The 1,153,433-nt window shown below is 44.5% G+C and overlaps 7 protein-coding genes, 2 long non-coding RNA genes and 5 other non-coding genes across 23 annotated transcripts; 10 read left to right on the top strand and 4 right to left on the bottom strand.

The window, feature by feature from the left end:
- Positions 1 to 26,329: 26,329 nt before the first annotated feature.
- LOC130361806 (T-kininogen 2-like) lies at positions 26,330 to 80,436 on the top strand. Its single transcript, XM_056565314.1, has 11 exons — positions 26,330 to 26,524; positions 37,523 to 37,633; positions 47,266 to 47,353; positions 50,615 to 50,644; positions 51,613 to 51,788; positions 52,292 to 52,402; positions 52,995 to 53,079; positions 59,435 to 59,583; positions 65,179 to 65,286; positions 77,371 to 77,469; positions 79,732 to 80,436. Exons 1-11 carry the CDS (start codon positions 26,330 to 26,332, stop codon positions 80,332 to 80,334), a joined length of 1,755 nt encoding a protein of 584 aa, XP_056421289.1. The 3' UTR covers positions 80,335 to 80,436.
- Positions 80,437 to 84,831: 4,395 nt separating this feature from the next.
- Positions 84,832 to 146,623, top strand: LOC130361805 (T-kininogen 1-like). The gene is made up of 10 exons (XM_056565313.1): positions 84,832 to 85,017; positions 87,657 to 87,761; positions 88,270 to 88,357; positions 93,180 to 93,352; positions 110,894 to 111,004; positions 112,381 to 112,465; positions 115,383 to 115,528; positions 128,763 to 128,870; positions 130,205 to 130,294; positions 145,967 to 146,623. The coding sequence occupies exons 1-10, from the start codon at positions 84,832 to 84,834 to the stop codon at positions 146,507 to 146,509; spliced, it is 1,635 nt and encodes a 544-aa protein (XP_056421288.1). The 3' UTR covers positions 146,510 to 146,623.
- LOC130361810 (uncharacterized) lies at positions 117,881 to 130,988 on the bottom strand. The gene is made up of 3 exons (XR_008891162.1): positions 130,855 to 130,988; positions 128,810 to 128,868; positions 117,881 to 117,918 (listed from the first exon to the last, which is right to left on the bottom strand). It is a non-coding gene; the product is annotated as an uncharacterized LOC130361810 (long non-coding RNA).
- A 21,991-nt stretch (positions 146,624 to 168,614) lies between the features above and the next one.
- EIF4A2 (eukaryotic translation initiation factor 4A2) lies at positions 168,615 to 181,018 on the top strand. Of its 2 annotated transcripts, XR_008891161.1 has the most exons (12): positions 168,615 to 168,757; positions 171,377 to 171,422; positions 171,499 to 171,631; positions 171,838 to 171,977; positions 174,779 to 174,947; positions 175,061 to 175,170; positions 175,378 to 175,521; positions 175,611 to 175,748; positions 175,952 to 176,041; positions 177,091 to 177,170; positions 177,542 to 177,679; positions 180,302 to 180,439. XR_008891161.1 is itself a non-coding variant. In XM_056565312.1 (11 exons), exons 1-11 carry the CDS (start codon positions 168,729 to 168,731, stop codon positions 180,444 to 180,446), a joined length of 1,224 nt encoding a protein of 407 aa, XP_056421287.1. In that variant the 5' UTR covers positions 168,655 to 168,728; the 3' UTR covers positions 180,447 to 181,018. The 2 variants fall into 2 exon arrangements, 1 of the variants encoding a protein (XP_056421287.1); XM_056565312.1 differs by lacking the exon at positions 177,542 to 177,679 and having other exon boundaries at positions 168,655 to 168,757; positions 180,302 to 181,018.
- Positions 169,236 to 169,304, top strand: LOC130363478 (small nucleolar RNA SNORD2). Its single transcript, XR_008891879.1, has one exon. It is a non-coding gene; the product is annotated as a small nucleolar RNA SNORD2 (small nucleolar RNA).
- LOC130363479 (small nucleolar RNA SNORD2) lies at positions 171,700 to 171,767 on the top strand. The gene has a single exon (XR_008891880.1). It is a non-coding gene; the product is annotated as a small nucleolar RNA SNORD2 (small nucleolar RNA).
- LOC130363455 (small nucleolar RNA SNORA63) lies at positions 175,768 to 175,890 on the top strand. The gene has a single exon (XR_008891861.1). It is a non-coding gene; the product is annotated as a small nucleolar RNA SNORA63 (small nucleolar RNA).
- On the top strand, positions 177,343 to 177,471 carry LOC130363456 (small nucleolar RNA SNORA63). Its single transcript, XR_008891862.1, has one exon. It is a non-coding gene; the product is annotated as a small nucleolar RNA SNORA63 (small nucleolar RNA).
- LOC130363454 (small nucleolar RNA SNORA63) lies at positions 178,038 to 178,160 on the top strand. Its single transcript, XR_008891860.1, has one exon. It is a non-coding gene; the product is annotated as a small nucleolar RNA SNORA63 (small nucleolar RNA).
- A 4,044-nt stretch (positions 181,019 to 185,062) lies between the features above and the next one.
- Positions 185,063 to 333,999, bottom strand: RFC4 (replication factor C subunit 4). 5 transcript variants are annotated; one of them, XM_056565308.1, is made up of 11 exons: positions 333,929 to 333,999; positions 281,580 to 281,705; positions 249,087 to 249,165; positions 247,074 to 247,153; positions 246,223 to 246,342; positions 237,961 to 238,104; positions 229,831 to 229,951; positions 196,099 to 196,224; positions 189,967 to 190,047; positions 189,333 to 189,449; positions 185,545 to 186,857 (listed from the first exon to the last, which is right to left on the bottom strand). In XM_056565308.1, the coding sequence occupies exons 2-11, from the start codon at positions 281,699 to 281,701 to the stop codon at positions 186,762 to 186,764; spliced, it is 1,086 nt and encodes a 361-aa protein (XP_056421283.1). In that variant the 5' UTR covers positions 281,702 to 281,705; positions 333,929 to 333,999; the 3' UTR covers positions 185,545 to 186,761. The 5 variants fall into 5 exon arrangements, with proteins under 5 accessions (XP_056421286.1, XP_056421283.1, XP_056421284.1 ...); XM_056565309.1 differs by lacking the exon at positions 333,929 to 333,999 and adding an exon at positions 293,295 to 293,316; XM_056565307.1 differs by lacking the exon at positions 333,929 to 333,999 and adding an exon at positions 281,784 to 281,929 and having other exon boundaries at positions 185,546 to 186,857.
- Positions 334,000 to 342,917: 8,918 nt separating this feature from the next.
- On the top strand, positions 342,918 to 846,708 carry MCF2L2 (MCF.2 cell line derived transforming sequence-like 2). 4 transcript variants are annotated; one of them, XM_056565302.1, is made up of 33 exons: positions 342,919 to 343,566; positions 421,685 to 421,768; positions 425,418 to 425,532; positions 443,009 to 443,099; positions 445,236 to 445,349; positions 446,893 to 447,009; positions 448,923 to 449,072; positions 449,567 to 449,691; positions 450,883 to 450,997; positions 500,349 to 500,468; positions 502,901 to 503,092; positions 513,071 to 513,262; positions 516,769 to 516,946; positions 528,867 to 528,973; positions 532,580 to 532,668; positions 604,082 to 604,148; positions 639,341 to 639,456; positions 643,656 to 643,725; positions 654,854 to 654,946; positions 671,406 to 671,498; positions 682,427 to 682,552; positions 692,630 to 692,851; positions 693,794 to 693,886; positions 702,937 to 703,015; positions 759,257 to 759,326; positions 772,641 to 772,738; positions 794,362 to 794,457; positions 804,671 to 804,763; positions 808,104 to 808,175; positions 815,829 to 815,941; positions 817,477 to 817,589; positions 830,024 to 830,124; positions 845,431 to 846,708. In XM_056565302.1, the coding sequence occupies exons 1-33, from the start codon at positions 343,488 to 343,490 to the stop codon at positions 845,532 to 845,534; spliced, it is 3,687 nt and encodes a 1,228-aa protein (XP_056421277.1). In that variant the 5' UTR covers positions 342,919 to 343,487; the 3' UTR covers positions 845,535 to 846,708. The 4 variants fall into 4 exon arrangements, with proteins under 4 accessions (XP_056421279.1, XP_056421277.1, XP_056421276.1 ...); XM_056565301.1 differs by having other exon boundaries at positions 445,236 to 445,355; XM_056565303.1 differs by lacking the exon at positions 794,362 to 794,457 and having other exon boundaries at positions 445,236 to 445,355.
- On the bottom strand, positions 535,155 to 577,757 carry B3GNT5 (UDP-GlcNAc:betaGal beta-1,3-N-acetylglucosaminyltransferase 5). The gene is made up of 2 exons (XM_056565305.1): positions 576,580 to 577,757; positions 535,155 to 540,332 (listed from the first exon to the last, which is right to left on the bottom strand). Exon 2 carries the CDS (start codon positions 540,083 to 540,085, stop codon positions 538,952 to 538,954), a length of 1,134 nt encoding a protein of 377 aa, XP_056421280.1. The 5' UTR covers positions 540,086 to 540,332; positions 576,580 to 577,757; the 3' UTR covers positions 535,155 to 538,951.
- LOC130361803 (uncharacterized) lies at positions 632,559 to 642,560 on the bottom strand. Its single transcript, XR_008891160.1, has 3 exons — positions 642,309 to 642,560; positions 638,591 to 638,687; positions 632,559 to 632,920 (listed from the first exon to the last, which is right to left on the bottom strand). It is a non-coding gene; the product is annotated as an uncharacterized LOC130361803 (long non-coding RNA).
- A 229,738-nt stretch (positions 846,709 to 1,076,446) lies between the features above and the next one.
- Positions 1,076,447 to 1,153,185, top strand: LAMP3 (lysosomal associated membrane protein 3). Of its 2 annotated transcripts, none has more exons than XM_056565298.1 (6): positions 1,076,447 to 1,076,621; positions 1,127,549 to 1,128,012; positions 1,131,448 to 1,131,567; positions 1,140,036 to 1,140,093; positions 1,141,217 to 1,141,384; positions 1,142,679 to 1,143,105. In XM_056565298.1, exons 1-6 carry the CDS (start codon positions 1,076,579 to 1,076,581, stop codon positions 1,142,816 to 1,142,818), a joined length of 993 nt encoding a protein of 330 aa, XP_056421273.1. In that variant the 5' UTR covers positions 1,076,447 to 1,076,578; the 3' UTR covers positions 1,142,819 to 1,143,105. The 2 variants fall into 2 exon arrangements, with proteins under 2 accessions (XP_056421273.1, XP_056421274.1); XM_056565299.1 differs by lacking the exon at positions 1,142,679 to 1,143,105 and adding an exon at positions 1,152,434 to 1,153,185 and having other exon boundaries at positions 1,076,498 to 1,076,621.
- Positions 1,153,186 to 1,153,433: the final 248 nt, after the last annotated feature.

Raw genomic sequence — 1,153,433 nt, 5'->3', positions numbered from 1 at the left:
CACATTACCTTGTATCTATCTATAGCAATAAAAGCAGACCAGTGTGGACGCTACACACCGGAGTTGGTAACAGCTATTTCACGCCCAGTGTTGGCGCTTCTTCAGACCACACCTTTGCTCTCACATTCAGGTGGTTAAATACACCTATTCTTGTGACGTCAGAGCATAAGGTGTTCACAATAAGTTAAAAACAACGGCTGCTTTCACACTATGAGCATTCATCCATTATTAATGGTCCGTTTTCTGTGTAAAAATGGACGTTTAATAACGGATGAAATAACGGGTGCTAACGGCTGAATAAATATTCATCCGTTAAGACCCATTATCCCTCATGTATGGCCGAACACCTCTGCCTACAGACTCCCTCAGCCAGGACTACTACTACTCCCATCATGGAACAGACTTCTTTCCATGATGGGAGTAGTAATTCTAAGTCTAAGGGGGTCAGATCGGGAGACCTTGGGGCCATTCAACTGGTCCACGACGACCAGTCCACTTTCCAGGAAACTGTTCATCTAGGAATGCTCGGACCTGACACCCATAATATGGTGGTGCACCATCTTGCTGGAAAAACTCAGGGAACGTGCCAGCTTCAGTGAATAAAGTGGGAACACATCATCATGTAGCAATTTCGCATATCCAGTTGAATGGCCCCCAAGGTCTCCCGATCTGACCCCCTTAGACTTTTATCTTTGGGGTCATCTGAAGGCAATTGTCAATGCTGTGAAGATACGAGAGGTGCAGCACCTGAAACTACGGATACTGGAAGCCTGTGCTAGCATTTCTCCTGTGGTTTTGCTATCAGTGTGTGAAGAGTGGGAGAAGAGGGTTGCATTGACAATCCAACACAATGGGCAGCACATTGAACACATTTTATAAGTGGTCAGAAACTTGTAAATAACTCATGAAAGAATAAAGTTATGTTAAAACCAAGCACATTTTTCTTGTGAAATTCCCGCTAAGTTTGATGTGTCACATGATTGTTTGATTTTGCCACAATTGTACAGTGATTTTGCAAAAAATCGTGGCACAATGCAATAATATGCATGCCAATAGGGCATGTAAGGGCAGGTGCTGAGAAGGGGTCGGGGCTCCACCCCAATAGATGCCTATGTGTGCACGTCCCTGCATAAAATGGGGCGGAGTACCCCTTTAATGAGGCCTTTGGCCAAACTCAAACATAAGGGCCCTCCTTGACAAGATTTCGCATCATATTGTGGGTTGGCAGCATCTGGGGCAAGGCAAAGTACTGTGTGTAAGAGAATAGTGATGGATATAGTATATACACTGCTGCTCACCAGGGATGCACACAAGATTTTCTTAAGGGTTGGGTTAACATAGTTCATAAGGTTGAAAAAAAACAGAGTCCATCAAGTTCAACCCATATCCCTATTGTGTCCTTACTGAGTTGACCCAGAGGAAGGCAAAAAAAAAACCCTTATGAGGCTGATGCCAATTGCCCCATCCTAGGGAAAAGATTCCTACCTTACTCCCAAAAAAAAAAAAAAAAGAATAATATCCATAACCTCTAATGTTATTACTCTCCAGAAATGCATTCAGGCCTCTTCTGAACTCTTTTATCGAGTTCACTACAGTATGTATAATGCAAGATCCATGCAACAGAGTCAAATGTTATCCCAGCATCACACATATGCAGAAAGTCACAGCAATGCAAAACATGCTGCAAGACACAGGAGTGGCACCACCTAAATGCAGTGTTTCGGAAAAAAACCTTTGTCAAGGATAAGTGTCAGGTACCGCTGGCAGTGACATCATTTTCTACTGCACCGGGTGACACCAACCCTAGCAACGCTACTGGCAACAGCCTGACAAGACCATAGGGCCTCACAGTTGAAAAGATTAAACATTTAAATTGAAGATTTAAAATAGATGCACCTAAAAAGTTTTATTTAATGTGCCAGTAGCATGAGGAGACCACATGGTGGCACAGTGACACAGCCTGGAGGTGGCAGCAACATGAGGAGACCATAATCTGGCAGAATGACACAGCCTGCAGTTGGCGGCAGCAAGAGGAGACCAAATAGTGGCTGAATTACACCGCCTGGAGATGGCAACAGCATGAGGAGACCATAGGGCCTCACAATTAAAAAGATTAAAGATACTTTCAGCATTTAAATTGAAGATTTCAAATAGATGAACCTAAAAAGTTTTATTTAATGTGCCAGTAGCATGAGGAGACCACATGGTGGCATAGCGACACAGCCTGGAGGTGGCAGCAGCATGAGAAGACCCTAATCTGGCAGAATGACACAGCCTGAAGTTGGCGGCAGCAAGAGGAGACCATATAGAGGCTGAATGACACAGCCTGGAGGTGGCAGCAGCATGAGGAGACCATATAGTGGCTGAATGACACAGCCTGGAGGTGGGGGAAGCATGAGGAGAACATATGGTGGCAGAATGAGACAGCCTGGAGTTGGCATCAGCATGAGGAGAACATATAGTGGCAGAATGAGACAGCCTGGAGCTGGCATCAGCATGAGTAGAACATATGGTGGCAGAATGAGACAGCCTGGAGCTGGCATCAACATGAGAAGAACATATAGTGACAGAATGAGACAGCCTGGATGTGGCATCAGCATGAGGAGAACATATGGTGGCAGAATGAGACAGCCTGGAGCTGGCATCAGCATGAGGAGAACATATGGTGAGAGAATGAGACAGCCTGGAGCTGGCATCAGAATGAGGAGAACATATGGTTGCAAAATGAGACAGCCTGGAGCTGGCATCAGCATGAGGAGAACATATGGTGGCAGAATGAGACAGCCTGGAGCTGGCATCAGCATGAGGAGAACATATGGTGGCAGAATGAGACAGCCTGGAGCTGGCATCAGCATGAGGAGAACATATGGGGACAGAATGAGACAGCCTGGAGCTGGCATCAGAATAAGGAGAACATATGGTTGCAAAATGAGACAGCCTGAAGCTGGCATCAGCATGAGGAGAACATATGGTGGCAGAATGAGACAGCCTGGAGCTGGCATCAGCATGAGGAGAACATATGGTGGCAGAATGAGACAGCCTGGAGCTGGCAAAATGAGACATCCTGGAGCTGGCATCAGCAGCATCAGGAGTCCAGAAAGTGACCCGGTGACAGAGTGTGGCGATGGGTGGCAATACCAGTACCCTGTGAAAGTAGGGGAACTTGGCATCAGGCAGGTGGCAGGATCAGAATAGTAGCTGAGGCAGGTAGACAGAAGAAAACGGTCTCTTTGTCCGTTGTCTCTTTTGTGTTGGTGTGCACAAGTAAGTATTGAGGATATGCATCACGTAAAACCTAACTTTTATTTTTAACTTTTACTGATATTATTCTTAGGATAAACTATATGGACCCAAGGTGTACAAAAAACACTATGTGCCACCTACACCACCAAGTATTGATGTGATGCAAAGAACTCTAAAGGGTGGAAGGGAACAATGTATGGTCCATTGTAACTGGTGGGGGTAAAAACTTCCCCTGTAAGGCCCACTCTCGCACTATTAATTCCCTTCTTGCCCTAAAAAGGGCGGCCCCACACAGCAACCTCTCCCTATTTCCACCTACAAACACTGCCATTTCCCAGGATTTTTAAGTGGAAATAGGGATTGGTTCCTGTGTGGGGCTGCCCATTTTAGGATGAGTAACACTTCTCAAAAAGGTGGAAGGGAACAACATATGGTCCATTGTAGCAGGTGGGGGTAAAAACTTCCCCTGTAAGGCCCTACTCTCGCCCTATTAATTCCCATCTTGGCAAGTGTTATTTGCCCTTAAAAGGGTGGCCCCAAGGAGGGTGTGCTTTGCAGTGTACGAGTGGCTGAAGTGCATGCAAAGTTTCCTTCCCATTGTTAGGATGTCTTGCAGATGGCGGGAACAACCAGGAACCGCTTAACAACCAGATTGAACACGTGTGCCATGCAGAGCGTATGGCTCAGGCTTCCTCGTCGCAGCGCAGACAAGATGTTCTTCCCGTTGTCGGTCCCCATGGTTCCCATTTCCAGTTTATGTGGAGTAAGCCATGATTCGATTTCTTGATGAATGACTTTTGGCAGTTCCTCCCCTGTGTGACTCAGTTCGCCAAGGCAAATCATGTGAAGAACAGCGTGACACCATCGTGCCCTGCACACATGGTATGCTGGAGTGGCACTGAGACTTGTCCGTGCATTGGAGGATGAGGAGGCAGAGTCACACACTGTCACAGGACCAATGGCCTGAGAGCATGGAGGCCAGGGCCAGATTAAGGCTGCCTGGAAGACGGAGCACTTCACTATGATGCCCCCCCCCCCCCCCCCCCCCCCGACAGTCCTCCTTCCCTTCCACTGAGTGGAACTGGAGTCAGGCCCCAATTAAAATAAAACGGGCTGCATGGTCTTAAATCACTTTAGTTCAGGTCACTCTTTGCAGCTGTTGCAAAGCTACAACCCCCATTATGTCTGGAGAGCTTCAGGCATCATAGGAGTTGTAGTTTTGTAACAGCTGGAGCCTCATATACAGTGTCATTCATTATTACTGCAAAACTTAGAAGTGACGAGAGATCTAATGGGACAGTCAGGAGAATACACAAACATGAAATGACTCACAGGAGATGTCTTCTCTGTTGTTTTTCCTTTTCTTCTTCATCTGGTCCAGACGCCAGGTCTTCTTCCAGCTCAGTCTTCCTCTGTAAAGTTTGACGCCTGGACATCATTGGTTCCTCTCTCTGCCAGCTGATCCTCATCCTCTGTATAAAGACAACAATCATTATAACCCTACAAGAGACTGTGTTTTCCCCTGCTCATCATCCCCCCCTGCTCATCATTCCCCCCCTGCTCATCATTCCTCCCCTGCTCATCATCCCCCCTGCTTATCATTCCCCCCCCTGCTCATCAATCCCCCCCCCTGCTCATCATTACCCCCCACTGCTCATCATCCCTCCCTGCTCATCATTCCCCCCTGCTCATCATTACCCCCCCTGCTCATCATCCCTCCCTGCTCATCATTCCCCCCACTGCTCATCATTCCCCCCCCCACTGCTCATCATTACCCCCCCACGCTCATCATTACCACCCCCCTGCTCGTCATTACCTCCCTGCTCGCCATTACCCCCCTGCTTGTCATTACCCCCCTCTGCCTCATCATCCTCCCCCACTCATAATCCTCCCCTGCTCATTGCTCCCCCCCTACTCCTGCTTTTTCTATATTTCATATTTACTTACCTCGCCGCACTCGGCAGGCTCAGGTAGCGTGGGGTCTCGTCTGCTGTGACGAGTTACGTCTCATGCGGCTCCTCTGCACGACGTCACTCGTCATTTCCTGCAGCGCTGGGGTGTAATGAAGAAAACTGTGCCCTGTAGCGGCGCAGCTGCCGGAAATGAGGAGTGACGTCCCTGACACTGTGCAGAGGAGCCGCAGGAGACGTCACTCGTCACAGGCCACATGACCCGACGCATCACCTGAGCCTGCCGAGCGCGGCCAGGTAAGGAAATATGAAATATAGAAAAAGCAGGAGGAGTCCGGGGCGGGCCCACAGGAGCCGCCGCTGGTCACTGTTTTAAAGTGGCCGCGGCCAGGCTATCGGGGGCACTGATCCGCTACTGAGCAACCCGCAGAGATGTCCCGAATGTGATGGGGCCCCCTGCGGGCACGGGGCCCAGAGCAGGTGTTCCATGAGCGCCAATGATGATCCGGCCCTGATGGAGGCGGAAGCAACGTGGCCTGTCCAAGTTGCTGTTGTAGCTGTGCACTGGGTGCAGGAACCACATTTACCCAGTGGGCCGTAAAGGACATGTATTGTCCCTGACTGTAGTTACAGCTCCACACGTCAGCGCTGCCGTGCACTTTGGTACACACCGACAGGCTCAAGGACTGGCCCACTATCTGTTCCACAAAACTGTGCAGGGCTGGTACTGCCTGTTTCACAAAGAAATGATAGCTTGGGACTCTCCACCTAGGCTCGGCATATGGCATCATTTCTCTGAAAGGTGCTGAGTTCTCCACTTGAAAGGGAGAGACTGCAGCATCAGCAACTTGGACAGGAGCACATTAAGCTTCTGCACCGTTGGATGAATGGGTGCATACTGTTGTCTCTTGGACATGGCTTTGCTGATGGATTGCTGGCCGAATGACTGACTCGAAGTAGGAGGAGCAGGAGCATCTGGAGCGATAGAAGATAGGTATCACAGACAGCCCCCCTCGGCTGAGGTGGTGGAGCCTTGCCTGGCTGAAACAGGGAGAGGCGTGCCACTGGGTGATGCAGCAGGCTGGACCACTGCACCGGAGCTACGGTTCCCTCAGGCCACTTTATGGTGACACTGCATATGTTGACGCAAGGCCGTGGTGCCAACATTGGGACCCTGGCCATGCTTCACCTTCTGCCGACACATCTTGTATGTGGACAGGTTAATATCCTCTGGATGTTTGATGAAAAACTGCCGAGTAGCTGATTTTCCGCCCAACAGTCCGCACTGATTGACTACTATTGCCTCCGACTCCAGGAACCCCTGTTCCACTACCTCCCGGGGAGGTAGGCTGCAGCGAAACAGGTGGTCTACCCCGGCATGTTTGGCTCCAGACTTTCCACTTCTGCCACCATGCTGATTGCCAAGATTGCCAACCATGCTACCAACTTGCTGGCTCAGTTGCTGCCTCACGGGCAAACTGCAACCCTCTTCTCCTGATGATGATGAAGCTCCTTCTCCCAAGTGCGATCGGCTTCATCATCATCGAGTTGTGTCACTGATGTCCTCCTCTGGTTCCTCAACAGTGTCTGCTTAAGGAGCCTGTATGCTCGCAAGTCCCCCCCCCCCCCCCGCACCTCCATCACTCTCCTCATCACTACTTTCCCGCCTAGCAAAGGAAACGGCCGATGTCTCCTCCACTTCTTGGCTGGGCAGTAGCTGCTGGCTGTCCTTTAGTAGATTGTCCTCACTAAATAGTGGAGCTGAACCCACAGCATTCGATACTTCTGTGGGGGAGGGAACAGCATAGGACAGAGGCAATGGGGGGACAGGGACTGCTCCCGGTCCATGCCAACTAAGGGTTGTGTCTGAGGAACCCACTGACTGTTGACTGGGGGTGTCGGATGTCACTTGTGAGGAAGTGGATGACCGAGTTAACCAATTGATGACGGCAGATGGGTTGCTGGTCGAGACACGACGGCTAGCTGATACCAGGAGCTCAGGCCTCTCACTGCGACTCCTGCTGCCACTCACCCCTAGTCTGGTGCGACCTTTGTCTGATGAATTTAGGTCTCTGCCTGATGAATTTAGGTCTGTGCCACTCCTCTGTGCATGTCCTGGCACTTCTCTGCCTGACATAGTTATACACTAGCTGAGTGCATATATGTTACACTTATGAGAGGAGGACAAAACTCTCCATTACCCTTAAAACTGTTTTAGACTACAGAAACAAGTGTGTAGCTTTGGCTGGCCTTTCACAGTAACTAGGCCCAAATTAGTTTAACAGGAAAATCTATAAAGAACACCACGTACGTGTATGTACAGTTTACACTTATGAGAGGTGGACAATACACTCCACTACAAACTGCAGAAGGCTACAAAAACCAAGCGTGTAGCTTTGGCTGGCCTTTCACAGCAACTAGGCCCAAATTAGTTTAACATGAAAATATATAAAGGACACCACGTAGGTGAACGTATTGTTTAAACTTATGAGAGGAGGACTATACGCTCCACTACAAAATGTATAAGGCTACAGAAACAAGTGGGTAGCTTTGGCTGGCCTTTCACAGTAACTAGGCCAAAATTATTTTTTCAGGAAGAAAAAAAAAACTACACCACGTAGGTGTACGTAAAGTTTACAACTATGAGAGCTGGACAATACACTCAGCTTAAAATTGTATAAGGCTACAGAAGCAAGGGTGTAGCTTTGGCTGGCCTCTTACAGCTGTGGTGGCCTAGTACAGGATGGTGTGTCCTTGTACTTCTCCTGCCCTGTCAGGCAGAGTTTCTCCATGTCCCCAGGGCCCCCTTTATGTGTAATCCCCTATGTACATAAGTTTTATAATAAAATTTACTGTTTCTTTAATAGCTGTTACCATGTGATTCTTACCCAGGAGGCACTAGTGACCAGGTGACCCCCCCCCCCCCCCAATTGACCTATGGGCTCCTTGCATAGCCCCCTATAAAACCAGGGAAGGGGCTGCAATCTCTCTCTTAGCTCTCTTAGCTCATTGCTATTCCTACTGAGATCCAGTGCAGTCGTCTCAGAGTGTGTCCAGAGCATTGGAGACCTCAAGCCTAAAGTCTGCAGCCACAAGTCAGCTCAAGTAAGCTCAAAGTCCTCTTAATGTCAATTGTCAAGTCAAGCCTTCTATATAATCACTGTGGCCTGCAATAAGGTGTCTCTAAATACTGCAAGTCCTAGCAAGCCTGCGAGGTCCCCCTGTGTCATTGGTCACCTCCTTAGGATATTGGCTTTACTGCATAGACTGTGTCATCTGTTTACCCTCAGTAAAGATACCGTTGTCCTTAGGTGTACCTACAGTTTAAATATATGAGAGGAGGACTATGTGCTCCACTACAAACTGTATAAGGCTACTGTATAAGGCTGTCCTTTCACAGTAACTACGTCAAAATTAGTTTTTTAGGAAGAAAAAAAACGTAGACCACCTATGTACACACAATACGCTCTGCTACGCAACCTGTATTAGGTACTGTATTAGGTGACTATGGCTTTTAGTGCTCACCCTGACTGGCCCCTGTTAGCTTTACAGTTGTTGTACAGCAAACTGCAGCAGTACAGAATCGCTGTGTAGTAGAGCCCAGTATAGTATTATTAGACACTAATAGCAGGTGACAATGGCTTTTACTGCTCTGCCTAACTGGCCCCTTTTAATGGTAACTCTCATTAAAACCAATTTTTGCTATTGCACTCCTTATGGTAAATAAAAAATATTTCTAATATACTTTGTTTAACCCCTTAAGGACGCAGGGTTTTTCAGTTTTTGCACTTTAGTTAGCCACCAATTCTACTTTGCAGTGACATCAGTCATTTTACCCAAAAATCTACAGCGAAACGGGAAAAAAATCATTGTGCAACGAAATTGAAGGAAAAAAAAAAACGCCATTTTGTAAATTTTGGGGGCTTTAGTTTCTATGCAGTACATTTTTCAGGAAAAATGACACCTGATCTTTATTCTGTAGGTCCATACGATTAAAATGATACCCTACTTATATAGGTTTGATTTTGTCGTACTTCTGGAAAAAATCATAACTACATGCACGGAAATTTATACGTTTAAATTTGTCATCTTCTGACCCCTATAACTTTTTTATTTTTCTGCATATGGAGCGGTATGAGGGCTCATTTTTTGCACCGTGATCTGACGTTTTTAGCGGTACCATTTTTGTATTGATCGGACTTTTTGATCGCTTTTTATTCATTTTTTAATTATATAAAAAGCGACCAAAAATACGTTATTTTGGACTTTGGAATTTTTTTGTGCGCACGCCATTGACCGTGTGGTTTAATTAATGATATATTTTTATAGTTCGGACATTTACGCACGCGGCGATACCACATATGTTTATATTTATTCTTATTTACATGGTGTTTTTTTATGGGAAAAGGGGGGTTTTAAACTTTTATTAAGGAAAGGGTTAAATCACATTTATTAACTTTTTTTTTACACTTTTTTTTTGCAGTGTTATAGCTCCCATAGGGGGCTATAACACTGCACACACTGATTGCCAGCACTGTTCACTGCAAAGCCATAGCTTTGCAATGATCATTGTTATCGGCGGTCGATTGCTCAAGACTGCATCTCAGGCTTGGAGTAATCAATTGCCGAAGGGACACAGCGAAGGAAGATAAGAGGACCTCCGCACATGTCCCAGCTGATCGGGACACCGCATTTTCACTGCGGTGGTCCCGATCAGCCCCACTGAGCAGCCGGGCAGCTTTTACTTTCGTTTTAGACGCGGCGTTCAACTTTGAATGCCGCATCTAAAGGGTTATCTGAAGCCGGGACCCGGGGCTAATAGCGCGCGGCATTGATCGCGGTGCCACGCGCTATTAGCCCCGGGTCCCGGCTTCAGATACATGCCGGGACCGACCCGATATGACGCAGGGTCACCTTGTGAACCCCGCGTTATATCGCGGAGCCAGCCAAGGGCGTAAATATACGTCCTTGGTCGTTAAGGGGTTACAAAAATGAAGTTTTCTATGTTTTATTTCTGCGTAAAAAGCTCAAGAGCACATTTTCCCTCATCTTATACACAGACTTTGGACCGAAGTCCAAACACAGAAAGTGCAGTCTGGAGTGCTGAGGGGGGTGTGTCCAGCCTCATCCAATCATAGCTCCTCTCACACTTAACTGCCATATGCTGTTGGTTGGACACACCCCCTCAGCACTCCAGGCTGCACTCTCTGTGTTTGGGCTTCGGTCCAAAGTCTGTGTATGAGATGGGGGAAAATGTGCTCTTAAGCTTTTTTAAGCACAAATAAAACATAGAAAACTTCATTTTTTATACACAAAGTATATTAGAAATATTTTTTATTTACCATAAGGAGTGCAATAGCAAAAACGTTTTTTCTGAGAGCTCCCATTTAAGCTTTAGAGTTGCTGTACACCCCCATTACAGCAGGTGAGTCGCTGTGTATGACACCCATAAGTATACTTTCTCTCTCTCTCTCTCTCTGTCAGTGATTTTATGCAGTGATTTGGGCTTGTGGTAAATTGCTGCTGTGAAGCTGTTTTTCTGTGGCTGCCAAATATATAGAGCTGTGACATCACGGGGTGGTTGGCTGCATGCTGCATGTGATTCAGGGTCATCCCGCCTATCCACCTTGCCACCTTCCCAGCGTTCCTTGCCCCATGTCCTCACATGTGGATCTGCCATTTTAGATATTTCTGAGGAAGCATATAATTCTGGCAATCCCATTGATGTCCCTACCATTAGAGGTTGGGCTCAGCGTGCCATGTGCACCTTCGGCAATGTCAATCATTCTTTTTGCACAGAGAGAAAAAGGGTGATTCTAATGAAATTGGATCCCCAATTAGTCCATTTAGCCTCCACAAATACTCAATCTCCTAGTGAAAGTCTCCTTTTTGGAGATCAATTCATAAAATAAATCTCCAAATACGTAGGTTTTTTTCTTCCCTGGATAAGGCCCAATCTTCGTTAAAAAAGGTCTTTTCCAGTAAGGTTTTAGGCCATTTTTCCGGCCGTGGCCCCCAGTACAGACCTCAACAAAGAGGATCCTATCAACATGATAGACCCTCATATCCTATCCCCACCACCCAACCCCCTCCCCCCCTTCTTTCCTTACCATGGACGTCCTTGGAGAGCGAGAGCACAAAGAGGCTTCACACGTTCCAGACCATCAGGTAAGATTGTCTGTTCACCTTTCTTTCCCTCTTCCAGTAGGCGGTCGTCTCCTTCATTTTTCCCTAAATTGGATAACAATATCATCTGATCTCTGGATCCTGAACACAGTAAAAGGATACCAGATAGAATTCATTTCTATTCCTTACCAAGAACAGTTTCCTCACCCAATACAATTTTCCAAAACAGACCAGATTCTTGTAAACCAAGAGATAACAGAACTGTCCACAAAAAATGCTATAAATGCTATAAAAAACTCCCCAGGCTTCATCAGCAATCTATTCTTAGTAAAAAAGAAGGATGGAGGTTTCAGACCAGTGATTAATCTGAAGATACTAAACAATTTTGTTCGCTATCAACACTTCAAGATGGAAGGTATCCATCTGTTAAGAGATCTATTACTGCCAGAAGATTGGTTGATAAAAATAGACTTAAAGGATGCTTATTTAACAGTCCCTATCCATCCATCTCACCAACAATTCCTTCAATTCGTATGGAACGACAAAAAATGGCAATTCAATTGCCTTCCTTTCGGCCTTTCATCAGCCCCCTGGTGTTTCACCAAACTGATGAAACCAGTCATGGCTGTTCTTCGCTCTCGAGGAGTTCGTCTAATCATTTACGATATCCTCATCATGGCCAGTTCCCAACACTTAGCATATCTTCATATGGAATGGACCCTCTCTCTTCTAACCCACTTGGGCTTTTTAATCAATTACGACAAGTCCATCCTGGTCCCATCCAAAGAACTGGAGTTTTTAGGTTTTCTCATCAATACCCATTCAACCCTTCTGAGTCTTCCCCCCAAGAAATTAAAAACCATACGGAAAGAGATTCGTTCTATCATCAACAAGAACTTTATTTCCCTTCGGTCCATAGCTTGTGTAGTAGGCCTCCTTTCCTCTTACATACAAGCGATTTTCCCAGCCCCATTACACTACAGGGCCCTTCAACGTTTAAAGATTTGACATCTGAGAGAAGGGTTACTTTATTCAGACGAAGTTCCACTCTCTCCAGAAGTCAAAGAAGAACTCCTTTGGTGGCTGCGTTATATTCAAGAGTGGAATGGCAAAACAATCTTTCATTCCAACCTAGATTAAGTCATGGAATCAGACGCAAGTCTGAACGGCTGGGGAGCTCTTTGCGGTTCCCTTTCTACAGGAGGCAAATGGTCCCCTTCGGAGTCTCTCTTGCATATCAATTGTTTAGAACTCCTGGCAGGCTTCTTTGCGCTCCAGAGTTTTGCGAAAAATTTCTCGAATTGCTGTATTCTTCTCCGATTGGACAACAGCCCCCTTGAGAAAGGTTACGAAACGGCGTTGGGGACGGTGGAGCAATACACAAATGGGTAAGATATTGGCACTTTAGAACCTACCTATAGACTATGTTTACAGCACCATGCACTTTAACCCCTTAAGGACTGAGCCCTTTTTCACCTTAAGGACTCGGCCGTTTTTTGCAATTCTGACCACTGTCACTTTAAACATTAATAACTCTGGAATGCTTTTAGTTATCATTCTGATTCCGATATTGTTTTTTCGTGACATATTCTACTTTAACATAGTGGTAACATTTTGTGGTAACTTGCATCCTTTCTTGGTGAAAAATCCCAAAATTTGATGAAAATTTTTAAAATTTAGCATTTTTCTAACTTTGAAGCTCTTTGCTCGTAAGGAAAATGGATATTCCAAATATATTTTTTTTAATTCACATATACAATATGTCTACTTTATGTTTGCATCATAAAATTGACGTGTTTTTACTTTTGGAAGACACCAGAGGGCTTCAAAGTTCAGCAGCAATTTTCCAATTTTTCACAAAATTTCCAAACTCACAATTTTTCAGGGACCAGTTCAGGTTTGAAGTGGATTTCAAGGGTCTTCATCTTAGAAATACCCAATAAATGACCCCATTATAAAAACTACACCCCCCCAAAGTATTCAAAATGACATTCAGTCAGCGTTTTAACCCTTTAGGTGTTTCACAGGAATAGCAGCAAAGTGAAGAAGAAAATTCACAATCTTCATTTTTTACACTCGCATGTTCTTGTAGACTCAATTTTCGAATTTTTACAAGGGGTAAAAGGAGAAAATTTATACTTATATTTGTAGCCCAATTTCTCTCGAGTAAGGACATACCTCATATGTGTATGTAAAGTGTTCGGCGGGCGCAGTAGAGGGCTAAGTGAACAAGGGGTTAAGTGAACCTTTATACCCCACAGGTGTTTCACAACTTTTGCATATGTAAAAAAAAAAAAGATTTTTACCTAAAATGCTTGTTTTCCCAAAAATTTTACATTTTTAAAAAGGGTAAAAGCAGAAAATACCCCCCAAAATTTGTAACACAATTTCTCCCGAGTACGACGATACCCCATATGTGACCCTAAACTGTTGCCTTGAAATACGACAGGGCTCCAAAGTGAGAGCGCCATGCGCATTTGAGGCCTAAATTAGGGATTGCATAGGGGTGGACATAGGGGTATTCTACGCCAGTGATTCCCAAACAGGGTGCCTCCAGCTGTTGTAAAACTCCCAGCATGCTTGGACAGTCAACGACTGTCCGGCAATATTGGGAGTTGTTGTTTTGCAACAGCTGGAGGCTCCGTTTTGGAAACAGTGGCGTACCAGACGTTTTTCATTTTTATTGGGGAGGGGAGGGGGGCTGTGTAGGGGTATGTGTTTATGTAGTGTTTTTTACTTTTTTTTTGTGTTAGTGTAGTGTAGTGTAGTGTTTTTAGGGTACAGTCACACGGGCGGGGGTTCACAGTAGTTTCTCGCTGGCAGTTTGAGCTGCGGCAGAAAATTTGCCGCAGCTCAAACTTGCAGCTGGATACTTACTGTAAACCTCCGCCCATGTGAATGTATCCTGTACGTTCACATTGGGTGGGGGGGGGGGAACACCCAGCTGTTGCAAAACTACAACTCCCAGCATGCGCTGACAGACTGTACATGCTGAGAGTTTTAGTTTTGCAACAGCTGTAGGCACACTGGTTATGTATCACTGAGTTTGTGACCTAACTCAGTGTTTCACAACCTGTGTGCCTCCAGCTGTTGCAAAACTACAACTCCCAGCATATACGGTGCATGCTGGGAGTTGTAGTTTGCAACAGCTGGAGGCACACTGGTCGTGAAACACTGAGTTAGGTAAAAAAAAAAACTGAGTTTCACAACCAGTGTGCCTTCAGCTGTTGCAAAACTACAACTCTCAGCAGTCACCGACAGCCAACGGGCATGCTGGGAGTTGTAGTTATGCAACCAGCAGATGCACCACTACAACTCCCAGCATGCACTTTAGCTGTTTGTGCAAGCTGGGAGTTGTAGTTATACAACAGCTGAAGGTACACTTTTCCATAGAAAAAATGTGCCTCCAGCTGTTGCAAAACTATAAGTCCCAGCATGCCCATAAGGGAATGCTGGGAGTTTTGGTGGTCTGCCTCCTGCTGTTGCATAACTACAGCTCCCAGCATGCCCTTTTTGCATGCTGGGAGCTGTTGCTAAGCAACAGCAGGAGGCTGTCACTCACCTCCTGCTGCTGCTCCGGGACACAGGTCAGTCCCGCCGCCGCCGCCGCCGCTCCTGGGGCCCCGATCCCAACAGGGACGCCGAGGATCGGGGTCCCCAGCTGCCGGGGTCCACGTCCCGCACCCGCTCACGTCCTCCGGAAGAGGGGCGGAGCGGGTTGCGGGAGTGACACCCGCAGCAGGTGCCCTGATTGGTCGGCCGGTTAACCGGCCGACGAATCAGGGCGATCGTGAGGTGGCACCAGTGCCACCTCACCCCTGCTGGCTATGGCTGTTCGGGGCCGTCTCTGACGGCCCCGATCAGCCAGTAATTCCGGGTCACCTGGTCACTGGAGACCCGATTGACCCGGAATCGCCGCAGATCGCTGGACTGAATTGTCCAGCGATCTGCGGCTATCGCCGACATGGGGGGGCATAATGACCCCCCTGGGCGATATGCCGCGATGCCTGCTGAACGATTTCAGCAGGCATCCGGCTCCGGTCCCCAACCGGCTAGCGGTAGGGACCGGAATTCCCACGGGCGTATGGATACGCCCTGCGTCCTTAAGGACTCGGAATGCAGGGCGTATCCATACGCCCTGCGTCCTGAAGAGGTTAAGACTAGGACTTATGTCCAGTTAGGCACCTTATTCCAATAGGATATCCTGCACCTTTATCTGAGGTTAGTAGCATTTTGCACTTCATCCTAAAGAGGGGTACCTAAAGAGAGGTACCCCACTTATATAGATGAGACATGGTTTATAGTCATTATTGAGACTAGTAGTGCTCCCAAGTATCCGTGTTGTGTATTGTTCCCTGTATGGTTGCTCGGCCTAAGCTCGGACGCCCTCACTTGTTGTATCCAGTTGGTTTATATTTTATATGTGTAATGACTATAATAAAAGTTATATTTTATTGAAGCGGTAGTGTGCAAACTCTTTTTTTCTTCTGGTTGTGGTATACTGTGATATGAGTTTTCCGCCTTTAGTGAAGGATCATGATAGACACCATGTAGCTGAATATGGCCATTTATAATTGTAGGTGTCAATTTGGATTCCTTTTCTGTTTTTGGTTAATAAGTTTTCTATCCTGCTTCCCTCATAATGAAAAACTATGTGTAGTCCGTTGTCTGCAAACCTATGAATCTAGAACTGAATCTTTACGTCATCCTAGTTTTTCCCAACTTTTAATTTCCTATTGTAAACCTCATCATCCGGTTTCTTCCGCTACTTTAGCTAGATGGATCAGACAAACCATGTCTTTAGCTAACATAGATATTTCATTATTTGGTGCACACTCAACTAGAGGTGCTGTCTCTACCAAACTCGTTCAGTCAGGTGGCTCTCTTTCAGACTTACTCAAGGCTACAAATTGGTCTTCAGAGTCTATGTATCCATGTCTCTTTTGTGATTGTTCATGTTATCGATATTTTCATTATTATATATATATATATATATATATATATTTTCTTAGGTATTAGAGCTTTAAACTTGCATATAATGCGAGGCCTCCTGTCTTGACATAAAATTGGAGATTTTCCTATCCTATGTGACGGAAAATATGGCTTTTATGAAAGACAGGAGGCGAGCATTATCCCTCCCTTTCCCATCCCTCTAATGATTTTTATTCAGTTTCAGCCTACTAATCACCCTGACATATGGAGCTACTTGTTCTACATTTCTGCACTTTGGATTATGGCCACGTTTCTCTGCCAAGTTTTCCTTCAATTTCATCGTTGAACTAATCTTCTCCATCTCCAGTTGGTATCCTAATGTGGAGTCCCTTTTTCAAGATGTTCCAGTTTTCCGTTCATGGACCTTTTGATTTCTCTTCTCTATTATCTGATTTATTGAACTACTATTATTAAAGAAAGAGGACTATCTGTTCCTGACAAGACCTTATATCACCTGGGCTCTATGCTCATTGGTCCTTAGTATGATCAGCATGTTAGGTTGTATATACCTGAGATGATACACCTGTGTGACTTAAGTTTTTTCTTGTTACCTGTTTAAAACAACCTTTAAACACTACTGCTATTTGTTTCAGTATAATTCTTGCCTCCTGTCTTTCATAAAATCCATATTTTCCGTCCCTAGGATAGGAAAATCTCCAATTGTATTGTTATTAATACAAGCATATATTACAGGGCCTCTAAAAGTAAAGAAAACCATAAAAAAATAAAAATGGTGTGGCAGATGGTAAGACATACACTGTGGGGGAAGGAGGAAACCTATTAGGCCCTGTCACTAACATCAAAGGAATAGAGAGGGCGCTACCTAGCGCATTGCCACTAAAAACCAGGGTGAACAGAGGTAATTACAATGCTCACCCAGATTGTTACACTCGCCAAGTGTAATAATGGAAAAAAACTTGTGTGTAAGTATGCCGGCAGCCGGTCCACCTTCAGATAGATGCACAAAGAACACAAGGAGCCTCCAAGGAGGTGGCGGACATCAGGAGGCGCTGGACACACTCGGAGGGTAGAAACAACTTTAATCACCCATCATGCAACGCGTTTCACAGATTATCTGCTTCATCAGGCATACTCAGGTGAGTAAAAGCATACTATATATAGGGGACTGGGTGGTTAGCCCTCCAGGTGAGCCAAGGAGGGAGTTAACCCTCAAGGCTCCACTGGAGGGGAACCACCCAGTGTACAAAGATACACATACGAATAAACAGAAAAGGGAGAACATTTCATATATGAACAATACAGATAAAAGGGAACATGTATAAAAGGTATATAAAAAATATATAAAATATATAAAAAAATATATAATATGTTCATATATACTGGAATGCAGGGGTGAAAAAACACCTGGCTAACTAGCAACTATGTTCAATAAGGTAGAGTATTACACCAAAGACAACTAGTAAAGAGGAATTCTTTTCTTAATGATTCTTTATATACCGTACATGATGTTACCATTGTTGATTCTGGGGAATCCACCTTGGTTGATGTTACAGTTGACTCCAAAATTTGTGAGTATCCTTCTAATAATTCCTCTTACCATCAACATTTTTTAGGCACAGGTCCTGCTCCTGCAGATTCTGTAATGCCGACATCTCACAACAACCTATTCCTAAACAGGATCACACAATATTTCCATCCCCTACCCGAGAATCCACTAAAAAGAAAACTCGCCGCAGGGGATGTAGAGGAGGTAAAAAATCCAAGTCTCGATGCCTCCAAAAAAAACAGGATAAACTGACAAAAAATGTAAGTGTTGGAAGTGATGTGGTCAAACTATTCAACATATCTTCTTACTTATTATCTGTAAATGAGATCAACCTTCTTAGTAAAGGTCTTTCCTTCTGCCCTATGGCACTGCCTGACAATTTTTCTTTATTTTTAGATTTGAATAAATTTGTTCGCAAGTTAACCCTTGAGCGTCACTTCTCACTGGTTGGTGAGCGTGAATGTCCTACCCCTATTCTGGAAACCATAGATATGGCCCTAGTGAGTGAAGTCAGACACATTCATGTTGTACCACCCTCTTCTTTCCATCCACTACATCACCGAGGTGTCCATCTTGAAACTTTTTATTCTTTGGTGTCTAAGGAATTCTCACGAATTCGTGATTATATAAGTCCTACTGCTAAGTATGATAACTTGACTAGCCAAGAAAGGAGTGCTATTAAATATTTGCAGAATAATACATCTATAGTCATACGTCCAGCGGACAAGGGTGGGGGTATTGCCATCCTAGATAGGTCCGCTTACATTAAAGAATCTCTGAGAATATTGTCCGATGTTGAATATTACGAAGTATTACCAACTGACCCCTCATCCCAATACTTTTTGGACTATAAGATTCTCATTAATAAAGCCAGAGACGATTGTCTGGTGCACAAAAAAGAATTTGACTTCCTTAACATCAAATACTATTCTCTTTCCACTTTTTATTATTTACCTAAACTTCACAAGTCTGTCACTAATCCACCGGGACGTCCCATTATTTCTGGTGTAGGATCCCTAACGTCCCATCTTTCCCACTATATAGATTTATTTTTGCAACATTATGTAGTACAACTTCCATCTTATCTTAAGGATTCCACTCAACTAATTCGGGAAATTGGTTCTGTACATCTTCCTCCTAATTTTTCTTTTCTCACTCTGGATGTTTGTGCACTCTACTCTAACATCACCACTTCGATAGGACTGGCAGCGATTTATGACACATTTTATCTTGATTCCACTCTCACCTTTTCCCAATCTGACTTCCTCATTAGAGCCATGGAATTTATTTTGGAACATAATGTTTTTGAGTTTGATAATATTATTTACAGGCAGAGGCAGGGCTGCGCGATGGGGACTCGATTCGCGCCCAGTTATGCCAATTTGGTGATGGGGCGTTTCGAGTCCCTTTTTATCGCGCAGTCCCCCCTCTGTCATCATGTTTTATTTTTTATTATTTTTTAGAAGATTTATTGATGATTTGTTTTTTATTTGGTCAGGCAGTGCACAACAGGCTATTGAATTTGTTGACCACATCAATTCCAACGATTGGGGACTTAAATTTACTCTTCATCACTCAACTGATAATATTGAATTTCTTGATCTACTCATCAAGAAGGATGAGATTGGTAACATTACCACTGAAACGTTTTTTAAATCTGTTGACGTGAATAGTCTGCTCACGTTCAGTAGTGCCCATTATCCAAAATGGATCTCCAATGTACCCTATGGTCAGTATCTAAGAGTCAGGAAAAATTGTACCTCTGATGGGGATTTTGTTAAACAATCACATATACTCCAACAAAGGTTTAGAAATAAAGGCTACCCACAATCTATGTTGAACAAAGCATATAACCGTGTCAAGGACAAACAACAGGTTTGTCTAGTACAGCCCAGGTCAGTGGAGCATCCGAGTAGGGTTGACAATGGTAACATCTACAAACACAATTTTATTACGTATTATAATAGTGCATCCAAAGATGTTTGTGCACTCTACTCTAACATCACCACTTCGATAGGACTGGCAGCGATTTATGACACATTTTATCTTGATTCCACTCTCACCTTTTCCCAATCTGACTTCCTCATTAGAGCCATGGAATTTATTTTGGAACATAATGTTTTTGAGTTTGATAATATTATTTACAGGCAGAGGCAGGGCTGCGCGATGGGGACTCGATTCGCGCCCAGTTATGCCAATTTGGTGATGGGGCGTTTCGAGTCCCTTTTTATCGCGCAGTCCCCCCTCTGTCATCATGTTTTATTTTTTATTATTTTTTAGAAGATTTATTGATGATTTGTTTTTTATTTGGTCAGGCAGTGCACAACAGGCTATTGAATTTGTTGACCACATCAATTCCAACGATTGGGGACTTAAATTTACTCTTCATCACTCTACTGATAATATTGAATTTCTTGATCTACTCATCAAGAAGGATGAGATTGGTAACATTACCACTGAAACGTTTTTTAAATCTGTTGACGTGAATAGTCTGCTCACGTTCAGTAGTGCCCATTATCCAAAATGGATCTCCAAGGTACCCTATGGTCAGTATCTAAGAGTCAGGAAAAATTGTACCTCTGATGGGGATTTTGTTAAACAATCACGTATACTCCAACAAAGGTTTAGAAATAAAGGCTACCCACAATCTATGTTGAACAAAGCATATAACCGTGTCAAAGACAAACAACAGGTTTGTCTAGTACAGCCCAGGTCAGTGGAGCATCCGAGTAGGGTTGACAATGGTAACATCTACAAACACAATTTTATTACGTATTATAATAGTGCATCCAAAGAAATAAAAAACATCCTTTCAAAATATTGGGGTATACTTAACCCCTTCCCGCAGAATGGCATATATAAACGCCGGGTTGTGCAGTGCGTTCGCGCATCCCGGCGTTTATATATGCCATTCAGTTAACCCGGCGATGCGCAGCATCGCACGGGTTAACTGGCAGAAGTCCCGCTGTTTCCAGCAGGGGACAACTTCTGCTTCACCCCCCAGGACCATCCATTGATGGTCCTGGTCAGCGATCACTGTGATTGGTCCCTGTGGACCAATCACAGTGATCTGGGATGAAAGTTCAGATCCCCCGCAACTGCCCGCCCCCTGAAAGTCGGGCAGAACGGGGGACGATAGCTGCAGGGGCTCGCAGGGACCTGCGGCATAGGGGGGGAACACCAGGGGACCGGCGGACTTACCTGGCGGGACCGAGGAGCAGCGGCAGGACCGGCCACGTGGACGAGCAGCGACGGGACCGGCAGGTAAGTATGTAGTCCTCAGAAGCAGCAGTGAAGATCTTCACTGCTGCTTCTAGGAGTCTGAAAACTACAACTCCCAGCATGCCTAGACAGCCTTTGGCTGTCTGGGCATGCTGGGAGTTGTAGTTTTGCAACATCTGGAGGGCCCCAGTTTGGAGACCATTGTACAATGGTCTCCAATCTGTGCTCTTCCAGCTGTTGCAAAACTACAACTCCCAGCATGCACTGACTGTCCAGGCATGCTGGGAGTTTTAGTTCATCAACATCTGGCCCTTCAGATGTTGCCGAACTACAACTCCCAGCATGCCCTTCAGCTGTCTGTGCATGCTGGGAGTTGAAGTTTTGCAACAACTGGAGACACACTGGTTGGGAAACATTGTTTCTAACTCAGTGTTTTCTAACCTGTGTGCCTCCAGCTGTTGCAAAACTATAACTCCCAGCATGCACTAACAGACCATGCATGCTGGGAGTTGTAGTTTTGCAACATCTGGAGGGCCCCAGTTTGGAGACCATTGTATAATGGTCTCCAATCTGTGCTCTTCCAGCTGTTGCAAAACTACAACTCCCAGTATGCACTGACTGTCCAGGCATGCTGGGAGTTTTAGTTCAGCAACATCTGGCCCTTCAGATGTTGCCGAACTACAACTCCCAACATGCCCTTCAGCTGTCTGGGCATGCTGGGAGTTGTAGTTTTGCAACAACTGGAGACACACTGGTTGGGAAACATTGTCTGTTTCTAACTCAATGTTTCCTAACAACCTGTGTGCCTCCAGCTGTTGCAAAACTATAACTCCCAGCATGCACTAACAGACCATGCATGCTGGGCGTTGTGGTTTTGCAACAGCTGGTGCACCCCCCCCCCCCCCCCTGTGAATGTACAGGGTACATTCACATGGGCGAGGCTTTTACAGTGGGTTTCTCGCATCTTGAGATGCAGCAAATTTTGCGCTGGGAAACTCGCTGTAATCCCCCGCCCATGTGACTGTACCCTAAAAACACTACACTACACTAACACAAAATAAAATAAAAAGTTAAAAACACTACATATACACATACCCCTACACAGCCCCCCTCCCCCAATAAGAACGTCCGGTACACCACTGTTTCCAAAGCAGAGCCTCCAGCTGTTGAAAAACAACAACTCCCAGTATTGCCGGACAGCCGTTGACTGTCCATGCATGCTGGGAGTTTTGCAACAGCTGGAGGCACCCTGTTTGGGAATCACTGGTGTAGAATACCCCTATGTCCACCCCTATGCAAATCCCTAATTAAGGCCTCAAATGCACATGGCGATCTCACTTTGGAGCCCTGTCGTATTTCAGGGCAACAGTTTAGGGCCACATATGGGGTATCGCTGTACTCGGGAGAAATTGCGTTACAAGGTTTGGGGGGCTTTTTCTTCTTTAACCCTTCATGAAAAGGAAAAGTTGGGGTCTACACCAGAATGTTAGTGTAAAAAAATTAAATTTTTTACACTAACATGCTGATGTTGCCCTATACTTTACATTTTCACAAGAGGTAAAAGGGAAAAAAGCCCCACAAAATTTGTAACGCAATTTCTCCCGACTACAGAGATACCCCATATGTGAGCGCAAAGTGCTCTGGGGGCACACAACAAGGCCCAGAAGGGAGAGCGCACCATGTACATTTGAGGTGATTTGCACAGTGGTGGCTGATTGTTACAGCGGTTTTGACAAACGCAAAAAAAACAAAACCCCACATGTGACCCCATTTTGGAAACTAAACCCCTCACGGAATGTAATGAGGGGTGCAGTGAGAATTTACCCCCCACAGGTGTCTGACGGATCTTTGGAACAGTGGTCCGTGAAAATGAAAACTTGTACAGCCCACTGTTCCAAAGATCTGTCAGACACCAGTGGGGGGTAAATGCTCACTGTACCCCTTGTTACGTTCCTCAAGGGGTCTAGTTTCCAAAATGGTATGCCATGTGTGTTTTTTTTTGCTGTTCTGGCACCTTAGGGGCTTCCTAAATGCGACATGCTCCCCGAGCAAAATTTGCTCTCAAAAAGCCAAATATGACTCCTTCTCTTCTGAGCATTGTAGTTCGCCCATAGTGAACTTCAGGTCAACTTATGGGGTACCTCCATACTCAGAAGAGATGGGGTTACAAATTTTGGGGGGTATTTTCTGCTATTAACCCTTGCAAAAATGTGAAATTTGGGGGGAAACAAACATTTTAGTGGAAAAAAAAATTTTTTTTTACATATGCAAAAGTCGTGAAACACCTGTGGGGTAATAAGGCTCACTTTATTCCTTATTACATTCCTCAAGGGGTCTAGTTTCCAAAATGGTATGCCATGTGATTTTTTTTTGCTGTTCTGGCACCATAGGGGCTTCCTAAATGCGACATGCCCCCCGAGCAAAATTTGCTCTCAAAAAGCCAAATATGACTCCTTCTCTTCTGAGCATTGTAGTTCGCCCATAGTGCACTTCAGGTCAACTTATGGGGTACCTCCATACTCAGAAGAGAAGGGGTTACAAATATTGGGGGGTATTTCCTGCTATTAACCCTTGGAAAAATTTGAAATTTGGGGGGAAACACATTCTAGTGAAAAAAAAAATTTTTTTTTTTACATATGCAAAAGTCGTGAAACACCTGTGGGGCATTAAGGTTCACTTTATTCCTTGTTATGTTCCTCAAGGGGTCTAGTTTCCAAAATGGTATGCCATGTGAGGGTTTTTTGCTGTTCTGGCACCATAGGGGCTTCCTAAATGCAACATGCCCCCCAAAAACCATTTCAGAAAAACGTACTCTCCAAAATCCCCTTATCGCTCTTTCCCTTCTGAGCCCTCTACTGTGCCCGACGAACACTTTAAATAGACATATGAGGTATGTGCTTACTCGAGAGAAATCGGGCTACAAATATAAGTATACATTTTCTCCTTTTACCCCTTGTAAAAATTCAAAAATTGGGTCTACAAGAACATGATAGTGTAAAAAATGAAGATTGTGAATTTTCTCCTTCACTTTGCTTCTATTCCTGTGAAACACCTAAAGGGTTAAAATGATGACTGAATGTCATTTTGAATACTTTGGGGGTGCAGTTTTTATAATGTGGTCATTTGTGGGGTATTTCTAATATGAAGACCCTTCAAATCCACTTCAAATCTGAACTGGTCCCTGAAAAATAGTGAGTTTGAAAATTTTGTGAAAAATTGGAAAATTGCTGCTGAACTTTGAAGCCCTCTGGTGTCTTCCAAAAGTAAAAACTCATCACTTTTATGATGCAGACATAAAGTAGACATATTGTATATGTGAATAAAAAAATTTTTTATTTGTAATATACATTTTCCTTCCAAGCAGAGAGCTTCAAAGTTAGAAAAATGCAAAATTTTCTAATTTTTCATCAAATTTTAGGATTTTTCACAAGGAAAGGATGCAAGTTACCACAAAAATTTACCACCATGTTAAAGTAGAATATGTCACGAAAAACAGTCTCGGAATCAGAATGATAACTAAAAGCATTCCAGAGTTATTAATGTTTAAAGTGACAGTGGTCAGATGTGCAAAAAACGCTCTGGTCCTTAAGGCCAAAATGGGCTTGGTCCTGAAGGGGTTAAGGATGACCCAATTTTGAAGAAGTCTCTCCCTCAACACCCAGGGGTTACTTTCCGGAGATCTAGTAATCTCCGTAATTTGCTAGCTCCCAGCAGGTTAAAACCCCTTGATCAACCTGTGAAAAATCATATTACACCCCAGAAGACACCGGGGGTATACCCCTGTAGTCGTGGGAGATGCCTTTGCTGTCCCATGATTGCAGGGGGTACTAATAGTTTCAAGTCAAATCAGTCAGGACTATCTTACACTATTAAAGGTACCCTTAATTGTGACAGTTCATACGTCATATACTTATTGACCTGTGTTTGTGGCATGCAATATGTGGGCCGCACGGTTCAGGCCGTGCGGTCCCGCATGAACAAACACAGGTCAAACATCAAAAGAAATTTTCTTCTCCATAGCGTTTCACGCCATGTTACATTAAAACACAATAAAGATATCAATAGCATCAAATTAATCATTATCGAAACCATTCCAGATCACATCCGCAATAGATTTCAGAGACTGATTAATAGAGAGTCATTTTGGATTTTTACTTTAGGTACTTTATTTCCAGGAGGTTTGAACGAGACAATAGAAAATGCCCGGTAATATGTATAATTTTGTGATTTATATATATTATGCTCTCTGTTAAAAAAAAGGGGGGAAAAAAAAAATTTTTATATGTTTTTTTTTTTGTTTGTTTGTTTTTTGTTGTTTTTTTTATCATTCCTCTTTACTAGTTGCCTTTGGTGTAATACTCTACCTTATTGAACATAGTTGCTAGTCAGCCAGGTGTTTTTTCACCCCTGCATTCCAGTACATATGAACATATTATATATTTTTTTTATATATTTTATATATTTTTTATATACCTTTTATACATGTTCCCTTTTATCTGTATTGTTCATATGTGAAATGTTCTCCCTTTTCTGTTTATTCGTATGTGTATCTTTGTACACTGGGTGGTTCCCCTCCAGTGGAGCCTTGAGGGTTAACTCCCTCCTTGGCTCACCTGGAGGGCTAACCACCCAGTCCCCTATATATAGTATGCTTTTACTCACCTGAGTATGCCTGATGAAGCAGATAATCTGTGAAACGCGTTGCATGATTTGTGATTAAAGTTGTTTCTACCCTCCGAGTGTGTCCAGCGCCTCCTGATGTCCGCCACCTCCTTGGAGGCTCCTTGTGTTCTCTGTCACTAACATGGTAGCCATCTTGAATTCAACTTTAGTTTTTTTGTTCTCATGTTAAAAAAGTTATTTACATTCTGTAGCAAAGGAGGCAATATTACTGGCTACAGGGAGCATTGTGATTGGCTACAGGGGGCATTATTACTAGCTGCAGAGGGCATTATTACTGGCTACAGGGGGCATTACTACTGGCTACAGGGTGCATTATTATTGGCTACACAGAGCATTGTGACTGGCTACAGGGAATCATTAAAACAGTACCGGTAGTAATATTGCACAACTTCATACCCTATGACTCCTGTTACGTGATCTGCACAACCTCCAAGGACAACACAGCCCACTCAAAGAACTGTTTATTTAACCCTATACTGCAGATAGCATTGTGTGGATTGAGTAACATCCGTCATCAGAGTTTGTTGACCATTCTCTGACCAGGCAATGTTTTGTTTGCCTTCTGTCCCTTTTGATGACTGTCAAGGATTCACAAGTCCACGGTCTCCTAAGTGGTATCCATTAGTCAAGGAAATCAGTGGCTGAAATGAGGCTCCTGCCCATTGCGCTCCTCTTCTCATACTGTTTTATAGGTTCTGCTAACCAGGGTGGTGCAGACAATGCAGATTGTAATGACCAAACGGTTTTTCAGGCAGCAGATGAGGTGCTAAGGTCCTTAAATGACGCAAAAGAAGATGGGAACCAATTTGCCCTCTACAGAATCACAGAGGCTGCAAAAAAGGTAGGAGACAGCATTGTTTGAAATATAGCTTATAATATGTAGACTGGCTATGCTCAGGTTCTCACATAATTTTTCCTGCTTCCAGCAAATAATTTCCAAGAGCTGACTGTTCATTTGCTGCCTTCTATATCTCACCCAAATGCCTTTGTTACAAAATATTCAATGTTAATCCCTTTATCTGTCAGCAGTTATATAAATAATAATATTAATAATCATTATTTTAATAACACTAACATATTCTGCAATTCGGTGGGGACATATAAACAGATAAGGTAAAACATTTCATAGTAACAAACCAATAAACAATTCAAACAAGTCAGGCCTATCCACAAGAGCTTACAATCTATGAGAAAACAGGATGTCACAAGTTGTCAAAGTGTTCAACCATCTTTTAAAAAACAGAGTAGTGCACAGGGGTGGATGAGCCAGTCACCCAGCATGATGTCCATGTACTTAAGAGATCAACATAGTAGAGATCACTTTATGTTCTTTACATAAACATATCAGTAAGGATAAGCTTCCATTTGCTTTTTTTTCTGGCAGTTTTTGGAATACAGCCACTGCAGTTTTTGAGCCAAAGCCAGAAGTGTATTCAAAAGGAATAGGAAATATAAAGGAAGGACTTATACTTCTCCTCCCTTATGGATCCACTTCTGACTTTGGCTCAAAAACTGCAGTGGCAGTATTCCAAAAACTGCCAGAAAAAAAAACAAGTGGAAACTTAGCCGGATACATGAATTCTGGTAATGTGTCATAATTAGACACTACTTACATCCTTTTGTCTGGGTTCATACATGGTGCAAATATGAATCTGTTGAAACAGTCTCAAAATCTGTGCCGAAATATGCACGTGTTACATGTTTTATTGTGTGAAAATCTGCATGGACTCTGCAACAGATAGAGCATACTGTAGATCAGGTTTGCTAACACCCCATTTATTTACAATGTGTTTCCCTTGCATAGCATAGATTCCGCAACCTAAATTTTAAGACACATTTACTATGTGTTTACCTGGCCTTAAAATAATTCATACAATCATGGCTGTAAATGTTGGCTGTAAAATTTTTACAAGAAAATGAAGTATTTCTCACAGAAAAGGATTGCAGTAACACATGTTTTGCTATACACATGTTTATTCCCTTTGTGTGTATTGGAACTAAACCAAAAAAGGGAGAAAAAAAAGCAAATTGTACATGATGTCACACCAAACTCCAAAAATGGGCTGGACAAAATTATTGGCACCCTTTCAAAATTGTGGAAAAATAAGATTGTTTCAAGCATGTGATGCTCCTTTAAACTCACCTGGGGCAAGTAACAGGTGTGGGCAATATAAAAATCCCACCTGAAAGTAGATAAAAAGGAGAGAAGTTCACTTAGGCTTTGTATTGTCACACTAAGCATGAACAACAGAAAGAGGAGAAGAGAACTGTCTGAGGACATAAGAACCAAAATTGTGGAAAAATATCAACAATCTCAAGGTTACAAGCCCATCTTCAGAGATCTATATTTGCCTTTGTCCACAGTGCGCAACATTATCAAGAAGTTTGCAACCCCTGGCACTGTAGCTAATCTCCCTGGGCGTGGATGGAAGTGAAAAATTGCTGAAAGGTGTCAACGCAGGATAGTCGGGATGGTGGATAAGCAGCCCCAAACAAGTTCCAAAGATATTCAAGCTGTCCTGCAGGCTCAGGGAGCATCAGTGTCAGAACAAATGATCTCTCAACATTTAAATGAAACGAAACGCTATGTCAGGAGACCCAGGAGGAACTCACTGCTGACACAGAGACATAAAAAAGCAAGACTACATTTTGCCAAAATGAACTTGAGTAAGCCAAAATCCTTCTGGGAAAACATCTTGGGGACACATGAGACCAAGATAGAGCTTTTTGGTAAAGCACATCATTCTACTGTTTACTGAAAACTGAATGAGGCCTACATAGAAAAGAACACAGTACCTACAGTGAAATATGGTGGAGGTTCAATGATGTTCTGGGGTTGTTTTGCTGCCTCTGGTACTGGGTGCCTTGAATGTGTGCAAGGCATCATGAAATCTGAGGATTACCAATGGATTTTGGGTCACACTGTACAGCTCAGTGTCAGAAAGCTGGGTTTGCGTCTGAGATCTTGGGTCTTCCAGCAGGACAATGACTCCAAACATACATAAAAAAGCATCCAGAAATGGATGGCAACAAAGCGCTGGAGAGTTCTGAAGTGGCCAGGAATGAGTCCAGATCTAAATGCCACTGAACACCTGTGGAGAGATCTTAAAATTGCTGTTGGGAAAAGGTGCCCTTCCAATAAGAGAGACCTGGAGCAGTTTGCAAAGGAAGAGTGGTCCAACATTCCGGCTGAGAAGTGTAAGAAGATTATTGATGGTTATAGGATAACTGATTTCAGTTATTTTTTCCAAAGGGCGTGCAACCAAAATATTAAGTTAAGGGTGCCAATAATTTTGTCCAGACCATTTTTGGAGTTTGGTGTGACATTATGTCCAATTTGCTTTGTTTCCTCCCTTTTTTCATTTAGTTCCAATACACACAAAGGGAATAAACATGTGTTATATTCATATATATATATATATATATATATATATATATATATACAGTGGTCCCTCAACATACGATGGTAATTCGTTCCAAACGACCCATTGTTTGTTGAATCCATCGTATGTTGAGGGATCCGTGCAATGTAAAGTATAGGAAGCTGTACTCACCTGTCCCCACCGCTCCGGATCAGGTCCTCACCGCTCCCGATGCAGTCCCAGGGGCTCCCGATGCTGTCCCGCTGCTCCGATGTCTTCTTCGGGATCCTCCGGCTTCTTCCGCATCTTCTGCAGGGTCCGGGCCTCACTTTCTGGTGACGTTATTACGCTGCTGCGCCGGCGCGGCGTGAGTAGTGACGTAATAACGACGCCGGAAAGCGAGGCCCGGACCCTGGAGAAGATGTGGAAGACACCGGAGGATCGTGAAGTGGACCCGGAGCAGCGGGAATAGGTAAGCGAACCTGCCAGGGATGCTTAAACTGCTATCCGACAGCAGCTTAAGCATTTTGCGCTGTCGTATAGCAGTTAATGCGATGGCCCCGACATATAAAAGCATCATATGTCGATGCTGACATCGACATGCGATGGCCTCTGAGAGGCCATCGTATGTCGATTTTATCATATGTCGGGGCCATCGCATGTCAGGGGGTTACTGTATATATTATTATTTATAGCAAAACATGTGTTACTGCAATCCTTTTCTGTGAGGAATACTTAATTTTCTTGAAAATTTTCAGGGGTGCCAACATGTACGGCCATGACGATATATATATATATATATATATATATATATATATATATATATATATATATATATATATATATATATACATATATATATATATATATATATATCAACCTCATTGTATACTATGTAACTTGAAACTCCTGGGCCCATAGCCATGTGCCATAAGGCTGATGCTTTCTCAGATGGTAGAGAACTTTTGGGCTTCTGTTTGACTGCAAACAATGGCCCTGATTTACTATGTGTAAATCCGACATGTTTTGTCAGGTTGTGTGCCAGATTCTGTGATTCCAAACCGGGGTGCTGGGCACACTAGGCACTCGGCACTGCCCGGGGTGCAGCTGGATTTTGCAGTGTATTTTTCATAATTTTTTATTTTTTTTTAAATGTCCCGCCCCGGCCAGCACATCTATGACTCACGGTGCCGCAAGGGGGAAGGGAAGCCCCCCGTGTCTCCCTCCCACTTGTGGCACAGTGAGCCGAAAATGGTGGCCTGCTACAACTATAACATGCCGGCGTCGGATTCCTGTGCTGTGGAACTGCAAGCTGCGCCGGATTCCCGTTCCGACTTGCTTAAGGTACTGTACCCTTTCCACCCCTCTGTTGCCCCTTCTCAACACTGTGCACCAGCCCCCCCCCCCTTCACCACTCATGTCCACCCTCCTGTCATCCATGTCTGCCTTCTCCACCTCCCTGTGCTTCCCTGTCACCCATGTCCACCCTCCTGTCACCCATGTCTGCATTGTCCACCTCCCTGTCCATCCCTGTCACCCGTGTCCACCCTCCTGTCATCCATGTCGGCTTTGTCCACCCCCTGTCCATCCCTGTCACCCATGTTCACCCTCTTATTCACCCCTCTGTTCCTTTGTTACCCCAGTCCACCCCTCTCTGTCACTCCTGTTCACCCCTCTTTTACCCTATTGTCTCCCTTGTCCAACCCTCTGACCCCCTGTCATCCATGTTCACCCCCCATCCAACCCTCACCCAACCACATCCTTTTCACCCATGTCCACCCCCTATTCACCCCTCGGTCCCTTTCTACACCCATCTGTCACCCATGTACACCTCCCTACACCCCTCTGTCACCCCCTACACCCCTCTGTCATCCCCCCCCTCTGTCACCAATGTAAACTCGTCTACATCCCTCTGTCACCCCTATGCCCCCTATCACCCATGTTCACTCTTCTACACCCATCTGTCACCCATGTACACCTGCCTACACCCCTCTGTCACCCCCCTACACCCCTCTGTCACCCCCCCCCTCTGTCACCCATGTAAACTCCTCTACATCCCTCTGTCACCCCTATGTCCCCCTATCACCCATGTTCACTCTTCTACACCCCTCTGTCACCCATGTACACCCCTGTCACTTCTCTACACCCTTCTGTCACCCATGTACACTGTTCTACACCCCTCTGTCACCCATGTACACTCCTCTAGATCCCTCTGTCACCCATGTACACTCCTCTACACCCCTCTGTCCCCCATGTACACCCCTCTGTCACCCATGTACACCCTTGTTGCCCATGTACACTCCTCTACACGCCATCTATCACCCATGTACACTCCTCTACACCCCTCTGTCACCCATGTACACCCCTGTCACCCATGTGCACTCCTCTACACCCCTGTGACCCATGTACACTCCTTAACACCCCTCTGTCACCAATGTACACTTCTCTACATCCCTCTGTCACCAATGTACACTCCTCTACACCCCTCTGTCACCCATGTACACCCCTCTGTCACCCATGTACACTCCTCTACACCCCTCTGTCACCCATGTGCACTCCTCTACCCCCTCTGTCACCCACGTACACTCCTTTACACCGCTCTGTCACCCATGTACACTCCTCTACACCCCTCTGTCGCCCATGTACACTCCTCTACACCCCTCTGTCACCAATGTACACTCCTCTACATCCCTCTGTCACCCATGTACACTCCTCTACACCCCTCTGTCACCCACGTACACTCCTCTTCACCGTTCTGTCACCCGTATACACTCCTCAGCACCCCTCTGTCACCCACGTACACTCCTCTACACCCCTCTTTCACCCATGTACTCCCCTCTGTCATCCATGTACACTCCTCTACACCCCTCTGTCACCCATGTACACCCATCTATCATCCATGTACACTCCTTTACACCCCTCTGTCACCCATTAACACTCCTCTACACCCCTCTCTCACCCATGTACACTCCTCTACACCCCTCTGCCACCCATGTACACCCCTCTGTCACCCATGAGTTGCTATCTAAAGCAGCAGTGTAGCAGCACCCCCATCCCGTAGTGCTTTTCCCTTTTTTTGGGGTGCCCGAGCCTAAAAAGGTTGGGAAACACTGATATATATATATATAGTTAGTTAGTTAACATATGTATTTTTACCTAAATATACCTAAATATACTAGTCATGCAGGTACCAATTGATACCACTAAACAAGGAGCAAATATTACCTTACATTATTATTACCTACCAAGATCGGGCATACTGAGACCAACAATACCAATAATACAGGTATAACAAGATAAATATTATCAATAATACACCTATATAAGGGACACATAATACAACCACACAAGGACCATTACACAATAAAGCGACTAGTGACTGGATAATTCCACTACTACCTCACCCCCTCTCCCCCCCCCCCCCAATACAGTGACCATATAGAAGTATATACCAGCTGTATACAGGATCTGTATACCATATAAGGGATTATATACAGGACCATATAGAGGTATATACCAGCTGTATAAAGATCTGTATACAGATCTGTATACCTTATAAGTGATTACAATTACATTTAGGGACTCACAATTACATCTTTTCAGATCAGTGGCATCCTTCTTCTTTTTTTTCTCCATCCGGCTCAGACCGCTATGATGTCTTCTCCCAGTCAAAACTTCATCTCTTCAGCATCTGCGGGACAAACATGTTAGACTCTACATTTTTCCAGTGCTCTCCATTGCCGATCCCCCCTTTGCCATTTCAATTCACAATCCCCCCCCCCTTCTGTACCATTTCAATTCCCCCCTCTGAGCCATTTAAATCCCCTCCTTCTTCTCATAGGGGGAGGGGATGAAATGGCATACGGGATCGGAGGGGGGAATTGGGAATTAAAATGGCACAGGGGAATCAGAGGGGTTGGGGGGACTGGGAATTGAAATGGCACAGGGATATTAGAGGGGGGGCTGAACTGGCACAGGGGGGAATGAGAGGGGGGATTGGGATTTGGTGGCCCCTCTGATCCCACTGTTCAATTTTAATTACCCCTCCCCCTCTGATCCCCCTGTGCGTTGCCATTTTTATTGCCCCCCCATCCCCCTGTGCCATTTCATCAATCCCCCTCCCCTCAGCTATTTAATTAACCCCCCTATCACCTTAGCCATTTCATTAACTTCATTAACCCCCTCCCTGTGCCATTTCATTGCCCCCTCTCATCACCTGTGCCATTTCATTACCCCCCTCCTCCCCCTGTGCCATTTTATCAACCCCACCCTCCCCTCCTCCCCCTGTGCCATTTCATTAAGCCCCTCCCCTCCTCCCCTGTGCCATTTCACTAACCCCCCTCCTCTCCTCTGTGTCATTTCATTAAGACCCCCCCTGACAATTCATTAACTCCCCCTGCCCTCCTCCCTATCCCTGTGCCAATTCATTAACCCCCCCCCCCCCCCGTGCCAATTCATTAATCCATTTATTTTATTTTGTATTATTACAACACCATGGTCCCAGACAGGGCCAGTATGTGTAGTGTTTAAGTTCTATGGTTTCAAGAAAGAAATATTTTACTGTGCCATCCATGTAGTGGACTTATCTTACTTTTTGCATCCATTTGATCTTGGTTTTGGATGAAGTTGAGGATAGTTCCAAAGTATGTTCTAGAGGAATAAAGGTTTATAGTAGATGAAGTGCAGAGGTTGGGAAGAGGCAAGCCTTTACCTACCTATCCAACAGACCTAGAGGATCTGAGAAGTCCTGCTCATAATGAGAACATCTATAAGTGTGTCAGATTTTCTATTGCTAAGGAGTCAGATTTGTGGAATAACGAATGCCAAAAAAGGTTGAAAAGCCTTGCATCATATTTGTGGTGGACCACCAAGTGAATGGCGGGTCCTAGGCTGTGAGATGAACCTAGGGTTGCGAGACCGGGCCCCTTGCACGGTGTCAATATTGGTGTCCCAATACATGTGGTACAAACTGGAATTAGTGATGGTGGGACTAACTGTAACCACCACCTGCACTGCAGCAGCTTGCGCCCCAGAGGGATTACTGGTTGGTGCCTGCTCTTCAGGCCAAACCTCCGCCACTGCAGGAGTAGGCCTAGGCACTTTTGTGGGTACCCGTTGGTTAGGCCAAACCTCCTTGACAGCTGGAGTAGGCCGGTGGTCAGGCCAAACCTCCTCGCTCATATGAGTAGACCTGGGCACATCTGTACAGGAACCTTGACTGGAACGACTTTGGTACTTGGGATCCATCGCTGAGGGATCACTTTGGTACTGGAGATTCATCGCTGAGGGATCAGGTTGCTTCTCTTCGGTTACAGCTCCTTTAACACTTGGAAGGAGGAGGCCAACAAGTCCTTTTTACTTGGGCAAGCAGGGTAGGGCCATAGTTGGCCCCTTGGATACGCCTCTGGAGGCTTGTAGACCCGGCCTCAGCTCTGTGGCTGCTAGAGTGGGCTGGGTCAGGCCCCCAGGCAATTGGGCTATGGTGCCTGGAATCAGTTTGTTAACAAGTTCTTTAAGGGCCTGCTTTTGAACCTCTCGGGTCATAGTTTCCATCATCTTTGTGTGGATCTGACAGACTTGTTGATAGGGGGCAGGAACAGTCTGTTTATCCTGATTGTTGCAGTTTTTTAAAGATACGGTGCAACTGAGACAGAAGAAGTAGCCATCTGCCATTGGCACGGCAGCATGCGCCCCGATTTTGGTCCACCGTTTTTGTCTCGGGGCTAACCCTTTCACTGATGGGTAGGGGGCTGGCCTTTTAAGAGCTGCAGCGGCCAGGATTGCAGGGGCCGCGGCAGCCTGGGCTGTACCTGTTGGGACCTCCTAGGTAATGTCTCCCCTTTGGGCTGGAAATCTCTGGGGGCAACGTTGGACACTAACGGGTATACCTAGGGGCCCCCCATTACCAGCAACTTACTTGATAGAAGCATCGGCAGAGTCTGCGTAGCAGCGGGTACTTGACCGGAACCTCTGGAGTCGAGCGCCATCCCCGGAACTCGTGGCACAACTTCTCCCGGGGATCTTCCTGCTTTAGCCTCCTCGGAGGCCGGCTCCGGTTCCATCTTGGGACTTGCACATGTGGATTGCTGGACCTCCACCATCTACCTGCTCTCCGCCGGCACTTCTGGTAGACTGAAGAGGTCAGACTCTGCTTTGCCTTTTATATTGGTCTCCAACAAGATGGTCACCAGCCGGAAGGACGTCATCAGTGGGTCCTGGGACCGGAAGCGACTCAGCAGTGCATTCTCTTCATCCGCCCCCTGGCAACAAGGGGAAGACCTTTCAAGTTCCATTTTGGACTGGACATCACGACATTGTTTCCCCACCCGGGGGTGGGAAGTTGGCTCTGACGGGAACCTTTGGCATGCTTTTCCAGCAGATCTTTAACTCTTTCAGGTACAACAGACATTTTGGCGCACAACATTACTTCCGTTCTAATCTTGCACATTGTAAATCCAACTTTTGTAAACTTCTTTGCCATCGACAACACTGCAATTTTAACCCCTTAAGGATGCAGCCCTTTTTCACCTTAAGGACTGAGCCCTTTTTCGCAATTCTGATCACCGTCACTTTAAGCAATAATAACTCTAAGATGCTTTTACCGATTATTCTGATTCTGAGATAGTTTTTTCGTGACATATTCTACATGTTAGTGGTAAATTTTGAAAAATTTGCATTTTTTTTATTTTGAAGCTCTCTGCTTGTAAGGAAAATGGATATTCCAAATAAATTTTATATTGATTCACAAATACAATACAATATGTCCACTTTATGTTGGCATTAGAGATGAGCGAACTTACAGTAAATTCAATTTGTCACGAACTTCTCGGCTCGGCAGTTGATGACTTATCCTGCATAAATTAGTTCAGCTTTCAGGTGCTCCCGTGGGCTGGAAAAGGTGGATACAGTCTTAGGAGAATCTTTCCTAGGACTGTATCCACCTTTTCCAGCCCCCCGGAGCACCTGAAAGCTGAACTAATTTATGCAGGATAAGTCATCAACTGCCGAGCCGAGAAGTTCGTGACGAATCGAATTTACTGTAAGTTCGCTTATCTCTAGTTGGCATCATAAAATGGACATATTTTTACTTTTTGAAAAAATTAGAGGGCTTCAAAGTAGAGCAGCAATTTTCAAAATTTTCATGAAAATGGGCAGTCTTGGCATGCTGAGAGTTGTAGTTTGGCAACATCTGGAGGGCTACCGTTTGGGCACCACTGCGACCTCCCTCTTCTCCCCCCGTTCTGCCCAACATAGAAGCATCTGCCCAACATCCATGGCAACCCACTGTCCTGCGCTGCCATTGGACAGAATTCAATTCTGACCAATGGCAGGGGATAGGAGGAGATCGCAGCACTGCGACCTCGCTCCTATCCCTCAGGATGATCGGGGCTGTCACTGACAGCTCCAATCCTCCCTATTTTCCGGGTGATCGGGTCACCAGAAACCCGATCAGCCCGGAATAGCAGAAAATCGCATGTCTGAATTGACATGTGATTTTCTGCGATCGCCGACATGGGGGGGTCTCAGGACGCCCCTCGGCGATGTGCCAGGATGCCTGCTGAATGATTCCAGCAGGCATCCCGGTCCGGTCCCCAACCGGCTAGCGGCGGGGACCGGACTTGACTAGTTTCACTGACAGCAGACATAGACTGGAGACTTACTGGAGAGACTAAAGCTTTTGGGCCTTCCAGATGCTGATCACTTGTCTTGAGATCTCTGGTTCTCAGAGCAGATGGTAGGGTCTAAGAGTGAGAATTGCAAATGGCCACCCCTTTATATAGTGGGGGGCCGGACTAAAGCCCATTGGTCAAGCTGTGGGTCATAGGTTAAGCTGGTGCTCTCTGGGAGTACATGTGACAACAAATCATGTGACTGCATAACAAATCATGTGACTGTGACAAACTTACTCACAGGTCCTTGAGACCTCCCACAGGTCCTTTATACTAACTTTACATAGGGATACTGTCTATGCATTAAAGTGATATACACACCATATAAAACTAACAGGGAGACAACAGGTCACTGAGGGACTCAACCTGACAGGGCCTACAGGTAGTACAGGACCGTGTACATGTACTGGGACATCACATAATTTTTTAGATATCTTTATACCTCTTTCAACAGGGTGACAAAGCTTATTGTGAAATGAACGTGGGTAGAGAATGCGGCATGGCTTTAGTATGACTTTGTGTGCCAAAAAATTGCAGCAAAATTTTAATGTACAGTAAGCTAATTAAGGGGTATTCTAAACTTTGTCTAGCTAGTGTAAAGATGCACCCAATTTATCAAACAGCCTGAGACACTTTGATATATCTGAAGCCCTTTTTTAGGCTGTCTCGTTTACACTCTCTGTTGTGTCTATGCAACCAAAAGAGGTTATAGTGAAAAACAGGGAGGAGCTTTCTCACTTTCTTTTTTCTATTATGAAGAAAGACCATTGTATGACATATTTGCTGTTTTTCCATTTTTCCATCCAGGAGGAAAGTGGCAGAGTTACATTTTTCATCACCTTCGAAATGCAGGAAACTGTGTGTGGAGTAAAAAATGGCATATATTGGCAAAGATGTGCCTTCAAAGCAAATGAAGCAGTAAGTTTTGTCCAGTTTATTACTTTTTTTATTATTTGTGAATTACACCAAAACAAGTTATATAGTGGGATAGATAAAGCACAAAGCAGATAGAAAACCTAATCAAACAAATGACTTAAAGGAGTACTCCGGTGAAAAACATTATTATTATTATTTTTTTATTCAACTGGTGCCAGAACATTAAACAGATTTGTAAATGAATTCTATTTAAAAAATCTTAATCCTTCCAGTACTTATCAGCTGATGTATGCTCCACAGGAAATTCTTTTCTTTCAAAATTTATTTCCTGTCTGACCACAGTGCTCTTTGCTGACACCTCTGTCCATGCCAGGAACTGTCAAGAGCATTAAAGGTTTGCTATTGGGATTTGCACAGAGGTGTCAGCAGAGAGCACTGTGGTCAGACAGAAAAGAACTCCCTGTGGAGCATACAGCAGCTAATGAGTACTGGAAGGATTAACCCCTTCCCGACCTATGACATACCTGTACGTCATGGGTGGCAAGGTGTTCCCGACCCATGACATACAGGTACGTCATGAACATTACTGCCGCTACTCGCGGCACCCCGCAGCGCCTGGAAAGATGGTGGCTATCACTGATAGCCAGCCATCTTACCGTGCGACCACGGGGGGTTTCATCCCCCACCCCCCCCAGCGATCGCTGCTATCAGCTGGTCAAATCTGACTAGCTGATAGCAGCGTTTCGCTATGAAAATACTTAGCAGCGCGGTGTGTGAGTCCGGATCACGGGGATCGGGACACACACCGCTCTGCTAAGTGTCCCTGACCCGTCCCCCGGAGTCACTTACCCATCCATGCGATGTCCCGAGCGGTCCCGGTGGTCCCAGCGTCCTCCATGCAGTCCCGGCGGCGCTGCGTCCCGGAGGTGAGTTTCCGGCAGCAGTGCGGCATCTTCATTGGCAGCAGTGAGATCGCCGTAAAGCGATCTCACTGCTGCCTCTGAGAGTTTCAAAACTGCAACTCCCAGCATGCCCAAACAGCCTTTGGCTTTCTGGGCATGCTGGGAGTTGTAGTTTTGCAACATCTGGAGGTCCACAGTTTGGAGACCACTGTATAATGGTCTCCAATCTGTGCTCTTCCAGATGTTGCAAAACTACAAATCTCAGCATGCTCAGTCTGTCCAGGCATGCTGGGAGTTGTAGTTCTCTAACATCTGGAAGAGCACAGATTGGAGACCATTATACAGTGGTCTCCAAACTGTGGACCTCCAGATGTTGCAAAACTACAACTCCCAGCATGCCCAGACTGCCCAAGCATGCTGGAAGTTGTAGTTCGGCAACATCTGATCCTTCAGATATTGCCGAACTACAACTTCCAGCATGCCTGGGCAGTCTGGGCATGCTGGGAGTTGTAGTTTTACAACAACTGGAGGCACACTAGTTGGGAAACATTGTCCGTTTCCTACCTCAGTGCCTCCAGCTGTTGCAATTGTTGCAAAACTATAACTCCCAGCATGCACTGGCAGACCATGCATGCTGGGAGTTGTAGTTTTGCAACAGCTGGAGGCACACTGGTTTGGAAACACTAAGTTTGGTTGCAAAACACTTGAAAGTTTATTACTTAACTTAGTGTTTCCAAACCAGCGTTCCTCCAGCTGTTGCAAAACTACAACTCCCAGCATGCACGGACAGCCAAAGGGCATGCTCGGAGTTTGCAACAGCTGGATGTTTGCCCCCCCCCCCCCCCCCAATGTGAATGTACAGGGTACACTCACATGGGCGGAGGTTTACAGTGAGTGCTGCAAGTTTGAGATGGCGCAAATTTTGCGCTGCAGCTCAAACTTCCAGCGTCAAACTTGCTGTGAACCTCTGCCCATGTGACTGTACCCTAAAAACACTACACTACACTAACACTAACCTAAAATAAAAAGTAAAAAACACTACATATACACATACCCCTACACAGCCCCCCGCCCCCCAAAAAATGAAAAACGTCTGGTACGCTACTGTTTCCAAAACGGAGCCTCCAGCTGTTGCAAAATAATAACTCCCAGTATTGCCGGACAGCCATTGACTGTCCAGGCATGCTGGGAGTTTTGCAACAGCTGGAGGCACCCTGTTTGGGAATCATTGGCATAGAATACCCCTATACAAATCCCTAATTCAGGCCTCAAATGCGCATGGCGCTCTCTCACTTTGGAGCCCTGTCGTATTTCAGGGCAACAGTTTTGGGACACATATGGGGTATCGCCGTACTCGGGAGAAATTGCCTTACAAATTTTGGGGGGCTTTTTCTTCTTTAACCCCTTATGAAAAGGTGAAGTTGGGGTCTACACCAGCATGTTAGTGTAAAAAAATAAATTTTTTACACTGACATGCTGGTGTTGCCCTATACTTTTCATTTTCACAAGAGGTAAAAGGGAAAAAAGACCCCCAAAATTTGTAACGCAATTTCTCCCGACTACGGAGATACCCCATATGTGGGCGCAAAGTGCTCTGGGGGCGCACAACAAGGCCCAGAAGGGAGAGTGCACCATGTACATTTGAGGTGATTTGCACAGGGGTTGCTGATTGTTACAGCAGTTCTGACAAACGCAAAACAATAAATATCCATATGTGACCCCATTTTGGAAACTACACCCCTAACGGAATTTAATAAGGGGTGCAGTGAGCATTTACACCCCACTGGTGTATGACAGATTTTTGGAACAGTGGTCTGTGAAAATGAAAAATAAAATTTTTGATTTGCACAGTCCACTGTTTCAAATATCTGTCAAACACCAGTGGGGTGTAAATGCTCACTGCACCCCTTAATAAATTCCATGAGGGGTATAGTTTCCAAAATGGGGTCACATGTGGGGGGGGTCCACTGTTCTGGCACCATAGGGGCTTCCTAAATGGGACATGCCCCCCAAAAACCCTTTCAGAAAAACTCACTCTCCAAAATCCCATTGTCGCTCCTTCCCTTCTGAGCCCTCTACTGCGCCCGCCGAACACTTTACATACGCATATGAGGTATTTCCTTACTCGAGAGAAATTGGGTTACAAATTTTAGGGTGATTTCTCTCCTTTTACCCCTTGTAAAAATCCAAAAATTGGGTCTACAAGAAAATGCGAGTGTAAAAAATGAAGATTTAGAATTTTCTCCTTCACTTTGCTGCTATTCCTGTGAAACACCTAAAGGGTTAAAACACTTACTTAATGTCATTTTGAATACTTTGGGGGTGCAGTTTTTATAATGGGGTCATTTATGGGGTATTTCTAATATGAAGACCCTTAAAATCCAATTCCAACCTGAACTGGGCCCTGAAAAATTACGATTTTGAAAATCTTGAGAAAAATTGGAAAATTGCTGTGGAACTTTGAAGCCCTCTGGTGTCTGCATAAAAAAATTGACAAGTTTTTACTTTTGGAAAACACAAAGTAGACATATTGTATATGTGAATCAATATGTAATTTATTTGGAATATCCATTTTCCTTTCAAGCAGAGACTTTCAAAGTTAGAAAAATGCTAAATTTTCAAAATTTTCATGAAATTTTTAGATTTTTTACCAAGAAAGGATACAAATATCAGTGAAATTTTACCAATAACATAAAGTAGAATATGTCACGAAAAAACAATCTCGGAATCAGAATGATAAGTAAAAGCATTCCAAAGTTATTAATGTTTAAAGTGACAGTGGTCAGATTTTCAAAAAATGCCCAGGTCCTGAAGGTGAAAATGGGCTGGGTCATGAAGGGGTTAGGATTTTTAAATAGATGTAATTTCCAAATCTGTTTAACGTTCTGGCACCAGTTGATTTAAAAAAAAATTAAATAATTCACCCCTTTAAATTTTAGACTTGGTCATTTATTTATTGAACAAAATATTACATATCTGTGAGCGTCATAATTATGTGAACCTTTAGGTTTAGCAGTTACCTTGAATGTGAAATTAGAGTCAGGTGATTTCAATGAAGGGGATGACAATTGGGTATGAGTAGGTGACCTGTTTTATTTCAAGAACAGGGATCTATCAAAGTCTGATCTTCACACACACATTTGATAAAGTGCATCATGTCATGAAGAATCGAGAAGGAGAAAAAAGCAGAAGCGGCACTGATAGAGCAGTTAATCCCAGATATTTCGGGATGAAAGTTAGGGGATCTAGGTAGATTGCTCACCTTTGCATGTTGTGCGGGCAGGCACAACACTGATTAGCGCTTGCAAGAATTGTTCCGTGTCGGGAGGCAGTCGACCATCGGTCCTGCTATGCAGATGCAGGAGAAGAACAGCTGGTGGGAAGACAGCCTGGCGGGGTTGACTTTGTGGCCAGGGAGGAAAAATCTGATTTATTGGTTCAAATGGCGCACTCCCGGAGACTTCAGATAGTGTAAAACTGTGCTGTCTTTATTGAATATAAGAAAAGCAGTTTACAGTACAGACAACACATTTCAAAGGTTGTACCTTCTTCTTCAGGTCCAGTTACACATTGTACATAGTTCAAACTTTATATGCACAAATTGGAATTTAAAAAACGGCGGGAGTGAGGGTCACGGGGTCAGTGATGAGCCTATGTACATTACGTGGCTGAGTACAAATGCTAAGCAGTGGAGTGTATGGTTGAGACAATTCCCAGGGCAGGTCTAAGTGAATGGTAGATAAGCTTCAACTTTGTTGTGTTCTTTAATTATGATGGTCAGTATGTTAACGAGGGGAGCATATATGGAAGTCAGTTAATTGAGAAAGACAGATCTGTGTCATATGGCATGGCAAAATAAACAAGGGGTCGGCATGGAAAAATACAGTGTGATGAACATAACATTACAGTGTGGTTAAACATAGCAATACAGGGAAGAGCCAGTAGATGGCAGCAAAGGATAATTGATTCATGTAGTGTAAGAATGATGCCTGTAAAACGAATATAGATGATGATAATGATTATTTTGGGAACATGTGTATCAGGTAAATTGTAGTGGTACTAAGTCATATGATTAATTAGAACGCTGTTATTGTTTTGTTACTGAAGTTAGGGTGTTTGGAAGTACCACTTGGATGGTGATGGTGATGGATGCAGGAGCGGACTAGGACTCATGGGAGGATATGTGTCTGAGTATTCAATGGATGGGGGTATGATGAATGGTGGGGTGGGGGCGGCCTGGGGTGCCGGATAGGGGTGGATAGTTTAGTATAGGATAGTTCCTCTGCCATGATGTCATGAAAGGTTCTTATGTTGGTTGTCATGCCATATCACACAAAAAAGAGCACTTCAACAACCCCACCACAGGTGAAATTTTCCCCATCATACATCATCTCACATGCAAATCCAGCTTTGTCATCTATGTCATCTCATTCATCTATGGCAAACAGTATGTTGGCAGGACCAGTCAGGAACTGCACTTCAGATTAAACCAACATAGAAACAACATCAAACAGAAATGCCTCCTACATAGTCTCTCCAGACATTGTGCAGAAAAACATCCAGACAACCTCCATCCAATCACCATCTGTCCCATCGATTATGTTCCCAATCACATCTCCAACAGAACCCAAACCTTGACAAGGAGGGAGATGTATTGGATATTCCAACTTGGCACGCTTCAGCCACACGGGGTTAATGAAGCCACCGAGCTCATTTAACCACCTATCCACACCGTCATCCCTTATCAACCCCATCAGTCCCACTCCTGCCTATCTGGCCCCCATCCGATGCCCCAGACCGCCTCTCACCCCACCATTCATCTTACCCCCATCCAGTGAATACTCAGACAGATATCCTCCCATGAGTCCTAGTCCGCTCCTGCATCCTTACATCACCATCAGAGTGGTACTTCCAGACACCCTAACTTCAATAACAAAACAATAACAGCGTTCTAAATAACGGGGTGGCGGCATCCTGGGACCTGTAGTTCCTTCCATATATACTGCAGTACGTATATGTTTATATGTCAATGCCATATGGCTGTTGTTTAGGCTTTGTCCTGTTTGCACTTACACTTTGGATATATTCCCTAAACATACCACTATTAGTAGTTTGCCCTCATCTGCAACTATGTGATTCAGCAGTCATATATGTGTTTACTTAATGTGTGTTAGCATCCTTTGCACATTTATTGTTTAAAGGGGTACTCCGGCGCTAAGACATCTTATCCCCTATCCAAAGGATAGGGGATAAGACGCCTGACCGTGGGGGTCTCACCACTGGGGACCCCCATGATCTTCCACGCCGCACCCCTTTAGCATCAGCCCCCGGAGTGTGCTCGCTCCGGGTCTGATTACTAGCGATCACAGGGACGGAGCATAGTGATGTCACGGCTCCGCCCCGTGTGACGTCACAGCTCCGCCCCGTGTGACGTCACGGCTCCGCCCCCTCAATGCAAGCCTACGGAGGGGTGCTCCGTCCCTGTGATCGCTAGTAATCAGACTGATGCTGATCTAACGGGGTGCGGCGTGGAAGATCAGGGGGTTCCCAGCAGCGGGACCCCACGCGGTCAGGCATCTTATCCCCTATGCTTTGGATAGGGGTTAAGATGTCTTAGAGCCGGAGTACCCCTTTAATGTCCCAGGCATGCCGCCTGTCTGTGCCGTATTCCTCCTTTTTAAATTGCACTGTGTGTTTTTAAATACAGTAACCCCTCGAGATACGATGGCCTCGACATACGTTATTTTCAATATACGATGGCCTCTCAGAGGCCATCGTATCTTAAAAGCAGTATCGACATACGATACTTTTTGTCGGGCCATCATGAAAATAAACAGTTTTCCGGCGGCACTGGTTGCTGCAGCTGCCGCCGGGCGCCGCGCCTGGCTGTTTCAATCGCGGAGGAGCGGAGCTTCAAGTCTCGCGGGTATGTCATGTGACGTTACATCGTCACATGACATTGCCGCGTAGTGACTGGCTGCTGCGGGCCGAGTGGTGAGTCCTCTCTAAGAACGCATTAACCCCCGAACCCCTTAACCTGTTAACGACCATGGACATGTATACACGTCCATGTGCCGTTAACGGGGTATGGCCCCTGACTGGAGCTCGTGCCATACCGGCCGGCCCCCAGCTGATTCCTGTAGCTGGGGGGTCGGCGTTAATAGCCGACATGCGGCGATAGCCGTGGGCGGCTTTTAACCCTTTAGATCCCCGCTGTCAAAGCTGACAGCGGCATCTAAAGGAAGCTTTGAACACTCGCTGGTGGTCCAGTAGGGTGGATCGCCCTCCCGCAGCGCGATTGCGGGGGGCAATCAACTGTGGAGGTAGCTGGAGGGCTTACCTCTGCTTCCATGCTGGCTGCTGTGCTCTGAATGATAAAGCCTGGCAGTGCCAGGCTTTATCAATAGAGCACAGATCACAGATCACATATTTATCTGTATGAGGAACCCAATGATTCCTCCTAAAAGTGTAAAAAATAAAAAAAAAAGTTTAAAAACACACACCCATTAACCCCTTCCTTATTAAAAGTTTAAATCACCCCCCTTTTCCCAAATTACATATAAAAATAATTAAACACAATAAAAATAAACATATATGGTATCGTCACGTGCGTTAATGTCCGACCTATAAAAATATATCATCAATTAAACCGCATGGTCAATGGCGTACACGCAAAAAAAATTCCAAGGTCCAAAATAGGGTATACCATAAAAAATTCATAAGTGATCAAAAAGTCCGATCAATACAAAAATGGTACCGCTAAAAACTTCAGATTACGACTCAGGAACCAATTACCAGTTTTCCATAGACATATGTACTCAACATATGATGGTTTCAACATACAATGGTCCTCCTGGAACCAATTACCATCATATGTTGAGGGACCACTGTATTGTGAAATAAATATTATATTTTTATTTTTTCACATACTTTGAGTAGCTCCTTTTTCTTTTGGGTTTATAATTAATCATATGGCTTAGTACCACTACCTGGTACACATGTACCCATAATCATCATCTTCATCTATATTCGTTTTACAGGCATGATTCTTACACTACATGAATCAATTATGCTTTGCTGCCATCTACTGGCTGTTTCCTGTATTGTTATGTTTAAAGGCGTACTCCACTGGAAAAAAAAAAATTTTTAAATCAACTTGTGCCAGAAAGCTAAACAGATATGAAAATTACTTCTATTTAAAAATCTTAACCCTTCCAGTACTTATCAGCTGCTGTATATTCCAGAGGAAGTTCTTTTCTTTTTGAATTTCCTTTCTGTCTGACCACATTGCTCTCTGCTGACACCACTGTCTATTTTAGGAACTGTCTAGAGTAGGTGCAAATCTCCATAGCAAACCTATCGTGCTCCGGACAATTCCTAAAATGGACAGAGTCAGCAGAGAGTATTGTGGTCAGACAGAAAAGAAATTCAAAAAGAAAAGAACTTCCTACTGCTTCCTAGTACTGGAAGGATTAAGATTTTTAAATTGAAGTAATTTACAAATCTGTTCAACTTTCTGGCACCAGTTGATTAAAAAAAAAAAAATTTTCAAGGGGAGTACCCCTTTGACCACACTGTAATGTTATGTTCATCACACTGTATTTTCCCATGCCGACCCCTTGTTTGTTTTTTTCCCCCGCCACTTGAAACAGATCTGTCTTTCTCAATCAACTGAGTTCCATGTATGGTCCCCTCGTTAACATACTGACCTAGATGTGCCCATCATAATTAAAGAACACAACAAAGTAAAGGTTTATCTAGCGTTCAGTTAGACCTGCCCAGGGAATCGTCTCAACCATACACTTCACTGCTTAGCATTTGTACACGTAATGTACAGAGGCTCTAGCCAGCCTATTGACTTCAATGGACAAAATTCCTTGATGGTAAAGGTACCATATTTAGAACCAAAAGCCAAATGTTACTGTTCAGAGAGCCACAGGTCTGCGTGACATCATCACTGACCCCGTGACCCTCACTGCACCATTTTTTTTATTCCAATTTGTGTATATAAAGTGTGAACTATGTACAATGTGTAACTGGACCTGAAGAAGTAGGTACAACCTTTGAAACGCGTTGTCCATACTGTAAACTGCCTTTCTTATATTCAATAAAGACAGCACTGTTTTACACTATTTGAAGTCTCCGGGAGTGCGCCATTTGAGCCAATAAATCAATTTTTTCCTCCCTGGCCACAAAGTCAACCCCGCCAGGATGTCTTCCCATCAGACGTTTTTCTCATGTCATGAAGAAAGTACACATCTGAGGACCTCAGAAGAAGAATTGTTGATGCTCATCAACAGGGCTGGACTGGCCTACTAGCATACCAGGAAAATTCCCCATAAACTGCATGCCCTGTAAGCCACAAGTGTACGGCCCATGTTCGGCCACTAGATGCAGGGCCAATCCTCAGAGCAGAGGAAGAAGGGGTGGTGACTGGGTTGCCCTCCACCACAAGCACACAAGGTCTTGACACTAGTATCAGGACCTGATATGCAGTGTTTGCAGTACACAGAAAAACTGCAGAGTGACATTGCTAAAAGCTAGGAGCACCCAGCCCTGCCACCAACTCCAGCACCTGCAGGATGGCTGCATCATGGCGTAGACGGCACAATGATATGACGTCATCATGCCACTTACGGCACAGACATAACTGGACCAGACTCTGCCTGGGCACGGTGAGAAGTTTTTTTGTTTTACCCACCGACCCACCCAGCTAACATGGGGTGGACAATATTTAAAAAACTATCTCATATATCTTTTTTTTCTTTCCAGGACTTTGGTGAATGCTCAGCACATGTTTTAGTCAACACAGAAACAAATAGTAAGAAGGTTATTTGGCAAAACTGTTTTACTGCCAAAGGTATGTACAATACAATATAACCGTACATCACTGGCTACCTAGTTGTACAGTTAAAGGGGTACTCCGGTGGAAACCTTTTTTTTTTTTTTAAATCAACTGGTGGCAGAAAGTTAAACAAATTTGTAAATTACTTCCATTAAAACATCTTAATCCTTCCTGTACTTATTAGCTGCTGAATACTACAGAGGAAATTCTTTTCTTTTTGGAATGCTCTCTGATGACATCACGAGGACAGTTCTCTCTGCTGATGTTATTATAATAATAACGCTTTATTTATTGTTGTTCTTAGTGGGATTTGAACCCAAGTCCCCTGCACTGCAAGGCAGCAGTGCTAACCACTGAGCCACCATACTGCCCTTAGCATTCATCTGCTATGCATGGTTGCTAAAATGGACAGAGATGTCAGCAGAGAGCACTGTGCTCATGATGTCATCAGTGTTCCAAAAAGAAAGGAATTTCCTCTGTAGCATTCAGCAGCTAATAAGTACTGGAAGGATTAAGATTTTTTAATAGTAGTAATTTACAAATATGTTTAACTTTTCGCCACCAGTTGATTTAAAAGAAAAAAGGTTTTCACCGGAGTACCCCTTTAAGTTGGTCCCTTTTCACATTGGATGTGCCATCCAAAAAAACTTAGGTCATGTTGCTTATACATTGCCAGGTCCACTACAGAATAAGGGCTGTTGTCAGAAAGAGTAAGCTCACAATTTGGAAAACTCCTCACTTACTCCAAAATACATTAAGGGAACATTTTAAAGGAATTATCTCATTCCAGCAGCCCCAGTAGTGGTATAACAAGATCTACGAGGCCCAAAAAAAAATTTTGTGGAGCGAAATTGAAAAGAATAATTGCAACTTTTGGGTGGTTTCGTTTCAACGTAGTATACTTTATGGTTCAAATGATGTTATCTTCAGGTTTTAGGTCAATGCAATCACAACTGTTAACCCCTTAAGGACAAAGCCATTTTGGCCTTGAGGACACAACCAACTTTTTTTTTTTTACCTTCTCGCCTTTTAAAAAGGCATAACTGTTTTATTTATTCATCCATAAATGTACTGCACAACCAAATAATTATTATTTGTTGCAGGAAATTTAAAGGAAAACTACCCCCTCAATCTCTCCTGCAGCCCCCTTGAGTCATGCATGATTCACGATATAGGGGCAGGAGTATTGTGACGTCACGGCCCTGGCCGCAATGTCCCCTCCCATAGGCTTGCATTAAGGGGGTGGAGTGTGACGTCACGAGGGGCGGAGCTGATACTTCACAATACTTAGCCCCTGTATCGTGAGTCATCACGCACGCAGCAAACTATTTTTAATATGGGATTATGAACATTCTATTTAAATAGTTTGAACATTTCTGCACTTAGCCATACTTATGTTTATTTATTTAATTATTTTTAATTATTTTTTACTTATTTTTATTAGTAAAAGGTAAAAAAAAAAAGGGTAACTTAATTTTTTATTGGGGTGGGGCTTATTCACTTTTTTTTTTTATTTTTAATATTTTTTTTATTTCTTTAACTCCTAACAGGGAACTATTTATAGGAATGTATTGATTACATATACTGTTCAGTGCTATGCATTGGCATAACACTGATCTATGTGATCTGCAATCCATTTGTATAGTATGCCAGAAGGCAGATCATATATGTGAATCTCGGAAGAGCAACATAGAGGATGTAAAGAGACCTCTGGCTGCCATCTTGACTCCTGCAATCGTGCTCGGGGAAAAGTCCCCCAAGCCCCGCACATAGATTAAATGCCATGATCAATGATGAGCACAGTATCTGATGGGTTAATAGTGTAAATCAGCGTGATTGCTAATGTTTGCAATTATCCATAAGGTCCAAATGAGGTGTGGTGATCATGGAACCACACAATGTACACATACGTCGCTGTGCGGTAAGTACCAGGGCACAGCAACAGGGTTGTAAAAGGGCTCGATTTTTGATTCGTGATCTGAAATTTTTATCTGTACCATTTTTGTTTTGATAGGCTCTTTTGGTTGCTTTTTATTTATTTTGTTCTGGTATGTGAAATTATGAAAAATATTCAGTTCTGGAAATTGTTATTTTTTTCCATTTACACTATTTGCCCCACAGTTTAATTAAGGTTACATTTTAATAGTTCGTACAAACGCAATACCAAATGTGATTATTTTTATGTACATTATTTTATTTGAAAAATGGCAAAAGGGGGTGAATAAAAACTTTTATAGAGGCGAGATGTTCACATTTATATATTTTTAATTTTTCTTAACAATTTTTTTATTTTTGCTTACACTGTTTAATGGAATACCATGGATCAGTGTTATTGGTGCTCTACTTATACAGGCTGCGGTGGGTGCCTGTATTCCTAAAGTGCCAATTGTATGACACAGAGGCAGGTAGGGATCATCAAGCCATCATCACAGCTGATCAGAACCCTGCGATTAACTCACGGTGGTCCAAATTAGCACCTACACCCACACACACACTCACCAGCACCAGCAAGTTTGACGTTTAGATCCCATGATCAACTTTGATTGTGTGATCTAATGGGTTAATGCTGGGCATCGGCATTAGAAGTGAGTCCTGATAGCGGCCATTTCTCTCTGTCTATGAAGTGAGCACAGCTTTTGTTCTTGCTTCATAGACTTATTTGTTATGACGTAATTATACATTATTTTGTAATAACATATTCCCGCCTATGACACAACTATACATCATAGAACAGGAGAGGGTTAATTTATTTAGCCTTATGTGCCATTTACTTAATTCATGTACCTTCTCTTCTATTTACTGAAGAAGAGAGTGATTGCCCCACCAAGGTCTATGAGACAAGCACTAGATAAGCAGTGACATCAGATAACCCCACCTCTTACTTTGCTGTTTCAGTGATGTACAACTTGAGAGTCTATAAAGTAAAACAAGAAGCACATGTATTTGTAACTGCACCTCCACTGTTTCAAAGTACAGCTTTGAAAAACATCACATAAATGTAAATTCAAACATAGAAAAGTGATTACAACCAATTAAAAAATATGTTTCCAATGTAACATTTCCTCCTATAGATGGTGGGGTGATAACTTTCAATTTCATGGTAAACTAAGATGTTTATTATTATTTTATTATTCATTATAGTTTCATTAGTGCCAATTTTTTAACAAATGTGAAAAAAAATTTAAGAAATGTTTTTGTTACCCCGGATAAACATGTCAATATAAATTGTAGCTGCCAAACTGTCATACATTGTGACTGTATTCGTTCTTTTTATAGGGTGGCAGCCAAAAACACCAAAGATACTAGGTAAACCTTTTTTTCTATACTTTGTAACTATTCTGTGTTTAAAATATAGTTTAAATGGGCATTGTCAAATACAAAACCTTCCTATATGTTGTACATCTTGGCAAAACATTAACCTTTCTAATATACTTTATAAGAAAATTTTTGTTCCTTTTTATAGATATCATGGTTTATAAAATCATGACTTTGTCCAAGCTGAAGCACAGGCATGGACAAAGTCCAGTAAGTGAGGGTGGGCTAACACTCCTCTGTGCTCTCTCCTGTCTAACAGGACTCCTGTGTACTCTCTCCTGTCTGATTGTACTCCTCTGTTCTCTCTCCTGTCTGATAGTACTCCTCTGTGCTCTCTCCTGCCTGATAGTACTCCTCTGTGCTCTCTCCTGTCTGATAGTACTCCTCTGTGCTCTCTCCTGTCTGATAGCACTCCTCTGTGCTCTCTCCTGTCTGATAGTTCTCCTCTGTGCTCTCTCCTGCCTGATAGTACTCCTCTGTGCTCTCTCCTGTCTGATAGTACTCCTCTGTGCTCTCTCCTGTCTGATAGCACTCCTCTGTGCTCTCTCCTGTCTGATAGTACTCCTCTGTGTTCTCTCCTGTCTGTAGTACTCCTCTGTGCTCTTTCCTGTCTGATAGTACTCCTCTGTGCTCTCTCCTATCTGATAGTAATCCTCTGTGCTCTTCCATGTCTGATAGTACTCCTCTGTGCTCTCTCCTGTCTGATAGTACTCCTCTGTGCTCTCTCCTGTCTGATAGTACACCTCTGTGCTCTCTCCTGTCTGATAGTACTCCTCTGTGCTCTCTCCTGTCTGATAGTACACCTCTGTGCTCTCTCTTGCCTGATAGGACTCCTCTGTGTTCTCCCCTGTCCTATCACACAGTATATTAGAAAGGTTAATGTTTTGCCAAGATTTACAACATATCAAAATCAAGAAGTCTAGCTTCTAAAATAATTCACGCACCTACAATGTTTATAGTTTTAGAGCCAACTGTGTCGGTTGTCCAACGCTCTCTCCTGGGAAGCTATCACATCATAGACACCAAAAGTGAGATGTTGTTACCAATAATTCAGTCGGCAATTGAAAAAATGAATAGAGTGGGAAACCACCAATTCCACTTTGACCTTGAAAATTTTGCAAAGGCGGAGCAACAGGTAAGAAACGATTGTTCCAATAAACATTGAATACATTGTAGTGGATACAAGTGACACTTCCCACAGCCTACATAACCCTCACAGCAAAGAAAGACTTGTACTCCTGTGAGTATTTTTATACTCAATTTATTATTGTTCTCGTTGCAATGTGTATATATTATTCAGAGTGAATTAATAAGAAGTGTTTTCTCATTGTACTTTGGAGCTAAGACTTTTGGGCATTGTATTAAAGTGGATAAAATCTCCGCTTGTATATCATGTATTTGTATTTAGAAAAATTAGCTTATGTAAATCAGTTATCAATGTATAAAAGTAAAGTATATGTACTTCCTTTTGTAGATGAATTTATCATTTCAGTCTTTTTAACATAAAATCCCTCACTCCAGATTTGTAATCCACTAAACAAAAAAAGATAACCCCATGTGGTGTTATATTGATTATATATTTTATTACTAATTTGTACAACATAGCTTCTTATCTATTTAATATAATATATGCTTTAGGTTGTAAGTGGATGGAACTACATACTCGAGTACAAAATCCGCCAAACAAATTGCTCCAGAAATGTATTTCCTAAATGGTCTCCAGCAGAATGCTCACTTGACAAAAATGGGGTAAGTTGGTTTATTGAATTGTTCATCTTTAGTGATGTAGATAAATGTTATATTCCACAGTTACATTCCACACCACATGAATTTTGTGCTAAATTTCTTCTGGTCCAAAATGGAAGCTTAACAATTATTGCCCTTTTTGGCATCTGCTCCAAGCTAAATTATTGAACTGCTTCCTATTGTGTCCATTATCCTGCTATAAAAGAACAATGTCTTAGCATTAAAAAAATAAAAAATAAACTGATAATTACAATCTATCCTAATCACCAATATTAATGTCCCTGTCGTTTCCTAAGGGCAACATTTACCTAACACAGAGGATTTCAGAATGCCAGATCCTTTGCCCATGTACACTAGATTGTCGCCTGATGTAGCTGAAATTGGCGGATTCGGTCCTTTATGGGGGAGATAAATCTCCCCTATGTCTATTTACATGTGTGGCCAGCTTTAGGGAACATCATTTTAGTTTTCCTTATTTTGTCACACTGTAACATTGCTGTGTATGACTGAACATGTGCCTATTTACCACAGTTCTATTTGCAGTTCCATTAAGCAAGGATATTTTGTAATTTCTCTTTTAAATGTATTTTTATAGCAAGATGGTAATTGTATTACCCGAGTGTTTGTTACACCAAATGAAGAAATCAAGGATATATTTTTAAATTGCCACTCAAGCACAGGTAAGAATATGCAGATAGGAAATAGCATATACATATCTAGGAACACGTTGATATTCATTGTTTCTACAGGAAAAAAACATTGTTGCTTTATTGCATAGGAATAGAAGACACCTAACCTTTTTAAATAGAACCACTAAGATTAAGGAATCCTGCCAGTGTTAATGTTTCAACCCTAGTAAGAAGTTATTGCAATGATCATATAAAAGTGTACATTTAGAATAGGTTACAAAAAGGGGAAAAGTTATTAAAACCGTCATTTGACATGCCGCTCTTAAGTAAAAGAAAGCTGGCAGATGATACGCCAAAAGTATTTCAAGGCGCAAGCCTGTAAATACATTTTGCCCAACTTTGCAACCATTGGACTGAAATCTATGACATAGATTGCAGTCATAACTAAATCCTTGTGTAAATTATAGTAAATATGCCATGTTACAGGAAAACAAAAAGTGCATAAAATTAGGGTTTCTGCTGTACAAGTCTTAATAAATTCCCCCAATGTGTATTGTATCTTTTAGCTAATGTGCATATTACTGCCATTTTATTTAGATAAGACTTTGCGGCCAGCAGTAGACCTCTTGTTTCATTGCCATATCATCTTCTTACAGTTATGGTACTAATTATCAGATATTCGCTATGATGACTAAAATACAACATTTACATGGTATTTTTAGGCAATATAATGCTATACATTGGCCTCAGAAATAAGAAATGTTATCATGAATTTCTTTCATAGCTCCTTCTATACAACCCAGTGAAAGACTACATTCTAAGCATCTTTGAAAGAAAAAAAATCCTAGTTAAATTCATAATCTTAGGCTCCTTTCACACTGCTTTTGGGACCTGACGGGTCCCAACGGGTGACGATGGGTCCCAATGGACCCCATTCACTATGATGGGGTCCCGACGGACCCTTTCTTTTTTAGCGGCGAGTAGCGGGAGAAAAATTTGTGCAAACACAAATTTTTCTCCTGCTATTCGCGATCCTACAGAAACAAACGGCAGTGTGAAAGTAGCCTTACATATATGCATTACGTTTTTTAAGACACCATTAAATGTAAAGTGATAAAGCAGTAATAAGAAACAAAAGAAATATAATACAGAAGGGAAATACTGTTCTCTAGTGAAGTCACTGGAGTGGAGTGTTCAGGTAAAAAGTATGGAATATGAGGAGTGAGTAGGAATATGAATATACAGTAAGTGTCCAATCAGTTTAAAATAAATGTACATTAAAATTAAAGCAGTTAAAATAGGGTTTGTACTGTTAACCTGTAGTAAGCCTTTTATGTTAGTATGGAGTGAAGTGTTATATATATCCAATCAGTGAAATTGTGTGATATTATGTAAAAAATATACATTCATTATGATATAAATACATACAGATTAAACAGTGAGAGATAACTGAAAGGCCCTTACAGATGCTCCCTAATATCTCAATACAAAAAAACGTGTAAGAAAATGAATAGTTTTTCAATGGTGTCCTGGCCCCTATGGTGCCAGGACAGCAAAAAATATATAAAATAACCCGCATGGCATACTATTTTGGAAACTACATCCTTCAAGCAACGTAAAAAGGGGTACAGTGAGCCTTAACACCCCACAGGTGTTTGACAACTTTTCGTTAAAGTTGGATGTGTAAATACATTTTTTTTTCACTAAAATGCTGCTTTTCCCGCAAATTTTACATATTTACAAGGGGTAATAGTAGAAAATGCCCCCAAAAATTTGTAACCCCATTTCTTCTGAGTATGGAAATACCCCATGTGTGGACGTCAAGTGCACTGCGGGCAAACTACAATGCTCAGAAGAGAAGGAGTCACATCTGGCTTTTGGAAAGCAAATTTTGATGAAATTATTTTTGAGGGGCATGTCCCATTTAGGAAGCCCCTATGGTGCCAGGACAGCAAAAAAAAACCTCACATGGCCTACTATTTTGGAAACTACACCCCTCAAGGAACGTAACAAGGGACACAGAGAGCCTTAACACCCCACAGGTGTTTGACGACTTTTCATTAAAGTTGGATATGTAAATTAAATGTATTTAGTTTTTTCACTAAAATGCTGCGTTTCCCCCAAATTTTAAATTTTTCAAGGGGTAATAGGAGAAAATGACCCCCGAAATTTGTAACCCCATTTCTTCTGAGTATGGAAATACCCCATGTGTGGACATCAAGTGCTCTGCTGGAGCACTACAATGCTCAGAAGAGAAGGAGCGCCATTGAGCTTTCAGAGAGTGAATTTGTTTGGAATGGAAGTCAGGGGCCATGTGCGTTTACAAAGCCCCTCGTGGTGCCAGAACAGTGGACCCCCACATGTGACCCCATTTTGGAAACTACACCCCTCACAGAATTTAATAAGGGGTGCAGTGAGTATTTACACCCCACTGGCATTTGACAGATCTTTGGAATAGTGGGCTGTGCAAGTGAAAAATAAAATTTTTCATTTTCACGGACCACTGTTCCAAAAATCTGTCAGGGGTGTAAATGCTCACTGCACCCCTTATTAAATTCTGTGATGGGGTGGTTTCAGAAATGGGGTCACATGTGGGGGGGTCCATTGTTCTGGCACTATGAGGGCTTTGTAAACACACATGGCCTTCAATTTCGGCCACATTCTCTCTCCAAAATCCCAATGGCGCTCCTTCTCTTCTGAGCATTGTACTTCGCCCGCAGAGCACTTTACAACCACATAAGGAGTATTTTCTTTCTCAGAAGAAATGGGGTTACAAATTTTGGGGGGCTTTTTTCCCTATTTTCCCTTGGGAAAATGAAAAATTTAGGGCAACACCAGCATTTTAGTGAAAACTATTTTTTTTTCATTTTCCCATCCAAATTAAATGAAAATTCTTCAAACACCTGTGGGGTGTTAAGTTTCACTATACCCCTTGTTACGTTCCATGAGGGATGTAGTTTCCAAAATGGGGTCACATGTGGGTATTTATTTTTTTGCGTTTATGTCAGAACCGCTGTAAAATCAGCCACCCCTGTGCAAATCACCAATTTAGGCCTCAAATGCACATAGTGCGCTCTTACTCCTGAGCCTTGTTGTGCGGCCGCAGAGCATTTTACGCCCACATATGGGGTATTTCCGTACTCAGGAGAAATTGCGTTACAAATTTTGGGGGTCTTTTTTTGCTTTTACCGCTTGTGAAAATAAAAAGTATGGGGCATCACCAGCATGTTAGTGTAAAAATGTTAATTTTTTTACACTAACAGGCTGGTGAAGCCCCCAACTTTTCCTTTTCATAAGGAAAAAAAGTCCCCCAGAATTTGCAGTGCAATTTCTCCTGAGTACAGAAATACCCCATATGTGGCCCTAAACTGTTTCCTTGAAATATGACAGGGCTCTGAAGTGAGAGAGCACCATGCGCATTTGAGGACTAAATTAGGGATTGCATAGGGGTGGACATAGGGGTATTCTATGCCAGTGATTCCCAAACAGGGTGCCTCCAGCTGTTGCTAAACTCCCAGCATGCCTGGACAGTCACTGGCTGTCCGGAAATGCTGGGAGTTGTTGCTTTGCAACAGCTGGAGGCTCCATTTTGGAAACACTGCCGTACAATACGTTTTTCATTTTTATTGGGAGGACAGTGTAAGGGGGTGTATATGTAGTGTTTTACCCTTTATTATGTGTTAGTGTAGTGTAGTGTAGTGTTTTTAGAGTACATTCACACAGGGCGGGTTTACAGCGAGTTTTGAGCTACAGCGGAAATTTGCTGCATTTCAAACTTGCAGCGAGAAACTCACTGTAAATCCACCTGTGTGACTGTACCCTGTACATTCACATTGGGGGGGGGGGGACTACAAATCTCAGCATGCCCTTTGGCTGTCCATGCATGCTGGGGGTTGTAGTTATGCAACAGCTGGAGGCACACTGTTTGCAAAACACTGAGCATTTGTTACTTAACTCAGTGTTTCCCAACCCGTGCGCCTCCAGCTGTTGCAAAACTACAACTCCCAGCATGTACGGTTTTTCAGTGCATGCTGGGAGATATAGTTTTGCAACAGCTGGAGGCACACAGGTTGGGAAACACTGAGTTAGGAAACAGACAATGTTTCCCAACCAGTGTGGCTCCAGTTGTTGCAAAACTACAACTCCCAGCATGCCCAGGCAGCCGAAGGGCATGCTGAGAGTTGTAGTTTTGCAACAACTGGAGGAGAACAGTTTGGAGACTACTGTGTAGTGGTGTCCAAACTGTAGCCCTCCAGATGTTGCAAAACTACAACTCTCAGAATGCACAGACTGCCCAGGCACGCTGGGAGTTGTAGTTCAGCAACATCTGAAGGGCCAGATATTACAGAACTACAACTCCCAGCATGCCTGGACTGTCTGGGCCTGCTGGGAGTTGTAGTTTTGAAACATCTGGAAGAGCACAGATTGGAGACCACTGCTCCAAAACGGAGCCACCAGCTGTTGCAAAACTACACCTCCCAGCATGCCCAGACAGCCAAAGGGCATGCCGGGAGTTGTAGTTTTGAAACTACCAGAAGCAGCAGTGAAGAGCTTCACTGCTGCCTCTGATGCAGATGCCGCCGCCGCCTCCACTTACCCGCCGCCCCCGCTGCAGCCGCCAACCCGTGTGCCTCCAGCTTTTGAGAGCCTGCCGCCGGTCCCCACTGCCGCGCCGGGACTCGGTAAGTGCTGCGGTCCCCGCCGCAGCTCTCGGCGTCATCTTCCCCTGCTCTGCTCGGACTTCTAGCGGCGGGCAGAGCAGGGGAAATGAACTTTACCCCCCCCCCCAGTCAGCTCATTCACTGTGATTGGTCCACAGGGACCAATCACAGTGATCGCTGACCAGGACCATCGACAGATGGTCCTGGGGGGTGTTGCAGAAGTGGTCCCCTGCTGTGATGCGCAAACTGCCTGCACATCACGGCTTATATATAAGCCATTCTGCGGGAAGGGGTTAAAAGAAGGATCAAAACAAAGTCGATCACTGTTTTCAAAGGATATATGAATCCATTATTGCCTCTGAAAAGGAATAAAATATAGCATGGAGTGATATAGAGTCTGTTATTTATAATGGTGTTGCCGATACCAGGAGGAAAATGTACATTAAATCAGTCTTATATTAGGCTTACAAAAGAGAAGGAGGAAGCTTTTGATTTCATAAGAGAAGTAGTGTCCGTAATAATAATGGCAATAACTCTATCGGTACTGTGTACCATTTAAGTCTGTCTTCTGTGAAGACTCATTAGATGTGCCATTAGAAATCCTTTTCTGTGAAATAAAAATAGTCTGGTGCGTTACACCTTCTCACCAGTTTGGCTGATGTCTCGTGGCGCTCTCACACTTAGCTGCTACGGCTTTCCACTGGGTCACCTAGTCGCTGCCTGGTAAGTCGTTGGCGCCAGAGATCTAGTGTTGTACGGAGTGCAATGAGACTGTCAACGTCTTTTCTCCTGCATGGGAATGCACCAAATTCAAATGGCAATGGTAACTATTCAGACAATGGGGTGGTTCCTCCGGGTGACACATCCGGGGGACACTTCTTTGCACACCGGTCTGACACAAAAAGAAATAAATAAACTAAAGTAACTTTTTTTTTAAACTTTTTGTTAACAGTACAAACCCTCTTTTAACTACTTTCATTTTAATTTTTATTTCCATCTTCTACACACTGGACACTTAGGGTCTATTCACACGGCAGAATTTCTGCATGCGGATTCCGCCTCATTAAAGCCTAATAGACTTCTATGGGATTCCACACTCCCATTCACACTTCTGAACTTTTGCATGCGGATTCCGCACTGATTCCGCACCAATTACGCACAAGCCAGAAACCACCCAAATGAATGCGGACGCAAAATTGGTGCGGATGTGTGGAAATTCTACAGTGTGAATATACCCTTACTGTATATTCCTATTCCTCCTCACTCCTCCTATTCCATACGTTTCATCTGAACACTCAACTCTAGTGACTTCACTAGAAAGCAGTAATTCCCTTCCGTATTTGTATTTCTCAGGTTGTATAGGGTACACAACCTTATCTTTTATACAAGTTCTCGTTTAATCCATCTCCCAGTATTGTCAAGCTACCTATTCTTTTTTGCAATAAACTGAATATTGTCTGTTATACTCAAAACAGTTGGATGTCCAGAGTGTTAAATTACATAACATTTCTCATGACTCATGGGTTCTTCATCAGGGGTGTGCGGATGCATCAGGAGAGTTGCCCCTAGACTTTTAATAGTCCTATAGTACCAAGTTTTATTCTCCTTGACAGTGCTGTAGCTATTGATTTATCTGATGCTGGTAGTTCATTTTCTACATTACAACTTTCTTTTACTGCAGAGAGTACATGTAAAATGGAAAATAATTCAGTTGTTTTACAATAAAACATTTTATTCATCTTTAGGATTTTGTCTTAGCTGCCCTGATGCAGTGGAAGCTACTGATCCTGAACTGCTGTATTTGCTGAAGCAATTTATTGAGGAATATAATTCAGACAGTAATCATACAAACCTTTATAAAGTTCAGAACATTGAGACTGCCACAAGGAAATTGGTAACGTTTACTACCATAAAAAGCCAACATTTTACTTTAATGCCGGGTTTTCACATAGTATTCCCATCAGCATTTTAATCAGTATTTTTTACCCAAAACCAGAAGTGGAACAAAAATTTTCAGTGTTTTTGGCTCACACCTTGTTAAAAGTACTCACCATAATACACTGCTCAAAAAAATAAAGGAAACACTTAGATAACACATCCTAGAGCTGAATAATTGAACTAATCGTACAAAATACTTTTGTATTTACATAGTTGAATGTGCTGACAACTAAACCACACAAAAATTATCAATGGAAATCAAATTTATCAACCCATGGAGGTCTGGATATGAAGTCACACTCAAAATCAAAGTGGAAACCACACTACAGGCTGATCCAACTTTGATGTAATATCTTCAAAACAAGTCAAAATGAGGCTCAGTAGTGTGTGGCCTCCACGTGCCCGTATGACCTCCCTACAATGCCTGGGCATGCTCCTGATGAGGTGGTGGTGGTCTCCTGAAGGATGTCCTCCCAGACCTGGACTAGAGCATCCACCAACTCCTGGACAGTCTGTGGTGCAACGTGGCGTTGGTGGATGGAGCGAGAATTGATATCCCAGATGTGCTCAATCAGATTCAGGTCTGGGGAACAGGCGGGCCAGTCCATAGCATCAATGCCTTCCTCTTGCAGGAACTGCTGACACACTCCAGCCACATGAGGTCTAGCATTGTCTTGCATTAGGAGGAACCCAGGGCCAACCGCAACAGCATATGGTCTCACAAGGGGTCTGAGAATCTCATCTCGGTACCTAATGGCAGTCAGGCTACCACTGGCAAGCACATGGAGGGCTGTGCGACCCCCCAAAGAAATGCCACCCCACACCATTACTGACCCACCGCCAAACTGGTCATGCTGGAGGATGTTGCAGGCAGCAGAACGTTCTCCATGGTGTCTCCAGACTCTGTCACGTCATCACATGTACTCAGTGTGAACCTGCTTTCATCTGTGAAGAGCACAGGGGCGAATTTGCCAATCTTCGTGTTCCCTGGCAAATGCCAAACGTCCTGCAGGGTGTTGGGCTGTAAGCACAACCCCCACCTGTGGACGTTGGGCCCTCATACCACCCTCATGGAGTCTGTTTCTGACAGTTTGAGTGGACACATGCACATTTGTGGCCTGCTGGAAGTAATTTTGCAGGGCTCTGGCAGTGCTCCTCCTGCTTGTCCTTGCACGAAGGCAGAGGTAGCGTTCCTGCTGCTGGGTTGTTGCCCTCCTACGGCCTCCTCCATGTCTCCTGATGTACTGGCCTGTCTCCTGGTAGCGCCTCCATGCTCTGGGCACTGGGCACTGGACAGACACAGCAAACCTTCTTGCCACAGCTTGAATTGATGTGCCATCCTGGATGAGCTGCACTACCTGAGCCACTTGTGTGGGTTGTAGACTCCATCTCATGCTTCCACTAGAGTGAAAGCACCACCAGCATTCAAAAGTGACCAAAACATTAGCCAGGAAGCAGAGGAACTGAGAAGTGGTCTGTGGTCACCACCTGCAGAACCACTCCTTTAATGGGGGTGTCTTGCTAATTGCCTATTATTTCCACCTGTTGTCGGTTCCATTTGCACAACAGCATGTGAAATTGATTGTCAATCAGTGTTGCTTCCTGAGTGGACAGTGTGATTTCACAGAAGTGTCATTGACTTGGAGTTACATTGTGTTGTTTAAGTGTTCCCTTTATTTTTCTGAGCAGTGTACTACATGTGCACAGACAATAAACCACCAAAGGTGGTCAAAAAAGACCCTTTAGTTCCCAACCATCTAGATTAAACTATTTACAGGACTTTATTAAGAAGGTCTAAAAAGTGAAAAATTTAACTGAAGAACACACACATTAAAAGCACTGTGCGCAATTGACCTCCATGAAAATAAGAATTATGGGCTCTGCTGGCTCCATTATTACTATTAAGATGTAGAGGACATTTCTGCAGTCTATGGGGGGTATTTATCAATTTTGCCTGTTGACAGTTTCTTTTTACCCTTTTTTTTCACTTTGGTTTTCGTGGACATGCACCAAATTTATCATTTGGTGCAAGCTGTTTGTAATTTTGGCTCAAATGTTGAAATCAGCTTTGTTACTTTATTGCAGTGGTCTTCAACCTGCGGACCTCCAGATGTTGCAAAACTACAATTCCCAGCATGCCCGGACAGCCGTTGGCTGTCCAGGCATGCTGGGAGTTGTAGTTTTGCAACATCTGGAGGTCCGCAGGTTGGAGACCACTGCTTTAGTGCTTAGCTTTCCTGAACCTGTGTGGCCATGTCCAATGCTGGCTCAATGGAGGGTGAAGGTTCCTCAGAGACAACGATGTCGCAGGATGATGAATTACTGACTAAAGTTAAAATCACACACAGGACCGTGTGATTTTGAGAAAGTTCTAAAATTGACAGTGGAGAAGATGCGCCAAACTTTGGCGCAAAAAGACACTGCGCCAAAGTATTGCGCCATGGTTACATTGAAAAAGACACATAAATCCTTTGATAAATACCCCCCAATGTCCCTACACTACTTAATGGTATTGCACACAGCTAACTAAAACCAAGATAATGCCCCCCTCAATCTTTCACCACCTGAGTGGCTTTGTCAAGAGGCATGTGGGCAATGAAATCCAAAAATGCTGACCAAAGGTTTTATAACCTCCTCTGATGATGTCATTCAGATCTAAACCAATCTGATCTAGTACCCATAAGCCATTAAGAGAATTCCACCAATGATTACTCCGTATTAGATAAGTGGTAAGCTATAAGGTCCAAAGGTAATCTTCCACTGCACTTAACTATCAGGGAATGCCAAGTATGTATACCTGCGACAATGCACAGGTGCCGGATATCCAGCGCTGACATTGCATGTATACAATGTGCAGAAGGAGCTGCGCGAGATATTGGTAACTGTTTGGCATTCCGGCTACAATATGCGCATGTGTCAGTAAACAATGCACAAACACTTAGTGTCGGCATCACAGCGATGACTGATTTCTGCGCTTTCGCTCAATAACTGCGCAGCACAAGGATGCGCACAGACTTTGAAAAATATCTTCACTCAGGGTAGACAGTGCAGGGAGTAAGAATATGATATAAGCTTAAGAATGATTAAAGGGGTACTCCGCCCCTAGACATCTTATCCCCTATCCGCTGCTTGGGACCCCGAGGATCGCCGCTGCGGCACCCCACCATCATTACTGCACAGAGCGAGTTCGCTCTGTGCGTAATGACAGGCGATACAGGGGCCGGAGCATCGTTACGTCAAGGCTCCGCCCCTCATGATGTCACAGCCCACCCCCGTCAATACAAGTCTATGGGAGGGGGCGTGGCAGTCGCCACACCCCCTGCCATAGACTTGCATTAAGGGGACGGGCCGTGATGTCATGAGGGGCGGAGCCATGACGTCACACTGCTCCGGACCCTGTATCGCCCGTCATTACGCACAGAGCAATCTCGCTCTGTGCAGTAATGATGGCGGGGTGCCGCAGCAGCGATCCCCAGGGTTCCCAGCCGCGGGACCGCGGCGATCTACCATCTTATCCCCTATCCAAAGGATGCCAGGGGCGGACCCCTTTAAGCAGCAAATGGTATTACTGGAAGGATATAAAATGTATTTATATATCAAATACTTTTTTATTTTTGTGTTTATAAGAACCATAAGTCAAAGTTATTATTAGTAGTGAGGCATCAATGATATCATAAGTTTGGACCATAAATACCAATCATAATTAGTAGTAGTTGCGCACAACATTTTATCCAGGTCTCCTTTCCTGGGAACCAGTTTGCATTTAATAAAACCCCAAAATTGTAATTGGGACAAATTTCCATTGTGGATTTCCCACATGTGTCTGGCCAATGGTGTGTCACCTCTGTTCTTCATCATACTGAGATGTTTAGAAATTCTTCTCAGAAATTGTTGGATAGTTTTTCCCACATGTGTAGCAATAATGGAGCCAGCTGAGCCCATAATCCTTAACTTCATGGAGGTCAATTGCGCACAGTGTTTGTGTTCTTATGTAAATTTTTTTCACTTTTTGGACCTTCTTAATAAAGTCCTGTAAATAGTTTAATTTAAATGGTTGGGAACTAAAGGTTTTTTTTTTACCACCTTTGGTGGTTTATTGTCTGTGCATATTATTCACCCTCCAAACATTGGTCTCCCGTTTGTTTTTTTGTGTACTACATGTGAACCCAAGCTAAAGTTGGCTTCACTTGGACGTATATGTGTGATAGGTGTCAGTTCAGAACTGCAGACCAGATCTTGCAGCATATGCACATCAGTAATACGCCAGTGTGAAGCCGGCCTTATGTGGGGAAATTCTCCCAATGTATACGTGTAACATGCCCATAGTTTTTTTTTTTTGTTTAGCCATCTGTAAAGAAGAAAAAAAAGCAGTAAACCTTTGTTTCTGTTGTTTCGAAAAGTCATTTTTGTTTCTATCAAATTAAATGTTATATCATTTCAAATAGAAATGCAAAACACCAAACAATCAACAAGGATGGCATACAAAGCACAAATACAAAATTAAGGGAATCAGGGTCACAAAATATGTATACTCGGTAGCATTCTGAAAGTGCAGTGTAAATGATAATATAGCCATCCAACAATCAGGAAGAAGGGGCTCATGGGGAAAAGGCCCCTGAAATATAATAGCAAGCTATACAAACGTACTGAGTAATAGTAAATCAAGATAAATTCAATATAACTATTGGATCCAAACAGGACGAAGACTAGATGAAGGGAAGGGGGAAAGACAACAAGAGAAAAATAAGGATTGGGAGCAGGATAGGGCCAGGGGAGCAGGAAGGGAGGCAATCAAGGGATTGCCAGGGGTCCAGAGTCAGAGAGAGTATGGTAACCTGGGGAAGACTGAAAGGACATCCAGTCAAACCAGCGATCAGCCTCTGCAGGGGCCAAGACACTCAATTCTTCAAAATCTGCAACAGGGCCCCATATGCTGATTATACTACTGGTCTCTTATGGGGAAGATGTGCTTTGGGACCCCCTGGGCACCAGGGCCCTGGTGTGACTGCTACTTCTGCTATCTCTATAGTTACGGCCCTGTCACTCGCCACTGCATCCAGGTGGCAATCTTAAAGGAGGGGTGACTGGGATTAAGGAAACTGTGAAGCCCCCTATGTTTTGCTGTTTTCGTAATTCCCATAGTAGTGAAAAGGTATTACAGAAACAGCATTGCACATCTCTGCTGTTTCTGTAGGTTGTTTATAACGGAAACAGCGTAGTACAAGCAAGCCCTGTAACTTCCATTTGTGTCTATGAGAGTTACAGAAACAGCAAAACACAGCAACCCTGGCTGTTTCCGTAATCATGGCAATATTTCCATTCAATCCATGACCAGCTCACCAGGTGGAACATGACTGGAGGAAATTTCTGGCATATCTAGGAGATATAACATAAGTGTCTAATATGGAAATAACCTTTTGATACATGTTGCCTGTCAATAGCCAAAATAATGTTCATGTTAATACAAATTCAAACAGATACAAATATCAAAGCTATTATTTACAAAAGAAAACTTGATTCTGCATATTTTATTTGTATGTTATTTCTGAAGGTTCAAAATAAAAAGCAATACACAGCAATGTTCAGAATCCAGGAGACCAATTGTTCAAAGTCAAACCCTAACATCATGGGAGCGGAATGTGACATTCAACCAATGGGGGTAAGTTTAAACATTTTCATTAAAAATTGTTTCACATTGTTTCCCCCATTACACAGGTGCCCAGAGTAGGTAGGTGCCCCCTGTAGGTAGTTATTCCCTGTATATAGCTGCCCCTTGTAGGTAGTAGCAGCCTCCTATAAGTAGGGGTTACTCCCTGTAGGTAGGCACTCCCGTACACAGTTGCACCCTGTATACATTTTCAGTTCCCTGTATATGGTCGCAGCCCCCGCATATATTAGTTGCAGCCCTCCTTCAGGCAGTTGTGGCAGCAGCCACCTTTAAGTAGTAGTAGTAGTAACCCCTTTTAAGTAGCAATATCAGCCCCCTTTAATAACCCCTTTAAGTAGTAATACCGGTCTCTATTAGTTGACCCCTTTATAGTAATAGTAGTCCTATTAAGTGACCTGGTTTAGGTGGTAAAAGCTGTCCCCTTTAGTGACCCCCCCCCTTTAGATAATAATAATAGCAGTCGCCTTAGTGACCCCCCCCCCCTTAGGAAGTAATAGCAGTCCCCTTTTGTGACCCCCCTTTAGATAATAATAATAGCAATCCCCTTTAGTGACCCCCCTTTAGATAATAATAATAATAGCAATCCCCTTTAGTGACCCCCCTTTAGATAATAATAATAATAGCTATCCCCTTTAGTGACCCCCCTTTAGATAATAATAATAATAGCAATCCCCTTTAGTGACCCCCCTTTAGATAATAATAATAATAGCAATCCCCTTTAGTGACCCCCCTTTAGATAGTAATAATAGCAATCCCCTTTAGTGACCCCCCCTTTAGATAATAATAATAATAGCAATCCCCTTTAGTGACCCCCCTTTAGATAGTAATAATAGCAATCCCCTTTAGTGACCCCCCCTTTAGATAATAATAATAATAGCAATCCCCTTTAGTGACCCCCCTTTAGATAATAATAATAATAGCTATCCCCTTTAGTGACCCCCCTTTAGATAATAATAATAATAGCAATCCCCTTTAGTGACCCCCCTTTAGATAGTAATAATAGCAATCCCCTTTAGTGACCCCCTTTAGATAATAATAATAATAGCAATCCCCTTTAGTGACCCCCCCTTTAGATAATAATAATAGCAGTCGCCTTAGTGACCCCTTTAACCCGTTGGGGCCCTCTGTACGTCCGATCACCACAGCTCGTCGGTCGGTGACCGGACCGGGATGGCTGCTGATATCCCGTGGAAATGCCTAGAGAGGCGAGGGCGGTGGAGCATGGCGGCTGTAGTTTTGCAACATCTGGAGGGCCACATTTTGGAGACCATTTTGGAGACCTTTCAGCATGCATTGACTGTCTGGGCATGCTGGTAGTTGTAGTTTTGCAACATCTGAAGTGGCACAGTTTGGAGACCACTATACGGTGGTCTCCAAACTGTAGCCCTCCAGATATTGAAAAACTACAATTCCCAGCATGCCCAGACAGTCAGGGATTCTGGGCAGTGTATTTCTGCTATATCTGCCCCTTCAGATGTAGCAGAACTACAACTCCCAGCATGTCTGGACAGTCTGGGCATGCTTGGAGTTGTAGTTTCACAACATCTGGAGGGCTACAGTTTGGAGACCACTACTTAGCTTTCTCCAAACTGTTCTTCCCCAGTTGTTGCATAACTACAACTCCTAGCATGCCCAGACTGCCCAGGCATGCTGGGAGTTGTAGTTCTGCAACATATGAAGGGCCAGATTTTGCAGAACTACACCTCCCAGCATCCCTGACTGTCTGGACATGCTGGGAATTGTAGTTTTGCAAAAGCTGTAGGCACACTGGTTGGGAAACACTGAGCTAGAGTCTGTTTCCTAACTCAGTGATTCCAACCTGTGTGCCTCCAGCTGTTGCAAAACTACAACTCCCAGAATGCACAGACAAGACCGTACATGCTGGGAGTTGTAGTTTTGCAACAGCTGCAGGCACACTGATTGGGAAACATTGGGCACTCTCTCACTTCAGAGCCCTGTCGTATTTCAAGGCAACAGTTTAGTGCCACATATGGGGTATTGGGGGGGATTTTTCTCCTTTTACTCCTTATGAAAAGGAAAAGTTAGGGGCTACACTAGTGTATTAGAGTTAAAAAAAAAAAAAAAAAAATTACACTAACATGCTGGTGTTGCCCCATTATTTTCATTTACACAAGAGGTAAAAGGAGAAAAAGACCCCCAAAATTTGCAACACAATTTCTTCCGAGTACGGAAAACCCCATATGTGGGCTTAAAAGGCTCCGCGGACGCACAACAAGGCTCAGGAATGAGAGTGCACTATGTACATTTGAGGCCTAAATTGGTGATTTGCACAGGGGTGGCTGATTTTACAGCGGTTCTGACATGAACGCAAAAAAAAACACCCACATGTGACCCCATTTTGTAAACTACACCCCTCCAGGAACATAACAAGGGGTATAGTGAGTCTTAACACCCCACAGATCTTTGACAAATTTTCATTAAAGTTGGACATGAAAATAAAAAAATTAAAATAAAATTCCTGAAATGCTGGTGTTACCCCAAATTTTTCATTTTCACAAGGGATAAAAAGCCCCCAAAATTTGTAACCCCATTTCTTCTGAGTAAGGAAATACCCCATATGTGGATGTAAAGTGCTCTGTGGGTACATTGAGGGATCAGAAGGGAAGGAGCAACATTGGGCTTTTTTTCCTATTACTCCTTGTGAAAATGAAAAGTTTGGGGTAACACCAGCATTTTAGTGTTAAAAATCTAGTTTTTCATTTTCACGTCCCACTTTAACCCCTTAAAGGAAATCTGTCATCAGAATCACCCGCACTAAACCTGTTACACAGGCTTGTAGTGCGGGTGATCCTAATTAAAACGCTTCTTACCTGGTTAAAAATGGTTCAGCGGTTCTTGAGATATCTATATTTTTAGTTTTCTGTTATTCCCTGGCTTGGGACTCAGTGGGAGGTCTTATCATCTGGGACTCGGCCACACGTCATTCTAGATGGGCGGAGCTGCCGCCCGGCTCATGAATATTCATGACCTTATCCTCGTAGTCTAACTCCTTTTTCTAGGTCTGGTGCATGAGGATAAGGTCATGAATATTCATGAGCCGGGCCGCCGCTCCGCCCATCTAGAATGACGTGTGGCCGAGTCCCAGATGAAAACACCTCCCACTGAGTCCCAAGCCAGGGAATAACAGAAAACTAATAATATAGATATCTTAAGAACCGCTGAACCATTTTTGACCAGGTAAGAAGCGTTTTAATCAGGATCACCCGCACTACAAGCCTGTGTAACAGGTTTAGTGCGGGTGATTCTGATGACAGATTTCCTTTAAGGACTCAGCGTTTTTCAGTTTTTGCATTTTCGTTTTTTCCTCCTTACCTTTTAAAAATCATAACCCTTTCAATTTTCCACCAAAAAATCCATATTATGGCTTATTTTTTGCGCCACCAATTCTACTTTGCAGTGACATTAGGTAATTTTACTCAAAAATTCACAGCGAAACGGAAAAAAAAAATCATTGTGTGACAAAATTGAAGAAAAACACCATTTTGTAACTTTTGGGGGCTTCCGTTTCTACGCAGTTCAGTAAACATGACACTTTATCTTTATTCTGTAGGTGCATACTGTTAAAATGATACCCTACTTATATAGGTTTGATTTTATCTTCTGTAAAAAAATAATAACTACATGCAGGAAAATTTATACTTTTAAAAAGTTTTTATCGGTACCATTTTTGTTTTGATCAAACTTTTGATCGCTTTTAATTCATTTTTAATGGTATAAAAAGTGACCAAAAATACGCTATTTTGGACTTTTGAATTTTTTTAACGTGTACGCCATTGACCGTGCGGTTTAATTAACTATATATTTTTATAGTTCGGACATTTAAGCACGCGGCGATACCGCATATGTTTATTTAAACTTTTATTAGGTGATACAAACTTTTATTAGGGAAGGGGTTAAATCACATTCATTAACACTTTTTTTTTTTTTTTTGCAGTGTTATAGTGCCCATGGGGTGCTATAACACTGCACACACTGATCTTTTACACTGATCTTTTACACAGATCACTGGCATGTATTCACATGCCATTGATCAGTGTTATCGGCGCTTGACTGCTCCTGTCTGGATCTCAGGCACGGAGCAGTCATTCGCCGATCGGACACCGAAGAGGCAGGTAGGGATCCTCCCGGTGTCCTGTAAGCTGTTCATCGCAGCGGTCCCGAACAACTCAACTGAGCTGCCGGGATACTTTCAGTTTCACTTCAGACGCGGCGATCAACTTTGATCGCCGCGTCTGAAGGGTTAATGCAGGGCATCACCGCGATCGGTGATGTCCTGTATTAGCCGCGGGTCCCGTCCGTTGCTGGCCACCGGGACTGACCCAATATGACGTGGGGTCACTGCGCAACCCCACATTATATCGCCGGAGCCAGCGTAGGACGTAAATATACGTACTGTGTCATTAAGGAGCTAACGAAAGTTCGTAAATCACCTGTGGGGTATAAAGACTCAATTTACCCCTTGTTAAGTTCCTTGAGCTGTGTAGTTTCCAAAATAGTATGCCATGTGGATTGTTTTTTTGTTTTTGTTTTTTTACTGTTCTGACATCATGAGGACTTCCTAAATGCGACATGCCCCCCAAAAACCAACATGTCTCCAAAATTTCATTGTCGCTCCTTCCCTTCTGAGCCCTCTAGTGCACCCACAGATCACTTTACATCCACATATGAGGTATCTCCTTACTTGAGAGAAAATTAATTACAAGTTTTGGGGGGCCTTTTTACCTTTTACCCCTTGTAAAAAAAAAATGGGGCTACAATAACATGTTTGTGTAAAAAATGAAGATTTAGATTTTTCTCCTCCATTTTGCTGCTATTCCTGTGAAATGCCTAAAGGGTTAACAAACTTTTTGAATGTCATGTTGAATACTTTGAGGGGTGCAGTTTTCATAATGGGATTCCAACATAAATACCCTCATATTCACTTCAGATTAGATAGATTGTATATAGTATGGGGCTATACAAAAACCTTAGTTGGGTATTACCTCACGGCAATTAAAGGTAGAAAAAAGAAGAAAAATTGATCCCTGTGAAGGATTGAGGTGCCTTATTAAAATGTAACTTTTAATGGTTATATGCTTAAAAATCTAGACCAAATAATAGTGCTCTAATAGTGCAACCAAAAAAGAAAAAAAAAAACGCTAGAGAGCTAGTTGACTAGCGTATGGCGCTCATATATCAGCCTCGTGTCACTACAAGGCTAATTAATACTTGTCAAACTGCTTCTTAGTACTTGTCAACATGTCACCATATCAACGCTATTACTGAACGAACAGAATAATTGTATTTAGAATAACTGTTATAGAGTCCCTTGTCCCAACGCGTTTCCATGGGTGGAACTGATAAGTAAATTTGTTCCCACCACTTCATCAGGGGACTAGAAATCAACTTATTGTGTTCATATATATCCAAGTAATAGAATGGAGAGCAGATACATTGTACTCCAAATGATATGCATAAAAAAGGAAAATGGACTATCACTGCCCGTGTCTCTCTAGAAGCTTAAAGCGATCAGTAATCCACCATTCATTCCCCTCAGGGTCCTGGGCGCAACCTAGAATAAACATAAAATTCTCCCTTAGCAACATATTGTAACTCACCAGGGATCGTGCCTGACGGATATAGTGCTTGTACTCACGATTAAGTGTGGATACTGGGTTAATTTGAGAGACCACCGGGTGCTGTAAAGGCAATATGCCCAAGTTAGATAACTATAGAGACGCCATAGGTGTATAATAGGGAGATCATAATATAGTTACAAACGCACTTACAGTTTGTTGATAGAGATGCACGCATAAAACGCTGCAATGGCAGCGAGTGCCGGAGCGGTGTCCGGAGCTGGTGCGTGTATGGTGAACACGCCGGCGTCTACCTGAAACCTGCGCGCACCTTATATACGTCAGCGGAGGGCGCTCCCCATGACGCCGTCAATAGGGGCGCTACCTCCCTGTCAATCATTAGAACTCCGTTCCTACGATTGGAACATGTTCAGACGTCAGGTGCGGTAGGTATCAGAGGTACGTTAAGTAGAATAAATTATTATACTAGCAACAATCCTGACTTAGGTTAACCATTAGACTAGTAACTATGGGCAAACTATTCTCCGCAAAAGCATATGTCGGGTAGATAGTACATACATATGAAAAACCTTCTCCTTCTCAAACAGAACTCAAGTGCCAGCTTTTATGTAGTATAGCTACCACTAATTCCTTTTGTTTTATTTATAGAACGGAATATGTCTTATATCTAGATCTTATATTTGTTCTTTTGTTTATAGAGCATTTAACTAACAGAAATCTTGGTATGATACCTAGTTGTTAGTGTATAACGGCTGGAGGTAGGGACACAGGTGTGGTACTAACACGTAAACAGAAAAAGGGGGGGGGAAAAAGGGAGGGTTGGAAATGAGGGGAGGGGGGGAAGGCAAAAATTGGAGTATCATCTGACGTTACTTTTTTAGATCCTAGTATGGAAATGACGAGACATCAATAAAAGGCATATAGAGATTCCAAATTATAAGTAGAGGAGTTCAAGCGGTGATAATAACTACCCATGGTATAATCTCAGCTCTCTTATGATTAGATGGAAATATGGGAGGGGGGATTAAGAGAGGTGGCTCACTATCTAAAGAATAGGGGGGGTGGGAAGACCTGTCAGGAGGTGAGGAGAGTATAGTACAGGGCCTAGTGAGACCTAACTGTTCCCTATTATGATCTATTCTGTTTGACCTATGCCTAATCGGCATGGACGCCCTAAAAAGGGCGGTACCGGATTGTCAGGAACCTCCTATACGCCCTATTTATCCCTAGCTGTAATGGTGGCTTCTAAATCATAAGGCCCACTGGGACCTTCCCTCTCTACCTAAAGCTGCCACCTCGGGGATTTTGATAGATAGTGATCCCGTTCCTCCATGCAGTTAAATAAAACAGGTATAGGACAATTGCTCATTTAGACCTCCTGGGGCCCATAGTTTGAAGTCTATAGATCCATCTGCATTCACGTTGCAGAATGGCTCTATCCCAGTCTCCACCCCTCTGTGATGGTTTGACCAAGTCAATGCCAATAAATTTAATTACTGATGCGTCGCCATTGTGTCTTAGGTTAATATGGTTAGCTACAGGAGTATTCCTGTTATTACGGACATCTCCCACATGCTCCAGTACTCTGCGTCTAAACTCTCTTATTGTCTTTCCCACATACCTCTCTCCACAAATACATTTTGCCAAATATATCACCCCTTTTGAGCTGCAGTTCACAAAGTGTTTAATAGGCATCTGTGTCCCTGATATAGTGTCATCAAAGGTTTTGGTCTTCAGTACAAAAGTACAGGTACTTTTGTACTGAAGACCAAAACCTTTGATGACACTATATCAGGGACACAGATGCCTATTAAACACTTTGTGAACTGCAGCTCAAAAGGGGTGATATATTTGGCAAAATGTATTTGTGGAGAGAGGTATGTGGGAAAGACAATAAGAGAGTTTAGACGCAGAGTACTGGAGCATGTGGGAGATGTCCGTAATAACAGGAATACTCCTGTAGCTAACCATATTAACCTAAGACACAATGGCGACGCATCAGTAATTAAATTTATTGGCATTGACTTGGTCAAACCATCACAGAGGGGTGGAGACTGGGATAGAGCCATTCTGCAACGTGAATGCAGATGGATCTATAGACTTCAAACTATGGGCCCCAGGAGGTCTAAATGAGCAATTGTCCTATACCTGTTTTATTTAACTGCATGGAGGAACGGGCTCACTATCTATCAAAATCCCCGAGGTGGCAGCTTTAGGTAGAGAGGGAAGGTCCCAGTGGGCCTTATGATTTAGAAGCCACCATTACAGCTAGGGATAAATAGGGCGTATAGGAGGTTCCTGACAATCCGGTACCGCCCTTTTTAGGGTGTCCATGCCGATTAGGCATAGGTCAAACAGAATAGATCATAATAGGGAACAGTTAGGTCTCACTAGGCCCTGTACTATACTCTCCTCACCTCCTGACAGGTCTTCCCACCCCCCCTATTCTTTAGATAGTGAGCCACCTCTCTTAATCCCCCCTCCCATATTTCCATCTAATCATAAGAGAGCTGAGATTATACCATGGGTAGTTATTATCACCGCTTGAACTCCTCTACTTATAATTTGGAATCTCTATATGCCTTTTATTGATGTCTCGTCATTTCCATACTAGGATCTAAAAAAGTAACGTCAGATGATACTCCAATTTTTGCCTTCCCCCCCTCCCCTCATTTCCAACCCTCCCTTTTTCCCCCCCCCCTTTTTCTGTTTACGTGTTAGTACCACACCTGTGTCCCTACCTCCAGCCGTTATACACTAACAACTAGGTATCATACCAAGATTTCTGTTAGTTAAATGCTCTATAAACAAAAGAACAAATATAAGATCTAGATATAAGACATATTCCGTTCTATAAATAAAACAAAAGGAATTAGTGGTAGCTATACTACATAAAAGCTGGCACTTGAGTTCTGTTTGAGAAGGAGAAGGTTTTTCATATGTATGTACTATCTACCCGACATATGCTTTTGCGGAGAATAGTTTGCCCATAGTTACTAGTCTAATGGTTAACCTAAGTCAGGATTGTTGCTAGTATAATAATTTATTCTACTTAACGTACCTCTGATACCTACCGCACCTGACGTCTGAACATGTTCCAATCGTAGGAACGGAGTTCTAATGATTGACAGGGAGGTAGCGCCCCTATTGACGGCGTCATGGGGAGCGCCCTCCGCTGACGTATATAAGGTGCGCGCAGGTTTCAGGTAGACGCCGGCGTGTTCACCATACACGCACCAGCTCCGGACACCGCTCCGGCACTCGCTGCCATTGCAGCGTTTTATGCGTGCATCTCTATCAACAAACTGTAAGTGCGTTTGTAACTATATTATGATCTCCCTATTATACACCTATGGCGTCTCTATAGTTATCTAACTTGGGCATATTGCCTTTACAGCACCCGGTGGTCTCTCAAATTAACCCAGTATCCACACTTAATCGTGAGTACAAGCACTATATCCGTCAGGCACGATCCCTGGTGAGTTACAATATGTTGCTAAGGGAGAATTTTATGTTTATTCTAGGTTGCGCCCAGGACCCTGAGGGGAATGAATGGTGGATTACTGATCGCTTTAAGCTTCTAGAGAGACACGGGCAGTGATAGTCCATTTTCCTTTTTTATGCATATCATTTGGAGTACAATGTATCTGCTCTCCATTCTATTACTTGGATATATATGAACACAATAAGTTGATTTCTAGTCCCCTGATGAAGTGGTGGGAACAAATTTACTTATCAGTTCCACCCATGGAAACGCGTTGGGACAAGGGACTCTATAACAGTTATTCTAAATACAATTATTCTGTTCGTTCAGTAATAGCGTTGATATGGTGACATGTTGACAAGTACTAAGAAGCAGTTTGACAAGTATTAATTAGCCTTGTAGTGACACGAGGCTGATATATGAGCGCCATACGCTAGTCAACTAGCTCTCTAGCGTTTTTTTTTTTTCTTTTTTGGTTGCACTATTAGAGCACTATTATTTGGTCTAGATTTTTAAGCATATAACCATTAAAAGTTACATTTTAATAAGGCACCTCAATCCTTCACAGGGATCAATTTTTCTTCTTTTTTCTAACTCATATTCACTTCAAAACTTAACTGGTCCCTGAAAATTTCAGATTCTCAAATTTTTGTAAAAAATTGGAAAATTGCTGCTATACTTTGAAGCCTTCTAATGTCTTCCAAATGTAAAAACATGTCAACTTTATGATGCAAACATAAAGTTAACATGTTGTATATGTGAATCAATATGTAATTTATTTGACATGTCCCTTTTCCTTACAAGCAAAGTGCTTCAAAGTTAGAAAAATTCTAAATTTTCTAATTTTTCCTGAAAGTTTGGAATTTTTCACCAATAAATGATGCAAGTATCGACGAAAATGTACCACTAAAAAATACATCTTGAAATCAAATTTATAAGTAAAAGCATCCCAGAGTTACTAATGCATAAAGTGATAGAGGTCAGAAGAGGTCAGATTAGAAAATAATGCTCCCGTCCTTAGGGTCATTATGGTCTCAGTTCCCAAGGGGTTAAATAGTAATAGCAGTCCCCTTAGCTTGGTGGCCACCTTTAGGTAGTAATAGCAGATAGCAGTCCCTTTAGTGACCCCTTTAGGTAATAATTGTAGTCCCTTCAGTGTCTCCCTTTAGGTAATAATAGCAGTCCCTTTAGTGACACCCCCTTTAGGTAATAATAGCAGTCCCCTTAATGACCCTCTTTATGTAGTAAAAGCAGTCCACTTGGTGACCCCCTTTAGGTAGTAAAAGCAGTCCACTTTGTGACCCCTTTAGGTAATAACAGCAGTCCCCCTTAATGACCCCTTTAGGTATTAAAAGCAGTCCCCTTAGTGACCCCCTTTAGGTAGTAAAAGCAGTCCCCTTAATGACCCCTTTTGGTAATAACAGTCCCCTTAGTGACCCACTTTAGCTAATAATAGCAGTCCCCTTAGTGACCCCCTTAAGGTAGTAAGAGCAGTCCCCTCCGTGACCCCCTTTAGGTAATAACAGCAGTCCCCTTATTGACCCCCTTTAGGTAGTTAAAGCAGCCCTTAGTGTCCCCTTTTAGGTAGTAATAGCAGTTTCCTTAGTGACCCCCCTTTTGGTAATAATAGCAGTTCTCTTTGTGACCCTCCCCTTTAGGTAATAACAGAAGTCCCCTTAGTGACCCCCTTTAGGTAATAATAGCAGTTTCCTTAGTGCCCCCCTCCCCTTTAGGTAATAATAGAAGTCCCCTTAGTGACCACCTTTAGGTAGTAAAAGCTGTCCCCTTAGTGACCCCCTTTAGGTAATAACAGAAGTCCCCTTAGTGACCCCTTTAGGTAATAACAGAAGTCCCCTTAGTGACCCCCTTTAGTTAGTAGTAGCACCCCCTTCGGGTAGTAGGGACAGTCCTCTTTAGGTAGCTTTAGTGGAGGCCCCCACTGTCAGGAAAAAATAAATAAAAAAATTCTTACTAGGCTCCTCCGTAGTGTGTCCTCTCTTCTGCTCTTCTTTCCTCCGATCTGTGCTTCGGAGTTTGATGACGGCACTCATTCACCAGAGCACAGACCGGAGCCCAGAGGAAGTGACACTTTGGCCTCTTGCGGCTGCCTGCATATCGCAGGCAACCGCAAGAGTGATTGACAGGTGAGGAGACAATGGCTCTTCACTCTATAGGCATGTCTGTAAGACGCACTTATAGTTAAATGAGTCCTGGACCGGGCTTTGCAGAGTGGCGATGTGTACAATGTAGGGGCGAGTTAGGTAGCAGCGAGGCCCCCTCAAGCGCGAGGCCTTAAGCGGCTGCCTAACTCGCATAATGGAAGAGCCACCTCAGAAGAGGAGCCTTGATACCTTTCTTGGAAAAATGTAATATTACAAGTTATGGTCAACAAATTTCTAGAGGTGGGAAATTGATCCAAGGGTTTATTTTGATTACCATATTGGAATCAAGGATTTTTCCCCTTGGTATGGAGCAATTGGCATCAGCCTCAGGCTAGGTTTCCACACAGGTTTTCTTCTGGCATTTTTTTTTTAAACTGCCACTGCAGTTTTTGAGCCAAGGTCAGAAGTGGATCCAGTAGAAAGGAAAAGTCCTGCCTTCATATTTCCCTTTACTTTTAAAAAGACTTCTGGCTTAGGCTCAAAAACTGTAGCAACATTTTTCTTAAAAAAAAAAAAAACTGAAAAACCTGTGTGGAAACCTAGCCTAATATGGGTGTTTGCCTTCCTCTAGAAGATAAACAAAGTAGGGTGCACTTAATGGACTCTTGTCATTTTTTTTTCAACCTTATGAAGTATGTACCTATGTAAGAGAAAGTGTCTATAGTACATTATTAGGAAGGCTCCTATGTGGCCACTTCATCTGTCTCAACTATTCTACATGAAGTCACTTGAACAAATCATTTTTACACAGAGTTTATTAGTAATTTAATAACTATAATGTTTTTGTAATGTTGTCTTTATTTGTCCCTCTTTATTATCTTCTTTATTTTAGAGTAATCTGTCATGTGAAGCAAGCATCAATGTTGCAGATGAAACAGTGAATGTTCTACAAGACTACAGATGCAACCCTTTTCTAGAAGGAAATGTAATGGTAAGGATTTTTTTTTTACATGTATTTACTGTGCATGTATACTAGTGCAAAAAGAAAGAAGGCTTTCCTATTTTAATGTGATCTAGTCCTTTCAGAGATGTTCACAACTTGGAATCTCCAGTCAAGAAAATACTAGCTTACACAGTGAAGTTCCATGTTGGAGATTCAGGGATGTATAACGGTCATGTCACAATATTTGAATCAGAACCCGTTTTTATATGACAGATATGATGATTTACTGGTAGCACTGGGTTCGTATTTCTCTTCCCTCATGCTGGTTTACCTTCAACAGAAGACCAGTACAGACTAGGGTAACTCAAACAAGCAGGCCAGGCTTACTACATTCTTTTACTCATATAAAGTGGTACAACAATCTTAGGCAATTCTCAAAAAAGCATAGCAGTTATTCTAAAAAAATACTCAGCTGGAATTTTTTTTATCATTCCATTGTACCTGGTCTGAAAAAATTAAATAATAAACTTTAACTCACCTTCCGCCGTTCCCCTGGTGAGCTGATATCGCTATTCTGTCTTCTTGGTCCGGTCTTCTTCTGCATTCCTTGAGCTTGACACGTCACACTGCGATCAACTTATATAGCAATGTCAGACAGGACATCTATGTAGCCAGCGATAAACTGATCCCAGTGTGACACATCGGGCTCCAGGAATGCAGTAGAAGACCGGACCCTGAAGACAGAATAGCGATATCAGCTCACCAGGGGAACAGCGGAAGGTGAGTTAAAATTTGTTATTTGACTTTTTGCAGTCTGAACACAATGGGCAAGTATAGGTCACTGACAAGTATAGGTCACTGTGTTTGCTGCAGATCTGACATGGGGATTTAATGCTGCAAATTTAATGCTTTGTTCTGGTTACCTGCCCCGTCCTCCTGCTGGTCAGTCCCGGCGCGCGGCCCCGCTCTCTAGGGCGCGCGTGCCGGGTCTCTCAGATTTAAAGGGCCAGTGCACCGTTAATTGGTGCCTGGCCCAATCTGTTCCCAATCACTCCCACACATATAAACCCACTTCCCCTTCCTGTCCTCACCGGATCTTGTTGCCTTAGTGCCCCGAGAAAGCGTTTTATGTGTATCCCTAGCCTGTGTATCCAGACCCCTTGATGTTGCCCCTGACTACGAACCTTGCTGCCTGCCTTGACCTTCTGCTACGTCTGACCTCGTCTTGCCTTGTGTACCGCGCCTGTCTCAGCTGTCAGTGAGGTTAAGTCGCTATCGGGTGGAACAACCTGGGGGTTACCTGCCGCAGCAAGTCCATCCCGCTTTGCGGCGGGCTCTGGTGAAAACCAGTAACCCCTTAGATTCCGTTCCCCTGGTACGTCCCCCGCCATCGCCTCACTGACACAGAGGATCCACTCCAGCGCCCTCCCCGCATACCAGTCCGGACCCTGACAATAACGTAATTTATACGCTTGCACAGCCCCCTAGATAAAAAATGTTTTTCAATTATATAGAGACCAGAATGGGGTGATACAATGCATTTTGTAAAGTTTTCCAGTAAAACAAAATATAAACTATGGGGGGATTTATTAAGATCAGTGTTTAATATGCCAATCAATTTTGTGTGAGCAAAGGTCATGTCCCTTTGTGTGAAGCTCACCACTTAGCAATAAGCTTGCCCCCTCAGTGAGCAAAAAGTTGACTTTTTTTCTGTAAGCGGGGTTTGCACAGTAATTTTCTACTTTTTGCTGCCCTGTGCCAGGCAAGAATTTTAATAGTTTCCCCCTATATGTCTGGTATTGCTGTAATACTACTGACCTGCAGAATACCAATAATATAATTTTTACCAAGTAGACTCAATAAAAACTACTCCCCTGCCCCCCCCCCCCAAAAAAAAATAAAATACATATATATATATATAGATCATTTTCCATTCCATCCCACAATTATTTTTCTTCATTTTGCAATACGTTATATGGAAAAATAAGGAAATAATATAAGTCCTGATATGGCTTATTTTACAGTATCTTTTCTGGTGGCTGGACACCTAGGAAACCTTGATCCCTTGTTGCCAGGTTCCACAATTCAACATGGCAGTGCCACTATGCAGTGCGAGCCCTGACTTGCAATTTGCAGAACACAACTGTAAAAATAGAACACAACTGTAAAAATAGAACACAACTGTAAAATTCTTTAGGTTCTTTTGGTTTCCTGTTCTGTTATTCATACGTTTATAATATATCTAACCAATATGAAACGTATTTTCCTATTACCAATGTACAGAAAAATCAATGTGTTTTCTTTTCACAGAATATACGCACGTCTATAAAAGGTTTATCACCTCTTCGCAGTGTTCCAATCCTTGCTGTTCCACAAAGGCGGGTGGCTCGTTCATCAAAACACAAGGGGAAGGAGCGACATGGAAAAAATGGAAAAGAACCAAAGAAAGATAAAAAAGACAAAGAGGGTAAAAAACATAAAGACAAGCATGATCATTCTTCTGAGGAATCTGCAGAGGAAAACAGACATCAGCCACAACGTCTGCCTAGACCTCCACAGAACATTCCTCGAGTGCCAGAGATAGACACCAGTGTGCTAGTGGCAACAACCCAACAGGTTAACCCAACAAATACAGATAAAGTTGTTGGTCCGCCATCAACACAGCTTCCTACGCTATTGATACCTCACCTTTCACAATCTTCACCACTGAAACCTACAGTTCAAGACCAACAAGAAACATATCCAAATATTAATGAAACCGTTACATTAGATCTTCCAGTTCTATCACCTGAATATACCCCAAAGTGCCCAGGAAAGCTATGGCAGCCATTATTGCCTATTCTACAAATTACTACTGACAAACCATTTGTTATTAAAGGTGTTTCATTTAATGATGATGATCTACTTCTATAAAGTGAGGAACAGATACTATCTATAGATACAGCTGGAACATTCAATGATAGTGACATGAATATCTAGAGTAAAAAATAGTATAAAAATCTATTTCTGTGTGTCTGGCTTTAGTAGATTTTAATAAAATAACAATTCGAAAGTATAAGCCTCTTTTGTACTTTATATCAATAAATCACAGCAGTAACCCAATTTCCTTTATTGGGACCCAGTATTCATGATAACTTTTATGGATATAGAAAAAGAGATAGGTCATTTGCTCAAACATACATTCTATTAAGAAAACGGAAATAATGGAAGATCTAGTTATTTTGTACCAAAAACCATTAATACCAATCTGTGGTCTGCTGGTGGGAACTTAGGTAAGTACATAGGATTTTAAATTAGTGGATCTGGCCTGCTTGAGTAAATAAAACATATATCCATGCCAAAATAAACAATTAACTGCACTCCTAAATCCATATAGGCAGTAAATGTGTATGCTCTTTTAATCGTAAACTGAGATTGTTACATAGCTGTCTGCAACTGGGGGCATTCGTTATCATCCTGGCAAAGGCCTGCACGTCGCACGGCCGTTTATCACTGTGTGACATGGCCAGTTTTGCCAATTAGAAGGAGTAAGTGAAATGCCAATCAGCTTTGGTGTTGGTGCTCATGCCTGCAAGGGCAGGATATTTAAATAGCTTCCTGTCTTATTCCTATGCCCGTGATAGTGGTTTTCCAACACTAGCGTTTCCTGTACCTTGTGCATTTTGTGAAGTGACCTGACTTCTATCTGTATATGACTCTTTAAAGGGGTACAATTTTTTTTAAATCAAATGGTGTCAGAAAGTTAGACACATTTGTAAATTACTACTATTTAAAAATCTTAATCCTTCCAGTACTTATCAGCTTCTGTATGCTACAGAGGAAGTTGTATTTCCTTCTGGAGTTCTTTTCAGTCTGACCACAGTGATCTCTGCTGACACCTCTGTCCGTATCAGGAATTGTCCAGAACAGAAGAAGTTTGTTATGGGGATTTGCTTCTACTCTAAACAGTTCCTGACATGGACAGAGGAGTCAGCAGAGAGCAATGTGGTCAGACTGTAAAAAATTCCAGAAATAAATTCAACTTTCTGTGGAGCATACAGCAGCTGCTATGTACTGGAAGAATTAATTTACACATCTGTTTAACATCTGTTTAACTTTCTGGCACCAGTTGATTGAAACCTTTTTTTTTTCCACCAGAATACCCCTTTAACTGCTATACTTTTACTGCTATCTAGGTATAACCCTTGCATGTCTTGACTGTCTCTGGTTCTGATTCTTGTACTATGTTGCCCTCTTGGTTTCTGACTTTCTGGTTGCCTCTGGTTAACCACTTGTCTACTGATTTTGTCCTTCATCTGCCCATGTGTTGTTGACCTGGCCTTCCTGGCTTCCCTGATGCTCCTGCACTTAGTCCAGTGTAGGGACATGGCCCAGTTGGGGGCCGATATTTAGGGACAATCATTCAAGTAGACAGAGAAAGTTATTGGGACGAGCACTAATCTGCACTCATCCCTACCATGTGTGTCACAGGTGTTTACATTTTAGACTTTAAAAAATTATTTGGTATAGTCTGAGGGTGGGTTTCCACTAGTTTTTGAAGACAAAAATGCCCAAATGGCTGCATGTGAAAAACCGAGGCGTCAAAAAAAACAAAAAACAGAGAAATGGTGTGTGGAAATCTAGTTTCAGAGGTAAGATAGCCTTGAAGAAAATCTGGGCCTCAGTGTTTGGCACATTTTAGAACAGTGTGTTGCATTTTAGGCCATATAGAACAAACAATATTGACCCTCGCCAATTGGAAAGTCATATAGCAATACAAAGGGACAGAATCTACTGCAATGCAGAAAAAAGGAAAAAAAGGACCAATTGCCCAGTGTCTTCTGCAGACGAAACAATGTATATTTAACTTTGGTTAAACAGATTCTGCATTTCAGGCCGTAACCCCATCCCCATGACATCACTCCCCTTACCACAAATCCATGCCACCCTTATAAAGCTATGCACAGAAATGTGTTTTTGACAAAGATGTGCCACACGGCATCAAGGTTCACCACAGTTTTGATTGGAAAAACAGCAACAATTATTTACATTTTCAGCCTTTTACATTTTCAGCACTGCAGTTCTTGAACTCTTTTAGGCTGGGTTCATATACACTGCTCCTAAAAAATAAAGGGAACACTAAGATAACACATCCTAGATCTGAATGAATGAACTAATAGTATGAAATACTTTCGTCTTTACATAGTTGAATGTGCTGACAACAAAATCACACAAAAATTATCAATGGAAATCAAATTTATCAATCTATGGAGGTCTGGATATGGAGTCACACTCAAAATCAAAGTGGAAAACCACACTACAGGCTGATCCAACTTTGATATAATGTCCTTAAAACAAGTCAAAATGAGGCTCAGTAGTGTGTGTGGCCTCCATGTACACATATGACCTCCCTACAATGCCAGGACATGCTCCTGATGAGGTGGCCGATGGTCTACTGAGAGATGTCCTCCCAGACCTGAACTAAAGGAGCGAAACATGATGTCCCACATGTGCTCAATTGGATTCAGGTCTGGAGAACGGGCGGGCCAGTCCATAGCATCAATGCCTTCCTCTTGCAGGAACTGCTGACACACTCCAGCCACATGAGGTCTAGCCTTGTCTTGCATTAGGAGGAACCCAGGGTCAACTGCACCAGCATATGGTCTCAAAAGAAGTCTGAGGATCTCGGTACCTAATCGCAGTCAGGTTACCTCTGGCAAGCACATGGAGGGCTGTTTGGCCCCCCCTAAGAAATGCCACACACACCATTACTGACCCACCGCCAAACCGGTCATGCTGGAGGATGTTGCAGGCAGAAGAACGTTCTCCACGGCATCTCCAGACTTTGTCACGTCTGTCACATGTGGTCAGTGTGAACATGCTTTCATCTGTGAAGAACACAGGGCGCCAGTGGCGAATTTGCCAATCTTGGTGTTCCCTGGCAAATGCCAAACGTCCTGCACGGTGTTGGGCTGTAAGTACAACCCCCACCTGTGGACGTAAAGCCCTCATACCATCCTAATGGAGTCTGTTTCTGAATGTCTGAGTGGACACATGCACATTTGTGGCCTGCTGGATGTAATTTTGCAGGGCTCTGGCAGTGCTCCTCCTGCTCCTCCTTGCACAATGGTGGAGGTAGCGGTCCTGCTGCAGGGTTGTTGCCCTCCTACGGCCTCCTCCATGTCTTCTGATGGGCTGGCCTGTCTCCTGGTAGCGCCTCCATGCTCTGAACACTATGCTAACAGACACAGCAAACCTTCTTGACACAGCTCGCATTGATGTGCCATTCTGGATGAGCTGCACTACCTGAGCCACTTGTGTGGGTTGTAGACTCCATCTCATGCTACCACTAGAGTGAAAAGCACCGTCAGCATTCAAAAGTGACCAAAACATCAGCCAGGAAGCATAGGAACAGAAGTGGTCTGTGGTCACCACCTGCAGAACCACTCCTTTATTGGGGGTGTCTTGCTAATTGCTTATAATTTCCCCCTGTCGTCTGTTCCATTTGCACAACAGCTTGTGAAATTGATTGTCAATCAGTGTTGCTTCCTGTGTGGACAGTGTGATTTCACAGAAGTGTGATTGACTTGGAGTTACATTGTATTGTTTAAGTGTTCCCTTAATTTTTTTGAGCAGTGTATGTCCGGCATCCGATATAGGTGAACTCAGCCTAAATCTGGACACAACTGATGCCGCAACTGATGACAACATGCATCAGTTGTCATCAGTTGTATGGCATCTGGCGTCCATGATTTCTGGATGGCGGACAAGCTTGCTGCGTTCCCCTGTCCGGCGCGTGTCCAACAGTCTGGCATCAAAATTGGGACACTGGATGAATGTGAACTGTCCCATTCAAATGAACGGGATCAGTTTCCCTTCGGTGCATGCCGGAGGGAGACTATGCCGGAAGCCTGAGATATGTGAACCCAGCCTTATCAAGGCCTCATGGCAGCCAGCCTTTTTGATGGGTACTTAGTCTCTCTCTGGGCTGGCACTCTGATAATCCACACTGTGCAAGCAATGGTCCCTATGTGGTTTAAGTGATGGTATGTGTTTCCTGACCAAAAAACAACAACAAAAAGCACAATAAAGAATCAAATTTTGCAAGCAAGGGAAAACATGCATTTTTTTAATTTCTTCACTTGTTCTCAAACCAAACCACATGTCTACAAAGCCCTAACCACCCCCCTGATATCCAACAAAACCTTTTGCGTTATATAGACAACACGAACAGGTTTGTTGGTGCAAAGGTTGACAATTATTTGCAAAGTACAAGTTGGGTAATGTTTATGATCAAAGTTCAGTGACCTTTCTCTGGAAAAGACAACTGTTAGCAGGTTTTATTTTTAAGTTCCACACTATTTCCTAGACTTCACATCCCCATGATCTTCTGATTATTACCCACTAACCCCAGGGGAATCAGCGGCATCAATGATGCTCCTGCCCTTTCTGCTATTCTGCTTGTATTGTCTCCTAGGTTCTGCCACAGTTATTGATGATGACTGTAATGACCAAAATGTTTTCAATGCAGTAGATGAGGCTCTGAGGTCCTACAATAATGTGAAAGAAGACGGGAATCTGTTTATTCTTTACAGAATCACAGAAGCCAAAATAAAGGTTGGTAAAGGTAAATTATTGCTTTGATCTGAAATTGCCAATGTTTTAGTTTTATAGCATCAACATGTTCATTCCATGTACTAACCACTTTTTCTACCATCCTGCTTAGATGATGATTATTTTTGAATTCATAAAGATGAATTGTATCTGAATGTGTCACTGTACTATTAAAGGATGCTAGATGTCATGTATTATTACTACTATTACTACTACATGCCATCAGGATGATGTTAATGACTGTTATTGCTTTCTACCATCTTATTGCTTGTTGTCTAGGATAGCAAATTGATACTGCCACATAATTGATCTTTCTTTTCATATGCCAAGAGCAGGTTACATTCAGTGACTATTTATGCTACTTGGTCAGAACCCAAGTGTAAAGTAATCAATACATATTGTACCTTATCAATATCTATGTAACTATGTCCACTGTTGGGCTTCATCTACTGTATATGGCCCAACAAATTCTATGTGGTCCCACTCTACTACCATATGACTGTGACTTTATATGAAGTTCTTTTCTGTGGAATTAGAAAAAACAGTGGCCTGCAACATTGAATGCTGTATTATAGGTATATTTTCTATTAGAATCACTGCATATTTCTGAATGATAGTAATGTAAGGACGACATTAGGATGGTGTACTGAGCATCAATAGCAATGTAATATAGAACAGCAGTGACTCATTTGGTGCCTAATTTAACGTAAAGTTCTTCAATGGGTTAAATCGCTGTGTGGTTTTCATCCATTGCATTTAGCAGCTAAATATGTGGAGTCTAATATTGGAGTACATTTACCCTATCATGACCTGTTAAGTGCACAAAGTTAATCTATTTGTATTATCTATTTTAATCTGGACTAAGTTTTGAGCAGTAATCAGTTACCCATACAAATTATCCACATAGAACAGCAAATACCATTTTTTTTTTTTATATAAATGTTTGTTTCTTATTACTTCTGCGTAACAGAGGTGTCTTTTCAACAGACACTGTACAGTAACTGGCTATAGGAAAAAAAAACATTTTTTAATGCATTATAGGAGATCAGCTAAACTACTAGGGGACATGTCAAAAATGTTGCTGTTTCCTATTAGAGATCAACGAGCCAAGGTCGTAGAACCCGGTCTTGCTCAGAACTTTGGCTAAAATGAGGTTTCCCATACATTAGAACTTTGCCAACCTGGCAACAGCACCAATATACATGAAGGAATGAGGAGCACATAGTGTTTTAGAGCCATTGCATCTTAGGGTGAGAAGGTAGGAACACAAAGGGTCAGGATAGCCCAGCATACTTTGCAGTGAGCATACTTTGCAAGATCATATGACCACAGGGTAGCCAATGATTGCTTGCATACAGCTCCCAGGCCAATCAGGAGACAGCATAGGGGTGGGTCTAGGAGACTGGTAAAACCCTATGCATTATATCATTTTGGAGAAACAGATAACCAGTGAGCAGTGCACAGAAGAACTCACTGTGTACCTACTAATCCCAAAAGCTTTCACAATACAATACAAAGCAACTTGACCAAAGCATTGTGCAGTGGATTGATCTCAGTGACCTGCATTAGTGTGTGGACTGTCCTCAGTGACCTGCATTACTGTGTGGACTGATCTCAGTGGCCTGCATTACTGTGTCCAGTTGCTGCACTACAAATCCCAGCAGTGTGACTGCAGAATGGGCCATAGCAAGTTATCACAGTACAACACAAAGCAATTTGAGCAAAGCATTATGCAATAGGCTGACCTGTCTTTTAAAGCGTTACTTTCATTACTGTCAATCAGACATGTCAAGAGTTGGTGATCCCACCGGATCTCATTCCTCACAGTGGGTCTCATGAGTTATTAGCGGGGAAAGCGACGCCATTGCGCTCTGCTCCCTGGCCCGGCTGAAAGCTCCATCCATTTCTCTGCATAGAATTCTAGATTTTGTAGAACTTGTTCGTAGTGAACCAAGCGTTATGGAAAAGTTCTGCGAGCCCCGCAAACCAAACTTTTCAGTATCTCCTGTAAACACTATGGTATTTGACATATAACTATATCTGGACTATGGCACACAATGTAACTAAGGGTAATTAATGTAACTTAGTGCAAAACTAATCGCACAGACAAATTCCTGCAAAAAAGTTTCTGCTACTATACAGCCTGGAATTTTAAACACCACACCTATGTGACCAAAGTAATCTTAAAGGGATTCTCCCCTCCTAGACATCTTATCAACTATCCAAAGGATAGGGGATAAGATATCCCCCGCGATCTCTGTGCAGCATCCGGCATTTATTTAGAATGCTAGGTGTGAGTGACGGGGTCGTGACATCACAGCCCCACCCCCTTGTGACGCCACACCACGCCCCCTCAATGCAAGTCTATGGTAGGGGCATGGTGGCCGCCTCGCCCCCTACCATAGACGTGCATTGAAGGGGTGTGGTGTGACATCACGAGGGGGTGTGGCCGTGACATCACGACCCCCGCCGCCTGCTCCAAGCATTCGGAACAAAATGTTCCGAATGCTGGGGCAGCTGAGTACCCCTTTACGGCTTAGGAGATAGGCTGATAGTAAAATGCACTTGTTAAAACATAAGCATCAAGGTTTAATGTGAGTTGTTATTGCAGTTCCAATCCTTAATTTTCCTTTTTGATTTAGAATGAAGATGGTCAAGCTAATCATTTTGTTGAGTATGAGGCACATGAGAGTTCCTGTAAAGTGAAGAGTGGCAAATCATGGCAGGAATGTTCATCAGCTAATGCAGTAAGATTTAACGACTGTAATCAATTTTATTTTAAATAATGTACTTAAAGGAGAACTTTTGCAAAAAAAATTATTTCTCCTATATGCCCAGACTGCCAGAATAAAAATAACAAACTTTGACTTACCTTCCTATCCCCCAATGCTGCTGGAATTGGTCTCTCAGCCTCCAGCCCCAGTCTGACAATGCTACTCATCCTTTCATTAGCCAAGGCAGGACATCACTGCAGCCGGTGATTAGCTGAGAACAGTGTGAAAAGTCAGGAGAAGGCCGAGCTGTAGGACATGTAGTATTTTTTTGCTCTGCTCAACTCCTGTCCTTCCGACAAACTGACTGACAGAGCTCCCTTTACCAGTGCACAAAGGCTGTGTGAACGAGGCCTTAGATAGGACAAGCTTTCGCTGCCTAGCACTCCCCTTTACCTCACAAAACATGATGTATATGAGAGCTCCTAGTGTAGGCAGCGGATATTGGGTTGGATTGTAGTAAATAAACATGTTTCTTTCGTAGCATCAAGTCAAGTGTTCTGCACATATATTCTTCAATCAACATCTAAAGCTCGGAATTGTAGAGTCTCAAAATTGCACCAGTCCTGAAGGTATTATTAAGGCAAATTTTAGATAATAATAATAATTCTTTATTTATATAGCGCATACAGATTCCGCAGTGCTGTACACTCAAATTGGTCCTTATCCCCATTGGGGCTCACAATCTAAACCTATCAATATGTGTGGGAGGAAACCAGAGTATCTGGAGGAAACCCATGCATACATACAAACTCTTTAGATCAGGGGTCTCAAACTCCGGGCCCGCAGGCCGCAAATGGAACAAAATTTTGCGGCCCAGGCACTGGGCAGGTGATTTCTTCAGGTTTTAGCCCTGCTTTGGGCAAGCAGCGCAAAATACCGGAAGACTTCCCACACAGCAGCACACATTGCTACTGTACCTATATCTCCCTGCTGCAGCCTATAACAAGCCTTCCTGGAGGGATACACGCGATTAGTGACGCAGCGCAGGACGCCGGGACACTGACGTCCTGTGCGGCGCATGTGATGACGTCACCTAATGAGGGCATCCCCGCAAAGAATGATGGGGGCATTATATGTGAGGGGCAAATGACGGGGGCATTATATGGGAGGGGCGCATGATGGGGGCATTATGTGTGAGGGGCGCATGACGGGGGCATTATATGTGAGGGGCGCATGACGGGGGCATTATATGTGAGGGGCGCATGACGGGGGCATTATATGTGAGGGGCGCATGACGGGGGCATTATATGTGAGGGGAGCATGATGGGGGCATTATATATGAGGGGCGCATGATGGGTGCATTATATGTGAGGGGCGCATGATGGGGGCATTATATGTGAGGGGAGCATGACGGGGGCATTATATGTGAGGGGCGCATGATGGGGGCATTATATGTGAGGGGCGCATGATGGAGGCATTATATGTGAGGGGCGCCTGACGGGGGCATTATATGTGAGGGGCGCATGACGGGGGGCATTATATGTGAGGGGCGCATGATGGGGGCATTATATGTGAGGGGCGCATGATGGGGCATTATATGTGAGGGAAGCATGATGGGGGCATTATATGTGAGGGGCACATGCGGCCCACCCTCACCCAGCCTCTACCTCCAGTGGCCCCTGGATAATTTGAGTTTGAGACCCCTGCTTTAGATGTACTAATATGGTATTTGTTTGCTGTATAGTATTTGCAGAGCAGAGCTTTCAAGTGCTTTTGTTCTATAAGTACTTAGATATATCAACTATTTACTTTTGGCAGTGAAAACATGCCAAATTTCATGTCCAACACATGACCATCAAGGACTCTCTCACATTGGATTTAATGGGAACTTAAGGGATACCCCTCATATGCCCATGGCTCAGGAGGAGAGCCACAGCATGACACTTTACACAGGCGCATTTATGGCTGTGTAAATATACTCTAAAACAGTACACAACCTTGAACACTGCATCTACAATATTCAGCACTGCAGGCAAAGATTCAGGCACAGTATGATCACTATCATTTTATCAGACTTAGCATAAATTAATAAAGTAAGCAAAAATAAGAACCTATTTAATATATTTTGTTAGAGAAAAATGCCTCATTTCCCACTTTTCAGAATCATGTCCTCCTCCCTTGTATGATACTTATTCCCTCCAAAAAACTGCTCAGTGTTCTGTCTTGAGAGAGGAGACAAGTGTTTGATTACTTACTGCCCATAAAAGTCTATTGAGATGGGAGGGGGGAAATGAAGGAGAGGGGGTAACTACAGTTTGCCACTGCTTCTCTCCAAAGAGACTACAGGAGCATATAGCGAGTATTAGATCTCACAGTGCTTAATTTTCAGCTTATACTGTTCAGCATTGTTCTATAATGTTATCCATACTGCTGCTTTTACAGAATATATTCTATAAAGGAGCAGGATCCCCTCCTCCGTGTGTGTGCAGTGCATGGGAACTATCATAGAAGCTAAAGGTCACTTTCACTCTGCCGTTGTCCCCCATCCAGGCACCGGGCACTGTTATTTTGTAGCGGGACTAGCGGGAGAAAAATATGGCACAAGCAGTCATTTTTCTCCCGCTATTTCCCCGGGCTCTCCATATGGCCATCAAACTGAAGTGCCGTAACAGCAGTGTGAAAGAAGCCTTACCCAGATAAAATGACAGATCAAGCTTGCAGAACAGAAATCTGGTGAAATGCCAAATACAAGATAGATATGGGCCAGAAAGAGTTCTGCTACTCATGTACACACACAGGGCAGCCTATCCTGAAAATGTATTCATGAATATCTCATTGGAGAAGAAGGTTTGTCTGAATAATATTTGCCAAGGGTTAGAGAAATAGCTTCAAGTAGTGATGCCCCAAAACAAATTCTGCAACAGGACCCCCCTTCTATCATGTGGCATTTCAAATATTAATGCCTTTTAATGTAGGAAAGGGGAACTGAGCCCCCTCTTGTAATTACAAACTTGCCATAGTGATCTGACAGGCAAAAAGGATTGGAAAAATGATAAACCCTAGATCCTTTAGATGAAAAAGCTGGTGTTTCATTTCAAGCTGAGGCTGATATAGCATCAATAAATTCCACTGCACTACTTTTGTCAAAATTCACGTGTTCCTATACCCAATCTTTTTATCAAAAGATAAAATTGTCTTAGGCTGCATTCACACTTCGTTTTTACATTACGGCTGCCAGATCCGGCTGGGGGAGGGGCAAACCCGGGCTCTCTAGTACCCCAGCCGGACCAGTGCTGAACTCCATTTACTTTAACCCCCGTATGGGGTTTCCTAACCGGACCAAAATCTGTATTATACTGTGGTTTTAGGTCCGGTCACAAAACTGGATACGGGTCAAAAATGAGCCGACCGAAGTCACAATTTGACTCCGGTCGGCTCATTAAAGTAAATGGATTTCAGCGCTGGTCCGGTTTGCCCCTCCCCCAGAGCCCGGTTTGCCCCTCCCCCAGATCCGGCACCCGTAATGTAAAAACGAAGTGTGAATGCAGCCTTAGCAGCATGTTTCGAGCCACGAGTCACCAAATACCCAAATAGGACTGCTTTAATGACTCATGGTTCAGGCAGCATAAAAATGATAGGTACAATTTAGCAACTAAACCACATGCTGTCCCGTTTTTTCTAGTTCTATTGAAGTAAATAGGGATGAGCTGCAGTGTAAAAAAAAAAAAAAAAAGCTGACCCTTTTTTCTAATCTTAGACATCTAGTCTAACCTCAGTATCAGTATCTCACATGGGGAAGATTTATCAAAACCTGTGCAAAGTTGTCAAGTTCCGTATAGCAACCAATCCGATCACTTCTTTCACTTTGTTAAAGGGGTACTACCGTGTTGACAACTTATCCCCTATCTAAAGGATAGGGGATAAGTTGCCTGATCGCGCAGGGTCCTGCCGCTGGGGACCCCCGCGATCTCGCACGCAGCACCCCGCTGTCATCAGGCCTCTGAGCGAACATCCGGTCCGGGGGTCGTGATGTCACAGCTCCGCCCACGTGTGATGTCACGCTCCGCCCCCTCAATGCAAGTCTATGGCAGGGGCGAGACAGCTGTCTCGCCCCCTGCCATAGACTTACATTGATGGGGCAGAGTGTGACGTCACATGGGGGCAGAGCCATGACGTCACGATACTCCGGGCCCGTGATCGGCAGTCATCAGACCCGGAGAGATGGTCACTCCGGGGCCTGATTAGAGCGGGGTGCTGCATGCGAGATCGCGGGGGTCCCCAGCGGCGAGACCCTGCGTGATTAGGCAACTTATCCCCTATCCTTTAGATAGGGGATAAGTTGTCAGCACGGTAGTACCCCTGTAAAAATGAAAGAAGCAAGCTGATTGGTTGCTATGGGCAACTTTTCCTCTGCACAGGTTTAAATAAATCTCCCCACATATCTTTATCTCGGGTACAGAAAACTTTGAGGAAAAAATCATGTTCCCATAGTGCACAAGATGCTAGAGCTCCTGATTCATAGGACTTGCTAACATGACTTCCACAATCTAGTAATCAAATAACAGCTCATGCATACAACCAGATTGTTGTATAGAGCTGCCATTCTATAGGCCCCTAATATAACCCTGGGTGCCTCTTATTACATATTAAGGCATATAATGGTTTATTCTGTCTAACTGAACATAAAACAGCACATCACAAATTGTACCATGTTATGCCAGATGCCATTCTCCAACTTCAGTATTTCTTGTAGGAGAGACAAACCCCTTAAAGGGGTACCCTGGAGGAAAATAAATGTTTTCATGTTTTCTTTTGCCAGAAAGTTATACAGATTCATAAATTACTCCTATTTAAAAATCTAAAGCCTTCCAGTACTTATCAGCTGCTATATACTCCAAGTGTAGTTGTGTAGTTCTTTCCAGTCTGACCACAGTGCTCTCTGCTGACACCTCTGTCCATGTTAGGAACTGTCCAGAGCAGGAGAAAATCCCCATAGCAAACACGGACAGAGGTGGCAGCAGAGAGCACTTTGGTCAGACTGGAAAGAACTACACAACTTCCCCTGGAGCACACAGCCGCTGATAAGGAATATAAGGCTTAAGATTTTTAAATATAAGTAATTTACAAATCTGAACAACTTTCTGGCACCAGTTGATTTGAAAACATTCTCCGGTGTACCCCTTTAATATTGCTCTGGACAGAAGAAAAATACTTACAGCTCTAAAGTCATAAGCAACAGGGACTCACCATTCAAGTTCCATGCACATAGCTTTGTGTTCTGTATGAAGCCTAATATGACTAATCATATTGTAATAACTGTAAAATAATAGAGCAGTCTCTTGTCTACTACATTGTTATTGCACACTGGGAACATGAAGTGAAATAACATCTCCTTGTAATATTTATCTGTACTGAAAAACTAATAATAAGAATTCTTGTGTCCAGCTATAGTGTGGCCCACTGAGACAGCTGTTCATCACCAATGCCTTGGCTGTCCACAGCTCATAGATAACGAAAATAAGGAATTGCTGTGCTTTGTGCATTCAACTATTGAGCAATTGAACAACGATGCAAATCATCCATTCTACTTTGATTTGGACTCTATCGTGAATGCCACACGCAAGGTATGTACAGAACATCTTAAGAAATACATCATACAATCAAGTCAGTATGCACTACAACCAGTGATGCTTAACCCCTTAAAGGGGTACTCCGGTGAAAACCTTTTTTCTTTTAAATCAACTGGTGGTAGAAAGTTAAACATATTTGTAAATTACTTCTATTCAAAAATCCTTAATCCTTCCTGTACTTATTAGCTACTGAATACTACAGAGGAAATTCTTTTCTTTTTGGAATGCTCTCTGATGACATCACGACCACAGTTCTCTCTGCTGACGTTATTATAATAATAATAATGCTTTATTTATTGTTGTCCTTAGTGGGATTTGAACCCAAGTCCCCAGCACTGCAAGGCAGCAGTGCTAACCACTGAGCCACCATGCTGCCCTTAGCATACATCTGCTATGCATGGTTGCTAAAATGGACAGAGATCACTGTGCTTGTGATGTCATCCGTGTTCCAAAAAGAAAGGAATTTCCTCTGTAGCATTCAGCAGCTAATAAGTACTGGAAGGATTAAGATTTTTTTATTGAAGTAATTTACAAATATGTTTAACTTTCTGCCACCAGTTAATTTAAAAGAAAAAAGGTTTTCACTGGAGTACCCCTTTAAGTACTCAGCCCATTTTCACCTTAAGGACGCAGCCAATTTTATTTTTGCGTTTTGGTTTTTTCCTCCTCGCCTTCGAAAATTCATAACTCTTTTATATTTCCATTCCCAGACCCATATGAGGGATTGTTTTGTGTGTGACCAGTTGTACTTTGCAATGACATCACTCACTTTACCCTAAAATGTATGGTAAACCCTAAAAAAAAAAAATTTGTTTAAGGAAATTTTAACAAAAATCATAATTTTGCTAATTTGGGGAGTTTCGTTTCCGCGCTGTACACTTTAAAGTAAGAAATACATGTTTTCTTTATTCTCTGGGTCAATACGATTAAAATGATACCCATGGTTACATACATTTCTATTATTGTACTGCTTTTAAGAAATATCAAACTTTTTTTTACAAAATCAGTATGTTTAAAATTGCCCTAATTTGACCACCTCTAACTTTCTTATTTTTCCGTATTCAGGGATGTGTGAGGGCTCACACTTTTTTGCACCATGATCTGTAGTTTGGTTTGGTACCAGATTTGCGTATATGTGACTTTTTGATCACGTGTATTAATATGGGGAAAAAGGGTGATTTAAAACTTTATTGGTTTTTTACATTTATTTTACACTTTTTTAGTCCCCATAGGGAACTATTTATAGCAATAATTAGATTGCTAATACTGTTCAATGCTATGCATAGGGCATAGCACTGATCAGTATTATTGGTGATCTTCTGCTCTAGTCTGCTGTAAGGCAGATCAGTGCAGAAGACCCCGTGAGACAGACGGAGGCAGGTGAGGGGACCTCCATCCGCCATCTTGGCTGATCTGATCCCTGCGGCAGTGCCGCAGCCGATCAGATCAGCTATTATAAGTGCCGCACTGCCGCAGATGCCGTGATCTGTATTGATCACGGCACCTGAGGGGTTCATAGCAGACATCAGCGCGATCGCTGATGTCCGCCATTACCGGTGGATCCGCGGTGACTGACAGCCGCCGGAACCCGCAGAGAATGAAGCGAGCACAGCTGTGCCATAAATGTACGGCGCTGTGCACTAAGAGGAGCTATGCAGTGCCGTACATTTATGGCGCATGTCCTTAAGGGGTTAAAGGGGTACTCCAGGGGGAAAACAATGTATTCAAATAAACTGGTGGTTGAAAGTTATACAGATTTGTACATTAATTCTATTTAAAAATCTTAATCATTCCAGTACTTATCAGCTGTTGTATGTATCAGCAGCTGTTGTGTAGTTCTTTCCAGTCTGAACACAGTGCTCTCTGCTGACCTCTCTGTCTGTGTCAGGAACTGTCCAGAACAGGAGCAAATCCTCATTGCAACCCTCTTTATAACTTTATAGCATCAGTTGATTTAAAAACTTTTCTTTCCTCTAAGGTACCCCTTTAAGTTAGCAATACTTTGGAGATTTTGGATGAAAAATGGGTGAATTGGACTAAAATATGGACATATTAAAATGTCCAAACATATCTCCAACTTCAAATAAAGAAAGCAGATTAGTTATCCAGCATTATTGAGACGTTAGAAAATCTGAGACTTCCCGAAGGGTCAGAAAAAGGCATACACTTATGTATTGCTGTTACAGCGAGCGCTCCGGTCCCCGCCTCCGGATCGGAGTGCCCGCTGCCTGCTTGCCCCCAGTCCCCGGCGTCTCCCGTTCAGAGACACAGACCGGGAGCGCAGGTCTTATTGTCCCAGGGACGCGGCTCGCGTGGCGGCTGGCCACCGCTCACGCGCCGCGCCCCCTCCTTCCTACCTGCGCTCCGGCGCGCTGCTGCTCCGTTCTCAGCATCACGGCTCGCGCGCACCAATAATTGATGCGCTGGTTCCTGATTCCCCCACTGTGTCCCTGCCTATTTTAGTGTTCATCCCCTTCCTGCCCTTGCCGGATCTTTGTGCCTAGTGCCATTTTGAAAGCGTTCCTTACTGTTGTATTTTGCCTTGCCCATTGCCGAACCCGTTGCTATTGTCCTCTCGCCTGTGAACCCTTGTCGCCTGCCCTGACCTCTGCTACGTCCGACCACGCTCCTGCCTTCTCCTTTTGTACTACGCCTGTCTCAGCAGTCAGTGAGGTTGAGCCGCTACTGGAGGACACGACCTGGTTGCTACCGCCGCAGCAAGACCATCCCGCTTTGCGGTGGGCTCTGGTGAAAACCAGTAGCAACTTAGAACCGGTCCTCCGGTATGGTCCACGCCAATCCCTCACTGACACAGAGGATCCACCACCAGCCTGCCGAATCCTGACAGTAAGATCCGGCCATGGATCCCACTGACGTTCCATTGCCTAGCCTGGCGGACCTCACCACCATTGTCGCCCAGCAAGGTCAACAGCTGGCTCAGCTAACCACTATGTTTCAGCAGCTCCTGCCGTCTCAGCAACAGCCAGCACCTCCGTCTGCATCTGCTGCTTCTTCTCCTCATGCAGTTGCATCCGGATCCAGAATCCATTTGTCCTTGCCGGACAAATACGACGGAGACCCCAAGCAGTGCCGAGGGTTCCTGTCTCAGTGCTCCCTTCATCTCGAGCTACTCCCAGATCAGTTTCCAACTGAGCGAGCCAAGGTTGCCTTCATCCTTAGTCTGCTTACCAGGAGGGCCCTGGCCTGGGCTATACCACTTTGGGACCGCGCTGATCCTGCCACCACCTCTGTACAGAACTTCTGCCGGGAATTCCGTAGGGTTTTTGAGGAACCCGCCCGGGTTACCTCCGCAGAGACTGCCATACTGAACTTGACCCAAGGAGGTTCCTCAGTGGGGGACTATGCTATACAGTTCCGCACACTCGCCGCAGAACTAAATTGGAACAAGGAAGCCCTCTGCGCTACTTTCAAGAAAGTACTTAATTGTGATATTAAGGATGTCCTTGCAGCTCGAGAGCTGCCCTCTACCCTCTGTGACCTCATCTTGCTGGCCACCAGGATTGATAAACGTTTTTCCGAAAGACAAGAGGAACTCCTCCAGGAGAAAGAAAAGACTCGTCCAAGATGTTTTCCTCATCTTGCTCCCGTTTCTTTACGTCCACCTCAACCTGTTCCTGGGCCTCCCACCGTGAAAGCCACGCAGGTGGACCGGTCTGCCTGACCCCACAAGAACGAAGCCGTCGTAGAGACGAGAATCTATGTCTGAGAATCTATGTACCGAGCATTTCATGAGAGACTGTCCTCTTCGTACTCCGCGTTCGGGAAACGCCCGCACCTAGTAAACGTGGGAGAGGCGTTGCTGGGTGTGGATTCTTCCTCTCCACGACTCATCTTAATAGTGCAGTTGTTCCTACCGTCCAAGTCCTCCTTCATGGCTGCCGCCTTCTTGGACTCCGGTTCTGCTGGCAATTTTATCCCCCTCCGTTGTCGAGAAGTACCGAATTCCCATAGTCCGTCTGCCTAAACCGTTCCTCATTGCTACGGTAAATGGTGAGAGACTTTCTGCCACGGTTCAATACCGTACCCAGCCTCTTCGGATGGACATTGGGATATTTCATACAGAGGCTTTGGAGTTTTTTGTCCTTCCTTTTTGTTCCTCAGAGCTTCTGCTGGGTCTTCCGTGGTTGCAACGCCATTGTCCAGTCCTTAATTGGACCACCGGGGAGATTCTACGTTGGGGTCCCTCCTGCTCTGACCGATGTCTCAAGCCGGCTCCTATTAAACGGGACCCGCCTGTACTTCCTCCACCAGGTCTTCCCAAGTCTTACCACGGTTTTGCGGATGTCTTCTGTAAGAAGCAAGCAGAGACTCTTCCACCTCACAGGCCTTATGACTGTCCAATTGACCTGCTACCTGGTTCTTCTCCACCTCGGGGCAGAATCTACCCTCTCTCTCCTCCTGAGACTCAAGCCATGTCTGACTATGTACGAGAAAACCTTCAAAGAGGGTTTATTAGGAAGTCTTCCTCCCCTGCCGGAGCCGTTTTTTTCTTTGTCTCTAAAAAAGACGGTTCTCTCCGCCCCTGCATACACTACAGAGGACTTAACAAGATCACCATCAACAACCGCTATCCTCTGCCCCTGATCTCTGAACTGTTTGATCGTCTCAGAGGGGCTAAGATCTTTATCAAATTGGATCTTCGTGGGGCTTATAACTTGATCCACATCTGAGAAGGAGATGAATGGAAGACCGCCTTTAACACTAGAGATGGACATTTCGAGTATCTGGTTATGCCTCTGTAATGCCCCTGCTGTCTTCCAGGAATTTGTTAATGACATCTTCCGGGACTTGCTTTATACCTGTGTGGTGGTATATTTGGATGATATCCTTATATTCTCCTCAAACCTGGACTAGCACCGGGCTCATGTTCGTCAAGTCCTCACTCATCTTAGAAGAAACCGCCTGTATGCCAAGATTGAAAAATGTCTCTTTGAACGTTCCTCCTTGCCATTTCTCGGGTACATCATCTCTGCTCAGGGACTGCAAATGGATCCTGCCAAGCTTTCCTCAGTTCTGGATTGGCCACGCCCCTCTGGACTCCGGGCCATACAAAGATTCTTGGGTTTTGCCAACTACTAAAGGCAATTTATTCCACATTATTCTACCCTGATGGCTCCCATAGTGGCATTAACCAGAAAAGGAGCTAATCCCAAGACCTGGCCTCCTGAGGCTGAAGAGGCCTTCCAGTCCCTGAAATCCACCTTTGCTTCTGCTCTGGTTCTGTCTAGGCCTGACCCCTCCAAACCATTCTTTCTTGAGATGGACGCATCCTCGGTGGGAGCCGGAGCTGTGCTGACTCAGAAGTCGTCCAGGGGTAAGACCATAACCTGTGGCTTCTTTTCTAAAACTTTTTCCTCCGCTGAAAGGAACTACTCCATAGGGGACAGAGAACTGTTGGCTATAAAATTGTCCCTAGAGGAATGGAGACATCTTCTTGAGGGGGCCCCTCACCCAGTGAACATTTTCACGGACCATAAGAACTTAGCCTACCTCCAGTCTGCCCAGAGACTGAACCCCCGTCAAGCCCGTTGGTCCCTGTTCTTCTCCCGCTTCAACTTTGAGATTAATTTCCGTCCTGCTGCCAAGAACATTATGGCTGATGCCCTTTCTCGCTCTTCTGACGTTGTGGACGACTTACCTACTCCCCAACACATTATCCCACCTGAACGTCTCATCTCTGTGGCTCCCACGGACTTGCGCCTACTACCTCCTGGCAAGATCTACATACCTCCTTGTAAACAGTTACAGATTCTCAAGTGGGGTCACGCTTCCCTTTTTGCCAGTCATCCTGGGGTCAAGAAGACTCTTCATCTTATTCCTCAAAGGTACTGGTGGCCCTCTCTGGAGAGAGACGTCACCGAATTTGTTCAATCCTGCGTGGTCTGTGCTCGTGACAAGGTTCCTCGTCAGAGACCAGCGGGCCTTCTTCTGCCCCTTCCTGTGCCGGAGACCCCCTGGTCTCACATAGCCATGGACTTTATTACTGATCTTCCCTCCTCACGTGGTATGACTGTCATTTGGGTTGTGGTGGACCGGTTCTCGAAGATGGCTCACTTTGTGCCCCTGCCTGGTCTCCCGTCTGCGCCTGAACTAGCCAAACAGTTTTTTCTTCACATCTTCCGCCTCCACAGTCTTCCCAGACACATCGTCTCGGACCGTGGAGTGCAGTTTGTTTCCAAATTCTGGAGGGCTCTCTGTGGTCAACTCGGAGTCAAATTGGACTTTTCCTCCTTGTACCATCCACAGTCCAATGGTCAAGTGGAGCAAATCAACCAAATCCTGGAAGACTATCTCCGCCATTTTGTGTCTTCCTGTCATGACGATTGGTCGAATCTACTCCCGTGGGCAGATTTCTCTTATAATTTCAAGCCATTCTCCGCCTCCAACAAATCTCCTTTTTTTGTGGTGTATGGTCGTCATCCCCTGCCACCTCTGCCTCTAACCACCGCTTCCTCTTCTGTACCTGCTGTCGAGGATCTTCTTCAAGACTTCTCTTCCATTTGGCAAGAGACCCACACAGCTCTCCTCAAGGCTTCAACCCGTATGAAGATCCAGGCCGATAAGAGTCGCAGACCTTCTCCAGAATTCCGTCCTGGGGACAAGGTGTGGCTTTCTTCAAAGTACGTCAGATTCAAGGTACCAAGTTACAAGCTGGGTCCTCGTTTCTTGGGTCCCTTCAAGGTCAAAAGCCGCATTAATCAGGTTTCCTACCAGCTCCATCTTCCTCCCTCCCTTCGAATCCATAACTCTTTCCATGTCTCCCTCCTTAAACCCGCTGTCTTTAACCGCTTCTCTCCCAAACTTCTTTCTCCTACCCCTTTCGCTTGTACCTCTGACATCTTCACGGTCAAAGAAATTCTAGCTTCTAAGATCTCCCGGGGGAAAATATTTTTATGGGTTGATTGGGAGGGCTGCGGTCCTGAGAAAAGGTTGTGGGAGCCTGAGAGTAACATCTTGGACCGCAGCCTCGTTTTCAACTTTCTTGGTACCAAGAAGAGGGGGAGACCTAAGGGGGGGATACTGTTACAGCGAGCGCTCCGGTCCCCGCCTCCGGATCGGAGCACCCACTGCCTGCTTCTGTTGCCCCCAGTCCCCGGCGTCTCCCGGTCAGAGACACTGACTGGGAACGCGGGTCCTATTGTCCCAGGGACACGGCTCGCGTGGCGGCTGGCCACCACTCACTCTTACCTGCGCTCTGTCCTCTGCATCCTGGCTCCCCAGGGCGTGCACGCGCTGTCTATGGTAAATTTAAAGGGCCAGCGCACCAATAATTGATGCGCTGGTTCCTGATTCCCCCACTGTGTCCCTGCCTATTTTAGTGTTCATCCCCTTCCTGCCCTTGCCGGATCTTTGTGCCTAGTGCCATTTTGAAAGCGTTCCTTACTGTTGTATTTTGCCTTGCCCGTTGCCGAACCGTTGCTATTGTCCTCTCGCCTGTGAACCCTTGTTGCCTGCCCTGACCTCTGCTACGTCCGACCACGCTCCTGCCTTCTCCTTTTGTACTACGCCTGTCTCAGCAGTCAGTGAGGTTGAGCCGCTACCGGAGGACACGACCTGGTTCTACGGCCGCACCAAGACCATCCACTTTGCGGCAGGCTCTGGTGAAAACCAGTAGCAACTTAGAACCAGTCCTCCGGTACGGTCCACGCCAATCCCTCACTGACACAGAGGATCCACCACCAGCCTGCCGAATCCTGACAATTGCATATTAAAGGGGTTATCCACTATAAGGTGATTTTAGTATGTACCTGGCAGGCAGTAATGGACATGCTTAGGAAGGATCTGCGTTTATCTTGGGGCTAAATGGCTATGTCATGAGATTACCATAACACTGTGGCTAGCTTCTTGTGAACTTGTTTGATTTGAACTATTTCCTGTTTGATTTTTCTTTTTTGACTACAAATCCCACAATTCCATTTTCCTCCCTCCCGCACATCAGCCACCCCACCCTTTGAAACAAAAGACCTGTGGTTTTCAATCAGGGTGCCTACAGCAGTTGCATTAGTTGCAGATTGATCTCCCTCCCACCGAGCGATCCCTCCACCCATTGAAGCAGACAGGCTCCCTGTCATCAGCTGACTAGTAAGTCAGGTCTCGGCCACATTGCAAGCTGGGAAAAATCTGAGACAATTTTGTATGCTGGGATGTGTGTTTACATGATTGATTAGTATTTTTACCAAATACAGGAGAAAAACTGACACAGGCAAACTTCCTTGGGCTGACAGCTGCACTACAGGACATAGACTGGGGGGAGGTGTTCTCAAATAATGATACAAATGGTAAATGGGGAATTTTCAAATCAACTCTGAATAACTATAAAACTAAATCCAACATGGCTGACAAATTATGTCAAAAGAGTAATAAACAAAAAAATTGCCTTCAAAAAATACAAATCTGAGGGGTCAGCTATAGCATTTAAACAGAGCTTAATAAAATCTGTAAAAAAAAAATTTAAAAACAGCAAAAATTTTAAATGGGAGACAGGTGGCCAAAGAAAGCAAAACAAATCCTAAATATTTTTTTAGATATACAAATGCAAAAAAAAAAAACAAGGACAGAACATGTAGGATCCCTTAATAATCATAGTGGGGAGGTGGACACTGGTGATCAAGAGAAGGCAGAGCTGCTGAATGGGTTCTTTAGTTCTGTATATACGAAGGGAGAGGAAGGAGATGACATAGGCCGGGCCAGTGCTTGTAACACATCATGTAATGTACTGAACTGGCTTAATGTAGAAATGGTACAAGGTAAGTTAAGTATATGTAAGAAAATCTCCAGGACCAGATTGATTACACCCAAGAGTTCTTAGAGAACTAAGTTCAGTAATTTCTGTACCCTTGTCATGAGATTTAGAGATTCTCTGGTGTCTGGTATTGAGCCAAGGGACTGGCGCAAGGCGAATGTGATACCAATCTTCAAAAAGGGCTCTAGGTCTTTATAGACCAGTAAGCTTAACGTGCATTGTGAGAAATTTTTTTGAAGGACTCATAAAGGACTACATACAGTAATACTTAGGGGATAATAGTATTATAAGTAATAGCCAGCATGGGTTTACTAAGAATAGAAGTTGTCAAACCAATCTAATTTGCTTTTATGAAGATGTGAATAGAAGCCTTAACAGAGGAATGGCTGTGGATATATTTTTGGACTTTGTAAAAACGTTTGATACTTTCCCTCATAGATATCTGATAGGTAACTTAAGGTCTTTGGGCTTGGAAACTTTAGTTTGTAACTGAATTGAACACTGGCTCATGGATCGTACCCAGAGAGTGGTGGTCAATGATTCGTACTCTGATTGGTCCCCGGTTATTAGTGGTGTAACCCAAGGTTCAGTTGTGGGCCCGCTGTTGTTTAATTTATTTATCAATGATATGGAGGATGGTATTAACAGCTCTGTTTTTATCTTTGCAGATGACACCAAGCTTTGTAGCACAGTACAGTCTATAGAGGATGTGCATAAGTTACAAGATGACTTGGATAGACTAAGTGTCTGGGCATTAACTTGGCAAATTAGGTTTAATGTGGATAAATGTAAAGTTAGGCATCTGGGTACTAATAACCTTTGTGCATCATATGTCTTAGGGGGGATTAAACTGGGAGAGTCACTGGTAGAGAAGGATCTGGGTGTACTTGTAGATCATAGACTACAGAATAGCATGCAATATCAGGCTGCTGCTTCCACGGCCAGCAGAAGAATATTGTCCTGTATCAAAAGAGGCATGGACTCGAGGGACAGGGACATAATACTACTCCTTTATAAAGCATTGGTATGGCCTCACCTGGAATATGCTGTTCAGTTTTGCTCACCAGTTCATAAAAGGGACATTGTGGAGCTGGAAAAGGTGAAGACTAAACTAATATGGGGCATGGAACATCTTAGCTATGAGGAACGATTAAAAGAGTTACAATTGTTTAGTCTTGAAAAGAGATGTTTAAGGGGGAATATGATCAACATATATAAGTATATAAATGGTAAAATGAAAAAAAAAAGTATAGCTCACTTAGGGTTGAGAGAATATGTACCCAAGGTTAACGGTGATGCTGTGACCCAAAAAAGGCCAAAACATTTGTAAAGAAGAATATAAATGTACCAGTCCTCAAAGGTACATTAGAAGAGAGAGAGAGAAGGCCTTAGCAGGGCCCTTGCATTGGGCGAAGGGGCTCAGAATGACATAGTAATACAATAAAATATAATAAAAATATGTGAAAAATATGTATTGGTAATTCAGGTGTATATACCAACTGAGGTAGGTAGCAGCTGTAAGTGGTAAGGTGCACTTAGTTCGTTGAATAGTTTGTTGGTAGTATAGTGCAACAATTAAATAATAATATGGCAGTATTTAGCAATAATTCATAGATTATTATTTGGTGGTATAATAGTAACATAGTAACATAGAGGGACATTTATCAATGTTTGCTTATGTATTCCTTTTTTTATTACTTTTTTCTTTACTTTTTTTTTTTGCTTATGTGTGACTTATTTATCAACTGGTTTCAGCCTGTTGATAATTTTCTTTCACATAAGCAATTTTTCCTTTTTTACTTTTGTAGTAGCTTTTTCTGCTCCATGTTTGAGCTGGAGTAAATTTAGTAAATTTTTAACCTTGTTGCGACTTTTTTTTGCGCAGTTGCGACTGTCGCAGTTAATAAATACCAGACTACCCGTAGTCCATTTTAAAATTACTTCGTAGTTAAGTTTTGGAAAACTTGGCTTTTCTTGCTTTCCAGTCATAATGTCGCACGAAAAATCACATAGTCGCAGGTGCGAAATTTTTGCGACATTTTTTGTAAAAAAAAATTTACTAAATCACTTGATAAATGCCTGTCATAGTTCATAAGGTTGAAAAAAGACCAGAGTCCATCAAGTTCAACCTATAACCCTAATGAGTCCCTACTGAGTTGATCCAGAGGAAGGCAAAAAACCCTCATACTAGAGGTAAAAATTCCTTCCCGACTCCAATATGGCAGTCAGAATAAATCCCTGGATCAATGTTCTGTCCCTATAAATCTAGTATACATAACCAGCGATGTTATTACTCTCCAAAAATGCATCCAGACCCTTTTTTAAAGTCTTTTACAGAGTTAACCATGACCACCTCCTCAGGCAGAGAATTCCACAGTCCCACTGATCTTACAGTAAAGAACCCCCATCTGTGCTGGTGTAGAAACCTTCTTTCCTCTAGACGTAGAGGATGCCCCCTTGTTATAGATACAGTCCTGGGTATAAATAGATCATGAGAGAGATCTCTGTACTGCCCCTGATATATTTATACATAGTTATTGGGTCTCCCCCAAGCCTTCTTTTTTCTAAACTAAATAACCCTAATTCTGATAATCTTTCTGGGTACTGTAGTCCTCCCATTCCCCGTATTACTCTGGTTGCCCGTCTTTGAACACTCTCCAGCTCCACTATATCTTTCTTGTACACTGGTGCCCAGTACTGTACACGGTATTCTATGTGTGGTCTGACTAGTGATTTGTACAGCGGTAGAATTATTTCCTTGTCATGGGCATCTATGTCCCTATTGATGCACCCCATGATTTTATTTGCCTTGGCAGCAGCTGCCCGACACTGGTCACTACAGCTAAATTTACTATTAAAGGGGTATTCCAGGCCAAAACTTTTTTTTATATATCAACTGGCTCCGGAAAGTTAAACAGATTTGTAAATTACTTCTATTAAAAAATCTTAATCCTTCCAATAGTTATTAGCTTCTGAAGTTGAGTTGTTGTTTTCTAACTGCTCTCTGATGACTCACGTCCCGGGAGCTGTGCAGTTCCTATGGGGATATTCTCCCATCATGCACAGCTCCCGGGACGTGACATCATCATTGAGCAGTTAGACAGAAAACTTCAGAAGCTAATAACTATTGGAAGGATTAAGATTTTTTAATAGAAGTAATTTACAAATCTGTTTAACTTTCCGGATCCAGTTGATATATATAAAAAAAAGGTTTTGCTTGGAATACCCCTTTAACTAAGACTCCTAAATCATTTTCCACGTCAGTCGTTCCAAGTGTGCTCCCATTTAATACATAATCCCAGCCCGGATTTTTCTTCCCCATGTGCATTACCTTACATTTATCAGTGTTGAACCTCATCTGCCACTTCCCAAGCCCAAACCTCCAACCTATCCAGATCCATTTGTAACAGTGCACTGTCCTCTATAGTGTTTACCACTTTACAGAGTTTAGTATCATCTGCAAAGATTGCTACTTTTCTATTCAACCCCTCTACAAGGTCATTAATAAATATATTAAATAGAACAGGACCCAAGACAGACCACTGTGGTACCCCACTAGTAACAGTCACCCAATCAGTATAAGTACCATTAATAACCACCCTCTGTTTCCTATCATTGAGCCAGTTACTTACCCACTTGCACACATTCTCCCCCATCCCCATCCATCTCATTTTATGCACCAACCTTTTATGTGGCACCGTATCAAATGCTTTGGAAAAATCCAGATATACGACATTCAGCGATTGCCCCTGGTCCAGTCTGGAGCTCACCTCCTCATAAAAGCTGATCAGGTTAGGTTGACAGGACCGATCCCTCATAAAGCCATGCTGATATGGAGTCATATATTTAATTTTATTAAGATACTCCAGAATTGCATCCCTTAGAAAGTCCTCAAACAATTTACATACAACGGAGGTTAAACTAACAGGTCTATAATTCCCTGGGTCACCTTTTGATCCCTTTTTAAATATTGGTACCACATTTGCCATGCACCAGTCCTTGGGAACAGTCCCTGTTACTATAGATTCCCTGAATATTAAAATAGGGGTCTGTCTATCACATTACTTAATTCCTTTAGAACACGGGGGTGAATGCCATCTGGACCTGGTGATTTGTCTATCTTCATTTTTTGTAGGCGGCACTGTACTACTTCCTGGGTTAGACAGATGACCTGTACAGGGGAGTTTACCTTATCACACTGTATTTCACCTGGAATTTCATTTTCCTAGGTGAACACAGTGGAGAAGAATTTGTTTCATATATTTGCTTTTTCCTGATCCCCGTTTATAATTTCTTCCTCATCATTTTTTAAAGGGCCCACACTTTCATTTTTGATCTTTTTGCTATTTATATAGTTAAAGAACAGTTTGGGGTTAGTTTTACCCTCATTGGCAATGAGTCTTTCTGTCTCTATTTTTGTGTTTTTTATCAGTTTTTTACATATTTAAAATTTTTCTCTATAGCTTTTTAATACTTCCTCACTGCCATGCTGTTTTAGTAGTTTAAATGCTTTATTTTTGTCATTTATTGCCCCTTAACATTTTTGTTCATCCATATTGGTTTTCTTTTATTTCTGACCCTTTTATTCCCATAAGGTATATACATCTTGCAGTGAGAATTTAAGAAAATTTTTAAAAGTCTCCCATTTAGTGTCGGTATTCTTGTTTTTGAGGACATTATCCCATTTTATATTGTTAAGGGCTTCTCTAAGGTGATCGAACTTTGCCTTCCTAAAGTTCATTGTTTTTGTGGCCCCTCGAGAGATTCCCTTATTGAAGAACAAGTTATAATGTATTATATTATGATCACTAGGTATCCTTCTACTTGCACATTAGTTACTCTGTCAGGTCTGTTGGTTAGTATTAAGTCTAGTAGGGCGCCCCCTCTGGTCAGGCCCTGCACCCTTTGGGACAGATAATTGTCTTTAGCTATAGTCAGAAACCTGTTTCCTTTATGAGATTCACAGGACTCAGTCTCCCAATTTATATCCGGATAGTTAAAGTCCCCCATTATTATCACGTCATTTTGACTTGCTGCCTTGTTTATTTGCCTCAGTAATTGATCTTCTGTCTCTTCCATTATGTTTGGTGGCTTATAGCAAACCCCTATCAGAATTTTTTTTTTATCTCCATATATTTCTACCCATAATGACTCCACATTATCGTTTCTCTCCCATATATCCTCCCGTAGTGCGGCCTTCAGACTCGATTTCACATACAAACAAACTCCTCCCCCTTTCCGTTTTGTCTGATCCTTCCTGAATAGACTATAACCCTGTATGTTGACCGCCCAGTCACAGCTATCATCCAACCAAGTCTCTGTTATACCCACTATGTCATAATTTTCTTCAGACATTAACCACTCCAGTTCAACAGTTTTATTGGTCAGACATCTGGCATTAGTCAACATGCAATTCAATGGTGTATGTTGTTTCTTCCTATGAGGCATATCCCTATTAACTATTCTAACCCCTCCCTCCGCTCCACCCCCAGGTACATTGATAAGTCCCCCCTCTCTATCTACACTATCTTTCCCCTCTATGTTGTAGGTTCCCTCCCCCCCAGTTACTAGTTTAAACAATCCTCCACCCTTCTAGCCATCTTCTCCCCAAGCACAGCTGCACCCTCCCCATTGAGGTGCAGCACGTCCCTACGGTAGAGCCGGTAACCGACAGAAAAGTTGGCCCAGTTCTCCATGAACCCAAACCCCTCCTTCCTACACCAGTTTCTGAGCCACTTGTTTACCTCCCTGATCTCCCGCTGCCTCTCTGGTGTGGCTCGTGGTGCAGGTAAAATTTCCAAAAATATTACCTTGGAGGTCCTTGCCTTAAGCTTGCAGCCTAAGTCCCTGAAATAATTTTTTAGGACACTCCACCTATCTCTTACTCTGTCATTAGTGCCAATATGTACCATGACTGCTGGATCCTCTCCAGCCCCACCCAGCAACCTGTCAACCCGATCCGCGATGTGACGAACTTGAGTGCCAGGAAGACAACACACTGTTTGGCAATCCCAGTCTTTGTGACAGATCGCCCTGTCTGTCCCTCTAATAATTGAGTCCCCCACTACCAGTACCTGTCTGGCCTGCCCCGCACTCCTCCTTCCATCCTTACTGAAGCAGACACCCCCTTGGCGGTCAGAGGTAGTTTCTTGCGGCAGTTCTGCTAGCTCTAAATTGGTATACCCCTCATCTGCCAATCGGGCAAACTTGTTGGGGTGTGCCAGTTCAGGACTAGCCTTCCTGTCACTTTTCCCTCTACCCTGTTTTCTAACTGTAACCCAGCTAGCAGCCTGACTGTCCTGCACCTCTGTCCCACTATCCTCCCCCACCTCTACCCCAGAGAGTACTTGCTCAGTGAGCAGGAGGCTCCTCTCCCAGTTGTCAATGCTTCTCAATGTTGCCAGTCGCTCCTCTAGATCCAGGATCTGGACTTTCAAACGAACAACTAGCACACATCTCGCACAACAATATGCACCCTCAAACTGTTGCTCAAGGATTGCATACATTGAACAGGATGTTCACCGGACTGCATTTTCCAACATGGAGGTCATCTAGTTATGGGGATTTAACAGATTTACAGCAAAAAACAGACAGTAAATATTACAATTAAATTCTCAGTAGACCTTCTGAGTTAAAGTCTCTACAGTGTAAGCAAAGTAACACTCACAGCGGTCTCAAACTCCTTGCAGTTACTCTCTTTCAAAGCAACTCTCAGTCAGAGCACGCTCAGAATGAGTCCCAAACTACAATTTATACACCTGTGTCCAATCTACCCCTCCCCCTAGAGGCAGAACAAATCACTCCAGTTCACAAGTTTATAATATTCACTCCTCACCACACAGCAGATATCTCAGGTTTTCTAACTTTCTTGCAGTTCCTCTCTTTCAAAACAACTCTCAGTCAGAGCACGTTCAGAATGATTCCCAAACTACAATTTATACACCTGTGTCCAATCTACCCCTCCCCCCCAGAGGCAGACACACAGCAGATATCTCAGGTTTTCTATCTCTCTTGCAGTTTCTCTCTTTCAAAATGTTGGTGCTACATTATTAATGAACTGCTGCATTATACCACCAACTAATACTCCATGAATTATTGCTAAATACTGCCATATATTTAATTGTTGCACTATACCACCAATTAACTATTCTAGGAACTAAGTGCACCTTACCACTTATAGCTGCTACCTACCTCAGTTGGTATATACACCTGAATCACCTCTTCTTTCTAGTGTGAATTGCGTGCTGGAGGTGGGCCCGTCGGCTGGATTTGAATATTCATGGTTGCTGGTCATGTCAACAATCAGTAGGCACAAGTGCTCACGTGACCAGCGACCATGAATATAGAATATAAATATTCTAATCCAACCAGCGGGCCCACCTCTAGCACGCAGTTGAGCGAAGACAGAAGAGGATATTCAGAGGGACCAGGCACCAGACTGCAGTTATGTATATTAGTCTGCGAGCCCGCATCGGTCTCCTGCACTATAACCCAGTGTGAACTATGTTTTAGATCCACTTATGGTATTAAGTAAAAATGATCAAAAAGAGCTCCATAAGAATAAAATACTGGCCAAAATGCTAAACCTTAGGCTAATAATATCACGTTATGTTATTTCAGTGTTTAGTTAGGATTAGGCTGGGTTCACATTTAATTTTGTTTCTGTTTAATATACAGTATATGTTTTATTTACTTGAAAAGAGAAAAAAAATGTTGATGCTAAAAACTAATGATGCTGTACAGCCATATAGAAGAATTCATTTACCATTGTTTGGAAGAATTGCAACGTATACTATAGCCTAGTCGACTATGCTTTTGTATACAGCAAGATTAAACAGCAGTGCAGAAAGTGAAAGGAAAACAAAAATGCAGTGTGAATCTGGCCTTAGAAGTAGAGTGATTTATTTATTTATTTTTTCCTAAATGACGTTTTGCTGATTTGTGAAACTGTTCACAGTTCCCTCCCCATAAGGACTGATGGATTTCCTTTTGGTGATTTTAGGAGAACCAGAGCTAAATTTTTTCTCTTAATATATTATATGCCCAGTAAACTGTGAACCAGTTTGAAAGTTGGTGAAATGTGAATTGGTAAAGATAAGTACACGTAATAGCTGAATAATTTAAAATGTAGCTTTTTGGTGGCCTCTAGTGGTCAGTTCTGGAATACATATTCAAAATTAGAAACTAGTCATATTATGGGGAATTCTGGGGAGTATTGTTTCCAAATAATTCTGCTCAGGCTGCTGAAAAAAAAAAAAAATACTGTACTCACCTTTCCCATTCCCCCACTGCTACTGTTCTCGATTAAGTCTAGTCCCAATGTGCAGCACTTCCTGTGTCTGAGTTGGCAAGGCAAATGGCCCACAAAGCCAGGCAGTAGAAGAGACAGTTAACTGTTATGGCCATTGATTGACTTTGGCTATGGCCATTGATGGAGTGGGTGACTCCTCATGCTGACTCCGACACCAGGAATACTGTGCATCAGGACCGGGCTCTTTGGAACAATGTTTTTTTTGTTTTGTTTTTCTATACTGCATCAGCGTGGAAAAAATACTCTTCTGAACACCCCTTTAACCATATTTGCTACGTACTTACAAAACAGTTCTGTTCTTTACAGAATTTAGTGTGGGGATTAAAAAAATGTGTAAAATAAAAGAAAATAAGACATTAGTTACATTTTCTTTACTGGTGATTATTTCCCATTACTTATTTCCAACGCATGAGTACTGACTAATTATCTAATTACATTTTTTCTTATTTGATGTTTTCAGGTGGTGTTTGGGTGGACGTATAACATAAATTTTCTTATAAGACAAACAAACTGCTCAAAACTTAATTTTACAAGCAAAAATTCTAACGAATGCAAAATAGACAATGAAGAAGTAAGTGCTCTGAGTAATTTACAGACAATATATGGGTTGATAATATGTAGATAAAGAAAAATAAACACATTTGGGGAGGTTTACTAAGTTGTGTTTCAAAAGCAAGTCTGAAAGTGAATTGCGCTGGAGTAAAAGGAATCAAATATATTATTAGGTATATCTTGATTCACTTGTCATATCATAGACTGCTCCTAACCGAAGAATGAAATATCCACCTGCTATGAGTAGGCATAGATGTACTCTGTGTAGGGTAGAATCAGACACACCATTTTCTGTAAAATAAAAAAAAAATTACTTTGACGATGCATGTTTTTTTTTTTTTTGGGAGGGGGGGGAGGGACAAAATGATGTGGACAGATGTCAGCTAGGGGCCAATGAAGAAATAGGAAGCATCATATTCACATGGAATAGAATAGAATGTCATGTTTTTTTTTCTGCTAAGCATTGGTCCATGCTGTTTTTTATTTTTTGCTGTGTCTTTTTTTCGGTTATCCTTGAGAGACCACCTATTGGTCCCTTTTGCTGGATATATAGCTTGTCTCTGCTGCCATAGTTGTCTGTGTCTGTCCAGTCTGTGTTTGTCTGTTGCATTTCAGTTTTTCTGGTTCAGTTATGTCCTCAGCTGTTGTGTATTTGTTATTCCACCTCTGAGCTTTCCTGTAAGACAGCCATTACTCCCTGCACCCTGCAGGACTATTATTTGCAGCCACTAACATCTATGGCGAGTTGCTTTTTGTTTTAGTTCCTGACATTTGACACAGGCTTGTATGATTTTTTTGCATGAATTCTGATGGCTCTGACTATACTGCTCTATCATACGTTCTGCTCTATACCCCTGGGGGTCTCTGAGGACTGAAAGCCAATATTAGGACCGCAGACTGTGACTTGTTAAGATGAAGCCAGGTTCTGCAGTTTAATGATCTGTCAGTATTGTTATAGCAATAAAATCTATGGAGAGCTGTATAGATCAATACATCATTCCATAAGTTGTATTTTGGCCTGTCTTGATGGGCAATAATCAATAGGAAATGAAAGGGATTTTTGAATTCACAACATTTATGACATATTCACAATGTATGCCATAAATGTCTGGTAATTGCAGGCCCACGTTTAGCCACCTTATAGTGTAGGATAAGGGTCAAAGACTACTATTTTTTAACATATGTACAGGTTCAGACATTTCTGGCATATCCCATACTAACAAACCTAGACACTAAGTCATAAATATAAAATTTGATAATAAAAATATATTTGATAATACTTGAAATGTAGTTTAAATGAAATACGAATTATTATTTCTATGTAAGACACACCAATATTAATATGTATAAATCATATGTGAAAGGACTGTAACAGCAAAATCATTTTTTTTCCAGAAATCCATTGAATGCAGTGCTGAGGTTAATGTGAGTCCAGATGACAAAGTAAATTATCAATTTTTGCAGTGCATATCAGAAACTGGTAAGAGTCAATGCAGAAACAGCAATGTTTGGTCTGATGCCACCTTTGAGGTATAGCAACAATAGAATATAGCAATATTGCATTCACATTTGTTGACATCTGCATTTTTTAAGCTTTTTGCATCCTTTCTAAATTCGTGTTAGATACTGGAATATATAGCATATAATTATAGTCATGTCTAGTATGAATACATATAATAATAATTTAATAATTTAATCTAACCTTCTTTTGTACTCATTTTTGGAGACTGGGAAAATTAGTTTAGGGCTGTAAAGTAAAGTTATTTACTTGGGAGGAAATAAAAAAATGCTAATTAAAGTATAGTTTGATTTGTACAACTTTGAGGCAAAACTTTGTGTTGGGAAATGCAACAAAAATAAGGGAGGTAAATTCTGGAGGGACAGAAAAGTGAATAAAATATGTGGGTTACTAATTTCATGATGAGAAATTTCTCGGTTTCAATGAAATGAAAGAAAAATTTGGGGTGTCGGATAGACCAAAGTTTAACCCCTTAACGACGCAGGATGTAAATGTACGTCCTGGTGATGTGATACTTAATGCACCAGGACGTACATTTACGTCCTGAGCATAACTGCGGGCATCGGAGAGATGCCGGCATCATGCGCGGCAGGTCTTGGCTGTGGATCGCAGCCAGGGACCTGCCGGTAATGGCGGACATCTGCGATCCCGCGGATGTCCGCCATTAACCCCTCAGATGCCGTGATCAATACAGATCACGGCATCTGCAGCATCGCGATCACTTAACAGGATGATTGGATCGCCCACAGCGCTGCCGCGGCGATCCGATCATCCTGCACGGCAGACGGAGGTCCCCTCACCTGCCTCCGCTGTCTCCGGGAGTCTTCTGCTCTGATCTGCCTCCCCGCAGACCAGAGCAGAAGATGACCGATAACCCTGATCAGTGCTGTGTCCTATACATAGCACTGAACAGGATTAGCAATCAAATGGTTGCTATAAATAGTCCCCTATGGGAACTATAAGAGTGTAAAAATAAAAGTAAAAAAATAAAGTAAAAAAATTTGAAAAAAACCCTCCCCCAATAAAAACGTAAATTGTCCCATTTTCCCTATTTTACCCCCAAAAAGTGTAAAAAAAATATTTTATCTACATATTTGGTATCACCGCGTGCGTAAATATCCGTACTATTAAAATAAAATGTAAATGATCCCATACGGTGAACGGTGTGAACGTAAAAAAAAAATTAAAAAGTCCAAAATAGCTGCTTTTTTATAACATTTTATTCCAAAAAAAATTATAAAAAATTTAATAAACGTTTTGTATAAGCAAATATGGTATTAATAAAAAGTACATATCACGGCGCAAAAAATGAGCCCTCATACCACTGCTTATATGGAAAAATGAAAAAGTTATAGGTCTTCAAAATAGGGGGATTTTAAACGTACTAATCTGGTTAAAAAGTTTGCGATTTTTTTAAGCGCAACAGTAATACAAAAGTGTATAATCATGGGTATCATTTTAACCGTAGTGACCCAGAGAATAAAAAACACGTCATTTTTACCATAAATTGTACGGCGTGAAAACAAAACCTTCCAAAATTTGCTAAATTGCGGTTTTCTTTTTAATTTCCCCACACAAATAGTATTTTTTTGGTTGCGCCATACATTTTATGGTAAAGTGAGTGATGGCATTACAACGGACAACTGGTCACGCAAAAAACAAGCCCTCATACTAGTCTGTGGATGAAAATATAAAAGAGTTACGGTATGATTTTTTGAATGGGAGGAGGAAAAAACGAAAGCGTAAAAATAAAATTGTCTGAGTCCTTAAGGTCCAAATGGGCTGAGTCCTTAAGGGGTTAAAGCATACCTATTAGATCCCACAAAAAAAAAAAACTGGAATATGTTACTCAGTACCTAATTCTGATCATGTACATGTACTTTTTATGTCTCTATCACCAATATTTCAATACAAAATAGGCTAATACAGTTGCTCAATTTATTTTCCATCTTGTTAAAGGGAGGGGCGTGTCCATCTCTTGCCTGCACTGTGATGACTCCTCCCCCTCCCACACCAACAGCTTTTGCAAAACTATAACTCCCAGCAAGCCCAGGCATCCTTTGTCTGTCCAGGTATGCTTGGAGTTGTAGTTTTGCAACAGCTGAAGGCACATGTTTGGTAAAACTCTGTGTTACAGCAGTGTTGCTGCAGGCTGTGTTCCTCCTGCAGCCTTGTCAATCAGCCATCTCATGTCCATGACCCTTGGACACACTCATGCTGCTGGGGGACTCATCAGTGTACAAAGAGGAATGGGGACCCCTAGTGGAGGAATTTTCAAAGGCAGATTTCTTTAATAAAATGTAATTTTTCTTTTTTTTTTTTTTTTTTTTACATTACATTTACATTTTTTTATATTACAAACTCTATTGTTTTGCCAAGATGTACAACATATAAAAAGTTTTTTTTTATATCTGACAGTGCCTATTTAATTACGATTCCAATACAGAATGCAGTTAGAGGGATGGAAATACAAACAAAAAAAAAGCTTGTTTGACACCCATATAGGCTCAATTTGTCATTGCCCCTCTCTCATGTAATCAGATTAAGATGCCCATACACTTTAAATTAAAGTTGGTCAGATCTGTTGCCTTTGGCAGGTTTAGACACCTAAGGCCATGTTCACGTGTCAGATTCCACTGCTGAAGTGTCATATTGAATTCAATGGGATTCTGCTGGTTGTGTTCATGGCATATTTACACATGCTGAATATTCATGTGTATGGGGAGGTCAGGAGAGGGAACTTTCAGCCAACAGATATTAAAAGTTTGTGCCCACCTTAAACTTAATACAGGTATGAAGTACCTTATCTGTTTTAAAATAATGTCTTCAGTTTGCTGTGGGTTCTTACTTGTTGATCATATGTTTTTTTTCCCCCCAGGAGTCTGTATTAATTGCCCAGTAGTGATAAATCCTGAGGACCCTGAGATACGGGCATTATTAGTACAAGTCATGGATGAATTCAATATCAACAGCAACCACTCTAAACTTTATAATGTTGCCTTTATTAACACAGCTACAAAAAAGGTCAGTGTACATGTTGTGAATGTATTGTTTAATTCCTTTTCTATATGCTTTATGTAAGCATCCTCGTTTTAAATCTTGTCATATATCTTGTTTGATCAGTCATGGGCAGCAATAATAAATAAATACAAAAAATAAACATATTTAGGTCATAACGTTTTAACATTCTTTGAAGCTAGCCTAGGGACTGCGCTCGATTTAAGAATTGTGAGAAGTACCTGCGAACAGCAGCTAGGACTCACTTCTAATGCCAGGCAATGGCAATTGTGCTAATGGCTGGCATTAATCATGCCAATGGCTGGAAATGGCTGAACAGGGCCCTGCTTGTCCTCACTGCAAAGAGCCCTGCTTGTCCTCAGTGAACAGAACCCTGCTTGTCCTCAGTGTACAGAGCCCTGCTTGTCCACAGTGCACAGAGTCCTGCTTGTCCTCACTGCACAAAGCTATGCTAGTCCTCAGTGTACAGAGCCCTGCTTGTCCTCAGTGTACAGAGCCCTGCTTGTCCTCAGTGTACAGAGCCCTGCTTGTCCTCAGTGTACAGAGCCCTGCTGGTCTTCAGTGCACAGATCCCTGCTTGCCCTCACTGCACAAAGCCATGCTTGTCCTCAGTGTACAGAGCCATGCTTGTCCTCAGTGTACAGAGCCCTGCTTGTCCTCAGTGTACAGAGCTCTGCTTGTCATCAGTGTACAGAGCCCTGCTGGTCTTCAGTGCACAGATTCCTGCTTGTCCTCACTGCACAAAGCCATGCTTGTCCTCAGTGTACAGAGCCATGCTTGTCCTCAGTGTACAGAGCCCTGCTGGTCTTCAGTGCACAGATCCCTGCTTGCCCTCACTGCACAAAGCCATGCTTGTCCTCAGTGTACAGAGCCATGCTTGTCCTCAGTGTACAGAGCCCTGCTTGTCCTCAGTGTACAGAGCTCTGCTTGTCATCAGTGTACAGAGCCCTTCTTGCTTTTCTTCATTGTGCAGAGCCCTGCTTGTCCTCAGTGCAGAGAGCCCTGTGTGGTGAGGGTGTGATGAGGGCAGATGGTATTACCCTAGGGGCAGATGGCATCAACCCCTTGTGTTTGTGATGCCAGGGCGTGGTTTATCCTCTACACCACGCAAAGGTATACCGCTGGATCCTGGGCTAGGCAAGGGGGCAAATAATGACTTCAACGCCAAGTTACGAAACAACAGCAGCTTTACTGAGCAGACAGATGTAACAGTCTATTCAGCTTGGCTAGCCCCAGGAGATGACCAGTGACTTCAGAGACCACAGGAAGACTTGTAGTGGACTTGGACAATTTGATGTAGGGCCACGCTGACTTGATACAGAATACTTGACTGACTTGACTAGACTGACTTTACCCTATTTGTAGCTTACCAGGTTTTGACTTGGACCTGGGGGGGGGGGGGGGGGACTTGGGGATCCATGGCTGCATGGTAGACTTTGGCCTCCTCTGGACTGCAGACACACACCTAGGACTTGCTGCACTCAGCTAAGCAGGAACAAGAGACCCTGAGGAAGCTCCACCCAGGGCTTATATGGGGGAGACTCTGGAGGGGTCCCATAGGTCACCCTGTAGGTCACATGGTCACTGGTGCCTTCCCTGGTTACAATCACATGTCAACAACACTTAAAGGTATATCACATTTTATGTACAATACACTGGATAACATAGGCACTTAGGATTAATATACAAGACTCAGGTGCAGGGGGGCCCAGGGGTCACTAAATGGAGTCTGCCTGACAGGGCAGCAAAGGTACAGGGGTGCAACGCGTCCTGTTATACCAAAAGAATTTGCAAGATAACCTGTGAGTGCCGAGACTTCATTTCTATTGCCCTACTTTGACTTCTGGTCTGCGTGCACCACCTGGGACACGAGTGCCGACTCCATCTACTTTTGCAACTCCTGTACTGGGCCACCTCAAACTTCCCCTCTTAATAACAGCCATCCTCTGTGCCTAGTCCTGGAGGGCGGACAACATGCAGGTTGCCACTGAGGCCTGTTGAAAACATGAACAGTTCCCGGGGCATTTTGCAAATGTCCTTCCCAGGGCTGATGAACAAATAACTAGGGAAGAGTCCATTTGGCATTGCTGGTAATGTCCTTACATGATCAATTTTAGTAAGGGTAAAAATAATGGGGATTACACATGTGAGATTTTTAGAACTTGTAACTGCTTGCTGGAGAAATAAGGTGAGTTCGGATCGGGCTGCTGGTGGCTTTCTACCCGAATGCCTTTGTTGCTGTGGCCCTTCGGCTATAGCTACTTCTCCCCAGAACATTATACAAATAGATATACATTTTCTATTTATCTAAATATTATCTATACATAGTAACTTTGTCACTGTACGTGTTTACTTACTTAGAGAACTCAGGAGAACTCTCTGGCCAGTAGAGCACCCTGTACACGATGGACAGGAAAATAGGTAAACATTAGATATGACATTTGAGGTCTGATGTGCACTGGGAATATAAACTGGTTAGCTACAGTCCTAACAAGACATGACATTTGACTAGTTTATATACACAAAACATTATGTACACTACTGACTTATCTGTACATAAAATGACATTAGAATTATTTAGAATATTTATTCTACACTGACTATAGACAAATAACTTTTATACAAAGCACTATTATTCTCTGTACCTGGCTGGTAACTGTCCCTGTGTAGTCCTTTGGGATCTGCACAGCACCACCTCTGGAGAATCAGGAACCCTCGGAGCTTCATGAGCTTCAGCCGGCTCTTCTTCAGCTGGAGACAGGTGTATAAGCTGGAGCAGACGGTGATTGAGCAGGGACTGATGTGTTGACTAACGTTGGCTGGCTTAGTCCCAGGGTTGGAGGTACATAGAAGAATGTTGGCTGATTTAGAGAAAACATGGGTAAATCCATGGATTGTTGGATTGCCTTGCAGGGCAGACATCTGAGGGAGGCGGTCATGGAAGTACTTGTAAATCTTCGACTTGTGGCTCATGCCCAGGCTTCTGCACTTCATACACATGGGACTCAGAATAGGGTATGGCCGTCACCGCATTAGGTTCTGTCTCGCAGGTGGAATCTAATTTGTTAGTTCTCGGGAACTTCCGTAGCCAGACTTTATCACCCACCTGTAGTGGTTTAGCAGAGGCATGGCGGTTGTAATCTTCTTGTTGTTTTTTGTTGGGCCTCGCCTATTTTCTTACTGACAATCTCATTGGCCTCTTGAATTCTTCTCTGATGGTCAGAAACCCACCCCAGGTAAGAGTTGTGCCTCGAAGGTCGTTCCACGGTCAGTTAGGACAGACTCCGGACACCCAAGGGTCTGCACCCATTTGGAGTAGAACATCTGGGCCGCTATCTTGGCTGTGAGATCTTTGACGGGTACAATGCCAACCCATTTGGAGTAATGATCCACCATGGTGAGAGAATAGGTATACCCGGACCGAGTAGGAGACAATTTCACATGGTCTAGCGTGACCAACTGGTTGGGTCTGTCACTCTGGATGGAGTGGAGGGGGGCTCTTGCGCCATGCGCACATTCTTGGTGACGTTACAGACAGCACATTCACTGCACCATTACTCAATGTCGCTCTGCATTCCGATCCAATAGAATCTTCGCCTGACAGTGGCTTTGGTCTTGTGGACTCCAAAGTGTCCCGACTGGTCATGATATGCATTGAGGACCATCATTGCATCTCTTCGGGGAACCAAAATCTGATGAAGTCGATCACCAGAGACCAGATCCAAAGAATTTCGTTACAACAGTCCAGACAGTTTGCCACCTTTTTCACCAGAAGGTAGTCCAACAGATCCTCCATCCCTCGACTTTCATTTTGGAGAGTCTTCCAGGTATACAGGTCTTCTTTAACCCTTTCAGACCTGGGTTCACCATCCATGAGGCAGTCACAACATTCTGGTTCACAAACCGTTGATAAAATGGGGGCATCTCCATGTCTTCCCACACGTCTTCGACAGGTGGTTCTTCACCGGGGGTCATTCAAAATAGTACATCGGCATTGACGTTTGACTTGCCGCATCTATACTTGATGGTGAAGCTGTAATTAGCTAATCTTAAAGCCCATCGCTGTTCAATGGCACCCTACTTGGCAGTGTTCAGGTGGGCCAATGGGTTATTATCTGTGTAGACAGTAAATGGCGTGGCAGCCAAATAATCCTTGAATTTTTCTGTCACGGCCCATACCAGGATTAGAAGTTCCAATTTGAATGAGCTGTAATTGGCATCGTTCTTCTCTGCTCCTCGCAGGTTACGACTGGCATAGGCAACCACTCTCTATTGTCCTTCCTGGACTTGGGACAGAACAGGTCCCAGACCTGCAAAACTGGCATCAGTATATAGCCGGAATGGCTGACTGTAGTCTGGATACGCCAAGATGGGTGGTTCTGTCAGCAGACGTTTAAGAGCTCAGAACGCTGTCTCTTGCTCTCTGGTCCATTCAATAGGTAGTCTTCCATTGTAATTCTTCTTCACCATACCCTGTAGGAGAGCTGTGAGGGGTTCTGCAATTTGGGTGAAGTGTGCAATGAAGCTGCGGCAGTAGCCGGCAAATCCCAGGAAGCTCCAGACATCTTTCACCGTGCGCAGTGTAGGCCAGTTCTTGACAACAACCACCTTTTTTAGGATTTGGCTGGACTCCCGCTGTGCTGACAACATGTCCCCAATAATGGACTTGAGGTTTGAGCAAGTAACACTTTGATGGTTTGATCTTCAACCCATACTTGATCAAGACTTGAAAGACGTCTGACAGATGACTGAGGTGTTCCTGGTAAGACTTGGAATACACAATGACATTGTCCAGGTACAACAAGACACTTTGGAAATTCAAATGACCCAGGCACCATTCCATCAGATGCTGGAACATAGCAGGGGCATTAAAAAGCATACTTTTAAACTCAAAGAACCCCATGGGTGTCATGAAGACGGTCTTCTCCCAATCCTCCATGGCCATGGGCACTTGCCAGTATCCGCTGGCCAAATCTAGTGTGGAGAAGTATGCATCAGACCCGAGGGCCATAAGCAACTCCTCGATCCTTGGCAAAGGATAAGCATCCTTATGTGTGACATTGTTCAGCTTCTTGTAGTCGACACAGAAGCGGATGGTTCCGTCTTTCTTTTTGACCAGGACAAGTGGTGCTGCCCAGGGACTCTGCCTTTCTTGTATTATATCTGCCTCTTTCTTGTCGGTCAGCATCTTCTTGACAGTCTGGTACATGCCTGGCTCGACCAGGCGGTGTCGCCTGTGAGAATCCGATGTTGGATCATTGACGTTTTCCCAAAGTCGGTGAGGTGCTTGCTGAAAGCTTCATGATATCTTTTAGCAACATTGATGACTCCATTGACCTGGTCTCTCGGGGTAGTTTCATCCCCAACCTGGAGCTGTGCCCACCAGGGCTCTGGGTGGTTAGTACTGGATCCCTCAGAAACTTGAGCTGCATTTTGTTGGGCCACCAGATGTTCTGTCACAATGTCTTTCGGCTCTAGGAGGTACAATTAAGCCACTGGAGTGTATTTGGGTAAGACAGTAGCAGAATCAGACAGGTTCACTAAGCACACCGGGACTCTCCCTTTGGTGACAGTGACAAGACGTCTCGCAGCTCGGACAAGAGAATGATCTGCTAACTGCATAGGTTCCAGCAGGACCTGATAGTCCCTATTCTTGATTCCAGGACGTGCACAAAACCAGATGATGGTCTCCGTGTTGGGTTGTAAGGTCACTGACCTGATATCCTGAACTTGTACTCTGCAGATTTCTCCTTGCTTGTTGGCAAACTTCTGTTCGGCCTGTAGAACTTTTAAGTGGTGCTGCACAGCCCGCTGATCGGAAGGGAACATATGGGGAAGAGAGGTATACAAAACATCTAATATCTCAGTGAAACAATTTTTCATAATATTCATCCCCAATATAAACTTAGCAGACCCCTTGTCTGTCACATAGTTACAATCACCCCCTGCCCGGTAAGTACATGCTCTCCCAACTGAATAGTTGGCTCCCAGTATCCATGTCTGGGGACTAGTTGCCCATTACCCGCAACTACTCTGAAATTAACATCATCAGGATCACACAATAAACTAGCATCCCAATGTTGATAAAAAACACTTTTAGGTATGATAGACACTTGTGAACCTGTATCTATTAACACCTCTAAAGGTACACCTTCTACAATTACTTTCACAAAGGGGCAGGAAGCGACATTTAGGTCGGTCGGGGGTTGGACCTGATGACTGTTTTCCTGATAGCCGGTCCTCGACCTCAGAATTAATCCGTTAAAATCCCAGCACCGCATTTTCCAATGGCCGGGTTTGTTATAATAGGTGCAGAAAGGTCTCTAAGTCCCCAAATATCTATTAGGTGGAGGATTACGGTAATTGGGATTGCAGGGAGCAGGGGCAGGTTTTCTAGGCAGGGGTGGTTCACGGTCAGGTGGAGCAGGCCAGGTGGTAAGCTCCTTAACAGCCTTGGTCAATTACTCAATGTCCTGTCTAACACTCTGTAGATCTAAGGCTGCGGTGGCTGGGAAAGTAGGTTGCACTGGGGCGGGGACAGGGGACTCTGATGGTATAGGCCTGGCTACTGCCCCTAGTGGCTCTTCAACAGGTGTAAGGGGAGTACAAACTTCCTCAAACTCAGTCCCGGACTCGATCACTTGAATAGCCAGTCTTTTAAAAGCAGGGAAATGACATGTTAAGGTTTTGGACTGCTAAAATTCTCAATTGGGCTTGTCCCACTTGTTGTGGGCTCCATCAATGGATCTGTCCATTAACACTTTGTTGCCCTGTTCGGGAGTTACAACATCTAACTTGTAGACAGTCTCTAGGGCATTCTGTAGGGCTACAGCAAACACTCTCAAGGTCTCACCTGGCTTTTGTCGCCTTTCATACTGCCGTATACGTACCTCTGATGGAGAATGTGAATGAAATACCTGGTATAGTCCTTTAAAGATCTGCTCCACCGTCACCTCTTTCAGATGCTGGCAAGGTGCGGACTTCCTCTAGTGCCGGTCCTTGGAGTTGTCCTGTTAGCAGTTGCACCTGTTGATTAGGAGGGAAAGAGTAAAAGACAAACAAATTCTGGATCCTCTCTTTGAAATCCGTCAGGGTGAAGGGGTCTCCACTGTAGGTGGGAAGGACAGGATTCCGCATGAATACCGGTGCTGTCGCTGGAACACCAGGATTGTTGATGTTTGCAGGGGCCAGGACACTAGCTGCTGGATCAGGTGATGACCTCACCGCTGGAGATGAAGGGGCGCTGGTGCCTGGTTGGTCTGTGGTCGTGGGGTCAGACATCCTGTTGATTTTTGAGTGCGCTGTCACTTTAAGAAGAATGGGATGCATCCGCCTTTATGAGAACTGATGAAGTGCTGCAGAGGCTCCAGTTTGGTGGTTGCGGAGCCTGTGATGCAGCGGGGCTTTGCGGATGACTGCTGGAGACGGGGCGCAGCAGCCGGAACCAGTCTTTTCTTCACCTCCCCCTCTATTTCACAAGTGCCTAGGAGTAAACACTTCTCACTGACAAAGTCCCGTACACTTTCTGACGCAATTTTTGTTTGCATCTGCGTGCAAATTTTTCAGCAATACAGGACACATTTCAGACTGGGGAGGGTACTTTTCGCATAAGGCGCACACCAGTATCCTGTTCGTGACGCCAAAAGTTGTGGTGAGGGTTGTGATGAGGGCAGATGGTATTACCCTAGGGGCAGATGGCATTAAACCCCTGTGTTCATGATGCCAGGGCACGGTTTATCCTCTACACCACCTGAAGGTATACCTCTGGATCCTGGGCTAGGCACGGGGTCAAATAATGACTCTGACGCCAAGTTACGGAACAACGGCAGCTTTACTGAGTCAGACAGATGTATCAGTCTATACAGCTTGGCTAGGCCCCAGGAAGTGACCAGTGACTGCAGAGACCGCAGGGTTTGCTGAGACTTGTTGCGGACTTTGCAATTTGATGCAGGGCCACGCTGACTTGATACAGAATACTTGACTGACTTGACTAGACTGACTTTAACCAGTTTGTAGCTTACCAGGTTTTGACTTGGACCTGGGGGGGGGGTAGTGGACTTGTGGATCCACGGCTGCGTGGTAGACCTCCTCTGGACTCCAGACACACACCTAGGACTTGACCTTGCTGCACTCAGCTAAGCAGGAACAAGAGACCATGAGGAAGCTCCATCCAGGGCTTATATGGAGGAGACTCTGGAGGGGTCCCATAGGTCACCCTGTAGGTCACATGGCCACTGGGACGTTCCCTGGTTTCAATTACATGTCTACGACACTTAAAGGTATATCACATTTTATGTACAATACACTGGATAACATAGGCACTTAGGATTTATATACAAGACACAGGTGCAGGGAGGCCCAGAGGTCACCAAATGGAGTCTGCCTGACAGGGCAGCAAGGGTACAGGGGTGCAACTCCTGTAGTGGGCATCCACACCTGCTTATCCTCACTGCACAGAGCCCAGCTTGTCCGCAGGGCACAGAGCCCTGCTTGTCCTCAGTGCACAGAGCCGGGCTTGTCCTCAGTGAACAGAGCCCTGCTTGTCCTCAGCGCACACAGCCCTGCTTGTACTAAGTGTACAGAGCCCTGCTTGTCCTCAGTGTACAGAGCCCTGCGTGTCCTCAGTTTACAGAGCCCTGCTTGTCCTCTGTGCACAGAACCCTGTTTGTCCTCAGTGCACACAGCCCTGCTTGTCCTCAGTGCACAGAGTCCTGTTGTCCTCAGTGTACAGAGCCCTGCTTGTCCTCAGTGTACAGAGCCCTGCTTGTCCTCAGTGTACAGAGCATTGCTTGTCCTCAGTGTACAGAACCTTGCTTGTCCTCAGTGCACAGAACCCTGCTTGTCCTCAGTGCACAGAACCCTGCTTGTCCTCAGTGTACAGAGCCCTGCTTGTCCTCAGTGTACAAAACCCTGCCTGTCCACCCACACTTCCTGTATTTGGTCTCCTCACAGAGACACACACATTTTTTAACCAATGTATACTACAAATATACATATGATCAGGGACGGACTGACAACACTTAGGGCCCCCGGACCAAAAGAAAGCAAGAGCCCCTTGCGATGCTCCCCCGCTGGTCACACTTCTGCCCCTATTTCACCCAAATCCCTCCACCACCCCTACACACAAAATAAACAAAATTTTATATATAAGAAACACTTTAACCCCTTGCCTCAAAACGCCGTTTATAAACGGCGCTGCAGCACGACAGGGTTATGAAGCGATTTCAGGAGCTGAGCTTGCATCATGCCCGCACGGTCCTGACTGCTATCAGCAGCCAGGACCCGTGGCTAATGCCAGACATCTGCCTGATCGCCGCGTCTAAAGTGAAAGCTTACCGGCAGCTCAGTCGGGCTGATTGGGACCATCACGGTAAAACAGCGATGTCCCGATCAGCTAGGACGCATTAGGAGGGTGCCTTACCTGCCTCCTGCGCGTCCGATTGGCTATTGATTACTCCAAGCCTGAAATCCAGGCTTGAGCAATTGACCGCCGATAACACTGATCAATGCAATGCAATGGCATTGATCAGTGTATTGAATAAATGTACTACATGTTATAGTCCTCTAAGTTAATACAGATGATTTAACCCCTTCCCTAATAAAAGTTTGAATCAACTCCCTTTTACCATTTAAAAAAAACTGTGTAAATAAAAATAAACATATGTGGTATTGCCGTGTGCGTACATGTCCGAACTCTAAAAATATATTGTTAATTAAACCGCACAGTTAATGGCGTACGCGCCAAAAATTTCCAAAGTCCAAAATAGCGTATTTTGGGTCACTTTTTACACCCTAAAAAAAATTATAAAAAGCGATCAAAATCTTCAGATCACGGCGCAAAGAATTAGCCCTCACACCGATCCGTGCAGAAAAATCAAAAATAGGGGTCAGAAGATGACAATTTGAAACGTATTGATTTTCGTGCATGTAGTTATGATTTTTCCAGAAGTAAGACCAAATCAAACCTATATAAGTAGGGTATCATATTAATCGTATGGACCTACAGAATAAAGATAAGGTGTAATTTTTACGAAAATTTTACTGTGTAGAAAACAGAAGCCCCCAAAATTTACAAAATTGCTTTTTTTCTTCAATTTTGTCGCACAATGATTTTTTAATTTTTTTGTTTTACCGTAGATTTTTGGTTAAAATGACTGATTACAAAGTGGAATTGGTGGTGCAAAAAATAAGCCATCATATGGATTTATAGGTGCAAAATTGAAAGGGTTATGATTTTTAAAAGGTAAGGAGGAAAAAATGAAAGTGCAAAAACGGAAAAACGCTATGAAGGAGATTTATCAAGCTCCGTATATTTTTTTTCCGCAAAACAGTCGCACGTACTTGCGCACGTGCGGCTTTTCTATACATGCTGCGACTTTTAGATTTTTGCTTATTCCAAAGCACATTTCTGAAATCTGCTCACGTAGTAATTTTTTTTTTTTTACTTTGCAGTGGTCATGTATTTATCTAATGGGATAGTCGTTATTTATGAAGGAAAAAAGTCACATCTCCATTTAAAAGTCGCATATGTATTTCAGGTCCAACCTGGCTTACAAAAAGTGCATACGTCTGCAGAAAAGCAAAATAACACCCACTTTAACAACTGTTCTTGTTCTGCATCATGAAACAAAGCTACTATATTAGTGTTAATGTTAATTATAGAAAAAAAGGTTTTGCTTACTTGCGATTTATTTATCAAGGTCATGTGACTATTTGATAAATAGTGAGCAAAAGTAAGTTAAAAATTATTGTCATATAAAAGCCATACGTTTGAAAAAAATGATAGATCTCCTTCTATGTCCTTAGGGGGTTAAGGAAGGTAAAATAATTTTCCATAACCAATAATAGCAGTATACAAGGCGTAAATATATACCACCACACAATAACTGGATAATACCGCTATACTGTCCTAAATTAAACCACTATACACAGACCAGTATACTATACAGGATTTGTATACTATATAAGTGATTATATAAAGGACCATATAGCAGTAGATACTAGCTGTACAGAGATCTGTATACAATATAAGTGATTATATACAGGACCATATGGTGGTAGATTTCAGCTGTACACAGGATGTGTATCCAAATAAGTGATTACAGTTACATCTAGGGACTCCCAATTACGTATTTTCTGATCAGCGGCATCCTCTTTCCTTTTCTTCTCCATCCGAATCAGACCGCCATGTTGATCTCTTAACATCTGCAGGACAAACATGTTAGACTAAATTTTTTCAGTGCCCTCCCCTCCTCTACACAATCTTCCCATCTATAGGCCCACAAACGGTAATAATGCCCTCCTTGGTGTCCTGCATAGTAGATAGTCCCTTACATTAGGTGTAGGCAGCAGAGTTCAATCACATTAGGTGTAGGCAGCAGAGTTCCCCCACAGTAGGAGTAGGCAACAGAGTTCCCCACAATGGGTGAATGCAGCAGAGTTCCCCCACAGTAGGTATAGGCAGCAGAGTTCCCCACAGTAGGTGTAGGCAGCAGAGTTCCCCCAAGTAGGTGTAGGCAGCAGAGTTCCCCCACAGTAGGTGTAGGCAGCAGAGTTTCCCCTTGAGTTGTAGATAGCAGAGTTCCCCCTATTAGGTGTAGGCAGCAGAGTTCCCCACAGGAGGTGTAGGCAGCAGAGTTCCCCCACAGTACATGTAGGCAGCAGAGTTCCCCCACAGTAGGTATAGGCAGCAGAGTTTCCCCACAGTAGGTGTAAGCAGCAGAGTGTCCCCCCCCCCTCCAGTAGGTGTAGGCAGCATGGTCCCCCCACAGTAGTTGTAGGTAGCAGGGTCCCCCCACAGTAGGTGTATGCAGCAGGTTTTCCCCACAGTAAGTGTAGGCAGCAGAGTCACCACCCCCGCCCCCAGTAAGTGCAGGCAGCAGAGTTTTTTCCCCTCCCCCAGTAGGTGTAGGCAGCAGAATTTTTCCCCCTCCCCCTCCAATAGGTGTAGGCAGCAGAGTTCCCCCCCCCTACCCCCAGTAGGTGTAGGCAGCAGAGTTTTTTCCCCTCCCCCAGTAGGTGTAGGCAGTAGAGTTCCCCCCAAAAGGTGTAGGCAGCAGAGTCCCCCCCCCCAGTAGGTGTAGGTGACAGAGTTTTTCCCCATACCCCCCCCCCCCCCAGTACATGTAGGCAGCAGTATGCCCCCTCCCCAAGAGGTGTAGTCAGCAGCGTTTCCTCCCCTCCCCCCAGCAGTAGGTGTAGGCAGCAGAGTCCCGTTCCCCCCAGTAGGTGTAGGCAGCAGAGTTTCCCCCTCCCCCCCAGTAGGTGTGGGCAGCAGAGTTCCCCCCCCCCCCTTCCCAGGTTAGAAAAGAAAACTGATGCTCACCTGATGTCCCATGCAGTGATCTTCTCCTCCGGAGTGCAGCAGGGGCCCGCATGCTGTCTGGGAGCAGAGGTCACGTCTCCTCTCTGTGTAGGCCGCAGATGCGGCTCACACAGAGGGATCGCTTTCTGCTGTATGTGTGTGTATCGCACATACAGTAGAAGGCAGCGCAGTCTGTCTGGGGATCCAGGACAAGTGTCCTGGATCCTCAGCAGCGGCAGGCCCTTTACCCAGCCGGGCCCTCGGACCACGTCCGATTGGTCAGTCCGGACCACGTCCAGCTGGTCAGTCCGCCCCTGCATATACTTCAGAATAAGTCCAGAAATACAGATTTTTTGGTTGCTTAAATACAAGACCAAAATGAATAATATGCATTAAAAAAGATCAATTGAAACAAAAATGGTAGTGGTAAAAACTACTTTGGATGCGCCTCTGCAGTTGTTACCATATGTTACCTGGGTTGGGGGTCCATTCAGGCCTTGGATGTGTCTGCCTCCCAGTGCTGAACACCTAGCTACACCTTTCTGCATCAGCATGGGAGCACAACATTAACTGGACTCGATGATGATGTACAGGTTTGGTTTGGAGACAATGAGGGAGATTGATCAAAACATGTGCAGAGGAAAAGATGCCCAGCTGCCCATAGCAACCAATCAGCTCGCTTATTTCATTTTTAAAACGGTCTCTGAAAACTAAAAAAGGCAAACTGATTGGTTGCTATGGGCAACTGGACAACTTTTCCTCTGCACAGATTTTGATAAATTTGGCCCTATAAACATAATAAATATTATCATAATAATAAAATACCTCCTTATTCTGAGGGTATTTCTAAACTTAATCTAATTAAATAAATAAAAAACTACTAATTGTAAGAATATTTATGTGATCAGTTATCAACATCTATTCTTTACTCTGCAGGGTTTTCACAGGCAGTTATATGAGGTGACTTTTACAATAGGACTTACCAACTGTTCCAAGTCTGACTACTCCATTTTGGGAGATGAATGTGACGTCATCGAAGAAACTGTAAGTGAAGATGAAAATTTTCATGCATTCGCGTACGTTAGTGTTTTCCACACAGTTTATATTCAGCTGTTGCAGACCTACAACTGCCAGCATCCCTGGACATCCTTTAGCTGTCCAGGCATGCTGGGAGTTATAGTTCTGCAACAGCAGGAGACACTCTTCGGAAAACACTGGTGTACGTATATGCTTTCATAAGAATAAGTTTACTCATCACAATGTCCTAGATATATCAATGTATCTGAGGGGGAAAACAGTCAGATTTGCCCATAACAACTAATTACAGCTACGGTAATTTTTTTCTTTATTTCTGAAACTGCTCTGGTAAAATAAAAGATTAGCTTTGATTGGTTCTTTCAATGGAAATTCTACTGCGGAAAATCTGCTGCAAACAGTAGGCGGAGAGCCTGCCCCAATTCAAACTTCCAGCAGGAAACACACTGCAAATTTGCAATTAAAGGGGTTCTCCGGTGCTTACACATCTTATCCCCTATCCAAAGGATAGGGGATAAGATGCCTGATCGCGGGAGTCCCGCCGCTGGGGACCCCCGGGATCTTGCACGCGGCACCCCGTTTGTAATCAGTCTGATTACCGGCGACCACACGCCTGCGCCCGCGTGTGACGTCACGCTCCGCCCCTCAATGCAAGCCTATGGGAGGGGGCGTGACGTCACACGGGGGCGCAGGCGTGACGTCACACGCTGCCCGCCCTGTGGTCGCCGGTAATCAGTCCCGGAGCGAACACGCTCCGGGGACTGATTACAAACGGGGTGCCGTGTGCAAGATCACGGGGGTCCCCAGCGGTGTGACTCCCGCGATCAGGCATCTTATCCCCTATCCTTTGGATAGGGGATAAGATGTCTAAGCACCGGAGAACCCCTTTAAATCTGCCCATGTGAATGCGCCCTTATGGTGGATTAGGCAAATATTAAAGGGGTATTCCAGGTTTATACATCTTATCCCCTATCCAAAGGATCGGGGATAAGATGTATGATCGCAGGGGTCCCATGATGTCACGTCCAGTGACCATGACGTCACCTCCCCGTCTCGGAAGCAGCGCCCGGCACAGATTACCAGGGGCTGCACCAAGATCGGGGATAACATGTATAAACCCGGAATACCCCTTTAAGCATACCTCTTCAGTTCCCAAAAAGGGAAGAGCTGCAGCTGCAATTTTTTTTCCAATGTGTGGGAGAATGCAAGTGTGAGAGTGAAGTAGCTGGGTGGGGGAGAATTACTATTTCCGATACACCTGGGCATAAGCCATTCGTTTTTAAAACATAGATTCCCCCATTTATAATACCTATTTTCTCATCTGCTTTTCTGCTTTATTTTAGGATCGTTTTACTTGTACAACTAAAATAAACATTACAGATAAAAGAGTCAATGTTCATTCTGCACCTTACTGCAGGAAAGAATTGAGTGTGGTAGGTGTATGTATTCTTAATTTTATTTTTCTTCGGCATCAATGGCTTGCAGTGCTAAATTCCTATTAAACTCATTGACATAAAATAATGCACCAAGAAGGAGTTGTTGGAATTGAATGAAACTTTATACTTTGTGAATATAAGGATAAGTGATTAAAATGTTTAAAGTGCAAGGATAAGTTTATTGGGGAAACTGTACAATTGAATGAACACGTTAGTACCCTGTCTTGCCTGGATACAAGATGAGATACAGTTGGATAATGAGGTATCCCAGTTCTGATTTGTATCCTGTTGCACATTTGTGTTTCTAATATCGGACATTCTGCACATTTGAAAAATCCAGCAGGCACCAGGACCACTGGAAAATGCAATGAATTTCCTTTGGGACTAAGCAGAAAGAATATACTTGTCTATTCTTTCTGCGGATGCCAGAATCAGAATTTCCACAGCAGAAGTGTCTGTTGAGGAAATTCTGCTGTGTGAACAGTCCAGCAGGATCCCATTGTACTCATCGGTGCAGACATTGCAAACAAGTTCCGCCCATGTGAACTCGGCCTTACCATAAATGCTCAATTGGTGATATATCTGGGGAACAGGGAGGCCAAGGCAGTAGAATGTGACATTCCCAGGAAACCCTTCTGTTGGATAGAACTCTTCTGCCCAAGAATTTCAGTTGAAAGTCCTGCCATGATAGGCAACACATATAAGCCATTAGTGTCCTTCTAATCACTATAAGGGCTGACCAACTGTCATATGTGATGGTTTTCCAGACCATCACATCAGTTGGAGCAGTGTGTCACCCTACAGTAAAGGCAGTATAGAAGCGCTCGCCACAAGGCCTCCATACTTGAACCCGACAGTTGGTGGATCTCAAAAAGAACCTGGATCGGTTGCTAAAAACAATACATTCCCAGTCCGTAGTAATCCAGTTTTTATGTTCACAACATAACTGGAAAGAAAGGCGATGGTGACTGGCTGTTAATGGCAGAACATATAATGGACACCATAACACCAAATTGTCTTCTGCTAAGTGCTTTGAAATGGTCCAAACAGATCAAACAGCCCCCTCTACTGGTGGTCTGTTCAAAGTGTGTGAGCATACACAACCACTGCTCCTAATACATCTAAAGGACCTCCTCTTAAAGTCTGCCAACTGTGCAACATGACTTTGAGTGTGTTGAAGAGGCAGGTCTAGTAGTCAACTATTTCTCACCCAGATGAACACTACCTAAAAGTAGCCTCTAAAAGCCTTTTTATTCAGCATCAGGGGGAGCAGTTTGCTTTAAGTTTCATACGATATGGACTACCCAATTGAATACATTCTGTTTAAGGTAGAGAGCAAGTTGATCAAGGAACTGGTGGACATGTTGCATGTGCATAAATCTAGAACCACACCTTATAATCCAGAGAGTGACGACCGACCAGACCGATTCAATAGGACCCTCCTAGACATGCTAGGGACTCTCAAGCAAGTTGAGAAGCGGTCTTTAAGTAAGCATGTGAAAGCCATGGTCCACGTATTTGACTGTACCTGACATGAATCTACGGGATTCTCACCCTATTTCCTAATGTTTGGAAGGGGTGATGTTTGGAATGCTTGGAAGAGAGGCCCAACTACTGATAGATGCCCGATTGGGAGTGTCTCCTGATGGAACAGATTCAAACTCACACTTTAAATATGTCGAGAACCTCAAACAAAACCTTCATCAGGCCTATGAGTTGGCCACCCAAACTGTGGCAAAATTGGAAGAACATAACAAAAGAAGGTACGATGCTAAAGTGACACATTGGGAAATTCAAGCAGGAGATAAAATTCTTTGGAATTTAGGAGTGCCTGGGAAGCACAAAGTGGCTGACAGATGGAAAGATCGAAGTTGTGTATGAACTGAAAGGACTGCCAGTGTACAACATCAAGGGCCCAAAGGACCCAATAAATCTGCTTACAGTGGTGCAACAGAGAGTCCTGAAAAGGGAACAGAGGAGAATCCCAGTACAGAGGATCAGTGGTGGTCATCTAATGCCGAGGAACACAGCAATTGCCTCCTTTTAATCAGTACTCCAGTGGAAAACATTTTTTTTTAAATCAACTGATGCCGGAAAGTTAAACAGATTTGTAAATCTTAATCCTTCTAGTACTTATCAGTAGCTGTATGCTCAGGAGGAAGTTATTTTCTTTTTTAATTTCTTTTCTGTCTGACCACAATGCTCTCTGCTGACACCTCTATTCATTTCAGGAACTGTCCAGAGGAAAAAATCCCAATAGTAAACCTCTCCTGCTCTGGACAGTTCCTGACATGGACAGAGGTGTCAGTAGAGAGCACTGTGGTCAGACAGAAAAGAAATTCAAAAAGAAAAGAACGTCCTCTGGAGCATACAGCAGCCTGTAAGTACTGAAAGGATTAAGGTTTTTAACTCCTTGGGGACAGAGCCCATTATAACCCTAAGGACGGGAGCATTTTTTGCAATTCTGACCACTGTCACTTTAAGCATTAATAACTCTGGGATGCTTTTAATTTTCATTCTGATTCTGAGATTGTTTTTTCGTGACATATTCTACTTTATGTTAGTGGCAAATGTTTGTCGATACTTGCATCATTTCTTGGTGAAAAATTCCAAAATTTGATGAAAAAATAGAAAATGTAGCATTTTTCTAACTTTGTAGCTCTCTGCTTGTAAACGAAAACAGACATTCCAAATAAATTATATACTGATTCACAAATACAATATGTCTGCTTTATGTTTGCATCATAAAGTTGACATGTTTTTACTTTTGGAAGACACCAGAGGGCTTCAAAGTTCAGAAGCAATTTTCAAATTTTTCACAAAATTTCCAAAATCTGAATTTTTCAGGGACCAGTTCACTTTTGATGTGGATTTGAAGGTCCTTCGTATTAGAAATACCCCACAAATTACCCCATTATAAAAACTGCACCCCTCAAAGTATTCAAAATGACATTCAAAAAGTTTGTTAACCCTTTAGGTGTTTCACAGGAATAGCTGCAAAGTGAAGGAGAAAATTCAAAATCTTCATTTTTTACACTCGCATGTTCTTGTAGACCCAGTTTTTGAAACTTTACAAGGGGTAATAGGAGAAAAAGCCCACAAAATTTGTAACCCAATTTTTCTCTCGAGTAAGGAAATACCTCATATGTGTATGTCAAGTGTTCGGCGGGCGCAGTAGAGGGCTCAGAAGGGAAGGAGCGACAACGGGATTTTGGAGAGTGAATTTTGCTGAAATGGTTTATGGGGGCTTGTCACATTTAGGAAGCCCCTATGGTGCCAGAACAGCAAAAAATAAAACACATGGCATACTATTTTAGAAACTACACCCCTCAAGGCACTTAACAAGGGGTACGGTGAGCCTTAACACCCCACAGGTGTTTGACGACTTTTCGTAAAATTCGGATGTGTAAATGAAAAGAAAATTTTTTCACTAAAGTGCATTTTTTTTCAAAAAATTTACCCTTTCTACAAAGGGTAATGGGAGAAAAATCCCCCCAAATTTGTAACGCAATTTCTCCCGAGTACGGAGATACCCCATATGTGGCCCTAAACTGTTGCCTTGAAATACGACAGGGCTCTGAAGTGAGAGAGCGCCATGCGCATTTGAGGCCTAAATTAGGAATTTGCAATAGGGGTGGAACCGGTTACAAGGATGGGGCTTATCTCCTCCAAAACCCTACAGCAGTGTTTCCCAAACAGGGTGCCACCAGCTGTTGCAAGCCTCCCAGCCTCACAGGACAGTCTATGGCTGTCCAGCAACACTGGGAGTTGTGGTTTTGCAACAGCTGGAGGCGCCGTTTAGGAAACACTGCCGTATGAGATGTTTTTCATTTTTATTGGGGGGGGGGGGGGGCGTGTAATGGGGTGTATGTGTAGTGTTTAACTTTTTGTTATTTGTTAGTGCAGTGTAGTGTTTTTAGGGTACTTTCACACAGGCAGGGGTTCACAGTAAGTTTCCTTGAAGGAAACCCACTGTAAACCCGCCCGTGTGAATGTACCCTGTATATTCACATGGGGGGCGCCCCAAGGGGGGGGGGGTGCCCCAAACCTGGGCATGTAGTTCTGCAATATCTGGTTATTCAGATGTTGCAGAACTACAATTCCCAGCATGTCTGGACAGTCTGGGCATGCTAGGAGTTGTAGTTATGCAACAACTGGGGAAGAACAGTTTGGAGACCGCTAAGTAGTGGCCTCCAAACTGTAGCCCTCCAGATGTTGCAAAACTACAACTCCAAGCATGCCTAGACTGTCCAGGCATGCTGGGAGTTGTAGTTCTGCAACATCTGAAGGGCCAGATATTGCAGAACTACATGCCCAGCATCCCTGACTGTCTGGCCATGCTGGGAGTGGTAGTTTTGCAACATCTGGAGGGCTACAGTTTGGAGACCACCATATAGTGGTCTCCAAACTGTGCCACTTCAGATGTTGTAAAACTACAACTCCCAGCATGCCCAGACCGTCAAAGCATGCTGAAAGTTGTAGATTTGCAACATCTGGAGGACCACAGTTTAGAGACCACTACACAGTGGTCTCCAAACTGTGACCTTTCAGATGTTGCAAAACTACAACTCCCAGCAAGCCCAGACAGCCTCTGGCTGTGTGGGCATGCTGGGAGTTGTAGTTTTGCAGCTTTTAGAAGGCCACAGTGAAGTTCACTTATCGCGATCTTGACTGCAGCCTTCTCCGACGCACTTTCCGGCCGCCGCTCCGGGATACCGCCACCTCCGCCGCTGCAGGTCCGGGTAAGCCGGGCCATGTTCCCCACCTCGCCGCCCGTGTTCCCCCCGCTCTGTACCGACTTCAATCGGTGGGCAGAGCGGGGGGAAATGAACTCTAACCCCCTCGCCCCGCTCCTGCCATTGGTGGTCAGTCTGACCGACCAATGGCAGGGGATAGGAGGGGGTGGCAAAACTGCCACCTCGCTCCTATCCTTTAGGCTGGTCGGAGCTGTCTCTGACAGCTCCGATCACGCTTATTTTCCCGGAGATCAGGTCACCAGTGACCTGATTTGCCCGGATCGTGGCAAATCGCAGGTCTGAATTGACCTGTGATTTGCTGCGATCGCCGACATGGGGGGGGGGGGGGGTCTCAGGACCCCCCTAGGCATTGCCACGGGATGCCTGCTGATAGATATCAGCAGGCATCCCGGTCCGATCACCGCCCCGCGAGCGGCAGTGATCGGAAATATGGAGGGCGTATGGATACGCCCTCCGTCCTTAAGTTATGCATACGCCCTCCGTCCCCAAGGAGTTAAAAAGAAGTAATTTATAAACCTGTTTAACTTTCTGGCACCAGTTGATAAAAAAAAAAAAAGGTTTTCAATGGATTACACCTTTAATCCTGTGGTTTCCCAAAGTCCTGGTACCCCCTCCTTTGTCTCAGTTCTCCAAGGTTGAACCCAGAACTCAGAAATCCGTACTTTGAGCCTGGAATTTCCTTTAGAGACTCTAGTTTGAGGGTAGGAGCTGAAGTTCCACAGTCACAGTTCCAAGACAAGAGTGCAGCATCCTCCTAGGGCCCTAGTTTATGATAATATGGAATGGCCCAGTTATGCCCCACTGACACAGGCAGCATCTAAAATGACCACCTTCTTACATGCACTAGTGGTAAATGTTAGTCACTCTCTGCCCTAGATCAGTAGCTAGATAGGATGTCAATGTGCTAATTGTACTGTATGTAGAATGTGTGTATGATATATCTATTCTATTTTTAGAAGCCTCCTGGCTTGGACCAAGTATTTTTCAAGGGGGTGTGCGTGTGGGTGGGTAAGGAAATTCATATCCACATTACTCTATTAAAACCTGTCCAGAGGAAAAGTTGTCCAGTTGCTTATAGCAACCAATCACATCGCTTCTTTCATTTTTCAAAGGCCTTTGCAAAAATGAAAGAAGTGATCTGATTGGTTGCTAAGGGCAACTGGTCAACTTTTCCCTTTGTCCCCCCCTCCCTTTGTGTTGTATTATTGCTTATTGTCACGATTCGGCTTCCAGGTAGTGGATCCTCTGTGTCAGCGAGGGATTGGCGTGGACCGTGCTAGTGGACCGGTTCTAAGAGGCTACTGGTGTTCACCAGAGCCCGCCGCAAAGCGGGATGGTCTTGCTGCGGCAGTAGCAACCAGGTCGTATCCACTAGCAACGGCTCTACCTCGCTGACTGCTGAGAAGGCGTGGGACAGAAGGACTAGGCAGAGGCAAGGTCAGACGTAGCAGAAGGTCGGGGGCAGGCGGCAAGGTTCGTAGTCAAGATGGATAGCAAGGGTTCAGGTAACACAGGCTTTGGACACACTAAACGCTTTCACTGGCACAAGGCAACAAGATCCGGCAGGGGAGTGCAGGGGCAGTGATCAGATATAGTCTGGGAGCAGGTGGGAGCCAATTAAGCTAATTGGGCCAGGCACCAATCATTGGTGCACTGGCCCTTTAAGTCTCAGAGAGCTGGCGCACGCGCGCCCTAGAGAGTGGGGCCGCGCGCGCCAGCACATGACAGCAGGGGACCGGGACGGGTAAGTGACCTGGGATGCGATTCGCGAGCGGGCGCGTCCCGCTGTGCGAATCGCATCCCCGACGGCCATGACAGTGCAGCGCTCCCGGTCAGCGGGACCGACCGGGGCGCTGCGGGGAGAGAGACGCCGTGAGCGCTCCGGGGAGGAGCGGGGACCCGGAGCGCTAGGCGTAACACTTATTAGATAATGTTATGCCTGTTTGTTCATTTTCTGCTTACCATATAAAGTTAGTTTAAGTTACGCTTTGTCAGTCTCACTGTATCAAGTATGTTCCCAGTGGGACCTCCCATCCCTATCCCAGATGAACCCCTGGGTGGAGGCACTGACGCAAATATGTACCCCAGATCCCAGATAGCAGAGGTTCAGGATCCGCCTGTCAGGCGTGATGAGTTAACAAGGGTAAGGGACCCCAGAGACACTAGGGAACACCCCCAAAAACTTGTTACATGTAAAAACAGCCTAATTTTGAATGATATAATATTAGATATACCTGCTCAGCTTACTGAATAAAGACAATCTGATACAAAAGATTAAAAGTTCTTCAGGAATGAAATTTCTTTAATTTTGTAAAAGTATTACAAGTCAACTGCTGCACTCATAATCCTGGTCCTGGGGCCCGAGACGTCAAATTGCCGAGACGTCATCCACTGGCCACAGGGGTGTCCCGCCTCAGGCAGTGATTGGCTGGATACTAAAGGCACCGAAGAGCAGTGGGAGGTAAAGTCAGTTTTTGTCTTTTTTTGTTATTGTTTATTTATTTATTTATTTTTTAAATCCCGGCATACTGGGCAAGTTCAAGAAAATATATATCCTGGAGTACTCCTTTAACAGAGTTGGTTCTGGCCACAGGGGTTCTCACATATTTTTTTATGTTGAGTTATACTGCCATCTGTTGTTTAGTTTCAGAATTATCTAAATTTAAATTACTGGACTAAGTATTTAGGTTTTGCACTAAATTATATCACTGATATGCAATCTGGGTCGCTAGTTTTGCATAATTCATTATTTGCATTTTGTTTTTGCAAAGAAACATCTATATTTTATCTCCCTTATGAACTTTAAAGAAATGTTTTAATGTACATTTTTGGGATTCTTTATATCTGACACTTTTTTTAGTTTTTAGTTTTTGTTCGATTTTCTTATTGTCAAATGTGCAATAGCTTGTGTATTAAAAAGGGTTTTAGATTTTTTGGTAAATCCTCCTAATGCACTTTTTATAGCATAATTCTGTTATTGTAAAAACCTTATTAAACATACAGACCTAATTTGGCTCTGTTTACATCTGTGTTGTGATTTTGGTTTAAAATGGAAACAACAGTAAACTGTCTGATCTGTTGCTTAAAGAGGCACTGTCATTGTTAAAAACTTTTCATATATTGCAGGACTCATTATAATATGACATTTCACAATATACACCTGTTAAAAAAAAATTACAATTTTCACCTGAAATTCAAGCTCAAAATAGCCACCACTAGGGGTCACCTGTATTTTAGCCAGATTTTAGTCTAGATTTTACAGCATACTGGTTACTGGCCGTAAAGCATACCGGTATCCAGTATAGGAGATTTCTATTGAGTGTATGCAAAACTACAGATAAAGGATGTGTGGACATGCTGGGAGCTGTAGTTTTAAAACAGCTGGAGGCAAAACTGCACTAACACAGTTATTTACAAACACTGCAGCTTCAGATGTTACTAAACTACAACTCCCAGCATGCTGAAATAGTCAAAGCTTTCTCGGACTCCTGAATGACAAAGAAGTTGATCAGACATTCAGGAGTCTGTGAAAGATGAATGACACACATAGTGACAGCTATGCTGATTAGCATCCATCTTTACTAGGAGAAGATAAAACAGATAGAACGTAGTCATAAAAATGCTGTACTTTTATCTAAAAAATCCTTGCACTAATTTTATAAAGAACTTTTCTTATATTTATACATTTTATCCTGTTATGAATTCACCATAATGTCTTCTGATTACTGCAGGCAAGCTCCAAGTATCTTCCTCTGACACATGACACAGCATAAAACCAGAGAGGAAAGGGTTACAGAGTAGAGAGTACTGATTGGCTGACTGCCCAGGCTTGCTCCTGTGAGGGAGACAGACTGACACGCCCCCTCCAGCCTGCACAATGAAAAAGTAACTCACCAGCAGATAAATGCTTATATCTCTGGATATATAGGTCCGAGACACATAAAAATTATTTGCACATGATCAGGATTGGGTCCTGAGTAACATATCACTTTTTTTCTTTTTTTTGCACTATGACAGGTACACTTTAATGGATACCAGTGTTATCCAATGGACTCCACCGATTTACAGTGAGGACTATTGGTTTCACACTGAGGTGTCCATCATTTTTACATGAAAAATAATGTTACACATTGCTAGTTTTTACTTTAAATATGATATAATCTACAGAAAAGAAAAATAAAGAATTTACCCACTCTGTTACTGGGTCCAGTTCTAAGGTTCAATGAAATTAAACAGTTTTATTTTATGAAGTGAAAAATCTGTTATAATGAGACTCCCCTGGAAAACATTTTTTTAAATCAACTGGTGCCAGAAAGTGAAACAGATTTGTAAATGACTTCTATAAAAAATATTAATCCTTCATGTACTTATCAGCTGTTGTATGCTCAAGAGGAAGTTATTTTCTTTTTGAATTTCCTTTCTGTCTGACCACAGTGCTCACTGCTGACACCTCTGTCATTTTAGGAAATGTCCAGAGCAGGATAGGTTTGCTGTGGGCAGTTTCTAAAATGGACAGAGGTGTCAGCAGAGACCACTGTGGTCAGACAGAAAGGAAATTCAAAAAGAAAACAACTTCCTCTGGAACATACAAGAGCTGAAAGTACTGGAAGGGTTAAGATTTTTTTTATTGATGTAATTTACAAATCTGTTTAACTTTCTGGTACCTGTTGATTAAAAAAAAAATGTTTTCCAGGGGAGTACCCCTTTAATTGAATGTAGGATAACATGATGGTCAGGTATTTTTTCATAGATTGCAATGTAGTTTTGGAGCATGGTGAACTTTTGCTGTATGGAAGTCTATGCTTACTCCCCTGCCAAATTTGACACTGGGAATGAATAGTCACAACTTTGCGCTACGTGGTTCAATTGCTGAAGCTCAGAAATTATCATGTATCAGTTCTGTTAATTAGAATATGACCCTCATGAAGTGCTCACTGAGCCTCAAATAGTTGTTATGGCAACTGTACCGATGAGTATCTGGTTGAGGCACTCCACGCCTGATGTTAGATTGGGTGGGAGAGTATGCCTAGACAAACTCGTTTTATTTAAATATCTGTCTTTTTACTATTAAAGAGAGTTTGTATACATGGACCTTATATGTGCAGTTGCTACTTGACACCACTGCACTCGCATGAATATCTAAAAAAGTACCGTATATACTCGAGTATTAGCCGTTCCGAATATAAGCCGAGACCCCTAATTTCATCCCAAAAACCAAGGAAAAGTTATTGATTCGACTATAAGCCTAGGGTGGGAAATACATCATACCCCCCTGTCATCATCCAGACACCCATCATTAACACCCTCATCAGCACCCTCGTCATCATCACCACCTGTCAATCCCTTAGGTCTTCAACCTGCGGACCTCCAGATGTGGCAAAACTACAACTCCCAGCATGCCCAGAAAACCATCGGCTGTCCGGGCATCCTGGGAGTTGCAGTTTTGAAACATCTGGAGGTCCGCAGGTTGAAAACCACTGCGGCCTTCGTCAACATCCAGACCCCCCTTTTTTTTTCTACTCACCTCCCCAGTTTCTCGGTGGGAAGGCAGGTAGAGCTACTATCTATCTATCTTTGGCCATCTATGCTGCAGGGACCGTCCGGTGGGAAGGGTTAGTCGTTCCCGGCTGTCCATCTTCACCTGGAGGCCCTCTTTTCCGCTCCGGGACGGCCACGGACTAGTGACGTTGCCTTGACGACGACGTGCAGTGACGTCCCTGCGCGGTGGCGTCAATGCAGCGTCACTAGTTCGGGGCCGGCCCAGAGCGGAGAAGAGGGCCTCCCGGTGAAGATGGACAGCCCGGAACGTCTAAACCTCCCCACCGGACGGTCCCTGCAGCACAGATGGCCGAAGATGAACAGCCCGGACCATCCCCTCACAGCTAAGCCCTCACAGCTAAGCCATCCCTCACAGTTCACTCGAGTATAAGCAGAGGGGGGCGTTTTCAGCACGAAAAATCGTGCTGAAAAACTCGGCTTATACTCGAGTATATACGGTACGAAATTTTGAGGTTGGCACAGTGACACAACATGCATATTGTGAAGGAACTGAAAAAGTAGAATTCCATAGCAGCCATCACATGCTGACAGAACTTTTCTTGCATCTGATGACCAATAGCAGCATCATTTTGCCAGTAATGTGACAGTTTTATGTTCAAAATCATGTGGCTACTGGCCTCTGCATGTGGGTGTGGGTTCATCAGCATGCAGTAGCTGCACCATGGGACTCTAGCCTTGAAACCCATTGGTAATTCATAAAAATGCTAGCTGAAGAGATTGCATGAGGCTTTATGGATGTGTATCGATGTGTATCAGTCATATATTTAAATAGTGGATGAATTATTGTATGTTTATTAAATGTATTTTATTTTAATTTGCATGGCTAAAGGATGCAGTGATTTTTGCTTATTTCTCTGATACATCTAGACAAGTTGTATATACCTAAAAAAAAAGTCCTATATATATGGCTCCTGATAAAAGTAAAAATCAAAAAGGGGTCAACAAAAAAGAGAGACCAATGTATATACCTACAGTACGCCAAAAGCATAACACAATGTGACCAATACACAATAAATACGAATCAGTATGTAAAATATATAATTTTATTTAATAAAAGGGCATAAGTCTAAAAAGTATACATGATAGATGGAATAAAATACATATTCAATATATACAAAAATTAATTTCAGAGTAAAAGATATAAATGATGTAGCAGGGTATGGGGGGGAAGCAAAAAGAGATCCTTGTATATAATAGGTGTCCAACAAAGTAAATACCTTTGAAGTAAGAGAGTGTATGTGACAGATAGTATATATAGAAGCTGCTATAAGTTATAAAGTGCAAGTGCTCCACAAAAATTAATCACTATAAAACAAAAACTGTTGGTCCACAACAATGTGAGACAGCAAAGTGCTGGCCACCAATAGAGAAAAAAAAAATGGCACTGAGGCTCACGCAAATAGTGAAGCAAGTGCAATAGGCAAAACAACAGATAATATTAAATGTGATAAAGCAATTCAAACAACAGATAGCATCATAAGTATGGTCACACATATACCGGACTCTCCCCTGGTCCAGCTACAGATCTCCAACATGTTTCGCCAATAGGAAGGCTTTCTCGAGGAGTGCCTTTAGCGGCCTCTATGTATACTATCTGTCACATACACTCTCTTACTCAAAGGTATTTACTTTGTTGTACACCTGTTACATACTATGATCTATTTTTGCTTCCCTCCCCATACCCTGCTACATCATTTATATGTTTTACTCTGAGATTAATTTTTGTATATATCGAATATGTATTTTTTTCCAAATAAAGTTTTTATTGAAATATCAACATAGTTCACACGTCAAGTCATAACAATCACTTGTATAGATAGCAACCATAGTCCCCGCAAGACAGCATGGGGTGTGAAACTAGTATAAATACAAGGTAATGATGTCAATAAGCAATGGTGTATTAGACACCCCCACAATAACATATAATCAAAATTTTTAACACAGCAATGCAGGTTGGGGGGTCTCGCAAATGAGAATTGGCCATCTCTAAGGGTAGCCAATTCATAACTACAGGACAATGGGGACATAATGCTAAGGTGTGAGACAGAAAGGGGGGTATAGGGGTGGGGGGGGGGAGAAGGACGATGAGAAGAGAGAAGGAAAGAATGTAGAGAGGGGGAAGAATGTAGGGGGTGGAAAAAGGGCAAGAAGCAAAAAAAGGGTAAAGCAAGTAAGTCTATCGGTGTACCTCGCAATCATCGCCATCTTCAGACTCCAGTCTCCACGACTCCCCGAGCCATCCACACGTATATAGACCAAGAAACTTGGGAGTGTGTCAGTATAGTCCAAAAGGAAAGGGTCGAGCCGGGGACGTGGGCTGGGGGAAGGGGGGGGGGGGCGTAGGGGTTAATTGGCCAGGTGTAAGCTTTCATAATCCCGGGATGTTAAGAAGTTTGTCCAGGGGCTGTGAGTAGTGTTTACCAATTTGGTGCTTATAGTCCGCCACCAATTCCTCCATTCTACATAAGTAACATACTTACCTCAGCCAGGAGGAGATTGAGGGTGAGAGTTGGGATTTCCATAGGCATGGTATCACGGTCCTAGCTGCTAAAAGCAGGAAGGATAGGAGGCGGATATGTTCTCTGGGTATATTATCTGGAAAGATAGTAAGAAGTAAGGCCTCTGGCGTGTTCGGGAGATGTATACCGGTAATGTGCGCAATAGTGTCGAGAACTTGAGCCCAGAATTTGGACAGCGATATCGAATATGTATTTTAATCCGTCTATCATGTATACTTTTTAGACTTATGCCATTTTATTAAATAAAATTTATTATTTTATTGTGTATTGGGGTCACATTGTGTTACGCTTTTGGCGTACTGTAGGTATATACCTAAGTTTAGGAGGACCTCTTATACTGACAGGCTGACAACAACCCCATCATTACCACTACAGACGATATAAGAGATTGCATACAGTTATATCAGGTGACTGACAACAACCCCAATCATTACCACTACAGACCATGTAAGTGATTACATACAGTTATATCAGGTGACTGACAATAACCCCCATCATTACCACTACAGACCATATAAGTGATTACATACAGTTATATCAGGTGACTGACAATAACCCCCATCATTACCACTACAGACCATATAAGTGATTACATACAGTTATATCAGGTGACTGACAATAAACCCCATCATTACCACTACAGATCATATAAGAGATTACATACAGTTATATCAGGTGACTGACAATAACCCCCATCATTACCACTACAGATCATATAAGAAATCACATACAGTTACATCAGGTGACGTCTTCTCTGATCAGAGTCTTTCACCTTCCTTTTTCTTTTCCACTGCAGACTACCATGATTATTTCTTCCGGTTACAACTCATCTCTGGAGCACATGGCGGGAAAAAACATTTTAGGCTCCGCACTTTTTCAAGAATTATAATGCCCCAGACTATAATAATGCCTCCCTTAGTAGTAGGAAAATCCCTCCCATTGCATAGTTGGGTCGCTCCAGTAAGTAGACAGGTCCCTTCAGGTATTTTCCTCCATCATGTAGGTGAATCGAGTAGGTAGGGCCCCCCAATGAGAGTTGCCTCAGTTGGTAAATCCCCCAGATAGCTGTTCCCTGTATGAAAACTCTCTTATGAAGGCAGCCCCCCTATAAGCTTGGTAGTTAGTCTCCATAATAGCTTGTAGGTAGTATATAGCCTCCCATATTTGCTAGGCAGTAATGTAGTAGATAGCCCCCCACATTACATAGGCAGCGGAAGTCCCCCACATTAGGTACACAGCGATTCCCCCATAGTAAGAAGCAGATTCCGCAATAGTAGTCAACAGTTTCCCCTATAGTAAGCAGAGGTCCCCCCATTGTGGGCAGCAGTTTCCCACATTGTAGCAGCAGTTCCCCCATAGTAGGCAGCAGCAGAGTTTCACCATAGTAGGCAGCAGCAGTTTCATCATAGTAGGCAGCAGCAGGGTTTCCCCATAGTAGGCAGCAGCAGAGTTTCCCCCATAGTAGGCAGCAGCATAGTTTCCCCCATAGTAGACAGCCGAAGAGTTTTCCCCATAGTGGGCAGCAGAAGAGTTTCCCTCATAGTAGGCAGCAGTAGAGTTCCCCCCATAGTAGTCAGCAGCATAGCTTCCCCCATAATAGGCAGCAGCAGAGTTTCACCATAGTAGGCAGCAGCAGAGTTTCATCATAGTAGGCAGCAGCAGTTTCCCCCATAGTAGGCAGCAGAAGAGTTTCCCCCAAAAATAGGCAGCAGCAGAGTTTTCCCCATAGTAGACAGCAGCATAGCTTCCCCCATAGTAGACAGCAGCAGAGTTTTACCCATAGTAGGCACCAGCAGAGTTTCCCACATAGTAGGCAGCAACAGAGCTTTCCCAATGGCTCTTCACATTGTCAAACTTTCCACTGAGTGCTGCATTTAACTGTATGTGCCTCATTAGGAGGCATTTACAGTTAAATCCACGACATGTGGGGGACATTCCTGGATGGCGGGACATCACTCCAGAAGCAGGAATTTCCTGTGACTTTTCATTTACCTGTGTTTTGGATTGCTGCGGTGGTAGATGTGTTTTTGGTGGATTTTTTGCAGTGGTTAGAGATTTATGAAACTGTGATTTTTTTAAAAAGTCACATACTATGGCGCAACCCACCAAAAAGGGCGTTAATCATCACCAAATAAAAAAGAACACAAACTAACTGTGGACAGCATTGTTAAAAAGTCGCATTATTGTCATACATGTTGTCACACAAAAAGTCGCAGGGAAAACACCATACAAAGTGGAGTACTGATGTAAGAAATGTGATCAGCGCCAGATTTATCCCATGCACTGCGCCATGTTATAAATTTGGTGCAGGTACACAGTTTCCACTGCATGAATTAATGAAGTAAAAAGACGTTCACCTACCCCACTTTTCATAAATACCCCTAGGGTCTTTTTAGTAGGGAGAATGCTTCCCTATATGAGTGCTGATTTAGCAGATTGGCGCTTGTTAAAAAGAGCATTTACATGTACCAATTATTATCTATGCAGGCTCGCTTAAACAATCTCTGCATCATTCTGCCAGCCAATCATCTGGACAATGGCTGCACAAATGGCCTTTTTATCTGGTAAATGCCTAGTAAAGGGACCCTTAAAACAAGACTACCTATAGTGAACTGTTGCAAAGCCTTTGAAGTTATTCATGTGATGGGAGTGTTCTTCAGCTATTTTACTACATGAATTAAGCTGGTTTCACAGAGGTGTATTACAGACACATCAGACCCGCAAAAATGCATTATTTTCCAAGAAATGTCAAGAAAAGATTATTAAGGTTTTTTCTAGTAAAAAGTTCCAACTAGGTAGAAAATTTGATTTAACATTTTATGTGTGTTTTCCAGGCATTGCTTCGCATAAGTGGCCTGTCTCCTCTTCGTGTTAGTCGCAATATTAACCACGAGCATGATGATGGAAACCATATGTTAAGACTCCTCAAGCCTGTAAAGAAAATAGAGCAAGAAAAAGAAAGCCAACCCTTACATGTTAAAAAACACAAACATGGGAAAAAAGACAAAGAAGAAAAAAATAAACACAAGTACAAGCATCAAGAGTCTTCAGAAGAAGAAGAAGAAGACAACAATGATGCAGTCCCTCAAGATCCTCTGCAAGCACCTAAAGTGTCCAACAGTCAGGACAGATTTCCAAATACTGAAAAAGAATCTGTACTAGACCTTCCACAACCTCCCACTGATGTTGTCCCAAGATGTCCTGGAAGAGTGTGGCAACCAAAAATCCTGATAGCTACCATTCCTACATTTGGCATTGATGATCTTGCACTTGCTCTTGATGACTTATCACCTTCATCAGATCAAGATAAAGAAGTTAAGGAGCCTCTCACCATAAAGCAAACTTTAGATTTTAATGATGAAGACCTTTTAGGATAAATCAAAAGATAAGTAACATTCTGAAAGCGTAAATGTTACCTGTATTAATGCCGCCATATTTTGCAAGTATGTTCCCAAAATAAAATTCCACATATCAGACTCATCACTTGTTTATTGAGTGGCATAGCATGGTTATGAGAAGTGTATGCTAAGTCCTGTCTGTTGACCAGTATTTGCCTCTAATATATTAAAGGTAATGTGTTATCAGAAAATGACCAATTGTTTAATTAAATCACATTTTTATGGTAAACATATTCCTTTACTATCTATATTTTAAAGTCATCCTGAAATCTTGCAGTTTTTATTTTGGGCTCTAGGCTTAAAGAGGTACTCCACTGGCCAGCGTCATGCCCCCTCCCATTGACTTGCTTTGAGGGGGCATGGCCATGACATCACAAGGGGCGTGGCCGATCCCCGCAGCGCGAAAACAGCATTAGGAACATTTAGTTCCAAACGCTGGCCAGTGGAGTACCCCTTTAAAGGGGTACTCCACCCCTAGACATCTTATCTCCTATCCAAAGGCTAAGCATTCTTAATAAATGGCCGGTGCTGCAGGGAGATCGTGGGGGGTCCCTGCAGCGCAGAAAACTCGTGACATCATGGTCAAAGGGGCGTGGCCATGATGTCCCAAGCATTCGGCGCTGCACCACTAGTACTCCGTGCACTAAATGACTGGGGTGCCACAGCAGAGATTGCGAAGGGCCACGACTGGCCCCTCGTGATCAGACATCTTATCCCCTATCCATTGGATAGCGGATTAGATGTCTAGGGGTAGAGTACACCTTTGAAACTAAGTTGTCACTTCCTGTTCTAATATGTTGAGAAGGAGGCTGCTGGAAAGTGATCAATACAGAATTACAGTGAAAGGTCAACCAGTAGATGGAGAAGACAGTAGATTATGTTTACAGCTCAGACTCCCCCTCCCTGTCTCCACCTCTTCAATGGTCACCTAGTTTATACATCCCTTTAATTTTTTGCAAACAATATTGTATTTTTATAGAAGTCTAACTTATCCTTATCCAACAGTTTGTTATCTTCCTAGTCCATACTAGACAAATTTTGCCTTTTATTAACAAAACACCTATTTTACCCAAATGCCCATCAGCTTTTTATGCAGTATTGCCACCTGCTATTCAGTTTAACGGGTCAGTTTTTAAAACTAAAACCAGCCCGTTAAACACATCCGTTACCGCATGCATAGAATAACATGCAGTGACGGATGTTGCACAAAATGATCTTTTCTGCAGGTTCCGCTACAGTATCTGTTTTTTTAACCAGATGCAGGACATAGCCTGCAGTGCTTTTTTTTCATCCCCCTGACGCATCTGTTAACAGATACGTCCTGGCCTCATAGAGTATAATGCAAGCCGTACCTTCCCCAAAATTAACAAATTGCTCCATCCAGTAATGGCAGGAGAGCTGGCATCTGTTTGGCCAGCTTTTGAGAGGGCAGCCAACCTGCTTCTTGGGCAGCACACCGCCCCTTTGGATGCTCCTCCTCCTGCTGCCAGTGTTCGGATGGCGGGAAAAAAAAAACACTGCAAGCCACAAAGTATAATGAGCTGGCCAGTGCTGAACCGTTCATGTATGTGTCACCCTGCTGTGCCCGTATCACCCCCTTAGTGTGCCTCCTACTTGTCCAGCCTCCTCTTCCCCTTCTTAATAAAATCTTTTGCCCCTATCCTCCCCCCTAAGAAAGTGTCCCCTGGTCATTCCCAATGTTGTCACCGTGGGGGCATGGCCCTCTCTACATAATATTGTGCCCCCCCATTAAATTGCCTTCAGCCTGTCTTCCTACCTTGAATTTGCGGCTCAAACGGCTCTGTCCCATTCTCTGGCCGTGTATATGGGGCTGGGTGTAGAAGTGCCTTGCGCAGCCCCTGATGTGTCCCTGCCTCATCTGCCTGCTAATGTTTCCCTCACAGGAGGGGAAGAAGTGGAGGTCGCAAGGTATGTAGCGAAATGGACAGGAGTCAGCATACGCTGCTTCTGACCTGGCTACATCCACAGATCAGCAGGAGGTCGCGGCACTGATCTCATGGCGGCCGCAGGTCAGTGGACCGGGTGGGTGGTTGTGTCAGGGGGTTGTTGGGGATTTTATATATGATAATAATGTGTATGCATGTATGATGTGTGTAACTATGTACGATATGTGTGTATGATCTGTGTATGTGTTTATTATGTGTGTATGAATGTATAATGTGTGTATGTATGATGTGTGTGAGAATGTATAATGTGTGTATGTATGATGTGTGGAATCACAGAGGCAAAAACCACTAAAATATCATTTTAAATGCTAAACATTGAAGTCATTGCGTAGTAAAAGCAGCTGTCAAAAAACCTGCAGGACACTACATGAGGACAGTGGAGACAGCGGGGGTGATCATTGCATCGGTGGTGCCTGCTGCACGCATATTTTTTCTGCCCAGCCATGGGCGTAGGAACCGGGGGGACGGGGGCACACATGTCATGTGGGGGGACTGATAATAACCGATTCTCCCCCAGTTGTGTCCACAGTCCCAGTTTAAAAAGTGAGACTGCTGGCAAAGTTGGGACTGCGAAGGGAAGGGAGAGGAGAAGGAGTCAACTTCAGGGGGATGCAGGGATGTTCCAGTCTTCTGTCGCGGGCCGAGCATGCGGCCACTTTAAAAGACTGTAGGCTACAAGGAGGCGGTGCAAGCAGGCACGTCACTGACGTGCCTGTGTGAGCCCGGGCAGAGGGAACGATGCTGAGCAGGAAGACAGGCAGCCGGACAAGTAATTATGCCAGCACAGCACGCTGCCTACACTGCTCCCCCAGTCCAGGGAACTGCTGCTATAGCCCAGAGCAGTGAGATTGGAGCACAGTGGCATGTCAGTAGACAGACATACTGCTTGCAGCTATATTCTGTACATGGCTGGAGGCAGTATGTTTGTGGGGGCATAGGGGCCTACACCTAACTACGGGGGGCACTGGGGGCCTTCACCTACCAGTGGGGGCACTAGGGGCCTATATCTGCCAATGGTGGCACTGGGGACCTACATCTACATATGGGGGGCCTACCTCTACTTATGGGGGCAATATGGGGGCCTACATCTACTTATAGGGGCAATATGGGGGCCTACATCTATTTATGGGGGCCTACATCTACTTATGGGGGCACTATGGGAGTCTACATTTACTTATGGGGGCCTACATCTACTTATGTGGCCAATATGGGGGCCTACATCTACTTATGGGGACACTATGGGGGCCTACATCTACTTATGGGCCTATATCTACTTATCGGGGTCTATGGGGGCCTAAATCTACTTATGGGGGGCAATATGTGGGTCTACATCTACTTATAGGGCCTACATCTACTTATGGGGGGACTATGGGGCCTACATCTACATATGGGGACCTACATCTACTTATGGGAGCCTGCATCTATTTATGGGGCAACATGGGGCCTACATCTACTTATGGGGGCAAAATTAACCCCTTAAGGACCCAGGGTTTTTCCATTTTTGTTCTTTCCTCCTTACCTTTAAAAAATCATAACTCTTTCAATTTTGCAGCTAAAAATCCATATAATGGCTTATTTTTTGTGCCACCAATTCTACTTTGTAATGATGTCAGTCATTTTACCCAAAAATCTATGGCGAAACGGAAAAAAAAATCATTGTGAGACAAAATTTTAAAAAATTAAAACCGCCATTTTGTAACTTTTGGGGGCTTCTGTTTCGGACGTATTGATCGCTTTTTATTCATTTTTTCATGATATAAAAAGTGAACAAAAATACACTATACTGGACTTTGGAATTTTATTGCGTGTACGCCATTGACCGTGCGGTTTAATTAATGATATTTATGAATTTTTTTATGGGAAAAGGGGGGTGATTCAAACTTTTATTAGGGAAGGGGTTAAATGATCATTATTCACTTTTTTTTTTTTTTTTTGCAATGTTATAGCTCCCATAGGGGGCTATAACACTGCATACACTGATATTTTACATTGATCACTGGTTTCTCATAGGAAACCATTGATCAATGATTCTGCCGCTTGACTGCTCATGCCTGGATCTCAGGCAATAAGCAGTCATTCGGCGATCAGACACCAGGAGGCAAGGTAAGGGACCCTCCTGCTGTGGCCCGTGTTATAGAACGGGAGCGGACTCAGGAGGTACCGGTACGTCCTGGGTCCTTAACAGGTTAAGGCCTACATCTACCTATGGGGGCCTACACCTACCTATGGAGGCCTAAAACTACCTATGGGGGCAATATGTAGTATGGGGGCCTACATCTACCTATGGAGGCAATGTGGGGGCCTACACCTATCTATAGCGGCAATATGTGGCCTACACCTACCTATGTGGGCAGTATGGAGGCCTACACCTACCTATGGGGGCAATATGAGAGCCTACACCTACCTATGGGGGCAATGTGGGGGCCTACACCTACCTATGGGGGCAATATGAGGACCTACACCTACCTATGGGGGCCTACACCAACCTATGGGGGCCTACATCTACTTATGGGGACACTATGGGGGCCTACATCTACTTATGGGGGGGCTATGGGGGCCTACATCTACTTATGGGGGCAATATGGGGGCCTACATCTACTTATGGGGGGGAATATGGGGCCTACATCTACATATGGGGACCTACATCTACTTATGGGAGCCTGCATCTACTTATGGGGCAACATGGGGCCTACATCTACTTATGGGGGCAAAATTAACCCCTTAAGGACCCGAGTTTTTTCCATTTTCGTTTTTTCCTCCTTACCTTTAAAAAATCATAACTCTTTCAATGATGCACCTAAAAATCCATATGATGGCTTATTTTTTGCGCCACCAATTCTACTTTGTAATGACGTCAGTAATTTTACCCAAAAATCTAAGGTGAAACTGAAAGAAAAATCATTGTGAGACAAAATTGAAAAAAAGAAACAACGCCATTTTGTAACTTTTGGGGGGTTCTGTTTCTACACAGTCCATTTTTCGGTAAAAATTACACCTTCTCTTTATTCTGTAGGTCCATACGATTAAAATGATACCATACTTATATAGGTTTGATTTTGTTGTACTTCTGGAAAAAATCATAACTACATGCAGGAAAATGTATACGTTTAAAATTGTCATATTCTGACCCCTGTTACTTTTTCATTTTTCTGCGTACTGGGCAGTATGAGGGCTCATTTTTTGCGCCGTGATCTGAAGTTTTTAGCGGTACCATTTTTGTATTGATCGGACTTATTGATCGCTTTTTATTCATTTTTTCATGATTTAAAAAGTGACCAAAAATACACTATTTTGGACTTTGGAATTTTTTTGCGTGTACACCATTGACCGTGCGGTTTAATTAACAATATATTTTTATAATTCGGACATTTCACCACATACCACATATGTTTATTTTTATTTACACTGGGGTTTTTTTTAAATGGGAAAAGGGGGGTGATTCAAACTTTTATTAGGGAAGGGGTTAAATGATCTTTATTCACTTTTTTTTTTTGCAATGTCATAGCTCCCATAGGAGGCTATAACACTGCACACACTGATCTTTTACATTGATCAATGGTTTCTCATAGGAAACCATTGATCTATGATTCTGCCGCTTGACTGCTCATGCCTGGATCTCAGGCACTGAACAGTCATTCGGCGATCAGACTCCGGGAGGCAAGGTAAGGGACCCTCCTGCTGTGGCCCCGCGTTATAGAACGAGAGCGGACTCAGGACGTACCGGTACGTCCTGGGTCCTTAACAGGTTAAGGCCTACATCTACCTATGGGGGCTTACACCTACCTATGGAGGCCTAAACCTACCTATGGGGGCAATATGTAGTATGGGGGCAGGGCCTACATCTACCTATGGAGGCAATGTGGGGGTCTACACCTACCTATGGGGGCAATATGGGGGCCTACACCTACCTATGTGGGCAATATGGAGGCCTACACCTACCTATGGGGGCAATATGGAGGCCTACACCTACCTATGGGGGCAATATGGAGGCCTACACCTACCTATGGGGGCCTACAGCTACTTATGGACATCTAAACCTACCTATGGGGGCAATATGTTGTATGGGGGCCTACATCTACCTATGGGGGCCTACACCTACCTATGGGGTCAATATGTAGTATGGGGGCCTACATCTACCTATGGGGGCCTACACCTACCTATGGGGGCAATATGGGACCCTACACCTACCTATGGGGGCAATGTGGGGGCCTACACCTACCTATGGGAGCAATATGGGGACCTACAGCTACCTATGAGGGCCTACACTAACCTATGGGGGCCCACACCTACCTATGGGCTCAATATGGGAGCCTACACCTACATATGGGGGCCTATACCCAGCTATGGGGGCAATATGGGCACCTTCACCTACCTATGGGTGTTTAAAATATTAATGGGGGCACTGTACCATCTGCCTGTACAATTGAATCCTGCAGTGTTGATGCAGAGAAGGAAGAACAGATCACATGACCTCTTATCATGTGACCTGTAAAGAGATGCGAGAGAAGGTGGGACTGGGCAGCAGCATTCAGCAGCAGGAGCAGAATATGACAAGTTCCTTTGCAGGTGCCCTGGAGGAATTGAGTGGTGTGTGTACTAGAGATGAGCGAACTTTTCAGAAATTCGATTCGGCCGATTCGCAGAATTTTCCGGAAAAGTTTGTTTCGATCCAAATTTTTTCACGGCTAATCTATATTAAAAAAGGCTATTTCTAGCCTACATACAGCCTCTATAGGGGTATAGAACACTTTGCTGTGTTCTAAAACGCATATGGAGTGTGCTGGGTTAGTGAAATAATACTGTTATTCAGAATAACATGCAGATTACCGGCATTGCTCTTAGAATCACTGCCGCACAGCAGCACAATGACAGAGCCTGGTGGTGGCATCAGTGTCAGGAGACCATATAGTGACTGAATGACAGTGTGTAGGTGTTGGCAGCATGAGGAGAACATTTAGTGGCTGAATGGCACAGCGTTGAGGTGTTGGCAGCATGAGGACACCATATAGTGGCTGAATGACACAGCTTGGATGAGGCTGAAGCATGAGGACACCATATAATGGCTCAATTACACAGAATGGAGGTGTTGGCAGCATGAGGACACCATATAGTGGCTGAATGACACAGCTTGGATGAGGCTGAAGCATGAGGACACCATATAGTGGCTCAATGACACAGAATGGAGGTGTTGGCAGCATGAGGAGACCATATAGTGGCTGAATGGCACAGTGTGGAGGTGATGGTAGCATGAGGACACCATATAGTGGCTGAATGACACAGCTTGGATGAGGCTGAAGCATGAGGACACCATATAGTGGCTGAATGACACAGAATGGAGGTGTTGGCAGCATGAGGACACCATATAGTGGCTGAATGGCACAGTGTGGAGGTGTTGGCAGCATGAGGAGACCATATAGTGGCTGAATGACACAGCTTGGATGAAGCTGAAGCATGAGGACACCATATAGCGGCAGAATGACACAGCATGGAGGTGTTGTCAGCATGAGGAGACCATATAGTGGCTTAAAGACACAGCATGGACATGTTGGCAGCATGAGGACACCATATAGTGGCTGAATGACACAGCATGGACATGTTGGCAGCATTAGGACACCATATAGTGGCTGAATGACACAGCTTGGATGAGGCTGAAGCATGAGGACACCATATAGTGGCTGAATGACACAGCATGGAGGTGTTGGCAGCATGAGGACACCATATAGTGGCTGAATGGCACAGTGTGGAGGTGTTGGCAGCATGAGGAGACCATATAGTGGCTGAATGACACAGCTTGGATGAAGCTGAAGCATGAGGACACCATATAGTGGCAGAATGACACAGCATGGAGGTGTTGTCAGCATGAGGAGACCATATAGTGGCTTAAAGACACAGCATGGACATGTTGGCAGCATGAGGACACCATATAGTGGCTGAATGACACAGCATGGACATGTTGGCAGCATTAGGACACCATATAGTGGCTGAATGACACAGCTTGGATGAGGCTGAAGCATGAGGACACCATATAGTGGCTGAATGACACAGCATGGAGGTGTTGGCAGCATGAGGACACCATATAGTGGCTGAATGGCACAGTGTGGAGGTGTTGGCAGCATGAGGACACCATATAGTGGCTGAATGACACAGCTTGGATGAAGATGAAGCATGAGGACACGATATAGTGGCAGAATGACACAGCATGGAGGTGTTGTCAGCATGAGGAGACCATATAGTGGCTTAATGACACAGCATGGACATGTCGGCAGCATGAGGACACATATAGTGGCTGAATGACACAGCATGGACATGTTGTCAGCATGTTGACACCATATAGTGGCTGAATGACACAGCTTGGATGAGGCTGAAGCATGAGGACACCATATAGTGGCTGAATGACACAGCATGGAGGTGTTGTCAGCATGAGGAGACCATATAGTGGCTTAATGACACAGCATGGACATGTTGGCAGCATGAGGACACCATATAGTGGCTGAATGACACAGCTTGGATGAGGCTGAAGCATGAGGACACCATATAGTGGCTGAATGACACAGCATGGTGGTGTTGGCAGCATGAGGAGACCATATAGTGGATGAATGGCACAGCCCGGAGTTGCCAGCAGCATGAGTAGGCACTAGGCCTTCACAATCCCTAAGATTACAAGATGAATTAAGAAATTTAAACCAAAGATTTTGGATAGCGGGTGCTACCTATGAGAAAATTTGAAATTACCAGACCCAGGCCCCACAGCGGCATCAGTAACCCATATATTGCCTGAATGACACAGCCTGGAGTTGACTGATGCACGAGTACACACCAGGGCTTCACAATCCCTCCAAAAAAACACCACAATTTTAGAAATTTTTGAAAAAGATTTTGGATAGTGGGTGCTACCTATGAGAAAATTTGAAATTACCAGACCCAGGCCCCACAGCAGCATCAGCAACCCATATATTGCCTGAATGACACAGCCTGGAGTTGGCTGATGCACAAGTTCACACCAGGGCTTCACAATCCCCCCCCAAAAACACCAAAATTTTAGACATTTTTTAAAAAGATTTTGGATAGCGGGTGCTACCCATGAGAAAATGTGAAATTAACAGACCCAGGCCCAGTAGCGCCATCATTTTTTTATTTGAAATTTAAAACAACCTTTGCGTGTCCCGGACCCCAGCGTGTGGGTACGAAGGACCAAATCCAACAAGCCCCCACAGGGCTCATGTGGCCGTGAAAATTAGGCGAAACGTCTCCATTGCCCTGACCGGCCATTGTTTCCAAGACTTCTCGCCAAGGCAAACCATGTGAAGAACAGCGTGACACCGCCCTGACTGCACACATGGAAGGGCCACTGAGACTTGTCCGGGCAGTGGAGGCTTAAGATGTGGAGGCGGAGTAGCACACTGTCGCAGGACCAACGGGCTGACAGAGTGTAGCAGGAAGTAGCATTGAGTACACACCAGGGCTTCAGAATCCCAAAGAAAAAACAACCATTTTTAAAATAATTTTAAGAATATTTAGGACAGCGGGTGCTACCTATATGTTGCATGAATGACACACCCTGGAGTTGGCTGATGCATGAGTACACACTAGGGCTTCACAATCCCTCAAAAAAAACACAACAATTGTAGAAATTTATGCAGAAGACTTATGAATAGCGGGTGCTACCTATGAGAAAATTTGAAATTCCCAGACCCAGGCCCAGCAGCGCCATCAGTAAACCATATATTGCCTAAATGACACAGGCTGGAGTTGGCTGTTGCATGAGTACGCACCAAAGCTTCACAATCCCTAATAAAAAAGACAAACATTTTTGATGAAAAATGTTAACAAAAATTTAGGACACTGAGTATATATATATATATATATATATATATATATATATGTATATATATATATATATATATATATATATTACCAGAATGACGCACCCTGGAGTTGGCTGCAGCATGAGGAGACCATTGAAATGTGTGATTTTTTTATTTGAAATTTAAATCAAAATTTGTGTCCCGGACCCAGCCGTGTGGGTACAAAGGACCTAATCTCACAAGCACCCACAGGGCTCATGTGGCCGTAAGATGTAGGCGCAACGTCTCCATAGCCCTGACCGGCCATTTTCGGTTTTTGTACCTTTGTTTAAGATAAAGTGCATATCCAAGAGTCCAGAAGACTCTATAATGCAGGAAGGTGGACCACCAAAAGACATTCTTCTATAAAAGAATTTTTTATGAAATAAAGAAGCAGAGTTCTTCCCTCTGCGTATTTTTTTTGAAAATTTTAAATAAAAAATCACACGCAACAATAATTCAATGGTGTAATGGTTATTATTGTGGAAAATTCAAGTTTATTACTGTGATAATTATCAGAAAATGTAAAAAAAAAAAAACACTACCCAAGAGTGTTTATTAACCCCATACATTGCACCATAAATGTTGAAATTTTAATTAAGCATGTATGTATGTATTTCAAAAATCCTAAAATTAAAGGCCCAAGCCCAGAAGCATCAGGAAGTCAAGTACTTCCTGAAAGACACAGGAGAAGTCAGGAGTAGGCATCAGCAGTACCCAAGAGGCTTTAATAACCCCTTATATTGCACGATCACTCGCGAGATCGAGCAATAACAGGTGTGTTATGCCCTCAGATGTCCGGGGCTGCACGCGCGCGCTACACTGAATGGACCAGCGTGTGTCTATCTTTCTCCGACAGGTGTGGGTAACCCGCTGAACCCCCTTCACGATAGGGATCAGGGATTGCAATTATTTGCCAGGAAAGAAGAATCACAACTAAGCGCCGGTCATAAGCTCGGGTTCATTAAGTCCCTGCCCTTTGTACACACATGTCTCTACTACCGATTGGATGGTTTAGTGAGGTCCTCGGCTCGGCCGCGGCGGGGTAGGAGAAGGCCCTAGCAGAGCGCCGAGAATTTAAAGATCATTGTTGAAATTAGCATTAAGCATGTATTAGCTACTGCTAAACTTCCAAAAATTTAAGGCCTAAGGCCTGAGGCATCAGGGAGGCAATTATTTCCTGAAAGACACAGAATGAGTCAGGAGCAGTCATTCGCAGTACCCAACAGGGTTTCATAACCAACCCCTTACATTAAAGTCAATGTTGAAATTTGCATTAAGCATGTATTTAGCTATTGCTAAACATCCAAAAATTAAAGGCCCAAGGCCTGAGGGCAGGGAGGCAAGTAGTTCCTGAAAGACACAGAATGAGTATGGAGCAGGCATTCGCAGTACCCAAGAGGGTTTCATAACCCCTTACATTTAAAGATGAATGTTTAAATTTGCATTAAGCATGTATTTAGCTACTGCTAAACATCCAAAAATGAAAGGCCCAAGGCCAGAAGCATCAGTGAGGCAAGTAGTTCCTGAAAGACACGGGATGAGCCAGGAGCAGGCAATCGCAGTACCAAAGAGGGTTCCATAACCCTAATTGATAACCCAAGAGGGTTCCATAACCAACCATAATTGGGAAATGTTGGTGTAGCAGCTTGGTCAATCTACTCTGAGGCATCTGGCATTGGTGGCTGGAAATCCTGGCTGATCCATCCAACTGAGCATGCATCGTGCCATTTGCGCCAGTGACTCGGAGGGACTACCTGCCTCCATCTCCACTGCATACTGCTACGGTGTGCCTGGGTCCTCTGTCTCAACTTCCTCATAACCCTCCAGCTCCTCTGGCTGCTCCTGCTCCTCCTCTTCTGTCCAAAGACTAGAAACCCTGGCCATCTCATCCAACCTAAACTGTGCTTCCCTCTGCCCCTCATCATCCTCCTCCTCCAGTTCAGCCCCCACAGGGCTTGTGTAGCCTTGAGATGTAGGCGCAACGTCTCCATTGCCGTGACCAGCCATGGTTTCAATCATTTGTTGTAGGAAATGTAGGAGTGGAATTACGTCGTTCATGGCGTAATCCAGGCGACTCACAAATAATGTGGCTTTCTCAAAGGGCCTCAGCAAACACAGGTGTCACATATGAGCTGCCACTGGTTCACATTGAAGTTACACATGGGAGTACTCCTATCTGCTTGGATCATCAAGAAATTGTGATGGTTTTTCTTTGTTCGTATAGTCTGTCCAACATATGGAGGGTGGAATTCCAACGTGTGGCAACGTCACAAACAAGACTATGTTGTGGGATACCGTTCTGACGCTGCAGCTCAAGGAAGGTGTGCTTGGCGGTGTACGAGTGGCTCAAGTGCATGCACAGTTTCCTTGCCATTTTCAGGATGTTTTGCAAATGGGGTGAAGACTTGAGGAAGTGCTTGACAACCAGATTCAACACGTGTGCCATGCAGGGCGCATGTTTCACACTTCCTTGTCGCAGTGCGGACCCGATGTTCTTCCCGTTGTCTGTCACCATGGTTCCCATTTCCAGATTTCGTGGAGTAAGCCATACTCGGATTTCTTTATGAATGAACTTTAGCAGTTCCTCCCCTGTGTGATTCCGTTTGCCAAGGCAAACCATGTGAAGAACAGCTTGACACTGCCGTGCCCTACACACATGGTATGATGAATGGCCACCGAGATTTGGACGTGCAGTGGAGGCCGAGGACACGGTGGAGCATGAGGAGGCGGCGTCGCACACTGTAACAGGACCAACTGCCTGGGAGCGAGAGCGTGGAGGAGGAAGTGGTGTGACCTGTCCAAGTTGCTGTTGTGGCTGTGCAGGAACCACATTTACCCAGTGAGCCGTAAAAGACAAGTATTGTCCATGCCTGTAGTTACAGCTCCATACGTCAGCGCTGCCTTGCACTTTTGAACACACCGACAGGCTCAAGGACTGGCCCACCTTCTCTTGTACAAACTTATGCAGGGCTGGTACTGCGTTCTTTGCAAAGAAATGACGGCTTGGGACTCTCCACCTCGGCTCGGCACAAGACATCAATTCTCTGAAAGGTGCAGAGTCCACCACTTGAAAAGGGAGGGACTGCAACACCAGCAACTTGGACAGGAGCACATTCAACTTCTGTGCCGTTGGATGAGTGGGCGCATACTGTTGTCTCTTGGACATGGCTTCGCCGATGGATTGTTGGCGGAATGGCTGACTAAAAGCGGGAGAAGCAGGAGCGACAGAAGGAGGTCCGCAGGGCCGTGGTGTAGACATTGGGACCCTGGCCACGCTTCACCTTTTGCCAACAGATCTTGCATGTGGCTACGTGAACCTCCTCCGGATGCCTTTTGAAAAACTTCCACACCGCCGAGTAGCTGATTTTCCCACCCGCAGTCTGCACTAATTGACTGCTACTGGCGCCGTCTCCAGGAACCCGTTCCACTACCTCCCGGAAAGGTAGGCTGCCGCGAAGTAGGTGGTCTCCCCCGGGCACGTTTGGCTCCTGAATTTCCACTACTGCCACCACGCTGACTGCCAACCGTGCTACCACCTTGCTGCCTCAAGGGAAACCTGCAACTCTCTTCTCCTGATGATGATGAAGCCCCTTCTGCACCCGGCTCCCAATTGAGATCGGCTCCATCATCCTCAACAGTTGTGTGCACGTCACTGATGTCCTCCTCAGGTTCCCCAACAGTGTCTGCTTCAGGACCCTGAACACTTGCAACACCGCCTCCCACGTCACTCTCCACATCACTACTTGGCCGCCTAGCGGAGCAAGCGGCGCATGTCTCCTCCCCTTCTTGGCTGTCCAGTAGCTGCTGACTGTCCTCTATTGGATCGTCCTCAGTAAATAGTGGAGCTGAACCCACAGCATAAGATACTTCTTTAGGAGAGGGAACAGCATAGGACAAAGGCAATGGGAGCACACCGACTGCTCCCGGGCCATGCCAACTGAGGGTTGTGTCTGAGGAACCCACCGACTGTTGACTGGGGGTGTCAGATATCACTTGTGATGATGTGGATGAGCGTGTTAACCAATCAACGACAGCAGATGGGTTGCTGGTGGAGACACGACCGCTGGCTGATAACGGGAGCTCAGGCCTCTCGCTGCGACTACTGCTGCCACTCGCCCCAAGTTTGCTGCCAACTCTGCCTGAAATATTTAGGCCTCTGCCACTCCTCTGTGCACGTCCTGGCACTTCTCTGCCTGACATACTTAGTGCGTTTATGAGGATATTATAATACGCTACACTACTCTTTAAACAGTATTTGTCTAGAACAGCAGCAGGTGATTACTTACGGCTGTCCTTGAACAGTATGTAGGCCCTTGACAGATTAACAGGTACTAGATGGTACAATACTTGGATGTACCTATGCGGTATGCACTGATGAGGGCAGTAATATGCCTAACTATTAGCAGAAAAAACTCTGTATTTTTGTAAAACACCAGCCGGTGGATACTATTGTTTGGACTTTGACGGTTTGGAGCACCTTGACAGCTACTAAATGGCTTGCTCTTTCTGAGTGTTGCTGTGTAAGAGGGGGCGTGAAAGAGGAGTTTCAAAAACTGGAGTTTGAAAGCAGGAGGTTGAGATCGCTGTGAGTTTTAATTTTTGAACGCACAAGGTCTACAAAAAATTTTAAGTGTAATTTTGACTGTCTGTTTTTTCCTATACATTTGTGAAATCCCCATAACTAGATGGCCTCCATGTTGGAAAATGCAGTCCAATGTACATCCTGTTCAATGTATGCAATCCTTGAACAACAGTTTGAGGGTGCATATTGTTGTGCGAGATGTGTGCTAGTTGTCCGTTTGGAAGCCCAGATCCTGCATCTAGAGGGGCGACTGGCAACAATGAGAAGCATTAACAACATGGAGAGGAGTCTCCTGCTCACTGAGCAGGCACTCTCGGGAATAGAGGTGGGGGAGGACAGTGGGACGGAGTTGCAGGACAGTCAGGCAGTTAGCTGGGTTACAGTTAGAAAGAGGGGTAGGGGAAAAAGTGTCAGGGAGGCTAGTCCTGAACTGGCACACCCCAACAAGTTTGCCCGCTTGGCAGATGAGGGGGATGCCATTACAGAGCTAGCAGAACTGCAGCAGGATACCGCCTCTGACCGCCAGGGGGGTGTCTGCTCCAGTAAGGAGGGAGGGAGGAGTACAGGGCAGGCCAGACAGGTACTAGTGGTGGGGGACCCAATTATTAGGGGGACAGACAGGGCAATCTGTCACAAAGACCGGGATCGCCGAACAGTGTGTTGTCTGCCTGGCGCACGAGTTCGGCACATCGCGGATCGGGTTGACAGGTTGTTGGGCGGGGCTGGAGAGGACCCAGCAGTCATGGTACATATTGGCACCAATGACAAAGTAAGAGGTAGGTGGAGTGTCCTTAAAAATGATTTCAGGGACTTAGGCCGCAAGCTTAAGGCAAGGACCTCCAAGGTAGTCTTTTCTGAAATACTACCAGTACCACGAGCCGCACCAGAGAGGCAGCGGGAGATCAGGGAGGTAAACAAGTGGCTCAGAAGCTGGTGTAGGAAGGAAGGGTTTGGGTTCATGGAGAACTGGGCTGACTTCGCTGTCGGTTACCGGCTCTACCGTAGGGACGGGCTGCACCTCAATGGGGAGGGTGCAGCTTTGCTTGGGGAGAAGATGGCTAGAAGGGTGGAGGAGTGTTTAAACTAGGGACTTGGGGGGAGGGAACCTACAGCAAAGAGGGGGAAGATAGTGTAGATAGAGAGGTGGGAATTATAAATGTACCTGGGGGTGGAGCGGAGGGAGGGGTTAGAATAGTTAATAGGAATAAGCTTCATAGGAAAATAAAACTTACACGCTTGAATCCCATTAACCCCAATAACATAAAGGATGGAAATGTAAAGTGTATGTTCACAAATGCCAGAAGCCTAGCAAATAAAATGAGGCCTTGATACTGGAGGAACATATTGATATAGTTGGGGTCACTGAGACATGGCTGGACTCCTCGCATGACTGGGCTGTCAATCTGCAGGGGTTTACATTGTTTCGCAAGGATAGAATGAACAGAAAAGATGGTGGAGTCTGTCTGTATGTAAGAAGTGGTATGAAAGTCAGTGTGAACGATGCCATAGTGTGTGATGATTTTGAGGAGGTGGAATCACTGTGGGTAGAATTACAAAAGGAGGGAAATACTGAAAAAATAGTATTTGGTGTAATCTACAGACCCCCTAATATCACTGAAGAGATAGAAGTTCGGCTTCATAAACAAATAGAGAGGGCCGCCCGGGCAGGTACAGTGGTAATAATGGGAGATTTTAACTATCCAGATATAGATTGGGTTCCGGGGTTGGCTAAAACTACAAAGGGGCGACAATTCCTAAATTTATTGCAGGATAATTTTATGGGCCAGTTTGTGGAGGACCCAACAAGAAGTGATGCCTTGTTGGATCTGATCATTTCCAACAACGCAGAGCTGGTTGGTAATGTAACTGTGCGGGAAAACCTTGGTAATAGCGACCACAATATAGTTACTTTTGACTTAAAATGTAGAAAACAAAGACAGGCGGGGAAGGCAAAAACATATAACTTTAAAAAGGCAAATTTCCCTGGGCTGAGGGCTGCACTACAGGACATAGACTGGGGGGAGGTGTTGTCAAATACTGATACAGAAGGTAAATGGGACATCTTTAAATCAACTCTAAATAACTATACAGCTAAATATATACCAAAGGGGAACAAATATAAACGATTAAAACTAAATCCTACATGGCTGACACATGATGTTAAAAGAGCAATAAACAACAAAAAAATAGCCTTCAAAAAATACAAATCTGATGGGTCAGCTATAACATTTAAACAGTACAAGGAGCTTAATAAAATCTGTAAAAATGTAATAAAAACAGCAAAAATTCAAAATGAGAGACAGGTGGCCAAAGAAAGCAAAACTAATCCTAAATATTTTTTTAGATATATAAATGCAAAAAAAACAAGGACAGAGCATGTAGGACCCCTTAATAATGATAATGGGGAGGTTGTCACAGGCGATCAAGAGAAGGCGGAGCTACTGAATGGGTTCTTTAGTTCTGTATACACTATGGAAGAAGGAGCTGACATTGGCCAGGTCAGTGCTGGTAACACATCATGTAATGTACTGAACTGGCTTAATGTAGAGATGGTACAAGGTAAGTTAAGTGATATAAATGTAAGCAAATCCCCAGGACCGGATGGACTACACCCAAGAGTTCTTAAGAGAGGTAAGTTCAGTAATATCTGTACCCCTGTTCATGATATTTAGAGATTCTCTGGTGTCTGGTATTGTGCCAAGGGACTGGCGCAAGGCGAATATGGTGCCAATCTTCAAAAAGGGCTCTAGGTCTTCCCCAGGAAACTATAGACCGGTAAGTTTAACGTGCATTGTGGGTAAATTGTTTGAAGGACTTATAAGGGATTACATACAGGAATACATAGGGGATAATTGTATTATAAGTGATAGCCAGCATGGGTTTACTAAGGATAGAAGTTGTCAAACCAATCTAATTTGCTTTTATGAAGAGGTGAGTAGAAGCCTTGACAGAGGAATGGCTGTGGATATAGTGTTTCTGGATTTTGCTAAAGCGTTTGATACTGTCCCTCATAGACGTCTGACAGGTAAGTTAAGGTATTTGGGTTTGGAAATTTTAGTTTGTAACTGGATTGAACACTGGCTCATGGATCGTACCCAGAGAGTGGTGGTCAATGATTCGTACTCTGATTGGTCCCCGGTTATTAGTGGTGTACCCCAAGGTTCAGTACTGGGCCCGCTGTTGTTTAATTTATTTATCAATGATATAGAGGATGGTATTAACAGCTCTGTTTCTATCTTTGCAGATGACGCCAAGCTTTGTAGCACAGTACAGTCTATAGAGGATGTGCATAAGTTACAAGATGACTTGGATAGACTAAGTGTCCGGGCATCCACTTGGCAAATGAGGTTCAATGTGGATAAATGTAAAGTTATGCATCTGGGTACTAATAACCTGCATGCATCGTATGTCTTAGGGGGGATTAAACTGGCAGAGTCAGTGGTAGAGAAGGATCTGGGTGTACTTGTAGATCACAGACTACAGAATAGCATGCAATGTCAGGCTGCTGCTTCCAAAGCCGGCAGGATATTGTCATGTATCAAAATAGGCATGGACTCAAGGGACAGGGACATAATACTCCCCCTTTATAAATCATTGGTACGGCCTTACCTGGAATATGCTGTTCAGTTTTGGGCACCTGTCCATAAAAGGGACACTGCGGAGTTGGAAAGGGTGCAGAGACGCGCGACTAAACTAATATGGGGCATGGAACATCTTAGCTATGAGGAGCGATTAAAGGAGTTACAATTGTTTAGTCTTGAGAAGAGACGTTTAAGGGGGGATATGATAAACGTATATAAGTATATTAATGGCCCATACAAAAAATATGGAGAAAAACTGTTCCAGGTTAAACCCCCCCAAAGGACGAGGGGGCACTCCCTCCGTCTGGAGAAGAAAAAGTTTAGTCTCATGGGCCACACGCCTTCTTTACCGTGAGGACTGTGAATTTATGGAACGGTCTACCTCAGGAACTGGTCACAGCAGGAACAATTAACAGCTTTAAAACAGGATTAGATACATTCCTGGAACAAAATAAGATTAATGCTTATGAAGAAATATAAAATCTCATCCCTTCCCCAATATCGTGTCACACCCCTACCCCTTAATTCCCTGGTTGAACTTGATGGACATATGTCTTTTTTCGACCGTACTAACTATGTAACTATGTAATACTTGGATGTACGTATGCAGTATGCACTGATGAGGGAAGTAATATGCCTAACTATTAGCAGAAGAAACTCTGTATTTTTGTAAAACACCAGCCGGTGGATACTATTGTTTGGACTTTGACGGTATGGAGCGCCTTGACAGCTTAACAGATACTAAATGGTACAATACTTGGATGTACCTATGCGGCATGCACTGATGAGGGCAGTAATATGCCTAACTATTAGCAGAAAATACTCTGTATTTTTGTAATACACCAGCGGGTGGATACTATTGTTTGGACTTTGACGGTATGGAGCACCTAGACAGCTTAACAGGTACTAAATGGTACAATACTTGGATGTATGTATGCGTCATACACTGATGAGGGCAGTAATATGCCTATTAGCAGAAAAAACTCTGTATTTTTGTTAAACATCAGCCGGTGGATACTATTGTTTGGACTTTGACAGTATGGAGCACCTTGACAGCTTAACAGGTACTAAATGGTACAATACTTGCATGAACCTATGCGGTATGCACTGATGAGGGCAGTTATATATGCGTAACTATACGCAGAAAAAACTGTTTAAAAAAAAAAAAAAACAGCCGGTGAATAGTATTTTTTGGACTTGCACAGTATGTAGCCAGCCCCTTGACAGATTAACAGGTACAAAATGGTGCAAATGAACTACAGTCCACTGAACAATCACATATTTCTGAACAGCAGCAGGACCCAACAGTGCAGCACCACAAAAAAAAAAAATCCAGGGATTAAACCCTAAATTGCACTCTGTCACACAATTCTGAGCAGCAGAAATTTTGTGGAGCAAACAAAAATAAACTCAATTGGGCTGAACAATGAGGAGATAAGATGCTTCAGAAAGTTCAGACAGCTTGGAGATCTGTATGAGGCAGCTGACAGCTATCTGCCCCTCTCTGCTGCAATGCTCAATAACGTGAATAGGAGGTTTAGCAATCAATGATCCTTCTCAGTGTAACAGCACAGCACTCTGCACTCCTGCCTTTCCCTAATGCTGATGTGATTAGCAGTTGCAGTGTAACGCTGTGGTATGAGCTATTCACACACACGCAGTCCCATCCTCTCCATCTGAGTGCATAGATTAAATGAAGAGAGGCAAGATGGCCGCCGATTATATAGGGGCTGTGACATCACAGGGGTCAGTGAACACCGATAGGCTGCATCTCACATGTGATTCAGGGTCAGCCCGCCTACCTTCATTCCCGCCGCTGTTTCCTGCCCTCCCATAATCCCCTGCCCCATGTACTCACATGTGGATCCGCCATCTTAGGTCTCCAATAGCCTGGAACGCTGTAAAATGGAGTTTAATTAAGCGATTCGCGCGATAGAATCGTGGCGGTATTCGTTGCGAATCGACTTTTCCATGAAATTCGTAACGAATTTGGGTTCGTCAACTTCGATTCGCTCATCTCTAGTGTGTACAGGAGGGTACTTGTGTGAATAATGTACACCACATCTACATCATGATTGGGGTCTCTGAGAGATCATTATAAATATAGAGAGGGCATATAAAATCTGTCTGCTGACTACAGAGGGAGAGCTATAGGGGCTACAGGGGGCATTATGACTGTACAGGGGGTATAGTGGATACAGAGGGGGGCATAATGCCTCCTATGTAGCCACTATGGCTCCTATGATATTATGCCCCCTCTGTAGTAATTAATATGTCCCCTATACACAGAATGAGCCCTCTGTAGCCAGTAATTTGCCCCCTGTACAGTCATAAGACCTCCTCTGTAGCCTCTATGCCCCTCTGTAGTAATAATGCCCACTGTGCAGTACAGAGGGCATATTAGTGGCTACAGAGGGGGCCTTATGACTGTGTACAGGGGGCATATTGGATAAAGGCTGGGCATAACGACTGCACAGGAGGCATAGCGGCAACAGAGGGGGCATTATGACTATGTACAGAGGGCATAGTAGACACAGAGTGGGCATTATGACTGTACATGGGGCATATTACTGGCTACAGAGGGGGGATTATGACTGTACATGGGCACATATAAATTAAGCAAAAATGAAGCTCAATTTGGTACCATCATGCAATGACGAGTGGTTCTGTCCCTTTTGGCTCCTCCCATTTGATACATCCCTTTATGGCTCCACCCCTGCATAGCCACACCCAGTCATTTTTATTTATTGAATTTATACATATATACAAGGAGAAGAAATAAACGTAAATGCTATAAAGAGTACAGCTGGTCGGCACTGCATACACCCAGTTCAGAAACTGTAAACAGAGTCCTCCTTCAAGAAGCTAGTGGTGCTCAAATCCTAGGAAAGTAGGGCATGTGATAAACTTCAGGTATGTAGAAAACAGGCACTCACCGCACGCTTCAAAATTCTTCCTTTATTCCAATAAAATGCAGGTAGGTGAACCATGCTGTTTTTAAAAACCTGCACTTTATTGGAATAAAGGAAGAATTTTGAAGCGTGCGGTGAGTGCCATTCCAGTTTTCTACATACCTGAATAAATAACAAAAACACAGCAAAAAGAGAAACACTTATCGTAATACTTCTAACAAAATAAAAAAAAATGAGAGAAAACTAAAAATTAGAAAGAGAGAAAAAACGCACAGGAAAAGCAGAGCTAAATAGGAACTATGTTTAGATCAATTAAAAATTCTTGGGCTCTGATGATCTAACTATACCTTATTAAGGTTACTAAATATTGTGGCGAATTGATTGATTAATCAGTACACTTGTCCAGTCTTATAGTTTTGGCCCTTTCCCTTTCTCTCCTTCCTACCTCCCATTCCCCCAGTTATAATGCTATCCTCCCCCACCCCCCACGAGTTTTGTGGGGGGTTCCTACACCCGTGCCTGGCCCTAACTCTACCCCTTGTCCAGTGACTGTGTATGACCAAATCCAAATCAGTTGTCAAATTCTACTTGAATCTTACGGCCGATTCAGGAGAATCTGGGAGATCTCTGACAAAAAAAAAAAAAATACACGTGAGGAAGCACCACGTGGCGCAGGTAACAGAGCAGACTTCTAGGGCTCTGTTCACACTTACACCATATGTCATCTATCGCTAACCAGCCGCCTAGTAAGTTACAAAAAAAACTCCGGCCCTTGCACGGTGTTCGCTATGGAGACGTCGCAGAACGTCTCTCCACACGTAGTACATGACACCTCCAAAAATTCTCACCAACACTATCCGGTGTGAGGTGAAAAATTCAAACCCGTGAAAAAACCGGACCGCCCCTCCCCTTCGCTCTCCGAAGTTTGCAATTTCCCATCTAATTTTGCAGGGGCCGGGGAGAGAAACCCCGTGCACTTCCCAGACCTATAACCTACTCTCCATTTGCTGCAATATCATTCCGCGATACGTAAAGAGTGTCGTAGAAAAAAAAAGTTCCACTTTCCCTAAAACAAAAAAAGTTCTACATAACGAAACATAATGGTAAACAGGTTATTTTTTTTTTTAACACTAACTATCGTGAGTCGAGCATCTTCAAGCCAGGTTATGCAGTAAAAAAATACACTTAGTCTTTCTATCACAGTGATGGTATTCTTGCGCCGTTCAGAAATGTAGTTCCGCATATATAAATGTCGGACGCCCCCCTCAATTAGTCCTTTTCAGTTCAGCTCTGAGACGTGGTGCGGATCATGTCTGGTGGGTCTGCGGATTATTCAAGGTAAAATACGGCGTTGAGGGGCTCTCCCGCCCGCTGCTTACACACTGCAGTCACCGGTCTAGGCTATGTGCTGGTGCCGGGTCTGTCCCCGGTTATTAGCGGGATATGTAGGCTCGGTGTAGCGTCTGGCGGCCATACTTGTAACAGTGTAGCGGCGCTGTATCTGTAGAAGGGTATTGTGGGCGCCAGTGTACGGGACATGGCCAGTGTTTTAGGACACGTCACTACTCGAGTTGCGGCCTTGGCTACCGCTCGAGCTAATTACCGAAGAGAGTTCTGGAGGCCTGGGGGAGGGGACGTGGGCTGGAGCTGTCAGCGCCGCAGGGTGGGAGGGAGGGGGACTTTTTTTTTTTTTTTGGCACAACGTGGCGTAAAGGAGGGGGCACCCGGGCTGTAATACAGGGTTACACACCCGGGAAGTGGAGGTGCCCGCTGCAGCCCCGGGTGAGGAGACTGGTGGCCATAAGTCTGTGCCCACAAGTGAAATGATGGTAACCATCTTTCGGGACTGACCTGAAATGGAGAAAACATAAACTACTGATCACTTGTACTATCTCCATAGATGAGGCTGGACTATGACTGCCCCATGTGCCACAAGGGTGCTCTGACTTACAAGTGGGCACCCCATGAAGTGTATAGACAAAACTGAGCAACTAGAAACATGAAGATTCATTCTGTCGGTCCCATGTAAGCACTAGTGCAGTGTTTCCCAACCAGGGTGCCTCCAGCTGTTGCAAAACTACAATTCTCAGCATGCCCGGACAGCCGGAGACTGTCCGGTCATGCTGGGAATTGTAGTTTTGCAACAGCTGGAGGCACCCTGGTTGGGAAACACTGCACTAGGCTGTAGTGATGACTGGTGACCATGCGGTCTCCATATTATGGGAATGATTGACTGAGGAAGCGATGCGAGTAACATGTTGCGAAGTGCGTAATTCTGTTTGCCATATGGTAGTGATAAAAGTAGTGCAATATACAAAAGAACGTGAATGGCGAAACACAAGTTTAAACTGAATCTGCCCTTGGCATTTATTTAAAGGGGTGAGCCCAAGATTATAACTTTCTTAATAACCTATTTCATAGATGTGGTATCTGACTTGTGGGAGTCATACCACTGGGACCCCCGCAGATAGTATGGGTCACTACCCACCAAGTAAATGGAGCAGCTCTGCATGTGCTTGGCAGTGGCTACATTTATTTTATGGGGCTGACGAGGAATACTGGTTGTCCGATAGAGGGTAAATAAGGTTCAGCTGGGCTTGCAGGTTACCTCCTCATTCACATTAGGGACAAGGTCCCACATTTCAGTGATCTAAGTGGCTCTAAGTTTAATCTCTTAATAAAAGCTAAAAAAAAGGAGTGTTCTGAATTGATTGAATTCAGCTGAGGCCGGCATAAGAACATGGTTGCCTTCCCTGTTTGCCCAACTACTGCTCATGGTGCCTGTCCTGACATCCTGATGGTAGAGTTGGCACATGGAGGTGCCTGCTCAGATGAGCACTGCAGCCAGTGATGGGCTGAGCAGCCACCTTTGTGCCAGGACACAAGGAGGCACTACATGCGGGTCAGCAATCAGAATAGTGGTGGCAAAGGACTCTGGTAAGGTGGCTTTATCCTAGGCTGAGGTGAACTGCATAAAATAGCCCCCAGTGGGTTCACCTGCACTAAACTACACAGGGTTAGTGTAAGTAAACAGACTACAATGAGGTCTCTTTACTTGGTACCAGGGATTGGCTGTATCGGCTGGCATTGCTAATCTGGAAATGGCCCTGGCAATGGAGGCAGGAGCCAGCATGCACATAAAGCCCCTCTGTTCCAATATGCCTGCACATCACATGCTCACATGGGCGGTTTCATGAATATTAAGGTGGGTGGGCATACTGGTGCAGAGGGGGTGAAGCAAGGGATGCTGGGTATGTAGACTCCCACCTCCATGGCACAGTTGGCCATTTCTAGAGTGGCAATGCAGGCTAATAACTGGTATCGCCGTAACATGGATCCAGGTAAGTGATGAAGCATAAAAAGGTGATTACAAGAACACTGGCATGGCTGTGAAACACTGCAGTTTTAAAGGGGTTGTGCTATCTAGCAAATAATCAAATTGGATGGGGATAACAAGATGACTGTGAGGCCCCAGTTCCCTGTTCGAATAGTGGTGGGACATGGACAAGTGTCACAGCATCATTAACTTTCTATGGAAGCTGTAGAAATGGCCAACCACTACTTGGCTTTGGTTGTTGTGGCTCAATACTGAATGAATCTGATGTCTGCATGTGCTAAGTGGAGACTGGGATCCTTGTCTTCACACAGAGGGGCAGTGGTCACCCTCAGTCTGCTAGTTGTCCCCTATCCTGTGCATAGGGAATAGAAGTGTGCCATCTAGCAAAGTAGAATTTTGGCACTTAAAAGCAGCAGTACATTCTGAACATGGTACCCACACAAACTGCATGAAAGCTTGTAACTTGTGTATCATGGCCGTCTAATGCTGGGCATCTTGTGGCACATGGCTGTGTAGCTCCAGCATTTCTATATAAATTGATAGGTTGATTTACCTGGATGAATGTAGGCAGCTGTCAGAATCTAGATCAAGTCCATTCACAAGTCTTTCTCAATTTTTAGAGACCATGGAGGCCCGGAAGGAATGGATCCCGATGGAGTCATTGAGGTTAGTATAAGGTATATGCTTGGGTTTATTGGCATTAATGAATCAAAGCTAAATAAATCTTAATGTATTCCTACAGAGCAACTGGAATGAAATTGTTGACAATTTTGATGACATGAACCTTAAAGAATCTCTTCTGAGAGGAATCTATGCTTATGGTTTTGAAAAACCTTCTGCCATTCAGCAGAGAGCAATTATTCCCTGCATTAAAGGTTTGTACGACTCTAGGGATGTGGGTATATAGAAACAATGTTCCCAAATTCCCTGTATCATCGTAGACAAGTGAAATGATGGTTACCATCTTTCGGGACTGACCTGAAATGGAGAGAACTTACTTACTGATCACTTGTTGACGTTTTCTTAGGTTACACAACCAGGTAATGTTTGGGAACATTAAATGTCTCCCTACTTTTTTTAGGGTATGATGTGATTGCTCAAGCTCAGTCAGGTACTGGCAAGACAGCCACATTTGCCATATCCATCCTGCAGCAGCTGGAGATTGAGCTCAAGGAGACCCAAGCTCTTGTATTGGCTCCCACAAGAGAACTGGCTCAACAGGTATTGGCAGAGTAGCTTGCCTATATGCGCTGCACAAGTTTCAGATTCCACAACTGTGAGTGCTGATGGCTTCTCTGGCCTGATTGTAATAAATGCCTCACTACTTAATCCAGTGGCTTCACTTTTTAGCTATACTAGTATAAAGTGTCTTAACATCTTACTCTAATGCTCTTCAAGACTTGCTATGCAGTTGTGTAATGTGGAAACTGCAGTTTGCAAAATGTTCAATGGCACAGTTGTGGTGCTTTGCATGTCACTTATGAAATTGTTAGTGTAAAGTCTAATGTTCAGAGACTTAAAGCTTCAGCCCTCCTGGTTTAGTTTAATGGATGTATGGTTATTTTCCCTAACCTCACAATATTTGGCACATCCATATGTAAACAGTATGCAGACAAATGTCTTATTTTCATCTCTGGGTAGGAACAAGCAGGAATCAACAATTAGAGATTCTATTTAGTATGCTTACATATTTCATGTACACTTCAGTACCACTTTAAATCAGTGTGCCATTAATGTTTATAGATGCAGTTGTATGTTTCCATTAGAGATGTGCGAACTTACAGTAAATTCGATTCGTCACAAACTTCTCGGCTCGGCAGTTGATGATTTATCCTGCATAAATTAGTTCAGCTTTCAGGTGCTCTGATGGGCTGGAAAAGGTGGATACAGTCCTAGGAGACTCTTCCCTAGGAATGTATCCACCTTTTCCAGCCTACCAGAGCACCTGAAAGCTGAACTAATTTACGCAGGATAAGTAATCAACTGCCGAGTCGAGAAGTTCGTGACGAATCGAATTTACTGTAAGTTCGCTCATCTCTAGTTTCCATCACTGCCTGCCTAAACTGTTTTGCTTGAACTGCTGGCACTTAGTACACTGCTCAAAAAAATAAAGGACCACTTAAACACAATTTCACATGCTGTTGTGCAAATGGATCAACTAGGTGGAAATTATAGGCAATTAGCAAGACTGCACCAATAAAGGAGTGGTTCTGCAGGTGGTGACCAGACAACTTCTCAGCTCCTATGCTTCCTAGCGGAAGTTTCGGTCACTAGAATGCTGGCGGTGCTTTCACTCCAAGTGGCTCAGGTAGTGGAGCTCATCCAGGATGGCACATCAATGCAAGCTGTGGCAAGGTTTGCTGTCTCAGTGTAGTGTCCAAAGCATGGAGGCGCTACCAGGAGACAGGCCAGTACATCAGGAGACTTAGAGGCCATAGGAGGGCAACAACCCAACAGCAGGACCACTACCTCTGCCTTTGTGCAAGGCGGCGCAGGAGGAGCACTGCCAGAGCCCTGCAAAATTACCTCCAGCAAGCCACAAATATGCATGTGTCCACTCAGTCAGAAACACTCCATAAGGGCCTGGTGTCCACAAGTGGAGTTGTGCTTACAGCCAAACACCATGCAGGACGTTTGGCATTTGCCAGAACACAAAGATTGGCAAATTTGCCACTGGCACCCTGTGCTCTTCAGATTAAAGCTGAGTGACTCCATATCCAGACCTCCACGGGTTGATAAATTTGATTTTTGTTAGCACATTCAACTATGTGAAGACGCAAGGATTTCATACGATTAGTTAATTCAGATCTAGGACGTGTTACCTTTTTATTGAGCAGTCTACTTTGGGTTGGGTATGAATTAGAGGACCTATGATCACTCAAGTTAGTGTAACCTCTAGATAGGTTAGGGAGGCTGATCAGATGCTTTAGTTAGAGGTGTGGATTGGGGGAGGGGGTGCATATTGAATGGCAGAGGCATGTACAGACAGCAGGATCTTAACAGATTTGGTTATCCGTTAAGACAGGGTTTCCCAACCAGGGTGCCTACAACTGGTTTTGCAACGAGTTAAGAGATCTGGTTTATCAATGACCTGTCTTGGTACAGAGCTGACAGATTTGCCTTAAAATGGCACTGTAGATACTGAATGCATTGCAAATTTTCTTTTAGAGGGTCCCATCCACTAAAGGATTATCTGATTTCTGCTTTGTAGTCTCATACGAACACACTTGGTTGAGATGGAGATTCAGTTGTAAGCTTGAGTCCTGTGTGCAGTTACACTTGCTAATATGATGGATCCTTATGGTTCCCTAGTGTTCTCTGAATTCTACCTTTTGTTGGAAAGAGTGACAAGAGCAGTGAAGCCAAGGGAGGAAACTGTTCTGGTGGATCTTCTGCTCCCATCAGCAGACCAGTCTATATTGATGCTGGCTGCAGCCATAAGTTAGCTGGAAGACTTTCTAGAATTCCAATAGATTTTTAAGAACTACAGGATTGAAAAATGTATCTCCTATCTTAAGGATGGGGGATAAGTTTCAGATCGCGGGGTGTCTGACCGCTGAGGCCCCCCACGATCTCCCGTACGGGGCCCCGGCTCTCTGGTTAGAGAGGGCGTGTTGACCACCACACAAAGCAGCGGCCAACACTCCCCCTCCATACACTGCTATGGGAGAGAGACGGAAATTGCCGAAGGCAGCGCTTCGGCTCTCCCATAGCAGTAAATGGAGGGCACGTGTCAGCCGCCGCCTCGTGCGGTCGACATGCGCTCTCTATGCAGAGAGCTGGGGCCCCAGCGATCGGACCCCCCTGCGATCTGAAACTTATCCGCTATCCTTGCAAGTTTAGAGGGCTTTGAATTGTTTAGGATGTCTGTGCAGTACTAAGTGAACTTTCACAGATTTTAAAAGAATGGAAATGTACACTGACCTTTTTAGTAGTTAAAAGCTGTTACATGTAATTTCTCTAGCTGTAAATTGCTTTGCTTTTGTTAATCCAGTTACTACAGTAATTTCATTTATTCTTAGATCCAAAAAGTAATCTTGGCACTGGGTGACTACATGGGTGCAACATGCCATGCTTGCATTGGAGGCACAAATGTTCGCAATGAAATGCAGAAACTGCAGGCAGAAGCACCTCATATTGTTGTAGGAACGCCTGGTCGTGTATTTGATATGTTGAACAGACGCTATCTATGTAAGTAGTCTAAAACTTCTGTAACATTGTTGCCGTTATGCTAAATTTTACTAGTTGCACTGATGCAATAACTAGTTCTCAAAAGTAAAACTAGTTTTCTCATTCACTTCCAGCACCAAAATGGATAAAAATGTTTGTGTTGGATGAAGCAGATGAAATGTTGAGCCGTGGTTTTAAGGATCAGATTTATGAGATCTTTCAGAAATTGAGCACAAACATTCAGGTAACTAGTGAAACAAGGACATTCTTAAACAGCAGCAGAACAAGATTTAGGTGGCAAACAAAGATGCTACAGGTTTTGCATGACACTGCTTACACATAGGGAGCACCTTAAGTGGCTCTCAATACACAGGGTGGTGCATGGTGACTGAAATATAAAAACTTTAATCATGCGAACATATTTCAACATGAAACCACAATATTGTTTTAGGTTGTCTTACTGTCTGCTACTATGCCCACTGATGTGTTGGAAGTGACAAAAAAGTTCATGAGGGATCCAATTCGCATCCTTGTAAAAAAAGAGGAATTGACATTGGAGGGTATCAAGCAGTTTTACATTAATGTTGAACGAGAGGTAAGCTATCTAAAGCAGTAAATTTAGTGTTAAAAGAACCAGAGTTTGGTTTTACAATTTATTTTTATACTTTTATTCCTCCCCCTCAGGAGTGGAAGTTGGATACCCTGTGTGATCTGTATGAGACTTTGACAATTACACAAGCTGTTATTTTCTTGAATACCAGAAGAAAGGTTGACTGGCTTACTGAGAAAATGCATGCTAGAGACTTCACAGTATCTGCTTTGGTAAGTAGTAAAAGGACACTAGCAGGATAAGTTACAACATAGCTGTGTTGTGCTCTGTTGTCGTTCCCCCTGCTGAAAGTAAATGTTTCCTACTATCCCTGACTGGTCTCTGTGGCAGGCAGGGACGCTTGGTCTCATACAGATATAGCCTAGTGGTTTATGACTTGTCAAACACATTAACCCTGAACTAATTCTCTTCATAGCATGGTGACATGGACCAGAAAGAAAGAGATGTCATTATGAGGGAGTTCAGATCTGGATCTAGTCGTGTATTAATAACTACTGACTTGCTGGTAAGTACCACGTTTCCCCAAAAATAAGCCCTAGCTGGATTACCAGGGTGGGCTGCAATATAAGACCTAGGCCAGTGGTCTTCAACCTGCAGGCCTCCAGATGTTGCAAAACTACAACTGTAGTTTTGCAACATCTGGAGGTCTGCAGGTTGAAAACCGCTGACCTAGGCAATGCCCGGGCTGCAAATATTAAAAAGCAAACTTTCACTTGCCTTCGTCCTCCATTCCCCTGTTGAGGAACCGGCCTCACTGTTCGCTGCTTCCTGGTGTTGGGACGTCACAGAGCCTTCAGCCTATCACCGGCCGCAGCGATGTCCTGCCTCGGCCGATGATGGGCTGAGCCCACTGTCATGTAATGACAGTGGGCTCAGCCTATAATCAACCAAGGCGGGACATTGCTGCGGCCGGTGATAGGCTGAAGGCTCTGTGACGTCCCAACACCAGGAAGCAGCAAGAGCAGCAGAGAACAGTGAGGCTGGTTCCTTAGCAACGGGGGGACGGAGGACGAAGGCAAGTTAGTTTGCTTTTTAATATTTGCAGCCTGGGCACAGGAGTGCAGCGCAGCGGCTAATTATTTGGGGGGGAGCAGCACTCACATGTGACATATGGGGTGCAGCCCTGGGCTGATAAACCAGTGTTGGGGGGGGGGGCGCACGCAGAGCTGCACCCATCACATGAAAATGATGATGGGGGGGGGGGGGGGGTGGTAATACAATTAAATGTACATACTGTAAAAAAAAAGCCCTACCCTGAAAATAAGCCCGTGTGTTTTTTGTGACTAAAATTAATATAAGACCCGGTCTTATTTTCAGAGAAACATGGTAGTGAGATTTATCCCCAAATACTACTTATTTCTGCGAAGGTTACTTGTACTCAGCAGTAAAGTTATTTGGAAAAGCAAGAGCCACATTCCACAGTGGACTACACGGTTGTAGTTCACCACTATATTGTGGCTGACAAAATACACTTGGATGCATTTAGGTTTGGAGGTTTAAATGAAGAGATAATTTACTAAATATTAATCAATGTTTTTTTGTTTGTTTTTATAGGCACGTGGCATAGATGTGCAGCAGGTTTCCCTTGTTATTAACTATGACCTACCAACCAATCGTGAAAACTACATTCACAGGTTTGTATAAATGAAAACTTTAGCTGTGCTATATTTGTACTATGACAGCTTGTGAGCTGCTTGCTTATTGCATTTATGCTCTTGCAGCTGTAAAACAAATACAGCAAGGTCTGTGCCAAAGCATTAAATACCTTCTGTGGGTATGACTTGAACCCTGACGGAAGCATTCATTATGCAGGATAAGTTACAGTACAGCTGTTAGGTGCTGTTCTGTCGTTCCCCCTGCAAATAATAAATTGCTTCCTACTATCCCTGTTTGTTTTGACTCTCACAGCAGACAGGGACGCTTGGTCCCAAACAATCTTATCTTAAAAATGACATTTCACAAAATCATCAGGCAAAATTTTTATGAAACTTTTATGTTCAAATAGTTGAGGAGCAGACTACACTTGCTCCAGGACACTGCTGAGAATGACCTGTGGAAGTGCTGTGTTTTCTCGAACAGAGAAATTGCACATTTGGTCGTGATCTGAAGGCGGCCAGTGGAGCATGGACTAATGATTGTAAAGGTAATGTGCTTTAATATTTATGTTCTGTTGAGTAGCAACAGTTGGAAATTATGGCATTCTTGGTATTAATGCCTTGGCCTTTGCTGTTTTATGCCTATTGTAGACAGAAAAGACTTGCACACAATTAGAAGATCCTATTGGGCAGATGTACCACATGTGTTATGCATTCTGTAATGTAATTCTCACTTAATTCCTTAGTATAGTTGTTCAGAATGGGCACCTGGGTCTGCAACAATTTGGAACAAATGTATTGTCTCTGGTAGATTCCACCAGAAAATTAAACACTTTGCCAATACAAAAGCTGTTAACTTAAATCCAGAAGAGGTTGACTGGCTTACAGAGAATGCATGCTAGAGACTAGCAGGATAAGTTACAACATAGCTGTGTTGTGCTCTGTTGTCGTTCCCCCTGCTGAAAGTAAATGTTTCCTACTATCCCTGACTGGTCTCTGTGGCAGGCAGGGACGCTTGGTCTCATACAGATATAGCCTAGTGGTGTGACTTGTCAATCTGACCCTAAACTAACTCTCCTTCATAACATGGATCAGATAGGAAGATGTCATTAAGAGGCAATTAAGATCTGGATTCATTTTATTAAAACAAACTCTGACAAAAAATAAAATAAAAAAGTTGAATGGTTACTGAAAATGCATGCTAATCATGAAAATAATGTCTTGTGTTCAGACTTGTGGTGCAATCTGCCAGAGAAGTCCTGTCATGTTGAAATCAGAATGCTGCATGGCTGATATTTTGCAAAGAGTCTACAGTGTGAACAGGGACGCAATGTTGCAGCTTTAGGAAGAGGAAATATGTGGAAAAGTCACTGATCGGCTTTAAAGGAAAACTCTTGCTTCCCCACTAACTAGTGGTACTGGCTGTGCAGGGGACACTGATCAGTTTGCCTACTGTGCCCAGATCCAGCTGTTTGGCCGATATCTCCGTTTATTCCCTATAAGTTAAGTGCTACCTGTCATTGCTGCCGGAAGCAACGCCGCCCAGCTCTTCAATATTCCTCCTGAATCTTCTCCCTGCTCTGTAACAGAGAGGAGGAATATTGGTGAGCTGGGTGGCACTGCTTCTGGCAGCAGTGACATCAGTGTCAGATACCCTGCCTGTGCCAGTTGGCACTTAGCATATAGCAAAAACAGACATCGGCTGGGCGGACAGTAGGTATAAAACTGATCAGCATCCCCCATGCTATCAGTCAGTACCACTGGTTATTGCAGAGGAGCAAGCAGAGTTTTTTTTTTTTTTTTTTAGGTTCCCTTTTGAATATGGGAAATGTGTCTTACTGCTGGCCATGTGACATTTCATTACATGATCAGTTAGATCTTTGGGGGTCTGACTTGTAGGAACCACACCAATCACCTTAGACACTGGTGCACAGGCAAGTGCTATGGCCTCTTGAACAACCCATACGCTTTGTAACAGTTGTGCCCTACATGTAGTTCTGTCCCGTTCACTTGAAAGGAACATATGTGGTAAACTACCTGTTGGCTCTCCATGTATGTTAAAGGGGTACTCCGGCTAACTTAACCCATAGCCCATCCTTGCCCTCTCAACAACCGCTTTTGTCTATCGTTGGCTATATAGAGCGGTTTCACTTTCAGCTGTCACTTGCATGCACGAGTGAGATGTCATAATCTAATCCTTCTCTTTGCAAACCCCTCACTAAGACTAGCCCCCACCCTACTGCAAGACTAACACCATGTAATTTCTGGCTTCACAGGCACAGCTCCCCTCGTTGTCGTTTTTGCCAGTAGAGAAACAGCCCAGTGTCTACTCGGCACATAATGCTGCTGTAAAGCTTCACTGACTGATGCCATTCAGAGCATAGCATGATTTAGGGGGGGGGGGGGTTGTTTAGGGGATAGCTTGAAAGACTGTGTGCTGCTGACCCAGCGTACACACAGTGCAGCTCTGTAATGGCTGCCAGCCAATTACTCTTGCTGACTGCTGGGAGTTAGTCTGGGCTGCAAGTAACTAAAGAATATTTAGAAAACAGGAGCCAAATGAGCTGGCAAAATTGCATGGATAACTACAGGGGACACAGAACAGGTATTCTGGTGGCTTTGGGGTATTTTTATATATATTTTTTTAAAGCACCCATTTAGAATTGAGTTTGTTACTTTAAATACATGCATTATCTTTGAGAGCTTACACAATAGTTCTATTCATCCTGTTAAAATTAATGGGGAGATTTAACCTATTCAGGGGTAATGTTGGAGTTGCCCATAGCAACAAATCAGTTTGCTTTTATTTTTAGGTGTGTTCAAAGATGCAATCTGGTTGCTGTGGGCAACTCTGGGGAGGTTTATCAAAAACCTGCCCAGAGGCAGTGTTCAATCTTATTTTGCCCTGTACAAGGAGTGAATGAAGCACCGCAAGAATGAAAGGTGGTAACCCATCAATATTAAGTGTTCTAAATTTTCAAAACTACTCATTGCCGTTCCCTTTCAAGTCTAGTGAAATTACTCTATACTATGCCATTAATCACTCGATGGGCAAAGTCAGTGTGGACATACCCTATTGATTGCAATACAAAGATGTCAGTTCACACATCTTAATACAAATGTTTGTCAGCCTTTGGTCCCTTCTGTAATTTGTTTTTTTTCTCTTCCAGGATTGGCCGTGGAGGTCGCTTTGGTAGAAAAGGTGTAGCAATTAACTTTGTTACAGAGGAGGACAAGAGAATTCTTCGTGATATTGAGACTTTCTACAATACTACAGTAGAGGAGATGCCAATGAATGTGGCTGATCTTATTTGATCCCTGAGATTTTTTGAATGCTGTACTTGCTGTTGCTGAATTGGCAAATCACGATGCGCATTGTGCTTTTCTTTGGAAAAATATATTCAGACTTGTCTCAATGCTCATGACGGATCAGAAATACAGATTTTTTTGATAAGCAAAGCGACTTTAGTCGCCTTTTCTGGAAGAAAAGCTGTGGGCTTTATCCTCTTTCCAGAGTTTAGACTGTTGGGGTGGGTTGTAAAGCGATGGGGTCTTTACATTTTTGTGTTCAACATTTAATTAGCTGTTCTAGAGAAGTGGTTGTGTTTGATGTTCTTTATCATTTAATAATCTACTTATGGACTAAAAAGTATAAGTGCTGTATAAAATCAGCAAATTATGTTAAATTAGCATATACACCTTTAGTGTAAATTACAGACTTTGTGTTTACTAAATTATAAAGCCTATCATTTTTAAATGTGTATTTATTCAATAAAGTGCATTTGTGCTAGACCCAGAGCCCCAACAATCTATTGTGTTTAGCTTAATTGTAAAGTTGCCACATTGCACATGAATATAAATGTTTAATAAATAGTATATTTACTCTGTATTGTTTAAGCTTGGTAAGTTCTGCAGTAAGTGTAAATATTGAAATACTGAATTTTCAAGATTTTCCTCACAAGTGAACATTCAAAGATTCTAGCAAGTGCAGCACATCATACATGTTACTCTGCCCACTGGCTCTTGTAGAACTGATTTATTTATGTAACCTGCAGGACAGAAGTGCAAGTTGTCTATGACCTATATTTCTCAGAATTGGCTTAAAGGGGTACATGTTCCCTTGCTCGCACCCCCTTCCCATAGACTTTCATTGAAGGGGGCAGGTGTGATGTCACAAGGGGCAGCCCTGAACACTGTTATCCCCCACACATCGTTTGGAACAATAACTTCCAGACGCTGTGGAGTGGAGCTCCGAAAGCAAGGGAATAGTACCCCTTTAATGTTGACTAGAAGCAGGGGGTTGGTCCCTTCTCCTCAGGTGATGACCCCCCCCTCAGTGGCTGGTCTCAGGAGTGAGCATCTGTAACCCTTTCCTTTCTGGTTTTATGCTATACACTGGCCCTGATTTACTAAGGAGTGTAGTAGGAGGAAAAGATGGTGATGGTGCAGCAGGGACCTCATAAGCAACAGTAGCCGACGGGTGGCAGTGTTAGATGCAGCTGTGAAGATCACCGTAAAGTGATCACTGCTGTATCTAGAAATCTCAAAACTACCTCACAGCATGCCCAGACAGACAGCCTTTGGCTGTCCGGGCATGCTGGGTGTTGTAGTTTTTCAACTGGCCCTCCAGATGTTGCAAAACTACAACACTCAGCATGCACAGAGTCCAGGCATGCATGGAGTTGTAGTTCTGTAACATCTGGCCCTTCAGATGTTGCCAAACAGCTCCTAGCATGCCTGGGCAGTCTGAGCATGCATGGAGCTGAAGTTTTGCAACATCTGGAGGGCTACAGTTTGGAGACCACTACACAGTGGTCTCAACTGTTCTCCCCAGTTGCATAACTACAACTCCCAACATGCCATTTCAGCTGTCCCGGCATGCTGGGAGTTGTAGTATTGCTACAACTGGAGGCACACTGGTAAACATTGTTTCCTAACTCAGTGTTTCACAACCCGTGTGCCTCCTGATGTTGCAAAACTAACTCCCAGCATGCACTGACATACCATGCATGCTGGGAGTTGTAGTTTTGCAACAGCTGGAGGCACATGGGTTGGGAAACGGACTGCTGCAGTGCTTCCACACCACGGTTTCGTGTTACCTAACTCAGTGTTTCCCAATCCCAACCCATGTGCCTCCGGCTATTGCATAACCAACTCCCGGCATGCACGGTCTGTCAGTGCATGCTGGGAGTTGTAGTTTTGCCCCTCATGTCAATGTACATTCACATTGGGTGGAGGTTTACAGCAAGTTTCCCACTTCAAGTTTGAGATGACATCTGGGTACACCCCTATGAAAATCCCTAATTTAGGCCTCAAATGCGTATGGTGCTCAATGCAGACCCCTGTCTCATTTCAAGGGAACAGTTTAGAGCCACATGGAGTATTTCCATACTTGGGAGAAATTACACTACAAATTTTTGGCTTTTCTCCTTTCAACCCCTTATGAAAAGGAAAAGTTGGGTCTACACCAGCCTGTTAGTGTAACTTTTTACACTAACATACTGGTTTTACCCCATTCTAAAGAGGTAAAAAGGAAAAAAAAAATAAACATCCAAGTACGGAAATACCCCATATGTGGAAGCACAAGGCTAACGAATGAGCGCAATGTACATTTGAGGTCTAAACTGGTGGGTTTGCACAGGGGTGGTTGCTGGTTACAGGTGTTCTGAAATACAAAATACCCACGTGACCCCACTTTGGAAACTACACCCCCATGGAACATAAGGGGGATAGTGATCCTTAATACCCCACAGGTGAGTTTTTTTTGGAACAGTGGTCCATGCAAATGAGAAATTTTTCATTTACACAGCCTACTGTTCCAAAGATCTGTCACCAGTGGGGTGTAAATTCTCACTGCACCCCTTGTTACATTCCTTGAGGAGTGTAGTTTCCCAAATAGTATGCCATGTGGGGTATTCACTGTTCTGGCACCATGTGGGCTTCCTATATGCGACATGCCCAAAAACCACTTCAGCAAAATTCACTTTCCAAAAGGCCACTGTCACTCCTTCCCTTCTGAGCCCTCTAGTGCACCCACAGATCACTTACCATCCACATGAGGTATTTCCTTGAGAGAAATGGTTTCAAATGTGGGACATTTTAACCTATTACCCCTTGTGAAAATGAAAAATTTGGAGTAACAAGCATTTTAGTGAATTTTTTTTTCTTTCATTTAAGTCAAACTTTATTGAAAATTTGTCAAACCTGTTAATGCTCACTGGACCACTTGTTACATTCCTTGAGGGGTGTAGTTTCCCAAATGGTATGCCGCACACTTAACCCTTTAGATGCAGCGTTCAAAGTTGAACACTGCGTCTAAAGTGAAACCATGCAGGTTAGCTCAGTGGGCTGTTCAGGATAGCTGGAGTGTCCCTACCTGCCTCCTCACTGTCCAATCGCCAAATGACTGCTCAGTGTCTGAGATCCAGGCATGAGCAGTCAAGCAGCAGAATCAATCACTGGTTTATGAGAAACCAGTGATCAATTATAAAGATCAGTGTGTGCAGTGTTACAGGTTGGAGCTATAACACTGCAAAAAAAAAAAAAGTGAAAAGATTTAACCCCTTCCCTAGTAAACATTTGAATCACCCCTTTTCCCTTAAAAAGTGTAAATAAAAAAAACATGGTATTGCCGTGTGCAGAAATGTCCAAATTATAAATATCCTTAATTAAACCGCACGGTCAATGGCATACGCGCAAAAAAATTCCAAAGCCCAAAATAACTCACTTTATCATGAAAAAAAATGAATAAAAAGTGATCAATAAGTCCTATCAGTGCAAAAATGGTATATTTAACTTCAGATCACGGCACAAAAAACCCTCATACCGCCCCATACACGGAAAAATTAATTTATAGGGGTCAGAAGATGACAATTTTAAACGTATTAATTTTCCTGCATGAAGTTGTACTTCTGGAAAAGAATCATGATAAAATCAAACCCATATACCGTATTTATCGGCGTATAACACTCACTTTAGGCAATTTTTTTTAGCCTAAAGTCTACCTGTGTGTTATACGCCAATAAGCCGCTGCAGTTCAATGATTTAAAGCGGGCACTTTAAATCAATGAACTGCAGTGGCTTTGCAGGTGCAGAGGCTGCCGGCTTCTCTGCCCCTGCCTGCCCTGGGGTCTAGAGCCCTGCTGCCAGCCCTTCTATCCCCCTGGCTATCTGTGCCGGCAGCCAGGGTGAGAGAAGGGGCAGCAGCACCCATTGCCTCCCCCATCCCAGGTTGCATAATTACCTGTTGCCAGGTCCGCGCTGCTTCAGTCCTCCGGTGTGCATCCCCTGCGTCGGGGCTATGCGCTGCACAAAGATGTCACTCGTCATTGTGCAGTGCATAGCAGCGATGCATGGGACGCATACCGGAGGCCTGAAGCAGCACGGACCCGGCAACAGGTAATTATGCAACCGGGAAGGCAACGGGTTCGATACGAACTTCTCTGCTCAGCCATTGCTGACTTTAGCCGGCATAAATTAGTTCAGCTTTCAGGTGCTCCGGTGGGCTGGATACAGTCCTAGGAGAGAGTCTCCAGAGCACCTGAAAGCTGAACTCATTTATGTAGGCTAAAGTCAGCAATGGCCAAGCAGAGAAGTTTGTGACAAATCAAATTACTGTACGTTCGCTCATCTCTAGCAATTAGCAAGACACCCCCAATAAAAGAGTGGCTCTGCAGGTGGTGACCACTTCTCATTTCCTATGCTTCCTGGCTAATGTTTTGGTCACTTTTGACTGCTGACGGTGCTTTCAATCTAGTGGTAGCATGAGTAGTGCACATCAATGCGAGCTGTGGCAAGAAAGTTTGCTGTGTCTGTCAGCATAGTGTCCAGAGCATGGAGGCACTACCAGGAGACGTGGAGGAGGTAAAATGAAATTCATGAGCTTATTACTTGTAAGTCTACATATGTTGTTTATTATATCATATGTCCCTGCCAGAGATATTCTATTGAAAAAAAAAAAAAAGGAAACGTCAACTAGCAACCAGATTCAGGGAACATATGTATTCAGTTAAAACTGGCATATCTACAGTAAGACTCAGACACATTCGGAATGAACATGGAGGCAACACGGATACCATGAAATTTGGTGGTTTGGAGAGAGTAGGAATTCCCCCTAGTGGCAATTGGCATAGTCTCAAATGAGAGGCTCGCTGGATCCTACTAGTGGAAGCACAGGGCCCCGCAGGACTTAATGACAGGACTGACCTTATGCCGTTTTTGTAATGGTTTCATTCCCTAAAATACATAGTGTAGTAATACATGAAAGTCCTTTTATATAGTGGTTTTTTATATATATTTTTAACACGATTAGTTTTTTTCTTTTGCACATTACCTTGACGACAGCTCCACCCCTGATATAGATTAGCGCAGTGACGCAATTGAGGCTGGAAGAAGCAAACGGCTGTTAGATGTGGGTGCTCAGAGACTAACGTCTCCCTGCTGCACGGAGGGTCTGTGAAGATACCTACTACGAGAACGGTGAGAGCAAGCATGCACTTTTTTTCTTTGTACATGGAGATGTGTGTTTATATATGTATTGTGTGTAGCGAACTAGAAATCCCTGCGTCGTGCAATATGTAAAAGGAGCAAAGGACATATATATTTATTTTGTTATATTATCCTCTTCTCTTTCATATTGTGAGTGTGTGTCTCAAAAAAATGCCAGCCAGCCATATGCAACATGTGAGAGGATAAGGCGATCCAGAGAGGAAAGGGTTACAGAGCAACCTGCAGTGATTGGCTGAATGCTCTGAGACTCAGTGATGCCCAGTGAGGGAGGAAGTTTAGTCAAGTTGAGTGAGGGCAGAAGAGAGACATGCCCCCTGCCTGAGAGAAGATGACAATACAGGCTGCAACTGATGTGAGCTGTTTTTATTAGAAATATAGGGCTAAACACATTAAAACTGTTGTGTTACTCAGTACCTCACCCTGATTATGTACATCTAAGTTTTTAATATTTGGATGAGATGATAGGTACGCTTTAACCAATAACAAAGCAGCACTATGACTAACTGCTAATAGACCATGCAGCATTAAAGATTACATAACTAATTCAGGAATAATTTGATAGATACAGGGGGTAAAACACACAACCACTTATAGGTCCAGCTAAGAGCATTCATTGGAGAGAAACAGTCATGAGGCATATCTTACGTGAAGGTTGACATGAAGGGCTCTAATTCTTAGGCACATGATTTGTTATATAGACTAAGGGCTCCTTCACATCAGCGTTGGGTCTCTGTTTGCTCAGGTCCCATCACTACAATGGGTTTAGCAAAGAAAAAAATACTGCAGCTCAGTTTTTTCCTCTGTTATTTTGCAGGAGTTAAGTAGACACCAAGCAGAAACCCTTTTCAAAGTCAATGGGACCAGGTGGTGTCAATGGGACCAAGTGGTGTCAATGGGACCAGTTGTGCAACGGTTCATCCAGCTCTGTTTGTCTGAAACAGACTATGCAACGGAGCACCAATGCAGAAATGAACTTATACAGCTAGCCTTATATAACAGTATATGAGAGGTTTTCCCATAGACATTATACAAATAAAAACCTTTACACGCTTTCACACATTTTTTTTTAGCAAAACATTTGCATTTATACACTATACAAAAAGTTTCCAATATTTGTGACATTTAGCTATTCTGAGTCATCTGTTGCATAACAACTGCAAAAAGACTGAGCATTTGTAGGTATTCATCTGCTCCATCTGTCAAACACTTGTCCACTTCCTGTAAAATAAAATTACAATAATATAAAATCTTAAGACATAAGAGTGATTTAAGCGTATAAAATGTACATTATACACAGTAGATTGCTGCCATAACTTTCCATAGACAGGTACACAGCATTTTAGAGTTTTCACCTTGGTTTTAGTTCTTTTATGGTTTTAATAGGGTTTAAGGGGTTACATGTGATATTTTGCAACATTCCATATGTGATCCAAGGTTTGGTCCATCAGTGAACCAGTGGCAGTATCATGGGAGCCCAAACACTAATAACAATGAGAAACTGCTGGCTATGATAGAAAAGAGCCAGAAGACAGTGTGTATCACAGCTTGTGTTGTATGTGATTGCATAACTGCAGAGACTGTCACAATGCCTATACCAATTCAAATGCCTACAATGGGCACAGAAAAATCTAAATTGGATCATAGAAAGAGGCCTGGTCTGATGAATTACATTCAATGCTCTGCTGGGAACCTCGGGTGGATGCTAACAAAATTGACCCCTTGGCAACAGAATTCCCTTATGGCAGAGGCCACTTTCAGCAGGATATTGCACCCAGGGTATGTGAGGTCTTGTGGGTTGGTGATGCTGCCTTTATTATTTTTCTGGCATACCTGGTAAATAGAAGAATTAATTTCTTCTATACATGTGTTGTGTAAAGAATACTGGGAGTATTCATCAAAGTTTGGTTACTCAAAATTTTTTAACTTTTGTTTTTTTGCCCCAATTTTTAACCCCTTAAGGACAGGCCCATTTTGGCCTTAAAGACCAGACCAATTTTATTTTTGCATGTTCGTTTTTTCCTCCTCACCTTCTAAAAATCATAACTCTTATATTTCCATCCACAGACCCATATGAGGGCTTGTTTTTTGCGTCACCACTAGTACTTTGTAATGACATCATTTATTTTACCATAAAATGTACGGCGCATCCAAAGAAATATTATTTATGTGGGAAAATTTAGCACATTTTGGAAGGTTTTGTTTTCACGATGTACACTTTCCGGTAAAAATGACACCGATGTTATATGCTTTTCTATAATTGTACCACTTCAAAATCACAAACCATTTTAACAAAATTAGTATGTTTGAAATTGCCCTATTTTGACCACCTATAACTTTCTAATTTTTCCATATATGGGGCAGTATGAGGGCTCATTTTTTGCGCCATGATCTGTAGTTCTAATCAGTACCAGTTTTGCTTAGTTTTTACTTTATACATTTTTTATAAAAAAAAATTTGGCATAAATTGTGACAAACAAGCAGCAATTTTGGACTTTACGTTTACGCCGTTCACCTTACGGGATAATAACTAATATATTTGAATAATTCAGACTTTTACGCACGCGGCCATACCAAATATGTGTATTTTTTTTTAACGCTTTTTTGGGGGGGAAATGGGGGGAAAAAACGACGTTTTACTTTTTTATTGGGAGACGGGTCAAATTTTTTTCTTTTTATGTCCCCATAGGGGACTATTCGTGGCAATAATTTTATTGCTAATACTGTTCAGTGCTATGTATAGGACAGAACACTGATCTGTGTTATCGGTGATCTTCTGCTCTGGTCTGCTCGATCTCAGAACAAAGCAGAAGACCCCGGGAGACAGCCAGAGCCAGGTGAGGGGACCTCCGGCCGCCATGCTGGATGATCGGATCCCCACGGTAGCGCTGCGGGCGATCTGATTATGCATTCAAAGAACCGCACTGCCGCAGATGCTGTGATCAATGGGTTAATGGCGGACATCCACGCAATCGCGGATGTCCGCCATTACCGGCGGGTCCCTTGCTGCTGATAGCAGCCGGGACTTGCCGCACATGACGCGAGCACCGCTCCGGTGTTCGCGATCATGGTGGTGCGGAAATGTACGTCATTGTGCCGTTGTCGTTAAGGGGGTTAAAATACCTTTTACTCTCTGCTATGCCATGACACAATGCTAGAGAGTGCACTTGACTTAACAGGCTGTGCTGAGGGATGATTTACAAAGTATACTACTATGGATGACATGTGGAGGGAGAGGAGTTACTGATGCAATTGGCTTTGCATGTTTCTATGTGATCAGGAAGGAAAGAAAGAAACAGCCACACCACAGCAAGGAAGGGGGTTACACCAAGCACTGAAAAGCTAAAAAGGGGTGGGTGGGGAGAGATTACAGACAGAGCATGAGGAACCCTGGGCTATGTATCTGTAGCAAGCTGAGCCTATGTAGTAGAGCTATATCGGGACTTAACTCCCCTGGCAAAAGGCAGTGAACAGCAGATTGCAGGAAAAAGAGAAAATTAGTCACCAAGACTTCAGAGCTGTTTTTCTGGGGGTAAAGAGTAATTTTCTGTAAATTAAGTGATATTTATTGGTAATAACCACTCTATACCAGATATGCCCCACAAGACCTATACTTTTGCAGATACCCTGACCAATCATATGCCTCATAGCAATTTCAATCATTGATGTTTGTCAGTATTGTGTCATTTGACTTACTGCAAGTTTCTCTGTAATGATGGCCTTCTGTCTGTCAGTCAAATCTTCTCGTTCAAGTATAATATCATGAAGCTGATTTACAAGTTGTGTTGCTGCATGACCATTATTTATTAAATTCTTTAGGATGGATAAAAAAAAAAAAAAAAAAAAAGAATACATTAACAAAACATTACAGGCTATGCAACATGGTTGCAGAAACAGTCAAAGTTAAGGGTAATGACATGCTAACAAGGCATTAAAAGGAGTACTCGTGAAACCTCACTTATCAGACACATCCTTTTTGGGGGGCATCGCTGTCGGACCCCCTGTGATCAGACACTTATGTCCTATCCTGTGAATAGGGGTTAAGTGTTTAAAAAGTTCAGTTCTCTAGAGTACCCCTTTGAAGAGGTTGTCCGCCTTTTTAAAATGCATATATGCCAGCTACTGATTGCACTAGTGATCAGCTGTAGCAGTCAAAGATCTTTGATTAAGGCATACGGTGTCTTCATATTTTATGCCATTCTGAGCAGGTATTCAATTTTTTCCATATCAAGTCTTCGGACAACCCCTTTAATATGGATTCTACATCACCAGTTAGGGCATTGTTCCATGCACTATTGTCAAATAACAGAGCAGCCATCAAAGTACTTACCTTCACTACAGTTTCCAGTTTCTCAAAGGATCCACTCTGGCAAGCTGCCAAGACTGTTTCTAGGGTTTCCTTAGGAATTACCTAGAAAAGAAAAAAGATATGGCACAGGGCAATGTTGAGCCAACTGTGTCTCATACTGAAATAAACTGCATCTAAACTTTATTGAATATTTTACCTCTTAAATTAATGTTATGGCCATTGTTAATAATGATAACTTTATAGATATAAAACCTCAGAGAAACACATTGGCATATTCAAAGCGTTACTGACATTAGAGACTAGGGATCAACCGATTATCGGTTTGGCCGATATTATCGTCTGATATTCAATTACCTTGCCGGTATCAGTGCAGCTTTCAACTGTGTGATAACACCTGAGAGATGCAGACAGCTTGCAGCCTCTTCAGGAGAAGCATTCACATGCACAGTGATACAAGGTGCTAAACTATTGGCACTACTGATGGATTTAATACCAACACACTAGGGAAGAAAAAAAGGCTTCTTCCCGTGCAGAAGCTGTAAAGCTTATAGGAGCACTAATCTCACATCAGAATAATGAAATAAAACTCAAACAGTTTCTTCACTGTGAATCAAAGGGGGCGATTTATGCCATAAAATGTCCCTGTGAAAAATTATACATCGGGAGAACAAAAAGACTACTCTGTAAGAGAATTTGCGAACATCTGTACAATATTAAAGAGTACCTGTCATCATCTAAACTTTCCCTGATCCCCCTTCCCATCTGTCCCTTTCTCTAACTAAGCCTATCCCTGTGTTTATTGAGGTTTAAAACGCTGTGGAAATACCTTTTTTCATCCCTCTTCATTAGCTCAGGAGCACTGTCTTTCTGAGGGGTGGAAGGAGGCGGGTCCCGGCAGGCATGATGTCACATGAAGCCTGGCTGGAACTCTGCTTCTGCCAGTCTTCCTGTATACTGCTCTCCCTCTGCAGCAGTGTTTCCCAACCAGGGCACCTCCAGCTGTTGCAAAACTACAACTCCCAGCATGCCCAGACAGCCAACAGCTGTCCGGGCATGCTGGGAGTTGTAGTTTTGCAACAGCTGGAGGCATCCTGGTTGGGAAACACTGCTCTGCAGTGTGCATACAGACTAAGTACAAAGGAGGGACGGCAGCCTGTCTCTCTCCTGTGTCTCTCTGCACTAAAAAGTCAATGCTGAGAACCAGGGGCTGAGGGAGCAATTACACAGAGCAGGGAGTGCAGTGAGATAATACAATGTATAAGATAACGTGTGGTGAGGGGCAGGGGGGAGGGGGAGGTGACTGGCTGTTATATGAGAGGAATGTGCAGGCTTGTAGCTCACAGGCTGGGAGTCCTGAGCTGAGAGTACTGAACTTCCGATGGAAGGACCAGAACCCTTTCAGCATTAGTCCTAAAAGCTGTACACTTACTATGAAAAGCATAGGATGCTGCTTGCAGACCAGGCATAGAAGAGTGACCCCTAGTGGCCAAAAGTATAAAATGAAAAAACTGGTATAAATATTAATATTTTTTAATGAAGATATATTACAATATCTCTTCATTAATGATTATGAACAACATATTAAAAGTTTTTGTTGATGACAGGTACTCTAATCGAGGATATGAGGGCCATCCCCTCTCAGATCCTTTCATACAGGAATTATGTTGCTTTGAAATGATTTACCTTTTTTGCAATACAGGGTGGGCCATTTATATGGATACACCTTATTAAAATGGGAATGGTTGGTGATATTAACTTCTGTTTGTGGCACATTAGTATATGTGAGGGGGGAAACTTTTCAAGATGGGTGGTGACCATGGGTGGAGAATTATTTTCTACTGATGCTACTTTTGTAACTCTTCCCCCATGTATTAGAGCTATGTCTATTCTATAACCATATAGTTTGACGTTATGTGGTTTTGGTAGTACGTTTGCTACCATAGTTTTTTTTGGTATTTCTCTATTTAATAAACTGGCAAGAAATTGCATAAAACTATCCTTCTAGATACACAAAAAAAATATAAATAAAAAAAAATAAGACTGCAGACTTGGAGGCTTATTTAGCTATGTAGAAGTAAACTATTATATATATATATATATATATATATATATATATATATATATATATATATATATATATATATATATATATATGGCTCCTACAAGTACCCAAGTCAAAGCAGAAAAAAATAGAAATTTAAACACAGATCAAAGACGCATTTTGTGAAAGAGGAGCAGCTCTTCTATTTATTTATATAGCGTCTACAGATTCCGCAGCACTTAAAATTATGGGGTACAAAGACAAGTATCAGACATAAAATTACACAATAACTATTCAAACAAGAGGTGTGGGGATATGTTGAGGCCAATTAGAGACTGTTATAGGCCTGTCTGAAGAGATGTGTTTTTAGGCCACGCTTGAAACTATGGATGTTGTTGTTGAGTCTAAGGGATTGCATTCCAGAGAACCAGTGCAGCACGAGTGAAGTCTTGGAGACGGGAGTGAGAAGTTCGGATTATAGAAGATGTTTGTGTGAGATCATTAGCAGATCGGAGAGAACGTGTAGGATGGTAGACAGAGATGAGAGAGGAGATGTAGGGAGGTGCAGCATTGTGGAGGGCTTTGTGTGTGAGACTGAGGATTTTGTACTGTATTCTGGACTGAATTGGTAACCAGTGTAATGACTGGCACAGGGAGGAGGCGTCGGTGTAGCGGCTGGAGAGGAAGATGAGTCTGGCTGCGGCATTAAGGATGGACTGGAGAGGAGAGAGTTTGGAGAAAGGAAGGCCTATTAGTAAAGAGTTACAGTAGTCGAGGCGGGAGTGAATCAAAGCAATAATGAGAGTTTTAGCAGTTTCAGTAGTGAGAAACCGGCGGATTCTGGAAATGTTTTTGAGATGCAGGTGACAAGAACGTGAAAGAGACTGAATATGGGGAGTGAAAGACAGATCAAAGTTAAGTATAACTCCAAGACAGCGAGCCTGCTGCCCGGGAGTTATGGTAGTACCACATACCGAGATGGAAATGTCAGGGTTAGGTACAGTATCAGTTGATGGAGAAAAAACAAGAAGTTCTGTTTTCAAAAGATTTAGTTTCAGATATAAAGAGGACATGATGTCTGAGATAGCAGAGAGACAGTCACTGGTATTCTGTAGGAGTGCAGGGGTGATGTTGGCGGAGGAGGTATAGAGTTGGGTGTCATCAGCATAGAGGTGGTACTGGAAACCAAATCTACTGATTGTTTTTCCAATGGGGGATGTGTAGAGTGAAAAGAGAAGAGGACCCAGGACCGATCCCTGGGGAACCCCGACAGCAAGGGGAAGAGGAGAAGAAGTAGAGCCAGAAAACGACACGCTAAAGGAGCGGCCAGAAAGATAGGAGGAAAACCAGGCGAGAGCAGAGTCCTTGAGACCGATGGAGCGGAGACTGCTGAGGAGGAGTTTGTGATCCACAGTGTCAAAAGCCGCAGACAGGTCCAAGAGAATCAGTAAAGAGAAATTGCCATTTGATTTGGCTGTCAGAAAATAGTTAGTGACTTTGGTTAGGGCCGTTTCTGTGGAGTGAAGGGAGCGGAAACCAGACTGTAAGGGGTCAAGGAGAGAGTTCTCTAAGAGATAGCGGATAAGGCGGGAGTAGACCAAGCGTTCCAGGAGTTTGGAGATAAAGGGGAGATTTGAGACGGGTCGATAGTTGGCTGCACAGGACGGGTCCAGAGATGGTTTTTTCAATAGTGGGGTTATGATAGAGTGTTTGAAGGAAGAGGGAAAGACCCCAGAAGAGAGGGAGAGGTTAAAGATTTTAGTTAGGTGACAGCTGATAGCAGGAGAGAGAGACTGGATGAGGTGTGAAGGCATGGGGTCACTAGAGCAGGTAGTGGGGTGGGCGGAGGAGAGGAGCCTGGAAACCTCATCCTCCGTTACAAGCTCAAAAACTGAGTGTGATGAAGAGGAGACGTGGCTGGGAATTGGATCAGAACTTTTAGGGGACTGGGCGAGGATTTCATCACAAATTTCATCGATTTTAGTTTTGAAGTATTTGGCCAGGTCTTCAGCACAAAGATCAGTGATTGCGGTCTGTACTTTAGGCCGAAGGAGAGAGTTGAACGTGTCAAAAAGGCGTTTTGGGTTGTTAGAGAGGAAATGAGGGAGGTAAAATATGTTTGTTTGGCGAGATGAAGAGCGGAGTAATAGGATTTAAGCATGAATTTATAGTGCAGATAGTCTGAAGAAGTCTTAGTTTTCCTCCACAGACGTTCAGCACACCTAGAGCATCGCCTGAGAAAGCGGGTTGTTAGCGTGTGCCAGGGTTGCTGCCATCTGTGTCGGGAGGTTCGTGTTTTTAGGGGGTGCCATTTGATCCAGGGTAGACTTGAGGGTGTCATGGTAATGTTTGTCTGCTAGATTAGGGCAGGAGAGAGAAGAGATTGGCGATAGTGAAGATTGTAGAATGTCTATAAATTGACTAGTGTTTATGGCACGCAGGTTTCTGTAAGTGTACAAGGTTGGAGTGTCTGGAAGAAGATAGGAGTTACTGATAGAGAAAGAGAGAAGGTTGTGGTCAGAGAGCTCAAAAGGAGAATTAGTGAATTTACAGACAGAGCAAAGTCTAGAGAAGATCAAGTCCAGTGTATTCCCATCCTTGTGTGTGGGAGAGTCAGTAAGCTGTGAAAGGGCAAAGGAGGAGGTTAGAGACAGAAGCCGAGAGGCAGACGAGGAGATTGGGGTATCAATGGGGATATTAAAATCACCCATGATGTGTAGGTGTTTCTGAGGAAAGAAAGTGAGGGAGCCAGGTGGCAAAATTATCCAGGAACATTTGGGGAGGACCAGGAGGACGATAGATGACTGCCACTCAGAGACAATGGGCGGAAGAGCCTGAGGGTGTGGACCTCAAAAGAGGGAAATGTGAGTGAGGGTAATGGGGGGGGGGGGGGGGGGGTGTATGGGATTACTTGAAAAGTGCATTGTGGGGCTAGAAGCACCCCAACTCCTCCACCATGCCTGGTGTCAGATCTAGGGGTATGGGAAAAGTTAAGGTCACCATAAGATAAAGCAGCGAGAGAAGCAGTGTCAGAAGGTTGTATCCATGTTTCTGTGAGAGCCAGCAGATTAAGAGAATTAGTGAGAAATAAGTCATGAATCTGGGTGAGCTTATTGCACACAGATCGAGAGTTTAGAAGAGCACAGTTAAAGTTTGTAGTGGTTCCGCAAGAGGCAGGTAGTGTAGAGCAAATATTAGTGAAAGGTGGGCCAGGGTTAGGAGCAATGTCCCCAGCAGCTAAAAGCAGAAGAAAGAAGAGGGAGAGCAGATGGGTGGGTGAAGTGATGGAGCGACTTCTGTGCTGTACCATGGAATGAGGTGACTTTGTGTGGTTTATGATGGTGAGCAGTGCATGCAAGCAATACATAGGTGAGGGAAGGAGGCATGGACAGATGTATATAGAGTCCACCGGAGAAATCGGTGGGGGATATAAGAGAAAATGTATCGCAATGAGGTAAGTAATAAGTGAGTGCATGTTTGGTTTTTTTGGGGGGAAAAAGAGTGACTTACTTTTGTAGTTATAATGTTGAGTTAGTTCCCTTTTGTTCCCTTCTGGTTCAATTCTGGTATAATTCTTGATGTCACACTTAAGAAGCACTTTGGATAGCTGTTTGAGATGGCATATTTGAATATCTCCAGACCTAAGGTCTAACAGACCTATAGCCTCTGATATATAGTGTTAGGCTGAGCCAGAAAATTGGCAGAGGAGTGCAATCAGGTGTGAAAAAGGGTGGGTGGGGAGCAATAAAATTTGGGGAAGAAAGTTAAGAAAAAATAAACATTTTGGGATCACTCGGGGGGAAATAAATTGTGATCAAACAAAATAGAAACACTTGCCAGATAACAGTAATAAATATACATGACAATGCAATAATGGGGGAATGGGAGTACACAATCACAAGATTAGTGACATACCAGGTTGATTTAAATACAGCTAAACAGATATGCAGTGGCGAGAACAAGTGATTGTGGTAGTTGTTCTATGGATGTTGTTGTTGAGTCTGAGGGATTGGGGGATAGCATTCAACACAAACAGGAATTCTACACAAGTAAGTTACTCAGAAGAACTAGTAATAAAAAGAAACAATAGGAATAGTATAGCGGCATCTTACCCCAGCTATTTCTGTTACCACTTGTTCTGTAATCTCTCTTCCTGCAGTAAGCCTGGTGGCAGCTTGTAGAAATGTGATTGCTTTTCTCAAGTCTCCTTCTGAAACCTCAACCAGATGACTTACTGCCTATAAAAAAAGTAAATAAAAAGGTCAGCTTTAAAATATTTAGGTCAGCCTTGAAGAAAAATCTACATGTAAAGCATTTTCTGAAGAGAGACTCCAGTAAAACTTTTTCCTTTGGATTCGAATTTTACATTCCTATGATCATAGATTTTAGTTACAATTGCAGAGATTTATCAAAACCTGTGCAGAGGAAATGTTGCCAAGTTGCCCATAGCAACCAATCAACTCGCTTCTTTCATTTTTAACAAGGTCTCTGCAAAATGAAAGAAGCTGATTGGTTGCTATGGGCAACTTGACAACTTTTCCTTTGCACAGGTTTTGATAAATCTCCCCCAATGTGTGCCAATTTCTGGAATAAATTATAGTAGATATATTGAGCTGTGGAATACCATGCTAGTTACCATTAAGCCCCACCCACTTAGCACAAAAATTAGTGATTTCTGCATGCCAGAATACTATTGTCCAAGAAATTGTTAAGAACTTTTATTTATTTTAACCACTTTGGTAGAAAGTTAACTAAGAGCCAAACTGATTAGAAGCAGGAAAGCAGGAGGGGGTATACGTCTTCCACACAGAGCTCTACAACCATAAGACGAAACGGGGCGTACATGTATTCCCTGGTTGCGGTCAGGGTGTATAAAGTGCAATCCATACTCTAAGACCCGACTGCTATAGGCAGTCAGGACTCAGCGTTAATTAACCCTTCAGATACCACAATCAACTCTGATGCTGCATTTTAAAAGTCATAAAATTTACCTTTTTACTCTAACTATATCTATATATTTGCAACTTTTTACCCTTAATTATATGGCAGCATTAGTTACTCTTCTGGGTAGTTTCTCCTCCTGCTTACATTTTACAAAAAAAATTTGTATTGTCCTTTTAGGTCAACCTGATGGAGCCTTAGAAATGCATAATTTGAATAAACGTTGATTAGGTTACTGTAAGTTATCCACTGTCTGCTACTTTCGGGTCTACATAGTTTTTTCTTCCAGCCAGGAGCGCCGTCTCACGACGTCCGCTTTATTAAAGGCCCTCGAGGATCCTTTGATTTCCTGAGTGTCAATCTACTTAAAAGTAGTAAAATGTAGTCTTTGGTTGCAACATGAAACAGAAGTGGTCTCTCTGTGCGAAAACATCCAAATTTTTTACTGTGAATGGCGTAAATAAAATAAATAAAGGAAATTCCAGAATTGCTGTTTTAGGTCACTTCCCATAATATAAAGCTATCAAAAAGTCCCATCAAAACAAAAATGGTACTTTTAAAAACTATAGATCATGGTGCAAAAAATTGACCCTAAAACAGCCCTGTTCAATGGAAAATTTAAATAGTTAAATGGGTCAGTAAAGTACAATTTTAAGATTACTCCTTTTCTTATAAAAAGTACTACTTTTGATCAGTCAACTCCTGCCTTAAAATTTATTTATTTATTATATATATATATATATATATTTATATATATATATATATATATATATGTGTATATATATATATATATGTGTATATATATATATATATATGTGTATATATATATATATATATGTGTATATATATATATATGTGTATATATATATATATATGTGTATATATATATATATGTGTATATATATATATATGTGTATATATATATATATGTGTATATATATATATATGTGTATATATATATATATGTGTATATATATATATATATATATATATATATATAAATAAACTGGGTGTCCTAATCATATTGACCTGCAGAAGATAAAATGAAAGTTTGCAAAATATACATTTTTTTTTTGTGCTTCACCATAGTTTTTGTGGAAAAATAAGTGATGTCATTACAAAGTACAATTGGTCAAACAAGGCAAGCCCTCACGTGGTCCTGTAGGTAAAGAATTTAAATGGGCACTGTCAGATACAAAATATTTTGATATGTTGTAAAGCATGCAAAACCAATAGGTTTTGCAATTGCTTTCATTAGAAAATTTTCAGTATTTCATACTGAAAAAGCCAGTCAAACAACTGCCCCCCCCCCTGCTTGCTTGGATACATACTGGCCCTGCTGTGTCCATGCGTCATCACCTATGTCATGGACACACTTCCTTGATTGAAACAAAAGACAGACAGCGCTCCATAGTGTGATACCATTGTTGCACAAAGGGTAACTAAGGTGGATAACACGCTTACCACAATGGGTTACAATCAACCAAGTGCAACAATGGATCAAGGCGTAGAATAATAGAGATGAGGTGTCAGCAGCCACTCCACGTCTCGTCAGGTACAAATATGACAAAAACAGAACTCCAAGGTGTGAACGGGATACAATGGCGCTCGACAGCCAGGTAGTAAGACCAAACATTTATTCACCCATAATGCAATGTGTTTCACAGCACAGCTGCTTCATCAGGCATGTTGATGAAGCAGCTGTGCTGTGAAACGCGTTGCATTATGGGTGAATAAATGTTTGGTCTTACTACCTGGCTGTCGGGCGCCTTTGTATCCCATCCACACCTTGGAGTTCTGTTTGTCATATTTGTACACTTCCTTGATTGACAGCTGTGAGCGCAGGGCTCACAGCTGGAGGTAGAATCCTCCCACTGTCAGCTTGTGTCCCGCTACTGTCAGTGAGGACAAGTTGGGAGTTGTAGTTTTGCTAATGTTAGGGGAGATGTGAGCAGACAGCATACTGAGGGAGGGGGCGGAGACCTGCACAGTGAGGCCATGCCCCCTCCCTTTAAGAGGAATTCAGAATAGTGAGCTAAATTAAAAAAGTGTAATAAAAAATAAATAAAAAGGTGCTAGACACCAAAATTAGATGTACATGGTCAGGATTAGGTACTGAGTGAGCCATTAAAAAAAAAAAAAAAAAAAAAATTTTATATATATATATATATACACATATATATACATATATATATATATATATATATATATACATACACATATAATTTTTTTTTTTTTTTGGTTGGATCTGACGGGTACACTTTAAAGACTTACGGCTATTGAAAGTCAATGAGGAAGAAAGAACACAGCAATTTTTCATTTTTTAAGCAATTTGAAGCTGCAGATCCTAATGTAGACCAACTTACGGAACACAGCTTCAAATTTTGTTCAAAAAAAATGTACAGGATACTGTACCGCCTCACCTTCTGAAATACATAATATTTCCATTTACAAACCCATAAGAAGGCTTGTTTTTTCCGTGACTAGATGTACTTTATAATGCCATCACTAATTTTACCTTTAAGTGTATGGTAAACCCGATAAAGGGGGCTGTGGCCAGGCCAAAGGATAGAGACAAATTGAAAATGGCCCACCAACACCACAGAACAGAGGAGAGCTGATGGGCAGAAAAATGGAGATGTGCAGATATGCGTCCTGAATGTCCACCGAGGACAGGTACTCCGCCTGGTCCATGGAGATAACCGACCTGAGAGACTCCATGCGGAAATGCCACAGGAGCAAGTGACTGTTGAGAAGCTTGAGGTCCACGATAGGGCGGACAGAGCCCCCTTTCTTTGGAACAACAAAAAGGTTTGAGTACAAACCTGAAAAACGCTCCTTGGGAGGAACCCGGGACAATCATGCCCTAAGTGAGGAGAGTGTAAAGAGCGACTTGGAAAGCCACCGCCAAAGACGGGGGCGGAAAAAACGATACCGGGGAAAGGAAGCGAATTCTATGCGATATCCGTCCGAGACTACTTCCTGAACATAAGAATCCTGTACCTAAGCCAGCCATGTATCCTGAAAGAGGGCTAAACGACCCCCCCACCTGAGAAGAAGACTTGAGTGGGGGCTCCCCTTCAGGCGGAGGGAGGCTTGCAGGTACCTGCTTTTGTGGGAAAGCGGCCAGAGCGGCCCTCCGGTTTCCAGGAAGGACATGCCTTTAAGGAGGGGCCCTTACGGGGCTGTGAGGACACTGGTATGCCCGAGCGAACCTGGGAGAAAGATGGAAAGGGCTGAAAAGGGAGAGGCTTTTCAGCGGGAGTCTGTGTGGCGCGATTTATTTTGCAGAAGCAAAGAACTTTTACCTCCAGTCTCTTCAGAGATGATCTCATCTAGGAATTTCCTGTAAAGACGGGTACCCGCAAAGGGAAACTCCGTGAGTGATTTCTTAGATGCAGCACCAGCGTCCCAGGCCTTCAGCCACATGGCACAGCAGATGACAACCAGATTACCCGTGGTAAAGGCCGCACAGCGTGTGGATTACAATGAAGCAAAACACAAATACTCTACGGCATGGGAGAGTTGCAGTGCCAGGGCAGCCAAGTCTTCTTGCGGGGCCCCAGACAAAATGCCTCGGGGGAGCTGAGCGGCCCAGACAGTAAGAGCCTTAGAGACCCAAATGGAAGCAAAAGTCGTTAGAAAAGAGGTAACCGCTGCTTCAAAGGCGAATTTGGCAAGGTTTTCTATCTTCTTGTCAGCAGGATCCTTGAATGAAGCTGCCTCCGCCAAGGGCAGTGTTGTAGACTTAGACAGGCGAGAAACTGGAGGGTCTACTGTAGGTGGAGTCGACCACTTCCACTTCAAGATCAGTGCCTGGGAGAACGGAAAGAACACCTGCAACTTCTTGTTCCTTTGGTAACGTTTCTCAGGGTGCTTCCAAGCCACGTCCATGAGGGAGTTGAATTCTGCGTGAGGGCTGAATACCTTGGTGGTGCGCCTGGAGCGGCAAAAGGAGACTTCAGGAGTTGGATCAGAAGTTCCAGTGTCCTGCAAATTAAAGGAGTCTCTAATGGCTGACACTAAACTGTCCACCATGGCGCTCCAAAGCGGTTACCACCGACTGTGAGACCCGTGCCAAGTGGGAAATGGACTGGGAGAGGGAGGAAACCCATTCAGGTGTGGAAGCAGAAACCAACCGTTCTATGGGGTTATCCTGGGAGGACTGGATCCCATGGTAGAACAGGCAGGACAGGTAGCCTCAGCAGAACCGCCAGGCATTTTAGATTTGCAGCCCACACAAGAATAGTAAGTGACTAGTAAGTCAGCTGTCTGGTGGGAACATCGGGTGTGGGGTCGGACAAAGAAAAAAAAATGAAGAAAAAAAACGGAGAAATCTCACCCAGGTTCCTGTGTCCTAAAGAGGGAGCTGGAGGAGCAGAAGTCCAAAGCAAGGCAGCAGTCACTTGGCCAAGAGAAAAGAGTGAAGGACCAGCAGCAGCTTGAGGAGATGGAGCCTGGGGGGGGGGGGGGGGGGGGGGTGAGAAGGGATGGCTATGGCAATGACCCTCCACCCCCAAGAGCGTGCACTGCACTGATAGGTAGGGGGGGTGACCCCTGGTGCGTGCGCTTGCAGCTAATAGGAGCCTGGAGAGGAGACGTAGGGGGTGCGGGAGCGATGTGCAGAGAGTGCTCCCGGATTGGCTAGAGGGCGGTGTTCGTGCCCGACATAGCAGGCCCAAGCCGCGGCCACCTTGCCCCAGGTTTGGCCAAGACAGAATATGGCCGTCTGTGCTCTCACAGCCGCAGAAATGCAGTGCTCAAAAGCCCCGGCGGCCAAAACCGAATGTAAAAAAGGCTGGCTGCGCACCAGTGCACTACAGTGCAGCAGCGTGGGAACAGATGTGCCAGGCGGATATGCCGCCCATCAGAAGGACAGCTCTAAGTGGTAGCACTGGAGTGCAAAAACCTCCCTGCTGCAGGAGAGGGGACAGGCATTCTACTTTATGTTAGTGGTAAATTTTCAGCAATACTTAAAATTTGAACATTTAGCTTTTTTTTTTTTTTTACTTCTCTGCTTGTAAGGAAAATGGACATACCAAATAAATTATATATTTATTCACATATACAATATGTCTACTTTATGTTTGCATCATAAAGTTGACATGTTTTTACTTTTTGAAGACATTAAAGGGCTTCAAAGTTTAGCATCAATTTCCCAATTTTTCATAAAAATTTCGAAATCCAAATTTTTCAGCGACCAATTCAGTTTGAAGTGAATTTGAGAGACCTTTCTGTGAGAAATACCCCATAAATGACCCCATTATATAAACTACACCCCTCAAAGTATTCAAAATGACATTCAGAAAGTTTGTTAACCCTTTAGGTGTTTCACAGGAATAGCAGTAAAATGAAGGAGAAAATTCAAAATCTTCAAAATTTTACACTAACATGTTCTTGTAGACCCATTTTTTTTGAATTTTAACAAGGGGTAAAAGGAGAAAAAGACCCCCAAAATGTGTTACACAATTTCTCTAGAGTAAGGAAATACCTCATATGTTGCATTTAGGAAGGAAAAAAAAAAAACACATGGCATACTATTTTGGAAGCTACACCCCTCAAGGCACGTAACAAGAGGTACAGTGAGCAAGCCTTAAAGGACATCTGCAGCGTGATTAACACTTATCCCCTATCCACAGGATAGGGGATAAGTGTTTGATCGCGGGGGGTCCGACCGCTTGGACCCCCTCTGATCTCCTGTACGGGACCGCGGCACTCCCGTGCCGGGGGCGTGCCGGCCGCAGCATGACGTTGCAGCCGGCACGCCTCCTCCATACATTTCTATGGGAGAGGCAGGGAGGCAGCGTTCGTACCTCCCCGTCTCCCCCATAGAACTGTATGGGGATGGGGAGGAGACGGGGCATCACTGTCGACTTCTAGGTCGACGCTACGTGCCTTAGCGCTCACCATGAGCGCTAATGGCGGCGCTCCGTTAGGGAGATGGCGGGGGTCCCAGCGGTTGGACCCCCCCCCCCCCCCCCCCCCCCCCCCCCCGCAATCAAACACTTATCCCCTATCCTGTGGATAGGGGATAAGTGTCATACCGCTGCAGTTGTCCTTTAACACCCCACAGATGTTTGACGAATTTTCACAAAAGTTGGATGTGAAAATTTAAAATTTAATTTTTTCACTAAAATGCTGGTGTTACCCCAAAGTTTTCATTTTTACAAGGGGTAAAAAGCCCCCCAAGATTTGCAACACTATTTCTTCTGAGTATGGAAATACCCCATATATTGATGTTAACTGCTCTGCGGGCGCATTACAGGGCTCAGAAGAGAAGGACCGCCATTGGGCTTTTGGAGAGAGAATTTGGTTGGAAACTACACCCCCTCAAAGAATTTAATAAGGGGTGCAGTGAGCATTTACACCCCACTGGTGTTTGACAGATCGTTGGAACAGTGGGCTGTGAAATAAAAATGTTTATTTTTCATCTTCACGGACCACTAATCCAAAAATCTGTCAGACACCTGTGGGGCGTAAATGCTCACTGTACCCCTTGTTACATTCGGTGAGGGGTGTAGTTTTCAAAATGGGGTCACATGGGGCTTTGTAAACGAACATGGCCTTCAATTCCGGACAAATACTCTCTCCAAAAGCCCAATGGCGCTCCTTCTCTTCTGAGCATTGTAGTTCGCCCGCACAGCACTTCACATACACATTTGGGGTATGTTCTTACGCAGAAGAAATGGGGTTACAAATTTTGGGAGGCTTTTTACTATTACCCCTTGTGAAAATGAAAACTTTGGGGTAACACCAACATTTTAGTGGAAAGGGTGTATATGTATTTTTTTTTTTTACGTTTTATTTTGTGGTGTGTAGTTAGTGTTTTTATGGTACATTCACACGAGCAGGGGTTTACAGTGAGTTTGAGTTGCAGAGGAAAATTTGCCGCAGCTCAAACTTTCATTGGCAAACAAGCTGTAAATTCCCGCCCTTGTGAATGTACCCTGTACATTCACGGGCGCAAAACTCCAGCTGTAGCAAAACTACAACTCTAAACATGAACTGAGAGTTGTAGTTTTGCTACAGCTGGAGGCACACTGGTGGGAAAACACTGAATTAGGTAACAGACTAACTCCGTGTTTACCCACCAGTGTGCCTCCAGTTGGTGCAAAACAACAACTTCCAGCATGTACTGACAGATGCTTGTTGCCAGGCATGCTGGTAGTTTTACAAGATCTGTAGGGCCACAATTTAGAGACCACTGCACAGTGATTTCCAAACTGTGGCCCTCCAGATCTTGCAAAACTACAAATCCCAGCCATTTGCTGTCTGGGCATGTTGGGAGTTGTAGTTTTGCAACAGCTGGAGGACTACAGTTTGGAGACCAGTGTAGTGGTTTCTAAACTGTTGTCCTCCAGATCTTGCAAACCTACAACTCCCAGCATGCCCAGACAGCCAATGCCTGTCTGGGAGTTGTAGTTTTGCAAAATCTGGGGGACGACAGTTAAGAAACCACTACACAGTGGTCTCCAAACTGGAGTCCTCCAGATGGTGCAAAGCTACAACTCCCAGCATGCCCAGACATGCAGGGATTTGTAGTTTTGCAACTTGTAAGGGGGAGGGCACTTACCGCCGGCATCGTTGACGCTGCCGCCAGACCTCCGGACACCAGCCACTCCAGTCTATCCTGCCACGCACCCGCCACACACCCGATCGCTGATCGGGTTAATCAAATGGGGTCCCCGGGCGGGAGTGGTCTCCTGCCAGACACCCCGGAACTTTAGCTAATTAACCCGATCAGCGCCGTGGGAGCGAGCATTTAATGAACGCTATAATATATATATATATATATAGATGCAAATCAAAAAATGTTGCAGTATCTTGTAAAACATTTTTTGATTTGCATCTGCATCATTGGACTAATACGGCTACTTAAATTTACTATACATTACATTATATATATATATATATATATATATATATATATATATATATATATATATATATATATATATATATGTATATGTATAGCAGAATGCGCGATGGTATCGATTCATCCGTTGTATATAAAGGGCGTTCTGCGTGAAGGGGTTAAAAAAAATTAATTTAAAAAAAGTATGTTACTATGATAATGTACACACACAAATATATATCTAATACACTATTCTGCATCATACTTTTCCCTTTCTGTCCTATTAGATCCAGTATTAATATGTCTTTTATGTTGTACAAACTTTATACCACAGGTGAAGTAAAACAGGTGAAGTAAATCCAGTTGATTTCCTTAATCCTGCCCTTTTCCCCAGCATCATTTAGTATGGCTATATAAACTGGACATTACACCACCATTTATCCTTCATTTTGGCTACTGAAAAGACCCGAGGTCTTGAAATGCATTTAGCCTGGTTTTACTTACCTCCATGTAGTGCAAAGGACATTTACCGCAAATATCCATTCTATTGCTTAACCACTCGCAACAGCAACCCCCGTTACAGTACCACTGTTAAAGCCCACGCACTGAAAAGACTGACAAGTGGATGCCGGCATAACAGCGCATCCACACAATCTGATAACATCCAGCCACGGACATCACTATCTCTGAGGCCAACTGCCATCCGTGCCAAACCGTGGCCCAACACCTTACTGGAGATCATCGCTTTTACCACACACAGCTCCCCAGCCACGACTGCTCAGTGCATCATCCAACAGGCACCGCTCTGCGGGCGAACTACAATGCTCAGAAGAGAAGGGGCGCCATTGGGCTTTTGGCAAGAATGTGTCCGAAATTGAAGGCCATGTGTGTTTACAAATCACCCATAGTGCCAGAACAGTGGACCCCCCCCCCCCCATGTGACCTTATTTTGGAATAAGGGGTACAATGAGCATTTAAATCCCACAGGTGTCTGACAGATTTTTGGAACAGTGGTCCGTGAAAATGAAAAATAAAATTTTTCATTTGCACAGCCCACTGTTCCAAAGACCAAACGCCAGTGGGGTTTAAATCCTCACTGCACCCCTTATTACATTCTGTGAGGGGTGTAGTTTCCAAAATGGGGTCACATGTTGGGGGGAGTCCACTGTTCTGGCACCACGGGGGGCTTTGTAAACGCACATGGCCCCTGACTTCAATTCCAACCAAATTCTCTCACCAAAAGCTCAATGGCGCTCGTTCTCTTCTGAGCATTGCAATTCGCCCGCAGAGCACTTTACATCCACATATGGGGTATCGCCACACTTTATATCCACATATGATGTTACAAATTCTGGGAGGCTTTTTCTCCAATTACCCCTTGTGAAAATAAAAAATTTGGGGTAACACCAGCATTTTTTATTTTCATGTACAACTTTAGCGGAAATCTGTCAAGCACCTGTGGGGTGTTAAGGCTCACTGTACCCCTTGTTAAGTTCCTTGAGGGGTGTAGTTTCCAAAATAGTATGCCATGTGTTTTTTTTAAGTTTTTTTTGCTGTTCTGGCACCATAGGGGCTTTCTGAATGCGATATGCCCCCCAAAAACCATTTCAGCAAAATTTGCTTTCCAAAAGGCAAATGTGACTCCTTCTCTTCTGAGCACTGTAGTTCGCCCGCAGTGTACATGACGTCCACACATGGGGTATTTCCATACTCCGAAGAGATGGGGTTACAAATTTTATGGGGCACTTTCTCCTATAAACCCTTGTAAAAATTTTACATTTTGGGGAAAACCAGCATTTTAATGAAAAAAAAAAAAATATTTCATTTACCGTATATACTCGAGTATAGGCCGAGTTTTTCAGCACGATTTTTCGTGCTGAAAACACCCCCCTCGGCTTATACTCGAGTGAACTCCCCCACCCGCAGTGGTCTTCAACCTGCGGACCTCCAGAGGTTTCAAAACTACAACTCCCAGCAAGCCCGGGCAGCCATCGGCTGTCCGGGCTTGCTGGGAGTTGTAGTTTTGAAACCTCCGGAGGTCCGCAGGTTGAAGACCACTGCGGCCTCCGACATCATCCAGCCCCCTCTCACCCCCTTTAGTTCTGAGTACTCACCTCCGCTCGGCGCTGGTCCGGTCCTGCAGGACTGTCCGGTGAGGAGGTGGTCCGGTGAGGAGGTGGTCCGGGCTGCTATCTTCACCGGGGAGGCCTCTTCTAAGCGCTTCGGGCCCGGCCTCAGAATAGTCACGTTGCCTTAACAACGACGCAGATGCGTCGTTGTCTAGGCAACGGCTCTATTCCGGGCCGGAAGCGCGGAGAAGAGGCGCCCCCGGTGAAGATAGCAGCCCGGACCACCTCCTCACCGGACCACCTCCTCACCGGACAGCCCTGCAGGACCGGACCAGCGCCGAGCGGAGGTGAGTACTCAGAACTAAAGGGGGTGAGAGGGGGCTGGATGATGTCGGAGGCCGCAGTGGTCTTCAACCTGCGGACCTCCGGAGGTTTCAAAACTACAACTCCCAGCAAGCCCGGACAGCCGATGGCTGCCCGGGCTTGCTGGGAGTTGTAGTTTTGAAACCTCTGGAGGTCCGCATGTTGAAGGCCGCAGTGGTCTTCAACCTGCGGACCTCCGGAGGTTTCAAAACTACAACTCCCAGCAAGCCCGGACAGCCGATGGCTGCCCGGGCTTGCTGGGAGTTGTAGTTTTGAAACCTCTGGAGGTCCGCAGGTTGAAGGCCGCAGTGGTCTTCAACCTGCGGACCTCCGGAGGTTTCAAAACTACAACTCCCAGCAAGCCCGGACAGCCGATGGCTGCCCGGGCTTGCTGGGAGTTGTAGTTTTGAAACCTCTGGAGGTCCGCAGGTTGAAGACCACTGAGGGCGAATGATGAGAAGAGGATGATGAAGGGGGGGGGGGGGGGGGTGTGGGGATGATGAAGGGGGGTGGGGATGATGAAGGGGGGGGGGTGTGGGATGATTACAAGGGGATGATGAAGGGGGGATGTGTGGGATGATAAGGGGATGTGTGGGATGATGACAAGGGGATGATGAAGGGGGGATGTGTGGGATGATGACAAGGGGATGATGAAGGGGGGATGTGTGGGATAAGGGGATGTGTGGGATGATGACAAGGGGATGATGAAGGGGGGATGTGTGGGATAAGGGGATGTGTGGGATGATGACAAGGGGATGATGAAGGGGGGATGTGTGGGATAAGGGGATGTGTGGGATGATGACAAGGGGATGATGAAGGGGGGATGTGTGGGATGATATGAAGGGGGGATGTGTGGGATGATAAGGGGATGTGTGGGATGATGACAAGGGGATGATGAAGGGGGGATGTGTGGGATGATGACAAGGGGATGATGAAGGGGGGATGTGTGGGATGATATGAAGGGGGGATGTGTGGGATGATAAGGGGATGTGTGGGATGATGAAGGGGGGATGTGTGGGATGATGACAAGGGGATGATGAGGATGTTAATGACGGGTCTGGATGATGACAGGGGGGGGATGAGGTATTTCCCACCCTAGGCTTATACTCGAGTCAATAACTTTTCCTGGGATTTTGGGTTGAAATTAGGGGTCTCGGCTTATACTCGGGTCGGCTTATACTCGAGTATATACGGTACACATCCGACTAACAAAAGTAGTCAAACACCTGGGAGGTGTTAAAGAATACCCGTCAGATCCAACAAAAAAACAATATTTTTTTTTATATGTCACTCAGTACCTAATCCTGACCATGTAAATCAAATTGTTATGTGTCTATCACCTTCATTTTTTTTTTTACAATTTTAATTTAGCTCACTAGTCTCAATTCCTCTCAAAAGGAGGGGGCGTGGCCTCACTGTGCAGGTCTCCGCCCCCTCCCTCAGTATGCTGTCTGCTCACATCTCCCCTAGCATTAGCAAAACTACAACTCTCCCAGCTTGTCCTCACTGACAGTAGCGGGACACAAGCTGACAGTGGGAGGATTTTTCCTCCAGGTGTGAGCCCTGCGCTCACAGCTGTCAATCAAGGAAGTGTGTCCATGACATAGGTGATGATGCATGGACACAGCAGGACTCGTATGTGTCCAAGCAGGCAGGGGGGGGGGGGGGGCAGTTTGACTGGCTTTTTCAGTATGAAATACTGAAAAATTTCTAATGAAAGCAATTGCAAAACCTATTGGTTTTGCATGCTTTACAACATAATCAAAAGTTTTTGTATCTGACAGTGCCCATTTAAGGCTCAGCGGACCACTTGTTACGTTCTTTGAGGGGCGTAGTTTCCAAAATAGTATGCCTTTTTTTTTTTTCTGCTGTTCTGGCACCATAGGGGCTTCCAAATGTGACATGCCCCCCCCCCCCCAAATGCCATTTCAGAAAAACTCACTCCCCAAAATCCCATTGTCGCTCCTTCCCTTCTGAGCCTTGTAGTGCACCCACAGAGCACTTGACATCCACATATGAGGTATTTCCTTACCCGAGAGAAATTGGGTTACAAATTTTGGTAAGCTTTTTCTCCTTTTACCCCTTGGAAAATTTCAAAAACTGGGTCTACAGGAACATGCGAGTGTAAATAATGAAGATTTACAATTTTCTCCTTCACCTTGCTGCTATTCCTGTGAAACACCTGAAGGGTTAACACACTTTCTGAATGTCATTTTGAATACTTTGGGGGGTGCAGTTTTTATAATGGGGTAATTTATGGGGTATTTCTAATATGAAGACCCCTCAAATCCACTTCAAAACTGAACTAGTCCCTGAAAAATTCCGATTTAGAAAATTTTGGGAAAAATTGGAAAACTGCCGCTGAACTTTGAAGCCCTCTGATGTATTCCAAAAGTAAAAAATAATAAGTAGACATATTGTATATGTGAATCAATATATAATTTGGAATATCCATTTTCCTTACAAGCAGTGAGTTTCAAAGTTCGAAAAATTCAAAATTTTCATGAAATTTGGGGATTTTTCTACAAGAAAGGATGTAACAACAAAAATTTATCGCTTTTTATTAATCTGTTCATGGTCTAAAAAGTTAGCAAAAATGGGGTATTTTCGACTTTGGAATTTTTTTGCGCGTACGCCATTGACCGTGCGGTTTAATTAGCAGTATATATTTTTAATTCGGACATTTCAACACGCGGCGATACCACATGTTAATTTTTGTTTTTATTTACACTGTTTTTTTTTTATTATTGGAAATGCTGGGTGATTCAAACTTTTATTAGGGGAAGGAATAATTCAAAGGTTTAATGATTTTTTTTTACACTTTTCTTTTGCTATATTATAACCCCCATAGGATCTCAGGCTTGAAGCATTCAATCGGCGATCGGACTGCAGGAAGGAAGAGAAGAGACCTTCCTCCTGTAGTACAGCTGTTCGGGATGCCGCGGCGATCCCGAACAGCTCCCTGAGCTAACCGGCACTTTTTACTTTCACTTTTAGCCGCGTGGTTCAGCTTTGAGTGCACGGCTAAAGGGTTAATAGCGCGCGGCACCGCGATCAGTGCCGCGCGCTATTAGAGGCGGGTCCCGGCTTCACTGACGCCAGGCCCGCCGCGATATGATGCGGGGTCACTGTGGGACCCCACGTTATATCACAGGAGCGGGACCAAGGACGTACTCATACGTCCTTGGTCCTTAAGGGGTTAATATAATATTTCATTGTACTGGATCTAACTATCTTATCTTGTATACCTTTGAGGACTGGTATATATATATATATTATATATTATTTTTTTTTCATTATTTTTGTATTTTACTACTTTAAGTTTATAACTACATGCACCAAAATTAGTACATTTAAAAAGGTAAGCTGTCAACTTGCTCCCCCCGAACTAACCAGACATCAAACTGATCAGTGTCCCCCGCACTCAGCCAGTACCGCTGGTTAGTGCAGGGGGAGCAAGCTGACAGTTTTCCTTTAAAATGTTCATATTCTGACCCCTATAGCTTATTTTTCCACGAATAGGGCTATATGAGGGCTTATTTTTTCGCTGTGGTCTGCAGTTTTTATCAGTACCATTTTTGTTTTGATGGGGTTTTTTGATTGCTTTTTATTAATATTTTTATGGTATTTATTTACGTGTACACCATCGACCGTGTGGTTTAGCTAACCTTATACACTGCTCAAAAAATAAATAAAGGGAACACTAAGATAGCATGGATGAATGAATTAATCATATGAAATACTTTTGTCTTTACATAGTTGAATGTGCTGACAACAAAATCACACAAAAATTATCAATGGAAATCAAATGTATCAACCCATGGAGGTCTGGATATGGAGTCCCACTCAAAATCAAAGTGGCAAACCACACTACAGGCTGATCCAACTTTGATGTAATGTCCTTAAAACAAGTCAAAATGAGGCTCAGTAGTGTGTGTGGCCTCCACGTGCCCATATGACCTCCCTACAACGCCTGGGCATGCTCCTGATGAGGTAGAGGATGGTCTCCTGAGGGATGTCCTCCCAGACCTGGACTGAAGCATCCGCCAACTCCTGGACAGTCTGTGGTGCAACGTGGCGTTGGTGGATGGTGCGAGACATGATGTCCTAGATGTGCTCAACCGGATTCAGGTCTGAGGAACGAGCGGGCAGGCCAGTCCATAGCATCAATGCCTTCCTCTTGCAGGAACTGCTGACACACTCCAGCCACATGAGGTCTAGCATTGTCTTGCAATAGGAGGAACCCAGGGCCAACCCCCACCAGCATATGGTCTAACAAGGGGTCTGAGGATCTCATCTTGGTACCTAATGGCAGTCAGGACACCTCTGGCAAGCACATGGAGGGCTGTGTGGCCCCCCAAAGAAATACCACCCCACACCATTACGGACTCACCGCGAATCATGTTGGAGGATGTTGCAGGCAGCAGAACGTTCTCCACGGCGTCTCCAGATTCTACATCCGTCATATGTGCTCAATGTGAACCTGCTTTCCTCTGTGAAGAGCACAGGGCGCCAGTAGCGAATTTGCCAATCTTGGTGTTCTCTGGCAAATGCCAAACATCCTGCACGGTGTTGGGATGTAAGCACAACCCCCCACCTGTGGACATCAGGCCCTCATACCACCCTCATGGGAGTTTGTTTCTGACCGTTTGAGTCGACAAATGCACATTTGTGGCCTGCTGGAGGTCATTTTGCAGGGCTCTGGCAGTGCTCCTCCTTGCAAAAAGGCAGAGGTAGCAGTCCTGCTGCTGGGTTGTTGCCCTCCTACGGCCTCCTCCACATCTCCTGACGTAGAGGCCAGTGAACTGTTACATATGGATCTGGATAGGTTGGAGGTTTGGGCTGGGAAGTGGCAGATGAGGTTCAACACTGATAAATGTAAGGTAATGCACATGGGGAAGAAAACTCCGGGCTGGGATTATGTATTAAATGGGAGCACACTTGGGACGACTGACATGGAAAAGGACTTGAGTCTTAGTTAACAGTAAATTTAGCTGTAGTGACCAGTGTTGGGCAGCTGCTGCCAAGGCTAATAAAATCATGGGGTGCATCAATAGGGGCATAGATGCCCACGACAAGGAAATAATTCTACCGCTGTACAAATCACTAGTCAGACCACACATAGAATACCGTGTACAGTACTGGGCACCAGTGTACAAGTTCGATATAGTGGAGCTGGAGAGAGTTCAAAGATGGGTAACCAGAGTAATACAGGGAATGGGAGGACTACAGTACCCAGAAAGATGATCAGAATTCGGGTTATTTAGTTTAGAAAAAAGAAGGCTTAGGGGCAACCTAATAACTATGTATAAATATATCAGGGGACAGTACAGAGATCTCTCCCATGATCTATTTATACCCAGGACTGTATCAATAACAAGGGGGTATCTTCTACGTTTAGAGGAAAGAAGGTTTCTACACCAGCACAGACGGGGGTTCTTTACTGTAAGAGCAGTGAGACTGTGGAATTCTCTCCCAGAGGAGGTGGTCATGGTGAACTCTGTAATAGAGTTCAAAAAGGGGCTGGATGCATTTTTGGAGATCATCATCATCGCTGGTTAGGTATACTAAATTTATAGGGACAGAAGGTTGATCCAGGGATTTATTCTGACTGCCATAATTGGAGTTGGGAAGGATTTTTTACCTCTAGTATAAGGGCAGGGATGTGGAAATCCTATCGCTTACGCCCGGGACAAGTAGTTTTGGGCGTCGGGCAGGTGAATTGTTTATAGATTTAGCCCTGTATCGGGCTAGCAGGGACAGACCGACTTCCCCCTTATTTTTCTATACTGCCGGTGTGAGGCACAGGAGTGGATGCAAGTCTGCACCTCACACCGGCGCTCAGAGTGTATGGAGGGGGCGGCGGCCCCCAGCTGACCGCAGAGCCAGAGGTCGCACGTTCGCATTACATAATTGAGCCACGCCCCCTTATCTAATCCTCCCGGAGGATGGAGGATGCAGCTACACAACACAAGACAGGGGGAGAGAAAGGATGTCCACAGCTTGGCACACAGCTCTATCCCTCCCCCTGCTCATTCTTCACAGGACCTAATCCACCACGGAGAGGTTGCATGTTTACACGGGGAAAACACAGCAAGGGGGGGAGGGAAGAGAGGAGAGGACGTCCGGTGTGAGGGGAGATTTTCAAACCCATGTAACCTCACACCGGCCGGGACTACAGCTCTGATGTCCACTCATGGCCGGCTCAGGTGAGGAGGCAGAAAATGCAGGCGACGGCAGGAAGGGTGGTTGTATATGTAGGGTGTGAGTGTATGTGTGTAATGTGTATATAATGTATGATGTGTATGTAATGTATGATGTGTGTATGATGTCTGTCCATGTGTGATGTGTATGTAATGTATAATGTGTGTATGATGTCTGTCCATGTGTGATGTGTATGTAATGTATAATGTGTGTATGATGTCTGTCCATGTGTGATGTGTATGTAATGTATAATGTGTGTATGATGTCTGTCCATGTGTGATGTGTATGTAATGTATAATGTATGTATGATGTCTGTCCATGTGTGATGTGTATGTAATGTATAATTTGTGTATGATGTCTGTCTGATGTCTATGTGTGATGTGTATGTAATGTATAATGTGTGTATGATGTCTGTCTGTGTGATGTGTGTATGTATGTGATGTATGATGTGGGGTGGGCAGCGGTGTATGTATGATGTGTGTGTGTATATGTATAGTGTGAGTGTGTGATGTATGTACGTAATATATGATGTGGGGGGGGGGCAGTGGCGGGTGTATGTATGGTGTGAGTGTATATGATGTATCTGTGATGTGTGTATGTAATGTATGATGTGGGGGTGGGGGGGAACTGCCGCCACCGCAGCCAGTTGTGCCATCTAATTTTATTTATTTTTAGTGTCTTCTGGCCACCTGCACTGAATAGCACCCCCAGAATCCCACCCCCTTCATACTCACCCGCCAACCAAGAGCCCCACGGATGCACGCAAACACCCCCGAACCAAAACTACAACTCCCAGCATGTTGCACCATAACCTAAACTGTAGAACTATAAAGTGTAACATGCTGGGAGTTGTAGTTTTGGTTCGGGTCAGCTGCAGAGCCATAGGCTGCATCAGGGCATGCTGGGTTTTATAGTTACTAACTGTAATTCCCAGTATTCCTTGACACATCCTATGGCTCTGCAGCTGACACGAACCAAAACTACAACTCCCAGCATGTTACACAATAACCTTAATTGTCCTACTATACAGTGCAACATGCTGCAACACCCACACAACCATAGGCTGTATCAGGGCATGCTGGGTGTTGTAGTTATCTACTAACTAAATGCAACTTCCAGCATTTTCTGACACAAAATGCAGCACATAAACTGGAGAAGCAGAACACCCCCCAGTAACACATAAATCCCTATTGAGACTGAATATAAATAGTGATCAAAATATTTTAAAAAGTGCGTATATATGCGAATAAGCCCCTTTCCTAATAAAAGTTTCCAATTTTCTTTAAATAAAAATAATACAAAAATAAACATAAGTGGTATCGCTACATGTGGAAATGTCCAAGCTATTAAAATATAATGTTAATTAAACCGAACGGTGAACGGTGTAAATGTAAAAGAATAGTCCAAAATTGTTCATTTTTGGTCACTTCATATGAGAAATTTTTTATGGTGATCAAAAAGTTACATCTAGACTTTTCTGGGCTTGCCTCAGGCGTAAAAGGAGCTACAGCTCTCCGGCCGCTAATAGTCTGGTATGCTGTGATCACCATGGCCGCTATTAAACCATTAGATCACCACTGTCTAAGTTGACAGCAGTGTCTAAAGGATCTTATATCCATCCCTGGTGGTGTAGTGGGGGGGGGGGGGGGGGGGAAATCGTACTATTTTGGTTGAAAATATTTTATCTACCAGGACAAGTGGATTGTGTTCCTTTGTGATTCTTAAGGGACAAGTAGATTGTGTTCCGCTTTAGTCCCTTGGACAAGTATTTTTTTTAATTTCCACACCCCTGGAGGGTTTTATTGCCTTCCTCTGTATCAACTCAATACAATAGGGACTTATTAGGGTTATAGGTTGAACTCGATTGACTCTGGTCTTTTTTCAACCTTATGAACTATGTTATAGAATACTGGCCTGTCTCCTGGTAGCACCTCCATGCTCTGGACACTATGCTGACAAGACACCGCAAACCTTCCTGCCACAGCTCGCACTACCTGAGCCAATTGTGTGGGTTGTAGACTCCGTCTCATGCTGCCACTAGGGTGAAAGCACCACTAGCATTCAAAGTGACCAAAACATCAGCCAGGAAGCATAGGAACTGAGACGTGGTCTGTGGTCACCACATGGAGAATCACTCCTTTATTGGTGGGTGTCTTACCAATAGCCTATAATTTCCACCTGTTGTCTGTTCCATTTGCATAACAGCATGTCTTGGCTGCCCTTAACCAGGTTTAACCCATTCTCCGCTCGTGAGAACGATTTAAACCCCATTAGCGGGACTCAGGATGTACAGGTGCCAGAAAGTTAACCCCTTCCCGCTATAGGACGTATGCATACGTCCAATCATGCTACACGTTCGCGCAATTGGACGTATGCATACGTCATAGCGATCTCCGGCACTGCCGCGAGCAGCGCAGGAGATCGAAGACGGGAACCGGCTGTCAATCACAGCCGGAGTCCTGCCGCAGCTGCCGGAGCCGCGATCGCGCCAGTCCCGGCAGCATTAACCCCATAGATGCCGTGATCAATCCTGATCACGGCATCTATGGTGTTCACAGGGGGAGCGCTCTCCCTCTGATGTCCAACGGCGGCGCCGCGATACAATCGCGGGTCGCCGTTGGTTGCTATGGCAGCAGGAGGTCAGATCATGACCTGTCTGCCTGCTACAGAAGCCTGTGAGATCCAGACAGAGGCTGGATCGCACAGGCTGTAGTGTCCGCAGCTCATCAGGTCATACTGTGCTGCAGTACAAATGCAGCATAGTATAACCTGTAAAAAATAAAATAAACATTTCTTCAATAAAAGTATGAATGTGTATTAACCCCTTCCCGACCTATGACATACCTGTACGTCATGAGTGGCAAGGTGTTCACGACCCATGAGATACAGGTACGTCATGAACATTTTTGCCGCTACTCGCGGCATCCCGCAGCGCCCGGTAAGATGGTGGCTATCATTGATCTTACCCCCGGCGTCACTTACCCGGCCATGCAGTGTCCTGAGCGGTCCCGGCGCGAGCGACGTCCTCCAGGCGGTCCCGGCGGCGCTACGTCCCGGCGGTGAGTTTCCGGCAGCAGTGCGGCTTCTTCATTGGCAGCAGTGAGATCGCCGTAAAGCGATCTCACTGCTGCCTCTGGGAGTTGCAAAACTGCAACTGCAAGGCCTTTGGCTTTCTGGGCATGCTGGGAGTTGCAGTTTTGCAACATCTGGAGGCCCACAGTTTGGAGACCACTGTATAATGTTCTCCAATCTGTGCTCTTCCAGATGTTGCAAAACTACAAATCTCAGCATGCCCAGACTGCCCAAGCATGCTGGAAGTTGTAGTTCGGCAACATCTGATCCTTCAGATATTGCCGAACTACAACTTCCAGCATGCTTGGGCAGTCTGGGCATGCTGGGAGTTGTAGTTTTGCAACAACTGGAGGCACACTAGTTGGGAAACATTGTCCGTTTCCTACCTCAGTGCCTCCAGCTGTTGCAATTGTTGCAAAACTATAACTCCCAGCATGCACTGACAGACCATGCATGCTGGGAGTTGTAGTTTTGCAACAGCTGGAGGCACACTGGTTTGGAAACACTAAGTTTGGTTGCAAAACACTTGAAAATGTATAACTTAACTTAGTGTTTCCAAACCAGTGTGCCTCCAGCTGTTGCAAAACTACAACTCCCAGCATGCACGGACAGCCAAAGGGCATGCTCGGAGTTTGCAACAGCTGGATGTTTGCCCCCTCCCCCCAATGTGAATGTACAGGGTACACTCACATGGGCAGAGGTTTACAGTGAGTGCTGCAAGTTTGAGATGGCACAAATTTTGCGCTGCAGCTCAAACTTCCAGCGGCAAACTTGCTGTGAACCTCTGCCCATGTGACTGTACCCTAAAAACACTACACTACACTGACACTAGCCTAAAATAAAAAGTAAAAAACACTACATATACACATACCCCTACACAGTCCCCCTCCCCCAAAAAAATGAAAAACATCTGGTACGCTACTGTTTCCAAAACGGAGCCTCCAGCTGTTGCAAAATAACAACTCCCAGTATTGTCGGACAGCCATTGACTGTCCAGGCATGCTGGGAGTTTTGCAACAGCTGGAGGCACCCTGTTTGGGAATCATTGGCATAGAATACCCCTATGTCCACCCCTATGCAAATCCCTAATTTAGGCCTCAAATGCGCATGGCGCTCTCTCACTTTGGAGCCCTGTCGTATTTCAGGGCAACAGTTTTGGGACACATATGGGGTATCGCCGTACTCGGGAGAAATTGCCTTACAAATTTTGGGGGGCTTTTTCTTCTTTAACCCCTTATGAAAAGGTGAAGTTGGGGTCTACACCAGCATGTTAGTGTAAAAAATAATTTTTTTACACTGACATGCTGGTGTTGCCCTATACTTTTCATTTTCACAAGAGGTAAAAGGGAAAAAAGACCCTCTAAATTTGTAATGCAATTTCTCCCGAGTACAGAGATACCCCATATGTGGGCGCAAAGTGCTCTGGGGGCGCACAACAAGGCCCAGAAGGGAGAGTGCACCATGTACATTTGAGGTGATTTGCACAGGGGTGGCTGATTGTTACAGCAGTTCTGACAAACGCAAAACAATAAATATCCATATGTGACCCCATTTTGGAAACTACACCCCTCACGGAATGTAATAAGGGGTGCAGTGAGAATTTACACCCCACTGGCGTATGACAGATTTTTGGAACAGTGGTCTGTGAAAATGAAAAATAAAATTTTTCATTTGCACAGTCCACTGTTTCAAATATCTGTCAAACGCCAGTGGGGTGTAAATGCTCACTGCACCCCTTATTAAATTCCATGAGGGGTGTAGTTTCCAAAATGGGGTCACATGTGGGGGGGTCCACTGTTCTGGCACCATAGGGGCTTCCTAAATGGGACATGCCCCCCAAAAACCCTTTCAGAAAAACCTCACTCTCCAAAATCCCATTGTCGCTCCTTCCCTTCTGAGCCCTCTACTGCGCCCACCGAACATTTTACATACGCATATGAGGTATTTCCTTACTCGAGAGAAATTGGGTTACAAATTTTAGGGTAATTTCTCTCCTTTTACCCCTTGTAAAAATTCAAAAATTGGGTCTACAAGAACATGCGAGTGTTAAAAAATGAAGATTTAGAATTTTCTCCTTCACTTTGCTGCTATTCCTGTGAAAGGGTTAAAACACTTACTGAATGTCATTTTGAATACTTTGGGGGGTGCAGTTTTTATAATGGGGACATTTATGGACCCTTAAATTCCACTTCCAACCTGAACTGGGCCCTGAAAAAGTACGATTTTGAAAATCTTGAGAAAAATTGGAAAATTGCTGCGGAACTTTGAAGCCCTCTGATGTCTTCCAAAAGTAAAAACATGTCAATTTTTTGATGCAAACATAAAGTAGACATATGTGAATCAATATGTAATTTATTTGGAATATCCATTTTCCTTTCAAGCAGAGGCTTTCAAAGTTAGAAAAATTCAAAATTGTAAAAATGAAATTTTTAGATTTTCTACCAAGAAAGGATGCAAATATCAGTGAAATGTTACCAATAACATAAAGTAGAATGTGTCACAAAAAAACAATCTCGGAATCAGAATGATAAGTAAAAGCATCCCTGAGTTATTAATGTTTAAAGTAACAGTGGTCAGATTTTCAAAAAATGCCCAGGTCCTGAAGGTGAAAATGGGCTGGGTCATGAAGGGGTTAAAAAAAATAAAAAAAAATAAGCCCCTTTCCCAATAAAAGCCCTGTATAATCAACAAAAAAAGATTAAAAAAAAAAAAATCATATACCGTATATACTCGAGTATAAGCCGAGTTTTTCAGCACGATTTTTCGTGCTGAAAACACCCCCCTCGGCTTATACTCGAGTGAACTCCCCCACCCGCAGTGGTCTTCAACCTGCGGACTTCCAGAGGTTTCAAAACTACAACTCCCAGCAAGCCAGGGCAGCCATCGGCTGTCCGGGCTTGCTGGGAGTTGTAGTTTTGAAACCTCCGGAGGTCCGCAGGTTGAAGACCACTGCGGCCTTCAACATCATCCAGCCCCCTCTCACCCCCTTTAGTTCTGAGTACTCACCTCCGCTCGGCGCTGGTCCGGTCCTGCAGGGCTGTCCGGTAAGGAGGTGGTCCGGTGAGGAGGTGGTCCGGGCTGCTATCTTCACCGGGGAGGCCTCTTCTAAGCGCTTCGGGCCCGGCCTCAGAATAGTCACGTTGCCTTGACAACGACGCAGATACGTCGTTGTCAAGGCAACGGCTCTATTCCGGGCCGGAAGCGCGGAGAAGAGGCGCCCCCGGTGAAGATAGCAGCCCGGACCACCTCCTCACCGGACCACCTCCTTACCGGACAGCCCTGCAGGACCGGACCAGCGCCGAGCGGAGGTGAGTACTCAGAACTAAAGGGGGTGAGAGGGGGCTGGATGATGTTGAAGGCCGCAGTGGTCTTCAACCTGCGGACCTCCGGAGGTTTCAAAACTACAACTCCCAGCAAGCCCGGACAGCCGATGGCTGCCCGGGCTTGCTGGGAGTTGTAGTTTTGAAACCTCTGGAGGTCCGCATGTTGAAGGCTGCAGTGGTCTTCAACCTGCGGACCTCCGGAGGTTTCAAAACTACAACTCCCAGCAAGCCCGGACAGCCGATGGCTGCCCGGGCTTGCTGGGAGTTGTAGTTTTGAAACCTCTGGAGGTCCGCAGGTTGAAGACCACTGAGGGCGAATGATGAGAAGAGGATGATGAAGGGGGGGGGGGGGGTGTGGGGATGATGAAGGGGGGTGGGGATGATGAAGGGGGGGGGGTGTGGGATGATTACAAGGGGATGATGAAGGGGGGATGTGTGGGATGATAAGGGGATGTGTGGGATGATGACAAGGGGATGATGAAGGGGGATGTGTGGGATGATGACAAGGGGATGATGAAGGGGGGATGTGTGGGATAAGGGGATGTGTGGGATGATGACAAGGGGATGATGAAGGGGGGATGTGTGGGATAAGGGGATGTGTGGGATGATGACAAGGGGATGATGAAGGGGGGATGTGTGGGATGATGACAAGGGGATGATGAAGGGGGGATGTGTGGGATGATAAGGGGATGTGTGGGATGATGACAAGGGGATGATGAAGGGGGGATGTGTGGGATGATAAGGGGATGTGTGGGATGATGACAAGGGGATGATGAAGGGGGGATGTGTGGGATGATGACAAGGGGATGATGAGGATGTTAATGACGGGTCTGGATGATGACAGGGGGGGATGAGGTATTTCCCACCCTAGGCTTATACTCGAGTCAATAACTTTTCCTGGGATTTTGGGTTGAAATTAGGGGTCTCGGCTTATACTCGGGTCGGCTTATACTCGAGTATATACGGTACATAATATGTATTGCCAAGTCCGTAATGACGCGTACTCTAAAATTATAATGTAAATTATCCTGCACGGTGAACGCCATAAAAAAAAAAAAAAAACATTAAAAAAAGCGCTAAATTAGCCAATTTTGGTACAAATAGCGGAATAAAAAAGATCAAAAGGGAGCTCCTTGCACAAAAATTATACCAATAAAAAGTACAGCTCATCCCGCAAAAAATAAGCCCTTACTCAATGGGGTCGGACGAAAAATAAAAAGTTACGGCTGTTGGAAAATGAATGGAAGAAAAAGAATTTTGCTCAGAAAAGGAAAAACAAAATAGAAAGCGATCTAAAATGGGTATCACCATAATCGTACTGACCCACAGAATAAATATAACATCACTTTTACCGCACAGTGTACACTATGAGAAAAAAAAATTTCAACGCCAGAAATTTTCCTGTTTTTCACAAAAAATGCTTCATGTGTCAACAAAAATGTACCAGTTATATAAAGTACAATATGTCACGAAAAAAATCTCAGAATCGCTCTGCTCAGAAAAAGTGTTCTAAAGTTATTACCATTTAAAGAGATACATGTAAAATTAAAAAAAAAAAGAGCCTGGTCATAGAGGTAAAAAATGGGCCGGTCCTTATGGGGTTAAACAGATTTGTAAATTACTTCTAATTAAAAATCTTAATCCTTTCAGTACTTAGCTGTTGTATGCTTCAAAGGAAGTTGTATTTCTTTCTGGAATTCTTTTCAGTCTGACAACAGACTGAAAATAATTCCAGGAACTGTCAAGAGTACAAGCAAATCCCCATCAACCTTTACTGCTCTGCACAGTTCATCCTATCCTTTGGATAGGGGATAAGATGTCTAGGGGTGGAGAACACCTTTAACCTGGGGACATAGGATGTTTGAGAACGTCCTCGGTCTAGAGTAGTTAAGGACCGAGGACGTTCTCAAACGTCCTAGCAAAAACAGATCACTGCCGTGGCGCCTGGCAGTGATCTGAGGAGAATGCCTGCTGTAATCATTCAGCAGGCATTCCCTGACATTGCCGAGGGGGGTCCTGAGACCCCCCCCCCCCCCCCCATGTTGGCGATCACCACAAATCACAGGTGAAATCGCACCTGTGATTTGCGGCTATTCCGGGCTAATCGGGTCTATTGTGACCCGACCAGCCCGGAAAATGGCGATGATCGGGGTTGTCATAGACAACCCGATCATCCTAACTGATAGGAGCAAGGTGGCACCCTGCCACCCCGCTCCTATCACCTGTGATAGGCCGTTCTCTTGTGAATGGCCTATCGCAGGCCTCGGGCCGGGGTCAGGGTTAACTTCCCCTGGTCTCCCCGCCCCTAGGTGTGCGGGGAGACCAGGGGAAGAAAGAAGATGGCGGCGGGGACTGCGGTACCTGGATCTCTGGAGGAGCAGCTGCGGAGGGGACCGGAGGAGCTGAGGACCAGGAGCGGCTGCGGATCGTTGGTGGGTAAGTGGACGTCGGCGGCGTTGTTAGTAGCAACAGTGAAGATCCGGTGATCTTCATTGTTGCTGCTTACAGTTTGAAAACTACAACTCCCAGCATGCCTAGGCAGCCTTTGGCTGTCTGGGCAGGCTGGGAGTTGTAGTTTTGCAACATCTGGAGGGCCTCAGTTTGAAGACCACTGTATAATGGTCTTCAATCTGTGCTCTTCCAGATGTTGCAGAACTACAACTCCCAGCATGCCTGGACAGTCTCAGCAGGCTGGGAGTTGTAGTTTCGCAACAACTGGAGAGACACTGGTTGGGAAACATTGTCCGTTTCCTAACTCAGTGTTTCCCAACCCGTGTGCATGCAGCTGTTGCAAAACTATAACTCCCAGCATGCACCGATAGTCCATACATGCTATGAGTTGTAGTTTTGCAGAAGTTGGAGTTCCAACTACAACTCCCAGCATGCCCTTGGGTAGTCTGATCATGCTGGGAGTTGTAGCTTTGCAACAGCTGGATGCACATTTTTTCACTACCAAAGGGCATGCTGAGTTGTAGTTGGAACTCCAGCTGTTGCAAAACTACAACTCCCAGAATGCATGGTCTATCAGTGCATGCTGGGAATTATAGTTTTGCAACAGCTGGAGGCACACGGGTTGGGAAACACTGAGTTAGGAAACAGACAATGTTTCCCAACCAGTGTCTCTCCAGTTGTTGCAAAACTACAACTCCCAGCCTGCCCCTCCCCATGTGACTGTATCCTAAAAACACTACACTACCACAAAATAAAAAGTAAAAAACACTACATATACACATACCCCTACACAGCCCCCCTACCCAATAAAAATGAAAACCGTCTGGTACGGCAGTGTTTCCAAAACAGAGCCTCCAGCTGTTGCAAAACAACAACTCCCAGTATTGTCGGACAGCCATTGACTGTCCAAGCATGCTGGGAGTTTTGCAACAGCTGGAGGCACCCTGTTTGGGAATCACTGACGTACAATACCCCTCTGCAAATCACTAATTTAGGCCTTAAATGCGCATGGCGCTCTCACTTTGGAGCCCTGTCGTATTTCAAGGCAACAGTTTAGGGCCACATATGGGGTATCTCCGTACTCGGGAGAAATTGTCTTACAAATTTTGGGGGGCTTTTTCTTCTTTAACCCCTTATGAAAAGGTGAAGTTGGGGTCTACACCAGCATGTTAGTGTAAAAAAATCAAATTTTTTACACTAACATGCTGGTGTTGCCCTATACTTTTCATTTTCACAAGTGGTAAAAGGGAAAAAAGCCCCACAAAATTTGTAACGCAATTTCTCCTGATTACCGAGATACCCCATATGTGGGCCCAAAGTGCTCTGCGGGCGCACAACAAGGCTCAGAAGGGAGAGTGCACCATGTACATTTGAGGTGATTTGCACAGGGGTGGCTGATTGTTACAGCGGTTCTAACAAAAGCAAAAAAAATAAACACCCAAATGTGACCCCATTTTCGAAACTACAACCCTCACGGAATGTAATGAGGGGTGTAGTGAGAATTTACACCCCACAGGTGTCTGACAGAGCTTTGGAAAAGTGATCTGTGAAAATGGAAAATTAAATTTTTCATTTGCACAGCCCACTGTTCCAAAGATCTGTCAAACACCAGTGGGGTGTAAATGCTCACTGTACCCCTCGTAACGTTCCTCAAGGGGTCTAGTTTCCAAAATGGTATGCCATGTGGTTTTTGCTGTCCTGGCACCATAGGGGCTTCCTAAATGCGACATGCCCCCCGAGCAAAATTTGCTCTCAAAAAGCCAAATATGACTCCTCTTCTGAGCATTGTAGTTCACCCGTAGTGCACTTCAGGTCCACCTATGGGATACCTCCATACTCAGAAGAGATGGGGTTACAAATTTTGGGGGGGTTTCTGCTATTAACCCTTGCAAAAATGTGAAATTTGGGGGAAAACCAACATTTTAGTGAAAAAAAATATTTTTTTTACATATGCAAAAGTCGTGAAACCCCTGTGGGGTATTAACGCTCACTTAATTCCTTGTTACGTTCCTCAAGGGGTCTAGTTTCCAAAATGGTATGCCATGTGGTTTCCTAAATGCGACATGCCCCCCAAAAAGCATTTCAGAAAAACGTACTCTGCAAAATCCCCTTGTCACTCCTTCCCTTCTGAGCCCTCTACTGAGCCCGCCGAACACTTTACATAGACATATGAGGTATGTGCTTACTCGAGAGAAATTGGGCTACAAATACAAGTAAAAATTTTTCCTTTTACCCCTTGTAAAAATTCAAAAATTGGGTCTATAAGAACATGCAAGTGTAAAAAATGAAGATTGTGAATTTCCTCCACTTTGCTGCTACTCCTGTGAAACACCTAAAGGGTTAAAACACTGACAATGTCATTTTGAATACTTTGGGGGTGTAGTTTTTATAATGGGATCTTTTATGTGGTATTTCTAATATGAAGACCCTTCAAATCCACTTCAAAACTGAACTGGTCCCTGAAAAATTGTGAGTTTGAAAATTTTGTGAAAAATTGGAAAATTGCTGCTGAATTTTGAAGCCCTCTGGTGTCTTCCAAAAGTAAAAACATGTAAATTTTATGATCCAAACATAAAGTAGACATATTGTATATGTGAATAAAAAAAATGTGGAATATCCATTTTCCTTACAAGCAGAGAGCTTCAAAGTTAGGAAAATGCTAAATTTTCACATTTTTCATCAAATTTTGGGATTTTTCACCAAGAAATGATGCAAGTTACCACAAAAATTTACCACTATGTTAACCCCTTAAGGACCAGGCCATTTTACACCTTAAGGACCGGAGCGTTTTTGCAATTCTGACCACTGTCACTTTAAACATTAATAACTCTGGAATGCTTTTACTTATCATTCTGATTCCGAGATTGTTTTTTCGTGACATATTCTACTTTAACTTAGTGGTAAAATTTTATGGTAACTTGCATACTTTCTTGGTGAAAAATCCCAAAATTTGATGAAAAAAATGAAAATTTTGCATTTTTCTAACTTTGAAGCTCTCTGCTTGTAAGGAAAATGGATATTCAAAATATTTTTTGGGGGTTCACATATACAATATGTCTACTTTATGTTTGCATCATAAAATTTATGAGTTTTTACTTTTGGAAGACACCAGAGGGCTTCAAAGTTCAGCAGCAATTTTGAAATTTTTCACAAAATTTTCAAACTCACTATTTTTCAGGGACCAGTTCAGTTTTCAAGTGGATTTGAAGGGTCTTCATAATAGAAATACCCCATAAAAGACCCCATTATAAAAACTACACCCCCAAAGTATTTAAAATGACATTCAGTAAGTGTATTAACCCTTTAGGTGTTTCACAGGAATAGGAGCAAAGTGAAGGAGAAAATTCTAAATCTTCATTTTTTACACTCGCATGTTCTTGTAGACCCAATTTTTGCAAGGGGTAAAAAGGAGAAAATTTTTACTTGTATTTGAAACCCAATTTCTCTCGAGTAAGCACATACCTCATATATCTATGTTAATTTTTCAGCGGGCGCAGTAGAGGGCTCAGAAAGGAAGGAGCGACAAATGGTTTTTGGGGGGCATGCCGCATTTAGGAAGCCCCTATGGTGCCAGGACAGCGCAAAAAAAAAAAAAAAAAAAAAAAAAAAAAAAAACACATTGCATACCATTTTGGAAACTAAACCCCTCAGGGAACGTAACAAGGGGTAAAGTGAACCTTAATACCCTACAGGTGTTTCACGACTTTGGCATATGTAAAAAAATTATACCGTATATACTCGAGTATTAGCCGTTCCGAATATAAGCCGAGGCCTCTAATTTCAGCCCAAAAACCTAGGAAAAGTTATTGACTCGACTATAAGCCTAGGGTGGGAAATACATCATCCCCCCATGTCATCATCCCCCCATGTCATCATCCCCCTCGTCATCATCCCCCTCGTCATCATCCCCCTCGTCATCATCCCCCTCGTCATCATCCCCCTCGTCATCATCCCCCTCGTCATCATCCCCCTCGTCATCATCCCCCTCGTCATCATCCCCCTCGTCATCATCCCCCTCGTCATCATCCCCCTCGTCATCATCCCCCTCGTCATCATCCCCCTCGTCATCATCCCCCTCGTCATCATCCCCCTCGTCATCATCCCCCTCGTCATCATCCCCCTCGTCATCATCCCCCTCGTCATCATTCCTCCCTTCATCATTCCTCCCTTCATCATCATTCCTCCCTTCATCATCATTCCTCCCTTCATCATCCAGACCCCCTTTTGTTTTCTACTCACCGGGACGTCCATCTTCGGCCATCTATGCTGCAGGGACCATCCGGTGTGGAGGGTTAGTCGTTCCAGGCTGTCCATCTTCACCGGGAGGCCCTCTTCTCCGCTCCGGGTCGGCCACGAACTAGTGACATTGCGTTGACGACGATGCGCAGGGACATCCGTGAGCAGCAGACGTCCATGACGTCCCTGCGCATGAACGTCCCAGCGCGGTGGCGTCAATTCAGCGTCACTAGTTCGGGGCCCGCCCAGAGTGGAGAAGAGGGCCTCCCGGTGAAGACAGCCCGGAACGACTAACCCTCCCCACCGGATGGTCCCTGCAGCATAGATGGCCAAAGATGGACGGCCCGGACATCCCTTCACAGCTAGGTTTTTGTTCACTCAAGTATAAGCCGAGGGGGCATTTTCAGCATGAAAAATTGTGCTGAAAAACTAGGCTTATACTCGAGTATATACGGTATATATTTTTTACCTAAAATGCTTGGTTTCCCAAAAATTTTACATTTTAAAAAGGGTAATAGCAGAAAATACCCCCCAAAATTTGAAGCCCAATTTCTCCCGATTCAGAAAACACCCCATATGGGGGGTGAAAAGTGCTCTGCTGGCGCACTACAGGTCTCAGAAGAGAAGGAGTCAAATTTGGCTTTTTGAAAGCAAATTTTGCTCTGGGGGCATGCCGCATTTAGGAAGCCCCTATGGTGCCAGAACAGCAAAAAAAAAAAAAAAAACACATGGCATACCATTTTGGAAACTAGACCCCTCGGGGAACGTAACAAGGGGTAATGTGAACCTTAATACCCTACAGGTGTTTCACGACTTTTGCATATGTAAAAAAATATATATTTTTTTTACCTAAAATGCTTGTTTTCCCAAAAATTTTACATTTTAAAAAGGGTAATAGCAGAAAATACCCCCCAAAATTTGTTAGGCAATTTCTCCCGAGTACGGCGATACCCCATATGTGCCCCTAAACTGTTGCCTTGAAATACGACAGGGCTCCAAAGTGAGAGCGCCATGCGCATTTGAGGCCTGAATTAGGGACTTGCATAGGGGTGGACATTGGGAATCACTGGCGTAGAATACCCCTAATAGGGTGCCTCCAGCTGTTGTAAAACTCCCAGCATGCCTAGACAGTCAACGGCTATCTGGCAATACTGGGAGTAGTTTTGCAACAGCTGGAGGCTCCGTTTTGGAAACAGTGGTGTACCAGACGTTTTTCATTTTTATTGGGGAGGGGGGCTGTGTAGGGGTATGTGTATACATAGTATTTTATTGTGTGTTAGTGTAGTGTTTTTAGGGTACATGGGCGGGGGTGCACAGTAGTTTCTCGCTGGCAGTTTGAGCTGCGGCAGAAATTTTGCCGCACCTCAAACTTGCAGCCGGATACTTACTGTAATCCTCCGCCCATGTGAGTGTACCCTGTACATTCACATTGGGGGGGGGGGGGGGGACATCCAGCTGTTGCAAAACTACAACTCCCAGCATGTACGGTCTATCAGTGCATGCTGGGAGTTGTAGTTTTGCAACAGCTGGAGGCACACTGGTTGTGAAACACCGAGTTTGGTAACAAACTCAGTGTTTTGCAACCAGTGTGCCTTCAGCTGTTGCAAGAGCTACAACCCCCAGCATGTACGGACAGCGGAAGGGCATGCTGGGTCTTGTAGTTATGCAACAGCTGGAGGCATACTACTTTGGCTTGGGATGCTGGGGATTGTAGTTATGCAACAGCTGGAGACACACTGGTTTGCTACTTAACTCAGTGTGCTTTCAGCTGTTGCAAAACTACAACTCTCAGCAGTCACCGACAGCCAACGGGCATGCTGGGAGTTGTAGTTATGCAACCACCAGATGCACCTCTACAACTCCCAGCATGCACTTTAGCTGATTGTGCAAGCTGGGAGTTGTAGTTATACAACAGCTGAAGGTACACTTTTCCATAGAAAGAATGTGCCTCCAGCTGTTGCAAAACTACAAGTCCCAGCAAGCCCATAAGGGAATGCTGGGAGTTGTGGTGGTCTGCCTCCTGCTGTTGCATAACTACAGCTCCCAGCATGCCCTTTTTGCATGCTGGGAGCTGTTGCTAAGCAACAGCAGGAGGCTGTCACTCACCTCCAACGATCCAGCCGCACAGGTCAGTCCCTCGTCGTCGCTGCCGCCGCTGCTCCTCGGGCCCCGATCCCAACAGGGGCGCCGGGGATCGGGGTCCCCAGCACCCGGGGTGCATGTCCCGCACCCGCTCACGTCTTCCGGAAGAGGGGCGGAGCGGGTTGCGGGAGTGACACCCGCAGCAGGCGCCCTGATTGGTCGGCCGGTAATCCGGCCGACGAATCAGGGCGATCGTGGGGTGGCACCAGTGCCACCTCACCCCTGCTGGCTCTGGCTGTTCGGGGCCGTCTGACGGCCCCGATCAGCCAATAATTCCGGGTCACCGGGTCACTGGAGACCCGATTGACCCGGAATCCGCCGCAGATCGCTGGACTGAATTGTCCAGCGATCTGCGGCCATCGCCGACATGGGGGGTCATCATGACCCCCCTGGGCGATATGCCCCGATGCCTGCTGAACGATTTCAGCAGGCATCGGGCACCGGCTCCGCTCCAGATGGTTGCGGGGGGGCGATAAAACACATGACGTTCTCATACGTCATGTGTCCTTAAGGACTCGGAAATGGAGACGTATGAGAACGTCATGTGTCCCTAAGGGGTTAAAGTAGAATATGTCACGAAAAAACAATCTCGGAATCGGAATGATAAGTAAAAGCATCCCAGAGTTATTAATGTTTAAAGTGACAGATGTGCAAAAAACACTCTGGTCCTTAGGGTCATAATGGGCTCGGTCCCAAAGGGGTTAAGGGGTTAAATAGGTACTCCAGAGGAAAAGTGTTTTCAAATAAACTGAGGCCAGACAGAAATTTTTAACTCTGTATACTATTTGAAAATCTTAAGCTTTTCCGTACATATAAGCTTTTGTATACTACAGAGAAAGTTGTGTAGTTTTCTGTCTGAACACAGTGCTCTCTGCTGATACCTCTGCTGACAGTGTCAGGGACTGTCCAGAGCAGGAGAGGTTTGCCATGGGGATTTGCTCCTGCTGTAGACTGTTCCTGATACGGACAGAGGCAGCAGCAGAGCGCACTATGGTCAGACTGGAAAGAACTACACAACTTGCTCGGGAGCATATATTATCATTTTTGGTTAATTAAGGGATTTACAAATATGTTAGGTATCACATGTTCTAGCACCTTGAAGAAAGTTGTTTGAAATTATAGTGACCATTTAATAATTTTTATTCAACATGTGATAAATTTTACTTTGGTAAGAAGCTAAATAGATACCTCAGGTGTAATTAACACGTTTTCTTTTTTGGCGATATCCAGAACTCTTTTGGTTTGAATCTCATCAGCCAGTGGTTTAAATCGAAATTTAGAACATCGAGATGTTAAGGGTTCAATAATTCTGCAAGAAAGAACATACATATTAAAAAGTTAACAAATGCAGCAAAAGGTCTAGTTTTAACCCCTTAAGGACTCAGCCCATTTGGGCCTTAAGGACTCAGACAATTTTATTTTTCGGTTTTCGTTTTTTCCTCCATGCCTTCTAAAAATCATAACTTTTATATTTTCATCCACTGACTAGTATGAGGGCTTGTTTTTTTGCGCAAACTGTTGTCCTTTGTAATGACATCACTCATTTTACCATGAAATGTATGGCGCAACCAAAAAAAAATACTATTTGTGTGGGGTAATTGCTAAGAAAACCACAATTTTGCAAATTTTGTAAGGTTTCGTTTTCATGCTGTACACTTTACGGTAAAATACACGTTTTCTTTATTCTGTGGGTCAATACGATTAAAATGATACCCACGATTACATACTTTTCCCATTATACAGCTTTAACCCCTACAGGACCCATGACGTAACGTTAAGTCCCGACACCCTGGGTCTTAAGGACCAAGGACGTACAGTTACGTCATAGGCAGTTCTGTTCCCCGCCGGGCGGGGATCGGACCGGGATGCCTGCTGAAATCATTCAGCAGAAATCCCGTGCAAATGCCCAGGGGGGTCATCAGACCCCCCCATGTCGGCGATCGCGGCAAATCGCAAGTGAATTCACACTTGCGATTTGTGCGATTCAGGGTCATTACGGGTCTATAGTGACCCGGAATGTAAGGGGGATCACGGGTGTCTAAGACACCCAGGATCCCCCTGAAGCGATAGGAGTGAGGTGGCACAGGTCCCACCCCTCCTATCTCTGCTATTGGTGGTCTAGACGCGACCACCAATAGCAGATCGGGGGTGGGGGGGTTAACTTTAGTTTTCCCCGTCCTGCCCACCCACAATAGGCGGGGCAGGACGGGGAAACGAAGGGGACCGGCGCCGAAGATCCACTTACCCATCCGGGCGGGCGACTGAGATCGGCGATGACGTGCGGCTGGATCAGACGGAATGTGGTGAGTTGCCTAGCAACATCTGGAGGGTACAGTTTGAGACCATTACACAGTGTTCCCTAAACTGTAGCCCTCCAGATCTTGCAAAACTACAACTTCTAGCATGCCCAAACAACTGTTTGCTGTCAGGGCATGCTGGGAATTGTAGTTTTGCAACAGCTGGAGGACCACAGTTTGGAGATCACTTTGCAGTGTTCTCTAAAACTGTAGCCCTCCAGATGTTGCAAAACTGCAAATCCCAGCATGTCCAAACAGCAATCAGCTGTCTCGGCATGCTGGGAGTTGTAGTTGCGTACCTCCAGCTATTGCATAACTACATCTCCCAGCATGCCCTTCGGCGATCAGCACATGCTGGGAGTTGTAGTTTTGCAACAGCTGGAGGCACACTGGTTGGAAAATACTGAGAGTTAGGTAACAGAACCTAACTGAAGGTTTTCCAACCAGTGTGCCTCCAGCTGTTGCAAAAGTACAACTCCCAGCATGCACGGTCTGTCAGTACATGCTGGGAGTTGTAGTTTTGAAACAGATGGAGGTTTGGCCCCCCCCCCCCCCCCATGTGAATGTACAGGGTACATTCACACAGGCAGATTTACAGTAAGTTTCCTGCTTCAAGTTTGGGCTGGGGCAAATTTTTCGCCGCAGCTCAAACTCCTAGCGAGAAACTCACCGTAACACGCCAGTGTGAATGTACCCTAAAAACACTACACTACCACATAATAAAAAGTAAAACACTACATATACACCCCTTACACTGTCTGTCTCTCCCCCCCCCCCCCCCCCCAATAAAAATGAAAACCGTATTGTATGGCAGTGTTTCCAAAACGGAGCCTCCAGCTGTTCCAAAACAACAACTCCCAGCATTTCTGGACAGCCACTGACTGTCCAGGCATGCTGGGAATTTAGCAACAGCTGGATGCACCCTGTTTGGGAATCACTGGTGTAGAATACCCCTATGTGATCCCTAATTTAGTCCTCAAATGCGCATGGAGCTCTCTCACTTCGGAGCCCTGTCGTATTTCAAGGAAAAAGTTTAGGGCCACATATGGGGTATCTCCGTACTCGGGAGAAATTGCACTACAAATTTTGAGGGGCTTTTTCTCCTTTTACCCCTTATGAAAAGGAAAAGTTGGGGCCACACCAGCTTGTTAGTGTAAAAAAATAAAAAGATTTACACTAACATGCTGGTGTTGCCCTATACTTTTTATTTTCACAAGCGTTAAAAGGAAAACGTGTAAACGCACATGGCCCCTGACTTCCATTCCAAACAATTTTTTCCCCAAAAGCTCAATGGCGCTCCTCTTCTGAGCATTGTAGTGCGCCAGCAGAGCACTTGACGTCCACACATGGGGTATTTCCATACTCAGAAGAGATGGGGTTACAAATTTTGGGGGGTCTTTTCTGCTATTAACCCTTGCAAAAATGTGAAATTTGGGGGGAAGCACATGTTTTAGTGAAAAAAAAAATTTTTTTATTTATTTTTTTACATATGCAAAAGTCGTGAAACCCCTGTGGGGTATTAAGGCTCGCTTTATTCCTTGTTACGTTCATCAAGGGGTCTAGTTTCCAAAATGGTATGCCATGTTTTTTTTTTTTTGTTGTTGTTCTGGCACCATAGGGGCTTCCTAAATGCGACATGCCCCCCGAGCAAAATTTGCTCTCAAAAAGCCAAGGTCAGGTTAACTTATGGGGTACCTCCATACTCAGAAGAGATGGGGTTACAAATTTTGGGGGGTATTTTCTGCTATTAACCCTTGCAAAAATGTGAAATTTGGGAGGAAACATTTTAATGAGAAAATTTTTTATTTTTTTTTTTTTTACATATGCAAAGGTCGTGAAACACCTGTGGGGTATTAAGGCTCACTTAATTCCTTGTTACGTTCCTCAAGAGGTCTAGTTTCCAAAATGGTATGGCATGTGTTTTTTTTTTTGCTGTTCTGGCACCATAGGGGCTTCCTAAATGCAACATGCCCCCCAAAAACCATTTCATAAAAACGTACTCCCCAAAATCCCCTTGTCGCTCCTTCGCTTCTGAGCCCTCTACTGCGCCCGCCGAACAATTTACAAAGACATATGAGGTATGTGCTTACTCGAGAGAAATTGGGCTACAAAATGAAGTATACATTTTCTCCTTTTACCCCTTGTAAGAATTCAAAAATTGGGTCTACAAGAACATGCGACTGTAAAAAATGAAGATTGTGAATTTTCTCCTTCACTTTGCTGCTATTCCTGTGAAACACCTAAAGGGTTAAAATGCTGACTGAATGTCATTTTGAATACTTTAGGGGGTGCAGTTTTTATAATGGGGTCATTTGTGGGGAATTTCTAAGATGAAGACCCTTCAAATCCACTTCAAACCTGAACTGGTCCCTGAAAAATTGTGAACTTTGAAGCCCTCTGGTGTCTTCCAAAAGTAAAAACACGTCAATTTTATGATGCAAACATTAAGTAGACATATTGTATATGTGAATCAAATTTTTTTTAATTTGGAATATCCATTTCCTTACAAGCAAAGAGCTTCAAAGTTAGAAAAATGCAAAATGTTAAAATTTTTCATCAAATTTTGGGATTTTTCACCAAGAAAGGATGCAAGTTACCACAAAATTTTACCATCATGTTAAAGTAGAAAATGTCCAAAAAACAATCTCGGAATCAGAATGATAACTAAAAGCATTCCAGAGGTATTAATGTTTAAAGTGACAGTGGTCGGATGTGCAAAAAACGCTCTTGTCCTAAGGTGTAAAATGGCCTGGTCCTTAAAGGGGTTAAAAAAACAAAACCGCAAACTTTTTAACCAAATTAGTGCGTTTAAAACCCCTCTATTTTGCTGACCTATAACTTTCATTTTTCCGTATAAGTGGCGGTATGAGGGCTCATTTTTTACGCCATGATCTGTTATATTTTTTGATACCACATTTGCATATGTAAAACTTTTAAATACATTTTTTATAAATTTTTTGGAATAAAAGGTTATAAAAAAAGCAGCAATTTTGAATTTTTTTTTTTCATGTTCACGCAGTTTCCCGTATGGCATAACTAACATATTTTAATAGTTCGGATATTTACGCACGCGGCAATACCAAATATGTTTATAAAAAATGATTTATAAGATGCCTCATCGCTGGGGTCGCACCACTGGAGACCCCCGTGATCTTGCACGCAGCACCCCGTTACAAACAGTCCCCGGAGCATGTTCGCTTGGGGACTGATTGCTGGCAATCACGGGGCCGGAGCATTCACGCCTAGCTGTCACGTCCCCTCCCATAGGCTTGCATTGAGGGGGCGGAGCGTGACGTCACACAGTAATCAGACCCGGAGCGAACCTGCTCCGGGGACTGATTGTAACGTTGTGCTGCGTGCAAGATCACGGGGGTCCCCAGCTGCGGGACCCCCGCGATCAGGCATCTTATCCCCTATCCTTTGGATAGGAGATAAGATGTCTTAGCGCGGGAGTACCCCTTTAATAGTCCCCATAGGAGACTATTTAGAGCGATCATTCGATTGCTAATACTGTTCAGTGCTATGCATATGACATAGCACTGATCAGTGTTATCCGCTATCTTCTGCTCTGGTCTGCTCAATCACAGACCAGAGCAGAAGATGCTGGGAGACGGACGGAGGCAGGTGAGGGGACCTCCGTCCGCCAATACAGATGATCGGATTGCCGTGGCAGCGCTGCAGGCGATCCGATCGTCCACATTAAGTGCCGCACTTCTACAGATGCCGTGATCTGTATTGATCACGGCATCTGAGGGGTTAAGGGCGGGCATTCACACGATCGCGGCTGTCCGCCATTACCGGCGGGTCCCTGGCTGCTACAGCAGCCAGGACCTGCTGTGCATGACCCGAGCATCGCTCCGATGCTCACGGTTATGTATCGGACGTAAACGTATGACCGGGTACGTTAAGTACCACCTCACCAGGATGTACATTTACGACCTGCATCGTTAAGGGGTTAAAGGGAATATGTAAAGCAGTTTAGAGCTCTCAGGGAGGGGAGTGTTATGATAACTCCTGCTTTGGTCAAAACACTGCTCAATGTCTTGGTTACTGCTATGACAAATTTTGTAAGCGCGTAGGATTAGTAAAGAATATGGAGAGTGGTGTTTAATATGGAAGTCAGGACCCATATTTTTACGCATAGATCAACAATAAGGTGCATTATTGTATTTAAACAGAAGTGGTGAGGTACTGCAGGGATGTGGAATTCCTATCGCCCGACTCCCGGGAGATACAGTTCCGGGCAGGTGAATTTTTCCGGCCCTTATCCCTGCTTCGGGCAAGTAGGGCCAGACTTGACTAGCACGGCGGCGCTAAGCAGTCTGTATGGAGCGGCTCCCGACTCCTGCCCGCTCCATACTCTGCAGCCCCCAGCTGTTCTCAGTAGCCGGGTGTCGCTGCTAATAGCTATTAACCCTTTAGATCACTGCTGTCAAAACTGACCGCAGCGTCTAAAGCAGTGTTTCTCAATTCCAGTCCTCAGGGCCACCTAACAGGTCATGTTTTCAGGATTTCCTAAGTCTTTCACAGGTGACATAATTATGGTCAGTGAATCAGGCATCACCACAATTATATCACCTGTGAAAGACTAAGGAAAGCCTGAAAACATGACCTGCTAGGGGGCCCTGAGGACTGGAATTGAGAAACACTGGTCTAAAGGGACATGTGAATGCTCCCTGGTGGGCTAGATCGCCCCTCCGCAGCGTGATCGCAGGTGGGTGGATCCACTATAGAGGTAGCTGGAGGGCTTACCTCTGCTTCCCTGGTGTCTGTGGCTCTGTCATTGATAGAGCCTGGCTGGACTAGGCTCTATCAATGGATCGCAGAGCACACAGATCAATGGAGTTCAATAGAACTCTATTGATCTGTATGAGGAATCTAATGATTACTCCTTAAAGTCTTAATACAGTGTAAAAAAAATAAAAAATAAAAGTTTTAAATAAAAAAAGTTTAAGACACTAACCCCCTCCATGTTAAAAGTACAAATCACTCCCCTTTCCTATATAAAAACAAAAAAAAACATTTAATATTGCTGCGTGCGTAATTGTACGAACTGTTAAAATATAACATTACGGTAAATGACGTATATGTGAAATAAAAAATACCAAACCACATAATTGCAATTTTTATAATATCCCAGGAAAAAGTAAAAAAAAAAAGTGATTAAAAAGTCTGATCAATACCAAAATGGTACAAAAAACTGATTATGGCGCAAAAAATTAGCCCTCATACAGCCTGGTATGCGAATTAAAAAAAAATTTAAAAAAAAATTTAAAAAAGGGTCAAAAAATGACAATTAAAAAATTCGAAAAAGTTCTGAATTTCTTTTTAGTTCGTAAAACATGACAAAAACTATACAAATCTGGTATTACTGTAATCAGGACAACCTAAAGTATCAATGTAACATGTTAGCTCAACCACAAGGTAAATGGCATAGAAAACCACCAAAGCTGCAAAATTATCTTTTACTATTTCAATTTCACCAAATATATATTTTTCATTTATTAATATATCATTTTTTTATTTTTTCGGAGAATACATTATTGAAAAATTAAAAGGTACCATTATAGTAGGTAGTTATGGCTATTATAGGGCAAGGAGGAGGGAAAAAAAAATAAAATAAAAAAAGAGTGTAAAAGTGAAAATTGGTCCAGTCAGGTGGATCATCATGAGGGACAAGTAGATTTTGGTCCGTTCTAGCCCCGTGGACAAGTATTTTTTTTTTTTTTATTATTAAATTTCCACACCCCCGTACCGGTATATTTGATTCTAGAGCATTATGCAACAGACTGTTATTTGCCGTATAACCTTGAGTATAAGCCGAGTTTTTCAGCACGATTTTTCGTGCTGAAAACACCCCCCTCGGCTTATACTTAAGTGAACTCTCCACCCTCAGGGGTCTTCAACCTGCGGACCTCCAGATGTTTCAAAACTACAACTCCCAGCATGCCCGGACAGCGATCGGCTGTCCGCGCATGCTGGGAGTTGTAGTTTTGTAACATCTGGAGGTCCACAGGTTGAAGACCACTGCAGGCCTTCGTCATCATCCAGACCACCCCCCCCACCCCCTTTAGTTTTGTACTCGCCTCCCCTCGGCGGGAAGGAAGGGGAAGGTCCAGGCCATCTGTGCTGCAGGGACCGTCTGGTGGGGAGGGATAGCCGTTCCGGGCTGTCCATCTTCACCGGGGGGGGGGGGGGGGCCTCTTCTCCGCACCTCGGGCCCGGAATAGTGACGTTGCCTTGACGACGACACATAGGGACGTTGCGCATGAATGTCCCTGTGCGTCGTCGTCAAGAAAACGTCACTATTCCGGGCCCGAAGCGCGGAGAAGAGGCCCCACCGGTGAAGATGGACAGCCTGGAACGACTATCCCTCCCCACCGGACGGTCCCTGCTGCACAGATGGCCCGGACCAGCTCACCCTTCCTTCCCGCCGAGGGGAGGGGAGTACAAAACTAAATGGGGTGGGGGGGTGGTCTGGATGATGACGAAGGCCGCAGTGGTCTTCAACCTGCGGACCTCCAGATGTTTCAAAACTACAACTCCCAGCATGCCTGGACAGCCATTGGCTGTCCGGGCATGCTGGGAGTTGTAGTTTTTAAACATCTGGAGGTCCGTAGGTTGAAGATCACTGTCATTGATAGGCGGTGATGATTAAGGGGAGGGGGGGTGTGGGATGATGACAGTGGGGGATGATGACAGGGTGATGATGATGAGGGTGTTAATGATGGGGGTCTGGATGATGACGGGGGGGGGGGGGGGGGAATGATGTATTTCCCACCCTAGGCTTATAGCCGAGTCAATAAGTTTTCTTGGGTTTTTGGGGTGAAATTAGGGGTCTCTGCTTATATTCGAGTCGGCTTATACTCTAGTATATACGGTACTATTTTATAAAAAGAAAACAAAAATGAAGATGCTACAGCATCCCTAATGCATTGTGCACCAACTACAGTATGAGCAACAGAATTAATAAAGGATGCCCGTTACGTGCCAGTGATTCTGTTCAAAATAATAAACTTACCTACTGACATAATTACAAATAAGGCAGAATCGAGTTGTTTTGGATTCTTTTTCCATGGTGCGCCTTAATGCTGCCTGTGCAGCTGATGTCATAGAATCTGCTTCATCCAGAATAACAATCTTAAATGGGGGACATGTTTTGCCACTGCAAAAAAAAATAATAATTTGCATCAATATTGTAGAACTGCACAGCATATCCTTTAGATATGCTATAGGGGGTAACTGCATTTATCTCTGTCAGCTCTATTTGCTGCTAACAGATACCATTTGATAACGGTTATAAAAGCAAGTGGTGGCTTTCCTATACATTATGGTTGACAAACATATAAAGTCACCTTTTAAATTTTCAGCCAAGTGTCAAGGAGGTGGGCCAAACTGCTTATTGTCAGAGCCTGGCACACCACCTTGCTCGTCTTTACCCCCAGCCCCTCGTTAATTGACATACAGGACAAGGCGGGGCTTCTTGACTGAAAAATAAAATGAATAAAGATGGCTGATCTGAAGAGAAAACATCTACTTAATAGCAGTAAAGGGGTGATGAAGGGAGAGAGAATGGGTAGAATAGCTAATTAAAGCATAACATGTTACATAGCCTATAAAGGAAAAGGATGGTTACATTACATCTTCTGTAGGCATACTAGAGGCATTTGTGGGGACACCACTACTTTAGGGAGTTATACATGTCTGAGATTAGATAAGAGGAAACTGAGCTAAGAAAATTAAAGGAGTACTGCAGCCTTAGACAACAAGTGCCTGATCACGGGGGATTTGTTTGTTGGGACCCCCCCACGATCTCCCGTACAGGTACCCGGAACTGCTGCGGCTCTGCGCAGCTAATGCTTGTGTCATCGACCTCACTAAAGAGGTCGACAGACATACCCCCTCCATTCAGCACTGTAGGAGAGGCGGGGATGCATGAACAATGCATCTCTGCCTCTCCCATAGAGAAACATGGAGGGGGCGTGTCAGCTGGTGCCCCATACAGGAGATCGCAGAGGGTCCCATCCCCCTTACGATCAGACACCTACCCCCTATCCTGTGGATACGGAATAAGTAATCTAAGGCTGCAGTACTCTAAGTTGCATAGAATTTCTGATTACCAGAGGATATATCTGGACTCTTCAATAACATTATCAGAGATATGAGCAGTGCTGGTGATCTGTAGGATTCTGGACTGACAGATTACTTATTGAAATCTATAGAGGAGCCCAATAACCACTGATTGGAGAGCTTTTGCTGGTCTCAGAAGAATAATTTAAAATGGGTAAGCTCCCAGCATCAGTGACTAAAGTAGTTATTATAATTCCAAATGAGAAGGATCACCGGAGCCCTGCAGACATTTTATGTTGTTGAATAATTATGTAAAAATACTGGCCAAGGTCTGGAAAAGAGATTGGTCCTTTCACAATAAGTGTCCCAACAAACACCCACCAATCTGGTTTAAATGCCAAGAAGTAGTACATATAAATATACCAGTAGAGTCTTCAATAATATTCAGGAAGTGAATCATGCTAGGGATAAAGTGAACTCATCCCTGGATGTTATAAAAGCTTAATTTGATAGATTTGAATGGAAATATCGGGTTTTGGTGTAAATTATAAGTTGAGCTACGAAATAAAGATCCTAACCACCTGGAGCCCCACCCACAGCTGTCCTTATCCGGATTCTTCACTACAAGGACAGGGACATTATTCTCCGCAAAGCTAGGGACACGGACTCCCTTACCATCAATGGAAGTAGTGTCTCCATTTTCCCGGATTTTTCAACTGAAGTACTAAAACGACGGGCTAAATTTACGGATGTTAAACACTGTCTACGTGCCCTGAATGTGATGTACTCTATGCTCTACCCTGCACGCCTCTGTGTAGTTGCCTTGGGATCTACCCATGTGTTTGACACCTCTGTGACGGCTGCGGAGTGGCTGGATGTGCATGAGGTGCAGATCAGACGCAGTAGACCTTGAGGGTTTCTCCATGGACTTTTTATGTGACTGCAGTTTGACCCTACGTGTCAGGGTCTCTCAGGGCCTGGACATTAATGCGCTTACCGGGCACTGTCGGATTTGTATCTCTACCCGTGCTGGGCCTGTACTGTGAATTTATGTGCTCCTTATATTGTTCACTACACTGAGTTGTACTTTTTAGGCACCCATTATTTTGGCCAAATGTCCTTTATTTACTCTGTTTATTGGCTCAGCTCCGAGCTCGGTTTGTTGGTAATTTGACCTCGTAGTTCTACCTGCTCACCCTACTTGGGCTGTTTATTTGACTCCAGTTTCGGAAGTTGCAACTGTTTGGTTTTTTGTTTGTCTGGGGTGTTTGCGTGTCTCTCCTCCAATTTTTTTCATGCAATGTGGTGTTTTGTGTGCCTCTGCCCGGTTTCCGAGTCTGCCCTTCCATGTTGTCCTTTGTGTCAATCCCTCTGTAGTATGGCTGGCGACTTATTTGCGGTAGCCTGGGGTGTAAGGGGCTCTCCTGACTCCACTAATTGTCCTACCGTTTTCCAAATACTTGTACCCTGTCAAAGCGTTCTCTTTTGTCCTTCTGATATTTGCCTGGTGGCTGTTCTTGACATCTGCCTTTCCATGTTACCATTTATGTTCCTTAATTTGCATTATTCCTACTGATCTGACTGTGGTGGCGTGGAATGTATGAGGCCTCAATGATCCCACTAAGCGTCTAGCTGTCTTTCAGGAACTCAAGCCCTATTAACCAGCTATACTGTGTCTGTCTGAAACACACATGACTACTGATACTAAACATGTGCTAAACAAACCGTGGTTTGGACACACCTTTCACACCACCTTTTGTTCACATGCTAGAGGTGTCAGTGTGCTCATTCATAGAAGTATTTTGTTTTCTTGTATTTCTAGCCTTATTCTAGCCATAGATTTGTGTGCCTCTATGGCACCTTTAACCGTGCCCTATGTACGTTAGTGGCGTATGTTAGTATTCCTCTCCCATACTCTGGCGATGCTTTGCACAGAGTGGTATCTTTTCTTTCTTATCTGCCTGATGCACCGCTCTTGGTGATCGGGGAACTAAATAAACCTACTGAACCCCACCCTTGATAGGTTTTCTGATAGGGGACAGTGGAGTTTCGGGTCCCACGGGTCTGGCTCGATTTGTGGAGGAGGTGGGATGGGCAGATTTGTGGAGGAGGCGCCACCCTACGGAGTTACAATATTCATTTTATTCTAGTTCTCATGGCACACTCTCCCACATTGATCTTGCGTTAGACAAGGATTACATTTTTCCAGATTGGGTCGGTGGAGTATCTCCCCCCCCCCCCCCCGTACTCTGACCATTCACCTCTACGGTTTACATTTGCCTCCCACCTTAGGATGCGGGGTTCCCTGTGGCGTCTGAATCCCTTTTGGCTTCAGGTCTCCTCAGTGGGCCGTACGCTTCCATCTGATGTTACCACCTTTCTCGAGATCAATGTGGGGACTGCCGCAATGGGTACAGTATGCGACTCACTAAAGGCATATGTACGGGGCATTCTTATTAGGGATATTACTACCTGCAAATCTAAGAACAGGGCGATTCAAACCTCATTGCAGCAACAGGTGCTTTTGGCAGAAGGCCAGTTCCTTAGGGACCCCTCTGATTTGAATAGAAGTAGCTGGCAATCCCTGCAGACATTATTAGACTCTCCTGTTACGAAGGGCAGACAATAAGCACTTCTTTCAACAACAGCGCTACTTTGAAAGCGGTGAGAGCACGAGCCACTTATTGGCTAGCACTATTAGGGCTCAGCAGGGTTCGACCTGTATTCCTTGCCTCTGCGACAGTGCCGGGATGCTGGTTCAGGATGATATTCTGGATGTCCTGGTGTCCTTTTACAAAAAGACATTCATCTAAATTAACACATTATTCTGACACTATCGACCAATTTGTTTCTGGCATTCCGCTTCCGGCATTGTTGCAGATATTCTGGAGGAACCTATCACGATTGAAGAATTTGAGGGTTCGTTGGGGGCATTACCCTCTGAGAAATTGCCGGAAGTTGACGGACTCCCTTATGAATATCTTAAACAATTTCAGGAAGTTCTATTGCCCAGGTTGTTAGAGGTTATGCGGGTGGCAGTGGAGGGAGATGGCCTGCCAGGGTCTATGTTAGAAGCTATTATAGTGCTACTGTTGAAGCCCGGTAAGGACCCGCATTGTGCGGGCTCTTACAGACCAATTTCCCTGTTGTGTTCTGATGTGAAACTGTTGGCAAAAGGTCTTGGCCAACCGTCTCTTAGTGGTAACTACTTCCTTAATCCATGGGGACCAGATGGGATTTACGCCCGGGAAGTCAACTGCTGACAATATTAGGAGACTATTTAAATTTACAGTTACAGCCTGAGAATACAGGGCCTTTGTTATGGGAATTTAGAAGAGCGCATTGCCCTTTATGCTGAGGATATGCTCCTCTTTCTGGGGGATGCACCACACTCCCTAGCACCATTAATATCCCTTATTGAGTCTTATGGTAGCTACTCTGGCCTCGCTATTAATTGGGACAAATCCACGCTTCTTCCTCTTGATCCCCTCCCCCCAATGCCAGTGCTTACTAGGGTTGGTCTCCCAGTAGTCTCTAGATTTAAATACTTGGGTGTGTTTGCTACTGCCCTCCCCTGTGAATATGTTACTCTCAATCTTCTTCCATTACTAGATCGCAGTTCTCAGAAAGTGGCTACATGGCGAAAGCTTCCCCTGTCTATGGTAAGTCGGTCTAACTTAGTGCAAATGGTTCTTATGCCTCAGTTTTTGTATATTCTACATAACACCCCTGTATGGATCCCTATGAAATATTTCCTTAGGATTCAAGCCCTGTATAGAGAACTTATCTGGAACGGTAGATTTGCTAGAATCAGTCTTGAAACGCTGCAGCGTGGCAAAGACGACAGTTTGTCCCCCAGACCTCCCCCCCACCTTCAGCCTTATCCGTAAGGTCTGGATGAAGTTTAAGGCACTTATGCAGTATCCTATTTTTGTAATCTACTCTCCATTATGGCATAATCCTAATCTTTCTGAATTGTGCTCCTTACCAGATGTTGCCCTTTGGGTCTCTCATGAGGTTCTGTATCTATCCCAGGTGTATAATGGGCTGACATTGAAGTCATTTGCTCAACTGCAGGAGGACTTTACCACATTACTTTTTCGACCGTTATGTACAGTTACTACATGCTCTGGATACGCAGTCTCGGGCGTGTGACTTGACTGTCTGCTCATCTGTGGGGGTGGATGATTAGTTCACCCGGGTTTCCACTAAAGGAGTGATATTGGCACTGTATAAGGAATTGCTGTCCTCGTATCACGAGGCCTACCCCCTGATGTTTAAAGTTAAATGGGAAGTGGATGTGGGTCCCTTATAGGATGAGCAATGGATTTTAGCCATGACCCCGTGGCTTGCCGTATCGGAGGCTCACAGGGTGTCCCAAATTTTTCTACTGCATCGAGTGTATCGTACTCCCGCTTTTCTGCATAAAAATCGAGGTCTGGACGGATTCCTGCTGTCCCCGATGCTCTCTACCCGATGCCCATTTGCTCCATGAGAACTGGGACTGTGCTTGCAGGGTTTTGGGTTGAAGTGGGGCAATTGATTAGGAAGGTGTATGGCTGCCCCTTTAATAGTCTGCCTTAACATGTCATTTTAGGTTACTTGGAGGGGCTGGATGAAGACAGTGGATTATGTATAGGTGTCAGTAGAATTTTGTATCAGGCTCGTAAACTGATTGCTCAACACTGGTTGAGAGCCTCCCCTCCTACTATTTCTGAGCTCATTACTAAATTGAATCACATCATCAGATTGGAGAAGAGTGTATTATTTAAAGTATAAAGCCATGCGTAAATTTGACCTCATTTGGGGCTCCTGGATTGATACTCCTGGTCTGCCATCCACGTATTTATGCAGGTATCCTATGGAAGTGCTATTGGGGGGGGGGGGGGGGTTCGGGAGGGTCTACTCACTAGTGCAGTCTGTTGCCTTGAATATGCTTTTTCTGTTTGTCATTTTCTGTCGGTGTAAATGTGTTATGTGGTGTGACAGTTGATCTTGTGTGTGGGATGTTTCTGCAACTAATACCTGCCTGTACTATCCGTGTGTTTATACTTTTTCTCTGATTGTATCTGCTTCTATGTACCTGGACTTCAGAGTATAGTGCCTGTTTTTCAACGAAGTTGTATTTTCTGCCATATTTATATTCCATGTATGCGGGTAGAGGTTTGGTGCTGTATTACCGTTTTTTCCAGCGGTATTATACTGGATCTGCTCTGGGGGAAGGACACGGGACATGGGGCGGGGTGTCTCGGGTTTCTGTTTCTTTAGGTTTTCTGTTTTATGCTAAAATGTTTAATAAAAAATTTCTGATAAAAAAAATATAAAGATCCTAGGATCTGTACCAGGGAAAAAAATAAAATAAAAAAAAATAAATAAATAAATAATATTATAAATATATATATATATATATATATATATATATATATATATATATATAAATAAAAAAAACACACAGGAATGGGGGGACACATAAGGAAAATATAACTTACTCTAAGCAAATGACATTGATCTATCAGTTAATAATTAAAGCTACGGACTCTTCTGGTATCCAGGTTAGTATACACTAGAGATCAAAATTATAGAACACTGATTTTTTTCAGAAATAATGTTATCTACATTGATCATATTTTGAAGGATTTTTTTGTAAGGGGTACACCATGCCATTGGAACAGTGTAAAAGTGTATAAAACCTTTATTTTTCAAAAAAATTTGATGATCATGATTGAAGAACAGCAATGACTAACACAAAGAAAGATTGTGAGAAAATTTTCTGATGGTTACAACAATCACTAGGAAGTGCACAGGCCTTTACTTTGAATGACTTCAGCACATTTACGCCCCCCACAGGACATCACTAGACAAACTGCTCTGGTGGGATTTTGGTCCACTCTTCTTCCAGACTCTTCCACAGTTCTGTGTTGTGGGTTTCTTGGCCATAACTTTGTCACCAAGAATTTTCCAAAGGTTTTCTATTGGGTTGAGATCAGGACTCTGGGCTGGTCATTTTATTGTTTCAATGTTTTCAGTTTCAAGGAACTGCTTTACCCGGTTTGCTGTGTGACAGGGGGCATTGTCCTGCATGAAAATTGCTACTTACTGAGTGATGAACGCAAGGAAAGGAACCATGTGTTATTGAAGAAGGTTCTGATACACACTTGCATTCACTCTGCCACGTAGCTGGATGAGAGGTCCAACTCCTGCTGCAGAAAACATTCCCCAAACCATAACACTTCCTCCTCCACCTTTCACTGACTTCTTTACACACTTTGGGTTCAGTCTTTCCCCAGTTTGTCGACGACCATAATGTTTCCCATCAGACCCAAATAAATTAAACTAGCTTTCATCACTAAAATGAACTCTGGACCACTTCTCGGTACACACAACATGCTCCTCAGCAAAGGTGAATCTAGCCTTTTGATTCTTTCTGCTAATAAGAGGTTTGGTCACTGCAGAGTGGGCTTTCAGCCCAAATGCTCTTAAGGATCTCTATCGTCATACAATGTCTCGACATTTATCTTGTTCATTGCTGAACTGGTGAGCAATTCCAGCTGCAGTGCTGAAATGATTACCCATGAAGATTCTCCACATTATCCTGTCCTCTCTTGCATTTGTCTTTCAAGGGCAAACAGCCTTCTTGGGGGACTTGAAAATGCAATATTGAAAATGCAATATTCTAGAAATCACAGACTTGGAACAACCAACTTCTCTTGCTATAAGCAGATAGGGTCACCCCTTTGGCCTTCATCTGGACAACCTGCTTCCGGAGGGTTTCAGTCACTTTGGAACGGCACACCATTTTGGCAAAGTCAGTGAAAACTCGAAAGTTAAGCTGCCAGTTAAATAGGATTTGTGAGATCATTAAGGATAACTTGCAGGTATGCCAATAACTTGCAGGTATCTGAAAGCGTTGTCTAATTTTGGTCCGTGCTCTTTTTCAATTATCTTATTTACCTTTTTATTCTGTGCTTTCGAATAAATAGAAATTAAATAAGGTAAAATACTGCTATTTTACAAGTGTTACAATATATTCACATAGGACTACACTATCACCTTCACATTTAGGAAATTGTGTGTTCTCTAATTTTGATCTCCAGTGTATGTGTGTGTGTGCATGCGTATGGATGTGGATGGGTGTGTGTATATGTATATATTTTTACATTTGGGAAGTACTTTGTAATAACTAAAGAAATGACCATAAGGTATGACTACTTACTCAGAACGGGTCCCGCCTACTGTCAGCTGAGAAAAGTTTTTCACTTTCTCACGAACTACTTGAATTCCTCTTTCATCTGATGCATTTAATTCCAGAACACGCTGTCTAAACAAATCTGGCCTGCAAATAAGCAAAAAAAATAACTTAAAAATGTAAATAAAAAATAAAAGGCATTTAGAAATAAAAATTCAGTTGAGCTATTACAGCAATGGAAGTTTGTATGGATTGGATTGTTTGTATGGACCTTGAATTTCATAATTGGACAATAATTTAAGTGCGTTTCTGGTTAGTTTTCACTGGACCGTTTACATGGGTCATTTATAGGAAACTAATGTTCCTAGGAACGCTCATTTGGCTGATGATCAGCCTGTGTAAAAAAGCCTTTGGTTCACCCATGGTTTAGCTGTTTAGTAGGTTTATTTTTTACATCATCCAAGAGGAAGTATGACAATGGAAGGTCTCAAGTGGTTTGTGAGCTCTGTGTGTATAAATCCGTTAGCTGGCAATTTATACTAAGCAAAACTTTCCTTTGTGTTTGTAATAAAAACACTTCTCTGTTTCCGATACACATGGTGGACAAGAAATAATAAGTCCAAACCATGTTTCCCCTTTAAAATAACAGCAGTAGCCTACTACCAATCTCCAATTTCTTTACCGGGATAGTCATTTGAAGCAAACACCTGAAGTTTATCATACGCAGTTTACCAAAGTATTATTTAGCTATACAAATAAATCTTTACATGAAACGCTGAGGAATCAAACACAGAAAGCATGAAACAATGCCATGTCTAGAATGTTGCAGCATCAGCAGAGATTCAGTAAGTAATGGAGCTTTGCTCATTGTCACATACCCATACAGCTCTCTGGCTGCTGCCAAAATTGTGGATGTTTTTCCAGTCCCGGGTGGCCCATAGAACAGAAGATTAGGGAGCTAATAAATTGCAAGGGAGAAAAAAAAATATATATATATATATATATATATATCAAATCAGGTAATGCAAAAAGTCATTTCAACATGCAAATACGAAATTTCATGTTTTACATAAAGGAATTTTCAAGATGTATCTGTTGCTTTGCTTTCACAGTGGATGAGGAGTTTAGATTATAAAGCACACAATATTTTCAAATAAACTAAAGAGGTACTCCCATTGCCTTTTTACCTTGCTGTTCTGTTCCTTTTTACCTTGCTGTTCTGTTTAGAGTGGACGGAAGAATCATTTCAGTTAAAACACTTAACTGAAAGCCATCTAAATATGTCACTGTTTATACACAGCCTTGTGTTTTTAGCAGGCAGCTTTCGAGGTTTAGCAAAACAACTAGGGATGCACCGAAAGGAAAATTTTGTGCAGAAACCTGAAAATTTAGGCTGTGCTTGGCCAAAAACCAAAAGTGAAAATGCACTGCCCCACCCTCTTTTTATTATAATAGTTTTGTGACATTTTATAACTTTTCTGGGAATGTGATGTGACCAAAATCAGCAATTTTTGCATTTAAAATTCTTTTTGCGTTTACGCCGTTCACACAGCAGGATCAGAAATAAAAAATAGTTGGGACAATTACGCACATAGCGATACCAAATATATTTTTATTATTTTTTCATATTTTTATATATGGAAAACGGGAAAGGAGTGTCATTTAAACTTTTATGGAAGGTTTTTTTTTTTATTTATTTTAAATTTTTTTTTTACACTTAGGGGACTTTTAGGAGGAATCATTAGATTCCTCATACAGATCAATAGAGTTTCATAGAACTCCATTGACCTGTGAGCTCTGCGATCATTTGGTTGAGCCTGTTTAGTCAGGCTATATCAAATGAAGAGCCATGGACCACAGAGATGCAAAGGTAAGCCCTCCAGCTACCTCCTCAGTGGATCCCCACCCCTCTGGAACTAGGGAGTGTTTAAAGCACTCTTTAGATCCCACTGTCCACTTTGACAGCAGCAATCTAAAGGGTTAATAGCCAGCCGCGTGTCAGCTATTAGCTGCGGCCCCCTGCAACAGGAATTAGCAGGGGGCCATCTGGTATGGCACAGGCTCGAGTCAGGAGCCTGCACCACACACTGTGGCAACCAGTTAAATGACAGACATCGAAGCAATCTCCGATGTCAGTCATAACCGGCAGATATCAGCTGCTAATTGCAGCAGGCATCCCCAGGTTATGTCGCGGCCCCGACCCGCGGTCCGCATCATGTCCTCACCCGATTCATGACATACATGTCTGTCCTGGGTCGGTAGAGGGTTAAGCCATGCCCACCAAAATGATTGGCGGAAAATTGACTCAGTTGAAAAGGGCATTTTTTTCGGCTGATAATTTTCGGCGGCCGAAATTTTGGTGCATCCCTAAAAACAACCTGACATATATACTTCTTAAATGGCCACTGTCAAAATTTTTATATGTTTTATATCTTGGCAAAACATTAACCTTTCTAATATACTTCATAATGTTTTTTCTTGTTTTTATAGAAATCATAGCTTAATATATAAAAAAAAAAAAAAAAAACACAACTAGCGTTCCCCACACCATCCAGAACATAATCCTGTCCAGCTGCAGCATCATCTTTGTCCCAGGCACAGGCTGGGAGGAAGTAGCAATCCTCTGTGTTCACTCCTGTCTATCAGACTGAAAACAGAGGAGGTTACAGAGCAGCCTGCAGTGATAGGATTAAGAGACCCAGCACAGCACATTCAGGAAATAAAGTGAATGCATGGTGAGTGCTTGCCTTTCACATGCCCTTTCCTGAGCAGTGGATGACAGAGGGATTTGTGAGACAAATACAGGAGCTAAAAAAAAATGAATCTGCATTACCCAGTGAGTAACATATAAAAGCATTTCTTCTAATATGACAGGTACACTAACTACTTACATCAGCTCCTTCCAGAGACTTTTTTAACACAGCCACCACCTCTTCTTGGAAAGCAACTTCATCAATGCATTTTGGCCGGCTGCACAAAAATCAAAGGTTAAATACAAAATAAAAACCAGGATGAACATACATATGACAAGCTAGTAGAATCACCACCACCTACCACTGAACACAGTCACAACTGGACTAGGTTAAGCCCATTAACCTCTTAAAGACTCAGGATGCATACGCCCTGCGTCCTGAAGGACGTAGGGCGTACAGGTATGTCCGTGGAGACACCCCCCCCCCCCCCCCCATGTCAGCCATTGCCGCAAATCGCAGGTCAATTCAGACCGGCGATTCTGGGTCATACGAGTCTCCGGTGACCTGGAAAATAAGGGGTATCGGGGTTTCCAAGATCCCCCAGAAGGGATAGGAGTGAGGTGGCAGGGGTGCTACCCCTCCTGTCCCTGACCAATAGCAGATCGGGGGCGGGTGTTAAAGTTCTGTTCCCCCGCTCTGCTCACCCACAGTAGTCTGAGCAGAGTAGGGGAACCGTGATGTGAGCGGCGGTGGAGGTCCCTTACCGGGCGAAGATCCTTTAGCCTAGCAACATCAGCAGGGCGACAGTTTGGAGACCACTATGCAGTGGTTTCTTAACTGTGGCCCTCTAGATCTTGCAAATATACAACTCTAACCGTGCACGAACAGCAAACGGCTTTCTCGGAATGCTGGTAGTTCCCAGCATGCCCTTCAGCGATCAGTACATGCTGAGAGTTGTAGTTTTGCAACAGCTGGAGGCACACTGGTTAGAAAATACTGAGTTAGGTAGCAGAACTAAATTGAAGGTTTTCCAACCAGCGTGCCTCCAGCTGTTGCAAAAGTACAACTCCCAGAATGCACGGTCTGTCAGTGCATGCTGGGAGTTGTAGTTTTGAAACAGCTGGAGGTTTGCCCCCCATGTGAATGTACAGGGTACATTCACACGGACGAGTTTACAGTGAGTTTCCTGCTTCAAGTTTGAGCTGTGGCAAATTTTCCGCCGCAGCTCAAACTCCTAGCAGGAAACCCACCGCAAACCCCCGCCTGTGTGAATGTACCCTAAAGACACTACACTACCACATAATAAAGGGTAAAACACTATATACACACACCTCTTATACTAACCCCCGCCCAGCCCCCCCCCCCCCCCCCAATAAAAATGAAAAACTTATTGTACGGCAGTGTTTCCAAAACGGAGCCTCCAGCTGTGGCAAAACAGTAACTCCCAGCATTTCCGTACAGCCACTGACTGTCCAGGCTGGGAGTTTAGCAACAGCTGGAGGCACCCTGTTTGGGAATCACTGGGGTAGAATATTTTTGATAGCGGAGCCAATTGTAACGCTTGCAGCAAAGTCCACCCCTATGCAAATCCCAAATTTAGGCCTCAAATGCGCATGGCGCTCTCTCACTTCGGAGCCTTGTCGTATTATAAGGAAACAGTTTAGGGCCACACATGGGGTATTTCCGTTCTCGGGAGCCATTTGCTTTACACATTTTGGGAGGGGGGGGGGCTCTCCCTTTTTACCCCATATGAAAAGGAAAAGTTGGGGTCTACACCAGCCTATTAGTGTAAAAAAATTAAAAAATTTACACTAACATGCTGGTGTTGCCCCATTCTTTATTTTCACAAGAGGTAAATTGGGGGAAAAAAAAAAAAAGACCCCCAAAAATTTGTAACGCAGTTTCTCCTGAGTACAGAAATACCATAAATATGTGGACGTAAAATGCTCTGCATGCGCACAACATGGCTCAGGAGTGAGAGTGCACTATGTACATTTGAGGTGTAAATTTGTGTTTTGCACAGGGGTTGCTGATTTTACAGCGGTTCTGACATAAAAGCAGAAAAATAAATACCACTTCTTACCCCCATTTTGGAAACTACACCTCTCTGCTGCTGTTATCCTAAATTTTTCATTTTCACAAGGGAAAATAGGGGGGGGGGAAAGCCCCCCAAAATGTATAACCCCATATGTGGATGTAAAGTGCTCTGCTGGCGCACTACAATGCCCAGAAGAGAAGGAGCCCCCATGTGTTTACAAAGCCCCCATGCTGCCAGAACAATGGAACCTCCCACATGTAACCCCATTTTGGAAACTACACCCCTCATGTAATGTAATAAGGGGTACAGTGAGCATTTACCCCACAGGTGTCTGACAGATTTTAGGAACAGTGGTCCGTGAAAATGAAAAATGTAATTTTTCATGTGCACAGCCCACTGTTCCAAAGATCTGTCACACGCAAGTGGGGTGTAAATGCTCGCAGCACCACTTAACCCCTTAAGGACCAAGCACATTTTCCCTTAAGGACCAGAGCATTTTTTGCATATCTGACCACTGTCACTTTAAAGGAGTACTTCGGTGCACACTTTTTTCATGTTATCCCGTCCGGGCTGCAAAATAAAAGAAAACGCACTTTATCTTACCTGCCAACGAGCCCCCGGAGCTCCGGTACAGGTGTTCGGTCCCCGGACTGTATTCTTCTTACTTCCGGTTAGCCAGGCACGTCACACGGAGCTTCAGCCTATCACTGGCCGAGGCGGGACATCGCTGCGGCCAGTGATAGGCTGAAGCTCCGTGTGACGTGCCGGGCTAACCGGAAGTAAGAAGAATACAGCCCGGGGACCGAACACCTGTACCGGAGCTCCGGGGGCTCGTTGGCAGGTAAGATAAAGTGCGTTTTCTTTTATTTTGCAGCCCGGACGAGATAACATGAAAAAAGTGTGCACCGGAGTACTCCTTTAAGCATTAATAACTCCGGGATGTTTTTATTTATTAATTTGATTAAGAGATAATAGTTTTTTTTTCATGACATATTCTACTTTAACAGTAGTAAATTTTCTTCGATACTTGCATTATGTATCGGTGAAAAATTACAAAATTTCATGAAATTTAGCATTTTCTATCTTTGAAGCTCTCTGCTTGTAAGGAAAATAGACATTCCAAATACATTTTATATTGATTCACATAAACAATACGTCCACTTTATGTTGGCATCATAAAGTTGCCATGTTTTTTACTTTTGGAAGTAATCAGAGGGCTTCAAAGTTCAGCAGCAATTTTCTAATTTTTGACGAAAGTTTAAAAATCTGAATTTTTCAGGGACCAGTTCAGTTTTGAAGTGGATTTGAAGGGCTATCATATTAGAAATACCCCACAAATGACCCAATTTTAGGAACTGCACCCCTCAAAGTATTAAAAATGACATTCAGCAAGTGTGTTAACCTTTTAGGTGTTTCACAGGAATAGCAGCAAAGTGAAGGAGAAAATTCTAAATCTTCATGTTCTTGTAGACCCAGCTTTTGAATTTTTCCAAGGGGTAATAGGAGAAAAAGCCCCTCATAATTTGTAACCCAATTTCTCTAGGGTAAGAAAATAACTCATATGTGTATGTGAAGTGTTCGGCAGACACAGTAGAGCAGGGGTGTCAAATTAATCGGGGGCCGCATCAGCAGTTTGGTCACCCTCAAAGGGCCGGTTGTATCTGTAGGACCCTGCCCCCCCCCCCACATACCGTATATGCCGGCGTATAAGACGACTGGGTGTATAAGATGACCCCCAACTTTTACAGTTAAAATGTAGAGTTTGGGATATATTCGCCATATAAGACTACCCCTCCTACCGCAATGTACAGTACCTTGTAGTTCCCCCCACATTAGGTAGGCAGTATAGTTCCCCCCCCCCCACATTAGGTAGGCAGTATAGTTCCCCCCCCCCCCCCCCCACATTAGGTAGGCAGTATAGTTCCCCCCCCCCACCACATTAGGTAGGCAGTATAGTTCCCACCCCCCACCACATTAGGTAGGCAGTATAGTTCCCCCCCCCCCCCCCCACCACATTAGGTAGGCAGTATAGTTCCCCCCCCCCACCACATTAGGTAGGCAGTATAGTTCCCCCCCCCCACCACATTAGGTAGGCAGTATAGTTCCCCCCCCCCCCCCACACATTAGGTAGGCAGTATAGTTCCCCCCCCCCCCACACATTAGGTAGGCAGTATAGTTCCCCCCCCCCCACACATTAGGTAGGCAGTATAGTTCCCCCCCCCCCACACATTAGGTAGGCAGTATAGTTCCCCCCCCCCCCACATTAGGTAGGCAGTATAGTTCCCCCCCCCCCCACATTAGGTAGGCAGTATAGTTCCCCCCCCCCACATTAGGTAGGCAGTATAGTTCCCCCCCCCCACATTAGGTAGGCAGTATAGTTCTCCCCCCCCCCACATTAGGTAGGCAGTATAGTTCCCCCCCCCACATTAGGTAGGCAGTATAGTTCCCCCCCCCCACCACATTAGGTAGGCAGTATAGTTCCCCCCCCCCCACATTAGGTAGGCAGTATAGTTCCCCCCCCCCCCCACATTAGGTAGGCAGTATAGTTCCCCCACCACATTAGGTAGGCAGTATAGTTCCCCCCCCCCCCCACCACATTGGGTAGGCAGTATAGTTCCCCCCCCCCCCCACCACATTAGGTAGGCAGTATAGTTCCCCCCCCCCCACCACATTAGGTAGGCAGTATAGTTCCCCCCCCCCCCACCACATTAGGTAGGCAGTATAGTTCTCCCCCCCCCCCACATTAGGTAGGCAGTATAGTTCCCCCCCCCCACATTAGGTAGGCAGTATAATTCCCCCCACATTAGGTAGGCAGCATAGTTCCCCCCACATTAGGTAGGCAGCATAGTTCCCCCCACATTAGGTAGGCAGCATAGTTCCCCCCACATTAGGTAGGCAGCATAGTTCCCCCCACATTAGGTAGGCAGCATAGTTCCCCCCACATTAGGTAGGCAGCATAGTTCCCCCCACATTAGGTAGGCAGCATAGTTCCCCCCCCCATTAGGTAGGCAGCATAGTTCCCCCCCCATTAGGTAGGCAGCATAGTTCCCCCCACATTAGGTAGGCAGCATAGTTCCCCCCACATTTGGTAGGCAGCATAGTTCCCCCACATTAGGTAGGCAGCATAGTTCCCCCACATTAGGTAGGCAGCATAGTTCCCCCCACATTAGGTAGGCAGCATGTTCCCCCACATTAGGTAGGCAGCATGTTCCCCCACATTAGGTAGGCAGCATGTTCCCCCACATTAGGTTGGCAGCACCCCCCCCCCCTGCTCTCCCTCCCTCCCCACAGACATACAGCCTCCAGCCATATACAGTGTATGGCTGGAGGCTGTATGTCTGTGTGCTGCTCCTCTGGCCCGGGGTCACATCTACTGCTATGGCCTATGGACCATAGCAGTAGGTGCCAGGACCAGTCGAGTGGTGACCGGAACGTTGAAGATGATAACGCGCCGCCGGTCATTTACCAGGGCCTGCGCGCGTCCTCCTGCGATGATCCTGCCGTCCTCCTGTTCCTCCCGCGTATCTATGGTTGTACGCACGGGACTTCACTGACGTCCCGTACGTACAACCATAGATGCGGAGGACCGAAGGAGGATAGCCTTTTTATAAAAAAAGCGAGATTAAAGGTGAAGGCTGGCTGCGGGCCACATGACTAGGTCTGGCGGGCCGGATTCGGCCTGCGGGCCGGATGTTTGACACCCCTGCAGTAGAGGGCTCAGAAGGGAAGGAGCGACAAGGATTTTGGAGAGTGAATTTAGCTGAAATGGTTTTTGGGGAGCATGTCGCATTTAGGAAGCCCCTATTGTGCCAGAACTGCAAATAAAATAAAAAAATAAAAAAATCACACATGGCATACTATTTTGGAAACTACACCCCTAAAAGCCTTAACACCCCATTAGGTATTTGACACAAATTTACCATTCTTTACAAAGTGTAATGGGAGACAATGCCCCACAAAATTTGTATGAAAATACCCCTTATTAGGACGTAAAATGAAAATAAAGTGAACTACAATGATCCGAATAAAAGGAGTCACATTTGGCTTTTGGAAAGCAAATTTTGCTGAAATGGTTTTTGTGGGGCAAGTCGCATTTAGGAAGCCCCTATGGTGCCAGAACAGCAAAATTAAAAACCCACCTGGTAAACTATTTTGGAAACTATACCCCTCAAGGAATGTAACAAGGGGTCCAGTGAGCCTTAACACCCTACAGGTGTTTGGCGACTTTTTGTTAAAGTCGGACGTGTAAATGAAAAAAATGCTGGTTTTTCCACAAATTTTACATTTTTACAAGGGGTAATAGGAGAAAATGCCCCCAAAATTTGTAACCCCATTTCTTATGAGTATGGAAATTCCCCATGTATGGACGTCAAGTGCTCTGCTGGCGCACTACAATGCTTAGAAGAGCTTTTGGAGAGAGAATTTGTTTGGAATGGAAGTCAGGGGCCATGTGCGCTTACAAAGCACCCCCCGTCCCCCCCCCGCCCCCACACACACACACACACACACACACACACACACACACAAACACGTGACCCCCATTTTGGAAACTACACCCCTCACAGAATTTAATAAGGGGTGCATCGAGCATTTACACCCCACTGGTGTTTGAGAGATCTTTGGAACAGTGGGCTGTGCACAAGAAAACTTCCAAAAATCTGTCAGACACCAGTGGGGCGTAAATGCTCACGGCACCCATTATTACATTACGTGAAGGGTATAGTTTCCAAAATGGGGTCACATGTGGGGGGGTCCATTGTTCTGGCACTATGGGGGCTTTGTAAACACACGTGGCCTTCAATTCCAGACAAATTTTCTCTCCAAAAGCCCAGTGGTCTTTCTCCCCTTTGAGCATTGAAGTGCACCCGCAGAGCACTTTACATCCACATATGGGGTATGTTCTTAATTACAAATTTTCGGGGGCTATTTTTTTTTCCAATTTTGCCTTGTGAAAGTGAAAATTTTTAGCGTAACCCCAGCATTTTATGAAAAAAAGAAATTTCTCATTTTCCCATCCAACATTAACAAAAATTTGTCAAACATGTTGGGTGTTAAGGCTCTCTCTACCCCTTGTTGCGTTCCGTGAGGGGTGTAGTTTCCAAAATGGGGTCACATGTGGGTATAAATTTTTTTGCGTTTTATGTCAGAACCGCTGTGAAATTTGGCACCCCTGTGCAAATCCCCAATTTAGTCCTCAAATGTACATAGTGTGTTCTAGGGATCGACCGATATCTTTTTTTTTAGGGCCGATACCGATAATCGGTGCAGGTTAGGGCCGATAGCCGATAACTTATACCGATATTCCGGTATAAGTTATCGGCTATTTAACCCCCTGCGACACCGCTGCAGATCATTGATTTAAAGCGGGCGCTTTAAATCAATGATCGGCAGTGGCTTTTGCGGGGCCATAGGCCGCCGCCGCCACCCGCTTCTCTCCTCTACCTGTCAGGGTGGTCCGGGCCATCCATCGTTCATGTAGTGTCCGGGGGCGTTCCGGGTGGTCCGGTCCGGGCTGTCCTTCTCCGGCGGTCATCTTCTCCACTCCGGGCAGGCTCCGGCCTAGTACGCTGCATAGACGCCGCTACGCCGTGACGCCCGTGCGCAGCGACGCACCTGACGTCACGGCGTAGCGGCGTACTAGGCCGGAGCCTGCCCGGAGTGGAGAAGAAGACCGTGGGAGAAGAAGGACAGTCCGAACCGGTTCACCCTCCACCCGGAACGCCCCCGGACACTACAGGAGGGAAGGATGGATGGCCCGGACCACCCCCATTACGGGTAAGTTACATTTTTTTTATTGACTCGGAGGGTCCCGACCGGTATAGCGGTATGGGCAAAAATCCATACCGGTATACCGCCTAGCATCACGGTGGGGGGTGCGACGCGGTGCGGGGGGTGCGGTGCGGCGGGTCGAGGAGGTGGCGGTCGCGGTGCGGGGCATTACCGGCAAGATAATTGCCGATACCGATAATGCCCAAAATCGTGATTATCGGCCGATAATATCGGCCATACCGATAATCGGTCGATCCCTAGTGTGTTCTCACTCCTGAGCCTTGTTATGCGTCCGCAGAGCATTTTACATCACATATGGGGTATTTTAGTAAAATTTACACTGGACTGGACTTGGCTGGACGATCATCAAGCCAATAGCAGCCAGCAGGGGAGGGGTTAACAGCATCATCTCGCAGCTCTGCCGGCTGGCTGAGTTCAGTCAGTGGTCAGATCTGCGAGAAGGAGCCGTGGATCCCCCCCCTGCCAAGATCAGAGCCCCCCCCCCCCCCTCAGGAGAGAAGAAGCCCCCATAGAGCAGGGACAGAATAAAACCCAGGGAAAGGTAGAAGTAAAAAGTTAAAAAAAAAAAAAAAAATGTTCCCCCACTCTGGGTGTTAGCGGGAAACTCGTTTTGGACCTTGTGCACCCATTGCTGGATAAGGGTTACCACGTGTATGTGGACAACTTTTATACCAGCATCCCTCTGTTCACATCCCTTGCTGCCAGATCCACGTCCGCTTGTGGGACTGTGTGGAAAAGCCAGGGAGGCCTCCCACTAAATTTTATCCAGACACCTATTCCCAAGGGTAAGTCCCATGCCCTTACCCATGAAAACCTGTTGCTGGTCAGGTATAAGGATAAGAGGGATGTCCTTATGCAGACCACAATTCATGGTAACGGCAGCTCACCCGTCCCTGTGCGAGGTACCACATCACCGGTCCTCAAGCCAGATTGTATTCTGGACTACAATCTGTATATGGGGGGGGGGGGAGTTGATCTTTCTGATCAAGTCCTTAAGCCATACATTGCCATGCGGAAAACACGGGTATGGTACAGGTTACCATGTACAACTCTATTCTACTGTCCCAGTATGTTTGCAACACAGGGGCATTCCTCCAGTTCCAAGAAGAAGTCCTAAAAGGCCCTGATCTTTGGCGACCGGGAAAGATCAGGCTGGACTTCCCAAGGAGTTGAAGAAGTTATAAGTGCCAGGATCGTCCCAGGCCAGCACTTTCCAAGTGAAGTACCCCACACTAGAAAGAAGGGACGAACCGAGAAAAGATGCAGAGTGTGTTACAAGAGGGGGATTCGGAAGGACAACACCAATCAATGTGACACTTGCCCCGATCATCCGGGCCTCTGCATTAAAAACTACTTCAGGGAGTATCACGCTTCCATGGAGAACTAAATTTTCCCTATTCATTTTAATTTCCCATAATTTGACTCCAATGTACCAAGTCCAGAGTACATTCCAAATTTTAACCCCATAAACCAATAAATTGCCCAAAATATTTTTTTAATCAAAATTGAGTCACTATCATCGGGGACTTTTTATGTTGCCTCAACAGGTTGCAACAGTTTAGGGACGGCCACACACATCACATTCCCAGAATGATGATTCAGAGCATAGGGTTTGGGGTGGGCATATTTTTTAGTTTTGGCTATGCTCTGGGTCAACATTCTGGGAACATAACCTGTTTTATAATTTTATGTCCCACTGTACCCCATTTTAGTGTACCCCAGTTATTTACCCCATGTAATGCCCCTTGAGGGGGGTGGGGTCCTGCTGTTCTGGCTCCATAGGCAGCAATGCAGAAGCTCAAGGCCCTGACTGATCTCCGGCACATCTGAGACCAGTGTGCACGCTGTTTACACCCAGATATGAGGTATGTCCTTACTCCAAAGAAATGTATTTACAAATTTACAATAACATTTTCTCCTCATACCACTTGTGAAAATGACAAATTTGGGGTAACCCCAGCATTTTAGTGTAAAAAAAATCTAATTTTTCCTTTTCACATCCCACTTAATGAACATTTATCAAACACCTGTGGGGTGTTAAGGCTCACTGTACCCCTTGTTATGTTCCTTGAGGGGTGTAGTTTACAAAATAGTATGCAATGTGTTTTTTTTTTTTTTTTTTTTACTGTTCTGGCACCATAAGGGCTTCCTAAATGCGATATGCCATTAAAATAGCTTTGTAATCCACTTAACACTGTAGATCATTTTCCTTTTATTTTTAAAATTTACTGCTTTCCGTTATACTTTTCCCCAGCGCCCGGTAAGATGGTGGCCATCTTACCATGTGACCACGGGGGGTTTCATCCCCCCCCCCAGCGATCGCTGCTATCAGCTAGTCAAATCTGACTAGCTGATAGCAGCGTTTCGCTATCAGAATACTTAGCTGCGCGGTGTGCGAGTCCGGATCACGGGGATCGGAACACACACCACTCTGCTAAGTGTCCCTTACCCGTCCCCTGGCATCACTTACACGGCCATGCGGTGTCCCGAGCGGTCCCTGCGCAGAGCGGCGTCCTCCAGGCGGTCCCGGGGGTGGTGCGTCCCCGCGGTGAGTTTGCAGCAGCAGGGCGGCATCTTCATTGGCAGCAATGAAATCGCCGTAAAGCGATCTCACCGCTGCCTCTGGGAGTTTCAAAATTGCAACTCCCAGCATGCCCAGACAGCCTTTGGCTTTCTGGGCATGCTGGGAGTTGTAGTTTTGCAACATCTGGAGGGCCACAGTTTGGAGACCACTGTATAATGGTCTCCAATCTGTGGTCTTCCAGATGTTCCAAAATTACAAATCTCAGCATGCCCACTCTGTTGAGGCATGCTGGGAGTTGTAGTTCTGTAACATCTGGAAGACCACAGATTGGAGACCATTATACAGTGGCCTACAAACTGTGGACCTCCAGCTGTTGCAAAACTACAACTCCCAGCATGCCCAGACTGCCCAAGCATGCTGGGAGTTGTAGTTCGTCAACATCTGACCCTTCAGATGTTGCCGAAATACAACTTCCAGCATGTCTGGCCATGCTGGGAATTATAGTTTTGCAACAGCTGGAGGCACACTAGTTGGGAAACATTGTTCGTTTCCTAACTCTTTTTCCCAACCCGTGTGCCTCCAGCTGTGCCTCCAAACTATAACGCCCAGCATGCACTGACAGACCATGCATGCTGGGAATTGAAGTTGTGCAACAGCTGGAGGCACACTGGTTTGGAAACACTAAGTAAAAAACTTTCAAGTGTATTGCAACCAGTGTGCCTTCAGCTGTTGCATAACTACAACCCTCAGCATGCACGGACTGCCAAAGGGCATGCTGGGAGTTGTAGCAGTATGCCTCCAGCTGTTGCATAACTACAAGTTCCAGCATGTCCTTCTGCTGTCACTGCATGCTGAGATTTGAAGTTTTTGCAACAGTTGAAGGCACACTGGTTGCGAAACACTGAGTCTGTTTCCGTGTTTCGCAACCAATGTGCCTCCAGCTGTTGCAAAACTACAACTCCCAGCATGCACGGACAGCCAAAGGGCATGCTCGGAGTTGGAGTTTTGCAACAGCTGGATGTTTCCCCCCCCCCCCCCTCCCCCCAATGTGAATGGACAGGGTACACTCACATGGGCGGAGGTTTACAGGGAGTGCTGCAAGATTGAGATGCACCAAACTCGCTGTGAACCCCCGCTCGTGTGACTGTACCCTAAAAACACTACACTTAAAATAAGTAAAAAACACTACATATACACATACCGCTACACAGCCCCCTCCCCAATAAATATGAACAACGTCTGGTACGGCACTGTTTCCAAAATGGAGCCTCCAGCTGTTGCAAAACAACAACTCCCATTGACAGCCATTGACTGTCCAGGCATGTTTGGAGTTTTGTAACAGCTGGAGGCAACCTGTTTGGGAAACACTGGCATAGAATACCCCTATGTCCACCCCTATGCAATCCCTAATTTAGGCCTCAAATGCGCATGGCGCTCTCTCACTTTGGAGCCCTGTCATATTTCAAGGCAACAGTTTAGGGACACATATGGTGTATCGCCGTTCTCGGGAGAAATTGCCTTACAGATTTTGTGGGGCTTTTACCCATTATGAAAAGGAACAGTTGGAGTCTACACCAGTATGTTAGTGTATAAAAATTAAATTATTTACACTGACATAGGGATCGACCGATATAGTTTTTTTTAGGGCCGATACCGATAATCGGTGCAGGTTAGGGCAGATAGCCGATAACTTATACCGATATTCCGGTATAAGTTATCGGCTATTTAACCCCCTGCGACACCGCTGCAGATCATTGATTTAAAGCGGGCGCTTTAAATCAATGATCTGCAGTGGCTTTTGCGGGGCCATAGGCCGCCGCCGCCACCCGCTTCTCTCCCCCTACCTGTCAGGGTGGTCCGGCCCATCCATCCTTCCTTCCTTCCTGTAGTGTCCTGGGGCGTTCTGGGTGAAATGTGAACTGGTCCGGGCTGTCCTTCTCCGGCAGTCATCTTCTCCACTCTGGGCAGGCTCCGGCCTAGTACGCTCCATAGATGCCGCTGCGCAGTGACGCCCGTGCGCAGCGACGCACCTGACGTCACGGCGTCTATGCAGTGTACTAGGCCGGAGCCTGCCCGGAGTGGAGAAGATGACCGCCGGAGAAGGACAGCCCGGACCAGCTCACACTTCACCCGGAACGCCCCAGGACACTACAGGAAGGAAGGATGGCCCGGACCACCCCCATTACGGGTAAGTTAAATTTTTTTATTGACTCGGAGGGTGGGGCCCAACCGGTATAGCGGTATGGGCAAAAATCCATATCGGTATACCGCCCAGCATCACGGTGGGGGGGGGGGGGGGGGGGGTGGCGGTCGCGGTGCGGGGGCGGAGCTTTATCGGCAAGATAATTGCCGATACCGATAATGCCCAAAATCGTGATTATCGGCCATACAGATAATCGGTCGATCCCTACACTGACATGCAGGTGTTGCCGCATACTTTACATTTTCACAAGAGGTAAATGGGAAAAAAAGATCCCCATTTTTTGGGACACAATTTAGCCGGAGTACGGAGATACCACATATGTGGGCGCAAAGTGCTCTGCGGGCGCACAACAAGGCCCATAAGGTAGAGTGCACCATGTACATTTGAGGTGATTTGCACAGGGGTGTCACAGATGTTAAATGAAGAATAAGGACATTGGTATAATTGATGTGTTATAATTGGGTGCAAAAAGTGGTATTATTGTGAGATTAAAACTCTACATAATGAAGAAAAAAAATTCTAAAACTAATAACGACGACAAAACTTACTGCTTAGGTGCAGATACGCTGCAGACAAAGCTCCTACTAAATAGAGCTGCGGTGTAAATTTATGCTCTGAGGAGAATTCTAAATTTAAACGCAATTCAAGAAAGTAGCTGCACAAGAATGATAAATTTAACGCAGCTGCGCCAAATTTAGACAACAGGCAGAGGGGTAAAAAACTTCTATTATACACTGGAAATGATACATGTCCCCCATGGGGTATTTCAATACTCAGAAGAAATGGGGTTACAGATTTTGGGGACATTTTCTCCTATTGCCCCTTGTAAAAATGTTAAATTTGGGGGAAACCCGCATTTTAGTTGAAAAAAAATAAAAATAAATTATTATATATATTTATTTACACATCCAAAGTCGTCAAACACCTGTGAGGTATTAAGGTAGGGCTGGGCGGTATACCGGTTCATACCAAATACTGAAATTTTTGGCCTGCACGATATTAATTTTTCCCATACCGCAATAATTATACCACAGTAATTTTTCCCCTCGGGAATGAATGAATCAGCCCAGCGCTGCGCTGTCTCCACATCGGGGAACTAATCATATGTGACCCGCCAGCGCTGTTCTGCTACCCCCTAATTAATTATCAGCCCAGCGGGGTACTACTCGCATATGTCAAGCACTGCCCTCCTCCTCTTTGTTGGGGGCCGCTGGCGCTGGAACTCACTGTACGCCAGTGGTCTCCAACCTGCAGACCTCCAGAAGTTGCAAAACTACAATTCCTAGCATGCCCGGACAACCAACGGCTTCTTACATGACAGTGGGCTCAGCCTATCACTGGCCGGGGCGGGACATCGCTCCGGCCGGTGATAGGCTGACGGCTGTCCGACGTTCCAGTCCCCTGCGTAAGGCCGACGTAGGTAAGTTATAGTTTATTTTCTTTATCTTTTGCAGCCCGGGCATAGGGATACAGCGTACAGCAGTGGTCTCAAACCTGCAGACCTCCAGCTGTTGCAAAACTACAACTCCCAGCATGCCCGGACAGCCGTTGGTTGTCCGGGCATGCTGGGAGTTGTAGTTTTGCAACATCTGGAGGTCCGCAGGTTGGAGACCACTGGCGTACAGTGAGTTCCAGCGCCAGCGGCCCCCAACAAAGAGGAGGAGGGCAGTGCTTGACATATGTGAGTAGTACCCCGCTGGGCTGATAATTATTGGGGGGGGGGGGAGCAGAACAGCGCTCGCGGGTCACATGATTTTGGGGGGTGGTGGTGGTGAAAGAAATACCGTTATATACCGTGGAACCGCCATAAGTAACAAAAATACCGTGATACACATATTTGGTCATACCACCCAGCTCTATATTAAGGCTCACTGTACCCCTTGTTACGTTCCTTGAGGGGTGTAGTTTCCAAAATAGTATGCCATGTAGGTTTTTTTTTTTTTTTTTTTTTTGCTGTACTGGCACTATAGGGGCTTCCTAAATGTGACATGCCCCCCAAAAAACATTTCAGCAAAATTTGCTTTCCAAAAGCCAAATGTGGCTCCTCTTCTGAGCATTGTAGTGCGCCAGCAGTGCACTTGATGTCCACACATGGGGTATTTTCATGCTCAGAAGAGATGGGGGGGGGGGGGGGTGTTACACATTTTGGGGGGCATTTCTCCTATTACCCCCTGTAAAAATTTAAAACTTGGGGAAAAAACTGCATTTTAGTGGAAAAAAAAAAAAAAAATTTATATATATATATATATATATATATATATATATATATATATATATATATATATATATATATATATATATATATATATCATTTACACATCCAAAGTCGTCAAACACCTGTGGGGTGTTAAGGCTCACTGTACCCCCCCTTGTTACGTTCCTTGTGCGGTGTAGTTTACAAAATAGTATGCCATTTTTTTTTTGGGCTGTTCCGGCACCATAGGGGCTTCCTAAACGAGACATGCCCCCCAAAAACCATTTCAGAAAAACTCTCCCAAATCCCACTGTTGCTCCTTCCCTTCTGAGCCCTCTAGTGCACCCACAGAGCACTTGACATCCACATATGAGGTATTTCCTCGAGAGAAATTGGGTTACACATTGTAGGAAGATTTCTCTCCTTTTACCCCTTTTTAAAATTTTAAAAACTGGGTCTACAAGAACACGCCAGTGTAAAAAAAAAACTAAGATTTTGAATTTTCTCCTTCAATTTGCTGCTATTCCTGTGAAACACCTTAAGTGTTAACAAACCTTTTGAATGTCATTTTGAATACTTTGAGGGGTGCAGTTTTTATAATGGGGTAATTTATAGGGTATTTCTAATAAGACGGCCCTTCAAATCCACTTCAAAACTGAACTGGTCCCTGGAAAATTTCAATTTAGAAAATTTGAAAATTGCTGCTATACTTTGAAGCCCTCTGATGTCTTCCAAAAGTAAAAACATGTCAACTTTATGATGCCAACATAAAGTAGACATTGTGTGTGTGAATCAATATATAATTTATTTGGAATATCCATTTTCCTTATAAGCAGAGCGCTTCAAAGTAAAAAAAAAAAAAAAAGACAAAATTTTCTATTTTTTCATAACATTTTGGAATTTTTCACCAAGAAATTATGCAAGTATTGACCACTAATTTAAAGTAGAATATGTCACGAAAAAACTCTCTGAATCAGAATATAAGGTAAAAGCATTCCAGAGTTATTAATGCTTAAAGTGACAGTGGTCAGATGTGCAAAAATTGTCCAGAGCAGGATAGGTTTTCTATGGGGAACTGCCTCTGCTCTGGACAGTTCCTGACATGGACAGGGATGTCAAAAAGAGAGCCCTGTGGAAAGACCTAACCAAGTTTCTCTCAGCTGGCCTTCTGCTGCCATGGCCATCACCTAGACTCCTGGGGTTGCCAATGGGGGACAGGGGGAGTCCCACCCCCCCACAGTTAATCCCATAGATGCCATGATTAGTATTGCCATGGCAATCACCTAGACATCCTGGGGTTGCCAATGGGGGACAGGGGGAGTCCCACCCCCCCCCCCCCCAGTTAATCCCATAGATGCCATGATTAGTATTGATCACTGCATCTATGGGGTTAATGTTGCAGAGACCGGCGTGATCCCAGTCTCAGCAGCTATGGCAGGATCCTGGCTTTGACTGACCGATCCTGCAGCTGATCTCCTGCAGCGCATAACAGGAGCTGAACAGGACATATTGAGCGAACCTGACTGAAGGTAGGATGTATACGTCCTGTAGTGGGAATGGGGTTAAGGTAATTCTTAATGGCTATTAAAATAAGTGATCATAATTAAAGAAATAACATCCAGAACAAAATCCGACCGTAAAACTGGTAACTGTAGAACTAACCATAGACGTGTGAAATAACCTGCAGCAATTTCTACTTTCTTGTTTAGAATAATGGTTGCTTATTTATTTTATTTTATTTTTTTTTTTTAAATATGACCGAAAAAAACACTGAATGTGGCACATAAATTAACAAAATAAAGTAACTTCAAGGTGCCCCCAAATGGACAACTGCAAACATTCCATCTAATACAGAATACTGTGATGGATTCATTCTTAGTGTCTATTCACATGTACAGTAGACTGCGCATATTTAATGTTGCAGACCTGAAGCTGTGTACGTCATTTAGTTTACATTGAAATCTGCAGCTTCAAATCTGCTGAATCAAATATGCGGAGGACACTGTACTTGTGAATAGACCCTTATGCTGGCTTTAAACTTGAGTTGAAGACTTTGTTGAGAGCTTCCATAACAGGTTAAATGTCAGACTAGTGCTGGGCGGTATACCGGTTCATACCGAATACCTGTGTTTTTTCTGTACGATATGAATTTTTCCCTATACTGCAATACCGGTGCCCTCCCCAACTGAATGAATTAACTTTACCCGCATGAGCTGCTCTCCTCCTCCTGTGACCCGCGACACTGGAAAAGGCGTTGCAGAACTCCTGCGCCCGCGGCTCCCAACTCATTCATTTTTAGCGCCACGGCTCACAAGCATTTCCATTTTTAAAGTTAAAAAACAAAACCTATATAAGATGGGTATTGCTGTAATCGTATGGACCAACAGAATAAAGAAGATGAGGTGGATTTATCAAAACATGAGTAGAGGAAAAGTTGACTAGTTGCCCATAGAAACCAATCAGATTTCTTCTTTCATTTCTCAGAGGCCTTTTCAAAAATGAAAGAAGCAATTTGACTGGTTGCTATGGACAACTGGTCAACTTTTCTGTTACCCAGGTTTTGATAAATCTTCCCCAATGTGTCATTTTTACTGAAAAGTGCACTGCGTAGAAACAGAAGCCCTCCCAATTTAAAAAAAATTCCGGTGTAAACAGGTAAGTTTTTCTTAACTTACCGTAACTCTAGTCTAGTTAATCAGATCTGTCACACAGAATTATTTCATTTTTTTGTTTTAATAGCCAGCAATACATGACGTTTCCTATCATGTTGCTCTAAAATCAGGCTGAAGTGTAGAAAATTAACCCCTTAAAAAGGACATGGCCCATTTTGGCCTTGAGGACACAGCTAACTTTTCTTCCTTGCTTTCTAAGAGACATAACTTAATTTTTCCACCTACAAAGCCATATGATGGCTTTTTTTGCGCGACCAATTGTACTTTGTAATGACATGTGATTGCATACAGAAGTCCCCAATGGGGACTTAAAAAGTGCTCTTTATTCTGTAAGTCGATGCTATTCTCTATATGGGAATGTATGAGGGCTAATTTTTTGCGCCACGATTTGTAGTTTTTATCTGTACCATTTGTTTTGATGGGATTTTTGATCTTTTTTAATTTTTATTCTTCTGATAGGATACTAAAAATTTGTAGCATTAGCGTTCAGTATTTCTTTTTTTTATAAGGTGAGAGGGTTTTATATAGTTTTAGAGACTTTAGTATACACTTTTTAAGTCCCTTTAGGGGACTTTTGTATGCAATCACAGCGATCCACTTATACAGCCTGGGATCTCAGGTATATACTAATAGGACCCAACCCCTCTGACCAATGTGCCTTCACCACAGGCTGTGCACAGATGCACTGATCGAAGAAGGCCAAGATTTTTTTAAAGTGAAACTTAACTACTTTCTAAAGTAAAACTAAAAACTACCCCCGGCTAGCTCAGCGGGCTGTTCGGGATCGCCGCGGTGACACAAGGAGGTCTCCTTACCTGCTTCCTGGTGTCCGATCGCCGAATGACTGCTCAGTGCCTGAGATCCAGGCATGAGCAGCCAAGCGGCAGAATCATTGATCAATGGTTTCCTATGAAAAACCATTGATCAATGTAAAAGATCAGGGTGTGCAATGTTATAGCCCCCTATGGGAGCTATAACATTGCAAAAAAAAAAAAAAAGGTAATAAAGATCACTTAACTCCTTAAACATATGTGCTATCGCCGCGGATAGGTTTGATTTTGTCGTACTTCTGGAAAAAAATCATAACTACATGCAGGAAAATGTATATGTTTAAAAATGTCCTCTTTTGACCCCTATAACTTTTTAATTTTTCTGCATATGGGGATGTATGAGGGCTCATTTTTTGCACCGTGATCTGATGTTTTTATCGGTATCATTTCTGTTTTGATTGGACTTTTTGATCGCCTTTTATTAACTTTTTTATGGTATAAAAAATTACCATAAATTACGCAATTTTGGACTTTGGATTTTTTTTTACATGTACGCCATAGACTGTGCAGTTTAATTTACTATATATTTTTATAGTTCTGACATTTACACAGACGGCGATACCACATGTTTATTTTTATTTACTTTTTTTTATTGGGAAAAGGGGGGTGATTCTGACTTATGGAAGGGGTTAAATTATCTTTATTAACACTTTATTCTCACTTTCTTTTTTTTTGCAGTGTTATAGCTCCCATAGGGACCAATGCGATATGACACGGGGTCAGCGCATGACCCCACGTTCTATCGCGGCAGCCCGCTCATGATGTATGCATATGTCCTGTAGCGGGAAGGGGTTAAAGGTAAAGAGGAAAAAATGAAAGTGCAAAAACAAAAATGTGGTCTTTAAGGGGTTAAAGGGGTACTCCGTCATGATCACAGCCTCCAGCTCAGAGCACAAATTGTTCTGAATGCTGGAGCACCGGAGTACCCCATTAAGGTGTATTCACACGTACAGTATTCTGCGCAGATTTGATGCACAGGATTTGAAGCTGTGTTCAATCATTTTATTTATATTGAAACCTGCAGCAAAAAATCCTGCGCACCAAATCTGTGCAGGATACTGCACGTGTGAATACACTTGAGGGTCTATTCACAGATACAGTATTCTGTGCAAATTTGATGCGCAGGATTTCAAGCTCAGGTATGTGGAATTCCTATTGCCCGGGACATGCAGTTCCGGGTGCCGGGCAGGTGAATTTTTCCGGCCCTTAGCCCGGCTTCGGGCAAGCAGGGCCGGACCTGACAATCGCTGCGGCGCTCTGCAGTCTGTATGGGGGACTCCTGCCCGCTCCATACTCTGCAGCCCCCGGCTGTGGAAACTTGCGTCCTCTGAAGCAGAGCAGGGGAGATGAGAAGCTGTCTCTCCCCTGCTCTGCCTTCTTTCTGCCATGCAGACATGCGAGGGGGAGATGAGGCAGCGTGGCTTCTTGCTCCCCGTGCAGACCTGCGTCCTCTGGCTTCGCTCCCCCCAGCTCTAGCTTCGGGGAGAGCTGAGGGAGGAGCAGTCGCATGTCTGCACGGGGCACAAGTTTCACACCGTCGATAATAGCCAGCATGCAGCACTCTGCAGTATGTATGGAGCGGGCTCGGGATTCCTGCCCGCTCCATACTCTGCAGCCCCCGGCTGTTCTCAGTAGCCAGGGGCCGCCGCTAATAGCCAGCATAGCCGCGGCTGGCTATTAACCCTTTAGATCACCGCTGTGAAAGCTGACAGCCGTGTCTAAAGGCACATGTGTATGCTCCCTGGTGGGCTAGTGGGGTGGATCGCCCCCATGCAGCGCGATCGCGAGGGGGGCGATCCACTATGGAGGTAGCCGGAGGGCTTACCTCTGGTTCCCTGCTGTCCTGTGGCTCTGTCATTGATAGTTCCTGGCTGGACCAGGCTCTATCAATGGATCACAGAGCACACAGATCAACTGAGTTCAATAGAACTCTATTCATCTGTATGAGGAATCTAATGATTCCTCCTATAAGTCTAATAAGTTTTAATAAGTTTTTTAAAAAAAACACACATTAACCCTTCCATGATAAAAGTTCAAGTCACCCCCTTTTCCTATTTAAAAACATGCAAACATAATTCAAATAAACATATTTGGTAATGCTTTGTGCGTAATTGTACGACCTATTCAAATTTAACATTATATATCCTGTACGGTAAATGTAAAAAAAATAAACCACAGAATTGCAATTTTTATAATATCCCAGAAAAAATTAAAAGTAAAAAAAAAAGTGATTAAAAAGTCAGATCAATACCAAAATGGTACGGATACAAAAAACAGATTATGGCGCAAAAAATGAGCCCTCATACAGCCTGGTATGTGGAAAAAAAAAATAAAAGCTATAGGGGTCAAAAAATGGCAATTACATTTTTTTTTTTTTTTAAATTTGTAAAACATGATGTAAACTATACAAATCTGGTATCGCTGTAATCAGACCGGCCTAAAGTATCAAACTAACATGTTAGCTCAACCACAAGGTAAATGGCGTAGAAAAGAAATAACACCAAATCTGCAAAATTATCTTTTACTATTTCAATTTCACTTCACCAATTATATATATATTTTTTTGGACCAGAGAATATGTTATTGAAAATTAAAAAGCTATCCTTATAGTAAGTAGTTATGGCTATTATAGGGCAAGGAGGAAAAAATGAGCGTAAAAAGCAAAAATTGGCCATGAGGGACAAGTAGATTTTGCTCCATTTTAGTCCCGTGGACAAGTAGTTTTTTTAAATAAAATTTCCACCCCTGAAGCTGTGTTTAGTTAAAGGGGTTATCCAGGAAAAAAAACTTTTTTATTTATATCAACTGGCTCCAGAAAGTTAAACAGATTTGTAAATTACTTCTATAAAAAAATCTTAATCCTTTCAGTACTTATGAGCTTCTGAATTTAAGGTTGTTCTTTTCTGTCTAAGTGCTCTCTGATGACACCTGTCTCGGGAACCTCCCAGTTTAGAAGAGGTTTGCTATGGGGATTTGCTTCTAAACTGGGCGTTTCCCGAGACAGGTGTCATAAGAGAGCACTTAGACAGAAAAGAACAACCTTAAATTCAGAAGCTCATAAGTACTGAAAGGATTAAGATTTTTTAATAGAAGTAATTTACAAATCTGTAACTTTCTGGAGGCAGTTGATATATATAAAAAAGTTTTTTCCTGGAATACCCCTTTAACATTGAAATCTGCAGCAGAAAATCCCGCGAATCAAATCTGCACAGAATACTGTACGTGTGACTAGACCATTAAAGGGGTACTCTGGTGCTCCAGCGTTCTGGACATTTTGTTCAGAGTGCTCGCAGCCGGAGGCCGTGATTGTTGCGTCACACCATGAGGGAGCGTGGAAAAGGAGATAATCTGTGAGTAAGATTAGGGAGGGAGTTAGTGAGGGGAGCGGGATCAGACTGAAGGTTTTCTCTGTGTTTTAGGGAAGGGATGCACTGTGTGTTAAGTATGTGGGGTTGTATAGGTGCCAAGCTTTGTGGAGGCTGAGAGGAGTAGCTTTTTATTATAATTAAACACAGTCATGGCCATAAATGTTGGCACCTTTTAAATTGTCTGACACGGTTTTAGGTAGGGTGGGAAAACCGCATAAGGGGCAAAAATGAGCAAAACCGGAGTGCTGCCTCACCTGGAATATTCTTTTCAGTTTTGGGCAGATTTTTTCTCTTCTGCAGCTTACATACACTACAATGCAAGTGGTTTGAAGTAATTTTTCTGCTCACTCAGCACTCTGTCAGACAGCACTGTGATAGCTATAAATTCAAAAGGTTTCCATAGTCTCTCACTTTATAAATGGGATCTGTACTACCGTACTTTATAGAGCGCCGCTCTCTTTCTTTCTTTAGGCTAAGTTTCTACTTTTTTTTGGGCGTGCATTTTTCCCAAAAAACATCAGAACGGCCCCCATGGCGTCTTTTCATTGGAAAAATGCTGCGGACAGAGGTTAGCTGTAAATCAATGAGAAATCGTGAAATTCTTTTTCCACTTTGCGTTTTTCAGTTTGGCGTTTCTTTAATCCTTTTGGCCTTTTTCAGCTCCTTGGTGGTTTTGCAAAGTCACAGCACATTGAGCCTATGGAATTATTTTTTGTAGGCATTTTAGGACTTTAGTCATCCAAAAAAGTGATGGAGATACTTTTTTAATAAAATGTCATAGGGTGCCATAAAAAAAAAAAAAAAATGTAAAAAAAATTAAAGTAGTGATGGAAAAAATTGTTTCCAATGAAATCTCTTTAATATCACAAAATTATTATAAATTTTTAAAACCAGGATCAATTTATGTGGGCGGGCAGGGCACTAAAATATAGCAGACAATACTAAAAATGTAGTGTGTGTGTGCTTCCTTTTTTTTTTACATTTACAACTCCCAGCATGGAACACAGTAGACAGATCGCCAGATGCGATCCTCCTGCATAATGTATAGATGCGGCCGGCCGCTCTTCTATGGTCCCCTGCACTGCCGTATATATACACCTATTCATATTGCCAGCAGAGAGTTGTGATTGGCCAGATGGTTCCAGCCAATCACAACTCTCTGCGGTAAATATGAATAGGTGTATATATACGGAAGTGCAGAAGACCATAGAAGAGAAGCCGGACGCATCTATACATTATACAGGAGGATCACAGCGGGTGTCAGGAGTGACATCCGCTGTGATCTTTCCTTAACTGCTGGTACTACAGCTCCCAACATGGAGCACACTCTGTAGTACCTGCATGGAGCACACAATGTAGTACCTGCATTAATAGACAGATCGCAACAGGTGTCAGAAATTACACTCACTGTTTGGTACCCAACAAGTTTTGAAAAAACGTCAAAGGGGCCAAAAATGCAATTTCCACTAAAAAGGCAAAAAACGGCAAACAGGAAAATTCTGTGGCATTTTTTTGGGCCACAAAAAAAACACAAGTAGAAGCTTAGCCTTAGGAATAGCTATGCTACAATGGTTTTCATGCCTCATAATTTATATATATATTTTGTATCTTTATGTTTATCCACTTTGTGTCCATCCACTCCTTTTTTCTTAAATTTCCAACGATTTTATTACTGCATGTTCCAGTAATGAACAAAGGATAATTTCTTTATTGCTGTTCAATGTTTTGTCCAGTACAATTTAAAAAAAAAGATGTATACATAGTGTTTCCATGCAACCAAGACTATTAAATTTAGTTACCGTATATACTCGAGTATAAGCCGAGTTTTTCAGCACGATTTTTCGTGCTGAAAACACCCCCCTCGGCTTATACTCGAGTGAACTCCCCCACCCGCAGTGGTCTTCAACCTGCGGACTTCCAGAGGTTTCAAAACTACATCTCCCAGCAAGCCCGGGCAGCCATCGGCTGTCCGGGCTTGCTGGGAGTTGTAGTTTTGAAACCTCCGGAGGTCCGCAGGTTGAAGACCACTGCGGCCTTCAACATCATCCAGCCCCCTCTCACCCCCTTTAGTTCTGAGTACTCACCTCCGCTCGGCGCTGGTCCGGTCCTGCAGGACTGTCCGGTGAGGAGGTGGTCCGGTGGGATACTGGTTCCGGGCTGCTATCTTCACCGGGGAGGCCTCTTCTAAGCGCTTCGGGCCCGGCCTCAGAATAGTCACGTTGCCGTGACAACGACGCAGAGGTGCGTTCATTGCCAACGTACTTATGCGTCATTGTCAAGGCAACGCCTCTATTCCGGGCCGGAAGCGCGGAGAAGAGGCGCCCCCGGTGAAGATAGCAGCCCGGACCACCTCCTCACCGGACAGCCCTGCAGGACCGGACCAGCGCCGAGCGGAGGTGAGTACTCAGAACTAAAGGGGGTGAGAGGGGGCTGGATGATGTTGAAGGCCGCAGTGGTCTTCAACCTGCGGACCTCCGGAGGTTTCAAAACTACAACTCCCAGCAAGCCCGGACAGCCGATGGCTGCCCGGGCTTGCTGGGAGTTGTAGTTTTGAAACCTCTGGAGGTCCGCATGTTGAAGGCCGCAGTGGTCTTCAACCTGCGGACCTCCGGAGGTTTCAAAACTACAACTCCCAGCAAGCCCGGACAGCCGATGGCTGCCCGGGCTTGCTGGGAGTTGTAGTTTTGAAACCTCCGGAGGTCCGCAGGTTGAAGACCACTGAGGGCGAATGATGAGAAGAGGATGATGAAGGGGGGATGTGTGGGATGATAAGGGGATGTGTGGGATGATGACAAGGGGATGATGAAGGGGGGATGTGTGGGATGATAAGGGGATGTGTGGGATGATGAAGGGGGGATGTGTGGGATGATAAGGGGATGTGTGGGATGATGACAAGGGGATGATGAAGGGGGGATGTGTGGGATGATAAGGGGATGTGTGGGATGATGACAAGGGGATGATGAAGGGGGGATGTGTGGGATGATAAGGGGATGTGTGGGATGATGACAAGGGGATGATGAAGGGGGGATGTGTGGGATAAGGGGATGTGTGGGATGATGACAAGGGGATGATGAAGGGGGGATGTGTGGGATAAGGGGATGTGTGGGATGATGACAAGGGGATGATGAAGGGGGGATGTGTGGGATGATGACAAGGGGATGATGAAGGGGGGATGTGTGGGATGATAAGGGGATGTGTGGGATGATGACAAGGGGATGATGAAGGGGGAATGTGTGGGATGATGACAAGGGGATGATGAAGGGGGGATGTGTGGGATGATGACAAGGGGATGATGATGAGGATGTTAATGACGGATCTGGATGATGACAGGGGGGGATGAGGTATTTCCCACGAGTCAATAACATTTCCTGGGATTTTGGGTTGAAATTAGGGGTCTCGGCTTATACTCGGGTCGGCTTATACTCGAGTATATACGGTACTTATGGGCGAGATTTATCAAAACCTGTCCAGAGGTAAAGTTGCTGAGTTACCCATAGAAACCAATCAGATCGCCTCTTTCAGTTTTCAGAGGCCTTGTTAAAAATAAAAGAAGCGATCTGATTGGTTGCTATGGGCAACTCAGCAACTTTTCCTCAAGACAAGATTTGATAAATCTCCCCCATGGTGTTCTTATAGTGGCAGCATGTTTGTATAGCAGCATACACTTGTCCCTGACCTTGTTATTAGGGGTTTTACTTATTTTCCTTATTGAGTTGATTTTGAGTGTTACTTTTTTTAACCCCTTTAATAAACTTTAGCCTCAAGGACCAAAAACCATTTACGAATTTGACCTGTCTCACTTTGGCCTCGTCCACACTGCGAACATTACGCATGCAGTAGACTCCCATTGTTTTCAATGGGATTCTGCTGCTCTGTTCAGACTGCGGAATCCCTGTAGCAGAAATATGTCCACACAGAAAATGAAAATCATTAATATATTGAAAAATGAAAAATATTACCGTATATTCTGGCGTATAAGACGACTTTTTAACCACAACTTTTTTTTCGGAAAAGTCGGGGGTAGTCTTATACGCCGGGTATTGGAGTCCGGGATAGGAAAACTTATGACTATCTGCCCGGGCCGGCTCCCATGTGTGGGGGCCGGCCAGAGCAGATAAAAACTAATTACTGATACTAAAAACCAGGGTGCCTCCAGCTGTTATGAAACTACAACTCCCAGCATGCCCGGACAGCCTTTGCCGGTCCAGGCATGCTGGTAGTTCTAGTTACACAACAGCTGGTTTTAGTATCAAGGGAGTAGATAATCATAGCTTTTCCTATGCCGGACATCCCTGTGTCCCGAAAGATCTTTTCGGGACATAGGGATGTCAGCTGGTCACTCACCATTCCCCGACCGGCACGCGTCCTCCTGCGGTCCTCCTCCGCCTCTATGGTTGTACGCATGGGACGTCAGTGACATCCTCCTGTGACCATAGAGACGCAGAAGGACCGCAGGATCATTGCAGGAGGACGCACGCCGGCCGGGCCTGGTGAGTGACCGGCGGCGTGTCATCTTCTTCAGTGATCCGGTCACCGCTCCTACAGGCCCAGGACTGCTGCTATGGTCCATAGCAGTAGATGGAGACCCCGGGCCGGAGGAGCGGTAATCAGAACACTGTGGGGGCAGTACAGACATACAGCCTCCAGCCATACATTGTATATGGCTGGAGGCTGTATGTCTGTGAGAGGGGGGGGGGGGGGACGACTGTTTACTAATGTGGAGGAAGCTGCCTACTATCGTGTGTGTGGGGGGGGGACATGCTGCCTACCTAATGTGGGGGGGGGGAACTATACTGCCTGCCTAATGTGGGTGGGGGGGGGGGAACTATACTGCCTGCCTAATGTGGGTGGGGGGGAACTACACTGCCTGCCTAATGTGGGGGGGGGGGGGGGAAACTATACTACCTGCCTAATGTGGGGGGGGGGGGGGGACTATACTGCCTGCCTAATGTGGGTGGGGGGGGGGGGGGGGAACTATACTGCCTGCCTAATGTGGGGGGGGGGGGGAACTATACTGCCTGCCTAATGTGGGGGGGGGGGGGGAACTATACTGCCTGCCTAATGTGGGGGGGGGGGAAACTATACTGCCTGCCTAATGTGGGGGGGGGGGGAACTATACTGCCTGCCTAATGTGGGGGGGGAGAACTATACTGCCTGCCTAATGTGGGGGGGAACTATACTGCCTGCCTAATGTGGGGGGGAACTATACTGCCTGCCTAATGTGGGGGGGGGGGACTATACTGCCTGCCTAGTGTGGGGGGGGGGACTATACTGCCTGCCTAATGTGGGGGGGGGGGGAAACTATACTGCCTACCTAATGTGGGGGGGGGGGAACTATACTGCCTGCCTAATGTGGGGGGGGGGGGGGGAACTATACTGCCTGCCTAATGTGGGGGGGGGAGAACTATACTGCCTGCCTAATGTGGGGGGGGGGGGACTATACTGCCTGCCTAATGTGGGGGGGGGAGACTATACTGCCTGCCTAATGTGGGGGGGGGGGGAACTATACTGCCTGCCTAATGTGGGGGGGGGGGGAACTATACTGCCTGCCTAATGTGGGGGGGGAACTATACTGCCTACCTAATGTGGGGGGGGAACTATACTGCCTACCTAATGTGGGGGGGGGGGGAACTATACTGCCTACCTAATGTGGGGGGGGGGGGAACTATACTGCCTACCTAATGTGGGGGGGGGGAACTATACTGCCTACCTAGTGGGGGGGGGGGAACTATACTGCCTACCTAATGTGGGGGGGGGGAACTATACTGCCTACCTAATGTGGGGGGGGGGGAACTATACTGCCTACCTAATGTGGGGGGGGGGGGAAACTATACTGCCTACCTAATGTGGGGGGGGGGGGGGAACTATACTGCCTACCTAATGTGGGGGGGGGAACTATACTGCCTACCTAATGTGGGGGGGGGGAACTATACTGCCTACCTAATGTGGGGGGGGGAACTATACTGCCTACCTAATGTGGGGGGGGGGGGGAACTATACTGCCTACCTAATGTGGGGGGGGGGGGGGAACTATACTGCCTACCTAATATGTGGGGGGGGGAACTATACTGCCTACCTAATGTGGGGGGGGGGGGGGGAACTATACTGCCTACCTAATGTGGGGGGGGGAACTATACTGCCTACCTAATGTGGGGGGGGGGAACTATACTGCCTACCTAATGTGGGGGGGGGGGGAACTATACTGCCTACCTAATGTGGGGGGGGGGGAACTATACTGCCTACCTAATGTGGGGGGGGGGGAACTATACTGCCTACCTAATGTGGGGGGGGGGAACTATACTGCCTACCTAATGTGGGGGGGGGGGAACTATACTGCCTACCTAATGTGGGGGGGGGGACTATACTGTACCTAATGTGGGGGGGAACTATACTGCCTACCTAATGTGGGGGGGGGGGGGGAGAACTATACTGCCTACCTAATGTGGGGGGGGGGGGAGAACTATACTGCCTACCTAATGTGGGGGGGGGGGACTATACTGCCTACCTAATGTGGGGGGGGGAGCTATACTGCCTACCTAATGTGGGGGGGGGGAACTATACTGCCTACCTAATGTGGGGGGGGGGGGGAACTATACTGCCTACCTAATGTGGGGGGGGGGGGGGGAACTATACTGCCTACCTAATGTGGGGGGGGGGGGGGGGAACTACAAGGTACTGTACATCGCGGTAGGAGGGGTAGTCTTATACAGCGAGTATATCCCAAACTCTATATTTTAACTGTAAAAGTTGGGGGTCGTCTTATACGCCCAGTCTTCTACGTCGGCATATATGGTAATACAAGGCTTTATTTAACCGTTAGGATCAGAGCTCAGCTCCTGAGTGCTTTGGTGGGTGCTCGGCTTTGAATGACACAGAGCTTACAGTACCTTCCTGCTGTGATGTATATATTTCATATAGCGGGAATGGCGATGAGGGAGTGACGTACACAGCAGTGACGCCGCTGCTAAGCGCCGCTCCGGACTCACGGTAGTGCGCACGTGACCTTGCAAGCCACCCGGCTTAGCTTTATTAAGCGGCCGGAAGCTCTGTGCTCCCCTGACTGCCATTGCAGCAAGGTGGAGCGGGCCACAATACCCCCAACTTAATTGTGAGTACAGGGTAGAGAGGTGGCCCGACACCAATGTTGAGCGGTCCAGGCCACTGATCCCCGTATTGTATCGCTTTTTTTGCAGGTTTGCGGTCGCCCCTGAAGCACGGCACACGCCGCAACTATATTACATAACTATTACTGTGTGATGCAGGTATTCTCCTCCTTTACTTTAGGTACATGGCTGGGATTTATGAGATATATTGAGAAACTAGCCTTCCTTTTGTTCTCCCCTTTTTTTTCAGGTGATGGTCCTCAGACATACAGAGTGCCCCTGATTCAGGAGGGGCTTGGTCAATGTTCAATAAGGACATCTATACCTGTCACTGTTGTAAAGTTCGGGTATTTTTATCATTGTTTTCTCCACTGATCTATGCCATATTTGTATTCGTATTTGCTGAATCCACAGCTATACCTTATGCAATTTAATTACTGAACCCCCCAGCGGTTTCACCCCTGATGACGTCACCAAAAAGTTTGGTGACAGAAATGCGTTGGGTGTTGTGGGGGTAATCTATATGAGCCCCACAGTTCCTGTGGTTATCGGCGTGGTAATTTTATCATTTGCACGCGGTATTACCCAGTTATCTGTGCGCTTTTCTGTATATGGCACCTAATCGAACTGTCACCCCGCGTGATAAATCCTGCCGAGTGACAGTGGGGTCATCACCAGTGACCCCATACATTGGAGGTTTCCAATTTTCACTGGTCTGAGAGCAGTTACTTATTATAGTCTAATTGTTTTCTCTCATAATTTTTGTGGCATTTATTTTATTCTAATACCTATTAAAGGTTAAGTTTTAAGCTATTCAAGTTCATAAGATTACTAAATTCCCAGCATGCCTGGACAGTCAATGGCTGTCCAGAAATGCCCGGAGTTGTTTTGCAGCTGGAGGTTCCGTTTTGGAAACACTGCCATACAATACGTTTTTCATTTTTATTGGGGGGGGGCACACGTGTAAGGGGGTGTATATGTAGTGTTTTACTCTTTATTATGGCGTGTTACGGTGAATTTCCCGCTAGGAGTTTGCGCTGTGGCGAAAAATTTGCCACAGCCCAAACTTGAGGCAGGAAACTTACTGTAAACCCGCCCGTGTGAATGTACCCTGTACGTTCACATGGGGGGCAAACCTCCAGCTGTTTCAAAACTACAACTCCCAGCATGTACTGACAGACCGTGCATGCTGGGAGTTGTACTTTTGCAACAGCTGGAGGCACACTGGTTGGAAAACCTTCAGTTAGGTTCTGTTACCTAACTCAGTATTTTCCAACCAGTGTGCCTCCAGCTGTTGCAAAACTAAAACTCCCAGCATGTACTGATCGCCGAAGGGCATGCTGGGAGATGTAGTTATGCAATAGCTGGAGGTACAAAACTACAACTCCCAGCATGCCGAGACAGCAGTTTGCTGTCTGGGCATGCTGGCATTTGCAGTTTTGCAACATCTGGAGGGCTACAGTTTTAGATAACACTGCAAAGTGATCTCCAAACTGTGGACCTCCAGCTGTTGCAAAACTACAAATCCCAGCATGCCCAGACAGCAAACAGATGTTTGGAAATGCTAGGAGTTGTAGTTTTGCAAGATCTGGAGGGCTACAGTTTAGAGACCACTATATAGTGGTCTCAAACTGTAGCTCTCCAGCTGTTGCAAGACTACATATTCCAGCATGCCCAAACAGCTGTCTGGGCATGCTGGGAGTTGTAGTTTTGCAACATCTGGAGGGCTACAGTTAGAGACCACTGTATAGAGGTCTCAAACTGTACCCTCCAGATGTTGCTAGGCAACTTACCGGCTTCCGTACGATCCAGCCACACAACGTCGCCCGCCCGGACGGGTAAGTGGATCTTCGGCGCCGGTCGTTTCCCCGTCCTGTCCCGCCTATTGTGGGTGGGCAGGACGGGGGAAAATTCAGGTCCGATCTCAAAAAGCCAAATATGACTCCTCTTCTGAGCATTGTAGTTCGACCGTAGTGCACTTCAGGTCAACTTATGGGGTACCTCTATACTCAGAAGAGATGAGGTTACAAATTTTGGGGGGTATTTTCTGCTATTAACCCTTGCAAAAATGTGAAATTTGGGGGGAAACATTTTAGTGAATTTTTTTTTTTTTTTTACATATGCAAAAGGCTCACTTTATTCCTTGTTACGTTCCTCAAGGGGTCTAGTTTCCAAAATGGTATGGCATGTGGGTATTTTTTTTGCTGTTCTGGCACCATAGGGGCTTCCTAAATGCAACATGCCCCCTAAAAACCCATTTCAGAAAAACGTACTCTCCAAAATCCCCTTGTCACTCCTTCCCTTCTGAGCCCGCCGAACACTTTACATAGACATATGAGGTATGTGCTTACTAGAGAGCAATTGGGCTACAAATATAAGTATAAATTTTCTCCTTTTACCCCTTGTAAAAATTCAAAAATTGGGTCTACAAGAACATGCGAGTGTAAAAAATGAAGATTGTGAATTTTCTCTTTCACTTTGCTGCTATTTCTGTGAAACACCTAAAGGGTTAAAACACTGACTGTCATTTTGAATACTTTGGGGGGTGTAGTTTTTATAATGGGGTCATTTGTGGGGTATTTCTAAGATGAAGACCCTTCAAATGCACTTCAAACCTGAACTGGTCCCTGAAAAATAGTGAGTTTGGAAATTTTGTGAAAAATTGGAAAATTGCTGCTGAACTTTGAAGCCCTCTGGTGTCTTCCAAAAGTAAAAACTCGTCCCTTTTATGAGGCAAACATAAAGTAGACATATTGTATATGTGAATAAAAAGAAAATTATTTGGAATATCCATTTTCCTTACAAGCAGAGAGCTTCAAAGTTAGAAAAATGCAAAATTTTCAAATTTTTCATCAAATTTTGGGATTTTTCACCAAGAAAGTATGCAAGTTACCACAAAATTTTACCACTATGTTAAAGTAGAATATGTCACGAAAAAACATCTCGGATTCAGAATGATAACTAAAAGCATTCCAGGGTTATTGTTTAAAGAGACAGTGGTCAGATGTGCAAAAAATGGCCGAGTCCTAAGGTGTAAAATGACTGGGTCCTTAAGGGGTTAAAAGACGGAGGAAAGAAAAAAAAACTCAAAGCCAAAAATGAAATTTGTCCCGGTCCTCAAGGGATTAATTTTGGTTGAACCGTCTAAATATGTATGGTGGCCTCCCAACTCTTCCCTGACTGTCAGGAAAATAAGGATCAGGAAGTGGGATTTCAACATACTCGATCTATTTATTCACATAATAGCGGTCAGTGGCTTGTCTCCCCATCCATATTCAGCCCAGCAAGCATGTGTATCAGGGACCAGGAGAGATATGTTGGCTGAATGTATCTTCAGCCAACAGCTATTTATGGTGTATGGCCAGACTTTGGGTGAATGCACACCACGTTTCAGGCATACAGCAGCAGCTCTGCAAAAAAAAAAAAAAAAGGGTCGAAAAAAAAAATGACGAGAGTAACTGACTCGGGTCAGCTCAATGGAATGAATGGGGTACAGCACGGGTCACAGTATAGAATCACATTTGTCACCGTTACCATTGCCGTTCAGCTCCGCTCTGGGGCGCTCCATCAGCAATACCTCCAGTTTTAGTGGAGAAAAGAATGTACTGTTTTTTTTTTTCTCCGGTAAAGCCTCTCTCTGATGGGACCCGGTGGAGTCCTTTCTACTCCAACCCATTTTTTGGGGACATTTGATGCAAAAAAAATAAAATAAATAAAAGAAGCCAAACGGGCCCTTAACGGGACAGAGCACAATCTTGGGAGTAAAAAAATAAAAAACCTCATCAGGACCTTCTGTTGACATCAATGGGCCTTTGATTCCACAAGGTTTTCAAGCAAAATTGGAGGCAGAATCCACATGGAAATTCTACTGCGTGCACTGGTTTCCTCATGGAAAAGCCCGCCAGGAATTTCCTCAGTGTGCACGAGCCCTAGAGGCATCTCCTGCTAGCGATAAAAAGGGGGCACTTACTATTTCTCCACCCAAGGGATCTGCTTCTGTTTTTTGCTGTCACTGCCTGAGGTGGAAGCAGAAGTCTTCTCCTTCACAGGCTTGGTGCTGATGGACGTCCCTCCTTTTAGAAAGGCCTGCATTGTTCTGCTGGGAGACACACGTTACATTACTATACAGAACATGGTAACAGGCCGGTCCTGACAGCCCTCCCGCTGCACTTACATGGCGCGCCGCTACTCTGACTAGGTTGTCCAGCGCGCCAAAACTGCGCAGACCACTTCCAGGTCACGCGTCTCCCAGTGCTGAGAAGCCACAGCATAGCACATTAGGTAAACTCGTAACCATGTGACCGGAGCTGTGAGTGACGTTACCGTGTCATGTGACCGCCATCCTCTGGCGCGGAATGTGAGGGAACATGTAGTATAGCAGTGGGGCTGTGTGTCCACAGTGTACGGGACAGACGTTCTGGTCACGGGTACCGAGCCTGGCCGTGATCAGGGAGAAACTGAACTTGTGTCTAAATATCCATGGCAGTGTTTCCCAACCAGGGTGCCTCCAGCTGTTGCAGAACTACAACTTTCAGCATGTCCGCACAGCCAAAGGATCCTGCTATTCCAGACTAAATGCTCCAGCCTGCCCGGGCATTCTGGGAGTTGTAGTTTTACAACAGCTGGAGCTACCCTGGTTGGAAAGCACTAATTTATGGACTGTAAGGCAAGGTTCAGACTACGGAATTTCCGCCTGCAATTCCGCTTTGTCATGGCAGGCAGAAATTCCACTTGCTAAAATGTATAGTGTAGTGAATGGGTTTCCGTTCACAAATTCACACTTCGGAATTTGTGAACGGAAAATCCGCTTGGAGATTTCCGCCTGAAGAATGCCGTTGCTCTTTCTTCAGGCGGAAATCCGTGCGGAACACATTGCAGTCTATGGGAGACTGCAGTGTCCACGCGGTCCTAGCACCGACTAATTCAGTCGGCGATGGCCGCACTCGGAATCTCTGGGCGGAAATTTTCTGCCCGGAGATTCCGTAGTCTGAACCTAGCCTTTTAGTCCTGTGTGAAGATACTAGTTTATCTTGGTCTGTATTTACCCACCTGAGATATGAAACACAACAGTTCGCATCACGTTTTTTACCGTTTTTGCAATGCAGTTCCCGTATCAGGTTTTTGATGAAAAACTGATTCCTCAAAACCTGAGTAAACTGTATCAAAACCGTAGGCATGCGCAGCCTATTGCATCAGGGTGTGCACCCTAAAGCACAAACTCACGCCACGCGCGTGCATGCATATATGTGTATGTGTATGTATATGTATATATATATGCACACATACACACAGTATAGTTCCCCCACATTAGGTGCAGTATAGTCCCCCCACATTAGGTGCAGTATAAGTTCCCCCACATTAGGTGCAGTATAGTTCCCCCACATTAAGTGCAGTATAAGTCCCGCCACATTAGGTGCAGTATAGTTCCCCCACATTAGGTGCAGTATAAGTCCCACCACATTAGGTTGGCAGTATAAGTCCCCACACATTAGGTTGGCAGTACAGTTCCCCCACATTAGGTTTGCAGTACAGTTCCCCCACATTAGGTTGGCAGTACAGTTCCCCCACATTAGGTGCAGTACAGTTCCCCCACATTAGGTGCCACCTAATGTGGGGGAACTGTACTGCACCTAATGTGGGGAACTATACTGCACCTAATGTAGGGGAACTATACAGAACATAATGTGGGGAACTATACTACACCTAATGTGGGGGAACTGTACTGCACCTAATGAAGGGGAACTGTACTGCACCTAATGTGGGGGAACTGTACTGCACCTAATGTGGGGGAACTGTACTGCACCTAATGTGGGGGAACTGTACTGCACCTAATGTGGGGGAACTGTACTGCACCTAATGTGGGGGAACTGTACTGCACCTAATGTTGGGGACTGTACTGCACCTAATGTGGGGGAACTGTACTGCACCTAATGTGGGGGAACTGTACTGCACCAGTACAGTTCCCCTACATTAAAGGAGTACTCTAGTGCAGAGTATTCCTGCTCCGTTCTGCCCGGGCTGCAAAATAAATGAAAATGAACCATCACTCACCTTCCTGGGTTCCCGCGGAGCGCCACTACAGCTGATCGGTCCTGCCATGCATCTCCTTCATACTTCCGGGTTTAACGAAGCGTCGCATGGCGCTCAGCCTATCGCCGGCCAAGGCTGAACATCGCGGCGGCCGGCGATAGGCTGAGCGCCATGTGACGCTTCGTTACACCCGGAAGTATGAAGAGGATTGACCGGAGGACCGATCAGCTGTAGTGGCGCTCCGCGGGAACCCAGGGAGGTGAGAGATGGTTCATTTTCATTTATTTTGCAGCCCGGGCAGAACGGAGCAGGAATACTCTGCACTAGAGTACTCCTTTAAGTGCAGTACAGTTCCCCCACATTAGGTGTAGTATAGTTCCCCACATTATGTTCAGTACAGTTCCCCTACATTAGGTGCAGTATAGTTCCCCCACATTAGGTTCAGTATAGTTCCCCACATTAGGTGCAGTATAGTTTCCCCACATTAGGTGCAGTACAGTCCCCCACATTAGGTGCAGTATAGCTCCCCACATTAGGTGCAGTATAGTTTTCTCCACATTAGGTTCAGTATATCTTTCCACATTAGGTGCAGTACAGTTCCCCCACATTAGGTGCAGTATAGTTCCCCCACATTAGGTGCAGTATAGCTCCCCACATTAGGTGCAGTATAGTTCCCCACATTAGGTGCAGTACAGTTTCCCCACATTAGGTGCAGTATATTTCCCCCACATTAGGTGCAGTATAGTTCCCCACATTAGGTGCAGTACAGTTCCCCCACATTAGGTGCAGTATAGTTTCCCCACATTAGGTGCAGTATATTTCCCCCACATTAGGTGCAGTATAGCTCCCCACATTAGGTGCAGTATAGCTCCCCACATTAGGTGCAGTATAGTTCCCCACATTAGGTGCAGTACAGTTTCCCCACAGATATACAGCCATCAGCCATATACAGTGTATGGCTGGAGGCTGTATGTCTGTGTACTGCCCCACTTCAGTGTTCCGACCACCGGTCCTCCGGTCCGGGGTCACGATCTACTGCTATGGCCTATAGACCATAGCAGTAGGTCCCGGGACTGGAGGACCGGTGGTCGGAACACTGAAGACGACGTGCTGCCAGCTCGTGTTGGTCACTTACCATTCCGGCCGGCGCGCGCGCGCGCATCCTCTTCCTTGAATCTCCGCTCCTCCGTTGCTATGGGCGCAGGCACGGGACGTCAATGACGTCCCTGCGTGCCCTACTTCCAGGCGGCCCCTATGTTTTTAAAGTTAACTCAGGGGCCGCTGTAGAAAGGTAACCGGGACATCCTTGTGTCCCGAAAAGATCTTTCGGGACACAGGGATGTCCCGAATGTGACGGGGGGGGTCCTCTGCGGGCTGCTCAGTGGTGGCCTCGGATACCCCCTTGGGCTTGATTAGGGTGTGCCTGGGCACAACCGGCACACCCCGTGCGCACGCCTATGATCAAAACATGTGTACAAATTTCAACCCGTATACGGTTAAAAAAAATACGGTTTGAAAAATGATTTACAGTTGCATCCGTTTAAGAAAAAAAATGTATACATTTTTTAAAATGTTCACTCCATTTTGAATGAAGTTTCACTTGTTTGATTGAAATTCCAAGAAAAAAAACTGTGCAAAGTCGAAAACCGGATGGAATGTACATACGGTTCTGTACGGTTCCCATTGACTCCCATGTTAAAAACTATATGGTTTAATACGGTTTTTCACCCAGACCAAAAAACGTGGTAGACTACGGTTTTGGGTACTTGTCTCAGGTGGGTAGATAAAAAAAACTGTATAAGACGCAAAACGGACTAAACTGGATGATGCGTTTGACATACGGTTTACAATGTTAAGTCAATGCATATGGTTTTCTATACGGTTCCATACGGTTTTTAACTTGAAACCGTATATGGGAACTGTATAGCAAAAACGTGGTGTGAATGCACCATAAGAACAGAATTCTGGCATATACTGTGGAGGAGACTGCTGGTGCCATTCATATGAGTGACCTTAACCCCTTAAGGACCAAACCCATTTCCCCCCACGTCTCCACGACAGCACCCATGAGATTATCTCCTCCTCCTGATTGGGACAGGAAAAAACGCTGAGAGGTTAAATTCCCCACCCCTTCCTGTCCACACCAGTGTTTTTTCCTGTCCCTGTCAGGGAAGGAGCTGAGAGGTGCAGGGTTTTTTTTTACTCTCCTGCATGAAGAAATTTAAGGTCCTTACCGGGGCCTTGCGGACTCGGGGTGCGGGCATAGCACATCCCCTGTCTTTTTCTCCCCGTGGTCCGGTCCTCTCTGTAGGTCCGCTCCGGGAGCATGAAGGCGGAGGGATGCCGCGGGAGCACCGTGTAGCGTGCTGGTCTCTATACGGTCTCCTGGTAGCGATCGCTGCCTTCAGCGAGGAGTTCTTACCTCGCGCAAGCGCTTCTTAGTTTATTTTCTAAGCCCGGCAGGTCCCTTCCGGCCGGGGATGCTGGCGTCTGACGTCACTTCCGGCCGCGCTGGGGCGGGGAATTTGAATCTGAAGACCGTCTTTTTTCCTATAAGAAGCCCCTCTCCCAGATGGAAGCTGCTCTACCTGATTCTAGCATTGAATTTTTCAAGGCTGCATCATGAGCTCACCTGCAAAAGGTCCAGATCCTCCAGTGATCCCAGGATCCGTGAGTACTGAGGGCCTATAGGTTCGCTCTGGCCTATCTTCATTGCATGGTGTTTTATCCTTCTCTTCCTTGTATTACAGGGAGACAAGGATTCTGCAGGTTCTTCGGTTAAACCGAAAAAATCAAAACCTAAGAAATGTGTTATTTGCTATAAGGAGTTTCCTGAATCTGCTTCTAAACCTCTGTGTAAATCATGTATTGCATCAGTAGTAAAAGATGACTCTCCAACTCTTATGCAAGAAATTAAATCCATGGTTAATTCAGAGATACTCTGCATTGGCCTCTTTTACACCTGTTACCCCTGTGGCTCCTACTACTTCGGTTAATGTCTCAGCTGTAAAAAAAAGACTAAAACGGTGTCTTTTTTGGATTCTGAAGAAAGTGTATCTCCAGAATTGGAAGAAAGAGAATATGTGGAAAATCCTCATGAAGAGGAAGATTCCTCTTTGAAAAAATTCTTGTTTAATTCTGATGATATAGAATCCTTAATTAAGTCCGTCTGTACTACCTTGACTTTAGAGGAAGTTCAGGAGACTAAGTCTACCAGGATGAGCTTTTTGGAGGCCTAGGAGACAGGAAACCCTGTACTTTCCCTGTTCATACAAATTTGCATAAAATTATTAAAGATCAATGGGCTAAGCCAGAAAAGAATGCTTTTATTCCTAGGGGGTATAAAAAGGCGATATTCCTTTGATGATGCAGACTCTACTACCTGGGACACGATACCATTAGTAGATATCCCGGTTGCTAAAGTTGCAAAGCGTACCTCTCTGCCTTTCGAGGATGCTACATAACTTAAAGATCCAATGGTTAGAAAGGCAGAGAGTTTGCTTAAAACGACCTGGGAGGCTGCTTCCTCACTGTTAAGGCCTAGTATAGCCCCTACCTGTGTAGCCAGGACTTTAGGAGTTTGGTTAGACCAGTTGGAATACCACCTCCAGTCTGATACACCTAAGGACTAGATTTTGGAATCCTTACCTCTGCTTAAGATGGCATCTAATTTTTTATCAGATACCTCTGCAGAATCAGTAAAACTTGCTTCTCGTACTGCTGTTTTGTCCAATACCACTAGGCGTGTACTGTGGTTAAAATCTTGGTCAGGAAACATGACTTCAAAAAGTAAACTCTGCTCCTTTCCATGGAAAATTTTTGTTTGGTCCAGAGTTGTATTCTATTTTGGAAAAAGCAGCAGACAATAAAAAAGGATTGCCCTTAGATAAGGTCCAACCTAAAAAGTCTCCTTTTCATCTTTTTTCCCAATCAGACCAATCTTTCAGAGGAGGTAAAGGGAAAACAGGACATTGGTCTTATAGGAAGGGAGGTAGGGGTAGAAATATCTTTACTAACCCAGGTCAGTCCTCTTCCAACCCTAAGCAATGACGCCAGGCCAGTGGGGGAGAGGCTTTCCCATTTTGCCCCAGTTTGGGAGTCACCAATTCCCAATCCCTGGATAGTAGAGCCTCCAGATCGAGTTGTCATCACTTCCCCCTCCAAGGTATGTTGTTACTCAGCAGAGTAAAAAAAAAAAAACAGAAATTGATTCTCAAGGGTGTTCAGGACCTTCTCTCCCTCGGTGCTATCCAGGAGGTTCCTCTCCTTCAGAGGGGCCTAGGTCATTATTCTTCCCTGTTTTTGGTTTCCAAACCAAACGGGAAGTTCCTAACAACAATTATAAACCTGAAACCCCTGAACAAGTTTGTTGTTTACAAAAAATTCATAATTAATAAAGGAGGGAGCGGTGATGGCGACTATCGATCTTCGTGATGCATATTACCACATATTTTTTATATTTTTACAAGGGGTAAAAGGAGAAAAAGCCCCACAAAATGTGTAACCCAATTTCTCTTGAGTAAGGAAATGCCTCATATGTGGATGTAAAGTGCTTTGTGGGTGCACTAGAGGGCTCAGAAGGGAAGGAGCAATGGGATTTTGGAGAGCGAATTTTGCTGAAATGGTTTTTGCGGGGCATGTCGCATTTAGGAAGCCCCCTTGGTGCCAGAACAGCGAAAAACACCCCACATGGCATGCTATTTGGCAAACTACACCCATCAAGGAAGGTAACAAGGGGTACAGTGAGCCTTAACACCCCACAGGTGTTTGACAAATTTTCAATAAAGTTGGATGTGAAAATGAAAAATTTAGTTTTTTCACTAAAATGCTGATGTTACCCCATATTTTTTATTTTTTCAAGGGCTAAAAGGAGAAAATGCCCCCCAAAATTTGTAACCCAATTTCTCTCGAGTAAGGAAATACCTCATATGTGGATGTAAAGTGTTTGGTGGGCGCAGTAGAGGGCTCAGAAGGGAAGGAGCGACAATGGGATTTTGGAAAGCAAGTTTTGCTGAAATGTTTTTTGGGGGGCATTTCTCATTTAGGAAGCCCTCATGGTGCCATAACAGCAAAAAACACCCCACATGGCACACTATTTGGAAAACTACACACCCCAAGGAACGTAACAAGGGGTACAGTGAGCATTAACACCCCACAGGTGTTTGACAACTTTGCGTTGAAGTTGGATGTGAAAATGAAAAATTAGTTTTTAGTTTTTTTACTAAAATGACTGTTACCCCAAATTTCTTCTTTTTACAAGGGGTAATAGGTGAAAATGTCCCCCAAAATTTGGAACCCCATTTCTCTTGAGTAAGGAAATATCTCATATGTGGATGTTAAGTGCTCTGTGGGTGCACTATAATGCTCAGAAGGGAAGGAGCGACAATGGAACTTTGAGAGAGTATTTGGTTGGAATAGAAGTCTGAGGCCATGTGCATTTACAAAGCCCCCATAGTGCCAGAACAGTGGACCCCCCCCCCACATGTGACCCCATTTCGGAAACCACACCCCTCATGGAACGTAACAAGGGGTGCAGTGAGCATTTACACCCCCCAGGTGTTTGACAGATCTTTGTAACAGTGGACTGTGCAAATGAAAAATTAAATTTTTCATTTTCACGGACCACTGTTCCAAAAATCTGTCAGACACCTGTGTGATGTAAATGCTACTGTACCCCTTGTTACTTTCCTAAAGGGGTGTTGTCCGTGTGCCCGAACATCATTTTTTTCAAACCGTGTGCGGTTTTAAACCATATACAGGTTAAAATTTATACACCTGTTTTGATACAATGTAGTACAATTTTGAGGAACCCGTTTTTCATCAAAAACCTGATACGGAAACTGTATTGCAAAAACATCATATGTTGGAAGGAAATAAAGATAATCCGCACTCGCCACCGGGTTCGGCAACTCGCGTTCCTATGTGGAAATGACCACTGGATCAGAGAAAGACATCACTTGTGATGTCTTTCTCTGATCCAGTAGTTTCTAAACTCCCAGAAGCAGCAGTGAAGATCACTTTACAGATCATTACTGCTGCCTCTGATGTCACCACCGCTGCCTCCACTTGCCTGCGCTTCCCTTCTGCTGTTGGTCCCCAGTCCTCGCGTGATCGCAGGTAACTGCCGCCAGACCCCCCGCATCCACGGCCCCCGCACCATCACCGCCATCTTCCCCTGCTCTGCCGAAACTTCCAGGGGTGGGCAGAGCGGGGGATCTGAACAAATACTCTTTTTGGGGGTGAAATAGGGAAAATGGGACAATTTACATTTTTATTGGGGGAGGGTGTTTTTCACTTTTATTTTTTTATTTTTACACTTTAATAGTCCCCATAGAGGACTATTTATAGCAATCATTCGATTGCTAATACTGTTCAGTGCTATGCATAGGACATAGCACTGATCAATATTATCAGTCATCTTCTGCTCTGGTCTGCTCGATCGCAGACCAGAGCAGAAGACCCGTGGAAGGCAGCAGAGGCAGGTGTGGGGATCTCTGGGTGCCATGCTGGATGATCGGATCGCCACGGCAGCACTTGCGGGTGATCCGTTCATCCATTTTAGTGTCTGCAATCCTGCAGATGCCGTGATCTGTATTGATCACGGCATCTGAGGGGTTAATGGCGGACATCCGAACGATCGCGGATGTCCGCCATTACTGGCGGGTCCCTGGCTGCTATCAGCAGCCGGGACCTGCCGCACATGACACGAGCATCGCTCCGATGCTCCCGGTTATGCATAGGACGTAAATGTACTTCCTTGTGCGTTAAGTACCAGCTCACCAAAACGTACATTTACGTCCTGCGTTGTTAAGGGGTTAATGTTTTGCTTATGTGTAACAAATTTATTAACAAGTCACACAGCCTTTATAAATTTGTCGCATGAAAGCAAATTAGCTTTTTTCCTCTATTCTGTTTTCCATTTTGAGATTTTGCTCATGTAAGCAAAATCTGTAAGCCAGGGTTGAGCTGGAGTAAATGTATGGCATTTTTTGATGGTGTGCAACTTTTTTGCGACAGTCGCACATTATAAATCTCTGACCACTGCAAGTCATTTTTGAAAATTGGCTTACGTAAGCCAAACAGAATTTTCTTGCTCTTCTCTCTCGGCCGGTTAAAAGTCGCACAGAAAAGTACCTACCGTATATACTCGAGTATAAGCCGAGTTTTTCAGCACGATTTTTCGTGCTGAAAACACCCCCCTCGGCTTATACTCGAGTGAACTCCCCCACCCGCAGTGGTCTTCAACCTGCGGACCTCCAGAGGTTTCAAAACTACAACTCCCAGCAAGCCCGGGCAGCCATCGGCTGTCCGGGCTTGCTGGGAGTTGTAGTTTTGAAACCTCCGGAGGTCCGCAGGTTGAAGACCACTGCGGCCTTCAACATCATCCAGCCCCCTCTCACCCCCTTTAGTTCTGAGTACTCACCTCCGCTCGGCGCTGGTCCGGTCCTGCAGGACTGTCCGGTGAGGAGGTGGTCCGGTGGGATAGTGGTTCCGGGCTGCTATCTTCACCGGGGAGGCCTCTTCTAAGCGCTTCGGGCCCGGCCTCAGAATAGTCACGTTGCCGTGACAACGACGCAGAGGTGCGTCATTTGCGTCATTGTCAAGGCAACGCATCTATTCCGGGCCGGAAGCGCGGAGAAGAGGCGCCCCCGGTGAAGATAGCAGCCCGGAACCACTATCCCACCGGACCACTTCCTCACCGGACAGCCCTGCAGGACCGGACCAGCGCCGAGCGGAGGTGAGTACTCAGAACTAAAGGGGGTGAGAGGGGGCTGGATGATGTTGAAGGCCGCAGTGGTCTTCAACCTGCGGACCTCCGGAGGTTTCAAAACTACAACTCCCAGCAAGCCCGGACAGCCGATGGCTGCCCGGGCTTGCTGGGAGTTGTAGTTTTGAAACCTCTGGAGGTCCGCAGGTTGAAGACCACTGAGGGCGAATGATGAGAAGAGGATGATGAAGGGGGGGTGTGGGGATGATGAAGGGGGGTGGGGATGATGAAGGGGGGGGGGATGATTACAAGGGGATGATGAAGGGGGGATGTGTGGGATGATAAGGGGATGATGAAGGGGGGATGTGCGGGATGATAAGGGGATGATGAAGGGGGGATGTGTGGGATGATAAGGGGATGATGAAGGGGGGATGTGTGGGATGATAAGGGGATGATGAAGGGGGGATGTGCGGGATGATAAGGGGATGATGAAGGGGGGATGTGTGGGATGATAAGGGGATGATGAAGGGGGGATGTGCGGGATGATAAGGGGATGATAGGGGGGGATGTGTGGGATGATGACAAGGGGATGATGAAGGGGGATGTGTGGGATGATAAGGGGATGATGAAGGGGGGATGTGTGGGATGATGACAAGGGGATGTGTGGGATGATAAGGGGATGATGAAGGGGGGATGTGTGGGATGATGACAAGGGGATGATGATGAGGATGTTAATGACGGGTCTGGATGATGACAGGGGGGGATGAGGTATTTCCCACCCTAGGCTTATACTCGAGTCAATAACTTTTCCTGGGATTTTGGGTTGAAATTAGGGGTCTCGGCTTATACTCGGGTCGGCTTATACTCGAGTATATACGGTAGTTGCACGTGAGACATTTGAGAGACAAACATAAGCAAAAAAAAAATCTACTAAATGTTTTTATAAATGTCCCCCGTAGTGTTTTGCGATTTTGCTAAAGCATTTGATACTGTCCCTTAGACGTCTGATAGGTAAGTTAAGGTCTTTGGTTTGGAAATTTTTTTTGTAACTAGATTGAAACCTGGCTTAAGGATCGTACCCAGAGAGTGGTGGTCAATGATTCGTACTCTGATTGGTCCTGGTTATTAGTGGTGTACCCCAAGGCTCAGTACTAGGCCTGCTCTTGTTTAATGTATTTATTAATGATATAGAGGATGGCATTAACAGCTCTGTTTCTATCTTTGCAAATGACACCAAGCTTTGTAGTATGGTACAGTCTTTAGAGGATGTGTATAGGTTACAAGATGACTTGGATAGACTAAGTGTCTGGGCATCCACTTGGCAAATGAGGTTCAATGTGGATAAATGTAAACTTATGCATCTGGGTACTAAAAGTCTGCATGCATCGTATGTTTTAGGGGAGGGGGAGGTTAAACTTGGAGAGTCACTGGTAGAGAAGGATCTGGGTGTAGTTGTAGACCATAGACTACAGAATAGCATGCAATGTCAGGCAGCCGCTTCTAAGACCAGCAGGATGTTGTCATGGATCAGAAGAGGCATGGACTCGAGGGACAGGGACATAATACTACCCCTTTATAAAGCAATGGTACGACCTCACCTGTAATACGCTGTTCAGTTTTGGGCACCAGTTCATAAAAGGGATGTTGCAGAGCTGGAAAGGGTGCATTGACATGTGATGAAACTAATATTGGGCATGGAACATCTTAGCTATGAGGAAAGATAAAAATAACTACATTTGTTTGAGAAGAGATGCTTAAGGGGGGATATGATCAACGTATAAAAGTATATAAATGGCCCATACAAAAAATATGGGGAAAAACTGTTCCAGGTTAAGCCCCCTCAAAGGACAAGGGGGCACTCCCTCCATCTGGAAAAGAAAAGGTTTAGTCTCAAGGGTAAACACACCTTCTTTACCATAAGAACTGTGAATTTATGGAACAGTCTACCTTAGGAACTGGTCACAGCAGGAACAGTTGAAAGCTTCAAAACCGGGTTAGATACATTCCTAGAACAAAATAACATTAATGCTTATGCAGAAATATAAAATCACATCCCTTCCCCATCCAACCATACCCCTTCCTTTCAATTCCTTGGTTGAACTTGATGGGCGTATGTCTTTTTTTCAACCATACTAACTGCCACGAACCGGCATGAGCTGGTGGTAGGGTTATCTATAAAATCACTATTTGTCTACACTAGACCAAAAATAATGATAAAAAAATTCCTCTTACACCACCCAATTTAAAGGTATCACTGCCACCACCTGTCAATTTCAAGCCGACTGGAAGCTATCAATCCAATCTGGATATGCTACAATTCCCACATATAACCTACTATCCACAATAGTATATTAAAACAGGAAAAAGATTAATCCAAAGCTATACTGTAGCCGAACAGGTAAGTAAATTCAAGACAATAATTGCCTCTCTTCAAGGACAATGTACGTCCGTTTTACCAGACGGGACTTAATAAGTGAATGATTTATTATGAAATAAAAATATTCACAGTAAATAAAAAAAACAGTTATTAACAATTAGCAGATTGTGTTTCACCACACAGAAAAATAAAAATAAATGGGAAAAAAACTAGAATCCTTACTTGCAAAAAGTTACTTCTACTAGTAGTTACTTCTACTATTAGTTCTACTCCATGGGGTCTGGTAGGAAATTGCGTCTGGCATCCAAAATTAGCTCTTGTCCCCCATGCAAGTGCACCCTAGCCCTACCAGGTCTGCAGTTTTATACCCTACAGGTGACACCTCTATGTTCAGCCCCTGGGCGGGAGAAGGAGGAGAGATAGATATTGCCCACTTCCTTATCATACCTTTAAGACCAAAGAATAGGACATTTCCTCCATCTTCAATCATGGGCCAGGCACCCTCATAATTTCCTTATATTTGGGTTCTCCATCAAATCCCCTCTCTAGGGGTACCTGACATGACCCCCTTATTGTGTGCGATTTACCCAGTGTGGGCAGATTGGGTAGGGATCAATACACAAGGGTCATGTGAGGACTCAATTTAAAGGTAGTATGATGGAGAATCCAACCGTATAAGATAGGGGTTGTGGACATACTTCCCTGACCCCCATATTTAATATTGGAAAATATGGCATTTTCCAAGTGGGCCAACTCCATACATCTCTTTCATCTATTGACACCCAAGTCATTGACCAGCTGTGTTAATGAACTCCCTGCTATTCACTAGTCACATCTATACCCAAGCCTAATAGACATGCAGGCTCCAGGGTCCCTTTATCAAAAGAGAATGAATGAATTATTTTTAAATTCTAAACTAACACAGGTAAGGGTAATTGAATTACAAGTTGTGAATACAGATGGACATTTATACAGGACATATATCACAAGTAATGAATGACGGACCATCATAATGTAACATGGATAAATATTTCAGCCATTGTATATGACACTATCTTAGAAACATAGAATCTGTTGGCAGATAAGAACCATTTGGCCCATCTAGTCTGCCCAATAATCTGAATCCTATCAATAGTCCCTGGCCCTATATTATTTGAAGGATAGCCTTATGCTTATCCCATGCATGTTTAAACTCCTTCACTGTATTTGCAGCGAACTCTTCTGCAGGAAGGCTATTCCTTGCATTCACTACTCTCTCAGTAAAGTAATACTTCCTGATATTACTTTTAAACCTTTGCCCCTCTAATTTAAAACTATGTCCTCTTGTGGTAGTTTTTCGTCTTTTAAATATGCTCTCCTCCTTTACCATGTTGATTCCCTTTTATGTATTTAAAAGTCTCTATCATATCCCCTCTGTCTCTTCTTTCTTCCAAGCTATACATGTTAAGGTTCTTTAACCTTTCCTGGTAAGTTTTGTCCTGCAATCCATGTACTATTTTAGTAGCTCTTCTTCCAACTCTCTAGAGTATATATCCTTTTTGAGATATGGCCTCCAGTACTGCGCACAATACTCCAAGTGAGGTCTCACCAGTGCTCTGTACAGCGGTGTGAGCTAACCATACCAATAGTAAGATACCGTACCTTTAGACCACGAACACCAAATTATATAGTATTATGCACATCTTTATAACCTCGAAAACTCTTACCTCACCACTCTGAATTTGCCACAACTGTCCCCCCTTCAACTTCAATCACTGAATGACCATGTCACCTCGAAAGAGGTGGATTTAGAAATTAAGTCCTTGCCAAAAGATAAAGCCCCAGGCTCTGACAGTTTTGCCATCCACTATTATAAACAGTTTTGCAGTCTCTTGGCTCCTTACCTTCGGGACTTTTGCCAATTGGCGATAACCAGTGGAATGCTTCCAAAACAAAATACGCAAGCTCTAATAATCTATGCAAAACTCCTAGCAACCAGACTTGCAAAAATTCTCCTTTCTTTGTTCCATACAGATCAAACAGGATTTGTCCCTGAGAGACAAACCTTTTTCAATACAAGGCGTATGTTGGGTATATTTCACCTTATAGATTCCCATAAGATACCCATGTTGGTATTAGTGTCGGACTCCGAGAAAGTTTTATGACTGGCTTCACTGGGACTTTGCCTTCTTGGTGCTCCGTCAAATGGGTTTCCATGGATCCATCCTATCGACCATTGCCGCTCTGTATTATAACCCCTCTGCCACAAACATTCATTAATGTTTTTGACCTTACCAATGGGACGAGACAGGGATGTCCCCTATCTCCCCTCATCTTTATCTTGGCCATAGAGCTTTTGGCTCAAGCAATTAGAAGAGCTGCCCGAGTTATGGGAATGGAAATAGGGGATGTGTCTCACACCATTTCTCTATATGCGGACAACATATTTCTCTAACTTACAAACCCAGCACAATCATTAGCTGCAGTGATGAACCAGCACTTCCTATTCACTTCCCTTCCCCTTTAGTTGAAGAACTTTCTTGTTTGATTGGCAGACCAAGGGTATTAGCTATTTAGGGACAACTCTAGCATACTCCAAAGATTGCAGATCTACTGGATTTACATAGTTTGGTGCTAATAGATATACCACCTACCTAAGGGCTTGTTTGGGCTGCCATATTTGGTTGTACAAAAACTGAACTGGGTCCCAAAGGGTGTTGTCGCTAGTCTGAGACACAATCTGTGTTTTTTGGCAGATATGGATGGGAACATATAAGACTGTGTAAATAAGCCTTTGCAGTAACAAATATTATTATTATTATTATAATCCTTGTATTTTCTAAATTAGGCTCTCCTAGTGGACACAGAAAAACTACAGCGCCTGTCCCAGCACAAAATATCGTGGGTGGGAAGGTCGGACACTTTTAAGATATTCATCCTACCCAAGTTATTGTCCCTTTATCCAATCTTGCCTATACCTATACCCAATAGATTTTTCATTAGAGCTCACTTACTGTTATCTAAATTCATATGGTGGGACAAACCACCACATATAGCACGCTTAATTCTGACAAAAGGGCATTCAGTGGGGGGACCAGCCCTTCCCTACTTGAAAAACTACTATATAGCCACATTAGTCTCTATGCTTAAATGCTGGAGACAATCCCAACTGGACATTCCCTGGGTACAAATAGAGAACTCTGAAATATCCCCTTTTACTCTGCATGAATTGCTACATATTCCTTTTTGGAATATTCCTCTCCCTAATGGGCTGAGCCCTCCATGTCGGCGTGGACACATTATAACCAACATAATTGTGAAACAAAAATCAGCAGAGCTTCTCATATGATAGTATGTCTGCACCTTAAATGCATAAAAAATATATATGTATGTAAAAGAGAGGGGCAATTTTGCTCACCTTCTGTGGTTGTGTTTCGGACACAACCACGTATTAAAGCATTGGAGAACGGTGCAGCCACCTGGGATCGGTGATTTAGAAGCTCCTCACCAATGGACGATACATCTTTGGCAGGGAAAAACAGGTCCGGGTATCGTCGGCGCAACCGCCTTGAAATAAGTTGTAATTCACAAGGTGTGATGAATCTGTATGTTTATTTCATAGCCAATTGACAGACGCGTTTCGAGACTAAAACTGTCTCTTTTTCAATGTAAAATGGCGTATACACATCATATGTGTATATGCCATTTTACATTGAAAAAAAGTGCTGACTTTCAATGGACTCAAATGAATGGCTGCTAGTTACTAGTTTGTGAACGCACCCTTAGGCTACTCTAAGATTCAGTGCTACTGACACATTAATGTTCATTGCAGGCTGGTCCTGGAGTAGCTGCTTTAAGGTATGTTACCAGATTATGCTTCAGATTTTCTCCAGCAGATTTTGCTACCCATTAAAGTCAATGGATAGTAAAATTAACTCAGGAAAATCTGCAGCAAAATACGCATGTTTGAACAAGCCCTTAAAGAGAACCTGTTACCAAACTAATTATAAGGCAGGAGGAGTGTTAGGAGTCGTTAGGGAAGATAATCTGAGTTAGTTTAGAAAATATGGTTTGATGACCGGTACTCTTTAACCCTTTAGGGACGAAGCCCATTTTGACCTCAATCTCTTCAGGACGCAGGGCGTACACCCTGCATACTGAGTCCTTAAGGACGTAGGGAGTAAAGGTACGCCCGTGAGAATTCCGGTCCTCGCCGCTAGCTGGTCGGGGACCCCCCCCATGTCTGCTATCAATTCAGACCGGCGATCTGCAGCGATTCCAGGTCATACGGGTCTCCAGTGACCCAGAAAATAAAGGTCCCCCGATCCCCCTGAAGGCATAGAAGTGAGGTGGAGGGTTGCCACCCCTCCTATCTCTGCTATTGGTCGGTCAGAAGCGACCAACCAATAGCAGATCGGGGGCACCCCCGTTCTGCCCACCCACGGTAGTCAGGGCAGAATGGGGGAACTGTTGTGTGACCGGCGGTAGCGGGCGATGATCCTCTCCTTGGTGAGGTGATCCTGCAGACTACGGAAGCCGGTGAGTTGCCTAGCAACATCTGGAGGGCTACAGTATGGAGACCACTGTACAGTGGTCTCTAAACTTTAGCCCTCCAGATGTTGCTAAACTACAACTCCCAGCATGCTTAGACAGGGTACTGGATACATTCACACGGGTGGGTTTACAGTGAGTTTCCTGCTTCAAGTTTGAGCTGCGTCAAATTATCCATCGCAGCGCAAACTCCTAACGGGAAACTCACCGTAAACCCGCCCGTGTGACTGTATCCTAAAAACACTACACTACACTACACTAACACAAAATAAAGGGTAAAACACTACATATACACCCCCTTACACTGTCCCCCCCCCCCAAAAAAAAAAAAATATGTATCGTACGGCAGTGTTTCCAGAACGGAGCCTCCAGCTGTTGCAAAACAACAACTCTCAACATTTCAGGACCGCCAGGCATGCTGGGAGTTCAGCAACAGCTGGAGGCACCCTATTTGGGAATCACTGGAGTAGAATACCCCTATGTCCACCCCAATGCAATCCCTAATTTAGTCCTCAAATGCGCATGGCGCTCTCTCACTTCGGAACCCTGTCTTATTTCAAGGAAACAGTTTAGGGCCACATATGGGGTATTTCCGTACTCAGGAGCAATTGAGTTACAAATTTTGGGGGGCTTTTTCTCCTTTTACCCCTTATGAAAAGGAAAAGTTGAGGTCTACACCAGGCTGTTAAAATTTTTTTACATTAACCTACTGGTGTTGCCCCATACTTTTTATTTTCCCAAGAGGTAAAAGGGAAAAAAGACCCCCAAAATTTGTAACGCAATTTCTCCTGAGTACAAAAATACCCCATATGTGGGCGTAAAATGCTCTGCGAACAAGGCTCAGGAGTGAGAGAGCGCACTATGTAAATTTGAGGCCTAAATTGGTGATTTGCACAGGAGTGGCTGATTTTACAGCGGTTCTGACATAAACGCAAAAAAATTAATTCCCACGTGTGACCCCATTTTGGAAACGACACCCCTCACGGAACGTAACAAGGGGTATAGTGAGCCTTAACACCCCACAGGTGTTTGACGAATTTTCGTTAAAGTTGAATGGGAAAATGAGAAAAACATTTTTTTTTTACTAAAATGCTGGTGTGTTACCCTAAATTTTTCATTTTCACAAGGGAAAATAGGGGAAAAAGCCCCCTAAAATTTGTAACCCCACTTCTGAGTAAGAACATACCCCATATGTGGATGTAAAGTGCTCTGTGGGCGAACTAGAATGCTCAGAAGAGAAGGAGCGCTTTTGGAGAGAAAATTTGTCCGGAATTGAAGGCCATGTGTGTTTACAAAGCCCCCATAGTGCCAGAACAATGGACCCCCCCACAAGTGACCCCATTTTGGAAACTACACCCCTCACGTAATGTAATAAGGGGTACAGTGAGCAATTATGCCCCACAGGTGTCTGACAGACTTTTGGAACAGTGGTCCGTGAAAATGAAAAATTTTATTTTTCATTTGCACAGCCCACTGTTTCAAAAATCTTTCAAACGCGAGTGGGGTATAAATACTCACTGCACCCCTTATTAAATTCTGTGAGGGGTGTAGTTTCCAAAATGGGGTCACATGTGGGGGGTCCACTGTTCTGGCACCATGGGGGCTTTGTAAACGCACATGGCCCCCGACTTTTATTCCATCCAAATTCTCTCTCCAAAAGCTCAATGGGGCTCCTTCTCTTCTGAGCATTATAGTGCGACAGCAGAGCGCTTGAAGTCCACACATGGGGTATTTCCATACTCAGAAGAAATGGGGTTAAATATTTTGAGGGGCAATTTCTCCTAATACCCCTTGTAAAATTTGGGGGAAAACTGCATTTTAGTGCTTCCTAAATGTGACATGCCCGCAAAAAAACATTTCAGCAAAATGTGCTTTCCAAAAGCTAAATGTGACTCCTTCTCTTCTGAGCATTATAGTGCGCCCGCAGTGCACTTGACGTCCACACATGGGGTATTTCCATATTTAGAAGAGATGGGGTTACAAATTTTGGGGGACATTTTCTCTGATTACCCATTGTAAAAATGTAAAATTTGGGGAAAAACCAGCATTTTTGTGAAAAAAAAAATTAGAATTTACACATTCAACTTTAGCAAAAAGACATTAAACACCTGTGGGGTGTGAAAGCTCACTGGACCCCTTGTTACGTTCCTTGAGGGGTGTAGTTTCCAAAATGGTATGCCATGTGTTTGTTTTTTGTTTTTTTTTTTGTTTTTTTGGCACCATATGGGCTTCCTAAATGTGATATGCACCCCCAAAACCGTTTCAGAAAAAACTCACAGAGCCCTTGACATACACATATGAGATATTTCCTTAGGGTGCTTTCTCTCCTTTTACCCCTTGTAAAAATAAAAAATAAACTGGGTCTACAAGAACTTGCAAGTGTAAAAAATGAAGATTTAAAATGTTCTCATTCACATGTGAATCAATATATAATTCATTTGAGATGTCCATTTTCCTTATAAACAAGAGGGTTTCAAAGTAAAAAAAAAAAATGCAACATTTTCATAAAATTTTGGAATTTTTCACCAAGAAATTATACAAGTATCGAAGAAAAATTTCCACTAACATAAAGTAAAATATGTGACGAAAAAACAGCCTTGGAATCAGAATGAAAAGTAAAAGCATCCCAGAGTTATTAATGCTTAAAGTGACAGTGGTCAGATTTGCAAAAAAGGGCTGCGTCCTTGAAGGGGTACTCTGGTGGTCAACGTGTTTTTCCGTTTTTGACTTACCCTATTTGTTTTGTTTCATTTCTATTCTTGTTGTTTAGCCTACTCTATTTCCATTCTTTGTTGTCTTTTTATCCCCCACTTTGTTTTCCTATCTTTGCTTCTATTTCCTGTTTCTTGCTGTGCTGAAAACTACAAATCCCAGCATGCCACATGCCTTGCTGGTTTGGGGCGGATCCTTTTTTTTGTTTTTTGTTTGTTTGTTCCGCCCTTTACCCATCCTGCTATTTTCCCGGGTCAGCCACTTTATACACAGCACACTAATCTAATCAGCCCTGGTTGGGATACACTGTCATACACACACAAAAGGGACTACAACTCCCAGCATGTGTCATTCAGGAGTCTTCAGTCTGTGGTATAACACCAGCATGCTGCCTCTGTTGTCTCCTGGGGTTTGTAGTTCACCACACCTCTATAGGGCATACACCAGTGTTTCCCAACCAGGGTGCCTCCAGGTGTTGCAAAACTACTACTACCAGCATGCCCGGACAGCCAAAAGCTGTCTGGGCATGCTGGGAGTTGTAGTTTTGATACAGCTGAAGACACCCTGGTTGGGAAACAATGCACTTTGTTTGTAATTTACTGAATTGGCTAGAACAGTGTTTCCCAATCAGTATGCCTCCAGCTGATGCAAAACTACAACTCCCAGCATGCACAAAGGCTGTCGGGGCATGCTGGGAGTTGTAGTTTTGCCACAGCTCGAGGCACACTGGTTTGTAAACACTAGCATACACACACACAACAGGGACTACAACTCCCAGCATGTGTCATTCAGGAGTCCCCCCTTCACATATTATCAAAACCTGTGCAGAGGAAAACTTGCCTAGTTGCCCATAGCAACCAATCAGATCGCTTCTTTCATTTTTATGAAGGCCTGGGAAAAATGAAAGAAGCAATCTGTTTGGTTGCTATGGGCAACTGGCAAGTTTTCCTCTGCACAGGTTTTGATAAATCTCCCCCATAGAGATCATTCCCAGTATGAGATTTATTCCCCTGCAGTCCATACATCCGCAGCCCGTGCACCTTCTCATCCTCCCCTTCAAATAACACTTATCTTCTCTGTGAGGTCCTTCTCCTGTGCAGACCTGTGTCCTTAGAATACAGAGCACGGGGGAGGGGAAGTGAGGAGCTGTGTACTCAGCTGGATGAGATGAGGGGGCGTGGCTTATTTCTCTCATGCAGACAGAAAAAAAAAAAAAAGCTGTGACATCTTGTCCACCACAGACTCAGAACTGTAGACAACAGTAAAAGAAAACCCTCTGAACTACAGAACTTCCTGCCCAACAAACAGGTAAGAAAAACACATACATGCTGCCAAAACATATAACACATGTATATTGCAAAAAAAAAAAAAAAACTTATAAAGAAGATGCCATATAGTAAAAAAAATTAACCACCGGAGTACCCCTTTAAGGTGAAAATTAAGGGGTTAAGAACCAGTGATGTCCCGTTATAACTAAGGGCCGTTATTTTTGACGGCACAAAAGACGGTGCATGCACTAAATTTTTGTGCTGTCAAAAATAACAGTGGAATAACGGACGTTAAAATTTTAACGGCATAACTTGAAGATTCAACTCACCAACACCGGTCAATTCAGTCTTAATTCAGCGATATCCATGTGCAAATACAAACACTGAGGCGGGGAGCTGCCGAGCTGTTCAGCAGGAGTAAGGAGTCAGCGCGACAGCTGTTTCCTACGTCACCACGTACTTCATCAGGCGGCTGATGTCTGTAGCCTGATGAAGTACGTGTGGTTGATGTTTTTTTTTCTTTTGCATCTATGTCAGAACCACTGCAACTATCAGCAATTCCAATGTGAATTTAGGCCTCAAATGCGTTACAAATTTTGGGGGTCTTTTTCTCCTTTTACCTCATGTGAAAATGAAAATTATGGGGCAACACCAGCATGTTACTGTAAAAAAAAAAAAAAAATAATGTTTTACACTAACATGCTGGTGTAGCCCCCAACTTTTTCTTCCCATAAGGGGTAAAAGGAGAAAAAGTACCCCAAAATTTGTAACACAATTTCTCCCAAGTACGGAAATACCCCATATGTGGCTCTAAACTGTTGCCTTGAAATGCTACAGGGCTCTGGACTGAGAGAGCGCCATGCGCATTTGAGGCCTAAATTAGGGATTTGCATAGGGGCGGACCCGGATGCAAGCATGGCGCTTGCCTCATCCACCAAAAATACTCTATGGCAGTATTTCCCAAACAGGGTGCCTCCAGCTGTTACAAAACTTCCAGCATGACTAGACAGTCAGGCTGTCCGGCAATTCTGGGAGTTGTTGTTTTACAGCAGCTGGAAGCTCCAGTTTAGGAAACACTGCAGTGCTGTAAGCTCCCGCCCATGGGCATGTACCCTGTACTTTTTTTGGGGGGGGGGGTGCAAATTTCCAGCTGTTAGAAAACTACAACTCCCAACATGCACTGACAGACCGTGCATGCTGGGAGTTGTAGTTTTGCCAAAGCTGAAGGCATACACATACGAACTGTGTGAGAGGAAAAAAGTGATTTTCCCATAACAACCAATCAAGCTCTGGCAAAGTGAAACCTGAGCTGTGATTGGTTGCTGTGAGAAAATCACTCTTTTATTTTTTTCTTTCACACAGCTTCATAAATCTCTGCCTTAGTGTTTCTCCACCAGTGTGCCTACAGCTGTGGCAATCACTATTTACAATTGATCACAAAGGTGATCACTAGTACCCTAAATTTACCTTCCACTGAATTAATTTATAAACTCTTATAAAACATAACTTTTATTACTTTATGCCTATTATTTAAAATTGCCAACAGTAGGTCTCTTTATATAATATCAAGTAAATACATAAAGCATGTTGCTACATGCGAATAGTGCATAACCATAATTTATTGTTGTGGCTGCAGCCCGCAGGAGACCTAACTATCGAGTTTAAAACAACATACACATCGCCCCCGATGTTTCGCCACCAACAAGTGGCTTTATCAAGGGCTATAGGGAAAATTGCATGTCCAAGAGCCAATCTAGGGGTTATAAAGCCTCCCCTGTGTGATGTCATCAAACAGGATGTGAATTAATTACTGCCTCTAAACAATTTTATTGGTGAATCAGTGAATGAGCACCGATATTATCCAATAGGAATTATCACAAACCATGACGTTACAAACATCCCATCACGCTCCTGCGTCTATTACCACTATTGATAGGTGAATTAACCAATCATAACTTTACTTCTCGTCGGCCGCGTCTCCTACTGGCTTCCTAGAATACTTCCATATATGCGCAAGCTTCTATGTGCTAAAAAATAGATGTCGCCGTGAGCACTGTCATTCACAAACTGTGAATTCAGGTAGAGAAAACAGACATGGTCGCACATATACATTTTGTATTTTGAAATACCTTACTTGCTTCTCAGCATAAATTCAAAAACTAACAGGTTGTTAGTATACATTTTGATCAAAAGGTACAAGCCCACTCGACACGTCAAGGCCACCTTTTTAGAGTGGGTCCCGAATGTCCCTAGCATAAAATGGTGTAGCACTGGGTGGCGACCACCACTGCAGCAACACCAGTGCCCACAGGGGGAACGACGCACTGGCAGAGCGGCCCCAATGCCACTCAAACCAGTCCCTGGGCCACACCTCCCCACAGATACGGTGCCACGGCAGCAATGGACGCCGGACAGCACCACACCAGTGTGAACAAGGTGTAAAAGCTCACTTACCATGTGCTCCCAGTCAGACTGGGAGGCTGCCGGAAATGAAAGGGCCCTGTGAACCCACTCTAAATAGGAACCCCTGTGAGACGTTAGGGACCCACTCTAAATAGGTGGCCTTAATGTGGCAGGTGGGCTTGCACTAACTGATAGCTTTTTTTTTTTATTTACAACTTGCGCAGAAAACCTCTGCGCAAACTGATTGACCCATTTAGACCACCATCAAAACAGTGCAATTTCCATATAACATCGCTCAATAGTGATATAAGACAACAGGTGGTCTTCAAAGTTGATCGCCGCGTCTAAAATGAAAGTTTCCCGGCAGCTCATTCGGGCTGATCGGGACCATCATGATGAAATTGCGATGTCCCGATCAGCTAGAATGCGAGCTGAGGTCCCCTTACCTGCCTCCGTTGCGTCCGATTGGCGATTGATTGCTCCAAGCCTGAAATCCAGACTTGAGCAATCGACTGCCGATAACAGTGATTTTTGCCGTGTCAACGCACAACAATGATCTGTGTATGAGATCGGTATGTGCAGTATAATAGCCACTAGGGGTAGCTATAACACTGAAAACTAGAATTACTGCAGAACTACAACTCCCAGCATGCCTAGACTGTCTGGGCATGCTGAGAGTTGTAGTTTTGCAACATCTGGAGGGCCACAGTTTGGAGACCTCTGCACAGTGGTCTCCAAACTGTGGCCCTCCAGTTGTTGCAAAACTGCAACTCCCAGCATGCCCAGACAGCCTTTGGCAACAACAAAGTCTCATTGTATTTAATGAGAAGATGGCGGATGCGCAGCAGACTACCCTTGCAGAGAATTCCAAGATGGCGCCGGAGACCTGGAGAGTCACCACGGCTGCGGCGTACATGTTACAGGAGTTAGCGGACCATCTCCAGAAGATCTCCATTGGAGCCAAAGAGGCCTACTATCAGGTCCTGCTGCCCAAGGACGACGTAGACTGGCCTTCAACCCCGGCGGAAGGTACGTCGAAGTCTTCAAGAGAGCCGTTGCTGGTAAGGCTGTCACCCCACCACTGGACCTGGGGATCCTGGGCTGAGATCTACACAGTGGAGTCGAAAGTGAGGCCGCGTTTTCTACCCCCCAGTCCAGAGCCAGTGCCCCAGGTCCAGCAGACCACAGCACTTCCCCAGACACCACCGCTACCCACGTGGTTATTTGGTGACAAGCCAGCACTAGTCCAGTTCATGAGGGACATCTCCTACCCCTGCCAGGGAAGTCTCATCCTCCCTTCCCAGCAGCTCAGGCCGAAAAGGCCAAACGTGAGGCCAAAGTGGCTGCCATAATGGAAAAGTTAAGGGTGCAGAGGAGAAGGGAGTATGGCCCTAAAGTTATGCCATATGAAGTATGTCAAGTCCAGCAACAGAACACCAAGAGCCTTGAGGCCTTATATATCAGCAGGCTAGAACAACCCCGAGAGGGGGAGCCACCCCTAGAATGGCAAAGAGCTACAGTCGTCAAGTTTGACAGAGTGAGGGGGTATGGCACATTAATGGACTGTCATCACGGTGGTACTATTCTGGTCAACAGGAGAGCGGTGAAGAGAGACTACCTCCCTCCACCTTTACACTCCCTAGAGAGCGGGAGATTGTAGAATACACCCCTGTACAGAGTCTGCAAGATGAATGGGCAGCAGCCGTCACAAGACCCAAGAAACCCACACAAATCCCCTTTGTCTATTTTCCCTCTGACGATTGGGACTCCGATCCATTTGGTCTCTTGCCAGCAAACGTCAAGGGGAAGGTCATCCAAGAGGAATGGTATCCTAAGTTACCTGCTATGGACCCCAGATATCTGCGTTGAGGGTCTTCTACAGATGTGCCCAGGCCTACTCCTGTGGTCGAGGAGGTTTGGCCAAACCAACGGGCACTAATCAAAGTGTCTCGGCCTACTCCTGCTAAGGAGGAGGTTTGACCGGCCCAACAGGCACCTACACATGATCCCCCAGTGGCGCAAGCTGATGCTGTTCAAGTGGTGGTCACCGTAAGCCCGCCCATCACTGGATCCAGTTTGTCCCACGTGTCCTGGGATACTCATGTCAGCCCCATGGAGGGGGCACAGTCCCTTGGTACTAGGTACATGTCCCAGCCTAGAAAGCAAGGTGACCGTTGATGTTGGGATGGAAAGGTGCCAGGCCACAGTATTTGAAGATTACATGATGTCCATTACTATTGAGTCATGAAACTAACTGTGTTCAGACAGCATTGTTGTTGTTTATAGGTTCCTGCAACGTTCAAGAAAAAGTGCCTGACGAACTTGTCACGAAGTTTACTTGTAACCACATGCGTAAGTGTTCCTGCCCAGCTTTCAGCCGTGACCCTTTACTGAGAACTCCAAAATGTACCTGAACTGTAGAGCGGTACCATGCAAATCTGTATATATATATATATCATCAGAGTAATCTATTTTTGCCCATACTCTTTGGCATGAGTAAATATTTATGTTCGTATACTGTAACAAAATATGTGTAATATGTTTGTAAAGAAATGGTTAAAGTGTACAGTGTCCTTATTCATGTCAACCCAAAGACAACTCCCAGCAAGGTACACTAAAACAAGTAAAAGTTATGTACCCCACATAGTTTAGTCACTTGGCAAAAGTAGCCCACATCCATGTAAATATATATCAGTCAGGACTGTAACATTATTTGAGTACCCAGTCCACTAATCCATATGTCTATTGTCAGAATGTCTCATGTTTTCTCCTGTACAAGTGTGCAGGATACCTTGCTGGCCAAAAGCTAGCTGTACAACACACGTGTAGTGACAGAGGTAACCGAATGTCAATGTAATGTTATGTTTAGAGTAAAATTTGTTCTGGGGGGGGGGGGGAGTGTGTAAAATCAAGGGACCACAGTAGCCAAGGCATCGGGTAGATAGCCTCTGGCAGCCCAATCCGAAACATCTTATAAAATTGTTAGGTATATTGTTGTTGGGGAGTGTCGAAGAGGAAATTACAAGGTCAAAAATCTCCACATCCATTTAAGAGCATGTTTGGACAGTCACCATGCCACATGGACTCATTTCTGTTTCTCATCAGACCTGGAAGGGACATTAAGTTAAAAATGCTGAGGTCCAGTTCAGTCAAGTCAAGTCTTCTGTTTACCCAGCGTGGCCTGTACTAAATTCTCCCGTCCGACTACAAGTCACAGCAAACCTGCAAGGTCTCTGTGTCACTGGTCACCTACTTGGGCCCTGGCTGTACTGCATAGACTGTAACAACTGTCTACTCTCAGTGAAGCTAGTGTTGTCTGTAACTTGGTGTCTATATTGCCCCCATACCTAGCCCAGAATCCAACGATATACCTTCGGGTGGTTAAGGCTAAACCACACCCTGGCATCATGAACACAAGGGGTTAATACCATCTGCATATCACATATACTCTTCCTGGGAATTTATTATACCAATAGGTAACAATACTACACCAACTATAAAACCTACTATTGTCACCAAAAAATACCACTTATTATAATACAAATAATTTTTATTAACAGAAAACTATTGTAACAACAATACATAACATGACAGAACTAACCTATCCCATGAAAAACATGTACCCCATAAAGCAATGGCGTCTCCAGCCACAATGGTGACAAATCGTAGTAATATGCACATACAGTATATGGCTAATCAGACCTCCATACTATCAATGGGGATAATAAAGCATAATACATGTGAATGACAATGCAGTACAACTATCTAATAGCATCCATTACCTGTTCCAGCCATACTACCCATGGCCATCTGGGGACCCCGTTCACCCTCAACAGACTTCATTTCATGGGCTATCCCACTTCGTTTTTTTTTCTGTCATGTTATGTATTGTGGTATTGTTGTTACAATAATTTTCTATTAATAAAGATTATTTGGATTATAAGAAGTTATGTTATTACCATCTGCCCCTAGAGTAGCAACATCTGCCCTGCACCACACACCCTGCCATACCACATTTATTATTTCAAAACGTTTGACTGATTTTAAAGGGAAACTGTCAGCAATGTCACACGCACTAATCTAAATATACATGTAGTCCCAAATGTAGCATATGGTCACAGCACAGAATACCAGAGATCCAGAGTATAGAAGGCTCAGACATTTATTGTGTACTACAGTGTACAGACGTAACGTTTCGGCAGAGCGCCTTTATCAAGCATGCTTGATAAAGGCGCTCTGCCGAAACATTGCATCTGTACACTGTGTGGTGCACAATAAACGTCTGAGCCTTCTATATTCCGTATATCTGATATTCTGTGCTGTGAACATATGCTACATTTTGGACTTTTGTACCAGTATTGGGAATCTGGTGGGTCACCTGCGCAAGCTAGAATCGGGTTTGGTGCTGACTCTCTCGACTTCTCTGAATATACATGTAGATAGTGTGGGTGATGCTGATTTTAAATGTTTCTTACTGGGTGAAAATCAGTGCGTATTCATCTTATTGTTAATATGGTTTTTACTTCTTAAAGGGGCATTCCGGGATTTTTTTTTTTATTTGACTATGCAACAGGGGCTGTAAAGTTAGTGTAGTTTATAGTATACTGTCTGCACCTTTGTTTCATAGTGGTCTCGAAATTATTCTGTGATTTTTGCCCCAAGGTTAATTTTTAACAGCAAACAAAATGAGTGTCATCTCAGGTTTTCCTAGGTTGAACTACAGCTTGAGACATTAGATCATTAGTCAGGTGATTAGAGTAAGCCTTTCTTTGATTTAATGAGTGGAGTGACCGCTGGGTGGGAGGGAGATCATTCTGCAAGAAATTGTGGTTTTGCAACAGCTTTAGGCACCTTGGTTAGAAAACACTAGTCTATTGCATGGAAGGGAGCACAGGTGTGTTTCAATGGGTGGGGTGGCTGATCTGTGGGAGGGAGATAAGTGACCTCACACTTACAAACAAGGAATGATGGGATTTGTAGTTTAAGGGAACCAACTCTAACAGAAAATAGCTGGTTCACAAAAAGATAGGCACAGTGTTATGGTAATCTCACAACATAGCCACTTAGTCAAACACAGATCCTTCCTAAACATGTCCATTACTGTCTGACAAGTTCGTACTAAAATCACCTTATGTTGGATAACCCTTTTAACTGCACTGGTAGGTGGCTGCTGCTGTATGTGCAAATCTTTCTATCACCTGCTCCGGACGATTTTTCTAACTTTGAAGCTCTCTACTTGTAAGGAAAATGGATATTTCAAATACATTTTATTTTTATTCACAAATACAATATGTCCACTTTATGTTGGCTTCATAAAATGGACAAATTTTTGCTTATTGAAAAAATTAGAGGGCTTCAAAGTAGAGCAGCAATTTTCAAAAATGTCATGAAAATTGCAAAATCTGAAGGGACAGATGTTACAGAACTACAACTCCCAGCATGCCTGGGCAGTCTAGGCATGCTGAGAATTGTAGTTTGGCAACATATGGAGGGCTGCCGTTTGGGCACTACTGTAACAGTGGTCTCCAAACTGTGACCCTCCAGATGTTGCAAAACTACAACTCACTTTGATGTTTAAAAAAAAAATTAAAATACAACTCCCAGCATGCCCAGACAGCCTTTGACTGTCTGGGCATGCTGGGAGTTGCAGTTTTACCTTCCTAGTGGTTTCCACAGTAAAGATCACTTTACTTTCATCCCCCCCCCCCCCCCCCAACGTGGTTTCCCTACCTGAGCAAGGATCCAGCAGTCTCCAGCGACAATCCGGGGTCCCCAGGCATCTTCTTCTCCAGGTACCGGCCTCCATCTTCTCTCCACATTCCCCTCGACATCCAGGGGTGGGCAGAATGGGGGGTTGCCATGGCAACCCACTGTCCTGCCCTGCCATTGGTCAGAATCAGTTCTGACCAATGGCAGGGGATAGGAGGAGATTGCAGCACTGCGACCTCGCTCCTATCCCTCAGAATGATCAGGGCTGTCACTGACAACTCCGATCATCCCTATTTTCCGGGTGATCGGGTCACCAGAGACCCGATCAGCCCGGAATAGCAGAAAATCGCATGTCTGAATTGACATGCGATTTTCTGCGATCGCCGACATGGTGGGGGGGGGGGGTCTCAGGACCCCCCTCAGCGATGTGCCGGGATGCCTGCTGAATGATTTCAGCAGGCATTCCAGTCCGGTCCCCAACTGGCTAGCGGCGGGGACTGGAATTCCCACGGCCATATGCATACGCCCCATGTCCTTAAGGACTCGGGATGCATACACCCGGCATCCTTAATAGGTTAAAATGAGGTATAACTTAGCCAGGTCTGTGGTCATGTTTTGGAGAAAGACCCATTAGTAGCCTCCACTGCTAATATGTTAATTGCCAGCTTTGCAGAGGGAAAGGAGGCAGGGATGCTCTGTATGCCGGGTCCCACCTCCATTGCACAAATCCAGCAATTAACATAATAGCAATGGAGGCTAATAATGTGCCTACCTCTAGAATTGGACCACGGATCCGGGTAAATTATGCATCATTTTATTCCAGTTTACCTGAAATATAGCCCCGTGTATTGGGTTCGGCTGTCAGAAGTAAAAACCATATTAGAAAAAAGATGAATAGGTGTGTCTAGGTGAAGGCTTAGTGATAAAGAAAGTTGAGACAGAACTGACAGAATGCAGTATATAATGCTACCGTCAGGATGGAAACAGTGCTCTATATGAAGTAAACCATTGCTGAAAATTCTTTTTATAATGTTAATGATAAACATTTTAGCAAGTTTATCGCACTGATTACCATGGAAACCCGACCACTGTAATTTTCTCCCTGGTGGTGGATGCTTGCCGTCTCAGTAAATTGGCTCACTAGAGATTCAAATCCTAAAGGAATTAAAGGACAATAATGTAGAAGAAATCTTGCCAAGTCTTAGGAGTGAATTAGAGACATTCTTATAGCTTCATGGCTGTATGCATATTTTGCACTGCCAGCACTTTCATTAAGTAAGTTATAATGTAAGGCACTAATGCTTTCATAATGTAACAAGGTAATCTCTTGTAATATTTAAAATATTTTTGATTAAAATTGATTGATTTTGATTAAAGTAACACCTCAATTTAAATAGGTTTTCTATCATTGTACCACTTTTAAAAAAAAAAGGTCAAACTTTTTTTTTTTTTTTACAAAATAAGTATGCTGAAAATTTTCCTGTTCTGACCCCTATAACGTTTTAACTTTCTTTTCTCATTTTGTGCGCCATAATCTATAGTTTTTATTGGTAAAATTTTTTGTTTTGATACGCAATTGTGGCGTTTTTTTTTTTTTTTTTTCAGGTTTATGCTATTAACCTTGTGGGATCATAAACATTATATTTTCATAGTTTGAACTTTTCCGCACACGGTGATACAAAATATATTGTGTGGGAGTTTTCTTTATTTTATTTTTATGGGAAAAGGGGGTGACTATAATTTTCATTAAAAGGAGGGCTTTTATATATTTTTTAATACATTTTTTAATATAAATTTTACACTTTTTAAGTCTCCATAGGGGACTTTTATATGCAACGTAAATATAGATTGCAATGTATTATTCAGTACTATTTAATAACATAGTACTGATCAGTCCCTAGCAGCCAACACTTACCCACTATGTTCCACAGTTCCTGTGCTCACTTCATAGCCACCCCTTAACCCCTTATGGATGCAGGGCATCTGGGTACACCCTTGCATCCTGGTACTTAAGGACGCAGGGTGTACCTGTACTCCCTGCGTTATTGCGATCACAGCAGGCATCGGAACGGGGTGCCTGCTGAAATCCGCCACAGCTTTAACTCCCAGCGGGAAATTCGCTGTGAACCCCCTCCCATGTGAATGTACCCTAAAAACACTATACTACACTACACCTACACGAAATAAAGGGTAAAATACTACATATACCCACACCCTTACATTGGGTATTTTTGGTGGAGGAGGCAAAAGCTATGCTTGCATCCGGGTCCACCTGTATGCAAATCCCTAATTTAGGCCTCAAATGCGCATGGCGCTCTCTCACTCTGGAGCCCTGTGGTATTTCAAGGCAACAGTTGAGGGCCACATATGGGGTATTTCCGTACTTTTCAGAGGGCTATTTAAAAATGAAAGAAGCGACCTGATTGGTTGCTATGGGCAACTGGTAAACTTTTCCTCACATGTTTTGATCAATCTCCCCATTTGAGTTTTCTCCTCCACTTAGCTGCTATTCCTGTGAAGTACCTAAAGGGTTAACAAACTTTCTGAATGTCATTTTGAATACCTTGAGGGGTGCAGCATTCATAATGGGGTAATTTATGGGGGATTTCTAAGGCTGCATTCACATCTCGTTTTTGCAATACGGGTCCCGTATCCCGTTTCTGTACAAAAAACGTATGTCTCCAAACCGGACCGAAACGTATGCAACCGTATATGCCTCCTCACGTTTTGAAACCATATATGGTTTGAAAACGGATGTCCATTTGCATACGTTTTAATATGTTTTCCTTGAAAAAACGGATACAATTTTATGTTTGTCAACATTTTAAATAAAGTTCTTCTTTTTATTGAATCCCCCCGTATTGTGCAAACCGGATGTAACCGTACGCACATACTGTTCAATACGGTTACCTTAGAACTCCATTTTAAAATAAACATTCACGTGTTGTATCCGTTTTTTCACCGGGACACACAACCGTAGTAGACTACGGTTTTGTGTACGGGTAAAAACTGTATAAACCCGTAAATGATGCAAAACGTACACAACCTGATGCTACGGTTGGCATACGGTTTACAATGAAATGTCTATATATATAAATTTGCAAGCTAAGTACCTCATAATTTCATAGTTTCATATCTTCATTTATTGCATTACAGCTGTATAGCTTTTCATGTTCTATCTATATACTCATGTTTTACCTATATACTCATGTTTCATCTATATCTTTGTGCTAGCAGTGTGCTGCTGTATTCTCCTGTTGCTGTATATTTAGCCCAGCAGCCTACACCTGCAAGCCAGGTTTTTACAATAGTTTGGATCAATAGTGCTGGCCAATTTATTCTTTGGTTGTATTACACATACGGGGGAGTGGCTACCTCCATGTTGGCTCCTGCACCCCACCCACCTCTATTAGGTGTATATAAGGTGCCTTGGATGTTTCAGACCTTGCATGCCTGCTGTACTGTTCACACAGAGGCATATTCACAGTGTAGGGTCCGTCCCAGAATGAGGTCACCTTACCGTGGTGGGACGGTCCACGCTATTTGGCGCCAAATTTGCAAGTACCTCATAATTTCATAGTTTCATATCTTCTTTTATTGCATTACAGCTGTATAGCTTTTCATGTTCTATCTATATACTCATGTTTTACCTATATACTCATGTTTCATCTATATTTTTGTGCTAGCAGTGTGCTGCTGTATTCTCCTGTTGCTGTATATATATATATATATATATATATATATATATATGGTTTGCAATACGGTTCGATACGTTTTTGTCAATGAAACCGGATACGGGAACCATATTGCAAAAACGAGATGTGAATGCAGCCTAACATGAAGATGCTCAAATTCACGTAAAAACTGAACTAGTACCTGAAAAATTCAGATTTTGAAATTTTCATGAAAAGTTAGAAAATAACTGATTAACTTTGACTTGTCTCAGAAGCAAAATGATAAATAAGAGCATCTCAGAGTTATTAATGCATAAAGTGACACAGGTCAGAAGTCCTTAATGTGGTACACTGGTGGGAATTTTTTTTAAAATCAATTGGTGCCAGAAAGTTAAACAGATTTGTAAATTACTTCTATTTAAAAATTCTAATCCTTCCAGTACTTGTCAGCTGCTGTATGCTCCCCAAGAAGTTTTTTTTCACTTTGAATGTCTTTTCTGTCTGACCACAGGGCTCTCTCCTGACACCTCTGTCCATGTCAGGAACTGTCCAGAGCAGGAACAAATCCCCATAGCAAACCTCTCCTGGTCTGGACAGTTCCTGACATGTACAGCAGAGAGCACTGTGGTCAGACAGCAAAGAAATTAAAAAAGAAAAGAACTTCCTCTGTAGTATACAGCAGCTGATAAGTACTATAAGGATTAAGATTTTTTAAATAGATGTAATTTACAAATCTGTTTAACTTTCTGGTACCAGTTCATAAAAAAAAAAAAATGTTTTCCACTGGAGGACCCCTTTAACCCCTTGGGGACGAAGCCCATTATGACGCTAAGGACCAGAGCATTTTTTGCTAATCTGGCCACTGTCACTTTAACCCCTTAAGGACCCAGGGTTTTTCCGTTTTTGAATTTTCGTTTTTTCCTCCTTACCTTAAAAAAATCATAATTCTTAAAATTTTGCACCTAAAAATCCATATGATGGCTTATTTTTGCGCCACCAATTCTACTTTGTAATGACATCCGTAATTTTACCCAAAAATCTACAGCAAAACGGAAAAAAAAATCATTGTGAGACAAAATTGAAAAAAAAAACCCACCATTTTGTAAATTTTGGGGGCTTTCGTTTCTACACAGTACATGTAAAATGACACCTTCTCTTTATTCTGTAGGTCCATATGATTAAAATGATACCCTACTTATATAGGTTTGATTTTGTTGTACTTCTGGAAAAAATCATTACTACATGCAGGAAAATGTATACGTTTAAAATTGTCATCTTCTGAACCCTATAACTTTTATTGGGCGGTATGAGGGCTAATTTTTTGCTCTATGATCTGAAGTTTTTAGCGGTACCATATTTGCATTGATAGGACTTATTGATCACTTTTTATTCATTTCTTCATGATATAAAAAGTGACCAAAAAAACACTTTTTTTTTGCACATACGCCATTGACCGTGTGGTTTAATTAACTATATATTTTTATAATGCGGACATTTCCGCATGCGGTGATACCACATATGTTTATTTTTATTTACACTGATTTTTTTTTTATGGGAAAAGGTGGGTGATTCAAACTTTTATTAGGGAAGGGGTAAAATGATCTTTATTCACTTTTTTATGCAATGTTATAGCTCCCATAGGGGCTATAACAATGCACACACTGGTCTTTTACATTGATCAATGGTTTCTCATAGGAAACCATTGATTAATGATTCTGCCGCTTGACTGCTCATGCCTGGATCTCAGGCACTGAGCAGTCATTTGGCGATTGGACACCAGGAGGCAAGGTAAGGGACCCTTCTGCTGTTTCACAGCTGTGCGGGATGCCACGATTTTGCCGCGGGCATCCCGAACAGCCCCCTGAGCCAACCGGCAATGATTTACTTTCATTTTAGACGGGGCGTTCAACTTTGAACACTGCGTCTAAAGAGTTAATAGCGCGCAGCACTGCTATCAGTGCCGCCCTCTATTAGCCACAGGTCCCGGGCCCTGTTATAGAACGGGAGCGGACTCATGACGTACCGGTACGTCATGCGTCCTTAAGGGGTTAAGCATTAATAACTCTGGGATGCTTTTACTTATCAATTTGATTCCTTTACTTAAATATTGATTCACATGTACAATATGTCTACAATATGTCCGCCATTACAGGCGAGCCGCTGGCTGCTGATAGCAACCGGGACCTGCCGCGCATGACTTGAGCACCGCTACGGTGCTCGCGATCATGGTGGCGCGTAAATGTACGTCATGGTGCGTTAAGTACCACGGCAAGCAAACTGCTGTGTGGGCATGCTGGGAGTTGTAGTTTTGAAAGATCTAGAGGGCCACAATTTAGAGATCACTGCACAGTGATCTCCAAACTGTAGCCCTCCAGCTGTTGCAACATGTGGAGGGTTACAGTTTAGAGGTATAGTATAGTGGTTTCCAAACTGTACCCCTCCAGATGTTGCTAGGCAACTCATAGGCTTCCGTAATCTGCACCAGGGAGCCAGCCGCACGTCCTCGCCGCCTGCTGCCGCCGCTGCCGATGGTATGTGACCGCTGGTCACAGAACAGTTCCTCCGTTCTGCCTGAACTTCTGTGGGTGGGCAGAACGGGGGAACCGAACTTTAACCACTCTGCCCCTGATATGCTATTGGTCGGTCGCTTCTGACCGACCAATAGAAGGGATAGGAGGGATGGCACCCCTGCCACCTCACTCCTTTCCCTTCAGGGGGATTGTGGATGTCTTGTACAGCCCCGATCCCCCTTATTTTCCGGGTCACCAGAGACCCGTATGACCCGGAATCGCCGCAGATCGCCGATCTGAATTTACTGGACCCCCCTCGGCGATGTGCTGGGATGCCTGCTGAATGATTTCAGTATGCATCCCAGTCCGGTCCCCGACCGGCTAGCAACAGGGAACGAAATTCCAACGGCATGCCTGAACGCCCTCAGTCCTTAACCACTTAAGGACCTAGGGTGTATGGATACGCCTTGACGTCCTGGTAATTAAGGACCCAGGGCGTAGCCATACGCCTGTGGGAATTTCGGTCCCCGCCGGGTGGGGACTGGACCGGGGTGACTGCTGATATCAATCAGCAGGCACCCCACGCAAATGCCCAGGGAGGTCATCAGACAAACCCCGAAAGCCCCCCCCCCCCCTCGGCAATCGTCGCAAATCGCAAGTGAATTCAACTATTTCAAAATAGTATGCCATGTGGGTATTTTTTGCTGTTCTGGCACCACAGGGGCTTCCTAAATGCGACATGCCCCCAAAAAACCATTTCAGCAAAAGTTGCTTTCAAAAAGCCAAATGTGACTCCTTCTCTTCTGAGCATTGTAGTTCGCCCGCAAAGCATTTTACGTCCTAACATGGGGTATTTCCATACTCAGAAGAGATGGGGTTACAAATTTGGGGGGGCATTTTCTCCCATTACCCTTTGTAAAAATGGTAAATTTGGGGGAAAAACTGCACTTTAGTGTGAAAATTTATTTTTTCCATTTACACATACGATTTTAACGAAAAGTTGTCAAACACCTGTGGGGTGTTAAGGCTAACTGGACCCCTTGTTTCGTGCCTTGAGGGGTGTAGTTTGCAAAATGGTATGCCATGTGGGCTTTTCTGCTGTTCTGGCACCATAGGGGCTTTCTAAATGTGACATGTCCCCCAAAAACCAATTGAGAAAGATTCACTCTTCAGAATCCCATTGTCGCTCCTTCCCTTCTGAGCCCTCTACTGCGCCCTCCGAACCCTTCACATACACATATGAGGTATTTCCTTACTCGAGAGAAATTGGGATACAAATTTTGGGGGCTTTTTCTCCTATTACCACTTGTAAAAATTCAAAAACTGGGTCTACAAGAACATGCGAGTGTAAAAAATGAAGATTTTGAATTTTCTCCTTCACTTTGCTGCTATTCCTGTGAAACACCTAAAGGGTTAATACACTTACTGAATGTCATTTTGAATACTTTGAGGGGAGCAGTTTTTATAATGGGGACATTTGTGGGGTATTTCTAATATGAAGGCCCTTCAAATCCGCTTCAAACTAAACTGGTCCCTGAAAAATTCCGATTTAGAAAATTTTGTGAAAAATTTGGAAATTGCTGCTGAACTTTGAAGCCCTCTGATGTCTTCCAAAAGTAAAAACATGTAAACTTTATGATGCAAACATAAAGTAGACATATTGTATATGTGAATCAATGTATAATTTATTTGGAATATCCATTTTCCTTATAAGCAGAGAGCTTCAAAGTAAAAAAAAATGCAAAATTTTAATTTTTTTCATCAAGTTTTGGAATTTTTCACCAAGAAATGATTCAAGTATCGACAAACTTTTACCGCTAACATAAAGTAGTATATGTCACGAAAAACAGTCTCAGAATCAGAATGAAAGTAAAAGCATCACAGAATTATTAATGCTTGAAGTGACAGTGGTCAGATGTTCAAAAAATGGCCGGGTCCTTAAGGTATATTTGGGCTGGGTCCTTAAGGGGTTAAGGACTCTGAAACGGGCATACCGGTACGTCCTCTGTCTTTAAGGGGTTAAAAGCTCTGCATCTTACCTTTCTTCTTGCTCACAGCAGAAGAAAGTGGGCATTTCCCAGCAGGTAGAGATGAGCGAACTTACAGTAAATTCGATTCGTCACGAACTTCTCAGCTCGGCGGTTGCTGACTTTTCCTGCATAAATTAGTTCAGCTTTCCGGTGCTCCGGTGGGCCGGAAAAGGTGGATACAGTCCTGGGAAAGAGTCTCCTAGGACTGTGTCAACCTTTTCTAGCCCACGGGAGCACCTGAAAGCTGAACTAATTTATGCAGGAAAAGTCAGCAACCGCCGAGCCGAGAAGTTCGTGACAAATCGAATTTACTGTAAGTTCGCTCATCTCTAACAGCAGGCATTATGTCACTGAAGCCTGCTGGGGGACCACTCCGGCCTCACATCATTGCAGTGCTGTGATGAATAGAAGACCTCAAGCTCTGTGCAGCAGCTTTCAGTCTGTGTATTTTTCAGTGAGGCTCTGTTCAGCTTTCAGTCTGTGCAGCTGCTTTTAGTGAGACTTCTTGCAGTTATCAATCAAGCTTGGTGCAGAGAAACACTTCCTGAGTTTGGTCTTCTGCCAGTACAAGCAGGAGACCAAAATCTGAGATTTTGATCAGACGGAATGTGTTCTAGCCAAGAAGAGAGACCCCTAGTGGCAAGAAATATACAGCAGAAAAGCTAACATAAAACTTAATTTTTTTTCTTTTTTAGAATAGAAGCCAATTTCAAAAGTTATTTATTTGACATAAGGAATCAAATATTACAAATCTTGTTTATTTGTTTATTTCCACCTGTAGCAGGCAATGGCAAAACAAGCTGTCGCTAGGACGACTCGAAAATGTGTCCGCTCCATAGATGTCCGCAAGAGTCTGAGGACAAGAATTTCCTTGGAAATGTCCGTTTCAGAAATTCCATTGTGTGGATGTTACAGCAGGATCACATAAAAAAAACAATGGGAGGCTGCTGCACCCTTTTTATTATCAGCTTAATTTTCGACCCAAAATGACATTCATGAAGTAAGTAATGTGAATGGGTCCTTATTATTGTTTGAAAATAAAGTTTAACCCCTTAAGGCCCAGGCCCATTTTGTCCTTAAAGGGGTAAACTACCGTGGAAAACTTTTTTTTATTTTTATTTTTTTTAATCAACTGGTGCCAGAAAGTTAAACAGATCTGTAAATTCCTTTTATTTAAAAATCTTAATCTGGAAAGATTAAGATTTTTAAATAGAAGTCATTTACAAATCTGTTTAACTTTCTGGCACCAGTTGATTTAATAAAAAAAAGTTTTCCACGGTAGTACCCCTTTAGGGACCAGACCAATTTTTATTTTTGCATTTTTGTTTTTCCTCCTCGCCTTCTAAAAATCATAACTCTCTTATATTTCCATCCACAGACCCATATGAGGGCTTATTCTTTGCGTCACCAATTGTACTTTGTAATTACATGACTTAGAAAACCGCAATTTAACAAATTTTGGAAGGTTTTGTTTTCACGTTGTACACTTTCCGGTAAAAATGACATGTTTTATTTATTCTGTGGGTCAATACAATTAAAATGATACCCATGTTATATGCTTTTCTCTAATTGTACCGCTTATAAAAAATCTCAAACCATTTTAACAAAATTAGTATGTTTGAAATTGCCCTGTTTTGACCACCTATAACTTTCTAATTTTTCTGTATATAAGGTGATATGAGGGCTCATTTTTGTGCCATGATATTTTGTTTTTATCAGTACCACTTTTGCTTAGGTTTTACTTTTTATGAATTTTTTATTAATTTTTTTGGGAATAAAATGTGATAAAAAAGCTGAAATTTTGGACTTTTTAAAATTTTTTACGTTTACGCCGTTCACCGTATGGGATAATTGATAATATATTTTAATAGTTCAGACTTTTACACATGCGGCGATACCAAATATGTGTATTAATTATTTTTTTATGCTTTTTAGGGGGTAAAATGGGATTGGGGGAGGGGATTTTTCACATTTTTGTACTTTTTTTTTTTTTTTACAATTTTTCGGTCCCCATAGGGGACTATTCATAGCAATTAGTTGATTACTAATACTGTTCAGTGCTATGTATAGGACACAGCACTGCTCAGTATTATCGGTGATCTTCTGCTCTGGTCTGCTCGATCTCAGACCAGAGCAGAAGACCCCAGGAGACAGCCGGAGCCAGGTGAGGGGACCTCCGGCTGCCATGCTGGATGATCGGATCCCCGTGGCATCGCTGTGGGTTATCCGATCATCCATTCAAAGTACCGCACTGCCGCAGATACCGTGATCTGTATTGATCACGGCACCTGAGGGGTTAATGGCAGACATCCGCGTGATCGCGGATGTCTGCCATTACAGGCGGGTCCCTGGCTGCTGATAGCAGCCGGGACATGCCGCGCATGACGTGAGCACCGCTCCAGTGTTCGCGATCATGGCGGTGCGTAAATGTACGGCATGGTGCGTTAAGTACCACGTCACCATGACGTCCATTTACGTCCATTGTCGTTAAGGGGTTAAATAACAACAAAGATGTGGTCTCAAATGGCTGGAGGGGCTCAACCCCAAATACAGTTGTGCATTTATGCTGATGTTAAAATTGAGACATTAGCCAGTATATCCTTGTATGATGGACATACCTGAGCCCGCACACCAGCACCAAGGTTTCTCAAGTGGCAAGGGACCTAACACTAAACCTAGCAAAACCAGGGGTCAGTGGGCAATTATGGCAGCATTAGGCTGACTCAGTGTGGCTGAGCACACATACAATAGGAGGAGGGAGGCAGACTACAAGCCCCAAGTTGGCTGATATAGGTGCATGGCCTCACAGGTGCTCCTTAATGCTGCCTGGAAGATGTTCAAGGCTTATTACATATGGAGTTTACACACCTCCAAGTATAAAGTTTAAACAACAACAAAGATGTGGTCTCAAATGGCTGGAGGTGCTCAACCCCAAATTCAGTTGTGCATTTATGCTAGGGGAGCAGATCCTGCCCTTGTGGTCTGTTGCTAGAGGTAATCCCCAGCATAAAAATGCATACAATGGAGGATGCCTGCAGCGGACTACAAGTGCCACAATAGAATCCTACACCAGATAAATGGTGTGAATGGGTAACAATTAGAATAATACAGGAACTTAGGTGCACTATGTGGTAGATATAAACAATGACATCGGCTAACCCTCAACACTGATGTTAAAATTGAGACATTAGCCAGTATATCCTTGTATGAAGGACATACCTGAGCCTGCACACCAACACCAAGGTTTCTCAAGTGGCACGGGACCTAACACTAAACCTACCTGTGCGTGATTCTAATTATTCTAATTGTTACACATCCACACCATTTATCTGGTGTAGGGTTCTATTGTGGCACTTGTAGTCCGCTGCAGGCATCCTCCATTGTATGCATTTTTATGCTGGGGATTACCTCTAGCAACAGACCACAAGGGCAGGATCTGCTCCCCCAGCATAAATGCACAACTGCATTTGGGGTTGAGCACCTCCTGCCATTTGAGACCACATCTTTGTTGTTGTTTAAACTTTATACTTGGAGGTATGTAAATTCCATATGTAATGCGCCTTGAACATCTTCTAGGCAGCATTAAGGAGCACCTGTGGGGCCATGCACCTATATCAGCCAACTTGGGGCTTGTAGTTTGCCTCCCTCCTCCCATTGTATGTCGGCCTAATGCTGCCGTAATTGCCCACTGGCCCCTGGTTTTGCTTATCACATACAGGTAGGTTTAGTGTTAGGTTCCGTGCCACTTGAGAAACCTTGGCGTTGGTGTGCGGGCTCAGGTATGTCCTTCATATAAGGATATACTGGCTAATGTCTCAATTTTAACATCAGTGTTGAGGGTTAGCCGATGTCATTGTTCACATCTACCACAGAAGTGCACCTAAAATTTAGTGGTTAGAATAAAAGAATATTTTTTGGTGTGTGTGTATATATATATATATATATATATATATATATATATATATATATATATCAGGGGCGGATCCAGAGTCTAGTCTCGGGAGGGGCACTATCAGAGTATTTTGTGTTGGTGGAAAGAAAATAAGATTTGTTGCTCACGGAACTGTATCATACAGGAATTTGGATTGGAAATTCTGCTGCAGCATAGTCCCTGTAACAGTGAGCGCTCCGGTCCCCTCCTCTGTACCGGTGTGCTCGCTGTCCCTGCCTCCGTCTATTGAGTTCCGGCGCGTCCCGGTCAGACACACTGACCGAGAGCGCGGGGATTCCGCCGGCAGGGATGCGGTTAGCGCGGCGGCTGATTCCCGCACACGCGCCGCATCCCGCATCCTCTCACCTGTAGCCCTGTCCTCCTGCGCTGCCTTTGTCTCCCGGCGCGCGCGGCCCCGCTCCTTAAGGTGCGCGCGCGCCGGCTTCATGAAATTTAAAGGACCAGCGCACCATTGATTGGTGCCTGGCCCTCACTGCCCGTATAAATGTCTCCTGCCCCTTCCTGCCCTCGCCGGATCTTTAGTGCCTTGTGCCTAGTGAAAGCATTCCCATTGTTGTGTTACCCGCCCAGTTGCCTGTGACAAACGCTAGTGAACCCGTTCTGCCTGCCCTGACCTGTTGCCTGACTGTCCCCTGTGAACCTGTGCCGCCTGCCCTGACCTCTGCTACGTCTGACTACGCTTCTGCCTGCTCCTACTGTACCGCGCCATTCTCAGCTACCAGAGGGGTCGAGTCGCTATCGGGTGGAATGACCTGGGGGCTACCTGCCGCAGCAAGACCATCCTGCTTTGCGGCGGGCCCTGGTGAAGACCAGTAGTCCCTTAGACTCCGTTCCCCTGGTACGGACCACGTCATCGCCCCTCTGGTTCGGTGGATCCACCTCCTGTCACCTGACCGGTACGTTACAGTAAGATCCGGCCATGGATCCCGCTGAGACGCCTCTTCCTAGCCTTGCGGATCTTACCACCGTAGTGGCTAAACAGAATCAGCAGATTGCCCAGCAAGGTCAACAGTTGGCCCAGTTGGCCGCCATGATGCAGCAACTTCTGTCTGCTCAGCAACAGCCGTCACCTCCGCCTGCACCTGCTGCTCCATCACAGCCTGCAGTCGTCTCCAGTGCCAGAATCCGTTTGTCCTTGCCGGACAAGTATGACGGTGATCCAAAGCAGTGCAGTGGGTTCCTGTCACAGTGCTCTCTCTATCTCGAGTTACAGGCCGACCAGTTCCCGTCTGAACGAGCCAAGGTGGCTTTCATACTCAGCCTGCTCTCTGGGAAGGCCCTGGCCTGGGCTACACCTTTGTGGGATCGCTTTGACCCAGCCACTACCTCCGTCCAGAGCTTCTGTCAAGAGTTCCGGTCTGTTTTTGAGGAACCTGCCCGGGTTATCTCCGCAGAATCTGCTTTGCTGAACCTGACCCAAGAAGACTCTACTGTGGGTGAATATGCCATCCAATTCTGTACCCTCGCCTCCGAATTGAATTGGAACAATGATGCCCTTTGTGCCACTTTCAAGTAGAGATTAAGCAGTGAAGTTAAAGACATCCTAGCTGCACGGGAAATACCATCTACCCTCAGTGACCTTATTCTACTGGCCACTAGGACCGACAAGCGTTTCGCCGAGAGGCAAGAGGAACTCTTTCAGGGGAATGAGAGAGCTCGTCCTAGACGCTATCCTCGTCTTGCTCCCGTTTTTCAGCGTCCACCGCAACCCGTCTCTGGGCCTCCCGCCGTGGAAGCCATGCAAGTGGACCGGTCTCGCCTGACCCCGCAGGAACGGAGCCGTCCCAGAGACGAGAACCTGTGTCTGTACTGTGCCAGTACCGAGCACTTCCTCAGAGATTGTCCTCTTCGTCCACCGCGTTCGGGAAACGCTCGCACCTAGTAAATGTGGGAGAGGCGTTGCTAGGTGTGGATTACTCCTCTCCACGTCTCATGGTATCAGTGCAGCTTTCCGTTTCCTCCAAGTCTACCTTCACTGCCACCGCCTTCTTGGATTCTGGATCTGCTGGCAATTTCATCTATGCCTCCTTGGTTGACAAGCATCAAATCCCTGTGGTCAGTTTGCCCAAGCCACTTTTCATTTCTACGGTCAATGGGGAGAGACTTTCTGCCACTGTACAGTACCGCACCTTGCCTTTACAGATGGGCATCGAATTTCTGCATTCTGCATTTTTGGTCCTTCCTTTCTGCTCCTCTGAACTCCTCTTGGGTTTGCCATGGCTTCAGCGCCACAGTCCCATCCTGGATTGGTCCTCCGGAGAGATCCTGAGGTGGGGTCCCTCCTGCTCCGGTCGCTGTCTCAAGTCTGTTCTTGTCAAACGGGACCCCGTTATTCCTCCGCCTACTGGTCTCCCGGAGCCTTACCACTGCTTCACTGACGTTTTTTGTAAGAAGCAGGCCGAAGTTCTTCCACCTCATAGACCTTATGATTGTCCTATCGACTTAGTGCCCGGTACTACTCCACCCCGGGGTAGAATCTACACACTCTCACCACCTGAGACTCTCGCCATGTCGGAGTACATTCGTGAAAATCTGCAGAGAGGCTTCATAAGGAAATCTTCCTCCCCCGCTGGGGCCGTTTTTTTCTTTGTTACCAAGAAGGACGGCTCCCTCCGTCCATGCATAGATTATAGAGGTCTAAACAAGATTACTATCAAAAATCGTTACCCTCTCCCCTTGATCTCAGAGCTATTTGACCGTCTCCCTGGGGCTAGGATATTCACCAAGTTGGATCTGTGAGAAGCTTACAATCTGATCCGAATCCGAGAGGGTGACGAGTGGAAGACCGCTTTCAACACACGGGATGGCCATTTTGAATATCTGGTGATGCCATTCTGGCTGTGCAACGCACCTGCGGTATTTCAGGAATTTGTCAACGACATTTTCAGAGACTTGCTTTACACCTGCGTGGTCGTATACCTTGACGACATCCTCATCTTCTCCTCCAACCTGGACCAACACCGTCCATGTCCGTCAAGTTCTTGCACGCCTTAGGAAAAAACACCTGTATGCTAAGATCGAGAAGTGCCTGTTCGAGCGGTCCAGTCTGCCCTTTCTAGGGTACATCATTTCAGCCCAGGGTCTACAGATGGACCCCGCCAAGCTCTCAGCGGTCCTGGATTGGCCACGCCCCTCTGGACTCCATGCCATTCAAAGATTTTTGGGGTTCGCCAATTATTATAGGCAATTGATTCCCCAATATTCCACTCTTGTCTCACACATTGTAGCTCTGACCAAAAAGGGGGCTAATCACAAGTCTTGGCCTTCTCAAGCTGAAGAGGCCTTCCAGTCATTGAAAGCCTCTTTTGCTTCCGCACCAGTATTCTTCAGACCTGATCCCACTAAGCCATTTTCCCTGGAAGTGGATGCCTCCTCCGTGGGAGCTGGAGCGATACTTACCCAGAAGTCTCCCAGGGGCAAGACACTCTCTTGCGGATTCTTCTCCAAGACCTTCACTCCCGCTGAGAGAAATTATTCTATTGGTGATAGGGAACTGTTGGCCATAAAATTGGCACTCGAGGAATGGAGGCACCTTCTCGAGTGCTCCACCCACCCTGTGAGTATTTTCACGGACCCCAAGAACCTTGCCTATCTCCAATCTGCACAAAGCCTCAATCCACGTCAGGCTCGCTGGTCCTTGTTCTTTGCTCGTTTTAATTTTGTGATTCATTTTCGTCATGCGAGCAAGAACATCAGGGCTGATGCCCTTTCCCGCTCCTCCGACGTGCTGGGCGACGAGGTAACTCCTCAGCATATAAGCTGAGCTCTCTTCCCCCAGGCAAGTCCTATGTGCCTCCACGTCTGCATCTACGAGTCCTCAAGTGGGGCCATGCCTCTTTATTCGCAGGTCATCCTGGAGTACAGAAGAATCTTCAACTCATCTCCCAAAGATACTGGTGGTCTACTATGGAGAGAGATGTCTCGGATTGCGTCCAAGCTTGCATGATTTGTGGTCGGGACAAGTCGCCTCGCCAGAAGCCTGCTGGTCTCCTCTTGCCTCTCCCTATTCCTGAGGTCCCGTGGTCCCACATCGCCATGGACTTTGTTACCGATCTCCCCTCCTCCCATGGAATGACGGTCATTTGGGTCGTAGTTGATCGCTTCTCGAAGATGGCTCACTTCATACCTCTGCCTGGTCTTCCATCTGCACCAGTCTTAGCCAAACAGTTTTTCCAGCATATTTTCCGCCTCCACGGTCTTCCCAAGCACATTGTCTCTGACCGTGGGGTACAATTTGTCTCCAAATTTTGAGGGCTCTTTGTGGTCAACTCGGGGTCAAGTTGGACTTCTCATCTTCCCATCATCCTCAGTCCAATGGCCAGGTGGAACGGGTGAATCAAATTTTGGGAGACTATCTACGCCACTTCGTGTCCTCACGCCACAATGACTGGTCTGATCTGCTTCCCTGGGCAGAATTTTCTTATAATTACAAACATTCCTCTGCCTCTAACAAGTCTCCATTTTTTGTAGTTTTTGGTCGTCACCCTCTTCCACCTCTGCCGCTGTCCTCCTCTTCTCCCGTACCGGCTGTTGACGACCTTGTCCGAGATTTCGCTTCCATCTGGCGAGAGACCCGCTCTGCCCTTTTCAAAGCCTCTGCCCGTATGAAGTCCCAGGCAGACAAGAGACGCAGAGTCCCTCCGGAGTTTTTTCCTGGTGACAAAGTTTGGCTCTCCTCCAAATATATCCGATTCAGGGTTCCAAGCTACAAATTGGGTCCCCGCTACTTGGGACCCTCCCTCAGGATCCCCAACTCGTTCCATGTCTCCCTCCTAAAACCTGCCATCTTTAATCGCTTCTCCCCCAAGGTTCCTACTCCTACCCCTGTGACCGGCACTACAGATGTATTCTCTGTCAAGGAGATTTTGGCATCTAAGTTCATTCGGGGGAGAAGATTTTTTCTGGTCGACTGGGAGGCCTGCGGTCCTGAGGAAAGCTCTTGGGAGCCTGAGGAAAACATCTTAGACCGCAGCCTCATCCTCAGTTTCCTTGGTACCAAAAGGAAGGGGAGACCAAAGGGGGGGGGGGGTACTGTAACAGTGAGTGCTCCGGTACCCTCCTCTGTACCGGAGCGCTCGCTGTCCCTGCCTCCGTCTATTGTGTCCCGGCACTTCCCGGTCAGACACACTGACCGAGAGCGCGGGGATTCCGCCGGCAGGGATGCGGCTAGCGTGGCGGCTGATTCCTGCACACGCGCCGCATCCTCTCACCTGTAGCCCCATCCTCCTGCGCTGCCCCGCTCCTTAGGGCACGCGCGCGCCGGCTTCATGAGATTTAAAGGGCAAGCGCACCTCACCTCACTGCCCGTATAAATGTCTCCTGCCCCTTCCTGCCCTCGCCGGATCTTTAGTGCCTTGTGCCTAGTGAAAGCATTCCCATTGTTGTTGCCCCGCCCAGTTGCCTGTGACTAACGCTAGTGAACCCGTTCTGCCTGCCCTGACCTGTTGCCTGACTGTCCCCTGTGAACCTGTGCCGCCTGCCCTGACCTCTGCTACGTCTGACTACGCTTCTGCCTGCTCCTACTGTACCGCGCCATTCTCAGCTACCAGAGGGGTCGAGTCGCTATTGGGGGGAACACAAAGCGGCGCGATGGTTACTGACTCACCTGACAGGTATGATCATTATGTTACAGACATATAAATAGGATGAGGGGGCATTATGACCACAACACCCCTGAGGAAGTCACCGATTGTGACGGAACGCGTGGGGCTCTGGGGTCCTGTCCCTGTGTACATTGTTATGGATCCTCTGTCTGTGGCTGCCAATATTTGGTGATATTATATACTCTGTTTGCATTTATTTTATTCTTTCTATTCAGTAGTCATATTGTACCTGCTTGTTACTATTCAGAGTTGTTTAGCGGTTGCTATACATTGACTTGATATTGTGCACCTACAGCCACACTGAGTGAGTATATTACAGGGACAGGACATTGGTGAGGGGGGGTTCATGGCCCCTCTCCCTTGTTGGGTCATGCTTTGTTTAGCTTTTTAATTGGTTTTAGCCCTTTATGTGTATCTTGTACTGTATTTGGTAAATAATAAAGATTATTGATTATATTATATTTATGTGGTGTGCACTCTATACAGTATTTATCTTTCTTTGGTGTTATGGCTATCGGGTGGAACGACCTGGGGGATACCTGCCGCAGCAAGACCATCCCGCTTTGCGGCGGGCCCTGGTGAAGACCAGTAGTCCCTTAGATTCCGTTCCCCTGGTGCGGCCCACGTCATCGCCCTTCTGGTTCGGTGGATCCACCTCCTGTCACCTGACCGGTACGTTACAGTCCCGTTGAATTCAACAGGATTCTGCTGCACTGTGCACACAACGGAATTTCCATGCCACATGATTTATTTTACAGCACGAAAATTCCCATTACTGTATCTGCAGAAACAATGAACCCGCTCAATCTTTCTGCAGACACCGCACAAAATGCATAGCCTTCTAGGAGACGGCTGTCCGCACAGAGATTCTCTGTACAGAAATTCTGTAGCGTGGACATGGCCTTAGAATACAAACAGATATATAACCCCTTAAGGACAATGGACGTACTCCTACGCCCCCGTTTCCGAGTCCTTAAGGACCGAGGACGTAGGAGTACGTCCTGTCCATTCCCGGCCCCCCGCCGCTAGCCGGAGGGGAGCCGGTGCCCGATGCCTGCTGAAATCGTTCAGCAGGCATCGCGGCATAACGCCCAGGGGGGTCATTATGCCCCCCCATGTTGGCGATGGCCGAAGATCGCTGGACAATTCAGTCCAGCGATCTGCGGCGATTCCGGGTCAATCGGGTCTCCAGTGACCCGGTGACCCGGAATTACTGGCTGATCGGGGCCGTCAGAGACGGCCCCGAACAGCCAGAGCCTGCAGGGGTGAGGTGGCACTGGTGCCACCTCACGATTGCCCTGATTCCCGGCCGACCAATCAGGGCGCCTGCTGCGGGTGTCACTCCCGCACCCGCTCCACCCCTCTTCTGGAGGACGTGAACGGGTGCGGGAAGACGACCCCGGGTGCTGGGGACCCCGATCCCCGGCGTTAATGTTGGGATCGGGGCCCCAGGAGCGACGGCGGCGGCGGCGGGACTGACCTGCAGCGTGGATCAGCAGCAGCAGGAGGTGAGTGACAGCCTCCTGCTTTTGCTTAGCAACAGCTCCCAGCATGCAAAAAGGGCATGCTGGGAGCTGTAGTTATGCAACAGCAGGAGGCAGACCACCACAACTCCCAGCATACCCTTATGAGCATGCTGGGACTTGTAGTTTTGCAACAGCTGGAGGCACATTCTTTCTATGGAAAAGTGTACCTTCAGCTGTTGTATAACTACAACTCCCAGCTTGCACAATCAGCTAAAGTGCATGCTGGGAGTTGTAGTGGTGCATCTGGTGGTTGCATAACTACAACTCCCAGCATGCCCGTTGGCTGTCGGTGACTGCTGAGAGTTGTAGTTTTGCAACAGCTGAAGGCACACTGAGTTAAGTAGCAAACCAGTGTGTCTCCAGCTGTTGCATAACTACAATCCCCAGCATCCCCAGCCAAAGTAGTATGCCTCCAGCTGTTGCATAACTACAACACCCAGCATGCCCTTCCGCTGTCCGTACATGCTGGGGGTTGTAGCTTTTGCAACAGCTAAAGGGACACTGGTTGCAAAACACTGAATTTGTTGCCAAACTCTGTGTTTCACAACCAGTGTGCCTCCAGCTGTTGCAAAACTACAACTCCCAGCATGCACTGATAGACCGTACATGCTGGGAGTTGTAGTTTTGCAACAGGTGGATGTCCCCCCCCCAATGTGAATGTACAGGGTACACTTACATGGGCGGAGGATTACAGTAAGTATCCGGCTGCAAGTTTGAGCTGCGGCAAATTTTCTGCCGCAGCTCAAACTGCCAGCGAGAAACTACTGTGAACCCCCCGCCCATGCGACTGTACCCTAAAAACACTACACTACACTAACACAAAATAAAATAAAAAGTAAAAAAACACTACATATACACATTCCCCTACACAGCCCCCCTCCCCAATAAAAATGAAAAATGTCTGGTACACCACTGTTTCCAAAACGGAGCCTCCAGCTGTTGCAAAACAACTACTCCCAGTATTACCAGACAGCCACTGACTGACCAGGCATGCTGGGACTTTTACAACAGCTAGAGGCACCCTGTTTGGGAATCACTGGCGTAGAATACCCCTATGTCCACCCCTTTGCAAGTCCCTAATTTAGGCCTCAAATGCTCATGGCGCTCTCACTTTGGAGCCCTGTCGTATTTCAAGGCAACAGTTTAGGGCCACATATGGGGTATTGCCGTACTCGGGAGAAATTGTGTTACAAATTTTGGGGGGTATTTTCTGCTATTACCCTTTTTAAAAATTTTACATTTTTGGGAAACCAAGCATTTTAGGTAAAAAAAATTTTTTTTACATATGCAAAAGTCGTGAAACACCTGTAGGGTATTAAGGTTCACTTTACCCCTTTTTACGTTCCCCGAGGGGTCTAGTTTCCAAAATGGTATGCCATGTGTTTTTTTTTTGCGGTTCTGGCACCATAGGGGCTTCCTAAATGCGGCATGCCCCCAGAGCAAAATTTGCTTTCAAAAAGCCAAATGTGACTCCTTCTCTTCTGAGACCTGTAGTGCGCCAGCAGCCCCCATATGGGGTGTTTTCTGAATCGGGAGAAATTGGGCTTCAAATTTTGGGGGGTATTTTCTGCTATTACCCTTTTTAAAAATGTAAAAATTTTGGGAAAACAAGCATTTTAGGTAAAAAATTATTATTTTTTTTTTACATTTGCAAAAGTCGTGAAACACCTGTGGGGAATTAAGGTTCACTTTATCCCATGTTACATTCCCCGAGGGGTCTAGTTTCCAAAATGGTATGCCATGTGTTTTTTTTTTTGCTGTTCTGGCACCATAAGGGCTTCCTAAATGTGACATGCCCCCCAAAAACCATTTCAGAAAAACGTACTCTCCAAAATCCCCTTGTCGCTCCTTCCCTTCTGAGCCCTCTACTGCGCCCGCCGAACACTTTAAATAGACATATGAGGTATGTGCTTACTCGAGAGAAATTGGGCTACAAATACAAGTAAAAATTTTGTCCTTTTACCCCTTGTAAAAATTCAAAAATTGGGTCTACAAGAACATGTAAGTGTAAAAAATGAAGATTGTGAATTTTCTCCTTCATTTTGCTGCTATTCGTGTGAAACACCTAAAGGGTTAAAACACTTACTGAATGTCATTTTGAATACTTTGGCGGGTGTAGTTTTTATAATGGGGTCATTTATGGGGTATTTCTAATATGAAGACCCTTCAAATCCACTTCAAACCTTAACTGGTCCCTGAAAAATACTGAGTTTGAAAATTTTGTGAAAAATCGGAAAATTGCTGCTGACCGTTGAAGCCCTCTGGTGTCTTCCAAAAGTAAAAATTCATCAATTTTATGATGCAAACATAAAGTAGACATATTGTATATGTGAACCAAAAAAATTTATTCGTAATATCCATTTTCCTTACAAGCAGAGAGCTTCAAAGTTAGAAAAATGCTAAATTTTCTAATTTTTCATCAAATTTACGGATTTTTCACCAAGAAAGGATGCAAGTATCGACAAAAATTTACCACTATGTTAAAGTAGAATATGTCATGAAAAAACAAACTCGGAATCAGAATGATAACTAAAAGCATTCCAGAGTTATTAATGTTTAAAGTGACAGTGGTCAGATGTGCAAAAAACGCTCCGGTCCTTAAGGCCAAAATGGGCTCCGTCCTGAAGGGGATAAATATTACAAAGATCATAAGACATTTGAAGCAGTTTATGTACAATATAATAGAATGTGTACATAAACAGGGCTTTATATAGGACACATGGTCACATATTTAGACTGGAAGAAAGGGGATTTTTCTAAGGCAAAGGAAAATGTTTTTTACATAAAAAACAATAAAGATGTGGAATCCTCTGCCTGCAGATGTGTTTTTTGAGAGAGTCTGAACAGACGTTTAAAGAGCAACTGGATGAATACTTGCAAAATCATAACATTAAAGGGGTAGTCCGGGGAACTAAATCCATAGCCCATTCTTTCCCTCTCACCAACCTATGAATTTGTCTAAATATAATTCATTAGCTATATACAACAGTTTTCCTCTTTCAGCTGTCACTTACATGCAGGAAGTGAGAGAAAAATTCATTTTTTAGATCCACGTTGTCTCCTCAGCAGCCCCTCCCATCAAGACAACATCACCTGATCTATGTCTGATATCTGATTGAGCTAGCACAGAAAGGGGTTATTTACTGTAAGAGCATTAAGACTGTGGAACTCTCTTCCAGAGGAGGTGATCATGGTGAACTCAATAAAAGAGAACAGAACGTTGATCCAGGGATTTATTCTGATGCCATATTTGGAGTTGGGAAGGAATTTATACCTCTAGTATGAGGGTTTTTTGCCTTTCTCTGGATCAACTCGGTAGGAACTCATTAGGGATATAGGATGAATTTGATGAACTCTGGTCTTTTTTCACACCAATAAAATAGTAATCACAGCCCTGGGAGTATAATACAGAACTATTACTGTCTGGGCTCCCTATCTTTCAACCCCTGCCTCAAAAAGTTGTATATCCTGTATTCCCATATATATATTAATGCAACACATTTAGTGTTCCCCCACAATGCCCCATATAAAATGATATCCCCTTGTATAAAATATTTTTTCTCAAACTGTTCCATATTAACTTTATGAAAAAGAATACACCTCAAAAAGTGTATATATAAATACTTACTGCTCCCCTTGCCCCGCTCCCTCACACCAAACGGTACCTATGGTCCCCCTTTTCTCCCTTATTGAACCCCATATCCCCCTGTCATACTAATGGTGCCTCTCAAAGTGCCCCATAATATTGATGACCAACCTTTTCATAGTCTGCTCCGGGTCCCCATGGGCTCCCACTCTCTCAGAGAAAGTAAGATATCATAAAACAGCCCTGTGTTTCCAGCTTCCTCTTCCTTTGCGCTGCTTCACCAGGCTGTGCTTGGTGAATGTGGCAAAAAAAGGTGTCACCCCATACCCCTTCTTCCCCCAAAGTAATTTTTTTAGCCTGTTGTGATGCCCGCGGTGTAGCACATTGCCGAAAATAATTTCCAGTATAATAATTAAATATATCAACTGTCACAGAATGGGATATGCTGGGAGTTGTAGTTTCACTCGTCATAACTGTAGTACTTACAAGTGACTACAGCTCTGATGGGACATAGTGAGAAGAATACACAATGATATCAGTGACTACAGGTGACGTCTTCTCTTTAGTGAGGACAATACACAATGGTATCAGTGACTACAGGTGACGTCTTCTCTATAGTGAGGAGAATACACAATGATATCAGTGACTACAGGTGATGTATTCTCTATAATCTTTCCTTATCTGATTCAGATGGTACATACCGCTGTGACTTTGTCAGCTAAGTCTTCTTTCTGAAGAAAATGACACCCAGATGGCTTCTTCATTTGTCAGTGAATTCTGATCCTCTATATGAAAACAATAATTATTATAATAAAGCTAAACACTGTATCCCCTGAATATAATACTACCACACACTGTGCTCTCTGAAAATAAACCCGCCACACACTGTACCTCTGAATATAATACTACCACACACTGTGCTCTCTGAATATAATACTACCACACACTGTGCTCTCTGAATATAAACCCGCCACACACTGTACCTCTGAATATAATAATACCATACACTGTGCTCTCTGAATATAATACTACCACACACTGCACTCTCTGAATATATTACTAGCACATACTGCGCTCTCTGAATATAATACTACCACACACTGTGCTCTCTGAATATAATACTACTACACATTGCACCTTCTTAATACAATACTGTAATGTATTGTGGCCCATAAATATCGTAGCAACCCAGAAATTCCTTCATAATATAAACCATACCTCTAAAATGCAAAACATTCTGTGCCCCTCATAAATAGTAATAATGCCCAATCTTGTCCCCCACATATAATAATTGACCCGTCCTGCACCCTCACATAATAATAATGTCTGACCTGTTTCCCCGAGATAATAATGCCCTCTGTCCTGTGCCCCTCACATATGCCTCCTGTGCTGTGCCCCTTACACATAATGCCCCTGTCATGCCCCCCTCACATATAATGCCCCCTGTCCTGTGTCCCAACATATAATGCCCCCGTCATGCTCTCCTAACATATAATGCCCCCTGTGCTGTGTCCCTCACATATAATGCCCCCTGTGCTGTGTCCCTCACATATAATGCCCCCTGTGATGTGATCCTCACATATAATGCCCCCTGTCCTGTGCCCCAACATATAATGCCCCTGTCAGGGGATCATGACAGAGGCATTATATGTTGGTGCACAGGACGGGGGCATTATATGTGAGGGGAGCATGATGGGGGCATTATATGTTTGGGCACAGGACGGGGGCATTATATGTGAGGGGAGCATGACAGGGCATTATATGTTGGGGCAAAGGACGGGGGCATTATATGTGAGGGGAGCATGAAGGGGGCATTATATGTTGGGGCACAGGACAGGGGGCGATATATGTGAGGGGAGCATGACGGGGCATTATGTGCAAGGGGTACAGCACAGGGGGCGTTATATGTTAGGGGAGCATGACATATAATGCCCCCCTGTGCTGTGCCCCTCACATATAATGCTCCCCTGTGGGGCTGGACTGGGGGCATTCTATGTGACGGTCACATCACAGTGGGCATTATATGTTGGGGCACAGGACAGGTGGCATTATATGTGAGGGTCACATCACAGGGGGCATTATATGTTGGGGCACAGGACAGGGGGCATTATATGTGAGGGTCACATAACAGGGGCATTATATGTTGGGGCACAGGATGGGGCATTATATGGGAAGGTCACATGATGAGAGCATTATATGAGGGGCACAGCACAGGGGACATTATTTGTTAGGGGAGCATGGCGGGGGCATTATATGTTGGGGCACAGCACAGGGAGCATTATATGTTAGGGAAGCAAGATGGGGGCATTATATGTTGGGGCATAGGACAGGGGGCATTATATGTCATGCTCCACTAACATATAATGCCCCCTGTGATGTGCCCCTTACACATAATGCCCCCTGTCCAGTGCCCCAACATATAATGCCCCCTGTGATGTGACCCTGACATATAATGCCCCCTGTCCTGTGCCCCAACATATAATGCCCCCTGTGATGTGACCCTCACATGTAATGCCCCCAGTCTAGCCCCACAAGGAGGCATTATACGTAAGGGGCACAATATATGTGAGGGGCACAGCACAGGGGGCATTATATGTGAGAGACACATGACAGGGGTCGGTGCTCTTAATATATAATGCCCCGTCATAGGCCGCTCACATTAAATTTCTCCTTTCCTGTGCCACATAATCGCGCCGGCCTGTCAGCACTTGGTATAGAGTCCCCGCAGCCGCGCCGAGCCGGCAAAAAGGTAAATAAACAGTGAATGAGGGAGCGGGAGCTATAATAGTAGTATTATACGGGGGGGGGGGGCACAAATCTCGGGGGGGGGATCCCCTGGATCCACAAGTATACGGTTAATAATAAGTCCTTGAATACTTTTTGAAATATGCTGAAGCATTGTATAGGGCATAGAAATTTAAGCCTAGTTAAACTGGTAGGAATTGCAATACATTGACTGACAAGACCATCACAAATAAAGTGCAGACACATACCAATGTAAACTATGTTTTAGCATTTTGTTGACCGCAGCACAAAAAGGAAAACTGCTAATTTTTCAGGTTAGAAAGAATGGAGAAAATAAAACCACAAAGTGGTTGATAGAGTCCACAAATGTACATACTGCTAATACAGTGATCCCTCAACTTACAATGGCCTCAACATACAATAGTTTCAGCATACAATGGTCTTTTCTGGACCATTGTAACTTGAAACCAGACTCAACATACAATGTACGGACAGTCCAGATCTGTGAGACATGTCAATGTCCGGAAGATCTGACCAATCAAAATGGACATTTACACCTGTACTACTGAAGTGTATGCACTGACTGACTGTCTGTTAGCGCCCCCTACAGTACAGGGAGGTATTACATGTTCCGTACTCTTTACCTGTGCCATGTTTAGTTGCTCCTTTGGACACCAGGTAAGGGCGGCTACATTTTGTGTTTACTTTACAGGACCCTGAAGAAGCTCCTGTCCTCTATATAGACCAGTCTTTCCAAACCACGGTGCCTCCAGCTGTTGCAAAACTACAACTCCCAGCATGCCTGGACAGCCTTTGGCTGTCCAGGCATGCTGAGAGTTGTAGTTTTGCAACAGCTGGAGGCACTCTGGATGGGAAACACTAACATAGACAGTGATTTACAGCTTCCAGCAGCTCTTTCTTACTTGTTTATGTAAGGATTTGCTTTATCTATATTAGTTATCAACTTAGTTTTATTTAATCCTCACTTTTTCCTATTTTTGGATGACAATGGTTTCAACATACAATGGTCATCCTGGAACCAATTAATATTGTAACTTGAGGGACCACTGTGTGTGTATATATATATATATATATGTATATATATATATATATATATATATTAGAGATGAGCGAATTTACAGTAAATTCGATTTGTCACAAACTTCTCGGCTCGGCAGTTGATGACTTATCCTGCATAAATTAGTTCAGCTTTCAGGTGCTCCGGTGGGCTGGAAAAGGTGGATACAGTCCTAGGAGACTCTTTCCTAGGACTGTATCCACCTTTTCCAGCCCACCGGAGCACCTGAAAGCTGAACTAATTTATGCAGGATAAGTCATCAACTGCCGAGCCGAGAAGTTTGTGACGAATCGAATTTACTGTAAATTCGCTCATCTCTAATATATATATATTACATGTAGCCATTTTCCTTTGCTTCTAATAACCTGTCATTCTCCTCCTGACATCCAGATAGAGCATGTTTAGTCTGGTTTCAGAGCCCTCCACCTGCAGTTTAACCATTGATCTGATGCTATAAGAGCCTGGGTGCCAGCAGATAATGCTTAGGGGGGTTGCAGTTTTTCACTTGATTTGTTTACCATCTGGGGCCAGACCTGATGTAGGAAGGCGTCATTTTAAACACAGCCTTCCAGTGAGGCAGAAGGACGGACAGGCCCCAAGGGTGCAGGGTCTGGTCTCTGTGCAACCAGAAACAGCTGCTACCCACCCACCCCCCACTTTATAAAAGGGAAGAACAATATAATTGGGCTGTCAAAATATATGAAATAATATGATGTAATTATATTTATAATAATAATAATATGACAGCCAGTACATAGCATATTTTGCACCATTTTTAGGTACATAAATGTAATGTAAATAAGCGGCTTTGTGTGCTAAATAACCCTCACTGAGATGCAGTGCTATCCTTTTGTCTCACAAATAAGACCAAAGTCCAGAGCAAAAGAACTGCTCTACCATGTGCTATATGCTAAAACACAACACACACTTGCTTGGAAATACACAGAACCTAACAATACACATGGGGGGAGATTTATCAAAACCTGTGCCAAGGAAAAGTTGCCCAGTTGCCCATAGCAACCAATCAGATCGCTTCTTTCATTTTGCAAAGGCCTTGTTAAGAATGAAAGAAGCGATCTGATTGGTTGCTATGGGCAACTGGGCAACTTTGCCTCTAGAAGGGTTTTGATAAATCTCCCCCATGGTGAGGTCACTGTGGATTTCTGTGGCTTTTTCTCCACAAAATGCGGAGCAGCAACTTCACAGATTGTGTCGCAATTATACAGAGTGAAAAATAAACTCTCAGGGGTAGATTTATCAAAAACTGTGCAGTTACCTATGGCAATCAATCAGATCGCTTCTTTCATTTTTAAAGAGACCTGTGGAAAATTAAAGAAGCAATCTGATTGGTTGCCGCGGGCAACTTCACCACTCTTCCTCTATGCAGGTTTTGATAAATCTCCCCCTCAGGCTAAGTCTCCACTTGGTTTTTTGCACTGCGTTTTTAGGGATTAAAAAAACGCCTGAAAAATCGCCAGTGCAAGTGACGTCATCATGCGTATTTCCTTGCGTTTTTTCTGGCGTTTTTTTCCGGCGTTTTTTTCCGGCGTTTTTTTCATTTGTGTGGAAATTGCACCTTGGCGGGTTTTTTTTTGGTACCCAAAATTTCTTGGGTACCAAAAAAAAAAAAAAGGATGCAGCAGTGATGGAAATTTTTTTTATTAAACACAATGTATATATTTTATAACCCAATTTTTATTATTTTTTAATAAAGTGTGTGTTTCACTTTTTTTTTAAATACATTTTTAAGATTTTTTATGTAGTACTACTACTCCCAGCATGGAACAGACTGCTCCATGCTGGGAGTGATAGTACCTGTACTATAGACATATATCGTCCATAATATAGCAGAGAAGCGAGCGGGTCTATACAGCGCTCGCCTCTCTGCAGTATACTCCGGCCACTGATGTCAACAGAAATTCATATTTCCCACCCAGAGCTGTGATTGGCCGGATGGTTGCAGCCAATCACAGCTCTGAGGAAAAGATGAATGAATGAGTGGCCGGCCCGGAGTATAGTGCAGAGCAGGGATGTGAGCGATGTATACAGTTGCTCCATCTCTGCTATAGACAGGACGATCACAGAGGGTGTCAGTAGTGACATCCACTGTGATGTGTCCTTAAGCAGGCACTACTACTCCCAACATGGAGCACACTCTGCTCCATGCTGGGAGCTGTAGTACCTGTGTTAATAGACAGATCGCAGCGAGTGTAACTTCTGACACCCGCTTTGATCTATTAATGCAGGTACTACAGCTCCCAGCATGAGGCAGAGTGTGCTCCATGTTGGGAGTAGTATTACCTGCAGTTATGGAAAGATCACAGCGGATATCACTTCTGACACCCGCTGTGATGCTCCTGTATAATGTATAGATGCAGCAGCCGCTCTCCTCTGGTCCCCTGCATGGCCGTATATATACACATGTTCCTATTTCTCACTGAGAGCTGTGATTGGCTGGAACCATCTGGCCAATCACAGCTCTGCGGGAAATATGAATAGGTGTGAATATACATCAGTGCAGGGGACCATAGAAGAGCGGCCGTCGCATCTATACATTATACAGAAAGATCGCAGCGGGCAATCTGTCTATTAGTACAGGTAGTACTACTCCCATCATGGAACAGTGTGTTCCATGCTGGGATTAGTAGTACTAACTTAAAAAAATGTTAAAAATAAAGCAAAAAAGTGAAAAACACACACAATACATTTTTATAATTGTCGGCTACATTTGTATTTCCCCGCACACATAAATTGATCCCTGTTTAAAAAGTAATAGTTTTTTTTTTTCAATAATATACATTTCGTTAAATACAATTTTTTCCTACACTACTGTATATTTTTGAAAAAAATTTTTTAATGGTACCCTACGAAATTTTATTAAAAACAGCTATCTACATCACTTTTTTGGATCGCTAAAGTCCAAAAAAGATTAAAAACCGCCTGCAAATTAGCCAAAGTTAAAATCCACATAGCGTTTTTCTTGGGGTTTTCTCACTCCCATAGACTTCTATTGGAGCAAAACGCCACGATTTTGACAAAAAACGGCGGTTTGAGGGAACTACAGCATTTTTTTCAAATCACCAAAGAGCGGAAAAAAACGCAGAAAAAGTGAAAAAACGCCAAAAGGATTAAAAAAACCGCCAAAGTGAAAAAATGCTAAGTGGAATTCGAAATTTGCGATTTCTCATTGACTTACAGCTAACATCTGTCCGCAGCGGTTTTTGACCAAAAAAACGCCATGCGGCAGAATTGGCGTTTTTCTTTGCGTTTTGCAAAAAAAAAAACAAGTGGAGACTTAGCCTCAATGTTCTGTATTTTAAGACTGTGGACTGTGACACCGATCTGCAACACTGCAGACTTATTGTGGATTTGGACTTCCCCATTTTGGGGAAGAGTTAGATAGATAGATAGATAGATAGATAGATAGATAGATAGATAGATAGAAAAATCCACAAAGAAATCAGCAGCACTCAGAAATATGTGGAATGGTGTGGCTTTTATTCACCAGATATCATATGTCTGTTGAATAAAAGCCACACCATTCCACATATTCCTGAGTGCTGCTGATTTCTTTGTGGATTTATTGGACCCTGACCAGGTTGCTCCAGCTTGCACCACTCTCTCAGCTACAGTGCTGCCCATTCTCTGGATTAGAGATAAGCGAACTTACAGTAAATTCGATTCGTCACAAACTTCTCGGCTGTTGATGACTTATCCTGCATAAATTAGTTCAGCTTTCAGGTGCTCCGCTGGGCTGGAGACTCTTTCCTAGGACTGTATCCACCTTTTCCAGCCCACCGAAGCACCTGAAAGCTGAACTAATTTATGCAGGATAAGTCATCAACTGCCGAGCCGAGAAGTTTGTGACGAATCGAATTTACTGTGAGTTCGCTCATCTCTACTCTGGATACTAGATAGAAAAATAGATAGATACAGTATGTAAATAAATAATGATAGGTAGATAGATATGGAGCGAGATAAAAAATATTAAATAGGGTGATAGATATTAGATAGATATATCGTAAATGGATTATAGAGTATATAAATACATAAGGGTTAATAGATAGATAGAAAGATGATAAATAGAAAGATAAAAAGGTAGATAGTTTAGACAGATATGGAGGGAGATACATAAACACAAAGAGATAGATGTAGATAGACAGATAGATATAGATAGATAAATAGATAGACAGATGATAGATAGATATCATAGATAAAGAGACAAAAGGAAATTGCTAGAAAGACACAAAAATAGAGAGATAGATATGATAGACAAATAGATAAATGGATAGATGGATATGAGATATATAGTTAGATAATTAAATAAATAGATATAGAGATGATGCATAGATGGATAGAGATAGACAGACAGATAGATAGATGATAGATAGAAGATAGACAGACAGATATGATATATAGATATGAGAGAGATAGATAAATAGATAGATATATAGATATGATATATAGATGTGCAAGAGATATACCAGAGATAGACAGATAGATATGATATATAGATATATGAGAGATATATGAGACAGATAGATATGATATATAGTTATATGAGAAAGATATGAGAGAGATATATTTGATATATAGATATATGAGAAAGATATGAGAGAGATAGATGTGATATATAGATATATGAGAAAGATATGAGAGAGATATATGTGATATATAGATATATGAGAAAGATATGAGAGAGATATATGTGATATATAGATATATGAGAGAGATATGAATGAGAGATATATGTGATATATAGATATGAGAGAGAGATGTGATATATAGATATATGAGAAAGATATGAGAGAGATATTTGATATATAGATATATGAGAAAGATATGAGAGAGATATATTTGATATATAGATATATGAGAGAGATATGAATGAGAGATATATGTGATATATAGATATATGAGAGAGATATGAATGAGAGATAGATGTGATATATAGATATATGAGAGAGATATGAGAGAGATATATGTCATATATAGATATATGAGAGAGATAGATATGATATATAGTTATATGAGAAAGATATGAGAGAGATATAAGTGATATATAGATATATGAGAGATATATGAGACAGATAGATATGATATATAGATATATGAGAGAGATATGAGACAGATAGATATGATATATAGATATATGAGAGAGATATGAGACAGATAGATATGATATATAGATATATGAGAGAGATATATGAGACAGATATATGTGATATATAGATATATGAGAGAGATATGAGAGAGATAGATATGATATATAGATATATGAGAGAGATATGAGAGAGATAGATGTGATATATAGATATATGAGTGAGATATGAGAGAGATAGATATGATATATAGTTATATGAGAAAGATATGAGAGATATATAAGTGATATATAGATATATGAGAGATATATGAGACAGATAGATATGATATATAGATATATGAGAGAGATATGAGAGAGATATAAGTGATATATATAGATATATGAGAGATATATGAGACAGATAGATATGATATATAGATATATGAGAGAGATATGAGAGAGATAGATGTGATATATAGATATATGAGAGAGATATGAGAGAGATAGATATGATATATAGTTATATGAGAAAGATATGAGAGAGATAGATGTGATATATAGATATATGAGAGAGATATGAGAGAGATAGATATGATATATAGATATATGAGAGAGATATGAGACAGATAGATATGATATATAGATATATGAGAGAGAGATATGAGACAGATATATGTGATATATAGATATATGAGAGAGATATGAGAGAGATATATGTGATATATAGATATATGAGAGATATATGTGATATATAGATATATGAGACAGATATATGTGATATATAGATATATGAGAGAGATATGAGAGTTAGATATAAATGAGAGATGCCATTTCATTGGGTGATGGGATGTAGAGTTGATCTCCTCAGTGACTTCTCTGGTGATTGGATCAGTCCTGTATGAGGTGACCTTGTCTGGCAGTGGATCCCAGTGATCGCAATGCTCTGCAGGCATCACGTCATTGCTATGTGCAGACTAGGAGTTCTATAGGAGCCGCACACTCCAGTCCTGGCTCCATCCATCCGGGCTTTCCTTCCTCTCAGCATCTCCTTCCCCATAGCCCCTGGAGGCAGGTGCTGAGCCCGCAGCCATGTCCTGCCTCGTAGAAGGGTTTGCTGGAAGCGGCCGGGGAATGCAGCATCAGCAGCATTAATTCACAGCCGGAGCGGTGCCCATTGTGACCGGCATTCTATTCCCCGAAGCTGCGCTCTAGTGCTGACTGCTGCCAGCGTGCGTTGCCTAGTGACAGGCGGCTGTCAGCCTGGTGCGCTGGGAGTGGCACTGCCTGGCTTTGTACGCTGCACACACCGGCACATTGCAGTCTGCTCGGGAGCGGGGAGCATCTTCACCGGGAAATGCTTTACTGGCTGAGGGAAGAAGAGATGTCACACCAGGAGCTCACCCAGAGGCTGTCCACGGTCATCACCCATGTTGGTAAGAGCTGCGGCGTCATGACTGACAGGGTGTGGAGCACATCGTATTGTATTGTGTGCTGTAGTAGTGATGGCTCAGGTGTCATGACTGACAGGGTGTGGAGCACATCGTATTGTATTGTGTGCTGTAGTAGTGATGGCTCAGGTGTCATGACTGACAGGGTGTGCAGCACATCGTATTGTATTGTGTGCTGTAGTAGTGATGGCTCAGGTGTCATGACTGACAGGGTGTGCAGCACATCGTATTGTATTGTGTGCTGTAGTAGTGATGGCTCAGGTGTCATGACTGACAGGGTGTGCAGCACATCGTATTGTATTGTGTGCTGTAGTAGTGATGGCTCAGGTGTCATGACTGACAGGGTGTGCAGCACATCGTATTGTATTGTGTGCTGTAGTAGTGATGGCTCAGGTGTCATGACTGACAGGGTGTGGAGCACATCGTATTGTATTGTGTGCTGTAGTAGTGATGGCTCAGGTGTCATGACTGACAGGGTGTGCAGCACATCGTATTGTATTGTGTGCTGTAGTAGTGATGGCTCAGGTGTCATGACTGACAGGGTGTGCAGCACATCGTATTGTATTGTGTGCTGTAGTAGTGATGGCTCAGGTGTCATGACTGACAGGGTGTGCAGCACATCGTATTGTATTGTGTGCTGTAGTAGTGATGGCTCAGGTGTCATGACTGACAGGGTGTGCAGCACATCGTATTGTATTGTGTGCTGTAGTAGTGATGGCTCAGGTGTCATGACTGACAGGGTGTGCAGCACATCGTATTGTATTGTGTGCTGTAGTAGTGATGGCTCAGGTGTCATGACTGACAGGGTGTGCAGCACATCGTATTGTATTGTGTGCTGTAGTAGTGATGGCTCAGGTGTCATGACTGACAGGGTGTGCAGCACATCGTATTGTATTGTGTGCTGTAGTAGTGATGGCTCAGGTGTCATGACTGACAGGGTGTGCAGCACATCGTATTGTATTGTGTGCTGTAGTAGTGATGGCTCAGGTGTCATGACTGACAGGGTGTGCAGCACATCGTATTGTATTGTGTGCTGTAGTAGTGATGGCTCAGGTGTCATGACTGACAGGGTGTGCAGCACATCGTATTGTATTGTGTGCTGTAGTAGTGATGGCTCAGGTGTCATGACTGACAGGGTGTGCAGCACATCGTATTGTATTGTGTGCTGTAGTAGTGATGGCTCAGGTGTCATGACTGACAGGGTGTGCAGCACATCGTATTGTATAGTGTGCTGTAGTAGTGATGGCTCAGGTGTCATGACTGACAGGGTGTGCAGCACATCGTATTGTATTGTGTGCTGTAGTAGTGATGGCTCAGGTGTCATGACTGACAGGGTGTGCAGCACATCGTATTGTATAGTGTGCTGTAGTAGTGATGGCTCAGGTGTCATGACTGACAGGGTGTGAAGCACATCGTATTGTATAGTGTGCTGTAGTAGTGATGGCTCAGGTGTCATGACTGACAGGGTGTGCAGCACATCGTATTGTATTGTGTGCTGTAGTAGTGATGGCTCAGGTGTCATGACTGACAGGGTGTGGAGCACATCGTATTGTATTGTGTGCTGTAGTAGTGATGGCTCAGGTGTCATGACTGACAGGGTGTGGAGCACATCGTATTGTATAGTGTGCTGTAGTAGTGATGGCTCAGGTGTCATGACTGACAGGGTGTGGAGCACATCGTATTGTATTGTGTGCTGTAGTAGTGATGGCTCAGGTGTCATGACTGACAGGGTGTGGAGCACATCGTATTGTATTGTGTGCTGTAGTAGTGATGGCTCAGGTGTCATGACTGACAGGGTGTGCAGCACATCGTATTGTATTGTGTACTGTAGTAGTGATGGCTCAGGTGTCATGACTGACAGGGTGTGCAGCACATCGTATTGTATTGTGTGCTGTAGTAGTGATGGCTCAGGTGTCATGACTGACAGGGTGTGCAGCACATCGTATTGTATTGTGTGCTGTAGTAGTGATGGCTCAGGTGTCATGACTGACAGGGTGTGGAGCACATCGTATTGTATTGTGTGCTGTAGTAGTGATGGCTCAGGTGTCATGACTGACAGGGTGTGGAGCACATCGTATTGTATAGTGTGCTGTAGTAGTGATGGCTCAGGTGTCATGACTGACAGGGTGTGCAGCACATCGTATTGTATTGTGTGCTGTAGTAGTGATGGCTCAGGTGTCATGACTGACAGGGTGTGGAGCACATCGTATTGTATTGTGTGCTGTAGTAGTGATGGCTCAGGTGTCATGACTGACAGGGTGTGCAGCACATCGTATTGTATTGTGTACTGTAGTAGTGATGGCTCAGGTGTCATGACTGACAGGGTGTGCAGCACATCGTATTGTATTGTGTTCTGTAGTAGTGATGGCTCAGGTGTCATGACTGACAGGGTGTGCAGCACATCGTATTGTATTGTGTGCTGTAGTAGTGATGGCTCAGGTGTCACATCACTATGTGGGCTCCATTGTGTTACTATTACAGCTATGATGAATGTACTGCGGTAAGTGCACATGTGAATGGTTTCCAGAGCTCTCTATGTCAGGGCTGACACATTCACCCCTCACATGTGGTGCTAAAGAGAAGATAATACAATATTTAGTAATATCTAGTAATATTGAAACTGTGTTTACCAACAATAATTAAATGTATCAAAGATGTATGTATCTATATCTATCTTATCCCTATCAACCTTTAGCTATCTAGCTATCTCTGTCTTGTATATGACACTATATTACAGTGTTTTTTTTAGATTTATCAAAGATAATTGACCCTAAATATCAAACCATATGGTAAATATAAGTGCAGGAGTCATAAGTTGTGCTGTCATGTCTGCAGCAATTGCTTGACAACCATTGTGGTAGGTACTATAGCTCCAACAGGGGTTGTCACTCAGCTTTTCCAGCCCCTGGAACAGTGTTTCCCAACCGGTGTTCCTCCAGCTGTTGCAAAACTACAACTCCCAGCATGCCCAGACAGCCGTTGGCCGTCTGGGCATTCTGGGAGTTGTAGTTTTGCAACATCTGGAGGCACACAGGTTGGGAAACACTACCCTGGAACAACCAACATTACATGGTTAAAGGGGTAGTCCAGTGGTGAAAAACCGCTGGGGCCCCCTGCGATCTCTCTGTACAGGGCCCCGGCTCTCCGGCCAGATAGCGGGTGTCGACCCCCGCACGAAGCGGCGGCCGACACGCCCCCTCAATACATCTCAATGGCAGAGCCGGAGATTGCCGAAGGCAGCGCTTCGGCTCTGCCATAGAGTTGTATTGAGGGGGCGTGACGGCCGCCGCTTTGTGCGGAGGTCGACACGCCCCCTTCCCGCGGGCTCTCGGGGCTCCGTACAGGAGATCGCAGGGGGCCCCAGCGGTTGGACCCCCGTGATCTGCAACTTATCCCCTATCCTTAAGATAGGGGATAAGTTGTTCACCACTGAGTCACCACTGGACTACTCCTTTAAAGTTGTGATACCTCCCATTCCGGTATCACTGTACAGTGGTCCCTCAAGTTACAATATTAATTGGTTCCAGGACAACCATTGTATGTTGAAACCATTGTATGTTGAGACCAGAACTCTATGGAAACCTGATAATTGGTTCTGAAGCCCCAAAATGTCGTCCAAAAATAGGAAAAAGTGAGGATTAAAGAAAAATAAGTAGATAACTAATACAGATAAAGCAAATCCTTACATATAAAAGTAAGAAAGATCTGCTGGGAGCTGAAAATCACTGTCTATGTCAGTGTTTCACAACCAGGGTGCCTCCAGCTGTTGCAAAACTACAACTCCCAGCATGCCCGGACAGCCAACGGCTGTCCGGGCATGCTGGGAGTTGTAGTTTTGCAACAGCTGGAGGCACCTGGGTTGGGAAACAATGGTTTATGTAGAGGAAAGGAGCTTCTTCAGGGTCCTATGCAGTACACACAGTGTCCCAAATGGAGCTACCCTTACTTGGTGTCCAAAGGAGCAGCTAACCCTGGCACAGGTAAGGAGTAGTACAGAAATTGTAGTTCCTTCCTGTACTGTAGGGGGCGCTACCAGACAGCCATTCAGTGCATGCAGTTCAGTAATACAGGTGATTTACCAGTAAAATGCACATTCTGATTGGTCAGTTCCTCCAGTTGTGACATGTCTCACAGATCTGGACTGTCCGTACATTGTATGTTGAGTCTGGTTTCAAGTTACAATGGTCCAGAAAAAAACATTGCATGTTGAAACTATTGTATGTTGAGGCCATTGTAAGTTGAGGGATCACTATATATTAATAGTTGTTATATACAGGTGAAACTCGAAAAATTAGAATATCGTGCAAAGTTAATTTATTTCAGTAATGCAACTTAAAAGGTGAAACTAATATCTGAGAGAGACTCATTACATGCAAAGAAAGATAGTTCAAGCCGTGATTTGTGGTAATTGTGATGATTATGGCTTACAGCTCATGAAAACCCCAAATCCCAAATATATGATATGATTTGGGGAGCCATGTCATCTGCTGGGGTTGGTCCACTGTGCTTCAAGTCCAGGCTCAACGTATCCGTCTACCAGGAGATTTTGGAGAACTTCATGATTCCTTTCCTTTTAACTCCTTGGGGACAGAGGGCGTACCTATACACCGTCAGCCCACTCCCTTTCTATAACGCGGGGCCGCGGCATCCTGAACAGCTTACAGGACAGCCGGAGGGTCCCTACCTGCCTCCATGCTGTCTGATCGCCGAATGACTGCTCAGTGCCTGAGATCCAGGGATGAGCAGTCAAGCGGCAGAATCATTGATCACTGGTTTCCTATGAGAAACCATTGATCAATGTAAAAGATCAGTGTGTGCAGTGTTATAGCCCCATATGGGAGCTATAGCATTGCATAAAAAAAGTGAAAAAAAAGTGAATAAAGGTCATTTAACACCTTCCCTAATAAAAGTTTGAATCACCCCCCTTTTCCCAATTAAAAAAAAAACTGTGTAAATAAATATAAACATATGTAGTATCGCCGCGTGCATAAATGTCCGAATTATAAAAATATATCATTAATTAGACCGCATGGTCAATGGCGTACATGCAAAAAAATTCCAAAGTCCAAAATAGCGTATTTTTGGTCACTTTTTAGATCATGAAAAAATTAATAAAAAGTGATCAAAAAGTCTGATCAATACATAAATGGTACCGCTAAAAATTTCAGATCACGGCGCAAAAAATGGGCCCTCATACCACACCATACGCGGAAAAATAAAAAAGTTATAGGGGTCAGAAGATGACAATTTTAAACATATAAATTTTCCTGCATGTAGTTATGATTTTTTTTCGAAGTACGGCAATATCAAACCTATACAAGTAGGGTATCATTTTAATCGTATGGACCTACAGAATAAACAGAAGTTGTCATTTTTACCGAAAAATGTACTGTGCAGAAACGGAAGCCCCCAAAAATTACAAAATGGCATTTATTCTTCACTTTTGTCGCACAATGATTTTTTTTCCCCATTTCGCCGTAGATTTTTGGGTAAAATGACTGATGTCTTTACAAGTAGAATTGGTGGCGCAAAAAATAAGCCATCATATGAATTTTTAGCTGCAAAATTGAAAAAGTTATGATTTTTAAAATATAAGGGGGAAAAAACGAAAGTGCAAAAACTGGAACACCCTCCATCCCCAAGGGGTTAAAGGAGATCTGTAGTGCTCTGAACTTTATCTCCTATCTGAAGGATAGGGGATAAGTTTTAGATCGCGGGGGGTCCGAGCGCTAGGGCCCCCCGTGATCTCTTGTACGGGGCCACGGCAATGTACAGGAAAGGGTGTGTTCCTTCCCCACACGCCCCCTCCATGTATCTCTATGGGATCATGCAGGGATGGAACACCCCCTTTCCTGTACATTGCCGTGGCCCCGAAGAGGAGATCGTGGGGGTCCCCAGCGCTCGGACCCCCGGTGATCTAAAACTTAAACCCACTACAGATCTCCTTTAAGTTGCATTACTGAAATACAATGAACTTTTACACAATATTAAAATTTTGGGAGTTTCACCTGTAGACCAGGAAATGTGTGTGACGGCTAAAATGGGGACTAGTTTTTTAGAGTACAGTATATTTATATAGGGCATATGTTCATATAGGACAACACCATGTAATGAAACATAATTAACATGTAATAAAATCCTAATGACTTTATTGATAATCCGATTGCAAAGAAATATTAAAACATTGTTTGTATTTTGTCATACATTACAAAAGCCAAAACTAGATGTAGATGAGAAAGAGGCCACAGACAGTTAAATATAGTATTACTAAAACTCTGCTACAACATTTCATTGATAGAACAACTACTTCAATAAAATTACAGAAAAAAATCACAATGAATTATAATTCATTTATTTATATAGTGCCGACATATTCCATAGCGTTGTATAGAGATTGTCATTCAGATGCTGAACGCTTGTCTCTAAGGCCTCTGGTAGCTGCTTCAGCAAAGACTTGGATGTTACAGCTATGAGCACATAACTCAAAGAGAGAGAATTAAGACGGCTGCCCCATTATATAGTGGGGGCTGGACTAAAGCCCATTGGTCAAGCTGTGGGTCATAGGTTAAGCTGATGCTCTCTGGGAGTACATGTTGCAACAACTCATATAACGGCATAACATAACATGTGACAGAATTACTCACACAGGTCCTTGAGTCCTCCAAAGGTCCTGTATACTATCTAGACATAAGAATCCTGTCTATGACCTTAAAGATACACATACCACATTTAATAAATTAACAAGAGAACAAGGGGAGTCCCTGCAGGGGAGCCCCCAGGTCACTGAGGGACTCAACCTGACAGGGCCTACAGGTAGTACAGGAACGTGTACCTGTACTGGGACATCACACATACACGTCATTTTTTTCTCCTCCACTGTTCTGGCAAAGTGTAACTCTATGGAGGAAGCACAGTGACATGTATGATCACATGCTCCACCATAGGACACCATGATATGAACTGGAAGCCATATCAGGAGAATGGGAGAGTGGAGCTATAGTTTTACACAGAACAGGGTCACAGACAGGATGAAATACATGTAAATGCCTCACAGGGAGGTTCTACCTACAGGGGTGGCAAGCTACCTACAGGGGGCAAACTACCTGCAGGGAAAAAACTGAAAACTACATGCAGGGGGTCCTACTTACAGGGGGCAAACTGCCTATAAGGGGTGCAACCTACAGAGAGCAAACTCCCTGCATTGGAGTCATACCTACTGGAGGGCACTATATCAGTAGGCAAACTACCTACAGGGTGGTCCTACATATTAAGGGGCAAACTACTTACTGGGAGCAAAACTACCTACAGGGGCGAACTTCCTATAGGAAGCTCATTCCTAAAGCGGGCGAACTACCTGCATGTGAGTCCTACATAATCCGGGAAAACTACCTACAGGAGGAAAACTGCATATGGAGGGGTAGTTGTGCCCTGCAGTAAAAATTATTTTCTAGGTATGCCCTGAACTGCAAAAGGTTGGGAAACACTACTGCTTTAGAGTATGTTCACATATACTTTATATGTTGCATATACCATATGTTGCAGATTTCATCCTGCAGATTTTATGCTGAAGATTTTATCATTTAATTAACAGAATAAAATCCACAGCATATACAGTACTTGTGAACATACCCTTATAACAACACATTTAGTGACCAAATCTCACAGCATTGAAGGTATGTAATATGATGTGAGTTCAGTTCATTACACCAGTGGTCAGGCCAGGACACTGAAACATTAAAAGTGGACTGAGAAAGTGCTCCTGTGAAACAGACCTGCCCAAATATTGTCGCATATTATGGTTATGGTTATGGTTATGGAGCAGCAGAGCTTAATCAAGTCTGACGGGCATGTTGCCCTATGTGAGTGTAGGTTGTGTAACATAGTTTGGCATAAAATAAAGATTTTTTTTGTCATTTTATGATGTACTGTTGAGTGTCCCCTGCTTGCTAGTCAGTCCCCTCTGTTGTGTACTGTATATATAACGGAATATCAGTATATTACTTATGTGAGCAGCGTTGTCTTATAAGTCTATATGATAAAGGATATATACACATGCAGTGAACAGTTGGAGTTTATGTGACTGTATGGATACGAACTACACCTGAGACTATATATATGCTGTGTGAATATGTGTGCAACTATATCAAGTGCATATATGGGGATGTTGCAATAGAGGTCTATGAACATGTCAAATATTTCTCTGTCGGATGCAGTATATAGATAGAGAATTACAGACCTATTGGCTATTTACCTGTGAATTCTCTGAAAACAAGAGCATAGACTCCAGATATAATATGAGTCTCAATACAATACAAATACAAAATGCTTATATACTGCTATATAGCGTGGACACTATGATGGCGGCATAACTGTATATGTTTTTTGGCAATAACATTTTTTAGCTTTTTATCTGTGGATTATTAAATGTTATGTTTTAAATCTCATTCTCTATCAGTGCGAGATGTATTGGTATATGAGATAACCTTATAATTTGGATGTGTAATACCACATATCAGTGCCTAATGCATATGTACACATATGAAACCATAGACACACTGTTTTCCTTTTTTGTATGACATGATATATTTCGGATCGGGCTTCCAGAGGCTTTCTACCCAGATGCCTGTGCTACAGGGCCCATCGGCTTTTTGCTACTTCTCCCCGAAACATAGAATTTTTTTTAGTATATGGAGGTAGGAACAACATTGACTTCCACTTAAGGTGCTATTGCAACTTACCACGTGTTCTCTCTGGCCACAGGAGAACCCTGTGCACAGTGGACAGGAAAAACAATTAGTACTGACAATACATGTTTTGGTATTGGTATGCACTGGAATATAAGTATACTGACTAGAACTGTACTGGCGCAATTTTTGTCGCGAACATGTGTTTTTTCTGCAATATGGACACAATTCAGACTGGGGGGGGGTGTTTTTTTGCATAAGGCACACACCCACATCCTGTTTGTGACGCCAAAAGTTGTGGTGATTAACCTTACCATGACGCCTGGGCGTGGTTGACCTATACACCACCCGAGGTAGGCCAGCTTCACCTGTGCCAGGCACGGGGCAAATAATCACTCCGACGCAAGGGTACCTTGCTTTACTAATGTTGGAAAGATGGTACAATTTGTTACAGCTCAGATTAGCGAGAAGGAGTTGTAGGGTGAACTTAGGGAAGCTTGCTGAGACTTATAGTTGATTGTGCTGTATATAATTGACTTCACTGGTATGCAGCCCACGCTATACTTTAAGGATTTGGACTTGACTAACTTGACTGAAGTAATCCCATAGACTGTAGGCCTACCGCAAGGCTTTGGATTTCACCTGGGTAGTGGGATTAACTTGTAGTTGATGCATGGCTGCTGGGCTATGCCGCAGGCCTCCTTTCAGATCCACCTCACAGACGTTACTCCTCACCAAACTGTACCTCCGAACAATCTCAAGAGAGAGAACTGAACTCTGGCTACAGTATATAAGGGGACAATTTAGAGCCTTCCCATTGGGCAGATAAGTCACATGTGTACCACTGCATAATCACCTTAACAACAAGGTCTTGACAACAGGTTTCTTAAGGTAAAAAGTGCATAGCAAATACCATACATTAACCCTTATGTAACATTACATTATTTAGTGCATTATGGAGAGTTCTAAGGAGAATGGGCCCAAGACGAACATTGAAGCAGCATCTGCCACACAGGATGGGCAGGAGTACAGAAGAACACGTGATTCTGTACTGGGTCACCACAGTGATATATCCACAGTATATGGCACAGTATTTACAGTCATGGCCGTAAATGTTGGCACCCCTGAAATTTTTCTAGAATATGACGAATTTCTCAAAGAAAAGGACTGAAGTAACACATGTTTTGCCATACACATGTTTATTCCCTTTGTGTGTATTGGAACTAAACCAAAGAAGGGAGGAGAAAAAGCAAATTGGACATAATGTCACACCAAACTCCAACAATGGTCTGGACAAAATTATTGGCACCCTTTCAAAATTGTGGAGAAATAAGATTGTTTCAAGCATGTGATGCTCCTTTAAACTCACCTGGGGCAAGTAACATGTGTGGGCAATATAAAAATCACACCTGAAAGCAGATAAAAAGGAGAGACGTTCACTTAGTCTTACCATTGTGTGTCTGTGTGTGCCACACTAAGCATGGACAACAGAAAGAGGAGAAGAGAACTGTCTGAGGACTTGAGAACCAAAATTGTGGAAAAATATCAACAATCTCATGGTTACAAGTCCATCCCCAGAGATCTAGATTTGCCTTTGTCCACAGTGCGCAACATTATCAAGAAGTTTTCAACCCATGGCACTGTAGCTAATCTCCCTGGACGTGAATAGAAGAGAAAATTTGATGAAAGGTGTCAATTCAGGATAGTCCGGATGGTGGATAAGCAGCCCCAAACAAGTTCCAAAGATATTCAAGCTGGCCTTCAGGCTCAGGGAGCATCAGTGTCAGCACAAACTATCTATCGACATTTAAATGAAATGAAACGCTATGGCAGGAGACCCAGGAGGACCCCACTGTTGACACAGAGACATAAAAAAAGCAAGACTACATTTTGCCAAAATGAATTGAGTAAGCCAAAATCCTTCTGGGAAAATGTCTTGTGGACAAATGAGACCAAAATTGAGCTTTTTGGTAAAGCCCATCATTCTACTGTTTACCGAAAATGGAGTGAGGCCTACAAAGAAAAGAACACAGTACCTACAGTGAAATATGGTGGAGGTTCAATGATGTTTTGGGGTTGTTTTGCTGCCTTTGGCACTGGGTGCCTTGAATGTGTGCAAGATATCATGAAATCTGTGGATTACCATTGGATTTTGGGTCGCACTGTACAGCCCAGTGTCAGAAAGCTGGGTTTGCAGAACAATGACTCCAAACATACTTTAAATAGCACCCAGAAATGGATGGCAACAAAGCGCTGGAGAGTTCTGAAGTGGCAGCAATGAGTCCAGATCTAAATCCCATTGAACACCTGTGGAGAGATCTTAAAATTGCTGTTGGGAAAAGGCACCCTTCCAATAAGAGAACGGAAGTTTTTCACAACAGGATTTTGGAACTGGAGGTCCGCGCTGCCGAAAGGGATGTTGGCATCAAGGGTAGTTGAGACCAGATCAGGTAAGAGATATATACTTTATTGCACGCAACGCGTTTCAAGGCCGAGTTGGTCCTTTCATCAGGCGCCTTTCGGCAGCACGGACCTCCAGTTCCAAAATCCTGTTGTGCAAAACTTCCATTGTCTTACACACCAAGCCAGCGTGGGAACGCCGCTGCAGCCTCCTTCAGCTCCTGGTGCTTTGCTTTCATGAGTATTGTGCCTTATCTCTGCACAACCATACCAGGTGAGCATATAGTGCACCAGTTCCTCTCTTTGCTTTATTAATCGGATCTACACATGGGAGCGCTTTGTGTTCTGTTCTTTTTTGTTTTCCAATAAGAGAGACCTGGAGCAGTTTGCAAAGAAAGAGTTGTCACGATGCCGGCTGGCAGGTAGTGGATCCTCTGTGCCAGAGAGGGATAGCGAGGACCGTGCTAGTGGACCGGTTCTAAGACACTACTGGTTTTCACCAGAGCCCGCCGCAAAGCGGGATGGTCTTGCTGCGGCGGTAGTGACCAGGTCGTAACCACTAGCAACGGCTCACCTCTCTGGCTGCTGAAGATGCTGATGATGCTGAAGAAAGGCGAGGTACAAGGGAGTAGGCAGAAGCAAGGTCGGACGTAGCAGAAGGTCGAGGCAGGCAGCAAGGATCGTAGTCAGGGGCAACGGCAGGAGGTCAGGAACACGGGCTAGGAACAGACAAGGGAACGCTTTCACTAGGCACTGAGGCAACAAGATCCGGCAAGGGAGTGCAGGGGAAGTGAGGTAATATAGGGAAGTGCACAGGTGATCACACTAATAGGTAATTGGAAGATTGGGCCAGGCACCAACATTGGTGCACTGGCCCTTTAAATTGCAGAGACCCGGCGCGCGCGCGCCCTAGGGAGCGGGGCCGCGCGCGCCGGGACAGGACCGACGGAGAGCGAGTCAGGTACGGGGACCGGGGTGCGCATCGCGAGCGGGCGCCACCCGCATCGCGAATCGCACCCCGGCAGGAGGCGGGACCGCAGCGCACCCGGTCAGTGGATCTGACCGGGGCGCTGCAGCAACGGGGATGAGGCGAGCGCTCCGGGGAGGAACGGGGACCCGGAGCGCTCGGCGTAACAGTACCCCCCCCCTTGGGTCTCCCCCTCTTCTTGGGGCCAAAGAACCTGAGGAAAAAAAAGTCAATTTTTCCGTGAAGAGGTCCGATGCACATTAGGAGGGGTTCTGTGCGGAAACGCATGAGACTGGTCACAGGGACGTAGAACCTGTTGATAAGAGAGGCCAAAAAAAATTTTCCTGCAGATCCGGAATCCAAGGGGACCATAGTAGAGAAGGAGAAGGTAGAGGCAGATATCCGCACAGACACAGTAAGGCGTGGAGAAGCAGAGTTGACATCAAGAACTGTGTCACCTTTGTGCGGAGTCAGCGTACGTCTTTCCAGGCGGGGAGGACGGATAGGACAATCCTTCAGGAAGTGTTCGGTACTGGCATAGTACAAGCAAAGATTCTCCATGCGGCGTCGTGTCCTCTCTTGAGGTGTCAAGCGAGACCGGTCAACTTGCATAGCCTCCGCGGCGGGAAGCACAGGAACGGATTGCAGAGGACCAGAGGAGAGAGGAGCCGGGGAGAAAAAACGCTTCGTGCGAACAAAGTCCATATCCAGGCGGAGCTCCAGACGCCATCCGGAAGAACGCATGTCAATGCGAGTGGCAAGATGAATGAGTTCATGTAGGTCAGCAGGAGTCTCTCGTGCGGCCAGAACATCTTTAATGTTGCTGGATAGGCCTTTTTTAAAGGTCGCGCAGAGAACCTCACTATTCCAGGACAACTCGTAAGCAAGAGCACGGAACTGAATGGCGTACTCGCCAATGGAAGAAACACCCTGTTCCAGGTTCAGTAGGGCAATCTCGGCAGAAGAAGCTCGGGCAGGCTCCTCGAAGACACCACGGACCTCAGCGAAGAAGGACTGGACTGTGGCTGTGGCAGAATCATTGCGGTCCCCATCAAACTTGTCCGGCAGGGACAAGCAGGGGTTAGGAACGGCCGGTTGCTGCGGAGGAGTTGCAGGAGCCGGCGGAGGAGATGGTTGTTGCAGCTGTAGCTGTGACTGAAGTTGCTGTATCTGCGGCAGCAGCTGCTGTGACTGAAGTTGCTGTATCTGCGGCAGCAGCTGCTGTAACTGTGAGTGAAGACGCTGTGTCTCGGAGATCAAGTATGCCAGCTGTTGATCTCGTTGGGCGATCTTTCCGCCAAATTTGTCCGGCAGGGACAAGCAGGGGTTAGGAACGGCCGGTTGCTGCGGAGGAGTTGCAGGAGCCGGCGGCGGAGAAGGTAGTTGCAGCTGTAGCTGTTGCTGTATCTGCGGCTGCAGCTGCTGTATCTGTGACTGAATACGCAGTGCCTCGGAGGTCAAGTATGCCAGCTGTTGATCTCGTTGCGCTATCTGTTGCGACTGCTGGGCGATCTGACGAGCTTGCTGGGCGACCAGCGTAGGGAGGTCAGCGACAACTGGCAGAGGAACTTCAGCGGGATCCATGGCCGGATCTACTGTCACGATGCCGGCTGGCAGGTAGTGGATCCTCTGTGCCAGAGAGGGATAGCGAGGACCGTGCTAGTGGACCGGTTCTAAGACACTACTGGTTTTCACCAGAGCCCGCCGCAAAGCGGGATGGTCTTGCTGCGGCGGTAGTGACCAGGTCGTAACCACTAGCAACGGCTCACCTCTCTGGCTGCTGAAGATGCTGATGATGCTGAAGAAAGGCGAGGTACAAGGGAGTAGGCAGAAGCAAGGTCGGACGTAGCAGAAGGTCGAGGCAGGCAGCAAGGATCGTAGTCAGGGGCAACGGCAGGAGGTCAGGAACACGGGCTAGGAACAGACAAGGGAACGCTTTCACTAGGCACTGAGGCAACAAGATCCGGCAAGGGAGTGCAGGGGAAGTGAGGTAATATAGGGAAGTGCACAGGTGATCACACTAATAGGTAATTGGAAGATTGGGCCAGGCACCAACATTGGTGCACTGGCCCTTTAAATTGCAGAGACCCGGCGCGCGCGCGCCCTAGGGAGCGGGGCCGCGCGCGCCGGGACAGGACCGACGGAGAGCGAGTCAGGTACGGGGACCGGGGTGCGCATCGCGAGCGGGCGCCACCCGCATCGCGAATCGCACCCCGGCAGGAGGCGGGACCGCAGCGCACCCGGTCAGTGGATCTGACCGGGGCGCTGCAGCAACGGGGATGAGGCGAGCGCTCCGGGGAGGAACGGGGACCCGGAGCGCTCGGCGTAACAAGAGTGGTCCAACATTCCGGCTGAGAGGTGTAAGAAGCTTATTGATGGTTATAGGAAGCAACTGATTTCAGTTATTTTTTCCAAAGGGTGTGCAACCAAATATTAAGGGTGCCATTAATTTTGTCCAGCCCATTTTTGGAGTTTGGTGTGACATTATGTCCAATTTGCTTTTTTTCCCTCCCTTTTTTTGGATTAGTTCCAATACACACAAAGGGAATAAACATGTGTATAGCAAAACATGTGTTACTGCAATCCTTTTCTGTGAGAAATACTTCATTTTCTAGAAAAATTTCAGGGGTGCCAACATTTACAGCCATAACTGTAGGTTAAGGCAAAACTAGAATTGGATTAAAAACAGAGAAGAAGCAGTTTCTTTGAAAACAACCACTGCAGTTATTAAGAAAACACCGGAAGTGGATTCAAGAGGAAAGAAAGTTTTCAAAAGAAAGTGAAAACCCAACCTTATAGTTTTTCTCTGTGTCATTTCAACTCCTCATTTTGGCTTAAAATACTGTGTGAAGTCCAGCCTACATTGATAACGCACAGTGGGTTTCCCGTTGCAAGTTTATTACCATTCACTTCAATGGATCTGCCGTCAATCTGAAAATCTGCCTATGTTGTGGATTTTCTGCGGACCCATTGACATAAATGCTAATAAAACTCCCATAGTGGGAAACGATTGTGAAGATACTCGGGTTTTTTAATGTAAAATATAATTAGCTTTTATTAACACATATGCAAAAGATACATACAATAATAAAAATGAAAAGAGGATAAAATAAGGCACTACAATAGCAGTCACAGAAGATGGGGGCAGGCAAGTAATGTGGACCTACATGGAGTACAGGGAATAACTGGTATACCATAGAAAATACAAATGTAAACATGGAAGAGGTCACTGAATATCATTACAAAATGTCCATAAGCATATGGGTGACAAGCAGTATAACAGTGACACATCAAAGAATGTCCTAAAAGGGAAAAAGTGCAATGCACAGAGAGTAACCAAGGGAGAAATGAATGAGACACCATGAAGTCCTCCTGCCATGCAGCCACACACCTACCTCCTCCTACCCCTAAGGTAGGAGGAGGTAGGTGTGAGGCTGCATGGCAGGAGGACTTCATGGTGTCTCATTAATTTCTCCCTTGGTTACTCTCTGTGCATTGCACTTCATACTTCATACTTCATGCTGTGTGTGACCCTACTCTTAAAGGGAAACTTAAAACCTGATTATCCACATTAAACATAATATACTGGGTTATATTGCGAATGAACAGCATTAAAAACAGTGGTCACTTACTTTAATCTGGGTGGTAGTTTCAGAATTATGCCCTTTTTTTCTTCTGTTGCTATTTCACTGCTGTGTGCAATGTTGCCAAACTCCCCTGCCTTCCAGCCCACCTCTGTGATAAATATTCAGATGTGATCACTAGCATGCAGGGGTTGAGCAGGCTAGTGATCAGAGCACCCTGCACCCTGCTCTCACTCCGGGCAGGCTAGAGAAGACATATTAATGAAATTAATCAGAGGAGTGGGCCAGGGTGGGGAATATTGAGGAGGCAGAGCAGCTCAGCGAGCCAGCTCCCCACCTCTATTGCTCACAGCAGCACAATAGCAATCGGAAAATAAAAAAAAGAACATATCTTTGAAACTACTACAAAGTTTACAGTATGTGACCACTGTTTTTAGGGTTGTTTACCAGCACTATAACCCAATATATTGGGTTTAGTGAGGGTGAACAGGCTGTCAGTTTCCCTTTAATTGTCTAATTTGTAAAAGGGGTACTCCCGTGGAAAACTTTTTTTTTTTTTAAAACAACTGGTGCCAGAAAGTTAAACAGATTTGTAAATGACTTCTTTTAAAAAATCTTAATCTTTCCAGTACTTTTTAGGGTCTGCATACTACAGAGGAAATGGTTTTCTTTTTGGAACATAGAGCTCTCTGCTGACATCATGACCACAGTGCTCTCTGCTGACATCATGACCACAGTGCTCTCTGCTGACATCTCTGTCCAGAGCAGCATATTTTTGTTATGGGGATTTTCTCCTACTCTGGACAGTTCTTTAAATGGACAGAGATGTCAGCAGAGAGCACTGTGGTCATGATGTCAGCAGAGAGCTCTGTGTTCCAAAAAGAAAACCATTTCCTCTGTAGTATTCAGCAGCTAATAAGTACTGGAAGAATAGAAGTAATTTACAAATCTGTTTAACTTTCTGGCACCAGTTGATTTAAAAAAAAAACAAACGTTTTCCACGGGAGTACCCCTTTAATCTACTTAGATTATATAAATTACTACATTCTATAAATAAATATACGATCTAGGCGCTTCCTTGTCTGTGGGTGTAACCTGTGCTAGTTTGGGGATTTTGTGTACCCTTACTGCTGCCGCGTATATACCATGGGTCCCTGTCTACCATAGATGTGTACCGGAGTACTAGTAAAATCAATAAATAAGCATATACCAGCACTGAGAGGGTTAAGAAACAGAGATACTTTTATTGTTGAATGCTGATGTAATCTGCAGATAGTGGTAATAATCCTCAATGTGTCAATGGTCTAGATAAAAATAAAGGGAAATCTGTGTATAATGAGCTGTAGTGCCCAGGTATCCCTACAAGTAGATCTACAATGTAATGCACTTACACAACATTGTGCTCACCTCTATGTATACATAGATGTGTAACTGTCCCAGATGCGAGGTGGCAGTGTGTGGTAAAGAAAAGAGCGTGATATCCTGGACAAAAATAAATGAAAGGGTTAAAGGAGAACTACGGGATTGAAAAATGTATCCCCTATCCTAAGGATAGGGGATAAGTTTTAGATCGCGGTGGGTACGACCGCTGGGGTATTCCAGGCCAAAGCTTTTTTTTATATATCAACGGGCTCCGGAAAGTTAAACAGATTTGTAAATTACTTCTATTAAAAAATCTTAATCCTTCCAATAGTTATTGGCTTCTGAAGTTGAGTTGTTGTTTTCTGTCTAACTGCTCTCTGATGACTCATGTCCCGGGAGCTGTGCAGTTCCTATGGGGATATTCTCCCATCATGCACAGCTCCCGGGACGTGACATCATCATTGAGCAGTTAGACAGAAAACTTCAGAAGTTAATAACTATTGGAAGGATTAAGATTTTTTAATAGAAGTAATTTATAAATCTGTTTAACTTTCTGGAGCCAGTTGATGTATATAAAAAAAGGTTTTGCCTGGAATACCCCTTTTAATAAATGTTCTGCTGCTAGGCTTCCGTTCCGGCGGCCCCTAGTTTGTTGACATTTATACTGTAGCATAATCCTACATATGTAGTTGCGGTATGATGCACTACAGATCCAAACCTTAAATAAAGTGCCTGGTGCAATGTTCAGCTGGTAGGCTTCCGTTTTGGCGGCCCCTAATTTGTAGGATATTTATACTGTACTATAATCCTAGATATGTAGTTGCAGTATGATGCACTACAGATCCAAACCTTAAATAAAGTGCCTGGTGCAATGTTCTGCAGAGAGAATTCTGCTTTACTGGCCCTATTAAATAGGAGAGAGGCGCATGCTATACAATAAGTTGTAATTCCGTTCGCCTCCTTTGCCAAAGCTAAACCTAAACCGTACCTTATCGGTGGAAAGGAGTATATTCCAGTTATGTTGGCTCCTCTGTTTCGCTGTATTCCGGTGTCCTTGGTGACTAGGGACGGTCTTGGAGACTACCCCGGCCAGTGGTGTCTTGACCAGTAGCGTTCCTGCAGCAACTGCTATGGATCAGGTGACAACTAGTAAGTGACATCACTCACCAGTGTTCCCCTGATCCACCTAACCCTTTCATTTATTTATTTGTCCAGAATATCACGCTCTTTTCTTTACCACACACTGCCACCTCGCATCTGGGACAGTTACACATCTATGTATATACACAGATTCAGGGCCGCCATCAAGGGGGTACAACATATACTTGGGTAAGGGGCCCGGCTGGCCCGGACTTTTTTTGTGTGTGTCAGTGAGTGACTGTCTGTCACTCACTGACCACTGGGGGCGCACCCTTCCGCAGCCACAGTTTTTTTTTTTTAGGAAGCCCTAAGACAATACTGGTGGGGCTGCGCGCCTCTATCTAGTTACCTGCTGTCAGGAGCGCAGCACTGTCACATTACCCCCTCCCTCCGCGGCCTAGATGCTGATGGTATAGGACCTGTGATGAAGTCACTATCATGTGACCATCATGTGACTGTGCAGGATAGATGTAATAGTGGTTGAAGGATCTGTGTGATGCTGTGGAGGAGGCGGGGTTGAGCTGGAGTGGAGGTCCCATGTCACCCCAGTTGTAAGTTAATAACGTGAGGATGGGGTTTGTTACAGTGTGTCACCCCAGTAGTAAGGAGATTACATGAGGAGGAGGTTTGTTACAGTGTGTCACCCCAGTAGTAAGGAGATTACATGAGTAGGAGGTTTGTTACAGTGTGTCACCCCAGTAGTAAAGAGATTACGTGAGGAGATTTGTTACAGTGTCTCACCCCAGTAGTAAGGAGATTACATGAGGAGGAGGTTTGTTACAGTGTGTCACCCCAGTAGTAAGGAGATTACATGAGTAGAAGGTTTGTTACAGTGTGTCACCCCAGTAGTAAGGAGATTACATGAGGAGGGGGTTTGTTAAAGTGTGTCACCCCAGTAGTAAGGAGATTACATGATAGAAGGTTTGTTACAGTGTGTCACCCCAGTAGTAAGGAGATTACATGAGGAGGAGATTTGTTCCAGTGTCTCACCCCAGTAGTAAGGAGATTACATGAGTATGAGGTTTGTTACAGTGTGTCACCCCAGTAGTAAGGAGATTACATGAGGAGGAGGTTTGTTACAGTGTGTCACCCCAGTAGTAAGGAGATTACACGAGGAGGAGGTTTGTTACAGTGTGTCACCCCAGTAGTAAGGAGATTACATGAGGAGGGGTTCTGTTACAGTGTGTCACCCCAGTAGTAAGGAGATTACATGAGGAGGTTTGTTACAGTGTGTCACCCCAGTAGTAAGGAGATCACATGAGGAGGAGGTTTGTTACAGTGTGTCACCCCAGTTGTAAGGAGATTACATGGGGAGGAGGTTTGTTACAGTGTGTCACCCCAGTAGTAATGAGATTACATGAGGAGGAGGTTTGTCACAGTGTGTCACCCCAGTAGTAATGAGATTACATGAGGAGGAGGTTTGTTACAGTGTGTCACCTCAGTAGTAAGGAGATTACATGAGGAGGAGGTTTGTTACAGTTTGTCACCCCAGTGGTAAGGTGGAGCGTGTCAAAGAGCGGGACCAATAGGCGGAGTTAAGGGGGCAGCAAAATTGGCTTTTGCCTAGGGTGGCAAAAATCCTTGCACCAGTCCTGCTTTTACGTTAAACTTCCCGTCTCTGCAGGATTTTCTTGTAAAGCTGGGAAGTTGCTCTCAGTAGATAACTTCAGCCTGTGCTGCATAACATCTCTAGTCACTGTCTCTCACAAGAAGATAAATCGCTCACATTCTGTACAGAGTCCAAACCTCCAGCTGTTGCTAATATACGACTCTCGTCATGCCCAGATCCACCGGGCCATTCCCCTATTTGGGGTTATGTCCCATTATCCTGGAATGGCTCCTTTATGTCCAATTTCTAATTTACTTATTGATGGCTGCCACTGCCACTGTAAGAGCAATGGTTGCCGGGAGGTAGAACAGCGCGTCGTGCAGTGCACAGACACATTCTATGCTACATCAACATCCTAGCCAAGTGTCAGGAGAAGCAACGTTGGGACAGCTGGAGGACTGGAGCACGAGGAGGAGTCTAGCCGGCCCAGCCACAGCGTCTGCATCAGGTATCTGCAGCTTCCCTGCTCCAATGCTTCTCCTGTTGGGGGACCTACTGCTTAGGGCTATGGCCTGTAGAAGTGGATCCTGGACCAGAGGAGCAATGGGGCACAGGAAAGAGTATGGCTACCAGGGGGGGGGGGGGGGGGGGGTCAATCATCTTTCTTCAAACGGTCACCAGATCTGCATGGGAAATGTCAAAACTGGGCGCTCTCATACCCCAGCTCATACCCCAGGCCTTGAGCTGTGTAAGGGGCTTCAAAATTTCTGATGGTAGCCCTGCACAGATTCATTATAACTTTATCTAGACCATCGACACATTGAAGATTACAACCACCATCAGGCACAAAATGATCAAGAGATAGTGTGCTTTCTTATATGCTCCTGAAAGTCTAGGCAAAATACCTGCTTTTCACTATGCCTTTAGCAACAGACAAAAGCTGTATGCAATATTATTATTTTCATCATCATCATCATCATTATTATTATTATTACATTATTATTATTTTGTGTAAAAATTTTAATTTTTCTTTCAATGTTTTTTTTAAAGGGGTACTTTTTTTTTTTAATCAACTGGTGACAGGAAGCTATACTGATTTGTAAACAGAAATATATAGAAAAAGACAGAGGAGACACAATGCGCATCTAAGCGTAGTAAAAAAATATATATAGATAATCTGAGTGTAAAAGAAAATAATTAAATTAAATTAAAAATGGATGTCGGCTCCAAGGAAGGGGGGGAGCAGCCGTTTCCAGATTCGTGTTTTCAGTTGTTATGTTAAGTTTGCTCACCTTTCTGTGTTGTACCGTGGGCACAACACCAGTAGATGCTTGTTTCCCACTATTCTGGGGGACACAGATTGGAGGAGTGCAGCCGGCACTAGACCCGTTCTCACCGGCGGAGGACGGTCACTGGAATGGAAGAATATCGGTCCCGTGGTCCCGAGAAAAAAGAGAAGTGCTTCTGTGGGCGCTCACCTCCGTCACAGATGTAGTCCGTCACAGGTATGTGGAAGTTTCCGAGAACTTGGTAAAATAAAACCTCTTGGACACAGATGTATTTTGGAAAATAAAAAGAAGGTTTATTCCTTCAGCATGCAATACAGCAACGTGTTTCGAGGGGCGGCAACCCCCTCTTCATCAGGCTATCTGATTGGGCAGTGTGGATGTCCTTTATTTATACCTCATTTGCTCGCGAAAATCACATGTGTGTGTTACATAACTTGAAAATAAAACAATAAAAAAAATAAAAAATAAATAAAAAATAAATAAATAAATAAAATCCATACAAAAGAAGACATTTACATTAAAAATGGAAGTGAGCATTCTGTAAAATAACCCACAGATGGTCAGTTTGACTAACCCTTATATTATGCACCTTATCTTGTATTGCATATGTGATATGTAATAATTCTGCACACGTCGGGCCATTTCAAACGCGTTTTTAATTGTTTTATTTTCATGTTATGTAACACACACATGTGATTTTCGCGGGCAAATGAGGTATAAATAAAGGACATCCACACTGCCCAATCAGATCAGATCAAATCAGCCTGATGAAGAGGGGGTCCCCGCCCCTCGAAACGCGTTGCTGTATTGCATGCTGAAGGAATAAACCTTCTTTTTATATTCCAAAATACATCCGTGTCCAAGCGGTTTTATTTTACTAAGTTCTCGGAAACTTCCACATACCTGTGACGGACTACATCTGTGACGGAGGTGAGCGCCCACAGAAGCACTTCTCTTTTTTCTCGGGACCACGGGACCGATATTCTTCCATACTGATTTGTAAACCACGTCTATTTAAAAATCTTAAAGGAGTAGTGTACTGAAAAGAATTTCTACTCCGTTGTGCCCGGGCTGCAAAAAAACAGAAAACTAAATTTAACTCACCTTCATCCGTTCCCCTCGCCTCGGCCGGTGATAGGCAGTGTGACGATCCATGCACACGGAAGAAGGCCGAACCAGAGGACCGAACAGCTGTAGTGGTGTTACGTGGGGAACGGAGGTGAGTTAAAGTTTCTTTTCTTTTAATTTTTTTGCAGCCCGGGCACAACGGAGTGGAAATTCTTTTCAGTACACTACTTCTTTAACTCTTCTAGTACTTATCAGCTGCTGTATGCTCCATGTCCTAATCATGACCATGTCCATCTAATTCTTAGGTCTCTATCACCTATATCTACATATACATATAAAACTCAATGGGGACATTTCCTAATCTAGTCTATTCTGGGTATGCTTATAGACCAGCGTATGTGGTAGTCTCCTGTCTATTGTGCTCCTAATTTATCAAAGGTCTCACAGCCCTTGATAAATTCTGTGCTCAGACTTCAGGGTCTACAGCTTAAACTCCATTTAGACCTGCTCCAACATGGTCTGACATTTCAGCGTATTTTGGGCAGATGCGACTTGTCGCACAAAAGTCGCACTTGATAAATTCAGCACCAATGCATTTTCCAATTCATTTCCATCTAAAATAGACTTGCATGCATTATGTTCTAAAAATCCTCTACAGCAAAAGTCGCAGAAAAGTCGCACATATTTAGACTGCGACTTTCTGTGCGACAAATTTAGACAGGAAAAAAAAGTCTAAATCCTTTGATAAATCTCCCCCAATGTGTGTGTGTGTATGTGTGTATGAATGTGTGTTTGTTCCAGCATCACGTCCAAACCGCTATAGATATTAATATGAAACTTGGCACACATGTTACTTATATGTCAACAACAAACATATGATAATATAATAAGTAATTTAACCCTTACTCACCGCCATTTGCCAGGGTTGGGGTTATTATTTAAAGTCCCTTACATGTCTATGGGAAATAGACATAACTTCCAAACGGCTGGAGATATTTCGATGATACTTGGTCACATGTTACTTATATGTCCACTTAACCCTTAAGGACTGAGCATTTTAAATTTTTGCACTTCCTTTTTTTTCCTCCTTACCTTTAAAAAATCATAAACCTTTTAATTTTGCACCTAAAAATCCATATGATCCATTTTTTGCACCACCAATTCTACTTTGTAATGACATCAGTCATTTTACCCAAAAATCTACAGCGAAACGGTAAAAAATCATTGTGCGACAAAATAGAAGAAAAAACACCATTTTGTAAAGTTTGGGGGCTTCCGTTTCTACGCAGTACATGTTTCGGTAAAAATGACACCTTATCTTTATTCTGTAGGTCCATACAATTAAAATGATACCCTACTTATATAGGTTTGATTTTGTCGTACTTCTGGAAAAAATCATAACTACATGCAGGGAAATTTATACGTTTAAAATTGTCATAATTTGACCCCTATAACTTATTTATTTTACCGCGTACAGGGCGGTATGAGGGCAAATTTTTTGCGCCATGATCTGAAGTTTTTATCGGTAACATTTTTGTATTGATCAGACTTTTTTTATCGCTTTTTATTCATTTTTCATGATATAAAAAGTGACCAAAAATACGCTATTTTAGACTTTGGAATTTTTTTGCACGTACGCCATTGACCGTGTGGTTTAATTAACAATATGTTTTTATAATTCGGACATTTACGCACACGGCAATACCACATATGTTTATTTTTATTTACACTGTTTTACTTTTTTAAATGGGAAAACTTATTAACTTTTTTTTTCACTTTTTTTGCAATGTTATAGCTCCCATATGGGGCTATAACACTACACACACTGATCTTTTACATGATCATTAGTTTCTCATAGGAAACCATTGATCAGTGATTCTGCTGCTTGAATGCTCATGCCTGGATCTCAGACACTGAGCAGTCATTCGGTGATCGGACAGCAAGGAGGAAGGTAGGGGACCCTCCCAGTGTCCTACAGCAGTTTGAGATGCCGCGATTTCTCTGCAGCGATCCTGAACAGCACCCTGAGCTAACCGGCAACGTTTTCGTTTCACTTAGTTGATCGCCGTGTCTAAAGGGTTAATAGCGCGTGGCACCGCGATCAGTGCCGTGCGCTATTAGCCAGGTGTCCCGGCGGTTGCTAGAGGCCGGGCCCGACTTGCTGTGGCCCCGAGTCATAGAAAGGGAGCGAACTCAGGTCATACAGGTACGCCCTAAGTCCTTAAGGAGTTAAAATATAGGATAGTTACCCATCCCCATTTGCGAGAGTCTGGGTTTTTATTTAAAGTCCCATACAAGTCTATAGGAAATATATGTTGCTGCATAACTTCCAAACAGCTGGAGATATTTCGGTAATACTTGGTCACATGTTACTTATATGTCAAATATAATAGTTAAATTAACTCCTAACCTTCCCCCATATGTTATGTGAAGGATGGGGTTTTTGTTTCAAGTCCCATGCAAGTATATAGGACTTCTGGCGCTTTACTCCACAAGCTCCGCTCTGCATCTCCTGGTGAATGTAGCAGTCTGGCTGGTAAGCCACACCCTGCCTGAATGCCATGTCCCATATCACAAAGATACGCCCACCTTTTAGGCCACACTCTTTTTATTTTCAGTTTACAATATCTTTACCACAACACAGCCCCACCTGAGGACGGGATATGAGGATTAGTAATGAGGATTAGCTATGGGGACGGTATATGAGGTCAGGATATGAGGACGGGAAATGAGGATGGGATATGAGGACGGGATATGGGGTTGGGATATGGGGACGAGGTATAAGAACAAAATATGAGGATTTAGGGATGGGATATGAGGACAAAAGCTTCCTCCTTTGTTGCTTTTCCTCACCCACAAGGATGAGGTATGAAAAACCAGGCAGCGCCTATTTTCATTAGCTCACAGTGTTAGAAATCCTTTGTGGTGGTGGGAGGTGATTGGTGTGTCTGCTCATGTAGCCTTGTCCATGAGTCATCTCTTGTCTATGACTCGTCCTAGCCTTGATATGGCCCTGTAGATAGAAAAATAAGAGTTATGTCACTTAAAAGGCAAGGTGGAAAAAACGAAATGCAAAAATGAAAATTGGCCTAGTAATTAAGGCCAAAATAGGTGCCAATATTTAAGGAGTACTGCAGTTTTAAACAACATATTCCCTACCTCCACACGAAGCAGTGGTCTACATGCCCCCCTTATGTATTTTTATGGGGGATACACGTATGCTGTATCTCCGGCTCTCTCATAGAGATCCATGGAGGGGACTTTTCAGCCTACGCTTCATGCGGGGTCAACACAGCCCTGTGCATGGGATAGCTGGGTCGCCATGCAGGAGATCATAGGGGGTCCCAGCAGTCAGACCCCCAGGAATTAGGCACTTATCCCCCTATCCTTTAGATAGGGGATACGTTGTTTTACATAACTTAAAGGGTTAACAGCATTAAGTGGTATTGTTTACAGCAGGACAAATAAATATAAACAACAATGGACAGGACCTGTCCATTTAGGATGTTACTGAGCTTTCCTGTGAACTTTCTATAGGTCAATCCCAAAAGGTAATGTGTGTGTGGTGGTGGTGGTCGGGGGACAGTTGCGGCGCCGAGCTTTGCTTTGAATGGTGGTGAATCCAATGTAGTGTTATGCTTCTACTGCATTTTAGGCTTATTATAAAAATATATATTAAAATGGAAAATTAAAAAATTTAATTGCCAAAATTTCTTAAGAATATGGTTAGCAAAAACATAATTTGAACAATGGGTCATTTTCTGTTAACACATTTCCTTTAACTTGTCAAATGGAGGCAGTATTGGATCAACAGTTGAAAGGAGATCTTAGGAAAGGCCATAATCTTGTAGGATGAGATTAGCTTTTACACAGTATTTGTAGACTTGCAGAGAAACAAATCAAATGAGGAAGATTATTCTAGACCAAAGGAGACACATGAGGACTTCTTCATATTAAATTAGACTTAGACACAGGATACCTTTCATCCAAACAGCCATATGACCCCAAACTGTCTACCTCAACTTCATGATAAACATGTCCATGACATGAGATACATAAAATGTATAATTGCCACTGGATGCAAGGGTGACTGGTAGACTTTAACCAGTTTTTGCTTATCAAAAAGGAAAATGGAAGCCCTTTTTACTTACATTTATCCTATGCCTGTCGGTCCAAAACACAGAAAAGGTGCAAATATTTCCACTCCTCATTTTGGCTAAAATACTGCCCAAAATACTACGTATAAACCCAGTTCTAAGAGATTATTTGAGGGGTTGGGACTAGAAAGTTATGGACCACACTGCTCAAAAAATAAAGGGAACGCTAAGATAACACATCCTAGATCTGCAAGAATGAACTACACGTATGAAATACTTTTGTCTTTACATAGTTGAATGTGCTGACAACAAAATCACACAAAAATTATCAATGGAAATCAAATTTATCAATCCATGGAGGTCTGGATATGGAGTCACACTCAAAATCAAAGTGGAAAACCACACTACAGGCTGATCCAACTTTAATGTATTGTTCTAAAAAAAAAAGTCAAAATTAGGCTCAGTAGTGTGTGTGGCCTCCACATGCCTGGATGACCTCCCTGCAACGCCTGGGCATGCTCCTGATGAGGTGGCCTCCTGGACAGTCTGTGGTGCAATGTGGCATTGGTGGATGGAGCGAGACATGATGTCCCAGATGTGCTCAATCGGATTCAGGTCTGGGGAACAGATGGGCCAGTCCATAATATCAATGCCTTCCTTTTGCAGGAACTGCTGACACACTCCAGCCACATGAGGTCTAGCATTGTCTTGCATCTCATCTCGGTACCTAATGGCAGTCAGACTTCCTCTGGCAAGCACATGGAGGGCTGTGCGGCCCCCCAAAGAAATGCCACCCCACACCATTACTGACCCACCGCCAAACTGGTCATGCTGGAGGATGTTGCAGGCAGCAGAACGTTCTCCACGGCATCTCCAGACTCTGTCACATGTGCTCAGTGTGAACCTGCTTTCATCTGTGAAGAACACAGGGCGCCAGTGGGAATTTGCCAATCTTGGTGTTCTCTGACAAATGCCAAATGTCCTGCATGGTGTTGGGCTGTAAGCACAACCCCCACCTGAGGTTGTCTGGCCCTCATGGAGTCTGTTTCTGACCGTTTGAGTGGACACATCCACATTTGTGGCCTGCTGGAGGTAATTTTGCAGGGCTCTGGCAGTGCTCCTCCTTGCACAAAGGCGGAGGTAGCGGTCCTGCTGCTGGGTTGTTGCCCTCGTATTTCCTCATGTATAGGCCTGTCTCCTGGTAGCGCCTCCATGCTCTGGACACTATGCTGACAGACACAGCAAACCTTCTTGCCACAGCTCGCATTGATGTGCCCTCCTGGATGAGCTGCACTACCTGAGCCACTTGTGTGGGTTGTAGACTATGTCTCATGCTACCACTAGAGTAAAAGCACCGCCAGCATTCAAAAGTGACCAAAACATCAGCCAGGAAGCATAGGAACCAAGAAGGGGTCTGTGGTCACCATCTGCAGAACCACTCCTTTATTGGGGGTGTCTTGCTAATTGCCTATAATTTCCACCTGTTGTCTGTTCCATTTGCACAACAGCATGTGAAATTGATTGTCAATCAGTTTTGCTTCCTGAGTGGACAGTGTGATTTCACAGAAGTGTGATTGACTTGGAGTTACATTGTGTTGTTTAAGTGTTCCCTTTATTATTTTGAGCAGTGTAGAAGTTTCTCATAAGAAAGTTGTTAAACTCCTTAAAGGGGTACTCCGGCGCTTAGACATCTTATCCCCTATTGGTTCCCTTTAAAGAAGAACAGTTTTTTCTCTTTTTCTAATATAGTTCAACATAGGCTAAGAGATTATTGTAATGTAGAGATTCAAGAATGCCTTGTACTTACCTGTTGTAGCTGATGTATCAGGCATGAGATTGGCTCCATGTTCATAGGCAAATCCACACTAAAGTGATTCTATAATGCAGCCTACATTTCCCATGAGTCTGGCTGAGGGAGTTGAGTTTGATCATTGCATGTGTTCATCTCAGTTTGAGGTCAGTTTACATGATAAGCAGTTTTGAGTTGTTTTCTTATTCAAAGTATGGTTTTAAGAGACTGTCAAAAGGCAAAAGTCATTTGACCAATAGTCACAATTGAGGAGTTTTACGTATTAATCTTTTTAATGAAAATTTTGGCATATAGAGAACAGAAAATTTCTAATAAAGCAAACATAACCAAGAAAAACATAACCGGGATCATGGTATAGAAATAATGCACATCATAGAATAATTTATATATGTCAATGTGTAGACTGTTGTCTCAATATCACTTCAGGAAATGGTGGACAGATTGGACTGATAGTTAAATACAATTGAGGTTGTTTTATGAAGATTTGAAGTCTTTAGGCTATGTTCATACGTTGTATTCTTTCTGCATTTATCTCACACTTTTGCTACTATTTTCCAAAATCATGTTAAAAATGACACATTTTACTATCATTTGCAGAATTGCAGTAAAATATCACAATGTTTCCCCATCGTTAGAAAATCATGGCAAAAACTGAAAAAAATGCAGCAAAAAAAAAAAAACAGCCTCAGGGCAGGTGTATAACTACTATATATCCTGATCCAATAGAAATTGCAGCAGCGTACAGATGTGGGAAGGGTCTGGGAGATAGCAGGAGGGTATGTGGTAGGTTATGACATCATCCTAGTTTACAGTAAGTCAGCTGACACAAGACTGATATCTGCTGACACATTAAGCAAGGTAACTTTGTGTGAGTCAGGCTAGTGATCACAAAACCTAATTAAATTCATAAAACACATAGATGCAGCTTTGCTGGAATAAAAAACACAGTGCTGTATGACTAGTTCTGGTGAGTGTGCATGATCACCACTTTCCTAGAAATGAATGGAGAGCTGGGCCCCATTCCAGAGATCACCAAGGGTCCAAGTCGTCAGACCTCCCAAAGATCAGACACTTATCCCCTATGCTGTAGAAGAAGAAGTTATTTTTCCCTGGACAACCTCTTTAGCACTTTGTATTCAGAAGGAGTGTGACAACAATGACATACTGCTGTGACAAGTTTTTGCTATCTATAAATCTGGTGGGAGAGTTATTTAGCTTTTAATGTTCTGTTTTCAGTTTGATATTCAAGATTAATAGTAGCTGTTAAATGTGTAAAATCATTTCACATACAGTCATGGACATAAATGATTGCATCCCTGAAATTTTTCTTGAAAATGAAGTATTTCTCACAGAAAAGGATTGCAGTAACACATGTTTTGCTATACACATGTTTATTCCCTTTGTGTGTATTGGAACTAAACCAAAAAAGGGAGGAAAAAAAGCAAATTGGACATAATGTCACACCAAACTCCAAAAATGGGCTGGACAAAATTATTGGCACCCTTTCAAAATTGTGGAAAAATAAGATTGTTTCAAGCATGTGGTGCTCGTTTAAACTCACCTGGAGCAAGTAACAGGTGTGGGCAATATAAAAATCACACCTGAAAGCAGATAAAAAGGAGAGAAGTTCACTTAGTCTTTGCATTGTGTGTCTGTGTGTGCCACACTAAGCATTGACAAAAGAAAGAGAAGAAAACTGTCTGAGGACTTGAGAACCAAAATTGTAGAAAAATATCAACAAGCTCAAGGTTACAAGTCCATCTACAGAGATCTAGATTTGCCTTTGTCCACAGTGCGCAACATTATCAAGAAGTTTGCAACCCATGGCACTGTAGCTAATCTCCCTGGGCGTGGACGAAAGAGAAAAAATGATGATCGCTTCATTAAACTCCATTTTACAGCGTTCCAGGCTCAAGGGCACCTAAAATGGCGGATCCACATGTCAGAACACGGGGCAGGGGATGCTGGGAAGGCGGGAAGGCAAGGCGGGAAGGGAGGTAGGCGGGATGACCCTGAATCACATGCAGGATGCAGTCTATCAGCATTCAGTCACCCCTGTGATGTCACAGCCCTATATAATGTGGCTGCTCATTTCATTCCATACACTGCAGAGGGATAGGACGGACTGCGTGTCTCTGTGTGTTACAAAGACACGCTGAATTGATCATACCGCAGCGTTCCACTTCCAACTGCTAGTCACGTTAGCGTTGTGGACAGAGAGCAGTGCTTGTTTTCACTGAAAAGTATTTTTACACCAGCCATTAACTTCCCAGTCACTTTATTCAGCATTTTATCAGAGAGGAGTAGATAGCTTTTCGTTGCCTCATACATTTCAACAAGCTGCCTCAACTTCATCAACCTTAGCAGAGGAGGCATGAATGATTTTTCAGCGCAATTCTGTGTATTTTTTCCACAAGAAATCATCTGCTGCTTATACTAGTCTGTAGATGGTATAATAACCAGCAGTTCACTCCATTCTCAATAATCTTTGACCGAGAGCAGTTTTGGGTTTAATACACATTTAGTTTTTTTTTGTGGTGCTGCACTGTTGTGTACTGCTGCTGTTGTGCAAAAATATGTTTTTTCAGTGGACTGTAGTGCATTTTGCTGCCCTCATATGTGCATTCCACATAGCTACATCAAAGTAGTGCATTTTTTTGTACCTGTTAATCTGTGACAAGCCTACATACAGTGAAAGGCCAGGGAAAAGTAATCACTGGCTGTTGTTTTATGAAAATATGTTTTCCAAGTGTACTGTAGCGCATTTTTTTGCCCTTATACGTGCCTACCACCTACCTACATCTAAGTAGTGCACTTTTTTGTACCTGTTAATCTGTACAAGGCTACATACAGTGAAATGCCAGGGAAAAGGAATCACTGGCTGTTGTTTTATGAAAATACATTTTCCAAGTGTACTGTAGTGCATTTTTTTTGCCCTCATACGTGCCTACCACATACCTACATCAAAGTAGTGCACTTTTTTGTACCTGTTAATCTGTCAAGAGCCCACATACTGTGAAAGGACAGACAAAAGTAATCACCGGCTGGTGTTTTAAAAAAAATACAGAGTTTTTAGGCGCATTGTAGCGCATTTTTCTGCCCTCATAAGTGCATATCTCATACGTACCTGTTAATCTGTCAAGAGCCTACATACTGTGAAAGTGCAAGCTAAAGTACTCACCCGCTGATGTTTTACAAAAATACAGGCCCACAGTTATCATGGTAGGTGTAAGTGAAGCATTTTTATACACCTTTTTTTTGTGTGCTGGTGTAGGAGCACCAAATTTATTAAATGGTCGCAGAGCATGTGATAAATTTTGTGCAGGTCACATTTTCTGAAATTTCTGTCTATACATACACCAAAAAGCTACACTAGGTCTGGGCTGGTGTAGATTTGCACCTTTTTGGCCGACTTGCACCTTTTTTTGCGCCTTTTTACAAAAAGGCGCACTTTATAAAATCACGTCTACAGACTACTCAAAATACAAAAGAGTGTACAGATAGTCAAAAACATCTGGAAGAAGCAAAAACGTCTAGCTACAAAAGGCGCAAATTTTTGAAAGATGCGCCAAAATTGTGCCAAATGTACGGGAAAAAAAGGGTGTAAACACTATAGTAAATGTTACGCCTAGCGCTCCGGGTCCCCGCTCCTCCCCGGAGCGCTCATGGCGTCTTTCTCCCTGCAGCTCCCCGGTCAGTTCCGCTGACCGGGAGCGCTGCTCTGTCATGGCCGTTGGGGATGCGATTCGCACAGCGGGACGCGCCCGCTCGCGAATCGCATCCCAGGTCACTTACCCGTTCCCGTCCCCTGCTGTCATGTGCTGGCGCGCGCGGCTCCGCTCTCTAGGGCGCGCGCGCGCCAGCTCCCTGAGACTTAAAGGGCCAGTGCACCAATGATTGGTGCCTGGCCCAATTAGCTTAATTGGCTCCCACCTGGTCCCTGACTATATCTAACCTCCTCCCATGCACTTCCTTGCCGGATCTTGTTGCCCTTGTGCCTAGTGAAAGCGTTTTGTGTGTTTAATAACCTGTGTACCAGTACTTCTGCTATCACCCTGACTACGAACCTTGCCGCCTGCCCCCGACCTTCTGCTACGTCCGACCTTGCTTCTGTCTACTCCCTTGTACCGCGCCTATCTTCAGCAGCCAGAGAGGTGAGCCATTGCTAGTGGATACGACCTGGTCACTACCGCCGCAGCAAGACCATCCCGCTTTGCGGCGGGCTCTGGTGAAAACCAGTAGTGTCTTAGAACCGGTCCACTAGCACGGTCCTCGCTATCCCTCTCTGGCACAGAGGATCCACCTCCTGCCAGCCGGCATCGTGACAGTAGATCCGGCCATGGATCCCGCTGAAGTTCCTCTGCCAGTTGTCGCTGACCTCCCTACGCTGGTCGCCCAGCAAGCTCGTCAGATCGCCCAGCAGTCGCAACAGATAGCGCAACAAGATCACCAGCTGTCGTACTTGACCACCATGACACAGCAACTCCAGTCACAACTACAGCAAGTACAGTCGCAGCTACAGCAGCAACAACCATCTCCTCCGCCAGCTCCTGCACCCCTTCCGCGGCGAGTGGCCGCTCCTAGCCTCCGCCTGTCCTTGCCGGACAAATTTAATGGGGACTCTAAGTTTTGCCGTGGCTTTCTTTCGCAATGTTCCTTGCACTTGGAGATGATGTCGGATCAGTTTCCTACTGAAAGGTCTAAGGTGGCTTTCGTAGTCAGCCTTCTGTCTGGAAAAGCCCTGTCATGGGCCACACCGCTCTGGGACCGCGATGACCCCGTCACTGCCTCTGTACACTCCTTCTTCTCGGAAATTCGAAGTGTCTTTGAGGAACCTGCCCGAGCCTCTTCTGCTGAGACTGCCCTGCTGAACCTGGTCCAGGGTAATTCCTCCGTTGGCGAGTACGCCATACAATTCCGTACTCTTGCTTCTGAACTATCCTGGAATAATGAGGCTCTCTGCGCGACCTTTAAAAAAGGCCTATCCAGCAACATTAAAGATGTCCTGGCCGCACGAGAGACTCCTGCTAACCTGCATGAACTCATTCATCTAGCCACTCGCATTGACATGCGTTTTTCTGAGAGGCATCAAGAGCTCCGCCAGGAAAAAGACTTAGATCTCTGGACACCTCTCCCACTGTCTCCACTGCAATCTGCGCCTAGGCCTCCCGCCGAGGAGGCCATGCAAGTGGATCGGTCTCGCCTGACCCTGGAAGAGAGGAATCGCCGTAAGGAAGAGAATCTTTGTCTGTACTGTGCCAGTACTGAACATTTTTTGGTGGATTGCCCAATCCGTCCTCCACGTCTGGGAAACGCACGCTCGCACCCAGCTCTCGTGGGTGTGGCGTCTCTTGATGCCAAGTCGGCTTCTCCACGTCTCACGGTGCCTGTTCGGATTTCTACTTCAGCCAGCTCTCCCCTCTCAGCCGTGGCCTGCCTGGACTCTGGAGCTTCTGGGAATTTTATTCGGGAGTCCTTTGTGAATAAATTCCGCATTCCGGTGACCCGTCTTTTCAAGCCACTCCACATTTCCGCGGTCAACGGAGCCAGGTTGGATTGCACCGTGCGTTACCGCACGGAGCCCCTCCTAATGTGCATCGGACCTCATCACGAGGAAATTGTATTTCTTGTCCTTCCTAATTGCACTTCTGAAGTTCTCCTTGGACTACCCTGGCTTCAACACCATTCCCCAACCCTGGATTGGTCCACTGGGGAGATCAAGAGTTGGGGTCCCTCTTGTTCCAAGGACTGCCTTCAACCGGTTCCCAGTACTCCCTGCCGTGACCCTGTGGTTCCTCCTGTATCCGGTCCCCCTAAGGTCATTAAGGACTCTGCCTGCCACAGGAAATGCCCCTCCCCCCCTCCCAGTCCCATCAGGCAAGCTTCTGTGTCCCCTCATGGCCCTCGTCCTGGTGTCACACTGCCCCGTGCCAGGTCTCGCCCTCTGCCCTCTCTCCCCATTCCTACTCCTGCGGTTCTGCCTGCCGTTGAGGAATCCCTCCATCCTTTCCCGGTGTCCTCATCCCAGGGGAGGCAGTTACCGGACAAAGAGAAGGGGAGACCTAAGGGGGGGGGGTACTGTTACGCCTAGCGCTCCGGGTCCCCGCTCCTCCCCGGAGCGCTCATGGCGTCTTTCTCCCTGCAGCTCCCCGGTCAGTTCCGCTGACCGGGAGCGCTGCTCTGTCATGGCCGTTGGGGATGCGATTCGCACAGCGGGACGCGCCCGCTCGCGAATCGCATCCCAGGTCACTTACCCGTTCCCGTCCCCTGCTGTCATGTGCTGGCGCGCGCGGCTCCGCTCTCTAGGGCGCGCGCGCGCCAGCTCCCTGAGACTTAAAGGGCCAGTGCACCAATGATTGGTGCCTGGCCCAATTAGCTTAATTGGCTCCCACCTGGTCCCTGACTATATCTAACCTCCTCCCATGCACTTCCTTGCCGGATCTTGTTGCCCTTGTGCCTAGTGAAAGCGTTTTGTGTGTTTAATAACCTGTGTACCAGTACTTCTGCTATCACCCTGACTACGAACCTTGCCGCCTGCCCCCGACCTTCTGCTACGTCCGACCTTGCTTCTGTCTACTCCCTTGTACCGCGCCTATCTTCAGCAGCCAGAGAGGTGAGCCGTTGCTAGTGGATACGACCTGGTCACTACCGCCGCAGCAAGACCATCCCGCTTTGCGGCGGGCTCTGGTGAAAACCAGTAGTGTCTTAGAACCGGTCCACTAGCACGGTCCTCGCTATCCCTCTCTGGCACAGAGGATCCACCTCCTGCCAGCCGGCATCGTGACAGTAAATGTGGGCCACAGAGTTTCTAGGCATATTGTAGTGCACTTTCTGCCCTAATCAGTGCATGCTGCATACCTACATCTAAGTAGTGTACTATTTTGTACTTGTTAATCTGTCAAGGGCCTAGATACTGTGAAAGGACAGCCAAGAGTACACACCTGCTGCTGTTCTAGACAAATACTGTTTTAAGTGTAGTAAAGCGTATTGTACTCCCCTCATATACGCAATAAGTATTTCAGGAAGAGTATTGCCAGGACATGTACAGAGGAGTGGCAGAGGCCTAAATTCATCAGGCGCAGGCAGAGGTCGCAGCAGAGTAGGGGTGTGTGGCAGCCGGAGTCGCAGCGAGAGGTCTGAGCTCCCGGTGTTGGCTTGCAGTCGTGTCGCGACCAGCAACCCAACAGCCGTGATTGATTGGTTCACTCAGTCATCCACTTCATCTCAAGTGACATCCGACACCCCCAGTCATTTTATTGTTAGAGATTGTGAGGCCCTATTGTCTCCTCATCTGCCTCCAACTCCAGGCTGTGCCATTCAGACACTATATGGGCTCCTTATACTTTCCCCAACTCCAGGCTGTGTCATTCAGCCAATATATTGTTTTCTGATGCTGCTGGGACTGTCTTGGATATTACCTACAAAGTGCTACAAGGGTAGCACTATCAAACATACATGCTCAATAAAGATTTCAACATTGGTCTTTTAATGTTAGGTGTTGTGAAGCCCTCTTATGTACACATCCTGCTGCCTGATCCAGGCTGTGTGTTTCAGGAACTACTTGGCTTACTGATGCTGCTGGGCCTGTGCCTCAATTTTTTTGATGTTAGCACTAGCTAACATACATGTTCTAAACAGATTTCGATATTCACCTTTTAATATTAGGGGTTATTAAGCCCTCTTGTGCACTTCTGCTGCTGCCTGATCCAGGCTGTGTGTTTCAGCAACTATATGGTTTAGTGATGCTGCTGGGCCTGTGCCTAAAATTTTTTGATGTTAGCACTAGCTAACATACATCTTCTATACAGATTTCAACAGTAACATAATGTTAGGGGTTGTGAACCCCTCTTGTGTACTCATGCTGCTGACTGCTCATGTATGTGTCATATAGCAACTACATGGTTTAGTGATGCTGCTGAGCCTAGGACAATACCTATGTATGTTTATGGTAGCACTAGGTGCCATACATCTTCAATTGAAATTTCAAAATTCATATTTTATTATTAGAGATTGTGAGGCCCTATTGTCTCCTCATCTGCCGCCAACTCCGGGCTGTGCCATTCAGACACTATATGGTCTACTCATGCTTCAGCCAAGTCCAGGCTGTGCCATTCAGGCAATATATGGTTTACTGATGCTGATTGGACTTGGTCTAAGAATAAAAATGTTGTTATGGTAGCACTAGCTACCCAAAATCTTAGGTTTAAATTTCAGAATTAGTTTTATAATCTTAGGGATTGTGAAGGCCTAGTGTCTACTCATGCTGCTACCAACTTCTGGCTGTGCCATTCAGACACTGTAAGGTCTCCTCATGCTGCCAATATATCCACGCTGTGTCATTCAGCCACTATATGGTCTCCTCATGTTTTAGCCTCATCCAAGCTGTGTAATCCAGCCACTATATGGTCTCCTCATGCTGCCGCCACCTCCACGTTGTTTCATTCAGCCACTATATGGTCTCCTGATGCAGTCAACACCTCCACGCTGTGTCATTCAGCCACTATATGGTGTCCTCATGCTTCAGCCTCCTCCAAGCTGTGTCATCCAGCCACTATATGGTCTCCTCATGCTGCCGCCACCTCCACGTTGTGTCATTCAGCCACTATATGGTCTCCTCATGCCAGACCCCCACACTGTGTCATTCAGCCACTATATGGTCTCCTCATGCTGCCAACACCTCCATGTTGTGTCATTCAGCCACTATATGGTCTCCTCATGCTGCCAACACCTCCATGCTGTGTCATTCAGCCACTATATGGTCTCCTCATACTGATGCCACCTCCAGGCTCTGTCATTGTTCTCCTCTGCGTCAGTGATTCTAAAAGCGATGCCGGTAATATGCATGTTATTCTGAATAACAATTTCACTACCCCAGCACACTCCCTATGCGTGTTAGAACACAGCAAAGTGTTCTACACCCCTATTGAGGCTCTCTGTAGGCCAGAAATAGCCATTTTTAATATAGATTTGGCACAAATAAATTCGGATCAAACAAAATTGTTTAGAATAATTTGGCGAATCATCCGAAAATAATTTTTCAAAAGTTTGCTCATCTCTAGTGCCAATAATTTTGTCCAGACCATTTTCTGAGTTTGGTGTGACACTATATCCAATTTGCTGTTTTTCCTCCCTTTTCTGGTTTAGTTCCAATACACACAAAGGGAATAAACATGTGTATAGCAAAACATGTGCTACTGCAAACCTTTTCTGTGAGAAATACTTCATGTTCTTGAAAAATTTCAGGGAAGCCAACATTTACGGCCATGACTGTATATAAGAGGAAGATAGGGGGCACTATGAGATCATAGATAAAAAGGACAGGAAAATTTAAGTTAATCATTAGCACATCGCATGCCTTTGAAATGAATGTTATGTAACCTTTTTCTTTTACAAGTTTCCTACACATTTCAGAAAAGAAATGATCTAACTTGTTGTCAATTCAGATATACCTGAATATATCATATCCAATGGGGTGGCTCGTTTTTCCACTTTTTCTTCTGATTGAATCCAGTGTGTGGCAGTAATATACCAAGGGCACAGTAAGGCAGTACTATATCCAGGGGAACAATGTATGGCAGCAATATACCAGGGGATTATAGCAGTGGCACAGTGTGCAGCAGTAATATATTCAGGGGCACGGTATATAGCGGTATTATATTCGGGGGCACAGTTTGTGTCAGTAGTATATTCAGTGGCACAGTGTGTGCAAGTATTATATTCAGGGATACAGTGTGTGTGGCAGTATTATATTCAGTGGTACAGTGTGTGGCAGTATTTAGGTAATACAGGGAACAGTAGATTTATATCCTCCACACTTTAGTCACTTGTTTTCCCTGTGACTTATTATAAGAGTAATAATGTTCTACAACAGGCAGCGTCTATATCTTTCATGGCACTGTGCCTATGGAATTCTCTTTGAGGGAAGTTGTGTCTTTGGTCTTCTGGAAAAATGTTTGCGAAGTCTACTGACAACAACAATCTTTACTAGTAGACTATTAGGGGAGGATAACATTGAATATGTGGATTCTCAGCAAAATTCTACACAGAAACAAAATAGAAATCCTCCCACCAAGAAAATGTATTCCTACTAGACAACTGGCTGATGCAGCAATTTTGATTGATTTTGTAGAAGTTATAGAGACTCACTATTTTATTGTTTTATTGTTTTCTTTCTTATTGTTATTATCTTGCTCTCAAATTTCAATTAAGGTCCCTTTGGACCTGATAGATCCTTTGTGAATATGCATAACACTGTTTGGATGAACAATTATGCTCCACCAGTCAAGGTTATTATGCATGTTCATATGTAAACTCTGACACATCTGATGTCATAATATGTTATATGTTACATTTCTTATGTTTATAAAATTCAATAAAAACATTGTGAAACTCAGACATCTTCCAAAATCCTACAGACAGAACTGATAAATAATGTTCTGAACCTCCTGGATCTGGAGGCAATATCACTGGTACCAGAAAAAGAACTAGGGAAATCAGATTCTGACACTTTCTTCTCCCAAAAACGTAAAAGTCCACTCCACCAAAACTGTCTACAGTAGATGTCCTGGAATGAAAAAGCTTGTGCAATATTAAATCAGACTTGTAGGCCTGCCACATGGCCTAGTCCCCACACATTTATTAACGGGGTACTCCATTTTTTTAAGCAACCGATGCCAAAAAGTTAAACAGATTTGTAAATTATTTCTATAAAAAAAAATCTTTACCCTTACAGTACTTTTTAGCAGCTGTATGCTACAGAGGAAATTATTTTCTTTTTGAATTTCTTTTTTGTCTTGTCCACAAGGCTCTCTGCTGACACTTGATGCCCGTATCAGGAACTGTCCAGAACAGGATAAAATCCCCATAGCAAACCTATACTGTGCTGGACGGTTCCTGACATGGATAGAGGTATCAGAAGAGAGCACTGTAGACAAGACAAATAAGGAATTCAAAAATAAAAGAAATTCCTCTGTAGCATACAGCTGCTAAAAAGTACCGGAAGAGTAAAGATTTTTTAATGGAAGTAATTTACAAATCTGTTTAACTTTCTGGCATCAGTTCATTTAAAAAAAAAAGTTTTCCACCGGAGTACCCCTTTAAGCATTACCATTGACAGCTTCATTGTTCCAGTAACCTTTCCTTTAGTAGGAAGGTCTTACAGGTGGATCCCCCCCCAATTTATCTAGTTAGTATTCTCTTGGTGGTGGTGTCATGGAGGGGAGGGGGAGGAGGAAAAACTAGGATTAATATAGTTTCTCTGAATCCTCCAAGAGATTACCCATTATACCCTCCCTACCATTTGTATATAGATTTGTATATAGTTTTGCTCTTGTAGTTTTCATTGCACTGGCAGTGGAGGGAAGGGGAGGGGCCTTTAACTTCTTTAGTGTGCTTTCCCTAACAAGTCAATGGGAGGTACTCCTGGTGTTGCTGTCATTGTGAATTTGGAGAAACAGGTTTAACATTAATCCTGGTTTAGTAGGTGTATTTTAGAATATACCAACATTTCTTATTTGTCCAGTAAAATCTATGCTTCTGTTGTCACATGAGTTAAAGGGGTACTCCGGTGGAAAAAATGTGTTTAAATTAGCTGGTGCCAGAAAGTTAAACAGATTTGTAAATTACTTCTATTAAAAAATCTTAATCCTTCCAGTACTTTTTAGGGGCTGTATTCTACAGAGGAAATGCTTTTCTTTTTGGATTTCTCTTTTGTCACGACCACAGTGCTCTCTGCTGTCCATTTTAGGAACTGTCCAGAGCAGGAGAAAATCCCCATAGCAAACATATGCTGTTCTGGACAGTTCCTAAAATGGACAGCAGAGGTAAGCAGAGAGCACTGTTGTTGTGACAAAAGAGAAATCCAAAAAGAAAAGCATTTCCTCTGTAGTATACAGCCAACTCAGACAACTCATTTATTGTTTTAAGGGACACAAATATACATTTAATTGGTGCAGGGCAGTGTTTTTCAGTATTACATTTGAGAGCATAGTGTGTTGCAGTATTATACAAGGGGCAAAGTGTGTGTCAGTATTATAAAAGGTTCACAGAATATGGCAGTACTATATCAGGGCAACAGTGTGTGGCAGTATTATACCAGGGTAACAGTGTGTGGCAGTATTATACCAGGTGCACAGTGTGCTGCAGTATTATACCATGTGCACAGTATGCGGCAGTACTATATTCAGGGACAAAGTTTTTATCAGTATTATTCAGGAAACAGTGTGTGGCAGTATTATACCAAGGGTACAGTGTGTGGTAGTTTTATACCAGGTGCAGACAGTAAGTAGGTCATACAGAGAACAGTAGTTTTATGTCCTCAACATTTCAGTCGCTCATGTTGTAAAACAGGCAGTACCCATTTTTTTCATGGCACTGTGGCTGCTTGGTAAACATGGCATTAGGCTATGTGTACACCAAAGAAAATCTTAGTGTTGACATTCCGCAGACTGCGTGCGCCGTGATCATCTGCTGGCACTAGGAATGCACGGGAATGCGCCGTCTCATAGAAGAAATGCATTACGTGTGTAGTCCACAGGAAGTATGAACATTTTTCTGTGGACAGCGGAATTGGAATTTCCACGAGAGAGAGAGAGAGAGAGAGGTAAATACACTATATCAATGCTAAAATATGGTATATTTTTATATAGAATATAAGATTTATATATGTGTATATATATATATATATATATATATATATAGTTATGAGCTGTTTAGGGCTAATATTTGGCAGAAGGGCAAATTCATACATTTAGTTAACGACCATGAGGCAGATTTATCAGAACCTGTGTAGAGGAAAAGTTGCTGAGTTGCCCATAGTAAATAATCAGATCGCTTCTTTCATTTTTCAGAGGCCTTTTTAAAAAAAAATGAAAGAAGCGATCTGATTGGTTGCTGGTCAACTTTTCCTCTGGACAGGTTTTGATAAATCCCCCCCCCCCAATGTTATTAGTATTGTGAAAGGAACGGGCTGTACAGCAGGTTTCTTTCAGGTGAAAGCAGGGTGGGAATGGTTGCTTAGTAACATTCCAAGCGTTGGGGCCAAGGGACTGGGGCAGAAAACGGCAGTTAGGAGGAAGTGAGCACAGAGCGGCAGCAAAGAATGCTGGGACCTGTAGTTTAAAGACAGCGTGCAGGGAAGGGAACAAGTAGGCGGGCAGAAAGGGGTACAGTGAGACCTACGATGGCCTCGACATACGATAATTTCAACATGCGATGGCCTCTCAGAGGCCATCGCATGTTGAAGGCAGCATCAACATACGATGCTTTTGTATGTCAGGGCCATCGCATAAATGGCTATCTGGCAGCGCAGACTGCTTCAGCTGCCACCGGATAGTTGTTTACGGTGCCCCGTGTGCTGCTGTGACGATCACTCACCTGTACGGAGCGTCCTCTTCGGGATCCCCTGCATCACTGGTGCTCTCCTTTCGTCGTCATTACGTCGCCGCGCAAGCCGTCTCGTCACCCAATAGGAGCGGCGTGCGTAGTGACGTGATGGCGGCGACGGATAGCGAGGATCCCGGGGAAGCAGAGACGTCCGGAGTGTCGGGGACACCACGGGGATGCGGCGACAGTGATGGAGGGCGACATCCAGGGCAGCGGTGACGAGCGGTGACGGTCCGGAGCGGTGGGGACAGGTGAGTATAACTTCCTATTCTTTCCATTGCACGGATCCCTCAACATACGATGGTTTCAACAAACGATGGTTCATTTGGAATGGATTACCATTGTATGTTGAGTGACCACTGTATTAGAGCCATGTACAGTAGATAAAAAGGTCACAGTAGAATAATAGATGCAAGGTTAATGTCCTATGCTGATCTGAGCGTTTTTTTTTTTCCATTCCTGGATAACCCCTTTAAAGGGGTATTCCTGGATCTAACAATTTATCCCCTATCCAAAGGATAGGGGATAAGATGTCTGATCGCGTGGGGCCCGTCGCTGGGACCCCCCGCCATCTCGCTGCAGCACCCACATTGTATGCGGAGCTGCGTCTCCAGTTCCGGAAATCTCTGGTTTCCAGGACTGGAGACGTGACGTAATGCCACGCCCCCTTGTGATTTCACGCCACGCCCCCTCCATTCATGTCTATGAGAGGGGGCATAACGGCTGTTACACCCCCTCCCATAGACATGAATGGAGGGATATTAAATATTAAACAGTTTTTGCTAATGTAGTTTTTTTTCTTGCAGCAATTAGACTTTTTTCATATCAGATAAGGTAATTTCTCATCTGTAACACTTTATTTGATCACACAATAGGTTAGAAAATTGCACATGTATGTTTTAACACAATGATCCAATATAATCTAGTGCTGTTTCCCTTATGGCAATGTTTTCATATGTTCAAGAAGTGCTGTACTTATCAATTGGAGAAATTTAAACTGCTCCATTAGGTGTAGTTCTTTGTATCAGCAGACCCATGAAAATATGAACACGGGTATATGCTCTGTTCATTCCACTTGACACATTATAATTTTTAATAATTAATTTATATTACCTTTTACTTATTTTTGTGCTCTTTTATATGACATATAATTCAATAAGAACTTTGTACTTTTAAATAAGTTGTAAGACTCGCCGCAGACCGCAGGTAGCCAGGGAGTAGTAGATCCATAATACCACGGTAGTCTGGAGCAGGTGATGTAGTGGATCCGCTGGACCTGTGTGGCAGATGACACGGGCTGTGCCAGGGAGCGGAGTCTAAGGTTCCGCTGGTTTTCACCAGAGCTCGCCGCAAGGTGGGTTGGACTTGCTGCGGCAGGCGACACCCAGGTCGCTGCCCCTGGCACGACTCGACCACACAGGCGGCTGAGGAGAAGCCTGGTACCAAAGGAATAGGCAGGATGTAGTCAGGCAGGCTAGAGGTCAGGGCAGGCGGCACAGAAGCGTAGTCTTATAGGGGGAGATTTATCAAAACCTGTGCAGAGGAAAACTTGCCCAGTTGCCCATAGCAACCTATCAGCTTGCTGCTTTCATTTTTATGAAGACCTGTGAAAAATGAAAGAAGCAATCTGATTGGTTGCTATGGGCAACTGGGCAAGTTTTCCTCTGCACAGGTTTTGATAAATCTCCCCCATAGTGAGTGTCTTCTTATTTGTAGGATGATTGCCCTTTAACATGGGCCAATTATCAGAAACATGTATTCCTACAAATGCTCCCGATAATCTGCTGTATAAAGGGCCTTTATTACAAATCTGTGCTTTACGGAGTGAGGTTTTTCAGCACTAGCTCCCCTCAAATTTATCATCATCTTTAGAAAATGGCTGCAGTATATCTAATATATGAACAGCAGTATACAGTTCACTGTAGAGCACAACTGTTACTATTGTATTTGTTTACAGCTGTGAGGGTGTCTTGTGGGATGAATTTATATACCTCTAGTTTTCTGTTAGTTCTTTACATAATACTGAAGATGCAATCCAAAATAGAGCAGGGAAGTCAAGCTAATAGTTTACTATTTATAATCTACAATTGAATCTCAGACTAAATTCTTAGGGTGGTCATGTGTGGCTCATGCTTCTGATTATCTGTCCCCATGACAAACAGAATTCCAGAATTTATTGAGCCAGTCTTCAATTTCTTGTGACGTCTTGGAACACATCATATCTGTGATTCTGTTTGCCAGACATGTCTTCTCCAGTAATGGGCTGTTCTCATGCAAGTTTCTCCTACCGGACTGGGGAGAATGTGCCATATTACAGGGGCATTGGGGGAGATTTATCAAAACCTGTCCAGAGGAACCAATCAGCTCGCTTCTTTAATTTTTAACAAGGCCTCTGCAAAATGAGAGAAGCAATCTGATTGGTTGCTATGGGCAGCTGCCCAACTTTTCCATTGCACAGGTTTTGATAAATCTCCCCCATTGTGCCTATCATAATGACATGTGTCTACACCAGTAATTGATTGTTCTTCTGCAAGTTTCTTTTAGAGGAGTAGGCATCAATGGGGGGAATTTATAATTGGTTTTACTTTGGTTTTGTGGTGTACATTTTTTTGCACAGTTTGTCTCAGATGCTGTTTAGAGACTCTTCATTGCGACTTTTGCTTTAGAAGGTATTTCAAAAATAACATACCAAGTTGTGATTTCAGTTAATATCATGCAGTGGTCAGGAATTTATGGTGTGCGACTTCTCAGTTTGTCACATCTTTTGTCACAACTGCGTTTACTTAGGCGCAAATCTATACCAGCCTTGGCTTACAAAACTGCAAACAGCATTATTACAAATTCGCACATTTTGTCGCACAAAAAGTTGCGGGGGGGGGGGGGGGGGGGGGTTGTCACCATACAAAGTGGAGTTCTAAAGTAAGAAATGGGATCAGCCTCAGATTTATCCCATGCCCTGCACCATGTAATAAATTTGGTGCAGGTACACAGTTTTCACCACATGAATTAAAGCCCATCTGAGGCCAAAAAAGCTTAAGTTGTTGAAGGTGGGGGCTCTGCCATGGCTCTCCCGTGCAGGAGGTGTGGCGGCCGCAGCGGGACGTTGCGGCCAACACGCAACCTCCATGTAGTTCTATGAGAGAGGCCTCCCCGCCTCTCCCATAGAACTGTATGGAGAGGGGGCGGGTAGGGGGCGTGACCATCAACCTCTCTAGGTCGACGCTATGCACATTAGCACTCTCACTGAGCGCTAATGCAGGGGCCCCCCTGTTAAGGTGATCGTGGGGGGTCCCAGTAGTGCTGGGCGGTATACCGGTTCATACCGAATACCGACATTTTTGTCCTGCACGATATGAATTTTTCCCATACCGCAATTCCGGTTGGGTCCCTCCCCCTCGGGAATTAATTAATTATCAACCCAGCGCTGCGCTGTCCCCACATCGGGGAACTAATCATATGTGACCCGCTAGCGCTGTTCTGCTTCTCCCCCCCAATTAATTATCAGCGCAGCGCTGCGCTGACCCCATCAGGGAACTAATCACATGTCACCTGCAAGCGCTGCCTTCCTCATCCTCCTGTTTGTTGTGGGCCGCTGGTGCTGGAACTCTGTAATGTATGCTGTATCCCTATGCCCGGGCTGCAAAAGATAAACAAAATAAACTTTAACTCACTTTCCCCCTTTGGAGAGCCGTCAGCCTATCAGCAGCCGCAGCGATTTTCCGCCTCGGCCGGTGATAGGTTGGGCGCACTGTCATGTAAGAAGCCGGCTTCTTACATGACAGTGCGCTCAACCTATCAACGGCCGAGGCGGAACATCGCTGTGGCCACTGATAGGCTGTTGGCTCTCTGACGTTCCATTCCCAGGAAGCAGGTGAGGCCGGTACCGGACCAACGGGAGGTGAGTTAAAGTTTATTTTGTTTATCTTTTGCAGCCCGGGCATAGGGATACAGCGTACAGTTTAGAGCTCCCGCACCGGCAGCCCGCAACAAACAGGAGGACGAGGAGGGCAGCGCTTGCGAGTGACATGTGATTAGTTCCCCGATGGGGACAGCGCAGCACTGGGCTGATAATTAATTGGGGGGAGGGGGGGGGGAAGAAGCAGAACAGTGCTCGCAGGTCACATGACTTGGGGAGGGGGGGGGGAGAGAAATACTGTTATATACCGTGGAACTGCCATAAGTTACAAAAATACTATGATACACATTTTTGGTCATACCGCCCAGCTCTAAGTCCCAGTGGTCAGACCCCCCGCGACCAAACACTTATCCCCTATCCTGTGGATAGGGGATAAGTGTTATAACTCTGCAGTTGTCCTTTAATATGATAAAAAGATGTTCACCTACAACACTCTTGAATAATTTCCCCCAATGTGCTATATTACAGGGGCATTGTGCCTGTCACATTTATTTATTTATTTTTTAAAGACTTTATTTATTCCATTATCAGTTAAAGGGGTATTCCAGGAATTTTTTTTATTTGACTATGCTACAGGGGCTGTAAAGTTAGTGTAGTTCATAATATAGTGTCTTTACCTGTGTGTGTGACGGTTTTCTCACAATTCTTATGTGATTTTCACCCCAATATTTATTTTAACAGCATACAAAATGACTGCTGTCTCGGATTTTTCCCAGCTTGCAATGCGGTCGAGACCTGACTCACTAGTCAGCTGATGACAGGGAGCCTGTCTGCTTCAATGGGTGGAGAGAGCAATCTGCAAGCAATGCAACAGCTGGAGGCACCCTGATTTAAAACCACAGGTCTGCAGCTCATTTATGTTTCAATGGGTGGGGTGGCTGATGTGTGGGAAGGAGGAAAATGGAATCATGGGATTTGTAGGCAAACAAGAAAACTGAAAACAGGAAATACAAGTTCACAAAAAGCTAGCCACAGTGTTATGGTAATCTCACAGCATAGCCATTTAGCCCAAGACAAGCGCAGATCCTTCCTAAGCATGTCCATTACTGTCTGCCAGGTATGTACTAAAATCACCTTATGCTGGATAACCCCTTTAAGTCACAAAAGAACATATCAAAACAACCCAGCAACCATCAGGCATTCACGGGACAATGACATGATGCACATCAGAATCAAACATATACAACTTCCAATACAGATAATTTCGGGAAATACACCGTAGTGGAAAAGTCCTCAATAGGCAGGGAAACCGAGTTTTCCAGGGAAATCACCCTGTCTCACTCAAAACCAAATATAACAAAACAAACTAACAAACCAACCCTCAGCCCACAACCGCCAGTCACTAATAAAGAGATATCAAACCGCCTGAAATGTCCTAGCAGGGGGGTCCGTAGAGGCATCCAGAAGCAGCCAGGGCAACCATATTTTATCAAACTTTTTCAGGCATTTACAACTATTATACAAGGCTTGGTAAAGAGGGACCTATTTATTCACCAGACTGACCCACTGGGAAAGGGGAGGAGGGTAGGAATCATTCCAAGAGATTACCACTACCTTGCGAACACAATAGAGGAGAAACCAAATCAGAATCTGTCTGTGAGCGCCAGACACTACATCATTGATGAGTCCCAGCAGACAAACACTAGGGGTAAATAGGAACGGAAACTCTAGGTTATCAACCAAAGACTGCATCACCTCTCTCCAAAACGGGGCAATACAAGAACATGAGAATACAGCATGTAGAAATGTGCCTACCTCCACAGAGCAATGGAAATAAAGATCCAAGGAAGAGACTCCTATACATTTCAATTTCACAGGGGTATAATATAACCGTAAAATGAATCTACACTGGATCAACATATCTCTAACACTCACCATTGTAGGGTAATACGTTCTCTTCACTTCCTTCCACTGTACATCAGTAAGATCAGATATATCAAGTAGCCACTTCTCAAAGGCCTGATCAAAGGGATTGGGGCCCAATGATTGTAGAAAATAGGACTGAGTGAGGGGCTTAACCAGTCCACGGTGGTTCACGACCAAGGAGCCAAACTGCGAGTGTACCGCATGTCTCAATTGGAGATATCGGAAAAAGGCAGTTTGAGCAATATTGAAACGGTCTTGCATGTCAGAGAAGAATAAGAAAGACTGATCCTCTCCAAACAGATGGATAGTGAATCTGACTCCGTGCGTACCCCAGAAACCAGCTCCCTGTAACCCATGAAGGTGAGGCAGATTAGCGTTCCCCACAAGGGTGCTCTAGGGGAAATCACTGGTTGAGGAAAAGGTCTGGACACCGTGGACCAAACCGCTGCCCCAGTATTAAGAGGAGTAGTGTACCTGTAAAGTGAGTTAGTGAAACTTTCATAGGATCCCATCAGCGCACCAGCCAAGGCAGTAGCCGCATTGGAGAGATTCACTTCTATCCACCATGCTGCATAAACCATAAAAAGAATTACACATGTCAGGAGCAGCCAAACCTCTCCAGGATTTTGGTGGCTGGAGAAGAGCCCGACCGAGTCAAGGAGGTTTGTTCTGCCAGTAGAAGGATCTCAGAAGTTTACCTAATCGCCTGAAAAACCTCTGGGGAATTATCAAAGGAGAGAGGTGAAATAAATATAGGAACGTAGGAAGAAAAATAATTTTAGATATATTAATCCTACCTGCCAGGGAAAGGTGAAGCGAGGCCCAGGACGGCAACCGCTCACCGGTAGCAAGCAATAAAGGTTCAATATTAAGGGTCAGGAAATCTCCAATCTCCGAAACCTCCACACCCAGGTACCTAAACCAGTCCACTACTCTCAGAGCTATTGGGAGAACAGAAGGGACAACTGTATCACCAGACAGAGGCACCATAGAGGACTTTTTCTTCAGTGGACACTCTAAGGATGCCCCTAACACTGGGATCAGAAGGGATGGCGGCAGCCAGGGGCTCAATCACCAGCGCAAAGAGGAAAAGGGAAAGTGAACAACCCTGCCTCATACCCCTACCTAGAGGAAGGGAGTCAGAAATATCTAAATTAGTACAGATACAAGCCCTAGGGCAATCATATAGAAGACGCACCAATGAGCAAAATCTAGGACCAAAACCCATAACCCTCAAAACCTCCCACAAATAAGTCCACTCTACCGAGTCAAAGGCTTTATATATTATATGTTGAGACTCACTACAAAGCCTCACTGAGAACCCTCCCTGGCAGCAGCAATATTCAGCTCTACGCGTTTAACATTTACATCCCTTTCCCTTATCCCCTTACACCCTTCACTTCAATTCCCTGGTTGGACTTGATGGACGTATGTCTTTTTTCAACCATACTAACTATGTAACTATCAGTAGCTCTACCCGGCATAAATTCGGTTTGGTCAGGGTGAATGACAGAGGAGATTACGCCATAGAGGTGATTAGCCATAACCTTAGCCATCAGTTTAATATCAACATTAATCAATGAGATTGGTCTATAAGAATCCGGTAAAGTGGGATCCTTACGAGGCTTCAGCAACACTACAATTAAGGCCTCTCTCATAGAATCAGGGAAAGAACTTGACTCAGCCGAGACCTGGAATAATTTCAGAAGTATGGGAATCAGTCTCTCCTCATTCAGCCTTTACCAATCCCCGATTAGCCCGTCGAGACCCGGTGTCTTCCCAGGGGGCAGGTCCTGGATCGCTTGCGCAATTTCCTCTGCCGAGAAGGGGGCATCAATAGCCTCTGCCTGTGCAGCTCGCAACTTAGGAAGAGAAAGGGCCCCTAGGAAAGAAGTCAGATCATGTTGGCAAGAGGGGAAGACCGGATGAGTACAAGGAGGAATAAAGATTCCCGAAATACTGTGTTAATCACAGCAGAGTCAGTAACCATAGACCCGTTACTGCTACGAATACAGGGGATGGAGGCCCCCGGACTCTTGCCAAGTAATCCAACAACTTCCCATTCTTGTCCCCAAATTCCAACAGGGCTGCCTCCCGATCCACCAATTTCAACTGAACTCTTTTTGAAGTATAAGAAGGGAACGCTGTGCCTTTGCACAAGCTCTCCTCCCCTCTACAGAAGGATCCTGCACAAATGCCGCCTCTAAGGAGCTGACTTGAATCTGCAGTGCTTTTCCTATTCTGACAGCACCTTCTGCCGACCTGCAACACCGATAATAAAGGCACCACGAACCGTAGCCTTATAGGCATCCCACTGGACCTGTATGCTAGGGTGTGCTGAATTAAATTCCCAATAAACACTGTGAGCGGTATCCAGGGCAGTAGTAACCGCCTCAGAGTGTAACCACCCAGGGTGCATACGCCACAACTTGGACTTGGAACCAGGGCCTAAAGCAAGTGTAAGGATAAGGGACAAATTATCTGAGATCCCTCTACTGGTGTACGAAATATCTCTTACCGTCGGGAGAAGGTCTGAGGACCTCAGGGCCAGATTGATTCTAGAGAACGACCTGTGAACCAAAGAGTAGTAGGAGAAGGTTGATTCAGTCAGGTATTTCCATCTCCACATGTCAGCTAGACCCAATGCCAGGCACCAAGTCGAGAAAGCTGAGGATCCAGGATCTGCATGCGTAGTGCGATCAAGAAACGGGTCAGGAACCACATTAAAATCACCTACAAGTAAAACAAGATTGACAAGAAAAAGCATTGGTTTATCAGCAATAAATTCTAGCACAGAAACCTGAGGCACATAAACAGAGACCAGGTTAAAGGGGTACTCCGGTGGAAAACTTTTTTTTCTTTTTTAAATTAACTGGTGCCAGAAAGTTAAACAGATTTGTAAATTACTTCTATTAAAAAATCTTAATCCTTCCAGTACTTTTTAGCTGCTGAATACTACAGCGGAAATTATTTTCTTTTCTAAACACAGAGCTCTCTGCTGACATCATGACCACAGTACTTTCTGCTGACATCTCTGTCCATTTTAGGAACTGTCCAGAGCAGCATATGTTTGCTATGGGCATTTTCTCCTACTCTGGACAGTTCCTAAAATGGACAGAGATGTCAGCAGAGAGCACTGTGCTCATGATGTCAGCAGACAGCTCTGTGTTTCAAACAGAAAATAATTGCCACTGTAGTATTCAGCAGCTAATAAGTACTGGAAGGATTAAGATTTTTTAATAGAAGTGATTTATAAATCTGTTTAACTTTCTGGCACCAGTTGATTTAAAAAAAAGTTTTACACTGGAGTACCCCTTTAAAACTAAAGGAGTGGACCTTACAATGCAAAATAACCAACCGCCCAAAATGGTCACATATTGCCTGGGACACCACTAGTGGGATGGACTTAGACACTAACACTAAAACTCCCATCGCAAAGTTGGAATAGGAAGCATGGTAGCCCTGAGCTATCCAAGCCCTCTTCAGCGCCAGAACCTTTTGCCTGGTAAAATGAGTCTCTTGCAAACATACTGTATGAGGTGCATGTCGTTTAATAAAATCCAGGCACAGAGCCTGCTTAAGTTTAGAGTTTAAGCCCCGAACATTCCAGCTAAGTACTTTAAGAGACCCCATGGCAACGTACATCAGAAGATAGACACAGAATCAGACCAGAGAGGGAACACCCCTAAAGAAGTCAACAGTAGGTGACAGAACACGTGGGGTTCAGGAGGACACCTGTACAGGGATTTTTTTTATTGCACTACCTCTGGTTCTTGCATTTCCCAGTTTCCTGTCTGTCATATCTGTGGATCAGGTTGTATACTATATATTTGTGCTTGACAGAGAGTTTTTGTGAAAATACATGCAGACTGTATAGATATACGGATATATTTGTGTTATTTGGATATATATTCAGAGGTGGTGTTAGAACTTTACTATAGATACAGGTGTCCTGGGAGGAGTCCAAGGGACTCCCCCCTGTTGTGGGAGGGCATGTTTATGCCTTTTTAAATGTTTTTATGGGGGTTTGTTTCTTGTCTGATTAGACATATTTTCTAATAAAGATTTTCTTGTACATTTATTCGGGTGTGCGCTTTATGGTGTACTGTTTTGTTCTTTGTGCTTTAATTACTAGTTGGCGGCAGCACCCCCCGCTTATCATTTGGATACAGATATAGCTGAGCCTGCTAGTGTTTTAAAGCAATATTAAAAAGTCTCAGAGGTTAAAAAGTCGCACAAAAAGTCGCAGAGAAATGTAATCAGCACTGGATTTATCACATGCCATGCGCCGTGTAATAAATTTGATGCAGGTACACAGTTTCCAACATGAGAATTATTGGAGTAAAAAGACGGTCACCACCTCCACTTTTCATGCATACCCCCCCCTATGTCCCCACACAAAGCAACATAATTGAAATTGAACAAAAAAAACTAAACAATACTCACCAGTCACTTCCAGGAAAGCATCTGTGGAAGAAAAATGTTGCTTGCACCGAAAGTCCCAGTGAGCTACAGAATTCCGGAAGTCCTGGCAGGTGACACGCAGTTTAAAATAATAATGCATTGTACAGTGAAAGCAACCTAATAATTACTTATAATTGTCCCCTATGGGCACTTGACAATAAAAAATTAATAAAAATATACTAAAAAATGTAAAAAGTTATAGGGGTCAGAATAGGGAAATTTTGTGTTCACATGGCTTCATCTTGTTGTGCCCGGGCTTTAAAAACAAAAACAAAAATAACACAAACATTAACTCACCTTCCTCTGCTCCCCCGTTGCACCGATATAGGTCTTCGGTCCGTTCTTTCCTCTTCCGTGTGCACGGATCGTCGCACTGCAGTAAGCATATTGCCTGTCGCAGCAATGTCCCGCCTCGGCTGGTGATAGGCTGAGTGCAGTGTCATGTAAGGTGCCTGGGCCCCACCTTCTTTCTGCTACCCGGGCTCCTTACATGACACTGCACTCAGCCTATCACCTGCCGAGGAGTGTCATTGCTGCTACCGGCGATACGTTGACTGCAGTGTGATGATCCGTGCACATGGAAGAAGGAAGAAGACCGGACCGAAGAGCTATAGCGGGGGAACGGAGGAGGACACTGTATTATGAACTACCCTAACTTTACAGCCCCTGTAGCATAGTAGATAAAAATTCTTGGAATACCCCTTTTAAGGCTGAAAATTTGCACCACAAAAGTGCGCGCATAACCTAATTAGTACCATGCTAGAGGATATACTGTGGGGATTAGGAAGGTGATAGTTTATCAGTAAATATGGAAAGCCCATAGCATTCTGAGGCTGGAATTCCACTAGGTTCTTTGGGGGGGGGGGGGAAATGCCAAGAAAAACTCCAAATTTGCCGCATGGCATTTTTTGGGCCAAAAAAGTTCAGTTTGGCATTTTTTTAAAATCCTTTTGGCGTCTTTTAACTTTTTTGGGGCGTTTTTCAGCTCCTTGGCGTTTTTGCAAAATCGCAGCATGTTGAGCTTTTTTTCCCTGAAATCGTGGCATTTTTCTCCCACAGAAAAACGCCATGTGGGTTTTAACTTTGCCTTTTTCGCAGGAGATTTATATACTTTTTTGAACTTGGCGATCCAAAAAAGTGATGGAGATACCTTTTTTAATAAAATTTCGTAGAGTACCATTAAAAAAATAATAATAAAGAAGATACAGTAGTGATGGAAAAGATTGTATTTAACTAAATTAATCTTTTTTATAACAAAATTTTTATTAATTTTTAAACAGGGATCAATTTATGTGTGCGGGCAGGGCACTAAAAACATAGCCTACAATAATAAAAATGTAGTGTGTGTGTTTTTCACTTTTTTTTTAGGTGGTACTACTACTCCCAGCATGGAACACACTGTTCCATGATGGGAGTAGTAGTACCTGAACTTATTGACAGATCGCTCCGGGTCCTTTGCGATCCTTCTGTATAATGTATAGATGTGGCCGCTCTTCTATGGTCCCCTCCACTGCCGTATATATACACCTATTCATATTTCCCGCAGAGAGTTGTGATTGGCCAGATGGTTCTAGCCAATCACAATCTCTGTGGGAAATATGAATAGGTGTATATATATATATATATATATATATATATATATACACATCAGTGTAGGGGACCATAGAAGAGCAGCCGGCCGCATCTATACATTATACAGGAGGATCACCTCGAGTGACACTCGCTGTGATCTTTCCTTAACTGCAGGTACTACAGCTCCCAACATGGAGCAGAGTGTGCTTCATGTAGGGAGTAGTAGTACCTGCAGTTGACAACAGATCACAGCAAGTGTCACTCCTGACACCCGCTGTGATCGTCCCATCTATTGCAGAGATGCGGAGCGGCTTTCTCCTGAGCTCCGCATCTCTGCTTTGTACTCTGGCCGGCCAGTGATATGAATAGAACACCACTCATTCATATTTCCCTCTGAGAGCTGTGATTGGCTGCCACTATCCGGCCAATCCCCACTTTGGGCGGAAAATATGAATGATTGAGGTTCTATTCACATCACTGGCCGGAGTACAGAGCAGAGATGCGAGTGCTGTATAGAGCCGCTCCGCATCTTTGCTATATTATGGACGATCGCATCGGGTGTCAGGAGTGACACCCGGATCGATATGTGTATTAGTAAAGATACTACTACTCTCATCATGGAACAGTCTGTTCTATGCTGGGAGTAGTAGTACTACCTAAAAATTAAAAAAATATATAAAATCTAAAAATAGAGAAAAAAAAGTGAAACATGCTTTATTAAAAATTAATCAAAAGTTAATTATAAAAAAATAAAAATTTCCTTAAATACATTTTTTTCCCATCCCCACTGCATCCTTTTTTTTTTGGTATCCAACACATTTTGAAAAAAAAATGCAAGGGGCCAAAAATGCTATTTCACCTCAAATGCAAAAACGCCAGAAAAACATCAGACGCAGGAAATTGCGCTGCCGTTTTTTCTTTTTTTTTTTTTCAGTGAAAAAAAAAACACTGGAAAGAAAACCAAGTGGAATCCTAGCCTAAGAGCTGTTCTTGTAAAATATGGATTAACCACGTAGTGACTTCTGCCTAACAAAAGAGGGTGCTGAGTCATGCCCTCCTCTAAAGTAAATAATTTATTTAAATACCATATTTCCCAACAAGGTAGTCAAGGAAGTTGGACAGTGAAGCATGTCAAGTGCAGCAGATTTTCCATATTTGCCAGCTTGTCTATTCTTCCAGCTTGTAGGTTGCATTATTTGTGAGCTGCTATCTGTCAGTGTAGTTGAATATTTACAGTTTAGTTGAATATTTACAAACCTAATTATACTCACAATGACACTTACATGTATTGCTCTCAATTAATTCTTTCAATTTTCTTGGCAAGCTTTGTTTGTAATAAAACACTGATACTAAATTCTATTAAAAGCAATTCCTAGTATGTGCATATATTTGGTTCAAGCTTCTCTCCATCCTAGCTTCCAGATACTGAAACATGTTCTTTTTTTCTGTTCTGGTTATATATTTTTACATTTTTATTAGTACGTTTTTATGGGGAAATCATCTTGGTTGAGCTATTTTTACCAGCATTTAGAGATGTAATCTATACAGAACAGGAACTCCCAGCTTAATATTAAAGGGAACCTGTCACCAAGTTTTACTCTATATTACGATTGGCGACACATAACAGTGGTTAATATCATGTGTCCCACCATGCCTGGATATCTGCTGGTACATCTAAAATGTGGAGAAAACTGTCAGCCTGTTCACCCACACTAAACCCAATACATCTGGTTACAGTGTGGGTGAACAGGAGTCCAATGAGGGGTCACTTACTTACTTAAATATATCCAGTAGGTCCTGAGAGATGTCCCCCAGAAGATCCTCTGCTGAATTCAGTGAATCGCGTGCAGGGGACGGGGGTTTGCTGGCTCAATTTACATATTCATTGTCTGTAACTCCACATCCTAGTGAAGTGGAGTCACAGACAATTAATATGGAAATTGAACCACAAAGCCCCGCCCCTGCATGCAATTCACTGAATTCAGCAGTGGATCTTCTGGGAACATATCTCAGGAACTACTGGGCGTATTTAAGTAAATGACTCTTCGTTGTGTATTGGGTTTAGTTTGGGTGACCATGCTTACAGTTTTCCTTTAAATGTTCACTCTCATTAAAACACATTTTTGCTATTGCACTCCTTATGGTAAATACAAAATATTTCTAATATACTTTGTTTAAAAAAAATTACGTTTTCTATGTTTTATTTGTGCTTAAAAAAGCTCAAGAGCACATTTCCCCCCATCTCATACACAGCCTTTGGACCGAAGCCTTTGGATCTTTGGACCAAACACAGGAAGTGCAGCCTGGAGAGCTGGGGGGGGGGGGGGGGTCCAGCTTCATTCAATCATTGCTCCTCTCACACTTAATTGCCATATGCTGTCGGTTGGACACCCCCCCTCAGCACTTCCTGTGTTTGGGCTTCGGTCCAAAGTCCGTCTATGAGATGGGGGAAAATGTGCTCTTGAGTTTTTTAAGCACAAATAAAACATAGAAAACTTCATATTTTTAAAACAAAGTATATTACAAATATTTAAGGAGTGCAATAGCAAACATTTATTTTAATGAGAGTGATCCTTTAAGTAGTCAGTTGGGCATGCAGCTGCTGAAGTAGTCATGGCTCCACAAGCTGTACTCATGCCCATTCAGGCTCAAATAATGCCTATCTAGGTATGATCGAGCAGCTTGCCTGGGCCTGATGTCATTGCTAAGTGTTATGTGTTTATTAAACCCAGTGCAAGTACAAATATAACGTGTTTCGGCCAAAGCCTTTTTCAGACTGACATACAAGCTAAGGATATTGTCACATTATATATGCATGGAAGCCCCTCCCACTTCCGGTCACTAAAGGTTGGCATGGATACCAAAGTGTTTATCAACACCATGATCACATGGAATCAATGTACAGAGCATAATAAATTGTAAACAGACAGGATTTGTGAACATATATACCGATCTTATATGTCTTGCATGTTTCTGATGTAGTTCCTCCCCTCACTGTAGAATCTAAGATACAATAGAAAAATTACAAAAAATTAAAAACATATCAATATTTACAAAAAAGAAGAAAGCTCATAATCCCTATTTAAGCCTCTAGGTTCCAAGGTGGACAAGCGGTGGATCCAGTATGCCTCTTTTTTCCTCAACAAAAGTTTGATATCACCTCCCCCCCTCGGGTATTGAACATGGTCAATTACCTGATATCTTAATTGTGACACATTGTGGCCTATTTTCTTAAAATGGGACGGAAGGGGATATAGCTAATTTCTACATCTGATTGATGATTTATGTCTCTATTATATAAGACAATCAGATGTAGAAATTAGCTATATCCCCTTCCGTCCTATTTTAAGAAAATGGGCCACAATGTGTCACAATTAAGATATCAGGTCATTGACCATGTTCAATACCCGAGGAGGGGGAGGTGATATCAAACTTTTGATGAGGAAAAAAGAGGAATACTGGATCCACCGCTTGTCCACCTTGGAACCTAGAGGCTTAAATAGGGATTATGAGCTTTCTTCTTTTTTGTAAATATTGATATGTTTTTAATTTTTTGTAATTTTTCTATTGTATGTTAGATTCTTCAGTGAAAGGGGAACTACATCAGAAACATGCAAGACATATAAGATCAGTATATATGTGTTCACAAATTCTGTCTGTTTACAATTTATTATGCTCTGTACATTGATTCCATGTGATCATGGTGTTGATAAACACTTTGGTATCCATGCCAACCTATAGTGACCGGAAGTGGGAGGGGCTTCCGTGCATACATACTGTGACGATATCCTTAGCTTGTATGTCAGTCTGAAAAAGGCTTTGGCCGAAATGCATTATATTTGTACTTGCACAGTGTTTAATAAACACATAACACTTGGCAGAAGAATACAGTGTGTGCTGGGATTTCTTCTCTACTATTGCTATTTACTCCACGTGCACCACCGCGGGACTTGAGTGCCGACCCTTTCCACTTTTACCTGATGTCATTGCTACTCTGTCAGTCATGTCTAGATAGGCGTAATTAGAACCTAAATAGGCATGATTACAGCCCAGGGAGCCATGACTACTTCAGTAAGCCACATGCATGGTGACTAATTGAGCATGCCTGGTGACTACTTCAGCCTCATTTACATACTGCCTGTGACATGTATAAAAGTTGTTTTCTCCACATTTACAGACATGCTACCAGACAGCAAGGAATGATAGAACACATGATATTAACCTCTATTACGTGTTGCTACTCATTTTATAGGGTAAAAGTTAGTGGCAGGTTCTCTTTAAAGGGGTATTGCAGGAAAAAACTTTCTTTTTATATATCAACTGGCTCCAGAAAGTTAAACAGATTTGTAAATTACTTCTATTAAAAAATCTTAATCCTTTCAGTACTTATGAGCTTCTGAAGTTAAGGTTGTTCTTTTCTGTCTAAATCATCACTGATGACACCTGTCTCGGGAAACGCCCAGTTTAGAAGCAAATCCCTATAGCAAACCTCTTCTAAACTGGGCGTTTCCCTAGACAGGTGTCATCAGAGAGAATTTAGACAGAAAAGAACAACCTTAACTTCAGAGGCTCATAAGTACTGAAAGGATTAAGATTTTTTAATAGAAGTAATTTACAAATCTGTTTAACTTTCTGGAGCTAGTTGATATATAAAAAGAAAGTTTTTTCCTGGAATACCCCTTTAAGTCTAATGGCCAAAATAAAAAGTGAAGATTTCAAGATTATTTTATAATATAGATAGCAAAATTGAAAATTAGAAAAAACATCACCAGAAATTCTGGTGTTTAACCCCTTCCCGCAAAATCAGATACATGTACGTGATGATTTGGGATGACTTCCCGCAACACCTCGTACATATACCTTATGAGAATAAGGCGGTGCTGTGACAGTTTATTGATCTCGGCTGTGCTGTACAGCCGAGCCTCCCTGAAGCCAGCCAGGGACCAATCGCAGTGGTCCTCAGCCAGCAATCGCTGCTATTGGTCTGCCAGTACAGACGGACAAATAGCAGGGATCTTGTGGGGGTCTCCTCCTTCCCCCTCTCCTCCTTCCCCCCTCTCCTCCGTTGCTTCACACAGTGAAGTGATCGGTAGTGAGGGGGCCCCATCGGAGAAGGAGCGCTCTGATCCTGAATTAACCCTGTAGACGCTGCGGTCACTGTGACCCTAGCGTCTATTAGGGTAACAGAGGGAGGGAGTTCCTTTTGTCACCGATCGGCGCTCTGCAAAGTGAAAGCAGAGTGCCGATGGTTGCCATGGTTGCAACCGGAGGACTGACAGTAGCCTCCGTTGTCATGGCAACAGATCGGTCTTTACCTAAGGTAGTGATTGACCTATCCTATGTCTATGACAGACATAGGCATAATTCATTGGAGTACAGATGTGCACTCCATTGAATTATGAGTATAATAGTAAAAAAAAATTATAAAATAAATTGTATATAATACACCCCAAAACACACCCAAAAATAGTCCCCCCAAAAATGTCAACATGTCCCACAAAAAAAAGAGTCCTCACACAATTGCGTCTGTGAAAAAATAAAAAAGTTATGGTTCACAGAATACGGCGACTTACAAATGTGATTTTTTTTTTACAAAAATAGTTTTTATGCTATAAATGAACTAAAATATAAAAAAAAGTGTATAAATTTGGTATTGCCATAACCATATCAACCTGCAGAGTAAAGTTAACATGTTATTTATACCGTATGACGAACGACCTAATTTTTTTTTTTACAAACAACCTCAGAATAGATTTTTTAATGTAAACCACCTCATAAAAAATAAAATAAAAAATGATCAGTGTCACATGTACCCCAGAATGGTACCAATGAAAGCGTCAACTTGTCTTCCAAAAATATTTTTCCACCCCAAGGCCTCTGCAACTTTATATGATGCCAACAAAATATCCTAAACTAAAAGGGTGCCTCAAAATCCACACAGCACACCTTCATGTCTGGGCCTTAGTGAGAGACATGTAGCGCATAAAGGACACATATGGGATATTTCTAAATATATCAGAATTCAGGGAATAAATCTTGAGTTGTATTCCTTTGTCAACACCTACTGTGTTACAGAAATTTTTTTATCAAAACAAATATTCTGCAAAAAAATTAAAATGTTAAATTCAGCCTTCACTTTGCTTTCATTTCCGTGAAACGCCTAAAAGGTTAATAAACTTCTTTAATGTCATTCTGACTACTTTAAGGGGTGCAGTTTATAAAATGGGGTGATTTATAGGGGTATCTAACATACAGGCATCTCAATTCCACTTCAGAACTGAACTGATCCCTGAAAAATCAGATTTTGCAATTTTCTTGAAAATTTAGAAAATTGATGCTAAACTTTTAACCTCTTAAGGACTCAGGGCATACCTGTACGCCCTACGCCCGGTCCTGGTGTTTAAAACGGGGTGAGCCCGCATCACACCGGGTCGGTCCCGGCTGCTAATCATAGCTGGGACCCTGGGCTAACAGCGCGCTGCATCGATTGTTGTGCCGCGCGCTGTTAACCCTTCAGACGCAGTGATCATAGTTGACCGCCGCGTCTGAAAATGAAAGTAAACACTTCCCGGCAGCTCAGTCAGGCTGATCGGGACATCGCGATAAAATCACGATGTTCCGATCAGCTGGGATGCAAGCGGAGGTCTCCTTACTTGACTCTGTGGCGTCCAATCGTCGAATGATTGCTCCAAGCCTGAGCTACAGGCTTGAGCAATCAAGCCCCTATCTGACTGATCCCTGCAAAGCTATGGCTTTGCAGGGATCAGCATAGGTGATCAGTGTGTGCAGTGCTATAGCTCCCTATGGGAGCTATAGCACTGCAAAAAAAAAGTGAAAAAAAAAAGTTAACAAAGGTCATTTAACCCCTTCCCTAATAAAAGTTTGAATCATCCCCCTTTTCCCATAAAAAAACTGTGTAAATAAAAATAAACATATGTGGTATCGCCGCGTGCGAAAATGTCCGAACTTTAAAAATATATCGTTAATTAAATTGCACGGTCAATAGCGTGTGCGCAAGAAAATGCCAAAGTCCAAAATAGTGTCTTTTTGGTCACTTTTTATATCATGAATAATGAATAAAAAGTGATCAAAAAGTCCAATCAATACAAAAATGGTACCGATAAAAACTTCAGAACACGGCGCAAAAAATGAGCCCTCATACCGGCCTGTAATTTTTAACATATAAATTTTCCTGCATGTAGTTATGATTTTTTAATCCAACCTATATAAGTAGGGTATAATTTTTACAGAAAAATGCACTGCGTAGAAACGGAAGCCCCCAAAAGTTACAAAATGAAATTTTTTCTTCAATTTTGTCGCACAATGATTTTTTTTTCCGTTTCGCCGTGGATTTTTGGGTAAAATGACTAATGTCCCTGCAAAGTAGAATTGGTGGCGCAAAAAATAAGCAATCATATGGAATTTTATGTGCAAAATTTAAAGCGTTATGATTTTTAGAAGGTGATGAGGAAAAAATGAAAATGCAAAAATGGAAAAACCCTGCGTCCTTAAGGGATTAAACCTTCTAACATTCTAAAAAAGTAAAGGAATGTTTATCAAATGATGGGAACATAAAGTAGACATATTTTAGATGTGAATTCATCATTAATTTGGAGCGGTATGACTATCATACTAGCAAAAAAATATGTAAAGTCTAGAAAAATGCAAAAAAAAATTCTGCACAATTTTGGATTTTTTTTTTTACATAAACTGCTAAATATAGCAATCAAAATTTACCACTAATGTAAAGTACAATATGTAATGAAAAAATTTGCCTTGGTCATTAAGGTCATAACAGGCTATTGGGTAAAGGGGTTAACATAAAAACTTGATTTTCAGATTAATACAGCCAGCTGCCGCTTGTAAGTAGAGGGTCCCTTAATACACACTAGGGATTTTATGGACCCTCTACTTACAGGTGGCCGTGATGTGGCTAGCGGGCTTGCACTTCATGATCATAAAGTACACTAACGGCCTGTTAGTTTAATAAATATGGTGCATGTTGTAGATGTGCGACCATGTCTGTTTTTTTCTCTAATTGAATTCACTTTATATTTTGTCTGACTATTCAGGTAATCAGTCAGATGTGCATGAACTTAATTATAAAAAAGGGAGTAAACATCAGAAGATGGGCAGGTTTATAGAGTCCACGCTAACTATTTTGGTCAGTATTTTAGCCACAACTAGGAATGGAACTAATACAAGGAAAAAAAAAACTATAATGGAAAGATTTGCAGCTTTTTCTGTCTTTTGAATCCATTCCTGGTTTTGCCTAAACATACTGACCAAAATACTTGTGTGAATCCAACCTAATTGTTAGGCTGCTTTCACACTATAAAAATACTTCCGTTATGAACACCCGTTAGGAAATTGGCAGTAATACGGCCGGTACAAAATCACTAACGGCCGTTTGAAAATCCCATTATAGTCTATGGGATTTTTCTAATAGCCGTTTTAACCCATTATCGCCCGTTATTAATAACAGCCGTTATTTTGTGACGGGTAATAGTAACTGGAGAATTAGTGCATGCACTATTTTTCCCGTTCATTCGCGCTTCAAAAATAATGGCCGTTAAAACGGCTATTAGAAAAATTCCATAGACTATGATGGGATTTTCTAACGGTCGTTAGTGATTTTTTACCGGCCGTATAACTGCCGATTTCCTAACGGGCGTCCATAACAGAAGTGTTTTTATAGTGTGAAAGCAGCCTTAAAGGGAAAACTGTCAGCCTGTTCCCCCACACTAAACCTAATACACTAGGTTTTATAGTGTGGGTGAACAGGAGTCCAACGAAGGGTCACTTCCTTAAATATGTCTAGTAGGTCCTGAAATATGTCCCCCAGAAGATCCTCTGCTAAATTCAGTGAATCACGTGCAGGGGGGCGGGTCTTTGTTGGCTAAATTTACATATTTATTTTCTGTGACTCCACTTCCCTAGGATGCATTGGGTTTAGTGTGAGTGAACTGACTGACAGTTTTCCTTTAAAGGAACTGATCAACTGGTTAAGGGAAATGGTTTTAAAAACCAGGGATATGTCAGATAGATATTCATAGCAGGTACAGCTGCAGTCTCATACCTAGCCTTTATGTTAGTTTTATATATATTCCATACAAATCCTGTCAATCAAATCTAGATGTTAAAGTATTCCTAAAAATATTACATTGTTTAGGGACAATGAAACATGCTTCTTTTAAAAGCCATAGTAGTTGCAAATATGTAAGAGAACCCTTTAAGAGATTATTAATTTGTATAACAAAAATACCATAACAGTGTGTTAATCTCTATACAGCAGCCACCGCTTGAGGAAAACAGAGTGTAAAGTTTAGAGAAAAGATCTGACTTTCCACCCACCACCTGTATTCATCCACGTGATCCACATCAAAGTGCAATACCATTTCCTACAGTAGTAATCCCTTGTGATGCAGAGATAAGGCGGCTGAGGATTTGCCTTGATCCAAACTATTTATACAGCAGTGAGCACCTGCTCTGTGTGTCTGGAGTCTCTATTATACATTCACCTACAATCACACAAAGTTATGTAGATTAAATTATGAATTCATTAATAATTAAACAATGATCTATGGCTGACCTCCATGCAAACAACTCTTAGCTTAAAGGGGCATTCCAGGAAAAAACTTTTTTTTATATATCAACTGGCTCCAGAAAGTTATACAGATTTGTAAATTACTTCTATTAAAAAATCTTAATCCTTTCAGTACTTATGAGCTTCTGAAGTTAAGGTTGTTCTTTTCTGTCTAAGTCCTCTCTGATGACACCTGTCTCGGGAAACGCCCAGTTTAGAAGCAAATCCCCATAGCAAACCTCTTCTAAACTGGGCAGTTCCCGAGACAGGTATCATCAGAGAGCATGACATGCTGGATCCATTTAAAACTCCACCTGTGAAAAAGGGGGATGGGTGCACAGCTAAAGTGGGTGCCATTTCCCCCTGAATTGTACATACAAGAAAAAAGAAAGATAGCCAGCACAACAGCCTAATACACGGGTGCACACTGCCACGGCAGATACTGAGTGTACAAAAAAAGAGGATTGCAGCAGCACACATTGGTAAAAAAATTGAGGCTTTTAGCGCACTTTTTGATCAAAACGTGTCCCCCATCCACCACGGGGAGGTGGCCTCATTTAGGATGGGACCCTAGCACAAATTCTGAGCCTAACGCTCAACTATCCACTCACCTCTGCTGGGCATATAGCCTCTGACTGGGTGATATGCTGGATCCATTTAAAACTCCACCTGTGAAAAAGGGGATATATATATATATATATATATATATATATATATATATATATATATAAAACTCCTAATCCTGACCAGGTATATCTACTTTTTATGCCTCTATCACTTATATTCATTATAGGAATACCTATTTTCATTAGCTCACAGTGTTAGAAATCACCTCAGGTGAAGGAGACATATCCCTCCCTTGTGGTGGTGGGAGGTGATTGTTGTGTCTGCTCATGCAACCTTGTCCATGAGTCATCTCTTGTCCATGACTCATGGACAAGCCTGATGCTGCTGCATGACTGGTTAGTGTCCCAGTAGGTATGGGGAACCCTAGTGGTGGGATCATTATGTGATAGGAGAATGGGAGTTTACCTCATAAGAGGATGTGAAAACAGAATGTTAGAAATCTTTGATAATTTGTTTAAAAAAAAAAGAAACAATATTGCACTGACACAAGTATTCAGAACCTTTACTAAGTACTTAGATAAAGCACCTTTGGCATTTATCACGGCCTCCAGTTATCTTAGATAGGATGCCACAAGGTTTGCACACATGGATTTGGGGATTTTCTGCCATTCTTCTTTCCACATCCTCTCAAGCTCTGTCAGGTTGGATGGGCACTTTGAGGTCTTCCAGACATGTTTGAATGGGATAAAAATAGGCATCTGACTGGGCCACTCAAGGACATTTACAGCAAGGACATTTACAGAGTTGCCCCTAAACCAGTCCTTTGTTACCTTGGCTGTGTGCTTTGGGTCCTTGTCTTGTTAGAAGGTCAACCTTTTGGCCCAGTCTGAGGTCCATAGCATTCAGGGTCAGGTTTTTGTACTTTGCTCCATTTAGCTTTCCCTAAACCCTGACAAGTCTTCCTGTCCCAGCCGCTGAAAAACACCCAATGATATTGCATGATACTGTCCCCACCATGCTTCATTGTAGGGATAGTATGAGGCAGGTGATGAGCAGTCCCTGGTTTCCTCCAGACATGACACTTTGGCTTTCACTTAGACATGACATGACACTTAGACATTCCGCAAACTGCGGGGCAACGTCATAATATGCCGGCGCTAGGACCGCATAGTAATACGTTGTCTCATAGACGGCTATGCATTCTGTGCGGACTCTGCACAAAGAATGAACGTTTTGGGAAATGGAAATTTTTTGCCGGAAACATCTGGCACAGAAATTCTGCCATGTGCACAGCGTAACAGAATACTGTTGAATTCAACAGGACTCTGATGCAGTGGAATCTCGATGCCTGATTCCACCTTGGAATTATGCCGTGTGAACATGGCCTTAGGCTTGAGATCAGAAAGTTTCTTACAGTCTGAGAACCCTAAGGGTGCGTATTTTGCTGTGGACCGCCGCTGAAAGACCGCTGTATGCTGCTTTTACAGGTGCCAGCTCGGAGCGGCAATCCGCCGCTATTCGCAGACACACTGTGATGTGCGAGTTGCCGTGCGCATGCGCAGTATACTCGCACGTCGGGGCTGCTCTCGGCCTAGCTCAGGGAACAGGGGGAGCGGCCGCCATGTGTGCGAGTACACCATGCATGCGGAGCAACTCGCACATCGCAGCAGTGTGTCTGCTCGCCGCTATGAGCAGGCACATCTAAAGGCACCCTTTAGGCAGATCTGCAGCATAAAATACGCTGTGGATCCGCTCATCTGAACGTACCCTTAAGGTGCTTTTTTGTTTGGAAACACCAGGTGAGCTTGCATGTGTCTTTAACTGGGGAGAGGCTTCTTTCTGCCATAATGTTCTGTGCTTTCAGGTACATTTACGGTAGTGTTTACATTTATTTGTCATAAATGGCGGAAAACATAAAGCAGTTTGGTCTTTTTTTTATGTATTTTTTAGATTTACAGACTCCTTAACTGTATAGTTTTTGTTGTTATTTGGTTATTAGTAAATGGAAATCATTTTTGTTGACTGAATTTCTTTGGGTTGCAGTGTGATCATTTTATTTTTTTTAAATCATTATTTTTTTTTTACTTCTCTATATTTTAGCTTTCTTTTTTGTCTTATTCGGGGATAGATCCCTCCCTTACCAAACTGAACAGTCAGCACAATGCAGTTAGACATGTTACATTCTTCTGACATTAACCAAATCCATTAGTCTGCCAGATAGAGAAGCATTATTCGTGACTCCAGTGGACACATTTCTATTGTTCCCCCCCACCAAAAAAAAAAAAAAAAACAGGCCTGTCAGGTTATCCCCTATCCCTGTGGAACTAGCACTCTTCCACCTTTTTTTTACAGTGCTCCTAGTCTGTGGCTGCTATGATTCCTCCCAGCAAAGTCATGAAGGTTGTAACACCCTCCCTCCGTATTGTTATAGTGTTCTGTTTTGTTTGTTTTTTCTTGTAATGTTTATTTTGCAGTGTGTTTGCATGTTACAAGTCACAGCAGGCGGTTATCAAAGGAATATTTTTCACAGGTTTGAGAACGTACATTCGTAGAGCATTCCGCACAATCCTGGTTAACATTTGAAGTAAAATATTTAATTTAAAAAAATTATGTTTATTCATATAATAAAAAGATGTACATGTCATAGAGAAAAGTATGGATGCACTCACCCGGAGACGTTAAAACTTCATGCTTTATTGAATATTCATTAACACAGTTGCCTGGTGGGGAACAGAGTCCATGGTCAGTGGAGTGCTGAGTGGAAGCTGCTGGAGGCTGACGTTTCGCGGTTGCCCGCTTTCTCAAATCCCAAGGCTTTGAGAATGCAGGCAACCGCGAAATGTCATCTTACGGCAGCTTCCACTTAGCACTCCACTGACCACAGACTCTGGTCCCCACCGGGCAACTGTTTTAAAGAATCTTCAATAAAGCATGAAGTTTTAATGTCTCCAGGTGAGTGCATCCATACTTTTCTCTATGACATGTTCATTTATCACTTGAATACCACATGGATTTGCACCACCGTTGTCTTCCTTACCTCTCTATGGACTGTTTATGGGGTTAATCCCCTGCTTAACCCTTGGCTCACCTCAATATGTTTTCTAATGGTATTGTGCAATTGTGCCGGCCCAAACTTTCTCCTAGCCTAGTTATAAAAAGATGTGGCAGACTCCCACCCATTTAAAGTTTAAATCATTTTTGTCCTTATTTGGGAAAAGGGGATCTGGGTAGGAAGAGTGTTTTCTTAGGTCTCACCAGTCTTATTTTTCAAATTGATACCGTGAGCTCTATTTATGATACTAGGAATAACCATTTAAGCTGTGAAGGTATTAACCAGCATCAACAGTGAATTGTCTCTAAAGAATATATCCTCCTGTAATCTTGTGAGAGATAAGTGTCCGCCTTAGGAATAAGACTTTGTGTGCAGCGCTGGCCATGTATCACAGCTCCTTTCTCCTCTGTCGATGGCATACTGGTGTTCAAGATGTGGTCAGCAGATGCCAAAACATTTAAAGCTATTCACCTTGGTTCGAATAACAGAAGGAGAGATGGCATCCTATCATTATTTCCTTGGAAGGTGCCTTAATCTTGAATATGCTGCCAGAAAGTGTATGTACACATACTCTCTCTCATACTATCTGTGCTACATGAGAACTGTATTCTTTGGCATTTAAGCCTTCATATATATCCCATACAGGTTTTTTGTGAAGTTTAGTTATGGAAATGTGTCACATTTTTTGTCTATTAATGCTACTGATTAGTCATTTATACTTTGGTATGGTCTCATTTTAAGTTTGTTTTTTGTGCTTTTACTGTATATTAACTTCCTATGAGTGAACAATAGCCTGTAAATCTCCTTTTTTTTTTGTCCATAATATCATAGGCTTAATGGGTATAATATGATGAATGAAGGGCACTACAGTATGTATCCCAGAAATGCAAGTGTTAAATTATATTTATATCAAATAAAAAATATTCTGCCTAAACGATAGCTTTTACCATACATGTAACATGAATAACAGGAACGGAATGAGTAGATTGTACCAGTATAGCTGTTATTTATAGAGAAAACATAATATACTGATTCATCTGCTTGCGTACATTATGCTTGCGTATGTTATTTTCTATCTACTGGGTACAATTACAATCTTACATAGTGCCCGTTAACTATATTTAATGTTATTATATACATACTTTGTCATGTGCCTGTTAAGTTTTTTTTCGTGTTAGTGAAGGTAATAATCTTCAATTTACCGATAAGAAATGTTAATTACTTCATGTAAATCAGCTGATTGGTTTGTTGTATTGTTTTTAGTTATTAATAAACTATTTAAAATGATCTTACATCTTTTACATCAGCAACAGAGATGCAGCCACGATGCAGTTAAAAACCATGCAACCATTAACAATCAAAAGAAAACTGAGAGCATGCCCACACAGTGTTCAATTGCATTGCAGCTGCATCTCGGCCACTTGGTGTCTGGTCTGTGCGACCCTAGCATTAAAGGGGTTATCCATCAATAGTAAAACAGAGCTAATTTCTTTCAAAAACAGCTCCCCGTCTGTCTCCAGGTTGGGTGTGGTTCTGCAGCTCAGTTCCATTGAAGTGAATGGAGCCAAGTTGTAAAACCACACCCAACCTGGGGACAGATGTGGAGCTGTTTTGAAAGAAATTAGCTCTGTTTTTCTATTCCTGGATAACTTCTTTAATATGTGTATCTTTTCAGTACTTGCATGTAGGTGTTGTACCTATACCTGCTGTTCTTATTGATCCCAATCCCAATTGTGGTGACACATGGATGCAAGAAATACCTGATCACTTGGTGTTACCAGGGCACCGTTAGCCTATACTACCCAACCAGAATGATTTGGGGCCACGTTTTAGGGCATTGTCTAAGAAGCCCACCTGTTTTTCATTTTTGAACCCTGTATGGGGATCTGGAGTTTACTGCACATCAGCTAGCTACCAGGAGATCCTGATAATGGTGGTGCCTGACCTAACAGACAAAGACAAACCAGTGTGAAGCACCAAGAGGTCAGGCAGATAAAAGTCCAGGTAAAGGCAGGGGTCTGGGGAAGGCATTGTATAAATATAAATATATATATATATATATATATATATATATATATATATAATGAAGGAGCACCGTAACAGGACTTCAAGCCTATAAAGTGTCAATGCGGGTGCTCAGCCAGCTCCAACCCCGACCACAGGTATGAGAACAACAGGAATCCAATAGGAAGCAAACAGCGGCACTCCAGCAGTTTCAAGAAGAAGAAAAAATCCTTTATTCACCCATATGGTGCTACGTTTCGACTCACTCAATGGTATGCTTGATAAAGACTCCATTGAGTGAGTCGAAACGTAGCACCTGTCACGATGCCGGCTGGCAGGTAGTGGATCCTCTGTGCCAGAGAGGGATTGGCGTGGACCGTGCTAGTGGATCGGTTCTAAGTCACTACTGGTTTTCACCAGAGCCCGCCGCAAAGCGGGATGGTCTTGCTGCGGCGGTAGTGACCAGGTCGTATCCACTAGCAACGGCTCACCTCTCTGGCTGCTGAAGATAGGCGCGGTACAAGGGAGTAGACAGAAGCAAGGTCGGACGTAGCAGAAGGTCGGGGCAGGCAGCAAGGATCGTAGTCAGGGGCAACGGCAGGAGGTCTGGAACACAGGCTAGGAACACACAAGGAAACGCTTTCACTGGCACGATGGCAACAAGATCCGGCAAGGAAGTGCAGGGGAAGTGAGGTGATATAGGGAAGTGCACAGGTGAAGACACTAATTGGAATCACTGCGCCAATCAGCGGCGCAGTGGCCCTTTAAATCGCAAAGACCCGGCGCGCGCGCGCCCTAGGGAGCGGGGCCGCGCACGCCGGGACAGGACCGAGGGAGAGCGAGTCAGGTATGGGAACCGGGGTGCGCATCGCGAGCGGGCGCTACCCGCATCGCGAATCGCATCCCGGCTGGAAGCGGAATCGCAGCGCCCCGGGTCAGTGGATCTGACCGGAGCGCTGCAGCGGGGAGAGTGTAGCGAGCGCTCCGGGGAGGAGCGGGGACCCGGAGCGCTCGGCGTAACAGTACCCCCCCCCTTGGGTCTCCCCCTCTTCTTAGAGCCTGAGAACCTGAGGAGCAGACTTTTGTCTAGGATGTTGTCCTCAGGTTCCCAGGATCTCTCTTCAGGACCACAACCCTCCCAGTCCACTAAAAAAAAGGTTTTCCCTCTGACCTTTTTAGAAGCTAAGATCTCTTTGACAGAGAAGATGTCCGAGGAGCCGGAAACAGGAGTGGGAGGAACAGATTTGGGAGAAAAACGGTTGAGGATGAGTGGTTTAAGAAGAGAAACGTGAAAGGCATTAGGGATACGAAGAGAAGGAGGAAGAAGAAGTTTGTAAGAGACAGGATTAATTTGACACAAAATTTTGAAAGGACCAAGATAGCGTGGTCCCAACTTGTAGCTAGGGACACGGAAGCGGACATATTTAGCGGAGAGCCATACCTTGTCTCCAGGGGAAAAAACGGGAGGAGCTCTTCTTTTCTTATCCGCGAACTTCTTCATGCGTGATGAAGCCTGTAAGAGAGAATTTTGGGTCTCTCTCCATATGATGGAAAGGTCACGAGAAATTTCATCCACAGCGGGCAGACCAGAGGGCAAGGGGGTAGGGAGGGGAGGAAGAGGGTGACGGCCGTACACCACGAAAAATGGGGATTTGGAGGAAGATTCAGAGACTCTGAAGTTATACGAGAATTCGGCCCATGGAAGGAGATCTGCCCAGTCATCCTGGCGGGAGGAAACAAAATGTCGCAAATAATCACCCAAGACCTGGTTAATTCTTTCTACTTGTCCATTGGACTGGGGATGATATGCAGAAGAAAAATTTAATTTAATCTTGAGTTGTTTACAGAGAGCCCTCCAGAATTTAGACACGAATTGGACGCCTCTATCCGAGACGATCTGCGTAGGCAACCCGTGAAGACGAAAAATGTGTACAAAAAATTGTTTAGCCAACTGAGGCGCTGAAGGAAGACCAGGAAGAGGGATGAAATGTGCCATTTTGGAGAATCGATCAACGACCACCCAAATAACAGTGTTGCCACGGGAAGGGGGTAAATCAGTAATAAAATCCATACCAATCAGAGACCAAGGCTGTTCGGGGACAGGCAGGGGATGAAGAAAACCAGCGGGCTTCTGGCGAGGAGTCTTATCCCGGGCACAGATAGTGCAGGCTCGCACAAAGTCCACAACATCCGTCTCCAGAGTCGGCCACCAATAGAAGCGGGAGATGAGTTGCACAGATTTCTTGATGCCCACATGACCTGCGAGATGGGAGGAGTGACCCCATTTGAGGATTCCGAGGCGTTGACGTGGAGAAACAAAGGTCTTTCCTGGAGGAGTTTGCCTGATGGAGGCTGGAGAAGTGGAGATCAGGCAGTCAGGTGGAATGATGTGTTGCGGAGAGAGTTCAACTTCTGAGGCATCCGAGGAACGAGAGAGAGCATCGGCCCTAATGTTCTTATCGGCAGGACGAAAGTGAATCTCAAAATTAAATCGGGCAAAGAACAGAGACCACCGGGCCTGGCGAGGATTCAGCCGTTGGGCAGACTGGAGGTAGGAGAGGTTCTTGTGGTCGGTGTAAATAATAACTGGAAATCTTGATCCCTCCAGCAGATGCCTCCATTCCTCAAGTGCTAATTTAATGGCTAGAAGCTCTCGATCCCCGATGGAGTAGTTCCTCTCCGCCGGAGAGAAGGTCCTAGAGAAAAAACCACAAGTGACAGCATGCCCGGAAGAATTTTTTTGTAGAAGAACAGCTCCAGCTCCCACTGAGGAGGCATCAACCTCCAATAGGAAGGGTTTGGAAGGGTCAGGTCTGGAGAGCACGGGAGCCGAAGAAAAGGCAGACTTGAGTCGTTTAAAGGCGTCTTCCGCTTGAGGAGGCCAAGACTTGGGATCGGCATTTTTTTTGGTTAAAGCCACGATAGGAGCCACAACGGTAGAAAAATGTGGAATAAATTGCCTGTAATAATTGGCGAACCCCAAAAAGCGTTGGATAGCACGGAGTCCGGAGGGGCGTGGCCAATCTAAGACGGCAGAGAGTTTGTCTGGATCCATTTGTAGTCCCTGGCCAGAGACCAAATATCCTAGAAAAGGAAGAGATTGGCATTCAAACAGACATTTCTCAATTTTGGCATAGAGTTGATTGTCACGAAGTCTCTGAAGAACCATACGGACATGCTGGCGGTGTTCTTCTAGATTGGCAGAAAAAATTAGGATATCGTCCAGATATACAACAACACAGGAGTATAACAGATCACGAAAAATTTCATTAACAAAGTCTTGGAAAACAGCAGGGGCGTTGCACAGGCCAAAGGGCATGACCAGATACTCAAAGTGTCCATCTCTGGTGTTAAATGCCGTTTTCCACTCATCCCCCTCTCTGATGCGGATGAGGTTATAGGCACCTCTTAAGTCCAGTTTAGTAAAGATGTGGGCACCTTGGAGGCGATCAAAGAGTTCAGAGATGAGGGGTAGGGGGTAGCGGTTCTTAACCGTGATTTTATTAAGACCGCGGTAGTCAATGCAAGGACGTAGGGAGCCATCTTTTTTGGACACAAAGAAAAATCCGGCTCCGGCAGGAGAGGAGGATTTACGGATAAAGCCCTTTTTTAAATTTTCCTGGACGTATTCAGACATGGCAAGAGTCTCTGGGGCAGAGAGAGGATAAATTCTGCCCCGGGGTGGAGTAGTGCCCGGGAGGAGGTCGATAGGACAATCATAAGGCCTGTGAGGAGGTAGAGTCTCGGCTTGTTTTTTGCAGAAAACATCCGCGAAGTCCATATAGGCCTTAGGGAGACCGGTTACTGGAGGAACCACAGAGTCACGGCAAGGGTTACTGGGAACCGGTTTTAGACAGTCCTTGGAACAAGAGGGCCCCCAACTCTTGATCTCCCCAGTGGACCAATCCAGGGTTGGGGAATGAAGTTGAAGCCAGGGAAGTCCAAGGAGAATTTCCGAGGTGCAATTGGGGAGGACCAAAAGTTCAATCCTCTCGTGATGAGATCCGATGCTCATTAGAAGGGGCTCCGTGCGGAAACGTATGGTACAGTCCAATCTTTCATTGTTTACACAATTGATGTAAAGGGGTCTGGCGAGACTGGTCACTGGGATGTTGAACCTGTTGACGAGAGAGGCCAAAATAAAATTTCCTGCAGATCCAGAGTCCAAGAAGGCCACAGTAGAGAAGGAGAAGGCAGAGGCAGACATCCGCACAGGCACAGTAAGACGTGGAGAAGCAGAGTAGACATCAAGGACTGTCTCACCTTTGTGCGGAGTCAGCGTACGTCTTTCCAGGCGGGGAGGACGGATAGGACAATCCCTCAGGAAGTGTTCGGTACTAGCACAGTACAGGCAGAGGTTCTCCATGCGGCGTCGTGTCCTCTCTTGAGGTGTCAGGCGAGACCGGTCGACCTGCATAGCCTCCACGGCGGGAGGCACAGGAACGGATTGCAGGGGACCAGAGGAGAGAGTAGCCGAGGAGAAGAAACGCCTCGTGCGAACAGAGTCCATATCTTGGCGGAGCTCCTGACGCCTTTCGGAAAAACGCATGTCAATGCGAGTGGCTAGGTGAATGAGTTCATGTAGATTAGCAGGAATTTCTCGTGCGGCCAGAACATCTTTAATGTTGCTGGATAGGCCTTTTTTAAAGGTCGCGCAGAGGGCCTCATTATTCCAGGATAATTCTGAAGCAAGAGTACGGAATTGTACGGCATACTCGCCAACGGAAGAATTACCCTGGACCAGGTTCAACAGGGCAGTCTCAGCAGAAGAGGCTCGGGCAGGTTCCTCAAAGACACTTCGGATTTCCGAGAAGAAGGAGTGTACAGAGGCAGTGACGGGGTCATTGCGGTCCCAGAGCGGTGTGGCCCAAGACAGGGCTTTTCCAGACAGAAGGCTGACTACGAAAGCCACCTTAGACCTTTCAGTGGGAAACAAGTCCGACATCATCTCCAGATGCAGGGAACATTGGGAAAGAAAGCCACGGCAAAACTTAGAGTCCCCATCAAATTTATCCGGCAAGGATAGGCGTAGACCAGGAGCGGCCACTCGCTGCGGAGGAGGTGCAGGAGCTGGCGGAGGAGATGACTGCTGAAGCTGTGGTAGAAACTGCTGTAGCATAACGGTCAGTTGAGACAGCTGTTGGCCTTGTTGCGCTATCTGTTGTGACTGCTGGGCGACCACCGTGGTAAGGTCAGCGACAACTGGCAGAGGAACTTCAGCGGGATCCATGGCCGGATCTACTGTCACGATGCCGGCTGGCAGGTAGTGGATCCTCTGTGCCAGAGAGGGATTGGCGTGGACCGTGCTAGTGGATCGGTTCTAAGTCACTACTGGTTTTCACCAGAGCCCGCCGCAAAGCGGGATGGTCTTGCTGCGGCGGTAGTGACCAGGTCGTATCCACTAGCAACGGCTCACCTCTCTGGCTGCTGAAGATAGGCGCGGTACAAGGGAGTAGACAGAAGCAAGGTCGGACGTAGCAGAAGGTCGGGGCAGGCAGCAAGGATCGTAGTCAGGGGCAACGGCAGGAGGTCTGGAACACAGGCTAGGAACACACAAGGAAACGCTTTCACTGGCACGATGGCAACAAGATCCGGCAAGGAAGTGCAGGGGAAGTGAGGTGATATAGGGAAGTGCACAGGTGAAGACACTAATTGGAATCACTGCGCCAATCAGCGGCGCAGTGGCCCTTTAAATCGCAAAGACCCGGCGCGCGTGCGCCCTAGGGAGCGGGGCCGCGCGCGCCGGGACAGGACCGAGGGAGAGCGAGTCAGGTATGGGAACCGGGGTGCGCATCGCGAGCGGGCGCTACCCGCATCGCGAATCGCATCCCGGCTGGAAGCGGAATCGCAGCGCCCCGGGTCAGTGGATCTGACCGGAGCGCTGCAGCGGGGAGAGTGTAGCGAGCGCTCCGGGGAGGAGCGGGGACCCGGAGCGCTCGGCGTAACAGCACCATATGAGTGTAGCACCATCGATTCCTTTATATATATATATATATATATATATATATATATATAAATAATAAGTCAAGGGGAGCACCGTGCACCAGGATTCCAGATCCGCCCGGGTGCCAAGCTTCGGGAACCGACCAACTCCCAAGTAATATGTAGAATCAAATAGAAGCGGCACACCAGTATACCAGTGAAAGCGTAGGTTTATTCACACATCTGTGCAGAAAAGCTACGTTTCGGCTCGACAATAGAGCCTTTCTCAAGCATATCAAACATTATACAAGCATGTGTATATATAGGCCCTTCAATTGGATACACAAATGAGGGGGGTGTGCCCAAACCAAAATCAAAACAAACTAGAAAAGTACTCCAATAGACCATCATCGGTCTCATATACATGTGTTATAAATACAGCGGTATACAATCATATATAGTGCTTACATATTACTCATATAATACAGTGATTCAATAGTGTACCGTGCATATAAACTCTAATAAATTCATCTGAGGTCCGGTTCAAGAGGCGGCGTTCACCTGTTGACAGCAGCGTGGATGTCCAATCGGTGTCAACTTCCGTTGAAAGTAGGGTGTTTGTACACAAACCCAGTACGCAGGTGCCGATTCGTTACTTCCGTTACTTTTTTTTTTTTTTTTTTGTTTGTGATGCATTAGAACTACATTCAAACATTGAACAATCAGGACTCCTAATTTGCTCCATTTTACATGAGAGACTTTAAAAGAAGTAGTTACCAAGGATCAAAATGTTACATTATATATTCTTAACCAGAGTGGCTTGACCACATAAGAAGTCCGGTAGCATATACATTACACATATGACCGATCCTTTACAGCTGCTTCTTTTTAGCTGGGTGAAAGACATTTGGTCAACGTTACTTAGTCTATTTATTCCAATACGACTCACATCAATGCTTTGTTTGCAATGTATAGATTAAGTGACTTCCAGTCCACATAAAACACATTGTAAGGACTCAAGAAGATGAATAGTTAGGTAGTAATAGTGTAGCTGTTTAATTTTGTTGTTTGTTTGTTTGTTTTTTTGCTTACTGAAAATTTAATTCAAGCAATAATCACAATTGGAAATCCAACTAATGGGATTATTCTGGCTTTCTTAATAGTTTTGTTTCAATAATAAATCTATATAATGTTATAATGTTACCTTGATTTCTTCCCCCATTGTTCTGGTACATTTCAAAACCTGTTTGATGCTTGTACTTTGCATTGTATTTTATTGATCGATTTACCATATGCACAAGGAAATATCTGTATGGATGCATAAAAAAGAGCCATTTATTTTTTTAACATTGGAGCTTATGAGCAATAATGTCATTGTTACATCCATTAAAGAGTACCTGACATCAAACCATATTTTCTAAACTATTCTAAATTATATTCCCTGACTACTTCTAACACCCTCCTGCCCTTAAAAAAAATTTCCCAGCTTTAAAAAGCTCTGTATCATACCTTTCCCTTTGCTCTCATTGTGTGAGCTCCCGGCAGGAGAAAGTGGGCGTTCCCCAGCAGGCGCGACGTCACTGAAACCTGCACGAGCTGTGCCCTAAACACACTTCCAGAGTTTGGTCTCCTGCCAGGCTGGGAGGAGACCAAACTAACTGTTTGACTTGCACAGGGTACTGAACAGAGCCAACTAGTGGCCATTTTTTTATACACATTAACCCCTTAAGGACCAAGGACGTACCGGTACGTCCTTGGTCCTGCTCCCGTGATATAACGTGGGGTTACACGGTAACCCTGCATCATATCACGGCGGGCCCGGCGTCATAGTGAAGCCGGGACCATCGCTAACAGCGCGCGGCGCCGCGCGCTATTAACCCTTTAGCTGCGCGCTCAGAGCTGAGCCACGCGGCTAAAGGTGAAAGTAAAAACTGCCGGTTAGCTCAGTGGGCTGTTCGGGATAGCCGCGGCAAAATCGCGGCATCCTGAACAGCTTGCATGACAGCCGGAGGGTCTCTACCTGCCTCCTCGCTGTCCGATCGCCGAATGACTGTTCAGTGCCTGAGATCCAGGCATGAGCAGTCAAGCGGCAGAATCATCGATCACTGGTTTCCTATGAGAAACCAGTGATCAATGTGAAAGATCAGTGTGTGCAGTGTTATAGGTCCCTATGGGAGCTATAACACTGCAAAAAATAAGTGAAAAAAAAAGTGAATAAAGATCATTTAACCCCTCCCCTATTAAAAGTTTGAATCACCCCCCTTTTCCCATAAAAAAAAACACAGTGTAAATAAAAATAAACCTATATGGTATCACCACGTGCGGAAATGTCCGAATTATAAAAATATATTGTTAATTAAACCGCTCGGTCAATGGCGTATGCGCAAAAAAATTCCAAAGTCCAAAATAGTGCATTTTTGGTCACTTTTTATATCATTTAAAAATGAATAAAAAGCGATCTATAAGTCCTATCAAATTGTACCGTTAAGTAGAATTGGTGGCGCAAAAAATAAGCAATCATATGGATTTTTAGGTGCAAAATTGAAAGAGTTATGATTTTTTAAAGGCAAGTAGCAAAAAACGAAAATGCAAAAATGGAAAAAAAATCCGGTCCTTAAGAGGTTAAAAACAAACATAGAAAGGTTGAGAATTTTAATAGCAAGTAAACAGAAAAGTGACTTATAATTACATAAGGAACAATATATTAAAAGTTTAGTTTGGTGACAGGTACTCTTTAGCCATATACACAAAAGACACTCTAAATGAAGCCTTACTGTACTGTATTATTATTTCATATAATACTAATAATGATTAATTTTAGTATCATCAATTCTATGGCACTATACATCTACTGGGGGTTAGAAACAAGTACAATAAATGTGAACAAAATAAAAGACAAATTGGTACAGAGTAAGAGAGGATCCTACATTCTACTTCTTATAAGTAATAGAAGGGTAGAGGGTTCCGGATTTCACATGATCTAAACAGGCAACTGCAAAGTATTTGTCATCTCCACTGATATTATATTGCAGATTACGTCGGTGTTTTCAGTATGATTCAGCCTTGAGTTTCTTGTGTTCCAGCACTGTACTTTCATGTGGTCTAGAGATGGAAATAGGAATAACTGAGTAAGAGAAACCGGCAGTGGTGTAGGGAGAAATCCACCTCATCATTTCTCTCTTTCTGGTCACACATTGCATTCTTTTTCTTATGTGATACAATTATTGCCTGAACATTTGATGTGAATTTCTCCCAGGCTATGCACATTTTAGATGTGACCAACATCAGTTTTCTAGTTAAAAGACTTTATCCTTTATTTTTAGCATTAGTTAATTCCTTATTCCCAGAACTATTCACTCAACACATTCATGAAAGAATAAAATTCTGAAAGTTCAGGGAGCACTGTCTGCAACAAAGAAGCCCCAGTGTAAGTACTGTAGCCTCATGCAGGAGCTACATCCAAGCGGCTGTCTACCACACAGCAAAACCATTCAGCACCCAGCCAAGCCTGGTTTCCATAGAGTGCATGGGGGCAAAGGCTGGTCATAGAACAGTGCCTTGCGGTTAGTGAAGCTCAGTTATTAGATTTGGACAAGAGGAGGACATGATTGTTAGCTATGTAAGAATAAATGACTGCGATATGTTGGACTGGGATTATGTATTTTACAAGCTAAATAGCTACAAATTATTTCAGGAAAATATTGTTTACAGCGACAAATCACATGGAAACCTCTGAGCGTTTTCTTTCTCTTCTGTATTGCCTGCTTTTCAATGATAATGTGCTGTTGTGACTAAATAGCAATTCTGCATTAAATCTACAGATGAAATAATGCAGCAAGAGATCAGGCCACTGCTCGCTGTCGATATAATGGAACAACTTCACAGACAGTTTGCTACATTGCCTGGTAAGTTCTTACTTATCCTCTCAAATCTATGTGAATTTCTAGTGTTTGATAGACTTAATAGTGTCAGTCCATGACAGATAGAAAGAAGGGGGAGCACTCACGAATCACTAGGTCTCAGTTGCGGTGCCGAAATTTTCTTTATTCAGGTGCTGTACGAGACGGGCTGGACTTAATAGTGTGTTAGGGTTAAATGAAAGGAATGCTAATCTTTTTCAGCCATAGCCTGAAATAAAAAGGAACTGCAATACAATATATGTCCAAACACATATACACCGTATGACAGAAAATGTTGTATATGGTATTATGTATATTTACAATTAGTTATGCAGAATTACAGTACATGTCCCTGGATTTAGAATGATCCAGAGAATTTAAAGGGTACTCCAGCCCTAAGACATCTTATTCCGCTGCTAGGGACCGCCGCAGTCTTTCATGCAGCACCCCGCTATCATCAGCCTCTGGAGCGAATATCACTCCGGGTCTCATGAATCACAATCACGGGGGCCGGAGTATCATGATGTCACGGCTCCGTCCCTGTGTGACGTCATGCTCCGCCCCCTCAATGCAAGTCTGCGTTTTCCTAGATGTTTTTTTTAGCCGTAATTGAAAATAATTTTTTTAATTTTTTTATGATTACGGTGAAAAAACAGCCGTAAAAACATAGGTAAAAAAATATACCTGTCTTTTTTACACAGTGTAAACATATACTTGCAGTGGGGCCCAACCAAATTTTATGGGTGTTTCTTTAAGACTACACCTGCAACAATCCTGTATTTCACTAATTTATCCAAAATCCATATTAGAAAATTTATAATGCAATAAGAAAATTCTTTTTTCCAAATCCCCTCCTTACCCCCAGAAAGAGTTATATGCCATTCATGTTGTTGGAAAAATAGTTATATCTCTTAAAATGAAATGGTAAAAAACCAAATAAATGTGCCTAGTCATTAAGGGGTTAAAGAACATCTGCAGCAAAACACAACTTATCCCCTATCCACAGGGGGATAAGTGTTTGATCGCGGGGGGCCAACCGCTGGGACCCCATGTGATCTCCAGCACAGGGTCGCAGCTGGCATGAATCCTCCATGCATCTCTATGGAAGAGGCGGGGAGGCAGCGTTCGTGCCTCCCTGCCTCTCCCATAGAACTGTATGGGAGGGGGGCGTGGACGGGGCGTAGACCTCAGAGAGGTTGACACTACACGCATTAGCTGCTCACATAAAGCGGCAATGCGGGGCCCCGTTTGGGAGATCGCAGGAGGTCCCAGGGGCCAGACCCCCCCCCCCGTGATCAAACACTTATCCCATATCCTGTGGATTATGGATAAATTGTCCTTTGCTGCAGATGTCCTTTAAAGCATTTGTAGCATTCTGCTATTTAGTACCTGTTCTCTTGAGAATCTGTATAAGTGTACATTCACACGTACAGGATCTGCTGCACATTTTGTGTAGCTGATATTGCTACCCATTGGAGCAAAAATATGCAGCAGATCCTGTACGTGTCAACGTTGCCTAAAGGTGTTTTCTCATTTCATTATGATAATCATAGCAAATGTAAATGCAGGCAATGTATGTTGACACTAGAGGGCAGCATATTGTCATACATTTAAACTCTGCAAAGCCTGTTGTTTTTTTTCTTTTTTTGGTATATGTATCTTGTGATCTTGTGTAATATTGTGGGCCATCAACAGACGGAAAGCTGACATACGAATAGTTACAGGTGCTGTTATTGACTAAGCAGTGACTACTGAACAGAAACCTTATGTGTAACCCAGTTCTCTTTGCATAAACTGCATGTTTCTGAGGATTAGTCATGCCATCAGCTCTCACTACTTTTGTGAGTTGCCTTTCTCCTTTAGCTATTCATTTAATACTGTGTACTTGACAGCAGGTCTTTTACTTTATAATAGCTACATTGTATGCGGGACATAAAGTTTATATGCTATTTTCACGTGAGCATATTATGGGCACATTTTGGCGCTTGTATTTCGACTGAGTGTCCTGGCCAGACCACAAGGTAAATGAATTGTAATCCCACACCTGCAGTGAGTAATCAGCCAGCCCTCTTCCTATCTGTGGTGGTGCACGGAACTCAGAGTCACTCCGCTGGCTTGTAATAGCGAAAGTCCAAAAATAACCATGTTCTCCAGCAGCCAATAAGGTAAAAAATATTTCTTCTTTATTGGAGATATAAAATCAGATCATAATAAAGGTGCAAGTAGAAAAAGTCAGTTCCAATGCATTTCCGCTTTTTTATCAGCCTTATGGATTAAGGCCTTAACCCTGATTAAAGGGGTACTCCACTCCCCAGCGTTTGGAACATTTAGTTCCGAACGCTGTTGCGGGCTTCGGGGGTCACCACGCCCCCTCATGACCCGCCCCTTGTGGGCTGTCACCCCCCCTCCCATAGATTTGCATTGAGGGGGCGTGGCAAAACTAAACAACGGCTGGGGAGTGGAGTACCCCTTTAAGGCTGATAGACAGGCCGAAACATGTTGGAACTGACTTGTTCTACTTGCATTTTTGTCATGATCTGATTTTATATCTCCAATAAAGAAGAAATTTTTTAACTGTATTTGCTGCTAGAGAACGTGGTTACATAAGGTAAATGATTCTAATTGAGAGTATTATTAGATCCTTATGATGGTATCAATTCAGATCAATCCATGATTGGTTGAGGACACAGGCTATAATAAGGGGCACAAAGATACACCCATATTATGCTCACATGGGTTGAAGGGGTTGTCTGGGAAGCAGAAAGGTATTACCTATGCTCACTACCCAGTGTACCACTTCCGGCTTGGTTTCATCTCAAAATGATACCTTCTGAGGCAGTAGGGGACTGGTATTATATAGTGATCATCACATGCGGTTTCACCAGCACGGAGTGGCCATAGACTGCACTACGTTGCCGCTACATTGTGTGGCTACTGGCCACCGAAGGCATACTTGCTAGATGAGACTGATCCAGAAATTAAGTGTTGGGCAGCGAGAGAAGGTTATTTATATTCTGTCTGGCAGAAAACCCTTTAAGACCTTCTTCACACACTCTTTTTTGTTTAAGAAAACTAAGAGAAAAAAAGGCTGCAGTTTATACTGTATTTCATACTTTTTTTTTGCATTTTTGTCTGTGCCATTTCTCATTACATTTTTTTTTAGAAAACATTAAATGTGACACCAGCCCAAGGCTGTATAACTGTCACTGCAGATTTTAAACCAAAGCCAGAAGAGCATCCGTAAGGAAGGTGAAGTATAAATACTGTCTTTATATTTTCCATTCCTTTTTAATCCACTCTTAGTTTTGATTTAAAAACTGCTGTGTAGCGGTTGGGATTACACCTAGTGTTTTTTCTGGGACTACACCTGGTGTGTTTGGGCCAAAAACACTGCATCCAGATGTTAGGAAATGTTACAATGGTATAGCATTTTTTATGACATTTTGGATTTCAATAGAAGAAAAGAAAGCCAGAAAAAATGCAACATGTATTTAATATTGGTGTTTTTTTTAAGGCAGTGTATATACTTAAATACTATATGGAATAAAAAAACACATTGCAGACTGCCGTAAACTCTTATTGTATACATTGGATGAAATATATGTTAATATAAAATTGGAAAATAACCAATCAATAATGTTTTTTTTATTTTCAGGAGGCAGAGGAAAGGATGGAGCACCCATAATATCCTTCCCTGAATATCCTAACTTCACTGAGATTCCTGACGATGATTTTCTAAATGTTGTTACCTATTTAACAAGTATTCCAAGGTAAGCATGCCAACATACTGGTAAAACTGGTTGGTGCAGATCGATTCACATTTGAATCAGATTGGCATTATGACAGATTATTTTATGGCAGAAAATGTGATCTGATATGATATGATAAAAATATCAGATCACAAAAGTAAAAAATTATATGATGTGATAGGGAACATTTATTACATAATTTCACAGCATTCTGTCACAGCGAGTGAGCAATTGGTCTGGTTTAACCCCTTAACGACCTGCGGCGTATATATACTGCGCAGCCGTGCGGCAGGTCTATAAAGCGAGCTCAGGAGCTGAGCTCAGGAGCTGAGCTCGCCTAATGTCCTTCGGTCCCAACTGCTATCAGCAGCCAGGACCTGCAGCTAATGCTGGACATTCTGTTTTTGCATTTTCGTTTTTTCCTCCTTACCTTTAAAAAGTCGTAACTCTTTAAATTTTGCACCTAAAAATCCATATGATTGCTTATTTTTTGCACCACCAATTCTACTTTGTAAAGACATCAGTCATTTTACCCAAAAATCTACGGCGAAACGGAAAAAAAAATAATTGTGAGACAAAATTGAAAGAAACCCGCCATTTTGTAATTTTTGGGGGCTTCTGTCTCTACACAGTACATTTTTCGGTAAAAAATGACACCTTTTCTTTATTCTGTAGGTCCATACGTTTATAATGATACCCTACTTATATAGGTTTGATTTTGTATTACTTCTGGAAAAAATCATAACTACATGCACAAAAATTAATATGTTTAAAATTGTCCTCTTCTGACCCCTATAACTTTTTTTTATTTTTCTGCGTATGGGGCAGTATGAGGGCTAATTTTTTGCGCCGTGATCTGAAGTTTTTAGCGGTACCATTTTTGCATTGATAGGACATATTGATAGCTTTTAATTCATTTTTTCTTGATATAAAAAGTGACCAAAAATGCACTATTTTGGACTTTGGAATTTTTTTGCGCGTCCGCCATTGACCATGCAGTCTAATTAACAATATATTTTTTTAATTCGGACATTTCCGCACGCGGCGATACCATATATGTTTATTTTTATTTACATTTTTTTTTATGGGAAAAAGAGGGTGATTCAAACTTTTAATAGGGAAGGGGTTAAATGATCTTTATTCACTTTTGTTTTCTCACTTTTTTTTTGCAGTGTTATAGCTCCCATAGGGACCTATAACACTGCACGCACTGATCTTTCACATTGATCACTGGTTTCTCATAGGAAACCAGTGATCGATGATTCTGCCGCTTGACTGCTCATGCCTGGATCTCGGGCACTGAGCAGTCATTCGGCGATCGGACAGCAAGGAGGCAGGTAGGGACCCTCCGGCTGTCCTGTAAGCTGTTCGGGATGCCGCGATTTCACTGCGGCTATCCCGAACAGCTCCCTGAGCTAACCGGCATGCTTTCACTTTCACTTTAGACGCGGCGTTCAACTTTGAAAGCCGCGTCTAAAGGGTTAATAGCGCGCGGCAGCGCGATCAATGCCGCGCGCTATTAGCCACGGGTCCGACCCTCTATGACGTAAGTCATGAGTCCTTAAGGGGTTAAAGTTGATTGCCGCATCTAAAATGCCAAAAATACAGTCCTGGCAGCTCAGCGGACTTGATTGGGATCGCCGCAAGTAAATTTCGATTTCCTGATCAGCTGAGATGACGGCTGGAGGGCCCTTACCAGCCTCCTCACTCTCCGACCGATTCTCCAAGGCTCCAATCAGCCTCAGCAGGATGGAGCAGTGGAGTACCGATAACACTGATCAATGCTATGCTATGGCATAGCATTGAATAGTGTATGCCATCTAATGATTGCATGTAATAGTCACCTATGGGGACCAAAAAATATTGTAAAAAAATACAAAGAAAAATTGTTAATAAATGTGATTTAGCGCTAATAAAAGTTTGAATCAATATGCAAATTTTCATGCAAAAAGTTATAATTTTTTAAAGAAGTAAAACAAAATAAAACCTATAAAAGTTGGGTATCATTTTAATCGAGTGGACCTACAGAATAAATATAGGGTGTCATTTTTGTTGAAAAGTGCATTGCTTAGAATCAAAATCCCCCAAAAATTACAAAATGGCATGTTTTTTTTTTCAACTTTGCCCCACAAATAATGTTTTTTTTGTTTTGCGATAGATTTTGTGGTGGAAAGATTGAGGTCATTACAAAGTACAATTGCTGGAGCAAAAAACTGGTCCTCATATAGGTCTGTAGGGGGAAAAGCGTTATGACTTTTAAAAGGTGATGTGGAAAAAATGAAAGTGTAAAAAAAAACAACTGTATTCTTAAAGGGTTAAAAGTGTTTTCAATAGCATCCAGACCTAAGGTAGATTTTATGTTTCCTGCATAGTTGGGAAGGTAGAAATGGATTGGTTGTTGTGGGATTACAAGGCCACTTTTCTACAAGACTATTTTCATGCATTAGACATAGGAATAGGAATGATCACATCCATGTATACATCAAATGTGAGTTCCAGTATGTTCAATAATTGCATCTAAAATTATATTTTATTTTTCCTGTATCAGCTGATCATGGTGTTTCAAAAAAAATAAAAATAAATAAATAAATAAAGATTTTAAATTTAGAGATTTAGATTGTAGGAAGATGTTTTATGATCTTTCCAATTCATTGATATTTATTGCTGTGAACTGCTCCATCCCCGTTTAACTAAAACAAGTTAGATCAGCAAGTCCTTAATTATTCTGTTTATTAAAGATATACGCCATTTTTTACACCAAGTACCTCCTAGTCAAATAATTACCAAGACTGTTACAGTGGCCCATTTACAAAACAAAACATGTCGGGTTGTGTGCCAGATTCTGACGCATTGCGCCAGAAATTCTGTCTGTGCACGAATTTGTGCCAGAATTGAAAAAAACTGACTAACTCTCCATTATACTAAGAAAACACGTAAAAAGGTTGTGGCTGTCAGGAAAAGGGGGCTTGGTCACCGACATTTTCACAAAAACCCAACATATTTACTAAGGTTTCCACAGAAAATGTGGTGGATTTCAGCTGAGGAAAACCCTACAGATCAAAGCATGTGTAAAAAAATGTGTTGACCCTGGACTTAATGAAGCACAGTGGACCAACACCAGCAGATGACATGGCTGCCCAAATCATAGTAATTGGGGTTTTTATGAGCTGTAAGCCATAATCATCACAATTATGACAAATCACGGCTTGAACTATCTTGCTTTGCATGTAATGAGTCTCTCTCATATATTAGTTTCACTTTTTAACCTCTTAATGACCCAGGGCGTACAGGTACACCTTCGCTCCCTGGTACTTAAGTACCCAAGGCATACCTTTACACCCGTGGGAGTTTTGGTCCCTGCCGGGCGGGGACGGGACCAGGATGACTGCTGATATCTATCAGCAGGCATCCCCTGCAAATGCCCAGGGGGGTCTCCATGATTTGCGGCGATTCCGGGTCATACGGGTCTCCGGTGACCCGGAAAATAAGGGGAATCGGGGTTGTCCAAGACACCCACGATCCCCCTGACGGGATAGGAGTGAGGTGGCAGGGGTGCCACCCCTCCTATCCCTGCTATTGGTCATTCAGAAGAGACGACCAATAACAGATCGGGGGCGGGGGGGTTAACGTTCGGTTCCCCCGCGCTGCCCACCCACTGTAGTCCGGACAAAGCAGGGGAACCGACGGTGAATGGCGCCAAAGGTCCAAATACCATTGGCGGAGGTGACGATCAGCGGTGGTGATCGGCGGGCGGCGATGACGTGCGGCTGGATCCCTGGTGCGGTGTGCTGCAGACTACGGAAGCCGATGAGTTGCCTAGCAACATCTGGAGGGCTACAGTTTGGAGACCACTATACAGTGGTCGCTAAACTGTAATCCTCCATATGTTGCAAAACTACAATTCACAGCATGCCCAGACAGCTGTTTGCTGTGTGGGCTTGCCGGGATTTGTAGTTTTGCAACAGCTGGAGGGCTACAGTTTGGAGATCACTGTGTATTGATCTCTAAACAGTGGCCCTCTAGATCTTGCAAAACTACAACTCCTAGCATGCCCACACAGCAGTTTGTGGTCTGTGCATGCTGGGATTTGTAGTTTTGCAACAGCTGGAGGGCTACAGTTTGTAGATATCACTGTGTAGTGATCTCTAAACTGTGGCTCTCTAGATCTTGCAAAACTACAACTCCTAGCATGCCCACACAGCAGTTTGTGGCCAGTGCATGCTGGGATTTGTAGCTTTGCAACATCTGGAGGGCCACAGTTTGGAGATCACTGTGCGGGGGTTTCTAAACCATGGCCCTCTAAATCTTGCAAAACTACAACTCCCAGCATGCACGAACAGCAAAATGCTTTCTCGCCATGCTTGTAGTTGTAGTTGCGTACCTCATGCTGTTGCATAACTACATCTCCCAGTATGCCCTTCCGTGATCAGTACATGCTGGGAGTTGTAGTTTTGCAACAGCTGGAGGCACACTGGTTGGAAAATACTGAGTTAGATAACAGAACTTAACTGAAGGTTTCCCAACCAGTGTGCCTCCAGCTGTTGCAAAAGTACAACTCCCAACATGCACGGTCTGTCAGTGCATGTTGGGAGTTGCAGTTTTGCAACAGCTGAAGGTTTCCCCCCCATGTGAATGTACAGGGTACATTCACACGGGCGGGTTTACTGTGATTTTCCTGCTTCAATTTTGAGCTGCAGCTAATTTTCCGCCGCAGCGCAAACTCCTAGCGGGAAACTCACCGTAAACCCCCCGTGTGAATGTACCCTAAAAACACTACACTACACTGCACTAACACATAATAAAGGGTAAAACACTACATATACACCCCCTTACACTGCCCCCCCCCCCCTCCAATAAAAATGAAAACGTGTCGTATGGCAGTGTTTCCAAAACGGAGCCTCCAGCTGTTGCAAAACAACAACTCCCAGCATTTCAACCACTGACTGTCCAGGCATGCTGGGAGTTTAGCAACAGCTGGAGGCACCCTGTTTGGGAATCACTGGTGTAGAATACCCCTATGTCCACCCCTATGCAATCCCTAATTTAGTCCTCAAATGCATGTGGTGCTCTCTCACTTTGGAGCCCTGTCTTATTTCAAGGAAACAGTTTAGGGCCACATATGGGGTATTTCCGTACTCAGGAGAAATTGCGTTACAAATTTTGGGGGGCTTTTTCTCCTCTTACCCCTTATGAAAAGGAAAAGTTGGGGTCTACACCAGCCTGTTAGTGTAAAAAAATAAAATTGTTTACACTAACATGCGGGTGTTTCCCCATTTTTATTTTCACAAGAGGTAAATGGAAAAAGACCCCCAAAATTTGTAAAGCAATTTCTCCTGAGTTCGGAAATACCCCATATGTGGGCGTAAAATGCTCTGCGGGCGCAAAACAAGACTCAGGAGTGAGAGCGCACTATGTACATTTGAGGCCTAAATTGGTGATTTGCACAGGGGGAGGGGTCATTTTACACCTGTTCTGACATAAACGCCAAAAAATGAATACCCACATGTGAACCCATTTTGGAAACTACACCCCTCACGGAATGTGACAAGGGGTATAGTGAGCCTTAACACCCCACAAGTGTTTGACGAATTTTCATTAAAGTTGAATGGGAAAATGAAAAAAAAAATTTTTTTTTTACTAAAATGCTGGTATTACCCTAAATTTTTCATTTTCACAAGGGAAAATAGGAAAAAATTTCCCCCAAAATTTGTAACCCCATTTCTTCTGAGTAAAAACATACCCCATATGTGAATGTAAAGTACTCTGCGGGCAGGGACTGCCATTGGGCTTTTGGCGAGAAAATGTGTCCGAAATTGAAGGCCACGTGTGTTTACAAAGCCCCCTTAGTGCCAGAACAATGGACCCCACCAACATGTGACATCATTTTGGAAACTACACCCCTCACGGGAATGTTGTAAGGGGTACAGTGAGCATTTACGCCCCACAGGTGTCTGACAGATTTTTGGAACAGTGGTCTGTGAAAATGAAAAATTTTATTTTTCATTTGCTCAGCCCACTTTTCCAAAGACCTGTCAAATGCCAGTGCGGTGTAAATGCTCCCTTCACCCCTTATTAAATTCTGTGAGGGGTGTAGTTTCCAAAATGGGGTCACATGGTGAGGGGTTCACTGTTTGGCACCACGCGGGGCTTTGTAAATGCACAAGGCCTCCGACTTCTATTCCAACCAAATTCTCTCTCCAAAAGATCAATAGCGCTCCTTCCCTTCTGAGCATTGTTGTGCGCCAGAAGAGCACTTGATGTCCACGCATGGGGTATTTTGGGGGGCACTCGTACTTTTGGGGTTACAAATTTTGGGGGGCACTTTCTCCTATTACCCCTTGTAAAAATGTAAAATTTGGGGAAAAAACTTTTTTCATGTACACATCCAACTTTAACAAAAAGCCGTCAAACATCTGTGGGGTGTTAAGGCTCACTGGACCCCTTGTTACGTTCCCTGAGGGGTGTAGTTTCCAAAATAGTATGTGTCTTTTTTGATTTTTTTTTGCTGTTCTGGCACCATAGGGGCTTCCTAAGGCTAGGATTCCACTCGGTTTTTTTCTGGCAGTTTTTGGAAAACTGCCACTGCAGTTTTTGAGCCAAAGCCAGAAGTGTATTCATAAGGAATAGGAAATATAAAGTAAGGACTTATACTTCTCCTCCCTTATGGATCCACTTCTGACTTAGGCTAGGAATCCTAGCCTAAATGTGACATGCCCCCCAAAAACCATTAAAAAAAAACTCACTCTCCAAAATCCCATTGTCGCTCCTTCCCTTCTGAGTGCACCCACAGAGCACTTGACATACACATATGAGATATTTCCTTACTCGAGAGAAATTGGGTTACAAATTTTAGGGTGATTTCTCTCCTTTTACCCCTTGTAAAAATGCAAAAACTGGGTCTACAAGAACTTGCGAGTGTAAAAAATGAAGATGTTGAAATTTTCTCTTTCACTTTGCTGTGATTCCTGTGAAACACCTAAAGGGTTAACATACTTTCTGAATGTTATTTTGAATACTTTGAGGGTGCAGTTTTTATAATGGGATCATTTATGGGGTATTTCTAATATGAAGGCCCCTCAAATCCACTTCAAATCTGAACTGGTCCCTGAAAAATTCTGATTTTGAAAATTATGTGAAAAATTGGAAAATTGCTGCTGAACTTTGAAGCCCTCTGATGTCTTCCAAAAGTAAAAACATGTCAACTTTATGATGCAAACATAAAGTAGACATATTGTATTTGTGAATCAGTATATAATTTATTTGGGATTTTCCTTATAAGCAGAAAGTTTCAAAGTAGAAAAAAAAGCAACATTTTCATCAAATTTTGGAATTTTTCACCAAGAAATGATGCAAGTATGGACGAAATTTTACCACTAGCATAAAGTAAAATATGTCACGAAAAAACTATCTCAGAATCAGAATGAAAGGTAAAAGCATGCCTGAGTGTTCAGATGTGCAAAAAATGGCCGGGTCCTTAAAGTGAAAATGGGCTGGGTCCTTAAGGGGAACCAATCATCAGATTTTACCCTATATAACGCTTGGCAAAGCGTTATATAGGGTAAAATCTGTATCCTCACCATCCCCAGGGGACTTTTCTGCCCCAGGGATGGTGAAGGTATGAACTTATATACTAGTCACCGCTGTGGCCCTATGTAGTCCCCCGGGGCGGGGAGCAACTCTTTATCAGGTCCCGTAACTGCAGCCGACAGCGATGCCCCCTCCGCTTGTTTAATGGGCCACGTCATCGCTCTGCTCCGAATGTTCAGTGAGCAGAGCGATGACGCGGCCCGTCAATCAAGCCGAGGGGGCTTCGCTGCCTGGCTGCAGTAACGGGATCTTGTAAGAGGAGCTCCATGCCCAGGGGACTACTTACGGCCCACAGCGGTGACTAGTTTATAAGTTCATATCCTCACCATCCCTGGAGGCAGGAGCGTCCCCCGGGGATGGTGAGGATACAGATTTTACCCTATATAATGCTTTGCCAAGCATTAAAGGGAACCAATTATCAGATTTTACCCTATATAAAGTTGCATTACTGAAATAAATGAACTATGCACAATATTCAAATTTTTTGAGTTTCACCTGCAATCCATTCCAGGCATATTTCCTTATTGCTGTGGAAATATTCCCACTTCCTGGATACATAGTGGGATGATGCAGCTACTAGCTGTTAGGATCTAATTGCATTTGTTCCAGGAAACTTCTATTGCCCCACATGCATTTTGTACAGCAGTGAAATCCACTAAGTACTTATTGTTAAAGAAAAATCGGAGCACCTGCACAATTCGTGTTTCAAAGAGTAAAGCAGATTTTTATTATTTTGGCAAAATTATGATATAATAGATTATCTGTTATCATTTGGATATGAAACCTAAGCACCGATAACATACTAAGTTAAAGGGGTACTCCGCTGCTCAGCGTTTGGAACAAAATGTTCCGAATGCTTAGAGCCACCACGCCCCCTCCCATACACTTGCATTGAGAGGGCGGGGCATGATGTCATGAGGGGTGGAGCTATGACATCACGAGCTCCTGGCGCCGGCTCTAAGTATTCGGAACATTTTGTTCCAAACGCTGAGCAGCGGAGTACCCCTTTAAGCAATGAGCTGTTGTCTGAGCAAAGTCAGTTTAACTCAGCCATCCCAATAATTATATTGGTCTGGTTCAGAGCCAAAATCTGTGCATGTTACTGACATCAGTAAAACCATTAGCTGATATGCAGGCTGAGTCATGAAAAACAGCCAAATGTTTCCTACAATATTCGCTTCCTGACACCTGCTACCTCCCATATTAATTATATATGGTAAACTTTCCCATGTCATAGTTGATGTATGCAAATAATATTTACTGGTTTCTTCGTATAGTTCTGAACCCTGCCACAGAGATTTTCCATAAAATTAAAATACAGTACAAGATTTGTGCTAAAGAAGTAAAATAAACACATTTTGTTATTCTGCAGAAGTAGAGGCATTCTGAATTGCATAGCACTTCCCTGTCTGTCTGTCTTTCATTCGATTGCAGTTTCTATATTGGTTACAGTGTCATAATTCTGCTAACAAGTAAGGCCCGTGCTTCTGTCAGCCATGTTTACCTGATGAGGCCCCCTGCTTTGTATTAACCATTAATATCTACACAGTTTTCTGTATAGTACAATGTCAAATGAAAAAGTGAAAATATACGGCATAGCATCAATATAGTCCAATATGTTTTATACATTTTTATAGTGAGACAAACAAGAATGGCAGTCAAGAGTCGCTATATTTCTACAAGATTCCTCCCTTATGTCTATGAGTTTTATTTGAATTAAACCAGCAAAAACAACATCACTAGCGAAACTCAGCAGTAGTTACTAGAAGTGTGAACTTACAGTGGGGAAAAAGAAAAGTATTTAGTCAGCCACCAATTGTGTAAGTTCTCCCACTTAAAAACATAAAAGAGGCCTGTAGTTTTCATCATAGGTATACCCCAACTATGAGAGATATAATGAGGAAAAATCCATAAAATCACATTGTCAGATTTTTAAAGAATTTTTTTGCAAATTATGGTGGAAAATAAGTATTTGGTCAATAACAAAAGTTCACACACTGTTGCTGATATTTTGGTCCATTCCTCCATGCAGATCTCCTCTAGCGCAGTGATGTTTTGGGGCTGTCGCTGGGTAACACGGACTTTCAACTCCCTCCAAAGGTTTTCTATGGGGTTGACATATGGAGACTGGCTAGGCCACTCCAGGACCTTGAAATGCTTCTTACAAAGCCACTCCTTCGTTGCCCGGGCGTTGTGTTTGGGTCATTGTCATGCTGAAAGACCCAGCCACATTTCATCTTCAATGCCCTTGCTGATGGAAGGAGGTTTTCACTCCAAATATCACGATACATGGCCCCATTCATTCTTTCCTTTACACGGATCTGTCATCCTGGTCCCTTAGCAGAAAAACAGCCCCAAAGCATGATGTTTCCACCCCCCATGCTTCACAGTAGGTATGGTGTTCTTTGGATGCAACTCAGCATTCTTTTTCCTCAAAACACGACAAGTTGAGTTTTTACCAAAAAGTTCTACTTGCTCTCTAGCAAACTTCAGACAGGCCCGGACATGGACTGGCTTAAGCAGGGGGAGACTTCTGGCACTGCATGATTTGAGTCCCTGGCTACTGATGGTAGCCTTTGTTACTTTGGGGCCTGCTCTCTGCAGATCATTCACTAGGTCCGCCGTGTGGTTCTGGGATTTTTGCTCACCGTTCTTGTGATTGACCAACCGGACTTCCCACCTGGGGCTTCCTCTGAGGGTGCCTTTCTTGGCACCTCAGGGGCTCACCCCCTCCACTTTTGCCACATTCTAGCTACGTGCCAGCTTAAATCCCTGGAGACCCTGCTGATGAAGAGGCCGTCCACTAGACGGGCCTCCTTCGCCTATCTTCAATTGTGTCACCTTTACTGACTCCATTTGAGCGTCTTTGTCTTGCCTCATCATACCCTAGACACTCCATCTCCATTCTCCACGACATGTTACTATCCCTTAGATCCCTATCCCTCCTGGCATATTGCCGTGCTTAGGAAGCTGAGCTAGGTAAAGCGTTCTCCTTGGAGGACTGGGCCAGGTGTTTTTACCTGACTCATAAAGCAGTGATTGCCACTAAAGCGCAGGAACCTGCTACAAAATTATGTTCCGCTGGTACTGTGTGCCAGTGACCCTTCATTGCTGATACCCTTCAGTTTCAGAGGCTTGTTGGCGGTGTGGGGATGCAGTGGGTACGATGATGCACATCTGGTGCGATTGCCCCGCTTTGGCTTCATTCTGGCGCACAGTCTTACAGGTTATTTCGGAAGTGTCAAGCGTTCATGTCCCTCATATTCCTGAGGCTGCCTTGCTTTTCATGTTCCCCATGGCGCAACCGAGTTACAAGCGGTGTTTGGCGCGGCACCTACTTCAGGCTGCGAAGACGGTCATCCCTCGAAGGTGGAAGTCTACAGACCCTCCCACCCTTGAGGAATGGTTCGCAGAGGTCGCCCACACTCGCCATATGGAGGAATTAATGACTGTCCTCCCGGCAGATGCCACTTGTATAGCTACCACTTGGCTTCCATGGTCACAATTTTGCTCCTCCCATAGGTATAGGTCCCTGAGATGGCTCTTCTATGTTTGGGCAGCTGTGTTGTCCCTTTGCAGTTCTCTCCTTCCCTCAAAGGAGTCATGCCTCCTGTCGGCTCTCTACTTTCTGGTTTGTGTTTCTCTTCTTTCCATCCTAGGCTCCTGCCTTCCCCCGGTTCTTCTCCCTTGTGTTTTCTCTCTTCCCTTCTCTATTTTGTTTCCCTTTTTGTTGTCTACTGTTTGTAGCAATGTGCTTGAGTTTTTTATCTTTTCTTCTAAGCTCTAACATCTGAGCATGTCGCCAGCCCAGAAAGACCAGATGCCCTGAGTGTACCATCGTCTGGGGGTGCTAAGTATACCTGCTGCTGGGGTGCCATTACACTCCACTAGCCTTTTCCTATATCTTTGAATATCTTGAATACTTGCTGCTGGGGTGCTAAGTATACCTGCTGCTGGGGTGCCATTATACTCCACTAGCCTTTCCCTATATTTTTGAATATCTTGAATATCTATGCTAGCTATCTAACATTTTTGTCCCAGTCTGTGATTTAATGGCTATACTCAATATACCTGCCAGCCTAGGCATTTCTTGTATTTATGTTTATTCAGTGGTAGCTCCTATCGCGCTGCTATCATTGTGTGTAGTGCACCCATCTACTAATGCACTAACACTAAGTCACCCCCTGACTTATCTCTGACCAATCACAACTATTTCATGGTACCTATGCATATATTTTTCTGGTAATGGTTAATGGTGATATTGTCTATTACGTCACCACTTGTATTTACTTCAATAATCCAGAGTACTTAGGTATGTGTATATTTTTGCATCTATATCTATGCTAGCAAATTGTGCAAGGAAAAACAATATCTCTTTGTTGTTCGTGTACATGTCTGTAATAAGTAAACATCATGGCTATTAACAGCCTTTACTCTGCATAAGGGCACAATTTACTATATGTGGCATACCTCATGCACCTAGTGTACATCCCACACTAGGAGGGCAAATTTGGAGGAATTAGCTACTATCTGGGTCTGTTACGCTGCGCTCTTAGGGTATACTTGGCCATCATAAGTGCCCTGCCTTTTAAATTGGTGCTATCACTATCACTAATGTCTATGTTTGGTGCCACGTTTCTCCCTGATGATCCTGTTTAAATTTGACAGGTGAAACGCGTTGGAGTTGGGTTATTATATATATTTTTCTGATTGTTTTTGCACTATTGTGGTTACCACACACACTTTGTTTTTTGGAGCCCTGGGTTGTGCAGCCCTATCCCCTTCTATCTATTGTCTCATTTTGTTGTTTTTTCCCCTCACTTAGTGAGAGCAGGGAACGTCACCGTGGTTGAGGCCACCCTGTTAAGGAGGTGGGTCCCTCAAAAGGCAGGGAAAGAGGGATGGGTTTATCTATTATAGTGGGCACATATCCCTCCATCTCTCTAATCCCTATATCATCTCATTGTTGAATAATTATACATTTACATCTTCTAATACAGGAACTTAGTCGCTCCTATCTTAGATTATCCATCTATATCTACTATAGGCGTGGTTCATCCATCTATTTTTGGGTCTGCACACCCCCGGGCTCCCTAGCACTATTAAGTACAAATAGCACATATCTTAGTTCTATTGTCATCTTCTAATTTTAGTCTGTAGTACATTAAAAGTTATATTTTAAATAATATTCTGTATTGATCATGAGGACGAATACTCGGTGACTCTTCTAAGCTCTAAGTGTTAGGGATGGGCCTCCTGCCAAGCTCGTCTCCTGTCTGGCTTCCTGGCCTGTAGCTATATGCACCTAGTGCTATCTGATATACTTGTCTAGTTGCCCTTCCTACTGCTCTCATTGCCATCCCTACCCCTTCTCTATATACGCATTGTTATCGTTATGTATTGCCTCATTTTGGTTGTTATAATTATGTGTTTGTGCTCTTTGGCCTACCCTGGCCAACCTTTATTTGTTTGCTTATTTTATTGCAGACCTTGTATGTTTATTGCCTCCTTGTCTTTCAATAAACAAAAAAAAATCAGACAATGTGATTTTATGGATTTTTTCTCTCATTATGTCTCTCATAGTTGAGGTATACCTATGATGAAAATTATGGGCCTCTCATCTTTTTAAGTGGGAGAACTGACTAAATACTTTTTTGCCCCACTGTACATTAAAATATCAGGGAAGTACAGGGTTAACAGATTGTCTGTATCACTGATAGACTAGATCCATTTATTAGACCATGGCATGTTAGCTTTCAGGGTATGAGCACAGTCTCTAGACATATGTTACATTACAATGATTATACCCAGCATTTTAAACTGAAAAAATGGTGGTGCACCATAAAACATGGGAATGTGAATGGTAAAGAGATAATTGCTAAGAAAAAGAGAAGAGAAAGTTAGCAGTAGAAAAGATGACAATTGAGGACCAGGAGCAGTGCCTATAGAGACAGACCATGCATCTGATATAGGGAACAAGGGAGGGGGGGCCTGGTCCTGCTAGGCTTGCTGAATGGGACACCGCTGCTAGAAGACCCCTTTAAAAAAAGAGATTGACTAAAACTCATAGGGGGAGATTTATCAAAACCTGTCTGAGGAAAAGTTGCTGAGTTGCCCATAGCAACCAATCAGATCACTCCTTTCATTTTTCAGAGGCCTTTTCAAAAGTGAAAGAACAAATCGGATTGGTTGCTATGGGCAACTCAGCAACTTTTCCTCTGGACAGGTTTTGATAAATCTCCCCCATAGTGGTGCACATAAAGAACGATAGACTGATTTACTTTGGAAAAATTTGCAGTAAATCTAATGTACGCACTTAAATGCAAGTACAAACAAGATGGGAATTTCCAGGCATGATATCGCTCAGGAAGGAGACAGGTTCTGTGTCTCAGAGATGAATGTGCTTTGGTCCCAAATGTGCATATCAACCCAATAACTAAAGCAAAAGACCTTGTGAAGATGCTGGCGGAAGATTGTGTTATTATCCACAGTGAAACGAGTACTGTATCAACATGGGCTGAAAGGCCACTCTGCCAGGAAGAAGGCTTTACTCCAAAAGAAACATATAAGAGCCAGATTAATGTTTGCAAATGCACACAGGAACAAAGACCTACATTTTTGGAGACATGTCCTGTGGTTTGACCAAACTTAAAGGGGTTCTCCGGTGCTTAGACATCTTATCCCCTATCCAAAGGGTAGGGGATAAGATGCCTGATCGCGGGAGTCCCGCCGCTGGGGATCTTGCACGCGGCACCCCGTTTGTAATCAGTCCACGGAGCGTGTTCGCTCCGGGTCTGATTACCGGCGACCACAGGGCCGACGGCGTGTGACGTCACGCCTCCACCCCCGTGTGACGTCATGCTCCGCCCCTCAATGCAAGCCTACGGGAGGGGGCGTGACAGCTATCTGCACCTGTTGCATGAATTAAAGAGTTCAACCCACTGAGCGCACATCAAAGATCTCCATTTCCATCACGAGCATCCAGCCGCAAGCAAGTGTGCGAGGGTCTGACACCCTATCGAGTGAATACCGACATCGTAGACCACTCGCATAGGAGTCTCCTGCCGGAGTTCTCCTCACAACAGGCTCGCAAAGATCATTCTGTCTCTCCACTGCCGGTAACTTAACAGCCACTGCAGGACTCAACATCTTCGGCCCGTCGCAGCACGGGATCAGTTACCCCGGTGAGAGCCATCTATTTTCGGCCTGTCACAATACGGGACCAGCTGATGCCAAGGTGAGAACCATCTATTCCTATTAACTAGGGACAGCACAGTCTAAAATTACTACCAAGACTGACTTTTACAACATATTTTTTTAGTGCTGGATTATCAGTTCATTCCGAACTAAAAGCATATGCTAATAATATATTTTGCTGGCTTACTACTAATTAATAGTTGTTTTACAACATTTATTATAATACTGCCCAATGGCAGTATAATGTACTATACAGGTATTATTGCTCTGAATAAGATGTTTTATATGTCTAGTCTTTTTTAAATTGTATTTCAATAAATTTCTACATTTTTTCAAAACATCTGTTTTCAGTTATTTTCACTGTGTACCCAGTAGGGTGGTATTCTTGAGGTGTGGCTATATTTAAATTTTTGATTATTTATCATTTTGATCGGTGGGGATCGATCTATTAGCCACATTCAAACTCGGATATCTGGTTGTGAGCTGCACACCTGTTTTATTTATTAGCATACAAAACTCCTTCATTGCGCAGAAAGACTGACTTACATATTTTTTTAGAACTATCATGCAGGACGCGGGGGCGACTTCTGCTCTCCCCATGAAAGGGGTGTGTCGCCCTCTGCACGAAGCGGCAGCTGACATGCCCCTTCTGTGTATCTCTATGGGAGAGTCGGAGATACAGTGTATCTCCAGCTCTCCCATAGAGATACATGGAGGGGGCCGGTCAGCTGCCATTTTGTGCGGGAGTTGACAGACTCTGTTCCTGGGGACTGCCGAGATGCTGTGCAGGAGATCATGGGGGCCCCAGCGGTCAGACCCTTCGTGATCAGTCACTTATCCCTTATCTTTGGATAGTTGATAAGTTGTCCTGTGTGATAGTTCTCTTTTAAAGCGAATGTGACAGCAGGGTCTCCCCTATTACCCTGCTGGTACTGGGTAATATTGTGGGTAACGCGGATCACAACAGTGTTTTTATTTTTGCATAAGTTCAAGCATTTAGATCTGACAACATAGAAATATACAAATTAGCTTGTTTGGTGCACTGGGGGCTTTCCCCAGCCCCTTAGTGCACTGCTATGCCTCCCCGGCCTGTCGAGTAAGAATTACCCAAATGACCTCAGAAGTGACATAGCTGCCATGCGCTGTGAGATCTTACTGCTCAGTCTCACTGCACAGTGCACCCAACATACTAATTTGCATATTCCTACTTTTGTCCACATCTCCTAAGCAGCGCTATGTAGACAAATCGAAAAACACCATTGGGATAATGATACAGATCTTCAATTCCTCTAAAAAGCCATAGATGTGAAGAATAAAATTTGGTCTGTCTGCAGCAGCCTTTACAGGGAGCTATTGCAAAGCTACAATTCCCAGCATGCCCGGACTTTGGCTGTCTGGGCATGCTCGGAGTTATAGTTTTGCAACAGCTGGAGGCACGCTGGTTGGAAAACACTGATCTAAAATATTATCCCCAACACACATATATACCGCAAGTGCTATAGCTTAACTCAAATGGAAAATTAAATGTTCCAGTGTTTTTAGGTTCATTAAAATTTGTACCGGATAATTTATTGTTGAACAAAAATAGAAATATTCCCGCAAACAAAACAAATGACTTGTCAACTGCTAATAAAAGTGATGGCTCTTGGTCGGTGGAGATGTAAATTATACAAATACTAGTGCACCTCAGGGGTAATCCTGCTGCTCTGGTAATACGTGAGAAGTTCCATAGCTGAAATTCTGACAAGGAGTTGGATTCCTGCAGAAGATTAAACTGGTTGTCAATGAGACAGAGCTTATGTCCGCAGAAGTTTTCTGCAGACATGGGCGTCAGTTCCGGGCTAGTTTTAATGAAGGGAATCCACTAAGAAAATTCAGCAAACAAATTCCTCAGTGTGAATATACCCTAAAACTGCAGACTGCAACAACTGAGTAATCACTACGACAAATTCTTCAGTTTTTTTTTTGCAAAAATCACAATATTTTATACAGTACTGTATTTCTAAATGTATGAATATGTAGATGTTCAGCTATCACTGCCGGTTCTCTACAAACTTGCATGCTTTGGTCATGTGCAAATATATTTCACTGAGGATAGTAAATAACTTGAACAAACATTACGGATTTCTGCAGCATCAAAGAATCAGGCATGTTCAAATCCAACTCTTGTTCCATGCATGCTGCCTATAGGCGAATACTACCAACTGTGGTCTAGTTTTAATGGCCGACTTTAAATGTGTATGTTCTACATGTTAAACCTTTAGGTTTTACTTTTTTGTCAGAACGCATCCCCAGTATTAAAGGGATATTCCGCCTTTATGCATCTTATCCCCTATCCGAAGGATATTGGATAAGGGTCCTGCCGCTGAGGACCCCCGCAATCTCGGTGCAGCCCCTGGAATTCTGTGCCGGGCGCTGCCTCCGAGACAGGGATGTTATGTCACGGCCATGCCCCCTCGTGACGCCACGCCCCCTCCATTCATGTCTATGGGAAGGGACGTTATGTCACTTCTCCAGTCTGAAGACGCAGCCCCGCATAGAATGCTGGTGCTGCAGGGAAATCGCGTGGGGGGTCCCAGCGGTGGGCCCCCTGCGATCAGACATCTTATTCCCAACCCTTTGGATAGGGGATCAAATGTTTCTGCCCGGAATACTCCTTACATTTCATTGATCCATATAAACCCCAACTTGTTTTTCTGTCTTTTTTTTACAGTCTTGAGGCTGCCAGCATTGGGTTTATCATCATTATAGACAGACGGAAGGATAAGTGGAGCTCAGTAAAAGCATCGCTCACTCGTATAGCTGTAAGTCCCCAATATGTCTGTACTTCATGTCTCTTAAGAACATACTCCAAAGAAGGGTAGTCGAAACATTTGTGGCTGGACTTCACTACCCTAAATTTCCAATTCCTTGATTTTAAGAATAGTTATTAGTTAGTAGTTATACCTGGGCGGATTACCTGCAGAATTTCCGCAGCGTATTTGCTGCGGAAAATCCGTAGCGGATTTTGCTACCTTTGAGTTCAATGCGTCCAAAGGAAAAATCTGAATTTCTGCTGACCCATTGAAGTCAATGGTAGCAAAATCAACTGCAGATTTTCCGCAGCAAATACCCTGTGGAAATTCCGCAGGTAATCCACCCGTGTGAACGTACACTAAAACAGGAAACACCGCTTAATACGTAGAGAGTTGTCTTTACACAATGGCTTAGTCTTGCTTCAACATAATAGAGACTGAATTGGCATCTGTGAAAAAATTACAATTCCTGTTTGCAAATTTATGGAAAATGCCTGTGGGTATTATTTACTCACCACAACCACTGATGAATTCCATGAGAGGTAGAATTTCTAAATTTGGGTCACTTCTGGGGGCTTCAAATGTATTGGTAGCTCAGTGGCTTTGCAAATGCAACATGACACATGAAGCAATCTGTGTTCCCAAAGCCAAATGGGCTCTTTCTCTTTCGGGCCCTGACATGTGCGCAAATTGTGGGGTGCTTTATCTGCCTTTACCCCATGTATTATTATTTGGGAAAAAAACATTTTTACAACAGAATACAAAAGAATTTATTGAAACACCTATAGGGTCATAAAGTTTATGACATACCTAGATATATTCTATAATTTTATTTTTTAAATCAACTGGCTCCAGAAAGTTAAACAGATTTGTAAATTACTTCTATTTAAAAATATTAATCCTTCCAGTATTTATCAGCTTCTGTATGCTCCAGAGGAAGTTCTTTTCTTTTTGAATTTCTTTTCAGTTTGACCACAGTGCTCTCTGCTGACACCCCTGTCCATGTGAGGAACTGTCCAGAGCAGGAGCAAATCCCCATAGCAAACCTCTCCTGCTCTAGACAGTTCCTGACACAGACAGAGGTGTCAGCAGAGGGCACTGTGGTCAAACTGAAAAGAAATTCAAAAAGAAAAGAACTTCCTCTGGAGCATACAGCAGCTGATAAGTACTGGAAGGGTTAAGATTCTTAAATAGAAGTAATTTACAAATCTGTTTAACTTTCTGGCACCAGTTTATTTAAAAAAATAGTTTGCCACCGGAGTACCCCTTTAGCAGAGTTGGGATTGTCACTGTAATAGTACCACAGGGGTAATGGCAACAAATCTGACTTGTTGCCTGAAACTGTTCTAGCAAACTCTGCAAAACAAAAGCCTCATGGTCTTTTTTTTTTTTTCATCTGAGCTCTGTCATGTCCCCTAACAGCAGTTTATGGCCACTTGTTTTATGATACACCTATGGAGTATTGCAGTACTCGTGAGAAGTTGCCTAGCAAATGTTGGAGGTTTTTTTTTCTCCTATATTCCTTGTCTTAAATGTTATTTTCCCAGTTTTACTGAATTCCACAAAACACCTGTGGGAGTCAAAATGAACAATACAGTTTACACTTCGCATGCACCTACTTGCCTAAGTGCCTTTTTGGTTGTGCCCATCTATCCCATCTATCAACATAGGCATGGATTTCTACAATATGACTTGATTCTTTGAGTCAAAGATCCTGCTGGATGCAGGTATAGGCTACGTTCACACGTACATATTTTTGCTGTGGATTTGCTGCTGCAGATTTTGCTGCCCATTGACTTCAATGGGTAGCAAAATCTGCTGAAAGCAAATCTGCAGCAGAAGATATGCACGTGTGAACGGACCCATAAAATGTTTTTTTTTCTGATATTTAACAAAAATAGGATGAGCATATAAAGTAAAAAAAACATTTACAAACCCTGGGACTGTTTTTCCAGCTCCCTCACCACTTCAGTGTCCCCAACTGGAAGTGCTGTACTGACATTCCAACAAAAGCTCCAAAAGAAGCTCCAGAAAAAGCTTCAAAAAATATTACCCATACATCTCAATGAAATGTAAAGATAGGGAGTAATAACACATTAATATTTTCATATCAGATTTATTCATTACTATTTTAATGTCTCTTAGGGAGCCTTTCCAGGGAATCTGCTGTTGGTTTTTGTTTTGCGCCCATCTCGGTTTATACAGAGGACTATTGCGGACATCGGGATTAAACTCTACAGAGATGACTTTAAAATGAAGGTACCGGTAAGCGTGTATTTTCATCTTGTGCTCATCTGCATGCACTCATGTGTTTCAGCTTGTGTTACCCTTTGTTATTTGTTCAGTTTATAGCAGTATATCATAGAAGATTCTACTGCCTCCTGCGTGCATACTTTGCATGAATCCTGTAAAAGGCCTATGGTGCCATTCATGATGTTCTTACATAGTTCAAACTCCATCTAGACAACTATAGAAATGATAAGGCATTAATAGCAAAGTGCATCATTTCCAGATATTTATTTACAAAAGCTACTAAAAAGCAGGTGGACCAACACAATAGTCCTGCTCCAGACCCCTCTGTCTTTACCTTACAGACCCCCTCTCAGACTCCCCTGTCCTGCTCCAGACCCCTCTGTCTAAACACTCCTGTCCTCCTCCAGACCCCTCTGCTCCCCACACACCCCTATGAGGTAGGCTGCAGTTGATGTCAGAGTTTCTGTTAGAATGGAGGGCAGAGGAGAAAAATACCAGGGATACCAACGTGACAGGTAAAAAGAAATTTTGCTTGTATCCGGAACACAGCAGAGAGTTCTGCACTGCATAAATCTGCTTTTTATCTAGTTGCTGTCAGTCAAATAGGGTAGGCAGATGCAAGCAGATCATGGGATGGTAATAAAGAACAATTGGGATGGACTTGTCTGGGCTCTTGCTATCTCGGGGGAACATGCCTTTGGGCACTTGAGCTTAATTTGCATATTAACAAAAAAGCTTATATCTTGCCAATGGAGAGTACTATTGAAAATAAAACAAAGGTATTTCTGGAATCCTGATGACTATCCCTATCTTATTTCATCCCCATAAGGACATCGGACATAAATGTACACCCTATTGCCCTGGTATTTAAAGGACAACTCCAGCAAAAACAAAGTTATCCCCTATCCACAGGATAGGGAATAAGTAGGTGACTGCTAGGACCCCTTGTGATCTCCAGAACGGGACCCTGGCTGTCAGTGAAGGAGTACGTGTCATCTACCCTCTGTTAATTTCTATGGAAGTGACGGTGATGCCCGAGTGCTTTACTCAGGTCTGTTCGGCAGTCCTCTATAGAAATCAATGGAGTGCGTACCGTCTCCCATCAGACCCCCTGCATCTCCCATCAGACCCCCTTCTGTGGATAGAGTATAAGTTATTTTTGGTGGGAGTTTTCCTTTACTGAACAGGGACGTACATTTATGTCCTAAGTCGCGGTCCGTCAATAAAGTGAGCACAGGAGCTACGCCCACTTCATAGACTGTAGACTGCTATCAGCAGCCATGCACTTACAGTCAAAAACTGAGAACTACAATCCTGCTATTCTCCATCACTAACCCCTTAAGTGCCATGAGCAACAGCTCTGGTCAAGAAATCTAGATTTTCCACCTTTCATCCATTTGCATGATTTTTCTATGTATGTACCTTTCATTTGGTAAATGTCCACATACATTTATATAAACAAACACACACACAGGCAAGGTGTTAACAAAATGAATTTTTAATGATTCTTACTAATTATAATTTGTTTTTCCTTCTCTGAAAACTACAGATTATTATGCTCAATTCTGTTTCGGATCTTCATGGATACATTGACAAAAGCCAGTTAACCTGTGAACTGGGGGGTAACTTGGAATACAGCCATGGTCAATGGATACAGCATAGAACAGTAAGTGATGGATATCTAGTGAGCGTTGGCAGGCTGTGACTTTAAAGATGAAATGTTTCATAAAATATTTTAGCAATATATATCACATATATACAATATATATATATATACAATTCCTTATATAGTGCAACATAGGCTAATATTAGAGAATAATGTAGAGGTTCTTGTATGCCTTGTGCTTACCTGTTTTAGCTGATGTGGCAAGCATGGGTTTTCAGCCATACTAATTTGTATTTCCATACTGAAATGATTTTGGAATGTTGTTTATATTTCCCATAAATCTTCTTACTTTGTATAGAGAGGTGGTGGAGTTTATCACTGCCATTCCCCTAATGAGCTCACCTGGTGATTTAATCTCCTGGCTAGACTCCAGCCCTCAACAGCCTAAACTGCTAAGACTGCTTTCACACTATAAAAATACTTCCGTTATGAACGCCCATTAGGAAATCGGCAGTTATACGGACGGTACAAAATCCCATTATAGTCTCTGGGATTTTTCCAATAGCCGTTTCAACCCGTTATCGCCCGTTATTAATAACGGCCGTTATTTTGTGACGGGCGATAGTAACGGGAGAATTAGTGCATGCACTATTTCTTCCGTTCATTTGCCCGTCACAAAATGACGGCCGTTATTAATAATGGGCGATAACGAGTTGAAACGGCTATTGTAAAAATCCCATAGACTATAATGAGATTTTGCTGACAACAAAATCGCACAAAAATGATCAATGGAAATCAAATTTATCAACCCATGGAGGTCTGGATATGGAAAACCACACTACATGCTGATCCAACTTTGATGTAATGTCCTTAAAACAAGTCAAAATGAGGCTCAGTAGTGTGTGTGGCCTCCACGTACCCATATGACCTCCCTACAACGCCTGCATTGGGCAGAAAAATACATGAAGACTAATTTTCAAACAGTCCTGTTCACTGATGAGTGCCGTGCAACCCTGGATGGTCCAGATGGATGGAGTGGTGGATGGCCACCTTGTTCCAACAAGACTGTGATGTCAGCAAGGTGGTGGTGGAGTCATGTTTTGGGTTGGAATCATGGAAAGAAAGCTAGTCGGCCCCTTTAGGGTCCCCAAAGGTGTAAAGATGACCTCTGCAAAGTATGTGGAGTTTCTGACTGACCACTCTCTTCCCTGGTACAGAAGGAAGAACTATGCTTTCCATAATAAAATCATCTTCATGCATGACAATGCACCAAATCATGCTGAAAAGAATACCTCTGCATAAGTGGCTGATATGGGGTTAAAAGGCTGCTATGGGGTTAAATGTGGTCTCCTTCCTCCCCTGACATCAATCCTATTGAGAATCTTTGGAGTATCAAAAGATCTATGAGGGTGGGAGGCAGTTTACATCCAAACAGCAGCTCAGGGAGGCTATTCTGACATCTTGCAAACAAATTCAAGCAGAAACTGTCCAAAACCTCACAAGTTCAATGGATGCAAGACTTAAGAAGCTGCTATCAAATAAGGGGTCCTATGTTAAAATGTAACGTGACCTGTGAAAATGTTTAAAAAGTTAAAATGTTGTTAAAAGCTTGATTGAAATAGCTTTTGATTTCAGTAAATATGCTGGAAACACAACAAATTAAAATTTTCAGTTCTTTACAACCTATAAAGTGTCTTGAAACTTACTGTGCGTAATACTTTGGAACAGTGCATTGTAAGTTTTTTGTGTTAAAAAAAATTACTGTTATCATTAGGAGGTTTGTTCAATAAAATTTGAATTGTGCTCTTAATAGTTAAAAACATGATGATTATGCTGACTGTTATTTACATCAATTATTTAGGTAAATGAGAAAATTATAATTTGCATAATAATTTGGAACAGTGTGTATAACTAAGAACAGAGTGTTCTTACTAGGTAAACTAACGTTTTGTGATATATATTCCCTGAAACAGGCCATTGAGAGCTTTGCTCAAGTTGTGAAAACTACAGCCCAGAATTTACAGACATTTGGAACCAGTCTGGCAGAGACAGAACTCCCCAATGATGTCATATGCACAGAGGAGCTTCTCCTGTCACATACAGAGCATCAGACCAAACTGAAAGTATGTGCTGCATGACTTCTCCACGCAAAACATGCCGTCTGTTAATTATTATGTTTGCTTAAAAAAGTTCTTACTATTATAAGACTACACTTTTATAAGACAGCATAGTTTGGGAACAGGTCCACTCCCCCGATGGTCCCAAAGGTACAAAATGAATACTGTGCATTTGGCTAAGGAGCTGTAAAACAATATGACTCGATGTCCATTCTGTTCATGATGGGGGCTGTGTATCTGTCTCCCCCAAAGCTGTCACTCAGTGGAGCCACAAGTCAACTTGTGAAATGTATAAGAGAAAAACTGGAGAGAAACCAATCACAGCTCAGCTTTCATATCATAACGAGCTCTGGTCAAATGAAAGCTGAGCTGTGATTGGTTGATGTGAGAAAAATCTCTCCAGTTTTTCTCTCACACATTTTGATAAATAAGGGGCAAATGTGTAGGTGGAAAAACAACATTGGTAACCGTTTTATAAGTGCTTGATATTTATCTTCCAGGATGATTTAAAACTAGCAGTGCAACAAGGTGGGACTCTGCTCTCATGTATAAAGGAGCCAGTGTCCAAAGACCCAAACTGCAAACTGACTGCGGATGAGCTGGAGAACATGGCTACTGTAGAAAGGTTTGTACAGTGCACACAGGCCTTTTCAGTTTAACACTAAAAAGACAAATCTCTGTGTGCAATCCAGTTACATATTTGTAGGAGTAATTTATGGAATGTAGCCAATTACATGTAAACAAGTTAACTGTCATTCAGCGAGTATGTGCATTTTTTCATCTTCTACAAATCACTATTGAAGTCATAAATATTTCACTACATATTGGGGGAGATTTATCACAACCTGTGTAGAGGAAGAGTGGTGTAGTTGCCCATAGCAACCAATCAGATTGCTTCTTTAATTTTTAAAGAGGCTTCTAAAAAATGAAGCCTTTTTATTTTAGTATAAGTACAAAGCAAATAAACACAGCACGCGTTCCAGTTTGATGGCCTTTCTCACCTGTTAATTATAGGCCATCAAGCCGGACAACAGTCATCCAGAGACCAGAGGAATGCTGGACCTGGGGGGACCATGAAATCACAAAAAAAGGGGTCGATCCTCCCCACTCATATAAGGGAAGTAAAGCACTTAAAGGGGTTATCCAGGAAAAATCTTTTTTTTATATATCAACTGGCTCCAGAAAGTTAAACAGATTTGTAAATGACTTCTATTAAAAAATCTTAATCCTTTCAGTACTTGTGAGCTTCTGAAGTTAAGGTTGTTCTTTTCTGTCTTAGTGCTCTCTGATGACACCTGTCTCGGGAAACGCCCAGTTTAAAAGCAAATCCCCATAGCAAACCTCTTCTAAACTGGGCGGTTCCCGAGACACGTGTCATCAGAGAGCACTTAGACAGAAAAGAACAACCTTAACTTCAGAAGCTCATAAGTACTGAAAGGATTAAGATTTTTTAATAGAAGCAATTTACAAATCTTTTTAACTTTCTGGAGCCAGTTGATATATATAAAAAAAAAATTCCTGGATAACCCCTTTAAGACATTACTTGCATAATGGCATAATGGGCACGAAAGTGAGAAGTTAATAAAATCTGGATAACCCCTTTAATGTATCATATGAAAATGTTTATGCTGTTATTTCCAAGCATTGGTCATAAATTCAGTAGATATACAGAAAAAAAGAGAGATATTATTTAATATTGTGACTTAAGATGAATTATTGTCTGAACTACGTAGAGTTTTCCCTGTTGGTGGATGATTTTAGTGTTTTCTGTTAAAATTCTGTATCTGCATAGAGACTCTTTACTCTATTTCACCAGGTTACTGGCTCAGTTGGATGAAACCGAAAAAGCTTTCAGTCATTTTTGGAACCGCCATCATCTGAAGTTAGAACAATGCTTGCAACTACGCCACTTTGAACATGATTTCCGAGAGGTAATTGAAATAGAATTCAGGCTCATGGGGGGAAAACCTTACATTACCCCACCTATGTAAGGCTTCTTTTAAATAAAATGGTGCACGCTGTGAAAAAATGTGGTACATCTTTGGTGTATTTTTGGTGCATTTGCACTAAAAGCTGTCAGAAAATGACTGCACCATTTTAAAAAGACCTCTAAGAGGTATTTTTGTGTTGTATTAGCTAGTCTTCTTAAATGTGCACTCGACAATCTCCACACCTCATGTTGTGTACAGATCATACAAACCAATGTTAAATATCTGGACTCACACAGACTTGGCAATGCACAATAATGGCAACTGACTTTGTAAAACGTGTTTTATGTAAAGGAACCTGTCATCAATATCACCCGGACTAGATTTGTAGTGTAGGTGACACTGATGACAGTGGTCATTTCTATCTGCAGATCAGTACCTCCGTTCATCAGTAATTACAGTTACATTACATTCTTTATGTAAGTCCATGAGATGCTCAGTAAATGGCATAATATCAGGAAAACTGAGCCACCCTGTACAAAGGGGAGCAAGTTGGCCGTTCACACTCGCCATGCTAATGTCTGCAGAGGATTAAAAAAAACTTTGGCCCTGAGTTCGTTAACTGATTATGATTTTCAGAAGCACCAGGGAATGACTGCTGTGAATGACCCGATTACAGAAGGACTCTTCCGTATATTCAAACAAATACAAAGGGGCATGATCTTTCATGTACAGCATTTTACTATTACCTAGTTATAACATACAGTGATTTGCCAATACTCCGACACAAGACAGAGTATTCTCATATTACTTAATAGAAGTTGTTAAAGCTCGGGCATTTACTCTGCCCTGTATACTCATCAGATACAATTGGAAAATAATCTTTTTAACTCAATCACAGAAAGAAATGTGGCAAGGAGTTAGTCTTTGCCTGGATGAAATATGGGTTAAAGCCTTGAACCTATATACACTCCTCAACATCAAAATTGCAACGCCAAGAAGGAAATATGGATATTACAGTATTGATATATATGTTAATGATATGCAAATGATGATAAAAATGAAAACAAAATATTGAAAACAACTCAATTTATTTATTTATACGCGACACAAACCTAGGCATGCTATCAATGAGGTTAGAAATGTGGCAATGAGCCTGCTTGGTGAACAGTGATGTTCAGTCTGCTTCCTCAAGAGTAACGCATCCACTCCTGTGCTGAATCTGAGGAAATGGGCTGAACATCACCTTGCACCTGGGGCTTGGGAACGCCCTGTGTGCACCAAGCAGGCTTACCATATAACAAATAACTGAAATTAAGTCTCACTTATTCTACACTACCAACAGTATAGACAATACTAAGTAAAACATTAAAATCCAATACAGGTAAAAATCACAAGGTCCCTAGTTTGATTAAAGGGGAACTCCACCCCTAGACATCTTATCCCCTATCCAAAGGATAGGGGATAAGATGTCAGATCGCTGCGGTCCCGCTGCTGGGGACCCCTGGGATCCCCGCTGCGGCACCGCGCTATCATTACAGCACAGAGCGAGTGCGTAATGACGGGCAATACAGCCGGAGCATTGTTATGTCACGGCTCCGCCCCTTGTGATGTCACAGCCCGCCCCTTTCAATACAAGTCTATGGGAGGGGGCGTGGCGGTCATCACGCCCCCTCCCATAGACGTGCATTAAGGGGATGGGCCGTGATGTCACTAGGGGCGGCGCCATGATGTCACGCTGCTCCGGCCCCTGTATTGCCCATCATTACGCACAGAGCGAACTCGCTCTGTGCTGTAATGATAGCGCGGTGCCGCAGCAGCGGGGATCCCAGGGGTCCCCAGCAGCGAGACCGCGGCGATCTGACATCTTATCCCCTATCCATTGGATAGGGGATAAGATGTCTAGGGGCAGAGTACCCCTTTAATGTACACTGTTTTTAATGTGAATACAAATTATGCACCTTAGCTTCATGTAATACTATTGTGGGATTTTGTTATTGGGTATATACACTTGTATGTGGACATTGATTTAGCACTTAGCAACAGCGTTTAGAATCTTGGTATATTTACATATAGGGATGCTCACAATGATAGGTATCTATTTATTTATTAAAGAGTACCTGTCATCAAACCATATTTTGTAAACTAACTCCCTAACTACTCCTAACACCCCTTTTGCGCTTAATTTTTTCCCCCAAGCTTTAAAAAGCTCTGTATCATACCTTTCCCCTCGCTCACATTGTGTGAGCTCCCTGCAGGAGAAAATGGGCGTTCCCCAGCAGGTGCAACATCACTGAAGCCTGTAAAAGCTGTGCCTCACCATGCCCCGCACGCAGTTCCTGAGTTTGGACTTCTGCAAGTCCGGTAGGAGACCAAATTAACTGTTTGACTTGCGTCAGGGAACAGAACAGTGCCACCTAGTGGCCGTTTTTTTAATCCCATTAAAACATAAAAAGGTTGAGAATTTCAACAGCAAGTAAATAGCAACATGTCTTATAATTACATAAAGAACACTATATTAAAAGTTTACTTTGGTGACAGGTACTCTTTAATTTATGCAACTAAACAATTATGCTGTTTTAACTACTGTTCCTTATTCTGTGTGTAATACAGTCATAAATGTTTATACATGTTTTTATACAGTTTATAAAGATTGATTACTGCTTTGATGAATTGAGTGTGGGGCTTATAGTTTTTTTCTGTTCTATAGGATTTGTTCAATAGGATTTATTTTACAGAGGTGGAGTAGATTGATCTATTAGTATTTGCTTGTAGTGTTGGTAACGTGGGATTGGTTCAGTAACAATATCATGGTAATGTGTATGTATAATATGTATGTGTTATTTGGTAAATGAGTAAATGTATTAAGAGATTTATGGTGAAACGTAAGTTGCACAGCACCACAGCAAATTTGTTTTTGTTTGTTTTTTTGTTTTTTATTTGTGGGGAAAAGAGCAAAACATATGCCATAGGACTTGTGCTCCTAATTTCTAAGGACCTCATCAATATATTCTGTATGATAATTTAGTTGTCTGAAGTGTACTAATTTTGGGACCTGGGATATGAATCATTTTAGGGGTCTGGGGTAAAGTGTCAGTGTTTTTTATTTATTTATTTTTTTACACAAATTAGAAAGCAAGTGTGTCCTTGTCTCAAAGGGATACTGCAAAAGTTGTACGCTTTTCACAGGATAGTGGACAACAAGCTGATTGGTATGAGTCTATCTACTATGACCCCACCGATCCCAAGAACATAGGAAAATAGCCCCCTGTATGTAACACAGCTGGCATGTGTGGCCAGCTCTCCTTTTATTCTCTAAGGGGCTCAATTTTTCTCTGTTCTTGGGATCATCCAGCAGATGGACTCCGACTGATACAGGACAGGATAGGGAAGAGCTTTTGGAGTAGGGAGTACCCCTTTAACTTTTACATGGAACTATTTGTTCATGCCAATTCATGCTTGAAGGGGTGTGAATTCATAATTTGCTCGGTGGCCCACAGGTAACAGAAATTATTGGTGTCTGACCACCTTGTTTTCCATTGTTCGAGGACATAAAAGGAGAACTCTAGCAACAGTTAATTTATCCCCTATCCACAGGATCTCTGGGACGGGACCCTGGCTCTCTCAGTGAAGAGCGAGTGTCATCTACGGCATACGCTCCATTAATTGCCGAGTGCTGTACTCAGGTCTTTTTGGCACTTCCATAAAAATTTATGGACACCGCGATCGGCTACTTATCCCCTATCCTATGGATAGGGGATAAGTACATTTTTGTCGTAGTTCTCCTTTAAGGGCTGTTACATTTTTTCAAAATACAGTTTATTATATACAGTAACACAAGTCCCAACGAAGGTCCCTAGTGCCAAGTACATATTTTTCCATTTCTTTATACGCACTAAGGGTAGAGTGCCGTATTTTGCTGCGGATTTTATGCAGCAGATTTTGCTACCCATTGAGCTCAATTGGTAGGAAAATACGCTGCATAATAAGGCACATATGACTCTACCCTAAATGCCTGCTACATGGATGTATACTTATCACTTGATTTGTAGACTTACTGATGAAAGATACATCTATGGTAGTAGGAGAGAAGTTAACTTGTGGAGTTACCGGTTTCATTCTCACCTACTGCTCTTTTTTCTAGGTACTGGATCTACATCTGATAAACCTGTTATATGACACTGCCCATCTTTCCTGATTGAAAGTGCTGTGTATGTACTGCTTACACATGTTAAATAGTTATTTTATTGTAGCAAATAATGAATCTGCCCTGGGTAATATTTCAGGATTTGAATACAAAGACAGTTGTACAGTCTGTATACTGTTTTAAATTAACCCCTTAAGGACCAAGCCCATTTTAACCTTAAAGGTCCGTCACGCCCCGCCCCCTCAATGCAAGTCTATGGGAGGGGACGTGACGGACCTCCCATAGACTTGCATTGAGGGCGCGGGGCATGGCGTCACATGGGGCGGAGTCGTGTCGTCACGCTCGTCCGCCATTGTGGTCGGGATCCAAAGCCTCCAGCTTTGCCGGTGGGAGGTGGAAGCCGTACAGGTGGGTGCAGCAGCCGAGATCCAGGGGGTCCCCAGCAGCGGGACCCCAGCAATCTGACATCTTATCCCCTATCCTTTGTATAGGGGATAAGATGTCTAGGGGTACGGAGTACACCTTTAAGGACCAGGCCAATTTTATTTTTGCGTTTTTGTTTATTCCTCCTCGCCTTCTAAAATCCATAACTGTTTTATATTTCCATCTACAGACCCATATAATGGCTTGTTTTTTGCGAGACCAATTGTTCTTTGTAATGAAACCTCTCATGTTACCATAAAATGTACGGCGAACCCAAAAAAAAATTTTTTAGGTAGGAAATTTAAATGAAAACCACAATTTTGCACATCTTGGAGGGTTTCGTTTTCACACTGTACACTTTACGGAAGAAATGACAAGTGTTCTTTATTCTGTGGGTCAATACGATTAAAATGATACTTTTATATTTTTGTACCGCTTAAAAAAATCTAAAACTTTTTATACAAAATCAGTAATCTAAAATTGCCCTATTTTGACCACCTATAAATTTTTCATTTTTCTGTATATAGGGCGGTATGAGGGCTTATTTTTTGCACCGTCATCTGTACTTTTTATCGATACCACATTTACATATATAAAACTTTCAGATCATTTTTTATAAGTTTTTTGGGGAATAAAATATGACAAAAAAAGCAGATGTTTTCGACTTTTTTTTTTTTTTTCGTTTACGTCGTTCACTGTACGGGATAATTAACATTATATTTTGATAGTTTGGACATTTACGCACGCAGCGATACCAAATATGTTTATTTAAAAAAATTATGCTTTTTGGGGGTAAAATGGGAAAAACTGACAATTTTCATTTTTATTGGGGGGAGGGGATTTTTCACTTTTTTTTAACTTTTTATTTTTAAATTTCCAACTTTTTTTTTTTTTTTTTACACTTATGTCCCCATAGGGGACTATTTATAGCAATCATTTGATTGCTAATACTGTTCAGTGCTATGCAAAGGACATAGCACTGATCAGTATTATCTGCTATCTTCTGCTCTGGTCTTCTCAATCTCAGACCAGAGCAGAAGACCCGAGGAGACGGACGGAGGCAGGTGAGGGAACCTCTGTCCGCCATTACTGATGATCGTAGCGCTGCGGGCGATACGATCATCTATTTTAACATGCGCGTTGCCGCAGATGCCATGATCTGTGCTGATCACGGCATTTGAGGAGAGTTGGCGGACATCCGCTCGATCGCGGATGTCGGCCATTGCCGGCGGGTCCCCGGCTGCTGATAGCAGCTGGAACCTGCCGTGTATGATGCGAGCACCGCTCCGATGCTTGCGGTCATACACAGGACATAAATGTACGTCCTGGTGCGCGAAGTACCGCCAAGCCAGGACGTGCATTTACGTTCGTGGTTGTTAAGGGGTTAAAAGTGTATATATTGTTAATGATTTAAGCAGGGTAAGTTAACACAACTTTTTTTTTAAGGCAAAGTAGCTATAGCAAGTTCAGCTTGTAATGTTTATGAGGTAATATCCCCTTACACTGCTATGTTATCTCACTACAGTTCTTTTTGTTATTTTGTTTCTATTGAATTGGGTTTCAGCAAGCTCCTGTATACACATTCCATAAGGCAGAAGGGGCCCTGTACCTGTCGTGCATCTTATATGTGTATTAGAATGACCAAGTGAAATCCTATGCCTTTAGCTTCCCAAGGTATGACAATTAAGTCATACATGCTAGTCCACAATATGATATTAATATCTATAAACTGTTATGTCTGACATATTTCTATTTGTGGTCAGGGCTCCTGACAGAAGTAGTAAACGTGAAGCACATCCTCACTGTCTCACCTAACCTGGACACCTATAATTAACTATACAGTCGAAATTGTGCCAAAACTGTTGCGTTTAGAGTATGCCTGAAATTAAGATGGCAAAGCTCACATAATGATAACAATACACTTATTCAACACATATTTACAACACTGTAAATTGGAAAGCACAAGCAATTTCTTGGGTCGTAAATATAGCGGGTGAAACAATCGGACTTCCAACGTCCCATGCTTTTAATGATATGGGCAGGTACTCCTTGCTTGGAAGCCAAGGAAGCTGCGCCCATACTGAAGGAGTGTCCAGAAAGTACTAAGGGGTCTCCACCTCTGGATTTTACAAGAACTTGGAGATATTTAACAAAGACAGATGTAGTTAAAGGGGTACTCCCCTGGAAAAAAAAGTTTTTTTTTTTTTAATCAACTGGTGCCAGAAAGTTAATGTTACGCCGAGCACTCCGGGTCCCCGCTCCTCCCCGGAGCGCTCACAGCGTTCTCCTGTTCGCAGCGCCCCGGTCAGACCCGCTGACCGGGTGCGATGCGATAATATCCCTAGCCGGGATGCGACTCGCGATGCGGGACGCGCCCGCTCGCGGTGCGCATCCCGACCCGCTTACCAGACTCGCTCCCGTCTGTGCTGCCCCGGCGTGCGCGGCCCCGCTCCCTAGGGCACGCGCGCGCCGGGTCTTTGCGATTTAAAGGGCCGGTGCGCCACTGATTGGCGCATGGGTTTTTATTAGTGTCTTCACCTGTGCACTTCCCTATATTACCTCACTTCCCCTGCACTTCCTTGCCGGATCTTGTTGCCATTGTGCCAGTGAAAGCGTTCCTTGTGTGTTCCTAGCCTGTGTTCCAGACCTATTACCGTTGCCCCTGACTACGATCCTTGCTGCCTGCCCTGACCTTCTGCTACGTCCGACCCTGCTCTTGCGGCGGGCTCTGGTGAAAACCAGTAGCAACTTAGAACCGGTCCACCGACACGGTCCACGCCAATCCCTCTCTGACACAGAGGATCCACCTCCAACCTGCCGAATCCTGACAGTTAAACTGATTTGTAAATGACTTCTATTAAAAAATCTTTATGTAAAAAATCCTTTCTGTACTTATCAGCTGTTGCATGCTCCACAGGAAGTTCTTTTTTTTTTGAATTCCCTTTCTGTATGACCACAGGGCTCTCTGCAGACACCTCTGTCCATTTTTTACATTTTAGGCACTGTCTAGAGCAGGAGAGGTTTGCTATGGGGATTTGCTCTGGACAGTTCCTAAAATGGACAGAGATGTCAGCAGAGAGCACTGTGGTCAGACAGAAAGGAAATTCAAAAAGAAAAGAACTTCCTGTGGAGCATACAACAACTGATAAGTACAGTAAGGATTAAGATTTTTTTTAATAGAAGTAATTTACAAATCTGTTTAACTTTCTGGCACCGGTTGATTTAAAAAAAATGTTTTCCAGGGCAGTAACCCTTTAACCTCTTAAGGATGCAGGGCGTACCTGGACACCCTGCGCCCGGTCCCGGTGTTTAAAACGGGGTCATGCTGTGACCCCGCATCACACCATGTCGTCCTGGCTGCTAATGATAGGCGGGGACCCCGGGATCATTTTGCCACGTGCTATTAACCCTTCAGACGTGGCAATCTAAGTTGATCGCCGCGTTGAAAACGAAAGTAAAAGCTTCCTGGCAGCTCAGTCGGGCTGATCGGGACTATAGCAATAAAATCGCAATGTCTCGATCAGCTAGGACGCGAGCGGAGGTCCCCCGGAGGTTGCATCCGATCAGCGTTTGATTGCTCCAAGCCTGAGCTACAGGCTTGAGCAATCGAGCCCCTAGAACGCTTATCCATGCAAAGCTATGGCTTTGCAGGGATCAGGGTAAAAGATCAGTGTGTGCAGTGTTATAGCCCCCTATGGGAGTTATAACACTGCAACAAAAAAAAGTGAAAAAAAAGTTAATAAAGGTCATTTAACCACTTCCCTAATAAAAGTTTGAATCACCCCCCTTTTCCCATAAAAAAAATGTGTAAATAAAAATAAACATGCACAGTCAATGGTGTACGCGCAAAAAACTTCAAAAGTCCAAAATAGCATATTTTTGGTCACTTTTTATATCATAAAAAAAAAGAATAAAAAGCGATCAAAAAGTCCGATCAATGCAAAAATGGTACCGATAAAACTTCAGAACACGGCACAAAAAATGAGCCCTCATACCAGCCCATATGCGGAAAAATTTATAGGGGTCAGAAGATGACAATTTTTAATGTATACATTTTCCTGCATGTAGTCATGATTTTTTTCAGAAGTACGAAAAAATCAAACCTATATAAATAGGGTATCATTTTAACCGTATGGACCTACATAATAAAGTTAAGGTGTCATTTTTACCGAAAAAATGCACTGCGTAGAAACGGAAGCCCCCAAAATTACAAAATTCAATTTTGTCTCACAATTAATTTTTTTTTCCGTTTTGCCGTGGATTTTTTTGTAAAGTGACTAATGTCACTGCAAAGTAGAATTGGTGGCCCAAAAAATAAGCCATCATATGGAATTTTATGTGCAAAATTGAAAGCGTTATTTTTAGAAGGTGATGAGGAAAAAATGAAAATGCAAAAATGGAAAAACGCGGTTAACCCCTTAACGACTAGGGACATAAATGTACGTCCTGGTGCGGCGGTCCGTCTCCCGGCATCTCCTGCTCTGGTCTGAGGTCGAGCAGACCAGAGCAGGAGATCACCGATAATACTGGTCAGTGCTATGCCCTATGCATAGCACTGATGAGAATTATCAATCAAAAAATTGCTATATATAGTTTCCTATGAAAAATCCCCTCCCCCAATAAAAATTGGCCGTTTTTCCCATTGTACCCCCATGAAATTTTTTTATAAACATATTTGGTATCGCCGTGTGTGTAAATGTCCGAACTATCAAAATATAATGTTAATGATCCCATACAGTGAACGGCATAAATGTAACAAATAAAAAAAAGTCCAAAAATGCTGCTTTTTAGTCTCATTTTATTAACCCCTTAAGGAGTCAGGGTTTTTCCGTTTTTGCACTTTTGTTTTTTCCTCCTTACCTTTTAAAAATCATAACCCTCTCAATTTTCCACCTAAAAATCCATACTATGGCTTATTTTTTGTGTCACCAATTCTACTTTCCAGTGACATTAGTCATTTTACCCAAAAATTCACGGCGAAACGGGGAAAAAAATAATTGTGCGACAAAATCGAAGAAAAAACACAATTTTGTAACTTTTGGGGGCTTCCGTTTCTAGGCAGTGCATATTTCGGTAAAAATGACACCTTATCATTATTCTGTAGGTCCATATGGTTAAAATGATACCCTACTTATATAGGTTTGATTTTGTCGTACTTCTGGAAAAAATCATAACTACATGCAGGAAAATTTATACGTTTAAAAATGTCATCTTCTGACCCCTATAACTCTTTTCTTTTTCCACGTACATGGTGGTATGAGGGCTCATTTTTTGCGCCGTGATCTGAAGTTTTTAACGGTATGATTTTTGTTTTGATTGGACTTTTTGATCACTTTTTATTAATTTTTTAATGGTATAAAAAGTGACCAAAATACGCTTTTTTGGAATTTGGTATTTTTTTGCACGTACGCCATTGACCGTGCAGTTTAATTAATGATATATTTTTATAGTTCGGACATTTACGCACGCGGCGATACCACATATGTTTATTTTCTTATTTTTTTTTTTACACTGTTATTTTTTTTATGGGAAAAGGGGGGTGATTCAAACTTTTTTTAGGGAAGGGGTTAAATGACCTTTATTAACACATTTTTTTTTTTACTTTTTTTTTGCAGTGTTATCGGTCCCATAGGGACCGATAACACTGCACACACTGATCTCCTATGCTGATCACTGGCGTGCATTAAAACGCCTGTGATCAGTGTTATCGGCGCTTGACTGCTCCTGCCTGGATCTCAGGCACGGAGCAGTCATTCGTCGATCGGACACCGAAGAGGCAGGTAAGGACCCTCCCGGTGTCCTGTAAGCTGTTCGGGACGCCGCGATTTCACTGCGGCGGTCCCGAACAACCCGACTGACTAGCCGGGATACTTTCACTTTCACTTTAGAAGCGGCGGTCAGCTTTGACCGCCGCTTCTAAAGGGTTCATACCGCACATTGCCGCGATCGGCGATGTGTGGTTTTAGTCGCGGGTCCCGGCCGTTGATGAGCGCCGGGACCGATGCAATGTGACGCGGGAGCCGGCGCAGGACGTATATATACGTCCTGCGTCGTTAAGGGGTTAAAGAAAAAATGTATTAAAAAATATCTAAAAGTTCTATATATGCAAATGTGGTATCGATAAAAAGTACAGATGACAGCGCAAAAAATTAGCCCTCTTACCGCCCTATATCCAGAAAAATAAAAAAGTTATAGGTGGTCAAAATAGGGCGATTTTAGATTACTGATTTTGCACAAAAAGTTTTATATTTTTTTAGTAAGTATCTAGCCATGGCTATCATTTTAATCATATTGACCCACAGAATAAAGAACACATGTCATTCTTACCGTAAACTGTACAGTGTGAAAACAAAACCCTCCAAAATGTGCAAAATTGTGGTTTTCATTAAAATTTCCTCCCTAAAATTTTTTTTGGGGGGGTTTGCCGTACATTTTATGGTAAAATGAGAGGTTTCATTACAAAGTACAATTGGTCACGCAAAACAAAAAGCATGGGTCTGTAGATGGAAATATAAAAGAGTAATGGATTTTAGAAGGCGAGGAGGAAAAACTAAAATGCAAAAATAAAATTGGCCTGGTCCTTAAGGTTAAAATGGGCTTGGTCCTTAAGGGGTTAAAGGTGAACCTTCAAATGACAACAGAGGATCGGATGGTTGCAAGTTATGGAAACATGAAAACAACTCAGCGAAGTTACTGACTGGGCACCATTTATACGAAGTGGGATAGTAACATATATCCACGATTTGTCCTGGACGAGATGTCTTAGTAGAGGTTAAGGATAAGACATAATGATTGGAGACCCATTTAAGCTGACTACTGTTAACAAACTGATCATTAGATGTTCTGCATGTAAATTCTCTGGGTCTCAGAAAGCCATAAAACCCCATGTACATGGCTGCTTTTAAAACTATACTATTCTGATAGCCGAATGGATGATTATCTAGCGTATCAGATAGTTTCTTGAACATGGGACCTGAAATTAGTTGTCTTCTGGGGTTTTTACGGACCTCACCGTTCTGAACCCCCTTAAGGGCTACTTTACCCAAGTGATAAGAAAAAATTGAAGGCATGCCAGGTTTAGATAGGGACAAATGATACTGAACCCCCCACTAAATAAATCTTTATGTTAGATAAAGCAAGATGCAGGGTAGAATGGAAAAACCCTATGAATGCTAAAATGAACAACAAAGAACGAGAGTCGTCATTTGGAAAGCTAGCACTGAACTGCTGGAAAACACTCCATGCCTTAGAATACATTTTTCGAGTGTTAGCAGTTAAGGAGCTATCTATAAGATGTTTAGCTACACAGAGATGTTTCCCCATTCCTGGGTGCCTGTTACATCTGCCTCTGGCATGACCTGCAAGAAAAGTGAAAAGTTTTGTCTGCAAAGGACATCTGCTGCGGTGTTCTGGACACCACTGATATGGGTGCAAGTAAAATTTAAACCATAATGTAAAGATAACCAGACAAATTTTCTAGCTAGAACCATCACCTCCGGACTCTTGGATCTCCCTTTGAGCAAGATATCCACAGTAGCTGAGTTATCGGAAACAAATTGAACTGTGGACCTATGCCAAAACTTACCCCATACCAGAGCTGCATAAATTATAGGGTATAGCTCGAAGAGGGCTGAATTTAGTCTGAAGGAAGGTATATTGAGGATTTCTGGTGGCCAGGTACTGGCTAACCAGTGGCTATGCCAAATTGCTGTGAAACCGACTGAGGAAAAGGTGTCAGAAAAGATCCTGGGGGGTTGATCATTAACTGCAGGAATAAAAAATGAGACACCATTCCAATTAGACGAAAAAGTATCCCACATGAGCAAATCAGCCCTAGCCTCTTGATCCAGATGGATAAAACTAAGTTGGGTAGGGGCTGAAGGGAGGTCTAATAACCGGGAGATGATCTGCCTTGTGGGATGACGCGCATGGTGAAATTCAACATACCAAGGATGGACTGTAATTCGACCTTGGTTATATGAGGAGAACTAACCATATTATGTATAGCAGATCTAATCTTGTCTAGTTTCTCAACTGGAAGTCTGGCTTCCATCTTTTCAGTATCAAGAATAATCCCAACCCTCAACCTTTTTGGAAGAAACCGGAACTGACAACTGGGAGACTACTGCTAGTAAGAGATCTAAATCTTTAGGGAACTTGAAGGGTGGTTCGATTAACAAAAAGTCATCCAAGTAATGAATAACATGATCGCATGCAAACATGTTTTCTAATATCCAGGGAAGTGCTTGCACAAACCTGTCAAATAGCCACAGGCTACTCCTGTAAGTTTGGTGGCAAAATAGTAGCTACCTCTCCATCTGATGCCATGCCATCACCATAACTGGGGCAAGATTTGGAGTAATTTGAACGCATCAGAGATGTCTGCTTTTGAGAGTCAAGCTCTACGACCCATGCTCAAGATGACAGCGATGGCCTCATCAATCGAGGCATATTCTCTGCAGGTATCAGAGAATTAAAACTTGGTACGGTGGATGAATATGGCGCAGACAAGTTGTAGATGAGTCATTTTTTATTGCTACATTTTTCGACTGCCAACCTGATAGAGCTGACTCTCCAAGTATTAAAAGGTGTATCACAGAAGGGACCAATAATAAAACCTTTATCTAACTCAGCTTGGATCAGGATATTAACTGCTTCAGGATCAGCTTGTGTTGACATCTGATGTCACATTTATGCACAGATTCAGGAAGGCAAACCAGATCCACGTGAAACCCATGTTGGAAACCGGACGCTAAGAATTGAACGAACCGCTGGTTTGGGTGATCCTCCAAAAACTGCTGCAGGAAGGTGACATCTACCACACCTAGTCACAGCTTCTCGGTTTTTTTAGGGCATGCCACCTCGGGGTCAGCCCGGAATCAAATGACACAAACATTTAAAAATCTACACTGGTTGTAATTACATGACGTGCAGTTAAGGTTATTACATATTTGAGGCTTACCCAAGTATTTAATGGGCCTTCTCAATTTATCCAATAGACCTGAAGATTTCTGAAGCCTGGGCTGGACTGCTGTGGAAGTGCTGGGTTGGTTACCTGCAGCATCAGTATTAACAGAGCTGCACCAGTCCATCGTGTGGCTGCTGGACTGGCACTTGGCACAGACAGGAGCTTTCAGTCCAGCTAAATGGCTACAAAATATCTCCGTGTCTACAGTAGCCCAGTTCATGACATATCCGAACTGACTCCGGGCTGCAGCGGCTTTGGCAGAGAATGAGCGATAGTACTAATAAACAGTACTGCCTCAGTCACTTTATAAAGATAATGGTCTAATTCCTCCCTTTTCTGTGGTTTGACTGAGCAAATAATGTCTTTGTAAATGCTGAATGCCATTATGAACTTAGAGATAGATAATTTCCTGTTTAAATGGACATCCTTGGCCTTCAACACCACCGAAACTTCACCGCATGCTATTGTTTTATTTTCATGTAAAACATGAGTGGATATTAATAAGGATGCTACATTTATATCCTTCCCATCGAGGATATCTTTTTTAATATGCGTGGGAATGAAATCGGCTGTTGCAATATTGGGAATAGTATAACGGCTGTGGTAGGTGGATCCACTGACCTGTTGAGGAAGATGGCTTGGGCCATACCAGGGAGCGGAGTCTAAGGTGCCACTGGTTTTCACCAGAGCCCGCCGCAAAGTGGGATGGACTTGCTGCGGCAGGCAACACCCAGGTAGCTACCCCTGATATAACTAATCCCCACAGGAAGCCGAGGTATAATGTGGCAAAGGTAGAATGAAACTCAGACGTAGTCAAGACTGGCAGGAGGTCAGGACAGGCGATAATGCAGCAAGGTTAGGTCACGAAGCAGGAGGTCAGAAGGCAGGCGGCACAGGAGCAAGGTCAGTATACATAGCAGGAGATTAGATACACGGCAAGACTAGACACTAAATATGCTTTCTCTTGGCAAGTAGGGCACAAAGATCCAGCAGCGAGCCGCAGGAAGTGCCAAAACTAAATAAGGAGTGATTCTGCAAAGCACCAATTATTAGTGCACTGTCCCTTTAAATTTAACAGTCAGCACGCGCCCTAGGAGGCGGGGACGTGCGCTGACATGATGCGAATCGCAGTACTACCAGGGACAGGGGAAATAGGAAAGATCGCTCCCGGCTGGAGAACCCGACTGGAGCGCGAGACATGACAGTACCCCCCCCCCTCCTTGGGTCTCCCCCTCTTTTTGGGACTTAAAAAGTGCCAAATTAAGTCACGGTCCAGGATATTCTCCTCCAGCTCCCAAGATCTCTCTTCCGGGCCGAATCCTCTCCAGTCCTCCAAAAAATAACATTTCCCTCTTACCATTTTCGAAGCTAAGATCTCTTTGACCTCGTAGACATCAGAAGACCCAGAAACAGGAGTGGCAACAAAATTTTTTTGAGAGAAGAGATTGATCACAACTGGCTTGAGAAGGGAAACATGGAAAGAATTCTGAATGCAAAGAGAAGGCAAACAAAGTTTATAAGAGACCGGATTAATCCTTTGTATAACCTCAAACAGACCTAAGAAACAAGGGCCCAGCTTGTAGCTGAGAATCTTGAAATGGATAAATTTGGAGGATAACTAGACCTTATCACCGGGAAAGAAGGATGGAGGAGGATTTATTTTCTTATTCGCTTGGGATTTCATACGGGAGGAGGCTTGAAGCAGGGAGTGCTGAGTCTGTTGCCAGAGGGACATGAAATCCCGAACTAGTTCATCAACAGCTGGGACGCCCAAGGTGATGGGAAGAGGAAGAGGAGGGCGAGGATGAAGTCCGTAAACGACAAAGAATGGAGAAGACTTCTTGGCCTCAGAGTCTCTATGATTGTATGAGAATTCCACCCAGGGTAAAAGATCGACCCAGTCGTCCTGCAGGGACAAAACGAAATGACGAAGAAATTCTTTCAGACCTTGATTAACTCTCTCTACTTGCCAATTGGATTGAGGGTGATAGGAAGAAGAGAAATCCAACTTGATTTTTAGATGAGAGCATAAAGTTTGCCAGAACTTAAAGACTAATTGCACCCTGTGGTCCGAGACGATGTGAGACGGGAGACCATGTAAGCGGAAGATATGCTGAAGGAAATGTTTGGCCAGTTGCGAAGCAGATGGTAAACCGGGCAATGGAATAAAATGAGCCATCTTGGAGAACCGATCGACGAACACCCAGATGATTGTATTGTTATAGGATGCAGGCAGTTATAGCAATTTGCGACCAAGGAGTGTCCAGAATAGGAAGAGGCTGTAGAAGGCCAGAAGGTCTCTGCCGAGGAGTCTTGTCTCAAGCACTAGTAGCACAGGAACTGACAAAGTCAGTGATATCACGTTTGAGAGTGGGCCACCAATAATGCCGAGAGATTAATTGAAAAGACTTCTGCACTCCGGAATGGCCTGCTACCAAGGAAGAATGACCCCAACTTAGCACTCAGCATTCTTCTAAGGCAAGTTTTATAGCAAGGAGTTCCCAATCGCCAATAGAGTAATTCCTCTCCACAAGTGAAAAGGTCTTGGGAAGAAAAACCACAGGTCACATTCTTGCCTTTGGGGGTTTTCTTAGTTAAAACTGCGTAGCTCCTACGGAAGATGCGTCTACTTCCAAAAAGAATGGCTTTTCAGGGTTGGGTCTTGTTAGAACAGGTGCAGAAGCGAAGACAGATTTTAACCAAGAGAAGGCCTCTTCAGCCTCAGGAGACCAGCCTCAGGTTGCCGTTCTTTTTACTGAGGGCTACAATTGGGGCAACCAAGGAAGAAAATTGTGGAATGAATTGACGGTAGTAATTGGCGAAGCCCAAAAATCGTTGAATAGCACGTAGACCAGAAGGACGAGGCCAGTCCAAAACCGCAGAAAGCTTGGCAGGATCCATCTGTAGATCTTGGTGGAAGACAATGTATTCAAGAAAATTAGGGATTTTTCAAGCTTGGTATACAGATGATTCTCTCGGGGACGCTGAAGGACCTGACGGACATGGACACGATGAGCCTTCAAATTGGGAGAAAAAAATCTGAATATCATCCAGGTAGACAACTACACAGGTGTACAACAGATCTCGGAAGATGTCGTTTACAGGTGTCAGGTCTCAGGTGTCAAAGGCTGTCTTCCATTCATCGCCTTCACGAATTCGAAAAAGATTGTATGCTCTCCTCAGATCCAACTTAGAGAAGATCCTGGCTCCCCATAAATTATCAAAATGTTCGGAAATCAAAGGCAAAGGATAGCGATTTTTGATCGTAATCTTGTTTAAACCCTGATAGTCAATGCAGGGACGCAGTGATCCATCCTTTTTCCTACAAAGAAGAATACAGCCCCGGCTGGAGAGGTGGACTTCCCTTTTGTAGGTTTTCTTGGGGGTTGGAAATCAATGGGGCAATCATAGGGACGATGTGGTGGAAGAGTCTCTGCCTGTTTCTCACAGAACACATCAGAATAGTTTCGTTAAGGGAGAGGTAGGCCCGACTTAATAGGAGAAGATAGGACAGTCATAGGCTGGGTGGACTCAAGACAGTGTCTATGACAGAAAGTTCCCCAACGAGATACCTCTCCAGTGTTCCAGTCGAGTTGCTGAGAGTGACTCTGAAGCCAAGGAAGTCCTAGAAGAAGTTCAGAAGTACAATGAGGAAGCACAAAGAACTCTATCTTCTCCTTATGTAACACTCTCACCTGCATGGTGAGAGGTTCGGTGCGGAACAGAACCATACCATTCAGGTTCTCTCCATTGACAGAAGAAATATATAGAGGCTTGATTAGCTGAGACACAGCTAATTTCTTGCGGAACCGGAATCCAAGAAGGCAAAAGCGGAGAATGAAGTCTTCATGGAGGTATAGACTAGAACAGGCATGGTCAAACATGGAGAGGTACTATTCACACCCAGGGACGCCTCTCCTGCCTACCCCAAGTGCGTGCTTTTCCCGAACGCTGAGGACGTATGGGACAATCCTTAAGGAAGTGCTCCGAACTGGCACAGTAGAGACACAAATTCTCCTCACGTCAACAAGACCTCTCCTGTGAAGACAGTCTGGTCCGATCCACCAGCATAGGTTCCTCCACTGGTGGCATAGGAGAAGAATGAAGCGGACGCTGGAACACAGGTGCCAGGCGAGGGAACCAACATGTTCGGATGGATTCTCTTTCGTGGCAAAGCTCTTCCTCTCTCTCAGAAAATCAGATGTCTATTCGAGTAGCCAGGTTGATTAGATCACTCAAGGAAGTCGGCAAGTCTCGTGCAGCAAGAGCATAATTGATTCTACTAGAAAGTCCTTTTTTGAAAGTAGCGCAAAATGCCTTGTCATTCCAGGCCAGTTCGCATGCCAGGATGCGGAATTGTACTGCGTAATCCCCTATGGAAGAGTTCCCTTGACAGAGATTCAACAGGGCTGTCTCAGTCGAGGAAGCCCACGCCGGTTCTTTAAAGACATTGCCGAATTCTGCGAGGAAGGACTGGAGATTAGCAGACACTGGATCATTATGGTCCCAAAGAGGAGTACCCCAGGCCAGAGCTTTGCCAGACAGAAGACTGATGAGGAATGCCACTTTAGCATGTTCCGTAGGGAACTGGTCAGCCAAGAGTTCCAGATGCATAGAGCACTGAGTGACAAAACCTCTACACAACTTAGGATCTCTGTCATACTTGGAGGGTAAAGATAAACGAATCTTTGAGCCACCAGATGCAACTGGAGCAGCTGACACAGAAGGTTCCGCAGGAGCAGGTGGTGGCGGTTGTGAGGTGAGAAATTGCTGCATCAGTGCGGTAAGCTGAGACAACTGCTGTGCTTGCTGCTCAATCTGCACGGACTGCTGTGCAACAATAGCTGACAGATCAGAGACACTGGTCAAAGGTACCTTGGCGGGATCCATGGCTGGATCTTACTGTAACGGCTGTGTTAGGTGGATCCACTGACCTGTTGATGGCTTGGGCCGTAGCAGGGACCAGAGTCTAAGGTGCCGCTGGTTTTCACCAGAGCCCACCACAAAGTGGGATGGGCTTGCTGCGGCAGGAGGCACCCAGGTTGCTATCCCTGATACGACTTGTCCCCACAGGCAGCCGAGGTATAACGTGGCACAGGTAGGATGAGACCTAGACGTAGTCAGGATTGGTAGGAGGTCAGGACAGGCGGCAATGCAGCAACCCTAAGACGTGATGGGTTCATGAGGCGACTGTATAAAGGACAAAAGCTTACCGATAACTAAGAAGACTTCTGAACGTTACTGTACCTGAATAAATAACCAGAATCATTGCAAGATGGGAACGAATAAGCCTGAAATTATAGACATGTAAAGGCAGAGACTAGTAAACTGTTAAAGCTATGCACCATAATTGGAATAGGACTCACAGATGTAATTAACCACAAGCTTACCTATGGCCTAACTGCAATAAGGATAGTACACAACCTACGTAACCCTGAAAATCAACCAGGTGACTGACACTAGACCAACTAAGCAACCAAAAGGGAACCACGATACACAAAACCATGAAATGCTAATTATTGATCCACCAAAAACCAATAAGTAATAAGACTAAACCTACCAAAGGATAAGCAGCGAGGGATTAAGGGAGTGGATAATCTGAATTAACACAAACACTAATTTTAATAATTTATATTACTAACTCGTACAATAACTAACACATCGGCAATATGTGTGCGATAACATAGGGAGTGGGTAAAGATCCGAGGTACCGACATGAGTTATCACGTAAAATGGAAATGACCTTTGAAACATGCATTGAGATATAAGCAAGTGGTTTGTAAAACAATGCGAATATTAAATGCAATAACGAGAAGAATTAAATGAATTTCCTGCATAGGCGCTACCATAGACTGATCACAGCATGGAAAATGTAACACTAGTAATAAAGCACATAGTCATAGAACGTTGAAAGAACCAGACTGATAGGAACATATCCCAGGGCTACTAAAGCACATAAATGACAAATGAAGATGAAGAATAGATAGTATGTAAAAACAGATTAATTACGTGCTGTATTGACAGGAAGGTATAGCGAGTAAGGAACCCCCATACAGAACCCAGTATAATAAAAAATGTAATACCATGACCTCGGGTGTACAGAAAAATTGTAAAAAGGACTACAGGATCAACCTGAAACGGTAAAATGCTTGTATTTAGGAGGTGGTACTATAGTAGCTACAATTTTTTACATAGTAGCAGTATTATAGTATTATGGAAAAAGAAAATGCTCACTAGGAGCGATGGTCCCCTAGCACTTCCAGACACAAAAATATGCATAAAACACAAACTTTTATTCCATCCTTGTTAAAAACATTGAGGTACAAAAATACATAAGAACAAAGATCGACGCATTTCGGCTATGTAGCCTTTTTCAAGGTCTGCTTTAACACATACAAAATGCAGAATAAATATACTAGTAAACATAGAACTCCTCCCTCTTGTGCACATCACTTCCTATATCATTCCTGAAATTAACTTTAAGCTCACACCTGGCCAACAAATGATTTCACAAATTCTGGTACGATAAAAAAATACATGTAAATATACATAACCCATATAGAGATACAAACGAAAGTTTACTACCAAAAAAAACATGATTTTTATGTTTTTTTCTTCCTCTAGACATGCGGTTGTCCGATGGGGGCCAAATTTTCGCCCTCATTGGCCAACCTATACATGTCGTGGTGGGAGTAAAGATCCATCTATACTTCTGATAACCCCTTCCTCCACCACACTACCTGGTATGGTCCCTATATAAACAACATACTGGTGGTGTAGCGGGGGTCCATAGAACAGCAGGTCATGTCCAACTTACAACAGTATCTCAACGCCAATAATGACAATCTTCGATTTACCTTAAATTATAGTTGTACAGAAATGGTCTTTTTGGATATACATTTTTTAGTGGATGAAATGAAAAAAAAATTGTACAAACCAAGGTATACAAAAAGCCCATTTCTGGCAACTCTTTGCTACATACTGCAAGCAGTCATGAACCACATACTATCAAAAATCTCCCTGTTGGAGAATATATTAGAGCACGTAGAGCTTGTTCCACTGAAGAGTTGTATTACCAGGAGTGTAAAGTCATTAGGGAAATACTTGAGAACAGGGGATATAATCTTAACATTATCACTAGGGCAGAAAATAGAGCAAAACCCAGGTTGAAATATCTGTACCTAGGAGGCAAAAAGTATAACATTTCTGGATACAAGGACTCTACAAGAAATAACCCAGTTGTTTTTTCTAAAGTATTTTCAAATAAATTTTATCTTATTAAAAACATTATTGAAAAGTTGCCCATTCTCAAACAGGATCCCTACTTGGTAGAAATTTTGAAATCAGGTTGCCGATGGGTGGCGAAAAAGAATATCACCATTGGTTTTCACCCAGCTTTTTCAGTCAGCATAAATCACGGGGCAAAACAAGCTGGCTAAAATATGTTGGTAAGCACACCCTGTGGTAAGACACGATGTCCTATGTGTCATCTTATGATCAAAACTCAACAAGTGGTGTCAGCAACTAATAATTGTGTCTTTCCTATTAAAACCTATATTTCTTGTGAGACAGACCATGTTATATATTGCATATCCTGTTTGGAGTGCAAGAAGGAATATATAGGTTCAACGGTACATGGATTAAAACACAGAATCTCAGAACACCTTACGGGTGCACGTGTGGATGGCAGTGTTCACACACATAAACTGTCAGGTGCGTCTTGGCACTTCAGGGATGTGCATGATGGTAATATGATGGCCAATAGAATGTGTTACAAAATCCCTAGGGGGGAGATAGAACATGGAAATTATGTTCTAGAGAAGCATATTGGATTATGAATATGGCGACACGAGTACCTGAGGGATTCAACCAGAGGTCAGATATAATGTTATTTTATTAGTCATGGTTTTTTTTGATAATATATTGTCATTTGTATCTCTATATGGGTTATGTATATTTACATTTATATGTATTTTTTATGGCCCCCCCCCCGAATTTGTGATAGCATTTGTTGGCCAGGTTTGAGCTCAAAGTTAATTTAAAGGGTACCTCTCATCAAATAAACTTTTGATATATTTTAGATTAATGAATGTTGAATAACTTTCCAATAGCATGTTAATGAAAAATATGCTTCTTTCTATTGTATTTTTCCCAATCAGTCCTGTCAGCAAGCATTTCTGACTCATGCTGGAGTCCTAAACACTCAGAGCTGCCAGCCTGCTTTGTTCACAGCCAAACAGGCTGTGAACAAAGCAGGCTGGCAGCTCTGAGTGTTCTGCTTTGTGAACAAAGCAGACTGGCAGCTCGTAGTGTTTAGGACTCCAGCATGAGTCTGAAATGCTTGCTGCCAGGACTGGTAGGGAGACCCCTAGTGGTCATTTCTTCAAAGTGGAAAATTAAATAGAAAGAAGCATATTTTTTAATAACATGCAATTGTAAAGTTATTCTGCATACATTAATCTATAATATATCAAAAGTTTTTTTTGATGAGAGGTACCCTTTAAGGAATGATACAGGAAGTGATGTGCACAAGAGGTAGGAGTTCCAGGTTTGCTAGTATATTTATTCAGCATTTTGTATGTGTTTAAACAGACCTTGAAATGTGTCGATCTTTGTTCTTATCAATTTTTGTACCTCAATGTTTTTAACAAGGATGGAATAAAAGTTTGTGTTTTATACATATTTTTTTTTTGTCTGGAAGTGGTGCTGGGGGAGCACCGCTCCTAGTGAGCATTTTCTTTTTCCTCTACGTTCCTTGTCTGCGCCAGCAACGCCCCGGCAGCACCTGGACTAATTAGGAATCATGGCAGCCACAAAGAGCATGGAGATGTGAGCAGACTTTTTCTTCTTTTTTGCTGTTTATAGTATTATAGTAATTATATACTTGTATATAGGAGCAGTAACATAGTAGTTATATACTTGTATATTGAAGCAGTATTATGGTAGTTATAGAGGCAGTATTATAGTAGTTCTTATTCTTGTGAATAGAGGCAGTATTATAGTAGTTATGCTTGTACATAGGCGATAGGTAATCAATAGTTATAGCAGTAAATAGTAGCAATGAAAAATAATCGTATAAAGGAGGTAGTATTAAATTAGTTGTAATGAACATAGACTTGAAATACAACCAGTATGCTACTAGATATACATGCCATGATGATGCTTCCCTGAAAGAGAGCATGGCTGATCCTGTACCCTTCACTTATATCCCCTTGTATGAAACCTGACCTATAGGAAAAAGTGCATGCCGAGGTGATACCTGAAGGTATGGCAGATACATAAATCCGCTCCCTGCACGTATTCCCCCTTCCCCCTCCAGTATAAGACCTCAGACCAGTTAATTCACGTGGCACCCGACAAGCATGGAGCTCCGTTACATAGATCCCTCATAGAAGACCTCAGATCATGCTGCCGTGGCGACCGCTGCTTGATAAGAGCCCCAAGGACCCGCTGACTTATGACCATAAGCATTACCTGACGCCGATATAGAGGAAGCCGAGCATCAGCGCTGGGTGCCAGCAGGGAGGGGTATACTTACCATGCATAGCCAACAGGAAGCTTGGTCAGCTGGCTGAGGGGTCAGCTGACGACGTCAAGTGACCTCTGAGAAGAACACGCGGCATACTGGAACCTGGGGCTGTGGGTTCTTATGCGCAATACGCCCCTCCCATAACCACAGGCTACAAGATAGCCTTATTACTTATTAGTTTGACTATCTCTGTGGTATACTGAAAGCAAAGCAACGAAACAGAACACACTTTATTTTATGTCCAAAATCCTACATATTATCTAATGGATTGATTAAATTTGTGAAGGAATTAGTGAATCATGCATAAATTATATATATTTGTCATCAGCTAGCGGATTTTTCATCTACACTAACTCTGGCATATGTTTTGTGAAAGTTGTATATAAAAATACATTGGCATACGTCTTTAAAATATATGTCATGTGTGTATGTACAGTCATGGCCGTAAATGTTTATTCCCTTTGTGTGTATTGGAGCTAAACCAAAAAAGGAAGGAAAAAAAGCAAATTGGACATAATGTCACACCAAAGTCCAAAAATGGGCTGGACAAAATTATTGGCACCCTTAACTTAATATTTGATTGCACACCCTTTGGAAAAAATAACTGAAATCAGTCGATTTCTATAACCATCAATAAGCTTCTTACACCTCTCAGCCGGGATGTTGGACAACTCTTCCTTTGCAAACTGCTCCAGGTCTCTCTTATTGGATGGGCACCTTTTCCAAACAGCAATTTTAAGATTTCTCCACAGGTGTTCAACGGGATTTAGATCTGGACTCATTGCTGGCCACTTCAGAACTCTCCATCGCTTTGTTGCCAGCCATTTCTGGGTGCTTTTTGACCCAAGATATTGGATGCAAACCCAGCTTTCAGACACTGGGCTGTACAGTGCGACCCACAATCCGTTGATAATTCTAAGATTTCATAGTGCCTTGCACACATTCAAGGCACCCAGTGCCAGAAGCAGCAAAACAACCCCAAAACATCATTGAACCTCCACCATATTTCACTGTATTTCACAGTACTGTGTTCTTTTCTTTTCAGGCCTCATTCTGTTTTCCGTAAACAGTAGAATGATGTGCTTTACCAAAAAGCTCTATCTTGGTCTCATCTGTCCACAAGATGTTTTCCCAGAAGGATTTTGGCTTACTCAAGTTAATTTTGGCAAAATGTAGTATTGCTTTTTTATGTCTCTGTGTCAGCAGTGGGGTCCTCTTGGGTCTCCTGCCATAGCTTTTCATTTCATTTGAATGTCGACAGATAGTTCGCGCTGACACTGATGCTCCCTGAGCCTGCAGGACAGCTTGAATATCTTTGGAACTTGTTTGGGGCTGCTTATCCACCATCCGGACTATCCTGCATAGACACCTTTCATCAATTTTTCTCTTCTGTCCATGCCCAGGGAGATTAGCTACAGTGCCATGGGCTGCAAACCTCTTGATAATGTTGCGCACTGTGGACAAAGGCAAATCTAGATCTCTGGAGATGGACTTGTAACCTTGAGATTGTTGATATTTTTCCACAATTTTGGTTCTCAAGTCATCAGACCGTTCTCTTCTCCTCTTTCTGTTGTCAATGCTTAGTGTGGCACACACAGACACACAATGCAAAAACTAAGTGAACTTCTCTCTTTTTATCTGCTTTTGGATGTGATTTTTATATTGCCCACACCTGTTACTTGCCCCAGGTGAGTTTAACCCCTTAAGGACGCAGGACGTAAATGTACGTCCTGGTGAGGTGGTACTTAACGCACCAGGACGTACATTTACGTCCTAAGCATAACCGCGGGCATCGGAGCGATGCCCGTGTCATGCGCGGCTGATCCCGGCTGCTAATCGCAGCCAGGGACCCGCCGGCAATGGCCGACGCCCGCGATCTCGCGGGCGTCCGCCATTAACCCCTCAGGTGCCGGGATCAATACAGATCCCGGCATCTGCGGGAGTTCGCGATTAAAATGAACGATCGGATCGCCCGCAGCGCTGCTGCGGGGATCCGATCATTCATAACGCCGCACGGAGGTCCCCTCACCTTCCTCCGTGCGGCTCCCGGCGTCTCCTGCTCTGGTCTGTGATCGAGCAGACCAGAGCAGGAGATGACCGATAATACTGATCTGTTCTATGTCCTATACATAGAACAGATCAGTATTAGCAATCATGGTATTGCTATGAATAGTCCCCTATGGGGACTATTCAAGTTTAAAAAAAAATGTAAAAAAATGTAAAAGTAAAAGTAAAAAAAAAGTGAAAAATCCCCTCCCCCAATAAAAAAGTAAAACGTCCGTTTTTTCCTATTTTACCCCCAAAAAGCGTAAAAAACATTTTTTATAGACATATTTGGTATCGCCGCGTGCGTAAATGTCCGAACTATTAAAATAAAATGTTAATGATCCCGTACGGTGAACGGCGTGAACGAAAAAATTTTTAAAAAGTCCAAAATTCCTACTTTTTTAATACATTTTATTAAAAAAAAATTATAAAAAATGTATTAAAAGTTTTTTATATACAAATGTGGTATCAAAAAAAAAGTACAGATCATGGCGCATAAAATGAGCCCCCATACCGCCGCTTATACTGAAAAATAAAAAAGTTATAGGTCATCAAAATAAAGGGATTATAAACGTACTAATTTGGTTAAAAAGTTTGTGATTTTTTTTAAGCGCAACAATAATATAAAAGTATATAATAATGGGTATCATTTTAATCGTATTGACCCTCAGAATAAAGAACACATGTCATTTTTACCAGAAATTGTACGGCGTGAAAACAAAACAATCCAAAATTAGCAAAATTGCGTTTTTCGTTTTAATTTCCCCACAAAAATAGTGTTTTTTGGTTGCGCCATACATTTTATGATATAATGAGTGATGTCATTACAAAGGACAACTGGTCACGCAAAAAATAAGCCCTCATACTAGTCTGTGGATGAAAATATAAAAGAGTTATGATTTTTAGAAGGCGAGGAGGAAAAAATGAAAACGTAAAAATTAAATTGTCTGAGTCCTTAAGGCCAAAATGGGCTGAGTCCTTAAGGGGTTAAAGGAGCATCACATGCTTGAAACAATCTTGTTTTGCCACAAATTTGAAAGGGTGCCAATAATTTTGTCCTACCCATTTTTGGAGTTTGGTGTGACATTATGTCCAATTAGCTTTTTTTCCTCCCTTTTTTGGTTTAGTTCCAATACACACAAAGGGAATAAACATGTGTATAGCAAAACATGTGTTTCTGTGAGAAATACTTCATTTTCTAGAAAAATTTCAGGAGCATCAACATTTACGGCCATGACTGTATATGTGTGTGTGTATGTATATATATATATATATATATATATATATATATATATATATATAATTTTTGTTTATATATAACACAAGCTAATACTTCTTGTAGAGTTATAAATATGCATTATTTCCCATGATAGCACATTCTAATATAATATGGTAGGAACATAGAGCCTTTAGAGACTGCCCATGACATGTGACTGAATGTGATATCACTATAAATTACTTTGGGCTACTAATGGCAAGAACAATGATCTGTAACTTCAGACTAGAGACCACACTCACACAAAAAATCTGCAAAGATTTTTATGAGGGCAACTGGAAATCCAGCAGATCAGGTCAGATCTCTCCAACCTATCACTCTGTTATAATCCATTTTATAGACAGGTATTAAAGGGTTGTCCAGTGAAAAAAATCTCTTATCCACTATATACAGGATATAGAATAAGTACAGTGGGGATCAAAAGTTTGGGCACCCCAGGTAAAAATTTGTATTAATGTGCATAAAGAAGTCAAGGAAAGATGGAAAAAATCTCCAAAAGGCATCAAATTACAAATTAGACATTCTTATAATATGTCAACAAAAGTTAGATTTTATTTCCATCATTTACCCTTTCAAAATAACAGAAAAATGGCATCTGCAAAAGTTTGGGCACCCTGCTGAATTTATAGCACGCACTGCTCCCTTTGCAAAGCTGAGACCTGCCAGTGTCATGGATTGTTGGGAAGACCAGGTGATGTCAATCACAAGGGTTTTAAATGCCCAGACTCATATGACCTTGCCCCAACAATCAGCACCATGGGTTCTTCTAAGCAGTTGTCTAGAAATCTGAAACTGAAAATAGTTGATGCTCACAAAGCTGGAGAAGGCTATAAGAAGATAGCAAAAAATTTTCAGATGTCAATATCCTCTGTTCGGAATGTAATTAAGAAATGGCAGTCATCAGGAACAGTTGAAGTTAAAGCAAGATCTGGAAGACCAAGAAAAATATCAGACAGAACAGCTCGCAGGATTGTGAGAAAAACAATTCAAAACCCACGTTTGAATCTCACGAGTATAAGGAAATATTGATTCAATAAAATTTCAGCAAATTTTGGATGCTAACGATGCCATCTGTGAAAAAGCTGAAGTTAAAGAGAGGATGGCTTTTACAAATGGATAATGATCCTAAACACACCTCAATATCCACGGGGATTACATCAAGAGGCGTAAACTGAAGGTCTCCTGACCTCAACATAATTGAAAATCTATGGATAGACCATAAAAGAGAAGTGCATGACAGACAGCCCAGAAATCTCAAAGAACTGGAAGACTTTTCTAAGGAAGAATGGGCAAAGATACCTCAAACAAGAATTGAAAGACTCTTGGCTGGTTAGAAAAAGCATTTACAAGCTGTGATACTTGCCAAAGGGGGCAGTACAAGATAATAACTCTGCGGGGTGCCCAAACTTTTGCAGATGCCATTTTTTGTTTTCTGTTATTTTGAAAGTGTAAATGATGGAAATAAAATCTAACTTTTGCTGACATATTATAAGAATGTCTAATCTGTAATTTGATGCCTTTTGGAGATTTTTCCATCTTTCCTTGGCTTCTTTATGCACAATAATACAAATTTTTACCTGGGGTGCCCAAACTTCTGATCCCCACTGTATATGACGAAGGGGGTCCGACTGCTGGGATGCCCCATGATCTCTAGAAAGGGGCCTCTGCATTTATTTTTATGGGAGCACCGGAGATGCTCAAGTGCTGTATTCAGGTATCTTAGACAGGTCCCAGCAGTTAGACACCTTCCTAAGCCCCCCCTTTCCCCCAGATCAGATACAGTAAATATAAGATATTTAAATTTGTTTTCCCTGGCCATGTCCTTTGGTCTTGGTATTTCTATACCAGGGTCAGCTTGTACTTGTCTATTACAAATCTAAAATGGTTGTCTCACAAAGACAATCCCAGTCTATATGGCCTATTATGGGACTAGCAAACAACTTTCATTATTTGTAAATTTATTCAGCAGTGGCTATTGTAAGAAACCAATAGAGGTGAAGAAATCCCGGCACACCAAATTTCTGCTGAAAAAGTATTTCTTTTATTCAGGCAAAATATGCATACATAAACGCAGCACGTTTTCCGGCCAATACAGCCTTTTTCAACTGCATGGCAATGGTACGGAAAAAGGCACTATTTATGCGCCAGACACTCATAAACCACATCATCGAACATTTCCAAACCACCTCCCCCTGTGTGATGTAACAGTCCCAATATGAGGAAAAACACGTGACACATTTTATGAATGGGTTAGAGACCGTAGTAATGGGGGTGGTGCTTCAAGCTGGCCGTTGCAACTATAAGGAGAGAAAGAGACAGGTGAATACATGTAATATGTCATATTATTTAATACAATAAATTAGATAACTCATAGTCATGGTTTAGGCCGCGGGGTTCCAAAGTGTCCAATTTATGAATCAAATAGGCTTCTTTACGGGCTAGTAATTTTTTAATATCTCCGCCCCTCCGTGGCGGAATAACCTCATCAATCACTTGATATTGCAGTTGGGCGATGTTGTGATTTTTAGTATGAAAATGGTTGGGGATCAGCAGTAATAAGTTTTTGCAACAAATACTTAATTTATTTCTATTAATGCTGTCTCCCACACGTTGGGTAGTCTCCCGAATGTATAGGAGACCGCACGGGCATTTGATCATATAAACAACATTTCTTCACTGGCATGTAAAAAATCTGTTAATCGGGAAGGTTTTACCGGAGTGGGGGTGAGTGATCTTATTACTCTTCATTACATTGCTGCATTGGGCACAACTCAAGCATGGATATGTGCCCATCTTCTGAGTGCTTAAAGGGGTATTCTGGGCAAAAACACGTTACACCACGCCCTCTCCATTCATGTCTATGGGAGGGGGCGTGATGGCCATCCCGCCCCCTTCCATAGACATGAATGGAGGGGGCATGGCGTGACATCCCGTCCTCAGTCCCGGAAACCCGGAGGTTTCCGAAACTAGAGACGCAGCTCCCGCATTGAATGTGGGTGCTGCAGGGAGATCGCGGGGGGTCCCAGCGGCGGGCCCCCCGAGATGAGACATCTTATCCCCTATCCTTTGGATAGGGGATAAAAATGTTTTGCCCGGAATACCCCTTTAAAAAGGATTGACAGCTTTTCTTTGTACTACCTACGTCCGCTCGGATTAATTTATCCTTGATGTTCAGGGATCTTTTATTACAGATCAGCGGAGCATTGGTAAATTCCTCCACTTCTGGGTAAGTCAGAGTAAACTTTAATTCGGGTCTAATATTATTTAAATATTCAAAGAACTCCATAAATGACGAATGTGACCCCTCCCATATGCATACTATGTCGTCTATATATCAACTCCATATTTTAGCGTGTTGTTGATATAGGTTATTGAGATACACATGTTGGTCCTCAAAAAATGCCATATATGCATTAGCATATGAAGGGGCCACATTCGCCCCCATCGTCCAGCCTCGCTGTTGCTGAAAGAAAGAATCCTCATAAAGAAAGTAGTTCTCCCTCAGTACTATGTTCAACATGTCCTCCAAAAAGTTATTTTGTGGTGTGGTATAATCACTTTGTTCAAGCAGCCACATTGTAGCTTTGATCCCTTTGTTATGATCAATTGATGTGTATAAACTCACAACATCTATAGTTACTAGCAAGGTGTCATTTGTAATCCCAGTCACCGTTTCTATAGTCTTAAGAAAATCTGAAGTGTCCAGAAGAAACGCTGGGGTGGTTTTCACCCAAGGTGTGAGTGATTTTTCCAATACTATAGAAAGTGGTGACAAAATCAATTCTGTAGAGGCAACAATCGGGTGACCCGGGGGGCGATTAAGCCCTTGTGAATCTTTGGTAGTATGTAAAATACAGGCGTGATAGGGTGTACCTTCTGCAGGTAAGTGGCTAGTTTTTCATCAATCACCTTAGACTCCCTGTACTTCTGTATTAATTTAGTGATAAGAATCTGTATATGTGGCAGACGGTCCCTCTCAATTTTTTCATACATTTCACTGTCTGCCAACTGACACAGAATTTCTTTTTTTGTATTTTACTGTGTCCATAACCACTACAGATCCGCCTTTATCGGTTGGTTTTATGGTAATATTCCTGTCGGCAGAGAGTGAATCAAGTGTTCGTCTTTCCAGTGTGGATAGGTTATTATATACTGGATATTTCCCACGTGGTATGTCTTTAGTTAATTTATCCACTTCAATTTTAACAAAATTCACAAAAGTCTCCACTGAGTGGTGTAATTTTGGTGGATTGTATCTACTCCGGAGTTGCAGATTCAAACCCTCCAAATTCATAGTGTTCCCCAAGGTGTTCAAATTAGTAGATGTTGCAGTCTCAGACTGAGGCCTCTCTCACCAAAAAATGCGTGTTTAGTCTGATCAGACGAAAAAATCTTTCCAAGTCTATGTCAAGTTGGAAAATGTCCAGTTTCTGGACTGGGCTAAATGAGAGATCTTTCTGGAGTACTGCAATTTCTACTGGAGTTATACATCTAGACAATATATTGGTAACTAAAGAGTCAATCCTACCTGGAACCTGGTTATCACTGGGCCTCCCGGTTCGCCGATCATGGTGGCCTCCTCTTCTCCTCGGTGTCCTCTTCTCCTCTGTAAAAAAAGGATGTCTGTTGCGGCGAGTGTTGACATAGTCCCTTGAGCTGGAGGATGAAAACCCTCCTCGATTGTAGGAGGGATTTCCTCCCCGAGAAGAAGCGGAAGGCTCTTGCCATCCGTAAATCCTGTTTGTTAGGTAATCCCCTGTGTCTCTCAGAAATGTTTTCCTTTTTCTTTCTTCCAGTTCTTTACAAAGATTCTCGATTTGTTTGTACAAATCGTTCTTAATGGTGGTGAAATCCACTATCTTTAAAGCATCTTGTAACTGTAAAATTATAGTATCCACTTCCTTCTTGATATTGGTGATGGCTTTCTGCAATCGTTCCACAGTCAGAACGATAGTATCAAGTGAGCACTTATTTAGAATACGTTCGAAATCATTGCAGTAATCCGCATCTTCAGAAAACAGGGTAGGTCGTAGATTGACCTGTAATGCTCGCGGTATCCGTTCCAGGCGGTGATATTCAGCCAACTTAGTATAAGGAAGCTCATATGATAGTAGTCGGCATGACTCTCTCTCCAAAGCTCTCCTTTGTAACTTGTTAGCAGGAGTTTGTAAAACCCCCATTACTACGGTCTCTAACCCATTCATAAAATGTCACATGTTTTTCCTCATATTGGGACTGTTACATCACACAGGGGGAGGTGGTTTGGGAATGTTTGATGACGCGTTTTATGGGTGTCTGGCTCATAAATAGTGCCTTTTTCCGTACCATTGCCATGCAGTTGAAAAAGGCTGTATTGGCCAGAACGCATGCTGCGTTTATGTATGCATATTTTGCCTGAATAAAATAAATACTTTTTCAGTAGAAATTTGGTGTGCCAGGATTTCTTCACCCCTATTGGACATACATTATCCCTGGCACCCACCTGAGTCTACAGTGCCAACCTAACTATTTTTGAGGATTGTAAGAAGCCAGGCCTCCAATAATCAGATGATCACTGTTTTGGCTCCCATTGAAAGGGTTGTCATTAATAAATCAGGTATATAGGACACACAATTGAGTAAGTGGTCTGAAAAGTCCTGGTACTGGGAAATGAGTAAAAAAAAATTCCTCAACATGAATGTTTCCGGTGAAAAACTTTTTTTTTTTTTTTTTAATCAACTGGTCCCAGAAAGCTAAACAGATTTGTAAATGACATCTATTAAAAAATCTTACTCCTTCCAGTACTTATTAGCTGCTGAATACTACAGAGGAAATTATTTTCTTTTGGAACACAGTGCTCTCTGCTGACATCATGACCACAGTGCTCTCTGCTGACATCTCTGTCCATTTTAGGAACTGTCCAGAGCAGCATATGTTTTCTATGGGGATTTTCTCCTACTCTCGACAGTTCTTAAAATGGACAGAGGTGTCAGCAGAGAGCACTGTGGTCATGATATCAGCAGAGAGCTCTGTGTTCCAAAAAGAAAATAATTTCCTCTGTAGTATTCATCAGCTAATAAGTACTAGAAGGATTAAGATTTTTTAATGGAAGTAATTTACAATTCTGTTTAACTTTCTGGCACCAGTTGATAAAAAAAAAACCTTTAAAACTCCTTGGCATCATGACATAACAATAAATTACATTCATCATGAATTTATGCACAAAATATCATGAGTAACATGCTTTTTCCCCCCCTAACAAACACCTGAGAGCAATGTTGTTCCCTTTATCAATATGATTACCAAGTAAAATGATTACTTATTATTTTGTGGGACTCAAAAGCCCAGCCAGAAGGACATAAATATACTCCTTTATGAAGAGCTATTTCTGTGCTTATTTATATCACAACATTATATATAGTTTTCCTGCTGATTATCCCATTCACTTGTATATAGGGGGAAGCGCTAGTGCTAGTGACCAGAAAATAATGTTTAAAGTCCAGAAATTGGGCTGCTAGTGAAACACCTTACCAAAGGAAATTGCTTAAAGGCATGAACGTTTATCCAAGTGTGAAACTGATGACTCTTATGCAGGATATGCTGCAGAGGTGTAAATATTCATACTGTGATTGGGAAATTGTTATTTTATTATAATATTCTGAGTCAGGAGTATTTATCCTGTATCTGTCATACAGTTAATATATTTCAAACAATTGCCTCAATGTTAATACGCTGCACACTGACACTCTTCTGGCTGTTGATGCACTGATACCAGTTAATAACAGCTCTGATAGTTTCATTGATACTATCCATCATGTGCTTTTAGAATTCTATTTAGAATATTAATTACAAATATAAAATTCATATTGCATGACAAATATATACTCTATGTGTACCAATGATGTGTTATGATAAACAATTATATTTTTATATTTCTCAGAACTGCCTAGATTTTTAACTGAAAACTGTATTTACCAAGTTTTCAGAAATTAGGAAGAAAAGTTTTTAGGAGTTTCTTTTCTTAGTCAAAGGGGTATTCCAGGAAAAATCTTTATTTTTATTTTTTTTTTATTTTTTTTATATCAACTGGCTTCAGCAAGTTAAAAAGATTTGTAAATTACTTCTATTAAAAAATCTTAATCCTTCCAGTAGTTATCAGCTGCTGGAGTTGAGTTGTTCTTTTCTGTCTGACAATAGTGCTCTCTGCTGTCACCTCTGCTTGTCTCAGGAACTGTCCGAAGCATTTGAGGTTTGATATGGGGATTTGCTCCTACTCTGGGCAGTTTCTGAGACGCGCAAAGGTGTCAGCAGAGAGCACTGTTTTCAGAAAGAAAAGACCAACTCAACTTCAGCAGCTGATAACTACAGGAAGTTTTTATAGAAGTAATTTACAAATCTGTTTAACTTTCTTGAGCCAGTTGCTATAAAAAAAAAAAAGTTTTTTTTCCCTGGAATACCCCTTTAAGTATCAGTGGAGATATAAAGTTAAATTATCCATATCCAAAAAATTCACATTTTAGCAAAATTTGGTCAATGTAAGTGGGCATATTTACTTTCCAATATATTTCTTTTTTTTTCTTTTATGTGATGTGACCAAAAATCAGCAATTTTGGACTTTTTATACGTTTACGCTGTTCACTATACAGGATCATTAACATTTTTTTTTAACAGTTTGGTCTTTCCACATGCAGCAATACCAAATATGTTAATTACATTTTTATTGGACTTATTCACATTTATTTAAAAATAAAAAAAAGTGTTTACTTTTGTTTTGAATTTTTTTTTTTTTTTTAAATAAATCACAAGGTAATCATTTGGAAAAGCTGTCAGTAAAGGTTCCCATACACTTTAGTCAAAAGTTGGCTGAACTCACCAACTTCTGTGGGACCAACTGACTGCCTAAGGCTATGTTCACATGGCAGACTTTTTGTCGATTGTCCACCCGGAAAACACGGGCGGACATTCAGCAAATAGAAGACACAGGCAGAACATGCCAGCTCTAGGACCACTTGGAAATTCGCTCTCTCCATAGACAGCAGAGCATTTCCGAACGGATTCTGCTGAAAGAACTGGTATGTCAATTCTTTAGGCAGTGGTCTGAATTAAGATTTCCAGGGCCGATCATTTTAGTGCACACAGCTCAACAGAATCCCATTGAAAACATGCAGGCAGGTCACAGCTGCTATCAGCAGCCAGGGACCCGCCGGTAATGGCGGACATCCGCGATCGTGTGGATATCCGCCATTAACCCCTCAGATGCCATGATCAATACAGATCATGGCATCTGCGGCAGTGCGGTACTTTGAATGGATGATTGGATCGAGGCAGCGCTGCCGCGCAGATCTGATCATCCAGCATGGCGGCCGGAGGTTCCCTCACCTGGCTCCGGCTGTCTCCAGGGGTCTTCTGCTCTGGTCTGACATCGAGCAGACCAGAGCAGAAGATCACCGATAACACTGATCAGTGCTATGCCCTATGCATAGCACTGAACAGTATTAGCAATCAAAGGATTGCTATAGATAGTGCCCTATGGGATCTATTAAAGTTTAAGAATGAAAGTAAAAAAAAAAAAAAAAAAAAAAATGTGAAAAATCCCCTCCCGCAATAAAAATGTAATATGTCCTTTTTTCCCATTTTACCCCCATAAAGTGTAAAAAAATAAATAAAATTAATACACATATTTGGTATCGCCACGTGCGTAAATGTCTGTACTATTAAAATATAATGTTATTGATTCCATACTGAGAACAGCGTGAATTAAAAAAAAAACGCAAAATTGCTGCTTTTTTGTCACATTTTATTTAAAAAAAATAATAAACGTTGTTACGCCGAGCGCTCCGGGTCCCCGCTCCTCCCCGGAGCGCTCGCAACATCCTCGCTACGGCAGCACCCCGGTCAGATCCACTGACCGGGTGCGCTGCGATACCGCCTCCAGCCGGGATGCGATTCGCGATGCGGGTGGCGCCCGCTCGCGATGCGCACCCCGGCTTCCGTACCTGACTCGCTCTCCCTCGGTCCTGTCCCGGCGCGCGCGGCCCCGCTCCCTAGGGCGCGCGCGCGCCGGGTCTCTGCGATTTAAAGGGCCACTGCGCCATTGATTGGCGCAGTGGTTCCAATTAGTGTCTTCACCTGTGCACTCCCTATGTATACCTCACTTCCCCTGCACTCCCTCGCCGGATCTTGTTGCCCTTGTGCCTAGTGAAAGCGTTCCCTTGTGTGTTCCTAGCCTGTGTTCCAGACCTCCTGCCGTTGCCCCTGACTACGATCCTTGCTGCCTGCCCCGACCTTCTGCTACGTCCGACCTTGCTTTTGTCTACTCCCTTGTACCGCGCCTATCTTCAGCAGTCAGAGAGGTTGAGCCGTTGCTAGTGGATACGACCTGGTTACTACCGCCGCAGCAAGACCATCCCGCTTTGCGGCGGGCTCTGGTGAACACCAGTAGTAACTTAGAACCGGTCCACTAGCACGGTCCACGCCAATCCCTCTCTGGCACAGAGGATCCACCTCCTGCCAGCCGGCATCGTGACAGTAGATCCGGCCATGGATCCCGCTGAAGTACCTCTGCCAGTTGTCGCCGACCTCACCACGGTGGTCGCCCAGCAGTCACAACAGATAGCGCAACAAGGCCACCAGCTGTCTCAACTGACCGTGATGCTTCAGCAGCTACTACCACAGCTTCAGCAATCATCTCCTCCGCCAGCTCCTGCACCTCCTCCGCAGCGAGTGGCCGCTTCAGGCCTACGACTATCCTTGCCGGATAAATTTGATGGGGACTCTAAGTTTTGCCGTGGCTTTCTTTCACAATGTTCCCTGCACTTGGAGATGATGTCGGACCAGTTTCCTACTGAAAGGTCTAAGGTGGCTTTCGTAGTCAGCCTTCTGTCTGGAAAAGCTCTGTCATGGGCCATACCGCTCTGGGACCGCAATGACCCCCTCACTGCCTCTGTACACTCCTTCTTCTCGGAAATTCGTAGTGTCTTTGAGGAACCTGCCCGAGCCTCTTCTGCTGAGACTGCCCTGCTGAACCTGGTCCAGGGTAATTCTTCCGTTGGCGAGTACGCCATACAATTCCGTACTCTTGCTTCTGAACTATCCTGGAATAATGAGGCCCTCTGCGCGACCTTTAAAAAAGGCCTATCCAGCAACATTAAAGATGTTCTGGCCGCACGAGAAATTCCTGCTAATCTACATGAACTCATTCATCTTGCCACTCGCATTGACATGCGTTTTTCCGAAAGGCGTCAGGAGCTCCGCCAGGATATGGACTTTGTTCGCACGAGGCGTTTTTTCTCCCCGGCTCCTCTCTCCTCTGGTCCTCTGCAATCCGTTCCTGTGCCTCCCGCCGTGGAGGCTATGCAAGTTGACCGGTCTCGCCTGACACCTCAAGAGAGGACACGACGCCGCATGGAGAATCTCTGCCTGTACTGTGCCGGTACCGAACACTTCCTGAAGGATTGTCCTATCCGTCCTCCCCGCCTGGAAAGACGCACGCTGACTCCGCACAAAGGTGAGACAGTCCTTGATGTCAACTCTGCTTCTCCACGTCTTACTGTGCCTGTGCGGATATCTGCATCTACCTTCTCCTTCTCTACTATGGCCTTCTTGGATTCCGGATCTGCAGGAAACTTTATTTTGGCCTCTCTCATCAACAGGTTCAACATCCCGGTAACCAGTCTCGCCAGACCCCTCTACATCAATTGTGTTAACAATGAAAGATTGGACTGTACCATACGTTACCGCACGGAGCCCCTCCTAATGTGCATCGGACCTCATCATGAAAAAATTTAGTTTTTGGTCCTCCCCAATTGCACTTCCGAAATTCTCCTTGGACTACCGTGGCTTCAACGCCATTCCCCAACCCTGGATTGGTCCACAGGGGAGATCAAGAGCTGGGGTCCCTCTTGTTTCAAGGACTGCCTTAAACCGGTTCCCAGTACTCCCTGCCGTGACCCTGTGGTTCCCCCTGTAACCGGTCTCCCTAAGGCCTATATGGACTATGCTGACGTATTTTGCAAGAAACAAGCTGAGACTCTACCTCCTCACAGGCCTTATGACTGTCCTATTGACCTCCTCCCGGGCACTACTCCACCCCGGGGCAGAATTTATCCTCTGTCCGCCCCAGAGACTCTTGCTATGTCCGAGTACATCCAGGAAAATTTAAAAAAGGGGTTTATCCGCAAATCCTCCTCTCCTGCCGGAGCTGGATTTTTCTTTGTGTCCAAAAAAGATGGCTCCCTACGTCCTTGCATTGACTACCGCGGACTTAATAAAATCACGGTAAAGAACCGCTACCCTCTACCTCTTATCTCTGAACTCTTTGATCGCCTCCAAGGTGCCCACATCTTTACCAAACTGGACTTAAGAGGTGCTTATAATCTCATCCGCATCAGGGAGGGGGACGAGTGGAAAACGGCATTTAACACTAGAGATGGACACTTTGAGTATCTGGTCATGCCCTTTGGCCTGTGCAACGCCCCTGCCGTCTTCCAAGACTTTGTTAATGAAATTTTTCGTGATCTCTTATATTCCTGTGTTGTTGTGTATCTGGACGATATTCTGATTTTTTCTCCCAACCTAGAAGAACACCGCCAGCATGTCCGCATGGTTCTTCAGAGACTTCGAGACAATCAACTTTATGCCAAAATGGAGAAATGTCTGTTTGAATGTCAATCTCTTCCTTTCCTAGGATACTTGGTCTCTGGCCAGGGACTACAAATGGACCCAGACAAACTCTCTGCCGTCTTAGATTGGCCACGCCCCTCCGGACTCCGTGCTATCCAACGTTTTTTGGGGTTCGCCAATTATTATAGACAATTTATTCCACATTTTTCCACCATTGTGGCTCCTATCGTGGCTTTAACCAAGAAGAATGCCAATCCTAAGTCATGGCCTCTTCAAGCGGAAGACGCCTTTAAACGGCTCAAGTCTGCCTTTTCTTCTGCTCCCGTGCTCTCCAGACCTGACCCATCTAAACCCTTCCTATTGGAGGTTGATGCCTCCTCAGTAGGAGCTGGAGCGGTTCTTCTACAAAAAAATTCTTCTGGGCATGCTGTTACTTGTGGGTTTTTTTCTAGGACCTTCTCTCCGGCGGAGAGGAACTACTCCATCGGGGATCGAGAGCTACTGGCCATTAAATTAGCACTTGAGGAATGGAGGCATCTGCTGGAGGGATCAAAATTTCCAGTTATTATTTACACCGATCACAAGAATCTCTCCTATCTCCAGTCTGCCCAACGGCTGAACCCTCGCCAGGCCAGGTGGTCTCTGTTCTTTGCCCGGTTTAATTTTGAAATTCACTTTCGCCCTGCCGATAAGAACATTAGGGCCGATGCTCTCTCTCGTTCCTCGGATGCCTCGGAAGTAGAGCTCTCTCCGCAACACATCATTCCTCCTGACTGCCTGATCTCCACTTCTCCAGCCTCCATCAGGCAAACTCCTCCAGGGAAGACCTTCGTCTCTCCACGCCAACGCCTCGGAATCCTCAAATGGGGTCACTCCTCCCATCTCGCAGGCCATACGGGCATCAAGAAATCCTTGCAACTCATCTCTCGTTTCTATTGGTGGCCGACTCTGGAAACGGATGTTGTTGATTTTTTTTTTTTTTTTAAACTTTATTTATAAATTTTCATATAACACAAACCAGTACAGTTATGCACCTATTAAAGGAGCAGAACCAACAGAACAACAGTAAGGTCCTCAATATATAAAGTATAAAACAAGGAATGAGAGACCACCAATACAATCATAATCATAATACACAAATCATAATACACATATCAGAGTGGGATACATCGTGCATATACAATTAGCTAATCTACGACCCTAATTGAGGTCGAACAACTGTCCGTCCACTGGGACAGAGTAGCTATACGGCTATTAGAAGCCCCACACCTCTTCGCTATCAATCCCTCCAACACGAGGTTACTATGCACCTCCGCCAGAATGGCAGGAAGACCCGGCACCTCAGTCGACCTCCACCTCCGAGCAATGTGAGCCCTCACAACTGTCAGAATATGATATAAAATGGTCATATAATGCGGGGGAACTTGTTCTAGGGACAGGAATAGTAGTGCACTCTCTGGGCCCCATGAGAAGGGGCAATCCACTAGGTTGTCCAACAACTTTTTAATTTCGGTCCAAAGAGGTGCAATTAACGGGCAAGTCCACCACACGTGTAGCAAGGTACCACTTTCCCGGTTACATCGCCAACACACTGGGGAGGTGGTAGGGTATATTTTAGCCAGACGAGCCGGCGTGTAGTACCATCGGTATAGGAGCTTCCTAGAAGCTTCGAAATGATTAACACATTTAGAATATTTTTTGTGCATGTCAAAGACAAAGCTCCACTGCTCAGCTGTGAATCTGCGTGCCAGGTCCTCCTCCCATCTGGACTTAAACGTATTGACCATTTCCCCCTCCGCCTCATTCAAAGCTACATAAGCAAGGGAGATACCCCTAGTAAAGGAGTCCCTGCACAGGAAATGATGTTCATACGCAGTGCGAGGCCGAGAGCTATCCCAAGGGAGGGATCTCAAAAAATGCCTAAGCCTCAAATATTTGTAAAAGTCTTTCTGTGATATAGAGAACATGCGTACAATATCAGTGAAAGGCATCAACCCATTAGCATCGCTAATCAATGCCACAGTGAGGATGCCCGCATCTATCCAGGGCTTAAAGTCTATATCTAGAATATAGTCTCCTATAGCAGCTAAAGGGATATCCTTCACTCTAGGTGGACAAAGACTTTTAATTCGCGCTACCTTACTCCACAACCTGATAGCAGCCGCGATAGTAGAGAAAGGAGAAGAGGGAGCAAAGGTAGGGTTAAAGCGCAATGCCCAGAGAAAGTTATTAAAATTAGAAACATTGAGGACAGCAGCTTCAATATCTACCCACAGGGGGGGAGCGTCCTGCCACCACCATTTTTTAAGCTGATCGAGTAGAACAGCGTGATAGTACATTTTAAGGTTCGGCACCCCCATACCCCCCTCATGCACAGGGCGATACAATATATTCGCACCAACCCTAGGGTGCTTACCATCCCAAATAAATCGTAAGAGCATTCTCTGTAGTTGTGAGAGGAAGGAGGCGGGCACTATCATCGGCAGGCATCTAAAAAAATATAAAATTTTAGGGAGCAGCATCATCTTAGCAGTGGCAACACGTCCCGCCCATGAGACAGGAAGCTTGGAGAAGTTATCAATTTCTTTGGTAAGCAGGGACCGCACAACAGCAAAATTAGAAGCAATTGTCTTATCAGGCAACGCAGTAAGGACTATGCCTAGGTAAGGAATCTGGTCAGTGACCCATTGAAAGGGATATTTAGCTTGTAGTACTCTCTGTTGCTCAGTGGGTATCTGCAATGGTAAGATACACGACTTTGTGGGGTTAATCTTATAAAAGCTAACTCGGCTAAAGGCATCAATAATGTCCATAACTGGGCCTAAAGAGCTCAGGGGGTTGGAGAGACTAATGATAACATCGTCGGCAAACAAGCCAATCCTGTGGTCTACTTTACCTATTTGAATGCCCGCAATGTCTGGGGAGTCCCTGATGGATTGAGCAAGCGGCTCCATAACTAAGGTAAATATAAGGGGGGATAGTGGGCACCCCTGTCTTGTCCCATGGCTAAGTGAGAAACTATTAGAAAGGGTACCCATCGTGTAAATTCTAGCAGATGGGAGCGTATATAGTGCCATAATGGCGGATTCCAAAGAGTGGGGAAAACCAAACTTACGCAGCACACTTCGCAGATATCCCCAGTGCACTCGATCGAACGCCTTCTCCGCATCAAGGGATAGCAAGAGAGAAGGCGTCCGATCGGAATGCGCTTTTGTGATGATGTCGAGAAAGCGTCTCGTACCATCCACCGTTTGACGACCCTTGACGAAGCCAACCTGGTCCCTGTGAATTAGGTCCGGCAAAACCCTATTCAACCTAGCAGCAAGAGCCAAGGCATACAATTTAATATCACTATTTAGGAGAGAGATTGGTCTGTAATTTAGGGTAGAGTCCAGTGGCTTGCCAGGTTTAGGTATGGTAATGACCAGAGCATCCAACATCTCCTTAGGGGGCACACCGTTCTCCTTAATACTGTTAAAGGCTCTGGTCAGAAAGGGAGCTACGGAAGGGCCAAATCGCTTATAGAATTCATTTGTAATACCATCAGGGCCAGGTGACTTCGAGGGCTTGAGGGAACGCACACAATCAAGAATTTCTTCTGTGGAGAAGGGAGAGCAAAGATCAGATGCTTGGTCCGCGGACAGAGAGGGGAGGGACATAGAGGACAGAAAAGAAGAGATAACTGCGTCATCAGGCTGTGGAGTAGCAATGTCATGTTAAAGATTGTATAATTCGCTATAAAAGTCTGCAAAACAATTGGCTATACTTTGAGGGTCAGTAACTATAGAACCATCAGATTTAGTAAGGAAGGGGATTCTCCCCTTATCCTGACGTTTTTTAAGTTGTTTAGCCAGTGTAGAGCCAGATCTATTACCCTGCCAATACCATGTCATTTTGAGCCTTCTCAGTGCCATCTCATAGCTGTGTAAAGAGAGGGAGTGTAGGGTAGCGTTAACCTGAGAAATTTCTCCTACTAGTGATGGAGAGTACGAGGTCTTATTGCGCCTATGTAATTCCGCAAGGCGCTGTTGGAGTTCTAGTGTTTTGGTCTGGCGGAGCTTTCTGTCATAGGCTGTTTGGCTAATAAAGTGGCCCCTAATTGTAGCCTTAAACGCACACCAAAGCATGGGGTCTGTGACATCACCAGTATCATTAATGCGGAAGTAGGCATCAACCGCCAACTTGGTCGCTTCAGAGTATTCAGGATTATGGAGTATTAGTGGGTTAAGTCTCCAAATATAGGTCGGGCGGGGGCTATGCGATTCTTTAATGGTTACGCTTATGGGGGAATGGTCCGACCATTCTATGGGCATAATTTGGGCCTCTGAAACCAATGATAGGAGAGAGTGGGAGGTAAGGGCGTAATCTATTCTGGTGTATATCTTATGCACATGAGAAAAGAAGGTGAAGTCCCTTTCCGTGGGGTGGGATATACGCCAAACATCATATAGGTCATTTTGGGACACACTAGTGAAGAAACCTGTGGGTTCTTTTTTCAAACTGGGCGAAGTAGAATCTACACTAGGCCACATGGTCATATTAAAATCTCCTAGCAGTAGGCAGTGTCCCCTTCTCAAGGACTCCAATTTGCGCAAGAATGCCCTGAGGAAGGTACACTGTTTCGTATTAGGCGCATATAAGGAGCCTAAGGTGTATTGAACATTGTTTAGTAAGCACACAATAATTATAAAACGACCTCTATCATCTATCACAGAGTGCTGGACAGTAACCGTCAGGGTGTCCTTAAATGCAATCGCCACTCCTCCCTTCTTGTGAACAGCATGCGCTTGATAGATATGTGGATATCTCTTATTTTGGAGTCTATGGGCATCTAGGGCTAATAGATGGGATTCTTGTATACAGAGGACATCGGCCGCCAGGCGTCTAGCCTCCCTCCACACCAGAGACCTTTTATACGGTGAGTTAAGACCCCGCACATTCATAGACACAACCTTAATAACCATACTTAAAGTATACATCAACGCAAAGCAGAACCATTAGCACAGTAAACTGAAAAGGAGCAGGTGCTCCCGTCGAAGAGGATACATCTACACTTAGCAGCTCGCAAGAGGAGCCTCTCATATCCATTATCAGAGAAAGTAAGTGATGGAGGACCAACGGGACAGAAAACAAGTAAACAGAACGAACAACAAAGAACAAATAAATTGAGCAAGCAGTAGTAAAGACCATGTGGTAGGTCTTAATGGGGGTAGGTAAGTACATTCGACTGCAGTTAGGCCGAATGTTTAAACATTCAGGAAAAGTATCCAGAGCACTAAGAGGATAAGTAACCCAAAGGATGGGGAAGGATACCCCAGTCGCAAGCCAGTGAGACAAGTCGGACAGGCCTGTCTAAAGGCAGAGGAACAGTTCATGTCTTGATTTTTTTCTTGCGGTGGGAGACAACCTTCCATTCCTCAGCTATCTTTGCAGCATGCGGTATGTCCAGGGACCTCTGAGCAGACAGATCAACAGGCAAGTTCCATTCCGCACACAGTTGCAGAAGGGTCTCCGGGGAAGAGACCACATGTTTGGACCCCTTATTGGTGATAATCAATTTCACAGGGAATCCCCATTTATAAGGGATCCCTTTTTCTCTGAGAGCTTTAGTCCCTGCACTGAACTCACGTCTCCTGGCCAGAGTGGCAGCAGATAGATCCGTGTAGAGTTGGAGTCCCGAATACCCATCTGGTAGGGAGGGTGAGGAGCGCGCCACCAACATCAATTGCTCCTTAATATGGTAAAAGTGAAGGCGCAGAATCACATCCCTTGGTGTAGCAGCAGGTAGGGTTTTGGGCTTAGGAAGCCTGTGGACTCTGTCCATTAGCAGATCTAGGGTGGAAGCCTGAGGCAGCAACAATGCAAACTAATCTGTTAGGAAGGTGTTGAGGTCCTCCGTTTTCACAGACTCCGGCACCCCTCTCACCCTTAAATTGTTTCGGCGAGACCTGTCCTCCATATCAGCTATCTTAAGTTGAAGAGCGGCAACCTCATCCTCCAGGCCATTAGCTAAGTCCACTACTTCATTATGAGAAGAGGTGAGTTCCGCCATCTTGTTCTCAATGTGCGATGTGCGGTGTCCAAGAGAGGAGATCTCATGCTGTATATTGGACACAGCTGCCTTAATGTCACCCTGAATGGAGGTATGTAACTCAGCGAGAAGCCCCCTCATAATAGGTTCAGTTAGGGGCGCCGACGGAGAGCTCCCATCAGGGCCTCCTGGGCCTCTAGTATGCAGGGTCCCCGCTCCCAGTGGCTTGGAGGAGATCGGGGAAAACAGTACCTGCGGGTCCTGCTGCACCGAAGGCGACCAGCCTGTCAGGAGAATCGGAGGAGTTGAAGGAGAAGCCTCCAGGGCGCAACCCGTCTGAGAGGATGAAGACGCTGGTGAGGCACTTCCAGTAGCCGGAGACGCTGACCCGCACTGAGCCGCGCCATCTTGTGAGGCCTCTGCAGCAGGAAAGAACGCCGTGAGCTTCAGTGGGCTCTTTTTCCCTCGCCTCCGGGTCATCATCAGGTGCCCCGATAGTTCAGGTACCGGTGGGCACAATTGCCGTAGCGATATGCTCAGGATCAATGCTGTTTAGCCGCTATTAGGCCTGGGCTGCAGCGGAGCACAAGGTTTATGCGACCGCCGCCATGCACTGCAGGACACGCCCCCCTGGATGTTGTTGATTTTGTGCGGGCCTGCACTGTCTGTGCCCGGGATAAGACTCCTCGCCAGAAGCCTGCTGGTCTTCTTCATCCTCTGCCTGTCCCCGAACAGCCTTGGTCTCTGATTGGTATGGTCTTTATTACAGACTTACCCCCATCCCGTGGCAACACTGTTGTTTGGGTGGTCGTTGATCGATTTTCCAAGATGGCACATTTTATTCCTCTTCCTGGTCTTCCTTCAGCGCCTCAGTTGGCAAAACAATTTTTTGTACACATTTTTCGTCTTCACGGGTTGCCCACGCAGATCGTCTCGGATAGAGGCGTCCAATTCGTGTCAAAATTCTGGAGGGCTCTCTGTAAACAACTCAAGATTAAATTAAACTTTTCTTCTGCTTATCATCCTCAATCCAATGGGCAAGTAGAAAGAATTAACCAGGTCCTGGGTGATTATTTACGGCATTGGTGACTGGGCAGATCTTCTTCCATGGGCCGAATTCTCGTACAACTTCAGAGTCTCTGAATCTTCTTCCAAATCCCCATTTTTCGTGGTGTACGGCCGTCACCCTCTTCCCCCCCTCCCTACTCCCTTGCCCTCTGGTTTGCCCGCTGTGGATGAAATAACTCGTGATCTTTCCACCATATGGAAAGAGACCCAAAATTCTCTCTTACAGGCTTCATCACGCATGAAGAAGTTTGCTGATAAGAAAAGAAGAGCTCCCCCCATTTTTTCTCCCGGAGACAAGGTATGGCTCTCCGCTAAATATGTCCGCTTCCGTGTTCCCAGCTACAAATTGGGACCACGCTATCTTGGTCCTTTCAAAATCTTGTGCCAAATTAATCCTGTCTCTTACAAACTTCTTCTTCCTCCTTCTCTTCGTATTCCTAATGCCTTTCATGTCTCTCTTCTTAAACCACTCATCATCAACCGTTTCTCTCCCAAACTTATTTCTCCTACTCCTGTCTCCGGTTCTTCAGACATCTTCACCGCAAAGGAGATACTGGCCTCCAAAAAGGTCAGAGGAAAAACTTTTTTTTAGTGGACTGGGAGGGCTGTGGTCCTGAAGAGAGATCCTGGGAACCTGAGGACAATATCCTAGATAAAAGTCTGGTCCTCAGGTTCTCAGGCTCTAAGAAGAGGGGGAGACCCAAGGGGGGGGGTACTGTTACGCCGAGCGCTCCGGGTCCCCGCTCCTCCCCGGAGCGCTCGCAACATCCTCGCTACGGCAGCGCCCCGGTCAGATCCACTGACCGGGTGCGCTGCGATACCGCCTCCAGCCGGGATGCGATTCGCGATGCGGGTGGCGCCCGCTCGCGATGCGCACCCCGGCTTCCGTACCTGACTCGCTCTCCCTCGGTCCTGTCCCGGCGCGCGCGGCCCCGCTCCCTAGGGCGCGCGCGCGCCGGGTCTCTGCGATTTAAAGGGCCACTGCGCCACTGATTGGCGCAGTGGTTCCAATTAGTGTCTTCACCTGTGCACTCCCTATGTATACCTCACTTCCCCTGCACTCCCTCGCCGGATCTTGTTGCCCTTGTGCCTAGTGAAAGCGTTCCCTTGTGTGTTCCTAGCCTGTGTTCCAGACCTCCTGCCGTTGCCCCTGACTACGATCCTTGCTGCCTGCCCCGTCCTTCTGCTACGTCCGACCTTGCTTTTGTCTACTCCCTTGTACCGCGCCTATCTTCAGCAGTCAGAGAGGTTGAGCCGTTGCTAGTGGATACGACCTGGTTACTACCGCCGCAGCAAGACCATCCCGCTTTGCGGCGGGCTCTGGTGAACACCAGTAGTAACTTAGAACCGGTCCACTAGCACGGTCCACGCCAATCCCTCTCTGGCACAGAGGATCCACCTCCTGCCAGCCGGCATCGTGACAAACGTTTTATATACACAAATGTGGTATCAATAAAAAAGTACAGATTATACGGATTATACGTATAACAGCTTATACGGAAAAATGAAAAAGTTATAGATCGTTGAAATAGAAGGATTTTGAACATACTGATTTGGTTAAAAAGTTTGCGATTTTTTTAATCATAATAATAATAGTTTTAAAAATACAATAAAAAATACAATGGGGCATAAAAATAAATATAAAAATAAATAAAAATAAAAATAGAAATAAAAAATGGAAATAAAAATAAATATAAAAAATAAAAATAGAAATAAAAATAAAGATGGGATGGTGATAATGCAGGAAACAAGCCAGGGAATAGTGCATAGGGCCAATTGATGGCTAATATGATGGTGACCTACTTGATCTACTATAAATCACAGCCTCCTAGAGAAAATCAAAAAGTTCTAGATTGGAATTGAGACCCCTAGGTTCTAGGCTCTCAAATTCAAATATTTTCTGAGCCTCAGCTCTGGACATACGGGTTAGATAGTTACCTCCCCTCCAATCTTTGGATATAACCTGAATACCAACAAAAAGAAGTCCAGTAGGGTCCTTATTATGAATTTGGGCAAAATGGCTCGATAGGGGATGTTTCATGCAGCCCTTTTTGATATTGTACATGTGCTCAGATATCCTCACTCTAAGGGGTCTCTTAGTTCTGCCAATGTATTGTTTGTTACAATTGCATTGTAACAGATAGAGAACACCCTTTGTGGTGCACGTGATCAGGTTCGGTATCTGCCATTTAAAACCATTGGTGGTGGATTTCACCTCCAATGTTTTTTTTGGCCCTCCTAACTGAAGGCAATTCGGGCAGATGCCGCACCGAAAAAAACCTTTAGTGGTTAACCAAGTAGAGGATTTACTTGGAGTGGATGAACCGGCATTAACGATCCAGTACTATCATTGTTACCAACTGAACTGCATACGACCATTCTTATCTGTTCCAGGAATGTATTTATTTCAGGATATTTTTTCAGGACTTCACCTGTTACAAGTTATCACATTTATTCCATAGGATTCATTTTATATACAGGACTGTTTGTATTTACAGGACACTCTCTATGATGCTTCACAGGTGGAACTATTTATAAATATAACAAAGCCTCTTCCATATCATAGACACACAATCACCCTTGGAAGTGTGTCAATTCATGCCTAAACCGCTATTAATAGATACACCAGTTACAGTAACTTTTTATCTTTAGAGGATTGATAACCTCTATCCACCTCTATTCTGTAGTGTATTGCTGAACCATATTTATGCATTTTATATTGTGATTTCTAATATTGCGCTACCCTAGGGCCCTGCGGGAAACGCATATACTCTTTTATTATTATTTTTATATTAAACAATTTACTAGTGATACGGTTGTCTTTTGTTCTTTCTGACACCAGACATCTACCATTAATCCTTTTTTGATATTGAGCTGAGGACTAATAACCTTTATTCATCATTTTAATTATATTGACCCACAGAATAAAGAACATGTCAATTTTACCATAACAGTGTGTACAGTGTGAAAACAAAACCTTCCAAAATTAGCAGAATTGCGGTTTTCTTTTTAATTTCCCCACAGAAATAGTATTTTTATGGTTGCACCATACATTATTAGTGATGTCATTACGCAGGACAACTGGTCACGCAAAAAAACAAGCCCTCATACTAATCTGTGGATGAAAATATAAAAGAGTTATGATTTTTAGAAGACGAGGAGGAAAAAGCAAAAATGCAAAAATAAAATTGGCCTGGTCCTTGAGGTCAAAATGGGCTTGGTCCTTAAGGGGTTAAAGTTTATGGAGGCCTCACAATTATTTTGTTCTAAAAGAGCAGAGAAGCGATTGAAGGTGTATGGCCACTATTAGCTTTTTATTTTACTACAGCACTACCACAGAGAACATTAGGCATTACATAAAGGATAGGACAGGCTCTCATGAACTGAGAGACACTGTTTATAAACACACACCACAGAATCCCTATTAGGGTATATAAAAATGATATTTACAAAGTTGATGACTCCTTTTAATATGTGTGGCCAAATGAAGAATAATAATAAAGTAAGGGGGGAACAGAGGGCCAGGGACTCGCAGTGTGGTGCACCGCTGAATGCTGTACGTAAGAGACATTCTTCCCTTGAACCATACCTCGTGATATGGCATACCATGAGGCATGCCAGGTTATTTCTCCTATTCATTTCTTAGGCTAGGTTTCCACTTGTTTTTTTTTCTGGCAGTTTTTGGAATACTGCCACTGCAGTTTTTGAGCCAAAGTCAGAAGTGGATCCATAATGGAGGAGAAGTGTAAGTCCTTCCTTTATATGTCCTATTCCTTTTGAATACATTTCTGGCTTTGGCTCAAAAACTGCAGTGGCAGATCTCCAAAAACTGCCAGAAAAAAACCCAAGTGGAGACTTAAGCCTTACAGAATCAATAGAAGAATTACTTTGTACCTTTGTGAGAGCTCTATTACTACATAAATGATACATTACAAGGTAAAATATATGAGGTATTTATTATTAAGGAAATGCATGATCTTTACTGTAAAATTTATTGCTGAATGCATTTTGGGGGAGATTTAGCAAAATCTGTCCAGAGGAAAAGTTGCTGAGTTGCCCATAGCAACCAATCAGATCGCTTCTTTCATTTAAAAAAAAAAAAGGTCTGTGAAAAATGAAAGAAGCGATCTGATTGGTTGCTATGGACAACTCTGGACAGGTTTTGATAAATCTCCCCCTTTGCTTGTACAATAGTGGTGTGCCAGTATTCCAGAAATTTGAAGGACCATAAATTGTAATAAGAATAATCTGTCTTTTCTTCACAGCTTAAGCTTACACTGGATGCCCTGATGGATGCTCAAGCTTCCTTTACAGACATAGGAGACAGTGTGTCAAAAGTAGAGCAACTTCTTAAAGAGTTAAAGCAACAGGAGGAGAAAGGACAGGTAAACCTTACAAAATATCCATCTACTAGGGGAAAAAACAAAGCAACAGACAGGAATTGTAAGAAACACTGCAGTATTACAAAGGTGCCATACATAAACCCACAATCGTACATTAAGTCTGGTGACACATATTGTCACAGTTCACAAACAGCAGTAATGCCTATTCAAGATTTTTATCCAGCACATTTATTGTCTATAAATTGTTCCTACATTGTACTGACCTCACTACATGACTTACAGACATAGCTAGTGAACAATCCACATACTTCCTACATCCTGCACTATTTTGATAAACTTTATGATGAAAAAGAGACAAGTTCTAAGAATAAATAGACTAAAGACTAAATAATTAATGTACTTATTTAGGTAATATGGACTTTACAGTTAACTAGAATACAAAGCTTACATAACCATGTGAAATTTAACCTGCTGATTTAATCTATATTTTAAGGCTAAGGATGCTTTTAAATGGGCCTGTTTTTTGTGTTTTCTTCTTTGTTTTTTGTTCTTTGCTGCAATTTTCACAAACATGCAGCAAAAATAAAACAAAACACAACGTGCTAGTACATGTGGATAAACACTTATGTATGAAAACGTCTTTCCTTTATTATTACTAACTTAACTTACACCAATCAAATTAACTGTTAAAGGGGAACTCTGGTACTTAACAACTTATCCCTTATCCACAGGATAGGGGATAAGTGTATGATCCAGGGTTTCGACCACTGGGATCCCCACTATCTCCTGCCTGGCACCCCGGCTCTCCCCATCGCTTCATGGACAGAGCTGTATCGACCTCTGCGCAAATTGGTGGTTGACATGCCCTCTTCATGCATTTCTATTGGAGAGCCGGAGATACACGAGCACTGTATCTCTGGCTTTCCTATAAGAATGAATAGGATAGGGGATGAGTTGCTAAGTATTGGAGTTCCATTTAAACCCAATTGGGGAGACTTATGAAAACCTGTGCAGCTAAAAAGCTAAACATTTGTCCACAGCAACCAATCAGATTGCTTCTTAAATTTTTCAGAGGCCTTTGTAAAAAATAAAAAAAACAATCTGATTGGTTGCTATGGGCAACTGGTCAGCTTTTCCTCTGCCCAGGTTTTGCTAAATCTGCCCCAATGATGGCTTTACTAATATGAGGCAGTGGCTTAAAGAAGTCTGGATTGGTTCTGGCTTGGTTATACCTCACATGTCTAATGTCAAACATGACACATTCTTAATGTATTTATGCGGGAAAACTTACATCATTATAAGTATTAAGTCTGTATACCCAATGTCCACAGTTATCCTGTGATTGTCTCAGTGTATCCTGTTTATGTACACATAACTAGCTATTTTCTGGGGCTAGTTGCCTTTTCAAAAGCAATGACCAAATGTTCCTACATATCCTGTGATTGTTTTTCTGCTTAGATGCAAGTAATTAGGTATCCCATATTATAAATATATCACTTTTGGTTTTGCTATTACCATGCATTGTAGAGACATTCAGAAATATTTACAAATTTAAGTACATCCATTCATTGCCATAAATATATTGAAAAATATTATGCTTGGCCTGCGGCATAGATAGATGAAAGGGGGCCCCATAGCAAAGATCGAAATAAGCCCACTAAGTGAATAAAGGTCAAGTACTTATTTCCCCTTGCTTTGCATGACCCTAAGGTCAAAACTACCATGTATTTATTTGCCAAAAGTGCAGTTGAGGGAGAAAATGAGTCTAGCACAGTGTCCTACAAGTATAAAAGATAATAAGACCAACGCAGGCAGAGTACCCTTGCTCCAAGGGCCCCATAGCAATAGCATGATCATTTGCTATGATGTGTACATCTTTGTGGCATTCTGTTTTTTGCCTATAGTTTTTCTGATTTTAACCACAGTACAATATATAACAGGGTGAGCCAACAGTTTGTATGAACAGCTTTACCTTGTAAGACACAACAGTTCCACTGATGTGAGTGGCCAAGTCACTGTGAAAACAATAAGAGGTTTATTCTTTGTAATGATCGTGATGGTGGTGAGGTCTAAGAGGTTGCTTCCCACCAATACAACATTTTTTTGTTGGCATACAAGTTCTATTTTCGAATCAAGGAAAAATGTCTACATTTCATTTGCAGGACATAAAAGTGTAGTCTACCAAACGAATGTCATACATAGTCATAAGTAGACTTGATTGGGCCTGTTGATTCTTATGGTTATACTATGGGTATCCCAACATACATAGCTGGTGTTTAGCCAAAACGTAATATAAACAGCTCCTTATACCTATTAAAAAAATAATAATAATAATAATTGATCTTAGTGTATTATAAATGTTACTCAAAGATGTCTTGCGGCTTTGTGCATACTTGGATTTCCACAATAATGCAAACATTCTTATTTTCCTAGTTTTTTCCCAGTTATGTTCAGTTATCTTGGTTTTTCACTAGGGTATGCTGGAGAAAGCCCAACTACATGCTTTTCACGGAGATCAGCTAATACAAAATAACCACTATGCTGTAGACTCCATTAGACCAAAATGCATAGAGCTCAGACGCATCTGTGATGATTTCACCAATGAAACCAAGAAAAAGTATGACATCCTGGGAAAATCATTAGCGCTACACCAACAACTTGACAAGGTAATTCATTTGATTATTTTATCTGAGTAGGCTATTCTATGATCTAATCTATCTGGTGGCAGTAGCAATTATGAGTACTGGATTGATATGCTCTCATTCTATGTAAAATAGGCCCTTATAAAAAAAAAAAAATATATATATATATATATACATATATATATATATATATATATATATATATATATATATATTGAACATAAAGTATACATGGCAGTCACAATTGTATACAAAGGCATAATTGTGCCATACATAACATAAAGGAATAAATAATTTCTCAAATATATATTCATTTACAGTATTTTACATAAGTCAGTCCATCCCTCACATTTTTGTAAATAATATTTTATTATATCTTTTCATGTCAAAGAGGGTCAAAGAAATGACCCTCCACTACAATGTAAAGTAGTAAGTGCACAGCCTGGATAACATTGTTTAATGTTGTGTCTCCTCAAAATAACTCAACACAGCCACATGATGATCCAAACGAATGTCGGGTGCTGCACAAAGATCACGGGGATCCCTGCGGCAGGACCCCCACGATCAGACATTCATCCTTTGGATAGGGGATAAAACATCTACGGGTGGAGTACCCCTTTAAGGCAGTGCTGAAAAATAATGGTGGCCGCACAAAATGTTGATACTTTGGGCCCAATACATCTCCGTCTGAATACTTTTTTATTCTTAGAATGAAAAATTGCTTTCTTAGCCTTAGCTGCCAATAGCTCTTTATATTTTTCGATTCCCTCCTCCTATTTTTCTAACCCTGTTTCTATGTACTGCTATTCTGTTCCCTCCACTTCTCATCTAACTTCCTCTTCTTCCTTCTTTGCCTTCCTTTTCCCTCTCACAATTTTCTCTTTCAGAACCCCTCTTATCACCGCCTTAAAAACATCCCAAATGATTCCTTCTGAAGCCGTACCATCATTCATTTCAAATTAAGACTGAATTTACCCAATAATTTTTAAATCTTCTCCCCATATCTTCACCCAAAAGGGATCTATCCTTATACTTCTCTGCTTATTCTTCTTAGATAGTTGCTGAAGCATCAGTTGGGCGGGATCGGAAATACTCTGCAGCTCATATTTAATATCTTTTAACCAGGGCACAATCTCTCTATCCCCCATAATCATGTCTATACGGGACAATGTTTTCTTTGATTTATTAGAACATGAATACAACTTTAAACTCCAGATTTCTTTCTATCCAATAATCTACCCATCCAAACTTCTCCATTATTTTTTTGAGGGCTGTTGACTCATACCTACACTGCTTTCCCAACCTTAAGCTGTTTTTTTCTTCACTCACCATTCGCAACTAAGACGTTGTAACGCTAACAAGTCACAGGACACTGGGGAGGGAAAATGATTAATTGGACATATGTTAACATAACCACTTAGAGTTGTATTCAGTTTTGTTGCCAAGGTTTAGACATTGGCTGTGTGTTGAGTTATTTTGAGTGGACACAACATTAAAGGAGAAATCCCATGCCCGATCAGGACAGAAACACTTATCCCCCCCGCAGTTTTAGATCGTGGGAGATCCGAGCACTGAGGCCCCCACGATTGTCTGTACAGAGCCCTGGCTCTCCCACGTTATGACCCCCGAAGATAGCCGAAGGACTGAAGATAGCCGAACAGCTCTCCCATAGACATATATGGAGGGGGCGTGGCAGATAGGGGATACGTTTTTCTGTACTGATCGGACATGGGACTTCTTCTTTAAACACGGTTATACATTATACATTGTAGCCGAGTGTTTTGCTTCAGTGTTGTTACATGAAAATATAAAATAAAATATTTACAAAAATGTGAGGGGTGTACTCATTTATGTGAGATACTATACATCTATGGCTACATTCACACTGCTGGTTGTCTCCAGCAGTGTGAAGCCCGGTATTTTAGGATCGAGAAAAGCCGGAGAAAAAATAGTACTTGCACCTTCTTTTTCTCTGGCTTTTCTCTCCGAAAATAATGGGGGTGGCGGACCCCATTGACTATAATGGGGTCAATCGGGATCCGTTATTGGCCGTTATGACCCGTCAAAATTACAGCTGTCAAACTGAAAAAAAAAAAAAGGAATTTGCCGGCCATATTTTGAGGGGGCTTACCGGCAGTTGCAATTAACAACCAGAAAATAGTAAAAACAGCTTTCAAAATCCCTCCAATATTTATCTGCAGGTAACAGAATCTAATTTAACGTAATATTACAAAATATTATTTAGTTAGTGCCATTTTCAAATATTGCAGTTTAATGTAGTTAAGGTCTGAAGTGAATCCTACAAAGAGCAAAAGTATAAGGGTGGTTCATATGCATGAGTTCGAGGTTATGTTAACACACCTTTTTTGAGCCATAAAATGGCTGTTTTATCGCTAAACAAAGACAACAAATAAGCATTTTTAGACTATTGAGTAATGTTGAATAGTAAAACTGCCATTTGCAGTCATAGGAGAGAGGATAATTTTTAATTGTGGAAATACCCCATAAATTCAATGGAAACCCAACTTTACCATGAATTGCCACTGTTTTGTGATGTAATTGACAATTTAAAACCCATTGGGTGAGATCTATCAAACCTTGTGTAAAAGCAAAACTTGGAGAAGTTGCCCATAGCATCTTGCTTCATTTATTAAAAAACATTCAAAGCTGAAATCTGATTGTTGCTATGTGTAACTGCTCCATTGTTCCTGTGCACAAGGTTTGATAACTCTCCCCCAAATGTTTTTCACATGTTTTAGCTTTGAATATCGCAACTGCATTGTAAAACATTGATGATTTACTGAAATGGCTGTCAGCCTTAAAAAAACTGTAATTTTATCATGAAAAGACAGCTAAATATTTTGATTATGTTTGCAAGGAAAAACTGCAATTTTTCAAATACTGTAAAAACTGACCAAAATAATGTGCCGATAAAAAAACACTTAAAGGGGTATTCCATGATTTTGTTTTTATTTGACTATGCTACAGGGGCTGTAAAGTGGGTGTAGTTCATAATATAGTGTCTGTACCTGTGTGTGACGGTTTTCTCACAATTCTTCTGTGAGTTTCACTCCAATATTTATTTTTAACTGCATACAAAATGACTGTTGTCTCGGATTTTTGCCAGCTTGCAATGCGTCCGAGACGTGACTCACTATTCAGCTGATGACAGGGAGCCTGTCTGCTTCAATGGGTGGAGGGATCAATCTGCAACTAATGCAACAGCTGTAGGCACCCTGATTGAAAACCATAGGTCTTTTGTTTGAATGGGTGGGGTGGCTGATGTGTGGGAGGGAGGAAAATGGCATTGTGGGATTTGTAGTAAAAAAAACATAAGTCAAACAGGAAATACAAGTTCACAAAAAGCTAGCTACAGTGTTATGGTAATCTCACAACATAGCCATTTAGCCCCAAGACAAGCGCAGATCCTTCCTAAGCATGTCCATTACTGTCTGCCAGGGACGTACTAAAATCACCTTATGGTGGATAACAACTTTAATTTTATGATTATAAATAATTGTCCAAATGGCAGTTTTACTATTCAACATAAAGCAATGGCCCTGATTTATTAAACTGTATGAGAAGAAAAGGAGATATATTTTTTCTTTAACAACCAATCACAGCTCAGCTGAGCTGTGACTGGTTGTTATGGGAAAAATGTCTCTTTAGTTTTCTTCTTGCAAATTTTGTCAGCCAAAAGTGGGTGTGAACCTAGCCTTAAAACTCATAAAGTAGTACGGTGCTCAAAGTTATATGGAATCAAAATTTAGCCTTCTAGTGTGTCACAGGGCCCAACTTTTCTATTCTTTATAGCCTCTAACTCATTGGTACTTTTGCTCTGTGTAGCATTTATTTCAGACCTTAAAAGGGTACTCCGGCCCTTGACATCTTATCCCCTATCCAGAGGATAGGGGATAAGAGGTCTGACAGCCACCAAGTCCACCACCAGGGCCTGTCTACTATCTTCACCATTGTGAAAATATTTTAAAACAGGACAAGCGCCCTTTAGTTCAATGAGGAAGGAGGAATTATTATCACTATACACATTACCATATATCTTACCATTATACTGTTCCTGACCAAATCCTGTATACTGAGACCAATAACAATAATACCGGTATACAAGGAGAAATATTATCACCATACACATTACCATCATACTGTTACTGACCAAATCCTGTATACTGAGACCAATATTACTAATAATACCTGTACACAGGGGAGAATAATACCGCCACACCATGACAAATACCATTACCGCCACATAGTGACTGTATTAAAACCACTGAACCATAGACTGATATCCTCCCCATACGAGGCCCCAAAAAATGCAAGTTGCACAGGCATACGCTGCCACCTATGCGGTGGTATATAAACATACATGGAGGTTTATGATGGTAGGTGATATTATATGCAGATACATGGTGTTATAAGGGTATTCTGATAATCACAAAACCTCCAACCTATCCAAGTAATAAACAGACGTTAAAGGGGTTATCCAGGAAAAAACTTTTTTTATATATCAACTGGCTCCAGAAAGTTAAACATTTGTAAATTCCTTCTAATATAAAATCTTAATCCTTTCAGTACTTATGAGCTTCTGAAGCTAAGGTTGTTCTAAGTGCTCTCTGATGACACGTGCCTCCGGAACCGCCCAGTTTAGAAGAGGTTTGCTATGGGGATTTGCTTCTAAACTGGGCGGTTCCCGAGATACGTGTCATCAGAGAGCACTTAAACAGAAAAGAACAACCTTAGCTTCAGAAGCTCCTAAGTACTGAAAGGATTAAGATTTTTTAATAAAAGTAATTTACAAATCTGTTTAACTTTCTGGAGCCAGTTGATATATAAAAAAAAGTTTTTTCCTGGATAACCCCTTTAACCCCTTCCCGACCTATGATATACCTGTACGTCATGAGGTGGGAGGTGTTCCCGACCCATGACATACAGGTACGTCATGAACATTTTTGCCGCTACTCGCGGCATCCCGCAGTGCCCGGTAAGATGGTGGCTATCACTAATAGCCAGCCATCTTACCATGCGACCACAGGGGGTTTCATCCCCCACCCTCCACCCCAGCGATCGCTGCTATCAGCTAGTCAAATCTGACTAGCTGATAGCAGCGTTTCGCTATCAGAATACTTAGCAGCGTGGTGTGTGAGTCCTGATCACGGGGATCGGGACACACACCGCTCTGCTAAGTGTCCCTTACCCGTCCCCCGGCGTCACTTACCCGGCCATGCGGTGTCCCGAGCGGTCCCGGCACGAGCGGCGTCCTCCAGGCGGTCCCGGCGGTGGTGCGTCCCGGAGGTGAGTTTCCGGCAGCAGTGCGGCATCTTCATTGGCAGCAGTGAGATCGCCGGAAAGCGATCTCACCGCTGCCTCTGGGAGTTTCACAACTGCAACTCCAAGCATGCCCAGACAGCCTTTGGCTTTCAGTGCATGCTGGGAGTTGCAGTTCTGCAACATCTGGAGGTCCACAGTTTGGAGACCACTGTATAATGGTCTCCAATCTGTGCTCTTCCAGATGTTGCAAAACTACAAATCTCAGCATGCTCAGTCTGTCCAGGCATGCTGGGAGTTGTAGTTCTGTAACATCTGGAAGAGCACAGATTGGAGACCATTATACAGTGGTCTCCAACTGTGGACCTCCAGATGTTGCAAAACTACAACTCCCATCATACCAGACTGCCCAAGCATGCTGGAAGTTGTAGTTCGGCAACATCTGATCCTTCAGATATTGCCGAACTACAACTTCCAGCATGCCTGGGCAGTCTGGGCATGCTGGGAGTTGTAGTTTTGCAACAACTGGAGGCACACTATTTGGGAAACATTGTCCGTTTCCTACCTCAGTGCCTCCAGCTGTTGCAATTGTTGCAAAACTATAACTCCCAGCATGCACTGACAGACCATGCATGCTGGGAGTTGTAGTTTTGCAACAGCTGGAGGCACACTGGTTTGGAAACACTAAGTTTGGTTGCAAAACACTTGAAAGTTTATTACTTAACTTAGTGTTTCCAAACCAGTGTGCCTCCAGCTGTTGCAAAACTACAACTCCCAGCATGCACGGACAGCCAAAGGGCATGCTGGGAGTTGTAGTTTTGCAACAGCTGGATGTTTGCCCCCTCCCCCCAATGTGAATGTACAGGGTACACTCACATGGGCGGAGGTTTACAGTGAGTGCTGCAAGTTTGAGATGGCGCAAATTTTGCGCTGCAGCTCAAACTCCCAGCGGCAAACTTGCTGTGAACCTCTGCCCATGTGACTGTACCCTAAAAACACTACACTACACTTATACTAACCTAAAATAAAAAGTAAAAAATACTACATATACACATACCCCTACACAGCCCCCCTCCCCCCCAAAAAAGAAAAACGTCTGGTACGCTTATGTTTTCAAAACGGAGCCTCCAGCTGTTGCAAAACAACAACTCCCAGTATTGCCGGACAGCCATTGACTGTCCAGGCATGCTGAGAGTTTTGCAACAGCTGGAGGCACCCTGTTTGGGAATCATTGGCATGGAATACCCCTATGCAAATCCCAAATCCCTCAAATGCGCATGGCGCTCTCTCACTTTGGAGCCCTGTCGTATTTCAGGGCAACAGTTTTGGGACACATATGGGGTATCTCCGTACTCGGGAGAAATTGCCTTACAAATTTTGGGGGGCTTTTCCTTCTTTAACCCCTTATGAAAAGGTGAAGTTGGGGTCTACACCAGCATGTTAGTGTATAAAAATTAATTTTTTTACACTGACATGCTGGTGTTGCCCTATACTTTTCATTTTCACAAGAGGTAAAAGGGAAAAAAGTACTACGGAGATAGCCCATATGTGGGCGCAAAGTGCTCTGGGGGAGCACAACAAGGCCTAGAAGGGAGAGTGCACCATGTACATTTGAGGTGATTTGCACAGGGGTGGCTGATTGTTACAGCAGTTCTGACATAAACGCAAAACAATAAATATCCACATGTGACCCCATTTTGGAAACTACACCCCTCATGGAATTTAATAAGGGGTGCAGTGAGCATTTACACCCCACTGGTGTATGATAGATTTTTGGAACAGTGGTCTGTGAAAATGGAAAATACAATTTTTCATTTGCACAGTCCACTGTTTCAAATATCTGTCAAACGCCAGTGGGGTGTAAATGCTCACTGCACCCCTTATTAAATTCCATGAGGGGGGTAGTTTCCAAAATGGGGTCACATGTGGGGGGGTCCACTATTCTGTTACCATAGGGGCTTCCTAAATGGGACATGCCCCCCAAAAACCCTTTCAGAAAAACTCACTCTCCAAAATCCCATTGTCGCTCCTTCCCTTCTGAGCCCTCTAGTGCGCCCGCCGAACACTTGACATACACATATGAGGTATTTCCTTACTCGAGAGAAATTGGGTTACAAATTTTAGGGTGATTTCTCTCCTTTTACCCCTTGTAAAAATTAAAAAATTGGGTCTACAAGAACATGCGAGTGTAAAAAATGAAGATTTAGAATTTTCTCCTTCACTTTGGTGCTATTCCTGTGAAACACCTAAAGGGTTAAAACACTTACTGAATGTCATTTTGAATACTTTGGGGGGTGCAGTTTTTATAATGGGGTAATTTATATGGTATTTCTAATATGAAGACCCTTAAAATCCACTTCCAACCTTAACTGGTCCCTGAAAAAGTACGATTTTGAAAATCTTGAGAAAAATTGGAAAATTGCTGCTGAACTTTGAAGCCCTCTGGTGTCTTCCAAAAGTAAAAACTTGTAAATGTTTTGATGCAAACATAAAGTAGACATATTGTATATGTGAATCAATATGTAATTTATTTGGAATATCCATTTTCCTTACAGAGACTTTCAAAGTTAGAAAAATGCAAAATTGTAAAAATTTTCATGAAATTTTTAGATTTTATACCAAAAAAGGATGCAAATATCAGTGAAATGTTACCAATAACATAAAGTAGAATGTGTCACAAAAAACAATCTCGGAATCAGAATGATAAGTAAAAGCATTCCAGAGTTATTCATGTTTAAAGTGACAGTGGTCAGATTTTCAAAAAATGCCAAGGTCCTGAAGGTGAAAATGGGCTGGGTCATGAAGGGGTTAAATAATTCTCCTCCTCCTCCTCCTCCTCCTCCTCCTTCTCCTCCTCTGTAGATCCTCCTGCTCTTGTGCCATGATCCTGGAATTATAAGGGTGAAAGTCATGTTGTGGATCCCATGTCATAATGTGTGACAGGTCTATAGGAGACAAGTGATTGTGGTGGGAGAGGACAGAGAATTGTAGATCCATTACTATGTCTATTACTGGATACTCACAGAGTTAACCATATATCCATATAGAGTTATCAATTCATTACTGGAAAAAGACAGATTTAAAAGAGTAGGCTCTGTGTATGCCATGTTCCTAAGACTAGCTGGGAGTTGTTACTACAACTCCCAGCTAGTCTTAGGAAAGTGTTCAACTAGTAGCTCTCCGTCTGTTGCTACTACTACTCCTAGCATGTCCTAGGCCATTGTTCCCCAACCATCTTTTGTTGTTACAACTCTCAAAATGTCCTAGTTCATTGTGGGAGTTGTAGTTTTGCTGTGTGTCAAGAGCCATTAGATGTAGAACTTTGTCCTAGAGCAACTGGTTGAAAGTTTTGCTGATGCTAATAGATATATAGTGCCATGTTATAATGTATCTAGTGCCAGGTTGTGAAACACTGCCCTAGGTCGTGTTTGGAGTTGTAGTAATAAGAGCTGTAGAGCCACAGATTAGAGACCACTTCCTCAGGACATGCTGAAAGTTGTTGTAACAGAAACAGAAAGGGGTAATGAGCATTAGGTGGTGCTGTCCCAGAAACGGCTCCATACATGTTATTGCTGGCCCATTATATCTTATATCAGGTGTCCTCTCACCTTGGAGATGCTTGAACTACTAGCAACTTGGCGTACTGCAATAGGTTAATGAAGGCTGCAGGGGGACGAGGATAGAGATGCCAGGCATATGTGATAGGAGTGTCTGTTGTTTGGTTTTTCTGGTACATAGGCAGCATCCTACTGGGCAGACTGTCCTCTGCGGCCCGCATGTTGGTGCTGCTCCTGGGAGAAGGGTCAAGCCACAGCAGTCACAATGTGATCAGCCATTCAGCTCCCTGGCTGCCAAACATCTGGCCAATCACTGCAGAGAGGGTGCAGAGCTTTTCCTAAAGTAGAAGTTGCTCCTGTCTCTGCAATCAGGACTGCACGTAACGATGGAGAATGGTAATGGTGAGGTCAGATCTGTTTTGCAGCCTTTGCAACCCCCATCCCGGTGTGTGTGCCCCTGGTGTAAGTGGCCACTGTGTACAGCAGCAGAAGACTGCTGCAGCGGTCTTCTGCTTCTGTGCTGAGGATGCTGCACAGGGGTGCAGCCAGGCCCCGGGACTCCCTAGGAGCCCGGGCCCCTTGCGGGAGTACTGGCTGTACCCCCTGATGGCGGCCCTGATCAGACATCTTATCCCCTTTATTTTCAATAGATTTTTTTACCATGTTTACACTATGCTCTTGGCTTTTGAAAAAAAAAAAAAAGGGAATGGCTTTGTTTTTTTGTGTAATCTGCACTATATAATAAAAGGGAATTCTCCACTTTGTGGCACACAAAAGTCTTGTAGTTTATACTTCTATATTTTCCGGCATTTTTTGGAAAACCGCCATTGCAGTTTTCGAGCCAAAGCCAGGAGTGTTTTCAAAAGGAATGGGAATTATAAAGGAAGGACTTACACTTCTCCTTCCTACTGGATCCACTTCTGACTTTGGCTCAAAAACTGCAGTGGCGGTTTTCCCCAAAAAACTTTTGTGGAAACTTAGCCTTTATGTGGTGTACACAGCGCACAAGATCAATGGAGGTTTTCCAAAGTTTAGTGTACCACATTGTAAAATGTGGCACTCTTTGAGCAACGGGTTTTGGGCGCAATCGAAAACACTTAACGCCAGCTTTTAAATATCCCCCCCCCCATATTTTTCATTTGCATTCTGCTCTGATTTTACACAGGCTAACCAGTGGTGTGAAGATGGAATCTACCTGCTAGCCTCTCAAGCTGTGGATAAATGTCAGTCGCAGGATGGTGCCGAGTCAGCTCTACGAGACATTGAGAAATTCATTGGTAGTTCAAAGGTGCACCAGCTGTCAAATCCTACTGATTTTTACCACAAGTATGAAGTCATTCTTACTGCTGAAATAAAGGTAGGAAGAACTTTAAAATAATTTTTAGCCGTGTTACATGTTGTGTTTGCCATCCTGAAATATAGAGAAATTTATACATTATATATATATATATATATATATATATATATATATATATATATATATATATATATATATATATATATATACAGTATATACTGTATACTGGGCCATGATTTGCGACAATGATCCCCTTCCAACTTTTTTGTTGAATATATTTCTGTGAAACTCCCAGTCATCTGAATAGGGGCTGTAGAAATCCATGTACTTTCTGCTAAAGCTGAAAAGAACAGGTTTTCAATAGCAGAAATGTATGTGTAAAATCAGCTTTATACCTACCTATCATGTACGTAGGCCCCCTGAATAGGTAGATGCAACCTTAGGTAGGTAGTCAACCCCCAGTAGGTAGGTATGCCCTTTACTAGGTAGTACCCCCCCCCCCCCCCAGTAGATAGTTTTGTCCTTAGGTAGGTAGTCCACACCCCTTAGTAGCCAGGTTTGTTCTTAGAGCGGTAGCCTTTAATGCAAAAATCTCAGACAGTTAACATGTAGTTTTTTTTTCATGTTTTTATGGATGCTAACAGCACAAGAAATGGCTTGTTTGCTAATTGCATTGAAGTATTTGCTGTATCCCATAAAACAGACAAAATATATCTGAGAAAAAAAAGTTTAAAGATGGCTTAAATAAAACATTTCAATTGCCAAAAAAAACAAACATCTCATGAGAGTCATTGTTAGACTCCATAGGCACATAGCTTAACAAGTATTACTCCAGGTCTACACAAAGGGTGGAAGGGGGTTGGGGAGAGTTTGTATATGAGGTTAGATAACATTTACCTGCACTTGACCTACAGCTGCACCATATTCATTGGTAGTTAAAGGGGTACTCCGGTGCTTAGACACCTTATCCCCTATCCAAAGGATACGGGATAAGATGCCTGATCGCGGTAGTCCCGCCGCTGGGGACCCCCTGGATCAGGCACGCGGCACCCCGTTTGTAATCAGTCCCCGGAGCGTGTTCGCTCCGGGACTGATTACCGGCGACTACAGGGCGGGTGGCGTGTGACATCACGCCCCCGCCCCTGTGTGATGTCACGCTCCGCCCCTCAATGCAAGCCTACGGGAGGGGGCGTGATAGCTGTCACACACCGCCCGCCTTGTAGTCGCCGGTAATCAGTCCCGGAGCGAACTCCGGTGACTGATTACAAATGGGGTGCCGCGTGCATGATCCCGGGGGTCCCCAGCAGCGGGACTCCCGCGATCAGGCATCTTATCCCCTATCCTTTGGATAGGGGATAAGATGTCTAAGCACTGGAGTACCCCTTTAAGCCTGAGGGCAAATGTGTTCTTCCATATTAGTAATACATTTAGATTTAATCCGATGGTTCCAAATTAGGCAGGGTTCCCACAGCCGAAAATGTGCAGAATGTCTGCCCAGAAAACACAGGCAGACATTCCATACATTCAAATGATCCAGTGGGTGCTAGGACCACTCGGAAACGGATGGTCTCGTAGACGGCAATGCATTTTTCCGAGCAGAATCCGCAGAAAGACTAGACAAGGATAGACAAGAATGGACAATCAGGATTTCCATGGCAAAAACATCCGCCGCAGAAATTCTGCTGTGTGTACAGTGCAGCAGAATCCCATTGAAATTCTGCCGTGTAAACATAGCCTTAGAGTGAACTTGTCTATGCTTTTTAAGCAATGTTTCTAAGGATAGCTTAGATTAATGGAGTATAATTTCCTGCAAAGTGGGTCCTTTACCTCCATCTAATATTTGGTAGTAAGCTTATAGGACTGAAAAAAACTTCAGTGACAGACACAGTCTGCTTGTCTAATAGAATTTTCAGAGTCAGTGTAGAGAAGGTACAGCCCTGGATCATCCTTGACAGGGACTCCTATTTGGTCATTCAAGAGAAAGTTGTCTGTGCCCAGAATCCTCAAATTTTTTTAACACTATCATAGCATGTGAAGGACAGGACAAGATTATGCAAATCATTGGGGCATATATTAGGACTATAAAATATAAATGAAACGGTCCTACTAGGCTATAGGCAGGAAAAAAGGAGAAAATTTGGACAGTTAGAATGAGAAAATGAAGAGAGGGAAATCAGGATTGTGTCTAATAAAATTACATTTATTGTGAATAGTAAATTATATAAAAGTGAGATCCCAAGCAGGGCCCTTGCTTAGGACACCTCACAATACATGTAATTTATAAATAGTAATTATATACATTAAAAACTAGCGATGCACAAGATAAAATTAATGTTTTTAATGTATATAATTACTATTTATAAATTACATGTATTGTGAGGTGTCCTAAGCAAGGGCCCTGCTTGGGATCTCACTTTTATATAATTTACTATTCACAATAAATGTAATTTTATTAGACACAATCCTGATTTCCCTTTCTTCCTTTTCTCATTCTAACTGTCCCAATTTTTCTTCCTTTTTCCCGCCTATAGCCTAGTAGGACCGTTTCATTTATATTTTATAGTGTTATATTTGGCACATTTGGGTATGTGCAACACAGTATCCTCGGCTTAGGCCCCTTCCGTTTTATGTAGAGCTCCCACACCTATGTATATTATATATTAGGACTACCTGGTTTAGAAATATGTAATCTATGTGAAGTGTTATCATGCCCTGTGTTAAACGTATATATTTGGAACAAAAATAGAGAAACATAGCCACACATCCACTATTTGTATTTTGATCTACTTGCTTCTCACCATTATTTCAAAAACTAACAGGTTGATAGTATACATTTTCATCAAAAAGTACAAGCCCACTCGCCACATCAAGGCCACCTGGTCAGAGTGGGTCCCTAAACTAAAACTTGTGTAACGCCGGACGGCAACCACTGCCACCGCAGCACCAAACCCACAGGGGGGAATAAACTTGAGGCCAGGCAGCCCCCCTACTGCCTGACCAAGCCCCTCGTAGGAGGAAACCCATATGCAGTCTCCTGCTAATTAAGTTCGCCTGGCGAAATTTCAGAGCTGAATTCCGCACCAATACAGGTACAAAACGGGTGTAACGTCACCTCTGTGTGTAATGGTGTCTGGGTCGTAACCCAGTATCTGTGATGTTTGCTAACTGCTTATAAAGATAAAAGTTTCCTGGAATTCTCTGTGAGTGCCTCCCAAATATCTTTGGACTTTGGATATACTGCTGTACCCTATGGGATTGGAGCATCACATGGATGGAAACCTATCTAGTACCTATGTCCATACAGTCTCTTAGTCCTGTGAGCAGTGTGCGGATGCTATAATTTGTTGGTATTTGGGCCCCCTGCTGTGTCTACCTTGCCAAAAGACCAGAGTAGTCTGGCAGTGGCTTATTCTTCCTCTCCCCACTGAGAACATATGTCTAATGTGCAAGGGTAAAGAGGTTTCAGAATACCAAAAGCTATCTAAGGCATGTTTGTTATAAATTACTGTTTGTTATACTATGTTCACATGGCACAATACATTGTTTAATTTATTCATCACCTCCAGGCAAGTGTCCAGAAAGTACTACAGAAGTTGGCTGATGTTCAGGAAATGTTTGAGAAAAGACAAGCAAGCTTGAAGAAGCTGGCAGCCAAACAGACACGGCCTGTCCAGCCTGTGGCTCCACATCCAGAGTCCTCTCCAAAAAGAGCATCTCCTAAAACGACTAGGCCAACATCTCTAGGTAAGATGGATTTTTAAGTTACAGTGCACTTTTCTAGGCTCAGGACAAACATTTATAAATAGGTAACAACTGTAAGCACCAGTTAGTTAGTTAGTTTGGGGTAAAATTGTTATCTAGCAGAAAGTTTTCTAACATTAAGGTTTGACCAGTCTTAGGGTCTATTCACACATACAGTATTCTGTGCTTATTTGGTGCACATGATTTAAAGGAAAACTGTCACTCGTTCACCCACACTAAACCAAATACACCGGGTTTCAGTGCGGGTGAACAGGAAACCGATGCAGGCTCTCTGACTAATATATATATACCTACAGTCCGGTGCCCGGTCCCTCAGTAGATTGGCTTATTTCTTCTGTGAATTGCGCGCTGGAGGCAGGCCCACCGGCTGGATTTCAATATTCATGGTCGCTGGTCATGTGAGCGCCTGTGCCTACTGAGCGCTCACGTGACCAGGCGCCGGACTGCAGGTACGTATATTATAAACACTATGACCCCTGAAACAAGTGCGTAGATCCTACGCCAAAAACATATTAAGTACATAGAAAAAAGAAGCGTATACAGATCCATAATAGCAAAAATTTTTATTGACATAAATACAAATTCAAGTACATACATTTAAAATAAAGTAAAATACATAAAGCCACAGAGGCACAGAGAATAATAAGGGGTGGTCCGGGAGGACTCCAATGCTACCGTAAATGTGACTACAATAATCTAGGGAAAGACACCTACAACAAGTGCCCAAAAGAAAATGACAGTAATGTAATAGTATAATGTAAGAAAATAAATAACTTCCTCAAGCTGAACCCAGTGGTCAACTAAGTATGGGAGTAGATGTCTGTAAACCAAATCAGAGAGTCACCGCAAAAGAGTACCAAGCACAAATCATATCATAAACAATTATAATTAGCAGTAGACAGAGTAACACACGTGCACCAGACCACCCTCACCCAACGTTTCACCAATGAGGCTTCTTCCAGGGCGCCCCGGCAGTAATATTTCCGCCACGATGTCCCGTCACTGTATAACGCCCGTAATGAATTACGGGCATATACGGGTGCAAACGGGCAGTTACAAAACCCCATAGGCTGCAATGCGATTTAGTCACGGCCGTCAGGGGTTTTGTAACGGCCAGGTTTCGCCAATATAGTGACGGAACTGGTGACGGAAGTTCCTAAACGGAACAAATTCATAGTGTGAAAGATGCCTAAGTCAGAATCCTTCTGGGAAAACTTCTTGTGGACAGATGAGACCAAGATAGAGCTTTTTGGTAAAGCACATCATTCTACTGTTTACTGAAAATGGAATGAGGCCTACAAAGAAAATAACACCTTACCTACAGTGAAATATGGTGGAGGTTCAATGATGTTTGGGGTTGTTTTGCTGCCTCTGGCACTGGGTACCTTGAATGTGTGCAAGGCATCATGAAATCTGAGGATTACCAACGGATTTTGTGTCGCACTGTACAGCCCAGTGTCAGAAAGCTGGGTTTGCGTCCGAGATCTTGGGTCTTCCAGCAGGACAATGACCCCAAACATACTTTAAAAAGCACCCAGAAATGGATGACAACAAAGCGCTAGAGAGTTCTGAAGTGGCCAGCAATCAGTCCAGATCTAAATCCCATTGAACACCTGTGGAGAAATCTTAAAATTGCTGTTGGGAAAAGGCGCCCTTCCAATAAGAGAGACCTAGAGCAGTTTGCAAAGGGAGAGTGGTCCAACATTCCGGCTGGGAGGTGTAAGAAGCTTATTGATGATTATAGGAAGTGACTGATTTCAGTTATTTTTTCCAAAGGGTGTGCAACCAAATATTAAGTTAAGGGTGCCAATAATTTTTTCCAGCCCATTTTTGGAGTTTAGTGTGACATTATATCCAATTAGTTTTTTTCCTCCCTTTTTTGGTTTCGTTCCAATACATACAAAGGGAATAAACACGTGTATAGCAAAACATGTGTTACTGCAATCCTTTTCTGTGAGAAATACTTCATTTTCTTGAAAATTTTCAGGGGTGCCAACATTTACAGCCATGACTGTATATTGGCCCTATAAGAAGACATGCTTGAAGAGTTAAGAAGCTTAAGAAGTTAAGGGTACATACACACCTCATTACATCATTTATGTCAAACCTGTCTCATTTATGTCAAACCAATGACTCAGAAGGGAAGAAGTAAATGATATTCTCCCAGAAATCACCAGATAAATAAAACTAAAGTTGGGAACTATATGAGCACTTATAACCCCTAACCTTCAGGTACTAATAGGAAAACGGGGAAGGGAGTTGAATAGCGGGTTCCACACTGACATTTACACTGTAGATGTGAATGTAATTTATGGGGCATGACTATTTCTCGTATTCATCTAGAAAATGTAAAAAAAATTTCACAAAATGTTGAAGGTTTTTTTTTTTTACAAATAACACTGAATATATCAACCAAAATGTACCACTAATATAAAGTACAATATGTCACTAAATACCATCTCAGAATCGCTTGGTTCAGTAAAAGCATTCCAAAGTTATTACCACTTAAAGAGACATGTCAGACTTGAAAAATGGGGCTTGGTCATTAAAGAAAATCCGTCAGTTCAGAAAGGTAGTGCAGGTGACACTGATGGCAAAGGTACTTACCTAATCCTTTTCTGTGCTGCGGTTCTCCCGCTGTATCTTCCTTTCCGGGGCCGACTTGGAGAATGGGTGGAGCTTAGTGATGTCACTGCTGCTGCCTCTCTGCTGGACTCCGCTGCTAGAAAACAGCAGCAGTGACATCACTAAGCTCCGCCCATGCTCCAAGTCGGCCCCTGAACGGAAGATACGGCGGGAGAACCATTGCACAGAACGGGACCAGGTAAGTATCATTGCCATCAATAACTCCCATAAGGAGGAAGCTGCTGGAAAGGGACAGGAAACCATTACATTGAAGTGTGACACCAATAGATAGTAAAAACAATACCAGCTCAGCCTCCCTTCCCCTCTAGAATACCATTTTCACAGGTCACAGAGCATGCTTACAAACATGTCCCATACATGATGCTCATTTTGTCTATGTCCATGGGGCTTGCAGTAAAGCATATCACTTAATGCTGTTAAAACAGCTCCATCAAGATGGCTACCCCAAAAATGTGTTTATATTCTTGCAAATATTTAATTTTTGCTTGTTTGTGCAAAGTAGAAAAAGAGAACATGTATCAGCATCTAGCTCTAATCAAAAGGGATAATCCACTTAAGGCAATCCTTTTTTTCACACAGAATGCCATCCAACGATGAGTTAATTGCCAGACGTAATCAGTTTTGCCACCTTTGAGTAGGGTCACACGTAGCATATACGCTGTTTATTTCTTGCTGCCTGCTGGACGTGAAATACGCAGCTTGAAATACGCAGTGTATATGCTACGTGTGACCCTACCCTTAGAATAAAAATCACAAGTCTTTAGTGCAAATCATATGTACCCCATGATGTCTAAAAAAACATTTAACCCAAAATTGTCTTATTAAATAGAATATGTTGCCTAGTACTAAAACATGTTCTTTTTTTTTTAACCCGTTTCTATTTTCTGATTAAAATTGTTGTGCTTTATTATGGGGACTGCCATCTTGCCTGAGCTGTTTTAACAGCATTTAAGAATATTGCTTTACAGCAGGACCCTTGGACATAGACAACAATAAACTGATGTTTTCCCATTCAGATGAATTGAAGACAATATTGCGTATTCTTTGTGTCATTCTACAGGGAAGGGGGATGTTAATTTATGTTGTGAATGGTGTCACCTTTCACTGGATTTCTGTCTGTGCAAAGTAGAAAGGCATAACTGGGAAATGATCTGTATAGAAAAGTCTCAGCTTCGTTTTTTACCCAGTGTCCAGAATGGAATTGCAAAATTTTGGGATTATTTTAAAATATAGATAGCAAAATAGAAAATGCCAAAACCATTACCACAAAAAAAATAATCTTTAAAAAATATGGTAACAAATACTGAATTTAAACAATAGGTAATTTTCTGATGACACATTCCCTTTAAGGGGTTAATCATAAAAGCTCTTGTTCCGGAGGAGCTTACAGAGCACCATTTGACATGCAGAAAGAGGAAGTAAAACACAAGACATGAACTAGTTTACAAAGAATGAATGTTAATTAATTCATAACAAAAACTTAATATACAAAAACCACATATTTTAAATTACATTTCATTATTATATATTACTTGTTAATATGTAAAAAAAAATTATACTTAGTCTGACACCTATGATCCTGACCAAGTAAAAAATGTGCCAAGGCAATGTTCGTTTTAACTTCATGGAGAAACATGCTGTTGCCCGACACTTCTGTCTATGGGCAGTTTAAAGACTTGCACCTTTTTCTGTGTTTTGGATCCCCTCCTGGTCGTGGCGTGGTAAAAACACTGACCAAAAAAATTATTAAAACAAGGCCTAAAATGCTGTTTGTAAACCCAGCCTAATTCTGGGTTTACATGTCTTGTGATCAGTATTTGATTATAGTTTTGCTGTGCGTCTGTTCCACTCCTGGTTTTTCTGATCCCCATTGTAATAAAGCTCCAGGAATACATGCACATCACAACTCCATTTCAGTCAAAGTAGTTTTTTAGATATCACCTATCCTTTATTACTGTTTTCATGCAGAAATATCAAAAAAAATGTATCTTTGTCTATACAGACAGCTATTTAGTTTGTAAATGCAAAATACATATATTGAATACAATTTGCATATTATTTGCTACCACGGAATGTATACAAACAAAATATGTTTTCTTTGTATACATTGGCCCTTATTTACTAAGAGTGTTGTGTAGGTTTCTTTGTGGGTTTTAATTCCCTACAATTTATTTTCCACGGTATTTACTAAGGTTTCCCTACATTTTCCACTTTCCCTACTTTTTGCTTTTTTTTTTTTACACAAGCTCTGATCTGTCTGGTTTTCCTCATCTGAAATCCACCACATTTTATGTGAAAACCTTAGTAAATATGTTGAGTTTTTGTGAAAATGTCGGGAACACGCCCCTTTTTGGTGACAACACCCCCTTTCACCGATGGCCACGCCCCTTTTTCATTTTTTTGTTCGCAAAATGGAGAGTTAGTCGGGGATTTTTCAATTCTGGTGCAAATTCTGGCGCAGACAGAATTTCTGGTGCAATGTGCCAGAATCTGGTGCACAACCCGAAAAAAACATGTCGGGTTTGCAATAGTAAATGAGGGCCATTGTGTATAAGATTGTTGCTTACATGATTCACGTGTAGCTAAGTTGGATACACCTCCAAGTTCAGCCTTTAATCTTTTTATCTAGGGAAATACCAAGAAATCTTACCTGTGAAGCCACTTGCAATTAGGAGCAAGCGTCAATTAGGAAAAAATCCTTCCTACCTACAGAATGATCAGTCAGATTCTTTCTGCATCAGTATTTGGCTGGAACTAGACTGAATTCTTGAACAATGTATAATATTGTTTTAAAGTGCTTGTAAAAGAAATTTAAGTTTGTTTTAGCACTGACAGCTTAGTTTACCTTGCAGCTCATGTTTATTATCCTTGCTGTTTGACATTAAAAGACTTAAAGGTGTACTCCGCCCCTGGCATCTTATCCCCTATCCAAAGGATAGGGGATAAGATGTCAGATCGCCGCGGTCCCGCTGCTGGGGACCCCGGGGATCGCCGCTGCGGCACCTCGCCATCATTACTGCGCAGAACGAGTTCGCTCTGTGCGTAATGACGGGCGATACAGGGGCCAGAGCAGCGTGACGTCATAGCTCCGCCCCTCATGACATCACGGCCCGTCCCCTTAATGCAAGTCTATGGCAGGGGGCGTGACGACCGCCACGCCCCCTCCCATAGACTTGTATTGACGGGGGCGGGCCGTGACATCACGAGGGGCGGAGCCGTGACGTAACGATGCTCCGGCCCCTGTATTGCCCGTCATTACGTGCAGAGCAATCTCGCTCTGCGCAGTAATGATGGCGGGGTGCTGCAGCGGCGATCCGCGGGGTCCCCAGCAGCGGGACCCTGGCGATCTGACATCTTATCCCCTATCCTTTGGATAGGGGATAAGATGTCTAGGGGCGGAGTACCCCTTTAAAGAACATCTGCAGCGTTACAAACACTTATCCCCTATCCTCAAGATAGGGGATAAGTGTTTGATCGCGGGGGGGGTCCGAATGCTGGGGCCCCCGGCGATCTCCTGTACGGGGCCGCGGCTCTCCCATGCAGGGGGCGTGCCAGCCGCAGCATGACGTTGTGGCCGGCACGCCTCCTCCATACATCTCTATGGGAGCAGCGGGGAGGCAGCATTTGTGCCTCCCCGCATCCCCCATAGAACTGTATGGGGACGGGGAGGAGACGGGGCGTCACCGTCGACCTCTAGGTCGACGCTACGCGCCTTAGCGCTCACCATGAGCGCTAATGGCGGCGCCCCGTTAGGGAGATCAGGGGGGGGGGGTCCCAGTGGTCGGACCCCCACGATCAAACACTTATCCCCTATCCTGTGGATAGGGGATAAGTGTAATGCCGCTGCAGTTGTCCTTTAACGACTAAAGTTGAAAAGTCAAGTAACCATTAGGTAACCTATAGTAACAGTAACATGATATAATAAAATATCACCAACACTGACTATCATCAACACTGAATATTTGCCTACTAGCCTTACATTTTATGGATGTTTTTTACATAGTCTGAATAGGGCTTGTTTGCGGTTAGACAACATGCTCTTGACTGCAACCACACCCAAACTGTTTACAAATGTCCAAGTGTGATGTAGTGAGCAAATACTGGACTCTCCTACATCTTTGTTAAAGCAATACAATGCCACAGTGATAGCCTAAAAATAACTGTGGTTTTTAACGCTTTTTTTTTTTTTACAGGTGATTTTGGTGGTGTTTTTTTAAATTGTTTCTTTTGTAATATGCATTTTCTTCATTTGTTTATCCTATAGAGAAGCCTATAAAATGAAAACCAGAACAAAAATCTGTGTGACAACAAAAAAGCAAACCAATAGTGCAAAAACTTGAGAGGGTAGGGGGCTTAAAACAGGTTTTTATATTCTAACTTTAAAGGAAAATAATTTGGAGTAAGATGCCACAAACTTATTAAAAGGCAAAGGCCTTGATGCATCGTCGATTGATGGCTCGCGCCTCCGCTATGCTCAATCTGCTTAGGCAGAGCAATGACGTGGGTCGTCAATCACGCCGAGGGGATGACACTATGGCTGGGGCTACGGGACCAAGTAAGTACAGCACACTGCCCAGGGGACTACTTACGGGGTGGCAGGGGAGACTTTATAACTTCCTATCCTCACCATCCCTGGGGGAAAAAACATCCCCCAGGGATGGCGAGGAAAAACAAACATTTTACCATATATAACACATTGCATTATATATGGTAAAATCTTTTGCATGGTTCCATTTTAAAGACAACCATAGAAGTTTTGCTTGGAAAATAGCACTGTCATATATATATATAAAAAAATATATATATATATAAAAAAAAATTATATATATATACATATATATATATATATATATATATATATATATATATGTAAAGCAAAAAACAGACCAGCCTTCATGAAACTGATATTATATTCAATTATTATTTTCCACCATTGTTCTTGCTGTTATATTGTTTTTTCGGAAAATGCATATGGGAATGAATCTGAAAAATAAAGCATTAAATTACAATTTGTGGCCCTGGGATTTCTTTTTAAAATAATTAATCAAAATAGTACATATATAATGGTGTTAAGGTTATTGCTCCATGAACTGCACATAAAACCTTTTTGTCTCCGATTACTGGCATCCACCTATAGAAGTAATAAATTCATGACAAGATAACACATGCCTATTTTGCTGCAGATTTGCCTGAGAATATTTATACCACATTTGGACTGTATACATGAAACAGGCCTTATGGTATATTATATATTTATATAGCATCGCCATCGAGGTCAAATGGCACTAGATGAATGGGCATAACCCAATGCAACTTAATTATTAAAAGCATAAAAATAAAAAATGCGTTGCTTAAACTGGGCTAAATTATAAATGATTCGATCAATCGAACAGAAAATAATAAATGTGATGTTTATTTTGTCCAAAACATATAAACGTGTTTTCGGAGTGATGAAACACCTTGGACTTTATGCAGGACAAGTAGAAAGAAAGTACCTGTGTAACCTTTAGTAGTCAAGTTTTGTTTTCAAAGCAGATTTTAAAATGACAAAACACACAATTTTTTGTGTTTAAGACCCAATAATGTCCCAGGTCAGTCAATAATGAATAGTAGGTAGACTGTCTAGTTGCAGTTTGCGTTATCTAGGGATGTGCCATATTTATCGAATGGTTCATGTTGTTTGAGAATAAAAATGTTGTGCATCTTCAAACTTGGACTTTTTAAGCCAAAATTGATTTAGCCTAAATGCTGTCTTAAAGAAGCACTCCAGGTTTGTTTTTTTGCCCATATCATGCACACTCACTATCACTACAGTGCCATTTGTTTTATTCCAGAACAGTTACATCTATGCATTTACAGTATCTTGGTCATAAGTTGTTTTAAGGAAACATTTTTTTTATAATTGCATTTTGCATATTATGGTGCAAACTACCATTTGAGTACTTTCCTCTCCAGCTTGTCAGCTGTCCTCAAATGTTTCTTTACCCCCTTGTCCATTATTTGAGCTTGTTTATAATGTCCCTCCCCCAGGGCCGGCTCAAGACATTGTGCTGCCTGGGTCCAAGAGTGAAATGTTAGGGCAGATACCGGTAATATGCTTCATATAAATTATTATATACAGGACTGTACAGAGGTAGATACCAGCTGTACACAGGATCTGTATACTATATAAGTGATTACATACAGGACCATATAAAGATAGATACCAGCAAAGCATTTGAAACACATTATCTGTTGAAAAGGCAATAAAATACACCAGTAAATTATATGCTATATGCATGAAAAGCAGATTAGGAAAAAAGAAAATGTTTCAGGAAAAATAAACTAGACGATTGGTTTCCTATGAATGTGCAAGCTGCTGCAGAACTATCTGCAGGCCAGTCTCTCGGTTTTATTGTCATTTGATATGACCTTGCTAGCTAAACATAACTAATCAGGTGTGCGTATTTACAGTCAGTGTAAGACAAGGATATGAGTTTGGTAAATACAGATGGGTGTGCCCAGTTCTGATAACACTCTACTGCTATTTTTCAACTTCTGTACTGAATGTGTAAATCTATGTTCGAACATTATATACACATACATACACAGCGTATTTGATGGAGTGACTGCAGATCGAGCTCCCAGCTGCAGATGGGTAGCTTTGCGTGTCCGCTCGTGACTGCTAGCGGGAAATTATCCATTAGGAGCAGACACACAGAGCTACCTGGCTGCAGCTGGGAGCTCACTCTGCAGTGGCTCTGTGATTGCCAGCAGCGCATCTGCAGCCTACAATCCTCCTGTGGACAGGGAGGGGTGCATGGCTGAGAGAGGTTGCACCATGTATTTGGTTGTGCTCGCATTCTTTTTTTGCTACATTATTAATGGGATTGCTTGGATTTGATGAATTGATAGCTAATAAACAACACATTTATATGGACCCAAATAGTGGCTTTCATCAATGAAGCTAAGAAGCTGAGGGCATAAATGGAGGTGTGGCACTCTGCAAAGACTGCTAAAAGTAATATGTTAGATTTAACTTTAATGTGTTGATAGCAACAGATAGTGTTTTACAGTGCTAGACAGAAAAATCCATATGATAGTAAATACATTTGTGTCAAAAAGGAAAAAAATAAAATAGTAAGAGTATTTTAGGAGTCCAACAAGCACATAGACACAGAAGCCGACACAGGCTCTTGGGACACTCTGGATCTCTAGCTGCAGCGGAGCTCAAGGAATAGCACAAGTGTATGGAAAACTCAGCACCCGACCGCGGTGCTCTTCCAAATGAATCCAATAATAGAATAACCACAGAAGAAAGAAATAAGGAGGCACTCACGGTTGTAGACAGTGCAAAAGTATCTTCTTTATGTTCCAGGTGTATTAAAAGTACTTTGGCGTGGTGCCGGACAGCAGTCAAACAGGAGCCATGGTAGTTACCTACCATGGCTCCTGTTTGACTGCTGTCTGGCGCCCCGCCGAAGTACTTTTAATGCACCTGAAATAAAGAAGATACTTTTGCACATTCTACAACCATGAGTGCCTCCTTATTTCTTTCTTCCGTGAGTATTTTAGGAGTGTTAGGAGGATGTGCTTAAAATACTGGCAAGTGAATGTTTTAAAGCTGTCACTAACAGCAGCAAGTAGCAGCACACCAACCTCTCAAATGAATACGAAGCACACAAAACTGCAAGCAATGTCATCACCATTTACTGTTAGACACATGCTTTCTATTCTGTGTAATTATTAGTCATTCTATTTTAGCAGCTGCTTATTTATAAAAGATGGTGCTAACATTAGGTTGAGTTCTCTTAATATGCCCACACATGACATACACATCAGCTCTTCTTTGGCCAAATATGTATGTTTCCTGTAGCATAGAGAGAGAGGAGCAGTTGCCTTAAAGGGGTACTCTGCTGCTAGACATCTTATCCCCTATCCACTGTGCCCCCGCGATCTCCCACAGCACCTGGTATTCTGAACAAACGCCGGGTTCCTGCGGCAGTGGTCGTGACATGACCACGCCCCCTCCATTCAAGTCTATGAGAGGGGGATGTAGACCAACACTCCTTCTCCTATAGACATGAATGGAGGGGACGTGGCGTGACGTCCCTCACGAGTGGGTGTGGCAGTGATGTCACTATCACGGCCTTTGGCTCCAAGCGTTCTGATCAAAATATTCAGAACGCTGGAGCACCAGAGTACCCTTTAACACCTTTAGTGGTGGCTTAATTCCCAAGAGAACTCTAAAGTTTGAGCATTATAAAAACTAACAAAACAATCCTTCCTCCCAACTGTAGGATATCTAAAACAAAATACAAAGGCGCTCCATGTGGAGTATCACCCGTACTGAGGTGAAGAGGGGGAGAGGAGTAGGCAGTCGCTTTCAAACTCCGGTTGTGTACCTGCATACACAACAATGGACAGCACGTAGTAAAAAGCAAAGGTATCCAGTCTGCAGCCTTCCTGGTGTAACATGCAAAGCCAGATTTAGAAGAGATCAGGATTTCAATGGCGCTGACCGGGATAGACAAAACTCAGGTTCCCACCTGAGTTGTGTCCATCCCGGTCAGTGCCATTGAAATCCTGATCCCTTCGAAGTCTGGCTTTGCCCCCAACTGTAGGAGGAAATTGAAGACAACCCGATCCACATTAAATGATCATTCAGTTCTGATCACAATTGTGATTACAAAATGCAATTTGTGAAATGCAGCAGCCTCTCAAAAGTTAAAGTCAATTAGGCCTTGCTTTGTGTAGCATGCTATACATTTCAGATGGCCGAACAAACATTTGGTCTATGTCTAACACCAATCTCTCCTGACCCATTCACACACTTGCATGCTCTGCTTGGATAAGCTTGCGTGTGTTCTTTGAATGAAGACAGAGGAGTAAGCTGTTGCAGTATGTTAAAAGGGACTATACCAAGATTGAAAGTTATCACCTATTTATACCTCTAGCAGAGGTTTATGTCCATTGAGAATAAGTGAGCATGTTGAAATCCATTTGGCTGATCTTTCTCTTTCCTGACATTTGCTGTCGGGTGAGCGAGTAAGGAAGCCATACACAAATGGTTGGTCAAGGTTAACTTGGGGGGTTCGGCAGACAGTAATGTGTACGCCTAAAACAGACCAGACACATTTCTACAAATACCACTGTAAGAAAAACACTTAATGAGGTTGGGTAAGAGAATATGTGTCCTTTAGACAAGCAATAAGTGGGTCTTTAAATATGAGAAGTGTGAAAGTCGATAATTTGTAAACTACACATTTTTTTCTAGCGACCACTCGAAGAGCTCCAGAGATTCCCTCTGCACCTCCAAAGTCACTGTCCGAAGCTGACCTGTCCAGAAAACGAAACAATAAAAAGGCTAAAGGTGGTATAAAGGTAAAGAGACATGTTTTACATATATTATAGATATGTATATATATATATATATATATATATATAAAAATATATACACACACACACACACACACACACTGAGTACCTGGCGTTGCCCGGTTTTTCCATCCTAATCCTTGTTGAGGAAATTCAACAAAGGAAGAAGCTTTTGACTTTATATCCCATCCTCATATATTGTTGTCATATCCCAACCCCATATCCCATCCTCATATCTCAACCGCATATCCTGTCCTCATATCCCATCCTCACATACCGTCCTTATTTCCCGTCCTCAGGTGGGACTGATTTGTGATGAAGATATTGTAAGCTGAAAATAGAAGGGGATGTGGCTTTGTGGGACTGGGTGGGATTTGCAAGCCAGACCTATGCACAAAAAGGGTAGATAATAGGGGTGGGGCTTAAAATGTGGGCGTGTCTTTGTGAGATGGGGTGTGGCTTGCAAGCCCGATTGACACATTCACCAGGAGATGCAGAGCGGAACTTGTGGAGTAAGGTACTGGAAGTCTCATATACTCGCATGGGACTCGAAACAAAAACCCATCTTTTATGTAAGGGTGTAGGTAAGGGTTAATTTAACTATCATATCTTTTTATTTGACATATAAGTAATGTGTACCAGGTATTATTGAAATATCTCCAGCCGTACATAAGTTATGTGGGAACATACATTTCCCATTGATTTGCATGGGACTTTAAACAAAAACTCCGACCTTCACAAATGGGGGTAGTTAAGGGTTAAATTAACTATCCTATATTTTAAGTGGACATATAAGTAACATGTGACCAAGTATTATCGAAATATCTCCACCTGTTTGGAAGTTATGCTGTAACATATTTCCCATAGACTTGTATGGGACTTTAAACAAAAACCCCAACCCTGGCAAATAGGGGTAAGGGTTAAATCATCCTATGTTTGTTGTTAACATAAGTAACATATGTACCAAGTCTCATGTTAATATCTTCAGCTGTTTGGACTTGATGCTGGAACATACACACACACAGAGTTTTATATACAGTGATGCATTGCATAAACGGCTATCCGGCAGCGCAGACTGCTTCAGCTGCCGCCGGATAGCCGTTTAAGGTGCCCCTGTGATGATCACTCACCTGTCCCCGACATTTCGGACTGCCCTCCTCAGGATCCCCTGCAGCGCCATCACTCTCCGTCATCATCACGTCGCCACGCACGCTGTCCTGTCATCCAATAGGAGCGTCGTGCGCAACGACGTGATGACATTGATGAAGAGCGACGATCCCGGGCAGCAGAGATAGTCCAGAGCGGAGAGGACACCCCGGGGACGTGGCGACAGAGACTGAGGGTGACATCCAGGGCAGTGGTGACTGTCTGGAGCGGCGGGGACAGTCGAGTATAACTTCCTATACTTTACATTGCACGGATCCCTCAACATACGATGTTTTCAACTAACGATGGTTCATTTGGTACGAATTACCATCGTATGTTGAGGGACCACTGTATATAGATATATAAAACTCAATGTGTGTTTATATATGTTCCAGCATCACATCTAAACAGCTTTGCCTTTTGACTTCATATCCCATTCTCATGTCCTGTCCTCAGGTGGGACTGAGTTGTGATGAAGATATTGTAAGCCAAAAATAGAAGGGAATGAGGCTGTGGAAAAGGGCGTGATTTGCAAGCCAGACCAATGCACAAAAAAGGGTAGCAAAAAGGGGTGTGGCTTAAACAGTGGGCATGCGAGATGGGGCATGGCATGTGCGGCGGGTGTGGCTTGCAAGGTGGACTAACACATTCACCAGGAGATGCGGAGCTTGTGGAGTAAGATACTGGAAGTCCCATATACTTGCATGGGACTTGAAACAAAAACCCAGATTTTATATAAGGGTGTAGGTAAGGGTTAATTTAACTCATTTTTATTTGACATATAAGTAGCATGTGACCAGATAATATTGAAATATCTCCAGCCGTACGGAAGTTATGTGGGAACATACATTTCCCATAGATTTGCATGAGACTAAACAAAAACCCGACCCTCACAAATGGGGGTAGTTAAGGGTTAATTTATGTATCCTATATTTTTAGTGGACATAAGTAACATCTGGCACGAGTTATCAAAATATCTCCAGCCATTTGGAAGTTATGCAGTAACATATATTTCCCATAGACTTGTATGGAACTTTAAACATAAACCCCGACCCTGGCAAATGGGGGTGGGTACGGGTTAAATTACCTATAGTATGTTTGTTGTTGACATATAAGTAACGTGTGCCAAGTTTCATGGTAATATCTTTAGTTATTTGGACGTGATACTGGAACATACACACACAGAGTTTTATTTATATACTAGCTGAATACCCGGCGTTGCCCGGTTTTTCCTTCCTAATCCTTCTTTGGGAGAAAAATCAACAAAAAGGAGGAAGCTTTTGACTTCATACCCCATCCACATATATTGTTGTCAAATCCCAACCTCCTCTGTTTGTGAGATGGGGTGTGGCTGGATTGACACATTCACCAGGAGATGCAGCACACATAAGGCACACATTATTTATGTGTCAACAACAAACATAAGATAGGGGATTTAACCCTTACTCACCCCATTTTCCAGGGTCGGGGTTTATGTTTAAAGTCCCATACAACTCGATGGGAAATATATGTTACTGCATAACTTCCAAACGGCTGGAGATATTTTGATAATACTCTGTCACATGTTACTTATGTCCACTAAAAATATAGGATAAGTACATTAACCCTTAACTACCCCCATTTGTGAGGGTCGGGTTTTCGTTTAAAGTCTCATGCAAATCTACGGGAAATGTATGTTCCCACATAACTTCTGTACGGCTGGAAATATTTCGATAATACCTGGTCACATGTTCCTTATATGTCAAATAAAAATTAACCCTTATATAAAAGATGGGTCTTCCAGTATCTTACTCCACAAGCTCTGCATCTCCTGGTGAATGTGTTAGTCCGGCTTGCAAGCCACACCCCGCCACGCACGCCATGCCCCATCTCACAAAGACATGCCCCCTGTTTAAGCCACACCCCTTTTATTTTCTGCCCTTTTTGTGCATTGGTCTGGCTTGCAAATCATGCCCTTTTCCACAAAGCCACATTCCCTTCTATTTTTGGCTTACACTATCTTCATCACAACTCAGTCCCACCTGAGGACGGGACATGAGAATGGAATATGACAACAATATAGGAGGATGGGATATGAAGTCAAAAGCTTCCTCCTTTGTTGATTTTCCTCCCCAACAAGGATTAGGAAGGAAAAACAGGCAATGCCGGGTACTCAGCTAGTTAGAGCTAAAAAGCATACACCACTGGACAATTTTGAACCCTATTTTTATCACTACCTTTGCCGACCCTGAGGACTTTGTATGTAATATGATTTTACCCTATATAATCTGTTGCCAATGGTTATATAGGGTAAAATCTGCTGACAGGTTCACTTTAAACAAATATGTAGCCACAGTTGCACATCTGATAAGGTAAAGGAAAGTGCTGGGATAACTCTACTCGTCAGCATTTTTATTTAGTGATTTAAGAGGTATGGAAGTGTTCACTACAGCTTTATTTACATCTTCCACTTACCTTAATCTCTAGATTGAAGTCATGCATGAAGCAAGTCAAGGTGGGACAAGCAGATCCCTTGTGATGAGTGAAAGCGAGGAGAACCTCTGCACTAGAAAAAGGTAGGCCAATAATCATTATGCTAATTTTTTTTTTTTTATTCTTTCAGCTTAGGGTGCCTATTATTGTCTGCTTAGGCATTAAGCGGTAAAGTCAACATTCTTTGTATCCATCATTTAGCAAAAGCTCAAGTGATGATGTGTAAATGCACTGTTAGCTATTGCATAAAGGCAGTTGTGTCACCCATAACTAAGTGAAGGAAAATTATATATATATTAATATATTAGTGAGATTTATCAAAATCTGTCCAGAGGAAAAGTTGCTGAGTTGCCCAAAGCAACCAATCAGATCACTGCTTTCATTTTTCACAGGCCTTTGCAAAAATGAAAGAAAGAATCTGATTGGTTGCTAACTTTCCTCTGGACAGGTTTTGATAAATCTACCTCCTAGTCTTTACGTAGACAACAAGCAACCAAAGAGTCTCAAAAGAAAAGACAACCAAAAAGTCATAACTGAGAAGACTAAGATGGAGACAAAACTGTTCAAGAGGGTTGCCTCACAGAGACAGCTTGTCTAAAAGACTATACTAGGGCAGTCTCCAGGTTTTCAGCTACTGAAGTTTTATTTGCAGATTGTTCAGAATTCTTCTGCAGCAGTAAGTTGGTATTCTATGCCAGCCGTTCAAATGAATAGAGCCTTTCTTATTTGGCAGATTTATGGTCTGACTTGCACTTGACTTGGTCCACATGACCATATTGTGGTAAGAAAGTAGCTTAGTGCTATACTAATACTTCTGTGACTAGAAATGCATTTATTTGCATACATATATTATTGCAGTTTGTTTCTCTTTTCAAGAGCCGAGGTACGGGCTCTAAATTCACCCAAGTGCAAGTAAAAAGTGCAAGTGTTCACAAAAAACCGTGCACGAGGATGCGGTCCATCGCAAGCCCTTCTCCAACAGGAGAGAGGCCACCCAACAAAGCAAACCCTTCACCTCCGGGCCAAAAGGCACTTACAAGGCTCCAGGTACAACGTCCCCTTTAGCCGGAGCTACTCAAGGACCGAAAAATGCTCCTGGAGAACAAGTTGATGCCAAGGAACCAGTAAAACCTGTACAGCATCCCTGCTGAAGCAGGGATGCCCAGGGTATGGCAGGGAGGTGAGGAATCTAATGGCCACACACAACTCCCCTAGACCAGCAAGAGGGATACCTCGAAGGGCTACCGCATCCTGATCAAATCCTAGTGTACATATAAAAAGGAACACAAACGTGAGCACAGTGACAAAACAAAGAATAAATAAGTAGATGTGCACAGTGTGATACTGCCTGGACATCCGGCCAGATCTCTAAAATTCCTCCGTTGATCAAAGGGATTTCTCTCCCGAGTTACAAATCCTCCATGGATAGCAGGCAAACTCATTTTCTATAAACATTCCTTTAAAACTGTAAAGATTTCTTATAGAAAATGCTAAGTGCAGTCTCTCACCTAAAGTGCCTCCAGCTGTTGCAAGTCTACAACTCCCTGCATACTCAGACAGCCTCTGGCTGTCTGGGCATGCTGGGAGTTGTAGTTTTGCAACAGCTGGGGCGCCCTGGTTAGGAAACTTCGGCTTGGTCCTCGAGCCACAGTAAGAAACTGGAATAATGCATTTCTGACTCAGATTCCTTTCCAGTTCTTTTGGACTATATGAGCCATGCCAAGTTCCTCTTAGCTAAAACCACAAATTGCCAAATTCTCACCCCATTTATTTGTTTAACCCCTTAAGGACCACGGGTTTCTCTGTTTTTTGCACTTTCGTTTTTTCCTCACCTTTTAAAAATCATAACCCTTTCAATTTTGCACCTAAAAATCCATATGATGGCTTATTTTTTGTGCCACCAATTCTACTTTGCAGTGACATCATTTTATCCAAAAACCTACAGCGAAACGGAAAAAAAATAATCATTGTGCGACAAAATGAAAGAAAAAAAACGCCATTTGGTAAATACACTTTTTATTTGCAGTGTTATAGCTCCCACAGGGGGCTTTGCATTGATCAGTGTTATCGGCGGGCGATTGCTCAAGCCTACATCTCAGGCTTGGAGCAATCAATCACCAAAGGGACGCACCGGAGGAAGGTAAGAGAACCTACGCTTGCGTCCTAGCTGATCAGGACATTGCATTTTCATTGCGGTGGTCCCGATCAGCCCCACTGATCAGCAGGGAAGCTTTTACTTTCATTTTAAATGCTGCTTTCAACTTTGAACGCCACGTCTAAAGGGTTAATAGAGTGCGGCACCGCGATCGCTGCCGCACCATTAGCCTCGGGTCCTGGCTTCAGGAACATGCTGGGACAGACCCGATATGACGCGTTATATCGCGGGAGCTGGCCAAGGACGTCCTTGGTCGTTAAGGGGTTTGCCAAGAATCATAAAGACAAAGAGATTCTAGACAACATTGTTAATATAAGGCCAGACACTGATGTGATGTGTGAAAAACAAGTTTTCTAATGTGCTCTAAGGCAAAATGGAAAGGAAAACAAACAAACAAACCACAGTGATATTGGACAAAAAACAAATTATTTCCAAGTCAGATAATTTATTGAAAAACTGTTAGGAGACATAAACAAACAAAAAACAAAAACAAATACAATCATTTCTAAAACGCAGCAAAAAGTATTAAATATAAATAACGTACAAAATTCATAGTAATACAAAAGAAAAATATTTAAAAAAAATTACTAATCACTTGTTAAACATTCCATGTTACCTAGACCACTGGTAATAAATAACACGGTATAAAGAGAAAAGATGAACATGACCCTTATTAACTAGATAACTTGTGCTCTGCAGAAGCAGCAGAATTTAAAAGGAATACTGTCACTAAGCCCCTCCCCCGAACTAACCTGAGATACTGGCTGGTAGTGCAGGGGACACTGATCAATAGGATGCCTACCAAGCCTGGATCCATCCAGCCGTTCGCCCTTTATCTTCATTTTTCAATATTTGCAAATCATCTTCTAACTGGCACGGGAGGGGTTGCTGCCTTCATCTGGCACTGTGCTGGTCTGCAGCACTGCCCAGCTTATAAATATTCATGCCCTCCCTCCGCATCTCCCTCTCCTCTGCGCTCTGCATGTGCCGGCTTCCTGTGTATACCCTGAAGCGGCTTCAGCGCAGCTTCATGCCAGTGTAGCTGAGCTATAGTTAGTAAAGGTGCAGTAAGCAGGCACATGCGCAGTGGAGTCACATACAGAGCAGAGAGGGAGGGCATGAATATGCATAAGCCATGCAGTGCTGCGGACGAGCGGCACTGACACCACATGATTTGCATATATTGAATAATGAAGACAACAGGCAAACAGCTGCATGGATCCGGGCATGGTAGACATCATATTGATCAGCGTCCCCCGCACTACCAGCCAGTACCTCTGGTTAGTGCGGGGAGGGGGGATGGGGTTAGTAACAGTTTTCTTTTAAGCAACGTGCTTTGTACATTGCAGAGATGGTCAACAAGGGCTACTAGATTAGCATTAAGATTTGTTTAATAGAAGTCATTTACAAATCTGTTTAACTTTCTGGCACCAGTTTAAAAAAAAAAAAAAAAGTTTTCCACCGGAGTACTTAAGGTGCAGAAGAGTAATACCTCTAAAAGTTCAGGCCAGTTTAAAAATTGTATGCCTTCATATCTTTGAGAATACATTTTTATTTCCATATAAAAATAGATGCATTTAAAACAGACCTGCTGTATTTTAAGCTACTCTCACATTGATAAGCAAATTTCAACTGTAAATATAAAAGCTCAAAACTAAATATTTATCCATACAAAAAAAAAAAAAAAAACAGCATTTTGTAAAATTGTACAGCAGTGAGTGCCAAACAGAAAGAAGTTGGAAGAAGATTGGGCTATGCAAGATCAGCCTCTGAAGAGAAGACACAAATATATAAGATTAGGCAAACATTTTAAAAGCAAAATGATATACAATGTGATGGGTTGTTTTAGGTTAAGTAGGTCACAAACGGCAAATCTACCACAGTACGGTGAATTATTTCTGTATAAGCTTTCATAAAAAGCTCCCATATATTCTTTGACGGAAAGATGTCTGAACTCAGTTTTGGTGGGACCGCCTGAATTTGTAATGTGTTAGGGGTGTCACAACTCTCCCCCCCAACAGATTATGTAGGGGGAGAGAAGGATGAGGCATGTTGAACTTCAACTGCCAGATTCTTTTGTTCTCAGGGAGAAAAGACACTGCAACATGAATGTGATCTACTCTCCCCTAGAAGTATTGTTCCACAACTTGTAACATTCTCCATAGGATGCTTGCTATGGTAGGGTCACATGTGCCATAACTTGCTGCATATTTTCTGCAGCTGATTGTTACCCATTGACTTCAATGGGTAGGAAAATACGCAGCAAACTACAGCACGTGATCCTGCCCTTAGAGGGTTTTTATTTATTTATTTTCAAATATTACATGGAGCTCTTATGATTCCACAGTACGAAGCAACAGAGTCTGTGAACATGGCTTTTTTCTGTCACATGCATGAAGACTACAGAAGAGAATTTTAGCAGAGTATGTGCAAATCTGCAATATAATGTTAAGGAGCTGTGTTTAACTTTCCAGTGACTCACCCCAAAAGTTGTTTTCTGGAGGAAAAAATTATTATTATTTTTTTTTTTTTTACAAAAGGGCCCTAGATGCAGAAATCTAAAGAATACTCCCCTTCCCCTGGCCCCATACCGCTGCTGTTCTGATGGCTCTTAGACCCCAATGCTCTTGGCTCCTTCCTGCTTCCGATGCAGTGCTGACCCTGCAGGAACTGTTCGCTCAGTCAGTCACTGGCTGAGGTAGATAACAACCGCTGCCACCAGTGACTGACTAAACATGCAGCTCCAGCTGGACAGTCACATCCGAAGGAGCCAAGAGCTGTGTCCCCGATGTCACTGGAATAGCAGCAGCGGGAATCAGGGAAGGTGATTATTATTATTATTTTTTTTTTTGCAGCACCTGGGTGGAGCACTTTGCAAAAAATCTCTTATCCCCAGGCAAGAATTTTATTTTATTTCATGGCTATACAATAAAGACTTGTCATTTGGCAACAAATTGGAAAGGTACATCCCTATTTTCTGTTACATGCCCATTTACCGCCACTCAGAACCATAAACCAGAAGAGACCACAATGTGGGTGTGTGCTACAATTTAGTATGTTAGGTTTCATATACGGTTGCAGCTTGGTGTGCAGGAGAGACTGTGCTGCTTTGCACTTGCCAGCTTTAAAATAGCAAACATGTGATCTATGAGACAGAGGTATATTTAATCATGCAGTCATCAGCAGATTCTAGAGGACTGTAAGGCCTCTGCCCTTTTGGAAAACTTTTTCATGACATGACTTGTAAAATGCAAAGTATAAAAAAAAAAAAAAAAACTGTAGTGCCTGCCCTCAAATAAAACCACACTACAGTGAGGCTCAGAGCTGCACAGACAGTAGCCATGTATACAATAATAGATAACGTTTATCTATAGAAGATTTACCAAAAGTTACAAATCTGTAGCCATGTGATGTGTGGTTAAATGCAGTGAAACTGAAAATGTAAGTGCACAGAGTAAGGCTGTTTAGCATATCTATAAAAGTATAGATGTAAAAGGCAGTAAGGGGACAGAAGGGAATAGTTAGCAAAATTTTGATTGCAGTTTCTGTAATGGAGCTTCAAAAGGGAAAGTTAAAGGCCCAGAGAAAAAAAAAAATAAATAAAATAGGGGTATCTGACACTCCTTTGTAAAAAGCCATTAGAGACTATACAGACTAGATTATTTACAATAGGTGTAAATGCACACAGGGAAGATTTGCTGTGGAAATTTTCCACCGGAAATGAGAAGAGCAAATTCACACCTTTTTTGCATTTTTTCCAGATTTTCCTGCAGAAAGTTTGTATATGCAAGTTTAGCGGCAGATAGGCAGGAAATCTTTTATCAAATTTCACAGAAACATTTTATTGTGGATTTCAAATTCCCTTATAAATGGTATTCTTTCCAGAAATTGACATTCTGCAGGTCAAATATCCATTTGCCTGCTGCTGTAAATCGCTGCAGATCTACTCTAGCAAAAAGCTTCATTTCCATGTACAGTTACCCTGTTTAAAATACATTAAAATTTGCTATCATTACTGTCCCCCATTCATGAATCTGAAAATACAAACTTTATATATCCCTACTAGATCTACTGTAAAGAAATCAAGAATATAAAATACAGAATGGAGACACAAACAAATGCCATTTCATAAAATGATACTGCTTGAAGTTCAATAGAGAGATTTGCTATAAATATACAATATGTAAATCAAAATCTTATTAATTCAAGTATTAAGACCATGCTGCAGAACATGGGTATGTATCTTTGTATAGAATCCTGCAAAGAAGAATCATATTTACTAGTCTACAGTAAGCATCACCCCAGAAGCCAGATGTCAACTCCATCACTTTTGGGTCTGTGACTTGCTTCCATAAATAATGAAGATCATTTACATGCCCATGTGAAGTCATCATTCTGTTAAAAATGCATTGGTGATAAGGTGCCTTTCCTTCCCCTGAAAAGAATAGGTGATATTGAGGCACAACTCCCATTTTATTGGCACAGAGTCCCATAAAAACATCATCAATGTATAGACTGGTATTTAGAGTCTGTGAAGCTTTATACACTTTAGCTGCGACATCCTGTGAAATAACATAGGCTGCCCCTGCAGTATAATCAGGATAGGAGGACCACTGATACATTTCATAAGGCACATAATACTTGCTATTTTTGTTTCTTACGGGAGGTGACCCACGATGGACTCTACCAATCCAAAAGTTCTGGACACCAATTCGGTCCAGACCTTTCAAGTATGAAACCAGATTGGGTGTGTGGATAAAAATGTCATCATCTGCCGTCATAATAAATTTTGCATTTGGACAGTTTGCATTTACCCATCCGAACTGCAAAAGGAACTTCAAGGTTAAATTATGGAACGTATCCAGGAAGTCTTGTTGTACCAAGTCATTATACACTTTGTTTTCACTTTCAAGTTGTTTTTGGAGCAAAGTGCGTTTTGCTGGGTCTCTATCTACCCCAAGGGCAAACACAACCTTCATGTTGGCATTGTATTGGGAGCGTATATAATCCTCATTACCCCAAGTCCTCCTAATAGCATCCCGTCGTCTTCGGTTCTCAGGTGATGTCTTTACAAAGAGTAGGAGAAGCACATTTTCATTCTGACATTTATCTTTGTTACTGATCAAGTAATTGTAGCTGTGTTTATCCGATTCATCCTGGATAATAGTGAGGCTTTCATTCACAAAATCATAGCTATTGATGAGGTATCTGTAAGAGTAGGATTTTATGTGGTTTACAACATCGTTGTCATCCTGAACCCACATGAGCATTAAGGAAACGACAAAACACGTTGCCAAAATTTGTAGGAACTGGCATCTTCTTAGCCGTCTAGTACTAATAAACATTCTGGGGAACCGGGAATCTTGCAGATCGAAAAGTGCCTTCTCAGTTCATTAAGTTTTATTGGGAACAATTTTATAACAAAGAGAAAACAACTGTCATTTTAAAAGAGTAGGTCAGAAATCAAGACATCATAAAGCCATGACTCTTATAACACAATACACAGATCTGTGTCACTGTAGCCGTATGATAGGTTTGTGTAAACATTCAGACTGATTGTAGCTCAGCAATTCACAGTATGCGCCACAACACCTAAAAAAAAAAAATATATATATATATATTACTTTGTTACACTTAATATATTTACTGTAACAGCATTTCATTCAATTGTCTAAATACATTGATTTTATTGGTCAGTCACCACAAAATTTACAATAGTGAGTCTGCCCTGAAAGAAGCAAACTACAGAGACACTAATGTCTAGTAATCCACTAAAACTATTTTACTTGCAAGCATGAATTCATAAGCTGCACAACACTTTATTATATGCACACCAGTTGTCTTCTCCAAATTAAGCTGCATTCACACCACGATCTGACCTTCCGATGCACAGATACGATTTTGGAAGCTAAAATTGCCTGAAATCGTATCTGTGCATGGATAGGTATGGACAGATACGGAGCCAGTCAGCCCCCTAATTAACTATTATGGGGATCGTGGTCAGCTAGTGACTAAGATCTGGTAATTTTCTCAGGGGGATCAGATTTTTGGAAAATCGTGGCAGACCACGATTTTCAGTCCTAGTCCAAAAAATCGGATCCCCTGAGATTTTAGCTTCCAACTTCATATCTGTGCATCGGAAGGTCAGATCGTGGTGTGAATGCAGCCGTAGCAGTAGGCATGCTGATGTATATATGCAGTTTGCTTTTCTAGCTTTTTAATCAACACACCTTGGCCAAGGCAGAGGGGCTTGATGTCAACCCCGCCCACTAACACAGATGGTAGTGTAGTTCAGTGTTTCCCAACCAGGGTGCCTACAGCTGTTGAAAAACTACAACTCTCCTTTGGCAGTCTGGGCATACTGGGAGTTGTAGCATCTGAAAGCATAGGCCTGCTTGGCCAATCAGCAGTTGCAACAGCATTCTCTCTCAGCCACTGATTGGCTGACCGGCCTACGTTATCAAATGCCTGAACCTTTTATTTATTTATATTTTTTGTAGCTATTTTTTAATTACCACCTCCCTGACTTCTATTTATTTATATATTTCCACTCCAATAACCCTTTAATGTATACTCTGCAGCGGGGTAGGGGAAGTGTTGTCTACTTGCCATTCCATACCTTTTTTATGGAATACTGATGTATAGCATTGGATGTTTATTTGGCCTTTCTTTAAGAATAGAAGGTTATGGACACAATTACCATGCATGTCACAAGTAGAGATGAGCGAACTTACAGTAAATTCGATTCGTCACAAACTTCTCGGCTCGGCAGTTGATGACTTATCCTGCATAAATTAGTTCAGCTTTCAGGTGCTCCGGTGGGCTGGAAAAGGTGGATACAGTCCTAGGAAAGAGTCTCTTAGGACTGTATCCACCTTTTCCAGCCCACCGGAGCACCTGAAAGCTGAACTAATTTATGCAGGATAAGTCATCAACTGCCGAGCCGAGAAGTTCGTGACAAATCGAATTTACTGTAAGTTCGCTCATCTCTAGTCACAAGCTTTACTGGCAGGTAAAAAATTTAAAAAAAAAAATTATATATTATATAAAAATCGCACCACCTTTTAATACATTTTGCACAAATCACTTTGGTGTTTTTTCTAACTAAAGTCAGAAATCAATTGTTTTAACTGTGTTGCTCATGTGGCTCATCTGGCTCAATTCTTTTTTTTTCAATTGTGAATTTTTATTTTACATACATAAAAACAATCCACATACAACAGGTCATATGGAAGGCAAAAATTAAAGATTAATATAGTCAAAACAAGAGATGACGAGGTGCAATGCAGTACGACCTAGCAATAGGCACTGAGATCGGAGATATGTTGCACGCAATACTCAGTGGGCAATCAGCCCATAAATAATAATAAAGGCACCCAGGTCAGACAAATGAAGGACTGTGAGAAGTTCACTCAGAACAAAGGAAAACAAAACATCACATAGGTGAGACTAACAAAGACAAGAACAGGACATCACAAGGAGGACAAGGAGAATAGAGGGAGGGGGAGAGAGATAGAAAATTAGGGGACTATGAAGAAAAAGAGGAAGGGGGAAGGGGTAGAGAGGGTGAGAATGTGGAGTGGAAAAGAAAACAGTAGCTGAGGGGATGAAGAGGATTAAGGGGGTTGTCTATCAGAAAACCGATCTCAAGGCTTCCAAACAGAAAGGAAGAGAGGCAAAGAATTGTTAAGGGAGGCAGTGAGGGATTCAAGAGAACTTATCTCCCGGATCCTGGCAACTAGATCCCTCTCAGAGGGAGGGAGAGTCTTCTTCCTGCATTTAGCTATACGTGTTTTAGCCACTAAGACAATATGTATAAACAATTTAAAGTGTTGTTTAGATAAGGCCCTACTGGAGAGGTGTAGCAAGTAGACTAGTGGGTCCAGAGGAACCACTACGTCCAGCACTTCAGTGACCAATCCCTTCCCAATTTCCCAATAGGGTAGGACCAAAATATATGAAAAGCCGTACCCAACCCCACACCACAGTGCCAGGGAGGGAGAATATTCGGATTCAACTTATTAAGCAACTCAGGAGTATGGTACCATGCCATTAGCAGTTTAAATTGTGTTTCCTTTTAGGCTGTGCAAATGGAAGCCTTAGAGGCCCACTGCCAGATAATCCACCATTGTGGGAGTGCGATAGTGGCATTCAAAACCTCCTCCCAACGATTCATGTAACGATGGGATGGGGTGATCCCATCAAATGGACCATTAATTATAGAGTAAATGTCTCCGAGAGAAGTCTCTTTGTGGGCCAGAACGGCATAATCGCTTGAAGGCCGTAGGCAAGGAGACCCAGCACAGACAACATAAAGTGTCGAAGCTGGAGATAGTGAAGTCGTTCAGAGGAGAGAAAACCATTTTGGGAGGTTAAGTTCTCAAAGGACAGCAGTTTGTGGGAGAGCGTGTCCACTATATCTTCCCAACAGAAGAGCTATTTACTACCCCACTCTCTAACCATACAAGAAGTCTGGCCTGGGGGGAAAGCAGGATGGTAGCGAAAGGATTGCATTGGGGAGACCGAGGAGAGGAGTCGGAATTTCCTGGAGCAGTACCCCCATACATATCGGGAAAAAGACATAGGTCCTGGGGGGCATCTGAGGGATACGAGTCCAGAGTAATGCATTCAGGCGAGTTGGCGCTATCCACAGTTTTTCCAGCTCCATCCAGCAACTATAGGAGTGATATGTGGACCAGGCAGCTAGGTGGCGTAGATTAGCAACCCAGTAATACTTAGTGAAATCCGGGACCGACAAGCCCCCCATCGACTTACTGTCCATCATAATTGACATCGGGAGACGATGTCTCTTACCGTGCCAAATAAACCGGAAAATAGACTGAAACGCTCGTAGGGCAGATAACGGTACTGTAACTGGTAGCGTTTAAAAAAAATATAGCAACTTAGGAAGAATATAACCCAATTAGGGACCAATATATGGAGGGTTGTTTCAAACCAATTAACCAAAAGATCACCAAAGAGGTGATCCACTAATCCCCTGTATTTCCCATATATTAAAATACTATAATCTTTATTGAACACAAAAACACCAAAGAACTAATGGGTTAAAAGTATCAGCGTGTTTCTCTTCCCATAGTATTAGTTGTTAGAGTGCCATTCTGGCATCACTCTATCTCCATCTGTCTGTGCGCGTCTGCAGTATGCGCACTGTAAGGGAAAAGTGTGCACTGTATTTAAAACCTACTCGCGGCCCCCCTCGACATGTTTCGCCGTACTATACGGCTTTGTCAAGAGGTTTTAGGGCCCTAAAACCTCTTGACAAAGCCGTATAGTACGGCGAAACATGTCGAGGGGGGCCGCGAGTAGGTTTTAAATACAGTGCACACTTTTCCCTTACAGTGCGCATACTGCAGACGCGCACAGACAGATGGAGATAGAGTGATGCCAGAATGGCACTCTAACAACTAATACTATGGGAAGAGAAACACGCTGATACTTTTAACCCATTAGTTCTTTGGTGTTTTTGTGTTCAATAAAGATTATAGTATTTTAATATATGGGAAATACAGGGGATTAGTGGATCACCTCCTTGGTGATCTTTTGGTTAATTAACTTAGGAAGAATAGTCATTTTGACTGCTGCAATATGCCCAAAAAAGGAAATATATTGGGATCGCCACTTGTCTAAAAGGGACCTGAGATGTCGGAAAAGAGGACAGTAGTTAGAAGAAAAGAGTAGCGAGAAGTTAGGTGGATAGTCTGACTCAATTCTAATGAATACTCAGCCTGTCCCCTTTCTTTATCAGCTGAATGGGAGGCAGAAAAGTGGGCTGGCCTAGCTAATGAATAGAGCCATCCAGCCACTTAATCACATCACTGACATACAGAGGTGGTTCTCTGCCTTGGCGAGAACGTCAGCACTTACAGCAAAAGCACCAATTCCTGTCATTTATGTGGCCATGACAGGAGGATATGATACAGGGAGAAAATCTGTGATATATAGGGGGACATGATTTGGAGCTGGATTTCTGAGTAAAAAGCAGGGTAAATTCTGACTGAAGAGTCCCGTACTCTGCCCACACACAATGCTCTCTGCTGACATCTCTGCTTGTCTCGGGGACTGCACAGAGCAGAAGAGGTTTGCTATGGGGATTTGCTTCTACTCTGGACAGTTCCAGAGACAGGTGTCATCAGAGAGCACTTAGACAAAAAACAACAACTCAACTTCAGAAGCTCATAAGTACTGAAAGGATTAAGATTTTTTAATAGAAGTAATTTACAAATCTGTTTAACTTGACGTATATAAAAAACAAGTTTTCCTGAAATACCCCTTTTACCCCTTCATGACCTGGGGGTTTTCCATTTTTTGCACTCTAATTTTTTCCTCCTTCCAAAAAAATCTACAGTGAAACGGAAAAAAATAAATAAAAAATCATTGTGCGACAGAATTGAAGAAAACCCCCCCCCACAATTTTGTAAATTTTGGGGGCTTCCATTTACGCAGTACATTTTTCGGTAAAAAATGACACCGTATATTTATTCTGTAGGTCCATACTAGAGATGAGCGAACTTACAGTAAATTTGATTCGTCACGAACTTCTCGGCTCAGCAGTTGATGACTTATCCTGCATAAATTAGTTCAGCTTTCAGGTGCTCCGGTGGGCTGGAAAAGGTGGATACAGTCCTAGGAGACTCTTTCCTAGGACTGTATCCACCTTTTCCAGCCCACCGGAGCACCTGAAAGCTGAACTAATTTATGCAGGATAAGTCATCAACTGCCGAGCCGAGAAGTTCGTGACGAATCGAATTTACTGTAAGTTCGCTCATCTCTAGTCCATACAATTAAAATTATACCCTTCTTATATAGGTTTGATTTTGTCGTACTTCTGGAAAAAATCATAACTACATGCAGGAAAATGTATACGTTTAAAATGGTCATCTTCTGACCCCCATCATTTTTTTTATTTTTCTGCGTACTCCTTTTTTGCACGTGATCTGAAGTTTTTAGCGGTACCATCTTTGTAATGATCAGACTTTTTGATAGCTTTTTATTCATTTTTAATTATATAAAAAGTGACCAAAAATATGCTATTTTGGACTTTGGGATTTTTTGGAGCGTACGCCATTGACCGTGCGGTTTATCTAACTATGTATTTTTATAATTCGGACATTTCCGCGATACCACATGTTTATTTTTATTTACACAGTTTGTTTTTTTTTTAAATGGGAAAAGGGGGGCGATTCAAACTTTTATTAGGGAAGGGGTTAAATGATTTTTATTCACTTTTTTTTTTATTTATTTTTTTAAGCTCCCATAGGGGGCTATAACACTGCACACACTGATTCTTTACATTGTTCAATGGTTTCTCATAGGAAACCATTGATCAATGATTCTGCCACTTGACCGCTCATGCCTGGATCTCAGGCACTGAGCAGTCATTCGGCAATCGGACAGCGAGGAGGAAGGTAGGGACCCTCCGGCTGTCCTGTAAGCTGTTCGGGATGCCGTGATTTTTCATCGCGGCGATCCCGAACAGCTCCCTGAGCTAACCAGCATTAGTTTACTTTCACTTTAGACGCAGCGTTCAACTTTGCTATTAGCCACGGGTCCCGGCCGTTGCGAGGTGCCGGGCTCGACCCGCTATGGCCCCGCGTTATAGAATGGGAGCCGACCCATGACGTACATGTATGTCATGGGTCGGGAAAGGGTTAATCACTATAGGAGAGATTTCTTAAAATCTGAGTAAACAGGACTTACTGTTTTAGGAGTCAAATCAGGATTTACTCTGCTTTACTCAATCACATAAACCTATATATCACAGAGCTCAACTTCTCTCCCATTACCATATCATGCTCTCAGATATGGCAGAAGTCACTTGACAAGTTCACTTGAAACTCCCCCTAAATCCTTTCTTGTCCCAAAACATCTTGACGCAATTCAACTCCATACCAGCAACCTTGTTTTCAGTAGCTGGGGGCTACCGCTAATTGCTGGCATGTGGCGGTCGCCGCTTGCAGCCATTATCCCCTTAGATGACTGCTGTCAAAGTTGCCAGCGACATCCTAAAGTCAGAGCGCTCATTGATGGTCTTACCTTTGCCTCCATGGCTGCAGATAATAATGCTGCAGGCTCTAGCAATATATTACAAGGCCTAGGGGGACCAAATAAGTGTAAAAATCCATACTAAGTCCACCACCATTTTCTAAATAAAAATAAACATACCGTATTTGGTATCACAAGGTGTGGAAATGTCCAAACTACAAAAAACAAGGTTTATGATCCTGCGTGGTAACAGCTTAAATGTAAAAATAATTAAATTAATAGAATTGCTGATTTTTAGTCACTTTGTATACCAGAATTTTTCCTAAATTTTTTTTTTTTTTTTTATACCTAACAGCACAAACAAAATGAGCCCTCGTACGGACCCCATATACAGAAAAATTTAAAAAGTTAAAAGGGAGTCAGAATATGGAAAATATAAAGCACTTATTTTCTCACAAAAGTTTAAAACTTTTAAAACATAACTCCAAAAGTTGCAAAAATTGTGATGTTTTTCTCAATGTCACCCCACAAATTTGTTTTTGTTGTTTCGCTGTAGATTTTGTGGTTAACTAAATTATGTATTTACAAGGTAAAAATTGGGCCTACAAATAAGCGTTCATATGGCCCTGTATATGGAAAATTGAAAACCAGTTATGGGTTTAAAAAGGCAAGGAGAAAAAAAAAAAAAGAGGAAAATGCAAAAATCGCTTTATCAAGGTGTTAAATCTGTAATTTACATTTTCAAACATACACTGTGTTGGCAGATAAGAACCAATTGGCCCATGTAGTCTTCCCAATAAACCTCTGAAGACCTTTAACCTCTTAATGACCACGATACGCCTTTTAGAATATATAAAGTGGCCTCTCCTGGGTACCTGTGAGGGGATGAATTGAAGCCCCTGCAACACAGTTGCGAGGTGAGGTGTTCCCTTTTAGGCAAGGTTCACACCATGGAGTTTCCGAGTGGAATTCCACTTTAGAATTTTAACTGAAAATCCTGGTGCAGTAGAATCCCATCACTGCAACACAAAGGAATTTCAGCGTGGGACGTGATTTTTTTTATTTTTTTAAAGAATTGGACTGAAAAGGAGACCCTCAAAAATGGCTACAAAAAATAAAAAAATAAGTGCCATGAAATGAGGAAGCAAGTGCAAAACTGTGTATGGGCTGGCGCATTGGTGTTTGGTAATGGTGGTTGCATGTGTGCAGTTCTCTTTATGTATGGTTGTAGAGGTCTTCCTTTTGATCAATGTTTTTCTGAAAGTTTGGGATCTTCAATTCATGGCACTTTTTCATAGAAATTTTTGTGAGTGTCTTTTCTTAGAAGAAGGCTGCACACAGACCTTGTCTCTTTCCTTTTCTAGCTCTGACTGAGGTTAACCGCACTGTATCTGTGTAGCTAGTTGCCCCATAAGATTTTATATATATAACTGTGTGCTTTTTTTCCAGCCTGTATTATTGGTTAGGAACGTACAGCTAATTATTGACACCAATTTCCTTTTTCATAACATTTTTAGCACATCATACGCACTTTAGTATCTCCTATTATCTCACCAATGTGCCTATGTTTTATGTCTTGTTACTGCTGTTCTTTTAGGTCTAATTTTAAAGTGTATATTTGTTTTGACTACCAATAAAAATTCAGTTATTTGTATGGGATTTTTGGTTTGGTTTCTTGTGAGAATGTATTATCTACACTTGGCATTTGCAAAGAATACCCATTTGCCCTACTATCAATGCCTATTTGCCCTACTATTAGTCTATCGCTTATATATTAATTTACAAGGTTGTATCTGTGATCAGTTTTTTGCCTATTCAAAAGAAAATGTAAAGTCACTGATGCCTTTGTTATTACAAATACATACATACAGATGCCAAATACATTACTTTGTAAGCTTTTCAGGTGCTATCGTTTTCAACTCAAACCATGTTCAAGAAACCTAGAGAATTACACATAACACCCTAGCTAAGATTAATACATACACTTCCTGGCCACATTAGGTAAACAAATCCCCGAAACCAGATAGCAATTAGTGTAGAATCAAAAATAAGTCACCTAATTACACTAAAATATAACCTTTATTAAAGATAAATTACAATACACATGGGTTCAATACCATCAAAAAGCAAACACACACACAGATTGCATGGTTGTCCTGCTGACTGCCCTATAGAATGGCACAGCAGACTTGCACTGTAATTGATACATTTTTTTATGTAACAGGTAAGTATCACCACCTAGCCAGGATGTGGGGATAAGGTGGGGGAAGGAGGGAAGGACACGACCAAGCTGAAGAATGGCACCTACCTGAATCAGAAGATCAATACTGCGATTTCGATATAACAAACAAATGTTGAAATCCCCCCCTCCATTTTAGGTTTAATACCCTTATTTGATTTAGAAGCCAACCCCCCCCCCCCATTTCATGTTCATGAATGAACATAACAGGATGGGGACTGGATATGAAATGGGGAGAAAGGGGTACTCCGGTGGAAAACAAATTTTTTTTTTTTTTAGCAACTGGTACCAAAAAGTTAAACAGATTTGTAAATTACTTCTATTTAATATTCTTAATCCTTCCAGTACTGAAGTGATAGTTATTTTCTGTCTGACCACAATGCTCTCTGCTGACACCTCTGTCCATGTCAGGAACTGTTCAGAACAGGAAAGGTTTGCTATGGGGATTTGTTCCTGCTCTGGACAGTTCCTGACAAGGACAGATGTCAGCAGAGAGAACTGTGGACAGACAGAAAATAACTATACAACTTCCTCTGAAGCATACAGCAGCTGATAAGTACTGAAATTATTAGGAATTTTAAATGGAAGTAATTTACAGATCCGTTTAACTTTCTGGCACCAGTTTTCCTTTGGAGTACCCCTTTAATTCCTCCTCCGCATTTCATGTGCCTGGTATAGTATAGCCTGCACACTCTCCGGCGCTGCCGAGTTGCTCTATGGTGCTGCGTAGCCACATGGGAGGAAGCACTGGGAGAAAGTGACTTCCCCTTAAGGACTTAGCAAATTTTATTTTTAAGTTTTCGTTTTTTTCCTCCTCGCCTTCTAAAAATCATAACTCTTATATTTTCATCCACAGACAAGTATGATGGCTTGTTATTTGCACGTCCAGCTGTCCTTTGTAACAACATCACTCATTTTACCATAAAATGTATGGCGCAACCCAAAAAAATAAAACACTGTGTGGGGAAACTGAAAAGAAAACCGCAATTTGGCAAATTTTGGAAGGTTTATTTTTCACGCTGTACAATTTACGGTAAAAACTGATGTGTTCTTTATTCTGTGGGTCAATATGATTAAAGTGATACCCATGATTACATACTGTATTGTACCGCTTAAAAAAAAAAAAAAAAAAAAAAATTAGCAATTTTTTTAACCAAATTAGTACTTTTAAAATCCCTCTATTTTGCTGACCTATAACTTATTCACTTTTCCGTATAAGCTGCGGTATGAGGGCTCATTTTTTGCGCCGTGATCTGTACTTTTTATTGATGCCACATTTGCATATATAAAACGTAATAAATGTATCAAATTTTTTTTGGAATAAAATGTTACAAAACAGCAGCAATTTTGGACTTGACCACACTGCCGCAGATGCCGTGATCTGTATTGATCACGGCATCTGAGGGGTTAATTGCGGACATCAGTGTGATCGCTGATGTACGCGTTACCGGCAGGTCCCTGGCTGCCGATAGCAGCCGGGACCTGCCGTGCATGACCCAGGCATTGGTCCGATGCTCGTGGTCATGTACAGGACGTAAGTGTACGTCCTGGTGCGTTAAGTACCACCACAGCAGGACATACATTTACATCCTGCGTAGTTAAGGGCAGTCGCCTTCTAATAGCCATAACGCTTCCAATTTTCCACATAGAGACCTATATGAGTCTTGCTTTATGAGACACCAATTTTACTTTGTAATGACCTCACTCATTTTACCCTAAAATCTATGGTGAAACTATTTTTTGTTTTTGTTTTGTTTTTTAGGGGGGGGGGGGGGGATTTAACTTTTGGAGGCGGGGGTTTATTCTAGGAAGTGCACTTTTTGGTAAAAATTACACATTTGGGGGAGATTTATCAAAACCTGTCCATAGGAAAAGTTGCTGAGTTGCCCATAGCAACCAATCAGAACTTTCATTTTGCAGAGGCCTTGTCAGAAATGAAAGAAGTGATTTGATTGGTTGCTATGGGCAACTCAGCAACTTTTACTCTGGACAGGTTTTGATGAATCTCTTTCCTCCCCCCCCCCCCCCCCATTATCTTTATTCTGTAAGTCCATACGATTTATATAGGTTTTGTTTTAAATTTACTACCTAAAAATTACTGGGGACATTTATCGTTGTTGTCTTTGGTAAGAGAGTTCTGAAGGCATTTTTATTTTATTTTTTTGCTTTAGTTTTGCATATGTGCTACCAATTTACACTAAGGCCCCTTTCATACTATACATTTATCCATTTTTAAAGATCCTTTATGAAAACCCTGAAAAATCGGCCGTTACAAAATCCCATTATAGTCTATGGGATTTTTACATTATCTGTTTTAACCCATCATAGCCCATTATTAATAACTGGCATTATTTTGTGATGGGAGAAAGTAATGGGAGAAATAGTGCATTCACTATTTCGTCCGTTCTTTCTCCAGTCACAAAATAACATCCGTTATTAATAACAGGCTATGACTTGTTAAAACAGATAGTTTAAACATCCCATAGACTATAATGGGATTTTGTAACGGCCGGTTTTGAGGGTTTTCATAACGGAACTTCTAAACGGATCTTTGACAATGGATGAATGTATAGTGTGAAAGGGGCCTAACACAGGGGGTTGATAAATTTGGAGAACATAAGCAAGAACACAAAAAAAAAAAGTCTGTTTTTTTAGGCGCACGTGACTTTTTGTGCGACCAAAGCAAGCAAAAACAACACCATAAGTGTCCCCCCCTACTTTTTTTTTTAAACAAAAATCTGCTTAAAAAGTGGTATTCCAGGAAAAAAATAAAATAATAATTTAAATCAACTGGCTCCAGAAAATTAAACAGCTTTGTAAATTACTTCTAAAAAAAAATCTTAATCCTTCCAATAATTATCAGCTGCTGAAGTTGAGTTGAGTTTTTTTTCTGTCTGGCAACAGTGCTCTCTGCTGACATCTCTGCTTGTCTCGGGAACTTCACAGAGTAGAAGAGGTTTGCTATGGGGATTTGCTTCTACTCTGGACAGTTCCCGAGACAGGTGTCATCAGAGAGCACTTAGAACAACTCCACTTCAGCACCTCATAAGTACTGAAAGGATTAAGAAATTTTATAGAAGTAATTTACAAATCTGTTTAACTTTCTGGAGCCTGTTGATATATAATTTTTTCGCATAGGGGGCTGTGTAAGGGCTTATTTTTTGCGCCGTAATCTGTAATTTTTATAAATTTTTTACTGGTATATGAAGACCAAAAATTAGCAATCCTGGTATTTGGTGTTTTGTAACCTTAACGCCATTTACCATGCTTTTTTTTTTTTTACAGGAAGCAACACCACAAGTGTTTATTTTTGTTTACATTATTTTATTTAAAAAAATGGGGGGGGGGGGTGATTTAAACTTTTATTACTACTTTCTTTTCTTTTTACATTAATAAAGTTTTTAGTCCCCATAGAGCAGTGTTCTCCACGTGTTACAATACTACAACTTACAGCATTCTGGGAGTTGTGAACTGCTGGGAGGAGAAACAGTGAGACCAACACTGGAGGGGCCAGGCCACTTTCTACAGAAGCCGAGCATACAGGTGCAGCCAAGACCGGAGCCAGGATTGGCAGCTGCAGTGTTTCACTTGAAAGTTGGCTCCCATACTGCACGGCTCAGCCCCTCCGGTGTGAGCAGGGCTGTGGAGTCGGAGTCAGAGTCGGACGAAATTTTGGGTACCTGGAGTCGGAGTCCGCAAATAATGCACCGACTCCTACTAAATTTAGATTGGAATAAAAAAAATTAAAAAAAAAGTTTAAATGTCCCAATTCACAAAAAGTTATAATTAATGAATTCTCTACTATAAGAATAAAGAACAATGCATGCAGTGCCTCACGTAACCGCAAAACGAACACGTTAAGTGACTGAAGCATGCTTTTCATGTGCTTTACTATTTGGCACACAACGCACAATTAGGAGTGGCAATACTTATACTTTCCATAGTGTTGTGTCCTGCTGTTACAGGGAACCCATGGGTAACCTAGCCTCTCACTTAGAAGGGATTAAGGAAATATGTTTTTTGCAGGACTAGAGACACTTGCATAAGTGAAGGGAATGGAGGGTCAATAGTTCAAGACTGAAGCTGTAAACCATTGGAAAAACTGCTGCCATTCAGCTAAGGCTATAAAAACTTGTAAACTCGATTGTTAGCTTAAAGGGGTACTCCACCCCTAGATATCACGAGGGGCAGAGCCGTGATGTAGCGATGCTCCGGCCCCTGTTCGCTCTGTGCAGTAATCATAGCGTGGTGCAGCATCGGCGATCCTTTGGAAAGGGGATAAGATGTCAGATCGCCGGGGTCCCGCTGCTGGGGACCCCCGGGATCGCCGATGCGGCACTGCGCGCTCATTACAGCACAGAGCGAGTTCGCTCTGTGCATAATGATGGGCGATACAGGGGCCGGAGCATTGTTACATCACGGCTCCGCTCCTCATGATGTCACGGCCCGCCCACTCAATACAAGTCTATGGGAAGGGGCGTGGGGGTCGTCAAGCCCCCTGCCATAGACGTGCATTAAGGAGGCGGGCCGTGATTTCACGAGGGGCGGAGCCATGACGTCACGCTGCTCCATCCCTTGTATCACCCATCATTACACACAGAGCGAACTCTCTCTGTGTAGTAATAAAAGCTCGGTGCCGCAGTGGTGATCCCGGGGCTCCCCAGCAGCAGGACCCCGGCGATCTGACATCTTATCCCCTATCCTTTGGATAGGGGATAAGATGTCTAGGGGCAGAGTACCCCTTTAAACTTGACTATGGGATTCTACTAGGGAAATCATGTTTTATAATAAATGCCCCTTCCTGGATCCTCCCACTGCCCTATCTTCAGCAGCAGATCAGCACACAAACTGTTCAATACAGTAGACTGTTGGCTTCCCAGCCAGTAGTCCTGTGGTAATGACATGTATGTTGCCTTTCTTTCCTTCAAGGAATGTATAAAATACATTCACATATTAATACAGAGGAGTCAGAGTCTACTGACTCCACAGCCCTGGGTGTGAGTCTCACTGTTTCTTTTCAAAGTAGTCCCTACATAAATCGCCAAATTTTGCAAAGGGCGAAATCGCTATATCGCAATCAGCAATTATATTGCAATAAATCATGCAGCCCTAGTTCCATCACAACCGCAAGGGTGCTCTATTGGATTGAGATCTAGTGACTGTGGAGGCTTCTGGAGTACAGTGAACTCATCGTCCGGTTCAAGAAACCAGTTTGAGATTGTGTCATGGTGCATATCCCGCTAAATCAGAAGATGAGAACACTGTGGTCATAAAAAGGATGGACATGGTCAACAACAATAACCAGGAAGGCTGTCACATTTACATTTTACTCAGTTTGTACAAGGGGCCGCAAGTGTACCCCCAAAAAAATAAAAAAAATAAAAAAGTCCTCCACATTATTCCGCTACTGCCAAATTCTGATCCTGCCATCTCAGTGTCACAGCTGAAATTGAGGCTGATCATATGAGTCAACGTTCTTCCATTGTCAAATTTTGGTGATCATAATTCAAATTGTAGCCTCAGTTTCCTTTGTGGACAGGAATGACACTTTGTGTTGTCTTCTGCTGCTTTAGCCCATTTACTTCGAGGTTCAACGTGTTGTGCATTAAAAGATGGTAGTCTGCATACCATTATTGTAAGTAGTTATTTAAGTTACTGTTGCTTTTGACATTAAGGCATTTTTGTCCTCATAACTACCACCCACTGGATATTTTATTCTCTAAACTCTAGAGATGTCTGTGCACGAAAATCCCTGTAGATTCTTAGCTTCTAAAATACGTACTCAGATTAGTTCCATTGGTACCAAGAACAATGTCTTAACCTGGTTGCTCCCATGCGATTGGCTGAATAGCTATTTGTGTTAACAAGCAACTGAACAGGTATGCCAGTAAAGAGCAATGGCCAGTAAGTGTATAGGTCTGGTTTACAAAATTGGGACTCACATTTTCTAGTAACCCCCCCCCCCCCTCCCCCTCCCGAGCACCAGACAATATTGTCCTAGAGATGAAAACCATTACATTGGAAAGCTCACACAATGCTTCTGTTCTGGTGTCTAGATAGTATCCTGGCTGGACTGTCGCTGAGTATTCAGTGATTGTATTCTCTTTTTGTTTTAGTTGAGTGTTCAGCATTTTAGCATAGTCTGGTAAACCTTTCTGTGTTTCACATCCAAACTACTACTGCTGCTTGCACATTATTTTGTTAGGGGACAATTTCTAGGCTTATCTGGATTAAAGAAAATACATTTGGCTCAGCAATTATTTTCCCTCCTTTAGATGTGTACTTTGGTTTAATAGATTGACACTTTCTGGACAGACCAGTTTTTTTTTTTTTTGGAGTGTAAAAGCACATACACAGCCATTGGGGCAGAATCTCTCGCTAGGATGGTAAGTGGGCACCCAACAATTGTTCCGCCACTAAACAGACATGGCATATCTTCCTAGTATTGAAATATCTAATTGTTGGAATTTATTAATTATTATTTTTTTTAACCTCTTAAGGACACAGGGCATACCTGTACGCCCTGCGCCCGGTATATAACGCAGGGTCACGCCGTGACCCAGCATCATACCGTGTCAGTTCCGGTGGCTTATGATAGCCGGGACCCTAGGCTAATAGCGTGCAGCACCGATCGTTGTGCCATGCGCTATTAACCCTTTAGACGCAGCAATCAAAGTTGATCGCCGCGTCTAAAATGAAAGTGAAAGCTTCCTGGCAGCTCAGTCGTGCCGACAAAATAGCGATGTCCCGATCAGCTAGGATGCGAGAGGAGGTCCCCTTACCTGCCTCCGTCGCGTCCAAAGCTATGGCTTTGCAGGGATCAGTGTAAAAGATCAGTGTGTGCAGTTTTGTAGCCCCCTATGGGAGCTATAACACTACAAAAAAAAAAAAGTTAAAAAAGGTCATTTAACCCCTTCCCTAATAAGTTTGAATCACCCCCCCCCCCCTTTGCCCATTAAAAAAAAAAAAAAAAAAAAAGTAAACATGTGGTATCACCGCGTGCGGAAATGTCCGAATTATAAAAATGTATCGTTAAACCGCACAGTCAATGGCGTACGAGTAAAAAATTCCAAAATCCAAAATAGCGTATTTTTGGTCACTTTTTATATCATGAACAAAAGAATAAAAAGCGATCAAAAGTCCGATCAATACAAAAATGGTTCAGATACAAACTTCAGATCACAGGTACATGGAAAAATAGAAAAAAGTTATAGGGGTCAGGAGATGACAATTTAACGTATAAATTTTCCTGCATGTAGTTATGCTTTTTTTCCAGAAGTACGACAAAATCATATAAGTAGGGTATCATTTTAACCGTATGGACCTACAGAAGATAAGGTGTAATTTTTACCGAAAAAATGCAGTGCGTAGAAACAGAAGCCCCCAAAAGTTACAAAATTGAATTTTTTCTTTAATTTTGTCGCACAATTTTTTTTCTGTTTCATCGTGGATTTTTTGGTAAAATGACTAATGTCACTGCAAAGTAGAATTGGCGCAAAAAATATGGAATTTTAGGTGCAAAATTGAAAGAGTTATGATTTTTAGAAGGTGATTAGGCAAAAATGAAAATGCAAAAACGGAAAAACCATGCGCTCTTAAGGGGTTAACGGCCAAATTCACATAGTACAGTTTGGTACTTTTTTTTTAGGCTTTGTTTTATTCAAAACAATAGATTTTAGAGAAAGCCACGCATGGAGGTAATAGAAGCATATTACTCAGTATAATACACAGTATTATAACTTGGCATCAAAGGCTAAAAAAAAAAAAAAAAAAAAAAAAAATAAAATTCCTGCTCCCAGTTTAAATTTTTACCAATGCTTCTATTCCCTCCCATCTAACTCTCTAAACTAGAGCCACCAAATATGTGGCCAATGCTATTTTTTCCTATAGACCTCTATATTCATAACACAGCCCCCTCCCTCTTTTGGATTCTTAAAGGGGTACTCCGCCCCTAGCATCTTATTCCTTATCCAAAGGTTAGGGGATAAGATGTCAGATCGCCGGGGTCCCGCTGCTGGGGACCACCGGGATCTCAGCTGCGGCACCCCACTATCATTATTGCATAGAGCAAACTCGCTCTGTGCGCAATGACGGGCAATACAGGGTCCGGAGCATCGTGATGTCACGGCTCCGGCCCCTGTATCGCCGGTCATTACGCACAGGGTGAGCATGCTCTGCAGTAATGATAGCAGGGTGCTGCAGCAGAGATCCCGGGGGTCCCCAGCAGTGGGACCCAGGGGATCTGACATCTTATCCCCTATCCTTTGGATAGGGAATAAGATGTCTAGGGGCAGAGCACCCCTTTAAGAGCACCTACAGCATGTCAGTTTTTCAACCTATTTCTTCAGGAGAGACAGGAAGGTTGTGCTATAGATCGCATACTTGTGCTCTTTTGTGTGTGTGTGTGTGTGTGTGTGTGTGTGTGTGTGTGTGTGTGTGTGTGACACATTTGTACTTGGGTGATTATATTTGTGTGTATGTAATTTATATATACACATATATACACACACACACACACACACACACACACACACAGCTCAAGAAATAAAAAGGGAACACTAAAACAACACATCCAAGATCTAAATGAATGAACTAAACGCATGAAATACTTCCGTCTTTACATAGTTGAAAGTCCAACTTTGATGCTATGTCCTCAAATCAAGTCAAAATGAGGCTCAGTAGTGTGTGGCCTCCACGTGCCCGTATGACCTCCCTACAACGCCTGGGCATGCTCCTGATGAGGTGGCGGAAGGTCTCCTGAAGGATGTCCTCCCAGACCTGGACTAAAGCATCCACCAACTCCTGGACAGTCTGTGGTGCAACGTGGCGTTGGTGGATGGAACAAGACATGATGCCCAAGATGTGCTTAATCAGATTCAGGTCTGGGGAATGGGTGGCCAGTCCATAGCATCAATGCCTTCCTCTTGCAAAAACTACTGACACACTCCGGCCACATGAGGTTTAGCATTGTCTTGCATTAGGAGGAACCCAGGGCAAACCCCACCAGCATGTGGTCTCACAAGGGGTCTGAGGATCTCATCTCGGTACCTAATGGCAGTCAGGCTACCTCTGGCAAGCACATTGAGGGCTGTGCAGCCCCCCAAAGAAATGCCACCCCACACCATTACTGACCCACCGCCAAACCGGTCATGCTGGAGGATGTTGCAGGCAGCAGAACGTTCTCCACGGCGTCTCCAGACTGTCACGTCCGTCACATGTGCTCAGTGTGAACCCGCTTTCATCTGAAGAGCACAGGGTGCCAGTGGCGAATTTGCCAATCTTTGTGTTCTCTGGCATATGCCAAACGTCCTGCACGGTGTTGGGCTGTAAGCAAAACCTCCCCACCTGTGGATGTCTGGCCCTCATACCACCCTCATGGAGTCTGTTTGTGACCGTTTGAGTGGACACAGTGCTTCTTCTGCTCCTCCTTGCACAAAGGCGGAGGTAGCAGTCCTGCTGCTGGGTTGTTGCCCTCCTACTGCCTCTTCCACATCTCCTGATGTACTGGCCTGTCTCCTGGTAGTGCCTCCATGCTCTGGACACCACGCTGACAGACAGCAAACCTTCTTGACACAGTTCGCATTGATTTGCCATCCTGGATGAGCTGCACTACCTGAGCCACTTGTGTGGGTTGTAGACTCAGTCTCATGCTACCACTAGAGTGAAAGCACCGCCAGCATTCAAAAGTGACCAAAACATCAGCCAGGAAGCATAGGAACTGAGAAGTGGTCTATGGTCACCACATGCAGAACCACTCCTTTATTGGGGTTTTCTTTCTAATTGCCTATAATTTCCACCTGTTGTCTGTTCCATTTGCACAACAGTGTGGACAGTATGATTTCACAGAAGTCTGACTGACTTGGAGTTATACTGTGTTTGTGTTCCCTTTATTTTTTTTAAAACAGTGTGTAATGTAAATATAAATATATATATATATATATATATATATATATATATATATATATATATATATATATATATATATATATATATAAAATATATACACACACACACTTTATGTAAACATGCTACACGAAGCATGTTAAATAGGGAGTTTCTATTAGCTTTCCAAGCAGAAATTCCAGTTTATGAGCAATCTATCATGAACAATCTATTCATTACTAGTCAGATTTGTTTGAAAAGTGAAGCCAAAAGTTTAATAGACAGTACAAAATGGACAGAAGAAACCAGTCGTTCTAGAGACATGGAGGAAAATTAAACTCCGGGGTGGGCTGGGTGACTTTAGATAGCAGTATAATTACGGGCAGTTCTAAAAAAATGCAAAACAGCTTTTGAACAGTGAAGAAACAAACGCAGCACTGCTGCAGATCTGGTTGTAAATTTTAGACTAAGTTCTTACACAGTATTTTGGTAAGTATTTTTAGCCAAAACCAGGAGTGGAACTAACAGAAAAAGATCACTAGATCATGAGTGTGGACATTTTCTGCTATTATTCATCGGCACAGATCCCTTATTACATGATTTTATGATGGGTCAAAACAACCTTATGATCCGATGAAAGAGCATTTGCAACAAGGAGATCTTTGGCCATGCAACCCATTATGGGTCAAAAAGTTCTATCAAGTGCTGCAGCTTGTCCTGTTCACTTGAACAGAGTGCAGGATGTGGCAATTGTACAAGTTTAAATGAGTAACAAGGAGATATTTATACTTTTCCTTCCTGCTGAATTCACTTTATGCTGTAGCTCCAAATACTGTACGACGCAATGCATTTATTCAAGCCAAAAGTCCCATTCACACACTATTTTCTAACTTTTTAATTAGACTTATCTCTAGGATACACCCCTACTTTAAAATTGGTGGTTGTCTGACCTGCAAGTCCTTGATTGTTTTTTAGAGCAGTGCTCTTGGCAAACCGGCTGTACAGTAAGCTCCATTGTGCTTCAGTTCTAGTGCGCAGCTGGTGGCCAGGCACTGCTGTACAGGGAAGGTCTGAAGGGGACACCAAAGAGACCCCCTACTTTCAGGACTGGTGGGGGTCCAGAAGTTGGAGGCAAATCCTATAGCCATATGCTATAAGAGTTGGAATATTGCTTCAAATTGAAGAATATCATTGTTTATGGTTTGCGTATTGAAGCAGTTGGAAAGTGAGACTAGCAGTAGAGTTAAATTATTCAGAACCTCGCATTATATCTATGTATGAGAGGTGCTAAACTTGCATTATACTAGCTCGTTAGGTGAAACTCATTCATGTTACAAAAAAGCTTTTGAAAGGAAATCTTCGTCTACCCAAATCCTCTTGTTGTTGACTACTATAGGACACAATGCTAATTACTGACAGATGTCACTGCTAATCCTAGAAACAGAAGTTACTGTCCTTAACCCCTTAAGGACGCAGGACATAAATGTATGTCCTGGTGAGCTGGTACTTAACGCACCAGGACGTACATTTACGTCCTAAGCATAACCGCGAGCATCGGAGCGATGCCCGGATCATGCGCGGCAGGTCCCGGCTGCTGATCGCAGCCAGGGACCCGCCGATAATGGCGGACATCCACGATCCCGGGGATGTCCACTATTAACCCCTCAGATGCCGTGATCAATACAGATCACTGCATCTGCAGCATCACGGTCACTAAAATTGATGATCGGATCGCCCGCAGCGCTGTCGCGGCGATCTGATGATCCAGCACGGCAGATCAACACCTGGCTCCGCTGCCTTCCCGACATCTTCTGCTCTGGTCTGCGGGAAGGCAGATCAGAGCAGAAGATGACAGATAGCAATGAACAGTATTAGCAATCGAATGATTGCTATAAAAAGTCCCCTATGGGGACTATTAAAGTGTAAAAGTAAAAAAAAATTGAAAAACCCCCTTCCTCCAATAAAAACGTAAATTGTCCCATTTCACCCCCAAAATATGTTATAAATATCTGGACTATTAAAATAAAATGTTAATGATACCGTACGGTGAACGGCATGAACGTAAAAAAAATTAAAAATAAAAAAGGACAAAATAGCTGCTTTTTTAAAATTTTTATATAACATTTTATTCCCCAAAAAATGGATTAAAAGTTTTATATGGTATCAATAAAAAGTTCAGATCACGGCGCAAATTTTTTCCCCCCAAAATTAGCAAAATTGCATTTTTTTATTTTTTATTTCCCCATTACAACAGACAACTGGTCGCGCAAAAAACAAGCCCTCATACTGGTCTGATGAAAATCTAAAAGAATTTTTTTTTTTTGAAGGTGAGGAGGAAAAAACGAAAAACGTAAAAATAAAATTGTCCTTAAGGCCCAAATGGGCTGAGTCCTTAAGGGGTTAAATGCCACAAGTTACATTCAGAAAGTGCAGCTGAAGTGTACATGGCACAAGTATTGCTCCATACTCCCAATACTGGGTGGCAGCTAGTCAAAAGGTGCCTGCTCCATATCAAATAAAAAAAAAAAAAAAAAAAAAAAAAATGGTTTTCTTCAATTCACAAAGGACATATAAATAGGAAAAAAAAAACTTGACATATGCTAGACAGCATGTAATTTTAGATTGTTCAGAGCTCAAATTTCTTTATCCCCCCCTTACAGACACACAGTGGAAACTTATACATTTATACAATGAATAACACAAAAGAAACAGTCTATGTTTAAATGTTTGTAGTGCATGGGCAATGTAATTGCTAGGAAATCTTCGGTACATATGATATGTAGAATGTATTTGTCCCCATTCACCTATCAGAAGACAAAAGGGTATTCTATTGGCCTCAGCGGTTATAACAGGGTTGACTATATCATTCCACCCTTCGGCTAACAATCGGATATATCTGAAGGACGGGACAGCAGTCATAAAAAGTTCTGTGTCCTGTAACTGTATTATACCCACTGCCAACAAGTAAAGCTTCATGGCTTTATGTGTTGCCAAGTACATACACAATGCTCGCTCTTACTCACGATTTATACCTTTGGCCTCCACTGGGTTGGTATACAGTAGTTTTTCGATACAGTATTTTTTTGGGAAGGACACTGATGACAGATGCAACTGGAAAGGACATGTTCAAACACTGCCAATGTCCTGTTGCAGTTTTTTCGGGTACGGAGTATAAAATCCACATTGTAAAAAATGTAGTACATGTGAAATATATACGTTTTTCAAACCATTTAGTAGCATTTGCATTACATAATTCACAGCTTCTAAACATACCCATATGTTCTGCGATTTTTTTGCCAGAGAAGGGAATATAAAAAGCATGGGCGTTGGGTGAAAGGTAGAGACCCCAATGTTGATGGGGATAGGTTGGCAATAGGGAGAAGTATATGTAAGAAAGGGAGCAGTATGTGTGCAATAGGGGGCCACAGGGAGCAGTATAAAGGGGAAGGGACATAGAGATCAGTATTGCAGTATATGTGAAATAGGGAGCAGTATTTAGGGAGAGGGGCATAGTGGGCAGTATGTGTGAAATACTGGTCATAAGAAGCAGTGTGTGAAGAGAGGGAATCTTTTGGCATGATTTGAGGTCTGAATCCAAAGATTACAAATAATTACCTATCCATGAGATAGATTTTAAGTATCTGATCGGTGGGGTCAGACCACTGGAATCACCACAAATCATGAGAACAGAAGTTCCTGTCCTTCCAAATGGATGGAGGAGCGGCACATTACCTACCGCTCCATTCATTCTCTATGGGACATATAAACTTGTCAATGTACAGAGATCCCATCGAGAATAAGTGGAGCGGTGGACGATCATGTGTGCTACTGCTTCAATCACCTTGGGAAAAGGAACCTCTGTTCAAGATCGGTGGGGGTTCCAGTGGTCGGACCACACTGATCAGATGCTTACAGTATCCCCAGTGAATTGCTGATTAGTTTAAATCTTGGGGTAACTTATTTTATAGTTTGATCTGGCACTCATTCTTTTGTAGTTACCCCCTTTCTATGACCTTTACGCCTGTCCACAGGCTTCATAATACGAGGATAGTATTTTAAAAAGGTATCGGCCAGCACTGGAGGCATGGTAATAGGGGCATATGGGGCAGCCACAGTACTAGCAACAGAATGACAATGTAAAGAATGGGGATTGTTCTGCTATAGAGGGTGGGCATGCCTGCAGAAGTGAGGGGCCACATGTCTTCTTATAGTCTGCAGTCATCAGAAAACCTCATATGTGTATGGGTAGGATGGAGAAGACAAAGTCTATATTCAGATAGGATTCCACCCTGTAGTCACTGGACGTAAAAGTTCTGTATTTTGTGACTGCATCAAATCAGGTTAGACAGGTTAGATTTTTCCCCCCCCACGATTCCCCCCCCCCCCCCCATGATAAAAGAAAATCACTATAGATCTTAAATGTGGACCCTATGATACTTTTGTTTTATGGCTTTAGATGCATTTCCTTTTTTAAGATTGAGCTGAGAGAGTACACATTTGTTTTGCAGATCTGCTCAGAAATACATTGCAGTCCATAGGGCCGGCACTAGCTCCACAGACAGGAAATTTCAGCTGGAGATTCTGTGGTGTAAACCCGGCATTACAGTGTCGAGGCCTTAAAAGGAGCTACTATTACTGATTGTCGGTACTGGGGAGATCACCATTTTAGTGGAAACTATTGCTGTATGAAATACAAAAGGTGACAGACTACGGCATGGTAGTTGCAACGATTACATGGGTTGCATAGTCAAAGATTGCCTTGTTTCTCATTGAACCATGCTGCATCACAGCAATTATTGCAAACTGAATTCCATGCATGATTAATTTATCACGTTTGTCAGGTCACGGTCACCACCATTTCCAGTTTGCAATGTAAACCCATTCACTCAGAGTAGCTGAGAAGCAGCACGATTCAGGGAGCAGGAAACGACAATTCTTTAACTGTGTGATCAATAGGCCCCATTTTAAATTTTGCCTAGGGCCACACTGAATACAAATTAAAAGATTTGTGGGGGACATTTTTCATTGTCTTTAGAGCCTTTTTTGGGCTTATATTTGGCGCACTCATGCGACTTTTGGCTGTAAGTAAAAAGCTACCTTGAAAAAGTCAATTTCAGTTTTCAGTGGTAACTGATTTATTAAAGAGTACAGTCACTAAACTTTTAATATATTGTTCCTTATGTAATTATAAGACACTTTGCTATTTACTTGCTGTTAAAATTCCAAACCTTTATATATGTTTTTAATGTGTAGCCACTGCTACTTCATGGTGTGATGCTGTATGCACGGCAATATTAACGTTTGCAATAAGTCCCGATAGGTAAATACAGGTGGTGCTCTACATATGATGCTTATAGATATTGCACATAAAGTAGTCAGGAACGAAAGGTAGAAATGGAGCAGGATGAATCGCTGATGTAGCATGAAACAATTGGACAGTGGTCCCTCAACATACGATGGTAATTCGTTCCAAACGACCCATCGTTTGTCGAATCCATCGTATGTTGAGGGATCCGTGCAATGTAAAGTATAGGAAGCTGTACTCACCTGTCCCCGTCGCTCCGGACCAGGTCCTCACCGCTCTCGATGCTGTCCCGCTGCTCCGGTGTCTTCTTCGCGATCCTCCGGCTTCTTCCGCATCTTCTGCAGGGTCCGGGCCTCGCTTTCTGGTGACGTTATTACGCTGCTGCGCCCGCGCGGCGTGCGTAGTGACGTAATAACGACGCCGGAAAGCGAGGCCCGGAGCCTGGAGAAGATGCGCAAGACACCGGAGGATCGCGAAGTGGACCCAGAGCAGCGGGGATAGGTAAGCGAACCTGCCAGGGATGCTTAAACTGCTATCCGACAGCAGCTTAAGCATTCTGCGCTGTCTGATAGCAGTTAATGCGATGGCCCCGACCTATAAAAGCATCGTATGTCGATGCTGACATCGACATGCGATGGCCTCTGAGAGGCCATCGTATGTCGATTTTATCATATGTCGGGGCCATCGTAGGTCGGGGGGGTTACTGTATTTGTCTAATCATCATTCATTAGCTATATACAGTAGTTTCCCTCTTTCAGCTGTCAGTTACAGGCAGGAAATAAGAGAAAAGTGTAATTCTCAAATACACCTTGTCTTGGTGTAAACCCCTCACGGAGACTAGCCCCCACCCTTCAGGACAACACCACCTGATTTCTGTCCGATTTCTGTTTGGTCTAGTGCAGGAAACAAGGAAAAAGTATTTTAGGAGTCATCAGGGGCCAAAGGAGCTGCCAAAACCACATGAATAACTACAGGGGACAGCACAGGTATTGTGGGGACTTTGGGGGCATTTTTATTTTTCTTAACTTCCCTGGAGTACCCCTTTTAATGCAAATGTTGCACAAAAAGTCCCAATCCCTCCAAAACACAGCAAATCTACATCAGCCCAGACCTGGCTTACAAGAATGCCTTTGGAGAACACTTTCAAAAAGTTGCACAAAGAGTGCAGAAAAATCGCATAGGAGAGGAGGAATCATACAAAAAGTTGCACATAGGCAAAACATAAATTACTTTAAAACTCACTTTCAAAAGACAAAAATGATAAGTCTCCCCGACTCTTCAGTGTTTTGAACCTATTTTTCAGTATGACTCACTAACACTAGCCAAAGTACTGCTGTGTAAAAGGGGCCTTATGCATATATAGCACCATAAAGTTACATACATTTTATCCCCTGATTATCACTACTACTATCAAGAACTGACGATCCTGCATTACGTGAAAAAAAATTGATCTGTGCACTACGTAACAAGCTAGCAAACAACATGACCTTTCCAGTTATATTATATTTTGCAATAGGCAAAGCATGGGAGCATGTGATCAGGATGGCGTCTGCACTAAGTGTCTGGGCTGGGACTATTAGCTATTAAGAGGCAAGTTTACAGGTTTTATCAGGGGATATCTTTCACCTATTTCAATAGGTATAACACATCATGTTTCCTTTAAGTAAAGTACTTTTTTTTACCTAAGTGAAACATGACTTGTTATACCTATTGCAATAGGTGAAATATATCACCTGCCGATAGGGGATGAGTTTTCGATCACAGGGGGGTTCCCCGCTTTTTCTCCGGGAACGGGACAGGTCGATCCCCGCACGCAGTGGCTGCCATCACATCCCTTCTATTTATCTCTATGGGAGAGCCACTCGGCTATCCCATAGAGATATATGGAGGGGGCATGTTGGCCGCCGCTTCATGCAGGGATCAACACGTTCCATTCCCGGGGCCCCATAAAGGAGATCGCGGTGGGGGTGGCGGGGGGCTAGTTGGCGGGGTGCATCCCAGTGGTTGGGGATACTTTTTTTCTATATGATTCTTCTCCTTTAAATGCTAGGAATTAACTGGTATTTTCATAACAGCTTAACATCAAGAGCACTGTGGTCAGACTGGAAAGACCCCCACAACTTTCTCTAGCACATACAGCAGTGGATAAGTACTAGAATGCTTAAGATTTTTAAATAGAAGTAATTTAAAAATATAAACTTACTGGCACCTGTTTATTTGAAACCTTTTTTTTTTCCTACCAGAGTACCCCTTTAAGTTGGTGCTAAAAGAGATCCCTCTTTTCAAGCTTATGTTCACATATTGTAGAGGTCACCAGTGAATGTAGCATTGCAAAGCATGACATTTATTCAACCTGGCATTGATTAGACCACCATATCACACTGAAGGACCAGACTGGCACTGCGGATTTCCCCATTTAATTAAAATGGCTGAACTCTGCAACAGGCAGAGAGCTGAATATCTGCACTATTTCCCAAAGACTCCAATTTTCTGCATCATGTGAATTGGATCTTGAAAATCCAATTTAAAAACATTGTAGTATGCCCAGGGCTGTGGAGTCTGAGTCAGAGTCAGACGAAATTTTGGGTACCTGGAGTCTGAGTTGGCAAACAATGCAACGACTCAGACTCCTACTAAATTTAGATTGGAATAAAAAAAAAAAAAAGCAAGTTTAAATGTCCCAATTCACAAAAAGTTATAATTAATTACTTCGCTACTGTAAGCAATGCATGCAGTGCCTCATGTAACCGCAAAACGAACACGTTAAAGGGGTTCTCCGGTGCTTAAACATCTTATCCCCTATCCAAAGGTAATTGGAGATAAGATGCCCGATCGCGGGAGTCCCGCCGCTGGGGACCCCCGGGATCATGCACACGGCACCCCGCTTGTAATCAGTCCCTGGAGCGTGTTCACTCCGCGACTGATTACCGGCTACTAAAGGCCGGGCGGCATGTGATGTCACGCCTGCGCTCCGGGGACTGATTACAAAACGGGGTGCCAAGTGCATGATCCTGGGGGTCCCCAGCGGCGGGACTCCCGCGATCAGGCATCTTATCTCCTATCCTTTGGATAGGGGATAAGATGTTTAACCCCTTAAGGACCAGGCCATTTTACACCTTAAGGACCGGAGTGTTTTTTGCAATTCTGACCACTGTCACTTTAAACATTAATAACTCTGGAATGCTTTTAGTTATCGTTCTGATTCCGAGATTGTTTTTTCGTGACATATTCTACTTTAACTTAGTGGTAAAATTTTATGGTAACTTGCATCCTTTCTTGGTGAAAAATCCCAAAATTTTATGAAAAAAAATGAAAATTTTGCATTTTTCTAACTTTGAAGCTCTCTGCTTGTAAGGAAAATGGATATTACAAATATATATTTTTTTGGGTTCACATATACAATATGTCTACTTTATGTTTGCATCATAAAATTTATGAGTTTTTACTTTTGGAAGACACCAGAGGGCTTCAAAGTTCAGCAGCAATTTTCCGATTTTTCACAAAATTTTCAAACTCGCTATTTTTCAGGGACCAGTTCAGGTTTGAAGTGGATTTGAAGGGTCTTCATCTTAGAAATACCCCATAAAAGACCCCATTATAAAAACTACACCCCCCAAAGTATTCAAAATGATATTCAGTAAGTGTATTAACCCTTTAGGTGTTTCACAGGAATAGCAGCAAAGTGAAGGAGAAAATTCAAAATCTTCATTTTTTACACTTGCATGTTCTTGTAGACCCAATTTTTGAATTTTTGCAAGGGGTAAAAAGGAGAAAATTTTTACTTGTATTTGAAACCCAATTTCTCTCGAGTAAGCACATACCTCATATGTCTATGTTAATTGTTCGGCGGGCACAGTAGAGGGCTCAGAAGGGAAGGAGCGACAAATGGTTTTTGGGGGGCATGTCACCTTTAGGAAGCCCCTATGGTGCCAGGACAGCAAAAAATACACATGGCATACCATTTTGGAAACTAGACCCCTCAGGGAACGTAACAAGGGGTAAAGTGAACCTTAATACCCTACAGGTGATTCACGACTTTTGCATATGTAAAAAAAATATATATATTTTTTACCTAAAATGCTTGGTTTCCCAAAAATGTTACATTTTTAAAAAGGTTAATAGCAGAAAATACCCCCCAAAATTTGAAGCCCAATTTCTCCCGATACAGAAAACACCTCGCATGGGGGTGAAAAGTGCTCTGCTGGCGCACTACAGGTCTCAGAAGAGAAGGAGTCACATTTGGCTTTTTTGAAGGAAATTTTGCTCTGGGGGCATGCCGCATTTAGGAAGCCCCTATGGTGCCAGAACAGCAAAAAAAAAACCACATGGCATACCATTTTGGAAACTAGACCCCTCGGGGAACGTAACAAGGGGTAATGTGAACCTTAATACCCTACAGGTGATTCACGACTTTTGCATATGTAAAAAAAAAAATTTTTTTTTACCTAAAATGCTTGTTTTCCCAAAATGTTTACATTTTTAAAAAGGGTAATAGCAGAAAATACCCACCCAAAATTTGAACGTAACAAGGGGTAGTTTGAACCTACAGGTTCAAACTACAGGTGTTTCACGACTTTTGCATATGTAAAAAAATATATATATTTTTTTTTACCTAAAATGCTTGTTTTCCCAAAAATTTTACATTTTTAAAAAGGGTAATAGCAGAAAATACCCCCCCAAAATTTGTTAGGCAATACCCCATATGTGACCCTAAACTGTTGCCTTGAAATACGACAGGGCTCCAAAGTGAGAGCGCCATGCGCATTTGAGGCCTAAATTAGGGACTTGCATAGGGGTGGACATAGGGGTATTCTACGCCAGTGATTCCCTAACAGGATGCCTCCAGCTGTTGTAAAACTCCCAGCATGCTTGGACAGTCAACGGCTATCTGGCAATACTGGGAGTAGTTGTTTTGCAACAGCTGGAGGCTCCGTTTTGGAAACAGTGGCGTACCAGACGTTTTTCATTTTTATTGGGGAGGGGAGGGGGGTTGTATAGGGGTATGTGTATATGTAGTGTTTTTTACTTTTTATTTTATTTTGTGTTAGTGTAGTGTAGTGTTTTTAGGGTACAGTCGCATGGGCGGGGGGTTCACAGTAGTTTCTCGCTGGCAGTTTGAGCTGCGGCAGAAATTTTGCCGCACCTCAAACTTGCAGCCGGATACTTACTGTAATCCTCCGCCCATGTGAGTGTACCCTGTACATTCACATTGGGGGGGGGGGGGGGGGGGAACATCCAGCTGTTGCAAAACTACAACTCCCAGCATGTACGGTCTATCAGTGCATGCTGGGAGTTGTAGTTTTGCAACAGCTGGAGGCACACTGGTTGTGAAACACCGAGTTTGGTAACAAACTCAGTGTTTTGCAACCAGTGTGCCTTCAGCTGTTGCAAAAGCTACAACCCCCAGCATGTACGGACAGCGGAAGGGCATGCTGGGTCTTGTAGTTATGCAACAGCTGGAGGCATACTACTTTGGCTGGGGATGCTGGGGATTGTAGTTATGCAACAGCTGGAGACACACTGGTTTGCTACTTAACTCAGTGTGCCTTCAGCTGTTGCAAAACTACAACTCTCAGCAGTCACCGACAGCCAACGGGCATGCTGGGAGTTGTAGTTATGCAACCAGCAGATGCACCACTACAACTCCCAGCATGCACTTTAGCTGATTGTGCAAGCTGGGAGTTGTAGTTATACAACAGCTGAAGGTACACTTTTCCATAGAAAGAATGTGCCTCCAGCTGTTGCAAAACCATAAGTCCCAGCATGCCCATAAGGGAATGCTGGGAGTTGTGGTGGTCTGCCTCCTGCTGTTGCATAACTACAGCTCCCAGCATGCCCTTTTTGCATGCTGGGAGCTGTTGCTAAGCAACAGCAGGAGGCTGTCACTCACTATCAACGATCCTCGCCGCACAGGTCAGTCCCTCGTCGTCTCCGCCGCCGCCGCTGCTCCTGGGGCCCCGATCCCAACAGGGGCGCCGGGGATCGGGGTCCCCAGCACCCGGGGTGCACGTCCCGCACCCGCTCACGTCTTCCGGAAGAGGGGCGGAGCGGGTTGCGGGAGTGACACCCGCAGCAGGCGCCCTGATTGGTCGGCCGGTAATCCGGCCGACGAATCAGGGCGATGGTGAGGTGGCACCAGTGCCACCTCACCCCTGCTGGCTCTGGCTGTTCGGGGCCGTCTCTGACGGCCCCGATCAGCCAATAATTCCGGGTCACCGGGTCACTGGAGACCCGATTGGCCCGGAATCTGCCGCAGATCGCTGGACTGAATTGTCCAGCGATCTGCGGCCATCGCCGACATGGGGGGTCATAAAAAACACATGACGTTCTCATACGTCATGTGTCCTTAAGGACTCGGAAATGGAGACGTATGAGAATGTCATGTGTCCTTAAGGAGTTAAAGGGGCATTCCAGGCAAAAACTTTTTTATATATATCAACTGGCTCCAGAAAGTTAAACAGATTTGTAAATTACTTCTATTAAAAAATCTTAATCCTTCCAATAGTTATTAGCTTCTGAAGTTTTCTGTCTAACTGCTCTATGATGATGTCACGTCCCAGGAGCTGTGCATGATGGGAAAATTTCGACATAGGAACTGCACAGCTCCCGGGACGTGAGTCATCATTGAGCAGTTAGACAGAAAACAAAAAAAACATTTTTTTTTTTTTTTTTAGCCTGGAATACCCCTTTAAGCACCGGAGAACCCCTTTAAGTGACTGAAGAAGCATGCTTTTCATGTGCTTTACTATTTGGCACACAACACACAATTAGGAGTGGCAATACTTATACTTTCCATAGTGTTGTGTCCTGCTGTTACAGGGAACCCATGGGTAACCTAGCCTCTCACTGATAAGGGATTAAGTAAATATGTTTTTTTGCAGGCCTAGAGACACTTGCCTAAGTGAAGGGAATGGAGGGTCAATAGTTCAAGACTGAAGCTGTAAACCATTGGAAAAACTGCTGCCATTCAGCTAAGGCTATAAAAACTTGTAAACTCCACTGTAAACTCGATTGTTAGCTTAAAGGGGTACTCCGCCCCTAGACATCACGAGGGGCAGAGCCGTGATGTAGCGATGCTCCGGCCCCTGTATCGCCCGTCATTATGCACAGAGCGAAACAGGGGCTAAGGGAAAGGGGATAAGATGTCAGATCGCCGGGGTCCCGCTGCTGGGGACCCCCGGGATCGCCGCTGCAGCACTGCGCGCTCATTACTGCACAGAGCGAGTTCGCTCTGTGCGTAATGACGGGCGATACAGGGGCCGGAGCATCGTTACATCACGGCCCCGCCCCTCATGATGTCACGGCCCGCCCCCTCAATACGAGTCTATGGGAAGGGGCGTCGGGTTGTCACGCCCCCTGCCATAGACGTGCATTAAGGGGGCGGGCCGTGATGTCACGAGGGGCAGAGCCATAATGTCACGCTGCTCCATCCCTTGTATCGCCCATCATTACGCACAGAGCGAACTATCTCTGTGTAGTAATGAAAGCGGGGTGTCGAAGTGGCGATCCCGGGGGTCCCCAGCAGCAGGACCCCGGCGACCTGACATCTTAACCCCTATCCTTTGGATAGGGGATAAGATGTCTAGGGGTGGAGTACCCCTTTAAACATGACTATGGGATTCTACTAGGGAAATCATGTTTTATAGTAAATACCCCTTCCTGGATCCTCCCACTGCCCTTTCTTCAGCAGCATATCAGCACACAAACTGTTCAATACAGTAGACTGTTGGCTTCCCAACCAGTAGTCCTGTGGTAATGACATGTATGTTGCCTTTCTTTCCTTCAAGGAATGTATAAAATAATTAATAATTAATAAAGAGGAGTCGGAACATTTATCTACCGACTCCACAGCCCTGAGTATGCCCATTACAGACTCTTCTTCCCCTAATCCGCTTTGTGTGAACCTGGCCTAAATCAGCCAAAATGTAAGAAAATGTGATCACCTCAGGTAGGCACACGGCACTGCATCTAGTGTCCTGGAAATAGCAATCACCAAACCACTTGTCACCAATTTATAATCTTAAATGGGGGTACTCTAATTTCAATAAAAACATAACTGCTACCTGCTAGGGCTATGAATTAAAAAGATACTCTGCACTGAAATGGTCTAGCTCCAATGCCTCTGTTTACCTACCCCTATGACGGGCTCTCCCAGCTCACCTGCTGACATTCCAAACATGCTGCAACCAATCACTTAATCTGTAATGTGTTCATAGGTACATAAAACAGATACAGTGGGGATGACTTAAGCACTGATGCTGATAAACCCCCTTTAACCCCTTAAGGACCCAGTGCGTATGGGTATGCCCTGGCTCCCTGGTGCTTAAGGACCTAGGGTGTACCTGTACGCCCTTGGGAATTTCGGTCCCCGCCGCATGCCAGGCAGGCACAAGCCAGGATGACTGCTGATTTTTATCAGAAGGCATCCCATGCAAATGCCGCCCCCCCCCCATGTTAGCGATCGCCGGTCAATTCAGAACGGAAATCTGCGGGGATTCTGGGTCATACGGGTCTCCAGTGATCCGGAAAATAAAGGGGATCGGGAGTGTCCAAGACACCCACAATCCCCCTGAAGGGATAGGAGTGAGGTAGCAGGGATGCCACCCCTCCTATTGGTCGGTCAGAAGCAACCGACCAATAGCAGAACGGGGGTGGGGGTTTAAAGTTCGGTTCCCCCATTTTGCCCACCCACAGTAGTGCGGGAAGAACGGGGGAACTGTGCTGTCATCCCGGAGGTCCACTTACCATCGACGGCGACGACGTGCGGCTGGCTCCCTGGTGCGGCGTGCTGCAGACTACGGAAGCCGGTGAGTTGCCTAGCAACATCTGGAGGGCTACAGTTTGGAGACCACTACAACTCGAGAGAAATTGGGTTACAAATTTTAGGGTGATTTCTCTCAGGGGTGTGGAAATTTGTTCAAGGTACTAAAATGGAACACAATCTACTTGTCCCTCAAGTAAATCCACTTTTTCTGGTAGATGAAATAATGTCAACCAAAATAGTACGATCCCCCCACTAGACCACAAGGGATGGATAAGATTCCTTTAGACACTGCTGTCAACTTAGACAGCGGTGATCTAATGGTTTAATAGCCGGCCACGGTGATCGCAGCATGCCAGGCTATTAGCGGCGGTAGAGCTGTAGCTAGCTCCTTTTACGCTCGAGCCAAGCCCCCCCCCCCCCACCATCTGACCCCTATAACTCCAATTTTTCCATATACAGGGATGTATGAGGGTAATCTTATGTGCCGTGATCTGTAGTTTTTATCGGAACCATTTATTATCAGAACTTTTATTAGTGCAGTGTGCAGTAATGATAGCGGGGTGCCGCAGCCGAGATCCCTGGGGTCCCCAGCAGCGGGACCCCGGCAATCTGACATCTTATCCCCTATCCTTTGGATAGGGGATAAGATGTCTAGGGGTGGAGTACCCCTTTAACACTTACTGAATGTCATTTTGACTACTTAGAGGGGTGCAGTTTTTATAATGGGGTCATTTATGGGGTATTTCTAATAAGAAGGCCCTTCAAATCCACTTCAAAACTGAACTGGTCCCTGAAAAATTCCGATTTTGAAAATGGTGTGAAATATTGCTGCTGAACTTTGAAGCCCTCTGATGTCTTCCAAAAGTAAAAAACATGTCAACTATATGATGCAAACATAAAGTAGACATAATGTATATGTGAATCAGTGTATAATTTGGGATGTCCATTTTTCTTGAAAAGTTTGAAAATTTTGCATTTTTTATATCAAATTTTGGAATTTTTCACCAAGAAATGATGCAAGTATCGACAAAATTTAACCACTAACATAGTAGAATGTCACAAAAAAAATATCTCGAAATCAGAATGAAAAGTATAAGCATCCTAGAGTTATTAATGCATAAAGTGACAGTGGTCAGATGTGCAAAAAATGTCCGGGTCCTTAACCTCTTGCATACGCCCTGCATCCCGAGTGCTTAAGGACGTGGGGCGTATGCATACGCCCATGGAAATTCCGGTACCCGCCGATAACCGGTTGGGGACCGGATCGGGATACCTGCTGAAATCATTCAGCAGGCATCCCAGCACATCGCCGAGGGGGGTCCTGACCCCCCCCCCCCCATGACGGTGATTGCAGAAAATCGCATGTTAATTCTGACATGCGATTTTCTGCTATTCTGGGCTGATCGGGTCTCTGGTGACCCGATCAACTGGAAAACACGGATGATCGGAGCTGTCAGTGACAGCCCCGATCATCCTGAGGGATAGGAGCGAGGTTGCAGTGCTGCGATCTCCTATCCCCTGCCATTGTCAGAACTGATTCTGACCAATGGCAGAGCAGGACAGGGGGTTGCCATGCCCTGCATGTCGGGCAGAACGGGGGGAGAAGATGGAGGCCGGTACCTTACCTGAAGATGGCCTGGAGACCGCAGATCGTCGCTGGAGACTGCAGATATCCCGACTCAAGTAGGGAAACGACGGTGGGGGGAATGAAAGTGAAGTGATCTTTACTGTGACAACCACTAGGAAGGTAGAACTGCAACTCCCAGCATGCCCAGACAGTCAAAAGGCTGTCTGGGCATGCTGGGAGTTGGAGTTTTGCAACATCTGGAGGGTCAAAGTTTGGAGACCACTGTTACCTTTACATTTACATGTAAATTTTTGAAAATTGCTGCTCTACTTTGAAGTCCTCTAATTTTTTCAAAAAGTAAAAATATGTCCATTTTATGATGCAAAAAAAAGTGGACATATTGTATTTGTGAATAAAAATTTAAGTTAGAAAAATGCAAAATTTTCAAAAATTTCATGAAATTTGGGGATTTTTCACCAAAAAAGGATGCAAGTAACAACGAAAACTTACCACCAAAATAAAGTAGAATATGTCACGAAAAAAACAATCTCAGAATCAGAATATTCGGTAAAAACGTTTTAGAGTTATTAATGCGTAAAGTGACAGTGGTCAGAATTGCAAAAAAAGGGCTCAGTCCTTAAGGTGAAAAAGGGCTGCGTCCTTAAGGGTTTAAAGGAGTACTCCGGGCCTGAGACATCTTATCTCCTATCCAAAGGATAGGGGATAAGATGTCTGACCACGGGGGTCCCGCTGCTGGGGACCCCCGCAATCTTGTATTCGGCACGCCCCCTCCCATAGACTTGCATAGCGGGGGTCGGGTGGGGTGGGGTGACGTCACACGGGGCGGAGTCGTGACATCACGATACTCCAGCCCCGTGGTCACCACCTGGCTGTTTGTGAGCTGGCACCGCAGCGCGCAGCTCAAACAGATGGGTCCCCAGTGGTGGGACCCCCGTGGTCAGACATCTTATCCCCTATTCTTTGGATAGGGGATAAGATGTCTCAGGGCCGGAGTACCCCTTTAAGGTGAAAATGGGCGAGGTCTTGAAGGGGTCTATGTTTAAAGGGGAAGTGCAGGCATACTGTCCTATCACCATAAGGTGTGGACAGACAACTGTGCAGTCAGGTAGCTGGAACAACCATGTGATGCCCAGCAACTATTGTGCATGAGTCCTATTCCAATGAATATGCCCTTTGCAGGACACTCACTGGGTGTTGGTTTGTTGCCCCAGCAACCTGACCTCCCTACTGCTGCTAGGGAAATGTAGCATTACACAGTAACCATTCAATTCAGGGTGGTTCTGTCACATAGTGACACCCTGTTTAGTTGTGAAACATAAATCTGGCACATAGTGCAACCTGTTGTGAAATATTTGAGCACCATAATGGGGTTTTCTGGTCGAATAAATGCCTTACTGGCGTTTTCTGATACAGTAAGTTTCCATTAAGCTCTGTGTCAGACGCACAAGACACTGTCACTATAAGGTCTGGAGTGCCTTGTTAGTCCCTCAAGTCACCAATGGAGGTCCAAGTAGTCAGCGCCTCATTTATAAAACATTGGTGCCATGGGGGGGGAATGGAGCCACCAGAAAGGGGAACCTAATGTAAACCAGCAGTCAGTAATGTCCATTATAAAGAAGACTAATACTAAGCATATATAGTACTAATATAAAAGAAACTATAGAGAAGATACAAAGATATTACAGATATAATACTACTACTTCAGAAAAAGATAAACTATAGTATAAATATTTCAAAGACAATACACAGAAACACTATAAACATTACAGAAGACAAACTAGCATCGTTGATCTAATATTTATAAATATCTGTGATATTTATACTATTACATGTATCTTCTGTAGTATTTATACTATAGCATCTCTTATTATTTATTGTATTACCACTAGATAAGACACATAGAAGTATTACAGAAAATACTAACTAAACTATATACACATTTTAGAGAATATTCCTACTATAATATAACTAATAGGAAAGATACATACTATACAATACATACTAATAAACTCTATAAATACATGGTATAGATAGAAATGGACTGGAAGTCCAACTGACCGGAGGAGTCACGGTGAGCGAGCCGGCCGAGTGGGTGGAGGCCGCGGCTGCTTCTCCTTCCACACAAGCGCCCAGTGTGCGGGGAGATGGACTGTGTGTAATGATCCGGAGAGGTTTTTTTTTTTTTTCCCCCTTGACTTGTGCTGGCCACCGGTCACGTGATCTCGCGCAGCATACGGTGACTGTATCTAGGAGGATGGAGCTGCTGCCGTCTGGAGGCCGCGGGAAGTTTTCTCGTCTCTGATAAGTGATACGTCTGGGAAGGCTGTAATAAGTCCTGCTCTGTCAATTACAATGGGCGTTTACTGACTAGAGGCTACTCCAAGCCGTGCCCCGTAGAGGCGGCGGAGATACCGAAGTGTAGTGTAAGAGCTCGGGCTCGTATGTGGACAGCGGGGGACACGAGGCACACTACAAACCGCTGCCCGGACAAGGCGGCCAATCACCTCACAGCGTTTATCTCGCAGAACATGGACGCAGCGATCTGATTGGTTGCCTTGATGCTCCGGGAACCTGATTCACTTTTAGTTATTTTGTGTGGATACAGATTCCAGTTTTTTAGCATCATTGCTTCAAAAGGAAGAAAAAGCCCACCAGTTTTGTATGAGAAATGAGGATTCCCTTAAAAACCAAGAAACTGCTGGCAGATATCTTTCACACTGTCTTAGAGCCAGTTCACACTATGGATATTCTTTGTGGATTTCCTTGATGTCAATAAGATTCCATCACACAGTTCACACTATGGATATTCTTTGTGGATTTCCTTGATGTCAATAAGATTCCATCACACAGTTCACACTATGGATATTCTTTGTGGATTTCCTTGATTTCAATAAGATTCCATCACACAGTTCACACTATGCAATTCCACAATCTGGATTCCTTCAAAAGAGTGAACCTTTTTTATTCTTTTGGCAGAATCCCATTTGTCAAAGTTAAATTCCGGGCGGTACCGATTGCGGAGTGTGCAAGCGGAATTCCACTCAGAAAAGCTTTCCGTAGTATGAACGAGCCTTTAGGTGTAGAATACACACAGACATTTGTATGGGAATCCCTTGTGTAAACAGGGCTTTATTTCAACACGTCTACTTAAAAAAGTGTCAGCAAAAATAACGACCTTTATACTTATTTATTATCACTATGGCTTTTTCTTTTATCTAGAAAACTAAAAGACCTAGGGAGAGATTTATTAAAACCTGTGTACAGGAAGAGTTGCAGAATCAGAATGCTTCTTATAGGAGAAGTCCCATGCCTTGAAGTACAGAAAAACTTATCACCTATCCACAGGATAGAGGATAAGTTTTATATTGTGAGGGGGTCCGGAGGTCCCGCTTCAGGCAGGGGTCGTGATGCGCCCCTCTGGCTGTTCCAACATAACTATTACTTATATGTCAAATAAAAATATAGGATAGGTAAATTAGCCATAACCTACCCCTTTATGTGAATAATGGAGTTTTTGTGTTAATGGGGAACTCTGGCGCAAAGACATCTTATCCCCTATCAAAAGGATAGGGGATAAGATGCCTGATCTCGGGGGTCCCGCCGCAGGGACCCCCGTGATCTTTCACACAGCACCCTGTTACCATCAGCCCCCAGAGCGTGTTCGTTCCAGGTCTGATGACTGATGATCACGGGGTCGGAGTATTGTGACGTCACGGCTCTGCCCCCGTGTGACGTCACGCTCTGCCCCCTCAATGCAAGCCTATGGGAGGGGGCGTAAGCTTGCATTGAGGGGGCGGGGCATGAGGTCACACAGGGGCGGAACCATGATATCACAATACTCTGACCCCGTCATCGGAAGTCATCAGACCCGGAGCGAACATGCTTCAGGGGGTGATGATAACAGGGTGCTGCTTGAAAGATCACAGGGGTCCCCAGCAGCGGGACCCCCGTGATCAGGCATCTTATCCCCTGTCGTTTGGATAGGGGATAAGATGTCTTAGCCCCAGAGTACCCCTTTAAGTTTTATGCAAGTACATTGAACTTCTTGTACCTTAATCCAGAAGCTCCACTCTTCATCTCTTGCTGTGTGAGTCAGTCCGACTCGAAAGCCACACTCTCCCCACATGCCATGCCCGTGCCACACCCACCCTTTAAGCCACACCCCTTTATGATCTACCCTTTTTGTGCATCGATCTGGCTTACCAATCATGCCCACAAAGCCACGCCCCTTCTGTTTTCAGCTTGCAATATCTTCATCACAACTCAGCCCCACCTGAGGACGAGATATGGGGACTGGATAATGGGGACGGGATATGAGGGCAGAATATGAGGACAAAATATTAGGACAGGATATGGGGTAAGGATATGAGGACAAAAGCTTCCTCCTTTGTTGGTTTTCCTTCCCCACAAGGAATATAAAAATGATAAATGTAACATTTTTACCACGATTTTTGAAAATTACAGCAGAAACAATCAAAATACATAACATATTCAACATGTGAACACTGCCTAAAGACTTCGGATTTTCATAAAACACCTCAATTTAGATTTTATGTCAAATCATTATTGCCTCTTGGCAGTATTTCTCCAAAAAACACAGCCTGAATAAGAAAACATATAATAATGTGAACTGACCCAGCCTACTTTTGAGTCTCATGAGTTCACTTGGGTGAACTCCAGCACCAGAAGCCTGATTAGATTAACGGTGCATGTCTCTCTGCAAATCCAGAGGATTCATGGGAAATGTAGGCAACATTACCATTTTAGTGATGGATTTGCATCTAATATGCAGCCCAACCCATGTCTGCCACATTAGCTAAAATAGGTAAGCACAAGGCATATACACGAACCTCTACATTATTCCCTTATAATAGTCTATTCTGCACTATATAAGAAAAAGAATCATGGAGTGTTTCCTTAAAGGGGTACTCCACCGAAAAACATCTTATCCCCTATCCAAAGGTGGGACTCCCATGATCTCCGGGCTGGCAGCGTTGGCGTCCGGAACACGGAAGCTTGGCACTTCTGCGTTCGTGATGTCACGCAACGCTCCCTCCATTCATGTCTATAGGAGGGGGCGTGACGACTAGTATAGAGCCGTCACGCCTCCTTCCATAGATCCGAATGGAGGGGGCATGGCAGCTGTAGTCGCCAGTCAACCAGCACAGAGCGGAGTTCGTTCTGTACACGAATGGCAATGGTCCCCAGTGGGGGGACCCCCCACGATCAGACATCTTATCCTCTATACTTTGGATAGGGGATAAGATGTTTTTTGGTGGAGTATCCCTTTAGTGGCTTGCAGCACATTGTAAAATATATCCCTATGACTAATGAAATTAACCAGGACTGATCTCTGACAGTGTACAATGGCTACATTTGTACATATGGCTGGCAACTCAAATGTTTCTGTTAGTAGTAGACAGCAGTGCATGACGACAGTAGAGACAAATGGGCCACACATGAGCCTACTTAATCCCTCACTTTTGTAATGACCCCCACACCTCCACCCCTCTGTCATTTTGTATAAACCATAATGCCACTATATGAAGTAAGAATCTGGAGCTCATGGTCTCGGATATTCAGGAAAATATTTTATTTTGGTAATAAAATTTAAACAACAATGGTATGTACCATATAAAGTAGTTCAAAACGTGTGCCACTAAAGTCAGAATGCATTGTAAAATAAATCAGTACATACATTAAATAGATAAATGTGCATATAAAATGTTCAGGATCACCATATATTGAATAAAATTAATCCCACAATGGATACAAGTTGGTTACAAGTAGTGACTAAAAAGCTATTCCTTATGGTTAGCTACACTTTTTTGTAGTTACAAGGAAGATTGCTCTTTCTTTTAGTATTGAATCGCTATATCAGCTAATATAATATGTTGGTAATACGTTGGTATTCATTGTAGCAAGTTTGTATCAGATGTATATGTATGATTATCATACAAGCTGCTGAAGAAAAGACCTACAGAGGTCTTGAAACGCATCCAGCTAGGTATTGGAATCACCACTGACTACCCACAGTGTGACCAATTGGATTTACTATTGCACCGCATACCTACTATCACGCCTGCTTATTAAACAGCAAGGAGCTTGTGCTACCTACCACAAGGACAACACCCAGGATCCTCACACAGATATTTTATCCCCACGGAGCAGGAGTGCTGCAGTCTACCCAACCAGAGCCCATCTGTCCATGCTGCAACATATAGGAGATGGCCAAATATCCTGCAGCATACCCTCTTGCTATAGAGAGCCAGCGGTGAGGATAAAGACCTGCACGTCTGTCACGATGCCGGCTGGCAGGAGGTGGATCCTCTGTGCCAGAGAGGGATAGCGAGGACCGTGCTAGTGGACCGGTTCTAAGACACTACTGGTTTTCACCAGAGCCCGCCGCAAAGCGGGATGGTCTTGCTGCGGCGGTAGTGACCAGGTCGTAACCACTAGCAACGGCTCACCTCTCTGGCTGCTGAAGATAGGCGAGGTACAAGGGAGTAGGCAGAAGCAGAGTCGGACGTAGCAGAAGGTCGGGGGCAGGCGGCAAGGTTCGTAGTCAGGGGAGATAGCAGAAGTTCTGGTACACAGGCTATAAACACACAAAACGCTTTCTCTAGGCACAAGTGCAACAAGATCCGGCAAGGAAGTGCAAGGGAGGAGGATAGATATAGTCAGGGACCAGGTGGAAGCCAATTAAGCTAATTGGGCCAGGCACCAATCATTGGTGCACTGGCCCTTTAAGTCTCAGGGAGCTGGCGCGCGCGCGCCCTAGAGAGCGGAGCCGCGCGCGCCAGCACATGACAGCAGGGGACGGGAACGGGTAAGTGACCTGGGATGCGATTCGCGAGCGGGCGCGTCCCGCTGTGCGAATCGCATCCCCAACGGCCATGACAGAGCAGCGCTCCCGGTCAGCGGGACCGACCGGGGAGCTGCAGGGAGAAAGACGCCGTGAGCGCTCCGGGGAGGAGCGGGGACCCGGAGCGCTAGGCGTAACAGTACCCCCCCCCTTAGGTCTCCCCTTCTCTTTATCGGGTAACTGCCTCCCCTGGGATGAGGACACCGGGAAAGGATGGAGGGATTCCTCAACGGCAGGCAGAACCGCAGGAGTAGGAATGGGGAGAGAGGGCAGAGGGCGAGACCTGGCACGGGGCAGTGTGACACCAGGACGAGGGCCATGAGGGGACACAGAAGCTTGCCTGATGGAACTGGGAGGGGGGGAGGGGCATTTCCTGTGGCAGGCAGAGTCCTTAATGACCTTAGGGGGACCGGATACAGGAGGAACCACAGGGTCACGGCAGGGAGTACTGGGAACCGGTTTTAGACAGTTCTTGGAACAAGAGGACCCCCAACTCTTGATCTCCCCAGTGGACCAATCCAGGGTAGGGGAATGAAGTTGAAGCCAGGGAAGTCCAAGGAGAATTTCCGAGGTGCAATTGGGGAGGACCAAAAGTTCAATCCTCTCATGATGAGATCCGATGCTCATAAGAAGGGGCTCCGTGCGGAAACGTATGGTGCAATCCAACTTGGCTCCGTTGACCGCGGAAACGTGGAGTGGCTTGACAAGACGGGTCACCGGAATGCGGAATTTATTCACTAAGGACTCCCGAATAAAATTCCCAGAGGCTCCAGAGTCCAGGCAGGCCACGGCTGAGAGAGAAGAGCTGGCTGAAGTAGAAATCCGAACAGGCACCGTGAGACGTGGAGAAGCCGACTTAGCATCAAGAGACGCCACACCCACGAGAGCTGGGTGCGAGCGTGCGTTTCCCAGACGTGGAGGACGGATTGGGCAATCCACCAAAAAATGTTCAGTACTGGCACAGTACAGGCAAAGATTCTCTTCCTTACGGCGATTCCTCTCTTCCAGGGTCAGGCGAGACCGATCCACTTGCATGGCCTCCTCGGCGGGAGGCCTAGGCGCAGATTGCAGTGGAGACTGTGGGAGAGGTGTCCAGAGATCTAAGTCTTTTTCCTGGCGGAGCTCTTGATGCCTCTCAGAAAAACGCATGTCAATGCGAGTGGCTAGATGAATAAGTTCATGAAGATTAGCAGGCATTTCTCGTGCGGCCAGAACATCTTTAATGTTGCTGGATAGGCCTTTTTTGAAGGTCGCGCAGAGGGCCTCATTGTTCCAGGATAATTCTGAAGCAAGAGTACGGAATTGTACGGCATACTCGCCAACGGAAGAATTACCCTGGACCAGGTTCAACAGGGCAGTCTCAGCAGAAGAGGCTCGGGCAGGTTCCTCAAAGACACTTCGGATTTCCGAGAAGAAGGAGTGTACGGAGGCAGTGACGGGGTCATTGCGGTCCCAGAGCGGTGTGGCCCAAGACAGGGCTTTTCCGGACAGAAGGCTGACTACGAAAGCCACCTTAGACCTTTCAGTGGGAAACAGGTCCGACATCATCTCCAGATGCAGGGAACATTGGGAAAGAAAGCCACGGCAAAACTTAGAGTCCCCATCAAATTTATCCGGCAAGGATAAGCGTATCCCAGGAGCGGCCACTCGCTGCGGAGGAGGTGCAGGAGCTGGCGGAGGAGATGACTGCTGAAGCTGAGACTGAATCTGCTGTAGTTGTGACTGGAGTTGCTGTGTCATGGTGGTCAAGTACGACAGCTGGTGATCTTGTTGGGCGATCTGACGAGCTTGCTGGGCGACCAGCGTAGGGAGGTCAGCGACAACTGGCAGAGGAACTTCAGCGGGATCCATGGCCGGATCTACTGTCACGATGCCGGCTGGCAGGAGGTGGATCCTCTGTGCCAGAGAGGGATAGCGAGGACCGTGCTAGTGGACCGGTTCTAAGACACTACTGGTTTTCACCAGAGCCCGCCGCAAAGCGGGATGGTCTTGCTGCGGCGGTAGTGACCAGGTCGTAACCACTAGCAACGGCTCACCTCTCTGGCTGCTGAAGATAGGCGAGGTACAAGGGAGTAGGCAGAAGCAGAGTCGGACGTAGCAGAAGGTCGGGGGCAGGCGGCAAGGTTCGTAGTCAGGGGAGATAGCAGAAGTTCTGGTACACAGGCTATAAACACACAAAACGCTTTCTCTAGGCACAAGTGCAACAAGATCCGGCAAGGAAGTGCAAGGGAGGAGGATAGATATAGTCAGGGACCAGGTGGAAGCCAATTAAGCTAATTGGGCCAGGCACCAATCATTGGTGCACTGGCCCTTTAAGTCTCAGGGAGCTGGCGCGCGCGCGCCCTAGAGAGCGGAGCCGCGCGCGCCAGCACATGACAGCAGGGGACGGGAACGGGTAAGTGACCTGGGATGCGATTCGCGAGCGGGCGCGTCCCGCTGTGCGAATCGCATCCCCAACGGCCATGACAGAGCAGCGCTCCCGGTCAGCGGGACCGACCGGGGAGCTGCAGGGAGAAGGACGCCGTGAGCGCTCCGGGGAGGAGCGGGGACCCGGAGCGCTAGGCGTAACAACGTCTTTGTACCAGTAAGGTAAGTGGTTACAATACCACGCTACGACTAGAAGTCCCAGCATGCCTTTGCTGTTATAACTACTACTTATAATTACTGCTTATCTCAGCACACTGAAACTAGTGACTCAGAATATGTCTGATACAAACCTGCTACGAGGAATACTACTTACCAATTTATTATATTAGCTGATATAGCGATTCAATACTAAAAGAAAGAGTGATCTTCCTTGTAACTACAAGAAACTGTAGCTAACCATAAGGAATAGCTTTTTAGTCACTACTTGTAGCCAACTTGTATCCATTGTGGGATTGATTTTATTCAATATATGGTCATCCTGAACATTTTATATGCACATTTATTTATTAAATGTATGTACTGATTTATTTTACAATACATTCTGACTTTAGTGGCACACAAGGGCCCTGTGTGCCACCAGTTACTTTTTGAACTATTTTATAAGGTACATACCACTGTTAAAATTTTTTACCAAAATAAAATATTTTCCTGAATATCCATGTAACGATGCTGGATGTGGATCCACTGACCTGTGTGGCTGATGACACGGGCCGTATCGGGGATCGGAGTCTAAGATGCCACTGGTCTTCACCAAAGCCCGCTGCAAGGTAGGATGGGCTTGCTGTGGCAGGTGATACCCTGGTCGCAACCCCCGATATGACTCAACCACACTGGTAGCTGGGCGAGGCGAGGTACAGAAGGATGAGGCAATGGCGTAGTCCGACTTAGCAGGTGGCAAATGTGCTTAGTCAAATAATGTAGCCGAAGGGTCTAGAACACGGGCAAGGCAAACAGGCAAAAGTATGTTTAATCTCAGGCAAAGAGCACAGAAGATCTGGCAGGGAAGAGAGGGAGGAGCTGCCTGCTGCCTTAAATAAGATAAGGGAAGTACCTGGCACCAATCAGCAGTGCGCTGGCCCTTTAAATCTAGAGAAGCCAGCGCACGCGTGCCCTAAGAGGCAGGAACCAGAGAGCTGGGCAGAAGCAGGTAAGGAGCGGGCCGCAATTCGCATGTGGGCACTTCCCACAATGCAAATCGCAGTATGGCCAGGGGAACAGGGCGGTGAGCGGTTGCGGTCATAACATCAGACCAGAGCTCTCACCATGACAATCCGAGACCTTGAGCCCCAGATTCTTACTTCATAATCTGCATTTTTCTCAAACATCGTGGGTATAGGTGTCAGCTGGTATCTCAGGTCTATTTGGTGATTAGTGTGACAAGAGCCTCTCCAATTTTTCACTTAAAATGACACTATAGCCAATTTTGTGTACTATTATATTGTCAGAAATAGTGCTCTTTAATATCACCAGTGCTAGTGCCCCACAACTTTGCTGTCTGCAAAGCCCACCATAAGACAATATATAACATTTTCATTCATGTTTCTGCAATGCTATTTTCCAAGCAGGAAGTTAAAATATAGTAAATACCCAATTAGTTCCTTTTTTATGTTATCTACTTCTTCCTAAGCCTGAAGTCTGCACACTAAGGCTAGATTCACACGTCGGAATGTCCGCACAGAGAATCTCCGAGCAGACATTCCTCAGCACAAAGTCATTCCACGCGGTCTCAGCACAAAGAATTAATGTGTTCATTCTTTGTGCGGACACTGAAAATGAAATTCTGTCTGATAGGACAGGAGAGATCAGAGAGGAGTACTATCAGACAGGAGAGAGCACAGAGGAGTACTATCAGACAGGAGAGAGAGCACAGAGGAGTACTTTCAGACAGGAGAGAGCACAGAGGAATACTATCAGACAGTAGAGAGCACATAGGAGTCCTATCAGACAAGAGAGAGCACAGAGGAGTCCTATCAGACAAGAGAGAGCACAAAGGAGTGTTATCAGACAGGCAAGAGAGCACATAGGAGTACTATCAGACAGGATGGGGAGAGCACAGAGGAGTCCTATCAGACAGGAGAGAGCACAGATGAGTACTATCAGACAGGAGAGAGCACAGAGGAGTCCTATCAGACAGCAGAGAGCACAGAGGAGTACTATCAGAAAGGAGAGAGCACAGAGGAGTCCTATCAGACAGGAGAGAGCACAGAGGAGTCCTATCAGACAGGAGAGAGCACAGAGGAGTCCTATCAGAAAGGAGAGAGCACAGAGGAGTACTATCATGCAGGAGAGAGCACAGAGGAGTACTGTCAGACAGGAGAGTGCACAGAGGAGTCCTATCAGAAAGGAGAGAGCACAGAGGAGTCCTATCAGACAGGAGAGAGCACAGAGGAGTCCTATCAGACAGGAGAGAGCACAGAGGAGTACTGTCAGACAGGAGAGTGCACAGAGGAGTCCTATCAGAAAGGAGAGAGCACAGAGGAGTCCTATCAGACAGGAGAGAGCACAGAGGAGTCCTATCAGACAGGAGAGAGCACAGAGGAGTACTATCATACAGTAGAGAGCACAGAGGAGTACTGTCAGACAGGAGAGTGCACAGAGGAGTCCTATCAGACAGGAGAGAGCACAGAGGAGTACTATCAGACAGGAGAGAGAGCACAGAGGAGTCCTATCAGACAGCAGAAAGCACAGAGGAGTACTATCAGAAAGGAGAGAGCACAGAGGAGTCCTATGAGACAGGAGAGAGCACAGAGGAGTCCTATCATACAGGAGAGAGCACAGAGGAGTACTTTCAGACAGGAGAGAGCACAGAGGAGTCCTATCAGACAGGAGAGAGCACAGAGGAGTACTATCAGACAGGGGAATGCTATCAGACAGGAGAGAGCACAGAGGAGTGCTATCAGACAGGAGAGAGTGCACAGAGGAGCCCTATCAGAAAGGAGAAAGCACAGAGGAGTCCTATCAGACAGGAGAGAGCACAGAGGAGTACTATCATACAGGAGAGAGCACAGAGGAGTACAATCAGACAGGAGAGAGCACAGAGGAATACTATCATACAGGAAAGAGCACCGAGAAGTACTATAATACAGGAGAGAGCACAGAGGAGTACTATCAGACAGGAGAGAGCACAGAGGAGTACTATCAGACAGGAGAGAGCACAGAAGAGTACTAGCCCACCCTCACTTACTGGACTTTGACCATGCCTGTAATTCAGCTTGGACAAAGCCATTATTTTATAAGCCATGATTTCTATAAAAAGGAAATAACATTTTCTCATGAAGTATATTAGAAAGGTTAATGTTTTGCCAAGATGTACAACACATAAAACGTTTTTGAATCTGACAGTGCCCATTTAAGTCAGGGCTGCTCCATGACAAAGGAACATTCCTGCTACTACATCCTGGAATTTCAGTTCTACTCTTAACAATGCGCCTGCCAGCCTTACTCCTGCTATTTATGTAATGACGTCTTCACCTCCCACATTCATTTTCCAACTGCATAATCAGGTAGAGTCTAGTAACTACACATGATACACCTATTTCCAGTCAGAAAATCAGTGAAAAGAAGAAATTGTTTATTACTTCAGAGTTAACAGGAGTCAGGTTCCAGGTATAACAATAACTTGCTGAACAATGTACTGCTCTGTGCATGACAACAATGGCAGACAACCTAATTTTTTTTCTAGTTATTTCTTACCTTAACCCCTTAAAGACACAGCCTACTTTGGCTTTAAAGAGGATGTCTCGTAGAATATTTTTCCCCTAATGTCCAGACTGCCTGCAAATAAAACAATAAAGAGGACCCACCTGCTGCTTCTCCCCCAGAGTCCAGTTATCTTGCTCCGCTGCTCCTCTGCCGTCTTCTTCCTGGTCCGGCTGTGGTCAATGCGTCACAAAGCTGGTCAGAAAATCGCTTGCCGCTGAAATGTCCCGCCTCAGCTGCCTATGGGTTGAGCGACAGTGTGATGCATTGAACCTAGAGAAAATCCAAAAGCAAAGAAGATACCATACAAATGTGCACACCCAAAATGAGATAAGATAAGTGAAATCTTTTTATTGCAGAACAATTACAAAAAGACACAGACATTTAAAAACACTTAAAAGGCTCGACACAGAGCCACCCTACAAGACGGTGGAAGCCAATGTGGCCCTCTCCTGGACTACCGTACTGTATACAATGAAAAAGATGACCCACCCTCAAAACAGGAAACCACTAAGATGAATAAAGTGCCTATACACACATATGGTAAACAATTAAAAAATTACTGTGTGACAAGCAAATCAAACCATATCAAAGTGACATAATAAGGAAAAAAGTATATGCATGAAGTGAGATAAAGTAATGCTGCCCTTAACCCCTTAATGACATCATATCGGGTTGGTCCCGATCGCGGTGATGCCCTGTATTAACCCTTCAGACGCGGTGATCAAAGTTGACCGCCGCGTCTGAATTGAAAGTGAAAGTAACCCAGCAGCTCAGTCGGGCTGTTCGAGACTGCCACTGAAATCGCTGCATCCCGAACAGCTTACAGGACACCGGGAGGAACCCTATCTGGTGGATTTTTGGGTAAAATTACTAATGTCACTGTGCAAAAAATAAGCCATAATATGGATTTTTAAATGGAAAATTGAAAGCTTTATGATTTTTAAAAGGTAAGGAGGAAAAAACGAAAACGCTAAAACTGAAAAACGCTGAGTCCTTAAGGGGTTAAGCAGCAGATACCAGCAATAGAAGAGAGGGTTAGGTCAAATATCAAGAAGGTAGTCAGAGGTACGGTGTTGTCACGATGCCGGCTGGCAGGTAGTGGATCCTCTGTGCCAGAGAGGGATTGGCGTGGACCGTGCTAGTGGACCGGTTCTAAGCCACTACTGGTTTTCACCAGAGCCCGCCGCAAAGCGGGATGGTCTTGCTGCGGCGGTAGTGACCAGGTCGTATCCACTAGCAACGGCTCACCTCTCTGGCTGCTGAAGATAGGCGCGGTACAAGGGAGTAGGCAAAAGCAAGGTCGGACGTAGCAGAAGGTCGGGGCAGGCAGCAAGGATCGTAGTCAGGGGCAACGGCAGAAGGTCTGGAAACACAGGCAAGGAACACACAAGGAACGCTTTCACTGGCACTAAGGCAACAAGATCCGGCAAGGGAGTGCAGGGGAAGTGAGGTGATATAGGGAAGTGCACAGGTGAACACACTAATTGGAACCACTGCGCCAATCAGCGGCGCAGTGGCCCTTTAAATCGCAGAGACCCGGCGCGCGCGCGCCCTAGGGAGCGGGGCCGCGCGCGCCGGGACAGAACAGACGGAGAGCGAGTCAGGTAGGGGAGCCGGGGTGCGCATCGCGAGCGGGCGCTACCCGCATCGCGAATCGCATCCCGGCTGGCAGCGGAATCGCAGCGCCCCGGGTCAGAGGACGTGACCGGAGCGCTGCCGCGGGGAGAGTGAAGCGAGCGCTCCGGGGAGGAGCGGGGACCCGGAGCGCTCGGCGTAACAGTACCCCCCCCCTTGGGTCTCCCCCTCTTCTTAGAGCCTGAGAACCTGAGGAGCAGACTTTTGTCTAGGATGTTGTCCTCAGGTTCCCAGGATCTCTCTTCAGGACCACAACCCTCCCAGTCCACTAAAAAAAATTTTTTCCCTCTGACCTTTTTGGCAGCTAAAATTTCTTTGACCGAGAAGATGTCCGAGGAGCCGGAAACAGGAGTGGGAGGAACAGATTTGGGAGAAAAACGGTTGAGGATGAGTGGTTTGAGAAGAGAGACGTGAAAGGCATTAGGGATACGAAGAGAGGGAGGAAGAAGAAGTTTATAAGAGACAGGATTAATTTGACACAAAATTTTGAAAGGACCAAGATAGCGTGGTCCCAACTTGTAGCTAGGGACACGGAAGCGGACATATTTAGCGGAGAGCCATACCTTGTCTCCAGGGGAAAAAACGGGGGGAGCTCTTCTTTTCTTATCCGCGAACTTCTTCATGCGTGATGAAGCCTGTAAGAGAGAATTTTGGGTCTCTCTCCATATGATGGAAAGGTCACGAGAAATTTCATCCACAGCGGGCAGACCAGAGGGCAAGGGAGTAGGGAGGGGGGGAAGAGGGTGACGGCCGTACACCACGAAAAATGGGGATTTGGAGGAAGACTCAGAGACCCTGAAGTTATACGAGAATTCGGCCCATGGGAGGAGATCTGCCCAGTCATCCTGGCGGGAGGAAACAAAATGTCGCAAATAATCACCCAAGATCTGGTTAATCCTTTCTACTTGTCCATTGGACTGGGGATGATATGCAGAAGAAAAATTTAATTTAATCTTGAGTTGTTTACAGAGAGCCCTCCAGAATTTAGACACAAATTGGACGCCTCTATCCGAGACAATCTGCGTAGGCAACCCGTGAAGACGAAAAATGTGTACAAAAAATTGTTTAGCCAACTGAGGCGCAGAAGGAAGACCAGGAAGAGGGATGAAATGTGCCATTTTGGAGAATCGATCAACGACCACCCAAATAACAGTGTTGCCACGGGAAGGGGGTAAATCAGTAATAAAATCCATACCAATCAGAGACCAAGGCTGTTCGGGGACAGGCAGAGGATGAAGAAAACCAGCGGGCTTCTGGCGAGGAGTCTTATCCCGGGCACAGATAGTGCAGGCTCGCACAAAGTCCACAACATCCGTCTCCAGAGTCGGCCACCAATAGAAGCGGGAGATGAGTTGCACAGATTTCTTGATACCCGCATGACCTGCGAGATGGGAGGAGTGACCCCATTTGAGGATTCCGAGGCGTTGGCGAGGAGAAACAAAGGTCTTTCCTGGAGGAGTCTGCCTGATGGAGGCAGGAGAAGTGGAGATCAGGCAGTCAGGTGGAATGATGTGTTGCGGAGAGAGTTCAACTTCTGAGGCATCCGAGGAACGAGAGAGAGCATCGGCCCTAATGTTCTTATCGGCAGGACGAAAGTGAATCTCAAAATTAAATCGGGCAAAGAACAGAGACCACCGGGCCTGGCGAGGATTCAGCCGTTGGGCAGACTGGAGGTAGGAGAGGTTCTTGTGGTCGGTGTAGATAATAACAGGAGAACTTGATCCCTCCAGCAGATGCCTCCATTCCTCAAGTGCTAATTTAATGGCTAGAAGCTCTCGATCCCCGATGGAGTAGTTCCTCTCCGCTGGAGAGAAGGTCCTAGAGAAAAAACCACAAGTGACAGCATGCCCGGAAGAATTTTTTTGTAGAAGAACAGCTCCAGCTCCCACTGAGGAGGCATCAACCTCCAATAGGAAGGGTTTGGAAGGGTCAGGTCTGGAGAGGACGGGAGCCGAAGAAAAGGCAGACTTGAGTCGTTTAAAGGCGTCTTCTGCTTGAGGAGGCCAGGACTTGGGATCAGCATTTTTTTTGGTTAAAGCCACGATAGGAGCCACAATGGTAGAAAAATGTGGAATAAATTGCCTGTAATAATTGGCGAACCCCAAAAAGCGTTGGATAGCACGGAGTCCGGAGGGGCGTGGCCAATCTAAGACGGCAGAGAGTTTGTCTGGATCCATCTGTAGTCCCTGGCCAGAGACCAAATATCCTAGAAAAGGAAGAGATTGGCATTCAAACAGACATTTCTCAATTTTGGCATAGAGTTGGTTGTCACGAAGTCTCTGAAGAACCATACGGACATGCTGGCGGTGTTCTTCTAGATTGGCAGAAAAAATTAGGATATCGTCCAGATATACAACAACACAGGAGTATAACAGATCACGAAAAATTTCATTGACAAAGTCTTGGAAGACGGCAGGGGCGTTGCACAGTCCAAAGGGCATGACCAGATACTCAAAGTGTCCATCTCTGGTGTTAAATGCCGTTTTCCACTCGTCCCCCTCTCTGATGCGGATGAGGTTATAGGCGCCTCTTAAGTCCAATTTAGTGAAGATGTGGGCACCTTGGAGGCGATCAAAGAGTTCAGAGATGAGGGGTAAGGGGTAGCGGTTCTTAACCGTGATTTTATTAAGACCGCGGTAGTCAATGCAAGGACGTAGGGAGCCATCTTTTTTGGACACAAAGAAAAATCCGGCTCCGGCAGGAGAGGAGGATTTACGGATAAAGCCCTTTTTTAGATTCTCCTGGACGTATTCGGACATGGCAAGAGTCTCTGGGGCAGAGAGAGGATAAATTCTGCCCCGGGGTGGAGTAGTGCCCGGGAGGAGGTCGATAGGGCAATCATAAGGCCTGTGAGGAGGTAGAGTCTCAGCTTGTTTTTTGCAGAAAACATCCGCGAAGTCCATATAGGCCTTAGGGAGACCGGTTACTGGAGGAACCACAGAGTTACGGCAAGGGTTACTGGGAACCGGTTTTAGACAGTTCTTGGAACAAGAGGACCCCCAACTCTTGATCTCCCCAGTGGACCAATCCAGGGTAGGGGAATGAAGTTGAAGCCAGGGAAGTCCAAGGAGAATTTCCGAGGTGCAATTGGGGAGGACCAAAAGTTCAATCCTCTCATGATGAGATCCAATGCTCATAAGAAGGGGCTCCGTGCGGAAACGTATGGTACAGTCCAATCTTTCATTATTTACACAATTGATGTAGAGGGGTCTGGCGAGACTGGTCACCGGGATGTTGAACCTGTTGACGAGAGAGGCCAAAATAAAATTTCCTGCAGATCCAGAGTCCAAGAAGGCCACTGTAGAGAAGGAGAAGGCAGAGGCAGACATCCGCACAGGCACAGTAAGACGTGGAGAAGCAGAGTAGACATCAAGGACTGTCTCACCTTTGTGCGGAGTCAGCGTACGTCTTTCCAGGCGGGGAGGACGGATAGGACAATCTCTCAGGAAGTGTTCGGTACTAGCACAGTACAGGCAGAGGTTCTCCATACGGCGTCGTGTCCTCTCTTGAGGTGTCAGGCGAGACCGGTCGACCTGCATAGCCTCCACGGCGGGAGGCACAGGAACAGATTGCAGGGGACCAGAGGAGAGAGGAGCCGAGGAGAAGAAACGCCTCGTGCGAACAGAGTCCATATCTTGGCGGAGTTCCTGACGCCTTTCGGAAAAACGCATGTCAATGCGAGTGGCTAGGTGAATAAGTTCATGTAGATTAGCAGGAATTTCTCGTGCGGCCAGAACATCTTTAATGTTGCTGGATAGGCCTTTTTTGAAGGTCGCGCAGAGGGCCTCATTATTCCAGGACAATTCTGAAGCAAGAGTACGGAATTGTACGGCATACTCGCCAACGGAAGAATTACCCTGGACCAGGTTCAACAGGGCAGTCTCAGCAGAAGAGGCTCGGGCAGGTTCCTCAAAGACACTTCGGATTTCCGAGAAGAAGGAGTGTACAGAGGCAGTGAGGGGGTCATTGCGGTCCCAGAGCGGTGTGGCCCATGACAGGGCTTTTCCGGACAGAAGGCTGACTACGAAAGCCACCTTAGACCTTTCAGTGGGAAACAGGTCCGACATCATCTCCAGATGCAGGGAACATTGGGAAAGAAAGCCACGGCAAAACTTAGAGTCCCCATCAAATTTATCCGGCAAGGATAAGCGTATCCCAGGAGCGGCCACTCGCTGCGGAGGAGGTGCAGGAGCTGGCGGAGGAGATGACTGCTGAAGCTGTGGTAGTAACTGTTGTAGCATAACGGTCAGTTGAGACAGCTGTTGGCCTTGTTGCGCTATCTGTTGTGACTGCTGGGCGACCACCGTGGTGAGGTCAGCGACAACTGGCAGAGGAACTTCAGCGGGATCCATGGCCGGATCTACTGTCACGATGCCGGCTGGCAGGTAGTGGATCCTCTGTGCCAGAGAGGGATTGGCGTGGACCGTGCTAGTGGACCGGTTCTAAGCCACTACTGGTTTTCACCAGAGCCCGCCGCAAAGCGGGATGGTCTTGCTGCGGCGGTAGTGACCAGGTCGTATCCACTAGCAACGGCTCACCTCTCTGGCTGCTGAAGATAGGCGCGGTACAAGGGAGTAGGCAAAAGCAAGGTCGGACGTAGCAGAAGGTCGGGGCAGGCAGCAAGGATCGTAGTCAGGGGCAACGGCAGAAGGTCTGGAAACACAGGCAAGGAACACACAAGGAACGCTTTCACTGGCACTAAGGCAACAAGATCCGGCAAGGGAGTGCAGGGGAAGTGAGGTGATATAGGGAAGTGCACAGGTGAACACACTAATTGGAACCACTGCGCCAATCAGCGGCGCAGTGGCCCTTTAAATCGCAGAGACCCGGCGCGCGCGCGCCCTAGGGAGCGGGGCCGCGCGCGCCGGGACAGAACAGACGGAGAGCGAGTCAGGTAGGGGAGCCGGGGTGCGCATCGCGAGCGGGCGCTACCCGCATCGCGAATCGCATCCCGGCTGGCAGCGGAATCGCAGCGCCCCGGGTCAGAGGACGTGACCGGAGCGCTGCCGCGGGGAGAGTGAAGCGAGCGCTCCGGGGAGGAGCGGGGACCCGGAGCGCTCGGCGTAACAGGTGTCCACTCCTCTAACACAAGAGTAATTCCAGGAAGTATATTTATGGACATTTATCAAGGGTTTAGTGAGGTTTTCTTTACTATAATTGTCGCAAAATTGTCGCAACTGCGACTACGCAATTTTTTTTTGCGACATTTTGACTGGAAAGCGAGAAAAAAGCAAGTTTTCCAAAAATTAACTACGTAGTAATAATTTTAAAATGGACTACGGGTAATCAGGTATTTATTAAAGGAGTAGTCCAGTGGTGACCCAGTGGTGAACAACTCATCCCCTATCCTAAGGATAGGGGATAAGTTGCAGATCGCGGGGGGTCCGACCGCTGGGGCCCCCTGCGATCTCCTGTATGGAGCCCCGACAGCCCGCGGGAAGGGGGCGTGTCGACCTCCGCACAAAGCGGCGGCCGACACGCCCCCTCAATACAACTCTATGGCAGAGCCGAAGCGCTGCCTTCGGCAATCTCCGGCTCTGCCATTGAGATGTATTGAGGGGGCGTGTCGGCCGCCGCTTCGTGCGGGGGTCGACACCCGCTATCTGGCCGGAGAGCCTGGCCCCCGTACAGAGAGATCGCAGGGGGCCCCAGCGGTCGGACCCCCCGCGATCTCAAACTTATCCCCTATCCTTAGGATAGGGGATAAGTTTTTCACCACTGGACTACCCCTTTAACTGCGACAGTCGCAACTGCGCAAAAAAAAGTCGCAACAGGGTTAAAAATTGACTACATTTACTCCAGCTCAAACATGGAGCAGAAAAAGCTACTACCAAAGTAAAAAAGGAAAAATTGCTTACGTGAAAGAAAATTATCAACAGGCGGAAACCAGTTGATAAATAAGTCACACATAAGCAAAAAAAAAGTAAGGAAAAAATTACTAAAAAAAAAGAATACATAAGCAAACATTGATAAATGTCCCTCATTGTTCTTACTCTTCAATGGGAACTTGTCACCTCTTTTATGCTGCCCAAATGGCAGGCAGCATAAAACAGATACAGCATAAACCCAGAACACTATGATTTCTCTGAAACGGCCAGATCTTTCACTGAAATTATAGTTTAACAAAGCAGCCAGGTTCTAGGTAACTCGTCATTAAGGCAGGCTCCAGCTGTTTTGGAGATCTTGGGGGTACCAGTGGTCGGAACCTCTTCTGCCCGCCCCCCTAAATCCTCTGCTTGTTTTTTGCATGACTAATTGTACTTTATTTAACCATTAAATGTTAAAGCAAAAAACATATTATTTATCCACATAAATAATATGTTTTTTGCTTTAACATTTAATGGTAAAATGAGTGATTGAATTACAAAGTAATGATATTGAAAAGAGGATACTGAAAAGAAAACCATAATTTAGCAGCTTTTGGAGGGTTTTATTTTTACACTGTACACTTTACATTAAAACTAACAAGTTTTCTTCAGAAATGGAGGATATCAGCTATTGTGCTAATGCCCCCCATTAAAGGAAAACTGTCAGCTTGCTCTTTCCACACTAACCAACGGTACTGGCTGGTAGTGCGGGGGATGCTGATCAGTTTGATGCTTACTGTGCCCGGATCTGCCCCGCCGTTCGGCCGTAATCTTCTGTTTTTGGTATATGCTAATTAGGTGCTAACTTGTACCAGCCGGGCTAACTGGCACTTTGACGTCAGTGTTTTTGGCCGCAGTGCCGCCCAGCTCATCAGTATTCCTCCCCTCCCTCCGCCTCTCCCTCTTTTCCCCGCTCTGTAATGAAGAGGGAGAGGGAGGGGAGGAATATTGATGAGCTGGGCGGTGCTACGGCCAGTGTCACTGACGTCAGAGTGCCAGTTAGCCTGGCCGGTGCAAGTTAACACCTAATTAGCATATACCGAAAATAGAAGATTACGGCCGAACAGAGGGGCGGATCCGGGCACGGTAAGCATCAAACTGATCAGCGTCCCCCTCACTACCAATCAGTACCGCTGGTTAGTGTGGGGGGAGCAAGCTGACAGTTTTCCTTTAACCCCTCAGATGCTGCGAATAATACTGATCACGGCATCTGAAACATATTGGGTGCTTTGAAAGACTACAGGGGTCCGAAGTACTAATATGGCAGCCGGAGGTCTCCTCACTTGCTCCACACCACTTCTATGCCTTCTAGCAGACCCAAGAAGTGGATCCCAGGTATTACTGGTCAGTGCTATGCCTAAGCAATAACCCCTCCCCCAATAAATTGCCCTTTTTTCCTATTTAACAAAGAAGTGTAACAAAAATCAATTAATAAATAAACATATTTGGAATTGGCATGTGCATAAATGTCCGTACTATAAAAACATTATGTTAATGGTCCTGCACGATGAACAGCGTAAGCATAAAAAAAGTGCCTGCTTTTGGTCACATGACACCCACAAAAATGTTATAAAAAGTGATTCAAAAGTGGTACAGATTAAAACTACACATCATGGTGCAAAAAATGAGCCCTCATACATCTCCGTATATGGAAAAATAAGAAAGTTATAGGGGTCAGGAAAGGGCATGGTTAAAAGGGTACTCCGGTGGAAAACTTTTTTTTTTATTCAACTGGTGCCAGAAAGTTAAACAGATTTGTAAATTACTTCTATTAAAAAATCTTAATCCTTCCAGTATTTATTAGCTGCTGAATACTTCAGAGTACTTCTTTTCTTTTTGGAACACAGAGCTCTCTGCTGACATCACGAGCACAGTGCTCTCTGAAGACATCTCTGTCCATTTTAAGAACTGTCCAGAGTAGGAGAAAATCCCCATAGAAAACATATGCTGCTCTGGACCGTTCCTAAATTGGACACAGATGTCAGCAGAGAACACTGTGCTCGTGATGTCAGCAGAGAGGAGTGTGTTCCAAAAAGAAAAGAATTTCCTCTGTAGTATTCAGCAGCTTATAAGTACTGGAAGGATTAAGATTTTTTTTATAGAAGTAATTTACAAATCTGTTTAACTTTCTGGCACCAGTTGATTAAAAAAAAGTACCCCTTTAACTCTTTTGCATTTTTGGAAACTTTGGATGGTCGGTCAATGCAATGAAATTAATAATACCCATGTTTATATGCTTTTCTATTATGTACTGCATTAAAAAAAATTTAAACTTTTTTTATACAAAATAACTATGTTTGTAGTTGTCAAATTTTTTAGTATAGGTGGCTTCATGGGGGGCACATTTTTTACGCTATGATCTGTAGTCTTTTGAGTACCACTTATGCGTATATGTGACTTTTTAATTGTTTTCTTCAGTGCTGTGGAGTCGGAGTCGGACAAAATTTTGGGTACCTGGAGTCAGAGTCGGCAAACGACTCCTACTAAATTTAGATTGGACTAAAAATAAAAATAAAAAACACGTTTAAAAGTCCCAATTCACAAAAAGTTATAATTAATGACTTCTCTACTTTAAGAAAAAAGCCCAATGCATGCAGTGCCTCACGTAACTGCAAAACGAACACGTTAAGTGACCGTGAAGAAGCATGCTTTTCATGTGCTGCACTATATGGCACACAACGCACAATTAGGAGCGCAATACTTTCCATAGTGTTGTGTTCTGCTGTTACAGGGAACCCATGGGTAACCTAGCCTCTCACTGAGAAGGGATTAAGTAAATATGTTTTTTGCAGGACTAGAGACACTTGTATAAGTGAAGGGAATGGAGGGTCAATAGTTCAAGACTGAAGCTGTAAACCATTGGAAAAACTGCTGCCATTCAGCTAAGGCTCTAAAAACTTGTAAACTCCGATTGTTAGCTTAAAGGGGTACTCCGCCCCTAGACATCTTATCCCCTATCCAAAGGATAGGGGTTAAGATGTCAGATCACCGGGGTCCCGCTACTGGGGACCCCCAGGATCGCCGCTGCTGCACTGCGCTATCATTAATGCACAGAGCGAGTTTGCTCTGCGCGTAATGACGGGCAATACAGGGGCCGGAGCATCGTTACGTCACGGCTCCACCCCTCATGATGTCACGGCCTGCCCCCTCAATACAAGTCTATGGGAGGGGGTGTGGTGGTCGTCACGCCCCCTGCCATGAACTTGCATTAAAGGGGTGAGCCGTGATGTCACGAGGGGCTGAGCCATGATGTAACACTGCTCTGTCCCCTGTATCGCCCGTCATTACGCACAGAGCGAACTCGCTCTGTGCAGTAATGATAACGCGGTCCCGGTGGTCCTCAGCAGCGGGACCCCGGCGATCTGACATCTTATCCCCTATCCTTTGGATAGGGGATAATATGTCTAGGGGCGGAGTACCCCTTTAAACTTTAAACATGACTATGGGATTCTACTAGGGAAATCATGTTTTATAATAAATGCCCCTTCCTGGATCCTCCCACTGCCCTATCTTCAGCAGCAGATCAGCACACAAACTGTTCAATAAAGTAGTCCTTTGGTAATGACATGTATGTTGCCTTTCTTTCCTTCAAGGAATGTATAAAATACATTCACATATTAATACAGAGGAGTCGGGGAGTCGGAGTCGAAAGTACAAAAAACTGTGGAGTCGGAACATTTATCTACCGACTCCACAGCCCTGGTTTTCTTACAATTTTTTTAATGTGATGTGACCAAAAGTAGCAGGTCGGGCCTGTCTCTAACAACGACCGGGACCTGTGGCTAATAGTGCGCGGCACTGATCGCGCTGCTGTGCGCTATTAACCCTTTAGACGCGTCGTTCAAAGTTGAACGCCGTGTCTAAAGTGAAAGTAAGACATTGCCGGTTAGCTCAGGGAGCTGTTCGGGATCGCTGCGGTGAAATCTCAGCATCCCAACAGCTTAAAGGACAGCAGGAGGGCCCCTACCATTCTCCTTGCTGTCCGATCATCGAATGACTGCTCAGTGGCTGAGATCCAGGCATGAGCAGTCAAGCGGCAGAATCATTTATCAATGGTTTCCTATGAGAAACCATGGATCAATGTAAAAGATCAGTGTGTGCAGTGTTATAGCCCCCTATGGGAGCTATAACACTGCAAAAAAAAAAGTGGGAAAAAAAATGAATAAAGATCATTTAACCCCTTCCCTAATAAAAGTTTTAATCATTTTCCCATTGAAAAAAAACTGTAAATAAAAATAAACATATGTGGTATCACCGCTTGCGGAAACGTCCAAATTATAAAAATATATTGTTAATTGAACCACACGGTCAACGGCGTATGCGCAAAAAATTCCAAAATCCAAAATAGCGTATTTTTTGTCACTTTTTATATCATGAAAAAATTTTCAAAAATGATCAAAAAGTCCTATCTATACAAAAATGGTACCACTAAAAACTTCAGATCACGGCGCAGAAAATGAGCCCTCATACCACACTGTACGCAGAAAAATAAAAAAAGTTATAGGGGGTCAGAATATTACAATTTTAAATGTATAAATTTTCCTGCATGTAATTATGATTTTTTCCAGAAGTACGACAAAATCAAACCTATATAAGTAGGGTATCATTTTAATCGTATGGACCCACAGAATAAAGATAAAGTGTAATTTTACTGAAAAATGTACTGCGTAGAAACTAAATGGCATTTTTTCTTCAATTTTGTCACACAATGATTTTTTTTCCATTTCACTGTAGATTTTTGGGTAAAATTACTGTGGTGATTACAAAATAGAATTGGTGGCGCAAAAAATAAGCCATCATATGGATTTTTAGGTTCAAGATTGAAAGAGTTATGATTTTTAAAAGGTAAGGAGGAAAAAACTAAAGTGCAAAAATGGGAAAACCCTCCGTCCCTAAGGGGTTAAGGTGAAATGATAGCAGCCAGAACCTCCCTTCATATACATGATGTTCTATGCATGAAGTCTGTCAGTTTCTTGATCTGTTGAAGATCAACTTTTTTGTACAGCAGTAACCACAGCCTCCCAGACACTGTTCAGAGAGGTGTACTGTTTTCCTTCACTGTAAATCTCCTGTTTAACCCCTTAAGGACCAAGGACGTACCGGTACGTCCTGAGTCCTCTCCCTTACTATAACGCAGGGGCCACATCCTTATGCATGTAGTTATGATTTTTTCCAGAAGTACGACAAAATCAAACCTATATAAGTAGGGTATAATTTTCATCGTATGGACCTACAGAATAAAGATAAGGTGTCATTTTTACCGAAAAATGTACTGTGTAGAAATGGAAGCCCCCAAAATTACAAAATAGCGTTTTTTCTTAAATTTTGTTGCACAATGATTTTTTATTTCGTTTCGCCTTAAATTTTTGGGTAAAATGACTGATGTCACTGCAAAGTAGAATTGGTGGTGCAAAAAATAAGCCATCATATGGATTCTTAGGTGCAAAATTAAAAGGGTTTTTAAAAGGTAGGGAGGAAAAAACAAAAGTGCAAAAACGGAAAAAGGCTCGGTCCTTAAGGGGTTAAGAAGGGCCTACAAGTTCTCAATAGGTTTTAGGTATGGTGAGAATGTGGTCCATGTTATTATTATTATTTTTTATCTTTAAGGCCTTTAGTGGCTAGTCACGCAGTGGAGTACTTTGTTGCATGCGATGGAGCATTGTCTTCTTGAAGGATGCAGACTTTTTTCTTATACCATTATTGAAGAAAGTGTCCTCTAAAAACTGGCAGTAGGTTTGGGAGTTGGTTTTAATCCATCTTCACCCTAAAACATAACTTTTATTTGTATTTTAGAAGCCATTAGCCCAGACCTTTGATGAAGCTCTGAGGAGCGAAACATGTCAGGGGGATATGTGTCTGAACTTTTAATAAGTTGGTCCATTTTTATTATCTGTTGTTTTGACTTCAGCCAAAAAATGTGATATATGATGTAAAAGCACATTTTCTATGTATATGGGCAATGAGCCCAAGTGATAGCAAATACAGTGATATTACATGCGCTTGTACGCACTAAGAAAACATACAAAAGTAGGTCCATTAGTATATCAGGTTCCATAACCTAACCATAGCCATATAATTGTAGTAAAATAAGAATAACATAAGAATATGGAAACACAGTGCCGCTGCGGCTCTACTTATGGAAATCTAGCGTATAATATCTTAAAATATCTGCGGGGCCTTCAAGTCATGAATATGTACATGATGGGGCCACACCTCCTCATTCAGGATACTGAAGAGACAAACTACGGGGTCAGTCGTTGGGGCCACTATAGTATTTAGCAATTTCAGGACCCCCAAAAGGATGCCACATAGGAGCAATCCCAAATAAGGTTGCAAAAGTCCGCCCTAGTGGCGGAGCATCTATGGCATGCACCCGAGGACGCACGCCCCATCTGACAAAGACGGAGTGGAGTAATATAACAGTAATGGATAATGTACAATTGAATAAGTTTATTGTTGGCAGCTGGAGAAACCAATAGGTGGGAGGATTGCATGTCCTCCCAGTTCTCAGTAGTCATAGAAGGGATATGGGACATCCAGTGCCATTCCACAGGGAGAGGGGTCAGCAAAATTTTAGCCTGGATGAGGTGGGTGTATAAAATGGAAACCAGGCCTCTGGGACCCTGTGAGCATAGCACTACAATCAGTGGATAGGCGGAGATTGGAGGACTGCCACCGGGGAATTGGGCATTAACAGCATAAAGCAATTGGAGGAATTTATAAAATGTTTCCCTGGGGACCCCAAACTTAGCCTGGAGTTGTAGAAAGGAGCACAGAACATTGTCAGTAAAGAGGTGTTCCAGTAAAATAACCCCATAGCCTGTTCAAAAGTCGGAATCCGGAGAACCCATGCGGTGAAAGAGATGTGGGTTGTGCTAAAGAGGAAGGTCAGCAGAGACTTTAGCAAATTAATAGATCTGCTTGGTGGCCTTGCACACCTGGACAGCTAGTTTGTGCAGAGGGAGCAAGTCTTCTGCTGAGGGACCCTTGAACAGTGAGCGAAAGGAGGGGAGCTGCACATATCTAGCCAGCATAAAATAAAATCTATGTTTAAGTGTGGGGATAGAGAGAAAGATGAAACCAGCCCATACCAGTACGCCACCTCGCTTGTATCTTAGTTGAAGTAAAGCTCTGTGCCTCTTACTGATCCAGCCACAGGCCCATCCATCTAGACCATCAACATTCACTCTTATCTCATCAGTGCATAGAACATTTGAAAAATCTGCATATATTCTTGACCCAGTCTTAAATGGTCACTCTCATTAAAACGAATTTTTGCTATTGCACTCCTTATGGTAAATAAAAAATATTCTAATATACTTTGTTTAAAAAAAAAAAAAGAAGAAGAATTTCAAGAACACATTTCCCCCCATCTCATATGCAGACTTTGGACCGAAGCCCAAACACAGGAAGTGCAGCCTGGAGGGGGGTGTGCGCAGCCTCATCCAATCATAGCTCCTCTCACACTTAACTGCCATATACTGTTCAGCACTCCAGGCTGCACTTCCTGTGTTGGGGCTTCGCCGCAAATTTTGGCGCTGACAGAATTTCTGGCGCACAACCCAACAAAACATGTCGGGTTTATAATAGTAAATCAGGGCCAATGTCTCTGTCAGGATCCGGACTGGCAGGAGGTATCAAGAGCTGGAGGTGGATCTGCTGTGCCAGAGAGGTGATGACGTGGGCCATACCAGGGGAACGGAGTCTAAGGGGTTACTGGTTTTCACCAGAGCCCGCCGCAAAGCGGGATGGTCTTGCTGTGGCAGGTAACCCCCAGGTCGTTCCACCCAGTAGCGACTCAACCTCTCTGGCTGCTGAGATAAGGCATGGTACAAGAGGATCAGGCAAAGGCGTAGTCAGACGTAGCAAATGGTCAGGGCAGGCAGCAACGGTTCAAAGGCGGTAGTCAGTAGCAACGGGTTCGGCAACAGGCAGGGTAACACAGGAACAAGGAATGCTTTCACTCAGGCACTAGGCAACAAAGATCCGGCAGGAGGCTGCGGGAGGAGATGGTACTTGTAGGCAGTGCACAGGTGCAGGCCTAATTAAGTCAAAGCAGTAACCTTTAACCCTAAATTAACCACTTTGGACCAGGCACCAATCACTGGTGCACTGGCCCTTTAAATTTAAGAGTCCCGGCACGCGCGCGCCCTATAGAGCGGGTCGCGCGCACGCCGAGACCTTGTGACCGGAGCGCTGCCTGGGGACACACACTGTGAGCGCACCGAGGCAAGCACGGTGGCCGGAGCGCTCAGCTTAACAGTCTCTAAGCACTGAACACCTTGTACTTCTGGCCATTCCAGGTAGGTTGCAGTTCCGGAATATGACAGCACTGGAGGAAATTAGGTTCCTGGTAGCCTTATGTTTAATTTTTCTCAAATCTTTGACAGTTAATTTGTGTCATTTGTTCTGTGTTCACACCCCAATGTATAGTATGCTGCATGCTGCTAAAAGAATGTTCAGGGCTGCCCCTCGTGACATCACGCCCGCCCCCTAGTGACGTCACGCCCACCCCCTCAAACGAAAGTCTATGGGAAAGGGGCGCGACGTCTCTAGGGGGCGGGCGTGACGTCACGAGGGGTGGCCCTGAACACGGAAGCCCACATGCAGCGTTTGGAACAATAAACTTTCGGACGCTGGGAAGTGGAGCTTCCGAAGCAGGGCAGCAGAGTACCCTTTTAAGCCACATCCTCCCTAATTACACAAATCACCTGATATGCTTAAAGGGGGTGTCCAGTGAAAAACAAATATGTGGCATCTGCAGCTCCAGGATCTGCGGAGAGCTGGGGGCCCCATTATGGAGATTGTGGGGTGTGTGATCTAAGGGGGGTGGGGCGCTGATCACTGGGAACCCTGTGAATAGGAGATAAATAATTTTTCACTGGACAACATGTTTAAATCCAAGAAGCATGCAAGTTTATACAGAGTTGAAAAATATACATGAAAATGAGGATATGTTCAAAATACTCACTCGCCTAATAGACAATGTACACAGTAAAAGGTAACACTGTATCCCGGTGCTGAAAAATGATGTGGATCTAATTCTTTGTTTTTATATTGGCAGCCATATTATAAATGAACTCATAGAAACAGAACGTGTCTATGTCGAGGAGCTTCAGAGTATCATTGAGGTAAGTTGCAAGCATTAAAATTATCAAAAGATCCCTGCTTATAATTGCACTAGTTTATAGTAGTTTTCACTTCAGTATTATTGTACACTAAGATTTTATTGGTTGTTGAAGTAGTTTTTAATAGTGTAGAGTATTAGAGTATCATTAGCAGGTAGGCATCAATTAGTCTTGCTGTGTCCCTCCCTTTAAATGGTGTCTCTTCATTCAATGGAGCAGTTTTACAATACCTTCTAATTGTTAGACTTAACTAAAGTAATTTTTACAGGAATCAGTTGTTGGCTGAACAAGCTGATTATTTCCCCATGTAAAAAAAAAAAAAAAAAAAAAAAAGAGATCAGCAAACTCATTCCTCTTTATCCCCCAGCAGAAAAATAATGGGGTGTTCTAACTCCTGTGATCTATCAGGACAGTGGAACTTTTAACAAGAGAAAATCAATGAACCAAGACATCCATCACAGGTAAATAAGTCAGGCTAACCTCAAGGACAGAAAGTTTTTTCTTGTTCTTGTCCCACCTTTTGGGGTTTAGGGATAGGCTTCTTCCCTCTGCTTATGTGTTGGAGTGTCTTAGTCTTCTCCTATTATTGCTTGTGGTATGTTCCTGTTCTTTGCAGGGATCAGGGAAGATGTACTTCTCAATTCTAGCTCCACTTCCTCTTTCTATGGTAAGCTTATGTCAGTGCTGGCAGTCGGAGGTGACTTGCGGCTCACTTCTGGACCTGCACTTCTTTTTTTCGGTGCTCCTATTTTTTTGACTGTTTTAGAAGGTTATTTTTTTTAATACACATACATTCCTCCCAGGTTTCTCTTCTTTCATTCTTTGGGAGGGTTTTACTCCTGTTTCTGTATAAAGGCTCCCCTGTGGGTAGCCTCTTGCTGCACCTGTGCATTGGATCGCTTGCTTTCCATTGTCCTGCAGTGAGTTTTCTCTCCTTTTTTTCTTGCTTTATTCTAATATATTTTTATCTTCAAGATATAATCTTTGGATTCTAGGGATCAGGCTCCAGCAGTCATAATGCAATCTCTAAGAGGGAGCATTTGATCTGCAGAGTATGTGACACTCCACTTCCTGACTACAGTGATTTCATCACCTGTCTAGCCATCTGTTTCTGTACACCATCAGAAATTTTGCCAAAATGGGTCAATTTGTTATTCTTAAGAGGGCTTATAGAAATGGTGTTCTCTTCATAGAAGACGTAGTCTTCGTAGAATAGAAAAGGATGCATCTGGATGATACTCCATCTAGTCTAAGAAGACCACTAACCTCATTTAGCAAAATCACATCTGTTGGAGCAAGGTGATGCCCCCACTTTTTCAAAGGGTTTAGGGTTTTTAAGTTGGATGATGTTCTCCTTTCAGACTTAATGAGGTCAAGGCCAACTCCTAAAAAAGCTCCCGTTCTAAGTAAATGATTCAAATTGCTCTTTCCTTTTGTTGAGCAATGTTCCAAGTCTTGGATTTTTCCTCCCAATGTCTATATAGCCTTCAACAAGATGTTAATATGCACTTTTGTTCCAGCTGAGGATGGCTCATACTTCAAAAAAAATTCTATGGACATACAAATTGAGCTGTCTCTCAAGAGAGCCTACTCTACTGCCTTGGGTCAAGGTGTGGTGGCCATCAGTAACGTTGAGGTTACTAGAGCCCTCAGAAAGTGGCTGTTTGGAATTCAGGACAACGTGTATTTGAGAATCAGTTGGGATGATTACTTCTCCTCTTTCAAGCTGATTTCCTTAGCCATGGGATTTTACCTTTGGGATTCTGCTTCCCAGCTGGTTAAATTGGCATCTAGAGCGATGTCTTTGTCCATGGCTGCTGTAGACAATCCCCCTAAATATCACCTGTGCAATCTGAGAGACTCTTTATTCTGGAACTCAACTTTTAGCTTCAGGCTCTTTCTGACAAGAAGAGGACGTAATAAGTGCACCAGTAAGGGGGGCATCTCTCCCTTTTTCTTGTTGCCTGGCAGTCTATCATCAAAAATCACAGGGTTTTGAGCATCATGATAAGGGGTTATACCTTACACCTGCAATCTCTTCCATCCAAAAGGTTTCTAATTTCCTCAGTTCCCTCTACTGCAAATTAGGTGGCCATGGGAAGCCCACCTAGAAGTTACTTCCCTGGCTGTAGTGGAGCCATTTTCTTCCAGGAAGTTAGGAAGGAGGCTCTACTCACCTGTCTTTCTAGTCTTCAAGTTGTCACGCATATGTCCCAGCAATAGTATATTTCTGCTGATTGAAGTTGTCATCTAAGGAGTATAACAGCATATTCATTTCTGGGTGCTTCCATTGGGATCTCCTTAGCCTCCTTTGTCTTTACAAAAGCAGTAGCTTCCGTATTGGCTGTTTTCAGACCTTAGGCATAAGAATTTTACCTTGATGATATCTAGGAAGGAGACAAAATTTCTTAGGTTCTATCGTCAAGTCACCCTCGGGACTCAAGGCCTCATGTCTTTCTCACTGGACGCAGTCCCCTTGGCCTTGCGGCATTATAGATTCCTCCAGAGGAAGTTCTTGAAGATCTGGATTAGGCAGTTGCCAAATCTAGACAGGTTATGCATCCTGTCCATGAACGCCCTTTAATTCCCGGGTTGGTGGGAATGATTAAATGATTAAACCTCCTTCAGAGTTCATCTTTGGTTCACCTTAACTAAGGATACCTCTGGGACAAACCGGGTTTCTCATCACTCAGGACTCACCGTTTCCGGGATCTGTTCACCCCGTAGAGAGAACTCTAGAGATCTTCCTTGACCTTTCTCACTTTGGCCATCTTCTCTAGTGTCAACTTAGCATTAGGAATTAGAATGGACAACAAATCTTCATATACTACATAAACAAACAGGGTGGTACCAGATTGGAAACGCTTCTGAAGGAAGTGGGAAAGATATTGAGTTGGGCAAAATCCTGAGTACCTTCCTTATCTGTGGCCCACATAAAGGGAGGCCAGAATATCTTAGCCACCTTTCTAAATCACAATCTGACAATTGTGGGGGAATGGTCCCTAAATCTGGAGATCTTTGATCAAATAACCTCCATGTGGGAGATGCTGGAGATAGACCTAATGGCAACAAGAAGGAATGCCAAGCTAGACAGGATTTGCTCCCTATATCTGGTAGACAATCCTGTGGCCGTAGATGCCATGTCCATACCCTGGACATTCAAGCTGGCCTACATACTTCTGTCAACTTCCATGATACTGATTGTATTTGTGAAGGTCAGGCAGGATAAGCCTACAATAATAGAAATTATTATGGCCCATGTCACTGAGTTGAGCGAGGTACTGAAGGCTTTCACCCATGCATAACCTGGTTTCTCAGGGCATGCAGCTCTGCCAGAGTCTGGGGCCTTCTATCTGACTGCTCGTGCTGACCAGAAACTATTAAAGGCCAAGGGATTTTTTCACAAGATGTTGTGTACTCTAGCGCACTCAAGGATTGAGGTAACTAATTTGACTTTTGCAAGGATTAAGAAGATCTTCCAGGCTTGGTGTGCTTCTAAGCAGATCAACATCAGTGTTCTTGCGGTCCCGCAGATCCTAGAATTCCTACAATCTGGATTTTACATGGGGTTAAGCCACAACTCTGTAAGAGTTCAGATTGCTGCAGTCATGCCTATTCTGCAGTCTTGACTTCTTTCTATTCAGGAGCTTTATCAGGACCATTTTCCTTTTCTACTCAAAATCGGTCAGACCAGTGAGCCAGTGGGATCTCTCTCTGGTTCTAAGAGTCCTACTGTATGTGCTAATCCTTTTGAGAGGTCCCTCTCAAGTACCTGATTCTTAAGATTTCCTTTCTACGTCTGCTAAAAGTGTTGGGGAGCTCCAAATTTTATTTTTCAGTGGAACCTTATACAACATCTCACCTTAAAAGAGTTCTGTTGAGGATCTTTCTTTTGCTTCTAAATGTTCTTTGTTGCTAACATCAATCAGGTCATACCTAAACTGTGTATTTTCCTGATCCATCCATCCTTGCAGGAGACATACCTTTGGACTACCTTCAGATTACAGAGTGCTTTCGGTAAGTGGGGAACGTATTAATCCTCTACATGGGGAGGATTAAAGGAAAAAGAGCCTCAAAACCCTCTATTTTCAGATGGAATTTAGGCTATTTTCTCTGCAACTATGACCCTCCAATATTTATTAAGGCTCATTCTACTAGAGCAGTTGCTGCTTCATGTGCAGAGAAAAGTTTCTTTAGACAGTATAGGATTGATTTCCTATTGGCCTCTAGGACAGCCTTTGCTAGGTTTGTCCTCAACTCTGCAAGGCAGGAGGGTCCTACTAATGGGAATTCTATTAGCTATGTACATTTAGATTGTTGATGTGTTTTCCCTTTATCCCAAGCCTCTCTTAATTGTTACTTCAGAATTATTCACTGTCCTTTAGGACACAATAAAGGTAAAAAAAAATAAAATAAAAATTTGTTGTGTAAAGGAAAAAGATGAGAAGCTATATAAATTGGATACCTCCATAATGGTACTGATCCACATAGTAAACATAACATTATTTTTACCGCACAGTGAACGCCGTGAAAAAAACCCCAACAGAAAAGTTTTGTTTTTCACAGAAAAGCACTGCATATATTAATAAAAATGTACCAATAATATAAAGTACAATAGATCACAAGAAAAACAATTTATAATTTTTGTGGGTACATTATATAAGAAGAGATGAATGACCAAACCCAGCTACCTCAGAAATGTAAAAAACAGCCTATCCTGAAGGGGTTAAACTAACAAATGTTCACCTAGGCCATTTGAAGAGGACCTGTAGTCTCCTCTTATATACTGAGTTGTTAACACTGTTGAATAGGTACACTGAGTGTAGCAGAGCCTGATGGCAATGTGAAAGAGGCTTTATTGATACGCACCCCTGTTCCTGAGTGTTTTTCTGTCTGTCTGACTATACAGGGAATCCATCAGAGGGGCAGATGCTTCATCCCAATTCTGTGTGCGCAAAGGGGGCTGAGGGGCATGATTTACATATGGGGACGAGCTGTACACTGAGCTGGTGTGTGAGGCTCAGGCAGTAGGATCTACAAGGTCCTGTAAGTGAAGTGCAGTATATGAAGTAAGAGTACTATAACTATAATTCCTGGCTGATAGCGCTTCTCAGATGCTGGCGATGCTGAAAAGGCCAGACACTTTTATAGAAACCTCCAGCTTGTCAGGCAGTTATTTATAGCAGGGGTTGTCTATTCAAAGTTCGGCAGGCTTCTCTGGCTGAATAGAGAGTCCACCACTGAAGGGGAGGGGGTGCCAGATGCTAAAACCATAGAGAAAGCAGACAGCTACAGAGGTCATAAACTTAAAGGGGTACTCCGGTGGAAAAAAATTTTTTCTAATCAACTGGTGCCAGAAAGTTAAACAGATTTGTAAGTTACTTCTATATAAAATCTTAATCCTTCCAGTACTTATCAGCTGCTGTATGCTGTAGAGGAGTTGTATAGTTATCTTCTGTCTGACCACATTGCTCTCTGCTGACACCTCTGTCCATGTAAGGAACTGTCATTAACTTTCCTGCTCTGGAAAGTTCCTGACATGGACAGAGGTGTCAGCATAGTGCACTGTGTTCAGACAGCTGTTAAGTACTGGAAGGATTTAGATTTTTAAATAGAAGTCAATATTAAATAGAAGTAAATTCATGGCCGGATGAAGCTCGTGTAACGAGTGAAACTGAATCTGCCGCCTACTACTTTTACCCCCCCTGCACCGATCCCTCTCCCTGATTGCATTTCATGCTGTGAGTATGTTTGAATAAAGGAACTGTTTTCTAAAGAGAAGACTGGTGAGTTGCCGATTCATTCTATTCCTTCATTGCCTTTTGTAAATTACAAATCTGTTTAACATTTTAGCACCAGTTGACTTAAAATAAATAAATAAATAAATAAAAAATTATAATAATTTCCACCCGAGTACCCCTTTAATGTCTTAGACACTATATAGCTACTGTCTAAGCATCTTTAAGAGCATGATTGCTGGGTGCTTCTCTAGAGCTTCTCACATGGCTTGTCAGTGAAATTCTCCAGCATACAGACCCTGCCCCTCTCCTTCCTTGATGCTGCTGCTAATATCTGCTGCCTAAGCCTCACACATGACAGCTCAGTGTACAGCCTACCCCCCCTCCCCCTATGTAGGTCACACCTATGAGCACCCTCTGCACAATATTGTAATGAAGTATCCACTACTCTGACTGATTCCCTGAATAGTCTAACAGGCATAAAAACACATATCTCAGGAACAGGGGTGTATATGAAAAATTAAAAACTGCACTACAGTTAGGGCACCCTAAGCTATTACATGTTGTTAACAACCATACCATCTTACCAAATTCCGCTCATCGCATAAGGGGGAGACCACATTCACATGCAGTGTCCAATAGCCGTGCGATAACATAGGCAACAGCTATTGGATATCACATGTGACTCTGGTTGAAGTGGAGTGCTGGGAAGCAGAAGAGGTAATGCCTTTTCTGCTTCCTTGAAAAACCCCTTTTAACCCCTAAACGAATGGTGCTGTATACATATATATCTCTATATGGCGCAGCCGTGTGGCAGGTCTATGAAGCGAACTCAGGAGATGAGCTCACTTCATATGCTTTCGGTCCCGGGCTGCTATGAGCCAGGACCCGTGGCTAATGGCTCAGGCCGATGTTCAGCATTAACCCTTTAGACGCCGTGATCAAAGGTGATCGCTGCTTCTAAAATACAGAAACTTCCAGTAGCTCAGTGGAGCTGATCGGTACCACCGCGGTTAAAAAGCTGTGTCCTGATCAGCTGAGAGGATGGCAGGAGGGCCCTTACCTTCATCCTCGCTGTCCTATCAGAGCTCCAATACTCCAGTCTGCCATGGCAGGCTGGAACAATGTAGCACCGATAAAACTGATCAATGCTATGGCACAGCATTGAACAGTGTATTCAATCTAAGGATTGCATCTAATAGTTCCCTATGGGGACTGAAAAATTGCGAGAAAAATGTAAAAAAAAATATTAATAAAAAAAGTCCCATTAAAACAAAAATGGTACTGATAAAAACTACAGATCACTTATAGGGGTCAGAAGAGGCCAATTTTTAGCATACTGTTTATGTACAAAAAGTTATAATTTTTTAAAAGTAGTAAAGTAAAACGAATCCTATACAAATTAGGTATCATTGTAATCATATGGACCTACAGAATAAAGAGAATATGTCATTTTACCGAAAAGTACACTCTATGAATGGAAGCCCCAGAAAGTTGTTGAATTGCTATTTTTTTTCAATTTCTTCCCACAAATAATATTTTTTTTTGTTTTTGACATATTTTTTATGGTAAAATGAGTAATGTCATTACAAAGTACAATTGGTGGCGCACAAAACAAGCCTGTAACGTCTGTCTTTGGCCAAACAAAAAGACTTAAATAACTCTAGTTGGGCTGGAGCTGCTTGGAGCTCACATGTGTTGTCTGGGTGTGGTTCTTAGCTCTGCTACCTATCAGGGAGGTGTATCCCTGATCACTTGCCTATATAAGCTGATCAGTTCATTGTCTGTGAAAGGTTATACCTTAGCTGACTACTCCTGCTTACAGGATACCTGCTTGTTTATTGATTTTTGGCTTTTCCCTTAACTCTTCTATTGCTCTGCGTTCCTTTACTACACTATCTCCTGGTACCGACCTTGCCTAGACTGACATTGATTTGACCATGTGTGTGTCTTAGTGTATCTCTTTTAGTTTGTGTGCCTCCAGCTGTTTCCTGACTCCTACTGTTTTGGTGTATTATTATTATATTGACAACACTGCACCTACCACTTGTCATAGTGGTTGTCGACCTGTCACTTAGGGCGGATAGGCAATAGGTAGGGACAATGGCTGTGGGTGAGTTAGGGCTTCACTGTTCCCTGTCCATGCGTGACGAAGCCCTCATATGGGTCTGTAGGTGAAAATTGAAAGTGTTATGGCTAATAGTAGGGGAAACCCCCACAAAAAAATAGCTCGGTCCTTAAGGGGTTAAGGATCTTGTTTTGCAGTGTCCAACAGAGGCAGGCATTAGGAGCTTCTCCTCTGACAGATGCCACTTTATATACATAAAGGGGCATGTATCACCATGAGGATCTCCTTATACCACAAATTTATACTGAATAATTTACATTATTTTACTGGATGCATATTGTGTGTCATAAAGCATACCAGTCTGCTGTCAGGTAAATGGAGGCCTGTGGATACATTTTACATAAGCAACAAGAGTTTTCCCAATGCATACAGGTAGCAGTACACAAATTTAAAATGCTTTAATTTTAACTATATCAATATTTTTTTTTTAATGCAGTATTTTCATGTGGAACTTGCAACAGATAGGACATGCTGTTTATTATTGTTTCTGCCAAGTGCCTTCAGCTCTGCATTGCGTTAATTCCATATTATACTGTAGAACATTTGTTGTTTATCTAAATTGCTTAATATACCAGACATCCTCAACAAATCTGCCATGCGTGAATGCAATTTTTTTTCTTTTGTTCTCATTTATCTTCTTGAGTTTACAAAATAGTGAGCTGTTTCTTCATGCCATGTACGTTATGGTCATTATATGGAAAAATTATATAACAATCCACTTCTGAAAAACATGGCTTCTCCTAGAAACAGTGGCGCTTCTGTCTGTAGGCTGATTTGGTATAGGGCCGGTCTGAAATACTACACATAGTACAACAACAAGAGTGGCACTGTTTTTGAAATGAAGCCACTACTGTATGCTTTTTTTTTTACTTTCATACAATCCTTTTAATGCTCAAAAAGTTAATATAACAAACTTCTACATCATATACATGAATTTATTTTCCCATGCTAATATATATATATATTTGTAACATAAATTTTTAATAAGTTATAAACCTTATCCTCTATTTCCAGTGTGTATCATAGGAAATATTTTAAAATTAGGTCAAAAATTACAAATTTGACGCATCACACTTTTACACAATCTGGTTATTTTTTTTAATAAATGTGAACTGGCAGTACATTTATATGAATGTTGATATATTTTATTTAAGTGGGTGGGGAAACCAGCTGTGATGGGGGGGGGGGGGGGTGGCAAAGCAAAAACTTTCAGCATTGGCACATGGCTAAGCCAATAGTCAGTTAAGAAAAATAAAGATTTATGCACTGTGCAGCTTTGGGTACCATTTTATTTTTTCTTGTAGGAGGGTAGGGAGTTTTAGGTATTAAAAATGAAAGAAATAGAGCAAAGCAGTGTCTGCTCTTCTTTAGTACGGCTATTCTTAAAGGACGTGTCATAAGAAAATTGACTGTATCTACCAGTATCTCTGTTAGTTTGTGTGCCTCCAGCTGTTTCCTGACTCCTACTGTTTTTGTATTTTATTATTTTGACAATGCTGCACCTACCACTTGTCATTGTGGTTGTTGATCTGTCACTTAGGGCGGATAGGCAATAGGTAGGGACAGTGGCTATGGGTGAGTTAGGGCTTCACTGTTCCCTGTCCATACGTGAAAAAGCCCTCATATGGGTCTGTAGGTGAAAATTGAAAGTGTTATGGCTAATAGAAGAGTAAAAAAAGGAAACCCCCACAAAAAAATTGCTCAGTCCTTAAGGGGTTAAAGGGGTACTCCAGTGGAATTTCTTTTTTTTAAATCAACTGGTACCAGAAGGTAAAACAGTTTTGTAAATTACCTCTAAAAAATCTTTACCCTTCCAGTACTTTTAAGCAGCTGTATGCTACAGAGGAAATTCTTTCTTTTTGAAAGACAAAAAAGAAATTCAAAAAGAAAAGAATTTCTTCTGTAGCATACAGCTGCTTAAAAGTACTGGAAAGGTAAAGATTTTTTAATAGAAGTAATTTACAAATCTGTTTAACTGTTTAAATTTCTGGCACCAGTTGATTAAAAAAATAATAATAATGTTTTCCACCAGAGTACCCCTTTAAGGATCTTGTTGTTTTGCAATGTTCAACAGTGGCATGCAATAGGAGCTTCTGTACTCCTCTGACGGATGCCACTATTTATACATATAGTGACATGTATCACCGAGAGGATATCATTGTACCACAAATGTATACTGAACAATATGCATTATTTTACTGAAAAGGTCACAAAGCTCGCTCAGATATGCTCAAAAATAGATGAAAGAACATGTTTCAGTATCTGGCTATAATCAGTCACGTTAATACTGTAGGTTACCTATGCTTTCATAAATATATATATATATATATATATATATATATATATATATATATATATATTGTGTGTGATCCTGTGTAAATATGCTATGCAAATAGTTGGCAGCTTTGACAATTACTGTAAATTAACCTACTAAACTTTTTGTGGCACATTCATAGAAAATCTAGGTTACACTTATTCCTAGTATTTGCATTTGCTATAATATTACAAGTGTTTATTTATTCATGCGTTACCACTACGACATGTCATTTTGTAGTTATTACTTATCTAAACCTATAGCACAAATAATAATTGTAACATAGTTTTGCAAGTTTGAATCTCCACATAATATTTAGCAATAGAGATGAGCAAACTTTTGAAAAGTTCAGTTTGCTGGGTTCACCGAACTTTTGGAAAATGTTCGGTTTGCGTCAAACAAGTGTGTAAATATCCCATGTGTGGACATAAAGTGCTCTGCTGGCACACTACAGGGCTCAGAAGAGGAGGAGCGCCATTCGGCTTACAGAGAGAGAATGTGTCTAGAATTGAAGACGATGTGCATTTACAAAGCCCTCATGGTGCCAGAACAGCGGACCCCCCCCCCCCCACACACACACACATGTGACCCAATTTTGGAAACTACATCCCTCACGGAATGTAATAAGGGGTGCAGTGAGCATTTACGCCCCACTGGTGTCTGACAGATTTTTGGAACAGTGGTCCATGAAAATGAAAAATTTTATTTTTCATACGCACAGCCCACTGTCCCAAAAGTCTGTCAAACGTCAGTGGGAAGTAAATGCTCACTGCACCCATTGTTACATTCTGTGTGGGGTATAGTTTTCGAAATAGGGTCCCATGTGGTGGTGGTGGTGGGGGTCCACTGTTCTGGCACCATGGGGGTTTTGTAAACGCACATGGCCCCCAACTTGAATTCATGCCAAATTCTCTCTCCAAAAGCCCAATGGTGCTCCTTCTTTTCTGAGCCCTGTAGTGCACCAGCAAAGCACTTTACATCCACATATGGGGTATTTCCATACTCAGAAGAAATGAAGTTACAAATTTTGGGGGGCATTTTCTCCTTTTACCTCTTGTAAAAGTGGTAAATTTGGGGAAAAAATTTATTTTAGTGAATTTTTTTTTTCATTTACACAACCGACTTTAATGAAAAGTCGTCAAACACCTGCTAAAACTCACTGTATCCCTTGCTACGTTCCTTGAGGGGTGTAGTTTCCAAAATAGTATGCATGTATTTTTTTTTTTTTTGCTGTTCTGGCACCATAGGAGACTCCTAAATGTGACATACCCCCAAAAACCATTCCAGAAAAACACACTCTCCAAAATCCCATTGTCGCTCCTTCCCTTCTGAGCCCTCTAGTGCACCCACAGAGCACTTTACGTACAAATATGGGGTATTTCCTTACTCGAGAGAAATTGGGTTAAAATTTTTTGGGAGATTTCTCTCCTTTTACCCCTTGTAAAAATTCAAAAACTGGGTCTACAAAAAAATGTGAGTGTAAAAAAAAATGAACATTTAGAATTTTCTCCTTCACTTTGCTGCTATTCCTGTGAAACCCCTAAAGGGTTAACACACTTTCTGAATGTCATTTTGAATACTTTGAGGGCTGCAGTTTTTATAATGGGGTAATTTATGGGGCATTTCTAATATGAAGGCCCTTCAAATCCACTTCAAAACTGAACTGCTCCCTGAAAAATTCTGATTATGAAAATTTTTTGAAAAATTGGAAAATTGCTGCTGAACTTTGAAGCCCTCTGATGTCTTCCAAAAGTAAAAACATGTCAACTTTATGATGCAAACATAAAGTAGACATATTGTATATGTGAATCAATATATAATTTATTTGGGATGTCCATTTTCCTTATAAGCAGAGAGTTTCAAAGTTTAAAAAAAAAGCAAAACAATTTCTAGTTTTTAATAACATTTGGGAATTTTTCACCAAGAAATTATGCAAGTATCGACGAAAATTTACCACTAACATAAAGTAGAATATGTCACAAAAAAACTGTCCCAGAATCAGAATGAAAAGTAAAAGCATCCCAGAGTTATTAATGCTTAGGCTAGGTTTCCACTTGGGTTTTTTTAACACCTAAAAAAAAGACAGAAAAACTACCACAGCTTTTTCCTGCGTTTTGGCAGTTTTTCTGGAATTTTTTCTGGCATTTTTCCTATTGCGTGGAAACAGCCAGTTTTGTCCCCCGTGGCAGTTTTCACTGACTTCAAGGTACCACTCAGTGGGTCAGATGCTGAGCGCCCGGTCCACAAAGTGTAAGGAGATGAGGAGTGATGTATAGCATCACTACTCACCTCCCCCGGCCGTATAGTATACAGGGGTGGATAGTGTACCCGTGTATACTATACAGAAGCCGGGAATACTGTCACCAGACAGATAGCTGTATATAGTGTATACAGAAGCCAACGTCCACTTACCTCCCTTGCTCCTGTCCTGGCCGGGTCCGTGTAGCTCTGCTACCTAGTGATGATGTAATTATGGGGTGGAGCTACAGACAAGAGCCAGGCTGGAAATGTGAAGCTCTGTTCACATTGTCCGTTTTGTATAATGTGAACAGACCCTTCTGGCAGTGTCCTCCCAGACAAAGGCTGTCTGGGCATGTTGGGAGTTGTAGTTTTGCAACAATTGGAGGCTTCCTGTTTGGGAAGACATTGCAATATAGGCGCTCTCCCCAGCGGACAGCGCCAAAACTGTCCTAACTAATTTTTCGTGTTTCTTTTTTCTTCTCGTTTCAGATCCATGCATGCGGAGGATTACGGCGGATTCAAAGGACCACTTCGAATGAACTGGATTTTTTTTTACCTTTTAATAAAATGGTTAACGAGGGCTGTGGGGGAGTGTTTTTAAAAATAAAACTTTTTTTCCAATAGTAGTTACTATTACTAAGCCGGGCTTAGCGTTAGCCCCAAAAACAGCTAGTGCTAACCCCCAATTATTACCCCGGTACCCACCGCCACAGGGGTGCCGGGAAAGAGCCGGTACCAACAGGCCCGAAGCATCAAAAAAGGGACTCCTGGGCCTAGCCAGTAACAGGCTGGCATTATTTAGGCTGGGGAGGGCCAGTAACAATGGTCCTCGCCCACCCTGGTAACGACAGGCTGTTGCTGCTTGGTTGGTATCTGGCTGAGAATAAAAATACGGGAAACCCTATGCGTTTTTTTTATATTTATTTATAAAAAAAACTAAAAATGCATAGGGTTCCCCGTCTTTTTATTCTCAGCCAGATACCAACCAAGCAGCAACAGCCTGACGCTACCAGGGTGGGCGAGCACCATGGTTACTGGCCCTCCACAGCCTAAATAATGCCAGCCTGTTACCGCCTAGGCCCAGGAGCGCCATTTTGTGGCGGTGGGTACCGGGGTAATAATTTAATTGGGGGTTAGCACTAGCTGTTTTTGTGGCTAACGCTAAGCCCCGGCTTAGTAATGGATTCCGTCTATTAGACAGCTTCCACTACTAAGCCTGAAAATTCTATTTAAAAAAAAAACACGACACATTGGAAAAAATATTTTATTTTAAAAAACACCCCACAGTCCTCGTTAACCATTTTATTAAAAGTAAAAAAAAATCCAGTTCATCCGCAGTAGTCCTCCGAATCCGCCGTAATCCACTGCATACACGGATCTGAAACGAGAAGAAAAAAGAAACACACAAAATTTTTGGCGCTGTCCGCTGGGGAGAGCGCCTATATTGCAATGTCTTACCAAACTGGAAGCCTCCAATTGTTGCAAAACTACAACTCCCAGCATGCCCAGACAGCCTTTGGCTGTCTGGGCATACTGGGAGTTGTAGTTTAGCAACAGTTGGAGTCTTCCTGTCTGGGAGGACACTGCCAGAAGGGACTGTTCACCTTATACAAAACGGACAATGTGAACAAAGCTTCACACTTACCAGCCTGGCTCCTGTCTGTAGCCACGCCCCTGATGACATCATCACTGGGGGCGGAGCTACACTGACCCAGCCAGGACAGGAGGGAAGTAAGTGGACTTCGTCTTCTGTATACACTATATACAGCTATCTATAGATAGCTGTATATAGGGTATGCCGCCCAAAGGGTCCAGCTGTCCAGCAGTGTAAGTTAACTCTTTCCTTGCTGGGCTGGCGCATAGCGCACAGCTCAGAAAGGGGATGAGTGAGCCAGCAATGTGTATACTGCAGTTTGGAGCCCGAGGAAGCGCTATACAGCGTGAAACAGTTGTTGCTCCCCCACCTGTCCGTCCCTTCAGCCTCTAGTCTGCACACGTCTATCCTGCTCCAACCGTGTCATGTCGCATCTGTGATGGAATAAAGTCTGTTCAAGAATAACGTGGGGTGAGTGCTCCATTTCTTCTATACTCTTTGCGAAGATATATACATGAACTTTCACTATTTGTGTGCACCCCCCACTGAACATCATACACGGGCCATTCAGCTAAAGAAGTGTTAAAGCATGAACTGCATCTTTCTTATTGTCTCCCATACATTTTTTAAATAGGGCTCTGGCGCCAGTGTCTTACTCTGCTTCATACATGCTGGGAGTTGTAGTTCTGTAACATCTGGCCCTTCAGATGTTGCCAAACTACAACTCCCAGCATGCCTGGGCATGCTTGGAGTTGAAGTTTTGCAACAGCTGGAGGCACACGGGTTGGGAAACACTGAGTTAGGAAACAATGTTTCCCAACCAGGGTGCCTCCAGTTGTTGCAAAACTACAATTCCTTTATTATTTTGACAATTACGCCCGTCACGTATATAAGAAGGGACTGTCTTTGTGGTTACAGACCTGACGTTTAGGGCAGGTACGTAAGTAGGCAGGGATAGGGGAGCGGGCGAGATTAGTGTGCTCTACTTCCCTACCCATACATGACATTTTCACAGGTCCAAAAAATCTGCTCTCATGGAAGCTATGTCTGCTCTGGGGGAGCAAATGCAGAGTCTTACTCAGCTGGTCCAGGACTTAGCTGAGAGACTTCAGCAGCACGAGTCATGTCAGTCTCAATCAGGTTTAATTCAGACCTTGACTCAGAGGCTGCAAGACCAGGAACAGCTAATCCAGGGCTTGCAGGCCAGAATCCTGGAGCTTAAGTCTGCCCGTACCCAGATTTCATCTGTTCATGTTTCAGCTCCTGTGGAGCCACAAGTTAACCTCCCGGATCGTTTTTCCGGTAACCGGAAGGCGTTCAAGACTTTTTGTCAAAGTTGTAAACTGTACTTTCGCTTAAGACCCTACTCCTCTGGTTCTGAGGCCCAAAGAGTGGGGATTATAATGTCCCTTTTGCAAGGAGGTCCTCAAGAGTGTTTTTTTTTTTTTTTTTTTTACTAAATCCTGATGCCCTTGAGTTGTCCTCAGTGGATTATTTATTTGCTGGTTTGGGACTTTTGTATTCAGAACCTGACAGAGCTGCTTATGCTGAATCCCAGTTGCGCATGTTAAGACAGGGACGCAGACCTGTAGAAGAATACTGTACAGACTTTAGAAAATTGTGCATAGCCTCTAAGTGGAACACCCCAGCATTACAGTTCAGACTGGAATTATCTGATGCACTAAAGGACATGCTTGTTACGTATCCCTCTCCTGATACCCTTGACCAAACTATGATGTTAGCAGTGCCCTTGGACAGACGTCTGCGGGGATACAAACGGGAGTCTTCTTCTTCCCATACTTCATCTTCTTTTCCTGACTCCTCTACTGTCTCTCTTCTTCAACCTGTGCCTGAGGATGCAGATAGGGTCCATCTGAACCCCAGGAAAGTGCAGGAGATTTCGTCAAATCAACGGATTGTGTTTTTACTGTGGGGAGAATACATACTTCATCGCCTCCTGTGTCAAGCGTGGAGGCCACTTGGGCACACAGGTATGTCATGCCTCTCAGAGAGCTATGCCTGACAGAGTTCTTCTGGGGGGAATTTTTCCATCTGGTGTACAATCTGATTTAATGTCTAAGAGTATTGTAAAGCCTGTTTTGCAGCAGTCTCTGGCTGATCCAGCGTCATGTGACACTATGGGTAATAAGAGGATGGAGTGTACTTCTGTTGACTTGCAGTGAGAGGGTAGTAGTGAGATTTGGGAGGATGACTGTGAGGACACCAATTAGTGGTGGGATTTGGAGGATGAGGATATAGATAAGGACATTGATGGTCCATTTGTATCCAAGTCAAGACCTCTTTACTCTCAGGTTGTGAAGGGTCCAGTGGTCCCTCCTAAAAGGACGGCTACTGTCAGAACCTATATGGTTAAAAGGTTCTCAAAGGTTCTTTGTTTGCTTTTGTTGCCTATTTAACCTGGCAGTTGGCTCTCAGTCAGCACCTGTGAAAGAGTCTTTTTGCTCCAGTAGCTAGCGTGCATTTCCTGTTTCTCCTGTATTACCCGGCATCTTTGAATTTTGACTTTCATCTCGACTTCACTGTGGTATTAGCGACTTGGTACTTTGACTTCTCCTGGCTTTGACACAGTTAGTTGACTCTGGACTATTGTGTGAGTGTGTAGTGGTATTTTGTTTGTCTGTCTGTTTTCCCACTGTCCCCGGACCTAGTCAGTGTCATTGTAGTTCATTATTTTGACAACTATGCCCCTCACGTATACATGAAGGGACTGTCTTCATGGTTACGGACCTGTCGTAGGCAGGGGTAGGGGAGCGGGCGAGATTAGTGTGCACTACTTCCCTCCCTATACGTGACATTATGTCACAAACTAAGTGGTGACTTAGTGCTTTTAAGGCAATACAGTGGTCCCTCAACATACGATGGTAATCCGTTCCAAATGAACCATCGTTTGTTGAAACCATCATATGTTGAGGGATCCGTGCAATGTAAAGTATAGGAAGCTGTACTCACCTGTTCCTGCCGCTCCGGACAATCACTGCTGCCCTGGATGTCGCCCTTCATCGCTGTCGCCGCGTCCCCGTGGTGTCGCTGACGCTCCGGGCGTCTCTGCTTCCCTGGGATCCTTGCTCTCCGTCGCCATCATCACATCACTACGCACGCATGCCGCTCCTATTGGATGACGGGGCGGCATGCGCACGACGTGATGACGACGAAGGAGAGCGCCGGCGATGGAGGGGATCGTGAAGAGGACGCTCTGGAGTCCCGAGGACAGGTAGGAGACCATCACTGGAGCACACGGGGCACCGTAAATGGCTATCCAGCGGCAGCTGAAGCAGTCTGCGCTGCCGGATAGCCGTTTATGCGATGGCCCCGACATACAAAAGCATTGTATGTTGATGCTGCCTTCAACATGCGATGGCCACTGAGAGGCCATCGCATGTTGAAATTATCGTATGTCGGGGCCATCGTAGGTCGGGGGGTCACTGTAATAATAACTGTCTTCCACTGTATTACACACACATATAATGGTATGTAATAATAATGTATCAGTAAACAATCGTGTACAGTCCCTTGTCAAAAAACTCAAAATCAACACACTAAAAGGTTGTTAACCCATTTATTTCTTTACTTAATTTATATGCAGGCAGGCTATAGGTTGTGTTAGTTATCCTGTTTTGATTTGATATTGAGTTGGCACAGAATAATCCTTAACTGTGTGGCAGGTCTATGAAGCGAGCTCAGGAGCATAACTCGCTTCATATCCGTTCGGCCCAGGCTGCTATTAGCAGCCAGGACCCATGGCTAATGCCGGGCATCGGCGATCAGGCTGATTCCCGGCATTAGCCCTTTAGACGCCGCAATCAAAGTTAATTGCGGCATCTAAAATGCTGAAAATACACTCCCAGCAGCTCAGTGGAGCTGATTGGAATCATCGCGGTTAAATCACAACGTCACGATCAGCTAAGAGGATGGCGGGAGGGCCCTAACCTGCCTCCTCACTGTCCAATTGGTTCTTCAAGGCTCCAGTCAGCCTCAGCAGGCTGGAGCAATGGAGTACCGATAACACTGATCAGTGCTATGCTATGGCATAGCATTGAACAGTGTAGGCAATCTAATTGCATGTAATAGTTCCCTATGGAAACTAAAAATAGTGTAACATTTTTTTTTATAAATGTGATTTAACCCCTTCCCTAATAAAAGTTTAAATCACCCCCCTTTTCTCATAAAAAAATAAAAAAATATGTAAACAAAAATAAACATAAACAGATGTGGTAAGGCCACATGCGTAAATGTCCAAACTATAAAAATATATTGTTAACCCCTTAAGGACCACAGGTTTTTCCATTTTTGCACTTTTTTTGTTTTTTCCTCCTCACCTTTTAAAAATCATAACCCTTTCAGTTTTGCACCTAAAAATCCATATGATGGCTTATTTTTTGCGCCACCAAATCTACTTTGCAGTGACAGTCATTTTACCCAAAAATCTACGTTGAAACGGAAAAAAAATCATTGTGCGACAAAATTGAAGAAAAAATGCCAATTTGTAACTTTTGGGGGCTTCCGTTTCTATGCAGTACATTTTTCAGAAAAAATGACACCTTATCTTTATTCTGTAGGTCCATACGATTAAAATGATACCCTACTTATATAGATTTGATTTTGTCGTACTTCTGGAAAAAATCATAACTACATGCAGGAAAATTTATGTGTTTAAAATTGTAATATTCTGACCCCTATAACTTTTTTATTTAACCACGTATGGGGCGGTATGAGGGCTCATTTTTTGCGCCGTGATCTGAAGTTTTTAGGGGTAAAATTTTTGTATTGATCTGACTTTTTGATTGCTTTTTATTCATTTTTTGATTATATAAAAAGTGACCAAAAATATGTTTTCTCTATCGGCTCCATTGGGGGACACAGACCATGGGTGTATGCTGCTGTCACTAGGAGGCTCGACACTATGGCAACAAGAGAAGTCGGCTCCTCCCAGCAGGGTATATCCGCCCAAAGGCACCTGAGGTAATCAGTTTTAGCTTAGTGTTTTAAGGAGGTGGACATGGTCTGGAGTTCTCTCCAGACCAGGTCTTATGTTTTATTATTTTCCTAGTTACGGATGTGTTAGATTTTTATTCCTTTTTCTTTCATGTTTTCAGGTGGGGATTCAGGAACTGCGGCTCACTGTCTCCCCATTGCGATTGAGGGGGCACAGACATTGCGTATATGCGCTGTTAACCCCCTCTCGCCAACGGTCAGCGCCTGGGGTTGTACCTCATGGGTCCAGGTCCCCCTATTTCCCTGCTTGCCTCGCTTGCACATGGTAGCTCGGCGTGATGCAGGTGACAGAAAGCTGACTGAAGACCTCACAGAAGACTCCATTAGGTAAGTTCTTCTGACTGAGGTGAGTATATTCCCTTTCTCCTTGGGTACAGCCTTGCAACCTCTGGAGACCCTCACTTTTTGGCCACTTTTTCTCAGGGGCTGGCCTGGACAGGGTTTTTTTTCTATATTTATTCCTGGGGGGAGCAGGAGCATTTTTTTTGACTGGGGCACAGCTTTATTCATACTTTTCACTTTCCTGAATGATATGTGTGTGTGCTTCTTTAAGTGGCTGACAGCCGCGGCGTTTTTACTATGCGGGCGCATGAAGCGTCGGCTTACTTTCGCTTTCGGCAGCAGTTGGCTGCCAGCGGGTCTTGCTCGCTCGCTTCCCCACAAGCGCATATGCGAATGACAGTGCGCTCGGGGAGAGGAGCGGGCGTGGGCGACATTACTGACCTTCTTGTCAGAAGCTGAGGGCACTATAGCTCCGCCCCCTCTGTTGTCGGGGCTTCTAAGAGGAGCGAATTAGACTCCAATCAGCGCTGTGCGCGCGTTTGTGAGAGGCAGGGGCCAATCAGCAGTGCCCTTGCTCCTGGCCCGCCCCTCTTTTGCTATTGGCTGGCATTTCTCCACTAGAACGGAGTTCTCCTCACAGCAGCAGCCCTGGGGTCACAGACTTGGGCTGCACAGACAACTGGAGCGTTAGTTCATCATTTTGTCTGTAAAAGCTGTAATTCCACAATACCTGGTTCTGCTGAACCCATTTGCTCCCTCTAAACAGTTAACTGGAGCATTAGCCACTCATTACATCTGTAAAAGCTGCATCTCAAAATGTCTGGGTCTGCTGAATCACTTGTTCTGCCTGTTCCACTGCTCCCCCAGTCCCCCCTGCTATTCTACCCCGGTTGTCTACCAGACACGGTGGGTTCGGCTGCCCCTCCAGCCTGGGTTCTCTCTCTCCTCCAGTCTATATCCGACTTGGCTCAAGTCTCCCGTTATGTGGTGACTGCAATGGAGAGTCCCACTCTCCCCCTAGACTGATGCTCTTGCAGCGTCATGAGGGTGTTTTTTTTTTATCTGACTCATCCTCCGAGTCTTCTGGCAGGCACGGGCGCTCCCCTCACAGGCATCGCTCCGTTACTCCGCCCTGTAGCAAGCGTCGCTCCCCTAGAGGACGCTCCCATGGTGGCCGCTCTGGCTCTCCAGACCCGCGTACCTGGTCAGTCTCGCCCTCCTCCAGGGCCACCTCACACGTTCCCATTCACCTGGAGAACTTGTGGATGCAGTTTCCGATTCGGCCTCTGATTCAGAGGACCACACGGATATGTCGGACATGGTGCACTCATTGGTCTCGGCCACCAGAGACACCTTCCATCTAGAGGACCCAGGAACTTCGGACGTGGCTTCAGAAGTTTCCTTTAATCGTGCCCAACCTCCAGGGTTGCCTCACCTCGTTCCCATTCACCTGGAGAACTTGTGGATGAGGTTTCTGATTCGGCCTCTGACTTAAAGGAAAGCACAGATGCCTGATGTGGTGTACTCATTGGTTTCGGCCATAAGATACACCTTCCATCTAAAGGACCCAGGAACTTCGGACGTGGCTCCAGAAGTCTCCTTTTCTTCGTGCCCGACCGGCACCCAAGACCTTCAGCTCTCACGCTGAATTTTACGCCCTGCTGGTATCCGCCTGGAGGCACCCTGACAAGAAGTTTCAGGAAACATAGAAGGTTCAAGCGCGGTATCCCTTCGCCAAGGACCTCATTGCTTGGTGGACCTCCTCTCCAACTGTGGATCTGCCGGTCTCCCGCCTCTCTAAGGCGCCTACCAGGCCTTTGGCTGATGCGTCTGCCTTCAAGATGCAGCTGACATGAAGGTGGAGACTTTGGCAAACTTTGCCTTTGAGACAGCAGGATCTTCCTGCTTTTGCTTCGGCCTGGGGGTCAAAGGCCCTTTCAGTATGGTCTCCTATCTCCACCAGGGTAGTCTTCAAGATCCCTCTGGAGGATTTATTTAATCTAGCTCCCGATGCTCCGCAGCTGGAGATTTTCTGTTCCATGCGCAGCCACTGTGCTGCCTTTGCCACAAGCTACCTGGTAGCCACCGTCTCTCCATGTGGCTTAAAGCCTGGAATGTGGACGCTGCCTTCAGGAAGTGAGGCGTCGGGCAGAAAAGAGTTCTTTATTACCTCTGGATACGGCTCACAGAACTGCTTTACATTGTATGTCCTCCTTCGGGTTCTGCGGACCTTTGGTGCCACCACAAGGTACCAACAAAGGGTCCAGCCGGGCGCCTTCACGGGAAGAGGGCTCCCTCCTTCCGGACCTGTCCCTCCTGGAGGTCGGCTATCCGTTCAGGCCATTTTGCGGCCCCATCAGGCACCCGTAGGCCTTCCTCGATCTGATGGGTTGCCCCCACCCGCCGACCTTTCTCGGGTGGTTGGTGCCTCTTACTCTTCCGGTATACCTGGACCACGCACATTCATTATCCCGGTTCCTTCAGGGGAACATTTTCGAGGTTTATTCCAACCTCTTTGTGGTCCCCAAGAAAGGCGTTTCTGTTCGCCCAATCTTGGTTCTTGTGTATCTCAGCCAGCATCTTCTGCTTCCCATCTAGAATGGAGTCTCTCCGTTCGGTGCTGGCGTCCCTGGTTCATGGGGAATTTTCGTTCTGCGGTGAACATCAAGGATGCCTGCCTCCACATCTCATTGATCCGGTCATCAGCGGTACCTCCGCTTTGCAGTTCCGGACGGTCATTTTCTATTGTGGCTCTCCATTTCGGTCTGGCCACTTCTCGCGGACCTTTAACAAAGTCCTGGCACCTGTGATAGCCCCTTTTACGGAAAACAGTTGTTTACGTGATTCCTTACTTGGACGACCTTCTGATCAGAGCTCCAGCCAGGGCCCAGATTCTGGAGAGTCTTAGTCTCAACCTCCAGACCTTGTCTCTCTGCGGTTGGATGGTCATTCGGGACAAGTCCTACCGCTTTCCTGGGGCTCCAGTTCGACGCGGCCTCTGCCCGCTTTCAACTCCGCCAACCAATTGGCTGACTCTCTTATCAAGAGCCCGATGACTTCGGCACCCTGCTCCAGTTTCCATTTGCTTTTGCATGGATGTTCTGGGTCGGTTAGTGGCGGCCGTGGAGGCCGTGCCATTTGCCCAGTTTCATCACCGACCTCTTCAATTGGTGATTCTCTTCCGGTGAGACAGGTCTCCATTGTCACTCGACAGTCTTGTCGGTCCCTTCTATGGTGGCTTTTTTTTCCACCCTGCTTTTTCGGGGGTGCTCCTTCCTGCCCCTCCCTGCCAGTCTGTCGGGCTGGGGAGGTGTTTTCAAGGACCGGCAGGTCTGGGGCCTTGGTCCCTCGAGAAGCCCTTTTTCCCTTCAACATGTTGGGGCCTAGGGCAATCCTTTCTTTGCTTGCTTCTTGGGGAATTCCCTTCTGGGTGGAACTCAGGTTTCCGGCCAACTCAGCGCTTTTCATTCCGGGCGTTTCTGGGATGTGGTCTTTCTCAGACGGTCCTCAGCCGTCCAAGGCGAGTGGTCCCTACATCGAAAGGTGTTTGCAGTGATCTGCAACCACTGGGGTGCTACAGGCGTGGACCACTGCCCATCCCGCCACAACCAAGCGCTCCTCTTTCTTGGTCGGGCCTTGCCCTACCTTATCTGTTTATTGGTCGGGCTTTGCCCTACCTTAGGTTTCCTCCCCTTCCTTTTCGGGGTCCTGAGGAAACTCACAGTAGAGGGAGTTCCCACCATTCTCGTGGCCCAGACTTGCCCCGGCGGGCGTGGTACGTCATCATGGTCAGACTCCTGTACTACTTACCTCTGCACCTTCCCTATCGTCCAGACCTCCTATATCAGGTCTCCTGTGCCACCCCTATTTACCGTCTCTGCTTTTGACGGTGTGGCGGTTGAGACAGCGGTTCTGAGGACCCGCGGTTTCTCTTCCCAAGTGGTTCAGTCCATGCTGAGGGCTCACAAGCCTTCCTCTGCAAAGATTTACCATCATACCTGGCGGACTTATTTCTGTTGGTGTGAAGCTCAGCCTTTTTCTCTGGTCATGGTTGACTTTCAGCTCCCTTAGGGGTCAAAGGTTCGGCAGTTTCCATTCATTTTCAACGTTCTTTGGCGTTCAATTATCATGTCCGAACCTAGTTCAGGGAGTGGCACAAGCTGCCCCTCCTTATCAGTCCCCTTTTTTCCCTTGGGACTTACACTTGGTCTTAGTTGCTCTGCAAGATGCCCCTTTTGACCCTCTCAGGGACATTTCTCTTTGCCTCCTTCCCCGGAAGGTGGCGTTCCTTATTGCTCTTACCTCTGTTAGGAGAGTGTCAGAGCTGGTAGCTCTCTCCTGCCGTTCTCTCTTCCTGGTGGTATACCAGGACAAGCTGTTTTCCGTCCAGATCCGTCCTTCTTACCTGAGATGGTTTTTTACTTTTTCACCTCAATGAGAACATCGTCCCACCATCCTCTTGTCCGGAAGCGTTTGTTCCACATCCTGGTTGTGGTGAGGGCTGTTCGGACTTATCTCTCAGTCACTCTCTCTTTCCTTTCGGCAGTGTAACCCCCTTTTTCGTTTTTCCGGAAGGTCATTGTATAAGACAACCTGCTTCTACGACCACCATTTTTCGGTGGATCCGGTCTGCTCTTTTTGGCAGCTTACCGCTACAAGGGGAAGATCCCACCCTTCAGGGGTTTGGCTCATTCCACCCGTTTTTCGGGGCATCCTGGGCCCTCGGCTACGTGGCTTCGGCCTTGCAGTTCTGTAAGGCGTCCGCGTGGTCGTCTTTGTACACTTTGTAAATGTGCTACCAGATTCATGCCTTTGCATCAGTTGATACTACTCTGGGCTGTTCTGTTAAGATGTTGCAGACGGCGGTGGTCCAACCGTCCACCTGTCTGATTCCTTACCCACCCAAGGGACGGCTTTGGTACGTCCCATGGTCTGTGTCCCCCAATGGCGCCGATAGAGAAAAGGAGGTTTTTTATGCTTACCGTAAAATCTCTTTCTCGAAGGATCCATTGTGGGACACAGCTCCCACCCTTTTTTCTGGTGTTCCTATTTCAGTTATCTGTCCGAAGGTGTGTTCAGTTGTCTTTTTTTCTGATTGCTCGGACAGTTTGTGGTTTTCTCTTGACCTGTCGGTCTTCTCCTATTGCTCTGGGACTAAAACTGATTACCTCAGGTGCCTGTGGGCGGGTATACCCTGCTGGGAGGAGCTGACTTCTCTTGTTGCCATAGTGTTGAGCCTCCTAATGACAGCAGCATACACCCATGGTCTGTGTCCCCCAATGTATCCTTCAAGAAGGAGATGTTATGGTAAGCATAAAAAATCTCCTTATTTTCGACTGTGGAATTTTTTTGCACGTACACCATTGACCGTGCAGTTTAATTAATTATATATTTTTATAGTTCGGACATTTACGCACGCGGCGATACCACATATTTATATATTTATATATTTATATATTTATATTTACATATTATTATTTTTTTTTATTAATGGAAAAAGGGGGGTGATTTGGACTTTTATTAGGGAAAGGGTTAAATGACATTTATTAACTTTTTTTTGCATTGTTATAGCTCCCATAGGGGGCTATAATACTGCACACACTGATCTTTTACACTGTTCACTGCAAAGCCATAGCTTTGCATTGATCAGTGTTATAAGCGGTCGATTGCTCAAGCCTGCATCTCAGGCTTGGAGCAATAGCCGAAGGGACGTTCCGGAGGAAGGTAAGAGGACCTCCGCTCCTGTCCTAGCTGATCGGGACACCGCATTTTCACTGAGGTGGTCCTGATCAGCCCCACTGAGCAGCCGGGAAGTGTTTACTTTCGTTTTAGATGCGGCATTCAATTTTGAACGCCGTGTCTAAAGGGTTATAGCGCACGTCACCGAGATCGCTGGCGCGCTATTAGCCCCGGGTCCCGGGTTCAGATACATGCCGGGACCGACCCAATATGACAGGGGGTCACCGCATGACCCTGCGTTATATCGCGGGAGCCGGCCAAGGACGTAAATATACGTCATTGGTTGTTAAGGGGTTACTTAAACCGCACGGTCAATGGCGTATACGTAAAAAAAATACAAAGTCCAGAATTGCATATTTGTTGTCACTTTGTACACCCTAAAAAATGTTTATGAAAAGCGATCAAAAAGTCCCATCAAAACAAAAATACTATAAAGCATACAGATCCTGGGGCAAAAAAAGCCCTCACACATCCCCGTATATGGAGAAATAAAAGAGTTATAGGGGTCAGAAGAGGACATTTTTAAACATGCAAATTTTCGTACAAAAAGTTATAATTTTTTTAAAAGAAAAACAAAATAAAAACAATATAATTTGGCTATCGTTGTACCCGTATGGACCTACAGAATAAAGATAAGGTGTCATTTTTTACCAAAAATTGCTTTGTGTGGAATCAGAAGCCCTCAAAACTTACATAGTTGAGGTTTCTTTCAATTTTGTTCCACAAATAATTTTTTTTTGTTTCACTGTAAATTTTGTGGTGAAATGATTGATGTCATTACAAAATACAATTGGTGCCCGCAAAAAACAAGCCCTCATATGGGTCTGTAGGTGGAAAATTGAAAGTGTTGTGATTTTTAGAAGACTAAAAAACAAAAGTGCAAGAATGAAAAAAAAAAAAAAACTGTGTCCTTAAGTGGTTAAGGCATAAATAGCCTGTGAGAGCATGTGGCAGGATGGTTGACTCTATAACTCCTGGTGACAATCCTGTAGCACAGAAACATGTAGAGGGGGCAAGTGTTCTGGTTTTACTTCTATCATTCATGCACTCTGGTACTTGGAGTACTGCAGACTCCAAGTTATTATACTATACTATTATTTAGGGAGAAATTTTTGCTATCCCATGATTTCAAAACTATTTGGTGGATTGATGCATATTTTAAACTTTTCAGTCGTGTATAAAAAATCATTTATTTATTTTTTTTAATCACAGGGGAGTTGCCAGGTCTCAAAAAGATCCGGGACACGGGCCATCAGCATGGCAAAGGGCAGAACCACAAAAAGAAGGGGCCAAGGGGGTGGGGCCACTCAATGTTGCATGACCATACAAAATTTTGCTCCACGCATAGGGTTCAGAGAGAGGGGTTAGTCTTATTGGCTGTCAGCTGATGCTACTTTAAACCAGGGAACACAAGCGCCAATGAGGAGCATTACAGCCATAGCACGCATGTATTAGGTGAGGCCACTCTATGTTCTAAGCTAAGGTGGGGCTCAGGTGATTGGGGGGTTTACATTTTTAACAGGTTCCCTACTTGGTGTGACAGGCGCTCGTGGTGTAGAGCTTTATAGAAAATTATTTCAACAATAATAATACAATATACCGAATGCCTAGTAAGGAGAATAGCGCTAAAGATGTTGTAACCAAGTGAAACTACAACATAGTTGTTTCACTAAACATAACTGCAGAAGTGACTTTAGTGCTGATGGGTAGTGTTGCTCGCGAATATTTGCAATGCGGATTTTATTCGCGAATATCGCATATTCGCGAATTCGCGAATATAGCACTATATATTCATAATTATGAATATTCATATATATATATATATTTTTCACAGTACACATCACAGTGATCACCCCTCTCTGCTTCCAGCTTGTGGGGTGTAAAGAAGGCTCTAATACTACTGTGTGAGACTGGCGTGCAAATTTTTGCATATGCTAATTTTCACATATGCTAATTTTTGCTTATGCTAATTTTTTAGCTAATTTTCACATGTGTTAATTTTCGCATACGCGAATTTACGCATATGCGAAAATAAAACGCGAATATGCGAATTTAGCGAATATATGACGAATATTCGTCCATATATTCGCGAATTCAAATATGGCCTATGCCGCTCAACACTACTAATAGGACACAATTAGGTAGAGTACAGCATGATATTATAGACTCACAGGGGCATCTTCTCTTAGTCAATCACAGGGGGACGCCTTCTCTGATCGGAGGAGTTCACTTTTTCTTTTCTTCTCTATTCGGTCAAGACCATCATAATGACTTCTCCCGGCCATGAATCGTCTCCACAGAACCTGCCAGACAAACATTTTAGGGTCCTTTCTCAAGCACAATCCTCACTTCTATAAAATAACCCCATTTGTATTTCCCCACAGTAATAGTTCCCACATATATAGTTGTAGGCCACTCTGTGCTCCCATTTATAGCTGTACGCCCCTGGGATAAGTAGTGTAATATATGTACACAGGACCCCACCTGCAGGATAGTGAGTACAGCTCTGAAGTATAATACAGGATATAACTAAGGATCAGTACAGGATAAGTAATGTAATGTATGTACACAGTGACTCTACCAGCAGAATAGTGAGTACAGCTCTGAAGTATAATACAGGATATACCGTAACTAAGGATCAGTACAGGATAAGTACTGTAATGTATGTACACAGTGGGGGACATGTATCATTATTTGTGTATGGTAGAAGCAGTTTACCCCTTTTCCCGAATTCTAAATTATACGCAGAAGCGCTAAATTTATCAATCAAGCGCAATTAGCTTCATAAATTGCGGGTAAATATAGTAATCTCCTCAATCCACTCTTTGGAAAATAGAATCGATGATTTAGAGCATCTTGCTACGTTAAGTCCAAGATGGCTTATATTTGCGCAAAAAAAAACAGCTCTTGCAGCTTTTGGTGTAAAGGAAAAGTACGCAGTAAATAAATCCATGCATACTATAGATGTCACTCCAAGGTACCCCGATTCGGCCACATCTGGAGGACATGCTCTACCAAAACGTGCACAAAAAAATGCGCAAAAAGAAGGGCTTGTGCAAAATTTTGCGCTAAAAAATACACACAAAACAGGGGTAAACTCTTTGATACATGTCCCCCAGGGACTCTACCAGCAGAATAGTGAGTACAGCTCTGGGGTATAATACAGGATATAACTCAGGATCAGTACAGGATAAGTAATGTAATTTATGTACACAGTGACTCCACCAGCAGAATAGTGAGTACAGCTCTGGGGTATAACACAGGATATAAATCGAGATTTTCCTAGCTTCCGCGACGGAAAATATTAGTTATATGAAGACAGGAGGCGAGTGTCTTGCATTAATCTTTCTTTATTAATGCCCATAGCAGAAAATTAAACTTTCAGGTTAATGTATTGAAAGAAAAACATTTTGCAAACTACATCTCCCAGCAGCCCCTTTGAGGACTAGTAGCCAATCATTATCCGATGACTTCTATAAAGGGGACTGCTGTGCCATAACTCCTTCTCTTTCTTGACCCGACGTCATAGCCGACACAGGAAAGCCGAACCTAGACTCCAACTTGACTCCACATCCTGACGACGGATCTCTGGAACCGGAGCGCCGTTGCAAGAGCAGCCACGGGGTTGTCGTCTTCCGAAGAACCGAACAGAAGAAACAACGTCCCAACGGGGACAACAGGAACATCTCATCCTCCGACATCTAAAGACAGGCGCTCTTCAGTATCCTGAAACCAGAAAAGAAAAAAAGAACACCATGACAGGGTTGGGTTGGGAGGGAAGACACTCGCCTCCTGTCTTCATATAACTAATATTTTCCGTCGCGGAAGCTAGGAAAATCTCGATTTATATATCAGACAGGAGGCTCGTATCTTGCAAGTTTAAAGCTAAACAGTAAACATTACAAATAACATGTATCACCAGTAAATTAGCTCACATTAGAAAGGGCCGACATGGATACGTGAGACTCCGGTCTGAAATAGAATCTGCGAAAAGTCATCTCTGATGACCAGTCCGCCGCTAAAAGCAGATCCACAAGGGAGCCCCCTGAGGTAACTACCTTAGTGGCCATGGCGCCCCTGGAAGAGTGTGCGCCGAAAAGGGAAACATCTATCCCTGCCATGTCCATGGCGGATCGAACCCATCGGGTAACGTCGCCGATGACACTGGCAGATGGGGTCGGACATAGGAAATAAGGAGTTGAGAGGACTCCGAAGACCGCAACCCCGCTGTCTGTGCTTCATATGCCTGAAGGCAACGAACAACACAGAGTCGAGGGTGGTCAGGGAAAAAGGGATAAAAGACCGAGTGAATCCCGGTCTTGGTCCTACAGAAGACCGAAAACCGAACGCCGTCTGGTGAGAATTGATGTGTGGATACATCCAAGGCTTTCACGTCTGAAACCCGTTTAATGGAGACCAGACATAAAAGGACGGTCAGTTTAAAAGATAATAACCGTAGGGGAAGGTGATCGTTATCCGCCCATGCGGAAAATAAGTCGAGTAGCTTGGCGACGTCCCAGGTGGCCTGGTATTTGGGACGTGGGGGTCGTTTAAACTTAATGCCCCTCAAGAGTCGACAAACCAGGGGATGTTTGTCGACAGGTAAAGTGTCTACCGGATTATGTAATGTAAGATGGCCGACCGGTAGACGTTAATGGAACTAAATGACTTCCCTGACTCGAAGGAGTCGGCTAAATAGTTGACCACTATGGATACAGGGGCGTGAAGTGGATCAACCTGCCGTTGATCACACTAACGAACCCAGAGTCTCCAGGCTGATCGATAAGCCGATCGAGCTGGGGCCCAGGCCAGGGCGAGAAGATCTCTAGCTGACTTTGAAAGTTCGTTATCTGATTCCGAGACCCCGAAACCAACCACGCCAGGAGAGGCAGGTTGCCCTCCAACACCAGAGGATGGAGACCCTTGGTTGGATTGGTGAGGAGATGTTGGAGGGGAGGAAGCAACCGTGGATAATCGATCGCCATCCCCAGTAGGAGAGGGAACCACGGAACTATGGAACTGGAACTATGTCGCGGAGAAGACAGAAGTGCCAAAAATCCTTTGCGATATCCGCCAGGATTTTGGATCTCGCACCTTACAAGCGGTTGACGTATTGAACCGCTGTCACATTGTCCATGCGCAACCACACGCAGCATTTGAATGCGTGTGGTAAGAAACTTTTTATGGCGAAGAATGCCGCCAGCAATTCCAACGCGTTGATGTGTAATAGAAATTCCTCTGCGGACCACGTCCCTCCTGTAGAGGACTCTCCGCACCGAGTGCCCCAGCCCTATTGGCTCGCATCCGACTCTATGATGAAGTCCGGGCTGAGAGTTGAATATGGTCTTGCCATTCCAGTCGACGGCATGACGCAGCCACCACTGTAGTTCCTCCTTGGCTTCCGGACAGAGGGGTACCTCGTCCGCATATCTGAGGCCTTGTCGGAGGTGTAGTGTTTTTAGTCTCTGAAGGGCCCGATAGTGAAGGGGGGCCACAAATATAGCCTGGATGGAGGCCGACAGGAGGCCCACCAAACACGCGAGGACGCGTAGTGAAACGCGACCCTTGCGAAGTACAGCCCAGATTTCCTTACGAATAAGGGCTAGTTTGGACTTGGGGAGCCGGAGAACCGCTTGTTGGGTATCCACCAAAAACCCCAGGAATTCCATTTCCTGAGCCGGGACGAGCACAGATTTTTCGTGGTTGACCAGGAAACCCAATTCCTGTAATAGAGAAACCGTCCAATGCATATGGGTAATGGCTTGGGTTCTGGACCGAGCCATAATGAGCAGATCGTCCAGATATATGATCATCCTTACTCCTCTGCTGCGCAGAGATGCCACCACGGGTTTCAGGAGTTTGGTGAAGCACCATGGGGCGGACGATAGGCCGAAGGGGAGGCAAGTGAATTGCCACATTCGCCCTCTCCAAAGGAAACGGAGAAACTGTTGGGATGATGGATGAATGGGCACGGTGAGGTAGGCGTCTTTCAAGTCTACCTTTATCAGCCAATCCCCCGGCCACAAGAGGTCCCGTAGGAAGTGGATCCCTTCCATCTTGAAGTGCCGATACACTACGTGTTGGTTCAAATTGCGAAGGTTTATGACAGGGCGGAATCCGCCACCCTTCTTCTTGACCAAGAAGAGGTTGCTGATAAACCCCGTGGGGGTTGGATTGACCTCTATCATTGCTCGTTTGGACAGGAGATTTTGTAATTCGTTGTCTATGAGAACAACGTTTAGGTCGGAGAACTGTGGAATTATGCCCAACACCGGAAGGGAGTGGAGCTCTATTTGGTACCCGGCCACCGTGTTGAGGATCCATGAGTCTGCCGTAATCGCAGACCAGGCGTGGATAAAAGACTGTAGTCTGCCCCCCACTGGGATATGTGAGTGTATATGTAGAGGAGTACTCACCAGTGAATGGTCGAGAGCGGGGATAGCCTCGGGCACCACGTCCTCTCCATGGTCTACCCCTGGGAGGGAAGAACGGCGCGGGTTGCGCCACAGGAATCTGGTAGGATGGAGGAGCCTGTGCATATTGAGCTGGAGCTCTGGGTGGTGGCCTGTAATAATTAGATCGGCCGGCAGAGCGGCCCCTATGTCTGCCGGCCTTTACAAAAACCTTATTTGCGGGAGTGGACTTTTTCAAGGACGTTTGGGCCTTGTCCAGTGAAGTAAATAAACAAACAAATTTGTTGATATCTTTAATAAGATTATCGCCAAAAAGCATGCCTTCAGCAGAGGGACCTGGTTCTGACTCAGCGAGATGGGACAGCTGAGGGTCCAATCGCATGAGAATGGATCTCCGTCTTTCGACCGAGCAAGTCGTATTTGCGGCTCCTAACATACAAATGGCCCTCTAGGCCCAACCTCTAAGTTGGGTGCGATCCACAGGCTGGCTGGATGCAGCGGCCTGCTCAGAAAGATTTAGGATCTTTGTCAAAGGGCCTAGAAGATCCAGGATACGGTCCTGTATAGATCTAAAGGACCGTTCAATGCCCTTTTTAGGAAATTTACCATTTTTGGTAAGGTATTTAACGAGGATGGGATCTACCGTTGGGGTATCGGTCACTTTCCTCGGAATCGAGGGTCTAGGGCATTCTGCCTTAAGTTTACTTCTATTTGATCTCTCCAGGGACCTACGGGTCCAGTGTTCTATAAAAGTAGAGACCTGTGGGAGAGGTGCCCAATCTCCGGAGCGAGGGTGGGAAATTGCATCCGGGTCAAAAAATGGCTCTCCGAGAGAGTCAAGAATTATTTCGCCCTGGGTTTCAGGGGTAGCGTTGTTGGGAAACGCAGTAGTCCCACTTTCCTCATCATATGTGTCAGACTCTGCAGAGGATTCAGATTCTCCAGACGTATCCTCCTCAGAGGTGTCCACATAAGAATCTGGCTTCGGATCTATGCCTCATAGTTGTTATCTCCTTGAGGCCCGAGGGTCGGAGAGAGTCTGATGGTAAAGTGGGTTGGCTAACCGTGATAGAGGTTGCCCGGAGCATGGAATATATCTTCCCCTGCCGGGGAGTCGTGAGCGAGCACTGTGTGCTTACGCTTGTGCGAGGCTTTGCCTTTCTTAATAATCGGGTCATTTGCGATCGGCAGTGATATTGGTGGTAAGGGTTGATGAGACCCTGACGGTAAAGCAGCAGATGCAAGGGCCGCTTGAACTGACTTGCTAATCAGTTCCTGAATTTGTGCAGCATTCATGAACTGCGCTGCTTCAGATTGGGAGCTCATCCCAGGAAGAGAGCTGGTATTGGCCTCCTCAGACATATCAGAAGATATATAAGGTAAGTATATATATATATATATATATATATCTAAGTGGTATATATAGGGTACTGAGAGGGAGGTCAAGGGGTAGACCTGCCAGGGGAAGGAGCCTATAGGGCAACAGTAGCACAGGAGGACAGGAAAAACCTGTTACTGTGACAATAGACCTGGTAGTAACTGCACAGATGCTCCGTAACGCTCAGGCTCTGACTCTCCTCAACGGCAGCGCTGAACTGAGGGCTGTGGTGAGAGGTACAGCCGAGCTAGAGAGCCCGGGGATGAAATCTCGCGAGATTACGCCACTCCGGGTCTCTGATTGGTCGCTGGTTGCCGCCCCTAGAGCGGACCGCCCCTCCGAGCGCGTCAGACGCGCGGGAAGGCTGAGAGTGGCGGGAACAGTGAACTGAGGGAGAAGGATAAAATGGCGCCGCAATATGGCGCCGGGAGAAAGGTATGAATGAACAAAGGGGAAAAGGGACGGAGCGCAGGGTCGTCAGTGGGGCGACTTGCGCCGGAAAATAGAGGGTGAAAACTGGGGACACTGTGCAACAAGTGCTGTGTCAGTGAGGAAAATTGAATTTAATAGAATTTAATACCACTCGGCCGATAAACGCAGTCACCAGCAGGGATAAGGACAGGGGTATACCGATAGAGTACCCCCGAATGCTAGGAAGGTATAAAACTTATATTTATGAATACAGTGTGAAGAGAAATACTTATCTGTCGCTATGAGCAGAAAGAAAGAGGAGGAGTTATGGCACAGCAGTCCCCTTTATAGAAGTCATCGGCCTATGATTGGCTACTAGTCCTCAAAGGGGCTGCTGGGAGATGTAGTTTGCAAAACGTTTTTCTTTCAATACATTAACCTGAAAGTGCTATGGGCATTAATAAAGAAAGATTAATGCACGATACGAGTCTCCTGTCTGATATATAACTCAGGATCAGTACAGTACAGGATATGTAATGCCACATTTTCCTTAAAAAAAATGGAGCTTTATTTTTGTCCTTGTACAGTCATATAGTCCACTATGCAGCCGGTAATTTGCCCCCTGTACGGTACAGATGGCATATTACTGGCTACAGAGGGGGCATGATGACTGTATAGGGGTCAAAGGGGCACTGGCTACATAGTTGTCATTATGACTGCAAAGAGGGGAATAGTGGCTACAGAGAGGGCATGCCCCTTAGCTGTCATAATGACAACTATGTATCAAGTGAGCCAGTGCCCCTATGACCCCTGTACAGTCACAATGCCCCCTCTGTAGCCACTATGCCCTCCTGTACAGTAATTATGCCTTATGCCTCCCTGTCCAGGCATAATGCCCCCCCCCCCTCCTGTAGCCTCTAGCCTGATATCATATGCCCTCTCTACCCATAAGGACCCCCCTTTGAACTCTAATATGCCCCCTCAGAGCCAGACACCAGAATAAAACTATCCCCATGATGAAATAGATGGACCTCCAGCTGTTGCAAAACTACAATGCCCAGCATGGAGGCATCCTGGTTATAATGCTGGGAGTTGTAGTTTTACAACAGCTGGAGGTCCATTCCTTTCCTGTGTAGCTCAGTGTTTCTTGCTGGGAATTGTAGTTCAGCACTCTGGAGCACATTATTTACACACCTGCCTGCACACTCCATGACTCCTCCAGGGTCTCTTCAGAGGCTCTTCATTCTCCACTGCTGAACACTGCGGCAAACCCCGCCTCCTCTATGCCTCCCTGCAGGTCACATAATGAGAAGTCATGTTATCAGTTCTTCTCCCGACACTGCAGGAATCAGCTGTGCAGAAGGTACAGTCCAGGGCTTTACAGTACAGGTTGGGAACCGCTGATCTAGAGATACAGAGCAGGTATTGATCGGGCAGTCACTGAGCTGTATGTGGAGATCTCTGCTTCTTAGTGACTGCCCGACCAAGACCTGCATGACAGCTGACATTTGGGGCACTAAGGTTTACATTCGGGGCACAGGCCCGGAAGGTTTTAACCTATCGATACTCCTGTTTTATGAGTATCATGAATAAAAGTGAAGTTTTAGTGGAGGTACTTTAAGGGGATTTTTGCCGTGGGTGTTTATGCCCCGAGTTTTTGTGAATTGATCCTTTTGGTTCCCTGATTCACATTGGGGGGTATTGTTTGTTTTGTTTTTACTTATTTTTTACACAAAACAGTGATTATTTAATAGCTACACATTATGACTTCATGTAACATACCTCAAACTAATGGCATATTGTACTGTTATACATTCTTTTTATATGTACAAAATTATTATTTTTAATACAAATTTATTTTCCTAAAGTGACTGCTTAAGTAAAGGCTTATAGATGCAGATTGTTTATTATAGAGTGTTAATCTTTTCCTATTGTTTACTGCAGGGTTATGCATCATCACTGGACGATCCTGAAATGAACCCTTTGATTCCTGTGGTATTACAAAACAACAAAGATGTCCTTTTCGGAAACCTTCCTGAAATATATGAATTTCATAAGAGGTATATATCATTTTTTTAAATGCGTACAGGGTGTGGGATTACAACATACTATAATTTACTAAGGCGTTTAAGAGAAATCATAAAGCCGCCAGAAGGTGGTAAGTAGTCACAGGTGGCTGTCACATCTTCTGCTTCCCACCTTGCTGCCTTGAGTGAGTGATGCTCCTCTCCAATACACACATAGGGCGCAACACATCACTCAAGGCCAGTGGGATCCCCCTGATCACAGGTTACCCCATTCTCTGCAGGTTTTAAAGCATTGAACTAGCCATTCAGAGTAATAGTATATCGTGATCCCTCTACCTGTCTCTGTTTCATGCTGCTTGCGGTTCATGAAACTGCTGACAGGTTCTCTATAAACTACAAGATTACATATAAGATACGGTTATATGCCGACCAGATGTTGTATAGTAGTTCCCAGCTAATGAATTCAAATTTTAAGGGGGGAAGTGCCTAAAACTAAATTTTATTGGTATGTATTAAAAATAACCCTATAAAAACAAGTGTTTTCCCAAAGGAAGAGGTGCTATTAAAGAAATATATAGTACAGAAAGATACAGTTGCATCTATAACCAACGGCCAATTGCTGTCACGTACTAGTCATGCAATATGGTATTACTTAATAGGTCAAAAGAATGTAAGTGCAATACCAGATATGATAAAAAAATTTGAATATTCAGTACTCATGTATTATCAGGTATACATAAAAATCTATATCATGTCCCAACGTACGTTTCTGTCCCACAGTGCTGTTAACCATTCACAGGGGACGTCCTCAGGGGATCAACCTGACTATACCAAAAAATACATATGGGTATATACAAAAATACTCAATCAAGATCAAGACAGAGTCCATAACACATATTGTATAGGATAGACTCAGGTATCCAAACAAATAACACCTCGTCTACATGAGTGTTAATGCATGACTCAGAACAATGTTATGTCTGCATATAAAGCACAGTTATAAAATATGTCCCCAGTTCGCGCGCAGTTCAAGAGCGTTTCCACATACAGAGGGGATGCTCATTGGCGCTCAGTGTGTTGGGGAATAGACATGTCGTCCAGATCGTAGCATTCCTAACAGACCTGCAGTGGCAGGTCAGCGAGTCTCGTTTACCCGTGTGGCGCGCTCTATAAAACCAATTGTGGTAACAATGAAAAGCACACTGGGAATTTGGGAAAAAGGTATACCGTATATACTCGAGTATAAGCCGAGTTTTTCAGCATGATTTTTTGTGCTGTAAACGCCCCCCCTTGGCTTATACTCGAGTGAACTCTCCGCCTGTCAATCCCTTCTCAGTGGTCTTCAACCTGCGGACCTCCAGATGTTGCAAAACTACAACTCCCAGCATGCCCAGACAGCCATCGGCTTCCCTCACCCTTCCTTCCCTCACCTCCCCTCGGTGGGAAGGAAGGGTGAGCTGGTCCGGACTAGTGACGTTGCCTTGACGATGACGCACAGGGACGTTTATGCACAGGGAGGCTGCACATGAACGTTCCTGTGCGTCGTCATCAAGGCAACATCACTAGTCCGGGGCAGGCCTGGAGTGCGGAGAAGAGGGCCCCCCCGGTGAAAATGGACAGCCCGGAACGACTAACCCTCCCTATCGGACAGTCCCTGCAGCATAGATGGCCTGGACCAGCTCACCCTTCCTTCCCACCGAGGGGAGGTGAGTTGAAAACTAAAGGGTTGGTCTGGATGATGACGAAGGCCGCAGTGGTCTTCAACCTGTGGACCTCCAGAGGTTTCAAAACTACAACTCCCAGCATGCCCGGACAGCCGATGGCTGAAGGGATTGACAGGCGGTGATGATGAAGGGGGGGATGATGACAGGGGTCTGGATGATGACATGGGGGATGATGTATTTCCCACCCTAGGCTTATAGTCGAGTCAATAACTTTTCCTGGGTTTTTGGGGTTAAATTAGGGGCCTCGGCTTATATTTGGGTCAGCTTATACTCATACTTATGCTGTTCAGTTTTGGTCGCCTGTTCATAAAAGGGACACTGCGGAGTTGGAAAGGGTGCAGAGATGCGCGACTAAACTAATATGGGGCATGGAACATCTTAGCTATGAGGAGCGATTAAAGGAGTTACAATTGTTTAGTCTTGAGAAGAGACGTTTAAGGGGGGATATGATAAATGTATATAAGTATATAAATGGCCCATACAAAAAATATGGAGAAAAACTGTTCCAGGTTAAACCCCCCCAAAGGACGAGGGGGCACTCCCTCCGTCTGGAGAAGAAAAGGTTTAGTCTAAAGGGGCGACACGCCTTCTTTACCGTGAGGACTGTGAATTTATGGAATGGTCTACCTCAGGAACTGGTCACAGCAGGAACAATTAACAGCTTTAAAGCAGGGTTAGATACATTCCTGGAACAAAATAACATTAATGCTTATGCAGAATTATAAAACTACATCCCTTTCCCTTATCCCCTTACATCCTTCCCTTCAATCCCCTGGTTGGACTTGATGGACGTATGTCTTTTTTCAACCATACTAACTATGTAAGTATATACGGTAATTTCCTTATGACAGTAAGCCATTTGTGTACATGCTAATTCAGTTCCCTTTTTCATGACTGGCATATGAACTGTAAATAGGCAGTTATAGATTTAAAACTTGAATACTTATATGTGGCTGTCACTTATGTCTAACTTTCCAACCTTGAGGAATGTAATGGTTGGTAATAATCCAATACCACACCACAAAAGTCAAGATATAGGCCTTATACAAGGTCCTGACAGTTGTATTGCAGTTTTTTCCGACCCCTTCAGAAAGCATAAATAAAAGTTAAATAATAAGTTGTATGTACCCAGAAATGGTGCAGTTGAAAAATACAACTCACCATGCAATAAGCCAAACCTCATACAGATTCATAAACAGATGTGTAACTCTTCATAGCAATGCTCTTTAAAGGAAATCTGTCACCAGTGTCACCTGCACTAACCTGTCGGTACCAACAGTGCAGGTGACACTGATGACAACTGTACTCTCCTTGTCCCATTACGTGGTGTGGATCTTCGGTAATTTCCTCCATTAGCTCCAGTCCTGGCAGCCGGCTTGGGACATGGGCAGAGCTTACTGACGTCACAGCTGCTGCGAGACCCTGCAGAGAGCAGCAGCGGCTTGGTGCATGGGCGGAGCTTAGTGATATCACCACTGCTGCTCCCAGCTGGGTCCTGCTGTGAGAGAACAGCAGCAGTGATGTCAGTAAACTCCTCCCATCCCCCAAGCTGGGTGCCCGGAGTGGATCTAAAGGAGGAGGTTACCGAAGATCCCCGCCACAGAACGGGACAAGGTGAGTACCATTGTCATCTGTACCGACAGGTTAGTGCAGGTGGCACTGGTGACAGATTTCCTTGAATATCCCAAAATCACACTATATTTTGGAGATGTGCTCTCCCATATATTTAGCTTAGAAAGTAGTAAATGGTCCTTCTACATGCGATAGAGAAGACACGCGCTAAGAAAAAATAAACTTTTCCCCCACTTTTGGCAGTGATTGGGAATGGGAATGCAGATTTTGTGATGTTTACATGTTTATTTCCTGAAAGAATAAATTCAAATGGTCACTGCTGGGATCCCCATGTTAAATGATATGATCACTGCTGGGATCCCCATGTTAACTTTATGGAGAGACACAAGTTTAGTTTCCATTGGTTTAAACTGGACACTATCTTCTGTAGATATTGTATAGTGAGTTAAATATTATGTATACATTATAACATTACTGTGGTGTCTTCATTTAGAGTAAAACAAGTCTACATTACTTACGATGGTGGATAATTATGATTTATGGCTACACTTTGTTATTCTAAAAACAGTAATATCAATATTACCTTGTTAAAGGAGTTCTGTATGTGTAGCATTGTGAAAACTCTGTAAAGCTGATTGCCCATGCCCATAACAAAACTCTGTAAAGCTGATTACCCATGCTCATAACAAAACTCTGTAAAGCTGATTGCCCATGCCCATAACAACCAATCAGATTGTTGTTTTTCTGTTTTGTTTTTTCATTTTTGAACAGGCCTCTGAAAAATAAAAGAACCAATCTGATTGGTTGCTATGGACAACTGGTCAACTTTTCCCCTGCACAGGTTTTGATAAATCTCCCAAAATATGTGTTCATACATTGGCTTATAAAACAAATCTACTGCACTAAAATGTATTTTTTTTCTGTTTCTTAATGTAGAACTTTTTTAAGAGAATTGGAAAAGTGCATTGAAGATGCAGATTCTCTTGGAAGATGTTTTTTAAAAAGGGTAAGCTAATTAATTCATTCTGTATGTGCAGGAAATGTCACAAAACTATTTTAAGCTCAAGGTTAGTCACAATTAGAAGGCTTGAAAAGATTAGTTGAGAATGTGGAAATGAATGGCTGCCTGCCTCATCTCTGCTTACAGACCTGTCAAACAGTCAGTAGTGCAGCATGCAGTGACTTTTCAGACCCGCAGCTAAATCTGTGCTATATGATGCCAGAGCTACATATTTTCTTAAAAGATATTCGGTGTAAACAAAAACTTAAATTATTAGCAAAATGTATATTTTTATTCTCTACCTCATTCTGTTCTGTCACATTTTCCTATCCAAAAGCTAATAAAAATGAAAGAAAACTTCTAGCATATGTTTGGCAGGTACTCCTTGGTGTACCTTGGTGTTACCTTAATTGAAAATGAGTAGATGACAACATTTTCAGTGCAACTGTATAGGCACAGCATTACATAGCTACAATCTAACCTTCAATTGGTTTGGTTTGAATAGTGACCACAGTCAGACTGAGGTATTTGAGGTGCAGAATCTTTACAGCAAAATTGCAACCAGAGGTGTCAAGAAGAGATAATCAGGGTAGAAGCAAGTACAGGGCACAAAAGAACAGCCATTCAGCCTAGGAAAAGGCTTGGTCTAAAGTCCCTGACTATCATTGAGATGTTAAAGGGGTTATCCAGGAAAAAACTTTTTTTTATATATATATATCAACTGGCTCCAGAAACTTAAACAGATTTGTAAATTACTTCTATTAAAAAATCTTAATCCTTTCAGTACTTATGAGCTTCTGAAGTTAAGGTTGTTCTTTTCTGTCTAAATCCTCCCTGATGACACCTGTCTCGGGAAATGCCCAGTTTAGAAGCAAATCCCCATAACAAACCACTTCTAAACTGGGCGTTTCCCGAGAGAGGTGTCATCAGAGAGGATTTAGACAGAAAAGAACAACCTTAACTTCAGAAGCTCATAAGTACTGAAAGGATTAAGATTTTTTAATAGAAGTAATTTACAAATCTGTTTAACTTTCTGGAGCCAGTTGATATATATATAAAAAAGTTTTTTCCTGGAATACCCCTTTAAGCAGGCAGAGCTCAAGAAAGCTAAAAAAGAGGCACAGGAACCAAAGTATCTAAAATGCATCTTGCTCAGACCAATAATTTTCTGTGGTATTGATCAAGAAGAAAGCAGAATAAACCCACTGTTCCATGTTGTTTAAAAAAAAAGAAAGAAAATAAAAACACTTTTCTTGAATTCTGCCAGTGATTATTTACTGTAAGAGACTTAGTAAATTTGGGAACCAACAGCAAAAGAATAGTCAGAACTCCTATTGCATTCAAAGTAGTGGAGTTTTTATTAAAGTTTTTTTTTCATGCTCAAAAAATACCACTGTGTAGTAGGGTAGTAGATTGTGACCAGCAAGTGCACTACACGTTATAATGTTACTGTCACCCTGTGTATGTCGTATGTATGTGCAACTATAAGGCTAGGCCTCCACTGAGATTTTTGCCCTGCGATTTTTCCCTGCGTTTTGGCGTTTTTTCTGGCATTTTGTCTGGCGTTTTTACCTTTGTGTGGAATTAGCCTTTTTTGGCCCCTTTTGTGTTTTTTTTTTTACAAAATATATCCCTTACCCGCTGTCACGATGCCGTCTGGCGGAAGGTGGATCCTCTGTGCCAGAGAGGGATTGGCGTGGACCGTGCTAGTGGACCGGTTCTAAGCTGCTACTGGTTTTGACCAGAGCCCGCCGCAAAGCGGGATGGTCTTGCAGCGGCGGTAGCAACCAGGTCGTATCCACTAGCAACGGCTCAACCTCTCTGACTGCTGAAGATAGGCGCGGTACAAGGGAGTAGACAGGAGCAAGGTCGGACGTAGCAGAAGGTCGGGGCAGGCAGCAAGAATCGTAGTCAATATGGCAATAGCAGGAGGTCGAGTACACAGTATGGACAAACACAGTAAACGCTTTCTCTAGGCACTAAGGCAACAAGATCCGGCAAGGGAGTGCAAGGGAGGAGATCAGATATAGCCAGGGAGCAGATGGAAGCCAATTAAGCTAATTGGGCCAGGCACCAAACATTGGTGCACTGGTCCTTTAAGTCTCAGAGAGCTGGCGCGCGCGCGCCCTAGAGAGCGGAGCCGCGCGCGCCAGCACAAGACAGCAGGGGACCGGGACGGGTAAGTGACCTGGGATGCGATTCGCGAGCGGGCGCGTCCCGCTGTGCGAATCGCATCCCCGACGGCCATGACAGTGCAGCGCTCCCGGTCAGCGGGACTGACCGGGGCGCTGCAGGGAGAAAGACGCCGTGAGCGCTCCGGGGAGGAGCGGGGACCCGGAGCGCTAGGCGTAACAGTACCCCCCCCCCTTAGGTCTCCCCTTTTTTTTGTCCGGTAACTGCCTCCCCTGGGATGAGGACACCGGGAAAGAATGGAGGGTTTCCTCAACGGCAGGCAGTGCAGCAGGAGTTGGAATGGGGAGGGAGGGCAGAGGGTGAAGCTTGGCACGGGGCAGGGTGACACAAGGACGGAAGCCATGAGGAGGCACAGAGGCTTGCCTGACGGGACTGGGAGGGGGGGAGAGGCACTTCCTAAGGCAGGCAGAGTCCCAGTTCTTGATCTCTCCTGTGGACCAATCAAGGGTTGGGGAATGGCGTTGAAGCCATGGTAGTCCAAGGAGAATTTCGGAAGTGCAATTGGAGAGGACCAAAAACTCAATTTTTTCGTGATGAGGTCCGATGCACATTAGGAGGGGCTTCGTGCGGTAACGCACGGTGCAATCCAACCTGACTCCGTTGACCGCGGAAATGTAGAGTGGCTTGACGAGACGGGTCACCGGGATGCGGAATTTATTCACCAAGGAATCCAGAATAAAATTCCCAGAGGCACCGGAGTCCAAGCAGGCCACGGCTGAGAGGGAGGAGTTGGCTGAAGGAGAAATCCGCACGGGCACCGTGAGACGTGGAGAAGCCGACTTTGAATCAAGAGACGCCACACCCACGAGAGCTGGGTGCGAGCGTGCGTTTCCCAGACGTGGAGGACGAATAGGGCAATCCACCAAGAAATGTTCGGTACTGGCACAGTACAGACAAAGATTTTCTTCCTTACGGCGATTCCTCTCCTCCTGGGTCAGGCGAGACCGATCCACTTGCATGGCCTCCTCGGCGGGAGGCCTAGGCGTAGATTGCAACGGAGACTGTGGGAGAGGTACCCAGAGATCAAAGTCTTTTTCCTGGCGGAGCTCTTGATGTCTCTCAGAAAAACGCATGTCAATGCGAGTGGCTAGATGAATGAGTTCATGCAGGTTAGCAGGAATTTCTCGTGCGGCCAGAACATCTTTAATGTTGCTGGATAGGCCTTTTTTAAAGGTCGCGCAGAGGGCCTCATTATTCCAGGATAGTTCAGAAGCAAGAGTACGGAATTGTATGGCGTACTCGCCAACGGAAGAATTACCCTGGACCAGGTTCAGCAGGGCAGTCTCAGCAGAAGAGGCTCGGGCAGGTTCCTCAAAGACACTTCGAATTTCCGAGAAGAAGGAGTGTACAGAGGCAGTGACGGGGTCATTACGGTCCCAGAGCGGTGTGGCCCATGACAGAGCTTTCCCAGACAGAAGACTGACTACGAAAGCCACCTTAGACCTTTCAGTAGGAAACTGGTCCGACATCATCTCCAAGTGCAGGGAACATTGTGAAAGAAAGCCACGGCAAAACTTAGAGTCCCCATCAAATTTGTCCGGCAGGGACAAGCGGAGGCGAGGAGTGGCCACTCGCTGCGGAAGAGGTGCAGGAGCTGGCGGAGGAGAAGGTTGTTGCTGCTGTAGCTGAGACTGAAATTGCTGTAGCTGAGACTGAAGCTGCTGTAGCTGCGACTGAAGTTGCTGAGTCATGGTGGTCAAGTACGACAGCTGGTGCTCTTGTTGGGCGATCTGTCGAGCTTGCTGGGCGACCAGCGTAGTGAGGTCAGAGGCAACTGGCAGGGGAACCTCAGCGGGATCCATGGCCGGATCTACTGTCACGATGCCGGCTGGCGGAAGGTGGATCCTCTGTGCCAGAGAGGGATTGGCGTGGACCGTGCTAGTGGACCGGTTCTAAGCTGCTACTGGTTTTCACCAGAGCCCGCCGCAAAGGGGGATGGTCTTGCAGCGGCGGTAGCAACCAGGTCGTATCCACTAGCAACGGCTCAACCTCTCTGACTGCTGAAGATAGGCGCGGTACAAGGGAGTAGACAGGAGCAAGGTCGGACGTAGCAGAAGGTCGGGGCAGGCAGCAAGAATCGTATTCAATATGGCAATAGCAGGAGGTCGAGTACACAGTATGGACAAACACAGTAAACGCTTTCTCTAGGCACTAAGGCAACAAGATCCGGCAAGGGAGTGCAAGGGAGGAGATCAGATATAGCCAGGGAGCAGATGGAAGCCAATTAAGCTAATTGGGCCAGGCACCAAACATTGGTGCACTGGCCCTTTAAGTCTCAGAGAGCTGGCGCGCGCGCGCCCTAGAGAGCGGAGCCGCGCGCGCCAGCACAAGACAGCAGGGGACCGGGACGGGTAAGTGACCTGGGATGCGATTCGCGAGCGGGCGCGTCCCGCTGTGCGAATCGCATCCCCGACGGCCATGACAGTGCAGCGCTCCCGGTCAGCGGGACTGACCGGGGCGCTGCAGGGAGAAAGACGCCGTGAGCGCTCCGGGGAGGAGCGGGGACCCGGAGCGCTAGGCGTAACACCCGCTCCCTGCTTTTAATTTTTTTTTACATATTAAAAATGCCTTTTGTCTGCCTGGCAGTGTGCTCACTACCAGGCAGACTTCCCCAGCAGGCACGACGTCATTGATGCCTGCTGGGGCCGACACTTCCGCCCGTAGTTCACCTACACAGGGTGCCTCCAGCTGTTTCCCCACTGAATTCCTAGCTTGCCCTGACATCTATTGGCTGTCAGGGCATGCTGGGAGTTGTAGTGGGGAAACAACTGGAGGCACCCTGTATAGGTGAACACCGGATCTGTGATGGCCACACATACCACTCCCCGCCGCGCAGCCCGCAACCCCCCCGGCCCCGTCGCGCCGCTCAACCCACTCCCCGGCAGAAGAACAGTCACAGCAGCCCACAACCCCTCCCTGTCAGGCCCAAGGCCTGATTATTAAAATCCTATATGTGTATTATAAATTATAACTGTATGTGATGTATTATCCAAGACATGGGTAAGAGGTCATTCAGACAGTGTATCCTTTTGTGTATTGCATTTTATTGGGGGTCTGGCTGTTTGTTTACATCTCCTTTGAAGGCAAAGGCTCTTTTGAAGCAGCAGGATGTAAGGGCACTCTGGACCCATCATATAATCACACAGATAAGGGGGCCAGGAAGAGAGAAGACCCCCTGGTGGGATCAGAGGGGAGGGGGGAATGGAGTCTCCCTCCCAAGAAAGCAGATATGATATTTAAAACAATGCTAGACTCAAAGTTGGGTGTTCAAGGCTGTGCAAAAAGGCTGACAAGAGCTGGACTCTCACTGACAAGGACTGCTATATCATCATGCTGTAAGAACTTAATCTTTTGTTTTCTGAACTTGCCTTGCTAAACTCTTTCATATTTTTGTAACTGTATGTCATTTGTTTATTTTTATATATATATAGCACTGTGATATCTTTTATCAGAGTGAATGTTTAATTAATCAGCTCTGGTCTTTGATCTCTAAATATATGAGCTCACCTTTCTGAAGGCAGCTTTGGTGGAAACACGTTTATCTAATGGTTAATTTGGTGACTTGCTGGGACTAGTAGTAGATACCCAGAGGTCTGGTGGCCTTAAACCTTGCACCATCACAATCTCTCTAGCGTCTTGGCTGGACTGACAGGGTGTGATCGTGACACCCCCCGGCAAAAGAACAGTGACAGCAGCCCGCAACCCCCCCCGGCCCCGTCGCTCCGCTCAACTCACTCCCCCTTAGTTCACCCAGAGTACCCCGTCGCCGCCGCACAGCCTGCAACCCCGCCGCTCAGCTCAACCCACTCCCCCTCCCACCCCCCCTTAGTTCACCTATTCAGTGTCCCTCCAGCTGTTTCCCCACTACAACTCCCAGCTTGCCCTGACATCTATTGGCTGTCAGGGCATGCTGGGAGTTGTAGTGGGGAAACTGGAGGCATACTGTATAGGTGAACACTCAACCCCCCCCCGGCATAATATTTTACCTTGTCCCCGGGAGCCTGCGTGCATCCACTTCATGCACAGCGCTCGCTCCCGCCTGTCTGATTGACAGGCGGGAGCGAGCACCGCAGTGACTGAATTTCGACTCGTTGCCAGTCTTGAATGAGTCGAAATTCTGTAGTGATGTCACTGCAGAATGCATTCAGCCACTAGGGGGGCGACCCCTAGTGGCCGAATTTAAAAGTGATTTTAAACTGGTTTAAAATCACTTTTTTTAAATTAAAGTATATTAGAGATATGTTGTAGTACTTAAGTACTACAACATATCAAATTTTTTATTTCATGACAGTGCCCATCTAACTAAATGTTTATTTTTTATAACAAAGTTTTAATAACATTTTTTGTAAAGTGTGTGTGTGTGTTTAACTTTTTTTTCTCTTTTTTCCCCACATTTTTTATGTAGTACTACTAGTCCCAGCATGGAACACACTGTTGCATGCTGGGAGTAGTAGTACCTGTACTATAGAGATATCGCCCTGGGTGTCAGTCTGACACCCGATGCGATCGTCCATTATATAGCAGAGAAGCAGAGCGGCTCTATACAGCGCTCACATCTCTGCTCTGTACTCTGAGTGATGTTCTATTCATATTTGCCACCCAGAGCTGTGATTGGCCAAATGGTTGCAGCCAATCACAGCTCTGAGGAAAATATGAATGAATAAGTGGCTGGCCTGGAGTACAGTGCAGAGCAGGTAAGTGAGCGATGTATACAGTTGCTCCATCTCTGCTATAGACAGGACGATCACAGCGGGTGTCAGTAGTGACATCCACTGTGATGTGTCCTTAAGCAGGCACTACTACTCCCAACATGGAGCACACTCTGCTCCATGCTGGGAGCTGTAGTACCTGTATTAATAGACAGATCGCAGCAAGTGTAACTTCTGACACCCGCTGCGATCTGTCTATTAATGCAGGTACTACAGCTCCCAGCATGAGGCAGAGTGTGCTCCATGTTGGGAGTAGTAATACTTGTATTTAAGGAAAGATCACTGCGGGTATCACTCCTGACACCCGCTGTGATCCTCCGGTATAATGTATGGATGCAGCGGCCTGCGCTCTCCTATGGTCCCCTGCACGCTGTATATATACACATTCTGATTTCTCACAGAGAGCTGTGATTGGCTGGAACCATCTGGCCAATCACAGCTCTGCGGGAAATATGAATATGTGTATATATACGGCAGGGCAGGGGACCATAGAAGAGCGGCCGCTGCATCTATATATTATACAGAAGGATAGCAACGGGCGATCTGTCAATTAGTACAGGTACTACTACTCCCATCATGGAACAGTGTGTTCCATGCTGGGAGTAGTAGTACTACCTTAAAAATTTTACAAATAAAAAAAAAGTGAAAAACACACACACACTACATTTTTATTATTGTCGGCTACATTTTTAGTGCTTTACCCGCTCACATAAATTGATCCCTGTTTAAAAATTAATAAACATTTCGTAATAAAAAAGATACATTTCGTTACATACAATTTTTTCCATCACTACTGTATCTTTTTTATTATTTTTTTTTCATGGTACCCTATGAAATTTTAATAAAAAAGGTATCTCCATAATTTTTTTGGATCGCTAAAGTCCAAAAAAAGAATAAAAAAAGCCTGCAAAAATGCTAAATTTAAAACAAACATGGTGTTTTTCTTGGCGCTTTTGCTCTCTCATAGACTTCTATGGGAGGAAAACGCCACGATTTCAGGGCAAAAAATGCCAAACTAGGTTTTGTTGGGCGTTTTGAAAATCCAGTCCCTGAGCCCGAAATTGCTGAAAAACGCCAAAAGGATTAAAAAAACGCCAAACTGACAAACGCCAAGTGAATCTGGCATTTTGCAGTTTACTATTGACTTGCAGCTAACATCTGTCCGCGGCGTTTTTTCACAGAAAAAACGCAGTGCGGGAAAATTGGCGTTTTTAATGGCGTTTTTGCACAAAAAAAAACTCAGTGGAGTTCCAGCCTAATACTAGGCAACTACCCCCCTCATGAATAGTAGGTGTGTGAGTTGTTGTTCATCATTATTTTGCACCTTTGCGACCTCCCCTTATAATACATTGTTGATGATCTGCATCTTAATGGGAATAGATGCCCAACCTGCCTACTGTATTAGTAACCAGTAAGTGGCCTTTTTTATGTGATTTTTTTTTTAGTCATTTATGTCCCTTTTTTCTGTGTTTTTTTTTCTATAATGTTAGTGTAGGGACTCGAAAGAGACTGAGGACCCTTGACGAGGGTTGCGAGCTTGCCTATTTTGGCCAAAATTTCAACTGATACCTCATGTTCATCATATGAGTATATATGTATTTTTTGTGATGTGGTCTGGCCATGTGATTTCTGCCATGTGAATAGACCCTCCATGTAGCCTTAAAACATGTATGGTTGCACTAAGGGTGCATTCACACCACGTTTTGTACATACGGGTGCCGGATCCGGCGGGGGAGGGGCAAACCGGGCGCTCCCATACCCCGGCCGGATCAGCCCGTGACTCCATTTACTTTAACGACCCAACCGGAGTCAAACGGTGACTCCGGTCGGCTCAGTTTTGACCCGTATGCGGTTTCCTGACCGGACCTAAAACCGTAGTTTACTACGGTTTTAGGTCCGGTCCAAAACCACATACGGGTAAAAACTGAGCCGACCGGAGTCACCGTTTGACTCCGGTCGGGTCATTAAAGTAAATGGAGTCACAGGCTGATCCGGCCGGGGTACGGGAGCGCCCGGTTTGCCCCTCCCCCCGCCGTATCCGGCACCCGTATATACAAAATGTGGTGTGAATGCAGCCTAAGTCTGCCTGACAGTACTGCACTGCTGACTGATTCTTCTTAAATTTATCTTTAAATGAGTTAATAATTTCTGTTTTAATTATTTATTTTCCTGTCTACTTCTGTAGCATCATGTTCGATATCTGCCACAGTTATCTGAGTTTAAAGGGGTTATCCAGGAAAAAACTTTTTTTATATATATCAACTGGCTCCAGAAAGTTAAACAGATTTTTAAATTACTTCTATTAAAAAAAATCTTAATCCTTTCAGTACTTATGAGCTGCTGAAATTGAGTTGTTCTTTTCTGTCTAAGTGCTCTCTGATGACACGCGTCTCGGGAACTGTCCAGAGTAGAAGCAAATTCCCATAGCAATCCTCTTCTACACTATGCAGTTCCCGAGACAAGCAGAGATGTCAGCAGAGAGCACTGTTTCCAGACAGATAAGAACAACTCAACTTCAGCAGCTGATCATTCTTGGGAGGATTAAGACTTCTTAATAGAAGTAATTTACAGATCTGTTTAACTTTCTGGAGCCAGTTGATCTATAAGAAAAAAGTTTTTCCTGGAATACCCTTTAAAATAGCATTCCATTGTGACCATGAACACTGGGTTGCTAACTAGACTGCATGTTTTTTCTGGTTTATAAATTAAATTGATGTACAGCATACCTGAAACAAAAAGATGATACGTCACAATGACTACCACTATTTCTTTGAAAATATTAACATAGCTAAATATTTGAGTCCTGAACAATAAGGCATAGTGCATGTTAGATTATAAATACTCTGATAAGTATGCAAGTTAGTCCAAACAATAGCTTCTACGTCCTCTTTTTATCTCATATCTTAATTATATACAGGGTGTAACAACTTAAATTACTATTGCTAGGTGGAGTTACTTTAAGTTAATCTATGCACACACTGCATAAATAACATATGGCTCTTACACTGATGCAGTAAAGAAAGCATTACTTCTCTAGCAAGAAATCATTGGAAAAAAGTATATTTTCCTTCTTGCTTGTTTTGCTACTGGCGGCAAAACATTAACTACAATTCATTTTTCATCTAAAAAAGAGTAACTAGCTTACAACACAGAGACTGTACATGCCCTGCCCAATGAATCATGCGGCAATCCTTTTCTGAAACAACATTGTTAAAACGCAGTGCATCAGAAGACATGCAAAAAACAGTCACCATAAAAATATCATACACTGGTCATTAAGGGGTTATTTATTAGTCTTAGCATAGCTACTACTCTGTACACAAAGCACTGCATTTTCTGTTTCCATAAAAGCAAGGCTTGACAAATTAGTTTTGAATCTAAGAGCCAGTAAAAAAAAAGTTAGGAGCCAGGATTTTTTTTTAAACACAATCAGCACAATTTATCATTTGCTTCGAAAGCTGTTCTTTTTACCAGTATCAGTTTTTTTCGTAATATTGGCGTTTTGACCACTTTTTATAAAAAAAAATTCAAATTTTATTTTTTAACTAAAAATCTTCAGTTTTGACATTTGAATTCATGCCGTTGCTGTTTTATTGTGGAAGGGATTTTTTTTTTATATTAAATTATTATTATTGTTTTTACTTCAGCATTCTATTACTGCATTCTATTAATTTCTGACCCACAGCCTGCACTGCGGATCGGTTGTCAGGCCATGGGCTGTCCTGACAACCAATCAGCACATTGTGATTACATTTTTTAAGGGGCAATCGGTCCACTGGACAAACCAAGTATCCGCGCCATACCTAATTAAATGGTATCAACTCCAAATAATAGATAGAACCTGATGCAGCTTTTACTTAGCCTGACGTGTCTATACACCCCTTTCTGTTGAGTGAGCAGAGCGCATGCTAAAATAGCTTGTTGGTTGTCCACTGGGTCGGACACAGCAACTGCTGCAATGAAGCAGGTAGTGCGGGTACAGTGCTGACGAAGCAGGTAGGCTGCCGTGCGCAGTGCTGACAAAACGTAGGCACCTGGGATTTGTCGAGCCCTGATAAAAGTTGTAAATCAGGTCACAACTTGGCACCTCTTGTTCAGACCTCTAGCTTCCAGCCTGCATTGCTTTTTGATGGATGCTTTTGATGCTTGCTGTAACTTCCTCTAAAGTTTTGACAAAATTAATTTCATTGATATATTGTATGAGAATAGTCATATTTAATTGTTCCTTGTAGAAGGAAGATCTTCAGATTTATGAAAAGTATTGCCAAAATAAGCCAAGGTCAGAAGCTCTTTGGAGACAGTGTGCTGAAAGTATTTTTTTTCAGGTAAGGAGTATTTTAAAATTATTTGTATTTAAATTACTTTTTATTTTTTTATTTTTATAGAATAGGTGTTTTCTAAACTCATGGGGCAAGACTGCTTGTTTTTGTTATTAGGGGCTAGATGTTTATTGAAATGTTTATCACAGGTAGACTTTTTTAAGTACAAAGCTGAAGTGTAAACATTTAAATAGGTTTACAAACACAAATAAGGGGGTTATCCACAATGAGGTGATTATAGTACTTACCTGCTAGACAGTAATGGACATGCTTAGGTAGGGTCCTTTGTTGTCTTGGAGCTAAATGGCTGGTGTTGTGAGTCCACTAAAACGCTGTGGACTTCTTTTTGTAAAATGGCTATTTCCTGCTGGAGTTCCCTCCCTGCAACTACAAGTCCAAAGATCCCTTGTTTGTAAGTGTATGGTTACTTTTCTCCCTCCCACACATCAGCCACCTACCCATTGAAACACAGCTTTGCTTCTTTCATGCAATAGACCAGCATTTTCTGAACAGGGTGCCTCCACCTGTTACAAAACTACAATTCCCTGCAGAATGACCCCCCTCCCACCGCATAGAAGCAGACAGGCTCTCTTTGAACACCTGACTAGTGGTGTAATGCCTCGCACTGCAACCTGGGAAAACATGAGACGGTACTTTTGTATGGTGTTAAAGGGGTACTTTGCTGGAAAACATTTTTCTTTAAATCAACTGGTGCCAGAAAGTTAAACAGATTTGTAAATTACTTCTATTTAAAAATCTTAATCCTTCCAGTACTATACAGGAATATGGGTGCACTACTGTGGTAGATGTATACAATGACATTGGCTATCCCTCAACACTGATGTTAAAATTGAGACATTCGCCAGTGTATCCTTATATGAAGGACACACCAGAGCCCGCACACCAACGCCAAGGTTTCTCAAGATGGTGCGAGACCTACGCTAATCCTATCTGTGCTTGATAAGCAAAACAGGGGCCAGTGGGCAGCATTCGGTCGACTCACAACTTCCTCCCAGCTACCCTCCAGCGTGACTGAGCACACATGCAATGGGAGGAGGGAGGCAAGCCCCACCTGAGTTGGCTAATATGGGTTCCTGGCCTCACAGGTGCTACCTTAATGCTGCCTTGAAGATATTCAAGGCGCATTAATTTTGGAGTTTACACACCTCCAAGTATAAAATTTAAACAAACAACAAAAAACGTGGTCTCAAATGGCTGGAGGTGCTCAACCCCAAATGCGGTTGTGCATTTATACTGGGGGAGCAGATCCTTCCCTTGTAGTCCGTTGCTAAGAGCGATCCCCAGCATAAAAATGCATACAATGAAAATTAATGCGCCTTGAATATCTTCAAGGCAGCATTAAGGTAGCACCTGTGAGGCCAGGCACCCATATTAGCCAACTCAGGTGGGGCTTGCAGCTTGCCTCCCTCCTCCCATTGCATGTGTGCTCAGTCACACTGGAGGGTATCTGGGAGGAAGTTGTGAGTCGACCGAATGCTGCCGTAATTGCCCACTGGCCCCTGTTTTGCTTATCAAGCACAGGTAGGATTAGCGTAGGTCTTGCACCATCTTGAGAAACCTTGGCGTTGGTGTGCGGGCTCTGGTGTGTCCTTCATATAAGGATACACTGGCGAATGTCTCAATTTTAACATCAGTGTTGAGGGATAGCCAATGTCATTGTATACATCTACCACAGTAGTGCACCCATATTCCTGTATTGTATTCTAATTGTTACACATCCACACCGTTTATCTGGTGTAGGATTCTATTGTGGCACTTGTAGTCTGCTGCAGGCATCCTCCATTGTATGCATTTTTATACTGGGGATCGCCCCTAGCAACGGACTACAAGGGCAGGATCTGCTCCCCCAGTATAAATGCACAACCGCATTTGGGGTTGAGCACCTCCAGCCATTTGAAACCACGTTTTTTGTTGTTTCCTTCCAGTACTAATCAGCTGCTGTATGCTCCACAGGAAGTTCTTTTCTTTTTGAGTTTCTTTACTGTCTGACCACAGTGCTCTCTGCTGACACCTCTGTCTTTCTCAGGAACTGTCAAGAGAAGGATAGGTTTGCTATGGGGATTTGCTCCAGCTCTGTGGAGCAAATAGCAGCTGATAAGTACAGGAATGATTAAGATTTTTAAAAAGTCATTTACAAATCTGTTTAACTTTTTGGCACCAGTTGAGTTAAAAAAAAAGTTTTCCAGCAGAGTACCCCTTTAAAAATGAACATTGGGGCAAAGATCACATAAGAATTGCGAGACCATCCAGCAAACACAGGTACAGACACTATATTATGAACTACACTAACTTTACAGCCCCTGTAGAATAGTCAAATAAAAAAATAAAAAAATCCTGGAATACCCCTTTAGATTAAACTAATAACATACAAATGTATTGAGCTCATTAAGTAAACAACTATAGTGCAAAGAGGAAAAGTAAGTGAATCTTTAGAGTTGCTTGTGTATGCCTTGTGCTTAACTGTTTAAACTGATACGGCATATATAAGTTTGGCTCAATGCTGGTTTGCATTTCCACATTAAAATGCTTCATTAAAGGGGTATTCCAGGATTTTTTTTATTTTACTATGCTACAGGGGCTGTAAAGTTAGTGTAATTCATAATATAGTGTCTGTACCTGTGTGTGATGGATTTCTCACAATTCTTCTGTGATTTTCACTCCAATATTTATTTTTATCACTGTTGTCTCGTATTTTTCCCAGCTTGCAATGCGGCCGAGACCTGACTCACTAGTCAGCTGATGACAGTGAGCCTGTCTGCTTCAGTGGGTGGAGGGATCGCTTGGTGGGAGAGGGATCAATCTGTAACTAATGCAACAGCTGTAGGCACACTGATTGAACATTTATGTTTCAATGGGTGGGGTGGCTGATGTGTGGAAGGGAGGAAAATGGAATTGTGGGATTTGTAGTCAAAAAAGAAAAGTCAAGCAAATACTAGTTCACAAAAAGCTATCCACTGTGTTCTGGTAATCTCATGACATAGCCATTTAGCCCCAAGACAAGCGCAGATCCTTCCTAAGCATGTCCATTACTGCCTGCCAGGTACGTACTAAAATCACCTTATGGGGGAGAACCCCTTTAACGCTGCCTACATTTCCCTGGAATCCTCTGGCTTTGGAGAGAGAGGGTCTGAGTTGTGTGACTGCACCTGGTCATCTGATTGAGTGCAGGAGTTCACCCTGGTGAATTGCAGTAAAATCTTACTATTTTAGTGTGAACCATGCCTTGATGCAAACTACTTTCAGCGGACTTCAGAACATGTATTTTAGAGTTGCAGAGTCTGGAAACAGCTTCTAAATTATGTGATGCAGCAAACAATTACCCAAAGCACACAAGTAAATCAATTAAAGATGTACTTTAACTTTAATTAAAGTCAACAATGTGTTTACCAAAATAACGCGATTTCCATCTTGCTTTACTAGAGCAACCGGTCACTGCTCAACTTCAATTTTATCAGAGCTCATCTATATATATAAAACTCAACGTGTGTGTGTGTGTGTGTATTTATATATGTATGTGTGTGTGTGTGTGTGTATGTATGTTCCACAAAAACTTTCAAACGGCTAAAGATATTAACATGAAACTTGGCACACATGTTACTTATATGTCTACAACAAACATAGGATAGGTGATTTAACCCCTACTCACCCCCATTTGCCAGGGGCGGAGTTTATGTTTAAAGTCCCATACAAGTCAATGGGAAATACATGTTACAGCATAACTTCCAAATGGCTAGAGATATTTTGATAATACTTGGTCACATGTTACTCATTTGTCCACTTAAAATATAGGATAGTTAATTTAACCCTTAACTACCCCCATTTGTGAGGGTCAGGGTTTTTGTTTAAAGTCCCATGCAAAACAATGGGAAATGTATGTTCCCACATAACTTCCGTACAGCTAGAGATATTTCAATACCTGGTACACATATTACGGGTCGGGATAGGAGGTCGAGATAGGAGGTCGTGATAGGAGGTCAAGATAGGAGGATGGGATAGGAGGATGGGATAGGAGGACGGGATAGGAGGTCGTGATAGGAGGTCGAGATAGGAGTATGGGATAGGAGTACGGGATAGGAGGTCGGGATAGGAGGATGGGATAGGAGGACGGGATAGGAGGACGGGATAGGAGGATGGGATAGGAGGACAGGATAGGAGGTCGGGATAGGAGGTCGGGATAGGAGGTCGGCATAGGAGGTCGGCATATAAGGATGGGATATGGGGTTGGGATATGACAACAATATATGAGGATGGGATATGAAGTCAAAAGCTTCCTCCTCTGTTTATTTTCCTCCCCAACAAGAGTGAGGAAGGAAAAACCGGGCAATGCCGGGTACTCAGCTAGTTAAGATATAAAACGTGACTTGTGATTGGTTGCTAAGGGAAACCAGACAGTTCTGTCCTCAGGCAGATTGGTAAATCTAGGCCTGTGTTATTGTAACGGACATTTTTATTACCAATGTGTAAATTGACAGCCACTTTTCCATAGACTTTAACCCCTTAAGGACGCAGGGTTTTTCCGTTTTTGCATTTTCATTTTTTCCTCATCCCCTTCTAAAAATCATAACGCTTTCAATTTTGCACATAAAATTCCATATTATGGCTTATTTTTTGCGCCACCAATTCTACTTTGCAGTGACATTAGTAATTTTACCAAAGAATCCACGGCAAAACGGAAAAAAAATTACTTGTGCTACAAAATTGAAGAAAAAAATGTCATTTTGTAACTTTTGGGGGCTTCCGTTTCCACGCAGTGCATTTTTCAGTAAAAATGACACCTTATCTTTATTCTGTTGGTCCATGCGGTTAAAATGATACCCTACTTATATAGGTTGGATTTTGTCGTACTTCGGAAAAAAATCATAACTACATGCAGGAAAATTTAAATGTAAAAAATTCTCATCTTCTAACCCCTATAACTTTTTTATTTTTCCGCGTACGGGCCAGTATGAGGGCTAATTTTTTGCGCCATGTACTGAAGTTTGTATCGGTACCATTTTTGTATTGATCTGACTTATTGATCGCTTTTTATTAATTTTTTCATGATATAAAAAGTGACCAAAAATAAGCTATGTTGGACTTTGGAATTTGTTTGCGCATACGCAATTGCCCGTGCGGTTTACTTAATGATATATTTTTATAGTTCGGACATTTACGCACGCGGCAATACCTCATATGTTTATTTTTATATTTATTTACACAGGTTTTTTTTTTTTATGGGAAAAGGGGGTTATTCAAACTTTTATTAGGGAAGGGGTTAAATGACCTTTGTTAACTTTTTTTAGCTCCCATAGGGACCTATAACACTGCACACACTGATCTTTTACTCTGATCCCTGCAAAGCCATAGCTTTGCATGGATCAGCGAGATAGAGGCTCAATTGCTCAAGCCTGTAGCTCAGACTTGGAGCAATCAAACGCCGATCGGATGCGACGGAGCAAGGTAAAGGGGTTTCTGCTCGCGTCCTAGCTGATCGGGACATTGCAATTTTATCGCGATGTCCCGATCAGCCCGACTGAGCTGTCAGGAAGCATTTACTTTCACTTTCAGACAGGGCCGCATCTGAAGGGTTAATAGCGTGCGGCACAACGATCGGTGTCGCGCGCTATTAGCCCAGGGTCCCGGCTATCATTAGCAGCCGGGACCGAACCGGTGTGATGCGGGGTCATGGTGTACAGGTACGCCCTACGTCCTTAACAGGTTAAAATAACACCTTATAAGATTAAAAAAGGACATTTTTATACCTATTTCATGGCAGTTTTTTTTGTTTCGATTTTACAATGTGTATGAACAAAGCCTAAAAAAAGATTTGTGTTCTGAAATGACAAATTTGCAAGTCAGAGCCTGACCGTAAAGGGGTACTCCACTGGAAAACTTTATTTTTTTTTAATCAACTTGTGCCAGAAAGTTAAACAGATTTGTAAATTATTTCAATTATTTCTTCTAATATTGGAATCTAGAATAGGTGTGCAGCTCACTTGGACTAGGGAAAATATGTACCCAAGGTTACTGGTGATGCCTTCACCCTAAAAAGGCCATTTGCAATTAATTAAATAAATACCAGTCCTCAAAGGTGCATATACGAACAAAGGGATATGGTGATTTATTCACATATAAAAAATATAATAAAATATAATAAAGTAAATTATAAGTAAAGTCACATAAAAGTCTCTTAACGCCCTTAACGCAGGGCCCGTGCATCGGGCGAAGGAGCTTAGAATAATGTGGTACAATGTCAATTTTTTTTTTAATAATAAATGTATCGATACAGATATGTATATTAACTGAATATTGTATCAGTCCAGAGATGTATAGCAACTATAATATTGTGGATACCATAGTAGCAGCTGGATTGTTAAATGCGCTATTTGCTGGAAAAGTTCAGTGGAAAGTCCAGCAATGAAATATAAAACAGTTCTAGAAATGAGCGAAGTTACAGTGATTTTATTAGTCCCGAACCTCGCGGCTGACTGAATTTAGCCTGCATAAATTAGTTCAGCTTTCAGGTGCTCCGGTGAGCACGAGACTCTCTCCTAGGACTGTATCCACCTTTCCCATCCCAATGGAGCACCTGAAAGCTGAACTAATCCACGGCAAAACGGAAAAAAATTAATTGTGCTACAAAATTGAAGAAAAAATTTCATTTTGTAACTTTTGGGGGCTTCCGTTTTTACGCAGTGCATTTTTCGATAAAAATGACACCTTATCTTTATTCTGTTGGTCCATGCGGTTAAAATGATACCCTACTTCGGAAATCCGGGCTGGCACAGAGGCGTCCGGCACTAGGGATAGTGCCCGTCTGCGAGATGAAGTCTCAGTAGTCTGCGGCTGGCACGGGATGGTGTCCGGCCTGGAGAAAAGGTAGTTGCCATAGCTAGTATGGTTGAGACAGCAGTAAGTTCTGTAGTGGTACGGAAGTGGAAGCCGGCATCCGCGTGTCAGTGATGCGCTAGATGCATGCAAATGAGAGTGGTCCCAAAACATGGGGCATCCAGCTGTTGCAAATGTGGAATCCAAGCTGGTGATTGGTATACAAGTTGGTATAAAGTCTGAGGGTGGCAAAGGTATATAAATAAATGCTAGACGCATTTCAAGGCCGTGGGCTTTTTCTTCAGTAGCGGTATAATATTATATGAATGCAAATGGTGTACTACATATAGTCCCAATCTGATGATGTATTGGGTGGTAAGAGAAATGTGGAAGGGAACAATGGAAAGGTACATAATAGTAGCAATAATGATGGATCCATGGATGGAGAAAAACGGATAGAAAGAGAGAAAAGAATAGGATAGAATGAAGAGAGAAATATGAGAAATGCTATGAGTGCAGAAAATTTACAAAAATATGAAATGAATAAAATATGTTATAGATATAAAGGAACAGATAAATATATAGTTGTAACTCCAACTTCACAGAGGTTGGATATCTATATATGGCTGAGATAAATTCAATAGTGTAAAATTAGAAAATATGGAATATATCATGAGCGCAGAGATTAGTAAAAATATGAAAATTTACAAAAAATATGTTGAAGAAATAATGAGAAATATAATATGCTTGTAACTAAAACTTCAGAGGTTGGACAACTAAATGATTCTGCGAAGTTTTAGTTACAAGCATATTATATTTCTCATTATTTCTTCAACATATTTTTTGTAAATTTTCATATTTTTATTAATCTCTGCGCTCATGGTATATTCCATATTTTCTAATTTTACACTATTGAATTTATCTCAGCCGTATATAGGTATCCAACCTCTGTGAAGTTGGAGTTACAACTATATATTTATCTGTTCCTTTATAGCTATAACATATTTTATTCATTTCATATTTTTGTTAAATCTTCTGCACTCCTAGCATTTCTCATATTTCTCTCTTCATTCTATCCTATTCTTTTCTCTCTTTCTATACTTTTTTCTCCATCCATGGATCCATCATTATTGCTACTATTATGTACCATTCCACATTTCTCTTACCACCCAATACATAATCAGATTGGGACTATATGTAGTACACCATTTGCATTGAAATAATATTATACCGCTACTGAAGAAAAAGCCAGCGGCCTTGAAACGCGTCTAGCATTTATTTATATACCTTTGCCACCCTCAGACTTTATACCAACTTGTATACCAATCACTAGCTTGGATTCCACATTTGCAACAGCTGATGCCCCTTGTTTTGGGGCCACTCTCATTTGCATGGACCTAGCGCATCACTGACACACTGATGCCGGCTTCCACTCCCGTACCACTACAGAACTTACTGCTGTCTCTACCATACTAGCTATGGCAACTAGCTTTGCTCCAGGCCAGATGCCATCCCGTGCAAGCCGCAGACTACTGAGACTTCATCCACCAGACGGGCACTATCCCTAGTGCCGTACGCCTCTGTGCCAGCTCGGATTTCATACATCTTCATCACCCACACAGTCGGTGAGTGGTGCCGTGCACCAAATCCTGTGTCATGCCTCTACTATCAATGATCATACAATTCTATTGATATTACTGCGAAACTGTTTTATATTTCATTGATGAACTTTGCACTGCGCTACCAATGAGCTTTTCCAGCAAATAGCGCTTCTAACAATCCAGCTGCTACTATTGTATCTACAATATTATAGTTGCTATACATCTCTGGACTGATACAATATTCAGTTGATATACATATCTGTATTGATACATTTATTATAAAAAAAATTCGCCATTGTACCACATTATTCTAAGCTCCTTCGCCCGATGCACGTGCCCTACTAGGGTGTTAGGAGACTTTTATGTGATTTTACTTATAATTGACTTTATTCTATTTTATTATTTTTTTTTATATGTGAATAAATTACCATTAATATTTCAACTGGATCCACTCTCTTATCCCTTTGTTCATATACGCACCTTTGAGGACTGGTATTTATTTAATTAATTGCAAAATTAATTATACATATATTCTTCCAATACTTCAGATCTATCAGATGCTGTATGATCCACAGGAAGTTATTTTCTTTTTTAATTTCATTTCTGTCTGACCACAGTGCTCTCTGCTGACACCTCTGTCCATTTTAGGAACTGTCCAGAGTAGGTGCAAATCTCCATAGCAAACCTATCCTGCTCTGGAAAGTTCCTGACATGGACAGAGGTATCAGCAGAGAGCACTGTGGTCAGACAGAAAGGAAATTCAAAAAGAAAAGAACTTCCTGTGCATCATACAGAAGCTGATAAGTACTGGAAGGATTAAGATTTTAATTTACAAATGACAAATTTAATTTACAAATCTGTTTAACTCTCTGGCACCAGTTGATTTAAAAAAAAATAATAATAATGTTTTCTAGTGAAGTACCCCTTTAACCCTATGAAAATGCTGTAATGCAGGCAAGGCCTCCCAGGAATATTCTTAAATTGAAACTTATTTGCAGTGGGACTGGTCCAAATCATATTTGCACCTATAGGGAACTTTTGGCGAAGGGGATTACTGCCAAATGACTCTAAAGGTTAATACATTTCTTCTTGTACTATGGATGTTTTACTAATTAATGGATACTCCATAAATACATGGCAGCTGTTTATGTGTTATCAGTTAGATTGTATTTGCCAATAATTGTGACCTAAATAACAATCAGATTTTATGAGTAATCAATGCAGAAATCCAGGAAATTCCAAAGGGCTCACTTACTTTTTCTCCTTCTATTGTGGATGTTTTACTCATCAAAAGATACTCAATAAAAACTTTAGATTGCATTTGCCAATAATTGTGACCTAACTAAAAAACAATTTTTTATCAGTAATCAATGCAGGAATCCAAGGAATTCCAAAGGACTTGCTTACTTTTTCTTGCAATTGTAAATGCATTTATGAACCTATTTAAATGTTTACACATTAGCTTTACACTTTTAAAAAGTGTCTACTCTTGATAAACATGTTCAATTAAAGTTTACTTATAATGTATATATTTCAGTTGGACCATTGCATTCTTAAAACAAATCTCGTTTTGGATTTGCTGTCATCAAACTATTACTATTGGATCCTCAGTTCTTTAAACTTACCAATTTTTTCTGCTTCTAATACAACTTCAAAAACAGACTGTTCATTTGCTTTCTAATATATTCTACCTGTTGTCAGGTGCAATAGTAATGAGTTAATAAATGTTATTTACCTGTCAGAAGTTTAATGTTATGGCAAAACATGCAGTACAAACTTCTGTCACTGCCCTATGTCTCATACCCTCCTTCACTCTTCTGTCAGTTAGCTGAGGAAAGGTCGAGAATCTATTACAGGCAGGTCAAATGAAGGAACAAAGCCTGACAGTTTGTTTGGCCAACAGCTATCCCCCTCCCAATTCCCCCATTCACACACATGCTCGATTCGGCCTATTGTGCATGAGTTCTTAATGAGGAGAGGGGAATAAATTGCTGTTAGACATCTCTTCTTGTCTCAGGACTGTCTCCTAACCACGCCCTGGAACACCCAGCCTTCTCCTTCAATATTTTCACTAATACCAGCGGGAAACCGTACAGTGTGGTTGCAGCAATTACGCTACTAGTGTATATACACACTGCCTGAGAGTGATAGGAGTGCGATTGCTGAACTCATACTCCTACCTCACACAACCTTTACATACTCATGTAGCCTGTACATGCTGTGACCACTCTCTTATCAATATCAAGGAGCCTGTACATGCTTGGATCTCAGAGATTAAAAATAAAAAATAAAAAAGTCTTACTTTTTAAGTAAAAAAAAAAAAAATCCAGAGTTAACTTAGCTAAGAAAAAGTTCTATTCTTGAGATAGTACCTCGAAAAGATAACAAGAAGCAAATATGAACATACATATTGCCACCATACTAATACTGACCAAATCTGGTATACTAAGACCAATAATATCAGTATATGTGGAGGAATATTATCACCATGCATATTACCATCATACTGTTACTGACAAAATTCAGTTTACTGAGACCAATATTAGCAATAATACTAGGATACAGGCAGGGCGGATGGAGCGGCAGCTCCAGGCCCCTACGTTAAAATAGGCCCGGCAGCCTGCAACAACAATATTAACAGTGAAAGAAGGCTGGCCCTGCGATGTCCCAGACCGGCCCACAGGCTTACCTACGGCCCTGGTGGTGACTTGGTTGCGTGACCTGCGTGCCCCACGTGACGTCAGGGTAGCGTAGGGGCCGCCATCAGGGCAGTACAGGCCCGGAACAGGTTTGCTATATACAGGGGCTGTGGCTGCCGGCTGTCACTTTCCCCTTATGCTCCACTGATCGTGAGGCTTGTAACATCCCTCTGCCCTCCCTGGTCTCTGCACTGGGGCTCAGCACTTCCCCACACGTACAGGCAGGAAGATCTGGGCCCCTCTCCTCTCTCCCGGACCCCTCCCCCATCCCTCAGTAAGATCCCCGGCCTCCTGCTGTATACAGGTCGGCAGTCGGGGAATAGGAGGAGGGGAGGGCTGCAGGCTGCACAGTGGAGCTAGGAGCAGAGGTGAAGTAAGGAGTCTGCAGATGTGGAATCCCCTGGAGCTGTCAAATCCTGCCTAAAAGTAAGTGTGTGTGTGTTTGTGTATGTGTGTATATGTGTGTATATGTCATGTATCACCTAACTGTGTGTGTATGTATGTGTGTATGTATGTGTATATGTCATGTATCACCTAACTGTGTGTGTATGTATGTGTGTATGTGTATATGTCATGTATCACCTAACTGTGTGTGTATGTATGTGTGTATGTGTATATGTCATGTATCACCTAACTGTGTGTGTATGTATGTGTGTATGTGTATATATGTCATGTATCACCTAACTGTGTGTGTGTGTATGTGTATATATGTCATGTATCACCTGTGTGTATGTATGTATGTATGTATGTGTATATATGTCATGTATCATGTATGTATGTGTGTATATATGTCATGTATCATGTGGGTCTGTATGTATGTGTATATATGTCATGTATCACCTGTGTGTGTATGTATGTGTATATATGTCATGTATCACCTGTGTGTGTATGTATGTGTATATATGTCATGTATCACCTGTGTGTGTATGTATGTGTATATATGTCATGTATCACCTGTGTGTGTATGTATGTGTATATATGTCATGTATCACCTGTGTGTGTATGTCTGTGTATATATGTCATGTATCACCTGTGTGTGTATGTATGTGTATATATGTCATGTATCACCTGTGTGTATATGTATGTGTATATATGTCATGTATCACCTGTGTGTATGTATGTGTATATATGTCATGTATCATATGTATGTGTATATAGGTCATGTATCACCTGTGTGTGTATATATGTCATGTATCACCTGTGTGTATGTATGTGTATATATGTCATGTATCATATGTGTGTGTATATAGGTCATGTATCACCTGTGTGTATGTCTGTTAGTGTTGAAATTGTACACATGTAAAGTGCATGTGTCTGTATCTGTGTAATGTGTATGTATCAGTGTATTCCCTGTGTGGGGCACCATATGGGTGTATGGGGGCTCTCTTCAGGAGACTGGAGAAGCTAGGTGACACAGTGCAGGGCTCACAGTACTTCCCCAGCTTTATGTGTACTGCCTGTCACCCAGCTTTCCCAGACTTCTGAAGAGAATATCTGTCTGGTAAAGTAGCCACATTGGAAAGAAAACATGTTTTTATGTAGTGAAGTACCAGATGTCACACTAGTACTCTTAGCATTTCCCTAGCTTTATATGACTTCTGAATGGCAGAATACTAGTGTGACATCTGTTACTTCATCTCTCCAACATGGCTGCTTCACCATACAGACATTCCGTTCAGGAGACTGGGAAAGCTGAGTGACAGGCAGTCCATAAAGCTGGGGAAGTACTGTGAGCCCTGCACTGTGTACTGCCAGTGACCCAGCTTTCCCAAATTGCGTACATAATGGGGGTGATTAATAAAAACCTGTGCAGTGGTAAAGTTGCTGAGTTGCCCATAGCAACCAATCAGATCGCTTCTTTCATTTTTCACAGGTCTTTTTAAAAATGAAAGAAGTAATCTGATTGGTTGCTAGGGGCAACTCAGCAACTTTTCCTCGGAACAGGTTTAGATAAATCTTCCCCAATGTACGTACAGGCTGTAGCATTTTCCGGCTCCTGTACGTACATCACGCAGCTGGCCAGAGAAGTCCCGCGCCGCTCCGGAGGCTGCTGACAGCCTGGCCTCAGCTCAGTGGATTTTTATGATGTTTTTTTTTTTTTTTTTTTAAATCTACGTGGGGGCAATTTTTACTAACTAGTGCATTTTTAGCCTACTGGAGCATTACCTATGTGAGGGGCTTTATTACATAACTGGGGGCATTACTTATGTGAGGGGAATTATTACCTAACTGGGGGTATTATTAACTAGCTGGGGGCATTATTACTCAACTGGGGGCATTACCTACCTGGGGGACACTACCTACCTGCATGACCTATATGGGAGAACTATCTACTGGGGTCACTCACTGTATACTGGGGGCATTACCTACCTGAGGGCACAACCAACCAGGGACCACTACCTACTAGGGCCACTATCTACTGGGGGCACCACTCAGCTGGGGGGGGGCACTACCTACTGGAGGCATTACCTGATACCTACCTACTAGGGGCACTATCTACTGGGGGCATTACCTATCTATCTATGTATCTATCTACTGGGGGCACTACCTACTGGGGGCATTACCTGCCACCTACCAGGGGCATAACCTACTACCTACCTAATGGGGACATTAACACTAATAGGGGAAGGGAAATTACCTACCCACCACCACCCATCCGCCTACCCTTTCCCTAACACACTAACCTACTCACTAGGGCACTAAGGAGGAGCATTATTAGGGGCACTGAGAGTAGGGCATCGGGAGGGGGGGGGGGGGGGGGGCGGTGATGAGGGTCCCAGGCCTGAAGCTGTGTAAGGGGCTCCGAAATTTCTGATGGCAACCCTGGAGACTCCTCTTTAACCCCCCCCCCCCCCCATTCGGCCAGCACCCGCTAAGTTTAAAAAACTACTGCGTGTGCTGTAGCTGCCACCTGCCTGAGGTCCCGCTGCCGGCTCACATTCCTCTCTGCCTCTGGAGTTTCCCCCAAAGGTACCACTAGTCCACCAGGCATGAACTGACTTGCCATTCAGGTGCACAGAAAAGCTAGGTGACAATGTCTCACCTAGCTTTTCCATGCTCCTGAATGACATGTTTGCTTATGGTAGCTGAGCTATTATAAGCAGATATGCCATTTAGGAGCTTGAAAAATCTAGGTGAGACATTGTCACCTAGCTTTTCTGGGCTCCTGAATGGCATATCTGCTTATAATAGCTCAGCTATTATAGACAGATTTGCCTATAATATATAGTCAAAGCTGTCTATGCTATGATAAGCAGATATGCCATTCAGGAGCCCAGAAAAGCTAGATGACAATTTCTCACCTAGCTTTATCATGCTCCTGAATGGCATATCTGCTTATCATAGCTCAGCTATTATAGACAGATTAGACTAAAAGTTATAGGTAAATCTATCTGTAATAGCTGAGCTATGATAAGCAGATATGCCATTCAGGAGCATGAAAAAGCTAGGTGAGAAATTGTCACCTTGCCATTTACTATAATGGGGTCAGTCGGGCGCCGTTATTTTGTATCGGGACTAGCAGGAGAAAAAGTCGGCGCAAGCAGTAATTTTTCTCCCCCGGGGGCCGTCATACTGCAGTGTCCTAATAGCAGTGTGAAAGAAGCCTTATGCATATGAAATTGCTAGCATAGCCAAAAAAGATGTTGGTGTATGATACTTTGCATATCTTCATAGATGTTGTTTGATCCTTTATTTCACAAAAAAAAAAAAAAAAAATTTTAGGGATGCATTGAGTGTGAAAGAGGTGTGGCTACAGGGCTGCAACACTTCTCCGCACCTTCTTTGACACATGCATCCCCTATGCACTGTGAATGGGGATTGTGATGGATGAGCAGTCTGACAGGTGTGAACTCAGATTTACCACTTGTGAACCACAATCCCTATTCATGGCGCATGCACAGAATGTCAATAGGTCGCTGGCAAGCAACCCCTGCGTGTTAACCAAAGAAGCAGCGGATGTGACATCACATCGGATAGGTGTTACAGTCTGGGGGGGGGGAATAGGGGACCCTCTACCACACCTCTTTGACACTCTGGGTCCCCATAAAAGTGAGTTGTTTCTTTTTTTTTTTTTTATTTTTTTTTTTTTTTTTAAAGCTAAAGAACAGATTCTATAAAGATATGCAAAGTTTCCATACACTATCATATATTCAGCTATCCTGGTAATTTAGTTTGCATAAAACATGACAAAATTGCTTTGTGTTGCGTTTTCATTTTATATACTTCAATAAAAAGGCCCATCACAATCTTCAGCACCAGGCCCATGATGCTCTTAATCCGGCCCTGGATACAGGGAGAAATATTATCGCCATCCATATTTCTATCATACTGTTACTGACTAAATTCAGTTTACTGAGACCAATATTAAAAAAACAAACACAAACACTTATGCAGTATTAAAAATTGTTTTACTAATCACTAGTGTTGCTTGCGAATATTCGCAATATATAGCACTATATATTCGTAATTACGAATATTCGTTTTTTTTTTCACAGTACACATCACAGTGATCATCCCTCTCTGCTTCCAGCTTGTGTAGTGTAAAGAAGGCTCTAATACTACTGTGTGAGACAGGCGTGCGAATTTTCACATATGCAAAAATTTGCATATGCTAATTTTCGCATATGCGAACTTTCGCTTATGCTAATTTTTGTATATGCTAATTTTTGCATATGCTAATTTTCGCATTACGCAAATTTTCGCATATGCGAAAATAAAACGCGAATATTACGAATATGCGAATTTTGCAAATATAGGACGAATATTTGTCCATATATTCGCAAAATATCGGGAATTCGAATATGGCCGCTCAACACCACTAATCACATTAAATGATACATAAACAAAAAGTCAGACCCAGGGTTTTGAAAGCAGGGCTTCAGCCCCAATAGCCCACCCCCTATAGTGATGCACCTGGTTTGAGTATGTTCACACAGTGTGTAATCAGCAAGTTTCTTTGCATAAAATATGCACCTAATGCTGTGGATTTCACTGGGAATTGTATGCTGTGTCTAATGATTGAAAGAAGAACAAGGTGGATAGATTTTACCTTCATATTTCTTTGTGTGTGTTAAGTGTATATGCTACGTGTGAACATAGCCTACTAATGGCAATGCAAAGCCATTAAATGTTATTGTCATATTAAATGAAGCAATACCAAAACGGTAAAGTGTGTCCTGGACAAAGAAGCATTCATGAGCCTTGTCCTTAGAGGAGGTAATAGTAATAATACATTTGTTGTATATTTAACTGCACTCACATCTCTTTTTTATGATAGTTATTTTGTTTGAACAGCTTTTATGTTTTTTACATTTTATTTGCTTTTCTTTCTAAAAGGAATGTCAAAGGAAACTGGATCACAAACTTTCTTTAGATGCTTATCTCTTGAAACCGGTCCAGAGAATCACCAAGTATCAGTTGCTTTTAAAGGTATAGTTTCTAGACTTTTTATTTATGTGTTTTAAACCTATATTTTTAATTAATTATACTGATTTATGTCCTTTCTGAGTATACCACTGTCCCAATTGGGGTATTAGGTACTCCATAGGCCCGAATATTTACTGTATGCAGTGATGTTGTCTATACACTATTCACACTATGCAGTTTTGGTGCACTGTGGGTATGCCTTTTCTCTATGCACTTTCCTATATCATTTTCCAGGGATGCACTAAACTGATCTAAAAAAGCACTATAAAGAGCAGTTTGTAAATTGAAGCTAATAATTTTCTATGTACAAAGACCTAATATCTGCACACACAAGAAACAAACACCATATATACTAATGTACATTTATTTTTCCACCTACAACGCTGTGTTAGGGTTTATTTTTTGTGCCATGAGCTGTAGTTTTTAAAGATACCACATTTATGTAGTTCTGGCTTCTAGATCACTTTTTATTCCAATTTTTCTGGGATGATGTGACCAAAAATCAGCAATTTGGGGATTTTGAATGTGTTTGTTCCTCACAGTGCATGATCAGGAATGTGATAATTTAATAATTCAGATAATTACACACATGGCGATACCAAATATGGTATGTACATTTTTTTTTTTTTTTTTTTTTTTTTAACAGTTGAAAATTTTTTTTTTTTGATGGAAAAGGGGGGTGATTTAAATTTTAACCAAGGGTGATGCTGCTGTTGGCCTAGTTAGTCACCCAGTAGGTATGGGTCCCCTAGTAGTGTGGTTTTCCGGAGCCGTTTTCTTTATTAAGTATTACAAAAATTTAAACAACCATATCACAAAATGTCTTTAGTTTTAATCATTACCAACATAAAAAAAAAGTATTGGGATCTGACAGTGCCCATGGAAGAGGCCCATCCAGACCCTCTTTCTCTTGGGTCCTTTACTTGTGCTGATGCCGGGGCCGGAATGACATAATCTCCCACCTCACGACATCAAAGAGGGTGCATGAGAGAGCTGTGCAGGTGAAGACTGTGTTTAGTCCCCCAGGACGGTGCATAACATGCATTATTGGCATTAACATTATCGCATGTAGGGTTTCTGCCTGATATTTTAATCTGTGTTTAGATGTGATTCCCTTCCACCGGTTGTTCCAGTTAGGAGTCGAGAGTCCATTTTTCAGCGGTGAGTGCAGGAGAAGTCTTGTTTTTATAGCTCTGCTACAGTATACATTGATATCACTTTTTTGACGTTATGCTGATGGATACCTCTAACACACTGCAGAAACGCAGGATGAATGGGGCCTTTGTAGAAAAATACTTACTACGGCTAGGGTTACACGGAGTGCATCCGCAGCGTATTTCACACTGCGGATGCCCATCCGGAAGTCACAAGAGCGAGCTCACTGCTGTGGCTGGGTAGCTCAGTATGGCTGCTCGTGACTGCTAGGGGGAAATCCGCCGCAACTATGAGTGGACACAAAGAGCTACCCAGCTGCAGCAGGTAGCTTACTATTGTGACTGCCGGCAGGGCATCTGCAGCATGTAATATGCTGCGGATGCGCTCCATATGACCCTACACATTATGTATTTTTATTTTTAATTATATTTATTTATTTAATTATTTATTTAATAAATGTATTTTTATTTTATTTTTTCCATTTTTTTTAATGCTTTGGAATACTTAGTACTCCAAAGTATTGCAGTAATATGCTGCCCTTTCAGTTTTACACGGTCAGGCAGCATTTGAGGATGTGCCACAGTAAGACATTAAACTTTAGGCAGACCTAGGGTCTTTGTGAGACCCCCCCCCCCCCCCGGATCCCCAGGTAAGCAGCAGCACCCCGCGATCGTTGTGGTCCTTAAGGGGCTAAATTAGCTCCACCTGTCTGAAATTCAATCTTAGTACAAATATACCTGTGCTGTAAAGGCCTCAGAGTTTGTTAGAGAACATTATTGAACAAACGGCAGCATGGATACTTATGTATCCAACAGATGCCAACTTTTTTGTTCTCCAAATTGTTTTTGTCACAACAAAAGATTATTTGCACTTTCAAAGTACTTTGCATGTTGTGGTGTTTAATTTGTAAAAGTCTATTTAACCCCTTAACGACGCAGGACGTAAATGTACGTCCTGGTGATGTGGTACTTAACGCACCAGGACGTACATTTATGTCCTGAGCATAACCGCGGGCATAGGAGCAATGCCGGCATCATGCGCGGCAGGTCCCGGCTGTGGATCGCAGCCAGGGACCCGCCGGTAATGGCAGACACCCGCGATCCCGCAGATGTCCGCCATTAACCCCTCAGATGCCGTGATCAATACAGATCACGGCATCTGCAGCATCGCGATCACTTAACAGGATGATCGGATCGCCCGCAGCGCTGCCGCGGCGATCCTATCATCCTGCATGGCAGCCGGAGGTCCCCTCACCTGCCTCCGCTGTCTTCCGGGAGTCTTCTGCTCTGATCTGCCTTCCCACAGACCAGAGCAGAAGATGACCGATAACCCTGATCAGTGCTGTGTCCTATACATAGCACTGAACAGGATTAGAAATCGAATGGTTGCTATAAATAGTCCCCTATGGGGTCTATAAGAGTGTAAAAATAAAAGTTAAAAAATAAAGTTAAAAAAAATGTGAAAAACCCCCTCCCCCAATAGAAACGTAAATTGTCCCATTTTCCCTATTTTACCCCCAAAAAGTGTAAAAAAAATATATTTTATATACATATTTGGTATCGCCGCGTGGGTAAATATCCGTACTATTAAAATAAAATGTAAATGATCCCGTACGGTGAACGGCGTCAACGTAAAAAAAAAAAGTCCTAAATAGCTGCTTTTTTATAACATTTTATCCCAAAAATCACAGCGCATAAAACGAGCCCTCATACCTTCGCTTATGCGGAAAAATTAAAAAGTTATAGGTCTTCAAAATAGGGGGATTTTAAATGTACTAATTTGGTTAAAAAGTTTGCGATTTTTTTTTAAGCACAACAGTAATAGAAAAGTGTATAATCATGGGTATCATTTTAATCGTATTGACCCAGAGAATAAAAAACACATGTCATTTTTACCATGAATTGTACGGCGTGAAAACAAAACCTTCCAAAATTTGCAAAATTGCGGTTTTCTTTTTAATTTCCCCACACAAATAGTATTTTTTTGGTTGCGCCATACATTTTATGGTAAAGTGAGTGATGGCATTACAACGGACAACTGGTCGCACAAAAAACAAGCCCTCATACTAGTCTGTGGATGAAAATATAAAAGAGTTATGATTTTTTGAAGGGGAGGAGGAAAAAACGAAAGCGTAAAAATAAAATTGTCTGAGTCCTTAAGGTCCAAATGGGCTGAGTCATTAAGGGGTTAAAGGGGTTCTCTGGTGGAAAACAAAAGTTTTCAAATCAACTGGTGCCAGAAAGTCAAACAGATTTGTAAATTACTTCTATTTAAAAGTCTTAAGCCTTCCATTACTTATCAGATGTTGTGTGCTCCAGAGGAAGTTGTGTAGTTCTTTCCAGTCTGACCACATTGGTCTCTGCTGATACCTCTGTCCGTGTCAGGAACTGTCCAGAGTAGAAGCAAATTCCATTGCAAACCTCTCCTGCTCTGGACAACTTTCTCTGTAGTATACAGTAGCTGATAAGAACTGGAAGGATTAATATTTTGAATTAGAAGTAATTTACACATCTGTTTAACTTTCTTGCACCATGCATTCATTTTCCACCAAAGTACCCCTTTAAGTCTATCTGAATTCCAGTTTGTAACAGTAGCAAAATGGGCAAAAAGTCCTAGGGGGGAGTTTAATACTTATGCAAGGCACTTTTCACATATATCTTTATTGGGACATTGAGGGGAAAAATTAGGTGTGTTTACACAATGCCACAGGCAGGGGAGTTAATAGGGAATAAATAAGCACCGTTTGCAGACTTGCTGTGTTGAGAGAGAGAGTCTGCTGTGTAGAGCAATGTTCTGCAGCAGCTGTGGGCAGAAACTGGTAGTACTATAGGAGGAGAATGAGCAGAGTGAGTGGGCTGTGGTGAAAAGCTAAGTAAAACCATAGCATCCTGGGAATTTTAGTATTGAGCAGCTGCTCATCGAAGAAGCACCGTGATTATCTGACCTAGGAAGAGACCCACAGATTCACAAAACAATTAGATTTGTGATGGTTTCAGTACTTGGGAAGACGGATAAGCAAAGATATATGCTTCTACAATATTTTTAGTTTTTGTTTACCTGAGGTTGGAATATCCCTTTAATCAGAAACTCCTGGCTAAGGGTGCTTTCACACTACGATTGTAGTGTACGGTTGCTGCATCAGGTTGGGAGGGGCGAAAACCGTCCGCTCCCGTATCCCAACCGGATCCGGCCCGAACCCCATTCATTTCAATGAGCCGACCGGAGTCAAACGCTGACTGCGGTTGTCTCATTTTTGCCCCGTATACAGTTTTCTGACCGGACCTAAAACCGTGGTATACCACGGTTCTAGGTCCGGTCAGAAAACCGTATTCGGGGGAAAATGAGACAACCGGAGTCAGCATTTGACTCCAGTCGGCTCATTGAAATGAATGGGGTTCGGGCCGGATTCGGCTGGGATACGGGAGCGGACGGTTTTCGCCCCTCCCAACCTGATGCAGCAACCGTACACTACAATCGTAGTGTGAAAGCACCCTAAAAAGAATGACCTCTCTTATTCTGAATTATAATGCTTTCTTACATTTTGTTTTTAATTAAGATATTATAGGAGTGCAGGGCTACAGGGCTCTAATCTACATATCTTTAGCTTCTTTTTTTAGCAGGAGATTAGAAAGTTCCTTTATTCAACATCCTAGTTTCACATGTTCAGTTTCTTCTTAAAAAAAAAACAAAAAACACTACAGAAAAAAACCTGTGATGAAACATAGTCGTAGTCTCCCTTAGCCAGTCAGCTGCTCTTGAAAAGGAAAATTGTAGGATTCTTTTGATCTTTTTTCAGAACTACTTAAATCTGAATCTACGAATATTATTCTATTAAGGTATTACACTGAGCCTATAATTTAACACCTGGCTCTACTATATTGCTATGCTTTTGTGATCAAGACAGGGATAACAACTATGCACAGCTTACTACTGCTCCAATGAATGACACCAATACCCAATGTGGCAGACAGCCATTGGTCCTTTGTAGAATTCCAGGGCTGTATAATTATATTACCCAGCCACATTAACCTAAAATTACCATTGAACTCAAAGGTGATCTACATTCAGTTTATGAGTACTGTGGGGAGATATGGGTATTAAAAGATTTTCACAAAGAATAATTCACCAGGGATACTCCTACATTTTATGTCTTACAATTCCATGTTGACAGTGCTCAACTGCGATAAATATTATGCTTTATTAGAAATAAAATTAAAAGCAGACACAACATTCTTGGCTCAGCTGCGCATGCTTGTTTATGTTAATAGGGATAGAGTAATAATATACTACTCGAAACAGCGAGGAAGGGATTACATGTATATATGACTTCCTCTCTTCGATGTCCCTATGCACATTATATCTGCAACTGTCCTGCAGAAATTGGTGGGTTTACATGTTTTTTTTCTTCTATTTGTGTGTATGGCAATACAATAAACACATTCACAAATTAACTTTCTACTCAGGTGTGTGAAGGCTGTTCAGCTTTCTGGTTGGTGACCCTCATAACGGTAGTGTGAAAGCTTTTTTTCACACTACCGTTATGAGGGTCACCAACCAGTTGTAGAACAAACGACAAATGGATCCAGCAGTTGCAATTAAAAAACATCTTACTTTATTTATTGTGTCTATGCATTCAAAAAATAAAAATAAAATAAAAAAAAATGCTCAGCAGCTGAAACATGAAATGCTTTATCTTTTTTTTTTTTTTTACCAAGGCAACCTTAATGAATATGGGTGCCTAGGTGTGTTCGTGTTTCGGTTGGTACTATGCGTTTTTTTGTAATGCATGGAAACAATAAATAGTTAAAGTTAATAAATATTTTTTTTTAACTCAACCTGTTGGATCCATTTGTTGTTTGTTCTACAAGTTGTCAGATTTACAGGATTGTGGACACAGGATCCATGTCAGTTCACCTACCAGTGTACATGCTCCTGGCCCTGTAAGATATTGCACGGTGTGCCAATTGGCTGTGGAAAAAGAAGGGGGGCATCTGCCACACAACTAGACATAGTCTATATTTTTTTTTACACGGTTACTATTTTTCTTAATATTAATTTCTATATTATGATATTGAAAATGTTTCTGTTTATGTCTTCTGATTTGTGTTTTTGTTATACTTAAATCACAATGTTAACGGGTAAGTAGGTACTCAGATCGGCATCACATGAAAAATTATCATAACCCCACAATTAACACAGAGTGCCCTAAAATATAACTTATACTAGTATCAATATAAACTAATAAATAGTGTTCGAAGTAACAATATTGCTCAAAACACCAGCCATGAAAAAGCACACTGTGTGTGCAGAAATGTGGACTCGCCACCCGAAAGTAGATGACGTCATCAAGTTAATCATCCATCTCCCTCCTCATTCTGTGCAATTGGAGAAGTTACTACACAATACCTCTGAAAACTATTTAGGCACTATTAGCTGTGTTTAACTTGATGACGCCATCTCCTTGTGGGTGATGAATACACATATCTGTACACACAGTGTGCTTTTTCATAGCCTGACGTTATGTGCAGTATTGTTACTTGTTAAACTATTTATTGTTTACTTTTTAATGCATAGCAGTAAAAGTTATATTTTAGGGCACTCTTTATTAAATGTGCGGTTATGATAATCTCTGTAAACATAGCCTTATACAATTTTTTTTAATCTGTGCTAAATTTTACAACTGACCAACATTATAATTATGACTGTAAACATAAAACAATTACAGTATCTCTCATTTGTGAGTCTGCCCCTTACATTTTTGTAAATATTTTATTATATCTTTTTATGTGACAACACTTAAAAAATAACACTCTGCTACAATGTAAAGTTGTTAGTGTGCAGCCCGTTTGCCAACAAAAGTGAGTATACCCCTAGGTGAAAATGTCCAAATTGTGCCCAGTTAGCTATTTTCTCTTCCTGGTGTCATGTGACTCATTAGTGTCACAAAGTCTTAGGTGTGAATGTGGAGCAGGTGTCTTAAATTTGGTGTTATTGCTCTCACACTCTCTAATACTGGTCACTGGAAGTTCAACATGGCACCTCATGGCAAGACAAAAAAAGAACAGTTGACCTACATAAAAATGGCCTAGGCTATAAGAAGATTGCCAAGACCCTTAATCTGAGCTGCAGCACAGCGGGCAAGACCATACAGTGGTGTTACCTGAAAGGTTCCATTGAGAACAAAAACAATCCACACTACACTCAGGTAGCACTGTGACTCAATTAAAAACAGGTAATTTAGAACAATAGAATACGGGGGAGACACACCTGTATTAAAACTTTACTGTCACTAGTAACTGTATAAAATAATAATAACCCCACAGACTTCAACATACGGCCCATACGGCCTAAAATAGCCAGACTACTTGTAATCAGGGTATGCATCAAACAAGGGCCAAAGGCACAAGAACAAGTAGCAGTGTACTGTAGGTAACCGATGCTCAGTGATAAACACAGGTGCTTACCTATTAGACGTTCTGTGTGATATCATAAGTCGCCCATTGTGCATCCCTGAAGAGATATCCAGCGAGAATCAGTGGTACAAAAAGAAACTGGCAAGGAGAAAATCCCTGGAAAGCCCTGCGTTTAGAGTAGTGCAGTCTAAGTCCTACGCGCACAGGGAACCAGCGGCGACCCCTGCCCTGATCTATCCTTTGAAAAGAACACCCTAGAACACCCAATATATGAAGTACCCCTACGCATTTCACATTGCTGGCAACAATCATCAGGGGGGTATAAACACAAGGTGTGGGAAATATGTACAAGAAAGGGTAATAAAGTCACGCACGGTATATAGGATTAAGAACTGAGAAAACAAAGCACCATATTAACAGGAGTTGAGCTCCGAAACGTCCCGCCCCAAGGTCCGGGCGGGGGCTACTGCTAACTGGAACAGACAGAGGACAGTAGTCCATACTGGAGGTGCAGACAGTATGTGCCAAAGGACTTCTACCAGTCTGTACCATGTTTTAAGATACTATGGGTAGTTTGAGCTGGTTGGGTATTGTTTGTATAATAGTCTGTAACTAGTAGCAAAACTAGTACTACTAGCTACTAGACTGGTAGAGGTGTTTTGACACATAGTGTTTGCACCTCCAGCATGGACCACTGTACTACACCCCCCCCCCCCCTGGACCTTGGGGCGGGACACTCCGGATCTTAACGCCTGTATGTTTCCTCAGTACTTACTCCTATATACCATGAGTGACTTTATTACCCTTTCTTGTTCATATTTCCCACACCTTGTGTCTACATCCCCTGATGAATGTTGGCTAGCAACATGAAACGCGTAGGGGTACATCACATATGGGGTGTTCTTTTCAAAGGGTAGATCAGGGCAGGGGTTGCCCTTATTATGGCGGGTGCTCCGCTGGTTCCCTGTGCGAGTTCAGACTTAGATTACACTACTCTACACACAGGGCTTACAGGGATTTTTCTCCTTGCCAGTTTCTTTTTGTACCACTGCTCCTCACTGGATATCTCTTCAGGGATGCACCATGGGCGACTTATGATATCACATAGAACGTCTAATAGGTAAGCACCTGTGTTTATCACTGAGAATCGGTTACCTACAGTACAGTACATTGTTACTTGTTCTTGTGCCTTTGGCCCTTGTTTGATGCATACCCTGATTACAAGTAGTCTGGCTATTTTAGGCCGTATGGGCCATATGTTGATGCCTGTGGGGTTGTTATTATTATATTATACAGTTACTAGTAAAAGTTATGCTTTAATACAGGTGTGTCTCCTCCGTATTCTATTCCATTGAGAACAGGCCTCACCATGATTGACCAAAAAAGTTGAGGGCACATGCTCAGTGTAATATCCAGAGGTTGTCTTATGAAAATAGACATGTGAGTGCTGCCAGCATTGCTGCAGAGGTTAAAGGAGTAGAGGATCACTTGACAGTGCTCAGACCAGATGCTGCACACTGCATCAAATTTGCTATCAGCAGCCAGGGACCCGCCGGTAATGGCGGACATCCGTGATCGCGCGGATGTCCGCCATTAACCCCTCAGATTCCGTGATCAATAGGGATCACGGCATCTGCAGCAGTGCGGTACTTTGAATGGATGATCGGATCACCCGCAGCGCTGCGGCAGGGATTTGATCATCCAGCATGGCGGCCGGAGGTCCCCTCACCTGGCTCCGGCCGTTTCCCGTGGTGTTCTGCCCTGGTCTGAGATTGAGCAGACCAGAGCAGAAGATCACTGATAATACTGAGCAGTGCTATGTCCTATACATAGCACTGAACAGTATTAGCAATCAACTGAATTCTATGAATAGTCTCCTATGGGGACATAAAAAGTGTATAAAATAATAAATAAAAATAAAAAAAAGTTCAAAAATTTTAAAAATCCCCTCCCCAATAAAAAAGTTAAATGTCAGTTTTTCCCGTTTTGCCCCCCAAAAAGCGTAAAAAAAATTATTAATACACATATTTGGTATCGCCGCATGTGTAAAAGTCTGAACTATTACAATATATTGTTAATTATCCCGTACGGTGAATGGCGTAAACGTAAAAAATAAAAAATTTGAAAAATTGCTGCTTTTTGTCACATTTTATTCCCAAAAAAATTAATAAAAAATTTATAAAAAGAAAAACCTAAGCAAAAGTGGTACTGATAAAAACTACAGATCATGGCGCAAACAAATTAGCCCTTATATCGCCCCATATACAGAAAAATTAGAAAGTTATAGGTGGTCAAAATAGGGCAATTTCAAGCATACAACTTTTGTTAAAATGGTTTGAGATTTTTTTTTAAGCGGTACAATTATAGAAAAGCATATAACATGGGTATCATTTTAATCGTATTGACCCACAGAATAAAGAAAACATATCAACTTTACCGGAAAGTGTACAGCGTGAAAACAAAACCTTCCAAAATTTGCTAAATTGCGGTTTTCTTTTAAATTTTCCCACATAAATAATATTTGTTTGGTTGCGCCGTACATTTTATGGTAAAATAACTGATGTAATTACAAAGTACAATTGGTGACGCAAAAAACAAGCCCTCATATGGCTCTGTGGATGGAAATATAAGAGAGTTATGATTTTTAGAAGGTGAGGAGGAAAAAACGAACATGCAAAAATAAAATTGGTCTGGTTCTTAAGGCCAAAATGGGCCTGGTCCTTAAGGGTTAAAGGGGTAACCCACTGGAAAATATATACTTTTTAAATCAACTGGTGCCAGAAAGTTAAACAGATTTGTAAATGACTTCTATTAAAAAAATCTTAATGCTTCCAGTACTTATTCGCTGCTGTATGATCCCCAGGAAGTTCTTTCCTTTTTAATTTCCTTTGTGTCTGCCCACAGTTCTCTCTGCTGAAACCTCTGTCCATGTAAGGAACATGTCCAGAGCAGGAAAGGTTTTCCAGTGTAGTACCCCTTTAAAATCAGGGAGGGCAAGGTCTCTAGCACCCACCAGCTCTGTGATGTTGTCGTGGAGGAGTGGAAGAGGACTCTAGTGGCAACCTGTGAAACTCTGATGAACCCCATGCCCAAGATGTAGTCACTTTTGTTACCAAGGTTTAGACATTAATGGCTGAGTCTTCAGTTATTTTGAGCGGACAACAAAATTAAAAGCTGTTATACAAGCATTGCACTGCTTCACTGTAGCAAAGTGTAATTTCTTCAGTGTTGTCACATGAAAAGATGTAATAAAATATTTACAAAAATATGAGGGTTGTACTCATGTGAGATTGTGACTATATATGACCTGCATATAATTTATATTGGACTCTTAATGGCATGTTTTGTGATTTTTCACAATAGGAAATGCTTAAGTGTAGCAAAAATTCTGAAGGAACAGCCGAATTAGAAGAAGCCCTTGCAACAGTGTTGGATATTATAAAATCTGTGAATGACTCTATGCACCAAATAGCCATTACTGGATATGAGGTATTTATTAAGGAAACCGCAAATTTATCATACATGTATGTAGATGTTCTTTGAAGGGGTACTCAAAGAACATACATGTTCTTAAAGGGGTAGTCCGCCCCTAGACATCTATTCCCCTATTCAAAGGATAGAGGATAAGATGTCTGATCGCAGGGGTCCCGCCGCTGAGGACCCCCGCAATCACTCCTGCAGCACCCCCGTCCACCAGCTGCACGGAGCAAAAAATGCTCTGTGGCTTCTAACGGGCGATACAGGGGCCGGAGTATCGTGAGGTCACAGCCCCGCCCCCTCGTGACATCACGCTACACCCCCTCAATGCGTGGCAGCACTAAGAAGTCGTCTCACAGAGGAATTATTTTTTTTTAAATACCTGGGCTGCAAGAAAAGAAAACAATAAACATGACTCACCTGCCGCCACTCCGCCAGTATCCCGGTATCTCCCTCCATTCCTCTGCCTGGTCATTGCGTCACCCTGCTGGTCAGCAAATCACCGGCCACAGCGATGTCCCGCCTTGACTGGGGATAGGCTGACTGGCAATGTCACCTTGGCTCAATGCAACACACTGCGGCTCAGCTATCGCTGGCAAAGGCAGGACATCGCTGCGGACCTGGCCGGATCAGGAAGAAATCAGTGGCGGTGAAACAAAGTGAGATACATGGGACTCCGAGTCATGTTTATTGTTTGATTTTCTAGCAGTCCAGGTATTTAGAAAAAATTTCCTCCTTGAGATATCTTCTTAAGGGTACGTTCACACATGTAGGTTTGTAACTGCAGATTAGAAGTTGTGCTCAGTCATTTAGTTTACATTGAAATCTGCAGCAGAAAATTCTGTGCATCAAATCCTGCGCATCAAATCTGCGTAGGTGTGAACGTACCCTTAAGGGTTTATTCACATGTACAATATCCTGCGCATATTACAGTAGATGCACAGGAATTGAAGCTGCAGATTTTATGCTGCAGAGCTCAATGTAAACTAAATGACTGAACACCGTTTTAAATCTGCGGCTTCAAATCCTGCGCATCAAATATATGCATGATAGTGAACGTGTGAATAGACCCTAAAGGGGTTTTCGATATATAAACAAAATGAAAATAACATCCTGCTATTGTTAGAAAATTACAAAATTCCCTATATTCACCTGCCTTCTGTTTTCAGAATCTAGTAAAGCCACTCCGGCTCACCCCGTTACGTCTGTTTGCTTCCCTGAATGACACACTCTCTCTGCTTTTACTGATGACATCCTGAACACACCTCAAACTGCCGCTGAGGTCAGTGATTGGCTGCAGTGCGTTTCAGACATCATCAGGAGAACACATCAAAAGGGAAAGTAAACAAAGGCATCTGGGGCTGACCTGAGTGGTATTGTTGGATGCTGCAAGCAAGACACTATAGTGGGGGAGATTCTCAAAGAATTTTGCGCAAAATAAAAATTTTTATTTTACGACAAAAAAGTATCGACCACATTTTCAAAGAGCTTTGTGCCGCGGTTTACACTGTTCACATCAGTTTTGTAAGAGTGGGCATGTCCATGTATATTGTCTGCTTTACATGATATTTTCAAAGCCTGTGAGACCAGATTACATAAAAAATTTGGTGTGAATTTCACACCATCTCTCAGATGGTTTAAAAAAATATATATTTTTTTTAAATTTTACTGTCCAGTTTTTTTTTATTTTTATTTTTTTTTACATGTTTTTAATGTTAAATGTCCAGTTTTTTTTTTTTTTATTTTTTTTACATGTTGGGGACAGAGGGCGTACAGGTATGCCCTCTCGTTCCGGTACTTAGGGACGGAGGGTGTATTTGTACGCCCTCCGTATTGGCGATGACCACTGCTCCCAAGGTGGTGATCGGAACGGGATTCCTGCTGAAATCATTCAGCAGGCATCCCATAGCAATGCCTATGGGGGATCCTGAGTCCACCCAATAATGGTAATCGCGTGATTCGCCGTTCATTTCTGACCAGCAAATCACGGTTATTCTGGGCTGATCGGGTCTCTGGTGACCCGATTGCCTGGAAAATAAGGTTGATCCATGCTGTCTGAGACAGCACCTATCACCCTGAAGGTTAGGTGTGAGGTGGCAGGGGTGCCACCTCCTTGAGTTCCCTGCCATTGGTTGGTCGAAAGCGACCGACCAATAGCAGATGTTGGACGGGGGGTTGAAAGATTAGTTTCCCAGCTCTGCCCACCCATGGTAGTCCAGACAGAGCGGGGGTAACCAGTGCAGGTGTGGTGAATAGCGGCGGGAGCGATCAGCGTCAGCAGGCGGCGATCAGGTCAGGTGGTGATCAGCGGTGCGGGCGCACACTGTGGCCTTTCCGATGTTACAAAACTAAAACTCCCAGCATGCCCAGGCATCTGTTGGCTGTCTGGGCATGTGGGGAGTTGTAGTTTTGCAACATCTGGAGGTCCACAATTTGGAGACCACTGTATAGTGGTGTGTAAACTGTGGCCCTCCAGATGCTGCAAAACTACAACTCTCAGCATGCCCAGACAGTCCAGGCATGCTGGGAGTTGTAGTTCTGCAAAATCTGGCCCTTCAGATGTTTCCAAACTACAACTCCTAGCATGGCTGGACAGTATGGGTGTTACGCCTAGCGCTCCGGGTCCCCGCTCCTCCCCGGAGCGCTCACGGCGTCTTTCTCCCTGCAGCTCCCCGGTCAGTCCCGCTGACCGGGAGCGCTGCTCTGTCATGGCCGTTGGGGATGCGATTCGCACAGCGGGACGCGCCCGCTCGCGAATCGCATCCCAGGTCACTTACCCGTTCCCGTCCCCTGCTGTCATGTGCTGGCGCGCGCGGCTCCGCTCTCTAGGGCGCACGCGCGCCAGCTCCCTGAGACTTAAAGGGCCAGTGCACCAATGATTGGTGCCTGGCCCAATTAGCTTAATTGGCTTCCACCTGCTCCCTGGCTATATCTGGTCACTTCCCTTGCACTCCCTTGCCGGATCTTGTTGCCCTTGTGCCTAGTGAAAGCGTTTTGTGTGTCTAAAGCCTGTGTACCAGTACTTCTGCTATCCACCCTGACTACGAACCTTGCCGCCTGCCCCCGACCTTCTGCTACGTCCGACCTCGCTTCTGTCTACTCCCTTGTACCTCGCCTATCTTCAGCAGCCAGAGAGGTTGAGCCGTTGCTAGTGGATACGACCTGGTCACTACCGCCGCAGCAAGACCATCCCGCTTTGCGGCGGGCTCTGGTGAAAACCAGTAGTGACTTAGAACCGATCCACTAGCACGGTCCACGCCAATCCCTCTCTGGCACAGAGGATCCACTACCTGCCAGCCGGCATCGTGACAGTAGATCCGGCCATGGATCCCGCTGAAGTTCCTCTGCCAGTTGCCGCCGACCTCCCTACATTGGTCGCCCGACAAGAGCACCAGCTGTCGTACTTGACCACCATGACACAGCAACTCCAGTCGCAGCTACAGCAGCAACAGTCACAGCTACAGCAAGTTCAGTCTCAGCTACAGCAGCAACAACCATCTCCTCCGCCAGCTCCTGCACCCCTTCCGCAGCGAGTGGCCACTCCTAGCCTCCGCCTGTCCTTGCCGGACAAATTTAATGGGGACTCTAAGTTTTGCCGTGGCTTTCTTTCGCAATGTTCTCTGCACTTGGAGATGATGTCGGACCAGTTTCCCACTGAAAGGTCTAAGGTGGCTTTCGTAGTCAGCCTTCTGTCTGGAAAAGCCCTGTCTTGGGCCACACCGCTCTGGGACCGCAATGACCCCGTCACTGCCTCTGTACACTCCTTCTTCTCGGAAATTCGAAGTGTCTTTGAGGAACCTGCCCGAGCCTCTTCTGCTGAGACTGCCCTGCTGAACCTGGTCCAGGGTAATTCTTCCGTTGGCGAGTACGCCATACAATTCCGTACTCTTGCTTCAGAACTATCCTGGAATAATGAGGCCCTCTGCGCGACCTTTAAAAAAGGCCTATCCAGCAACATTAAAGATGTTCTGGCCGCACGAGAAACTCCTGCTAACCTGCATGAACTCATTCATCTTGCCACTCGCATTGACATGCGTTTCTCTGAGAGGCATCAAGAGCTCCGCCAGGAAAAAGACTTAGATCTCTGGACACCTCTCCCACAGTCTCCATTGCAATCTGCGCCTAGGCCTCCCGCCGAGGAGGCCATGCAAGTGGATCGGTCTCGCCTGACCCTGGAAGAGAGGAATCGCCGTAAGGAAGAGAATCTTTGTCTGTACTGTGCCAGTACCGAACATTTTTTGGTGGATTGCCCAATCCGTCCTCCACGTCTGGGAAACGCACGCTCGCACCCAGCTCTCGTGGGTGTGGCGTCTCTTGATGCTAAGTCGGCTTCTCCACGTCTCACGGTGCCTGTTCGGATTTCTACTTCAGCCAGCTCTTCCCTCTCAGCCGTGGCCTGCCTGGACTCTGGTGCCTCTGGGAATTTTATTCGGGAGTCCTTGGTGAATAAATTCCGCATTCCGGTGACCCGTCTTGTCAAGCCACTCCACATTTCCGCGGTCAACGGAGCCAGGTTGGATTGCACCGTGCGTTACCGCACGGAGCCCCTCCTAATGTGCATCGGACCTCACCACGAGAAAATTGAATTTTTTGTCCTTCCCAATTGCACTTCCGAAATTCTCCTTGGACTACCCTGGCTTCAACACCATTCCCCAACCCTGGATTGGTCCACTGGGGAGATCAAGAGTTGGGGTCCCTCTTGTTCCAAGGACTGCCTTAAACCGGTTCCCAGTACTCCCTGCCGTGACCCTGTGGTTCCTCCTGTACCCGGTCCCCCTAAGGTCATTAGGGACTCTGCCTGCCCCAGAAATGCCTCTCCCCCCCTCCCAGTCCCATCAGGCAAGCCTCTGTGTCCCCTCATGGCCCTCGTCCTGGTGTCACACTGCCCCGTGCCAGGTCTCGCCCTCTGCCCTCCCTCCCCATTCCTACTCCTGCTGTTCTGCCTGCCGTTGAGGAATCCCTCCATCCTTTCCCGGTGTCCTCATCCCAGGGGAGGCAGTTACCGGACAAAGAGAAGGGGAGACCTAAGGGGGGGGGTACTGTTACGCCTAGCGCTCCGGGTCCCCGCTCCTCCCCGGAGAGCTCACGGCGTCTTTCTCCCTGCAGCTCCCCGGTCAGTCCCGCTGACCGGGAGCGCTGCTCTGTCATGGCCGTTGGGGATGCGATTCGCACAGCGGGACGCGCCCGCTCGCGAATCGCATCCCAGGTCACTTACCCGTTCCCGTCCCCTGCTGTCATGTGCTGGCGCGCGCGGCTCCGCTCTCTAGGGCGCACGCGCGCCAGCTCCCTGAGACTTAAAGGGCCAGTGCACCAATGATTGGTGCCTGGCCCAATTAGCTTAATTGGCTTCCACCTGCTCCCTGGCTATATCTGGTCACTTCCCTTGCACTCCCTTGCCGGATCTTGTTGTCCTTGTGCCTAGTGAAAGCGTTTTGTGTGTCTAAAGCCTGTGTACCAGTACTTCTGCTATCCACCCTGACTACGAACCTTGCCGCCTGCCCCCGACCTTCTGCTACGTCCGACCTCGCTTCTGTCTACTCCCTTGTACCTCGCCTATCTTCAGCAGCCAGAGAGGTTGAGCCGTTGCTAGTGGATACGACCTGGTCACTACCGCCGCAGCAAGACCATCCCGCTTTGCGGCGGGCTCTGGTGAAAACCAGTAGTGACTTAGAACCGATCCACTAGCACGGTCCACGCCAATCCCTCTCTGGCACAGAGGATCCACTACCTGCCAGCCGGCATCGTGACAATGGGCATGCTGAGAGTTGTAGTTTTGCAGCGTCTGGAGGGCCACAGTTTACAGACCACTATCCAGTGGCCACACCTAGTTTCCAACGTGTTTTAAAAAGTGGCGCAAAACTCGGCAATTGGGGTACAAGAATGAAAAATTTTGGCACGAAAATTTTTTTTGGGTGCGAAAAAAAAAGTATTTTCAAAAGGAGACGAGCCTATTGAAATAAAAAATTGAATGCGTAATCGTTTAGCACAACGTGCAAATACAGCAGTTTTTAAGAATCTCCCCCACTGTATTTTATTATTTTCTAACCCTAGGAGGCTGTATTTTTTAATTTATTTGAAAAAAACAAAAAAAAACTTTTAAGCTATGTGTAGCTTCCTGCTGAACCTGTCATTAGTTTTAATGAACCACAGGCAGCCCCGAACATTCACAGGCTTCACTATCACAATGATTCACTGTAAACTGCTTAACAACCACAAATAGTAAAAGATCTGTCAGACAGGGTCAGCATACCACCCTGATGACCTGTTCTTGGCAAAATTTGACTGGTACGTTTGCCACATAAAGCATTATGATAAGGAAGTATGTCAGTGTTTCCTGCTGCATGTGGTAAGAGCTGCATAAAACCAGTTACAGGCTCCCTTTAATGTATACAGAGCCAAGGAGATTGGAAGTCTTGATCTGCAAAACAAATTTGATTAACAGTCTTTTAAAGTACTGTTTGTGTATCACCTGCTGAATAGACAATACATCAAACAGGTTCAGTCAGGTAGGTCATATTGATTCAAATGTTCTGGCAGTATTTCATGCAGTTATGCAATCCATCCAAATGTTTTCCTAATGAAAAAAAAAATAAACAGGAAACACCTGCTGAGAATTTATAGTATCATCAAACTACCTTATAAATATTTATAGATTTAAAGGGGTTATCAAGGAAATTTTTATATATATATATATATATATATATATATATATATATATATATATATCAATTGGCTCCAGAAAGTTAAACCGATTTGTAAATTACGTCTATTAAAAAAATCTTGATCCTTTCAAAACTTATGAGCTGCTGAATTTGAGTTGTTCTTTCCTGTCTAAGTGCTCTCTGATGACACCTGTCTCGGGAACTGTCCAGAGTAGAAGCAAATCCCCATAGCAAACCTCTTCTTCTACTCTGTGCAGTTCCCGAGACAAGCAGAGATGTCAGCAGAGAGCACTGTTGCCAGACAGAAAAGTCAACTTCAGCAGCTGATAATTATTGGAAGGATTAAGATTTTTTTAATAGAAGTAATTAGCAAATTTGTTTAACTTTCTAGAGCCAGTTGATAAAAAAAAAAATTATAATAATAATAACAATAAATAAAAAATAAAAAAGTTTTCCCCTGGAATACTCCTTTAACATGGCCTTTGTTGTTTGGCCTTGATAGAAAATTATCTACTATTAGAAAAGTAATTTGGTTTTGGGTGCATAATTTACCAGACATGCATAAAATATGCAGTTATGTACAGTATCTGACCTAAATCTGTAGATCCTCCTTATTTTTGTAAATATGCTGTATATTGTATTTTTGATGGGCTTTCACACTCTGCTACAATGTAAAGTAGTGAGTTCACAGCCTGTATAACAGTGTTTAATGTTGTTGTGACCTCAAAATAATTTAGCACAATCATTAATGTCCAAACCTTAGCAACAAAATTGAGTAAACTTCTAAGTTGAAGTGTCCAAATTGGACCCTATTAGCCATTTTTCCTCCCCCGTGTCAGTCCTAACCTCTATTGAACATCTGTGGGACGTCCTCAAATTAAAGATCAGGGAGGGCAAGGTCTCTAACATCCACCAGCTCTGTGATGTTGTCGTGGAGGAGTGGAAGAGAACTTTAGTGACAACTTGTGAAACTCTGATGAACCCCATGCCCAAGATGTACTCACTTTTGTTACCAAGGTTTAGACATTAAAGGGGAACTCCGGTGGAATTTTTTTTTTTTTGACAAATCAACTGGTGCCAGAAAGTTAAACAGATTTGTAAATTACTTCTATTTAAAAATCTTAACCCTTCTAGTACTTATCAGCTGCTGCATACTACAGATATACTACAGAGAAATTTGTGAAGTTCTTTTCAGCCTGACAACAGTGCTCTCTGCTGACACCTCTGTCCGTGCCAGGACTGTCCGGAACAGGAGGTTTTCTATGGGGATTTGCTTCTAGGTGTCAGCAGAGAGCACTGTTGTCAGGCTATCTATATCTATAGTATACAGCAGCTGATAAGTACTAGAAGAGTTAATATTTTTAAATAGAAGTAATTTACAAATCTGTTTAACTTTCTGGCACCAGTTGATTTGTCAAAAAAAATAATTTCCACCGGAGTTCCCCTATAATGGCTGTGTCTTGAGTTATTTTGAGTGGACAACAAAATTAAAGGGGTATTCCAGGCAAAACCTTTTGTAAATTACTTCTATTAAAAAATCTTAATCCTTCCAATAGTTATTAGCTTCTGAAGTTTTCTGTCTAACTGCTCAATGATGATGTCACGTCCCGGGAGCTGTGCATGATGGGAGAATATCCCCATAGGAACTGCACAGCTTCCGTGACGTGAGTCATCATTGAGCAGTTAGACAGAAAACAACAACTCAACTTCAGAAGCTAATAACTATTGGAAAGATTAAGATTTTTTAATAGAAGTAATTTACAAATCTGTTTAACTTTCCGGAGCCAGTTGATATATAAAAAAAAAAGTTTTGGCCTGGAATATCCCTTTAACCCCTTAAGGACGCAGGACGTAAATGTACGTCCTGGTGCGGTGGTACTTAACGCACCAGGACGTACATTTACGTCCTAAGCATAACCGCGGGCATCGGAGCGACGCCCGTGTCATGCGTGGCTGATCCCGGCTGCTGATCGCAGCCAGGGACCCGCCGGCAATGGCCGACGCCCGCGATCTCGCGGGCGTCCGCCATTAACCCCTCAGGTGCCGGGATCAATACAGATCCCGGCATCTGCGGCAGTGCGCGATTTGAATGAATGATCGGATCGCCCGCAGCGCTGCTGCGGGGATCCGATCATTCATAGCGCTGCACGGAGGTCTCCTCTCCTTCCTCCGTGCGGCTCCCGGCGTCTCCTGCTCTGGTCTGTGATCGAGCAGACCAGAGCAGAAGATGACCGAAAACACTGATCTGTTCTATGTCCTATACATAGAACAGATCAGTATTAGCAATCATGGTATTGCTATGAATAGTCCCCTATGGGGACTATTCAAGTGTAAAAAAAAATGTAAAAAAATGTAAAAGTAAAAGTAAAAAAAAAGTGAAAAATCCCTTCCCCCAATAAAAAAGTAAAATGTCCGTTTTTTTCCTATTTTACCCCCAAAAAGAGTAAACATTTTTTTTATAGACATATTTGGTATCGCCGCGTGCGTAAATGTCCGAACTATTAAAATAAAATGTTAATGATCCCGTACGGTTAACGGCGTGATTGAAAAAAAATAAAAAAAAGTCCAAAATTCCTACTTTTTTAATACATTTTATAAAAAAAAAAAATATAAAAAATGTATTAAAAGTTTTTTATATGCAAATGTGGTATAAAAAAAAGTACAGATCATGGCGCAAGAAATGAGCCCCCATACCACCGCTTATACGGAAAAATAAAAAAGTTATAGGTCATCAAAATAAAGGGATTATAAACGTACTAATTTGGTTAAAAAGTTTGTGATTTTTTTTAAGCGCAACAATAATATAAAAGTATGTAATAATGGGTATCATTTTAATTGTATTGACCCTCTGAATAAAGAACACACGTCATTTTTACCATAAATTGTACGGCGTGAAAACGAAACCTTCCAAAATTAGCAAAATTGCGTTTTTTGTTTTCATTTCCCCACAAAAATAGTGTTTTTTAGTTGCTCCATACATTTTATGATATAATGAGTTATGTCATTACAAAGGACAACTGGTCGCGCAAAAAACAAGCCCTCATACTAGTCTGTGGATGAAAATATAAAAGAGTTATGATTTTTAGAAGGCGAGGAGGAAAAAATTAAAACGTAAAAATTTAATTGTCTGAGTCCTTAAGGCCAAAATGGGCTGAGTCCTTAAGGGGTTAAAAGCTGTTATACACTCTGTGCACTGCTTCACTGTAGCAGCGTCTAATTTCTCCAGTGATGTCACATGAAAAGATATAATAAAATATTTACAAAAATATGAGGGTTGTAATCCTCCCCTATCCTGACTCCATCTGTTCATCGATAGGCCAAGATACACATTAGACAGTAGTCTGGTCCTATTTAAATCAGTTCGGCCAACATTTCTGTAATATGTATTCAGCCTTAAGTGTTACTTCATATGTGTTTCTACTTGTAGGGGGATCTCGGTGAGCTTGGAAAGCTTCTTATGCAGGGATCATTTAATGTGTGGACTGATCACAAGAAAGGGCATAATAAAGTAAAAGATCTAGCAAGATTCAAGCCTATGCAAAGGCACCTCTTTCTTTATACCAAAACACTTCTCTTCTGCAAGAAGAGGGAGGAAAGCACAGAAGGACATGAGAAATCCCCTTCCTACAGCTTTAAGAATGCATTGAAGGTAATGTCCTTCTCCCTCATATCTCCTTATACATTTAATACAGCATTAAGTGGTGTAGTCAGTTTTATTTGGTGGTATGTGAGTTTACTGCAGGATCTGATTAACTTAAAGACTGTAGACTACTATACCATGTATTATTAGTATAATTACTAACTACTGTAACAATTATTTAACAAGTATTATTTTGTCAGATTGTTTTATTAACAAAATGGTTACCAAACTACCACAGCCATCCAAGAGCAACCATACCAGTGGTCCCCCACATATAGCAACACCAAATACCAAGGACCAAGGTATGTATATATAACAAATGTATTCATCTTTATTGAAAATATCATATAAAACCGGAGAGGTAAAATGGTAGTACAGGAGAAGGAATTGGAGACTGAGAGGAGCAAAAATGAATGATGAAAAAACATATAAGAATACGCAGAGACAATGGAGGGTGGAGGTGAGAGGAGTCCAGGCAGGGTGCATGATTATTGTGTTGGGTAATATCTTTCTGTCATAATGTATTCATCTAATGCTAACCTCATTGCCATGTTTGATGTATTACCTTATTTGGTGTAATTGTTGTTTACTTACGGCAGTGATTGAGATTACGTAATATTTGTACCCTCCATTATCTCTGTGTATTCTTATATGTTTTTTCATCATTCATTTTAGCTCCAATTCCGTCTCCTGTGCTAGCATTTAACCTCTCCTTAAATTTTTTACATGGTTTTATGTGATATATTCAATAAAGATTAATACATTTTGTTATATATACATTCCTTGGTCTTTGGTATTTGGTGTTTATAAAAAAAAATATTTATCTTTGGTAGTATAACATTGTGAAACGAAATATGACTTTGCTGAGTCTGACAAATGTATCTAGAGTGAGGTGAATTTATTAATATTGTTTTTCTTTTTTAATTTTGCTTTTTGTTAATAATAAACCAGATGAGCTCTGTTGGCATCACTGAAAATGTAAAAGGAGATAACAAGAAGTTTGAAGTTTGGTTTAATGGCAGAGAAGAAGTGTACATTATACAGGTAATAAATGGACTCTTTCTGTAATACTAAGTACTAGAGATGAGCGAACTTACAGTAATTCTGATTCGTCACGAACTTCTCGGCTCGGCGGTTGCTGACTTTTCCTGCATAAATTAGTTCAGCTTTCAGGTGCTCCTGTGGGCTGGAAAAGGTGGATACAGTCCTAGGAGACTCTTTGATAGGACTGTATCCACCTTTTCCAGCCCACCAGAGCACCGAAAAGCTGAACTAATTTATGCAGGAAAAGTCAGCAACCGCCGAGCTGAGAAGTTCGTGATGAATCGAATTTACTGTAAGTTCGCTCATCTCTACTGAGTACATGAACGTCATTGTTTTCTAATACCGCATATTTGCATCACTTATGTACCCCCTGGCGAAAAACTTGGACTCACTGCACAAGGCCCTTTTAATGCGGGCTGATTAGCGGTCAAATAAAAGTTCCTAGTAATGCTTGTTCCTGATATTAGATCGGGTTTATCTATTTTCAGCGATTATCGGGATAATGAGCAAACGCGCATTCTTGGGCTGATCTTATCTTTTGTGCAGACATAAAAAATTATCACTACCGGCTGCACAAAATTAATGGAATCTCCCTGTAATTTGCATTTCTAAATACCAGCACAAGTCTAAAAATGCTTAATAGCCTGCAATTAAAAGGGAATGTGCTTACAGACCTGACTGAGCTATGGAACATCTCTAAATAAAAGAAAACATGGCTCAAATAGGAGACTTGTCAGTTGCAACAATGAAAAGAATATTCTACCTCCTTCAAGGTGGAAATCTAACATGGATTAGCAAAAGATGTTTATTATTCCCAGTCAGCTGTGTGTAAGATTTACTCTACATGGAAAATATAGATCATGGAAGATGTTAGAGCAGTGGTTCTTAACCTGGGTTCGATCGAACCCCAGGGGTTCAGTGAGTCAGTCCCGGGGTTCGGCGGGGGAGGTCACAACAGGACAGGCAAACCAAGCAATTGCTTGGGGCCCCGAGCAGAGCCGGTGTTTGCCCATCCTGTAGCGACGGGGCAATTCCCCCCATCACTATTTACTCCCTGTTAAAAACGCAGGGCCGCCGGGACTTGGCGCACGCCGGGAAGTCACTGACGTCCCGTGCGTGTGCCCATGGAAAAGAAGGCGCCGAGGACCGGAGGATAGAGAAGGAGGAAGATGTGCGCTGGCCAGCTTGGTAAGTCACCAGAGGCACGTCATCTTCGGTGCTCCGACCACTGGTCCCGAGACCCACTGCTATAGCCGGAGCGGTGGTCGGAGCACTGAAGTGGGCAGTACACAGGCTTACAGCCTCCAGCCATACACTGTATATGGCTGGAGGCTGTATGTCTGTGGGGAACACTGCCTACATCAGTGGTCTTCAACCTGTGGACCCCAGATGTTGCAAAACTACAACTCCCAGCATGCCCGGACAGCCGTTGGGTGTCTGGGCATGCTGGGAGTTTTAGTTTTGCAACATCTGGAGGTCCACAGGTTGAAGACCACTGGCCTACATAATGTGGGGGAACACTGCCTGCCTAATGTGGGGGAACACTGCCTGCCTAATGTGGGGGAACACTGCCAGCCTAATGTGGGGGAACTTTGTCTGCCTAATGTGGGGGAACACTGCCTGCCTAATGTGGGGGAACACTGCCTGCCTAATGTGGGGGAACACTGCCTGCCTAATGTGTGGGAACTCTGTCTGCCTAATGTGGAGGAACTCTGTCTGCCTAATGTGGGGGAACTCTGTCTGCCTAATGTGGGGGAACACTGCCTGCCTAATGTGGGGGAACACTGTCTGCCTAATGTGGGGGAACTCTGCCTAATGTGGGGGAACAATGCCTGCTTAATGTGGGGGGGGGGGGGGGGCGAAACTGCCTGCCTAATGTGGGGGAACTCTGTCTGCCTAATGTGGGGGAACTCTGTCTGCCTAATGTGGGGGAACACTGCCTGCCTAATGTGGGGGAACACTGCCTGCCTAATGTGGGGGAACACTGCCTGCCTAATGTGTGGGAACTCTGTCTGCCTAATGTGGGGGAACTCTGTCTGCCTAATGTGGGGGAACTCTGTCTGCCTAATGTGGGGGAACACTGCCTGCCTAATGTGGGGGAACACTGTCTGCCTAATGTGGGGGAACACTGCCTGCCTAATGTGGGGGAACACTGCCTGCCTAATGTGGGGGAACACTGCCTGCCTAATGTGTGGGAACACTGCCTGCCTAATGTGGGGGAACACTGCCTGCCTAATGTGTGGGAACACTGCCTGCCTAATGTGGGGGAACACTGCCTGCCTAATGTGGGGGAACACTGCCTGCCTAATGTGGGGGAACACTGCCATTGTTGCGAAAATGACATGAGAGTGGCACTTGCCAAGGTAAAGCCGCGCATTTCTGAACTGGTCTCTGAAAGACAACAGCAGAAGTCACACTGATTTGCAGAAAATATTCATTATGTTTTAGTTTTTGTGTGAAAATCATATTTTCATGGTTTTGTTCTTTGTTCTTAATGGTTTTGTTCATTTTGTGCACCTATGTATAAATATATACTTAAATATATACCTCCTATGTTTTGAATTTTAAAAAATCATATTTTATCTTTCCAATTAAGAAGGGTTCGGTGAATGCGCATATGAAACTGGTGGGGTTCAGTACCTCCAACAAGGTTAAGAACCACTGTGTTAGAGCATCACTATAGCAAACTCAAATAATTTACAACATCATAAAAGGCCAAAGAGGAGCCACAAAGGACTAAATAAGATTGTTTTTTGATTTGCAAATAATCCCAGAATTTGTTCCTTTACTTGATCTGGAAAAAACATCTGCCATTAATTACATTCATTTCCTTTTATTAGTATATGGTATGTTTTAATGAATGTTGCCGAATTTGGCAGAATGTCCAGCTACTAAACATTGTTTTGTGTCATATCTGAGAAATATGTATTTGCTACAAATAAATGGACAATGGACGTAACACAACAGGACGTACACTTACGTTGTGTACATGAAGCGACTGCAGGAATTGCAATCGCTTCAAACACGGCATGCCCCGGCTAGCAGCAGCTGTGGAGTTGCCTGTAATTGCGGACATCAGTGATCATGCTAATGCCTGCCATTAGTCCTTCAGATGCCGTGATCAGGGCCAGCCAAAGACATTGTGTTTCCTGGGTCCAAGAGGGAAATGCTGCTCCCCCCCCCCCCTCTTGCCAGAAAAAAAAGTACTGTGCAATTGCATATTAGGAGGACACATAACATGCTACATAATAATAATGACTGCATCCTGTGCTCTCACATAATATTAATGCCCCTGTCCTGTACTCCCACATAATAATAATAATCCCCCTGTCCTGTGCCCCCACATATAATAATAATGCCCCCGTCCTTCCCCTTCACGTAAACCTAATGGTCCCTGTCATGTGCCCCCCAAATATAATGCCTCCTGTTCTGCGCCACTCACAAATAATGACTCCTATCCTGTAGCCTTCACATATAATGCCCCCTGTCACGTGCCCCACACAAATATGGCCTTCTCTCCTGTGCCCCTCACAAATAATGCCCCCTGTGTCACTCAAATGGTCATAATTAAAAAAACAACAACAATAATACTTACCTAATCCATGTTCCCACAAGCAGGTCTCTCCCTCCCTTTTTGCTTGCAGCGTGTGACATCACATCTTCGCGCCAGCTTGCCAGGGGATCGTATCCCAGCGGTGCCGGTGCGATGATGTGACGTCATCGCGCCTGCATGAAGATCATGAAGTGCTCGCAGTGTGTGAGAGTGAATGGTGGAGCGGGAGGGACTTACTGCCTCTGTGGATGCAGCGTGACTGGGGTGACATCATCGCGGGATCCCTTCCCGCTTGGTGGTGTCACTCCACTAAGGGGGTGTCACCTGGTGTGGTCTGTAGCCCCTAACAACACCACTCTCTCGGGGAGGGACCCATGTGAGCCCTCATACACCTCTGTTCATGGAAAAAATTAGAAAGTTATAGAGGTCAGAGAAAGACGATTGTAAATATATTAATATTACGAAACCCTCCAAAAGTTGCAAAATTGCAGTTTTTCTTTTCAATTTCCTCAAAAAATAATACATTTTTGGTTGTGTCCTACATTTAATGTTTAAATGAAAGGTGTCATTACAAAGTAAAATTGGTCATGCAAAAAACAAGCCCACGTATGGGTCTGAAGATGTAAAAATAAGAGAGTTATGGAAATTTAGTATGCAGTCAAGTAGATGGCCCTATGGTCCCTACCTCGCTGGCCTGACAGACATAAGGAAAGACCGATCAGAAAGTCCAGCAAGGAGGGAAACAGTTTTAGAGACCTTCCTTCTTGACTGCATATCCTGTCCCTTATCATGAAAACTAGGATTTCTTTGAAACATTGCAGTAAATCATGGTGTAGTGAGGGTGTTCTTGCCTGTTTTATATTGCCTATGAAGCAGCTGGCAGTTTCCTTTTTAAACATCTTTAGGGTCTATTCACACGTACAGTATTCTACACAGATTTGATGCGCAGGATTTCAAACTGTGTTCAGTTTACATTTAAATCTGCAGCAGAAATCCTGCGCATCAAATCTGCACGTCAAATCTGCACAGAATACTGTACATGTGAATAGACCCTTAAAAAGCAATTTTCTAATTATTGATTTGTACTTTGTACAGTACAAAAAGACTTTCTCCATAATTGTTTATAATAAAATGTTGTAGAAGCAACTCTTTGACTGGCTTGTTATCAGAATTTTTATTCCTCTTCTGAAGGAGCTTTTAAGTTGAATGATGACCAGATGAAAGTTGATCATGGGAATGTTATTACAGTGATCCCTCAACTTACAATGGCCTCAACATACAATAGTTTCAACATACAATGGTCTTTTCTGGACCATTGAAAGTTGAAACCAGACTCAACATACAATGTACAGACAGTCCAGATCTTTGAAACATGTCAATCACTGAAAGAACTGACCAATCAAAATGAACATTCATTGGTAAAACCCCTGTATTACTGAAGTGCATGCACTGACTTGTGTCTGGTAGCGCCTCCTACAGTGCAGGGAGGTATTACATGTTCTGTACTACTCTTTACCTGTATTACTGAAGTGCATGCACTGACTGGTGTCTGGTAGCGACCCCTACAGTACAGGGAGGTATTACATGTTCTGTACTACTCTTTACCTGTATTACTGAAGTGTATGCACTGACTGGTGTCTGGTAGCGACCCCTACAGTACAGGGAGGTATTACATGTTCTGTACTACTCTTTACCTGTATTACTGAAGTGTATGTACTGACTCGTGTCTGGTAACGCCCCCTACAGTACAGGGGCGTATTACATGTTCTGTACTACTCTTTACCTGTGCCAGGGTTAGCTGCTTCTTTGGACACCAGGTGATGGCGGCTCTATGTTACTTTTTTAGGACATTGCATGTACTGTACAGGACCCTGAAGAAGCTCCTATCCTCTACATAGACCAGTGTTTCCCAAGCAGGGTGCCCCCAGCTGTTGCAAAACTACAACTCCCAGCATGCCCGGACAGCCGAAGGCTGTCCGGGCATGCTGGGAGTTGTAGTTTTGCAACAGCTGGAAGCTCCCTGTCACGATGCCGGCTGGCAGGAGGTGGATCCTCTGTGCCAGAGAGGGATTGGCGTGGACCGTGCTAGTGGACCGGTTCTAAGTCACTACTGGTGTTCACCAGAGCCCGCCGCAAAGCGGGATGGTCTTGCTGCGGCGGTAGTGACCAGGTCGTATCCACTAGCAACGGCTCAACCTCTCTGACTGCTGAAGATAGGCGCGGTACAAGGGAGTAGACAGAAGCAAGGTCGGACGTAGCAGAAGGTCGGGGCAGGCAGCAAGGATCGTAGTCAATAAGGTAATAGCAGGAGGTCAAGTACACAGTATGGACAAACACAGTAACGCTTTCACTAGGCTCTAAGGCAACAAGATCCGGCAGGGGAGTGCAGGGGCAGAGATGAGATATAGTCTGGGAGCAGGTGGAAGCCAATTAAGCTAATTGGGCCAGGCACCAATCATTGGTGCACTGGCCCTTTAAGTCTCAGGGAGCTGGCGCGCGCGCGCCCTAGAGAGCGGAGCCGCGCGCGCCAGCACATGACAGCAGGGGATGGGAACGGGTAAGTGACCTGGGATGCGATTCGCGAGCGGGCGCGTCCCGCTGTGCGAATCGCATCCCCGACGGCCATTACAGTGCAGCGCTCCCGGTCAGCGGGACCGTCCGGGGCGCTGCGGAGAGAGAGACGCCGTAAGCGCTCCGGGGAGGAGCGGGGACCCGGAGCGCTAGGCGTAACAGTACCCCCCCCCTTAGGTCTCCCCTTCTCTTTGTCCGGTAACTGCCTCCCCTGGGATGAGGACACCGGGAAAGAATGGAGGGATTCCTCAACGGCAGGCAGTACAGCAGGAGTGGGAATGGGGAGGGAGGGCAGAGGGCGAGGCCTGGCACGGGGCAGTGTGACACCAGGACGGGGACCATAAGGAGGCACCGAGGCTTGCCTGACTGGACTGGGAGGGGGGGAGAGGCACTTCTTATGGCAGGCAGAGTCCATAAAGACTTTAGGGAGACCGGATACAGGGGAACACACAGGGTCACGGCAGGGAGTACTGGGAACCGGTTTAAGGCAGTCCTTGAAACAAGAGGTACCCCAGCTCTTGATCTCCCCTGTGGACCAATCCAGGGTTGGGGAATGGTGTTGAAGCCAGGGTAGTCCAAGGAGAATTTCGGAAGTGCAATTGGAGAGGACCAAAAACTAAATTTTTTCGTGATGAGGTCCGATGCACATTAGGAGGGGCTCCGTGCGATAACGCACAGTGCAATCCAACCTGACTCCGTTGACAGCGGAAATGTGGAGTGGCTTGACGAGACGGGTCACCGGGATGCGGAATTTATTCACCAAGGACTCCCGAATAAAATTCCCAGAGGCACCAGAGTCCAGGCAGGCCACGGCTGAGAGGGAAGAGTTGGCTGAAGGAGAAATCCGTACAGGCACCGTGAGACGTGGAGAAGCCGACTTAGCATCAAGAGACGCCACACCCACGAGAGCTGGGTGCGAGCGTGCGTTTCCCAGACGTGGAGGACGGATAGGGCAATCCACCAAAAAATGTTCGGTACTGGCACAGTACAGACAAAGATTCTCTTCCCTACGGCGATTCCTCTCTTCCAGGGTCAGGCGAGACCGATCCACTTGCATGGCCTCCTCGGCGGGAGGCCTAGGCGCAGATTGCAATGGAGACTGTGGGAGAGGTGTCCAGAGATCTAAGTCTTTTTCCTGGCGGAGCTCTTGATGCCTCTCAGAAAAACGCATGTCAATGCGAGTGGCTAGATGAATGAGTTCATGCAGGTTAGCAGGAGTTTCTCGTGCGGCCAGAACATCTTTAATGTTGCTGGATAGGCCTTTTTTAAAGGTCGCGCAGAGGGCCTCATTATTCCAGGATAGTTCAGAAGCAAGAGTACGGAATTGTATGGCGTACTCGCCAACGGAAGAATTACCCTGGACCAGGTTCAGCAGGGCAGTCTCAGCAGAAGAGGCTCGGGCAGGTTCCTCAAAGACACTTCGAATTTCCGAGAAGAAGGAGTGTACAGAGGCAGTGACGGGGTCATTGCGGTCCCAGAGCGGTGTGGCCCATGACAGGGCTTTTCCAGACAGAAGGCTGACTACGAAAGCCACCTTAGACCTTTCAGTAGGAAACTGGTCCGACATCATCTCCAAGTGCAGGGAACATTGCGAAAGAAAGCCACGGCAAAACTTAGAGTCCCCATTAAATTTGTCCAGCAAGGACAAGCGGAGGCTAGGAGTGGCCACTCGCTGCGGAAGGGGTGCAGGAGCTGGCGGAGGAGATGGTTGCTGCTGTAGCAGAGGCAGAAGTTGCGACTGAAGTTGCTGCACCATGGTGGACACTTCCGACAGCTGGTGGGTTAGATGGGCGATCTGTCGGGATTGCTGGGCGACCACCATGGTGAGATCAGAGATATAAGGCAGGGGAACCTCAGCGGGATCCATGGCCGGATCTACTGTCACGATGCCGGCTGGCAGGAGGTGGATCCTCTGTGCCAGAGAGGGATTGGCGTGGACCGTGCTAGTGGACCGGTTCTAAGTCACTACTGGTGTTCACCAGAGCCCGCCGCAAAGCGGGATGGTCTTGCTGCGGCGGTAGTGACCAGGTTGTATCCACTAGCAACGGCTCAACCTCTCTGACTGCTGAAGATAGGCGCGGTACAAGGGAGTAGACAGAAGCAAGGTCGGACGTAGCAGAAGGTCGGGGCAGGCAGCAAGGATCGTAGTCAATAAGGTAATAGCAGGAGGTCAAGTACACAGTATGGACAAACACAGTAACGCTTTCACTAGGCTCTAAGGCAACAAGATCCGGCAGGGGAGTGCAGGGGCAGAGATGAGATATAGTCTGGGAGCAGGTGGAAGCCAATTAAGCTAATTGGGCCAGGCACCAATCATTGGTGCACTGGCCCTTTAAGTCTCAGGGAGCTGGCGCGCGCGCGCCCTAGAGAGCGGAGCCGCGCGCGCCAGCACATGACAGCAGGGGATGGGAACGGGTAAGTGACCTGGGATGCGATTCGCGAGCGGGCGCGTCCCGCTGTGCGAATCGCATCCCCGACGGCCATTACAGTGCAGCGCTCCCGGTCAGCGGGACCGTCCGGGGCGCTGCGGAGAGAGAGACGCCGTAAGCGCTCCGGGGAGGAGCGGGGACCCGGAGCGCTAGGCGTAACACTCCCTGCTTGGGAAACACTGACATACAGTAATTTACAGCTCCCAGCAGATCTTTCTTACTTTTATATGTAAGGATTTTCTTTATCTATATTAGCTATCTACTTATGTTTGTTTAATCCTCACTTTTTCCTATTTTTGGATGACATTTTGGTGCCTTTAGAACCAATTACCAGGTTTCCATAGAGTTATGGTCTCAACATACAATGGTTTCAACATACAATGGTCTTCCTGGAACCAATAAATATTGTAACTTGAGGGGCCACTGTATACTAGCACCTAACCTTGCATGTTAGTGTATCTGTATTTACATATGCCCTTTTTTTTTTTTCCTTGCAGGCATCAACTATTGAGTTGAAAACTCTTTGGGTTTCTCAGATTCGAAAAGTTTTGACTGGTCAGCTTGAAGCATGCAGAGGTATTTGTAATATAATTCTGTGTAATATAATTTCATGGATATCTATAAAACAAGTGTGTGAACATTTGCTTACATGAGTACATTGTAAATGTTTTATAACATGGGATACTACACAGGGCGGGTGCAAGGATTTTTGCCACCCTAGGCAAAAGCTAATTTTTCCACCCCCTTGACTCCGACCAATGGCATGGCCTTTGAGACGCCCCACCTTACTACTGGGGTGACACACTGTCACAAGCTCCCTCCTCATATCATTAGCTTACTACTGGGATGACACACTGTAACAAACCTCCTCATGCTGCTGACTGGGTGAGTGGTTTGGACGCTGGATGTCTAACTTTCTTGCGGCAGGCAAAGCGGCGCCCCCCATCAAGAGGGCGCTGTAGGTGGCTGCCTATTTTGACTATAGGCAGAGCCGGCTCTTCTGAAAATTTTAATAATGTTATTTGTCCTTGGGGAGCTACATAATTATGTAAAAGCACAAGGCTGCAGGGAGTAGCGGGTATAATTAGTACCATCAGAGGTGTGAGTGGTGTTTTACAGTAGCTGGTTGCTTTATTCCATGCTATGGCGGAAGATCATTATGTCATTATGACCTATGGTCACCAAAAATGTAAAATATGTGACTTTATGAACTGTCAGAAAAATATAAACAACGCAATTAATGTCGCTGAACCCCACCATTTACCTAGTATTATTTAGCTCATTAATTAACACTCTGTCATACTTTTTGCAATATCATAAAATAATATTCAGGTATTTTAAAATATGCTGATTTATTGGTTATAATTAATAAACATAAATGAGTAGATAAACACAATAATTATTTGAATCATCAATCAAATATAAACATATATAGAATATTAGTGCAGCATTAAAGGGGTACTCCTCCCCTAGACATCTTATCCCTTATCCAAGGATAGGGGATAAGATGTCTGTCCAGAGCAGTATAGGTTTGCTATGGGGATTTGCTCCTGCTCTGGACAGTTCCTGAGGTGTCAGCAGAGAGCACTGGGGTCAGCCAGAAAAGAAATTTAAAAAGAAAAGAACTTCCTCTGGAGCATACAGTAGCTGATAAGTACTGGAAGATTTTAGATTTTTAAATAGAAGTAATTTACAAATCTGTTTGTTTCTGGCACCAGTTGATGCACCGGTTTTAAAAAAATTGTTTTCCACCGAAGTACCCCTTTAACCTGGAGATGAGGGAAAGATCTGTTCACCATACATACTAATATTTATACAATTTCATCCACATTTAAAAATGATCTTAACCCCTTAAGGACCCAGCCCAAATATACCTTAAGGACCCGGCCATTTTTTCAACATCTGACCACTGTCACTTCAAGCATTAATAACTCTGGGATGCTTTTACCTTTCATTCTGATTCCGAGATTGTTTTTTCGTGACATATTCTACTTTATGTTAGTGGTAAAATTTTGTTGATATTTGCATCATTTCTTGGTGAAAAATTCCAAAATTTGATGAAAAAATTGGAAATTTTGCATTTTTTTAAATTTGAAGCTCACTGCTTGTAAGGAAAATGGATATTCCAAATAAATTATACATTGATTCACATATACAATATGTCTACTTTATGTTTGCATCATAAAATTTGCATGTTTTTACTTTTGGAAGACATCAGAGGGCTTCAAAGTTCAGCAGCAATTTTCCAATTTTTCACAAAATTTTCAAAATCAGAATTTTTCAGGGACCAGTTCAGTTTTGAAGTGGATTTGAAGGGCCTTCATATTAGAAATACCCCACAAATGACCCCATTATAAAAACTGCACCCCTCAAAGTATTCAAAATGACATTCAGTAAGTGTGTTAACCCTTTAGGTGTTTCACAGGAATAGCAGCAAAGTGAAGGAGAAAATTCAAAATCTTCATTTTTTACACTCGCATGTTCTTGTAGACCCAGTTTTTGAATTTTTACAAGGGGTAAAAGATGAAAAATCCCCCCAAAATTTGTAACCCAATTTCTCTCGAGTAAGGAAATACCTCATATGTGTATGTCAAGTGTTCGGCGGGTGCACTAAGGGAAGGAGCTCAGAAGGGAAGGAGCGACAATAGGATTTTGGAGAGGGAATTTTGCTGAAATGGTTTTTGGGGGGCATGTCACATTTAGGAAGCCCCTATGGTGCCAGAACAGCAGAAAACCCCAACATGGCATACCATTTTGGAAACTAGACCCCTCAAGGCACGTAACAAGGGGTCCAGTGAGCCTTAACACCCCACAGGTGTTTGACGACTTTTCGTTAAAGTCGGATGTGTAAATGAAAAAAAAAATTTTTTCACTAAAGTGCAGTTTTCCCCCCAAATTTACCATTTTTACAAAGGGTAATGGGAGAAAATGCCCCCCCAAATTTGTAACCCCATCTCTTCTGAGTAAGGAAATACCACATGTTAGGACATAAAATGCTTTGCGGGCGAACTACAATGCTCAGAAGAGAAGGAGTCACATTTGGCTTTTTGAAAGCAACTTTTGCTGAAATGGTTTTTTGGGGGCATGTCGCATTTAGGAAGCCCCTGTGGTGCCAGAACAGCAAAAAATACCCACATGGCATACTATTTTGGAAACTACACCCCTCAAGGAACGTAATAAGGGGTCCACTGAGCCTTAACACCCCACAGGTGTTTGACGACTTTTCGTTAAAGTTGGATGTGTAAATGAAAAAAAAAAATTGTTTTTACTAAAATGCAGTTTTTCCCCTAAATTTTACATTTTTACAAGGGGTAATAGGAGAAAATGACCCCCAAAATGTGTAACCCCATTTCTTCTAAGTATGGAAATACCCCATGTTAGGACATAAAATGCTCTGCTGGCGAACTACAATGCTCAGAAGAGGAGGAGCGCCATTGAGCTTTTGGAAAGAGAATTAGTTTGGAATGGTAGTCAGGGGCCATGTGCGTTTACAAAGCCCCCCGTGGTGCCAGAACAGTGGAACCCTCCACATGTGACCCCATTTTGGAAACTACACCCCTCACAGAATTTAATAAGGGATGCAGTGAGTATTTACACCCCACAGATCTTTGGAACAGTGGGCTGTGCAAATGAAAAATTAAATTTTTCATTTTTACGGACCACTGTTCCAAAAATCTGTCAGACACCTGTGTGGTGTAAATTCTCAATGTACCCCTTATTACATTACGTGAGGGGTGTAGTTTCCAAAATGGGGTCACATGTGTCGGGGGTCCATTGTTCTGGCACTATGGGGGCTTTGTAAACACATGTGGCCTTCAATTCCGGACAAATTTTCTCTACAAAATCCCAATGGCGCTCCTTCTCTTCTGAGCATTGTAGTTCGCCCGCAGACCACTTTAAATTCACATATGGGGTATGTTCTTACTCAGAAGAGATGGGGTTACAAATTTGGGGGCTTTTTTCCTATTTCCCGATGTGAAAATGAAAAATTTAGGGTAACACCAGCATTTTAGTGAAAAAATATAATTTTTTTTCATTTTCCCATCCAACTTTAATGAAAATTCGTCAAACACCTGTGGGGTGTTCAGGCTCACTATACCCCTTGTCACGTTCGGTGAGGGGTGTAGTTTCCAAAATGGGGTCACATGTGGGTATTTTTTTTTTTTTGCGTTTGTCAGAACCGCTGTAAAATCAGCTACCCCTGTGCAAATCACCAATTTAGGCCTCAAATGTACATGGTGCGCTCTAACTCCTTAGCCTTGTTGTGTGCCCGCAGAGCATTTTACGCCCACATCTGGGGTATTTCTGTACTCAGGAGAAATTGCGTTACAAATTTTAGGGGTCTTTTTTTCCTTTTACCGCTTGTGGAAATAAAAAGTATGGGGCAACACCAGCATGTTAGTGTAAAATGTTTTTTTTTTTTACACTAACAGGCTGGTGTAGACCCCAATTTTTCCTTTTCACAAGCGGTAAAAGGAAAAAAAGCCCCCCAAAATTTGTAGTGTAATTTCTCCCGAGTACGGAGATACCCCATATGTGGCCCTAAACTGTTTCCTTGAAATACGACAGGGCTCCGAAGTAAGAGAGCACCATGCGCATTTGAGGACTAAATTAGGGATTGCATAGGGGTGGACATAGGGGTATTCTACGCCAGTGATTCCCAAACAGGGTGCCTCCAGCTGTTGCTAAACTCCCAGCATGCCTGGACAGTCAGTGGCTGTCCAGAAATGCTGGGAGTTGTTGTTTTGCAACAGCTGGAGGCTCCGTTTTTTTAATCCCTGCCGTACAAGACGTTTTAAATTGTTTATTGGGGGGGGGGGGGGGGACAGTGTAAGGGGTGTATATGTAGTGTTTTACCCTTTATTAGGTGTTAGTGTAGTGTAGTGTTTTTAGGGTACATTCACACTGGCGGGTTACGGTGAATTTCCCGCTAGGAGTTTGCACTGCGGCGAAAAATTTGCCGCAGCCCAAACTTGAAACAGGAAATTTACTGTAAACCTGCCTATGTGAATGTACCCTGTACGTTCACATGGGGGGGGGGGGGCAAACCTCCAGCTGTTTCAAAACTACAACTCCCAGCATGTACTGACAGACCGTGCATGCTGGGAGTTGTAGTTTTGCAACAGCTGGAGGCACACTGGTTGGAAAACCTTCAGTTAGGTTCTGTTACCTAACTCAATATTTTCCAACCAGTGTGCCTCCAGCTGTTGCAAGACTACAACTCCCAGCCTGTACTAATCACCGAAGGGCATGCTGGGAGATGTAGTTATGCAACAGCTGGAGGTACCCAACTACAACTCCCACCATGCCGAGACAGCTGTTTGCTTTCTGGGCATGCTGGGAATTGCAGTTTTGCAACATCTGGAGAGCTACAGTTTTTAGACCACTGCACAGTGATCTCCAAACTGTGGACCTCCAGATGTTGCAAAACTACAACTCCCAGCATGCCCAGACAACAAACAGCTATGTGGGCATGCTAGGAGTTGTAGTTTTGCAACATCTGGAGGGATATAGTTTAGAGACCACTGTATAGTGGTCTCAAACTGCAGCCCTCCAGCTGTTGCAAAACTACATATTCCAGCATGCCCAAACAGCTGTCTGGGCATGCTGGGAGTTGTAGTTTTGCAACATCTGGAGGGCTACAGTTAGAGACCACGGTCTCAGACTGTAGCCCTCCAGATCTACTTACCGGCTTCCGTAGGATCCCGGCAGCCGTCCTCTTCAGACGCACGTGACGCCGCCCGCCGATCAACGTCGCCGCAGCCTCCGGATGGGTAAGTGGACGTTGGCGCCCGGTCCCCTTCGGTTCCCCGTTCTGCCCCGCCTATTGTGGGTGGGCAGGATGGGGAAAACGAAAGTTAACCCCCCCCGCCCCCGGTCTGCTATTGGTCGTCGCCTCTGACGATCAATAGCAGACCAATAGCAGGGATAGGAGGGGTGGCAACCCTGCCACCTCACTCCTATGCCTACAGGGGGATCATGGGTGTCTTAGACAACCGCGATCCCCCTTCTATTCCGGGTCACCGGGTCACAATAGACCCGTATGACCCGGAATCGGCGCAAATCGCAAGTGTGAATTCACTTGCGATTTGCGCCGATCGCCGACGGGGGCGGGTCTGATGACCCCCCTGGACATTTGCACAGGGTGCCTGCTGATTGATATCAGCAGTCACCCCAGCCCGGTCCCCGCCCGGCGCGCGGCAGGGGCCGAAATTCCCACGGGCGTATGGATACGCCCTGGGTCCTTAAGTGGTTAATCAAATAAGAACAATTCGCACATTACCTGATATATATAAGATATACGTTTTTACACACTGAAAAGAGGCAAAGTAGGTGTCATAATAAGGAACCATTGTATAGTTACTGCACAGTCATGAGTCTGAGAACGCCAATTGCACAATAAGGCGATAATAAATAGAAAACATCCAATGCGGAAATATACACAGCTCAAAAAAATAAAGGGAACACTTAAACAACACAATATAACTCTAAGTCAATCACACTTCTGTGAAATCACACTGTGTGGTAGAATGATAGAGTCTACAACCCACACAAGTGGCTCAGATACATCTATCTCATCCAGGATGGCACATCAATGCGAGCTGTGGCAAGGAGGTTTGCTGTGTCTGTCAGCGTAGTGTCCAAAGCATGGAGGCGCTACCAGGAGACAGGCCAGTATATTAGGAGATCAGGAGATGTAGAGGAGGCCGTAGGAGGGCAACAACCTAGCAGTAGGACCGCTACCTCCGCCTATGTGCAAAGAGGAGCAGGAGGAGCACTGCCAGAGCCCTGCAAAATGAACTCCAGCAGGCCACAAACAGTCAAAAACAGACTCCATGAGGGTGGTATGAGGGTCCAATGTCCACAGGTGGGGGTTGTGCTTACCGCCCAACACCGTGCAGGATGTTTGGCATTTGCCAGAGAACAAGATTAGCAAATTCGCCACTGGTGCCCTGTGCTCTTCACAGATGAAAGCAGGTTAACACTGAGCACATGTGACAGACATGACAGAGTCTGGAGACACCGTGGAGAATGTTCTGCTGCCTACAACATCCTCCAGCATGACCGGTTTGGCGGTGGGTCAGTAATGGTGTGGGGTGGCATTTCTTTGGGGGCTGCACAGCCCTCCATGTACTTGCCAGAGGTAGCCTGACTGCCATTAGGTACCAAGATGAGATCCTCAGACCCCTTGTGAGACCATATGCTGGTGCGGTTGGCCCTGAGTTCTTCCTAATGCAAGACAATGCTAGACCTCATGTGGCTGGAGTGTGTCAGCAGTTCCTGCAAGAGGAAGTCATTGATGCTATGGACTGGCCCGCCCATTCCCCAGACCTGAATCCGATTGAGCACATCTGGGACATCATGTCTCGCTCCATCCACCAACGCCACGTTGCACCACAGACTGTCCAGGAGTTGTTGGATGCTTTAGTCCAGGTCTGGGAGGACATCCCTCAGGAGACCATCCGCCACCTCATCAGGAGCATGCCCAGGTGTTGTAGGGAGGTCATACAGGCACGTGGAGACCTCACACACTACTGAGTCTCATTTTGACTTGTTTTAAGGACATTACATCAAAGTTGGATCAGCCTGTAGTGTTGTTTTCCACTTTGATTTTAAGTGTGACTCCATATCCAGACCTCCATGGGTTGATACATTTAATTTCCATTTTTGTGTGATTTTGTTGTCAGCACATTCAACTATGTAAAGACTAAAGTATTTCATTAGTTCATTCATTCAAATCTACAAGGTGTTATCTTAGTGTTCTCTTTATTGTTTTGAGCAGTGTACCCCGAATAGTAGTGTGACCTACCCAGGTGTTCCCCCACCTCACTCTCCAATGCATTTCGCCCCGCTTTTTCCGGGAGTAAGACATTTTATTAATAATAATAATAACATTTATTATTTCAGAATTTAACCCCTTAACGACAATGGACGTAAATGTACGTCATGGTGCCGTGGTACTTAACGCACCATGACGTACATTTACGCGCCAGGGATCTGCCGGTAATGGCCGCCATTAACCCCTCAGATGCGTGATCAATGCAGATCACGGCATCTGCTCTGGTCTGAGATCAAGCAGAGCAGAAGATCACCGATAACACTGATCAGTGCTATGTCCTGATTGCTATAAATAGTCCCCTATGGGGACTATTAATGTGTTAAAAAAATAGTAAAATAATATAAAATAAAAAGTAAAAAAAATGTGAAAAATCCCTTCCCCCAATAAAAAAGTAAAACGTCCATTTTTCCCATTTCCCCCCCAAAAAAGCGTAAAAAAAATTGAAATAAATAAATGAATACACATATTTGGTATCGCCGCATGCGTAAACGTCTGAACTATTAAAATATATCGTTAATTATCCCATAAGGTGAACGGCGTAAACGTTTTAATATTTTTTAAAAGTCCAAAATTGCAGCTTTTTTGTCACATTTTATTCCCAAAAAAATTAGTAAAAAATTTATAAAAAGTAAAACCTAAGCAAAAGTGGTACTGATAAAAACTACAGATCATGACGCAAAAACTGAGCCCTCATACTGCCCCATATACAGAAAAATTAGAAAGTTATAGGTGGTCAAAATAGGGCAATTTCAAACATACTAATTTTGTTAAAATGGTTTGAGATTTTTTTAAGCGGTACAACTATAGAAAAGCATATAACATGGGTATCATTTTAATCATATTGACCCACAGAATAAAGAAAACACGTAATTTTTACCGGAAAGTGTACAGCGTAAAAACAAAACCTTTAAAAATTTGCTAAATTGCGGTCTTCTTTTCAATTTTCCCACATAAATATTATTTGTTTGGTTGCGCCGTACATTTTATGGTAAAATAAGTGATGTCATTTCAAAGTACAAATGGTGACGCAAAAAACAAGCCCTCATATGGGTCTGTGGATGGAAATATAAGAGTTATGATTTTTAGAAGGCGAGGAGGAAAAAACGAAAATGTAAAAATAAAATTGGTCTGGTCCTTAAAGGGGTTCTCCGGTGCTTACACATCTTATCCCCTATCCAAAAGGATAAGGGATAAGATGCCTGATCACGGGAGTCCCGCAGCTGGGGACGCCCGTGATCATGCACGCGGCACCCCGTTTGTAATCAGTTCCCGGAGCGTGGCTCCCTCCCGTAGGCTTGCATTGAGGGGCGGAGCGTGACGTCACACGGGGGCAGAGGCGTGACATCACACGCCGCCGGCCCTGTAGTCGCCCGTAATCAGACCCGGAGCGAACACGCTCCGGGGACTGATTACAAACGGGGTTGCCGCGTGCATGATCACGGGGGCCCCAGCTGCGGGACTCCCGCGATCAGGCATCTTATCCCCTATCCTTTGGAAAGGGGATAAGATGTCTAAGCACCGGAGAACCCCTTTAAGGCCAAAATGGGCCTTGTCCTTAAATAGGCACTGTCAGATATAAAAAATTTCGATATGTTGTAAAGCATGCAAAAACAATAGGTTTTGCAATTGCTTTCATTAGAAAATTTTCTGTATTTCATACTGAAAAAGCCAGTCAAAGAACTGCCCCCTCTGCCTCCTGGAATGCATTCAGTGCTTCTGTGAACACTGCTGCGTCCTGGATTCCGGGACGTTTTGGAGGGGGGAGGGGCTGTACACACTGCAGAGACTCCTGTGAAGAGAAGGGGGGGGAGGGGCAGGAAGACTGCTGCCGACTCTCACACAGCAGACATCAATGAGAGAGGCAGAAACATGCATTGCAGACCAAAAAGTAAGTGTCCAAGCATGTATGTGTGTGTGTGTGTGTGTATGTGTGTATATCAGTGTTTCTGTCTAATGTATATGTGTAAGAATATATGAAGCCAGTGTGTGTGTGTGTGTGTGTGTGTGTGTGTGTGTGTGTGTGTAATAAAGGGGGACTACAATCATATCCTCATGCTGTTTCAAAACTAAAACTCCCAGCATGCCTGCACAGCCAAATGATGTGTGGGCATGCTGGGAGCTGTAGTTTTGCAACAGCTGGAGGCACCCTGGTTGGGAAGCACTGGACTGAGGAGAGTGAGTACCCGCCCCCTGCTTCTGGTAGATACAATTAAGGTATTTCCGAAATAAAGCTTATTCTGAGAGAAATGTAGGTCACAGATACATACAAAGTACATGTACATGATCAGGATGAGATACTGAGCAACATATAACAGTTTTGTTTTTTTTGAGTGATCTGACGGGTACACTTTAAGGGGTTAAAGTTGATCTTTGCATGAACCTGCTTAAAGATAGTCACCAGAGTCAAAATGGAGACGCGTGTCTGCTTCATTTTGACCTGGATAAAACCCATGACAATCTGGAACACAAAAGTTTGTAATACCTACCGTAGGTGCTATAGAATCTCTATTCTGTATGCAGAACTACTCACCAGTCAATCAGTAAAACATGAAACTCCCTTTAAAAGCAATGTGTCACCGACCTATTTTACAGGTTGAGGTGAGCAGATGAGTAGCATAACTTATCTTTGTAGAATCTTCAGACATCAGATTATATGTTTTGCCATTCTACGTTATTCTTTAATGTGATCAACAAACATACCGGATGCCTCACTGAGATCCATGTGCAGACTGAATGAAGCAATCTTAGAGGAAGCTGACAATCAGCCTTTATTACATTCCAATGAGCTACCTAACAACAGATACATTAAAGGAAAACTGTCAGCTTGCTCCCCCCGCACTAACCAGCGGTACTGGCTGGTAGTGCAGGGGAGGCTGATCAGTTTGATGCCTACCGTGCCCGGATCCGTCCCGCCGAAATCTTCGTTTTTCTGTATATGCTAAATAGGTGCTAACTAGCACAGGCTGGGGTTACTGGCAGTCCGACGTCAGCGCCACTGGCTGCAGCGCCGCCCAGCTCATCAATATTCCTCCCATCCCTCCGCATTTCCCTCTTCTCCCCGCTCTGTAATGAAGACGGAGAGGCGGATGGAGAAGAGGAATATTGATGAGCTGGCCAGTGCTGCGGACGAGTGGCACTGGCGTCAGAGTGGCAGTAACCCCGCCTGTGCCAGTTGAAGTCAATGGGTAGTAAAATCAGCTGCAGAAAATATGGAGCAAAATACGGCACGTTTGGCTTTTGTGTGTGTGTGTGTGTGTGCATTGAGACCACGCCCTTTATTTGGAAGTCAAGCTTAGTTACCAAGACCACACCCTTTTTTCAGACCTGGCTTAAAAGTGTCTAAAAGTCATAATAATGGTGGCACAAATCATATAAGATTTTTTTTTGTTTTTTTGACTCAAGAATTCTAACACATTTGCAATAGTAAATCTTGTTTGCCAATTTTATAAGTTAAAATGTAAGTAGTTAATTTGTTTTCCCTTAGTCTGTCAGCAGCACAATGAGGGTTTGAGTCTCCCCCCTTGTGAGCTGCAGGACCTAGGAATTTTTAATAGTAAACTCAAAACACATGGCCCCCAGGGCATAAAAAACCCCTAACAGAGAGGTACTCTGAGTTATATATAGCAAGAAAAAAATAATTACATAAAAAGGGAGGGAACCTTGTGCTGCTGACAAACTAAGGGAAAACAAATTAACTACTTAAATTTTAACTTCCCTGTCGTCTGATCAGCAGCACAATGATGGGGATTTACATCGCATAATAAAGGGTGGGATTACAAGTTAGCAGAATCAATAATAGATCTGACAAAAGAAAAATTAGCAGAAGATGCATTATCCATTTTATAATATTTAAAGAAAGTTAAGGGAGTGCTCCAAGAGGCACTCTGGCATATGTGGCTAAAGGTACTGAGCCTCGATCAGCTTTAGAGGTAGATAAGGCTCTGGTGGAGTGTGCCGTAAATTCAGGAGGCACCATATTGGCCACAAAGTAAGCATCCTGGATGCAGTCACATATCCAATGTGCTATAGTAGGCTTGCAGGATTTCGTATCCCTTTTTGAGCCATGGTACCGAACTGGTTCTATCAATGTAGATCTGAAAAGCTCTAACTAAATCTAAATTATTTAGATGCCTTCCTCAGCCGAAGAATCCGGTATATATTTCAGTAGACAGATTAATTGATTTCAGTTAGAAAATGAAGGAACCTTTGAAGAAAAATTTGGTAGGTATCTTAGTAATCTTAGTATCTTAGTAATACTTTTTCCAGCAGAAAAACAGTATAAGGTTCTCAAGAAGAAAAAGCCTGGAGCTCTCCAACTCTTTTTGCTGTAGTTACCACCAGAAGAAAAGACACTTTCATGGAAAGAAGTCCACTTCCTGCAAAGGCTCAAAAGGGGGGAAACAGATGTTTAACCCCTTAAGGACCAGGCTATTTTACACCTTAAGGACCAGAGCGTTTTTTGCAAATCTGACCACCATCACTTTAAACATTAATAACTCTGGAATGCTTTTAGTTATCATTCTGATTCTGAGATTGTTTTTTCGTGACATATTCTACTTTAACTTAGTGGTAAAATTTTATGGTAACTTGCATCCTTTCTTGGTGAAAAATCCCCAAATTTGATGAAAAAAAAAAAATTAGCATTTTTCTAACTTTGAAGCTTTCTGCTTGTAAGGAAAATGGATATTCAAAATATATTTTTTGGGGGTTCACATATACAATATGTCTACTTTATGTTTGCATCATAAAATGTATGAGTTTTTACTTTTGGAAGACACCAGAGGGCTTCAAAGTTCAGCAGCAATTTTGAAATTTTTCTAAAAATTTTCAAACTCACTATTTTTCAGGGACCAGTTCAGTTTTGAAGTGGATTTGAAGGGTCTTCATATTAGAAATACCCCATAAAAGACCCCATTATAAAAACTACACTCCCCAAAGTATTCAAAATGACATTCAGTAAGTGTACCCTTTAGGTGTTTCACAGGAATAGCAGCAAAGTGAAGGAGAAAATTCAAAATCTTCATTTTTTACACTCGCATGTTCTTGTAGACCCAATTTTAGAATTTTTGCAAGGGGTAAAAAGGAGTAAATTTTTACTTGTATTTTAAACCCAATTTCTCTCGAGTAAGCACATACCTCATATGTCTATGTTTATTGTTCAGCGGGAGCAGTAGAGGGCTCAGAAGGGAAGGAGCGACAAATGGTTTTTGGGGGGCATGTCACCTTTAGGGAGCCCCTATGGTGCCAGGACAGCAAAAAAAAATTTAGCATTTTTCTAACTTTGAAGCTTTCTGCTTGTAAGGAAAATGGATATTCAAAATATATTTTTTGGGGGTTCACATATACAATATGTCTACTTTATGTTTGCATCATAAAATGTATGAGTTTTTACTTTTGGAAGACACCAGAGGGCTTCAAAGTTCAGCAGCAATTTTGAAATTTTTCTAAAAATTTTCAAACTCACTATTTTCCAGGGACCAGTTCAGTTTTGAAGTGGATTTGAAGGGTCTTCATATTAGAAATACCCCATAAAAGACCCCATTATAAAAACTACACTCCCCAAAGTATTCAAAATGACATTCAGTAAGTGTACCCTTTAGGTGTTTCACAGGAATAGCAGCAAAGTGAAGGAGAAAATTCAAAATCTTCATTTTTTACACTCGCATGTTCTTGTAGACCCAATTTTAGAATTTTTGCAAGGGGTAAAAAGGAGTAACTTTTTACTTGTATTTTAAACCCAATTTCTCTCGAGTAAGCACATACCTCATATGTCTATGTTTATTGTTCAGCGGGAGCAGTAGAGGGCTCAGAAGGGAAGGAGCGACAAATGGTTTTTGGGGGGCATGTCACCTTTAGGGAGCCCCTATGGTGCCAGGACAGCAAAAAAAAAAAACACATGGCATACCATTTTGGAAACTAGACCCCTTAGGGAACGTAACAAGGGGTAAAGTGAACCTTAATACCCCACAGGTGATTCACGACTTTTGCATATGTAAAAAAATATATATATTTTTTACCTAAAATGCTTGGTTTCCCAAAAAATGTACATTTTTAAAAAGGGTAATAGCAGAAAATACCCCCCAAAATTTGAAGCCCAATTTCTCCTGATACAGAAAACACCCCATATGGGGGTGAAAATTGCTCTGCTGGCGCACTACAGGTCTCAGAAGAGAAGGAGTCACATTTGGCTTTTTGAAAGCAAATTTTGCTCTGGGGGCATGCTGCATTTAGGAAGCCCCTATGGTGCCAGAACAGCAAAAAAAAACCACATGGCATACCATTTTATAAACTAGACCCCTCGGGGAACGTAACAAGGGGTAATGTGAACCTTAATACCCTACAGGTGTTTCACGACTTTTGCATATGTAAAAAAATATATATTTTTTTTACCTAAAATGCTTGGTTTCCCAAAATTTTTACAATTTTAAAAAGGGTAATAGCAGAAAATACCCCCCAAAATTTGAAGCCCAATTTCTCTCGATTCAGAAAACACCCCATATGGGGGTGAAAAGTGCTCTGCTGGCGCACTACAGGTCTCAGAAGAGAAGGAGTCACATTTGGCTTTTTAAAAGCAAAATTTTGCTCTGGGGGCATGCCGCATTTAGGAAGCCCCTATGGTGCTAGGATAGCAAAAAAAAACAAAAAACACATGGCATACCATTTTGGAAACTGGACCTCTCGGGGAACGTAACAAGGGGTAAATTGAACCTTAATACCCTACAGGTGTTTCACGACTTTTGCATATGTAAAAAAATATATATTTTTTTTACCTAAAATGCTTGTTTTCCCAAAAATTTTACATTTTTAAAAAGGGTAATAGCAGAAAATACCCCCCAAAATTTGTAACACAATTTCTCACGAGTACGGCGATACCCCATATGTGACCCTAAACTGTTGCCTTGAAATACGCCAGGGCTCCAAAGTGTGAGCGCCATGCGCATTTGAGGCCTAAATTAGGGACTTGCATAGGGGTGGACATAGGGGTATTCTACGCCAGTGATTCCCAAACAGGGTGCCTCCAGCTGTTGTAAAACTCCCAGCATGCCTAGACAGTCAGTGGCTATCTGGCAATACTGGGAGTAGTTGTTTTGCAACAGCTGGAGACTCCGTTTTGGAAACAGTGGCGTACCAGACGTTTTTCATTTTTATTGGGAAGGGGAGGGGGGTTGTATAGGGGTATGTGTATATGTAGTGTTTTTTACTTTTTATTTTTATTTTGTGGTAGTGTAGTGTTCACAGTAGTTTCTCGCTGGCAGTTTGAGCTGCGGCAGAAAATTTGCCGCAGCTCAAACTTGCAGCCGGATACTTACTGTAATCCTCCGCCCATGTGAGTGTACCCTGTACATTCACATTGGGGGGGGGGGGGGGGGGGGACATCCAGCTGTTGCAAAACTACAACTCCCAGCATGTACGGTCTATCAGTGCATGCTGGGAGTTGTAGTTTTGCAACAGCTGGAGGCACACCGGTTGTGAAACACCGAGTTTGGTAACAAACTCAGTGTTTTGCAACCAGTGTGCATTCAGCTGTTGCAAAAGCTACAACCCCCAGCATGTACGGACAGCGGAAGGGCATGCTGGGTCTTGTAGTTATGCAACAGCTGGAGGCATACTACTTTGGCTGGGGATGTTGGGGATTGTAGTTATGCAACAGCTGGAGACACACTGGTTTGCTACTTAACTCAGTGTGCCTTCAGCTGTTGCAAAACTACAACTCTCAGCAGTCACCGACAGCCAACGGGCATGCTGGGAGTTGTAGTTATGCAACCAGCAGATGCACCACTACAACTCCCAGCATGCACTTTAGCTGATTGTGCAAGCTGGGAGTTGTAGTTATACAACAGCTGAAGGTACACTTTTCCATAGAAAAAATGTGCCTCCAGCTGTTGCTAAACTATAAGTCCAAGCATACTCATAAGGGAATGCTGGGATTTGTGGTGGTCTGCCTCCTGCTGTTGCATAACTACAGCTCCCAGCATGCCCTTTTTGCATGCTGGGAGCTGTTGCTAAGCAACAGCAGGAGGCTGTCACTCACCTCCTACTGCTGCTGCTGCTCCACGCCGCGCAGGTCAGTCCCGCCGCCGCCGCTGCTCCTGGGGCCCCAATCCCAACAGGGACGCTGGGGATCGGGGTCCCCAGCACCCGGGGTCTTCTTCCCGCACCCGCTCACGTCCTCCGGAAGAGGGGCGGAGCGGGTTGCGGGAGTGACACCCGCAGCAGGCGCCCTGATTGGTCGGCTGGTAATCCGACCGACGAATCAGGGCGATCGTGAGGTGGCACCAGTGCCACCTCACCCCTGCTGGCTCTGGCTGTTCGGGGCTGTCTCTGATCGCCCCGATCAGCCAATAATTCCGGGTCACCGGGTCACTGGAGACCCGATTGACCCGGAATCCGCCGCAGATCGCTGGACTGAATTGTCCAGCGATCTGCGGCCATCGCCGACATGGGGGGTCATCATGACCCCCCTGGGCGATATTCCCCGATTTCTGCTGAACGATTTCAGCAGACATCGGGCACCGGATGGTTGCGGGGGGCCGGTAAAACACATGACGTTCTCATACGTCATGTGTCCTTAAGGACTCGGAAATGGAGACGTATGAGAACGTCATGTGTCCTTAAGGGGTTAAGAACCAGACCTAAATGCCACGTAGAAACAGGCTTGATAACTCTAGGATGTACCCTGGTGATGGCTTTAACAAAACCTTTGACTTCAGGAATCTGGAACAATCTTTGTCCCAGAAAGGCAGGCATTGCTGCAATCTGTACCTTTAGAGTACTAGGAGATAATCCTTGGTCAAAGCCATCCTGCAAAAATTCAAACATTTGAGCAGTTGTAGGAGCAGTAGCATCAACCTGCTTAGCAGCACACCAGCTGAAGAAGATGTTTCTGATTCTGGCATATGACTTATTGGTAGCTTTACTCCTAGAGTGAGATAGCATATCCAATATGCAGTCAGAAAAGCCCTTGGCTTTTAATATGGACCAATCAACCTCCAAGCTGTCAGGTTGAGAGACACCAGGTTGTGGCAGAGCTGCGTGCCCTGGTACACCAGGTTCTGCCTCAGAGGAAGTTTCCAGAACACACCTTGGCTCATTATCATGAACTGAGAGAACAAGGATCTCTTGGGCCAAAACAGGATTGCTGCTATCACAGAGGCCTGATCCTGTTTGACTTTCATTAATACCCTCTGTATCATTGTCGGGGGAAAGATGTAGGCTAGATCGAAGTTCCAGGGGATAGACATCGCATCCACTTCCCACAGCTGATCCTCTGAGTATAGGGAGCAAAAGTGGATTAGTTTGGTGTTGTACTTGCTCACCATTAAGTCGATCTCTGGAAGTCCCCAACGGTGACAGAGCTCCTGAAAGATCTCTGGACATAGAGACCACTCCCCTGGGAACTGTGAGATGTCTGCTCAAGCGATCCGCCAAAGTGTTCTGCACTCCTCTGATGTGGACAGCAGATAACCTTGTTATCCTGGACTCTGCCCAGTTGAAGATCTTTCCCACTTCCTGAAGAAGTGAACTGGATCTGGTACCTCCCTTTTTTTTTTTATATAGAACACCGAGGCCATGTTGTCGGACTTGATCCGGACCGCTCTCCTCAAGAGGAGAGGCTCGAAGTGCTTCAGAGTGTAAAATATGGCTCTCAACTCTTTGGTGTTGGAAGAAAGAGCCAATTCCCCCTGACTCCTATCCCCGGAAATCGTGACATCCAACATGTGGGCCCCCCAACCTGAGGCAGAGGCATCTGTAGTAACAATTGGCCAGGCTGGATCTATTAGAGACATCTCATCTTGCATCTTGGCCCACCAATGGAGAGATTGTCTGGTGTTGGGTGAGAGAATATGGAGTGAGTCCAAATCCGAGAGCGTCCGATTCCATAGGCGCAGGATCTCCGACTGAAGGGGCCTTAAGTGCCACAGGGCCCAAGGAACAGCTTCTGCTGCAGAGGACAGGAGACACAGGAAGCTCATCAAGGTCCTGAGAGAGACTTTGCGAGGTGTTCTGAGGAACCGGTATCCTCTTAGGATACGATTCTTCCTGGCCACAGCTTCATCTCTATTGAGTCGATGATGAAGCCTAGAAATTGCTTTGTTGTTGTTTGATTCAAGTCTGGTTTGTCCAGGTTGACCAAGCTCTGGAGTAAGTCTAGAGTCAATCTGACATTATCCAGAAGTATCGACTCTGAATTGGCATCCAGTCGTCCAGATATGGGATAACTCTTATCCCTGATAATCTGAGAACCGCCATCATGGAAGACACCACTTTGGTGAATACAAAGGAAGCCGATGTGATTCCGAATGAAAGAACTTTGAACTGAAGATAAAAAAGAATCCCTCGGATTCTCACTGCAATCCTCAGAAATTTCAGGTGTTCTGGATGGATAGGAATATGAAAGTAGGCATCTTTCAGATCTAGGGATGCCATAAACTCTCCCCTGGAAAGTAGAGGCTTGATTGATCTTATGGTCTCCATTTTTAACTTTCTTTTTAAAAAGTGGCAGTTCAAATACCTTAAGTCAATTAGAAGGTGATGTTTCCCTGAAGGCCTGGGTACAAGGAAACCGGGGAGTATATGCCTTTGCCTTCTTCTGAGCGGGGGAACAGGCTCCAGCGCGGCCAAAGAAATTAGCTCTAGAATTGAGCTTTCTAACAAAACCTTCTTTGGTTCTTGCAAAATGGCGGACACAAGAAATTTTTCTTGAGGGGACACAATAAGCGGAAGAGAATAACCATTCTCTATTATCTCAAGAGCCCAAGGATCTTTTATTCTTTGTGCCCATGCAGGATAAAACAAAAATAGGGGGCCACCTATTGGAGTGTCGACCCCGTAAAAAACTTTGCTTCTTCAGAAGCACCCTTAGCTTGACCTCCTCTCTTGGAGGTCCTGAACCACCTACCACGGCTGTAGTATCTGTTTTGTCTACTTCTCCTACTTGGAGGAGAATTTCTACGATTATATCTCCTGGAGGAAGACGGGGTTAAGGGTAAAGACTTGACCTTTCTATCGGAAAGCTCTTCCATGATAGAGTCTAATTCAGGCCCAGAGCTTTCCTGGTAAATAATTAATATAGCACAGTTGGACTTTGGAGGAGCTGTCACCCAGGCAGGGTCGCAGCCAAAGCACTCTTCTGTCCGCTGTGGATAGGGCCATAGTCTTGGCGCCAAACTTCAGCTGTTGAGATGAAGCATCACAAAGAAAATCTACTGCCAATTTGGATTTTTCCAAAGGAAGTCAGAAGATCCTCTCTAGGGACCCCGGAACTAATGTTTTCTTGTAAGTTATTAAGCCACTTCCTCAAGGATAAGGCAACATTGTTAGAGGCAATGGCCACCGAGCTCTGACTAGAGCCAGACATTTAGGTACGCTTAAAAGCCACCTCCATCCGACGATCCATAGGATCACGGAGATTACAGCCATCTTCTGAGGGAATAATAGTGCGTTTAAACATCTTTGCAATTGCCATATCTACCCTAGGTGGATTGGCCCAAGGCTTGAACTGAGACTCTTCAATGGGGGACATCATTTTGTATCTTTTTAGAAGTAACTGGAGCTTTCTCCGGTCTTTCCTACTCTGCCAACATTAGTGTGGAAAGGATATCATCCATCTGAAAAGTATCTGGAGACATCCACCACTTCTTCGTCTTCAGAGGAACCAGAGTAAGAATCTTTATCATCACGACTATCCACCTCCATGGGGGTAAGGGAGGGATGACTATAGCGTGACCATTTCATGGGTGTGCTAAGAGAATCCATAAGATCATTAATGGATCCAGTGATTAAATCTTTCACCCAGACATACATACATGTCTGTAATATTAGGTTCGCCCGAAGAAGGAAGAGGAGGAGATGGGCGACATGCACCGCATGTAGTGAAGTCACTATCATCAGGAAGAGTAATCTTATACTTCCTACAAGAAAGATGCCTGGTTTTCTCCAAAGATTTACGTGGAGCTCCACTGGATTCTCTGGAAGACATATAAAAGTAAATAAGGTAAATAAAATAAAAAATGAATTTCATGGGGGGAAGAGTAACACACCGCAGGAAAGAAAACAGAAGTCTTCAAACAACAATATCCAAAATACACAGTAAGGAGAAACCACAGCTTTACAAATAGAAAGATACAGAGAAGAGGAAATGTAGAAGTATTGGAGAGAAAAAGCTGCGTTGGCGCTCCCAAGGAAGTAACCCAAGTCGTGGGTATTGATGCAAAATAATTTATTCTTACAGCATAAGAAATCAAAGAAAATAATAAATATAAAGCAAGACGCGTTTCGGGAGTCACAGCTCCCTTTTTCAATTGCAGGTGGTTGCTGTATGGCAAGGTAACAGGTATATGTGTTTAAATACATGAGAAATGGCACCAAAACCAGGTGAGCTGGTGACGTCATGTGGGGTGGATGCCGGGGCCAGGTAGGGGCCGGGCATTACAGACCTAAATAATAAAACATATTCAAAGAAGGGGGATGAAAACCACATAAAACATGTAAAAAATCAGAGGTATAGTCTTTTACAGGAGTATTTGGAAGTTCAAACTGAACCGCGAGAATTGTCCATGGTGGCGACCAATCAGGAAGCTGCCGGCGTCCATGGGACCAATCAGGAGGCAGGAGGAGGCTGTCATTGCTGTGCAGGGTTGCCGCTGTGTGGAATGAATGGAGACGAGCCCCTTGTAGCTGATTGGCCACTTGCTGTAAGAGGTGAGGAGGTGGCTAATCAGGAGCGAGCCGTACTATGCTAAGTACAGTTACGATGTCATAGGGGAACATGGGCCGTGTGGGGATAAGTCCAAAGAGAGTGGGCGGGGTGCTGATTGGCTGTCCGGGTTCTTAGATGAGCCAATCAGAGGGGGGACGTATAAGTCCGGGGTGCGAATCTTTGTCGCTGGTGGCGGTGGAATAAAGTTCAAAAAAGTTCAAAAACGTCAGCCAATCGCTGTTAGATCAGTCCGGGTGGCATCCAATCAGAGTGAAGACGTGTATATCCTCTATGGGAGATTCCTAGAGGCGTCGGCGGCAAATCCATTTTGAATAATACGACCAATAGCTGCTGGGCAGGTCCCGGTGGCGACCAATCATGAAGAAGGATGTGTTGTAGTGCTGTCAAGATGCCGATGTCAGACTTTATCATCGTCTGGGTGGGCTGTCATCTGATCTCGAAGTCCAGAGCACACTCGGAACTTGTCATGGAGGAGCTGGAAACCTGTAAGGGAGTAAGGAGGTAGACGGGGAAGGGAGAGACAGGAGGTCTCTCCCGTCCCCAAACGTCGGCTTGCTGTCGGCTTGTCCCGCATTGAGGTGGCATCTGGTGCGGCTGCGAGGAGGCATCTGGTACGGCTGTCATCGAAGCCCGGAACATACTTGGAAATTGTCATGGAGGAGCTGTAAACCTATAGTGGAGTAAAGAGGTAGAAGGGGAGGGGAGAGACAGGTGATTTTGGCAGCGGCTTGCTGTCAGCTTGTCCTGCAGTGAGGAGGCATCTGGTGCGGATGTCATTATGTCATCGAGACGTATGTATTATGTGACGTTTTCGATGTATTCATTCAGACCAGAAGGTGTCAAAGTTTTGAGGGTGAAGATCCAGAAGTTTTCATGTTTCCTCAGTACTGCGAAGCGGTGAGCGGTGTCAGCGGAGATGTGTTCAATGGGTGTGATGGTGTGACACCTGAAGTCGCTGCTGTGCTTTTCCGCTGCATGCCTGGAGACACTGTGGAGTTGGTACCCCTTGGTGACATTGGATCTGTGCTTGTTAATGAGCTGATTCAATGGCTGGATGGTACGCCTGACATACTGAAGACCACAGGGGCACTCAAGGAGGTAGATCACGTACGAGGTGCTGCAGTTGATGAAACTCCTGATGGGGTAAGTGATGTTGGTGATCTTGCAGGTGAACTTGGTGCATTTGCTCGCAATGTTGTTGCAGCATTTGCAGAGGGGTTTGCTCCACTTATATGAGTCGGTGACAGGTGGGGTGTCCAGCAGGGTAGTCTGTTTCTTAGGTGCTTTCAGTTTACTGGGTGCCAGCATATTCTTGAGAGATTTGTTCTTCCTGAAAGTGATATTAGGTCTGGGTGGCAAAATGTCTTTGAGGAAGGGGTCCAGCAGGAGAGTTTTCCAGTGGTCCGTGATGATTTTCTTGATGTTTTTGTGGTCATCGTTGTAGGTAGTGATGAAGTTGAAGGAGTGGGTATGTTCAGGTTGATCATTGTTGGTGACCTTAGGTTTTAAACACTCTTTCTGTAAAAATTTGCTAGCCTTGAGTTTGCTCTGGTTGATGAGTGAGGTGGGGTAGCCTTTGGATTTGAAACGCTGGTCCAGGATTCTACTTTGGTCCACAAAATCAGAGGGTTCGGTGCAGTTTCTTCTGATTCTTTTGTATTGACCAAAGGGGATGTTCTGGGTCCACTTCTTAAAGTGGCAGCTGTCGTAGTTAAGGTAGCTGTTCCCAACCACTGACTTGAAGTACGACTTATTCTGGACCTGGTTGTTCTCAGTGTGGTAGACAATAGTGTTGAGCGGCATAGGCCATATTCGAATTTGCGAATATTCACGAATATATGGACGAATATTCGTCATATATTCGCGAATATTCGCATATTCGTTATATTCTCGTTTTATTTTCGCATATGCGAATATTCGCGTATGCGAAAATTAACATATGTGAATATTAGCATATACAAAATTAGCATATGCGAACATTCGCATATGCGAAAATTAGCATATGTGAATTTTCGTATATGCGAATTTTCGCATATGCGAATTTTCGCACACCAGTCTCACACAGTAGTATTACAGCCTTCTTTACACCACACAAGCTGGAAGCAGAGAGGGATGATCACTGTGATGTGTACTGTGAAGAAAAAAATAAATAAAAAAAATAAAAAAAGAATATTCGTAATTACGAATATATAGCGCTATATTCGCGAAATTCGCGAATATGCGATATTCGCGAATAATATTCGAATTGCGAATATTCGCGAGCAACACTAGTAGACAATGACATCCAGGTATTCAATGGAGTCCCCTGAGTGGTTAGAGGTGAATTGGATGTTCGAGGAATTTTCATTGAGGGACGTGAGGAAGTTGTTAAGGTTTTCCTTGGAGCTGTCCCAGATGATGAAGATGTCATCTATGTATCTTTTGTACAGTATGCAGTGTTTGAAAAGTTCATATCTGTACAGTACTGTATCTTCGAAGTGTCCCATGAAGAGGTTAGGGAGACTAGGTGCGAATCGGCTCCCCATCGCTGTGCCATAGCACTGGTGGTAGATTCTGCCGTTGAACTGGAATGTGTTGTTCTGCAGGATGAAGAGGATGCTGTCCAAATTGAATTGGCGTTGGAGTGGTGGCATGGTGGGATCACTTTGAAGAAAGTGGGATACTGAAGCAATCCCCAGTTGGTGGTCAATGATGGTATACAGTGATGTAATGTCCATAGTCAACAGGCTGTAGTGACTTTCCCACTTAACCTCGAGGATGGAGCTGATGAAGTCTGTGGTGTCCCTGGTGTAAGAGGGCAGCGCTTGGACGTATGGCTGTAGGATGATGTCCATGTACTGTGACAGATTTGATGTCAAGGAGTTGATGCTGGCGATGATAGGTCTGCCGGGTGGGTTCTTTTGGTCTTTGTGGACTTTTGTCAGGTAGTAGAACAAAGGGGTGTTCTGTGATGTTAATATAGCTGTACTCCTGCTTTGTGATGATGCCCTCTGTCAGACCATGGTTGAGTAATTTGCTGAGTTCTTTCTGTTGGTCAGTGATGGGGTTTCTTGACAGCTTGCTGTAGAAGGTGCGGTCGGAGAGGAGCCTTTGTGATTCCTTCTGGTAGTCTGTTCTGTTAAGTAGGATGATGCTGCCGCCTTTGTCCGCTGATTTAATGACGATGTCGGGGTCATCAGCCAGTTCTTTGATGCCTTTTCTCTGTTGAGATGTGAGGTTGCTGGAGCCCTTAGGTCTGTTGGAGGGTTTGCAGAGTTTCTCAAAATCAGTTGATACTCTGGCGGCGAAGGTGTCGATGAAGTTGCCTTTATGATGAGCTGGAAAGAACTGGGACTTGGGTTTGAGTCCACTGTGATGTGGTGGAGGATCAATTGGTGTGGCAGGTACCGATGTCTGTGCAGCTGCAGGTGTCTCTTTCGCGTAGTGGCTAGGTAGGTTGAAATGTCTTTTAAGAGTCCATTTCCTGATGTAGGAATTGAGGTCCAGGAACAAGGTGAAGTCATTAGGTCTGGCTGATGGGCAAAAAGGCAGACCTTTCTGGAGGACACTCTCATGGTGTTTAGTGAAAGTTTTGCTGGACAGATTGAAGATTTTTACCATGTTCAGGTGGGTAGATGATGGGGTGGGTGGTTCAGAGTCTTTTACTGGAAGTGTTGTTTCTTTCTTTCTTTTTCCTCCTCTGCATCCTCTCTTTTCTTTTTTGTGTTCTGGTTTGTAGTGATGGTTGCAGCGGCGGGGCCAGTGTGACTTTCTCCAGGTACTGGTTGATGATCCCCCGCTTGTACGGCCTTTACCTGGAGCGGCGTGGTGTCGCAGTTCAGGGCCCGGGGAAGGACTAAAAATGACTCGGCCAGGGAGGCGTTGACCATAGAAAAGTACCCCAGGTCGGTGACTTTGTTTCCCTGGAAGTCGGGGGGAGAAAGCGGGTAGCCAGCTGTGGGGGTGAAAAAAGAGATGGTGTCTCTGGAGGCAGATTGCAGCGGTGGTGATTGCTGGGTGCGTGGCGGTGTGATGCTGCCGTGCACCGTGATGAGGGAGTCATCGAAGCATGTGGAGGACTCTTTGGCTGGCGAGTCGAAGCGACCGGAGGGTAGCTGAGGTGGAGTATTGCTGTGGTGGTCGCTGTCACTCTTCTGTTGCCTGTCGATGAATTCCAGGAGTTCAGGTGGGATGGGAGGGTGGTTGACGTGAATGTCCCATGCTCCGCTGAGGAGAGGAAACACAGGCCACACCCCCCTCCCCCAGGAAGTTAAGAAAAAACTTCTTTAGAAAACTAAAAAAGAATAACTAAATGTAAGTCTGCCAGTCTGACTTGAAGACAAGACTTAAGGGCAGCAGAAATAAGAAAAAATATCAGCAAAAAAGCAAACTTAGGGAGTAGCGATTATTGCAAACTAGCGATGACCGCAAACTCCGCCCCCAAAGCAGGGAAGTCAGCACACAGATGTGCGCGCGCTAAGCGCAGCTGACTTTCTAACTGCGAGCCAGAGGCACACCGAGCAAGGCAGAGAACACCACCACAGCTACAGCGGATGGATAGTATGCGCCCTGGGAAAAGCAGAGGACTTCCAGATCTCCGCAGAGACGCTGACTACATGCGCCCATACAGGACGCCACAAGACCATAAACAGTAAGGCCCCAAGCTAAAAATATAAGAACGGACGAGAAAAAAAACCTCCAGCACCCAGGTCCTGCTCACAGGACAGAAAAAACTCAGAATACCTCTCTGTGACAGGTATTTTATGCCCTGGGGGGCATGTGTTTTGAGTTTACTATTAAAAATTCCTAGGTCCTTCAGCTCACAGGGGCAGACAACAGGGATCAGACGACAGGGAAGCATAGTTGCATGAACCAATTTAAAGAGTACCTGTCATCAAACCATATTCTCTAAACTAATTCAGATTATATTCACTAACTACTCCTAACACTCCTGCCCCCCCCCCAAAAAAAAATTCTGAGCTTTAACATCTTGGTGACACATGGCATATGCATACGTCCTGCATCCCTGATCCTTAAGGACCCAGAGCATACCAGTACGCCCGAGGGAATTCCGGTCTCCACCGCTCGCTCATCAGGCACCCGTGCAAACCCCAGGGGGGGTCCTGAGACCAATTCAGACTGGCGATCTGCGACGATTCTGGGTCATACGGGTCTCTGGTGACCCAGAAAATAAGGAGGATCGGGGCTGTACAAAAAGGGATTGGGGCCGTCCAAGAGCAGATCGGGGGGGGGGGGATGTGTTTAAAGTTCGGTTCCCCCGCTCTGCCCAATCACGGTAGTCTGGGCAGAGCTGGGGAACTGTCCTGGGAGTGGCGCCGGAGGTCCCTTAACAGCAGCGATCCTCCTCTATGTGGCGGCGGGCGGCGATCCTCTGTGTGCGGCGGCGGCGATCCTGCTACTGCCAGGTGAGTTGTTGCCGAGCACCATCTGGAGGGCCACAGTTATCAGTGGTCTCTAATCTGTAGCCCTCCAGCTGTTGCAAAACTACAACTCCCAGCATGCCCAGACAGCTGATTGCTGTTTGGGCATTCTGGGATTTGTAGTTTTGCAAGATTTAGAGGGGTACAGTTTGGAGATCATTGTGCAGTGGTCTCTAAACTGTGGCCCTCTAGATCTTGCAAAATTACAACTCCCAGCATGACCACACAGCAGTTTTCTGTCTGGGCATGCTGGGATTTGTAGTTTTGCAACATCTGAAGGGACACAGTTTGGAGATCCCTGTGCAGTGGTCTCTAAACCTTGGCCCTCTAAATCTTGCAAAACTACAGCTCCCAGCATGCCCAAACAGCAAATGGCTGTCTCGGCTTGTTGAGTGTTGTAGTTGCATGCCTCCAGCTGTTGCATAACTACAACTCCCAGCATGCCCTTTGGCGATCAGTACATGCTGGGAGTTGTAGTTTTGCAACAGCTGGAGGCACACTGGTTGGAAAATACGGAGTTAGGTAACAGAACCACGGTCTGTCAGTGCGTGCTGGCAGTTGTAGTTTTCCAACAGCTGGAGGTTTGGCCCCCCCCATTTGAATGTACAGGGTATATTCACACGGGCTGGGGTTTACAGTGAGTTTCCTGCTTCAAGTTTGAGCTGTGTCAAATTTTGCACCGCAGCTCAAACTTCTAGCGGGAAACTCACCGTAAACCCCCGCCAGTGCGAATGTACCCTAAAAACACTACACTACACTACACAAAATGAAAAATTTCTCATACGGCAGTGTTTCCAAAATGGAGCCCTCAGCTGGAGGCACCCTGTTTGGGAATCACTGCAGAGGCAATTGTACAGCCCTATTCACACGGCAGAATTTCCGCTCATCCGCCCCAATTCCGCTTCCACTTTTGAGGATTTTGTGCTGAATTGGTGAGGAATCCAAGCAGAAATTCTGCAGAAGTGTGAATGGAAGTTGGACTCCCATAAAAGTGTATTCTTTTTTAACTGTACATTTTTATTAAAGATTTTCCAAAATTAAAAACAGTCCAGTACATAAAAAGCATCATAAACCATTACGGATATTCCCGGTAGAACAGTCCGGCTCAATGTAGAAACAACAATCTCATAATAGAGCAAAGTACAAGCATTACTCAATAATACCAACAGGCATCAGCAACATGGAGCCAGAGAGAAGAAAAAAATAACAGAGAAACAAATATACAAATAAGGCAGGGAATAATGAAAATTCCATGAGGAAGCGTAGGATTCCAGCACATATAACACAAGACAAACATAGGAAAGACACAGAACAACACACAGCACACCAGGAAAACAAAAAGAAGGAATGGAGGGGGAAAAGATATCAGGAGAAAGAGAGGAGGGCAGGGGGGAAGGGGTTAAGTAGCTCAGGGAGGTTGGCGATCAGTAAAACTATCCCACGGGTCCCAAATAGAAAGGAACAGAGGCACAGTGTTATTCAGAGAAGCAGTCAGGGACTCGAGGGATCGGATCTCATGAACTCGGGCCAGAACCTCACTCTCCGACGGAGTGTTTGCATCCAGTATTTAGCTATCAGAGTCTTAGCCGCTAAGACAACATGTATAAACATGTTTTTTTGGAAAGGAACCTGGGAGACAAGTGTAAAAAGATAAACCAGGTGATCAAGGGAAACAGCGACCCCCAGTAGTGATTCTAATAAACTGTCAGGCCAGACGGGAAGTCTGGGTGATATGAAAAGGAACGCATAGGGGAAGATGAAGATACTAGTTTCTACTTAACAGAGCAGTAACCCCAAACATAACGAGAAAAGGACATCGGACCCAGGAGAGGACCCAAAGAGAGAGAAGACAGCAGGGGGTCGAGAGGAGAGCATTAGGATGAACAGGGGCGAGCCACAGTTCTCAAGTTCCATCCATCGACTATATGCGTGGTACGTTGACCAGGCAGCTAGGTGGCACACCACGTCAGGCACTGCCAAACCCCCATGGGACCTACCCACCATCATGACAGACATCGGTAATCGATGTCGCTTAGCATCCCAAATAAAGCGAAAGATAGCCGACTGGAAGGAGCAAAGAGCAGAAAAAGGAACTCTTACATGGAGCGTCTCAAAAAAATATGGCAACTTAGGAAGGACCGTCATTTTAACGGCCGCTATACGACCAAAAAATTATATACACTGGGGACGCCGTTTCTCCATAAGGCCTCAAAGTTCTCGGAGTAAAGGGGGAAAATTAGCAGAATAGAGAGAAGCGTAGGAGGGAGTCAAGAAAAATCCAAGATATTTAAGAGCAGAGGGAGACCATTTAAAAGAAAAGTTAGCCCGAAGTAGAGAAGATAGGGAGAGAGGGAGATTCAAAGGCATAGCCTCAGATTTAGACAGATTGACCTTGTAGCCCGAAACCACTCCATAAGAAGTCAGAATCCAGTATAGAGCAGGAAGGGACAGAAGAGGATGTGAGAGAGTTAAGAGGACATCATCAGCAAATAAGCAGATCTTAAAGTCCCTATCATGTAACCGGATCCCAGAGACATCTGGATCTCCCCGGATCAAAGCAGCCAACGGTTCAATATAAAGAGCAAAGACCAGGGGAGATAACGGACAACCCAGCCGAGTGCCGTTAAACAGGAGGAAACTTGGAGAAGTCACATGAGGGAGCTTAATAGTGGCAATAGGAGAGGAATAGAGGCCCCTCAAGGCAGTCAGAAAAGGCCCAGTAATCCCAAATTTCTGAAGAGTAGCAAACATAAAGGGCCAGCTGAGCCTATCAAAGGGCTTTTCAGCATCAAGGCTAAGGACCAAGGCCTGTTCTGAGCGCCGATTGATTAAGTCTATCAGACCCACAACCCGTCTGGTGTTATCCCCTCCTTGGGTACAGGGGATAAAGCCAACTTGATCCCCATGAATAAAAGAGGCGAGGAAGCCACAAAGGCATGCAGCCAAGATTTTGGTAAACATCTTCAAATCCGAATTAAGGAGGGCAATGGGTCTGTAGCTCACACGATCATGGGGATCTTTGCCTGGTTTGGGGATAAAAGTAATCAAAGAGTGTAAAAAGCATTGCGTTATTCCCTCCCCCCCCCCCCCCCCAAAAAAAAAGGAATTAAAGAAACAAGCCGAAGAGACAAGAGAGAAGCAAAGGTCTTATAGTAGAGATAAGTAAAACCGTCCAGACCGTGAGAGCGCCCTCTAGGAAGGGATTTCAGAATCCCCGCAACATCCTCAGAAGTGATCGGAGCATTCAAAAGCACTTGGTCAGCAGCCGATAGGGTTGGCAAGTCGTAGTGCAACAAAAAGAAATGTAAAGCTGCGTTGCGCACCCCCAGATCTGACAGTAGCTGCAAAGGGAGAGAATACAGTTTAGAATAATAATCCAGGAAGAGACGAGAAATAGTGTCATGGTGATATTGGAGAGTGTCCGAAGAGTCCTTCAGGGCCGAGGGGGACTGGGCAGTGGCACGATCTCTTAAGCACCTAGCAAGCATAGTATGGGCCTTGTTGCCCTTCTCACAGGATCTTTGTTTAGCATAAAGAAGAAGGTGTTCAACCTTTCAAAGGGCTAGGTCACCCAGTTGAGACCGAGCCACTATCAGCCGCCTTAGCATCGAAAGGGAAGGTGAAACTAAAAGGGAGGCCTCCAATCTAGAGATCTCAGCACGAAGCTCCCGGGAACGAGAAAAGGCGTCCTTCTTGAGGCGAGATCTGAGGGCAATACAATGACCACGAACTACAGATTTATGCGCCTCCCAAAGGGTGGCTTGCGAATCAACAGAGCCATCGTTATTAGTAAAATATTCAGAAATGCATGCCTGGATTGAGTCCCGGGAGGGCAGAGATTTAAGGAGAGAGTCATTGAGACGCCAATGCCAGGGGCGAGGTGAGGTAGACAGGGATGAAAACGAGAGCAAAACCGGACTATGATCGGACCACGAAATCGGTTATGGGAAGCGCCAGCAAGCATACGTACCAAAAAAGTAGTCAATACGCGTGTGTAACCGGTGCGGGTGAAAGTAAAAAGAAAAAGACTGATCCGTCAGGGGATTAATACGCCATAGACCATATAAAGAGGAGGAGCGAATCAGCCAAAGAAAAATCGATGCTAAGCGTAGCTGCGCCGGGGAGGGAGGAGAACCCCACAAGAGAGGATCAATCCATAAAGGGCGAAAAAATGTAATTAAATTCCCCACCCAGAAGCCACGCAGATGGAGGATACCTGTGAATCTTTGGAATTTGGGAGGAATTCGGGGCATAGACATTGCAGAGAAGGAGAGGCTTACCCCCCAAGTAACCCTCTACAATGACAAACCTCCCCCTGGGATCTACAAAAGAGGAAGTCACCTGCAAGGGGCAAGATCTGGAGATCAAGATAGCAACCCCCACAACCTTCCTATCTGCGGTGGCCGAGAAAACCTGGGGGTAGAGGTGATGGAGAAACTGAAAGGATCCAGTACGATCAAAGCAACATCTGGATAAAAGCAACATCAGCCTTCAGTGCAGTCAACTCCCGCTGTAACAGGCGGCTCTTAAGGGGGGAGTTGAGGCCCTTCACATTTAAGATGATGCACTGGACCATGGCGGATATCCAAAAGGGGAAAAAGCAAATAAACCAGTGCACTCTCCAGGCCCTAGGAAGCAGGAGAGAATGGCCCAGAAGGGAGAGCGTCCTCTACGAAGCCCGGGAAGGAGAGATCCGAGCCCAATGAGCTGAGGTGAAAAAGGAGAAAGGGGAGAGGGGAAGCAGGGGAGGGAGGGAGGACCAAAGGACAGGGAGGACTGTACCAGACAAGACAGCACAAACAAAGAGAGACAATGAGAAACGTAAAAAGAACACACTAAGAAACAAACCAATGACCCTAGGCTCAGAGTGGAGGCCCAACAAAACCAGTAGAACCAGAGATTCACACATAGTAAAACAACCTATCAGAAGGCATGGCTTCAGCGGGGAAGTGAGAGACAGCCAGGAAGAAGAGAACAACACCGCAGGTCTAACTCTGCCCCTCACAGGCCATGTCAAATAATTAGACTGAAATGTGACATTATAAAATGCTAAGTACATCTCAGAAATAGTAATAAGATACAAGTTAAAATAAAGAGGGGTCCTGAGAACAAGGTTAACCATAGGGAGACCCAACATAGTGCAGGCCAGCGGGACTTAATGGTTTAAAGACACAGCAGTGAGGCAGCAATGAGAAGAGTCCCTTCAAGGAGGCAAAGGGGAGAGGCCCGGCCGGCCAGAAGGAGCAGGGGATCGCCTCGAGCCAGACCGCCAATTGCAGACCAGTTGCCACACTGAGGGGAGAGGGGGAGATTAGCCCCAATCCACCATCTGGGGCACAGGAACATCCAAGGTCGAGCAGAAAGCAGAGAGGTCCGAGTAGGACCGTAATAAAACAGAGCGTCCATCCTTTCGGGCATGTAGGGCGAACGTAAAGTTCCATCTGTATGCCACCTGGTTGCCCTGTAAGGTAGCAAGAAGAGGCTGAAGCATCCGCCTCTTCTTAAGGGTAAAACACGATGGCCTCCTTCAGCTGGAAATCATGGACACAACACACGGCATCCCTTGGCATACCAGTAGAAGACTTGGGACGGAGGTCCCGGTGAGCACGATCCAGCTTTATTTTATGCGTAGGGGGCTCCCCCAGAATGGTATTGAAGATAGCCTCCAGGTTCCTCTGGAGGTGCTAATCCCCCGTCGCCTCTGGGAGTCCACATACCCTGATGTTATTGCGTCTCCCCCGGTTGTCCAAATCCTCGACATGGTCATGAAGGTCAGTGATGAAAGTAGATTGGGCAGCCAGGGTTGACTGGAGCTGTGCGACATAGGACCTGGTAGAATCATGGGCCTAGTCCAACACCTCAACCCTATTCGAGACCAACTGTAGAGGGAATGTATTTCAGCATGGCAAGTGTCCTTCACCTCAGAAATCTGTGAGCGAAAATCAACCTTGGTAGGAATTCGAGAAAGAAATTGGCTCCAGTCAAGGAGAGTTGGGGAGGGAGCGGAGACCCCCGAGCAGTCCAGATCAGCATCAGATGGGACGTCTCATGACTGTAGGCCCCTAGGAGCTGGAGGTACAGCACGGGTCCCAGGGGAGGAAGCAAGACCCCTCTGGGCGGAGGGATGGGAGGCCCCCATAGAGAGCCCACTGGAAGCCTGGTTCTTTGGCATTTAGGAGAGGCTGCAGGGAATAACAGGTGCGGCAGCTGAGAGCCCTGATGTGGAGGAGAAGAAGAGGCCAAAGAGACCTGGGCAGCAGGAGGCAGTGCCCAGACCCCACGCTGTAGGGGAGGTGGAATATGACAGTCCCAGGGGCACTCTGTAGAGGGGACCCAGAGGCCAAGAGCAAGGGGGAGGCTGTGCCAGCCACCACGGAGGCCCAAGATGGCTTCCCCTGGTCCAGGGGAGAGGATGGGAGCAGTCCCAGGGCCGGGAGCACACTACTAGATGGAGTGCTCACCACCACAGAGGGCCCAATTAAAGGAGGATCCAGAGGTGCTGTAGCGGAGGGCAAACCAGCCCCTTCCAGGGAGAGCCCCACAGCGTGGCAGGGAGGACTGACCTGAGAGGCTGGAGAAGGGTCCAGAAGAGCCACCGCCTCAGTCACTAGCAGCCCAGACTCTGTGTCAGCAGGGCCCACCGTCAGGGACAGTAGGAACGGAGGCTGAGAGCATTCCGGAGCTGAGGAGCAGGACACAGAAGGAGCATCTGACGGTGGGGCCTGGGCCACCCTGCAGGATGCAGCGCCGGCAGAGAGGGAGCGCAGACTGAAGGCCGGACCTAAGATGGCGGGCAGCTTCCCATGGCCGGAGGAACCTGATGATGCCCACAGGAGAATCTGAGGGTTGCCGGGTGGAGGAGAGCTGCTTTGGAGGTCGCCAGGAGGATCTCCCCAAGGGGTGAGTGCGAGTCACTCACTAATTAAGTAGATAGGCCGTGGGAGCGGGAGCAGATCTCTTATGCGGCCATTCTCTTTGGCGCCTTGCCACGCCCCCATAGAAGTGTATTAAGTTTTCATTTGAAAAGGAATTCCGCTTGAGGAAATTTTGCCATATGAATAGGGCCTAACGCTTGAATCCGGGTCCATCCCTATGCAAATCCCAAGTTCAGACCTCAAATGTGCATGGTGCTCTCTCCCTTCGGAGCCCTGTAGTATTTTAAGGAAACAGTTTAGGGCCACATATGGGGTATTTCCTTACTCGGGAACAATTGCATTAGAAATTTTGGTGTTTTTTTTTCTCCTTTTACCCCATATGAAAAGGAAAAGTTGGGGTCTACACTGATATGCTGGTGTTGCCCCATACTTTTCATTTTCACAAGAGATAAAAGGAAAAAAAATAAAAAAAATTTGTAATGCAATTGTAATGCAATGGATATATCCCATATGTGGACGTAAAATGCTCTGCGGGCGCGCAACATGGCTCAGGAGTGAGAACGCACTATGTACATTTGAGGCCTAAATTGGTGATTTGCACAGGGGTGGCTGATTTTACAGTGGTTCTGACATAAACACAAAAAATGAATACCCACATGTGACCCTATTTTGGAAACTATACCCCTCACAGAAAGTAACAAGGGGTATAGTGAGCCTTAACATCCCACAGGTGTTTGAGGAATTTTTGTTAAAGTTGGATGGGAAAATGAAGAAAAATGCTTTTTTTTTCACTAAAATTTTTCATTTTCACAAGGGAAAATAGGAAAAAAGCCCTCCAAAATTTGTAACCCCATTTCTTCTGAGTAAGAAGTAGAACATACCCCATATGTGGATGTAAAGTGCTCTGCGGGAAAACTACAATGCTCAGAAGAGAAGGAGTGCCATTGAGCTTTTGGAGAGAGAATTTGTATGGAATTGAAGGCCACATGTGTTTACAAAGCCCCCATGGTGCCAGAACAATGGACCCCCCCCCCCACATGTGACTCTATTTTGGAAACTACACCTCTCACGTAATGTAATAAGGGGTACAGTGAGCATTTATGCCCCACAGGTGTCTGATTTTTGGAGCAGGGGTTCGTGAAAATGAAAAATTTAATTTTTCATTTGCACAGCCCACTGCTCCAAAGACCTGTCAAACGCCAGTGGGGTGTAAATGCTCACTGCACCCCTAATTAAATTCTGTGAGGGGTGTAGTTTCCAAAATGGAGTCACATGTGGGGGGGTCCACTGTTCTGGAACCACAGGGGCTTTGTAAACGCAAATTGCCCCCGACTTCCATTCCAAACTAATTCTCCAAAAGCTCAATGGTGCTCCTTCTCTTCTGAGCATTGTAGTTCGCCAGCAGAGCACTTTACATCCACATATGAGGTATTTCCCTACTCAATAGAAATGGGGTTACAAATTTTGGGAGGCATTTTCTCCTATTACCCCTTTTAACTATGTAAAATTTGTGGAAAAAACAGCATTTTAGTAATAACATTTTTTTTTTCATTTACACATCTGACTTTAACGAGAAGTCGTCAAACATTTGTGGGGTGTTAAGGCTCACTGTACCCCTTGTTACGTTCTTTTAGGGGTGTAGTTTCCAAAATAGTAGGCCATGTGTTTTTTTTTTGTTCTGGCTCCATAGGGGCTTCCTAAATGCGACATGCCGCCCAAAAACCATTTCAGCAAAATTTGCTTTCCAAAAGCCAGATGTGACTCCTTCTCTTCCGAGCATTGTAGTGCGCCAGCAGAGCACTTGACGTCCACACCTGGGGTATTTACATACTCGGAAGAAATAGGGTTATAAATTTTGGGGGGCATTTTCTCCTATTACCCCTTGTAAAAATTTAAAACTTGGGGAAAAAACTGCATTTTATTGAAAAAAAATATATATATTTTACACATACGACTTTAACGAAAAGTTGTCAATCACCTGTGTGGTGTTAAGGCTCACTGTACCCCTTGTTACATTCCTTGAGGGGTGTGGTTTCCAAAATAGTATGCCATGTGTTTTTTTTTTTTTTTTTTTGCTGTTCTGGGACCATAGGGGCTTCCTAAATGTGACATGCCCCCCAAAAACCATTTCAGCAAAATCCACTCTCCAAAATCCCATTGTCGCTCCTTCCCTTCTGAGCCCTCTACTGCACCCGTAGAACACTTTAACCCATTAAGGACGCAGGGTTTTTCTGTTTTTGCATTTTCATTTTTTCCTCATCACCTTCTAAAAATCATAATGCTTTCAATTTTGCACATAAAATTCCATATGATGGCTTATTTTTTGCGCCACCAATTCTACTTTGCCCAAAAATCCACAGCGAAACGGAAAAAAAATTCATTGTGTGACAAAATTGAAGAAACAATGTCATTTTGAAACTTTTGGGGGCTTCCGTTTCTACGCAGTGCATTTTTCGGTAAAAATAACACCTTATCTTTATTCTATAGGTCCATACGGTTAAAATGATACCCTACTTATATAGGTTGGATATTGTCAGACTTCGGAAAAAAATCATAACTACATGCAGGAACATTTATATGTAAAAAATTCTCATCTTCTAACCCCTATAACTTTTTTATTTTTCTGCCCACGGGCCAGTATGAGGACTCACTTTTTGGTACGTGTTCTGAAGCTTTTATCTGTATCATTTTTGTATCGATCTGACTTTTTGATCGCTTTTTATTCATTTTTTCATGATATAAAAAGTGACCAAAAATACGCTATTTTGGACTTTGGAATTTTTTTGCCCGTATGCCATTGACCGTGCAATTTAATTAATGATATAATTTTATAGTTCGGACATTTCCGCAATACCACATATGTTTATTTTTATTTACACAGTTTTTTTAATGGGAAAAGGGGGGTGATTCAAACTTTTATTAGGGAAGGGGTTAAATGACCGTTGTTAACTTTCCCCCCCCTTTTTTTTGCAGTGCTATAGCTCCCTGCAAAGCCATAGCTTTGCATGGATCAGCGAGATAGGGGCTCGATTGCTCAAGCCTGTAACTTTTATCGCGATGTCCCGATCAGCCCGACTGAGCTGCCGGGAAGCGTTTACTTTCAGACGCGCCGGTCAACTTTGATTGCCGCGTCTGAAGAGTTAATATCGTGCAACACAATGATCGGTGCCATGCGCTGTTAGCCCAGGGTCCCGGCTATGAATAGCAGCAAGGACCGACCAGGTGTGATGCCTGGTCACGGTGTGACCCCGTTTTAAACACCGAGACCGGGCGTAGGGCGTACAGATACGCCCTACGTCCTTAAGAGGTTAAATCCACATATGAGGTATTTCCTTACTCGAGAGAAATTGGGTTACAAATTTTGGGGGGATTTCTCTCCTTTTACCCAAAAAAATCCAAAATTGCTCTACAAGAACATGAGAGTGTAAAAAATGAAGATTTAGAATTTTCTCCTTTGCTTCGCTGCTATTCCTGTGAAACACCTAAAGGGTTAACAAACTTTCTGAATGTAATTTTGAATACTTTGAGGGGTGTCGTTTCTATAATGGGGTCATTAATGGGGTATTTCTCATAGAAAGGCCCCTCAAATCCACTTTATTGAACTGGTCCCTGAAAAATTCTGATTCAGAATTTTTCATGAAAATTTTGAAAATTGCGGCAATACTTTGAAGCCCTCTAATGTCTTCAAAAAATATAAACATATGATGCCAACATAAAGTAGACATATTATATTTGTGAATTAATATATAATTTATTTGGAATGTCCATTTTCCTTACAAGCAGAAAGTTTCCAAGTTTTTAGAAATTTGGCAATTTTTCACCAAGAAAGGATGCAAGTAACGACCAAAATTTACCACTATGTTAAAGTAGAATATGTCACACAAAAAACATTCTCGGAATCAGAATAAAAGGTAAAAGCATAGTAGAGTTATTAATGCAAAAAATGACAGTGGTCAGAATTACAAAAAAGGGCTGAGTCCTTAAGGTGAAAATGGTCTGAGTCCCTAAGGGGTAAAAGAGGTATTCCAGGAAAAAAAAAAATCTTTTTTTTTTATATCAACTGGCTCCAGAAAATTAAACAGATTTGTAAATGTCTTCTATTAAAAAAAATCTTAATCCTTCCAGTACTGCCAACGGCTGTCCGGGCATACTGGGTATTGTAGTTTTGCAACATCTGGAGGTCCGCAGGTTGTAGACCACTGTCCTATACTTTACATTGCACGGATCCCACAACATGCGATGGTTTCAACAAATGATGGTCCGTTTGGAACGGATTACCATCGTATGTTTAGGGACCACTGTATTGCCTATACCTGAGACATCAGTTCCGGTCTTTGTCTCTTTACCTGTGTGTTTGCCACATAAACATAATGACAGATTCTTTTTAACCCCTTAAAAGAAGTTATCCAGGAATAGAAAAGCTAATTTCTTTCAAAAACCGCTCCCCGTCTGTCCCCAGGTTGGGTGTGGTTTTACAACTTGGCTCCATTAAAGGGGTAGTCCAGTGGTGAAAAACTTATCCCCTATCCTAAGGATAGGGGATAAGTTTGAGATCGTGGGGGGTCCGACCGCTGGGGCCCCCTGCGATCTCTCTGTACGGGGCCCCGGCTCTCCGCCGAGATAGCGGGTGTCGACCCCCGCACGAGGCGGCGGCCGACACGCCCCCTCAATACATCGCTATGGCAGAGCCGGAGATTGCCGAAGGCAGCGCTTCGGCTCTGCCATAGAGTTGTATTGAGGGGGCGTGTCGGCCGCCGCCTCGTGCGGAGGTCGACACGCCCCCTTCCAGCGGGCTGTCGGGGCTCCGTACAGGAGATCGCGGGGGGCCCCAGGGGTCGGACCCCCCGCGATCTGCAACTTATCCCCTATCCTTAGGATAGGGGATAAGTTGCTCACCACTGAATCACCACTGGACTACTCCTTTAATTTCAATGGAACTGAACTGCAGAACGACACCCAACCTGGAGACAAACAGGGAGCTGTTTTTGAAAGAATGTAGCTCCGTTTTTCTATTCCTGGATAACCCCTTTAAGGACAGATGACGTAAATGTATGGCGATGCTCTGATTAACTTCATGCACAGAATGTTACACATACAATTCAGCTATTAAGTGATCAATGCAGATCACCGCATTAATTGGGAAAATGGCGATGCCTGTGGGGTTGGGTGGGCTCATTTAACCTCTGCAGTCTGATGAGTGCAAATCGCCACCGGAGGTCTCTTACCCTCCTCCAGTGTGCAAGATGGCCAGCCTCTGTTACGCCGAGCGCTCCGGGTCCCCGCTCCTCCCCGGAGCGCTCGCTACACTCCTCTCACTGCAGCGCTCCGGTCGGTTCCACGGACCCGGGGCGCTGCGATACCGCCTCTGGCCGGGATGCGATTCGCGATGCGGGTAGCGCCCGCTCGCGATGCGCACCCCGGCTCCCGTACCTGACTCGCTCTCCGTCAGTTCTCTCCCGGCGCGCGCGGCCCCGCTCCCTAGGGCGCGCGCGCGCCGGGTCTTTGCGATTTAAAGGGCCACTGCGCCGCCGATTGGCGCAGTGGTTCCAATTAGTGTTTACACCTGTGCACTTCCCTATATCACCTCACTTCCCCTTCACTCCCTCGCCGGATCTTGTTGCCTTAGTGCCAGTGAAAGCGTTTCCTTGTGTGTTCCTAGCCTGTGTTCCAGACCTCCTGCCGTTGCCCCTGACTACGATCCTTGCTGCCTGCCCCGACCTTCTGCTACGTCCGACCTTGCTTCTGTCTACTCCCTTGTACCGCGCCTATCTTCAGCAGCCAGAGAGGTTGAGCCGTTGCTAGGGGATACGACCTGGTCACTACCGCCGCAGCAAGACCATCCCGCTTTGCGGCGGGCTCTGGTGAAAACCAGTAGTGACTTAGAACCGATCCTCTAGCACGGTCCACGCCAATCCCTCTCTGGCACAGAGGATCCACTACCTGCCAGCCGGCATCGTGACAGTAGATCCGGCCATGGATCCCGCTGAAGTTCCTCTGCCAGTTGTCGCTGACCTCACCACGGTGGTCGCCCAGCAGTCACAACAGATTGCGCAACAAGGCCAACAGCTGTCTCAACTGACTGTTATGCTACAACAGTTACTACCACAGCTCCAGCAACCATCTCCTCCGCCAGCTCCTGTACCTCCTCCGCAGCGAGTGGCCGCTTCTGGACTACGACTATCCTTGCCGGATAAATTTGATGGGGACTCTAAGCTTTGCCGTGGCTTCCTTTCCCAATGTTCATTACACTTGGAGATGATGTCGGACCAGTTCCCCACTGAAAGGTCTAAGGTGGCTTTCGTAGTCAGCCTGCTGTCTGGAAAAGCCCTGGCTTGGGCCACACCGCTCTGGGACCGCAATGACCCCGTCACTGCCTCTGTACACTCCTTCTTCTCGGAGATTCGAAGTGTCTTTGAGGAACCTGCCCGAGCCTCTTCTGCTGAGACTGCCCTGTTGAACCTGGTCCAGGGTAATTCTTCCGTTGGCGAGTATGCCGTACAATTCCGTACTCTTGCTTCTGAGTTATCCTGGAACAATGAGGCCCTCTGCGCGACCTTTAAAAAAGGCCTATCCAGCAACATTAAAGATGTTCTGGCCGCACGAGAAATGCCTGCTAATCTTCATGAACTTATTCACCTAGCCACTCGCATTGACATGCGTTTTTCCGAAAGGCGTCAGGAGCTCCGCCAAGATATGGACTCTGTTCGCACGAGGCGTTTCTTCTCCTCGGCTCCTCTCTCCTCTGGTTCCCTGCAATCTGTTCCTGTGCCTCCCGCCGTGGAGGCTATGCAGGTCGACCGGTCTCGCCTGACATCTCAAGAGAGGACACGACGCCGCATGGAGAACCTCTGCCTGTACTGTGCTAGTACCGAACACTTCCTGAGGGATTGTCCTATCCGCCCTCCCCGCCTGGAAAGACGTACCCTGACTCCGCACAAAGGTGAGACAATCCTTGATGTCCACTCTGCTTCTCCACGTCTTACTGTGCCTGTGCGGATGTCTGCCTCTGCCTTCTCCTTCTCTTCTGTGGCCTTTTTGGACTCTGGATCTGCAGGAAATTTTATTTTGGCCTCCCTCGTCAACAGGTTCAACATCCCAGTGACCAGTCTCACCAGACCCCTTTACATCAATTGTATAAACAATGAAAGATTGGACTGTTCCATACGTTTCCGCACGGAGCCCCTTCTAATGAGCATCGGATCTCATCACGAGAGGATTGAACTTTTGGTCCTCCCCAATTGCACCTCGGAAATTCTCCTTGGACTTCCCTGGCTTCAACTTCATTCCCCAACCCTGGATTGGTCCACTGGGGAGATCAAGAGTTGGGGGCCCTCTTGTTCCAAGGACTGTCTAAAACCGGTTCCCAGTAACCCTTGCCGTAACTCTGTGCTTCCTCCAGTAACCGGTCTCCCTAAGGCCTATATGGACTTCGCGGATGTTTTCTGCAAAAAACAAGCGGAGACTCTACCTCCTCACAGGCCTTATGATTGTCCTATCGACCTCCTCCCGGGCACTACTCCACCCCGGGGCAGAATTTATCCTCTCTCTGCCCCAGAGACTCTTGCCATGTCTGAATACGTCCAGGAGAATCTAAAAAAGGGCTTTATCCGTAAATCCTCCTCTCCTGCCGGAGCCGGATTTTTCTTTGTGTCCAAAAAAGATGGCTCTCTACGTCCTTGCATTGACTACCGCGGACTTAATAAAATCACGGTTAAGAACCGCTACCCCCTACCCCTCATCTCTGAACTCTTTGATCGCCTCCAAGGTGCCCACATCTTTACTAAATTGGACTTAAGAGGCGCCTATAACCTCATCCGCATCAGAGAGGGGGATGAGTGGAAAACAGCATTTAACACCAGAGATGGACACTTTGAGTATCTGGTCATGCCCTTTGGCCTGTGCAACGCCCCTGCTGTCTTCCAAGACTTTGTTAATGAAATTTTTCGTGATCTGTTATACTCCTGTGTTGTTGTATATCTTGATGATATCCTAATTTTTTCGGCCAATATAGAAGAACACCGCCAGCATGTCCGTATGGTTCTTCAGAGACTTCGTGACAATCAACTCTATGCTAAAATTGAGAAATGTCTGTTTGAATGCCAATCTCTTCCTTTTCTAGGATACTTGGTCTCTGGCCAGGGACTACAAATGGATCCAGATAAACTCTCTGCCGTCTTAGATTGGCCACGCCCCTCCGGACTCCGTGCCATCCAACGTTTTTTGGGGTTCGCCAATTATTACAGGCAATTTATTCCACATTTTTCTACCATTGTGGCTCCTATTGTGGCTTTAACCAAAAAAAATGCCGATCCCAAGTCTTGGCCTCCTCAAGCGGAAGACGCCTTTAAACGACTCAAGTCTGCCTTCTCTTCGGCTCCCGTGCTCTCCAGACCTGACCCATCTAAACCCTTCCTATTGGAGGTGGATGCCTCCTCAGTGGGAGCTGGAGCTGTCCTTCTACAAAAAAACTCTTCCGGGCATGCTGTTACTTGTGGGTTTTTTTCTAGGACCTTCTCTCCGGCGGAGAGGAACTACTCCATCGGGGATCGAGAGCTTCTAGCCATTAAATTAGCACTTGAGGAATGGAGGCATCTGCTGGAGGGATCAAGATTTCCAGTTATTATTTACACCGATCACAAGAACCTCTCATACCTCGAGTCTGCCCAACGGCTGAATCCTCGTCAGGCCAGGTGGTCTCTGTTCTTTGCCCGATTTAATTTTGAAATTCACTTTCGGCCTGCTGATAAGAACATTAGGGCCGATGCTCTCTCTCGTTCCTCAGATGCTTCTGAAATTGAACTCTCTCCTCAACACATCATTCCTCCTGACTGCCTGATTTCCACTTCTCCAGCCTCCATCAGGCAAACTCCTCCAGGAAAGACCTTTGTTTCTCCACGCCAACGCCTCGGAATCCTCAAATGGGGTCACTCCTCCCATCTCGCAGGTCATGCGGGCATCAAGAAATCTGTGCAACTCATCTCTCGCTTCTATTGGTAGCCGACTCTAGAGACTGATGTGGTGGACTTTGTGCGAGCCTGCACTGTCTGTGCCCGGGATAAGACTCCTCGCCAGAAGCCCGCTGGTTTTCTTCTTCCTCTGCCTGTTCCCGAACAACCTTGGTCTCTGATTGGTATGGATTTTATTACTGACTTACCCCCATCCCATGGCAACACTGTTATTTGGGTGGTCGTTGATCGATTCTCCAAAATGGCACATTTCATCCCTCTTCCTGGTCTTCCTTCAGCGCCTCAGTTGGCTAAACAATTTTTTGTACACATTTTTCGTCTTCACGGGTTGCCTACGCAGATCGTCTCGGATAGAGGCGTCCAATTTGTGTCTAAATTCTGGAGGGCTCTCTGTAAACAACTCAAGATTAAATTAAATTTTTCTTCTGCATACCATCCTCAATCCAATGGACAAGTAGAAAGAATTAACCAGATCTTGGGTGACTATTTACGACATTTTGTTTCCTCCCGCCAGGATGACTGGGCAGATCTTCTACCTTGGGCCGAATTCTCGTATAATTTCAGAATCTCTGAATCTTCCTCCAAATCCCCGTTTTTCGTGGTGTACGGCCGTCACCCTCTTCCCCCCCTCCCTACCCCCTTGCCCTCTGGTCTGCCCGCTGTGGATGAAATTTCTCGTGATCTTTCCATCATATGGAGAGAGACCCAAAATTCTCTCTTACAGGCTTCTTCACGCATGAAGAGATTCGCGGATAAGAAAAGAAGAGCTCCTCCCATTTTTTCCCCTGGAGACAAGGTATGGCTCTCCGCTAAATATGTCCGCTTCCGTGTCCCTAGCTACAAGTTGGGACCACGCTATCTTGGTCCTTTCAAAATTTTGCGCCAGATTAATCCTGTCTCTTACAAACTTCTTCTTCCTCCTTCTCTTCGTATTCCTAATGCCTTTCATGTTTCTCTTCTTAAACCACTTATCATTAACCGTTTCTCTCCCAAATCTGTTCCCCCCACTCCTGTCTCCGGCTCCTCGGACATCTTCTCCGTCAAAGAAATTTTAGCATCAAAAAAGGTCAGAGGGAAAACCTTCTTTTTAGTGGATTGGGAGGGTTGTGGTCCAGAAGAGAGGTCCTGGGAACCTGAGGACAATATCCTGGACAAAAGTCTGGTCCTCAGGTTCTCAGGCTCCAAGAAGAGGGGGAGACCCAAGGGGGGGGGTACTGTTACGCCGAGCGCTCCGGGTCCCCGCTCCTCCCCGGAGCGCTCGCTACACTCCTCTCACTGCAGCGCTCCGGTCGGTTCCACGGACCCGGGGCGCTGCGATACCGCCTCTGGCCGGGATGCGATTCGCGATGCGGGTAGCGCCCGCTCGCGATGCGCACCCCGGCTCCCGTACCTGACTCGCTCTCCGTCAGTTCTCTCCCGGCGCGCGCGGCCCCGCTCCCTAGGGCGCGCGCGCGCCGGGTCTTTGCGATTTAAAGGGCCACTGCGCCGCTGATTGGCGCAGTGGTTCCAATTAGTGTTTACACCTGTGCACTTCCCTATATCACCTCACTTCCCCTTCACTCCCTCGCCGGATCTTGTTGCCTTAGTGCCAGTGAAAGCGTTTCCTTGTGTGTTCCTAGCCTGTGTTCCAGACCTCCTGCCGTTGCCCCTGACTACGATCCTTGCTGCCTGCCCCGACCTTCTGCTACGTCCGACCTTGCTTCTGTCTACTCCCTTGTACCGCGCCTATCTTCAGCAGCCAGAGAGGTTGAGCCGTTGCTAGGGGATACGACCTGGTCACTACCGCCGCAGCAAGACCATCCCGCTTTGCGGCGGGCTCTGGTGAAAACCAGTAGTGACTTAGAACCGATCCTCTAGCACGGTCCACGCCAATCCCTCTCTGGCACAGAGGATCCACTACCTGCCAGCCGGCATCGTGACAGCCTCCCTGTGCAGCCTGCTAAGTCAGGCTGTACAAAAAGATTGCCAATAGTACTGATCAGTACTATGATATTACATAGTACTGAACAGTACATAGCAATCTAATGATAGCATATAATAGTCCCCTAATAAAAAATGTGGTCTTTTTTTTATTAGTTCTTGTTCTTAAAGGTAAGCAAATTAGCATCCTTGCTGCACACCTCTTTGTTAACCCCTTCCCCCAAATGAATGTAAGTGAGCAGGTGAGCGTGCATCATACCTGGTGTGTCCCAGTTGCTGTCAGCAACCAGGACCCACGGCTAATGCCGGACATCGACAATCGGGCTGATGTCTGGCATTAACTTTTTAGACGCTGCGATTAAAGTTGATCGCTGCGATCAAAGTTGATTGCGGCATCTAATAGCGGTTAATCCCGTTCCTGGCTAGCTCAGTGGGCTGAACAGGACTGCCGCGGCGAAACCGCGGCATCCCGATCAGCTGAGAGGACGGGGGGAGGTGTCTTATCTTCCTCTCTGCTGTCCGATTGGAGCTACAGCCTTACGTTCAGCTATGCTAGGCTGAAGCAATGGAGCACCGATAACACTGATCAATGCTCTCCTATGGAGAAGCTTTCATCAGTGTATGCAATCTAAAGACTGCATGTTAGAGTCTCCTATGGGTACTAAAAAAAAGTGTAAATAAATGAATATATTAAAAAAAGAAAGTAAATAAATATTCATTAACCCCTTCCCTAAAAAAAAAGTTAAAATCACCCCCTTTTTCCATTTTTCCAAAAGAAAAAAAAGAAAAAATAAATAAAACGTAAACATGTGTGGTATTGCTGTGTGCGTAACTGTCCGAACTATTATAAAATATAATGTTAAAATATAATGTTAATTAAACCACGTGGTGAAAGGCGCAAGTGTAAAAAAAATTCCAAAGTCCAGAAATGCGTATTTTTGGTCACTTTATTTACTAGAAAAAATGAATAAAACACGATCAAAAGGTGCCATCAAAATAAAAATGGTCACAATAAAAACTTCAGATCATGGCGCAAAAAATTAGCTCTTATACATCCCTATATACGGAAAAATTAAAAAGTTATAGGGGTCAGAAGTGGACGGTTTTAAACATTCTAATTTTGGTGCATGTAGTTATAATTTTTTTTAAGTAGTAAAATAAAATAAAACCTATATAGATTAGGTATCCTTGTAACCGTATGGACCTACAGAATAAAGATAAGGTGTCATTTGTACTAAAAAGTGCACTGCGTAGAATCAGAAGCCCCTAAAATTAAAAAAATTGCATTTTTAAAAAAAAATTTGCCCCACAAATATATTTTTTATGGTTTCCCTGTAGATTTTGTGGTGAAATGATTGATGTTATTACAAAGTAAAATTGGTGGCACAAAAGACAAGCCCTCATATGGGTTTGTAGGTGGAAAATTTAAAGTGTTATGATTATTTAGAAGGTTAGGAGGAAAAAACAAAAGTGCAAAAATGAAAAATGGCCTGAGAGGGAAGGGGTTAATAGTCATATTCTTCTGTGCAGTGCCATATCACAAGTAAACAGAATCTTGTGATTTTGCTACATCTCCTGTACGGTGGCCCTGGATTGTTACTGTGAATGTGCAAGATTTGTAACAGAAGGTGATGGGGCAAAGCACTGCACTTAGGGTCTAGATAATGCCACTAGTGCACCAATGATGTTCATTTGCATATCTGTAATAATGAAGATTTATGGAAAATGACATAAAGGATTAAATCATCCCCCTTTTCCCATTTTTTTTCTCAAATAAAATAATGTAAACAGAAATGAACATAAACATATGACAAATGAATGAAGGCATTACAAAGTACAATTGATCCCGCAAAAAACAAGCCTTACATGGGTGTGAAGATGAAAAAAAAAAAAGTTATCCCTTAAGGACCAAGCCCATTCTCACCTTAAGGACCAGAGCATTTTTTGTACATCTGACCACTGTCACTTTAAGCATTAATAACGCTGGGATGCTTTAACTTTTCATTCTGATTCCGAGATTGTTTTTTCGTGACATATTCTACTTTATGTTAGTGGTAAATTTTCATCGATACATCATTTCTTCTAAATTCCAAAAATTCCAAAATTTGATGAAAAAATTTTAAATTTAGCATTTTTCTAACTTTGCTAACTTTGAAGCACTCTGCTTGTAAGGAAAATACGGTAGACATTCCAAATAAATTATATATTGTCTCACATATACGATGGGGCAGATTTATCAAAACCTGTGCAGAGGAAAAGTTGCTGAGTTGCCCATAGTAACCAATCAGATTGCTTCTTTCATTTTGCAGAGGCCTTGTTAAAAATGAAAGAAGCGATCTGATTGGTTGCTATGAGCAACTGGGCAACTTTTCCTCTGCACAGGTCTTGATAAATCTCCCCCAATATGTCTACTTTATGTTTGCATCATAAAGTTGACATGTTTATACTTTTGGAAGACATCAGAGGACTTCAAAGTTCAGCAGCAATTTTCAAATTTTTCACGAAATTTTCAAAATCTGAATTTTTCAGGGACCAGATCAGTTTTGAAATAGATTTGAAGGGCCTTCATATTAGAAATACCCCATAAATGACCGCATTATAAAAACTGTACCCCTGTATTCAAAATGACATTCAGAAAGTTTGATAACCCTTTAGGTGTTTCTCAGGAATAGCAGCAAAGTGAAAGAGAAAATTCAAAATCTTCATTTTTTACACTCGCATGTTCTTGTAGACCCAGTTTTTTTTATTTTTACAAGGGATAATAGGAGAAAAAGCCCTATAACATTTGTAACTCAATTTCTCTCAAGTAAGGAAATACATCATATGTGTATGTGAAGTGTTCGATGGGTGCAGTAGAGGGCTCAGAAGGGAAGGAGCGACAATGGGATTTTGGAGAGTGAATTTTGCTGAAATGGTTTTTGGGGGGCGATGTCGCATTTAGGAAGCCCCTATGGTGCCAGAACAGCAAAAAAAAAAAAAAAACACATGACATACTATTTTGGAAACCACACCCCTCAAGGAACGTAACAAGGGGTACAGTGAGCCTTAACACCACACAGGTGATTGACGACTTTTCATTAAAGTCGGATGTGTAAATAAATTTAAAAAAATTTCACTAAAGTGCAAATTTCCCCCCCAAATTTACCATTTTTACAAGGGGTAATAGGAGAAAATGCCCCCCCCCCCCAAAAAAAAAAAAATAATTGTAACCCCATCTGTTCTGAGTATGGAAATATCCCATGTGTGGATGTCAAGTGCTCTGCTGGCGCACTACAATGCTCAGAAGAGCAGGAGCGCCATTGAGCTTTTGGAGAGAGAATTTGTTTGGAATGGAAGTCAGGGGCCATGTGCGTTTACAAAGCCCCCTGTGGTGCCAGAACAGTGGACCCTCCCACATGTGACCCCATTTTGGAAACTACACGCCTCACAAAATTTAATAAGGGGTGCAGTGAGCATTTAATTTTTTCATTTTCACGGACCACTGTTCCAAAAATCTGTCAGACACCTGTGGGGCGTAAATGCTCACTGCACCCCTTATTACATTAGGTGAGGGGTGTAGTTTCAAAATGGGGTCACATGTGGGGGGGGGGTCCATTGTTCTGGCACAATTCCGGCCAAATTTTCTCTCCACAAATCCAATGGCGCTCCTTCTCTGAGCATTGTAGGGCACCCGCAGAGCACTTTACATTCACATGTGGGGTATGTTCTTTACATCCACAAAATGGGGTTACAAATCTTGGGGGCTTTTTTCCTATTTTCCCTTTTCCTAATTTAGGGTAACACTAGCATTTTAGTGAAAAAAATATATTTTTTTCATTTTCCCATCCAACTTTAACGAAAATTCGTCAAACACCTGTGGGGTGTTAAGGCTCACTATACCCCTTGTTACGTTCCATGAGGGGTGTAGTTTCCAAAATGTATTTATTTTTTTGCATTTATGTCAGAACCGCTGTAAAATCAGAAACCCCTGTGCAAATCACCAATTTAGGCCCCATAGTGTGCTCTCACTCCCGAGCCTTGTTGTGCGTCCGCAGAGCATTTTATGCCCACATATGGGGTATTTCCGTATTCAGGAGAAATTGCGTTAATAATTTTTTTTCCTTTTACCTTTTGTGAAAATAAAAAATATGGGGCAACACCAGCATGTTCGTGTAAAAGATTTTATTTTTTTACACTATCAGGCTGGTGTAGACCCAAACCTTTCCTTTTCATAAGGGGTAAAAGGAGAAAAGTCCTCCCAAAATTATTAGTGCAATTGCTCCCGAGTACGGAAATACCCCATATGTGACCCTGAACTGTTTCCTTGAAATACGACAGGGCTGCAAAGTGAGAGAGTGCCATGCGCATTTGATGACTAAATTAGGGATTGTATGGGGTGGACATAGGGGTATTCTACACCAGTGATTCCCAAACAGGGTGCCTTCAGCTGTTGCTAAACTCTCAGCATGCCTGGACAGTCAGTGACTGTCCGGAAATGCTGGGAGTTGTTGTTTTGCAAGAGCTGGGGGCTCCGTTTTAAAAACACTGCCGTACGATACGTTTTCACTTTTATTGGGGGGGGGGGGGCAGTGTAAGGTAATGTTTACCCTTTATTATGTGTTATTGTAGTGTTTTCCGTTAGGAGTTTGCGATGCAGCTGAAAATTGCCCGCAGCTCAAACTTGAAGAAGGAAACTCACTGTAAACCTGCCCGTGTGAATGTACCCTGTACACTCACATGGGGAGGGCAAACCTACAGCTGTTGCAAAACTACAACTCCCAGCATGCACTGACAGACCATGCATGCTGGGAGTTGTACTTTTGCAACAGCTGGAGGAACACTGGTGTGAAAACCTTCAGTTAGGTTCTGTTACCTTACTCAGTATTTTCCAACCAGTGTGCCTGGAGATGTAGTTATGCAAAAGCTCGAGGTACGGAACTACAACTTCCAGCATGCTGTTTGCTGTTTGGGCATGCTGGGAGTTGTAGTTTTGCAAGATCTGAAGGCCCACAGTTTAGATACCACTGCACAGTGATCTCCAAACTGTAGCCCTCCAGATGTTGCAATACTACAAATCCCAGCATGTCCAGAAAGCAAACTGCTGTGTGGGCATGCAGGGAGTTGTAGTTTTGCAAGATTTAGAGGGCCACAGTTTAGAGACCTCTGTATAGTGGTCTCAAAACTGTAGCCCTCCAGATGTTGCTAGGCAACTACTCACCGGCTTCTGTAGGATCACCGTACCAGGGAGCCACATCGCCGTCCTCTGCCGCCCGCCGCTGATCGCTGACGGTAAGTGAACCTCCGGCGCCTGTCTCCGTTGGTTCCCCCGTTCTGCCGGACTACTGTGGGGTGGCCCCCGATTTGCTAATGGTCGGTCGCTTCTGACCGACCAATAGCGTGGATAGGAGGGGTGGCACCCCTGCCAACTCACTGCTATCCCTTCAGGGGGATCGTGGGTGTCTTGGACAACCCTGATCCCCCTTATTTTCCATGTCACCAGGTCACCAAAGGCCCGTTTGACCTGGAATTGCCGCAAATCGCCAGTGTGAATTCACCAGCGATTTGCAGCGATCGCTGACATGGGGGTGTCTCAGGACCCCCTCGGGCATTGGCACGGAATGCCTGCTGATAGATATCAGCAGTCATCCCGGTCCGGTCCCCACCACGCGGCTGATGTTTTGGTCACTTTAGTGGTAGCATGGGACGGAGTCTACAACCCACACAGGTGGCTCATGTAGTGCAGCTTATCCAGGATGGCACATCAATGTGAGCTGTGGCAAGAAGGTTTGCTGTGTCTGTCAGTGTAGTGTCCAGAACATGGTGGCGCTACCAGTAGACAGGCCAGTACATCAGGAGACGTGGAGGAGGCCGTAGGAGGGCAACAACCCAGCAGCAGGACGGCTACCTCCGCCTTTGTGCAAGGAGGAGCACTGCCAGAGTCCTGAAAAATGACCTCCAGCAGGCCACAAATGTGCATGTCTCCACTGAAACGGTCAGAAACAGACTCCATGAGGGTGGTACGAGGGCCCGACGTCCACAGGTGGGAGTTGTGCTTACAGCCCAACACTGTGCAGGACGTTTGGCATTTGCCAGAGAACACCAAGATTGGAAAATTCGCCACTGGCGCCCTGTGCTCTTCACAGATGAAAGCAGGTTCACACTGAGCACATGTGACAGACGTGACAGAGTCTGGAGATGCCATGGAGAACGTTCTGCTGCCGGCAACATCCTCCAGCATGACCGGTTTGGTGAAGGGTCAGTAATGGTGTGGGGTGGCATTTCTTTGGGGGGCTGCACAGCCCTCCATGTGCTTTCCAGAGGGAGCCTGACTGCCATTAGGTACCGAGATGAGATCCTCAGACCCCTTGTGACACCATATGCTGGTGTGGTTAGCCCTGGGTTCCTCCTAATACAAGACAATGCTAGACCTCATGTATCTGGAGTGTGTCAGCAGTTCCTGCAAGAGGAAGGCATGGATGCTATGGACTCGCCCGCCCATTCCCCAGACCTGAATCCGATTGAGCACATCTGGGACATCATGTCTCGCTCCATCCACCAATGCCACGTTGCCCCACAGACTGTCCAGGAGTTGGATGCTTTAGTCCAGGTCTGGGAGGACATCCCTCAGGAGACCATCCGCCACCTCATCAGGAGCATACCCAGGCATTGTAGGGAGGTCATACGGGCACTTGGAGGCCACACACACTACTGAGCCTCATTTTGACTTTTTTTTAAGGACATTACATCAAAGTTGGACCAGTGTGGCTTTCCACTTTGATTTTGAGTGTGACACCATATCCAGACCTCCATGGGTTGATGAATTTGATTTCCAATGATAATTTTTGTGTGATTTTGTTGTCAGCACATTCAACTATGTAAAGATGAAAGTATTTCATACAATAAGTTCATTCAGATCTAGGATGTGTTATCTTAGTGTTCCCTTTATTTATTTATTTTTGAGCAGTTTATGAATCACAACATATGCAGAGATCATATAGCATCACATATGGTCTACATCAGAAGTTTAAGAAATTTCAACCAACATGGAAAGGCACTAGGCTTGATGAATCTACTTTTAAAATAAAAAGAACACAATATTCTCCATGCAATACAAGTATTATTAACAAGTTGTTTTTGTGAACAGTAGACCTGCAGTCAGATATGTAATGTATGAAGTAAGGAGTGCATTTAATTATCAGTCATGCATTTTAACAATGAGGGTCTCATGGTTGCAGTTAGTGAAACTGAGATCAGTGGCAGGAGCAGAGCAACTTTAACCCCATAAGGACTCAGGGTTTTTCCGTTTTTGCACTTTCGTTTTTTTCTCCTTACCTTTTAAAAATCATAACCCTTTCAATTTTCCACCTAAAAATCCATATTATGGCTTATTTTTTGCGTCGCCAATTCTACTTTGCAGTGACATTAGTCATTTTACCCAAAAATGCACGGCGAAACGGAAAAAAATCATTGTGTGACAAAATCGGAAAAAAAAACGCCATTTTGTAACTTTTGGGGGCTTCCGTTTCTACGCAGTGCATATTTCGGTAGAAATTACACATTATCATTATTCTGTAGGTCCATACGGTTAAAATGATACCCTACTTATATAGGTTTGATTTTGTCGCACTTCTGGAAAAAATCATAACTACATGCAGGAAAATTTATACGTTTAAAAATGTCATCTTCTGACCCCTATAACTTTTTTATTTTTCCACGTACAGGGCGGTATGAGGACTCATTTTTTGTGACGTGATCTGAAGTTTTTATTGGCATGGTTTTTGTTTTGATCGGACTTTTTGATCACTTTTTATTCATTTTTTTAATGGTATAAAAAGTGACCAAAATACGCTTTTTTGGACTTTGGAATTTTTTTGCGCGTACGCCATTGACCGTGCGGTTTAATTAATTATATATTTTTATAGTTCGGACATTTACGCACGCGGCGATACCACATATGTTTTTTTTTTTTTACACTGTTTAATTTTTTTTATGGGAAAAGGGGGGTGATTCAAACTTTTATTAGGGAAGGGGTTAAGTGTTAGGCTAATTTATTAGCCGTATTTGTGGGAGGAGCAGGAGGTACATAAGGACCCGCGGCTCACCTCCCCTGCACGCCGTGGATTCTTCGCTTCCGATCAGCTGACCAGGCGTGTCAGCTGACTGTCTTCGCGGGCTTCGGGCGCACACGGAGTACGTACAGGTTAGTGGCTGGCCGGGCGGGGTACTTTCCCTCGCTCTGGAGGTAAGCCAGAGGCGTGAGGGATCCCCCGTCCAGCCCAGCCATGGCTCTTATCAAGTTGTCACATGCTGGCCGGCTCGTTTCACGCTACAAGGGGGAGGGGGAGTTTATGGCAGGTCAGCTCGGTCACGCTACAGACGTCTGTGGAGCAGTTAGCCAGTCTCAGTCACGCATCATGTAGTGCCTGCGCCTTAGCAGCACGGCTCGTTCTTTGCTCATTAGGAGAGTTGTGGCGCATTCCGTACATAGTCCAGAGCCATGCCGCAGGTCAGCTCGGTCCACACCACCCCAGAGTTTTACAATTGTCAATGTTTTCATTCAGTCTTTCCCCTAGTAGTTAACACGTCTTATTTAATGCCGGGGGGTGGGGGGAGGGGGTAGAGGGGGTTTCCAGGGGCAGGTGATTCTCAGCGAGTCCGTTTGACTTCAGCTGGCCGTGCCGAGGAGCTAGACCAGTATCTGTACAAGATTACAGAATTCTATCATAAGTACGGGGGTCACACGTTTTATGATTATCATAAGTCTTTTTCTGCCAAAGCAGCAGCTGCCTTGAATGAGTTTAATTATGAAGTCAATTGGGCGGTGGTAGATACTGAGATCTATTGCAACCATTTTGAGGGTCTTAAAGCCCCGGCATGCGCCAGATGCCAATCTACCACCCATTCCTCCGAATGGTGTCATCTGGCGAATGTCGATGCTCCAGAATATAAGCCTGGTACTTCAGGTCCCTACTCTAAGGGTAATAGAGTGTCAGGTTTGACTGATAAACTGGGAAGGCCTATCTGTTTTTTGGGTAAGTCACAAATATGTAATAACTTTAATTACTCATCATGTAACTTCGGTCAGTGCAGGTTGTTACATATTTGTACAATCTGTTTTCGTGCTCATCCTAAGACATCTTGCTCCCAAAAATCGGAGAAGTCCTGACTAGGCGTGGTAAACACTGAGTTTCTTGGTTTGTTCTTGGCAGATCACCCCGACCAACGCTTTGTCCAATTCCTGCTCAATGGGTTCCGTGCCGGATTCCACGTAGGGTTCGTGACGCTTCCTCAGGCTACTTATGAGTGTGATAATCTGTTATCAACTTTAGCGGATCCAGACACTGTGTCGCTTCTCATACAGGCAGAATTGGACAAAGGGTTTATCATAGGCCCCTTTTCCCAACCTCCTTTTTACATGTGGAGAGTGAGTCCCATTGGTTTGGTTACGGGTACATTTTCTAATAAAAAAAGGTTGATTTATGATTTGTCCGCGCCATATTCTAAGTCTACTCCTAGTCTTAACTCCCTCATACCGGCAGAGGAATTTTCGTTGAAATATGCCTCCGTTGATAGTGCTATTGCCATCATCCTCAACATGGGTCAGGGGGCTTGGCTTGCTAAAGCGGACATATCCGATGCATTCAAGCTCCTGCCCATCCAGCCTCAGTTGTGGAAATGGCATGGTATCAAATGGATGAGCAATTATTATTTTGCAGTCAAACTGACTTTTGGTGCGAGGAGTAGTCCATGGTTATTTAACAGGTTTGCGGATGCGCTTCATTGGATTCTAGAGAATAGATTTTCGTGTGGTCATGTCATACATTATTTAGATGACTTTTTGCTTGTTGAGCCTCCGCACAGAACCCCACGAGATTTAGACACATTGTTAGCGGTTTTTGAACAGTTAGCAGTCCCAGTTTCCCCTAAGAAAGTAGAGGGCCCGTTAAAGGTTATCACCTTTTTGGGGATTGTACTCGATTCCCAAAATATGGAAGCCAGGTTACCGCAGGAGAAGTTGCAGAGAGTCAAAGCAGTTATTTCTAGATTCAAAGAAAGTCCCCACATATCAAAGGTAGAGTTACAGTCAGTTTTAGGTATGTTAAATTTTGCTATGCGGATTATTCCACAAGGCCGCACTTTCATTTCCCGTCTCTTAGAACTGTTGCCTTCAGTCCCAGAACAACACAGCATTATCCAGCTAGACCAGCAAGCGATATCTGATTTATGCATGTGGGAATTATTTTTACGTGACTGGAATGGTGTGTCTTTCTTCATTCCAAAAGTCAGCGATCAGTCACCCATAGTTTTTTCCGATGCTGCTGCCATCTCAGGTTTTGCTGCTATCTGCGGTAAAAAAAATGGTTGGTGAGCTCTTGGCCTCCTGAAATCAGCATGTTACCGGGGTTTCAGCGCAACTCAGCACTATTTGAGTTATATCCTATAGTAGCAGCAGCGCAAGCTTGGGGTCAGTATTGGAGGAAGACCACGGTGTTGTTTGTTTCTGATAATTCAGCAATAGTAGAAGTGCTTCTGAAAGGCAAGTCGAAATGTTCTTTAATTATGTCCTTTGCTAGAAGGTTAGTGTGGTTATCGTTACAGCATGGATTCAATTATACTTGCGCTCACATAAGTGGTATGCAGAATGTGGCTGCCGATGCTCTCTCTAGAAGAAATTTCTCACTTTTCTTTCAGGTAATGCCAGAGGCAGAGATAACGGGGGCTCAGGTCCCACCGCTACATACACTGATGCTCGATTAGAGGGACACTGGCAAGTAGCCAAACAACTTATCATTAATTCGCTGTCTGCAAATACTCGTAGGGTTTATGACATTGCCTGGAGAGCATTCACCAAATTTCATGTTGATTTTCCAGAAGGGGACGTTAGATCGATGTCTTTTATTTTAGCTTTCATTGGGTTTTGCCACTCTGACCTACACTTAGCCCATAATACTATTAAACTGTATCTGTCAGGTATTCAACACCATCTGTCCTTGACTGACCCAGACAGGGCGTCGTTGTTTTCCTCCCGTTTAGTTAAGGCAGCATTGAAGGGCATTGCTAAAGGGGAGGCTCCTAGGGCACCAATTAGGCAACCCCTTTCTGGTGATGTTTTTAGGAAACTTTCGGACATGTTAGATAATGCCCCGTTTGGTTTAGTTAATAGTCTATCTTTGAAAGCAGCCATGTATCTGGGGTATTATGGGTTTCTTAGACCCGGGGAATTTACTAGCCGCAATTCAGTTAGTGCTTATCTTAAGTTTAGTCAGCTAGTACGAGAGGGGGAGAATTATGTATTGTCTTTGACGATGACTAAGACGTCTCTCCCAGGCCAAGTGATAGAGGTCTGGTATTTCCCCACCACTCATAAATGGTGCCCGGTGAAAGTTGTTGACACGCTGTTGAGTCTATGTCTTTTTAGAAGGCCCGACACTCCTTTTGTTGTTGTTTAATAATGATTCCTTAACCACTTCTATTTTTATTAAATATTTACGTGTTTTGATCAAGTCTATGGGAGGTGATCCTTCCTCTTTATCGGGCCATTCATTTCGTATAGGAGCAGCGACCGCTGCATCTCGTAACAAAGTTCGGCACATGTCATTAAACAACTTGGTCGCTGGAAATCCGCTAGCTACATGAGATACATACCGAATCCTCGTAAGGAGATGGCGTCCGCTTTTCAGTCTCTGGTCATGTGATTGTTATGTAAATAAAGTTTTGTGATTGCATTTTATGAGTTTTGCCCTCTTATTCAGGCCTACTCTATACGCTGCAGTATGGGCACATTTCAGACTGCTTAGGTTCCAGTTAGGTAGGGGTTGTTATTTAGGTACCTAAGTACGTTCACGGTTTCGGTGAGCTCTGACCACAAGTGTTAGGCTAATTTATTAGCCGTATTTGTGGGAGGAGCGGGAGGTACATAAGGACCCGCGGCTCACCTCCCCTGCACGCCGTGGATTCTTCGCTCCCACCCACCCTCCCTTAATTACACACATTTATTACAGGGTATGCCCTCTTATTCAGGCCTACTCTATACGCTGCAGTATGGGCACATTTCAGACTGCTTAGGTTCCAGTTAGGTAGGGGTTGTTATTTAGGTACCTAAGTACGTTCACGGTTTCGGTGAGCTCTGACCACAAATGACCTTTATTAACACTTTTTTTTAAATTTTTTTTTGCAGTGTTATAGGTCCCATAGGGACCTATAACACTGCACACACTGATCTCCTATGCTGATCACTGGCGTGTATTAACACGCCTGTGATCAGCATTATCGGCGCTTGACTGCTCCTGCCTGGATCTCAGGCACGGAGAAGTCATTCGTCGATCGGACACCGAGGAGGCAGGTAAGGGCCCTCCCGGTGTCCGATCAGCTGTTCGGGACGCCGCGATTTCACCGCGGCGGTCCCGAACAGCCCGACTGAGCAGCCGGGTCACTTTCAGTTTCACTTTAGAAGCGGCGGTCAGCTTTGACCGCCGCTTCTAAATGGTTAATACTGCACATCGCCGCGATCGGCGATGTGTGGTATTAGCCGCGGGTCCCGGCCGTTGATGAGCGCCGGGACCGACGCGATATGATGCAGTATCGCGCCGCGATCCCGCTTCATATCGCGGGAGCCGGCGCAGGACGTAAATATACGTCCTGTGTCATTAAGGGGTTAAGGGGTACTCCACTGGAAAAGAACTTTTTAAAATGAAATGGTGGCAAAAAGTTAAATAGATTTGTAAATTACTTATTTTAAAAAATCTGTATGTTTTAGAGGAAGTTGTATAGTTCTTTCCAGTCTGACCATAGTGCTCTCTGCTGACACCTCTGTACGTGTCAGAAACTGTCCAGAGCAGGAGCAAATCCCCAAAGCAAACCTCTCCTGCTCTTTAGAGTAAAAACTAAACACTAATGTATGAAAAACCTGAAATGTTAAACAAAGTATTCTAACATCTTAAAAATAAACCAGGCCTAATTCTGTCACATCAATGCAAAAATAAAAGAGTTGGCTTACTATACTCCAATACCCACTGCACATATAAGTCAACACAATAAGTTATTTATTTTTGTAATTTGTCAACACAATAACTATCCAATCAATTGTATTTTTTAGAGGCAAGCCAGTTGCATCAGAGGATAACTGAGAGTGTGTACCATGCCCCAATGAATTCATTTGTTAGCAGGTAAGATACAGTATGTTTGCAACATCACAGCCTTGCTATTAACCTTTCAGTTAAATGAGCGTCTTCCAGTTAAATAAAGGGTTCTCTGTTTTTTTGTAAAGGCTATTAAAAAAAATTACTGTTTGCACAATGTGTAAAACTTTGAGGTTCATGTTAGCTAAGAGGGTGTTGTTGTGTGTGGCATTACTATTTATGTGTCTGAAAAAAAAAACAAAAAACAATGCCATCAGCAGGCCATCATCAAATGTAAGCCACAAACCTAAACCAAATGATCCAGCAGCACAAGACTATCTTCAAATTAAATGCAAAAAGTTTAACAAATGACATGATAAATTGGGTGCAAAATATTCTCAAAAAATGGAAAACATTTTTTTTTTTTTATTAATATTGATACACATAGGTCTGGCAGGCATGTCCCATTAGTCTCAAATGGAGTTGAGCAAACTTTCGGAAAAAGCTTGGTTCGCGGTGAACAGGTTCTCCACGAACCAGCAAAGAAATAAGCCTTTATACACATGTATAACATTGCTTAAAGGGGTACTCCGCCCCTAGCATCTTATCCCCTATCCAAAGGATAGGGGATAAGATGTCAGATCGCGGGGGTCCCGCCGCTGGGGACCCCGAGATCTCTGCTGCAGCACCCCGCTATCATTACTGCACAGAGCAAACTCGCTCTGTGCGTAATAACCAGCGATACAGGGGCCAGAGCTCCGCCCCCTCGTGATGTCATGGCCCGCCTCCTCAATGCAAGTCTATGAGAGGAGGCGTGGTGGCCATAACGCCCCCTCCCATAGACTTGCATTAAGGGGGGCGGGCCATGATGTCACCATGCTCCGGCCCATGTATCGCCGGTCATTACGCACAGAGCGAGTTTGCTCTGTGCAGCAATGATAGTGGGGTGCTGCAGCGGAGATCCTGGGGGTCCCCAGCAGCGGGACCCCCACGATCTGACATCTTATCCCCTATCCTTTGGATAGGGGATAAGATGCTAGGGGCGGAGTACCCCTTTAAGCACACTGAAATTCTTTTTAACACTGCAAGGGTCACCTAGCAACGTATTCACGTAGTTTTAAAGTGTTATTTAAATCCAAGTTAATGTCAATGTTACGGCAACATACGGTAACCTATAGTAACATCTTGTTTTAAAACACAAATACAATAGAAATAAAGGCAACTGCACTCACCAATCAGTGAAAAGGATTTCATTACTGTAGTCCGTTAGGCATTAACAGCAGTGTGACAGGTATGTTAAAGAGTGGAGGCAGAGGTGGGTACGGGACAGAACTGTATTGCACAGTAATTGTGCTTCCACAAGCCGACACCAGGTGTTGGCTTGTTGAAGCACAATCACTGTGCGAAACAGTTCTGTCCCGTAACCACCTCTGCCTCCACTCTTTAATATACCTGTCACACTGCTGTTAATGCCTAACGGACTACAGTAATGAAATCCTTTTCACTGATTGGTGAGTGCAGTTTCCTTTATTTCTATTGTATTTATTTTCCATTGCTTGGATTTGCACTCGCACCCCATGTATCAGGATTAGGAGAGGTTCCCCGTGGTCAAACGTAGGTGTGTGTTCACTTGATTGCTACTACTAGCTGCCGCAGTGCCAGCTCTTACTTCTTTTTTGTGGATTACAAATTTGTTTTAAAACACACTGCACAAGTGGATCTTATATGCTTTTTTAACACTTAAATTAAGATAAAGTACTTTTGTTGGCAGCCCAGCCTGAGTTAAAGGTATCGGAAGATGCAATGGCTTTCTTGATTGTCCCCTTTTTGCAATTTGCACCAGTACTAGTGGCGGTGTCTCAAAATATTGAAGAACTTGTAGATAGTGAAGAGATAGCTTTTGTAAATATTGAAAAGTTGAAAAAAAGTATTGTAAAAAAATTCTCCCTTTTTGGGAGTTGCAGATCATTTTGTGGCTGGCAAGTGAAGAGGTCGTAATGACTTTTTTCAAGCATTCCAAAGAAATCTTCATTTTGGAAGCAAAAAAAATTTGCTATTTTTTTTTTAAGGTTCGAGATTGTTCAAACAATATCCCCTATGGGAGTTGCAACAGGATTGATTTCCTGACATTTTTTTGGAATCATGGGTTGTGATACTTGTAGTAGCCAGCAGAAAGCAGGCAGTGGTGGACTCTCTACTGTCCAGGGGTGGAAAGCTTGTAGAGAGGATAGGTACACCACCACCTAACCATGCTCCTCCTCTGGAAGCCCTTTTCCACAAGCCTGCAGCTGCAGCAGCATTGCTGTCACCAGCTCCTAAGCTGATCAGACCAACAGGCTTGCTGACATCATCATCATCAAACTCCTCAACATCATTCCACTCAGTATGAATTTCTGTTGTCTGATCATGGGCTCCTTGCTCCCCTTCAGCATATCCTCCATGATGCCTTACAATCTCACCACCATGCCTACTACCACCAGTCTCACTAGTGCTATTCTGATCCCGTTTCCTCCTCCACTACCTCTGCAACACACTCAAAAGGCTGACTGTCCTTACACAATTCCTCCTTGTGGCTAATGCTATCTTTCTGCTTAGCACTAGGGGGCAGCAAAGACAAAAATAATGGAACAGGCTATCTAGAACATTTCCACTGGGCCACGCAACTGTAGACAATGAGGAATGCACTGACACTTGGCTCATTATACCATTTGGTCAGTTTCTTTTTCCTCCAAAACCATACAGCACCTGAAAGACTGTGACAGCTTTTATTTGCTGAAGCAGCTGCTACTACTACCACCAGGTACTTGGCTGCTGCTGCTACCCGTTCTGGTGCCGGTACTGTCACCAACATTCTTACTGGCAGAGGACATATCAGGGATGCTCTGTCCTGTACCCCATCCAACAATTCCTTTACCTTATTTTTTTATTGAAAAAGATTTGTAGGTAATTTATATGCATTTGCAGTAATTTGTCACTCACCTACTAGTCAAATGTGTATTTTTGTTAAAATATAGGTCAGCCCACTGCTTTGATTAGCTCACTAGGTATTGTAATAGCTTTTATGGGCTTGTTTTGCAGTCAAACTGCTGGGATTTGTAGAGCATCAACTGGACATAGTAATGCAGGTTAGATGAGGTCACTGTCTGAGGCCAGCCCAATACTCATTTCTTTGCTTGTAATGTGATAGTGGTTATGATCTCAGTCTGCAGTGACAATGCTGGCTGGGATTTGCAGTGCACCAACTGGACACAGTAATGCAGGTGACAGGAGGTCACTGTCTGAGGTCAGCCTACTGCTCAATGCATTGCTCAGCTTGTAATGTGATAGCTTTTATGAGTTTGTTCTGCAGTGACACTGTTGGCTGGGATTTGTAGTGCACCAACTAGACACAGTAATGCAGGTGGCAGGAGGTCTCTGTCTGAGTTTAGCCCACTGCTCAATCCTTTGCTTAACTTGCTTTCAAATTCTGTTGGTTTGTGAAGGCTTTCTGGCATAGATAGCTCCTCTGTGCACTCTCTCACTTTTCTCCCTCCCAGATGGTGACTGCAATGCAGTGCATAGGACTTTATTAACCTCTTAAACTTACCCCTATGCTGTCTCCTAATTTGCCTAAGAGCTGATTGTTACATAGATGCAGGCTTTGATTGGATAACCTGAGGTCATGTGATCTTACTGCTAGCTGCAAGGTATGCTCAGCTATCCTCACATGATCGCACAGGCCAAGCCTGGCAAAGTTCAAAAGCCCAGCGAGCTGCTGTCATCGCAAAGTTCTGATGGAGCCCAGGTTTACTAAGCTAGGCTCGCTCATTTCTAGTCTCAAATAAATGATCTGATTGGTTGCTATGGGCAACTTAGCAACTTTTCCTCTGGACAGGTTTTAAAAAATCTCCCCCAATGTGTGTGTATGTATGTATGTGTGTATGTTACAGCATCACTTCTAAATGGCTAAAGAAATTTCCATGAAACTTGGTACACGTGTTACTAATATGTCAACAAAAAATATAGGATAGGTTAATTAACCCTTATCCACCCCCAATTGTGAGGGTCTGGGTTTTTGTTAAAGTCCCATACAAGTCTATGGGAAATAACTTCCAAATAGCTGGAGATATTTCAATAATACTTGGTCACATGTTACTTATACGTCCAATAAAAATATAGAATAGTTAATTTAACCATAACCTACCCCCATTTGCGAGGGTCAGGGTTTTTGTTTAGAGTCTTATGCAAGTCTATGGTAAATGTATGTTCCTGAATAATGTCCGTACGGCTGGAGATATTTTGATAATACTTGGTACACATATTACTTATATGTCATATAAAAATATAGGATAGTTAAATTAACCCTAACTTTTTCTTTAACTTTTAAAGTTTAAACTTTTTACTAAAACTTTAACTCACCAAAACAGTTAACAAAGGTTTAAATCCTGTTGTGAATCCTTCGTAAAAGGGGAGTGGCTGTCAGAAAAGGGGTGTGGTCACAGAAAAGGGGCGCATCCCCAACATTTTCACAAACACCCAACGTATTAACTAAGGTTTCGACAGAAAATGTGGTTGATTTCAGCTGTGGAAAACCCACTCTTAGTAAATCAGGGCCAATGCATTTTTCTTAGGGTTATTGAGTTCATCTTTATTTATTCTAGTGTATATTGTACTACCAAATTCTTGGTCAGGGGTAGGTAACCTTTTGGTAGTGCTGTGCCCAAATTTTTTTCAAAGTCGCTTGGTGTGCCGACAATATGGGAGTGCATATTGTGGGTGTGGCTCATTGTGGGTGTGGCTTGATGTGGTGGGGTTTGTGGGTGTGGCTTCTTACAGGGTGTTTTTTTTTCAGAAATGTCCCTATATATTGTTATAGCTGCAAGTACCTTACAGTGAGAACAACCATTTGAACTAAGACCTGTATAATACAGACCCCAGAATCTGTCCGCACCATAATACAGACCCCAGAATTAGTCCCCAAAATAACACAGACCCCAGAATCAAACCCCACCACAATATAGACCCCAGAATCACCACCCACCATAATACAGACCCCAGAATCAGTCCCCTCCATAATACAGACCCCAGAATCAGACTCCACATAATACAGACCGCAGAATCGGACCCCACCATGATACAGACCCCAGAATCAGACTCCACCATAATACAGACCCCAGAATCCACTCCATAATACAGACCCCAGAATCTACTCCATAATACAGACCCCAGAATCAGTCCACTCCATAATACAGACCCCAGAATCAGACCCCACCATAATACAGACCCCAGAATCAGAACCCTCCATAATACAGACCCCAGAATCAGACCCGTCCATAATACAGACCACAGAATCAGTCCTCACCATAATACAGACCCCAGAATCAGACCCCACCATATACAGACCCAAGAATCAGTCCGCACTATAATACAGACCCCAGAATCAGACTCCACTATAATACAGACCCCAGAATAAGACCCCACCATAATACAGACCCCAGAATCAGACTCCACCATAATACAGATCACAGAATCAGATCCCACCATAATACAGACTCCAGAATCAGTCCCCACCATAATAGAGACCCCAGAATCAGAACCAACTATAATACAGACCACAGAATCAGACCTCCATGCATAATACAGACCCCATAATCAGACCTCACCATAATACAGACCCCAGAATCAGACCCCACCATAATAGAGACATCAGACTCCACCATAATACAGACCGCAGAATCAGACCCCTCCAAAATACAGACCCCAGAATCAGACCCCACCATATACAGACCCCAGAATCAGACCACTCCATAATACAGACCCCAGAATCACCACCCACCACAATACAGACCCCAGAATCAGACCCCACCACAATACAGACCCCAGAATCAGACCCAACTATAATACAGACCCCAGAATCAGACCCAAATATAATACAGACCCCAGAATCAGACCTCCCTGTGTAATACAGACCCCAGAATCAGACACCACCATAATACAGACTCCAGAATCAGTCTGCACCATAATACAGACCCCAGAATCAGACTCCACCATAATACAGACCCCAGAATCAGACTCCACCATAATACAGACCCCAGAATCAGACTCCACCATAATACAGACCCCAGAATCACCACCCACCATAATACAGACCCCAGAATCCCCACCCACCATAATACAGACCCCAGAATCACTACCCACCATAATACAGACCCCCCAGAATCACCACCCACCATAATACAGACCCCCAGAATCACCACCCACCATAATACAGACCCCAGAATCAGACCCCACCATAATACAGACCCCAGAATCAGACTCCACCATAATACAGATCACAGAATCAGATCCCACCATAATACAGACTCCAGAATCAGTCCGCACCATAATAGAGACCCCAGAATCAGAACCAACTATAATACAGACCACAGAATCAGACCTCCATGCATAATACAGACCCCATAATCAGACCTCACCATAATACAGACCCCAGAATCAGACCCCACCATAATAGAGACATCAGACTCCACCATAATACAGACCGCAGAATCAGACCCCTCCAAAATACAGACCCCAGAATCAGACCCCACCATATACAGACCCCAGAATCAGACCACTCCATAATACAGACCCCAGAATCACCACCCACCACAATACAGACCCCAGAATCAGACCCCACCACAATACAGACCCCAGAATCAGACCCAACTATAATACAGACCCCAGAATCAGACCCAAATATAATACAGACCCCAGAATCAGACCTCCCTGTGTAATACAGACCCCAGAATCAGACACCACCATAATACAGACTCCAGAATCAGTCTGCACCATAATACAGACCCCAGAATCAGACTCCACCATAATACAGACCCCAGAATCAGACTCCACCATAATACAGACCCCAGAATCAGACTCCACCATAATACAGACCCCAGAATCACCACCCACCATAATACAGACCCCAGAATCCCCACCCACCATAATACAGACCCCAGAATCACCACCCACCATAATACAGACCCCCCAGAATCACCACCCACCATAATACAGACCCCCAGAATCACCACCCACCATAATACAGACCCCAGAATCAGACCCCACCATAATACTGACCCCAGAATCAAACTCCACCATAATACAGACTCCAGAATCCCCACCCACCATAATACAGATTCCAGAATCAGACTCCACATAATACAGACTCCAGAATCAGTTGGCACCATAATACAGACCCCAGAATCAGACCCCACCATAATACAGACCCCAGAATCACCACCCACCATAATACATACTCCAGAATCAGTTCGCACCATAATACAGACCCCAGAATCAGACCCAATTATAATACAGACCCCAGAATCAGACCCCATCATAATACGGACCACAGAATCAGTCTGCACCATAATAAAGACCCCGGAATCAGTCCACACCATAATACAGACCCCAGAATCAAACCCCACCACAATACAGACCCCAGAATCACCACCCACCATAACACAGGCCCCAGAATCAGACCCCACCATAATACAGACCCCAAAATCAGACCCCACCATAATACAGGTCCCAGAATCAGACTCCACCATAATACAGACACCAGAATCAGTCCCCTCCGTAATACGGAACCCAAAATCAGACTCCACCATAATACAGACCGCAGAATCAGACCCCACCATAATACAGACCCCAGAATCAGACCCCTCCATAATACAGACCCCAGAATCAGCCCCCTCCATAATACAGACCCCAGAATCAGACTCCACCATAATTCAGACCGCAGAATCAGTGTCCACCATAATAAAGACCGCAGAATCAGATCTCACCATAATACAGACCCCAGAATCACCACCCACCATAATACATACCCCATAATCAGACCCCACCATTTAGTGCGGTCGCAATTCTGTGTCTTTTTTCCACAACAAATCATCTGCTGGTATATTAGTCTGTAGATGGTATAATACCCAGCAGTCCATTCCTAATAGTCTTTGACAGAGTGCAATTTTGTGTTTAGTACACAGCTTGTGTGTGCTCCAGCACTTTTGTGTACTGCTGGTGTTTTGCAAAAAAACGTTTTTTTAAGTGTACTGTAGCGCATTTTTCTGCCCTCATAAGTGCATACCACATAACTACATCTAAGAAGTGTACTATTTTGTAGCTGTTAACCTGTCAAGGGCCTAGATACTGTGAAAAAAGTAATCACCGGGTGGTGTTTTACTCAGATACGTTTTTTTAAGCATACTGTAGTGCATTTTTCTGCCCTCTTTGTTCCACAACAAATGGTCTGATGGTTATAATAGTCTGTAGACGGTATAATACATACCCAGCAGTCCATTCCAAATAGTCTGTGAGAGAGTGCAATTTCGAATTTTAGTACACAGTGACAGTGTGCTGCAGCACTGTTGTGTACTGCTGGTGTTGTGCAAAAATACGTATTTTTAAGCGTACTGTAGTGCATTTTTCTGCCCTCATAAGTGCATACCATATACCTACATCTAAGTAGTGTACTATTTTGTACCTGTTAATCTGTCAAGGGCCTAGATACTGTGAAAGTCCAGGCAAAAGTACTCACCGGCTGGTGTTGTACTCAGATACTTTTTTAAGTGTACTGTAGCACATTTTTCTGCCCTCATAAGTGCATACCACATACCTACATATAAGTAGTGTACTATTTTGTACCTGATAAACTCTCAAGGGCCTAGATGCTGTGAATGGCCAGGGAAAAGTAATCACCGGCTGGTGTTTTACTAAAATATGTTTTTTTAAGCGTACTGTAGTGCATTTTTCTGCCCTCATAAGTGCATACCACATACCTACATCTAAGTACTGTACTATTTTGTAGCTGCTTCACCACCTCCAGGCTGTGCCATTCAGCCTCTATATGGTCTCCTCATGCTTAAACCAACTCCAGTCTGTGCCATTCAGCCACTATATGATCTCCTCATGCTTCAGCACCTCCAGGCTGTGCCATTCAGCCACTGTATGGTCTCTTCATGCTTCAGCCACCTCCAGGCTGTGCCATTCAGCCACTGTATGGTCTCCTCATGCTTCAGCCAAATCCAGGCTGTGCCATTCAGCCACTATATGGTCTCCTCATGCTTCAGCACCTCCAGGCTGTGCCATTCAGCCACTATATGGTCTCCTCGTGCTTCAGCCACCTCCAGGCTGTGCCATTCAGACACTATATGGTCTCCTCATGCTTCAGCCAATTCCAAGCTGTGCCATTCAGCCACTATATGATCTCCTCATGCTTCACCACCTCCAGGCTGTGCCATTTAGCCACTATATGGTCTCTTCATGCTTCACTGCCTCCAGGCTGTGCCATTTAGCCACTATATGGTCTCCTAAGGCTTAAGCCAACTCCAGGCTGTGTCATTCAGCCACTATATGGTCTCCTCATGCTGCCACAAACTCCAAGCAGACATTCAGCCACTATATGTTCTCCTCATACTGATGCCACCTCCAGGCTCTGTCATTGTGCCGCCATGTGATATGTGGCTTTTTAACCACACGCCGGGGCTCGGGACATTAAAACTTTGGAGTGTAATCTTAAATTTCAATTTCAAAATCTTAAATTTCAATTTTAAAATTAATCTTTTAATCTTAGGGATTGTAAAGCCCTATTGTCTACTCATGCTGCCGCCAGCTCCAGGCTGTGCCATTCAGCCACTATATGGTTTACTGATGCTGCTGGGCCTGGGACATTCCCTAAAAATATTTTATGGTAGCACTAGCTACCATAAATCTAAAATTTTAATTTTAAAATTCATTTTTTAATCTTAGGGATTGTGAAGCCCTATTGTCTACTTATGCTGCCGCCAGCTCCAGGCTGTGCCATTCAGCCACTTTATGGTTTAATGATGCTTCCTGGGACATAACCTAAAAATATTTTATGGTAGCACTAGCTACCATAAATCTTCAATTTCAATTTAAAAATTCATCTTTTAATCTTAGGGATTGTGAAGCCCTATTGTCTACTCATGCTGCCGCCAGCTTGTGGCTATGCCATTCAGCCACTATATGGTTTACTGATGCTTATGGGTCTGGGACATTAGCTAAAAATATTTTATGGTAGCACTAGTTACCATAAATCTTCAATTTCAATTTTAAAATTCATCTTTTAATCTTAGGGAATGTGAAGCCCTATTGTCTACTCATGCTGCCGCCAGCTCCAGGCTGTGCCATTCAGCCACTATATGGTTTACTGATGCTGCTTGGCCTGGGACATTACCTAAAAATATTTGATGGTAGCACTAGCTACCATAAATCTTCAATTTCAATTTTAAAATTCATCTTTTAATCTTAGGGATTGTGAAGCCCTATTGTCTACACATGCTGCTGCCAGCTCCAGGCTGTGTCATTGTGCCACCATTTGGTCTCCTTATGCTGTGGGCACCTTAAATTAAACTTTAAAAAATGTTATATATCTAAAATCTTCAATTTAAAATTTCAAAAATATCTTAAATTTTCTCTATTGTGAGGCCATATGGTCTTGTCAGGCTTTTGCCACCTCCAAACTGGGTCGTTCTGCCACTATTTGGTCTCCTCGTGCTGCCGCCAATTCCAGGCTGTGTCATTCTGCCAGATCATGGTCTCCTCAGGCTGCTGCCACCTCTAGGCTCTGTCATTGTGCCGCCATGTGGCTCTTTGTTAGATTGGGTTTTGTGGTCATACAGTATTAGTTCAAAGTAAACACCGTGACATTTAACTTGGGAATCTAATATAAATCTTAAATTTAAATTTAAAAAAATCTATGTAATCTTTTCAAGACTGAGGCCATATGGTCGTCTACGTCATATTACCTGTGGAATTATTACAATGATCCAATGAAACAGCTTGGAGCGATAACAATGAACCATAACTGATTAAATGAAACATTCGCACTTTAATAGTCAGGGGGGCGCTGAGAGGCAGGGTTCTGGAACAGGTGGTATCTCGCCTGGTGGAGGACCGCCAGCTCGATACTCACCAGAATTAAAATTAAATTAAATTTAAAATTACATAAAAAATCTCTTTATTCTCTTCAATTTTGACACCATAAAATCTCCCTGCTGCCACATCAATGCTCTGCAGCGGTGATTCTAATAGCAATGCCTGTAATCTGCATGTCATACTGAATAACAGTATTATTTCACTAATACAGCACACTCCCTATGCGTTTTAGGAAAAGGCAAAGTGCTCTACACCCTTATTGAGGCTCTCTGTAGGCCAGAAATTTTTTATAGCAATTCGCCAAAAATAAATTTTTTGGGAAAATTCTACGAATCGGCCGAATCAAATTTTTCAAAAGTTCACTCATCTCTAATCATAACTTTGCACCCCCCTCATCATCATCATCATCATCACTTTGCACCTCCTCCCCTCCTTATCATCACTTTGCAAACCCCCCATCCCCCCTCCCGTCACCCTGTCTCCCCTGTTCTGCTAATGCCAGGGGGATAAAAAAAAAACATTTACTCACCTATTTGCCACGTAGAGATCTCCTGGGCAGCACAAGCTGGTTGCGTTCTTCTCCCACTACAGTGCAGGCGCCGATGAGTGACATCATCAGCACCTGCACTGCGTGGGAGCAGAGTTCAGAGGTCTCCTCAGTGAAGCCACAGGTCCTGTGGCTCAAACTGAGAGGAGGCGTCTGTGCACACCGCTTAAAGTGGCGCTCGCTTGCCTGGGGATCCGGGACAAGTGTCCTGGATCCCCATTAGCGGAGTGAACGCCTCTCCGTCCGGAGCCAGCCCTGCGTGCCACTCAAAAGCACCCAACATGCCAAAAGTGGCACGTGTGCCAGCGGTTGCCGACCCCGGTTCTAGGTCAAGTCAGTTTTGGCTCTTTGTATATATGTCAGATAATGATTAAGAAGGATTAAATAGGATGTTTGGCCCAAAAAGGGGGAAACAGGGTCAGTAGAAATGGGGAGGTTAATAGAGTGAGAAAGGGGAAAATAGAAACTACTAGCCTGTTTTTATTTTGTTTTTGTTTTTTAACCTCACTTTTTAAGTACCATAACTTATTGTTTTCTTATTCTGTGAGTCAGTAAGATTATAGCAATACCAAATTTGTATAGTTTTTCTTATGTTTTACTATTTGAAAAAGTAGTGCTAAATAGTATTGCTATGCATTGTCATATTCTGACCCCTAAAACTCTTTTTTTATTCTTCCATATTATGGAGCTGTGTAAGGGCTTGCTTTTTCTGGGGTGAACAATTTTGTGGTACAAATGACCCAATCATTTTTTTTATCCACTTTTTTCATCCTAGGTGACCAAAAAACTGCACATTTTATTGTGTTCATCACATAGGATAAAGAATAATATATTTTAGTTTTTTGGACATTTTCCTGGACAGGAAGTACTAATTATGTTTTTTTATTTTTTTATTAAAAGAATGGGGGTTTTTGAATTTTTAATGCTTCTTTTTCACTTGTACATTAAGGTGATCACTTGTACAGCACATCACTTATGTATTGCATTGCACAGTCATTTTAGCAATATCATATTACACCCTTCTGCAGGATAGGAAGCATTTATGGAAGGCATGGAGGCCTTCACTTTGTTCCCAATGCTGTCATGACAGCTAAATGACACCTTGCAATTGTGTAATGGTACTTTTTCCTTTTTTATTAAATTTGCTTCATTTTCAAAAATTTAGTTTGCAGCCTGATAGGAAAAAAAAAGCATAAAAACGATTTTTTATCTTATTTTAGCACAAGGAACAAAAACATTACAACACATTAAAAAAGTAAAGGGGTCTGAAGACTTTCCAAATCCATTGTACATAGCTGCTACCTTAGCTCCTAAACCCGCTTCATATTTCCCTAGCATACTTTGGTTATTAATGTATGAAGGATTGTGTTAAAGGGATACTCCGGCCCTAATACATCTTATCCCCTATCGAAAGGCTAGATATATGATTGTGGGGGTCCCGCCGCTGGGGACCCCTGCAATCTGTCATTCCGCACCTGGCTTTGTGGGGGGGGGGGGGTGACGTCACACGGGGGTGGAATCGTGACGTCACTCCAGCCCTGTGGTCGTCACGCTTCACACTCTGAGCCTCTAGCGCTGCGTAGAGCTCACAAAGGAGAGTGGGGAATGACAGATTGCAGGGGTCCCCAGCGGCGGGACCCCCACTATCATACATCTTATCCCCTATCCTTTGAATGGGGATAAGATATATTAGGGCCGGAGTACCCCTTTGAAGGGTTAAAGTTCTAAATGAATACTGTCATTTTAGTAGCCTTGGTTTCCTGTTTGCTTGAACCAAAGGCTTATCTAATCAATATATTGTTTCATGAATTATTGCTGTCTCTTTTGAGTTAATTTAATTCTTGCTTGCTTTAAGAATAGATTAACTGTATATTGATTTATTGTTCTATTCTGCTTTATTGAAAAAGGCCAAATAAAACATCATTAAACAATCAAAACAAAGCAGAATCAGCCAGCAATAACAACAAAAACAGAACATCAAGTCCAAGTGGGAGACAAGCTAAAGGTCAGTGTTTCCGGATACTTCTCGGTGATGTAACTTTAAATTTAATAGACACCAATAAAAAATCCATAATTAATATTTGTTTTAGTATTATATTTCTTGTTGAAAAAGTCCTGATGCATTATACAGTGTTATGCAGAAAAGTAGGACTTTTTACAGGTCTGTGGTAGTTCTGCAGGGTACAGTGCAATTTGTAGTAAATGAAATAAGCGTACTGAGATCAAAGGGATGGTTAAACCAGAAAATGGAAACACAATAGTTGAGAAAAAAACAGGAAGGTTGTTTCAAACCAAGGCAAAAGCTGACAGGTTAATGGTTTGTGAACTAAGGCATTCTTTTATTTGCTAAAATCATGATAAAAATATTACATTTAAATTGTTTCTTAGAAATTGGGCAGTTATGTCAACAACAGTAAACTAGATAAAACAATGCAAGCGTGCTCACTTTTTATAGAATTAAGCAAGTATATCTGTAGTATATATTTTTTTCTTATTTCACACACACAGTTAATATTTAGTGTATGAGACATTTTTTAATTAACAGTAAAAAGAGGTGTGGCAGGAATAATAATGTTTTAGGGGTTTATTCACCCATACTGGCACAAAAGAATGGGTAAAAATAATATCTGAAGATGAGCAAAGCTTTTTCTATCCAACATCGCATTCTTAGAAAAACATTAGTATTTGTATTTCTACCACTAGTGGAAAGTTGATGGTAGAACAATCATTTTCTGTCATGTTTAACCTCTTAAGGACCAAGCCCATTTTCACCTTAAGGACCAGAGCATTTTTTGCACATCTGACCACTGTCACTTTAAAAGGGTTATCCAGGAAAAAAAACTTTTTTTTATATATATATATATATCAACTGGCTCCAGAAAGTTAAACACATTTGTAAATTACTTCTATTAAAAAATCTTAATCCTTTCAGTACTTATGAGCTTCTGAAGTTAAGGTTGTTCTTTTCTGTCTAAGTGCTCTTTGATGACACATGTCTTGGGAACCCCCCAGTTTAGAAGAGGTTTGCTATTAGGTTTTGCTTCTAAACTGGGCAGTTCCTGAGACACATGTCATCAGAGAGCACTTAGGCAGAAAAGAACAACCTTAACTTCAGAAGCTCATAAGTACTGAAAGGATTAAGATTTTTTAATAGAAGTAATTTACAAATCTGTTTAACTTTCTGGAGCCAGTTGATATATAAAAAAAGTTTTTTCCTGGAATACCCCTTTAAGCATTAATAACTCTGGGATGCTTTTCTTATGAATTTGATTCCGAGATAGTTTTTTTCTTGACATATTCTACTTTAACATGGTGGTAAATTTTCATCAATACTTGCATCATTTCTTGGTGAAAAATGCTAAAATTTCATGAAAAATTTTAAAATGGTGTAATTTTCTAAATTTGAAGCTTCCTGCTTGTAAGGAAAATAGACATACCAAATAATTTATATATTGATTCACATGTATAATATGTCTACTTCATGTTTGCATCATAAAGTTGACATATTTTTACTTTTGGAAGACATCAGAGGGCTTCAAAGTTCAGCAGCAATTTTCAAATTTTTCACAAAATTAGCAAAATCTGAATTTTTCAGGCACCAGTTCAGTTTTGAAGTGGATTTGAAGGGCCTTCATATTAGAAATACCCCATAAATTACTCCATTATAAAAAATGCACCCCTCAAAGTATTCAAAATGACAGTCAGAAAGTTACCCCTTTAGGTGTTTCACAGGAATAGCAGCAAAATGTTCTTGTTCTTGTAGACCCAGTTTTTGAATTTTTACAAGGGATAAAAGGAGAAAAAGCCCACCAAAAGTTGTAACCCCATTTCTTCTGAGTATGGAAATACCCCATGTGTGGACATAAAGTGCTCTGTGAGCGCACTTCAATGCTCAGAAGAGAAGGAGCCACATTTGGCTTTCTGAAAGCAAATTTTGCTGAAATTGTTTTTGGGGGGCATGTAGGAAGCCCCTATCATGTCAGAACAGCATAAAAAGCCCCACATGGCACAATATTTGGGAAACAAACCCCCCCCCCCCCCAAGGAACGTAACAAGGGATACAGGGAGCCTTTACACCCCACAGGTGTTTAACACATTTCCGCTAAAGTTGGACATGAAAATGAAAAATTCGATTTTTTTCACTAAAATGTTGGTGTTACCCCACCACGGGTACTAGGAGAAAAAGCCTCCCAAAAATGTTAACCCCATTTCTTCTGAGTAAGGAAATACCCCATATGTGGCTGTAACATGCTCTGTGGGTGTACTACAAGGCTCAGAAGAGAAGGAGTGCCATTGGGCTTTTGGAGAGAGAATTTATTTGGAATGGAAGTCGGAGGCCATGTGCATTTACAAAGCCCCCATGCTATTTCGGAAACTACACCCCTCACGGAATGTAATAAGGGGTGCAGTGAGCATTTACACCCCACTGGCGTTTGACAGATGTTTGGAACAGTGAGCTGTGCAAATGAAAAATGCAATTGTTAATTTTTATGGACCACTGTTCAAAAAATTTGTCAGACACCAGTGGGGTGTAAATGCTCACTGCACCCCTTGTTACATTCCTTGAGGGGTGTAGTTTGCAAAATGGGGTCACATGTGTGTGTATGGGGGGGTCCACTGTTCTGGCACCATGGGGGCTTTGTAAACGCACATGGTCTTCAATTCCAGACAGATTCTCTCTCCGTAAGCCCAATGGCGCTCCTCCTCTTCTGAGCCCTGTAGTGTGCCCGCAGAGCACTTTACATCCACACATGGGGTATTTATATACTTAGAAGAAATGGTGGTACAAACTATGGGTTTTTTTTTTCCTATTACCCCTTGTGAAAATGAAAAATTTGGGATAACACCAGCATTTTAATGAAAAAAATCTTTTTTTTCATTTTCACGTTCACTATACCCCTTGTTATGTTCTGCGAGGGGTGTAGTTTCCAAAATGGGGTCACATGTGGATGTTTTTCTATCAAAACCGCTGTAACGATCAGCCACGCCTGTGCAAATCACCTCAAATGTACATGGTGCTCCTACTCCTGAGCCTTGTTGTGAGCCCACAGAGCATTTTACATCCACATATGGGGTATTTCCGAACTCAGGAGAAATTGCGTTACAAATTTTTGGGTTTCCTTTTACCTCTTGTGAAAATGAAAAGTATGGGGCAACACCAACATGTTGGTGTAAAAAATTTCATTTTTTTACAATAACATGCTGGAATAGACCCCAGCTTTACCTTTTCATAAGGGGTAAAAGGAGAAAAAGCCCACCAAAATTTGTAACGCAATTTCTCCCAAGTACGAAAATACCCCATATGTGGCCCTAAACCGTTGCCTTGAAATACGACAGGGCTCCGAAGTGAGAGAGAGTCATGCGCATTTGAGGCCTAAATTAGGGTTTTGCATAGGGATGTGTGTATATATACATATATATATATATATATATATATAATCATTAAAAAAATACACACACACTGTGCAGAACATGTTTAATTTAAAAAAAATGTTAAAAAATTTAATTTTAAATCTTCATACATTTTTGTTGCACAATTATAATTTTTTTCCGTTTTTGCCATAGATTTTTTGGGTAAAATGACTGATGTCACTACAAAGTAGAATTGGTGGCGCAAAAAATAACCCATCATATGGATTTTTAGGTGCAAAATTGAAAGGGTTATGATTTTTAAAAGGTGAGGAAAAAACAAAAGTGCAAAAACAGAAAAACGCTATGTCCTTAACGCGTTAAAACTTTTGGACACTACCATCAACTTTGATAGCGGCATCTAAAGTGTTAATGTCAAACATCAGCCTGATTGGTGATGTCTGGCATTAGCTGAGGGTTCTAGCTAATGATTTATACAACACATACGCTTTGTGGCCTTAGGTCTCATTTACACAGATGGATCCCCAGCATATTTTATGCTGCGGATCCCCCGACAATGGACCCTAGAGTGCTGCCTCCATCTGTGCCTGCTCAAAACAGCAATCCTCCGCTACGAGCAGACACTCGGCCTAGCTCAGAGAGCAGGAGGAGCGGCCATAATGTGCGCGAGTATACACATCAAAGCGTGTCTGCTCGTAGTGGAGGATTGCCGTTATGAGCAGGCACAGATGGAGGCAGCACTGTAGGGTCCATTGTCGGGGGATCCGCAGTGTAAAATGCACTATGTATCCATCCCTGAATGATCCCTTAGGGTACTTTCACACACACAGGATCTGCTGTAAATTTTCTGCAGCTGATTTTGCTACCTAGTGAAGCTAATGGGTTGCAAAATCAGCTGCACAAAATATGCACCAAAAGTATGCAGCAGATCCTGTACATGTGAATGTACCCTTAAGGGGTTAATGAGAAACTAGCAGTGTGTTCACATGTTGTCCTCCCAGAGGGGTCACTTTCCCTCCTCCAGTGTCCACAGGTCTCCAACAGGTCACATTACCAGAAAAATTTTACAGAAAAATCGCGGCAAAAATTGCGCGGTTTTACTGCGATTTACGAAAAATCGCGGTAAACACTCACAATTTTGCCGCGATTTTTCCCCAAAATTGTTCTGATAATGTGACCTGTGGACCCCTCTGGACTGCTACTATACACATGACCCAGCCCCAGGATATACTGCTGATCAGGGGGGAGAGAGGGAGGACACAGGACATCACTCACCTCACATAAAGCTGCTCTGTGTTCCGGAGGCCTGTCAGCTCTCGGCCCCATTCTCACCAGTGATGGGGGCGGAGCCATCATTAGGTACCTTCATCCCTGCTCTGCCTGTCTCTGCTAATGATACGCAGACCAGGAGCAGCACAGGGATATCCTCAGAAGCTGCAGCGGGCTCTTTACCCAGCCGGTCAGTCCGCCCCTGGCCCCGATACTAGTATCGGGACATCCCTATTTATTTTAAATTGGGGGTCACAAGAGGGGGCACGGCCGGATCTAGGGGGGGCCATGACCCCCTCTTCCCCCCCCCCCCCCCCCCCAGTGACGCCACTGTTTGGAAACAGTGCCATACGAGACGTTTTTCATTTTTATTGGGGGGAGGGAGATAACTGTGTAGGGGTATGTGTATATGTAGTGTTTTACATTTTATTTTGTGTAGTGTTTTTAGGGTACATTCACACAGGTAGGGGTTCACAGCGAGATTTCCGCTGGGAGTTTTAGCTGCAGTGGAAAATTTTCTGCATCTCATACTTGCAGCGAGAAACTCGCAGTAAACCCCCACCCATGTGAATGTAACCTGTACATTCACTGGGGGGGGGGGGGGGGGGCAAACCTCCAGCTGTTGCAAAACTACAACTCCCAGCATGCCCTTTGGCTGTCCGTGCATGATGGGGGTGCCTTCAAACGACAACTCTCAGCATGCAATGACAGCCGAAGGGCATGCTCGGACTTGTAGTTATGCAACAGCTGGAGGCATACTACTACAACTTACAGCATGCCCTTTGGCTGTCCGTGCATGCTGGGGGTTGTAGTTATGCAACAGCTAGAGGCACACTGGTTGCAAAATACTGAGAGTTTGTTACTAAACTCAGTGTTTCGCAACCAGTGTGCCTCCCGCTGCTGCAAAACTACAACTCCCAGCATGTACGGTCTTTCAATGCATGCTGGGAGTTGTAGTTTGGCACCAGGGCCACCTCACTCCTGCTGCTAAAGGATGATAGGTGCCATCTCGGACGGCACCTATCACCCTTTTTTTTTTTCCGGTTCACCGGGGACCCGATTGACCCGGAATGGCTGCAAATCGATGATCTGGGGGTCTCAGGACCCCCCCTAGGGGTTTGCACCGGGTGCCTGCTGAATGAAGGTATGCCCTGGGTCCCTAAGAACCAGGACGTCAGGGCATACCTGTACACCCTTGGTCCTTAACAGGTTAAAGGGGTACTATGGTTACATTTTTTTTATTTAAAGGGGTTTTCCGGTGAAAACATTTTTTTTAAATCAAGTGGTGCCAAAAAGTTAAAATGATTTGTAAATTACTTCTATTTAAACATCTTAATCCTTCCAGTACTTATCAGCTGCTGTATGCTCCACAGTAAGTTCTTTTCTTTTAAAATTTATTTTCTGTCAGACCACAGTGCTCTCTGCTGACACCTCTGTCTGTCTCAGGAACTGTCAAGAGCAGTATTGGTTTGTTATGAGGATTTTCTCCTGCTTTTGACAGTTCCTGAGACAGACAGAGGTGTCAGCAGAGAGCACTGTGGTCAGACAGAAAATAATTTTAACCTCTTAAGGACCAAGGACATACCGCTACGTCCTGAGTCCTTTTCCTTTCTATAACGCGGGGCCATGACAACAGCCGGGACCCGGCGCTAATAGCGCGCAGCACTGATCGCTGTGCCGTGCGCTATTAACTCTTTAGATGCGGCGTTCGAAGTTGAACGCCGCATCTAAAGTGAAAGTTAATCACTGCCGATTAGCTCAGGGGGCTGTTCGGGATGTCCGCTGCGAAATCGCGGCATTCCAAATAGCTCTGGGACACGAGTAGGGTCTCCTACCTTGCCTCCTGGTGTCCAACCGCCGAATGACTGCTCAGTGCCTGAGATCCAGGCATGAGCAGTCAAGCGGCAGAATCATTGATCAATGGTTCCCTATGAGAAACCCATTCAACAATGTAAGAGATCAGTGTGTGCAGTGTTATAGCCCCCTATGGGAGCTATACCACTGCAAAAAAAAGTGGAAAAAAAAGTGAATAAAGATTATTTAACCCCTTCCCTAATAAAAGTTTGAATCACCCCCTTTTCCCAATTAAAAAAACTGTGTAAATAAAAATAAACATACGTGGTATCGCCGCGTGCGGAAATGTCCGAATTATAAAAATATATCATCAATTAAACCGCACGGTCAATGGCGTACGCACAAAAAAATTCCAAAGTCCAAAATAGTGTAATTTTGGTCACTTTTTATATCATGTAAAAATTAATAAAAAGCGATCAATACGTCTGATCAATTCAAACATGGTACCGCTAAAACCTTCAGATCACGGCGCAAAAAATTAGCCCTCATACCGCCCCATACGCAGAAAAATAAAAAAAGTTATAGGGGTCAGAAGATGACAATTTTAAACGTATAAATTTTCCTGCATGTAGTTAGGATTTTCTTCAGAAGTACGACAAAATCAAACCTATAAAAGTAGGGTATCATTTTTATCGTATGGACGTACAGAATAAATAGAATGTGTCCTTTTTACTGAAAAATGTACGGCGTAGAAACAGAAGCCCCCAAAATTTACAAAATGGCGTTTTTTTTTCAGTTTTGTCTCACAATGATTTTTTTTCTGTTTCGCCATAGATTTTTGAGTAAAATGACTGATGTCATTACAAAGTAGAATTGGTGGCACCATAAATAATCCATCATATGGATTTTTAGGTGCAAAATCGAAAGAGTTATGATTTTTTAAAGGTAAGGAGGAAAAAATGAAAGTTCAAAAACGGAAAAAACCCTGGTCCTTAAGGGGTTAAAGGGGTACTCCAGAGGAAAAGGTACTCCAGAGAAAAACTATTTTTTTTAAATCAACTCGTGCCAGAAAGTTAAACAGATTTGTAAATGACTTCTATTTAAAAATCTTAAACCTTCCAGTACTTATAAGCTGCTGCATGTTCCACAGGAAGTTCTTTTCTTTTTACATTTATTTTCTGTCTGACCACAGTGCTCTCTGCTGACACCTCTGTCCATGTCAGGAACTGTCCAGTGTACAAGAAAATCCCATAGCAAACCTCTCCTGCTCTGGACAGTTCCTGACATGGACAGAGGTGTCAGTAGAGAGTACTGTGGTCAGACAAAAGAAATTCAAAAAGAAAAGACCTTCCTCTGTAGTAAACAACAGCTGATAAGTACTGGAAGGGTTAAGATTTTTAAATAGTAGTAATTTACAAATCTGTTTAACTTTCTAGCACCAGTTGATTTAAAAAAAAATGTGGTTTTCACCAGAGTATCCCTTTAAAAAGAAAAGAACTTCCTGTGGAGCATACAGCTGCTGATAAGTACTGGAAGGATTAAGATTTTTAAATAGAAGTAATTTACAAATTTGTTTAACGTTCTGGCACCAGTTGATTTAAAAAAATAATAATAATTGTTTTTCACCGGAGTACCCCTTTAACCTGTTGGGGACGGAGGGCGTACCTGTACACCCTGCGCCCACTCCCTGTCTATAAGGCATAGCGGGTCGGGCCCGGCACCTAGCAATGGCCGGGACCCGTGGCTAATAGTATGTGGAAATCACGGCATCCAGAACAGCTCTAGGACAGCAGGAGGGTCCCTTACCTTGCCTTCTGTTGGCCGATCGCCGAATGACTGCTCAGTGCCTGAGATCAAGGCATGAGCAGTCAAGTGGCAGAATCATTAATCAATGGTTTCCTATGAGAAACCATTGATCAATGTAAAAGATCAGTGTGTGCAGTGTTATAGGTCCCTATGGGAGCTATAACACTGCAAAAAAAAAAAGTGAAAAAAAAGTGAATAAAGATCATTTAACCCCTTCCCTAATAAAAGTTTGAATCACCCCCCTTTTCCCATAAAAAAACAAAAAACTGTGTAAATAAAAATAAACATATGTGATATCGCCGCGTGCGGAAATGTCCGAATTATAAAAATATATAGTTAATTAAACCGCACGGTCAATGGCGTACGCGCAAAAAAATTCCAAAGTCCAAAATAGCGTATTTTTGGTCACTTTTTATATAATGAAAAAATGAATAAAAAGTTATCAAAAAGTCTGATCAATACAAAAATGGTACCGCTAAAAACTTCAGATAACAGTGCAGAAAATGAGCCCTCATACCGCCCTGTATGCAGAAAAATAAAAAAGTTATAGGGGTCAGAAGATGACAATTTTAAACGTATTAATTTTCCTGCATGTAGTTATGATTTTTTCCAGAATACGACAAAATCAAACCTATATAAGTAGGGTATCATTTTAATCGTATGGACCTACAGAATAATGATAAGGTGTAGTTTTTACCGAAAATGTACTGCGTAGAAACGGAAGCCCCAAAAAGTTAAAAAATGTAGTTTTTTCTTCAATTTTGTCACACAATGATTTTTTTCTGTTTCGACGTAGATTTTTGGGTAAAATGACTGATGTCATTACAAAGTAGAATTGGTGGAGCAAAAAATTAAGGGTTATGATTAGGTGCAAAATTGAAAGGGTTATGATTTTTAAAAGGTAAGGAGGAAAAAACTAAAGTTCAAAAACGGAAAACCCCTGCGTCCCCAAGGGGTTAAAGGGGTACTGTCAGATCGTGGGGGTCCCGCCGCTGGGGACCCCGGGATCTCCGCTGCAACGCCCTGTTATCATTACTGCACAGAGCAGGGCAATACAGGGGCCGGAGCATCGTGACGTCATGGCTCCGCCCCCTCGTGACGACACGGCTCCGCTCCCTTTGGATAGGGGATAATATGCTAGGGGCGAAGTACCCCTTTAAGGTCCCCATACACATTAGAAAAAAAGTTGGCAGAATCCCCCAATTTCAGCAGGTCTGGACAACTATTATATATTTATAGTGGCCTCCTGATTCTCCTTCGACTAATGATGTAAGGGAAGGAAGGATCGGCATGTAGAATTTTAACATGTAAAACTTTTGTTCTCTCTGGAAATAAACCACCTCCCTGGCAGTGGCGAACTCGCCTCTCCCCAATAAAAACACATGCATGCTCAGCTGAGCCAGGGCAAAAGGGGAAGCTGCCCCCGGCCTGGTCATTCCTGGGGGCCTCCAAGCATTGAGTTGTGCTTCCTTTCTTCTTCCTTCTCCCCCTGTCCGTCCTCTCTGGCTGCTTCCGCTTATCTGTTGTCGGAACACAGGAGGAGGGATGGGGCAGGAAGAGGCTGCAGAGTGACATCTGTGAGAAGAGGAGGGACTGCTAGTGTGTGGGCTATATATACACTGTGTATTCTGTGTGTGGGCTATGTATACACTGTGTATACTACGTGGGGGAGATATACACAGTGTGGATGATATATACACTGCCCATACTGTGTGGGAGCTATATATACATAGTGTTCACTAGTAGGGGCAATATCTACACTCTGTACACTGTGTGGGGGCTAAACATACACTGTATATACTGTGTGGGGGCTATATATATATATACGCTGTATATACTGTGTGTGGGCTATATATACACTGTGTATACTGTGGGGCAGCTATATACATTGTATCACTGTATCTACTGTGTGGGTGCTATATATACTGTGTGGAGGCTATATACATATATATTTCTATGATTTTCATTTTTAAATAATAGGGTGTTCGGATCAGCAATTTAATTTGGAGCTATGAAATATCTAAAAGACATAGTAAAGTTTATGTAGTGAAATGAGGTTTATTGCATGAACATGTACAATCTGCATCAAAACAAAAGTAGACAGGTGCATAAATTTGGGCCCCGTTGTCACTAACTGGATGGAGCACACAATTGGTTTGGTGAGCTCATTAAAGGGGTACTCCCGAGGAAAAGTTTTTTTTTTTAAATCAACTGGTGCCAGAAAGTTAAACAGATTTGTAAATTACTTCTATTAAAAAATCTTAATCCTTCCAGTACTTTTTAGGGGCTATATACTACAAAGGAAATGCTTTACTTTTTAGATTTCTCTGATGTCATGACCACAGTGCTCTCTGCTTACATCTCTGTCCATTTTAGGAACTGTCCAGAGCAGCATATGTTTGCTATGGGGATTTTCTCCTGCTCTGGACAGTTCCTAAAATGGACAGCAGAGGTCAGCAGAGAGCACTGTGGTAATGACATCAGAGAAATCTAAAAAGTAAAGCATTTCCTTTGCAGGAGATAGCCCCTTAAAAGGACTGGAAGGATTAAGATTTTTTAATAGAAGTAATTTACAAATCTGTTTCACTTTCTGGCACCTGTTGATTTAAAAAAAAAAAAAAAAAGTTTTCCACGGGAGTACCCCTTTAACCTCTTAAGGACACAGTCCATTTTGGCCCTAACCCCTTAACGACAATGGACGAAAATGTACGTCATGGTGCCGTGGCGTACATTTACATTCCGACATTTACGTTCCGTCATGACCCGCCGGGGACCCGCCGGTAATGGCGGACATCCGCGATCGCGTGGATGTCCGCCATTAACCCCTCAGATGCCATGATCAATACAGATCACGGCATCTGCGGCAGTGCGGTACTTTAAATGGATGATCGGATCGCCCGCAGCGCTGCCACGGGGATCCGATCAACCAGCATGGCGGCCGGAGGTCCCCTCATCTGGCTCCGGCCGTCTCCCGGGGTCTTCTGCTCTGGTCTGAGATTGAGCAGACCAGAGCAGAAGATCACCGATAACACTGATCAGTGCTGTGCCCTATGCATAGCACTGAACAGTATTAGCAATCAAAGGATTGCTATAGATAGTCCTCTGTGGGGACTATTAAAGTGTAAAAATGAAAGTAAAAAAATGTGAAAAATCCCCTCCCCCAATAAAAATGTGAAATGTCCTTTTTTCCCATTTCACCCCCATAAAGTGTGAAAAAAAATAATACACATATTTGGTATCGCCGCATGTGTGAATGTCCAAACCATTAAAATATAATGTTACTGATCCCGTACGGTGAACGGCGTGAACTTAAAAAAAAACCGCTAAATTGCTGCTTTTTTTTTGTCACATTTTATTTAAAAAAAATTGTAAAAAATGTATAAAAGTTTTGTATACACAAATGTGGTATCAATAAAAAGTACAGATCATGGCGCAAAAAATTAGCCCTCATACCGCCGCTTATACGTAAAAGTGAAAATGTTATAGGTCATCAAAATAGAAGGATTTTAAACGTACTAATTTGGTTAAAAAGTTTGCGACAATAATAGAAAAGCCTCTAACATGGTTATCATTTTAATCGTATTGACCCACAGAATAAAGAACACACGTCATTTTTACAGTAAATTGTATGGCGTGAAAACGAAACCTTCCAAAATTTGCTAAACTGCGGTTTTCTTTTAAATTTCCCCACATAAATAGTATGTTTTTGGTTGCGCCATACATTTTATTGTAAAATGAGTGATATCATTATGCAGGACAACTGGTCACGCAAAAAACAAGCCCGCATTATAGTCTGTGGATGAAAATATAAAAGAGTTACGATTTTTAGAAGACAAGGAGGAAAAAACACTGAAATAAAATTGGCCTGGTCCTTAAGGTCAAAATGGGATTGGTCCTTAAGAGGTCCCTATGGGACCTATAACACTGCAAAAAAAAAGTTAAAAAAAGTGTTAATAAAGGTCATTTAAGCACTTCCCTAATAAAAGTTTGAATCACCCCCCTTTTCCCATAAAAAAATAATACAGTGTAAATAAAAAAAAATAAAAAACATATGTGTTATTGCCGCGTGTGTATATGTCCGAACTTTAAAAATATATAATTAATTAAACCGCACGGTCAATGGTGTATGCGCAAAAAAATTCCAAAGTCCAAAAAAGCTTATTTTTGGTCACTTTTTATACCATTAAAAAAGGAATAAAAAGTGATCAAAAAGTCCGACCAAAACAAAAATCATACCAATAAAAACTTCAGATCACGGCGCAAAAAATGAGTTCTCAAACCGCCCTGTACATGGAAAAATAAAAGTTATAAAGGGGTCAGAAGATGACATTTTTAAACGAATACATTTTCCTGCATGTAGTTATGATTTTTTCCAGAAGTACGACAAAATCAAACCTATAAAAGTAGGGTATCCTTTTAATCGTATGGACCTACAGAATAATGATAAGGTGTCATTTTTACCGAAATATGCACTACGTAGAAACGGAAGCCCCTAAAATTTACAAAATGTCGTTTTTTCTTCGATTTTGTCGCACAATGATTTTTTTTTTCCTTTTCGCCATGAATTTTTGGGTAAAATGATTAATGTCACTGCAAAGTAGAATTGGTGATGCAAAAAATAAGCCATAAGATGGATTTTTAGGTGGAAAATTGAAAGGGTTATGATTTTTAAGAGGTAAGGAGGAAAAAACGAAAGTGCATAAACTAAAAAACCCTGAGTCCTTAAGGGGTTAAGGACCAAAGACGTACCAGTACCTCCTGAGTCCTTTCCCTTTCTATAACGCAGAGCCACGACGTGCGTCTAAAGTGAAACCATGCCGGTTAGCTCAGGGAGCTGTTTGGGATCGCTGGGGCGAAATCGCGGCGTCCCGAACAGCTGTTAGACACGAGGATGGTCTCCTACCTTGCCTCCTGGTGTCCGATCGCCGAATGACTGGTCAGTGCCTGAGATCCAGGCATGAGCAGTCAAGCGGCAGAATCATCGATCACTGGTTTCCTATGAGAAACCAGTGATCAATGTAAAAGATCAGTGTGTGCAGTGTTATAGGTCCCTATGGGACAGTGTAAATAAAAATAAACATACGTGGTATCGCCGCATGCAGAAATGTCGGAATTATAAAAATATATTGTTAATTAAACCGCACGGTCAATGGTGTACGCGGAAAAAAATTCAAAAGTCCAAAATAGTGTATTTTTGGTCACTTTTTATATCATGAAAAAATGAATAAAAAGTGATCAACAAGTCCGATAAATACAAATAGGGTACCGCTAAAAACTTCAGATCACGGCGCAAAAAATGAGCTCTCATACCGACCCATACGCGCTAAAATAAGAAAGTTATAGGGGTCAGAAAATGACAATTTTAAACGTATACATTTTCCTGCATGTAGTTATGATTTTTTTCAGAAGTACGACAAAATCAAACCTACATAAATAGGGTATCATTTTAATCGTATGGTCCTACAGAATAAAGAGAAGGTGTCATTTTTGCCAAAAAATGTACTGCGCAGAAACAGAAGCCCCCAAAAGTTACAAAATGGCCTTTTTTTAAAAAATGTTGTCTCACAATGATTTTTTTTCCATTTTGCCGTAGATTTTTGCGTAAAATGACTGATGTCATTACAAAGTAGAATTGGTGTCGCAAAAAATAAGCCATCATATAGATTTTTAGGTGCAAAATTTAAAGGGTTATGATTTTTTAAATGTAAGGAGGAAAAAACGAAAGTGCAAAAACGGAAAACCCCTTGGTCCTTAAGTACACAGCCAATCTTATTTTAGTGTTTTAGTTTTTTCCTCCTCGCCTTCTAAAAATCATAACTCTTTTATATTTCCATTCACAGACCCATATGAGGGCTTGTTTTTGTGTGACCAGTTGTACTTTGTAATGGAATCACTCATTTTACCATAAAATGTACGGCAAACCCAAAAAAATGATTATTTGTGTAAGGAAATTGAAAAGAAAACCCGAAAGGTTGATAATTTTGGAGGGTATCGTTTTCACGCTGTACATTTTGATGTAGAAATTACAGGTTTGCTTTATTCTATGGGCCAATATGATTAAAATGATACCAATGTTTAGACACTTTTCTATTATTGTACTGCTTTAAAAAAAACTTTTCCCTATTTTGACCTCATTTTTTGCGCTGTGATCTGTAGTTTTTTTGGAACCACTTTTGCATATATATCTGACTATTTGATCGCATTTTATTTTTTATTTTTTGGAATGTGATGTGACCAAAACACAGCAATTTTGGATTTTGTTTTTTAATGTTTACATCGTTCACTGTACAAGATCATTTACATCATATATTTATAGTTCGGATATTTACGCTTGTAGCTATACCAAATATGTTTCTTAATTAATTTTTTTTAAGCTTTTATATGTAAAATGGGGAAAAGGGACAATTTAAATTTTTATTGGGGGAGGGGCTTTTTCACTTTTTTTTTTCCACTTTTTTGACACTTTTTCTGCTCCCATAGGGGACTGTCTACAGCAATCATCAGATTGCATAGCATTGATCAGTATTATCGGCGATCTACTTTTCTGGTCTGCTTAATGTCAGACCAGAGAAAAAAAAACCTGCAAGAGCGGCAGAGGAAGGTGAGGGGACCTCTGTCCGCCATCTTGGCTGATCTGATCACCGCGGCCAGGCCGCATTGCATCAGATGCCGTGATTTGTATTAATCACAGCATCTGAGTGGTGCCTTTATCAGCGGGTCCCTGCCGTGCATGATGCAAGCACCGCTCTGGTTCTCCTGTCATGTACAGGATGTACCAGCAGATCAGGACATACATTTACATCCAATGTCCTTAAAGGGTTAAGCCTTGATCTTCATAGACAGGTGCATCTTAACATGAGAAAAAATATTTAAGGATGCCAATTGCAAGTTGTTGATCCCTTTGACTCTCCTTTGAAGAGGGGCAACATGGGGGCCTCAAAACAACTCTCAAATGAACTGAAAACAAAGATTTTTTAACATCATGGTTTAGGGCAGTGATGGCGAATCTATGGCACGCATGCCAGATGGCACGCCGAGCCCCCTCTGTGGGCACGCGGCCATAGTTCGCCAGGCAGGGCAAACTGGGACATCCCTGTGTCCCGAAAGATCTTTTTGGGACACAAGGAGGTCCCGGTTACCTTTCTGCAGCCCCGTGTTAACTTTAAAAATGCAGGGGCCGCCGGGAGATAGTGCATGCAGGGACGTCACAGACGTCCCGTGCGTGTGCCCAAAGGAACGGAGGAGCGGAGCATTGAGGAGGAGGACGCGTGCTGGCCAGCATGGTAAGTTACCAGCTACACTTCAGCTTTGATGCTCCGACCACCGCTCCTCCAGTCCCTATAGGCCAGTAGGTTGTGACCCCTGACCGGAGGAGTGGTGGATGGAGCACTGTGAGGCAGTACACAGACATATAGCCTCCAGCCATACACTGTATATGGCTGAAGGCTGTATGTCTGTGGGGGAACTATACTGCACCTAATGTGGCGGAACTATACTGCCAACCTAATGTGGGGGAACAATAACCTAATATGGGGGAACATACTGCCAACCTAATGTGGGGGAACATACTGCCAACCTAATGTGGGGAAATGCAACCTAATGTGGGGGAACTGCAACCTAATGTGGGGGAACTACAACCTAATGTGGTGGAACTATACTGCCTACCTAATGTGGGGGGAACTGCAACCTAATGTGGCGGAACTGCAACCTAATGGGGGGGAACTACAACCTAATGTGGGGGAACATACTACCAACCTAATGTGGGGGAACTACAACCTAATGTGGGGGAACATACTGCCATCCTAATGTGGGGGAACTATACTGGCAACCTAATGTGGGGGAACTACAACCTAATGTGGGGGAACATACTGCCAACCTAATGTGGGGGAACTACAACCTAATGTGGGGGAACATACTGCCATCCTAATGTGGGGGAACTATACTGGCAACCTAATGTGGGGGAACTATACTGCCTACCTAATGTGGGGGAACATACTGCCGACCTAATGTGGGGGAACATACTGCCGACCTAATGTGGGGGAACATACTGCCGACCTAATGTGGGGATACATACTGCCTAAGTTGTTTTTTCTAAACTTAAACCTCAGTATTCTGATTTAATTGCTGTGCTGGCACTTTGAGGGGAAAAAAATTGGCGTACATTACAGTTTGGGCACTCGGCTCAAAAAGGTTTGCCATCACTGCTTTATGGAAGGCCACAAAAAGCTATCACAGAGATTAAAGCTGTCAGTGTCCAGGAAATGGAAGACCACAGGCATAATTCATGTTAAGGCAAAAGTGGCAGGCCAAGTAAAATATCGGGAAGGCAAAGGTGAAGAATCTTGAGAACGGTCAAAAGCAGCCTACAGACCACCTCCAAAGACCTACAACATAATCTTGCTGCAGATGGTGTCACTTTGAATCATTCAACAATTCAGCACTCTTTGCACAAGAAGAAGCTGTATGGGAGAATGATGCGGTAGAAGCCTTTACTGCACACATGCCACAAACAGAGTCGCTTGAGGTATGCAAACACACATTTAGACAAGTCAGCTTCATTTTGGAATAAGGCTAGGTTTCCACTTGTTTTTTTTTCTGGCAGTTTTTGGAAAACAGCCACTGCAGTTTTTGAGCCAAAGGCAGAAATGTATTCAAAAGGAATAGGACATATAAAGGAAGGACTTACACTTCTCCTCCCTTATGGATCCACTTCTGAATTTGGCTCAAAAACTGCAGTGGCAGTTTTCCAAAAACTGCCAGAAAAAAAACTTAGTGGAAGCCTAGCCTAAGGCTGATAAAACAAAGTTGGAGTTATTTGGTCATAACAAGGGAGGTTCTGCATGGACTCAAAAGAACACAGCGTTCCAGGACAAACACTTGCTACCCACAATAACATTTGGTGGAGGTTCCTTCATGCTGTGTGTCCAGTGCTGGTACTGGGAGTCTTGGTAAAGTTGAGGCTTGCATGGATTCCACTCAATACCAGCAGATACTTGAGAATAATGTAGAGGAATCAGTCACAAAGTGGAAATTACGCCAGGGCTGGATATTTCAACAAGACAACAACCCAAAACACTGCTCAAAATCTACTCTGGCATTTATGCAGAGGAACAAGTCCAATGTTCTGGAATGGCCATCCCAGTCCCCAGACCTGAATATCATTGAAATATTACTGTGTCTTTCAGATACGGTATTTGTATTTGATAGCTCAAAATTAAATTGCTGATGCATATATCCAATTATTTATAAATAGAAATCATGGGCATAGTCAGGTGTGCCTAAACTCTTACAGTAAGGGATATATATATATATATATATATATATATATATATATATATAGTCATGGCCGTAGATGTTGGCACCCCTGACATTTTTCTAGAAAATGAAGTATTTCTCACAGAAAAACAGAAAAGGATTGCAGTAAGACATGTTTTGCTATATACATGTTTATTCCCTTTGTGTGTATTGGAACTGAACCAAAAAAGGGAGGAAAAAAAGCAAATTGGACATAATGTCACACCAAACTACAAAAATGGTCTGGACAAAATTATTGTCACCCTTTCAAAATTGTAGAAAAATAAGATTGTGTCAAGCATGTGATGCTCCTTTAAACTCACCTGGGGCAAGTAACAGGTCTGGGCAATATAAAAATCACACCTGAAAGCAGATAAAAAGGAGAGAAGTTCACTTAGTCTTTGCATTGTGTGTCTGTGTGTGCCACACTAAGCATGGACAACAGAAAGAGGAGAAGAGAACTGTCTAAGGACTTGAGAACCAAAATTGTGGAAAAATATCAACAATCTCAAGGTTACAAGTCCATCTCCAGATATAAAGATTTGCCTTTGACCACAGTGCGCAACATTATCAAGAAGTTTGCAACCCATGGCACTGTAGCTAATCTCCTTGGGCGTGGACGGAAGAGAAGAATTGACGAAAGGTGTCAAAGCAAGATAGTCCGGATGGTGGATAAGCAGCCCCAAACAAGTTCCAAATATATTCAAGCTGTCCTGCAAGTTCAGGGAGCATCAGTGTCAGCGCAAACTATCCATCAACATTTAAATGAAATTAAATGCTATGGCAGGAGACCCAGGAGGACCCCACTGCTGACACAGAGACATAAAAAAGCAAGACTACATTTTGCCAAAATGAACTTGAGTAAGCCAAAATCCTTCTGGGAAAACATCTTGTGGACAGATGAGACCAAGATAGAGCTTTTTTGGTAAAGCACATCATTCTATTGTTTACCGAAAATGGAATGAGGCCTACAAAGAAAAGAACACAGTACCTACAGTGAAATATGGTGGAGGTTCAATTATGTTTTGGGGTTGTTTTGTTGCCTTGAATGTGTGCAAGGAATCATGAAATCTGAGGATTACCAACAGATTTTGGGTCACACTGTATAGCCCAGTGTCATAAAGCTGGGTTTGCGTCCGAGATCTTGGGTCTTCCAGCAGGACAATGACTCCAAATATATGTAAAAAAGCACCCAGAAATGGATGGCAATGCTGGAGAGTTCTGAAGTGACCAGCAATGAGTCCAGATCTAAATCTCATTGAACACCTGTGGAGAGATCTTAAAATTGCTGTTGGGAAAAGGCGCCCTTCCAATAAGAGAGACCTGGAACAGTTTGCAAAGGAAGAGTGGTCCAACATTCCGGCTGAGAGGTGTAAGAAGCTTATGGATGGTTATAGGAAGCGACTGATTTCAGAAATTTTTTCCTAAGGGTGTACAACCAAATATTAAGTTAAGGGTGCCAATAATTTTGTCCAGCCCATTTCTGGTGTTTGGTGTGACATTATGTCCAACTAGCTTTTTTTCCTCCCTTTTTTGGTTTAGTTCCAATACACACAAAGGGAATAAACATATGTATATAGCAAAACATGTGTTACTGCAATCCTTTTCTGTGAGAAATACTTCATTTTCTTGAAACATTTCTGGGGTGCCAACATTTACGGCCGTGACTGTATATATATATAGTTTGATGACAGTTGTTAAAGGTATACGAGCACCTTGAGTCATCTCCCAATGTACTGGCTGGATGCTAACAAACAAAATTAAAAATACTATATGGCTTATCTTTCTGCTACAGTGCAGATGGACAAATGGTATTAAAAAGGTGACCAAGTTGCTTGTTCTTATTAGAAATGAATTGATCAAATGTATGACTACATTGTGAAAATGATATTGTGTGCAGCAAATTCATTCAAATTCATTCTGCTGTGCTTAGTTTTGGACACCAGTTAAAAGAAGACATATGGTAACTTAATTAAAGGGGTATGCCGGGCAAAAACATTTTATCTCCTATCCAAAGGATAGCGTATAAGATGTCTGACATGAATGGAGGGGGCATGGCATGATGTAACATCCCCAGTCCCGGAGGTTTCCGAAACTGGAGACGCAGCTCCCGCATAGAATGCGGGTGCTGCAGGAAGATAGCAGGGGGTCCCCAGCGGCGGGCCCCACGCGATCAGACATCTTATCCCCTATGCTTTGGATAGGGGATAAAATGTTTTTGCCCGGAATATCCCTTTAACATGAGGTATGACAGAGTTATTTGAATGTGTTCACATTTTTTAATAGAACAATATGGGAGGAAATGATGACCTTATATGACTTATCGTAATTGTATACCCGCAGAGCACACAAGGTTGTAATTTGAAAAAGGAAGATTATGGAGGGAATATATGAAAGCTTGCATGCCAATTTTATTGCGTAAAAAAGCTACACATTTTTGCACAAGCCTCATATTGCTCAAAAGTTTGCAAACATTTTAGACTTTTCTTTAATCTAATTTTATGGTGTAAGCATTGATAAATTCCCCCATTAGTGTTTCTTAAAAGTTTGAAATGTAAGGCTGTGTGATAAGCTCCCAAATCATTTGGTAATGGCGGAATTTGCACTTGTATTTAAAGGGGTATTCACGCCCCCTCCCATAGACCTGAATGGAGGGGGCATGGTGTGACGGCGCGAGGGAGCATGGCGTGATGTCACATCTCCAGTCCCGGAAACACAGATGTTTCCGGGACTGGAGCAGCAGCCCTGCATAGGATGCGGGTGCTGCACAGAGATCGCGAGGGGTGGGGGGGGGGGTTTCAGCGGCGGGCCCCCCACGATCAGACATGATGTCCTTGGCCGGAATACCCCTTTAAGATAGGGATGGACATTGTTTAGGAGCTGTGTGTGAACATAGCCTAAAGGGTGTTTTTGCCTTTATCTGCACCACCTTTTTGGAGTCAAAATAAATTCTGCCAAGAGAAACTTTTGGCCCAGATTAATCAATCTGTCGGACACAAACACTAGAGTGATGTACACATATCAACCAATCACAGCTCAACTTTCAGTTTTTTAACAAGCTATGGTAAAAATGAGAGCTGAGTTGTAATTGTTAATATGGGCAAAATCAGACAATTTCTGTCTTGAACAGATTGATAAATCTTGGCCCTCATGCGAAGGGCATAATCATTTCCCTCTTGTTAACATTTGTTCTTTGCAATTGATGGGAAAATGTATAAAATTTATAAAACACTATAACATTTCTTGCCCTGCACAGAGATTAATATAACACCTAAATTCCTTACCAAGAGGGTACACACAATCTACCAGTAACTTACCTATTTCAAAGATGCACACAGATTAGGGTCACCTTCATAAGAAGCTGTTTAACCTATAAGTATTTTTTCAGAATGTTGGAGGAAATAAACACAAACCTAAGTAGAATATACCGAACCGCAAGACAACAATACTGTATGCTTTTCTCATTTTTTTTTCCTATTAATGGCTCCAGAACTTGGAAGGATTTTTTTTATTTTATGTTATTTTATTTACTTCAATGAAATTTGATAATACGTATGGTTTGTTATAACTAACTACACTTCGTAACGTTCATTTCATGGTTTCTAACAGATTGAATCATTTAACTTTTAGGGTGCGTTCCCACAGGGCGTATACGCAGCGTATTTGACGCTGCGCAAAATGTATGGCAGCAGCGGGAAATACGCTGCGTATCCCTTGCTCACTATACACACAGGGCTTTCCGGCGGCAGCCCTATGTGTGTAGTGAGTTTTGGAGGCGGGGCCGTGTGCCGGCGTGTCTGTGACACGCGGCTCCGCCTCCAAAACTCACTACACACATAGGGCTGTCGCCGGAAAGCCCTGTGTGTATAGTGAGCAAGGGATACGCAGCGTATTTCCCGCTGCTGCCATACATTTTGTGCAGCGTCAAATACGCTGCGTATACGCCCTGTGGGAACGCACCCTTAATGGGATTCTTTTTTTAGTAAATAAAAAGTGAGTCATCACCATCCAACTTTTCCCTTATGTGTTCGCTGGTTATCCCAACTAACCTCACTCCCCTCCAGCTTTACTGCTTTCCCTCTCCCTCTTTCCTAGCTGATAATCCTGCCAGTCATAACCGTGAGCGCTCAGCGCTTGCTAGAAAGAGGTTCACATTACAGGGCCTTTCGAACCGCAGGGCCCCACCCAAAGGTAACCTGAGCATTTGCACTTTGTGGTGTCTTGTCCCTCTACAAGCTCATGAATTTGTTTCATCAGCCTTCACTTTTCATCTTTTTGTCTGCTCATTGTTTGTGTCCAAGTCACTAATCAAGTATGCACAATACATACTTTAGCAGAACCATTCAAGTGTATGTATATTTGCAAGTATGTCTATGACTCTACTTTTATTTACAGCAAAGACACAAAACATGCACCTGGGCTACATACATGGGGATAAATCAATAATACCGTATATACTCGAGTATAAGCAGAGTTTTTCAGCATGATTTTTCGTGCTGAAAACATCCCCCTTGGCTTATACTCGAGTGAACTCTCCGCCTGTCAATCCTTTCTCAGTGGTCTTCAACCTGCGGACCTCCAGAAGTGGCAAAACTACAACTACCAGCATGACCGGACAGCCATCGGCTGTCTGGGCATGCTGGGAGTTGTAGTTTTGAAACCTCTGGAGGTCCTCAGGTTGTAGACCACTGCGGCCTTCGTCATCATCCAGACACCCCCTTTAGCTTTCCACTCACCTCACCTCGGTGGGAAGGAAGGGGGAGCTGGTCCGGGCCATCTATGCTGCAGGGACCCTCCGGTGGGGAGGGTTAGTCGTTCCGGGCTTTCCATTTTCACCGGGGGGGGCCTTCTTCTCTGCACTCCGGGCCCGGCCCCGGACTAGTGATGTTGCCTTGACGACGATGCACAGGTACGCACATGAACGTCCCTGTGCATCGTCATCAAGGCAACGTCACTAGTACGGGGCCGGGCCCGGAGCGCGGAGAAGAGGCCCCCCCTGGTGAAAATGGACAGCCCGGAACCACTAACCCTCCCACCGGACGGTCCCTGCAGCACAGATGGCCCGAACCATCTCACCCTTCCTTTCCACCGAGGGGAGGTGAGTAGAAAACGAAAGGGGGGGGGGGGTCTGGATGATGACGATGGCCACAGTGGTCTTCAACCTGCGGACCTCCAGAGGTTTCAAAACTACAACTCCCAGCATGCCCGGACAGCCGAGGGCATTTTTTTGCAACATTTTTGCAACATCTGGAGGTCTGCAGGTTGAAGACCACTGATGAAGGGATTGACAGGCGGTGATGAAGGGGGGGGGGAGGATGACGGGGGTCTGGATGATGAAGGGGGGGGGATGATGTATTTCTTGGGTTTTTGGGGTGAAATTAGAGGCCTCGGCTTATATTCGGGTCGGCTTATATTCGAGTATATACGGTATGTGTACTAAATAATGACTTGCAAACAAAACTGAGTCTGAAGGTATACTTATGCCCCTACCCAATGTAGTACTGCCTAGAATATAGACTCCAAGATAACATAACTAATTACAAAAAACGGAGCTACTCATAAATATCAGAGCTTTATTATACATAAATGACAATAAATTTAAAACCACATGGTTAATTAAAAAGGAGGAAATCAGCACAGAGAGGCAGCAATCCAGGGACATGATAATTATAACACCATAGTAAAAAGTATTAAGCAGAGGGGAAAAGGTATACAACACAACTACTGGGGTTTATATGAACATTGCAAGGACCAAGTAAAGGAGCGTGCCGAATCTAAGTCACAGTAGTGCAAAGAACCATAAAAAAAAACACACCACAATGCTTGCCGAGTACTGAAGGTCCTAGGATGCCGCCACCCCTACACGTGTTTTGGTCCGCTGACCTTCGTTTGATTATTAACATTTGCAGGTCAAAGATTCACTGTAGAAATGTGATGATATTTGATGGTACCTATCAATGTGCTACTTTTTAATGTATTTACACATGGCTATAAAATAATGCAGTTTGTTGACGAAAATAAGCTGTTAATGTAAATATCAACTTTTTTTTATCATTATGTTATTTTTCACAATTCTGTACAGTTTTATTTTTCTTTTCTCATCCAGGGCCCTAAATCATCTGCACATTCATACATTTAACCCTTTAAGGGATATCCTAAGATTATAAGTATCTGATCAGTGGGAGGTCAAATTACTGGGACCTCCACCACTTATGAGAACGAGAATTCATTCCTAATAAATAAAGTGGCATCTTGTATACTCAATCTTTATTTCATTTACTAGCTATGGTCTTGCTGAAAATAGGCAAGCACTGTACTCACTTATCTCTGGCACTATGGCATTGTGAATAGCTGATAAGTTATAATCTTGAGATAAGCCCTTTAAGGATGCAACCTTTTTTGGACACAGCCTTTTTTTTCTCAGATGTAGTCACTTTATGTTATAATATCTTTGGAATGCATTTACTTACTCAAGTGGTTCTGAGAATATTTTGTTTTCTGTAATTAGCAGTTGACCAGTTTCTCCCCAGGTTGTATGTGGAAGTGCTTTATGTTAGGAAATAACAACATAGCAGTACATTGCAGACTATTATGGAAACGCGTGATTTCTTATGTTATCTCCAAAATATGGCCTCATTAATATTATCTCTATTAAGGATTTATGTGTGTCCAGCAATGTCTTACTTTTATTGGTAGGATATATCAGGTAAATTTATCAAGCTGTTTTATAATAATATATTATTTTTGTTGCCCATAACAACCAATCAGAGTTTAGCTTTCATTTCTTATATTGCTCTATTAAAATAAAAGCTAGGCTCGGACTGGTGCTATGAGCAATAATGAGAATCTTACTATAAGACAGTTTGATAAATCTCTCTATAAGCTTATAAAGATAGAAAGCTACAGGAAATTACGTTTTGCAAGCAGAATGCCAGCTTTACAAATAAGATTATCATTATCTGTGTTTTTTTACCAAAACAAGAATATAAATTTTTTAATTATTCATGGTCCTTTCCATTTTATTGGAAAGGGAACACATGACATTATAGAAGTAAATTGCGGCATACAGTGGTGCTTGAAAGTTTGTGAACCCTTCATTTTCATGTGCAGGTAAAAGTTCAACTACTTTATTTCAACTTCTTTAAACCAGTTCAGTGGATGCATTTCAGACATACATCTTCCCTTAGTCATGATAAAAAACATTTAACAAAAGGTATTGTATCATGACTAAGGCCAGATGTATGCCTGAAACATATCCATGATTTTCTATTGTCCGTGATGTCAGAACTGCTCTGAACCCCTTAACGACCACAGACGTAAATGTACGTCCTGGTTTGGCGGGACTTCCCGCACCAGGACGTACATTTACGTCCTGTGTATGACTGCGAGCATCGGAAAGGTGCTTGCGTCATACACGGCAGGTTCCGACTTCGTGCAGCAGCCGGGGACCCGCCCGTAATGGCCGACATCCGCTTTCTCCATTAACTCCTCAGATGCCGTGATCAATACAGATCACGGCATCTGCGGCATTGCGGTACTTTGATTGGATGATTGGATCGCCCGCAGTGCTGCCGCAGAGATCCGATCATCTAGCATGGCGGCCGGAGGTCCCTTCACCTGGCTCCGGCCGTCTCCCGGGGTCTTCTGCTCGGGTCTGAGATCGAGCAGACCAGAGCAGAAGATCACCAATAATACTGAGCAGTGCTGTGTCCTATGCATAGCACTGCACAGTATTAGCAATCAAATGATTGCTATAGATAGTCCCCTATGGGGACATAAAAAGTGTAAAAAAAAGTTGAAAAATTTAAAAATAAAAAGTGAAAAAAAAAATCCCCTCCCCCCCCCCCCAATAAAAATGAAAATTGTCTGTTTTACCCCCCCCCCCCAAATTCTTTGTAACAAACATATTTGGTATCGCCGCATGTGTAAAGGTCCGAACTATCAAAATATAATGTTAATGATCCCGTACGGTGAATGGCGTAAACATAAAAAATTAAGAAAGTCCAAAAATGCTGCTTTTTTGTCACATTTTATTAAAAAAAATAATAAAAATGATCAAAAAGTTTTATATATGCAAATGTGGTATCTAAAAAAAAAGTACAGATGACGGCGCAAAAAATGTTCTCTCATATAGCCCTATATACTGAAAAATGAAAAAGTTTTAGGTGGTCAAAATAGGCTGATTTTAGATTAGTGATTTTGTACAAAAAGTTTTAGATTTTTTTTAAGCGGTACAAAAATATAAAAGTATCTAGCCATGGGTATCATTTTAATCGTATTGACCCACACAATAAAGAACACATATAATTTTTACCGTAAATTGTACAGTGTGAAAACGAACTCCTCCAATTTTGCTTTTCATTTAAATTTCCTCCCCAAAATATATTTTTTTGGGGTTCGCCATACATTTTATGGTAAAATGAGAGGTTTCATTACAAAGTACAATTGGTCATGCAAAAAACAAGCCCTTATATGGGTCTGTAGTTGGAAATATAAAAGAGTTATGGATTTTAGAAGGCGAGGAGGAAAAAACGAAAACCCAAAAATAAAATTGGCCTGGTCCTTAAGGTGAAAATGGGCTTGGTCATTAACCCCTTAACGACCAAGGACGTATTTTTACGTGACCCAGCGTCATATCGGGTTGGTCCCGGCATGTATCTGAACCCGGGACCCGGGGATAATAGCGCACGGCAGTGATCATGGTGCCGCACGCTATTAACCCTTTAGACGCGGCGTTCAAAGTTGAACGCCGTGTCTAAAATGAAAGTGAAAGCTCCCCGGCTGGTCAGTGGGGCTGATCGGGACCACCGCAGTGAAAATGTGGTGTCCCGATCAGCTGGGACATGAGCGGAGGTCCTCTTACCTTCCTCCGGCGTGTCCCTTCGGCGATTGATTGCTCCAAGCCTGAGATGCAGGCTTGAGCAATCGACCGCCAATAACACTGATCACTGAAAAGCTATGCCTTTGCAGTGAACGGTGCTGGCAAAAAAAAAGTGTAAAAAAAAAGTGATTTCACCCTTTCCTTAATAAAAGTTAAAATCACCCCCCTTTTCCCATAAAAAAAACACCATGTAAATAAAAATAAATATAAACATATGTGGTATCGCTGCGTGCGTAAATGTATGTACTATAAAAATATATAATTAATTAAACCGTATGGTCAATGGCGTACGCACAAAAAAATTCCAAATTCCAAAATAACGTATCTTTGGTCGCTTTTTATATCATGAAAAAATTAATAAAAAGCGACCAAAAAGTCCAAACAATACAAAAACGGTACCGCCAAAAACGTCAGATCACGGCGCAAAAAATTAACCCTCATACCGCCCCATACGTAGAAAAATAAAAAAGTTATAGGGGTCAGAAGATGACAATTTTAAACGTATACATTTCCGTGCATGTAGTTATGATTTTGATAAAATCAAACCTATATAAATAGGGTATCATTTTAATCGTATGGACCTTCAGAATAAAGATCAGGTGTCATTTTTACTGAAAAATGTACTGCATAGAAACGGAAGCCCCCAAAAGTTACAAAATGGAATTTTTTTCTTTAATTTCGTAGCACAATTTTTTTTTTCCGTTTCGCTGTAGATTTTTGGGTAAAATGACTGATGTCACTACAAAGTAGAATTGGTGGTGCTAAAAATAAGCCATCATATGGATTTTTAGGTGCAAAATTGAAAGCGTTATGATTTTTAAAAGGTGAGAAGGAAAAAACGAAAGTGCAAAAACCGAAAAACCCTCAGTCCTTAAGGGGTTAAGGGGTTAAAGGGGTACTCTGGTGGAAAACTTTTTTTTTTTTTTTTTTTTTATCAACTGGTGCCAGAAAGTTAAACAGATTTGTAAATTACTTCTATTAAAAAATCTTAATCCTTCCAGTACTTATTAGCTGCTGAATACTACAGAGGACATTATTTTCTTTTTGGAACACAGTGCTCTTTGCTGACATCTCTGTCCATTTTAAGAACTGTCCAGAGTAGGAGAAAATCCCCATAGCAAACATATTCTGCTCTGGATAGTTCCCAAAATGGACAGAGATGTCAGCAGAGAGCATTGTGCTCGTGATGTCAGCAGAGAGCACTATGTTCCAAAAAGAAAGGAATTTCCTCTGTAGTATTCAGCAGCTAATAAATACTGGAAAGATTAAGATTCTTTAATAGAAGTAATTTACAAATCTGTTTAACTTTCTGGCACCAGTTGATTTAAATAAAAAAAATAAGTTTTCCACCGGAGTACCCCTTTAAGGCTGTTTTCACACTATCAAATTTATCCATTTTAAAGATCCGTTCAATGTTACCTTATAACAAAAAAAACTGAAAATCAGCCCTTAGAAAATGCCATACGGCCATTAGAAAATCCCATTATAGTCTATGAGATTTTTACATTACCTGTTTTTACCCGTTATAGCCCATTATTAATAACGGACATTATTTTGTGACTGGTGAATGAATGGAAGAAATAGTGTATGCACTATTTCTCCCGTTACTATCTTCTGTCATAAAATAACGTCCGTTATTAATAACGGGCTATAACTGGTTAAAACGGATATGAAAACCCCATGTAAAAATCCCATAGACTATAATGGTATTTCCTAATGGCCGTATGGGATTTTCTAAAGGCCATTTAACGGACGATTTTCAGTTTTTTTTTATAACGGAACATTGAACAGATCTTTAAAACGGATACATTTTATAGTGTAAAAGCAGCCTAAGACATTGAAAAAAAGCATTTGATCTTTTACTTGTGCTGGACACCATTCTTTAAGTTATTGTACCTAAAGAAGATGTCATCCTGTGTCTATTCCGGGTACTGCCAGGTGTGCTGTGGGAACACCTTTCAGATACTGATAGCAAAGATTTACATACTTTTGCCACTCACTGATATGTGCTGTTGGATCATTTTCTACAATAAATAAATAACCAAGTCTAATATTTTTGACTAATTTTTGGGATATGGTTTTCTTTATCTACTTTTAAGACTTGAGTGAAAATCTGATATTGTGTTTGGTCAAAACTACAAGCTTATTATGCTTTAAATACACTGCTCAAAAAAAATAAAGGGAACACTAAGATAACACATCCTAGATCTGAATGATTGAACTAATCGTATGAAATACTTCTACCTTTACATAGTTGAATGTGCTGACAACAAAATCACACAAAAAATTATCAATGGAGATCAAATTTATCAACCCATGGAGGTCTGGATATGGAGACACACTCAAAATCTAAGTGGAAAAACACACTACAGGCTGATCCAACTTTGATGTAATGTACTTAAAACAAGTGAAAATGAGGTTCAGTAGTGTGTGTGGCCTCCACATGCCTGTATGACCTCCCTACAATGCCTGGGCATGCTCCTGATGAGGTGGCAGATGGTCTCCTGAGGGATGTCCTCCCAGACCTGGACTAAAGAATCTGCCAACTCCTGGACAGTCTGTGGTGCAGTCTGTGATGTCCCAGCTGTGCTCAATCAGATTCAGGTCTGGGGAACAGGCGGGCCAGTCCATAGCATCAATGCCTTACTCTTGCAGGAACTTCTGACGCACTCCATCCACATTAGGTCTATCAGTGTCTTGCATTAGGAGAAACCCAGGGACAACCGCAACAGCATATGGTCTCTCAAGGGGTCTGGGAATCTCATCTCAGTACCTAATGGCAGTCAGGCTACATCTGGCAAGTACATGGAGGTCTGTGTAGCCCCCCAAAGAAATGCCACCCCAAACCATTACAGACCCACTGCCAAGCTGGAGGATGTTTCAGGCAGCAGAACGTTCTCCACGGTGTCTCCAGACTCTGTCACATGCTGAGTGTGAACATGCTTTCATCTCTGAAGAGCACAGGGCCCCAGTGGCGAATTTGCCAATTTTGGTGTTCTCTTTCAAATGCCAAACGTCCTGCACAGTGTTGGGCTGTAAGCACAACCCCCACATGTGGACATCGGGTCCTCATACCACCCTCATGGAGTCTGTTTCTGACAGTTTGAGTGGACACATGCATATTTGTGGCCTGCTGGAGATGGTTTTGCAGGGCTCTGGCAGTGCTCCTCCTGCTCCTCCTTGCACAAAGGCAGAGGTAGCTGTCCTGCAACTGGGTTGTTGCCCTCCTACAGCCTCCTCCATGTCTCCTGATGTACTGGCCTGTCTCCTGGTAGTGCTTCCATGCTCTGGACACTACGCTGATAGACACAGCAAACCATTGATGTGCCATCCTGGATGAGCTGCACTGCCTGAGCCACTTGTGTGGGTTGTAGACTCTGTTTCATGCTACCACTAGAGTGAAAGCACCGCCAGCATTCGAAAGTGACCAGCCAGGAAGCATAGAACTGAGAAGTTGTCTGTGTTCACCTCCTGCAGAACCATTTCTTTATTGGGGGTGTCTTGCTAATTGCCTATAATTTCCACCTGTTGTCTGTTCCATTTGCACAACAGCATGTGAAATTGATTGTCAATCAGTGTTTCTTCCTGAGTGGACAGTGTGATTTCACAGAAGTGTGACTGACTTTTAGTTCAGCGTGTTGTTTAAGTGTTCCCTTTATTTTTTTGAGCAGTGTATTAAAGCTGTAAAGGGTTACATTAAATGTATATGAGAGTAGAATATATTTCTTGATATTCCACATATTCCTTTTCAATAATGCTAACTTGGATCATTATAATTAAAATGTAAAACAGTACAGTAACTAAGGAACTGATACAATAAACTATGATTTATAGTTTCCTGATTGTTTGTCAAATTTAATTAGGTTAAATCTTCAGGTGGAATGTAGTAAAAGACAAAAGCAAGCTGGAGGTACCCATATTTATCAAATTGTTTAAGGCTATGTTCACACAACGGAATTTCTGCTATTCCACTCAAATTCCACACAGAAAACAATACTGTGGATTTTTTACAGTTTGCAAAATTTGAGCAAAATTTTGACATAATTCCGGCAGAATTTCTGTGCACTCAAAATACAGAAATTCAAAGCCCCCCTGACTTAATGGTATTCCACCTCGGAATTCCGCAAAAATAAAGACAGGTCTTATAATTTTGCGTAATGCTGAATTTCCGCTGTGTGAATTGGACAGTGGAAACCCATTGAGCATAATGTGCAGTATATTTCTGCAGAATTTCCGGATTTACGCCGTGTGATTATAGCCAAGTAGTAAAACTAACTGTCTTTGCTGCCCATAGTAGACACATCCCAACTTTCATTTTACCAACATAGAAATGACACCTGTGCTGTGATTCCTTTCTGTGGGCAACTAAGACAGCTTTTCATTTAGACAGTTTTAATAAATTGCCATAAGGTTTAAATGATCATTTTATTTATTGAAGAAAAAAAATTATGCAGCAGCAAAAAGCACAGAAATAAGTATTTCAAAGGGGTTTTGGTTCCAGCTTCCTCCCCTTTCTTCATTGGGAGCACAAATACACTCAGCTAAGCTGAGTGTGCATGTCTATAGAAATAAATGGAAGATATATCTGTTGGCAAAATAACACTTGACCTAAATCTATAGCTAGCTTATATAACTAGCTTACTGTTTATACAGTAAAGTCAAGAAAAAACATGGAAATTTTTGGTGAAAATGTGAGTGGCTCTTGTAAGGACACCTTAAATGTAGTAAAAAGCGATTAGAAGAATTTTAGATCCAAGAGTTTTGTGGTTATATAGTCTTAATGGTTTCTTTAGTTTGAGCTGGACATCTGGAACATGCACTTTATATTGCTGATTGATAATAGTGGCCGTAGAAATTAAATAATGGCTCTGTAAACATCAGATATATGCCTTACAGGCAGAAGATACAGATTGATTTACTATGAATGGGAAACAGAATTCAAACTTTGTGGCTATTATTTTATTAAAAAAAAGATCTATTTAATCCAGCAAGCCAGTGCACAAGTACTGAAATCTGTGCACCCATTCTGGTTTCCAATCATAAACTACCATTAATCTGATGAGCGAGGGCAATCACGTCCTTTCACCCGAAACCCCGCCGCCTTTCCGGTCATGCCTCTTTAGCTAGCCCTGGCGACAACAGCAAATAATTGCACATCTGCAGCTTAAGCAGAAATTGTGTGTGTGTATAAAGATTTGCCATTTTCACCAGCCTCATAAATAATTACATTTGATAAATCCCCCCTATATTTATGTTGCTAGTAGGATACAAAAAAGAATGAAAAGCTACATCTGGGGTTTGTGTATGTCAGGAGGAATTGTACATTCTTAAGTAACCTAACCAAATTATTGGGCCATTGCCAGGATGGGCATTGTCTTAACAAATGTAATTGTCCTTCATGTACATATTGTTGGTTGAAATGTTGCTTATGTGTGCACATGGTACTAAAAGCATTTTGGATCTTTACTGACATGGTTATCAACTGTATTTTAACAAATCTTACTCTACATCTGTGTCCACTAGAGGCAGAATCTAAAGAGAAAGAAGTTGCGCGTCGCTTTTCATTAGCTTCTTCTATCAGTTCAACAGCTATTAAAGTTCCTGCTCGCAGAAAAGGTAGTGAACTTCTACTATTGCATCCATTCTTACATCTACATTTACTGCTAATTCATAGATAGATTCATAGATAGGTTTTGTTTTCCTGTATGTCAAAGCATGGAAAATTATCAGTAAAATCTGTGTGAATATTTTGAAAAAGTTTCAAAATCTGTAACTGAAGTCCAATGAATGCACAACTGTTTAGCATTGATAGGAAACATCCTTTTATGTACACTAAGGGCAGTTCACACACCGTAAAAAAAAAAAAAAGGGCCATATTTTATTTACAGATCTTTTTGCAGCCAATTACAGAAAAACAGCTACCGTATATACTCGAGTATAAGCCGAGTTTTTCAGCACGATTTTTCGTGCTGAAAAGGCCCCCCTCGGCTTATACTCGAGTGAACTCTCCACTTGTCAATCCCTTCTCAGTGGTCTTCAACCTTCGGACCTCCAGATGTTGCAAACTACAACTCCCAGCATGCCCGGACAGCCATCGGCTGTCCGGGCATGCTGGGAGTTGTAGTTTTGCAACATCTGGAGGTCCGCAGGTTGAAGACCACTGATAAAGGGATTGACAGGCGGTGATGATGAAGGGGGGGGGATGATGACGAGGGGGATGTTGACAGGGTGATGTATGGAGGTGTTAATGATGGGGGTCTGGATTATGACAGGCGGTGATGATGAGGGGGGGGGGGTGATGACAGGGGGATGATGTATTTCCCACCCTAGGCTTATAGTCGAGTCAATAACTTTTCCTGGGTTTTTGGGGTGAAATTAGGGGCCTCGGCTTTTATTCGGGTCGGCTTATACTCGAGTATATACGGTAATTTTTTTTACAGTGTGAGAGTTTTCACTTCAGAGTTTTTCGAGGTGCACTTTTCGCACTGAAAATCCCCTTGAAAAATTCTGCCAGAACATTCAACTGCTGTTTTGAAGGAAAAGGGGGATTATGCCAAACATTGATTCAGATTACTAAATCAAATCAATATTTGAACTTCTGTTCTTTTAACTTTGCATTTTGTTGTTAATTGTTTCAATTTTTTTTTTTTTTTTTTTAAAGCATTCTTACTTTGTAGCCTTTGTTTTTCACACTTGCCTTAAAGGATACTCCGCGGGAAAACATTTCTTTTTTTAAATCAACTGGTGCCAGACAATTTACAGATTTGTCAATTATTTCTATTTAAAAATCTTAATCCTTCCAGTACTTTTCAGCTGCTGTATGTTCCACAGGAAGTTCTTTTCTTTTTGAATTTCCTTTCAGTCTGACCACAGTGCTCTCTTTTGGAACTTCTCGACAGTTCCTGACATAGACAGAGGTGTCAGCAGAGAGCACTGTGGTAAGACAGAAAGGGAATTCAAAAAGAAAAGAACTTCCTCTGTAGCATACATCAGCCAATAAGTACTGGAAGGGTAAATATTTTTAAATAGAAGTAATTTACAAATCTGTTTAAATTTCTGGCATCAGTGGATTTTACAAAAATGTAGTGGAGTATCCAGTGGAGTATCCCTTTAGGGTCTATACACACGTACAGTATTCTGTGCAGATTTGATGCGCAGGATTTCAAGCTGTGTTCAGTTTGCATTGAAATCTGCAGCAGAAAATCCTGCGCATCAGATCTGCGCAGAATACTGTATGTGTGAATAGACCATTAAACTATTGCGCAGTGTTGCATTTTGAATAGAAAAACAAGAAACTTATTTTTATTGAAGGGGTACTCCGATGGAAAACTTTTTTTAATCATCTGGTGCCAGAAAGTTAAACAGATTTGTAAATTACTTCTATATAAAAATCTTAATCCTTCCAGTACTTCCAGTACTGCTGTATAACACAGAGGAAGTTCATTTCTTTTTGAATTTCTTTTCTGTCTGTCCACGGTGCACTCTGCTGACATCTCTGTCCATGTCAGGAACTGTCCAGAGCAGGAACAATTTCCCATAGCAAACCTCTCCTTCTCTGGACAGTTCCTGACATGGACAGAGGTGTCAGCAGAGAGCACCGTGGACAGACAGAAAATAAATTGAAAAAGAAAAGAACTTCCTCTGTATTATACAGAGACTGATAAGTACTGGAAGGATTAAGATTTTTTAATAGAAGTAATTTACAAATCTGTTTAACTTTCTATCACCAGTTTATTTTAAAAAAAAATGTTTTCCACTGGAGCACCCCTTTAAGTTTTCAAGTCTCAATGCCAGATTTATTTTTGTGTTTTAAAGGTAGAGTCACACATGCCATATTTTGCTGCATATTTTCTGCAGTGGATTTTGCTACCCATTGACTACAATGGGTAGAAATATATGCAGCAGCAAATATGCTGCAAAATATGCTACCCTAAAAGTACATTATTCCTCAGCCTGGGCTCTCTGTGGCTTTGTTAAAATACTAGACAGTATAAAAAATGTTATAATGTTATAATACTGTAATACTGTAATGCTGCATATATGTTATATATAGGGGAATTTGTTTCTATTAATGTTACCTGTACATGAAAAAAAGTAGAACCCTGCATATCTTAGCAACAGCCCTCACAGTAAAATCAACTTTCAGATGTAACTTCAATTTCTTCCATCATTGTAGTTTTTAAGGTATAATACCCAAGAGAATTGTTAGTTATTTATATGATTTAATGCACTGTTGTGTACCTAAAGAGTACCTGTCATAACCCACAAAAAAATAAAAGATGTTTTAATGCTGCAGCCCCTAGTGGTCTTCTTTGTAAGGGTGCATGCACACCACGTTTTTGCAATACAGTTCCCGTATCAGGTCTTTAATGAAAAACGGATTCCTCCAAACCGGACTAAACTGTATCAAAACGTGTACAAATTTCAACCTGTATACGGCTTGAAAAATTATGTCCGGTTGCATCTGTTTTTTAAGAAAAAAACGTATACCTTTTAAACCTTTCACCCCAATTTGAATAAAGTTTTAATTGTTTGATTGGAATTCCAAGAAAAAAAACTGTGCAAAGTCAAAAACCATATAGTGCAAACCAGATGGAACCGTACGCACATAAAGGTTCTGTACAGTTCCCATTGACTCCAATGTTAAAAAAAAAAAAGTATACGGTTTAATACGGTTTTTCACCCGGACCAAAAAAGTGGTAGTCTACAGTTTTGAGTACGGGTAAAAAAATAAAAAAACCGTATAAGACGCAAAACGGACTAAACCGAATGATGCATTTGACATACGGTTTACAATGTTAAGTCAATGCATACGGTTTTCTATACGGTTCCGTACATTTTTTTTAACTTGAAACCTTATACGGGAACTGTATAGCAAAAACATGGTGTGCATGCACCCTTAGCCATGATTTCTATAAAAAGGAGCTAAAATTTTCCACATTTGTAAACTTAATAGGTCCACTTGGTCCAGATGTTAAAGCAAAAAGGCATGAAATAAAGAGCGACCCAACACCACTGGGTCTTGAAGGTATAAGTGATTTTGCATGCATGTGTGGTTTCTGGTTTTCTTTCTTGCACATAATATGTATTGTGTTTGCTTGTTCTTTCTTTTTACTAAATACAGTATTATAATGCGACCATGTAAAGACAATTTTTACTATGTTGCCCATTTCAAGATTTCACATGTCATTTATTCCTTTGCGCAAGTTGATAACATTAAGAGGTAAAGCGTTCATTGCTTGTTAGGTTATGAAATAATCTCAGGCTAACCAACTAGCAGTACATTAGAAAAGGGGGTCATAGATTCACTTACTTAAAACAGCAGTAAATAAAAAATATTTAAATGTAATGATCCTAAGCTACCTTACTAACCTTGTATTTGTTAGGAATAATTGTTACATTTAGGATACTGATAAGAAAAATTCTGACCAATGGAAAGAAGGTGTGGACCTGATGCGACTGTTGATTTTTGGGGGGTGTTTAAGCAGCCCCTGGATTTCGCCATTTAAACCCCATACAGGGATCTGGACTTTGCTGCATGGGGCTACCAGGTCCCTACTGGTGTGAAGCACCAAGCGGACAGGCAAAAGCCAATCCAAGTACAGACTGAGGTTATGAACAGGCAGCATTCAGATGTAGTCAGAGAATAGCAGAAGGGATAATGCAGAGCACGGGCAGGCTGGGGAAATATTTTGGGTGTGCATGCTTTTAATATGTGCCACAATATATCCATCTACCAGTTTCTGCCACATTAAAAAAAGAATACATAACCATCTTTTGTCTGGCTTCTGTAGAATAGAACAATGTTATCTACTACACTAATCTATTTCTTTTAGTATATTCATGTATACCAGCCAGACAGAGGAAAATGGGATGTTTCTTGGCCTCCATCTGGCAATTAAATGCCATGGACACGTTTAACATTTACATTTGAAACTTTCCTAGCAATACATGTACAAAAACTGTAATGATAACAGGCCCTAAGTTATAGTTCCTTAGTTCCAAAATATAAATTATATGCTTGTCTCCCTCTATTTACATTCTGTTTCATTTTCACAATGTAAATTATACATTTTGTACACAAGGAATAATTTGCACTGTACTTTTGCACTAAATAGAAAGGTTTATATTAGGCAAAATTTATTTTTTATTTATACTTATGTAAATGGTTTAAATGCAAATCTGAATGATTGCAAACAATATATTTTATAACCTAAATAATAATAATATAAAACTGTTTTTTCATCCCTGGGCATGCTTTATTTGGAAATAGATTAATGTTGTCCTTGTGTTAGTATGTTGCATGCTTAATGTGTACATGTTAAAGGGGTTATCCAGGAAAAAACTTTTTTTTATATATATCAACTGGCTCCAGAAAGTTAAACAGATTTGTAAATTACTTCTATTAAAAAATATTAATTCTTTCAGTACCATTGAGCTTCTGAAGTTGAGTTGTTCTTTTCTGTCTCTCTGATGACACAAGTGCTCTCTGATGACACCTGTCTCGGGAACTGCTCACTTTAGAAGAAAATCCCCATAGCAAACCTCTTCTAAACTGGGCGGTTCCTGAGACACATGTCATCATAGAGCACTTAGACAGAAAAGAACAACTCCACTTCAGAAGCTCATAAGTACTGAAAGGATTAAGATTTTTTAATAGAAGTAATTTACAAATCTGTTTAACTTTCTGGAGCGAGTTGATATAGAAAAAAAAGTTTTTTTTCTCGGATAACCCCTTTAATATGAATGTTGATGTTCTTGTGTCTGATTCATGCACATTTTAAATACTGTTGTTCTCAGAGGAATAACTTAAATGGGCACTGTCAGATACCCAAAAAATTATATGTTGTTCATCTTGGAAAAATGCCACAGGGCGGTACTATAAATGGATGATCGGATCGCCTGCAGTGCTGCCACAGGGATCCGATCATCCGGCATGGTGTCCGGAGGTCCCCTCACCTGGCTCTGGCCGTCTCCTGGGTTCTTTTCTCTGGTCTGAGATCAATCAGACCAGAGAAGATCACTGATAATACTGATCAGTGCTATGCCCTATGCATAGCACTGAACAGTATTAGCAATCAAAGGATTACTATAGATAGTCCCCTATGGGGACAATTTAAATGTAAAAATGAAAGTTAAAAAAAAAGTTTTAAAAAATGGGAAAAATCCCCTCCCCAATTAAAATGTAAAATGTCCTTTTTTCCCATTTTACCACCATAAAATGTAAAAAAAAAAATTTATACACATATTTGGTATCGTCGCATGCGTAAATATCGAAACTATTAAAATACAATGTTATTGATCCCTTACGGTGAACTGCGTGAACGTAAAAAAAAAAGCGCAAAATTGCTGCTTTTTTGTCACATTTTATAAAAAAAAATTATAATAATAATAAAAAAAATTCATAAAAGTTTTATGTACACAAATGTGGTATCAATAAAAGTTATAATAGTTATAGGTCATCAAAATAGAAGGATTTGAAACATACTAATTTGGTTAAAAAGTTAGCGATTTTTTTAAAGCGAAACAATAATAGAAAAGTATATAATCATGTGCATCAATTTAATCATATTGACCCACAGAATAACACATGTCATTTTTACCGTAAATTGTACGGCGTGAAAATGAAACCTTCCAAAATTTGCAAAATTGCGGTTTTATTTTTAATTTCCCCACACAAATAGTATTTTTTGGGTTGTTTCATACATTTTATGGTAAAATGAGTGATGCCATTATGCAGGACAACTGGTCGCGCATAAAACAAGCCCTCTTACTAGTATGTGGATGAAAATATAAAAGAGTTACGATTTTTAGAAGACGAGGAGGAAAAAATGAAAATTCAAAAATAAAATTGGCCTGGTCCTTAAGGTCAAAATGGGCTTAGTCCTTAAGAGGTTAAAATTTATCTAAAACCAGCAATTTAGAAAATGAAAAAAATATAAAATAGAAATCTGTCTGACCGCATAGCCCTGGTTAATATGGTAATTCTACCACAAATTCTTTATTTTTTTACAAGCTTCACCTATTTACATTGGGGATAGATGACTTTGCCCAAACAAGCAGGAGTATTGGCTGTACCTAATTTTAAGATATATTACTGGGCATCACAACTGGCCCAAATGTCTGGACATAGGGGGGAATTATTTTGGGAGTTTTATAGAGAAAGTTTTGGGTATTAGAGGGGAAATTTATTTGATAAAATTGAGGGTTATCAGTGGTTTTGGTAAAAAGTACACCATACTACATCAAATGGATACACTATGGTTTAAAATTAAAAATTCAATTGGAGTTGAGGGTTGCACAAAATATACTTATTTATGGAATAATAAACATTTCCTGGTTCTATAAAATAGAGGATTATGGATTCTGGGAAAAACCCAATATTATGCTGGTGGCACAGCTGATCACTGATAGTAAGGTTGTTAGTTATGATATTTTACAAAGTAAATATCATCTAAATGATTCACAGCAGTATAGAATGATACAAATATTACACGCTTATGCTGCATCACATAAAAGAGCTATTTGATATTGAGACACACTATATGGTTGACTGGTTCTTTACACAGGGTGAGAAGAATATATCTATGATATATAAGATGTTAATGAAAGAGGTAGCAAATAAATGTCACTTTAATAGTAGGGGTAAGTGGGAGAAAGATTTGGGGGTTCTTACAGAAATACAATGGGAACAAATAATAAATAGTCCATCAAAGGTATTGGGTAACCAATCATCTAGATTAATGCAATTTAAGATTTTATACAGGTTACACTATTCTCCAAAGATGGTAAGCAAATGTAAAGTTAATAAAACAGCACATTGCAGTAAATGTGAATTGGTAGATGCAGACACTTATCACATGTTTTGAGGTGGCGATAAAGTTCAAAAATTTTGGTCAGATACCGTATATCCAGTAACATTGAAGATTTTGTTACATTCACACACCCCTTTTTCTGTTAGGATGCCATGAATTTCCTAGACCCCCTAAGAGTAAATTTTTTTAAATAAAGGTATTATTCATTGGAAGGCTTCTGATTCTTAGGAATTGGATGTCTACTATAAGTCCAACTCTTCAAATGTGGGAGGTAGAAGTAGGGAAAATTAATAACATGGAAAAATATAGAGCTGTGACACCTAAAGCATTGGCTCAATGGAGAAAAGTATGGAGCTGTTGGCAAAATTAAAAGCTGAGGTTTGTGGCTTGCGGATTGCTATTGGGGGCGGGGGGGGGATAGGGTAAAATATTAATTTAATTTAATACTTTTAATTATACAGTTGTAAATGCTCGAATAAGTGAAATATATGTATTTTGGAATAACATAGAACTGTTAAATTGTTGTTTGGAAATAAAAAAAAATAAATTAATAAAAAAAAAATTTTGCCAAGATGTGCAACATATAAAAAGTTTTAAAATCTGACTGTGCCCACTTAATTTAAAACTCCTGGACCAAAATGTAAAAGTTGTAATTCTGCCCCCAAACTATCACATGTCATACACGGTACTGATGTCTTATGTGGCAGAGAAGTTGATGGGCCATCTCAGGCACCAGGTGCAGCTGCACCACCTATAGTTATGCCTCTAGTTCTATAGGAGTAAAATGTCTTTTTAGGTTGCAAGGAGAAAATAGCAACCTGATTGTGATTGGTTACATTTTGGAAAGACAAACACATGAGCTTAGAAAACAAATCTGTAAGATATGAAAATTCTTCTATCACCCAGGATGAATATGTATGTCATATACAGTCATGGCCGTAAATGTTGGCACCCCTGAAATTTTTCAAGAAAATGAAGTATTCCTCACAGAAAAGGATTGCAGTAACACATGTTTATTCCCTTTGTGTGTATTGGAACTAAACCAAAAAAGGGAGGGAAAAAAGCAAATTGGACGTAATGTAACACCAAACTCCAAAAATGGTCTGGACAAAGTTATTGGCACCATTAACTTAATATTTGGTTGCACACCATTTGGAAAAAATTACTGAAATCAGTTGCTTCCTATAACCATCAATAAGCTTCTTACACCTCTCAGCCGCAATGTTGGACCACTCTTCCTTTGCAAACAGCTCCAGGTCTCTCTTATTGAAAGGGTGCCTTTTCCCAACAGGAATTTTAAGATCTCTCCACAGGTGTTCAATGGGATTTAGATCATGACTCATTGGTGGCCACTTCAGAACTCTCCAGCGCTTTGTTGCCATCCATTTCTGGGTGCTTTCTTACCTATGTTTGGGGTCATTGTCGTGCTGGAAGACCCAAGGTCTCGGACGCAAACCCAGCTTTCTGACACTGGGCTTTACAGCGCGACCCAAAATCTGTTAGTAATCATCAGATTTCATGATGCCTTGCACATCAAGGCATCCAGTGCCAGAGGCAGCAAATAAACCCCAAAACATAATTGAACCTCCTCCGTATTTCACTGTAGGTACTGTGTTATTTCCTTTGTAGGCCTCATTCCGTTTTCGGTAAACAGTAGAATGATGTGCTTTACCAAAAAGTTCTATCTTGGTCTCATCTGCCCACAAGACGTTTTTCCAGAAGGATTTTGGCTTACTCAAGTTCATTTTGGCAAAATGTAGTCTTGCTTTTTTAGGTCTGTATCAGCAGTGGTGTCCTCCTGGGTCTCCTGCCATAGCGTTTCATTTTATTCAAATGTCGACGGATAGTTTGCGCTGACACTGATGCTCCCTGAGCCTGCAGGACAGCTTGAATATCTTTGGAACTTGTTTGGGGCTGCTTATCCACCATACGGACTATCCTGTGTTGACACCTTTCATCATTTTTTCTCTTCTGTCCACCCCCAGGTAGATTATCTACACTGCCATGGGTTGCAAACTTCTTGTTAATGTTGCACACTGTAGACAAAGGCAAATCTAGATCTCTGGAGATGGACTTGTAACCTTGAGATTGTTGATATTTTTCAACAATTTTGGGTTCTCAAGTCCTCAGACAGTTCTCTTCTCCTCTTTCTGTTGTCCATGCTTAGTGTGGCACACACACACACACATACACACACACACACACTTCAAAGACTAAGTTAACTTCTCTCCTTTTTTATCTGCTTTCAGGTGTTTGAAAGGGTGCCAGTAATTTTGTCCAGCCCATTTTTGGAGTTTGGTGTTACATTATGTCCAATTTGCTTTTTTTCCTCCCTCTTTGGTTCAGTTCCAATACACACAAAGGGAATAAACATGTGTATAGCAAAACATGTTTTACTGCAATCCTTTTCTGTGAGAAATACTTAAAGGGGTATTCCGCCCCTAGACATTTTATCCCATATCCAAAGGATAGGGGATAAAATGTCAGATTGCTGCGGTCCCGCTGCTGGGGACCCCCGGGATCCTCGCTGCGGCACCGCGCTATCATTACAGCACAGTGCGAGTTCGCTCTGTGCGTAATGACAGGCGATACGGGGGACGGAGCAGCGTGACGTCATGGCTCCGCCCCTCGTGACATCACAGCCCGTCCCCTTAATGCAAGTCTATGGGAGGGGGCGTGACGACCGCCACGCCCCCTCCCATAGACTTGTATTGAAAGGGGCGGGCCGTGTCATCACGAGGGGCGGAGCCATGACGTAACGATGCTCCGGCCCCTGTACCGCCCATCATTACGTGCAGAGCGAACTCGCTCTGTGCTGTAATGATAGCGCGGTGCCGCAGCGGGGATCCCAGGGGTCCCCAGCAGCGGCACCGCGGCGATCTGACATCTTATCCCCTATCCTTTGGATAGGGGATAAAATGTCTAGGGGCGGAATACCCCTTTAATTTTCTTGAAAAAGGGGTGCCAACATTTACAGCCATGACTGTATGCACATTAGTAAATAACAAGCATATGATCCAACAAGACACATTTCAACATCTTTCTATATCACTGCAGCATAATGTGATCACTGGAGCATATCTATAAAGGGGCTGTCCAATGGAATTTATGTTGAGTGAGAACAGAAGGCAATGTTTCTGTTGTCTCACAGAGCCTTTTATCAATCAGGAGGTGGGAGCGCTGGGCCAATCAGGGCTGAGTTTAAACATCACACTTCCAGGAGGTGTGAGCAACCAAGCTGCAGTTTATTGGTTGGCTGACTGGTCACATCACTCATTCAGAAAAGCCCTGCAATGTGCAAAGCAATTGTCAGGATGATGACCGCCACACCTAACAGAGGAGATGCTGAAGCTGGGCAAGATGCATATGTAACAGTAGTAGAGCAATATGCTGTACAAGAAAGGGAAATGTAATATTAGATAGAAACAAACTTTTACATGTTCAATAAATACTTTCCACCAGTATTATTAGGAGGGTAACTTTGTCCCTAGTGTCTCCTATTTGGCCCTAAGCCATTATTGGGAGTGTCTTTAAAAAATGTAATTTCTTACTACAACAAGTTATGGCAAAATGAAAGCATATGGCTTAACTTGTTGATTTTGTCAGCTAATCTTCTACTCTCCCACTAATCATTGGCATAATAGTGCCAGTTAAGCATGGTGGCCAATTTGCATTTTGGCCCAATGCTGTGCAAGTACTACAACTCCAAATCATTTACTAGAGTGAAGCTGTTTATGACCTGGTGGGAAGAGGCAATGAGATGAGAAACTAATAAAAGAACTTCCCAACAATCGGTTAGCTAAGCCTATTCTTGCTTTAATAACTTTAAGATATCTACTGTATGATTTATGTTTTTTCTTCTATAGATTGGCCAAAGCATCTTAATTCACTGGAAACATTTGAAGATTTTTCTGCTATTCCTTCTAGCAATGATGAACTTTCAAATTCTGATATTGATGAAGAAACCACTACAACAAAAGTAAGATATTTAGATTTAAAGGGGTACTCCGCCCCTAAACATCTTATCCTATATCTGGCAGACAGTAATGGACAGGCTTAGAAAGGATCTGCACTTGTGTTTGGGCTAAATGGCTATATTGTGAGATTACCATAATACTATGGCTAGCTTTATGTGAACTGGTATTTCCTTGTTTCAGTTTTCATTTTTTGACTACAAATCCCATAATTCCATTTTCCTCCCTTCCACACATCAGCCACCCCAACCCATTGAAACATAAATAAGCTGCATCCATTCAAAAGACCTGAGGTTTTTAATCAGGGTGCTTACAGCTGTTGCAATAGTTGCAGACTGATCTCTCTCCCACCAAGCGTTCCCTCCACCCATTGAAGAAGACAGGCTCCCTGTCAACAGATGACTAGTGAGTCAGGTCTCAGCCGCATTGCAACCTGGAAAAAATCTGAGACAACAGTCATTTTGTATGCTGTTAAAAATAAATATTGTGGTGAAAATCACAGAAGAATTGTGAGAAAACCATCACACACAGGTACAGACACTATATTATGAACTACACTAACTTTACAGCCCCTGTAGCATAGTTAAATAAAAAACATTCCTGGAATACCCCTTTAAAGCAAGTCTATGGCGGCTGTTACGCCCCCTCCCATCGACTTGCATTGAGGGGGCGGGCCGTGATATCACGATCCTCCGACCCTGCATCGCCAGTCATCAGGCATGGAGCACCAGATTACAGGGTGCTGCAGGAGAGATCGCGGGGATTCCCAGTGTCGGGATAGGGGATAAGATGTCTAGGGGCTGAGTACCCCTTTAATAAAGGGGTTTTGTGTGGATTATGTGTAAGGCTGTGGTTTCTAATGATGGAGGTTTCTTGTTTGAATCAGGAATTTTCACTAAAGACTCATCCAGAATAGGCTTCACCCATACTAAACAAAAGAATGATATAGCATTATATTGTATTAATATACATGGATAGTTACACATTTCTCGGCCATATGGTGCCAATGCAATATTTTCATACATGGCCCATATAATACTATGCTATGTTGCCCAAATCATGTGGAATATCCTTAAATAGCACACATCATACTGCTATATAATTCCTACATGATTCCATAATTCAGTTCCAAATAAGGCCTGGTTCTTACACGTATTTGATTGATTTTATGGACTGAATTTTGTGGCATATTCACAAAAAATATATAATACGTGCAGAAAATGTTACATTATGTTAACACAGCCTTATACTTTCGCGAACTGATAGTAGTGAGGAGATTTAGTTTGCTCCTGGTGTTCCTGTTCTTCGTGGCCCACTAGGAAAAAGGGGCCCTGGGCAATTGCCCATATTTCCATCTTCTAAAACTGACCATGATGAGTCTATAGCCTTGAATTTAGAAGAAATGTAATATTTGCTCTGTTGCTGCCAATACAAGTGGGATTACTGTGCGTTCCTGTGCAGTATATTCTGCAACTAATAAATACTATTGAAATTGTCCTACATCTTTGTCTGTCTATTTATTCTTGTTTTACTTTTGCAGGTTTCAAGCCTTTTCTGTGTTGAAAGTAGTTTTGAGACATGCTCACCAACAGCCTTTTTCCTTCAACCAGGGGATGTAGTGCAATTTCAGCAATGTGGAGAGAATGGACAGTGGTAAGTATAGCAACATCACTTTGTGATTTATTTGTTTCTATAGTAAATAGTTCACTTAGATTATCTTAATTTTATAATGAACATAAATGCAGCACTTATGAGTCTATATGTTTCTTTGAAAAGTTATCGACACATCATCGTGGTTTTTCCTAAACCTAAATGGTGAAAGTGGGATGATAGGTGGAAAGGCCAAAGTCGCACATAAATTTTAAATTTATAGGATCTGCTCTGCAGGCGTCAGGCACTGTCACGATGCCGGCTGGCAGGTAGTGGATCCTCTGTGCCAGAGAGGGATTGGCGTGGACCGTGCTAGTGGACCGGTTCTAAGCCACTACTGGTTTTCACCAGAGCCCGCCGCAAAGCGGGATGGTCTTGCTGCGGCGGTAGTGACCAGGTCGTATCCACTAGCAACGGCTCACCTCTCTGGCTGCTGAAGATAGGCGCGGTACAAGGGAGTAGACAGAAGCAAGGTCGGACGTAGCAGAAGGTCGGGGCAGGCAGCAAGGATCGTAGTCAGGGGCAACGGCAGAAGGTCTGGAAACACAGGCAAGGAACACACAAGGAACGCTTTCACTGGCACTAAGGCAACAAGATCCGGCAAGGGAGTGCAGGGGAAGTGAGGTGATATAGGGAAGTGCACAGGTGAACACACTAATTGGAACCACTGCGCCAATCAGCGGCGCAGTGGCCCTTTAAATCGCAGAGACCCGGCGCGCGCGCGCCCTAGGGAGCGGGGCCGCGCGCGCCGGGACAGAACAGACGGAGAGCGAGTCAGGTAGGGGAGCCGGGGTGCGCATCGCGAGCGGGCGCTACCCGCATCGCGAATCGCATCCCGGCTGGCAGCGGAATCGCAGCGCCCCGGGTCAGAGGACGTGACCGGAGCGCTGCCGCGGGGAGAGTGAAGCGAGCGCTCCGGGGAGGAGCGGGGACCCGGAGCGCTCGGCGTAACAGTACCCCCCCCCTTGGGTCTCCCCCTCTTCTTAGAGCCTGAGAACCTGAGGAGCAGACTTTTGTCTAGGATGTTGTCCTCAGGTTCCCAGGATCTCTCTTCAGGACCACAACCCTCCCAGTCCACTAAAAAAAAATTTTTCCCTCTGACCTTTTTGGCAGCTAAAATTTCTTTGACCGAGAAGATGTCCGAGGAGCCGGAAACAGGAGTGGGAGGAACAGATTTGGGAGAAAAACGGTTGAGGATGAGTGGTTTGAGAAGAGAGACGTGAAAGGCATTAGGGATACGAAGAGAGGGAGGAAGAAGAAGTTTATAAGAGACAGGATTAATTTGACACAAAACTTTGAAAGGACCAAGATAGCGTGGTCCCAACTTGTAGCTAGGGACACGGAAGCGGACATATTTAGCGGAGAGCCATACCTTGTCTCCAGGGGAAAAAGGGGGAGCTCTCCAGGGGAGCTCTTCTTTTCTTATCCGCGAACTTCTTCATGCGTGATGAAGCCTGTAAGAGAGAATTTGGGGTCTCTCTCCATATGATGGAAAGGTCACGAGAAATTTCATCCACAGCGGGCAGACCAGAGGGCAAGGGAGTAGGGAGGGGGGGAAGAGGGTGACGGCCGTACACCACGAAAAATGGGGATTTGGAGGAAGACTCAGAGACCCTGAAGTTATACGAGAATTCGGCCCATGGGAGGAGATCTGCCCAGTCATCCTGGCGGGAGGAAACAAAATGTCGCAAATAATCACCCAAGATCTGGTTAATCCTTTCTACTTGTCCATTGGACTGGGGATGATATGCAGAAGAAAAATTTAATTTAATCTTGAGTTGTTTACAGAGAGCCCTCCAGAATTTAGACACGAATTGGACGCCTCTATCCGAGACAATCTGCGTAGGCAACCCGTGAAGACGAAAAATGTGTACAAAAAATTGTTTAGCCAACTGAGGCGCAGAAGGAAGACCAGGAAGAGGGATGAAATGTGCCATTTTGGAGAATCGATCAACGACCACCCAAATAACAGTGTTGCCACGGGAAGGGGGTAAATCAGTAATAAAATCCATACCAATCAGAGACCAAGGCTGTTCGGGGACAGGCAGAGGATGAAGAAAACCAGCGGGCTTCTGGCGAGGAGTCTTATCCCGGGCACAGATAGTGCAGGCTCGCACAAAGTCCACAACATCCGTCTCCAGAGTCGGCCACCAATAGAAGCGGGAGATGAGTTGCACAGATTTCTTGATACCCGCATGACCTGCGAGATGGGAGGAGTGACCCCATTTGAGGATTCCGAGGCGTTGGCGAGGAGAAACAAAGGTCTTTCCTGGAGGAGTCTGCCTGATGGAGGCAGGAGAAGTGGAGATCAGGCAGTCAGGTGGAATGATGTGTTGCGGAGAGAGTTCAACTTCTGAGGCATCCGAGGAACGAGAGAGAGCATCGGCCCTAATGTTCTTATCGGCAGGACGAAAGTGAATCTCAAAATTAAATCGGGCAAAGAACAGAGACCACCGGGCCTGGCGAGGATTCAGCCGTTGGGCAGACTGGAGGTAGGAGAGGTTCTTGTGGTCGGTGTAGATAATAACAGGAGAACTTGATCCCTCCAGCAGATGCCTCCATTCCTCAAGTGCTAATTTAATGGCTAGAAGCTCTCGATCCCCGATGGAGTAGTTCCTCTCCGCTGGAGAGAAGGTCCTAGAGAAAAAACCACAAGTGACAGCATGCCCGGAAGAATTTTTTTGTAGAAGAACAGCTCCAGCTCCCACTGAGGAGGCATCAACCTCCAATAGGAAGGGTTTGGAAGGGTCAGGTCTGGAGAGGACGGGAGCCGAAGAAAAGGCAGACTTGAGTCGTTTAAAGGCGTCTTCTGCTTGAGGAGGCCAGGACTTGGGATCAGCATTTTTTTTGGTTAAAGCCACGATAGGAGCCACAATGGTAGAAAAATGTGGAATAAATTGCCTGTAATAATTGGCGAACCCCAAAAAGCGTTGGATAGCACGGAGTCCGGAGGGGCGTGGCCAATCTAAGACGGCAGAAAGTTTGTCTGGATCCATCTGTAGTCCCTGGCCAGAGACCAAATATCCTAGAAAAGGAAGAGATTGGCATTCAAACAGACATTTCTCAATTTTGGCATAGAGTTGGTTGTCACGAAGTCTCTGAAGAACCATACGGACATGCTGGCGGTGTTCTTCTAGATTGGCAGAAAAAATTAGGATATCGTCCAGATATACAACAACACAGGAGTATAACAGATCACGAAAAATTTCATTGACAAAGTCTTGGAAGACGGCAGGGGCGTTGCACAGTCCAAAGGGCATGACCAGATACTCAAAGTGTCCATCTCTGGTGTTAAATGCCGTTTTCCACTCGTCCCCCTCTCTGATGCGGATGAGGTTATAGGCGCCTCTTAAGTCCAATTTAGTGAAGATGTGGGCACCTTGGAGGCGATCAAAGAGTTCAGAGATGAGGGGTAAGGGGTAGCGGTTCTTAACCGTGATTTTATTAAGACCGCGGTAGTCAATGCACGGACGTAGGGAGCCATCTTTTTTGGACACAAAGAAAAATCCGGCTCCGGCAGGAGAGGAGGATTTACGGATAAAGCCCTTTTTTAGATTCTCCTGGACGTATTCGGACATGGCAAGAGTCTCTGGGGCAGAGAGAGGATAAATTCTGCCCCGGGGTGGAGTAGTGCCCGGGAGGAGGTCGATAGGGCAATCATAAGGCCTGTGAGGAGGTAGAGTCTCAGCTTGTTTTTTGCAGAAAACATCCGCGAAGTCCATATAGGCCTTAGGGAGACCGGTTACTGGAGGAACCACAGAGTTACGGCAAGGGTTACTGGGAACCGGTTTTAGACAGTTCTTGGAACAAGAGGACCCCCAACTCTTGATCTCCCCAGTGGACCAATCCAGGGTAGGGGAATGAAGTTGAAGCCAGGGAAGTCCAAGGAGAATTTCCGAGGTGCAATTGGGGAGGACCAAAAGTTCAATCCTCTCATGATGAGATCCGATGCTCATAAGAAGGGGCTCCGTGCGGAAACGTATGGTACAGTCCAATCTTTCATTATTTACACAATTGATGTAGAGGGGTCTGGCGAGACTGGTCACCGGGATGTTGAACTTGTTGACGAGAGAGGCCAAAATAAAATTTCCTGCAGATCCAGAGTCCAAGAAGGCCACTGTAGAGAAGGAGAAGGCAGAGGCAGACATCCGCACAGGCACAGTAAGACGTGGAGAAGCAGAGTAGACATCAAGGACTGTCTCACCTTTGTGCGGAGTCAGCGTACGTCTTTCCAGGCGGGGAGGACGGATAGGACAATCTCTCAGGAAGTGTTCGGTACTAGCACAGTACAGGCAGAGGTTCTCCATACGGCGTCGTGTCCTCTCTTGAGGTGTCAGGCGAGACCGGTCGACCTGCATAGCCTCCACGGCGGGAGGCACAGGAACAGATTGCAGGGGACCAGAGGAGAGAGGAGCCGAGGAGAAGAAACGCCTCGTGCGAACAGAGTCCATATCTTGGCGGAGTTCCTGACGCCTTTCGGAAAAACGCATGTCAATGCGAGTGGCTAGGTGAATAAGTTCATGTAGATTAGCAGGAATTTCTCGTGCGGCCAGAACATCTTTAATGTTGCTGGATAGGCCTTTTTTGAAGGTCGCGCAGAGGGCCTCATTATTCCAGGACAATTCTGAAGCAAGAGTACGGAATTGTACGGCATACTCGCCAACGGAAGAATTACCCTGGACCAGGTTCAACAGGGCAGTCTCAGCAGAAGAGGCTCGGGCAGGTTCCTCAAAGACACTTCGGATTTCCGAGAAGAAGGAGTGTACAGAGGCAGTGACGGGGTCATTGCGGTCCCAGAGCGGTGTGGCCCATGACAGGGCTTTTCCGGACAGAAGGCTGACTACGAAAGCCACCTTAGACCTTTCAGTGGGAAACAGGTCCGACATCATCTCCAGATGCAGGGAACATTGGGAAAGAAAGCCACGGCAAAACTTAGAGTCCCCATCAAATTTATCCGGCAAGGATAAGCGTATCCCAGGAGCGGCCACTCGCTGCGGAGGAGGTGCAGGAGCTGGCGGAGGAGATGACTGCAGAAGCTGTGGTAGTAACTGTTGTAGCATAACGGTCAGTTGAGACAGCTGTTGGCCTTGTTGCGCTATCTGTTGTGACTGCTGGGCGACCACCGTGGTGAGGTCAGCGACAACTGGCAGAGGAACTTCAGCGGGATCCATGGCCGGATCTACTGTCACGATGCCGGCTGGCAGGTAGTGGATCCTCTGTGCCAGAGAGGGATTGGCGTGGACCGTGCTAGTGGACCGGTTCTAAGCCACTACTGGTTTTCACCAGAGCCCGCCGCAAAGCGGGATGGTCTTGCTGCGGCGGTAGTGACCAGGTCGTATCCACTAGCAACGGCTCACCTCTCTGGCTGCTGAAGATAGGCGCGGTACAAGGGAGTAGACAGAAGCAAGGTCGGACGTAGCAGAAGGTCGGGGCAGGCAGCAAGGATCGTAGTCAGGGGCAACGGCAGAAGGTCTGGAAACACAGGCAAGGAACACACAAGGAACGCTTTCACTGGCACTAAGGCAACAAGATCCGGCAAGGGAGTGCAGGGGAAGTGAGGTGATATAGGGAAGTGCACAGGTGAACACACTAATTGGAACCACTGCGCCAATCAGCGGCGCAGTGGCCCTTTAAATCGCAGAGACCCGGCGCGCGCGCGCCCTAGGGAGCGGGGCCGCGCGCGCCGGGACAGAACAGACGGAGAGCGAGTCAGGTAGGGGAGCCGGGGTGCGCATCGCGAGCGGGCGCTACCCGCATCGCGAATCGCATCCCGGCTGGCAGCGGAATCGCAGCGCCCCGGGTCAGAGGACGTGACCGGAGCGCTGCCGCGGGGAGAGTGAAGCGAGCGCTCCGGGGAGGAGCGGGGACCCGGAGCGCTCGGCGTAACAGGCACTTTATTTGTTAGATCTTGTACAGTGTTTTGTAAATACTGGGTAGCTTGTCTTAAAACTTGAATCATGGGATGTCTGAGTTATAAATTTGGCCAGTTACTGGTTTCCTGCTGCTCTTTAATTACCCTCAGATTTATTAGGTAAATATCTATATATGTTAAAAGTAGACAAGTAAAATAAAAAAAAATGACACTATTATACATGTAGTGAGCTAATAGTTTTTTTTAACTAGATATTTTTTTTAGAAATCAGTTTCTTGTACTGAGTTAGAACAACTACACAGGCTAACTTTTGTTAATTGAAGTATAGCCAGTAAGCAACTTTAAAGGGGTACTCTGTCCCTAGACATCTTATCCTCTATCCAATATAGAGGATAAGGGGATAAGATGTCAGATCGCCACAGTGCCGCTGCTGGGGACCCCGGGCACTGCGCTATCATTACAGCACAGAGCGAATTCGCTCTGTGCGTAATGACGGGCGATACAGGGGACGTCATGGCTCCGCCCCTCGTGACATCACGGCCCGTCCCCTTAATGCAAGCCTATGGCAGGGGGCGTGACGACCGCCGCGCCCCCCCCCCATAGACTTATATTGAAAGGGGCGGGCCGTGACGCCACAAGGGGTGGAGCCGTGAGATAACTATGCTCCGGCCCCTGTATTGCGCATCATTACATGCAGAGCAAACTCGCTCTGTGCTGTAATGATAGCGGAGTGCCGCAGCGGGGATCCCGGGGCTCACCAGCAGCGGCACCTCGGCGATCTGACATCTTATCCCCTATCCTTTGGATAGGGGATAAGATGTCTAGGGGCGGAGTACCCCTTTAAGGCCTTGCCCAAGTTTAGGATATTATTAAAGGATAATAGGATTAAACTTTAAAATCACCTACAGTGTATAATCACTGCATTTTTGCCCTTTCTGTGTAAAATTCAACCTATGTATTTTTAATTTATTTTTCAAAATTTTGACTGTAATCAACATTACAGTTTATGCTACATCTTGTTCTTGGTTCACACATTGGGGTTTATTTACTAACGTGTTCCTGATTCTTTTTTCTCGGGTTTTGCGCCCAAATTGTGTTGCACGCTCCATGCGACACAATTTGCAACAACAACAAAAAAAAATCCCTCCATTTTACAAGAAAAACCTGAAAAGGGGGCATGGTCACATGAGAAAGTGGGCGTGGTTCCGACAAAAAGGGTTTGTCCCTGACAGTTTTGAAAGATCCCAACATATTTACTAAGAAAATGTTCTGGATTTGAGCTGGGAAAAACCCGACAGATCAGAACAGTTGTAAAAAAAAAAGAAAAACGTAGGGAAACCTTAGCAAATACCTTGGTAAAATACCTGTCAGAAATCAAAACCCACAAAGAAAACTACACTCCACTCTTAGTAAATAAACCCCGTTGTATTTTCATGCATATTTAAGTGTAAAAAATGCTTTGGTAATGTAAGTCTATAGGAAAGTGGTTGTCTGTGAAAACAATATACACTGGTCAAAAAAATAAAGGGAAAACTAAGATAACACATACTAGATCTGAAAGAATGAACTAATCTTATGAAATACTTTCATCTTTACATAGTTGAATGTGTTGACAACAAAATCACACAAAAACTATCAATGGAAATCAAATTTATTTACCCATGGAGGTCTGGATATGGAGCCATACTTAAAATCAAAGTGGAAAACCACACTACAGGCTGATCCAACTTTGATGTAATGCCCTTAAAACAAGTCAAAATGAGGCTCAGTAGTGTGTGTGGCCTCCATGTGCCCGTATGACCTCCCTACATTGCCTGGGCATGCTCCTGATGAGGTGGCGCCTGAGGAATGTCCTCCCAGACCTGGACTAAAGCATCTGCCAACTCCTGGAGAGTCTGTGGTACAACGTGCCATTGGTGGATGGAGCGAGACATGATGTCCCAGATGTGCTCAATCGGATTCAGGTCTGGGGAATGGGCGGGCCAGTCCATAGCATCAATGCCTTCCTCTTGCAGGAACTGCTGACACACTCCAGCCACATAAGGATTATCATTGTCTTGCATTAGGAGGAACCCAGGGCCAACCGCACCAGCATATTGTCTTACGAGAGGTCTGAGGATCTCATCTCGGTACCTAATGGCAGTTAGGCTACCTCTGAAAAGCACATGGAGTGCTGTACGGCCCCCCGAAGAAATGCCACCCCACACCATTACTGACCCACCGCCAAACCGGTCATGCTGGAGGATGTTGCAGGCAGCAGAACGTTCTCCACGGAGTCTACAGACTCCAGTCACATCTGTCACATGTGCTCAGTGTGAACCTGCTTTTATCTGTGAAGAGCACAGGGCGCCAGTGGCAAATTTGCCAATCTTGGTGTTATCTGGCAACATCCTGCACGGTGTTGGGCTGTAAGCACTACCCCCACCTGGGAACATGGGCCCTCATACCACCCTTATGGAGTCTGTTTCTGTCCGTTTGAGTGGACACATGCACATTTGTGGCCTGCTGGAGGTCATTTTGCAGGGCTCTGGCAGTGCTCATCCTTGCACGAAGGCGGATGTAGCGGTCCTGCTGCTGGGTTGTTGCCCTCCTACAGCCTCCTCCACATTTCCTGATGTACTGGCCTGTCTCCATGCTCTGGACACTATGCTGACAGACACAGTAAACCTTCTTGCCACAGCTCGCATTGATGTGCCATCCTGGAGGAGCTGCACTACCTGGTTGTAGACTCCGTCTCATGCTACCACTGAGTGAAAAGCCGAGTGAAAGCACCGCCAGCATTCAAAAGTGACCAAAACATCAACCAGGAAACATAGGAACTGAGAAGTGATCTGTGGTGTCTTGCTAATTTCCTATAATTTCCACCTGTTGTCTGTCCCATTTACACAGCATGTGAAATTGATTGTCAATCAGTGTTGCTTCCTGAGTGGACAGTGTGATTTCACAGACGTGTGATTGACTTGGAGTTACACTGTATTGTTGAAGTGTTCCTTTATGTTTTTAAGCAGTGTATATAAAAACTAACATATTTTTTTTCTATGTGCGCAAATAAGTGATATGTCACTTATTTAGGCGGATGGAATAAATTTGCAATTTTACAGAGACTTTTCTTAGAATTAAATATGACGGAAAATACACTGTGTGAACCTAGCCTAGAATGAATTAGATACTAACATTACTAAATTATATAATATTGTTATTCATTTTAGCAATCTATATTTGTACAATTGTAAAAACTGTTGCATTTAATATAGGCAATACATTTAAGTCTGACTGTATTGCTTGCCTTATACATTGACCGCCCATATAAAAACTTACACAAAAGATGTATCCAGTTGTGTAAGATTTTTTGTACTGCATTTTTTTCCCAAGCACAACACTGTAGTCTACCACGGTTTTTTTTCTGTATTTTTTTTTTAATATATAAATAAATACTGGCACATAAAAATAGGACTTACACTTGAATAGTTAATGGTTTTTATTCCAATGTGTATTTAAACCTCTTTATATTAAAAATGAGAGGATAATCACTGTTATGCAGCGAGATATAAAATAGTGCATAAACAGTACCTACCTAAAAAATCTATCTGCAATCTGTATTTCTATGCCGATATTCATTCTTAAAGGGGTACTCTGCCCCTAGACATCTTATCCCCTATCCAAAGGATAAGGGATAAGATGTCAGATCGCCACGGTGCCGCTGCTGGGGACCCCGGGGATCCCCGCTGCGGCACTGCGCTATCATTACAGCACAGAGCGAGTTCGCTCTGTGCGTAATGACGAGCGATATAGGGGACGGAGCCGCGTGATGTCATGGCTCCGCCCCTCGTGACATCACGGCCCGTCCCCTTTATGCAAGTCTATGGCAGGGGGCGTGACGACCGCCGCACCCCCTCCCATAGACTTGTATTGAAAGGGGGCGGGCCGTGACGTCACGAGGGGCGGAGCCGTGACGTAACGATGCTCCGGCCCCTGTATTGCGCGTCATTACGTGCAGAGCGAACTCGCTCTGTGCTGTAATGATAGCGCAGTGCCGCAGCGGGGATCCCGGGGCTCACCAGCAGCGGCACCGCGGCGATCTGACATCTTATCCTCTATCCTTTGGATAGGGGATAAGATGTCTAGGGGCGGAGTACCCCTTTAAGCCAATTAGTAGCAGGTAGAGTGCAATATGCCAATCTGAAAATAGATGATATTTGTATTTATAAAAATAGGGAGTGTATATATATATATATATATATATATAAAAGCCAAAAAAGTATTGCAGCACTACTCAGCCTCAATGTGTGGGTGCCAGCGTCCAAAAAACTTCTTGACCAAAAGTCCTCAGTTTAAATAGGATCCAACAATAACGCAGCACTCCAAAGAACGGTGAAAAAAGTGTTGATTTATTCCTGTCACATCAGTACAAGCTTGTACTGATGTGACAGGATGTGACAAGCTTGTACTGATGTGACAGGAATAAATCAACACTTTTTTCACCGTTCTTTGGAGTGCTGCGTTATTGTTGGATCCTATATATATATATATATATATATATATATATGTACCAGAAGAAAAAATAATAAATAAATAAAAAATTAATGTCCTACCCTATTTGGTAGAAAACCTTTACTTAAATGAAAGTGCAATTGTGCTGATTTTCATAATAACACCACTTTATCAAGGTAAATATACTGGACGTATGTAAAATTACTCCCAATTGGAGAGGGGGTAACTACATTGCTCAAATGTGGAGGGCAGAGGTGAAATGGATTTTCAATCTCAATATACCCTATGGTCTTAACACTGACTTTGAGATCTTCGGCTTTTTTTGGAGAAAGAAGAATCAAACTCTTTACCGGTGAGGAAAGCGTTAAGAGACTGGGATTACAAATAATGGAGGTTTCCAACACATACCTATCCCAGACGAAGGAGACCGTGAGTCTTTGAAACGCGTTGGAGTTTTTTATTGGACAATCCGCGATTCTGTAGTGAAGTCACTAGCGGCAGTCAGCTCACCAGCTCTCTTCTCAGCGGGACTAGGTACGGTAGAAACACCACTGGCCGGGGCAGTTTCCCGTCCTTTTCCCAAAAAGCAACTACCACCGGACCCACATTTAACATACCCAGAACCGGAGATCCAGGATGAAAGGACAGATCCAGGACGAAAAGGACCATAAAGATGGCGGAAGTTCTCATGTACAAATTGGGGTTCTTATAGAATTCACATATTGAACCAAGGTGAATAATCGTTCCTGCATTGATATACAGATATAGCTGGGGGCATATTCACTGCTGCAAGAAAAAACGTACGCCCAATAAATTTACCTTGAAAAAGTGGTGTTATTGTGAAAATCAGTACAATTGCACTTTAATTTAAGTAAAGGTTTTCTACCAAATAGGGTAGGACATTATTTATTTATCATTTTTATCTTCTGTTACATATATATACTTGAACACTCCTTATTTTTTATAAATACAAATATCATCTATTTTTAGATTGGCATATTGCACCTTATCTGCTACTAATTGGCTTAAGGACGAATATTGGCATAGGAATACAGATTGCACATAGATTTTTTAGGTAGGTACTGTTTATGCACTATTCTACATCTCGCTGCATAACAGTGATTGTCTTCACAGAAATGATTAATTTCAATTCCAGATCTCCTACAAAACATATTGTGTTGCAGCTACTCTGGAATAATTCCCATACAAGTATCTGGAGCAGCACAACGTCAGATTATCCTCTCATGTTTTATATACAGAGGCTTGGATACACATTGGAATAAAAACCATTAACTATTCAAGTGTAAGTCCTATGTTTATGAGCCAGTATTTATTTATATTTATATATTTTTGAATTGTTTCACATTTATGGTTTGCAGGGAACCATAACATACCAGGCAGCAGGGTGGGCAAAATTATCAGTAACCCAAAAATCCATTGGAGCACTTGTGGATATATTTTTTTTAATTCAGTTTTTTTTTTGTCTGCAAAGGGTTTTGTGTTGTTTATAAAAAAAAAGCATATGCTTTTTATAACATTGTAGTCAATGCAAACTGTATTGAGCACATGATTGCATACAGTTTTGTCAGTTTTCTGAGGGATACGTTTTCCAAAAAAAACTAAAAACCGATCCAAATACAGTATGGCAAAATTGCCTAAGGCTACATTTGCACTGCGTTTTGGGCATACAGCTGCCGGATCTGGTGGGAAAATTAAATTTATTTAAATGAGCCGTCCAGAGTGAGATTTTGGCTCCAGTCGGCTCATTTTTGCACCATGTCCGGTTTTGTTGCTGGACTGAAAACCGTGGTCTGCCACGATTTTCAGTCCGGCAATAAAACTGATACGGTGCAAAAATGAAGTGACCGGAGTCACAATCTGACTCCGGTCGGCTCATTTAAATGAATGGGATGAAAATTACAAGGGGATTGTACATTTAAAATTTTTTATTAAGGTGCATTCACACCATGTTTTTGGCAAACGGCTGCCATATGCCCAAACCGTAGTGTGAATGCACCCTTAAGTAATGATGAATATATTGTAATGCAACCATTTGTTTACAAATTATTTTCAGGTTAGTGAAAGAACTTGTTTCAAAACGAAAAGCCTGGGTACCTTCCAGTATATTAACACCGAAAACAACTGCTAACATCTGTCTAAAAGATAACAGTGCAGGTAATGGCTACACTTAAGTTAATTAGCCTGAGCGTTGGTAGCTGCAATAACCAAACAACTGCATAAGCAAGTGCATTGTCTAATTTTCTGCTGATTGGGAATGTGTGTTTGTGTGTGCGGGGGTGGAGTTTTGAACGTTGCCATTAGAGAGGCATGGTATGCTAACAGGAGTATCAGAGAAGATGTCATTGAAAGAGACCTTTAAAGGGGTACTCTGCCCCTGGACATCTTATCCCCTATCCGAAAGATAGGGGATAAGATGTCTTATCGTGGGGGGTCTGGCCGCTGGGACCCACGCGATCTCTGGACGGCACCCCGGCATTCTGAAAATTTTTGTTCAGAACGCTGAGTTTGGCCGGCCGTGGTCGCTCGGTATGCCACGCCACCTCCATTCATGTCTATAAGAGAAGGCGTGACAGCTGTGGTCGCTTGTCACTCCCCTTCCCATATACATGAATGGAAGGGGTGTGGCATGATATCAGGACCACGGCCGCCGAACCTACTGTTCTGAACAAAAATGTTCAGAGTACCTGGGTATCACCCAGAGATCTCAGGGGTCCCAGCGGCCGAATCCCCCACGATCAGACATCTTATCCCTATCCAAAGGATGTCCAGGGGTGGAGTACCCCTTTAGGGTACGTTCACACATGCGGATTTTCGCAGCGTATTTCACTGCAGATCCGCCGCTGAAGGACCTCCTATATGCTGCCTTTATATGTGCCTGCTCAGAGCAGCAATACGCCGTTCCGAGCAGACACACTGCGATGTGCGAGTCATCGTGCATGCGCGGTGTACCCGCACACATGGCGGCCACTCCCCCTGCTCAATGAGCTGACCGTGACCGAGTATACTGCGCATGGCCGCGGCAACTCGCACATTGCAGTGTGTCTGCTCGGCTCGGCGTATTGCCGCTCCGAGCAGGCACATGTAAAGGCAGCATATAGAGGTCCTTCAGCGGCGGATCCGCACTGAAATACGCTGAGAAAATCTGCAAGTGTGAACATACCCTTAAGGTAAGTGGTGGAATTGTGGAATTAATGCAGAGAATACTGCAGGCTACAAGAGTGAGGCTGGGTTCAAACATAGTAGTTTGGTCTGTATTTTGGTCAGTATTTTAAGCCAAATCCCATAATGGATCCACAATAGAGAAAGAGTTGCACATTTTTCCATTATAGTTTTTCTCAGTGTTGGTTCCACTCCTGGATTTGGCTAAAAATACTAACTAAATACTGACCAAAATATTATATGTGAACCGAATTAGAGTAAGATTTTATTTATTGATGCCTTGATTCCTAAATTTAACTGGACATAGAAATATCTGTTTACTCATGGCCCATACGCACATTGGGGGACATTTATCATTAGGTGTCTATTGTAGACACAGATCTACCCCTTTACACTGCTTGTCTAATTTACACTCCTGCTCAAAATTTACAAAAGTTGTGCATCTCCTTTGATGTATTTTGCACAAATACCCTCACTCTACTGTGGACTCCTTCTCTACCTCACACTTCACAGAGCTGCCCTCCACAGACTTGTGGCATTTTCCAGCGGTACACTGCTCACAAAGCTAGAAGTGCCGGAGCAGCAGTGTATGCCGAACAAAACTCTGCACAATAGCAAAATCATAATTCTTTATAAAGTACGCAGAATGTCTGGGCTTAAAAAATATGTAATTTTGCTAAGCAATCTGTCCCCTTACCTCTATATCAGTGTTTACCAATGAGAATGCCTCCAAGTGTTGCAAAACTTGGCATGCTGGAAGTTTCAGTTTTGCAAAAGCTGGAGGCACCCTGGTTGGTAAACACTGTGTACATGTACCAGTGCTGAGTGTGTGATCATGAACATGTAGCAGAAATTAGTTTGCCGCATGTGTGTAGAGCAGAGCTGAATGTGTGATTATGTGTATGCATGACCACGCACACTCAGCTCTGCTGCATACACACTATCACACACTCAGCTCTGCTGCATACACATGATCACTCACTCAGCTCTGCTGCATACACACAGTCACACACTCAGCTCTGCTGCATACACACAGTCACACACTCAGCTCTGCTGCATACACACAATCACACACTCAGCTCTGCTGCATATACACAATGACACACTCAGTTCTGCTGCATACACACAATCACACGCACAGCTCTGCTACATACACACAGTCACACACTCAGCTCTGCTGCATTTACACAATCACACTTTCAGCTCTGCTGCACATATACATAGACCTAACAGCCGTACCTCCTTCTCCCTCCCTGCACATACAGTGGTATTCTTAGCTGTACTGGGACCACGGTTACAGTCTACACAGGTGCAATCTCCTGCTCTTCAAAAACAGCAGAGTTTGAATTTTACACAGTTAGAAGTTTCTACCTCCTCATGTCCTCGGACCAAACGCAGTGGTCCCGTGGTATTTCTGGATATTTTAGACCAGTGATCAGATTTGATTGCCGTGATTGACGGGACATTACAGCTATTACTCGGGTGACCCCAATTTAGAGCGAAGTTTTACACGTCCTTCGTGCTGGTTTATTTTTGCATAATTATTTAGCTACTTGCGCAAACTTTGAGCGTCTATACTAAAAATACGCAGTTGATAGCTTGAGGTACACTTCATAATTAGCTCTGCCATAGACCGTAACTTAGAATTCCAGATGTGATCTTCTATCAAAAATTATGCAAAAAAACACACAAAATACGCAAGTGCGCAATTTTTTTAATGCAATATAGAGCCTGAAAACAGTGTATATATAATGATAAATCTCCCCCATTGACACAGCTTAAACTGGTTTGCTATAAAGAATGAATAAAAATATGTGCACCACTGATTGGTCCACGAAAAAACGGACTATTCCAGAAAATGCCTCTTCTAAAGAATAACTTCTACTAAAGAATAGTGACGATCAGTAAAAAAAATATTTCCACAATCTTTTTTTCTTTTTCACATTCAAAAGAAATTTTATTAACAAAGAAATAACAGGTGTACATGAAATCATAGCAACTACTTTGGAGCCCATTGGTCTAAGGAGACCAAAAGTACAAAGGGCGTAGAGTTCAACTGGTACACGCTAACAGTAAAATATAAGTGCATCAAACAAGAAACAGAACATATGAAGCATATACTGTATAAGGTGCAGTTAGAGTCAACTTGCAGTACAATAAAAGAGAGAGAGAGAGTATAGACGAGAATGACTCGCTAGATACACAAGATGTAAATAGCAGAAGCGCAATGAAGCGAAAAAACGAAAGGAAGGGGAGATAAGACAGCACACTCACAGACACACAGATACACAGGGGGAGAGAGGTTGGGGAGGAGGGACGTAGAAAATATACGAAAATAGACCACAGAAAAGAAAAAGGACAAGATTTCCTATAGGCAGAGACCGCAAACCAAACCACCCAGGGGAGAGTGTGAGCTCACGGAGTACTGAACAAGGGCTCACGGCAGAGGTGGATGGCATATAGGTAAAGACGCAGAGGAGCGAGGGAGGAATCAGGCCCACTCTACAACATTGAACTATATCGGCCAGAGGAGCAGAATTCGCCCCATGGAAGCCAGATGGCACCCACTCTTGAAACGTCTGTCGGGAGGACAGCCAACAACTCCTCCATACGACGCGTCTGTGCCACCTCCGCCATCCATTCATCTATGGCAGGAGGGTCAGGGGATTTCCACTTTCGAGGGATGACTGATTTGGCAGCCTGCAGGAGATGTCTCGCTAAGGAACGTTTGAACTTCGCTTGCGCCATGGGAAACATGAAGAGAAGCACGGCTTCCGGGGTATAAGGTACCTTTATGCCCGTAACCTCCCCAACGACCCGGAGTACAGTGTCCCAAAACCCTTGCAGCCGTGGACACGCCCACCAAATGTGAGTCATCGTACCCTCATCAGTACCTCATCTCCAACATGCACTGGGCACAGACGGGTACCAGCGATGTAACATCGACGGCACTCGGTACCATCTAGATAAGACTTTGTAACAGGTTTCTTGGGATTTAGAGGCAATGACCGCCTTGTGAGTTAGATAAAAGCATTTCGCCCATTCTTCCTCAGAAAACGATTTGCCTAATTCAGATTCCCAAGCACGACAATAGGCCGGAAGGGAACGAGATCTGGGTGATATCAGTAGATCATACATTAAAGAGATGGCATGCCGAGGGTAAGAGGAGGCAAGACAGAGTCGCTCAAAGGGCGACAGTGGGCGGTGTACCCTAGCCTGACATGGGAGCGAAGAAAAGAAATGTCGCAATTGAAGATAAGCGAACGGGGCACGCCTAGATGGGGGCCTATCAGTGAGCAATTCCTCCAGGGTTTTAAGTCTCCCATCTTTCACTATGTGCAAGAACCTAAGAGGATGTGTCAACGTGGCCCCAAAGAAGTCACCTCCCGAGGGGTCACCGGGTGGGAAGGATGGGTTACTTGATATCGGGAGGAGAGGGCCCAATCTGTCTATTAGACTCTCCTCGCCACCCGTCGCATACAGGGAAGCTAGAGTGTGGCGAGTGGTAAAGGAGGAGGGGAACGTGTCTTGTCGGGAGGGGGACCATGTCCACGGCAATGTAGCCAAGGTTCTCGGAGAGAGATCCTGGGCCAGGCGAACCCACAATTTAGTTTCCAGGTTGTGCGACCAGTCGAGGACACGAGCATGCACACACGCCAAGTAGTATAGGCGGCAGTCAGGCAGTCCAGTCCCTCCTGACAGCTTAGGTCTGGAGAGAAGGTTGCGATTCAGACGTGGGCGTGTCGAGGACCAGACAAACAAGTCAAAACATTTACGTACCGAATGCCAAAAAGAAGAAGGGATATGGATAGGTAGAGTCTGTAGGAGATACAACAGATGAGGCATAAGTACCATTTTTAAGATGTTCATTCGACCAAACCAAGAAAACTCCCTCCTATTCCATGTTGACAAGTCTGAATGGAAACGGGCCAGCAGTGGGGAAAGTTAAGGGAGAACAGTTGAGAAAGGTCGGAAGAAACCCTAGTTCCCAGGTACAACATCCCACTAGACGGCCAAGCGAAAGGAAATGCAGAACGAAGGGAGGCCTCCACATGCCCCGGTAATGAAACATTCAGAGCCTCCGATTTAGAGAAATTTATTTTAAAGTTTGACCATAAGCCAAACTCAGTGAGCTTGTGCATAAGGTTAGGCAGGGACACAATGGGGTCCGTCAAGTAGACCAGGAGGTCATCGGCAAACGCCGAGCACTTGTACTCGTGACCACCTACCATGACACCATGGATGTTGGGGTCTGACCGGACGGAGGCCAAGAGATGCTCCATCACCAGAACATAGAGGAGCGGGGATAGGGGGCACCCCTGTCGGGTGCCGTTTTTAACCTGGAAGGGAGAGGACATTACGCCATTAATTTTAATTCGGGCCGCGGGGGAGCGGTAGAGGGCCATAATTTTTGACGTGAAAACGGGGCCCAAGCCAATGTGCTATAGGGTCTGTTCCAGGGAGGACCAGGAGATTCGATCAAATGCCTTTTCGGCGTCTAGAGAAAGAATCATTAAAGGTAGTTTGGAAGACTTGGCATAGTGAATAATATCCAGAGTCTTGATGGTATTGTCCCTGGCTTCCCTTCCCGGCACAAACCCCACCTGGTCCAAGTGGATTAATCTGGGAAGAATAGAATTCAAGCGAATGGCCAACAATTTAGAGTAAATCTTGAGGTCTACATTCAAGAGGGAGATGGGCCGGTAGCTGCCGCAAACCTGAGGGTCCTTCCCGGGCTTCGGGAGTACCACAATGTGGGCGAGAGTGGAAGAGTCAGGTATGGGCAATGAAGGGGAGACTGAGTTAAAGGCCCGGAGCATGAGAGGAGACAAGCTAGCAAAAAGGGTTTTATAAAATTTAGACGTGAAGCCGTCCGGGCCAGGGCTCTTCCCGCCCGGGAGGTCCCGAACAACACGGTCCAGTTCCTCCGGAGAGAAAGGAGCCTCAAGCCCCTCTACAACTTCCAAGGGCAGGGAGGGAAATGGAGGGGCAAGAGTGGGCGGAGAGGTGTTTGGAGAGGGAAGATTATAGAGATCAGTAAAAAAGGACCTAAAGGTGGAGGCAATGTCGTCAGTGACGTCAGTTACATGGCCAGAAGAGGTGCGAATGCAAGGGATATGTGATTGGGCTATTTTGGAGCGCAACGCCCTAGCCAACATGCGGCCACTTTTGTTCCCATATTCATAAAACTTACTGCGACCCATCTGAAGCCAACGTCCCCATGACTCTTCCAAAAGCCGTTTCACCTCAAGCCTAGCGAGCTGCAGGTCCCGGAGCACTGTCTGGGAAAGTGAGCGCTTGTGCAGAACTTCAAGGGAAGAAACTGCGGCCAAGGCGGTACGTAGTGCCTGAGCCTTGCTCCGCTTGAGGCGAGACCCATGTTTGATGAGGACCCCTCGGAGGACACACTTAAGAGCCTCCCACTGAATAAATGGATTGGTAGTGTCTCCCTCGTGATCTGTCACAAAACCGGCAACTGTTGCCGAAATATCGGCCAAACAAGGCGGGTCTAGCAATAAGAATTCATTCAATCTCCACGACCAGGCCGACCGAGTCAGGAATGGAAGATGGAGAGAGCAATAGACAGGAGCATGGTCGGACCATAAAATGTTGCCAATTGAGGAAGAGACCACCCAGGGAAGGGCAGCATGTTGGACTAGCACATAATCCAATCGACAGTAAGTTCCGTGCGGGGAAGAGAAGAAACTATAATCTTTGTCCGCGGGATGCTGCAATCGCCATATGTCGCCTAACTGCAGTAGAGCCAAGGCCCGTTTCATGCGTTTGATAGCCGTATAGGACAAGCTAGATCGACCCGTGGAATTATCCAGAGTAGGGTCAAGAGTCAAGTTCAAGTCCCCGCACAGAACCACCGTCCCCCGAATCAAGGGCAACGCAACATCTATCAAGTTAATCAAAAATTCCACTTGGCCCTGGTTTGGAGCGTATGCATTGATGATAGTAAAGGGTCTACCGTTAAGCGATAAAGACAAGATAACATACCTTGCATGCGCGTCAAGTGTAACATCCAGGACCTGATGGGCCAGGGACCTAAGTATAGCTACGGCAACCCCCTTAGCACGCGCCTCTGGGTTGTTGGCACAGAATCAGAGTGGGTAATGTCTATTATTGGTAAGCGCCGGCGCATGGCCTGTCTTAAAGTGAGTTTCCTGAAAGCAAGCAATTTGTATCTTACGATTATGGAGATGGTGAAGAATCTGGGTCCTCTTCGGCGGCGTGTTGAGCCCCTTCACGTTGAACGATGCTACATTAAGAGTCGCCATGAGGGGAAGGGTATCACACTCCGTGAGCCACAGACACCGTAAACAGATCAGGCAGCAGTCTCCGAGGAAGGAAAGAAGACAAGTAGAGGAGAAAACACCAACAAGTCAGGACAGACAAAGACAACACTCACCAGAGAAGAAAAAGGGATAGCAACAGAGAAACTGCTGCAGCACCAACTAAAGAAGAAGTGGTAACTAAACAAGGAGGATCACAATCCGAGAGGAACCCCCGGAGAGATCCCCAACCTACGTGGGGAAAAGTGGGTAGCGAAGAAGCAAGAGGGAGAGCCCGAGCCCAGCACCCCCAGAGGAAAGCTCAACAGAGAAGGGAAGTACAAAGGCGACACCAGCATACATGAAGAGAGCAGGTTATAGAGGAAACAAGGAAGCACGGAGAAGATGAAGGGACAAACCAGGACCTAAGAGTGAGGGAGTGAGATGCTAAACAAGATTGAAAAGGCGACAGTCCATTCCCATATCGATCTGCAAATACAAGAGAGAGAAAAGACAGTCAAGGCAATCAAAACAAATACATAGCAATAATCAAGCTAATCAGCCATCAGGGGCCCGGTCAACTCCAGGAGATGCGGGAACTGAGTCCCCTCGGGTGACCAATCTCTGACGGCGGCGGCCCCGGGAAGGGGCACCCGAACGGGCCTGTTTGGGGGACGGTTGAGGGGACCGTGGCAACTGTCTCTTGGGTGCCGAGGTTGTCAGAGTGGGCCAGTCCGGGATAGAAAGAGGGGGAATGTCCAAATCTTTCAGGAATCCGGGTAGGTCGTCTGGCGAACGTAGAGTGTGCATCCTGCCCTCCTTACGAACCAAAAGGGCGAAGGGAAACCCCCAACGGTAGGGGAGGTCTTTACTTCTGAGGATGTCAAGAAGGGGCCTCAGGGCTGCACGTTGGGCCAAGGTATGGCGAGAGAGGTCAGGAAACAATTGGATCTCAACGTCTTTGTACAAGATGCGTCGCCATGATCTGGCAAAGCGAAGAATGTCCTCCTTGATGGCGTAGAAGTGCACTCTACAGATGACATCCCTGGGGCGGTTATCGTCAGGGTTTGGTGGACGTAGGGCTCTGTGGGCCCTATCCAATTCAATATGAGCATCCGGTGGCCTATCCAGTAAATCATTGAATATCGCCAAAAGAGCCAGGTACAGTTCATCAGGGCCCACCTTTTCAGGCAAACCACGAATTCTAATATTGTTGAGCCTATTACGATTTTCGACGTCATCCAGATGTTGTTGAAGCACAAACAACTGCTCACTATGTCTCTAAACCGTATCTTGGAGAGTTTTAACAGCAGGGGCGGTAGAGTCCTGAACAGTCTCAATCTCCAATACTTTAGATGATAGGACAGACACCTCAGAGTGAAGCTGTACAAACTCCTGCTTACATTCAGCCACCAATTGTTTAGCCATAGTGGAAAAGTCCTCCTTAGTAGGCAGCGAGGAGAGCAGGGAGAGTTATCCGCAAGAGTTATCGGTCTACCAGTGTCCTCTGCATGAGACTGTGCCCCCCGGGGCGATCCCTGATCGGAACCCCCAGATGAGAGGTGAGAGTGACAGTCCAGGACTGGGGTCCGGAAGGCAGGTGGAGTCCCCTGGAGACTCGGAGTTGGATCCCCCAGAAGGGAATGTGGGGGCCCGTTGCCCAGAGTAACAGCCAGCGTGTGAGGAGCAGGAGAGGAGGGCCTCACGCCAGGGCTGGGCGCAGTAATAGTGTGCAACACTGTGGGTCCCCAGGAGGAGCCCGAGGGCCACTGCGGAGAAGGAGGGGCACCCGCATGCTGTGGCCCCTGAGGTGTGGGGGGCAAGGTGTAGAAGGCCATCATAGGAGGGGGGCCAGAAGCTGGCAGAGGCGGCCAGTCCATACGGGTGAGCACAGGGCCCGCTGGGACGGAACCCCGGACCGGGTAACGAGCACATGGCCCCCCCTCCTCCACTGGGGGGATGGCGGGCTCCCACAATGACACTTGCTCCCCAGGAGGTACAGGCAGTGGTCCCCTCCCCTGAGTTTGTGGGGGAGAGGAGTCCACCACCACTCGCCCCGAGGCTCCTCCGCCATCAGAGGAAGAGATTAGCCGGCCCCTCATCCCCTCTTCAACAAGGCCCAGAGCCTGCAGAGGCTGCGACACGCTCACCTCACGGTCAGGAGATGGAGAAGCAACCGGAGCAGCGCCGCGGTCCCCCGCCAGCCTGGCATCTGGGTCCGCGGCAGGGGCCTTCACAGGAAACGAGGTGGGGGCCTTCTCAGCGGGCGCAGCGCGGGCAGCCGCATCTTCCCACTGCTGCATCGGAGGAGGCGGAATCCCCGGTGGTGACAGGGCAGCAGAGGCAGACGTCATCCTAGGCTCTCGGGAGGACGAGGGAGCGGCTCCACAGGACGGGACCAGTGCGGCAGCAGTAGGAGGCGACCCGCCTGCAGGTCGTGGCTCCGAAGCGTGTAGTGAAGGTGAGGAGGTATGAGCCGCCGCCATCTTGGAGGGAGGCAGGGAGGAACTTCTCCGCGGCTGCGAGCGGGTGAAATACCCCGTGATGTTCGGCTGGGGGGACAGGGGATGGGTCCCGGACCCCTGTAGACTCTTTTTGTGCTTGTTCCTCATAGAAAAGGCTGGTGGATCAGGACAATACAGGGCTCTGGGCTCGGAGCTCCAAGTGCGTGCGTCCTCACAGCTCCATGGCTAGCCACGCCCCCCCACAATCTTTTTTTCTGTTGGTCAGAGTAAAATAAAGGTTTTGGTAAAAACACACAATACGATTATGTTGCGGTTGGCCATATGCAATAAGGACTTATGAAATGCTGCTGTTAACTAATTACATCCTAATTGCTAAATCGCTAAAACAAAAACTTCTATTAGTCTGTTATTTCTGGGGAAACAGCCAGGTAGTCTTCATTTCCATCATGTAATGCTCAGATAATCAGTGTCTACTGTGACTACTCAGTCCCCACCCCATTTCCCGCATTACACCCACATGCCCTGATAATAACCATTTACCAAAGAAGATTAGAGACATTTTGTTGGTAACAAGAGTAATCTGTAGTATCTGATTCTCCTTGTCATCTTACTGTATAAATCATTGCTTCATTACCCTTACTGTGCAAATAAGATTTGAGATGATGGCACAGTAATGGTCTTATTCTTAGTTTTTCACATCTACATGCCTTTGTTATTTCCTTTTACTGCAGGGAAATGTTTTTTTTTTAAACTAAACTATAATTAGTATAACCACTGAGACACCTATGTGCATGTGTTAATGATAACCACATTTTTATGCTATTCAAGATGCAGTGTCCCTGTGTAGATTGCTCCTGCATTCTCCGGACAATTTACACAGGGCAATTGCAGGCAAGTGAGCCTTGTATGTCAGTCAACAAGAGGAGAAGATGTGATGTAAGCGATAGATCCCTGTCCACGCCATCTACAAAACATTTTTTTTTATACAGAATAAAGACAACAAATCCACTTTTAAAAGATATGCCATTAATGAAGACACTAATCGCTGCTAGACTGTGAAGGTAGTTTAGCAAGAGTAATTTGCGTGACAAATGCATTTTTAATTTTATTCTGTGGGTAAGAAAAAAATACCTAATTTATATAATTGTTATTTTAAGTACTGACAAAAAAATAACTTCACATCATTCTTGTTTTTTTTTTTTTTTTTGGCTTGATCAACATGTGCATTGAAGTGAACTGCCTTAATGTAGCCTGTGATAGAAGTCCTATCATGTCAGCCATAGAGGCCTCCAGAAGGCCCATGGCTGCCATGAAAACAGATCAACACCCTGCAATTATATCATAGGGGAGCATCATATCTTGGAAGGGACTGGGACGCAGTTTCTAACTACCAGTCACCAGCCACCATTGACAGCAGCATCTAGTTGGTAAAATGGCTGGCATCAGAGCTAGCTGGTGATGACATTCACTGACTGTGACACTTAGTTTCTCAATCAGTGAGCATTAAGGGGATAAGGGCTTTATCACCATGCTTTAACCCCTTAAGGACTCAGGGTTTTTCCGTTTTTGCACTTTCGTTTTTTCCTCCTTACCTTTTAAAAATCATAACCCTTTCAATTTTCCACCTAAAAATCCATATTATGGCTTATTTTTTGCGTCGCCAATTCTACTTTGCAGTGACATTAGTCATTTTACCCAAAAATGCACGGCGAAACGGAAAAAAAAATCATTGTGCGACAAAATCGAAAAAAAAACGCCATTTTGTAACTTTTGGGGGCTTTCGTTTCTACGCAGTGCATATTTCGGTAAAAATTACACCTTATCATTATTCTGTAGGTCCATACGGTTAAAATGATACCCTACTTATATAGGTTTGATTTTGTCGCACTTCTGGAAAAAATCATAACTACATGCAGGAAAATTTATACGTTTAAAAATGTCATCTTCTGACCCCTATAACTTTTTTATTTTTCCACGTATGGGGTGGTATGAGGACTCATTTTTTGCGCCGTGATCTGAAGTTTTTATCGGTATGATTTTTGTTTTGATCGGACTTTTTGATCACTTTTTATTCATTTTTTAATGATATAAAAAGTGACCAAAATACGCTTTTTTGGACTTTGGAATTTTTTTGCGCGTACGCCATTGACCGTACGGCTTAATTAATGATATATTTTTATAGTTCGGACATTTACGCACGCGGCGATACCACATATGTTTATTTTTTATTTTTTTTACACTGTTTTATTTTTTTTATGGGAAAAGGGGGGTGATTCAAACTTTTATTAGGGAAGGGGTTAAATGACCTTTATTAACACTTTTTTTTTACATTTTTTTTGCAGTGTTATAGGTCCCATAGGGACCTATAACACTGCACACACTGATCTCTAATGCTGATCACTGGCGTGCATTAACACGCCTGTGATCAGCATTATCGGCGCTTGACTGCTCCTGCCTGGATCTCAGGCACGGAGCAGTCATTCGTCGATCGGACACCGGGGAGGCAGGTAAGAGCCCTCCCGGTGTCCGATCAGCTGTTCGGGACGCCGCGATTTCACCGCGGCGGTCCCGAACAGCCCGACTGAGCAGCCGGGTCACTTTCACTTTCACTTTAGAAGCGGCGGTCAGCGATCGGCGATGTGTGGTATTAGCCGCGGGTCCCGGCCGTTGATTACCGCCGGGACCGACGCGATATGATGCGGGATCGCGGCGCGATCCCGCTTCATATCGCGGGAGCCGGCGCAGGACGTAAATATACGTCCTGCGTCGTTAAGGGGTTAAAGGAAATCTGTCATCAGTTTCACCTGCAGTAGCCTGTTGGTACAGACATGTAGTGCAGGTGTCACTAATGACAATGATACTAATCGGATCCCGTTCCGTGCTCCGGTTCTCCCGCTATGTTCTTCAGTATCTTCCGTTCCAGGGCATGGGCAGAGCTTCGTGACATCACTACTTCTCGGCTGGATCCCGCTGCTAGCAAACAGCAGCGTTGAGCTGAGGGATATTTGTGTGCTGTTATTGGGACCAAGGGAAAACAAATTAACAATTCCCTTATGTCCTATCTAGCAGCAAGAAGATAGGAGAGGTTTGCTATGGGGATTTTCTCCTGCTCGGGACAGTTCCTGACATGGACAGAGGTGTCAACAGAGAACACTGTGGTCAGACTGGATAGAACTACACAACTGGAAGGATTAAAGTGGTATTCCACTAGAAAACATTTTGTTTTAAAATCAGCTGGTGCCAGAAAGTTAAACAGATTTGTAAATTACTTCTATTAAAAAATCTTAATCCTTCCAGTACTTATCAGCATCTGTATGATCCACAGGAAGTTCTTTTATTTTTGAATTTCCTCTCTGCCTGACCACAGTGCTCTCTGCTGACACCTCTGTCCATTTTAGGAACTTTCCAGAGTAGGAGTAAAACCCCATAGAAAACCTATCCTGCTCTGGACAGTTCCTGACATGGGCAGAGGTGTCAGCAGAGAGCACTGGGGTCAGGCATAAAGGAAATTAAAAAAGAAAGGAACTTCCTGTGGAGCATACAGCAGCTGATAAGTACTGGAAGGATTAAGATTTTTTAATAGAAATAATTTACAAATCTGTTTAACTTTCTGGTACCAGTTGATTTAAAAAAAGTTTTCCAGTGGAATACCCCTTTAACATTTATATAAAGAAGTAATTTACAAATCTGTATAACTTTCTGGCATAACTTTTTTTTTTTCTCCAGAGTACCCCTTTAACCCCTTAACGACAAATATACGTCCTGCGCCGGCTCCCGCGATATGAAGCGGGATCGCGCCGCGATCCCGCATCATATCGCGTCGGTCCCGGCGCTCATCAATGGCTGGGACCCGCGGCTAATACCACACATCGCCGATCGCGGCGATGTGCGGTATTAACCCTTTAGAAGCGGCGGTCAAAGCTGACCGCCGCTGTGAAAGTGAAAGTGACCCGGCTGCTCAGTCGGGCTGTTCGGGACCGCCGCGGTGAAATCGCGGTGTCCCGAACAGCTTACAGGACACCGGGAGGGCCCTTACCTGCCTCCTCGGTGTCCGATCGGCAAATGACTGCTCCTGCCTGAGATCCAGGCAGGAGCAGTCAAGCGCCAATAACACTGATCACAGGCGTGTTAATACACTCCAGTGATCTGTGCAAGAGATCAGTGTGTGCAGTGTTATAGGTCCCTATGGGACCTATAACACTGCAAAAAAAAAGTAAAAAAAAAAGTGTTAATAAAGGTCATTTAACCGCTTCCCTAATAAAAGTTTGAATCACCCCCCTTTTCCTATGAAAAAAAATAAAACAGTGTAAAAAAAAATAAAAATAAACATATGTGGTATCGCCGCGTGTGTAAATGTCCGAACTATAAAAATATATCATTAATTAAACCGCACAGTCAATGGAGTAGGCGCAAAAAAATTCCAAAGTCAAAAAAGCGCATTTTTGGTCACTTTTTATACCATTAAAAAATGAATAAAAAGTGATTAAAAAGTCCGATCAAAACAAAAATCATACCGATAAAAATTTCAGATCACGGCACAAAAATGAGCCCTCATACCGCCCTGTATGTGGAAAAATAAAAAAGTTATAGGGATCAGAAGATGACATTTTTAAACGTATAAATTTTCCTGCATGTAGTTATGATTTTTTCCAGAAGTGCGACAAAATCAAACCTATATAAGGCTGGGTCCACACTATGTTTTGTCCCATACGGGAGCGCATACGGCAGGAGGGAGCTAAAACCTCGCGCTCCCGTATGTGACCGTATGCGCTCCCGTATGTCATTCACTTCAATGAGCCGACCGGAGTGAAACGTTCGGTCCGGTCGGCTCATTTTTGCGCCGTATGCGCTTTTACAACCGGACCTAAAACCGTGGTCAACCACGGTTTTAGGTCCGGTTGTAAAAGCGCATACGGCGCAAAAATGAGCCGACCGGACCGAACGTTTCACTCCGGTCGGCTCATTGAAGTGAATGGCATACGGGAGCGCATACGGTCACATACGGGAGCGCGAGGTTTTAGCTCCCTCCTGCCGTATGCGCTCCCGTATGGGACAAAACGTAGTGTGGACCCAGCCTAAGTAGGGTATCATTTTAACCGTATGGACCTACAGAATAATGATAAGGTATAATTTTTACCGAAATATGCACTGCGTAGAAACGGAAGCCCCCAAAAATTACAAAATGGCGTTTTTTCTTCAAATTTGGCGCACAATGATTTTTTTTTCGTTTTGCCGTGCATTTTTGGGTAAAATGACTAATGTCACTGCAAAGTAGAATTGGCGACGCAAAAAATAAGCCATAATATGGATTTTTAGGTGGAAAATTGAAAGGTTATGATTTTTAAAAGGTAAGGAGGAAAAAACGAAAGTGCAAAAACTGAAAAACCCTGAGTCCTTAAGGGGTTAATGGCATGCCCATGCCCACTTGTTTCACCTGTTTTATTTTTTGATGCAGGCTTAAACTGTATAATATACTGTGTGTGCATAAATTGTCTTGCCTCTATAAATAGGTCATTTATTATGCAACCACAACTAATATATGTTTTTATCTCCTTAAGCTTACAGTGAAACAAGTCAGATGTCATCAGTAACTTCCAATATAAAAGAGAAGCAGAATGAACATAAAAGAAGTCTTGTTGCGGAGCAAAAGGTTGTAAGTTGAACTTACTTCAGCTGAAATTTTTTTTATCCAGTGAGCTACATTGCAACCTAAGTTGCCTCAGCCATCGTGAATCTACAGACAACTGGCTTATTGTTCAGCTATATAGCTGCGAGAAGATCAGCAAAGTGTTTTATCCATACAAAATGCTGGACTTCGTTTTTTTTTTCTTGGCCTATATTAGGTCTACAGCAGAGAGAAACATGAACTATGCTTTAAGCTCTGTGCAGCTTTTTGGCTCTGCTTGTTGACAGACTATTGTATTTCTATATTGTGATCATTTCCTATTGACTTGATTTACATACTTTTTAAATGCACAGATCAAAGCTTTACTGCAGAAGCACCTTCCAAAAATGTCTGCAAATACGAAGACTGTGCAGCTCCCCTGTTCACGAGTTACAAATGTATTATATCTTTAGTAAAACTGAGTCATCATGTCAAACATGTCATCATTTGTGTGGATCAGCTCTTTCTGGGAACCTTTTTTCACCTAACAGACAGAATGTAGGTTTACAATCATTTTATAACTGACTTTTAATTGAACACCTCGGGAGAAAAGGAAAATTGTAGGGGGACCGATTCTCTCTGAAGAGACCCATTGGTATATGGAGACCTACTTTCAGGCAATGATTCGTGGGAAACATATTTAAACTAGCTCTCCTTCAGAGGGAAGACAACTATCTCATTCTAGCCAAACCTCTTCCTAATGGCTTCTTTTAAATTATCCAAATGGGTTAACTAGAAACGTGGCATCTGTCTGTATATTCTTTTTTTTTTATGTATGTAACACTTGCCATAAGACTTTGACACTGTATTGCTTGTGATGTGCATACATGTTTTCAAAGGAGATAACCTCATAAATTGTAATCTTTTCACAACATAAAGGGACCTACTGCCTTTTGTGCTTCAGACTACAATGTATCAGTTTTTATACATTTTCTACAAATGTTGGATTAATGATGGTGGCCTATGTACAGTCATGCTAAACTATGAACCTTTCTGTATTAATGTTTTAAGAGCCTCAAATTACTACGCTGTGCTGCTGGAGGACCCTTTTTTCTCATGTCCTAATCTCATTCTGTGGTTCCTTGAATGTCTGTCTACTTTCAATTACATTCCTACTCAGTCTGATACTTGAAAATAAACACTTACATGTTTTAATTGTTATTTCGACAAATCCCTCATCCACCTCTTTTGTTATTTAAACTTTGCCAGTTGCCACATCTATATGGTTCCCAACAAACCGGGTTGTTCTCATCATAAAGCTGAAGTGCCATCAGGTTAAAAGGCATTGATGTTGGCACACCTTTTGCACAACTGAAATAAGTCTAGGTGTTATTTTAGTTATCATAATGGAGCACTGAGAAATGGCCATTAAAGGTGTATTCACACGTACAGTATCCTGCGCATATGTGATGCATCGTTTATGTAAACTAAATGACTGAACACAGCTTCAAATCCTTTGGATCAAATATGCGCAGGATACTGTACGTGTGAATACACCCTTAGGGTGTATTCACACGTGCAGTAATCTGTGCATATTTTATCCAGATTTTATGTTGCAGAGTTCTATATTAACTATTTGAACGCAGCTTTAAATATGCAGTTTCAAATCTTGCGCATCAAATATGTGCAGGATACCATACCTGTGAAGAGACCCTAAATGATTTATGAAAATACAGGCAATTAAGAAAAAGCCCTAATGTTGTGTTATGCCCACAAGTAGTATTTTTTTCAACATAGATTTGCCGTGGATTTCTTCCTATGCACAGAAAAGGGTGCAATTAGCTTTGTCCTCACTCCCCCTATATCATAATGGCCTACTGTGACCAAGCAATGCCTCACCTTGACCTCACAATTTTCACTGTGACAATCACGATGTCCTACTATGACCACACAATGCCCCACCATGACATCACCATCCACATTGTGACCTCACAGTTCCCCACTGAGACTTTACAATGTCCTATTATGATCTTAAAATTCCCCACTGTGACATCACAATGTCCAATGTGTCTTTACAGTGACCTAATATGACATCAAAATGCCCCACTTTTACTTCACAATGCCATTTTGTTACCCCACAATACCTAATTTTGGCCTAACAATGCTCCACTGGTTTCACTATGCCTCTTTCAACCACACATAAATTACAACAGCAAGCGCTAAGATATATGTATAATAGGAATCAATTAGAATTGCATTACTGCATTAGAAAAAGTTGGGGTTCTTAGCATGCCATTTGATCAAATAGTGTATAACCATTATGTGGTGACACGAGGGTGACACCGGTAGCCTATACACGGTCCGAGGTGAAGACAGCTTCTCCTGGGCCAGGCACAGGGGCAACAAACAGCTGATGCCGAGTTGTGGATAACTGTCTTTTACTGAGGCAGGTGTATATGGTACAACACACACACTACCAACCTGGGTAGAAGGGATGCAGTGTAACCCTTGGGAGTCCTATGCCTTGCTGGGACTTATGGTGCTTTTCACCCACTTGAATTAAATATACTTGAGACTTGTAGATTAGGAGATATCCCATGCTGACTAGGGTTCTGCTAAGGTCCAATTTCACTGACACCGCCAGGGTATGACTCATCAAACCTGGACAGGGGAACACTTGTAGAATGGTGGGGGTGACTTGATTAGGCGTTTTCTTCAGGCTTCCCTCTGGATTTACCTCACACTTCTTCCAACTCTTTTCCACGCGGCAGCTCACAGGGAGCTCTGCACACAGCGGTGGCTAGACCTGGACTCTAGACTAGATTATGGCAACCCCCCCCCCCCTACACTATATACAAGGCAATTTGGGAGTTTCCATTGGGCAGCAGGGGTCACCTGGTCACTTTGCATCTCTTTCTTAACCCCATAAGGACCAGGCCATTTTACACCTTAGGACTAGAGCGTTATTTGGACATCTGACCACTGTCACTTTAAACATTAATAACTCTGGAATGCTTTTAGTTATCATTCTGATTCCGAGATTGTTTTTTCATGACATATTCTACTTTAACATAGTGGTAACATTTTGTGGCAACTTGCATCCTTTCATGGTGAAAAATCCCAACATTTGATGAAAAAAATGAAAATATAGCATTTTTCTAACTTTCAAGCTCTCTGCTTGTAAGGAAAATGGATATTCAAAATAATTTTTTTGGATAACATATACAATATGTCTACTATATTATGTTTGCATCATACAATTGATGAGTTTTTACTTTTGGAAGACACCAGAGAGCTTCAAAGTTCAGCAGCAATTTTAAAATTTTTCACAAAATTTTCAAACTCACTATTTTTCAGTTACCAGTTCAGTTTTGAAGTGGATTTGAAGGGTCTTCATATTAGAAATACCCCATAAATGACCCCATTATAAAAACTACATCCCACCAAAGTATTCAAAATGACATTCAGTAAGTGTTTTAACCCTTTAGGTGTTTCACAGGAATAGCAGCAAAGTGAAGGAGAAAATTCAAAATCTTCATTTTTTACACTCGCATGTTCTTGTAGACCCAATTTTAGAATTTTTGCAAGGGATAAAAGGAGAAAATTTTTACTGGTATTTGTAGCCCATTTTCTCTAGAGTAAGCACATACCTCATATGTCTATGTAAATTGTTCGGCGGGCACAGTAGAGGGCTCAGAAGGGAAGGAGCGATAAGGGGATTTTGGAGAGAACATTTTTCTGAAATGGTTTTTGGGGGGCATGTCACATTTAGGAACCCCCTAGGGTGCCAAAACAGCAAAAAAAAAACACATGGCATACCATTTTAAAAACTAGACCCCTCGGGGAACGTAACAAGGAATTAAGTGAGCCTTAATACCCCACAGGTGTTTCATGACTTTTGCAAATGTAAAAATTTTTTTTTTACATAAAATGCTTATTTTCCCAAAGATTTTACATTTTTAAAAAGGGTAATAGCAGAACATACCCCCCAAAATTTGAAGCCCAATTTCTCCCGATTCAGGAAACACCCCATATGAAAGTGAAAAGTGCTCTACTGGCGCACTACAGGTCTCAGAAGAGGAGTAGTCACATTTGGTTTTTCCGAAGCAAATTTTGCTCTGGGGGCATGCCGCATTTAGGAAGCCCCTATGGTGCCTGGAGAGCAAAAAAAAAACCCACATGGCATTATATTTTGGAAACTAGACCCCTTGGGGAACGTAACAAGGGGTAAAGTGAACCTTAATACCCCACAGGGGTTTCACAACTTTTGCAGATGTAAAAAAAAACTAAAAACATTTTTTACCGAAAACGCTTGGTTTTCCAAAAATTTTTCATTTTTACAAAGGGTTAAAGCAGAAAATACCTCCCAAAATTTGAAGCCCAATTTCTCCCGATTCAGAAAACACCCCATAGGGGGAGTTAAAATTGCTCTGCTGGCGCACTACAGGTCTCAGAAGGGGGGTAGTCATATTTGGCTTTTTGGAAGCAAATTTTGCTCTGGGGGCATGCCGCATTTAGGAAGCCCCTAAGGTGCCAGGACAGCAAAAAAAAAAAAAACACATGGCATTATTTTTTGGAAACTAGACCCCTTGGGGAACATAACAAGGGGTAAAGTAAGCCTTAATACTCCACAGGGGTTTCACAACTTTTGCATATGTAAAAAAAATATATTTTTTTTCACTAAAATGTGTGTTTCCCCCCAAATTTTACATTTTTACAAGGGTTAATAGCAGAAAAGCACCCCACAATTTGTAAATACATTTGTTTGAAGTAAGGACATTCCTTTATTTTTTGTTGATTTAGGCTTGGCGGGTGCACAGCAGGTCTTGCTTGAGTGGGAGAGCAGTCAGGGACCTTGAGCTTGATATGGAGCCAGGATGTGGGACCCCCCCTCAAGGAGCGTTAATGGGAGGAGCACTGAGCCCTAAAATAGGGGAACACTATGGGGGACAATGGGCCGTAACTAAGGTAGACAGGTGGGGTACAGAGGCCCGTAATATGGGGTACAGTGAGCCAGAAAATTATAAAACATAATAAAACAGGATATGTTCCCAGAATGATGACCCAGAGCATAGCCAAAACTAAAAAAAATATGCCCGCCCCAAACCCTATGCTCTGAATCATCATTCTGGGAATGTGATGTGTGTGGCCGTCCCTAACCTGTTGCCTCAAATGCGCACCCGCTCAGGTGGAGAGAGAGCGCTGCACATTTGAGGCAACATAAAAAAGTCCCCGATGATAGTGACTCAGTGACCTATAACCTATTTTTGACAAAACACCCCCAGAGGTTTAAGGTTTTTTTGGGCAATTTAGTGATTTATGGGGGTTATATTTTGGAATGTACTCTGGACTTTGGTACATTGGTCAAATTATGGAAAATTAAAATAAAAAGGGAAAATTTAGGATTTATGCAGATAAATTAATGCAGAGGCCCGGATTATCTGGGCAAGTGTCACACTGAATGGCGGTGTCCCTCCCTCTCCCCTTCCTGTAACACACTCTGCATTTTTTCTGGGGGGGGGACCTCACCTGGAAAGTGTTGGCCTGGGACGATCCTGGCGCCTATAACTCCAGACCCTTGGGAAGTCCGGCCTGATCTTTCCCAGTCAGCAAAGATCAGGAACCTTAGGACTTCTTGGTACTGGAGGAATGTCCCTGTGTTGCCAGCGTACTGGGATAGTACAAAAGCATTGTACATGGCAACCTGTACCAAGTAGACCGCAACTTTTTTGTACCATGCCCGTGTTTTCCGCATGGCGTTGTATGGCTTGAGGACTTGATCTGAGAGATCAACTCCCCCCATATACCGATTGTAGTCCAGAATACAATCGGGCTTGAGGACCAGTCCCATGGTACCTCGCACAGGGACAGGGGTGCTGCCGTTCCCATGAATAGTGGTGAGCATAAGGACATCCCTCTTATCCTTATACTTCACCAACAACAGGTTATCATGGGTGAGGGCACGGGACTCACCCTTGGGGATAGGCGTCTTAGCAAAATTTAGAGGGAGGCTTCGCTCGTTCTTCCGCAAAGTCCCACAAGCGGACGTGGATCTGGCGGAAAGGGATTTGAAAAGAGGGATGCTGGTATAAAAGTTATCCACGTACACGTGGAAACCCTTATCCAGCAATGGGTGCACAAGGTCCCAAACGAGTTTCCCGCTAACACCCAGAGTGGGGGGACATTCTGGGGGTTCAATACGGGAATCTCGTCCCTCATATACTCTAAACTTGCAAGTGTACCCGGAGGTACTCTCGCAAAGTTTGTAGAGTTTCAAGCCATACCGTGCCCGCTTCAAGGGAATATACTGGCGGAAGATGAGTCTCCCCTTAAAACTGATGAGAGACTCATCTACCGAGAGGTCCCTGAGCGGTCTGTAGGCCTCCAAAAATTTCGCCCCAAAGTGATCGATGACCGGCCTCACTTTGTAAAGCCGGTCATGGGGGGCGGGATCACCTCGGGGCGGACATGCCGCATTATCTGCATAATGCAGGCATTTCCGAATGGCCTCGAACCGCCTTCGTTTCATCACCATACTGTAGGACATCCCCGCTCCAGTAATGACGAGCACTTGTTTTTTTGTCCAGGCCCATATGCAGCGTGAGGCCCCAAAATGTCATCATTTCTGCTGCATCAATGGCGCGCCATTCATTGGGCCTGGCCAAAAGCGAATCGGGGTGGTGGGCAGTGAACTGCTGGGCATACAAGTTCGTTTGCTCCACCATCTGATTGACCAGGCTGTCACTGAAAAAAAACTTTAAAAAGTCCAGATCAGTGAAGCCAGCATGGTCAATCCGGATTCCTGAGTCGCCAACAAACTCAGGAATTCGTGGCTGATAACCCTCTGGGGGGCTCCAGACAGGGTCACTGGAAGAGGGCTCCGGTGCACTTGTCTGGGGGGCTGGACTCCTATTACGAGCGGCATTGCCACTCGTACTAGTGTCGGCCACTGGGTTACTCTCATGGGGGATGCCTGGCCTCGCCTGGCGGCGTCTCCGCCGCCATACAGGGGATTCATCATCACTACTAGATGATGAGGAGGACGAGGAAGAACACAAAAATTTAGGATCTTCTTCGTCCTCACTGGCAGATTCGGAGTCGGAGGCTAAAAAAGCATAAGCCTCTGCTGCCGAAAATGCCCGGCGGTCCATCGCCTTTTTTCTACGGTGGCGGGGGGTGGGGGGTGTAAAAAGTTTAATAACAGTAATAGAAAAAAAGAAAAAAGCTGCGGCCAAATAGGACCCTGGGAGACCTATTAGGGGGTCAGGGGGGGATTTTTTTTTTTTTATTAAGAGAAAAAAAAAAAGAAAAGCTGCGGCCAAAAAAAAAGGGGTGGCAAACTCAGCTCCCTGAACCCCTAATAGGACCTGGGGTCAGGGATCAGACCCTAATAGGACCCTTGGGGACCTATTAGGGGGTCGGGGGGGGGACTTTTTTTTGTTTTTTTTACTTTATTGAATCCTATCTGTCCCTGCAATCCGCTGTCCCTATTCTAAGGCTCCTGAGGGGGCTCCGGAGCTCTGAGGGGGGGATCCACGGTCTTCTCCTCACTGCTGCTCCCGCTGACTGAACACAGAGAGCGGGTGCAGCAGCGGGAAGGGACCGTTAACCCCTCCTCTGCCGCACTGCTATTGGCTGGACGATCACCGGCCAATAGCAGCGTTGCTGGGGCGGTGACAGTATTGTCACCGCTCCCCAGCAATGGCAGGTGACACCGCCGATCACCATTTATTACCGGGTCATTGGGTCACAAGTGACCCGAATGACCTGAATCGCCGAAGATCACTTGCATGATTTTGCAAGCGATCTCCGGCAATCGCCGACATGCGGGGGACCCCCTTAGGCATATGCACGGCATGCCTGCTGAATGATTACAGCAGACATGCCATTCCGATCTCTGCCCGGCGCGCGGCAGAGACCGGAGAAACACCAGGACGTTCTGGAACGTCCTTGATCCTTAAAGCCCAGGGTGCGGGGACGTTCCAGAACGTCATTGGTCCTTAAGGGGTTAAAGGTACAATGCAAGGTAAAGTGCATATACAATAGTATAGTGAATATCTACATATATAAAACTCAACGTGTGTGTGTGTATGTGTGTATGTATGTGTGTATGTTCCAGCATCACGTCCAAACGGCTAAAGATATTAACATGAAACTTGGCACACATGTTACTTATATGTCAGCAACAAACATAGGATAGGTGATTTAACCCTTACTCACCGCCATTTGCCAGGGTCGGGGTTTTTGTTTAAAGTTCCATTCAAGTCTATGGGCAATATATGTTCCCACATAACTTCCGTACAGCTGGAGATATTTCAATACCTGGTACTCATATTACAGGTCTGGATAGGAGGTCGAGATACAAGGTCGAGATAGGAGGACGGGATAGGAGGTCAGGATAGGAGGACGGGATAGGAGGACGGGATAGGAGGTCGGGATAAGAGGTCGAGATAGGAGGACAGCATAGGAGGTCGAGATAGGAGGACGGGATAGGAGGTCAAAATAGGATGTCGAAATCAGAGGAGGGGATAGGAGGTCGAGATAGGAGGACGGGATAGGAGGTTGGCATAGGAGGTCGAGATAGGATGTCGAAATCGGAGGAAGGGATAGGAGGTCGGCATAGGAGGTCGAGATAGGATGTCGAAATCGGAGGACGGGATAGGAGGATGAGATATGAGGATGGGAAAGAAGGTCAGGATAGGAGGTTGAGATAGGAGGTCGGGAAAAGTGGACGGGAAAGGAGGTTGGGATAGGAGGTTGAGATAGTAGGTCGAGATGGGATATGAGGACGGGAAAGAAGGTCGGGATAGGAGAACGGGACAGAAGGATGGGACAGGAGGTCGGGATAGGAGGTCAGGAGAGGAGGTCGGGATAGGAGGATGAAATAGGAGGATGGGATATGGTGTTGGGATATGACAAAATATATGAGGACGGGATATGAAGTCAAAAGCTTCCTCCTTTGTTTATTTTTCTCCCCAACAAGGATTAAGAAGGAAAATCCAGCCGTGCCCCCTTTTCCTAGAAGCCACGCCCCTTTTTTGGGTTTTCTTAGCAGAATGGAGAGTTAGTTAAGTAACGTGTGCCAAGTTTCATGTTAATATCTTTAGCCGTTTGGATGTGATGCTGGAAAATACACACACACACACTGGCCCTCATTTACTATTGCAAACTCGACATGTTTTGTCGAGTTGTGCACCACATTCCGTCGCATTGCGCCAGAAATTCTGTCTGTGCCAGAGTTTGCACCAGAATTTGCGCCAGAATTGAAAAATGTTCTTCAAACAGCTTCAGTACTCATTGTGCTGTCTTCACTGCCATTCAAAAAGTGTGTTGAAGTTACAAGTATCTAGCCTGTAGTTTTATACGGTTCTGGTGCATTAAATATTGTTCCGCAAACACCTTTGGTACTCATTGTGCTGTCATCACTGAGACGCAAAAAGCGTGTTAAAGTTACACATATCTAGCCTGTAGTGTTATACAGTTCTGGTGCATTTAATATTGTTGCACAAATACCTTCAGTACTCAAAAATCACCCAAAAAGGATAAAAGTAACCCCAAAAAACTTGTCTGGAAAATTAGTTGGTGGACAGGGTAGAGGGCAGAAGACCCCCGCCATGTTCTCTGCCAGTAAGAATGTTCGTGGTGTCGTGCGGTAATAACTCAATTATGAATTGTGGTAATAAAAATATTAATTATGAACAATTAAACATTTTGAAAATTATCAAAAATATCAAAATTATGACCTGGTGAATTGTAGACAAAGCCAATCAATACTATTCACATCTGAGTCCAACTATTTCCTCAGATATCAACAAGTTCTCTTAATGATGAAATGACATTAACGCTAAGGATGTAGTTTTACAATATACAGTAATACAAAGGTATTATAAAATATTTATTGGTTATAAGGTTATAAACATAAATTAGTAACAAACACAATGATATATGCAAATTAATATCAATTAGATATATTAGTAAACATTACAATCTTGTTAATTCACTACATAACAGTAGAACAATACAAGTGAGTAGTGAGTAACTTGTTACAATAAAACAAAAGCTACTAGGTTAGGATATCATATAAGAAGGTTACATGACTTTTTCTAGAGGAAACCTCATGATATCAAGGTGGGCAATATCTAATCATAGACATCAATATGGAATGCTAATTTAAACTCTGCCCCCTTCTAACCACTACACATCCCATGACCGGGAAAATCCATCTTAGGATATAAGCATGGAAGAACTTTGATATATTTCCACCAAATTCTGGACTATTTTCTATACATGCTCACATCTTTCCTAGCATTAGAAAAAACTACAACTCCCAGCTTGTCCTCACTGTAGTGGGACACACGCTGACAGTGGGAGAATTTTTCCTCCAGCTGTGAGCCCTGCACTCACAGCTGTCAATCAAGGAAGTGTGTCCATGACATAGGTAATGATGCATGGACACAGCAGGACTAGTATGTGTCCAAGCAGAGGGGGGGGGGGGCAGTTGTTTGACTGGCTTTTTCAGTATGAAATACTGAAAAGTTTCTAATGAAAGCAATTGCAAAACCTATTGGTTCTGCATGCTTTACAACACATCAAAGGTTTTTGTATCTGACAGTGACCATTTAAGTATGTATGTCAATTGATTAATGAGACTTGGTGTGGATGAGGCTATCCATCTTATGGGTTGTTGGGGTAGCATTGTGAGCTTGTTTTTTAGGAACTACTACCCGTTATTGGAACAGCTATTAAGACTTTTTTTGAATCATGAAATATTAGAACAATATGGATGGTGTTCTGATTAGTGTGTTACTTTGAGGGTCTACTCTCTGAATAGTGGTTGTGGACCAGATGTTCCCTAAGGTTTTTTCCCCTACGCTAGGTGACAGATGGGTAATCGGATATTACATTCCGAAGGTCCGGGTCTACCAATAATATTGGCCAGTATTTGCCAAGGACCTTTTTCACTTGTTGATTATTCTGGTGAAAATTGCCTATGCAACTAATAAATTTTGGTGTATCACTGGTTGATGGATGAGATTTATTCACAAGTAGTTCTTTTCTCTCAGTCGCCCTAGCCCTGTCATATGCGCGATGCAGGACTTTCTTGGGGTAACCCCGTTCAGTGAATTTTTGGAATAAGAGGTCACTGTCAAGATCCGGACTGGTATGTGGGGAGGACATGGGTAGTGGATCCTCTGTGCCAGAGAGGCGATGGCGTGGGCCATACCAGGGGAACGGAATCTAAGGGGTTTTCACCAGAGCCCGCCGCAAAGCGGGATGGACTTGCTGCGGCAGGTAACCCCTTTAAATTTCAGAGAGCCGGCGCGCGCCCTAGAGAGCGGGGCCGCGCACCGGGACGGACCTGAAGGAGGACAAGGCAGGTAGGAGGATCGGGATGCGACCCGCGGGCGGACACGTCCCACCACACGGATCGCATCCCCGCCGGAGACACTAGAGCAGCGCTCCCGGTAAGCAGGTCTGACCTGAGCGCTGTACACAGAGGAATGCTGCAAGCGATCCGGGGAGGGACAGGGACCTGGAGTGCTCGGCGTTATAGTACCCCCCCTTAGGTCTTCCCCTCATTTTGGAGCCCAGGAATCTGCGGAAGTGCTCTTTGTCGAGAATGTTGGTCTCAGGTTCCAAGGACCTCTCTTCTGGACCACAATTTTCCCAATAAAAAAAAAATCATTTACCTCGGACGACCTTGGAGGCGAGGAGGATCTCCTTGACAGAGAAGACATCAGAGGAGCCAGAGACAGGAGCGGGGACAGTGACCTTGGGAGAATAAAGGTTAAGTATGAGAGGTTTAAGAAGAGAAACATGGAATGAGTTGGGAATACGAAGAGAAGAGGGAAGATGAAGTTGGTAGGAGACAGGATTGATTTGTTTTTTGATTTTGAAAGGTCCAAGAAAAAGAGGACCTAGCTTGTAGCTAGGCACACGGAAACAAATGTACCTAGCTGAGAGCCAGACTTTGTCACCAGGGACAAAAAGAGGAGGAGGTCTTCTCCTCTTATCGGCATGTTTCTTCATGCGAGATGAGGCCAGCAAAAGAGAATTACGAGTCTCATTCCAGATGGAGGAAAATTCTTGCGTCAATTCATCCACAGCAGTAACTCCAGAGGAAGAGGGAATAGGGAGGGGGGAATCGGTGACAGCTGTACACCACAAAAAACGGGGACTTGCAAGAAGACTCGGAATCTTGAAAATTGTATGAAAATTCGGCCCAGGGCAAAAGGTCCACCCAGTCATCTTGATGGGAGGAGACAAAATGACGCAAGTAGTCACCGAGTATCTGATTTACTCTTTCCACTTGACCGTTGGATTGAGGGTGGTAAGCAGGAGAAAATTTTAATTTGATTTTTAATTGACTACAAAGTGCTCTCCAGAATTTGGAAGCAAATTGGACGCCTCTGTCAGAGACGATGTGCGTGGGAAGCCCACCGAGGCGAAAAATATGAAGAAAAAATTGTTTCGCCAATTGAGGCCCAGTAGGCAGACCTGGCAGAGGGACAAAATGAGCCATTTTAGAAAAGCGATCAACGACCACCCAAATGACTGTATTGCCGTGTGACGATGGAAGGTCAGTAATGAAATCCATAGCTATATGGGACCATGGCTGTTCAGGCACAGGCAGAGGAAGAAGAAGGCCTGCAGGTTTCTGGCGTGGGGTTTTGTCACGGGCACAAACAGTACAAGCCCGAACTAAATCAGTCACATCCTTCTCTAGGGAAGACCACCAATAGTGTCTGGAAATTAACTGCACAGACTTCTTGACACCAGCATGTCCGGCCAAATGAGAGGAGTGACCCCATTTGAGGATTTTGAGCCGAAGGCGTGGAGGTACGAAAGTCTTTCCAGGAGGAATTTGCACAAGGGTGGTAGGAGCAGAGGAGATAAGGCACTCAGGAGGAATAATGTGCTGAGGAAGAGCTTTAGATTTGGAAACATTGGTGGAACGTGATAGAGCATCAGCCCTGACATTTTTGTTGGCAGGACAAAAATTTATTTCAAAATTGAAGCGGGCAAAAAACAACAACCAACAACAGACAAAGCTTGGCGTGGATTTAATCGCTGTGCAGATTGAAGATACGACAAGTTTTTATGGTCCGTATAGATGATGATGGGGTGAACGGACGCTTCAAAGAGAGGTCTCCACTCCTCAAGTGCCAACTTGATGGCCAAGAGTTCACGGACGCCAATCGAGTAATTTTTCTCTGCAGGAGAAAAGGTTTTGGAGAAAAAAAACGCAGGTGAGGGTCTTTCCCCTTGCGTTTTTTAAATTAAAATTGCACCTGCTCCTACAGATGAGGCATCAACTTCGAGGATAAATGGCTTCAATGGATCAGGCCTGGACAGTACAGGAGCAGAGGCAAAGGCAGCTTTGAGGTGGTTAAAGGCTTCCTCTGCCTGCGGTGGCCAGGATTTCGGATTAGCATTTTTCTTGGTCAATGCTACAACAGGAGCAATGATGCTGGAGAAGTGGGGAAGGAATTGACGGTAATAATTTGCAAATCCAAGAAAACATTGGATAGCTCGCAGACCAGTGGGGCGTGGCCAATCTAACACCGCAGATAGCTTGTCAGGGTCCATTTGAAGGCCTTGACCGAACACTATGTATCCCAGGAAGGGTAGACTGCTGCGCTCAAAGAGACATTTTTCAATTTTGGCATAAAGATGATTTTTGCGTAGGCGCTGAAGCACTTGACGGACATGGAGGCGGTGTTCCCCTAGGTTGGAGGAAAAATTGAGGATGTCATCAAGATAGACTACCACACAGGAATACAGCATGTCCCAAAAAATCTAATTGACAAAGTCCTGAAAGACTGCAGGGGTGTTGCAAAGTCCAAAGGGCATGACAAGATACTCAAAGTGTCCATCTCTAGTATTGAACGCGGTTTTCCATTCGTACCTTCCCGAATGCGGATGAGATTATAGGCACCCCTAAGATCGAGGTTGGTAAAGATTTTTGCTCCCCGCAGGTGAGACTTCTGCTTGCTTTTTACAGAACACATCAGAGAAGTCCTGGTAGGCCTTAGGTAAGCCTGACAGAGGTGTAGAGATGGAAACTTGACAGATGGGTAGAGACATCAGGCATTGCTGGTGACAGGTAGGACCCCAACTTTTAATGTCCCCAGAGGACCAATCTAGAGTAGGTGTATGGCGTTCAGCCACGGCAGGCCAAGTAAGACTTCCGAGATACAGTTGGGAAGTACAAAAAATTCTATGTCCTCATGATGGAGGACGCCAACACCCATGCGCAAGGGTTGAGTGTGATAGCGCACGGTACAGTCCAGATTTTGACCGTTCACGGAGGAAATGTAGAATGGTTTGAGGAGACGGGTCACAGGGATATTGAATTTATTGATCAATGAAGCTTCAATGAAATTCCCCGTTGAACCAGAGTCCAGAAAGGCCTCAGTAGAGAAGGAAGACTTAGTGGGCAAGGAGATCCGTACAGGTATAGTCAGACGTGGAGAGGAAGAATTCACACCTAGTGACGCCTCTCCCACGTTCACTAGGTGCGTGCGTTTCCCTGACGCGGAGGATGAAGAGGGCAGTCCTTTAAGAAATGTTCGGAGCTCACACAGTACAGGCACAAGTTCTCGTTAGTACGGCGAGTCCTCTCTTGTTGGGTCAGGCGAGACCGGTCCACTTGCATGTCCTCCTCGGCGGAAGGCACAGAAACAGGTTGCAATGGATGCGGAAAGAAAGGAGCCAGGCGCGGATTACGAGATCCTTTTCCTGGTGAAGCTCCTGGCCTCTTTCAATGTAGTGCATATCAATGCGGGTAGCCAACTGGATGAGTTCAGTAAGGGAGGAGGGTATCTCTCGTGCGGCCAGACAATCCTTGATGGGACTGGATAAACCTTTCTTGAAGGTCGCGCAGAGAGCCTCATTATTCCAGGCCAACTCAGAGGCCAGTGTGCGGAACTGAATGGCATATTCGCCCACTGTAGAGTCTCCTTGGACGAGGTTTAGCAAGGCTGTTTCAGCGGATGACGCCCAGGCAGGTTCCTCAAAGACACTGCGGTCCCAAAGCAGTGTGGCCCAGGACAAGGCCTTTCCAGATAGCAGACTGACCACGAATGCCACCTTAAACCGTTCTTTGGGAAACTGGTCCGACATCATCTCCAGGTGCAGTGAACACTGGGTCAGGAACCCACGGCACAGCTTAGAATCCCCATCAAACTTGTCAGGTAGAGACAGGCGGACTCTGGACGTAGAAGCGGCACCTCAACGTGGAGGAGATGCTGGAGCTGACGAAGGATATGGTTGCTGCTGTGGAGGCAGGAGCTGCTGAAGCATGGCAGTCAACTGAGACAGCTGTTGTCCTTGTTGGGTGATCTGCTGAGATTGCTGGGCGACCACGGAGGTTAGGTCAGCGATGCTGGGCAGCGGCACCTAGCGGGATCCATGGCCGGATCTACTGTCAGGATCCAGACTGGTATGCGGGGAGGACACGGGTAGGCAATGGTGTGGGCCGTACCAGGCGAACAGAATCCAAGGGGTTACTGGTTTTCACCAGAGCCTGCCGCAAAGCGGGATGGACTTGCTGCAGCAGGTAACCCCCAGGTCTTTCCACCCGGTAGTGACTGAACCCCTCTGGCGGCTGAGACTGGCGCGGGACACAAGGACAAGGCAAAGGCAAGCTCAGACATAGCAGAAGGTCAGGGCAGGTGGCAACGGTTCGTAGTCAGGGGCAACAGCAAGGGTCTGGATACACAGGCAATGGCTCACAAAACGCTTTCAGTGGTACAAGGGAAACAAGATCTGGCAAGGACAGGAAGGGGAAGAGGGTTTAGATGCAAAAAAAAGATGATTGGGCCAGGCAGCAATTAATGGTGCACTGGCCCTTTAAATTTCAGAGAGCCGGCGCGCCCGCGCCCTAGAGAGCGCATGCCGGGACAGACCTTAAGGAGGACGGGGCAGGTGAGAGGATCGGGATGCGACCCGCGAGCGGGCACGTCCCGCCACGTGGATCGCATCCCCGCTGGAGACACTAGAGCAGCGCTCCCGGTCAGCAGGTCTGACCAGAGCACTGTACACAGAAGGATGCCGTGAGCGATCCGGGGAGGGACAGGGACCCGGAGCGCTCGGTGTTACAGTCACTTTCTTTTTGAAAGGCAACCTCTATAGAAAGCTAATAGTGAATTATAATAATAATAATTGTAGAAAGTTAATGCACAAAATATTCATAATATTAATGTTAATAATGATTATGTATATTTTTTAGATGTAAACAAGTATAAGTTGGTTATATGGTCTCTCTTGACTGGTGCTGTTATGTATATCTGAATTGTATACTGTAGTTTTGGAAGTTTTATTATTACAATAAAAAAAATTAAGAATTTGAAAAAAAAAATTTTTTAAACCCTATACATTCCATAACAATATGATTCCCCTATATATACACATCCCATAACAATATGATCCCCTATATATACACACATCCCATAACACAGTAAAAAATAAAAAAATAAAAAAATAAAAAAAGACAAGAATCACTGGAGAAAATATTCATATTTTATGTATTATCTTTATACAATTATTATAAAAATTCAGTATTCTTTGTTAATTTAATTAATGTTTCCTTTTGATTAGAAATGTTTTTTTTTTATTTATAACTTAGTCAAGAAGGAGAAGAACATTACATTTGAATCATCCCTTTATTGTCATATAAGCATAATACCTACCTGTCACAGTCAGGAAGAGGGCTTATGAGTGACAACAGGAACTTTGGCTGGACAAGCGAGTAGAAACCTAGAAAATAACAAAGTGCATGCGCAGCCCGTTGTGCGCAGGAAACAAATGAATGCGCACTGCTATCCTCTTTTGCATATCGGGTTATTTATGTCCGTTTGCAAGCTCAGGAGCGCCCGTAAGTGGCACACGCGCACAGTAATAATAGACGCACCTATGGAGTCTACTAACCAGGTGCCGCTGGTTTTCACCAGAGCCTGCCGCAAAGCGGGATGGACTTGCTGCGGCAGGCGGCACCCAGGTCGCTAACCCTGGCATGGCTCGACCACACAGGCTGCTGAGAAGATGCGAGGCACAAGAGGGATAAGGAAGCTGGTAGTCTGGATAGCAGAAGGTCAGGGCAGGCGGCACGATTGCGTAGTTAGGACGTAGCAGGAGGTCAATAGGCAGGCGGCAGAGAAGCAAGGTCGGGTCACAAAGCAAAGGATCTGATACACGGCAAGGCAGAAACAGGAATGCTTTCTCCCAGGCACAAGGCAACAAAGATCCGGCAGGGGAGTGAGGAGGGTGGAGGAATATATAAATGAGCCACAGGTGAATCACGCTAATGAGCACACTGGCCATTTAAATCGTAAAGCTGGAGCAGTGATGCAGAGGCTGGAGCAGGAGAAGCACCAGGTGAGTCACGGACTGGGGCTTGCATGCGGGCACGTCCCCCGATGCGAGTCCCAGCCCCGCCGGCAGCAGCAGGTAACAGGACCATGCGGTCATAACGTAACAGTACCTCCCCCCCTGCTTTGGTCTCCCCCTCTTTTTTCGACTCAGAAAACTTCTGAGAAGGTCACGGCCCAGGATATTCTCCTCAGGCTCCCAAGATCTTTCCTCAGGACCGTAACCCTTCCAGCCGACCCAAATTTTTTTTTACCTCTCATAGTCTTTGTAGCAAGAATCTCTTTAACCTTGAATATGTCAGAAGTGCCAAAGACAGGTGTGGGGACAAGATTCTTCTGAGAAAATCGGTTTATGACAAGAGGCTTGAGAAGAGAGACGTGGAAGGAATTAGGAATATGTAACGTAGCAGGTAGACAGAGTTTGTAGGAGACAGGGTTGATTTTTTGTAGAATCTGGAAGGGACCAAGGTAGCGAGGACCGAGCTTCTAACAGGGGATCTTGAAGTAAATGTGCTTGGATGAAAGCCCCACCATGTCACCGGGAGAGAAGGACGGAGGAGGTCTTCTACTTTTATCCGCTTGTGCCTTCATGCGTGAAGAAGCCTGAGATAATGACTGTCCGGTCTGTTGCCAGATGGTAGAGAAGTCACGGACCAGCTCATCAACAGCAGGCACACTGGAGACTGGGAGAGGAAGAGGAGGATAGGGATGGAGTCCGTAGAAACAAAAAAGGGAGACGACCTCGTTGACTCGGAATCCTTATGATTATATGAGAATTCAGCCCAGGAAAGAAGGTCGACCCAATCGTCTTGGCGTGCAAACTGCGTGAGACCAGTAGGGAGAATGCAGAGAGAAGAGGTAGAAAAAACTATCCCCACTAGGCGCTATCTCCAGAGTAAAAAAATAAAGGTGAGGAGAATCCTCTTAGTTCAATAAAACTTGTTTATTAAAAAATAAAATAACAGACTACATCAAAATCAAGACGCGTTTCGGGTATTGTACCACCCTTCCTCAGTTGTAGATGTGTTATGAGTAGTGTTGAGTGGCATAAGTCATATTCAAATTCGTGAATATTCGCGAATATATGGACGAATATTCGTCATATATTCGCTAAATTCGCATATTTGTAATATTCTCGTTTTATTTTCGCATATGCGAAAATTCGTGTATGCTAAAATTTACATATGCGAAAATTTGCATATAAAAAAATTGGCATAAACGAAATTTGCATATCATATGCGAAAATTAGCATATGAAAATTTTTGCATATGCGAAAATTCGCACACGCCAGTCTCATACAGTAGTATTAGAGCCTTCTTTACACCACACAAGCTGGAAGCAGAGAGGGGTGATCACTGTGATGTGTACTGTGAAAAAAAAAAAGAATATTCGTAATTACGAATATATAGTGCTATATTCGTGAATATTCGCAAATTCGGGAATATGCGATATTCGCGAATAAAATTCGCATTGCGAATGTTAACGAGCAACACTAGTTATGAGATGGTGGCAAATCGGTGATGAAATCCATGGTGATATGGGACCAGGGAATCTCTGGAATGGGTAAAGGCTGTAAGAATCCTGCAGGTCTCTGTCGAGGAGTTTTATCGCGGGCACAAGTTTCACAGGAACGAACAAAATCAGAAACATCATGTTCAAGATGGGGCCACCAGTAATGCCGGAAGATAAGAAGTAGAGTCTTGCATATTCCAGGATTTCCTTCTTTCAAGGAAGAATTAGCCCATTTCAGGACCTTATGTCTCAATCTGACAGGCACAAAGGATTTTCCCGGAGGAACTTACTGAATCTCAGCAGGAGCTGCAGGAATCAAACGGTCAGGGGGAATAATATGCCTAGATGTGGAGTCCAAACCCATGACGTCAGAGGACCTGGAGAGAGCATCAGCCCTGATGTTCTTGTCTGCTGGACGGAAGTGAATGAAGAAGTTGAACCTAGAAAAGAATAGTGATCACATTGCCTGGCGGGGGTTCAAAGGCTGAGCAGACTAAAAGTGTAGAAGATTTTTATGGTCGGAGTAGATGCTGACCGGATGAAAAGAACCTTCCAATAAATGTCACCAGTCCTCCAAAGCTAGCTTTATAGCGAGGAGTTCACGATTTCCAATGAAGCAATTCGTCTCAGCAGGAGAGAAGGTCTTGGAGTAGAACCCACAAGTAACAGTGCCCTTGGTGTTTTTCTGTGTAAGAACGGCACCCACTTCAATAGATGAGGCATCAACGTTCAAAGCAAAGGACCTCTCCGGATCAGGTCTTGTATGCACTGGAGTGGAGGCAAATTCAGACTTTAAATGGGACAAGGCCTCTTCAGCCTCTTAAGGCCAAGACTTAGGATTAGATGCCTTCTTAGTGAGAACCACAATTGGAGCAACCAAGGAAGAAAAATGTGGGATAAACTGACGATAATAATTTGCGAACCCCAGAAGGCGTTGAATAGCACGTAGGCCCAAAGGACGAGGCCAATCCAATACTACAGACAATTAATCTGGATCCATCTGCAGGCCCTGGTGAGAGACAATGTAGCCAAGAAACGGAAGGCTAGATTTCTGGAACAGGCATTTCTCCAGTTTGACGTAGAGATGATTCTTCCGTAGTCGCTGAAGAACCAGGCGAAGTTGGAAGAGAAGATCAGGATGTCATCTAGGTATACGACAACACAGATGTAGAGAAGATCATGGAAGATATCATTGACAAACTCTTGAAAAACGGCTGGAGCATTGCAGAGACAAAATACTCAAAATGTACATCACGAGTATTGAAGGCCATTTTCCACTCATCTCCCTTGCGGATACGAATGAGGTTATACACTCCATGTCCAATTTGGAGGAGACATTGGCACCACGTAGACCGTCAAAAAGTTCTGAGATAAGAGGTAGAGGGTAACGGTTCTTGACCGTGATTTTGTTAAGTCCCCTGTAGTCAATGGATGGACTGAGTGAGCCATCCTTCTTCCCTACAAAGAAGAAACCAACTCCAGCAGGAGAAGAGGACTTATGGATAAATCTCGTTTGGAGATTCTCCTGGATGTAATCAGCCATGGCTTTGGTCTCAGGAACCGATAGAGGGTATATCCTCCCACGAGGAGGAGTGGAACCAGGCAGAAGATCTATAGGGCAATCATAAGGACGATGTGGAAGCAGAGACTCAGCCTGTTTCTTGCAGAAAAAGTCAGATAAATCTTGGTAAGGTGGTGGCAGGCCAGGTAAAGGAGGAAGACGAGAAACAACTTTACGCACAACAGGATGGCGGCAAAGATTTTGACAGGATTGTCCCCAACGAATAATCTCTCCAGTTCTCCAATCCAGCTGCAGAGAATGGCATTGCAGCCAAGGAAGGCCAAGAAGTACAGTGTGGCAGAACATAGAATTCAATCTTTTCTTTATGCAACACACCCACTTGCATGACAAGAGATTCAGTACGGAAGTGAACCATACAGTCCAGATTTTGTCCATTAACAGAGGAGATGAACAAGGGCTTGGCAAGGCGAGTGACTGGAAGATGATAATTGTGGATTAAAGAAGCATCAATAAAGTCACCTGCTGATCCTGAATCCAAAAATGCTGTAGCTCTAAAGGAAAACTTGGCAGAAGTGAAGGCTTTTACTGAAATAGTTAAGCGAGGAGAGTGTTATTCACACCTAGGGACGCCTCTCCTAGGTGCAAGCGTTTTTCCGGATACTGTGGATGAACAGAACAGTCTTTGAGGAAGTGTTTGGGGCTAGCAGAATATAAGCACAAATTCTCACTCCGTCGTCGTGATCTCTCCTGTTGTGTAGGTGTCACGTACCGGCAGGACTGGTAGTGGATCCTCTAGACCAGAGAGGCGATGGCGCGGGTTGTACCAGAGGACCGGTTCTAAGTGGTTACTGGTTTTCACCAGAGCCCGCTGCAAGGCGGGATGGTCTTGCTGCGGCGGTAACCACCAGGTCGTATCCTCCAGTAGCAACTCAACCTCTCAGGCAGCTGATATGGCGTGGTACACAGGGAGCAGGCAGGAGCGTAACAGAGGTCAGGGCAGGCAGCAAGGGTCCACAGGCGAGTAGGCGGTAGCAACGGGTTCAGCAACAGGCGAGGCAATACACACAATAGGAACGCTTTCTCAGAGGCACTAGGGCACAAAGATCCGGCAAGAGCAGGAAGGGGCAGGTGCCTTTTATAGGGAAGGCAGGGGAAGTGAGGAACCAGCGCACCAATTACCGGTGCGCTGGCCCTTTAAATTTACTGAAGGCGGGGCGCGCGGGAGGCAGAGAAGGACGTCGCAAGGAGAGGGGAGCCAGAAGAGTGGAGCTGGGACGCGGCGCGTCACGGCAGCCGCGTCCCCAACACAAGGGAAAGCGGGCTCCCGGTCAGTGACGGGCAGAAGGCCGAGGGGGCGGACGCTCCGGTCTGGGGACGGGGACCGGAGCGCACGCCTTAACAGTAGAATGGGAACGACCCACTTTCATAGCCTCTTCGGTATGAGGCGCAGAAAACTGTAGAGGTGAGTGTTAAAACACGGATGCCTGGCGAGGATATCTCCTTGTTCGGGCAGGTTCCATCTCTAAGCGCAATTCTTCCTGCCTCTCAGCAAAATGCACATCAATACGTGTGGCCAGGTGGATAAATTCAGTCAGAGAAGAAGGAGGATCACGTGCAGCAATGGCATCTTTAATCCTGCTAGTTAGTCCTTTTTTGAATGTGGCACACAAGGCCTCATCATTCCATGCCAGTTCTGAGGCTAGAGTGCGAAATTGAACCGCGTCACCAACAGAAGAATTCCCTTGACATAAGTTCAGCAAAACCGACTCAGCAGAAGAGGCACGTACGGGTTCCTCAATGACACAGCGAAATTCTGCCAGAAAAGCAGTTAATTTGGAAGCTACTGGATCACCGCGGTCCCAAAGGGGTGTAGACCAGGCCAGGACTTTGCCGGACAGTAGGCTTATGACAAAGGCCACCTTCGCACGTTCTGTCGGAAAGAGTTCAGACATGAGCTCCAAGTGCATGGAGCACTGTGTAACGAAGCCTCTGCATGTCTTGGAATCCCCATCATACTTGGAAGGTAAAGGCAGACTTAGTTGGGAGCCAAAAGACACTGCAGGAGCTGGTGGTGGGAGTGGCCCAGGTTGCGGTACCTGCTGCTGTTGCAAGGCCAAAAGCTTGCATCATAGCTGAAAGTTGAGAAAGTTGCTGCGCCTGTCGGGACAACTGCTGTGACTGACGTATCACAACGGAGGGAAGATCTGCGAATTCAGGCAGGGGTACCTCAGCGGGATCCATGGTCGGATCTTACTGTAACACTCACGTTTCAGAAGACAGGAACCCCGGTGGATGTGGATCTGCTGGACCTGTGTGGTAGATGACTTGGACTGTACCATGGAGCGCAGTCTAATCTGAAGATGCCAATCTGAGGAATGGTTAATACCCGAAACGCATCATTGGTCAATAAAGAATACATTTTATCTGACAACCTCTTCTGTGTGAATCCATTGGGAGAAGCAGCACCTAGAGAGGGTTCCTTTTGTTTCTTCTTTCATTCCCTATTTAATATCTTTGACAAGGGCACGTGATAAAGTAAACAACATATGTGGATTTACATGTGATGAGTTCACGAATCTCGTGAAAATTTCCTCCTAGTGTACAGGTGCTTTCATTAGAAAAAAGGTGTTTTCGTTGGAAAAACATAAAGAAAGCTGGTTAACAAACGGTTTTCCAAAAGGAAACAGAAAATGTGGGTGTTACGCCGAGCGCTCCGGGTCCCCGCTCCTCCCCGGAGCGCTCACAGCGTTCTCCTATTCGCAGCGCCCCGGTCAGACCTGCCGACCGGGTGCGCTGCGATAATGTTCCCAGCCAGGATGCGATTCGCGATGCGGGACGCGCCCGCTCGCGATGCGCATCCCGACTCGCTTACCAGACCCATTCCCCGTGTGTGTTGTCCCGGGGCGCGCGGCCCCGCTCCTTAGGGCGCGCGCACGCCGGGTCTTTGCGATTTAAAGGGCCGGTGCGCCACTGATTGGCGCATGAGGTTTTAATCAGTACCTTCACCTGTGCACTTTCCTACTTATACCTCACTTCGCCTGCACTCCCTTGCCGGATCTTGTTGCCATTGTGCCAGTGAAAGCGTTTCCTTGTGTGTTCCTAGCCTGTGTTCCAGACCTCCTGCCGTTGCCCCTGACTACGATCCTTGCTGCCTGCCCTGACCTTCTGCTACGTCCGACCTTGCTCTTGTCTACTCCCTTGTACCGCGCTTATCTCAGCAGTCAGAGAGGTTGAGCCGTTGCCGGTGGATACGACCTGGTTGCTACCGACGCTGCAAGACCATCCCGCTTTGCGGCGGGCTCTGGTGAATACCAGTAGCAACTTAGAATCGGTCCACCGACACTCTCCCCGCCAATCCCTCTCTGGCACAGAGGATCCACCTCCAGCCAGCCGAATCGTTACAGTAGATCCGGCCATGGATCCCGCTGAGGTCCCGCTGCCAGTTGTCGCTGACCTCACCATGGTGGTCGCCCAGCAGTCGTAACAGATAGCGCAACAAGGCCACCAGCTGTCTCAACTGACCGTGATGCTACAGCAGCTACTACCACAGCTTCAACAATCATCCCCTCCGCCAGCTCCTGCACCTCCTCCGCAGCGAGTGGCCGCATCCAGCCTCCGTTTATCTTTGCCGGACAAATTTGATGGGGACTCTAAATTTTGCCGTGGTTTTCTTTCACAATGTTCCCTGCATTTGGAGATGATGTCGGACCAGTTTCCAACTGAAAGGTCAAAGGTGGCTTTCGTAGTCAGCCTTCTGTTTGGGAAAGCCCTGTCATGGGCCACACCGCTCTGGGACCGCAATGATCCTGTCACTGCCTCTGTACACTCTTTCTTCACGGAGATTCGAAGTGTCTTCGAGGAACCTGCCCGAGCCTCTTCTGCCGAGACTGCCCTGCTGAACCTGGTCCAGGGTAATTCTTCTGTTGGCGAGTACGCCATCCAATTCCGTACTCTCGCCTCCGAATTGTCCTGGAATAACGAGGCCCTCTGCGCGACCTTTAAAAAAGGCCTATCCAGTAACATCAAAGATGTGCTGGCCGCACGAGAAATCCCTGCTAACCTGCATGAACTTATTCATCTTGCCACCCGCATTGACATGCGTTTTTCCGAAAGGCGTCAGGAGCTCCACCAGGATATGGACTTTGTTCGCACGAGGCGGTTTCTCTCCCCGGCTCCTCTCTCCTCTGGTCCACTGCAATCCGTTCCTGTGCCTTCCGCCGTGGAGGCTATGCAAGTTGACCGGTCTCGCTTGACATCTCAAGAGAGGACACGACGCCGCATGGAGAACCTTTGCCTGTACTGTGCCAGTACCGAACATTTCTTGAAGGATTGTCCTATCCGACCTCCACGTCAGGAAAGACGCACGCTGACTCCGCACAAAGGTGAGACAGCTCTTCATGTGAACTCTGCTTCTCCACGTCTTACTGAGCCTGTGCGGATTTCTTCTACCTTCTCCTTCTCAGCTATGGCCTTCTTGGATTCCGGATCTGCAGGAAATTTTATTTTGGCCTCTTTCATCAACAGGTTCAACATCCCGGTGACCAGTCTCGCTAGACCCCTCTACATCGCCTCTGTTAATAATGAAAGATTGGACTGTACTGTGCGTTACCGCACGGAACCCCTCTTAATGTGCATCGGACCCCATCACGAAAAAATTGAATTTCTGGTCCTCTCTAACTGCACTTCGGAAATTCTTCTTGGACTACCGTGGCTTCAACGCCATTCCCCAACCCTCGATTGGACCACCGGGGAAATAAAGAACTGGGGTACTTCTTGCCACAAGGACTGTCTTAAGCCTGCTCCCTGTACTGTCAGTCAAGACCCTGTGGTTCCTCCGATATCTGGTCTCCCCAAGGCCTATCTGGATTATGCTGATGTTTTTTGCAAAAAACAAGCAGAGACTTTGCCTCCTCACAGGCCTTATGACTGTCCTATTGACCTCCTCCCTGGTACTACTCCACCTCGGGGCAGAATCTATCCTCTGTCTGCTCCGGAAACACAAGCCATGTCGGAGTACATCCAAGAGAATTTAAAAAAGGGGTTTATCCGCAAGTCTTCCTCCCCTGCCGGAGCTGGATTTTTTTTCGTTTCCAAAAAAGACGGCTCCTTACGCCCTTGCATTGATTACCGCGGACTTAATAAAATCACTGTAAAAAACCGCTATCCCCTACCTCTTATCTCGGAACTCTTTGATCGCCTACGAGGCGCCCACATCTTTACCAAGCTGGACTTAAGTGGTGCATATAATCTCATCCGCATCAGGGAGGGGGACGAGTGGAAGACCGCATTTAACACCAGAGATAGACACTTTGAATATCTGGTTATGCCCTTTGGGCTTTGCAACGCCCCTGCCGTCTTCCAAGACTTTGTAAATGAAATTTTTCGTTATCTTCTATATACCTGTGCTGTGGTTTACCTAGACGATATTTTGATTTTTTCTGCTAACCTAGAAGAACACCGCCAGCATGTCCGCATGGTTCTTCAGAGACTTCGGGACAATCAATTATATGCCAAAATGGAAAAATGTATCTTTGAATGTCAATCTCTTCCCTTCCTAGGACACTTAGTCTCTGGCCAGGGACTACAAATGGACCCAGATAAACTATCAGCCGTATTGGATTGGCCACGCCCCTCCGGACTTCGTGCTATCCAACGTTTTTTGGGGTTTGCCAATTATTACAGACAATTTATTCCGCACTTTTCCACTATTGTGGCTCCTATCGTGGCCCTAACCAAGAAAAACGCCAACCCTAAGTCCTGGCCTCCTCAAGCGGAAGACGCATTCAATAATTTCAAGACTGCCTTTTCTTCTGCTCCCGTACTCTCCAGACCTGATCCATCTAAGCCCTTCTAGCTGGAGGTAGACGCCTCCTCGGTGGGAGCTGGAGCAGTACTCCTACAAAAAAATTCTTCCGGACATGCTGTTACTTGTGGTTTCTTTTCTAGGACCTTCTCTCCGGCGGAGAAAAACGACTCCATTGGTGATCGAGAACTACTGGCCATAAAATTGTCGCTTGAGGAATGGAGGCACCTGCTGGAGGGATCCAAATATCCAGTTATTATATACACTGATCACAAGAATCTCTCTTATCTTCAGTCTGCCCAACGGCTGAACCCTCGCCAGGCTAGGTGGTCATTGTTCTTTGCCCGTTTTAACTTTGAAATTCATTTTCGCCCTGCTGACAAGAACATTAGGGCTGATGCCCTCTCTCGTTCATCGGATGCCTCTGAAGGGGAAGCTTCCCCGCAACACATTATTCCTCCGGACTGTCTGATCTCCACTTCTCCAGCTTCCATCAGACAAACTCCTCTAGGGAAGACCTTCGTCTCTCCACGCCAGCGCCTCAGGATTCTCAAGTGGGGACACTCCTCACACCTCGCAGGCCATGCTGGCATCAAAAAATCCATCCAGCTCATCTCTCGATTTTATTGGTGGCCTACCCTGGAAGCTGATGTTGTTGATTTCGTGCGGGCTTGTACAGTCTGTGCCTGGGACAAGACCCCTCGCCAGAAGCCTGCTGGTCTCCTCCATCCTCTGCCTGTTCCTGAACGACCATGGTCTCAGATTGGTATGGACTTTATTACTGACTTACCTTTATCCCATGGCAACACAGTTATTTGGGTGGTCGTTGATCGATTCTCCAAGATGGCACATTTTATCCCTCTTCCAGGTCTTCCTTCTGCGCCTCAGTTGGCGAAACAATTTTTTACACACATTTTTCACCTTCACGGGCTGCCTACGCATATCGTCTCGGATAGAGGCGTTCAATTTGTGTCTAAATTCTGGAGGGCCCTCTGTAATCAACTCAAAATCAAATTAAACTTCTCGTCTTCTTATCATCCCCAATCCAATGGGCAAATAGAAAGAATTAATCAGGTTCTGGGTGACTATTTGCGACATTTTGTTTCCTCCCGCCAGGATGACTGGGCAGATCTTCTACCATGGGCCGAATTCTCGTACAATTTCAGAGTCTCTGAATCTTCCGCTAAATCCCCATTCTTCGTGGTGTACGGCCGTCACCCTCTTCCCCCCTTCCCACTCCCATGCCCTCTGGTTTGCCCGCTGTTGATGAGGTGACTCGGGACTTCTCCACCATATGGAAAGAGACTCACTTACAGGCCTCATCCCGGATGAAAAAACATTCCGATAGGAAAAGAAGAATTCCCCCCATTTTTTCTCCCGGAGACAAAGTATGGCTCTCCGCCAAGTATGTCCACTTTCGTGTCCCCAGTTATAAACTGGGACCACGTTATCTTGGTCCTTTCAAAAACAAGTGCCAAATCAACCCTGTCTCTTACAAACTCCTTCTTCCTCCTTCTCTCCGTATTCCCAATGCTTTCCATGTCTCTCTCCTTAAACCACTCATCCTTAACCGCTTCTCTCCCAAAGTGGTTTCTCCCACTCCAGTTTCCGGGTCCTCTGACGTTTTTTCGGTGAAAGAAATTCTGGCATCCAAGACGGTCAGAGGTAAAAAAATTTTTTGGGTTGATTGGGAGAATTGCGGCCCAGAGGAGAGGTCATGGGAACCTGAGGACAACATCCTGGACAAGAAACTTATCCTCAAATTCTCAGGTTCCAAAAAGAGGGGGAGACCCAAGGGGGGGGGGTACTGTTACGCCGAGTGCTCCGGGTCCCCGCTCCTCCCCGGAGCACTCACAGCATTCTCCTATTCGCAGCGCCCCGGTCAGACCAGCCGACCGGGTGCACTGCGATAATGTTCCCAGCCGGGATGCGATTCGCGATGTGGGACGCGCCCGCTCGCGATGTGCATCCCGACTCGCTTACCAGACCCGTTCCCCGTCTGTGCTGTCCCGACGCGCGCGGCCCCGCTCCTTAGAGCGCGCGCGCCGGGTCTTTGCGATTTAAAGGGCCGGTGCGCCACTGATTGGCGCATGAGGTTTTAATCAGTACCTTCACCTGTGCACTTCCCTACTTATACCTCACTTCGCCTGCACTCCCTTGCCGGATCTTGTTGCCATTGTGCCAGTGAAAGCGTTTCTTTGTGTGTTCCTAGCCTGTGTTCCAGACCTCCTGCCGTTGCCCCTGACTACGATCCTTGCTGCCTGCCCTGACCTTCTGCTACGTCCGACCTTGCTCTTGTGTACTCCCTTGTACCGCGCCTATCTCAGCAGTCAGAGAGGTTGAGCCGTTGCCGGTGGATACGACCTGGTTGCTACCACCGCTGCAAGACCATCCTGCTTTGCGGCGGGCTCTGGTGAATACCAGTAGCAACTTAGAACCGGTCCACCGACACGGTCCACGCAAATCCCTCTCTGGCACAGAGGATCCACCTCCAGCCAGCCGAATCGTGACAGTGGGCATTGCAAGTATTGTCACTTTAATGCTAGCAAAAAACACCTGTATACTAGGTGGACATTTTCACGAGATTCGTGAACTCATCATATGTAAATCCACATATGTTGTTTACTTTATTACGTGCCCTTGTCAAAGATATTATATAGGTAAGACAAAAAAGCAATTAGCAATAAGGTTTAGAGAACATATGTACTCTGTTAAAACAGGCATCAGCACTGTAAGATTAATAGAGCATATTAGGAACGAACATGGTGGTAAAACAGAGGTAATGAGATTTGGTGGACTGGAGAAAGTGGGAATTCCCCCTAGGGATGATCGGCATAGCTTCTTGTTAGAACCAGAGGTGCACTGGATCCTGTAAGTTAATGCCCAAGGTCCTGCAGGTCTAAATGATAGGATCGATCTTATGCTATTTTTGTAGTAATTTCCAATCCTTTACTGCCTATTTAATAGAATTTCGTATTTTTAACTTTTTCTATAATCTTTTTATCTTTTTTTGAGCAAGTTACACTTAATAAAGGATTTGTTTATACGTTACCTTGGTGACAGTTCTACACCTTAACCCCTTAAGGACCCAGCCAATTTTCACTGTGGTACCCGGCCATTTTTTGCACATCTGACCACTGTCACTTTAAGCATTAATAACTCTGGGATGCTTTTACCTTTCATTCTGATTCCGAGATTGTTTTTTCGTGACATATTCTACTTTATGTTAGTGGTAAAATTTTGTCGATACTTGCATCATTTCTTTGTGAAAAATTCCAAAATTTGATGAAAAAAATTGAAAATTTTGCTTTTTTTTTACTTTGAAGCTCTCTGTTTATGAGGAAAATTAATATTCCAAATAAATTATATATTGATTCACATATACAATATGTCTACTTTATGTTTCCATCATAAAGTTGACATGTTTTTTTCTTTTGGAAGACATCAGAGGGCTTCAAATTATAGCAGCAATTTTCCAATTTTTCACAAAATTTTCAAAATCGAAATTTTTCAGGGACCAGTTCAGTTTTGAAGTGCATTTGAAGGGCTTTCATATTAGAAATACACCATAAATGACCCCATTATAAAAACTGCACCCTTCAATGTATACAAAATTACATTCAAAAGGTTTGTTAACCCTTTAGGTGTTTCACAGGAATAGCAGCAAATTGAAGGAGAAAATTCAAAATTTTCATTTTTTACATTGGCACGTTCTTGTAGACCCAGTTATTGAATTTTTACAAGGGGTAAAATGAGAGAAATCTTCCAAAAATGTGTAACCCAATTTCTCTCGAGTAAGGAAATACATCATATGTGTATGTCAAGTGTTCGGTGGGCCCAGTAGAGGGCTCAGAAGGGAAGGAGCGACAATGGGATTTTGGACAGTGAGTTTTTCTGAAATGGTTTTTGGGGGGCATGTCACATTTAGGAAGCCCCTATGGTGCCAGAACAGCAAAAAAAATAACACATGGCATACTATTTTGGAAACTACACCCCTCAAGGCACGTAAAAAGGGGTCCAGTGAGCCTGAACACCCCACAGGTGTTTGACGACTTTTCGTTAAATTTGGATAGGTAAATGTTTTTTTTCTTCCACTAAAATGCTGGTTTTCCCCTCAAATTATTTTTTTACAAGGGATAATAGGACAAAATGCCCCCCAAAATTTGTAACCCCATCTCTTCTGAGTATGGAAATATCCCATGTGTGAACATCAAGTGCTCTGCTGGTGCACTACAATGCTCAGAAGAGAAGGAGTCACATTTGGCTTTTGAAAAGCAAATTTTGCTGAAATGTTTTTTGGGGGGCATGTCCCATTTAGGAAGCCCCTATGCAGCCAGAACAGCAAAAAAAAAAAAACCACATGGCATACTATTTTGGAAACTACACCCCTCAAGGAACGCAACAAGGGGTACAGTGAGCCTTAACACCACACAGGTGTTTGACGACTTTTTGTTAAAGTCGGATGTGTAAATGAAAAAAAAATTTTTTTTTTCACTTAAATGTAGATTTTTCCCCAAATTTTACATTTTTACAAGGGGTAATAGGAGAAAATGACCCACAAAATTTGTAACCCCATTTCTTCTGAGTATGGACATACCCAATGCGTGGACATCAAGTGCTCTGCTGGTGCACTACAATGCTCAGAAGAGGAGGAGCGCCATTGAGCTTTTGGAGACAGAATTTGGTTGGAATAGAAGTCGGGGGCCATGTGTATTTACAAAGCCCCCCGTGGTGCCAGAACAGTGGACCCCCCACATGTGACCCCATTTTGGAAACTACACCCCTCACAGAAGTTAATAAGGGGTGCAGTGAGATTTACACCCCACTGGCGTTTGACAGATCTTTGGAACAGTGGTCTGTGCAAATGAAAAATATATTTTTTTATTTTCACGGACCACTGTTCCAAAAATCTGTCAGACACCTGTGGGGTGTAAATGCTCACTGTACCCCTTATTACATTTCATGAGGGGTGTAGTTTCCAAAATGGGGTCACATGTGGGGGGGAGGTCCATTGTTCTGGCACTATGGGGGCAATTCCGGACAAATTTTCTCTTCAAAATCCCAATGGCGCTCCTCCTCTTCTTAGCATTGTAGTGCGCCAGCAGAGCACTTTACATCCACACATGGGGTATGTTCTTACTCAGAAGAAATGGGGTTACAAATTTTGGAGGGCTTTTTTCCTATTTTCCCTTGTGAAAATGAAAAATTTTGGGTAACACCAGCATTTTAGTGAAAATATTTTTTTTTTCATTTTTCCATCCAACTTTGAAGAATTTTCATTAAACACCTGTGGGGTGTTAAGGCTCACTATACCCCTTGTTACATTCCGTAAGGGGTGTAGTTTCCAAAATGGGGTCACATGTGGGTATTTCTTTTTTTGCATTTATGTCAGAACCGCTGTAAAATCAGCCACCACTGTGCAAATCACCAATTTAGGCCTCAAATGTACATAGTGCACTCTCACTTCTGAGCCTTGTTATGCACCCGCAGAGCATTTTACGTCCACATATGGGGTATTTCCGTACTCAGGAGAAATTGAGTTACAAATTTTGGGGGTCTTTTTTTCCTTTTAACACTTGTGAAAATAAAAAGTATGGGGCAACACCAACATGTTAGTGTAAATATTTTTTTTTTTACACTAACAGGCTGGTGTAGCCCCCAACTTTTACTTTTCATAAGGGGTAAAAGGAGAAAAAGCCCCCCAAAAGTTGTAGTGCAATTTTTCCTGAGTACGGAAATACCCCATATGTGGCCCTAAACTGTTTCCTTGAAATACGACGGGGCTCTGAAGTGAGAGAGCACCAACGCGCATTTGAGGACTACATAGGGATTACATAGAGGTATTCTACGCCAGTAATTCCCAAACAGGGTGCCTCCAGCTGTTGCTAAACTCCCAGCATGCCTAGACAGTCAGTGGCTGTCCGGAAATGCTGGGAGTTGTTGTTTTGAAACAGCTGAAGGCTCAGTTTTGGAAACACTGCCGTGCAATACATTTTTCATTTTTATTGGGGGGGGGGGGGGGCAGTACTAATGTACAGCATAATGTACTAATGCTGGGAGATGTAGTTATGCAACAGATGGAGGTACGCAACTACAACTCCCAGCATGCCAAGACAGCTGTTTGCTGTTTGGGCATGCTGGGATTTGCAGTTTTGCAACATCTGGAGGGCCACAGTTAGAGACCAGTGCACAGTGATCTCCAAACTGTGGACCTCCAGATTTGTAGTTTTGCAAGATCTAGAGTGCTACAGTATAGAGATTACTGTGCAGTGGTCTCTAAACTGTAGATCTCAAGCTGTTGCAAAACTGCAAATCCCAGCATGCCTAAACAGCTGTCTGGACATGCAGGGAGTTGTAGTTTTGCAACATCTGGAGGGCTACAGTGTAGAGACCACCGTATAGTGGTCTCAGACTGTAGCCCTCCCGATGTTGCTAGGCAACTTACCTGCTTCCATCGGATCCAGGGAGCCGTCCTCTTCTGCAGCACGACATGCCGCCTGTGCCGATCACCGCAGCCGATCGCGTCCCGCAGCCTCCACTGATTGGTAAGTGGACTTCGGCGCCCACTCCCCTTCGGTTCCCCGTCCTGCCCCACCTATTGTGGGTGGGCAGGATGGGGAAAACGAAAGTTAACCCCGCTGCCCCCGATCTGCTATTGGTCATAGCTTTTGACGACCAATAGCAGGGATAGGAGGGGTGGCACGCCTGCCACCTCACTCCTATCCCTTCAGGGGGATCGTGGGTGTCTTGGACAACCACGATCCCCCTTATATTCCGGGTCACCGGGTCACCATAGACCCGTAATGACCCGGAATTGCGCAAATCACCAGTGTGAATTCACTTGCGATTTGCCGTGATCGCCGACATGGGGGGGGTGCACCCCGGCCCGGTCCCCGTGCGCGGTGGGGACCGAAATTCCCACGGACGTACATGTACGTCCTGGGTCCTTAAGACCCAGGGTGTCAGGATGTACTGATACGCCCGGGGTCCTGAACAAGTTAAAAACGCAAGAGCGCAGTGAAGTGATTGAGGCCGGAAGAAGCATACGGCTGTGTGTGAATACGTCTGTTAGCCTCTGAGTGCCCGCATCTGAAAAAAAACCCTACCGCAAGGAATGTTCGTGTTATCATAAGCTAAGAGGACGGTGAGTGCAAGCTATTGTTTCTATATATATTATATATCTGTGTATACTCTTATGGATGCTTATCATTGTCATCATCCTGTATCTATGTCTTGTATAACTTACATGTTGTGCACATTTCTTGTATTTGCATTGCTATGTACAGTATTGTCTTAATTACATTGCCACATGTCAGTATACATTAGTGTGTTCTTTTTTCTGTTCCGCAGTTTTATCATATTCACGTATTTCCCTGCAATAAATGTTGAAGTTGGACGTTGCTCCTTTGTCAATGCATTGAAGGAAATCAGGTTTAGACTGCCTGTCAATTTATGTACCCTCACACATAGGGAGTACAGAACAGAAACATAAGTTTTATGACTCTAAAATTGGGGAGAGTAAAAAAAAAAAAACATGATAGAACAATTCCATTCTGACCATGCCCATGATGACTCTTCGCCATTAATAAAATGGGAGACCTTAAAGTGTGTGGTCCGTGGAGTCCTCGGGGCATGTCTTAAGAGAGAGTATTCAGCTAAACTACTCTCCCTCTTGCAACAGTTTAACACCTTAGAAACACTGCACAAAAAATCACAGCAGGACATTCAGGAAAATCAGATTGGAACTCTTAGCCCTGATGAACCAGAAACACAAACATTATCAACAACTCACTGGTAGGAGGTTCTATAAGTGGGGTAACAAATCAGGGCGATTGTTAGCTAATGCTCTGCGAGATAAAAAATTGTCTGTTTCCTCCATCAAACAAATCAATGGTCAACCCATCTCCCTTACACCTGCTATACTTGAGACTTTCAGACAATACTATGCCTCTCTATACAGTTTACTGAAATCCCACACCTAGACATCTGCCCCCTTACCACCCCCACCCTTCAGCAATATATGTCTGACACTGCTCTCCCCTGTCTTTCCCCTGACTCGATCCAAGCTCTGGAGGCCCCCTTCACTTCTGAGGAACTTGAAACGGCCATCTCCTCATTACCTGCTCATAAGAGCCCAGGTCCTGATGGGTATACAGCCAAATTCTTCAAGTCCCACAGACCTGAATTGTCTGCTCCTTTGCTCCTGGCTTTCAACCATGTCACTAACACTCCCCCCCTCCCCCACCTCAGTCCTTCTTGAATGCTTATGTCACAGTGATCCCAAAAGAAGGCAAGGATCCCCTACTGTGCCCCAGTCATAGACCAATCTCCCTGATTAACACTGATGCCAAGCTGTTCACCAAATTATCATCCAACAGACTAGCCCCCCACATGCCGGCCCTAGTACACCCGGTAGGGAGGCAAGAGACAACACTCTACGTACCTTCTCAGAGATTCACTATGCTCATACTCATAAGTTCCCCCTATTTCTGCTGTCCCTTGACGCAGAAAAAGCTTTTGACCAGGTGGACTGGGGCTTCCTGGTGGAAACCTTGAGACAAATATCAATATTAAGGGCGTCTCTGTCTCCTCTACCCATTACAAATGCTTGGATTTTGCCGATTATCTCCTCCTCTATTTGTCTGCTCCCATCACCACCCTTCCCTCCCTCATGCACACGATCTACCAATACTCGGAACACAGTAATTTCAAACTGAATGCCTCTAAATGCGAGGTCCTAAACATTATCCTGTCCCCCTCTGTGGTCCACCATTTGCAGGCGTCTTACCCCTTTAAAGGGAAACCGATCGCCTACGTACTTAGGTATTTTTGTCCCTGCTCGCCTATCGGACACATACAGAGTTAACTTTCCACCTCTTCTCCATACGGTAAAATTAGACTTAGTCAGATGGGAGCGCAGGGACTTCTTCTGACTAGGTAGGATAAACATTTTCAAAATGAACATTCTCCCAAGACTTCTTTACCTCTTCTCCTGTGTACCAATACATCTCCCCCGTGCCCTTTTTAGGGAAGTCGCTGCGCTCCAGTCTGGCTTTGTTTGGGCACATAAACGACCCAGATTGGCCCGCCACGTTCTAATACGGTCCAAGACTAACGGGGACTTGCCCTTCTGGACTATCTCGCCTATTATCTGACTGTCATCCTGACCAGAGTTCTAAACTGCTTTCACCACCGAGATGATAAGCAGTGGATACACCTCAAACTGGCATCGATCCACGATCCCTGATGTGGCTCCCCCAGCTACTCTTCCTCCGTTTCTACTGTACCTCACAACCTCCCTCCTATCATGACCTCCATAGTCAAGGCCCGAGCATCCTATATGTCTCGCTCTACCCATTTCTCTATACTGCCACAGGGCTTGCCACGGAATGTGGCTAAATTGATTTCCTTCCTCCTCCTGGCAGCTAGGGTAGTGATACCCCATCTCTGGAAATCCCCCATTCCTCCCACTGCATCGTCCTGGCTCCGTGACGCACCTCCACAGGATGGAGGAATTTTTTTCGGATTCTCCCACTCAATTGGCCAAATACATCTCAGTTTGGCACCCTTGGAACTCATTCATTTTATCTACAGATTACACATCACTTTGCTTAGCCAATTGATGTCTGTTGCTCTCCTCCCACATCTTATCTGACAAGTCCGCATCTCACACCACTCTCAATTGCACATGTCACACTTTAATACTGGTTGTCCGAGTACAGTCCCCTCGTGAGGCTCGTGAAGTGAATTTGTCCTTTTCTCTCTACTTCACTACTTGTCATCTTGCACCTCTACAATGTCTCTTGCCTCTCCATCTTCCTTCTGTCCTGTCCCCAGACCCTGCTCCTTTCTTCTCTTCCTACCGGCTTTCCTACTTGGCTGACTTCAACTTCTGTTTTGCTTCACGCCAGTGGGATAACTGGATCAAGGTGACCGCTTCCGTTAATTACGGATACAAATTCTTCACATGTCCCGATTTCTGTGCTTTGATTATACATTTGCAGTGTTTATGTATTATGTTATTACCATTACCTAACCTTGACTCACGTCTTGATTGTTCATTGTCTGTTGTTACTGACTGTTATTTTGCCCTTAAGTTTGTGCTGAAAGCTGGTGGACTTTGTTTCTCTTTGTTACTCTCTACTTTCTGTCTTTGTTTTTGTATTATATTGAAATGTAATAAACTTTTACTTTGAAGAAAAAAAATGAAAATGGGTTGTGTCCCTAAGGGGTTAAATCAAGACTTATGTCCTACTTCTGTGGGCAAACGTCTGTCCACACCTGCTCTCTGGCTTTCTAAATGCTCTATCCCACAGAAATTTAGAATTTCAGTATTGCGTTGATGCTCACTCTGAACATGTTCAATGATTCTTGGGGACCCAATTACCATTTTCACAGATCTAAGTTGGTCTCTGAACCGTACAAACGTGTCTAATAGTCGATTCATTATATAGAAGTGTTTGCACATTAAGATGGACTTCCCTGGAGAGAATAACTTGCAATATGCACATCTTCCACCTGTTGAATTTCCCTTTGGGGCAAAGTTTCTAGCAAGTTAGTCATGTAGTCTGTTTCTGTGAATCTGCTTCTCACTAGAAAGTTTTTTAAGGTCTTATTATTCTGAAAAGTCTTCTAAAGCCATTACACTTAAAATTTTGACCTTTTTTTTGCGTGACCAGTTTTACTTTGCAATGACATCCCTCATTTTATGACCAAATCTATGGTAAAAAAATATATATTTATGGGGAAACATTTAAAGAAAAAAAACAACCTCCATTTTGCAACTTCTTGGGGCTTCTGTTTCTACGCACTGCACTTTTTGGTAAAATTTACACATTGACCCTCATTCACTAAGAGTGGAGTGTCGTTTTCTTTGTGTTTTATTTTCCCTACGGGTATTTTCTCATGACATTTACAAATTTTTCCTACGTTTTGCACTTTTCCCTACATTTTGCTTTTTTTATTTATTACAACTACTCTGAGCTGTCGAATTTTTCAGAGCTCAAATTCACCACATTTTATGTGAAAATATTAGTAAATTTGCTGATATTTTATCAAAACTGTAGGAGCCATACCCCTTTTGTCAGTTGCCATTGTCATGCATTTTGTGGACACCCCGAAAATGATTTTCTATGTTTAATATGCTTCATAGCATAATAGCATGGTCAGCCATTTTTGCGTATAATGCAAATAGGCCAATTTCTGAAGTTTCATCTCTACTGCATCTCTAATGACAGTTTGGGAGTACAATGCTCCTTGTATTATACCATTTAGATTGGCGACTAAATTAATTAAATAAATAAATAATTATCTCGATATTGAGATTATAGTTTTAGGATATTGTGAGATTTCATTCTACCTGCAGAAGAATCAAGACTCATAATCTAGCAAAGCATTAAATAATTGCTCATACATATTGAATTCCTACCCGCCAAGCTAAGTGTTATAACTATATTTCCCACATAGGAAACGTGTTTCAAGTTCTTCCTCCTAAAATATAGAGCAAGATCATATATATCTGGTAATTAGTCTTAATGTCTTACCAAAGTAATGTATAGAAAATAGTCCAGAAGGGGTGGAAGTATATAATAGTTCTTCCATATTTATATCTTAGATGGATTTCCCCTTCTTGGAGTCATGTGATTTGTAGTGGTTATAAGGGGGCGGGGAGTGAATTTAGCATCCCATATTGATGTCTAATGATTAGATATTGCCCACCTTAATATCATGAGGTTCCTCTGAATAGAGTGATATGTAACCTTTTTCTTATATGATATTCTAACCTGGTAGCTTTTGTTTATTTTAACAAGTTACTAACTACTCACATGTATTGTTCTACTTTTATGTAGTCAATTTACAATCTTGTACTGTTTACTAATATCTAATTGATATTAATTTGCATATATCATTGTGTTTATTACTCATTTATGTTTATAATCTTATAACCAATAAATCTGCATACTTTATAATACCTGTGTATTATTGTATATTGCAAAACTACATCCGCGTTAATGTCATCCCATCATAAAACAAACTTGTTAATATCTGAGGAAATAGTCGGACTCAGATGTGAATTGTATTGATTAGCTTTGTCTCCAATTCACCAGGTCATAATTTTGAAATTTTTAATAATTTGCATAATTTTTTAATGACCATAATTCATAATTCATAATTGAGTTATTAACGTACGACACCATGCCCATTTTCTAGCTTCCACACTCCTTTGTTAAAGTTTTCTGAGCAAAGTAAAGATTTAGTAGAGTTTTTTGGGAGATATTTTGGAAATATGGGTGCACGACACATGTGACACAAAAGCCCTACAAAATCTGCTCAGAAAAGCCTTAGGCTAAGTTTCCACTTGTTTTTATTAATTTTTTTTACAAAAATGCCCATTCTGCCGCACAGCGTTTTTTTTGGGGGAAAAAAGACCTGCCGAGGCTATATGATAGCTGCATGTCAATAGGAAACTGCAAAATGCCATATCCACTTGGCATTTTTCAGTTTGGCATTTTTTTAAATCCTTTTGGTGTTTTTTGGACTCTCTGGCACTTTTTGAAAAATTACCTTGTCTTGAGACTTTGGCGTTTTTTCGGGAAAATCTTGCAATTTTTCTCCCATAGAAGCCATGTGGGTTTTAACATTGACCGTTTTGTGTGTGGTTTTTATTCTTTTTTTTTACTTTAGCGATCCAAAAAAGAGATGGAGTTAGCTATTTTTTAAACTAAATTTGGTGCGTTAACACAAAAAATTAAAAGTAGGGATGAAAATTGTAGGGAACGAAATTTATATTTTTCAGACAGAAATTTTTATAAATTTTTCATATGGGACCAATTTATGTGAGCAGGAAGGGACACAGAGGTGGCCAAGGGAGCAGAGGTCGAGAGGAGATGGATGGGAAGGTGTAGCCTGTTTGAGACCTCAACATAGAAGGGCATCTTGTTGTTTTAAACAACAAAAAACAAAAATGTTCAAATTATCGAATCAATAACATGGATGCCATTATCTCTCCTATCTTCCCTGTTGCATTGCCATCATCCCTGTCCTGCTCTGTCACCCAGCACTCCCACCCATTCCAAGGTACCACTTAACTCCTCCACATGATTCTACGTCCTCTCACCAGGCAGCTGCCACAGCCTTTTTCTCTGCCCAGTCTGACACCCTCAACAACACCAGGCACCAAGCTTGCATGTTACCACATCACTCCAACCCCTTTCTCTGTTCGTGATTTCACCTTCACCACGGCAGCATCCTTTCAGCATCAGCATGGAGATGGTTGACTGATCCAGAAGTTATCGTGCAGATGGTGCAGCAGCGAGCAGAAGAGGACGAATGGCGATGGTTGACGGCACCAGAGGTGGAGGACCACATGATGAGGACGGACTCAGAGGCAGCCAAAGGTGCAGGGATCTCATCGAGGACCAAACGCTTGGCAAACGAAAAACTTGAGGCTGAGCCACCGAGGAGATCTGTAAATTGGGTTCTTCTGACAAAATTGATCTGCAAATTGTGTTCTTCTGAGCTATATGAGTTACTAGAAACAAGGCACAATAACCATGGTCTTGTCCTGTCCTTGCGCTAGGCCTAGTCCTTTGCTTTTTAGGGCCTTCTCCTGAGTTTGCCCTCCTTATACCATCTTCAGTTCTTGGACTTCTTTTCTGTCCCTTCGTATCCACTCATATGCAGCCCAAAAAAAAAAGAGAGAGACAGAACCATCAGGAAGTTATCATCTCAACTAAATGTTAAAGCTAGGTATCTTTTAGGATCACATGACCGTAAAAACTTCAATGGCATGCAAGGATTGAACCCATTATCCAAAGCTCCAGACGCAGAAAGCTTGAGGCTGAGCTACTGCATGAATCATTAAGCTGAGGCTTTCTGACAAGAGTTTTTTTGCTGTCCCATCTTTTTTAGGCTTTCGTGCAAAAAAAGAATCACCCTTGGAGACTTGCAGGGATCAAAACGGGACCAAACGGTCAGGAGACGGAAGACTACAAAAAATCAAATGAGGTTCAATGCTGATAAATGTAAGGTCATGCACATGTGGAAGAAAAATCCGGGCTGGGACTATGTGTTGAATGGGAGAACACTTGGGAGGAGGAAAAGGACTTATGAGTCTTAGTTAACAGTAAATTTAGCTGTAGTCACCAGTGTCGGGCAGCTGCAGCCAAAGCAAATAAAATCATGGGGTGCATCAATAGGGGCAAAGATTCCCATGACAAGGAAATAATTCTACCGCTGTACAAATCTCTAGTCAGACCAAACATAGAATACTGTGTACAATACTGGGCACGAGTGTACAAGAAAGATATAGTGGAGCAGGAGAGGGTTCAAAGACGGGCAACCAGGGTAATACGGGGAATGGGAGGACTATTAAGGTTATTTAGTTTAGAAAAAAGAAGACTTAGGGGAGACCTAATAACTAGGAATAAATATATCAGGGGACCGTACAGAAATCTCTCCCATGATCTATTTATACCCAGGACTGTATCTTTAAAGGGGTTCTCCGGTGCTTACACATCTTTTTCCCTATCCAAAGGATAGGGGATAAGATGCCTGATCGCGGGAGTCCCGCCGCTGGGGACCCCCGGGATAATGCACGTGGCACCCTGTTTGTAATCAGTCCCAAGAACGTGTTCTCTCCGGTTCTGATTACAGGCGACCACCAGGCCGGCGGCGTGTGACGTCACGCCTCCACCCCTCAATGCAAGCATACGGGAGGGGGCGTGATAGCTGTTATGCCCCCTCCCGTAGGCTTGCATTGAGGGGCGGAGTGTGACGTCACACGGGGGTGGAGGCGTGACGTCACACGCCGCCGGCACGGTGGTCGCCTGTAATCAGACCCGGAGCAAACACGCTCCGGGGACTGATTACAAACGGGGTGCAGCGTGCATGATCCCGGGGGTCCCCAGCGGCCGGATTCCGTTGATCAGGCATCGTATCCCCTATCCTTTGGATAGGGGAAAAGATGTGTAAGGACCGGAGAACCCCTTTAACAAGGGGGCATCCTCTACATCTAGAGGAAAGAAGGTTTCTACACCAGCACAGACGGGGGTTCTTTACTGTAAGAGCAGTGATACTGTGAAATTCTCTGCCTGAGGAGGTGGCCATGGCGAACTCTCTAAAAGACTTCAAAAAGGGGCTGGATGTATTTTTGGAGAATAATAACATCACTGGTTATGTATACTAGATTTATAGGGACAGAACCTTCCCTTTCTCCGAGTGAGCGGTATTTCCATCTCCCCCTTCGCTGTCAACCTGCTGAACCCCTCATCCCATGGTAGCACTCATGCCTGCCAACCAGGTTTTTTGCCTTCCTCTGGATCAACTCAACTTGGTAGAGACTCATTAGGGTTATAGGTTGAACTTGATGGACTCTGGTCTTTTTTCAAGTTTATGAACTATGTTACTATGTTACTTCGGGCTGAGTCTCCGAGAAGACCTGCAAATTTGGTTATTCTGACAAGAGGTTTGTGCTTTTCCATCGTTTAGGCTTTCGTGAGAAAAAAAAAATAAATTCAGACATGTGCAGGGATCGAACCCACTACTGTACGCTCCAAAGTAAAGAAAGCTTGAGGCTGAGCCACCGCAAGGTTGAGCAAACTGTACATTTCCAGCAAAAGGTTTGTGCCTCCTTATCTTTTAGGCTTTCGTGAGAAAAAATACTAAAAACTTCAGAGGCATACAGGGATCGAACCCAGGACCAAAAGCTAGGGAAAAAAAGAATACTTGTGGCTGAGCCACCAAGAAGATCTACAAGTTTGGCTCTTCTGACAAGAGGTATGTGCTTTTCCATCTTTTAGGCTTTTGTTAGAAGAAAAAAACAGAGATACAGAGATACAGAGATGTGCAGGACCAAACACTTGGTAGATGGAAGACTTGAGGCTGAGCCACCGAAGAGATGTGCAAATCGAGCTCTTGTGACAAGAGGTTTGTGCTTTTCCATCTTTTAGGCTTTCATGAGAGAAAAAAAAAACATTTCAGAGACATACAGGGATCGAACCCACTAGCCATTGCTCAAGGGAGAAAGGTTGAAGCCGAGCCGCCGCATGGTTGAAGCTGAAGAGCTAGATCGGGTTAAGAATACTGCCCTACCTCATCGAATGCCCGAATAGCCCAGTGGATAGCATTGCTGCCCCGTAACAGTGAGGTCATGGATTTGTCTCCCGTGTCGGTGCTGTGGCAAACGCAAGCAGATTGGTGCTGAGGATCGGTGGCTGTTGTGCAGCTAGCAAACCGTAGGAAGACCTGTGAAGATTGATGTAGCTGGAGAGCTGTGTCGAGTGAGAAGTTCACCTGGAGATGAATAAGGTGAGGATTGGTGAAAGATGCAGCTAGAGGATCGTGTCGAGTGAAGGCAGGTGACGGACCTGGAAAGTCCTGTGGCGATGGTTGACGAAACATTGAATGGCGATGGTTGACAGATCCAGAAAGTATCGTGCAGACCTCAACAGAGTAAAGCATCTTGTTGTTTTCAACAACAACAAAAAAAACAGACAAAAATTATCGTTTCAATAACTTTGAGGCCATTAACCCTCCTATTTTCCCTACCCAGGTGCTGCTCTGCTTCCTTAAGCAGTTCCCTTCCTCCAAGTATTTCCAGTGGAGTGGAGAAGTTCCCCTGGAAAAGGATAAGATGAAGATTGGTGACAGATGCAGCTGGAGGATCGTGTCGAGTGGAGGTGGGTGTCGGACCCAGGAGAGTACCCGGGAAGATGGTTGACGAAACATCGAATGGAGATGGTTGATGGATCCAGAAGGTATCGTGCAGACCTCAACTAAATGTTAAAGCTAGGCATCTTTTAGGATCACATGACCAAAAGAACTTCAGAGGCATGCAAGGATTGAACCCATTATCCAAAGCTCAAAAAGCTTGAGGCCAAGCCACCGCAGGGTTGAGCAAACTGTAAGTTTCCGGCAAGAGGTTTGTGCTTCCTCATCTTTTAGGCTTTCGTGAGAAAAAAAAACAAGTGATTTCAGAGACATACAGGGATCGAACCCAGGACCAAGCATTTGGGAGACAGAAGACTTGAGGCTGAGCCACCGCAGAAACCTATAACTTGTGCTCTTCTGGCAAGAGGTTTGTGTTATCCCAGGGATCAAACTCACTGGATAGCGTTGCTGCACCGTAACGGTGAGGTCATGGGTTCGTCTCCCGTGTCGGTGCTGTGGCAAACACAAGCAGATTGGTGCTGAGGGTCGGTTGTCGTTGTGCAGCTAGCAAACCGGAGGATGACCAGTGAAGATTGATGTAGCTGGAGAGTTGTGTTGAGTGGAGAAGTTTCCCTGGAGATGAATAAGGTGAGGACTGGTGAAAGATGCAGCTGGAGGATCGTGTCGAGTGGAGGTGGGTGACGGACCCAGGCGAAGGTTGACGAAGTATCGAGGCGATGGAGGATCGTGTCGAGTGGAGGTGGGTAACGGACACAGGCGAAGGTTGACGAAGCCAGAGAGGGAGATGGTTGACAGATCCAGAAGAGGGAAGGTACCAGAGGTGAAAGGTCACACTGGGAGGGTGGATTCGGAGGTGGCCAAAGGAGGAGAGAGAGAGAGAGAGAGAGAGAGAGAGAGAGAGAGAGAGAGAGAGAGAGATAGATAGATAGCAAGGTGGTGCAGTGGAGACCTCAACAGAGTAGGGCATCTTTTTGTTTTAAACAACAAAAAAACAAACAAAAATTTTTTAATTATCGAATCAATTACTTTGAAGCCATTAACCGTCCTATCTTCCCTGCTGCGTTGCCATCAAGCTGCTTTTACCCAGGTCCTTAACCAGTTCCCTTCCTCCGAGTCAGCGGTATTTCCATCTCCACCCTTTGTTGTCAACCTGCTCCGCCACCTCATCCCATGGTACCACTCATCCCTGCCAACCAGCACTCCCACATGTCCTCTCACCAGGCAGCTGCCACGGCTTTCTTCTCTGCCCAATCTGACACCTTCCACAACACCTAGCACCCCCATTCGCTTACAATGTAACCACTTACCACAATGCTCCAACCCCTTTCGGGTGGGTCCAGGCCAGCAAACTCCTCAGCATCCAGCACCCCGTCCGTGATTTCACCTTCTCCACAGCAACATCCTTTCAGCATCATAGCATCCTGCACGGGACTCGAACCTTCAGAGTTGTGTGGAGTGGAGAAGTTCCCCAGGGAAAAAGCATCAGATGAAGATTGGTGACTAGATGCAGCTGGAGGATCATGTCGAGTGGAGGTGGGTGACGGACCCAGGAGAGTACCCGGGAAGTCCCATGGCGATGGTTGACGAAACCAGAGGTGGAGGCATCGAATGGAGATGGTTGACGGACCCAGAAGGTATCCTCAACAGAGTAAGGCATCTTGTTGTTTTTCAGCAACAACAAAAAAACGACAAAAATGATAAAAATATTGATTACCTAACTTTGAGGCCATTAAAGTTAGGCAGAACATTTGAGGCTGAGCCACGGAGAAGATCTACACATTTAGCTCTTCTGACAGGGGGTATGTGCTTTTCCATCTTTTAGGCTTTCGTGAGGAAAAAAAACAAATAACCTCAGAGACGTACAGGGATCGAACCCCGGAACAAGCACTTGGGAGACAGAAGACTTGAGGCTGAGCCACCGCAGAAACCTATAACTTGTGCCCTTCTGTAAGTTTCCGGCAAGAGGTTTGTGCTTCCTCATCTTTTCGGCTTTCGTGAGAAAAAAAAACAAGTAATTTCAGACACATACGGGGATCGAACCCAGGTCCAAGCTGTCGAGAGGCAGAACATTTGAGGCTGAGCCACGGAGAAGATCTACACATTAAGCTCTTCTGACAGGGGGTATGTGCTTTTCCATCTTTTAGGCTTTCGTGAGGAAAAAAAACAAATAACCTCAGAGACGTACAGGGATCGAACCCAGGACCAAGCACTTGGGAGACAGAAGACTTGCGGCTGAGCCACCGCAGAAACCTATAACTTGTGCCCTTCTGGCAAGAGGTTTGTGTTATCCCAGGGATCGAACTCACTAGCCATTGCTCCGGAGACGGAAAGCTTGAGGCCGAGCCGCCGCATGGTTGAAGCTGAAGAGCTAGATCGGGTCAAGAATTCTGCCCTATCTCATCGACTGAGCGTATAGCCCAGTGGATAGCGTTGCTGCACCGTAACGGTGAGGTCATGGGTTCGTCTCCCGTGTCGGTGCTGTGGCAAACACAAGCAGATTGGTGCTGAGGGTCGGTTGTCGTTGTGCAGCTAGCAAACCGGAGGATAACCAGTGAAGATTGATGTAGCTGGAGAGTTGTGTTGAGTGGAGAAGTTTCCCTGAAGGTGAGGATTGGTGAAAGATGCAGCTGGAGGATCGTGTCGAGTGGAGGTGGGTGACGGACCCAGGCGAAGGTTGACGAAGTATCGAGGCGATGGAGGATCGTGTCGAGTGGATGTGGGTAACGGACACAGGCGAAGGTTGACGAAGCCAGAGAGGGAGATGGTTGACAGATCCAGAAGAGGGAAGGTACCAGAGGTGAAAGGTCACACTGGGAGGGTGGATTCGGAGGTGGCCAAAGGAGGAGAGAGAGAAAGATAGCAAGGTGGTGCAGCGGAGACCTCAACAGAGTAGGGCATCTTGTTGTTTTAAACAACAAAAAAACAAACAAAAATTTTTAAATTATCGAATCAATTACTTTGAAGCCATTAACCGTCCTATCTTCCCTGCTGCGTTGCCATCAAGCTGCTTTTACCCAGGTCCTTAACCCGTTCCCTTCCTCCGAGTCAGCGGTATTTCCATCTCCACCCTTTGTTGTCAACCTGCTCCGCCACCTCATCCCATGGTACCACTCATCCCTGCCAACCAGCACTCCCACACGTCCTCTCACCAGGCAGCTGCCACGGCTTTCTTCTCTGCCCAATCTGACACCTTCCACAACACCTAGCACCCCCATTCGCTTACAATGTAACCACTTACCACAATGCTCCAACCCCTTTCGGGTGGGTCCAGGCCAGCAAACTCCTCGGCATCCAGCACTCCGTCCGTGATTTCACCTTCTCCACAGCAACATCCTTTCAGCATCATAGCATCCTGCACGGGACTCGAACCTTCAGAGTTGTGTGGAGTGGAGAAGTTCCCCAGGGAAAAAGCATCAGATGAAGATTGGTGACTAGATGCAGCTGGAGGATCGTGTCGAGTGGAGGTGGGTGACGGACCCAGGAGAGTACCCGGGAAGTCCCATGGCGATGGTTGACGAAACCAGAGGTGGAGGCATCGAATGGAGATGGTTGACGGATCCAGAAGGTATCGTACAGACCTCAACAGAGTAAGGCATCTTGTTGTTTTTCAGCAACAACAAAAAAACGACAAAAATGATAAAAATATTGATTCCCTAACTTTGAGGCCATTAAGCTTCCTATCTTCCCTACCCAGGTGCTGCTCTGCTTCCTTAACCTGTGCCCTTCCTCCAAGTATTTCCCTTCTCCCCTTTCAACCTGCTCCACCCTCAGCCCACGGTACCATTCATCCCCAAGGTGCTGCTCTGCTTCCTTAACCCGTTCCCTTGTCGTTGTGCAGCTAGCAAACCGGAGGATGACCAGCGAAAATTGATGTAGCTGGAGAGTTGTGTTGAGTGGAGAAGTTTCCCTGGAGATGAATAAGGTGAGGATTGGTGAAAGATGCAGCTGGAGGATCGTGTCGAGTGGAGGTGGGTGACGGACCCAGGCGAAGGTTGACGAAGTATCGAGGCGATGGAGGATCGTGTCGAGTGGAGGTGGGTAACGGACACAGGCGAAGGTTGACGAAGCCAGAGAGGGAGATGGTTGACAGATCCAGAAGAAGGAAGGTACCAGAGGTGAAAGGTCACACTGGGAGGGTGGATTCGGAGGTGGCCAAAGGAGGAGAGAGAGAGAGAGAGAGAGATAGATAGCAAGGTGGTGCAGCGGAGACCTCAACAGAGTAGGGCATCTTGTTGTTTTAAACAACAAAAAAACAAACAAAAATTTTTAAATTATCGAATCAATTACTTTGAAGCCATTAACCGTCCTATCTTCCCTGCTGCGTTGCCATCAAGCTGCTTTTACCCAGGTCCTTAACCCGTTCCCTTCCTCCGAGTCAGCGGTATTTCCATCTCCACCCTTTGTTGTCAACCTGCTCCGCCACCTCATCCCATGGTACCACTCATCCCTGCCAACCAGCACTCCCACACGTCCTCTCACCAGGCAGCTGCCACGGCTTTCTTCTCTGCCCAATCTGACACCTTCCACAACACCTAGCACCCCCATTCGCTTACAATGTAACCACTTACCACAATGCTCCAACCCCTTTCGGGTGGGTCCAGGCCAGCAAACTCCTCAGCTTCCAGCACTCCGTCCGTGATTTCACCTTCTCCACAGCAACATCCTTTCAGCATCATAGCATCCTGCACGGGACTCGAACCTTCAGAGTTGTGTGGAGTGGAGAAGTTCCCCAGGGAAAAAGCATCAGATGAAGATTGGTGACTAGATGCAGCTGGAGGATCGTGTCGAGTGGAGGTGGGTGACGGACCCAGGAGAGTACCCGGGAAGTCCCATGGCGATGGTTGACGAAACCAGAGGTGGAGGCATCGAATGGAGATGGTTGACGGATCCAGAAGGTATCGTACAGACCTCAACAGAGTAAGGCATCTTGTTGTTTTTCAGCAACAACAAAAAAACGACAAAAATGATAAAAATATTGATTCCCTAACTTTGAGGCCATTAAGCTTCCTATCTTCCCTACCCAGGTGCTGCTCTGCTTCCTTAACCTGTGCCCTTCCTCCAAGTATTTCCCTTCTCCCCTTTCAACCTGCTCCACCCTCAGCCCACGGTACCATTCATCCCCAAGGTGCTGCTCTGCTTCCTTAACCCGTTCCCTTGTCGTTGTGCAGCTAGCAAACCGGAGGATGACCAGCGAAAATTGATGTAGCTGGAGAGTTGTGTTGAGTGGAGAAGTTTCCCTGGAGATGAATAAGGTGAGGATTGGTGAAAGATGCAGCTGGAGGATCGTGTCGAGTGGAGGTGGGTGACGGACCCAGGCGAAGGTTGACGAAGTATCGAGGTGATGGAGGATCGTGTCGAGTGGAGGTGGGTAACGGACACAGGCGAAGGTTGACGAAGCCGGAGAGGGAGATGGTTGACAGATCCAGAAGAGGGAAGGTACCAGAGGTGAAAGGTCACACTGGGAGGGTGGATTCGGAGGTGGCCAAAGGAGGAGAGAGAGAGAGAGAGAGATAGATAGCAAGGTGGTGCAGCGGAGACCTCAACAGAGCAGGGCATCTTGTTGTTTTAAACAACAAAAAAACAAACAAAAATTTTTAAATTATCGAATCAATTACTTTGAAGCCATTAACCGTCCTATCTTCCCTGCTGCGTTGCCATCAAGCTGCTTTTACCCAGGTCCTTAACCCGTTCCCTTCCTCCGAGTCAGCGGTATTTCCATCTCCACCCTTTGTTGTCAACCTGCTCCGCCACCTCATCCCATGGTACCACTCATCCCTGCCAACCAGCACTCCCACACGTCCTCTCACCAGGCAGCTGCCACGGCTTTCTTCTCTGCCCAATCTGACACCTTCCACAACACCTAGCACCCCCATTCGCTTACAATGTAACCACTTACCACAATGCTCCAACCCCTTTCGGGTGGGTCCAGGCCAGCAAACTCTTCAGCATCCAGCACTCCGTCCGTGACCAGAGGTGGAGGCATCGAATGGAGATGGTTGACGGATCCAGAAGGTATCGTACAGACCTCAACAGAGTAAGGCATCTTGTTGTTTTTCAGCAACAACAAAAAAACGACAAAAATGATAAAAATATTGATTCCCTAACTTTGAGGCCATTAAGCTTCCTATCTTCCCTACCCAGGTGCTGCTCTGCTTCCTTAACCTGTGCCCTTCCTCCAAGTATTTCCCTTCTCCCCTTTCAACCTGCTCCACCCTCAGCCCACGGTACCATTCATCCCCAAGGTGCTGCTCTGCTTCCTTAACCCGTTCCCTTTCCCTGAGTGAAGGGTTTCTCAACCTCCTCCCCTCGCCCCCATTCACTGTCAACCTGCAGTACCCCTCATCCTCATGCCTGCCAACCAGCACTCACCAGGCAGCTGCTGTGACGGCTTTATCTATCTACCCAATCTGCCACCCTCCACAGCACTTAGCTTCCCCCATTCACTTACATGTTACCACTTACCACAATGCTCCAAGCCCTTTCTCGTGGGTCCAGGCCAGCAAAGTCCTCAGCATTCAGTCCATGATTTCACCTTCTCCACAGAAGCATCCTTTCAGCACGGGACTCGAACCCACAACCTTTGGGATCCAAGGCGGTAACTCTAACCACTGAGCTATACGAATTACTGAAAGCACGGCACAATAACCATGGTCCTGTCCTGTTCTTGCGCATGGCCTAGTCCTTTGCTTTTTAGGACCTTCTCCTGAGTTTGCCCTCCTTATACCATCTGCAGTTCTTGGAGTTCTTTTGCATCCCTTCGTATCCACTCATACGCAGCCCAAAAAAAAACAAGAGTGAGACAGAACCATCAGGAAGTTATCCCCTCAACTAAATGTTAAAGCTAGGCATCTTTTAGGATCACATGACCGAAAGAACTTCAGAGGCATGCGAGGATTGAACCCATTATCCAAAGCTCAAAAAGCTTGAGGCCAAGCCACCGCAGGGTTGAGCAAACTGTAAGTTTCCGGCAAGAGGTTTGTGCTTCCTCATCTTTTCGGCTTTCGTGAGAAAAAAAAACAAGTAATTTCAGACACATACGGGGATCTAACCTAGGTCCAAGCTGTTGGGAGGCAGAACATTTGAGGCTGAGCCACGGAGAAGATCTACACATTTAGCTCTTCTGACAGGGGGTATGTGCTTTTCCATCTTTTAGGCTTTCGTGAGGAAAAAAAACAAATAACCTCAGAGACGTACAGGGATCGAACCCAGGACCAAGCATTTGGGAGACAGAAGACTTGAGGCTGAGCTACCGCAGAAACCTATAACTTGTGCCCTTCTGTAAGTTTCCGGCAAGAGGTTTGTGCTTCCTCATCTTTTCGGCTTTCGTGAGAAAAAAAAACAAGTAATTTCAGACACATATGGGGATCGAACCCAGGTCCAAGCTGTCGGGAGGCAGAACATTTGAGGCAGAGCCACGGAGAAGATCTACACATATAGCTCTTCTGACTTGGGGTATGTGCTTTTCCATCTTTTAGGCTTTCGTGAGGAAAAAAAACAAATAACCTCAGAGACGTACAGGGATCGAACCCAGGAACAAGCACTTGGGAGACAGAAGACTTGAGGCTGAGCCACCGCAGAAACCTATAACTTGTGCCCTTCTGTAAGTTTCCGGCAAGAGGTTTGTGCTTCCTCATCTTTTCGGCTTTCGTGAGAAAAAAAAACAAGTAATTTCAGACACATACGGGGATCGAACCCAGGTCCAAGCTGTCAGGAGACAGAACATTTGAGGCTGAGCCACGGAGAAGATCTACACATTTAGCTCTTCTGACAGGGGGTATGTGCTTTTCCATCTTTTAGGCTTTCGTGAGGAAAAAAAACAAATAACCTCAGAGACGTACAGGGATCGAACCCAGGAACAAGCACTTGGGAGACAGAAGACTTGAGGCTGAGCCACCGCAGAAACCTATAACTTGTGCCCTTCTGTAAGTTTCCGGCAAGAGGTTTGTGCTTCCTCATCTTTTCGGCTTTCGTGAGAAAAAAAAACAAGTAATTTCAAACACATACGGGGATCGAACCCAGGTCCAAGCTGTCGGGAGGCAGAACATTTGAGGCTGAGCCACGGAGAAGATCTACACATTTAGCGCTTCTGACAGGGGGTATGTGCTTTTCCATCTTTTAGGCTTTCGTGAGGAAAAAAAACAAATAACCTCAGAGACGTACAGGGATCGAACCCAGGACCAAGGACTTGGGAGACAGAAGACTTGCGGCTGAGCCACCGCAGAAACCTATAACTTGTGCCCTTCTGGCAAGAGGTTTGTGTTATCCCAGGGATCGAACTCACTAGCCATTGCTCCGGAGACGGAAAGCTTGAGGATTGGTGAAAGATGCAGCTGGAGGATCGTGTCGAGTGGAGGTGGGTGACGGACCCAGGCGAAGGTTGACGAAGTATCGAGGCGATGGAGGATCGTGTCGAGTGGAGGTGGGTAACGGACACAGGCGAAGGTTGACGAAGCCAGAGAGGGAGGTGGTTGACAGATCCAGAAGAAGGAAGGTACCAGAGGTGAAAGGTCACACTGGGAGGGTGGATTCGGAGGTGGCCAAAGGAGGAGAGAGAGAGAGAGAGAGAGATAGATAGCAAGGTGGTGCAGCGGAGACCTCAACAGAGTAGGGCATCTTGTTGTTTTAAACAACAAAAAAACAAACAAAAATTTTTAAATTATCGAATCAATTACTTTGAAGCCATTAACCGTCCTATCTTCCCTGCTGCGTTGCCATCAAGCTGCTTTTACCCAGGTCCTTAACCCGTTCCCTTCCTCCGAGTCAGCGGTATTTCCATCTCCACCCTTTGTTGTCAACCTGCTCCGCCACCTCATCCCATGGTACCACTCATCCCTGCCAACCAGCACTCCCACACGTCCTCTCACCAGGCAGCTGCCACGGCTTTCTTCTCTGCCCAATCTGACACCTTCCACAACACCTAGCACCCCCATTCGCTTACAATGTAACCACTTACCACAATGCTCCAACCCCTTTCGGGTGGGTCCAGGCCAGCAAACTTCTCAGCATCCAGCACTCCGTCCGTGATTTCACCTTCTCCACAGCAACATCCTTTCAGCATCATAGCATCCTGCACGGGACTCGAACCTTCAGAGTTGTGTGGAGTGGAGAAGTTCCCCAGGGAAAAAGCATCAGATGAAGATTGGTGACTAGATGCAGCTGGAGGATCGTGTCGAGTGGAGGTGGGTGACGGACCCAGGAGAGTACCCGGGAAGTCCCATGGCGATGGTTGACGAAACCAGAGGTGGAGGCATCGAATGGAGATGGTTGACGGATCCAGAAGGTATCGTACAGACCTCAACAGAGTAAGGCATCTTGTTGTTTTTCAGCAACAACAAAAAAACGACAAAAATGATAAAAATATTGATTCCCTAACTTTGAGGCCATTAAGCTTCCTATCTTCCCTACCCAGGTGCTGCTCTGCTTCCTTAACCTGTGCCCTTCCTCCAAGTATTTCCCTTCTCCCCTTTCAACCTGCTCCACCCTCAGCCCACGGTACCATTCATCCCCAAGGTGCTGCTCTGCTTCCTTAACCCGTTCCCTTTCCCTGAGTGAAGGGTTTCTCAACCTCCTCCCCTCGCCCCCATTCACTGTCAACCTGCAGTACCCCTCATCCTCATGCCTGCCAACCAGCACTCACCAGGCAGCTGCTGTGACGGCTTTATCTTTCTACCCAATCTGCCACCCTCCACAGCACCTAGCTTCCCCCATTCACTTACATGTTACCACTTACCACAATGCTCCAAGCCCTTTCTCGTGGGTCCAGGCCAGCAAAGTCCTCAGCATTCAGTCCATGATTTCACCTTCTCCACAGAAGCATCCTTTCAGCACGGGACTCGAACCCACAACCTTTGGGATCCAAGGCGGTAACTCTAACCACTGAGCTATACGAATTACTGAAAGCACGGCACAATAACCATGGTCCTGTCCTGTTCTTGCGCATGGCCTAGTCCTTTGCTTTTTAGGACCTTCTCCTGAGTTTGCCCTCCTTATACCATCTGCAGTTCTTGGAGTTCTTTTGCATCCCTTCGTATCCACTCATACGCAGCCCAAAAAAAAACAAGAGTGAGACAGAACCATCAGGAAGTTATCCCCTCAACTAAATGTTAAAGCTAGGCATCTTTTAGGATCACATGACCGAAAGAACTTCAGAGGCATGCAAGGATTGAACCCATTATCCAAAGCTCAAAAAGCTTGAGGCCAAGCCACCGCAGGGTTGAGCAAACTGTAAGTTTCCGGCAAAAGGTTTGTGCTTCCTCATCTTTTCGGCTTTCGTGAGAAAAAAAACAAGTAATTTCAGACACATACGGGGATCGAACCCAGGTCCAAGCTGTCGAGAGGCAGAACATTTGAGGCTGAGCCACGGAGAAGATCTACACATTTAGCTCTTCTGACAGGGGGTATGTGCTTTTCCATCTTTTAGGCTTTCGTGAGGAAAAAAAACAAATAACCTCAGAGACGTACAGGGATCGAACCCAGGACCAAGCACTTGGGAGACAGAAGACTTGCGGCTGAGCCACCGCAGAAACCTATAACTTGTGCCCTTCTGGCAAGAGGTTTGTGTTATCCCAGGGATCGAACTCACTAGCCATTGCTCCGGAGACGGAAAGCTTGAGGCCGAGCCGCCGCATGGTTGAAGCTGAAGAGCTAGATCGGGTCAAGAATTCTGCCCTATCTCATCGACTGAGCGTATAGCCCAGTGGATAGCGTTGCTGCACCGTAACGATGAGGTCATGGGTTCGTCTCCCGTGTCGGTGCTGTGGCAAACACAAGCAGATTGGTGCTGAGGGTCGGTTGTCGTTGTGCAGCTAGCAAACCGGAGGATGACCAGCGAAGATTGATGTAGCTGGAGAGTTGTGTTGAGTGGAGAAGTTTCCCTGGAGATGAATAAGGTGAGGATTGGTGAAAGATGCAGCTGGAGGATCGTGTCGAGTGGAGGTGGGTGACGGACCCAGGCGAAGGTTGACGAAGTATCGAGGCGATGGAGGATCGTGTCGAGTGGAGGTGGGTAACGGACACAGGTGAAGGTTGACGAAGCCAGAGAGGGAGGTGGTTGACAGATCCAGAAGAAGGAAGGTACCAGAGGTGAAAGGTCACACTGGGAGGGTGGATTCGGAGGTGGCCAAAGGAGGAGAGAGAGAGAGCAAGGTGGTGCAGCGGAGACCTCAACAGAGTAGGGCATCTTGTTGTTTTAAACAACAAAAAAACAAACAAAAATTTTTAAATTATCGAATCAATTACTTTGAAGCCATTAACCGTCCTATCTTCCCTGCTGCGTTGCCATCAAGCTGCTTTTACCCAGGTCCTTAACCCGTTCCCTTCCTCCGAGTCAGCGGTATTTCCATCTCCACCCTTTGTTGTCCATGATTTCACCTTCTCCACAGAAGCATCCTTTCAGCACGGGACTCGAACCCACAACCTTTGGGATCCAAGGCGGTAACTCTAACCACTGAGCTATACGAATTACTGAAAGCACGGCACAATAACCATGGTCCTGTCCTGTTCTTGCGCATGGCCTAGTCCTTTGCTTTTTAGGACCTTCTCCTGAGTTTGCCCTCCTTATACCATCTGCAGTTCTTGGAGTTCTTTTGCATCCCTTCGTATCCACTCATACGCAGCCCAAAAAAAAACAAGAGTGAGACAGAACCATCAGGAAGTTATCCCCTCAACTAAATGTTAAAGCTAGGCATCTTTTAGGATCACATGACCGAAAGAACTTCAGAGGCATGCAAGGATTGAACCCATTATCCAAAGCTCAAAAAGCTTGAGGCCAAGCCACCGCAGGGTTGAGCAAACTGTAAGTTTCTGCCCTATCTCATCGACTGAGCGTATAGCCCAGTGGATAGCGTTGCTGCACCGTAACGATGAGGTCATGGGTTCGTCTCCCGTGTCGGTGCTGTGGCAAACACAAGCAGATTGGTGCTGAGGGTCGGTTGTCGTTGTGCAGCTAGCAAACCGGAGGATGACCAGCGAAGATTGATGTAGCTGGAGAGTTGTGTTGAGTGGAGAAGTTTCCCTGGAGATGAATAAGGTGAGGATTGGTTAAAGATGCAGCTGGAGGATCGTGTCGAGTGGAGGTGGGTGACGGACCCAGGCGAAGGTTGACGAAGTATCGAGGCGATGGAGGATCGTGTCGAGTGGAGGTGGGTAACGGACACAGGCGAAGGTTGACGAAGCCAGAGAGGGAGATGGTTGACAGATCCAGAAGAAGGAAGGTACCAGAGGTGAAAGGTCACACTGGGAGGGTGGATTCGGAGGTGGCCAAAGGAGGAGAGAGAGAGAGAGAGCAAGGTGGTGCAGCGGAGACCTCAACAGAGTAGGGCATCTTGTTGTTTTAAACAACAAAAAAACAAACAAAAATTTTTAAATTATCGAATCAATTACTTTGAAGCCATTAACCGTCCTATCTTCCCTGCTGCGTTGCCATCAAGCTGCTTTTACCCAGGTCCTTAACCCGTTCCCTTCCTCCGAGTCAGCGGTATTTCCATCTCCACCCTTTGTTGTCAACCTGCTCCGCCACCTCATCCCATGGTACCACTCATCCCTGCCAACCAGCACTCCCACACGTCCTCTCACCAGGCAGCTGCCACGGCTTTCTTCTCTGCCCAATCTGACACCTTCCACAACACCTAGCACCCCCATTCGCTTACAATGTAACCACTTACCACAATGCTCCAACCCCTTTCGGGTGGGTCCAGGCCAGCAAACTCCTCAGCATCCAGCACTCCGTCCGTGATTTCACCTTCTCCACAGCAACATCCTTTCAGCATCATAGCATCCTGCACGGGACTCGAACCTTCAGAGTTGTGTGGAGTGGAGAAGTTCCCCAGGGAAAAAGCATCAGATGAAGATTGGTGACTAGATGCAGCTGGAGGATCGTGTCGAGTGGAGGTGGGTGACGGACCCAGGAGAGTACCCGGGAAGTCCCATGGCGATGGTTGACGAAACCAGAGGTGGAGGCATCGAATGGAGATGGTTGACGGATCCAGAAGGTATCGTACAGACCTCAACAGAGTAAGGCATCTTGTTGTTTTTCAGCAACAACAAAAAAACGACAAAAATGATAAAAATATTGATTCCCTAACTTTGAGGCCATTAAGCTTCCTATCTTCCCTACCCAGGTGCTGCTCTGCTTCCTTAACCTGTGCCCTTCCTCCAAGTATTTCCCTTCTCCCCTTTCAACCTGCTCCACCCTCAGCCCACGGTACCATTCATCCCCAAGGTGCTGCTCTGCTTCCTTAACCCGTTCCCTTTCCCTGAGTGAAGGGTTTCTCAACCTCCTCCCCTCGCCCCCATTCACTGTCAACCTGCAGTACCCCTCATCCTCATGCCTGCCAACCAGCACTCACCAGGCAGCTGCTGTGACGGCTTTATCTTTCTACCCAATCTGCCACCCTCCACAGCACCTAGCTTCCCCCATTCACTTACATGTTACCACTTACCACAATGCTCCAAGCCCTTTCTCGTGGGTCCAGGCCAGCAAAGTCCTCAGCATTCAGTCCATGATTTCACCTTCTCCACAGAAGCATCCTTTCAGCACGGGACTCGAACCCACAACCTTTGGGATCCAAGGCGGTAACTCTAACCACTGAGCTATACGAATTACTGAAAGCACGGCACAATAACCGTGGTCCTGTCCTGTTCTTGCGCATGGCCTAGTCCTTTGCTTTTTAGGACCTTCTCCTGAGTTTGCCCTCCTTATACCATCTGCAGTTCTTGGAGTTCTTTTGCATCCCTTCGTATCCACTCATACGCAGCCTAAAAAAAAACAAGAGTGAGACAGAACCATCAGGAAGTTATCCCCTCAACTAAATGTTAAAGCTAGGCATCTTTTAGGATCACATGACCGAAAGAACTTCAGAGGCATGCAAGGATTGAACCCATTATCCAAAGCTCAAAAAGCTTGAGGCCAAGCCACCGCAGGGTTGAGCAAACTGTAAGTTTCCGGCAAAAGGTTTGTGCTTCCTCATCTTTTCGGCTTTCGTGAGAAAAAAAACAAGTAATTTCAGACACATACGGGGATCGAACCCAGGTCCAAGCTGTCGAGAGGCAGAACATTTGAGGCTGAGCCACGGAGAAGATCTACACATTTAGCTCTTCTGACAGGGGGTATGTGCTTTTCCATCTTTTAGGCTTTCGTGAGGAAAAAAAACAAATAACCTCAGAGACGTACAGGGATCGAACCCAGGACCAAGCACTTGGGAGACAGAAGACTTGCGGCTGAGCCACCGCAGAAACCTATAACTTGTGCCCTTCTGGCAAGAGGTTTGTGTTATCCCAGGGATCGAACTCACTAGCCATTGCTCCGGAGACGGAAAGCTTGAGGCCGAGCCGCCGCATGGTTGAAGCTGAAGAGCTAGATCGGGTCAAGAATTCTGCCCTATCTCATCGACTGAGCGTATAGCCCAGTGGATAGCGTTGCTGCACCGTAACGATGAGGTCATGGGTTCGTCTCCCGTGTCGGTGCTGTGGCAAACACAAGCAGATTGGTGCTGAGGGTCGGTTGTCGTTGTGCAGCTAGCAAACCGGAGGATGACCAGCGAAGATTGATGTAGCTGGAGAGTTGTGTTGAGTGGAGAAGTTTCCCTGGAGATGAATAAGGTGAGGATTGGTGAAAGATGCAGCTGGAGGATCGTGTCGAGTGGAGGTGGGTGACGGACCCAGGCGAAGGTTGACGAAGTATCGAGGCGATGGAGGATCGTGTCGAGTGGAGGTGGGTAACGGACACAGGCGAAGGTTGACGAAGCCAGAGAGGGAGGTGGTTGACAGATCCAGAAGAAGGAAGGTACCAGAGGTGAAAGGTCACACTGGGAGGGTGGATTCGGAGGTGGCCAAAGGAGGAGAGAGAGAGAGATAGATAGCAAGGTGGTGCAGCGGAGACCTCAACAGAGTAGGGCATCTTGTTGTTTTAAACAACAAAAAAACAAACAAAAATTTTTAAATTATCGAATCAATTACTTTGAAGCCATTAACCGTCCTATCTTCCCTGCTGCGTTGCCATCAAGCTGCTTTTACCCAGGTCCTTAACCCGTTCCCTTCCTCCGAGTCAGCGGTATTTCCATCTCCACCCTTTGTTGTCAACCTGCTCCGCCACCTCATCCCTGCCAACCAGCACTCCCACACGTCAAGAATTCTGCCCTATCTCATCGACTGAGCGTATAGCCCAGTGGATAGCGTTGCTGCACCGTAACGATGAGGTCATGGGTTCGTCTCCCGTGTCGGTGCTGTGGCAAACACAAGCAAATTGGTGCTGAGGGTCGGTTGTCGTTGTGCAGCTAGCAAACCGGAGGATGACCAGCAAAGATTGATGTAGCTGGAGAGTTGTGTTGAGTGGAGAAGTTTCCCTGGAGATGAATAAGGTGAGGATTGGTGAAAGATGCAGCTGGAGGATCGTGTCGAGTGGAGGTGGGTGACGGACCCAGGCGAAGGTTGACGAAGTATCGAGGCGATGGAGGATCGTGTCGAGTGGAGGTGGGTAAGGGACACAGGCGAAGGTTGACGAAGCCAGAGAGGGAGGTGGTTGACAGATCCAGAAGAAGGAAGGTACCAGAGGTGAAAGGTCACACTGGGAGGGTAACGGACACAGGCGAAGGTTGACGAAGCCAGAGAGGGAGGTGGTTGACAGATCCAGAAGAAGGAAGGTACCAGAGGTGAAAGGTCACACTGGGAGGGTGGATTCGGAGGTGGCCAAAGGAGGAGAGAGAGAGAGAGAGCAAGGTGGTGCAGCGGAGACCTCAACAGAGTAGGGCATCTTGTTGTTTTAAACAACAAAAAAACAAACAAAAATTTTTAAATTATCGAATCAATTACTTTGAAGCCATTAACCGTCCTATCTTCCCTGCTGCGTTGCCATCAAGCTGCTTTTACCCAGGTCCTTAACCCGTTCCCTTCCTCCGAGTCAGCGGTATTTCCATCTCCACCCTTTGTTGTCAACCTGCTCCGCCACCTCATCCCATGGTACCACTCATCCCTGCCAACCAGCACTCCCACACGTCCTCTCACCAGGCAGCTGCCACGGCTTTCTTCTCTGCCCAATCTGACACCTTCCACAACACCTAGCACCCCCATTCGCTTACAATGTAACCACTTACCACAATGCTCCAACCCCTTTCGGGTGGGTCCAGGCCAGCAAACTCCTCAGCATCCAGCACTCCGTCCGTGATTTCACCTTCTCCACAGCAACATCCTTTCAGCATCATAGCATCCTGCACGGGACTCGAACCTTCAGAGTTGTGTGGAGTGGAGAAGTTCCCCAGGGAAAAACCATCAGATGAAGATTGGTGACTAGATGCAGCTGGAGGATCGTGTCGAGTGGAGGTGGGTGACGGACCCAGGAGAGTACCCGGGAAGTCCCATGGCGATGGTTGACGAAACCAGAGGTGGAGGCATCGAATGGAGATGGTTGACGGATCCAGAAGGTATCGTACAGACCTCAACAGAGTAAGGCATCTTGTTGTTTTTCAGCAACAACAAAAAAACGACAAAAATGATAAAAATATTGATTCCCTAACTTTGAGGCCATTAAGCTTCCTATCTTCCCTACCCAGGTGCTGCTCTGCTTCCTTAACCTGTGCCCTTCCTCCAAGTATTTCCCTTCTCCCCTTTCAACCTGCTCCACCCTCAGCCCACGGTACCATTCATCCCCAAGGTGCTGCTCTGCTTCCTTAACCCGTTCCCTTTCCCTGAGTGAAGGGTTTCTCAACCTCCTCCCCTCGCCCCCATTCACTGTCAACCTGCAGTACCCCTCATCCTCATGCCTGCCAACCAGCACTCACCAGGCAGCTGCTGTGACGGCTTTATCTTTCTACCCAATCTGCCACCCTCCACAGCACCTAGCTTCCCCCATTCACTTACATGTTACCACTTACCACAATGCTCCAAGCCCTTTCTCGTGGGTCCAGGCCAGCAAAGTCCTCAGCATTCAGTCCATGATTTCACCTTCTCCACAGAAGCATCCTTTCAGCACGGGACTCGAACCCACAACCTTTGGGATCCAAGGCGGTAACTCTAACCACTGAGCTATACGAATTACTGAAAGCACGGCACAATAACCGTGGTCCTGTCCTGTTCTTGCGCATGGCCTAGTCCTTTGCTTTTTAGGACCTTCTCCTGAGTTTGCCCTCCTTATACCATCTGCAGTTCTTGGAGTTCTTTTGCATCCCTTCGTATCCACTCATACGCAGCCCAAAAAAAAACAAGAGTGAGACAGAACCATCAGGAAGTTATCCCCTCAACTAAATGTTAAAGCTAGGCATCTTTTAGGATCACATGACCGAAAGAACTTCAGAGGCATGCAAGGATTGAACCCATTATCCAAAGCTCAAAAAGCTTGAGGCCAAGCCACCGCAGGGTTGAGCAAACTGTAAGTTTCCGGCAAAAGGTTTGTGCTTCCTCATCTTTTCGGCTTTCGTGAGAAAAAAAACAAGTAATTTCAGACACATACGGGGATCGAACCCAGGTCCAAGCTGTCGAGAGGCAGAACATTTGAGGCTGAGCCACGGAGAAGATCTACACATTTAGCTCTTCTGACAGGGGGTATGTGCTTTTCCATCTTTTAGGCTTTCGTGAGGAAAAAAAACAAATAACCTCAGAGACGTACAGGGATCGAACCCAGGACCAAGCACTTGGGAGACAGAAGACTTGCGGCTGAGCCACCGCAGAAACCTATAACTTGTGCCCTTCTGGCAAGAGGTTTGTGTTATCCCAGGGATCGAACTCACTAGCCATTGCTCCGGAGACGGAAAGCTTGAGGCCGAGCCGCCGCATGGTTGAAGCTGAAGAGCTAGATCGGGTCAAGAATTCTGCCCTATCTCATCGACTGAGCGTATAGCCCAGTGGATAGCGTTGCTGCACCGTAACGATGAGGTCATGGGTTCGTCTCCCGTGTCGGTGCTGTGGCAAACACAAGCAGATTGGTGCTGAGGGTCGGTTGTCGTTGTGCAGCTAGCAAACCGGAGGATGACCAGCGAAGATTGATGTTGCTGGAGAGTTGTGTTGAGTGGAGAAGTTTCCCTGGAGATGAATAAGGTGAGGATTGGTGAAAGATGCAGCTGGAGGATCGTGTCGAGTGGAGGTGGGTGACGGACCCAGGCGAAGGTTGACGAAGTATCGAGGCGATGGAGGATCGTGTCGAGTGGAGGTGGGTAACGGACACAGGCGAAGGTTGACGAAGCCAGAGAGGGAGGTGGTTGACAGATCCAGAAGAAGGAAGGTACCAGAGGTGAAAGGTCACACTGGGAGGGTGGATTCGGAGGTGGCCAAAGGAGGAGAGAGAGAGAGAGATAGATAGCAAGGTGGTGCAGCGGAGACCTCAACAGAGTAGGGCATCTTGTTGTTTTAAACAACAAAAAAACAAACAAAAATTTTTAAATTATTGAATCAATTACTTTGAAGCCATTAACCGTCCTATCTTCCCTGCTGCGTTGCCATCAAGCTGCTTTTACCCAGGTCCTTAACCCGTTCCCTTCCTCCGAGTCAGCGGTATTTCCATCTCCACCCTTTGTTGTCAACCTGCTCCGCCACCTCATCCCATGGTACCACTCATCCCTGCCAACCAGCACTCCCACACGTCAAGAATTCTGCCCTATCTCATCGACTGAGCGTATAGCCCAGTGGATAGCGTTGCTGCACCGTAACGATGAGGTCATGGGTTCGTCTCCCGTGTCGGTGCTGTGGCAAACACAAGCAGATTGGTGCTGAGGGTCGGTTGTCGTTGTGCAGCTAGCAAACCGGAGGATGACCAGCGAAGATTGATGTAGCTGGAGAGTTGTGTTGAGTGGAGAAGTTTCCCTGGAGATGAATAAGGTGAGGATTGGTGAAAGATGCAGCTGGAGGATCGTGTCGAGTGGAGGTGGGTGACGGACCCAGGCGAAGGTTGACGAAGTATCGAGGCGATGGAGGATCGTGTCGAGTGGAGGTGGGTAACGGACACAGGCGAAGGTTGACGAAGCCAGAGAGGGAGGTGGTTGACAGATCCAGAAGAAGGAAGGTACCAGAGGTGAAAGGTCACACTGGGAGGGTGGATTCGGAGGTGGCCAAAGGAGGAGAGAGAGAGAGAGAGCAAGGTGGTGCAGCGGAGACCTCAACAGAGTAGGGCATCTTGTTGTTTTAAACAACAAAAAAACAAACAAAAATTTTTAAATTATTGAATCAATTACTTTGAAGCCATTAACCGTCCTATCTTCCCTGCTGCGTTGCCATCAAGCTGCTTTTACCCAGGTCCTTAACCCGTTCCCTTCCTCCGAGTCAGCGGTATTTCCATCTCCACCCTTTGTTGTCAACCTGCTCCGCCACCTCATCCCATGGTACCACTCATCCCTGCCAACCAGCACTCCCACACGTCCTCTCACCAGGCAGCTGCCACGGCTTTCTTCTCTGCCCAATCTGACACCTTCCACAACACCTAGCACCCCCATTCGCTTACAATGTAACCACTTACCACAATGCTCCAACCCCTTTCGGGTGGGTCCAGGCCAGCAAACTCCTCAGCATCCAGCACTCCGTCCGTGATTTCACCTTCTCCACAGCAACATCCTTTCAGCATCATAGCATCCTGCACGGGACTCGAACCTTCAGAGTTGTGTGGAGTGGAGAAGTTCCCCAGGGAAAAAGCATCAGATGAAGATTGGTGACTAGATGCAGCTGGAGGATCGTGTTGAGTGGAGGTGGGTGACGGACCCAGGAGAGTACCCGGGAAGTCCCATGGCGATGGTTGACGAAACCAGAGGTGGAGGCATCGAATGGAGATGGTTGACGGATCCAGAAGGTATCGTACAGACCTCAACAGAGTAAGGCATCTTGTTGTTTTTCAGCAACAACAAAAAAACGACAAAAATGATAAAAATATTGATTCCCTAACTTTGAGGCAATTAAGCTTCCTATCTTCCCTACCCAGGTGCTGCTCTGCTTCCTTAACCTGTGCCCTTCCTCCAAGTATTTCCCTTCTCCCCTTTCAACCTGCTCCACCCTCAGCCCACGGTACCATTCATCCCCAAGGTGCTGCTCTGCTTCCTTAACCCGTTCCCTTTCCCTGAGTGAAGGGTTTCTCAACCTCCTCCCCTCGCCCCCATTCACTGTCAACCTGCAGTACCCCTCATCCTCATGCCTGCCAACCAGCACTCACCAGGCAGCTGCTGTGACGGCTTTATCTTTCTACCCAATCTGCCACCCTCCACAGCACCTAGCTTCCCCCATTCACTTACATGTTACCACTTACCACAATGCTCCAAGCCCTTTCTCGTGGGTCCAGGCCAGCAAAGTCCTCAGCATTCAGTCCATGATTTCACCTTCCCCACAGAAGCATCCTTTCAGCACGGGACTCGAACCCACAACCTTTGGGATCCAAGGCGGTAACTCTAACCACTGAGCTATACGAATTACTGAAAGCACGGCACAATAACCATGGTCCTGTCCTGTTCTTGCGCATGGCCTAGTCCTTTGCTTTTTAGGACCTTCTCCTGAGTTTGCCCTCCTTATACCATCTGCAGTTCTTGGAGTTCTTTTGCATCCCTTCGTATCCACTCATACGCAGCCCAAAAAAAAACAAGAGTGAGACAGAACCATCAGGAAGTTATCCCCTCAACTAAATGTTAAAGCTAGGCATCTTTTAGGATCACATGACCGAAAGAACTTCAGAGGCATGCAAGGATTGAACCCATTATCCAAAGCTCAAAAAGCTTGAGGCCAAGCCACCGCAGGGTTGAGCAAACTGTAAGTTTCCGGCAAAAGGTTTGTGCTTCCTCATCTTTTCGGCTTTCGTGAGAAAAAAAACAAGTAATTTCAGACACATACGGGGATCGAACCCAGGTCCAAGCTGTCGAGAGGCAGAACATTTGAGGCTGAGCCACGGAGAAGATCTACACATTTAGCTCTTCTGACAGGGGGTATGTGCTTTTCCATCTTTTAGGCTTTCGTGAGGAAAAAAAACAAATAACCTCAGAGACGTACAGGGATCGAACCCAGGACCAAGCACTTGGGAGACAGAAGACTTGCGGCTGAGCCACCGCAGAAACCTATAACTTGTGCCCTTCTGGCAAGAGGTTTGTGTTATCCCAGGGATTGAACTCACTAGCCATTGCTCCGGAGACGGAAAGCTTGAGGCCGAGCCGCCGCATGGTTGAAGCTGAAGAGCTAGATCGGGTCAAGAATTCTGCCCTATCTCATCGACTGAGCGTATAGCCCAGTGGATAGCGTTGCTGCACCGTAACGATGAGGTCATGGGTTCGTCTCCCGTGTCGGTGCTGTGGCAAACACAAGCAGATTGGTGCTGAGGGTCGGTTGTCGTTGTGCAGCTAGCAAACCGGAGGATGACCAGCGAAGATTGATGTAGCTGGAGAGTTGTGTTGAGTGGAGAAGTTTCCCTGGAGATGAATAAGGTGAGGATTGGTGAAAGATGCAGCTGGAGGATCGTGTCGAGTGGAGGTGGGTAACGGACACAGGCGAAGGTTGACGAAGCCAGAGAGGGAGGTGGTTGACAGATCCAGAAGAAGGAAGGTACCAGAGGTGAAAGGTCACACTGGGAGGGTAACGGACACAGGCGAAGGTTGACGAAGCCAGAGAGGGAGGTGGTTGACAGATCCAGAAGAAGGAAGGTACCAGAGGTGAAAGGTCACACTGGGAGGGTGGATTCGGAGGTGGCCAAAGGAGGAGAGAGAGAGAGAGAGCAAGGTGGTGCAGCGGAGACCTCAACAGAGTAGGGCATCTTGTTGTTTTAAACAACAAAAAAACAAACAAAAATTTTTAAATTATCGAATCAATTACTTTGAAGCCATTAACTGTCCTATCTTCCCTGCTGCGTTGCCATCAAGCTGCTTTTACCCAGGTCCTTAACCCGTTCCCTTCCTCCGAGTCAGCGGTATTTCCATCTCCACCCTTTGTTGTCAACCTGCTCCGCCACCTCATCCCATGGTACCACTCATCCCTGCCAACCAGCACTCCCACACGTCCTCTCACCAGGCAGCTGCCACGGCTTTCTTCTCTGCCCAATCTGACACCTTCCACAACACCTAGCACCCCCATTCGCTTACAATGTAACCACTTACCACAATGCTCCAACCCCTTTCGGGTGGGTCCAGGCCAGCAAACTCCTCAGCATCCAGCACTCCGTCCGTGATTTCACCTTCTCCACAGCAACATCCTTTCAGCATCATAGCATCCTGCACGGGACTCGAACCTTCAGAGTTGTGTGGAGTGGAGAAGTTCCCCAGGGAAAAAGCATCAGATGAAGATTGGTGACTAGATGCAGCTGGAGGATCGTGTCGAGTGGAGGTGGGTGACGGACCCAGGAGAGTACCCGGGAAGTCCCATGGCGATGGTTGACGAAACCAGAGGTGGAGGCATCGAATGGAGATGGTTGACGGATCCAGAAGGTATCGTACAGACCTCAACAGAGTAAGGCATCTTGTTGTTTTTCAGCAACAACAAAAAAACGACAAAAATGATAAAAATATTGATTCCCTAACTTTGAGGCCATTAAGCTTCCTATCTTCCCTACCCAGGTGCTGCTCTGCTTCCTTAACCTGTGCCCTTCCTCCAAGTATTTCCCTTCTCCCCTTTCAACCTGCTCCACCCTCAGCCCACGGTACCATTCATCCCCAAGGTGCTGCTCTGCTTCCTTAACCCGTTCCCTTTCCCTGAGTGAAGGGTTTCTCAACCTCCTCCCCTCGCCCCCATTCACTGTCAACCTGCAGTACCCCTCATCCTCATGCCTGCCAACCAGCACTCACCAGGCAGCTGCTGTGACGGCTTTATCTTTCTACCCAATCTGCCACCCTCCACAGCACCTAGCTTCCCCCATTCACTTACATGTTACCACTTACCACAATGCTCCAAGCCCTTTCTCGTGGGTCCAGGCCAGCAAAGTCCTCAGCATTCAGTCCATGATTTCACCTTCTCCACAGAAGCATCCTTTCAGCACGGGACTCGAACCCACAACCTTTGGGATCCAAGGCGGTAACTCTAACCACTGAGCTATACGAATTACTGAAAGCACGGCACAATAACCATGGTCCTGTCCTGTTCTTGCGCATGGCCTAGTCCTTTGCTTTTTAGGACCTTCTCCTGAGTTTGCCCTCCTTATACCATCTGCAGTTCTTGGAGTTCTTTTGCATCCCTTCGTATCCACTCATACGCAGCCCAAAAAAAAACAAGAGTGAGACAGAACCATCAGGAAGTTATCCCCTCAACTAAATGTTAAAGCTAGGCATCTTTTAGGATCACATGACCGAAAGAACTTCAGAGGCATGCAAGGATTGAACCCATTATCCAAAGCTCAAAAAGCTTGAGGCCAAGCCACCGCAGGGTTGAGCAAACTGTAAGTTTCCGGCAAAAGGTTTGTGCTTCCTCATCTTTTCGGCTTTCGTGAGAAAAAAAACAAGTAATTTCAGACACATACGGGGATCGAACCCAGGTCCAAGCTGTCGAGAGGCAGAACATTTGAGGCTGAGCCACGGAGAAGATCTACACATTTAGCTCTTCTGACAGGGGGTATGTGCTTTTCCATCTTTTAGGCTTTCGTGAGGAAAAAAAACAAATAACCTCAGAGACATACAGGGATCGAACCCAGGCAGGACCAAGCATTTGGGAGACAGAAGACTTGAGGCTGAGCCACCGCAGAAACCTATAACTTGTGCCCTTCTGTAAGTTTCCGGCAAGAGGTTTGTGCTTCCTCATCTTTTCGGCTTTCGTGAGAAAAAAAAACAAGTAATTTCAGACATATATGGGGATCGAACCCAGGTCCAAGCTGTCGGGAGGCAGAACATTTGAGGCTGAGCCACGGAGAAGATCTACACATTTAGCTCTTCTGACAGGGGGTATGTGCTTTTCCATCTTTTAGGCTTTCGTGAGGAAAAAAAACAAATAACCTCAGAGACGTACAGGGATCGAACCCAGGAACAAGCACTTGGGAGACAGAAGACTTGAGGCTGAGCCACCGCAGAAACCTATAACTTGTGCCCTTCTGTAAGTTTCCGGCAAGAGGTTTGTGCTTCCTCATCTTTTCGGCTTTCGTGAGAAAAAAAACAATTAATTTCAGACACATACGGGGATCGAACCCAGGTCCAAGCTGTCGGGAGGCAGAACATTTGAGGCTGAGCCACGGAGAAGATCTACACATTTAGCTCTTCTGACAGGGGGTATGTGCTTTTCCATCTTTTAGGCTTTCGTGAGGAAAAAAAACAAATAACCTCAGAGACGTACAGGGATCGAACCCAGGACCAAGCACTTGGGAGACAGAAGACTTGCGGCTGAGCCACCGCAGAAACCTATAACTTGTGCCCTTCTGGCAAGAGGTTTGTGTTATCCCAGGGATCGAACTCACTAGCCATTGCTCCGGAGACGGAAAGCTTGAGGCCGAGCCGCCGCATGGTTGAAGCTGAAGAGCTAGATCGGGTCAAGAATTCTGCCCTATCTCATCGACTGAGCGTATAGCCCAGTGGATAGCGTTGCTGCACCGTAACGATGAGGTCATGGGTTCGTCTCCCGTGTCGGTGCTGTGGCAAACACAAGCAGATTGGTGCTGAGGGTCGGTTGTCGTTGTACAGCTAGCAAACCGGAGGATGACCAGCGAAGATTGATGTAGCTGGAGAGTTGTGTTGAGTGGAGAAGTTTCCCTGGAGATGAATAAGGTGAGGATTGGTGAAAGATGCAGCTGGAGGATCGTGTCGAGTGGAGGTGGGTGACGGACCCAGGCGAAGGTTGACGAAGTATCGAGGCGATGGAGGATCGTGTCGAGTGGAGGTGGGTAACGGACACAGGCGAAGGTTGACGAAGCCAGAGAGGGAGATGGTTGACAGATCCAGAAGAAGGAAGGTACCAGAGGTGAAAGGTCACACTGGGAGGGTGGATTCGGAGGTGGCCAAAGGAGGAGAGAGAGAGAGAGAGAGAGATAGATAGCAAGGTGGTGCAGCGGAGACCTCAACAGAGTAGGGCATCTTGTTGTTTTAAACAACAAAAAAACAAACAAAAATTTTTAAATTATCGAATCAATTACTTTGAAGCCATTAACCGTCCTATCTTCCCTGCTGCGTTGCCATCAAGCTGCTTTTACCCAGGTCCTTAACCCGTTCCCTTCCTCCGAGTCAGTGGTATTTCCATCTCCACCCTTTGTTGTCAACCTGCTCCGCCACCTCATCCCATGGTACCACTCATCCCTGCCAACCAGCACTCCCACACGTCCTCTCACCAGGCAGCTGCCACGGCTTTCTTCTCTGCCCAATCTGACACCTTCCACAACACCTAGCACCCCCATTCGCTTACAATGTAACCACTTACCACAATGCTCCAACCCCTTTCGGGTGGGTCCAGGCCAGCAAACTCCTCAGCATCCAGCACTCCGTCCGTGATTTCACCTTCTCCACAGCAACATCCTTTCAGCATCATAGCATCCTGCACGGGACTCGAACCTTCAGAGTTGTGTGGAGTGGAGAAGTTCCCCAGGGAAAAAGCATCAGATGAAGATTGGTGACTAGATGCAGCTGGAGGATCGTGTCGAGTGGAGGTGGGTGACGGACCCAGGAGAGTACCCGGGAAGTCCCATGGCGATGGTTGACGAAACCAGAGGTGGAGGCATCGAATGGAGATGGTTGACGGATCCAGAAGGTATCGTACAGACCTCAACAGAGTAAGGCATCTTGTTGTTTTTCAGCAACAACAAAAAAACGACAAAAATGATAAAAATATTGATTCCCTAACTTTGAGGCCATTAAGCTTCCTATCTTCCCTACCCAGGTGCTGCTCTGCTTCCTTAACCCGTTCCCTTTCCCTGAGTGAAGGGTTTCTCAACCTCCTCCCCTCGCCCCCATTCACTGTCAACCTGCAGTACCCCTCATCCTCATGCCTGCCAACCAGCACTCACCAGGCAGCTGCTGTGACGGCTTTATCTTTCTACCCAATCTGCCACCCTCCACAGCACCTAGCTTCCCCCATTCACTTACATGTTACCACTTACCACAATGCTCCAAGCCCTTTCTCGTGGGTCCAGGCCAGCAAAGTCCTCAGCATTCAGTCCATGATTTCACCTTCTCCACAGAAGCATCCTTTCAGCACGGGACTCGAACCCACAACCTTTGGGATCCAAGGCGGTAACTCTAACCACTGAGCTATACGAATTACTGAAAGCACGGCACAATAATCATGGTCCTGTCCTGTTCTTGCGCATGGCCTAGTCCTTTGCTTTTTAGGACCTTCTCCTGAGTTTGCCCTCCTTATACCATCTGCAGTTCTTGGAGTTCTTTTGCATCCCTTCGTATCCACTCATACGCAGCCCAAAAAAAAACAAGAGTGAGACAGAACCATCAGGAAGTTATCCCCTCAACTAAATGTTAAAGCTAGGCATCTTTTAGGATCACATGACCGAAAGAACTTCAGAGGCATGCAAGGATTGAACCCATTATCCAAAGCTCAAAAAGCTTGAGGCCAAGCCACCGCAGGGTTGAGCAAACTGTAAGTTTCCGGCAAGAGGTTTGTGCTTCCTCATCTTTTCGGCTTTCGGGAGAAAAAAAAACAAGTAATTTCAGACACATACGGGGATCGAACCCAGGTCCAAGCTGTCGGGAGGCAGAACATTTGAGGCTGAGCCACGGAGAAGATCTACACATTTAGCTCTTCTGACAGGGGGTATGTGCTTTTCCATCTTTTAGGCTTTCGTGAGGAAAAAAAACAAATAACCTCAGAGACGTACAGGGATCGAACCCAGGCAGGACCAAGCATTTGGGAGACAGAAGACTTGAGGCTGAGCCACCGCAGAAACCTATAACTTGTGCCCTTCTGTAAGTTTCCGGCAAGAGGTTTGTGCTTCCTCATCTTTTCGGCTTTCGTGAGAAAAAAAAACAAGTAATTTCAGACATATATGGGGATCGAACCCAGGTCCAAGCTGTCGGGAGGCAGAACATTTGAGGCTGAGCCACGGATAAGATCTACACATTTAGCTCTTCTGACAGGGGGTATGTGCTTTTCCATCTTTTAGGCTTTCGTGAGGAAAAAAAACAAATAACCTCAGAGACGTACAGGGATCGAACCCAGGAACAAGCACTTGGGAGACAGAAGACTTGAGGCTGAGCCACCGCAGAAACCTATAACTTGTGCCCTTCTGTAAGTTTCCGGCAAGAGGTTTGTGCTTCCTCATCTTTTCAGCTTTCGTGAGAAAAAAAACAAGTAATTTCAGACACATACGGGGATCGAACCCAGGTCCAAGCTGTCGGGAGGCAGAACATTTGAGGCTGAGCCACGGAGAAGATCTACACATTTAGCTCTTCTGACAGGGGGTATGTGCTTTTCCATCTTTTAGGCTTTCGTGAGGAAAAAAAACAAATAACCTCAGAGACGTACAGGGATCGAACCCAGAACCAAGCACTTGGGAGACAGAAGACTTGCGGCTGAGCCACCGCAGAAACCTATAACTTGTGCCCTTCTGTAAGTTTCCGGCAAGAGGTTTGTGCTTCCTCATCTTTTCGGCTTTCGTGAGAAAAAAAAACAAGTAATTTCAGACATATATGGGGATCGAACCCAGGTCCAAGCTGTCGGGAGGCAGAACATTTGAGGCTGAGCCACGGAGAAGATCTACACATTTAGCTCTTCTGACAGGGGGTATGTGCTTTTCCATCTTTTAGGCTTTCGTGAGGAAAAAAAACAAATAACCTCAGAGACGTACAGGGAACGAACCCAGGAACAAGCACTTGGGAGACAGAAGACTTGAGGCTGAGCCACCGCAGAAACCTATAACTTGTGCCCTTCTGTAAGTTTCCGGCAAGAGGTTTGTGCTTCCTCATCTTTTCGGCTTTCGTGAGAAAAAAAACAAGTAATTTCAGACACATACGGGGATCGAACCCAGGTCCAAGCTGTCGGGAGGCAGAACATTTGAGGCTGAGCCACGGAGAAGATCTACACATTTAGCTCTTCTGACAGGGGGTATGTGCTTTTCCATCTTTTAGGCTTTCGTGAGGAAAAAAAACAAATAACCTCAGAGACGTACAGGGATCGAACCCAGAACCAAGCACTTGGGAGACAGAAGACTTGCGGCTGAGCCACCGCAGAAACCTATAACTTGTGCCCTTCTGGCAAGAGGTTTGTGTTATCCCAGGGATCGAACTCACTAGCCATTGCTCCGGAGACGGAAAGCTTGAGGCCGAGCCGCCGCATGGTTGAAGCTGAAGAGCTAGATCGGGTCAAGAATTCTGCCCTATCTCATCGACTGAGCGTATAGCCCAGTGGATAGCGTTGCTGCACCGTAACGATGAGGTCATGGGTTCGTCTCCCGTGTCGGTGCTGTGGCAAACACAAGCAGATTGGTGCTGAGGGTCGGTTGTCGTTGTACAGCTAGCAAACCGGAGGATGACCAGCGAAGATTGATGTAGCTGGAGAGTTGTGTTGAGTGGAGAAGTTTCCCTGGAGATGAATAAGGTGAGGATTGGTGAAAGATGCAGCTGGAGGATCGTGTCGAGTGGAGGTGGGTGACGGACCCAGGCGAAGGTTGACGAAGTATCGAGGCGATGGAGGATCGTGTCGAGTGGAGGTGGGTAACGGACACAGGCGAAGGTTGACGAAGCCAGAGAGGGAGATGGTTGACAGATCCAGAAGAAGGAAGGTACCAGAGGTGAAAGGTCACACTGGGAGGGTGGATTCGGAGGTGGCCAAAGGAGGAGAGAGAGAGAGAGAGAGAGAGAGAGAGAGAGATAGATAGCAAGGTGGTGCAGCGGAGACCTCAACAGAGTAGGGCATCTTGTTGTTTTAAACAACAAAAAAACAAACAAAAATTTTTAAATTATCGAATCAATTACTTTGAAGCCATTAACCGTCCTATCTTCCCTGCTGCGCTGCCATCAAGCTGCTTTTACCCAGGTCCTTAACCCGTTCCCTTCCTCCGAGTCAGCGGTATTTCCATCTCCACCCTTTGTTGTCAACCTGCTCCGCCACCTCATCCCATGGTACCACTCATCCCTGCCAACCAGCACTCCCACACGTCCTCTCACCAGGCAGCTGCCACGGCTTTCTTCTCTGCCCAATCTGACACCTTCCACAACACCTAGCACCCCCATTCGCTTACAATGTAACCACTTACCACAATGCTCCAACCCCTTTCGGGTGGGTCCAGGCCAGCAAACTCCTCAGCATCCAGCACTCCGTCCGTGATTTCACCTTCTCCACAGCAACATCCTTTCAGCATCATAGCATCCTGCACGGGACTCGAACCTTCAGAGTTGTGTGGAGTGGAGAAGTTCCCCAGGGAAAAAGCATCAGATGAAGATTGGTGACTAGATGCAGCTGGAGGATCGTGTCGAGTGGAGGTGGGTGACGGACCCAGGAGAGTACCCGGGAAGTCCCATGGCGATGGTTGACGAAACCAGAGGTGGAGGCATCGAATGGAGATGGTTGACGGATCCAGAAGGTATCGTACAGACCTCAACAGAGTAAGGCATCTTGTTGTTTTTCAGCAACAACAAAAAAACGACAAAAATGATAAAAATATTGATTCCCTAACTTTGAGGCCATTAAGCTTCCTATCTTCCCTACCCAGGTGCTGCTCTGCTTCCTTAACCTGTGCCCTTCCTCCAAGTATTTCCCTTCTCCCCTTTCAACCTGCTCCACCCTCAGCCCACGGTACCATTCATCCCCAAGGTGCTGCTCTGCTTCCTTAACCCGTTCCCTTTCCCTGAGTGAAGGGTTTCTCAACCTCCTCCCCTCGCCCCCATTCACTGTCAACCTGCAGTACCCCTCATCCTCATGCCTGCCAACCAGCACTCACCAGGCAGCTGCTGTGACGGCTTTATCTTTCTACCCAATCTGCCACCCTCCACAGCACCTAGCTTCCCCCATTCACTTACATGTTACCACTTACCACAATGCTCCAAGCCCTTTCTCGTGGGTCCAGGCCAGCAAAGTCCTCAGCATTCAGTCCATGATTTCACCTTCTCCACAGAAGCATCCTTTCAGCACGGGACTCGAACCCACAACCTTTGGGATCCAAGGCGGTAACTCTAACCACTGAGCTATACGAATTACTGAAAGCACGGCACAATAACCATGGTCCTGTCCTGTTCTTGCGCATGGCCTAGTCCTTTGCTTTTTAGGACCTTCTCCTGAGTTTGCCCTCCTTATACCATCTGCAGTTCTTGGAGTTCTTTTGCATCCCTTCGTATCCACTCATACGCAGCCCAAAAAAAAACAAGAGTGAGACAGAACCATCAGGAAGTTATCCCCTCAACTAAATGTTAAAGCTAGGCATCTTTTAGGATCACATGACCGAAAGAACTTCAGAGGCATGCAAGGATTGAACCCATTATCCAAAGCTCAAAAAGCTTGAGGCCAAGCCACCGCAGGGTTGAGCAAACTGTAAGTTTCCGGCAAGAGGTTTGTGCTTCCTCATCTTTTCGGCTTTCGGGAGAAAAAAAAACAAGTAATTTCAGACACATACGGGGATCGAACCCAGGTCCAAGCTGTCGGGAGGCAGAACATTTGAGGCTGAGCCACGGAGAAGATCTACACATTTAGCTCTTCTGACAGGGGGTATGTGCTTTTCCATCTTTTAGGCTTTCGTGAGGAAAAAAAACAAATAACCTCAGAGACATACAGGGATCGAACCCAGGCAGGACCAAGCATTTGGGAGACAGAAGACTTGAGGCTGAGCCACCGCAGAAACCTATAACTTGTGCCCTTCTGTAAGTTTCCGGCAAGAGGTTTGTGCTTCCTCATCTTTTCGGCTTTCGTGAGAAAAAAAAACAAGTAATTTCAGACATATATGGGGATCGAACCCAGGTCCAAGCTGTCGGGAGGCAGAACATTTGAGGCTGAGCCACGGAGAAGATCTACACATTTAGCTCTTCTGACAGGGGGTATGTGCTTTTCCATCTTTTAGGCTTTCGTGAGGAAAAAAAACAAATAACCTCAGAGACGTACAGGGATCGAACCCAGGAACAAGCACTTGGGAGACAGAAGACTTGAGGCTGAGCCACCGCAGAAACCTATAACTTGTGCCCTTCTGTAAGTTTCCGGCAAGAGGTTTGTGCTTCCTCATCTTTTCGGCTTTCGTGAGAAAAAAAACAAGTAATTTCAGACACATACGGGGATCGAACCCAGGTCCAAGCTGTCGGGAGGCAGAACATTTGAGGCTGAGCCACGGAGAAGATCTACACATTTAGCTCTTCTGACAGGGGGTATGTGCTTTTCCATCTTTTAGGCTTTCGTGAGGAAAAAAAACAAATAACCTCAGAGACGTACAGGGATCGAACCCAGAACCAAGCACTTGGGAGACAGAAGACTTGCGGCTGAGCCACCGCAGAAACCTATAACTTGTGCCCTTCTGTAAGTTTCCGGCAAGAGGTTTGTGCTTCCTCATCTTTTCGGCTTTCGTGAGAAAAAAAAACAAGTAATTTCAGACATATATGGGGATCGAACCCAGGTCCAAGCTGTCGGGAGGCAGAACATTTGAGGCTGAGCCACGGAGAAGATCTACACATTTAGCTCTTCTGACAGGGGGTATGTGCTTTTCCATCTTTTAGGCTTTCGTGAGGAAAAAAAACAAATAACCTCAGAGACGTACAGGGAACGAACCCAGGAACAAGCACTTGGGAGACAGAAGACTTGAGGCTGAGCCACCGCAGAAACCTATAACTTGTGCCCTTCTGTAAGTTTCCGGCAAGAGGTTTGTGCTTCCTCATCTTTTCGGCTTTCGTGAGAAAAAAAACAAGTAATTTCAGACACATACGGGGATCGAACCCAGGTCCAAGCTGTCGGGAGGCAGAACATTTGAGGCTGAGCCACGGAGAAGATCTACACATTTAGCTCTTCTGACAGGGGGTATGTGCTTTTCCATCTTTTAGGCTTTCGTGAGGAAAAAAAACAAATAACCTCAGAGACGTACAGGGATCGAACCCAGGACCAAGCACTTGGGAGACAGAAGACTTGCGGCTGAGCCACCGCAGAAACCTATAACTTGTGCCCTTCTGGCAAGAGGTTTGTGTTATCCCAGGGATCGAACTCACTAGCCATTGCTCCGGAGACGGAAAGCTTGAGGCCGAGCCGCCGCATGGTTGAAGCTGAAGAGCTAGATCGGGTCAAGAATTCTGCCCTATCTCATCGACTGAGCGTATAGCCCAGTGGATAGCGTTGCTGCACCGTAACGATGAGGTCATGGGTTCGTCTCCCGTGTCGGTGCTGTGGCAAACACAAGCAGATTGGTGCTGAGGGTCGGTTGTCGTTGTACAGCTAGCAAACCGGAGGATGACCAGCGAAGATTGATGTAGCTGGAGAGTTGTGTTGAGTGGAGAAGTTTCCCTGGAGATGAATAAGGTGAGGATTGGTGAAAGATGCAGCTGGAGGATCGTGTCGAGTGGAGGTGGGTGACGGACCCAGGCGAAGGTTGACGAAGTATCGAGGCGATGGAGGATCGTGTCGAGTGGAGGTGGGTAACGGACACAGGCGAAGGTTGACGAAGCCAGAGAGGGAGATGGTTGACAGATCCAGAAGAAGGAAGGTACCAGAGGTGAAAGGTCACACTGGGAGGGTGGATTCGGAGGTGGCCAAAGGAGGAGAGAGAGAGAGAGAGAGAGATAGATAGCAAGGTGGTGCAGCGGAGACCTCAACAGAGTAGGGCATCTTGTTGTTTTAAACAACAAAAAAACAAACAAAAATTTTTAAATTATCGAATCAATTACTTTGAAGCCATTAACCGTCCTATCTTCCCTGCTGCGTTGCCATCAAGCTGCTTTTACCCAGGTCCTTAACCCGTTCCCTTCCTCCGAGTCAGCGGTATTTCCATCTCCACCCTTTGTTGTCAACCTGCTCCGCCACCTCATCCCATGGTACCACTCATCCCTGCCAACCAGCACTCCCACACGTCCTCTCACCAGGCAGCTGCCACGGCTTTCTTCTCTGCCCAATCTGACACCTTCCACAACACCTAGCACCCCCATTCGCTTACAATGTAACCACTTACCACAATGCTCCAACCCCTTTCGGGTGGGTCCAGGCCAGCAAACTCCTCAGCATCCAGCACTCCGTCCGTGATTTCACCTTCTCCACAGCAACATCCTTTCAGCATCATAGCATCCTGCACGGGACTCGAACCTTCAGAGTTGTGTGGAGTGGAGAAGTTCCCCAGGGAAAAAGCATCAGATGAACATTGGTGACTAGATGCAGCTGGAGGATCGTGTCGAGTGGAGGTGGGTGACGGACCCAGGAGAGTACCCGGGAAGTCCCATGGCGATGGTTGACGAAACCAGAGGTGGAGGCATCGAATGGAGATGGTTGACGGATCCAGAAGGTATCGTACAGACCTCAACAGAGTAAGGCATCTTGTTGTTTTTCAGCAACAACAAAAAAACGACAAAAATGATAAAAATATTGATTCCCTAACTTTGAGGCCATTAAGCTTCCTATCTTCCCTACCCAGGTGCTGCTCTGCTTCCTTAACCTGTGCCCTTCCTCCAAGTATTTCCCTTCTCCCCTTTCAACCTGCTCCACCCTCAGCCCACGGTACCATTCATCCCCAAGGTGCTGCTCTGCTTCCTTAACCCGTTCCCTTTCCCTGAGTGAAGGGTTTCTCAACCTCCTCCCCTCGCCCCCATTCACTGTCAACCTGCAGTACCCCTCATCCTCATGCCTGCCAACCAGCACTCACCAGGCAGCTGCTGTGACGGCTTTATCTTTCTACCCAATCTGCCACCCTCCACAGCACCTAGCTTCCCCCATTCACTTACATGTTACCACTTACCACAATGCTCCAAGCCCTTTCTCGTGGGTCCAGGCCAGCAAAGTCCTCAGCATTCAGTCCATGATTTCACCTTCTCCACAGAAGCATCCTTTCAGCACGGGACTCGAACCCACAACCTTTGGGATCCAAGGCGGTAACTCTAACCACTGAGCTATACGAATTACTGAAAGCACGGCACAATAACCATGGTCCTGTCCTGTTCTTGCGCATGGCCTAGTCCTTTGCTTTTTAGGACCTTCTCCTGAGTTTGCCCTCCTTATACCATCTGCAGTTCTTGGAGTTCTTTTGCATCCCTTCGTATCCACTCATACGCAGCCCAAAAAAAAACAAGAGTGAGACAGAACCATCAGGAAGTTATCCCCTCAACTAAATGTTAAAGCTAGGCATCTTTTAGGATCACATGACCGAAAGAACTTCAGAGGCATGCAAGGATTGAACCCATTATCCAAAGCTCAAAAAGCTTGAGGCCAAGCCACCGCAGGGTTGAGCAAACTGTAAGTTTCCGGCAAGAGGTTTGTGCTTCCTCATCTTTTCGGCTTTCGGGAGAAAAAAAAACAAGTAATTTCAGACACATACGGGGATCGAACCCAGGTCCAAGCTGTCGGGAGGCAGAACATTTGAGGCTGAGCCACGGAGAAGATCTACACATTTAGCTCTTCTGACAGGGGGTATGTGCTTTTCCATCTTTTAGGCTTTCGTGAGGAAAAAAAACAAATAACCTCAGAGACATACAGGGATCGAACCCAGGCAGGACCAAGCATTTGGGAGACAGAAGACTTGAGGCTGAGCCACCGCAGAAACCTATAACTTGTGCCCTTCTGTAAGTTTCCGGCAAGAGGTTTGTGCTTCCTCATCTTTTCGGCTTTCGTGAGAAAAAAAAACAAGTAATTTCAGACATATATGGGGATCGAACCCAGGTCCAAGCTGTCGGGAGGCAGAACATTTGAGGCTGAGCCACGGAGAAGATCTACACATTTAGCTCTTCTGACAGGGGGTATGTGCTTTTCCATCTTTTAGGCTTTCGTGAGGAAAAAAAACAAATAACCTCAGAGACGTACAGGGATCGAACCCAAGAACAAGCACTTGGGAGACAGAAGACTTGAGGCTGAGCCACCGCAGAAACCTATAACTTGTGCCCTTCTGTAAGTTTCCGGCAAGAGGTTTGTGCTTCCTCATCTTTTCGGCTTTCGTGAGAAAAAAAACAAGTAATTTCAGACACATACGGGGATCGAACCCAGGTCCAAGCTGTCGGGAGGCAGAACATTTGAGGCTGAGCCACGGAGAAGATCTACACATTTAGCTCTTCTGACAGGGGGTATGTGCTTTTCCATCTTTTAGGCTTTCGTGAGGAAAAAAAACAAATAACCTCAGAGATGTACAGGGATCGAACCCAGGACCAAGCACTTGGGAGACAGAAGACTTGCGGCTGAGCCACCGCAGAAACCTATAACTTGTGCCCTTCTGGCAAGAGGTTTGTGTTATCCCAGGGATCGAACTCACTAGCCATTGCTCCGGAGACGGAAAGCTTGAGGCCGAGCCGCCGCATGGTTGAAGCTGAAGAGCTAGATCGGGTCAAGAATTCTGCCCTATCTCATCGACTGAGCGTATAGCCCAGTGGATAGCGTTGCTGCACCGTAACGATGAGGTCATGGGTTCGTCTCCCGTGTCGGTGCTGTGGCAAACACAAGCAGATTGGTGCTGAGGGTCGGTTGTCGTTGTACAGCTAGCAAACCGGAGGATGACCAGCGAAGATTGATGTAGCTGGAGAGTTGTGTTGAGTGGAGAAGTTTCCCTGGAGATGAATAAGGTGAGGATTGGTGAAAGATGCAGCTGGAGGATCGTGTCGAGTGGAGGTGGGTGACGGACCCAGGCGAAGGTTGACGAAGTATCGAGGCGATGGAGGATCGTGTCGAGTGGAGGTGGGTAACGGACACAGGCGAAGGTTGACGAAGCCAGAGAGGGAGATGGTTGACAGATCCAGAAGAAGGAAGGTACCAGAGGTGAAAGGTCACACTGGGAGGGTGGATTCGGAGGTGGCCAAAGGAGGAGAGAGAGAGAGAGAGAGAGAGAGATAGATAGCAAGGTGGTGCAGCGGAGACCTCAACAGAGTAGGGCATCTTGTTGTTTTAAACAACAAAAAAACAAACAAAAATTTTTAAATTATCGAATCAATTACTTTGAAGCCATTAACCGTCCTATCTTCCCTGCTGCGTTGCCATCAAGCTGCTTTTACCCAGGTCCTTAACCCGTTCCCTTCCTCCGAGTCAGCGGTATTTCCATCTCCACCCTTTGTTGTCAACCTGCTCCGCCACCTCATCCCATGGTACCACTCATCCCTGCCAACCAGCACTCCCACACGTCCTCTCACCAGGCAGCTGCCACGGCTTTCTTCTCTGCCCAATCTGACACCTTCCACAACACCTAGCACCCCCATTCGCTTACAATGTAACCACTTACCACAATGCTCCAACCCCTTTCGGGTGGGTCCAGGCCAGCAAACTCCTCAGCATCCAGCACTCCGTCCGTGATTTCACCTTCTCCACAGCAACATCCTTTCAGCATCATAGCATCCTGCACGGGACTCGAACCTTCAGAGTTGTGTGGAGTGGAGAAGTTCCCCAGGGAAAAAGCATCAGATGAAGATTGGTGACTAGATGCAGCTGGAGGATCGTGTCGAGTGGAGGTGGGTGACGGACCCAGGAGAGTACCCGGGAAGTCCCATGGCGATGGTTGACGAAACCAGAGGTGGAGGCATCGAATGGAGATGGTTGACGGATCCAGAAGGTATCGTACAGACCTCAACAGAGTAAGGCATCTTGTTGTTTTTCAGCAACAACAAAAAAACGACAAAAATGATAAAAATATTGATTCCCTAACTTTGAGGCCATTAAGCTTCCTATCTTCCCTACCCAGGTGCTGCTCTGCTTCCTTAACCTGTGCCCTTCCTCCAAGTATTTCCCTTCTCCCCTTTCAACCTGCTCCACCCTCAGCCCACGGTACCATTCATCCCCAAGGTGCTGCTCTGCTTCCTTAACCCGTTCCCTTTCCCTGAGTGAAGGGTTTCTCAACCTCCTCCCCTCGCCCCCATTCACTGTCAACCTGCAGTACCCCTCATCCTCATGCCTGCCAACCAGCACTCACCAGGCAGCTGCTGTGACGGCTTTATCTTTCTACCCAATCTGCCACCCTCCACAGCACCTAGCTTCCCCCATTCACTTACATGTTACCACTTACCACAATGCTCCAAGCCCTTTCTCGTGGGTCCAGGCCAGCAAAGTCCTCAGCATTCAGTCCATGATTTCACCTTCTCCACAGAAGCATCCTTTCAGCACGGGACTCGAACCCACAACCTTTGGGATCCAAGGCGGTAACTCTAACCACTGAGCTATACGAATTACTGAAAGCACGGCACAATAACCATGGTCCTGTCCTGTTCTTGCGCATGGCCTAGTCCTTTGCTTTTTAGGACCTTCTCCTGAGTTTGCCCTCCTTATACCATCTGCAGTTCTTGGAGTTCTTTTGCATCCCTTCGTATCCACTCATACGCAGCCCAAAAAAAAACAAGAGTGAGACAGAACCATCAGGAAGTTATCCCCTCAACTAAATGTTAAAGCTAGGCATCTTTTAGGATCACATGACCGAAAGAACTTCAGAGGCATGCAAGGATTGAACCCATTATCCAAAGCTCAAAAAACTTGAGGCCAAGCCACCGCAGGGTTGAGCAAACTGTAAGTTTCCGGCAAGAGGTTTGTGCTTCCTCATCTTTTCGGCTTTCGGGAGAAAAAAAAACAAGAAATTTCAGACACATACGGGGATCGAACCCAGGTCCAAGCTGTCGGGAGGCATAACATTTGAGGCTGAGCCACGGAGAAGATCTACACATTTAGCTCTTCTGACAGGGGGTATGTGCTTTTCCATCTTTTAGGCTTTCGTGAGGAAAAAAAACAAATAACCTCAGAGACGTACAGGGATCGAACCCAGGCAGGACCAAGCATTTGGGAGACAGAAGACTTGAGGCTGAGCCACCGCAGAAACCTATAACTTGTGCCCTTCTGTAAGTTTCCGGCAAGAGGTTTGTGCTTCCTCATCTTTTCGGCTTTCGTGAGAAAAAAAAACAAGTAATTTCAGACATATATGGGGATCGAACCCAGGTCCAAGCTGTCGGGAGGCAGAACATTTGAGGCTGAGCCACGGAGAAGATCTACACATTTAGCTCTTCTGACAGGGGGTATGTGCTTTTCCATCTTTTAGGCTTTCGTGAGGAAAAAAAACAAATAACCTCAGAGACGTACAGGGATCAAACCCATGAACAAGCACTTGGGAGACAGAAGACTTGAGGCTGAGCCACCGCAGAAACCTGTAACTTGTGCCCTTCTGTAAGTTTCCGGCAAGAGGTTTGTGCTTCCTCATCTTTTCGGCTTTCGTGAGAAAAAAAACAAGTAATTTCAGACACAGAAGACTTGAGGCTGAGCCACCGCAGAAACCTATAACTTGTGCCCTTCTGTAAGTTTCCGGCAAGAGGTTTGTGCTTCCTCATCTTTTCGGCTTTCGTGAGAAAAAAAAACAAGTAATTTCAGACATATATGGGGATCGAACCCAGGTCCAAGCTGTCGGGAGGCAGAACATTTGAGGCTGAGCCACGGAGAAGATCTACACATTTAGCTCTTCTGACAGGGGGTATGTGCTTTTCCATCTTTTAGGCTTTCGTGAGGAAAAAAAACAAATAACCTCAGAGACGTACAGGGATCGAACCCAGGAACAAGCACTTGGGAGACAGAAGACTTGAGGCTGAGCCACCGCAGAAACCTATAACTTGTGCCCTTCTGTAAGTTTCCGGCAAGAGGTTTGTGCTTCCTCATCTTTTCTGCTTTCGTGAGAAAAAAAACAAGTAATTTCAGACACATACGGGGATCGAACCCAGGTCCAAGCTGTCGGGAGGCAGAACATTTGAGGCTGAGCCACGGAGAAGATCTACACATTTAGCTCTTCTGACAGGGGGTATGTGCTTTTCCATCTTTTAGGCTTTCGTGAGGAAAAAAAACAAATAACCTCAGAGACGTACAGGGATCGAACCCAGAACCAAGCACTTGGGAGACAGAAGACTTGCGGCTGAGCCACCGCAGAAACCTATAACTTGTGCCCTTCTGTAAGTTTCCGGCAAGAGGTTTGTGCTTCCTCATCTTTTCGGCTTTCGTGAGAAAAAAAAACAAGTAATTTCAGACATATATGGGGATCGAACCCAGGTCCAAGCTGTCGGGAGGCAGAACATTTGAGGCTGAGCCACGGAGAAGATCTACACATTTAGCTCTTCTGACAGGGGGTATGTGCTTTTCCATCTTTTAGGCTTTCGTGAGGAAAAAAAACAAATAACCTCAGAGACGTACAGGGAACGAACCCAGGAACAAGCACTTGGGAGACAGAAGACTTGAGGCTGAGCCACCGCAGAAACCTATAACTTGTGCCCTTCTGTAAGTTTCCGGCAAGAGGTTTGTGCTTCCTCATCTTTTCGGCTTTCGTGAGAAAAAAAACAAGTAATTTCAGACACATACGGGGATCGAACCCAGGTCCAAGCTGTCGGGAGGCAGAACATTTGAGGCTGAGCCACGGAGAAGATCTACACATTTAGCTCTTCTGACAGGGGGTATGTGCTTTTCCATCTTTTAGGCTTTCGTGAGGAAAAAAAACAAATAACCTCAGAGACGTACAGGGATCGAACCCAGAACCAAGCACTTGGGAGACAGAAGACTTGCGGCTGAGCCACCGCAGAAACCTATAACTTGTGCCCTTCTGTAAGTTTCCGGCAAGAGGTTTGTGCTTCCTCATCTTTTCGGCTTTCGTGAGAAAAAAAAACAAGTAATTTCAGACATATATGGGGATCGAACCCAGGTCCAAGCTGTCGGGAGGCAGAACATTTGAGGCTGAGCCACGGAGAAGATCTACACATTTAGCTCTTCTGACAGGGGGTATGTGCTTTTCCATCTTTTAGGCTTTCGTGAGGAAAAAAAACAAATAACCTCAGAGACGTACAGGGAACGAACCCAGGAACAAGCACTTGGGAGACAGAAGACTTGAGGCTGAGCCACCGCAGAAACCTATAACTTGTGCCCTTCTGTAAGTTTCCGGCAAGAGGTTTGTGCTTCCTCATCTTTTCGGCTTTCGTGAGAAAAAAAACAAGTAATTTCAGACACATACGGGGATCGAACCCAGGTCCAAGCTGTCGGGAGGCAGAACATTTGAGGCTGAGCCACGGAGAAGATCTACACATTTAGCTCTTCTGACAGGGGGTATGTGCTTTTCCATCTTTTAGGCTTTCGTGAGGAAAAAAAACAAATAACCTCAGAGACGTACAGGGATCGAACCCAGGACCAAGCACTTGGGAGACAGAAGACTTGCGGCTGAGCCACCGCAGAAACCTATAACTTGTGCCCTTCTGGCAAGAGGTTTGTGTTATCCCAGGGATCGAACTCACTAGCCATTGCTCCGGAGACGGAAAGCTTGAGGCCGAGCCGCCGCATGGTTGAAGCTGAAGAGCTAGATCGGGTCAAGAATTCTGCCCTATCTCATCGACTGAGCGTATAGCCCAGTGGATAGCGTTGCTGCACCGTAACGATGAGGTCATGGGTTCGTCTCCCGTGTCGGTGCTGTGGCAAACACAAGCAGATTGGTGCTGAGGGTCGGTTGTCGTTGTACAGCTAGCAAACCGGAGGATGACCAGCGAAGATTGATGTAGCTGGAGAGTTGTGTTGAGTGGAGAAGTTTCCCTGGAGATGAATAAGGTGAGGATTGGTGAAAGATGCAGCTGGAGGATCGTGTCGAGTGGAGGTGGGTGACGGACCCAGGCGAAGGTTGACGAAGTATCGAGGCGATGGAGGATCGTGTCGAGTGGAGGTGGGTAACGGACACAGGCGAAGGTTGACGAAGCCAGAGAGGGAGATGGTTGACAGATCCAGAAGAAGGAAGGTACCAGAGGTGAAAGGTCACACTGGGAGGGTGGATTCGGAGGTGGCCAAAGGAGGAGAGAGAGAGAGAGAGAGAGATAGATAGCAAGGTGGTGCAGCGGAGACCTCAACAGAGTAGGGCATCTTGTTGTTTTAAACAACAAAAAAACAAACAAAAATTTTTAAATTATCGAATCAATTACTTTGAAGCCATTAACCGTCCTATCTTCCCTGCTGCGTTGCCATCAAGCTGCTTTTACCCAGGTCCTTAACCCGTTCCCTTCCTCCGAGTCAGCGGTATTTCCATCTCCACCCTTTGTTGTCAACCTGCTCCGCCACCTCATCCCATGGTACCACTCATCCCTGCCAACCAGCACTCCCACACGTCCTCTCACCAGGCAGCTGCCACGGCTTTCTTCTCTGCCCAATCTGACACCTTCCACAACACCTAGCACCCCCATTCGCTTACAATGTAACCACTTACCACAATGCTCCAACCCCTTTCGGGTGGGTCCAGGCCAGCAAACTCCTCAGCATCCAGCACTCCGTCCGTGATTTCACCTTCTCCACAGCAACATCCTTTCAGCATCATAGCATCCTGCACGGGACTCGAACCTTCAGAGTTGTGTGGAGTGGAGAAGTTCCCCAGGGAAAAAGCATCAGATGAACATTGGTGACTAGATGCAGCTGGAGGATCGTGTCGAGTGGAGGTGGGTGACGGACCCAGGAGAGTACCCGGGAAGTCCCATGGCGATGGTTGACGAAACCAGAGGTGGAGGCATCGAATGGAGATGGTTGACGGATCCAGAAGGTATCGTACAGACCTCAACAGAGTAAGGCATCTTGTTGTTTTTCAGCAACAACAAAAAAACGACAAAAATGATAAAAATATTGATTCCCTAACTTTGAGGCCATTAAGCTTCCTATCTTCCCTACCCAGGTGCTGCTCTGCTTCCTTAACCTGTGCCCTTCCTCCAAGTATTTCCCTTCTCCCCTTTCAACCTGCTCCACCCTCAGCCCACGGTACCATTCATCCCCAAGGTGCTGCTCTGCTTCCTTAACCCGTTCCCTTTCCCTGAGTGAAGGGTTTCTCAACCTCCTCCCCTCGCCCCCATTCACTGTCAACCTGCAGTACCCCTCATCCTCATGCCTGCCAACCAGCACTCACCAGGCAGCTGCTGTGACGGCTTTATCTTTCTACCCAATCTGCCACCCTCCACAGCACCTAGCTTCCCCCATTCACTTACATGTTACCACTTACCACAATGCTCCAAGCCCTTTCTCGTGGGTCCAGGCCAGCAAAGTCCTCAGCATTCAGTCCATGATTTCACCTTCTCCACAGAAGCATCCTTTCAGCACGGGACTCGAACCCACAACCTTTGGGATCCAAGGCGGTAACTCTAACCACTGAGCTATACGAATTACTGAAAGCACGGCACAATAACCATGGTCCTGTCCTGTTCTTGCGCATGGCCTAGTCCTTTGCTTTTTAGGACCTTCTCCTGAGTTTGCCCTCCTTATACCATCTGCAGTTCTTGGAGTTCTTTTGCATCCCTTCGTATCCACTCATACGCAGCCCAAAAAAAAACAAGAGTGAGACAGAACCATCAGGAAGTTATCCCCTCAACTAAATGTTAAAGCTAGGCATCTTTTAGGATCACATGACCGAAAGAACTTCAGAGGCATGCAAGGATTGAACCCATTATCCAAAGCTCAAAAAGCTTGAGGCCAAGCCACCGCAGGGTTGAGCAAACTGTAAGTTTCCGGCAAGAGGTTTGTGCTTCCTCATCTTTTCGGCTTTCGGGAGAAAAAAAAACAAGTAATTTCAGACACATACGGGGATCGAACCCAGGTCCAAGCTGTCGGGAGGCAGAACATTTGAGGCTGAGCCACGGAGAAGATCTACACATTTAGCTCTTCTGACAGGGGGTATGTGCTTTTCCATCTTTTAGGCTTTCGTGAGGAAAAAAAACAAATAACCTCAGAGACATACAGGGATCGAACCCAGGCAGGACCAAGCATTTGGGAGACAGAAGACTTGAGGCTGAGCCACCGCAGAAACCTATAACTTGTGCCCTTCTGTAAGTTTCCGGCAAGAGGTTTGTGCTTCCTCATCTTTTCGGCTTTCGTGAGAAAAAAAAACAAGTAATTTCAGACATATATGGGGATCGAACCCAGGTCCAAGCTGTCGGGAGGCAGAACATTTGAGGCTGAGCCACGGAGAAGATCTACACATTTAGCTCTTCTGACAGGGGGTATGTGCTTTTCCATCTTTTAGGCTTTCGTGAGGAAAAAAAACAAATAACCTCAGAGACGTACAGGGATCGAACCCAAGAACAAGCACTTGGGAGACAGAAGACTTGAGGCTGAGCCACCGCAGAAACCTATAACTTGTGCCCTTCTGTAAGTTTCCGGCAAGAGGTTTGTGCTTCCTCATCTTTTCGGCTTTCGTGAGAAAAAAAACAAGTAATTTCAGACACATACGGGGATCGAACCCAGGTCCAAGCTGTCGGGAGGCAGAACATTTGAGGCTGAGCCACGGAGAAGATCTACACATTTAGCTCTTCTGACAGGGGGTATGTGCTTTTCCATCTTTTAGGCTTTCGTGAGGAAAAAAAACAAATAACCTCAGAGACGTACAGGGATCGAACCCAGGACCAAGCACTTGGGAGACAGAAGACTTGCGGCTGAGCCACCGCAGAAACCTATAACTTGTGCCCTTCTGGCAAGAGGTTTGTGTTATCCCAGGGATCGAACTCACTAGCCATTGCTCCGGAGACGGAAAGCTTGAGGCCGAGCCGCCGCATGGTTGAAGCTGAAGAGCTAGATCGGGTCAAGAATTCTGCCCTATCTCATCGACTGAGCGTATAGCCCAGTGGATAGCGTTGCTGCACCGTAACGATGAGGTCATGGGTTCGTCTCCCGTGTCGGTGCTGTGGCAAACACAAGCAGATTGGTGCTGAGGGTCGGTTGTCGTTGTACAGCTAGCAAACCGGAGGATGACCAGCGAAGATTGATGTAGCTGGAGAGTTGTGTTGAGTGGAGAAGTTTCCCTGGAGATGAATAAGGTGAGGATTGGTGAAAGATGCAGCTGGAGGATCGTGTCGAGTGGAGGTGGGTGACGGACCCAGGCGAAGGTTGACGAAGTATCGAGGCGATGGAGGATCGTGTCGAGTGGAGGTGGGTAACGGACACAGGCGAAGGTTGACGAAGCCAGAGAGGGAGATGGTTGACAGATCCAGAAGAAGGAAGGTACCAGAGGTGAAAGGTCACACTGGGAGGGTGGATTCGGAGGTGGCCAAAGGAGGAGAGAGAGAGAGAGAGAGAGAGAGAGATAGATAGCAAGGTGGTGCAGCGGAGACCTCAACAGAGTAGGGCATCTTGTTGTTTTAAACAACAAAAAAACAAACAAAAATTTTTAAATTATCGAATCAATTACTTTGAAGCCATTAACCGTCCTATCTTCCCTGCTGCGTTGCCATCAAGCTGCTTTTACCCAGGTCCTTAACCCGTTCCCTTCCTCCGAGTCAGCGGTATTTCCATCTCCACCCTTTGTTGTCAACCTGCTCCGCCACCTCATCCCATGGTACCACTCATCCCTGCCAACCAGCACTCCCACACGTCCTCTCACCAGGCAGCTGCCACGGCTTTCTTCTCTGCCCAATCTGACACCTTCCACAACACCTAGCACCCCCATTCGCTTACAATGTAACCACTTACCACAATGCTCCAACCCCTTTCGGGTGGGTCCAGGCCAGCAAACTCCTCAGCATCCAGCACTCCGTCCGTGATTTCACCTTCTCCACAGCAACATCCTTTCAGCATCATAGCATCCTGCACGGGACTCGAACCTTCAGAGTTGTGTGGAGTGGAGAAGTTCCCCAGGGAAAAAGCATCAGATGAAGATTGGTGACTAGATGCAGCTGGAGGATCGTGTCGAGTGGAGGTGGGTGACGGACCCAGGAGAGTACCCGGGAAGTCCCATGGCGATGGTTGACGAAACCAGAGGTGGAGGCATCGAATGGAGATGGTTGACGGATCCAGAAGGTATCGTACAGACCTCAACAGAGTAAGGCATCTTGTTGTTTTTCAGCAACAACAAAAAAACGACAAAAATGATAAAAATATTGATTCCCTAACTTTGAGGCCATTAAGCTTCCTATCTTCCCTACCCAGGTGCTGCTCTGCTTCCTTAACCTGTGCCCTTCCTCCAAGTATTTCCCTTCTCCCCTTTCAACCTGCTCCACCCTCAGCCCACGGTACCATTCATCCCCAAGGTGCTGCTCTGCTTCCTTAACCCGTTCCCTTTCCCTGAGTGAAGGGTTTCTCAACCTCCTCCCCTCGCCCCCATTCACTGTCAACCTGCAGTACCCCTCATCCTCATGCCTGCCAACCAGCACTCACCAGGCAGCTGCTGTGACGGCTTTATCTTTCTACCCAATCTGCCACCCTCCACAGCACCTAGCTTCCCCCATTCACTTACATGTTACCACTTACCACAATGCTCCAAGCCCTTTCTCGTGGGTCCAGGCCAGCAAAGTCCTCAGCATTCAGTCCATGATTTCACCTTCTCCACAGAAGCATCCTTTCAGCACGGGACTCGAACCCACAACCTTTGGGATCCAAGGCGGTAACTCTAACCACTGAGCTATACGAATTACTGAAAGCACGGCACAATAACCATGGTCCTGTCCTGTTCTTGCGCATGGCCTAGTCCTTTGCTTTTTAGGACCTTCTCCTGAGTTTGCCCTCCTTATACCATCTGCAGTTCTTGGAGTTCTTTTGCATCCCTTCGTATCCACTCATACGCAGCCCAAAAAAAAACAAGAGTGAGACAGAACCATCAGGAAGTTATCCCCTCAACTAAATGTTAAAGCTAGGCATCTTTTAGGATCACATGACCGAAAGAACTTCAGAGGCATGCAAGGATTGAACCCATTATCCAAAGCTCAAAAAACTTGAGGCCAAGCCACCGCAGGGTTGAGCAAACTGTAAGTTTCCGGCAAGAGGTTTGTGCTTCCTCATCTTTTCGGCTTTCGGGAGAAAAAAAAACAAGAAATTTCAGACACATACGGGGATCGAACCCAGGTCCAAGCTGTCGGGAGGCATAACATTTGAGGCTGAGCCACGGAGAAGATCTACACATTTAGCTCTTCTGACAGGGGGTATGTGCTTTTCCATCTTTTAGGCTTTCGTGAGGAAAAAAAACAAATAACCTCAGAGACGTACAGGGATCGAACCCAGGCAGGACCAAGCATTTGGGAGACAGAAGACTTGAGGCTGAGCCACCGCAGAAACCTATAACTTGTGCCCTTCTGTAAGTTTCCGGCAAGAGGTTTGTGCTTCCTCATCTTTTCGGCTTTCGTGAGAAAAAAAAACAAGTAATTTCAGACATATATGGGGATCGAACCCAGGTCCAAGCTGTCGGGAGGCAGAACATTTGAGGCTGAGCCACGGAGAAGATCTACACATTTAGCTCTTCTGACAGGGGGTATGTGCTTTTCCATCTTTTAGGCTTTCGTGAGGAAAAAAAACAAATAACCTCAGAGACGTACAGGGATCGAACCCAGGAACAAGCACTTGGGAGACAGAAGACTTGAGGCTGAGCCACCGCAGAAACCTGTAACTTGTGCCCTTCTGTAAGTTTCCGGCAAGAGGTTTGTGCTTCCTCATCTTTTCGGCTTTCGTGAGAAAAAAAACAAGTAATTTCAGACACAGAAGACTTGAGGCTGAGCCACCGCAGAAACCTATAACTTGTGCCCTTCTGTAAGTTTCCGGCAAGAGGTTTGTGCTTCCTCATCTTTTCGGCTTTCGTGAGAAAAAAAAACAAGTAATTTCAGACATATATGGGGATCGAACCCAGGTCCAAGCTGTCGGGAGGCAGAACATTTGAGGCTGAGCCACGGAGAAGATCTACACATTTAGCTCTTCTGACAGGGGGTATGTGCTTTTCCATCTTTTAGGCTTTCGTGAGGAAAAAAAACAAATAACCTCAGAGACGTACAGGGATCGAACCCAGGAACAAGCACTTGGGAGACAGAAGACTTGAGGCTGAGCCACCGCAGAAACCTATAACTTGTGCCCTTCTGTAAGTTTCCGGCAAGAGGTTTGTGCTTCCTCATCTTTTCTGCTTTCGTGAGAAAAAAAACAAGTAATTTCAGACACATACGGGGATCGAACCCAGGTCCAAGCTGTCGGGAGGCAGAACATTTGAGGCTGAGCCACGGAGAAGATCTACACATTTAGCTCTTCTGACAGGGGGTATGTGCTTTTCCATCTTTTAGGCTTTCGTGAGGAAAAAAAACAAATAACCTCAGAGACGTACAGGGATCGAACCCAGAACCAAGCACTTGGGAGACAGAAGACTTGCGGCTGAGCCACCGCAGAAACCTATAACTTGTGCCCTTCTGTAAGTTTCCGGCAAGAGGTTTGTGCTTCCTCATCTTTTCGGCTTTCGTGAGAAAAAAAAACAAGTAATTTCAGACATATATGGGGATCGAACCCAGGTCCAAGCTGTCGGGAGGCAGAACATTTGAGGCTGAGCCACGGAGAAGATCTACACATTTAGCTCTTCTGACAGGGGGTATGTGCTTTTCCATCTTTTAGGCTTTCGTGAGGAAAAAAAACAAATAACCTCAGAGACGTACAGGGAACGAACCCAGGAACAAGCACTTGGGAGACAGAAGACTTGAGGCTGAGCCACCGCAGAAACCTATAACTTGTGCCCTTCTGTAAGTTTCCGGCAAGAGGTTTGTGCTTCCTCATCTTTTCGGCTTTCGTGAGAAAAAAAACAAGTAATTTCAGACACATACGGGGATCGAACCCAGGTCCAAGCTGTCGGGAGGCAGAACATTTGAGGCTGAGCCACGGAGAAGATCTACACATTTAGCTCTTCTGACAGGGGGTATGTGCTTTTCCATCTTTTAGGCTTTCGTGAGGAAAAAAAACAAATAACCTCAGAGACGTACAGGGATCGAACCCAGAACCAAGCACTTGGGAGACAGAAGACTTGCGGCTGAGCCACCGCAGAAACCTATAACTTGTGCCCTTCTGGCAAGAGGTTTGTGTTATCCCAGGGATCGAACTCACTAGCCATTGCTCCGGAGACGGAAAGCTTGAGGCCGAGCCGCCGCATGGTTGAAGCTGAAGAGCTAGATCGGGTCAAGAATTCTGCCCTATCTCATCGACTGAGCGTATACCCGTGTCGGTGCTGTGGCAAACACAAGCAGATTGGTGCTGAGGGTCGGTTGTCGTTGTACAGCTAGCAAACCGGAGGATGACCAGCGAAGATTGATGTAGCTGGAGAGTTGTGTTGAGTGGAGAAGTTTCCCTGGAGATGAATAAGGTGAGGATTGGTGAAAGATGCAGCTGGAGGATCGTGTCGAGTGGAGGTGGGTGACGGACCCAGGCGAAGGTTGACGAAGTATCGAGGCGATGGAGGATCGTGTCGAGTGGAGGTGGGTAACGGACACAGGCGAAGGTTGACGAAGCCAGAGAGGGAGATGGTTGACAGATCCAGAAGAAGGAAGGTACCAGAGGTGAAAGGTCACACTGGGAGGGTGGATTCGGAGGTGGCCAAAGGAGGAGAGAGAGAGAGAGAGAGAGAGAGAGAGATAGATAGCAAGGTGGTGCAGCGGAGACCTCAACAGAGTAGGGCATCTTGTTGTTTTAAACAACAAAAAAACAAACAAAAATTTTTAAATTATCGAATCAATTACTTTGAAGCCATTAACCGTCCTATCTTCCCTGCTGCGTTGCCATCAAGCTGCTTTTACCCAGGTCCTTAACCCGTTCCCTTCCTCCGAGTCAGCGGTATTTCCATCTCCACCCTTTGTTGTCAACCTGCTCCGCCACCTCATCCCATGGTACCACTCATCCCTGCCAACCAGCACTCCCACACGTCCTCTCACCAGGCAGCTGCCACGGCTTTCTTCTCTGCCCAATCTGACACCTTCCACAACACCTAGCACCCCCATTCGCTTACAATGTAACCACTTACCACAATGCTCCAACCCCTTTCGGGTGGGTCCAGGCCAGCAAACTCCTCAGCATCCAGCACTCCGTCCGTGATTTCACCTTCTCCACAGCAACATCCTTTCAGCATCATAGCATCCTGCACGGGACTCGAACCTTCAGAGTTGTGTGGAGTGGAGAAGTTCCCCAGGGAAAAAGCATCAGATGAAGATTGGTGACTAGATGCAGCTGGAGGATCGTGTCGAGTGGAGGTGGGTGACGGACCCAGGAGAGTACCCGGGAAGTCCCATGGCGATGGTTGACGAAACCAGAGGTGGAGGCATCGAATGGAGATGGTTGACGGATCCAGAAGGTATCGTACAGACCTCAACAGAGTAAGGCATCTTGTTGTTTTTCAGCAACAACAAAAAAACGACAAAAATGATAAAAATATTGATTCCCTAACTTTGAGGCCATTAAGCTTCCTATCTTCCCTACCCAGGTGCTGCTCTGCTTCCTTAACCTGTGCCCTTCCTCCAAGTATTTCCCTTCTCCCCTTTCAACCTGCTCCACCCTCAGCCCACGGTACCATTCATCCCCAAGGTGCTGCTCTGCTTCCTTAACCCGTTCCCTTTCCCTGAGTGAAGGGTTTCTCAACCTCCTCCCCTCGCCCCCATTCACTGTCAACCTGCAGTACCCCTCATCCTCATGCCTGCCAACCAGCACTCACCAGGCAGCTGCTGTGACGGCTTTATCTTTCTACCCAATCTGCCACCCTCCACAGCACCTAGCTTCCCCCATTCACTTACATGTTACCACTTACCACAATGCTCCAAGCCCTTTCTCGTGGGTCCAGGCCAGCAAAGTCCTCAGCATTCAGTCCATGATTTCACCTTCTCCACAGAAGCATCCTTTCAGCACGGGACTCGAACCCACAACCTTTGGGATCCAAGGCGGTAACTCTAACCACTGAGCTATACGAATTACTGAAAGCACGGCACAATAACCATGGTCCTGTCCTGTTCTTGCGCATGGCCTAGTCCTTTGCTTTTTAGGACCTTCTCCTGAGTTTGCCCTCCTTATACCATCTGCAGTTCTTGGAGTTCTTTTGCATCCCTTCGTATCCACTCATACGCAGCCCAAAAAAAAACAAGAGTGAGACAGAACCATCAGGAAGTTATCCCCTCAACTAAATGTTAAAGCTAGGCATCTTTTAGGATCACATGACCGAAAGAACTTCAGAGGCATGCAAGGATTGAACCCATTATCCAAAGCTCAAAAAGCTTGAGGCCAAGCCACCGCAGGGTTGAGCAAACTGTAAGTTTCCGGCAAGAGGTTTGTGCTTCCTCATCTTTTCGGCTTTCGGGAGAAAAAAAAACAAGTAATTTCAGACACATACGGGGATCGAACCCAGGTCCAAGCTGTCGGGAGGCAGAACATTTGAGGCTGAGCCACGGAGAAGATCTACACATTTAGCTCTTCTGACAGGGGGTATGTGCTTTTCCATCTTTTAGGCTTTCGTGAGGAAAAAAAACAAATAACCTCAGAGACATACAGGGATCGAACCCAGGCAGGACCAAGCATTTGGGAGACAGAAGACTTGAGGCTGAGCCACCGCAGAAACCTATAACTTGTGCCCTTCTGTAAGTTTCCGGCAAGAGGTTTGTGCTTCCTCATCTTTTCGGCTTTCGTGAGAAAAAAAAACAAGTAATTTCAGACATATATGGGGATCGAACCCAGGTCCAAGCTGTCGGGAGGCAGAACATTTGAGGCTGAGCCACGGAGAAGATCTACACATTTAGCTCTTCTGACAGGGGGTATGTGCTTTTCCATCTTTTAGGCTTTCGTGAGGAAAAAAAACAAATAACCTCAGAGACGTACAGGGATCGAACCCAAGAACAAGCACTTGGGAGACAGAAGACTTGAGGCTGAGCCACCGCAGAAACCTATAACTTGTGCCCTTCTGTAAGTTTCCGGCAAGAGGTTTGTGCTTCCTCATCTTTTCGGCTTTCGTGAGAAAAAAAACAAGTAATTTCAGACACATACGGGGATCGAACCCAGGTCCAAGCTGTCGGGAGGCAGAACATTTGAGGCTGAGCCACGGAGAAGATCTACACATTTAGCTCTTCTGACAGGGGGTATGTGCTTTTCCATCTTTTAGGCTTTCGTGAGGAAAAAAAACAAATAACCTCAGAGATGTACAGGGATCGAACCCAGGACCAAGCACTTGGGAGACAGAAGACTTGCGGCTGAGCCACCGCAGAAACCTATAACTTGTGCCCTTCTGGCAAGAGGTTTGTGTTATCCCAGGGATCGAACTCACTAGCCATTGCTCCGGAGACGGAAAGCTTGAGGCCGAGCCGCCGCATGGTTGAAGCTGAAGAGCTAGATCGGGTCAAGAATTCTGCCCTATCTCATCGACTGAGCGTATAGCCCAGTGGATAGCGTTGCTGCACCGTAACGATGAGGTCATGGGTTCGTCTCCCGTGTCGGTGCTGTGGCAAACACAAGCAGATTGGTGCTGAGGGTCGGTTGTCGTTGTACAGCTAGCAAACCGGAGGATGACCAGCGAAGATTGATGTAGCTGGAGAGTTGTGTTGAGTGGAGAAGTTTCCCTGGAGATGAATAAGGTGAGGATTGGTGAAAGATGCAGCTGGAGGATCGTGTCGAGTGGAGGTGGGTGACGGACCCAGGCGAAGGTTGACGAAGTATCGAGGCGATGGAGGATCGTGTCGAGTGGAGGTGGGTAACGGACACAGGCGAAGGTTGACGAAGCCAGAGAGGGAGATGGTTGACAGATCCAGAAGAAGGAAGGTACCAGAGGTGAAAGGTCACACTGGGAGGGTGGATTCGGAGGTGGCCAAAGGAGGAGAGAGAGAGAGAGAGAGAGAGAGATAGATAGCAAGGTGGTGCAGCGGAGACCTCAACAGAGTAGGGCATCTTGTTGTTTTAAACAACAAAAAAACAAACAAAAATTTTTAAATTATCGAATCAATTACTTTGAAGCCATTAACCGTCCTATCTTCCCTGCTGCGTTGCCATCAAGCTGCTTTTACCCAGGTCCTTAACCCGTTCCCTTCCTCCGAGTCAGCGGTATTTCCATCTCCACCCTTTGTTGTCAACCTGCTCCGCCACCTCATCCCATGGTACCACTCATCCCTGCCAACCAGCACTCCCACACGTCCTCTCACCAGGCAGCTGCCACGGCTTTCTTCTCTGCCCAATCTGACACCTTCCACAACACCTAGCACCCCCATTCGCTTACAATGTAACCACTTACCACAATGCTCCAACCCCTTTCGGGTGGGTCCAGGCCAGCAAACTCCTCAGCATCCAGCACTCCGTCCGTGATTTCACCTTCTCCACAGCAACATCCTTTCAGCATCATAGCATCCTGCACGGGACTCGAACCTTCAGAGTTGTGTGGAGTGGAGAAGTTCCCCAGGGAAAAAGCATCAGATGAAGATTGGTGACTAGATGCAGCTGGAGGATCGTGTCGAGTGGAGGTGGGTGACGGACCCAGGAGAGTACCCGGGAAGTCCCATGGCGATGGTTGACGAAACCAGAGGTGGAGGCATCGAATGGAGATGGTTGACGGATCCAGAAGGTATCGTACAGACCTCAACAGAGTAAGGCATCTTGTTGTTTTTCAGCAACAACAAAAAAACGACAAAAATGATAAAAATATTGATTCCCTAACTTTGAGGCCATTAAGCTTCCTATCTTCCCTACCCAGGTGCTGCTCTGCTTCCTTAACCTGTGCCCTTCCTCCAAGTATTTCCCTTCTCCCCTTTCAACCTGCTCCACCCTCAGCCCACGGTACCATTCATCCCCAAGGTGCTGCTCTGCTTCCTTAACCCGTTCCCTTTCCCTGAGTGAAGGGTTTCTCAACCTCCTCCCCTCGCCCCCATTCACTGTCAACCTGCAGTACCCCTCATCCTCATGCCTGCCAACCAGCACTCACCAGGCAGCTGCTGTGACGGCTTTATCTTTCTACCCAATCTGCCACCCTCCACAGCACCTAGCTTCCCCCATTCACTTACATGTTACCACTTACCACAATGCTCCAAGCCCTTTCTCGTGGGTCCAGGCCAGCAAAGTCCTCAGCATTCAGTCCATGATTTCACCTTCTCCACAGAAGCATCCTTTCAGCACGGGACTCGAACCCACAACCTTTGGGATCCAAGGCGGTAACTCTAACCACTGAGCTATACGAATTACTGAAAGCACGGCACAATAACCATGGTCCTGTCCTGTTCTTGCGCATGGCCTAGTCCTTTGCTTTTTAGGACCTTCTCCTGAGTTTGCCCTCCTTATACCATCTGCAGTTCTTGGAGTTCTTTTGCATCCCTTCGTATCCACTCATACGCAGCCCAAAAAAAAACAAGAGTGAGACAGAACCATCAGGAAGTTATCCCCTCAACTAAATGTTAAAGCTAGGCATCTTTTAGGATCACATGACCGAAAGAACTTCAGAGGCATGCAAGGATTGAACCCATTATCCAAAGCTCAAAAAACTTGAGGCCAAGCCACCGCAGGGTTGAGCAAACTGTAAGTTTCCGGCAAGAGGTTTGTGCTTCCTCATCTTTTCGGCTTTCGGGAGAAAAAAAAACAAGAAATTTCAGACACATACGGGGATCGAACCCAGGTCCAAGCTGTCGGGAGGCATAACATTTGAGGCTGAGCCACGGAGAAGATCTACACATTTAGCTCTTCTGACAGGGGGTATGTGCTTTTCCATCTTTTAGGCTTTCGTGAGGAAAAAAAACAAATAACCTCAGAGACGTACAGGGATCGAACCCAGGCAGGACCAAGCATTTGGGAGACAGAAGACTTGAGGCTGAGCCACCGCAGAAACCTATAACTTGTGCCCTTCTGTAAGTTTCCGGCAAGAGGTTTGTGCTTCCTCATCTTTTCGGCTTTCGTGAGAAAAAAAAACAAGTAATTTCAGACATATATGGGGATCGAACCCAGGTCCAAGCTGTCGGGAGGCAGAACATTTGAGGCTGAGCCACGGAGAAGATCTACACATTTAGCTCTTCTGACAGGGGGTATGTGCTTTTCCATCTTTTAGGCTTTCGTGAGGAAAAAAAACAAATAACCTCAGAGACGTACAGGGATCAAACCCATGAACAAGCACTTGGGAGACAGAAGACTTGAGGCTGAGCCACCGCAGAAACCTGTAACTTGTGCCCTTCTGTAAGTTTCCGGCAAGAGGTTTGTGCTTCCTCATCTTTTCGGCTTTCGTGAGAAAAAAAACAAGTAATTTCAGACACAGAAGACTTGAGGCTGAGCCACCGCAGAAACCTATAACTTGTGCCCTTCTGTAAGTTTCCGGCAAGAGGTTTGTGCTTCCTCATCTTTTCGGCTTTCGTGAGAAAAAAAAACAAGTAATTTCAGACATATATGGGGATCGAACCCAGGTCCAAGCTGTCGGGAGGCAGAACATTTGAGGCTGAGCCACGGAGAAGATCTACACATTTAGCTCTTCTGACAGGGGGTATGTGCTTTTCCATCTTTTAGGCTTTCGTGAGGAAAAAAAACAAATAACCTCAGAGACGTACAGGGATCGAACCCAGGAACAAGCACTTGGGAGACAGAAGACTTGAGGCTGAGCCACCGCAGAAACCTATAACTTGTGCCCTTCTGTAAGTTTCCGGCAAGAGGTTTGTGCTTCCTCATCTTTTCTGCTTTCGTGAGAAAAAAAACAAGTAATTTCAGACACATACGGGGATCGAACCCAGGTCCAAGCTGTCGGGAGGCAGAACATTTGAGGCTGAGCCACGGAGAAGATCTACACATTTAGCTCTTCTGACAGGGGGTATGTGCTTTTCCATCTTTTAGGCTTTCGTGAGGAAAAAAAACAAATAACCTCAGAGACGTACAGGGATCGAACCCAGAACCAAGCACTTGGGAGACAGAAGACTTGCGGCTGAGCCACCGCAGAAACCTATAACTTGTGCCCTTCTGTAAGTTTCCGGCAAGAGGTTTGTGCTTCCTCATCTTTTCGGCTTTCGTGAGAAAAAAAAACAAGTAATTTCAGACATATATGGGGATCGAACCCAGGTCCAAGCTGTCGGGAGGCAGAACATTTGAGGCTGAGCCACGGAGAAGATCTACACATTTAGCTCTTCTGACAGGGGGTATGTGCTTTTCCATCTTTTAGGCTTTCGTGAGGAAAAAAAACAAATAACCTCAGAGACGTACAGGGAACGAACCCAGGAACAAGCACTTGGGAGACAGAAGACTTGAGGCTGAGCCACCGCAGAAACCTATAACTTGTGCCCTTCTGTAAGTTTCCGGCAAGAGGTTTGTGCTTCCTCATCTTTTCGGCTTTCGTGAGAAAAAAAACAAGTAATTTCAGACACATACGGGGATCGAACCCAGGTCCAAGCTGTCGGGAGGCAGAACATTTGAGGCTGAGCCACGGAGAAGATCTACACATTTAGCTCTTCTGACAGGGGGTATGTGCTTTTCCATCTTTTAGGCTTTCGTGAGGAAAAAAAACAAATAACCTCAGAGACGTACAGGGATCGAACCCAGAACCAAGCACTTGGGAGACAGAAGACTTGCGGCTGAGCCACCGCAGAAACCTATAACTTGTGCCCTTCTGTAAGTTTCCGGCAAGAGGTTTGTGCTTCCTCATCTTTTCGGCTTTCGTGAGAAAAAAAAACAAGTAATTTCAGACATATATGGGGATCGAACCCAGGTCCAAGCTGTCGGGAGGCAGAACATTTGAGGCTGAGCCACGGAGAAGATCTACACATTTAGCTCTTCTGACAGGGGGTATGTGCTTTTCCATCTTTTAGGCTTTCGTGAGGAAAAAAAACAAATAACCTCAGAGACGTACAGGGAACGAACCCAGGAACAAGCACTTGGGAGACAGAAGACTTGAGGCTGAGCCACCGCAGAAACCTATAACTTGTGCCCTTCTGTAAGTTTCCGGCAAGAGGTTTGTGCTTCCTCATCTTTTCGGCTTTCGTGAGAAAAAAAACAAGTAATTTCAGACACATACGGGGATCGAACCCAGGTCCAAGCTGTCGGGAGGCAGAACATTTGAGGCTGAGCCACGGAGAAGATCTACACATTTAGCTCTTCTGACAGGGGGTATGTGCTTTTCCATCTTTTAGGCTTTCGTGAGGAAAAAAAACAAATAACCTCAGAGACGTACAGGGATCGAACCCAGGACCAAGCACTTGGGAGACAGAAGACTTGCGGCTGAGCCACCGCAGAAACCTATAACTTGTGCCCTTCTGGCAAGAGGTTTGTGTTATCCCAGGGATCGAACTCACTAGCCATTGCTCCGGAGACGGAAAGCTTGAGGCCGAGCCGCCGCATGGTTGAAGCTGAAGAGCTAGATCGGGTCAAGAATTCTGCCCTATCTCATCGACTGAGCGTATAGCCCAGTGGATAGCGTTGCTGCACCGTAACGATGAGGTCATGGGTTCGTCTCCCGTGTCGGTGCTGTGGCAAACACAAGCAGATTGGTGCTGAGGGTCGGTTGTCGTTGTACAGCTAGCAAACCGGAGGATGACCAGCGAAGATTGATGTAGCTGGAGAGTTGTGTTGAGTGGAGAAGTTTCCCTGGAGATGAATAAGGTGAGGATTGGTGAAAGATGCAGCTGGAGGATCGTGTCGAGTGGAGGTGGGTGACGGACCCAGGCGAAGGTTGACGAAGTATCGAGGCGATGGAGGATCGTGTCGAGTGGAGGTGGGTAACGGACACAGGCGAAGGTTGACGAAGCCAGAGAGGGAGATGGTTGACAGATCCAGAAGAAGGAAGGTACCAGAGGTGAAAGGTCACACTGGGAGGGTGGATTCGGAGGTGGCCAAAGGAGGAGAGAGAGAGAGAGAGAGAGATAGATAGCAAGGTGGTGCAGCGGAGACCTCAACAGAGTAGGGCATCTTGTTGTTTTAAACAACAAAAAAACAAACAAAAATTTTTAAATTATCGAATCAATTACTTTGAAGCCATTAACCGTCCTATCTTCCCTGCTGCGTTGCCATCAAGCTGCTTTTACCCAGGTCCTTAACCCGTTCCCTTCCTCCGAGTCAGCGGTATTTCCATCTCCACCCTTTGTTGTCAACCTGCTCCGCCACCTCATCCCATGGTACCACTCATCCCTGCCAACCAGCACTCCCACACGTCCTCTCACCAGGCAGCTGCCACGGCTTTCTTCTCTGCCCAATCTGACACCTTCCACAACACCTAGCACCCCCATTCGCTTACAATGTAACCACTTACCACAATGCTCCAACCCCTTTCGGGTGGGTCCAGGCCAGCAAACTCCTCAGCATCCAGCACTCCGTCCGTGATTTCACCTTCTCCACAGCAACATCCTTTCAGCATCATAGCATCCTGCACGGGACTCGAACCTTCAGAGTTGTGTGGAGTGGAGAAGTTCCCCAGGGAAAAAGCATCAGATGAACATTGGTGACTAGATGCAGCTGGAGGATCGTGTCGAGTGGAGGTGGGTGACGGACCCAGGAGAGTACCCGGGAAGTCCCATGGCGATGGTTGACGAAACCAGAGGTGGAGGCATCGAATGGAGATGGTTGACGGATCCAGAAGGTATCGTACAGACCTCAACAGAGTAAGGCATCTTGTTGTTTTTCAGCAACAACAAAAAAACGACAAAAATGATAAAAATATTGATTCCCTAACTTTGAGGCCATTAAGCTTCCTATCTTCCCTACCCAGGTGCTGCTCTGCTTCCTTAACCTGTGCCCTTCCTCCAAGTATTTCCCTTCTCCCCTTTCAACCTGCTCCACCCTCAGCCCACGGTACCATTCATCCCCAAGGTGCTGCTCTGCTTCCTTAACCCGTTCCCTTTCCCTGAGTGAAGGGTTTCTCAACCTCCTCCCCTCGCCCCCATTCACTGTCAACCTGCAGTACCCCTCATCCTCATGCCTGCCAACCAGCACTCACCAGGCAGCTGCTGTGACGGCTTTATCTTTCTACCCAATCTGCCACCCTCCACAGCACCTAGCTTCCCCCATTCACTTACATGTTACCACTTACCACAATGCTCCAAGCCCTTTCTCGTGGGTCCAGGCCAGCAAAGTCCTCAGCATTCAGTCCATGATTTCACCTTCTCCACAGAAGCATCCTTTCAGCACGGGACTCGAACCCACAACCTTTGGGATCCAAGGCGGTAACTCTAACCACTGAGCTATACGAATTACTGAAAGCACGGCACAATAACCATGGTCCTGTCCTGTTCTTGCGCATGGCCTAGTCCTTTGCTTTTTAGGACCTTCTCCTGAGTTTGCCCTCCTTATACCATCTGCAGTTCTTGGAGTTCTTTTGCATCCCTTCGTATCCACTCATACGCAGCCCAAAAAAAAACAAGAGTGAGACAGAACCATCAGGAAGTTATCCCCTCAACTAAATGTTAAAGCTAGGCATCTTTTAGGATCACATGACCGAAAGAACTTCAGAGGCATGCAAGGATTGAACCCATTATCCAAAGCTCAAAAAGCTTGAGGCCAAGCCACCGCAGGGTTGAGCAAACTGTAAGTTTCCGGCAAGAGGTTTGTGCTTCCTCATCTTTTCGGCTTTCGGGAGAAAAAAAAACAAGTAATTTCAGACACATACGGGGATCGAACCCAGGTCCAAGCTGTCGGGAGGCAGAACATTTGAGGCTGAGCCACGGAGAAGATCTACACATTTAGCTCTTCTGACAGGGGGTATGTGCTTTTCCATCTTTTAGGCTTTCGTGAGGAAAAAAAACAAATAACCTCAGAGACATACAGGGATCGAACCCAGGCAGGACCAAGCATTTGGGAGACAGAAGACTTGAGGCTGAGCCACCGCAGAAACCTATAACTTGTGCCCTTCTGTAAGTTTCCGGCAAGAGGTTTGTGCTTCCTCATCTTTTCGGCTTTCGTGAGAAAAAAAAACAAGTAATTTCAGACATATATGGGGATCGAACCCAGGTCCAAGCTGTCGGGAGGCAGAACATTTGAGGCTGAGCCACGGAGAAGATCTACACATTTAGCTCTTCTGACAGGGGGTATGTGCTTTTCCATCTTTTAGGCTTTCGTGAGGAAAAAAAACAAATAACCTCAGAGACGTACAGGGATCGAACCCAAGAACAAGCACTTGGGAGACAGAAGACTTGAGGCTGAGCCACCGCAGAAACCTATAACTTGTGCCCTTCTGTAAGTTTCCGGCAAGAGGTTTGTGCTTCCTCATCTTTTCGGCTTTCGTGAGAAAAAAAACAAGTAATTTCAGACACATACGGGGATCGAACCCAGGTCCAAGCTGTCGGGAGGCAGAACATTTGAGGCTGAGCCACGGAGAAGATCTACACATTTAGCTCTTCTGACAGGGGGTATGTGCTTTTCCATCTTTTAGGCTTTCGTGAGGAAAAAAAACAAATAACCTCAGAGACGTACAGGGATCGAACCCAGGACCAAGCACTTGGGAGACAGAAGACTTGCGGCTGAGCCACCGCAGAAACCTATAACTTGTGCCCTTCTGGCAAGAGGTTTGTGTTATCCCAGGGATCGAACTCACTAGCCATTGCTCCGGAGACGGAAAGCTTGAGGCCGAGCCGCCGCATGGTTGAAGCTGAAGAGCTAGATCGGGTCAAGAATTCTGCCCTATCTCATCGACTGAGCGTATAGCCCAGTGGATAGCGTTGCTGCACCGTAACGATGAGGTCATGGGTTCGTCTCCCGTGTCGGTGCTGTGGCAAACACAAGCAGATTGGTGCTGAGGGTCGGTTGTCGTTGTACAGCTAGCAAACCGGAGGATGACCAGCGAAGATTGATGTAGCTGGAGAGTTGTGTTGAGTGGAGAAGTTTCCCTGGAGATGAATAAGGTGAGGATTGGTGAAAGATGCAGCTGGAGGATCGTGTCGAGTGGAGGTGGGTGACGGACCCAGGCGAAGGTTGACGAAGTATCGAGGCGATGGAGGATCGTGTCGAGTGGAGGTGGGTAACGGACACAGGCGAAGGTTGACGAAGCCAGAGAGGGAGATGGTTGACAGATCCAGAAGAAGGAAGGTACCAGAGGTGAAAGGTCACACTGGGAGGGTGGATTCGGAGGTGGCCAAAGGAGGAGAGAGAGAGAGAGAGATAGATAGCAAGGTGGTGCAGCGGAGACCTCAACAGAGTAGGGCATCTTGTTGTTTTAAACAACAAAAAAACAAACAAAAATTTTTAAATTATCGAATCAATTACTTTGAAGCCATTAACCGTCCTATCTTCCCTGCTGCGTTGCCATCAAGCTGCTTTTACCCAGGTCCTTAACCCGTTCCCTTCCTCCGAGTCAGCGGTATTTCCATCTCCACCCTTTGTTGTCAACCTGCTCCGCCACCTCATCCCATGGTACCACTCATCCCTGCCAACCAGCACTCCCACACGTCCTCTCACCAGGCAGCTGCCACGGCTTTCTTCTCTGCCCAATCTGACACCTTCCACAACACCTAGCACCCCCATTCGCTTACAATGTAACCACTTACCACAATGCTCCAACCCCTTTCGGGTGGGTCCAGGCCAGCAAACTCCTCAGCATCCAGCACTCCGTCCGTGATTTCACCTTCTCCACAGCAACATCCTTTCAGCATCATAGCATCCTGCACGGGACTCGAACCTTCAGAGTTGTGTGGAGTGGAGAAGTTCCCCAGGGAAAAAGCATCAGATGAAGATTGGTGACTAGATGCAGCTGGAGGATCGTGTCGAGTGGAGGTGGGTGACGGACCCAGGAGAGTACCCGGGAAGTCCCATGGCGATGGTTGACGAAACCAGAGGTGGAGGCATCGAATGGAGATGGTTGACGGATCCAGAAGGTATCGTACAGACCTCAACAGAGTAAGGCATCTTGTTGTTTTTCAGCAACAACAAAAAAACGACAAAAATGATAAAAATATTGATTCCCTAACTTTGAGGCCATTAAGCTTCCTATCTTCCCTACCCAGGTGCTGCTCTGCTTCCTTAACCTGTGCCCTTCCTCCAAGTATTTCCCTTCTCCCCTTTCAACCTGCTCCACCCTCAGCCCACGGTACCATTCATCCCCAAGGTGCTGCTCTGCTTCCTTAACCCGTTCCCTTTCCCTGAGTGAAGGGTTTCTCAACCTCCTCCCCTCGCCCCCATTCACTGTCAACCTGCAGTACCCCTCATCCTCATGCCTGCCAACCAGCACTCACCAGGCAGCTGCTGTGACGGCTTTATCTTTCTACCCAATCTGCCACCCTCCACAGCACCTAGCTTCCCCCATTCACTTACATGTTACCACTTACCACAATGCTCCAAGCCCTTTCTCGTGGGTCCAGGCCAGCAAAGTCCTCAGCATTCAGTCCATGATTTCACCTTCTCCACAGAAGCATCCTTTCAGCACGGGACTCGAACCCACAACCTTTGGGATCCAAGGCGGTAACTCTAACCACTGAGCTATACGAATTACTGAAAGCACGGCACAATAACCATGGTCCTGTCCTGTTCTTGCGCATGGCCTAGTCCTTTGCTTTTTAGGACCTTCTCCTGAGTTTGCCCTCCTTATACCATCTGCAGTTCTTGGAGTTCTTTTGCATCCCTTCGTATCCACTCATACGCAGCCCAAAAAAAAACAAGAGTGAGACAGAACCATCAGGAAGTTATCCCCTCAACTAAATGTTAAAGCTAGGCATCTTTTAGGATCACATGACCGAAAGAACTTCAGAGGCATGCAAGGATTGAACCCATTATCCAAAGCTCAAAAAACTTGAGGCCAAGCCACCGCAGGGTTGAGCAAACTGTAAGTTTCCGGCAAGAGGTTTGTGCTTCCTCATCTTTTCGGCTTTCGGGAGAAAAAAAAACAAGAAATTTCAGACACATACGGGGATCGAACCCAGGTCCAAGCTGTCGGGAGGCATAACATTTGAGGCTGAGCCACGGAGAAGATCTACACATTTAGCTCTTCTGACAGGGGGTATGTGCTTTTCCATCTTTTAGGCTTTCGTGAGGAAAAAAAACAAATAACCTCAGAGACGTACAGGGATCGAACCCAGGCAGGACCAAGCATTTGGGAGACAGAAGACTTGAGGCTGAGCCACCGCAGAAACCTATAACTTGTGCCCTTCTGTAAGTTTCCGGCAAGAGGTTTGTGCTTCCTCATCTTTTCGGCTTTCGTGAGAAAAAAAAACAAGTAATTTCAGACATATATGGGGATCGAACCCAGGTCCAAGCTGTCGGGAGGCAGAACATTTGAGGCTGAGCCACGGAGAAGATCTACACATTTAGCTCTTCTGACAGGGGGTATGTGCTTTTCCATCTTTTAGGCTTTCGTGAGGAAAAAAAACAAATAACCTCAGAGACGTACAGGGATCGAACCCAGGAACAAGCACTTGGGAGACAGAAGACTTGAGGCTGAGCCACCGCAGAAACCTGTAACTTGTGCCCTTCTGTAAGTTTCCGGCAAGAGGTTTGTGCTTCCTCATCTTTTCGGCTTTCGTGAGAAAAAAAACAAGTAATTTCAGACACAGAAGACTTGAGGCTGAGCCACCGCAGAAACCTATAACTTGTGCCCTTCTGTAAGTTTCCGGCAAGAGGTTTGTGCTTCCTCATCTTTTCGGCTTTCGTGAGAAAAAAAAACAAGTAATTTCAGACATATATGGGGATCGAACCCAGGTCCAAGCTGTCGGGAGGCAGAACATTTGAGGCTGAGCCACGGAGAAGATCTACACATTTAGCTCTTCTGACAGGGGGTATGTGCTTTTCCATCTTTTAGGCTTTCGTGAGGAAAAAAAACAAATAACCTCAGAGACGTACAGGGATCGAACCGAGGAACAAGCACTTGGGAGACAGAAGACTTGAGACTGAGCCACCGCAGAAACCTATAACTTGTGCCCTTCTGTAAGTTTCCGGCAAGAGGTTTGTGCTTCCTCATCTTTTCTGCTTTCGTGAGAAAAAAAACAAGTAATTTCAGACACATACGGGGATCGAACCCAGGTCCAAGCTGTCGGGAGGCAGAACATTTGAGGCTGAGCCACGGAGAAGATCTACACATTTAGCTCTTCTGACAGGGGGTATGTGCTTTTCCATCTTTTAGGCTTTCGTGAGGAAAAAAAACAAATAACCTCAGAGACGTACAGGGATCGAACCCAGAACCAAGCACTTGGGAGACAGAAGACTTGCGGCTGAGCCACCGCAGAAACCTATAACTTGTGCCCTTCTGTAAGTTTCCGGCAAGAGGTTTGTGCTTCCTCATCTTTTCGGCTTTCGTGAGAAAAAAAAACAAGTAATTTCAGACATATATGGGGATCGAACCCAGGTCCAAGCTGTCGGGAGGCAGAACATTTGAGGCTGAGCCACGGAGAAGATCTACACATTTAGCTCTTCTGACAGGGGGTATGTGCTTTTCCATCTTTTAGGCTTTCGTGAGGAAAAAAAACAAATAACCTCAGAGACGTACAGGGAACGAACCCAGGAACAAGCACTTGGGAGACAGAAGACTTGAGGCTGAGCCACCGCAGAAACCTATAACTTGTGCCCTTCTGTAAGTTTCCGGCAAGAGGTTTGTGCTTCCTCATCTTTTCGGCTTTCGTGAGAAAAAAAACAAGTAATTTCAGACACATACGGGGATCGAACCCAGGTCCAAGCTGTCGGGAGGCAGAACATTTGAGGCTGAGCCACGGAGAAGATCTACACATTTAGCTCTTCTGACAGGGGGTATGTGCTTTTCCATCTTTTAGGCTTTCGTGAGGAAAAAAAACAAATAACCTCAGAGACGTACAGGGATCGAACCCAGAACCAAGCACTTGGGAGACAGAAGACTTGCGGCTGAGCCACCGCAGAAACCTATAACTTGTGCCCTTCTGGCAAGAGGTTTGTGTTATCCCAGGGATCGAACTCACTAGCCATTGCTCCGGAGACGGAAAGCTTGAGGCCGAGCCGCCGCATGGTTGAAGCTGAAGAGCTAGATCGGGTCAAGAATTCTGCCCTATCTCATCGACTGAGCGTATACCCGTGTCGGTGCTGTGGCAAACACAAGCAGATTGGTGCTGAGGGTCGGTTGTCGTTGTACAGCTAGCAAACCGGAGGATGACCAGCGAAGATTGATGTAGCTGGAGAGTTGTGTTGAGTGGAGAAGTTTCCCTGGAGATGAATAAGGTGAGGATTGGTGAAAGATGCAGCTGGAGGATCGTGTCGAGTGGAGGTGGGTGACGGACCCAGGCGAAGGTTGACGAAGTATCGAGGCGATGGAGGATCGTGTCGAGTGGAGGTGGGTAACGGACACAGGCGAAGGTTGACGAAGCCAGAGAGGGAGATGGTTGACAGATCCAGAAGAAGGAAGGTACCAGAGGTGAAAGGTCACACTGGGAGGGTGGATTCGGAGGTGGCCAAAGGAGGAGAGAGAGAGAGAGAGAGAGAGAGAGAGATAGATAGCAAGGTGGTGCAGCGGAGACCTCAACAGAGTAGGGCATCTTGTTGTTTTAAACAACAAAAAAACAAACAAAAATTTTTAAATTATCGAATCAATTACTTTGAAGCCATTAACCGTCCTATCTTCCCTGCTGCGTTGCCATCAAGCTGCTTTTACCCAGGTCCTTAACCCGTTCCCTTCCTCCGAGTCAGCGGTATTTCCATCTCCACCCTTTGTTGTCAACCTGCTCCGCCACCTCATCCCATGGTACCACTCATCCCTGCCAACCAGCACTCCCACACGTCCTCTCACCAGGCAGCTGCCACGGCTTTCTTCTCTGCCCAATCTGACACCTTCCACAACACCTAGCACCCCCATTCGCTTACAATGTAACCACTTACCACAATGCTCCAACCCCTTTCGGGTGGGTCCAGGCCAGCAAACTCCTCAGCATCCAGCACTCCGTCCGTGATTTCACCTTCTCCACAGCAACATCCTTTCAGCATCATAGCATCCTGCACGGGACTCGAACCTTCAGAGTTGTGTGGAGTGGAGAAGTTCCCCAGGGAAAAAGCATCAGATGAAGATTGGTGACTAGATGCAGCTGGAGGATCGTGTCGAGTGGAGGTGGGTGACGGACCCAGGAGAGTACCCGGGAAGTCCCATGGCGATGGTTGACGAAACCAGAGGTGGAGGCATCGAATGGAGATGGTTGACGGATCCAGAAGGTATCGTACAGACCTCAACAGAGTAAGGCATCTTGTTGTTTTTCAGCAACAACAAAAAAACGACAAAAATGATAAAAATATTGATTCCCTAACTTTGAGGCCATTAAGCTTCCTATCTTCCCTACCCAGGTGCTGCTCTGCTTCCTTAACCTGTGCCCTTCCTCCAAGTATTTCCCTTCTCCCCTTTCAACCTGCTCCACCCTCAGCCCACGGTACCATTCATCCCCAAGGTGCTGCTCTGCTTCCTTAACCCGTTCCCTTTCCCTGAGTGAAGGGTTTCTCAACCTCCTCCCCTCGCCCCCATTCACTGTCAACCTGCAGTACCCCTCATCCTCATGCCTGCCAACCAGCACTCACCAGGCAGCTGCTGTGACGGCTTTATCTTTCTACCCAATCTGCCACCCTCCACAGCACCTAGCTTCCCCCATTCACTTACATGTTACCACTTACCACAATGCTCCAAGCCCTTTCTCGTGGGTCCAGGCCAGCAAAGTCCTCAGCATTCAGTCCATGATTTCACCTTCTCCACAGAAGCATCCTTTCAGCACGGGACTCGAACCCACAACCTTTGGGATCCAAGGCGGTAACTCTAACCACTGAGCTATACGAATTACTGAAAGCACGGCACAATAACCATGGTCCTGTCCTGTTCTTGCGCATGGCCTAGTCCTTTGCTTTTTAGGACCTTCTCCTGAGTTTGCCCTCCTTATACCATCTGCAGTTCTTGGAGTTCTTTTGCATCCCTTCGTATCCACTCATACGCAGCCCAAAAAAAAACAAGAGTGAGACAGAACCATCAGGAAGTTATCCCCTCAACTAAATGTTAAAGCTAGGCATCTTTTAGGATCACATGACCGAAAGAACTTCAGAGGCATGCAAGGATTGAACCCATTATCCAAAGCTCAAAAAGCTTGAGGCCAAGCCACCGCAGGGTTGAGCAAACTGTAAGTTTCCGGCAAGAGGTTTGTGCTTCCTCATCTTTTCGGCTTTCGGGAGAAAAAAAAACAAGTAATTTCAGACACATACGGGGATCGAACCCAGGTCCAAGCTGTCGGGAGGCAGAACATTTGAGGCTGAGCCACGGAGAAGATCTACACATTTAGCTCTTCTGACAGGGGGTATGTGCTTTTCCATCTTTTAGGCTTTCGTGAGGAAAAAAAACAAATAACCTCAGAGACGTAAAGGGATCGAACCCAGGCAGGACCAAGCATTTGGGAGACAGAAGACTTGAGGCTGAGCCACCGCAGAAACCTATAACTTGTGCCCTTCTGTAAGTTTCCGGCAAGAGGTTTGTGCTTCCTCATCTTTTCGGCTTTCGTGAGAAAAAAAAACAAGTAATTTCAGACATATATGGGGATCGAACCCAGGTCCAAGCTGTCGGGAGGCAGAACATTTGAGGCTGAGCCACGGAGAAGATCTACACATTTAGCTCTTCTGACAGGGGGTATGTGCTTTTCCATCTTTTAGGCTTTCGTGAGGAAAAAAAACAAATAACCTCAGAGACGTACAGGGATCGAACCCAGGAACAAGCACTTGGGAGACAGAAGACTTGAGGCTGAGCCACCGCAGAAACCTATAACTTGTGCCCTTCTGTAAGTTTCCGGCAAGAGGTTTGTGCTTCCTCATCTTTTCGGCTTTCGTGAGAAAAAAAACAAGTAATTTCAGACACATACGGGGATCGAACCCAGGTCCAAGCTGTCGGGAGGCAGAACATTTGAGACTGAGCCACGGAGAAGATCTACACATTTAGCTCTTCTGACAGGGGGTATGTGCTTTTCCATCTTTTAGGCTTTCGTGAGGAAAAAAAACAAATAACCTCAGAGACGTACAGGGATCGAACCCAGAACCAAGCACTTGGGAGACAGAAGACTTGCGGCTGAGCCACCGCAGAAACCTATAACTTGTGCCCTTCTGTAAGTTTCCGGCAAGAGGTTTGTGCTTCCTCATCTTTTCGGCTTTCGTGAGAAAAAAAAACAAGTAATTTCAGACATATATGGGGATCGAACCCAGGTCCAAGCTGTCGGGAGGCAGAACATTTGAGGCTGAGCCACGGAGAAGATCTACACATTTAGCTCTTCTGACAGGGGGTATGTGCTTTTCCATCTTTTAGGCTTTCGTGAGGAAAAAAAACAAATAACCTCAGAGACGTACAGGGAACGAACCCAGGAACAAGCACTTGGGAGACAGAAGACTTGAGGCTGAGCCACCGCAGAAACCTATAACTTGTGCCCTTCTGTAAGTTTCCGGCAAGAGGTTTGTGCTTCCTCATCTTTTCGGCTTTCGTGAGAAAAAAAACAAGTAATTTCAGACACATACGGGGATCGAACCCAGGTCCAAGCTGTCGGGAGGCAGAACATTTGAGGCTGAGCCACGGAGAAGATCTACACATTTAGCTCTTCTGACAGGGGGTATGTGCTTTTCCATCTTTTAGGCTTTCGTGAGGAAAAAAAACAAATAACCTCAGAGACGTACAGGGATCGAACCCAGAACCAAGCACTTGGGAGACAGAAGACTTGCGGCTGAGCCACCGCAGAAACCTATAACTTGTGCCCTTCTGGCAAGAGGTTTGTGTTATCCCAGGGATCGAACTCACTAGCCATTGCTCCGGAGACGGAATAACCTCAGAGACATACAGGGATCGAACCCAGGAACAAGCACTTGGGAGACAGAAGACTTGAGGCTGAGCCACTGCAGAAACCTATAACTTGTGCCCTTCTGTAAGTTTCCGGCAAGAGGTTTGTGCTTCCTCATCTTTTCGGCTTTCGTGAGAAAAAAAACAAGTAATTTCAGACACATACGGGGATCGAACCCAGGTCCAAGCTGTCGGGAGGCAGAACATTTGAGGCTGAGCCACGGAGAAGATCTACACATTTAGCCCTTCTGACAGGGGGTATGTGCTTTTCCATCTTTTAGGCTTTCGTGAGGAAAAAAAACAAATAACCTCAGAGACGTACAGGGATCGAACCCAGGACCAAGCACTTGGGAGACAGAAGACTTGCGGCTGAGCCACCGCAGAAACCTATAACTTGTGCCCTTCTGGCAAGAGGTTTGTGTTATCCCAGGGATCGAACTCACTAGCCATTGCTCCGGAGACGGAAAGCTTGAGGCCGAGCCGCCGCATGGTTGAAGCTGAAGAGCTAGATCGGGTCAAGAATTCTGCCCTATCTCATCGACTGAGCGTATAGCCCAGTGGATAGCGTTGCTGCACCGTAACGATGAGGTCATGGGTTCGTCTCCCGTGTCGGTGCTGTGGCAAACACAAGCAGATTGGTGCTGAGGGTCGGTTGTCGTTGTACAGCTAGCAAACCGGAGGATGACCAGCGAAGATTGATGTAGCTGGAGAGTTGTGTTGAGTGGAGAAGTTTCCCTGGAGATGAATAAGGTGAGGATTGGTGAAAGATGCAGCTGGAGGATCGTGTCGAGTGGAGGTGGGTGACGGACCCAGGCGAAGGTTGACGAAGTATCGAGGCGATGGAGGATCGTGTCGAGTGGAGGTGGGTAACGGACACAGGCGAAGGTTGACGAAGCCAGAGAGGGAGATGGTTGACAGATCCAGAAGAAGGAAGGTACCAGAGGTGAAAGGTCACACTGGGAGGGTGGATTCGGAGGTGGCCAAAGGAGGAGAGAGAGAGAGAGAGAGAGAGAGAGAGAGATAGATAGCAAGGTGGTGCAGCGGAGACCTCAACAGAGTAGGGCATCTTGTTGTTTTAAACAACAAAAAAACAAACAAAAATTTTTAAATTATCGAATCAATTACTTTGAAGCCATTAACCGTCCTATCTTCCCTGCTGCGTTGCCATCAAGCTGCTTTTACCCAGGTCCTTAACCCGTTCCCTTCCTCCGAGTCAGCGGTATTTCCATCTCCACCCTTTGTTGTCAACCTGCTCCGCCACCTCATCCCATGGTACCACTCATCCCTGCCAACCAGCACTCCCACACGTCCTCTCACCAGGCAGCTGCCACGGCTTTCTTCTCTGCCCAATCTGACACCTTCCACAACACCTAGCACCCCCATTCGCTTACAATGTAACCACTTACCACAATGCTCCAACCCCTTTCGGGTGGGTCCAGGCCAGCAAACTCCTCAGCATCCAGCACTCCGTCCGTGATTTCACCTTCTCCACAGCAACATCCTTTCAGCATCATAGCATCCTGCACGGGACTCGAACCTTCAGAGTTGTGTGGAGTGGAGAAGTTCCCCAGGGAAAAAGCATCAGATGAAGATTGGTGACTAGATGCAGCTGGAGGATCGTGTCGAGTGGAGGTGGGTGACGGACCCAGGAGAGTACCCGGGAAGTCCCATGGCGATGGTTGACGAAACCAGAGGTGGAGGCATCGAATGGAGATGGTTGACGGATCCAGAAGGTATCGTACAGACCTCAACAGAGTAAGGCATCTTGTTGTTTTTCAGCAACAACAAAAAAACGACAAAAATGATAAAAATATTGATTCCCTAACTTTGAGGCCATTAAGCTTCCTATCTTCCCTACCCAGGTGCTGCTCTGCTTCCTTAACCTGTGCCCTTCCTCCAAGTATTTCCCTTCTCCCCTTTCAACCTGCTCCACCCTCAGCCCACGGTACCATTCATCCCCAAGGTGCTGCTCTGCTTCCTTAACCCGTTCCCTTTCCCTGAGTGAAGGGTTTCTCAACCTCCTCCCCTCGCCCCCATTCACTGTCAACCTGCAGTACCCCTCATCCTCATGCCTGCCAACCAGCACTCACCAGGCAGCTGCTGTGACGGCTTTATCTTTCTACCCAATCTGCCACCCTCCACAGCACCTAGCTTCCCCCATTCACTTACATGTTACCACTTACCACAATGCTCCAAGCCCTTTCTCGTGGGTCCAGGCCAGCAAAGTCCTCAGCATTCAGTCCATGATTTCACCTTCTCCACAGAAGCATCCTTTCAGCACGGGACTCGAACCCACAACCTTTGGGATCCAAGGCGGTAACTCTAACCACTGAGCTATACGAATTACTGAAAGCACGGCACAATAACCATGGTCCTGTCCTGTTCTTGCGCATGGCCTAGTCCTTTGCTTTTTAGGACCTTCTCCTGAGTTTGCCCTCCTTATACCATCTGCAGTTCTTGGAGTTCTTTTGCATCCCTTCGTATCCACTCATACGCAGCCCAAAAAAAAACAAGAGTGAGACAGAACCATCAGGAAGTTATCCCCTCAACTAAATGTTAAAGCTAGGCATCTTTTAGGATCACATGACCGAAAGAACTTCAGAGGCATGCAAGGATTGAACCCATTATCCAAAGCTCAAAAAGCTTGAGGCCAAGCCACCGCAGGGTTGAGCAAACTGTAAGTTTCCGGCAAGAGGTTTGTGCTTCCTCATCTTTTCGGCTTTCGGGAGAAAAAAAAACAAGTAATTTCAGACACATACGGGGATCGAACCCAGGTCCAAGCTGTCGGGAGGCAGAACATTTGAGGCTGAGCCATTGCTCCGGAGACGGAAAGCTTGAGGCCGAGCCGCCGCATGGTTGAAGCTGAAGAGCTAGATCGGGTCAAGAATTCTGCCCTATCTCATCAACTGAGCGTATAGCCCAGTGGATAGCGTTGCTGCACCGTAACGATGAGGTCATGGGTTCGTCTCCCGTGTCGGTGCTGTGGCAAACACAAGCAGATTGGTGCTGAGGGTCGGTTGTCGTTGTACAGCTAGCAAACCGGAGGATGACCAGCGAAGATTGATGTAGCTGGAGAGTTGTGTTGAGTGGAGAAGTTTCCCTGGAGATGAATAAGGTGAGGATTGGTGAAAGATGCAGCTGGAGGATCGTGTCGAGTGGAGGTGGGTGACGGACCCAGGCGAAGGTTGACGAAGTATTGAGGCGATGGAGGATCGTGTCGAGTGGAGGTGGGTAACGGACACAGGCGAAGGTTGACGAAGCCAGAGAGGGAGATGGTTGACAGATCCAGAAGAAGGAAGGTACCAGAGGTGAAAGGTCACACTGGGAGGGTGGATTCGGAGGTGGCCAAAGGAGGAGAGAGAGAGAGAGAGAGAGAGAGAGAGAGAGATAGATAGCAAGGTGGTGCAGCGGAGACCTCAACAGAGTAGGGCATCTTGTTGTTTTAAACAACAAAAAAACAAACAAAAATTTTTAAATTATCGAATCAATTACTTTGAAGCCATTAACCGTCCTATCTTCCCTGCTGCGTTGCCATCAAGCTGCTTTTACCCAGGTCCTTAACCCGTTCCCTTCCTCCGAGTCAGCGGTATTTCCATCTCCACCCTTTGTTGTCAACCTGCTCCGCCACCTCATCCCATGGTACCACTCATCCCTGCCAACCAGCACTCCCACACGTCCTCTCACCAGGCAGCTGCCACGGCTTTCTTCTCTGCCCAATCTGACACCTTCCACAACACCTAGCACCCCCATTCGCTTACAATGTAACCACTTACCACAATGCTCCAACCCCTTTCGGGTGGGTCCAGGCCAGCAAACTCCTCAGCATCCAGCACTCCGTCCGTGATTTCACCTTCTCCACAGCAACATCCTTTCAGCATCATAGCATCCTGCACGGGACTCGAACCTTCAGAGTTGTGTGGAGTGGAGAAGTTCCCCAGGGAAAAAGCATCAGATGAAGATTGGTGACTAGATGCAGCTGGAGGATCGTGTCGAGTGGAGGTGGGTGACGGACCCAGGAGAGTACCCGGGAAGTCCCATGGCGATGGTTGACGAAACCAGAGGTGGAGGCATCGAATGGAGATGGTTGACGGATCCAGAAGGTATCGTACAGACCTCAACAGAGTAAGGCATCTTGTTGTTTTTCAGCAACAACAAAAAAACGACAAAAATGATAAAAATATTGATTCCCTAACTTTGAGGCCATTAAGCTTCCTATCTTCCCTACCCAGGTGCTGCTCTGCTTCCTTAACCTGTGCCCTTCCTCCAAGTATTTCCCTTCTCCCCTTTCAACCTGCTCCACCCTCAGCCCACGGTACCATTCATCCCCAAGGTGCTGCTCTGCTTCCTTAACCCGTTCCCTTTCCCTGAGTGAAGGGTTTCTCAACCTCCTCCCCTCGCCCCCATTCACTGTCAACCTGCAGTACCCCTCATCCTCATGCCTGCCAACCAGCACTCACCAGGCAGCTGCTGTGACGGCTTTATCTTTCTACCCAATCTGCCACCCTCCACAGCACCTAGCTTCCCCCATTCACTTACATGTTACCACTTACCACAATGCTCCAAGCCCTTTCTCGTGGGTCCAGGCCAGCAAAGTCCTCAGCATTCAGTCCATGATTTCACCTTCTCCACAGAAGCATCCTTTCAGCACGGGACTCGAACCCACAACCTTTGGGATCCAAGGCGGTAACTCTAACCACTGAGCTATACGAATTACTGAAAGCACGGCACAATAACCATGGTCCTGTCCTGTTCTTGCGCATGGCCTAGTCCTTTGCTTTTTAGGACCTTCTCCTGAGTTTGCCCTCCTTATACCATCTGCAGTTCTTGGAGTTCTTTTGCATCCCTTCGTATCCACTCATACGCAGCCCAAAAAAAAACAAGAGTGAGACAGAACCATCAGGAAGTTATCCCCTCAACTAAATGTTAAAGCTAGGCATCTTTTAGGATCACATGACCGAAAGAACTTCAGAGGCATGCAAGGATTGAACCCATTATCCAAAGCTCAAAAAGCTTGAGGCCAAGCCACCGCAGGGTTGAGCAAACTGTAAGTTTCCGGCAAGAGGTTTGTGCTTCCTCATCTTTTCGGCTTTCGGGAGAAAAAAAACCAAGTAATTTCAGACACATACGGGGATCGAACCCAGGTCCAAGCTGTCGGGAGGCAGAACATTTGAGGCTGAGCCACGGAGAAGATCTACACATTTAGCTCTTCTGACAGGGGGTATGTGCTTTTCCATCTTTTAGGCTTTCGTGAGGAAAAAAAACAAATAACCTCAGAGACATACAGGGATCGAACCCAGGCAGGACCAAGCATTTGGGAGACAGAAGACTTGAGGCTGAGCCACCGCAGAAACCTATAACTTGTGCCCTTCTGTAAGTTTCCGGCAAGAGGTTTGTGCTTCCTCATCTTTTCGGCTTTCGTGAGAAAAAAAAACAAGTAATTTCAGACATATATGGGGATCGAACCCAGGTCCAAGCTGTCGGGAGGCAGAACATTTGAGGCTGAGCCACGGAGAAGATCTACACAGTTAGCTCTTCTGACAGGGGGTATGTGCTTTTCCATCTTTTAGGCTTTCGTGAGGAAAAAAAACAAATAACCTCAGAGACGTACAGGGATCGAACCCAGGGACAAGCACTTGGGAGACAGAAGACTTGAGGCTGAGCCACCGCAGAAACCTATAACTTGTGCCCTTCTGTAAGTTTCCGGCAAGAGGTTTGTGCTTCCTCATCTTTTCGGCTTTCGTGAGAAAAAAAACAAGTAATTTCAGACACATACGGGGATCGAACCCAGGTCCAAGCTGTCGGGAGGCAGAACATTTGAGGCTGAGCCACGGAGAAGATCTACACATTTAGCTCTTCTGACAGGGGGTATGTGCTTTTCCATCTTTTAGGCTTTCGTGAGGAAAAAAAACAAATAACCTCAGAGACGTACAGGGATCGAACCCAGGACCAAGCACTTGGGAGACAGAAGACTTGCGGCTGAGCCACCGCAGAAACCTATAACTTGTGCCCTTCTGGCAAGAGGTTTGTGTTATCCCAGGGATCGAACTCACTAGCCATTGCTCCGGAGACGGAAAGCTTGAGGCCGAGCCGCCGCATGGTTGAAGCTGAAGAGCTAGATCGGGTCAAGAATTCTGCCCTATCTCATCGACTGAGCGTATAGCCCAGTGGATAGCGTTGCTGCACCGTAACGATGAGGTCATGGGTTCGTCTCCCGTGTCGGTGCTGTGGCAAACACAAGCAGATTGGTGCTGAGGGTCGGTTGTCGTTGTACAGCTAGCAAACCGGAGGATGACCAGCGAAGATTGATGTAGCTGGAGAGTTGTGTTGAGTGGAGAAGTTTCCCTGGAGATGAATAAGGTGAGGATTGGTGAAAGATGCAGCTGGAGGATCGTGTCGAGTGGAGGTGGGTGACGGACCCAGGCGAAGGTTGACGAAGTATCGAGGCGATGGAGGATCGTGTCGAGTGGAGGTGGGTAACGGACACAGGCGAAGGTTGACGAAGCCAGAGAGGGAGATGGTTGACAGATCCAGAAGAAGGAAGGTACCAGAGGTGAAAGGTCACACTGGGAGGGTGGATTCGGAGGTGGCCAAAGGAGGAGAGAGAGAGAGAGATAGATAGCAAGGTGGTGCAGCGGAGACCTCAACAGAGTAGGGCATCTTGTTGTTTTAAACAACAAAAAAACAAACAAAAATTTTTAAATTATCGAATCAATTACTTTGAAGCCATTAACCGTCCTATCTTCCCTGCTGCGTTGCCATCAAGCTGCTTTTACCCAGGTCCTTAACCCGTTCCCTTCCTCCGAGTCAGCGGTATTTCCATCTCCACCCTTTGTTGTCAACCTGCTCCGCCACCTCATCCCATGGTACCACTCATCCCTGCCAACCAGCACTCCCACACGTCCTCTCACCAGGCAGCTGCCACGGCTTTCTTCTCTGCCCAATCTGACACCTTCCACAACACCTAGCACCCCCATTCGCTTACAATGTAACCACTTACCACAATGCTCCAACCCCTTTCGGGTGGGTCCAGGCCAGCAAACTCCTCAGCATCCAGCACTCCGTCCGTGATTTCACCTTCTCCACAGCAACATCCTTTCAGCATCATAGCATCCTGCACGGGACTCGAACCTTCAGAGTTGTGTGGAGTGGAGAAGTTCCCCAGGGAAAAAGCATCAGATGAAGATTGGTGACTAGATGCAGCTGGAGGATCGTGTCGAGTGGAGGTGGGTGACGGACCCAGGAGAGTACCCGGGAAGTCCCATGGCGATGGTTGACGAAACCAGAGGTGGAGGCATCGAATGGAGATGGTTGACGGATCCAGAAGGTATCGTACAGACCTCAACAGAGTAAGGCATCTTGTTGTTTTTCAGCAACAACAAAAAAACGACAAAAATGATAAAAATATTGATTCCCTAACTTTGAGGCCATTAAGCTTCCTATCTTCCCTACCCAGGTGCTGCTCTGCTTCCTTAACCTGTGCCCTTCCTCCAAGTATTTCCCTTCTCCCCTTTCAACCTGCTCCACCCTCAGCCCACGGTACCATTCATCCCCAAGGTGCTGCTCTGCTTCCTTAACCCGTTCCCTTTCCCTGAGTGAAGGGTTTCTCAACCTCCTCCCCTCGCCCCCATTCACTGTCAACCTGCAGTACCCCTCATCCTCATGCCTGCCAACCAGCACTCACCAGGCAGCTGCTGTGACGGCTTTATCTTTCTACCCAATCTGCCACCCTCCACAGCACCTAGCTTCCCCCATTCACTTACATGTTACCACTTACCACAATGCTCCAAGCCCTTTCTCGTGGGTCCAGGCCAGCAAAGTCCTCAGCATTCAGTCCATGATTTCACCTTCTCCACAGAAGCATCCTTTCAGCACGGGACTCGAACCCACAACCTTTGGGATCCAAGGCGGTAACTCTAACCACTGAGCTATACGAATTACTGAAAGCACGGCACAATAACCATGGTCCTGTCCTGTTCTTGCGCATGGCCTAGTCCTTTGCTTTTTAGGACCTTCTCCTGAGTTTGCCCTCCTTATACCATCTGCAGTTCTTGGAGTTCTTTTGCATCCCTTCGTATCCACTCATACGCAGCCCAAAAAAAAACAAGAGTGAGACAGAACCATCAGGAAGTTATCCCCTCAACTAAATGTTAAAGCTAGGCATCTTTTAGGATCACATGACCGAAAGAACTTCAGAGGCATGCAAGGATTGAACCCATTATCCAAAGCTCAAAAAGCTTGAGGCCAAGCCACCGCAGGGTTGAGCAAACTGTAAGTTTCCGGCAAGAGGTTTGTGCTTCCTCATCTTTTCGGCTTTCGGGAGAAAAAAAACCAAGTAATTTCAGACACATACGGGGATCGAACCCAGGTCCAAGCTGTCGGGAGGCAGAACATTTGAGGCTGAGCCACGGAGAAGATCTACACATTTAGCTCTTCTGACAGGGGGTATGTGCTTTTCCATCTTTTAGGCTTTCGTGAGGAAAAAAAACAAATAACCTCAGAGACATACAGGGATCGAACCCAGGCAGGACCAAGCATTTGGGAGACAGAAGACTTGAGGCTGAGCCACCGCAGAAACCTATAACTTGTGCCCTTCTGTAAGTTTCCGGCAAGAGGTTTGTGCTTCCTCATCTTTTCGGCTTTCGTGAGAAAAAAAAACAAGTAATTTCAGACATATATGGGGATCGAACCCAGGTCCAAGCTGTCGGGAGGCAGAACATTTGAGGCTGAGCCACGGAGAAGATCTACACAGTTAGCTCTTCTGACAGGGGGTATGTGCTTTTCCATCTTTTAGGCTTTCGTGAGGAAAAAAAACAAATAACCTCAGAGACGTACAGGGATCGAACCCAGGGACAAGCACTTGGGAGACAGAAGACTTGAGGCTGAGCCACCGCAGAAACCTATAACTTGTGCCCTTCTGTAAGTTTCCGGCAAGAGGTTTGTGCTTCCTCATCTTTTCGGCTTTCGTGAGAAAAAAAACAAGTAATTTCAGACACATACGGGGATCGAACCCAGGTCCAAGCTGTCGGGAGGCAGAACATTTGAGGCTGAGCCACGGAGAAGATCTACACATTTAGCTCTTCTGACAGGGGGTATGTGCTTTTCCATCTTTTAGGCTTTCGTGAGGAAAAAAAACAAATAACCTCAGAGACGTACAGGGATCGAACCCAGGACCAAGCACTTGGGAGACAGAAGACTTGCGGCTGAGCCACCGCAGAAACCTATAACTTGTGCCCTTCTGGCAAGAGGTTTGTGTTATCCCAGGGATCGAACTCACTAGCCATTGCTCCGGAGACGGAAAGCTTGAGGCCGAGCCGCCGCATGGTTGAAGCTGAAGAGCTAGATCGGGTCAAGAATTCTGCCCTATCTCATCGACTGAGCGTATAGCCCAGTGGATAGCGTTGCTGCACCGTAACGATGAGGTCATGGGTTCGTCTCCCGTGTCGGTGCTGTGGCAAACACAAGCAGATTGGTGCTGAGGGTCGGTTGTCGTTGTACAGCTAGCAAACCGGAGGATGACCAGCGAAGATTGATGTAGCTGGAGAGTTGTGTTGAGTGGAGAAGTTTCCCTGGAGATGAATAAGGTGAGGATTGGTGAAAGATGCAGCTGGAGGATCGTGTCGAGTGGAGGTGGGTGACGGACCCAGGCGAAGGTTGACGAAGTATCGAGGCGATGGAGGATCGTGTCGAGTGGAGGTGGGTAACGGACACAGGCGAAGGTTGACGAAGCCAGAGAGGGAGATGGTTGACAGATCCAGAAGAAGGAAGGTACCAGAGGTGAAAGGTCACACTGGGAGGGTGGATTCGGAGGTGGCCAAAGGAGGAGAGAGAGAGAGAGATAGATAGCAAGGTGGTGCAGCGGAGACCTCAACAGAGTAGGGCATCTTGTTGTTTTAAACAACAAAAAAACAAACAAAAATTTTTAAATTATCGAATCAATTACTTTGAAGCCATTAACCGTCCTATCTTCCCTGCTGCGTTGCCATCAAGCTGCTTTTACCCAGGTCCTTAACCCGTTCCCTTCCTCCGAGTCAGCGGTATTTCCATCTCCACCCTTTGTTGTCAACCTGCTCCGCCACCTCATCCCATGGTACCACTCATCCCTGCCAACCAGCACTCCCACACGTCCTCTCACCAGGCAGCTGCCACGGCTTTCTTCTCTGCCCAATCTGACACCTTCCACAACACCTAGCACCCCCATTCGCTTACAATGTAACCACTTACCACAATGCTCCAACCCCTTTCGGGTGGGTCCAGGCCAGCAAACTCCTCAGCATCCAGCACTCCGTCCGTGATTTCACCTTCTCCACAGCAACATCCTTTCAGCATCATAGCATCCTGCACGGGACTCGAACCTTCAGAGTTGTGTGGAGTGGAGAAGTTCCCCAGGGAAAAAGTATCAGATGAAGATTGGTGACTAGATGCAGCTGGAGGATCGTGTCGAGTGGAGGTGGGTGACGGACCCAGGAGAGTACCCGGGAAGTCCCATGGCGATGGTTGACGAAACCAGAGGTGGAGGCATCGAATGGAGATGGTTGACGGATCCAGAAGGTATCGTACAGACCTCAACAGAGTAAGGCATCTTGTTGTTTTTCAGCAACAACAAAAAAACGACAAAAATGATAAAAATATTGATTCCCTAACTTTGAGGCCATTAAGCTTCCTATCTTCCCTACCCAGGTGCTGCTCTGCTTCCTTAACCTGTGCCCTTCCTCCAAGTATTTCCCTTCTCCCCTTTCAACCTGCTCCACCCTCAGCCCACGGTACCATTCATCCCCAAGGTGCTGCTCTGCTTCCTTAACCCGTTCCCTTTCCCTGAGTGAAGGGTTTCTCAACCTCCTCCCCTCGCCCCCATTCACTGTCAACCTGCAGTACCCCTCATCCTCATGCCTGCCAACCAGCACTCACCAGGCAGCTGCTGTGACGGCTTTATCTTTCTACCCAATCTGCCACCCTCCACAGCACCTAGCTTCCCCCATTCACTTACATGTTACCACTTACCACAATGCTCCAAGCCCTTTCTCGTGGGTCCAGGCCAGCAAAGTCCTCAGCATTCAGTCCATGATTTCACCTTCTCCACAGAAGCATCCTTTCAGCACGGGACTCGAACCCACAACCTTTGGGATCCAAGGCGGTAACTCTAACCACTGAGCTATACGAATTACTGAAAGCACGGCACAATAACCATGGTCCTGTCCTGTTCTTGCGCATGGCCTAGTCCTTTGCTTTTTAGGACCTTCTCCTGAGTTTGCCCTCCTTATACCATCTGCAGTTCTTGGAGTTCTTTTGCATCCCTTCGTATCCACTCATACGCAGCCCAAAAAAAAACAAGAGTGAGACAGAACCATCAGGAAGTTATCCCCTCAACTAAATGTTAAAGCTAGGCATCTTTTAGGATCACATGACCGAAAGAACTTCAGAGGCATGCAAGGATTGAACCCATTATCCAAAGCTCAAAAAGCTTGAGGCCAAGCCACCGCAGGGTTGAGCAAACTGTAAGTTTCCGGCAAGAGGTTTGTGCTTCCTCATCTTTTCGGCTTTCGGGAGAAAAAAAAACAAGTAATTTCAGACACATACGGGGATCGAACCCAGGTCCAAGCTGTCGGGAGGCAGAACATTTGAGGCTGAGCCACGGAGAAGATCTACACATTTAGCTCTTCTGACAGGGGGTATGTGCTTTTCCATCTTTTAGGCTTTCGTGAGGAAAAAAAACAAATAACCTCAGAGACGTACAGGGATCGAACCCAGGCAGGACCAAGCATTTGGGAGACAGAAGACTTGAGGCTGAGCCACCGCAGAAACCTATAACTTGTGCCCTTCTGTAAGTTTCCGGCAAGAGGTTTGTGCTTCCTCATCTTTTCGGCTTTCGTGAGAAAAAAAAACAAGTAATTTCAGACATATATGGGGATCGAACCCAGGTCCAAGCTGTCGGGAGGCAGAACATTTGAGGCTGAGCCACGGAGAAGATCTACACATTTAGCTCTTCTGACAGGGGGTATGTGCTTTTCCATCTTTTAGGCTTTCGTGAGGAAAAAAAACAAATAACCTCAGAGACGTACAGGGATCGAACCCAGGAACAAGCACTTGGGAGACAGAAGACTTGAGGCTGAGCCACCGCAGAAACCTATAACTTGTGCCCTTCTGTAAGTTTCCGGCAAGAGGTTTGTGCTTCCTCATCTTTTCGGCTTTCGTGAGAAAAAAAACAAGTAATTTCAGACACATACGGGGATCGAACCCAGGTCCAAGCTGTCGGGAGGCAGAACATTTGAGGCTGAGCCACGGAGAAGATCTACACATTTAGCTCTTCTGACAGGGGGTATGTGCTTTTCCATCTTTTAGGCTTTCGTGAGGAAAAAAAACAAATAACCTCAGAGACGTACAGGGATCGAACCCAGAACCAAGCACTTGGGAGACAGAAGACTTGCGGCTGAGCCACCGCAGAAACCTATAACTTGTGCCCTTCTGTAAGTTTCCGGCAAGAGGTTTGTGCTTCCTCATCTTTTCGGCTTTCGTGAGAAAAAAAAACAAGTAATTTCAGACATATATGGGGATCGAACCCAGGTCCAAGCTGTCGGGAGGCAGAACATTTGAGGCTGAGCCACGGAAAAGATCTACACATTTAGCTCTTCTGACAGGGGGTATGTGCTTTTCCATCTTTTAGGCTTTCGTGAGGAAAAAAAACTAATAACCTCAGAGACGTACAGGGAACGAACCCAGGAACAAGCACTTGGGAGACAGAAGACTTGAGGCTGAGCCACCGCAGAAACCTATAACTTGTGCCCTTCTGTAAGTTTCCGGCAAGAGGTTTGTGCTTCCTCATCTTTTCGGCTTTCGTGAGAAAAAAAACAAGTAATTTCAGACACATACGGGGATCGAACCCAGGTCCAAGCTGTCGGGAGGCAGAAAATTTGAGGCTGAGCCACGGAGAAGATCTACACATTTAGCTCTTCTGACAGGGGGTATGTGCTTTTCCATCTTTTAGGCTTTCGTGAGGAAAAAAAACAAATAACCTCAGAGACGTACAGGGATCGAACCCAGAACCAAGCACTTGGGAGACAGAAGACTTGCGGCTGAGCCACCGCAGAAACCTATAACTTGTGCCCTTCTGGCAAGAGGTTTGTGTTATCCCAGGGATCGAACTCACTAGCCATTGCTCCGGAGACGGAATAACCTCAGAGACGTACAGGGATCGAACCCAGGAACAAGCACTTGGGAGACAGAAGACTTGAGGCTGAGCCACTGCAGAAACCTATAACTTGTGCCCTTCTGTAAGTTTCCGGCAAGAGGTTTGTGCTTCCTCATCTTTTCGGCTTTCGTGAGAAAAAAAACAAGTAATTTCAGACACATACGGGGATCGAACCCAGGTCCAAGCTGTCGGGAGGCAGAACATTTGAGGCTGAGCCACGGAGAAGATCTACACATTTAGCTCTTCTGACAGGGGGTATGTGCTTTTCCATCTTTTAGGCTTTCGTGAGGAAAAAAAACAAATAACCTCAGAGACGTACAGGGATCGAACCCAGGACCAAGCACTTGGGAGACAGAAGACTTGCGGCTGAGCCACCGCAGAAACCTATAACTTGTGCCCTTCTGGCAAGAGGTTTGTGTTATCCCAGGGATCGAACTCACTAGCCATTGCTCCGGAGACGGAAAGCTTGAGGCCGAGCCGCCGCATGGTTGAAGCTGAAGAGCTAGATCGGGTCAAGAATTCTGCCTTATCTCATCGACTGAGCGTATAGCCCAGTGGATAGCGTTGCTGCACCGTAACGATGAGGTCATGGGTTCGTCTCCCGTGTCGGTGCTGTGGCAAACACAAGCAGATTGGTGCTGAGGGTCGGTTGTCGTTGTACAGCTAGCAAACCGGAGGATGACCAGCGAAGATTGATGTAGCTGGAGAGTTGTGTTGAGTGGAGAAGTTTCCCTGGAGATGAATAAGGTGAGGATTGGTGAAAGATGCAGCTGGAGGATCGTGTCGAGTGGAGGTGGGTGACGGACCCAGGCGAAGGTTGACGAAGTATCGAGGCGATGGAGGATCGTGTCGAGTGGAGGTGGGTAACGGACACAGGCGAAGGTTGACGAAGCCAGAGAGGGAGATGGTTGACAGATCCAGAAGAAGGAAGGTACCAGAGGTGAAAGGTCACACTGGGAGGGTGGATTCGGAGGTGGCCAAAGGAGGAGAGAGAGAGAGAGAGAGAGATAGATAGCAAGGTGGTGCAGCGGAGACCTCAACAGAGTAGGGCATCTTGTTGTTTTAAACAACAAAAAAACAAACAAAAATTTTTAAATTATCGAATCAATTACTTTGAAGCCATTAACCGTCCTATCTTCCCTGCTGCGTTGCCATCAAGCTGCTTTTACCCAGGTCCTTAACCCGTTCCCTTCCTCCGAGTCAGCGGTATTTCCATCTCCACCCTTTGTTGTCAACCTGCTCCGCCACCTCATCCCATGGTACCACTCATCCCTGCCAACCAGCACTCCCACACGTCCTCTCACCAGGCAGCTGCCACGGCTTTCTTCTCTGCCCAATCTGACACCTTCCACAACACCTAGCACCCCCATTCGCTTACAATTTAACCACTTACCACAATGCTCCAACCCCTTTCGGGTGGGTCCAGGCCAGCAAACTCCTCAGCATCCAGCACTCCGTCCGTGATTTCACCTTCTCCACAGCAACATCCTTTCAGCATCATAGCATCCTGCACGGGACTCGAACCTTCAGAGTTGTGTGGAGTGGAGAAGTTCCCCAGGGAAAAAGCATCAGATGAAGATTGGTGACTAGATGCAGCTGGAGGATCGTGTCGAGTGGAGGTGGGTGACGGACCCAGGAGAGTACCCGGGAAGTCCCATGGCGATGGTTGACGAAACCAGAGGTGGAGGCATCGAATGGAGATGGTTGACGGATCCAGAAGGTATCGTACAGACCTCAACAGAGTAAGGCATCTTGTTGTTTTTCAGCAACAACAAAAAAACGACAAAAATGATAAAAATATTGATTCCCTAACTTTGAGGCCATTAAGCTTCCTATCTTCCCTACCCAGGTGCTGCTCTGCTTCCTTAACCTGTGCCCTTCCTCCAAGTATTTCCCTTCTCCCCTTTCAACCTGCTCCACCCTCAGCCCACGGTACCATTCATCCCCAAGGTGCTGCTCTGCTTCCTTAACCCGTTCCCTTTCCCTGAGTGAAGGGTTTCTCAACCTCCTCCCCTCGCCCCCATTCACTGTCAACCTGCAGTACCCCTCATCCTCATGCCTGCCAACCAGCACTCACCAGGCAGCTGCTGTGACGGCTTTATCTTTCTACCCAATCTGCCACCCTCCACAGCACCTAGCTTTCCCCATTCACTTACATGTTACCACTTACCACAATGCTCCAAGCCCTTTCTCGTGGGTCCAGGCCAGCAAAGTCCTCAGCATTCAGTCCATGATTTCACCTTCTCCACAGAAGCATCCTTTCAGCACGGGACTCGAACCCACAACCTTTGGGATCCAAGGCGGTAACTCTAACCACTGAGCTACACGAATTACTGAAAGCACGGCACAATAACCATGGTCCTGTCCTGTTCTTGCGCATGGCCTAGTCCTTTGCTTTTTAGGACCTTCTCCTGAGTTTGCCCTCCTTATACCATCTGCAGTTCTTGGAGTTCTTTTGCATCCCTTCGTATCCACTCATACGCAGCCCAAAAAAAAACAAGAGTGAGACAGAACCATCAGGAAGTTATCCCCTCAACTAAATGTTAAAGCTAGGCATCTTTTAGGATCACATGACCGAAAGAACTTCAGAGGCATGCAAGGATTGAACCCATTATCCAAAGCTCAAAAAGCTTGAGGCCAAGCCACCGCAGGGTTGAGCAAACTGTAAGTTTCCGGCAAGAGGTTTGTGCTTCCTCATCTTTTCGGCTTTCGGGAGAAAAAAAAACAAGTAATTTCAGACACATACGGGGATCGAACCCAGGTCCAAGCTGTCGGGAGGCAGAACATTTGAGGCTGAGCCACGGAGAAGATCTACACATTTAGCTCTTCTGACAGGGGGTATGTGCTTTTCCATCTTTTAGGCTTTCGTGAGGAAAAAAAACAAATAACCTCAGAGACATACAGGGATCGAACCCAGGCAGGACCAAGCATTTGGGAGACAGAAGACTTGAGGCTGAGCCACCGCAGAAACCTATAACTTGTGCCCTTCTGTAAGTTTCCGGCAAGAGGTTTGTGCTTCCTCATCTTTTCGGCTTTCGTGAGAAAAAAAAACAAGTAATTTCAGATATATATGGGGATCGAACCCAGGTCCAAGCTGTCGGGAGGCAGAACATTTGAGGCTGAGCCACGGAGAAGATCTACACATTTAGCTCTTCTGACAGGGGGTATGTGCTTTTCCATCTTTTAGGCTTTCGTGAGGAAAAAAAACAAATAACCTCAGAGACGTACAGGGATCGAACCCAGGAACAAGCACTTGGGAGACAGAAGACTTGAGGCTGAGCCACCGCAGAAACCTATAACTTGTGCCCTTCTGTAAGTTTCCGGCAAGAGGTTTGTGCTTCCTCATCTTTTCGGCTTTCGTGAGAAAAAAAACAAGTAATTTCAGACACATACGGGGATCGAACCCAGGTCCAAGCTGTCGGGAGGCAGAACATTTGAGGCTGAGCCACGGAGAAGATCTACACATTTAGCTCTTCTGACAGGGGGTATGTGCTTTTCCATCTTTTAGGCTTTCGTGAGGAAAAAAAACAAATAACCTCAGAGACGTACAGGGATCGAACCCAGGACCAAGCACTTGGGAGACAGAAGACTTGCGGCTGAGCCACCGCAGAAACCTATAACTTGTGCCCTTCTGGCAAGAGGTTTGTGTTATCCCAGGGATCGAACTCACTAGCCATTGCTCCGGAGACGGAAAGCTTGAGGCCGAGCCGCCGCATGGTTGAAGCTGAAGAGCTAGATCGGGTCAAGAATTCTGCCCTATCTCATCGACTGAGCGTATAGCCCAGTGGATAGCGTTGCTGCACCGTAACGATGAGGTCATGGGTTCGTCTCCCGTGTCGGTGCTGTGGCAAACACAAGCAGATTGGTGCTGAGGGTCGGTTGTCGTTGTACAGCTAGCAAACCGGAGGATGACCAGCGAAGATTGATGTAGCTGGAGAGTTGTGTTGAGTGGAGAAGTTTCCCTGGAGATGAATAAGGTGAGGATTGGTGAAAGATGCAGCTGGAGGATCGTGTCGAGTGGAGGTGGGTGACGGACCCAGGCGAAGGTTGACGAAGTATCGAGGCGATGGAGGATCGTGTCGAGTGGAGGTGGGTAACGGACACAGGCGAAGGTTGACGAAGCCAGAGAGGGAGATGGTTGACAGATCCAGAAGAAGGAAGGTACCAGAGGTGAAAGGTCACACTGGGAGGGTGGATTCGGAGGTGGCCAAAGGAGGAGAGAGAGAGATAGATAGCAAGGTGGTGCAGCGGAGACCTCAACAGAGTAGGGCATCTTGTTGTTTTAAACAACAAAAAAACAAACAAAAATTTTTAAATTATCGAATCAATTACTTTGAAGCCATTAACCGTCCTATCTTCCCTGCTGCGTTGCCATCAAGCTGCTTTTACCCAGGTCCTTAACCCGTTCCCTTCCTCCGAGTCAGCGGTATTTCCATCTCCACCCTTTGTTGTCAACCTGCTCCGCCACCTCATCCCATGGTACCACTCATCCCTGCCAACCAGCACTCCCACACGTCCTCTCACCAGGCAGCTGCCACGGCTTTCTTCTCTGCCCAATCTGACACCTTCCACAACACCTAGCACCCCCATTCGCTTACAATGTAACCACTTACCACAATGCTCCAACCCCTTTCGGGTGGGTCCAGGCCAGCAAACTCCTCAGCATCCAGCACTCCGTCCGTGATTTCACCTTCTCCACAGCAACATCCTTTCAGCATCATAGCATCCTGCACGGGACTCGAACCTTCAGAGTTGTGTGGAGTGGAGAAGTTCCCCAGGGAAAAAGCATCAGATGAAGATTGGTGACTAGATGCAGCTGGAGGATCGTGTCGAGTGGAGGTGGGTGACGGACCCAGGAGAGTACCCGGGAAGTCCCATGGCGATGGTTGACGAAACCAGAGGTGGAGGCATCGAATGGAGATGGTTGACGGATCCAGAAGGTATCGTACAGACCTCAACAGAGTAAGGCATCTTGTTGTTTTTCAGCAACAACAAAAAAACGACAAAAATGATAAAAATATTGATTCCCTAACTTTGAGGCCATTAAGCTTCCTATCTTCCCTACCCAGGTGCTGCTCTGCTTCCTTAACCTGTGCCCTTCCTCCAAGTATTTCCCTTCTCCCCTTTCAACCTGCTCCACCCTCAGCCCACGGTACCATTCATCCCCAAGGTGCTGCTCTGCTTCCTTAACCCGTTCCCTTTCCCTGAGTGAAGGGTTTCTCAACCTCCTCCCCTCGCCCCCATTCACTGTCAACCTGCAGTACCCCTCATCCTCATGCCTGCCAACCAGCACTCACCAGGCAGCTGCTGTGACGGCTTTATCTTTCTACCCAATCTGCCACCCTCCACAGCACCTAGCTTCCCCCATTCACTTACATGTTACCACTTACCACAATGCTCCAAGCCCTTTCTCGTGGGTCCAGGCCAGCAAAGTCCTCAGCATTCAGTCCATGATTTCACCTTCTCCACAGAAGCATCCTTTCAGCACGGGACTCGAACCCACAACCTTTGGGATCCAAGGCGGTAACTCTAACCACTGAGCTATACGAATTACTGAAAGCACGGCACAATAACCATGGTCCTGTCCTGTTCTTGCGCATGGCCTAGTCCTTTGCTTTTTAGGACCTTCTCCTGAGTTTGCCCTCCTTATACCATCTGCAGTTCTTGGAGTTCTTTTGCATCCCTTCGTATCCACTCATACGCAGCCCAAAAAAAAACAAGAGTGAGACAGAACCATCAGGAAGTTATCCCCTCAACTAAATGTTAAAGCTAGGCATCTTTTAGGATCACATGACCGAAAGAACTTCAGAGGCATGCAAGGATTGAACCCATTATCCAAAGCTCAAAAAGCTTGAGGCCAAGCCACCGCAGGGTTGAGCAAACTGTAAGTTTCCGGCAAGAGGTTTGTGCTTCCTCATCTTTTCGGCTTTCGGGAGAAAAAAAAACAAGTAATTTCAGACACATACGGGGATCGAACCCAGGTCCAAGCTGTCGGGAGGCAGAACATTTGAGGCTGAGCCACGGAGAAGATCTACACATTTAGCTCTTCTGACAGGGGGTATGTGCTTTTCCATCTTTTAGGCTTTCGTGAGGAAAAAAAACAAATAACCTCAGAGACGTACAGGGATCGAACCCAGGCAGGACCAAGCATTTGGGAGACAGAAGACTTGAGGCTGAGCCACCGCAGAAACCTATAACTTGTGCCCTTCTGTAAGTTTCCGGCAAGAGGTTTGTGCTTCCTCATCTTTTCGGCTTTCGTGAGAAAAAAAAACAAGTAATTTCAGACATATATGGGGATCGAACCCAGGTCCAAGCTGTCGGGAGGCAGAACATTTGAGGCTGAGCCACGGAGAAGATCTACACATTTAGCTCTTCTGACAGGGGGTATGTGCTTTTCCATCTTTTAGGCTTTCGTGAGGAAAAAAAACAAATAACCTCAGAGACGTACAGAGATCGAACCCAGGAACAAGCACTTGGGAGACAGAAGACTTGAGGCTGAGCCACCGCAGAAACCTATAACTTGTGCCCTTCTGTAAGTTTCCGGCAAGAGGTTTGTGCTTCCTCATCTTTTCGGCTTTCGTGAGAAAAAAAACAAGTAATTTCAGACACATACGGGGATCGAACCCAGGTCCAAGCTGTCGGGAGGCAGAACATTTGAGGCTGAGCCACGGAGAAGATCTACACATTTAGCTCTTCTGACAGGGGGTATGTGCTTTTCCATCTTTTAGGCTTTCGTGAGGAAAAAAAACAAATAACCTCAGAGACGTACAGGGATCGAACCCAGAACCAAGCACTTGGGAGACAGAAGACTTGCGGCTGAGCCACGGCAGAAACCTATAACTTGTGCCCTTCTGTAAGTTTCCGGCAAGAGGTTTGTGCTTCCTCATCTTTTCGGCTTTCGTGAGAAAAAAAAACAAGTAATTTCAGACATATATGGGGATCGAACCCAGGTCCAAGCTGTCGGGAGGCAGAACATTTGAGGCTGAGCCACGGAAAAGATCTACACATTTAGCTCTTCTGACAGGGGGTATGTGCTTTTCCATCTTTTAGGCTTTCGTGAGGAAAAAAAACTAATAACCTCAGAGACGTACAGGGAACGAACCCAGGAACAAGCACTTGGGAGACAGAAGACTTGAGGCTGAGCCACCGCAGAAACCTATAACTTGTGCCCTTCTGTAAGTTTCCGGCAAGAGGTTTGTGCTTCCTCATCTTTTCGGCTTTCGTGAGAAAAAAAACAAGTAATTTCAGACACATACGGGGATCGAACCCAGGTCCAAGCTGTCGGGAGGCAGAAAATTTGAGGCTGAGCCACGGAGAAGATCTACACATTTAGCTCTTCTGACAGGGGGTATGTGCTTTTCCATCTTTTAGGCTTTCGTGAGGAAAAAAAACAAATAACCTCAGAGACGTACAGGGATCGAACCCAGAACCAAGCACTTGGGAGACAGAAGACTTGCGGCTGAGCCACCGCAGAAACCTATAACTTGTGCCCTTCTGGCAAGAGGTTTGTGTTATCCCAGGGATCGAACTCACTAGCCATTGCTCCGGAGACGGAATAACCTCAGAGACGTACAGGGATCGAACCCAGGAACAAGCACTTGGGAGACAGAAGACTTGAGGCTGAGCCACTGCAGAAACCTATAACTTGTGCCCTTCTGTAAGTTTCCGGCAAGAGGTTTGTGCTTCCTCATCTTTTCGGCTTTCGTGAGAAAAAAAACAAGTAATTTCAGACACATACGGGGATCGAACCCAGGTCCAAGCTGTCGGGAGGCAGAACATTTGAGGCTGAGCCACGGAGAAGATCTACACATTTAGCTCTTCTGACAGGGGGTATGTGCTTTTCCATCTTTTAGGCTTTCGTGAGGAAAAAAAACAAATAACCTCAGAGACGTACAGGGATCGAACCCAGGACCAAGCACTTGGGAGACAGAAGACTTGCGGCTGAGCCACCGCAGAAACCTATAACTTGTGCCCTTCTGGCAAGAGGTTTGTGTTATCCCAGGGATCGAACTCACTAGCCATTGCTCCGGAGACGGAAAGCTTGAGGCCGAGCCGCCGCATGGTTGAAGCTGAAGAGCTAGATCGGGTCAAGAATTCTGCCTTATCTCATCGACTGAGCGTATAGCCCAGTGGATAGCGTTGCTGCACCGTAACGATGAGGTCATGGGTTCGTCTCCCGTGTCGGTGCTGTGGCAAACACAAGCAGATTGGTGCTGAGGGTCGGTTGTCGTTGTACAGCTAGCAAACCGGAGGATGACCAGCGAAGATTGATGTAGCTGGAGAGTTGTGTTGAGTGGAGAAGTTTCCCTGGAGATGAATAAGGTGAGGATTGGTGAAAGATGCAGCTGGAGGATCGTGTCGAGTGGAGGTGGGTGACGGACCCAGGCGAAGGTTGACGAAGTATCGAGGCGATGGAGGATCGTGTCGAGTGGAGGTGGGTAACGGACACAGGCGAAGGTTGACGAAGCCAGAGAGGGAGATGGTTGACAGATCCAGAAGAAGGAAGGTACCAGAGGTGAAAGGTCACACTGGGAGGGTGGATTCGGAGGTGGCCAAAGGAGGAGAGAGAGAGAGAGAGATAGATAGCAAGGTGGTGCAGCGGAGACCTCAACAGAGTAGGGCATCTTGTTGTTTTAAACAACAAAAAAACAAACAAAAATTTTTAAATTATCGAATCAATTACTTTGAAGCCATTAACCGTCCTATCTTCCCTGCTGCGTTGCCATCAAGCTGCTTTTACCCAGGTCCTTAACCCGTTCCCTTCCTCCGAGTCAGCGGTATTTCCATCTCCACCCTTTGTTGTCAACCTGCTCCGCCACCTCATCCCATGGTACCACTCATCCCTGCCAACCAGCACTCCCACACGTCCTCTCACCAGGCAGCTGCCACGGCTTTCTTCTCTGCCCAATCTGACACCTTCCACAACACCTAGCACCCCCATTCGCTTACAATTTAACCACTTACCACAATGCTCCAACCCCTTTCGGGTGGGTCCAGGCCAGCAAACTCCTCAGCATCCAGCACTCCGTCCGTGATTTCACCTTCTCCACAGCAACATCCTTTCAGCATCATAGCATCCTGCACGGGACTCGAACCTTCAGAGTTGTGTGGAGTGGAGAAGTTCCCCAGGGAAAAAGCATCAGATGAAGATTGGTGACTAGATGCAGCTGGAGGATCGTGTCGAGTGGAGGTGGGTGACGGACCCAGGAGAGTACCCGGGAAGTCCCATGGCGATGGTTGACGAAACCAGAGGTGGAGGCATCGAATGGAGATGGTTGACGGATCCAGAAGGTATCGTACAGACCTCAACAGAGTAAGGCATCTTGTTGTTTTTCAGCAACAACAAAAAAACGACAAAAATGATAAAAATATTGATTCCCTAACTTTGAGGCCATTAAGCTTCCTATCTTCCCTACCCAGGTGCTGCTCTGCTTCCTTAACCTGTGCCCTTCCTCCAAGTATTTCCCTTCTCCCCTTTCAACCTGCTCCACCCTCAGCCCACGGTACCATTCATCCCCAAGGTGCTGCTCTGCTTCCTTAACCCGTTCCCTTTCCCTGAGTGAAGGGTTTCTCAACCTCCTCCCCTCGCCCCCATTCACTGTCAACCTGCAGTACCCCTCATCCTCATGCCTGCCAACCAGCACTCACCAGGCAGCTGCTGTGACGGCTTTATCTTTCTACCCAATCTGCCACCCTCCACAGCACCTAGCTTCCCCCATTCACTTACATGTTACCACTTACCACAATGCTCCAAGCCCTTTCTCGTGGGTCCAGGCCAGCAAAGTCCTCAGCATTCAGTCCATGATTTCACCTTCTCCACAGAAGCATCCTTTCAGCACGGGACTCGAACCCACAACCTTTGGGATCCAAGGCGGTAACTCTAACCACTGAGCTATACGAATTACTGAAAGCACGGCACAATAACCATGGTCCTGTCCTGTTCTTGCGCATGGCCTAGTCCTTTGCTTTTTAGGACCTTCTCCTGAGTTTGCCCTCCTTATACCATCTGCAGTTCTTGGAGTTCTTTTGCATCCCTTCGTATCCACTCATACGCAGCCCAAAAAAAAACAAGAGTGAGACAGAACCATCAGGAAGTTATCCCCTCAACTAAATGTTAAAGCTAGGCATCTTTTAGGATCACATGACCGAAAGAACTTCAGAGGCATGCAAGGATTGAACCCATTATCCAAAGCTCAAAAAGCTTGAGGCCAAGCCACCGCAGGGTTGAGCAAACTGTAAGTTTCCGGCAAGAGGTTTGTGCTTCCTCATCTTTTCGGCTTTCGGGAGAAAAAAAAACAAGTAATTTCAGACACATACGGGGATCGAACCCAGGTCCAAGCTGTCGGGAGGCAGAACATTTGAGGCTGAGCCACGGAGAAGATCTACACATTTAGCTCTTCTGACAGGGGGTATGTGCTTTTCCATCTTTTAGGCTTTCGTGAGGAAAAAAAACAAATAACCTCAGAGACATACAGGGATCGAACCCAGGCAGGACCAAGCATTTGGGAGACAGAAGACTTGAGGCTGAGCCACCGCAGAAACCTATAACTTGTGCCCTTCTGTAAGTTTCCGGCAAGAGGTTTGTGCTTCCTCATCTTTTCGGCTTTCGTGAGAAAAAAAAACAAGTAATTTCAGACATATATGGGGATCGAACCCAGGTCCAAGATGTCGGGAGGCAGAACATTTGAGGCTGAGCCACGGAGAAGATCTACACATTTAGCTCTTCTGACAGGGGGTATGTGCTTTTCCATCTTTTAGGCTTTCGTGAGGAAAAAAAACAAATAACCTCAGAGACGTACAGGGATCGAACCCAGGAACAAGCACTTGGGAGACAGAAGACTTGAGGCTGAGCCACCGCAGAAACCTATAACTTGTGCCCTTCTGTAAGTTTCCGGCAAGAGGTTTGTGCTTCCTCATCTTTTCGGCTTTCGTGAGAAAAAAAACAAGTAATTTCAGACACATACGGGGATCGAACCCAGGTCCAAGCTGTCGGGAGGCAGAACATTTGAGGCTGAGCCACGGAGAAGATCTACACATTTAGCTCTTCTGACAGGGGGTATGTGCTTTTCCATCTTTTAGGCTTTCGTGAGGAAAAAAAACAAATAACCTCAGAGACGTACAGGGATCGAACCCAGGACCAAGCACTTGGGAGACAGAAGACTTGCGGCTGAGCCACCGCAGAAACCTATAACTTGTGCCCTTCTGGCAAGAGGTTTGTGTTATCCCAGGGATCGAACTCACTAGCCATTGCTCCGGAGACGGAAAGCTTGAGGCCGAGCCGCCGCATGGTTGAAGCTGAAGAGCTAGATCGGGTCAAGAATTCTGCCCTATCTCATCGACTGAGCGTATAGCCCAGTGGATAGCGTTGCTGCACCGTAACGATGAGGTCATGGGTTCGTCTCCCGTGTCGGTGCTGTGGCAAACACAAGCAGATTGGTGCTGAGGGTCGGTTGTCGTTGTACAGCTAGCAAACCGGAGGATGACCAGCGAAGATTGATGTAGCTGGAGAGTTGTGTTGAGTGGAGAAGTTTCCCTGGAGATGAATAAGGTGAGGATTGGTGAAAGATGCAGCTGGAGGATCGTGTCGAGTGGAGGTGGGTGACGGACCCAGGCGAAGGTTGACGAAGTATCGAGGCGATGGAGGATCGTGTCGAGTGGAGGTGGGTAACGGACACAGGCGAAGGTTGACGAAGCCAGAGAGGGAGATGGTTGACAGATCCAGAAGAAGGAAGGTACCAGAGGTGAAAGGTCACACTGGGAGGGTGGATTCGGAGGTGGCCAAAGGAGGAGAGAGAGAGAGAGAGAGAGAGAGAGAGAGAGATAGATAGCAAGGTGGTGCAGCGGAGACCTCAACAGAGTAGGGCATCTTGTTGTTTTAAACAACAAAAAAACAAACAAAAATTTTTAAATTATCGAATCAATTACTTTGAAGCCATTAACCGTCCTATCTTCCCTGCTGCGTTGCCATCAAGCTGCTTTTACCCAGGTCCTTAACCCGTTCCCTTCCTCCGAGTCAGCGGTATTTCCATCTCCACCCTTTGTTGTCAACCTGCTCCGCCACCTCATCCCATGGTACCACTCATCCCTGCCAACCAGCACTCCCACACGTCCTCTCACCAGGCAGCTGCCACGGCTTTCTTCTCTGCCCAATCTGACACCTTCCACAACACCTAGCACCCCCATTCGCTTACAATGTAACCACTTACCACAATGCTCCAACCCCTTTCGGGTGGGTCCAGGCCAGCAAACTCCTCAGCATCCAGCACTCCGTCCGTGATTTCACCTTCTCCACAGCAACATCCTTTCAGCATCATAGCATCCTGCACGGGACTCGAACCTTCAGAGTTGTGTGGAGTGGAGAAGTTCCCCAGGGAAAAAGCATCAGATGAAGATTGGTGACTAGATGCAGCTGGAGGATCGTGTCGAGTGGAGGTGGGTGACGGACCCAGGAGAGTACCCGGGAAGTCCCATGGCGATGGTTGACGAAACCAGAGGTGGAGGCATCGAATGGAGATGGTTGACGGATCCAGAAGGTATCGTACAGACCTCAACAGAGTAAGGCATCTTGTTGTTTTTCAGCAACAACAAAAAAACGACAAAAATGATAAAAATATTGATTCCCTAACTTTGAGGCCATTAAGCTTCCTATCTTCCCTACCCAGGTGCTGCTCTGCTTCCTTAACCTGTGCCCTTCCTCCAAGTATTTCCCTTCTCCCCTTTCAACCTGCTCCACCCTCAGCCCACGGTACCATTCATCCCCAAGGTGCTGCTCTGCTTCCTTAACCCGTTCCCTTTCCCTGAGTGAAGGGTTTCTCAACCTCCTCCCCTCGCCCCCATTCACTGTCAACCTGCAGTACCCCTCATCCTCATGCCTGCCAACCAGCACTCACCAGGCAGCTGCTGTGACGGCTTTATCTTTCTACCCAATCTGCCACCCTCCACAGCACCTAGCTTCCCCCATTCACTTACATGTTACCACTTACCACAATGCTCCAAGCCCTTTCTCGTGGGTCCAGGCCAGCAAAGTCCTCAGCATTCAGTCCATGATTTCACCTTCTCCACAGAAGCATCCTTTCAGCACGGGACTCGAACCCACAACCTTTGGGATCCAAGGCGGTAACTCTAACCACTGAGCTATACGAATTACTGAAAGCACGGCACAATAACCATGGTCCTGTCCTGTTCTTGCGCATGGCCTAGTCCTTTGCTTTTTAGGACCTTCTCCTGAGTTTGCCCTCCTTATACCATCTGCAGTTCTTGGAGTTCTTTTGCATCCCTTCGTATCCACTCATACGCAGCCCAAAAAAAAACAAGAGTGAGACAGAACCATCAGGAAGTTATCCCCTCAACTAAATGTTAAAGCTAGGCATCTTTTAGGATCACATGACCGAAAGAACTTCAGAGGCATGCAAGGATTGAACCCATTATCCAAAGCTCAAAAAGCTTGAGGCCAAGCCACCGCAGGGTTGAGCAAACTGTAAGTTTCCGGCAAGAGGTTTGTGCTTCCTCATCTTTTCGGCTTTCGGGAGAAAAAAAAACAAGTAATTTCAGACACATACGGGGATCGAACTCAGGTCCAAGCTGTCGGGAGGCAGAACATTTGAGGCTGAGCCACGGAGAAGATCTACACATTTAGCTCTTCTGACAGGGGGTATGTGCTTTTCCATCTTTTAGGCTTTCGTGAGGAAAAAAAACAAATAACCTCAGAGACATACAGGGATCGAACCCAGGCAGGACCAAGCATTTGGGAGACAGAAGACTTGAGGCTGAGCCACCGCAGAAACCTATAACTTGTGCCCTTCTGTAAGTTTCCGGCAAGAGGTTTGTGCTTCCTCATCTTTTCGGCTTTCGTGAGAAAAAAAAACAAGTAATTTCAGACATATATGGGGATCGAACCCAGGTCCAAGCTGTCGGGAGGCAGAACATTTGAGGCTGAGCCACGGAGAAGATCTACACATTTAGCTCTTCTGACAGGGGGTATGTGCTTTTCCATCTTTTAGGCTTTCGTGAGGAAAAAAAACAAATAACCTCAGAGACGTACAGGGATCGAACCCAGGAACAAGCACTTGGGAGACAGAAGACTTGAGGCTGAGCCACCGCAGAAACCTATAACTTGTGCCCTTCTGTAAGTTTCCGGCAAGAGGTTTGTGCTTCCTCATCTTTTCGGCTTTCGTGAGAAAAAAAACAAGTAATTTCAGACACATACGGGGATCGAACCCAGGTCCAAGCTGTCGGGAGGCAGAACATTTGAGGCTGAGCCACGAAGAAGATCTACACATTTAGCTCTTCTGACAGGGGGTATGTGCTTTTCCATCTTTTAGGCTTTCGTGAGGAAAAAAAACAAATAACCTCAGAGACGTACAGGGATCGAACCCAGGACCAAGCACTTGGGAGACAGAAGACTTGCGGCTGAGCCACCGCAGAAACCTATAACTTGTGCCCTTCTGGCAAGAGGTTTGTGTTATCCCAGGGATCGAACTCACTAGCCATTGCTCCGGAGACGGAAAGCTTGAGGCCGAGCCGCCGCATGGTTGAAGCTGAAGAGCTAGATCAGGTCAAGAATTCTGCCCTATCTCATCGACTGAGCGTATAGCCCAGTGGATAGCGTTGCTGCACCGTAACGATGAGGTCATGGGTTCGTCTCCCGTGTCGGTGCTGTGGCAAACACAAGCAGATTGGTGCTGAGGGTCGGTTGTCGTTGTACAGCTAGCAAACCGGAGGATGACCAGCGAAGATTGATGTAGCTGGAGAGTTGTGTTGAGTGGAGAAGTTTCCCTGGAGATGAATAAGGTGAGGATTGGTGAAAGATGCAGCTGGAGGATCGTGTCGAGTGGAGGTGGGTGACGGACCCAGGCGAAGGTTGACGAAGTATCGAGGCGATGGAGGATCGTGTCGAGTGGAGGTGGGTAACGGACACAGGCGAAGGTTGACGAAGCCAGAGAGGGAGATGGTTGACAGATCCAGAAGAAGGAAGGTACCAGAGGTGAAAGGTCACACTGGGAGGGTGGATTCGGAGGTGGCCAAAGGAGGAGAGAGAGAGAGAGAGAGAGAGAGAGAGAGAGAGAGAGAGAGATAGATAGCAAGGTGGTGCAGCGGAGACCTCAACAGAGTAGGGCATCTTGTTGTTTTAAACAACAAAAAAACAAACAAAAATTTTTAAATTATCGAATCAATTACTTTGAAGCCATTAACCGTCCTATCTTCCCTGCTGCGTTGCCATCAAGCTGCTTTTACCCAGGTCCTTAACCCGTTCCCTTCCTCCGAGTCAGCGGTATTTCCATCTCCACCCTTTGTTGTCAACCTGCTCCGCCACCTCATCCCATGGTACCACTCATCCCTGCCAACCAGCACTCCCACACGTCCTCTCACCAGGCAGCTGCCACGGCTTTCTTCTCTGCCCAATCTGACACCTTCCACAACACCTAGCACCCCCATTCGCTTACAATGTAACCACTTACCACAATGCTCCAACCCCTTTCGGGTGGGTCCAGGCCAGCAAACTCCTCAGCATCCAGCACTCCGTCCGTGATTTCACCTTCTCCACAGCAACATCCTTTCAGCATCATAGCATCCTGCACGGGACTCGAACCTTCAGAGTTGTGTGGAGTGGAGAAGTTCCCCAGGGAAAAAGCATCAGATGAAGATTGGTGACTAGATGCAGCTGGAGGATCGTGTCGAGTGGAGGTGGGTGACGGACCCAGGAGAGTACCCGGGAAGTCCCATGGCGATGGTTGACGAAACCAGAGGTGGAGGCATCGAATGGAGATGGTTGACGGATCCAGAAGGTATCGTACAGACCTCAACAGAGTAAGGCATCTTGTTGTTTTTCAGCAACAACAAAAAAACGACAAAAATGATAAAAATATTGATTCCCTAACTTTGAGGCCATTAAGCTTCCTATCTTCCCTACCCAGGTGCTGCTCTGCTTCCTTAACCTGTGCCCTTCCTCCAAGTATTTCCCTTCTCCCCTTTCAACCTGCTCCACCCTCAGCCCACGGTACCATTCATCCCCAAGGTGCTGCTCTGCTTCCTTAACCCGTTCCCTTTCCCTGAGTGAAGGGTTTCTCAACCTCCTCCCCTCGCCCCCATTCACTGTCAACCTGCAGTACCCCTCATCCTCATGCCTGCCAACCAGCACTCACCAGGCAGCTGCTGTGACGGCTTTATCTTTCTACCCAATCTGCCACCCTCCACAGCACCTAGCTTCCCCCATTCACTTACATGTTACCACTTACCACAATGCTCCAAGCCCTTTCTCGTGGGTCCAGGCCAGCAAAGTCCTCAGCATTCAGTCCATGATTTCACCTTCTCCACAGAAGCATCCTTTCAGCACGGGACTCGAACCCACAACCTTTGGGATCCAAGGCGGTAACTCTAACCACTGAGCTATACGAATTACTGAAAGCACGGCACAATAACCATGGTCCTGTCCTGTTCTTGCGCATGGCCTAGTCCTTTGCTTTTTAGGACCTTCTCCTGAGTTTGCCCTCCTTATACCATCTGCAGTTCTTGGAGTTCTTTTGCATCCCTTCGTATCCACTCATACGCAGCCCAAAAAAAAACAAGAGTGAGACAGAACCATCAGGAAGTTATCCCCTCAACTAAATGTTAAAGCTAGGCATCTTTTAGGATCACATGACCGAAAGAACTTCAGAGGCATGCAAGGATTGAACCCATTATCCAAAGCTCAAAAAGCTTGAGGCCAAGCCACCGCAGGGTTGAGCAAACTGTAAGTTTCCGGCAAGAGGTTTGTGCTTCCTCATCTTTTCGGCTTTCGGGAGAAAAAAAAACAAGTAATTTCAGACACATACGGGGATCGAAGGTTGACGAAGCCAGAGAGGGAGATGGTTGACAGATCCAGAAGAAGGAAGGTACCAGAGGTGAAAGGTCACACTGGGAGGGTGGATTCGGAGGTGGCCAAAGGAGGAGAGAGAGAGAGAGAGAGAGAGAGATAGATAGCAAGGTGGTGCAGCGGAGACCTCAACAGAGTAGGGCATCTTGTTGTTTTAAACAACAAAAAAACAAACAAAAATTTTTAAATTATCGAATCAATTACTTTGAAGCCATTAACCGTCCTATCTTCCCTGCTGCGTTGCCATCAAGCTGCTTTTACCCAGGTCCTTAACCCGTTCCCTTCCTCCGAGTCAGCGGTATTTCCATCTCCACCCTTTGTTGTCAACCTGCTCCGCCACCTCATCCCATGGTACCACTCATCCCTGCCAACCAGCACTCCCACACGTCCTCTCACCAGGCAGCTGCCACGGCTTTCTTCTCTGCCCAATCTGACACCTTCCACAACACCTAGCACCCCCATTCGCTTACAATGTAACCACTTACCACAATGCTCCAACCCCTTTCGGGTGGGTCCAGGCCAGCAAACTCCTCAGCATCCAGCACTCCGTCCGTGATTTCACCTTCTCCACAGCAACATCCTTTCAGCATCATAGCATCCTGCACGGGACTCGAACCTTCAGAGTTGTGTGGAGTGGAGAAGTTCCCCAGGGAAAAAGCATCAGATGAAGATTGGTGACTAGATGCAGCTGGAGGATCGTGTCGAGTGGAGGTGGGTGACGGACCCAGGAGAGTACCCGGGAAGTCCCATGGCGATGGTTGACGAAACCAGAGGTGGAGGCATCGAATGGAGATGGTTGACGGATCCAGAAGGTATCGTACAGACCTCAACAGAGTAAGGCATCTTGTTGTTTTTCAGCAACAACAAAAAAACGACAAAAATGATAAAAATATTGATTCCCTAACTTTGAGGCCATTAAGCTTCCTATCTTCCCTACCCAGGTGCTGCTCTGCTTCCTTAACCTGTGCCCTTCCTCCAAGTATTTCCCTTCTCCCCTTTCAACCTGCTCCACCCTCAGCCCACGGTACCATTCATCCCCAAGGTGCTGCTCTGCTTCCTTAACCCGTTCCCTTTCCCTGAGTGAAGGGTTTCTCAACCTCCTCCCCTCGCCCCCATTCACTGTCAACCTGCAGTACCCCTCATCCTCATGCCTGCCAACCAGCACTCACCAGGCAGCTGCTGTGACGGCTTTATCTTTCTACCCAATCTGCCACCCTCCACAGCACCTAGCTTCCCCCATTCACTTACATGTTACCACTTACCACAATGCTCCAAGCCCTTTCTCGTGGGTCCAGGCCAGCAAAGTCCTCAGCATTCAGTCCATGATTTCACCTTCTCCACAGAAGCATCCTTTCAGCACGGGACTCGAACCCACAACCTTTGGGATCCAAGGCGGTAACTCTAACCACTGAGCTATACGAATTACTGAAAGCACGGCACAATAACCATGGTCCTGTCCTGTTCTTGCGCATGGCCTAGTCCTTTGCTTTTTAGGACCTTCTCCTGAGTTTGCCCTCCTTATACCATCTGCAGTTCTTGGAGTTCTTTTGCATCCCTTCGTATCCACTCATACGCAGCCCAAAAAAAAACAAGAGTGAGACAGAACCATCAGGAAGTTATCCCCTCAACTAAATGTTAAAGCTAGGCATCTTTTAGGATCACATGACCGAAAGAACTTCAGAGGCATGCAAGGATTGAACCCATTATCCAAAGCTCAAAAAGCTTGAGGCCAAGCCACCGCAGGGTTGAGCAAACTGTAAGTTTCCGGCAAGAGGTTTGTGCTTCCTCATCTTTTCGGCTTTCGGGAGAAAAAAAAACAAGTAATTTCAGACACATACGGGGATCGAACCCAGGTCCAAGCTGTCGGGAGGCAGAACATTTGAGGCTGAGCCACGGAGAAGATCTACACATTTAGCTCTTCTGACAGGGGGTATGTGCTTTTCCATCTTTTAGGCTTTCGTGAGGAAAAAAAACAAATAACCTCAGAGACGTACAGGGATCGAACCCAGGCAGGACCAAGCATTTGGGAGACAGAAGACTTGAGGCTGAGCCACCGCAGAAACCTATAACTTGTGCCCTTCTGTAAGTTTCCGGCAAGAGGTTTGTGCTTCCTCATCTTTTCGGCTTTCGTGAGAAAAAAAAACAAGTAATTTCAGACATATATGGGGATCGAACCCAGGTCCAAGCTGTCGGGAGGCAGAACATTTGAGGCTGAGCCACGGAGAAGATCTACACATTTAGCTCTTCTGACAGGGGGTATGTGCTTTTCCATCTTTTAGGCTTTCGTGAGGAAAAAAAACAAATAACCTCAGAGACGTACAGGGATCGAACCCAGGGACAAGCACTTGGGAGACAGAAGACTTGAGGCTGAGCCACCGCAGAAACCTATAACTTGTGCCCTTCTGTAAGTTTCCGGCAAGAGGTTTGTGCTTCCTCATCTTTTCGGCTTTCGTGAGAAAAAAAACAAGTAATTTCAGACACATACGGGGATCGAACCCAGGTCCAAGCTGTCGGGAGGCAGAACATTTGAGGCTGAGCCACGGAGAAGATCTACACATTTAGCTCTTCTGACAGGGGGTATGTGCTTTTCCATCTTTTAGGCTTTCGTGAGGAAAAAAAACAAATAACCTCAGAGACGTACAGGGAACGAACCCAGGAACAAGCACTTGGGAGACAGAAGACTTGAGGCTGAGCCACCGCAGAAACCTATAACTTGTGCCCTTCTGTAAGTTTCCGGCAAGAGGTTTGTGCTTCCTCATCTTTTCGGCTTTCGTGAGAAAAAAAACAAGTAATTTCAGACACATACGGGGATCGAACCCAGGTCCAAGCTGTCGGGAGGCAGAACATTTGAGGCTGAGCCACGGAGAAGATCTACACATTTAGCTCTTCTGACAGGGGGTATGTGCTTTTCCATCTTTTAGGCTTTCGTGAGGAAAAAAAACAAATAACCTCAGAGACGTACAGGGATCGAACCCAGGACCAAGCACTTGGGAGACAGAAGACTTGCGGCTGAGCCACCGCAGAAACCTATAACTTGTGCCCTTCTGGCAAGAGGTTTGTGTTATCCCAGGGATCGAACTCACTAGCCATTGCTCCGGAGACGGAAAGCTTGAGGCCGAGCCGCCGCATGGTTGAAGCTGAAGAGCTAGATCGGGTCAAGAATTCTGCCCTATCTCATCGACTGAGCGTATAGCCCAGTGGATAGCGTTGCTGCACCGTAACGATGAGGTCATGGGTTCGTCTCCCGTGTCGGTGCTGTGGCAAACACAAGCAGATTGGTGCTGAGGGTCGGTTGTCGTTGTACAGCTAGCAAACCGGAGGATGACCAGCGAAGATTGATGTAGCTGGAGAGTTGTGTTGAGTGGAGAAGTTTCCCTGGAGATGAATAAGGTGAGGATTGGTGAAAGATGCAGCTGGAGGATCGTGTCGAGTGGAGGTGGGTGACGGACCCAGGCGAAGGTTGACGAAGTATCGAGGCGATGGAGGATCGTGTCGAGTGGAGGTGGGTAACGGACACAGGCGAAGGTTGACGAAGCCAGAGAGGGAGATGGTTGACACATCCAGAAGAAGGAAGGTACCAGAGGTGAAAGGTCACACTGGGAGGGTGGATTCGGAGGTGGCCAAAGGAGGAGAGAGAGAGAGAGAGAGAGATAGATAGCAAGGTGGTGCAGCGGAGACCTCAACAGAGTAGGGCATCTTGTTGTTTTAAACAACAAAAAAACAAACAAAAATTTTTAAATTATCGAATCAATTACTTTGAAGCCATTAACCGTCCTATCTTCCCTGCTGCGTTGCCATCAAGCTGCTTTTACCCAGGTCCTTAACCCGTTCCCTTCCTCCGAGTCAGCGGTATTTCCATCTCCACCCTTTGTTGTCAACCTGCTCCGCCACCTCATCCCATGGTACCACTCATCCCTGCCAACCAGCACTCCCACACGTCCTCTCACCAGGCAGCTGCCACGGCTTTCTTCTCTGCCCAATCTGACACCTTCCACAACACCTAGCACCCCCATTCGCTTACAATGTAACCACTTACCACAATGCTCCAACCCCTTTCGGGTGGGTCCAGGCCAGCAAACTCCTCAGCATCCAGCACTCCGTCCGTGATTTCACCTTCTCCACAGCAACATCCTTTCAGCATCATAGCATCCTGCACGGGACTCGAACCTTCAGAGTTGTGTGGAGTGGAGAAGTTCCCCAGGGAAAAAGCATCAGATGAAGATTGGTGACTAGATGCAGCTGGAGGATCGTGTCGAGTGGAGGTGGGTGACGGACCCAGGAGAGTACCCGGGAAGTCCCATGGCGATGGTTGACGAAACCAGAGGTGGAGGCATCGAATGGAGATGGTTGACGGATCCAGAAGGTATCGTACAGACCTCAACAGAGTAAGGCATCTTGTTGTTTTTCAGCAACAACAAAAAAACGACAAAAATGATAAAAATATTGATTCCCTAACTTTGAGGCCATTAAGCTTCCTATCTTCCCTACCCAGGTGCTGCTCTGCTTCCTTAACCTGTGCCCTTCCTCCAAGTATTTCCCTTCTCCCCTTTCAACCTGCTCCACCCTCAGCCCACGGTACCATTCATCCCCAAGGTGCTGCTCTGCTTCCTTAACCCGTTCCCTTTCCCTGAGTGAAGGGTTTCTCAACCTCCTCCCCTCGCCCCCATTCACTGTCAACCTGCAGTACCCCTCATCCTCATGCCTGCCAACCAGCACTCACCAGGCAGCTGCTGTGACGGCTTTATCTTTCTACCCAATCTGCCACCCTCCACAGCACCTAGCTTCCCCCATTCACTTACATGTTACCACTTACCACAATGCTCCAAGCCCTTTCTCGTGGGTCCAGGCCAGCAAAGTCCTCAGCATTCAGTCCATGATTTCACCTTCTCCACAGAAGCATCCTTTCAGCACGGGACTCGAACCCACAACCTTTGGGATCCAAGGCGGTAACTCTAACCACTGAGCTATACGAATTACTGAAAGCACGGCACAATAACCATGGTCCTGTCCTGTTCTTGCGCATGGCCTAGTCCTTTGCTTTTTAGGACCTTCTCCTGAGTTTGCCCTCCTTATACCATCTGCAGTTCTTGGAGTTCTTTTGCATCCCTTCGTATCCACTCATACGCAGCCCAAAAAAAAACAAGAGTGAGACAGAACCATCAGGAAGTTATCCCCTCAACTAAATGTTAAAGCTAGGCATCTTTTAGGATCACATGACCGAAAGAACTTCAGAGGCATGCAAGGATTGAACCCATTATCCAAAGCTCAAAAAGCTTGAGGCCAAGCCACCGCAGGGTTGAGCAAACTGTAAGTTTCCGGCAAGAGGTTTGTGCTTCCTCATCTTTTCGGCTTTCGGGAGAAAAAAAAACAAGTAATTTCAGACACATACGGGGATCGAACCCAGGTCCAAGCTGTCGGGAGGCAGAACATTTGAGGCTGAGCCACGGAGAAGATCTACACATTTAGCTCTTCTGACAGGGGGTATGTGCTTTTCCATCTTTTAGGCTTTCGTGAGGAAAAAAAACAAATAACCTCAGAGACATACAGGGATCGAACCCAGGCAGGACCAAGCATTTGGGAGACAGAAGACTTGAGGCTGAGCCACCGCAGAAACCTATAACTTGTGCCCTTCTGTAAGTTTCCGGCAAGAGGTTTGTGCTTCCTCATCTTTTCGGCTTTCGTGAGAAAAAAAAACAAGTAATTTCAGACATATATGGGGATCGAACCCAGGTCCAAGATGTCGGGAGGCAGAACATTTGAGGCTGAGCCACGGAGAAGATCTACACATTTAGCTCTTCTGACAGGGGGTATGTGCTTTTCCATCTTTTAGGCTTTCGTGAGGAAAAAAAACAAATAACCTCAGAGACGTACAGGGATCGAACCCAGGAACAAGCACTTGGGAGACAGAAGACTTGAGGCTGAGCCACCGCAGAAACCTATAACTTGTGCCCTTCTGTAAGTTTCCGGCAAGAGGTTTGTGCTTCCTCATCTTTTCGGCTTTCGTGAGAAAAAAAACAAGTAATTTCAGACACATACGGGGATCGAACCCAGGTCCAAGCTGTCGGGAGGCAGAACATTTGAGGCTGAGCCACGGAGAAGATCTACACATTTAGCTCTTCTGACAGGGGGTATGTGCTTTTCCATCTTTTAGGCTTTCGTGAGGAAAAAAAACAAATAACCTCAGAGACGTACAGGGATCGAACCCAGGACCAAGCACTTGGGAGACAGAAGACTTGCGGCTGAGCCACCGCAGAAACCTATAACTTGTGCCCTTCTGGCAAGAGGTTTGTGTTATCCCAGGGATCGAACTCACTAGCCATTGCTCCGGAGACGGAAAGCTTGAGGCCGAGCCGCCGCATGGTTGAAGCTGAAGAGCTAGATCGGGTCAAGAATTCTGCCCTATCTCATCGACTGAGCGTATAGCCCAGTGGATAGCGTTGCTGCACCGTAACGATGAGGTCATGGGTTCGTCTCCCGTGTCGGTGCTGTGGCAAACACAAGCAGATTGGTGCTGAGGGTCGGTTGTCGTTGTACAGCTAGCAAACCGGAGGATGACCAGCGAAGATTGATGTAGCTGGAGAGTTGTGTTGAGTGGAGAAGTTTCCCTGGAGATGAATAAGGTGAGGATTGGTGAAAGATGCAGCTGGAGGATCGTGTCGAGTGGAGGTGGGTGACGGACCCAGGCGAAGGTTGACGAAGTATCGAGGCGATGGAGGATCGTGTCGAGTGGAGGTGGGTAACGGACACAGGCGAAGGTTGACGAAGCCAGAGAGGGAGATGGTTGACAGATCCAGAAGAAGGAAGGTACCAGAGGTGAAAGGTCACACTGGGAGGGTGGATTCGGAGGTGGCCAAAGGAGGAGAGAGAGAGAGAGAGAGAGAGAGAGAGATAGATAGCAAGGTGGTGCAGCGGAGACCTCAACAGAGTAGGGCATCTTGTTGTTTTAAACAACAAAAAAACAAACAAAAATTTTTAAATTATCGAATCAATTACTTTGAAGCCATTAACCGTCCCATCTTCCCTGCTGCGTTGCCATCAAGCTGCTTTTACCCAGGTCCTTAACCCGTTCCCTTCCTCCGAGTCAGCGGTATTTCCATCTCCACCCTTTGTTGTCAACCTGCTCCGCCACCTCATCCCATGGTACCACTCATCCCTGCCAACCAGCACTCCCACACGTCCTCTCACCAGGCAGCTGCCACGGCTTTCTTCTCTGCCCAATCTGACACCTTCCACAACACCTAGCACCCCCATTCGCTTACAATGTAACCACTTACCACAATGCTCCAACCCCTTTCGGGTGGGTCCAGGCCAGCAAACTCCTCAGCATCCAGCACTCCGTCCGTGATTTCACCTTCTCCACAGCAACATCCTTTCAGCATCATAGCATCCTGCACGGGACTCGAACCTTCAGAGTTGTGTGGAGTGGAGAAGTTCCCCAGGGAAAAAGCATCAGATGAAGATTGGTGACTAGATGCAGCTGGAGGATCGTGTCGAGTGGAGGTGGGTGACGGACCCAGGAGAGTACCCGGGAAGTCCCATGGCGATGGTTGACGAAACCAGAGGTGGAGGCATCGAATGGAGATGGTTGACGGATCCAGAAGGTATCGTACAGACCTCAACAGAGTAAGGCATCTTGTTGTTTTTCAGCAACAACAAAAAAACGACAAAAATGATAAAAATATTGATTCCCTAACTTTGAGGCCATTAAGCTTCCTATCTTCCCTACCCAGGTGCTGCTCTGCTTCCTTAACCTGTGCCCTTCCTCCAAGTATTTCCCTTCTCCCCTTTCAACCTGCTCCACCCTCAGCCCACGGTACCATTCATCCCCAAGGTGCTGCTCTGCTTCCTTAACCCGTTCCCTTTCCCTGAGTGAAGGGTTTCTCAACCTCCTCCCCTCGCCCCCATTCACTGTCAACCTGCAGTACCCCTCATCCTCATGCCTGCCAACCAGCACTCACCAGGCAGCTGCTGTGACGGCTTTATCTTTCTAACCACTGAGCTATACGAATTACTGAAAGCACGGCACAATAACCATGGTCCTGTCCTGTTCTTGCGCATGGCCTAGTCCTTTGCTTTTTAGGACCTTCTCCTGAGTTTGCCCTCCTTATACCATCTGCAGTTCTTGGAGTTCTTTTGCATCCCTTCGTATCCACTCATACGCAGCCCAAAAAAAAACAAGAGTGAGACAGAACCATCAGGAAGTTATCCCCTCAACTAAATGTTAAAGCTAGGCATCTTTTAGGATCACATGACCGAAAGAACTTCAGAGGCATGCAAGGATTGAACCCATTATCCAAAGCTCAAAAAGCTTGAGGCCAAGCCACCGCAGGGTTGAGCAAACTGTAAGTTTCCGGCAAGAGGTTTGTGCTTCCTCATCTTTTCGGCTTTCGGGAGAAAAAAAAACAAGTAATTTCAGACACATACGGGGATCGAACCCAGGTCCAAGCTGTCGGGAGGCAGAACATTTGAGGCTGAGCCACGGAGAAGATCTACACATTTAGCTCTTCTGACAGGGGGTATGTGCTTTTCCATCTCTGCTTCCTTAACCTGTGCCATTCCTCCAAGTATTTCCCTTCTCCCCTTTCAACCTGCTCCACCCTCAGCCCACGGTACCATTCATCCCCAAGGTGCTGCTCTGCTTCCTTAACCCGTTCCCTTTCCCTGAGTGAAGGGTTTCTCAACCTCCTCCCCTCGCCCCCATTCACTGTCAACCTGCAGTACCCCTCATCCTCATGCCTGCCAACCAGCACTCACCAGGCAGCTGCTGTGACGGCTTTATCTTTCTACCCAATCTGCCACCCTCCACAGCACCTAGCTTCCCCCATTCACTTACATGTTACCACTTACCACAATGCTCCAAGCCCTTTCTCGTGGGTCCAGGCCAGCAAAGTCCTCAGCATTCAGTCCATGATTTCACCTTCTCCACAGAAGCATCCTTTCAGCACGGGACTCGAACCCACAACCTTTGGGATCCAAGGCGGTAACTCTAACCACTGAGCTATACGAATTACTGAAAGCACGGCACAATAACCATGGTCCTGTCCTGTTCTTGCGCGTGGCCTAGTCCTTTGCTTTTTAGGACCTTCTCCTGAGTTTGCCCTCCTTATACCATCTGCAGTTCTTGGAGTTCTTTTGCATCGTGAGGAAAAAAAACAAATAACCTCAGAGACGTACAGGGATCGAACCCAGGAACAAGCACTTGGGAGACAGAAGACTTGAGGCTGAGCCACCGCAGAAACCTATAACTTGTGCCCTTCTGTAAGTTTCCGGCAAGAGGTTTGTGCTTCCTCATCTTTTCGGCTTTCGTGAGAAAAAAAACAAGTAATTTCAGACACATACGGGGATCGAACCCAGGTCCAAGCTGTCGGGAGGCAGAACATTTGAGGCTGAGCCACGGAGAAGATCTACACATTTAGCTCTTCTGACAGGGGGTATGTGCTTTTCCATCTTTTAGGCTTTCGTGAGGAAAAAAAACAAATAACCTCAGAGACGTACAGGGATCGAACCCAGGACCAAGCACTTGGGAGACAGAAGACTTGCGGCTGAGCCACCGCAGAAACCTATAACTTGTGCCCTTCTGGCAAGAGGTTTGTGTTATCCCAGGGATCGAACTCACTAGCCATTGCTCCGGAGACGGAAAGCTTGAGGCCGAGCCGCCGCATGGTTGAAGCTGAAGAGCTAGATCGGGTCAAGAATTCTGCCCTATCTCATCGACTGAGCGTATAGCCCAGTGGATAGCGTTGCTGCACCGTAACGATGAGGTCATGGGTTCGTCTCCCGTGTCGGTGCTGTGGCAAACACAAGCAGATTGGTGCTGAGGGTCGGTTGTCGTTGTACAGCTAGCAAACCGGAGGATGACCAGCGAAGATTGATGTAGCTGGAGAGTTGTGTTGAGTGGAGAAGTTTCACTGGAGATGAATAAGGTGAGGATTGGTGAAAGATGCAGCTGGAGGATCGTGTCGAGTGGAGGTGGGTGACGGACCCAGGCGAAGGTTGACGAAGTATCGAGGCGATGGAGGATCGTGTCGAGTGGAGGTGGGTAACGGACACAGGCGAAGGTTGACGAAGCCAGAGAGGGAGATGGTTGACAGATCCAGAAGAAGGAAGGTACCAGAGGTGAAAGGTCACACTGGGAGGGTGGATTCGGAGGTGGCCAAAGGAGGAGAGAGAGAGAGAGAGAGAGAGAGATAGATAGCAAGGTGGTGCAGCGGAGACCTCAACAGAGTAGGGCATCTTGTTGTTTTAAACAACAAAAAAACAAACAAAAATTTTTAAATTATCGAATCAATTACTTTGAAGCCATTAACCGTCCTATCTTCCCTGCTGCGTTGCCATCAAGCTGCTTTTACCCAGGTCCTTAACCCGTTCCCTTCCTCCGAGTCAGCGGTATTTCCATCTCCACCCTTTGTTGTCAACCTGCTCCGCCACCTCATCCCATGGTACCACTCATCCCTGCCAACCAGCACTCCCACACGTCCTCTCACCAGGCAGCTGCCACGGCTTTCTTCTCTGCCCAATCTGACACCTTCCACAACACCTAGCACCCCCATTCGCTTACAATGTAACCACTTACCACAATGCTCCAACCCCTTTCGGGTGGGTCCAGGCCAGCAAACTCCTCAGCATCCAGCACTCCGTCCGTGATTTCACCTTCTCCACAGCAACATCCTTTCAGCATCATAGCATCCTGCACGGGACTCGAACCTTCAGAGTTGTGTGGAGTGGAGAAGTTCCCCAGGGAAAAAGCATCAGATGAAGATTGGTGACTAGATGCAGCTGGAGGATCGTGTCGAGTGGAGGTGGGTGACGGACCCAGGAGAGTACCCGGGAAGTCCCATGGCGATGGTTGACGAAACCAGAGGTGGAGGCATCGAATGGAGATGGTTGACGGATCCAGAAGGTATCGTACAGACCTCAACAGAGTAAGGCATCTTGTTGTTTTTCAGCAACAACAAAAAAACGACAAAAATGATAAAAATATTGATTCCCTAACTTTGAGGCCATTAAGCTTCCTATCTTCCCTACCCAGGTGCTGCTCTGCTTCCTTAACCTGTGCCCTTCCTCCAAGTATTTCCCTTCTCCCCTTTCAACCTGCTCCACCCTCAGCCCACGGTACCATTCATCCCCAAGGTGCTGCTCTGCTTCCTTAACCCGTTCCCTTTCCCTGAGTGAAGGGTTTCTCAACCTCCTCCCCTCGCCCCCATTCACTGTCAACCTGCAGTACCCCTCATCCTCATGCCTGCCAACCAGCACTCACCAGGCAGCTGCTGTGACGGCTTTATCTTTCTACCCAATCTGCCACCCTCCACAGCACCTAGCTTCCCCCATTCACTTACATGTTACCACTTACCACAATGCTCCAAGCCCTTTCTCGTGGGTCCAGGCCAGCAAAGTCCTCAGCATTCAGTCCATGATTTCACCTTCTCCACAGAAGCATCCTTTCAGCACGGGACTCGAACCCACAACCTTTGGGATCCAAGGCGGTAACTCTAACCACTGAGCTATACGAATTACTGAAAGCACGGCACAATAACCATGGTCCTGTCCTGTTCTTGCGCATGGCCTAGTCCTTTGCTTTTTAGGACCTTCTCCTGAGTTTGCCCTCCTTATACCATCTGCAGTTCTTGGAGTTCTTTTGCATCCCTTCGTATCCACTCATACGCAGCCCAAAAAAAAACAAGAGTGAGACAGAACCATCAGGAAGTTATCCCCTCAACTAAATGTTAAAGCTAGGCATCTTTTAGGATCACATGACCGAAAGAACTTCAGAGGCATGCAAGGATTGAACCCATTATCCAAAGCTCAAAAAGCTTGAGGCCAAGCCACCGCAGGGTTGAGCAAACTGTAAGTTTCCGGCAAGAGGTTTGTGCTTCCTCATCTTTTCGGCTTTCGGGAGAAAAAAAAACAAGTAATTTCAGACACATACGGGGATCGAACCCAGGTCCAAGCTGTCGGGAGGCAGAACATTTGAGGCTGAGCCACGGAGAAGATCTACACATTTAGCTCTTCTGACAGGGGGTATGTGCTTTTCCATCTTTTAGGCTTTCGTGAGGAAAAAAAACAAATAACCTCAGAGACATACAGGGATCGAACCCAGGCAGGACCAAGCATTTGGGAGACAGAAGACTTGAGGCTGAGCCACCGCAGAAACCTATAACTTGTGCCCTTCTGTAAGTTTCCGGCAAGAGGTTTGTGCTTCCTCATCTTTTCGGCTTTCGTGAGAAAAAAAAACAAGTAATTTCAGACATATATGGGGATCGAACCCAGGTCCAAGCTGTCGGGAGGCAGAACATTTGAGGCTGAGCCACGGAGAAGATCTACACATTTAGCTCTTCTGACAGGGGGTATGTGCTTTTCCATCTTTTAGGCTTTCGTGAGGAAAAAAAACAAATAACCTCAGAGACGTACAGGGATCGAACCCAGGGACAAGCACTTGGGAGACAGAAGACTTGAGGCTGAGCCACCGCAGAAACCTATAACTTGTGCCCTTCTGTAAGTTTCCGGCAAGAGGTTTGTGCTTCCTCATCTTTTCGGCTTTCGTGAGAAAAAAAACAAGTAATTTCAGACACATACGGGGATCGAACCCAGGTCCAAGCTGTCGGGAGGCAGAACATTTGAGGCTGAGCCACGGAGAAGATCTACACATTTAGCTCTTCTGACAGGGGGTATGTGCTTTTCCATCTTTTAGGCTTTCGTGAGGAAAAAAAACAAATAACCTCAGAGACGTACAGGGATCGAACCCAGGACCAAGCACTTGGGAGACAGAAGACTTGCGGCTGAGCCACCGCAGAAACCTATAACTTGTGCCCTTCTGGCAAGAGGTTTGTGTTATCCCAGGGATCGAACTCACTAGCCATTGCTCCGGAGACGGAAAGCTTGAGGCCGAGCCGCCGCATGGTTGAAGCTGAAGAGCTAGATCGGGTCAAGAATTCTGCCCTATCTCATCGACTGAGCGTATAGCCCAGTGGATAGCGTTGCTGCACCGTAACGATGAGGTCATGGGTTCGTCTCCCGTGTCGGTGCTGTGGCAAACACAAGCAGATTGGTGCTGAGGGTCGGTTGTCGTTGTACAGCTAGCAAACCGGAGGATGACCAGCGAAGATTGATGTAGCTGGAGAGTTGTGTTGAGTGGAGAAGTTTCCCTGGAGATGAATAAGGTGAGGATTGGTGAAAGATGCAGCTGGAGGATCGTGTCGAGTGGAGGTGGGTGACGGACCCAGGCGAAGGTTGACGAAGTATCGAGGCGATGGAGGATCGTGTCGAGTGGAGGTGGGTAACGGACACAGGCGAAGGTTGACGAAGCCAGAGAGGGAGATGGTTGACAGATCCAGAAGAAGGAAGGTACCAGAGGTGAAAGGTCACACTGGGAGGGTGGATTCGGAGGTGGCCAAAGGAGGAGAGAGAGAGAGAGAGATAGATAGCAAGGTGGTGCAGCGGAGACCTCAACAGAGTAGGGCATCTTGTTGTTTTAAACAACAAAAAAACAAACAAAAATTTTTAAATTATCGAATCAATTACTTTGAAGCCATTAACCGTCCTATCTTCCCTGCTGCGTTGCCATCAAGCTGCTTTTACCCAGGTCCTTAACCCGTTCCCTTCCTCCGAGTCAGCGGTATTTCCATCTCCACCCTTTGTTGTCAACCTGCTCCGCCACCTCATCCCATGGTACCACTCATCCCTGCCAACCAGCACTCCCACACGTCCTCTCACCAGGCAGCTGCCACGGCTTTCTTCTCTGCCCAATCTGACACCTTCCACAACACCTAGCACCCCCATTCGCTTACAATGTAACCACTTACCACAATGCTCCAACCCCTTTCGGGTGGGTCCAGGCCAGCAAACTCCTCAGCATCCAGCACTCCGTCCGTGATTTCACCTTCTCCACAGCAACATCCTTTCAGCATCATAGCATCCTGCACGGGACTCGAACCTTCAGAGTTGTGTGGAGTGGAGAAGTTCCCCAGGGAAAAAGCATCAGATGAAGATTGGTGACTAGATGCAGCTGGAGGATCGTGTCGAGTGGAGGTGGGTGACGGACCCAGGAGAGTACCCGGGAAGTCCCATGGCGATGGTTGACGAAACCAGAGGTGGAGGCATCGAATGGAGATGGTTGACGGATCCAGAAGGTATCGTACAGACCTCAACAGAGTAAGGCATCTTGTTGTTTTTCAGCAACAACAAAAAAACGACAAAAATGATAAAAATATTGATTCCCTAACTTTGAGGCCATTAAGCTTCCTATCTTCCCTACCCAGGTGCTGCTCTGCTTCCTTAACCTGTGCCCTTCCTCCAAGTATTTCCCTTCTCCCCTTTCAACCTGCTCCACCCTCAGCCCACGGTACCATTCATCCCCAAGGTGCTGCTCTGCTTCCTTAACCCGTTCCCTTTCCCTGAGTGAAGGGTTTCTCAACCTCCTCCCCTCGCCCCCATTCACTGTCAACCTGCAGTACCCCTCATCCTCATGCCTGCCAACCAGCACTCACCAGGCAGCTGCTGTGACGGCTTTATCTTTCTACCCAATCTGCCACCCTCCACAGCACCTAGCTTCCCCCATTCACTTACATGTTACCACTTACCACAATGCTCCAAGCCCTTTCTCGTGGGTCCAGGCCAGCAAAGTCCTCAGCATTCAGTCCATGATTTCACCTTCTCCACAGAAGCATCCTTTCAGCACGGGACTCGAACCCACAACCTTTGGGATCCAAGGCGGTAACTCTAACCACTGAGCTATACGAATTACTGAAAGCACGGCACAATAACCATGGTCCTGTCCTGTTCTTGCGCGTGGCCTAGTCCTTTGCTTTTTAGGACCTTCTCCTGAGTTTGCCCTCCTTATACCATCTGCAGTTCTTGGAGTTCTTTTGCATCGTGAGGAAAAAAAACAAATAACCTCAGAGACGTACAGGGATCGAACCCAGGAACAAGCACTTGGGAGACAGAAGACTTGAGGCTGAGCCACCGCAGAAACCTATAACTTGTGCCCTTCTGTAAGTTTCCGGCAAGAGGTTTGTGCTTCCTCATCTTTTCGGCTTTCGTGAGAAAAAAAACAAGTAATTTCAGACACATACGGGGATCGAACCCAGGTCCAAGCTGTCGGGAGGCAGAACATTTGAGGCTGAGCCACGGAGAAGATCTACACATTTAGCTCTTCTGACAGGGGGTATGTGCTTTTCCATCTTTTAGGCTTTCGTGAGGAAAAAAAACAAATAACCTCAGAGACGTACAGGGATCGAACCCAGGACCAAGCACTTGGGAGACAGAAGACTTGCGGCTGAGCCACCGCAGAAACCTATAACTTGTGCCCTTCTGGCAAGAGGTTTGTGTTATCCCAGGGATCGAACTCACTAGCCATTGCTCCGGAGACGGAAAGCTTGAGGCCGAGCCGCCGCATGGTTGAAGCTGAAGAGCTAGATCGGGTCAAGAATTCTGCCCTATCTCATCGACTGAGCGTATAGCCCAGTGGATAGCGTTGCTGCACCGTAACGATGAGGTCATGGGTTCGTCTCCCGTGTCGGTGCTGTGGCAAACACAAGCAGATTGGTGCTGAGGGTCGGTTGTCGTTGTACAGCTAGCAAACCGGAGGATGACCAGCGAAGATTGATGTAGCTGGAGAGTTGTGTTGAGTGGAGAAGTTTCACTGGAGATGAATAAGGTGAGGATTGGTGAAAGATGCAGCTGGAGGATCGTGTCGAGTGGAGGTGGGTGACGGACCCAGGCGAAGGTTGACGAAGTATCGAGGCGATGGAGGATCGTGTCGAGTGGAGGTGGGTAACGGACACAGGCGAAGGTTGACGAAGCCAGAGAGGGAGATGGTTGACAGATCCAGAAGAAGGAAGGTACCAGAGGTGAAAGGTCACACTGGGAGGGTGGATTCGGAGGTGGCCAAAGGAGGAGAGAGAGAGAGAGAGAGAGAGAGAGAGATAGATAGCAAGGTGGTGCAGCGGAGACCTCAACAGAGTAGGGCATCTTGTTGTTTTAAACAACAAAAAAACAAACAAAAATTTTTAAATTATCGAATCAATTACTTTGAAGCCATTAACCGTCCTATCTTCCCTGCTGCGTTGCCATCAAGCTGCTTTTACCCAGGTCCTTAACCCGTTCCCTTCCTCCGAGTCAGCGGTATTTCCATCTCCACCCTTTGTTGTCAACCTGCTCCGCCACCTCATCCCATGGTACCACTCATCCCTGCCAACCAGCACTCCCACACGTCCTCTCACCAGGCAGCTGCCACGGCTTTCTTCTCTGCCCAATCTGACACCTTCCACAACACCTAGCACCCCCATTCGCTTACAATGTAACCACTTACCACAATGCTCCAACCCCTTTCGGGTGGGTCCAGGCCAGCAAACTCCTCAGCATCCAGCACTCCGTCCGTGATTTCACCTTCTCCACAGCAACATCCTTTCAGCATCATAGCATCCTGCACGGGACTCGAACCTTCAGAGTTGTGTGGAGTGGAGAAGTTCCCCAGGGAAAAAGCATCAGATGAAGATTGGTGACTAGATGCAGCTGGAGGATCGTGTCGAGTGGAGGTGGGTGACGGACCCAGGAGAGTACCCGGGAAGTCCCATGGCGATGGTTGACGAAACCAGAGGTGGAGGCATCGAATGGAGATGGTTGACGGATCCAGAAGGTATCGTACAGACCTCAACAGAGTAAGGCATCTTGTTGTTTTTCAGCAACAACAAAAAAACGACAAAAATGATAAAAATATTGATTCCCTAACTTTGAGGCCATTAAGCTTCCTATCTTCCCTACCCAGGTGCTGCTCTGCTTCCTTAACCTGTGCCCTTCCTCCAAGTATTTCCCTTCTCCCCTTTCAACCTGCTCCACCCTCAGCCCACGGTACCATTCATCCCCAAGGTGCTGCTCTGCTTCCTTAACCCGTTCCCTTTCCCTGAGTGAAGGGTTTCTCAACCTCCTCCCCTCGCCCCCATTCACTGTCAACCTGCAGTACCCCTCATCCTCATGCCTGCCAACCAGCACTCACCAGGCAGCTGCTGTGACGGCTTTATCTTTCTACCCAATCTGCCACCCTCCACAGCACCTAGCTTCCCCCATTCACTTACATGTTACCACTTACCACAATGCTCCAAGCCCTTTCTCGTGGGTCCAGGCCAGCAAAGTCCTCAGCATTCAGTCCATGATTTCACCTTCTCCACAGAAGCATCCTTTCAGCACGGGACTCGAACCCACAACCTTTGGGATCCAAGGCGGTAACTCTAACCACTGAGCTATACGAATTACTGAAAGCACGGCACAATAACCATGGTCCTGTCCTGTTCTTGCGCATGGCCTAGTCCTTTGCTTTTTAGGACCTTCTCCTGAGTTTGCCCTCCTTATACCATCTGCAGTTCTTGGAGTTCTTTTGCATCCCTTCGTATCCACTCATACGCAGCCCAAAAAAAAACAAGAGTGAGACAGAACCATCAGGAAGTTATCCCCTCAACTAAATGTTAAAGCTAGGCATCTTTTAGGATCACATGACCGAAAGAACTTCAGAGGCATGCAAGGATTGAACCCATTATCCAAAGCTCAAAAAGCTTGAGGCCAAGCCACCGCAGGGTTGAGCAAACTGTAAGTTTCCGGCAAGAGGTTTGTGCTTCCTCATCTTTTCGGCTTTCGGGAGAAAAAAAAACAAGTAATTTCAGACACATACGGGGATCGAACCCAGGTCCAAGCTGTCGGGAGGCAGAACATTTGAGGCTGAGCCACGGAGAAGATCTACACATTTAGCTCTTCTGACAGGGGGTATGTGCTTTTCCATCTTTTAGGCTTTCGTGAGGAAAAAAAACAAATAACCTCAGAGACATACAGGGATCGAACCCAGGCAGGACCAAGCATTTGGGAGACAGAAGACTTGAGGCTGAGCCACCGCAGAAACCTATAACTTGTGCCCTTCTGTAAGTTTCCGGCAAGAGGTTTGTGCTTCCTCATCTTTTCGGCTTTCGTGAGAAAAAAAAACAAGTAATTTCAGACATATATGGGGATCGAACCCAGGTCCAAGCTGTCGGGAGGCAGAACATTTGAGGCTGAGCCACGGAGAAGATCTACACATTTAGCTCTTCTGACAGGGGGTATGTGCTTTTCCATCTTTTAGGCTTTCGTGAGGAAAAAAAACAAATAACCTCAGAGACGTACAGGGATCGAACCCAGGGACAAGCACTTGGGAGACAGAAGACTTGAGGCTGAGCCACCGCAGAAACCTATAACTTGTGCCCTTCTGTAAGTTTCCGGCAAGAGGTTTGTGCTTCCTCATCTTTTCGGCTTTCGTGAGAAAAAAAACAAGTAATTTCAGACACATACGGGGATCGAACCCAGGTCCAAGCTGTCGGGAGGCAGAACATTTGAGGCTGAGCCACGGAGAAGATCTACACATTTAGCTCTTCTGACAGGGGGTATGTGCTTTTCCATCTTTTAGGCTTTCGTGAGGAAAAAAAACAAATAACCTCAGAGACGTACAGGGATCGAACCCAGGACCAAGCACTTGGGAGACAGAAGACTTGCGGCTGAGCCACCGCAGAAACCTATAACTTGTGCCCTTCTGGCAAGAGGTTTGTGTTATCCCAGGGATCGAACTCACTAGCCATTGCTCCGGAGACGGAAAGCTTGAGGCCGAGCCGCCGCATGGTTGAAGCTGAAGAGCTAGATCGGGTCAAGAATTCTGCCCTATCTCATCGACTGAGCGTATAGCCCAGTGGATAGCGTTGCTGCACCGTAACGATGAGGTCATGGGTTCGTCTCCCGTGTCGGTGCTGTGGCAAACACAAGCAGATTGGTGCTGAGGGTCGGTTGTCGTTGTACAGCTAGCAAACCGGAGGATGACCAGCGAAGATTGATGTAGCTGGAGAGTTGTGTTGAGTGGAGAAGTTTCCCTGGAGATGAATAAGGTGAGGATTGGTGAAAGATGCAGCTGGAGGATCGTGTCGAGTGGAGGTGGGTGACGGACCCAGGCGAAGGTTGACGAAGTATCGAGGCGATGGAGGATCGTGTCGAGTGGAGGTGGGTAACGGACACAGGCGAAGGTTGACGAAGCCAGAGAGGGAGATGGTTGACAGATCCAGAAGAAGGAAGGTACCAGAGGTGAAAGGTCACACTGGGAGGGTGGATTCGGAGGTGGCCAAAGGAGGAGAGAGAGAGAGAGAGATAGATAGCAAGGTGGTGCAGCGGAGACCTCAACAGAGTAGGGCATCTTGTTGTTTTAAACAACAAAAAAACAAACAAAAATTTTTAAATTATCGAATCAATTACTTTGAAGCCATTAACCGTCCTATCTTCCCTGCTGCGTTGCCATCAAGCTGCTTTTACCCAGGTCCTTAACCCGTTCCCTTCCTCCGAGTCAGCGGTATTTCCATCTCCACCCTTTGTTGTCAACCTGCTCCGCCACCTCATCCCATGGTACCACTCATCCCTGCCAACCAGCACTCCCACACGTCCTCTCACCAGGCAGCTGCCACGGCTTTCTTCTCTGCCCAATCTGACACCTTCCACAACACCTAGCACCCCCATTCGCTTACAATGTAACCACTTACCACAATGCTCCAACCCCTTTCGGGTGGGTCCAGGCCAGCAAACTCCTCAGCATCCAGCACTCCGTCCGTGATTTCACCTTCTCCACAGCAACATCCTTTCAGCATCATAGCATCCTGCACGGGACTCGAACCTTCAGAGTTGTGTGGAGTGGAGAAGTTCCCCAGGGAAAAAGCATCAGATGAAGATTGGTGACTAGATGCAGCTGGAGGATCGTGTCGAGTGGAGGTGGGTGACGGACCCAGGAGAGTACCCGGGAAGTCCCATGGCGATGGTTGACGAAACCAGAGGTGGAGGCATCGAATGGAGATGGTTGACGGATCCAGAAGGTATCGTACAGACCTCAACAGAGTAAGGCATCTTGTTGTTTTTCAGCAACAACAAAAAAACGACAAAAATGATAAAAATATTGATTCCCTAACTTTGAGGCCATTAAGCTTCCTATCTTCCCTACCCAGGTGCTGCTCTGCTTCCTTAACCTGTGCCCTTCCTCCAAGTATTTCCCTTCTCCCCTTTCAACCTGCTCCACCCTCAGCCCACGGTACCATTCATCCCCAAGGTGCTGCTCTGCTTCCTTAACCCGTTCCCTTTCCCTGAGTGAAGGGTTTCTCAACCTCCTCCCCTCGCCCCCATTCACTGTCAACCTGCAGTACCCCTCATCCTCATGCCTGCCAACCAGCACTCACCAGACAGCTGCTGTGACGGCTTTATCTTTCTACCCAATCTGCCACCCTCCACAGCACCTAGCTTCCCCCATTCACTTACATGTTACCACTTACCACAATGCTCCAAGCCCTTTCTCGTGGGTCCAGGCCAGCAAAGTCCTCAGCATTCAGTCCATGATTTCACCTTCTCCACAGAAGCATCCTTTCAGCACGGGACTCGAACCCACAACCTTTGGGATCCAAGGCGGTAACTCTAACCACTGAGCTATACGAATTACTGAAAGCACGGCACAATAACCATGGTCCTGTCCTGTTCTTGCGCATGGCCTAGTCCTTTGCTTTTTAGGACCTTCTCCTGAGTTTGCCCTCCTTATACCATCTGCAGTTCTTGGAGTTCTTTTGCATCCCTTCGTATCCACTCATACGCAGCCCAAAAAAAAACAAGAGTGAGACAGAACCATCAGGAAGTTATCCCCTCAACTAAATGTTAAAGCTAGGCATCTTTTAGGATCACATGACCGAAAGAACTTCAGAGGCATGCAAGGATTGAACCCATTATCCAAAGCTCAAAAAGCTTGAGGCCAAGCCACCGCAGGGTTGAGCAAACTGTAAGTTTCCGGCAAGAGGTTTGTGCTTCCTCATCTTTTCGGCTTTCGGGAGAAAAAAAAACAAGTAATTTCAGACACATACGGGGATCGAACCCAGGTCCAAGCTGTCGGGAGGCAGAACATTTGAGGCTGAGCCACGGAGAAGATCTACACATTTAGCTCTTCTGACAGGGGGTATGTGCTTTTCCATCTTTTAGGCTTTCGTGAGGAAAAAAAACAAATAACCTCAGAGACATACAGGGATCGAACCCAGGCAGGACCAAGCATTTGGGAGACAGAAGACTTGAGGCTGAGCCACCGCAGAAACCTATAACTTGTGTCCTTCTGTAAGTTTCCGGCAAGAGGTTTGTGCTTCCTCATCTTTTCGGCTTTCGTGAGAAAAAAAAACAAGTAATTTCAGACATATATGGGGATCGAACCCAGGTCCAAGCTGTCGGGAGGCAGAACATTTGAGGCTGAGCCACGGAGAAGATCTACACATTTAGCTCTTCTGACAGGGGGTATGTGCTTTTCCATCTTTTAGGCTTTCGTGAGGAAAAAAAACAAATAACCTCAGAGACGTACAGGGATCGAACCCAGGAACAAGCACTTGGGAGACAGAAGACTTGAGGCTGAGCCACCGCAGAAACCTATAACTTGTGCCCTTCTGTAAGTTTCCGGCAAGAGGTTTGTGCTTCCTCATCTTTTCGGCTTTCGTGAGAAAAAAAACAAGTAATTTCAGACACATACGGGGATCGAACCCAGGTCCAAGCTGTCGGGAGGCAGAACATTTGAGGCTGAGCCACGGAGAAGATCTACACATTTAGCTCTTCTGACAGGGGGTATGTGCTTTTCCATCTTTTAGGCTTTCGTGAGGAAAAAAAACAAATAACCTCAGAGACGTACAGGGATCGAACCCAGGACCAAGCACTTGGGAGACAGAAGACTTGCGGCTGAGCCACCGCAGAAACCTATAACTTGTGCCCTTCTGGCAAGAGGTTTGTGTTATCCCAGGGATCGAACTCACTAGCCATTGCTCCGGAGACGGAAAGCTTGAGGCCGAGCCGCCGCATGGTTGAAGCTGAAGAGCTAGATCGGGTCAAGAATTCTGCCCTATCTCATCGACTGAGCGTATAGCCCAGTGGATAGCGTTGCTGCACCGTAACGATGAGGTCATGGGTTCGTCTCCCGTGTCGGTGCTGTGGCAAACACAAGCAGATTGGTGCTGAGGGTCGGTTGTCGTTGTACAGCTAGCAAACCGGAGGATGACCAGCGAAGATTGATGTAGCTGGAGAGTTGTGTTGAGTGGAGAAGTTTCCCTGGAGATGAATAAGGTGAGGATTGGTGAAAGATGCAGCTGGAGGATCGTGTCGAGTGGAGGTGGGTGACGGACCCAGGCGAAGGTTGACGAAGTATCGAGGCGATGGAGGATCGTGTCGAGTGGAGGTGGGTAACGGACACAGGCGAAGGTTGACGAAGCCAGAGAGGGAGATGGTTGACAGATCCAGAAGAAGGAAGGTACCAGAGGTGAAAGGTCACACTGGGAGGGTGGATTCGGAGGTGGCCAAAGGAGGAGAGAGAGAGAGAGAGAGAGAGAGATAGATAGCAAGGTGGTGCAGCGGAGACCTCAACAGAGTAGGGCATCTTGTTGTTTTAAACAACAAAAAAACAAACAAAAATTTTTAAATTATCGAATCAATTACTTTGAAGCCATTAACCGTCCTATCTTCCCTGCTGCGTTGCCATCAAGCTGCTTTTACCCAGGTCCTTAACCCGTTCCCTTCCTCCGAGTCAGCGGTATTTCCATCTCTACCCTTTGTTGTCAACCTGCTCCGCCACCTCATCCCATGGTACCACTCATCCCTGCCAACCAGCACTCCCACACGTCCTCTCACCAGGCAGCTGCCACGGCTTTCTTCTCTGCCCAATCTGACACCTTCCACAACACCTAGCACCCCCATTCGCTTACAATGTAACCACTTACCACAATGCTCCAACCCCTTTCGGGTGGGTCCAGGCCAGCAAACTCCTCAGCATCCAGCACTCCGTCCGTGATTTCACCTTCTCCACAGCAACATCCTTTCAGCATCATAGCATCCTGCACGGGACTCGAACCTTCAGAGTTGTGTGGAGTGGAGAAGTTCCCCAGGGAAAAAGCATCAGATGAAGATTGGTGACTAGATGCAGCTGGAGGATCGTGTCGAGTGGAGGTGGGTGACGGACCCAGGAGAGTACCCGGGAAGTCCCATGGCGATGGTTGACGAAACCAGAGGTGGAGGCATCGAATGGAGATGGTTGACGGATCCAGAAGGTATCGTACAGACCTCAACAGAGTAAGGCATCTTGTTGTTTTTCAGCAACAACAAAAAAACGACAAAAATGATAAAAATATTGATTCCCTAACTTTGAGGCCATTAAGCTTCCTATCTTCCCTACCCAGGTGCTGCTCTGCTTCCTTAACCTGTGCCCTTCCTCCAAGTATTTCCCTTCTCCCCTTTCAACCTGCTCCACCCTCAGCCCACGGTACCATTCATCCCCAAGGTGCTGCTCTGCTTCCTTAACCCGTTCCCTTTCCCTGAGTGAAGGGTTTCTCAACCTCCTCCCCTCGCCCCCATTCACTGTCAACCTGCAGTACCCCTCATCCTCATGCCTGCCAACCAGCACTCACCAGGCAGCTGCTGTGACGGCTTTATCTTTCTACCCAATCTGCCACCCTCCACAGCACCTAGCTTCCCCCATTCACTTACATGTTACCACTTACCACAATGCTCCAAGCCCTTTCTCGTGGGTCCAGGCCAGCAAAGTCCTCAGCATTCAGTCCATGATTTCACCTTCTCCACAGAAGCATCCTTTCAGCACGGGACTCGAACCCACAACCTTTGGGATCCAAGGCGGTAACTCTAACCACTGAGCTATACGTATTACTGAAAGCACGGCACAATAACCATGGTCCTGTCCTGTTCTTGCGCATGGCCTAGTCCTTTGCTTTTTAGGACCTTCTCCTGAGTTTGCCCTCCTTATACCATCTGCAGTTCTTGGAGTTCTTTTGCATCCCTTCGTATCCACTCATACGCAGCCCAAAAAAAAACAAGAGTGAGACAGAACCATCAGGAAGTTATCCCCTCAACTAAATGTTAAAGCTAGGCATCTTTTAGGATCACATGACCGAAAGAACTTCAGAGGCATGCAAGGATTGAACCCATTATCCAAAGCTCAAAAAGCTTGAGGCCAAGCCACCGCAGGGTTGAGCAAACTGTAAGTTTCCGGCAAGAGGTTTGTGCTTCCTCATCTTTTCGGCTTTCGGGAGAAAAAAAAACAAGTAATTTCAGACACATACGGGGATCGAACCCAGGTCCAAGCTGTCGGGAGGCAGAACATTTGAGGCTGAGCCACGGAGAAGATCTACACATTTAGCTCTTCTGACAGGGGGTATGTGCTTTTCCATCTTTTAGGCTTTCGTGAGGAAAAAAAACAAATAACCTCAGAGACATACAGGGATCGAACCCAGGCAGGACCAAGCATTTGGGAGACAGAAGACTTGAGGCTGAGCCACCGCAGAAACCTATAACTTGTGCCCTTCTGTAAGTTTCCGGCAAGAGGTTTGTGCTTCCTCATCTTTTCGGCTTTCGTGAGAAAAAAAAACAAGTAATTTCAGACATATATGGGGATCGAACCCAGGTCCAAGCTGTCGGGAGGCAGAACATTTGAGGCTGAGCCACGGAGAAGATCTACACATTTAGCTCTTCTGACAGGGGGTATGTGCTTTTCCATCTTTTAGGCTTTCGTGAGGAAAAAAAACAAATAACCTCAGAGACGTACAGGGATCGAACCCAGGGACAAGCACTTGGGAGACAGAAGACTTGAGGCTGAGCCACCGCAGAAACCTATAACTTGTGCCCTTCTGTAAGTTTCCGGCAAGAGGTTTGTGCTTCCTCATCTTTTCGGCTTTCGTGAGAAAAAAAACAAGTAATTTCAGACACATACGGGGATCGAACCCAGGTCCAAGCTGTCGGGAGGCAGAACATTTGAGGCTGAGCCACGGAGAAGATCTACACATTTAGCTCTTCTGACAGGGGGTATGTGCTTTTCCATCTTTTAGGCTTTCGTGAGGAAAAAAAACAAATAACCTCAGAGACGTACAGGGATCGAACCCAGGACCAAGCACTTGGGAGACAGAAGACTTGCGGCTGAGCCACCGCAGAAACCTATAACTTGTGCCCTTCTGGCAAGAGGTTTGTGTTATCCCAGGGATCGAACTCACTAGCCATTGCTCCGGAGACGGAAAGCTTGAGGCCGAGCCGCCGCATGGTTGAAGCTGAAGAGCTAGATCGGGTCAAGAATTCTGCCCTATCTCATCGACTGAGCGTATAGCCCAGTGGATAGCGTTGCTGCACCGTAACGATGAGGTCATGGGTTCGTCTCCCGTGTCGGTGCTGTGGCAAACACAAGCAGATTGGTGCTGAGGGTCGGTTGTCGTTGTACAGCTAGCAAACCGGAGGATGACCAGCGAAGATTGATGTAGCTGGAGAGTTGTGTTGAGTGGAGAAGTTTCCCTGGAGATGAATAAGGTGAGGATTGGTGAAAGATGCAGCTGGAGGATCGTGTCGAGTGGAGGTGGGTGACGGACCCAGGCGAAGGTTGACGAAGTATCGAGGCGATGGAGGATCGTGTCGAGTGGAGGTGGGTAACGGACACAGGCGAAGGTTGACGAAGCCAGAGAGGGAGATGGTTGACAGATCCAGAAGAAGGAAGGTACCAGAGGTGAAAGGTCACACTGGGAGGGTGGATTCGGAGGTGGCCAAAGGAGGAGAGAGAGAGAGAGAGAGAGAGATAGATAGCAAGGTGGTGCAGCGGAGACCTCAACAGAGTAGGGCATCTTGTTGTTTTAAACAACAAAAAAACAAACAAAAATTTTTAAATTATCGAATCAATTACTTTGAAGCCATTAACCGTCCTATCTTCCCTGCTGCGTTGCCATCAAGCTGCTTTTACCCAGGTCCTTAACCCGTTCCCTTCCTCCGAGTCAGCGGTATTTCCATCTCCACCCTTTGTTGTCAACCTGCTCCGCCACCTCATCCCATGGTACCACTCATCCCTGCCAACCAGCACTCCCACACGTCCTCTCACCAGGCAGCTGCCACGGCTTTCTTCTCTGCCCAATCTGACACCTTCCACAACACCTAGCACCCCCATTCGCTTACAATGTAACCACTTACCACAATGCTCCAACCCCTTTCGGGTGGGTCCAGGCCAGCAAACTCCTCAGCATCCAGCACTCCGTCCGTGATTTCACCTTCTCCACAGCAACATCCTTTCAGCATCATAGCATCCTGCACGGGACTCGAACCTTCAGAGTTGTGTGGAGTGGAGAAGTTCCCCAGGGAAAAAGCATCAGATGAAGATTGGTGACTAGATGCAGCTGGAGGATCGTGTCGAGTGGAGGTGGGTGACGGACCCAGGAGAGTACCCGGGAAGTCCCATGGCGATGGTTGACGAAACCAGAGGTGGAGGCATCGAATGGAGATGGTTGACGGATCCAGAAGGTATCGTACAGACCTCAACAGAGTAAGGCATCTTGTTGTTTTTCAGCAACAACAAAAAAACGACAAAAATGATAAAAATATTGATTCCCTAACTTTGAGGCCATTAAGCTTCCTATCTTCCCTACCCAGGTGCTGCTCTGCTTCCTTAACCTGTGCCCTTCCTCCAAGTATTTCCCTTCTCCCCTTTCAACCTGCTCCACCCTCAGCCCACGGTACCATTCATCCCCAAGGTGCTGCTCTGCTTCCTTAACCCGTTCCCTTTCCCTGAGTGAAGGGTTTCTCAACCTCCTCCCCTCGCCCCCATTCACTGTCAACCTGCAGTACCCCTCATCCTCATGCCTGCCAACCAGCACTCACCAGGCAGCTGCTGTGACGGCTTTATCTTTCTACCCAATCTGCCACCCTCCACAGCACCTAGCTTCCCCCATTCACTTACATGTTACCACTTACCACAATGCTCCAAGCCCTTTCTCGTGGGTCCAGGCCAGCAAAGTCCTCAGCATTCAGTCCATGATTTCACCTTCTCCACAGAAGCATCCTTTCAGCACGGGACTCGAACCCACAACCTTTGGGATCCAAGGCGGTAACTCTAACCACTGAGCTATACGAATTACTGAAAGCACGGCACAATAACCATGGTCCTGTCCTGTTCTTGCGCATGGCCTAGTCCTTTGCTTTTTAGGACCTTCTCCTGAGTTTGCCCTCCTTATACCATCTGCAGTTCTTGGAGTTCTTTTGCATCCCTTCGTATCCACTCATACGCAGCCCAAAAAAAAACAAGAGTGAGACAGAACCATCAGGAAGTTATCCCCTCAACTAAATGTTAAAGCTAGGCATCTTTTAGGATCACATGACCGAAAGAACTTCAGAGGCATGCAAGGATTGAACCCATTATCCAAAGCTCAAAAAGCTTGAGGCCAAGCCACCGCAGGGTTGAGCAAACTGTAAGTTTCCGGCAAGAGGTTTGTGCTTCCTCATCTTTTCGGCTTTCGGGAGAAAAAAAAACAAGTAATTTCAGACACATACGGGGATCGAACCCAGGTCCAAGCTGTCGGGAGGCAGAACATTTGAGGCTGAGCCACGGAGAAGATCTACACATTTAGCTCTTCTGACAGGGGGTATGTGCTTTTCCATCTTTTAGGCTTTCGTGAGGAAAAAAAACAAATAACCTCAGAGACATACAGGGATCGAACCCAGGCAGGACCAAGCATTTGGGAGACAGAAGACTTGAGGCTGAGCCACCGCAGAAACCTATAACTTGTGCCCTTCTGTAAGTTTCCGGCAAGAGGTTTGTGCTTCCTCATCTTTTCGGCTTTCGTGAGAAAAAAAAACAAGTAATTTCAGACATATATGGGGATCGAACCCAGGTCCAAGCTGTCGGGAGGCAGAACATTTGAGGCTGAGCCACGGAGAAGATCTACACATTTAGCTCTTCTGACAGGGGGTATGTGCTTTTCCATCTTTTAGGCTTTCGTGAGGAAAAAAAACAAATAACCTCAGAGACGTACAGGGATCGAACCCAGGAACAAGCACTTGGGAGACAGAAGACTTGAGGCTGAGCCACCGCAGAAACCTATAACTTGTGCCCTTCTGTAAGTTTCCGGCAAGAGGTTTGTGCTTCCTCATCTTTTCGGCTTTCGTGAGAAAAAAAACAAGTAATTTCAGACACATACGGGGATCAAACCCAGGTCCAAGCTGTCGGGAGGCAGAACATTTGAGGCTGAGCCACGGAGAAGATCTACACATTTAGCTCTTCTGACAGGGGGTATGTGCTTTTCCATCTTTTAGGCTTTCGTGAGGAAAAAAAACAAATAACCTCAGAGACGTACAGGGATCGAACCCAGGACCAAGCACTTGGGAGACAGAAGACTTGCGGCTGAGCCACCGCAGAAACCTATAACTTGTGCCCTTCTGGCAAGAGGTTTGTGTTATCCCAGGGATCGAACTCACTAGCCATTGCTCCGGAGACGGAAAGCTTGAGGCCGAGCCGCCGCATGGTTGAAGCTGAAGAGCTAGATCGGGTCAAGAATTCTGCCCTATCTCATCGACTGAGCGTATAGCCCAGTGGATAGCGTTGCTGCACCGTAACGATGAGGTCATGGGTTCGTCTCCCGTGTCGGTGCTGTGGCAAACACAAGCAGATTGGTGCTGAGGGTCGGTTGTCGTTGTACAGCTAGCAAACCGGAGGATGACCAGCGAAGATTGATGTAGCTGGAGAGTTGTGTTGAGTGGAGAAGTTTCCCTGGAGATGAATAAGGTGAGGATTGGTGAAAGATGCAGCTGGAGGATCGTGTCGAGTGGAGGTGGGTGACGGACCCAGGCGAAGGTTGACGAAGTATCGAGGCGATGGAGGATCGTGTCGAGTGGAGGTGGGTAACGGACACAGGCGAAGGTTGACGAAGCCAGAGAGGGAGATGGTTGACAGATCCAGAAGAAGGAAGGTACCAGAGGTGAAAGGTCACACTGGGAGGGTGGATTCGGAGGTGGCCAAAGGAGGAGAGAGAGAGAGAGAGAGAGAGAGAGATAGATAGCAAGGTGGTGCAGCGGAGACCTCAACAGAGTAGGGCATCTTGTTGTTTTAAACAACAAAAAAACAAACAAAAATTTTTAAATTATCGAATCAATTACTTTGAAGCCATTAACCGTCCTATCTTCCCTGCTGCGTTGCCATCAAGCTGCTTTTACCCAGGTCCTTAACCCGTTCCCTTCCTCCGAGTCAGCGGTATTTCCATCTCCACCCTTTGTTGTCAACCTGCTCCGCCACCTCATCCCATGGTACCACTCATCCCTGCCAACCAGCACTCCCACACGTCCTCTCACCAGGCAGCTGCCACGGCTTTCTTCTCTGCCCAATCTGACACCTTCCACAACACCTAGCACCCCCATTCGCTTACAATGTAACCACTTACCACAATGCTCCAACCCCTTTCGGGTGGGTCCAGGCCAGCAAACTCCTCAGCATCCAGCACTCCGTCCGTGATTTCACCTTCTCCACAGCAACATCCTTTCAGCATCATAGCATCCTGCACGGGACTCGAACCTTCAGAGTTGTGTGGAGTGGAGAAGTTCCCCAGGGAAAAAGCATCAGATGAAGATTGGTGACTAGATGCAGCTGGAGGATCGTGTCGAGTGGAGGTGGGTGACGGACCCAGGAGAGTACCCGGGAAGTCCCATGGCGATGGTTGACGAAACCAGAGGTGGAGGCATCGAATGGAGATGGTTGACGGATCCAGAAGGTATCGTACAGACCTCAACAGAGTAAGGCATCTTGTTGTTTTTCAGCAACAACAAAAAAACGACAAAAATGATAAAAATATTGATTCCCTAACTTTGAGGCCATTAAGCTTCCTATCTTCCCTACCCAGGTGCTGCTCTGCTTCCTTAACCTGTGCCCTTCCTCCAAGTATTTCCCTTCTCCCCTTTCAACCTGCTCCACCCTCAGCCCACGGTACCATTCATCCCCAAGGTGCTGCTCTGCTTCCTTAACCCGTTCCCTTTCCCTGAGTGAAGGGTTTCTCAACCTCCTCCCCTCGCCCCCATTCACTGTCAACCTGCAGTACCCCTCATCCTCATGCCTGCCAACCAGCACTCACCAGGCAGCTGCTGTGACGGCTTTATCTTTCTAACCACTGAGCTATACGAATTACTGAAAGCACGGCACAATAACCATGGTCCTGTCCTGTTCTTGCGCATGGCCTAGTCCTTTGCTTTTTAGGACCTTCTCCTGAGTTTGCCCTCCTTATACCATCTGCAGTTCTTGGAGTTCTTTTGCATCCCTTCGTATCCACTCATACGCAGCCCAAAAAAAAACAAGAGTGAGACAGAACCATCAGGAAGTTATCCCCTCAACTAAATGTTAAAGCTAGGCATCTTTTAGGATCACATGACCGAAAGAACTTCAGAGGCATGCAAGGATTGAACCCATTATCCAAAGCTCAAAAAGCTTGAGGCCAAGCCACCGCAGGGTTGAGCAAACTGTAAGTTTCCGGCAAGAGGTTTGTGCTTCCTCATCTTTTCGGCTTTCGGGAGAAAAAAAAACAAGTAATTTCAGACACATACGGGGATCGAACCCAGGTCCAAGCTGTCGGGAGGCAGAACATTTGAGGCTGAGCCACGGAGAAGATCTACACATTTAGCTCTTCTGACAGGGGGTATGTGCTTTTCCATCTTTTAGGCTTTCGTGAGGAAAAAAAACAAATAACCTCAGAGACATACAGGGATCGAACCCAGGCAGGACCAAGCATTTGGGAGACAGAAGACTTGAGGCTGAGCCACCGCAGAAACCTATAACTTGTGCCCTTCTGTAAGTTTCCGGCAAGAGGTTTGTGCTTCCTCATCTTTTCGGCTTTCGTGAGAAAAAACAACAAGTAATTTCAGACATATATGGGGATCGAACCCAGGTCCAAGCTGTCGGGAGGCAGAACATTTGAGGCTGAGCCACGGAGAAGATCTACACATTTAGCTCTTCTGACAGGGGGTATGTGCTTTTCCATCTTTTAGGCTTTCGTGAGGAAAAAAAACAAATAACCTCAGAGACGTACAGGGATCGAACCCAGGGACAAGCACTTGGGAGACAGAAGACTTGAGGCTGAGCCACCGCAGAAACCTATAACTTGTGCCCTTCTGTAAGTTTCCGGCAAGAGGTTTGTGCTTCCTCATCTTTTCGGCTTTCGTGAGAAAAAAAACAAGTAATTTCAGACACATACGGGGATCGAACCCAGGTCCAAGCTGTCGGGAGGCAGAACATTTGAGGCTGAGCCACGGAGAAGATCTACACATTTAGCTCTTCTGACAGGGGGTATGTGCTTTTCCATCTTTTAGGCTTTCGTGAGGAAAAAAAACAAATAACCTCAGAGACGTACAGGGATCGAACCCAGGACCAAGCACTTGGGAGACAGAAGACTTGCGGCTGAGCCACCGCAGAAACCTATAACTTGTGCCCTTCTGGCAAGAGGTTTGTGTTATCCCAGGGATCGAACTCACTAGCCATTGCTCCGGAGACGGAAAGCTTGAGGCCGAGCCGCCGCATGGTTGAAGCTGAAGAGCTAGATCGGGTCAAGAATTCTGCCCTATCTCATCGACTGAGCGTATAGCCCAGTGGATAGCGTTGCTGCACCGTAACGATGAGGTCATGGGTTCGTCTCCCGTGTCGGTGCTGTGGCAAACACAAGCAGATTGGTGCTGAGGGTCGGTTGTCGTTGTACAGCTAGCAAACCGGAGGATGACCAGCGAAGATTGATGTAGCTGGAGAGTTGTGTTGAGTGGAGAAGTTTCCCTGGAGATGAATAAGGTGAGGATTGGTGAAAGATGCAGCTGGAGGATCGTGTCGAGTGGAGGTGGGTGACGGACCCAGGCGAAGGTTCACGAAGTATCGAGGCGATGGAGGATCGTGTCGAGTGGAGGTGGGTAACGGACACAGGCGAAGGTTGACGAAGCCAGAGAGGGAGATGGTTGACAGATCCAGAAGAAGGAAGGTACCAGAGGTGAAAGGTCACACTGGGAGGGTGGATTCGGAGGTGGCCAAAGGAGGAGAGAGAGAGAGAGAGAGAGATAGCAAGGTGGTGCAGCGGAGACCTCAACAGAGTAGGGCATCTTGTTGTTTTAAACAACAAAAAAACAAACAAAAATTTTTAAATTATCGAATCAATTACTTTGAAGCCATTAACCGTCCTATCTTCCCTGCTGCGTTGCCATCAAGCTGCTTTTACCCAGGTCCTTAACCCGTTCCCTTCCTCCGAGTCAGCGGTATTTCCATCTCCACCCTTTGTTGTCAACCTGCTCCGCCACCTCATCCCATGGTACCACTCATCCCTGCCAACCAGCACTCCCACACGTCCTCTCACCAGGCAGCTGCCACGGCTTTCTTCTCTGCCCAATCTGACACCTTCCACAACACCTAGCACCCCCATTCGCTTACAATGTAACCACTTACCACAATGCTCCAACCCCTTTCGGGTGGGTCCAGGCCAGCAAACTCCTCAGCATCCAGCACTCCGTCCGTGATTTCACCTTCTCCACAGCAACATCCTTTCAGCATCATAGCATCCTGCACGGGACTCGAACCTTCAGAGTTGTGTGGAGTGGAGAAGTTCCCCAGGGAAAAAGCATCAGATGAAGATTGGTGACTAGATGCAGCTGGAGGATCGTGTCGAGTGGAGGTGGGTGACGGACCCAGGAGAGTACCCGGGAAGTCCCATGGCGATGGTTGACGAAACCAGAGGTGGAGGCATCGAATGGAGATGGTTGACGGATCCAGAAGGTATCGTACAGACCTCAACAGAGTAAGGCATCTTGTTGTTTTTCAGCAACAACAAAAAAACGACAAAAATGATAAAAATATTGATTCCCTAACTTTGAGGCCATTAAGCTTCCTATCTTCCCTACCCAGGTGCTGCTCTGCTTCCTTAACCTGTGCCCTTCCTCCAAGTATTTCCCTTCTCCCCTTTCAACCTGCTCCACCCTCAGCCCACGGTACCATTCATCCCCAAGGTGCTGCTCTGCTTCCTTAACCCGTTCCCTTTCCCTGAGTGAAGGGTTTCTCAACCTCCTCCCCTCGCCCCCATTCACTGTCAACCTGCAGTACCCCTCATCCTCATGCCTGCCAACCAGCACTCACCAGGCAGCTGCTGTGACGGCTTTATCTTTCTACCCAATCTGCCACCCTCCACAGCACCTAGCTTCCCCCATTCACTTACATGTTACCACTTACCACAATGCTCCAAGCCCTTTCTCGTGGGTCCAGGCCAGCAAAGTCCTCAGCATTCAGTCCATGATTTCACCTTCTCCACAGAAGCATCCTTTCAGCACGGGACTCGAACCCACAACCTTTGGGATCCAAGGCGGTAACTCTAACCACTGAGCTATACGAATTACTGAAAGCACGGCACAATAACCATGGTCCTGTCCTGTTCTTGCGCGTGGCCTAGTCCTTTGCTTTTTAGGACCTTCTCCTGAGTTTGCCCTCCTTATACCATCTGCAGTTCTTGGAGTTCTTTTGCATCGTGAGGAAAAAAAACAAATAACCTCAGAGACGTACAGGGATCGAACCCAGGAACAAGCACTTGGGAGACAGAAGACTTGAGGCTGAGCCACCGCAGAAACCTATAACTTGTGCCCTTCTGTAAGTTTCCGGCAAGAGGTTTGTGCTTCCTCATCTTTTCGGCTTTCGTGAGAAAAAAAACAAGTAATTTCAGACACATACGGGGATCGAACCCAGGTCCAAGCTGTCGGGAGGCAGAACATTTGAGGCTGAGCCACGGAGAAGATCTACACATTTAGCTCTTCTGACAGGGGGTATGTGCTTTTCCATCTTTTAGGCTTTCGTGAGGAAAAAAAACAAATAACCTCAGAGACGTACAGGGATCGAACCCAGGACCAAGCACTTGGGAGACAGAAGACTTGCGGCTGAGCCACCGCAGAAACCTATAACTTGTGCCCTTCTGGCAAGAGGTTTGTGTTATCCCAGGCTTTCGTGAGGAAAAAAAACAAATAACCTCAGAGACATACAGGGATCGAACCCAGGCAGGACCAAGCATTTGGGAGACAGAAGACTTGAGGCTGAGCCACCGCAGAAACCTATAACTTGTGCCCTTCTGTAAGTTTCCGGCAAGAGGTTTGTGCTTCCTCATCTTTTCGGTTTTCGTGAGAAAAAAAAACAAGTAATTTCAGACATATATGGGGATCGAACCCAGGTCCAAGCTGTCGGGAGGCAGAACATTTGAGGCTGAGCCACGGAGAAGATCTACACATTTAGCTCTTCTGACAGGGGGTATGTGCTTTTCCATCTTTTAGGCTTTCGTGAGGAAAAAAAACAAATAACCTCAGAGACGTACAGGGATCGAACCCAGGGACAAGCACTTGGGAGACAGAAGACTTGAGGCTGAGCCACCGCAGAAACCTATAACTTGTGCCCTTCTGTAAGTTTCCGGCAAGAGGTTTGTGCTTCCTCATCTTTTCGGCTTTCGTGAGAAAAAAAACAAGTAATTTCAGACACATACGGGGATCGAACCCAGGTCCAAGCTGTCGGGAGGCAGAACATTTGAGGCTGAGCCACGGAGAAGATCTACACATTTAGCTCTTCTGACAGGGGGTATGTGCTTTTCCATCTTTTAGGCTTTCGTGAGGAAAAAAAACAAATAACCTCAGAGACGTACAGGGATCGAACCCAGGACCAAGCACTTGGGAGACAGAAGACTTGCGGCTGAGCCACCGCAGAAACCTATAACTTGTGCCCTTCTGGCAAGAGGTTTGTGTTATCCCAGGGATCGAACTCACTAGCCATTGCTCCGGAGACGGAAAGCTTGAGGCCGAGCCGCCGCATGGTTGAAGCTGAAGAGCTAGATCGGGTCAAGAATTCTGCCCTATCTCATCGACTGAGCGTATAGCCCAGTGGATAGCATTGCTGCACCGTAACGATGAGGTCATGGGTTCGTCTCCCGTGTCGGTGCTGTGGCAAACACAAGCAGATTGGTGCTGAGGGTCGGTTGTCGTTGTACAGCTAGCAAACCGGAGGATGACCAGCGAAGATTGATGTAGCTGGAGAGTTGTGTTGAGTGGAGAAGTTTCCCTGGAGATGAATAAGGTGAGGATTGGTGAAAGATGCAGCTGGAGGATCGTGTCGAGTGGAGGTGGGTGACGGACCCAGGCGAAGGTTGACGAAGTATCGAGGCGATGGAGGATCGTGTCGAGTGGAGGTGGGTAACGGACACAGGCGAAGGTTGACGAAGCCAGAGAGGGAGATGGTTGACAGATCCAGAAGAAGGAAGGTACCAGAGGTGAAAGGTCACACTGGGAGGGTGGATTCGGAGGTGGCCAAAGGAGGAGAGAGAGAGAGAGAGATAGATAGCAAGGTGGTGCAGCGGAGACCTCAACAGAGTAGGGCATCTTGTTGTTTTAAACAACAAAAAAACAAACAAAAATTTTTAAATTATCGAATCAATTACTTTGAAGCCATTAACCGTCCTATCTTCCCTGCTGCGTTGCCATCAAGCTGCTTTTACCCAGGTCCTTAACCCGTTCCCTTCCTCCGAGTCAGCGGTATTTCCATCTCCACCCTTTGTTGTCAACCTGCTCCGCCACCTCATCCCATGGTACCACTCATCCCTGCCAACCAGCACTCCCACACGTCCTCTCACCAGGCAGCTGCCACGGCTTTCTTCTCTGCCCAATCTGACACCTTCCACAACACCTAGCACCCCCATTCGCTTACAATGTAACCACTTACCACAATGCTCCAACCCCTTTCGGGTGGGTCCAGGCCAGCAAACTCCTCAGCATCCAGCACTCCGTCCGTGATTTCACCTTCTCCACAGCAACATCCTTTCAGCATCATAGCATCCTGCACGGGACTCGAACCTTCAGAGTTGTGTGGAGTGGAGAAGTTCCCCAGGGAAAAAGCATCAGATGAAGATTGGTGACTAGATGCAGCTGGAGGATCGTGTCGAGTGGAGGTGGGTGACGGACCCAGGAGAGTACCCGGGAAGTCCCATGGCGATGGTTGACGAAACCAGAGGTGGAGGCATCGAATGGAGATGGTTGACGGATCCAGAAGGTATCGTACAGACCTCAACAGAGTAAGGCATCTTGTTGTTTTTCAGCAACAACAAAAAAACGACAAAAATGATAAAAATATTGATTCCCTAACTTTGAGGCCATTAAGCTTCCTATCTTCCCTACCCAGGTGCTGCTCTGCTTCCTTAACCTGTGCCCTTCCTCCAAGTATTTCCCTTCTCCCCTTTCAACCTGCTCCACCCTCAGCCCACGGTACCATTCATCCCCAAGGTGCTGCTCTGCTTCCTTAACCCGTTCCCTTTCCCTGAGTGAAGGGTTTCTCAACCTCCTCCCCTCGCCCCCATTCACTGTCAACCTGCAGTACCCCTCATCCTCATGCCTGCCAACCAGCACTCACCAGGCAGCTGCTGTGACGGCTTTATCTTTCTACCCAATCTGCCACCCTCCACAGCACCTAGCTTCCCCCATTCACTTACATGTTACCACTTACCACAATGCTCCAAGCCCTTTCTCGTGGGTCCAGGCCAGCAAAGTCCTCAGCATTCAGTCCATGATTTCACCTTCTCCACAGAAGCATCCTTTCAGCACGGGACTCGAACCCACAACCTTTGGGATCCAAGGCGGTAACTCTAACCACTGAGCTATACGAATTACTGAAAGCACGGCACAATAACCATGGTCCTGTCCTGTTCTTGCGCATGGCCTAGTCCTTTGCTTTTTAGGACCTTCTCCTGAGTTTGCCCTCCTTATACCATCTGCAGTTCTTGGAGTTCTTTTGCATCCCTTCGTATCCACTCATACGCAGCCCAAAAAAAAAACAAGAGTGAGACAGAACCATCAGGAAGTTATCCCCTCAACTAAATGTTAAAGCTAGGCATCTTTTAGGATCACATGACCGAAAGAACTTCAGAGGCATGCAAGGATTGAACCCATTATCCAAAGCTCAAAAAGCTTGAGGCCAAGCCACCGCAGGGTTGAGCAAACTGTAAGTTTCCGGCAAGAGGTTTGTGCTTCCTCATCTTTTCGGCTTTCGGGAGAAAAAAAAACAAGTAATTTCAGACACATACGGGGATCGAACCCAGGTCCAAGCTGTCGGGAGGCAGAACATTTGAGGCTGAGCCACGGAGAAGATCTACACATTTAGCTCTTCTGACAGGGGGTATGTGCTTTTCCATCTTTTAGGCTTTCGTGAGGAAAAAAAACAAATAACCTCAGAGACATACAGGGATCGAACCCAGGCAGGACCAAGCATTTGGGAGACAGAAGACTTGAGGCTGAGCCACCGCAGAAACCTATAACTTGTGCCCTTCTGTAAGTTTCCGGCAAGAGGTTTGTGCTTCCTCATCTTTTCGGCTTTCGTGAGAAAAAAAAACAAGTAATTTCAGACATATATGGGGATCAAACCCAGGTCCAAGCTGTCGGGAGGCAGAACATTTGAGGCTGAGCCACGGAGAAGATCTACACATTTAGCTCTTCTGACAGGGGGTATGTGCTTTTCCATCTTTTAGGCTTTCGTGAGGAAAAAAAACAAATAACCTCAGAGACGTACAGGGATCGAACCCAGGGACAAGCACTTGGGAGACAGAAGACTTGAGGCTGAGCCACCGCAGAAACCTATAACTTGTGCCCTTCTGTAAGTTTCCGGCAAGAGGTTTGTGCTTCCTCATCTTTTCGGCTTTCGTGAGAAAAAAAACAAGTAATTTCAGACACATACGGGGATCGAACCCAGGTCCAAGCTGTCGGGAGGCAGAACATTTGAGGCTGAGCCACGGAGAAGATCTACACATTTAGCTCTTCTGACAGGGGGTATGTGCTTTTCCATCTTTTAGGCTTTCGTGAGGAAAAAAAACAAATAACCTCAGAGACGTACAGGGATCGAACCCAGGACCAAGCACTTGGGAGACAGAAGACTTGCGGCTGAGCCACCGCAGAAACCTATAACTTGTGCCCTTCTGGCAAGAGGTTTGTGTTATCCCAGGGATCGAACTCACTAGCCATTGCTCCGGAGACGGAAAGCTTGAGGCCGAGCCGCCGCATGGTTGAAGCTGAAGAGCTAGATCGGGTCAAGAATTCTGCCTTATCTCATCGACTGAGCGTATAGCCCAGTGGATAGCGTTGCTGCACCGTAACGATGAGGTCATGGGTTCGTCTCCCGTGTCGGTGCTGTGGCAAACACAAGCAGATTGGTGCTGAGGGTCGGTTGTCGTTGTACAGCTAGCAAACCGGAGGATGACCAGCGAAGATTGATGTAGCTGGAGAGTTGTGTTGAGTGGAGAAGTTTCCCTGGAGATGAATAAGGTGAGGATTGGTGAAAGATGCAGCTGGAGGATCGTGTCGAGTGGAGGTGGGTGACGGACCCAGGCGAAGGTTGACGAAGTATCGAGGCGATGGAGTATCGTGTCGAGTGGAGGTGGGTAACGGACACAGGCGAAGGTTGACGAAGCCAGAGAGGGAGATGGTTGACAGATCCAGAAGAAGGAAGGTACCAGAGGTGAAAGGTCACACTGGGAGGGTGGATTCGGAGGTGGCCAAAGGAGGAGAGAGAGAGAGAGAGAGAGAGAGAGAGAGATAGATAGCAAGGTGGTGCAGCGGAGACCTCAACAGAGTAGGGCATCTTGTTGTTTTAAACAACAAAAAAACAAACAAAAATTTTTAAATTATCGAATCAATTACTTTGAAGCCATTAACCGTCCTATCTTCCCTGCTGCGTTGCCATCAAGCTGCTTTTACCCAGGTCCTTAACCCGTTCCCTTCCTCCGAGTCAGCGGTATTTCCATCTCCACCCTTTGTTGTCAACCTGCTCCGCCACCTCATCCCATGGTACCACTCATCCCTGCCAACCAGCACTCCCACACGTCCTCTCACCAGGCAGCTGCCACGGCTTTCTTCTCTGCCCAATCTGACACCTTCCACAACACCTAGCACCCCCATTCGCTTACAATGTAACCACTTACCACAATGCTCCAACCCCTTTCGGGTGGGTCCAGGCCAGCAAACTCCTCAGCATCCAGCACTCCGTCCGTGATTTCACCTTCTCCACAGCAACATCCTTTCAGCATCATAGCATCCTGCACGGGACTCGAACCTTCAGAGTTGTGTGGAGTGGAGAAGTTCCCCAGGGAAAAAGCATCAGATGAAGATTGGTGACTAGATGCAGCTGGAGGATCGTGTCGAGTGGAGGTGGGTGACGGACCCAGGAGAGTACCCGGGAAGTCCCATGGCGATGGTTGACGAAACCAGAGGTGGAGGCATCGAATGGAGATGGTTGACGGATCCAGAAGGTATCGTACAGACCTCAACAGAGTAAGGCATCTTGTTGTTTTTCAGCAACAACAAAAAAACGACAAAAATGATAAAAATATTGATTCCCTAACTTTGAGGCCATTAAGCTTCCTATCTTCCCTACCCAGGTGCTGCTCTGCTTCCTTAACCTGTGCCCTTCCTCCAAGTATTTCCCTTCTCCCCTTTCAACCTGCTCCACCCTCAGCCCACGGTACCATTCATCCCCAAGGTGCTGCTCTGCTTCCTTAACCCGTTCCCTTTCCCTGAGTGAAGGGTTTCTCAACCTCCTCCCCTCGCCCCCATTCACTGTCAACCTGCAGTACCCCTCATCCTCATGCCTGCCAACCAGCACTCACCAGGCAGCTGCTGTGACGGCTTTATCTTTCTACCCAATCTGCCACCCTCCACAGCACCTAGCTTCCCCCATTCACTTACATGTTACCACTTACCACAATGCTCCAAGCCCTTTCTCGTGGGTCCAGGCCAGCAAAGTCCTCAGCATTCAGTCCATGATTTCACCTTCTCCACAGAAGCATCCTTTCAGCACGGGACTCGAACCCACAACCTTTGGGATCCAAGGCGGTAACTCTAACCACTGAGCTATACGAATTACTGAAAGCACGGCACAATAACCATGGTCCTGTCCTGTTCTTGCGCGTGGCCTAGTCCTTTGCTTTTTAGGACCTTCTCCTGAGTTTGCCCTCCTTATACCATCTGCAGTTCTTGGAGTTCTTTTGCATCGTGAGGAAAAAAAACAAATAACCTCAGAGACGTACAGGGATCGAACCCAGGAACAAGCACTTGGGAGACAGAAGACTTGAGGCTGAGCCACCGCAGAAACCTATAACTTGTGCCCTTCTGTAAGTTTCCGGCAAGAGGTTTGTGCTTCCTCATCTTTTCGGCTTTCGTGAGAAAAAAAACAAGTAATTTCAGACACATACGGGGATCGAACCCAGGTCCAAGCTGTCGGGAGGCAGAACATTTGAGGCTGAGCCACGGAGAAGATCTACACATTTAGCTCTTCTGACAGGGGGTATGTGCTTTTCCATCTTTTAGGCTTTCGTGAGGAAAAAAAACAAATAACCTCAGAGACGTACAGGGATCGAACCCAGGACCAAGCACTTGGGAGACAGAAGACTTGCGGCTGAGCCACCGCAGAAACCTATAACTTGTGCCCTTCTGGCAAGAGGTTTGTGTTATCCCAGGGATCGAACTCACTAGCCATTGCTCCGGAGACGGAAAGCTTGAGGCCGAGCCGCCGCATGGTTGAAGCTGAAGAGCTAGATCGGGTCAAGAATTCTGCCCTATCTCATCGACTGAGCGTATAGCCCAGTGGATAGCGTTGCTGCACCGTAACGATGAGGTCATGGGTTCGTCTCCCGTGTCGGTGCTGTGGCAAACACAAGCAGATTGGTGCTGAGGGTCGGTTGTCGTTGTACAGCTAGCAAACCGGAGGATGACCAGCGAAGATTGATGTAGCTGGAGAGTTGTGTTGAGTGGAGAAGTTTCACTGGAGATGAATAAGGTGAGGATTGGTGAAAGATGCAGCTGGAGGATCGTGTCGAGTGGAGGTGGGTGACGGACCCAGGCGAAGGTTGACGAAGTATCGAGGCGATGGAGGATCGTGTCGAGTGGAGGTGGGTAACGGACACAGGCGAAGGTTGACGAAGCCAGAGAGGGAGATGGTTGACAGATCCAGAAGAAGGAAGGTACCAGAGGTGAAAGGTCACACTGGGAGGGTGGATTCGGAGGTGGCCAAAGGAGGAGAGAGAGAGAGAGAGAGAGAGAGATAGATAGCAAGGTGGTGCAGCGGAGACCTCAACAGAGTAGGGCATCTTGTTGTTTTAAACAACAAAAAAACAAACAAAAATTTTTAAATTATCGAATCAATTACTTTGAAGCCATTAACCGTCCTATCTTCCCTGCTGCGTTGCCATCAAGCTGCTTTTACCCAGGTCCTTAACCCGTTCCCTTCCTCCGAGTCAGCGGTATTTCCATCTCCACCCTTTGTTGTCAACCTGCTCCGCCACCTCATCCCATGGTACCACTCATCCCTGCCAACCAGCACTCCCACACGTCCTCTCACCAGGCAGCTGCCACGGCTTTCTTCTCTGCCCAATCTGACACCTTCCACAACACCTAGCACCCCCATTCGCTTACAATGTAACCACTTACCACAATGCTCCAACCCCTTTCGGGTGGGTCCAGGCCAGCAAACTCCTCAGCATCCAGCACTCCGTCCGTGATTTCACCTTCTCCACAGCAACATCCTTTCAGCATCATAGCATCCTGCACGGGACTCGAACCTTCAGAGTTGTGTGGAGTGGAGAAGTTCCCCAGGGAAAAAGCATCAGATGAAGATTGGTGACTAGATGCAGCTGGAGGATCGTGTCGAGTGGAGGTGGGTGACGGACCCAGGAGAGTACCCGGGAAGTCCCATGGCGATGGTTGACGAAACCAGAGGTGGAGGCATCGAATGGAGATGGTTGACGGATCCAGAAGGTATCGTACAGACCTCAACAGAGTAAGGCATCTTGTTGTTTTTCAGCAACAACAAAAAAACGACAAAAATGATAAAAATATTGATTCCCTAACTTTGAGGCCATTAAGCTTCCTATCTTCCCTACCCAGGTGCTGCTCTGCTTCCTTAACCTGTGCCCTTCCTCCAAGTATTTCCCTTCTCCCCTTTCAACCTGCTCCACCCTCAGCCCACGGTACCATTCATCCCCAAGGTGCTGCTCTGCTTCCTTAACCCGTTCCCTTTCCCTGAGTGAAGGGTTTCTCAACCTCCTCCCCTCGCCCCCATTCACTGTCAACCTGCAGTACCCCTCATCCTCATGCCTGCCAACCAGCACTCACCAGGCAGCTGCTGTGACGGCTTTATCTTTCTACCCAATCTGCCACCCTCCACAGCACCTAGCTTCCCCCATTCACTTACATGTTACCACTTACCACAATGCTCCAAGCCCTTTCTCGTGGGTCCAGGCCAGCAAAGTCCTCAGCATTCAGTCCATGATTTCACCTTCTCCACAGAAGCATCCTTTCAGCACGGGACTCGAACCCACAACCTTTGGGATCCAAGGCGGTAACTCTAACCACTGAGCTATACGAATTACTGAAAGCACGGCACAATAACCATGGTCCTGTCCTGTTCTTGCGCATGGCCTAGTCCTTTGCTTTTTAGGACCTTCTCCTGAGTTTGCCCTCCTTATACCATCTGCAGTTCTTGGAGTTCTTTTGCATCCCTTCGTATCCACTCATACGCAGCCCAAAAAAAAACAAGAGTGAGACAGAACCATCAGGAAGTTATCCCCTCAACTAAATGTTAAAGCTAGGCATCTTTTAGGATCACATGACCGAAAGAACTTCAGAGGCATGCAAGGATTGAACCCATTATCCAAAGCTCAAAAAGCTTGAGGCCAAGCCACCGCAGGGTTGAGCAAACTGTAAGTTTCCGGCAAGAGGTTTGTGCTTCCTCATCTTTTCGGCTTTCGGGAGAAAAAAAAACAAGTAATTTCAGACACATACGGGGATCGAACCCAGGTCCAAGCTGTCGGGAGGCAGAACATTTGAGGCTGAGCCACGGAGAAGATCTACACATTTAGCTCTTCTGACAGGGGGTATGTGCTTTTCCATCTTTTAGGCTTTCGTGAGGAAAAAAAACAAATAACCTCAGAGACATACAGGGATCGAACCCAGGCAGGACCAAGCATTTGGGAGACAGAAGACTTGAGGCTGAGCCACCGCAGAAACCTATAACTTGTGCCCTTCTGTAAGTTTCCGGCAAGAGGTTTGTGCTTCCTCATCTTTTCGGCTTTCGTGAGAAAAAAAAACAAGTAATTTCAGACATATATGGGGATCGAACCCAGGTCCAAGCTGTCGGGAGGCAGAACATTTGAGGCTGAGCCACGGAGAAGATCTACACATTTAGCTCTTCTGACAGGGGGTATGTGCTTTTCCATCTTTTAGGCTTTCGTGAGGAAAAAAAACAAATAACCTCAGAGACGTACAGGGATCGAACCCAGGGACAAGCACTTGGGAGACAGAAGACTTGAGGCTGAGCCACCGCAGAAACCTATAACTTGTGCCCTTCTGTAAGTTTCCGGCAAGAGGTTTGTGCTTCCTCATCTTTTCGGCTTTCGTGAGAAAAAAAACAAGTAATTTCAGACACATACGGGGATCGAACCCAGGTCCAAGCTGTCGGGAGGCAGAACATTTGAGGCTGAGCCACGGAGAAGATCTACACATTTAGCTCTTCTGACAGGGGGTATGTGCTTTTCCATCTTTTAGGCTTTCGTGAGGAAAAAAAACAAATAACCTCAGAGACGTACAGGGATCGAACCCAGGACCAAGCACTTGGGAGACAGAAGACTTGCGGCTGAGCCACCGCAGAAACCTATAACTTGTGCCCTTCTGGCAAGAGGTTTGTGTTATCCCAGGGATCGAACTCACTAGCCATTGCTCCGGAGACGGAAAGCTTGAGGCCGAGCCGCCGCATGGTTGAAGCTGAAGAGCTAGATCGGGTCAAGAATTCTGCCCTATCTCATCGACTGAGCGTATAGCCCAGTGGATAGCGTTGCTGCACCGTAACGATGAGGTCATGGGTTCGTCTCCCGTGTCGGTGCTGTGGCAAACACAAGCAGATTGGTGCTGAGGGTCGGTTGTCGTTGTACAGCTAGCAAACCGGAGGATGACCAGCGAAGATTGATGTAGCTGGAGAGTTGTGTTGAGTGGAGAAGTTTCCCTGGAGATGAATAAGGTGAGGATTGGTGAAAGATGCAGCTGGAGGATCGTGTCGAGTGGAGGTGGGTGACGGACCCAGGCGAAGGTTGACGAAGTATCGAGGCGATGGAGGATCGTGTCGAGTGGAGGTGGGTAACGGACACAGGCGAAGGTTGACGAAGCCAGAGAGGGAGATGGTTGACAGATCCAGAAGAAGGAAGGTACCAGAGGTGAAAGGTCACACTGGGAGGGTGGATTCGGAGGTGGCCAAAGGAGGAGAGAGAGAGAGAGAGATAGATAGCAAGGTGGTGCAGCGGAGACCTCAACAGAGTAGGGCATCTTGTTGTTTTAAACAACAAAAAAACAAACAAAAATTTTTAAATTATCGAATCAATTACTTTGAAGCCATTAACCGTCCTATCTTCCCTGCTGCGTTGCCATCAAGCTGCTTTTACCCAGGTCCTTAACCCGTTCCCTTCCTCCGAGTCAGCGGTATTTCCATCTCCACCCTTTGTTGTCAACCTGCTCCGCCACCTCATCCCATGGTACCACTCATCCCTGCCAACCAGCACTCCCACACGTCCTCTCACCAGGCAGCTGCCACGGCTTTCTTCTCTGCCCAATCTGACACCTTCCACAACACCTAGCACCCCCATTCGCTTACAATGTAACCACTTACCACAATGCTCCAACCCCTTTCGGGTGGGTCCAGGCCAGCAAACTCCTCAGCATCCAGCACTCCGTCCGTGATTTCACCTTCTCCACAGCAACATCCTTTCAGCATCATAGCATCCTGCACGGGACTCGAACCTTCAGAGTTGTGTGGAGTGGAGAAGTTCCCCAGGGAAAAAGCATCAGATGAAGATTGGTGACTAGATGCAGCTGGAGGATCGTGTCGAGTGGAGGTGGGTGACGGACCCAGGAGAGTACCCGGGAAGTCCCATGGCGATGGTTGACGAAACCAGAGGTGGAGGCATCGAATGGAGATGGTTGACGGATCCAGAAGGTATCGTACAGACCTCAACAGAGTAAGGCATCTTGTTGTTTTTCAGCAACAACAAAAAAACGACAAAAATGATAAAAATATTGATTCCCTAACTTTGAGGCCATTAAGCTTCCTATCTTCCCTACCCAGGTGCTGCTCTGCTTCCTTAACCTGTGCCCTTCCTCCAAGTATTTCCCTTCTCCCCTTTCAACCTGCTCCACCCTCAGCCCACGGTACCATTCATCCCCAAGGTGCTGCTCTGCTTCCTTAACCCGTTCCCTTTCCCTGAGTGAAGGGTTTCTCAACCTCCTCCCCTCGCCCCCATTCACTGTCAACCTGCAGTACCCCTCATCCTCATGCCTGCCAACCAGCACTCACCAGGCAGCTGCTGTGACGGCTTTATCTTTCTACCCAATCTGCCACCCTCCACAGCACCTAGCTTCCCCCATTCACTTACATGTTACCACTTACCACAATGCTCCAAGCCCTTTCTCGTGGGTCCAGGCCAGCAAAGTCCTCAGCATTCAGTCCATGATTTCACCTTCTCCACAGAAGCATCCTTTCAGCACGGGACTCGAACCCACAACCTTTGGGATCCAAGGCGGTAACTCTAACCACTGAGCTATACGAATTACTGAAAGCACGGCACAATAACCATGGTCCTGTCCTGTTCTTGCGCGTGGCCTAGTCCTTTGCTTTTTAGGACCTTCTCCTGAGTTTGCCCTCCTTATACCATCTGCAGTTCTTGGAGTTCTTTTGCATCGTGAGGAAAAAAAACAAATAACCTCAGAGACGTACAGGGATCGAACCCAGGAACAAGCACTTGGGAGACAGAAGACTTGAGGCTGAGCCACCGCAGAAACCTATAACTTGTGCCCTTCTGTAAGTTTCCGGCAAGAGGTTTGTGCTTCCTCATCTTTTCGGCTTTCGTGAGAAAAAAAACAAGTAATTTCAGACACATACGGGGATCGAACCCAGGTCCAAGCTGTCGGGAGGCAGAACATTTGAGGCTGAGCCACGGAGAAGATCTACACATTTAGCTCTTCTGACAGGGGGTATGTGCTTTTCCATCTTTTAGGCTTTCGTGAGGAAAAAAAACAAATAACCTCAGAGACGTACAGGGATCGAACCCAGGACCAAGCACTTGGGAGACAGAAGACTTGCGGCTGAGCCACCGCAGAAACCTATAACTTGTGCCCTTCTGGCAAGAGGTTTGTGTTATCCCAGGGATCGAACTCACTAGCCATTGCTCCGGAGACGGAAAGCTTGAGGCCGAGCCGCCGCATGGTTGAAGCTGAAGAGCTAGATCGGGTCAAGAATTCTGCCCTATCTCATCGACTGAGCGTATAGCCCAGTGGATAGCGTTGCTGCACCGTAACGATGAGGTCATGGGTTCGTCTCCCGTGTCGGTGCTGTGGCAAACACAAGCAGATTGGTGCTGAGGGTCGGTTGTCGTTGTACAGCTAGCAAACCGGAGGATGACCAGCGAAGATTGATGTAGCTGGAGAGTTGTGTTGAGTGGAGAAGTTTCACTGGAGATGAATAAGGTGAGGATTGGTGAAAGATGCAGCTGGAGGATCGTGTCGAGTGGAGGTGGGTGACGGACCCAGGCGAAGGTTGACGAAGTATCGAGGCGATGGAGGATCGTGTCGAGTGGAGGTGGGTAACGGACACAGGCGAAGGTTGACGAAGCCAGAGAGGGAGATGGTTGACAGATCCAGAAGAAGGAAGGTACCAGAGGTGAAAGGTCACACTGGGAGGGTGGATTCGGAGGTGGCCAAAGGAGGAGAGAGAGAGAGAGAGAGAGAGAGATAGATAGCAAGGTGGTGCAGCGGAGACCTCAACAGAGTAGGGCATCTTGTTGTTTTAAACAACAAAAAAACAAACAAAAATTTTTAAATTATCGAATCAATTACTTTGAAGCCATTAACCGTCCTATCTTCCCTGCTGCGTTGCCATCAAGCTGCTTTTACCCAGGTCCTTAACCCGTTCCCTTCCTCCGAGTCAGCGGTATTTCCATCTCCACCCTTTGTTGTCAACCTGCTCCGCCACCTCATCCCATGGTACCACTCATCCCTGCCAACCAGCACTCCCACACGTCCTCTCACCAGGCAGCTGCCACGGCTTTCTTCTCTGCCCAATCTGACACCTTCCACAACACCTAGCACCCCCATTCGCTTACAATGTAACCACTTACCACAATGCTCCAACCCCTTTCGGGTGGGTCCAGGCCAGCAAACTCCTCAGCATCCAGCACTCCGTCCGTGATTTCACCTTCTCCACAGCAACATCCTTTCAGCATCATAGCATCCTGCACGGGACTCGAACCTTCAGAGTTGTGTGGAGTGGAGAAGTTCCCCAGGGAAAAAGCATCAGATGAAGATTGGTGACTAGATGCAGCTGGAGGATCGTGTCGAGTGGAGGTGGGTGACGGACCCAGGAGAGTACCCGGGAAGTCCCATGGCGATGGTTGACGAAACCAGAGGTGGAGGCATCGAATGGAGATGGTTGACGGATCCAGAAGGTATCGTACAGACCTCAACAGAGTAAGGCATCTTGTTGTTTTTCAGCAACAACAAAAAAACGACAAAAATGATAAAAATATTGATTCCCTAACTTTGAGGCCATTAAGCTTCCTATCTTCCCTACCCAGGTGCTGCTCTGCTTCCTTAACCTGTGCCCTTCCTCCAAGTATTTCCCTTCTCCCCTTTCAACCTGCTCCACCCTCAGCCCACGGTACCATTCATCCCCAAGGTGCTGCTCTGCTTCCTTAACCCGTTCCCTTTCCCTGAGTGAAGGGTTTCTCAACCTCCTCCCCTCGCCCCCATTCACTGTCAACCTGCAGTACCCCTCATCCTCATGCCTGCCAACCAGCACTCACCAGGCAGCTGCTGTGACGGCTTTATCTTTCTACCCAATCTGCCACCCTCCACAGCACCTAGCTTCCCCCATTCACTTACATGTTACCACTTACCACAATGCTCCAAGCCCTTTCTCGTGGGTCCAGGCCAGCAAAGTCCTCAGCATTCAGTCCATGATTTCACCTTCTCCACAGAAGCATCCTTTCAGCACGGGACTCGAACCCACAACCTTTGGGATCCAAGGCGGTAACTCTAACCACTGAGCTATACGAATTACTGAAAGCACGGCACAATAACCATGGTCCTGTCCTGTTCTTGCGCATGGCCTAGTCCTTTGCTTTTTAGGACCTTCTCCTGAGTTTGCCCTCCTTATACCATCTGCAGTTCTTGGAGTTCTTTTGCATCCCTTCGTATCCACTCATACGCAGCCCAAAAAAAAACAAGAGTGAGACAGAACCATCAGGAAGTTATCCCCTCAACTAAATGTTAAAGCTAGGCATCTTTTAGGATCACATGACCGAAAGAACTTCAGAGGCATGCAAGGATTGAACCCATTATCCAAAGCTCAAAAAGCTTGAGGCCAAGCCACCGCAGGGTTGAGCAAACTGTAAGTTTCCGGCAAGAGGTTTGTGCTTCCTCATCTTTTCGGCTTTCGGGAGAAAAAAAAACAAGTAATTTCAGACACATACGGGGATCGAACCCAGGTCCAAGCTGTCGGGAGGCAGAACATTTGAGGCTGAGCCACGGAGAAGATCTACACATTTAGCTCTTCTGACAGGGGGTATGTGCTTTTCCATCTTTTAGGCTTTCGTGAGGAAAAAAAACAAATAACCTCAGAGACATACAGGGATCGAACCCAGGCAGGACCAAGCATTTGGGAGACAGAAGACTTGAGGCTGAGCCACCGCAGAAACCTATAACTTGTGCCCTTCTGTAAGTTTCCGGCAAGAGGTTTGTGCTTCCTCATCTTTTCGGCTTTCGTGAGAAAAAAAAACAAGTAATTTCAGACATATATGGGGATCGAACCCAGGTCCAAGCTGTCGGGAGGCAGAACATTTGAGGCTGAGCCACGGAGAAGATCTACACATTTAGCTCTTCTGACAGGGGGTATGTGCTTTTCCATCTTTTAGGCTTTCGTGAGGAAAAAAAACAAATAACCTCAGAGACGTACAGGGATCGAACCCAGGAACAAGCACTTGGGAGACAGAAGACTTGAGGCTGAGCCACCGCAGAAACCTATAACTTGTGCCCTTCTGTAAGTTTCCGGCAAGAGGTTTGTGCTTCCTCATCTTTTCGGCTTTCGTGAGAAAAAAAACAAGTAATTTCAGACACATACGGGGATCGAACCCAGGTCCAAGCTGTCGGGAGGCAGAACATTTGAGGCTGAGCCACGGAGAAGATCTACACATTTAGCTCTTCTGACAGGGGGTATGTGCTTTTCCATCTTTTAGGCTTTCGTGAGGAAAAAAAACAAATAACCTCAGAGACGTACAGGGATCGAACCCAGGACCAAGCACTTGGGAGACAGAAGACTTGCGGCTGAGCCACCGCAGAAACCTATAACTTGTGCCCTTCTGGCAAGAGGTTTGTGTTATCCCAGGGATCGAACTCACTAGCCATTGCTCCGGAGACGGAAAGCTTGAGGCCGAGCCGCCGCATGGTTGAAGCTGAAGAGCTAGATCGGGTCAAGAATTCTGCCCTATCTCATCGACTGAGCGTATAGCCCAGTGGATAGCGTTGCTGCACCGTAACGATGAGGTCATGGGTTCGTCTCCCGTGTCGGTGCTGTGGCAAACACAAGCAGATTGGTGCTGAGGGTCGGTTGTCGTTGTACAGCTAGCAAACCGGAGGATGACCAGCGAAGATTGATGTAGCTGGAGAGTTGTGTTGAGTGGAGAAGTTTCCCTGGAGATGAATAAGGTGAGGATTGGTGAAAGATGCAGCTGGAGGATCGTGTCGAGTGGAGGTGGGTGACGGACCCAGGCGAAGGTTGACGAAGTATCGAGGCGATGGAGGATCGTGTCGAGTGGAGGTGGGTAACGGACACAGGCGAAGGTTGACGAAGCCAGAGAGGGAGATGGTTGACAGATCCAGAAGAAGGAAGGTACCAGAGGTGAAAGGTCACACTGGGAGGGTGGATTCGGAGGTGGCCAAAGGAGGAGAGAGAGAGAGAGAGAGAGAGAGAGAGAGAGAGATAGATAGCAAGGTGGTGCAGCGGAGACCTCAACAGAGTAGGGCATCTTGTTGTTTTAAACAACAAAAAAACAAACAAAAATTTTTAAATTATCGAATCAATTACTTTGAAGCCATTAACCGTCCTATCTTCCCTGCTGCGTTGCCATCAAGCTGCTTTTACCCAGGTCCTTAACCCGTTCCCTTCCTCCGAGTCAGCGGTATTTCCATCTCCACCCTTTGTTGTCAACCTGCTCCGCCACCTCATCCCATGGTACCACTCATCCCTGCCAACCAGCACTCCCACACGTCCTCTCACCAGGCAGCTGCCACGGCTTTCTTCTCTGCCCAATCTGACACCTTCCACAACACCTAGCACCCCCATTCGCTTACAATGTAACCACTTACCACAATGCTCCAACCCCTTTCGGGTGGGTCCAGGCCAGCAAACTCCTCAGCATCCAGCACTCCGTCCGTGATTTCACCTTCTCCACAGCAACATCCTTTCAGCATCATAGCATCCTGCACGGGCTCGAACCTTCAGAGTTGTGTGGAGTGGAGAAGTTCCCCAGGGAAAAAGCATCAGATGAAGATTGGTGACTAGATGCAGCTGGAGGATCGTGTCGAGTGGAGGTGGGTGACGGACCCAGGAGAGTACCCGGGAAGTCCCATGGCGATGGTTGACGAAACCAGAGGTGGAGGCATCGAATGGAGATGGTTGACGGATCCAGAAGGTATCGTACAGACCTCAACAGAGTAAGGCATCTTGTTGTTTTTCAGCAACAACAAAAAAACGACAAAAATGATAAAAATATTGATTCCCTAACTTTGAGGCCATTAAGCTTCCTATCTTCCCTACCCAGGTGCTGCTCTGCTTCCTTAACCTGTGCCCTTCCTCCAAGTATTTCCCTTCTCCCCTTTCAACCTGCTCCACCCTCAGCCCACGGTACCATTCATCCCCAAGGTGCTGCTCTGCTTCCTTAACCCGTTCCCTTTCCCTGAGTGAAGGGTTTCTCAACCTCCTCCCCTCGCCCCCATTCACTGTCAACCTGCAGTACCCCTCATCCTCATGCCTGCCAACCAGCACTCACCAGGCAGCTGCTGTGACGGCTTTATCTTTCTACCCAATCTGCCACCCTCCACAGCACCTAGCTTCCCCCATTCACTTACATGTTACCACTTACCACAATGCTCCAAGCCCTTTCTCGTGGGTCCAGGCCAGCAAAGTCCTCAGCATTCAGTCCATGATTTCACCTTCTCCACAGAAGCATCCTTTCAGCACGGGACTCGAACCCACAACCTTTGGGATCCAAGGCGGTAACTCTAACCACTGAGCTATACGAATTACTGAAAGCACGGCACAATAACCATGGTCCTGTCCTGTTCTTGCGCATGGCCTAGTCCTTTGCTTTTTAGGACCTTCTCCTGAGTTTGCCCTCCTTATACCATCTGCAGTTCTTGGAGTTCTTTTGCATCCCTTCGTATCCACTCATACGCAGCCCAAAAAAAAACAAGAGTGAGACAGAACCATCAGGAAGTTATCCCCTCAACTAAATGTTAAAGCTAGGCATCTTTTAGGATCACATGACCGAAAGAACTTCAGAGGCATGCAAGGATTGAACCCATTATCCAAAGCTCAAAAAGCTTGAGGCCAAGCCACCGCAGGGTTGAGCAAACTGTAAGTTTCCGGCAAGAGGTTTGTGCTTCCTCATCTTTTCGGCTTTCGGGAGAAAAAAAAACAAGTAATTTCAGACACATACGGGGATCGAACCCAGGTCCAAGCTGTCGGGAGGCAGAACATTTGAGGCTGAGCCACGGAGAAGATCTACACATTTAGCTCTTCTGACAGGGGGTATGTGCTTTTCCATCTTTTAGGCTTTCGTGAGGAAAAAAAACAAATAACCTCAGAGACATACAGGGATCGAACCCAGGCAGGACCAAGCATTTGGGAGACAGAAGACTTGAGGCTGAGCCACCGCAGAAACCTATAACTTGTGCCCTTCTGTAAGTTTCCGGCAAGAGGTTTGTGCTTCCTCATCTTTTCGGCTTTCGTGAGAAAAAAAAACAAGTAATTTCAGACATATATGGGGATCGAACCCAGGTCCAAGCTGTCGGGAGGCAGAACATTTGAGGCTGAGCCACGGAGAAGATCTACACATTTAGCTCTTCTGACAGGGGGTATGTGCTTTTCCATCTTTTAGGCTTTCGTGAGGAAAAAAAACAAATAACCTCAGAGACGTACAGGGATCGAACCCAGGAACAAGCACTTGGGAGACAGAAGACTTGAGGCTGAGCCACCGCAGAAACCTATAACTTGTGCCCTTCTGTAAGTTTCCGGCAAGAGGTTTGTGCTTCCTCATCTTTTCGGCTTTCGTGAGAAAAAAAACAAGTAATTTCAGACACATACGGGGATCGAACCCAGGTCCAAGCTGTCGGGAGGCAGAACATTTGAGGCTGAGCCACGGAGAAGATCTACACATTTAGCTCTTCTGACAGGGGGTATGTGCTTTTCCATCTTTTAGGCTTTCGTGAGGAAAAAAAACAAATAACCTCAGAGACGTACAGGGATCGAACCCAGGACCAAGCACTTGGGAGACAGAAGACTTGCGGCTGAGCCACCGCAGAAACCTATAACTTGTGCCCTTCTGGCAAGAGGTTTGTGTTATCCCAGGGATCGAACTCACTAGCCATTGCTCCGGAGACGGAAAGCTTGAGGCCGAGCCGCCGCATGGTTGAAGCTGAAGAGCTAGATCGGGTCAAGAATTCTGCCCTATCTCATCGACTGAGCGTATAGCCCAGTGGATAGCGTTGCTGCACCGTAACGATGAGGTCATGGGTTCGTCTCCCGTGTCGGTGCTGTGGCAAACACAAGCAGATTGGTGCTGAGGGTCGGTTGTCGTTGTACAGCTAGCAAACCGGAGGATGACCAGCGAAGATTGATGTAGCTGGAGAGTTGTGTTGAGTGGAGAAGTTTCCCTGGAGATGAATAAGGTGAGGATTGGTGAAAGATGCAGCTGGAGGATCGTGTCGAGTGGAGGTGGGTGACGGACCCAGGCGAAGGTTGACGAAGTATCGAGGCGATGGAGGATCGTGTCGAGTGGAGGTGGGTAACGGACACAGGCGAAGGTTGACGAAGCCAGAGAGGGAGATGGTTGACAGATCCAGAAGAAGGAAGGTACCAGAGGTGAAAGGTCACACTGGGAGGGTGGATTCGGAGGTGGCCAAAGGAGGAGAGAGAGAGAGAGAGAGAGAGAGAGAGAGAGAGAGAGATAGATAGCAAGGTGGTGCAGCGGAGACCTCAACAGAGTAGGGCATCTTGTTGTTTTAAACAACAAAAAAACAAACAAAAATTTTTAAATTATCGAATCAATTACTTTGAAGCCATTAACCGTCCTATCTTCCCTGCTGCGTTGCCATCAAGCTGCTTTTACCCAGGTCCTTAACCCGTTCCCTTCCTCCGAGTCAGCGGTATTTCCATCTCCACCCTTTGTTGTCAACCTGCTCCGCCACCTCATCCCATGGTACCACTCATCCCTGCCAACCAGCACTCCCACACGTCCTCTCACCAGGCAGCTGCCACGGCTTTCTTCTCTGCCCAATCTGACACCTTCCACAACACCTAGCACCCCCATTCGCTTACAATGTAACCACTTACCACAATGCTCCAACCCCTTTCGGGTGGGTCCAGGCCAGCAAACTCCTCAGCATCCAGCACTCCGTCCGTGATTTCACCTTCTCCACAGCAACATCCTTTCAGCATCATAGCATCCTGCACGGGCTCGAACCTTCAGAGTTGTGTGGAGTGGAGAAGTTCCCCAGGGAAAAAGCATCAGATGAAGATTGGTGACTAGATGCAGCTGGAGGATCGTGTCGAGTGGAGGTGGGTGACGGACCCAGGAGAGTACCCGGGAAGTCCCATGGCGATGGTTGACGAAACCAGAGGTGGAGGCATCGAATGGAGATGGTTGACGGATCCAGAAGGTATCGTACAGACCTCAACAGAGTAAGGCATCTTGTTGTTTTTCAGCAACAACAAAAAAACGACAAAAATGATAAAAATATTGATTCCCTAACTTTGAGGCCATTAAGCTTCCTATCTTCCCTACCCAGGTGCTGCTCTGCTTCCTTAACCTGTGCCCTTCCTCCAAGTATTTCCCTTCTCCCCTTTCAACCTGCTCCACCCTCAGCCCACGGTACCATTCATCCCCAAGGTGCTGCTCTGCTTCCTTAACCCGTTCCCTTTCCCTGAGTGAAGGGTTTCTCAACCTCCTCCCCTCGCCCCCATTCACTGTCAACCTGCAGTACCCCTCATCCTCATGCCTGCCAACCAGCACTCACCAGGCAGCTGCTGTGACGGCTTTATCTTTCTACCCAATCTGCCACCCTCCACAGCACCTAGCTTCCCCCATTCACTTACATGTTACCACTTACCACAATGCTCCAAGCCCTTTCTCGTGGGTCCAGGCCAGCAAAGTCCTCAGCATTCAGTCCATGATTTCACCTTCTCCACAGAAGCATCCTTTCAGCACGGGACTCGAACCCACAACCTTTGGGATCCAAGGCGGTAACTCTAACCACTGAGCTATACGAATTACTGAAAGCACGGCACAATAACCATGGTCCTGTCCTGTTCTTGCGCATGGCCTAGTCCTTTGCTTTTTAGGACCTTCTCCTGAGTTTGCCCTCCTTATACCATCTGCAGTTCTTGGAGTTCTTTTGCATCCCTTCGTATCCACTCATACGCAGCCCAAAAAAAAACAAGAGTGAGACAGAACCATCAGGAAGTTATCCCCTCAACTAAATGTTAAAGCTAGGCATCTTTTAGGATCACATGACCGAAAGAACTTCAGAGGCATGCAAGGATTGAACCCATTATCCAAAGCTCAAAAAGCTTGAGGCCAAGCCACCGCAGGGTTGAGCAAACTGTAAGTTTCCGGCAAGAGGTTTGTGCTTCCTCATCTTTTCGGCTTTCGGGAGAAAAAAAAACAAGTAATTTCAGACACATACGGGGATCGAACCCAGGTCCAAGCTGTCGGGAGGCAGAACATTTGAGGCTGAGCCACGGAGAAGATCTACACATTTAGCTCTTCTGACAGGGGGTATGTGCTTTTCCATCTTTTAGGCTTTCGTGAGGAAAAAAAACAAATAACCTCAGAGACATACAGGGATCGAACCCAGGCAGGACCAAGCATTTGGGAGACAGAAGACTTGAGGCTGAGCCACCGCAGAAACCTATAACTTGTGCCCTTCTGTAAGTTTCCGGCAAGAGGTTTGTGCTTCCTCATCTTTTCGGCTTTCGTGAGAAAAAAAAACAAGTAATTTCAGACATATATGGGGATCGAACCCAGGTCCAAGCTGTCGGGAGGCAGAACATTTGAGGCTGAGCCACGGAGAAGATCTACACATTTAGCTCTTCTGACAGGGGGTATGTGCTTTTCCATCTTTTAGGCTTTCGTGAGGAAAAAAAACAGAAAGAGAGAGAGAAAGAGAGAGAGAAAGAGAGAGAGAAAGAGAGAGAGAAAGAGAAAGAGAAAGAGAAAGAGAAAGAGAGAGAGAGAGAGAGAGAGAGAGAGAGAGAGAGAGAGAGAGAGAGAGAGAGAGAGAGAGAGAGAGAGAGAGAGAGAGAGAGATAGATAGCAAGGTGGTGCAGCGGAGACCTCAACAGAGTAGGGCATCTTGTTGTTTTAAACAACAAAAAAACAAACAAAAATTTTTAAATTATCGAATCAATTACTTTGAAGCCATTAACCGTCCTATCTTCCCTGCTGCGTTGCCATCAAGCTGCTTTTACCCAGGTCCTTAACCCGTTCCCTTCCTCCGAGTCAGCGGTATTTCCATCTCCACCCTTTGTTGTCAACCTGCTCCGCCACCTCATCCCATGGTACCACTCATCCCTGCCAACCAGCACTCCCACACGTCCTCTCACCAGGCAGCTGCCACGGCTTTCTTCTCTGCCCAATCTGACACCTTCCACAACACCTAGCACCCCCATTCGCTTACAATGTAACCACTTACCACGAGTGGCGAGTGGTCTTTGAGACCAAGGTCTTTGTGCCACATTCAAAGTGCAACATTTTAAGTGCACAAATCAGAATTACACCAGAATTAAACCGGAAATGAACTGAAGGAACTAACAATTTAGGTGAGTGGAATATATATTTTTCTTACAGTTGTTTGTGTGTATATTTGTTGCACATTTGATGCAGCGCTGCACCTTTTTAAAAAAAAGTCGAACATTTTCGCACTAAAAAAAAAAAAAAAAAAAGTCGCAAAAATACAACAGCCTAGCCTTTAGTTAGCTTTTTGGTATATGTGAAGAATGAACATTTCTGAAAATATGTACCTGCACAAAATTGACCAAATGCCCAGTAAACAATTAATAATTTTGGTACTCCTACACATTACCAGCACACAAAATAAAGGTGTACAAAAAGGTTTCACCTACATCTACGTATTGAATCCACTTGGAGCTAACCAGTAAAGCTCCTTTTCATTGTGTTAATTACATTAGTAAATACTGGTATGGTTTCCCACATTCCTGTGTTTGGTAAACTTAGTGCATTCATAACACAAAGGGCTCCCTGTACTTTATCCACAAGGGTACTTCCCTGGGGAAAGAGACAACTACTGTTATCGGTGTACCTCATTTTTAAAGTATTAATGTCAAGAAAAAAAACTTATGACATTTCATAGTAACATGTCAAAAGTTGTTACACTAAATGGAATTTTCAGATAAGTTTCCCTCATCGAGGGTAGCATAACCTAACGTCCTGGACGTCCTCAGGCAGCACAACAAAGGGTTAAGCACATCCTTAGCCCTATTGAACAGATCACAAATTAGTAGCAATAATAGCATTAAGCATTAATTAATCCGAAATCACATTTCCATACAAGGGTGACCACCTCCCACCATCATAGAGTTTGTTTTATGCTGTCCCTATTGGATGTCAGAACATCTCTAGGTTTTCATATTCTTATGTATGGTATATCTAGTTAAACATTCTGGAGAGAAAAAGATGATTCCTATCCCTCAATTTTGGGAATAAGCATTATTTTGGCCTGCATGGCATACTCCTGATCCAGTCCCTCCATGTCAGAAGATTCCCAAACTTTACAGTACACAGTTTGGGCGCTGTCCCTCTGTAATTATGCACAGTAAGTATTATAGTGCTAGTTCACTTAATAAGCTGGTTATTACTTACATCGCTGTATGTACCGCCAGTAGGCTCGGCTCTCGTGAGACTTCGGCTCCCTGTGTTTTCCCTTCTCGCGTTGTGCAAGACTTTCTCATCTAGCTGCACCTGCAGCGAACTTTGTTGGTAATCTATTTGTTCACCATACTTGCTTGCATATTTGTGTGTGTGTGTGTGTGTGTGTATATATACACACACACCACAGACTCTTACTCTGAGTCTTATGTGTTTTTAGATGCCCAGCCTGGAAGGGAGGAAGAAATCCAGTAAGACCAAACACAGATTATGCTTGTCCTGTATTCAGCCCTTGCCAGATGACTTCCCTGACAGTATTTGTACAGTCTGCCACTAGAGGGCAGTGGTGGTTTGCTACTTGAAACAAAAAAACTTTTTTTCTTGGTTCAAAGATCAGGTTTCTGCTTCCATTGATCAAGTCCTGGCTTCTCATACCTCATCTAAAAAAGGAAGAGAACCAAATCTTCTGGTTCTCCCTTGTCTCCATTGACTCTTTAGAATTGTCTGAAGTAGAAACTGTCTCATCTTCTGATGATGATAATGATACAGATGAAGATAATTTGTATTTCCTTAATCAGTCTAGGGCCTCTAAATTAATAAGAGCAGTTAAAGATTAGATGCCATCTAATACTGATGGCATACCTAAAAAAGATCAACTGTCTTATTTTCCTGGTAAAGATAATAACAATCTTCTGGATCATCCTGTTCTAACACAACTTGTGCTTAAAGGGGTACTACCATGCTGACAACTTATCCCCTATCTAAAGCATAGGGGATAAGTTGCCTGATCGCGCAGGGTCCCACCGCTGGGGACCCCCGCGATCTCACAAGCAGCACCCCGCTCTCATCAGGCCCCGGAGCGAACATCGCTCCGGGTCTGTTGACTGCTGATCACGGGGCTGAAGTATCTTGATGTCACGGCTCCGCCCCCATGTGACATCACGCTGCGCCCCTCAATGTAAGTCTATGGCAGGGGGCGAGACAGCTGTCTCACCCCTGCCATAGACTTGCATTGAGTGGGCCGAGCGTGACATCACACGGGGGCGGAGCTGTGACATCACGATCACCAGCCCTGTCATCAGACCAGGAGTGGATGTTCGCTCCGGGGCCTGATGAGAGCGGGGGGCTGCGTGCGAGATCGCGGGGGTCCCTGCGTGATCAGGCAACTTATCCTTTAGATAGGGAATAAGTTGTCAGCACGGTAGTACCCCTTTAAAGAAGAGGAAGATAAAATTCTTCTTAAAATGAATGAGGAAAAAGGTCCACATTTTCTTATCACTAAAAAGAAATCTACCTCTCTGCCCTTTCAAGCAAATCCCAGAAGATTCCCTAAGACTAGAAAAGCGAGAAAGGACAAGCGGAGGAATTCGGACAAGAAATGTTTCCAGATCTCATATGAAAAGAAAAACCAAAACCAAAACAAATCCACAGATCAGCGATGCCAGAGTTTTTAAGGTTGGGGCAAAGCTTTATTTTTTTAATTTTTTTTATTTTTTTTGCCATGTTTGGGAAAAAAAAACTTCTCAAGATACGTGGGTCATGTTCATCATTCAAGGAGGATGCTTCCTGGAATTTACAAAATTTCTAGAAGAAAACTGTATATTCAACCATGCAAACTATATTATAAATCCATTAGTAGAAGAATTTCTCATCAAACGTGATAGAAAAAGTCCCATCTGCCCAAGAATTCCAAGGGGTTTACTCTAGGATATTTAATTGGATACAGAAGTCATGGAGCAAAAAATATCAAGCTCTTTCTTCCAATGTAAAGGAATTGAAAGCCAAAAGATTGGCACTTGTACATTTTCACGATCTCCTCCAGTCTAAGAATGTGCTAGTCCAATCAGAAAATATGGCATCAGTCTGTTATTTGAACAGACAAGGGGGCACAAAAAGCTAATCATTAGAAAAGGAATGTGCACTGATGTCTTGGTCTCAAAATCATCTCAGCAAATTGTCAGCAGTCTATATAAAAGAAACAACCAACAAGATGGCGGACAATTTAAGTCGCAACTAAATTAAACCAGGGGAGTGGTCATTTAACAAAGAAGTATTCTTCTGGATAACCAAGAAGTGGGGGATACCACTCATAGATATCATTGCCAACAAGAAGAATGCTCCTCTTCTCAAGTTTTGCTTCCTCAACAAAGAGGACCACCCATTGTAACATAGTTCATAAGGTTGAAAAAAGACCAGAATCCATCAAGTTCAACCTATATCCCTGATGAGTCACTTTTGAGTTGATTCAGAGGAAGGCAAAAAGAAAAAAAACATAATACTCCATACTAGAGGTAAAAAGTCTGTCACATCCTACATGCTGTCACAGCATTCACGTCGCATGTCTTTGTCCTCTTACTGTCTTGTGTACGATTGTGCAGCATAACGTGATTATGTGAGCTGCAAAGGGTAGAAGACAAGCAATCGTCCTGGGCATTTAAATGTGTTTCTGAGATCACCCAGAGGATCCGCAATATTTAGTTCTTTATTAAGAACTCTACAACTACAGGTGAGTGCCACAAGGAGCATTCTTTTACCTACTATCATGGGATTCTTCCAAGCTTCGCCTGACCGACCTGAGGCTTCCTATGGATGGGATAACTACTGGCAGCACCCCGGCTACTTGCCCACTGAGTTGGGCTACACGCTCTACTAGATGTTGTACTCTCAGTACAACATCAAAAGGATAGCATAACCATATTAACTGCTCTAGACAAAACATATGTTGGAGTTACGGCACATAGCTGCGCATTCCGTCTGTCTCCTTTATTCTTTCATACCCTAAAGTAACCTGTAATGTTATTGCTCTTCAGAAATACATCCAGGCCCCTTTTAAACTCTTTTCCTGAGTTCAACATGACCACCTCCTCCAGAAGAGAGTTCCACAGTCTCACTGCTCTTACAGTAAAGAACCCCCATCTGTGCAGGTGTATAAACCTTCTTTCCTCTAAACATAGATGATGCCCCCTTGTTATAGAGTTGTAAGTATAAATAGGTCACAGGAGAGATCTCTGTAGTTCCCCCTGATATATTTATACATAGTTATTAGGTCACAGATTCTTATAATCTTTCTGGGTACTGTAGTCCTCGCATTTCCCTTATTATTCTGGTTGCCCGTCTTTGAACCCTCTCCAGCTCCACTATAACTTTCCTGTACACTGGTGCTCTTTCCTGTACACTGGTACACTATGCTCTATTGATGCACCCCATGATTTTATTTGCCTTGGCAGCAGCTGCCCAACACTGGTCGCTACAGCTAAATTTACTGTTACCTAAGACCCCCAAGTCGTTTTCCATGCCAGTCGTCCCAAGTGTTCTCCAATTAAATACTTTATCCCAGTCTGGATATTTTCTCCCCATGTGCATAACCTTACATAGTTACCAGTGTTGAACCTCATCTGTCACTTCCCACCCCAAAACTCCAACCTATCCAGATCCATTTGTGATAGTGCACTGTCTTTTATTGTGTTAACCACTTTACAGAGTTTAGTATCATTTGCAAAGATTTCTACCTTACTATACAATCCATTAACAAGATCATTAATAAATATATTAAAAAGAATAGGACCCAAAACCAACCCCTGTGATACCCCACTAGTAACAGTCACCCAACCAGAATAAGTACCATTAATAACCACCTTCTGTTTCCTATCACTGAGCCAGTTACTTACCCACTTGCACACATTTTTCTCCAGCCCAAGCATTCTCATTTTATGTACCAATCTTTTATGTGGCACTGTATCAAATGTTTTGGAGAAATCAAGATATACAACATCCAGCCCCCTGGTCAAGTCTGGAGCTCACCTCCTCATAAAAGCTGATCAGGTTAGTTTGACAGGACCGATCCTTCATAAAGCCATGCTGAAATGGGGTCATTTATTTTTATCAAGATACTCCAAAATAGAATCAAACAAAAGCAGAACACCCTGAAACAATTTACATACAACGGAGGTTAAACTAACTGGCCGATAATTCCCGGGGTCACTTTTTGACCCCTTTTTAAATATTGGCACCACATTTTCTATGTGCCATTCCTGGGGTACCATCCCTGTCCCTACAGAGACATTGAATATTAGAAATAGGGGTCTTTACTTAACTCCTTTAGAACATGGGGGAGAATGCCATCTGGACCTGGTGATTTATGTATTTAGATTTTTTGTAGGTGGCACTGTACTTCTTCCTGTGTTAGACAGGTGACCTGTAGTGGGGAGTTTACCTTATCTCACTGAATTTTACCTGGCATTTCATTTTCCTCTGTGAATACAGTAAAGAAGAATGTGTTTAATATACAGGGTGGGCCATTTATATGGATACACCTTAATAAAATGGGAATGGTTGGTGATATTAACTTCCTATTTGTGGCACATTAGTATATGTGAGGGGGGAAACTTTTCAAGATGGGTGGTGACCATGGCGGCCATTTTGAAGTCGGCCATTTAAATCCAACTTTTGTTTTTTCAATAGGAAGAGGGTCATGTGACACATCAAACTTATTGGGAATTTCACAAGAAAAACAATGATGTGCTTGGTTTTAATGTAACTTTATTCTTTCATGAGTTATTTACAAGTTTCTGACCACTTATAAAATGTGTTCAATGTGCTGCCCATTGTGTTGGATTGTCAATGCAACCCTCTTCTCCCACTCTTCACACACTGATAGCAACACCACAGGAGAAATGCTAGCACAGGCTTCCACTATCCGTAGTTTCAGGTGCTGCACATCTTGTATCTTCACAGCATAGACAATTGCCTTCAGATGACCCCAAAGATAAAAGTCTAAGGGGGTCAGATCGGGAGACCTTGGGGGCCATTCAACTGGCCCACGACGACCAATCCACTTTCCAGGAAACTGTTCATCTAGGAATGCTCGGACCTTACACCCATAATGTGGTGGTGCACCATCTTGCTGGAAAAACTCAGAGAACGTGCCAGCTTCAGTGCATAAAGAGGGACACACATCATCAGGTAGCAATTTTGCATATCCAGTGGCCTTGAGGTTTCCATTGATGAAGAATGGCCCCACTATGTTTGTACCCCAAATACCACAAGATGTGCAGCACCTGAAACTACGGATACTGGAAGCCTGTGCTAGCATTTCTCCTGCAGTGTTGCTATCAGTGTGTGAAGAGTGGGAGAAGAGGGTGGCATTGACAATCCAAAACAATGGGCAGCACATTGAACACATTTTATTAGTGATCAGAAACTTGTAAATAACTCATGAAAGAATAAAGTTACGTTAAAACCAAGCACATCATTGTTTTTCTTGTGAAATTCCCAATAAGTTTGATGTGTCACATGACCCTCTTCCTATTGAAAAAACAAAAGTTGGATTCAAAATGGCCGACTTCAAAATGTCCGCCATGGTCACCACCCATCTTGAAAAGTTTCCCCCCTCACATATACTAATGTGCCACAAACAGGAAGTTTAATATCACCAACCATTCCCATTTTATTAAGGTGTATCCATATAAATGGCCCACCCTGTATTATAAAGGGGAAGGGATTTGATTATTTTTCTGCATAAACATTAATGTTATTTTGTTCTAGGAATGTATCTAACCCTGTTTTAAAGCTTTCAACTGTTCCTGCTGTGACCAGTTCCTGATGTAGTCTGTTCCATAAATTCACAGTTCTTATGGTAAAGAAGGCGTGTCGCCCCTTGAGACCAAACCTTTTCTTCTTCAGACGGAGGGAGTGCCCCGTTGTCCTTTGAGGGGGTTTAACCTTGAACAGTTTTTCCCCATATTTTTTGTATGGGCCATTTATATACTTACATTGATCATATCCCTCCTTAAACGTCTCTTCAAGAGTAAACAAATGTACTGTATATACTCGAGTATAAGCCGACCCGAATATAAGCCGAGGCCCCTAATCTCACCCCCAAAAACCCAGGAAAAGTTTTTGACTCAACAATAAGCCTAGGGTGGGAAATACATCATCCCCCCTGTCATCATCCAGACCCCCATCATTAACACCCCCTCATCATCACCCTGTCATTTTCACCCCCGTCATCATCCCCCCCTGTCATCATCCAGACCCCCGTCATCATCACCCCCGTCATCATTACCCCCCCTTCATCATCACCGCCTGTCAATCCCTTTCAGTGGTTTTCAACCGGCGGACCTCCAGATGTTGCAAAGCTACAACTCCCAGCATGCCCAGAAAGCCATCCAGACCCCCCCCCCCCTTTAGTTTTCTACTCACCTCCCCTCGGTGGGAAGGAAGGGTGAGCTGGTCCGGGCCATCTATGCTGCAGGGACCATCCGGTGGGAAGGGTTAGTCGTTCTGGGCTGTCCATTTTCACCAGGAGGCCCTCTTCTTTGTGCCTTTGTGCCTTGACAACGATACACAGGGACGTTCATGCGCAGGTACGTCTGCTGCGCACGGACGTCCCTGTGCGTCTTCGTCAAGGCAACGTCACTAGTCCGGGGCCGGGCCCGGAGCGGAGAAGAGGGCCTCCAGGTGAAAATGGACAGCCCGGAACGACTAACCCTCCCCACCGGACGGTCCCTGCAGCATAGATGGCCCGGACCAGCTCACCCTTCCTTCCCACCGAGGGGAGGTGAGTAGAAAACCTAAAGGGGGGGGGGGGTCTGGATGATGATGAAGGCCGCAATGGTCTTCAATCTGTGGACCTCCAGATGTTTCAAAACTACAACTCCCAGCATGCCCGGACAGCCGATGGCTGTCCGGGCATGCTGGGAGTTGTAGTTTTGCAACATCTGGAGGTCCGCAGGTTGAAGACAACTGAGAAGGGATTGACAGGGGGGGGGGGCGTTTTCAGCACAAAAAATCGTGTTGAAAAACTAGGCTTATACTCGAGTATATACGGTAATTAACCCCCGCCTGTCCTCGGTGTACAGATCCCCCGCCTGTCCTCTGTGTACAGATCCCCCTCCAGTCCTCGGTGTACAGATCCCCCACCTGTCCTCGGTGTACAGATCCCTCGCCTGTCCTTGGTGTACAGATCCCCCGCCTGTCCTCGGTGTACAGATCCCCCGCCTGTCCTCGATGTACAGATCCCCCGCCTGTCCTCGGTGTACAGATCCCCCGCCTGTCCTCGATGTACAGATCCCCCGCCTGTCCTCGGTGTACAGATCCCCCGCCTGTCCTCGGTGTACAGATCCCCCGCCTGTCCTCGGTGTACAGATCCCCCGCCTGTCCTCGGTGTACAGATCCACCGCCTGTCCTCGGTGTACAGATCCACCGCCTGTCCTCGGTGTACAGATCCCCCGCCTGTCCTCGGTGTACAGATTCACCGCCTGTCCTCGGTGTACAGATCCCCCGCCTGTCCTCGGTGTACATATCCCCCGCCTGTCCTCGGTGTACATATCCCCCGCCTGTCTTCAGTGTACAGAGCCCTGCCGAAGAAGTGCCCTGATCTCTCTGCCAGCTATCTCAGTCGGCATCTGCATGGACACATAAACAGGCTAGCCTGGCCAGGTGGGTGGCTTATGAATTGTATAATTGTATGTATTTTCTACCTGCCTTTCACCACTCCCTACATAACGGAACAGTCTGACTTAGTTATATTTGAAATATAACTTATATCTCTGACTGTGCCATCATGTAGGGGGCGGTAAAAGGCAGATAGAAGATGGAGTAGGCTTCCCCGCAGCACAGAGTATTTCAGACAGTCTGCCTCACTACAGTTCCCTCCAGAAATACTCTGTGCTGCTGTGCTATTTCTGTAATAAATCTAAGAGGCCTCAGCCTCACCCAAGCAGGGGGCAAAAAAGGTAAAGTGTGTGGCTTATGAATGGACTAGTTGCTATTTTCTACCTGCCTTTCACCGCTCACTATATGATGTCAGAGATGAGTTATATATCTGACTGTGCCATCATGTAGTGAGCAGTGCATGGCAGGTACTCCTGTGAAAAACTTTTTTTTTTTTTTTAATCAACTGGTACCAGAAAGTTAAACAGATATTTAAATTATTTCTATTAAAATGTTATAATCCTTTCAGTACTTATTAACAGCTGTATATTACAGAACAATTTATTTTCTATTTAAGGGATTCTTTTTTGCCACGACCACAGTGCTCTCTACTGACACCTCTGTCTATTTTAGGAACTGTCCAGAGCAGAAGAAAATCCCCATAGCAAACAAATGCTGCTCTGGACGTTTCCCAAAATGGACAGAGGTGTCAGCAGAGAGCACTGTGGTCGTGACAGAAAAGAAATCCCAAATAGAAGAGAATTTCCTCTGTAGTATACAGCAGCTAATATGTACTGAAAGGATTAATAATTTTTAATAGAAGTAATTTACATATCTGTTTAACTTTCTGGCACCAGTTGATTTAAAAAAAAGTTTTCCACCGGAGTACCCCTTTAAAGGTGAGTGGAGGCTGGAGCCAAGTTGGACTGGGTATCACAGACAGAGATCCCAAGTTGGCACAAAAAGGAGGAGTTCAGTGTTTTAAGGCACTTGGGGGGAGATTCCTCAAAACCTGTCCAGAAGAAAAGCTGCTGAGTTGCCCATAGCAACCAATCACATCATTTCTTTCATTTTTTAAAAGGCCTCCGAAAAATGAGAGAAGCAATTTGGCTGGTTGCTATGGGCAACTGGACAACTTTTCCTCTGCACAAGTTTTGATAAATCCCCCCCTCGGTGTAGTTAAGGTGATTGGCATTGCCATCCCTCAAAGTACGCCATAGCCTCAAGCGCACTGCACCCCCTATTCCTTTCTATGGCAAATATTCATATGCATACTGGGTGGGATTAGGGGCGGGGCAGAGGTGGGGCCAGGGGTGGAGTCTTGCTGGGGGCCCTTGCTTTATTTGGTCCGGGGGCCCCGGGTGGTGTCAGTCCACCCCTGGCTAAGATGTTCCATGCCCTATATTAGTTTAGTCACACATCTCTGCACCTTCTCCAGCTTCACAAAGTCCCTTTTATGAACTGGTGAACAAAATAGAACAGCATATTCCAGGTGAGGCCGTAACAATGCTTTATAAAGGAGTAGTATTATGTCCCTGTCCATCGAGTCCATGCCTCTTTTGATACAGGACAATATCCTACTGGTCTTAGAAGCGGCTGCCTGACATTGCATGCTATTCTGTAGTCTATGATCTACAAGTACACCCAGATACTTCTCTACCAGTGACTCTACCAGTTTAACCCCCCCTAAGACATACATTGAATGCAATATTCATATTTTGCAATTTTCATGACATTTTTGAAAATTGCTGCTCTACTTTGAAGCCCTCTAATTTTTTCAAAAAGCAAAAATATGTCCATTTTATGATGCCAACATAAAGTGGACATATTGTATTTGTGAATAAAAATAAAATGTATTGGGAATATCCATTTTCCTTACAAGTAGAGAACTTCAAAGTTAGAAAAATGCAAAATTTTCAAAATTTTCATGAAATTTTGGGATTTTGCAACAAAAAAGGATGCAAGTAACGCTGAAAATTTACCACCAAAATAAAGAAGAATGTCACGAAAAAACAATCTCAGAATCAGAATATTCAGTAAAAGCATTCCGAGTTATTAATTCGTAAAGCGACGGTGGTCAGAACTGCGAAAAAGGGCTCAGTCCTTAAGGTGAAAAAGGGCTTCGTCCTTGAGGGGCTAAACAAGAGTGGGCCCATTACTGAACATGACTCTCTGGGTACGATCCATGAGCCAGTTTTCAATCAAGTTACAAACTAAAGTTTCCAAACCCAAAGACCTTAACTTACCTATCAGATGTCTATGAGGGACAGTATCAAATGCTTTAGCAAAATCCAAAAACACTATGGGGGGTATTTATCAATTTTGCCTGTTGACAGTTCCTTTTTACCCTTTTTTTTTCACTTTGGTTTTTGTGGACATGCACCAAATTTATCATTTGGTGCAAGTTGTTAATAATTTTGGCTCAAATGTTGAAATCAGCTGTTCACAGCGTCTTTTACACAGAACTTACCACTACAGAGGACAACGTGTTTTACCCTGTAGAGCAGCCATTTCAGAGTCCCTCCTGCAGGATATCAGCAAGCGACGTGAGTTATTTTCTTTTGTGGGGTTTATAGCCACCATGTGAAATGGATTTTATTTTCAACTGGAGTATTTTTTTTTTTGTGGTTACTTTAGTGCAGTGGTCTTCAACTTGCGGACCTCCAGATGTTGCAAAACTACAATTCCCAGCATGCCCGGACAGCCGTTGGCTGTCTGGACATGCTGGGAGTTGTAGTTTTGCAAAATCTGGAGGTCCGCAGGTTGGAGACCACTGCATTAGTGCTTACCTTTCCTGAACATGTGTGGTCATGTCCAATGCTGGCTCAATGGAGGGTGAAGGTTCCTCAGAGACAACTATGTCGCAGGATAGTATTGAGCAGCCCTGGAGGCGTCGCTGCATTTAGAAAAAAAAATTTTTTTATGTATTTTGACGCCTTTACATTTTCTGACATTGCTAAGTGTGTTTTCCATGTGCAAAATTTCTTGGCGGTGAATTGCGCCAAAAAAACCCCCTAAAGGCGCAAAATTGCACCAAAGATGGATTAGTGCAAATGATTAATTACTGACTAAAGATAAAATCACACACAGGGCCGTGTGATTTTGAGAAAGTTGTAAAAATTACAGTGGAGAAAATGCGCCAAACGATGGCACAAAAAGACACTGCGCCAAAGCATTGCGCCAAAGTTATGTAAAAAAAAAAAACACATAAATCCTTTGATAAATACCCCCCTATTTCCACAGCCATTCCTCTGTCCAGGCTTCTACTCACATCTTCAAAAAAGCTAATTAGATTGGTTTGACAACTTCTATCCTTAGTAAACCCATGCTGGCTATTACTTATAATACTATTATCACCTAAGTATGTAGTCCTTTATGAGTCCTTCAAACAATTTTCACACAATGCACAATGGGGAGATTTATCAAAATATGTCCAGAAGACAAGTTGCCCAGTTGCCCATAGCAACCAATCAGCTCGCTTCTTTCATTTTTAACAAGGCCTCTACAAGATGAAAGAAGCGATCTGATTGGTTGCTATGGGCAACTTTTCCTTTGCACAGGCTTTGATAAATCTCCTCCATTAAGCTTACCGGTCTATAATTACCTGGGGAAGATCTAAAGCCCTTTTCAAAGATTGACACCACATTCGTCTTGTGCCAGTCCCTCGGCACAATACCAGACACCAGAGAATCTCTAAATATCATGAACATGGGTACAAAAATGAATGAACTTAGTCATCTGGTCCTGGATATTTGCTCACATATACTTTACTTAATTTACCTGGTACCATATCTACATTAAGCCAGTTCAGTACATTACTTGATGTGTTACCAGCACTGGCCCGCCTGCGTCAGCTCCTTCCTCTTCCTTTTTATATACAGAACTAAAGAACCCATTCAGTAGCTCCGCCTTCTCTTGATCCCCAGTGACAACCTCCCCATTATCATTATTAAGGAGTCCTACATGCTCTTTCATTGGTATTTTTCATTTATATATCCAAAAAAAAAAATATTTAGGATTTGTTTTTCTTTCTTTGGCCACCTGTCTCTCTTTTTGAATCTTTGCTGTTTTTATCAAGCTCTTTGTAATGTTTAACCCCTTAAGGACGCAGCCCTTTTTCGCAATTCTGACCACCGTTGCTTTATGCATTAATAACTCTAAAACGCTTTTACCAAATTTTCTGATTCTGAGATTGTTTTTTCGTGACATATTCTACTTTATTTTGGTGGTAAATTTTCGTCGGTACTTGCATCCTTTATTGGTGAAAAATCCCAAAATTTCATGAAAATTTTGAAAATTTTGAATTTTTCTAACTTTGAAGCTCTCTGCTTGTAAGGAAAATGCGTATTCCAAATAAATTTTATTTTTATTCACAAAAACAATATGTCCACTTTATGTTGGCATCATAAAATGGACATATTTTTGCTTTTTGAAAAAATTAGAGGGCTTCAAAGTAGAGCAGCAATTTTAAAAAATTTCATGAAAATTGCTAAATCTGAAGGAACAGATGTTACAGAACTACAACTCCCAGCATGCCTGGGCAGTCTAGGCATGCTGAGAGTTGTAGTTTAGCAACATCTGGAGGGCTACCGTTTGTGCACCACTACCTTTTGGGCACCCTCCAGACTGGGCATGCTGGGAGTTGCAGTTTGGCACCCACTAGGAAGGGCAGCAGTAAATATCGCGTACTTTGGATAGGGGATAAGATGCCAGGGGCGGAGTACCCCTTTAAGGACTCGGGATGCAGGGCGTATGCATATGCCCGGCGTCCTGAACAGGTTAAATGCTATAGCTGACCCCTAAGATTTGTATTTTTTGAAAGCTATATTTTAGTTGTTTATTGCTCTGTTAACATCAGTTGTCAGCCATGCAGGATTTCGTTTTAATCGTTTATACTTGTTACCTTAGGAATAAATTTAGCTGTATATTTATTCAGTGTTGATTTGAAAATTTCCCATTTACCATTTGTATCAGTATTTGAGAACACCTCCTCCCAGTCTATGTCCTGAAGTGCAGCTCTTAGTCAAGAGAAATTTGCCTTTTTAAAATTATGTTTTTGCTCTCCCAACCTATCTTTGTTTCTACACTTTAACTCAAAAGTAACTATATTGTGGTCGCTATTACCAAGGTTTTCACGCACAGTTACATTTCCAACCAGCTCTGCATTGTTGGAAATAACCAGATCCAACAGAGCATCACTTCTTGTTGGTTCCTCCACAAACTGGCCCATATCCTGAAATAAATTTAGGAATTGTCTCCCCTCTGTAGTTTAAGACGTGATCCCTGAGAGCTCCGGCTTGGGCCGCCAGTTTTAGGGCTAACCTTCTGTGTTATGGGAGGCAGACACAGGATCAAATGCTGCCAACAGCCCTCTGAACACCTCGGGGACCCGACACGCCAGATCACGGCATTCTTTCAGCCCCAGAAGTCTCACACTGCTTCGTCCCGGAGTGAGAGCCCGGCAGGACCCGCCATGTCTGAGACCGGAAGTGATGGGCGAGCGTGAATAAGCTGACATCATTGACCGCCACGGACAAAGTAGGTTCGGGGCCACCGCTCCCTTCCGCTCCCTCGGCACTCAGCCCCGCTGCGCCACCAATGCAGCTCCAGCCTCCCCTCTCCTCACCTGCTCAGCCGGCCCAGATGCTGCCCCAGCTGGCCCCTGCTGTCTCCGCACATTACGGAACCATACCACCTCAGAGAGTGGGTGGCCAAGAGGGAGCCACCAGCATTACAAAGTGAGGTAATGAGGACTCCCCACCGTGTCAGGCCCCTCAACTGTCCCACTCTCAGCCTGACACAGGCTGTTCTCCTGCTGCCTCCTCTGCTGTGATTCACCTCAACTCTGCATCTGTCCTTCCCAGGACCCCTCAGCAGCATTCATCACCTGGGCCCCTGCCCTCTGCTCAGGGAGCCACAGTAAAGGAAATGGAGGCCCATCGCCAACATGGCGGCTCCCAGGAGGGGATTATACCCTACCCCTCTACGCTGGATCAAAGCACTCTCCAGATTCCTGTGCCCCCTCCTGAAAATATCCTTGACTGGGCAAATGAAATGGATGTCTCAGACACCAAATCTGATAGAGACTCTGATGACTCGTCTGGGGACACAGATATGCCAGATTACTGGTGTGCGAGCCCACCAGCTAAAAAGAAACTATTCAAGACCCCCCTAAAGGCTGCGGCTCTCAGGGCTCGCACTTTCAGCAAATCATCCTCGGATGACTCGCAAGGCACCGTGAGAGATATGCCTAGAGCTACTAGGAACCCGCTCAGCTGCCGAGCTGGCGACTCGCTCTCCACACCGACTCAGGATTCTGTTTCCTCCCTCATACCTACGCCTGAAGTAGCTGTTCATACACTTAAAGGCCACCCTGAACTACAGGCGCTATTGGCGTTATTGCCGACCAAGGCGGATATGATTTCCCTTGCGACAGGCCTCAAATCGGCGTGGAAGAAGGACTTACAGCCAGTCAAGAAGGAGGTCTCACAACTTCAAAATAGAGTACAACAGCTAGAAGACTCCCAAGCAGTCACCTTTATATAGTTACAGTTACAACTCTCCAAGATGCTACTAGGAAACTGACCATGCAACAATCTGTGCACAGAGATCATCTCGACGACATAGACAATAGGAACCGCAGGAACAACATCCGAATCAAGGGACTCCCTGAAACGGTTCAGCCACAAGACCTGCCGGACACCCTGCTGAGACTTTTTAATGAAGTACTTCAGAAACCACATGATAATAAGATTGAACTTGACAGAGCCCATCGTGCCTTAAAAGCCAAAAATCCGGATCCCAAGAAACCACGCGATGTCATTTGCCGCGTACACCGCTTCCAACAAAAAGATGAAATAATGTGCTGCTCCTTCTCTCTAAAGCACCTTACCTACAACTATGCCACAATCCAGCTTTATCCAGATCTCTCCCTCCGCACACTACGCCTGGGAGCAGCATTGAAACCCTTGCTTCAACAACTTCAAAATGGCAAGATTTTATATAGATGGGGCTTCCCTTTCTCTCTAGTTGTGAGACATGGCTCCACCACTGCGACTCTCAGACATCCGGGAGACCTCCGTACCTTTCTCAAGGCAAGGGTGGCAAGGGGTGACGCCCGTAGACCACATAGAAAGGAGATTTATTGGAAGCAGATGATTCCTTATGATTATACGAAAATTCTGCCCACGGAAGAAGGTCGACCCAGTCGTCATGACGAGAGGAGACAAAGTGACGGAGATAGTCTCCCAGGATTTGGTTCACACGTTCCACTTGTCCGTTGGATTGAGGGTGGTATGATGAAGAGAAGTCCAATTTGATTCTTAGTTGTCCGCAGAAGGCTCTCCAGAATTTGGAAACAAATTGTACACCCTCTATCGGACACAATATGAGAAGGGAGTCCATGCAAGCGGAAGATATGGCGCAAGAATTGCTTAGCCAACAGGGGTGCAGAAGGAAGAGACTGTAATGGAACAAAATGCGCCATTTTAGAGAAGCGGTCCACAACCACCCAGATTACGGTCTTGCCATGGGATGGAGGCAGGTCAGTAATAAAATCCATGGCGATATGGGACCACGGAGACTCTGGAACTGGGAGAGGTTGAAGCAACCCTGCAGGCTTCTGGCGTGGGGTTTTGTCTCGAGCACAGACTGAGCAAGCCTGGACGAAGTCAGCCGCATTTTTCTCCAAGGAAGGCCACCAGTATCTTCTGGAGATCAGCTGAGAAGTTTTACAGACTCCTGGATGGCCAGCAACCAAGGAAGAATGTCCCCATTTAAGCACTTTCAAATAGAGACAGGGGGAGACGTAAGTCTTCCGGGGAGGAAGACTATGCAGATCCGCAGGAGCCACGGTAACCAAGCGTTCTGGTGGAATGATGTGTTGTGGTGTGACTTCTACCCCAGTGGCATCCGAGGAATGGGAAAGAGCATCTGCACGGACGTTCTTGCTTGCAGGTCTGAAATGAATCAAGTAGTTAAAACGGGCAAAGAATAATGACCAACGGGCTTGACGCAGATTGAGCCTCTGTGCAGTTTGGAGGTAAGAAAGATTCTTGTGGTCGGTGTAAATAATCACTGGGTGAGCAGACCCTTCAAGTAGAGGCCTCCACTCCTCTAGAGCCAGTTTTATGGCCAGAAGTTCCCTGTCGCCAATGGAATAATTTCTCTCCGCCGGGGAGAAAGTCTTGGAAAAGAAGCCATAGGAAACAAATTTACCCTTCGGGGTCTTTTGAGTGAGCACGGCTCCAGCACCCACAGAGGATGCGTCTACCTCCAGGTAGAAGGGCTTAGATGGATCGGGCCTGGTAAGGACCGGAGCGGAGGCAAAGGCTGACTTGAGAGAGCGAAAGGACTCTTTGGCCTGAGGAGGCCAGGATTTAGGATTAGACCCCTTTTTAGTGAAAGCCACGATGGGTGCCACAAGAGTAGAGTAGTGAGGGATAAATTGTCTAGAGTAATTGGCAAAACCCAATAATCTCTGTATGGCCCGTAGACCGGTAGGACGAGGCCAGTCCAGAACTGCTGAGAGTTTAGCAGGATCCATTTGAAGACCTTTAGCGGAAATGATGTACCCCAGGAAGGGCAGACTGGTTTGATCAAATACACACTTCTCAAATTTGGCATAAAGGCTATTTTCCCTCAGACGGGAAAGCACTTGGCGGACATGCGCATGGTGTTGTTCCAGATTGGTGGAGAATATAAGGATATCATCCAAATAAACTACCACACACATGTAGAGCAGGTCTCTGAAAATGTCATTGACGAACTCCTGAAAGACGGCAGGTGCATTGCAAAGTCCAAAGGGCATTAGTAGGTACTCAAAATGCCCATCACGGGTATTGAAGGCAGTCTTCCACTCGTCACCCTCTCGAATCCGGATAAGATTATAGGCCCCTCTCAAATCCAGTTTAGTGAAAAACTTGGCGCCACGTAGGCGATCGAAGAGTTCTGAAATCAGGGGAAGAGAACACTGTGACAGGAACCCACGGCACTGCTTGGAGTCTCCATCAAATTTGTCCGGCATGGACAGGCGGTATCTGGAACTGGAAACAGCAGCAGGCTGAGTGGGTGGCATAGGAGCAGGCGGTGAAGTTGGTTGCTGTTGGGCTGTCAGAAGTTGCTGCATCATGGCGGACAACTGGTTCAGCAGTTGACCTTGCTGAGCGATCTGCTGAGATTGCTGAGCCACAATGGTGGTAAGGTCTGCGACACTTGGCAAAGGCACCTCAGCGGGATCCATGGCCGGATCTTACTGTCAGGATCTCGGCTGGTAGCGGAGGCTGGTGGTGGATCCGCTGAGCCAGAGAGGTGATGACGTGGGCCGTACCAGGGGAACAGAGTCTAAGGAGTTACTGGTCTTCACCAGAGCCCGCCGCAAAGCGGGATGGACTTGCTGCGGCAGGTAACCCCCAGGTCGTTCCACCCAGTAGCGACTCAATCTCTCTGGCTGCTGAGAAAAGGCAAGGTACAAGAGGATCAGGCAAAGGCGTAGTCGGACGAAGCAAATGGTCAGGGCAGGCAGCAACGGTTCACAGGCAGTAGTCAGTAGCAATGGGTATGGCAACAGGCAGGTAACACGGGAACAAAGAACGCTTTCACTCAGGCTCAAGGCAACAAAGATCCGGCAGGAGGCTGTGGGAGGAGATGGAACTTATAGGCAGTGCACAGGTGAGGCCTAATTAAGTCCAAACAGCACTGCCTCTCACAAACCTTAACCCTTAATTAAACACTTTGGACCAGGCACCAATCACCGGTGCACTGGCCCTTTAGATCTAAGAGTCCCAATGCGCGCGCCCTGGAGAGCGGGGGCGCACACGCTGAGATGCCGGAGCGTTGCCTGGGGACACACACCGTAAGTGCTCTGGTCCAGGAGCGGGGACCGGACCGTTCGGCGTTACACCACCTCACTCCTATCTCTTCAGGGGGATCGTAGGTGTCTTGGACAACCGCGATCCCCCTTATATTCCGGGTCACCATAGACCCGTAGGACCCGGATTTGTGCCGATCGCTGACATGGGGGGGTCTGATGAACCCCCTGGGCATTTGCGCGGGGTGCCTGCTGATTGATATCAGCAGTCACCCCGGTCTGGTCCCCGCCTGGCGCACGGTGGGGACTGAAATTCCCACGGGCGTACAGGTACGCCCTGGGTCCTTAAGTACCAGGGACCGAAGGCGTACCTGTACGCCCTGGGACCCTATGTGGTTAATCACAACAGTAATAGAAAAGTATGTTATCATGGGTATCATTTTAATCGTTTTGACCCAAAGAATAAAGAACACATGTAATTTGTACCGTAAATTGTACGGCGTGAAAACAAAACCTTCCAAAATTTACTAAATTGGGGTTTTCTTTTTAATTTTCCCACACAAATAGTATTTTTTTTTTTGTTGCGCCATACATTTTAAGGTAAAGTGAGTGATGGTTGTGCAAAAAACAAGCCCTCATACTAGTCTGTGGATGAAAAGATGAAATAGTTATGATTTTTTTGAAGGCAAGGAGGAAAAAGCGAAAACGTAAATATAAAATTGTTTGAGTCCTTAACCCGTTGGGGACGAAGGGCGTATAGATATGCCCTTGTGTCCCGTAACTTAAAGACGGAGGGCGTACCTGTACGCCCTCCGCATTTCCAATCACCACCGCTCGCCGGGCGGTGATCAGACTGGCACAGTTCGTAGATAGCCAGCACGGCACTGCTTCCCTTTCTAAGTATGGAACAGTGAAGAAATGGCAGATTTGGACTAGAAATGCTGGAGGTGGTGCTCTGATTAACGATAGTGCAGGAAGACATTTCAAAAGAGCAGGAAAAAATCGGCAACTCACTGCAACCAGCTGAATGAATTCTTCTTTTATTGCATACTCACAAATATGTTACATGGGAAGAGGGTAGTGTTGGGACACAGGATGGCGATCAAGCTCCGTTTCGCATGGTGATCGTGCTTCCTCCGGAGGAAGCACGATCACCGTGCAAAACGGAGCTTGGTCGCCATCCTGTGTCCCCCCACTACCCTCTTCACATGTAACATATTTGTGAGTATGCAATAAAAGAAGAATTCATTCAGCTGGTTGCGGTGAGTTGCCGATTTTTTCCTGCTCTTTGGAAACGGTGATCAGACTGGGATGACTGCTGAAATCAGTCTTCAGCAGGCATGCCGTGCCAATGCCCAGGGGGTCTTGAGACCCCCCCTATGTCGGCGATCGCCGCAAATTGCCGGTGAATTCACACAGACGAGTTGCAGCTATTCTGGGTCATACGGGTCTACAGTGACCCTGAAAATAAGGGGGATCAGGGTTGTCCAAGACACCCACGATCCCCCCTGAAGGGATAGAAGTGAGGTGGCAGTGGTGCCACCCCTATTATCCCTGCTATTGGTTGTCTAGAAGAGACGACCAATAGCAGATCGGGGGCGGGGGGGGGGGGTAACTTTCGGTTTCCTCGTTCTGTCCACCCACAATAGGCGGGGCAGAACGGGGAAACCGAGGAGGACTGGCGCCAAAGATCCACTTACCCATTGGCGGCGGCGGAGGTGGCGATCGCCGGCGGGGATCGGCGGCAGAAGAGGACGGCGATGTGGTGAGTTGCCTAGCAACATCTGGAGGGCTACAGTCTGAGACCACTATACAGTGGTCTCAGAATGTAGCCCTCAAGATGTTGCAAAACTACAACTCCCAGCATGCCCAGACAGCAGATTGCTGTCTTGGCATGGTGGGAGTTGTAGTTGCATACCTCCAGCTGTTGCATAACTACATCTCCCAGCATGCCCTTTCACGATCACGAGTTGGGTAACAGAACCTAACTGAAGGTTTTCCAACCAGTGTGCCTCCAGCTCTTGCAAAAGTACAACTCCCAGCATGCACGGTCTGTCAGTGCATGCTGGGATTTGTAGTTTTGCAACATCTGGAGGGCCACAGTTTGGAGATCACTGAGCGGTGGTTTCTAAACCGTGGCCCTTCAGATCTTGCAAAACTACAACTCCCAGCATGCCCAAACAGCTGTCTCAGCATGCTGGGAGTTGTAGTTGCATACCTCCAGCTGCTGCATAACTACATCTCCCAGCATGCCCTTTGGCGATCAGTACATCCTGGGAGTTGTAGTTTTGAAACAACTGGAGGTTTGTCCCCCCCCCCCCCCCCCCATGTGAATGTACAGGGTACATTCACACAGGCGGGTTGACAGAGGGTTTCCTGCTTCAAGTTTGAGCTGCGGCAAATTTTCCACAGCAGCGCAAACTCCTAGCGAGAAACTCACCGTAAACCGCCGCCAGTGTGAATGTACCCTAAAAACACTACACTACACTAACACATAATAAAGGATAAAACACTACATATACACCCCTTACACTGTCCCCCCAATAAAAATGTAAACGTCTCGTACGGCAGTGTTTCCAAAATGGAGCCTCCAGCTGTTGCAAAACAACAACTCCCAGCATTTCCGGACAGCCACTGACTGTCCAGGCATGCTGGGAGTTTAGCAACAGCTGGAGGCACCCTGTTTGGGAATCACAGGTGTAGAATTCCCCTATGTCCACCCCTATGCAAACCCTAATTTAGTCCTCAAATACGCATGGCGCTCTCTCACTTCAGAGCCCTGTCGTATTTCCGTACTCAGGAGAAATTGCACTACAAATTTTGGGGGGCTTTTTCTCCTTTTACCCCTTATGAAAAGGAAAAGTAGGGGTCTACACTAGCTTGTTAGTGTAAAAAAATAAAAAAAAAATGTACACTAACCTGCTGATGTTGCCCCATAGTTTTTATTTTCACAAGAGGTAAAAGGAAAAAAAGACCCCCAAAATTTGTAATGCGATTCCTCCTGAGTACGGAAATAACCCATATGTGAGCGTAAAATGCTCTGCGGACACACAGCAGGGCTCAGGAGTGAGAGCGCACTACGTACAGTTGAGGCCTAAATTGGCGATTTGCACAGGGGTGGCTGATTTTACAGCGGTTCTGACATGAACGCAAAAAAAATACCTATGTGTGACCCCATTTTGGAAACTACACCCCTCACAGAGTGAGCCTTAACACCTCACATGTGTTTGACGAATTTTCGTTAAACTTGGATGGAAAAATTAAGAAAAAATGTTTTTGTCACTAAAATGCTGGTGTGACCCTAATTTTTTCATAGGAAAAAAGCCCCCCAAAATTTGTAACCCCATTTCTTCTGAGTAAGAACATAGCCCAAATGTGGATGTAAAGTGCTCTGCGGGTGCACTACAATGCTCAGAAGAGAAGGAGCGACATTGGGATGTTGGGGAGAGAATTGTTTACAAAGCCTCCATAGTGCCAGAACAATGGACCCCCCCACATGTGACCCCATTTTGCAAACTACACCCCTCACGGAATGTCATAAGGGGTGCAGTGAGCATTTACGCCTAACAGCTGTCTGACATATTTTTGGAACAGTGGTCCGAGAAAATGAAAAATGTAATTTTTCATTTGCACAGCCCACTGTTCAAAAGATCTGTCAAACGCCAGTGGGGTGTAAATGCTCACTGCACCCCTTATTCAATTCTGTGAGGTGTGTAGTTTCCAAAATGGGGTCACATGTGGGGAGTTCACTGTTATGGCACCACGGTGTGCTTGGTAAACGCACATGGCCCCTGACTTCCATTCCAAACAAATTCTGTCTCTAAAAGCCCAATGGTGGTCCTTCTCTTCTGAGCATTGTAGTGCGCCAGCAGAGCACTTGACGTCCACACATGGGGTATTTCCATTCTCAGAAGAAATGGGGTTACAAATTTTGGGGGGCATTTTCTCCTATTACACATTGTAAAAATGTAAAATATGGGGAAAAACCAGCATTTTTTTCCATTTACACATCCGATTTTAACAAAAAATTTTCAAACACCTGTGGGGTGTTAAGGCTCACTGTACCCCTTGTTATGTTCCTTGAGGTGTGTAGTTTCCAAAATAGTAGGCCATGTGTTTTTTTTCCGCTGTTCTGGCACCATATGGGCTTCCTAAATGAGAAATGCCCCCCAAAAACCAATTCAGCAACATTTACTTTCCAAAAGCCAAATGTGACTCCTTCTCTTCTGAGCACTGTAGTTCGCCCGCAGAGCATTTTATGTCCTAACATGGGGTATTTCTATACTCAGAAGAAATGGGGTTACAAATTTTGGAGGGCATTTTCTCCTATTACCCCTTGTGTATTTTTTTTAATTTACACATCCGACTTTAACAAAAATTTGACAAACCCCTGTGGGGTGTTAAGGCTCACTGTACCCCTTGTTACGTTCCTTGAGGGGTAACAATACACAAAAAGGTCCTCTCGGACATGTACGATTATCATACATTAGTCTCATATCTCAATTCTCTATGTCCTTCTAGCCTTACTATGAGCACTAAGTACTCTACTTCTATACATTATACACAAAAAAAAATGTAGAGCTTACAGTTAGATGAATGAATAAAAATAAAATTTTATTAGGCATATATTAAAATAACAATAAGCCTATACAGACAGGATCCACCAATAATAATACAGATGGAGTATGCGGTTCAGTACTATTGTAATCTCAAGCACTTTATATGAGTAATGTTATTGCTGAAAAAATTCTCTGACACATGTCCTATGCAATTTAGCCTAAATAATGCAGTTGGTGCTATGTGAGTATGCCTGAAATGTCAGGACTCACATTCAGTAAGTCTCAATCTATTATAGAGCCCTGCTACAGTACTGCATAGAAAGAAAGTGCACATACATGTAAAGTGCCTAAATTTCCTCACCCATATTGCGGGAACCACTTCCCTCCACTACCCCAACAGCTCCTGTTTCGTTGCCTTCCTCAGGGGGTTGCACTCAGTCTCTCTCTTAAATCTCACCTTATATATTGTGCTGTGGGCATGATTTCCAAGACGCCGTGGTCACTTCCGTGCATCTTTCTGTCACATGACTCAGCGCGCATTCTCGGGCCGCAGTAGAATCTCGCGATGGGTCTCAGCGTCCATGTGCCAGAGCGCATGTCCCAGCCAACATAGCCAGGCATGCGCACAGCCACCTTTTACTTCCGAGCGCATCACGCTCCTGCTATATCCCGGGAAGGCGCGCACACTGAGAGAAGGCGCTGCGGTAGGCAATAGCAACAATTAGTTCTAATGTAACATTACTCATGGGGGAGATTACCAATATAAAGTGCTTAATTAAAGTATCATGGATACCTAGATACAATATAAAGTGACCGTGCTAAAGATAAAGTGCTAATATAACAATGTGCAATCATTTTTATGATTGTATGTATTTTTATGATGTACATAACCTTTTTATCCCTACACTGATCATAATTGAAATCAAGTTAAAGTGCAAATTATAACAATATACCAAAAAATTATTAACCCTTATAATTCCATACTTATATGTTCAGAAAAATACAAAAAGTACCTAACAGGATTAATATCACCATGTTGGTCATGGTATATTTTTTAATCATACCTATTATTATATAACCTACCATCTAAATATGCTCCATACGGAGTCATAAATCACCTACAGTGCATTTAATATTGAACTGCCTCAAAAACTGACAGTATCTTGTGTGAAATCACATACTGTAAATAATATACTAAAGTAAGGACATCTATTATGATGTCACAGTGTTTTTCTTTTTTTATAGCATGACCAACATAGCAGCCCAGATTTATCAAACTGTGTGAGAGAAAAAGCAGAGTGATATTCCCAAAACAACCAATCACAGCTCAGCTTTCACTTTACCAGAGCTTGTTAGCTGAGCAGTGATTGGTTGCTGTGGAAAAATCACTCCACTTCTTCTCTCACACAGTTTGATAAATCTGGGCCAGTGACTTAAATGTCATGGCACCATTACATTGAGCTAAACCACATTCTATTAGTGATTAATAAAATGATTAGTGTCAGCATGATAAGCATGTTCCCCCACAACAAAGTGTAGAGCCCCCTTCCCCGCATTTTGGCACACAAACCACTGCAAAATACATTAAAAAAAAACCTCCCCCCACACACACACACACACCCATTTTGTGTTTTTCACTCTTTGTTCCTTGTTGCTACTTCATGCTTTTCGCCACAGTGTTTTCCTGGATTAACTTAACCACCGCCACAATTGACAAGGATCCATCAAACAAGTCACGTCACTTCCTACTAAAACTAAAAAAGACAGACAGAAGTTAAAATCAATGCAAAGGGAATATATCTTATAAAAATGAAGCAAAACTCAACTGCTCATTTAGGCCTCTGGGGGCCATTGTACCGAGGGTTACTATCCAACGTGTTTCCTTCTGTGTCAGAATCCTCTTCACATTCCCACCTCTAATACCACAGTGCACTCTCTCTATGCCACGAATCTGTAAGAACTTAGGGTCAGAATTATGGGCAACTTTAAAATGTCTTGGGAGTGTTTTTAGCTTGGCAAGATCCACCATCTCCTTTGCTGCTATGATGTCCCTCACATGTTCCCTGGTGCGAACCCTTAATACACGTGATGTTAAACCTATATATACCTTTGGACAACTACAAGTAGCATAATAAATTATATTATTGCTACTGCATGAGCTATATTGTCTGATCTTCTCTAGGTTTTTGCCCCTCCAAGCAGTCATAGATATTTCTGATGTTAGAAATTGGGCCAAGATTGGGTCTGTAGATAACAGACCCCAGTGTTTTTTCAACACCTCTCTAATTGCTATCCATTGGCAGTTGTATGTAGTGATAAATCTGGTTTTGTTGTCTCTTGTTTTCTCCTGATCTCCTCTACTAGTCCTTGAGGGGTGTAGTTTCCAAAATAGAAGGCCATGTGGCTAATTTTTTTGCTGTTCTGGCACCATAGGGGCTTCCTAAATGCGATACGCCCCCCAAAAACCATTTCAGCAAAATTTGCTTTCCAAAAGCCAAATGTGACTCCTTCTCTTCTGAGCATTGTAGTTCGCCCGCAGAGCATTTTAAGTCCTAACATGGGATATTTCCATACTCAGAAGAGATGGGGTTACTAATTTTGGGGGGCATTTTATCTCATTAACCTTTGTAAGAATGGTAAATTTGGGGGGAAAAACTGCACTTTATTGAAAAACTTTTTTTTCATTTACACATCTGACTTTAACGAAAAGTCGTCAAACATCTGTGGGGTGTTAAGGCTCACTGGAGCCCTTATTACGTGCCTTGAGGGGTGTAGTTTACAAAATAGTATGCCATGTGGGTTTATTTTGATGTTCCGGCACCATAGGGGCTTCCTAAATGTGACATGCCCCTCAAAAACCATTTCAGAAAAACTCACTCTCCAAAATCCCATTGTCACTCCTTTCCTTCTGAGCCCTCTACTGCGTTCGCCGAGCACTTCACATACACACATGAGGTATTTCCTTACTCAAGAGAAATTGGGTTACAAATTTTGGAGGGATTTTTCTCCTATTACCCCTTGTAAAATTTCAATAACTGGGTCTACAAGAACATGCGAGTGTAAAAAATGAAGATTTGGAATTTTCTCCTTCCCTTTGCTGCTATTCCTGTGAAACACCTAAAGGGTATACAAACTTTATGAATGTCATTTTGAATACTTTGAGGGGTGCAGTTTTTATAATGGGGTCATTTATGGGGTATTTCTAATATGAAGGCCCTTCAAATCCACTTCAACCCTGAACTGGTCCCTGAAAAAATCTGATTTTGAAAATGTTGTGAAAAATTAGAAAATTGCTGCTGAACTTTGAAGCCCTCTGATGTCTTCCAAAAGTAAAAACAGGTCAACTTTATGATGCAAACATAAAGTAGATATATTGTATATGTGAATCAATATATAATTTATTTGGAATGTCTATTTTCCTTACAAGCAGAGAGCTTCAAAGTTAGAAAAATGCTAAATTTTTAATTTTTTCATCAAATTTTTTAATTTTTCACCAAGAAATGATGAAAGTGTCGACGCAAATTTACCACTAACATAAAGTAGAATATGTCATGAAAAAACTTTCTTGGAATCAGAATGAAAAGTAAAAGCATCCCAGAGTTATTAATGCTTAAAGTGACAGTGGTCAGAATTGCAAAAAATGCTCCTGTCCTTAGGGTTATAATGGGCTCCGTCCCCAAGGAGTTAAAGAGTTAACGAGTTTTTTTTTAAATCAACTGGTGCCAGAAAGTTAAACAGATTTGTAAATTACTTCTATTAAAAAAAATCTTAATCCTTCTAGTATTTTTAAGCTTCTGTATGCTTCACATGAAGTTCTTATCTTTTTGAATTTCCTTTCTGCCGAACCACAGAGCTCTCTGCTGACACCTCTGTCCATTTAATGAAGTGTCCAGAGTAGGAGAAAATCCCCATAGCAAACCTCTCCTGCTCTGGACAGTTCCTGACATGGACCGAGGTGTCAGCAGAGAGCACTGTGGTCAGACAGAAAATAATTTCCTGTGGATCATACAGAACCCTATAAGTACTAAAAGGATTACGATTTTTTAATAGAAGTAATTTACAAATGTGTTTAACTTTCTGTCATCACTTAATAAAAAATTTTTTTTCCAGTGGAGTACCCCTTTAAATCCTCCATTCAGTCACCATCTTCTTTGCAGGGCTTTCCCTACACACAGTCACAACCAGCACTGTGCTCTTACCTCCCCTCCCCCTCAGATGGCAGCAGCTGAGAGGAGAGACACAGGCAGAGAAGACAGTAAGTGCAGGGGGAGCCCTGGACAAGGTAGTGAGGTAAAAAAAAAGGCCCTATGCATGACAACTGGCTCCTGACATTCAGGGCACCTGTCTTTGTGGTACCACAGGTGGTGTAGGGAAATACCTTATTATTTTGTGACGCCAGGGCACCGTTTTCCTATATGTGGTCCGAGGTTGGAGACAGCTTCTCCTGGGCCAGACACTGAGAGTAAATGAACACACCGATGTCAGGTTACGGATAACAGTCTTTACTCAGCAGGATGGAGATGGTATTAGGGTGCGTTCACACGGAGTAAATCAAGAGTAATTCATGGCGAAAAATTTACGGGCAAAATTCGCACACAATACACGCGCAATTTGCACGGAATTGCACACGGAAATGGGGGAAAGAAGTGAAGGGTTTTTCAGCCATTTTCGCATGAATTCCGCTGAAATTGCATGCAAATTCAGCATGAAAACGATGTAGGCGGAAGTTTTTTTTTTACCATTGACTTCTATTGATTTCTGCTAGCGGATTCCGCTTGAAGAATGAACATGCTCATTCTTCAAGCGGAACAGAATTCAGCGTTGGAATTCTGCAAGCAGAATTTCCACAGTGTGAACAGGACAGCGGAAAAAACATTAAAGTCAATGGGCAGAGGAGATGTGAATTCATTTGGAGCGGAGAATTCAAGAGGAATTACTCAAGTAAATTCCTCTTGAATTACTCTGTGTGAACGCACCCTTACACAGACAGTCTGGTGCTGGGTGAGAGGAAGCAGCGTAACCCCTTCCGGCACGCTGTTGCGTGTTGCCCTGTTGCCTTGCTGGGACTTGTGGAGCTTTCACCAAATGAATTGATACTGACTTGAAAGACTGGTGGATGAATCCTGGAAGGTAGGGTTCTGTCAATGTCTTGTAGTTTTCTCAGCCAGGGCACAACCTTTCACCGTGCGGATGATCCTTGCAGAATGACCGGGTTGAATAAATTTGATCTGAGCCTTCCCTTGAAGCTTTTACACACACCACACCTTAACCACACTGTTGCTAAGACTCAGTTCAACTTTGAACTGGGGTAAATCCTCCCCCCACTACACTATATGGGGAAGAATTTAGTAGAGATCGACCGATATCGATTTTTTAGGGCCGATACCAATACAGATAATCTGTGGACTTTCAGGCCGATAGCCTATACCGATATTCTGGTATAAGTTATCGGCTATTTCAGCCCCCGGCCCCGCAGAAGCCGCTGCAGAGCAATGATTTAAAGCGGGCGCTTTAAATCAATGAACTGCAGCGGCTTTTGCTGGGGCCACCCGCTTCTCTCCCCCTGGCGATCCTTAGCCCAACCACCGCCGCTGCCCCATTGTCTCCCCAATCCCCGGTTTAATAATTACCTGTTCCCAAGGCCCACGCTACTTCTTGCTCCGGCGGCGTCCTGAGCTGTCACTGTGCGCACTGACGATGACGTTGCGTTGAGGATGTCACTCGTCTTTGCGCAGCGCACAGCAATAATGCAGGACGCCGCAGGAGCCAGAAGTAGCGCAGGCCCCGGGAACAGGTAATTATAAAACCGGCGATGGGGAGGCAATGGGGTAGCAGCGGCGGTCTCTGGCTCGTGCGGAGGCGGTGCGCGGGGGCCGTGCGGGGCATGGGGTGGCGGGGCATTATCGGCAAGGTAAAATTGCCGATACAGATATCAGCTGATATTTACGATTTTGGACGTTAATATCGGCCAAACCGATACTCGTTCGATCCCTAGAATTTAGGGGTTCCCAATGGCAGGCAGGGCCACATGAGGTTTACACAGCTCCTCTCTTAAGGGTACAGTAACAAATTTAACATATATCAGAACAACAACAACAAGATAATTATAGAAAAATATATTCATTTCTTAATAAAGTGCAAACATAATTAATGTGGCAAAAAGTATTTCAGTGGGCCCAACACTTGTGCTGCAAGGCTGCCCAAAGCAGTCTGAAGCCACAGGACGGCCATTGGTGCTAGGACACCACAAACTTCCCCTCTAAAACTCAGGCGTCCTTGGTGCCCAGTCCTGGCGGCTGAGGAGTGATGAAGGGCAGTCTCTTTGAGGTAGGAGAAAAATGTTCCTTTTTAGTGCAAAGTCTCTTTCGGTTTATATTTGGTGCCTTGTAGAGAACCAAATGCTGTACAAATTTTGTAAACTGTGCCAACATTAGGATAGCACATGAGTTTGTTAGGCTTTGCAACTGCAGTGACCACACAAACTTGTTAACACATAAGACAATACAAACATGTAACAGGCCTTGAGGTACTTCATGGGCTGCAGCAGTCACAACTAAGGGAACTCTCTGAAAGCGGGCTGGCACTGCCGTAGGCTATCCTTCGCAACGGGTCCTGTACCACGGGCCTATTGGCTTTTAGCATCTTCTTCCAGCAACATAGGTCAAGCTCTCCTCCTTGGCCACATCCAGGGACACAGACAGACACCTCCTTCCACAACTAAATTTCCTCAAAGGTACCTCCTTGAATTTCGGGGGCCCTCCAATGCTTATGGAGACAGACTACATAAAACAGAAAGAGAAATACATCTTGCCACTAAGATACTTTTTTTCTTTAACTGGATTTGATATTAAGACACATTTTTTTTTCCACTGTCTGGCTTTAAGCATTTACTATTACAGCATTTAATGTAAGCACGATAAGATGAAGCAAGACAATATAAGACTGTATAGAAAAATTTCAAGACTATTTAGGATATACACTTTTTCCTCTAGGCAATCCTGACTAGGCAATTTTAGGAAAGGCACTTTTAGCATTTGGCAACCAACCAGAAAGGTATAAGAATATTTAGAGAGTTCACGGCATAGTCCGGCACATATTTAAGTGTATTGGTTTCTTTTTAGCCCAAGGCCAGGCACTTTTTTCTTGACCTGTTGCAGAACTGGTTAACAGGAACAAATATCAGTTCTGAGGCATTATACGAATGTCCTGCACAGGCTGGTAGAGGGCACATGATAAACAGGAACTTTAGGCTCTGACGTCAGAAACAAAAGAAACTTATGAAGGGATGAGCATTATTGTGTCTCACCTCCTCCGCTGATGCAGATTTTCTTTAGTATGGTGGAGCCTGAGGATCCCACTGCAGGTGGGCAGCCTATTTTTTCTTTCGCAGCCAGATGCTTGGGTGGACAAGGTGCTTCAGATGGGGCAGTTATACTCTGTAGGAGACCTTGGAAAGTTGTGACCCTGAAATGTGGTGGCTGACTGTGACAACCAGCTGTATGGAAGCGGTACCCACCACAGGAAATGCTGTAGTGACCGTTGTACTAGCGGGCAGCGGTGCAGTCTTTGGGAGTTAAGTTTAAAAACATAAAACACCATCTTTCACGGATAACACCACATCTGTCTTCAGGTTCTGTATAGACATGGCTCAATACACTCAACCCCCACTTCACCTTATCAAAGGCCTTCATAGCATCCAGTTACAAGATGGAGCATTGGGGTCCTCCCCCCACCTGCAGAGCAGCTAAAGCCTTACCCAAGTTGTCCTGTATCCATCTCCTAGGGATAAATCCTGATTGGTCCACCCTAACTAGCCATGGGACAACCTCAAGGAGTAGCTTTGCCGACAGTTTAGCTAGTATTTTGATGTCAGAATTAAGTAAAGAAATAGGCCTATATACAGATACATCTAATGCCTCATCTATTTTAGGGGGTATTAAGACAATATTCGCCTCTATCAAAGATGGGGGGACGCCCTGACTCTTACAGGATTCATTAAATACACATAATAATATTGGTAGGAGGACGTCATTTCATTCTTTAAAAACCTCAAATGGGAGGCCATCTGGGCCAGGGGCTGATTGACCCTTAATCGAAAACAATGCCCCTTTTAACTATGCAACCATCAAGTGCTGATCCAGTTCATTTATTTGTTCCAAAAACAATTATGGCAGCTTGTATTTATGAAAAAACCTTTCCTTCCTCTCTCACATATTATTGCATTCTGTCTTATACAGTGGTCCCTAAAGTTACAATATTAATTGGTTCCAGGATGACCATTGTATGTTTAAACCATTGTATGTTGAGACCATAACTCTATGGAAACCTGGCAAGTGTTCTGAAGCCACCAAAATGTCATCCAAAAATAGGAAAAAGTGAAGATTAAAGAAAAAGTAGACAACTAATACAGATAAAGCAAGTCCTTACATATAAACGTAAGAAAGATCTGCTGGGAGCTGTAAATCACTGTCTATGTAGAGGACAGGAGCTTCTTCAGGGTTCTGAACAGTACACACAATGTCCTAAAAAAAGTAAAATTGAGCCGCCCTTACCTGGTGCCCAAAGGAGCAGCTAACCGTGGCACAGGTAAAGAGTACTACAGAACATGTAGTACCACCCTGTACTGTAGGGAGGTGCTACCAGGCAGCCAGTCAGTGCATGCACTTCAGCAATACATGTGTTTTACCAGTAAAATGCACATTCTGATTGGTCAGTTCTTCCAGCCATTGACATGTTTTGCAGATCTGGACTGCCTGTAGCATTGTATGTTGAGTCTGGTTTCAAGTTACAATGGTCCAGAAAAGACCACTGTATGTAGAAACTATTGTATGTTGAGGCCATTGTAAGTTAAGGGATCCCTGTACAATTCTCTATAGGCCGAAACCACATGGCTCCTCACATCCTCAGGTCACGATAGAACATTCACCTCCGGGTACGAATAGCACTGATCTCAGTGTTCCCCCTCTGTGCTTTTAGGGTGTTAGCCAGCAACCTACCTGGCCTTCCTGCTCTATAAAATTCTTCTGCCCCATGAAAAGGGACCTCTGTTGAACCTTTTCTGCCACTAAGTTTGCTGACTTTAATTGTACCTTCCTCACACAGTGGGGATCAAAAGTTTGGGCACCCCAGGTAAAAATTTGTATTAATGTGCATAAAGAAGCCAAGGAAAGATGGAAAAATCTCCAAAAGGCATCAAATTACAGATTAGACATTCTTATAATATGTCAACAAAAGTTAGATTTTATTTCCATCATTTACACTAAATAACAGAAAACAAAAAAATGGCATCTGCAAAAGTTTGGGCACCCTGCAGAGTCAATATCTTGTACTGCCCCCCTTGGCAAGTATCACAGCTTGTAAACGCTTTTTGTAGCCAGCCAAGACTCTTTCATTTCTTGTTTGAGGTATCTTTGCCCATTCTTCTTTACAAAAGTCTTCCAGTTCTTTGAGTTTTCCGGGCTTTCTGTCATGCACTGCTCGGGCTATCCATAGATTTTCAATTATGTTGAGGTCAGGATTTGTAAAGATCATGCCAAAACCTTCAGTTTAAGCCTCTTGATATAATCCCCCATGGATTTCAAGGTGTGTTTAGGATCATTATCCATTTGTAGAAGCCATCCTCTCTTTAACTTCAGCTTTTTCACAGATGGCATCAAGTTAGCATCCAAAATTTGCTGAAATTTTATTGAATCCATTTTTCCTTCTACTCGTGAGATGTTCCCTGTGCCACTGGCTGCAATACAACCCCAAAGCATGATTGATCAACCCCATGCTTAACAGTAAGACAGAGGTTCCTTTCATTAAATTCTGTTCCCCATTCTTCTCCAAACGTACCTTTGCTCATTCCGGACAAAAAGTTCAATTTTAACCTCATCGGTCCACAGAACTTGTTTCCAAAATGCATCAGGCTTGTCTATATGTTCATTTGCAAAGTTCAAACGCTGATTTTTGTGGTGAGGACGCAGAACAGGTTTTCTTCTGATGACTCTTCCATGAAGAACATATTTGTACAAGTATCTCTTTATAGTGGAATAGTGTACCACAACTCAGTGTCTGCCAGATCTTTCTGGAGGGATTGTGCAGTCAAGCGTGGGTTTTGAATAGTTTTTCTCACAATCCTGCGAGCTGTTCTGTCTGATATTTTTCTTGATCTTCCAGATCTTGATTTAACTTCCACTGTTCCTGATGACTGCCATTTCTTAATTACATTCCGAACAGATGATATTGACATCTGAAAATGTTTTGCCATCTTCTTATAGCCTTCTCCAGCTTTGTGAGCGTCAACTATTTTCAATTTCAGATTTCTAGACAACTGCTTAGAAGAACCCATGGTGCTGATTGTTGGGGCAAGGTCAGATGAGTCTGGGCATTTAAAACCTTTGAGATTCACATCACCTGGTTTTCCCAGATGATGATTGAGAACAATCCATGACACTGGCAGGTCTCAGCTTTGCAAAGGGGCAGTGCATGCTATATATTCTGCAGGTTGACCAAACTTTTGCAGATGCCATTTTTTTTTGTTTTCTTTTATTTTGAAAGTGTAAATGATGGAAATCAAATCTAACTTTTGTTAAATTTTGTTAAGAATGTCTAATCTGTAATTTGATGCCTTTTGGAGAATTTTCCTTGACTTCTTTATGCACATTAACACAAATTTTTTACCTGGGGTGCCCAAACGTTTGATCCCCACTGTATGATCATAGCACACTTGTGTAGGGTTGATAGCAAATTCTGCCTCAGCACTGAAAACTCCCCCCCCCCCCCCTTCCGCCTTCTCTCTCGCAAACAATCTTTTTTTCTTGTAGCTAACTTCCCTGTGTATAGTTTAATTTGCTGACATGAACACACTACCAGCATGTAATCTGAGCTGGAAAATGGTGATTATTACAGTTACAATGACCTGCTTAAAGAGAAACAGACAAGTTGTTCACCCATACAAAACCCAATATACTGGGTTATAGTGCAGATGAACAGCATTAACAAGAGGGGTCACTTACATAAATTGATGAAGTATTGGCAGAGTTATATGCCTTCATACTTCTAGTTCTACTGCCGAGCTCTGCACAATGGAGGCACGGAGCCGGCAGGCCGCAATTCCCTGCCTTCCCTGCTCTGCCGCCCCCTTCCCATGAATAAATATGAAAAAGTATTCACTCTCACGTTGCTAGGACATGAGAGCCTGCGCCTGCGCTCTGCTCTGAGAAGAGCACACGTGAGCAGAGTGTACGTCCCAGCAGGCTCTCACGTCATAGCGACGTGAAAGTGAATACCTTTGCAAATTCATTATGGGGGTGTCCCATTATGGGGGTGTCCCAGAGCAGGAATATTGAGGAGGCAGGGGAGCACGGTGAGCTGGTGTAATGAAGAAAACAATGCCCCTGTAGCCAAAAGTTAACCCGGCAGTGATTACCTCCACAACAGGGAAACAGTTTTCCCCAGGGACACAGTGATCCCCGCTGGTTAAACAGACTGTGGAACGTAGCCAGAAGAGCACTCCACAGCCTTTCTCACACCCAAGTGGACATCTACCACCATCGCACGCCACATATCTACCATCTGCCCACTAATCTGTTGAAAAAGGACAATTCCTAGCATGCCCTTACAGTGAGGACATGCTGGGGGTTGTAGTCTTGCAATAGCTAGTGGGCAGATGCTAGATGTGCGGGCGGGTGGGAGACAAGCTGGGATATGTGTGGAGAAACTGTGTCCCCGTGAGAGAGGGGAGGGATTCTCTCTACAATCATGTGATATAATTCTATAAAATTAATGCTAATTGTTCTGTGAATTTTAAAGGAATGGTGACAAATGATAAAAGGTTCATTGGAGACATTGAAATCATTGAGTGTTTGAGTATTAGTGACTTTCATTAACCCTGACTAGTGAACATTAAATTTCATTTCCTTAAACTCACGTGACAGCAACTGTGTGTGAGTTTCAAGACTTCCTTTTTCTTTTGGTTAAGAACTCCACAGAGCTGCACCTCTCTCCTCACAGAGTAAAGTAGCTGCTGACACTAAGCTATGGCTAGCATGACACGGATCGTGAGCTTCCTACTTTTCACAGGTGAGTGTGGATTTATATCTAACTCCCATTTTATATTTTGTGCTTATATTTATTTGGAAACAAACACAATCACAATCCTCAGATTTAATGTATACAATGCAAAGAAACTATAACGCTATTCCTGTTCTTACAGAATAGTCCATGAAATAGTTTTGCATATGTGGAAACTATATTTGCATATCCAATGGGAGGTAGTTAAAGTGATTTATTTGAACATATAAACATAAGATTTTCATTCTATCCTTTGAGAGACAAACTAAATCTAACTGCACAGTTTCCAGGGTTTACAGTGAACATAATGAACAAAATAGAAAATGCAAGCAACAGTAGATCAATACAATCTGTTTGATCTAAAGAGCATCTGTCACCTGCACTGTTTTACCCTCTTTTATAGTGTTAATTTAATACACAATTTGTCTCAGTTGCTGTTTAGAGACTTTTCATTGCGAAGCTTCATTTGCAAGCTTTCTCTAAAGTTGTCTAGCTATACCATATTCCGGTTAACTTTTTCAGGTCAGGAATTTTTCACAGCGATTTTTTTGTACAATTATTCACAAATCAACACCAGCCCTGATCTGGCTTTCAAAAGTGACAGTGAATAATATTCGGAAAGTTGCAAAAGAGGCACTGTACAAAGTGAAGTACTGATTTCTGTTGCAGCAGAGCTGTTAATGGGATTCTGAGTTGCTTTTAATGGGATTCTGCTGTGGAAATTCCCCACCGGAAAAATCTGCTGGGGAACTCCGGATTCCAGCCTCTGCCGAACAGAATCCACAGAATCCACTTGGAAATGCATTGCCCTCTATGGAGTGCATTTCCGAGTGGTCCTAGCACCAGCATTTTGAGCCAGCGCTTGCCATTTGTGGAATGTCTGCCTGTGTTTTCTGCCTTAATCAGAAGCACATACAGGTCCCCACTGACTGCTATTGGTGGAGTACTGCTTGTTACAGCTGAGAGCCTGTGTGGAGATGCATTTTGCTGTACATATGAGCCCTGAATATCTCCAAGGACACATTCATATGGGGCACTTGGGGTGTGGTTCAGTTGCTGACATTTATTTTTTAGGAGGGGATCCCAAAGAAATGTAATGCTTAACCCCACAAGGACAAAGGGCATACAGGTACACCCTCGCGTCCTGGCACTTTGCAGCAATTTCAGGTCATACGGGTCTCCGGTGACCCGGAAAAAAAGGGTGATTAGTGCTGAGACAGCACCAATCACCCTTTACCAGCAGGAGTGAGGTGGCACAGGTGCCACCTCATGATCGTCCTGATTCGTCGGCTGGTATCGGCCGACGAATCAGGACTCCTGCTGGGCGGTGTTACTAATGGCACCCACTCCACCCCTAGTCTGATGGGCGACAGTGGGTGCCGGCAGTGTCCACCGGCAGCAGGGCCCCAGGATGAGCAGCAGCAGGAGGTAAGGGCTGTGCCTCCTGCTGTTGCATAACTACGACTCCTAGCATGCACAAAAGGGCATGATGGGAGTTGTAGTTATGCAACAGCTACTGTTGCATAACTACAATTCGCAGCATGCACGGCCAACAAAAGGGCATGCTGGGAGTTGTGGTGTGCCTCCAGCTGTTGCATAACTACAACTCTCAGCATGCCCTTTTGTACATAGTTGTTGTTTTGCAACAGCTGGAGGAAAACTGGTGCAGAAACACTGCGTTAGTCTGTTACCTAACTCAGTGTTTCCCAACCAGTGTGCCTCCAGCTGTTGCATATTTACAACTCCCAGCATGCACGGACAGCCAAAGTGCATGCTGGGAGTTGTAGTGGTGTATCTCCAGCTTTTGCATAACTACAACTCCCAGCATACCCTTCGGCAGTCAGTGTATACTGGGAGTTGTAGTTATGCAACAGCTGAAGGCACACTGGTTGGGAAACACTGAGTCAGCTAACAGACTAACTTAGTGTTTCTGCATCAGTGTGCCTTCAGCTGTTGCAAAACTACCACTCCCAGCATGCAATGACAGAACGTGCATGCTGGGGGTTGTAGTTTTGCAACAGCTGGGCACACTGGTGTGGAAACACTGAGTTAGCAAATTTCGGCCGCAGCTCATACTCCCAGCGGGAAACTCGCGGTGGACCCCTGCCCATGTGACTGTACCCTATAAACACTACACAAAATAAAGAGTAAAACACTACATATATACGCACCATTACACTGTTACACCCCCCCCCCACCCCCCCCAATAAAAATTAAAAACCTCTCCAGCTGTGTTGCAAAACAACAACTCCCAGCATTGCCGGACAGCCATTCACTGTCCAGGCCTGCTGGAAGTATTGCAACAGTTGGAGGCACCCTGTTTGGGAGACACTGCCGTAGGGTATTTTTGGTGCAGGAGAAAAACACCATGCTTGCTTCCAGGTCTGTCCCGATGCAAATCTATAATTTAGCCCTGAAATGCGCATGGCGCTCTCTCACTTCAGAGCCCTGTTGTATTTCATGGAAACACATATGGGGTATTTCCACACTCAGGAGAAATTGTACTATCAATTTTGGGGGGCTTTTTCTCCTTTTACTCCTTATGAAAAGGAAAAATTGGGGACTACTCCAGCATCTTAGTGTAAAAAAATTAAATGTGTACACTAACATGCTGGTCTTGCCCCATACTTTTCCCCAAAATTTCTGCTGAGTACGGAAATACCCCATATATGGATGCAAAGTGCTCTGCGGGTGCACAACAGGGCTCAGAAGTGAGAGCGCACCATGTACATTTGAGACCTAAATCCATGATTAGCAAAGGGGTGGCTGCTAGCTGCAGCAGTTCTGACATAAACACAAATAAAAACACCTCATGTGGCCACATGTTGGAAACAACACACCTAAAGGAACATAATAAGGGGTGCAGTAAGCCTAAACACCCCACATATGTTTGACAAATTTTCGTTAAAGTTGGACGTGAAAATGAAAAATTTGATTTTTTCACAAAAATTATGGTGTTACCCCAAATTTTTCATTTTCACAAAGGGTAATAGGAGAAAAAGCCTCCCAGAATTTGTAACCCCATTTCTTCTGAATAAGGAAATACCCCATATGTGGATGTAAAGTGCTCTGCGGGCACACTATGATGCTCAGAAGAGAAGGAGCAAAATAGTGGACCCCTCGCATGTGACCCCATTTTGAAAACTACTCCCCTCACGGAATGTAATAAGGGGTGCTGTGAGCATTTACACTTCACAGGTGTCTAACATATTTTTTGAACAGTGGTCCATGAATATGAAAAATGTTCCAAAGATCTGTCAAACGCCAGTGGGGTGTAAATGTTCACTGCACCCCTTATTACATTCCTTTAGGGGTGTAGTTTCCGAAATGGGGTCACATGTGGCGGGATTTCAGTGTTCTGGCAGCATGGGGGCTTTGTAAACGCACATGGCCCCCGACTTCCATTCGAAAAAAAAATTCTCTCTCCAAAAGCCCAATTGCGCTCCTTCTCTTCTGAGCCCTGTAGTTCGATCGCAGGGCACTTTATGTCCACATATAGGGTATTTCGATACTCAGGAGAAATTGTGTTGCAAATTTGGGGCACTTTTTCTCCTATTACCCCTTGAGAAAATGAAAAATTTGGGGTAACACCAGCATTTTAGTGAACTAAAATTTAATTTTTCATTTTCAACTCCCAATTTAACGAAAGTTTGTCAATTACCTGTAGGGTGTTAAGGCTCACTGTACCCCTTGTTACGCTCCTTGAGGGGTTTAGTTTCCCAAATAGTGTGCCATGTGTTTTTTTTTTTTTTTATTATTTTAGTCTCGACTTTGCTGCTATCCCTGTGAAACACCTAAAGGGTTAACAAACTTTCTGAATGTCATTTTGAATACTTTGGTGGGTGCAGTTTTCATAATGAGGTCCATTAATAGGGAATTTCGAACATAAACCCCTCAAATTCCCTTCAAAACTGAACTGGTCCCTGAATATTTCCGATTTTGACATTTTCGTGAACAATTGGAAAATTGCTGCTATACTTTGAAGCCCTCTAATGTCTTTAAAAAGTAAAAACATGTCAACTTTATGATGTCTACATAAAGTAGATATATTGTATATGTGAATCAATAAATAATTTATTTGGCATGTCCATTTTCCTTACAAGCAGAGAGCTTCAAAGTTAGAAAAATGCAAAGTTTTCAAATATTTATATACATATGGATATCATGTTATTGTGATAAGGAGGACATTGCTGAACAGAAGGTGGCAGCTTAGTTTAAAGTATAACTATAAGCAGTACGGTAAATTAGAAAGTGGCACTCAGCGGGTATAACTGGATAAAATCTTAAATACTTTATTAGGTCATCTTAAAGGGGTACTCCCGTGGAACCTTTTTTTTTTTTTTTTTTTTTTTATAATCAACTGGTGCCAGAAAGTTAAACAGATTTGTAAATCACTTCTGTTAAAAAATCTTAATCCTTCCAGTACTTTTTAGGGGCTGTATACTAAAGAGAAATCCAAAAAAGAAATGCATTTCCTCTGATGTCAATGGAAAACTGGTAATAGCATAAATAAAATTAAAAAAAGCTAAACCATGGCCATATATTCATAAATTATCTAATAAAAACACTCAAGTCATTCTTGTCATTTATTCCTAGGCCTCCTTGAGCCCGGGTATGGATAATCCATTTAGCTTCTAGTCTGCTGTTTTTTTGTCAAAGCCTGATGGAACAGAGTCCACCATTTGAATGCTGATGATTTTTAAATCGTTGGTATTTCCTTTGTGTGTATGCCTAATATGTTCAATTAGGCGTGGGGCACCTTGACTAGTTTTTATTGAATAAATATGTTCTCTTAGATGAACATGCATAGGGAAGATTGTGGACCCGATATAGAATCTTCTGCATGTACACATTATACAGTATATTACATATTTTGTTTTCCAGTTAATGAAATCTTTGACAATGATTGTTTCACCTCCAATATTAATCTTGTTTCCTTGCTGGATATATGTGCAATAGTTGCAAGACCCACGCTTGTTATTCCCTTTTGGTGCAGAACTTCGTAGCCAATTTTCATTTTCTACTTTTGGTAATGAACTTCTCACTAGGACACTTTGTAGTTTTTACTTCTTCTAAACATAATTAATTTTTTTCTGTCAGCGATTTCTCTTATGGCAGGATCTTTTTCTAATATGTGCCAGTACTTTTTTTTATTGTCTATTTTATTTTATGAGAATAGTTATTGTAATTAAAGGAAAGAAGAAATCTCACTTCATTTTTTATATTGGTATCACAATTTGTTTTTTTATATTTTTTATTCAGTATGCTTTTTCTTTTGACTTTCCTTATTCTTTGCAGTGCCTACTCCAGTATTTTTTTGGGGTAAGCGCAGTTTTTTAAACCTATTTTTCATTTCTTCTGCCTTTTCTTCAAAAACTATGTCACTGCTGTTTATTTTGCGGATTCTGAGAAATTGGCTGAAATTTAAATAAAAAAGAAATTCCTTTTTTAATATTCTCTGGATGAAAGCTGTTGTAATGTAGGATCACGTTTGAAGCAGTTGGTTTCCGATAACTACTTGTTTTATATGGTTATTTTCTATTTCTACGGCCACATCCAAGAATTCTAGTTTCTGTGTGCTGTATTGGCTAGTAAAAACATATATTGTAGATGTTATTGTTTAAATGCATGATGAAACTTTAAAAATCATTTTCTGTACCCTCCCATACTAGGAAGACATCATCCACATAGCGCAGGTAAGTCTTTATGTGTTCTTTGTATGGGTTGTCAGGGGTGAACACCATATCTGTTTCTAGAACTGCTAGATATATGTTAGCGAAAGTACGAGCTACCGCCGTCTCCGTCGCTGTGCCTGTTTGTTGGTTAAACCATTGTCCATTAAACATAAACAAATTGTTTGTTAATATCAGCTTGAGACCTTCACAAATGAATCCTTTCATACTGGCATCAAGATTAAGAGCTTTTAAGAATTTCATCATGGCTTCAATGCCTTTCTCTTGGGAAATTCTCATATATAAGCTCTTTACATCTATAGATGCTAGGAGAATAGTTCTGTTGCCATGGCAGAGTCTCATCTGTGTCATTTAAATAGGATGGTATACAGTTCAATGTGGGTCTCAATTTCCAATCAAAAAATTTGGACAGTGGTTCAGTTGCAGAACCTATACCCACCACTATGGGGTGTCCTGGAGGTCTCTGCAAGTTGTTGTGGGTTTCAGGAATAAAGTACCATACTGGTTTGGTGGGGTTTTTTTGGTAGTAGTTTTTCTGCTTCTTTTTGTTTAATAATGCCAATGTCAACATAGCATTATTTGTAATTTATTTTGGAAAGAATTATTGAAGTTGGGTCAGTTTCCAATTGGACTTCTCTATGTAGTAGTCTTGTGTCATAATTACTATGTTGTTACCCTTATCGGATATTTTGATAACTAGATCCTTTTGTTTTTTTAGATCTTGTAAAGCTGATAATTCTTTAGCTTCTAGATTCTTTGGAGCATCCAAATAAATTAAGGCTGTCAGTTCCTGAAGTAGTTGAAGGTAAAAAAATATCTATACCCTATCCCCGTATGATCGGGGGACAGAATGTTTATTTTGCTCCACCAGAGAGATCATTTGTGAAGGTCTCAAGCTGATATTAACAAACAATTAATTTATGTTTAATGGACAATGGTTTAACCAACAAACAGGCACAGCGATGGAGACGGCGGAAGCTTGTACTTTGCTAACATATCTAGCAGTTCTAGAAACAGACATGGTGTTTACCCCTGACAACCCATACAAACAACACATCAAGACTTACCTGCGCTATGTGGATGATGTCTTCCTAGTATGGGAGGGTACAGAAAAGGATTTTTAAAGTTTCATCATGTATTTTTACAATAACACATACAATATATGTTTTTACTAGCCAATACAGCACACAGAAACTAGAATTCTTGGATGTGTCCATAGAAATAGAAAATAACCATATAAAAACAAGTAGTTATCGGAAACCAACTGCTTCTAACGCGATCCTACATTACAACAGCTTTCATCCAGAAAATATTAAAAAAGGAATACCATACAGCCAATTTGTCAGAATTCACAAAATAAACAGCAGTAACATCGTCTTTGAAGAAAGCCAGAAGAAATGAAAAATAGGTTGAAAAACCAAGGTTACCCCGAAAATACCCCTAAAATATTCATCCTTGATTCTAGAGGAAAGTCCCTTTTTAAAGGTAGCCCACAAGCCCTTGTCGTTCCAAGCAAGTTCATAGGCAAGAGTGTGGAACTGAACCGCATACTCGCCAATGGAGGAATTCCTTGGCAGAGGTTCAGAAGAGCTGTTTCGGCAGAGGAGGCTTCTGTGGGTTCTTCAAAACCATTGCGGAATTCTGCAAGGAAGGCCGACAGGTTCAAAGAGACCAGATCTCTACGATCCCAGAGAGGAGTAGCCCAGGCTAAAGCTTTTCCAAACAGTAGACTCACCACAAAAGCCACTTTAGCACGCTCCGTCAGGATCCGACATGAGTTCTAGATGGATAGAACACTGTGTCACAAAACTTGAGATCTCCGTCATACTAAGAAGGCAAGGACAAATGAAGCTTGGTCCCAGGAGAAGCTGCAGACACAGGAGGAGGCTCAGGAACAGGTGGCTGCTGCTGTTTCTGCTGAGCAGCAAGAAGCTGTTGCACCATGGCTGAGAGTTGACTTAGTTGTTGCACCTAATGGGCTTACTGCTGCGACTGTTGAGCCACGACGGTGGAAAGATCAAAGACATCTGGCAAAGGCACCCCAGCGGGATCCATGGCCGGATCTTACTGTAAGGGTCATGGCAGGTAGTGGATCCTCTGGGCCTGTGTGGATTATGACGAGAGCCGTGTCAGGGAGCGAAGTCTAAGGTGCTGCTGGTTTTCACCAGAGCCCGCCGCAAAGCAGGATGGTCTTGCTGTGGCAGGTGGCACCCAGGTCGCTACCCCTGGCATGACTCGTCCATACAGGTTGCTCTGATGTGATGTGGCACAAAAGGAAACTGGCAAGATGTGGTCAAGGTAGCAGTAGGTCAGGGCAGGCGGCACAGGTGCAGGGTCAGGTAACGAAACAAGGATCAGGTACACGGATATCAGGAACAGTATGCTTTCTCTAGGGCACAAGGCAACAAAGATTCGTCCGGGAACAAAGGGAGGAGCTGATACTTAAAGACCAAGTGCAGGTATAGACACTAATTAAATGAGTACTGGCCCTTTAAATGCAAGTGCAAGCCACAGGAGGCGGGGGCACACGCGCTGGGGCTGCGGAAACAGAAAGACCAGGGAGGTGACTGATGAGCTGGCATTCGCATGCGGACGAGTCCCGCAATGTGAATCCGAGCCCCGCAGGCAGCGGGGACATGACAAGAGAGCACTCACTGCCAGCGTGTCTGGCCGGAGGGCAGATGTTACACTAGTGAGAAGTTCATTACCAAAAGTAGAAAATGAAAATTGGCTACGAAGTTCTGCACCAAAAGGGAATTACAAGCGTGGGTATGTAACTACTGCACATATATCCAGCAAGAAACAAGATTAATATTGGAGATTGAAACAATCATTGTCAAAGATTTCATAAACTGCAAAACAAAATATGTAATATACTGTATAATGTGTATGTCACGATGCCGGCTGGCAGGTAGTGGATCCTCTGTGCCAGAGAGGGATTGGCGTGGACCGTGCTAGAGGATCGGTTCTAAGTCACTACTGGTTTTCACCAGAGCCCGCCGCAAAGCGGGATGGTCTTGCTGCGGCGGTAGTGACCAGGTCGTATCCCCTAGCAACGGCTCAACCTCTCTGGCTGCTGAAGATAGGCGCGGTACAAGGGAGTAGACAGAAGCAAGGTCGGACGTAGCAGAAGGTCGGGGCAGGCAGCAAGGATCGTAGTCAGGGGCAACGGCAGAAGGTCTGGAATCACAGGCAAGGAACACACAAGGAACGCTTTCACTGGCACTAGGGCAACAAGATCCGGCGAGGGAGTGAAGGGGAAGTGAGGTGATATAGGGAAGTGCACAGGTGTAAACACTAATTGGAACCACTGCACCAATCAGCGGTGCAGTGGCCCTTTAAATCGCAAAGACCCGGCGCGCGCGCGCCCTAGGGAGCGGGGCCGCGCGCGCCGGGACAGAACTGACGGGGAGCGAGTCAGGTACGGGAGCCGGGGTGCGCATCGCGAGCGGGCGCTACCCGCATCGCGAATCGCATCCCGGCCGGAGGTGGTAACGCAGCGCCCCGGGTCCGTGGAACCGACCGGGGCGCTGCAGTGAGGGAAGTGTAGCGAGCGCTCCGGGGAGGAGCGGGGACCCGGAGCGCTCGGCGTAACAGTACCCCCCCCCTTGGGTCTCCCCCTCTTCTTGGGGCCTGAGAACCTGAGGATCAGACTTTTGTCCAGGATATTGTCCTCAGGTTCCCAGGACCTCTCTTCTGGACCACAACCCTCCCAATCCACTAAAAAAAAAGTTCTTCCCCTGACCTTTTTAGAGGCCAAAATCTCTTTGACAGAGAAGATGTCCGAGGAGCCGGAAACAGGAGTGGGAGGAACAGATTTAGGAGAAAAACGGTTGAGGATGAGAGGTTTAAGAAGAGAGACGTGAAAGGCATTAGGGATACGAAGAGAAGGAGGAAGAAGAAGTTTGTAAGAGACAGGATTAATTTGACACAAAACTTTAAAAGGACCAAGATAGCGTGGTCCCAACTTATAGCTCGGGACACGGAAACGGACATATTTAGCGGAGAGCCATACCTTGTCTCCAGGGGAAAAAATGGGAGGAGCTCTTCTTTTCTTATCTGCGAATCTCTTCATGCGAGAAGAAGCCTGTAAGAGAGAATTTTGGGTCTCTTTCCATATGGTGGAAAGATCACGAGAAATTTCATCCACAGCGGGCAGACCAGAGGGCAAGGGGGTAGGGAGGGGGGGAAGAGGGTGACGGCCGTACACCACGAAAAACGGAGATTTGGAGGAAGATTCAGAGATTCTGAAATTATACGAGAATTCGGCCCAAGGTAGAAGATCTGCCCAGTCATCCTGGCGGGAGGAAACAAAATGTCGTAAATAGTCACCCAAGATCTGGTTAATTCTCTCTACTTGTCCATTGGATTGAGGATGGTATGCAGAAGAAAAATTTAATTTAATCTTGAGTTGTTTACAGAGAGCCCTCCAGAATTTAGACACAAATTGGACGCCTCTATCCGAGACGATCTGTGTAGGCAACCCGTGAAGACGAAAAATGTGTACAAAAAATTGTTTAGCCAACTGAGGCGCTGAAGGAAGGCCAGGAAGAGGGATGAAATGTGCCATTTTGGAGAATCGATCAACGACCACCCAAATAACAGTGTTGCCATGGGATGGGGGTAAGTCAGTAATAAAATCCATACCAATCAGAGACCAAGGTTGTTCGGGGACAGGTAGAGGATGAAGAAAACCAGCGGGCTTCTGGCGAGGAGTCTTATCCCGGGCACAGATAGTGCAGGCTCGCACAAAGTCCACCACATCAGTCTCTAGAGTCGGCCACCAATAGAAGCGAGAGATGAGTTGCACAGATTTCTTGATGCCCGCATGACCTGCGAGATGGGAGGAGTGACCCCATTTGAGGATCCCAAGGCGTTGGCGTGGAGAAACAAAGGTCTTTCCTGGAGGAGTTTGCCTGATGGAGGCTGGAGAAGTGGAAATCAGGCAGTCAGGAGGAATGATGTGTTGAGGAGAGAGTTCAATTTCAGAGGCATCTGAGGAACGAGAGAGAGCATCGGCCCTAATGTTTTTATCAGCAGGCCGAAAGTGAATTTCAAAATTAAATCGGGCAAAGAACAGAGACCACCTGGCCTGACGAGGATTCAGCCGTTGGGCAGACTGGAGGTAGGAGAGGTTCTTGTGATCGGTGTAAATAATAACTGGAAATCTTGATCCCTCCAGCAGATGCCTCCATTCCTCAAGTGCTAATTTAATGGCTAGAAGCTCTCGATCCCCGATGGAGTAGTTCCTCTCCGCCGGAGAGAAGGTCCTGGAAAAAAAACCACAAGTAACAGTATGCCCGGAAGAGTTTTTTTGTAGAAGGACAGCTCCAGCTCCCACTGAGGAGGCATCAACCTCCAATAGGAAGGGTTTAGATGGGTCAGGTCTGGAGAGCACGGGAGCCGAAGAAAAGGCAGACTTGAGTCGTTTAAAGGCGTCTTCCGCTTGAGGAGGCCAGGACTTGGGATCGGCATTTTTTTTTGTTAAAGCCACAATAGGAGCCACAATGGTAGAAAAATGTGGAATAAATTGCCTGTAATAATTGGCGAACCCCAAAAAACGTTGGATGGCACGGAGTCCGGAGGGGCGTGGCCAATCTAAGACGGCAGAGAGTTTATCTGGGTCCATTTGTAGTCCCTGGCCAGAGACCAAGTATCCTAGAAAAGGAAGAGATTGGCATTCAAACAGACATTTCTCTATTTTGGCATAGAGTTGATTATCACGAAGTCTCTGAAGAACCATACGGACATGCTGGCGGTGTTCTTCTAGATTGGCAGAAAAAATCAGGATATCGTCCAGATATACAACAACACAGGAGTATAGTAGATCACGAAAAATTTCATTAACAAAGTCTTGGAAGACGGCAGGGGCGTTGCATAGACCAAAGGGCATGACCAGATACTCAAAGTGTCCATCTCTGGTGTTAAATGCCGTTTTCCATTCATCCCCCTCTCTGATGCGGATGAGATTATAAGCACCTCTTAAGTCCAGTTTGGTAAAAATATGGGCACCTTGGAGACGATCAAAGAGTTCAGAGATGAGGGGTAGGGGGTAGCGGTTCTTAACCGTGATTTTATTAAGACCGCGGTAGTCAATGCAAGGACGTAGAGAGCCATCTTTTTTGGACACAAAGAAAAATCCGGCTCCGGCAGGAGAGGAGGATTTACGGATAAAGCCCTTTTTTAAATTTTCTTGGACGTATTCAGACATGGCAAGAGTCTCTGGGACGGACAGAGGATAGATTCTGCCCCGGGGTGGAGTAGTGCCCGGGAGGAGGTCAATGGGACAATCATAAGGCCTGTGAGGAGGTAGAGTCTCAGCTTGTTTTTTGCAAAAAACGTCCGCAAAGTCCATATAGGCCTTAGGGAGACCGGTTACATGAGGAAGCACAGGGACACGGCAAGGTTTACTGGGAACCGGTTTTAAGCAGTCCTTGGAACAAGAGGGCCCCCAACTCTTGATCTCCCCAGTGGACCAATCCAGGATTGGGGAATGGAGTTGAAGCCAGGGAAGTCCAAGAAGGATTTCAGAAGTGCAATTGGGGAGGACCAACAGTTCAATCCTCTCGTGATGAGATCCGATGCACATTAGAAGGGGCTCCGTGCGGAAACGTATAGTACAGTCCAATCTTTCATTGTTTACACAATTGATGTAGAGGGGTCTGGCGAGACTGGTCACCGGGATGTTGAACTTGTTGACGAGAGAGGCTAAGATGAAATTTCCTGCAGATCCAGAGTCCAAGAAGGCCACAGCAGAGAAGGAGAAGGCAGAGGCAGACATCCGCACAGGCACAGTAAGACGTGGAGAAGCAGAGTAGACATCAAGGACTGTCTCACCTTTGTGCGGAGTCAGCGGACGTCTTTCCAGGCGGGGAGGACGGATAGGACAATCCTTCAGGAAGTGTTCGGTACTAGCACAGTACAGGCAGAGATTCTCCATGCGGCGTCGTGTCCTCTCTTGGGGTGTCAGGCGAGACCGGTCGACCTGCATAGCCTCCACGGCGGGAGGCACAGGAACAGATTGCAGGGGACCAGAGGAGAGAGGAGCCGGGGAGAAGAAACGCCTCGTGCGAACAGAGTCCATATCCTGGCGGAGCTCCTGACGCCGTTCGGAAAAACGCATGTCAATGCGAGTGGCAAGATGGATGAGTTCATGTAGGTTAGCAGGGATTTCTCGTGCGGCCAGAACATCTTTAATGTTGCTGGATAGGCCTTTTTTAAAGGTCGCGCAGAGTGCCTCATTATTCCAGGATAATTCTGAAGCAAGGGTACGGAACTGTACGGCATACTCGCCAACGGAAGAATTACCCTGGACCAGGTTCAACAGGGCAGTCTCAGCAGAAGAGGCTCGGGCAGGTTCCTCAAAGACACTTCGAATTTCCGAGAAGAAGGAGTGTACAGAGGCAGTGACGGGGTCATTGCGGTCCCAGAGCGGTGTGGCCCAAGCCAGGGCTTTTCCAGACAGCAGGCTGACTACGAAAGCCACCTTAGACCTTTCAGTGGGGAACTGGTCCGACATCATCTCCAAGTGTAATGAACATTGGGAAAGAAAGCCACGGCAAAACTTAGAGTCCCCATCAAATTTATCCGGCAAGGATAGTCGTATTCCAGAAGCGGCCACTCGCTGCGGAGGAGGTACAGGAGCTGGCGGAGGAGATGATTGCTGGAGCTGTGGTAGTAACTGTTGTAGCATAACAGTCAGTTGAGACAGCTGTTGGCCTTGTTGCGCAATCTGTTGTGACTGCTGGGCGACCACCGTGGTGAGGTCAGCGACAACTGGCAGAGGAACTTCAGCGGGATCCATGGCCGGATCTACTGTCACGATGCCGGCTGGCAGGTAGTGGATCCTCTGTGCCAGAGAGGGATTGGCGTGGACCGTGCTAGAGGATCGGTTCTAAGTCACTACTGGTTTTCACCAGAGCCCGCCGCAAAGCGGGATGGTCTTGCTGCGGCGGTAGTGACCAGGTCGTATCCCCTAGCAACGGCTCAACCTCTCTGGCTGCTGAAGATAGGCGCGGTACAAGGGAGTAGACAGAAGCAAGGTCGGACGTAGCAGAAGGTCGGGGCAGGCAGCAAGGATCGTAGTCAGGGGCAACGGCAGAAGGTCTGGAATCACAGGCAAGGAACACACAAGGAACGCTTTCACTGGCACTAGGGCAACAAGATCCGGCGAGGGAGTGAAGGGGAAGTGAGGTGATATAGGGAAGTGCACAGGTGTAAACACTAATTGGAACCACTGCACCAATCAGCGGTGCAGTGGCCCTTTAAATCGCAAAGACCCGGCGCGCGCGCGCCCTAGGGAGCGGGGCCGCGCGCGCCGGGACAGAACTGACGGGGAGCGAGTCAGGTACGGGAGCCGGGGTGCGCATCGCGAGCGGGCGCTACCCGCATCGCGAATCGCATCCCGGCCGGAGGTGGTAACGCAGCGCCCCGGGTCCGTGGAACCGACCGGGGCGCTGCAGTGAGGGAAGTGTAGCGAGCGCTCCGGGGAGGAGCGGGGACCCGGAGCGCTCGGCGTAACAGTGTACATGCAGAAGATTCTATATCGGGTCCACAATCCGTCCTATGCATATTCGTCTAAGAGAACATATTTATTCAATTCACGCCTAACTGAACATATTAGGCATACACACATAGGAAATACCAACAATTTAAATATCATCGGCATCCAAAGGGTGGCAGGGGTGTGGAAATACATTTTAAAAATACTTGTCCAATGGACTAAAGCGGAACACAATCTGCTTGTCCCTCAAGAAAATCCACTTGTCCTGGTAGATAAAATAATTTCAACCAAAATAGTATGTAAATATGGTCTTTATTAGTTTCTGCAATTTTGTTTTTTCCTCCTCATCCTATAATAGCCATAATTCTTATTTTTCCATCTACAGACTCATATTTGGCTTGATTTTTGTGGGGCCAAGTATACTTTGTAATGACACCTTTCATTTTTCCATAACTTATGCTCTGAAACAAGAAAAAAAAATTGTGAGGTGAAATTGAAAAAAATGCAAATTTGGGGGGTTTCTTTCCTTTCGCCATTCCCCTTGTAGTCAAACTTAGATATTATTTGGATACTTTAGGTCGGCCTGCTCACACTACTACCAAATTTGTCTAGTTTCCGTCATGTTATAATCATTTTCTTTTTTTACTTTTTAATAAAAAAAAAATCCTTACCCCTATAACATTTTTATTTTTCCGTATACTGGGCTGTATGAAGGCTCATTTTTGGGCCAAAATATGCTGTTTGTATCGGTACCATTTTCGTATTGATCTGACTTTTTTACACTTTTTTTGCTGGGATATGATCTTATAAACATAAAAAAAATGCAATTCTGTGATTTTTTTTTCCCCGTTAACGCCATTTACCGTATGGGATATGAAATGCAATTTTTTAATAGTCCGGACAATTACGCACACGACACTACCAAATATGTTTATTTTTATTATGTTTACATATCTTTATATGGAAAAGGGGGGTGATATGAACTTTTAATATGGAAGGGGTTAATGGGTGTTTTTAAACTTTTTTTTTATTAAACTTTCTTTTATTAAAATACACTTTTTTTTTCAGGAGGAATCATTTAGATTCCATATACAGATCAATGCAGTTCTACTGAACACCATTGATCTGTGTTCATTTTAGCCATGAATGCAGAGGTAACCCCTCCGGCTACCTCCACAGGGCATCTCTCCCCCCCCCCCCCAATCGCTCTGCAGGGGGGGTGCGATCCATCCCGCTAGACCACCAGGGATGGTTAAAAGATCCCTTTAGACACTGCTGTCAACTTTGACAGCAGTGATCTAAAGGGTTAATAGCCGGCCGCATGCCGGGCTATTAGCGGCAGCCCCGGCTACTGAGGGCCTCCGAGTATGGACCGGGCTCGAGTCAGAAGCCTGCTCCATACACCTTGAGCGCTGGTGTGAGGTGCAGACTTGCGTCCCATGCAAGCCTGCATCCGCTCCTACACCTCACACCACATAAAACATAAGGGGGAAGTCGATCGGACCTGCTTGCCCGATACAGGGCTAAAGCTATGAAAAATTCACCTGCCCGGCGTCCGGAACTACATGTCCCGGGCGTTAGGCGATAGGATTTCCACATCCCTGGGTGGACTCTGTTCCGTCAAGGTATTGACAAAGAAACAGTGCTACGCAGACAAGAAGCTAAATGGATTAACCGTACCTGGGTTCATGGAGGCCTGAGAATGAATGACAAGAATGACTTGAGTGTTTTTATTAGATAATTTATGGATATATGGCCATGGTTTAGCTTTTTTTTTTTATTTATGCTCTTACCAGTATTTCATAATTTTCTTTTTGCTTTTTCATATTTTTTTATTTTCTGCTTTATCTATTGTATGAAGTAACTATGCCACTCCAGCTTTTCTTTGTTACTTAGCTGGATTTATCGGAGAAGGAGGGCATTTTACCAACCGCTTGAAATCTTGGGACAAGCTTCAAGAAGCGCAAGACACATGCAAAGTAACTACCACTGTCTCTGTCTGTCTGCACCCTTTCATACTTGCCGAACTGCAGGGATTTTAAGATGACCTAATAAAGTATTCATGATTTTATCCAGTTATACCCGCTGAGTTCCACTTTAGGTCTATTTCTACAACATATAAATTCTTTTGCAGGACAGAGAAAAACATAGTCTACCACATATTTGTCAGTATCTTGACATATACCAGTAAAGTAGACATAGGTGTGAATGGGGCCTTAATTACAAGAAAATGTTAAAAGAACACACCATGCAAAGTTACACAATTGGGCAAATTTACTATTGCAAATGTGTCAGATTTCTGGTGTAATTTGTGCCAATACCGTGACTTAACATGCGCCACATATATTATGATTCTAGATATCTTTTATACACTTTTCCACAGTGTCTGACAAAGGGGGCATGACCTTATTTTAAGGGACATGGTTTAATATGCAAGCCTGTGCTTCAAAATATGTCAGAATTCTGGTGCACACTATAGTTTAATTTAAATAATACTTAATCTAAACTTAGACAGTTTAGGAATGCAACAGATTTATCAAACAACCTGATGCACTGTGATAAATCTGTTCTGGCACATTCTTGCAGTCTAGCATATTTTTACACTTACTACTTTTTATTATTTTATTGGTGGCACCCATGCATTTGTGGCATTTATTCATGTGAAACTATTTCTGAGACCTTGTGGCAATGTGTGTAATATATACTGTACATAGTAACAGAAAGTACTGTGTAAACAACAGAAAAGACAGTAAGTGAATTGTCTTCTTCTCCTTACCATGTAATTACAAAGGATGACTAAATCACATATCCAGGAAAGTCACATTCTGTCAAGCTAGATAAAATAAATTGCTCTGCCTGTTATCACAATACTGGGATACACAGTGCATGAAGTATACACTTTTGTACTTTCACAGTTAGGCTATGTTCACACAGTGTAGAATAAAAAAAGATTTTGAAATCTAATGTGTTCTTATAAAGTCTATAAAAAAGCAGCTGTCATAGCACACATTCTATATTTTAACACTGGAATTCCAGCCTTGTTTCCTGATTACGGATGGGTAAGACAGGTTGGGTTAAACACGTTGGCTTTACCCTGTGTGAACTGGCCTAAGAATTTTGTTCCTCATTTCTGAATTTCCTTATTTCACTTTCATTCTTTATAAGTGCTGGTTAACTTGTGACACATTTGTATGTTATTCTTCACATGTGGACTAAAAGTGAATAGATAAAAGGGCATTTCATTATCACACACAATAGATTCTGGGAACCATTAGAGAATAATGTGTCACTTAGACTAACCTACTAACAAAATAAAGTGGTAAGAGCTCTCTGCCTTGATCACTGTGCACTGAGCTGGCAGGCATCAGGAGCAAGTGCTTGCAGAGACATCTCGATCGTGCCATAGTAGAAGATGGACAGTGCATGCGCGGTGGCCTTGTGTGTCAATCAGAAGCGGGCCAAGTGCTGACATAGCCAGAGAGACACAATGCGGCCCCCGAACAGGAAATTGCAGGACTTGTCAGAATTAGGGTCACAAGTAAAAATATCAACAAAGTATGTGACCTCTGAAAATTGTGCATATGGGCCTGACATAAAAATAAATTCCCAAATCTTAAGTTATTTTTATATATAGAGTAATTTATGAAGTTGCAATGAATATGAAAGAGAACGGGTTTTCATGCAAAGGTATAGAGAGAGAGGGACAGAGAGAGAGAGAATCATAGGCATTTACAATTACTGGATATTTGAGTGAGAATACTATAACTAATATAACAATACTTTAGTAATATAGATTCAAGAGGAAATTGCTCAACATGTTACCGGCCTTACAATTTGGCTATAGTGCATCAACTCTAAAGGAGGTGCCAGGGGCGGCTCTCCTATTAGGAGAGTTAGGCGGCCGCCTAAGGCCTTGTGCTTAAGGGGGCCTCGCAGCCGCATAACTCGCCCCCATAAGTGAGTGGCGATGCGTACAATGGATGCATCGCAGCTCTACAGTGCCAGCCAGTCCTGGGCGCATTTAACTATAAGCGCATCTTACAGATGCGCCTATAGTTAAATGCTGAGCTTTGCTGTTTGACAGGGCAAGGAGCCATTGTCTCACCACCCTGTCAATCTCTCTAGTGGCTGCCTGCAATACGCAGAAGGTTACAAGAGAAAGAGCGTCCTTCCTCTGCGCTCTGGCGCATGAGTGACGTCATCATCATGCACCAGAAAAGAAAAGACAGAAGAGACAATACTGTGGACAGAAGAGGACACACTTCCAGCTGAGTATCTTTTTATATTTTTTATATTGCCAACAGGGAGCTGTCGAAAGAATTACTTTCACCTTAAGGGGGCTGCTACTCTTAAAACTATCACCTAAGGGGGGCTACTACTCATACTACTTCAACCTAAAGGGGGCTGCTACTCTCTTTACTAATTCCTAAGGGGGATTCTAATTATACTACCTCCACCTAAAGGGGCTTCTTTATTTTTAATACCACCTAAGGCTGCTACTCTTACTACTAAAGGGGGCTGCTGCTGTTGCTTTTACTACATAAAGGGGATTGCTGATTCTTACATTACCTAAAGGGGGCTGCCGCTTTTACTACCTAAAGGGGACTGCTGCTGCTTATATTACCTAAATGGGGGCTGCTGCTTTTTACTACCTAAAGGGGGCTGCTGCTGCTTTTACTACCTAAAAAGGGCTGATCCTGCTGCTTTTATTACCAAAAGGGGGCTGCCTGCTGCTTTTACTACCTAATGGAGTTGCTGCTGCTGCTTTTACTACCTAAAGGGGGCAGCTGCTTCTTTAACTTCAGAAAGGGGACTGCTGCTGCTTTAACTACCTAAAAGGGCCCATCACTGCAACTTTTAATACCTAAAAGGGTCTGCTGCTGCTTTTACTATCTAAAGGGGGCCACTGCTGCTTTTACTACCTAAAAAGGGCTGATACTGCTGCTTTTACTACCTAAAGGGGGCTGCTGCTGCTTTTACTACCTCAAGGAGTTGCTGCTGCTGCTTTTACTACCTAAAGGGGGCAACTGCTTCTTTAACTTCAGAAAGGGGACTGCTGCTGCATTAACTACCTAAAAGGGGCCATCGCTGCAACTTTTGGGTCTGCTGCTGCTTTTACTACCTAAAGGGGGCCACTGCTGCTTTTACTACCAAAAAAGGTCCCTGCTGCTGATTTTACTACCTATAGGGTGGCCGCAGCTGATCTTACTATGTAAAGGGGGCCACCACTGCTGTTTTTACTACTTAACTCCTTAAGGACCGAGGACGTATGAGTACGTCCTTGGTCCCGCTCCCGTGACCCCGAGTCATGCGGCTAAAAGTGAAAGTAAAAAATGCCAGCTAGCTCAGGGAGCTGTTCGGGATCGCCGCAGTATAATCGCGGCATCCCGAACAGCTGTACTACAGGAGGAAGGTCTCTTACCTTCCTTCCTGCAGTCCGATCGCCGATTGAATGCTTCAAGCCTGAGATCCAGGCTTGAGCAATCAATCGCCGAAAACACTGATCATTGCATCCCTATGGAGATGCATTGAACAGTGTTAAAGATCAGTAAATGCAATGTTATAGCCCCCTATGGGGGCTATAATATTGCAAAAGAAAAGTGTAAAAAAATCATTAACCCTTTGAATTTTCCCTTCCCCTAATAAAAGTTTGAATCACCCTGCATTTCCAATTATAAAAAAAAAACAGTGTAAATAAAAACAAAAATAAACATATGTGGTATCGCCGCGTGCGGAAATGTCCGAATTAAAAAAAATATACCGCTAATTTAACTGCACAGTCAATGGTGTACGCGCAAAAAAATTCAAAAGTCCATAATAGCGTATTTTTGGTCACTTTTTATATCATGAAAAGATGAATAAAAAGCGATCAAAAAGTCAGATCAATGCAAAAATGGTACCGACAAAAATTTCAGATCATGGCGCAAAAAATGATCCTTCATAGGAAAAATAAAAACGTTATAGGGGTCAGAATATGACAATTTTAAACATATAAATTTTCCTGCATGTAGTTATGATTTTTTTCTGAAGTACGACAAAATCAAACCTATTTCAAGTAGGGTATCATTTTAACCGTATGGACCTAAAGAATAAAGATAAGGTGTCATTTTACCGAAAAAGGTACTACGTAGAAACGGAAGCCCCCAAAAGTTACAAAATGGCTTTATTTTTTCAATTTTGTCACACAATGATTTTTTTCCCGTTTCGCCGTAGATTTTTGGGTAAAATGACTGATATCATTACAAAGTAGAATTGGTGGCGCAAAAAATAAGCCATAATACAGGTTTTTAGGTGCAAAATTTAAAGAGTTATGATTTTTTAAAGGTAAGGAGGAAAAAGGAAAGAGCAAAAAACGAAAAAGTCCTTAAGGGGTTAAAGGGAGAAGCTGCTTCTTTAACTACCAAAAGGGGGCTACTGCAGCTTTAAATACCTAAAGGGAGCTGCTGCTGCTTTTACTGCCTAAAAGGGCCGCTACTACTACTACTACAACCTAAAGGGGGCCACTACTACTACTAAAATTCGGGTAGATTTACCACTATATATGGGGGGGGGGGGGGCAAATATATACAGGTGGGGCTTACAACAGTGAGAAACCTCTACTTATAGGTTTACTTGCAGAGGGACCCCAACTTATAGGGGTACCTGCAGAGGGACCTACCAACAGGTGGCACCTTCTTACTCAGGACACTTGTGTACTGGGGGAAACAATGTAAAGGAACCTGTCTACCTACCTAAGTGACCTAACTATCTAAAGTGGGGGACCTACCTACTCTTCCCCAAATCTAACCACTCCATCATGGGTAATTTTTACCTTATAGAGTACTATAGGTGCTGAAAAAGTGTGCAGCCTAAAATGTTTGTCTGGCAGGTTCTGTATAGACCAGTTGTAGCTGAAAGAAATCATCATGACGGTCTGGGCCGGATGGAGAAGAAAAAGGAAACTCAACTTGGAGAAGACGTCACCTGACAGTCACCTGGTGTAACTGTATGCAATTACTTATACGGTCTGCACAGCCTGTGTAGAGCTAAGGTCACCATTCTCTCTGTACAGTGGTTCTTATTCAGTATGAGTATGGTAGTATTATCCAGTCCTGATGTGGAAGTATTATTTTATGTTTTTAAACCCTAACCGTTGAGAAATTTCTGCATTCGCCCCATATGTGCACTGATGCAAATGCTGTATACACCACCATTCTCTTAAATTCAAAGGGGGGGGGCGCTTCATGATTGAATTTAGGCCTCAAAAAGTCTAGAGCCGCCTCTGGGAGGTGCACTTCATCATGGTGTCTGCCTGAATTTCAATCTCAATAGTGCTGCAGTATCTATTAGGAAATCTAAAATTACAGAGTACTATCATTGATATCCACAATCAGGCAGGTAGGTAAATTAGAATGAATTATGGTCCCTGGAGTGACACCAGTAGAGAACTTCTTTTAAACCTCATCCAAAGGCTTCTGGCATATAAAACAAAAACCTGGACTTACCTGCCACTGCTCTGTCGGTGCCCTGGTATTGCTGCTCTTATCCTCTGTTGCATGCTTCTTTCTGGTTGAAGAAAGAGACATATAGCACCACACAATAACTAGATAATACCACCATACTGTACTGAATAAAACCACAATACACAGTCCAGTATACTATACGGGATCTGTATACTATATAAGTGATTACATACAATGCCCATATAGTGGTAAATACCTGCTGTACACCAGATCTGTATACTACTGTATCTAAGTGATTACATACGGTGCCCATATAAAGGTAGATACCAGCTGTACAGAGATCTGTATACCATATAAGTGATTATATACAGGACCATATAACAGTAGACATCAGCTGTACACATGATCTGCATGCCATCTAGGGACAATTATGTATTTTCTGATCTACGGCGTCCTCTTTCCTTTTCTTCTCTGTCTGGATCAGACCACCATGTCGATCTCTTAACATCTGCAAGTCAAAAATGTTACACTCTGCATTTTTCAGTGGCCTCTCCTCCTCTACACAATCTTTCCATCAATAGGCCCACAAACTGCAATAATGCCCTCCTTGGTGTCCAGCCAGGTAGGTAGGTAACTAGGTAGATCAGGAAGCCAGATATGTAGGTAGGTGGCAAGCTAGGTAGTTAGGCAGCCATGTATGAAGGCCATGTATGTACGTAGTTTGGTAGTTAGGTAGCTAGGTATGTAGGTAGGTAGCAAGATATCTAGGTAGGTAGTTAGGCAGCAAGATATGTAGGCCAGGTATGTAGCAGCAGGCAGCAGTTCCCCCACATTAGGTATAGGCAGCAGTTCCCCTACATTAGGTATAGGCAGCAGAGTTCTCCCACATTAGGTATAGGCAGCAGAGTTCCCCCACATTAGGTAGAGGCAGCAGTTCCCCCACATTAGGTATAGGCAGCAGTTCCTCCACATTAGGTATAAGCAGCAGTTCCCCCACATTAGGTATAGGCAGCATAGCTCCCCCCCATTAGGTATAGGCACCAGAGTTCCCCCACATTAGGGAGGCAGCAGACATTAGGTAGGTATCCAGGTTCTCCTCCCTGGATCCATCTCCAGCCCATTAGAAGTAATTTATAAATATGTTTAACTTTCTGCCACCAGTTGATTTAAAAGAAAAAAGGTTTTCACCGGAGTACCCCTTTAAAGGGGTATTCCAGGATTTTTTTTTATGTGACTATGCTACAGGAGTTGTAAAGTTAGTGTGGTTCATAATATAGTGTCTGTACCTGTGTGTGACGGTGGTCTTGCAATTCTTATGTGATTTTCCCCACAATATTTATTTTTATCAGCATACAAAATTACTTAGGTCTCGGGATTTCCCAGGTTGCAGTGCATTGAGACATGACCTCACTAGTCTAGTTGTGCAAAGGGAGCCTGTCCTCCTTCAATGGGTGGAGAAACTGCTGGGTGGGAGAGATATAATTTTGCAACAGCTGTAGGCCCCCTGGTTATAAAACACACTGGTCATTTGAATGGATGCAGCTCATTTGTGCTGAAAGAGGTGTGGTGGCTGATGTGTGGGAGGGAGAAATGTAACTTTACACTTTACATGGAACTATGGGATGTGCAGTTTAAGAAATCAAACTCCAACAGGAAATACCCAGTGCTCAAAAAGATTGCCTGGCAGGTATGTACTAAAATCACCTTAAGATGTATAACCCCTTTAATGTCTCGAGCCACACTGCAACCTGGTAAAACATGAGATGACACTCATTTTGCTGTTTAAAATAAACATTGTGCCAAAAATCACAAAAGAATCGGGATCACCATCAAGCACAGGTACAGACACTATATTCTGAACTACACAAACTTTATAGCCCCTGTTACATCGTCAAATAAAAAATAATAATTCAGGCCAAATTTAGCCACCTAACTCCTTAACGACTCACGACATATAATTACGTCCTGCGCCGACCCCCGCGATATAACGCATCATATTGGGTAGGTCCTGGTGGCCATCAACGGCCAGGACCCGTGGCTACTACCGGACATCCCCGATCACGGTGATGCCCAGTATTAATCCTTCAGATGCGGCAATCAAAGTTGATCACCGCATCTGAAGTGAAAGTGAAACCATTCCAGAAGCTCCGTGGTGCTGTTCGGGATCGCCGTGGTGAAATCGCGGCATCCCGAACAGTATGCAGGATGCGAGGAGGATCCCTACCTTCCTCCTTGCTGTACGATCACCGAATGACTGCTCCATGCCTGAGATCCAGGCAGGAGCACTCGAGCGGTGATAACACTGATCAATGCCATGCTATTGCATGGCAGTGATCAGTGTAGGAAATCAGTGTGTGTAATTTTATAGTCCCCTATGGAGGCTATAACATTGCAAAAAAAAAAAAGTTAAAATAAAGTGTTAATAAATGTGATTTAACCCCTTCCCTAATAAAAGTCTGAATCATCCCTTTTTCCCATAAAAAAAAAACACTATGCAAATAAAAATAAATATAACCATATGTGGTATATCCGCGTGCGTAAATGTCCAAAATATAAAAATATATCATTAATCCGCACGGTCAATGGCGTACACGTAAAAAAAAATTCCAAAGTCCAAAATAGCTTATTTTTAGTCACTTTTTATACCATAAAAAAAATCTATAAAAAACTATCAAAACAAAAATGGTACCGATAAATACTTCAGATCATGGCACAAAAAATGCATGGCACATAAATCCCCATATGCGGAAAAATAAAAAGTTATAGGGGTCAGAAGAGGACATTTTTAAACGTATTAATTTTCCTGCATGTAGTTATGATTTTTTTCCAGAAGTAAGACAAAATCAAATCTATATAAGTAGGGTATAATTTTATCCGTATGGACCTACAGAATAAAGATAGGGTGTCATTTTTACTTCATTTCTTTCTGGGGTATATGATATGATTAAAAAAAAACATAATTCTGGGGTTTAGAATTTTTTTATGTTTACGCGGTTCACTGTACAGGATAAAAAAAAATTTATTTTAATAGTTCGGACAATTACGCACACGGTGATACCAAATATGTTTATTTTTATTATTTTTTCATTTTTTTATATGGAAAATGGGAAAAAGGTGATGATTTAAAATTTTGATATGGAAGGGGTTAATGGGTGTTTTTTTTTTTTTTAAACTTTTATTACTTATTTTTTTAACTTTTTTCACTGTATTAGTCCCCTTAGGGACATTAGATTCCTCATTCAATAGCAACTGGTTACTCTCACATATCCAATGTGTTATTCAAAGATAAACCAAGTCCATCGCAGGTAAATGGTGCTATCGTTCACCATACATTCAAGCTTAGTAGAATATACCTGGACTGCATGCAGTGAGCACATATAGATAGTTATGTATTCACATTGAATTACTCACGACCACTACGTTCAGGTCTTCTTGCAGGTTTCTTTATTTATTTGCATGATATTATTTTCATTCACATACGTTGGGTACATAGTATCTGTAAATGGGGTACGGTGGTATACATCCCAGACAGGTAACATGACAAATACCTCAGCTCCAGCCTGCAGCGCTATGTTGCAGGGAACAACCCTTAAACATGCGCACAGGTGTAGAGCTAGAGCGTGGATAAATATGCTGGTCGTCAATGTAACATACTTAACTCTTCCTGCACTGTTTCCTTCAATGCACTGCATATAAGCAGTGCATTGAAAGAAACAGCGCAGAAAGAGTTAAAGGGGTACTCCGGTGGAAAATTATTATTATTTTAATTTGATTTTTTTATCAACTGGTGCCAGAAAGTTAAACAGATTTGTAAATTAGAAGAGAATTTTTTTTTGGTGCAGCTCACAAATATACACTTACCGAGGTGATATGGGGTACGCACCTATACCACGCTGTGTTAAATATCAAAAGAACAGAAAAACAGTATCCCCCACCTCAAGGTTAGTGTTTAAATAGTAATAATATTGCAATAAGACCGTGCTTCAATTATTCCAATAATTTATTAAAATTCATTATAATATCTGACACATGACTACTGAAGAAAGGGTCAGATATTATTAAGCACCCTGAAGCGTGTCTAGTTATTTGTATTTATGCCACTCATGCCACCTGTCGCTTAGAGAGATACTACTGCAAGGACTCTGGTCGGCCACACTCTGGACAGTTGCACTCTGGACAGTTCCCACAGCTCTGAATGAGCAATCCACTTCCAGGACTTACCTGCTTCTAGGTCCGGACTCAATCAGTCTCAGCTCCTATGGTCTGCAAGACTCCTGACGTCAGACGCTGAAAACACGAGGCTCTGCATCCATCTCCTCGGTACCATCGGGCGGTATTACCCGGGCCCTGCGCCGTCAGGACCAGCCGCCGTCTGTGCATGCCAGCACACATCTCTGCAAGTACATCTGCAGCTCAGCGAGGGATTGCTGACTAGAAAGGAGCACCATAGGAACTGGTAACAAATCATCGTTTATTACATCATTTGCTACAGTTTGTAGTGCACTTGAATAACCCAACCAGAGACAACATAATACTATTGTAACATCATTGTAGCGACCATTGCTACAACATAAAGGACAGTTACATTTAATAAGTTTATCGGTATCCATCAATGGATAGAATTTGCAGTACTATTAATAACTAACATAACAAAAGTGGCATATCGAACACTCTGTATTATGTCATATATTTTTTATTTGTATTTTAACATTGTTTCTTCTCCCACAAGGGCCCTGTGAGTGTGGAATATAAGATATTATAATGAATTTTAATAAATTATTGGAATAATTGAAGCACGGTCTTATTGCAATATTATTACTATTTAAACACTAACCTTGAGGTGGGGGATACTGTTTTTCTGTTCTTTTGAGATTTGTAAATTACTTCTATTAAAAAATCTTAATCCTTCCAGTACTTATAAGCTGCTGAATACTTCAGAGTTAATTCTTTTTGGAACCGATTTTTGGAACAGATTTGTAAATTACTTCTATTAAAAAATCTTAATCCTTCCAGCACTTATTAGCTGCTGAATACTACAGAGGAAATTATTTTCTTTTTGGAACACAGAGCTCTCTGCTGATATCACGAGCACAGTGCTCTCTTCTGACATCTCTGTCCATTTTAGGAACTGTCCAGAGCAGCATATGTTTGCTATGGTGATTTACTCCTAATCTGGACAGTTCTTAAAATGGACAGAGATGTCAGCAGAGAGCACTATGCTCGTGATGTCAGCAGAGAGCTCTGTGTTCCAAAAAGAAAAGAATTTCCTCTGTAGTATTCAGCAGCTAATAAGTCCTGGAAGGATTAAGATTTTTTAATAGAAGTAATTTACAAATCTGTTTAACTTTCTGGCACCAGAGGTACCGGAGTACCTCTTTAAGTATGTTACATTGACAAGCACATATATAACCACGCTCTAGCTCTGCACCTCTGCGCATGATTAACCCTTTAAGGACCCAGCCAATTTTCACTGTAGGACCCGGCCATTTTTTGCACATCTGACCACTGTCACTTTAAGCATTAATAATTCTGGGATGCTTTTACATAGTGGTAACTTTACTTTAACATAGTGGTAACATTTTGTGGTAACTTGCATCCTTTCTTGGTGAAAAATCCCAAAATGTTATGAAAAATTAGAAAATTTAGCATTTTTCTAACTTTGAAGCTCTCTGCTTGTAAGGAAAATGGATATTCCAAATGAAAAAATTTTTTGATTCACATATACAATATGTCCACTTTATGTTTGCATCATAAAATTGACATGTTTTTACTTTTGGAAGACACCAGAGGGCTTCAAAGTTCAGCAGCAATTTTCCAATTTTTCACAAAATTTTCAAACTCACTATTTTTCAGGGACCAGTTCAGGTTTGAAGTGGATTTGAAGGGTCTTCATATTAGCAATACCCCACAAATGACCCCATTATAAAAATTGCACCCCCTAAAGTATTCATAATGACATTCAGTCAGCATTTTAACCCTTTAGGTGTTTCACTGGAATAGCAGCAAAGTGAAGGAGAAAATTCACAATCTTCATTTTTTACACTCGCATGTTCTTGTAGACCCAATTTTTGAATTTTTAAAAGGAGAAAATTTATACTTAGGTTTGTAGCCCAATTTCTCTCGAGTAAGCACATACCTCATATGTCTTTGTAAATTGTTCGGCGGGCGCAGTAGAGGGCTCAGAAGCGAAGGAGCGACAAGGGGATTTTGGAGAGTATGTTTTTCTGAAATGGTTTTTGGGGGGCATGTTGCCTTTAGGAAGCCCCTATGGTGCCAGAACAGCAAAAAAAAAAAAACACATGCCATACCATTTTGGAAACTAGACCCCTTGAGGAACGTAACAAGGAATTAAGTGAGCCTTAATACCCCACAGGTGTTTCACGACTTTTGCATATGTAAAAAAAAAAAAAATGTTTTCACTAAAATGTGTGTTTCCCCCCAAATTTCACATTTTGGCAAGGGTTAATAGCAGAAAATACCCCCAAAATTTGTAACCCTATCTCTTCTGAGTATGGAGGTACCCCGTAAGTTGACCTGAAGTGCACTACGGGCGAACTACAATGCTCAGAAGAGAAGGAGTCATATTTGGTTTTTTGAGAGCAAATTTTGCTCGGGGGGCATGTCGCATTTAGGAAGCCCCTATGGTGCCAGAACAGCAAAAAAAAAAAAACACATGGCATACCATTTTGGAAACTAGACCCCTTGAGGAACGTAACAAGGAATAAAGTGAGCCTTAATACCCGACAGGGGTTTCACGACTTTTGCATATGTAAAAAAAAAATTTCCCCCAAATTTCACATTTTTGCAAGGGTTAATAGCAGAAAAGACCCCCCAAAATTTGTAACCCCATCTCTTCTGAGTATGGAAATAGCCCATGTGTGGACGTCAAGTGCTCTGCTGGCGAACTACAATGCTCAGAAGAGAAGGAGCGCCATTGAGCTTTTGGTAAAAAAATAGTTTGGAATGGAAGTCAGGGGCCATGTGCGTTTACAAAGCCCCCCGTGGTGGCAAAACAGTGGACCCCCCACATGTGACCCTATTTTGGAAACTACACCCCTCACAGAATTTAATAAGGGGTGCAGTGAGTATTTACACCCCACTGGCGTTTCACAGATCTTTGGAACAGTGGGCTGTGCAAATGAAAAATAAAATTTTTCATTTTCACTGACCACTGTTCCAAAAATCTGTCAGACACCTGTGGGGCATAAATGCTCACTGTACCCCTTATTACATTACGTGAGGGGTGTAGTTTCCAAAATGGGATCACATGTGGGTATTTATTTTTTTGCGTTTATGTCAGAACCACTGTAAAATCAGCCACCCCTGTGCAAATCACCAATTTAGGCCTCAAATGTACATGGTGCGCTCTCACTCCTGAGCCTTGTTGTGCGCCCGCAGAGCATTTTACGCCTAGATATGGGGTATTTCTGTACTCAGGAGAAATTGCGTTACAAATTTTGGGGGTCTTTTTTTCCTTTTAACGCTTGTGAAAATAAAAAGTATAGGGCAACACCAGCATGTTAGTGTAAAATGTTTAATTTTTTTACACTAACAAGCTGGTGTAGCCCCAACTTTTCCTTTTCATAAGGGGTAAAAGGAGAAAAAGCCCCCCAAAATTTGTAGTGCAATTTTTCCCGAGTACGGAAATACCCCATATGTGGCCCTAAACTGTTTCCTTGAAATACGACAGGGCTCCAAAGTGAGAGAGCTCCATGCGCATTTGAGGACTAAATTAGGGATCGCATAGGGGTGGACATAGGGGTATTCTACGCCAGTGATTCCCAAACAGGGTGCATCCAGCTGTTGCTAAATTCCCAGCATGCCTGGACAGTCAGTGGCTGTCCGGAAATGCTGGGAGTTGTTGTTTTGCAACAGCTGGAGGCTCCGTTTGGAAACACTGCCATACAATACGGTTTTAATTTTTATTGGGGGGGGGGGGGGGGACAGTGTAAGGGGTGTATATGTTGTGTTTTACTCTTTATTATGTGTTAGTGTAGTGCTTTTAGGGTACATTCGCACTGACGTGTTACGGTGAGTTTCCCGCTAGGAGTTTGAGCTGCGGCGAAAAATTTGCCGCATCCCAAACTTGAAGCAAACTTGACATCAGAGGAAATGCATTTCTTTTTTGGATTTCTCTTTAGTATACAGCCCCTAAAAAGTACTGGAAGGATTGAGATTTTTTAATAGAAGTGATTTACAAATCTGTTTAACTTTCTGGCACCAGTTGATTTAAAAAAAAAAAGGTTTCCACGGGAGTACCCCTTTAAGAGGTTGTTCCCCAATAGCATAGCGCAGCAGGTTGGAGCTGAGGTATTTGTCATCTTACCTGTCTGGGATGTATACCACCGTACCCCATTTACAGATACTATGTACCCAACATATGTGAATGAAAAGAATATCATGCAAATAAAGAAAGAAACCTGAACGTAGTGGTCGTGAGTAATTCTATGTGAATACATACCTACAGAAAGGACCTCAGCACACAAGGTATCCAAAATGCTTGAGAAAGGAGGTGAGAGACCTCAGAAACGTCGCACTTCATGTTGTAAGGATACATTAAATACTGCACTTTATTTTGGATACCTTGTGTGCTGCGGTCCTTTCTGTGGATTTATGTTGGATTCCCTGACCAGGAACCTGATGACGGCGTGCACCATATACTTACTACACTTGGGCGGGTGTGCTGCTTGTTAGGACTTTATGAATACATACCTATCTATTATTATGTGCTCACCGCATGCAGTCCAGGTATATTCTACTAAACATTAGATTCCTTATACAGATCAATGCAGTTCCATAGAATCATCAATCACAGAGCCACAGCCTGCACAGGAGGAGAGGTAATCCCTCTGGCTACCTCATCAGTGGATTGCCTCCCCCCATGATCCAAGCTGCAGGAGGGCGATCCACCCCACCAGACCACCAGGGTCCATTTAAAAGTCCTTTTAGAGCAGTGGTTCTTAACCTTGTTGGAGGTACTGAACCCCACCAGTTTCATATGCGCATTCACCGAACCCTTCTTAATTGGAAAAATAAAATATGATTTTTTCAAATTCAAAACATAGGAGGTATATATTTAAGTATATATTTATACATAGGTGCACAAAATGAACAAAACCATTAAGAACAAAGAACAAAACCATGAAAACATGATTTTCACACAAAAACAAAAACATAATGAATATTTACTGCAAATCAGTGTGACTTCTGCTGTTGTCTTTCAGAGACCAGTTCAGAAATTTGCAGCTTTACCTTGGCAAGTGCCACTCTCATGTCATTTTCGTAACAATGGCAGTGTTCCCCCACATTAGGCAGGCAGTGTTCCCCCCACATTAGGCAGGCAGTGTTCCCCCCACATTAGGCAGGCAGTGTTCCCCCCACATTAGGCAGGCAGTGTTCCCCCCACATTAGGCAGGCAGTGTTCCCCCACATTAGGCAGGCAGAGTTCCCCCACATTAGACAGGCTGAATTCCCCCACATTAGGTTGGCAGTGTTCCCCCACATTAGGTTGGCAGTGTTTCCCCACATTAGGTTGGCAGTGTTCCCCCACATTAGGCAGGCAGTGTTCCCCCACATTAGGCAGGCAGAGTTCCCCCACATTAGGCAGGCAGTGTTCCCCGATATTAGGCAGGCAGTGTTCCCCCACATTAGGTTGGCAGTGTTCCCCCATATTAGGCAGGCAGTGTTCCCCCACATTAGGCAGGCAGTGTTCCCCCACATTAGGCAGGCAGAGTTCCCCCACATTAGGTAGGCAGTGTTCCCCCACATTAGGTTGGCAGTGTTTCCCCACATTAGGTTGGCAGTGTTCCCCCACATTAGGCAGGCAGTGTTCCCCCACATTAGGCAGACAGAGTTACCCCACATTAGGCAGGCAGTGTTCCCCCACATTAGGCAGGCAGTGTTCCCCCACATTAGGCAGGCAGTGTTCCTCCACATTAGGCAGGCAGTGTTCCTCCACATTAGGCAGGCAGTGTTCCCCCACATTAGGCAGGCAGTGTTCCCCCACATTAGGCAGGCAGTGTTCCCCCACATTAGGTAGGCAGTGTCCCCCCACATTAGGTTGGCAGTGTTCCCCCACATTAGGTTGGCAGTGTTTCCCCACATTAGGTTGGCAGTGTTCCCCCACATTAGGCAGGCAGTGTTCCCCCACATAAGCAGACAGAGTTACCCCACATTAGGCAGGCAGTGTTCCCCCACATTAGGCAGGCAGTGTTCCCCCACATTAGGCAGGCAGTGTTCCCCCAAATTAGGCAGGTAGTGTTCCCCCCACATTAGGTTGGCAGTGTTCCCCCACATTAGGCAGGCAGTGTTCCCCCACATTAGGCAGACAGAGTTCCCCCACATTAGGTAGACAGTTCCCCCACATTAGGCAGGCAGTGTTCCCCCACATTAGGCAGGCAGTGTTCCCCCACATTATGCAGGCAGTGTTCCCCCACATTAGGCAGGCAGTGTTCCCCCACATTATGTAGGCCAGTGGTCTTCAACCTGTGGACCTCCAGACGCTGCAAAACTACAACTCCTAGCATGCCCGGACAGACAACGGCTATCCGGGCATGCTGGGAGTTGTAGTTTTGCAACATCTGGAGGTCCACAGGTTGAAGACCACTGATGTAGGCAGTGTTCCCCCACAGACATACAGCCTCCAGCCATATGCAGTGTATGGCTGGAGGCTGTATGCCTGTGTACTGCCCACTTCAGTGCTCCGACCACCGCTCCGGCTATAGCAGTAGGTCTCGGGACCGGTGGTCGGAGCACCAAAGATGACGTGCCTCTGGTCACTTACCAAGCTGGCCAGCGCGCATCTTCCTCCTTCTCTATCCTCCGGTCCTCGGCGCCTTCGTTTCCATGGGCGCACGCACGCGGGGCCGCAGGGAGTTAATAGTGATGGGGGGAAATGCCCCATCGCTACAGGACGGGCAAACACAGTCTCTGCTCGGGGCCCCCAGCAATTGGTTGGTTTGCCTGTCCTGTTGCGACCTCCCCCGCCGAACCCCCGGGACTGACTCACCCAGGTTAAGAACCACTGTTTTAGAGGCTACTGTCAGCTTTGACAGCAACGATCTAAAGGGTTAATAGTCGGCTCTATGTCCTTAGTGGATTAAATATGAAAATTGTGTCACTGTACAAATACTTCTTGACCCATGTGTACTTCAAATTCCTTATTTGATTCAATATAAACTCAGAACAAGGAATTAAACGAATGTTCAATGTTTCTTTATAAAAATAAAATTATGTAAAATCGGTACTAAAGTGCAAAAGAAGCTATTAATATTTCTCAATAAATAGTAAGGTGCAATGTTCTACAGTTTACCTGTATCCAATAATAAATTAACCACTTAAGGATCGGTAAAGTGCAATGTGCTGCAGTATATATAAATAAATATAAATAGCTATATATTTGAATAAATGGAAACAATCAGAGTACTGTTATAATTTTCTATACATTTAAATGAGTTAAAGGCGCAATGCTCTGCATTTGTTGGAATTAAGTACCTGTATTTCCTTAGCCGTGCGTTTTCCTGGTAGGCTTCCACATGAGAGCAATAAAATGTACTCTGCTGCAATACAAATAGATACACATATGAATAAATAAATATATAAACTACTGTACATATGGTTGGTAGAGGCAAGAAGCAAGTACAATGCTGTTGTTATTTAGTTGCAGTTATAGTACATCCTAGTACATCCCATAGGTGCAATGCTCTGCATCGGTTACAGTAAAATCCCTGTATTTCCTTCAGGGTGCACTTTATTGCTCTCAAGTTGAAGCCTACCAGGAAAACGCACTGCTAAGGAAATACAGGTACTTAATTCCAACAGATGCAGAGCATTGCGCCTTTAACGCATGTAAATGCATAGAAAATTATAACAGTACTCTAATCGTTTCCATTTATTAAAATATATAGCTATTTACATTTATTTATATATACTGCAGCACATTGTACTTTACCGATCCTTAAAGGGGATATCCAGGAAAAAACTTTTTTTATATATATATATATATATATATATATATATATATATATATATATATATATCAACTGGCTCCAGAAAGCTAAACAGATTTGTAAATCTTAATCCTTTCAGTACTTATGAGCTGCTGAAGTTGCGTTCTTTTCTGTCTAAGGGTGCATTCACATGCTAGTAGCTAGCAGCGGATTTCCTGCTGCGGGAATCCTGCAGCGAGTTATGCAACCATTGATTTAAAGGGGTAGTCCAGGTGAAAAATCCAGGATAGGGAATAAGTTTGAGATCACGGGGGTCACATAGTTACATAGTTACATAGTTAGTACGGTCGAAAAAAGACATATGTCCTTCAAGTTCAACCAGGGAATTAAGGGGTAGGGGTGTGACGCGATATTGGGGAAGGGATGAGATTTTATATTTCTTCATAAGCATTAATCTTATTTTGTTCCAGGAATCTATCTAATCCTGTTTTAAAGCTGTTAATTGTTCCTGCTGTGACCAGTTCCTGAGGTAGACCGTTCCATAAATTCACAGTCCTCACGGTAAAGAAGGCGTGTCGCCCCTTGAGACTAAACTTTTTCTTCTCCAGACGGAGGGAGTGCCCCCTCGTCCTTTGGGGGGGTTTAACCTGGAACAGTTTTTCTCCATATTTTTTGTATGGGCCATTAATATACTTATATACGTTTATCATATCCCCCCTTAAACGTCTCTTCTCAAGACTAAACAATTGTAACTCCTTTAATCGCTCCTCATAGCTAAGATGTTCCATGCCCCATATTAGTTTAGTCGCGCGTCTCTGCACCCTTTCCAACTCCGCAGTGTCCCTTTTATAGACAGGTGACCAAAACTGAACAGCATATTCCAGGTGAGGCCGTACCAATGCTTTATAAAGGGGGAGTATTATGTCCCTGTCCCTTGAGTCCATGCCTCTTTTGATACATGACAATATCCTGCCGGCCTTGGAAGCAGCAGCCTGACATTGCATGCTATTCTGTAGTCTGTGATCTACAAGTACACCCAGATCCTTCTCTACCAGTGACTCTGCCAGTTTAATCCCCCCTAAGACATACGATGCATGCAGGTTATTAGTACCCAGATGCATAACTTTACATTTATCCACATTGTCCGACCACTGGGGCCCCCTGCGATCTCTCTGTACGGGGGTCAGGCTCTCCAGCCAGATAGCGGGTGTCGACCACCGCACGAAGCGGCGGCCAACACGCCCCCTCAATACATTGCTATGGCAGAGCCGGAGATTGCCGAAGGCAGCGCTCCGGCTCTGCCATAGAGGTGTATTGAGGGGGCGTGTGGGCGGCCGTTTCGTGCGGAGGTCGACACGCTGCCCATCACCTAAGGCTGCCGGGGCCCCGTACAGGAGATCCCGGGGGGCCCCAGCGGTTGGACCCCTCTCGATCTGCAACTTATCCCCTATCCTTAGGATAGGGGATAAGTTGTTCACCACTGGACTACTCCTTTAAATGGTAACAACAAGAAGAAAAGAATAAGTGGCACCGATACTTTGCAGACGTAGTCTCACGAGATAGACGGTGTCTTACCAGGTCAGGTAGCTAGTTGATCCAGCCGCGGAGGTGCTAGGACAAGTAGAATAGCGATCAATAATATATACAATGAAACAGGCGTCCTGCACTCACCGCTCAAACTCTGGTCAGTCGGCTCCCCTCTCGGGCTGCTCCTCCGGTATGGTGGTCAAGGTAGCGTGGGGCACTCAGAGGCGACTGCTGGCGGTTTCACGCATAGGTATGCGCTTCTTCCGGCCCCGTTTCATGTCATCGCGCTGTGCAATGAAATAGTGCAGCTGAAAGATCATGTGATCACAGGTGTGTTCACAACAGAGCAAAAGCAAAAAGAAGAAAAAAAATTTAAAACAGATGTTGACTGCTAAACAAAGGTAGGTAACCTGTTGTCATATATATCCTAGCGTTAAAAAAGGAAAAAATTCTTTGATCCTTATAGAAACGAAGATAGGTCCAGCCTATCATTTAACCCTAAAGGGCCCTGTGCGTCTAAACGCAAAGTCCACCGGGCCTCGGCTTGTAACAGCAGGCGACGTCTATGCAATCCGTTCACATTATAATGAATCAATTCTAGTCCTCCAAATCTCAGTGAAGAACAGTCACAATTATGAATATCCTACATGTGATGCACGAATCTTGGTGATCCGCTTCCTTTTTTAACCGAGTATGTATGCTCTCTTATTCTTAATCTTAATTGCCTCTCTGTCTTACCGATGTAAAAATACTTACAACTACAAATCATAAAATACACAACAAAAGTGCTCCGGCAGGTAATCAGGTTTTTAATAACATATTTATATCCTCCTAGAAAACCTGTGGAAGTATTGATGTTCAGAGGGCATTGAGGACAGAACCCACATTTTTTATTCCCTTTGGGGGTAGTAGCAGAGAGCCAAGTATGCTTAGGTTTATTATTTTTGTTGGTGGATGTTTCTTGGGATAGTCTGCAATGGTGCCATTTTTCCTAAAAGTCACTATAGGTCTGTCTTCAACCACGGCTGCAATATTGGGGTCAGCCGTAAGTAGGTGCCAAATATTTATGCTAGGGACGACAGCAGTAAGAGACGCTTCACTTTTTCATTCCCGGCAGGTTCCGGCGGCTGTCAGCCACCGCGGAACCGCCGGTGATGGCAGACATCAGCGATCGCGCTGATGTCTGCCATTAACCCCGTAGGTGCTGTGATCAATACAGATCACGGCATCTGCGGCAGTGCGGCTCTTATAATGGCTGATCTGATCAGCCAAGATGGCGGACGGAGGTCCCCTCCCCTACCTCCGTCTGTCTCCCGGGGTCGTCTGCACTGATCTGCCTTCCAGCAGACCACAAGATCGCTGATAATACTGATCAGTGTTATGCCGTATGCATAGCACTGAACAGTATTAGCAATCTAATGATTCCTATAAATAGTCCCCTATGGGGACGAAAAAAGTGTAAAATAAATGTAAAAAAGAAAGTTTTAAAAAAATTTGAAAAATCCCCTCTCCTAATAAAGTTTTTAATCCCCCTTTTTCCCCATATTAATACATAAAAGCATAAAAAAAGATAAATACTAAACATATTTGGTATCGTTGAGTGCGTAAATGTCTGAACTATAAAAATATAATGTTAATGATCCCCTACGGTGTACGGCGTAAATGTAAAAAAAAAAAAAAAAAAAAAATCACATATACACAAATCTGGTGCCAAAATAAACTATAGATCTTGGCGCAAAAAATGAGCACTCACAAATCCCTGAATACGGAAAAAGGTGAGGTGGTCAAAATTGGTCAATTTTCAACATACTGATTTTGTAAAAAAAAGTTTGAGATTTTTTAAAAGCAGTACAATAATTGAAAAGTATGTAATAATGGGTATCATTTCAATCATATTGACCCAGAGAGTAAAGAAAACTAAAGGAAAGTAAAGTGTACAGCGCAAAAACGAAGCCCCCCAAATTTGCAAAATTATGATTTTCGTTTCCTTGTGCAAATTTTTTTTTTAAAGGGGGTTTACCATACATTTTAGGGTAAAATGAGTGATGTCATTACAAAGTACAACTGGTCACAAAAAAACAAGCCCTCATATGGGTCTGGGAATGGAACTATAAGAGAGTTATGAATTTCAGAAGGCGAGGAGGAAAAATCAACTGGTGCCAGAAAGTTAAACAGATTTGTAAATTACTTCTATTAAAAAATCTTAATCCTTCCAGTACTTATTAGCTGCTGAATACTACAGACGAAATTCTTTTCTTTTTGGAACACAGAACTCTCTGCTGACATCCCGAGCACAGGGCTTTCTGCTGACATATCTGTGCATTTTAAAGGGGTATTCCATGAAAAAACTTTTTTTTTATATATCAACTGGCTCCAGAAAGTTAAACAGATTTGTAAATTACTTCTATTAAAAAATCTTAATCCTTTCAATAATTCTCAACTGCTGAAGTTGAGTTGTTGTTTTCTGTCTGGCAACAGTGTGCAGTTCCTGAGACAAGCAGAGATGTCAGCAGAGAGCAGAGTAGAAGAGGTTTGCTATGGGGATTTTCTTCTAAACTGGGCGGTTCCCGAGACATGTGTCATCAGAGAGCACTTAGACAGAAAAAAACTACTCAACTTCAGCAGCTCATAAGTACTGAAAGGATTAAGATTTTTTTAATAGAAGTAATTTACAAATCTGTTTAACTTTCTGGAGCCAGTTGATATATAAAAAAATTTTTTTTCCTGGATAACCCCTTTAACCCCTTAAGGACGCAGGAAGTAAATGTACGTCCTGGTGAGGTGGTACTTAACGCACCAGGACGTACATTTACGTCCTAAGCATAACCGCGGGCATCGGAGCGATGCCCGTGTCATGCGCGGCTGATCCCGGCTGCTGATCGCAGCCAGGGACCCGCCGGCAATGGCCGACGCCCGCGATCTCGCGGGCGTCCGCCATTAACCCCTCAGGTGCCGGGATCAATACAGATCCCGGCATCTGCGGCAGTTCGCGATTTAAATGAACGATCGGATCGCCCGCAGCGCTACTGCGGGGATCCGATCATTCATAACGCCGCACGGAGGTCCCCTCTCCTTCCTCCGTGCGGCTCCCGGCGTCTCCTGCTCTGGTCTGTGATCGAGCAGACCAGAGCAGGAGATGACCGATAATACTGATCTGTTCTATGTCCTATACATAGAACAGATCAGTATTAGCAATCATGGTATTGCTATGAATAGTCCCCTATGGGGACTATTCAAGTGTAAAAAAAAATGTTAAAAAATGTAAAAGTAAAAGTAAAAAAAAAGTGAAAAATCCCCTCCCCCAATAAAAAAGTAAAACGTCCGTTTTTTCCTATTTTACCCCCAAAAAGCGTAAAAAAACATTTTTTATAGACATATTTGGTATCGCCGCGTGCGTAAATATCCGAACTATTAAAATAAAATGTTAATGATCCCGTACGGTGAACGGCGTGAACGAAAAAAAATTTAAAAAAGTCCAAAATTCCTACTTTTTTAATACATTTTATTTAAAAAAAATTATAAAAAATATATTAAAAGTTTTTTATATGCAAATGTGGTATCAAAAAAAAGTACAGATCATGGCGCAAAAAATGAGCCCCTATACCGCCGCTTATACGGAAAAATAAAAAAGTTAGAGGTCATCAAAATAAAGGGATTATAAACGTACTAATTTGGTTAAAAAGTTTGTGATTTTTTTTAAGCGCAACAATAATATAAAAGTATGTAATAATGGGTATCATTTTAATCGTATTGACCCTCAGAATAAAGAACACATGTCATTTTTACCATAAATTATACGGCGTGAAAACGAAACCTTCCAAAATTAGCAAAATTGCGTTTTTCGTTTTAATTTCCCCACAAAAATAGTGTTTTTTGGTTGCGCCATACATTTTATGATATAATGAGAGATGTCATTACAAAGGACAACTGGTCGCGCAAAAAACAAGCCCTCATACTAGTCTGTGGATGAAAATATAAAAGAGTTATGAGTTTTAGAAGGCGAGGAGGAAAAAAAAAAATTTAATTGTCTGAGTCCTTAAGGCCAAAATGGGCTGAGTCCTTAAGGGGTTAAGAACTGTCCAGAGAAAATCCCCATAGCAAACATATGCTGCTCTGGATAGTTCCTAAAATGGACAGAGATGTCAGCAGAGAGCAATGTGCTCGTGATTCAGCAGAAAGCAATGTGTTCCAAAAAGAAAATAATTTCCTCTGTAGTATTCAGCAGCTAATAAGTAGTGGAAGGATTAAGATTTTTTTAATAGAAGTCCTTTACAAATCTGTATAATTTTCTGGCACCAGTTGATTTGAAATAAAAGTTTTCCACCGGAGTACCCCTTTAATGATTAGAATGAGGCGTCTACTGACTTATATGATACAGCAAAGAAGTATAGCACAATGACATACCTTGATAGAATTAGAGTTCTACTGAAACAACAACATACATGTGTATCATCAAAACCAATAAATCAGAAATATAATCAAAATGGATGTGATATGTATACTGATTCATATAATGCACTAAAGAAAGTCGATTTTGTTCCGAATTTCATGAAAAATCCATTCGGACTGAATCCAAACTTTGACTCGATTCTAAATAATGAATTTCTTCATTAGCAACACCCCTGCAATCGTCCTGTATAATGTATAGATGCAAGAGGCTTTCTCCTGCGCTCGCATCTCTGCATTAAAAGATAGGACGATCGCATTGGGTGTCAGGAGTGATACCTGCTGTGATCTGTCCTCAACTGCAGGTACTACTGCTCCCAACATGGAGCACACTCTGCTCCATGCTGGGAGCTCTAGTACCTGCATTAATAGACAGATCGAAGCGAGTGTCACTTCTGACACCCGACGCGATCCTCCTGTATAAAGTATAGATGCAAGGCAGCGGCCGCTTTTCTCTGATCCCACTGTAGTATAAGTATATGCCGCATATCTATACCTAATGTGATTGGCTGGAACCATCTGGCCAATCACAGCTCTCTGTGGGAAATATGAATAGGTGTATATATACGCAATGCAGGGGACCATAGAAGAGCGGCCTGCCAAATCTAAAAATTCTACTGAAGGTTCGCAACAGACCCAGGGCGATCTGTAAATTAGTACAGGTACTGCTACTCCCATCATGGAACAGTGTGATCCATGCTGGGATTAGCAGTACTACCTAAAAAAAAGTGATAAACACACACACTACATTTTTATTATTGTCGGCTACAATTTTAGTGCCCTGCCTACCCACATAAATTGATCCGTTTAAAAATTAATAAAAATTTGTTATAATAAAGATACATTTCGTTAAATACAATTTTTTCCATCACTACTGTATCTTTTTTAATATAATTTTTTAATGGTACCCTATGAAATTTTATTAAATAAGGTATCTCCATCACTTTTTTTGGATCGCTCATATTTTCTCCATTATTGCCTCCTAAACGGACCATTTTAGTGGCATCCATTTGCATCAGTTTTTCATTCGTTGGTATCTACCGTCGGCAGACTCCCGCAGCCAGGACTACTACTACTCCCATCATGGAACAGACTCCTTTCCATGATGGGAGTAGTAGTTCCCTGGCTGCGGGAGTCTGCCGGCAGTTGGGAGGCTCCATTAGTGTTTCTACTAATACCCCCATCATGGAACCATCATGTTGGGGGTAGTAGTACATTGGATAGGACTTGATCACACCGGGTCCCACTTCTGAGAACCGATGCGATTAGCAGTTATAAAGCAGGGGAGCGAGCAGCATTTACTGTGTAAACTTTCATTTTTAAATCCCCCGCCGGGAACCCTGAATGGCCAGCACCGAGGAGCCATTCAAGGCTCCCGGCGGGGGTTTTAAACTACTACTTTGACCCCCAAATGTATGCCCCCATGCATATTTATAATAATTAATTGGCCCCAGTGTATTTATAATAATTAATTGGCCCCAGTATGCTTGTTTCCCCTCTGGCTGCCTGCTCCTCATCTTCTTGGAACTGAATGAATGAAGCCTACATGAGGGACATATATCCATGTGAAGACAAAGAGATAGAAGGCCCTCACGGTTCAGTTGTCGTGCAGGATTCTTTATTTCATGTGCTTAAAAAGTCCATATGCAGGACGCCAAAGCAGGATCAAACAGGTGCCATGGTTATAGCCATATCGCGCCTCGTCCTCAGCACTTCATCAGACCATGCCTATCCTAAGGTGAGTGGCCAGGTAAATACCTTCTGACTAGTGACATCTCAGGGTAAGGGAGTTAACATCTTCATTAAGAAATAGAAAAGTTAAAATGCACTATGATGTCAAAAGAGCAACAAGCTAGTACTTTTTCTCGTAGCAAGCAAATATAATGTTAAAACATGTTAGCATTGTATCTTTTTAAGTAAAAAAAATATATCGAATTTTTACGAGAGCCAGAAAAACTGCTCCTACGTAAAGACGCTCATGTCTAAGCGATCATTCAAACCTAGCCTGTCTGTTTGTTTTGAGAATCCATTTGGCTTCTTTCTGTAGGAGGATTTTTCGTCTGTCAGTACCTTCTACAAATGAAATTTTTTCTATGCTGAAAAATGATAAATCTGCAGGGGATCCTCCGTGTACTTCATTAATATGCGCAATAAACCCCGGGGAGCCGTTTCCAATTCTATCCGAAGTGACATGCTTTCTAAACAGAGTATGGAGCGCTCTGGTTGTACAACCAATGTAGAATCTTCTGCAGGTACACATTATCGTATAGACCAGATGATTCCATCTGCAACACATTACGTCTTTAAAGGGGTACTCCGGTGGTCAACGTGTTTTTCCGTTTTTGACTTACCCTATTTGTTTTGTTTCATTTCCATTCTTGTTGTTTAGCCTACTCTATTTCCGTTCTTTGTTGTCTTTTTATCCCCCACTTTGTTTTCCTATCTTTGCTTCTATTTCCTGTTTCTTGCTGTGCTGAAAACTACAAATCCCAGCATGCCACATGCCTTGCTGGTTTGGGGTGGCTCCTTTTTTTTTGTTTGTTTGTTTGTTCCGCCCTTTACCCACCCTACTATTTTCCCGGGTCAGCCCCCTTATACACAGCACACTAATATAATCAGCCTTGGTTGGGATACACACACACAAAAGGGACTACAACTCCCAGCATGTGTCATTCAGAAGTCTTCAGTATAACATCAGCATGCTGCCTCTGTAGTCTCCTGGGGGTTGTAGTTCACCACACCTCTGTAGGGCATACATAAGTGTTTCCCAACAAGGGTGCCTCCAGGTGTTGCAAAACTACAACTCCCAGCATGCCCTGACAGCCTTTGGGCATGCTAGGAGTTGTAGTTTTGCAACAGCTGGAGGCACACTGGTTGGGAAAAACTGCTGTAACATGATGTGAATGCTGTATAGGCTAGAACAGTGTTTCCCAACCAGTGTTCCTCCAGCTGTTGCAAATCTACAACTCCCAGCATGCCCAAAGTCTGTCAGGGCATGCTGGGAGTTGTAGTTTTGCAACAGCTGGAGGCACACTGGTTTGTAAACACTAGCATACACACACACACACACAACTGGGACTACAACTCCCAGCATGTGTCATTCAGGAGTCCCCCTTCACATATAGAGATCATTCCCAGTATGAGATTTATTCCCCATACATCCCCAGCCCGTGCACCTTGTCATCCCCCCCTTCAGATGACACTTATCTTCTCTGTGAGGTCCTTCTCCTGTGCAGACCTGTGTCCTTAGAATACAGAGCACGGGGGAGGGGAAGTGAGGAGCTGTATACTCAGCTGGATGAGATGAGGGGGCGTGGCTGATTTTTCTCTTGCAGACAGAGAGAGAAAAAAAAGCTGTGACATCTTGTCCACAACAGACTCAGAACTGTGGACAACAGTAAAAGAAAACCCTCTGAACTACAGAACTTCCTGCCCAACAAACAGGTAAGAAAAACACATACATGCTGCAAAAAAATATAACACATGTATATTGCAAAAAAACTAAACTTACAAAGAAGATGCCATATAGTCAAAAAAATTAACCACCGGAGTACCCCTTTAAAGGTATGTGACACCCCACTGATATTAACTATTTTATCCGTGTAGATAAAGTTGCACCATTTGCAGCTACCGCAACGGTAATTACTGGGACTAAGGGATCTTCCTAACCAGTTCTAGACACTAGATGATATCTGATGGGTTTTAGTTTTATTAAAAGTTATTAAGGGAAAGTTTGATGTATAATCTTTTTTAATAATTTCAGCCATTGGACTGTATTGGAAGGAAAAACATAACCTTGACATTTTTTCTCTCATTTTGGGTAAGGGGATTTTTGGCTACATATTTATTTTTCTCTTTCGGCCTCTCAGTAGATCCATTCTGCTGACATTTTGAGCTCTAATATACGCTTTATTCAAGACATAACTCAGGTACCTCCTCAGAGATAGATGATTTTTGAGGTCACTTGCCTGTATTAAAAAATCCTTTTCCCTACTGTTTATCCTTTTAAGGTGCAAAAACTGCCCATAAGGGATGGCAGACTTTACGTGGTCTGGATGCTAGATTCGATAAAGCATTGCAAGTTGTCGGTTTGCGATATCCCTGGGTTACAATTCCATTGTTTACGATTTTAACTAGGACGTCTAAAAACTCCAATTCATGTGGACCAATTTTGTGGGTGAATTTTAAATTAATCTTATTGTTACTATTTAGGTAGGTTGACGAACTCAGTACATGTTGCCTTAGTGTCTGTCCAGACAATTAATAAGTCGTCCACAAATCGTCGATAACAGGCAACGTATTTAAGAAAGGGGTTTGAATCAGTGAAAATGTACCTCTTTTCAAATATTGCCACATAGAGGTTGGCAAGGGTACACGCGACCGGTGTACCCATTGCAACACCTCCAGTTTGGGCGTACCACTCGTCCCCAACCTTAAACATGTTGCCTGTGAGAATAAATTCTAACGCGTCACACACAAATTCAATGTAATCGGAGCTTTTATCAGACATAGAAAGACATTCTTTAATGGATTCTACTGCATCGGTCTGCGGGATACTGGTAAATAAACTTCCAATATCAATATACACAAGTATACAATTTTCCGGCCAACTAAGGCCATAAAAATTCATTTGTGTCCTTAACAAGTGCTGGTATCTCCGCAAGTAGAGGGTGTAGGATCCAGTCAATAAATTTGGATGTGGGTTCTGTTAGTGACCCCATCCCGGAGACAATCGGTCTCCCGGGTGGGGACACCAACGTTTTATGTACTTTGGGCAAAAAATACCAGTTTGGTGTTTTAGGTTGTAATGGTAGTAATTTTTCAGCAGTTTTTTTTAGATAGCACATTTTTCTCTACATAACATCTTAACAAGGAACGCAACCTATCCATAAGTTTCGGTAATGGGTTAGAACTCTATTTCCGCTAATATCCCGAGTCACTCAGTTGTCTTGCAGATTCAGATAGATAATACTCTCTGTTCATTAAAACTACACTACCCCCTTTATCTGACTTTTTGAAAATAATGTCATCCTTTTTTTGGGGGGGGCGTTTTTTTCTTGCGCGTAAATTTGGGGGGAATAGTACGATATTTCAGAGCTTTAATCTCTTCTAATACAGTACTCGTTTGGAGAACAAATTAATGCCACTACCTGGGTTCACGGGAGGACAAAAGTTGGATTTTATGCCTCCAGTGAACTCAGGGACACAAATAAAATCATGCGTGTCGTCCAAGGCAATATCATTGTCATTTTCTGACAGCAAATCCATCAGGGAGTCTAGAACGTCAAGTTTGGTCAGTGGGGCTGAATTTAACACAGAAAAGCCCAGTGGACCGATGCTGACCGGTATTTCTCCCTCAGTACGCAATGGCTCCCTGGATTTGTCATGAAATTTTTTTTTAAGATTCATTTTACGTAAAGACTTATGTAAATCAATTTCAAAATTAACGGGGTCAAACTGATCTGTCAAACAATAATTTAGTCCTTTGGAGAGGATGGAGACTGTGGATTCATCTAAGGTGTAAAAATCGAGTTTTGCCCCTTTTTTGGAAGTTTCTTAAAGGTAGCAAAAGAGAAAATATTATCTGTGTCAAAGTCCAGTTTACCTCGTAGGAACTTGTCTCTTTTTGTGTCTTTAATAACGGAGTGCAGAGATGTAAGCTTTAGCAGTGCAGCTCCAGAGCAGCAATCAGTGCCGGTCCAACTCTTCACTCATTCTACATGCGGGACATGTTGGCTTCATTCATTCATTCACCGCCAGCGGTTCCCGACATGTCCCCGCTGCTGCCCTGCTGCAAGAAGATGAGGAGCAGGCAGCAGGAGGGGGAATAAGCACACTGGGGCCAATGCATTATCATAAAACACACTGGGGCCAATGAATTATTCTAGATATTCATGGGGGCATAAATTTGGGGGACAAAGTAGTAGTCTAAAAACCCCGCAGAGAACCCTGAATGGCTCCTCGGTGCCAGCCATTCAGGGCTCCTGGCAGGGGATTTAAGAATGAAAGTTTACACAGTAGTATATACATCGCAGGGGTATGCTGATCACTGCTGATCACATCGGGTCTCAGAAGTGAAATATGAATAGGTGTATATATACGTCAGTGCAGGGGACCATAGAAGAGCGGCCGCCCGCATCTATACATTATACAGGACTATCGCAGTGGGTGTCAGGAGTGACACTCGCTGCAATCTGTCTATTAATGCAGGTACTACAGCTCCAAGCATGGAGCAGAGTGTGCTCCATATTGAGAGTAGTAGTACCTGCAGTTAAAGGGGTACTCCGCTGCTCAGCATTTGGAACAAACTGTACCGAATGCTGGAGCCGACACCGGGAGCTCGTGACATCATAGTCCCGCCCCCTCATGAAGTCACATCCCGCCCCCTCAATGCAAGTCTATGGGACTAAGCAGCGGAGTACCCCTTTAGCTGCAGGTACTACTACTCCCAACATGGAGCACACTCTGCTCCATGCTGGGAGCTGTAGTACCTGCATTAATAGACAGATCGCAACGGGTGTTAGAAGTTACACTCGCTGCAAACTGTCTATTAATGCAGGTACTACAGCTCCCAGCATGGAGAAGAGTGTGCTCCATGTTGGGAGTAGTAGTACCTGCAGTTAAGATCAGATCACAGCGGGTGTCACTCCTGACACCGAATGCAATCATCCATAATATAGTAGAGATGCGGAGCGGCTCTATACAGCGCTTGCATCTCTGCACTATACTCTGGCCGGCCAGTGATGTGAATAGAAATTCACATCACTCATTCATATTTCCCTCTGAGAGCGGTGATTGGCAGCAACCATCCAGCCAATCCCCACTCTGGGCGGAAAATATGATGTTCTATTCACATTATTAAAATATATTAAATGCACTCCTCATTCATTTTTAATATTGAGCGCTGAATTTTCTCCCGAAAATTGAAAAACAAAAACAAAAAAAGTTAATGTTAATTTTTAAACAGGGATCAATTTATGTGGTCAGGCAGGGACCTAAAAATGTAGCCTACAATAATAAAAATGTAGAAAGGGACCATTTAAATGTAAAAATAAGAATTCACATCACTTATTCATATTTCCCACAGAGAGCTGTGATTTGCCAGATGGTTCCAGCCAATCACAGCTCTCTGTGGAAAATAGGAATAATAGGTATATATACGGTATATAGTCATACTTCAGTGGAACCAGAGAAGAGCGTCCGCCCGCCCGCATCTATACATTATACAGGACGATGGCATCGGGTGTCAGAAGTAACACGGGTGATCTGTCAATTAGTACAGGTAGTACAGCATGGAACAGTGTTTTCCATGCTGGGAGCAGTAGTACTACCTAAAAAAAAATTTTTAAAAAGTGAAAAACACACACACACTACATTTTTATTATTGTCGGCTACATTTTTAGTGCCCTGCCTGCCCACATAAATTGATCCTTGTTTAAAAATGTATTAAAATAATATCGTTATAATAAAGATAAATTTAGTTAAATACTATTTTTTCCATCACTTTTGTATCTTTTAAGATTGTATTGTATCTTTTAAGATCTTTTTTTAATGGTGATGGTGCCCTATGAAATTTTATAAAAAAAAAAAAAAAAAAAAAAGGTATCTCCATCACTTTTTGGGATCGCTAAAGTTCATATTTTCTCCATTCTTGCCTCCAAAATGGACCATTTAGTGGCATCCATTTGCATCAGCTTTTCATCCATTAGTATCAGCCGTTGGCAGACTCCCGCAGCCGGGACTACTACTACTCCCATCATGGAACAGACTTCTTTCCATGATGGCAGTAATAGTTCCCCAGCTGCGGGAGCCTGCAGGTGGCTGGGGAGGCTACATTAGTGTTTGCACTACTACCCCCATCATGGAACAGAGTATGTTCCATATTGGGGGTACTAGTACAGGGGATAAGGGATTGATCGCACTGGTCTACCTTGACCCGATGCGATCAGCAGTTATAAAGCAGGGGAGCGAGCGGGATGCTCCACTTCCGTACGATGTATATACTACTGTGTAAACTTTCATTTTAAAATCCCCTGCCGGGAGCCCTGAATGGCCAACACCGAGGAACCATTCAGAGCTCCCAGCGGGGTTTTTAAACTACTTTTCCCCCCAAATTTATGCCCCCATGCATGTTTATAATAATTCATTGGCCCCAGTGAGACCCGGTGCGATCAATCCCTATCCCCTGTACTACTGCCCCCAACATGGAACAGACTCTGTTCCATGATGGGGGTAGTAGTACAAACACTAATGTAGCTTCCCCAGCCACCGGCAGACTCGCGCAGCCAGGGAACTACTACTCCCATCATGGAAAGGAGTCTGTTCCTGTAAGTCTGTAAAAATAATATTAAAAAAGATACAGTAGTGATGGAAAAAATTGTATTTAATTAAATGTATCTTTATTATAACAACATTTTTGTAATTTTTTAAACAGGGATCAATTTATGTGGGCAGGCAAGGCAATAAAAATGTAGCCAACCAAAATAAAAATGTAGTGTGTGTGTTTTTCCCCACTTTTAAAAAATTTTTTTTTTAGGTAGTACTACTACTCCCAGCATGGAACACACTGTTCCATGATGGAAGTAGTAGTGCCTATACTAATTGACAGATCACCCGTCTCATTTCTGACACCCGTTGCGATCCTTCTTTATAATGTATAGATGCGACTGGCCGCTCTTCTATGGTCCCCTGCTCTGCCGTATATATATACACCTATTCATATTTCCCACAGAGAGCTGTGATTGGCCAGATGGTTCCTGCCACTTACAGCTCTCTGCGGGAAATATGAAAAATAGGTGTATATACGGCATATACTCATACTACAGTAGGATCAGTGAAGAGTGGCCAGCCGCTCGCATCTATATATTATACAGTACGATCGCATCGGGTGTCAGAAGTTACCCTCACTGCGATCTGTCTAATGCAGATACTACAGCTCCCAGCATGTAGCAGAGTGTGCTCCATGTTGGGAGCAGTAGTACCTGCAGTTATGAACAGATCACAGCAGTTATCACTCCTTACACCCAATGCGATTGCCTTATCTAGATGCGAGAAAGCCACCCTCATCTATACATTATACAGGATGATCGCAGCGGGTGTCAGGAGTTACACCCGGGGCGATCTGTCTGTTAGCACAGGTACTACAGGGTGGGCCATTTGTATGGATATACCTTAATAAAATGGGAATGGTTGGTGATATTAACTTCCTGTTTGTGGTACATTAGTATATGTGAGGGGGGAAACTTTTCAAGATGGGTGGTGACCATGGCGGCCATTTTGAAGTCGGCCATTTTGAATCCAACTTTTTTCAATAGGAAGAGGGTCTTGTGACACATCAAACTTATTGGGAATTTCACAAGAAAAACAATTATGTGCTTGGTTTTAACGTAACTTTATTCTTTCATGAGTTATTTACAAGTTTCTGACCACTTATAAAATGTGTTCAATGTGCTGCCCATTGTGTTGGATTGTCAATACAACCCTCTTCTCTCAATCTTCACACACTGATAGCAACACCGGAGGAGAAATACTAGCACAGGCTTCCAGTATCCGTAGTTTCAGGTGCTGCAGAATGGGCAAAACAAAAATTGGAACAGGACCCTCAGTTTACGCAGAAGATTTTGTTCAGTGATGAGGCAAACTTTTATGTGAATGGTGAAGTTAACAAACAAAACCACCGCTATTTGTCTGACACTAACCCACATTGGATAGATCCCTCCAAGATTGTTGGAACACAAAAATTGGTGGTATGGTGTGGTATATGGGGTACAAAGATAGTGGGGCCATTCTTCATCAATGGAAACCTCAAGGATATGCAAAATTGCTCCATGATGATGTGTTTCCCTCTTTATGCACTGAAGCTGGCACGTTCCCTGAGTTTTTCCAGCAAGATGGTGCACCATCACATTATGGGTGTCAGGTCCGAGCATTCCTAGATGAACAGTTTCCTGGAAAGTGGATTGCTCGTCGTGGGCCAGTTGAATGGCCCCCAAGGCTTCCTGATCTGACCCCCTTAGACTTTTATCTTTGGGGTCATCTGAAGGCAATTGTCTATGCTGTGAAGATACGAGATGTGCACAATCTGAAACTACGGATACTGGAAGCCTGTGCTAGCATTTCTCCTGCAGTGTTGCTATCAGTGTGTGAAGAGTGGGAGAAGATGGTTGCATTGACAATCCAACACAATGGGCAGCACATTGAACACATTTTATAAGTGGTCAGAAACTTGTAAATAACTCATGAAAGAATAAAGTTACGTTAAAACCAAGCACATCATTGTTTTTCTTGTGAAATTCCCAATAAGTTTGATGTGTCACATGACCCTCTTCCTATTGAAAAAACAAAAGTTGGATTCAAAATGGCCAACTTCAAAATGGCCGCCATGGTCACCACCCATCTTGAAAAGTTTCCCCCCTCACATATACTAATGTGCCACAAACAGGAAGTTAATATCACCAACCATTCCCATTTTATTAAGGTGTATCCATATAAATGGCCCACCCTGTACTACTCCCATCATGGAACAGTCTGTTCCATGCTGGAAGTAGTAGTACTACCTAAAAAATTTACAAAAAATAGAGAAAAAAAGTGAAACATACACACTTTATTAAACACAATCACATTTTTTTTTTAATTTGCTCATCTCTAAGTATGATGATACTGGATTCCCAGTAGTACAACAACATAAGTATGTATTATAAAGACCAATGTAACAAAGTATCATAATACTCATCTGGTTGCTGTCAAAATGTGAAAAAACATTGAGTGGATTGGGAACTCCATTGGGGACAGGGACCGATAAGACAAAAAAAAAAAAAAAGAATAACACCCTAAATTGGCATACACCAGATTATAACTACATTCTTCCGGCCGGAAGAATCGTTGATTGTAACGTGAAACCGCCGGCAGTTGCCTGTTTTTTCTGAGCGCTGTCAGCTATTGCTGTGGATCCCACGTCATTGAAGAGGTCCGGAGTCTGAGGCCACGAGACCCGTATTGTACGGTGAGTGCAGGCTATGTTTCTTTATGTTGTTATTATGTATACTGATGCCTGACTCTCTGTCCTAGCACCACCGTTGGGTCAGAACAGAGACTCCTCCAGCTGTTCCGTAGTTCCGTTTATTATAAGAAGATACATTGTGCTAGCGCCGCTGTCTGCTTTTGTTCTATGAAGTGTTGCGAATTGTATGTATTCAAGGACTACAACTCCTAGTGAGTTACGTATAGTGAGTGCTGTAGTTCTACAACAAATACACTTTTAAGAATCAACTTTTTTTTCTTTCTTTTTTTTCTTTTTTAATCAAGTACAAACCATGTTTCACATTAATTTTGTTTATATTGTAATCTGTTTAAGTATTTTACTTTGTTATTTTTTTAGGAACTTTCTTGGTTAATACATCTGCCCAAACATCATTTACTATTATGCTAAATGTTTTGTCTGGCCCTTTGGCATCTGCTCAGCCAAGCACCACAACACAGAATCCATCCAACACTACAACACATGTACCATCAAACACCACCACCCATGCACCATCAAACACCACCATCCATGCACCATCAAACACCACCACCCATGCACCATCAAACACCACCACCCATGCACCATCAAACACCACCACCCATGTGCCAACCAATACTACTACTCACTCCCCCAGCAACATTACCACTCATGCACCATTCAACACCACTACTCATGCAACAATCCATACTACTCCAGTCTTGCCAACAAAGTCTTCACCACCAAAAAATGGCAACTACACAGTGAAAGATGGCAAAGGAACCTGTATTATTGCAGATTTGGGCCTAGAGATTCAAATAGATAATTCAACAAAGGAAAAATCAGTAAGTATATGAATTTTTGTTTGCATATTGTACTGTGCATGAACAAATATTTGCAAATAATGGACAGCTAAACCAGAAAAATATATTCATATTAACTAGGGCATTATAGTTTGGGCAAATTAATTTTTTTCTTTGCATGATGAAAACTTAGACTGCGTTCCTTCATTCACATTTTGTTGCTTTTTTTTTGCTATTTGTTTACATAATTAGAACCTAAATTGTCTGTGCATTGCCAGGCTTAATCAATTCTGAAAATGAAAGACTACTCACCCACCCCCAAAATTTTGTCCAGTGGCCAGTTTAAGGGTAGGGTCACACATAGTGTATGCACAGCGTATTTCATGGCAGCCCTTTGTGTGCAGTGAGGTTTGGAGGAGGGCCCCCACGTCACAGTCACTTTAACTGCAATTACATTTTTTTTTCTCCTCACCTTTTAAGAATCAACTCTTAGCGCATACAAACACAAACATTAAAATATAGGAGTAAAAGATGGAAGAACTGACAGAGCAAGTTTGGTCTATAAAACAGGTGTAAAAATCCCAATAGATTACCCCTACTTAGTCTGCATACTTCATAACATTTTGTATTGCCCGGAAATATATAATTAGTTACAAAATTAAATGTGCAATAAATACACAGAACAGTATCAAAATCATACAGAATTGAGATTTTGACCCCCTACATGTATTTCTAGGTTTATGCCCCCTGAGGAAGTGTGAAACATGTGTATGGGTCGGCATATCTAATCTGTATGGTGGCGTTAATATTGTCCTGTGTATTTATTTTTCATTTATTTTTGTGACTATTTATTGTGCATTTAATCTTATCGATACCTGGCAATACAACATTGCTGCATCGTAAAATATGTCTGCAGCCTTGCTTTTATACCTCTTATTACGGCTTTTATTAGCTCAAAAACACTTATATGCAGCCACTGACAGTCGGATGGGTGTGGCCGGGGGTTCGCTATGTAAGAGAGAAGAGGAGAAGGCGCACAGAGGCGTCAGACAGTTGAAGTGAGCGCTCGCGTTCTGTAAAAAAAAATGTCGGCGCTTTCATATGAAAGATAAGGGGCGCATGCGCTGGTGTACGGGGTATAGGCGTGGCGGCCGCGGGGCATAGCGAACCCCTGGTCACGCCTATCCGACTGTCAGTGGCTGCATATAGAAGTGTTTTGTGAGCTAATAAAAGCTGTAATAAGAGGGATAAAAACAAAGCTGCAGACATATTTTACACACACTGTGGTTAGGTTATACACCCGAAACCTCATGACACTTGCGCTTTAAGTCTCTGTGATATTGTATGCATATATGCACATTTTGAACTTTTTGAAGTATGCATAGGGGTTATCTATTGTGATCTGAACATCTGTTAGTTGAACCAGACTGCTCTGAGGCTAGGTTTCCACACAGTTCTTTTTCTGGATTTTTTGGAGAAAATTGCCACTGCAGTTTTTGAGCCAAAGTCAAAAGTGGATACATGAGGAAGGAGAAGTCCTTATTTTATATATTTCCCATCCCTTTTGAATACACTTTTGGTTTTGGTTCAAAAACTGCTGTGGCAATAAAAAAAAAAACACCAGAAAAAGAACTGTGTGGAAAAGTAGTCTTAACAAAGATAAATATATTTTGTTATGAACTCCTGTCTGGGCTTGATGTTGTAGGTAGATGTGTTGGTTGTGAATTAGCCACGGTCTAACACTTATTTTGCCTGTATAACAAGACACAGTTGAAAAATCATGGGAACACAACTGTATGCAATTGTTCACTATAGTCCACTATGTATTAAAGGGGTTATCCAGGAAAAAAACTTTTTTTTATATATATCCACTGGCTCCAGAAAGTTAAACAGATTTGTAAATTACTTCTATAAAAAAATCTTAATCCTTTCAGTACTAATGAGCTTCTGAAGTTAAGGTTGTTCTTTTCTGTCTAAGTCCTCTCTGATGACACCTGTCTCGGGAACCGCCCAGTATAGAAAAGGTTTGCTATGGGGATTTGCTTCCAAACCGGGCGGTTCCTTCCTGAGACACGTGTCATCAGAGAGCACTTAGACAGAAAAGAACAACCTTAACTTCAGAAGCTCATAAGTACTGAAAGGATTAACATTTTTTAATAGAACTAATTTACAAATCTGTTTAACTTTCTGGAGCCAATTGATATATATAAAAAAGTTTTTTCCTGGATAACCCCTTTAATTCTATGCTCTTCAAGATCTCTGCAGTCACCTAACCCCTTAAGTACATCAGACGCAAATGTACATCCTGGTGCCCTGGTACTTAAAGGGGTTATCCAGGAATCGAAAACAGAGATTCTATTTTTCAAAGACTGCTCCCTGTCTGTCTCTAGCTTGGGTGTGGTTCTGCAGCTCAGTTCCATTAAAGTGAATGGAGCCAAGTTGTAATACCACACCCAAAGTGGAGACAGACAGGGAGTGGTCTTTGAAAGAAAATAGGTCTGTTTTCAATTCCTGGACAACTTCTTTAATGTACGCCCTGAGTGGCGGTCTGACTGTGAAGCCGCACTCGCTTCATAGATTTTAAGTGACGGCTGCTTGCAGCAGCCATGCACTTACAGTCAATGTCGGGTAACGGCGATTTTCATTAACCCCTCCATCATTAACCCCTTGAGTGCCATGATCAATAGTAATCATGGCTTTGAATCTCAATTGGGCGATGGTCCCTGCACTGGACTAAGTGCAGGGGCGTCAGAAGTGTCCAAAACAAATGAACATACAGTAAAGTGGTCAGGGATCAAGTCAGGACATAATAGGTTAATCATAGCACAAACTCAAAACCAAAAAGTAATGCAGTACCAAAACACTAAGACGGATAGTCAATGGCAAGCAAGAGTGAAACCAGAGGGACTATAAGGCACACAACGGCAGGCTAAAGAATGATCAATAAACAGGAAGGAGGTCAGAGAACTATAAGACAGAAAGCTGGTGAGACAGGAATGAGCTGTAATCACAAGCAAGGCTGGGACACAGAGCAGAGATTTAAATGTTCTGCCCCCTGCTGCTGATTGGCTTGGCCACAGTGCAGTATGTGAAGCCCGGCTAGGTGCAATTGTTACAATTAGGCCATGTTCACACAATGTAAAATGTGCAGAATTTTCATACGAAAAACACATGCAGACATTTCGCACATTTAAATAATACAGCAGGCACTAAGACCGCTTGAAAATGGTTCATCTCAGACGGCAATGCATTTCCGAGCTAAATCAGCAAATTGGGATTTCTACTGTGTAAACAGTACAGTAGAATCCCACTGAAATGAATGGGACTCTACTGCAGTGTAATGTCTGTGCGGAATATTCCTGCGGAACTGTACATAACTGTGAGGGAGGCTGACATCTGAAGAAGAAAATAGTGATTGGTGTGCAGTGACTGTTCCACACTTTTAACCATGTATAATCTATATATTGCTTTTTACAGGACAAAAAATATTTTAACATTGATCCGAAACAGACAACACCAATTGGAACATGTGGTGATTTCAAATCAAATCTTCTTTTACAATTTCCAGAAGGTTCTATTAATTTTACTTTTGTGAAGGTAAGTTTAAGTATAAGGTGGTGTCGTATCAGCAAGATCCTATCATTTAAATAATAATATTTGTTACTAAGCACAAAGAGAAAAACAAAATTATCTCAGTTTTTTAAAAGCAACACAAGTGAGCTTTGAAAATGTGATGAGAAACAAATAAGGTGTATTTAATATTGCTGTAACAAAAATGACACAGGTTTTTGACAATGTCCCCCAATATCCTTTGTTTGGGCTGTGGAGAAGACCAGTACACAGAGTGAAGTGCCTAACTAGTAAAGGGGCTGAACTGTACTGGACTCCTAGGTCGGGTTAGGGTATTATGGTGCAGGCCCCCGGGTTGGGTCCACATCATAACCGGTAGATGCCCACTGCTACATGTACGCTACATTTCCCCCTCTCCTTCTATGATGTCATAGCGGGCTGGTCCTGGTGGCTAGCTGCCACCAGGACCCATGGCTAATGCTGAACATCGCCGATCATGGTAATGCCCCACATTAACCCCTTAGGTTAAAATGTAAAAAAAAAAAACACGTCCCGGCTGCACAGTCGTGCTGATCGTAACCACCACGGTAAAAGCGTGGTGTCCCGATCGGCTAAGAGGATGGCGGGAGGGACCTTACCTGCCTCCTCGCCATTCGATCAATGAGTTGATGCTCCAGCCAGCCATGGCAGGCTGGGGCAGCAGAGCACTGATGACACCGATCAATGCTATACTATGGCATAAGATTGAACAGTGTATGCAATCTGAAGATTGCATGTAATAGTCCCCTATGGGTACTCCAAAATTGTGTAAAAAGAGTAAAAAAATATATATTAATAAGTGATTTAACCCCTTCCCTAATAAAAGTTTTAATCACCCTTTTTCCATTTAAAAAAATAATAATATGTAAACAAAAATAAAACATAAACATATTTGGTATTGCTGCGTGTGTAAATGTCTAAACTATAAAGATGTAATGTTACTTTAACCCCGGACTGAGCCCTTTTTCACCCTAAGAACTGAGCCCTTTTTCGCAATTCTGACCACCGTCACTTTAAGCGTTAATAACTCTAAAATGCTTTTACCGAATATTCTGATTCTGAGATTGTTTTTTCGTGACATATTCTACTTTATTTTGGTGGTAAATTTTCGGCGTTACTTGCATCCTTTCATGGTGAAAAATCCCAAAATTTCATGAAATTTAGAAAATTTAGCATTTTTCCAACTTCTAAGGAAAATGGATATTCCAAATAAATTTTATTTTTATTCACATATACAATATGTCCCCTTTATGTTGGCATCATAAAATGGACATATTTTTACTTTTTGAAAAAATTAGAGGGCTTCAAAAATGTCATGAAAATTGCAAAATCTAAAGGGACAGATGTTACAGAACTACAATTCCCAGCATGACTGGGCGGTCTGGGCATGCTGAGAGTTGTAGTTTGGCAACATCTGGAGGGCTACCGTTTGGGCACCACTGTAACAGTGGTCACCAAACTGTGACCCTCCAGATGTTGCAAAACTACAACTCCCAGCATGCCCAGACAGCCTTCGGCTGTCTGGGCATGCTGGGAGTTGCAGTCCGGCCTTCCTAGTGGTTGCCACAGTAAAGATCACTTTACTTTCACTTTCATTTCTCACCCCCACCGTCGATTCCCTACCTGAGCCGTGATCTCCGCTGGATGTCTGCGATGATCGCCGGGCCCCATGCATCTTCTCCTCAGGTAAAGGCCTCCATCTTCTCCCCCCGTTCTGCCCGACATCCAGGGGTGGGCAGAATGGGGGTTTCCATGGCAACCCCCTGTCCTGGGTTGCCATTGGTCAGAACTCAGTTCTGACTAATGGCAGGGGATAGGAGGAGATCGCAGCACTGCGACCTCACTCCTATCCCTTAGGATGATCGGGGCTGTCACTGACAACTCCGATCATCCCTATTTTCCGGGTGATCGGGTCACCAGAGACCCGATCAGCCCGGAATTGGAGAAAATCGCATGTCTGAATTGACATGCGATTTTCTCCGATCACCGACATGGGGGGGGGTCTCAGGACCCCCCTCGTCGATATGCCGGGATGCCTGCTGAATGATTTCAGCAGGCATCCCGATCCGTTCCCCAAGCGGCTAGCGGCGGGGACCGGAATTCCCACGGGCGTATCCATACGTCCCCAGTCCTTAAGGACTTTAAAATGGGGGCGAATGGATACGCCTGCCGTCCTTAACAGGTTAACCGCACAGTCAATGGTGTATATGTAAAAAAATACCAAAGTCCAGCATTGCATATTTTTGGTCACTTTGTATACCCTAAAAAAATGTATAAAAAGTGATCAAAAAAAGGCCCATCAAAACAACAGATCATGGCACAAAAAATAAGCTCTCACACATCCCCGTATACAGAAAAATAAAAAAGTTATAGGGGTCGGAAGAGAAAATTTAACATTTTAAACATGTTAATTTTCGTTAAAAAAATACAAAGGTATAATTTTTAAAAAGAAGTAAAACAAGATCAAACCTATGTAAGTTTTAATCGTATGGACCTACAGTATAAATATTAGGTGTAAATTTTAATGAAAAGTGCACTGCGTATATTGAAAGCCCCCAAAATTTACAAAATGGTATTTTTTAGTTTTTTCATTTTTGCCCCACAAAATGGATTCTTCATAGATTTTTTGGTGAAACGACTGATGTCACTACAAAGTAAAATTGGTGGTGCAAAAAAACAAGTCCTCAAATGGGTCTGTAGGTGGAAAATTGAAAGCGTTATGATTTTTAGAAGGGGAGAAGGAATAAATGAAAGTGCAAAAATGAAAAATGGCCCGGTCCTCAAGGGGTTAAAAACTACAGCCTATGGTGCAAAAAATGAACTGCAAAAAATAACATAGGTGAAAAAATTAAAAGTTATAGGAGTCAAAACATGGCATTGAACAAACTAATTTTTTTTTTTCTTTTTCAAGTGTTCTATTTTTTTAACCTTGAAACAAAACAAAAATTTTCCAGGTTTGGCATCATTGGAATCATACTGACCCATAGAATAAAGATAGCATGTCAGATTTACCGTATTGTGAACTTCGAAAAAGATTATTGCCCCACAAAATTGCGCAATTCCATATTTTTTCAATTTGGACTTACATATATATTTTATCTGGTTTTGTAATACATTAAATCATAAAAAGTGCGCCAATGAAAAGCACAACTTGTCCCACAAAAAGAAGCCCTAATACAACTGTGTGAAAAAGCAAAAAAGCAAAAAAAAAAAAAAAAAAAAAAAAAAAAAAAAAAAAAAAAAGTGAGCAAAAAACAACACAAAAAACAAAACAAAACACTTGGTCATGAATGGGTTAAACTCTAATCTCTTGGTGCTAGAGGGGTCAAATAACTAATGGCATGTAAGGATTCATACCCTTATGTTGTACCCTAACTTGAGGGGCAGTTTATTAGGTGGGGAAGATCTCAGTGACTTCTATTAGGAATGTTGTAGATGCCCTAATACTATATGTCCAGTTACAGAGGCTTGCTGGAAAGATTTTCTTTATAAGAAAAATTCATATACTGAAAGTCATGAATGAATCACATGCCACTTATAGTTGGGGACAAAAAGCATTAAGATCACTTGAAAAGCTTACACTATTTCTACTTTCTGAAAATATTGAGCAATGATCTGACAATGTAGTTGACTATTTCTCAAGTTTCTTGTTTTGAAATGACTCCATTAGAATTGTGGCAATCATTAATGTGACACAGCTGGTAAGGGCTCTTATGTCTTGCACTAGGTTACCACTTCACTTTTCAAAGTCACAGGTTCTTGTGCTGAGTCTGTGTCTCGAACAACAGCTGTCGCTTAGAGCAAAATATACTGCATATTTTCTACATATAAGTTTCTACTTGTTTTTCTTGTCCTGCATTTTTTGGTTTGAAAAAAAAAAAACGCAAGAAAAAATACCTGAAAAAACGCCAGTGCAATTTCCTGCATCTGGCGTTTTTTTCTCAAGTTTTTTCATTTGTGTAGAAATTGCATTTTTGTCCCCTTTGGCTTTTTTTTTTTTGGTACCCAAAATTAGTTGGGGACCAAAAAAATAAAAATAAATAAAGGATGCTGTAGGGAAAATGTATTTAATGAAATATACATTTTTTATAACGAAATTATAATTTTTAATAAAATGTGTGTTTCACTTTTTTTTCTCTCTTTTTTTGAAATTTTTTAGGTAGTACTACTACTCCCAGCATGGAACACACTGTTCCATGATGGGAGTAGCAGTACCTGTACTAATAGACATGTCGCCCAATGTGATCGTCCAGAATATAGCAGAGATGCAGAGCGGCTCTATACAGCACTCACATCTCTGCACTAAACTCTGGCCAGTGATGTGAATAGAACATTCATATTTTCCACCCAGAGTGGGGATTGGCCGGATGGTTGCAGCCAATCACAGCTCTCAGAGGGAAATATGAATGAGTGATGTTCTATTCATATCACTGGCCAGAGTATAGTGCAGAGATGCGAGCGCTTTATAGAGCCGCTCCACATCTCTGCAGTAGATAGGACGATCACAGCGGATGTCACTTCTGACACCCGCTGTGATCCTCCTTTATAATGTCTAAATGCAGGCAGACACTCTTCTATGGTCCCCTGCACTGACGTATATATATACAGTAACCCCCCGACATGTGATGGCCCCGACATATGATAAAATCGACATACGATGGCCTCTCAGAGGCCATCGCATGTCGATGTCAGCATCGACATACGATGCTTTTATATGTCGGGGCCATCGCATTAACTGCTATCCGACAGCGCAAAATGCTTAAGCTGCTGTCGGATAGCAGTTTAAGCATCCCGGGCAGGTTCGCTTACCTATTCCCGCTGCTCCGGGTCCACTTCGCGATCCTCCGGCATCTTCCGCATCTTCTCCAGGGTCCGGGCCTCGCTTTCCGGCGTCGTTATTACGTCACTACGCACGCCGCGCGGGCGCAGCAGCGTAATAACGTCACCAGAAAGCAAGGCCCGGACCCTGCAGAAGATGCGGAAGAAGCCGGAGGATCCCAAAGAAGACACCGGAGCAGCGGGACAGCATCGGGAGCCCCTGGGACAGCATCGGGAGAGGTGAGGATCTGGTCCGGAGCAGCGGGGACAGGCGAGTACAGCTTCCTATACTTTACATTGCACGGATCCCTCAACATACGATGGATTCGACAAACAATGGCTCGTTTGGAACGAATTACCATCGTATGTTGAGGGACCACTGTACCTATTCATATTTCAAACAGAGAGTTGTGATTGGCTGGAATCATCTGGCCAATCACAGCTCTCTGCGGGAAATATGAATAGGTGTATATATATGGCAGTGCAGGGGACCATAGAAGAGCAGCCGGCCACATCTATACATTATACAGAAGGATCGCAATGGGTGTCATTAGTACAGGTACTGCTACTCCCATCATGGAACAGTGTGTGTTCCATGCTGGGAGTAGTAGTACCACCTAAAAAATAAAGAATAAAAAGAGAAAAACACACACATTACATTTTTATTATTGTCAGCTATATTTTTAGTGCCCTGCCCGCCCACATAAATTGACCCCTGTTTAAAAATTTATAAAAATTTTGTTGTAAAAAAAGATAAATTTTGTTAAATACAATTTTTTCCATGACTACTGTATCTTGTTTATTTATTTATTTTTTATGGTACCCTACGAAATTTTATTAAAAAAGGATTAAAAAACGCTAAACTGAAAAACGCCAAGTGGAAAAAGAATTTTGCAATTTCTCATTGATTTATAGCTAACATCTGACCGCAGCGTTTTTTGGCCGAAAAAAACGCCATGCGGCAGAAATGGCGTTTTTCTTGGCGTTTAAAAAAAAAAAAAAAACAAGTAGAAACTTAGCCTTTCACTGCTGCAAGGCGGATTTCCCACAGCATAAAGTACACTGCGTATATGCTATGTGTGACCCCCACCCTTAGAGTTAAATGAGCACTGTCAGATTCAAAAACTTCTTATATGTACATCTTGACAAAACATTAACCTTTCTAATATACTTCATAAGAAAATGTTATTTCCTTTTTATAGAAATCATGGCTTATAAAATAATGGCTTTGTCCAAGCTGAAGCACGGGCATGGACAAAGTCTAGTAGGTGAGGAGTACTATAAGGCAGGAGAGAGCACAGAGGAGTGCTATAAGGCAGGAGAGAGCACAGAGGAGTACTATCAGACAGGAGAGAGCACAGAGGAGTGATATAAGACAGGAGAGAGCACAGAGGAGTCCTATCAGACAGGAGAGAGCACAGATGAGTGCTATCAGACAGGAGAGAGCACAGAGGAATACTATCATACAGGAGGGAGCACAGAGGAGTGCTATCAGACAGGAGAGAGCACAGAGGAGTACTATCAGACAGGAGTACTAGACCACCCTCACTTACTGGACTTTGTTCATGCCTGTGCTTCAGCTTGGACAAAGCCATGATTTTACAAGCCATAATTTCTATAAAAATGTTATCAAATTTTCTTATGAATATATTAGAAAAGTTAATGTTTTGCCAAAATGTACAACTGTACAAAATGTACAACAAAGTTTTTGTATCTGGCAGTGCAGATTTAAATTAGTGGGGAATGCTGGCTGGAATAGAATTATTGGTGGATGTCTAGAAGATGCCTTTGTGCAAAATGATCCAGTAATAATATGTTAGGTTCAGTTTGGAGATATCAGTGATTTGCAACATATTATTAGAGGAACATTTTAAACAAAGGCATATTAAGCTAGTGGGCACTTCATACACTTCTTATCCAGCCTGCACTGCTGTCTGATTTTTCCATCCAGATGATTTTTTTTGTCTGTGTGAGGTGTGCAAACTTCAATAATGGCTCTATGCCAGCCAGCATCCTCAACTGTGGACACAAATACATTGTCACTTTCCATTACAGTCTATTGGAGATACTAAAACAGAAGAGTAAACTTGCTACCTTATATGATGTATCTACTGAAGACTATCTACTGTAGTCAAGATTCTATTACTGGAGAGAAGAAAATATATTAGGTGTCTTCTGTCTGTTTAAATGTTAACAGAACTGATTGGTGCTTTCTGATATATTTTAATTTTACATTACTCCCATTTAACCCCCTAAGGACGCAGGACGTAAATGTACGTCCTGGTGAGGTGGTACGCCATTAACCCCTCAGGTGCCGGGATCAATACAGATCCCGGCATCTGCGGCAGTTCGCGATTTAAATGAACGATCGGATCGCCCGCAGCGCTGCTGCGGGGATCCGATCATTCAGAACGCCGGACGGAGGTCCCCTCTCCTTCCTCCGTCCGGCTCCCGGCGTCTCCTGCTCTGGTCTGTGATCGAGCAGACCAGAGCAGGAGATGACCGATAATACTGATCTGTTCTATGTCCTATACATAGAACAGATCAGTATTAGCAATCATGGTATTGCTATGAATAGTCCCCTATGGGGACTATTCAAGTGTAAAAAAAATGTAAAAAAAATGTAAAAGTAAAAGTGAAAAAAAAGTGAAAAATCCCCTCCCCCAATAAAAAAGTAAAACGTCCGTTTTTTCCTATTTTACCCCCAAAAAGCGTAAAAAACATTTTTTATAGACATATTTGGTATCGCCGCGTGCGTAAATGTCCGAACTATTAAAATAAAATGTTAATGATCCCGTACGGTGAACGTCGTGAACGAAAAAAAAAAAAAGTCCAAAATTCCTACTTTTTTTATACATTTTATTAAAAAAAAATTATAAAAAATGTATTAAAAGTTTTTTATATGCAAATGTGGTATCAAAAAAAAGTACAGATCATGGCGCAAAAAATGAGCCCCCATACCGCCACTTATACGGAAAAATAAAAAAGTTAGAGGTCATCAAAATAAAGGGATTATAAACGTACTAATTTGGTTAAAAAGTTTGTGATTTTTTTTAAGCGCAACAATAATATAAAAGTATATAATAATGGATATCATTTTAATCGTATTGACCCTCAGAATAAAGAACACATGTCATTTTTACCATAAATTGTACGGCGTGAAAACAAAACCTTCCAAAATTAGCAAAATTGCGTTTTTCGTTTTCATTTCCCCACAAAAATAGTGTTTTTTGGTTGCGCCATACATTTTATGATATAATGAGTTATGTAATTACAAAGGACAACTGGTCGCGCAAAAAACAAGCCCTCATACTAGTCTGTGGATGAAAATATAAAAGAGTTATGATTTTTAGAAGGCGAGGAGGAAAAAATGAAAACGTAAAAATTAAATTGTCTGAGTCCTTAAGGCCAAAATGGGCTGAGTCCTTAAGGGGTTAATTTAGAATACTACCCCCCCCCCCCCCCCCCACACACACACACACACACACACACACACACACACACATCCCCTAAAGATGCTCGTGGTGCATGAACAGAGCCTTAAGCTATGGGTCTTGTATAAGATTTAACATAAAGGAAGAGGGGTTGCGGTGTAACTTAATTTCATAAATCAATTCTTTTCTTTTCTTTCATTTCAGGAGAGCAAGACTTATTACATCGAACAGGTTTCTGTGCAATTTTATGTGGCTTCAGCAGGTAGGACTTGCAAATGGTGGACACTGTCTATGATATAAAAAATACAATATTCATATATTCTAGGGCACCATTAGCCTTCATAGTATTTTTCGCCGTATAAGACGCACTTGGGGGGGGGGGGGGGGGAAGTTGCTGCGTCTTATACGAATACAAGGCGAATACAAACCTATCGGGTCGGTCCCTGCGGCCATCAACGGCCGGGACCCGCGACTAATACAGGACATCACCGATCGCGGTGATGCCCTGTATTAACCCTTCAGACGCGGCGATCAAAGCTGACCGCCGCGTCTGAAGCAAAAGGGACAGTATCCCGGCTGTTCAGTCAGGCTGTTCGGGACCGCTGCGGCGTCCCGAACAGCATACAGGAAACCGGGAGGGACCTTACCTGTCTCCTCGGTGTCTGCTCAGTGCCGGGATCCCCTGCATGGCGGCGCTCTCCATTGATGTCATCACGTCGTCGCGCATGCCGTCCCGTCATCCAATAGGAGCGGCGTGCGTAGCGACGTGATGATGGCGATGTGATGACAGCGATGGAGAGCGTGGATCCCGGGGAAGAAGACGTCCGGAGCGTCGGGGACACTACGAGGACGCGGCGACAGCGATGGAGCAACAACCAGGGCAGCGGTGACGAGCGGTGACGGGTCTGGAGCGGTGGGGACACGTGAGTATTACCTCCTATCCAGTGGTCTTTAACCTACGGACCTCCAGATGTTGCAAAACTACAACTCCCAGCATGCCCGGACAGCCAGCGGCTGTCCGGGCATGCTGGGAGTTATAGTTTTGCAACATCTGGAGGTCCGCAGGTTGAAGACCACTGTTGGGTGCAGAATCTTTTTTTTCTAGATTTTGCACCTTTAAAATTGGGTGCGTCTTATATGCCGGTGCGTCCTATAGGGCAAAAAATACGGTAATCAATCTGATCTCATTCTGCATCAGAATGTTATTCAGTAATTCTATGGTAGTCACTTTAATTGTTGAAGCAATTTCAAAGGAAAACAGAATTATAAAGCAACAATGTGACAGCCCTGTGTCCATGAATAATTAAACACTGATGCCTGTAGCCCAGATAGAAAAGATGAAAATTATTGTTTTACCTACCTATCAATTTTCTGCTTTTCTTCAGGAAAATGGGATGGTACTTCTGGTAAACAAAAACTGTTGCCTACAGATGTTGGGTACTCTGTGACTTGTAAAAGGACTCCTGCAGTACAGCTCGGAGACAAATTAGAGCTTATATTGGCAGATGTTAAACTCCAAGCTTTTGACATTCAGGATGGAAAACTTGGCAAAGGTAAGTTTACATGCATAACATTGAGACAGACATGAATCCTTTCCTGGAAACGGGTACAAAAATAGAAGGATTTAGCACTAAGAATTACTTTGCTCTCAGATTGTAAATATAATTTACTTTGGTACAGACATATTGTGTGATTTGTTGATTAAAAGCTATGAATTTATAGAACTCTTGAAGCTGTATGTCTGGACGTCTGAAGAACTTTATCTAAAGAAGCCAAAATAATGCTTTACTTTAAAAACTTGCTTACAATACGACTATACAATGGTCCCTCAACATATGATGGTAATCCGTTTCAATGGACCATCGTTTGTTGAAACCATCGTATGTTGAGGGATCCGTGCAATGTAAAGTATAGGACAGTCTACAACCTGCGGACCTCAAGATGTTGCAAAACTACAACACCCAGCATGCCCGGACAGCCAACGGCTGTCCGGGCATGCTGGGAGTTGTAGTTTTGCAACATCTGGAGGTCTGCAGGTTGGAGACCACTGGTAGAGGAAGTTGTACTCACCTGTCCCTGCCACTCCGGACCGTCACCGCTGCCCTAGATGTCACCCTCCATCGCTGTCGCCATGTCCCCGGGGTGTCCCCGATGCTCCGGCAAGACCTCTGCTTCCCCGGCATCTTCGCTCTCCATCGCCGCCATCACGTCGTTACACACGCCGCTCCAATTGGATGACGGGACGGTGTGCGCAGCGACGTGATGACGACGATGGAGAGCGCCGACGATGCAGAGGATCCCGAAGAGGACGCGCCGGAGCCCCGAGGACAGGTAAGTGATCGTCAGCTGACCACACGGGGCACCGTAAACGGTTATCCGGTGGCAGGTGAAGCAGTCAGCGCTGCCGGATAGCCGTTTATGCGATGGCCCCGACATACAAAAGCATTGTATGTTGAAATGATCGTATGTCGGGGCCATCGTAGGTCGGCGGGGGGGGGTCACTGTATAAGATTACATTTCTTCACTTCCAGCTGACTTTATTGCACTAGATATCATGCATAAAGTTCTATGTTGTAAGTCGCTTCCTCATCTAAATTACTTACTCTCCCATAAACATGTGACTACAACTTATCTAACTTCCTCTAAAGCTCATTCACTACTATTAAATCTGCATGTAGACATCACAGAGACCAGAGGTAGCACATGTGACATCAAATCTAGCAGACAGACAACAGATTTAATATGTGCTGTCAGCAAGATCTCATGCACAGCAATGACATTTATCTGTTAGATCTACCCTAGAAGTGACATTTCATCTGCAAATTTCTGCTGTGACTTTAATTGCAGAAAGAGTCTGCTTTCCAGACAGAAACAATCTGTTAATTCCAGTGGGTGTTGCCTTGGCGATTGTGGGGCTGATACTTATAATTCTACTGGTGTTCCTGCTTACAAGAAGAAGGTGGATTTCAGGATATGAACGAATCTGAATCTCACCCAATCATAGCTGACTTCATCATTGTCATTTTAACTGCTTGCAACTGTGGCCCCCTGCTCCTGCCAGTAGAAGAGGCTTAGTTTCCCATGCTTTACATTTTTTTTGCTTTGCAGTATTTAGAACCATCACAAACATGACAGAAATGTTTTTGTAGTTTTTGAGTTAGTAAGTAAATATTGAACTTACTAATATTTTACAAAACAAATCAACTGATTACTTATTCATTCAGTTTGAGGGTAGGGTCACACGGGTCATATTTTTCTGCATATTTGCAGCTGCGTATTTTCCTACCTATTGAAGTCAATGGGTAGCAAAATACACAGCTAATTTTGCTACCCATTCACTTCAATAGGAAGGAAAATACACAGCAGCAAATATGCAGCAAAATACGGCACTTGTGACCCTACCCTAAAAAAGAATTTCAGAAGAGTTGTCATAAATGCCAAAAATGTATCTGCCTTTTTTCCCCTGAAACAGCGCTGCTCTTGTCCCCAAGATGTTGCAGTACAATCCCATATATTTTCAAAGAAATACTTTTTTCAAAGCTTTTTTCTAATCTCAGTCAACCTCTATGGTTAAAATAATCCCAGGCTATGCGCTGTTTCTAGATTTTGCACTGCATCCTATATACCTATCAATTATACTATACCATCTGTCTTGTTGAATGATTTTTTTTTTTTTAGTTTATTATAGGGGCTATTCCAAGAAGAAAATATATCTATAATATTACATAATATAACAACAACAATATAATAACAATATTATCTATCCACACAAACAGAAGTCCCTTGTTTACTGAGTGAAAGGGCTGCTACATTTCCTGCTGAAGGTAGCATAGGACAGCATTCGACTATCTTCAGCAGTCCCATAGAGAGTATATGGAGCAGCAGTTGAGTATATTTGCTGTTTATCCACTCACTTAGGTTGGAATTACATATGTCCTTTGTCTGGCATATGTGAACCCTAGATCTTGACGCAAATGATCCCACAAGTAATTACAACATGCATCAGTTGTGTAGCATCTGGCATCCATTTTTTCTTTTTTTCTGAACATTGGACAAGGGAACACAGAAAGATGCGTTCCCCAATCTGGTGCCGGTACGGTGCATCCAACCATAAGGCGTCCAAACTGAGATGCCAGATGAATGTGAACTGTCCCATTCTAGCATTAGTTTGTGTATGCGTGCAGTCTCATTCTAGCATTAGTTTGTGCATGCGTGCAGTCTCGAACCAAGACTGCATTGGTCCAAGACTGCACGCATGCACAAAGATTGGGACCCATCACTACAGATATTGACAAAGTATCTCAACCTTATACCGGCAAAGCTGGTAAGAAGCCTCCAGCACAGGACCTCTATCCCCCTCTCACACCTTTCCCCAAGCCGTCGGGGTAGAGAGGGAGAATCTCTGAGGATCTTTTACGCTGCCATATACTGGATATACATCACCAACCCATCACCAACCCGTCACCAACAGACCTGGTAAGAGACACATAGTGCTGGACTTCCTATTCTCCCTTACCATTTGTCCCCGTGCCGTCGGGGTATAGCGAGTGCTGGGCTGCGCATTCGACCAGCCTTGTGCAGACAAGGATTCAGTGGGCTCCCATTCTGTAGTCTCCAGCACTGCCGAGCGCAGCCCCAAAGTATACAGCAGCCCCATACTGGGTTTAATCTATTAGCGCCGCTTGTGCCAACTAATTGTTTAATGAACTGTGACTCATATGACCCTAGCGATAAGTCAGCAGTATAAATTGGACTATCGCATCGCGCTCATTATAGCGCAGTTTACATATGTCCCCACTATTTCGTTAATTTTATCTTGTGTATCGCTAGTTTTTAATGTATATAATTACTATTTATAAATTACATGTATTGTGAGGTGTCCTAAGCAAGGGCCCTGCTTGGGATCTCACTTTTATATAATTTACTATTCACAATAAATGTAATTTTATTAGATACAATCCTGATTTCCCTTTCTTCCTTTTCTCATTCTAACTGTCCCAATTTTTCTCCCTTTTTCCCCCGCCTATAGCCTAGTAGGACCGTTTCATTTATATTTTATAGTGTTATATTTGGCACATTTGGGTATGTGCAACACAGTATCCTCGGCTTAGGCCCCTTCCGTTTTATGCAGAGCTCCCACACCTATGTATTTTGTATTTCCATTATTTATGGATGTCTAAAGTTTATGGACAACGAAGATGCAGATTTACCTGAAGCACTAAAAAACTCCCTATAATCAATAAATGTGCTTCCTACACTTAAAGTAACTTCTTGCAGGTCACATCATAATATACATTAAGCAATGCTATTGTCCTTTGTGTGTAAAAGAGAAATGTAATTGTGTAATTGTATATGAGATGTTAGACTGATAAAAATGGACCACTTGGAATTTAGATAGTATAACTACATAACATGCTGGAATAACCCAGAAAGACTGTGGCAACAAATACTTCCTCTTTACTCTCCACAGCTTATGACAGTCACAATACTATAGCGGCATTTTGAAACAAACCACACGTCATGTGATTTGTGATAAATGACTAAGCTGTCACATGTTCTCCTTTGTTTCAGTTTTTCTTGCTTTCGGCTGTGCCGTCTATGAAACAATGTAAAATCACACAATGATTTCAATAAATTGGCTAAAATATCTATATCATCCCCATTTGAACATGAATTTTACTAAACATAACATAAAATGATATTCAGCTTTTACATAACTTATCACTGAAGTCTCCACAGTGTCAACAGTGATGATAACTGGGGAACTTTACATAAAGACTATTGTTTGTGTTAATTTAACACTTTCATGTCCTATAGAGCTCCATACAAAATGTACAGACATTAGTCATGTACAGTACTGTGTAAACATTTTAGGCAGGTGCAGAAAAGTGCTGCAAAGTAAGAAGGCTTTCAAAAGTAGAAGTGCCAAGAGTTTAATTTTATCTATTAGCAAAATACAAAGTGATGAACAAAAGATAAATCTAAATAAAATCAATATTTGGTGTGACCAACCTTTGTGTTCGAAACACCATCAGCTTATCTATGTACACGTGCACGAACTGATTTTATAGGATTATAGGGGTAGATTTATCAAAACCTGTGTAGAGGAAAAGTGATGCAGTTGTCCATAGCAACCAGATTCCAAAAAGGAAATTTGATGGGTTGCTATGGGCAACTGCTCAACCTTTTCTCTGCACAGGTTTTGATAAATCTCCCCCATAGTCAGGTGTATGATTAACCAATTATACCAAACAGGTGAATATAATTATCCTTTTGATATGGAGGTTGACACACAGTCATTAACTATGTAGGCTTAAAAAGGGTTAAGGAACAGCCAAATTCTGTTAAAAAGATGAGCTTGTGGAAAACAGTGGCATGTCAAACGTCTTACACAAAGGTGACACTAAGTACAACAACAAGGCACAAGGTAATTTTACTGTATCGGCAAGATCTCTACCAGCCAAAGATAGAGGTTTCAAGATGTCCTCTGCAAGTTCTTATAAAGAAGCACAAAGAAACGACACTGTGTAGACACAGTGTCATCTAAGATAAACTGTGCAGCAGATGAAAGACCCACTTTTTTCAGAGTGGTGTAATTAGCTCAGAACTTGCAGAAACCAGTGGGATTCTGGTTCCCCTATCTACTGTTTGGAGAAGTCCGGCCAGAAGTGGTCTTTGTAGCAGAATTGCAGCCAATAAGCAATACCTTTAACCCCTTACGGACCAAGCGTTTTTCTTTTTTTGCACTTCCGTTTTTTCCTCCTTACCGTTTAAAAATCATACAGTGGGAATCAAAAGTTTGGGCAACCCAGGTAAAAATTTGTATTAATGGGCATAAAGAAGCCAACGAAAGATGGAAAAAACTCCAAAAGGCATCAAATTACAGATTAGACTTTCATAGGCTAGGTTTCCACTTGGTTTTTTTTCTGGCAGTTTTTGGATATCTGCTACTGCAGTTTTTGAGCCAAAGTGTATTCAAAATGAATAGGACATATAAAGGAAGGACTTAGACTTCTCCTCCCTTACGGATCCACTTCTGACTTTGGCTCAAAAACTGCAGTGGCAGTTTTCCAAAAACTGCCAGAAAAATACCAAGTGGAAACCTAGCCTTATAATAAATCAACAAAAGTTAGATTTTATTTCCATCATTTACACTTTCAAAATAACAGAAAACAACCCTGCAGAATTTATAGCATGCACTTCCCCCTTTGCAAAGCTGAGACCTGCTAGTGTCATGGATTGTTCTCAATCATCATCTGGAAATACCAGTTGATGTCATTCTCAAAGGTTTTAAATGCCCAGGCTCATCTGACCTTGCCCCAACAATCAGCACCATGGGTTCTTCTAAGCAGTTGTCTAGAAATCTGAAACTGAAAATAGTTGACGCTCACAAAGCTGGAGAAGGCCATAAGATGATAGCAAAACATTTTCAGATGTCAATATCCGCTGTTCAGAATGTAATTAAGAACTTGCAGTCATCAGGAACAGTGGAAGTTAAAGCAAGATCTGGAAGACCAAGAAAAATATCAGACAGAACAGCTCGCAGGATTGTGAGAAAAACGATTCAAAACCCACGTTTGACTGCACAATCCCTGCAGAAAGATCTGGCAGAGACTGGAGTTGTGGTACACTATTCCACTATAAAGAGATACTTTAAAGGGTACAAATATGGTCTTCATGGAAGAATCATCAGAAGAAAATCTCTTCTACATCCTCACAACAAAAATCAGCATTTGAACTTTGCAAATGAACATATAGACAAGCCTGATGCATATTGGAAACAAGTTCTGTGGACCGATGAGGTTAAAATTGAACTTTTTGGCCGGAATGAGCAAAGGTACGTTTGGAGAAGAAGGGGAACAGAATTTAATGAAAAGAACCTCTGTCTAACTGTTAAGAATGTGGGTGGATCAATCATGCTTTGGGGTTGTATTGCAGCCAGTGGCACTGGGAACATCTCACGAGTAAAAGGAAAAATGGATTCAATAAAATTTCAGCAAATTTTGGATGCTAACTTGATGCCATCTGTGAAAAAGCTGAAGTTAAAGAGAGGATGGATTCTACAAATGGATAATGATCCTAAACACACCTCGAAACCCACAGGGGATTACATCAAGAGGCGTAAACTGAAGGTTTTGCCATGGCCTTCACATTCTCCTGACCTCAACATAATTGAAAATCTACGGACAGACCTTAAAAGAGCAGTGCGTGACAGACAGCCCAGAAATCTCGAAGAACTGGAAGACTTTTGTAAGGAAGAATGGGCAAAGATACCTCAAACAAGAATTGAAAGACTTTTGGCTGGCTACAAAAAGCGTTTACAAGCTGTGATACTTACCAAAGGGGGCAGTACAAGATATTAACTCTGCAGGGCACCCAAACTTTTGCAGATGCCATTTTTTTATTTTCTGTTATTTTGAAAGTGTAAATGATGAATATAAAATTTAACTTTTGTTCACATATTTTAAGAATGTCTAATCTGTAATTTGATGCCTTTTGGAGTTTTTCTCATCTTTCTTTGGCTTCTTTATGCATATTAATATACATTTTTACCTGGGGTGCCCAAACTTTTGAGCCCCACTGTAACCCTTTAAATTTTGCACCTAAAAAAACCATGTGAGGGCTTTTTTTTTCTTTTTTGCCACCAATTCTACTTTGTAAAGGCATCAGTAATTTTACCCAAAAATCTACGGCAAAACGGAAAAAAAATCATTGTAAGTCAAAATTGAAGAAAAAACGCCATTTTGTTAATTTTGGGGGCTTCCGTTTCTACTAGGGATCGACCGATTATCGGTTTGGCCAATATTATCGGCCGATATTCACGATTTTGGACATTATCGATATCGGCAATTACCTTGCCGATAATGCACCACTGGGGACCCCTGTGATCTTCCACGCCGCACCCCGTTAGAATCAGCCCCCGGAGCGTGCTAGCTCCGGGTCTGAATACTGGCGATCACGGGGACGGAGCATAGTGATGTCACAGCTCCGCCCCCCATGTGATGTGCAATATTTGGCTGTAACAGAAGACAGTTTGTAGGCAACAGTAAAGCATGATGGATATTCCTTTTTGGGCTGCATTTCAATGGATGGAGTTTGGGATTTGGTTAGGAATAATGGTGTCATCTAGGCCAAGAAAAACAGGCATAACATCCATCAAAGAGGCATCTGATATGGCCCCCGCAGAGCCCTGATCTCTACATAATCAAGTCTGTCTGGGATTACATGAAGAGACAGAAGGATTTGAGCAAGGTATTTCAAGATGTCTAGAACAACCTTCCTGCTGAGTTCCTTCAAAAACTTTGCAAGTGCACCTAGAAGAATTGCTGCTGTTTTAAAGGCCACACCAAACATTGATTTGCCCAAAGCATAAATCCTAATCCACAAAAGCGTGGCTTCACCAGAAGAAGATTAATGTTTTGGAATGGCCAAAGCCCAGACCTTAATCCAATGAAACATCTGTGGGGTGTTTTGAAGAGAACTGCGCACAGGTGATGTCCTCGCAATCTGACAGACTTGAAGCGCTTTTGCAAAGAAGAGTTGTCAAATATTGCCATGTCAAGATGTGCCATGCTAATAGACTCTTACCCAAAAGAATGATTGCTGTAATAAAATCGAAAAATGTATCTTTGTTTAATTATTAACATCACAAGAACATGGCATTTTAAAAGATGTGTGTAGATATCATGTGGGGCAGGGATATGTGAAGCCCTGAGCTCAACTACAGCCACTTTCCCTGCCTACTTGAGTATCCGCCTAGGAGACAGATCTTCAACTGGCGGGGGTCCCCTGAGTAAGTGCAGGAGCGTAACAAGGTCCAAAACAGTAAACAAAACACTGTACAGATGTCAGGGAAGCAGGCAAGGATACAAAGGGTTAACAGGCAAAGCACATGGTACTAATCACTAGCAATTAACAGAAAATGACAAGTCAGACCCTTAATTAACCCATAAGTCAGAACCAGGTCCATTCACTACTGCCAGATTCTCTTCTGTCCATTCACTACTGCCTTTTCTGTCTAGCACTAAACTCAAATAAAAAAAAAAAATATATACCACATATACTCGAATATAAGCAGAGTTTTTCAGCATGATTTTTCGTGCTGAAAATGCCCTCCTCGGCTTATACTCGAGTGAACCAAAAAAATTTATAAATATGGGGGGATGATCCGGTCCATTCAGCTTTGCTGCAGGGACCTTCCGCATTCTGGTGGGGAGGGTGACCCAGTCCGGGCTGTCCATCTTCACCGGGAGGCCCTCTTCTCTGCTCCGGGCCGGTTCCGGACAAGTGACGCTGCATTGACGATGACACGCAGGGATGTCCGTGACATCAGGAGCGTTCCTGCGCACGGACATCCCAGCACGGCAGCATCAATTCACCATCACTTGTCCGTTGCCACTACTAGGCAACAGGACCGAGAGAACTGGGGAAGTGAGTAGACAAGGTGGGCCTGTGATGACGAGGGGGTAGTCTGGATGATGACGGGGGATATTGACTGGGGGTGATGATGACGAGGGACTGGATGATGACAGGGGGGTTTACAGGGGGTGATGATGACAGGGGGGGCCTGGATAATGACAGGGGGATGATGCATTTCCAACCCTATGCTTATACTCGAGTCAATACGTTTTCCCAGGTTTTTGGGGTGAAATTAGGGGCCTCGGCTTATATTCTGGTCGGCTTATACGGTAAGTAATATGGGCTTATCAGAACTTAAACCTCCTTCACACATCTATCGGTTTGATTATTATTCCCTTGTAATAAAATGCCATGAATTTCAAGTGTCTTTCTCCATGAATTTCAAGTGTTTAGAACTGCAAAGACTAAAGATCTATTTTAAAAGTTGGAAATGTAACAAAATCCACGACCTATAATATTACACACCTTGAAAGATCATGCCTGAAAGCAGATAATGTAGTGAATGCATTTGTCCAGACTTGTTGACAGCTAGATGCACCTTTATGGAAAAATTGACACAGAATGGATAAAATAAATAAAATAAACATTAAAAACATATATGAATGGCTTATAAAAACTCATAAACCTAATATGTTAACAGAGATGTATACATACAAACAATGTTAAAGAGAAACAGACAGTTAGTTCACCCACACTAAACTCAGTCTACTGGGTTATAGTGCAGGTAAAGAGTTGTAAAATGAGGGTTCACTTACTGAAATCCATTGGTTAGAAGTTATGGTTGCAAATAGTTTTATTCCTAATGCACCCCAGCGTGCATTGAAGGCAGGGAGCCGGATGGTCGGCTCCCCTGCCTCATCTTTATTCACTTCCTAGCCCACTACTACCCAGCCTGCTCCTGTCTTCAATATTCAAAAATGTCACTCTCACATCACTAGGACGTGAGACCCGTTGGGGGGAGGTGAGCATGTCTCCACAGATGCCTCGCTACACCTGACTTCTGGGTATAGCAAGCCAGCGGCGCCTGTGCTCTTCTCAGAGAGCTCACCTGCCCCCGCTGGCTCTCACGTCCTAGTGACGTGAGAGTATAGAATTTGAATAATCAAGTCGGGGGCGGGCCGGGGAGTGAAAATAGATAAGGCAGGGGAATAAAACTATTTAGGAATAAAACTATTTACAACCACAACTCTGCACCTCCTATCCAACAGATTTCAGTAAGTGACCCCTTATTTTACAGCTCTTTACCTGCACTATAACCTATTATACTGGGTTTAGTGTGGGTGAACTAACTGCCAGATTCTCTTTAAAATAATAGATCAGAGTGTACAAAGTTTATACAAACTATAGCAGTTTACATCCACACAGGCTTGTGTTCTCAAAAACACTGAAACTGAGGCCAGGCAATATTTGACCCTCAACTGCAAATATGTATACTGCATTACCACAAACAGCCATTATGCTACCAAAATCTTCATTTTTCATATAGCACAGCACTGTAAAGCCCTGCAGCATATGTTGGCACTATATCATTATTATCCTAAATAGTAATCACAAATCCCAAAACCTAATCTAATGCAGTTATCATATTTTATATATAGACAGGATAGGGACAGTGTGAAATGTACACATTTTATTGATATTTGTAGGCATAGTGGGAGTGTTTGGTGCAACCTATTTAATGCTATACAGTTGCTGGTAAACACCTGGGTGGTGGAGTTAATAGATGGCACACTTAAAGGGGTACTCTGCCTCTAGACATCTTATCCCCTATCCGGCCACTGGGACCACCCCCAACCCCCCCACGCAATCTGCAGCCCGGCACCCCGCCGTTCTGAACATTTATCAGAACAGTAGCAGTGCTTGGCAGCGGGCGGTCCTAATGTAAAGGGGATAGGAGAGAAGATGTCTAGGGGCTGTGTACCCTTTTAAGTGAAGAAGGGGGATTGGATGAGCATTTCCTGGCAAAAAAAGATCTCTGTATGTGAACCATAGAGCAAGTATGAAGAAATATTTACGTTAAAGCTACTATTTATATTCAGAAGTTAATGAACCAAACTAATAACTATTTAATTAGTTTGTGTATTTACTAATCCATTGACAAAAAGTCATTTGATGATCCATATAGAGCATTGTATTTATAATGTATTTTATACAACTCACTGAGATCTGTTTTATTTTTACAGAGGAGACGTGTTCGTATGATCGCAACATTACTGCTGTGGCAATTGCTATAGCGGTAGTTGTTATTATAGTAATAGCAATCGTGCTCTACTTCATTTGGCACAAGAAAAGATCATCTGGATATGAGCGGATCTAAGTGTGATGGCATATTACACTGACTGAAGGCCTTGAAAATTGCAGCTACAGTGTTATTAAGAAAGACAAACTAGAAAAAAGTGTGTGTAAATATTTTTTTTTCAGTCACAGAAACACACACAGCTGTTCTATTATTTACTTTTACTGCAGCAATCTGAACGCATTTTTTTCTGCTTTGTTTTTTCTTTAAAACAAAACATATATGGTACTTTGGAAATAGACATTGTATGGTACTTACACAGAATATTTGGAGGTGCTACTTAAATTATAATCAGTGTTGTCCCCACAACAGGATATGATTAAAAAGAGACATCTTTCTGCCAGATATATCAAGTATATGTTCAAAACATTAATAATTCTGCTGATATTTTTGATCTCATGGGCTATACAATCAACCATAAAAATCGACTGTTTGTAAAATACCAGGAGGGAAGTAACAGAGTTTGCAATCAAGTAAACATCACTGTCATCAGATTATTTTTAAAGAGTACCTGTCACAAAATGAAACTTATAATATGTAATTATTAGACATTTTGCTATTTACTTGCTGTTAAAATTCTCAACCTTTATATGTTTTCAATGTGATTAAAAAATTGGCCATTAGGTGTCTCTGTTCTGTTCCCTGCTGCAAGTCAAATAATTAGGGTGCATTCACACCACGTTTTGTACATACGGGTGCCAGATCCTGCGGGGGGAGGGGCAAACTGGGCGCTCCCGTACCCCTGCCGGATCAGCCCGTGACTCCATTTACTTTAATGATCCGACCGGAGTCAAACAGTGACTCCGGTCAGCTCAGTTTTGACCCGTATGCGGTTTTGGACCGGACCTAAAACCGTAGTATACTACGGTTTTAGGTCCGGTCAGGAA

The sequence above is a fragment of the Hyla sarda genome, chromosome 3, assembly GCF_029499605.1.
Source record: "Hyla sarda isolate aHylSar1 chromosome 3, aHylSar1.hap1, whole genome shotgun sequence".
Taxonomy (NCBI): Eukaryota; Metazoa; Chordata; class Amphibia; order Anura; family Hylidae; genus Hyla; species Hyla sarda.
This window is presented reverse-complemented; position numbering and strand designations above follow the sequence as displayed.

Bases quoted from the DNA above. Each gene is read 5' to 3' on its own strand.
- LAMP3 (XM_056565298.1), top strand. From the start codon at position 1,076,579: ATGGCTAGCATGACACGGATCGTGAGCTTCCTACTTTTCACAG. The intron at 1,128,013-1,131,447 runs GTAAGTATATGA...TGCTTTTTACAG, and splicing joins ATTCAACAAAGGAAAAATCA to GACAAAAAATATTTTAACAT. The intron at 1,131,568-1,140,035 runs GTAAGTTTAAGT...CTTTCATTTCAG, and splicing joins TTAATTTTACTTTTGTGAAG to GAGAGCAAGACTTATTACAT.
- RFC4 (XM_056565308.1), bottom strand. From the start codon at position 281,701: ATGCAGGCCTTTCTAAAAGGAGGGACGTCCATCAGCACCAAGCCTGTG. The intron at 249,166-281,579 runs GTAAGTGCCCCC...ATTTTTGTGCAG, and splicing joins ATCCCTTGGGTGGAGAAATA to CCGGCCAAAATGCATTGATG. The intron at 238,105-246,222 runs GTAAGTAGTCAT...TTTTTTTTGCAG, and splicing joins GTAGGCGGGACCCGTTCTGA to TGGCAAAACATGTCCCCCAT.
- MCF2L2 (XM_056565301.1), top strand. From the start codon at position 343,488: ATGCTTTACTGGCTGAGGGAAGAAGAGATGTCACACCAGGAGCTCACC. The intron at 503,093-513,070 runs GTAATTCATTTG...GATTTTACACAG, and splicing joins TACACCAACAACTTGACAAG to GCTAACCAGTGGTGTGAAGA. The intron at 703,016-759,256 runs GTATTTGTAATA...TGTATTTTTTAG, and splicing joins TCAGCTTGAAGCATGCAGAG to AGGCAAGCCAGTTGCATCAG.
- LOC130361805 (XM_056565313.1), top strand. From the start codon at position 84,832: ATGATGCTCCTGCCCTTTCTGCTATTCTGCTTGTATTGTCTCCTAGGT. The intron at 85,018-87,656 runs GTTGGTAAAGGT...TTTTTGATTTAG, and splicing joins TCACAGAAGCCAAAATAAAG to AATGAAGATGGTCAAGCTAA. The intron at 87,762-88,269 runs GTAAGATTTAAC...TTTCTTTCGTAG, and splicing joins AATGTTCATCAGCTAATGCA to CATCAAGTCAAGTGTTCTGC.
- EIF4A2 (XM_056565312.1), top strand. From the start codon at position 168,729: ATGTCTGGTGGGTCTGCGGATTATTCAAG. The intron at 168,758-171,376 runs GTAAAATACGGC...CTCAATTTTTAG, and splicing joins GGGTCTGCGGATTATTCAAG to AGACCATGGAGGCCCGGAAG. The intron at 171,423-171,498 runs GTTAGTATAAGG...GTATTCCTACAG, and splicing joins ATCCCGATGGAGTCATTGAG to AGCAACTGGAATGAAATTGT.
- B3GNT5 (XM_056565305.1), bottom strand. From the start codon at position 540,085: ATGTTTATTAGTACTAGACGGCTAAGAAGATGCCAGTTCCTACAAATT.
- LOC130361806 (XM_056565314.1), top strand. From the start codon at position 26,330: ATGAGGCTCCTGCCCATTGCGCTCCTCTTCTCATACTGTTTTATAGGT. The intron at 51,789-52,291 runs GTAAGAAACGAT...TATATGCTTTAG, and splicing joins TTGCAAAGGCGGAGCAACAG to GTTGTAAGTGGATGGAACTA. The intron at 59,584-65,178 runs GTAACGTTTACT...TTATTTCTGAAG, and splicing joins AGACTGCCACAAGGAAATTG to GTTCAAAATAAAAAGCAATA.